We start from the raw sequence: 1,153,433 nt of genomic DNA, 5'->3' as shown, positions 1-1,153,433 counted from the left end.
GGCACATTAAGTGAATGAAAGTTGAACTCCAGGCATAAAATCATCAAATCCAGACAAAACACACTGGAAAAGTTCATTTCATCATACTGCCAGACAAGACAAGACAAACTCTTGGCTGGTGCCTTGAAAAGACAAATATTTGGATAGGAAAAGAAAAAGCAGTTCAAGTCACTGCTTCTAAAATGATATGTTATGGAAAATCATTGCATCACTTTTACTAGCAGTTCACAGCTACTCATTAATTTTGCAAAATTGCAGTAGCTGCTGCTTTCTGGGTCTGCTGGGGCAGCAAGGCATCTTGCCTGCTCACAGGGGAACAAAAAGCGACACCCAAGAGAACAGCCACATGAAAAATAGTGTTTACATGGAAGGTGACAAGATTTGATTCATTCTATACACATCTAGGACCTGTGTTTAAAAGAGACAACACTGGGACTGTTTTTTCCACCTGCACACCCACAACCACACAGGTCCCTTTCCACAGCAAGGAAGACACTGTAAAGCTGTATTAATGTCACGTTGTGTCAACAAATGTGTAGCACATCAGGACTCAGGACCCTTTTAGGTGGTCTAGCCCTCTAACCCTCATCTGATCCCATCACTAGGCAGAGAAATGAGAAAATGGTCAGGCAAAATACGCCACATACTCCGTTGGCTTTGTTAGACACTTTGTTAGAGGCATACTAAGTTAATCATCGTTAAAATCCAATTAAGAGCACGGTGAAAAACACTCTGGGTGTTTAGAAGGCCCCAGCCTTCCAGTTGATCAGGCAAGGGAAGAAGTGGATAAAACAAGATAAACACAGCCTCTCATTACTGTTGCCATTCAGAAGAGGAGGAATGCTGGATAATCTAGGGCTTTTCCACTTTGTTATATTTTGCTCTTTTTCTCAGATGAGTCTGGAATTTCAGCTGTTAAAAAAAGGAGGGAGATGAGGGAAGATGAGGTCTTCAAGTTATTTTATAAACCCAGCAAACATTTCACACGTTTCAATTTCTACCACTCTGTGTTCCTTTTCACACTGCTAAGCACTTAAAAGCCTCTTGCAGGGAAGAAGCTACCACAGAAAATAGTTTTGGATGCTCCTTGTTTATTGTATGCAGATTAAGCAGTTCTTATTAACTCAGTCTTCATTCTTCCTTCATAGGTAGCAGGGCTGTGATATTATTTGCAAGCAGCCAAGGTAATTACCATCCAGCAGGGTCCAATTGTTTTCAATTAAAAGCTTGACTGAAGTCTTTAGTTTTTAATACCATTGTGACCATCTGCTTTCACTGAAGTTCATCAGCAAAGGCACAGGCCTCATTCTAATGCTGCTTAATTATATGGAGGAACTTTTTTTTTTTTGGTCAGAGGTTCATTTTTTCCTGCTAAAGAAATGGGCAGCAACAGGGCTGCCTGGCTTCTTTAATAGCCTGCAGCAAGATGGAGTACCCAGGAAGATCATTACCTTCCTGGGAGATCCAGCTGTTATTGCACTGACAAAAAGATCCAGGGGACCAACAGGGGAAAGCAGTTAACCTCAGCTGCCCTCCTCCCCATTCACTCACTTGCCTCCTCCTTCAACCAGCAAATCTGAAAAGGCCACAAGGAAGGGGGTTTAATCTAAAACAGAGAGTAGATCCTCCCCTGCTGATTAGATTTTCAGGCTTGGTTCCGGGCCAGGAGCGCAAGCAGGCTCTCCCGCCTGGGCACACATCCCCTCCTCCTTGCACATGCAGTGAATCTGTTGCAGTCCTGTATCATCTCAGATCTGAGGATCTTCGAATCCCTTACGGGCATTCATTAAGCCCCGTGCAATCCCCAGGAGAGGTAAGTAAATATAATTTTCCAGATGGGGAAATTAGGGCGGCAAGAGGTTAAGTGACTAGCCCGAGGCTGAACAACAAATAAGTGGCAGAATCAGCATGAGGATCTGCCAAGTCCCAGGTTTAATGAAAGTCTCTCGAGTGCTCAGCTCCAGAAAAGGAATAGCAACACCCCAGTCCTCAAATCCTCAGGACGCTTAACTCATTTACTGCAGCTCTGCCTTATATGTGCCAGTGCTAATAAGCGTGACTCTTAACATTTCCAGCTGCACGGTGCACAGAAAGGAATTCTGTAGATTTAGTGCTGGAGCTGCTGTCTCAAGGCAGGGAAGCACGCTTGATGCTGTTCCATATCATCGGCCCAGCAAGGCACACATCTTCCTTACGGGTGCCTGCTGCCATTCCTGTTCCACACAGCTATTTCCAAGGATTGGCCCCCTGAGAGGCAGGTACTTTGCCAAGCACCAGTTAAAGAGGAAAAATAAGTGGTACAACACTGTCAAAGCTGGGGAGATGCACTGTCTTGCTCCAGTGGCTGTTCAAAACCCTGAAATAAGCCAGAGGGTTCCCCATCCTCGAGGCTGGCCACAAAAGTAAATTCATCACTCCACTAAATCACAGAACTGTTCAACCAAGACTTAAATCTCTGCTCCTCACTAAACTTTGGGGAGACAGGAAACTGGGGTTCACTCTTGCCCCAGGGATGCCTCTCTGCTTGGCACATGTCTCCACTCTCAGCATGCAGTGTAAAGCCCAAGTAGCGTTCCCTCCTGAGGGCCAGCCATCCTGCTCTGCCATGCTACATCAGCAGAAGCACTAAATCTATATCAAGATTTAGTGTTAGACTAACTTGGCTGTTAGACAGCCAAGACCAGGTCTTTTATGCTATACTGAGACCTCTGCAGCAAAGGCATTGAAGCAACTGGAATCTGATGCTAGGGAGATAATTACTTTAGAAAATGGTGTAAATTACTTCAGTATTTTGAAAGGCTTGAGGTGTTGCTGCTCAACTACCTTCAGCTATTTGCAAATGTAATGCAATTTGTTTCCATACAGATTTCTTTTAAAGCTGTGTGTAGTATGTGTCCTAAATACATAATTACACACCAGAGTATAATGGCTCATTCGGGTTTATTTTGTAACCAATATGCATTTCAAAAGCAAGTTCTGAAGGAATATGCAGCAACAAACATGCAGCAGGCATTCTGGTTTCCTACACTTGCACTCCTAAGATGCTCCCAAAGGCCTACTCCTGCCAGAGACACAGACATGAAAAAGTGAGGAGAAGTAAACTCTTTCTTTAAGAATTACCTTGAAGGAGACATAATGACCCTGTTAAGAAAATACTCCAGTTAAAACATTTTTGGTATAGATGCCTGTGAATTGGATGGCCTAGGAAATTAGTAATAAGATTTTGCATTTTTCTTTCTATGTTTGAAACTAATCTGTGCTTGTAGAAATTTGGCATAGCTACTCCAAAGATTTTTTTCAGTGACCTATGTAAAATCATTTGGCAGTGTCCAATTGGGCAGCTCTTACAGAGCTGTGTGTCCACTGCACAAATTACAGAGAAATTTCAATTCCTTTCCAATATACTCCTTATAACCCCCCCAGAAGATGGCTTCTGGTGAAAAGTCCTTCACTGCCATGAGCAATAATGCATCAATCGATACATGCAAGTGAAAGGTTTAAACAGTAGTCAGACTGATGGGAGTATCCCGGGGTTCATCTTTAGGAGACTTCAGACAACCACTCTCACTTAAGTCACTAGTTAGAATAAGCTGTCTTATTCACTAGCTAAAGCAAAAAATATTTGGACTTCTTTCCTCTTTTGTAATTCCCTGAGTTGCCCTAAGACAAGGAACTGCCTTTTGACAGGAGTGCATGACCAGCAATGCTTTTCCTCACATGTCCCCAGTAAGTTTCCAGCAGCATGAAGAGCTCTAGATCCATCCTGCTTAATTGGAAGCACTTAAAATTGAGATGCTGAAATCACATACCATCTGCATCAAGGACCAGGTGCTTCCAAAGGACAATTAAGATCTGAACCTCCCATCAGAAGCATCTTTTTACATCAACTACAGAAGCAGCTCCCAGTTCTGGCAGCTGAGTTAGTTGCTCCAAGAAAAAAAAATCTGCCTGTTTAAAACTACCTGTTAACTATATTTAAGCAGAGGAGCAACTGGGACTGAGAAGTTTCCTGCATTAAAGATGAAAAGGAGAGAAAGACCTTGCTTTCTACCTTATAGTCATTGTGCATGTAGGTCAGTGAGGCAAAACAAAACTTGGGATATCATGAGTCTGAAGCCCAGTGAGCAGACAAGGCCTGCACCTAAACATCCATGAAGTATAGCTATAGCCTTCTCAGTTTATTTCTGAAAGTGCAAAAAAGTCTGACATTGAAAGAGACAACAGTTTTTCAATGAAAAGTAATAATCTCTACCAAGTGAGATAATCCCATTTTTTCTACTAGTTTCAATCTGTTTTAAGTAAAAATCCAAATATCATTTTTTCCTTTATCCTTGCTATTTTCATTAAATCAATTAAAATACCTGAGAACTTAAAAATGAAACTATATGGAAGATTACTCACAGTACTGGGATTTTCCCAGGTGATCTGCAGAACCTCTCTGCTGGAGCTCCAGAGCATGGAAGGCTTCATTCATTTGCCTTTTTTCAAGTCACACATTCCCTGGGTCCAGATGGGATCTGAATTTTCAGCCGTACACATTTGAGGTCAAAGGGCTGCAATATTAGTGTTCAGATTTTACTACACTTCTTCAGACCTGAGGAAAAATGAGATTTCCAAATGCATCTGTATTATAACAACTCCACTATATCTCATAGTCTGTTCTTTTTAGATCTAAAAACATTGCAATTCAAGTCAGAGGCAGCTGAGCCTAATGAGATGAATCAGTGGAAAAAGACCCTTTGGCCTCAAGACATGAGAGGGGTGACACTCCAGTCAGTCAGCTGAGGGGAAGGCTGACTGCTCATCTAGGTCTGTATGGGTGATCTTTCTATATTTGTTTCTCGAATTCCTCTAACTCTTCCCCCAATTCATCTCCCTACAAACCTTTTTAGAAACAGTGTGGCAAAGTGCTTCAGATTCAGCTGCTGATGAGGAGAAAGAAAGCCAGTATCTTACGCTTCGTATATTTTTCCCTCTGAACAAAAGGAAAAGCTCCCTGTTTTTTTTTTTCTCCTGTACTTATCCCTTCTTAAAGCACCCAGACAGCTTAAAGACATAGATGTAGAGTCTGAGTATCCAGAATCTATGTGAAAAACAATATTATCAGAGGATCAATCTGAAAACCTGTATTTCAGTGAGCTTTGTGCCATTTCCTGAATAACAACTTCAGATCTCATGTACTGTCTTATAATTATGAAAAATATAACTTGGTATAGAATGCACTGTGTCAGCTTTGATTACGCCAGCAGAGAAAGACATGGGATACAGAGAGAGAATAAAGGAAGAATGATGGCTGTCTACTGGCTTATCAATTTACATCTCTCTGCAGTAAATCTAAGTCCTTTGTGCTGTCAGTCATGCACTCCTACGGCAGCGATTGCTGGAATATGAAAATCACAGCTTTGAGATCCATTTGTACATTCACGTATTTGCACAGCCGTCGTGGGTTTATTGCTCCAGTGGCTGCAGCATCCCCCATCAGCATGGCTCCTGCCATTTGGGGCTTGGTGTTTGCCCCCACTCTGCAGCTTGTGTGCAACAATCTGTACCAACACTGTGAATCACTCCCTTTTCAGTTCAAATTGTGAAGGAAAATGGAAAAAACCCTCAGGAAACTGTAAAGGTAACAAACGATCACGTGTTAGATGCCCATTTCAGGCCTATGAATTTCAATAATATGTTGTGATTGTGGCTAAAAATAACACACCTCCTCATCAAATATTTACTGTGACATCAATAACCACCTAGCCAACATCATGCTTTTTTGTTGAACATTAAGAGCAACTGCATATTTTCAGCTGAAATGACACACTGGAAATTAATAAAGACAAAAACAAGAAGACATGAACAAAAACCACCTCACTGCTGCCATCAGCCCTATAGCAACTGTCAGCAGCAAAGAGCAGCTCCTGGAAATTTCAGAGCATGGAGGTCAGAAAACAAAAAAACATGCTTGTTGAAGGCCCAACCCATGGCTGGTTATGCACACACACACACTCCAGTTTTCTGTGAGCTGAGCAGTAACTTAGGGCCTCACCCTCCCCAGCTCTCTCCCATCAGGACCCACAGCCAGGAGAAAGTCAGCAATGTTTTGTGCTGTTGAAAAATACACATGGTTATAGAAAAGTGTTTTTACAAACCTTTTATGTCCCCTGTGAGGGCAAACACTCCACCATGTAAATTTCCCACAGGGCCACAAGTAACTAGCAAAGAGGAGGAAAAGAATCAGAAACTATCCTTGCTCCAAGAACTGCTCTCAGCTATTTACCTGCCATGGAGTTAGCATTAAAATTTGTGGCAGAATACTAGTTCTCATCCAAATACTTGAACACTATTTATCTCTAATGGGATAAGAATTGTGATGCAAGAAAAACAAAAGCCACTGGAAAATATCGAGGGACAACAAATTGTTGCTGATTTCCTGAACTTACGTAAGTTGATCAGAATCCCTTAGAAAACTGTCCAGGCAATGTTTCTTAAAATTCTCTGCCTTAAAAAAGAGAAAACTGTCATATTCATGCGCTCGGCTTTTGAGCTGCATTCTGTAAGGCAAGAACAATTCTTCCAGATCAGCAAATCTGTACAATATGGCAGTGTTTGGTTCCCACACTGAATAAAACATGGTCTGTCCTATCTGATAATTTATTAGACTTGGGCATTATTTTCCCACTATAAACATTTCTAATAGCGTCGGACCATTTTCATCACGAAGAACCAGAACATGAAATCACTCCTTGTCTTTAAAGTAAACGCATACATTGTATTTTGGGGGTTTCCCTTCTTGAGACTGAAGCATCTTAGTGTTTGGCACTCCTTGGGGCAACTAACACAGAAGGTTGTTTCCTTCTTGACATCTCAAAATCCCAAAATTCCTGTGTCTGGGAAGAAGGGGTATTACAAACAAGTAAAAGACAACAGAGAGAGAGAAGTCTGATAACATTTTCACAGTTTACCCTTAATTTTAGCCAAAATAGATACTTGAGTCCTGCAGCTTGTTTTGAACTAGTAAGGGGAACAACATTTGTTATTGGAAATAAATAACTCTAAACAGTATTTGCTCTTTTTGCAGCTCCTTGGACATCTGCATTACCTCCACTCAAAGCCAGTCTCCCTTAAAGCAAGACAATCACCCCCTGCACCATCACAAAGAGCAATACTGGGATTAAACCTAGGGCCCACTGGAGTCAGTAGCCTGTTAATGACAATGGCCAACTGAGGATCTTCAGGAAGCAATAAAAGAGAAAAGAAAGGGCACAGTGAGCTACAGTTATTTGCCTTGCATTTCTCTTTCATGGTTGTGCATCATTTGAATGAGACTGAATTTTTATTTTAAGCTGCTGCCTGCTAAAAGTGCCCTGGTGAGTCAAAGGTAGAACCCAGAATGTAGTGCAGTGAATTTTGGTCTTGAGTTTTGACAATCTTGCCAAAACCCTGAAGATCTATCTGTGCCCATAACACAATCAATTCCATTAGAACACTCCTCTTTCTCCTACTCCATGTTCTTTCACCTCTGAGACATGTTTTTGCATAAGAAGCACTTGAATGACAGCCCTAGCAGCAGCCTATCACACCACAGTAATAAAGGATTAATTACCTCCATCATCAGCACTCTATTATTATTTGTAGCACCAAGTGCCTACTCTATTTTTGTGAACTACAAATGCCTGGGAACACCAAAAAGAAGACACTGCATTAATTCAACAAGTCTGCTAGCCTGCACCTGTGTTTAATTAGTTACTCTCAAATCAGACCTGCAGAGCCAGGAGCTGCAAGCGAGAGCACTGCTGACTGCTGGCCTGGCTGGGCTGCCAGGGTAATTAATTGCATTCTTACTGTGGCTCTCTGCTCTGTGCAAACAAAAGTTAATCATTTACTGGGAAAGTCTGAGCTGATGCTTCTCCACCATTTGAGCCAGCGCATAGAACATTTCAACAAGAGCATCCCCCCCTTCACATTTACTGCTTGCCTCCCAAAATGATGTGCTGACCACTTTTATGCTGCTGGAGACCTACGTGGAGGCAGGGAAAAGGAAGTGAAAATCTGAACTAGAGAAGTGCCGACCACAAAAAAGGCACCACACAGCATCTGTCCCAAACCAAAGGCTTCTTTGAGCAGAGGTTTGGCAAAACATGATGGCTAATAACCTGGCTGTGTTTTCTTTCTTCTTGCTTTCAACTTTAGCGTTCATGTAAGCTTCAAGCTATTTGTACACAACACTGGTTGTATCCTCCAAGCACACTTTCAGAAAGAGGTAAGCACGATTGTTGCTATTAAATGCATGACAAAGAGACTAGCAAAGGATCTTCTCCAAAAAAGAAACCAGCAGAAAAGCAAGGTGCACTGCACCTTTGCATGGCTGTCGTTTTCATCACAAGAACACTCCTCTTTGCCAGGATCTCAGGTGACCATGAGCACCAGAAGGCTGGCAAGAAGCCACGGCAGAAACAGAGGCTGAGGCATGGAAATGATACTTTCAAACCAAGCAGTAGCTGTGGATCATGCCTGGACAGAGAGAACGGGGTACAGGTCTGAACAGGAGCCTTGCACGTTCCTCATTGCAACAGAGCAGGTTGGTTGCTGCTCACAGCTCTGCCTTCTGCTCCTTCATCCAGAGACATCCAGCACCACTTCCAAGTGGCATAACGGGGCTGGAGCAAGGACAAGAGGGAGAGGGATGGCAGAGCTAGTCTGGGAACAAGGAGAGAATTCTTTTCTCTGCTTGCTGAAATAACCTTCAGGGATGACGTGAACTTTTTTCCATACAATTAGACTGCAAATGGACTGTTATGCAAAGGGGGGAGAAGGACTCAACCAACAACAACCTTTGAAATTTTCTAAACACGCTATTTAGAAATTATGGGCTTTCTTTTTAATTTTATATTTTTTAATTCTGCTTTTTGAGAGCAGCCTGGTACATCTCTTTTTTAAATTAATAGCATATACTTGATCAAAAATGCTAAAATGCTGGTTCCAGCAAATTACACAGATAATTAGGTCTAATTTCAATAATGCTCTGAAACACTACTAATAAATCTTTAGGCTCATACATTCCTTGAATATATACAAGCTACTTCACGAGCACCAAATTCCACCCTTGCATCTCCTTTTCTGTCAAGTTTGGCAACCCCAAGTTAAACTCTGTTGTCAGTTATATCCTGTAAGTCTGGAGCAATTGCTTGTCCTCAGTGGCATAACTCAAGATTACAGCTGTGTAAACGAGCACAGAATGTAGCTTGAGATGTTGTAAATCTGACCTTCAGCTTGCTTCCATGAAAGGAACTTGTTTTCACATTCACTAAGGTTCTTGAAAAACTACCCTGCATAAATATTATGATTTCAGTCATAGACATAGCAGATTTAAAATGGAGTTAAACCTGCCTAGTATCTAGGTCTACCAGGAGGGGGAAAGATGACAAGTATAATATTTATGAGCTACCACAAGCAATGCTTGCTTTTAAACACTGACACGTGCTTTGGCCTCCTACCATGGCACATCCCAACCTCCAGCTTATTCCAGCTTCATTCTAGGTCAGTGCTTGACCTCAGGATACTGCAGCATTTTTTCACCAGCAGTGCTTGCATGTTGGTCACCCAAAATCCATGGATGCCGATCACCAGCCTCCCAACCCACCTAGCTGTGTCTCTTGTTTTGGGGGGTCAGGGCGGGGAGTGACAGAATTTGTGCCTCACAGACCACACCTGGACAGTGGGAGACGGCTGTGGACCATTGCTCCTGCTGAGCTGTTAGCTCCCTGCTCCCCTGAAAAGCTGACCCAAGGCATTTGGGGCCATGTTTTACATGGGATGGATGGGTCCAGTCCTAGTGCCCCACAGGATTTTGCACTGGCTCAGTGACACTTCTGCCTGTGCTTTCAGAATAACCATAAGCAGACAGGAACCAGGGAAGTGAAACAGTGAAATCTCTCTTTTTGTCCTGGCACCTCATGACTAGCAGGCCCAGCAAATAAGAGAAACACACTCTTTCCCAGACTCCTTTAGCCACCATTTCTCTGAATGGTATATTACAGATGACTTCTCAGGTAGAGGATATGGTAATATACTTACCAAATAGAGTTAGAAGAATGAATGTCACAACAAGCAGGCCTGTAAACAAAACATCAAAAAAGACAAGGGAAAATAATAATTGAAGTGCCCTTTGTTCATGGAAGCACAAGTTATTAATTAATGATTTTTCTAAACAACTGGTTTTGGAGAAAACATCATTTGCCAAGGTGCAGTACAGTCCTTGCAGGGTTTCCATTTGCAGTTATGTAAGCATATCTCTGTTATTACCAATATACATGTATGAAGGATTAGCTAGTTTCAGGCTAGGGAAAAAAAAAGGAAAACACTGCATGGTAAGTACTCCTATACATGTTGATTTTGATCATCACATTATCTCTTTGCTCTGGTATGTCCACATAACATTAGGAAATCTCTTTCAGGCCACTAAGTATTACAAATTGCTTGCCTATACAGTTCAGAATTTTGGCTGTCTAAAGAATGAAATGATGGCTCTGTACTACAGCACACAGCTGGACAAAGATGCATATACCAGTGGCAGCAAAGATATTTATCTACAGATGAAAAGCTTGCAGAGGATGTCAGCAATTTATTTGCTTCTAGACTGCATTATCAATCTTTGGCATTACCCAAACTTAAAAGTCATTGCATTATGCAAAATACTTTCAAACAAGCAGCATCTCTTGTCTTCATTTCTAACTTTCTTAAAGCATAATTTGACGCATTACCATAAATGAATGGAAGAGCCACAAAATCTCATGAAAATGAGAAGAGAGAGTGGATCTGAGTCTGATGACCTGTAATTTGCCTGTTATTGGGGGGCTGCTTTTAAAAAACGGACCAAACTCACTTTGTGCTGATTGCTAATTTAACCACTTTAAATATTTTAATATATAATCTCCATTTTCCTTTCTATATTAAGGAGTTAATGCACTTTCCATTTTAATTCCCAAACTGAAAAAAGCAATGGAACAGTGTTTGAAGAAGCCATTTCAGAAACATGTCAGTTCAGGCACGTACCTGGAGACAGCAGAATATTCTTGACTAGCACCATCAACAGACTACTAGGAAAGCCAGCAGGTCAGCTAGGGACCCGTATAATTGATAAGAAATGAGGGAATTTCTCTTTACTCAACAGTGAGCATAGTTTCTGTGATAAAACCTTCCAAGTGCATGGTTTCTTCTGGAAACCATGGGATCTGAAATTTCTTTTGCAAAGAGGGATTTTTTTCTGTGGAATTGGAACAAAATTATCTGCAGGTATTTAGATTAAAAAAATCAATAATAAAATAACCTAAATTTAATTTCTTTTTTCTCCCTCTTCTGATTTCCATTATCTTATCACTTCTTCAGGCTTTGTCTTGAGCAAAACATCACTGTAAACTGATGTGTTCGGTGTAGAATAATAAATTTCATCCAAGACCTTTTGAGTTACAAGTCATTTAATACAGTAACCGTGGGCAAGCAAGCCCCCATTGTGCTCCCACTGATGTCAATGAGTATTTGCTGCCCATGAGATCAGAAATGAGTACCCAGCTCGGGCTGTGAAACATCACTCCTAATCTAAATTTGTCATACACTGCCACTGCCTGTACCTCATTTTCTGGGTGCCCATCTTCAGGCTCCCAGAGATTAATTTGCAGGGTAGACAGGTGCTATTAGGAGCAGGGAAGATTATCTCTGTTCCATGTACAGACTCTTGCTGTTCAGATGCAGTTGCTGTCCTACCCTCACAGCCCTTGTGAAGGGCTCTTCACTGCTTCCATCCTAAATGCAGGCAAGGAAATGCAGGCGCAAAGGGGAGAGCTTATCTGGTTATGGCCTTGTGTCTGCAGCAGAAGGGCAATACTCCAGGGAAGCAGAGAATGCAAAAAAAAGGAAACAAGAACTGGGAATTTATGCCCAGGACAGGAGAAAAAGGGAAAAATAAAAAAAAAAAAAAAAGAAAAAGGCACCAAAACGCAAACCAACAAACAAACCAGCCCTTCTATCATTTTGTATTAGTGCTGGCAGAAAGCTGGGTGCAGACACTGTCATTTGGTTCTGGCTTTGGTCAGGATTTGTGAAAAAACAAACAAAACACAAAACAAGCCCCAAGAAAACTCTTCTATCATTTTGGTAGATGCTAACCATGACCTCTTGTGTCTGGCTAACTTACCAGGTGGAAATATTAACATCATGGAGCGCCAAACAATTTCAACAAAAGCAAGGTCCTTGAGCTCCCTACAGGGACCTGCCCAGTTAGTTGCCCTCTTTTTTGATTTTTCTCTCTACAACTGAGATTTTAGGAAACAAAAAGAATAAGAACACTTCAGAGCACCCAGTCAGCTGTGAATAGACAAAGGATGAAGATGCGCCGCTGAGAATGCCACAGGGAGAAAATGACTGATCCTCTGCAGAGTCCAAGGAACCCAAAACCCCCTACTGAATAGTGAGAGTGAAAAATAAAGAGATAAAATAAGCCAAAGCCAACCACAAAGGATGTTTATGTAGTCAGGAAACAGCATCCATCCATAACCTAATGTTTCACTTCACAATTCTGATATTTTTCAATAGATTTTTGTCTCTGCTACATAATATGCCATTCCTTAAATGCATGCATATATAGTTAGTTCTAAAAGACTGGACAGTTTCCCTTGCTAGCTTTATTTTGTCAGATTTTCCCATGTTTATAAGATCTCTCTCTGCTGCTGTGAGATAGACCTGGGCAAATGAAAATCTATCCCTACCTGACTGCGCAGGGAAACACTGACCCTGAGTAACAGCCACACACAAACAGCGTGGACAGCCCAGATTTCTCTCCTTTAACCAGTTTTGCTCTTAGAATATGAGAAGCAGGTCAGCATTTTTACAAAAACACTCTCAAGACTAAGGTCTACACCGGAGTCACTTGTTAAACACAACAAGAGCCTCTGGCATATGGACGGGCAGTAAAATGAGGACTCTGCAATGTTGTCAACTTATTTCAAAAGTTCCATACCTTCTCTGTGATTTTTCATGTGCAGCTCCTTACAGCACTGACTTCACCATCTTCACAGCACAACCAACAAACTCCATCTCCCCTTACCCAGCTAACCCATTCTTTTGTAGCACTCATCTCCTTATTGGACAGCTGTATCCTGTTAAGGGCAGGCCTCTTCCTAATCTTTGGTGATTAGTACAGCTGCAACTCCTCAGGAGTGAGACTACCTTCTGCACTATATTTTCTTACATTCTATCCCTCCACACTGCAAACACTTAGGTTGGTGTTTAAGAGTATTGGGTAGAACCCTGTCCCCAGGGATATCCATAGCATTTGTAATGTCAAAATAATTGGGGAAAAGATTTTATTTGATGGGTTTAATTTATAATTTAGTGTAAAGAGCCAGACCTCAAACTGTTCTTTACTCATCTGAAATGAGTAATACTAAGCTTGAAGTAGCACTAGATAACCAAATTACACACGCAAATATAAACATTATGATGGACTGCAGCAATGTAAGGGAAAAATATTATTCACCTTCCAAGGGAAAATAAATAATTTTTAAATGAACCTTTAATTTAATCTATCCCTTTAGAATATTAGCTTAAGAGAAAAACTTATTACCCCTATGAAGATATACCCATAATGGAGACTTCTCCAGTATCCCTCACAAAAACATTCAAAGTAGATGTGAACATACACTCTAGTTTTTCCGTAAACATCAACATTTACTTCTGGTAAATATTGTCCCTTGCTTTATTTCTGCCACTTGGCATCACCTCAGACCAATAAATCTATGCAGGCATCCATAACTATTTACTACTCTCATTGGATTAGCAATGATTACAAGTGACTGCTCTATAGACAGACTGGATGGATTCCAAATTCTTCCCCCATGGCATATATGCCTTCCACCATTGCAGAACCCCCCCAAGAGATATTTTCCTGCTTGCAGGCAGTACGGGTGTTCCTGGTAAACCAGGGAAGTACAAGGTTTGTCCCAGCTCTCAGGTCAAAGTGACCACCAAGCACTTGTTAACAACGAGTTGTCCCATTTTTAGATGGTCCATCTTATATCCTACATTGCCTGTCTACATGGCTACCTGGACGACAGGGAATAATCACATATACTAATCTTACCAACCAGAGGCTAGGATAATTCAACACAGCTTCTTCAGAATGTCCCTAGGAGAGACAGAAGAATTGCCATGCCCATTTCCCAAATGGGAAGCAGTCAGAATGTACCAATACCAAGGAGTTCTTTTACTGTAAGTGTGATGAATGGCAACCACAGCCAAAGAAGCAGTGTCATATGAAGAAAACACTTTGCTAAAAGGGAAAGCACTAATTTCACCCTGGGACTGCACTAAGCAGACAGGGTCCTGCAAAGAAGACAGTTCAAGCAGAAGGAAGCAGAGGGTAATACAAAGGAATTCACTTCCCAAAGGAGACAATATTGGCAGTGTTGGGCTCGAGGCCAAAACAGATGTGTTGATTTTACATCTGCCCACAGGCTTATTTTGTTGTGGGATAAGAGAGCCTTAGAAACCTTGAGCTATTTTCCATTGCAGGAAGCCCCTGGTGATGATGAGAATGCACAAACTGCCCATTGTTTTCCTGGGAGTGAATTGTCCCTAGGTTGCACCAGGTGTGCATTAGCCTGCTGGCACAAGGACCCTTTGAACCAAGACAGAGGATCTGAGAGGAAGGAGCAGGCTACAAAGATGAAAGCAAGAACACTTTCATGTGAATGTGGAGAAGGACAAAAAAAAAGGAACAAAACCCACTTGACATGAACTGCAGTGACCCTAAGTGAAAGCCTACCCTTACCCCAGGAGGATAGAAAAGTACCTATGACAACACACAACAATCAGATTCATGAATGTCTCTTCAATTGGTCATAAGCAAGGAACGTTAAAGGGAATCCCAGGAAAATACTCCTTGTGCTACTGGTGAAAAACAAATATTTTTTCTGTTGCAAAGGAGTAACCTCAAAAGAAAAAAGAGAGTGGGAAGCCACAGTGGTAACTGAGCCCAAATAGCAATTGCATTGTAATGTCTGGGAATCCTGCCTCTGTGCAAGTAACAATGTGTTCAGTGATCCTGAAGCTGTCCTCTAAATATGCTCTAGCAGTGATACATTTGCACTGTTAAATTTGTGCTGAAGACAGTTAATTCATATAGATGGAAAAACTCAGATGGATGGATTGACCTTGGAACTTGGCCTGGAAGTTATTCTTAGTCTCCAAGAAAAGCACAGTTCATTTTGCATAGCAAAGCCTGAGAAGTGAGCACCAGAAACACAGGGATATGCTGGTGACTTGCTTGGGAGTTCTGTTCTCTTAAAGCCACATCAAGATTCAAATTCAGTAATTTCTCCCTTTGCTACAAACATTCTCCAAGACCCACAGGGGCATGAAATTGGATCCAGTACTTTTCCCAACAAGTTGCTGAATGGACTGAGAAGTCAGGAAAGTTTGGAGAACAAGCTCCTCTTAAAATCTTCACAGATTCAAGGCCTGGTCTTGTCATGCCTTCAAATTGGAAGTGGCTCTCCTGCCCTGAGACTTACAGTGAAGGACAAATACAGCAAGGAGAACTTGCCCTTGCAGCCAGCAAAACCTGTTCACTTCTCTCCACAGGATGAAGTGTTTCTGATGCAATCCTGTGTCCCCAAAAACAGTGGCCAGTTTGTCATCTGAAGGATGGGAAGCAGCCATCACCTAGACTGCTGTTACTGCAGTTATCCTGACACAGACATCGGATGTTGCCATAAGTATGAAAGATACCAATGAGCAATGATCCCTCTCACCTTTCAATCCCTGTGGTGGCTTATTCTGTTGAATAAAATGCTTCACTCTATGGACTCAAGCCTGAGCTGTGTCAGTAAGTATCTTCACTACAGTTGGGTCCATGTAGATGCTGCCTTGAAACCCTTCTTAAGCCCATTTAAAGACCTCAGGCCTGAACTTTGTGGGCACTACGTTATAATCGGTGTTTTAAGTGCTGTACTCTGCGCCCTGGGTGGGCAGCCCACCTGCTTTCCAGCAAGGATTCAGGGAAAATCCCTGGTATATCTGCACCTGGATTCCAGAGGGGCAGATGGGCTCCAGAGGGCTCTCAGGGTGGGGATGCACCAGTGGCTGTGATGTAAGAGCTCTCGCCCGGGCCAGCTAATCCATCCTTGCTCCCTGTGGCCCTGCAACTAAGAGCCACCCTTTCCAAAAGGGATGCTGACTGCTGGATCTCCTTCCCAGGCTTCTTCTGCATCTGCTGTGCCCCAGGCAGCTGACCCAACACCTGGGTGACCCACCCAAGGACACACACCTGCACCACAGTGGGTGGTCAGGACAAAAACCCCTACAGTGGGTAAGCAGCCAAGCTCGTATCCATCCCAAGCAAGAGTCCTGTCACCTGCTGACAAGTGACACACTGGAATATGCAGAAACCTTCTCTGCTGCCTTTCCCCCTCCCAATCCAGCATAAATAATAAATCAAAAGGCAGAAGAGGTGGAAGCCAGTGAGCTTTTCCTCTTTGCTCACTCACCTGTCCGCTGACCTTGTTCCCTTGCCAGAAAGGAAAGCACAGGTTCCAAAGGCCCAGGGAGTTGTCTCTCGTGTGGTCCAGCTCAGCTGGCAGCAGAAGGGCCTCATGCAGGTGGTGTGAAACCTAGTCTGGTGAGAGCTCATCTGGGAACTGCAGAGTTCGAGACATCATTTGAATTTGGCAGCTCCTCTCCAAGCTGCCCACCATTTCCTTGGAGCGGGAGAGAACTTGGAACAAGCCCCAGATGGAATCTGAGATCCACTCTCTCCTGTGTGAGGTTCCAAAAAAAAAAGGGACAGAGCCTGTAAGCTGTAGAAGGCCTCCTCATAAAGTCACCAAGAGAAGAAAAAAAGTAAAAATCAGTTCATTGAAATACAAGACAAAATATGTTTCTTACCATTCTCATGCACAGTGCTGTGCAATATACCTTCTGCAAGTACATTTTAACCATGCTTCTGTTGATGCTGCCCTGTGCCCCCTTTGGCTTGTATTTAACTTTCCACAACAGATCATACTCATCTTTGGACACAATAAAACAAATCAGTTTCTTCCTTTTTATTTGGGCATGTCATTAACATTAAACACAGACTGCAATGACAGTGGAATTGATGGCTGAATGGGATGTATTTTAATTTAAGTAATATTTCCATTAACCTAAAAGCTCTCCCTTAAAAGTCAGTACAATTTATTTATTGGAAAAAATCCAGAATAATTGTACTGAAAATTCTTCTCTGAATGATAATATGTCAGACTTTTAAAGCTCTCTTCTGGCAGCTTTTCTTTTCGCCTTTGAACATTACTGACATAAGAATACATTTCTCACAAGTCTGATGTGTATTGAAAAAAAAGAGAAAAGAAAGAGAAAGAGAGACTGCTGCAGAAATCACAGTAGGTGTAAAATGCCACAGCCCCAGATCTGTCCCCTTGGCTGGAGAAGTGCATCCCAGATTTGTTACTCGTTTTTGTTAGGTTATGGAAAATGCAGAGGATTAGAAAGGCAGAGGGAAGCAGATGCCATGCAGGCAGAGACAGCTACAAGCCAATCTCCATTTGAGAGCACAGAGGCACTGCACCCAGCAAAAGAATGTGTTTGGAGGCAGAGCTAAGCTGTGGCAGCTGGGGCTGGGACCCAGAGGTGCAGCTGCACTAGAGGGGGCGGAGGAGCAGGCGGCATTCCTGAGCTCAGAAAACACCAAAATCCACCGTGCAAAACAAATAAAAGCTGGACTGTCCTCCCACCCCCATGTTTGTGCTCACTGGCTTCAGAGCACAGGGGAACAGGATGGGGTCAGAGCTGCCTCAGAGCTGGAGCTCAGCCTGCAGAGAGAGGCTGCTGCAGGTTTGCCCCTTTTCCTGCTGCCCACAGAAGGCACAGACTGTTTCCTCTAAGGAGGTGCCATCAAGGGCACACAAACACACAGCTATGTGTGCTTTTCTGTGGGCCAACAAACAAACACATGTAGTCTTCTGTCCAGGCTTCTTTCAGGGAGGAGAGGAAAAATCAGAGACAGATGACAGCGTTGTCATGTCACTTTGTGCTCCACAGATCGATGTATGCAGTCCCTAGCAACTCCAATTAAGCAATATAAAGTGCCTAAATAGGACAGCATGGAGCTTCTCCCCAGGGAGCACAGCCCTCAATTTCGGATGCCACCGGTCAGTCCAGGCACATCTGTCCAGCCTTTGCTCTTCCCCGGCCTGGGGAAGAGATGGTTTGGCAAATATGGAGGAGTTGTGGGTGTGTGAGTATGACAACTTCTCTCCTAAACATAGCAAGCTTCTGACAGACATCAGCACAGAGCCCTGTGAGCCAGCACAGCTGAGAGAGACCCAGGGGCAGACACCCTGGTCTTCTCTCATCCCTGTGGTACCCACCTACCAGAGCCAGCCAAGGCTGTGTGAAAATCAGGCAACCCAGCACCCAGCACCACCCCAGGGCCAGACCAGTACAGCCAAACCCTCCACCCCGATGCAGCTCCTTGGAGGAGTTTAGATCTACTCTGAGCACCTTGAGAAGCCACCTTGCCTGCTCTGGCCAGCATGGGTGGATGTCCCCACACCATGGCAGTCCTCTCCAGGGCTGTGTAGGAGCTGGGTAGAGGGAAGGACTGCACTGAGACCCTGGAACCTGGACCTGGTGGGCATTGCTGTTCTCCTCTGTCCCTGCTACAGACCCAGGTTAAGCAGCAGCAGTGAGGTCTGGATCAGAATGCAGCAGCTCTCTCCCTTCCTCCCCTCCATCCACTGCCAAAACACCCTTGGCTGCACCTCACACCCCTGCACTGCAGCCAGCTGACTATTCATTTTGATTTAGGGTAATTGTCAACAAGAGATCAGAAATTAATTGCACAATGCAGCAACACCCCAGGAAAGCAGAAGTCACTTAGGATTTGGATATACTTTCTCCTGTCTCCACCCACGGGTTGTACCTCCAAGGCAGGCTGGTTTCTCAGGCAGTGGAGGTGGAGCTACTCCAGCAGCAGGTGTCCAGCAGCTGGAAGACTTTCCACCCAACTGCCTAGCTCAGTTGTGAGAACAACACTCCCGTCAACTCTGTATGGGGCAAAGCAAAACCCATTTCTCTTCCTTGCCAACAGGGGATTCCTTCTGGAAGATGACACTGACCCCACAGTTTCCCGGTGCTCGCATGCGGATGTGAGGGACAAGAGCTCCCTTCCAGCCACAGCCCTGCAAGGCCTGCCTTTCTCCACGGTTAGGGAGGGTCAGGAAGGGCAGCCAGCCCTTCGTGTGTGGCCTGAGCCTGGTTAGCATCTTTCACTCTTCATCACTCAGCCCTGCCTCCCATCTGCACTGGCTCTGGATGTCTCTCCCTCCCCTCTCCTCCCTGGCTGCTCCCTGCATAGACTGATTTTGTGATGCATCCAAGGGAAGACAGTGAAAAATACATTAATATTAACTCCTGCCTGGACAATGAAAAATGCTCCCAGTTCTTTGCCACCCATAGAGCCAAGCAAATCCACCTGCTTTCTGCTACATGCAGCATACTGATGCTGACCATCTCCTCACAGTCTTGTGCGAGGGAACACACTGCTGAGACACAGCCATGCTAAATACCTGATACAGAATGCATGGAAGGAAGTTGCTCTTATCACCAGCTATTCAGTCCATAAGGCCTCTTCAGACAGATGAGGATTTTGCTTTTATATGTCTCATTTTTCTCATTCATGTATCATCCTCTCTCTTTTTCCTTTGTCTCCCCCTCCACTCCCAGCACCTCCTCATGCCGACTCCGGGTTTCAGCCATGATACAGTGGATTAGGTACAAGGCTGACTGGCAGCTCTTACAGCTGGGGAGCTAATTCGCATTTCTGCAGCTGGCCCAGCCCATATCTCTGAAGCCCTCTGTGGCTCTTTTTTCTCCACCTGGGAAGCAGTTGTGTTTATCCACTTTGGAAAAAATGTTATTTCCACCTAATACACCGAAGAATAGCATGGGGTGTTGTTGAATAGGAAAGTTAATGTGAGAGAACATGTATATGGACTGCTTCACTTGGCCACTCACAGCTCAAGGAGAGCCATAGCAGGTCTGCATCCCCTGGGACTGATCTAAAAGAAGCAGCAGCAGGACAGCATCTGGAGGAGCCCATCCATCTCCCTGCCAGCAGGGCGCTAAGCAGCTACACTAACAGCAGCTGACAGTGGGAAAGCTAATGGGTGTGTGCATTAGCCTACATAAGCATGTTTAAGCTAGGAGGGCTCTGCAGAAATCAAAGAGGTTAAGTTTCCAAGCCTCCTGTTCCAGAGATTGTGGAGATTGTGGCTCAAGCTCTTGGGGTGGCCACAAAGGGACTTCACATCATCGCATGTTTTTTACCTCACTCATCAGTGCAAGCTCTAATGTGTATGTGCATACGTGTGGGTGTCTCTGTATATGCTGCTCAAACACATTTTTTAAATTTCTCCCCACTAACCCCAGAAATACAGATCTATTACATGCACAATAAAGGAGAGGGTTATTTCTTTAAACTCAGAAATTTTCAAGTTCAAACTCACCCTTAATCTGTCCACTGGTCCAGGACAGTCAGCAAGCAGCTCACCATGAAACCAGAGGTCCAACACCAGCCACCACAGATAGATCTGGGCCATAGCACTGAAAAGTTATGGTGACATTTTTTCCCTTGGCATAAGCAATAGACACTGCTACAACGGATGCAGAGCCTTGAAGCAAATATTTCCTGGTAAACAAGAAACCTGTGTAAACAGTGAGTATAGATATATAATTGATGATGGATGCACTTAGGACCAGAGCAAGATCTAAAGAACTTAGTTTTAGGCACAGTATCCAGAGGGCATACCTCTCCCCCCTGGTCTGACCTCTGACATGTCCTCCAGGCCAGGTTCATTCAGCTCAGCTGTATCTAGGAGCTTAAACTGCCCTAGAAAGCTTGAACCACGTGGGTTGGGAATAGGGAGAGGGAACGGGAGTGAAGCCAGACTGGGTGAGCGGAAAATCTCTCCTGTAAAAGCTTGCAAGACCTTTACAGATCATCATAATGGCTTTTTGTTGTTGTAGTTGCAGGGATCATTTTTTAAAACAAAGAGATAACGTTTGGTTCATTTCTTTCATTTTGGAAAAGGGCAGCTCCTAAGCCCTTATCGTTAAGAAATAAGAGCAGTGTTACATGTTCAAACAATTTATGTGAAGATCCTGCCATTTGTTATGGGAACAGCAAGTACAACTGCAAGTCCATTATCATCCCTCCCTGCCTCTGCATGCACAGCATGAGCAAGTGAGGAAGATTAGGGGTAAAAGCAATGGAGCCTGCAAAGTCAGTGACAAATATTCAGTACTTAAAACCCTCTTTGATGCTTCCCACTCTGAAGTGTGGCTTTGATTTGGTCAGCGGTCAGACATGGACCCACTGATTTTTCTCCAATTTACTCTCACTCTCAAAAAATAGCAACCTCTTTTTGTGATCTGATGGCTGAGAAGCAAGTGACCCAACACCACCACAGTACTCTCCTGATGGCCCTATGAGCAGCGCTGACAGGAGGTGGGCTGCAGAACTGATACAGATAAGTTAATAGTGTTGGAAGGAGTTTCTGGACACCTGCCAGTGATATCTGCCTTTTACTTAAAAAAAAAATAAAAATCACAAGGCAATTGGCATTACATTCTGGTCTTGTTTTGAAACCCACACTTCCTGTGACCTCCACTCCCCATATCTTCACCCTCCCACTCACAGCTAATCTCTCTCTGTCTCTCCCCACTCCTCTGTGTTTCTGCAGACAGCACATTTATGGTGCTGTGAGCCTGCAGAGCCGACAGACCATTTCTCATAATAAACCACTCCTGGCTGCACAGCCAGCCTGGGCCCTGCCACGTGAGCAGTCGGCAATTTGTGGGTTTCCTAAAGAAGCCTTGCACTCCAGAAAAAATCCCTACGTCTCCTGCAAGAAGAGCCCATGCCAGGGCAAGCACAGAGGGCTGGAAGAGGAGGACAGCAGGAACAGGGGGTGTGGTACAGCCCTCCATGAGGTCCTGCACAGTGAGTGTTCAGCAGCAAGCCCGTTGTGAGCAGAGAGAAGGAAAGCCACTTGCTGATGGGCAGCAAGGAAGGGCAAGGCACCTGCTGCAATTACTTAATGGCCTTTAAACAAAGAGAAGGTTTCTGGGGAAAGATTCTGACCAAAACAGCAATTTAAGGAGCCTCCTCAGAGCATGCTCTAGCTGTACCAGCACATCCCTCCGTTCAGTGCAGGGGCAGGCATCTCATCCCTCATGAGGTGCAGGGGCAAGCAGGGTGGTTGGAGGGCAGGAGCTTGTCTGCTATGGCCTGGTGCCTTCCCACACAGAGCTGTGATGTTCCCACCTCAGTGGCCTGTCAGAGCAGCAGCCAGTTTCAGAGGCAGCTTCCACAGGCAGGTGTCCTAAAGGAGGTGATGTGCTCCTGCACAGAAGCCAGCAGCAGCAGGAGAGCCGACCCTGCTGCCCCACTGCCCTGGCACCTTGCAGATGTGGTGGGGCTCCCAGCAAAGGGCTGGGTCCAGACAGTCTCCAGAGGGAGCACCACCTGTCTCCAGCATGCAGGGCTCTGGCTGAGAGATGTGGCAGCAATGTCCCCTTCAACCATCGCAGCTGAAGCTGATGGTGGAGCAAGTGACACCATGGCATCACTCCTGCCAGGGAGGCTTTAGTACAGCAAAACTGGCAAAGGTGGACAAGGAACCTTACCTGGGTAGACAATGAAATAAAGCAATGCAGCAATGAGACCCTGGACTGATGAGGTGCCAGGGGACTGATGGGGACTCTCAAGGTGTGGGTCGCACCCCATTATGGGCTCAACTGCTTTTGGAAAGAGCAGAGTGTGGAAGAAAACCACATTTCTCATTTTCATAGGAGCAGAAATCCTATGCGGGCAGCAGAGCAGCACCTTGCTGAGGGAGGAAAAGGAAATAGATGGAAGTTGCTCTGCTTGTTCAGCCTCATTGCAACTCTGTCTTCCTCAGCCCCTCCTGCAGCATTCCTGTGCCTACTGTATCTTCCTTCCTCTTCAGAGGGAAAGATTTACAAGCTCAGTTGATGTTACTCATTTCACTGGAAATTTAAGAGGGAACCACTTGTAAAAGTGTTAAAACAACAAAAGAAAAATGGCAGAGGGACAGGGCTGCTAGATATTGACAGTTACAGATGTCTTTATCTGCTTGAAACAGAACTGCACAGCGTGCTCCAGCCACCTGCACCAGCAACAAGGAAAGAAAGAAAAGGAAAAAAAAAAAGGCATAATTAAAGGTTGAACAAACCTCTTGGCTTGGAGAAATCCATGTCTCTCCACACCTGAGCTCAACTGCTTGCTGCAGGTCCCTACAGCCCTCCCTGTGCCAAAACAGACCTGTCCTGAGGGGCCAACGCAGCTACTATGCCAAGCCTAAGTACAGTGTGGTGAATTTTAAAGACATTGAGATGTGGTAGAAGCTAGCAAAGCTGTGGCAACTGAAACTTTTCTCTCTTCTAGCTCTTCTGTTGGAGTTTCAGATGCTTTGGACAGTGATCAATGAGAGGAAAACAAGAGCATTTTCCATCTGTACTTGCTAAACAGGAACACTGGCACAAGCAGCTGCTGAACCAGGGCATCCCACTGGCATCATCTTCCCACAAATCCATGGCTGGAGCAAGATGAGTCCTGCTACAGAGGCTTGGAAAATGCACCACTTTATAGAATAAGAAATTTTGTACTACTGTGAGAAGAACCAAAGTGGTGCTTTCAGGAAATACCACTTTCAGTATCAAAACTGTGGTGTCAAGGCACCAAGTGAAGGCTGCCAGAGGGCACAGCCAAAAGTGCTGAAGCAGTGAGATACTGGGGCATGGATGGCAGCTGCCTCCAGAGCAGCACTGGCACCCCCAACATGTGACAGGATTCAAGGCCAGACACCTGGAGGGCCTGAAAGCCCTGTCTCTGCAGATGAAAAAGAGACATCTCAAATTGAGGCTACCAAAGCCCTTTGGAACAAAAAAGCCAGTGCAGAAGAAGGAAAAGCATCACCTTATAGGAGTGAGCAACAAATGAAGACTCTGAACATAAAGTCAAAATAGACATGAGCCCTTGGGAACAGAGGCATCATGAGGTATGGGAGCTCAAAAGAGGGCAGACAATTTGACTTCCTTGCCTGAATGGGTCCAGCAGAACCAAAACTCAGCAATGTGGCTATTGGCTGCCCCACAGCTTAAAAAATGGCCTGATTTCAAGTAGTCCTGAGTATGCAGCAGGTTCTTGCTGAAAATTTAATCCATTTTTCAGACCTAGTAAGTGCCTAATATCCTCACCTTGGGCTGCTCTCTGAAATCACTTCCTCAGGAGTCCTCCCCAAGGTTCATGTGCACACATGTACCTGAGCACATCCTCATGTTCAGCCTCTCCTTGTGCTAGGGAAGGAAGATCCCTGCACTCAGCTGTCCCTGCTACATCACTCTCAACCCCTCCTGCTTCAACACCACAGGAAGCACAGGGACACCACTGCAGATAGTGGGAGGCCATGCTCAGAAAATGGCTCCTGAGCACCGCTAGACCTGCTGGTTTAACTCAACTCCTTCTGCTGCTGGTGCCTCACTCACACCAGGGCTACCAGAGGCTGGCTGAGAGCATGACTGTAAAATCAGACACACAACCCCCGCACGTTGCTGTGCAATCATTCCTCTCAAAAACACCAAGCCTGATCACCTGAGTGCTGGGACTGCTGCAGAAAACTTTAATCTGTAAAGGTTAGTGCTGGTGCCTAAAGCCATTGTGCAGGCAGTGCTTGCAACACTGAGATGTGCCTAAGCCCCTGCTCCATTGCTCAACACCACAGTGTACCTGATGGTGCCATTGCCCTGTGCTAAAATCTGGCCTTTTCACCAGAAAAACTCACTCACTCACTCACTCACTCACTCACTCTTTTTCCAGATGAAAGAGGTGTGGGTCTTTCTCAGGCATTACCAAAACAATCCTGTAAATACTACCTCAGCCTTTCCACTGGAGTGGTCTGTTCCTACAGAGTATACTTTTTCTTCCTAGATGCTAAAAAGAATGGGGAGTCCCCTCATGGCTCATTATCTTGTCTCTTCACCAACCCAGACCTCCTCTTCCTCTCTACCCCACAGTTCTGGGTATGGGATCTCTGACAACAGGGACTTACACCTAAGAAGTGGTTCAGCATCCTGATAGCAGTGAGCAGGAAAATCAAAAGCTATAGCACTATCCCTGTGGATGTGAGTCCAGCTCTCTGTATCTCCTAACACATTTTGCAGAATTTAATTCATACAGTTCAGCACATGTTGGCAGAAATTTGCAACAGACAGTTCACCACAAAGGTGCCTCTCTTAGAGAGTTCACCATAATTCCACAGTGTCTGTAACTTAGTGCTGTAATTGAATGAATCAGCAGAATTTTCTATCACTTATAGAGAACAAAAGACTTAAAATTTAACCTGAGTGACCTCTGAGGGCTCAAATCCACAGACTCCATAAAATTCATGGCAGAGAAGGACATCAACACATTTATTTGGTGCTTTCATTAACATTCGTTTCATCTAGTCCTATAATTTACGAGACGGGGAGGTCTGACTCATGCCTTTGGAACGTTTGGGGTTGGCAGGAAAAGATGCCCCATACGTGTTCGTACCTTGCTGTCTCTGAAGAGGTCAATGCCACTCATTAGGTGGGTGTCAGTGCTCTCAGGGATAAAGCACCCACACAGCTGGCCCTGAGGGGCACAGTGAAGCTGCAGTGTGTGTTATGTCTTATGGAGTAGTGGGATGCTATTTTATCAATGAGGAGGGGCGGGCCTGAATATGTACCTTGGTCTCCTTCTGTCTTTGTTATTTTCTGGAATCTTGTGATGCAAGGCTTACACAAAGAAAATGTTATAATAAAAACGTAACAATAAATATGCAGCATATTCATGTATTCTCTGTACAACAGAGGTAAGAATATGGATTTTTTTCTGCAAAATTCACCTTTATCTCTCTATTCTAGTCAATAGCTCCCTTTTACACCACTCAGGCGAATTGCCATGCTAAGCTAAAGAATTCACATAATGAACAGATTACAATTTGCTTTCGAGATTAAAATCCCTACTCACTGCTCGTCTGTTTCCAGACAGTCATGGAACCTGTAAATGGGCAAACCTGAAAAAGAAAAATACAAAAACCCTCATTCATTTATATGTTAAAACATCAGAACTGTCTATAAAATGAAAGCTTTCTCCTTGCTCTTCTTAGAAAAACAAGCAAACCGACCAACCAACCAAATGCACTTGAAATCATGAGCGTAAAAGAAGGATTTTTTTTCCTATTATCATAGCAAGCAGGATGCAATGCATGCTACCAAAAGGTTCTCAGCTAAGCAGCTCTAAAGGGGTTTCTGTCAGAAACACTGCAAAAACAAACACGGCATGGAGCTATACAAATCCAGGGTGGTTTGCTGTGGCTCAGTCCTATTATCCAAGTTAATGATGCTGCGGTGTCACAGCTGCACACCCCCGCAGGGTGGGTTTCCAGCAGTGCTGTCCTGTATCCATGGAGCTGATCAGCCTCCAGAGGAGCTGCTCCTGGCTGTGGGACCACTGTCCTTCCGTGCCTGGGAAGGGGGGAGTGGGGCAAAAACCAGGGAGTGCAGGGAAAAGGGGACTCTCAGTCACAGCTGTCGAGATGGAACAGAAAGGAAGGTTTAAGTGTGAGGAGCACTGAGTAGGGAAACTCCTGCCTCTTGCCCCTTCCCTGCATCCCCTCAGCCTCCCTCCACAGCTCTACACAGATGAGTTTCTCATGGCTGGAGGATGGGCAAAGCAAACGCTGACTGTGGCAGCTGGTTTTCTGCCAGAGATTTGCATTGCCTGTGTCTGTCATCAGCCCTGAGAGCTGCACTTTGTGTCTGATTGGAGTTTGGTGATTTTGTTTCAAGCAGATATCCCAGCAATTGAAGTTCCCTGCAAGGACCAGAGGTAGCTAAGAGAAAAAAAGTGCTAATTTGGTAATTATGACCCTTATTATCCAGAAATCAATAAAAGTTGTGCCTATTAACATGTATTTGATGTTTACATGAATCATACTTCCGAAGCCTGTTTCAGCCAGAGACACCTCAGTCATTATTATGCTGGTTTTACCAAGTACAATTTTTTGAAATCCTTTCTTTTCTTTTTTTGGATCCACATCACCCATGTTCCTGCTTCCTCCCTGGCAATCATGCCCAACAGCAGAGGAGACGAGGAGCTGCAGTCGGAGCTCAAGATGCTGCTACAGCAGACAAAACCTCAGGATTCACCCCACAGCCCTGGGCTTCCCACTGCTTTCAGTCTGTGTCAGTGCATTGCATCAGCTGCAAGCTCAACAAAATCAGGGCAGCCTGAGGCTGGTGTCACGCTGCAATGAACCAGAACACCGACACCCAGGTGAAAGATTTCAGAGAATCAAATACGTATTTCTTCTCCTCTAAGGGCTGCAGCTAAGAAAGATTCTTCTGCATTAGTTTTGGAGAGGCTCTCTCCTCTAATTCCCTGAAGAAAGTCAGAAAGCAGAAAGCGAGACCAACATTGCACTGCTATATTGGCTGATGGGTACAAAACCTTCTGACAAGTCGTTTGCTTGGCCCTGATTGGAAAATATCTTTAATTAAAACACCACATCAGAATCCTGAACCAATTTCATCCCAGCTCTGCTAAGTGCTTTGTACAAAACATTAACTCTAAAATCTCATTACACATTAGCAATCCCTGTGACAAACATAAATGATAATTTAGCTCTAATGCATTCTGGAGCAAGCCACTTTTAAGACAGGCACATGATATCAGCTTGCTAGGAGAAGGGGAAGAGTTGAATTTATCTGTCTCTTTATTTTTTAAACAAATGGCTCTATCTGGCTCAGCAATGGGCTGCACAAATCATTGTCATGTGCAGACCTGACAGTACATAGCAGCTGTTTAGCCCAAATCTGGCTCTTGAGCCTGGGCTGGGTTTTGAAATCCCACCAGCAGTGCTGGTTGTTAAGCATTCAGAGGAAGGGAGCTGGGAGGGGGAAGGTGGGGATGTCTGGCGATATTACAGGACAGCAGGGAGGGAGATGTATCCAGGGACTGCAGGTAAGGCAGCTTGCTCAAAAACACAGGGAGGAGGAAGTGGAGCCAGTGCCTGCAGTCACTCCAGCTGGCTCCCCAGGAAAGAAGCACAAGTGCAAAGGCAACCCTTGCAATGGAGATGTGATCCCTAGCACTAGTGGGAATGAATTTTGCACCACTAAACACTGCACAGTCCAGCCAGGACAACAGAGGACACTGCAGTGGATAAAATTTATATTAAAGTAGAAAAACTGTCTTAACAGCACTTCTAGGCCAGAAGGACGATAGTGGAACTAATGTTATTTGCATTTCTTGTCAAAAAGATATTAAATATCCCTTCTTTGATTAGCAGCAACATTTTCAATCTCTCTCTAGTCTTGAAAATGACCTTTCCAAACTCCTCAGGCTGCACCTTGATCAATTTCTCTGTGTGCAAGAAAGCACATGGGCTGTTAACTTTGTGAAATGGGGAATTTATGGTTATTTACTATGGGATTATGAAGCATGTACATAATAAATATTATACAGGGATTTTAAAAACAGGCAAACCCCAACATTTCCTCCAAATACCACTTACCAGATTTGGTCATTTCCTGAAAATCTAGAGCTGGAATCACTCTTTTTTTACTGGCTGAAGTTTTCAGTGAAGGGAAAGCTCATCTGATCTTTTCTGGCTACACTAGAAATCAGACAGATAATTTCTGATTAAATTTTGCTTGCAGGGGGAAGGGAGAAGATCACCTGCATCCACTCCTTTGTCAGAGATGAGAGATATCCATGGGGCCTCATGATTGTCTGATGTTTCCTCTGTTGCATCTGTAGAGAAAAAGTGCAAATCAAAATAAACTTGACTGATATTGCTCATATCTCTCCTGTAAAAAGACTTGAAAACCTGTGTTTGGGCTACAAAGGAAAAAAATCCAGCTAAAACTTACTGCAGGATGAGTGCAATCTTCAACCAGCTCTTCTTTCAAGCAACAGTTGTGCTTTACTTTGCCCTACAAAAGTAAAGAAATTATTTATACCAGTTTAATGGGTGCCCAGACATGTTAGTGCCATGTGCTTTTGAAATCTTATTCTTGTGTGGCAGAAGAAGGAAACTAACCACATTAGATTTAAAAACAAGGACTTAATTTTTACTTGCAACTGAAATGTCTTTCTGTGATTTTCCCTATTTCCAGTCCTGGAGGGGCTGCCTCCCCCTCTGTACTGGGGCTGCTCCTTCCCTTTCCCAGAGCTCTGCAAGAGGTGTCAAGTCCAGCTATCTCCATAGAGAGATCTGCTAAACACTTGGCATTTTACTTACACCTCTGTTCCAGAACAGCTGAAAGCCACCACACAGACAACCAAGCTCCACTTGAGAGTCAGGAAAAAATGAGAAGCCCCGGAGGAGAATTTTGTGAAAAGGCATTGATCTTGCAGGGAGGGAAGCTGACAGCAGTTAGGTGGTGGGTGGTTGTCTGGGTATTGCAAGGCCAATAGTTCCTTGATTTTTACTGCTTAAGAATCATCGCTGGGGGCTGCAGCTCTACCTGTGTGTTAGCCTGCTGTTAGACCAATGTCCCAAAATAATTCAGGTTCTTTAGAAGATTTTTCCTTGAGTCACAGAATATCCCGAGTTGGAAGTTTCTCACAAGGATCATCAAATAAATTTGATGGCCCTGCACTAGACAACTCCAAGAATTGCACAACATATCTAAGTGTTGTCCAAGTACTTCTTGAACTCTGCCAAGCTGGTGCTGTGACCACTTCCATGTGGAACCTGTTGCAATGCCAAATCACCCTTCTGGGTGAAGAACCTTTGTCAATATCCAACCTAAACCTCCCTAACACAACTTCAGGCCATTCCCTTGTGTCCTGTCACTGTCACCACAGAGCAGAGATCAGTGCCTGCCCCTCCTGTTCCCCTCATGAGGAAGCTGTAACTGCAGTGAGCTCTGCCCTCAGTCTCCCCCATGCTGAACAGACTGGAGGAGACTGTTCAAGCCTGGAGACTGTTCCCTCAGCTGCCTGTCAAGCCCTTCACCATCTTCCTGGCCCTTGTTTGGACACTCTATAAGAGCTTTATGTCCTTATATTGTATTAACCAAAACTGCCCCCAGCACTGGAGGTGAGGCTGCCCCAGCTCAGAGCAGAGCAGGACAATCCCCTCCCTTGCCTGGCTGGTGATGCTGTGCCTGATGCCCCCAGGACAGGGCTGGCCCCCCTGGCTGCCAGGGCACTGCCTGCTCAGGTTCAGCTTGCCAGTGACCAGGAATTCCGGGTCTCTTTCACAGCACTGCTCTCCAGACTCTCATTTCCCATTCCGTGCATACATCATTCAAGTTTGCCCCATCCCAGATGCAGAATCCATCACTTATCTTTAAACTTCATACAGGTGATAACCCAGCCCTCTAATTTGTCTTGGGCACTTTCTGGCTAGCCCACAGTTTTTCATTTTTTCGTTTACGGTAACACTTTCCTGAATTGTTCATCCTTTAGAGGATTTGTCTCCCAAACCACCCTGCTGTGCTGCCAGGTTTCCGCGTAATTTTCCTTCCTTTTGCCTCAGATACTGGACACTTCCATCGTAGACTAAAAAGTCATATTTAGTAGAACTTTCAGTAACAAGCAGCATGGTGTCAAGGCAGCTCTACTGCCGTAGCTGCACATGTAGCTGTACTCTTTCTCTTCTCTGGGTTGAAATCAGTACACTGGGTTTCAAACAGAGTTCAGTCAAAAATCATTGCGTGTTGTCCACAGAAGGGGTGGGGAGTAATTTGAGGTGATAGTTTCTTTTGTCCTCAGCATAGCCCTTGGCTAATCATTAAATCATGTCTGCAGGCTCTGCAAAAGTGCAGAGTGCATTTTGAAGGGGACCGGCATGATAAACACGGCAGGGTGGGAACAGGAGCTGTGCTTAAATTTGTGTTTGGCAGTGACAATCAGCATTATGAAGTGATGCTTCATTAGTCATGTGAAGAACAGAACAACGCTGTTGCTTTATTTGCAGCCTTCTGCCTCAGTTTTATGCTGAGGTCCATGTAACTCCAGTCATAACACTCTCTTTCTGTGGCATATCTTAACCAAAATTCATCAAGGCCTTTGACTCTTCATGACAGCTCTGCCTACATACCTGTGTCTCACACCTACCCAGCACCTAACCACCCTTGTTCAAAGGCAGAAACTCAGCCAAGGTAGCTTCAGAAAAAAAAAAATCCAACTTTTTCTACTCCTTAGTTCAGTTAATCTTTGTAGGAAGTAACTGCCTGTGTACTTTGTGCCAATCCCACGTTCAAAAACCACATTTGGTTCACATCAAGAGGAATTTTCTTCTCAACACTGCTCCAGCAAAAAGCATAAGCTTCACTTGTTGTGGAACACATGACATTACTCCAAAAATAGTCCACTACTTCTTCAGCTTAAGAGTAATGAAGTTACCTGTTGGAGACAAAACCCACAGCTACAGGCAGGGAGCATGCTGGAGCAAGGCAGAGGACAAATGGGATCCTGAAAAGCAACATGGTGCAAAGCAGCAGCAAAAGAGGGCAGGGGAAGTAAACTGGGATGGGAAGTCTCAGGAATGCCAGGAAACAGATGAGAGAGAAGCATGGACAGCCCTTTTGTGAGGGCCCTCAAATCCACATGGACCAGATACACCTGGATGTGAATTTGACCCGGGCAGGTCACAAATAAGCCCTCAATTGTGAGAGGTGAGGCAAATCTCACCTGGCAATGGCTCCACAGTGAGTAAGCAATGACTGCTGCACAGCAGCTCACCTGCAGCCTGCCTGTGGTGGCAGGAAGGCTCCTCAGTGCTCTCACTGCCTTCTCCCAACTCAGCTTCCCTGGACTTTTTCCCTGGGGGTGCCCATGCCATGTCCTGCCCCTTTAGGCTGCAGCTTCTCCACTTGGCTGGCACCTCGGGAAGGGAAGCATGAGGCAGGGACACATCACAGCCAGCTGGAGCAGGGGCAGCCCCAGGGGACCAGCCTGGACCTGCCACTGCCCAGCAGCCCCTTCCCTCCCACTGAGTGAGGACAAGAATGCATCAGTCTTCACAGAATAACCATTACCCAGGTGGAAAAACAGGTAAGTCACTTTAACCTTGGGAATTCTGCTCAGTGGTCTTCCCTCTCCCTCTTTGCTTGCCCAGATGCTGTTTTCTGGCAGCCCCATTTCAGGAAGGAGTGCATGATAGAGCACCATGAGTGCTGCTGGAAGCAGCTGGGAAGTGAGGTGTGGGAAGTGGGAGGCCTGTACCTACTCACAGAGATCTGTGCTCCTCTTCAGGAGCAGCTTGTGGGGATCATATTCCAGCTCTGCAGCTCTTGTCATTTCCATGGCATTCCCTGCATAGCCCTCTGTGGCTGGATGTGCTACATGAAAGAAATTCCCCACCCAGCCCACTGGCTGTGCCTGTTCCAAGGATAGGCTGCCCCAGCTCGGGTGGTTGTGCTGTCCTTTTCAGTGACCTGTGATTTGTGCCTGCCTATAAATCTGCCACCTGTGCCTGGTGCCATCAGAGCTCTTCCAGGAAATCCCTGTGCCGTGGCCTCGCTGCCTGATCCTGTAAAGGGAGGCTGGGACAAAACCAAAGCGAGTGTGCACTGCGCTGCAGGCAGGGCATCCCAAGGCTCAGAGGGCAGCCATCCCTGTGCACCATCCAGGCTGGCCCACGGGGAGCAGATGGGGTGCCCACTGGCCAGGAAAGTCCTGAAATGGGTTTTGCTCTGGTGTCATCCAGCAGGGCAGAGTAAGGGCACAGCCACGGCCACCCAGACAAATGCAAATTGACTGCATCAGCTGGGGGAAGACAAACACGAGGAAGAGGAACGGGGTGTGCAGCAGCTCCTGGCGGGATCAGAAGCAGCACTGCTTTCACACACGTTTTGCTAAGCATAAAGGCTCCTCTGATGTTCCATGACTATCAAAGGCTTTGAAATTCACAGGAATTTCAAGGAAGGCAGAAGTTCATCTGAAATGAGTGAAAGATTATATTTTCCCTCCTACCATATTTCCAGCTTCCCAAGAATTTTCCTTTGAAGACTCCACTGCTCCCAGAAATGTCTTTATGATGTTTTTAAAGTCATTTCCCATACAGGATCATCACTGCACAGCACAAGCAAATGACAGAGGCTCAGAAAGCAACGTACGGGGGTGAGAACTGAGGAGGTGGGTGAGCTTCAGCTTCTCAACAAAACCAAATCATCCATCATTGGTTGGAGGCAATGTTTGTTCCAGAACCAGATGTCCCTTAGTGGAGGGAGAGCAGGGGCTTCCTGAGTGCCTGTTTGACCCAGCAGTTCCTTGCTGCTTCCATGCTGCCCAAACCAGGAATACAGATTTGAGCCATGGGAGAAATTGCACTTTCCCAAACTTTTTCTCTCAAGTACAAGCTACTCCCATCTGGAAAAGAAAGCACCTGCCAACTGCCTGCAGCAAGGGAGAAGGTCTCACAGCAAGGCTTTTTAATTTCCAGCCCCCAGAAGGGGACTCCTCTCACTGGTCCTCTCTGATATCTGGCCACCAGGGAATAGATAAGCATGGGGCAGACTGCAGAAACTGAGATGAAACTGCTCCTTTCCCTCTGATAAGAGGGAGCTGATATTGAACCTATTAGTCAGATTACGGTGGATCTGAATTTGTTTCCCCTTGAGCAGTAGCTACAGAGACAGAGCAGCTGGATTAAGTTTCACTTTCCTATGTAAAATGACTTAACAGAGTAGATAAAACTCAATATTTGTTAAGGCTCATGTGTTTCCCTGAGACCTGATCTCAATAATGTCTTATGAATGCCTTACTGATTGTTTAATGAATTATTTTTCTTCCTCTCAGACTGTTAATAATAAATTATAAGTAGAAGGAATGTACAGACTGCTTGAAATATTTCTGTGAATATGAGCTCAGCTGTGGAACTCACTCTGTTTTTCCTTTCCCTACCTCTGAGCAAGTGGTTTTTGATGAAGATTTTGGGGCAGAGTAGCTGCCCCTGTTCTTGTGAGAGAGGAAGGCCCCAGGGATCTGAGGGGCAATGAGTGAGCTACAATGGGGAAGCTCAGCCCATCTGTGAAATACACGAGGTTTCAGTGCAAACCCGCTGTGTGTGTGCATTGCTGGACACTTCCAGATGGACTTGCACTTGGCAAAGCAGAGGCAGGAGGGACAGAGAAGCTTCAGAGGCAGAGGAGGAGGGATGGTCCCATTTCAAGGCTATGGAAAAGGACTCAGGATCTCACCATCTCCTCACCTGCCATGGGCTTCAAGAGGTGTTCAGTGTGAGTCACATTCACCTCACACAGGTTTTGCTCTCTGAAGGGTTCACATCCAACCAAGCCACCTACATGGAGAGCCCAGGCAGATAACAGAGAAGGAGAAAAGTTCTTGTTTGTATCAGACTTCTCTTATGATGTAGGCTGACTGCCCTTACTGCTGCCCACGTCCTGCAGCTGACAAGGAGCAGGAGCCTAGCTGAGAAGCCCAGATCAGAACTGAAGTCAGTCATCCCACTCTGGTGCCAACAGCCACCACCCACATAGGAATGTTATGTGGATGGGTCTCTACTAGAAGCTATTACAAGAGGGGTTTCCATATTAGTCATGACCTATAAATACATACTCTATAATATATATATGAATTGTAGAGTATAATCCATGGATTATAAAAGTCTGCCCCTTAGCATAGTTCACCCTGGAGGTTTCATGGATCATTTCACACATTTCAGTGTTAAATAACAGCCCCCTCTATATCCATAGGCACATAAATGGATCAAACTGAGCTACCCCAGTTACTCTCAGCAGCACTTTGCTCACAACAGAGCATTGAAAGGGGAGAGAGCACCAGGAGAGTAAATGAAGGACAGCATGAAAGGCACAGGCTGCTAAGGTGGCAGCTGCATTTATAAACTTCCATTATTAGCCTTCACCTTCATCCTTGCCTCTTCCAAATCAAAGTACTTTCAATTTAAATAGTGCCACGCACCCAGGGGAAGCTGCTGAAAACACCCAGTAGTGCAGTTTTTGCATGCAGCCAAGCCAGCCCATGACTTGCATTCAGACCAGAGGCAAACAGCTTTCATCATCCCAACATGCCAGTACCACATGTGGAGCTTAAAGCCAAGCAAGGACATCAAGGACTTTGCTCTCAAAGGAGCAGCCTTTTGAAGAGGAACAATGGGCACCATCCCACCCTGCAATGTGGGCACAGTGCAGAGCAGGGAGGACAGGAGAGGCTGTTCATGCTGTCCCAGGAACACAGAGGCAAGGATTAAGCCAGCAATAATGCCACGAGCTCCTCTGCCCAGTCACTGCACACTGGTCCAGCCAGCTACAGCTGGCCACATTGGTGTGCACAGGAGAGAGTGAGGGGCAGCTGAAACCTTCATGGCAACAGGTAAGAAAATGTTCTTTAAATCAAAACCAATTCTGCAGTTTTAGCAGGGATGCCACACACAGAAATCCCACTGAAGGCTTCCTAGTTACTTACACTGACTCTTTTGGCACACATACATCCTACAACAGCATTTATTCCACTGGTAACGTTTCAGTAAAACCAGTGTCCCAGGTTCGCCTCTGCCCAAAAGGCAGCCCCGAGGCACACCAAGGCTGCAGCTGAGCTTGGAGTCTCAAGTGAGGAGCATGAGATGGGCAGGTCAGCACTTTTGGTGTTGCTCATTAGAATGACTCACAGCTTGGGTACAGAGCCAGGTAGATGAGGATTACTCACTGCTCCTTTCAGCTGATCAGAGCTCACCTCCTTCCAAAACCTGAGTTAGCAATTGTCACCTTTGCAGACTACAGGCTAGCCAGACTTGCAGCAGGGCTCATTACCAACATTTAGGCTCATGTAAGTCACCCTGTGGTGGGACACCACCGTGCTGCAGATGGGCCAGGAGGGGTGCTCTGCTTCTCTGTGACTGCCACAGCACCCACCAGCTGCTGGCACATCAGCTTTCCACCATCCTGTGCAGGAACTGCTGCTCCCTGCACAGGGAACAGTCCCTGTGTGCGTGGCTCCCAGACTGCCAGGCTTAAAGCCACCAAATAACTTTGCTGCACAGCAGCCACTTGTGGGAGCCAAGCTGTGGGTCTGCCCTTCTCACAGGGCCCAGAAGTCACTGAGGTCATTTCAGGGAAAGAAAGCTCCAAGGAAAGTGTGACAGAAAGACATCCATGTCCTCAAAGACTCATAGGCACCTGCTGCTGCATGAAATCAAGGGTGAAGTGGGTTTTATTTGCACCTTTTAAAAGCCAGGGTGTGGATTGCTCCCAGGCTGGCACCCGATCCTCAGAAACAGCACACACTGAGGACTGAACAGCAGAGCCCCAGAAAGGTTGTCATCCCAGGTTTTGCAAAGTGGCCCATTACAAACACCTGAGGTATCCCAGCTCCTTTATCTCTGCTCTGGTAATGAATGTTTTGACCTTAGCTAGTCTTCTCCACCTCCTTATCTGTACAAACCCTTCATTTCAGAAGCGGTGTTTTTGGTGCTGCATTGCTGACTCCTGCAACTTGGGCACAATTGCTCCAGAAACCAGAAACTTGTCGGTCAACATTTACTATCCTTGTATTAAACTGTGTGGTCATTATTGCCCCTGTGTTACAGCATGCACCTGGCAGCCACTGTGAGCTCATTTGTACAAACACCCACTCATGTCTGTGCTTTCATCACACTGGTTCACTAAAATAGCTCCCATATGGGAAATGCATTTTCATGGTTAGTTTTCTCTTTCCCCAGCCATATTGCTTGTGCATCTCCTTCTCCTTTGGCTGTCAGACCTGCAGGCACCAAACCACCAACCTCTCCTATGTTTGGCAGGAAGCTAAGGACCATTTCCATATCTCCCCACATTGGTAATGTCCTTATTCTTAGTATTTGGGATGTTAGAAAACAGGTAGAGAAAGAAAAGGAGATTTCTGCCAAAAAACAAGACCTTGTTCTTAAAAAACAAAAAAAACCCAAAAAAAAAAAAAAAAAAAAAAAAAAATCATGTTTCAGGCATTAATCCAGCCTCCAATTATTAGGGAGATGGTGAAGATAACCCTATAAATAACAGGCACTACAGCTGCTCATTGAAAGATCATTCCTGTAACAAGCCACAATGAAACAGCATATATATAAGGATGCTTTCAGAAAAAAATCAGTAGGGGAGAAGACATCTGACCAAAAATTGTAATTAATCTGTGGAGGAGCAGGTGACAACTTAGGAGATCCAAGAATGCTGCTTTTATAGTAATGAAAATAGCTCTGAACACTGCAGGTCTGCATTCAGGCCACCAAAAGAGAAATCTTGTGAAGCAAGCAGGTGGGGCTGATTTTAATGCAAGGAGGAAGTGCCTCTGAAGTTATCAATTTTCTTTTCAAAAAGATTCTTGCAGCAGGCAAGGATCAAGTAATTACTTTGCCCCTGTTCACAAGATATCTCAGAATAGTAACAGACCACACACCCAGGAGATGATTAAAGGAAGCCAGGGGTCAGGAACACAGAAAAGCCTGTGATACAGAAGGGAAGATTTGCATGGCCATTAATATTTCATGACTTACAAGCCATGTGGTTCAGAACAAATATCTGCACAATAAAGCAGAACTCTCTGCCATCAGGTTGCATATTTCAAGACATACCTGAGTCATAAAGGTATTATTTACATGCCTTTACCCACAAAAAGAATGCAAAACTGTCTGAATCCTTACACCTACCATAGGGGAACATGGAAAGCCTTTCTGAAGGCTCAGCAGGATTTAAGTGGGGCCTCTGCCCTCTGCTAGACCTCTGCACAGAGTGAGTTTCAGCCTAAAAGCAAAGCATAGGCAGCATGTTTCATACTGCAGGCCTATTAGATCCACTACAAAGGAAAAGAGCTGCTGCACTGTCAGTATGTCTCTGCAGCCTCTACTCCAAGCCATGAAACAAAAGTGCTATTTATATGCAAGTGTATAGGTAGCAGTGCAGACAGGAGATATTGCATTCTCTGCCATTATTCCCATTTTAGACACATCAAAGCTGGTAATTGAATTTAAAAAAAATGCCAACAAAACAAAACACCAAACCATGAGCGAGTACTTTTCTCCCAGTGAAAAGAACAAGACGTTTCAGGGGTTAAGCAGAAGTATTTCGTCCCAGGATTTTGGCAATTACGCCTGGCAAGATTTCATTCTGGGAAAACAGAGTTTATTGTGGTGGCATAAGCAGGCCCTTTCCTCGCAATCAAAGCTAGGAATTTTCCCTGCCTGCACTTGCCTGTGTGTGGCTGGAATGAGCAAGTGGAGCGAGCTGCTGGGCTGACTCACCGGCACAACCAGACTCTCCTGTTGCTGCCAGCCACGGACACAACTATTTTCCTGCCTTTGCACCTGGGCTCTCCCTTTCCCAAGCTGCTCCAAGCAGTGGGGCTCCTGACTTGAAAGAAATGCTGAGAGCCAGAGTGACATTGCTAAATCGCCCAAAGGAATTGCTCAGAGCAGGGAGGCATGTTAGCATTGCTTGTCAAAGCTGCTGCTTCTCTGAGTCTCTTAGTGCTCTCTGTGTGTGTGAAGGAAAAGGTGAGAAGAAATGAGAAGTTGTGGAGAGGAAAAAAAAAAAATTAAAAAAAACACTGCTCCAGAATTGCATCCACTGTTTTACAGACAAGAATAAAAGTCCTTGCTTAGGGAATTTATAGCCAACATGAGTCTAATACCACAGGGCTTGACTGCCCTGATTGAGTGTTTTGCAAATTACTCACATGAGCAGCCCCACTGACTCCGTCTGAAGGATTCTTCCACGTGCACAGTCTGGCTCACAGTGATTAGTGGCAGCAAACTGCAAGGGGAAAGGCGTGACAAGAGAGAAATTGCTCTAAGGCAACATTATTTACTGCTTCCCTCCCACCTACCTAAAAGGAGTCAGGTGTTTTGACTATTTCATTCATTGGCTTCACCTTTGTTTGAAACCAGGTGCTTGCCAGATGGAAATTATTTCAAGGTTCCTTCACACAGGGAAGTCTGAGGACAAATCCACAGCAGGTGAAAGTCCTACTTCATAAATATTATTTATTATTATCATTGTGAGGCACACGGCAAATAGTAAAATGCAGTTGTTTACTTCACCAAGGTAAAATTTTGGAAGAGTCTTGACTGAGGAGGCAAATTCTCCACCTGAGGTAAATTCTCCACCTTCCACTGCACTGCTTTTGGCCCAGAGTGTTTGGTTGCTAGCTGTCTTGTGGTTGAGTGTGACCAGGGATAAACTGGTAAATGTTGGATTTTGCTGAGGTTAGTGATGTGGCTGATGGGTGATTTTATTTTATATCTACCTGCTAACCCTGGTTCTTTCTTGAGAAACCCAAAATTGTCACTCACAAATGGTATTTGTCTCTCTCCTTCCAAAGCAAATTGAAAGCTCACTGAAAAATTTCCATCCTGAATGTAACCATTCACAACTACAGGCCTGAAGCTGCAAAAACTGTTGTTCTTGCTTCAAAGTTAATTATTTTAAGGCATTTCACTTTCAAAAGTTGTATGTTATGCTGGGGGTTGAACAATGTGAACCTCACATGATTGCAGAGCAGCTCTCACTCCTGCCAAGCAGGTTTTCAATACAATCCCATTTTTCTTCTCAGTCCTCCCAGGTCTCAAGCGCTGTCAGTGCTGCCCAATTCCACATTTCACTGGTGATGAGACAAGGCAGCGCTGTTTCCTGCAACTGCATCTCCCTCCCTTTGTCTCTCCTTGGACTTGCCAACTGGGAAAAATGGGAATGCAGCTCCGTCCATCCCCAGTGAGCCTGTGGGACTCAGATTGTTATGAACATGATCATAGAATACCAGGTTGAAAGGGGTTGCAGAGACCATCTAGTCCAACCTTTCTTGGGAAAAACAAGGTCTAGCCATGGGCTAGTATGCTATCCAGCTGGACCTTAGCGTCCAAAACTGGAGAAGCCACCATTTCTCTGGGAGGTTATTCCAATGGCTGCTGTCCTCCTTGTAAAAAATGTGCTCTTGTGCCCAACCAGAATCTTCCCAGGAGTAACTTGTGCCCATTGTTTCTTGACATGACCATCCCTTGAGACAGCACTACTGGTAGATAGCCTCTGGGGTGATCTGGTCTGAGACCAGGCTCAGCTGGCCTACGAGATTCTGGAAACTACATCATGGGTTTGACTAAGTAAGAAATCAAAGGTATTTTGTTTTGCTCTCATGCTTTATTCTCAAGTACACTCAAGATGGTGAGACACTTGGACATTGTGATGATACTGGAGTGCACTCAGCATTGTACTGCTTGAGCACTCTACAAACTCATATCTGGCCATCCACAGCCTGCACTCTACTGGGGCTCTCCTTTTAACCTCATTTCTCTGACAGGAAACTGAGGGACAGAGATTCAGAACAAGAGCACCAAAGGTACTTGAGTAAGAGTAGCTTCCGTCATGGGTGGCTATATAGCTACCTGAGAGAGAGGGACCCAAGCTGCCCAGCTGGTTCCTGTGGCTGTGGTGGAAGGATGGGGATTTACTGACCAGTGCTCTCCCCTCTGCACTCAGGTAGCTATATTGTCTCTGGGTACCAGGAGTTTTCTTTCTGGATGATGTTGTTGCTTGAAATGGGGAAAAAAAAAATGAAGATAAGGCAGTGGTGTGTTCTTTTCTGGGAGACCATGAAAAAGATTCTTTTGAGGAAAGCCTCGGTGACCACTCTCCTTATCATGAACATCACTTAAGGTGATGGTGGTATTTTGGATTTGGCTGCACGGGTCTTGCCCAAAATTGCACAAATCATCAGAAATGAAGGAAGCATCTGAAACCCAGGAGTTCCAAACATTACATTTGTGCCCTCAGTATCAAAATAGTTCTCTTTCATCTGCTTGGACTCATGTGTAGGTGAAAAAGACTTTCTAAATAATGTCACATTTGATCATCTTGATCTAGACCTTAAGTCTTGCTTCTTGCCTTTCTATACCAAGAATGACCTGAGCAACCTCACCATCCTAATGAAGGGAGCATTTGTCTGTTAAATGAAAGACAGCAGAGAACGGGGCAGGGCAGAACCTTAGAACAGAAGAACAAGAAATTCAAATTAGGCTGAAGAAGGGAAAAATTTCCAACAGAGAAATTAACAAGCTTGCTTAAGATAACAGGGAGATATGGTAAACCAGTTCTTCAAGGACTGAGATAATTACAATTTTCTTCACTTAAAATTCCAGCCTACAGTTTTTGATGAACTTCTTGTCAACACAGTATGGGCTTGACAGTGCTGCTCTTGTTTAGGGTTGTCTCCTCTTCTTGGCTCATTTAAATCCAGAGTAATTTGCATTTCAGTACAGGGTTCAAAACTCTAACATTATTGTTATTCTTTATCTTCTTTCCGTCCACATTGCTATACATTTCCTATTTTCTCTCAGAAACAAAGCTGAAGATCTGCTTCATTCGTTGCCTTTCAGAGAAAGAATCAAAATTGTTTCATCACTAAGGTTATATGGAAAAAGTCACACAAGGGCATGCAAATATTGGCCTTGTGGCCCCCTTAGTTAGCAGTGCTGGACCCACTCTTCACGAAAGATCATGAAAATGATCCAGAGATTAACTAGAGTAGTATGCATGGGAAGGCCTCCAGACTGCACCCATGTTAAAACAGGACATGGAATTTGCCACAGCAATTGACATGCAGTAACATTTCTGAATCGGTAGCAACGTTTGAACTTTCAATGGTTGGCAGATAGACTAACAAACTGTGCTCCCTGCTTCACAAATTTACAATGTTTTATCCAGTATCTGCGGTCAAGATCCTAAAAAGGCTGTGGTCTATGAAAAGGCACATACATAGGAGCGATCTTCAGTTATCATTTCACTACCTCTGAACTGCACAAAGTAGTCTCAGTCTCATGAAAATCTTGTCAGGAAATCTTAATTGGAAAGGTGTAGACAACTAACAAGATAAATATTACACTTACATTTTATTGTAGGTTTCTAATACATATAACACAGTGAGACTCTAATAAAACAGTGATCCCAGTATCTTTATCATATATTAACACATTTCCCATAGTACTCCTGCTCACTTAACCTGCCTTTCTACTGAAGTAACTTCAATTAAAAACAAATCCCTTTAAACCACTATTCTAGGAGGTACAGACTGATATATCTGTCATGATATTAAGAACACCTGGATACAAAAGATAGGGTTTCATTTTCACATGAGTATGAAAGCAAACCAGAATCAACGCTGAACACTTGTTTGCTCAATGACTGACCTATGGAAGGAGGACCTGGGCACTTCCTACCTTCTGGAAGTTGATAAACCATCTGCTAAATAAAGGCCACCCTCAGTGAACTGAAAATCTGCAGAATTCATTCTGAAAAGGTCCCACAAACAAAAATAATTTTTCTGTTTAGCCTCTTGTCTGTATAAGGTGCTTAAAAATACATGAACTTTAGAGAAAACACGTTCATTTACTGGTAAGTTACTGAAATGATGCAGTCTTGAGGTGTGACATTATTTGATTTTTTTTTCCTTGAACCTCAGCTCTGAGTTTATGCAGTTTACTCTTCAAAGTAGTAACCTTATTTATTGCTGAAGATGAAAACACTGAAAATACTGTGACAGAAATTAAGGACAAATATATGCTATGCTACTGAGTGAAAAAAAAAAACCCACAAACCCACCTTCCTTGGGAGTTACTAATTATTTGTGATTGTTAATTTTTAGAGTTCAACTTAACAGGAACTGGCTGTCAGTTGTCTACTTTTGTCTGAGAATTTTCTTGTCTGACCCTGTCATCTTCACAGGGTCACCAAGAAAACAGTGGAGTAAGTCTCTTTTTACTTTTGCTGGTAGACCTGAATGCCAACATGAAAGAGCAATTTCTGACACTTTTCAGTCAATGTCTCTCATTATTTTGACACTGATAATGGTTAAGTTTGTACTGCCTCAAGGCAACTACAACAAGGAGCCATCTAGTAGTGTCAGGCCATCCCCGATAAACATACCAAAACACACAGACAGTGCTGGCAGAATGGTGATAAAGTCTGTTGAAAAAAAAAAAATCTAAAGTCCACGTGTAGCTTTAACTTGCAGACGTATAAATGCAATTCCTAACATGAGCGTGACCATAAACAATTATTACTGACTTGGTGCAATGAAGGAGGAGGTTGGCACAGTGCAGCCAGACAGCACAGAAGGTGAGGCTGTGCCCCCACTCCGGGCCAGGAGCTCAGGGCACAGGCAGCCAGCACTCAGAGCAACAGCAAAGATGACAAAGGCTGCTTCACCTGCTCGAGCAGCACGTGCCAAACAGCATCCCTTCATTCTGTGAACTTCTACGACTACTAGCTCCGATACAACTATATGCCACTACTTTGGTGAAACTCATCATAGAAGGGGCCTTCAAAGACAAATTATGCCAAATTTTTCATCCTTGATAAGTGCAGAAGTGCACCTGAACACTGGCATTTAGCATCCTCTCCCCTACTCTGCCAGACTTCTAAAGATGCCATGCTTAACCTCATCTACTTCACTTACTTCTGAAGCAAGCATTTTTTTAAGCAGTGTAAAATAGAAGGAATTTTTAGCAAAGAATACCTTGGTAAAGAAATTGTCCTTAACTAAAACTAAGCATCATCCCATAAATATTAAGGAAAATATAGAACACCATAATCTACAAAGTGTGTTTCTTGCTAGGTTCACACTGGGTGGGGTGGCAGTCATCTTCATTTTCTACAGTAATCAGAAACTATGCCCCAAAGAAGTGTGTTAAAGTTACGGTAAAGTAGTACTTCTCTTTCTTATTTGCTCTGAACATAACAATTGTAACAGCTATGCTACAAAAGTACAATATCCCCAAAATCATGTGGTTATCTTTGCGGAATTTATAGAACTGATGCATCCACAAACCCATATGCAAAAAGTGTATTGCATGTTTATGATATATAATGCATACTTCCTTCATTTACATTTATAAACAACAGCATATGCAACAAGAAACTGTTAACCAAAATATACCCTGAAATCAGATGACCATGAAAGTTTAAGCCTCTTCAACAATTAACATCTTTTATAACACTGCTAGAAGCATTGATGAAATTTAAGTGTGAAAAATGTACATTCTTTATTCTGCGGTTTAGATACAGAATAAAATTTAACTTTTCAGAAAATAAAACTATAGCTACAGCTTTGAGAGCTGTCAGTTTTCTTTTGAGGATAAAGTACATGCACTTTTTCCAGTTACTTTATTGCACATAATGTACAGTCATAAATGGTGGTTATTTACATGTGTTTTGGCAACGTCCATGTTTGCTTTTCCCCTCAGAATACATTATTTTGCACAAACAAAACCTTAAATGTTTCACACAAACTGCCATAATACAAGTCAAAGCATATATGTATATATGTCGCTTTATTGTTGCTGTATTTTCAATTAATTCTACTACGAGTTTCAGATCTCGGTTAATCTTTGCCTTGGGAGGCAGACTCCTCCCAGTTAGTCTGCTGCCAAAGCCGGACACCTCAAGTGCAGGCGCCAAGAAATCAGGACTGCAGCCTGCTGTGCCTAAGCCCCAGCCCCTACGCAGCACCTGCCATTAGTGCGCAGGCACAGAGAAGGAAGAGCGCTGTACTTGCGTTAACCAGTTTGATTCAACATTGATTACCATGTGTTCATGCTATGGGTCATGTGTTACTTGGACAGTACTCCATTAACAGTATTTTAGAAAAAAAATGTATCAAACGTATTAAAACAAAACAGAAACTCCGGGAACGGTTATGTACTTCCACCCCTAGGAATGTGTTACTCAGATTCCATTCTGTACAATGTGCCATTTCTGATAACTGGTATATTTTTATCCAGACACAAAGAACTCAGTTTCATACTCATAAGTATGTTTCCCCCAAGTTAATTTCTTAATGGATGGTAACACACTTCAATGTTTCCCTGCATTTTCAGGGCAGAAAAACTTTTAGTGGTCCCCCTCATGGAGTACAATCTGGCAATAAACCTTTTGCTACATGTAGATTTTGGAAACACTTTTAAAAGATATATTCAAATAAAAGATCAGTATCGTCAGTATACTGAACATATGCTCATTAAAAATATCTTAAAAGATGTTCTTGAAGGCACTTTATAATATTCACAAAAATACCCTTAAAGAAACTAAATTTGTTGTACTTTGGTACAACTCTTAAGATATGAACAGCATTGCTCAGATTTTACTTTGAAAGTCTAGATTATATTTTTGTTTATATTCTCACCTACAAAAAAAAAAATTTCCTCTAAGATAAATCCCACTTTATTGGATCAAAGACCAGTGATCTAATTGAATGTATGATCTTTCAAAGATTAAGACAATTTAATCTCTGAATGTTAAGAAAGAAAAAGAAGCTAACTTCAGTGATTTAGCAATATTGAAGTCATCCTCAAATCTGGTAATGAAAACAGTTCGTACCTCTCCTATAAGCAGGCAAAGTATAAAATAGTTAAATTTTCAGATAGACACTCAGGTAAATTGAGAAATACCTTTGGCAGGCAACAATAATGAATATATTATTTTGATTTTAGCGTTTTCCTATTTTTGTTTTCCTTCAGCTTTAAAGTACTACAAAATTTACAGCAACTTTGACTACTGTATATACTGAAGAATGAGATGAAATGCACTGTGGACAAAGTATAACAGTAGTTAACATCTATTGATAAAAACACAAAATAATAAAAATATTACAGAAAAGCAGTAGTTCTGGAAATAGAAGTATTCTTCAATATAAAATATTAAAATTTTGTTCCATCTGAATAGTTTCACTTATACTGGACAGAGTACTTCACCAAACTACATGTGTGCCTCTGATAAAATTCTTTAAGAATATAAATTATTTGCTCTGTAATGACACTTGTTCTATTATCCAGTCAAAAGGTCCAGATATTATCTGTTATAAATATCTAATATTCCTATTATCTGCCTGTGGCTGAGTTTTAGGATAGTAACATGATCTGTTAAATTAAAAAAGAAAATTCTGCACAAGTGAAACTATTCAAAATGAACTAGTATTTCATCTCTACCTAAAACTTTTGTAAAACAAAGAACTACATGCCATTAGAAAACTAACAAATGTCATCAAAGCTAACTATTTTTCTCCATAAAGATGCATAAAATTTTAATTACTAGCAATACTGTGAGAACTCTATAGTTTTATATTGCATGTATTTCAAGATAAATAGTTTGAAAAGTCATAAATTAAAGGAGGAATTTGAACAGATTCAGATTCCTCATCTGAAATTTTACTATCTACAGGAAAAAAATGGACTTTCAGGAAGAAAACTGCTGACATCTGAAGTTATCTGCATTGAGGATTTCCCTCAACATTAGTGATAATTACTGCCCACTCAAGGTTACAAATCTAGAACTACCTGGGAGATGTAAAGGAGCCTCAGACAGTGTAGTTCTAAGAAAGGGGAAGCATATCTGTAAAAATATTTGCATAGATGAACATTCAAAACAGCATTTTCACCATTTCAATTCCCTGCATTCATGTTGCTCTAGTCATCCACAGGGATAAAGATCACATAAAGTGAGCTCTGGAATTTGAAATGGATGTTGCTTGGTAATTTAGTGAAAGGTGTATTTTTGTTCCTTCTGCAGTCACTAGGAAAAGATCCAGTCTGACCTTTGGCTTACAGAAGTTGTACTCCCCTGAGCTAGGCAATACTGACAGACTTCAGCAGAAGTACCAAAAATAAAGTTACTTAAAACAGCATGGTATAAATAAGGCACTTTTGCCAAAGGAAACCCCCAGGTTTTGTGTTTCAATGTACAGCAATTCTCTCCAGAAATATTTTGTGCTTAGAAACATCACGTGATGCAACAGTGAATCAGGTGCCAAAACCAACATATCACAAATTACTGTGCGATTAACTGCAACCTCTGAATGGTTCAACAAAGAATCAAACTGGTTTCTGTACACCATCACAATTTACCAATACACTGGCATCTTTTGCTCTTTTGCTGTGAGCCAGCAATAATTATTTTAGAGAAAGAAAAAGAAAGTGTGGAATTAGTAATGCAGATGCTGAAAGGCAAGTGGCAAGACTCTACAAGAAGAATGCCTCAAAAATGCTACTTTGTTCCCATTTCTACTGGCACCTATTCCCCAAGGTAAAAGGCCAGAATGACCAAAGCCAACTTAATAGTAGTGTGCAGAATGTCAGCTGACAAACAACATAAAAACAAGTCACGTTGTGTTATCTGTGGTCACGTTCTTCAGGGTTAGTCCAGTAACTCGACTTTACATTCTTCCGTCTTTATTTGTTTATTTTAATTAAACATATAATGGTTAATAAACAGACATAATCCAGAGTTAGTAGGTTGGTATTATAACATTTATTAAAATAATGCTATGGGTTAATAGAAACAGCAAAGAACCAAAGAATTAAAATGCAAGCTATGTAAAAACCCAACTAAAACCCAAATATGTCTAATGTATTCATCCAGTAGCTAACTAAAAGCCCAAGAAAGACAACACTCCCAATATAATAAAGTACTGCAAAACAATTGGCAATTTTTCAGTTATCAAAATTGTGGGTTTTGCATTTTGTATCCTTTTTTCTCAATCAGGAAAAAAATTCTTTTGAATGTTATATAACATACATATAAAACAAGATAGAAAAATACATTATAAACTTGTAACAATGGCTGTAAATACATTATCTTACATGTTTCTCATAGGCAATAGGTTGGTTATGGTACATACATAGCATGAAACTACTAAGATAATAAAGAATAGACAAATACATGTCATCTGTACGGTTACATACAAGCGACACTCCCATCTACCCACTCTAAAAAAATTACATAATACTGTCAGAAAGAAGTCTTAAAACTACTTATTTTAATAAAGAAAAAGTCATTAAAGAATGATAATACTGAGAACCAAGGCATTCAGAGATTTCAAAAGTCATGCTTTTTTTTAAGCTGATCCAAAATTTTGTCAACTAAGTTTTCAGAAGTTTGTTCAGAGCAAACATTACTTTCACATGTCACACATCTATTCCATACACTTCCCCTCCCCCCCCAAAAAAAGACCTTTGATAAATGTCTAAAATGTCCAGGTTTTATCATAGTTGAGATGAAACTGGATCAAATACTGGTACTGTTTTAGCAAATCTCTCTTCAAATGTTCGAGTGTCGCAAGTTTATTCAACCAACCAAAATAAAATCAAAATGGCACAGCATATACTGTAAATAAAATCAACACAACTGTATGTGTAACAGGAAGACAAAGCTGGTGGCACAATAAACAAAAATCTAGCTGAATACGAAAGGATGAATGTCTATTGCATAGTAAATAAACTGATAATTATTTCCAGGTGAGACAAGATGTTAGATGAGGTCACCATGCAGGTGCTTAAAAATGTAAGCCCTCTTAGCTTACTATTGACCTTTCATTTGGAAGCTGTGAAGATTTGCAGGAGGAGAATAAGTTGACAAGAGGGGAGTAAAATTATCACCTGATATTTGCCAAGTTTAGTACTGAGCCCCACAATGTAACACTTAATGTTCTCAGAATTAAATACTGTGCGTTCAACAGCTTCAGCTCTTGCAATTGCCCAGCTATTTGAACCTCATGTGGAAACAAGGGTTAAAAATAAGGTATAGCTGGACATCAAATGGCTGAAGTCCCTCTCCTGCTTATCTGTTCGAGAAAAGCCAATGGGCCAGATCTAACAATAGTCAAAGACGAGCTGAAAAGTAAAGCAACTTCCATGCTGTTTGCCACTGCAGGAGCTGTTCCTGGAAACTGGGGATGCGCTCAGTCACTGACTGAAAACTCACTAAGCACTTTCAGTTTCATTATCTGCAGAACATCCATTTTCTGGGTGATGCCGAAGCCTACTACAGTTGATGTAATATTTATTTCAACCAGAATCAAGAAAATTCCTCTCTATCCCTGAACAAAAATGACATAACTTCCAGCTCTACAAACATTTGTCAGCTAATAATCTCCTTTAGCATGAGACAGTCTGTATCACAGAACCCTTTGGTTTACGTTGCACAAGTACGGCATTTGCTATGATTTAAAAAGCAGAGTGGCTGAAATAATAATGGGCTGGTTTGATGAAAACTTAGCAAATACTTGACTTAATGAGATTTTGGCAAAGTCACATCACACTAGTATGGCAAAAATCAGGTAATTAATATGGTCAACTCATCATTTGTCTTCCCTCACAGCTTCTTTCACATACTGGGCGACTGAGTGGCATGCAGTAACTTGTCTGAGGGAGAAGCTGATTATACAAGACATTTGACTAAATGACCATGAAGAAAATAAGGCACTTCCTTTTCTTTAGACTTATTCCAATACTTAAAAAATAAAAAAGAAAGACTAAAAGGCTCTTTTGGTCTTTTGTTTCTTGACAACCACCAGAAAAAATCATTTAATGAAATAAAGGGTTTCTTTGTTCTTTTTTTCTTTTTTTATAACACTTGAAAGTATAAAATGCTACATTTCCAAAAATATATTTTTTTTCTGCACCAGCACCCTTGTATAGTAAAAGTATCTACTTTTTTGTTCATTTTGTTTCAATGCACTACACTTTATCTACATTTCATTACATGTATACAGCAAATAGGCAAGCATGGCTTTTACATCCTTAATGAAATTTTTTCTATACAGGGAGGTTTAAAAAAAATATTTGAACAGTTTGCCCAGTAATGTGACACATAATGCATGTACCTTGTTCTCATGTAATCTTCCAAGGAGATTAAAATATGGTTAAAACAATTTAAACTTGTATTTCGCTTTAATAGTGTTGCTGTTTTGTTCTCTGCATTAATGTAGTTCTGAAAAGTCATCGTAATCTGCATTTCATGGCACACTTTTCTTTAAAATGTCCAATTTGGCAGGCAATAGAAAAAAGGCTGCAACATCTGCCCTTTGAGGGCACTGGTAGTGACTAAACAGCATATCAAATTTTGAATACTTTTTGGAATCCCTTCCCCAATGACATCCCTGACCAAAGGTTCATGCATGATGCATCATCACACAGTACATTCAGAGAGAGCTTTGACTTTTTTTTTTTCTTTTTTTTTTCTTTTTTTTTTTTTCTGAGAAGAAAAAAATATTCCTAGAAGTCTCTCACAGTAACTGCCTCTGTCATCGGGTAGTTAAGGGACATCTGTCTCCATCTTGTGCGAGGCCTCCTTACCGTTCGCTTGGGGCGGGACACTAGAGGATGATCAGTGCGGAGGGATGAGTTGGACCTTATTGCTTTACTACTATTCAGTGCAGGTTCTAGAACCACTTTCACCCAAACAGGAGAACAACAAAAAGCGGAGTTGGAGGACAACAATTTCTTTGTCTGTTTTGTTAGATGGTAAGACGAACGGACAAGTGCCCCAGCTCGCTGCACTGAAGACAGGCAAGCAAAGGCGTTTACCAGTTAACTGATCAGCAGGCAGGCATGGTCAGGTCATCATTGGGTGAAGAGTTCAGAGGTCAGAAGGTCATAGGTTAGTTGCCGGTGGCGGCTGGGTGGTTAGAAACAAAAATAATAAAAAAAATAAAAAAATAAAAATAAAAAAAAAACAAAAACAAAAAAAAAGAAAGAAAAGATAGAGAAGAGATTAGTTCCAGCTAGTGACGGCTTAATGACAACATGAAAACTAATCACAACTAATAAAAAAAACAAGCATGTTTAATTCTGACATACTGATCGACACCATCTACAGAATGCAATAAAATCATGACAGCCCTCCATCATGATTTGGACACGTGAAGGAGAAGCCCACTCCCACAAAACCGGTTAACAGGAGAAATAGAGATAAAATATGACTAACGACTAATGGTTAGTAGCAGTCGATGAAGGAAAATTGGAAAACAAAAAACGATGAACAGTTTCTGAATTGGTAGAAGATTTCTGGAACAACAGTCAGTGCACAGCATCAGTATCTGACTGCTATTAAGCATTAGTACCTCCCCAGGTGCAAGCATTAAAGCAACTATTAATGATGGATGTGATTATTAATAACTGGTTGTTAAAAGAATGGAGTCATCTAAGGAATTCTGGACTTAGAGAAACAATTTGGTTCAACAAACTATGGGCCAAACAAAGGGTTTTTGTTCAATAAATTTTTTATTGCCTTTCATTTATTCTATTTACAAACAACATGGAATTTCTTGGCCTCATGATACAAAGCAGTACTATAAACTGTAGTCTAGCAACGTAGGCATCATCGTGGAAACCAGGAAAACGCTCAGCCTGCTACTATAGCTAGCATTTTCCTGTTCGAAATACTATTTTACACATATAGGACACTTATAAAATGCACTTGCATGTAAACACTGTAGAAGTCCTGCCATTTTAAAGTCTATACTTAAAAAGCTCTAAGTACATGAAAAAATAGAGAAAATATCTAATTGATACTAATAAGGCATTTTAAAACTACAAACAGCTCTCTTTATTCATTTTCAAAGCTAATACTCTGCAAATACAATAAAATCTGACATTTCATATACATTCCTGCTTTATATTTTTATATTTTAAAAGAAGCCACCTGTAAATACTATTTTCTTTTGCAAAAAAAAGGAAAAAAGAAAAAAACAACAAAACGAACAAAAAAATAAAACCCAAAACCACAAACAAATTACAGTAAAACATAAAAAAGTTCTCAAGTGGAAAGTTATCATTCCCAATGTTCTTGAGCTATTCCTTCTTTAATCATTCTCTCGCATTCTCCTTCACCAAACTTGGTCCACTTAACAGTAGTATAATTTTTTTTATTTTTTTTTAAGACTCATTCAACAGCTTAATTAGAGCTAATAAATTCTGAGGTTGATAAAAGTTTCTGTACTGTTGCCATTTTGACTAAGGCAGAGGAGATGAAAGTGAGAAAGGTATTCAGTGCAAAGTCAGATTTGTGCCATTACATAAATGAAGTCCAGTTGGTGTAATATTCACAGATACCATCGATTAAACAATCTTTCTTGTGGGTTCATTTACTTTCACATAATAGAAGTGGCCTATCATTTAGGATACAGTTCATAACACTACAAAAAAATTACTACTGTAACATAAATGAGACCAAACGCTCCCTGATTTTTTTTCAGAATCATGCTAAGTGGGATTTGTTTAAATTATAACAGCTGTTTCAAAAAGAAGAAAAAATAAAAATAAATATTTTATGTGGCACAATCTTACCACTTTACAGGTATACTAGAAACAGACTCTTAAAGCATTTTGATACTCATTACAAATTTGATTAAAAGGTATTAAAATTTATATATAAATTATGTGAAAATTGGTTTGGATAAAACATTTGAGAAAATTCTCAGCATTAATATTTCTTGTGGAGTTTAAAATCAAAGCAAGCTACCTTTAAAAAAATACCAGGACACCTGTGATACATCCTCTGCCAAGTCTCTGGCCTTCTACAGTACACACAGGTTTGTCAACTGTGCAACACCATTTACAGTTTATTACAATTAAATCAGTCAGTCTCTCTGTTATATGAATCAAATTCAATTTTGTATTACTTATAAACTGGGGGTTTATTCTGAGTTAAAATGAGCTATATTTTCCAACCCTTCACCAATTCTACATGCTTAGTTGTAAAACATTTACACATTTGGGGATTCTTGCTTTAAATGCAGTGCTTATCTCTGGAAAAACAACCCAAACCCAACAAAAAAATCAAAATTATGCAAAGAATAAAAACGACATAAAAAGTGAATGCAGTAGTACTACAAAATCATCTGAGAGTCAATTTAGAATTAAAAAAAAAACAAAACAAAAAACACCAACTTTAGACCCAATGAATGCAAAGATAGATTTAGTGACACTTAACTACGTAAGAAAAAAATTCCACATTGAAAAAAAAAGTATTTCGGTTTGCTGACATTGCTTTTTGTGGCCATGGCTACAGAAATATCCTGGTGACAGAACAGCCAAATAGGTGAATATTGCAAATACTGACAGTATTTTAATTCTACAATATAAATTTAGTACATTAAAAAAAATTTAATGCTGAACAAAGTTGTCACCAAAACCTTTTGTGTGAGACTTTTAGATACATGCAGGGATAATCTAGGATTTAAAATTCAAAATACAATGGAGGTCAGTTGTAAAATTAATTGGGATTATTTAGATAAGACTTTAAGATAATGTTTTCCTGAAATATCAGCATGGTTCTCCTAAGAGAGAGGTATGCATGATTTATTCCACAGGAAAAAGACAAGTATTTGTTTATCTACTTAAGACAGTGGGTTTCCAAAATTGTTAGAAATGAATGCTGGTTTATCACAAAATGGCTGCATTTTAAAAGAGGGTGAATTTATGCCAATAACTAATTTAAATAACTTTAAAGTGACCCAGATGAAACATCTAGGCCCTTCCAAAAATATTTAACAACCATGTTGAGCAAATATTACAATGATAAACTACAAAATGGCATTTTCTCCATGAAAACACCCCTATCCCCACTTTATCAGTGTATTTACTAGTTGTCTCAGGTAAATATCTAATTGCTAAAAAGGTAGCCATATCTGTCATCTGAAACTATCATTGCAGATCATGAAGCATCATTAGCAAAAAACTGTTTTTTGCAACATCAGGTCAAATTTTCAAAGACAACCAAATCCTTATCACCAATTTTTCCTGAATGAGATAGAAAAATTAAAAAAAGGAAATATTAAAACCTATTTTCTTTTTTACTCTTTTTTATTTTTTGAAACATAGGCTGTGACATTTAACTGAATATATTCTGTTGCCCCATTGAAGAGTTCTCAAGAAATGAGAACAAGCCAATGGGCTGCAAGTAGTGGGCAGTGATAGAAAACAATCTTACAGAAAACTAAAATAGTGTCCTGTATCACTTTATGCTTTCTGTAAAGCCTAAGATTATATCAAAGGTAAAAATGTTGCATAAATATACCAAATATCCAGGAGGGCCCCATTTACTGCATTGACCAGAATCTGTATTCCCTCTTGTAGTTAATTTATGGAAGGTTGTGAGAAGTGTGGTCAATGTTAGGAGATGTCAGATCTGTCACTAGAATTTGGCTTTTGAATATTACAATATAATGGAAATCTGCCTAAGACTGATTTGGATGAGAGCAGAATAATAATACTTGGCACAAAATGCTTTGCATCCTCAAAGCCCTGTACAAAACAAGAACCCCCACAACACCCCTGTGAGGTAGGGAAGTATTATTATCCTTATTTGACCAATGGGAAACCATACACAGAGATTAAATGACTTGCTGAAAACCACAGTGAATCAGCAGGGATGGGATGGGATAAGAATTCATCCCCCACACTGCTTCCTAGTCAATGTCAATAAACCGAAAATATCAGTTTTCTCACTTAGCTTAAACACTTCATTCAGGGGTCCAAAGGCATGACACTTGAGTAACAGGAGAAAAATGAAGATTTACTTTCCATTCAAGGGTTAAAGAGAGATGCCCAAATATTGGATGTCATCTCATCAACAGGTCTTCAAAAGTTGTTTCTCCTTCAGGTTACACATTTTAGCAGCAAAAGGCAAATACCAAGAAATAGATTTTGGAAAAAAAACCCAAAACCAAACAAAAAACAGAACAACCAAAGCACCCTCCCTTCCCCTATCCATACTAATTCAAACTCAAACAACTTTTGAAGTTATCTTCACAGCCCTTACCTTTCTGAATTCAGTTAGGTATCTGAGAACATGCATCCTCCTCATAATATACAGTACAGTGGCTCAAAAGTTTATTGGAAAAATAAAAGGAATCTAAATCTTCAGATTTCTCCAAACACAGACAGGAGGCATTTATTCCTTTACTTCTTTCTCATTAAGCAACCATCCATTCATTTTGTTTTGCAACACCAATCTGATATTTCCACGCCAATTAAAAGAATGAACCGGGGACAAGGGGGGAAGAGGGGAACACAACCAAATTAATTATTGCAGCACTGATTTCATAGCGTTTCCTGATGCAGATGGATGTTTCATTTTTAAAACTCAATCAGTTATAGAATTTCTGTTAAATATATCAAATTATATATATTTAATTGAGCTGGGAAGGCCAAGTTTAGAAATTTTTTTTAAAAACCGCAAGCATTCTCGAAGCTTTAAAATATTAACTGTCCAGGTTTTTGACAAAAATCATGAGTGGGTCAAGACTGGGTATTTGGTTAACCAGCTGTGGTGTTGCAAATCTCATGTACACTCAAAGCACTTCTTACAAACAAGAACTGCAGAACTAAACTAACCTCGGTCTGCGGTCACAATCCTTTGGTAAGGATGGACACGCATATCGTGCCTTCGAACTTTAGTAGCCACCGCACCTAGTTAAATTGCAATTACCAAGACAAAGTTAGAAAACATTCACAGAAAACATTAACAGCAGGTTTATCAAAATGGATTTAAATGATCATTAACTACAAAAGTTCATTTTAAGAAAAGCAACAAGTTAAGGCACAGTAGTTTCAAATCTTAATCTTAAAAAGAAGTTTATCTGTGCAGATTAATATTGCATTTATTTTAAACATCCTGGCCTTAACCTGTTTAATCCATTCATTTACAATCCCAAAATTACAGTATTTCATGAAATCTATTAGACCCAAGCACATTTAAGCTTTACTAGTCACATATTCACTGAAGTGCCTTTCTTGCAGCAGGACTATTTTAAATAATGCCATCTTTAATACTGACAATTATTTGCTAACCTTAAGATCACTTCCAGTTCTACCACAAAAAAAAGTTTTAAAGCAATTCTTCAAGCCTACAGATTGTGATTTTAAACTTTAAGTCAATAAGTATGAACTGCAATGAATTAGGTGATTAGTAAAGCAAACACTATATAGAACACTTAGCAGTCAGTATACTACTATACACTCAAAAATTACAGCTACTCTGTAATAATAGGACCTAATCCAAATTAATAGCACTATTTTATTTTAAATCTATGTGCAAAAAAGTGCAAGTAAGTCACTGACTGCTAGGCCAAGCTTTTTTCAAGGCTGCTGAAAACTAAGCATTTGTTAAAATTCAGATCTGATGAAGGATCAGTTAAGACCGTTCTTGAATTCTTAGCCTTTCGTTGGGAAAGCCATACCTGAAGATAAAAGGAAGGGAATTGAAAGTTAGTCACCAACTAAAATTTGATCTCAACACTAACATCCCCAAAAATACTGACAGGGATGCACTTCTCCGCCATTTTTAACAGAATTATTTTAAAACATCTTAAAGGTCCACCACACAAATGGACAAAATACTATTAAATAGAACGAGCATATAACAAAATAAAACTCAACGAAATCCAGATTTATTGCAATTAACTCCATACAATTGCTCAGATAATAGAGGAGATGTATTAAGAGTTACAGATTCTAGGCAGCTAAAGGGGAGTGTGGGTTTTTTTCCCCTGCTCCCTTTTCCTTCTTTAAATAACATTTTCTGATGAGGTCTGTTTTGGGCAATACACCTCACGCAGTTGGGCCTGAGAGTATACAGTAGCTTCAGACGCCATTATAGAAATAATTTTAATTTTTCTCTCATATCTCTTTATAGAAAATCCTGCGAGAATCCAAGTTGTCTGCATTGTAATAAACTTTACTCTGGAATGCTGTATTTCTTTACTCGCTATTAACTGAATTCAGGAGAGGGGCTTGCACTAACCACTAACAGCTACTTTGATGAACTCTTTGTGACTTTACCCCACATGTACCACAACTGGACTCTACTGAGGGTAGAGGAGCTAAGAAAAATATTTACATGTTTGTGGGAAATTAATAAACAATAGTGCTATCATATGCTTGCAGAATCTTGGCAATGGGTTAACTGACAACAACCATAAGCTGACAGACATACTGCATACTTTTGTCCTACTAGAATTTTTGTTATTGATTCACTAATCCTGCAAGACAGAAGCCTGAGAAACATTTTCTTTTTTACTGTGGATAATGTGGAAACATGCACACATACAGATAACTCACCAAGTATTTGTCACATGAAACACTGATTTTTTGCAATACTTTCAACAAAATATTGACTTTGAACCTTATTGTCCAGTGTTCATTAGAGATGTTTAGAATTCGTGTAAATCAATAACTGCCACTGAACAAACTAAGATCAAAGTCCTATAAAATCAACATTATACAGGACCAAGGTCATATGCAATTCAGAACAAACTGAAGAGAAAGATTATTTAGATTCTGGAGAGGGTAGGGAAGGAAGAAACTATTGGAACTGCTTGTTCCATATTGGCCAGTTAACTGAATTGTCACAGCTGCTTTATCATTCTTGCCTTCACACACCAAGTCAGCGGTCTGAAATATTAGGAATGATGGACATTTCAAAGCAACGTATATAAAAGAAGCCATCAGTAAAGCTGCTAATTTTATTTTATTTTGGTGAGAACTTGGTTTGCTTTATATTCATTCACTGAAATAATTTTCTGCTCAGAATATAATTTAGCGCTTTCTGACACCGAGGAGAGATTTATCAGCTGCGTACTAAATAAACAAAAACTCCAACTGAACAAAGACTTCTCCACTCCCTCCAGTTTTGCTAACTCATATGATATAGCAAAATGAGAAGCCCTCTCTTCCAAAAACTGCTGGATGTTAATTTATGTTAAAGAGAATATAAACTGATTTGTTTTTCACGGGAGCCTAGATGACATATAATAGACCTCAGCTTGTATTTAGCTTCTTTCCCCCTTGCCTATGTAAGGGCAACTTGTATTTAGGTTTTGTCCCCCTTGCCATCTAATATCATACAAACATGAAGACATTTACTTTTGGTAAATTTATAAATATAAACTAAGCACACACATTCAGGAATGCCAAACACATTTAAAATGTTTAAGAGCTGCACCATTTGAGCAGCTCAGCTGGGCGGCTTTGATATACCTGAAATAAGTTTGTCGCTTCAGATTTTTTTCTTTGACCTCCATGAACCTCAACCTTGCAAACACAACAGAAGCACAAGCAACACATTCTGCAGCCATCCACGCACAAAGGTCTTACCTAATACACCACTAGGTTCAATAGGGTACTCAAGGATTGATGTAGCTGGTGCCAGCGTGTAGGGGTACTCGTATGGTGTGTAAATTAAACCGGCCTCGGGTCCGGGAGGAACTATTGCAGCGGTGGGATGAGGAGTTCCATTTGGCATGACAGCGGTTTGTATTTGTCTGATCAAAGGCATTATGGTAGGGCCAGCTGGCGTAGGAGTACGCAGGGCAGCTGGTGGGAGAACAGGCGCAGGCCCAGTAATAATCCTTGGAGCCTGGGCTGTTGCTGCAAGAGAAAAGGCAAGGGCTGCTACAGTAAGCAAAGAAATTCAGAGGAAAGTATGGAGATAGCAGTACAAAACGTGGAAAGAATGGGAAAAAAGGGAAAAAGTAGGAAAGAAGAAAAATAAAAGGAAATCATTAGTACATGCGCTGATCACACAGTGCCAAAGCACACCATTCAAATGCAAACAGCTTTCCATTTTCCAGTGTGATTAAGTATGAACATGCAAAATAAAAAAGCCATTGTAAAACAGTGAGGTAGATTTCTCAAACAGGTTACACAGCACGAAAGCTCCATTTAGACCACATTTCTTCATTTATGCTATCAAGACTGCATGAGACTGAGATGCATGCAGGAAATACAAGGAAAATACTATCACAATCAAATACAGAGTACAAAATTTAGTGCACAGACACTCAGTTATGCAGAGCTGCTGTATCAGTCCAGAGTTTTTACGTGTCTTAAAATTGTATTTAAACATATACACAATTCCCATTTCCAGGATCAATGAAGATGAAGGTGACCTAGAAACATGAATTGGTCCTATCCTACCATAACATGAATAAAATAGGCTCAAATTTTATTTCCATATAAAATTTCATCAAGTAACATACTTCCTTTGTATTAGAAGTTCACCATCGCCTTGCTTAAGTTAAAGAAAATAGGTGGGTTTTATGTATTGGTTTGGTTTTTTGTTTGTTTGTGGTGGTCTTGTTTGTTTTCTGAAGTGGTGGTAGCACGTTCAATTAAGTGTTATTTGAAGCCTGTAGGCACACTAGATGAAGAACTTAAGCACTACATATCTGCTGGTAAAAGTCAGTCTTAAAGGGTTAGAATTTATGCATTTCTATGCACTACTGTCAATCTACATAATTTAAATAACTTAGAGGTGGCCTGAAAAGAGAAATGTGGCAAAGTTTTTCAGATTTGACACTGGTGAATATCTAAAATTATTTTTATTTTTTAAACAAAAATGCTCAGATAATATAAAACTAGTACTCAAATATTTATACTTCCTTTCTTAAACAGAAATAAACCAGTACAGCTTCTACATCTTCAACTTTTCAGTAAAATGCAAACACAAAGACTGAAACTGTCTTATCAAATAATGAATATTAGTGTGGCAATCTCCAGTCAAAAAATAAATAAAAAATTCCATCTTCCCACTTACACTGATACAATAGACCAATGGGAACAGACGAGAAAAAGAAATTGCTCAAATTATTAAAAACATTTCTGTGCAAAAGTTTGCATAAATTTAAGCTACTCTGAAAGCTACTTTAATGATGAAGTAGCAATAATTTAGAGACTACCATATATTTAAAACTGATCTAACTTTAAATATCATAGTGTTCATTAGGGCTGAAAGACTTACCATTACCATTGTAGTTGTAAAAGCCCTTGCTTATGTCCCTTTTCAAATCAGAATAATTACACTGGTGTAAGCACTCTCAAATTGACCTAACTGCATTCCAACCTTTAAACATAATAACACTGAAATGGGGACTGTGTGGAGAAACAAATTTGCAAATATCAGTAGGTCCTTCATGAAAAGACTGATTTAACTGTGCTTACATTTGACATCTGTATCACAACTGCAGCAAAAATGTACTTTTGAACAGAGTCAGCAACTATATTTTCAGAAGGAGAAATTAGATTTTCAACTGAAGAAAATAATTTGTATCACACATAATAGGTGTATGCTTTCATTAGTAGGTGCGTGTAATTAATTTTCAAGTGTAAACCTGTGCACACATGCGTTGGCAAAAGCATTTTCACACAAATGTAATGGAAGTAATCATAAAAACGGCTCATTACATCACTGATCCGTGTGAACTCAGCTGTGAAATCAGTTGATGAATTGTTGGTAAAACATAACATTGGGGGTACACATGCAAACAGGATGAAAGGAAGGAATATAATACAGAAAAATGTACTCAGAGCATCCTGAACATCTGTAACATTTTAAAATTAAATCCCTAAATATAAAAATGCAATGGAGTCTACTGTCCTTTATATGCTTTAAGGAAAAATGACTGTAAAATAGAAAAATCCAGCTTAAGGGTTGAGGTGTTTTACACTATATATATTAGTAAATATTTCAACCCATACATACTGTTAAAAAAATAATGGGGACAAGAAACAAGATAAAAAACCCCGTGAACAGACATAACTTATCTCCCAAAAATCTTCTGCAACAGCTACCGACAGCTTTGTTGGGTTCTTACTGCCTTCCATTCTCCAACCTGAGTTGCCACCGTACATTTTCCAAAGGTAGCTTTAACATTCAAAGCCTGCAAACAGTTCTATGGCATTGACCCTCGAGCTCGTGACATGCTTACGTGATTTGATGTTGGCATCTCTGTAGGTGCCATTCAGAATTGCAAGCTCCATCAGCTGCATCTTTTTAAGGCTGTCTTCTCCTTCTGCCTGCGTATGAAAAAATGGGAAGGAAGTCAGGATTATGAACTCACTAGTGCACAAGATCTAAGCGACCTAGAATAAAATTGTTCAAGTTCTAACCAAGCAAAATACCTGTTTACCATTAGTCACAAAAGCAGCAAGCTTTGTCAACTTTTCCATGTAATTAAGTGGAAGTTGCCAGTTGACTATCTTTAAGACTTGTTAACAAATATCTTCAAAGAGTTTTGGAAAAGGTTCATAACATAAATTCTAAAAATTAAGGATTAAAGGTAAATTGCATTTGGTAGAAATAATTTAAGGAATATTTTTCTCAAATACATTTTCACGTACTCCTAAAGGTATCTTTAAAAAAATTGTACTATTGGGCCATAGATGAATAGCCATCATAAATTTTAAGCACTGCAGTTTATTGTAATTTGCTCCACTACAGTCAATACTGACTACTGGAGGATGAGGGGCAAACAAAAAAATAAACAACAATCTTTGAGTAGCTTTCCAGACAGGACATTGACAACTGCTCTGAGGCTGAATTCCTAATTCTGGCACACGTAGATGTATTCTGATGAGAATATTACTACTATTTACACAGCACACATTACTCTTGGTTTTGCTTCAATTAAAACTACTTCCCTGAAGTTACCTACTCCATTGATATCGTGCAGGTTGCATAAATATTAAGTAGCGTTCAGTAGAACAATGCTCACTTTTTCAGTTGGTAATAAAAACACTTCTAACATATATTACAATGCATAATAGTATAATTTCATTTTTAAGACCAGAGATTTTCTGATCTGTCTTTCCAAAAACACTACTATTTGTTTAGTCTACACTCTATTGAGCAGAAAATGTGATTATGATAGAGAAAACCCATGAGGGATGGTCAACGTCTACTTTAATGTCAGGTTACCACCTTGCCTCCTGTATGGAATGCCACTGCTGAAATTCTTAAGTCAGATGCATAGAAGGGCAGCTTTCCTGTGAACTGCAATGCATTCTTCCTTTGCTAAAATGGATTTCTTACATCTCTACTTCTCGAATCACACAATATTTTCCAGGTATTTGGAACAGTATTTTCCAAGTTAATGAGCTTGTTATACATACTTTACTCCCAAACTGTGGATTAGTAATTTACTAAAGTCCAAGACAAAAACAGTTTTCAAATTTTATCTAAGCAAATCTAGTACTTATTGTGAGGTACACTCAAGGGTCATGACCCCTTGCGAAGGGGACTTTTAGCAGCTGATTTTTATCAACAACTCAAAATCAACATGGTAAGATGAGTCAACACTGAATTCCTTTCAAATGTCAGAAATTGAAAGTCCCAACTGTAATACTGGGGACTTGCATAAACACCAAGATTATCACACAGTAAACATTCAGAATATACTGGAAATTAGACATTTTCTTTGTATGTTAAACATTGTATGACAGGACAAGCTGACACTAATACTAAAAAAGGAAATACACATTCAATTACCATCTTAACTAGAAATTAATTGTACATTTAAGTACCATACCATGAAGAACTGTCAGAACCCATAGTCCCATAACCTCTTTGGAATACAAAATGTGCCGATTCTAGCAATCTTAATATCACACAGAACAGATTTATAATTTACATGCAAAATAATATTATCTTCTTTTTAAAATAAACTATTTTTCCACTGCATCTTTGCTGCAATCATGACACAATAAAACCAATTCCAAATCCATTTCCCTATCCAGAGCTCGCAAATTCTCATCATTCTGGATATACCTTATCAAGGTTCTTCTAGCAATAAAGATTTTTTTAACACATTGATTAATCTTTTCCCTTCCCCCGTAAGCTGTACTTTCTTACTTGCTTTTTGTTACATTCATGTATTTATTTATTTGAAAGTGTGTAACAAGAAAACCTCCTCACAATGTTAGCTGCATCTCTCATATAGTTCCATTACTGTTACTAAAATTGCACACTTCCTCCGAATAAGACCTTCAGGAGATTGATCTATGCCATTAATGACTTTCAGTAAATGCTGAATATTACACTCCACTTGCTAGGATAATTTTAGTAACCCTAATCCCAGATTTTGCACCACAGAGAATATTTCCCAATATAACTATTTATAGGAAAATAATTTTAATACAGAAAATATTTTTATCCTTTTGATATGGTCAGAAGAAGGAGATATAAGTCCAAGTAATCATTCTGACTTTAACATTTTCCTATAGGTCACTACTGCTCTCTATGAGAAGAGATGTTGCAATAACTAGGCTTTAAGAAGTTTGTTTATGGAAGTTACAGTGGACTTAAACAAAGCAGATCAAGTCCTTAATTTTATTCTTGAGATTTACTTTTCTAGACTATGCTCAGCAGTTGATAAACTTTTCTTCTTTTAAACAAAACCCAAAATACAGCTTAAAATGTCCCTTTAACAACTGTATCGGTAAAAAAAATCAGAGATGGAAGAAGTGGACTTGCATTACCAGACACTAATACTGACTTCCGGTGCTTTAATTTTTGAAGCATTTATTAGATACAAAAAAACCCCAACTCCGACAAAAAAAACCATTCCACCACTTTGAAAAACACGTGTAACGCTGACCACAAGGTCACGGTTCCGGCTCCTCCCAGAAGATGGCACTGTTTGTTGCACAATGCCACCTCTGCAGGACACGGGTGTGCAGCACTGCTGGCACCACCCACCCTACCCTACCCTACCCTACCCTACCCTACCCTACCCTACCCTACCCTACCCTACCAGTGCTGCCCAAAATCCTGCCAGCCCCTCGCACCCTGCCCTTGGAACAGTCACCTGCCACCTCTCCTCATAGCGAAGCCACAGAAGCGCCCAGGACCCTTCGGGACACACTTGTGTGTCCCTCACTCTCTGGTACCAAGCCCTCCACTTGCACATCCTTCACCAATAGCCAGCCCCTCAAACTTCCAAGAGCTGCGTCAGAGCAAGGGGCACATGTTTTTCCCTGCCCTATCCTCTCGCTTCTTTGCTGACAGATGATCAAATGAGGCACACGAGATCTATCCTAGCTCCAGGCATTCCTGCAGGCACTCTCTGTTAAAGCAAAGAGAGGTTGCATCAGGGGTACAAAGGCAATCTCTAAAGGGACACTACATTACCTGTACAATAGCTGCAACAAAGCTCAGTCATTTGTACCAAAAGGAAGTTACTTTGAGCAAACATCAATAAGGTCACTTAAAACCAGATTTGCATTACTAAGTTGAAGCTCAAGTGATTGACTCAAACCTCTCATCCTCTTAAATCTCCAGTGCTTTCCTTGTATTTATCATCTACAATATAACATGCAGATTAAAAAAAAAAAAGCCTTAAATGGTATCTTGAAACATAATTCTTTAAATGTAAGCAACTACTTGCAAATGCTCACTGAATACAAATACGGAAGAGATGGGAGCAGTAAATCCTAACAAAGCCAACTGTGCACAGACACCACTGGGTGCTGTTCTGTGAACACAAAGCCTCTAACTCCCCACAGTAGCTCAACTCCACCTGGGCTAGCAATAAACAGACCTAAAGGAAACCAAGTGCCAGTGAGGACTATCATTTTAAGTAACTTGCTTTCTAATCTTTCTCAGTGTAGGATTAGAGTTGCAAAGCTCAAAACACAACAAGTGCCACCTAGGAAGTCTCTGGGAAACACTTCATAAAAACACCATTTCAAACTAAAGACAGTGCTGACCATACAAACGCCCAGTTAAAACTGCAATTGTCTTCCCTATTTTGGGCAATACTGACAGTTTCACAAAAAAAGAATGCAGTTTATTATACAACTGCTATTAGTAAGAGCTTGTTTCATGTCATGAAATGGGGAGCTTAGATAAAACACTCCAATGAATTCTTTTCATTATCTATTTCCAAGCTATACTTCAACCTCAGGTATCCCAAGACCTCCAGAAAATCCTTTATTTTTAGGAACTGAAATGTCTCTGATTCTCATGTGCATGCAGCACCCTGAGGAGTATCATACACTTCATCCTCTTATTTATACACAAAACATACATACACGCTAGATACATTTGTTATCCAGGTGGAAGACAGACAGGCATGCAGACTCCAAAGGTAAATGCCTTCATTGTGCAATGTCAATGAAGGACTTCAGCAGATGACAACAGTTTTCAGAGGTGAAAGGTGGACTGTTAGATTCTGTCAACTCTGAGAAGCCTGTAACAAATTATAGCAGAGAAGGAAACAAAGATAGTATTTAAAAGAAGGATCAAGTAGCAGACTTTAGGAAAGAGCAGAGATCCATAAATTAGACCTATAGAGACAGCCAGTGGCCACACTGCTGCCAGGCCCAAAAGGAGCACCACTGCAGCTCAGGTAATTCAGAAACCGAACAATCCACTCACTTGTGTCATGGCTGGGATACCTCATTCTGACAGAGCTTCTCGAGCCTCACAGTCTCACCCACAATTCTCAAAATGCTCTCTGATTTTCATTATTACCAGGGGTGGAAGGAAAGGCTTTCAACCCATCTCTACAAACATAGGTGCTTTCCCCTTATAATGCTCCATTTTCTTTTAAAGTAACTGCTTTGGAAAATGTAACGGATACACTTCTTTCTCCCTACATTCACAACAAAGAGATCTTCATATTTAAGTGATGTCAGTGACTTTCACTGACAGTCTAGCTTCCAGATGTCACACATTTTGGATCACACTTTTGCAATCCTGTCACATCCTGGTACTTCAGCTGAATTCTCATGAACTGAAGTGAATCCAGCCCTAGGAAAGGCAGCAGACAGTTTTATTATTTGGATAAAATGCAGCAAAGTCTGGCTTTGGGGACCAGTTCTTTATACGCTTTTCCAGAGCTGTCCTTTCAGGCTCAGAGCAGGAGCAGCAAGTGGGAAGAGAAAACGGTGGCGAAGCAAAACGACGGTCAGATCAGCCAGGAACACAAGGGCCAAAAACAAGTGTCCATCTTCCCCTACCAATGCAGCAGGCCTGTCCCACCAGGCTCATGGAAAGAAGGACCGGGGGGCCTGAGCAGCATGACAGCACCAAAGAGTACCTGCCTGCCTACAAGCACCTCAGCAACCCCTCCTGCAGAGCAGCCTCCCTGCCTGCTCCACACCGCTGCTGGTTACACAGCAGCTCCCACCGGCAGCTTTCCTGATACCCTTGGAGAGAACCCTTCCAGCTACCAAACATTTTATCCAAATCCCTGCACTGTTCACACATTTGCTTCAAGCTTCTAAGAACACAGTGGATTTTTCAGAATGCAGGTAAAGGCAATAAATAATTTTTCATGCACTTCAAGCAGAAGGACAGAGGACTTAGCAAGTTATCGAAGAACACTACACTAATGAACAAGAATAAATACTTAAAACTCTTCCTCAAATAGAAAAGTAATTTAAAATTGCCACATAAAATAAACATAACTTCTGTACCACCTGGAAATACACACATTAAATATGAAGACTTTAATTATTCTTTAGACTGCATAGTGTATCTGCATAGTATAAGCCACCTACTATTTACTAATTATATAGGAATTTTGGTAAAATGCACCATGGAAATATTTTAGTACCATTGATCTTATCCTACTTATCCAGGAGGCAGTGCTGCTCCTCAGGGGCCTGTCACCCTGCCTTCCCACAGGCTCCAGCTGCTCCACAGCCCAACAGCTGCAGCTTGGAGGCTTGCACTGTGACACAGGCTGGATTCTCAGGCTCTAGAATGCTTTTATCTCCCTGACAAAGAAAAATCTTCCACTGCAATTCACTTGTAGATCAGTAAGTATTCCTAACATACCCTGCTCCAGTCAGTCTTCACACATGAATGTCTCCATTCAGGGACAAAAACCTTCCATTCATAATTTATAAACAAAAAACCTTGCAAACATTATACTAAAAATTCCTAGACATACATGTGTTAAATAAAAAAAAACAGATCTCAGACATCAGAATATATTGTAAAATATACTACAAAGGCTAAAACATATTGGAATTTTTGTATATGCTTAAAATCCATGTTTGGAAGATATTTTTATTTTGTATCTAAGTTGTTGAAAGTGATGTATCTATAGCAACAATATCCTAGACAAGATTACTGGTAACTAGATGTAAAAGACAAAGAAAAGAGCTTTTTTCTAAGACTCTGAATGGGAGTACCTCAACTATTAATCAATTACCTAGAGGAAGAGATTAGATTTTACTTTTGTAAAGGCTTTTGGTTCTGGTAAATTACTCTATTACTCAGTATTAACGAAAACATCTCATCCTCCCTTTCCCTCAAAAAAATCTGGCAGAGACCTTCAAGTTTCCCATGCCCAGAATGTAAATATTGATAGTTAGAAGTTGCTAGTAAACATATGCAACAGACTTTCTCATCCTTCATTATACACTTCTGAGGGTGACGGAGCAGAAACCCTAAACCACAGCTTTGTTTGTTTTGAGGGGAATTGGTCAAAGAGTTCTGTTCTGTCACAGTTTGGCACCCATTCTTTTATTGGAGGAAGCTTTCCCAAATGCTTTAATGACAAAGACTTCCAGACCAGCCATATTTCTCAGAGTCCTGTACATCAACAGTCCTATGGCACTGAACAGGTGGTGAAACTATAGCTCAGTTATTTCTCTATTTCCTTTTCAACATTGACACACACTGCTGTGGCTACGAGGACAGGCAAAGATAAATTAGCATCATTATTTCTTCTGGGCAACACAGTCTGCTTATCTTCTTCAAAGCAAGCTCTCAGTTCAAATGATATGCAAAGAAGACTTGTGCTGTTTCACTTGACAAATTCATTGGTCATAATGTTAAAGATACACCAGGGGAAAGAGACAGCCTATCTTTTTACACTCCCCATCACCTTATCTGACATATCCCTGTTTAATCATGATACTTGGCTTACCAGTAATACTTTTCAGAGTCCTATGCCCTCCCTCCCCCACTTTCCATTTCTGCACAAAGAAAATACAGATAAGGTACAGAAAATTGGCAGATAGTGTGTTTTACAAGCCAGACTGAAATACAGCATCAGTGGAACTTACAAGTTTGCTTCACCATATATTCCCCTAGATACTGGCTGGTAGCATAATGGGGTGGGGGGAGTTTTGCTTGACCTTAACAGATCAACATTTCTTTAGGACAGATGTGATGGGCTCATGTTTAAATCACAGGGTTTTGAGCTTTGAAGGAAAAAAAAAAACAAACAGGTCACCTGGATAGGTTAAATCAAACCCTCAACAATACTTAATTTCAGAACTTGCTTTTTGCTTTGCATTTTTCCTTTTTTTTTTATATTTTCATTCCTATTTTCCTTGCACGTCTGTTTTACTGTTTTTAATAAAATCTTGATAAGAATCTCTATACAGCACACTGGAGAGCTTCAGCAATTCATAAAGCTCCATTACAGGAATGCATCTTTCATGACACACATATACACGCTAAACCCCAAAAAATTCGAAATGAAAAAAAAATTTTACAGTACATGCTAAAATGTTTTTAAAGGGTAGAATAATACTGAGATGTCTTCAGATTTATTTGCTAGCACAGACATCTGCTGATATTTGTATTAAGGTTCAAATGAAATACCTATCAATCTAAAGGCATCTATGCAATCTAAAGTATTAGACCTATTTTTAGCAATGTGCAAGCCCAGCTTAAAAATGTTCAGAGCTGAACACTTCACTGTTGGTATATCTAGTTCTGGAATGCTAGACATTCAAAATTCCTCCTCACTGGTTAGTTCAGTTCTGAAAACAGCAGTTAACTATAAGCACAGCGAATGAGATAGTAGCAGGCAAGCCTCTCACACAAATTTCCCACATATGGCTCTACCAGCAACATCCTGAGCTCCATCAGCATCCTAGGAATCTGAAGAGAGCAGAATGCAAACACGACCTATGTTATGCAGGTCTTTATTCCAGCTGTAGCCTTTGGAACAGACTGAATAGTGCCAGAACACTCAGACAGTGTTGACACATTCCACTTTTATCAGGACAAATTCATTAACCCATATTGAGTTTTCAGTAAATTGTAAAAACAATTTAACTAATATATGCTACAAAAAGACCTATGATCAAGGTGGTTGTTCTAACAGGTACAAATTAGAGGCAGTTGTTAGAAATCTATAAATGGAATGATTAATTAAAAAATATTTACAGTTAAGTGTGGCCTAACCTGTAACATTTATTTTCCCTCTATCATCCTAGGAGGTCTCTATTCAAACTTTGAGTTTATACACTCAAAATAGCTGTGAATTCCCCTGAACTGCAAAGACACCTAACTCAAATATTGATGTGGGTGGGTACATAGGGGGCAAGATGGGACTGGCGACCCCCATTTAAGGGTTTCAAAACTATTTTTTTGTTGCAAACTCCAGAGATCCCAATGCTACATAGTTTTCTTTTCAGCTATGCTAATGGTTTACTACACAAACAAAGCCTCTCATTTTCAAAATGGCACTGAGATATGACGGCATGTATTCATATAGAAAACATGTCCAGTATGTTTCAAATCTGTTCCCACCCAGAAATAATAATAAAAAAAAAGAAACAAAAATGACATTTCACATCAATTTAGTAACCAAGAAAGAATGTGAGGAGTCTCTCTCTTTAGAGCAATAGAAGAAAACTAACTGCTGGTGACAGGGAGCACAAAGACTGTTGCTGCAAATTAGCACATGTCGAAATTTCAAGGGTATCTTCTCTCATGTGTTTCATTAAACACACAGGATTCAGGGCTGCACACTACCACATGGGAATTCAAGCTGCAGTAGTAACTCCTAAGACATTTTTATCTTCAGCAGGAGATGTCCTGAAAATGTAATACTGACTAATTAAAATAAACTATTTTATTACAATATGGACTAAACTGATGAATGTTTAGGCTTTTCCAGTTGTGAAATCTTAGTATTCAGGGAGCAGTGGCCTTCCAAGAGCTTCTTCAACTGCTCTTATTTTCAACAGAAATCATGCCAGCTAAATGTGATATAAAAAATTGTTTCTGCATTTCACCTGCACTCCCCTTTTGTAAAATACTTGCATTAATGGTTATATTTTCAAAATGACTGTTTTCTGCACATGCCCAACCTCTCAGGTTGAGGCATGTAATGACTGTCTCATTCAGAAATTTACATAAAGCTACTATCTAGAGAAAAAGTATTGTTTTAAACCTAAGATGCCCCAAAATCTAAACAATTTAAGTTTAATCTAACAAACGAAACAGAATATTGGAAGTTTAAAGGGAGATACGCTCCGAGCATGTACTTGCAGTAATTTTCAACAGCTGCTAAAAAGTGAATGAGTACTAAAAGGTCACAATTATTTCCAACTGCTTACATGCCTACAAGCAGCCCATAGCTGTGCTGAATCTAACACCACATGTGTCTCACGTGCACTTTACTGGTACTCCAATACCAATGATTAAATACTGTTTAAAAATCGAAGTTAGCTCCCCATCAACACCGCACCACAGATGCCTCTCCAGTTCTTGAGCTCTGAGAGCTCATGAAGTCCAGAAGAAGGGAGTGATGGTATTCCAAGTGGCCAGCCTCCTCTTGTATGGCTGCTAAAACCCACTTTCACACAGCTTAAAAATACAGAGAAGAGAAAAAACTAATTGTGTGCGTTCTCTTTAGGGGACAAATATGTCAATCACAGGACCGAAGGCTCGGGCTGCTCGAGGCCGTGTGTTGCTAGGGAAAGGCTTTCCCTGCTATTTACTGAGCTCCTTTTCAGCTCCCAGAGCCCGGCCAACCCTTGTTTTCCACAGACAGCAGCGAGAACCGGCAGGGACCGGCACAAAGGGCCTTTGAGGAGCTCCTGTTCCCCAGCACCGCTCTCCTCCTCCTGCAGACACTGCCCTAGCCTGTGCCTACCGCGGGGCAGGGATGGGCAGCCACCTTCCCTGCCTAAGGAGCAAAGGCAGAGCCATTCTGGCTGCTGGAGAGCCTGAGCCGCACACAGCAGCCACAGGTGTGTGTGTGTGTGTGTGTGTGCTGTGAGGCGCCCACCACGTCAGAGCATCAGGCAGCAAGGCACAGGTTTGATCCCAAACTGACAAAAGGCAGCTTTTTGACTCCTGACAGACCTGAAAATTTATTCGTGCTGTCACTTAGGAGCTGAGCACGGAAGTTCCGCCTATCGGTTTGCATCATTTTGTTTCTACGTAACAAATTTAGCATTAAAAACATTTTTAAAAGCCTTTTAAGACAGTCTCAATTTGCAAAAATATTCTGACATCTGCAAATATTGTGTAAAAATATACATCCAACAGATTTTAATTTTTTAATCAATTCCTTTAGCCATAGTAACTTCAGTTACAAAAGATTAGTCGATTCTTAGTAAATTATGAAAATCATACAACATACTGCAGTTTCTTTTACCTACTCTAGAATAACAAAAGTGATGATAATTTGACTTTTTTTTTAAATGTAGTCACATAATTTTCCAGTGCAATCACCCAGAACAATTCAAACATACACAAGTCTTGTTTTAATTATTCATCATAGTTGGGGGAAAAAAAAAAATGGAACCTGAAGCTGAAGTGTCAAAGAAAATTAAACCAACTTCATTTTTGAAGATATTCACCTTTTGGGCTTTGGGAATTAATCACATACCTACGTTAAGATCAGTATTTCTCATCCAGATTTTGACAAATAAGAATCACCTATTTTTTGTAACATATTAATATGAAGTCTGTTTCTTATGATATTCTACTGTATATGAGATTTTACTCTGCTAGGTTTTAAGACCAGATTACAAATACTTATTATTGAAAATAGAGTACATCAGTAGTAAAAAAAAAATTAGCAAAAAGAAAATTTATTTTTGAAAGTATTCCTAGTGCTTGAAAAAAAAATATCCCTTACATTTTGATAAAAGATGCCAAATTGAAATAAAAATGCCATCCTGTTACCCACCAATTTGCAAATTATGTTTATAACATAGAGAACTTTCCTAAAACTTGTTAAATTAAAAAAACCCAACCAAACAAAAAACCCCAAAGAACAACTAAAAAATCACGCCAAACTGATTGCTTTGCCTCCTGCTTTAATAAAACCACGGTTTTTATAAAAAGTGTTTTCTGGAATGTGCAGTAAAACCGACACATTTCCCCCCACGCTGAAGACTATTCAGATGCCATGCACACATAACAAACTCTACCAATTGTGTATGTGGGCCATGTTTCAGAACTCTCTCACAAGCAAGTACAGGTTATGACAGCTCACATATAGAAATGAGACCGTGGTACAGCAAACATCATCCTCTGTTCAGAAGGTACTGGGATCATGAGGTACCTGACTAGAGACTTGCCAAAATAAAGGACTGGTTAACCTATCTGGAAAATCCCCAAATAAATTACTGACCAGAATTTTTTCATTTTTTTTTTTCCTAAAATCCTACATTACTAGAATAAACAATTAAAATTTTTTCTATATAATAATTGAGCCTCTATGAAAGGACAATTAAGTTCTTTAAATGTAATCTTCTGTCCTAGAATGAGAGAAGTATGTATCAGGCCTATCTTAAATAATTAATTTGACCATTCTTCCCAGCTGTTCTACACACTAATTTAAAAATCTGCCTCCTCAGCAGACACAGGAACTAAAGTAACTATTTAGTAGGACTCACAGTATAAATTTCACTGCAAGTTAAAGCCTATACTGGGACAGAAATATTCAAGACCTCTGTGCTACTCTTTGTTGCTGATCATTGCATGTTTTATAGTATTGCCCCTGAACAGCTTGCTACACACTCCGGATATTAGACCAAAACTTCATTAAATGGTTTTCATTTTTAAGCAGCTGGGTACCTGAACTGTGCTGAAACAAACTGCAGCCACTGAGCCATCCTAGATCAATGCTGTCACGTCATGCTCAGAAAACCATTCTTGACAGGATACTCCTGCAATATTTCTATGCAGCATCTCCCCTGTAGCTTCTAACTAACCTTAAATGCCAGATGCATATTGTAGGACCTTTGCAGAGAACAAGTAATGTTGGCATTAAAAGTATTAATCCACCCTAAAAACACTAAACTGTTCCTGGGGTAACTTCACTTCATCCTAGCCATTCCCCACCAGTTCCTTGCCCTTCACTCTCACTCCATTGCATTGATACAAGATTCCCACCTGCTTTCTGAATGATCCTTGAGTCCCATTAAACATGTAACACTGTCCCATTTTTAGATTTCTGACTCAGTTCTGCACATCATTCTGTTTGAATATTGTTCAGACACTCTGGTCCTCTGAACATTTATTATTCTAATCCAATTTTTAGGAGAAACAAATTTAGACTTAGATGCTAGAAATATGTAGAATTAAGTTGTCTTTCAGAGACTGCAGAATTATACTTTTGTATTGTAGTAGACAAGGTGCACAACCACAAGCAAAAGCAGCTTAAAATACATTTTTTACTGCAAGACAAATCACCTTAGTGCCTCTTAATCTCCTGAGCCTCAGAATCTCATGAATATTTCAAAATAATACCTAAATTCACACAGTCTCTAATTTTATGGACTATATTCTTATACATAGTGCTTTGCAGTAAAAACCGTCCTTAATGTGTGTAAAAGCTTATACATAGGGAAAAAAACATCTAAAACCAGAAAAAGTTACATGATGTGGCTGAAAAATTAAGAAGCAAACCTAAAAATTATGAAAATTTTTCAACACTCATAGTAACTGAAGATTATTCATTCACTCAGCATTAACGGGAAGAGACAAATGAAGTTCTTTTCCTTAAGCCAAGGGAAATAAGGACAAGAAAGGTACAAAAGGTGTGAAAAGCAAGGCATATAATTCTGAAGCAATTCAAATGAATGGACAAATTAATGGAATTTTGTTTCCAGAATGTGCAAAAGTAAGTTGCTCTGCATCCATGCATGACTGAGTTCAGAAAGCTAAGACTTTGAAAAACAGAGGACGGAATGGGAATCAATCAGACAGAAAACTTAGGGAAAATAATTTCAGAGGAAACAAGTTCAGACAAGTTTACCTAGCAAATAAAACAGTCGATTCCAGAACGTAAAAAATTAAAATGCCATCCTTAAGACTTTTTCCCAGGCTACAAATTAGTTCAGGATGATTAGGCTGAGGTTTTACATTGCTGTCAAAGGAGTCAAAAATTATTTTTCAAGATTCAAAAAGCCTCTCAACTGGCATTCCTGTGGTACTTTAAGTCAATTTAGATAGTGGTGGTCACAGTCCTACTCTGTCCTTACTGCTGGCTCTCCTGTACCCATCACTGGATCCAGGACTCAACCATGCCAACCTGCTCATCTGGTAACACTTCGTTTTTTCTCAACCCATATATTTTTCTGCCAGGTTACAAAACTGAAAGAGCTCACTGCAGACTCACCAGTAAGGGAGGAGAGACTGATGGGAGCTGACACCTCAGTGTGCCAACTGACTCAATTCCATATGGAATGGGGAGTCTCAGTCTTGCTAGTTCTGAAGCCCAGCCGTTTAATCTTCTTTTCTAACTGGAAACCCCCACCTGACAACTAAAAGATATTTTTTTCATATTAAAATATTCCATGAATATTTTTCTTATTCCTCATTCTCCTACACATTTTTTATAGTTTTTGCCCATTTTTTCACGTATAATCATTCTCCTTTCTTTCTTCTCTCTTGATGCCAACCTTCAGTGAGAAATACTATTACAGCTTCTCTTGGCCAACTGTGCTGATCAGTCTCCTCTAGGTTACCTTGAAACTATGAGAAGTATGTTCCTCCATTTGTAGATTTGTTAACTCAGAGAAATGGCTACAATCTCAACCATCTACCTACTACTCTAAGTACACACATTCCTATTTTGCAGAGATCTTTGAACCTTGGTATTTGCAATCCATCTTCTAAAAGCACTGAAAAAGCTCATTTCAAACCTCTAAAAATGTCATCATCCTAAATGGGCAATTCTAACACCTTACACCAGCATCTTTAAATCTGTAGCAGTTAAATAGTGCATCCCGTACTTACAAAGCTCCATGCTAAGAAACTGAAAATAATGCTTGGTTTGCTAGTGTGAGGACTCCACAAAAATCAATTTCCTCATTGATATTTTTTCATTTTTGTGTATTACAACCTTCTGTAGAACTACCCCAAGTGAGAGTTGCTGATTTTCTTTAGCCAAGAATTGTATGACTTAGATTATGCATTTTGTTTTCATGTCTCTGCATGCAATGTTAATTTTAGCATAACAGTATATAAACACTTCTGACCTGGAGTTCAGATACCTACAATACACATGGCAAAGAACCTGCTGTCAGAAGTTTACAACCTAGTAAGTGCAAAAATTGCAGAAGGAAACAAACTGCTGGAATCTGAAGATCAAAGGCAAAAGTAACAATGCCCCAGCAGAAGCAGAATTAAATGGAGACTGGATAAAAATACTTGCAAGAGAGGTTATTAGAAAAGAGGGAGTGCCCAGAGAAGAAACAGCTGCTATCCCTACTGGTCTAGCAGCATTCACATTTCTTTGATTCTCTGGATTCCTGGACCAGCAGGAGCCAAGAACCCTCAAAATATAACAAATTAAACACAGAGAACAAGTACTTTGCATAGCTTCCCACTTCTTCCCCATTACGGTATTCCCACCTTTCCTGTGTGCATATCCCTGACACTTCCTCTGTGTTCTCTGGTGCTGGGTGAGACATTCAACAAGGTGATATACCTCTCCAAAAGCCCCAGAAAATTTGTGAGTTCCTTTTCTAGCGCTTAGAAAATAAAGTCATCGCACAGAATAGTCTGGTAAGTGCTTTTTTATGATATCCATCCACAAATTAATTAGCCTGCAGCTTCATCATTCGGGATTGAAGCAGAAGGGGACTTCTGATTTCATTATGAAACAACAGGCTCATCACAAGTCATGAGAACATACTTTAAAATTGAAATTAGATTCAGATCTAAGCAGGCCCATCTTAGTTTTACCAGACTTTTTTTCTGTATGCTATACTTTTAGATGATAAAATGATAAGGTTTCTCCTACACTGCTCACAAGGTAAAGGACAGAGTATCTTTCAAATGAAATATCCATCTATTATCAGGTAACTTGCCTGATGTATATTTTCATGAACTCTGGAGAGAGATGTTTCTCGTGTGACAAATCAATAAGTTTTAGGTTGTGAAAATCCTTCATTAAAAAAAAAAAAAGAGTGAAATACTAGGCAGCCATTTCCACCTTCCTCTTTCACAGGTACTGCAAAACTAAATTCATACTGTGTAGCCCAGATTCAATTATCAGTAATCTTTAAATATCCCTATCTCAACATCTGACCTAGCCAAAAAATCCCACCAGTTTAAGCTTTTCCTGCACTCCCACTGCCACTTATTTTCACCTCAGTTTTGCAAGTCAAACAGAGAGAAGAGAAAGAACACACAAAATGTGATAAAATATAGGTTCCAATCAAGCACCATAATCTATGGAACTAAAATTCTAAAATCCAGAAAAAATCCCAGAGTGTAAAATCTGAAAACTGTAATACCAATATATACCTTTTTAATTTTTCAGATTTTTTTACTACCTGATTTCTGTAAATAGTACAAATTTGCAGAGGTGCTGTAAGGTACTGGAACTAAGGACCTAAGTGATGCACTCAGTTCAACCCAGTATTCCAGAGGGTCCTCTGTAACATTGCCTTTCTACACATTTTTTAATGCTGATAATGTCCTTTATTCATTTAGCACCCCTCTTATGTACCCTCAGAGTGCAGAAGTTTTCGTAGTTTTAGTTTCTCAAGCCACTTCACAAACACTGAGATAATATTTTTATTGTAAATATTTATAAATATTATATTATAAAATTTTACCTTCCAGTAACTCATCTAAGAAGTAAGAACATATGGGGGTGGGGATCAAGTCTGATGGAATCAATTCCCTGACAGTATTTCTCAGAGTAACTTTAAATGAACAGTTAAAATTTTGAGTATTAGTAAGAGTAAATGCTGCTCTTGTTCTCTTCTAATTTCTTGGGAGATATTTCTTAAGTTTCACAGAAACAGTACCCCGAGGCTACCAAACAGCTTCAGCTGGATCATTAGTAACAGTTCAGAAATTTGTTAGAACTTAGCAGCTGTTCAACCACTGAATCACCAGCACGAATTTACTACTTTCCTTTGCTAATTTACAGGATTCCTGCTAGTGATGTAAGATTATATCAAGGAGCTCTAACCGTATTTTTATGGCTTTAAACGAAAGTTAAAATTACTGCCATTACGGCAGTACTGCTCTCTTTTTAATTAGTTCCACCTCCACATCCTAATACTTATGATGGGTAAAAATTTGAGATATGTACTAGAAAGGATCACAAGGCGACACTTAAGCCTTAAGCTATATAACCAATATCAATTATTTTGGGGATAAATACTGCATACTGTTTCAAGTGTGACATGTCCTTGAATATACACTTTTAAAGCTAGCATCAAAGTATTCAGGCACGTCTCATCTTCCCTGTTTCTTTAAGTTACCCGATCTAGGCGGCTGGGAGAACACGAACACATGCTTCCCAAACACCGGCCATCAGTTCTTCCCAGCCTACTACAGCTGACTTCTGGAGCACAGCTGAAGGTTAAACAAGCATAAGTGATGTTCATCACTTGAGGCACTTGTGAAAGCACCAAGTCCATCTTCTCACATTTCAATAGCATCGGTGCTGACAAAGGAGTCAGCGGGTCAAAGCCCAGCTCCCTTTAGAGACAAGGCAGGCAGGCCTGAGCTGGGAAAACATTTACATGTGACCCGAGAAAAAAAAACAGTTTGAAGGGCCACAGGACCTTATTTGTTTTCCGAAGAAACCTCAATGCCCTCCCTCCCCTTTCAGAAGCAGATCTGACAAGTGTTGTAATAAATATTACATGCACAGAGGAAAGTTGAAATCAATAGCAGGTTAATGTTTATTGAAACAATACAGAGAACCATTTTTAATAGCATTACTTGAAAATAGATCTAATCTAGCAAAGGAAATTCAATTTATGTTTAGAGCAATCAGATGTTGCTTTTTACTTCGGGGATTTGTTGCAAACTATGTCTCTCAAAATGTGCTTACTGTATTGTATTTAGCAGAAACAGTTTAGCCTTAATAAGCTGATAGTCTGCAAGGGAGCATGGATCAACTTATTCTCATTAAGAACGTAAGCAGCTTTCTAACAGCCTTCTTTGCTGTTCAGCCCAAGCCAGAGAAAGCAGGGATCTCTCCTCTAAACCCCGTAATTTATGAGTTTTTTCAAACTCGCCAAATTGCTTTAAGTAAACGCCTCTTATATTTGAAAATTCCCATGGCAACTCATTTAGTTTGGCAGGAAGGCAGACCCAAATTCAATCCTTTTATCCTCCTGCTAAACCATTACAATGGTAATTCTGCTCTGACACTCTGAAGAGACTGCTAATTACTGCCCTGGGTCCCCAGACAGATTCGCCATTCAGATTAAAATGGTGAGCGCGGCAGAGAGCGGCAGCAACACCTTTGAGCACAGGAGGGGATGTGCTCTCACATTACGGCTCGGTACCAGAGAGGCTCCAAGACTGCGAAGACAAAGCATCTCCTATCCACTAAGTCATGCAGAGCAAACACCCAGGAAGGCAGAAAGCCAGCGGAATGACAGCGAAGGAGACAACCGAACCACGAACTTCAGCGTGTTGACTACTGAAGATACTTAGTCACCTCTCAAATGAAATTAATTAATCTTGTTATTGCTATTATGTACCGCATGTAGTAGCCTAAACTACAGCTCAAGGACCTATATAAAATGCTACTGAGTATTGTGTCATTATATTCCATGTGCAAGACTCCAATGCCTGCCTGCTATGACAATGTCCCAGTTTTTAAAAAGCTTCCCAGGCCCTTTTACAGCGTTATTTACTTTGAGAAGGGGACGTGCCGATTTTGTAGCAAAGCTTCCCCCCCCCCCCCCCCCCCCGTCATTTTTAATCGAGAAAAGTGAAGGAAACTTATGACTGCACCCTTGCTCTTTTGCCCTAGCTGCTCCCTCTTTCACTGAAATGAAAACAGCAGCTCAGTGCTGAAGAGAATAAACATTTGCTGTCTCTGGACTAACAGTGTATTGGAAAAGCCTAAACACTGGCTTAACTCATTCTACAGCAAATGAAGATGGTGGTGTGTCCTCCAAAAAATTAATTTTAGCCTGTTTTGGTCATACCAACATTTCTTTTGGAGCAAGAACACTCATAGAAAACATTACAACAACTTTTCTTCCTTTTTCCAAATGAAAACTTAACAAAACTAGTAAAAAACTGAATGTGCAAAAGTAAGACACATTCTTAGAAAGTCACTCAAAAGGGAAGGAAGTCAACTTTTAGAATGTCAGAGATCAAACAATGCACTTAATTTCAACATGTATCACCTGATTTCTCTTTCAATCTGAAGCAAACAGCTAACATCTCATACTTGTTTTTTCAAAGAATGACTTTAAATTGTGCAGTAGCTTGATTCATTAACATTTGAGAAGTTAAGCTTTCACTTAAAAAATTACTGAGATATTCTAAACCAACTGCATATTTGTTTTAAGAACAGATTTAGTTCTAAAATCCTATATGCAATGGCAAACTAGAAGCCCAAAGACAATTTCATCACAAAACATTTCTAATGAAATGCAGCCGTACTGTTAAAAACATCATTAAAAAGTAGGCTGACTCATCTAACAAAGCAGTTAGATCCATCTGGCCCAATTAGTGAAGCAGACTACAACTTCTACCAACACAAAAAACAACCCAAGCCAAAAACCAAACCTAAAAAACCGAAACAAAAAAAACCCACAACAGAACAGCAACAACCACCAACACCATCACAAAAAAAAAAAAAAAAAACAAACCTCAAACCAAAACACAACAAAAAAAGGCCAAATAAAACAATCCAAAAAACTCCCTCATATATTGCTTCATCTGACCTCTACATGCAATTCATTCAGTGGTTTATAAGGATGCTGGTTTGCACCAAACAACAGGTACAAACAATCTAACAATGTACTTTCATCTGAGATGTAAGGAGCATTTGAGATAAAAACATACTGATGCATTAATTATGTCTGCCCATATACTATACTTGCCAGGTCTATTAATTTTTTCATTAAGTGCCTATTGGTGTTCTAGGTAAGGTTTTCATATGCCTGTTGAACATTCAATGCATCTTATACTGCACATACAGTGTGAATGTATTTGTATATTACATGTGAGACACCACCTATGCCTATTAAATGCAGTACAGTCCCCAATGCTCCATATAAATTCTACAGAGAAATGAGTGCTACTCCTATCCTACCCCAAGAACAGTTCAACATCGAATTTCAACTACAGAAATATCGCTCATCTCCACTTAAATAAGAGTTATTGGCTGGTGTTATTACTAATACTTTAATAAGGATAAAATAATAATTTTCATTTTGGGGTTTCTGGTAATTTTTTTCAGGTTTAAGCCTGTACCATCCACTTGTATTTGGCAGTTTACAAATAGAAAGAAGCTCCTTTGTCTTACTGTGATAGTAAAAACACAGACTACCACTCAGGCTGCTTTATCTTGCTTTGCCATTTGAAAACATTTCATCAGCCCATCTGGACAGAATCTGAAATCTCTATATGGCTTCATAGTTTGGATTTAATAAGTTTGTTCCTTTGCTTTTTTGGCTACCCCACGAGCCACCAGAAAATAACAAAAAAATTTGCTTTTGCTTTGGTTTTGATTATGAAATTATTCAGTAAAAAGGTTCAAGGCCCCCTCATTATCAACTGTACCCCCACTTTTAAGCCTTCTGGAAGCTCCTATTTCAACTGTCTAAGACACAACATACTGTCAGTCTTACTGGGGAGAGGAAGGGGTGTCTCAAGAATAAGAAAACCCAACTGGTTTATCTGAAGATAACCAGCAACTAACACAGCAGAAGGTTTTGTGCAAGTCAATACATAAAACTGTTGAGTGTGAGGTCTGGATGTTAACTACAGAGTGACAGACTAGTTCATACAGGATTTTATGAATTCTTTTCCCAAAACATCTTCCAGAAAAGGCTGCAGGACTCAGCAAGGATTCAGAAATACCAGCTGCTATGCTTTGCTGCAAGCAGTGTATTTTAAACAAGGCAAAACAGAACAAATATTGTGGAAAGGTGGTGGGGAGTTTACAGAAGCAGTTTTGGAAGTAGCTTCCTATACTTCCAAAAAGCAAGTGTGGATAGATTAATGAAACAACTGTTCTGGAGTAAGGTGATCACTACTGAGATGAGACGCAATTTCATTTGCATCAGATCCTTCAGGACTTCAAGAGTCTCTCAAAGCAGAATGATACTCTGGGTTTAATACATTTTTCTCCCTTTTGCAGAACTTGCATCTACAAAAAAAAAAAAAAAAAGACAGGAGAACCATGCTCTGACTAGCACTCCTAAGATGCTGAACTTCAGGTATCAAGAGAAAAGAAGAGCTCTGCACTGCACTTAGTACTTCACATAGGAAGCAGAACTGAGACTTAAATCATCATCAGATCTATTTATACTTCTGAATCAATGAACACTGACACAAGTGAAGGCACTGACACAGGTACCAACCTCCCTTTTCCAAGAAACTATGTGGAGAAACTCTCAAACCCTGCAGGCTTTCTAGATGGTGCCTTTTTTGGTCTCTCTTAAATCTGGGTTATTCAGCAGTCAGGACAGACACTGTTCTCTGACATAAATGTAACACATCCACATGCTTTTGAGAAAAAGAAACTTTAAGCACCAGAAACACAAAAAGACTCTTGATAAAGTTAAGGGAGTATAGATATAAGCCTAGGGTCAAAGGAAGAAAAAGAATTGGTCTAATTAGTCAGACATCTAAAGGATGCCACAACAGTAAAGTGAGAAGGTAACTGTACAGAAAATCACTTACAAGATAACTTGGAAAAAAAAAATCCCCCAGAATCCACACTAAACCCTTATTTCTATGCTTTTAACTGTAATATTTACTTGTTTGGATGAGTAACTGTAATATTTACTTGTCTGGATATGTAACATATGCTATTAATACTAATCTTTTAGAGCAATATGGACATGTTTAATTTCTATAAATACAACTCTCAAACTAATTCTTTTTCTTTTTACTTTTTTTTTTAAATCATAAGTAACAGGATGACATTATGAAGAAAAAACTTATTTTTTCTACTCTTTACATAAGCTTGCCTAGAAATATAAGCTGTTTGGAGAAGCCAAAATGTCACAAGTTTACTGTTCTTATGCCAGTTAAGGTTCCCTGCTAATAAATTGTTTTAATTAAAAAGGATTCTACTTGGACATTACTGTGGAAAAAATTAAAGTAAAAAGCAAAGCTTGTTAAAAAAAAACACCAAACCTGAAGTGATCGATACGAAAACACTAAAAGAAGTAATTCTCTTCTTCCCTTCATGATTCTACTGCACACACTTCCATCAGAAAGAGTCTGCTGAATCTAGTAAGAGAAGCCATGCCTTAAATTTCAGGTGCTTTACATTAAGTGACATGGAATCATATATAGTCTCCTAAGCTCCCCTGAACCTTAACATTCAACTGAAAGCCTATGTGTGATTCACATTTGAAGAAAATGGACTAAATGGAAATAAATAAAACCAGCACTGAAGTATGTTGGGGATTATGTCTCAACTACATCATCACAGATGTTGCCTTAGCAAAGATTTCTGAAGTTTCCAAGCCAATTTGAGACTTAATTCCCAGATTTCAAACATAAACCACAGATGCAAACAATTCTGCATCTTTCAAGTTCTTAGAGGTAACCTGGAGTAAGATTTTTAGAAGAGTCTGTGCACTTCAAATGTACAAAGCACTACTAATCTTAATGGGATCTTGTTACTGAAGCCACATAGGATTTTTTAAAAAAATCCTACAGATAGTAGTGAAAAAAAGTATTATTTAAAAATTACTAACATCTGTATGTTGAAATGCTACAAATAGATTACTTTTTAACACTGTAAAATATATAGAATATAAAGCATGACATAATAAGAATAAATTGTGCTATTTGTCAGCTTTAGTGTCTTACATGCTTCACTTTATTTTCCAAGCACTGCAGAATGATTTACATGGAAACAAGGGACGACATTTTCTCATATGACACTGGCAGAGTTCCTTTAAGGCTGTCCAGTTGAGCAGAACTTCTATTTCATTTTGCACAACTGCTAATCTTCCCATTTAATTTGTAAGGAAGGCAAGACATATAATTTAATGTCTAGTTTACCTGCAGCACAAAGGCAACATAGCTGAAGATACCTATATAATGTTAAAAAGTTCCTTCACAAAAAATATTTTGGCAATACACAGAATTTAGGTTTATGCAACACACACAAGAAAATTATTTTGAACTGATTCTAAATTGAAATCAATGAAGCCACTTATTAGCACAATTTTTTAATGAACACCAAGAACCTTCAGAGTCTCCCCTGCAATCTCCAATCCTACAGGAAAATAAACACTTTGCTCATTTTTCTGTCTCCAAGAACCACCTCTAAAACTAGAGATAGCTACAAAAGAAAGTGCATTCCAGCAATGACCTCTCACATATTGACTGTTAAGCAAACATTTACCTCTCAGAGTATTTAAAAAAACCAGTAGGGTGCTCTCACCACATTTTACAGATGAAAAAGTTTATTTAAAGCACCCTTGCTATCATAGGAGAAAACAAGTGTTTCTATGACCTGATGTATTTTAAAAGCCTGATTTTTTTTTATTTTTATCTTTCTTGAATCTGATTGACCTTTGGATCATTAAAAGTAAGAGATTTCCCTAAAGCTGTCCTTGCTGCTGAGTAATAAAGTATCTCTTTGAAGAGTTCTCCACCATCCACTAGGAGAGAAGGTGAAATATCAAGTATGACTCAGGGAGCCCCCATCCACAGCCCAACCACCTTCTTTGGAAATTAACCAGTAACTTCAGAAATTACTACTGAAAGGCAACTATAAGCTTTGCTCTTGCAGGCATTGAGAAAAAACCAGTGTTCTTCTCAACACTGTATCAATAGTCCATCTGCTCCCAATGCCAGGATACCATTAACTGACAAATCAGATTAGCACAGGATCACCATATATACTACAGTGGGTTTAAACCAGGAGAAATCCAGACTCACCTCTTAGCCCCCATGGTCTTTCAGAACTTATCTTCCAAGGTAAAACAAGTTATTCTACTCCTGCAAACAACTTTTCTGCACAATATATGAAGATTTTATTATTCAAAACATCTGATGTCTGTTGGCAGTAATGATTTTGACTGTTAATTCTAACAAACTAAATAAGCAAGCCTTATTTTAAAACTTCCCTTTTAAGACCCTAGAAGCTACAGATCTGCTTATTAAAAACGGAAACCTCAGCATAGCAGACAAAAAAATAAGGCCACCTGCTACCTAACATAGCCAAAAGGCTGAACAAGGAACTGGAATTGCCCACTTCCATCATCACAGCACTCAAGTACCCATGTGAATATTTGACAAATCCCCACTCCACTTTCTAGTTCCATTTCACCTGATGTGTCATTTGCTTGCTTTACTACAACTGTATCAGTATAGTTACTAGAGCTGCCAAGACAGTCAGGGTAGTCTAAGTTAAAACTCCGTTTTCAAACTAGGACACAAGCCAGAGAATGAAGGAATCATAAAGATTCTAAGATGAGGGCACAACAATGCATGCAATTACATGACTGAAAATTACTCTTCATGAAAACTGCTTCAAATGATCATAAGACAGCCGGCTCCAAATAGTGGTTTTGGGGCTTTGATTTTTTCAGTCTCATGAAAAAGGACTTGTAATGTAATGTACCATTTTGGAGGCTGTAGCAAAGTACCTATCAAAGGCTAGAATTATTTATTTATACATAAAGCAGCTGAAATTCTTAGTATCTACAACTGTGTTTGGTCACATAGAAAACCTCACACCTTCCAATCCATTTATACAAAGCTGCAATATCAAAGGACTGGATATAGTACTAGAGACCTCTGACTTTGCTGGTGTTGAAATTTCCTTCTATCCAGTACTTCCAGATGACTTGGAATATAAAACACATTTCACTTTACAACAGAAGTTCAAACTGATGAACATAATTTACTATGTAAACAGATGTTGTAAAAACATTAAAAATTAGCTAATAATAGTAATGCTGAAAATATAGAAGGCAGTGCTGTTTTCATTAAGCTATCTCTATTAAAAAGTAAGCTTGAAAAAAAGGTAGGGCTTTTAAAATACTTATTTAAATATAGAAGATATAAGATAAAAAAATTATAAACCCTATAGCATTTCCAACAACACACAAGAAATATAATATACCACTTGATGGAATCTTAAATGCTTTTCCTTATTAACTATTTTCCAAGCAATTCAACTTTCCAGTAAGATCTCATCTAATCACTTTCCAGGATGGTTTACCCCTCTCCAATTTAATATAAAGTGTGTTACAACTGGCCAAAATCATATAAGCTATTTAACATAATCAGCTTCAATCTCTTATATCATGCCCACCTACGTTTATCCTGCTAACAGTATCTATAACATCCCTGTATTAAAGTCTTCGCCTATAAACAATTTATGAAAGAAAAAAGAAACCATATTACTCCTCCCACTGAAAGCTCAGGTATTTCTGTACTGTTTAAAAATAGAAACACTTAAGTTTTCTACTGAATAGTAGGCGAAAAACTCTTGGCACTCTTCCACAGGTTAGAATTTTCTGTCTGATGTCAAAATAGAACAATGTAGAGCAACTGTATGACTGTAAATCAGCAGTCAGCATTAAACCACAGATGTCCATATGGCAAACTTAACTTTTGCATAATTAGAGGTCTAGATTTCAGAACTAACACTAGCAACAAAGAATGCTTTAAATGGCTGGAAAAGGGAAATGTTTACTGGTACTTTACTATTGTTTCACACACAGAAATCTTTGCAATTGCTAAGTCGTTCCAGAAACCACTCCAAGGTGACTCATACATGACGTGATCTGATCGCCTTAATATGGTTTGGTCAGTGATAAGCGTTAAAATGGGTTAAAAGTGTGGGGTAACAAATTCCAACTCTTTATGCTACATCTCCTCAGGAATCACAATTCTGCAATTACCATTTCTTTCACTTAGGTAAAAAGTTGAGACTTCAAAAAGAAAATCAATCAACCAAAACCCAATTGTAACTAGAAATGAAGGATTTGTCATCATCTTCATTAACATGGCCAGACAAGGAGAATCGTAGCTTGATCACCTGCTTTTTGAGTAAGTGGAGAAATGCTTTAACAAGATCTTATATAAATATCTCAACTTATATGTTCTGTTCCAGGACCATACACAGAAAAAGAACAAAAAATATGGAAGAAGATACAAAAAGAAAAAACGACTAGAGGAAGCACTGGGAAAATAGCCAAGACTAAAGGGGCAAATTATAAAAATGGGATGAAAAATTTAAAAAATTACAGGTACCACAAAAATTACCAGAATAGATCAATACCAGTTTTTCTTCTACAACTATGTCTACCAAAAAACCTAATAGATTAGGCACATTTCTGAAAGACACACAAAACCCATGCAGAACCCAATCAGAGCTCCTAATCAATCCATGCATAATCCCACTTTGGAAGAGAATGTCCCTACTGAGTTTCAGGCAACAGAGTGTCTTTGTTACTATTTGAGAAGAGACTACTTTCTACGTTTCCCAAGGTCTTTTCCAAAAACTTGATCTACCATTTCTCAAGTTAGACATTTGTAACACCTTAAATAAACAAAGGCAGACTGGTGGAGAAGAAGAAAAAGGAAAAAGAGATGGCATTCAACAGCAACTGTACATAGGCACAGCTAACTAATTTCCTTGGGTTCTAGAAGCCATCAAAGATGTCCAGAAGAAGATTCAGAGCAAACACCTGGATTAAGATGTTTAGAAGTAACTGCTGGAGTAGCTTCTTTCTGCCATTAGTATAAGAAAAGCTAGATGGAGAACAATCCCTATGAACTGCGACCTAAGTTATAAGCTATAAAACTAGACATATTTACATAGTTATATTTGATCATGACTTTGTGTCCAAATTTGTAAAACAATCAACTGAAACATGTGAGGGCACAGATCATCATAACTTTGTAGTTACCATTTAATTATTTGTCAACTTTCTGAAAATGGAAAGCTGAAAACAAATTTATAATCATTACATAAACAGCATATTTTATATGTTTTTTCAAAATTATTCTCATCATGGAATAACAGAATGATTGACCTTGGAAGCGACCTCATGGGACAACCCAATCCTCATCCCAGAGTAGGTTCCAGGTGGGTTTTGAATACCTCCTGAGAAGGAGACCACACAACCTCTCTGGGCAGCCTGTTCCAGTGCTCTGTCACCCTGAACAATATTCTGATGAACAATTCTAATTTTCTCCTTTGCACTAAGATAATAATTTCAGAAGAGAGGACAAATGTAACAAAATTTAAACTAGATTTACCTCAATTCAGTTAAAAATCATCAAGACATGTTGTAGTAAATATGGTCTCAAAAAAACCATTTCCATTCAACAGATATTATTTTGGTGGTAACGAACCACTGGTGTACAGAGTTTACATCACAGTAGACAATGATGGACAGAGCTACTTTTCACTTGCAGCTGGCCCAAAATAATTTTGTTAATATCAATGCAAACACTGAAGTTGAACACTGCAATGACATATCAATTACAATATGTGAACATTTCCCGTGTGAATTGGTGTAAGAAGTTCTTGTTCTCATTTTTAAAACTCAGACTTGCATGACAGACTAGACATACTGGACAGTGGAAGACACAAAAAGGAACCTTAACAGTCCTCTATTGTTTTTCACTGCCATAATCAGAAATTCACTGTAGCAAGATATTTTACTCTCACACTATTTGCTGGTGAACACATTCACTTGCAGTTCTACAGAAATTTATTTAAGGGTGGTCTGCTGCACTACCATTTGTCCCTATCTGCCTGTTCTCATGCCATCAATTCTGTCAGTGCTAAACCAGGCCTGACTCTGTAGCAAGTCCTTCAGGGAGGTTCAGCTCTCCACCAAATGGACTCCCCACACCCTCAGAGGAAGGCCAGGGCTTTCTGATGCAAAACAGGGAGCAGGAACAGCAAATCATGCAGGAATGGCAGGACTGCAGCAGCCCTCAGCTCATAGAGCCATGGAAACATTAAGCCTGCTTCATGCTACTAAAAATAAGGCGCTATCACCTCTCCCCCACATCAAAAAGTTTACCATGTTATCCAGTAATCACTGCCAAGACATTTGGCTGCTGCGCTGCCCTTCGTGCACAGCTTCCTGTCTGATCATTCACCCTGAGAGACTTGTATGGGAACTGACAAAACAGGCATCACGTAGGAATTTCCTAAAACGCTCCTAAGGACAGCAGCATCCTTTTTCTGCTACTGTATCACTTATTAATTTCGTTACTTGAACTGAATAAGGAGCAAACAATGGATTGCACAGCATGACCAACGTTTCAACAGGGAAACCATGCAAGGCAGCATGATATTCTCATTTGTAAAAGCAAAAATGTAAAACCAACACGCCATGCAGGAATGAATTAGAAAGAGCTATTCAAGACAGTCAAACTTGCATGCAGAATTTATTGTGGTTTATTAGATGGCTAATAAAAAAAATGAAATCTTCTCCTAATATCTTTCCAATCTCAAACTTTTCCTAGTCCTAATTACAAAGCAACAAATTATGTTCAGCATTACATTATTATTAACTATGTTCTTTTTTTAACTAAGTCTAAAGCATGGTTAAACATTCTTAAATTATTTTTTTTCTCTATATTTCACAATGGAATTCACAGCACACGAAGTTCCCAGGGTAAAACTTAAGACAACCTTCACTTTACCCTAAGTAGCTGAAAATAAACCACAAGGAAAATTTACAACCACACCTATAAGGAAAATACTAGAAATTCACTTAATTAATAAACAAGTTCCACTTCATCACACTTGCTGAAAGCAGTCTTTCAGAAGGAAATGCTTTTAGCTTATTTAACTGAAAAACAAACCACTCTACCAATGCTGTTGCGCCTTCACAATATTCTCTCCTGTTATATAAAGAAAATGTGTTGTATACAGGTGTGACTAAAACCAGAAATACTATCAAGATAACATCTCTGGTAACAGGGACTAAACACAAGGACAGTTAGTGAATGAGTACATACCAAGCACCACTAGAAAAAACGTTCCAATTTGTAAAAATCATGCCATATACAGCACATTTACTTTCCCATACAACTAAATCTAAAGATATTCAAGACTGAAAAGTCTAAAATCACTATTACAGGCAAGATCCAAATATAGGAGCAAAATGAAACAAGCTTCTACTGAAACATTATCTCCTACCCATCACAACTGTAAAATTCTACATTGTAGTCACAAATGATATACAGAATTTGACAGGGAGCATCACTGAATAATTCTGTGTTGTAGTTGTCTTCCAAGAAGATAGAAGTAAAACTACAGCTGCCCCAACATAAGAAAAGCAATAGAAAAATATGAACAACACAGATTCCAGACCAACTTAGAATAGCTAAGTAGAAACCAGAAATACAATCTTTTCCTCAGAAAGGAAACATGTGGAATCAAAAGAAAATGGGGTATAAAGGATCTGTCTGTAATTTGAATTCTGTCATATGTGCCTCATCCCTTACAAAAGCAGCTAGTATAAAGGTGAATTAGCAATTACACTAGACCTGTCATCTGTAAAATGCAAGGAATATCTAAATAAACTCATTCAGCTAGAAACATTTATTCATCACTTCTTACAAAATGCAGAAGGCCTAACATTTCTGGCAGAGGAGTTCGGCCCTACAGCCCAGGAGCTCCAAGAACAACTTCAAACCCTTAATGATGCTCTGGTTTGGTATATTATACTCCTTTATTATGTATGCTCCCTTATCCAGGTTCTGAGTTTTTTCTTCTGTTCTGCAGTGAACAATCAATCCAGAGCATCTTTTGCCTTTCCTCTGCAAGAGAACCACCCATCTGCACTTAACTCACGCAAATAACAAACAACTCTCAAAGCTCCCACAATAAAGAGAGATCAGTGATCTGGAGGATTCACTTCAGAAGGAGGCATAAGGACAGTACAACTTGATGTGATCCCAAGAATCTGCAGACTGCTTTATTAATTCTGCTTTTTTTCAAGAAAAACATGAAAGAAGTAATACTGTATGATCTTGCAGGTGTAGACAAAGACCAGTATCTTACTGAGCTATGGGAAGAGGAAGAGAATTAATCTGAGGGAACTTGAAGTACAGCCAAAAATTTTTTAAAAATTGCTTCATACTAAAGAAATGTAAATTAAATACAAATGAGTAATAACGAAAAAAAAAAAGCTGGCCTTTCCTCAAGGAGGAAAAAAAATGGCTTGCTCAGCCAATCTTCCTCAAGTTGTGCTTTTCATTTCTAAAGATAAAGTACTTGACTATATCACTATCTTGGTAAAATGTAGGAGAAAGTGAAAAGGGAAAATATTAATTCACATCCACAAGGAAAAAAAATCACTAATGATCCAGATTCATAAATGTAAGAAAATACACTTTAGTACTGAAATAGTATCTGTTCACCCAAGTACATTCAAATAGAAATCCACTTTAAGAAATGTGCCTATTTCTGCACTGTTTTAGAAAATGTAATTAGGCTTTTTAACATCTTGAGTACAAAAAATAAATGATCATTCAAAAAAATTAGCAACTAATTTCCATCTCTGAACACTCAGAACATGAGCATTTTTCTGAAATTGATCTCAAACCCAATGCATTGTCACATTGTATGGCAAGATGAAAATGAGTCTTCTCTCCTACATAGTCCCAAATTTTAATCAAGCTGGACAGAATAGAAATACATAACTTTTTTTTTTTTCCAATTTAATCCTTTATCTGAAAAACACTAATAGTTTCAGGTATTCTATCACATGAAAGGGAATCTTACTTTTTCCATTCTTACATTTTAGAGTATCTTTGGAATCTTCTGTCTTTAGAATCTTCCAATATCCACAGTTTCCCTTCTATTGTTGTAATTCACTAGGATTTCCCTTTTTGACTTATGCTTACCCTGATTATTTGAAGGTTTCTGACTACCCTCACAGAAGTTTTCAATTCCTATTCTTTAACACTAAACTGAATTTTTCAGCTCTCAAACTGCCTGAAGCCACAGTTCCACTTTTCATGCTAATTGAACAGATGCAATAGGTAGTACAAACCCAAGTTCACCTATACACTAATTCATTAGTATGTACTACACACACCTGTTCCAGCAAGGCATAATTTTTAGAAATTAGAGCCAACAGACATTTAACTCTTGTGCAAGTAATATGTACCACCCAAATCTCTATGCATATGCATAATATATAAAGATGGTAATGAAGTGAACTGACAAAGAGTATTTCAAGTGATGTTCTATTTGGACAGTAGTTAGCCCTGTGTTGTTATTTTTCATTAAAGGGGAAAAACAATTATTTCTGTAATCTGGATTACAGTGCTTCCCCAATTAGGCTACTGCTGAGGCAGAGCGCTTTCATGACAAAGAGCTGGCTGTCACTTTCACAATGAAAGAACTACTAATGCATTACATTTTTTTGAGGCTCAGAACACACTCATCCCACAGTTGCACAAAACAAGTGTAACACAAACATACACAGAGTATACACACCAGTACTTCAGACATACTGGGGGTTAGTAACCTATCGTCCTGAAGCTGACCCTCCAGTCATATTAGTCAACAGGAAGGGGGAGGTAGAAGAATGAACCTGACAAACTTAATTCACACAGAAGTTTGGTTTCTAAACTGTTTGCTCTGTAGTAGCTAAAGAACGAACATAAGGGTTTCAAAGTTTTGCCCACATAAAAATCCTGGCTATAAACTCAATCTTAAACTCAAGGCCTCTTTAGTATGTGAGTAAATTCTGAAGATCTACTTTCTCTAGTTGTCTGTTGCTTTCAGAAACTGAAAACTGCAATGTCAAGAGATTTAAATCACTATTTTTGTACCTCCTGCTTAATATTCTACCATTTTTTGGTAATTCAGAAATTAAGTCTCTCTCCCTATCTTTAGTAATTTCTAAAAATGTCTTCTGAATAAATCTGCTTATAGAGACAGCATGTGTCACCACAAGTTTCCTCACAGCCAGCATCTATTAGCATTCACTAAGTACCCAAAATCAGTAGGCCACTTTAATACCACCTACCACTTTCTTTTGCAAGATAGTCTCAGTTTTCCTTGTAATATGGAAAATTTTTCCACCACAGAAAAGGATCTGATTTATTCTTATCATTTTACAGGGGCACAGAAGTGGTGGTAAAGATACAAGTTAATGGCGTGGGATGCACTATACAGCCACACTTGAGTCACCTTGCTTTGAGTGAGAATGCAGAGATGATCTAAGAGAAGGGCTCTCACAGGGTAATTCTGGTCTCTGAAAAAGTATTCAAGTCATCGAGATGAGGAGAACCCAGTTTGTACTATCAGGAAATGAGAAAGACAACCATTTTTCAGTTTCACTACTTTCATTTTTCCCTCAGTATACTGACAGCAAAGTTTTTTGATACTAAAGGGATTTGTTCTCTTTGCAAAATGTTTAATGTGATGATCTAAAAAAAACATGTCTTTGTTTCTTAAAGGATCAGAATCATCTAGAAGTGAAACATAAAAGCATGTCTTACTTCCCCAGCCTTGAAGTGAAGAATACTAATACTGAAGGAAAGAGAAAAGTAGAGAAAAGTAGTGTTTGTAACAGTTCAGCATTGCCTTTTAAAGGTGATAACTATTTCCTGTATCTCTATCTCAGACAAAAAAAAAAGTCTCTTTAAAAAAAATCTCTCTCTATTCTCTTCTAAGGAATAATTCAATCTGGAATGAGGCAGTTTAAAGACCACTAGAGTATTACAAAATCATATCTCAACTTCCTTTTAGGATGCTACTCTGCAAGCTTACTCTTACTCCTGTAGCAAATTAGTTGTATTTCTAAAGTACCTTCTGAAAATGGAAATCAAAGGCTTGCATACAAATACTTACTGCAGGTATCAGTAACTTTTTTACTTCTTCAACAGCCCTCTTCAGCTTTATTTCTGCTCTGTTTTGAGCATCCTCCACAGTGATAAGTACATGTAAATCTTCATTCAGGTGTTCCCAGTTGGGCTTGCCTCGATTCTGTTCTTCCTAAAAAAAATTAAAACATGGAAGCTATGAAGCACTTACATTCTGTATAAAACAATCACAAAAAGTAGACAAATTCAAATTTATAAATTCTGTAAATAGTATGAACTTTATTCTCAGCAATGTTTCTTCATACTTTGGAGACTTCCGTATCATATGAACTTAACTTTCAAAATATCATTTTTGGGGTTTTAGAACCTCCTACTCTATATTATACTTTTAAAAGACTGCAATAACATATGCTATTTCTTAAGAGTACCTCCTCCAGCTGAATAAAGGAACAAGAATAGGAATACAAACAAGTATTACTTTCAATATTATTTAGAGCCTTTCAAGAGTAAAACAGGTAAGACATACTAGTGGCTAAGCAACCTATCTTTTGAAGAAAAGTGAAACAGACACCAGACATAGAAACTCCATCTGAATCACTACAAAGAACAGGAAAGCAATTCTCCAGTGTTAAGAATCACTTTCAAATACTCATGAAGATAAGATTTAAAGAATCAAACACTCCAAAAGGAACAGAAGTTGCCATTTTCAAAGGAGAGTTCCATGCACTGGATGAGGGAAAGACAGGAGGAGATGACAAGGCTTTAATACTGAAGTTCTCTAAGGGCAAGTGACAAGATGGTCACCATTACACAGGTACTCATCACATCCATAGCATTAGTAATCCCAAAGATAAATATAAGAAATGTTTTCAGAAAGATATAGCATGCTAAAGAAGCATTTCAATTTTAAACAACAGAAACCAATAAATTTAACTAACACATTCAAGTATCCAGTCTTCCAAAATACAGGATAATGAAACACAACACACAAGAAATTTTCCAACTCCTTTTTTAAACAGTTAATAAAGCTAGCTAAATTTTCATGAAACTTCATTGAATTTTGACAATATTTAAAATATAATACAACAATTTTTAAAAAATGAGGCTTCAATAAAAAGCTTATTACAACTTTGAATCTATAAAAAGGCCTACATAAACAAACACTACTTATTTAAAATTTAAAAAGCTCAGTATAATAGAAGCGTCTCCTATTTGTAAGATAAACCCTTGTGGTTTAACCACAATTCATACTTAAACTTCATCCTTTTTTTATTTTTTTAATTGAAAATGTGTCTTTTTCCCCAAATTTCATGAAAAATTCCTCCAGGAAATCAAATACATTGAGGAAATGTTCCAAGATTTAATACCAACAAATATTTGCAGTGCCTCGTATTCATATATACCTGAGGGAGCACTGCTCCTCAGAGTGTTTCATTTTTAATTCAGCCAAGTCTGAAATGTTTTGTGGAATATGCAAGGATAAAAACAAGGGGTGGGGGAGAACTGAACCATGAGAGATGTATGAAAAGTGGATGTAAAGGAATCAGTACTTTGAAACTACTTTTCACTATGTATGTAACGTGCACATGTCCATTACTCCACACTATCAGATACAGTGGTGTGTTCTGTTGTTTTTAATGTTATTTTTGCCAATTTTTTTAACAAAGGTGGCTGTGAAATTAGGTCTGCCCATTTCAGAAGCTGGGAACAAAGAGAAAAATAAGTCTCACTTATGATATAATACAGAAAGTGATGCAAAGTGCAGCTGAGTTAAAACATCGTCTTTGTTGAAATACAATCTTTGAAAGAACTGTCCATGACAAGGCATTTGCAACTTATTTATTCAGTTGTGATCAAAACTCCACTGTTACTTATTAAACAATTCCATTTTTTTTAAATCCAAAGCAGGAATGAGCTGTTTTCTTTTAAGATGGTGACAAGCAACACCAAAATGAGGTAGTATATAAAATAATATGTAACAGGTATGAAGAATGAGAGAAGGTTCCTAAACCAGCAGAGGGCAGAGGAAGAAATGTGCAACTACCTATTCTGGCACTGAGCCAGTGCTGGAATGGGAAAGGTCCTGGTTACTAACACCAGATGCAAGAAACCTGCACAGGCCCAGTAACACGGGAGGCAAAACAAATAAAACAAGGTTTAAAAGGCCAAGAGGAACAAATGTTAAGGAAAGGTGTCCCCAGGTAAAGCAGCAAGTTCTGTTCCTGAAAGACAAGGAATGCCTCAATGCAGTTTTAGCTACCACGCCATTAAACACCATGCACCATGTTTGTAAATAGTGTTAGCAAACATAAAGGGGCTTCAGGGTGGTGTATCCTTTTCTCTCATAATGAAAATAATATGGTGCAAAGTCTCCAAAACTTGTGTCAGATTAATGTTACATCAAGCACTGGCACTGTACTCCAAATGAGTCTGTTGCAGCATGAGAATTTTTTCCTCTATTTAAAAAGAGAACAAAAAGCAGCATATAAGACAAACAAGCTGCATATAGGACAAACTGAAGATTTTTTATCCCCCTAATTAACTTTTTGGTGGAACATGTTGTGTAAGGTTTATAATCATAGCTATTATTAAGGTGAGACCTCACACCAGAAGTAAACATATAAACTACTTATCAGTAAGATAACTGATTAGTGTATGACTATGATAAGCTCTTCTATGGCCATAAAGTACAGTAATAAAAGTGCTGTTGTTGAGGGTGCTATTCATTACACCACATAGTAGGCCTGAAAAAAAGGCTAAGAGTAAAATTTTGCACACTGTTTAAAAAATAAAAGAAAAAACAGAGTTTGGAATGGGCTTCCAATTTATGTTTATGAACCTCAATACACTGGGGTTATGATTTCACCCAGTGCTCCCAATCTGTCTCATGAGATGGTTTTCTTAGTGGGTTAAAGGTTTCCTAAGATATATCTTTTGTTTGATTGGGAATTCTAATTGAATGTTATACCAGTATGTATATTTCATTATTTATGGGTTTGGTTTTATCCAATTTGGGAAATTTAGGTCTTTACTAGCTTATTAATTCCAACAGAAAGTCAGGTGCAAAACAAAGAGTTACAATCATGGGAGAGGTAACCTGCAAACCTCTTGCACTTAAGAGCTACCATTTCTTATGCTACCTCATTGTCCTTTTAAATATTTTTTAACAGGATGGTTTGGAAAAACATATTTTCTCCCAAGTAAAATCTTTATTTAACTAATCTTCTGTGCAACAAGTCTTGAACACATCTTTTCTCAACCATGCTTTGTTATAGTAAAGCCTGAACAGCAAAGTTGAATATATCTGGAACACAAGTAGAAAGGTATCCTTCTGAAGACTCATGAAATATGGTCCAAGATTTTAAAGGCTGATTAGGGTTTCTTCTGAATTTTTGGGGGAGAAAATGGTGAAAAGATGGGGATGAAAGAATTACTAGGACTTGCCTCATTGCATAACTTGGTACAAAGAAACTACAAGATGTGGCAGTCTTGAAGTGAATTGCAGATAAGACAAACCAGTTCACTTCAGAGATTCAGAAAATCTCTGGGGTGGAAAGGAACCCTGAATATCATCCAGTCCAAGCCCCCTGCTCAGGGCAGGGTCAGCTCAAGCATGTTGCTATGGGTCAGGTTCTAAATATCTCCAAGGACAGACACTCCATCCCCTCCCTGGGAGATATGTTCAGTGTTCAACCAGTGCTCAGTCACAACAACATAAAAAACCCTTTTTCTTAGGTTTAAACATAATTTCTTTTCTTTCAGTGTGCACATTGCCCCTTGTCCTTCAGTAGCAACTGTTCATCCATTCAGCCAAGTTGCCAGGTCTACCTATTGAAAAAGCAGTCAGGAGTAATAGAAATGGTCATGAGAATTATTTTGGGAAAGAAACATTTGCTACCACAGCAGGAAGGGCATGCACACTGAAGGAAGAAACAGCATCAGGAAAATCAGAAAACCTAAGACTTGGGGAAAAACAAATTTCAACAGCATATATTCAAAATTATATTGCATGCACGAGAAGCAACTGGCAGTGTGAAGTCTGCCTGCATCCCAGAGATTGTCTATGGAAGAATTATACAGGAAAAATGGAGACTGAAGATGTACTACAGATGAACTACAAAGTAAAGTGATTTACACCACAACCTTGGGGAACAACAATATTAGGAAAGCTTAATTATAACCAAACTATCTTGTCTGCTGAATTAAAGAACATTAGGGACAACATAAATGGCAGATGAAATTTCACTGTGTTCCTTGTTTGGCAGAAATCTCAGTATCCTTAAATATAGCCTAATTCTGCAGACAGATTTGCTTTCATTCTCTTGCCTGCGCATATACACTCATTAATCCTAAGAGTACCTATGCACAATAATGGACTGCTCAATATTTATCTCGCTATTAGGGCCAATGTATTAGGTAGTTAAAAAAAAATATTGCTACAAGTCCTAAAATTTAGCTGCAGAAAAAAAAAGTAGCATAGCTACAGGAATTTTCTAGGAGAGGGATTTAGGGAGATGCAGAAAAGCAGGTAAAGGATGCAACTGACTTGAATCTATGAAATCAAACTTAAATATTAGAAAGATTGTTGCTTCTAGGGAACTACTGCAGTCCAGCTCACTGTAAAATTGTATCCCATATTTTCCACACACCTCACCATACCACAGTAACTTCAAGTTGTGGTCTTGCATCTGTGCATCTTGGGCCTAAATGGCTATTCCTATTTACAGCTCCATATCCCATCCCAATGCTTTCTTCTAATTCCTCAGCTTCTGACTGAACAAGACTGAGACAGAAGCTTCCTAGCTTTCTGTAAGCTATGCAAAGTAGATGACTGAAACCTCCTCTAGACTCCTCAAAGTCAGGTCTCTGTTTAGCCAGTACGTTTCAAACAGCTTCAAATCCAAATGAAAGAAGTGTCAAGGTAGACTGAAATTGTAAAAATTATTCAAATGTTGGAGAAGGAAAATATCAACACAAAGAAAGTCACCAAAAATATTTCATCATCAACTTAAAACAACTCCTCAGATCTGATTTCTCACCCCAAAGACTTTCACAGTATGGCAAACTGACAAAAAAATAAATTGAAAAATTAAGAACTGGTCAAGTAGGATCCAGTCACTTCCAACTGTCAGAATACCATTAAAGAAAAATTAAATTAAAAGTAATGAAAAAATACTATGCTAGTATCTGTTTATATGCAGCCAGAGAAACATCCGTTAGACAATAAAGAAAGAATGAAAGAATGCATACAGTGTGGGAAGAGTGGAAGCAACTTTCCCACACGGCACCTTTTTCAGAAAGCTATGGGCTATTCTATAGTAATTAAAAAGGTGCAGCTTCCATTCTGTGCACTTTTTTCCACTCCATCTCATACAATTTCCTGTAATGTAAGCCACTGAAAAGATACAAAACCAGCTCAGTACCAACAGCGGGGAACTTTTAAAGAAGTCAAGCCACCAGTTCAAGCAAGTGTTGAAAATTACCCTTAGTATTCTCACTCATCTTGAAGTGATAGGCTATTAAATTCTGTTTTCATCAAACTATTAAGCAAGCTGGTCTCCCTACTGAATGACAAAAACCACAGAAAAGATAGAGTAAAAGGGAAGAATGTTTTCATATAATGTCAAATTGAACACTAGAATTAAAAGGCATCAGAATAGCTTTAGTCCTTCAAATGATACAAAGGTTTAATTCAAGTACACTAAGAACTTTAATTAAAAATATCTTAAGATAGAAAAACCAATATAATCACTCACAGCTACTTTTCAGAGTCAAATGGAGGAGGTAAGATGTGGAGAGAAGAAATTCGGCTATTTAGTAAAAATCTCACAATATATTTTGTCTAATAAATTGTGCTGTAGGTACATTAATTGACAGTAGCTCTAGGTGAATATTTCTTTTCCACAATGAAAACATTCACACATATATATCAAAACTTCAAAAATAATTCAAAGAACAGTTTAAAAGAAACTGTGTGGATTTAAAAAAATAGAACTAACATGTTGATTTTAAAGAATTCTGAAACAGAAGTTAAATTTAGCAAAAAAGTCACAAATAAGGTCATAAATAAAATCCTGATCTAATTTTAGTATTTTTACGTAAGACATGATATGTATTGCAGCCATGCAACAATATTTGAATTAATAAGTCGAAAAGAAACATTAATCAACCAGGCAATAGAGTCTACATCTTACTTTACAACCTTTTGTTGACACAGATGAGCGGGTAAAAGCAAGTCAGAGGAATCTTAGAGGAATGCACTTTGCCCTAAAGTCATATACTCCCAACCTTTGAAGAGTTGTCTGTCTTGTGTCGTTTAATGAAACTTCTGTTCTTGCAACTGCTCTGCCAACCTGAGCTACAGAATTTTATTTTTAAGTTTTTGGCTTCTCTGCTGCAGAGATAGTTCAAGACAAACATCCAGAAGACAGAAGATTTCTGTAACATTGTGCAAGGAATAAACCACTCAGTCTACAAATAATTCCACATCAGCTGATCCATATTCATGGGAAATCCAGACGTAATGAAGCAAAAATCCCCTGAATAATCTCTTACTGCTGTGTTACTGCATCCTTTCCTGGGCAGTGCAACAACTTCCTAAGGTTCACTGCCTCACTGCTCCCTCTGGGACTGGCCCAGCAGCACAGCAGCCTTTCACACCACATGCTGATGCAGCAGATGCCTCCCCACTTCCCCCTCATCTTCTGCTGGGCAAGGGAGTTTGCAACCATGAAGGGCTACAGTCAACCAAGGTCAGTGCTGGGAAAAGGAGAAGAAGGTGAAGCACCATATTTTAACAATCCCCTTAAAAGGCTGTCTCACCACGTCTCATGAAACTATCATAAGTGAAACCCAATTATGCATGTGCCAGGGACAGAACACAGGCATCTTTGTTATCTGGTGTGAAGCAACCTGCTCATCTGTGCATTAAATGATAGCATTACAGTAATAACTCTAAATGGGGCTTCCTCCTTCCATTTTTGTGACTGAATCTTAGGTCTCGACAGGATTGGCTGCTACAAAACAAAGAAAAAATCCTAAAAAACAACCCCTCCATCTCCAAAACTGTATTTGAGTGATACAGTCCTGATATTAACATTTTAACAGAAGTTCTTAATTTAGATGAGGCCTGCAAACAAAATAAGGGCTAAGGTAAGTACCAAAAATGGAGGTTTTTATCAGATGGAACTCCAAGCCAGCCTCGAAGAAAACCAGTTTAAAATGATGCACCAATTACAGTATCTGTTTGAACAACAGAAGTAATTTTATAACATGAAGCATCAGAACACACTGATTGTCCTAACCCCTGCTGATAAACTGCTTTAATTGTGCAGTTACAGTCAGGCAAATTAACACAGACTTTTGCTCCTACTGAGTTTCTAATGACAGCAGTTCACAAGCAGAAAGCTGGTAAAAAAGTACGGCTACAAAGGAATGCTGAGGGAACAGCACCTGGTCAGGGAGAACAGCAGCTTACTCCACATTTAGAATTCCTGACCAAAGTTTCCACCTATAGAAACAGAGGATCAATGGCTTAAATTAACAGTCACACACTTGTTGTTTTGGTTGTCAAACAAGTTAGTGCTATTTATCGAGTCTTTAATTATAAATTATTATTGTACAGCAAGATTATTGTATTATTGTACAGCAAGGCAATTTTGGATTGAAAAAGTAGGTGTCTTCCAGCATGCATTAAACTAGCCAGTAGCTGTCAAACATTGTCGAAGGACATTATCTAAAGCATCTTTTAAGAATTGTTCTAAAAATAAAAAAATAAAAAAAAAAAATTGGCGGCATGAAGCAACCTAATGTTTAAATGACTCAAGAGGATTCTGCTCTCTGTCCCAAAGCCTCACCACAGACACTGCGCTCAGGACGCTTCAGGCACCGCCCCAAGTTCAGATCTGCCCTGCACTCAAAATGGTTCCTAAATGCTCCCAACAGCGCCCTGGACGCTTCAGCTTCCCAGCACGAGTGACCGGGGCCGCCACAGCCCCGGGGGCTGCAGACAGGATAGGAAGCCCTGTCACCATCATTGTCACCATCGCTGTCACCATGGGTGTCACGGCCCGCCCCGCAGGGCCGCGCCGCACGGGGAGCGCTCCCCTGCACGGACCGGCCCGCAGGAACTCGGGCAAAGCCGGGAACTTTGTGCCAAATCGCTTCCAGCCCTGCATGTCCCCAGCAACCTCTGCTTGCGGGCTTCTCTCGAGTTGTGCCCTGGTGAAAAATAAGGTCTGTGGAACAAGCTGTATTTTCGAGTGCTATCAAAGCCCAGAGCCTGTTAAGACTACTGAGTATTTCACGGCTGTGGGATAAAAGTAAAAAAGTTTTGCACGCATCAGTATCCACAGGGAAATAAATGAGAATTTAGTACATGAAATGCACAGCGTAAACTCAATATCTGGACGTATTCATTAGAAATGAATGCAACTTTTACTATTGATACTTAAAATTACTATGAAGAAACTTCACCCAGGCAGAGGAGTGAGAGTGTTCATTTCTCTGACTTTGGACTACAGGTAAGAGTTTTAACACTTTATCAGTATTCCTGGCACAGTAAACTTTATATGGATACAGTTACACTGATATCTAAGTACGGTTTATTCCTCTACAGAAAAGGGAATAAGCACGATGAAAAATTTCACAATATTGTGTTTCTTTTTACACACTGTCCACTCACTAAACAAACATCAAATTCCCTTGAAAGAAAATTAAATACCCATAAATCCTGAATGCAACTCTTCAGAGTTAGCTTTAGCTGGCTTTGTGAAGGGAAGTACCTCTGTATTCTGAATTGCAAGGTACAAAAGACATTTTTCAGTGCAGGCTTCAATCAATAAAACGTAACCTGTGAAAGTGGACACATTGCTCAGAGCATTCTCTATAGGCAGTGTGTTTTAACTCATGACTCAAGTCCATTTATCATCAGTCACTAATGAAATTAACTTCAAAATAACCTGCAACTGTTCTAAAATCACTTCTGCATATTTCCCTCAGAGTTTATGAGCATTATTAATAAGTATAAAGCTGATTCCACTATTCACCTTTAGATGGAGAAAAGACAACAAAAGTGTTCTTTTATATGCCTTATTATCAAGCAGCAGCTATATACCACACATACATAGTAAATTACTCAATTTACTTCAAACACTTTACAATTTTTATTTTTAAAATAATTAAAAATAGACATTAGAATTATATATAAATATATATGTAATAGAAAAGTCTACAATGGATCAGTTTTTATGAACATGAAAAGGTATCTCTTAAAAGAGAACCAACATGTCACTAATATCATAGTGACTATATAAAACTATGGAATTTACTCTTTTAAGTACATTAAGATTCTTTTCTATATCTGAGTTTTTATTTCAGTAGTATTCCAGTATTATGTTTTAATTTACCATTTTACTTCCTTCTACCCAGGAAGAAGACTAGGACACTAAGGTACTAGCCTTGCTAACACATCTCTATTGCACCCAAAAATTTATCAAGGTAACTAAAACTCTGCTGAAGTTCAGGCTGACAGGCAAAATAGTCTTAATTAAACTGAAATCTGATGACCATATTCCATCTGGGTTTCTCATACTAGGAGATCTGGAAGTGCTGACATGCAAAAGGACCTAATCTAATACATGCTCCAAAACTAACTCAAGGCATGGCAAATGGCAACTTTAAGAAATTTGCTTGAAGAGAGAAGCTGCAACTCTAATAAAATGCAATCTAACTATCCAGTGGTTTGTACACATCCAGGAACTGAGCATCAAGATCCTAGTACTGCCTCAGGTAAAAGGTCACCAACATCACCCAGTGGTGTTCCAGGAGTGCCCTGGTACTGGGCCACAGAAACACAGAAGGAGACACTTCCCACTTTGCCCTCCTGCAAACCACTGCCAGGACAGTGAGGGGAAAAAAAAAAAAAAAAAAAAAGGGAGGCAACCCTAGCCCAGCCAAAAAGGACTTCATTAGGAGCTAGGTTCCTGTGTGTTTACAGTTGAGAATGATTAAGTAAAACATAAATAGCATAGTGAGGTGTACCCTTATTTTACCCTTATTTATAGCTTCAGCATGATCATCCTAGTTTTTCATTTTTCTATTAATATGAAACTTTTATTTTCATCTGTGCAGCAAACACAAATTGTAGACAGGATCACAGGCACCTCTGATTTAATTATTTGGGAGCTTAGGGAAACATCTGAGCAGTGATTTCACATTTTGGAATATTTATTGTATTTTTTACACTGAAGTGCTATCACTATTCCTCAACTATATTTACAGGGGAAAAAAACCTGCTTGCTCATTGGTTTCTCAGTCTTTTAGTGTACATAGTAAACCACTCCCAAGTATTTCTCTGAGAATCTTTTTTTTAATGGTTAAGAGAAAACCAAGCAAACAAACAAAAACCCCAACCCCAAACCACTGTTCTTGACTCCAATCTGGAATGCCATTTACAGCATGCTGTATTTGGAAAACTGCACTCTGTGTTGTATTAGACGCTAGAACTTGGCCAAGTAAAAAAAAAATTAAACAAATTATACTTTTGTGTTCAATGGAATGCATGATCAGCTCCTAGGCTAGTAGCGTAATTGTACGTGTTTTGGAACATTTTTCTTTCCTCTTCTGAAGCACTATCATGTAACTTTCAACAACAGTAACTGCTGCACATAACTGTGGCATCTCAGCCATTTTTATTTCTCCATTGCATGTTTTATTTCCTCTATCTTGTTTTGACTTGATTGCTGCTTCACACAGCAAACCTGGCCAATGCATTAGCATTCCCCTCACCAATAATGTGAATTCAGTGTTAAATTGATCTATTTTGCAGCTAAACTCATCCTCAACCCCCTGGGCTCCTGCTCTTTTATGACAGCTTCACAGATACGTGATGCTAAACAAACTAAAAGGGCCAAGATGTATCAAAATATACCCACATTTCTCTTCAGGTGCTATTCCTGCTCAATCTAAACATGAATTCCAGAAACTTTCACTCATTTACGTTTAAAACCTATGAAGTGGACAGAACTACAATAACTCATACATAAATTTGTGAAGTTTCAAATTTTTTTTTATAATCAGGAATAAGGGATGGGATTTTCTTTCCAAACTGAATTTACAGACCTCTTAAGGAAAAGAAGGGGAAAGAAATATCAAGAGGAGAAAAAATATAACAGCTAAGTGACCTTTTGGAAGTACCAGAATAAGCAGCTGCTGCTACCTTGCATTTTAATGCCAACACATCCACACCTCACTTCCTTCCTCTCCATTTGCCTATTGCTTCCCGAGTCCCATGGCTCAGCCCTTGCCTGCAAATCCGACCATTCTGCTGTCAGCATTTCCCCAAGAGAGGGAGAGGTTGCACACGTCTCTCATGAAGATAAAAAATACAACATATATCAATAGGGGTTCCTCTGCGTAAATCTTAGTGAAGGTCTTAAGGGAGTACACTGAAGAAAACTTTGTAAAATTGCAATATATTCCTGACAACTCTTTGCTTTTTTTGTTACAAAATAACTGCAAACTTTTTAAAGAGAGAATTTTTCTTCCCCATTTTCCCATGCTGCAAACATTTACAATAATACACCATTACTAACATTAACATCTTTTCTGAGACTTCTCAGCACTTAGTAAAGGAAGTGAAATTTCACTAACTCCAAAGCTTTGCACGAAATGTACAAAGATGTTACTACAGAACAGTTTTAACGTAAACTTACACTGAACACATTAAGATAACCTCAGTGTGCCAAGAAAATTAAGAAGCACCACCTCTTAGCCCACAATATAATGGACAAGTTTCAGATGCAGCATACAACTATGCACAGAAGCCAAATTTAAGAAAATAAAACAAAAATTCTTCCCTATTTCCTCCCCTCCCCCCAAAAATGAAGTAAAAAAGTAACAAGTTTATATTTTTAACTTCTTGTATGTACAAAAATGTGACCTCAGTTTAAGAACATGAAGTAACTACTGTTTCTATAAACTCAAATGAGACTTGCAGTGTAAAACAGAATTACTGTTATAATGATACGATGTTAGCTTTATTTTAGGACATTGTGATCTTTAGGTTTTTGCTGTTTGTCAAAGCAATTAAAAAAGAGAGTCATGACTCAAACCAAACATACCTAGGTAGTAGTTTAGTAACTTCAAGTAAAGTTCCTTTAAACAGCCATAAAGGAACTGTTTAACTGCTCAGAGAAATGAGGGGGGAAAAAAGGAAAAAATTAAAAGAGCTGAAAACAAACACTCAACATCACTGATTTTTTCAGAATGGTTCAGGGATAGGCTGGGGAAGGGAAGGGTAGAGTATATAACTTAAACCTGTGACACTCTGCCAACAGAACTTCACCTGTGGGCTACAAGCAGCCAAATGCAGGAAAGAGGCCTTGTGCAAGAAAGCAAAGCTGTTTTTATTGCTAGGACCAAGCTGACATGGTTCAATGCCAGAGTTTTAACTCAAAGTCTATATTTTGCAATTCTTGAGAATGGTTCTTTGTGATTTGGATGTGTAACTAAATAATAACAACCAAGTTTTGACAAGAGCAGGCAGAGTCAAACTGGAAAAAACAGGGTGAGAGGGAGGGATCAATGTTACAACAGCCCTCATACATAAACTGAAGTGCTTTGTGCAATCCTCACCTTAGCAAAAAAATAGTGCATCAAGTACTTATATGATAATGCCTAGTATTTTTCTTATTTCCCCTTTCTTGTTTCAATTCTTTGGATGAATCTTCATTGGAGATTTCCTCAAAGATGTACTCCTGCTTCCTCCAGGTGTGCCAAGATAGCAAGAACACTCAAGTGCCTAGGCAGCTAAATGCTACCCTGTACATTTGGATTAAAATTACATAAATGTGCCTCTTATGCCAACAAGAAAGTAGAATCCTAAACATAAACCAAACCTCTTCCATAAGTGGTCGCTTCAATAAATATTGACAACTTTGGTCACAATGTCCATGCATATAATTAGAACACTGCACTGTCACTTCAGAGAAAGAAACTGTCCCGAATCCCAAGACAGAACTATTCTGAGTTTTGTTGTATAGCAGGGCTTCCTCCACAGACTTCAGTTTAACACAGCTGCAGGGGTACCTGCTCACTCCCACAAGAGAAGTGGCTCCATTCCTTTCTCCTTCCCTCTTTGTACCAGCACAGCAGCTCTGCAGTTCACAGAGCACCAGGCACTGCTGTCAGAGGAGGTTCTGCCTGTTCAGCAGGCCGGACTGGCTCGGTGACACACTCCACAAGCAGCAGCAGCAGGCTGAGCACACCGCAGGGCACAGGCAGATCTCCCTCTGCAGGGAGCTGCCAGCTGTCAGTCACACCTCTGGCAGGACACACAGCAGCCCAGGCACTCCCAAAGGGTGCTGAGCCCCTCGCTCTCACTGCCCAGGGGACACGCGGGCATTTGCAAGCGCCACAAACACCACAGGTAATCTTACCGCAATACCTACACTCCTAGCAGAAGGTAAATATTCTGAAAACTCAGTTTCCACTCCGAGTTAGGCCTGCAGAGCAATCAGCTTCCTTCCACTACAAATGCTATCTCAGTTGCTTACCTGAGAAACTAGCACACTATGTCCCGTGCATTTAAGCAAGGGTGTGTCAAAGAAAAAAGCCCCGTCATTCACAGCACAGTGATTAACTCTAAAATAAAGTTCACCTAGACAGAGAGGTTTAGAATCTTCTTAAAAATGTGTCGTTTCACAGGGGATATTAATGCAAATTAAGTAAACTAACATACTAAAAAAAAAGAAATTCTCTTATGAAGAATACAGAAAAATCAAATTTTCCACTGAGTACAGAACTAACAATAAACACTGGCTAACAAACTAAAGCTGAGTCCTTGAAAGAATTCAGAACTCCTGACTCAAATAATCTCAGCACACAAGTTCTCCTTGTATTTAAGACTGAAACCTTGCACACAGTCTGTAATTATACATCTATTGCAGCAGTTGCCTCAAATCCTTGCTACAATTACATGAGAATTGACACAACCAAGCTACCACCTAGATAACTCAAAAGTGTGACCACTGTTCCAACCTTCTTTACAAGCAATTTAATGCAACTACTCTACTGATTAGGATGACTACAGAAGGAGGAGTATTCCAGCACATGCCACATGTTCCCCAGGCTGGATTAAAACATAGTAATAGTCAGGGCAAACACTCTATAGCTGAGTGCCATCTTGGCACTGACATTAAATGACTTTTGAGAATACTGCTGGTAGTATATTAGGGGAACCTTTCCTACAGCACAGGAATGATGGATGTTCAGGATCCCCCTTCACTGCTCAGATAGCATCAATCCAGTGGTGATAAAAAAACAACCAAACAAAAAAGCCCAACACAACCACTAAAAAAAAAACAAAACACCCCAATCCAAAGTAAACAAAAATTAAGTGAACCCTTCCAACAAACAAACACTACCAAAAAGAAGGAAAAAAAAAGCCAAAAAAAAGGCCAGTGCATAGCATTACAACTGTAACATTTCAGCTCTTCATACACTCTCTGATGGTTTTCACAGAGTTCCCTGGTCCTTCAATCAATCTGTCCTTAAGGTCTGGGTTTGGAAGTTTTCATTCAATGTCTACACTTAATGAGCTGAAAACCACAAATTTTTAGTTCATTTACAATACTGTACACTAGCATCAGCTCTAGAAATAGCATCTGTCCAACACATTTTAAAAAAAACCCCAAAACTTGTGAAATTAATGAAATAAATAACTTCTGTGAAGGAGTAATTATGACAATTATGTCCACTTTTTAAATTAGAAAACAATATTTAAGAAACCTCCTGCTCATAACATGAGCACAAAAGAAAGTGAAAGCTAGTCATAATTCTGATTCAAAGTCAAATACCACAATAGTTATATGTATGCTGCCTTCAGGAGAGAACGTCTAGATGTGCATCCTTCAAGATCCCATTCAAGTAGCAGTCCTACAACTGCTGTGTAGAAAACATCATCCTTCCAAAAAGATAACTGGTTTCACAAGAACATTTTGAATCCCACAAATTCTGGTAGAATGTACAGAAACATTCACCAAATGAATGTAATTTTCTAAAAAAACTCATTACATAATGAATTTGCTGACATCCTCACTCATTTTGAGTAAAACTGAGTGTGCCTACTAAGATCTGTAACTAACCAAATTATCACAGCTCCACTGCAAGTCGCCAAAATATGCAAAATTAAGGCTGTTTAAGAAAAATTTCAACTTCTGTTTTTTTCAACACATTCCCTCAACTAGCTGTTTCCCTGAGCTACCAAAGATAATAATTCAGAGATAAATATCATTAATACAGGACAGATTAAAAGAGGCAAACAGAATGTCATTACTGTATGAAACTACAGAAACAAAGTAAATCCTTGATGTGCTACCCAAGTCACTTTTCTAAAAAGAGCAACTTTTAATCAAATTCCAGTACACTATCAGAAACATGCAAAAAATTATTAAAAAACCAAACTGCTTCTGCTCTCCAAAAGACAAGTTACAAGATTCTTTCATTAAAATATCCATTATATACGTTTTCAGATTGCATGCTCATCTGCCCCCACAAAAATCAAATGAAAGTTTTAAAGTTTAACCTAATATACTTCTGAATTATAAAAGTTGAAGGAGATAAGACTGGGTAGAAAAGGTCATTATGTGGAAGCTTTTCTTACATTTTACAATGGTTTCATCCACCTTAGAAAATAAGACAGCTTTGTACATGAATTGAAGACAAAAATAATTACACACTTTGCTCACATCCTTGAGAGACAGGTAGAAGAAAGGTCAATTTCTTCACTATAGATGTTTCCTCTTCTTCAGAAAAGCACAAGCATTACAGTTTTTCTCAAAATGCATTTCCAAGAGACGACAAGGATTTACTGCCAACTGACGGGTCCTGACCTCCCACCTCCTTTTTCCCATCCTCTCCCTTCTCAAACTGGCACAGGTACTAATTTAGATCAATACAGCTTATTAACTAGCAATTTATTTTTTTTATGCCCACTGAACTATTCTGTCACATTGTCTGACCAAAATCTAGCTTCTCTGCTGTTCCAACTGTAACCTTCTAATATGAACTAGAACATTCCTTCCTGCATCCCAAAACAGAAATTTAGCAAAGCTTTCCCAAATGTTTAGTCCTGTATTTTTATGCAACGATGCAAACTCTCTGCCTTTTAGTCACAATAAGGAATAGGAAGGTCCAAAAAAAAAAAATAAAAAATTAGTGAAACAGATGGATAGCTCTTTCCTGTACCTCTAATAAAGGCTTCAAGATGATGTGATGCCATCAGGAGAAACTCAACATGAGCTTTCAGAAACATCCCTAGCACAGAAATAGTCACAGGTTTTCTACAGAGCATAAGAGGCTGCTCAAATATCCAAAGTGAGAACGCCAAAGAGCTGAACACCAGCAGCTGGAGGCAAGAAACAATCTACATTATTTTTATTTCTCTAAGAAGAAAATCACTTACGACCTACCCAACAAATTTCCATTAAGTAGGTCAGTTCAAAAGAAAAAACTTTAACAATTTTTATCACCTTTCTAATATTAGACCTTAATATTAGAACCTTTCTAATATTAGATCTACATAGTTTTACACCAGTTGGGTTTTGCAGCAGTGTGCAACTGATGTGAAACCTGTCTATAATCAATACAAGCTTAAATGTATTCTTCCTCACACAGAACCATACAAAGCAAATTTAGGAAAGGGGGAGAGGCTGAGTTCTTTTTCAACCAGAATCTCCTCAAATATACAGGTGATTTGCAAAAACTCACTGGAATGTTTACAAGAAGTAAAACATTTACTTGCCTCTACCTCCAAAATTGCTGCATCATGGCTGTCTCTGCTCTTAAAGGAGACCTGAAAAGCAAAAAAACATTGGGCTTGTGCCCTATTTTGCTTCTTTAAGATGTTTGAGAGGCATGAAGAGTTGGAATTAGGGCTTTGTTTTACCCTGTGATGGACATTAATTATTCCTGCTTGTTTACACTTGAGACTAAAATTTCAAGAAGCGATAATATAAGACAACCAAGTAAAGGAAAAACAGTGCAAGAATCAACAGAACCTAAGTCACAGAAGAAAGAACAAACTTTTTTTTTCTCCTCACACCTACTTCTTCAAGTTCTCCTCCATTTGGCTGATGAATAACACAAAATCCTTTTCCAGAGTTAAACATTCTTGCACTACCACTATTTGTGATTTGCACACAAATGAATGTTTTAACACTATGCATGCTAAAGGAAAAAAAAAAAAAAAAAACAAAAAAAAAACGGAAAAAACCCCAGAACTTTGACTGAGGTGTATTTTAAAAATTTTAAGATGAAAGACAATTGGGGAAAACTCAAGTCCTTTTCAGGGACTCTTTATGGTTCAAAATAAGAAAGTAAGTAAAAAAAAAAAAAAATGGTACAAGTTCTCTGCAAATGGAAAACTGAAAAATCCATGAACTGGCTAGCTATAAAAGGGAGACAAACATGTCTTTCTTTTCCTCTACTAATACAGCCTGTAAGACATTTCCTGTATATGCTGTAGTGATGCACTTATCAGAACAGAAAAGCTGCTGCAATGTATTTCCTAAAAATTAGCATATTTCACCTCATAGCACTAGTAAAAATAAAATTAAAATTTATGCTAGATGCAAAGGAGCGAAGAGTATGGTTTGTTTTAACTAATGCCCATTACTGCTAGGGCAAATAGAATAGCTCATTAGTATTAAGTGAGATGGGATGGCACCATGTATTTCCATTCAAAAAAATTGTTCAAAGCCCTTTCCTATTCGTTCCACCCACTTCAACTAGGTAATTACCATATATGAAAAAGGAAAGTCTAATTTTTTTTTTGTAAAAAGGGAAATTTAAAATGCTGTTTATGAAAAACATGTAGTCATCAAAAATAAAAGCACAATTCCTAAAAATAAGGACAATATAGCCAAAGTACATCCTTAGAATCTATTTAAGACAACAAATTCTCATAGATGATATATCAATGAAAAACTACACTCAACCAGTACAGGTTGTAGTCAATCTTTTAAGTCAAATCAGTGAACTGGCTGAAGGTCCTCATTATTACACACATGGAATGTGATCTTTCTGAAATCCTAAACCAACATTAGACAGGCCAAAGACCTGAGAATCTTTACCACAGGTCTGTTACTCAACTCAGCTCTCCATTATCAACTATTATAATGTTACTTCTCCAGCTGCAACAAACAAAAGGCACCAATTCAAACAATACTGGCACTTAACTAAATAGTCCAGCAGCATAATTGAAAAGGGGTTATTTTGGTTTGTGGGTTTTGGGACAGTTGGTTTGTGTTTGGGGTTTTTTTTTTGTATATTTTGCTTTTGTGATTTTTTGGTTGGTGGAAGGGGCATGTTTGGTAGGGGTTTCTTGTTTCCCCATATACAAATTATAGACAGAGAATGGAACTAAATAAAATAATGAAAAAAGCAATAAAGTTCATGTTTCTTTAAAATATTGGGGGAAAGTCTTGATTTAAAAATGAACTACCATTAAGAAAATGATGTTTCATTTAGAAATTACTTACAGAGTTCTAAAAAGAATCAGATTTCAAGATCACACAAAAATCTGTTTTGAAGCTATGAAGAAAAAAAAATCACAAAATGACTGATTTTTTTTCTCTTCTCTGTTGAACAAGAATTATTTTCATCAAAAAGTGCTTACTCCTCTGGGTGAAATAAATGGTGACATAGCAAGCTAGAAGTTAAAGTGACAATATTTTAATACAGACACTCATGTGTCTCATATCATGGAATGTGAAGGTGAAGTTTAACTTTGCAGGTTGAGTCTATTTAACAACCAGCTGTCACTGAAAATAGCAGCCCTGACTCTGCTGCTTCCACTGAGCTGCCCCTGCTGCTCAGACAATTGTGCAGGGGCCAATTTAGGGAACTCACAAACTCAATTGACTCCTGAGGATGCTCATGGAGCAGTGGGAACAGATGTCCTAAGGCCTTTAATGGGAACTGACCATCACATCAATCCAAACATAGTGCCACACCACTCACAGAAAACCTTCAAGAATTTGCAAGAGAGAGAATATTTTGTCCTCTGAGGACTACTAATATGATTAGAGCTCAGGCATTACTCTGCTTAAGAGTGTGTGAGCCTCTTCAATCCTGCATAATTTGATGCAAATTTAAGCAAAGACACTTTGAATTAAATTCTAATTTAAGGATACCTGTGGTTACTTCAATATCCACTCTATCGCCTTCTTAAGGAAAAGTGTATTTATATAGTGTAGAATCACTTTAAGATTACCAAACATATGAATGTTACAAACATATTACTTTTTTGTTTAAATTATGGTTTTAGTACTCTTTTTACTATGCAACATATAGTACATATACAACTATTTATCTTGATACCTCTTCTGCCTGTGCAATTACCTCATACAAAGTATTAAACCCTATTTAAATGTTACAGGGCAGAAGTGTCTGACTGACTTTGGGGAAAAAAATAAATCTAAGTAATCAAGTAAAAATCAAAGTACCTCAACTATCAGTTTCAATGCTATTCTCCACAGGAATTTGAAATAAATTAATCTTCTGCTGTAATTTAAAAACAATGCTTAAACTGTATACTCAAACTTCTTGCTGCAAAACAATATGGTCTCACAGGAAAAGACACCTTCACAAAAAAGTGCTTGCCTAAGTCAGAAAAATCATCAGTGAAAGCTGTTGATAGGATTTTTTCCCCCTGCTAGTGAAGAACATTTTAATTATTCAACAAGCTACTCTAATACTCAACAAAAGTAAAACTCAAGTTTCCAATGCTCAGCTAAGCATACACAGTATAACCTCCATATCCTCCTCCCTGCTCTGCCCCCAAGCCTTACCCTGCAGGCAGAGCTAATATGATTTATTCCACTTTTGTAGGATGTCACATCCTTGTGATGGGGACAAAAAGGTGGAAACCATCTGCACTAAAACTTTATTGACTTAGTACATAACATACAACTATTTAGCACACCAACAGTCAAGCTTCACGAGGCAAGGAAGGTGTGTATTGCAATTGCAGAGTATGCAAAATAAAAAGTAGACATAAGCTCATTATCTATAAAAAACTTAAAGGAGACCAACAGCATGAAATACACAGACAAATCAATGGATGAAGAAAGAACATCAGAAAAAGATTAGGTATCTCAAAGCAAGACGGGATCTTTTCATTTGGGCACGTAAATACATTTAATCTCTTTTAATAGCTTGTTCTAACATGATACAACATGCAGGATAACATACCTAATGGAGTTTTAAAACGTCCCATTTTAGGCAGGAGATGCTAGTTCATTACTCTGAAGATACCAATAAGTAACCCCTTAAATCTGACGATGCAACAGTTCACAAAAATGCCACAAATATTCAAAAACACAGGCATGCAACAGTTTTTCTAAAATACCTATATAAGAAAAGGCACTAAGATAATAAAGAATCGCACCAAAGGAGAAAGTTTGCACTGCTTATGTTCACCAAGAGTCCAAAGAGCAGCTAAATTACCTCTGAATAAGCACATAACACCTGAAACTCCAGGTACAGAAATCATAGTATAAAGCTCCACACTGAGCTTTTCACTTTGTATATTTTGAATGTTGCCTTTACACACGGGACTAAGCTTGGGGTTTTTGTGGTGGTATGTCACCAACCACACACAGTTCCAGGACATAATTCCATGCAGTCTGCAAGTTCTGTATGTCCTAATGTTCAACCCCATCCTAATAAAATGGCTCTTAACACTATTAAACACTGTAAATGCTAGCATGCAGAACAGAGTGAACAGACTAGAATTCAAACATCCATATTAATACAAAAAAACTTAGTTACAGAAAGCAAGAAAATTTATCATCTTAGAAAATGTACTTGGAAAAATCACAGATAAATAAACATTAGAAAAAAAAAAAAAACCTTTTGCAACTATTGTCACAATTTTGTGGAGACTTAACACCGTGTTCTCAGTTTCCTCCTGATCCCTCAGGCCTAATTTTGTTCATCTTATACTCGCTGCATTTCCTGTTGTCTGTGTTGCCTCACTTCCTTTTTAATAACTGCTTTGCAGAGTCTCAAATTGGTTGCACAGGTGAGCATACTTTACTTCTTTTTTTGAAACAAGCAAAAAAATCCCCCAAATCCCTGCCTGTTTACAGGAAGTTTAGTTTTTTAGTTTTTCTAATTTAAAGCAAATAACAAGACACACAACAAAAGACTGCTACTCTAATCACTAAAACTTGTTGCTGAATACTGCTCAGGATTAATGACGACTGGATATTACAGACATGTCACACACTATGACCAAAGTAACAGCATTTAATGTACCAAGAAAAAAAAAATTCTACGTGATTAACATTTTAGTTCTCCAAGATTAGATGTAAACAAATCATACTGGAGTACCAAAATTTTAGCTTGATCTTTACCAACAAGCTATTTTCATTTTAGCATATAGGAAAGTACGAAGTCTATGATGCACAAAACCAGATGGGGGGGGGGGAACCCCAAACACGTAAAATGCAACTTGATCACAGAATTGTTATCTACTTCAGCAGCATAGACACACACACAAACACAGTGTATATACATATGTATTGGTATAACAAAAGATTTTGTGATCTCTGTAAGATTTTGATAAATTAGACAGTACATTATACTATACCGAAATTTTATTCTATACATCTTACCAATTATGCCTCTTTTTATACTTAAGCTTATCTCCTAGTAATTTTTTCCGAGTTTTAGAGACTTTGACCAGAAGGAATAGTCAGGATGATTTAATCTGGCCTTCAATATATCATTGGCCATTACTTTTCAATAGAAAAAGCACTACTCTGACAGTAATCATTAAAAATTGGTTTAGAGCGTATCCAAGGTCATCATAACTTGACTCCGCTCATATACGGAATTAAAGTTTGTTTCTAGATGGATTCTTCACATTTTCTCTAAGAGAAATCTCTATTACTCAAAATCTGATTCAAAGAAAATTCTTAGCTTTGAGGCACAGATACACCAGGGGCTAACTTGTAAATTCTCCTTACTTTCTCTCACGTAAATTTTAAAATTTTACACCTTAACCTCATTCTCAACTGCCCAAATGGCTAAAAAAATGGACAGAAGGGATAAAGAACATCAATATCATTGCTGAGTACTTTAAAAAATCTTAGATAGCTGTGCTCAGAGTGACCTCACTAGAGAGAGTACTTCAAATACCAGATGCACCAAGTACATTGATATGCAGCCAAAACCTGCAAGTACAAATGTGAGACATACTCTATAGGTCCCAACCATAAATAAAATATCGTTCACATTTTCAGTTTTTTGTTGTTGATCCTACATAGGCAGGATCTGAGCCTGCAGGAAATTATGATTCATTGTGTACCTCTGCAATAAAACCCAAGTTTTACGACATGCTTTCAGCAGGACTGTTTTCATCAGAAAGAAAAAAGCATGTTTAGCAGGTGTATATATATTTCAAATGACAAGTACCATCAACTCAGATTATAGGGGGAGATAGAGGGTCTGAATTTTCCTCTGTGGTACATAAACCCTGTCAACAGAATGCTTAACAGTGTTCTTCTGGATGATTATTTGGAGAGCTGAAAGCTCTCAGCTTCTAGATTTTTCATGTCCCAAAGCTTAGCGGTAGAAAAGTTAAACTTTTTTTTCAGAGTTCCCAAGAAAGTGAACTTTTCCAATTTGACCAAGTGTATAACTTAACACAATTATTTTTGTCCAAAATTTTAATGAAATTTGGGAAAAACTGTCCATGGGGTGAGTACAGAAAATTACCGTATTTGTACACTGCAGCTGGCATTTCTCAAATGGGAAAAAAACCCAAAAATCTCAAGACTGGAAAAGGGAATTCCCATTCAGTCTTAGACTTAGTAACTTCATTCTGGAGCACAATCAGACACAGCAATTCCTGCCAAAAAGAACTGCCAGTCCTACGAGAATAGTAAAGAACATAAAGGGAAAGCATGCTAGTCAAAAATGATCCAAGAAAGGCAATTGTAAAGTTCCATTCTTTTCCACATCTTAACACAGCATATAATTTCAACACAGAAATTTTCCTCTCTTCAAGAAGATCTGCATGAAGAGATTATGTGAAAATATAGCAAAATAATATCTATTCAAAATTGGATATTACAACATTATTTAAAAATACTGTACATGGAAATGAATTTCTCTAAAAGCAAATACAAGAAAGAATTCCTCAAAATTGTAATGAACTACATAACGAAGAAAATACTCAAAAAATGCTAATGAATTTTTTTTCCAGTGAGCAAAGTCAATGAAATGTAATCAAAACAATTTAAGCAGAAAATGTGACAGCCTTGTTGCATTTTCTTTGCAGGGAACAAAAAGTACAGTATGTCCATTCAAGACTATTCATTCTGGAAGAACAAGAGTCTTTGACTTTATTTGAGGCTGGGAATTTATACTGAATGCATGACAGTCTGAGCAAACCTTAATGGAGTGGCTTTGGGATTACAAAAACTGTCTGTGGCTAGACAGTGTGGGCTGCAGTGCTCACCTGAAAAGTGAAATGACCATTCAATGTCTGAGCAGAGGAACCCCTCTAACCACTGCAGAACCTAATCCTAAATGGATGAGCTAACACAGTTACACCAACACTGCTGCAGAACTGCTGTGCCATGAAGGACGTCTGCTAATCCAAATGCAGGTCAAACTCACATTCCACAGGGTTTTCTTACAGTGCAGAAAACAGAAAACCGGAAAAAACTGTTACAGAATCAGACAGAGATAACTGCACTTCAAAATGACAGATCATAAAACACCTTATCAAGTTCTTATTTAATGCTTATCACTGTTTACTTGGCATGAAAGGGCAATTGTAAGTAGGAACTAATCTACATTTATTGACTTTATGAATTACCTACAGAAAATGTAACCAATAATCATGTAGCAAAGTTATTATTAAACACAATAATTTAATGAAATTTATCAGTTAGTATGCCCAGAATTAAAATTCTTTTAATTTACTTTAAAAGAAAAGCAGACTATTTTAAAAGCATGCCAGTTATGATCTAAGTAGGTTTTCTAGTGCTCTTTCTGTAAACCATGTTCAATTCACATAATTACAACAATTTTTTTCTAGGCCTGATTTTTCACAACACTTTGCCTGCATCCTGTGGCATTACAATGTTCCACTGCAAAATAAAATGTAGCTTTCTGCTCTTTAACAATGACATTCTGTTTAGGTTTTCAACGAAACAAGAAAATCTTTCAAGTCCACACCTTATAAATTCTTTTAAGAAACTGTTTTATCTGTAATGATTTTTTGTTTGTTTGTGTATGGTTATCTCTAAGACCAGTCATTACTGCAAACCATTCAGTGTGCGCAATATGCCTTCTGGGCAAACTTTATTAATTGTGCCTAATTACTGCAGGCAACCACTCTTACTCTGCATGTGACCTCTATTCACCTAATAGCTGAAGCTCTGAAGTTCTACTTGAATTACCAGGCACTGCCATATCCACTGAGCTCCTCAAAAGAATTCCGTGTACACGCTTTAAAGCTGCTACAGTAATTACTCCTTTTCACTTACTGTTTCACATTTTTGGCCAAATTAATCTAGCATCAAACATTCAGCTTTCACTCCACAATAAAGCTGTTCAAGCTTGCTGAACACAGACCTTCCAAATTTCAGAAGGAAAGCAACCAACCCATTCCTTAATTTCTTTGGATAAATGAAATAAAAAACATTTAAGTTACTATAACAATTTTATACCCTTTCTTACTGCCTACTGATATAATTTGTATATTTTCACTGTTAGATTATTCTTCAGCATTGGTATCTGAAATAAACTAAGACTACCAAATCTTCTATGCCAGCTTCTTTGCTTTACTCCTCCTTGTTATTTCTGTTCAGATATGCAAAAAATAGCTGCTGCTTAGAGAAGTCCATCTCAGACTGCATTAGGAAACATGCTTCATATACTTGGAATAGAAAAACTGAGTCAAAAACTTGAATTAAAAAAAAAATAAAATCTGCTGTGTAAGATATGTAAGGTGCCATGTCATGATACAATAGATTTTCAAAACCACTGAAATAATGACCAATGGGAACCGATGCTTCACACAGAGGAATGAGAAGGAACAACACAGAGCAAGCATCTTTCAAATTTGCAACCCTAATACTGCAGGTGATGTTTCTTTTTTTTTCCACTTCTACTACAGCCATTGTTATTAAACAGCAGGATGCAAGAGCCACAAAGATTTAAATAACAAATAAAATAACCAAACCTCACCATACAAAAAAGGGCAAAACTAATTTTTCTTTCCTGTCACTAGGTTCATGGAAAACCAAAGCCGTCTCCAAACAGATGAAAATATCCTGTTAATTTTTTTCACCTCACGTCTTCTCCACCAGATAAACGAGGGCATTATCACTGTTTAATACAAGTTTTAATTGAGCACTGTCAGTGGTGGGAAGAAAAGTGTGGAACCGCTACTTTCCATATCAAACAAAGCAGGTAATTAACAGCCACTCTGGCACAATCCCTTATCACCAAAATACACAACACTGTTAAGTTCTCTCAATGCGAATGCTTTGCTTCAACAAAGGAAAGCTGATGTTTCAGGGTCACATTCACTCCTTTAATACACAGGCATAAATTTACTGCTCAGTCAGACACCTATAATTAAACACAAGAAGAATATAATTCTAATATTCAGACAGGCTTGCGTATGAGTGGGATATCTTCCCCTTTAAAGATGATTGCCTTTCATTTTTTAGTTTCAAGCAGCTACAGTTCACTTAGTTTTGATTACATAGCAATTAGATATGCAAATACAAGAGATCCAAAAAAATGCTTTTTCAAATGTCAGATTGTAAGCAATCAAGCTTATTCTTTTCTCCTGTACACACAAGCTATTCATTAAATAGCTATTGTCTTAAAAACATTCCAACAGATTGCATTTATCAGTGTTTTAGAAGCAATAGGAGTGCACATTACTCAGAACACCGCTCATCAGGGAGCGAAATCGATCTTACAATTACTTGAATATATTCATGATAGTGGATAACGAAGTTGAAACTACGTATCATCTTCTTTGGGCATTTTCCCCACCACTGCTGTCATCAATATCGAAACTTACTGCATCATCAAACTAACCAAAACTCATTTGTTTATATATTTAATGACAAACATGTTAGTAGTAAATGTCACAGCTAAAATCACTGAATTGTAAATATCAGTATTTTTTCATCCCATATAGAAAATCGATTCTGAATTACTACCAAGTTTTTCACTGTATCTTACAAATATGCTCGCAGAAAGGAAGTCACTATTTGAAATGATGTGTATAGTTTTGGTATAGTTTTAGTACAGTTTTGGCAGGAACAGCCATTTTGACACCTGTCCTTTATCTTTTTCTCCCCTGAAGGCCCACAGATACTTTCTATTACAGACTTAGAATTTCCCATGCATCTAAACCAAATATAGGTCCTTGGTTCTTTGTGACATATTTCACTTGGATGAAGTCCACAGCTTGAGATCCACTGATCACTGGTTAAAATGGTGGGAAAGCATGTTTGGCAACAGCTCTGAAGAGACCAGGAAAAAGCAACTACTGCAAAACCATATGGATTGGTCTACAAAACAGTCTTACCCACAGCTATGGACAACCACTGACAGCATGAAAACTTGTTCTTGCAAAACTCTAAAACAGAAGAATAAAATGAGATGGGGGCAGGGGTTGGTAGATTGTTTCTCTAAAAGATCACCAATCACCTCCAAGCTAACAGGAGGGGGAAAAAAAGATCCCTAAAAGCAAGCCCCTGTGTTCAAGTGACTGAGCTGTGCAGAAATGTACACCAACAGGGGAAGCTGAAGCAGTTCTTTCCTCAGGGTGAGCTTTCAAGCCAGGTAACTGAAGTAAATAAATGCTTCCCTAGCTGATTCCATGATCACCAACCACCCTTCAAGATGTCTCTCACAGGAGCACAGATCCTTTTTCAAGGCCAGGAAAGCAGCAAAAATTACAAGAGATGCCTGATTCAGAGGTGTGTTCAAAAACCTGCAAAAATTTAGTTTAGCTCTGCAGCCCAGCTGTAGGCCCCAAAACATTCTGCAAAAGTAATTTCCAAGAAAAAGCTGGAAAGGCTTTTTACAAGAACTGACATTTATGAGCTAACAGCTAAATATGTATGTGACAAATTATTAGACATTTTGAGGGTCTTCACATTTCCTTTTTTTTTTCCCTCCCCTTAAATGCTCAATGTGATTTTCTCTTTCCCTTCCCTTGCAATACAGGGGCCTTATTTGGCCAGCCAGTAAGGTAAAACTCATTGCCTTCAGTAAGGTAAAACTCAGCTTGCTGTTGTTGCCCATGCAACGTTTATATTCCTTCTGTTGCTTCTTCCCTACAGGTCACTATAAACAACTGTCTGAGCAGCAAACATAACCTGTGTATTTGAACTCCTACCCATTAAAGCCTGACTAAAAAATGATACAGCTGACAGGGGAGCACGAATAATTCCCTCCCAGTTTCCTGCAAACACTCCCTCATCTCTCCCATGGTCCTCCAAGAAGACACTGGGAAAATGCTGTATCTCCTGCTGTGAAATATCAGGATCCAAAGAGCATGCTCAAAATGCCACATTCCTGCCAATTTCTGCTTCTGGCAAGATTGGTGATACAGCATTGGCCAATGAAATTTATGATGCTTAATACTCCAACTTGCAGAATCAGCCAGCTGCAAGTGAGTTTAACAGGAACACAAGTAATATGCCAAGTATGACAATTAAAATCATTACACCTTATTCTACCTGGTAGATTCTTTTACTGTAAGTCATGAACCATATATTTGACTGCAAGTAAAAGGTCTGAAGCCTGCAATAACCAAATCAGACTTCCTTAAAAGAGCAGAAACAGAAATCAATAGTAAATGTGTTTTCCTCTTCAAAATGTTTCTGCAGGAGTATATCTGATTTTTCTTAGAAATGGAGAACTGTGGGGTGTTTTTTTTAAGGAGGGTTAATTTTACTACCAAATGAACTATTCCAAAAAGATACATTTCAAGCTAAATTGAACTTATCATTTAAAAGGCTGGATACTGAAAAATTCCACTAGTCAGGCTGCAAAAACCAATTTTAGTATTTGCAGTGGCCTTGTGTCCTCACTGCATACTAATTTCCAGAGTAGCTTCAGTATTTCAAACCATGTAACTTCAAAATTTATCACTTATTTTGGTTTGTAATACAGCTTATCTTAAGTTTTCTGATTCATGCTGTTGTGAGTCAATGTGAGCTAACAGATTTAAGTTCTAGATCTTTTTGTCAGTCAAAAATTTAAGTGAACATTCGATTCCAGCACTGTCAATTTGAAACACAGGAGTATCTCACAGCCACCTCAAAGACTGCTGGGTCATTTATGGATCACTTACTAGATGGAAAATGACTACAACATACTTTATCACCACAGAAAATTCTCTATTTCTCTCTATAAAATTTAATATTAAATATAAAATTGGTCAACTGCTAGCTTTTAGTTCCTGAAACTATGTATCAGCAATAGTATATTTCACAAGTTCAGCAAGCCAATAAAAATATCTGCCAAGACCTCCAAAAGCCTAAAAATTAATTTCCCTTCAATACATATGGTTACAAATATGGCAACATTTGAAATCAGTAGCTCAGAATATTCAGCAGCTCTGAAATAATTCCTTCACGTAGATCAATTAAAACAGTCAGGTATTTCAGGTGCATTCAGTCAGCTAAATGTGGTTTTCAATTCTTTATCACTCTGACTGCCACACAAGTATTAATTGTTTCTGTGTGGCTCAGGACTGAACAGTCCAGACATACATTTATAAAAATCCTCCAGAGCCCACAAGCAGTGGCAGAGATGTTATTAATTATGAGTCCCACCTTTCAGAAAACTATTTCTTTCTTATTCAAGAGAAACGTGCAATTGCTGAAGTTCACAGCAACTTTACCATAGAATGAACCCAGCGCTGTCACTGCTTCACTATCACAGTGTAAAAATAATCCAACAAAGAAATCACTACAATACCAACCAATCAATATAGAAGAAAATAATTTCAAAAAAACCATCCAGAGAGTTAAATAACCCCATACCAGAACATCCAACTCCATGAAAAGCTGCCCTCACTGGAAACAATGGTATCAACCCTGTGCCACAGCACCTGATCACAGAACACTACAGGAAGATTAGGAACAAAGTCACACCTACATCAGATTTACTAGACAGAAAAAAATAGTATAATAATTTACATCAGAATTTACATCCAAACATTCAAGTTATATGCACTCACTGCCCACATGCCAGATAAAGGCACTCTAACAGGCTGTTCTTTGCTCGTGAAGTAAAATCCCTTCCATTTGTGCATTTAAAAATACCACTAGCACACTTCTAAAATTATATCTAAAAGAAAGGGCAGTTTGGCTCATAATTACATTGCCTATTTTTAGGCAATCAAAAAGGTTTCAGGAATTCTGAGATACTAATTAACTTTAACCTTTTATTTTTACTCAATCCTCATGTCATGCCTACAACTTACCTACAGGTACTTCTAGCCAAGTGTGAGAGCAACTTGGCTGTCTGCTCTCCACACCTCTTCAAAAGCTATTGCATTCAGAGTTCATGTTCCAGTAACTTCAAGGCAAGCACACTGGTGAATTTCCATTATCACCCTGACTCTCAGGAAATAATTTTCTTTGTATATTTTTGCTGTTGGATTTTTTTCTTCCCATTCAGTCTTATGCATGCTAAATAATTTTAACTGTTAGTTACTAGCATGAGAAGTGTGTCATTATTTCCTTTTGCCTTGTGTAGTCTTCCTTGCCTGCATTACTCAGATCTCCCCAGTTACAACTCTGTTTCTAAACACCAGTGTTTACATCGTTTGCCACCATAATGCAAGTATATAAAGAGTTGCTAGAAATCAAAACTCATTCCAGTGCACTATCATGTCACCTAATTGTATTTTCAGAGAATAAATGAAGCACCACAGAAATTAACCTTCTTGCTATTACAATAATTTATAAAGCACATGACCAGTGAGGAGGAATTACTCAAGGATCAAGATGGAAAAAAATATCCAGAGAAGATTTCTAGAGAGAACGAAGAGGAAACTTATGTCAAATCAAGGAAAATTAATATAATTTATGAAACAAGGGAGAAATTAATAAAAGAGGGATGGGAAAAAACCCAGAAAAGTTGACCTAGGTTCAAAGTAGCAGGAACATTATGAAGAGGAAGGAAGAGAAGAAGGGAGGAAAAGGAGAGAGACTCAGGCTCCCCAGGGAAGCATCAAACCTGAGAGAATTCAGCAAGAGTTTGGGACAATATTCCTGGGCACATGGTGTGATTCTTGGAGGGTCCTGTGCAGGGCCAGGAGTTGGACTCAATGATCCTGAAATGTCCCTTCCAACTCAGAATATTCTATGAAAGACTCAATAAGAAAACAAAACACACATTTCATATTTTGGCTGTGAAAATGTAACTGCTCCTCTGTAAATTATTTTGGGTTACTTTCCACAGTACTATACATATGTTCACTTCCCACAAACTTTAGTTCTTCACGCATCAAAACATCCTGGTGTTTCCCAGCAACTGTGTCAAATTCTTGACATTTTTATACTGACTAGACATCTCCTCCCTGTACTGATTCCATCCATTCTTATCAAATTTTGTACATAATTCTGTAACACCTTCTTAGGAAGCCAACTAATAATTTGATATTCCCATTTTTTTTTCCTAAGGCCAGTTTTCCTGTTACTTCAGCTGCCATTTAAACCATTCTATCAGGCCCATGAAAGCTACTGCCTGAATTCAGTCAGTGTTTTGCAGATCTTTCAACACCCAAAACCAGCCTAATGTTTTCTTCATTTCAAGCTATTAAGGTTAGGACAAGATTTTGTCTGTCATGTAGGAATGTAATGCTGAATTGATTTATGAATCAAATTATATTCAAGAATCACTAACATGAACAAATGCACCAAGAAGGCATAAATACTGTGTGTTGTGTTTGTTTCATGCCAAGACTGTGGCACTTAAATCAGAAAATTTACATAGAATATCAGATTCTACTAAGTTAAACAGTCTCCAAGCATTGCCTGGAGAGCTCTACTACTATAAGAGTAACAAGTTCTCTACAACAGAAAACCAGATTTGTGTACTTGGCCTTACCAAACATTTAAATAAGCTTTCATTCTTTCATGAATATGCTTAACACACACTTTAAACAGAACTGGCTTGAGTTGTAAGCAAATTTTTAAAGATATATTCAGTGTGCATGCACTTCAGTGAGTCCTGTATTTATCAAAACATTCCCCATTTACTGCCTAAAAAGATGTGAGAAAACGTAGAAATTATAAGACAGAAGCTGCTAATCTCTCTTATGAAAGGTTAACAAAAAATGTCCAATCATCTATCAATAAATGCCTTCCCCTACCTTAAAAGTGTAAAGTCGAACAATAAAATAATGTTTACTATAGCTGGATAAGTGAGGGTACTGCCACATCCTTATTAAGAGCTACACAGCTACCTGAATTTCATTCATATGCCTAATGTGTGGTACTGTAGGCCATACAGAGCAGAGGTGTAGCCTGTGGTTAACAATATCCATTTCAGTCCAAGTCTAGGCATGACAAAGGCTAATACTAAGCCAGAAAACCTAAGGAAAGTCACCATCTATAAAGAAATTTAAATGGCAAACTGATCACTCATTTTACGAATTACATTTGGGGATTGTTCCCAAACAGTTGGCAAGGAATCCAGTACCTTGATTACTTATCTCTATTTGGAAAACAATAAAATAGCATAAAGTCAAACACCTCTATCTTCTAAATATTCAATTAGTAATTTAAGTATTTGGTTTCAACAGCAGTGGTACTTATTTTGTGCTTTCTCTTTTACTCCAAGCTAAAGAGCCTTCCTATCAGTCTCAATCAAATTGCTAAATAAGACCCTGAGGAGCCATATCCACTATGGTAAACAACCACCTGCCTGTATTCTGCCTGCCAGAAACCACCTAAAATATGAGGAGAACCAATAAGTGCCAGGAAGTGACAGCTACTCAGGAATCACACAGGCAGGCTGCTTTCCCCCTGAAACAACAAGCTCCAACTCCATTCCCACACTGAAGGAGACTCAATCTTCATGCAGGCACAAGAAAATTCCCACAAGCCTCAAACTAAGTATGGCCTTTCCCACAGAGAATTGCAGGCACAGTTGCATAATACTGAACAAACACACTGAAATGCAATCCTGAAAACAAATTATTTCTGGTAAGCAAGATTATCACAGCATTAATTCTTTAAAAAGTTAGAAATGCTACCATGAAAAAAAAATCAGGTAACAGTAGATTTTCATTATTTAAACCTTGCTTCACTGCTTTGCTAGACAAAGTAAAATGCAGATAGATGTTTGCAGACAATTTGGTCAGCATCTCAAAACAATTCTGTGTGCACTCTCTCTCAAGCCTTTCAAAACTTCTGTTCAAATGCCAGATACAAACCGCTGTGAGCTGAAACCTGCTCAACCTTTCAGAACACAATTAACACTCACTGTGCTTCCCACCTCACAAAAGCTTGGGAGTAATTCTGCAGAAAGAGGACTTATGCCATGCTACAGGATGAGTCAATTCCTGTTCAACAGACACAGCATTTTAATTTATAAACCAGACTTGTTTATACACAGATGTTCAGGCAGTGATTCAGGATTCCCTTGATATACTTTTTTCCACTACACTTCGTGCTACTTTTCTCTAATTTCAAAATATATATAGATTCTCTCACTCCTTGCTCATAAGAATTTTTTCTCACAGGGAACAGACAGAAAAACAAATGTAATGAAAGCATAATACAAGCCGACTTCAACTAGCAGGACTTTGATTACACTTCTCCAGTTCACAGTTTCCACTGTACTTAATGGCATTAAAAAGAAGCATTTTGTTAAAGTCAGTTATTTCCATATTTAATTAGCTCAATAACCAATTTAACTGCTTTCAGAACAAAATGACATATAATGAATTTTTGATAGCAAAGTTAATCATAGCCAAAGGCTTCAGCTACTTTTCACATTACACAGGAAAACTCATGTCTTAGCAGAGTTAAAATCTGCTCAAACCTCAACTTTGTATTGAGCCCATGTAGAAATATATCCAATATACATTGGGTATAGTCAGTATGTAGCCAATAAAGGGTAGAAGTATGTATGAAATAAACCATTTAAAAGATGCATTGCATCAGATATGTATCAGTAATTTTTTCTGAAAGACTAATATTGCCTTGTAATAATTTTTAAGGTCCTCAGGCACCTAATTCTTTTCCTCTTCATAATAAAACCATTCTGCTCTTGAAAGTAAGAGCATTCCCCTGGCTGCTATGAAAATACTCTCAAAATAAATTACTTCAAATAAGAAGCGTTTGTCAAATCTTATATAAAACTTCAGGAAAATGTTCTCTTGTAAAATTTGCATTCCCATACATAACTATGCTAGTTGTGCCTGCATTCGTCACTACTGTCATTGTGAACTGAACATTTTTTACTTAAAGAAAAGATGTATGAGGGTAAGATTCCAAAGATAATACTCTAGAAACTATGAAGTACAAAACCCCCAAGAACAGGCTTAAAAGGAGTGTGCTGTCAGTGAGAAATAACATCTATTGCCTTCACTACTGTCTAGCAGAAACTCTATTTAAAAGAATTATAAATTCACTAATCTTTAGCATTTAATAATATAATTAAATCAGTAATCTGGTAAAAGGACTTTTTTTTTTGGTGATTTTTTTTGGTCTATGCTATTAGCTAATAGTGTAAACTCTTGAAAGGGTCACTGGCTCAAATATTACCAGGGATATAACTCGAGAGGCCTCTGTTTTGTCTGGGGAAAAAGACCATGCTTCAACCATTCTTTAATAAAAATAATAATATTAAAATCCAGCTTTACAATTCCCCATGTATTCAAAATAGCTAGCTACAAATGAAATGAAGGTTTTGAAACTGGAACAGAAAAGCCCATTTCCTCAGATACCCACTACTTAAAAAAAATAAATTAGCTTATAAAAAAAATATTTTCAGCACATCTTATGTTTTACAATGAACCTTTAAACCTTAAGGAAGGCAAAGCAGTATCAACCACTAAGTATATTCTTAAACATCAGTGCTAAAACAGCAGTTGTGACACAACAAATATGTAAGTTTACATTAACACTTGTTTGTTTAGAGTTGGTTTAAATATAAAAGGCCAGTTACTGTAGTAGCCAAAAATTAAGCATGAAAAAAGCCTCCCAAGCCTGATCAGTTTGAGAAATCAAACTTAATCAAGACATACATGCCTATGAAAAAATGTGTTCAGAGGAAATGTCACTGTAGAAGACCTTGAAGTTTGTGAAGTCGTGAAGTTCTCAGGGTAGTATCTTAAACACTTCATTCTGAATGCCTTCAGTAATTTTCTATTCCAAATTCATAACCTGAATGCCGTAGATTCAGCACGCATGCTGTACAAGCCATGTCTCAGTCTCAGCTCTGGAGCCTGCTCGTACAATGGCTTTTAATGGATAGTCATGGAAGTTGATGGCCATTCAAATGAATGTAACAGTCAAACACTTGCAGCTTTGATTTGCCACAGAAATTAACCAAGCAGAGCCCAGCATCTCAAACATGCTCAGCTGCTGCTCCACACTGTCTCAGTCAGTTTCCAGTAACTAGAGGTCAGTTTAATAAACAGCATCCTTAAGGATGGACACTGACAAGGGATTCTAATAGTTATAAATGTAAAAATAACCATCTGACCTACCTCCAGAAACTTCACCAGTATTGTCAAAAAGGGATATTTTTAAAATAAAAGGACAGTCACTCTAGTCATGTATTATGAATACGAAATTGCTCTCATTTTCACATGTCTCTTTCCCCAGTCATTTAAAGTACTTTTTCCCCTAATATTCCTAAAGGTACTGACAGAGTCAAAAACCCCACCTTTGCAACTAGGTACAAGATTTTTTCAAACTGACATTCCAAAGCACCATTTGCCAACACAGACACGTGTGATCATCAAACAGCACTGGCACACTTTTGTGTAGAGCCATGTGTTAGAGGCAGCAGGCCTCAGCCAAGGAATTGACTCCTGGAATTCAAGAACAATGATGGCTGGTCAGCCTTCCATTTTGAAACACAGAACAACTTCATTTCCTTGCACATGCTCAATATCTTCATTTCAACATGTGTGCCAGCACCAGAACTTTATATTTGTTCACACATAGTACTTTACACAGAATATAAAAGTTAAGCATCTTTTAATTAATGTGGCAATAATAGAGCTTGCTCAACAAGACAAAACAATGTATTATCTGATGTCACTAACATCAATTTATTAGCTAAACAGAATGTTTAAGCCTTTCCATTGAAAACAAAGTTTATTAGATGATATTTCAAAGCCTAAAAGGCAAAAATATTACAAATATGTAATACTATGCAGCATGTAAATTTAATAAAATATCCTGATCACAAGACAGATAAATTTTTCCCCTCTGATATTTTCCTCAAACTTCATGCAGGTACCAAGGACAGAGTTTTTCTAATTCCTTTTTAGCCTATACTATAAAAACAGCAAAATTGAGAATTTAAAGAAATGGCATTATCTATTTACTGTAAGAACTCTGCACAAGTCAAAGGTCAAGACTGGTACTAAGTGAGAGCATGTCTTTCATGAAACCTTATGTTTCTGCTTGCAAGGTAAGCAGGATTGTAGGAACAAGTAAGCTGGAACAAGTAGGTCAGAAACCATAAATCAGATCCAATCATATAATACAGACTGAAGTGCAACAGACAAAGCTGCTGCAGAAGATGAAGGCACAGAGTTCTTCAAATTTAGAACTGCATAGCTGCTGGTCGTTCTATCTGAAAGTAGCAATTGTAAGAAAAATATTCTGTGTATCATAATGAGATGGCTTCCTTGTAAAGTAAAAGTGAATTGTGCTCTCTCATCACACACTTTCTAGGGGAGATTCCTGTCTAAAAGTAGAAAGAAATGGAAAAAACCCAACAGAGTTGACCAAGGCTGCCACAAGCCAGCATGCTGATGCTGTTGGGCTTCATACCCCTCTCTAAAATGAGATACTGGCAGTGTGTTAAAGAGCACAGGGCTGACCCCCTGTGGGCACATCAATACCTATTTTACAGAATTTGTTTAAGACAAAGGAGATGCAAAAAAAATGTTTTGCTTATCCATCATTGGACAGTCGTCACTACACACATCCTTTAACTGGTGTGCAACTTACTAGTTTTCTTGTTCACCTAATAAAAGATACATTCATACTGAGCAAAAAATGCCTTGCTCTTAATAAAGTTACATATTCATTGGCTTTTGATAAATGCCTGCAACCCCTTTCCCCTTCCCAATAATCTCGTTCAAGTATCCCTAGGCTCTAATCACAGTATTCTCAGTAATTAAGGTTTTGATTTTAAATTTGTTGAAAGTTGCCTAGAGAGATATTCTGATTACCAGCTGAGCCTCAACTACAAACAATTTGAGGCTTTCCCCTGCTTTCTGGGGGGAATCTGTCAGCAAGTTTAAAGATGACAGTTCAAGTATTTTGGCCACATGACAAGGATTCCTAATTTATTACTTCTTTCATAGGATCACAGAGCAAAGCAAAATTCTCTGCAGAGCATATTTGGATGGTTTGTTTTCCAGAATGTCAGTCTTAGCATTTTCTCTTGGATTCTGCAACCACTAGCAAGGCAGCAAAAGGACGTGGACAGTTTATTCAAGTATTTAGTACCATGTAGCTGTCACTAAGATTGACACTGCTTTAGTAATTACTCCTTCCTACAACTAATAAACTTTCTTTTATAATTAGCCCTGTGAAATCAGTTTGCAGATATAAATTATACTCACAAAATACACCTAAAATATTAACCTGCATCTCTTATCTCTTCCAAATTTCAAAACTATTCAGTGAAAAAAAAATCTGAAATACTGACTTTTCCAAACAACAGTGACTCTAAAAAACAGGTTTAAAAAAAGCCTTAGTGTACCCTAACCTGCCATGAAAAAAATAGTATTAATTCTGTATTTATCCTTTGATGTTCATTAGCATTTTGCAGTACAACCTGCAAAGGGAGAAACCATTTGAGAAAATAAAAAAAGGTGGTTATCATTAAATGCACTGCAACACTAGGGAGTTCATCTGTAAGTATATTTCATCAGGAAAAGAGGCAACAGTCAACAGCAAGAAGTATACTCATGCTTCAGACTGACAGATGTCACCCATTCTTTCTTTTGTCTGCGATTGCCATGTCTTAAATCAGCTTCCAAATCATTATTTTTACAACAAACATCTTATTGGTGTGCATCATAATCAGGGATTATGAAATTCTTCCTACTTCTACTTGGTATAGCACCAGGAAGACTGATCTGAAAAATGTAAACTAACAACCAATACAAAAATCACCTCAGGAAAGGAAATGAGCTGAAAATACTAAGAATGGAGGGCCTGAAAATCAGTTTTCTGAAGAAAATTATTTGGCACTCAACACTGGTTTACAACTTATATCATACTGTTTTGTATACAAATACCAAATTATATTATAATATGATGTTATTCAAATATATTTCACACTAACTGCAGTATTATCTCATTAAATTATCAACGCTCAAGTACTCTATGTTTGAAAATTATGAGAGAACCCAGCTGTAATGGGCATTCAATTGCTGACTGGATCAATTTCTAGTTTTTAATTTGTATGAGGTTTTATCTGATCTGCCATACTTGTCCCTGTTGAAGGTAGTTTTCTTTTCTTACTAAACTTAAACAGGCGACTCAGGTGGTATCAGTTCTTCTAGTCTTTTTCTTAAATAAAAGACTCCAGTAACTCCCACGGCCTAATCTTCTGTGAATTGTCAAAAAGTACAACTAAAAAAAAAAAAAAAAAGGCATGAAGAATAGGGGAAATCAGTCAAAAAATACTTCCCCAGAAATTAAACCTGCCCAAGCTGTCTAGAGAGACGACTACCCACAGGACAGGACAGGATTTGAAGCACAGTGGTAGGAGGACCCTACACCTAGCAGCCACCTGGGCATGGTGCTAGGAAACCTGGACACGGTGCCTCTGCCTGAGGAGTGAACCTCCACCACTGTGATTCCCTAACTGGCAGTTCACACACTCCAAAAACCACAACAATGGGAGAGTAAGACAAAGGACGGCGACAATATTCCACCAGATTATGAAAACAAGAGACATTAAATGAAATTTGAAGGGAACACATTTATAAGCTCTGGGAAGAAAATATGTTTCACTGGGTAGATACTAACTTTCTATTGTAATTGTTACGTACTATATACGTATCAATAGAATGCTTTATGTGGCTGATCATGTAAGGAAAAGGAGGGGGGTTCTCCTAAAAAATAATAAAAAGAAACTGTATTTTTGGGAACAAAGAGGAAACATTCAAAACTACAGTGGAGATGGTGGTGTAACTTCAGCAGCAGTAGCCAGAGGTAGAGGGAAATAGCTAGAAAATAAACCTAGAAAAACAGAGTTACCACGAGAACAGTTTGACATTCAGGAAGGCTCTATCATGCAGTTTGCCCATTCATATGGGCAGAGCATGCATATTCCAGGACAAGGCAAGAACAGCCTAATTACTTTGCAACTCCACCTGAACACAAAACAAAACCAACACAGTGCTTTTTGCTTCACTCAGACAGAAGTGACAGCCAGAAATACACTTAACTTTCTTTTCCCAATCCACACTCCATGCACAAATCAATGCTTTGATAATTCAATACAATAAAGTTATTAATAAGACCTTTGAGGTGAACAGCTCTTTCCTAGAAAAACACATTTAATTTCAATTTTTACCTTTACCTTATGAAATGTGACACAATTCAAAGTTAATTATTGCTTTAGAATACTTTGTAATTGCTAGTTAAGACTCCCAATTACAGAATTATGGAGTGTGCACATTTTACTTCTTCAGGACAGCCATGTAATTTACTAAGCCTGTGTAAGACATTAGATAACAAAAAAGCATAATAGTAAGAACACAACAAGAATGAGAGACATGAGCTTATCCTCTACTAGAAAAAAAAATTATGCATCTGAAACTACACTGCCCTTCAAGAACTTACCTTCTTTTTGTCCCTCATTGAGCCCTTCCCTCGGACCATTATCTTGCATCCTGTTTCTGCCTCAAGCTGTTTAGCTGTTAGTCCTCTGGGCCCAAGGATTCTTCCAACAAAGTTAAACTGAAAGAAAAAAATAATTAATTTCTAAAAAATCAAGTAAATAAAATTAGTTTGAAATTTAACAAGATGTATTTATGTGTCTAAAAATATCAAGTGTTTAATGGCTTAGGACAGCACACTAAATGCCTGAGGCTGAAAAATGAGTTAGGTACTGTTTCGTTTTCATACATGAAGTACCCACGTGACTCCAGTTTTGGGGATACAAGTCTCAGGTGGAACTAGGTCTTTTAGATGTAACATCAGGTAGTCTACAGCAGCAGCAGCTCCTAATTTCCTCCTCATTACCTTGTACAAGCTCTTAAAGAAAGTGCGAGCTGGTCCCTCACCACTAACATGCCCAGCCAGGCTCATCCATAGGCCAACAAGGTGCACCATGGCAAGGAAACACACAGGGAGGGCTGGGCACTCAGTCTGGGAAGGACATCAAAAATAACCCTCCTTTATCTACCCATGCCTTGGCATTTCCTTCAGAAAAAACAAGTGAGGCCTCTTTTGTTTTTATTTTAGGCTTCATGGGAAACATTTCTTAAAAATATGGTGTTGTCATACATACACACACACACATATATATAAAATATTTGTATATATAAAAACTTAGGTGTCTATACAGACACAACAAAAGCACATCACTTTTTGTAAACTGTTTCATTTATATAGTTGTACATACAAATAAAGCAAGCATTTCATGTTTAATTGGCTGACTTCAGCAGACAGCCCCCTGCCTACACTCAACACAGTAATACCACCATTTAGCCATACATAACACTATTCCTAGTTATTTTCAAGAGCTTTTCCCTTTTCATTATTTTCAACCACACATTCTGAAATAATTTATTTATGACTAAGTGATGGTAGCATTGAGAACACAGAGCAGCATTCTGTGACAACTGCAGTGCCAAGATGAAGCACCAGCTCAAATGACAAATAAACTAAGAAGTTTCAGACTGAACATTAAATTCAAAGAAGAAATTAAAAGAACAGAAACTCTGATGTAACGTTCTGCTCTGGATATTTTAGATCCTGGTAAACAAAGTTATTCAATGGAATTGTGAAGAAGTTGTTGGCTTTCATTTCCTCAGCTAATTAAAACTGGGCTTGAGTACTAAAACTCAATGTATTTGAAATCCTTATGAAACTGCAAAGACCAGAAATGATTTAAGAGTAAGCAGAAATTATGAATGCAAGGAAATAAAAGTTCTTTAAGAAAATTAACAGTGTTTCACAGCAGCTAAACTATTCTGGGAATATATACTCCCAAAGTTATTTAGTATTGCAAGCTCAGAAAACAAAGACATATTATGAAGTCTGAATCAACCACAGGGAGGTGAGGGGGTGTGTAGTGAAGACGAAAGGAACTTGTGAACACACACAGAAACTGTGAATCATAAGAAATTAAAGAAACATTCACTAAGCTTTGATAAAGCAATGAACTAGCTATAATAAAGTTCAGCTGTGAAATATTATTAAAATCTTATATGTTACACATTTTGTTTTTAATATGAAAATTGTACCATTGTTTTACATGAACAGTATCTTGCTTTTCTCTGCATCCACACTTCTGCACACTAAAACTTTAGATATCTGTGCCATTCCACTCATAATGCTAAAATAATATTGCAAAGCTGATTTGAAATCAATACTTTAGCAACCACAAAAGCTGACTATTGCTATATTCTCCATCTCCCAAGAAAAACAGTAATCTTTAATGTTTCATTAATTTGGATTATGAGTAAAAGAAAAATCAAATAATAACATACTTTGGATAAAAAAGATTAAATTCAACTATACAGGATACAAAGAAAAAAAAAAAGGAGGAATCTGTAGTACCCTGAAGTTTGCACGTTTATTGAAGTATGCAACCTTTTCCTTCCAAACTGTACAAATGTGGTGGTTTGACCAGGAAGAAGTGGGAATTCTGGGATGCTGTGGTCAAACCAATGGGTGCTCGGATGGCCCAAACCATGACAACATATTAACACTTGGGAGTCTTTTTGTATGGCTGCTCCTTCCAAACAGCTGCCTGTTCCCACTGCCTCTCCTGGGCCCTAGAATTTGATCATATCTAAAAGCAGGATGCCTAGACAAGGTAGTACTTCCACTGAAATCTCAACAATGTTAAGTTACTCAGAACAATTAGATCTTATTACCTGCATTCTTATTAAAATATCCCAGGTTGTTTCTTTCCCTCCCTCAAAAATTCAGTTCCTATGTTTGTTTTAACATTCACTGTCCCCAAATACTCTTCTCCATTATCTCAACCTTGATTTTGTCCCCTAGTTTTATATTCATATGAAACTTCTATTCCCCTCCACAACTGCTCTACATTTGTGTAATGAATTTCATGTTGTTGACTTCAGGCACAGTAATTTCAAAACAGAATTAAAATTCAAAACTGACTTTAAAAGCATTTGGTTAATGACCTAATTTCTTTCTAAGCATACTTTCTATCCTACCAACCAAATTTTCTTCAGTATGTTAGAGATACAGATGAAGGAGCATGCTGCAGGACCCCACCTGAGGTGCAGTCTTAATCAGTCATCAGTAATCAATTATCATAGATTAAGCCAAGTATTGCTTTAACAAATGATCCCCTACCTTTTGTACTAATGTATCACTGTCAGTATTCAGTTTCTCAGACAACCATATTAAAAGTCCAAGTTCAGAACTCATAGAAAAACATAATTCAGACCCTTTTGTTGGAAGCTGTGACCAGCAAGATCACAACTCCGGAACAGAGAGTGAGCCCTCAAGTCAGACAGTTTTGTCAGAGTCCAGTTGTATCTGCAGCTACTGCTTCTCTTACCTGTTGGGCCAGCTAGACTATCAAACAGAATTACCAGAACAAGACATCTGACAAATTCGGAAGACCATTCTAAACATCTAACTCTATTTCTTGTGCTCTTCGTCTCATATTGTCACCCACACACACTCATCACTGCATTGTGTTTCTCTATAAATAACACACCTGTGCTCAGGAATACTGTTTGTTCTAACATTTGTACAGAGACAAAGCTAAGAATATTTCCCCTTGATTTCCTCGAGTGTTTCTCACTTTTCATTTGAGCACTATAGGATTCACCTCACCCCCAGAGAATTCAGAAATCAATTTGACCAATTTAAGGCTGCACTACTTGGAATGCATCTAACTTCACACATGTTGAAAAGTGAGATTATGTTAAAAATTAAGCAGAAGTGGCTTAAGCTAAGATTAACTGCTTCCACATCAACAACACAGAAAAAGCAATCAAATGGAGTCAGTCTCTCCTTCCACAATAATTAAAATCTCTCTACACTCAAAATATTTTTCTATGAAGTTTTTCACTAGTGGTTTTTTTACAATCGTTTTCCTGAGTTTTATTTTCATGTGCTCAAATCTTCCTCAACTCAAAATAAGAACTAAATAAACAACCTCCAGAAGATGGTGACACACAAACACAAGAACATCCTAAAAGCCAAGAATTAGAAGTGTTCAGTGGAGCTCAGGTGCTGAAGTTCCAACCAGTTACACCCTTGTTGCTCTCCCTCTGCCTGTTTCTCTGCATCATCACCCTCACACTCCCTTACTTTGCTAACTTTTCACATTTGAAGTTTTCAGCATGTACAAAACACTACTGGATGTTGTCTTTGTTTGAGATGATGTCCCAAACACACATGCTTAAAGAAAAGAGACAGCATATCTTGGGAAACTGCACATGAGGATCTTTGGTACTCCAAGTGTTTAAGCAGATACAAATGTACTGGGGAAAAAAAGATGCTCCAAATCCTAATGTTTCTACTTACTCTGGAATATTAATGATCATTCTGCAGCAACCACTGCTCCCAAGAGTCAACAAAATTTCCATGTGGTGACCTACCTAACAAGTCCACTGTATAAGAAACCCCCTGATAAAAACATCTTCTATTGCCTACACACAGAACAGCTATTTCCTAAGCAGACCAGGTACTTTTATAGTCCTCACCAGTCCCCATGCCCAGAACAAAAGTAGTAAAGAAAAGTAAGAATGAACCATGCCAAAGACTCAGAGCTGCTTAATAAGAGACCACAAAGAAGTGTGTCTGGTTTTTACAGTATAGGAAATGCAGTGTTTAAGGATCTTTCCATGCATGTTAAAATCTGTGGAACTTGAGGCAGACAAGTACTAAATTTCATACTACTATTATGCCTTTTGTATTTTGTGTTTTCCTTTGAAATATGAATATAAGATGTGGCAAGAACTAATTTAACTTACAAAAAAATTCTTTACTTCATTAAGGGAAATTAATTTGAAAAATCCAATTTGATTGAAATATCCAAATCCAGCAAGAAAGAACATAAACATATGCATTTGATCAAACAATTATTTAACTCAATTAAAAACTCATTTATTCTACAATCTTATTAGCAAATGTTCCAGTGACTTACTAAACATTGATTTTGCAGAGTCAGTTACTTATCACTGGAAAAAAGCCAAAAACAAGCTATTCTTCAAGTCTATTTTAACTTAAGGAAATTGAGAAAAGTTTTCAAAAGCTTTTATGTTCTTAGGTACAATTTGTGTATTTGAGTACTTTTCGTACCCGGACTAAACATTATTTTAAGCAAAGTCTCAAGAAAAGCTCAGTAGTTCATCTTTACAACAAAACCAAAAGATGCTCTCCCCTTCATGCTGACTTTAAGCATACTTTAAGATAAAATAAACTGCTAAATTCAGAGAAATATTATAAACACACCAAAAAGGAGCCCTTTCGTTACTAGTGATCCATGACAAAAGCTGAGCAATGTATCTATGTTTCTGGTAATCCAGCATTTGGTTTCACTTTCTGATTTCCAGCTTAGAAAAAACACATACATTCTATTATTTCCCTTAAAAAAACCCACTGTAATTACTACAGCTGAGTAATGGTAACCATAGCTGTCCACTCTTGACAATATAATTTAATTCTTAACTTCCTGCAGAAAGGAGCTTCAGCACAGTCACGTCATATACGGAAACAAGGTCTCCATTTTGAGACTACCTTTACATATAATTTCCTTTTTTTTTAAATCCTAACAGGACAAAACTTCAGGCTTCTCAATCCGTTCACGAGCAGCCTTGCCTACCCTTACCCATATTTTTCCTAGTTTTATTTTATATTCCAGTTAAATGTTAGACATAACTGCCAGCTGAAAGTGGATTTTCATCGAGAGAGAAAACTACACCTTATATTCAGGCTTCTCCATGGTCAAATCAGTTTTCAGATTGCATATACTGGTACATTAAGCAAACTAAAGAATCCCAAAAATTTGGTTTAAAGTGTCCTGGTGGTTAGTTTGCTTTTTGGAGACATGGAGAGCAGCATTTCCTGCTCATTTCACTGTCATATGATTTTCCACACCAAATAAAAAGCATCTGAAGACCAGGACTCTGTGTGGTTCAGTGGTTAGAATATGTCATGGTTGAGAAGCAACCGAAAACGGGATGTTATAATGGGGAACATCTGGTAATTTTATCTTAAGCAGCAATGCTGGCAGTCAGTTTAGCCACTTCAGAAGAAACTCTCTATGTCTTCAGATTGCAGTAGTCATACTCCAAGACCATTTAGGAGATAACTTAACCTGACAGAGTCACAGGCTACAATGCCAACCATGGAAATGGAGTAATGAAGAGACACAAAGGAACTGCAAGACAATGAAGGCATTCAAAACAAAGCATGATGAATGCATATGGCACTCACAATGGTGTTTATTTAATGTGAGTACTCTTTGTGAGCAAGATTAACATTACTCCAAGGATTAATAAATTTCTTAACAATACAATTAAATTCAAGTATGCATTTTCATGTGTGTTCTTTACGAAGAAAATCAGCTAATGCATTTAATTGTAACATTTATATGCAAACAAACTGGAAACACTACAGCAGAAGATAAAAACCATCATTATGCTGACAAAACAAATACAAGAATGGACACTGAATCCAATAAAGCTTTTACTGACCACTAAAATTAGCAAATTTAGGTTTCTTTTTTTTCATTGATGTCTTTTTAAAGAACTATTGTTTCATGAAACTGGCAATACAGTTATTTTTCTGCATTTCTTAGAAAATCTGGCATTGTTCTCAGCCTAGTCTTAGATAATCATAAAAATATAAATCAGATACATATGGCTGATTTGATTTTTTATAAGCCTCTAACTTGAAACAACTATAAAACCACTTGAGATTTTAGAAAACAAAATACAGCATTAAACTGTAAGATTGTATACTTTCAGTTAGGCAGTTTAGTGTTTAATAAAGAAAACAAAGCTTGTAGAATAAAATTATAAATAGGTATCTTTGAGAATTATTTTCTGAGAAAGTAATCTGAAACATTTTATAGGAAAAAAAGAAATGACAAATGGATAATTTACCCTATCTTACATAGCATAGGCTTTCTAGCAATAACATTTTCCAGTGTTTATTCCATTAGTACATTGTGACCATATAACCATTTCCACAATGACAACTTTGTCAAAAAATTGGCTTTTGGTTGTTGCGCTTTTGGTTTTTTGTTGTTTCAGGGTATTTTTTGGGGGGGTAAAGAAGGGGGGATTGGTTCGTTAGGCTATTTTTACAAGCACAGTTTTAGTGATGTGTATTTCTGTACAGGTACAAACATACATACTGTTTAGAGAACTAGCATTTACACCTGCACACATGCAATCTGCCAGTAAAAGAGCAGTTATGGACTAAATACGTAACCTTTCAGGTAACATTTATAGCTCCCACCTCCTACTTTCAGTCAAAATTCTTTAAATACTTGAAACTGTTGCCACTATCTCCCCTCATTCAAAAGATGATGATACCACTACATTTTTTTGGTAGGTTGGGATTAACAGAACAGAAAGTTTCCTTTTCCATGATGACAAAAAAAGGCATGAAATATATCTGAGGTTAAGTATTTTCAGTGATTCAACATCACACTTATCTCAACAGAAAACAGCTACACAGTTTTTGTTGCAGCAGTAAGAACTACTATCAAATAAAAACAAGTGCATCCCATACTCAGTGACCACATTATACATTAACCAAAACCAAAAAGGCTAAGGTCACATAAACAGCCACTTGTATACATTTCAGAAATCAAGAGGGAAAATTATAATGTTTCAAGAATAATGCTGAAACTGTGAAATCTTTCATTAACTGCATTAACATGTAGTTTGAGGATTTAATGTCCTCCAGCCGAATTCGGCAAGTTTGTAACATAGTTAAGAAAAACAAATTATCTGATGAGATTTTAAAGGAATAAGAGGCTGACATTGCAGATGGTATTATCATTGTCAACACAGTGAACACAGACAATAGTAACCACATTTAGAAGTAAATTTTTACATACAGACTAACTTTAGGTAGCTGTTAAGACTGCTAGTGACAACATGTGAAATTGTTTCCTCAAGTCTCTACCAAACCCACCTACTACTGGTAATAAAAGAGTTGCTGCAGAAAACAAAGCAAGAGATACATTCTCTCCTAAATATGGCATGTTTTCTAAGCAAAATAACCAAGTAAAGGTCAAAGTACACATGTAGTGAATATGACACATATAATCTGCTTATGTCAAATATATCCACTTACATTTGCTGTGCGTATCTGATATATACCATTCTAATACTATAATCAAAGCTAAATGAGAACTATTGAAGCATTTAAGTGATGAAGCAAAGTAGTAAATTAGAAATGCTGTATAACTATACATACAAATTACCATTAAATAATCTCTTCATCACTTAAACACAAAAATAAAACCATTAAGATACTGGAAAACAAAATACAGAGTATCAACTGACAGAAAACTAGATCTGTGACATTTTCAATAAGGTACTTTTGTGCTAGATAAAATCAAAACTTCCAGCACATCTGCTGAACTACCTCTGACTTGACTTCAAGTGTGAGCAATTTAATCCCCAACATTAAATAAAAGGATCACTACAGCTAAAATATTTAATGCAGTTCTAATTCCCTAAAATTTGAGTGGTCACAAAGAGGAGAACAACATCTTAGAAAGGAGATAGTGAAAATATTTTTCTCTTTTCCTTATTGTATTTAAATGGCTAAGAATAATTTTCAGTACATATTTAATGCACTCAGACTGGTTCCATATTTATTTAGTACACTGCATACATTTTTTAACAAAGATTATAGGGTTGGAGGCATTTTGGGCTTTTTTTTTTTTGTTTTTTTTTTTTTGTTCTAATTCAGTTACCATAATCACTGTTCAACATCAAAGCCAGATAGTAACTTGTCTTGTTATGGGAAAGAACTGATAATTATTGTGGGAGTGAGAACAGCCTGGTCTAGTTCAAAAACATCTGTAAAATGTATTAATGCAAAAACAAAGGATATGAACATAATTGTAATACATCACTAAAACATAGTATTTGTGCAGCAGGAGAACAAAGTTAACATTCAGTGTTTTGAAGTCTGATATACTATACAAAAAGTATCAGCATCTGGAGGAAAATGAAAACAACACATTAGTGCAAAGGTGTTGCCTATTACTCATTGCAGAGGTTCCAATGAAAAATCCAGCTAGTAACAGAGGAAATGAGTTCTCTACATACAAATACCTGTATCTATTACTCTTTCCCAGAACTACATTTAAGTATTACATAACACAGTTAGTGTAGGAGTTATTTTGGTAACATGTTAAATTCCTTTAAATTACATTATGTTTAACTGGGTTTTTAAGCAGAGCTTCTTAAAACAATTAGAACAGTACAGATTCTATGAGATGTCCAGAAAGGAGAAAGATCTCCAGAAACTTTATCAAACTTAGTAGGCACTATATGGAGCAGGAGAGAACAACTTCAATCTCTCTTGTAAGTACTGGGGTATTTCTGTTTCATGGCATGCATGACTCAGTCTGCCTCAATGCTGTTTAACCTCTAACTCACCTCATCTAGAAAGCTGTGCCATCAGCACAATTCAACCACTGAATTGTTCACATTGTGTTCAGAACTGAATAAAATCTCTTGAATGAACACACACATGCTGCACGCCCGCTCACAAAACTGAGCTCGGTGTTTAGCATTTGTTGGGCAGTCATAAACAGACCTTGCCCACACAGATCTTGCCCACACATGATCTTTAGTAAGAAATGCTGATAGAAATTTATCTATGTTTTCCAGGAAAACTTTATGAAGAAGACAGTAAACAACTAGTGATAAACAGTGGCACCTTGTGCTCTCTACAGGATTAAGAATTGCTGCCTTCTCTTCTTTGACATCAGCAATGCAGGTTTAATGGTTAAAAGAATAGATTATCATAAAAATTTTGGTCTACTTAAAAATTCCTCCTCTGTTATTTCTTACTGGTGATATTCTCTCTGTAACATTAAAAACAAATGGTACAAAAATTAGAAAATTAGAACTTTTAGGATTTAAAACATGACAGATCAGGATTTGTTTCCATTTAAGATTTTGACATTTCAAGTAGTTATTTTATTTATTAAAATCACAATTTTCATGAAATTTTCAAAGGGTGACCCTGGGCCCTATTCAACTATAAAGTTCTCTTTGTTAGTACATTTATTCCGGCACTGTAATGTTATTTAATAAATGAAATACTACTACCAGTTGTGTTCTGGAATGTGCCAAAAATAAACAGCACACCATATAATTTCAGACAAAAAACTGAAGTTATATTAAATGAGTGAATAATTTGAACAGAAATATTGCTTGCTGCAATAAAAGCTAAATTGTTTTTAAGAAGCACCACCATACCATTAAAGCCCCAGCACCACAGCAATATAACCATCTTAAAGTAAAAATATCAACTTAGTGCATTTTATAAAATCATAAAACAGTTAGGGTTTGAAGGGAACTTGAAGATCCTATAATTCCAAACCCCTGCCAAGGGCAGGAACACCTTCCCCCAGACCAGATTGTTCCGAGCTCCATCCAACATGGCCTTGAACACTCCCAAGGATGGAGCACCCACAGCTTCCCTGGGCAACCTGTTCCACTGCCTCACCACCCTAAGGGTGGGGAATTTCTTCCCAACATCTAATTTAATTCTAGCCTCTTTCAGTTTAAATCTATTCCCCCTTGACTCATCCTAAAAGACCCTCTTACACCCTCTTACAGCTCTCTTTGTAGGGTTCCTTCAGGTCCTGTAAGGGTGCCACAATTTACATACTGTAATTCTGCAATGTTAGCTTTGTTGGTAGAGCTGGTAGAGCTGCCCATTACAGATGATTACAGATTATTTGCATTTGCTCTTGACTGAGCAGAATATCAACCACTGATACAGCGATCATTCAAAAGCTCAGAATCTTTCTGATCACTGCAGCTGTAACCTACACAAACCAGATTATCCATGTGATGTCAATAAAATATCATTTTTTACCCGGCAGACCACACCCTAATGCTTAAATGCTCCTTCAAAAAAAAAAAAAAAAAACCAAAAAAAAAAAAAAAAAACCACCAAAAAAAAAGCATTAAAAATATAGCTGGGATTTAGAATGAATTACTAAATCCCTTAAATCCACATCATTCACCTCTAATAACCTCTGCTGAAGGCTTTGAGAGCATGTTTAACTGAAAAACAGCTTTACAAACCTCATGTAAATACATTAGACCAGATCTATAAAAAAATGAAATAAATAAAATAAAAATCAGGCCAGCTTTCCAGGTCATTTTAATAATGGTAATACAGCTTTCTTGATTAAAGAAAAAAGAAATATCAAAGCACAGATTAAAAGACAAACACAAACCAAAAGTAATACACTGAAGGATAAAATTTTTCTCCAAATCCTAAATTTGCAGTTTAAAGGAGGCCTGAGTAAATTAAAATTAAATACTTGGTGTTGTTTCTGTTAGGCATTGAAAACTTTTAATGAAATATAATGATAGCTAGATATTTATGTAAGTAAACTTCATTTTTACCACTGAAATTCTCATTAACGTGACAGAACCATCTGAGTAGCTACACCTAGTTAGCTGAATGCATTACAACTAATCAGAGAAGCCAAGATATAGTTTTCTTTTGTCAACTGTTTGAAATAGGTATCTGTCAGAACTCATCATCAAAATACAGTCAGAAGAATTGAGGACGTAGCAAATTCCTGTATATACTCAGTATCTCCAAAATGTTATCTAGGATTCCAACTTAATTTTCATCCATTGAAACAACACTGAACCACTAACACAGTCTTCCTGGAAAATGTATTTTCAGCTCCTCTGGGCAGAAGATTCCACTTCAATTTTAAACACAATGTATACATGTGTTATCACAGGTGCAAAAAGAAAAAAATAATTTCCGTGTTGGCACAATCATAGTACCTCTAATCTCAAAGGCACTGTTTTCCAAGATTAGCTGCTAAAGAGCTAACAATTTCTTCAGCAATTCTTTGACCTATCTAACAGCATAACAAAAAAAAAGCTATCCTAATCTTCTATACTTGGCAAATTACCACATCTAATCAATCTTTTTTTGAATTTCATTTTCTAAAAACTAACCGAAGATGTAAACATTTGTGCCAAGAAATTCACCATTTAGTTCAAAATTAAGTGAATACTAAGAAGCTTTACTGTCCAAGGATTGAGTAACAAATCTACTTTCATTTCCTGCAGAAAAATGACACCTTCACCGTACAGTTTTGGCATTAAGATAATGGAATCTTCAGAAGGAAGGTAGAAAGCAATCCAAATCTAAAGGGAGAGCTATGTTTTTTTGTGAAAATGATCAAGACCTTCCATTACATCATCAAAGAATCAAGAAATTTCAAACCACTGAAGATGTTGCACTCCATAAGTTCTTCTCAAAAGAAGCAGTGGAAGTCAGATAACAGGCTAGAAAGGCAGAGACAATTTAAGATAACTCCTAAATTACTGACCTCTAACATAAAGTTCTAAAAGCTGTTTGCTTCTGTTCTTTACTGTGCAGAATGAAATAATCACTTGGAGAAAAGCTAATACTATCAATAAACTGCATACAGAAGAAATAAAGGCAAGTTTATTAGATTAGCTAAATTCTACTGATATTTATTCTGATATTTCTTGTATAATGTAACACATAGGTAATACTGGCATTGGCCTAAACAAGTTACAGAATTTAAAATGAAGATCCACAAAGAGCTGCTGTGCTAATTACAAAAGGGAATCAGGACTTCAGAAATGGCATAATATACTAAGATTTTTAAACTACTATACAGCTTCACAGCCATAAATCTCTCTATACAGAGGTCCATAAAAAAGTCAATCTGCCTAACCACAATACATCAAACTCCCTGAGCAAAGGAGCTCAAATCTCTCTAATCTCTTTAATTCAAGGCCTGTAAACCTTATCTGGTGCATCATCCTGCTACGTACAATCCACCTGAACTGAAGAGAAGAAAAACCTACACGAACACATAAATTAATGCAAGACTATCTCAAAATGGTAGAAAATCACACTGCTGGTACTACTGTAACAAGCAGAAGCTGCTCCTGTAATAGGAAGAACACCAGCTCTTAAGAGAAACGAGGCCCAAGGATCACTGCTGCAGTCTTTTAAACGCTGACCCTAAGCTGCTCGCTCACACCTCGCTTCTACAAACACTGCAACAAACTTTATGGAAGGGGACAGACCAATTCCTGCTAAGAGCAGGGGATCTGGAATTTTCGCATCTCTTCCCATCCTGTCAGAGTGTGCCACAGCACAAGGAACACAGAAAGCAAAAAGAGAAGGCTTTCAGCTGTGTTACAGCTTCACATCTTGAGCCCGCAGCCTCTGTCAGGGCCCTGCTGAGGCCAGCGTCAGTGCACCCACAGACAGGCCCCGTGAGCACACAGAAGGACAGAAAGGCTTCCTCACTGACACTTCACTTGCTGAGCACCCACAGATGAGGTTTTGCTCTTCACTTCTGTCTGAGTCAGCTGCAAGACAGTGGTAACAATCAAGTCTGGGTTCAACAACTAAACAGGTTCTTGAGAAGAAAGTGTAAAAGCCTCAGACATGAAGAAGCAGCAGAGAGTATCAAGCAGGACTAAGCATTCCATTGAGGTGCTGTACCTATTTCAAGCTTACATTCAAACAGCCTTCACTCAAAGAACTAGATGGAGTAGTAAGCTACAAGTCAAATATTAAGCTTTTAAGCAATTAAGACACAGATTTTTCCAAAAATTAACTTTTATTTTGAAATTGTTTCTAACATAAAAGCATATTTAAATCACATGGCACTTTTCTATCTCTCTAGCAAAGATGGGAATTAGGATATATGCAGTTTATACCATTTGAGGACATTCATACTTTCATCTATTAGAAAAACATGCCTTTTTTTCTTCTAAATTAAGCATTAAATTCCGAGATACTTAATCGAGTATCAAACTGTTTCCAAGAGTTCCATTATGGAGCAAGAAAACATCAAAAGTAAGTCACTGTAAAAATCACCTAACAAGCTGCTTGGACCAAAAGTAAATAAGTAAATTTTTAAGCAATTTTATTTGGACAACAAATGAAGCATTCCTGCCTTTTTTACACTGAACAAGCCAAGTTTTAGAGTAGTTTTATAAAACTACTCATACCAAATGAAAAACTTAATGTTACTAATAAAAGCACTCTTCCAAGATTTGTCCTTCCAAACTCTTTAACCTTCTCTGTCATTAGGGCTGACTGATAAGCCACCAGCTGTTTTTTTTCTTCTCGGTGCTACAATGCATTCTCTTCCTTTTTAAGGCTAGCATACCCAAGCAACAAACAGCACGACTTTAGCCAGCTGCTAGAATGTCACAAACCTATATATTTAGCTCCCATCTCATTTACTGCCATCCCTCAGTGTCAACCATTTAATGTCCCTTTTGCTCCAGCCTCCTGACATTCCTCACTGAGCTGACAACACTGCGGGCTGCATCAGCAGACACAAGATACAAGAACACACAACAACACAGCACAGACCTTATCAGTTACCAGAGACAGAAGCCATGCCTCGTCAAACACACTCAAGCAAAAGGGGTTTTGCTTCCCTCCCACCACTTCTGGACTAATTTTTAGTGTTTATAAATTGTGTAGTTGTTTGCATAAATATTACCTTTAGATCGTTAGTGAAATAGCAATTTGTTCTTTTAGTACGCTTTTGCTTTGTCTCTGCTTTGTCAATACTTTCTGTACATTATAATATAAATTAAAGTAACATTTCCTTTCCATTTAATACTGGTGTTAACATTAAACCTTCTCCTCATGCCACAAGTTAAAAGAGAATTTTAATTGGGTAGTTTCAATTCCACTTCAAATAACTAAAATAATATCCCTCAAAATGATTTTTTTATGCTACATGTTCTGTTCATGTAAAAACACTAATCTAATTACTGTCGTATTTTGGAAATAATTGGATTTTAAATTGCTTAGAATTATCAACATAAGTGAGAAAGCTGTAAAGATAGACAAATTAACAATTTCATGGTTTTAAAATGGGAATCTCCGTTATCATTAGATTCCCATTTGCAATTATTTAAAGGCCCACAGAACAGTTTGGTAGTTCCCTCCTTTAAGTGGTCATAAAACCCTTTAAACAGTAATTGAAAGATTGTTAACAGAAACTCTCTCAGGAAATCAGATCCTGTGAACAATCTAACAGTGGGCATGCTTAAGCGAGATAGTGAATAATCTGTTTCATCCTATTCACTAAGATGAGGTTTTCAGAACAGTGACAAGACATCAGTTTCAATAACACCAGGAGATGAGTAAAAATTGTTCAATTCCATGCTCTACTTGGGAATCGTGACACATTTATCTAGAGAATTAACAAGTTGTGCTGTGTGTAAATCGGTCTCCGAGCCTAACCAAGGATCCAGCAGTGCCCTCTAAGCCTCAGTTTACATCATTAAACTCATATTCCAGTAACAAAGGATCCTCAGGATATACAGTCCAACAACTAATTTCCATAATAATACCTTTTAATTAGATGTGACTACATATTACTTTACCCAAGGCACTTAAAGCTGGCAATTTAGCTGTAGACTACTTCCATTTCTCAGTAATTAGAAGTGAGAAAGACACATTTAAGTTGGAGCACCATTGCAGATAGTGGTACTATAGTTAAAAATGCTAAGAAGAAATTGAACTCTTCTTTCTAAGAAGAAATGGAATTCTTGTACATACGGGACATTATTCTCTTTTTCAATTTACCAGATAAATGCAGCTGCTTTTTCTCCTCTCAAAACGAAAAACTGACTTTGCAGAAACTGGCTTTGAGGTTATACATACTCAGGTTTATGCAAAGAAGAGGTGCTCAGTAACCATTTAATTTTATTAGTTACTGGAGCTTTAGACAAAGTTCTTCATCCCTTTAAGGCAATAGATTTTACGCTGAATTATTCAGTCTTTTATAACTCTATGTTACAAAAATGTATATTTATTTGCCACCTTGGAAGATGGGAAGAGAGGAAAAGAAACTGTACATTTCCAAATCAGAAGACCTCAATGCAGTACTATATAAATAGCAATTACTATTTTTTTCTCCATAATAGCACTCTTTCATAAGCAAAGTTAAAAATAAAGCAGTAAAGCATCTCACCAAGCAACTAAATCCCATGATAAAGATGCATAGTATTGTTTTGTGGTTAAAGATAGGCCTTACCAATTAGAGCTGTGATGAAAGTTTCCATATTCAAGCAATGTACTTCGGGAAAAAATGCATTTTATCAAGCTTCTGGAGTGAGTGAGAAAGTAAGGTGTTTAACATTCCTAAACATAAACAAGCTTTTCATTCATCCGACTGATTTTAATTGCTTAATTTAGCTGACTAAATTGTAATTTATAATCAGAGCCAATATTAGATAATTTTTGCTTTGCTCCTTTAACTTTTACACACATTTGAGAAATGGTAACAACTGCAGTCTCATTCATAGACTAGGAGCTCTATAGTGAAACAAGCTGAATTTTACCCTTCATAGGGGAAAAGTGAATCAGAATTCTTACCTCATTTAGGACAAATCAAATTCTGAAACACCTATTTCTATCGTTAAATATATTGAAAATACTTCCAGTATTTCACAAGCAGAACTATAAAACCTCACTTTCTAAGTAAACATCATGCTTAGTCATAGCTTTATACACAGTTTATACTACTTCACATTCATTAGGGGATTATTTACCAAACTAGGTCTAGAATTTCATTCCATGAAAATACTGAAACACATCAGAGAAAGTAATTTTAAATTGCGCCATCCAAAACAAAAGCAATCCCCTTTCCAAAATTTAGAACAAAACCCAATACAATTATCTAACTGGTAGCATTTCTCATTCTACTACAGACCTTACATGATATACTTCAATTAAATGTAAAAAACAGTAAGATTAGAAACTGTCAATGGCTATTTGCTGTTGCACAAGTATTTCTTCTAAAAAAAAAAAAAAGATCAATTTCTCAGTGTTAAACATATTTGAAGTGAAAAATTAAACTAGTAATTCCATTCACCTTCTGGAAATGTTACAAAAAGTCTTCTCCATATATTTACAGCTGCCATAATCAGTAAACTTGCAAATTTAACACCTAAATCTGCAGAACAGGTCAGAAACACAGAAGGCAGCTCAATATTTCCTTTAGTGTTTTCAGGTCTAATCTGCCCTGTTTGCTCTAAATGACTGGTGCTAAAAGCTCTTAGCAAACCTTAAGTCTGTGTTCCAGCTGTAAGAAGACAATACATAAAAAGACAAATGAGTGGAAACTGAAAAGCACCTGAAATATTTTAAAAAGCTCCCAACCTTGTTGGGAGCATTTAAGGGCACAAGCCCCACAACATAAGCACTGTGGAGTTCTGTGATTCAGCCAGCATCCAGCACTAAGAGCAGCAGTATCACAGCCCAGTAATACAGTGATAGCAGCACCTTTGGATATCAAGTCATATCGAATCTATTATCCTAAATATTTACATTACAACACTACTAAAAGAGCAGCTTATCAACAATTGCTACATTCAGGCTTTATTCCTAACTAACTTCTGCCTTTTCCTCTGTGATTTTTAAGTAAGGAGATGGTGCTACCACTTCTTACAGTTTTGTGATGGCCAACATCACTGCAGACACTGCAACAGAAGGGGAGCTACCTCGTATTTATCACAGGAGAAACAGCAGAAGAAAGAGTTATATCATAAGGCTCTGAGATGTACTTCAGGTTTACATGTCAGCCTATCTGTCAGTAGTGACTTAGGATTTACAGATTTATATGTTCCAGCCCCATCTATATTACAAAGCCAGAGTTTCACATCTCTCTTGCTTTTAGCTTGTCCTTCAGCTGACTCCCAGAAAGAAGTAGTAGTCCTTCACAAAGACTCAAAGGCCATTGTTTACAACATAGCATTTGTGTTTTATTTTAAATCAAACATTCCAAACCAAGGCATTCTCAAGCAATGAAACAAAACAGAAATGGAAAAAGAAAGTAAATGAAAGGAAAGTTTATTCCCCAAGCTGGATTTGTGTACTATCTTCTCCTCAAGAAAACTTATATAGAAGACAACCAAGTGACCAACATTAATGAGACCAACACTAATGTTCCTCATGTATGAGGAACAAAACAACTCTGTTCTTTTGAAATATGGAACAAATTCAGATCAGAAATGAATGCTATAGATGCAGCTTTACACTGAAAACTTTTCCTTGACAAGTGATGTATGCTTTTAAACACATTAGTAACTTCAGAAATAGCATAATACCAAAACAGCACATCTGTTTAAAAAAAACTCAACCATGTTGCTCAAAAGGCAACTTAGTCATTTTTCTTTCAAATTAACAGGCACCTCCAAGGTTTGTGGGCAGACTTAATCTAGTAACAAACAAGAGACCTTTTCCCACTGAGGGCATGTAAATTGATTTTTACCTAACCAAATTATTTATGAGAGATACAAAGAAAAGCTAGCATTCTGACTGGAACTCCAAACTATTTTAAATAGCCATTCTAGATAGGTGCCATCTTATCCCAGCAAAACACAGAGCAAATACAAGTAGCTGAGACTTGCATTTCACTGACCTATCCAGATGAAGTTACCAAACTCCTGCTGTCCTCTGCCTGGAAAGCATCAAATTACTTTTGCAAGGGCAACTCCATAAAATTCTGACTATACAAACAGTAATACCTGAACTACAGAGCTGCTAAAAGGGAAGAAATATTTAACATATGTGTCAAAAGCTGACTGACCACTGCAGGGGGAGGGGGTAAAGACAGCATGCTATTATAATTGCCAGGTTAAGTTTCTGGGAGAAGTATTACAGCTTAGTGCTATAGTTATCCTTTTGTCAGCTAATCAGAAGGGGAAAAAACATAATCCTCAATAAAGGGTTTTTCTCCCTGTATTTCCTCCTTCCTTAAAAGACTGTGCCTCTCAAATCCCCTATCTTTCAGGAGTCTGTTTCCTCTCTCTAAAGCAGAAAGAAGCTCCTGACTTTGAGTAACAAAGTACAACGATTAAGGATTCCGATGTCTAAACAGTAATTTGTAAATTCACCTGTGTGTTTTAAACACAAGCACTACCTTGCTCTGTTAAGTATTGTTTCAGCACTTACTCGTATTTCCATGTTTACTGCAGCCTCCAATCCTAGTTGAAGTACACAGGACATTAATTCACAAAAAACTACCAACAAGTTCAGCAGGTGTACCCAAGAGTACCTCACCTTGCAACAGCAAGCAAAAATATCATGCTGAAGCACATCATCATCTCTGTATAACACCCTTCTTTCCTAAAATAAACATTTCAAAGAACATAATGAAAAACAAAAACAATGTAAAACAAAACAAAATCAGTATGTCACAAATACCTGCCTCACAGCTGACCTCTTATTACTTATATTTGAACCCAGCTCTCCTAGACTGAAGTCTTGCAAGAGCAGAGATTGCCCACTGAAAGCCTGACCGCAGAGAAAACGAGATGAGCTATAATGAAAGGCACTACAGAGCAAAACCAATCATGATGGATGTTGACTGCTAGACCTATGTCAGGAAGTTCCACTGGACACTTCCTTTGCAACCTCAAATTTTGTAATTCCCACAGGTAAACATTTTCAATAAAATTAATTAGAATCGTTTTAGTAATTTCATCCACAGAAAAGGAACAGGTATCTTCAAACTATTTAGACTGATTTTCTAGACTACCATTGTCCTTTAGTACTTAGCTTCCCCATATACACACAGTCCTCTTAATCCATGGTGAAGAAGAGAGGCACCCAAATGTCTAGCAGTGGCTGTTAATGTCCTTACAAGGACCTGTATACTGATTAAAAATGAAAAAACTTCCACTGCTTGCTGCAGGCAGTGTCATACACATGCTGCACATAAAACTAGGAGTTTAATGTTATGACACTAATTTGAAAACATTACTAATACAAGCATCAACATGAAAACATGGTGTCCTAACAAATATGTTCAGCTTTCCTAGCACTACCAAGTACAACTCATTTCTTCTCCCAGATTTCTAAATTTACTTTGAAATATATTAAGGGGAACATCACCAAAGCAAATACTACTTACTAAGCTCTTACTTTACCTGTCTTACTTCCACCCTACCTTCCATTTCTTTTTATTTACACACACAGAAAGACCACAGGATCTGCAAACAGCAAAAACAGCGAGAATAAAATGGGATGAAGAACATTAACAGATAAATGACAAGGCAATCACCTGACTTAATTCCACTAAATTCTTCAAGAGTTTAAGAGGGAAAAAATAATGGAGATATGGACCAAGTTAATTGGTACTGGTGAGCTGCTGCTCAGCCTGCAAGATTAGTGTAAGGGACTAAAGGACAGAATTTTTAATTCCAATGTATTTTAGATTGTCTTCCATCCTTTTGCCTCCATGTACAAATATGCTCTGGAGATTTGACCAGCTAATCTGTGAATAGAATTATGACAACATCTGTCATCCTGCACCAAAAAACCCCAAAACTAAAACACCCACCCGAAAAACAACAAACCCCAAATCCCCCAAACCAGCCATTGAGTGTTTAGCATGGTTCAAAAAAATTTAAAAAAAACTGTCAAAAGGTGATTCAGACAGTGAATAATGGAAAGATATCTAATAAAACATTAGATAAAAGGGGTAAAAAAAAAATCTTCAGATATTAAGGCAAGACACCATTTTAATAGCATCTAAACAAAGGGGCCCTTTCTCAATCCATATCCTTACCATGTGCAACCAGAGCACATAAAGCCTCTCATTAATACATAAAGTTCAAAATCAAAATTAAATTCTTTGTTCCCATTACTTCCATTAAAATGTTTTTCCAATGACCCTACTAAGACTGAAAATTAGTAATCAAACTACTTTAGTTATTTCATATACATTTGTACTTTCAGCAGTAGCTGACCATTTTCCAAATCTTCCTGCAGCCCTGCCATTATTCTGCATTCCAAGTTTATGTACAGAGACCAGTTATATTCTCTCTTTCCTTCAAATTGCAAGGGTAAACAAGGCCTAGTCTTTTAGCTTCCTTCCCTGTTTACCACTAGGGAGTGAAAAGCTTAAGTGAAATAATCAGAACAATAAATAAATAAGATGTTATCATTTTCCTAATCCATATTAGGCATGCTATTAAACTCTGATATTACAAATTGAAAAAGGATTTAAACACTTTGTCAGTAAGTTCCCCATAGTAAAATGAGTCCCAGTGTTGATGGTTGTGTTGTACTAATTAAACAGCTTTAACTAAAATGGTCAGAAGTACGCACAAGCTGTTTATCACTGCTGCCCTTTGAGCTGCACTATCCTCTAAGGACACGCTACTTTAGATGCGATAATTACTGACTTCTTACATTTTTACTGAAGAGGCACAGAAGAGTTCCAACAGAGAATTTCACATTAATCAGAAAGAACAGGGTACTTATTAATAATAAAGCCATGATTATAATAGGAAAAAAAAACATTTATTCAGTTCAACATTTGTAGGTACTAATTCCAAGAACTGTTTAAATTGATATCAGGCAGAAAGTTTAGTCTCATCTCTCTAGGGAAATTTGAGAAAATTAATCATTTATCTGAAGCATAAGAAATGCTAAATACTTTTAACTATTCACCCACAAACAATAGCTTATCCTCCATTCTTCTGCTTGTTAAGAACTCAACAATTTCTCTGACATCTTTTCTTCTTACTTTTTTAAATTCTGATGGAAGTTATTCTTCCATGAATTGGAAATGTCTTCAAACAGTAACACCAAAGACTTACACAAGAGTACAACTATTACTCTTTAGGGAACTCACTTTTAACTTAAGGGCAAAATATGGACAATTAATGGAATTTCACTTCTTGGGTGCCTTCTGCAAAAGTACTCTCTCAAGTTACAGGAGCATAAATACATGGTTCAGAAAAGCTAAGAATCTCAGTTTTAATACTAAAATTTCTATGAAATTTAAACACCTTTCAAGGGTACTAGAAGAAAACAATACAAATAGACCCAATTGCATAACAGTAGCTTTCTATGAAAAAAAATGTGCCACAAAGGGTATCATCCCAGCAGTTACACAATTTATCAGACTGTGACTACATAATGGAAAAAATCTCCTTATTAATACAACACACCAAAGAAAATTAATTCTTGCTTAGCAAGATTTTTGTGTATCTTCCACTTACTAGTACAGAAGCAGAAATTCAGACTGCACAGTCAGCATTTAAAAACTACAAGCTTTTTCAGTCAATTAATTTTTTGGCAAGTTGAATCTTGCACTAACTGTGGCCTTCAAATAAATATTAGATTAAAAATACTCAATATGCACTAGCACAAAAAAAAATTAGGAGCCTTCAGGGGATTTTATAGATTTATTTTAGCTTTAAAGTTTATAGATTCTTTATTTTGTGTGGATAACCAAAGCAGAGTAAAACAGTAATATCAAAGTGATGCAGGCTAAGAAAATTTACTGTTTCATCTTTTGTGTATGTCTATATATACACATATATAAAGCATGTTTGTTAAAACTTATGGTTTAACTACACCACTACTTTGATGCATCACAAGAAACTTAGGATTTTGTGCACAAAATGGCACTATAGTACTATGCAGCATTCACTACAGTCAACTAACCAATATCCTCAAAATTCTAAGTCAAAAATATTTACCATAACAAAAGCTTATTAGAATGTCCTAACATTTTGCCGGTTTTTTTTTAATTTCTCTTGGTAAAAATAGTAAATATACATCAGAAAACCAGTTTCTGATCACTTTTCTCTGAGCAACTTTAGGTTTATCCAACTTTATACCACTTTATATCTTTGTAATGCATACAAGACAGTCAGTTGGAAGAAAATTATGGCAATAGAAAGAATCAACTAGATTTATCTGAGAAACTCACTCTCATAGTCTATACAGCATGTCTTTCCTACATCTGGTAACAACTAAATTAACTGCTGAATATGAGTAAGAAGTTTCATATACTGCTGTAAAAATTCTCACAGGTAACAATTTCTCTTTTTACACACAAATTTATCTTCACTGGTGAAATTAATACTTATCCATGAATTTTACTTTTTTTTTTTTTTTTTAAGTAAGTTGGAATCACTGTACTCCAGACCTTCTAAATGCTGTGCTGGCCTAAATTCAAAACAGGTTACTTAATACCTAACTTGCAGAAAGATTCTGGAAATGGCCTACATACCTAATCACAGCTTTTTATTTGTATGCAGTGGTATATTCTAGTTATTAACCAATTATTAAGGCTGGGCAGATCCCATTCCAAGTAGCAATGAACAAATCCAGGAGCACACAGGGAACACCAGCCTTGGCTCCCCAGTGAAGCCTGAACTGCCAGGTCCCACCACAGCAGCAGAAACTTCCCATTTTCTAGCACACACTTCACATCCTCTCACAAGAGCCAACAGCCTTTTTATTCCAGGTCACATGCACACAAATCACAAGCTGCTCCAACTTCCGAATGCCTAAGGGTTTATTAAAATAAATTAGTGACCACTTCAAGGCCGTTCTCCTAAAAGCAAACAAAGAGCTAGCAGTAGCTAGTGAAATCATTTCTTTGTCAGAAACTAGAGACAAACTCTTTCCTGCTCATTTACACTATATTTGATAATTAACTGGCAGTGAAGAGCTAAGCTGCTAAACCCTGATTTCTAGAACAGCAGCTTAATAGTTAAGGGAAATCCAACACCTTTTTTCTTACTCTCAATCCTCCTACAGCAGGTATCAAGCTCTGTAAAAACTACAACAAATAACTTTGGCAACTCTTCACAAAGAATACACTGTCAAGTTATGAAACCAAGGTTTCAATAACTAGGAAATGTTTTAAAAAGCCACTAAGCAATATAATTCTAAGATATCTGGAGGTATTAAATCCAGAGCTACTTACATGGCTCTGTGGAACAACTGCATAGGACAATGGCTCTCAAAAAATCTGTAACTGGTTTTGGTGTAGGGACACGTACATACACAGATGTATATAGACACACATGTTTAATTTGGAAGAAAAATGCAATACAAGGGGAGAGAGATGTCCTTAGTGCCAGTCAAATTGCTTTAAGACTTTTCCCAGTACAGGTGTTTTAAACCCAAAGCAAAAGAAGTACATGAAAACTTGAAAACTGAGAAAAGACATTTGTCTAAGTATTCAGTTCTGAATAAGGACTTGCACCTAATTTTCTTAATGGAGCATGGCACAGCGAGGTTTATGTAGAGGCCTGTATGGTCTAAGCAGCACAGAAATAATAAAACTCCATTTGGAGAGCTTAATCTAATTAAGCATACAAAGAAAAGCCACAGAAATACACAAGTGTTACCTCCATTTTTGCTGTTCTGTACTTTCTTCCACTTTATATCACTTTAATGTGTAAATCCCTTATTTGGACCCTGCACTCCTCTACTGCAACAGAACCTGTAAATTCTGTCTGGAAAGAAGAACATGGTTTCTTATTTTGTCACTGATCAATGAAAACAGTTGGAGGTAGTTGGGGTAGACTGGTAGATTTTAAAAGCACTGTTCTTCCCAAGTAGTTTTTAGAAACACTTCAGATCAGATGAATTCAAAACAGTTCTAGTTAAATGAAACCATTCTCCTTCAGAAGGTGAGTGCACAATAGAACAGAACACCCCACAGAGTGCACAATATTGACAGGCAAGCAAAGAGTTTTGCTTAAGCAGGGTGGGGAAAGAGGAGAGGACAGGACAACCAACCCTGAGATAAAGACACTTCTATAAGCAACAGAACTGGTTACACAGGTATGGGACAAATAGTAATTGAGACTAAGTACAGTCTCCAAAAGGTCTTTAAAGGGCTCCAAAGCATTCTGCAGCTGACGTAGAGACACACCAAGAAGAAAAAAGCACCATCCCAAGAACTACTTTCCTCCTAAAATTCACTTCACAAGTGTCTCAGGATGGCAAACACTTTGAACAAGATAATTAGGATCTTACATCTAAGGTTTAACAATCCATACTAGTTTGGTATTTAACACAACCTTCTTCCACTCACACTCACTGCAAATCAAGCAAAGTGGAACACACACTGATTCCCTAGTATCCAAAGCAACTCAGCGTGATCCAAGGGTAGCATCACACAAAATTTACATTTAAAGACGACCACAAGGATCAAAAAATTATTTAGGGACTAAAAAGATATACTTACATCTGGATATTCTTTTACAGGCACATATAGTTTCTCTTGTAACTGTACAATAGGTCCCACAGCATCTGGTAATTCTGCACTTCTCTTCTCCGTACTACCATTTAATGTGTCGTTATACATGTCTTTCCGTACTCTGCTAATTTCTGTGGGGGGAAAAACGTATATTAGCCATTAAATACAGCAACAGATTATAATCTAACATAACAATCTTCTCTTTTTACTATTTCCCGAATCTCAGTGCCATTTTCTTCCTCTTCTCATGAACATCACAGTAGCTGAAAAATCTGCTCTGGTTTTGTCTATTTTCTTCTGCTTTGTTAGGGGGTTTTCAGCTGGGTTTTTTTTTTTTTTTTTTTTTTTTAAATTGCAGCACCCATCTTTATATGTCTTTCATGTCTGTAAATTTGCTGCCTACTCATCCTGTTTATGGAATTCAGCTATTGAAGTAAAAATTACATGCACCTCCTCAGAACACTTACAAGATTGCTCACATCATTTATAAGGTGCATAAAAACAGTTCTTTTATGGTTTTTTTTTTTATAATAAAGCAACTAGAAAGCCAAAAAAAAAAAAAAAAAACCATAAAAATCTGTGCCCAACATCAAAAAAAAAAAGAAAAATGCATCTATGTAGTATTTTTGCTAGTTATGGGATTAACTATAGCTTGGAAATTAAATGGAGCATCTTTTATCTATGGGAAATAGGACAACTTAATGGTGCAGCTCATGTACACATGGTGTTACAACAAACTGGTAGATATTGTTTGACTGACTACCCCCAAAGAGACAATAAAAATAACAAAGTCAAGTGTGTTATCAGAAACCTGGGTAAGCTCTCTGTGCACCCAGAAGCCCTACTACTTCATTTCAAAGTAATGAAAAACCCCTCAAGAGCACCAGGGAATGCTGAGAGTGAATTTTTAGGTACTGTTTCTACCATTTGCACCTGTGTTACTCACACCTTGAAGTATTTATTAGGAAGAAGCAGTTTAGTAGTTACAAACAAGGTATTAAAAATGAGTAATTTAATTAAAATCTACATTAGTGTCACTAAGCTATAACAGTCTGAAAATGAGCACAAAACTTCCTTTTGTTTAACCAAAAAAGACATTTCAAAGAAGTTACATTTTACTTCTCTATCTGTTGAACATGGTATTTAAATTGCTGCTATAAGAATCAGAAGTTTCACATTTCATAACTTATGGAGTCCCAAATAGGGTAAAAATCTTCTCAATGAGTTTATTTCAGTATCACTGAATAACTACTTAAAATTAATGTATTGATCAAGTTTCAAACCAAAAACTAACATTTCAACAGGTTTGTTCCCAAAGCATAAGACTGACAATAGCATGGGCTGTAAACAAAGCAATCAGTAAATCCAGTCCTTTACTTAGAATTGCAACAACTGCTTTCAAAACATCCAGAATAAAACATGACACTGAAAACAGAAATCTTATGTTTTCATCTAAACATAGGAAGCCACAGAAAGAAGTCACTTGAAACTCTAGCAGCAGACAAGAGATTAATATAACCTCTGTTTCATAATCAGTTTCTTCTCTGGCAAATGATTAATAGCTGAGATTTCACCACCTGAAAAGCTGTGGGGTGGGGGAGAGCATGCGAAAGGAGACATCTCTGAAATGCATATTCAAGAACAAGTTGTTTCTCTGCTGGAAACTGACACAGTCATGTGTACTGTATCATGATGGGGTAGTTAACACCTGTTTACCACGGGGAACAGAAATTTTGTCACCATATAATCATAATGGAAGGGAAAAAAATCCTCATCTCCTTCTACACAGACAATCTTGGCAATGAGTACAAATTCCTCAGAACTACAAGCAGTATTTATACCGGCTTCAGTATATAAAGAAATTCTTTAGCAGAGCTCTTTGAACAAATTCTACTATCTTTTGGCATACTTTGTTCCCTTTTCATTCTCTTCTGATTTCCCATTAATTTACACTACACTGAAACAAGCTAGGCACTCTGTAGAAGCACTGAAGCCTAAGTAGCAACATGGTCATTTCTATTTATATTTGGCAGCTACTGAGTAGCTGCACCAAAATTTTCCTTTTAAAATCTATCTTTCATGCAGAATATAATCATTAACATTGGGTATCACAGTCTTCACAGGAGAAAAACTTTTATTTTAACCTTTCCTTTGTGTACATTCAGAACACACACGGGTAGTATGAGAGCTGGCTTGAGGACTTCCCCTCAATTTCAGCTTGTGTGAAACCTAAACCATCTATCATGCCTCCAGCTTTATAGAGATTGAAGACATTCAGCAACTCTGTGGTGTAGAAAACTCCACTACAGGACCAGACACCTAAACTTTAGTTATCCTGGCATGTGTAAGTTGGTATTTTCTCTATCTACATCCAAGCCAGCAGTAACAATAACAAACATCAGGACAGGGACAGTCACCTACAGCAGTCAGCAACATCATCTGCTCCTCAAGTGCTACCATTTCTTCTGCTTCTTGGAATTTTACCTTCTCTCTTGTCTTAGATACTTCCTCCAAGACCTCAGAAGAAATATTCAACAGCAACAGATGAAATAACAGGCACATATTCCCAGTTTTCTTTAACTGCTGATCCAGTCTCCAAACTCCACTTCTGCACAACACATTATCTATGAAACTCTCCACTTCTCTTCAGTTTTACTGAACTGAAGGACTACTGCTTATATGATAAAATAGTTAGATCAAATCTCTAGGTCAACCACTATCTCTTAATCCTAACTATAGATGGAGTACAACCTGTTTTCTTTCCTAAGGTACTAGTGCAGCTGACCACAAGCATTCTCTCAAATTCACAATTCATTAAGTTATCTGTTTGATATGCCTCCTGGGGTTTTTTTTTTCATGACTAACAGTTTTCTCATACCTGCCTCTTGTTTAATCACACCTCTGGTGCCTCAACAAGACTCCACACAAAGTATTGAATTTTGATGACATAACCTCTCCTTTTACCGTCTCCATCACACCCAATTCAAGATTCCAGTCTCTTTGAGTATCTTTGCCACTCACTTTAGGCAGTTACGTGTATTGACAGAATTATCTGGTACTGTACTTTCAGCACTTCCCTCAAGTTTACCAGGAATTAGTAAGGTTTCAGAAAGCATCACCAGCAGCACATTAGAGGAGATAAAAGCTCTGCTTTCTCAAGCTGCAGCAAGTACCATTTTATTCTGTTCTGAAATACATTAAAATACCTAAAAATCTGAGGAGCAGTGCTAAAGTAGGAAGGTCAAATCCTCCAAGCATACCTTTTTATTTTTAGCATTGAATTCACATATTAAAAAAAAAAAAAGCCAAGGAAACAGTCTTTTATTTAGACTTATTTCACATTTCTGACACATTGCAAGTAGGTCTTCTCTTGCCCAAAAGCTTCTTTGGTATGTCTCTCATGATATCACACTTTTCAAGTTCATTTATAAAGTTTTAGCTCCTTCACATTTACAATTCTTTAGATTCTTCCCTCTCACAGAAAGCCAACTGATTAAAAAATAAGGAAAGCTTTACTTTCCAAGCGAAGATCTAAGTACAATTCTAGGTACTTTACCTCTGTCTTAATGCTGCAGTGGTAATTGCATTGTATAACACTCTAAAGATTTAACAGAGTGTTAGTAAGGAGAGATACTTATAACAGTAGATATGACTGAAAAAAAAACCCAAAGGCATACAGCAGCTTCCCCAAATCTCCAAAACCTGTGAGTTCTGCCAATGCATTAATAGATTTAAAGGATATACGTTCCCATCCCTACTGTAGGCAAAAGCAGAAACTCAAAGAACTTCAAAATCCACAATATTCACCTGTAACAATACCCTGATTGTTCAGCAGTAAATGACAAATTTGTCTTGCTCACAGCAGGGTGGTGGAGAAATAAATTTAAAAGAAGAGACAAACTGGTTTCAATATCTTTATCTTGTTCCACCTTAATTCAGCATGACCTAGTTAGCCATGGTAGCAATGATATGCATTCTGGTCCAGAGGACATTTTTATTTCTCTGTCCCTGAAACTATACAAGTAACATAATCTTTTGTTTCCTTTATCTACAGAGCACATTTTTCAATCTCTCTAATACCTTTCTAAGATATGTTTTGAAGCAGGATATACTGTTTATACTGCGTACTGTTTATACTGTCTACAGGTATGTACTGTTTTGATTTCTTCATTAAACTTAGAGTATTGTTCCCCTGGAATGCACAAAGAACAGTGTTCATGTGAGTGTTTGCCATCACATTAGACACCATTAAGAAGTTACTCATTTTCAGCTGTCAATTATTCCTTCAAAGGAAGTGAGACTCTGCACATGTGTTTAAGACTGATGGGGTTGCAACATAAAATGGGTTTACATAAACCATTCTGCAAGAATATTCAAAGCAAGAAATCACTGAAAAGATTCAAATCCTTCCTGTCCCACCACTTTGCAAACCCCTTTCATCACCAGTGGCCACAGCTTCACTATTTCTCACCGTGAAAGCTTCTTCTACATTAAAAAGTTTTATCTTTTGGAAGAGCAGCAGACTTACTGTTTTTAAATTGATGCATTCCTCACTGCAGTTTAAGCTAGAACTAAGAATGTGAAGAACTAAAATAAGACTAAGACCATGTTAAGTCATCAACACACACAGAATTTTATTTTTGAAACTAACAGAAGAGCACCTTAACTATCATTCATTGTTTTTACAATACACACCAAGTGGGGCTGGAACAATCCAATAGCCAAAGTCAGCAAGAGATGCAGAATTAATCAAAACACTAATCATCTTCTAACACCAGCAGGCATGCTTCCTTAACCAAGTGAAGCACGAGGCTTTCAAAGATTCTCAGGCACAAGCTAGTCTCCATATGAAAAAATAGTAAAGTTAGGAGCAAATGTTTAAAGTTAAAAGTTTTAGAGTTATGGTAAGAATAACAGCTATGTTCATATAGCTAAAAATCTACATGGTACTTGGATCTCACTGATGCATAAAACATCAGTTTCAGTTTTCTACTTTCTCAGAGAAATCAAGTTATGCCCAAAATATCAACGACATCAAAATTTCTACATGCAGCCTAATTTTATGTATTTTGACAGGCAAAAATAATTCTTATATTTTTTTATTACAGAATATGACACTAAACTGAAGCACAAATAATGCCTTCATATTTCCAAAATAGCTTTTTGCAAAAAGTGAAGAATTCTAATAACTATCTATCAGAGACCACTTTCAGTGAGTCCACTCAAATGCACGTGATTAGCAGGCATTGCACTGAGGGGGAAAGTGAGGAACTGAGTCAAGCACCTTCTCATTCTTTACTAATATGCAGTGTAGTTTTTTTTAATGCAACAAAATGCGTGCCATAAGTGAATGTTTTTTCAAAGTGTTTTTATTGCACACAACTGCTGCTAGGTCATCACTTAAGGCATTTTAGAGTAACTTCTAAGGAACAAAATATTTTTTCCATTTTCTTTGCTATCAGGTAAGTCCCTAAACTAGAAAAAAAAGGTTACAGACACTAAAATAACAGACATAAATTTACCACTTCATAGGATCCAAATGCACTGAATGCAGATCCACAACTTATACATGCAGGCAACCAATTCCATGTGCCATTAAAGCATTATCCATTAATCAGACAACTGCAACTAGATACCAGTTAGTTTTATCTAATACACAGTGTGTCAATCAGCATCCAATAATATTGCAAAAAATACGGGAAATATAACTAATAATGGAGAGGAAAAAGCAGAGAAAGTAGGAAACTGTTATATTCTGCTCTTACTTAAAATCTCTGAAGAACAGTGAATCATCTCTCTTGAAAGTGTTCTAAAGACTAACACAGTGCATGTAATCAAACTACAACAAGTAGCATGCTGAGTTCATCCCCTGCACAAAAAGAATCTTGCTGACACACCATGTACCAAATGTAAATACAACTTTTATTGTAAAAAAATTAAAATAAAAACCAAAGTGACATCACATTAATAATCCACTACATCAACAGACACCCAAGTCTCTCAGAAGAAATGCAAAAGTATGTTGAAGTACTTGACACCACCACTGAGATTATGGCATACAAGTCATTCAAGACTATAGTAAAAAAAAAGAAAAAAGAAGTGTTTGCATTTCAAATTTCAATGAAATTTAAATCTTTTAATGCTTTGGAAAAACTACAGGTACTTCTCTTTTGCTCCTCAGTCTAGCAGTACACTTGCGATGATTAAACTGTCAGTCCAATGATAAGTGGGCAGCACTTCCAGCAATTTGTCAGCAGTCTTGGTGTCAAAATTCAATCATTTCTTTTTGCAAGAAGAGCCTGCAAAACTCCTTTTGTGGGCAGTTGTAAGGTTTCTATCAAAGTGACTTCAAAACCAAATAGAGCATACTCATCTGTTCTCTTTGTGTAAATGTCAACAGAAAGCTTTAACGTGCTTTATTATTGGTGGAACATTGCAACTCACATGTTTTCTAATCTAGCAGCTTTAGTATGCTTACTTGGCAAAGAAATAGCTGGTTTTATTCACTGCAATTTTAACAGTCTTCACTGTTAACAACAGTGCTGTTTGCTACTACTGCTGATGCAGCAGAAATAGCAATGCTAGGAAAAAAACAAGTAATCTTTAATATTGTGCCACATGGACTTGTACCGCGCATGCATCATCAGTACATGATCTAAAATGCTGGCAAGCATTTACACTCCCCACCCCTGATATTAAAGCAGTGAAATGCCAGAGCATCAGGCAAACAAGATTCATAGCAGCCGTCCCTCTGAGGCCAACACAGAGTTCAAAAAAAAAATAAAAAATCTTAGGATCAAGCAAAGCTGATAAAACAGTCCACTGACAAATTTTCAATTTTGGTCTAAAGTATGACACTGAACATAATAAACTGGTATTTTTAAAACAGTCATGCATTTGTTTCCACTCATTAAAACTTGCATTTAAGTTATTTAATATGCTATGTCAGAACGGCCAGAGCAGGTCTGAAAAAGTCCATCAATCCAGCATTACAGTTGCCAGTGGCAATCTGCATTTGCTTAAAAGAATAATATAAAGAAGATTAAATATACCCTCCTCATTTTCTTGGTAAGCTCCAAAAGCTGTACATTTGAGATGAAGTTCTTGAATTTGTCTCATCATACTCCAGCACAATGCTCCAAAAAGCTAAATATCTTTAACATAAAAATCAGTTTGTAAGTTCCCAAGAGGATACTTTAAAGAACTTTTCAGCAGTCTACTTGGCATATTCAACTAACACAATACAGCAACTGTCATACACTATCCATCCACACCCAAATGAGCAGCACTGGAAAATGGAAAGTTCTTTGAGGTGAGTAATTAGCTGATGGAGAGAAAACAGTAAAGCCAAAGTCCCTCAGCAGAGCATGACTGCTGAAGCAGATTTGGAGGCTTATATTTGCATCAGGTTTAAATATAACCCTCTCAAAAATCTACCTCCCTTTAGCAGCAAGTTACTCCTAAATACTTACAGAATAACAGAATCAATTAGGTTGGAAAAGCTCTCTGAGATCCAGTCTAATCTGTGACCAAACACACCAACATATAGACTAGATCACAGCATTAAATGCCATGTCCAGTCTTTCCTTAAACTATGTCCTCTTGTCCTGCCTCTGGCTGCCTGGGAGAAGAGGCCAAGCCCACCTGACCACATCCTCCTTTCAGGATAAGTGATAAGGTCAGTGATAAGGTCTCCCTGAGCCTCCTTTTCTCCACGCTAAACACCCCCAGATCCCTCAGCTGATCCTCCTCTGGAGGACTTCTGCTCCAGACCCTTCACCAGCCCTGCTGCCCTCTGGACTCACTCCAGCTCCTCCCGTTCTTCCTTAGTTACAGGCAGCACAGCTAAAGGTACACGAAGCTTCTGGAGCTATTCTAAGTTCTTGTCTGTTTGTTTTTCTTTCCATACCCCGCAGCATCAACCAAATGTTTGTCAGGTAACCGTAATTATAAACAACTTGAATATCTTAGATGTGGGAGAATCTGCAGTAATACTACTCTGTGTGAACCACTAATCACCAGAAAGATTAAAGAAAGGAGCCATTGATGAGATTAAAACAACAGTCTTAACTTGGAGCACTTTAAAAACATCAGCTTGACGGTATCAGCTCGGACAGAACTTCCATGGTTTTAGTTCCTCAGGTGAGTATTTTCTACAAAAAACATGTTACCTCAGCTTACTGTCTTCTTTTTGAAATTGATCTTTGTGAGCAATGTAGATTGACTGGTCTGCAATGGACCTTCTCTACCCGCACACAATCCCACGCTCCCTTCACACCAGAATCACTGCTGTCCACTTTTCACATGTATCTTCTGATTTGAAATAGTGGATTTACATTCAACAACTATGAAGTTGTGCAACAGGAAGCTCTCCACTAAAGCCAGATCATTCTCTCAAAACGTATGCTGAGCACTTCAGAACAGAACAGCCTAATTAATACCAGAATCCAGCAAAGATACCAGCACCAAAATCCCACTCTATGCTATTCTGCCAGTAAGTGCAAGAAGTGCATAAAAGTAAAGGGCAAGACACTATTTTACAACTTTTAAAACAAATTTGTGGTATAGACCCTTCTAAATAATGAGTTTTGAAGTTTACTGTAAAATTAAAACTACAACTGAGTTACCCAAACTTTAGAATTGCTTATTCTTGGAACTCAGAAGTAAAAACAACTAATAGAACTCCACTTGAAAACTAAACAGCAGCACCATTTTCTTTCCTGTATTCCAGGGTGTACCTTAAGATTCACCAATTTCAAAGAGCACCCTAGAGTACATGCAGAGTTATTTTCTCAGCCTTTGGGAACCATCCACAATGATCCTCCACAGTCAGCAATTACAAGAAAACATTCCATTGGTTTATGTACTCTTTGTCTTTTGTATGAAAGGAGAGAGGGATTTTTTAACTTCCATGACCACCCAAAAATAATTATCTATTCACTAACACAGTGATGTTATGTGAGCCTTCTCTCTCTCTTTCACTAATTGTTTTAAGGCCAAAGTAAATTTCATACATTTTAACATACAAAGGCAATCTGAAGAAACACAAAACTTGGCTGCTTATGTAAAGTATTTCAGGAAATGCTGGGAAGTGAAGATGCACATCCTCCTGCGTTCTATCCATTTTTCCCAACTTTGTATGTATTTCTGCCTCACAAAACTAAATCTTCTACAGTTTATGCACACAGTGATCACTGGATACACCAGATGCCCCATATGCTTCATGGGATAAAGGGAAGAAAAAAATTAGTCATTATTAGCTGATTAGTTGTGAAGTACTGACATAAAGCATTTTTCAGCAAAAGAATATATAAAAACTATATTGGTACTGAGATGCTGATGAAAGCGCTTTATAATCATAAAATCTTATATTTAGGCATTACAGGTTTTGTATCTGTGACAACTAAACAAACTGATTGCTGGTTATCAACTAAAGAATTTACCTATTCCGTAACAAACACCAAAATGTGAGAAAGCAAGCATACCTAGAGATAATTGGCTTAGTTAATAAGTGAACTTTTCCAATTCTAACCTGCTAGCATGTCAAAACAAAGCTATTCCAGTGCCTGTAAGAAATGTCATTATGTATTTCTGAAGAGAACTTCATAAGAGGCTGACCTGACAGCTTTCATCACTTCAGCTGGAACCTAATCCATCTGAATAGGACTGACTAGTGCCTCTCATTCCCAATTTACTTTTTCTTAGCTGATCACGTACAACAGTAACACAATCCCACTTTTATACACACTGCTCCCCATCACACAGCATTGCTGTAAATGCTGCTCTACCTATCTCTGCCAGCATTTTATTCACAAGACTCAGAAAAGTAACCATTTTTAGTTGTCAAGTACCAGCACTGACAAGTCAGTCATCCACAACATTAAATACATTAATTATTGCACTGCTCTTATATAAATTACATTGCAAAGACACATTGTGCAACTCCAAATTAACTTCTAAATATTGGAAGAACTCTCAGAGTTAGTCGGTACCTAAACAAGATCTCTACTTAATCCTAATCTCTACTTAACAAAATACATAACCAACACCATAGCTTCAGAAATTTGACAACACAGCTGACCAAACTACAACCCTAAATTAAGCATTACCCACCTGTGTTAAAAGAGTCTATGTATATCCAACACACCTGAAAACTCTTGAGCTGGATATAGAATAACCAATCATGTATTCATGCAGGAAAACACTCCAGCATTTACATCTGCAGTAAATATTCCATCCAGATACATTAGTCCAATTTTTATTACTTATGCTATGTTTCAAACACATTGAAGAACTTTTTTAAAAAAAAACTTTTTAAAAAATGAAAGTCTTTAATACATATGACAAGTTTATCACAGACAGACAGCACTAGACTAATACTGTAATTATGAGTGCTCAAGAAACAGAGCAATGCTAAGTTGGGTTTCCCATGGACTACTCTGCATAAAATTTAACTAAATAAATTTGGTTAAAACATGGCAGGGAAGTTGGAACTAGATGATCTTTAAGGTCTCTCCAACCAAAACCATTCTATAACTATGAAATAGGTACTCAGAAAAGCTCTTCAAGGTATAAGCTAAAACTAAGTGACAACAGCTGTGCCAAAAGTAGAACTGATTAAAAGAAGGTTGTCAAAACATGATTTAAAAAATCTACTAAGAATAATACATATGCTAAGAAGAACAGGTTTTACAAGGTTTTACCTTACTGCAAATTGTAATTTATTACATAAACACAATCAGTGACAAAAACGTATACATGAGAAATGTAACCAGTGAAAAAATTTAGTAATGTCATAAATTACTTTAACCAAGGTGTTGAAAGGAATTTAAAAATGCTTGTATTTATGCTAGGTAATACATAAAGAAAACACTACTTAAATATTGTCACTGAGTTCCTCTGTTACAACTGTTAAACAACTTCAATATCACATTGGAGTGATTAAGATAACCAGTCAGCTTTGAAAAGCTGATCATTTTGCATCAATGTTGAGGGAGAAAAAAAACTGTGCTTGAGTTCACTGCAAATACATACACCTCAATAATCCTCTAAAAGATAAATATACCTATGTAAACATGGTTCTCCAGGGAAGTGAAAACTGGCACCAATCAAACTAAATCTCACATGACTGAGACCCAAATTCAAGGTTAAAAAAGTAGGCTGCTGGCAATTGTAATTCTTCCTAAAGCTGAGTACTTTTGTCAGACTTGAACATAAGTCAAAATGAAGTGACATATTAGTATACTATTGTTATCCATCCTTTTGTACCACACATTAGTTCAGCCATCTGACTCAACACATTACCACCCAGCAGGAAATCAGCAAGGCAACTAACTCTTTCTAAACATGCAGAGCCAGCAAAACCTTAGAGAACTGACTACAGCTACCATCATCACCCTCTGACAAAGTCAGAAATAAGAACACTGCTACTTACATTTCTTTTACTGCAGTGAAAGGTATTAACTCTTATTTGTTCTGTTCTATTTTTTATTTATTTTATTTTTTATTCCACATAGTGAATTGAATGTTCAACTTAATTGCAACTGAATATGTAAAAACCTACTTAGATCGTCTTAAAGTTTCATTTCTGTCAAGAAAAAAGCCTCCATTAAGAGTATTTTTATACTACAACAAAATCCCATTGACTGTCAGAGGTCTAAGCAGAGTCACACTCTTTGCTCCTTTACATGACAGGTACCTGCTTTTCAAAAACTACAGTGCTACCTGCTCTATTAGGTGGATTCTCATTCCAACCAACACACAACTAGTTCACTCCCTTCCATCATAACAGAGCTTTCACTCACAATAATGAGAATATAGTTGGCCTGCCCACTATGTAAACAGAAGTTAGTATTTGGTTAGTAGTACTACTCTAGAAGTAATAAGAATGAAATAGACTAGGTTGAGCCTTCTAATCATCCTCCTTTTTCATTTTACACACAGTATTTAATTTGCATGTAACATCAGTTCTCCATTAGGCAGATTTACCTTGACAGGTGAGGGAGCCAGAGTCAAAATGGCCCTCAGAGTATTTGGGTCAGTACAAGTCTGAGCTACCCTGGAGATGTCCTTGTAAAGGTACATGGGTAACTCAGGCCCTTTGACAGGAGAGTCCAAGTGGCATGGTTATGTGCACTCTCACAACAGCAATCCACTCAAACATATTAAAACAAAACCACAGCCTTTCCTCAAAAAACAACAACTTCAAGAATGTGAAGAGGCGACTATTCCTTGATAAACTACTACTAATATTTTTAGAGTTGCACAATGTAACTATCCTGGGAACTACGACAATATTACCATATACTCTTGGTTTCAAAACAGCAAAAATGCCATTATTACCTGAAATAATTTTTCAGATTTCTAATCCTCAATCACTATTACTAATCAGTAACAATTATTGTTATTACTGCATATTCAGGCCCTGCCTTGTGACACCACATCAATAAAATATCACCCTCAACAATAAGCCACATGCTTCTTTCCATGTAAATAAATATGCACTGTCTTGGTCTGTAACTTACTGCCTAAGTTAACATTTGCTTGCTCAACGCCAAGAGGCATTTTCTAAAATGTCTGAATTGCACTCTGCTGGGAAGCAGACCTTTATGAACAATCTTGTGAAACACTATAAAATAATGAAAGATGTGATCTTTCCCCTATGATATTCAAGATCTGACCAAACAAAAAAAACCTAGTAATGCTTCAGAGAACTGCTGCCTGAGACTCCCCATGTATCAGAAACATCATTCTTCCAAAACAAGCATGCCTGAAAGTTCTCATCTGTGTGCATCTTATGGATCACTTTTACTGCCACAAAACAACTGTACTCCTATCTGGTAGCTTGCTAAATTCAACCAGTCAGCTAGGCTGGCATTTTTCCATCCAAAGACCTCTGCCACATGAAATAAGGTATTAACTGACAGCAGCAGAATATACTGTCCTGCAGCATAGCAGGAATGAGACCATTTGCCTCTGGGTTTCACAGATATTTCCTGACAGCAAAGACATGGCAAGACTCCAAAACTTTGGGTTTACTCCAGGCTCTGGAAAACAGTTTCCTCTAGCAGACACATAGATTCTGTTTTCCTCATCTCAAACCTTCTCCTACTCCCCAACTGTCTTATGTCCACACTCAAGTCCCATCTTCCACCTATGGAAGATACAACTCTTCATTTCTTCACTTAGTTCTAGTTTTCACCCAACCTCACTCTCACTGCATTCTTCCAAAGAGTCCACAAACCACAAAGGACGGCTACACCTCCAGACTATTGTGCTCCAACACAGCATCTTCCTATCTAAGAAACAACAGCTTCATAAAAGTTGAGATTGCAGAAGAAAGCCATGTTTTTGCTTACAACACAGGAAACTCAGCCTGTTCTCCCAAGTCCATTCCCCAAATCACAGAAACTCACAACTGCAATTACATGGCTTTCTCAGGTTGGAGTAAAGCATCCCTGTCCTATAAGATACCTCAGTAAGGGAGATTGCATGGAGGTACAGCAGGATAACCTTTTTGTGCTCAAGCCTAAGTGCTCAAATCTAAATATGATCAATCTCATTTAAATCTAAGCAGAGTTCCAGACAAAACGAGAAAAGTACTCACTTTAGCAATCTCTCACAGAAAAATATTTAAGTGCATTTTGTTTTAAAATACTAGGACTTTTTTGCCATGTTCATTCTTGAGAAGTTTTTCACTGCTTTAACTGAATCTTAAACCACACGCTTGGCATGAAAAACTTCAGGTACTTCTGCAAAGTTAAAACAGCAGAAGAGGCCATTTAATGGAATGTATAGTGCAAACTTAATCAAAAGTTGTATCAGAGCTATTTAAAATATAAATGATAGTACAGCACATTCCAGAGATCATATCTGCAGCTTTACATTAGATGATTCATCCATTTCTTCAGAAACATACCCATACTCTGAATGACTGAAAAAGGATTTCAATTTATTCACTAGAAACACAAGGATTACTGGTACCATGTTAATAGTGTATTTCTTTTTAGTGTCATAGTGTTTGGTACCAGATACTACAGTGAAAAGATAAAAGTCACTATTTTAATTTTGTTTCATGGTTTATCTTACGCATCTTAAGAACCACCTCCCAGTAAAACTCAAAAACCACCAAGCATCCCACAGAAACATCCCTCCCTACCCTTCCCCCTCTCCTCCACCCCTGCTACCTGCCCCCATGCCCTCACTATGCTAACATGTATTTCAGCTTTAAATACAGGGCATCAAAATGGAACTGAGCTTACACTTACACTACTGCTTCCAGCATTAATTGCCAGAACTATATTCCACCCAAGCAGATGAGCCATCACTCATTAAATCCCAGCCATGCACGACTAGTAATGGTATATAGCTGAGGCTACATTACCAGAAGGGAAATAAAATTTTAACACATACTGTATTGAGCAGGAGTAGAAAAGTTTCAGTTTTTTCCCCCAATTAACATTCCAGACTTGTTTTTATAAGCTTTGAGTAAAAAAGCAGCTAAAATCTGAAACAGCCTTTAAGGCTTCCATTTTCTTTTACTTTTTGTCTCTTTAACTCTTCTTTTTCACCTGTTCTTACATACTGGCTGCAAGAGAAGCTTCTTTTTTTTTTAATCATCTTTGAAGGATAACAAAAAAAGCAAACAGTAAATAGACAATCCCCTCCTGCCACTAGACCTGCAGAACATCTGGTAAGGAGGCTTGACTGCTTTCAATTACATTGCACAGTGGAAAAACAACAAAAAAAACCCCAAAACACCAAAAACAAAACAAAGTGAAACTCAAACACACAGACACATAAAAAAATCCCACAGAAAAACAGAGGTTTTGGGGGTCCTCTGACACTTTCAGAATTCATTTCAATGTGATTTTCCTACAGAGCATGGAACCACACTATCACACCATAAAGTGTTCCTGGAAGTATCAAAAAAGCACTCTGGGTAAAGTCTATAAAGCTCCACACAATGTAGTGAAGAACTAGAAATACGACCAGTAACTCTAGTTGTAATTACTATTCAAAACAGCCTGGATGCATGGTGGATACATTTCAGCTTGACAGGGAAAGTTTACATGAGTAATATTCTATTAGTTTCCCTCATTACTGTGGCCAATATAAAATTAAAACATCTTAGCAGGTATATTTTCTTAGCTTTAAGAAGGAGCAGAAGCCTTGGAATCAACTCTCATAATTCCTCTAAAAACTTTGACAAAATACTTTAACACTGAACTGCAAATTGCAGCTGTACACTTCAAAAGGAGACTGAACACTGGGAGCTTTGCACTTTAGGTGTCTCCCATGATCCCCCAACTCCGCTTCAAGGAGCAAATTAAAAAAAAAATAAACAAACAACCACAATGTTTTTGGGAATAATCTGTCACCTGCAACACCTCTCCTGTAGGTCAGTACTGAAATTAAAGTGAAACATGAAGATATTGCTAACTGCATGATGAAGCACCTCATCACATCCTCACAACTTCTTATACTGGGAGGAGATCCTAAATGCAGGTTTTTAGCTGATATTAATATAGAAGAACATTCTGCAATGAAATTAAGACACCAGTGTATTTCAGGAACCCATTTCTCTTATTTACCACAACCTCACCAAATTATTTCAAAATTGTGAACCAGGCAGTTTGCACTGGAGAAACCTACTAAAATTTACGTTGTTTCTGCCAAAAGTCAGAGAATTGACTTTTGATCTCTCAGAGAAGTACCAGTAGTTAGTAAAACCAGGAAGTAAATTCAGTTTCCTACCTCCTTCTATTCCTTTTTCATTCTTGAAAAAAAAGTAATCAAAAGACAACAATTTTACAGAATTCTCATTTTACAGAATCACACCCTGACCTTAACAAACAAACAGCTCTAAGCAAACAATCTTTTCTTTAGTAAATAATCTGTTTCTAACACTATTCTGTCTGGTTAAGAACATGAAAGATAAAAAGTTGCATGGGAGAAAATGTTTTTTTGTTTTGTTTTTAAAAACATTGCAATGAAATACCAAGAACAACAAGAACAAAACTGGACTTCAAGGTGTTAATGAAGTTTTCTCAAAAGACATGACCAATCAGTTGAACTGATTTCAGCACAATCAAATGCACAGATCAATTCCTTAACTTGGGAATGATTAGATGCCCCACCTAAAATTCTTTGTGATTGACAAATGTTAAGGTATGTTATTTACTAGAGAGAAACTGAAAACAGCTTTACAAATTCAGTCAACAAAGCAGAACAGAAACTAAACTGTGAAGAGTAATGCTGCAGTAAGCAAAACGTATGAAAACTATGAAATGTTAGTAGAGATTGAGACTCTACAGGATGACTGGAATAAAAAATGCAGCAGATTAAATCCCATGCTACATAAAAGCAAACTGAGTGCGGAAAAAAATGTCCTCTCTTACACCTAATGGCGTAAAGAGAGCTAAGGTTCAACACTAACAACTCAAAATAAAGCGCATGTCATTCTGAGAGGGATAATAAAGACATTTAAAAAACAATTAGTATTAGGACCCCTACAGAAACAGAACTGAAAACAAGAAACACAGTACACTTAAAACAATGGTTATCACTACTAAGTGAGCACTACAGAACACACAAGTTTCAATAAATAAGAAGGCCAAAAGACATACTGTCTTCATTGCAGTTTATGATAATATCAAGACTTTTTGTACTGTTCACTGTAGAGAATATCTTGCTTCACCTCAAGAAAAAGCTCTCTGAAAGCTTAAAATGTAGGTATCAGTAAGGGGAAGTAGAAAAATGAGGTGGAAGTAGACAGCATAATATATCTGGTTACAAGCACAGACCTAAGAAAACCAGTTTAGTGAAAAGATAAAGAAGACAAGAGCAGATGAATGGCATAAAGAAAGCCACTGAAGCCAATTTCCCTTGTTAAAACTCAAGGTGAAAACCACAGTGGATCAAACGAAGGCTGCAAAAGGAAACCCATTTTGATATACTACAGACAATACTGGCAAACTGCAAACACAGCTACAGAGGGCAAACACCAGTGTAATCAGTTTCTGGAAATAGGCCAATAGGTGCATAAGTGCACCACACACACAGAAATAGTGAAAAAAGTTAGAATGGGTGTTTTCTCTGTGCTGATACATGAATAAAACAAAATAAAAGAGTAGGAAAAAATTAACTTGAAAATCAATCTACACCAGTTTGAAGATAACTGAGTATTAACCATACACTGCACCGAAAGTAAAAAGCTACTACTGGTAGTGTTGTTACACCTTACCATTAGTTGTAACACATGTTACAACTCATTTTTAGGAGGATATTGAATTATTTTGGTTTTCAGGTTTTATGTTGGTTTGATTTTAAATCTGAAACTGAGCAAAGGTGAATGGCAATACAGAAGCATAAGTCTGCACAGACATTTAACCAACAGGAAGAAAGAACAGTGGAAAAGAAAGGTTAATGATAACCAAATGGAAGATGCAAAGAACAGTAACAACGAGCTGTATGAAATTATTCCTGTTCCTTTTATAGAAGAGACAAAATGCATAGTTAAGAAGGCAACATATCACTCATCTCAGAAAAGAACTGCATATCTTGAGAAAGTTGTAAAAAATAGATTAAAAAATGACAATACAAGAAAGTTCACTACTCTGGAAGAAGGAGACTACGTTTCCCAAACTATGCACAGAAGTCTAGAAGAAATTGGATATTTGGACTATTAACCCAAAAGTCAGGTTTGCTATATCAATTCTCCTTCCTTTGGAGGGTAAGAAGAGTTATTAATCATAACAACATGCTGTTGCTGAAAAATGAAGCTTCTTAACACCTCTCACACCAGCTCTGTCTTACGAGGCCAATTCAACTCACTAATCAAGCAAAAGACTATTCTTAGCCATTTTCTGGTTTGCTTGATTAGCCTTCTTCCAGGTTACTGAGCTGAAACAGATCACTGAAGAATTCACTGAATACCAGAATTAGCAAAAAGAAACAGGGACACCTTCTCCAACAAGAATCTACTTTTTGCATCATCAAGCTGCTGAATTACTTCAAAACCACCCTCCATAACTTTTCTCCAAGGTGATTTCAGTAATTAACGCAAAAACAGGTCCTAAAGCTATTTTGCAGTAAACAACTAGGACATTATCTTTTTCTATATTAAGTAAACACATTCCAGTTTAATCTCTATTCTACACCTGTACTTAGTCTTTCCCAGTTCAAGAAGTGCCTCTGATTGCTTCCAGACAGAAGGCAATAAAAAGCAAAGGCATAGGGGTAAAAGTTATACCAGCTAACTCTGGATGCCTGCATCTGAACTCATTAATGTGTTCATTTGAATCTACTACACTCTTAGAACATTACAAGATTATAAATGCTACCGCACATTTCTCAAGCAAATTAGGCCACAGCTTTCCATGATCGGAAAACACAGAAATTTATATTGAAAATATATTCTATACGAACTTTATTCTGTTTTTTCTATAGAAAAACAAAAGTAATCCAATCTGGTAACAGTCAAGAATGTGCCAACCATTTATTTTATTTTGCTACAAATCTACACTTTCAGCAAAAGAATATGGATGAGATACTCATAAAATACAGATACCATGTGGAACAGACTTCCAACAACTGCCAAAATCAGGCTCAACTGTTTTCATCACACAGTGACTTAATAACCCTTATGTCTTTGTTAATAACAGAATTACCTCTCAGGAAGCTTTACCAAAAAAAAAAAAAAAAAAAAAAAAAGTAATACTTTAAAAAATAAAGAAACAATAAAATCTATCAGAAACTGGTAGCAGGTTTGGTTTTCTAAAGGGCATAACAAAATTAAATCACGAATAAGAAATGAGCAGCTCCTATTTCATACATTTGCTATAAAAACTATTCCTGTTGGCCAAGAAATTAGGCCTTATTTTATGTTAGGGATCATATAACCAAGAGAAACATTCCAACACAGACCTTACTTCTTATGTTACTTAAGACGAGAAACTGGATCAATTAAACATTTTAAGGAATAACCTTAAGAGATGCCACACGTGATGTCTAAAGCGTTCCTCTTCTCTTCATCTTGAAGTCTGTGTCAAAATCCAATGCTACTCATTCTTACTCCCACCAGAAGGATCACCTCTCAAAGCACTCAAAAGGACAGTCCCAAAGTGTTGTGGTGAGGACATTCAGTTCAGTGTCCAATTCAAGTACCTATTTCTGAATTAATTATCTGCAATTCTTTCTATGAGCAGATGATAACCATGCCATCTTTTACTAAGCTACTTAACATTTTGTCTTCTCTTTTTAATATAGTGCTCACCATACATGGGGATCATATTTGTACATTCAGCTCCTAGTTATCCTATAGGAAGAGCATCAGCATTTGGCACTACTAAATATAATGGGTTAAGATTTGCTGAAATGTATCAGTACCAACAGGTTTGAAAAATCCTGTGCTGCTATCAGAAATTATGTTAACATACTGCTATAGGCTTCCAGTGGGACTTCAAGACCAGTTCAATTATTTATGGAACTGCTTCAATGCAAATAATCTTCAAATACAAGGCTATGTAGCTTTTAAATCTCCTATCACATTAGGGTTAAATCTAGCATAAGGGGAAATCTGTGAGGCAGTTGCTAAGTTTCAATTAATTACACATATTAGGTCCTACTTTCTAACAGAAGCAAGCATCAAACAAAAAAAGGAACAGATTTTTCCAAAATACTTGCTGTGTAAAGTTTAAGAAGAAAGGTCAAATTTTCTTTTTGTTTAAAAAAAAATGCAACACTGTAACTAGTTCTTAAATAAAGGAAGACTAAAGCATCATCCATCTGAACTAAACAGCCCAAGCAAAATACCCTGCAATTCCTGTGTTCTCCTCAATGTCGAAATGGGTGGATAAATTTAAAGCCTGCTCTCTCAGGAGTTGCTTTATAGGCAATTTTCTCCCAGTATCAAGGTCTGCAATTTCCATTTGGCTGCCAGTTTGCGATTAAATTCATCACCTTTATTATAAAAATGTGCTGCACTCCACGGCCTGCTGCACAAGAATGGTAAGGAAGACATTTTTCACAGCTAACAGCAGCATCATTCCAAGGCAGCCATCACATCCATTCAGACATTAGCGCCTCCAATGTAATGCAAGGACCTATCGCTCACCTGGAAAAGCCTAACAGCAGGTATACCTCAGAGGAACTTCTTCACACGTGGTACCTTCAGTGCAACTTCTGCAGTAAAAGCCAACATTACACCTCCCTTGTTAAGTGCTTCTAAAAGTGAGCAGTTTAAAAACAAGTGTTGACATTAAACTTGCCTACCTGGATTAATCAAAACATTTCCAAGAATAAAATCTGTCCTCATACTGACTACGCCTTCACATACACCCCTTCCACTCCTTACTAAAATACACTTTTGAGCAAGCACTCTATATGAATTTTTGTGTACATACATTTTCTTTTTATTTTGTAAATGTCCCTTTCTTTCCCACGAACTTTTTTTCAGAATTTTCCACTGCTTTTTTCCCACATCCATATGATATATTTTTTCTTAAAAGTTTTTGGACAAGCCTGAAGAATACTCAGAATAAAAAATAATTAATGCCTGCTATGCTACATGTTTTAAGGTCGTCCTCTGATAACTAAAAGGAAAGGCACAATCTTCACTTTGCTTCCGTTTTACAAATGCTTCCTGAGCTAAGCAGGATGCAATACAAAATTTGTAACTTAAAAAAGAAAATATATGTACTACTTAGAAGAACAGAGCAGCAAAGTGGTAGCTACCAATAGGAGTAAGAACTAAGTAAAAGCCACATGCCAAATCTTTATGAAGCATGGGAGTTAAATCCATACTGGTTTGGGCTTCATTGAATAAAAGACTTTAAATTGCAGTAAAACAATGAAAGAATGTGCAATAAGCAATTAAAAATATTACCCTTTTGTATTCAACAAAAAAAGAAGCACAAAAATGTCATTTCAGCATGTGAAACAGCTGTATTGGTCATACTGAAAGATAATCAAATTGTATTGGACGTATCCAATCTATATGCACAGCATGACAATTTCACACGTTAGCTTATTTAAGTTTTACTCTTTATCTTAACTAATGGTATACTTGAAAAGGTGCATTTTTCATCATGTGTACCAGTTTTCAAAAATATTTTGTAATCAGGTAAGCAAACAGTATCTCATACAAAGCTGAAGGATCTCAAGAGTCAATCTGTCTTAAGTCATTTCATTTTATGTGGCCATGTTAAGTGAAGATAACATCCAAAAGAACATTCTTCCGGTCAACTCTTACATGCCTTTGGAAAATGCAAGAAAAATATGTTAAACCATAAATCTCTGATACCTAGCTGTCTGAAGTTTAAAATTCAAGTAAATTATGGGCACATACAAAAAAATTACTAAACCTGGCACAACTAAGATGTTTTGCACTGTACCAGATGGGTCCCATGAAATGATATGAAATGAAAGTGCCATCTAGACTTCAGGGACTAATAAAAATTAGATATTGCATGGCATTAGCATCACTGTAAATTAGACAAATCACCTGAGAAGCCATTTGGTGAATATGAACTCTAAAATTCAAAATTAAACAATCAAAGACTCTTTAGTCCTATTTGTCTACAAAATTAGCTTAAATTGCAACAAAAACTGGCAAACATTTGTTCACATTTCAGAATAATACCAGAAACTCTCTTCTGGCAATAAAAAACCGGTATCTTGTCACACTGTAACTAATTGGTTTCCACTGCAATGCAGCATAGAAAGCAGATTTCAACTCAACTTTTCTGAAAACAATAGCTTGGTATTTGCAAGCTGAAGTTCCGATTATTTCACAGCCCAGTGCGTTCAACAGTTGGCACAACAAGTTCCGGGACTGTTAAATGAAATTATCAACTAGATAAGATAATGCAGCATCAGTGTTTACCTCTTGCCACTACAGCAAAAATTGAAACTGGAGCTTTTCTAACTGAAACTACTATGAAAGGAGGATAACTGTTTTGTCATAATCTGTAGAATTAACTAAAACATGTTTTATTATAAAGGAAGGCGCCTCTGTAAGACACCAATAGATATCAGACAATAGGCAACAACCAGCACAAAAAAATCTACATGCAACATTCACCATGTTCTATAAGTAAATTTCAATGTTGCATTTTGAGAAATGCAAATATGAATTTTGCTTCCTGTTGAAAATAAAAATCTATTTACATTACGTATTAAAACCAGATAGTTTTATTAAAAAAAAAAAAAAAAAGCACTTAAAAGTGAAGACTCATAAAGCTGGAGTTTCTAATGTACATGTTCTTCCTTCACAAAGAGAACAGTTTAGTTCTTTGAAGTACAGCAGATTCTCCCCTCCACCCCCTCTGGCTTTACACTTCAGCAACCTGGTGTACAACTTTTAATTCCATTAGAAAAAATAAGTAATTCTAATAATATTAAATCTTGCCCATAGAGACAGCATTTATAACTTGCTAAGCACTTCCTTCTACTATACAGGAGAGGTATTAACAAATGCCACTGCCACAAAAGGGAGGGGGGAAGGAGAGGGCACAGGAGATAGAGTGTACTCATGTCTGTATACACACATGGCAGAAATAGACAGAGAATATTAAAACAAAACTAATATTTATTTTAACAGTCTGGTAGCCAAGATATCTGCTACTTGCATAATTACAGTGTTGAAGATAATGTAAGTTTTTTATGGAGTAGCTACAGAATCATCAATTTTCTCTTCAGCTGACAAACAAACTCACTGAAGAACAGCACTTCTAGGAACAAAGTCGAAAAAAGTCAAAAAACAAGTAGAAAAAAGTGCAACCCACCATAGAAACTAAATATCCAATATTTAAAACGAACACTAAGTTTAATTCACATTATTTTTTAGCAGAATTTTACAGGTTTCTAGCACAGCATAGATTTCATTTACACTATTTCCATCTATCTTTTAAATCTACCAGAAAAGATCTCACAAATTAAGAGTTTATATTCTTCAGGATTGATTTAAGAACAGACTTATGACATCTGCAGGATCTGTACCTTGACTACTATGTATTAAACATGTTATAAGTTCTTTTTTTCCCAAGCCAATTTATCATTAAGACTGAACATCAAGTTCTATCACTTCATAAAGCTGTCCACTGTGGGGAAAAAATTTGAGGGGGGTGGGGATAACAACCTGAAACATTTCATGAAATATTTACCTAAAGCTAAAGGTACTTGAGCATCTGGAACTGGCTTTAATATCCTTGTTCATGAACAACAACAGTGTGGCTATTTTAATGGAATTTAAATTGAAAGGTTCAGATGCCCTAAAGACAGTTTGCTGCAGAAATGATTCTATAATAACAGCATATCAATTTGAATTTAGTAGGTTACATCTCTTACGTGTACTTTCGGTAATTAACATCTTAACATTTTGGAGCTCCAAACTGGACTCTACAGATTAATATAATTAGATTCCCTACATCTCAGCTGGGGAAAACATCATCATACTGACTAGCTCAGTAAATATATAACATCAGGAAGTCCTAAAAAATTAATAAAAGCAGACAGGTGAAAGAAGCTTAAATTCCCATAATGGTGAACACATTTTTATTTTGTGATCTCAAAGTTTCATGTTTCAAATTTTTACTTCAGCCCATGGCCAAGGACAATTACTACAACACAAATGCCCTTAAATCAGTCGTCTTCAACTTTTTTCACTCACATTAAAACAAAAGTTTCCCAAAAAAGTGAAGGCTCAGTGTGGCCTATTTAAAATCTCCCAATAACAGATTTCTTTTTTCTTTGTTATCTGCAGCAACTCTTCACATGCAGCAAGTCTGGAAACAGTAGATTGAAAAACACGATTCTGGTAACTCATATTGCTTTTCACTTAGCTCCACTAACTTTGCTAACAAAAAAGATGCTGTCTACTTCAGAGAGAGAGTGCTCTCAAAGGTCTCATGTCAAAGACTATTTTGTTTTCATGCATTTTACAAAAACAACCCCTTTAGTTTAGGAAAAAAATCTCTTTGATGTTACTTTTTGTGCCAGTGACTGCACAGTTTTGCTGATGGTGCTGCAAAACAAAATATGATTGCTTTGTAATTCTTTGCTATGTCAGAAAAGGTATGGGCAAGGAATGGCTAGAATGGCTCAGTGTGACAAGCATGAGAAAAAATAGCATATATTGCGTTGGAAAAAGAGTATGTGCAAAGGAAATCTTGATTAGATTGTACAAAGATTAACTTCAATATAAATATCTCCATCTCTCTTAGGTGTAGTGTATAATCTCATAACATTTGAAGACTCAGTAAATCGTAGTGTTATTTTTTTTTAATTATTAACATTTTCTGAGCAAAAAGGCACCTCAGAGCTCAAGGAAATATATTATGATTTTTCTGATCCTTTCACATAATGATCTGTTTAACTTAGCAGTTTCAAAATCAGCATATTGTAAAATTTTTGCAGTTACTTATACAGTAATGTGTTTTTAAAACATACTCTGTCCCTTCTATTAACTTCTTCATTATACCATTTTTGTGGCATTAAGTTTCATTAATTAGCTCAACAGCCCGTAAATTATCCAGATTTCATTCCTAGCAATATTTATTCCTTCACTTTCCATGGAAGGAATAAAAAGCCCCAACTTTTCATGGCAGGAGAGGGTGTGGGAAACGATAAAAGTTTACAGCAGCTTAAGCTGTATTTCAACTATATTACATCCTATGAGAAACTACTCACCCATGACTAGACTAAGAAAAAAGCTCCTTACATGTTAGTGCTTTATTAGTATCCTGTATTTTATCAGAAATTTAAGACTAAGAGCATACAATGAAAGTTGGAAGAAGACATTGCAATATACTTCAGGTTATTTATGAATATATTTTAGTTATTAACAGCTGCTGAAAACTTTCAGCAGCCCAGATGCTCAATCCAGAAAAATGTACCAGAAATGTAGTTTAATCTGTGCAGCAATTTATGCTAAATATACCTCTTCACTACACTAGTTATGACTGCTATACAACATACTGAAATGTTTGATACAGATTTCAGTACTGAATTGTGCTCAGGGCTCAGAAAGCTGGTACATACAGGTTTAGTAACCTAAAGTCAGTCAGCAGGCAGGAAAAAATCCATGTGAAGAGCCTCAACAAAGTAAAAGACGTGATTATTACTTTGAACTGCTCTCCATGTATCAAGTGTTCAACAGTTTGATATAACAAAAAGCAGCCAAGAACAATTCCAGTACAAACCATACTAAATGGGATTAGAAAGACCTGTGCATGTGACAAAAACCACTTAGTTATGCTATTAGGCTGATAGAAGAAAATCCCCCCTCAAATTGCCAACTATTTTCTTTATCCTTTAGGGGGAAAAAATTAAAAATTAAAAGTGAAAGTAATCAGTAATTGAAGCAACAAAGCAACTGAAAGCTGGGAGATCTAAGAAAGGTTAACACAGAACTTAAAGGAAAATTAAGTTCAGAATAAACTAAATCCTGCCTCAAAGTTAATTCATCCAAATATTTGAGGCCAAAGAAGGTTGCTGAGACTGCAAAGATCAAGAGAAATCCACAAGTCGGTCTTCAAAATATAACTCACGTTTATCAATACTAAAGACTGATGCAAATCTTTTTCAATGAATGAATAACCAGTTGTCCACGTGTCATTTTAAGCTATCGAATTCAGTAACCCCTTAGGACTGGAGAAGGGACGTGTTCCTCGTCTGTTCAGCCGAGCACAGGCGTGCGGTCCCTCCTCACTCAATTACTGAGCGTACACCTAAATACCACCTGCCATCCCTCCCCACCCCAGCGCTGGCTGGGGCAGCCATCTACTGCAGCATGCATCTCTCTCCAATTCATCACCGTCAGCTTTCTTGCTGACACTCCTCAGGGCTGCCTGGCTGATGAATGGCTCTGTTATTCATCCTATGTTAATCCCAGGCTGACGCAAGAATACCTTGCTGAAGACACTTAACAGTATTAAAGCTCAGCACTACCAAGTGCCCCCAGTGTGCATTAAACCTCCCATTTGGAACCAACATGATTCCTCATGAATAGTTATTAATAACATACAGTTACTAAATCAACAGGCACTAAGTTTATGTACCCCATCACCCAGAGACAAAGCTTCCACACAGTCCTTTTCTTCCCTGAAAGCTACACCTCAATTATTGGAAGTCAGGAACACTTTGATCCATACAGAATTTAACCTCAATTAACCCTATAATTAAGATGATACAGAGAAGTTTTCCCCCTCCTCCCCCTCAAAATGTCAGTACACATCTTAAATGCCACAGGTCTCAAAAAAATTTTTGACGTTTGTAACTTGAATAAGCTTTACTCAAGAAAGCAAGTTTTGTACTTTTTCTCCCTTCTAAGAGGAATCTGATCTTTAGGTTAGGTTTTTTCTGGTAGTTTGGAGTTTTTTCATAAAGGATTATGCTTGTCAGAAAAATAAAACTTATCCACAGAATGAACACAAAATCACTGCAAGAAATTTCAAAATATAACTCTAATCTCTGTAAACACGTTATGAGAACAGCCAAACACAATTCCCTTCTAAACACAATTACAGTCACTGATTTTATACCTGAGATACTAAAGTATCATTCTTTCTCTGAAAGTGTTTTAATACACAGATAATCAATCTTCCTGACAGAATCTTCATTAGAATTCATTTCTGATCCCCTACCACATCATCTGTGTTCAGATTTTGCTCAAGTCTATTTGAGCACAAAGTTAACACAACTACATGAAAAGTGGGAACAAAAGAACGTGCATAACAAGTTTTGCTTCAGGTTGATTCAGAGGCAGTATCAGATTTCTATAAAAGCCCCAAGTGATTTAAAGCAGTAGTAATTCCCTCGTAAACTGACTGCATATGAGCCTCTCTGACTACACTTATCTTTATAGATGATAAGATACTTAAGCAATTAAAGAACTATCAACAACTTGTCTCTAGCAATGTCTAACACACACCACGTTCTCACTGCACAGCCAATCTTCACAGCAAAAACATCACACTTTAAACAAGACAGCTGGGCCTATTACAGCATTTTAACCTTCAACTTTAACACACAAACCAACTGTTACGGGAACACGCCTGACAACAGATTGTACGTGTAGTATTTAGGCAAAGTTATTTTGTAAGTTTGGGCGGGGGCTGACGACTGCAACAACTTTCTGAGAAATTGTCCATGTTGCTTTATGCTGGAGGGGTGCTCCTTCAAAATTAGACAAACTGAAACTAACTAAAAGCAGTATGATCAGCAACACTGCTCAAAAGCAAACAGCAGCAGGTCAGAGAATTTTTGTCTTGTGTTCTCCTCCCTGTTCCTGCAGAGAAACCAAAGATATTCATAGCAAAGAGAAGGGGATTTGGCCTGCTCTGCATCTAAAAATTGAAAATTGTGCACCAACTTTTAATATAATTATTTGCAGGTTATTAGATCAAGCTGCATTGAGAAGAATATTAACTGATTTGCTACTGCTTCAAAGTCTGATAAATGGAAGCATTATGCAACATGAGCTGAATGTTTTACTTTAGCTGCCATTTAAGCTTATGAACCAGAACATTAGGGTTGTATTAATACTTGTGCTAGCAGATCTGTCGCTTATTTTTTTAAATTTCAGGCACCTGCAATCTCCTACATATTAATGAAAAAAATATACTGTACCTAGGAAAGGACATTTTGATCAACTAAAGGCTACAGAGATTTCTAAATCAGTTCTTTAATCGGAATTAGGAAAAAACCCACAAAGGTTCATTATTTCAACAGCTAAAGGGCTTAAAGAATTCAGTAAAGTCTGACTTCCATCTAGTGTCAGCTAGTCTGCAAATAAGCACATCCTTAAAATTCTGAATGGACTAGATGCACAATCAGTTGACATCAATTAGGAGCTTCAGACTTTAAAGTAAATGTTTAAGCAAATGCATTTCTCTCCCCAAGGCGCTGCTCTACATCTTCAGCATCGAGCCACCTCAGCCACAGCGCCAGCACAGCTGCTCTGAGATCACACAGGGAGCGAGATCACAGCTCTGATCCATCTGAAAAGCGAGCCAGCACCACACAAAAACAAACTCAAAAAAACCCTGACCGGTACAGAATATCAGCTGACCTTTTAAGTCAGAAAGTGATCCACCAGATAAGAGTATAAAGTACTGCATTATCTCCCCTGCCTCTGCTCTGACATCAGCAGCCACTCTGGTGCATTGCTCCGTCGATTACCCAGAAGTAACTTCCCAGCAAAGTAACAAGATTTTAATTGTTTGTCATGCCGGGATGCTTTTACTTTTGAAATCAAGTCTTAAAGAAACAGCAACATTTGTAAGGTTATACATCACTGAAGTGCTCACTGTTCCAACTGCGAACACCCTCAGATTTCAGTGAGTTATCACACAAATTGTTTCATGGTTTGTCCCTTCTAAAAAAGGGTATCCTGAGGACTTTCCCACATGGGCACTTCCTAGAGCGCTGCAATTATAGTACACAGTATCAAAACCTGGCTGTAATATGGCCCTGTGCTGGAAACACAGAAAATCCCTCCAACTACAGAAAGGAGTAAAGTACAACTATTCAACTGCAGCAGCAAAACAGTTAAAATATTTTTAAAAGCAATTTAAAAAATTTACTTCCAGGGTGCTACTCAACTATGCACCACCAAAAACATTAAAACATCAATAGCTACCTACTGCCATCCATTTCCCTTCAAGAGAACGATTTTTTGCACTGAACTGAAAAGCAAAATTTACTATTTGACACCAAGTATAAAAAAAATAAATCAATTCTCAAATGAAAAGTAACTGAAAATGTATTTTCAATTTCTACTCACTATTTCAAACCACGAGAATAAAATAAATAAAAAACCCTTTTAGCATTACCACACTCATTCCAACCACTAACACTGCTAAAATAACTGCAAAGATCAAAAAAGCTGCAACTTCTAGTGCCGAACTTGGACAACAGAGGTTTAAAAGTAACACAACTCCACTCTAACTTGCATTGTTGTCTTGCTGTTCTCAGACATGCAGCTAGTCTGCAAAAGACACTTTCTAATGGAAGCAACAAAGTGGAAGGGCAGTTCTGCTAACGAAGCCAGATATTATTTCTCTTTGGTGTTGTCACAGCTGTTTTGTTCATTCATGCATAAATCGTCTCAAAAATTTAAGCTTTGCTATTAAAAAGCTAACTCCCCTTCTACTAAACCTTTCCAAGAAAAACAACCAAAAGAAACAAAAACCTGGACGTTACTTGAATTGCATTGTACAGGGTTATACAGGATATTTTCTAAAGTCAAAAGTAAAAATGTAATGTTGCCTACCTTTCAGCAACCCCACTCTTTTTTTTTAGCAAAGCAAAGGTATTATATACATTACACCTTTTACCTATTTCAGGATTCAAACAGTAATTTCAATGTCCCTCACAGACACAGATCCTCCTGCAAGCAAGACACACATGTAGCTTGTGTGGTACTTCTATTGACCTAACCAACTGCATAGTGCGATTAAAAACAGCAGCAGTTTTACTGTTCCTAGTAGTTTTCTTAGCACTGGGTTATTAAATTTCAATGAAATGTTAAAATCAACAGAAGATTTTCGGAGTCTGCATTCTGACTAAAATCAATACAGGAAAATTCACACGGCCGGAATGAGAAGTTGTGAGTTATGTTTCAATAAAGACAAGGGTCAGTGAATGAGGGCATTTCATTAGTTAACAGCTTTCCTGGCAAGGCATTTCCCCCATCTCCCCCCTCCCAACATTCCATATAAGCAGTCAAATACTAACCATCAGTTTCCATGGCAGACTCCTGCTATACTTCAATCAGCCTGAGCTGTCAGGATGGTCTGGTAATTAACATTAACACAGGTCTATCCTGTCAGCCACAGAAATACACCAGCATCTAATAATACATCTAACTAATAGGATACCTGCATCAGGGTGCATTCTCAAAAAGTGAGAACACTTTATAGTTACAGACAGCAATTGAAGACAATTCAAATGTACTTGCTCTTCTAACGAAGTCTACACAATTCAAATCATTGTAAGCACCCCATTCCTGACCTGGCATTGTACAGTGTACTCAGAGGAAAAAAGTTTTAATCTGAGAATGATTGAAACAGACAACCTGGTCAAAACCATCACTAACCCACAAAAGTGACCACCCATTTCATGTCTAGCCTTCTCTTCACAACCACAGCACTCACTGAACATCAGCAACTTCTTTGTATCTGTTGATGCATGTAAACTTCATTTTCATAATCAGGACATTCTAAGTGCTCTCTTAAAATCCATAGCATTTTTCTCAGTTGGTGTTGGTTGTTTTAGAGTTTTATCCCAATTTTACTATAATATTAACCAACACATCTCCAGTTCTTCCCCTTGTGCACCACAAAAGCACGGCATGCCGCTCCCTAATCTAATCCGCACTGGGTCAGTTGTTTCTAACCATAGCAAGGGATTTTTATATGACACCACTTATTTTAGAAATGACTGCATTCAGTTTCAGACGAGGAAAATGCAACTCAATTGCAATCTTAATGAACAAGTTTCACTAAACAAAAACATTAAATTCAAACAGGCCTCTCCCAGTTCAACAAGTCAGCCACTCCTGTACAGAACTAAGTCTAATGCGATGACTCTTATGTAAAAAAAAAATAAAAAATCTGAAGACAGATATTTTAACTATTAATTAATTATTGGTAAGCAACAGGGAACAGACCACTTTCAAAGTACGAGCTTAAAATAACTGTTTTCCTAACTTAAAACTTGTATCAGTTAAAAAATACCCTTTTATTTAGTTACTTGCCAGGTGACTGCAATCCTATAAATGTTGCAGATACAGCTCCAAAAATAACATAATTTAAAAAGAATTGAACTGTCACCATTTTAAATATTTTTTCACAAGCCAAAAAAACTGCCACACTGTTTCTTAAGTGCAATGGAGCTTTTGGTTTGGCATTGCAAGAGGCTGTGCCAAGGTATTAAAGCCACTCCCTCCCTCCCGCCAAAAAATAACCAAACACCCACACCTCAAAATAGCTCTTACAAGGTTTCTGAATACAAGTTCTAGAAGCATTACAACATTCATAAATCAGAAAAACACCTCAGACCATTAAGTTTTAAGAGATACTTAAAGAACCAAACTCAAAAGAGTACTAACAATAAACAGCACACAAACGATACTCCATGCTCTTGTGGCACGCTGCTTTGCCAATTTTAACATTAATACAACAAGTTTAAAAACCAGTCTGAGACTATCTGGGCAAACATCTTTTGTAAGGCCTTTATCCCAAAGAATATTTATCCCTGAATATTGCACTAAGAAGCACATTTTTAATAAATTAAGGGGGGTCCATTGCAAGATCTGATACAACTGAAAAAACCAACGTGCTAATGTGGCCAGTGGCCCTCCATCAAATCTGACATGTCAGCAAAACCCTAGCTAAGCACAGGCTACATTTATATAATCACAAACAGTAAGGTCATGTACAAAAGTAACTAGATAACTTTCCAGGGAGAACTCATTTACAACACCAGAACACAGTTCTTCAGCTCTGCTTCACACAGACGTTGTGCTTAACACAACCAGACCGACACAAAAACTGCACTTTGGGCACTAAGCTCCCCGAGTTCACAGGCACTTTTCTCAGTGAGAAAACTAAACAGAGAGAGCAACATTCACTGAAAATTTATACTCATATTGCCTACTTGGATGTTTTACACTAGCTTTGCTAAACTTGGCAGACAGAAAGAGGCAGCCTATTTGATACAAAATTAGATTTATCTCCAATAGCCAGATGCATGGCCAAATTTACATTTAAAGGTAGACATGCTTTTAAGTCACCTTCAACACAGTTTTGAAGGAAAGACGTAAGTTTTTCAGGGATAGGTTACTGAGGAAAAATGAATTCTTGATAAGGTGCTCTTCAATCTCTTTTTGACAACAGTTCAGACCACAGGTCTCATCTGTGTACATTCCAATCAGGTGCAAGAGTCTGTGCACTTACAGGTTCAAGAAAACAAAATGTAAATTTACAAATCAGACTCCTCAGATTCCAGTTAATAGTTCAGGCACATTTATTCATAGTCTGATGAAAGAATACAACTGAAGTATCTCATTAATTTCAATCTGTCAGCATGCTACTGAGCAGTTTGAAATGTCCAATTCAGTTTTTAAAAACAGTGCAAGAAAACAGCTACAGCTCTGTCCACTGTCCACAAAGGGGAGCATTAAAATATATAAGTTGTCAGAAAAAAAATCCAGGTTAACATCATAAAAGTTAGTATCTCAAAAGCTTAAGCAAAAAAAAAAAAAAAAAATCAAAAAAATCAGGTCACATTTGATGGTGCAAACAATTACAGGAAATACAGCCTATTCCACATTCAGGAAAAGCCCTCTCTTCCCACAGGTTTGCACCAGTCTGATAAAAACAATTCAGCTTCCTAGTTATTATGATGTGCTCTTTAAACATCCTTGTTAATCCACAGAAGACTTATTTACACATAACAAGTTAAAAGCACACATATGGAAAAATAACTGTAACCTAAACAGAACTGTAACTTTCACATTTTATGAAAGCAGTTCTTAAAAAAAGGTTTCCTCAATACACTTCTTACATTTAAGCTAATCCTCAAAAACAAAATGCTGCAAGACAGAGATCATCTATCAAATTAAGCACTAAGATTTTCTGAGATCAAAAAGTAGGATAGAGTTCAGAAAGGAAAACATGCTTTGGATAATACACACAGCATAGACATGGACCCCAAAAAAGCAGATGTACATTCTGTAACTGAACCAGATTAGATGTACTCCTCACCTAAACCCACAGGCATCTTTCTATCTATTGCTGCCTACAACTACAAGAAGTAACCACTGCAGAAGCCCATTTGAGTAATTTGAGTTCTGTTTTTAAATACTGGCATGTAACAATAAATAAGTAATAATAAAAAAAAAAAAACGAACCTAGCATTCCAGTAGGGAAGGCAATCCCACCTTTTATTTGTTTGAATTCTTAGGGTTGTGACTTTATTTCTTCATTTTGATCAGCACACAAAATAAAAGACAATGGCTGATCATAATATTATTCTTCTCAAGAATAAACAAAACCTTCAGGAAAATGGTTGTATTATAACAAAAAAAAAAAAAAAAAAAAAAAAAAAAGAAAACAGAAACCTACCTAAAGCACACAACAACAAACTAGAGGAAGCAAATCAAATGACAGGGTGGAGGGGGCAAAGAGGGAATGTGAACCCTGTAGCTTTATTTTTAGATTCTATATACCTATATATACACGCACTTGCCCCAAATACTTGGTATTCTCAAGGGTGCCAGGAAACAAGTGATGAAACCTTGAAATAATACACTTTTCAGTAAGCACACTGAATCCTGCAGACTTGCCCAGCAAACCTGTAGTTTGCTACTCCTGAACCCTTCTGCTGGAGGATGTCAGCGGAGCACACAGTTCAGGATATTTAACACAGCCCCCACTGGAAACCAGGATAGGTGTTTTACAGGGAAACAGTTGTTCCAACTCCTCAACTGTTCACTGCTCTGCCTATTCCACCGACGTAATACCGCCTGTAAGCACACAATACGTGGAGGTCCATGCAAACACAGATACCTGCACAAATCCACCATTATTTTGTCATTCTTTGGCGTCTTCTACCAGACTTGATCATTTTAGTGCCCAAGTCAAAAGCGGTGCTCGCGGATTCACGCCTCAGAAAAAAAAATAACTGGCGCCCCTTAGTGTTCAAATTCTGAAGTCTTGAAGCAATTTACTAGATTTGCATGAAACTTTTTTTTCAACATTCCAAAAAGTTTTCTGCCTCCACAATACTTCCACCCATTTGCCAACGTAAACAGGAAAAGCAGAAAAGTTTAAAGGGATAGCAGGCTTCTTCCAGAGACCATTTAGGAACACAGATTATATTTTATTTGCTTTTCTTTTGAAGAAGAGAGTGAAGAATAGTTCCAACACAGTCCTTAAACTTTTGTCAGCAAGAGTCACGAGAGCCCTCGTTTTGGAACTCCAATACTTTGCAAACAGACTTCCAGTGTTTTCAGTATTTCAAAATATATGACAAGACATAAGTATTTTGGCAATTCCTTTTTCACTGTCCTTTTTGCGTCGGAAAATGTTTTTCTTCCTTTTGTTCTCTGAAAATAAAAAAACAGCTTCAGGCCTCCTCTGGCCAAATACATAAAGTTGAAGAGATTCAAGAATTTAAAACTCCGTTATCAAACCTGTGGAAGGCTCATTTGTCCTATAAAGGAGTCTTCTCGGTCAAATTTCTTCTTGATGTTTATTGTAAATCTAACTATTCCAAAGAGTCTGCTCACTGTGGTGACCAAGAACGTAAGTTCTAAAATAGTTTTGCTCTTCACATCCACAGTTGCTCCAACATATATTCAAACTCCTCCAAGTATCTTGCAAATAAAAATAGACTCTCCCATTATAATGCTTCCCACAATCCGTGTTCTTCACCGTTTGTTTGGGTTTCTTTAAATTCCTCTATCACTTATTTCAGAAGGTAGCATTTTCTCGACATGCTATTTTTGTGTCGTACTACAGTTGCTATCTCATTTTTACAGTCTTGGCAGAGGGCGGGGAGCTGTTCTACCAAATATAACCAGTTCTTTCATCTTCCGAGGTCAACAACTTCCCAAACTTCTTTTAGCGAAGAGGAATACATCCGCAAACAAGAACCCTAACTCAAAATCTCGAAAATCAGTACTTCGTACTAAGAAACCCAACGAGTTGAAACTGTATAAATTATTTATGGTCATATCATATTCTACAAAGCTATCAAATACGATTAAACAAACAGGTCTAAGTCTCCAGAAAGCCTAGGTTTAAAGACATAAAAAAAGAAATGCCTTCGACAAGAAAAACAAACCTGTGAACCCGAATACAAGGCGAATTTAACATACCAAGAACAAGTGTTTCACCTAATTTTTGATACACAGTGGGTCTGTTACTGTAGTGGGAAAAAGTATGGGACACAGGAAGTTCCCAGCTCGTACTTTTCTTGTTAATTTCTAAACCGTGATTGTTTATTTGTGAAATCTTAACCCTAAACAAAGTCACTAGGGAAAAAATTGGGGGCATAGGGGGGGCCTCGCCCCGTGCCAGGAGAGGGTGCGAGGCTGGGGCAGACGTTTGGCAGGAGCAGACCAGGCAATTTCGTAACCCTTTTTGTTTCTCCCCCTTCACTAAAGTCACACGTAGGAGCCTTTCGAGTTCAGTTTCTTTAAAAGGTAAGGATAGCTGAGACAAGAATTCGCTCCCTTCCCTTGCGATACAGAAAAATCATAATTAGTTTGCGGCCAGTTCGGGGTGGGGTAGATCTGGAGCAGAAGAAAGAGCTCAGCCCCCCTCCGCCTTAGTCATTCAAGTCCAAGCAGCTTCCAGAAGAGCCAAATCTCGAAACCAAACACCCGCCGCCCCCCCGGCGGGGGCCCTGGGGCCGGGCGGCGGAGCGCTCCGAGGGCGCCGGCAGGACCCCAGTGTCCCCCGCCGCCGCGGGAGGGAGCGATGGAGGGAGGGGAGCGCCAGCCGCCAGCCAGCCTTTCCCCTCCTCCCTGCCTTCCCCCAGAGCGCATTCCTGAGCTCCTCTCCTCGCTCCCTCCCCTCCGTGCCGTAGTCACCCTTCCCCCGGTTTAAGGAGATAGTGCGGAAAAGGGTAAAAAGAAAAAGAAGGAAAAATAAAGGGGAAAACCCTCCGGGGGCATCGGGGACCCGCGCGGCCGGGGCTGCCTCTCCCCTCCCACTCGCTCCCCGAGTCCCCCGGCACCGCGCGGCGGCGGCGGCCAGGGCGGGGAGAGCCCGCACTTCCCCTTTGTTTTCGGCTCCCCAGCCGGGGCCGGGAGCGTGCGGGGAGCAGCGGGGAGAGCGGAACAGGCCCCGGGCCGCCCCCGCCGCCCGGCCGGGCCGGGGCGGGGGACCGAGCGGGATCCCCGGGCCGGGGGAGGCAGGGCAGGGCGGCGGGGCGGGGGAGGGGGCGGCCGGGCGAGCGCTTTTACCTTCGTCCAGCAGCCTCTCGAGGTGGTTGAAGATCCCGCAGAAGTTGGGGAGGCTGCTCATCAGCTTCTTGTCGTTCATCAGCTGCATCAGGTAATCGGGGCTCGGCTTCGGCTTCTCCTTGGTTTCCATTTCCCCAACCATATTCCAAGCCCGCGCAGAGACGGCGAGCGCCCGCAGCAGCTCTGCCGAGCAACGCGACCGCGGCACGGGGCGCCCGGCTGGATCCGGGCGGGCAGGGAGGCGGTGGGGGAGGGGAGGGGGCGGGGAGGGGAGCTTCCCCGAGGAAGGAGGAGAAGGAGGAGGATTCAAATCCGGAGACAAACGCAGACCCGCCGCTGAGTCCCAGGGACCGAGGGGAAAAAAAAAAAAAAAAGAAAAAAAAAAAAGAGGAAACTCGGTAGAAACCCCCGTGCGGGCTGCGCCCTCCTCTCCGGGCACAAGGACCCGCCGCCGCCTCTCGGTGCCGCCGCCGCCGCCGCTTCCCTGCTCCGTGCGCCCTCGGCCGGCGCAGTCCTCGGTGTGTCCCCCCCTCCTTCTCGTCCTCCTCCTCCCGCGCACACACACGCTGAGCCCGGTTCTCCTCTCGGCGCTGCCCCCTGTCTCCGCGGCGGGGGAGGGAGGGGACGCGCGGGGCGGGCGGGCGCTGCTGGCGCGGCTGCCGCTTCCGAGGAGCCGCCGCCGGTGTCTCCCCGCTGTTGCCGCCGCTGCTGCTGTTGTTGCCGCCGCGCTGCGCCTGGCGTGTGTCCTCCTCCTCCTCCTCTCCGCCTCCCGCCCGCCCGCCCTCCCGCCGCCGCTGCTGCTGCTGCTGCTGCTGCCGCCGCTGCCGCCTGTGGCTGCTGGAGTCTCAGCCCCGCCGCCGCCTCCTCACTTCTCCTCAGTTCTCCTCAGTTCGCTCCGGAGTTCGCTTCAGTTCAGGCTGCGCTGGCAGCAGCGGCGGCGGCGGCAGGAGGGGAGGGGGCAGGGCCCGCGGGGGTGGGACACGCCGGGGGCGGGACCAGGGGCGGGGCGGCCGCTGCCCGGCGGCGGCGGCAGCGCCGCTTGGCGGAGCCACAGCTGTCCCTCCCTCCCGCCTTCCCTCCCTTCCGCTCCGGGGCCCCGGGGCGGCGGCGGGGGGATAGCCGGCTTCCCGTGCGGCTCCCGCCCGGCCCGCCGCGCGGAAACACGCGCGCGCGCACGGAACTCTCCCAAAGTCGCGTCGCGGCACCTCCGGGGCGGGGACGCGTCACGTGCGCTCTTCCCCCCGGGGGCGGGGAGAGCCGCGCCGGGGCGCGCGCGCTCCCGCCGCTCCGCGCGGCCCCGGTGTCGCGTGGCGGCGGCAGCGGGGGGGGGGGGGGGTCAGGTGTGCGCGGGGGCTGCGACCGCGCTTGCGCGCACGGGCGGTGGGCGGCGCGGACGGCGCGAGCAGCGATTCCCGGTCGGTCCCGGGGCCCGGCGGGGAGCGCGGAGCCGCGGGGAAGCCGCCGGAGTGCCCCGGCTGCCAGCCGCCGACCGGCTCCGCGGGGGGGCGAGGAGGGACAAGCGGGGCTGCCCGGAGCCGCTCTCCGCGCCGGCGGGGGCACGGGAGCGTCGGGTGGCCGCGGGCGGAGCGCGGAGGGGGCCGGGGTCCGTCGGCGCTGGCGCTGCCCCGGGCGGGCACGGCCGGCCCGTCCCCCGCGCGCGCAGCTCCTGCCCCGGCCGGCAGCCCGGGCCGCCGAGCGAGCTCCTTCCCGCCCGAGCCTCCCCGGCAGGGCTGCGCGCCGCCCTCGTTGCTGGTAGGGCAGCGCCGCGTTTTGGCACCAGCCGTGGCTTGTTTGACGGGTTTGGATGGGAGACGGGACGGAGCAGCGGTGTCCGGCAGCCAGAACCAAACTAACGTGCTCCATCCACTGCAGCCGCAGAGGCAAAGCAGCGCGACGCGGTTGCTTGTACGTATTCCTCCTTCCCCACGCTGCTACTCGGTCAGCACTTTGGAGGCTGGCAGGAAGCTTTGAGGCAGTTCGCGGTAGCTTGGCAGAGCTTTTGTAACAAAGCTGGATAAAAATCGCTGCATTCTTCACGTAGCTCGCCGGAAACAGTCGTATTTCATAGGTCTAGGTGTAAAGTGTAGCTATTGCTTGAAATCTGTAAAAAATTCAAATGCATTTCAATACATACTCCACAGTATTTGAAGATACTTCCAGTGTTAGGTTAATGGCAACGAACAATGCTTCCTAAACTGAAAAGAAACAGACACACGTCATCTTGACAGGTGTACAGTGTCATTGGGTATTGTCAAGCAGTGTTAACTCTGCTTTTCCTGAAAGATGTGCATCGACAAAAATATAGAGAATGCGTAGTTCTCATAACAGTAACATTGCCTTGGATTATTGCATTATGTCCAGTGTTCATTGTCTATTCCCCTTTAAACAAGCAGACAGAACTCATTGTTTGGACATTGGAGTTTTTATGTCATTTCAGGGTTTTGTTTACATTAGTGGAAATTAACGGCTTATGTAAGGTAAGTCAGTCTTACTGCTTCCATCCTTAAAAAAATTGTATATTCAGTAAGAAAATACTGTCCTTGTTATCAAAGAATAGCAGTGTTGCAAAGCATTATTTTAAATATAGATTCTTAGTTCATCAATAGCTTGCCCACAGCACACTGCAGTATGCTTATGGATGACAAAACAATGTGGTTTCTATTTAGTAACATGATTGTGTTTGCTCTCTTCTAACCTTGTCTTAAGATTATGACAAGCTAAAATACAACTTTACGTTCTTAACAAAATTGCCATCGTTTCGTTTCTTGTAGACCAGTCTGGACAATGATGCATTTTTGTAGCCCTTTGCTTGCTAATTTTTAGCTGGTGAGTGAAGGCTCTTGTTAACCCTGAGAAACCATGCTGTCGAATCCTCCCATTTGATTAAGGGCATCTGCTGAACAGCAAGCTTTCCTCTTAAAATTAGGTGAACGTAGATGATGTTGGAATAATTGTTCTGGACTGATGATTCTCACACTAAAAATAGCATATGGAGACTTTTCAGCAGATTTGGTGCAGCTGTTCCTATACCACTTCATTATTGCTTCCTGCACATAAAGAGTTTGCAGTGCTCAAATGTAAGCAGACAATACAAGGTAAGAAATACCAGCACAATTTGTTGTGTACTAACACCAGTAATCTACTAATGGGAACAATATAGTTTGTCCTAAGGTATTTTGTTCTTATTTAATGAAAACTGAGATGGTGCACACCAACACTTGTGGAATCACTCATGCCAGTGCAATGCAAAATTCAAGCTCTAGTTTGCTCGGCTGTTAAGCTGAATTATTTTCTCAGTCAGAAACAGTACAGAAATGGATGCAAAGCTATGTGATGAAGCTGCCCATTTAATTAGGCATAAATGACAGGAAAAGTTCTCATCCTTGATTTTTTCCATAAATACTTCAAAACTCTGAATTTAAGTCTTTATAAAAAAGCCCTTGGGAAAGTGGAATGTTTTAATATGCAAAAAAGCTCATCATTGGTTTCAGATAGGCAAGTCAACCTAGTATCTTTCTTAGCAAGTATACAGCAAAAACCAAAAACATTACCTGAAAGCCCCTCTCAGCATATCTTATATTCTCCTCTTTCCCTTCACATTCCCACACTCCCGCATTGTATAAAAGGGTGTTTTAAGAATTCCTGGGAGAATAAAGTTGAATTAATTCAGGTTAAAGAGTTGTGAGAAGGCATAGCTCCCATCAAGACTGGCATGACTACAGCCTGATCTATTAAAACAGTAGAAATCCTTTTGCACTTTTAATCTTACAGCTTTCCCATGGGGAAGGAAGGCTGGGGGGAGGACATGGTACAGGCCTGGGTCAACAGGTTCTGTGGATATGGGGGAGAGGTTGTGTAGTGTTGATATCGGGGAAGGGGAGGGGGCAGGGAGGCGGAGGTTGCTTAGTCTGTTCAAGATAACCAGGTCTTGTGGTCTTGTAAGGTTCTTTTGGTAACTACCCAATGTCTCAACTTCTCTCTAGACGCAAGCAGAAATGCCTATTTTCAGCTGTGTTTTCATCTAGGTAGCCCTTCTTGTATCATGTAACCTGTACTACTCTCCAAGTTTCTCTTTTAAGGTGAAGTTTTATTGCATTAATCTAATCTCAAAGTTAGAAGAATTATGATAATGCCAGCAGCAGCCTCTGTGTATTACAGTAAAGGCCTGCAATGATCATAAAAAGCAAATTCAATTGCTGCTATAATTTTCATAGCTGATAACACCTTTGGAAATAGAGGCAAAGGCTAATGACTACTGGGAAGCATGCTCTTTCAAAAGGGTTGGCTATTACTTCCAGTGTCTCTCTTGGCCAAATCATAAGCATAGGCTGTTGGATGTCATCAGCCTTCTGTGATGCTGTCTGTAACAGGAAGGTATTAATGTGCTGTACTGCTCTTCTTTAGGGAAAGAAGCAATTCTTCACTCACCCATTACAGTCGCTTGAAAAAAATATATTGCATGTGTGATTCAGTATAGAATCATTCATGGTGTACAAAGAGTATAGTACTGTAATCAAATATGCCCAAAAACAGATGTACATCTGAAATATATTTATCTCTGCAAAGTGATAAATGCCTTAGCAGAGTAAGGTCTAGAGCCAAACTGAAAATCTCAAGGACCAATTACGTGAAAATTCTTTGTTTTGTTTGACAACAAAAACATATTTTCCTTGACATTTTAGCAAACTGACAGGTAACTTTTCAAGCAGAAACTATAGTAGTGTGTCATTCAAAGAAGTAAGCAGATGATGTAGTGTTCAAAAGGGACATGTCCAAGCATTCTGTGTAATCCTGGAAGAGAAAATGCCTGTAATTGTTCAGTAAGGTTGTTATGTGATTGCTGAAGAGCTGAAAGATGAAGGTTTTAAGCACACCTTAGTCTGGAAGGATTCACATTTGTATCTCTTATACTTTAAAAGCTACTTTGAGCTGTACAACAACTGTGAAGAAGGGTGTAGTGAGCCATAATATCAGCCCCTGGTAGAACTGGCTCTTCCTCAGTCTGGAATAAAGGAGCCAGAAGAGATACCTTTGTGATTCATCCACTTAAACAAGAGTAGGAAGAGCTACATTCTCGTTGTTCCTGTGGTTGTGTATTAATTATGCAGTCATTAATCAGGGGAGAAAAGACAACGCTAAGTAAAACAAAAGTTTTTTTCCTCTTTTGACATAAATCTTGTACCTGTCAGCTTTCTTGATAAGGTGTGTGTTTCATATACCTAAAGTCACTGTTACATGTCACTGTTATGTGGATAGGACGGAGGGGACTAAATTCTGCTTGATAAAATACTAAGCATTTTGTGTAACTCTCAGTAGTTAGGGAGAGCAGGAGGACCTCTGTATTCGGTTTCACCTTATCTACCTGCCAGAGAGTGAAGCACAGGAAAGATGTAAATCAATGTATAGTAGAGTGTATTACAGCTGTGTTCAAGATTATCATAGAATTACTGCCTATGCAATTGCACTTTTGAATAGATAAATTCCACGGGTTTCCAGTGGCTGTACATGCGGTTTCTTTAAGTGCTAGGCAGACATTTTTCTAGAAAAGAAAGCCTTCTGGCAAGAAGAAAGGTGTGTCTGTCTAGAGAGGGTGGTGCTTCTGCTGTGCTCTTGAGAAATGTCTGTGCATTAAAAACAAAGTTTAGATGGGTTTCATTTCTCACTGTCCTGTAAGAGATGAAAATGAGGTCTCAGGTATGTCAGTTTTATTACAGCATTGTTGAGAAAGGCTGAAAATGGTTAGAAGGAGGAAAGTAAAAGCAATCTGACAAGGCATAGAAAAGAAAAAAATGCTACCAGTTACAGAGAGAAAACTAAATTGAGGTACTGCATTGTAACTATAAAATTTATCCACTTTATTGTCTTCATAGCAGCACTTAAAAGGCGGGGCGGGTGGCAACACTATTTAAGGAACATATTTGAATCTTGTATTTTGAAGGTATGTTTTGCCTCTAAACTCATAACATTCCTACACCTTATCACTTATAAACACTTGCATTGTTTTAGTGCATTTTACAGGTGGATTATCAATAGTTGATGCTCCTCCTAGGTCAATAAAAGAAGCCAACTAATTTCTTGAAACACACCACACAGTGTTTTCCCAGTCTTTCTAGCCCTATGGCTTCAGTTAGTGTGCTAGGATATGACACTTTTCCATTTCTGTCACAAAATTATTACCTTAGCTGTGTAGCTCTGTGCTGACATAGGGGGGAATTTCAAGTGGCTTCTGGCCTGTCCCTTTTGGTAGCCAGCCCATGCCCCACATTGCAAAGTGGGAGTAGCAGTGAGTGTGTGTTACTGTAAATGCTGCCCAGATTTATGGGGCACTGAACTAACTGACCGTTGCTAAATATAATACCTGCCATGGAAGTCCAGCTAATGCACATTTGGGTTTAAAAAATCACAGTATTATATCTGGAAATTTGGAATATTGAGACCATTATTTCAGACATATTTGGGGTTTTTTTACTTTCTTTGTTTGGAACTACGTGCCTAAGTTTAAAACTGTCCAGGATAACATTCTGCATTTTAATTGATGCAGTCATCTTAATTACAGTAGGGCCCTCAGCAGCTTTTTAAAATTTGCTACCTACAGCTAAAAATACAGTGTTGGAAAGACATACTTGTCTGTAAGATACATGACCAGTATTTTTACTTTTCACCATAGTGAGAAGTGTTTCCACCTAAACAGTAGCATTAAAATAATAAAAATAAATAGTTAATATCTGGGAAATTTGCAGATTATGTTGGCCACCACAGTGGCAAAGAGCTGACAGCTAAAGAAGCAGGTAAGTTTTGTTTTTCAGGTGCACCGTGTTTTGGTTAAGTACCAGAGTGTATTGGTTACTGTGAAATATGAATGTTTTCAGTCTTAACTTTGTAAATAGATTTAAATAAGCCATTCTTCTCAATTACGACTAAAACAGAATTTAAAATGCAGCTGAAGCATTAATTTAACTTTTCTTTTTAACGTGTGAAATGTGAATGCATATGTATATTGCCTTAACACTGTGGGATTGCTAGTGATGTGTTGTATATGGTTCTTAATGTTCAGTACTTACAGAGCAGCACTTCTTACAAAAGGAGCATATATTTAACTGGACAGAAAACATCGGAACAAATTATAAGAAAACTTCAGCCTTTTTTAAAACTGTGTTAATGAGCAAGAAACATTTGTATTGCTTGGCTTTCTAAAAAAATGCAATTAATCAGCCTGAAAAGGCCAGAGTTTGTTTTTTCTATTTTACTAGAAGTCTTCTTTTTGTACCTGCTGAAAACACTTCATATTTTCCAAGTCTTTATTAAATGTAAATCCTTGTTTTAATGGTGAAGAGAAATATGTGGAGCTACAAAGCTGTGAGAAGAGAACGGGACTAAGTGGTACGAGTGTTAAAGGCTTCTGGAGATGAGACAGAGTTGCTCAACAGTGTTCATCCCTAGCAGAGGACAGAGCAGTCCTACAGTGGTTGTTGATTACCCACACAAAGACCATTGTGCTTCCATACTGTGGTGTTCTCAGAGGCTCTTTTTTCATCTGTCCATTGCTATTTGTGCCTTTTCTCCAAAAGGAGACTACAGTGTTCAATTTCTTGATATTTTCTAATGGTCTTTTTTCACTTTAGGAAGCCTAAACTCTGTTTTGATTGTGGATGAGTCATTGTCTCTCATTTGTTCCTCCTACCTACAGTCTTTCTGTTGAGTGTGGGAGATTTTTCCTGGAATATAGTAGCCACATATATTTGAATTATCATGTGCCCTGGAACCCATTTCACTGTTTCCTACTCTTCAGAAGCTATGAAACACTTTGTAGGCAAATACTTCAAGTTGCTTGGATGAAAGACATTATAAAAGTGCAGGGAATTATTGCTTAAGCACTCAGATAAATTCAGAATTTCCTTATAGAATCAGGAACCATCCCAGATCTCATGTTGTCTTTGTTGGAATTTGTAGGCTGGTGCATTGTAAGTCCCTGTTTGACTGTCACCAGAGCTCAAAGGCCAAATCATAACAATCAGTAAAACATGACTCTTGGGCTCAGAGCCAAAGGTGGACATTGCTGGGTTGTTTGCTTATCTAGGAGGTCTGGCTCGATTTGAGCTGCAGTCACTTTATACAAGATGGTATCATCCTATATAGCCAATGCTAAATCTAATTATTGTTTAGAGCAAATTCATTGCTTGATCCTAGTAAGTCACTGTTACAAGTTCATAAGAACAAGAAAGGATAGGATTCACTTGCCTTTTGGTATCCCACTTGAATCTCCAGAAGTTCACTTTAGTCTCATAGTTTTTGCATGGCATTTGCCTGCTCTGTGCAGATGTGTTCTGCTCCTTTTGGTTGTCTGCAGTTGTCATCGCAAACTGTTGAGCCATCAGCTGCATCTCACTGTAAACATACAGAAACATTTTCTGTTAACCACTTCTGCTCTTGGCATAGTTTGAACAACAACTTGGGTTCAGAACTCTGACAAGAGCAAAATTACTCTACTGAAGGTAATGCAGTCATTCCCTAGCTTTGACTTTCAGAAGTGTGTTAATATTTTACATTCACCTAGCCATTGTGTTGGCCAGACCACAGAGTAGAGGCACAGGGGAATAAGCTGAAAAGGTCTCTGTGGTGTAGAGGCAAATACATGCAAAAGTCACAAGTCACTGCAGCTAAATTTGCAGTGTCAGGAAAAACCATTTTACACTGCTGCCCATTCTCAAATTCTTTACTTTTTTTTTTTTACTATTCTTAGTATGAAATGTTTTGTGCTTGGTCTCAGATTATGACTGATCTATAGGGAAGGGAAATAAAATGCATTTCTTGTAGATTAAAACTACTTCTGTAAAGATCCATTCATGTGAGTCTAGATATTCCTGTTTATTTAGAACATGAGAAGTTTCCAATATTTAAAAAAATTTGTTTTAATTTGTAGAAGCTTTTAAGGACTATTCTCTAATAGGCACCTTTTATTATGGAAGCTACTGTAAAATTCATAAATAAGGGTGATCCCTGAAATGTTAACATTATCTCTTCTGGTATTGTATTTGTTTAAAAATGAGTATATGAAAGTTTATGGACAGTTCTTCACCTTTTAGGTATGTAAGAACTTGTCAAATTGTTAAAGAAAGGTGGTTGCACTTTGATTGCAAGGATTTTTTTTTTTGACAGGACAGGTATGACAACTGTCTCTGGTTTTAGCATGTGCATACCCTACACATCTCAAATCCTGATAGGACTAAAAACTGTTACCCTGTCAGTAGAGCAGAGAAATGCAAAAATCAGTTTCCCAGAGAGTATACTCTGCTGTTTATTTTCATAACAGTACTGTTTGTGTATGTATTAACAAATAAAAACTTGGTCTGACGGCACGCTTAGAAAACAGGTTGTGGCAGGAACTATACAGGGAAAAAAGGTAACATTAATTTTTGTGTAATATTCTGATTAAAGAAGGTCAACATGAAAACAGGCATTAACAGGCATCCAATTTATCCAGCCTTCCTTCTTCCCACTATAGAAAGATCTGTAAAGTTCCTGTTATTTGGGAGGCATATCAGTTCTTTGCTGGAGGTGGAAGGAAGGCACTGCTTGACCTAAAGCATTTCCCCATCTCTAGAATTTTTCTACTTGGTTTTAAGAAGTCATGACCTAGCCAATTAGATGGCCAATTTTCAGGCCAGAAGGTTGTCTTCCCTTTAGCAAGTCAATTAAAATATACATCCCTACCTTGGTTTTCCTTCCAGGTAGACTATTTATAGCTATCCATCTGATTTTCATTACTAGAGGCATAATTGATCTTTTGTCCCATTTTGAAGCTTGTATACACCTGTCTTACAGGTTCACAGCAAAATCAATTGTCCCTCTGGCTACAGATACATCCTGGTGCTTCATTAGGGATTTGTCTGTGTGGATGGAGTCCTGCATGTCAGAGTGGCACCAGGTGATGAGCTGGGCAGTCAGAGCAGCTTGCATGCTCCTGCTGTACCTGATGTCACATTGCTGGGGTCACTGGCACCGTTTTAAGGAGAAAACAAAAACCAACTGGTAACAAAAACCAAAGACCACGAAACCAACAAACCCCACTTCAGCTGAGTTCATTTAAAGAGGAGACTGAAATAGAGATTAATTTGAAAACAGTGTGCTTGGACTTTTCTGTTCTCACAAGTCCATAACAGAAGATTAGGAGTGTAGTAAGATAAATGATTCTGTGACTGAAATGACCACTTTGCATGTAGTATTTATGTAACTTTGCAGTAATTCAATTCATCTGACTGAAGCAAAGTTTGATTAGTTCAGTAAGTTACATCTATTTCATTATAAGCTTGTCCTCACAAAAAAAAAAATCTGTTTTGGCTGTTTGTGATCAAGAATTTTGTTTTTTATGAAATCATTAATTCTGTCTGATAACAGACTTTAGTGGTCTTTATGCCCTTTTTGCTGAAAAGAACACCTAAAATCAGCAGTTGTAGATCAGAAGTCCTTGTACTGAGGTGGTATGATGTAATCACTCAAAAAATTATCTCAGATTATAAAAAATAATGTATTATACATTCCCTCATTTTTAAAAATTAAAATATATAAAAACAATTCACAGAATCCCAAACTATTCTGTGACTGTTCAATTGAGAGTGTTCACTAAGTCCTGAATTTTATTATTGGTGGTCTGGTTTTTCATCTGTAATTTTTGACAGTGTTGTTTGTTACAAATAGTGGAGGTTTATATGTAAATATATTGCTCCAAGTTGTATGGGTTTCTAGCATGCTTTAAGCAACATCATGATGTCATTACCTCTCATTAATTGTCAAATTACCTAAAATTGCTTTTCATATAACCTACTTGTCATTTTATGTAAATGATCTAAGCTTGTATGTCAGTGTGTGGGCCACAAGCAGGTAGAGAAATTTCTCCAGCTTCCTAAATGTGAAGTATTTTTCTTCTCCTCTGGCAAAATGACCCGCTGGAAGCAAAGGAGGCTAAAGCTGGCACATCCTTTGCAGAGGCAGTCTGGGTCATGCGCAGAGCACAGCCAAGCACTGAGACTGAGATTGTATTGACAAGAACAAGATGAATGGCCCCCTGGAGACTATGGGGTTTGTGTGCTCCTTTCCACCACCTTTTCATCCTTTTGTACCCCCTTTCAGTTCATATGCAGATTAACTCAAAGCAAGTCCACACTAAATACTCTTTTTCACTTTAGTTTTGGAAGGTAGGTGGAGGATCTAAATATTTATGAGGCTTTTTTCCTCTGGTTTATGATGCACTCTTGTTGAATGTTGAGGAATTACGTTAATGAATGCATGCCTGCACACACAGACACAGAATCCCGGCAAAAGGAAAGAAAACCACACAAAGCATTGTCAGCTCTAATGTCAGTGCTTACTAAAACAGTTCCCATTAAAAAAAAAAAAGGAAAGAGATTTAAAATCCATTGCCAGGAGAAAAATAAATTGTATGGCTGAGCACAAAAGAAAGAAAGAACAAAGTTTCATCTTTGCTTTCCTCAGCTGTAAATGAAGCTCTTGTTTCAGCTCTGAATAAAATTGAAATAAAACATGTTAATGAGAGCTTGTCTGAAGTCTTAACTGGATTTGTGTTTTCAGTAATAAAAGACCAAGCTTCAGTTCTGTACAAGTTTCCTTTAACACCAGACGTAATAAACATGATATTTTTTAGTGTCATACAAGATGCAGTTAAATATGCTTTAATTAGACTACCAAGTCAATTAAATGACACTGGTTTTGCTACGATCTTGTTGAGTTCACTACACTTATTCAGGAGACTTAGTTGTTAGGAGATGGGATTTTTATGAAAATTGAACTTTTTTTTATTAAATAGAACATACTGAGATTACAGCCAGATATACTAGATTATTAATTTATTTTCAGAATGAAAATAGTTCAAAACTGTAACTTAAGGAACATTTTTTCTATAGATGGAAAAGTAAATGGCATTAAAATACTACCACTGAAATAGTGGGCATATTAATTATTTTACATTTACATTGTCAAAATGATTATTCTGCCTTCCTTCCACCCCTTTTTATTCTCCAGTACACACATAGCTGAGCCAGACAGGGCTGCAGCTCACACAAGTGGGACAGTAAATTCTTCTTCATTCAGGGAGCAGAACAAGGGATTTTAAAATATGCTTTTGTGCTATTATTAAAAAATGTACTTAAGCAATTGCAAAATAGTAGCTCTTAAAGTGGAATAGTATTTCTATGTCTAGACTCAGTTTTTCATATTAACAATCTGCATATCTGAAGTTCATAAAACATTGTCATAATAAATATGTTTATCTTTTTATGGTACTTCATGTTCTAGGTATTCAGTTTTCTATGTAATTAAATCCAGTAAAGCCATCTATATTTCATTTGTTCTAAACATCTTGGTTTTGATCTTAAAACACTGCTTTTGCTACTTTCAGTTACTTTGCCTGTGTTACACAAGGGTTAAGTGAAAGAAATTTGTTTAGCAGATCCCAAAACAGTAAAGCTGTACATGACCCAATAAAAAATTCGTATTTAACAACTGGAATTGCATCGTTTTTGTTTAAGCTGTTACCCTTTAGCATAAATCTTCCCCCTCTAGCCTTTCTTTTTCTATAAGTCTACATAACCAATTGTGACCACAGATACCATATTAGATATTGCTGAAGTACTTCAACTCCTTGAAAGTGAATTAAAAAAAAAAAAATTTAAAAATAATCTCAGTTTTGTCTGTCAGCTGGTGAGATTTCAAATTTGCCTGGACTTGCTCCATCCTGGGCAAATTGAAGCATTTATGTGTTACCTTAGCCAAACAGATTTGCCCACCTGTGTAATGATGTGCCTCTTTTCCTCTGGAGGTGGACTCGCAGGAAAGGGAAGCAGGACTTCCTTCTGTGTATATCCATGTACAGCACGCAGTGGACTAATAGGCAAGTGGAAAAAAAATGCATCAAGCTAATGTTGGAAGAAAAGAGCATCTGGGAGATGACATACTTGAATAAACTTGGAAGAAGGAGAAGGGGTAGAGGCAGGCATAGCAAAAAGTTATATGGAGGACTGTAAGAAAAAAGTTCAGAGAGTTCTTGGCTTGTGCAAGGAGTTTTGGGGGTTCCTTTTAAGCTGCATACATTCCCAAAGAGAGGAGAAGAAATACAACACACCAGCTAAGGCCCCTTTTTTGGGATGAGAAAGGTGGATGAACTATGGGCCTAAGTCAGGGAACAGGCACATCAGAGTCCTGTAAAAGGCTTTCATTTGTAATACCAAGTAAGTACCCACACATACGCAAAAAAAAAAAAAATCCCCAAAGCCAAAGAGGCTGTAGTGCCCAGGAGTGGCATGTTAATGATGAGGAAAGCAATTATCTCTACTTTTCCCAAAAGGAAGTGGCACAGGAAAATTTAAGAACAGACAAAGATCATAAGCCTGAGCTGGGCATCATGTGCCTGTCAGCTGCACCTCCAGCCAGCGTGCTGGTGCTGAGGACAAGCTGCCTTCTCCAGGCACAGAGGTTCATGTGGAAAGGAAAGGGGCCCGTGTGAGGAGCCAGGAAGCCCAGACCAAGGAGACCTGTGCCCTGTGCACTAGCTAGCTCACATTCCTTAAACAGAATATAGGGCATCAACCAGTTACCTATGCTGACTGCTTTGCTTCTTCCACTGTAACCAGTCTGCATCCACAGATTTCTAACCTATTAGAACAATCTCTGCTTCCAGAAGATGGAAACACACAAATTCACCCGTGAAAATACAACACCAATGCTTCCAGTGCATTCTTAAAGGCAAGACCACGGGCCTACCTAGTGATCTTCTGCCTATGGAGGTTTTGCTTCAGCCATGCCTCACTTTCTTGATCAGAGTCCTACAACAAATCCAAACTTTGGGTCCCAATGCAAAATCCTAATTCCTGGAAAAAAGAGGGGAAAAAAAAAAAAAAGAAAAAAGAGGGAAAAGAAAAAATAATGGAACCGATTATAAGGACCCAAATTATAGCACTATCAGGATTACCCAACAGGTTAAGATTTCCAACAATAGAAACTCCCTTTTATGTGTTTATCTCTGATTTTTTTTACTATTTTTCCTCTGAATTTGTTTAAATTCAGAAATCACAAGATATGTAAGGATTAAAAAAAAAATTAAAAACACACAACACACACCCCTGGAAATAGCAAGTAAGTTCTTTCAGTACTCAGTTTTTGTGGTGAGCACCAAATATGTGCAATATTCCTTTTTCTTGAAGCTGATTCTGAAGCATTGTCACATTATATCTGAAGGCAGTGGGGTGCAGCCATGTGTGTTTAAGAAAGTACTTTCATGAGTCCACCTAATCTTGAGGCTGAGATCTTTCCAAATGACATCCTGCATAAATTTCCCTTTTTGTTTTTCCTTCCCAAAAAGAAATTTCCTACAGCTGAATCACAGCATTCTAAATGGAGTCTGCCACCCGCCTAAGCTATGAGAAGTCTGTCTCCATGCTGGTGTGACAGAGTCATCTCACAGATGGGAGGTGTATCCCCACGGGTGGCACTGAACTGAAAGGAAACCTGAAAAACAATTTTTTTTTGTGTGAATTTGATGAACAAGATTACAGTATTTGTCTTTGGTGCCTAAACAACTGAATTATGTGTAGAACACAAAAATTCTCTCTCTGTACTCACAGATGCCTCAAATTCTGCTGAGAGATAGACCTAGAGGTTGGAGCAGACAGAGAGGTACGAGTGCTGAAGCCACAATTACCAAAGTGCTTAGAGGTCTAACATTTATCTTTAGAGAAGTTTCTCAAATGACATGTCTACCAAAAACCCCAACAAAACAGGTCTGCAAATTTTCTCAAGTTATGGGTGATGTGTGCCTTTATCTTCTCATATACAGAAGCAATGTTGAAATTCATAGTTCAGATTCATAAGCAGCGTTCTATTAGGACTCCCCAGCCAATCTAGTTTCCAGAAATATCTTTCAGACACTTAACCTCCATTAATTAATTGATGAGGGAACCTGAGCCCAGCTCTAGACACAAAGATTTACTACCTTGGGCACAGAAATCCTGTAGGGTTTAAGTGGCACATCAGAAAGGCTGTGAGATGCTGGTAGAATAAAACACAGCATCATTCCTTCCTCTTACACACATCAACTCCAGATTTCTTCACAAATCATCAAGAGGCTTGTGGTTGTTCTTCAGGCAAATGGGTTCCAATATCAGCAAGTGCTGACCTAGGAAGGAGGAAAGTGGATTTGGGAGAGTTTTATTCTTCAAGCACAGTATTGTTCTTATCCTGCTTTCTCCTGTTTGAATTTCTCCATGCAAAGGGGGAAGGGCAGAAGAGGAGGCAGAAGAGCTGTTTGACAGCTGCTTTCTTACCTGTTTTTTGCCAGCATAATCTTCACACTTTACAGATACAGAGGGATTATTTGAAAGGCAAAAGATGATACAGGCAAAGGTTGCAGACTTATTTGAAGAAGAACAGAGTAAATTGAGGAGCCTATACTGTTATTCCAAAAATAAATACTTAGTTTCAGAACATAATAATTTGCCTCCATTCCATTCCTGACATTTTTTAAGCAAGAACCATTGCTAATTTGTTTGTCAAGGATTTCTTTGTCAAAGTGTGAGAATTTTTCTTTTAAAAACTATTGAATATCAGGAATTAAATAAATGAAAGAAGTTTACAGAACCCTCAAGCATAATTTCTTCCTAAAGATCATTTAGTGTTCTTAAACTGAGTAGACTGAATTTGTTATCAAGTTTGCAAATATAAATGCTCATGAGTTGAGTATTAATGACATGATCTACTTTGGGAGCATTCTAAAAGTTTATTATTGAATCAGCTATCTTTAGCTTTTTTATTTGACCAAAAAAAAAAAAAAAACCCAAACATGTCAAAGCTGGAAACTAATCAATTAACATTTTGTGATATTTGTCTGAGGAAGATAAAAGGGCTTGTTTTGTTCTTTAAACACTGCCTTAGTCACTTTAGAATGATTTTTAAGAATAATGTCATCTGAATAAGGGTAATGGTCTAGAAAGGCACGGAAATTAGACAAAAGAAATTTGAATTTAATGTCAGCTTTTGATACAGTTTTTTTTCTGCCTCTTGTCTAAAAAGTTTAATAATCAGAAGCTGTGACCATAGTGCTGCTCACCCTGGGCTGGCCATGTTTACACTGTTGATATTTCACCCAACACAGTGTGGCAGCTTATCAAACAGTGCCTGGCAAGTCTTTGGGAAATGTTACTTAGCCTTGGGGGAAAACTGTCCCAAGGCTCTTCTTCTGAGCAGCACTGCCACTGGGATGCACTCCCAGGCACTGCTCAATTTCTGTGCACGTGGAATTCCCAGGAGTTAGATCAGAGCACGGGACGGTTCTACCAGTAAGTGCCCCTTTAGTGGGGAATAACTATATTTCCTTTCTTCCTCTCCTTATCTGCTACATCTATTTGGGCCATGGTACCAATGGCGAAGTAATCTCTCTCTATTATGTGTAAACCATCTATTACAGGCAGATCACAACTTTAATTGGAAGTTATTACATAGTACATTAATTAGACTAGCAACAAAAAGATTGCTGAAATTTAGAAAAGTCTGATAAAAGAAAATCTGGGACTCCCCACACAAATATATATCTATTTCTGTAAGTGTGAGTCTCAGTATACTAATACACAGAAGATGCATGTATCTATATTTTTAAATATACTATGTAAAAGAGTTCTGCATTACAACATCCCTCTGCCAGCAGAATTAAGATAATCTATTACACAACTTTATGACAGATATGTTATATATGATATATGATATATGATATATGATATATGATATATAATATATAATATATAATATATAATATATAATATATAATATATAATATATAATATATAATATATAATATATATTTGACAGATAGATAGCTTATTCTTGCATTATGAATGACTCCTCCAAAAACCTGGATATAGGCATATTACATGACATTTCACTCAAAACTGACAGTATTTCACAGAGAAAACAAGGAAAGCTATTCTCTGATAATATTTTAAATTATCTTTTAAAAGATAACTTATTTAACCTGAGCAGGTTACATACCATATCATTTAAATGATAGCACCAGAAGACCCTATTTAATAAAGGATGAAGTTAAGAATAGAGATGAGGGATAGCACAGGGAAAAGAGAACCTGTGCCTGAGACAGGTGTTTTAATGGCTACATCTTGGCAGTGAATTTCCCTCTAACACTGGTATCTGCACATAAAACAAGAAAGGTAGTTAAGGAAACAGCAGAAGATAACAGTACATGCACAAAGAGGGACCTTGCACAACCGTACAAGACAAAGAAAACCAACCTTGTAAATTGGGAACCAGGAATTCAGAAACCTAAAAAGATTTTTCTTTTCTTCTGTTAATCATAGTTCCAAGTAAAACAGGGTGAAATAGCCACAAAATATGCAAAGCAGCTGTCTAATCTCACATCAAAATGTAAACTCTACAAGTACTCCAGGATTCTTTTGGATTTACCAGCTCCATCAAGGATGTGCATTTAGTACCAGCTGCCAACACTTCCAGGAACAAATGTATGAAATAGATATTACAGTGTGTGGCAGAATTTCCTTACCTGATGGTAAATTATGTGCCTTTGCAAACTGATACACAATCTCCTCCCTTGGTCCAGGGAAAGGAGCAAAATGTAAGTGATTCAGCCAAACACTTATTAAGGCCCTTCAGACCTGATTAAAGTCAAATTGCAGGAAACATTTAATATAAAATATGCACAGCAACACAACCTTAATTAGATGTTCACGTCTCTCAAGATATCAATAAATGTTTCCTTTTTGATAAGTCTGATTTAATAGACTGTAATAATGAACGGGAATGTTTCAGAAACATCATTCAAGGGAGTGAGAGAAATAAACAAGCTCAAACATTTAAAAGTCAACACCAATTAGCAGACCATTCTTTTCAAAAGAAATCTGAATTTCATTTAGCTTTAGTCAAACAAACACACTAAAGGCTTTGGTTTTAGAATAATTGGTTTTGAGACTTGAGAAACAGCTTCTGGGTGTTGGTATCTTCATTCACAGAAGGCTGCATTAGCAGCAAAAAGTACTAGATGCTGTAAGTTTTAGCAGTGAATTAGAAAATAAATTTAAAGACAGATCTCCCCATCTTAAGAGGTTTTGTGTCTGTTCTTACCTTTGGCAAGACACAGAAACTGCGAGGTCAGAAATGGGATCTTGCCTCGTGCAGCTGCCTGGTGACTGCACCATGTTCAGCTTGACCATGTGAGCTCCCACCTGGGTTTGGCACCTTAGGGAACCTTGAAGCAAGAAATGCAGAGCACATACATTTAGCACTTTCAAACAAAGCAAATTCACAGAAGCACTTGCATGCCCTTTTGGCCATCTACACCACAGAAAAGGGGTGCAGTTGCTTAAAGCTCCAAGAACGATACTCCAATATCCCTTCTCATAAAGGTTTCTGCTCCAATTCAGACACAGAGTGTTTGATTTGTGTTGAATGGTGCTGGCTGGTTGTATTTCAGAGGTGATGACAGAAAGAAAAGCTGCCACAAAGACAGACGTGCAGGAAGAAATGAGGACCCACTGTGTCTCTAAGCAGAGGACAGGACTGGGGGGGAAGGTTTGTGTCTGCAGCCAGAAATAGGTGTGAAATAAAGTAGTGACCTTAAATCTCACATCTACCATGACTGCTCTGTGAAGAAGCCCAGGGCTGCAGAACGAGGAGATCTCTTTACTCTAAAATTACTTTCTTGCCAGCAAGGAAGAGGGGAATGAGCATTCCTACATGAGTGAAACCTGTGAGAACACTCACCTGCATCTGTACTGATATTGATTTTCTCAGAATGGTTTCCTGAGTATCAGTGGGCTCAGCTTTCCTGTGTGAAAATAAATGACCTCAGTTATTCTGCTGCCATGGGATGTGAAGCAAATAATTACCTTTGTTCAGGTTCTTGTAATTCAGAAGAATATTTGAGCATAAATGCAGTAGTGGATTTTTAATGCAGTGAGTTCATGAAACCAGGTAACATTAGTTTTTAAACTAGAGAGAATATTCCAGCCCACCTGAATTAATGAATAACTTGATTCAGTGATGCCAGGAATTCATCCCTAATTTTCCAGAACAATGATTGAAATTACAATATTCCCTTGAAAGAGGCTTTCTTTAAAAAAAAAAAAAAGTAAAAAAAGTAAGAGATATTTTTAATTCCAAAGATTGGAATTAAAAATTGTGTTTCATAAACAGTGCCTGATATGCACCATCAAAAGAAAAGATTTCATCTGTATTACTGTTTCTGTTACATCAGATATTTAAGCATGCTGAAATAAAAGACCCCAGAATAAGCGGCAGCAGAAATAATAGATCTTACAACACCAGAAAACTTCACAATATCATTAACTGCAAATAAACTGAGTCTCAAAGTCAGTATTTTGTATTTTTTCATGACATGTCTATCTTTTTTAAAATGACATAAAAACATAAAACACTTTTTAAAAAGTTAACAAACGTGCAGCTATGAACTGGGACATTCAAATATATTATCAGAGAACTGATTTTTTTATATATAATGGTATATTACTGATTATACCACATCAAAACCCCTCTGCATTTTAGCAATGGTTTTGCAGCATTAACTCAGTGGAAGTGCCCACCAGGCTGTCACAGTGTGCTCAATGAAAGAGGCTGCATACTACATGATGTCCTAGCAGGGCAGCCTCTTTTAAATAATTTGTATCTGGTGCTGGACTGTAATGGTGCATTATTCCCTCCAATCCACTAGAATGCTGAAGTGGCCAATGCATAATAGGGCCTTTGATGATGATGATGATGAAGCTAGTGGAAGAAAGATGCTCTAACTCAGGTACTTCTCACTCCTGATCTCTGTCCCTCATAAAAATTGGAGGGAAAAGGCTCTATTGATGGAAAGCTTGTTTTCTCAAAGGTAAATGGGAAAAAAAGGAACCTGCAGAGAAGACATTCTCCAGGATCAGAATGTACAAATCTTTCTTCTCCATCTTCCCTTGCCACCACCCCAAACAGGTGTCAAGTCTTCCAAAATTTAAAAACCACTGAGATGACTTTACCACTTCTCAGAGAAAATCTCAGTCTCAGCAGGTGGGAGCTATATCTATTTTTTATTTGCTGCCAGAAAAACCTAAGTACTCATAGGTATCTGTGATTCACTTAAGGAAATAGAGAATGAACTGCAACAGAAAGAAAAGAGCAAACTAATGCTGTGGGTGCCAGATCACCTGCAGAAGAAAGCCCTTCCCAAGGCAAGGAGGGAAACACTCAGCAGTGCCTGTGGGAATCAGGAGCTATGGAGAGAAGCAAGTGACTTAGCAGACAGCTTTGGTGCCTCTCAACATCATCAGCAGCAAAAATGTAACATGAAAGTAGAAAAATGCAAAGAACTGAAGCAAAGAACAAAATGAACCCGAGAGGAATTCAGAGGGTGGTGGTGAAGGGCACTTGTGGTGGATGGGACAGAGCAGCCACAGTGAGGAGGTGATAAACAGAGTGCCAGAGGCATGACGGCATGTGCTGTGGAAAATAAAGTTTGTAACTGCAGACATTTTAAGAATGCATTCATTCACTGAATACAGTGCAAAGCACACAAGCACACAATGTCTTGAGCGCCAGAGAACTGTTCCTCCCTCAAAAGTCTTTAAAAGTTACTTTATTTTTTTGTGTGGGACCACACTCAGATACACATCACTGAAACTTTCACCGTTTTGCTTCTGTTGGGCTGACTAGTAAAATTCTCTAACTTTCCAAATTATTTTTTTACCTGTACTTCCATTACTAGCAAATATGTAAATAATGTTCTTGAGACTGGATACTGCAAATAGATTCATATAGGTCACTAAGAGAAATGGTAGCCTTCTATCATCTGCTACTGCTTTGCTTATTATATTGCATAGTTTACTAGACCTAGTGTTCTCCCACCTTCAAAGGGCATATTTCCTCCTTTTCCCAACTCCTCTGTTCCTTCTTCTGTCCCTGTAAAACACTTCTCATCCTCAAGTTCCTTTTTCCCCCTTACCTTAATTTTCCACTGCCATGCTTACCTCCAAAATAGATATCCTTAGCTTTTCTTAAATTGAATTTAGTACTTCTTCACAGTTCACCTTCCTTCTACCTCTAAGTTCCAGATGATATCTTCAAAGCCTCTCAGGTGGCTACATCTTCTTTATTCCTTTCACCTGCTATTCCAACTTCAAACACATAATGCAGACAATTAAATCTACTCAGTTTGCTTTTCTTTCCATATGTCTCACAAGTCCTGACTTTCTAAGCTTTCTGCATCACTTCTTACCTGCCTAATTACCCAGGCTTGTCCTGCAGAGCTGCTCTCCCTGAGCCATTTGCTTGGCTTCCATGTGCCACATGGTGCCTTATCCTGCATTAATATCCACCCTTTTCTCGTGGCTGGTACAACCAAAGTGCATATTTTGACACAAACAATGTTATAGTATTTCCACTTTCTATTTTGTTGTGTTGTGCAGACACACAAAGGTTTCAATTAGCCTGTAAGCTTGTCGGGGCAAAGATCTTTCTTGCCTAAACTAGAAAGGACCTTTTAAGCACAAATGGAGAGATTTTGGCACCATCTTATTTCCAGAGGCCTTATTTTGTGGAAACTAGAGCTCAGTGCTTCCTCTCCTCCCCCATATTCTCTCTGCTGTCCCTCCGATCCATTTGAGTCTCCAGGCATAAACAAGATTTCACCAGAGTTGTTTTGCAGCTCTGTAAAATTGCATCAGACCCAAAGAAATGTAGAGGTTTCTGGGGTGGCTCTTTCTGCCTGTTACACTAATACAACCTGCTGGCTGCTGTGTTGTAGCACACCAATAATTCAAATCCATATCTTACCCCAGCTACCACTACTACAAAGTATAGTTAGTGGAAAAGTAAGGAGTACAAATTAGGAGAAATATATGTTATCCTTCCACAAATGCTTTTTTATTTTTCCTACAATTAAAATTACATTTTATTGTCTTGACTTATATGTTGGGTGTTTCTCAACTAAATCTTACAAAATGTTGCAAAATTCTCTGTGTATCCTAGACCAGAAGAACAATTAAACTGAGTTGTCAGTCATATTACGAAATGCACCTTCACTCTCAGTCTTTCATTCCACTATTCAGTAAAGTCTGTATCTTGCTCTACTGAATACTGAGAGAAGGAATTCAGTGCAGCATCTACAAAAGCAAGGATTAGCACTGTAGTTTGTATAAATATATTATGCAGCATTGCAAAATGAAGGCATAATTTAAATAACTTAGAACATTTCTTTCAAGGCATACATTACACTTAATTTTTTCTGCCAATATTTTTGCAAAAAAGTTGAATTGCTTATTATTGCAGCATCAAACGTGCATCAAATGGAATCCTAATCTCATATTCAGTTTCTCTGGTTTTCCAACAGCATTGCTCCAGTATCCCTCCCAATCACAAACATTACTCCACAAGAACAGATGGAGTTTATGCACAACTGGCTTTTTTTCCCCTATAACGAATTGAAACGAGCAGCCAGACAAGACAGAAATTTGCTGAAATTCTGAATTCTTTCTGCAAGTTTAAAGATTTTGTAAGTTATGCATTGATTATACAACATCCATGCTCACAAGCATCTGCTGGTTGCATATGGGAGTTTAGACAAACTCTTTCTTACACTGCTGTGGAAAATAAGACACAACTTGATCAAAAGAGAAGTGCTGCAGCAGCTGTTTGCAGGATGAGCTCTCTGCCCCCCTCTGAACTGGGGCAGGAGAAACCAGTAAGAGAGGTTGTACCATATCACACACACCAAGAACTCAGGGACAGATATGATAAAACCAAATTTTCCCATCTGGGTAGAAACAAGGGGAGTTTTGGCTGAGATTCAGCTCTAGCAACTTACAGGAAGATTATGAGCAGTTCATAATAAGCACGAGTTTTTCTCTCTTTAGTATGCTTATGCAGATAATCTATCCATTTGGAAAAACTGCAGACCAGGTATGTTCAAGGCTCCTGAAACTCATGGATTTACTCCTAATCATTGGAAGACATGCTTATACACCACAGATCTTCATTAGCAGAAGTTTAGCTTTCAGATTTCTGCCTCCAGCTTCAGCTGCTTGTTTCAGTCCATTCAGCTCTGTGAACACTGGAAAAGATGAATAAATCCTGGCTTATATTCTTTCCTTTTCCTGACTATCAAAAGTTCAAACCCAACCATTAAACATGCAACATTTACTTAATGGCATGCTTTGTTAAGGAGTACTGTTCAGCCCTTTTGAATATGCCAAAAACATAGGAAAACAACATAAAAAATTTTAGGAAAATTACTCTGACTCATTCAGTTTGTTTCCTTTTTTTGTACCATGATGAAACACTGAGCTGTAGGAATGGATGCCTCCAGGAGGCACTAGGGAATTCTTGTCACCATTAAATATATCACTGTGTTGGGCTATTTACCCCTCCAGGGTTGGAATTACCAGTCTTTTTAAGTTGCTCTCCCTAAAGGTGGAAGGGAGGAACATGCTGAAGAAATAATAACAAAGTCAAGAAAGTACCTATCACTGAAAAAAAAAAAAAAAATCCCACATCTCCAATGAGCAGAAAGAAAGACAGCCATTAATTTAAATCAGTAAAAGAGCTGGGTTCACTTGTCTTCACCCTTTCTGGTTTTCTGTCCTGAGTTGAGAGCACATTCCTACAGTTCAAAACTCGGCACATTTTTCCTTCTCATCTATGCTGCCTCCTTCAGATATCTTCTAATTTCTACTCCTGTCTGAGCCTAGTCCTGGCTTCAAACTTTTTAAATATCCCATTTTAATTTTTAGAAAGCTTTTCTTGTATGAATTTCAAGCCATTTAATCAATTAACGCAATGAAGTTGAACTCACATAGATTGGTTTTGAACTAGCACTTAAAGTTTACTATTTCTGTTTCAGACCTGAAATTCAAAAACATTTTTTTCAAAAATATCACTTGTTCTAGTAAAAGAGATTTATTTCCTCTCTCTTGAAAGGAGCTATTCTTTTGTGAACACTACCACCAGTGTGCTCTTGGACTCAGATTTTCTATGTTGTTGTCCTGCGCAATATATTGTATTTCTATAATTTACATTGTATATTATTCAAAACCAACACCTTGACTATTACAAGAACTTTATCAATAACGCTCCACAAATAACAGTACTGCAGGAGATCAGGTTTGTCAATACTATGCTAAAATTCGGCACAGCATTTTGCTTGGTTTCTTTAGAACAAGCCTGACCCAAAAAAGCACATTCAGAATTTGTATCTAGATTTTAGAAAACCCTAAATTTCAAGGCAAACTCCGAAGCCAGGGCGTACATTTGTATTTTCACACTCCCCCTAACACACTGTAGCTCCTACAATGCAGTACTACAGGATTAATGGCTTCATTTCTGGCCAATTTATTTTCTAATTCCATCTGGCTTCATTTTATACTTTCACAATCCAGTGACTTTATTGACACTGCAAGACAGGAGTAAGTCACATACACAGTGTTGTGTTTGGATGCTGCAATATATTACAGAATTCAGACAGAAATAGAAAATGGCAAAGCATGTGCAAAAGTCAGCTCAGAACTTTGCCAAGGCACTCTGGGTTTCTCCTAGGCTGGATAGTATTTTACTCAAACAGTTGCAGAACATGCATCAGTTTCTTTTGTTTCAAATAGTGAACCTGGTCTGCTTAAAATCTCATTCCCATTTCAATATAAACAAGGTACAGCCTCTCTACCTTCTATGTTTAATCCATTATAACATGTAAGGGGGATGGAGAGAGATTGGAGAAAATTTGCTCATCTTCTGTTTCTTGACTTCCAAGATCTTCCAAGGTCCTTTACAAATGAATGAGAAAAAAAAAAAAAAAGTCTTTGTATGTAGAATCTGCTGGGTGCTAATTTGACATGGCAATGAGATGAAAGTTGGATTCATGCTAGTTTCAACATCAGAGGATTGGAATGCAGCCTACTTAGCATAGAAGTCAAACAATTCACTGGCAATAGATTGCTTTCCACTTCTAGATCTGCTAAATAAATAGAAAACTAATTAACAGTGTAGTATGGCAGATGTAGCAGGCTAGAATTTCATTAGAGCACTGGCTGAGAACTGAAAGAATCACGAAGTCGTATGTCCTGGAGTGTAATGAATCTTTCTTACCATCTTTTCCATGGGACAGAAAAGATACTACTTTTGTGCCCCCTGCCTAAGAATTTCCTGATACATTTTCACATAAAAGAAGAATCAAAGTATAAGCCCTTGAAATAATGCAAATATTATTTTCATTTCCCATAAAATAGCTTTGGTTCCGTAACAGCAGCATCACATTTCTTTGCCCTGTGCATTTTGGTTCAGCTACTTAAAACTTATTAAATATGTTTTTCATAGGGCATTTTTCTGTTTCATTATCTATGCTTCTTTTTCCCTGATGAAAAGTGATAATGGATTGTATTTCCTGTAGTGCTAAGAACGAGGATCACACAAAGGAATATCTATACTCACATTCTGAAAGGGAAAAAAGGTTAAAGCATTTATTTTTAGACTTTTCCCCATAAACACACATTAAACTGGACTTCCTATATCCAGAATTGCATAACCAGATTTGGCAGTATTAATTAACAATAAAAGTAGTGTTTTGCCCCATAAGAATCAATAAGATAATTATGTTACTTAGGAAATGGTAGTCATATGATTTTGCTTTCAGTGCATAATGAATAACATTAAGTTCTGTGCAACAAAAAGGTTTTACAGACCTAACCAAGCCCTAGGACCTGTCTGAAATTCTTCCAGGAAAGCCTGATTGAAGTCCTGTAGCAACTACCTGCTTTTACTGACTCTTAGGGGCATGAATATATACTTGCAAACACATGCTCATTTCATCCAGTACATGAATTCTTAAGCAGCATACTCCCAGGACACAGTTTTGGGCTGGCATTTGGTCCAGGAAATACCAGGACCATTTCTGTATTTTAATATTTAGACTTTGGAAGAACACCTTTGCCATACTCCACATAGCTTCATTCCTAGGCAAAAAAATGCATTAAATGTCTTTCAAGTGTCCATTATAAAGCTAAGTGCTGCACATTAATATGCATGAGAGGTCATTATTGCCAAGAGATGATTCTTAAGAAGTTCAAGTGTCTCTTACTAAGATTTTCCTCCTTGCTCTGTGGCAGTGAAGTGAGTATTCAAAGGTGTAGCTGCATCTCTAGAATCTGATTTCAGTGTTTTGGCTTCTACCTCTTCTGTTTTCTTGAGGGGTATCCCAGTGATAAATCCTACACTCCCAGATGTACCCAACAGTGGGCTGGAAAATTACAGGGATGGAAGCACATCCTCGGGTTTACCTGCACCAGGGGCCTAGCTGGGAACACTCTCAGTCCCTGGGAACAGCAATCCCTCCAGCAGACAGGGGGATCAAATGCACTCCACAGCCCTTGCCTTCAGTCACAGCAGAAGGCAGCTCCAGAGTTAAGGAAATGTCTTGGATCCCCCTCCTTCCTGCAGCACCCCACAGTGCCTGGAGTGTCCCCCTGGCACCACTGCCCTGCCCACCACCACCTTCCCAAACAATGGGAGAGTGCAATGGGCAAGGCATGCAGAGAGCAGTCCTGGGTGTGATAACAGGCCAGAGGAATGCAAGCACACACTCCAGGGAACTTTGGATTTCAGTCTGTTCTTCGACAAGGTAAAATCCAGAAAAGACCATGCACTGAATGTATTTAGACACGATTATGGCCTGCTGGGGTTTTTTTCCAGCATTGCTAAACATTGACATTCCCAGCAATTACTGTGGGAGCTGCATAAAGCCAACATCTGACTCCAAATCCTGGGCCAGACTCCTATCAAACACTATTTTTAGCAGTTCTGTTGTAGGCGCAGGATACCTACAGTGGCAGCAGCTGCACTTGTCAGGTGCCACATTTACTGGGTATTTCCCCCTCCCTTTGTGCTTTTTTCCACAGTTCTTCCAGTGGGGATTTTGGCTCTCTCACATGCATATTAGCTTCGTATTATGTCATTCTTCCAACTGCACAAACCTTTCCAAAATGCTTGTCAAACCTGCAAGTGTTTCAGTGTTTTGTCATTTTTTGGTTTGGGGGTGCTCTTTCTGAAAATATGTGGGTGGAAGCACAAAACATGTATTCCCAGCCTTTACTCATGTGCAATAGGAAGGCCTGTGCTCTTCTTAGCACAGGGGAGCCTGGAGAAGGGGACTTCATGATCCCTGGTGTTGTTGCTCCTTTTCCATCAAGTCAATCACATCCTCAGTTACAGATGGCTGGCTTGTAGATAACCTAAAGAGCAAATATGTTGTTCACTCCTGATCATGAACCTAATTTACTCCCATGCCTCTCATAAATCTCAGTTTCTACCATATGACATGATCAAAATTAAAACCTGTAATTATTTTTGTTTCAGCCTTTTGTTTATGATTTCAATTGCTTTTAGTAACCTGGTGCATATCCCCTCAGTACATCTAATTCCAGAGCCATGGTTCAACTTTGGAGTATATTGGTTCTTGCTCTCTGGTTAATGCATCCATTTCTTGAGTTATTGCCTTTGCATTGATCTCTATTGACTCAGTTAAAAGACCTTATCCACGTTTCCATTTCTGTGAGGGAGGGAGATGAGCTTGCATTGTGGGACCTTTAATGGCAGGGTTATCTCTCCTGTCACAGCCTTCATCTGCAACGTATTTTACTGATTATTTTGCATGAGTAATCCTCAGCAGAGGCTGCCTAAGAGATGGAACAATGTATGTGTCTGACTCGTTGGTATTTTGCACTTAGCTAATGAACACACCCATACAACTGCAGCACTGCTGGCTTGGACCCACTCCTCAGGGCTAAGGAAGGCTGTCACCAAACCAGTAAATCTATCCAAGGCATGGAAGGAACAATAACCAAAAGCATGCACATTAATCCAACAAAATTAAAGCTGTACTAAAGATTTGATAACATCATCTGAGAATAGCAAGGGAAAGAGCAGAGGAACGGCTGGCAGAAAGTTCCCTGCTCTTTTACAGCCAGATGTTAAGTGGAGGCTGTGTGCTCAGACAAGAAGCTGTTTGGAAACAAGGGAAATGACATAGTGTCAGGAGGTTCACTTCCTCACACAAAAGCAGCCTGATTTCCAAAAAAACCCCAGCCCTTTGCTAATGAAAATGTTGCAAATGCAGCAAAAGAACAAATAGATGCTTTTTTTGCTAGCTCAGCAAAAAGAAAAAAAAAGAAGAAAAGAAGAAAAAAAAGATTGGTTTTTCCTCTCAGCTAGAATCACCAATGTTTGTGTTCTCGGACTGCAGTGTTTGCTTGACAGGCTATGGGCTACCTGTTACAGGGGAGGACAAACCTCAGCAAGGTGTCTCTGTTTCCAAAATGGTCTTTGGACAGCTTAGGAGCTCATGCCCAAGCACTTACTGCATTTTAGGGAAATGAAATTCTGACTCCCAAAAATAAAAAAGGAGAAATGAATCTGACCAGCTTTACATCAATTTAGCTCTCTGTCAGTCTGTGGCATGTTTCAAACACCAGCTCAGCTGCCTTTTAAAAAGAAAATTAGAGCTGGGACAAATGATGGCTCAGCAGCTGGGTTTGCCTGATAAATACCCATTAGATGCACCAGCCTCCAAGAACCTCGAAGTCAAACAATCTCTGGCATTTTAAGCTTCCTCTTTCCTCACCATCTTCCAGCTTCTCCCTGACAAACAATTAATTTTAAAACAATATGTTCCTAATCCGATCACCGTTCTGTATGGTCACCAAATCACAAGATGAAACAGATCCTCCAGGGAAAACTCATGTCCCTGCATTGTCAGTAATGAGTGGAATTATTTCATGCTTCACAATGCCCTTGAGGAGGAGTCATACTAATTAGCATAACTGGGCTTTTCTTATTACATGATTGAAATTAATGAGAAAAGAGGAAAAAAAGGAAGGGGAAAAAAAGGAAGATGGTATGGAGCAGTGTTTTATAATGCATTTAGATCTATAAGTTGAGGATGCATGACTGTCTTAACAAAGCCCAGTCCCTCAGAGACAAAAATTGTCTCAGTACTAAGAAATTTGGGCTGGTTTTGGCCATGTAAGTCCACCAGGACTAAACCATATTTCAAAATAAAGTTGGTGTAATACTTAAGTGTAGGACTGGTCTCATGTTTACATGACATGTTATTGCCTGCGTTCACTTGGGGCAAAGATCTACAAGACCAGTCCAGGTCTGATGAAAGCATAAGGCTGTTACTGCAGAGGTCTAGAGGTCTAGGCAGTCTGGAAGAGTTTAATGCTCAAGGAGGCTTTGCAGCCACAGAAAAGCAGCTCTTGCATTCCTTCATCTCTTGCTAGCTACACACAGAAATACAAAAAAGTTTGCTTTGAAGACAGGTGAAAGCCAACAGCAGTTAGGTGAGAGGTTAGGATCTCTTATTTGCTTTGGCACAGTTGGGAGTTATTAAGATTTTGCCAATTTTTTGGGGGACTAGATTTATGAAAACAGGCATGAGAATGCAGCTGACATCTCATGATCTCCCTTGTACCTTGGTCTCCGTATCATTTACAGTAACAAGCTACTCACAGCAGCTCACTGTAAGCATCCACCTGCAGTGTCCAACTGGGATTGCCTGACTGCCTCCATGGACACAGAAGCATTCTGTGATCAGCTGCTCGGGGGTGTCAGCCTTTCCTCTCTCATGCAGAGAATGTCATTACCTCCTTTTTAGTACCAAGGTGCTGAAGATGATTCTTCAGAAACTCCACTGTTAACTGCACTCCACTACCTCCCCTCTGAAACTTACCCACTGTCATTTCCTCACCAGCCAAATCTGTCTCAAAGTTCCTTTTTTAATTCTCAGGCCATCCAGTTTCACCAGACATCTACATTTCCTAAGCAGGAGAACTAAGCATTTCCTTTACCTAGGACATAAAATTCAATTTAATCAAAGAAAGAGATCAGTCAATCTGGCATAATCTACTGCAGTAAGCTGAGATCTAGTATTTTCTTTCAATTTCCCCTATCTCCCTGTATCTGAATATTCTTTCCTTCAAAAATTCTTCCAGAGGTCTACATGCCCTTAAGGCTGCCCATTTTCCCTTACTTACTCCTCTTCTGCAGATGATTGCTGGAACCCAAAACTTCAATATGAACACGTTCAAGCTTACCCACTTTCCACGTCACACTGAAATATGAACACCAGCAGGAGGGCACCTGGACCATGCAGGACAGTCTTGCTGGGACCAGCTCTTGTTCTCTCTGTGGACCAATTTCAACAAAAAAGTTAGAAAAGCTTTCCTTAGGACGAATCCAAAAGACCTAATTGAAGAAGGTGTCACAGAGGAGATCTGTGGGCTGAGGCACCTCCAGGGAGGGAGGGCAAGCTTTGAGCTCAGTGTCCCCATGTCCCAGCTGCATGCTCTGATCACCTCCATGACAGGAGCTGCAGCAAGCCAGCTGGAAGGTGTGCCTGCAGCCCAGCTCCAGCTGTGCTCCCGTTCCACAGCAAACACTGCACGGAAAGAGCTGCTGAACCGCCTCGTGTCGCTGGGGACCCGCAGCACTTCTTGGAGGGCAGTCACCAGCTTAGTATGAAACGAGCTCTGGGTCCCATTGCTGGGTAGCTCTGTCTCCTCAAGCACTGCAAATGCAAGCATTAAGGTTATGAACTCCATCAAAGTACATAAAAATTAGATGTTGCAACATTCATGCCTAGTTTCATTTCATTCTCTGAACCTTAAAAAGGAACATAAACAGAAACTTGGCTGCTGTCCTCAGATATTTTAGCTATGCTGACTTGCCCCAGCTCTCTCCTTAAGGCACCTTTACCTTGACTTTCTTTTTCCCAGTCTGACATTTTTCCAGGTTAAATTCCATCTACCAGTGCAAACATTCTCTGCTTCCAAAAGCCTTCTTCCTCTTTGCTCTCCCTTATGCCTCTTTCTTTGATGTCTTTGCTTCCTTGTGCTCTTTCTTCCAAGTCACAGATGCTAACACAGTTCAATATATAAGCATGTCATTCAATTATCCACCCCTACCCTAAATAATTGCTACATATTTATCACCTGGATTGGGTAATCAAGCCCAGCATCAAGAAACTCTGTCCTATATCTCCCATCTTACTCAGTGGTGGTCTATAGAGCACTGAAACCTTGTACTCTTAAAATCTAAGGATGATAAAATAAATATTTTATTCCTCTTAACCCCATTTTTCTTATTTTATGTAATGAAGTAAAGAATTGGTGTCCACTTTTATCTGTCTAGTAATGATAATCAGCTGTGCTCCCTGGAGCTGATAGACCCTTCCTCCTCTAATATTTCCCTTTCAAAGTCTGGGATGCAGCAATGTCTCCTCCTAACTCCTCTGGTACCTCTGCCATAGCCAGCTTAGGTATCTGGAATGATTTCATTCCTTTAACATTTATTTTTTTAGGATAAACCTGGGGTGTAAACAATCCACTTTTTAAAATAGCTCTTTATCTATGTGGGTGTAGTCAATTCCTTGATTGCCTGCTAGCCTTTAGAGTTAATGGATTTTTAATGGATTTTTAAAATATTTTTTCCTGTTCTTGGAAAATGTCCAGTAACTGTGACAGACTTCACATCTCTCCCTACTGAAGACTGAGGTACAAGTAGTAATTCACTTTCCAGGCAATATCACCTTTTCAGTCAAGATAGCCATCCTGTTGCTCAGGAAGATGATGGCTGGATCCTCAGCTTACCTGCAGTTTCTTACATACCAAATTTATAAAAACTTTTATCACGTTCACATCTTTTCCCTTCTTATTTTTCTGTCTCAGCTTTTTGGATCATTTTCTTGCTTTCTTTCACAATCAGCTTTTCTACCTGTTCCTGCAGCCCTGACCCTGCTGATTTATAAGTCTCATATTCTTCTCTCTTTATTGCACATTTTGTTTCCCCTAGTCAATCACAGTGGTCATCCCTGCCTCAAGTAGAACTATTTCTCAATGGCATACAGATTTCTTGATTTCCATGGACTATATCTTTGAGTATTTCCCCACTGCATCCTACCTCTTCATTGCCTTTTGCTGTTTTTTTTTAGAAAACATATGCCCCTCTCAGTGTTCTGAGAAGTGTGGAGAACTCTCAGTGTTTTCCGAGAGTTCAAAGCTTTTGCACATCTAATTTTGGGGAGTCACATGTTCCTGATTTCAGAACTCATTAAGTCTGGCCTGTGTTTTTGTACCCTCCTCTCTTGGCTCTTTTGCATGATACATGGCATATCTGGGGAGATGCCAAGTGCCTCAATGCCAGCCCACAGCTTTAGCTGTATATTCACAGTCCTTGCTATGCTTCCCATATAGCACAAATGCTTCCCAGAAGTGAATGAACTTGTTTTCACACCACTCTGTGAGTAACCAAAGTGCTATTATTTATATTTTATGGAGACCAAAACCAGGATACAGAAGTTAAGATTTGCATTTGTGAATGAACGTAAGTGCTTTACTCTAATACTTTAAATTCTAGTTGAAAATAAAAACATTTTCTTAATTCTGTAAATTAATACCTTTTTCTGTTCTCAGAAGCTGCTTTTCTCTGAGAAGCTTTCCATTTTTTAACACTTTCCAGCCCCTTTGTCCCACACACAAGTCCTGCCTCCACCAACACCAATTTGTTCATTCCACTTGCCCACATAATTCCCTCTCATTCTCCCTTTTGCTTTCACGCAGAGGCTTAACATGTATGTACTTAACACAGCTGAAGCCCAGGCCAGCCTTCAGCCAGCATCACTGCCAGCAAGGCAGCCTCTGGACAGGGTTATTCAGCTTGCTGTGTTTTCCCACCGAGAGCACAGAGAACATGGGCATGACCCATCTTCTTTGCAGTGGTTTAAAGTATTAATTCCTCAGTGATGGGAATTTGCCTCCTACACAGATGCAAAAAGTGAAGAGATGAACCTCTTGAAAGTTCAGTCTCCACAGGATGCGAGAGGCAGTCACTGTTGTAAGCCCCAAGTCCCCTGCTCCATTGCCAGCTGTTCCTGGAAGTCTGAAAGAGCTGCAGACCCTCATACTTCCCCTGCTGAAACCCCACAGGGTCACATCTGCTGAGCCAGATACAAAATGAGGGTGGGTTATAAAACCAATGTCCCCCACAACCCTGCACCATTTCCCAGCCTTTGCCCTCCTGCTTGCTCCCTGAAGACGCATGTTAGCTCTGCCAAAATGGCCCAAAGGAGAAGCCAACCCTGGCCATGCCTGCAGGTGAAAAGGGTCAGGGCTGCAGGCTCTGCTCACTGACCAAAACCCTGAAGTCAGGCACAGCCTGTTCCTGGTGGCTTTCTCACCCACAGCTCCACAAAGGAATTATCTAACCACACATGGGACAACACGTGGGACAGGTGCCCTGGACTGAATTTCAAAGTTTGCTGTTAAAGTTGTTCCACACCACAAGGATTTGTTTGCATGTTTGAACAGGACCATGAGAACTGGGGATCTGGTCATGCTCTCCTTTTAGATAGTGGAGGTCAGTCAGCACGGTCAGAGGAGTCAAGAAAAGATTTGCCTGACACGGACATGTCCATCTGAGTGGCTGATGTACTGACTCTGTTGACCCACCCAGATCTCCCAGTGTAGCAATTCACTCCTTGGGCCACAGGATTTCTTTTGCTGTCTCCCAGGTTACTGGCACTGTCAATGTGAGTCTCACCCACAGATGGACAGAAATGCAGTGGGGCTCAGGGGGAGGAACTCAGCAGGAGCCTGTGCACAGGACATGGGACAGGCAGCAATGCTCTGTCAACAGACAGACCGAGGCAGATAAAGGGAAATTAATGAGGAGAGCAGCATGAAGTGTCACAGCCCTGCCCTCCTGCATCACCAATTGATTACAAATGACCCTGTTTTATCAGGCACTCAGTAATGGCACAGCAGTCTCAGGTCTGGGCAGTTTATGGCACGAGCCAGTGTGCTGTTACAATAAGATGCTAATATTTTGAACAATCAGGTACTCGCCACCATAAAATAAAGCTGAGCACTTAAGATCCTGCTTAACAAGCCTGCTAATGCACTATTGAAATCAATGACACATTTGAAACAGTAAGAACTGCCCTGAAGCTTTTTAAAGCCTGCTGTCCTTATTTTTCATTTTGTGAGCAGAATTATTCCTTCCAGGAGAGCACCTTCTGTTTGAAAGGCTACGGGACCAAAAACACAAAGACAAGGACATGGACTGGTTGCTAACATGTGCCAGAAAAAAGCATCCAAGAAGTTACTTGATCTTGCCCTACCTCAGCCTCTGCAGCTTGCTGAGAGCCAGATATAAACACAGAAATGGCCTTCTCTGCTGCTCAAGTGCTTTGTGACTTGTGGATGGATGGAAATGCAATATTAAAGGTTACAGACAATTATTCTCAAATGGGCTCCAGGGATTTTTGTTTACACAATGCAGACTTGATAAAACAGTTTCAGATAAAACATATATCAAAAACATTTAAGCAAGAGCATCTGTCACAACCTAAAATATGGAATTCTGTGAGAGGCGAAGGAGAGAAAATGGGAACTGTATAATCATGGGCAGGAAGGGACGATGGGGAAATAATGACAAATCAAATATAGCAACTTTTTTCTCTTTCAAACGACACTTCTCATCAGCTAGCTTATGTCGAAGGAAAAAGGAAAAACTCTCCAGTGATTTTTACCTATTAGATTTTGCTCCAAATACTCGCTACGCTCTGGAGCTGTGGCTGCGAGGAGGCCCAGCCCTGCCACTCTCAGCTAATAGGTTTGATTGTTCCCTCTGAAATGATACTCCCAGACACTGACCTGGGAGTCAATGTGCCAGGCAGCTCTGCAGAGCAAAGGCAGCCCCCAGATAAGGCGGTGGGTGAGTGACCCTGGCAGCCTGCAGCCGAGCTCGGCCACCCAGCGCTGCCACCGCCGCCTCTCCCCTCACACCTTGCAGCGCTGCTGGGGAGATAAGCCATTGTGATCCACCAAGTGCTGCTGTTTAGTATACAGTATTTATATTTTATGAATGTTAACAAGCAAGGAGCCCTGAACAACTGAGCAGTTACAAGCTCAAAAGGCTTTGTGAGATATTTTCTCTGAGGGCTCATTAATGTGGTCTTTTAATGGAGCACTCGCATGTCTGAATCTTTAACTGTAGCTATAAATAGAGTTTATAAGCATTTGACAGTGTGTGGCAAAGCTGTGTTAGCAGTGCTTGCCCTGCTTTTTTGCAAGTTCCATTTGCAAAAGATATTTAAGAGGTGGAATTTAAACATTTCTGAAAACACGGAGCTGTATACATCCTAATAATGCTGCACACCCCATTCCCACTGGGTCTAATGCATGTTCACTGATTTAACAGAGCATCACAGCACCTCAGCAAAACATCTAATATTCACATGCTATTGAAAGGAAAATTAGAGCATAAAGAGGTCAAGCTACAACCCAAATGCCCTGCAGCAAATTATCAGGGGAGCATGGGCAGGGACCAATGAGGCCAATTACCTGCCCTAATGGTCAAACGCCGAGTGACAAGTTCTGCCATTATTGTCACTGGTGTCCAAGTAGAGTCACTCCAGGCTTGCAATGCACTGGCACTGACTAATGTGGCACACAGTGGGATTTACCCTTCCTTAGTGGGTTCCCTTGCCTGGAGATCACCCACACTGTGCTGACCACATGGCGTTTTCTCCTCCCTTGATCCATTTAGAGTGATGGCACTTCGAGCTCACCAGCCCACCCTATGCAATCTTACATATAGTTTTGTCAGCCCTGCTGAAGAACCAGCAGAATTACCCAGCTTAATGCACTGTACAGGAGTGTTGGTTTATGATGATACAATAAAAGCTGCTGGAGAATCACAGCTTTGAATAAATCACCACATAGTATTATCCATAAAATTGCCATTTCCATGCACTGCAGTGCTTGCAATAGCTGTCTTGTTTTGCCTGGCCACCAGGGACTGTGCACATGTAACACACCAGCACCGTGTACATGCTGCTGTCCCACACAAAACAGCAATAACAGCTCCTGCACGACAAATTCAAAGGGCTAGTTTCCAAAATGTCAGTGACTTGAAGCATCCAGCACACCCTAAGGTATCCACAAGGTGTAAACAGACTTTTTTTACCTGTTTGATTTTTTAAAAATATTTTTAAAATACGGCCTTCTGAAATATTTCCCTGTTGAAGTGGACCCTGGAAGCTTTGACAGCCTCAGCAGATAAACAGCGGCACATCCACCCTCATCTTTCTTTCCACCATACTCATCCTATCCAGTAGCTGCATTGGCTTACTTTGCCAGTAATATAATGGAGACTGAAGTCCAGGTGTGTCTAGGAAAGAAAGCATCACACAGATCATGAGGCCCCACTGGGAGAAACTTTCTTGCCTGGCTTCAGCACCCAGTCATATGATACACCTACTTGTTCAGAACTACATGTACTTATGGACCCCACAGACAGAGTTCCTTTAAGGTAATTGCAGGGTGTGTGTTATCCTCTCAGGCTGACATCTACTATGGGTCATTATTTGGATTTTTCACTAGCACTTCTGAATGCTTCCATTTTTGGTTCATCTCCCATGCGGCTGCAATTGATTTTTCTGCATGCATACATCCTGAATTTATTTTAAATGTGCTCAGTGCTGAGAAGGTAAGTGAGGATGCTGTTAGCTACCAGTCTGCATCTATGAATGATCAATTACTACATTCTCAGTAGTTTGGTTGAACATGTGAGAGAGTATATTGTGAGAGAAGATGTTAGTTTGTAATGAGACTATCACGGGCTGCATTGTTTGAGGGAGCCTGTTGTCAAAGGATTGCTTTTGTCTAGAGGGGAAAAAAAGAAAATCAACCAGAATAATTTATGGCTTTAAAATGTTGTTGATACTTTGTGAGCATATTTTGGATGCTTCAACACCGGTAAACTACTGTAAACCGAAACAATTAAATATTTAAGCAGTATTCTCTTCACTACACAGGAATAAGCATCTATTTGTCTTGTATCACAACTGCAAGCACTTAGTGTCTTTTCAGCACTGTGGTGTCCCACAGTACATATTCAGGATCAGAGTCTCCTGGAGAAGCTTGTGGGCAGCTCCCAAGTACTGTTTGAGCAGATCTAGCAGCCACATCCTCCTGCTACAGCAATGAAAGCACAGGAGTTTTCTCTCCTCCTCAGTCACCCATGTCCACCTACTACAGGGATATGTATTTTTCTTTGCTCTTTAGTTAATTTTCATCTTACTCCTTCTTTTACTCCTCCTTCCCTGCCTTGACCTTCTTCCTCTGCTGCCTTTTGTCTCCCATACATTACAGGTCTTCTAGAACATTTGCTCCTTTTCTCATTGGTTTTTTTCACCTTCCTCCTCACACTCCTTCAGCCCTTTGATGCTGAGCACTTCTTCCTGTGATGCTGAGCATCTTCCTAATGTTTGCCAGCAAACCTTAATTTCTGAGGATCTCAGCTCCATTTCTCCTGCTTGTAGAGGGCTCTGTCCCTGCCCAGAGGGATTTCTGAGCATGCCTTGCTGTGCTGAGCTAAAAATCACAGAGAGAAGAGTAGGAGACAGGCTGGGCCCAGGTGCTGGATCTAAGGAAGCACTTGCTGGGAGAACAGTTTATTTCTGCTGCCTCTCGGTGGCCTGGCAGGGACACCATTCATTGAGGCATAATGTGTTGGGACTTTTTTCCCCAGCTGCAGGTCAGCTCGGATCCATCCCTTGAAACAACAGCTGTATATTTCTCTTTTGGCACCATGAAGTTGCCCACAGGAGAAATTTCCACCTGGCACCCAGGTAGGCCATTAGATGGGGAGACAAAGCCCAACATACAGGGTCTATGTACCAGCCACCTTTTCAGCAGCACATACTGCTGCCTCTCTGGTGTCAAAAATGCTGCTGCAGGTATTGACTCAGCCAGCAGCAGTAGGTCATCATTGGGATCAGGAGAATATGATCAAAATTCAAACAAACACAGGAGTGAGTTAAAATAAGAATAAATTAGAAATAATGTTACCAGCTAGGAAGGCTGATTTTGCTCTCCAGTACACAGCTAGAAATCAGGGTGAGTGAGGCAGTGGAAAACACAAGAGAGGATGGGAAAAGGAAGAGGATTCTGCCTTTTGACCTTAAGGGGTAAGTTTCATTTTTCCAGAAGAGAAGTCAGAGACAAAAATCTCAGAAAACAGCCTTGGACTCAGTCTCTGGCTATGAGGGCAAATCTTATGGCACTGTGGGCTGAGCTCTAATTAGCTTGCCAGAGGATTTCCACATCCAAATGGGATATCTCTCCAGTATATCCACCCTGCCTCACACTCACTGCCAGCTCAGCTAGCAAAGCCTGCAAGCAGTCACATTTGGGTGCCTGTATGAGATTTTAAATTTGGGGGTTGACCTATTAATCTTGTTCAGGAGAGTCTACTCTTCCAGCTGGGACTGGAGGGAAAACTGTCTCTGTACCCAGGAAATTTTGGCAGAAGCATTTGGGCCAGCTGGGAAGGCACTGGCACAGCTTTGCTCTTGCAGACATAAGGGTTGCTGAGGTGGCTCCAACCATCTCCCTGCCTGTGCAAGCACATCTTTCCCCTCACCAAAGGGGATATCACAGATACCAAGGTTATGGTCAGTCTTACAGGAGAGTTATTTTCAGCTTGGTTCAACCTTAATTTACCTCTTGGCTTGTTTGGAGTTTTTCCCTTCCCATTTTTACTATTTGTATTGGGTTTTATAGGGGAAAATGAGCAAGGTATAAAAATACAATTTCATCTCTCCCTGTTAAATTCAAGTTTAAAGGCTATTACCTATTTCAGTACAAGCAGCTGTTGACACAAAGTTGGGTCCCATTTCCCCTCCAACTTAATTTCTATAACAAATTCTACACTTATCTGTGGGTTTACCTGTGGTGCTTACCAGAGCACCACACACCAAAACTCTCAGCCACTTCCTGTGGGCAAGGCAGCACAGCCCCCACTCCCCTCCTCCCCTCTCCCTCCCAGGGTGCAGTCCCTGCCCCACTCCCTTCCCACATGCCTTGGGCATCAGCCACTGCTGGATTTTGTCATTATGGTATTTTCCTCCCTCTCTCAAGCATGGCATCAAGTGGGCAGCACATCCTGCAGGCAAGCTGGGTTATTCCAAACCTGTGTTGGGAAGGTCCCAGAAGGCACCACAGGAGTCTGGGTACTGCATGCAGCAGGAAAGCCAGGCAGCTGCAAAGCCCAAAGTACAAACCCTCTCCCTGTGCATTTACAGTACTGGATTTATAGCACTTTTATTGGGCATTTACTGAAATAAGTGAAGAGGTGTAAAGTTCACAATAAAAAGAAATTCCTTTCATAGAGTTTTCATGATTCTTATTATTGTCTGATAGCAGCAGTTTTGTGTAAGTTCTTAAACAGATAAGAATCACAGATTTTAACCTTAGCCAGTGTTTAAAGAAAGGTGCACACTACTTTTTTTTATCAAATCACAACATCATGTAAGAGACAGAGCTCCCCAGCTTCCTGACATTTTCTGTAGAAAGTAATTTAAATAGAAAATTTCAGGTTAAAAGCTAATGAGTAAAACAGATTAAAATTGCATGAACCAAAGCGACACAGAGAATACAATTGAAAAGACCCCGGAGCTATAACACAGAAATATGGTTACACGCAAATATGGGCCTTCTAAAGCACTGCTTGGGGACAAGAAAAAATGTACTGGAGAAAACCCCGCTGCAACCCACTGTACAGCAACAACATTAAGTCTAAGGTAAGCACAAGAGTCAGCTCCTTGCTCTTCTTTTTCCTCTGAATAGTCTCTTTGACTGCAGTAAGGCCAACCTGAAGGCTCAAATGGGCAATATTTAGCAGCAGCTGTGGCTCTGTGCAGCTCCAGCCAGTTCTGTCCGTGCTGAACTGAAAGCAGAGCAGTCACAGGGCCCTGCTTCCGCATTTCCCTCTCCCTGACACCAGGGCCAGGCGAGGGCTGGCACCAGAATGGCACCAGCTCTTGTTAGAGCAAGTGACTGGGTTTCACCCTCTGCTCCAGCACACATTTTCTGTGTGACTGCAGTTTGCTCAGCTAAAAGCAGAAATAGCAGCACTTTGGAGTGCACGGCAGCACTTTGGGTTTCAGCTGGCTGACCCTGGGGAGCCACCACCCCCCCAGGAAGAGGCCTTGTGGTGGCCTGCCCTGCCCACCATAATGCTCCACCACATCCACTGAGGAATAAGAGACATTGGCCCTTTGCTGAGCATCAGAAGAGAGCAGTCACAGCTCTTTCCTGGTCTCCCTGTATTTGCAGCACACACATTATTCCTGTTCTTGCCTGGAGCAAAGCTAATGCAAGGAAGCAACCCAGGCATCTCCCTCGTAAAAAATATCACTCTGTTCAACCCCTTGCCCTGCTGCTGCTGCTGCTTCATCCTCCTCCTCCCAGCCACCAAGCCTGGCTGGTGCCAATTACCAGCTGCTTTTCCCGGCTGCAGCAAGCATCTGCTGTGGCAGGAGGGAAGCAGATGTGCAGAGACTTTAGCAGCTCAGGGCACACTGGGCACAGCAAGCATCTGCTTTTGCCAGGGCCAGGCTGCTGGGTACTGCTGGGATGGGCTCTGTAGGTGCCCAATACCACCAGGGCCATACACAGCTGGCCAAGGTGGCCACTGAGTGCACCCTATGGCACTGGGAAAGGGCCTTTCACTGACCTCCCTGGAGGCCACAGCTCTGAGGGCATCTCCCATCCTTCATTCACAAGCCCAGCTCCCAGCTGGAACCAGCACACAGCTCATTTCACCCTACTCTCAGCAAAGTCTGCAGGCATTTCTGCACCTCAGGGGCAGCATCTGCCCTTCAAGGTTTATTTTGGAATGTTTATGAGGGAAGAGTAGCTTCCCCAAGCCTTCAAGATGGCAGGTGCATGTGTTTGCATGGACCATGAAGTCAATGTCATGGTTTCACAGGAGGGAATGGAAAACAATTGCCACAAAATGTCTCAGGCAAAGCAAATGAAATTGCTTTGTATATTAAAAAGAAAAAAAACCAAACATTTAAATTTTCATGAGAAACTTGAAACTGAAATTGGAAATTAAAAACTACTGTTTGTACAACTGCCTTCTATTGATTAAATTATAGAAAACAGCCCTGAGTGAGGGCTGTGGAGAAACCAATCACACACTCAGAAGACCATTCATCTCCATTCCCCAAACATAATTATAGCAATATGGGAGACATGAAAATACAGTGCAATCCTACACAATAGTAATAAAGAGCTGAAAATATTCGTGGATTTGAAGCAAAGCTGTTGAGCAAAGCCAATGCAACCATCTTCTCGAGGAGCTAAAATATGCACAATGAGTAAAAGATTTTAAAAAACCCCACTGAAAACAAAGAAATATAATTTTTCTTTCTTTGAAAAGAAAAAAAATGCAGGCCATTATAATATGTATGAAAAAACGCTGTAGAATTTGAAACTGTCTATTTTTCCTCCTTCATGTGGTACCAAGGCTTTCTCATAATTAAAAGCTGCAATAACACAGACCACAAAAATCAATCCTGCACTATGGCAGTAGTAAAACTATTGATAGAAAACAGTCTTATCAAGTTAATTTAGGCTCTGTTATTTTCATTACTGGATTTAAGTAAGAGGATCCATCCCTTAAAGAAGGCCAGAACACTGTTACACAGATTTTTATATGTATGTATGTATGTGTATATATATCCACACACACACGTGTGTAGAATTTAAAAGCAAATGGTCAGAATTTACTAACTTAAATAAATCCTCATCACAGAAAAGAATTTTTTTCCTACTACTGATAAAGAAGAGAAACCTTATTAATGAGGCCTCCATGGTAGTTACACTGCTGCCACTACACTGTGAGAGATGTACACATTTTTTTCCCAAGGAGGGTTTAACTGCTTTGTAGATCCATAACAATATTTCACAGAGAAAGCTTTATTCAACTGGAGCTCTTAAACCTCCTTTGTGAAATGTTGTGGTATTTTGTCAGCTACGTGGCCTTTGCTATGCACGTGACGCTGGTAGGTTTCTGGGCATGCAAGTTCAAGAGCTTTATTTTCCAGATTTTTTTTTTCAATCAATTAAGCTCACTGGTAAGACTGCATGCACTTCAGAAAGGCAGGAAAAAAAAATAACCACTAACTCTTTGTTCTGCAGCAGCAGCTGGATTTGCTGCTGCTGTCTGTGCAGAGCAGCTTGGATGCTGGCTTTGGCTGCCTGCAGGTTCACAGCCCTGGAATGTTTCTGGTGGGCTTTTCCTCCTTCATTAGGAACATTCTTGTGATGCGGGGGATTCCTATCAAAACTATCATCACCCTCACAACAAGAGTCATTCCCCAGCCTTTGGGTACAGACAGCTGCCAAGCTACAGAAAACATAGCTGTGCCTCTACAGAATTCTTCACAGAGGGCTTTTTTTTCCCCCTTACTGTTGCATTTTAACGTGCTTATAACACCCAGCCCCTATGGGGGAGTGAACAAAAGGCCTTTTAAAGGCAATCTTTCAGAATACTCCAATTGTGCCCTTAATTGCATCTAAGTACATGTGGGCTCAGCTCTATGCGGACATAGTTTTAGCTGTAGGTTGATTTGAAGCAAGCCACACATTTTATACCAAAGCAATGCATAAAAGCACACAAAAGAGAAGAAAGCTTTAATTTAGTCACATTACTACTGTAAGTAATAATGCATAGCAAGCAATAATCAGATGCAAGAAGTTTAGAGCAGATGTTCCCTTTACTTTGATTCTTGAGGCAGTGCAGTAGCAATTTCTTCCTTTCTAAGAGACATAGATGATTCAGTGCTAGTAAAAAAAGTGTTAGGCATGAAGTTCTTCCACTGAATAGCTGAGGAATAATTCACGCTGTGAAATGTGGGGCTGAACAAGAGCTTCCAGGTATTTCCCCTCCCTGTACCAAGAGCATTTTGAAGGAGGCTTGGCGTTTATCTTTGGGCTTACGGTATAGTTTAAAGTACTATTTCTTCTAGAGTCTGCTCTTTCCCCACCCCTTACCTCTGTTAGAATTTAGTTGCTTTCCAAAGAGGTGGGGAATTGAAGACCACCCACCTCAGAGTCTCTTGCTCACCATGTGCTGGGGAAGAGGCTTGCTCCAGCCTGGGAAAACACCAACAACAGCCCATGCAGGAAAAGGGAAAAGAGGCTCAGCAGGTTGGGCCACTGGCTAGGAGGAGCAAGGCTCAGCTCCATGATGCCTAGCTATAGGGTGATACCCTAGCTTTGATGGTGACAACATCCAATCCAGCAAGGCAGGATGTTGTCACAAGTACACTGGGGTTGAGATGGCAGTGCCTGCAGGAGAAGATGGCTGTTGAATGTGTGCTGCCCTTGCAGCAGCATCAGCAGGCCCAAGCAGGCCTTGGAAGTCACACAGAAATGAAAGGAGAAGTCTCAGGCTGGCTCATATCACAGCACTGTGGCACCTGTGTGCCCCTCCCTGGGAGCAGAGCCTAGGAAGGCTCTGCCAAAGAAAACCCAGAAAACACTCAGTCACAAAAAGAATACAGGTTGTCACTGGGGAGCAAATGGTGGCCCAGAAAAGCAGGGGGTGGTGATGTGCAGCTGCAGAGGCCCCAAAAGTTCAACAAATGCAGCCCTTAAGTGCTCACAATGAGAGCAAATGGTGAGAAGCCAAGAGCTTCCCACCATTTGCTCCCATTCCTGTCACCCACCTGCAGCAGCATTAATGCTTCCCACCACAGAGCTGCTCCCTGGGCAGTAGCTGAGGCAAAACATCTCTGCAATAAGACCTCCTCCATTCCCTTCCTCCATAATGCTGCAATGTATTGGGAGACAGAGATGCAAGTTCCCCAAAACTCACATTTTCCAAATCATAAACTGTTAAGAAAAAGCCTTTGCCGGAATAGCTGCTCACTCCTGGTCTCTTCTCATCAGCTTCCCCCCTACTCACACACATCCCTCAGCAACTCTTCCAGCTTAGCACAGCACCACAGGGACCCAGGAGAAGTGGGAAGCAAAAACACATGAAAATGAAGTAATGAGGCTAATGCACAAGATGGAGATGGCCAGATGCTGGGATATCATTCCCTGCTTCTAGGGTGAGAATTAGGTAAGCCAAGCTGCTTTTCTGTAATTGCTCCTTAGGGAAGGGCTTAGGAATTACACCCAGAAAGCAGAAACTGAAATTTGATACAAAACTGGATGGACCACACATTCAAAGCCAGGCCCCCGGTTAATGCAATAATGTGCAACACGAGGTAGATGGTTTATGTCAGACATTATTTTTTCCTGCCTATACCCAGCAGGCTTCATCATCCAACACCGCTATACATGTTGTTGACAAACTGTGTTTGTGATGTGGAGACTTCCTTGAGATTTCTTTTAATCTTTTGTGTTTTGAGGAGCTTGTGCACTGGGTTTCTTTGATCACTAAACCCGTATCAGAGAGCAATGTGATTTCATGCAAGATCAGAACAACCCTGTGGCAGGCACAGAGCTGCAGTAGCTGCAACATTTATTGCAGAGGGGTATGCTACAAAAATCATCTATCCAATTAACTGCAGTCACATGAAGTATGGCAGGCTAAATTAATTTGTGCATCACATGGCTACAGAAGCGGCACATAACACAAGCAACATGTTCCCACTGCTGCAGAGCAAGCTGGTATAAAGCTGATCCCATTCTGCCCTCCAACAACCTTAACCTCTGATTTTATTTTTTTCCAAAGGCATTGTGCTGATGCAGATGAACAGAGGAAGTTTGGATTGCTGAGACCATTTAATAAACTAAGGGTGTGTCATACACGACACAACACTATGGTGCTCTCTTTAGGTCCTCCCTTTCTTTCTACTACCTCTATGCATTAATCCACCTTGATCAGGGCAGAGTAAGAAGGCAAGGATTTAATTTCTTTCAGTATTTGGAAAGCACTAGGATTAGTTCCCATTTCATCCCCTCACACCCCACGCCCCCAGCAGCCAGGGTCACCAGACCACAGAAAATGCAAAGGCCCCTGTGCATCGGTACCCACAGCAGCAGAGAAGGCATGGTCCCAAAAATGCCACTTCTGACAGCCTTGATTACATGGCTGTGCCCTCAGCTTTCCCTTCCATGAAGGCACCTATCACCCATTCTTCTGTAGCTTAAAGCTTTTGCTCTATGTGAGGGGCTCTGATGGCCAAGAAAAAAAAAAAAAAAAAACTCTGAGCAGCCTTTCCTTTCCCCCTTGAGGAAGGGGACTTGGGGCACTTTTCTGTTTGGAAAGTGCCACAGCAGGGTGGCCAAGATTAGGTGCTTCTGCTGCTGATGGGGAAGGCCAGAGAGGGGAGCAGCATCACCCACTCCTGGGCACAGTGACTCTGTCCTGCTGCACACACACCCAGAGCACAGGGGGTTGTGAGCTGGGGTTTGCGAGAGCTGCTCAACTCACTCCTAAATGGCATCAGTAAAAAATAAAGTATTTGTGGACTTGTGGCATCACAAATGGGGCATGAAGCACAAAGCTGACTCCCTGCTCGGCAAGAAACATACTTTTTCCTCTCTGAGGCTGCAGTTTGCTGTCTCTGCTCAAACTGGCTTCCACACACCTCACCAGAAGCCACCACAGGCTGTCCAAGGAGGGGAGAGCTCTCAGCAAGGAGCCCCACAGCCATAGCCAGGCTGGATTTGCTAGGCAAGAACAAGAGCAGCTAAGATATGCCCCACCACACACACTCCCCTTCCCTCCCCTCACATGCCGGAAGGATTATGGGGCCAGTGCAGGGAACTTCTTGTCCTGCCAGGGCATAAACCTGCCTCTCCCGGTCTCCAGGAGGCACAAAGAAGCTCTGAGAGGTTGCAAGCAGACAGGCTTTATATGGAGTTCCCACAAACATCACTGCTTTTATTTAAGGCAGAAAACACAGGATGTTACAGATGAGTGGAAAAATGTGATGTGCCCCACTGCCTGCAGAGCCCCTCAGACTGGAGAAAGCTCTTCTGGAAGTCAGAGGGTCTCCAGACAGGATTAGGAAAGCACATAGTGTCTGCTCTGACATTTTATTTTTGCCCTGCTTGGCTGCAGCTACACCTCCCTGCACCCCACGCGCAAACACCCTGTCAGCTAGGGTCCCATACTTCCCCTCCCACTTACAACTTCCCACAGCCCTTTTGTATCTGACTCCTGGGAGGCTCTTTTCAAACTTTTTTGGCAGCTCCGTCTCTTTGAAACACTGGAAAGCTACCAGTGAGAAGCCTGGCTCTGGCTGCCGGCCACCAGTGCTGGCAGCAGCTTGCTCCATCCTCTGCCAGGCCTGCCCCTCTGCAGGAGCCCAGGGGCAGCCCCAGCCACCCTGTCCCTGCTCACCTTCACAGGGGCACCTCAGAGTGCTCAGGGCATCAGCGGCTCTGCAGCCCCTGCCAGCATTCACAAAGTGCCAGAGATCCCCAAACACTGACACCTGTCACAGAGCTCCCTTACACAGCTTTGGGGAGGAATCATCAAAAAATATTTTATTTAATGCTTGTTTTCATGATCATGCATGACAAATGTAGCCCAAGGTACATTTTTTCCCCTAATGTTACCACATGCTTTTTTCTTCTTCAAGTTAAAGAGCTGCCAGCCAACCTAACACAATTATTAAGATAGACTGGAGAGATTTCAAATAGGTAGTTTCAGAAAACCAACACTTATAACTTAACTTCCCACACATTCATTCACTGGTGCTCCTTACCTTACCAGGACTGGAGAGCTAGAAAGCAGCTGAAGACCCCAGAGAAAAGCACAAAACACCCCTCCTCTGTTGAGCCAAATTAGGCTCAATGCTTTGACACTTAATTTATACCCCTTGAAACACCTGGCCCAGAGTACCTTCTAATTGATTACAATTAAAAATTGTTGATTGGCTTGCTCCTAGTGACCACATCAGTGACCACAATTACATGATCTGGTGAAACAAGAGGCAGTTACTATTTCTTAACCATTTTTTTTAGCATAGTAAGATAGCTAAGCAGTGTATTGAATGACATACTATTACTTGGATGCTTAAGCACCTGAGTCCTTGATCTTGTGCTTTATAAAGTGCTCTGAGCTGTGCAGTAATTGCCTATAAATATGCTGCTGATCATGCTTAAAGGGACACTGTCAAGGTTGGAAGGCCTACAGTTTGACTTAGTAAAATTACATCTTAAAATAGTTTTATTCTTAGTGTTTCTAAATTACCAACTTGTGGGGCTTATCATGCTTCTTTTTATCAGTCCAGCTCCTAGAAATAATAAGGTTATGGGAGAATGTTCACTTTTAAATCAATGGACCAGACATAGGAATTGTATTGATGGAGGCTAATGTTCTCATCCTGAACATGCAAATAAAAGCACTTTTCTATAAAACTTATTTTTCCTGATGTGAATATGCATGACCTCTATTGCCCTTATGGTTTGCTATAAGGTCACCCCTTGTTGAACCAATGTCCTGTGAAAGAAATCTTCAAGAAAGAGCGCAAGGCTGAGGGCATCAGGCCCGGGCAAGTCTGCAGCCTCACAAAGTGCCCATTTTCCATGGTGTCTCTTTGTCAGCCAGCAGTCTTGTCCTAGCTGAGCTGAAGGGGAGGGCATGCAAAATGAGGGGGCTGGGGAAAAGAATTACAAAGGCTGGTGAAGAGCCTGAAACTTCTCATCCCCAGCAGAGCTGTTGGGAATGCAGAGGAGCGATGGGATGGGGAAAACCCAGGGCTGAGAGCCCTTTCCCGCACCGTCCCTCCTGCGAGGGGCTCTGTGGCTGGAGCCCAGCATCAGGGGAACTGAAGCCAGCTATTGAGGAGCTTTTTGATCTCAGGCAAAGAGCAGAACTGGACTTTCTCTTAAGGAAAGAATACAAATAACTGAGGAGTGAAAGGTGGCCTGGGAATTCTCCTTTTATGAAGGGCTTGGTTTATTTCCGAGCTGAATAACTCAGCTCCCTCTGAGCTGCAGTTTTCCAGCACAGTCTGTACTCATGGGAAACCTGCAATGCCACAGTTACCAACTCCATAGATGTCAGTCAATGAAAAAGTATGGCTCAGTGGTGCCAGAGAAAATGCAAGGCAAATGGGGAGAAGCTCTAAGCAAAGGCTGAGTGGATACTGCCAGGGTGGCTGTAGAGAAAGGCACTTTTGGAAGAGGAGACATGGCCTGTGCCCCCCTGCATTATCCAGCTAGCCTCTGTGCTGCAAGGTTTGAAGACAAAGCTCTGGAGTCTCCAGAGGCATGGGCCTACAGCCAGGCTTCACCTCCCTTTCTCCCAGAAGGTGAAAGATTTGTCAATACCCTAGACATGAGGCAGAGTTTTGGATGTACTTACCCATCACAGGTGTATGTTGGACAACTCTAGGGACTTGAGGGTAGCCTTGGAAAAATCGTGTCACACAAAACTCTGGAACAACAACAACAACAAAAACAAACAGAAAAGAAATGCCCCCTTTGGGGCCTGGGAGAAAGGCACACCTCCAGCAGCCATGCCCAAATCAGGGGCTGGTGAGTGCTTGTGGCTGGTGGCATCACTTGAAGGTGCAGCTCCTCAAAGAGGTGGGAAGAGTAAAAATCTTCTTTTTTTTTCTTTTTTTTTATTCACAGGAAAGAGAAGAAAGTAAAAGAAAATCCTCCTGTTGAAGATGCCACAGAACAGAAAAAGGCACTTTCTAATGTCAATCTAATGACAGATATGGCTCAAAGTTCCAGCAGGTGGGAAGGTGCTCCCCACACTTCCAGCAAGCATCCAAGAGAGCAGGGCAGCGTAGGGGCTGTGTCTCTCACTTGGGCAAGCCTTGTAAGGTGTGAATATGGATATGGATATGGATATGGATATGGATATGGATATGGATAAGCACTTGAAAAAAGTCTCATGTGTTTAACACCAAAGAGTGCATTTCAGGCTCTTAACAGTTACCCTGAAACACTTGAAAGTGCAACTTGCATACATTTGAAGAACTCCAGAAAACATAATAAAAGCCAGATGAGCCCAAAGTCTTTCAAAGTACTTTAAAAAAATCTCATGTTTTTATGCAAAGCTAATATCTCTGATTTGTTTTGAGCTGACTCAATAATTTTAAATGGTTGTCTTTGAGAATTGTAAGACCGGTTTAATTTTTTTGTAGGTTTACTCCATAGAAATGCTTAAAAAGCAATAAAGCCAATCTCAATAGCTTTGCTTAAATCCATGACTATATCAGTTCTGTGTTATGGGTACACAGGGAGAAACTAACTGAGTAGGAATTTGTAAGGGATCCCTATAACAATAGTTACATTGTTTGCACACATACACACCATAATAATAACAAGAGAAAAGCAATAGCAACCTTGCAGTTACAAAAATACCAAGTGCCCTTTAAAAATGTATGTGTATATTCTGTGTTTACCCAGATTAACAGTGTCACTAGGGGCTGATACTTTCTGTATGCTGTATCTTCTGTCTGATTTATTAAAGTTTTTTTTTTTTTTTTTCTGGGCTTCTTTTCTTCAAAACTGTGCTTGCTTGTGCCGTATGTTCACCAAGAGGAACCTAAGTTCCACGAGTAAACAACTGGAAGCTGAGAACAGGAGTGTGTAAGAAACCTGGATTAATTTAACGACAGTGCCTTATAATGGAAAATATAAATTCTCCTGCTGCGATTGGTATATACATTCAACAGTTTTATTGTATGTCAGTGCGCATTATTCGGCACAGCTGCCAGAGAGGCATTGCTGAACTGGTGTTTCTCTTCCATGACAAACACCTATTAAGCAGTCAGCATAAACTCCTCTTGTTACAGCCTCTGACATCACCCTCAGGGCAAGCGGACACAGAACAGCGATTGCTGAATCGCGTATGAAAATTATAGTTTTATTGTCTACACAAGTGAAGGTTTAACTCAGATTCCTGTTCGAGTCAGCTCTGTTATAAAGGAGTGATTCTTTCAGGGAACAAACAAGCACAGTACACCATTGTAATCAAAGGAACAGACACTATTTATGTATTGGAAAGCCTTGTTCACAATAGTGCTAACATTCCAATGCCCCAGAAGCCACTATTTTAGCAGCTGTAGAGAAGATAAAGCATGACTAACAAGATGCCATACAGAGTCAGATAGTTTTTCAGAGCACAGATGGAATCATCCCATTTAATATAATTCAGTTTACATGCACGACCAATATGTGGGAATCATGTATTTAATGTTTATATAAGCATTTTCTCCACCGTAGCGTTCAAAGAGTTCCAGTGTCTCTTGGATGAGAACTCCAATATTTTCACGTTTTTGCTGGCCGTATTCTATCCCATCACCTAAATTAACTGGTTAATAAAAGAAAAAAAAATAAAAAGGGAAGAGTTAAATTGAATTTTGTCTTACACTTCAAAATAACGACATAGAAAATTGCAATTGCTGGTCAATTGCAATGAAACTAAATGAAAATGAAAATAATAAAACACATTCTCATATAAGATGAATATAGATTCTCTCTTTCACAGTTCACCTCTAAAACCATTACTTCTTTATATTTAACACTGCTTATTTAAGACAAAATTCTACTGCCAGATGCATATGCACTTTTCTAAAAAAATAATCTAGACTTGTTATGGTTTGAAATCTTAAATAGATATTAGTTTGGGATTGCTCCACATTAGTCATCATATTCACACACTTATGTTGTTCCTGATAGAGGCAACCTGGCTAAAAGAGATTTTTTTTGAGTATAACATGGAGTATAACATCATTCAATTTCAGCTTCCTGAAAAATGTGTAAAATTAAGTCAATGCAAAAGGACAAATTATTGCAGTCCCCAGACACAGGAACATTTACTGCTGCTTTGTCTAACATGGACTAGTAAGGGTGGTACACACTCATGCACACAGATCATAATTCTTTAAAAATCAGTATGAGCATCTGTGATAACAAAACAAGAGCAATAAGAAATAACTTCACCCACAAAGTTGCTGAGAAATTTAAAGAAGGAAAATATTTTTCATCCGGTTTTAAAATAATATTCTGAAAAGTATCTGAAAAAGCATCTGAATATATATTCCAATATATGTATGAAAACAATTTGGAAGGAGCAAAATGTACTCAGACCAGGTTTGGTGTAGTGGGGAGCTGTCACACTGCTCTAGGATCATCCACATGCAGCAGCCAGTGGCCTCACTCTGGGCAGTGGTGACAATGTGCCCGTGCCAACATCTCAAACAATCAGCAGCACTCTCACTCAGCCAGAGAAAGACCCATTTGTCAGGACAATGCAGCTCCTCCGGCAGAGCTGGCCTTTCACATTTGAAACAGGGCAAACACAAAGGCAAGGGTAGATTTTGCCCTCACTGTTGCTTCTAGATCCCCAGGCTGATGCTGTGTAGATGTACAACTGCACCAATCCTCACATCCTCTACTAAATCTAAGCCCAAAGATCTGGATTTAAAACTTGTGGCTTTGTTACCAGCAAAAACTGAGGAACCATGATCATGAAGAAACAGCTGGTGAACCTGGGCAAAAATCATCCTTTTGATGAATTTTTCTGTAAAATATCTGACTTTTTACACATATTTATGTCACTTTACTCTTTATGAAATGGTTTTACAAATACTGATGTGGCATATGAGGACTGTGATTCTGGAGTGGGAAGGAGGTAATTTATTTTTTATGATAATTACTTTAAAGCACACAAATATTTTCCAATACATTAACTGTTAATCTCACTGACATGAAAAGCCAGGGTTGTGACATCAAAATTTATTACAATGAATTTACTGTTATGTTACAAATAACAGAAAATGAGAGTGCACAGAGAACACCAAGAACTATTAGAAAAAGGATTGACTTATACAAAAAGGAAAGCACATCACAATTGGGTGCAATTTAGAATAAACATGCTCTTGCAGAAGGCAACTGAGATAACTGTGCCTCATCACCTGTCTTATATGTGCAGTGCAAGCCCTCCCCAGAACACCTGGAGGTATTTCTGATTTCACCAGTTTGAGCAAAGGAAACCCTGAACCTTGACCTAAGTCTTGGCAAATACATAAAGGAATTACTGACTTTCCAACCATATGTCTATTATCTGTAATTTTAAGCCTACACACATGCTCTGCTAATGAGCTTACACAGCTTTCATCGTTCTTTCAAAGAAGTAGTAAAAAAAATCAGCTGTCTGGAAGTAATGGTGATACATTTCTAAGGAAGTCTGGGGGAGGCCAATGAGAAGCCATGATAATGCTGGGAGCAGAGGTATTTTTCAGAATTGCATGTTATAATCTTTATTATAGAACATAGTCTGTACAAAAAATTATGTCTTAGATGCTTGATTAAAAGGTACCTAAGAGTGTGAGGCAATGATAAAGGAAATAGTCTGCAAGGGAAGACTGAATGTGTGATGTGCAGACCATCATTACAATTTTTTTTCCTGCAGATCATCTGTGTTTTATGAAGGTTTGTATCCTCAAGACTGTCATAATTCACACCAGTGTCATGACACAAGCTACAACCAACAAAACTGGAAAGGTTATGTCAGCATTGATGTCACCTGGTAAGTACTAAAATGGCTATCCTATGTAGTTATAGGAATTAGCAAAGCTTTCATGCAAATATTAAATGCATTAGCCCAAGAGGACAACATCCATTAAATGCGTGAGTCAGAATGATCTGTCCAATGAACCTAAGGGTAAATATCTACTTGTAATAATAATGATTAGTTGGAAAAAAATAGCCATTGAAGTATAAGGGTCTCAGCAAGCCCTTCTCTGGTTTGACTTTATTTCCAAGTTAGTTTGCCTGAAAAGCCAGCTTTGTCAGCCACAAAAATGTTGCATATGTAAAGTGTGAACATGGATCTGGTTCAAACTCTTCATGAAGTTGTCCTTTGTGAGGAAGAATAAATCAACATGAAAATGCTAGGAAGCACATTTGTCACATCTTTGACTCAAAGTGAAACGTCTGGCAAATTCCGTATGCACCAAGAACTCGTTTCAGAACAAATGTTATTTCTATGTTTAGAAGAAATGCATTGAAGAATTACTGACAGATCTAGAGGACTTCAATCAGGATCCCTGATCCCAGGCTTCCTGGATCAAAAAGTTAGTTCCCAATCTCCCAAATCATGCACCAAAGGTTTAATGGTGCTTAAAGTGAAGTGAAAGTCCCTGCACCTGTCGAGACCTGTGTTAGCTGATGCAATCAGCGGCACACCAAGGCCAGGAGCGGCACTCCCTGCCCTGCCAATGCCAGCTGCTGTAGCCAGGGAAACCCTGCTCAGGCCCTCAGGGACTCAACTCAGCCTTTGCCAGGGAACAGAGGAGGATTTGATTTTTGCTATAAAAGGTGGTTTGTATTTGAGTCTAGACATGCTTCTATTCATGATTTGGGATAATTCTGGTGTTATTTGTATTTCATGTAATTTCATTTTAAAATTTCATTAGGGTAATGCTACAAACATAAAATATTACTGCTTTAAAGAAGGGTGAGCAAGTTTCTCTCTATGCACTATAAGCCTGATACGGCAGTTTTGACATCCTGGAGTGGACAAGAAAGGTAAACCAACCCTTAGAGCTCATTTAGATCTATTCTTAACTCTGGACATTTGTTAGCACCTGAAAGTGCCCAAGAAATTCCTTTAGTTTATTAGATTTCACTTCAAGGCAAGCCAAATCTCAAAAAAGAGGAGTTTTTAATCTCCTAAATATGTTGCTTTTAAGTATTTCACAGTTACAAGAGCTTGCTCCTGGTGATGATTGTTCCAAAGGTTCTGCTTTACACAAATTAAGGGCAGGGTTTTCATACACCTGTTATTGCATGGATGTCATAGATCTTGGGATATTAGATTTTCCACAAATGTTAAATATCTGAGGAATGCTTAGTATTGGAACAACATTTAAAAGAAATTTCTGAAGTGACTGTGTAGACAGCCCCATGTTCCCTGTTTAGAGGACATTTTTAATCAAATTGTAAGTCAAATGTAATTCCTTTGTGCTTTACTGAAGAAAGTGTTTCTTTACTGATTCTAAGTGTATATAGTCACACTTGTGTATTTCAGCTTGTCTTGGAACAAATGATTCTTAGCAGAAGTTTTTGAAGTGCTACTAGTTAACAAAGAGCTCTGGTACAACAGTTTTTTGTCGGTTTTCTTTTTTTTTTTTTTTTTTTTTGGTACACAAAACAATAAAACTCCTTGGAAAGATAGGCATCATTCCTTCCTTTTGAGTCTTGAAAAACAAAGATACTGAAAGGTAAGTAAAGTGACTTCCAAGGAAGGTATGAGTCACAAACCATGATTCTCAACTTTTATTGTTGACAATGAAAGTACTATTTATGGTAAAATATAACTAGGGTAAAAATCCATTTTAAGTGGCTCAGTTCACCCTAATCAAACCAGCACGTATTTTCAGCAATTAGAATGACTACAGGAATGTAACATGCTGACCTGAATGTTACTTCAAAACAAAAAATCCCAGCTGCAATGTGATTGAGCCTGTCACATAACAAAATGCAATTAAGCAGTACAAACTAGCATTAAAAAATTTTGAGGAAAATTTCAGGGCTTTCTTTCCTTCTAGGAGTCATCACCAATACCAAGAAATAAATGGAAGCTGATTTCAGCTACAGTCTGACATGCACCCATGTCAGGGTTCACATCATGTAAGTTCACTACTCAGGCACAGTTCAGAGCTTAATTAAGCTTCCAAAGTCTTCTTGTTAGGATAAATTTAATTGTCATAGAATGTGTTGGCTTCCTGACTGGAGTGGGAAATGAAAGCCCTGATGAGTCAGTGTGGGGAGAGAGGAAGGCTCCTTTGCACCACTCCTATCACTGTGACTCAGAACTCTGCTTTGAAATTGTCAGCTCCAGGAAGGATGAGGTAGTTCAGTCTCCGTGTTCATTTAATTGAAAGTCTGTGAAAAGTCACAGGGTAAGAGTCTAAACCCCTCTTGTCTGCTAAGAAACAGTGGGGCATTTCCAGTTCATTTCACTCAGGGCAAGGAAGAGACACCAGGAGGTTATGACTTGTGGTTGCTACTAACCCAGACAGAGAACCCCATGTTCCCTTTGTGAAGGCTCAGAGCAATGTGAACATCAGTTTTAAATGTTCTTTAGGATAAGGCTAGATTATGTACACACAAAGTGCAAACTGGCCTCAGGTAGACTGGTCCCAAAGCTAGACCAGTTGGAAAGAAGAGCTCATAGAGTACTTTGTGTTGGAAGGAATCTCTGGAGTCATCTGGTCCAAATGCTCTGCTCTAAATCAGCCTCATTTCCAAAGTTAGATCATGTTGCTCAGGGTGAAACACCCCCAGTTGCTCAGCACAGAGTGATCCCAGAATGGGAAAGGGTGCAGAAATCCCCTTGGGCTGGTGGAGATTTTTCAGCCATTTCAAATGTGATGGAGGAGAGTGCTACTCCTTAAACATGAACATGTGTTTCATGAAGGACTACTTGCTGGAATTACAAATGTCATAGGGAGAATTATTATCTGTTTTGATACAAAAAAAATCTAAACTTTTGGTGTAGTAACAGATTACCACACATATAACACTGCCTTTGGAAGCTTAATCTTATTCTAGGGAAAGAGGCACAAATTTTGCTGAGAAATTAAAATTTCATTAACACTCTGATTTGAAATCATGAAACATAATTTTATAAACTGAAATGAACACATATATTTCAAAGCACTTTAAAACATTAAGGCTGAATGTATTAATATAACCTGAGAAGGCCAAATCTTTGAATAAGCCTAGACATATTTTTTGACACTATCAACACTTGAGTTCCTTGTCTCTTGCTTTACTTGGCTCTTCCTTCTATTTTTCATCACTAGGGCTGAGTGTTTATCACTTTCCAATGCTACAGTACTGCCGAGATTGCAGAAGAATATTTCAATCCAAGAAGGCATGTATGCTTGGAATTTAAAAAGAATACTAATATAGAGACATTTCAGCTCATCATGTCCTAGAAAGATTTTCTTAATTTTCATTGAAGGCAATTTGCTTTAGCATAAAATACAGATTCTTCCTATAGTTGTCTTCCATATGCAGCCAGCTTTTAGTTATTTTACAAATAAGCATTTACAGTGAAATGAAAGAGCTGTTACTATAAATGCTATTCAGAAAGTCAACAAGTCAGCAAGAAGAGGAAGTGTTCTGATTGGACAGGAAACATGGAAATGATGTTTTACTAATGATGTAAGCTTACTAGAGATAGCTGCAACTACTTGCAAATTGCTGGAATTAAAAAAAAAAAATAACCAACAACCCAACAAAAACCTAAACCAAACAAACCAAAAAACCCAGCTGAAAATGAGCCAACACAGCAGCTGTTATCGCAGTTTTTCCATTTCCAGGAAATGTTATCAATATCACATATAATCCTTTCTAAGCCCAGGTTTTAGGATTTTTTTTTTGCTCTTTGTTTTTTTTTTTTTTTTCCTAGAAGTAAAAGAATGAAAAAGAAGTCACAGGTTTTGTAACAAAATTTATTAGCAAACATATCAATGCAGTAAAAAACAAGTGAATATTTTTTTCCTTTGTAAGTACTTAAACTTCTCCTATTAATTTAGACTTTGAAGTTTGCCTATGTTAGTGCTACAGATCAATATCAAACAAAGCAGAGTTAAATAATCTTAGACAAACAGTATGCTCAACAGGGGAATGGAATTTGGAGGCTGACATCTCATTGGCCTTGGGACAACATTTACTATTGCAAAACAATATTCTAGTCACAAATCATGCTTAACATGCAACGAGAGTTGCACCAGTTATGTGAATCTGATGTTCTGCCAGTTGTTTTAGAGGTATATAAGCTAGTAAAAATGAAATAATATTTTTTTGGTTGGAAGTCATATTTGTGTGTGCAAAATTTGCATAGCTTTGCTGGACTGATGTGAAATATGTTTGTTCATCCCATTATTTTCTCATCCAATATAGCATCATTAATGCAAAAGGAATTAAAACCATGAAAAAACAAATCTTTGCATGTGTGTGGAATAACATAATTTATTTTTTAATGTAATTCAAAGTGACAAACCTGAAAGTTCTCAAGTGTTTCAAAGATCACTGAGTTCAATATGAAACACAATCCTAAACCAGCTAATTTGTGACATTGAGTTACACACATACTTAAACCCAAGATGCTTAGCAAACCATCCTCTTTCCACCAATTGGAAGTTTTTTATTAATGCAACCAAAATGCTTTTAAGGGGAAACCCTATGTTTTCCTTCACAAGCAAAAAGCTCAATAATCCATTACTTTGTGTTAATAACTGCTGCTATGTTTGTACATCTGCCATGAGCTAATGGAAGTGGTTGTGTCTAATTTTGCCATTCAAAATCATTACAATTTAAGAAGTCTATTCAGCCTATTTGCCCATCTAAAATTGCACAGAGAACTAAAACAACTTTAACAACTGCTTTCCTTACTTTGTGACAGAAGGGTGAGCCCTTTTTTGTCAGAGGAAGTTTCACCTCAACATGAGGAAGAACTTCTCTACGTTGAGGAGAGTGCTGGAACAGGCTGCCAAAGGAGGCCCTGGAGTCTCCCTGTCTGGAGACATTCCAAACCCACCTGGACACGTTCCTGGGTCACCTGCTCTGGGTGACCCTGCCTTGGCAGGAGGGGTTGGACCACGTCATCTCCTTTCCTACCTTAACTATTCTGCGATTCTGTGAACACGACCATATAAAAATAGGTCAATGCATTAAAAATTTCTCATCAAAATAATGGGAGCAAGCAGTTGGATATGCCTATAGGTTGCTGAACATGACTAAAGCTGCCAGTTTTCTAGTTTCACTCTTCCCTAAAAAAGCTAAATAAGCAAGATCCTGAAGTCAACAGAGGGTGTTTTAGCAGTGATTTGAGAAAGGACAAGGAGATGAAAGCTATGAATGACTGTGTGGATTTGCCAAGACTTCTTTCATTGCTGTAGGACAAGGACAGAATTTAAGCAGTTTAAAGGACAACTAGCACTGAAACTGGAATGTGCTATTTTATCCTCAAGCCAGACATAAAGGAACACCCTGCTCCACAGGTATCAGTACTATAAAGATCAGGATATCTCCTTCTGGTGTGTCTTTATATTTACATATATATATATATATAGATAGATAGATAGATAGATAGATACGTAAATGAATTGGGTACTCTGATTACTCTTTCTTTGTTTTTCCAGTTGAATTAATTCATATATAGATAAAAAAATAGCCTTCTCATGTTGTGAATTTGCTTTCTTTTTATGAAGGACATAAACATAAATACTTATCAAAAGCTAGTTAACAGCTATGTATTTTACACTGAGAAAAGCATAAATTTTAATTCATAACAGCTTTTCAAGTAAAGAGAAAAAAGCCAATTTTTATATAACTAAAATGTATTATAATGTGTAGTCTTACAGAAATGCAAAACAGATAAAAAGAGAAAAGAAATTGTGTCCCATAGGTGTGGTATTTCTGCAGATTCATGGCTTTTGAATTGGGTAAGTTGAAGCTTTTTGAAAAGAAACCGTACATAGACCACATTCAGACTGAATTTTTTGGGTTTTTTTGAGCTTTAGGGACCTGAATTAAGTGTGAAAAAAGAAAAGCGAATTAGAACTATTTCATCAGTGACTTTGAACTAGAAAACACTCAATCTCCTTCTTGTCTAAATCACACCAGTACCAGGTGATAGTGGATATTTACATGTCAGTAACCTGACTTAGACCACTTATTCAGATTTTGTAGACTGACACACTCTTGCAATGCACAGCAAAACCTATTGTTTTGCCACTTAAATAATGTTTATAAGATTACTTTCTTTACTATCTCATATAAAATCATTATTTACTGTGCCACTAAAGATATCACAGACTCTAGGCTGTGTTTATTAAAATGTACTCCTAATGTTTTCACAAAGGGATCACGGTGTTATTAAAACACAAGCATTTTAATAAGGCATAAATACATCTGTTTGTAACAATGAAGTAATTGCATACAATTAGTGCATATAAAACCAACAGGATGGGAAATGATGAGCAGTTTTTTGAGGTAAAATTAGTATTGACATATATTAAAATAGTTTAAAAGAAAACTATTTTTAATATATCCCATATGTTTATTTTATTACAGCTAATTACTTTTCTTCATTGTTTTAAGAAAATAGAGATATTTCAGTAAAAATTATTAATTAAAGGCTATTTTTTCCATTCCAGACAGCATTTTTTCTGATAAAAATAAAAATTAAACAAAGGTCCTAGAAATAGGAGTAAGAATGAAGAATATATTTTTCTGATTTCCAGTGTTCATGACACGATTCTATTATTGGCATGTATGAATATATAAAAACATGTATTTATACATGTAAATACATATTTACATTATATAAATTATATTTATATTTATTCATATATATATTTGTATATTTTAATATATATAATAAATATATATAGGATAAAAACGCTGCTCCTTCTTGCTTACACTTGAAAAATTGCAATCATCCAGAAGCATATAGTGCCTTAAGGTTGTTGAAAAAAAGACCTTTAAACATCTGTTCTGGAACTACACATGGGAGTAAAAGTGGCTTTTCTGTGTGCAAAGAGGATACATGACATGCTGAGCACTGTGAATTGGAACCTGGCTAACACTGATCATACAGGTGTCATAGCAGAGACAGCCTCCAACTGCTAACAATGCAGCACCTCGGGTTCACTTTGTAATGCTTCTCTTAATATCCTTCCACTTCATTACTAAAGCAGTGAACCTCAACACTCATGCTTAAAAAAAGAAAATACCTTTGCTTTTCAGGTGAATTTGTAGTTGCTTGTCCAAAACTGCTGCACATATCATGTATCTATAGGCAGTGAAGTAGTTACAGAAATCTCATGTCCTCTGAACTGGTCATTTGAGCATTTGCTATTCTGATTTGCTTCCATGCCAGCATTTTAAAGCATGAGAGATTTTTGTCATTTATCATTCTCCAGCCAATCCTGGAAAATATGACCATTTTTGTGCTCTAACATTGCTAAAGCATGCTACATCTTGTAACCACAATCTTAATTCCCTATTCATCACTCCTTCATCTTGCAGTCCTTCCAGCCCCGGTGCCTGACAAGCTTCCAGCTGCTTGGCCTGCGAAGGAAAACGGCTCCCACACACACACACACACATACATGGCACGTCAGGTCAGCGAGAAAGAGACAAGAGAAGAGGCAACTGATATGGCTGAATGCTCTTGGTCAGCTCAGGCTGGCCTAGAGCTTTCAAACAGCCAAGAAAATAGTTTTACAGCACAGCGAAGCACAATGTGCTTGAATATTTGAAGTTTGCATTTTCATGTATTATAATGAAGTGCAAAAGTAAAAAGCTGTCAAGAAAATTCTTCCATGGCAACTTAAATATGCTTTCGCACACTTGGGTGATCTGAGAGTACATGCGCACATTGTAATCAGCTTTACATTAATAACAATAAAATGTCCATTCCTATGAAGGAAAGTCATGAAGGGGTTTTTAGATAAATTTGGGACACCTTGCAAAGATAACCTGGAAGTCAGCATGACTAATATCTAAGTAGGAAATATTTCAAGAGTAATATTCTCTTGAAGTTTCCCTGAAATGCTTATTGCTTAGTGGATAGGGTCAGCATCTAGAAGAAGAAAGAAGTAACATCTCACAAAATTCTTTTATCGCTTTTCTCCAGCAGACCACAGATGGCTGTTTCATCTTCTATGTTATTTAATGCTAATGGCTGCAGTGAGTTTACAGGTCTCTGACCCAACTCTGCAGCTGCACTGCTGCTGAATTGGTACCCATGAAAGCAGTACCTTAAGATAAAGACAAAATTCTGCATCAGAAAAATATCACTGAGCATTTTTGGACAACAGTAGCTAGAGCAGAATGGTGATTTTTGAAGGAAATAACAATGTTATTTTAAGGGAAAAGAATAACATACATTAGTCTCAATAAAATAATGTGAGGAAAATTCATGAGTCACCAAGAAATGTCATCACTGGATGGTGGTATCTAGAAAGGTCCTCCTGAATTACTTGTCCTAACACAGCCAAAGTTTATTGGGTGCTTGACTGATAAGTAAAATTGACATTTCTTGTCCCAGGGAGAAGAATGTGGGCATGGGAGAAGTATAAGACAAACAAAGGCTGAAAGTGGAGGAAGGGAAGCCAGGGACATTCCTTTGGCTAGTTAATTTTCTGAAATATGCTTCATAAAGGTTCTAACTATATGAATATATGCATTATGGTTTAACATAATAATTCCACAATGTAACTAAAAATATCCCATTGGATTCCAATTGACATGTTATATCTGAGCCTGTTGACTCTCTGCTGTAATTCTGTAGCAAAACATGGTTAAAGGGTAGATAGGCTTATCTGCACATGTGATGCTAGAACCCAATATCTTTGCTTTACAGTTATGAGTAAGAATCTTACCTACTTACTAACTCCCAAGTCTACTTTGGAAATGATTAGAATGGAATGTCAACTGCATTAATGCAAGCACAGGGCTCTTACAGGAAGGTGGGTATCAGCTAAAGAATTGACTTCATAACATAGAGGAGGTGAACTGAACCTGTTACCAGTATGTGAGAAGAGAGGTACCAACAGCCTCCCAGTGCTTGAGACCTCTTCTTTGCTACTGTATTCTTTTCCTTTAATTGTATAGATTAAACAAACAAACAAATAAAACCCAAAAAAACCCCACCAAAAAACAAACAAACAAAAAGAAAACGCCACCCCAAAAGTGTAACCCATAAATCTTTTGCTGTTTTTTTAATATCCTCATTTTACAGAGGCATAAGCTTTCCTCTCTACCTAATATCAAAAAATGCAGAGAAGTCAGTAAGTTCAGACATGCTTGTTATCAGATCTAGTGCCTCAGCCATCTGCCTCAACAGTTCCTGAAACTGCTGATAGTTGTCTGGCAGAGATTATAACCACTGTCACTCAGTCCTGAGAAGACACTGAAGAAGTCAAGCTAATATTAATTTATTTACATATCTTTGCCCTTGTAATCTATCTCTGTCTAGCAGTCAGAATGGCTTAAACTGGGGTTAAGGTTCTAGTTCTGTAGGGGAAATGGCACGAGAAGATAAAAACTTGATTTTATAGGAGAGGAACAATAATAGCACTCACAATTTTCAGCTAACAGACTGACTTAACTTCACACATCCACAGAAGACAACTGTGAAAACAGGCAGAATTAGAGACACCGGGCAGGAGACAACACTGTGGTATAAATCTTTAACAGCCAGAACAGAAATGTAGACCATGTCAGGAATTGCAGCACCTAATACCTGTGGGCTCTGCAGGGGACTCAGTAGGGTTGCATTAAATTTACCTCTCAGCATGTAGTAGGAGTTGGATTCCCAAGAGCAGTGTTCAGGTGAGTGAAGGGCTGATCAGTGGGTCTCACAGAGGCAGCCAGTGGGGATCAGGGAGCAGAAGACCTTTTCTCTGAGACTTAAATATTTGCATTCGGCCTGGAGCTACAGCCCAGGAGTTTTCCTGATGGTAGATAGCTATTGCCATTCCTTCTGGGTGAGACTGAATGATTTCTTCAAAAGCAAGTTGTGTCACGAAACTCTAGTGATGCCTGTTTCCCACGTGTGTGTGCTGATTTTGCACTACACCTCTTTACAAGGACAACTTGTTTTCCACGAGTTCTACCAGCTAATAGAGGGTATGAGCTAAGGCATGTTTTTGACAACTTGTATCTCTTGCATACCCTACCCACAGCTCTCTCACCAGGACCTGAATTTGGATCCCTCCCTCCTACCCAGACGCTTATTTTTCCAGCAGCTTTGCCCCTTTTTCAGTTTGACTGAATTTGGACAATGAGTTTAAAAGCTATGTGAGTTGAGGGGGCGGCTGGGAAGATTTACAGAAAAGAATAACCTTATGACCCATTAAGCCTGGTGTTTTTAAAGCAGGCAAAAAAAAGAAAAAAAAAAAAAAAAAAAAAAGAAAAAAAGAAAAAAAAAAAAGAGCAAGGGCAGAAATGGCTGCCTTAGTTTTTATAGTTTGAAAACTTAGTGATGAAGCACCCTCCCAGGAAGCAGTAACAAGCCCAGCCTATGTGGTTTCAAATCTGCATCTTTCATGATCAGGGAGATTTCACCTAATTATCAAATTATTTAATCATGGAGAAAGGCTCTTGTGACCTCTACCTTATGATTTGGCAAGGAAGCAGCTGTGGAGACAGACCTATTGTTATACTATAAACTTGTGCCAATATTTCAGAAAAACACAAAGTTTAGCACCTGAATCCAATTTTCAGCAGCTACCTGAGTGGGTCAATCCTGAGTCTTTAGCAGTTCCCAAATGAAGGCTGCAGTGAATCAGAACATCTGTACATGAGGCTAGATATTTAAATGTCTAAATACATATTTTCATGAATACAGTCTACAGTGCCAATTTTTAAGTGTTTTGACTTGAACTAACTTCCTAACAGATGGTTATTCTGAATCTATCTTCATTTATTTAGGGCTGTTTATGTTTTTACGGATATAATAAATGATCTAAAGCTTATTCCTTGTCTATTTATTTATATTTTAATAACAGTTAAAGATATTGTTGTACTGCACAATTTATAGAAATGATATAAAGATGGTCTTTTTGTGTTGTACTTACATGAGATCCCTCTGAATGTTCAAGGAAAAACTACTATGACCATAAGACAAAGTGAGCAAGCATAAATGAGATGTAAGAATCATCTATATTATTGTAATTGTAAGTGAGATGTTGCCATAAACATCCCCCAAAATACATGAAATCAAAAAAAGAGGAGAAAATACAGGAAGATAGATAAAATATTTAAATATGTATATGAGAAGCTTTGGAAAGTGGAATTCAACAAAATTTATGGAAATTTTCCCAATAAGATAAAGCTCATGATATATAAAATGCTGGGTTTGGTATCATAAGCAGATATAGGTTTGACTCAGCAAACTGTCATGAAAATGTGTAAGTGATTGCAAAATCAGGACTAAAGAGTGTTTATTTATTTCAAAACATTTCCTAACTAAAGAAATAAGCATATACAAAGTATTAAGAAATGAAGGGTATAAAACTGCTGCCAGCGATAGTCATTTCTCACCATGTAAATCAATGAGTTTCAGAAAAGTAAATGAGAGAGTTAGCTTTTCTCTGCCCACTACAGTGATTAATTAGCTTATTTCCAATAAGAAAAGTACTAGCTATGTTGTTATCTCGTAGCTTTTTTCACATTATCAACAGCACCAGAAAACAACAGCTATCCCTTACACCTCTAAAAGCAAAAGGCACATGTGACCATGAAACACTCTGAGACTTCAGTAAAAAATGTCATGAGAAAGAAAATTCCTCCACTTTGAAGTTGTATTTGTTTATATGTAAGTTTTAATATCCAGGGAAAGCAAAGCTTCCTGTAATAATTTTCTTACATTACTATGACATGCATTTCTAATGCATGGTTTTAACTACAATTGTCTAAAGAAGGTTCAGAAGATATTAAGAATTGCCAACTTTTATTATACAACTTTACATGCACTGTAACACCTCTGCATTTGTATCAAGAAATCAGATCAGAAAGGAAAGACAAGAAATTTTCCCACTGAATGACAAAGTTGGTTTATTTCCATAAGCCAAATAAATTTTTCAGGAAACATAAACTCAAAAAATTATTGATGTAGAACAGTTTTTATCACATCAGCTGCAGGACTCCACTGGGGAAAACAGAAAGGAGAAGCCCTTAGGCCACATTTTGTGTGACCTAATTCTTTCAAGGGTGTGTTTCTGCAAATTTTTAGGAAGTGACAATGCAAATGAACAACAGTTCCCACTGTGATGTTTTCATGGAATTTCTGCATAACCTCCAAACAGCAGACTTTGCACCAATACTACAGTACACAGTTTTGTTGTAGTGTTTAATTACTTTTGGATGTAAATGAGCAGAAAAACAATTATCACACACCCAGCAGAAGAAATGGTTATGCTTCTATAAATTTCTGGTATTCTACTGCTGTGATTGTCAATTTAAAGTTTCAGTCTCTGTGCTGCTGCCAGTTAATGATTAGTCTACTAAATTTTGGTGAAATTGCACTCCAGTCAAGGGAAATGAAGTAAGAAGATGAGGGAAAAAAGAAACTAATATTTTGGAACTCTAATTAGAGTAGCAGGGCCAGTGCTGGACTTAGCTGTGATGAGGTTGACTTTCTATTAAACTCAATACGCTGAATTCACTGAGAGGAAGATCAAATGCCATGATTTCATTTTCATGGGTGATGTGTTAATAGGAGTGGGATTAACTTCTTCCTCCTGTAGTGATTTTTTTTTACATTAATGCAAATCAGAATGCAATCATTCTTCCCTTTGCCAGTATAGTTCTAAAATCTGTCACTTTACTTTCAGAAGGTGCCATGCAGCTTATTTTGAAGGAAATCACATTGCTTTAACAGAGGAAGAAAAAAAACATTCTATTGACTTCAGCATCATCAGCAATGTCTTCCAGAAATACATTTTAAGAACTTCCTATGTCAGACAACCATTTCTCACTTATATGGTTTTAACTCACGCTGCTTTGTTTCTAAATGAGTACTTGCAGCAAGTGAATGTGCTTTCATTTAGCAACTCAAGTTTTCCATTTAAACAACTAAAGATTGCATTTGAGTCATAGCTGATAAAAGCATGCTAATAAAATTCTTTAAAAATTAATATAATTGGATTTTATCTCAAAATAGTAATACCTCTGCAAAATACCCCCCAAATCCCAGAAAAATACAAGCCAAACCCTCTCCCCAAACCAATACCCTGATACTGAACTCTGTATTTCTTCCCTAGAACATGGATGTATTATATTATTTCACTTTTCCTTTAAAAGTGTTAATGGGCATTAACCACATCTATTACTAGCCATATATGCTGAAATACTTCAGGGTTCCTGACATATGATGTCACACTTGGTACAATAAGTATTGATAATAAAACCTGCTTGAATGCCAATAAATACATATTGTGGAGAAATATTATACATGAAGCTTCATCCTTCCACCTACAATTATTTAATACAGAAAGATCCAAGCCATATATAATTTAGATAAGGCAGAATAGCATTTTAAATGAAAAAGGTCAGATGCATGTACTACACATTTTTCATTTTAAATTGTGCACAAAGTCTACTTGTAGACCTTTGAAATTGATGGCAAATGTAAGTGTTTATTCAGCTGGAACTTTAAGTATTTCATATATAATGCATATGTTCCTGAATTAGTTTAAATTTGCTACTACAAACAAATACTGGGATGTTGTGCACACATCTCAAGTATTCTATACAGCAGATTAAAAATGTGAAATGGACATTAATTCCCTAATGCTTCATAATGTCTATTCAATAGTAAAAGAAATCAATAGAATTTTGTATCTGATTTTCTAAGAGAACCACAACACCCCACTTCTTACACAAAGAAAATCTAAGGAATGCATTATATTTAATTTTTTTTCCTTCTTTTTGAATGTTTTGTTCTGAGGATTTTCTCAAAAATTATTTTGAGAAACATCTTTAACAAAAATACTTCTATTGGCAGGGTTATTTTCTTTGGGGAATAACTTTGATAGTCCAAAATCTTCGATGTGCCAATAGTTCCACCATATTGTTTATTTATCTCAAAAATGTTCTTAGCTTTCACTTGTCCCAGTGTCTCACATGAATCAGCTCTTAAAATACAGAAGTTGTACAAATTCACATTCTATCAAGATACAAAATGTCAAGAAGAGACTATTGAATTAAATTTTGCTAAAGCTATCATCTTCCAACCTATCCCCTTATACTGATGGATTCTCCTGTTAGCTAGAGCACCAAAGCAGTTCACTTGGATAGCTTGGCATTCAATCATAGAATGACTGAACAGTTAAAATTTTTGAAAAATGCCCTTTCCCACCTAAGGTTGACTCCAAAGCTGTACCTGAGGCTGTTGTCTTATGATTAGGTCCTGTTTTTTTTCATTGAAAACTGCCTGAATGAATTACTGGCATTTATATTACTTCAACAGAAGTACCACAAACACTGAGTGTTGTTATCCTTTAAAATGGTCAGGCCAAAGATGTGGTCTCTATCCGTGAAAGTCCTGTAAGAAATGTTTTTCCCCATGCGCTGCAGAATATATTTATACGTGAGAAGACTCATCCTCAGTTGTTCTCTTTTGTATTAATCATGGATCTATCAATCTGGAAAACAAAACTCATGGGAGCAGAAGATAGGCTAATTCAATAAACAGAACAAAAGATTTCAGATTCCCTGTCAGAGGACATTAGATTGACCACAATTTTCTCAGCTTTCAGAACGAAGCTGAAAACTCACTTCAAATTAGTATCCTCATAGTCACTATAAAAAACAGCTACAAAGAAGAAAATAGGACACGGATCATGGTGGAAGGGGTGAGGCTAAAAGTAAATGAGATTGCTGAGCTGTTGTGAGTCTAATTAATTTTTGGAAAATACTCAAATCCTATGACAGGTAACATTAAGATAGGAGAGAAATTACCATGGAAAAGTATTTAATGTTGGGAAAATAGAAAATGTTGGTTAAATAGAAAATCAGATAGGAGGGTGATTTTTTTTTAATTAGTAATGAAATAATCACATTAAGTAAAAAATAATTTGTGGCTTTTACCATAATCACAATTGATTCCTTAGTTGTAATGGTATCTAGAAAAGAAAATGGTTTAAGTTAAGAAAATGTGCTATTTAAAATGCATGTGTATGGTACTCTGTAATAAGGTATGGATTATAACTGCGTACTTGACTGACATTCCATTAAAAAGCTTTAAATTGAGTAAAGATGGGTGTGTATTGAACTGTTGCATTTTAGTGCACTTCTGGTGAACAGTATCACCGAGGGAGTGGGGCTGTGTGTTGAAGGGCAGTGTCTGTAATCAACAGTCTGTAATCTGTCCCTACCAGGTGTTACCTCAAGACATGCACATGCTGTTTCCATCTTCTGAACCAAACAGAAAACATTAGGACAAAATGTTAGATTACTTTTCCATAAAATTTAAATACAACTACCCTTAGATAATTATTTTGGAGTGACAAACACTTATATGAGCTGAAGATCTGGCAAATTCCATTTACTTACAAAAGACAAAGTATTTCCCCAAAGACAAGTGAGTCCATAAGTTTCTGAAACAACCACAAAAAAATCATCTTATCATCTTAAAAGCACCTAGCAAAACATACTTGGAATGTTTGGAAATATAACATAGACCCTAAAGAATAATTTTAAATTGGCAATAAAGTCCAATATTTACTCCAAGTTTATTGACCCAGCAGGAAATAAGTGTTATTTAAATCTTAAAATTGATAGTGCACAGAATTGAGTTTGGTTTTGGGAAGAAGAAAGATGTGAGGGAAAGATGAGTTTTTTGGACCTCTAAGTCATGATGTCAATGAGTAGCATGTGACAGAGCCCACTATTTGATATTATGAGCTTTCAGTGATGGAGGTTATTCCTTGGAGCTGTTTTATTTACCATATTGCCATTAGACCTACTTCATCACAGCCCATGTAAACAAGGAAATGGCAAGACCATGGTCTTTAGGGATGTCTATAAATAACAAAAAAATTAATGCACTTTTGTCCACGGACGTGAAGTAAATGAATAAGGAAGAGGTATTTCCTACTGCTACTATGTAAGAAGAAACTTCATGAATATAGATGCTATATTAACTGAGGTACTAGAAGATCTGCAAGCAGAATCTAAGATAAGGCATCTACCATTTTAAGCAGAAATAACAGTAGTATCCATACATAATATTAAATACTTAACAAATTGACCTTAGTGGAGCTTACAAATTTGGATCTAAATATAAAATGCAGGTATATTTGAATCACCATTTATACTCCAGCTATACATAGTGACCATCCTTTTGCATAATTTTAACACCATTTGTTTGTTACACTTTATTTATTAAAAGAAACAAATAGTCTATGTTTTATTTTTCAGAGAAATATTTTCTTAGAAATAACAAACAAGAAAAAAGCTTTTAAAATTATTCTACTACACACAAAATGTTATAAGCTTCAGAGTGTATTTTAAATGCTCCAGAAGAATTGGATATTTGGGGTTTTTGTTAGTTTGGTAGCCACCAAATTGCTTCACTTTGAACAATTAAACTGGTCAAATACATGTTTCTCTGGGAATGATGAATGAAAAACATACTGTTCAGCATCTTTGTTAAGTGTCATTGAATTTGGCATGTATGCTAAGAATGAAATCTCATTTCTTCTTCTAAATTTTTAGGTCACACAGGTTGCATTAAGTGGAGAGTAACTCATACACAATGTTTGGATTTTGTACCATTACATTTCAGTAACTTCTAATTTCATCATTATAGCATATCCTCTAAGATTTGGAAAATGTTTTGCTTTTTTTTCTGATGAATATTTTATTTTTAACATATTATTTCCTAATTTCCATATTTCTGAATCCCATGATTGATTAGAATAGGGATTTGAACAAATAAAATAAACATATTTTGTTGGCTGAAAACAACTGATCAAATACAAAGAGATGAAAATCAAACCATAAACCCAGGTATGAAAGGCCTTGGGCATCAGTGAACCTCGGCTGCTTACGTGATTTCTAACATGGGCTCTCATAGGCTTCAGTAGAACCCTGAATCCACCAGGGCCTTTTTTCTGATGAATATCCTGACTATCACTGGCAGGCTTCATTTATAAATAAGAGCCCATAATGGCCTCTCTTTTCTCCTGCCTTTCAGGTGTGTAGCTGGTGTACTTGGATATTTATGTCAGTGGGCATTTATTTTATGGCTTGCTAGCTCTAGTAGTAAGTTCCTATTTATGTCTTAACCAGCATCTACATTAGTTTTTCAATGAGCCACACTAATACAGAAATATAATTTGAAATATGCTTTCAAACAACAAACTACTAATTAACATATAAGGTAAATGGGCATGGCTACAGTACATGCTGTCAGTCATTTAAAAAAAATTTTTGACTTTGCTATTTAGAAACTGATGTGTTGAGCTACAGATCTTCATGCACATATTGACTTTTGCAGTTCTTGGTGATATGAATACCAAGATTTTACATACATATAAAGCCTCTAGGATTATTTGCAATAGCATAAAAAATAAACAAGATGTAGAAAAAACCTTTCAAACAAGAAGCCTAATAAACACAGAATCTTCTCTAAACTCAGTCAGAGAAAAAAATAATCTTTAAGTATTTTTCTCTTTCCACATAAGCTCTGGAGGTTAATAAAACACATAAAATAGAGTCAGTAGTATGACTGCTCAACTAACCCTGAAGTTTTCCAAAAGATATAAGACAAAGATCATCTAAGCTTATTTCACAACTACAGTCACCCACATGATGAAATCATTGGCCTGTACTAAAAGCTAAATCAGCTTCTGCATGAAGAAAGAGTATATTTCAACAATATTACCAGGTAACTTTTAAACTTAAATTGGTATGAAGATAAAAATAAGAGGAGAAATGTAGATAGCATGCTGACTTTGACACACATTAACTGGATATTCACCACAACACATGAGAGTTGGAAGTCTAAGTGTATAATTGTTTTCTGGTGTCTCGTCCATTTGTCCACAATACAACAACACCATGGAATTTTCTCCTATTAGTTGTGATTTACTCAAATGTCTGGAACTGTACTGAAAGCTGTAAAATGAGAAAGATCCAACAGCCATGTAGAAAGGTAAAGGTGCACGATACTTCTACATTTATCTCCTTTCCATGGTAAACAGCATTTAACCTTTCCAAGAACTGAAATCACACATGAAACAAGAAATGCAAGTAACAAGGACAAATAGTCTTTCATTCCCTGCAAATAACAGCAAAATGAAAGAGTAGAAAGAGTATTGGAAGGAAATGCTGTGTGACCAGTCTTCTGGAAATTTTCAGGAAGCATGAAGATTATGTACATTTAAGAGGATAAAAAATCAGATTTCATTTAAACACAACTGATACACATTTCAGTAATTAATATTGATTATTATGATGTCAGTAGATAAATCTCTTTTGTTTCTTGCAGTAGCCTTCTGCCACTACTAACTTCACTCTCAGTTTATTTCTTTCAGGAAACAAAGGGGCTCATTTATGCAAATAAACTTGATATGGGCAGATACGAACAACCTTTCTGATGGCTGATGTTGCAGATTTCTAATGCATTAGCTTCTGACAACACTGACTCACTTTCCAGAACGAATCCTGTTCACTGGAAGAATTGTACAAGGTACATATACAGTTATAAAAAAATACTGTCTGAACCTTCCCACATAAAGGCTGAAGAAATGTAGAAGCAGGTAAGTAAGGTAAGACAATAATTACCAGGGAAAACAAAAATGTAGATCTTCTTGCTAGAATAGGCTTGAAAGTAGTTTATCTTTCCATTTTTCATGTCTTCATCTCTGCCACTTCATTCAGAAGAAAAGATAGGAATTGATAGGCTTAAATCATTGCAGAACAATCAGTCAGGCATCATCAAGGTTCCTCTCTGGACTCTCCCATCCATTCCCAAGCTGCTAATCTATCTGAAGGTTAATTGGAGCATTTTTATACTTTGCAAAATTACAGTTCCATTTCTCATTCTAAAATGACTCACTAAGTCTCAGTACTGGGTAAATATCCAGTCACACAAAACTTTGAACTTCTGAATGTTCACAGACCTCCCGGGCAAGTGCTGGTCATTCCTGTTTACAAAATTTCACAGTCTACAAAATGCAGCTAAGCACTAAGTTTGATAACAAACTTTTCATCAAACAACAGTTAAATCAAGTAAATCTGAAACAATGTGTCACTAAGATGCATCATTGTAATTTTCCAGTGCTAAGTCAATTGGAATTATAAGAGAGTGATTTTGTGCTAAATAAGAGATAACATTATCATTCTCACTTTAGTATTTTTATTCAAATTAAGGGCCAGGAGTCAAAACAGAAAGCAAACCTAAATTTTAGACCTTAGTCTCCAACTTCTGGAAAGCAGTTAATGTACTTAAATCCATCCTAGCTTAAGACCTATAGTTGATTATGTTATTAACTATAGCCCAATGCTTATGTTCTTTACATGATGTTTGTCTAAATTCATTACCACAAGAAACAGTTCCTCGAGTCACTGCTGGAAAATTCTCTATCCAAACCTCAGAACTACATTACCAGAGCAAAAACTAGGTGTACAGGATTTAAATATTCCTTTGCATTCAGGAGCATTTGTTAACTTTTGCACACTTCTTCTATGTTATATACAAATAAATATGTTCATCCTCAGTGGTCTGAAATGGTGAATGGTATGAAATGCAGTGAAATGGTGTGAATAATAGCCAAGTAAACAAAGATGCTGCAGCTTGTTTAGGTTCACCTTGCAAACAGGCCAGCCATGTGTTCATCAGGCAGGGCTACGCTGGGCTGGGTTATCACATGTGGGTAATGTGCCACATTCTTCTCGTGCCACGCTGTCGCATTCCTCGCTGCGCTGGACGGAATCTCACAGGCTCACAGCCGTGACAGAGAGTGCCACAGCAAAGTTACAAGATCCTTCCTATTAAAGCATCTTCTGGGAGAGACTGCTAAGGCTAATTCATTAGTCGAGAATTTTTGGGATGAACTATGACCCTGCTAAATATAAAAGGAAGTGCTAAATGCTGCACAGCCCATGTTCTTCTCTTTTTCATGGTAATACAAACCTTTTTGTATGACCTAGAAGATCCACGTTAACTTGATCAAAACCTTGGAATATACTGTAACTCCAAATTCTAGATTAATCCCTGATTTAAACAAAGAAAATTAAAATCTGAACAGCCTCTACAATTCCTGGCTGCAAACAGAAATGGGATTAAATCAGATTCCATCTACTGCTCATGCTCAGAGGTACACAGGGAAATTAGACAGGCATTTCTGCATTGGCAGTTTGACTCAAAATGGTTTCTTGAACTGAGACACAACAATAAAGATATAAAACAAAATAAGAAAACAGACACCTTAGTGCCTCTGTCTGGCTAGCAAGTATCTTGCTTCTTGTAAGATATTATTTAAATCAGATTTATAGTTTTTTTCTATTCTGAAGAGACTCAAGACTGACTCCACAACACTTTACAAAATAAGTGATTCCATTCTATTGTGTTAGATGGAACGTCATCCAGGAATAAATATTTAGGCAATTAGATATGTTATGTTAGTTTTGTACAAGACAATGCTCTAACCTAAGGCAACCAAAATAAAATCACAGAAATTATTTAAACAGAAGTGAATATAAATTGTGAAAGTGGTACATTTTTGATAATGAAGTTTAATCAGACAGTGATGTGTGAGTACAGTTTTACAGACCATTATATTTTAATATGTTTCTGAGAAGTAAAATTAAATTATGATTCAAAATTTACAACAAAGTTTTGAAAAAAGGTTCTGTTAAAATAAGAAGGTTCAGGAAGAGGTAGGAAGAATTTAGTTCTGTTCTTTCACAACTTATGTATTTTCACTTAAACTTTTGTAAAAGCTCAAAATCTCTAGCCACTTTTGGAATTCCAGGCATAGATATTCTATTCAGAGTTAGACTGTACATCTACATTTTAAATATTCATACCATCTTCAGCACATCACTATATGAAATGATTCATCACTTTCCTGATACTGAGCCAAGGAAACAGGTTGGTTTCTATTTATAGACGACTCTTTGTAAAGAAAGGAAATGCAAGGAAAACTAAAGATACTGAATAAACAGCACTTAAAATTGTGGTCTACACATTGTACTATGAAGTTCTCCATAAGAATTATTGCAAGGAGAAGCTCATTCTGTAAGAGTCCAGAAAAAATCTCTACTATCCTATTCTCTTACTTTATGATTTCTTAAAAAATCTTAAGATTTCTAAAAAATTAAAAGGCTACCAAAGTATTTTTTTTTCTTCTTCACTTTTTTTTTTTAATCATCCTATGGGAGGATTGACATTTTTTCCAGAACCATATAAGATTTTTTGATATTTACCTGATACAGTGGAATAATGCCAATTAAGAACAATGCCAGCTTCCATTAGAAACTTTGGCTGTCATTAAGAAAGAATCATATATTCAGACACAATGAAAAATATTTTGGCTGAAAAGTTACTTATGTCTTAAAAAGTTCACATTTAAAAAAGAACTAGAAGATTTTTTTAGAAAAAGTTATATATTTTGATGTTTTCAATTAAAATGGAATCATAAGTTCAAAAATATTGATTGTTCAAGACATAATTTTACATGTAAATATAAATATAGGAGTTTTCTGTTAGAGAATCAAGCCTTGACTACTTTTTTCCAACCAAAAAATGTCAAACTAGAAAAAGTTTAAAAATTTTCAATCACTACAAAATAGCTTTTGTCAGAATCACAGAATTATGTGGGCTGGAAGGGTCCATAAAGACTTTTGGGTTCCAACCTCCCTGCCATAGGCAGGAACACCTTCCACTGGGCCAAGCTGCTCAAAACCCCATCCAGCCTGGCCTTAAACACTTCCAGCTTTTCTGGGCAACCTGTTCCAGTGCCTCACCACCCTCACAGTAAAGAATTTATTTCTAATATCCAATCTAAACCCACTCTCTTGCAGTTTACAGCCATTCCCTCCTGTCCTATGTGCAAGGAAAATACAATTTAGGCAAAAAAGTTAATTTCTTCTGTTTAAATATAACTCTAGGTACATTTCTACAGCTCTGATTTGCAAAAAATCTGTGTATATACACAAAACTACTCACACAGTTGAGTGCAGTCAAGAGGCAGGGAACTACTCACAAGTGCAAACTTATGTTTATGTGTTTAACAAGCAAGGAGTTATTTTAGAACTTGGTCATGCAGTGATAAAGCAAAGCAGATATTAAAAAATCATCATTAAAATTTTAATGTAGAGCATGTGTTATAAAGCACGTAAAAGTGACAAATCCCAGTTAACCAAAAGTTTTCCTACTTTTGATAATGCAAAAACTGTATTATCTCTCCCTAATGAGCAGACCATTACAAAAAAAAATAGGGAAAACTGAATCTGAGTTCACATAGTATAAGCTAAAGGTGTCTCAACCATGAAAAAATACATTATTGTCATTTTTATTTCTATAGAAAGCATAATAATGGAAGAGGAAAAAAAATCTTTAGCTTTGTCTTCAAATATAAATTTAACATTTTGTTTTCTGTTTTGTCTTATTCTCATTACTGCATTGTCAGATATAGTAATGAATTTCTTTCTCCTGTCTGCCAAATTCCCCTAGAAAACATCTGTAGTATACCAGCATGTAAAGTAATCCTGAAACTTGATTGGAAAATGTATTTTTCAATGCTTCATTCTGGAGTTCTAGCTTTAGAAATACATATTAATTTACTTATTTTAAGCATGTGTTGAAGTTTCTTGTTTCATCATAGTTACCGAATACAATTGTACAGTAGAAATTCCTAAATAAAAAAACTCTAAAATCAGATTTAGTAATCTAACCAATACTGATGCTAGGAACTCTGAGATGTGTACAGGTTACAAATCACAAACAATGATATTTATTTTTTGAGCTAGGAAGAGCTGCATCCTCAGTTTTTGAGGAACAAGGTTGAAAACTCATATGAATTCTATAATGAAATCTTTCAGATTTACAAAATGTGCAGGGAGAGCTGATATGTCAATTCAGAATTAATTTTTGTACACAAGCTGCTTCATTTTTGATAAAACTGTATCATGCTGTATTGTTATACAAACATATTCAATGGATTATCAGGAGAGGAATCATAGCACAAAGGCCTGAGGTATCAAAATGTAGGGAAAATGGCAGTAAAGGAAAAAGAGACACAGGAGTTATATCAATGTACAGGGGTTATATTAATGATTCATGCAATCTCATGTGAGAATAACAGTAAAATTTCAGGAAATTGGAATATAAAATGAAAAAAAAAAATCCTCCTTGAATTTAGGATGTTTCAGGTCAAATACAGCCCTAGAACACGGGTAACTTCAGACATTTTTGTGTTTAGTGGCTGAAATTGCTCTTTCTGTTTTCTAGTTGCTAATAACTTTTTGCCTCCTTATAAACACTCCTAAATTGTCCTCCAGGGAAAAGTGTGTATACTGGGAGGAAAGCAAATCAATGCCAATGGATATAAGTTTCTTCTAAAATGTACAAGTATTTTCAACATTATTATTTTTCTAAATAATTTTCTGAAATCAAGAATCCACTTAAAATTACCAAAGCTGAAATTTGAACCAAATTAGTTTAATTCTTAGCATTTTTCATTATAATTTGATTTGTGCTTTGTTGAAGCCACTGGAAGGCAAACACAAAGGCAAACATTAGCCTAAGGTTAGTCTCTCAGTTTCTTCAATGTTTATAGTACAGGAAGAGGTCAGATTCCTCTTGAGGTGAATCAAAATGCCTAAGATTAGATTCTTGTCTGGAACTGGCTTCCAGAGAAACTTTATACTCACAAATGAGTACAGAGAAACTCTATAGAAATAACCCTCTTTAGCATAATTGCTAAGCTTTTGACACTCTGATTCTTCTTTCTCCTCCTTTCCCTCTTAAATTATCTCTTAGTCTGGATGCATTTTAATTTCACGTTAGGCAGGATTTTGTGTGTGTGCATGTGTGCGTGTGCACAATGTTAAAAATCCAATATTTTTAGTACTTTTGAATTTTATATTTTGGGACTCTAGAGTTGAAGGAATATGTGGGTTTTTTTTTACTCTCTGTCCTGGAAACATTTCTTCCTGTCATTTTCTCTATGCATCTCACATGTTTGGAGGTGAATTCAGCTCACAAACCCAGCAGAAATCCCAACCATGCTTTTTTGTTGCTAGATTAATTTTCAGACAAAATACTTAATTGAATCATGTCTCTTAGGGGTGAGCTAAAGGAAGCCAGAGGGCCCTTTGGCCGGGAGGGAAGGTGAGAAAGTGACTGCCTTTTTCAGTAGTGGGAAATACAATATTCACTCGGTGACTATGGTCAGACAATCTATTCCAGCTTCTGGAACAGACCCTGTAACTTTGTTTAAGAAATTACCACGTAAAGTTGCCAACCCGGGAGACTCATCATTGGTTCACCTACCCTCTCAGGTACTCCATATTTTCTTTAAACCCCCCTTATATAACTTCAGTAGGATAAGCAGGAGTAAAATGTAATGAGGAAGACCTTTTTTCAGAGAAACTTTTGATATGAAACGTGCTTGGTTTTTTATACATAGACCAAATTATAGTTATGTACTGAAAGGTAGTATTTAGATAGCACATTACAATAGTTTTGTGAGAGGCACTTACAGTCATCAACATAACGAGTTTTCTGTTTGGTTTTTAAAAGCAAAGTACCATTTTATAGCATGTATTGAATCACTGGTAGCCCTGGGTTCAAACTGCTCCTTCTCTCCCCCCTTCTCAATCATCTAGATACTGGCACCTAGATGGATCTCCACCTATGAAAACTAACAAATACAGACCCTGGTGCAGCACAATTCTACATCTGCTCACAGCTGTCCATGGTATTAGCAAATCTTAAAAAAATCTACTAGTAAAAAGAAAAAGTCTCTCTACAGTCCTAGTTGCTGCAGTATCACATTGTCCTGAGGATGTTTATACAGTCACACATGTAGGAGTGACTGTAGTCTTGCATCCTCCCTACCCCACAAAAAAATCTGCCTTAAAAAGAACCAGTAGGTGCTCTGGTAATGAAATGGATGCGTGAAAGCAAGACACTACATTCCTGAATATGCATGCTAGTCACACTTCCTTTTTAAAGATAATATATGAGCAATAATATGTTGCTTGTGAATAGGAATAGCAGCAAAAATATGTACTTCTAATTGCAGAGAGTAAAAATTACAGTAAAGCAATGATTTATGGAAGAATAAGCAGGTTTGCCTCTGAATCATTCTTGTCAAACAAATTCTATTACGGGCACTTTCATCACAGCCACCTGTTTTTCTTGTGGGGTCCATTTCCCCCAGACCTTCCCCACAAGTTGCTATTCAGGGAGCCTGTAGTTTGCTTAAGACAGGATTAACACCTAAATTTAATCTATAATAAAAAAACCCCAGTGATGTATGTTACTCTTTTGGCTAACTTCATATAAAAAAATTATTTACTAATTACATAAATAATGTATATTTTAAAATATCTCAATAAAAATGATAAAACATGACCAGCTGACCCTCCCTTTTATGTGTGGACAGAAGAAATAAAAGAAAATAAAATGTCATATTTTACATGTTGATGAAAACTGGAATGGATAGAAGTAAGACACAGCACAGAAGTATTTGTTAAGTGTAAAGACATTAAGCAGTGAGATTGCCAATTAATTAATAACTAATGAACTGTTATAATCTCCTTTCTTACTAAGCCAACAGTATACTCCCATGGTCCCTTTTTAATAATTGAATATGAGTTGGTTTAAAAGTCGATGCATTTAAGATGGCTTTGATAATGTCAATAAGTGGGTATCTCCTGCCTTGTTCTACTGCTGTCTAATTCACCACAATTGTGCTGTGCTTCATTAACTTCCATTCTATTATAAAAGAAAGTGAAATTTATCATGAGAACACATTAAATGGTGTGATGTTAGCTTCCTGTAATGGGCAAAGTAATGATTAAAATATGTGTCTGAAACCTTATGGTCAGTTGGAGAGATGCCACTAATGTTTGAAAAATAATGGTGTTGCACGACAGTTGTTATGATGGCAGGGGGTGATGTGTCAGTCATTTATTCCCTGTGGTAGAAATTTCATATGGAGAAGCAAAAAAAGCATCATATGACTGGCATTTGTAAGCCTAACTTGTGTTATATTAACCAACTGGCATTGCTTCTCTTTTGAGAGAGAAAAAAAACCGGCATTGACTCGGCCAAAGTGCATCTTATTAATTTTAAGAAGGAAGCAGCCTGGATTTTGTATCCTTTAAGGTAAACTCACTCCTGAATTTACCTGAAAAGAGGGTGGATATAAGATCAGAAAGAAGTTCTTCTAAGACAACTTCCCTTTCCATTTTAATTTGCATTTGAAAAAAACCCACAAAACTGTGATTGGACTTTTTTATGTATGCCACTTAACATGCACACTTTGAAGCTGATGCCACTCAAACTTTTATCATATTTCCAAGAGAGCAAAGGATAGCTATTAATAATATGTGTATGTTGGATTGCCCACAGACAATAATGATAATAAAAATATTAGTGTAGAAGTTCTTATTTGCAATTTCTACACACAATATCTACAATGTCTCATGAACTTGACATTGGAATGCTACACATGGAAGAACAGAAAATTGGTTGAGCCAGGATTTACTCAAAACAGGCAAAAGAATAAGTTTGTTTAGTGAGTCTCTATACTCACTAAACAAGTAACTATTTCAGGACACATGTTAGCATTAGTCTAGGAGTTCCTATTTATCTGCAGTACTGTCAAGAGGAGAATGCATCTTCTTCAAAAATATTAATTAATGAGTTAAATGTCTGAATTTTGAGCCAAAATAAATTTTAAAAACCCAAGCAGTATTTGACAGAAGGCTACAGTGAAATAAAACATAAATTATTTGAATAGTGAAAAATAAGCCAGTCGTTTTATGAAAGTGTCCATCTACAGATAATAATTAATGGAACTGGCTAGAGCTAGTTAATAAAAAAATTCCACAAACAATCCTTCCCAATAATTTCCCAGAAAGATTTTGCAGTCTTCTGTAGAAATCATGCATATACTGAGCCAAAGATTATATATCATATCTTATTTAAGAATGTTACAAAATGAATTAATATTAGATATTCATTGGCTTTGGAATGGATTTAGATTTCATTAGAAATTGAGCTTTTTGTGGGTTAATGGAGCAGGAAAAGCAGCAATCACAGCAGTAGGTCCTCATTCTCATAAACTATTATATAGTTGCAAAAATAAATAATGTGCATTGTTTCCAAACACATAAGGAAATAGATTTACTACATCGACTGAATATTCTACTACATATTAAAAGCAACCACAGGAAAGGAAATAATTAAGAGTAAAAACCTCTAAAGGTCACACAGTCAGTAAAGAAAAGGGTAGGTACATTGTAGAAAATAAAATTTTAAAAGGGAGAAAACAAAATCAATCTAATTGTCCCCAAGCTTCTTAGCATGGTGTTGTTTTCATCTTGCTGACTAACACAGTTGCAACATATAAACCCCATTATAATCTTCCCTCTTGACACCAATCCTTTCAGTTCTGGTCTCCTCAACAGAAATGGTTCCATTTTCAAGCCAAAACACAGCTGCTGTCATCTTCCTAGCCTGGAGCGCTGAAGTAAATAGTCACACCATTTTTGCACACCTTTCTGCCTTGCCATTTTTTGCTGTACCAGAGTTCTGGTTCCAAAACTATCATTCCTTCTTCTACCCACTGCCTTCACAGTGTATCAACCTACTCTAATTTCCATGCTACTCACCCTATCGACCAGCTTTGGACATGCTTTATTGCTCCTTACAAACAGCTTTGTATCAAAGGAAACTTACCAAAGCTTTTTTATTAGGGAGAGCAAACTGAGAGGCGACAGAGAAGTGCTCAAAATCCTCTGCAGTATGAGGTGAAAAAATTCTATCCCATCCCCAGTGCCAATTCTAGCTGTTCAGTTTCCCTAGAGCAGCTGCTAAACTTACTAACTTTAGCGAGCACTGATGTGTGTCAGCTCTCCTCAGAAATCTGTCAATATCTTGGCCAAATATTTTTGACTAAATAGATAATTCAATTTCAGTGCAGTAAGGTGTTTCAGCAAGGAGCAGCAGCTAAAATTTTTCAAAATTAAAGAGACAATGCATATAAATCCATCTTCATCCCTCCTAGTTTTGTTCATATGAGTCAGAAGGCTCCTAAGAGATGTTGCCATTATATCTATTTGAGAGACAGGAAAGGGAATTCCCTCACTTCCATTAAAGCTAGGGTAGAGCTTATGAGAACCTACAGCTGCAGTCACAGAGGAGATCACTGGTTTCTTCAGAAGGCTCTGTGTTCACTGAAAATTAAATAGCTCTAATTTATATAATTCCCTTCTGTCCTGCCAACATCTATATCCTTCTACAGATATATCTATCTCACCACCATTAATGAACAGACTGGAGAAATGCTGGAGAAAATGAATAGGGAGCAGCACAGAAGACCTCAAACCGTCAGAGAATCAAACACAAGTCTTCTCAATAAAAGAGGGATGCTCTTACTCTCCCTATGTGTAGTCACTACTCAAAAAGTTGTGTGAATGGGTGCATAACTACATGCAGGTCCTGGGAGAGTCCTACAATGCACAAACAATTGTTTTAATATGTGAAAGTCAAGAAAATAAAACCAAACAGCTCTTCTACTCTACTTTCCTTGGGACAGCAGGAAAGAGTATTAAGGGGAAAGTGGAACTGACAGGAAAGCAATTTCTTTCCTAACACAGGTAAACATTAATCTCCTTAGAAAATGGACACAAAGAGAAATATCCAGAAAAGTTATTTTTATCATTTGATAAGTCCAGGAGTGTTGAGAATGTGTCTGACTGAAATATTTCAGATTAGTTAACCAAAGCTTCTCACACAGCAATCATGTCTTCTTTTGAAAAACTACTTTCATTTTAGCTGTTCATTTTTGACCAAGTGATTGCATCAAAAAGGGGTTCAGGTTGGGTTCAGCTGAGGAGCAGCACAGAGGAAATCCTGTGTATCGCTTATAACACAGCGACTAGAAGCTATGGTAGGCTATTTTAAGCTCTTTAACTGTCAACTGTTTCTACTTACTCAGCTTTAAATCTTATTACTTATGGCTCAATTTATGCTGATGACCTCTACAATCAAAGAAACTGGAAGACAACAGGTGTTGGGTATGCAAGGATGTATACCATATCCAAGTTACTGAAAATACCTATATGAAAACAAGAGCTTTGTTGTTTCTTTGTTTGAAAACTGCAAATGAGACCTATTAATAATAATGTTTTCACCCAAGACTCTAAAAGCATTTAAAGAATTATTGTTACAAATTATTATAAATGCTAATAAATACCATAGGTTTACCCATTTAATACAAAGATCCTTTTCTTTTGAATGCTCATAGATCTTGCTTTTCTTATTTTCAGAACTGCCCTGACAGGAAATAATGTGTCACTACCCTTTTATGGACAACAAATCAGAATACAAGAAGCTTTAGAAGAGCAAAGTTAAAATCTGTTTATGATCCTGAACTGATCCCAATTACAAACACTTTGAAATCTCTTATATTAAACATGCTGACAGACATTTGAGGAAAAAGTGTTTGATCAGGACAATTGTTCAATCAGGTGTTAAAAGCTGTTTATCATATTTAAAACCAGAATATAGAGATGTTAAGCAATGTACTACGAAGGAAGCTTGGATGCTGACACAAAAGAACTAAAAAAAAACCCCCAAAACATTTCCTCTGCAGATAGTGGTTAAATTTTTCCCAGCAAGGGAAACATAAATTCAAGAATACTGGAAATATGTAAACCAAATAATTTCATTGCTCTAATCATTCCATTTTAGGGGTTGCTTTTTCTCCTGTTAGGTTATCTTTTTCTCTTTCCTATGGTTACCCAGTGCAGGCTGTCAATTAGTTCATAAATAACCTCATCTCAGAACTTCTGGTATTCAGTTAAGCTAATTACATGATTGCAGGCAGCCCAAACCACAAGTGGTTGTTCCCTTCTACAGTCTTGGCAAAGGCTTCGGGAGTTCCTGGCTACATTAAATAAAAATTTAACATACTGCTTACCAGAGATCAAGTGGCATTATAAACACTGCAGCAGGTTTGACAATATAGCAGATTATTACCACAGATTTTGTTTGCTTTTATTTCAGTTCACAGTAGCCCAATAACACTGTGAAACCCTGAATTCAGAGTGGAAGTCTCCAATAAACTAACTGTTTCAAGAACCAAAATAATAAATATTAAAGTACTGTATTTAATCAAATGTCTGGGAGGTAGTTTTAATGATCAAACTTAATTCTGTAACTGATACACAATGTGGAGTGAAGACCTTATTGCAAAATAAAAATGCTTCTTTTTTTTTTTTTCTGCTTACAACTTGCTCATGAATACTACTGAGCAGATGTATCTATTTTTATGCTGAGAATGAAAAAAATTATTTTCACACTTGAGAGCATGTTAAAGAAGATTTTGACTCCCTTAAACAGCAAGTAAGCTTGGCTTTGGTTATTGGATGTGAAAATATTTTTTAGCAAAGGCATTAAAAATGGCACTGCTTAAACACAGCATCTAAATTTGATGGTATCACATATGATACCATGTGTGTGGAACAAACACAAGTTTACACCAAATTTGTAAGTGATTCTATACTTAACTCACTGTCTTGAACATACCACACCTAACTTCTGAGCTTCAGGTGAAGTAGACTTCCTTCCTCACTGTTTCTCTTTTAACTACTAATATTTTTCTTTTCTTTGTCTTAAGAATCAGCTCAAGAGCTGGAGCTGAATACAGTAGATTGTTAAATGCTGGCCAAACTCAACAATTGATTTGTTTTAATGCATTTTTGTAAGATAAAAAAAAAAAAAAAGAGAAGGTTTCTCTATTCCAGCATGCACAGTAATTATGTGAGAGAGACAACTGGCTGATTACTAAACCATCAGCTATACGAAAACTTATTTCAGTTGCAATTTGCAACTCATCACTGAGTTTCCTTTAAATGATACTTTGAGTCTAAGCCATTAGAATATCAAAATAAACAAGTGACTGTAATATTTGGACAAATCCTCGTTTTTCGAGAAGTGAATGGAAAAAGAAATTGTAGCTGTCTGAAAAACTTCACATACTCTGAAGGGCATATTGGCACCAGAGTAAGACTTTTTAAAGTGTCACAGTTTAGATCTCTAATTTTAGAAATACTTAATTTAATAAGTCTTTTGAGACTCAAGACCATTTCATCAGCAATACTAATTTCCTGGGGTTATAATATTGAACTGCAGAAAAATCAGTATTGTCTTACCTGTTTAAAAGTAATGATAAAATGCAGCCTTAACTGACTCAAATTGAAAAAAAAAAATTCTTAAACAAGGAGAACTAATTAAAACCTAAAGGTCATAAACAAATTTCACAGTGACTGTACCTTTCTAGTTCCTTCACAGAATTTTTTGAATATATTGGAAAAACTTCCACTGAGGTTCTCACCAAGTTGCTAAGCACAATTCCAATCTGTAAACATTCTGCACACAGTAATTTGCATTAGTTCCACATAATGTACAGCAGCATTAATTAATAGAGTGGATGGTGTCTGTACATCTGTTAGCTATTAGTCTTTACTCTAATTCATTAGATCTTTATCATTTACCTGAGCAGCCCATCAAGATCAGGCAAAGGAGACCTTGGCTCATGTCATCTGTGGAACAGAACAGTCTGGAATATTAAATTCTCTTGTGTATGCCCAGCTACTTTATATGAAAAATGATCTCACAAATTTTGGTTAAGGACTTTGAAATTGTTCTTTTGTGTGAATGAAACATTCAAAAATTATCCAGATCTAATCTGTGCAACTGCTGTGAAACTATGGTAAATACCATTTGAGCCAATTCACGATGTGCTTAGGGTCTTTCTGATCTGACTAACTGAACTGCATTCCTGCAATTCCTCCAAGCTGCCTTCCACTTTTGGTCCAGCTCAGAGCTGATAAAAATTGTTATTAGAACTACACATTTACACAATCCAGCTGATTGTTGTTCTTATTTTTCACTGATAACTTTAAGTCATGGATTTAAATGATCTACTTCTTCTGGTTCAGCATTATCCTTTCTTTTGTACGCATTTCAGAGGTAACGAAATTTAGACAAAATATAAAGGCATGATGAAAAATGTTATTTCACAAGCTGTGCAACAAACAGGGCAACAAATTACACCCTATTTTGCATATATTAATTTCAAATCCCCTCTTCACCCTGAAGATTTGATGAGTAAGTCCTTTGGCAAATAATCTCACTGTCCATCTTGAAAATGAAAGTCTCATAGACAATTCAGTATTTACACCAATATTACTTTGGGATGAGGTCTACCTACCCTCTGACCCTTGTTGGAATCCCTCTGACCTGAAAATTTTTCCTAAAATGTGCAAATTCTCTTAGATTGGGGAAATTTCAGGATTGTCACTATAGATCCTTTTAAAACAGGTAGTGATTGTAAGAAGAGGCTTTCATCAAGGAAATATATTTGATTAATGGACCAGAAAATGAATGATTAGTCATTCTTACTAATTAAGCAGAGCTGAATCGATGCTTGCAGTAATATATCCAGTTAGAAGCCATACACCTTTGTTATATCTCTTGGCTACAAACATGTAAACAGATACAAGTGGCACAAGAAGAATTTCAGGGTGTTACACCACTATGCTGAAACTGCGAAGAAAGTACTTATACACCAAAAATTAACATGAAGACTGGAAAAAAGTAATTAAAATTACCTAAATTCTTGCCATCACTTAATGGGTTAAAGGAATAATTTTCACCCAGGCTAATAATATCACAGATAGCTACATGAACAAGCCTGACTCTTCCCAGAAAAGTAATGGTATCAATGACTTATCTTCATGGGCAGGCTTTACTCAGCCATGCAGTGCTAGACAGCTGATGGTACAGAGTAGCTGCTTGCAAATGAATAGTTCATTTCATTTCATGATGAGTAATTTCTTGCAGGCATAGAAAAAACTTTCTCAAGACTGTATGTTTACTGTAAGCTGGGCTATAGCTCAAGTCCTGTTGTATCACTGGTCCTTCTGAGAGGGAATTTGCAGTGTAAGATGGAAGTGTTATGAAAATCTGAGTGTCATTGCAATTCCACAGTATGATTAGATAAAAGAGCAAACAAACAAACAAACAAAACACCAAAACCCAAACTGCTTGATTAATTATATCCCAAATCAACTTTTTATGTTTGTAAGGTACATAAACAATACACTTGTCTATCCTATTAAGCTGGCAATCGTGGCTGTCCAGTTAGGTGGACATTGCAGCAACACTTGATATTTCACTGTGGAGCTGCACATCTGTAAGCCAGTGGAGTTCTCCATCACTTCTGGCAGAGCTGTTACATGAACACAGTCTTGTGTTTGAAGATGTCTCACAGAAAACAAAGTGGGAGGAAAAAGGGAAATAAGGAAGAAGAGGACATAGAAGGGTGACTATTACAAGACAATGATAGAGAAGACAGAAGATTTCTGAAAAGGAAAAACAGCAGCCAGAACTGGAAAGTAATGAACAGAACTTTAAAAGCTCACATGGCAGCTCATGCTTCAGTGATTTTCTCCATAGTGATGCATTCTGAACATTTGAAAGGCTGAAAGGCTAGCTGGCACTAAAGATGAGACACAGTCCACTTCAGAGAGATCTTGGCTGATTTTATACATTGGATACTGCACTGTACAGTTGAAAAGCTGTTTCTGCTACTGAGTTATTGTTAGCCCCTGGCATCTGCAGTAGCTTTCAAAGGAAGCTGCAGGTTGATGCTTATGCCCTGTGGCAAAATCTGACTTATTCCATCATAATTTAGGGGTCTTATCTTTGTTCTTGGACTTCCTGTGATTAATTTTCTTACTTTAGTTTTAATGTGGTATTGCAATTGTGATTCCAGCTACAATCAGGCTCAGCTATGTCTTTATTATGACTAGAAAATGTCTCTGTTGTGATTTCTTATCTTCAGGGCTTCTGGACTCATGACTTTCCTGGGGACAAATAAATTTAGTATTTCTGCATAGGTCCATATGGGAAGATGCCAAACCATGGTATAGCAGTAAAACAAAGTCCTAATACACTGACTCCAGGCACCAGCAAGTGTAAATATGCCAAGCCTTGCTGCCAGCTTTAAATAGGTGAGTGCCATTCAATCAGCTTCCCCCAAAGTAAATCCAGACCACTCAGTCTAAGCTAATAAACACACTGGACCACAGCAACAAACATCTTGCCAACGCTGAGAAGCAGTATGGCAGAAAGAACCAAGATTTGACACATAGACACATAAACTTATCATCCTTAGAAAAGTATATGCGAGGACTATGATCTCAATAATGTTAATAATGCAATTTAAATTTAATGTTAAATATGTTATTTATTCTTCTTTATTATTAGAGCTTCCCTTACGGTTCAGAATCTTTATTGTGTAAAGCCCTAGAGACACAGGTAAAAAAATCATTCCTGTGTCAAAGACCAAATAGATTGAGTGGTGGACAGAAAGCAAAAGCCAAAATGTTCATAATGGATGCATGTGTCATTTAAATGGAAAAGTAGAGACCCAAGAGACACTGCTGATTTCTACCAGTGTTACTTTAGATTGACTTTGTGTTAGTATTTATGTAGATCACAGCCAGTCTTTTCAAACTCTCACTGTCTACAATAAACTTGGGCTTTGATTCTGAATTTAATTCTGTATCATGTTTTGCTGATACAATCTGGTCACAACTGAGATGCTAAATTGTAAAACTAAGATGATTCTGACTTTTTAGGGTATCCTTAAACTTCACCGGTATCTACTGCATCATTTAGGTTTTGTTCCATTTGCTATTGTTTTAAATTGTTTTGCATTATTGGGAGTCAGCTGCAGAAGCAGACCCCTTCAATGCTGATAGATGCTGAGCTCCTACTGATGCCAGCAGGAGATACATGGGATCAGCACTCCTACAGTCTTCACCGGGTTGTCAAATATAGCCAAGGACTGTGGAAGGAGGAAACCTTTGCAAATCTCTGCAGTCTCAAATATTACAGCAGTGACAGCCTTTAGTACCTAACAGAGCTCACTTCTCTGAAGATCAAAATTTAAATTACGCTTTTATTATAAACTGTATGGAGCTCAAATCAATTGCTTGGTAGTATGAAAACAAGCTGCTACCAGCCCAAAATGTTAACAGAAATTATCTTCATATCATCAATAATCAATCTTTAGAGAATTTTTCTCCAAATCTAACATAAAATATGTGCAAATATTACTTTCTACAGTGGTTCTCTAAAAGACCTCAGTTTTTTTTTTCATCTTGCAGGTCTCTTGGAGCCAAAATGAAATTTAATTAAACACAAAAGACAAACATAATCTTGTGTTTCATTTATTAATTAAAAATTATGGTGTCATTTTGAAGAATAAATGCAGTAACTGATAATAACATAAAGTATTCTCTCTTGTTTGGTATGAAACTGAAATGTCTTGATTTTGCTCTTGCACAATGTTTTAATTTTATCATTTATTATATTTTTTCTTTTCTTGTTCTTGGTGAAAAAAAAAAAAAAAAAGTTATAATGACTAATAAAACCACCACCTCAAACCTGACATTGAAGGTATTACTCTCTGGAGCCAATTTTTGATGGGGATGGCTGTGACCAAATATTTGGAACATGGTATCATGTTCAGGGATGCTGCATAATAAGGCTTAAGGTTCTTGAGTTTTGACTAGACATCATATTGTAAGCCCTCCTAAAAATATGTTCTGCTTCTTTTACAGGCATAGGCTTCCAATATGCTCCATTCTTGATGGTTTTCTGGTAACATAAACAGTCCTCAGACAAGCATTTGAACTTTTCTTCAAAGTATACTCAGTGCTATATCCCCTGTTGAACAGTTTATTTCATAATAATAGGTTTCATAGAGAAGACATTGGCTTGTTAAAGGTGAAAATTTCCCCTTTTAGCATTTAAATTAAAAAACTTTATATATAAAAATTTTAATAGAAGTAAAAATAAAGAAGCGGCTATTCACTTGTTGAGATCTCAGTAATTTGTTCTCTACTAAGTTTTTCAAAATTTATCTCCTCTAGTTTTGGAAGCTCTAGGTGATTGTTCCTTCAAGAGAATTTTCTGAAAATTGAAATATCAGAACAGTAGACAGTATTTCCTTAATTTCAGTTTCATGTATATTTTTTCAAATTTCCTTCTTTCACTCATTGTTATAGCCCCATGGTATCCATCTCTCCTTGATGGGAATGAAATTCAAATATTTGCCAGCTGAAGTCCTGCCTTTTCAAAAGTATTCACATAATCCTTCATGTATCAGTTCCTACAACTTCCAAGATTTTTTTTTGCTTGCTTTATGTAGATTGCGTTCAAAAAAGTTTGTGTTTTATTGCGGTAATCTGAAGTCAAGAAATATTCAAAAAATAGTGACACCAGATGCATGCATGAATATGTCTTTCTTAGCTCTTTAAAGACTTTGTCTACACAACTTGGATCAGCTATTTTTGTCCTCTACAGTGCATTGAAAATTTATTTTCCACTATCACCCCTGCCTGCTTTGTCATTGCCGGGTTTTAGAGTATCCCCCACAGTCACTAACTGCAGAAAGGCAGCTGGATAGAAATGAGAACATGTAAAACAGCTACAACTTTCCTTCTGTTATCGAGCCTGAAGTGTGCTACCAGAGCTGAAAAATTAATAATACCACTCTGGGACTGTGTGTGAGTGGAGTACCAGGAGATGCATTACTTGAGTGCATTTCCAGAGCTGTTTCCATTGGCCAGTGTCTGAATAAGCTCTAAAAAATTATTGCTGCCTCTCCCAAGATGTGTGCAGGCACATAACAGCAGAAATGCCAACTGCTCTTCCTCTAAAATGTCACCTTTCTACTACTGCCATGGTGCAGTGATCACTGGCAGCACAGAAAAATAAAATTTGCGCTCTGCGCTGGTTGGGGTGACTCGGCCTGATATGCAAAACAAACTGTAATTGAAAATAAGTATCTCTCATCCTGAATTTCACTTTATCTGCCACCCAGCATTGAATAAGTAATGTTTCTCTTCAATCTTATATGTCTGCCTGCAAGAGACTATATTTATGACTAAGGATCACCAATGTAAAAAAAAAAACCAAACCAACATTATTGGCTTGGATCTATTGTACTTGTGTCAGAATTAGTCATCAAAAAACATGCAGGCAGAAATGGAGATACAGAATCATGTAGCCAGAGAACTGCTCTGTATTTGAGTATCTATGTGTTTGACAAGGCAACACAGAATATGGTATTTAACTACAAACAGAAATCAAATTGGATACTCTACTTGTGTTTCTTGCTCACAAGATAAACACTGAGGCATGGCCTTGCTTCCAGTAAAAAAAGTGTTAATTTTAGGTTGAGGCGTTTTTAAAAGAAGCAACATAAAATAATTAGTGGTACACAGTGAAAGGGTGTAGCTTCATCAACACAAGACAATGCCAAGAAACTATAAGAAGCACAAATCAAACACAGGAAGGGAAATTATAGCAGATAAAGGAAATGATAAAAATATTTTCAAAATAGCTCACAGATACTGAATTTAGGAAAACTGCAGTTACTGAATAATAGAACAAACCCATTTTAAACCCAGCAATTAGAGTTGGTTAACCACAACTTTCATAACATTGTAACAACTTCATTAATGGAGCAGTGACAAAGGCAGATTGGTTTTGACAATATACTGGACTTAAAACCTCAGTTTTGGTCCTCAAGTTATGGATCTATAATGAGTTTGCTGAACAGATTCTGGTGAAATATTTTGGTACAGCATAACTGGACAGTGAAAGGGACATCTCCTTTCTTCAAACATGCTCAGTAGAGATGGTACCCTTCCCTGGGACACTGAACACCACTTTCAGATCTTGAACTGTCACTGAATTGTTTGTGAACTCTGATCACCTGTTTGTGGGAGTTACTTTTGAGAAGGAGTAGTTCTGAATCTAGTATTTAATTTGTCTGGCTTTGATAGTAACACATCAATGAAGAGATCACAGAATAGTATGAGAGAAATGCACACTTCAGAGTAACATTTAAGCTCAGATCATCTCACTTTTCCTTTTAATGTGCTGGCTCAGAATAATAGAGAGAACTGAGCCCAAGTTTCTGTGCTATAATGAAGAGGAGTGGTTAGAAAATAGGTAATAATATCTGTTCCTTGTGCCTCCTGTTTGGCAAATATGCAGAGGAAAAGTCTATACCTTCCATTACTTCAGATTTTTTCATACTATTGTACATTGAAATTAAACATGTTGATCTGATTAAACCAGTATCTAATTCATTCTCAAATACAATTTCTTCAATTTTTGCCATTTCTCTATTGAAACAAATTTTTCTTTCTTCTTCTTCTTTAGTGATGACTACTGCAGCTGAGTCAGATCCAGCCTAAAATCATTTATTTGGCAATTAGTACAAAAAATTGTAATAAAAGTAACTGATCTCATCAAGATTTTAACACATCTTTGAAAGCAGCACTTTAAATGTACTGAATTGTTCTCCAAAACAATAACATTTCCTTTTTAAAAGTCAGAAACCAGGGATCCTAGTTAAGCAATTATTCAAGAAAAGAAAAGAAAAGAAAAGAAAAGAAAAGAAAAGAGAAAAGAATCCCAATCTAGAGAGCCCAGGTTTTATTCAATTGAACTGACCTTAAATCTTCAATTTAAGCTTGTACACAAATGTTTGGAAAATACTCTTTAAGATGTCATTTTCATTAGCCATTGTATTTATGACATATAGTAAAATCTTCCTAGAATGCTTGTCTCTTTAAACAACTTCATTCTAAATAATAGAATTTGACTTTTTTTTCCCTGTGGAAGCAGAGGGCTACTTTCCTCTTCATAGGAAGTCCCTAATCTAGCACAGAAAGTGCCTGCAAATGTACCTCTTGTGAGCACAGCTAAGTGGAACAGCTTCAGTCCTGCGTACAACAGAGATTCTTCGCCTGTGTTCACTGATACCAATCTCCTCTTGTATTGAGCTAAGGAGCTCAGAGACTTTATGTTGAAGGATCTGTATAGAAATATAACAGGAGGAAAAGAGCATCCAAATGAGGAACAAATCCTCATATTCCCACCAGTACATGAAACCTAATCCAAGAGACCTGTTAGTTATAGTCCCCTCCACTGGTTTGATCTGACTCCCTGCAGGACCCCATGAGCCAGCGCTGAGAATGTGGCTGGAATCAATCGCTGGTGTCTGGGACAGAGGGCAGGTGGTAGGAAAGGAGTTCTCTTCTTGGAAGCAGCCCATATTTATGCTAGACATTAACTACTGGGTAACAACAAGCTATTTATAGAATGGGTACAGCTAGCCCATAAAATCCTTTTGGAGATGACCTGATCACTCCTGTGTACAGCATAGATTCTTTGCCAGTGTTCACTTAAAACATGTGCCCCTACAGGATAAATGGAGGAAGAAGCAGAATAAAAGTTTGATGCTATAAGCCATTTGCAGGAAAAAAAGTTGTAGTACTTTATAGCGATACTAAATCTGCAAGTGACAATGACAAGGAATTCTAACTGTGGCTAATGCTTTTTCTGGTGCTCTGACAAAAGACACTGTAATACCAGGTTATCACCTAATATTTAAACTTCTGAAAATAATAGTAGAAAGTGTAATTGGAGAGTTCTTTGCTTTACTAAAGGAATAAAAGGGAAAATATTTGTGAAGATATCTCGATTTTTCATTTCTTTCTTTAAAATATCCTTTCCTGACAAGCACAACAGAAGGATGCCTGCATTGTTTTGGGCAACCCTCGGAATAAACAAGGTCTAGGCTGACCCCTTTGTGAAATATGAAAAAAAAAGAATCCTTAAGAAAATATGAAAAAGAATATGACTCTTTTCTCTCCTCTCCTCTCCTCTCCTCTCCTCTCCTCTCCTCTCCTCTCCTCTCCTCTCCTCTCCTCTCCTCTCCTCTCCTCTCCTCTCCTCTCCTCTCCTCTCCTCTCCTCTCCTCTCCTCTCCTCTCCTCTCCTCTCCTTCTCCTACCTCAGAAACAAGCTACTCTTTTTTACAGCAAGATTTCACCTGACAAACTCAAGTGATGAGGCACAAAGATATTGTAAAGATGATGCTTTCAATATGGCAGAACTAAGAGATCTTTTCTTTTTTCTTAAATTTCACAGACATTTAAACACTGACTCTGGAAGCACACAAACATTCAAGTTTGCATAGCAAGTTCTGTGAGTGTCCTTAGTGAAATATGGTTTCCTTTAAAGTTAGTTACATATGCAACCATGTAAGGGAGGTATTTTAGGGGAATTCATTAGCAATATCTACAGTGGCAAATAAGATCACTTGGTTATATCCACAGAGGGAAGTGGAACCCTACAGGAACACAGGGCAGAGACCCCCCATGTCAGCACCCAATCATTCAGCTATACTCATCTGCTTGTCCCTAGACTGACCTTCATGAGGACAACTCAGTGTGCTGCTACAGTGCAGACATTTCTCAAATATTAGCCAGCAGGCAATGGGAGCTTTCAGGCCAGTACCTGTGTTACTGGTAACGACTGCAGAGGCCATGACTAGCACACAATAATCTATAGGTGGCTGGGCTATTCCTTTATTCATACCTACACACATTTATGCACACCTTATAAAGAAAGAAACTGATAACAACATCTTGAGAATAGAATAGAATAGAATAGAATAGAATAGAATAGAATAGAATAGAATAGAATAGAAAGAATAGAAATTCCTACTGGAGTTAATTTGAGAATATTTGAATTCTGAGTCAGTGTTACTGAAGTGCTAAATTTGCCCTTTGAAATTCTTTAACAGCCCTTTGTTTAATTGAAAATTAAAAACAATAACAAAAATGTCACAGTGTATAAGTTATGTTGACTTTAACTCTGCCCTGTCTTGACAGTTTAAATTACTTGGGTTAAATTTAATTTACAATGAGACAAAAAAATCCCTTTGAAATCACTAGCTATTTTGAGCTTCTCCTTTAGACATGCATTTACCTTTATCTAAACACTTTTGTCGGAGGTGACTATACTCTTTCCTACTTATTTGCCACATAAACCCTATTTACATAAATTCAGTTTTATATTACTTGAGAAGTAAAAAATCTGAAAATAATACAAAGAAATATATGGTGAAAAAATATTCTAATGTGAAGATGATAAAGCCAATACACTGATATTTCTACAATCAAAAGCACACGGTAAGACTTTTCTGTGAGTTTAATAAAAGCTTGATTATGTGATTTTTGCAAACCTATTCTGGAACTTTTTCCACTCAGCACCAGATATGTTAAAATACATACTAAAGCTTTGCTTGTCTGTCCCAGAACGACAAATAAATTCAAATAAATATTCTTCTGTATTTTCTTGTAAATATTAATTGCATTTTAGTTAGTTCCAATAACACAACTTAGCACAACAATAATCAACTAAGGAAGAAGAATTTTACTTCAGCAGCATACAAAAACATGTGCTGTGCAAAAGTATTATCAGAAATACCTTGTCTGGTAGGAAAAAAAATAAGTAAAACAACAATAAGGTGATGGCAATGAAAAGGGGGGACTCTCTTGCTTTAAAGACATGCTGTGGATTGACTCCTGAAAGCCCAAGTTAATATTTACTAACTCCAAGCACATTCAATAGCTTCAGATTTCTTTTCTTTTAATGGGGCCAAGGCTCCTGTTGTTTGAAGACAGAGCAAAGCTGTGAATAATGCCTAAGAGCAAAACGAAACCAGAAGTAAATGACTTTTTTAATGTGAGACCTTCAACCTCAATTCCAGCTCCCCAGAGGCTGTCTTTGACTCCTTATCAAATCACGCTCTCACAGGTGTCAACTGGGGATAAAGATTCTTCCACAAAGAAACTGACAAAGAAACTACTGCAGAGAAAGGTGAGCTTACAATTCTCTCTTGACATTGGTGAAGGGAACTTGGGGCAGTGTCATTTAGAACAGGCAATTTAAATAAATGTGCTGTAGGAGGTTTAACAGTGACTACAGACAGCAAGGGCAAGCTACGTAGCTGTTAAACCAGTCAGTGAAGGCTGCTGCTCGGCTAAAATAGTGCTAAAAAGGAATTAATTTTGCCTGCTATGCAACATTTGCTGGACTGTTTGAAATGCATTTGTTAGTGTTACTGGACCCTTCTGAAGACTCCTCATGACCCACCTCGAAAAAAAATATTAGAAAAGAGCCATTTGACATGGATAAACTGCTCTTCCTCTCTGTACCATAAAGGAGTCTGGGGAACAAGGAAAAAAATCAGACTTTTTATTGTCTTAGTTACTGATGCAAGAGCTGCAAGTGTTAGGGTTGCCAGGATTTAAGAAGGAATGTCCCAGGGAAGGAATGAAATTAACCTCTTCCCTGATAGAGGCTAAATTTGTATTGACATTTGATTTCTTTTCTGGAGAAAGATTTCCACTCTTTTAATATGTATTTTGGTTGAATTGAAACTTGTTTGACATCCATTGTGATACTGCATAATGACCTAAAGTCTTTACTTTGCATGAGTTTACAACATATAGAGCTATTTTTCAAGTAAAAGGTTTATATTTAGTACAGCACTACTTTCCCCTATCCCTATACCCTCTCAAAAGTTAGAACTTTCATAGCTAAATTTGAAATGTTTAAACTTAATGTTCATTAATACAGCATGTATTTTATTAATTTATTATGTCTGTTCACATTTTCATATCTGTGCTGGTGATTGCATATTTTAGTATTCCTATGTTCACAAGGCCTTCTCATCTGTGACTTTTGAAAAGCATCCCCTCACTATTTTCCCTCTGACTGATAACATTAGGTGCTTTTGCCCTGTGACCATGAAATAGCCAAGAAGGCATTGGAGATGGGTTTATTTAATGACTACTATACAGAATACAGAAAAAAAAAATTAAAATGTTAGGTATATGATGTCCTATTAGGGCAGTGGTTAGATATTTCCTTGTTCACCTTCAGTTATGGAAGATAACTTAATGATCTTCATAACTTATCAAGATTTACAGTAGATCTCAGCATAATACAAATATGTCCATGCACATCATGTTTTCATCAAAGCAAAAAATTCATACAAATAAAATGCATACCATAAAACTGTAAGTGCAATTGTTAAACAAAATTTTTGTATTCTAAAAGGTGGGTATCAGTCTTACATAAATTATCTTTTCCATTGAAAGCTGTTTTTCTCCTACCAATTTAAATTTAATGTTACTATTTACAGTCACTGAACTTTACTTACTAGAATAGGAAACTCGTACCTAAATAAATGTTAATAATTATGTATTTATCAATTACTCTATCAAATACTTCACATTTCATTATTTACTACTTCCATTAAATCCAACTAAACTATTGTCATAAGGGAAGGATATCAGAAGTCTGCAATATTTGAGCCTTACCTAGTGACTGAACTTGCAAAGTGAGCATGTGTGAATTAAGACAGACTCTTGCTCTTATTACCTGTAAACCAAGCCTGCTTCTTCTTAATAAAAAAAAAAAAGTCTTATGTCCACATATAAGGGTTCTTAATACACACCAAAAAACCCCTAATGAAATAAATATACTGTATTAAATTGGAAAGGTAACACCTCTCCTTTTCATCTTCTTGCAGTAAAAAATACATATTGAAAGATGATAATTCAAGTGTTTTGACATTAAGTTGGTCAACAAAACAAAACATCAAACTATATTTTCTAATTTAAAAACCCCCCAAATTTGGAATACTTGATTTGTCCTTCATAAAACAAAGACCCACAGATCCACTTCTGTAAGAGGCCTTTTCTGTTTGTAACAAATTGTCTCTGTACAGATTTTTCTTAGTTCAGAAACTCCTACATAGCCCAAGATGACATTAAATATAGCATAGCATATGGAAAGGTATTATGCTGTTATTATGCATTTGTCATCATATTTATTGATTTGATATAATATTATATTTGAAATAGGATCAATACAAAAGATCCTTATTACCCTTGCTAGGTCCTTGATATTATTGTTTTGTAATTATTTTTCTTCCCTAAATCATCCAGTTGAAGTAAATTCCACAAAGACTTTCACTCATCTGGGTGTGTATAGAAGTCTAAGTCCACATTGAACTGTACAAGACAAAATGGATCCTAGAATAAAATATCTGTCTCACAGCTACAGAATAAATTAAAGTTACACCTGGTTCTTCAGGAAATAATAGATTTGACACAATGTTAATTCTTGAGATAGATTAGATTGCTAACACAAATACAAAAGATTTGTAAGAAATTACTATTGCCTTTTAAATCGGGCTCATATTTAAAGTCATGATGTCAGGAAAAATGCAGAAGGTAGAGGAAACATTGCTGTAAGAACAGTAATCAAAAAAATTTTACTCCCATATGTCATTATAAAGCTAGCAGCTGTGCTGATGAAATCACAATTCCTTTTGGTGACATCCATATGGAATGCAGAGCTTTGACATTACCCTTCTGTAAAGGCTGTGGTCTGATTTTTTTGCATTAGGCAGTTGTCAATTCTATTTGATATTTTATTCCAAAATAAAAATGCTGTGGAGCATACATCCACAAGAAATTCAGAGTTACATTTGGTGTGAAATATGTTGTGGTGGGCTTGTTCCTGATGTAAAGAAAGTTGTCTGAGTCACGAAAATCACAAGACATTCAAGTTGGAAAGGACAAGAGCAGGTTTCTCATCCTCCCTCCTGCTCAAAGCAGGATCAGCTATGAGATCAGATCAGGCTGCTCAGATATTTGTTCTGTTAGATCTTAAAAACCTCCTAGAATGGAGACTCTAGAGCACCTTTAGACAATCTGCTCCCCTGCTTGCCTGCCCCAAGGATGGCTTCCTACAGAAGTTTACATCAGAAATTAACTTTCCCATGTTTTCACAAACTCACTTGAATTTTCTACTAATTAACTATAAGGAATGTTCTTTTACTGCTGTTGTACTCTACTTGGGGCTTTGTTTTTTGAGTGCAAAGTCACAATAGCTTTAGTGTACATTGAGAAAAGAGCGCTGCATCCTTGATACTTCTAGATCTCATGATTTCTTAATCCTTTAAAGAACTCCACTTAGTGATTCTCTAAGTCTGGAAATGTCTCTTTTGCATCACAAGATGAGAAATTTTAAATTATGAAGGTACCCACTACACAGGGAATTTCCCTGAATCTAAACCACACAAGTTTTCAGAACTCAGTAGCCCAGCCATTGTCACAGGCAGACAGGAACAGCATATCCTTTTCCCACAATGTGAGTGAGGAAATGCCCATGCTGGCTGGCCATGAAGATAACACAGACATTATGATATAGTCAATTCTTATAATCAAGTTGCATAAATAAAATTATATGCAAGTCTTACTAGACAGGCACAGTAATTGTTTCTGACTTAATTAAGCTGTAGATCATTATATGATATATGCAGTACAAACAATAAGTTGAAAAGCCAGATATGTTGCTTCTTCCCTCTGAGTGCATATTAAATGTTGAAATACTAAGAAAATTCAAGAGAAAAAAACAAAGAACTGAGACAGTCAGAAAATACTAAGGAAAAGCTACAGATTAGTTTAATACAGGGTTTAAATATGGGATATATAAATAAAATGTATCAAAACAGAATCAAATAGAGAACAAATAATTGCGCACACAATATTTCACTGAAAATGTCTTATGTGTGCCTATCTTTATTAGCTACTTCTTGCTGACATTTTATGAAAACAAGGTGAATAAACACCCTTTAAATTTAAGGTGAAGAGCTTATTTGATATAATGAAATAGAATGGGGAACAAATAGGTAATAAACATAGCAAATAGACTGCCAACAGGCTGTACCTATTATGTGGTCTATCATATTTCCTTACCTCTTCCACCCAAGACTACTAGAATCTCCACTTTAAATTAAACTAAGCTAATGAAGGTACCTGCAAGAGTGTGCCAGCAGTCCCACATGATAATAGTCTGGACATTAGGAAAAAACTCCTAACAGACAGATTGATTAGGCATTGGAATGGGCTGACTGGGCAGGCTGGTGGAGCCACCAGCCCTGGAGGTGTTTAAAAGAAGACTGGATGTGACACTCAGTGCCATGGGCTAATTGACAAGGTGACATTCATAGGTTGGACTCCATAATCTCAAAGGTCTTTTCCAACTTAGGTTATTCTGTGATTCTGTGACATGAATGTACAAACAGTAGTGGAAACAGGGGTTTAAAATGTAGATCATATTTCACACTTTCTATTTTATGATACACATAATTCACCTTAACCACAGAGCTTGTCAAGGTCCAGATGCACCTATAGGCAAGGTTACCTCTGAGGATTCTCAGTGCTGGCAGGGACTGCACAGACCTCAGGACACTGCTGGCTGTGCCTGCTGGAAGTCCCTGCTACCAGCTATACTATATGGGACTGTGACAACTGGGAAAGATCACCAGCCTGTGCTGGGGGCACCTTTGGCTCCTGTCTTGTCCCAGTCCATGGATTTGTGCTGCTCTCACTTCTCCCTGCCAAAAGTGCAGGTCCAAAATGAGCACATACTACCGGGGGACTGGTGTCCTTCCAGGTCACAGGAGGGCAGGGTGGAGAAGACCCCCTGCTACCCAGAGTGAGGTTTTTACCTCCCATCCTAAGCAACTCTAATAATATGATTATCAAAAACAAATAATTCGATTTCACAGGCTGCTCAAATAAAAGGTTCTTCTTCTGAGTATCTTCTAAGAACTCATGTTTTTGTTAAATGGAACTTTTAATGCTGAAGCTTTTGGTCAGTAAAAGCAGTATTTAGTGGTACCAAAACCTAAAAGAGCCCACTGCAAAAAGCTAGAAGATATCCATTAACAAAACACCTGGATGTTTGTCATTCCTCAGCTCCACCCAGCTTGACTTAAACATCTACAAGGTTTGAATTCCCTGATAACAGAACAGTCAAACCTTGACTACATAGCTCTTTCATAAGATCTGCCACTGTTGCTCTTTCAGTGTCACACAGCAGTGGGAAGTTCAGTGCAGAGAGGTCACAAGATGTTTTGTCACACATCCCGGCTGGCTTTGGGGAGACGCCGTGGAGAGCCAGCCTATGCAACATTCCCTTCATCGCTGGCATTGTTGGAGCAGCACCCTGTGAGATCAGAGAATGCTTAAAGGACTATAAAAATGGCAAGAATTCAGACAGTAGGCAGGCTTTTGAGGCTGCTTCAGGATACAGATGATCATTTAAATGTTACTGAAAAGGCTTGCAAATTAAAGCATAAGTTGCTTTTTAATTGGAGATTCAAGGAATAGCAGATAAAATTAATTTTGTCTTTAATTTCAGAGTATCTACTGATAAAATGGCAAAACTGTTATTGTTAAAGCATAGTTACGTAAACAGAAATTTTCTGCTTTGATGCTCCATGTCTCTGCTTTGTTGGTAACACCTGCCTCTTTTTAGTCCTTAGCATATCTGTCAGTAACTACATGGCACACAAATGCCATGAAGGCATCTGAACTCTGCAAGCTCTCATGGCATTTTGCCTCAGGCTTTGTCTCCCTTTCTTGCAGGGTTAGCTTCCTGGAGCCAGTTTACTTGGCTTTAGTGGTCCCAGTACCTGAACCAGGTTGCTCAGAGAGAGCTCTCAGCTGCTTTGTGTAGCAAATATTCCTAACTGTCCGTCAGCTGCTGGAAAGCAAGGTGCTTGCCAAGTGTTTTAATGTACACTTAAAAATCAAATTCTTTCTAAATAAAAATATAATTTATTATTAATTTATTTTTACACATAATAAAGACAACTTGAGGTTTTTAATTTTATACCAGTTTATTTCCTCCTTTCCCATGTGGTGTGAATTATACCACTGAATAGATTAAATTCAGGGCACTGAATGAGTTCCCAGATGACTGCATTTTAGAAGCCATTCAACCGTGTTTCATACAGTAAAGAAAACAATACACATTGAGTGTTAAATCATGATATAAAAGCACCTATAAAACTGACTGCGGAGTTTTTTAAATGTCACTTAAATCCTGATTTATTTCCCTGAATGCATCACTTCTGAGAATCAGACTGAGATAGGTGTCTGGCTACAACTGTAGTTCTTTAACTATACACATTTGCATCTTCACTTGCTCAATGAAGTCCCAGGTTCAATGTTGGAAAATCACTCAGCAATCACAAAAAGTTTGGAATAGACTGTTGCTCCTGTTGGATAACAGGAACTAGCCTAAGGAGAGCTCTATGGCAATATTACAGTAAATAAATATTCTCTCATAACAGCTGAAAATAATGTTTCACTCAGGCTGAAATAAAGCTGAGAGTATATTTCTCAAATGTAAGCCTAAAGAATGTGTAATAATTGTCCCAAACGAGATGGCTGGAAATTCAAAGATGACTTACTCAGAGAAACCCCAAAGTTTTGAGCTAGCCATGGTCTATTTCTTTTCTCTAAACCCTCTTGGCCATTTCTGTATTTGGATGTGTATGTTTTGCAAACCAGTTAGTTTCATGTGGTCAAAGCCTACTTTAGTGTAATAAGGTACTTATGTCTTTAAAAGCTCTGCCCATGCCTGCATGCTTAACACTACTTAATTTTTCAAGACTTTTTTTCATCTGTTTATTCTGTGTATTGTAAAATGATTTGGCTTACAGTGAAGACCTCCTGTTCAGTATGAGCTATGGAGTTCCAGTAAGTTATTATTTAAGATGTGGAGATAATTACTGAGGGCACAAAAAACTGCAAGGCCAAGACAAATTAAAAAAAAAAAAAAAAAAAAACAAAGAAAAGGGAAAAAATTAAAGGATGAGTTTTAAAGAAAAATATGGGCATAAGTTTATATTTAATTCATTTATATTGGAAAGACATAGTCTGTTGTGCTTAAAAATTCATACCAAAATTAGATCTTGATTCCTTTATTTTCTTTGGGAAATCTACCCTGGTGATTGGAACTTTCTGCTGAGCCCTGCTCTTATCAGGGGATCTTGAACTGCATACATGGATTGCATTTCTTGGTACCAGTCATGAAGTCCTGCTGCTGCACAAGCACACAAGTGTTTGACATATGAACACAGCTTAACTTGTGATCCTGCCATCTGTAGTTCAAAGTTAATACCTTTTTATTTTGAAGCTCATAATGTATGATGGAATGGAGCATCATTTTTTTCTCTCTGTGATATCACATGTATGAGCTTCATACTAGAAATGATTGAAAGCTGTGCTGCTTTCCTCAGGTACAGACTGTCTTCAAACCTCTCCACTCTGAAGCTCAGAAACCAGACCTCACAGAAATTTATAACAAGCCCTCTCGCATTCTCTTCCTGTCTCCTTTTGAGTTCTGCTCTTTTTTTCTCCCCTTCATCCATGGTATTCTCTTGTATCCATGCATCTTTGTCTGCTACACAGCTGATTTGACCTTGCTTTTGCTCCCTTGTAAATGAATATTAACACGGCACTTGAAGCTCAGGACATTTTCTGGGTGACAATGTTTTTAGCCTTTCTAGTTATAAAAGAGTTAACAGGTCTATTAAAATAACAAAACAAGTTTTAGTGAGCTGAAAACCTATAGTTCCTAAATATGAGAAATTCCTGAAAAGAGACCATTTTAACCACACAATACCCTTACTTAATAGAGAGTAGGCTACAAAACTCTGTCTGTGGGCTGGGCCAATTGATTGAAGCTGAGAGATCAGACATACTCTTTAAAGATTTTCTTCTCCAGTGTATCTAAAAGGAGCTACTTGAAAGGATGAACTGAACTCTCACCTGTTTTGAACTATTTTGACTGAAATATCTCTCTTGGTTTACATAAAGCAAGTATATCACTTTATTCCTAGCTGCAGTGGCACAGCATTAGTTACTTGCTATTTGATGTAATTTTGTCAAAATTCTTAAATTGCAAAAGTCATCTGATCTTCTAAAGGGCAATGTTGAAAGATAGGTGAATTTAAAAAAAACCAAAACATCCCAAAATAAACTAAAAATAACCACATCTATGGTTCTTTCCACCTTCATTTAAATGAACACAAAACCATAAAGACCTACTGTGGTGGCTACTGGCAAATATCTGGATGATCAGTTGTCAAGAAGAGCTCTGCCACACATTCACTTTTCTGACAACTGCAAAGCAAAATTGCTTAGCCCACAATTTAAAAAAAAATTGACAAGAGCTTTTGTACTTCAGTACAAAAGAAAGCAACACATTCCAGTGCTGTACTGAATAGTAACCTGACCATAATCCTACTAATGGAGTCAGCGAACATTTGGATTGCTGACAGAGAACAATAGAAAGAATTTTTTTTTCCAAGGCATTAATAAAGTCAGAATGTAGTCTTCAACCCTACAATAAAATGCTTTCAGGATCATGTGTATTCTTAAACCTAAGCAGAGTTTTCACTGATAATCACTGTGTGTATTATTTCAATGTGCTTCTGCATTAAAACACTGACATACATTGATGCACAGAGCCACAGATGTGTACTGGCTGTTAAGCAAAATACCAAAAAAGGAAGACCTGAACACTGCACTATGTGTCACCTATCTGATCTTTGCCAAAGGAGTCAGAATGATTCCTTCTTAGATAAGCCTTCAACTGCCTTCAATTCCTAATGATGCATTCGTGTCTTGGATTTCTGTACACAGGCTTGAGCTAGAGAGTAGTGGGTAGTCTGGCAGAATCAGTAAATTGAGACTCCAGGAGCTAAGAGAGTTTGAGATGTTCTCTACAACAGCTAATCCTGACAACCATGAGCTTTATAAAGCCACAGATGTTTGCACCTGTCCAAAGCTTGACAAAGTGTTTCAAAAAAGCAGACATTGAGAACTTAGAGAAAAATTCTGCTTCCATGAATTTTGGGAGAACATTTTCATCTGTAAAAAAATGGTGGACAAAAAACATACAGCCTAAATACAGGGCATAAAAGGATATAGTCCAATGTTTATGAAACAGATCAGGCTAGTAGAAGCAATGTATAAGAAATTAGTTTAAATTTTGTTAATAAATCACAAACAAGCTGTAATAAATAAAAGTATGGTTTTTAGTATCTGGTAAACCAGAAGGAGAAACACAGCCTGTCCTGATAGTCCCACATTTTAAACTATGCATGCTATGATTATAGTAATAAACAACAGATACTGTGTCTGTACATAGGAAAACAAAGAATGGTTCTTTTTTAGGAACTATCTGTAGGAAGAACATACAATTTAGTCAACAAGCGAGCTGGAATAACCTCTTGTATTCTTTTCAATGACTATAGTTTAGTATTGAGCAGAAGGAATGTTTTTGTTCTTTCCTTGTGCTTTTTCTCTTCTGCCTATCCTCCTCTTCTTTCTGGCATAGCATGGATTTTTTTTCTGTTCTTGCACCTGGTCTGACAAACAGTACCCCCACTATTTGAACATGTTCTAATGCACAGCACTTTTCTTCAGACAGCTGCAAGTGCTGTGCTCTCTGACCAAGAAGGCAAGTCTCTGACCTCCCACTAATGAACATAGGCAATCACACAGCACATGACAATCCAAGTAACAATTTCTTCTAATGTCCATGATGAAAAACTGTACAGCAATCCTAGTCCAGCCATCTAGTCCTGAAATTCCCCTATCAACTTACGACTTCTTAATAAGTATGAGGTGGCTACTGAATTAATTTGCCAAAATGTATTATGTTTCCTTTCTTTCTTTCAGAAAACCTGAAACTGTTAGTGGAAGAAATAAATGAAGTTCAGCCAAAGTGTGTTAAATGCTAGATGGCTTCTAAAGATGAACAAATGTTAGTTTGGCAACTAGGAAGATATCCTTAGAATAAGTTTCATTGTAACAAATACTTTTCATGTTATACAGAGAATGTACACTGTCAAAGAAGAAAAACATGGGATAAACATTTTTGCATTTTGGGCCTGAATGTCTCTGTGTACTGTGACAATTTCTATTCATCTTACAGACAGGTTCAGAGAGGAAAACAATTGCTCAGAATAGAAAAGGTAGAAAAAAGTAAAATTTCCAAATTAATACATGATCCAAAGTGCATGTTGACCAAAGATTGATTTTAACTGAATATACCTGTTTTTTGCATTTAACATTTCCTACCACACAAAAATTCTCATTTTAGTGATTTTATTTCTTTGTGGAATTCTTTTCAAAGCTGTTTTTTCACAGCTACTCTGTTAGTTTTGATGATTCAGATTTACAAAGTATTGAAAGGCAATGTAAACTTTTAATAAGCAATCTGCAATGGAACTATGAAACTTCAGAAACTCATATGAAAATATAGGAGGTTTTGTTGAAAGCAAACATATCACAAGGTAAAGAAATGTTTCTTTGATAGTGTGTTTTACACTTCAATTGCTATGATGTAAATGCAAGTTTAAGACAATTTAAATCCAGTGTGAGGGAAACAAAACCTTGTAAATAAATTAAATGTAAATTATTTTGAAATGTAATTTCAGAGGAAATGAATATAATCTGAACAACAGTAAGTCACAAAACATACATTACACTATTTCCTTCTTTTCAGTTAATACAGGAAAGGTGATCATCTGCTGACAGAAAGTGAGAGCAACATTTCTTGCATTTTCAGATAGGAATTACAGCCCTTAAATGCTAAAGATCTTAAGAAGGTTGCAAATGATTTATGGGTTTTCTTGGATGCATTTTTAAAAAGAATATACTTTTATTAGTGTTCTTTTATTTTTAAAGTATATTTGTTGCAGATGATAAAACTTCTAAACAAAGGGCACATCTACTCAAAATACCAAGTTTGATCTGATATATTTTTAAATTGTCAGTTCCTTAGTATCCTTTGGAAATTAAACTATATAAGGAAACCAGAAGGATTTTTGGACCTCAAACTCCCAAAATTACTCCAGTTACTTTTGAAAGTAAAATGTTTTTAAGACTTTACTGTCACCCCATATTTGCACTATAAATTAATCCCAGATCTATCCCAAAAGGTATCTTTGTAGTATTTTTTAACATGTTGCGAATAAAGCTACTTTGGATCAGCATAAAGGGAATATTCCACAGATAAGGTAACTTACTGGAAGTAGCAATCAACGAACGGAGAAGGAGAGGAGCTTCATCAAACATCCAGGTTAACCCACATCTGATTGATTAAGTAAAGAGAGGAAATCTTTAATCTGAGAAGAGTGATGTAGGGTTTTAAATTTTGGAGTAATTTTTTTCAAGGCTTGAATTTCAGAAATTATAAGGCAAAAAAAAAAAAAAAGTTAAAATTGCTGCTGCTTTCTGGAACTAAATATTGTGCTTGATCCATTAGTCAAATACACTTTTGCACAAAAGGATGATTCTAATAATTAACAAAAACAGCTCATGGTGCCTAAGATTTTAGCTGTGATTTAGATAATCTTACAAATTACCTTTTTTTTTTTTTTTTTTCTGAGAAAAGTTCAAATTTTGAATCAAACAGTCCTTTAAAGAAATATGGGAGGATTAGAGCCCCTGTTTCAAAAGCAAAGCTTCAGGAATTCAGGTCTTGAGAACACACTGGCATTCTGATAGGATCAAGTCCTTAGAGCCTACATTTGTCCCTTCTCTGTCAGAATAGACTATTTTTATATTTAATTAAACTATTTATTCATTATGAAATATATAGTTTAAGCAACGTATCAAGTTATGGTTTGTATATCATATGCTTTCCAGCTGTAAAAGTGGACTGATGCACTGAGGGAAAGTAATGGAGAGATAGAAGTTGGGAAGAATGTTTGATGGCAAATGGGCTTGGTTGGTAAAGGCCTACGAATGCCCTTCTATTACTGAAGCATCATGTAGCACTTAAAGTATGTTGATTTAATACACAAAAATTGGAAAGAATAGAGGAAGCACTCTTCTAGATGGTTCCCTCAGTCTGATAGCACTGGAAGGCTTCAGAGTGGCATTGCCAAGTATCTTGATCAAGATTTTTAGGTGGCTCTCTAACTTATATTAACACTGCACATCTACCTGATAATTCTGCAGAGAGGAGCATTTTTTGCAAGGTTAACTACTATATTCTTCTGTCACCAAGCCACCTGGGATATTGATTTCTCAGAAAAAAATACAGTGGTCATTTTTTCAGATATTTAGTGTCTTGAACCACTGGCTCTGCTATGCTTCTTCCTTCTTTTGCCTTACCCCAGCAATTTTAAGAAGTCAGATACACACTGGTGTCACTGGGCTCTCTGGGAGTTGGACAGCCCTAGAAAACCAGATTTCATGCTATCTGTCTTCAGGAGATTAATGGAATTTCCTGATGTGCAGGTAACAACTTAACAGCACAAAAATAGTATTACTTCAGATTTTCAGATGTTCTACTGCTGGCAAATTTCGGTTCTAGAAATAAGTACTTGGCATTGCAAGATACAATCACTGACTTGCCAACCTAGCTGTGCTTAACATGTTAGAATGACAATGTGTGCTACTTTTTGTAAATTTACTACTTGCATGTAGCACTGGAAGGAATGCATATTTTGGGTGGTTTCTACAGTTTAGCCCAGAAAAATCTTTTCTATAGTGCCAGATGCTGATGACATACACACTAAAATGTGAATTAGACTCAAACTCAGTTTTGTTGGTGGTTTTATGCTACAGAAATAATATGCAGGACAAATAACATTTTCTTGTAAAAAACTATTAACATACAAAGTATGTGAAAAATGAAAGTAGAAGAAAGCAATATTAGGAAACTCTGATTTACAACCAAACAGAGCTGAAAAGAAATTCTGGTACAATACATGTAACTACAGTGTAATGAATAACCAGCTCATAAAATGTCTGAATTAATTAGCTTTTGTTCTTTAGTCTGTATTTGTCACTGAGTATTCCTCTTTTTTTTTTGTTCCTGACCTCTAATAGGCTGCCTGCTTTTCACATAAAACAAATGTCTACTTATGGATTTCTAATACATTAAGCAAAGTGAAGTAATTATCTATTGTGGTACATGCCCATCAAAATTAGTCTGACAGTACATTTGGTTTGGTCTAAATATACATCATAGCAGAAAAATAGGAAATCGATAGAATTGCTAATATGCATTTTGACTAAACTGAAGTAAACATGTAATTAAAACTATACCTTTTCATTTTTAAAAACCAAAAAAATTCCACCATTATAAACTATGTGGCTTCCATTTATGAGATACTGAAATATAGATCCTGGGAACAAGGAAAACCAAAATCGAGTGTAATTCAGCTTTTACATAAAAATTTTTAGCTAAACTCAGTTTTAAATGATGAATGAAAAAAGTTGCTGATCTATCATAAATATAATCATACTATTTAATTTACTAAACAATGTAATTCTAAATAATTAAAGTATTTTCAGACTCTTGGCATCATAGAATAGATATTTCTGCAGTAAACTGTAGAAACCACCCACAAGCAAAGGATGTACTATTTTAGAGTATTATGAAACAAAATGACTCTATATTGTACCTGTTGTACTTTAGAAGAAATTAAGGGTGGCAGGTATAATAACAACAAACTACTTTAGTGGTTGGAGTACACAACAAGAGATGGATTTTTGACACAGTCAATAGGCAGGTATATTTATATCAGAGACTCAATTTCTCATATTTAAGTAGGTCAATATTATCTTTTTCAAAACAGTTACAGATTACACAGTGAAATACCACAATATTGTCAGAGGATTATACTACAATCACCACAACATCACAGTAAAGTGTGATAAAACAGGTCTGATATCTATTACTGAAAAATACAATAAAGGCTGTGAATAGAAATTATTATCATTAGCATCTGCAGAATGAAAATTTGGCTAAGCTTTTAAGCTGGAAAATTTCTGCTATGAACTCCTAGAGGTGAGCACAGATGCTCTTCAGGTTCATAGGAAAATAAACATAGTTGAAAGCACAGGCTGCCCTCAATACCATAGGGGATATTGTTTGCTTATGATTCAGCGAAGGAATTTTATCCCTTAGCCAATGAAATTCTCCAGTTTCATTGCCTTCTTGTTGGTCATTCAGACCGTGGTTTGTAGCTCATGACAGAGACTTTGCCATTTTAATAATGTCTCTTGACATCTTGTTATCTCTGGCCTTATCTGTTCTTCCCAACTCACTCTTTATTCCCACCATCTTCATTCTATCTACTCTGACTTGATCATCTCATACTGTATCAGGCCATTTCACCACACTGGCTTCATAGCAAATCATATTCAGATTCATATTCACTAGTCAGATCATATTCATTAGTAGGAAAACAGCAGGATGAAGCAAGTATTGGACCTGGCCCAAGAGAATGGGAAGGAACATACAACTGCTGGTGGGAGAGAAAGAGGAAACAGGACATAGATTAGCTTGGGCTACTGTGGAACACCAACCACATACAAAAAAGCTAATCCTTCCAATGCTGATCTTCTAAGATTTCATATATTCTGCTGAATATAAAATTGAAAGTATTTCCAAGAACCATACAGTATTTAAAACTAATTCCCTAATAAACGGTAGATTTTTATACAAATATTCAAATGCAAAACCAAAATTCATGTCCTGTTTTAATGATGCCAGTGAACTTAAGAAAGATTACATAGGTACAGACTTAAAGTAATAATTTTTGTCTCCAAAAATAAATTATCAGAACATGTACAAATATGTGCTACACTTTACCTTTACCCAAACTAGGAGCACTCTAAATACCCACAAAACCACATTCACTGTTCACCTTCAAATAACTATTTAAAATCCTTTTCCATTATGATAAAAACACATGAAAACCTCATATACACAACTGCTAGGGGGCTTTTTTCCTGACTGCTGTTTTCATACCAATGAAAACATATTGGTTTCAAACTGGTTTGATGATCTCTTCTGCTTCCCCTGTCCAGGTGTTTTCTTCCCCTGTTAATGGCAGAGTTGCCCTCTAGATTGTGAGGTGTTTGGAGTAAGGACTGTCCCTCTGTAGCATGATTGTACTGCGGGGATCAAGGAGTCCAAGGATCTACAAAACTCTACAGAGGAGACCACTTGATTTCATGGGACCTAAGGCCTGAATATGGCACTTTTTGCTTTATCTATGCTTGAAACATTCTGCAGGAAGGAGTCAATCAGCATGAAGAAGGATCTCTAGCCACGGATGACATCAGATTATTTGTTACTATTAATCAACCCATCTTTGTTCTGATTGTGTTCATTCCAGCTTTTTTTTCTGTTTTTATCTCATATTATATCTCAGTTACAGACATAGCTTTATCCTATTTCCTGCTCTGTCTTCTTCTTCCACTCATTCTTCTATATGGATTTTTCATTTTTTAATGAAATATTCCCTAAAAATATTTAAGTTCTTTGTAAAGCCTTTGGCTTTATGGGCAATGTAGATCTCCACTGCAAAGAAGCAAATACTTATTTACGGGGCGCTAAAAAAGCGCAGTGACAGAAGCAGAAGGAATTTTACAGTCTTGGTGAGGCTAGCTCTTGAATATATGTATTGATCCTATGTCTTGCTAAAAAGAAGGGTGAAAAACTGAAAAAGGTATAGCAAAGAATCACAAGGTCGGAGGAAACACCACAGAGTTGTGAGTGTTCCTAAGTGCAACACTTCCAAAGTGTTTCAGCTATTTAGAAAGAAAAAAGTAACTTGTGCAAAAGTAACAGTACAAAAATATCTTCATGGGAATAAAATACTATCTACTAAAATTTTCTTTGATTTTATGAAGAGGGATATCACTAAAACAAAATGCTGAGCACCAAAGTCAAATTCAAATGCAAATTGAAAGCTCAATTGAGATTAGACATGCAATTTCAACAACAAGAACATCTGGCTGCTGGAAGAAATGCAAACCAAACAGGGCTTCAAACAAGGTGTGGTTGCTTTTGTGGAAGTCAAAATTCAGTCAACTTTTGAGATTCCCTTTTTTCCAATAAGAGGCACGTTTTATTCAAACACACATTATCAGACATCAACATCAGCATTGATGGTCTGCTTATCTCTTTGGCTTTGAAATCTATGTATCTCCTGATGTTCAGCCACTCCATGGCCTCAGTTCTACCAATCTTGCCTGTGTGCTCTCTTAATTTCAAAGTTATTGTGCAATGGTTGGCTGTTTATTATAGATTCTTTTGTAGTAATGAGTAAAAATATAATTAACTCTTCTGAAACCTCAATACCTCCATTCAATTCTGTGGCAAAGCAGAAAGATTACTTACCTCTTATTGCTTAGTTTCTATAGAACGTACTAAGCATTGATACTTTAGGAACTTTGTTGCTTGCTAAGGTTTTGGGGACTGGATCACTAGCAAAAATAGGCTCTTTTCATCACAATGAATATAATAACTACAAATTTTGTGATGAAATTCAAGAGAACTTCAAAATACAAGTCTAGGTTATTTCAGGACATTTGGTGCATCACTCCCACAGGAAAAAAAATGCAGATTGCGACTGCATTAATGAAACAAACAGAGCTAGAGCATGGGCAAGCACTGCTCCAGTACTTCCCATAGTGTTTAATCATTAGCAGGCTTCCAAGCACAAATGCTGAGCCACTAGAGAACAGGACATTTTATTTGCTAATAGAGACATAGCCAGAGAATCTAAAGCTATAAATACATGACAATTTCCTCCCCTAAGAACTGGGTTAAAATATCTCTTTAATAAATCTATCCAGTTCTATCTTAAAGGCCATTGTAGAACCCTGAATACCATACGTAAATTGTTCCAGGGCATAATAACTACACTAGCAATTGAAACTTTAAGCTGAGTTGGAAGCTAGCAACTTTTAGTCTTTGGCAACTGTATTAACCCTCTGTTGGCAAAATTAAGAGCTACCAAAAGCTTATATAATTTTTTTATCATGACTAGCTGTCTGTGTCAAATTAATAAGTTCTTCCTCAATTGCTTCTGTAGTGTATAAAGGACAAAACTGAAAACTGTAAATTTCATGTTCCAGGACATCTTTTTTCTAATTCTTTGAAATCTTTCCAATATTTCATGTTCTCCTTGAAGTGTGAATATCAGCTTTAAACACAGCACTATCACAATAATTTTAATGAGATGTGCACGGACATGTTCTATTTCTACTTGACAGTCCTTCTCTTATAAACATTGTATAAACATTGTATTATCCCCTTTGACTGTACACAGCACTGGGAATTCCTGTTGAGGCAGCGATCTTTAATGACCTTTGTTTCAAAGTTTACTACACTGTACCTATCTATATCAAAACAAATCGATTTCTCTACTATATGGGGACAAAGGGAACTTTCAATTTGTTTTAATTTTTTCATACCCAACTTTACCTGCAAAGGTTTTGTAACATTATTTGTGTGATCAACCACACCATACATGAACAGAAAGTCAGAATATAATTCCCTCTGAGAGATCCCTTCTCTTGGGGCCATTGGTATCTTCCCAGAAATGAGTGCATTTTGATATCTGCTTCTGAGGCTCTCCCTAACACACCCAGTATACTGATTAATTCCAGGTATTACACTTCAGTGCCATACATTGTCAAAACAAATCAATTGAAAGATCCATGTAAACCATGTCAACACACATCATTAAATGGCCTGTTATAACAGTCTTATATTAATTGGTAGAGTTCACCTGTTCTGTTTATTCTAGTTTTCATTTGTCAAACCATCTTTCCATGGAATAATAGAATAAAATAATTTGTATTATTTTGGATATGCTAGTTGTAAATCTGTAGTAACAGGTGCATTAAAAATGTGGTTAAGATTAATTCTGTTGATTTTTAATAGGTTAAAAAAATTATATATACATATTCTTCCCTAACTCAAATTAATTATTGAATACTTGTGAATGTTTTCTGTATTCAATGAAAATATTCAAAGTTAGAAGGATTTTTATAGGACTGATTAAAATACCACAGAACAAAACTGTGGCATAATATGCTACCTTGGGTTTCTTCAGCTTCAAGTACTTCAAACTTCATAAATATGTTATTTATAATATATGTGAATATTGATTAAAATATTCCAGAAAAACTATGACTAATTAGCACCATGAAGTTTTTCTATACACTTTATCCATATTTCTCCCTACTTACCTTAAAACTTGTGAGAAAACAAAAAATGTACAGAATTATGTTACATTTATGGCCAAGTACACACTCTTCCCTTACTCCCACCAGTGTCACATATTACAGCCCCCTTTGCTACTTGTCAGATGCATCACTTGCCCTCAGTCTGGTCCCTGATGTTCTAAAGTGCTGTATGATAGTAGATGTGTACATACAGAGAGACACATACACACACAGGCATCCTAAAACACACCCATGCACCTATATACTTGCCATCACAAGAAAGACTTTTCTATAAATTTGGATTGTTTACTTGAACTTATGCGTGCAAATTTGTTACAGGTTAATGATTTCTAAACCGGTGAATGAATCATAGTCATGATGCTCTGGGTTTTTAATGTTTGTATTTAGAACTTGGTATCAGCAACCTTAACACATATTAGCACGTCTTATGTAGTTGTAGCAATCACAGGAAAACTAGAATGCAAATTTGGTCGTTGGTTCTGTCTTTTGCTTAATATTTGTGGTTAAATTCAAAGGATGGAGACAAGGCTTTATTTTACAGAGGCCAAAGTTGAATTAGAATATAATAAAACTCTGACAAAGAAAAATTTTCATGATGAAATTTCTAGTAAAATCTCACTTCTTTAAATAATGTTCTAACATAGCACAGCAATGTCAGAGAGCTAAGCTCCCATAATATTGAAGAATTATCAAAATACATTGGATTAGGTATATTTTAATTTCAATCAAGATAATATCATCTATTTGATGCTGATTTAAGAATACACACTCAAAACATTTGATACCTAAATCAATAATGAAGAACATGTGATTCTCTGCACTTCTATTTTTAGTGATTTATTTGTAAACCATGTAGAAAGAAAATTAAGAGAATGTGCTGTCACATACCATGTTCTTTGAATGGAATGAAGTTTTTATTTGATATTACAGCATTCTTTTCAGTGCAAGGTTTTGGTGAAATTTCTTGAGTGGTCAGAAAGCCCTGAAAGTATATCAGCTAAAACGAAGCTTTAAACCTGTAATTCCACACGTAAAACTGGTTTATCAGCTCTCAGAATTGAATCAAAACAACAGTTTCTCTACTATGTTTTTTTCTTAGTATTTTTTGGCCTAGTTCTTGTGTTTGTAACTTTTGCCATTGAAAAAACTCTGCAGAAAGCAAGCTACTTAAAGAAGAGTCAAAATATATTTCCCAGCCTCTATAATACACCATCATTTTCGCATATATGTACTCTTCCTTCAATTGCATGTCATGTCAACATGTGTTAGGAAATGACTTATAGCAGAAGATCTTAAATACATTCTCTACTCACATTTCCTTCACATGAAGGAAATCACACGAAAAAATCCACACAACATCCAGACATTCCTGTTATTTTCTATTTTCCTATTTATTTTCTTTGTTATTTTCAATAACAAAGAAAATAAATACATAAATAAAATAATTGCAGAAGGCCAGTTCCTAACAATAGCAAATGTCATCTGATTGCATCATGAACAAGACTTGGCACAGAGAAGTGTGAAGACAAAACTGAGTGTCACTGAAGTCAATAGCAAAACCTCTGTTAATTTCAATACTCAAGAGTACGAATTGAGAGTTTAAAAGTAAATAGGTATGCATAATTAAAGCTGAAACTAGACAAGTTGATATTTCAAGGAAATGAAAGGAACTGCTCTCCAAAACTGAAAAAGAAAACAAGTTTCTTTAATTACTTTTCATATACTGTCAAGTACAGGTTCTCACAGCACTGCATTTATTCTTTCGCTATATGGTTTTTGAAAGCCTGTGAAATCGGTATCTGCAAAAACTCTGTGTGTTAAGGTAAGCCTGAAGAGGACATGTTCAGAATATTGCAAATGAGATGACTAATATACATGAAACCATCGGACTCAATATCCTGAGGCATGAGCATACTGTCACCACTGACTGGTGACTCAGAAGTGCAAATGCTTCCTTCAATCTAAAAAACATTAATGTGGGAGAAAGACAGATGTTACTAAGGAATACAGGACTTAGTCTACGAGGATGAAAATTATTTTCTGTTCCTGCATGTAATCAGCAGTAAAGGAAAAAAAAAAAAAAAAAAAGGCAAAATTGCTTCTGATTAAGTAAATTTCTGTGTTTGTTACTCCTCCTATTGTATACGATTTGTATTACTGCAAACCATCCTCTCCATGCTTTTATAGTGCTAAAAGCTGAACCAACCCATTTTCAATTAGCTGTTTGGATATGGACAGTATTTACCTAGAGACTGAAGCAATGAAGCTCTTTTACAACTAGAAGGTAGTTTAACTAAACATGCATTTTTTTGTACCTTGGCTACATTGCTTTAAATTGTCCAATCTGATATTTATATTCAGTTTTTCATCACTTAGATTTATTTTCTCCAAAATGAACAAAGCATGTTTGATCTCCAGGGGCCATCATTACAACTTGTAAATAAAGGAGCACAAGGTAATTGCGTAATGCTATTTCAGACCAAAATACACTTTGACCAATATGTCTCTTCCTTTGATATATGATGCACATTTCCAATTTTTACCACGTTTACAAAGCTTAGTGTCTATTTGTGTCTGTGTTCAAAGAAAACTGCTGACTGAGATCTACCAGGAGTTTATCTTGTTGCCACTGATTTTATCTTCCTCCTGCCTTTTTCACAATTAGTACTGCATATTTTGAGATTAAATCTGTCTGGAATATGCTTTATTCTATTGAACAATCGGCAAACAACAGTGAACAGCAGCATGGTACTGTCACCACTTGGTATGTAGTAGGCTGCTAATTTTCCTCATAGAAGGCTCAAAGGGATGCAGAAGAAACATGACATTTTCTTGAAATAAGCCAGTATAAAGATCTTAAAGGTAGATTTTAAGGTTATTGCTGAAGGGCAGATTGACCACATGCAAGGACTGTTTATACAAACTGCGTGCAAAACTGCATATACTAGAGTGTTTCTTGAGAAGAACAAATATTTCATGGTCATACTAATTAACAATCTTTATGAAATACAGTGAATGAGAAATATCTGAACCTTCAATCAGTGTAGAACAACAAATACGTTTTCATAAATTTCTGAAGTGAATCTGGAGTTTAAATATCTGAAAATATAATTTCCTTCAATTTTATCAGGCACTTCAATAAAAGAGGTCTGTCTCTGCAAACAGTGCCTTTCATAATTTCTTGCAATTTCTCTCAAGTCTAATTAAAAAAAAGTCACTTTGACAGCTCATTCCACCAGATGGAACTGTTCATAATTCATTTGTAAATGTTCTTATTCAGACATTAGCACATATATTATAGACAGCATGCACAGTATATATATGCTGAGAGTCCACACCAAGATAAAAATAACAGAGCTACTAACCACACTAAACTTTTTCTAACTTAAGAGGGAAGACAAAATTTTAGTGATAAATTCATTTAGAGTAGAATAATCAATGTGGCCTGTTTGGTGAACTTTTTTTTTTTTCTCCTCAGAAGACTGACTATTCCTTAGTGTCCAAGATTTTTGCTTACTAAATGTTTCAAAGTTGAATGTTCATTAAGAAGGTATTGCATGAAAAATAGGCATTGGTAATAGGAATTTTGGAACAGGAAACAATTGATTAATGCCATGTAAAGCAAAGAGTATTTCTTAACAATCAACATGCATGCATTCTTCCTGTGATACACAGCAGCTGTTTTTTTATTTTTCTATGGAAAATTGCATCTTTACTGTGAAATTATTCAGCATATTTTACACAAGCAAAGTGTTGAGATTAAAAGCCAAATGCTTAATGAAGATTAAGTGAAAAATAATATTTAACTTATTACAGCTAACTAATTAATAAAGGAAATTTATTGCACAATAAACAGGATAGGTGAGAAAAGAATCTCTACCATGAAAGGGGATAGTCCTACCAGCTCATGCTGGGACTCAGTGGGTAGAATTACAAAAATAAATTCTCTCAAGCAGACTCATCCTCTGTTCTCTGAGGATAGACCTTATGCTGAAGATGGACCTCCTGAGTGAGGGAGCTTCAAATCACTTCTTAGAAGGTCTTTTGCCAGAGGCATGAAAGATCTGCTTGGACAAAGTAGAGAATCAAGACATTTTGATGTGCAATTTTTTTCTTTTAAACTATTTCTTAAGTGGTAACAAATTCAGGAGAAAATGCAGACATCAAATTATTGCGATTTCATTGGTAATAATTGCACGTAACAAGTCTCAAATACACACTGGCTTGTTTGAGAAATGACTTGAAAGATGCAATTTACACAACATGTGCATTGAAACAATATAGTCTTTGATTCTACAGAACACTTATGGAGATTGGGTACACAATGGCAGTCAGTAATGTTCAACTAGAAGCTAAGACTTCTTATAGATACTAAATGTTTTATGTACATTCCTTGGGAAATTATGGCATTTTTCTGAATGTTTTCCTACATTTTATTAGTATTTAAAAATATTACAAAAAATAAATAGTATATATGCTATATAATATCTATAATAATGCATAAAATAAATAATGGCATATATTATAGCATAATATTGAAAATATTGTAGGAATTATTAAGCATCTCTTTTAAGATACACTAATATTTTACTTAAAGGTTGTTAATATTTAGTATTCAGAATTTATCTCATTAAAATCTATTCACTACAGAAACAACAGTTTTTAGTATCATTGTATTTGTATAAAGCTGTGAATGACAGCATGATGAACAAGCCCCATCTCTCAAAGATGGAACAAAGCTCAAGGAGTGAATGTAAGCGAACCAAATATCAATGGATCTCTGCTTTTGTAGATCACTCTATTTAGGTGCTTATTGCTATAAGATGACTGTGTCTAACTTGAAAAGCAACATTCCACGTTGACATGCTTGTAAATGTATCCCCAACCAGCACAGATGGCATAAAATGCTTAATGTTGTTTTCACACGACATGTCACGCTGTGGGAAGATATGGCTGGAATAAATACATTTTATTTTGTCTCCTGACATTTTTTCCATATTATTTAATTATTTGGAGAATGGTTTACGAGAGAACTTCAGTGTGAGGGGGGTTTACTATATGCTCACAAGTGACTTCAATACTTTGTCAAAAATGAAAATATATTTGTATGACCTATATATAAGATAACATTAGGTGGCACTTGGTTTAGCTTTTGTATTTTTCCCAAAGGAACAGGTAATTATGAGCTTACTTTCTCCTTCATCTAAATATTCTGAACAGTCTACATAATCAGCAATTATTCCGATATCAATGTATAAATTCAAAAACTTTTTCTTTCATTGCCAGAGAAAGTAAAGACTGATTCTACCCTATTTTCACTGTCTTTTGACAAGAAAAGAAAGAAACTAACAATAGTTACATGCAGAAGTGGAAATAAAAAAGGACAGATTCTGTCAGCTCTGTGCAGATGCAGGGGAATCAAGTACAATAACCTTTTACATGCAGTAGTTCAGAAATAGCACTGCACAGATACTTTTTTTTCCTATTGCAGAACAAAGAGCCTGAGTTCATGCATCACTGAATGTGAGACAGCAGCTTCCCATCAGGGACTGGCTCTTGGGGAACGCACAGGCAAAACAATGCAAACTGTAATTAGAATACTTTTCTCTCCCATTCTGGGAATAAACAATCTTTTCATTGTTCATGTTTACACAAATAACAAAATGCTCAGCTGCGTTTTAGCAACTAAAGATGATACAGTAGCAGCCTTGTTATAAATAATATATATGCCAATGTAATTTAGGATTTCTAATTAATGTAGAAATTCTTTAAGCACTTTCAGCCTCTTGGATTGCTCAAGCATGCATTTTCTGCATACTACAGGACTTAGATTCTGTAATGTCTTTTTTGCTTAAATACTTTCAGTTAAATGATATCAAGTATGACTGCTTTGAAAAATGGTCATACTTTTAACTTCCTTTTCAAAGCTTTCTAACTTTATATTAGCTAATATGCTGGGGAAGCAGTAAAAAAAATCTGCTTGCCTGACCTCATGTAATAGCTACAGAATTTCTCAATTTTATTTTGGTCCAATAAAGAAATAGCGGTAGCATTTCTATTCCTTAAATTATAATTACTTTATAGTCATGGAAGTATTTGCATTTTAAGCTAGCCCTCTCCAGTTATGTTTGTTCCTTACAAGCCCTACCTACCTTTAAATTCATTATTTACTTAAAGAGACAAAACCCATGGGGAAATTTAATATGTAATATCAATGCATAGCCTATTTATAAATGGATGCTACACTTCAGAAGTGAAAAACAAATCTATTAATATTTTATTACTACTCTCAATTATTCCTCTAACATACTGTACAAGGTACTTCACTAGATGGGGATGAGTTAGGAGATCTAGTATACTTCACCTGAATTTTATAATTCCCTTTAGGTCATTTTGTTTGGAATGCATGCTATCATAACAACAACTTGTATCAGTATGATGACTAACACTACTTAATATTAGATGACTAATAAAAAACTAATTGCAATTAAACACCATGGTCAGTTTGATGTGAAATAAATTAGTTCATTATTTGGACTTTGTGGGTAAGAAGAACGACCATTTCATTGAACAAGCAAATGAAAACAATAGTATGCTTTTAAAATCTATACCACATATGAAAAAAATAAAATAAATATTCATATACAGGCAAAGATGTAAACTATTTTGGTTACCTACAGCATATGTACTTCTTCATGAGAAAGCATCCAACCACACTATAGGTACTAGCTTATGTTCTTCAACATTATTATCTTTATTTTAGAATACACCTGACAAAATGGCTGATACCAAAAGGGCATAGGATGGAGTCTTTCTGGAACACAAGTCAGCCTTGAATGGATTTTTATTTCCTGTTACTGTATATTCTTCATCATATATTATAAAATTGTAATGGAGAAATACCTTTGAGAGAGCTTCCTGACAAATCTGACTCGTCTAGAATGACAATGTATTTTTGAATCCATTAATGCCTAGTTCAGCTGATTTAAATGACAGATATCCTTAGAACATGCAAAAAGAAAAAAAAAAATTGCACTTAAAATATTTATTCCCTTTCTGGTTTTGGAGCAAAAGAGAACTTGTAGATGTCATGAAGTTAAATTTGGTATACAGAATTTCAAAAAAGTACTTATATTTTCTGGCCAAAGGTTGTAGATTTTGGGGATGTTAAATCAGGTGCCTAATCCTGTGTTTCACTAACAGAAAATGGAACTTGATTGTCAAAGAATGGAAGCAACTCCTCAAGAAATGAGGCCCATGGTTTATTTTCTGAGGTCCTCTTCAGGCAACACAGGGATGGGAGGCAGACCAGCTATATATGGGAGAAAGAGCATTTTAGTATATAATAATGAATTTCATACAGTATCTCAGAGAAGCTACTGTGACCATGCACAAGGATGTTTATGTGCCTCCTCAAGCAGGCTGAATGTAAATTTGGCTTCAAGCCTAGTTATACGCAGTTTTGAACCTCAACCAGGGATGACTAGTATGAGCAACATAGCTTTGAGCCTATCATTTTTTAATTTAACAGCAAAAAAGAAAGATTTTTTTAATGTTCATAGTCACGTAAGATGATGTTGCAATTAAAAAAAATTATATGATGTTAGGTCTTGAAATCATCTTAAAGCTGCATTCTCCTTCAGGACAAAAAAATTAAAGATCACTTTCACTTTTTATTTCTTAAAAACCAGATCTGGATCTTCTTAAAAACATGTCATTGCAATAAAAATTGGGAAGATTATTATCTCCATCTTATACATTTTAAACTATACGAAGCAAATTGAACTAAGGACTAGACATTCAACTTCAGAAATTAGAAAGAGATGGTGGCAGCTTCTCCTGTACCTATAAAAGGGCAGAGAATCACCCAGCACACTGAAACACTCAGGGTTTCTTCTCAGATTGACAGGATTTATATCTGCTATTTCTACTTCACACTGAAACTGCTCTGATCATTATATTCTGCATTAGCCTGGGTTTTATGCATTAGTTAGTATTGTCCCACTCTGCTCTGGTTTGCATCAGTTATTTAAATGCTTGCTGACACAGATAAGATGCAGAATTTCCAACTCTAAACAAAAAACATAAAACATTGAAATTCAAGTTCTTGCACTAAGAAATATTTTTATGTTGTATAATATAATAATATTGTTGTACTTAGTGGAATAAGACCTGAAAAAAACCCCTGGAAAACATTGTCAAAAGATATTGCACTTCAGATCTGCTTTCTGTTTTCAAGGAGAAATTCAAATTCATACTTGCTAGGTTTTGGTAGGTACTTCAACAAATAGTGGGGAATCGGTTCCCCGCTAATGTTATAATTTATTCCCTTATTTATTAATTATTTTCTTTATTTCTCCAAAAACTAGTTAGCAAACTAAAGTTTGCAAATAGTTTACATGTAAAAAAAGCACTGACTTTCATAAAGTTCTCAGTACTTGAACTACTTTGTTCCACAATATTCACAATATCTAATATCATATAAATATTTGTTCATACCATCTTCTATGCTCTAGGCTTAATTCCATTTGCCCTGGAGTCAATAAAAGTCACTGATATCAGTAGATCTAAAATATTGATTTCTGCATGTATTAAAAATTACAGCAATAAGTACATAATCACCTGATTACATTATAGCACTTCAGGCAGAATTTAGCATCTGAATCAAACTCACGGGCTGGTTAGTGTTATTTATACACCTTACTTCTTGTTCATGCTAAGCACCTCAGGTGTTTGGTCAATTAGCATGAAACCTATACAAAACTCAAAAGATTTTTGTAGTGTCTTTAACTCCTGATGAGGAAAAGCTGCTGATTGTACTTCAGGTATTTGCTGAGATTTGTTGGAATTTAAAATTCTGCAGCTCAAAAGGCAGTCTCTCAGAGTTGTTATAGTCTCACTGTTCTAATTTGTAGTTTCTTCATGGAAGTGGGAACAAAAAATAATGACTATTTATATTTTATAATTTAAATACTTTAATAATCATTGGATGATTATTACTAATGCTGTTCTAGTTACAAAAATCATTATAATGCACTTGACTTCAATAGCTATGACTGACAACGACTATCTTTTTCTAACAAATGCCATTTATAACACTAGTGCACTTTGAACAGGTGGACTCAGTCTTGAAGTGCCAAAGAATTTCTAAGTCTTGGATATACAGTGTAGTCCTTAAAATACAAAAGCTGGACTGTAAAACATAGCAGTAAAAGGCAGCAGCCAGATAGACAATGGCTTCATGCACCTATTTTCCAGCACATGGGGAAAGGCTTTGGTACAGTACCGAATCAAGATTCATTCCTTATTCAAGTTTATTTTCAGTTTTCGATTTGAGTAAATGTAACTCCAGTCTCTAATGTTTTGTCCAAGTACAGAGCACACTGTGCAGTTTAATTGCCTTTTCTTGGAAGTGCATAGTCAATCATTTCATTATTGAACCTGTGGTTCTCTGCACTCTGGCAAAAAGGGTCTTCTTTCTTTTCAAATGATTATTGATTCAGATAATAGTCCAGATTACACTTTGATAACATGAATTATATCCTCTAATAGCACGTGTAGATCTTCAGTTAGGCGAACTGAATCATCAATTGTACGCATAGTCCTGTGATTCTGTTGTGATGACTAACTTGGCCACTTCAGTTAATTAAAAGGCTATACAAATTGTTCATTTATGGGCTGATCCAATTCTCATTAAAGCTAAAATCAATGGGAATCCTTCCCGGGTCTAACTGTTCTCCAGTTACTATGTTTGGAAGGATACTATGACCTAAGTTTCAAAAAAGATTAACACTGCAAGAGATGGGCAACAAAGCTATGAGAACAACGACAGAAGAAATTTAGTAACATTGAGTGCTAAAGAGTTATGCAGTCTAAATTAGCCATTTTCCCAGGTAGGTCCTGTCTGAAGTAGTCCTATTCCTTCTTGCTCTGGTGATCCCTCTGCTTGCCCTTCTAAAGGAAGCCCACGAAATCCACAAACTTTGCAGTTACAGCCAGCCACCACGGAAAAGAATTCTCTGGACTGCAGTGCCACCCAGAGCAGGCACCAAGTGCAGGGGAAAGAAAAGGGGCAATAAATTAGTCTACTGGTAACAATGGGGTGTTTTAAAAAATACATTGCATTCTTCACACAGATGTAGGCTCTCAAGTTCTTTGTGCAGTTAATTTTCTGGTTTCTGGAAACCAGGAGAGCTCATTTTAGATTAAAAGAACTTTGGCTAATTAGTGAAAAATAAGAAATGGTCCAGTTATCCCAAAGAAAAACTGAGCCAATTTTCTTTGATAATCCATAACTGCAAATGATTTAGAAAAATACCGTTTTGGTAAAAAATAGTGGTGATTTCACAATTTGAAGCTTTGCCTAGTTATTCCTTCCAGCTTAGAATGGAATTCAGTTAGCTGGATATGAGCAATACAAAATAATTTGACTTACTTTTTTTTTTAGTATGTACTTTCTGAGAACCTATTCCACAAGTTACAAAGCATCCTGAAATATTACAATACTGCATAGACTGGAAAACATAAAGTTTTAAAATTAATAGTTGATCACATTATGACAATAATACAATAAATAATATTATATAATAATATAATAAGATAATAAAATATATTATATTGAAGAGCAAATAAGAAACTACACATACATTACCTTAAAAATGGGCATTTTAACAAAAATTTACTATATCGTTTTTGTCCACAAGGCATTTTAAAAAAGATTTTATACTATTATTGCTTTAGAAATTCTTAGGTTGGTAATATAAAAAACCAAGGAAAACAGAGACATTGTTATTTAGATCTATATATTGCATATAAAATTTATATATTAGTTAAAGAATAGTGATTGTTCTGGCAACACACAATCTGCTTAGGTTGATCTCTGTTATTTTTGTTTGCATAAATAGAGTTACTGTTACATAGCTTTGATCACAGAGACATGCTTTGTACACTATACAATGGAAAAAGTTAATTCATGTACTTTTCTGAACCTTAAGACTAATGGACTTCTGCACCTGTTTGTGCAAATGAGAGTTTTAGTTCCCATTCCACTCATCCAGCAGTGACTACATCCCCAATAGTTTTACTTCTGACTATTTTCCTATGCTTTTCTATCAGATTATTTTGCTTTGGAGAAATTTTCAATATTAGAAGTAATATTAAACAAAGAAAATTATTTTGAATCAATCTTAATTTATGTGACAAAAAAGCCCCAACAACAACAACCCTCCAAAACCAGATCGAGCCTCTGGTTATAACAAGGATTAAAGCATCCAGTCAGTTTCCACCCAGCATGCACTTCGGTGTTCTCTCACTAATTTTGTGTTCATGGCAATAAAAAAATATAACTGCTTACTTTGTTCAACAGTTATATCTCAAGATATATTTAGGTTCAGAAAATAAATTCTCCTTAAAGCATCTACTGAGATTTTTATTTTACAGTTAGGCATCATAAAAATGATATATTCTTTATATATTCTTTACATTTATTTGCAAGAATTAGCTCTTCTAACATGAAATTCAGTCAAACTTCTTTTCTAAGAAGAAATGAAGCGAGAGATCTTATTTGAAAAACACAAATTGTTTAAGCATTACTTTAGTGCCAATATTACAGCTACAGAGTGAATGGTCAGACAACGAAAAAATCTACAAATATATGAGAATTCTTGATACAGATTCACACCAGATTTTCACATCACTGGATTAGTTCAGAAAGAATAGCATGAAAAAAAGCATTTTGGGGGCCTATCAGGTTATTTCCTTAATGAAACAGGCCTATATCAATAAAGACACCAAATTTGCAGCTTCATTTGGACTCCATAGGTATGTGATATTTCCAGCTTATGCTGAGAGAATTTCATTATAGGAGATCAATCAAAAACAGAGAAAACAACTGTAGTGGAAAAGCTACAATAAACCAAGTAGAAAAGAAATTTCAGGATAGCAAGGATTTATAAAATCTCTGGTCTAAGCACATGAAGGCTCTTTTACAAATTTAGACTTGCAAAGGAGCTGAAATTTCATACAGGTTTTGCTGAAAACTTTCTACAAAATAATTTCAATTTGTCAAAGCACCAGGAATCTGGTTTGCCCCCGACAACACAATTCCGAGCAATTTATGCACTAATGGCACGCCCCATTTTGGGTAAGCTGAGCCTGACAGATAAACTGCAGGCTCACAGATGTCCATTATATCCACTAAGTAACTAATCCTCACTGAAAGTAGTTCCCTCATCAAGTCCCCCAAAGGACCTGCAATCCTTACTTAACTAACTTCTGTTAGAATGAGACACATTAAATAGAAAGATTAAAATTCTGAGGTATTTCACAGGCTTGGGGCAAGGAACACATTCAAGTAGATCAACTTTTGAGCAGTTTGGGGGAAGGTCCCTCATTTGTCTTCTGTAGAACCATCTTGATCAGATTTGGCTGCAGCTATAAAACAAGTCCACCTCTACTGTACTTTTCCTGTTTATAACTTGCACATATAAACCTTTTTACACCCACAGAGAAGAAAGATCCTTTGCAACTAAGTACCACCATCAGCTTCTATCCATTCTGATCCTTTGTATATAAATTAGTGTACATATGTGTACACAGAAAGTGTTTATGAAATAAGTCTTTAAAATATTTTTTCTTCAAATTACCATTAACTGCACTTAAAAGCAATTTATTTTCACCCAACTGCATATAGAACAGTCCTAAATGGAGACTTAAACAGATAGTCTCAAATGGATAGTCCTAAATTGAGAGTCTTAAGCGGTCTATCAATTTAAAAATAGTCTCTTTCTTAACTGGAGATAAGATTTGAACCCTAAAACATTGCAAGTTGACCATCACCTCAGTTCTGCATAATTAAAAACTTCCATGAAAACATGGCTATAAATATCCTGTTGTCTGCCTCATTTAAATCTTTCCTTTGCATTCTAATCAGATAGAAACAGGATCCAATTCCCAATTTGAAAAATAAACACATTAAAGAAAATTAGTTTAGGCATCATTACAGTGTACATACACGAGTGTCTACATTTTTTTAAATGGACACTTGCTATACAGCATTTAAGTACCGACTGTAATTTCTCTGTGTGGCTAATTTGACCACACATATTGCAAACTGTTTTCATTTTCCTTTATTGTCCTCTAATGAGCTCATCAAGAGTATATAATTAGTGCAGTAAACTGCATAACACAGGCTCTGCCCTAAAGCAGCCAAGCAGAGTTCTCGACTAGCCCACTTTCCCACTGGAACTTAGTACTGTTAATGGCCCATGATCAGTGGGAAGTATATGGAGGGATATGCTCTGGTTTAAACAGCTTGTGATCTCTGGCTCCAAGCAACAGTTCTGGGGCTATCACCATCTGTACTGATACACAAATGAAAGTTGTTCTATCTCTTTTTAATGAAGCTACTGAGGTCAATTAATAATGGCTTCAGATGCCTGAAAGACATGTATGACTGAGCAACTGGATTCTAGAGCAATTTCTCTTTGTGTATAAAGGTTTTAATATTCTCTGCAGTAGGTAATCCTAGAATTCTCTGCTAAAATCTGAACCTAGAAGTAGATACTTTACAAAGATACAACTTACAAAAATAAGAAAACATTGCAGACACTTAAGAAGGGCTGAAATATAGATATAAATATGGTGCAACAGTCAGGTGGATTTCAGTCTAGGTAGCTTTGGAGGACTCAGTACTTGAGAGGTATCATTCTTCCTTCCAATATACAGCATATCATAACAAACCAGCACTTTGAAAAATGGGCACCTGGAAGACTAAAGAATCTGGTGGCTTATATTTACAGTATCTACTACCCAATTGTCAAAGATCCATATGATAAAGAGATTCTCATCTAATATCTATGTTATCATATAGAAATTCATTCTAATTTTTATGATCTGTATCCTGGAGGAGATGGCTATATTAACACAAGGAATTACCAAGATACTTGGTCTTGTCACAATGTTTTTGTCACTCTGTTTTTGACACCACCAGCCCCCAAAATATGTGGAGAACTGTCGGTAGCTCAGAAACAACGCTGCAGTACTATCTTTTCTACTTCACAACTGGCATCAACAAGCCCTCTTCAAAGGACATATGGCATAGACTCTGGATAAGCAAGTTCTTCAGTACTTTTACAAGCTAAAAGTAAGAAATTTCTTCCAGAAGAGTAGGGCAGCATCTGTGCATACCCATTAATATAAGTGTGTGTGTGCATCTATCTGTATATGTGTAAGTAAACATACACAGGCATATGCATACATGCAATTAATGTCCACAGAATCAGTCTTGGATATTTTCCTAGTGTCAACCAATCCCAATTATTAGACAGTGCTTAATCACTGGGGGCAGGAGTAACTAACAGGAAAGTAAGGCAAGGAGCAAGAAAAGATAATAAAGAATGCATTGAAAATTAAGGCAAAAATGTAAACTCAGTTACTGTGAAATCTGACATTGCCATTCCTCTCCAATCACTTCTTATTTATCAGAACCTGCATAGTAAAATAGCACACTCAGGAGCCTCTCTGGTAATTAGTTTATCGGGGCTCTAATCTTCTTCTGCAATTAATCATGTAAAATCTTATCACCAGTTTAATTTTAATCCCTGCTGTTCATCTCTAAAGAATAAAGTACAGATATGTATTGTGGTGGAAACAGTTTTCCACTCCAGTAAAAACCTAAAATCTAAAATAAAAGCTAAAAAAATCTGTGCACAAATGAAAATTCTTTATGGAAGGCTAAAGTACCATTGTAATTCATCTTCGAGTGTTGCTGCAGCAGATGAGGAGATTTCACACCACAATTAAAAGTGTTTTAAAAAGGAAAATTAACAGTAACATAAGAATAAAAAAATAGAATAATCTCTTTAGGGTTTGCTTACATGTATTTAGAATTTTCTGTAAATAAATAAATACATACATACCAGCATATAAATTATAAAGATTATTAAACATACTTTTTTGCTCAAATCAATAACTATTTATTTATTTTTATTTTCTACAAAAGCATTTGCAAATAAAATGGAAAATATATAAAGCAAAATCAACAAGTACTAAGGATATATAAATAAAAAAATAAGTTTATCGCACAACAGTAGGGAATTGTTTGTCACATTCTTTCCTGGATGACATTGCAAGCAGTACTAGATTTTAAACAATGACTCAAACAGTCATGAATTAAAAAGAAAAAAAATACCGTAGACCTAACATATTATTCTACACTGTAACAAAGCTGCTATTTAAACTGAACCAAAGAAGCCCTACAAATAGTTTTTTTCAATAAGTAAAATTCCATAAAGCTTACAAAATAGCAGTGTTTATAGAAACAGCATAATAAGTAAAAATTCTTTGATTTTTAATTATTATAAAATGTTCCTGGTTTTAATATATTCTCATATCTTAAGCAGGAAATCTGGAGTTTAGAATGTTTTCTTCATAGAAGAAAGGAGAAAAAATTTGAGATATCCCTTCAAGTCCTCAAGAGTGAAAGAACATAAATACAGATGAGAACAAAGTGGAAGTATAGAAAACATCCAAGTTAAAGTTTTACCCTTCCAGATCAATAAACTTCTAGTTGCACTTCTAGACATAGGTTAGATCTACATTAGATCTATAACAGAAAAAATGAAATTTTATTATTAATTGCAATTAATCTCCATTTTTTTCCCTTCAGAGCAGAGCAATTTATTAGAAAAGAAATTTTAAAAAAATATGAAAATATGTGGACATAAATCATGCTTTTACTTTTGGAATAGGAGACTCTATTATTGAAATTAATTTTTTATTCCCTGCACTGAAACACAAAGGTCATTCCCTGTCTAACTGAGCAGTTCCTTAAAAGTATTTTCCCCACAATAATGCTACCATTTATGTAATTTTTTGAACTAAAATAAATTCCATACTGAGTAAAGTCTTCAAATAAAATTAACACCTCTCTAAAGATATTTGACAATAACTAGATGTATCACTATAGATCTTCTCATAATTTATAACCTTAAATATTTGGAATTTGTACACTTCATATAAGTTCTGTGAAAGACTCTTGATTTTCACAATGTCATTTCATCACATATGTTCTCACCCAGATGCTAAGCTTTGCATCTCAGTCCCCAGTTTTGATGGATTTTTAAGAGCAGTCCCACTTCCTGTTTGAATTTCAGTCTACCCCAAACCACAGTGGGAAATCACAAATTTGTGGTTGAGCTAAATTTCAAAAGAAGCCTCTTCTTGAAAGAAAAGCAGTAAAGTTACCCAGTGGTAAATTCCACAAAAATTTCTGAGACCAGAAAGTTACCCAGGTACAGAGCTGAAATAGCTAAAGAGCATGCCTATAATTTTTCATGAATTCATAAAATTTCACTTTTCTTCATATTGAAAACAAATGCAGACCTACTGTGGAAGATAAGCAATTATAGTTTAATGCTATAGTGATGATATAGCAGCAGCTAAATGGGATTTCTATCTAGAAACATACAGTAGAAAAGGTACAGCTTGTTCCTGTCCCGGCCAGAGACAGTCGTTACACAAAAATCAAAGTAACAGGAATTAAAACATGTATGCTTATAATTACTTCCAATGTGAAGAAAATTTTATGTAAAAGGAAGCATAATATATAACTAATATATGCATATCTAACATAATTAGTGTTCAGATAAATGACTTGTGGCATGGTGATTGTCACTGCATCTGATAACGTGGGTTTCTGCACTTAAACATTTCTGATTTTGGTTAGCATCAGATTCTGTTCTCATTAAGATTTTGAACAGGCCTTGACTTTATGAAATCCTCTGTTTCCACCTGGAAATTGTTTCACTGGGATTAATAACTATAAAAAGTTGCCTTAATGTGAACGAGGATATGGGAAGTGGAGCCATTGCCTCTATATGGCTCCTCTACATAAACAGCATATTGTTTGTCATTCTAAAAAATATAACAAGGGGGACCCTTTCTCTTCCAATGTTGACATACAATTGCACTGGACAAAACATGGGAAATATTAAATATAGAAGAGTAAATGTGTGCAGAATCCTGCCCCGGAATAACATACTTGGTATATCTAATGGCATTCATCAAAGCAGAACAAATATATTTCTTCTGCAGTTATGAGAAGTACTTCTGTTAGATCAAAAGTAAAAAGTTCACAAATATAAAAAAGGGAAAGCAATGTTAATATTTTTTAAAGATTAAATATTACAAAAAAAGGCTTGATGTACTTTTATTGCATTATCCAGATTCTCAACTGAAATACAGTTGTCTTTACTCTTCAAAATACCCCATCAAGTGTTTTAACATGCACCTTTTATATATTTGCTGTCTGAATTTCTGTATCTAATTAATGCAAACCCATAAACAGAAAAAATCAATGAAGAATCTGCATATATTCCAGCCATTTAACAAATATTTTCTAATTGCCAAAGAGTATACAGACAATTTAAAGATAGGTTGATATTTGAGGACCATTGTTTGTTTAACTACTCAGATTGCCCAGGTGTCTAGATGTCTTTTACCAGGGGAAGAAAGTACTCAGGCCACAAAAGTTTTGTCCACACTATCTGCTGGAGGAATCACCCTGTGTATGCTTCATAGATAAAAAATTGTGTCTCCATTGTGTCACTCAGCACAGGCCAAATCCATGCCAGGCACAGTGCTAACAGTTAAGTAACACAGATGATCAGGGAACCAGTGCTTGAACTGACTATTTCTTATTTTTTTCAAATTAGCAGTAAGAATATAGCCCCATTGTCTCTGCTGCCGCCCAAATCCAGACACTGCAGAGAAAAAATCAAATGGTCACAACTTGTTTTCAGTACAGAAACTAAGCACAAAACAACCAAGCTGGGAGTACTGCGTAAAATCTCAGTGTAAGAATAATAGATGCTAATTTTTGTATTATATAGAAAGAAGATGTACTTCACACTTCTGAGGATCAAAAATTAAATTTCCTTTTCTGTGAAGAAGAGACTGAAGAACATGGCTTCATGAAGGCAATGCAGAAAACATTTGTGTCTAACTAGAGTAAGGAAAAGGGGGTCTATAGCAAGTTTCTCTCAATTACCAGCATTTCAAATGTGAAAATCAGATTCTCACAAAATACAGTTCCAGACTCTCTGAATTATTATTCCTGACTTATATTAATTATAATCATTATTCCAGACTCTCTGAATTATTATTTAGGTTCACCTTTATTTATCAAATCAGGACAGAATACAAAAAAATAGCAACCTGTATTTTGTATGTCTTAGATTAAGAATATTATAATGTAAATATAAAGTCTTTTTCATTTTGTTATTTTACAAAAAGAAAAGCCTTTGGGAGAAAAAAAAAAGCAAAAGGCTTGGAATACTCTTCTTGCATGATCATATATTCTACTACTATTTATACTTAAATGTACAATACACCTATACTATATATCCCATTCAAGTTATGTAACTTTGAAACCTAATTAAAAAGTAGTTTTTTTTTTTTCAAGGCCACACACACAATTCTTGTTTTGCAGTTGGCCTCCACAAACAAAGTCTCTGGTCCTACTTTAAGTTACATGGGATTTTTCTAGGATTACATACAAGAAATAATGACACTTCACTACCTACCAGTTTCAGTCACAGAAGCAAGAATACTTTCTGTAAGTTCAATATAAATATGTAGAGGAGATTGTCTCTTTAGTTTTCAAGAATACAGGAAATAATTTTTGCATCTCCTCAATAAAACCTTGAATTACTAAACTTGCAGGAACAATTTAACAGAATCTTCACTATGGATCTGCCTTCATTACAAAAAATAAAATTTGCATACACACACACACATACACACTTCTCATGTTTTCTGGTTCCATCCTTACACATGCATTATTTTAGATGGAAGGTTCATGATTTTCCCTTTCCCACAGAAATATGTATATGCCAACCGCTGCTGATCTTTTAAGTTTGCTGGATCTCTTCCTGGTAGGGGCTTATGACACAGTAGTTTCCCTATGACAGTGTTTATTTACATCAAAGAAAAAATATTCCAAGGCAACAAAATCATTCATGTCCGATTTCATCAAACTGTTTGCGTTACTAGCAGGTAGTTAAATAAGATATGTGTGAGTTCATTTAAGGGAAAGAAAATACAAACAGTCTTTCAGGAAGAGATTCTGGGGCCTAACAACCATGTCTCTGGTGCCACAGGAAAACTGCCTTTTCATAATTCCTGTGAAAACTATTTGTGGTGCTGCTCAAATAGCATACCACATAATGTTTTTATTACAGAGACTGCAATTGCAACTCAGATTATCCATATGCTTTACATTTATTTTTCTAAGTTGTAATCATGAGCATCTCTGAGGATTTTCCTGTTATGACCACTCCACTGTTTAGTTTTGATTTGCAATTGTCATTTTTGTGATAGATTAATCTACTGGGACAGTCTGCTTCTCTCTGAAATCTAACCCATGGCCAGACAGTGTACTCGCCAAAGCTAATTGTGCCCCTAAAAAGGCTAACCTCTCCAGGCTCTCCCTGCAATCAGTGGAGACAGGTTGCTCCAAAGATGAAAGTTTCACCTATCCAACTTTCTGAATACATTTTGTCTCTTTCCATTGCTAGTCAGGAATACAGTATATAATGTATAGTTTAAAGTATAGATCAGCATTTAACATCACACTCTTATATTTTCAGTAAAGCTTTTTTCTTGGTGTTCGGTTCTCCTCAAACCAAAACACGGCCACCTAAAGAGATCAGGTACCTTGGCATATGTCTTCGTTCCTTTCATTTCTATCCTGTACACTCAGTCCAGCCAGCAAGGCTGAAAAGTATATTCACTTTGCTTATCAAATCACAACAAACAGATGGACAACTTCTGAGACAATGGCAAGGAACAGATGGAAATTTCTAAGTATTAAACTGATAACAAGAAGGAAAATCATCTCAAGGAAAAAAATGTCCTCAGAAGTACCTTCATGTACATCACAGAAATATCCTTTAGCTACAGTAATTTCAGGAACTTCCTCTACGATGGAAAGGTTAGGTAATTCTCTTTCTCAGTTCCAAAGAGATCTATATAATTTTCTTGCATTATATTTTCCTCAGTGAGGCTAGATTTATTAAACATGTAATTTACTGGATAGATGTAATAAAAAACTTACTTTTCTCTCTAATGCTCCCTCCTATTTGCTTTGGCTGAGCAGTAGTTAATGCTTAAAGATAATGCTTTAAGTTAATTCTTAAAATTTATCTCACTTCTTTTGGTGGCATTTGCTTAAGGACTCTTTCTTCTTACACAAAGACACTGACAATAATAGTAAACCAGCAAAATGCAAAAAATTTTCTATTCTCAAAATTAGATTAAAAAATTAAAAGTAAAGTCTTCAAAAGTAGGGCTAACATAAAATACAATGAGATCAGCAAAGGAATAAAAAATGTGGGAAAAAGATAGGAGGAGAAAGGAGGGCTGACAGACACAAAGGTGAGGTTTGCAGGAGAACATTCTTTGAACAAAAAATTCCATTTCATGCATTCAGTTTCAATCCTTAATTAATTGCTAAAATTTTTATGCTTTTCCTTACACTCTGCTAGCTACAGAAATATCCAGAATTTTTAAGTCTAATTAGAATTTCTGCTTTCTTAAAGTACATAAAAGAATAAATTGATCAACATTGTTTTTACTACCTTATACTTTAACATACTCCTAAGAGAAACAGAAGGAATTTAAGGAATAATTTTTAGGAATATACTGAATATAAGGAACTATACCTAAATTTAGCTTCAAATCACAATTCCTAGCTCAGTTCAATAGCACATCATTGTTATGTAGTTAAACTATTGTTAAGCTTCAGAATCCTAGTCAGGGACCTTGATTATTAATTCATAATAAAAAGCCCCATACAAATACATCAGAAATGCATCTGCTTCTGTCTGTAAGAATTGAGCATTAAGTAAAAAACCAGAAACAACATATCAATACACAGGGATTGTCGGGAGTGAAAAAGAATGTACACAACTACTGTTGACTATAGAAAATCACTTCAGAATATCAATGTCTTAACCAATACCCAGCATTATGGAAGTAGAAAAGGCATTTTGCATTGAGACAAGAACTACAGTACCATTTGACAACCTCTGCTTTGTATATTGGCCAAAATCCTTTCCCATTTCATTCATCCCTAAATGGGTTTCTGGTCACTGGCCTGGAGAATCAAAGGCGGAAAGTAGGCACAAGTAACCCCATCACTGTCATGTCACTTGTCAACTGAGCTCAAGGGTAGCTCAACAACTACTAAATCTGAAAAATTATTAATATCCCTAATTATATATTGATTTGATTTCTTCTTATGTACTGTGACACATTCTTTTTCTTAGCAACTGTATCATAATACCCAGAACAAAGTGAGAAGAGAGAGAGTTGAACAATAGCTTTGGGATTTCTTACATTTGCTGAATTTTGGATTACCTTTTCAAAGCAAAAATAACAGGGAACCTAACATGGTGGAAGGTCAAGATAAAATCAGGTGTTCTAGGGATTATTTGCTTTTGGATTTTGTTTGGATTGGTTTGGTTGGTTGATAGGTTTGACTTTTTTTTTCCCCCCAAAAAATAAAACTCCTAGCTGAAACTTCTAAGTTTTGAATTACATTAGTGGGCAAATTTTCTGATCATAAATGTCTGATTTACTTCACCTAATTCTCAAATAAGAAAAGTCAAAAGGGTACCTCTCAGCTAGTATAGTCCTGTCAAAGACACAAAGATTTCCATGCACTAATTGCATAAGTATTAGGACAGCCAGATGATGTTATAACAAGAATACATATTTTTGCTGTAGTGTCTGAAAACAAAGATGATGGATGTGCAATATAAAAAAATAAATCAATAGTCCAATGCTATGGGCCTCACAAAATCAATTTTGTTGCCTAGAGTGTTCTTCAAAAACTATGAAAAAAGCAACATCTTGAAATGAGATGAAATGATATAACAGAATAATAACTGAAAGACCTCAAGCACTTTAATCACCTGAGTATTTTGGTGGTTTAATCACACTGCAATATTTATGTTCCCACCGGTATCATTCCATTATATGGGGCTTTAATCTGTTTTTCTTGAGGGAGAGAGAGAAATGCCACAAGAAAATTGTTACCCATACAAGGACTTCCCTCTCTCCCAAGCCTCTCTCCCCACTACCTGTTGGTTTTAGGGTTTATTTTATTAATCTAAGAACAGAAAGCCAGGTGCAGAACACATTTCTTCAATTTTGGCATCCTCACACTGACTTTCAGAGAAATATTTTTCTCAGAACAGAAAATTGAATTCCATCAGTTATAATTAGTTCTCAGAACTAATTGAACACACAAATAAAAACATCTGCAATAAACAAACATAATCAACTTAAAATTATTATGTGAATGCAGATTTCAGATGTATATTTAAAATTTAAAAATGCTACCTTAATAAACATGACAAGCTGAAATCGTATGTCTCCTCAAGCTTAAGACAAATTTGTTTGCAAACATATATAAAAAAAGAATTATGCAGAAAACAATTATTTTCTCAGAACAGTGTGTACTCTGAAAGTACTTCTGCGTGAAGTTGACAGCAAAAGTCCAACTAAAGAAATCACTTCTCAATCCCAACAACCAACTGCAAACCAATTGTGTGAAAATATAGAAATTAATTACCCCGCAGAAAGGACTAACTCCTAGCTGGAAGGGCAGTAGTCAAATTTTACAATTGTAAGGGATACAATTGCAAAACCAATTTACATTGTAAGGGGCAGATCCAAAGAAAGTCTTAATATCTAGAGAACAAATGTAGGTCTCAACTCTTTGCAAACTGAATCAAGCCCGAAAAGAGTGACAAAGAAGTCCATAGGGAGCTGCTTATAGCAAGTCAATTGAAAATGAGAAGTTCAGGCACATGTATGAACTCTACTCTTACAAAACCTAAAGGCCTTTATCCACAGCTACACAATGGCAGGTGAAGTTCTGATCCACCCAGGACACCTAGGGAACTGTGAACCTATGGATATGCAATTCCACCAAACTGGGAGGCATGCTAAACTAGCTGACTCTGTGGGTAGTGTTTTCTAGATGAATCTGTGCCAGCCTGCACCATCCCTTATGGTGTGGTTCACTTAGGTTCAGCAGAGTTCACAACTCCTACCCAAAGAAGAAATTACAGATGAAGCAGTTAAACAAGTCAAACAGCAGTTGAGAACTGTGGGTTCTAGCTCCAGCTTGCAAAACTGTACATGCATTTTATTTTTTTAAAAATAGCATGGAACTATAGAACTGTTTAGGTTGGAAAAGACCTCTAAGATCATGAAGTCAAACCATGAACTTAACCCCGACAAGTTCACCACTAAATTATATCCCAAAGTGCCACATCTACAAGTCTTTTAAACAGCTTCAGGGTAGGTGACCCCACCACTTCCAGTCTATTTCAATGTTTGATGACCCTGTCCATGAAGAAACTCTTCCCAATGCACAATCTAAACCTTACCCGACACAACCTGAGGACATTTCCTCTTGTTTTATTTCTTGTTACTTGGGAGAAGTGATCAGCCCCCACCCTGCTACAGCCTCCGTTCAGGCAGTTCTAGAGAGCAAATGAAATCCCCTTTGAGTCTTTTTTTCTCCAGGCTAAACACCCCCAGCTCCCTCAGCTGCAAAAGGACTTTTGCTCCAGACCTTCCCCAGTTTCACTGCCCTTCTCTGAACACACTCCAGCACCTCAAGGTCCCTCTTACAAGGAGGGGGGAAGCCCAAAACAGGACCACAGGATTGGAAGTGTGGCCTCACCAGCGCTGAGCATAGCGGGACAATCACCTCCCTCATCCTGCTGGCCACACTATTGCTGATACAGGACAGGATGCCATTGGACTTCTTAGCCAACCCACTGCCAAACAAGCCACAAATAAAGCTGCAAGCAAAATAAATAAAATAACTATGCATATTGTGTTTTGATGTTAGTAATACAGCTATGCATTAGATTTGCTCAAAGCATCCTTCCTCTATGGACTTCTCAGGGAACTCAAACACTTTCTTGTCCCATTTGGAGGCCAGATACACACCTTCTGATATTAAGACAGGTATAAGCATCCAGTATAAACAGACATACAGATGCTACTGTAATTCTGCACAAGTCTAGCCCTGAATGTCCAAATATTCCTCAAACATGGTATTCCAAGGTAATTATTTCCCAAAGGAACACAGATCTTACAAATGTATTGGAGCAAAGCATGATACAAATCCTTAACTCTATGAAAATTATGTTTCACTGACATACCATACTTCTGGTACTTTGTGAAAGCTCTAATTACCAAACGAAATGCTGATTGAGGCCTACAAGCCCTTTCAGGTTATATCCATTTTACAGATGTTTCTACTGAAGCACAGGAAGAATTTAATGTTTCCATATTTTACTTGTCCATGAATTTTCTGTGAATTCAGAAGTCCTAACTCATACATACCTTATTTTTCATTCAATAGAAAACTCATTTTTTCAAGTTATAATACCCAAAAACTTAAAAAAACTGAAAAGGGAAAAAGAAAATATTGGATGTCATGTATTGCCCTCTGACATGGGAAGATTTTAATTTTTCTTTTATCAAAAATTCAAGATGCTGAATTAATTAGACTATTAACACATTAAAAGTGCTAAGTGTGAATAGCTTCAATTTAATCAAAGCTGAATCAGTTCTATTTTGCAGACTTGTGCTGTATTTTCAGCTAAGAAATGAGACAGTAATTAGAAATTACCCAGCAATTATGATCTAAGTGCAATGATTCCCTCAATGTGTTAGAAAATGCCTTACAGAGTATTGATTACACATTAGAAGTTTACTATATAATCAGCTTAAAGTCACATGGTTTGTATTGAAGATACTAAAGCAACAAATGCCCTAATACAGGTGTATCTTGGTAACTCCCAATTTCTGTGCTTCAGAGTTCCAGTGATTTTTTTGTAGCTTTATATGCAATAGTGGTCATTGAAAAATAATGAGATTGATCAATGCAAAAAAAGGTGAGACAACAGATGATAATGGTTGAGGATCACTTTCCTGCTTCCTGAATTACAGCTCAAAACACTATTTTGTGAGACTTATACTTTCAAGATGAGAGTCTTGACAAAAAAAACTTGAGACATTTTTGAAAAATACCATTAAAAGACCATCAGTGGATGTCATCAATGAGAAATGTTTTGATGTTCTTAAAAATATTGAAAAATATTTGTTAAATAAATATCCTCAGAACTGTAATTCACAGAAAGCCTTTTGAAATAATATCATGAATCACAGTTGGGAATGACAAAAATATATTTAGCTTCTCAGCAGTATGGTAATAACATTTTTGGAGTGCAATCAATCTGTCTTCATCTGCTCAAAAAGGTGATTTACTGGCAGATGCCATTTTGGGAAAATCACAATATTTTTCATTAAATGTTGATGAATCAGAACATCCTGCATCCTCTTGTACTGAAGGTATATATTAAAAAAACCCAGAAAATATATTAAAACTAGTTTCTTCACTTAGATCCGTGTTGTCATGGTGGTCTTATTCCTTTGAAGCGTGTATCCTTAAAGCCACATGAGAATCTTTGTTCTCAAATTACAGAAATATAACTGATGGATTTCAAAGAAAGCTTATAAATAATGAAAATCTTGCAAAATATGCAAAGTAATAGGAAGAATAAGTGTCAAAATGAAGCATAAGAACAATACAAAAGCTGTAGAATACAGTTTATGTTACTAGTATATAAGCATGGTTTATTTTATCAATAATCTTACAGCATTGAATTTTTTTAATGCAAATTTCAGCCATGAAGCAACTAATTCTCTGGGAATCTCCATTTTTAGTTTAAGGAAAAAAAAAAAGAAAAGCTAAAGGTAGTAGCACTGGAACTCTGAGAAAAGTTGTCTGAGAATAGTCTGAAATATCAGAGTTTGTAGGAGAAATTAAGAGAGCCTCAAATACATTACTTTGCAAATACTGATGTTCAAGACATCTAGGTTTTTTTGTTTGTGGATTTTTCTTATTCTGAAAGATTAAGATTTCTGAACACAGAGTTGGCAAGATGCAAAGTATTTTAGAAGAAGACTGACTTTTGAAAGGACTTTTGTATTTTCCAGAGGAAGAAGCAAACAGTTGAAATCTTCTGGGCAAGAGATTTTTCTTTAGAGCATATTCAATCACATTAAAGGATAATTGCTGCTTCTCACTAATAACTATGAACGACTTGGAGGAGCATCACTGCCTCTGGAATACACAGGCAGTTCTGAAAACACTTGAACTCCAACACAGGGAGGACTTGTACCTCTAGGCATAGTCTTTTGCTTTTGCCATTTAACACTTAGGTCCTGCTTCTTCCTTTAGAGTCTGTGCAATATTACTGCATTTTGTAAAATTGAGTTCTCCAAAGTATGTGAAGTACCTTTCAGACAAGAGAATGTTTTTTCCCAAGTGAAGTTCAGGTGCTGCAAAGCATGCAGTATAATTCTGCTTTGTGGCTTCACACTTGGTTGAATGCTGCAATACAGCTGCATCAGGTATTCTCAGTCATACCTCTAAAATTTTATTTTCAAGGACTGGCTACATAGGTAGAGACTGTCCAAAGTTCACATGAGCTTTAAGTTATTGATAGTGTCAAGGCAATTTTATTGCAGCCAAGAGAAACTTCAGGCTGCCCTACTTCCACTGTTTACCTCACAGTGACTGTAACAAGTCACAGATGAAATTACCATGCTGGAGAGGTACCTCCCACAATGCAGTGGTAACCTATCCTTCTCTCTTTGAGGCCTGTATTTTGTTTCATCTAACTTTATTTTATATGCAGAACTGTTTTTGCTCCATGTAATATAAATTGATGAATTACATGAAAATAGCTGTTAAACTAAATATATGAAATTTTCATTTACCAGTCAGGTAAATCAAACAGGAGAATTTTGCTGTTCCTAAAAGTCTAATCCTTTTAATGAATTGGCTTCTGTTTCAGACATCATTCTGACATAAACGCACCCTTATAGCATATTCCAGGCTCTGAAGGCTCCTTTCTCTCCTTTTTTCTTTTATTTTTCTCTTCTGTCTGCTTTCATAAAATAACAAGCTTACATTATTTGTATTTGTTTTTAAATTGTATTTACTCCAGATAATTCACAGATTTATGAAAGACAGCTTAGAAAATAAGATACACAAAAGATAGGGTTTTGTGATGCAAAAGAATACTTCCATTTGAGTCTATACAGAATTTTCTTTCCCTCTTCACATGATTTAAATGAGTTTTATAAGAATACATTTACCTTACACATTTAACTACAGTGGCATTACAGAGTATATAATAACACTTAATAAGCACTATTATGACAGTTTTAGTTTCTTATCTTATATAGCAGCAAATTTATATAATAATACCTATGTTGGGAAGCTTGCTTGGAGACTGTTAGTCTCCAGAAAATAGACAAACAGCTCCTGTGTCACAGCACTATTCCTCAATCACTGGAATATACTCCTGTTCTCTTGCTCTCCTGCCAGCCTTATGGCTCTGGCTAAGAGTTTCAGCAGAAAGCTTCAACCTTCTTTCAGAGTGCACTCTGGCCAGATGGTGAGGGTGCTCTCCCTGTCTCCACCAATAAAGACATGAGTGACATCACCAGCAGAACTCTGCTCTTTCGTGAGTTAATGCTCTGCGACTGTGCACTCGGGAACTCGAGGGAAAAGAAACATCTATTCAAAGTCAGGGCCTAAGTTCCAGAGAGGGCACAAATTCAGACACAGCAAATATGCTTTGTGCACCAAAAAGTCCCTTGCTCACTAACAAGACTCTTCAGAAGTTAAAGGAACCCTCTTCTCTGTCTTTCACACAGACTGTCTCAGGAGGCTTGCATCTTCCCCCTGGCATTTATAACTTAGATTGCATTGGTTTATTTTAAACCTGTATCTTGTGACTCAGATGGGTGAACACATTTTATATGCTTTCAATGATTAAAAATCCTAATTTGTTTTTCATCAATGCTCTCATTTTTTTATAATTTACAAAAATTAGCAATAGAAATAACACACGTGTTTTAATAAGCAAGCAACATACTCTTTTTATGACATTTCTGAGCCTCTACCTAACGTATGGAAACTTTTTGTATCTAAAGAATTTTGGCTTGGGAGTTTCAGAGCTTCACATCACACACACTCAGAGTGGTATTCACAGATGCTGAATTTGGGAAAGAGTTCCTTTCATCAGCTAGATACTGATCTAGTGAGGTGGCAATGACTAAAACATGGCTTCCTCCAGTTAACTTAATTCTGGACAAACTTCCACGATGCCTGTCTTAATAGAGTGCAAATCAAACAAATGCAGGAAGATGCAGCACAGTTCTTACTTTCACGAGCTATACAGAAAAGCAGAAAGAAGACTGCTTCACTTACCGCATCTTTCACCTGTAAAAATAAACAGTGAAGAAAATAGTCCAGATAAGTCTCTGCAATTTCCTTATAACTGGGAGCAAAAACCTGAACCTCAGCTGTCTATTAGCTTATGTGAGATAGACAGAGGAGGAAAGAACCCTGTATTTTCTGCCAACCACCAGTGAAGCAGGAATGAAACAATCTTTTTGTGGAAGGAGGAGACAGAGGTATTCCCTATCATCTTCAAATGAGTACTGAAGAAGTTGAACAGTTTCACATGATTTGCCTTGCAAATAGCATGTATTTCATTCCTGGAAATACTAAAGTTTCAGAATTTTTATTTCTAAAAAAGTAATGACTTAATAAAATCAGCTAATTTGCAACTATTGCTTTTCATTTATTTTGGGGGCTTTAGTTCTTTAATATCAAATATCATGATTTAGTGTAGTTTTATACAGGCACAAATTCACAGAGCACAGATCTCCCACAAATATGTTGAAAATAAGTTTTATTTTGCTCACAATACAATCAGAACTGAAGATATATTTAGATTGTGTTTAATGCCTTGCCAAGGTATGTACCTGGCTACACACGAGCTTTCCCTATTATTCATCTGAAATCACTGTAGAAAAGCCCAGTCAAGAGAATTTATGGGCTACTTCAGGCAGAAATTTGGAAAAAAGCATGTGTGGTATATTCATTAATCAATGAGAGTCATTTTTACAGTCTTGTTTTGTGCCAGATACTGAAATTAGATCTGTTTAGGGGAAATCTTCCAATTCAAAAGGAGACCTACTGAAACTGCTTAAGTTCAGCCAACAGATTTTCACTCATAACCCTTCATCCCATGACTTCTGGAAAGCCACAACTGTCATCAGAAATAACTTGCATTTGTGAAATTCCATGTTACTGAATGTTTCTCACTAAGTAAAGTCAGAGACGTATATGTATTTAAAGAGATCTAAAATGTAAATTTAATTTGTGTCTTCAAGTCAGTCTCTGAACAGGCATTTTTCAATCTGATTTGAATCTTATACTTGCTAAAGAGTGAGTATAAGGTATTATATTCTATAGTAATGCAAACAGAAACTATAATAGGAAGGAGTCCTGCAGAGAACTATTAAAATGCCATGAATTTAATGAAAACCGTCCTTTGAAAGCTTGTGAGGAATTAGTTTCTTTTCATCTATGTGGCCACAAGTCAATAATAGGAATTTTTAAGTCAGTAACTTTGTAGATAATTGAAAATAAGTAAAGCTAGATTTACTAGCAAAAAATATTTTAAAAATTAATTTGGCAAAAGCAATATACATCATGTTGATTTCTGCTGATGACTGTGGTATAAATGTACTCACAGTATAAAGAACTCACAGTACCAGTGAAACTGATGGGATCTGCACTACAAAGAAAACACATACTTAACTGCAGACATAAATTAGTTCTAAATATCTATATAATGAAACCTACTAAGCGTGCAGCAATATCTTCAAACTTCACTGTTTTGCTCGATATCATCTAACTTGAAATTCTTCTATGACATGGAGTTTTCTCGACCCTCAAATTAATTAGTTTGATCTCTATTTTGTTTTTAATCTTCCCTAAACCTTCTGGTAGCAGCAAATTGCTTGTGGAGAGCACAGAATTGAATAAAACAGCTGGACTAAACTAACGTGTTGGAGGGAGGAAAAAAGCTTTGCAATTTATTAATGTATTCAAAAGACTGTTACAAAGTTTACAATTTAATTATTGGAAGATTATAGAACTGCTTCACTGCTTCTGTACTGTGTTAAATAAACTGTACGTGCAAGGAGTAATAAATGAAATTGTTATTTTCAGTGCATCCTTAGGGAATAGTAAGAGGGGGAGTTTACATTATTTAGAGCTCCAAATGGATTTGAGTTTATATACAGTAATAAATCTTAACTACATTGTTAATTAACCCTGCCTCAAGCCCCTTTTTGCCTTAGGAGTTGAAAGACACAGTGTCTGTTAGCATAACTCACCATTCATGTGCTTAAAGATGTTTAGGACTGGGAGAATTTGCCGATAATAGGGCACCAAGGCCTCCCCCACCATTTCAGCTGACACCACCAGGTGCTGGATGACTTTCAGTGTGGTGCAGAGGACCTGTCGGTTACGAAGGTTCAGTGCATCTGTGATGCAAAAAGAACAAGAGGCAGAAAGCAGAATTAATTTCTAAAATGTAAAGGGAGGGGAAGGAGTCCTCTAATGGACAAATTTAATTAAACTATACTCTGTTGGGAATTGTAAGTGGGTCTTTATTAGCCCAGCTTAGAAAGATCCCAAAGATGGATTGCAGTCCTGATGTTATAAAACACTGCCTTGTCTGATTGTTATTTGTTCCCACAATTTGTGCTGACTCTTCAGTAACCCAAAGAATGCAGCTCATTATTCCCTCATGCTGCCTGTATAATACTGGCGTGGTCCAAACAAATGAAAAATAAATGTTCAGTAAGTACCACTTGGGGCCAATGGAACTATACAACTGCAAGACAACCTGCAAAGGTTGACAACAGTTGCATTCTAGTGCAACAATTGGTGTTTTTATGTTTGTACTCATTTATTTAATGATAATTTTATTCATTCAACTGACAATTCCTACTATTCTGAGAATCAGTACAATGAAGCAAATGTTTATAGAAAAAAAAAACCCAACAAACAAACCTTGTAGGATTTTTCAAAAGAAAAACATTCTAGGGGGAAAAAAAAGGTTTTATCTAGCCAACTTAGATGTTTCTCTTAGCTTTCAGTGTCATGCTTCTAATCTTATGACACTAAGACATTTCATAAAAACCTCTTGTTTCTTCTCCTTTAATTTTACTAAAAGCAAGTGCTTTGCATTCTTTCTTGTATTTAAAAATGAGACACTTGAAATACGTTTTTTTTTTCCTTGCAAAATCCATGTATTTATAAAGGTGTTTCTGAAATTATGAAGCTGGATTAATTTGTCAGCAGTTGTCAGATTTGGTATGGTCTTATATATCGGTCTAATACTCCAGTATTCTGCCCAGTTACATAGACTTGTACATCATTGCATTGGGACAGAACTGAAAAAGATAAGCTCATATTCATTACTATGTTTTACAAACAGAGACATATTTAAAAATGTGATTTGAGACACCATAACAAAGTGTAAGCATTTAGGAAAAAAACTGTAGCAAAGAACAACATAATTTGAAGAGGAGTTATTAGTAACTTCTTCAAGAACTGCTTCTTCAAGTGGAAGTATTAGGATCAAAGATGTCTCTACTTATTGCAGAAGTGTTGGACTTAGATGATCTTTAAAGCCCCCTTTCAACCCAAACCATGATTCCATGATTCTACAATTCTATGATTCAGTATTTCCTGTGCTGAGTTTTATCAGAGCACAGGAATGCCATTTCATAGAGAATGAAGTAGTATTTTCACAAAAGAGCAATGCCAATTTTCCATCACTTTAAGCAAATGCATTGTACCCCAACCTGCTTCTGCTGTTTATCACATGCCTGCTGAGTGTTAAAAATCAGAGCTAGATCTCCAAACCAAGGGCAGGGCAGATTGGTCGTGTGAATGGACAGAGACAATTCTAAAAACCAACTAGTAAATAATCTCCTTTCATGCCTCTTGGCATTCTTGTGAACCACATACTGAACCTACTGCTAGACAACAGAAAGTCCACGGTATAAAGATACTATTCATCGACCTCATCCAAGTTAAAGGAGTACTGCTAAATGAATATACAGACTGAATTCCATATTGCTTATTTTCTACAACAGTCCCTGCTGTAGGCATCAGGCTGCTCTTAAAGTCACACTGTCTCTGAACATAATAATGTGTGAACAGGAAGCCCAACAATGCAGCATGCTCATATTAAGTTCCAGCAAAGAGGCTGGCTATTCCAAATTATGCTTTTGTGGATGGATGTTCTAAGGCTTCTTTAGCAAATAGAATCACTCAGATACAATTTTAAAGACTGGGGCAAGTCTCGGGTAGGAAAATACTCTGTTAGAGAGTAACAGGCATTATTCAGTTTCATGGAAGAGTGGCTGGAAGAGAAAGTTTTGGGGTTCTATCATATAGATTTATTCACTACTAACTTGTCATACACGTAAATGATAGCTAACTGAACTAATAGGGAAATTATCACTAACACTGGCAAATTTCAGTGCAACAGTTATGTCATATATACAAGCATGAATAAATATTTATATACAATTTAATGAATTAATACAAATTAGTAAAATTAATTATTAATACATGCAAAACTAATTAAGGGATATAAAAATTAATCATTGACAGAAATCACCGCTTCTTAATTTTAAACAAATTGTACCCACTCCCAGACACAGTACTTCTAGACTGTAGAAGCTGTCCCAGACTATAAGAAACCCTATTTCTAGGCATGCAGAGTATGTCGTAAGTGGAAATGGCTGTCCAAATACTCCTAGGAAGAACTTTTGGACGGATCCCATCTGATGCTACCGACTTATCTCTGTCCAAGCGGAGCAGCAGGACAGAGGTACCTGACCATTTCTCCTTGGATTATGGTGGCATCATCCTACTCCCCATCCCTATCAACAGCTCAGGGGTACACAGGGTATTCTGAGAATAACAGATTTTACTAAATAACTAAAGATGGGAGCAAAGGATGTATTAAGTACCTCAGCCTTTTCTTCATCCTTTGTCTTATACTTCCCCCTACAAACAGTAAAAGATAGATTCTCCTTAGCCCTCCTTTTGCTTCTGATATAGTTTTAGAAATATTTTTTATTATATTTTATGGCAGTAGTCAGAATAAATTTTACTTGGGTTTTGGAACTTCTAATTTTCTCCCTGCATAACATTATGACAACCTTCTAGTCTTCCTGATATTGCCGGCCCTTTCTTCCAATGGTCATAAACTCTCTTTTATCCCCTGAATTCCAGACTAGTGTATCTGTTCAGTCAAACCCATTTCAGTCAGGCTCATCTTTCAGCACATGGGGGCAATTTGCTCCTGAATCTTTAAGATTTTGTCCTTGAAGAACATCCAGCCTTCCTGGACCCCACTGCCCTTCAGGACTGCCTCCCAAGGGTTCTGTCAAATGTACTCCTGAACAGGCCAAAGTCTGCCCTCTGTAAGTCTAAGGCTGCAGTTCTGCTGACCTATCTCCTTACCTCTCTGATAATTGAAAAGTCTATCATTACATGAACACTGTGCCCAAAAGGTCTTCAGCCACCACATCACCCACATGACAGCCAACCAGCTCCTGGCTTGATTATATTAGGCACTTTATAAACATTCAATTAGAGGCAGTCCCTGCCCCAAAGATACACCACTTTCAAACACCTGTTTATATTTTTAAAATCTGGTAATTATTTTATGTGTACTACCATCACTACAATCCATTCTCCCACAAGAATAAAAGGAAGGAAATATTAATGCAGTATATGAAAAAAGTATATTCCAATACATTGGAAAATATCAGTGGCATCTAGAGGTTAACATAAATTGAAGAAAGTACTAGTATCCTTACACGGGAATAAAGCAGACCATTTAGGAATCTTGGTACACTACAGCTACATAGCCCAAATGAAGGAAAGATGCATAATATTCAAAGTATTCCATTTTAGAAAACATTCTAGGCTGTTGCCTCTTGGCCTAGAAGTCTGCTGAATCTGTTATTGTGAAGACATGGATCTTCACAATAACTGCAAAGTGCACAAATGGTTTGCTTCTCAGGTAAAGATACATTTCTGCTCCCTGAAGGATTATGAGAGGACTTTCCTCCCTCATCAGTACATATTTTTCTTTGGTCCTTTAGCTACTGTAGCATTCTCTTAAGCAGCAAAAAACCCCAACCCAATAAATTGACTCTGTTGCTTGGTAGTTTTGATGTTTTCTACTTTAATGGTATGAACTAAAGATTTTGCTTCTGATTTAGGATATACTTTTCCAAGAAATCCTCCAGCTTAAATAATAGCTCAATTGAAGTATATAATGAAGTATTTTTCATTCAAACATACATTATTTCGTACTGATATAGCTTTTCCAGACAAATATTTTCTGAAGTTCATAATAACTTTCTTAATTAAAGAAAATTTTACAATGATATCAGCTTAATATCTGCTTTAAAAGCTCAGTATCTGAGTTTGTTCTATTTCTACCATTCAAAGCCAAAGAGGGAGATAGCTATGAAGTTTGAAAGCATATTTAAAACACCATAGTGCTGTTTATTAAAGCTTATTCCCAATGAGACAATATAAGATACCAATTCATTGACTTCAGCGAAGACTTTAATGCTGTCTAGCCTCTGTTCTAGGTCAGCCTTCACAAGGCATCAATGTTAATTCACTGTATTTTTAATTTCAGAAAAATTTTATTGGTAATTCATGTAAACTGATGTAAATTTAGTGTTTCTTTTGTTAATTTCCATTAAGAGCAAAAACTTTCCTTAAGATATATGCCACTTGTTTTCTTATCCATTTACTAGATGTTTACATACAAAGCAATAGAAATAATTATTTTAAAACATTCAAATCTTTTTCTTGAGTAACTCCTTACCTCTCAAAGACCTAGAAATTATATAAGTTGATATCTTTTATTTTTATGTGGCAGTTTGGAAAATCCTATCTCAGTCCCAGACATTTTCTATAATAGAAGCCACAGTTCTCATCTGACAGATAAAATTGATAGATTCTATAAGTCAGGAAACATGACAGCATTTCTCCCAATGCACAGTGGATCTTTATCATGACACAATGTAGTTCCACTGAAGAGAAGAGAGCAAATCAGAACATTTTCTCCCAGATAGCACATTGATATCCTGAGCTTTACAGAATCAAATCAGTTTGCCTAAACTTCTGTCTCTTCTCAACTACTAACTCTAGATTTTGGTCGTGATATTAAAAGTTATGTTGATAATGTAATTCTTCTCTTCAACATCTTTTTCAAATACCATGTGAATCTATGCTTAGAAGAGCACCAACATTTTCCATTTAGGTCTTGCAACCAAACATTAAAACCAATTTATTTTGCATTCATATCTCTCACTCAATTGGTAAATGAGGCAACAGTTTAAGACAACTCTTTGCCTGAAGCAGAACAAGATACCATCCTGTGAGGTAAAAAGCACTCAGGGTGAAAATGCTTGACTGCTGTGATCTACTTAATCCTGTTAACTAAGGTCCTATTTTAAATTCACAGAGTTAGGTTTAAAGAAGTCCTAACATGAAATGTTCTCAAAATGCAGTTGAATAAAGTGATACATACTTTTAGAAAATTTTGTTCAAAATCTTCAAAGTGCATAATACTTAACTACCTGTACTTATATAATAGTATTATGCTAAACTTAGAGAACAGTAATGAAGACTGTTACAAAACACAGCATTTCAATCAAGAGTGAATAAAAACCAGAATAAGAACCTTGTGCTCTGTACCTTTTAGAAGTCCAGAAAGAGCCTGATCCAAATAATGCAGATGTACAAAAATTTCTTTCTGTACAACTAAAGAATGATGTGTTACAGTGAAGCAATGGGAAGGATAAATAGGGGGTAAGACATGAAAATTTTATGCCAATTTTGTCATCAAAGACCTTTTTTTGTAAAGCTAATCTAAGGCACAGAAAATGCTAAGATACATAGCAAAACACTGATGCTTTCAAAAAACATTATATAGAAAAATATGGAAGGAAAAGTCAGTCAGCTTTAGCTGTGCTTCTAATTGTAGCATTTTACTACATCAGCTCCTATAAAGCTTGAATTCTATTAATATTTGTGGACCCAGTTTAATAAAATAGCATTGGGACTTAGAAGAGAGTCCCAAAAACCTGCTTATTGACTATGCCAGTCTAGAGTTTCTATCCATTCCTAGGTGTACATTCCTTTTTCTGTGCTAAGATACTAAAACTGCATTGAGTATCCACTGTCCTGATGAAAACAGGTCTGCTATCACTGAAATGTGACATTTTCTAAAGGTTCCATTTAGAAAAAAGGTCTGCAGAATCAAAGTACAGGCATCTGTACTGCAAATCCTAATCTAGCATTCTAAATGTTCTCTAGCTCATGGAAGAAGAAGAATGTGCTAGAACAGTTTTCTTAGACTTTCAAAAGGAATTTAATAGGGTCCCTCACTGAACCTCCATGGCATCCATGGAAATAAATACTGACTTAGAGATAGAAACCGTGGGCAGAGGAAGAATATCACTAGTAAGGCCTTGCAGGAATCTGTGCTGAATTTCATCCTTTTCACTAGATCCAAATGTGATTTGGAAGAGTCTTCACTGATGATAACAAAGATTTCTGATGATATCAAGTTATTCCAGATACCAAAGACAAGGACTGACTCTGAAGAACTGTAGAGAAAAACTGGGCGATAAAATTGCAGATGAAATTCATTACTAATAGATGCTAAATATAATACATTTATGAATTCAGGAATAAATACCTCTAACTCCAACTTTAAAACTCAGAGATGTTAATTACAGATTTCACTTACCAAACATGGATGAGATTTATCTTTATTGAATAAGGAACACAGTTTCTCCTCATAGAAAAGAGCAAAGAGGATAATAAAGGAGCTACTTCCTAAAGCAGTTGAAAATACCTGAAATGACCAGTTTTGGGCAGAAGAATCAAACATAAACCTAATTGCAACTACTTGTACTGGCTGATGAAACCTGCAGGGGAAATGCTTTAGTATTTGAATATCAGAACAATTTAAAAAAATCAGAGATCTTTGATTTCTTTAAAAGCATTTTAAGTCTATAAAAGCCTGCTTGTTTGCTTTTATCTTTCAGTTTGTGACCTTAATAACCAGTACTGGTTCTCAAGAACAGTCAGCCAGGAGGAAAATTACAATAGATTAGTGTTTTAACTTACTTTCTGTAGGTGAGAGAAATCAACTTATATGATTTGCAGAAAGAAAATGACAACAGACCAGAAAACCATATTTATTCCATAAAAACACTGCAGAACTTTGTGAAAGGAAGCATTTAACAGTCATTAAGTACTCCTAAATACTGTGAATATATGAGAACTACGAATATGCTTAGAACAACTGCTAGCAACACATTCAACTTTACATATCTAAATGCAAAAGTGACACTGATTGGACATTAAATAGGAATTAACTACACTGTAATCCAAGACAACATTTCTCATGCAAATAGAATGAACAATAAGAAAATGGAAATCAAGTGCAAACAGAATGTGAACAATAAGAAAAGAGAAATCAGTTTCATTTGGAATTTTTATTAAACATTAAAAAGGACTCTGTAGGTGACACTGAGATAGGAGTGCTCTATTCAATTCTCTAAATCTGACTCACAAAAATATCTATTACCTTAATTAAATATTTTTAACAAAGTTTAAGGTATCCTTGATTTACTGTATCACAGAAGTTATGTTTAACAACATGGTAAAAGTCTCAAGAAGGAAAACTTCAGTGTTCCTTAGGATGGAGATTATTCTTTCTGGACTCAATCAAAAGAACTGGCCTGCTGACTGGAACTGTGTAGAAACAATACTTCCTTCTAAGTTACAAGTGCAAAGATGAGAGCTTTTCTAGCTTTAGGCCTAAGTTCAGATTGTCTACATATCTGTTTTAGGATTCACAGCAAAGAACAGAGAAGATTCTGGCAAGTGGGTGACCCAAGATACTTAAGTGTTTAATTTCACATTATTATCTTCATTAGCAGAACTATATGATGATCCTGTTGATCATTTCTAGCCATTCACTCCAATGTCTGTGCTATGATGTACTGTTCCTTCATATATGGGAGTGCATTTATAAATTAAGACTATTGAAATGATTTGATTTTAAAAGTAATGCTACTTTAAAAATAATTTTGGTTTATTTTACAGTTGGGTTCTTTAGCTATTTTTTTTATTGTTGTTTTTACACATCTAGATGAAAATATCACCAGGTTGCTCCATAAACAATTGCATTAGCAAAAGTCAGAGTGTGGGAGCTGGAACAATTGGTGATTTTATGCATGCAGGGGTTGAAGACTCCTACAACTACATTGCAAGCAAAGCAAATGTGAATGGCAGCATGCTTGCTGCCTCTGAAAGCAGAGGAGGTGCTTCCATGCACTGTGTTGCATGTCCCTGATGTTACTCATAGAAACAATAGACAAAGGTGCAGAAACTTCTGGCTCCCTCATTGTTTACGTCTGCATGTGTGTCTCATGCAGAGAACATCGGGGAACCCTGAAGTCGGGAATCTGAGAGTTGCAGGAACCTAACAAAAGCCAGAAAAAGGACTTAAGGCTTTTCCGATCCATTTGTTATGGGAAATGTAATATTAAAAGTACTAATTTTTCCCAAAAATGAACATCAGAAGGAATTTTACACTCCCATAACGACCACAGAGAAGAACATAGAAAGGCTAGACAGACTCCTCTGTTTCCTAAAAATAAAGGAACCCTCATGTAACCTACAGACATCTGTTTGCTAACCCAGGGTGCTGTGCCTGGGTTCTGTTCAGCTCTCTGCCACCAATCCAGTCTGCAATGTGGGGCAAAATTAGCCTCCTTCTTCTACTTTTTTACCTGTGTGTAATATGAAAATAGCAATATGGATCTTCCTGGTGAAGAAGGTATCTGGCTGTTTATTGTGCATCAGAACTTTCATGATACTGCTGCAAAGTACTTTGCTATTTGCCATATATCTCAATTTATATATCTTTGCTGAAGTCGAAATAACTCAGCCAATGGGTTTGCCTATATCTTCTGTGAAAGGGAGCAAAAAGTCCTATATCTTAAGTAATCCCATTTTCTGTGTTTGTGCTATATTTATTTTTAGTTGGATTCCTTCCAAGTTTGACATAAACAGGTAATTTGTTTCTTCTGCGTTTTATGTCATGCAATGACTGCATTTATAAACTATTTTATAATGTTTTTCCAGTGCATGATACAATATATTCTGAATTTATATTTTGAGAAATCAAAATATATTTTGAACATTTTTCTCTCTCAGAAATTAATGCCTCCAACCTGAGGGATGTTTTCTTCCTCTGAATTTCCAGTAAAAATATTCCTTCTAGTAAAAAAGGTCCTTCCAGTGTGACAAACAAAAAAAAAGGAATTATTTTTTAACTGAATGCATTCTTCTTCATTATTTTAATCATGTTTCAGGTATTTTAGAAGAGAATCCATGCCTGTTCAATTCAATTGCCTGTCGTTTTTTAAGTCACTGCTTGTTTAACAAGAAGAAGATTGAAAGGATTTGGGCTTAGAATAACCCACAGATGGATTAAATAATATTATTTTCATTTTTAATGATATAGTGTTCAAATGTGTGATCTTTAAGCAAGGATGGCTGGAAGACAAATTCCTCCTTAAATCATTAAAATATAATACAGAATTCTAATATTTAATTTAAATGCTTTTGAGAACATTCAGGTCTTTACTAACATATTCCTTTGATGACTATGCAGGAGAGAAAACTGCTTTTAAAAGCATTCTATCTGTAGAGTTGTTTTTCTGACCTTCTTTTAGCCTTTTCCCCTAGATCATACATATTAACTTTCCTAACAATCAACTGATTCACTCTTCACAGTAAAAAATATGGTAGTAGTCTAGAAGAAGACTGCTTAATCAGAAATAACTCACCCAGTGGGACACTTTAGAGACAGTAATCTGCATAAAACATAGCTGAGTTTATTGTGGATGCTGAGTCACAGAAATGTATAGCTACGACTACACTGCTGTATTACACAGTCATAGCAAGTTAAAAAACTCTTAAAAGTACACATTTTCAGACTCCTGGAGATGGTGGGTGGTGTCTTCTTTTACTATTAGTATGGCTTTAATTAGGAAGAAGCCTTTATCATTGATAACGCTTAGACTCTTCACATATTAAAACTGATAGAGAAGTATTTTTAAAATAAAAAATAAGCACTTTAGAATAAAGCAGAAACAACAACTAAATCTAGCTAGCAGATTCTTGAATGTGTTCCAGCACCATAAATTATGACTTAACACTACATATCAAACCCATAAAAATATCCTTAACTAGAAAACTCTTTCTAATTCTAAATGCTATGTAACATAAAGCTTCCAGGTAATTAAATCTAAGCTAGACTCTGTTTTCAGAAAGATTTTTAAATCCCAACTGAGGAAATGCTGTCACAAACCTGCAGTCTTTTCCAAAGAAATTTCACCTTTCAAAAAACATGATACTACTGCAAATATATTTGGGTGATGTTGGCAATACAGTTCTGAAGAAATGATATCATTCCTCTCCTTACGTGTTTCCCCTTCAGAGTGAAAAAATGGTAACATTGTTTTCATAACCTTTCTCAAGTGTCACAGAGTAAACATTCTGAATATTATATAATCCTTTTGACATTTTCAAAACTACGGTAAGATAGAGATAGCGACATCTATAATCAATCTTTTTAAATTGAGAAAAAATTGAATGAAAAAACCACAATTCTGACCCTTCCCACACTATTATTTCAGTATTATCAGGCTCCAAACTATATTCACCTCCTGTTTTACAAAACTGTATTTAATGCTGAACTGTCTCATGGATAGGAAAAAGAGCAGCAATGATACCATTAATGATTAATCACAAAAAAGAAGCCAAGTTTAACAAAAATGAGCATATATTCATATAAGTGTAGCATGCAGATTTAAGAATCACCATAACTAACTAGACAATGATGATGGTTCAGAATAATATCTCTTCAAGGTATTGACCTAAAGAAATGAAAGGACAAAACAATATATCTAAAAGACTAGGTGGTTCAAGAAAATAAATTTTAGTGATAATACACTTGAAGTTTAGTGGTATTAAATTTGTGTTAAAATAATTTATTGGTTTTTACAATTTTTCTTTCTGCAACAAAACTATGTTTGACTATATAAAACCTTCAAAAGTAATATTTTTAAAATGCCACCTGATGATTTCTCCTGACATTTCAGATGAACTGGTCTGTACAGTAGGAGATTTACATTGTAAATATAGAAAATCATCTAAGGAAATGTCACTTCACATTTCCGAAGACCAAGAGCAACCCTGTAATAAGAGAAACATTAACCAGAGAGTCTATTCTGAAATACTGCACATATCAGGTGATTGAAGGCATAAGCTTTCTGGCCTTATATCTTAAAATTTACTGACATTTGCAATAATTTCTCATGTGATGTTCAGGCTGTCATGTTTTACAGCTTAATTAGCAACTTTTCAAAAATTTACATAAGATAAATACAATTTATGGACTTTTCTCCTACATGTTCACTTACTTTTTATTGGGATAATGAGCTGAGGAACAACAGGAAGAATCCTGCTTCCACCATGCTCCAGCAGGTCATGGACTCCTTGACGAGCAAAAAACTCATATGGAAATTCCGTTTCACAAAGCCCATCAAAGAACAAAGGCAGAAAGTAATGATAGTCCAGCTCTTCAATCTGTACCTGAAAATACAAAATAAATAAACAGATAAATTCAATTTTTCAGTACTAATACAATGTGATCAGGCCAACAGATAATTCATGCCACTTACACAGGCATGTTTAGTAAATAATAATTCATTTCTTATCACTGCAGTATATATTGAATGACAGGTACGGTTTATGAAAAGATATTAAAATACAGAAATATTAGAACTAAAGAAGAAAATAAAAATTAGTATACTTCTACATATTTTCAAGTTTTGAAAAGTCAGTACCAGATTCTTATATTCTTGCTAACACGCTTTGCAAGTTACCCAGAGGAATCAAATCAGTCCTTTTAAGAACAATACTCTGCTTCTTTCAAAAAAATTTGATGTTATATCTTCACTTGGACAATCAAAACAACAAATAAGAGAAACAATCCTGTGAGCACAGCACATAAATCAATATTTGTACAACAATTCCCTAATTTGTTGAATTCTGACCTAGTTTATTTCCTGTTAATTTCAAGAGCAGAATTATAAAGAAATTCCAAAGAATTTCTCTACTGTGAAGAAAAGGTATAGAAATTCTGTACATATTTTTAATAGGAATTTCCTTCCAAACCTAAATTACAAAGTATGCTAATCTTAACAAGCTATGGAGGGATTTTGCACTCTAGTTTCCTTCTCTTTTCCTTCTTTTACCCATTAGGACTCTACCACAGACACTCAGGCTAGCCAGGGAGAAACAGAAGTTTGTTTATGGCCTGTCAAACTCTGAATACAGCTGAGAAGTAACTCAACAACAATGAATTTTCTCTGAGAAGAATATGATCATCCAAATCCCTTGGAGACCAATCCATCTCTTAAAGAATGCACTTCCATCTTTAAAACACTGCTAAGCTGCTCCCCAATTTCTTCAGTGAGATTTGGTAGTATGCAGGTAAGATTCTTCACATCTAACAAGCTTTGTTACATAGGTCAAACTAAAGCTCCAAATATCCTAGGCAAAATTTGTCAGGTTAAGCAAAACCAAAATCCCACCCATTTATTTCAGAACAGAAATTGCAGTCTCACTTGAACTGTGGAAATCTGAACTAAAGTAGCCAAGAACTAAACTTTACAATTCTTGGGTAAATCACACAGTCAGGAAGTGGCACACAGATATTCTCTGTTTGACACCATTGTTCATTTTTATCCTTGCTTGACTGAGTAGATCTGATTCCTGGTCTGGCACACCTTAGCTACTGACTTCAATCTTTCATGTTGAAGGAGATCAATCCATGTAAATCAAAATTAACTGGAACTGATACTTGAAAGTAAGTATTATGCATTTGCTGTGAGTGTCTCACTACTGGCAGACATAGTGCAATGGCATACTAACATAGCCTCACATGCACTGATTGTTAATCTCTTGCAGGAGATTAACAGGGCAATGGCATAATACCTATTCACTGATGTGAAAGAAATCAAGTTCCAGTAGTGGAGCACGCAGGAGAAGGACAAAGGAAACTCACATTTCCTGTGTCATCAACATCATATATTGTTTGCTTCACTACAATTTTTTTTCTCATTGGCTTTTTGCTTTACAAGAAAAAAATCAGATGCCTTTATAGTCAATATGAACCCAGGGAACCGCCCTCACATTGCTCCAGAGAAGGTTTGGATTAGATATTAGGAAAAATCTCATCACAGAAAGTGTTGTAAAGCACTGGAACAGACTTCCCAAGGAAGTGGTGGAGTTGCCAACCATGGAAGTGTTCAAAACCTGTGGTTATGGCACTTGAGGACATGGTTTAATGTTGAACATGGTGATGGTACTGGGTTAACAGTTGGACATCACAGTATTTTCCAACCTTAATGATTCTATTATTATATAATTCCATGGATATACCATGGTCAATTTTTGAAACATTTCAAAAATAACAAAATAATTAAGTAACACAAAGAAATTAAATATTGTGATTATTAATAAATAACAAGAATTAAAAGACATTGAAATTGCTTATTGATGGGGTTTGTATTTCTTGAGGACATTCAGCATGCTACTAGCAATACTCAGTAGATGATGAAAGAAGTCATCTCCAAAAGTCACAAGAAAGTTGTATCAGGTAATAATGGACCAGGAGGTCAAAAAATCATTGACAAAAAAGCAGGACCAAGAAGAAGCAATTTTTTCATGTTCTTTGTCAATAGGACAATAAAATTTTATTTAATATGGCTTTTTAATGTTCAATTCATAACCCACAATTTTTTGGTATTGAATGTTTTAGTTTCAGAAAATCAAAACCAAAACCTGTAACAGCAACTTGCATCTAGCAAAACCTTCAGATGTTAAAGAGAGAGATACAATTAGTAATGCTAGGTTGTTTTTTTTTTTGAGCGTGGGAGGTGTTTCACAAGGCAAAACACCTTACCACACTGCCTTACTGAGATGGGGTTTAGAATGTATTCCTTACATGGGTATTCAACAACTCTTTTAAAACTTAAAAGTATTTCCACAGTGAAAAATGTCCTTGATACCCATCCATGTTCAGTTACTGAATCAGAATTTGCATCTGTTTTGCTCCAAAGACACATATGACTCATTTATTTTCTCCCAGTCTTCATTAATACCTCCCCTAACTGTAAGTGCCAGTTATCTTCTCAAAGATTTGGCGCTTCTGATACTCTATGCAATTTTTTTCCTTTCTTTTTTTTTTTTTTTTTTTGTGCTTCATATATGCTTTTTCTCTTTCAGCTATGAAGAAAACTTCTCTACTCAGAAGCTTGTCAGTGTTTTTCAGTAATAACTGGTTAATAAAAGATATCCTTACCTATCAACTCTGAATTATGGTCGCACATTACATATACATAGGAATGATATATCAACGTTAAGGTAAATATGACTTCAGGATTTAAAAACAACTCAAATTTTTACACACAGAACAAAACATTTATTACAAGAAATCTTTTACAAAATAGACATATGACAAGCTAGTGATTATAAAGTATTTGTGTGTACTCCTTAATTAGTTCCAAATGCCTAAATGGTTGGCAACTAGCATGGCTCCGAAAATGATTTTGATTTCTAACTTATTTCTTGAAGAGTCAGCTGTCCAAGCACACAGGCAATTTTTACTTAGCTTTTTTTGCTCTATAATAACTCCCACAATATGGAAGCCAGAAATATTTTGTCTTACATTCTATGGTGTGAAACTCTTTCCTTCTGTGTTTACTATTTAGCTTTTGAAAGTGGCTATTATACAGCTGTTCAGAGAAAAATGTGATTTTTCTGGTTTTGCCTACAACATCCTTTTGTGTTTTACATCCACCCACAAAAAATGCTGATTAATGCTCAAATTCTTGGCAAACTTGTCTACATCTGACAGTGATGCTGCAGCTATGGATTTTAAGAAGAAATCTCACAATAACTCTTATGAACTTCTATACTAGTGGTTTGTAAATTTTGCAGACACAGCCTCTGAATTTCAGTAAAGAGGCACTAATAAAAATTAATGCATAATATATGATTAAATAACAAAATTAACCATAGAATGAGTAAAATCTTACGCTTCATGAAACTTTCAGGATCCTTATATGTTCTAAAAGCTCTCTAGGTGAAAAACAATACACAGATAATAAGTGCTGCTTTATTGTTACATAAAACTAACGTACAAGATGGGAGGAAACTAGTTGCAGAATCACAGTCAATTTGTCCAGGAGAGAATCTGTTCCTATGAAGCAGCCCATAGTAAGTGGCAAGTCTGCTGAGGCAAAGAAAAATCAGATAAAGATTCTAGACTGACAAAAGAAAAGTAAGATTTGTGGATAATCTGTCTGATAGATCAAGAAAACAAATTGTTTGAGATAATTTAAGGTATAGAAGAACTTTGAAAACAACTGTATCACTGGTCTTCCTTAAAGAATTTTCTATAAAATGATCTAGTAAAATATAAGAGAAACCCAAGTTTTGGAAAGTAGTGTTTAAGTCACATAATTTAATTTTCCATCTCTTTTCACACAACTGATTATATTGTACCATGTCTTTGATCTGATTATCCAAACACTGGATTTGATCTCCCAGAAACATATCTAACTATGTATGTACTCATTTAATGTCTTGGTCTAAGGTATTAAAATTAAGTAAAGAAACTTTAGAATTGGTGGGTTGATAAGGACAAACAGGAGTTTTTATAAGCTTGTAAAGATTTTGTAAGGATTCTTTGGTAAAATAATAGTTTCTCTTAAGTTTTACTTTAATGTCTGTTCTTTAGGGTAATTAAAAAAGAAAAACAGCAACATTTTTCAGCAGTCTCAGTTTTTAACTTCCTTTCCACTTTTTCATCCAAGATTTCTTTCAACCTTTCTTTTTTTTTTTCTTCCAATATCCTGTACAAATAGTCAAGGTGAAGCCTGTGCATTTCACAGTTTTTGGTTTCTTTCTTTTAATATATTTGATGCATAATGGCATATTAGTTTTAAATTTTCACTATGGAGCAAGCAATGCTTGCTAGTATTTCCCAGACTTGGCTAGATAGATTTTTCAATATGCTAGTTTTGCTTATGGTTCAAAACACAATTCCACTGTTCAACCTAGTCCCTAAAAATTTTCTAGCAAGAAAAAATTCTCTTTTTAGTCCGCTCTATTTCATCTTCTAATAGGGTCATACTACAGTGACTTTCAATGGAAAGAGGCTTAGTCTAAGTAATTACCTGTGTCCTATCAAAACAAAATATAAAAAATTAAATAAAATGGAAAAATACAGTTGTGCCTGTACTTTTCATTCTGCAATGAAATGCTAAAATACTTCTCTTAAAACAAGTGGAAGATCATCAGTGACAAAGAGACACAGATAATGGCAAGGGATCTAATAGAAACCATTTAACTCAGTCAAACTGCATTTAGAGCCTCTTTAACATATTCTGTAGATATTTAACTTCCCACAAGAAGTTAAATAACAAAAGAAAATATTTGCCTCCTATGGATAAATTGAGTGAAGCAATAAGAAATGTCATTGAAGTGTTACTACACCAGATATTTGAATTTAGCTTTGGAATAACTCCTCATGTAAAAGTAAAACCCCAAATCTAAACCCCTAAAAATACAGAAATGTTAATACATAATCTTGAACTTGCTGTGTTTTTTACTATGTTCATGTTAGTTACAAAAAGAACAGTTATATACTTTATACACCAAGCATGGTGCCATACGGCCTGGAATATCCCTTTAGTCAGCTGGGCTCACCTGTCTTGTCTGTGCCCCCACCCAACCTCCCACGCACCCCCAACTTCCTCACCAGTGTGGCAGAAAAGGCTTTGGCTCTGTGTAAGCCCTACCCAGCAATAACAAAAACATCTTGATGTTATCAACCCTCCATTCAGCACACATCCAAAGTACAGCTCCATAGCAGCCAGTGTGAAGTTAATTAACTCTACTCCAGCTGAAACCAGCATGATATGATAACCAAAATATTTTCTTTTCAGTTGCCATAGCTGAAGGTGACAATCTAATCTTACTGAGGTTATTGAGGTGAGGAAAATTAATAGTCAACATGAAGGTCATATGATTCCCTAATAACTGGAGGATCAATGGCTGGCTCAGAAATGGAGGCAAGTAGAAGGATATGAATTTGTATAAAATCTTCTCCAGCTAGAGAGAGTAAAAAAAAAGCAACCTGAAATCTCTTCCTATAAAAGTAACTTCAGAAATTATTTTTATTAAAGGAATGTGAATCTCTAAGTCTGTGAGCCATGCCATCCAGAAGATAAACTAGCACTTTTCTGTGAGGAGGGGATTTTAATCCTGCATTTTCATAAATCTTTTTAATTGCACTGCTGAGATTTAAATTTTTAAAACACCTCACTCATAATACAGAGCAGGAAAGTCTTGTGAAATATAGAGGAGGATCAGTGTATCAGCAAGAAATAACAGGACAACAATAAACCCTTGGATTACGGGATATAGGCCTTAATGACAGGCAATATTGAAGGGACAGATTAACAGCAAGGACTTCTGCTACAGTATAGGAGTTCTTCAGTGTGACAGGAAATAGAGTTGAGCCAACTAATTAATCATTATGAGCTACCAATATGTTGCAGCTATGAAAAGGCTAAATATTATTTAAAATGTAGTAGCTATTTCTAGTACAGATAGGAAAGCATAAGGCTACTACACAAGGTAGCCATGAGACCTCACTTATCATCAATTTGCCCTAATATAAAATATATAGAATTTATTCTCATTGATTCATCACTGGAAATTACAAGGGAAAACTGATATATAGGAACACACCAAACTGAAAAGGAAATTAAGTGCTGATTGGTTCTTATTTATTTGGATTCTGATCACATTAGATTTTCTGAGTCAACTGATTTCTAAAAATACATATAAAATATACTATTCCTTCCATACAGCAAATAGCTGTAAACTACACTTCAAGGACTCCTTTCTTTTAATTGATGGGAAGCATTATAAATAGAAGATTAAGCACTGTGAGAAAAGGGCTCTGTAAACATGACTCTGACAAATGTGGAACGTACCTGAGAATTGTTCGCACGAAGCAAACAAGATAACCTCAGTAGCAGACAAAAGTACTTCAGAATGTATGCTTATCTACTTACATCCTTGCTCTTCAAAGGCTCTCTGACATATTTTGAGAAACTGAATTGTTCTCCTTTTTCTTTATGTGATTTATCTTTATGTTTTCAGAGTTCCACAAGCACAGTAATGTAAAATTTTAGATTAAGAAAAAGAATAATAGTTTCTCTGCATTTTGTTCATCTCTCATGTTTGCAATTGCCTAATATGAGCACTACATGATATACAAAGATCAATTGCATATTTTAAAGCCACATGGCATTACATGTATTATATACACCTGCACGGAGAGTTGAAATGGAATCAGTGACTCTACTGGGGTCTGTGGCCTGGTGGTAGATTAAGTTCCACCCTCAGCTGCAACACCTAAGAACCTCCTCCAGATTCACTTAAGTACCAGCAAGAAGAAGAGGACAAGCTCTTGTCCTTTACTGTAGAACACACAGAGGACTATCACTGCAAAGAAGAAATGTTCGATTTTGCAGACACTTTATCAGACACCAGTGGACAACTCCTGTCTGATAGGGAAAGCAAAGACACTTAAAGACTGTCCCAGGCAAGGGGAGGAGGCTAGGTACAGCCCACTCTCCAAGGCTGAGTTTGAAGGCAGAAGGACCTCATGGAGCTGGCTGCAAGACTCTCCCACTACTTTCTGAGGAAGATATTTTGATCTTTTTAGTTAATTCATGCAGTATGAAGTTCATTTTAAAAATCTTCATCAGAAGAATGAACCACTTTCTTCATTCCCAGAAAACACATAAAATGCAATATGCTAGTAAAGAACTAATTTTAAATTGTTCTTTTTTGCTAAAAGAAGGTTTGTACCAGTTTAATAGGACAAAACCTAACACCCCATGTTATTTTTAAAGAATTGTGAAAGTAAATCAGGAGAGTGTCAATTGATCATATCCCATTAGTGAAACTAGCAGCCAAACAAATTTGGTTTATTTTTTGTTGTTCTTTTCCTTTCTATTTGCCAATTTTTTCATGCATAGCTGTTTGTCAAATTAACTTAAAATTATTTGGTTTTAATAAAAATAACACAAAGCACAAAAGTTAGAGATAAAGAAGAGCACTCTGACAAAGACATACATAAAGTGTGTGTTGGAGAAGTTAAATACAACTCTCTGAAGATTTATTTTGTTTTAATAGTTAAACTATAGCATAAAATAACACAAAACCACCTACAATGTAATGTGCAACTAAACTTACCCTCCATCCAGTTTTTGTCATGTTTGACATATAAATGTAATGAAAACCTGGCAGTTTTATGGTGTTGGAAATTATGGAAACATATAAAACATATCACTAAACATTACCATTTGTATTTTCACACACAATTAAAAAATAACAGAAATGACAAAGCCAAATTAGAATAGTGAATTTTCTATACCAGGAGCATTTTATGATACAGTTCCTATTAGCTTCTGACACAATATTTACCTCATGTATGAAAATGACACTTCTTCCCAAGAAAGAGCAGGGTCTGAACATTTCCACATAACCATCCAAAATCCAGAAAGATACTATAACATAATGGGAGAAATGCCATGAAAGCTGTATGTCTAAGCCAGGAACTCTTGCATCTTACTAACAAAGAAGTTATGCAGTCAAATCTTCCTGAAACAAGGTAGAGAAAGCAGGACCACAATATGTTCTTCTTCATTAACTTCAGGATGAGTACAGAGGAAAACCAAAACGTTCTCACTGCCTCCAAGTGTGCTTGAGAAAGAGCATGGACCAAGCGTAGTTTTGGAGCAGATGACTGTCTTGAGATGAGGCCAACCACCAGAAATCCTTTGCCCCATGGCTTTCAAGAGACCTGGGAGACAGCTCTGAAATTACTTCATATTTTTCAGTTATAACCTACTGGAATGAAATACCCAAGACAATGTACTAGCAACACTAAAAGGTCCCCAAAGGTAAACTGCAGACAGGTGAATCAAATCCTAAGTGAACAAATTCCAAATATTGACAGAACCCAGAAACAGAAGGGAATACTGCACCATCTGCTGGCTGACACCAAACACTGTGAAGGTGTTTTATTTCAAGAGTAAACAACGAAACAAAATAGGTAGGATATTAATGAAAATGTCAAGGTCAGATTTTGGAGCTAATGATCTGTGTTACCATAGAAAAGTTAAAATCCTCCCCCTATGAAATTCCATGTTATTTCAAGGAAGTAAAAATTCAAGAGAAGCACATAATTTTCAGAGCTCACAAGCAACAGCACGACTAACAGATGTTTGCATGAACTGTATCTATGCTTAAAACCAAAACAGGGTGTGAGTCATTCTCTGAGCCTGATGCTCAGTAGTATGGAAGATAATTTCCGTACAGCTAAATTCTTTGATTCTTTGTACAAAACAGGGTAGTTGACTTTAAATTATATACTGTAAATAGTCTTGGTAGTTGCTTATCCTGAATCACAGATGAGCATTATCTAGGCAAATAAGCACTAGACAGAATCATAGCAGGGGCTGTGCTATCTGCATACTTAAACAGTGCTGTGTCAATGCTCAAGGCCACACTGTGATATGAATGGCCTTATTAGTTTTCTAGGACACATGTGGATGCTGGCATGACCTACACAAACTGAGATGGAATGAAGAGGAGACACACTTTTGAAAAAATAATTCAATGGAAGTTGCCTTGCATAATGTCACAGCATACGCCACAGCACATGCACAGCCACATCATACAATTTCCGAAAGCTTTAGCCTATACAGAGTAACACCATACCAATTCAGAAGCCTTCAGGTGTCTGCCCACACACAAAAACATCATTCCACTTCAGAAAGCAGCAAGCAACTGCCCCTCCTGCTCTTTAGCCCAACCTTTTATACCCCACATGTTCATTTATTGCACCTGTGTGCCCTCTGTTCCCTTTGGTGATTGGTCAGAGCCCCTGGGCACTCTGTGTCTCGTTACCTTCAATGCTGCTCACCTGCTTTTCACAGCTGTAGCCCATTGGGGATGAGGCTCCATCGCAACCCCATTCCCAATTACCACAAACTGTGTGTCTACAGCATAACTTTTTAATATTGTATTAAATATATCCAAGTGTATATGAGGAAAATTTTAGGTGTGGAGGCATCAATCAAGACTATTAAGGAAGTTGAGTTGATTAGACAGTGTTACTTTCAGGAAGCTAAAAAAAAACCAGTTTGGGAGGAGATTAGAGTGGCTTATGGCATCTGACATGGGTGTCTATGGAATGAGACACCTGAACATAGCTGTTACATTGACAGTGTAATTGAACATGGCATTTAACAGTTGGAAAGAAGTCTTCAGATGACTTTCAGTCAATACATCCATATGATCTTTGCTAATTTTCAAAAAAATAATATGCTGTGAACAAATTCAACAGAAACTTAAATATTGTAATTACTCATTTGCTTCTTCATGGCATATTCATTTACCTGTGATAATGTATCAAGCTATAGAAATTTGGATTTCTAGGCACACTGCCATGCCAGCCCACAGAGAAGTTTTCTTGATACATTGGGTACAATGTTAGCATTATGATAACTGAGTACACTCATAGTGATCAAGTAATTCAAAAGATCTTTCTCAAATTCTCAATATTCATTAAAAAAATCTATGTAGGTATATAAATACAGCACTTCAAGTGGACCGAATTACTTTAGACATTGAATTTAAAACTCCTTCCAGATGTAGTTCTGATTTCCTTATTAAGTATTTATCTGCTCTCTCAATGAAACTTTTTTCCAAACTTTTCATTTAATCAAGACAGAGTAAGTCCCTGGAAGAATGGAGTAGTATTGGCAAAAAGAAAAACATTAAAATCAAATTACAATACTCAAAGGCTTTATTTTGTTGGGTTAGAAAAGTACCAGATAAAACTGTTCTTTAAGTTTAAAAAATTAAAAAGCTTCTCTAGTGTGGGTAAACCCAATGATCATTTGCCTAAGTTCAAGTGGAATTTCTCCGAGTAAAATATATTTTCTAACTTAACAACAGAAAAAGTTGGTAAAGGATTATTTTCTAATTAGAACCATGACTAGAAACCCTGCTTTAAATATCAGAGCATGGGTCTTTTTCTCTTTGGCATATTTTATATATTTCTTTTGTTTCAATGCTACATTTATCTTGAAAATTCATGTGTCCTTTAATGCTGAAAATGTGTACTCTTAGAGGTTTTAATTTGTTTACAGAGTGCATATTACTGAGAGTCTAGATAAATTTAAGAAGGAAAAATTAAAGTACTGTATTAATGCATTTTTGTATTTTAAAACTAGTCTTTAATTCTGGAAACAACAAAGAAACAATTTCATATTATTTTCCCAAGATCCCAGAATCCTTCCTACATTTTGTGGATCTTCTTTGCAAGCATATCTACAGTCTTCACAGAAATTTGCAAAATACTCCTTTTAAAATACAAATATTTAATATGTGAACATATTACACATATTGTGGCAGCGTTTGCCAATATAAAATCCTACCACTAATACACATGAATTGAAGACAATAATATTCTGAATATATATAAATAATAAAAATATTTGGAATTTGCATAACAAACTTAAAAAATGTTCCAATCAACTGCTTTCAAAAACAGAACCGTTAAGAAATCAGCTAAATTCTGTGGTTTTAGCTCAAAATTAGACTTCTTGCCATTAAAAAAAAGAGTATCATGTTTACCAAGATCATTTAGTACGGTACTCACTTGCCACAGCAACGCTATAAATTTTAACCATCCAAAATACTGACTAAAGAACTTGTATTCAGGCTAGATGAAACTCTTCTGAAAATTATGGGCAAGGACAAACTACCACAGAAGCTCAGATAAATAACAACTGTAGAATATGGCAACGATAGTTCTGGCTGATTTTTTATTTTCTTTGAAGGTAATAAAAAGAAGACAAATTTGTGGAAAGTAAACTGAATTTTTATAAAATAAGTATCAGTTAAATAAAGTAAAATAAATAACGGCAAAATGGTTGCTAGCACAATGCTTTAATATCTCTGCAAGGCTCATGAATTACATTATATAAAATACAGTATCACACAGCACAGTAAGTCAGAGCACATTTCACAGGATCATTGCCCAGCTTTTTGTCTTTTTTTATACAATTTATCAGTGAAAGATGAACTTTGCCTTTCTGTATGTTGCAGCCCGCATTTTAAATGAACAGATTTTTATAACAGCTTTTCAGTAGATGAAACAACATAATGTCATTGGATTTGCCTTAAAAAAACCACACTGATGTGGCGAACACATAATGTTGTATGTGTCTCGCAGTTACAATATTGATATGAGTCCTAGGTAAGTATCTTTATAAGTTTTATGTTTAAGAGAGTTTCTAAATTCAGAAGGAATACTGTTTTGTTTTGACATTGGCCAAAAGAATAAATGGCAACAAATTATGGACAAAAAACTTGAGAAATTATGCTTATATATGTGGGGCTTTTTCCCAATGCTCTGTTGGCCATAGCTATATCCATTCACAGTTAAATAGCATATATAAATAAGTAATGTCAGTAAGTTGAACATAAAAGTTAAATGGACTAAAACCATTGTCAAATATAAAGGAAAGATTAAAAATTTAAAAAAATAATTGGTTTCCAGGTCATATGAAAAGTAACTGCACAATAGGGGCAGAAGGGAAGTTAATGCAGGTAAAATAAGTCACTGTATTTGGTTTGCTTTGCATTGGTTTGTGTCTAAGTCCTATATTAGACTGCTTTGCCATGTCAGTACTCATAGTTGATTTATGGTTGATATGGTTTTAAGCCTAATTAATAGTCAGGTTCTCAGGTCTAAATTCCTATGTATTTTTTGTTGGTTAATATGGCTGCAGAGTTTGGGGTGACCCTATTACTGCAACCATTCCTGCACATTCTCTAAAGGTAAAAGTAATTTTGAAAAAAGAGACCAACAAGGAAGATCTGTTCACTACCCATTACTGGAAATCTAATTAATTTTTTTCAAATACAAATATCCAGAAGGCACTAAATCCTAACAACATAAATTCTGCATATCCAGGCAAAGGAAATGGATCGAGCCCTTTTTATTTAAGTAATCCTCAAAATAACATTAGTGGTTAAGGTAAAAGCCTCTGACTACCAAGGCAGGATCACTGAAACTAGCAGAAAATCTCAGTGCTACATTACAGATTCTAATGAACAGATAAGGTCTCAGAAGCAAACAGCCAAAGTTAGGAAAGAAAATTAAAATTTTTTTGAATACTGGGATATCCTAGATAAGATACAGGAATTGAATGTGAAATTTGAACTTAAAAGTTGAACTTCTGAAAAATAGATCAGAATGCAAGATAACTTGTTGATAGAGACTTGTTCTAAATGCTAGATCATCAAATGTAGGAGCTTAACCTACTAGTTTTATGAATCTCAAACTACATTCTGAATGAAATATACTTCCCAGTATAGTCAGACTGGGAAGAAATGTGCTAAAAATCTTACCTAGAGAAATAATTCAAAGGCATTACATAGTATAAATATATTACAACTACAAAAAGACTTAACTAATGCAATAGGGATCTCAGTCTTTAGAAACCTCAGTATTCAACCGTCATGCAATTAAGAAATTCCTTGTGCATTTTCTTCCATAGACCTATTTCTTTAGCAATCACTCTAACACAATGTGCTTGCTATGCACTATGGTGTAATCTTAGCAACCTTACTAGGAATTCTGCACTTCAGAAAAAAAAAAAAAAGAAAAAGAATAGAGAGGCTACCATGGACCAAGTTCCAAATCAGTAGCATTTAGGCTTTAATCACTCAGGTTATTTCACTGTCTTCTTAGCTACCAAAATATTGCTATGTAAAGCAAAAAAAAAAAAAAAAAAAAAAAAAAGACACAAATTTTGATCTACTTTTTCACTCATTATGCAAATATTTGCAATATGTATTTTATTAAAAAGTAATTAAATTTTTGCGTAGCTGTCCAATTCTTACATTGTTGTTGTGATACTTCAGTAATTTCATTTGCTGTCTGGAAGATGCTGTGAAATAAATGGGTGGGTCAGTGACTTTTCTACATGAAACTCTCTCTGGATTAAGCTAAGGCATTTTCCCAAATCAGTACATTAGCACTGTTCATATTGTTTCAGCATTGGGGCAGGATATTAACCTTGCTGTGTAATGAGCTAAAACCAAATGCTTGTCACTATGGTTTTTCCACAAATTTTCTTTTTTCAAAGTATGTTTTATTTGTCAGTGAAGGCTTACTTGTCACCCTACTTCAATAAGCTTCCAGGCAGCTTTTGGCTCAGTTACGATTGAGATGTACCATAAAGACTAATATAAATATATACTTTTATGAAATGTAAGATAAACTCAAAAATGAAGTAAAAAAAAAGAAGGTAAATTTGAATCTAATAAAGATTCACATTAATAGCTATCAAATGGGCTGTGGAATGTAAATTTGAAAACTGGGTGCACACACATTGCTGGAACACTATGGAAAATCTATTACAATATTCTTTTTTATTATTTCCCATAGCATCATTAAGTATTAGTTATGCCTAACAATACCTTAAGGAGACAAACATCTGCAGGAATCCAACAAGGTTTTAAGTGGGCTTAATCAATTTTTAAAAAGAGCAACAAATATTTTTCTTATTTGAATAATCCAAATTATATTTGATAGACCATTCAATGGCTGCTACTGTACTTACAGCTTTGTTCCTACACTACAAAATTCAGTAAGATCAATTAAACTTTATAACAACTTCCTCTAATCACACCAGACAAGCATTCAAGATGAATATTCTCATAGAATAAAGAACACTAAAAATAATTTAGCATATTGAGATTTAAGTGATCATAATCAACTTTCAGAAAACACTCTGTTAAGATTGATGGTTTTGTTTTTATCTGCTCTAGTATTATCATTACAACAAAAGATGTCTTCTTGACAATACCCAGAGACCAAAATAAGATCTTTAATATTTAGATACCAACTGTTTCCAGTGTAAAAACATTCTATTCCATTTTATTAACTAAAATTACCTCACATATAAAGTCTGGAATTTCAATGGACAATTAAGGATATGATGTTGGGCCAATTCTGTACAGGAACCAGAGAGCAAAGTTGTGATTCGTGTTGTTTTTATATAACTAGTTTAAGACCCCATATCATTTGAAAATTCAGTTGATGGTCCTAGTTCATCATCTCAAGTAGAGTGAGCTTGTCTTTGCAGTCAAAGTAAGTATTAATATCTGATTTCAGAGAATGGATTTACATTATAAAACCCAAAATCATGTCTGTGTTTCAGATTGCTGTAGAATGGTTATGGATGGAGTTTGGCACACACCATAACCCCCAAAGACTGGTCTTTGTGCACAGGTTCTGCAGGGAGGAAGAAGACAGCTGAAAAAATGGAAAAAGATAAAGTGATAATGGCTAGCAGGTTAAAAAAATAAATAAATATAAATCTGCCATTGTAAGTCAGAGCACCAAACTATCTCAAATCTCTTAATGGCTGATACTGATACTTCAGTAGAAGGCCAAAAAATTCCTATAAAAAACCTGTTTCTCTCTCACACAGATAAATGAAGCTTATAAGCTTATAAGGATGAGTGTATTATTCAAATAGTGAAAATTTTATTTAACCAACAACTAAAGTTCTGATTCTTGAGAAGAATCATTTTTTAGCCTCCGTGGTTTCCTGTAAGGATACTTTTCACTGCATGAGGATTTCTTATGCATTGTATTATTACCATTTGATCTTTTCTTAATTTCATACTTGCAAGCATTGTAGTTTTTCTCATCACTATAGTATGTATTTTGTCTGCCAGCGGGATGTGTTCTCAAATAAAACTCCAAGAAGGAAACTTCAGGCCTGTTGCAGTAATAACCAATCCTTCAATTTCTTATCACCAGCCAAATATAAGTTCTAAGGCCCCATCCAGTGACCAAGATGTGGTTTAAACTGCATCTGAACAGGAATAGCTCCCAGCTCCTCAGCACTAGGAGAATTCCTAGCTATGTCCAGATTCCATCAAGGGAGAAAGCATGAGAGCATGTAACCATTTCCTCTCTCAACCTCTGTTCTCTTTCTGAGGAAAAGGCACCTAAACAGGGACGCTGGAAAGCATTCCCTGTAAAACCAGGCCCCTCAGCGTTCCTGGATTTATTGTACTGAGCATCTATTTCCCAGTTCAGAAATAAAGTAAGATTGTATCATCATACTCATGACAGTTTGGCTCAGTGACCAGTGAAGTCTGTGGAAATCCCATTTGATTGGTCAGAAGCCAAATCCTCAGTTTATTCCAAAAGCTTGTTAGTTACACTAATTTTTAAGTAATGGGTTATTTTCATCTATTACCAAACTGATAAAATATCCTGGAGTACCAATTTCATGATACAAAGGAAACAATTTTATATGAGCACTACCTCCATCTTGGTTCAATACAGGATATTTTACTGAAAACAGAATAAGTATGTAATAACTTTCATTTTGAGAGCTCTCATACTCCTTTCTGAGACCAGAACAATTAAGAATTCACATTCCATCTTCCTCCGTGGAAAACCTGCCCAAATATACCTGGCTATGTCACAACTAGTATTTTGAAGTTATTTACCCAGGTTTATGATTCCACATACAAAATTTAAGGCCTATTATTAAACTGCTAATGGTTGATACCACATTAATAAACACACTTCCTCATTTGTATGAGAAAATTTTGAACAACTTATCCTTCAGAAGGTAACAGGTAAGAACATTGAAACTGAAGATATTATTATTATTATTAGTGCATTGTTCTGTGTTTTCCTTGCTTATATTTTCTTTAAATACCTTATCTCCTATAGATTCTTAGAATGACAATTCTAAGTCTTTAAAAATAGCTCTTTCCACGTCACAGTGCCTTCAGCTCCCAACATCATTATTAGCTGCCACGTTCAGGTTAAAAAGAAAAAGGTCAAGGATTATTAAAAAGTACATCTGGAGGCAAAACCAGTTGCCACTTCTTCACGTAACTTCAGCCAAATAGATCATAAATAACTTCTATAAAGAAAAACGCTTATAACTGACCTCTTCATAACCTTGTGAGTTCCTCAGACACAAGCACATGCTTATCTTACAAAATGTATTTACCATTTTTGGGGAAAAAAAAGTATTTCTTGTCATTATGCCAAGAATATTCCCTGTAAGCACACTAACACCTCAATTTTGAATTCAATATGCAAAAACATCGCTGTTTAGCCACAGCACAAAGTAAGGAAGATATGCACCATTAAAACACCAAAACAAAAGAAGCCCACAAAACAGAAATGGGAAATTAGCAAACTGTCTTTAGTGGTAGGGTAGACTTTATATTAAAGACAGCAAACAAAGCCATACTTCATCCTTAAATTTTCAAACAAAACTAAAAATAACTATATCATCTAACTACACTGGAGGGTAAGATATCAAAAAAAGCTTCTCATTAGTTGTCAGCTAAGAGTAACTTCAAAAGCAGTCCCTGAGCATCCAGTAATAGCTTTCTGACAACCTCCTTATCTCTTACAAGCTGTTGTGAGAGCTGAATCAAACCAGTATGTCAGGAAAACTTCTTTCTAACAGTGTGTATCAAAGGAATCACATGCATCTCATCTGTTAACAACTCCTTTTCAGATCATCAAGGAAGGTTAAGTTTCTATAATGAAAAATAGACAGAAATCTACTTCTGTCACCTGCACCTGTGGGGTTTCTCTAGTTTGTTTTGGTTAGTTGGGGTTCTTTATTATAATACCATGGAAATATATTAATGAGGATTTAAATATACAATTCAAAATTCAAACACTTCTAACTGAATTGTGATTTTTGTGTTTCCACATTTAAACATTATGTTTTGGAAGCAGAATTGAGACACTATCTTCTACTAAACTTTCATTTTTCATTTTTTTTCATGTGATATATAGTAATCTATTATCTGCATTCATGTCTGCTTTGTAAACATATTTATATTGACAGCTTCCTGAACACACTGTTCAGGAACACACTCAATAAATGCTCTGGCTGTGAATGTTTCAGAACACTTCAGAATTCAATGTAAAAATTATACACATGTTTTCAAATATTCGATTTTCAGAAAAGGTAGTATACGAAAGTTTAATTTTATGTCTTTTTGTAGATTTTAAATTTACCTGAACATAGAAAATAGGGTTTTTTTCTGTTGTTTCAGAGTTTTTTTCTCTTTGCTTATCTAGAGAAAAAGTCATAGGATGTTGGAAAAATCCCTCTGTAAGTGTAAGAATAATGTAACATTTCAGTAGTAATTATGGTACTTTGCAGATTATACAAAAGAAGGCTCTGACATTGCACAGCCTCTAAAAGCTCATGTGTGTGAGTATGTTTATATCTTCCTTTTTTTTTTCAAGTGTGAACAAAAGCAGAAGGCAAGGAAAAGAGTTTCACCAAGATTTCCTACCATAGTATAAAACACTCTCCAGATGGCTGAATAGAAAACCACTGACATGAGCAAAGTGGAAAAAACCCTAATTTGTTGTAGAAGAAAGTTCCATATCCTAGCCCTACAACCTCCTGAAAATTGTGGGTTTAATGCCTCAATAAAATTCTTCTGAAAATATTAGCATGCAAACAGTGAATGTGACAAGCCAAAAACCAGATTATGACATTAAGACATTCAAACATCTGAAACTTGAATGTCTGAAATTATTCTGAAAATCTGAACAGCTTTTTTGCACAATGTGATTTCCATACCAAATAAACAACTCTTTGCAGTCCAAATATTCTATACCCACAGTTACAACGACAAATCCTAAAAGGCTTTTAAAAATCAAGAAAAAAATCTGCATATATATATATATATATATATATATATACACACTCATATCCAGATGCTGTTTTCATCACTCGCTATTAAGTTCAGTAGTTTTTAACTAGAGTGAAATTAAAGATGAGGCAATAGGTTGCATCAAGCTCTAGAGAAACTCTTATTTGTACGGTATTTCTTACTGACAAACCGTATGATCTCTGTGGAACTGACAGTTTTTGTGAGCATCATGTTAGACAGAGTATGCTTTATGTTTGTGTGTGAATGAGGGAGGCCAGTTTTTGAAGGAGCTAATCAACTTCTAGAAAAGGGATAAAAGCTCTGGGGTATATGTACTATGCAGCAAGCTTCTTCTATAGAGAAAGCTTCAAATTAGGCTTTTAGTCAGAGTGAAGACTAAAAAAGCAGGTGTCAAGTTGAAACTCTTTCCCATCCTTAAATTCCCCTAGTATTTAGGAAAGTAGGACTTCACACTCTCTTGCAAATAATCAAATTTGCATTAAAACATGAACTTCATTAACACTTTCTCCTCCAAGCTAGAAAGACGTGTAAAACCTTTAAGTCCAGTTAATTGCTTTGATCAAACCCATAAAAAACAAGTAATGTATCTAACTGGAAGAGAATTATTTCTTCATGGCATGTAAATATACTCACAAAGGAACACAGTAAGGACACTCAAATCAAATAGCCCAAGGTTATTTTCACAGTCATGTAACACTGTACTGTCATGCAGTGTACTTATCAAAGAATTCATATAAATTCAAGCTGAATAGATAAAATAAATCTTGAAGTAAGAGGATACGAATGTTCCTTTATATTACACACCATCTCCATTTAAAGTCAGCTTTTCTCTATAGAGAAAATGTTTTTCCTGTCTAATTGACCCAGTGAAGCAGTGAAGCCTTCCACTTTTATTTGTTTTAAATTCACATTTCCCAGACTTGTAAAAGACCGCAAAACCCTCCTTACTAACCCTGAAAACAACAACACATGTTGACTTGGAACACTGTGATATCACAAAATAAATTATTGGAAAAGATGGACAGAAATAGGAAGTTTCATCCAGTTGTGGGATCTCAGCACCTCAGGACTGATGTGCAGAGTGACCGAGACCACCCTTGGGGGGCTCGGAGGTCCTGGAATGTTGCCAGAAGTGTCTGGTGGCTGGACTTTGATCCTACACGGGAGACGACACCTGTATAAGGATGGGAGGATTTCACTGGGGTAAATGGTGAAGGGATAAGTTAATTAGAGTGTGAAACACAGGGTTTAGGATTTCTGTACAGGGGGGTATAAAGAAGTAAGATGGAGGAATTGGGGCGTGTCCTGTCCTTCTTCTTCTTCTTCTTGGCCTCCATCTTCTGTGGTGATGTTGGCACTTTGGGATTGGTTATTACTAAAGGTGTACTGGTCAATAAGGGTAAAAGGTATTGGGGGAAATAGGTAAATATTGTATACGTAGTTTTGAGTATAAAGATAGGTGACCGCCCTGGGGGCTCTCAGTGTGCTCATGGCTGGCTTGCTGTGCAGACCTCTGTCGGGCCGAGAGAAAATCTTTTAGATAAAAAACTAATAAACACTGAAGACCGAGAAAAAACCTGAAGCCTCTTTTCGTCCTTTGGAGCGCGGGCTGCCCAAGGCCACCCCGGGCCTTTCCAGGTCATTAAAACAGCTGAGAAACCGACATCCAGCCAGTTTGAGAGGTCAGCTTCAGTCATTCTACAAAAATGCAGATTGTAATTGAAGTGAGCCAGGATACACTTGAAATCTAGAAAGGCAAAGAAAGAAAAGATCTTGACTAGAACAAGACTGATGGAAGTCTGACCCCTGGATATAACCAGGTATCATCAAAAATTGTCAGTGTACACAGGCACTGAACTGGTTCACTGACAGAGAACTAACTTGAGCATGCAGGTCACGAGGGCTGTAGAGCCTGGTATAGACGGGAAACAATTCCTTGTGAAAAAAAGAGCAACTGCTAAAAGAAGACAAAAACGTTTATTACTCTTTATGTAAAGTACTCTCTAAGAAGTTTGATGGAAAATGAAACACCATTATGGTTTATCTGAACATTTAGAAAAGTAATATATATTTTTTTAAACAAAATAAATTTACTGTGGAAATCTAACTACTGAATATATACTATGATTTATTACATGGACAAGAAAAGACACCACTAGAAATATATTTCTTCCCCACCAGACACATTGAAACATAATTTCCAAACTTTTCTCATATGGAGAAATGTCTACCACAGAAGTAAAGATAAACTAATTTCATCACTACTTTCTTTGACTCCCTCAGAAAACAAAGCATTAAATCCATATTTATCTTTGGTCCTTTACTAACACTTTGGGCCAAAAATAGACCAGTATTTAATGAAATAGTGTGTTTAAAAAACAAATATATTTGGCATTTGAGCAATAAAAGTCTTTGAATTTTGCTTTAATACTACTTGGATTTCTTCAAGCTTTCCCTATAAAAACTAAAAATCAAATTTACTTTCATTTCCCATTGCCTTATGAAACAGTGTCTACATTTTCCTAAAGAAATAGAAATTTTAATGGAGTTTGGGTTGCTTCTGAAAGTACAAATTATTCATTACAGAATCAAAGCTGCCTATGCAATGACCTCTTATTACAGAAGGTGTCATCTCTTCCTGATTGAACTTACTAATTGGCATTAATTGGTGGGACAACAGAAGAGACGGAATAAGAAATAGTAAGGGCTCTCACTCACTCTATTTACCTTGTTTAAAAAGTTGAGACTAATATACTAATTGTTATTGTTAAATTAAACAGATATATACAAAATAAATGGAAAAATGTTTTTGTTTTAGACTTTTTTATACGAGACTATATAAAAAACTTTACTTAAGTAAATCTGGATTACTTTCATTGCATTACACTTAAATCAGATGTTTTTCAATCAGAAAAACATGCAGTCTAATATGATCTATTTTATAGAAAGTCATGCTTTTCTTCCTTCACTGTTTTCTTCCATGATATTGTCAAATTGATTTACTTTAGCGTGACTGTCTATGTTCTATAAAAATCCCCCACTGAACTGAATATGTCACTTTTAAAGATGTTATTTGGGCTTCCTAGTGTGATTTTAACCTTACAATGTAGCTACTCATTGTGTTTAGGCCTGCAAAAACTCTGAATGGGATAGATCAAAGAAGAAATATGAGTAACAGAATAGAACTGCATATTCACTAATATTAGAAAATAGGGAGGCTGTTGTAGTTTTCACCCCTATAGAAGACTTCCCTTGGCCTCTGCCACTCCAGACTTCCTTTTATTTTCCATAGACTAAATTGCAAATCTCCTGTTTATAAGATGAATAAAATGGATATGGGGGTCTGAAAATGTACACAGCTTTAACACTTCAAAATTGTTCCTACAACTAGACCTATAATTATTTAATCAGTAGATATAATTATTTAATAGATAGCTTATAATTATTTAATCAGTAAACAAACATTAATGGCAATTTTATATATATACATATAACTATATAGTGAGAGGCAATAATCTGTATTTATCTATCTTGAGTGATAACATGTTCTTAAATCACTCTACATAAACAGTGGCCTTCTTGAAGCTGACATATGAAGAGGATATCAACTGGCTTGTTTGCACACTTCTGCAAGTATAACTCTGGAAGATCTAAGGAAGTGTTCCATAAATATAATTTTTCAAGGCTTAATTTGTTCAGGAAATATTCTTTGACCTCTAAGGAACATAATCACTGATGAATAACAATTAACTAACTTTTTCCTGCTTTATAACACTTGACACAGATTGTTGCAGGAAAGACAATACAGGCAGGAACATTGACTGTTCAATTCAAATATGAATTTTTATGGCCAGCAGAATGAGGGAGGGGATTCTGCTCCTCTACTCTGCACTGGTGAGACCCTATGTGGAGTGCTGCTTCCAGTTCTGGGGTCCCCAGCATAGGAAGGACATGGGCCTGTTGGAGCAGATTCTGAGGAAGGCCACAAAAATTATCAGAGGGATGGTAGACCTCTCCCATGACAACAGACTGAGAGAGCTGGAGTTGTTCATCCTGGCTCTGGGGTTCTCCCTATAAAAACTAAAAATCAAATTTACCTTAATTTCCCATTGCCTTACAAGAAGGCACTGGGGAGACCTCATTGTGGCCTTTCAGTACTTAAGAGGGACTTAGAAGAAAGATGGGATGAAATTTTTTTGAAGGGCTTGCAGACATAGGAGAAAGATTATTTGTTTTAAACTAAAGTAGAATCAGATTAGATGTAAGGAAGAATTTTTTTATGATGAGGGTGGTGAGACACTGGAACAGGTTGCCCAGAGAGATGGCGATGCTCAGCACCTGGAAAAATTTAAGGTGAGGTTGGCAGGGCTCTCAGCACCCTGATCTAGTTGAAGTTGTCCCTGGATTGGACTATGTGACTTGAAAAGGTCCCTTCCCATCCAAACTATTCTATGATTGTATTATTTAGCAAGGGAATTCACTCAGGTTGGAAAAGTGCTTTTCCTTTGTGATGAAGAACCAAGCTTTAGCCAAGGTACAAAAATCACAAAATATGATAAACTCTTTTCTTATTTGCAATGTACAAGCAAATTTTAGTGGATTGCCAATCCAGCTGAATATGTACTTTCTAAGTCTGGGAGAAAGCTGTCACAAAAGACAGACTTAAGAGATATCAAAGAAGGTTGTGGAACAGACAAAGCAAATCTGTACTAGACTCTCCTCCTTCCACTCTTTGTAACATTTTGCTGAAGACTTACAGGTGCAATAAATGCTTAGATCATAGAAAGTTATATTTTTTTAGAAAAGAAGTTTTACCTGTTTTCTTAAAGAAAGAAGATAAACCCATTTCTCTACAAATTTAATTATAAAAATACTAACACTATTTCAGAAAATTATCAGAACGAAAAGTCAACATCTAAAAAACCACTGGATTAATTGTCTGCACAATGTTAAACTCCCTCTTTATATATCTGCACCACTGGAATCAACACCTTTCAAACTTTAAGTCTTACATTCAATGCAAAGAAAGAAAGTGCAAATTACTGGAATTTGAGTTATTCAGGCAGCTGTAAATGTGGTAATTCCTGACTTTCAAGTTTAAAAATCAGAGAGTACATGTGTTACTGAAGAGAAAGACAACTGTTAAATTCAGTGTATAAGATTTGGATATATAATTAAGAAAGACTAGGCAACAAGGTTTAAGAAATGAAAATCAGCTGTTTTCTACTAAATTCTCATATTGAGAGTTTATCACATTTTTTCTTCCATAGTAAAATACAATTAAGTCTTCTAATTTAGTTGGATATCTGAGCAATAGTGCCTAGTAATTTCTTTCTAAATGTCTACCAATATTCAGGTCACCTGAAAACAAATTTGATTTGTTTCATTTTTAGGGGGGGCAAAAAGTTCCATGTCACTGTTGTTTATTGTTGTAGTTTGATCTCACAAATAAAGTATCTAAAAATATATTGACATTGCTGGTGCTTTCCACTACTTAACAGATAAGGTACAGTTTAATAATAAACACAAACACGAACTCCAAACATCTTAAAAGAAACTTTCAAATAAAAAGTAATCAGAATATGAGTTCTATCAGTTTATTAAGTAACTACTGATTAAAACAGTGACTGCAAGTCAAATATACTTTTTTAATAAAAAACGTACTTCAATCTAGATCTCTTTGTGTCTTATTCAAATTCAACATGCAAATATAAGAAAGAAAACAGCCATCCATGATTGTTTCATTGCAGAGCACAAAAGAATTCATCTGTTTATTTTGACTAAATATATTATTGGAGAGTTTTTCACTGACAAGGTTGACTTAGATAGTAAACAATGGTCTGCATTCATTGTTGCAGGAAAGACATCAAGGGGATCTAACTTAAAAATGCAATAAATCACTTTTTTATTGCTTAATGCAGCAGCTGAGAGTACTATGAGGTTACAGACCTGCAGTTTTACTATTTTGATGTTTCAGGCCTTTCTCAGAAATACAAACTCAAAATATCCTAACACATATGCAATTTTTTTTCCTAAAAGAACGAAGATTTGATTGTTCAAATCATGCTAAAAGAAGCATGTTTTGATTCATGATTCTATGGATAATAACAAAGACATAACAGTACCAGGTGCTGAAGAAAACCACTATGTTAGAAATACTTAAGAAAGTTATATCAAACTGAAAATTATGGTATGAATTGTGTAATGACACAGTTTCCAACACAAACTGGTTTCACCTGTGTGGCAAAGCACTACCTCAATTTGCATATAAACACACTTATAGATGCTGGAGCTCCAGCAGTCTAATCTGCTCAACTCACAGTGGACTTTCACATAATTTTCAGAATAAGGGACATCACACTGAATTCCCCAAAAATTCTAAAAAACAGACAGGACAAAATAGCAATAATGTTCACAGTAATATGTGTCCTGCTCATTACCAAAGTAACTGAATGAAAACATGACCTGAAATGCAATGAGTGTTACTAAATGCAAAACAAGCCATACAGGTGAAAAAAACCCTCCAGCAAATTGGGAAGATGACCTCAAGAAAAAGGCCAACTCATCAATCATTCACAAATAAATCAAAAAGACTATGCTCACTAGCGAGCTGTATTTAAGCAGTAAACAAAAGGTTAGAATTTGAACAACATGGAATAGAATGAAAAGCAGAGAAAAAATATAGTGCAAATCATCCAGAATATTGTAGGAAGTAATGATTACTTCCCTTCAAACAAAACCTCAGGGTTAAAAAGTTCAAATAGTGAAGCAGCAAGATAGGTTAAGGACTTACAAAAACAGGCTGAGGAACTAAAAAACTGTGACTGATCATTTAAAAAAAAGATGAATCAAGATTATAATATTGGAAGTATATGAAACAATGAATGGTATAGGAGAAAATTGATTGGGAGCTTCTATTCTTCCTGTTGCAAAAAACCAGCAAGGCAGGCAGTGAAATTAGGGAAAAAAATTAAAATAACAAATATTTAGTCATAAATGAATAATCAATGCATGGAACTCACCAAATAATGTTCCAAAAAAAGTAAAGAGATTCAAATAACTGAATAATCATTCTTTCATCTCTTATTGAAAACTTATTCAGTCATTAATTTAATAATACAGCAAAAGACAAAAGTCAGTCTTTTACAAAGCATGTTGGAGAGTTAGGAATGTGAGATACCTTATGCTTCACTGTTTTGGTCCATTTACAGCTACAAGAAAAAATTTTCAGATAATTCTGCATTTCTGCGGAGGAGTTTCCCTCTTCTTCCCACTGGTTCTGGCTGAACCAGAACTCAATAAAACTGGTCCAGGCTGGTTCTCCTTTTTTCTAGTATAACAGTTTCAGCATTTAGTAGTTGTGGTGCAGAAGCAGCGCTACAGTACAGATGAGGAACTGGACAAAGAAAAAATGCTTCAGGGAAACTAATACCAAGGCTTTGCTTTTCATGAATAAACTTAAACCCTCTCAAGAATCATACCAGCTTCAGGTTGTTGTCATTAGAACTGTCTGCCAAAGTTTTAATAAGATACAGCAGAATGAAAAAATTCCCATGCAGGACAAAGAGGGCAAAAAGAGCTAGGTGGGCCCTTCAAAGCATGTCAAGTTCTTCAAAGACAAGTAAGCATGGCACAAGGACAGCTAAATGCATGTTTTCCATGGAGGTTACAGAATCTTGATACAGGGAAATTTTAAAAGAACTCACTTGGGCATACCTCTGAGCTACCTGATCCAAGTTGTTCCTGCATGGGGGTTTGGACCAAATAAACTTTAGAGGTCACTTCCAACCATAAAGTATAATTTACATTTGTAATAGCCCAGTATGAGTATCTTATCTCAGCTTCTACTTCTGCACTCTCAGAGTAGAGGAACCCTCTTTAGTGCTTATCTTGCCATAGAGCACAGAGTTGCATCCTAATCTGCTGCCAATCTGCCAGTATACTCAATATCACTTTTTCCTTAGTCATATCATTATGGGTAATATAGCAAATTCTAACTCAAACTTTCAGCCATTTCTTCCAGAAGATTACAAAGAATTTAGGACATTTAAAATTTTTTTTCTAGACTTAAAGAAGTTTAAGAAAACATCTTGCATGTTTAAGAAAACATCTTGTTTTAGTAGTTTCTAATTGCTAAATCTCCTTGTAGTACTGACTAGCAGTCACCTACTGTATGGGTATTTTGGAACATTATGTTCTACATTAAAATGCCAGACAAAGATACTCTATTTACTTAAATATTTTCATAAGCATTGAAGACATGCTATTTAAATACAATATGTGTTTCATCATTATGATACAAGTTTTAATATTTAAGCTGAAGATCATATATTCCTCTTAGGTAAAAGTCATGTTTAATATAATACAAATAGAGAGAGATAAAATTACCGCTGAATTGTGGACAATGTAGAGGATGCAGTAGGAGGGATGAAAGCTCCTGTACGTTAGATAACCATGCTTATTCAAAGAAATAAAGCAGCATAGAAACAAAAACCAGTGTTTTCTTTGGCTTATTTGTTGATTTTGCTAGGGGAAGCTCTTCAGAAGCACTAGAGATTAAAAGTACTGAACTTGAAAATGTTTGTCTCTGCTTGTAACTTACATCCTTCCAAACTATTGGGATGAGTGGGAGATTGAAAAATAGATCTTGTGGAAATGTGGTGGAAAGAAGAAAATTAGTCAGAGGTATTATCAAAGTACACACTATAGCTGAGCCCTGCAGTTTGAAGGTTTCTGTTAAATATTAAAGGAAAAAATGCTTGAAGTAGATGGTAACTGTATGAAAATACACCAGAAGCTCTAAAGGTTTAAATACAAATAATTTATTATTAAAGGTAGCATCAAAGCTATGGACAACAATTTAATGTAAAGTAAATATAGCTATGAAATTTCTGCATCTGCTCCTGTAGGGTGCATCCTATCCTGTAAGCAAATACTGTTAACGACAGAACAGACCACAGCAGATACAATAATACTCAAATGGGTAAAATGTATCACAAAATTAATGGATACATACACAAATATGATTTACTTGGAAGGATTCAAAACACCTTAAAAGTCATATAGCAGGCATTTCCTGCATGGACAAGGATGGCTCTGTGTTGGTATTGGCACTTTCAGAAATCTTTGATAAAATGGTGCATTCCTACCTATGAAACCCTACTTAAATACCTCTGGAGAGAAGAGTTACAAAAGAGACGGGGGTGTGATTCTGAGGGTGATTCTGAATGGGAGTTGAACTCATTCCATGTGAGAAAGGTCTGTGTTAGTGCATTACTTGGGGGAAGTATGCTTCTTTTGAAACAAATCTCCCTACCATCCTCACTAATATCAAAAAGTGATTTTGGAGTGCTTGAATTGGATTCCATTTGGATAAAGCTCAATCAAAAAATGTGCTCCAAGAACTAACTTAGCCTATTCCAACTGCCAGTGGGTATTCAATGCACAAAATCAAAGCAGAGATACCCAGACATAAATCTCTCATAACCCATATGGTATGGATGCAAAGTTATCATGACTGACTGTTTTACAGACCTGCTTCTATTGCACCTTACTGTTTGCTAAGATGATGACAGCTTGATTTTGTCCCAGGGAAAGGTTCCTCTTACTCCATTGTCTACAGAAGATGCTTCCAAAGGATATTTAATAGAGTTAGGTGTCAGAAGTTGCAGACATAGAGCACCAAATCCATCAGAAGATTCTTATGGAGACTAAAGAGCAACAGGATAAAAAGGAAAATTCTTTAATACAGTAGTAACTTGCTGAAGTACAGTAATGAGGGATGAAACTGAATATTCAGTTCCTGCAATATGGAGAAGTTACTAGCATGACTCCAAAGGCTTATGTGCTAGCCTGTATTGTTAACTATATTTAAAAATAACAAGAAAAGGGCATGATAGATTAAGTTAATTATTGGTAAAGGCAGAGTAATACACATGAGAGAAAACAATAAAAATTCCTAATTATACAATCCTGGGAGTACTACTCAGGAAAGAGATGTCAAAGCCCCTGCTACCTGAAAATGTAGGAACAGAATTTGGCAACAGCAATAAAGGCAAGTAAAATGGTTGCAATTATTAGTAAACATTAAGTAATGGTCATAAAGCTCCATTATGTCAGACAACAAATTCACCATGCTTGGCTGCTGCAAGATTTTGTACTCACGTGACTCTAGAGAGGGTGTAAAAGAAGTTGAGACAATAAAAAAAAGGGTAGCATGGATCACCCAATGTACAGAACATTTTTTTTCCATAGTGAAAAAAACAAAGAAACAAAAACTACTCTGCTCAGATAAAGCGATGACTGAACAGCAGACATCAGAACCATGAACAGTAGAGGTGTGAATTGATAACAATAGTTTAGCTTTCTTTTTCATAACACAAGCAAAAAATAAACAAGCAGTAATAAATTTAAGATCAAAGTAAGATTTTTTTTCCAAAAAATGCATAAGGAAACAGCAGAGTTAATTGACAAATTGTATTGTGGAGATCAATTAATAAATACATTTAAGAAGATGAGGAAAGGTCCATCCAGTCTTCCTAAATGCAAAAAGTTTTATTCAACGTCCCAATTGGGAAGCTGTTAAGGTACTGAGAGATGGAAACTGGGAGGGTACACTGCAGAATACAGATGAAATATTTACCTTGTTGATTATACTTTCTCCAACTGTTGCATGCCAATTCCCTTTAGAAATGAGACAAGCAGACCTTTAACTGAGCATAATAGGGTCTTGTTCTTATGAATAATAAGGTATTTAAAGTTTTCTTGGGCTCTGATTTGAAAGGAGAATATGATCACTGGAATTTAAAAACTAATTTGGGTTGTAACCCTGAATCTATATTTTTAAGATTAACTGAATTCAAGTGTAATCTTTTTTGTTCTCATTCGAGACTGGGACTGTGCTTATTAAAAACGAATAGACAGCTTTTTATCAACTTCAGTAAAAAGTCTAAAATTCAGTTTGAAGTGACATGTATAACTGTCAGTCAAATATAAGAACTGAATGTCAAAAATTAAAAAGAGAAGGTCAATTCTTTCTCCATATAATTTAGTAGTAGAAATAAATCAGGTATTACTCCTGCAACTAGGCAAATTACATGTATTTACATGTCAAAGTAACTTTAAGATACAATATACCAAATAGTGATTGGAGAATCAGACTTCTAAGGAAACTTACTTACCTCTCTCCCTAATAGAAAACACAAGCATCTCTTCATTACCACACACTCTGAAACTAATCATAAAATGAAAGAAAAATACTAGTGAAGAAATTATGGAAAAAAAATGGAGAAATTAATTATGTTGGAGCACTGAATTTACCGCAAAATTCATTAGCAGCAATACTTAATAGATGGGGTTTTTAATTTTCAGAAGAAAACTTTTTTATTATAAATAACATAATCTTGAAGGTACAAGTATAACTGGAAACTGTTATAGCCATTAAGAATAACCCTAGTTTGAGATAAATAAAACTTATTTTGTAAGAACAGTAAGACTCTTCAAAAAACAATGCAATATTGCTTAAGAGAAATATTTAGGTATGCAACAAAAAATCTCAGGCTTGATATTGAACTATTGCTTGTTCATGTACTGCAATATGAAGCAAGTCTTGTTCTACACAGCTATATTTATCAGAGAAAGGCATTAGAAGCATCCCTACAATGCTCAGTCTCATTTCAAGAGGGAATTTTTTTGTCTTGCTAACTTTCTAAAGGCAGTATCATGAAGAGTAGGCAGTGAAGGGTTCCTCTGTTTCTGTACGCCAGTACTTTTCAAAATCTGTTCTCCTGTCAGATATTAAGTCTTTCACTATTTTATGTCTGATTCAAAGCATTCTGGCCTCCTCAGTTTCCACTAAAGAACACACATTTTAGAAAGAATTATATAGACATTATAAAATGAATTGTGCACACATGATTTCAAAGTGTCTCTATTTAAGCCTTCTTTCAGAATAGTATCATTCTCGATGCTATGATCATTATTATAATGCCAATTATCCTAATCTATTGGTTTAATGCCTGAATACACTATCAGACTTTGTAAAACTTTTTCCAAGCTGTATGCAAAGTGTTCTGTAGCTACTTCTAGAAAATTCCTATTTTAAAAGTGAAATGCAAAGGTATTTTCCTAGTAGACATCCGCTTTCTTCTTCTCACTCACCAGTCAATAAGACCTGCCTCCAGTTAAAAAGTTAATTCTCATGGCAAGATCTTCTCAGAAGTTTCAGTAAGAGATACTGAATAGGATGGAGAAAAAAACCCCAAGCACAATATGAAATTAACTATAAAAACAGGTTTGTAATTTAAAAGTACTGAATACATTGTGACTGTTGTGCAATTTTGAAAAATTTACATGAGCAAAATGAGGAATCATGATATGACCTTACTGTGCAACCACCATATTAATATTTTATTATTACATTTGGTTCAAAAATATTTCTAAAGAGCCTGCAAATCTGCAAATGTAGTTGGAGTAGAATGATTTTTGCTATACAATATAGACCACTGAGTAAAGCTGGAAATCATTAAAAGAATCTCCCTTCTCAAAAAATCTATAGAATAAGACCACTGACAATAATTCCAAGTATCTGTCTCGCTTTAGCTTGCTTCATGAAGGCAAAACCCACTCATAGCTACAGGTATCTTTCCATGTTACAAACAAAGGTCAAACTTCTGGAGAAGAATCTTCCTAATAACTTACTTTTAATTATAGAAATTCTGAGTGCTTCACATGAATAAATGAAAAAAATAAAGCAAGAAAATGAGAACATATATTTCTAGTCCAAAAGCTTTTTGTTTTGCACTCCTACTGTCAAGAAAAAGAAACTCTGAAGAACTGAATAAGTACAGCACAAGTAAGAAGTAAAGGTTTTTAGTTTTTTTTTAATTTTTGTACCCCTTTGAGAAAGTCATACTTATGGAAACATATACAAAATAATTGGTTATCTACCAAAATTTGTTATCTCCAGGAATTACAATTTTGACATATAATTGTTCCACAAGCATTTCAAGTGACTGCTGCCACACAGTTTTGAAAATTATTCCAGACTTTCACCACTGGCACAGTTTCTAGTCACAATTTTTAACCATGCATTTATTCAGAGTAGCTATATTTCCTCCTCAAGTTTTGTCTCAGCTAAATACACCACTCTCCTCAAGTCTCTCTCTCTATAACTGATACTTCATCCTTCTAGTCATCCTTGGGGTTCCCTATGCTTGTTTAAATTAATCTTTGTTGAACACAGGTGACTAGAACTACAGAATAATAAAATTACATCTTTTCAACGCCTTGCACAAAGCTACACTTATTGTCTCCACTAAATTCACTAATGCATAGCAAAATTGCATTATATTTCCATCATACCAGTATCCCATAACCATCTTCCACTCAACTGACATTGTCAGACATTTAAAAAAAAATTATGTAAGATAAGTTCAAACTCCCTCCAACATCACAGAAAAAGAAATCCTCAAGAATCAAGTTAATACCACCATGAGTAACTTTTACTATTACTCTCTATAACTTTTTGGTGTTAAATTTGATTTAATCAATTTCTTACATTCCAGCTGAGAAACTTCTCTAACTTTTCTTATCTAAGTTTTTTTTGCATTAGCAATACCTTCCAACTTTATAATACTTTTACTCTCACTAAGACTTGCAAATACCCCCCCAAAAAAAGGAAACAAAAACACAACAGATCTCAGCAAAACCAAAAAAGGTGGCATCCGCATTAGACTGAAATGAAGAGTAAAAAAATGTTACTGTAACAGTGAGAAAATTATTAAGTAAATGGTTGGCAACATCAAACATGTAATGACTTGTTCATTACCTGTAGAACATCTTTCACATGCTGCTTTACATAATACATGAACAATACTCACTAACCTACAGAGATATCAGGGTCCTTATTCCTCGTACCCTAGAGGTCAGAGAGACAGGCAGATTGCAAACTGATACTGCTCCCTGATGCATCAGTAATTCTGCCATTGAACACCACAGGATACTGTTCTAAACTCAGTATGTTTTTCATGATACCCTGACAATTAAGTGCCTCCTATTCCAAAAGGAAATATGCCAGCTGATTCTTGTGGGAATAAATTGTCAGAGATGCCATAAAACCAGCTGAGTTTCATTTATCTCAAAAGTTTCAACACACAGAATAAACTAACTAAGAGTGCCTGGCTAAAGCAATCTGTAGATTTTTTCTTTCCTGGAGTCTAGGTCATATCTGAAGTAAATTCATATAGCAGAATATGTCTCTCTTTTGTGTTGTAGTAATAGACTGTTAAAACAAATAAATTCAATTTTCTTTATGCTTACTTCAAGTAATATCTTATGCAAGCTTTTTTGCTAAATTAATTTATTGATAAGATAAAGAACTATTGAGTTTGCTCTACTACAGCTCAGTTGAAAAACATTACACTAAGAAAATAAAGGTCTTATAGGTGATATATGTCACCAGAAATTAATGGCAATTAAAGCTCTATATTCCACCATACCACTATGTACTTTATAAATGTTTCTTACATTAAATAATTAGAACCCCTATGTACTTTATAAATGTTTCTTACATTAAATAATTAGAACCCCTATGTAATTTATAAATGTTTCTTACATTAAATAATTAGAACCACTATGAACTTTATAAATGTTTCTTACATTAAATAATTACAAATTATTTAATGTAAGAAACATTTATAGAGTACATAGTGGTATGGTGGATTATAGAGCTTTAATAGACTAGTAATGCAAATACACTAGTCTTCATTTTATTATCATCTCTCCAATTGTAATACCCTTTATGACTACTGATATCTCCAAAAAAAGTAATGATCTTCTATAAACTAAGTCACATGCATTTAAAATATTTTTCATATATGTTTTTATTATAAGTTTCACAATCTAGTAAGGCTATAAAATATTTTAATCCATTGGAATAAAGCTATGTCTATCTAACAGCAGAAAAACCCTTATTCCTACCTGCCTTAATTATTGGGTGCACAAATTCTTTCTTCCTATCTTGGTGAAGATATCCTGTTAGCGAAGGACAGAGATTTCTTTCAGAGAGACAAGTTTTAAATACTCCTTTTACTCCTACTCCTGTATTTTCCTCAAAATAAGAAGTAATGATTTGAAGATGCACAGAAGCAGGGACAAAAGTAACTAGTCTCACCAGTGGGTAAATTCACAGATGAGGTTACTGTATAAGCATCACATGCAGAGCTTTTCACAAGGTTTTCAAGTTAAAATCAAGTCCATATTTAAGCAAGTTCCTCACTTAATATCAAATGAGAAACTGCAGCTAGACAAAGTGATTACTTTCACTTTTTGTTAGATAAAGACAGTGCATGAGACTGAGCTATCAATTGGGTTATCTAATTAAGTTTAAAATATCCAGGTGTTTTGCATATGACCTAGATGGCTTTGATGGACTACTGGAAAATCAAAGGAAAAGATTAAACAAAGGCTTTCCACACAAAAGCACAAGTGTTTAAGACACATTAGGTGCAATCAAAGGAGATGAAATCCTTTTGAGACACTCCCTGAACAATTCTGTTAATAGAGGGAACTGAAGCAAAAGGACTGAATACAATCAAGGCCTGCAAGAACATAATTTCAAAAGATGACTAAAACAATCTGGCTGTGTGACACATTCAATGAGGTCTCACTTCCTCTCTCTCTCCATCTCCATGTTTGAATTTGCATGATCTTTCTGTTCTGCTTGCTCTGGACTTCTCTCATCCCTCGCTGAGCAATTCAGCTCACCAAAACAACAAAACATCATCCACCAGTACAGTGAGGGGAGCAACACACACCTCAGGTCTAGCTGGATTACCCAAGGGAAACTGCAGCAGCCAGCAGGGACAAATTATCATTCTGGCAGCAGCAAGCTATTTTCTTGGCTCAATCACTTAATGAAGTACTATGCATCATGCTTTCTCCAGACAAGTCCACAAATCTGGGCATGGTTCAAAGTAGTTTTTCCATGAACCTTAATGAGAGGCTTGTGCACAGCTGGATCCTACATAATCCTTAACATGACAGAATCCCTACCAGACTAGTTAAAGGGCACACCAAAAAGTTCCTATCAATTGCCACAAAGGCCTCCAAACAGCCAAATCACACAAATATAATCATGTGTTTTAAGCCAACTGATAATGGAAGATGTATAGCAACTTGGGCAATACATCATTTCATGGCATAAAGGTGACTGAAGAATCAAAGTTTTACTATTAGTGACAAACTATAAGACCCTGTCAAATAAACGCCAATACAACCCTTAGTCTAACCCTGAGATCTCACAAAATACAGGGCTTAAAACTGTCCAGCCAAAACCTGATATGTCCACTAAATAAATGATCTTCTGCATCAAGTTCAACAAAATTTTTGGCAACACTGACATATTTTGTATACTGAAATATCCTTCTAATAAGAAAAGGGCCTTCGGACAAAGTGCTGACTTGTTTAAATGAACAGAAGAAGACATGCATACAAACATCAGTGGTCCAAAACAATTGCTGTTTACTTCATGGTTTGTGTTTTCACACATGGCAGCTCAATAAAAGGGATTTATTCTATTTATTCTGAATCTGTAATACCTTTATACATAAAATGTGTCTATGTCAAGGCAAGGTTTCACTGAGTTACATGGACAAGTGATCCCTTCACACCAACTGAATCAACAAGAAAAAAACAGTTCCTCAAATGTTCCCTAGAATACTGAAGCCAGGCTATTATATTCAGTATAGCACTTATTTATGGATAAATTATTCTAAGGATTTTATACTATGAAAATATTGGCTCACGTAATAAAATGTCCCAAATAAAAACTGGAATGAATGCTTATACACAAAAAAAACCTGACTTGTCCTCAAAGTTTCATTGTCAAAAGATTAGCTTGCATTTAACTTTATGTATATGCTGATAATATTTATTTATTAAAAAAATAAGGTAATAAAAAATGTATGAATTTTTAGTTACTTATTTACGTTAGCCCAAGTACAACTTTATAAAGGCAGATGTAAAATCTGCAATCTTTGGAGGCAATGTGAAAATTCTCACTTACTTCCATAAAATTAAGTTTGGGAACGAGGTCAATAATAATAAAATAGCTTAAAGAAACTTCATTGCTTTTCTCAACATTCATAATAGCATTGCTAGCAAGGCAAACAACAGTATGTTTATTTTTCTAACATTCCATCTACTTGCCTGAAAAACAGGGTGCAACACGATCATCACAAAAGGAAAGTCAGAATATTTTGAAACAGTTGCATTTTATCCAGTGAAAATATGAGGGAATGGGGATGCATTCTTACTCTTTAGACTAAGTCTATTAAAAGACTGCAACAGAGAACTGAGCATGCAGCTCATCTGGAAAATTCAAAACTTAAAGTGATTAATTAGACCTTATTTTGTCTCGAGCAGATTTACGGAGGTTTTTTCAACTTAGCCCCCATTGTCTGTAATTACCAAAATAACACCTCCATTGGCTGGTCTGCTCTGCTTCATGCATGAACAGCAATCTGATTGAGCACTCCTGTTAGGATTCCATTCCTCATTGTAATTAGCCATAATCATAGCCTTCCTGGGTGCATGAGAATGTGCAAACGACCGATTCACAACCCCAACCTATTTGAATATGAATCTTCTCTGTGAGTAGCAATAAAATAGTGGAAACAAAGCAGCTTCTCTAGGGAATTTTGTAAAGCATCCCTGTCTCTGATTCTCCCCCCTTAAAAATGTTCCCTTTTTAGTATTTGAATTCTGTTTGCTAAAACAAGGCTTGCTTAATGAAGACAATGACTTATTATTTCTTTAAGTGGCACAGCAGGGCCCAAGTATTACAGGCCCAGCTCTTTCAGCCCTTGCCAAGGACCAGGGAACAAAGGGGCAGGCAGTAACGCCAGGCAAATAGACCTCTCCTCACGCTGCACTTCGGGAGCACTTTCCCCATTGCGGGACCCAGGCCTCGCCCATTCTGGAGCTCAAAGACGGGCTCTTTTTCCCGGCGTTCCCGTAAATGGCTGGCCCAGCCCCGGGGCGGGGGCGGCCCGTTCGCAGCCGCATTGCCAGTGAGCCCCCTGACGGTGGCACCGGGGCTCCCCGGCCGGGCCCGAGCCCGCGGCGGCAGCCGGGGCTGCCAAGGCACACACGCACTTACGTGGGAAAACAGCGATTTTGACGACCGCAGCTCTGGCACGATGATCTAGTTAACTTTTTAACACATTTAGCAATATTTCGGTAAGAAGTCTCAGAGGCACACTAAGTGTCGAATAACAAGACTTATTACTTAAGTTGCCACATGCCTCTGGCCAGGAATGAAATTCTGACTTGTACTATCCCTAAACCAGCCCTTCTTGTAAAATTATTATAAATTGGTTTTTTGAGCTTTTGGTTTGGTTTTTATTTTTGTTTGTTTGTTTTTTTTTTGTTTTGCTTATTGAGGAAATTAAAAAAATAACATGCAAATAGAGCATGGGATAGCATACAAGACTGCAGTTTTGTTAATATTTAATTTTGAAATTATAATCCTTTTATGCAATATGCTACAATAGTTTTTCTTGCTGCAATTTCTTGTTTCCAAAGCCTTCAATTTAATACGGAAGCTATGATGCAATGTGTTTTATTAATGCAAACATTTTGTTCAACTAGCACTATTAGTAAAAAATATAAATCATAATAATAAACTATAGATTAAAAAATAAGGAGGAAAGTCCCTTCAAATGATCATAGAACTAATTTCACAATATTAAACTTAATTTAAATGGAAGATAAAGACAAAATATTTATTATATACAGGTCTCTACCGATATAGGAGAAGTGGCAAGTCCAAGTGTTTCACACTTACTGTTTTGAGTCAGCAATCCTTAATTCTAGCAATTAACAGCTTTTCTCCTCAATCATTCTAACACTTTCATGAAAAAAATAGCTCAGGATTCACTGTAACTAATAAATGGGATAATTACTAGATCACAAATAATTTTGTAGCTTGATCTTCACTGATTTAGAAACCTTGCTAAATGTGGGGGTGGGAGGGTTGACACTTCTAATATTTCTGGGGAAAAAACAACAGAGCTCCAACAGTGTGGAGCTCTGCTTCCTGGGTGGCTGGTAAAGTCTACTTCAGATCCTACTGAAGAAATTGCAGCATGGAAGAGATGCAAATTAAATCCTGCCAAATGTTGCTCTGCCATGCCAGCTCAGAAAATAGTTCCATAGCAACCGTTTTCCTGTCAACCCTTACAGTCCTTGCTTAAGAAGCTTTCCCAGATGCTGAAAAAACAGTATTGTTGCAATCAGAATAGCAAATACTTTTAAAATAACAATATTCAGCAGGCTGCAACTTAAATGCATCTAGTAACATGGAAGTTTTTGTCCTTTCAGGCTGCCCCATTACTTTAGAACAAATGGCAATCAGGGAAACAAACAGGACAAATGTAAAGTTTTGTAATGGTAACTGGAAGATTCCTGTTTCATCCTTTTTTCATCCTGGGGTATGTTTTAATGTGATGCCACAAACACTCTGTATGGGTATTTGTATTCTGACATCATCACTGGAAACCTAAGGACATTGCAGGATTATCTTTTGCCTTCAGCAAAGAACCATGCTGAATAAACCCCTTATGTTAATATGCAAAACATTTAACAATTGAGACAGACAGGTCAGAGAAGTGCTGCTACTTTCTTTGGGTTCTCTTTTGATGATCAGTGGAAGGAAACAAGTTTCTGATACTTCTACAGCATGGCTCTTCAGTAGCTTTTTTGTAAAGGAAATAGAGGAAAGAGATCCTTCTCAGTTCAATGAGACTTATGTCACTCATTATTATTTAATTTAGATTTTAGGACTTTATCCTCCATATTTGACTGATGCTTTGTCAAATCACTACAGAAAAAACTCTTTAAATTCTTTATATCAGTGCATGTAAGAACATATTCCACTAAAAATGTGTTAAGTGGAAGAAAATATTTTAGCTCATTGCATAATACATAAATTGTTAAATTATAGCAATATGGCATAAGATATAAAGTACTGATTGTTGATGTGAGGGGGAGAACGACCATCCTATAATGCATCGAACTCCAACTTTATTGATCGATCCGTCACCTTAAATAATAGTGTTAACGAACTTCATGCATATTCCAAAATACAGCTTTATGATAGGCTAACAGAGAAAACTCTAACCACTCCTTTTGTTTTACAATACCGTTGATTGTTTACATCAAACAAAATCAGTGTTCTCACTGTGATACGAACGGTTCCCAAAACTTCCATAACTGTTCCCAGGGTGCCATCTTTTCCCAGAGAGGATGTTACCTTTGTTATGGGAAGACTGCCTGAGAACTTTATTGTTTATGCAAGGATGCCTGAGAGAGACTAAGTGTTTTATAGAAGTCAGGCTGGAAACTGCTTTGAAACTGCTTCACAGCTACCTGTTACTTTTCTCTCAGCTGCATGGCTTCGTGGCCTTTTTCTTTAAGCCATGCCTGAACTAAACTCCCGACAACTGATGAATGATAATTTTATTATAATCTGTTCCATATAGATTTTTCCACCAAATAATATTCCACCAAAATATTTTAACCATTTTCTGCATCAAAAGCCATCAAAATATGAAGAGTGAATAATTGCACCTCTCTCATGTAATCTACGTAAAAAGTGTATAGGGTGGGATTTGCATATTCCATTCAAACAGGGACCAGTAAAAAATCTTGGCACTGTTTGTGAACACTTTGGAAAAGAGCATCTTAAACTTTTGCCTCTTTCTATAAAGTGATATGATTATTCCTGCATATGTCCTATGCTTCACTTTGCTCAGAAAGATGAGATACTTGTTAGAGGTTGGATGACTCTTCTTACCAAGTTCTGAAATTCTGCTGCAATGGATGTCAGCTTGTTAAGGAAGTTTCTGCTGGCTCAATATATTTTTTCTTTATGTGTCTTTGGTTTCACTTTTACTTTAGTGCTTTTTTTCCCACCAATGTGTGTCAACTGAACATTTGTGCAATTTAATGTTTCAGTTGCTATTAAAAGCTTTTCTATAAAGTTTATTAACAAAGACTGAAGTAAAATGAAATTTAGATAAGTTCACTTCATTATTCCATATTATTTCTTATATAAGTCCAGCCAACTGAAAGCATGCAGCCCTGTCTGAAAAACAGAATAGAGATGATATTCTGAGCTAGCTATAAAACATGTATTTTTAGATAATTATTTGTATTTTAATACATTAATATATATAAATGCATTTTTATATAAATATATACATTTACATAATTATTTATATGCATGCTTAATTATTTGTCTCTTCTCAGCTGCAAGTATTCCAGACAAACTGTTCCCTCAAACCATGGATTTCATGGGATTATATTTATGACCCATACTTTTGAGTAGCCCTCTGGTTTCATAAGCACAATACTGAACTGTATAATTTGTACTCCGTATTCCATAAAAATAAGATTTTGTACCAATATTATTTTTGTCATATACTAATATCAGACTTTTACTAGCTCATTTTCCTTAGGGTCTCCACACAGCAATGCACTCTACTGACCTGTGTATACAAGGAATAGTGATTATTATAATAATCTTAGACTGGTGTCACACAGAGTTCTAGTTAGAGCAGAATACTTGATTTTAAGTTGGCCACCTCCAGCATGATTCAAAACAGAAATAATGTACATAACATATTTCCATTTCTTAGTAAAATGCAAGCACTTGCACTTAGCTATGCAAAGAACTAGTCATAAACATATGGACTGGTTCTATTGAAATAAAAAAGCTAAACATTCCTACTGTTATCAGAGTAAGATTAGACTTCAAAATAGTAAAAGGCATGAATAATAGCTGCATACTGAAAGGTATTTTATTCAATACATGTTGATGCATAAGGTTTCATAGCTCTATGAAAAGTTAAAGATATAACAAATAGTCCTTTAATAGAGATGGAAATATTCAATTTTGGGGTTTGATTTTTTTTTTAATATTAAGAGGTAGGAGGTTTTATTTCTTTTCTTTTCCTTAAATAAGATAACTCTGTATTAATCTCTGCAGAAATATTATTTTTCCTTCAAAACTTATCCATAAACTTCAGGATGGTAGAATGAAGTTACAGATAGTTAAATATGGCATTACAAGAGAAACTTGTTTCACTTTCATTCTAGAGAACTTTCAATTTGTTTCTGCACTGCACAGAATGGGATGGAAAATATGTATTTATCTTTAGGATTGCAAAAATACAGGCAGGGAGATAAATACTGTAATCAAAAACTGCAGGACAGTTCTGAAGTTGCCTCACTGAGTACTTGTTACATTTACTACACAATCTAAAATGTGATCTTTTTGTTTTCTGCAAGGATGTTATAAAGTTTTAGCTGTAGAATCAACCTTCCTCCTCTCAACAGGGATCATTTACACATTCTGTAGAAAGGTCCTATCAGACAAGATATATAGTGCAAATTTATTAGCAGTTTGGTGTCTACAAAAGCTTTGATTCTTTAATTAAAGAGGCTGAAAGACATGTTCTTGCTAAGAAAAAGAACTTCAGGAAAAGAAAGAATAATTGAAAGATGCTTTGGAGGGATCTGGATGCCCTCTTTCTGCCTCTTTAAAAATCTACAGCCATGGAGGATTTTACTTTAAAATTTTTGTATGTCTACTCCTTGCTTTCCAGGAACCATACTTCAGAGAACTGGATTTGATTTGTAGAATTGACAAGGAGAAGAATAAAGAGGGTTTGGTTTGATTTCTGTCTGGAAACAACATTTTCTCTATTTTTAACTGAAATATTTGTTTTATTTTACTAAAAAGTGTTCTTTGATTCTAGGCAATTTTAAAGCATTTAATTTAAAGATTGGAAGAACAGTTTCTAAAGTCTTTCAATTAGACCCCTCATAAAAATTGTCTGAGTCAGCAGGAACTGAACAGAAAAAACAAAAAAATTAAGTAATCTGAACAGTCAGGCCTTAGAATAAAATTTCCAGCTTCTAAATAATCACTAAATTATTAAAATAATTACCAGGATTAGGTTACAGTTAGAAATCTAATACAAATTCTCCCTCTGTGACCTTTCTCTTTATCTGCAAGACAGGTTTAATAGCATAAACTGTGTAAAATAAACTGATGAACATTTATGAGGTGATCTGATATAACATGAGGCCACTATAAAAAAGCACAGATTATAAAGATATAAACCAAAATACTCTTCATTAAATGACCCTAGAGAACACTGATTAGATATTTTATCTTGGGATTTAAGATATCTTCCCCTCCTCCTTCCCTCTGCTTCCTCATCTACTGCCAGGGCTCCCACTCCTTTCAGTTGTTCCAGTAGGTCTTGTGGCTGCTGTCAGGTTATTGTGATGACCTAAATACAAATAAAACTTAGAGGAAAAAGCCCACCAAACCAAACCCACCACAAATGCATTTTTATTGGTTTTAGTATCTACCATTATAGTGATCTGATTAATAAAATGAAACCAAAGTGCAACTGAGGGAACACTGAACTGTGGCACAGGACATGAACAAACAGATGGAACTTCTTTAATTTGGTTCTGATGTAACAGCAAGTGTTCATGTAGTTCTATTTCAATATGTCCATCCTGCATATTAGATCAAATCAGATCCTAAGGAAAAAGATATAATTCTGTAGTAATGAATCAAAGTGTAGTTTTTGTTGATTGGGATGTATGCCATTTCCTATTCTTTTAAAAAAGCAAATGAAAATTTAAGATTTATGTGTCATCATACTAGCATGAAGAACATTGATTGGCAGAGACAGAACAGATAATCCAAAACTATTAAAATTTCAGCATTAATAAGGATATGCTGTTGGTCACCATTCTTGGGAATGGAAGAACAGAACAGTATCCAAACACTGAAATTTTCCCACAAATCCAGTGGTATCATCAGAACATACAGACTCAAAAATCCTGAGTACCTCCATTACTTTATCTAGTTTTTCTAGCCCAGTAACTCCATTAGAGCAATCTATTTTTAAAAACACTAGTTATTCTTGCAAATAACACTAAAAAAAGTTAAAAGAGCCAAAATGTCACCAGCTTTAATAATTGTGTTCAGGTATCCTTCTTAAAGGGCACTTGGATTTATATTCCTTACCCTGGTCTTACCTTAGAAGAGAAAGAAACTGCAGTAAAAGGAGTGCAGGCAGATCCAAGGGCCTGGAAGAGTTTCTGAATCCCTAATGTTGGATGTTATCAGTTTGTCCAATATTACATCTTTATGGCTTTCTTGACATTTCTATAGTTGGGTAATTTCTAAAATGCTTGAAACTCCTCTTCACATTGACCATTTTAAATTACCAAAGTAAACCAAATGTTAATACGACAAAAGAACACAGATACTCAGAGACAGTAAAACAGCAAACACAAACAAATGAAGAAATTGGGGCTTCAAAGAATCAATATTTTCTTTAACTACAAAATTACATATTACCTTTCTGATATTATTGGTGCATGAACATGTATGCACTCCCATACCAGACCTTGGAACAGATTTTTTTGTTTCAAGACTTAAGTCACTATTGACTTTCCTAGAGCATGTGGATTTTATATTTCAATTTTACATCCCCCCCAAAATATGAAAGGCCCAACATTAAGAAAGGTGAGTAAATCTAGAGCTTAAATTGATGAGTAAATCTAGATTATGAGTAAATCTAGAGCTTAAATTTCAAGGAACCTTTAGAAATGTGAAGAAACACGGTGGCATTCAACAAGAAGTGCAAAGCCCTGCAGCTGGGATAGAACACCCCCCTGTACCAACAGAAGTTGGGAAGTGACTGGCTGAGTAACAGCTCTGCTCCCCTGAGGGTGATGGTGATTGCCACGTTGTAGTACAGCCAATAGCACTCCTGTCACAAGGAAAGCAAAATTGCATCCTGGGCTGTGTTAAAAAGAATGTGGCCAGCAAGTAAAGGAAAAATACTGTCTTTTAGTAAGAAATGGTGAGGCTATATGTAGAATACCATGTCCTGTTTACTCATCACATCTTAAGAAATACGTTGAGAAGCTGGAAAGATGTTCCAGTTGATGGTTACCAAAATAGTTGTCAGATTAATTAATTAATATTCCATATATTGCCCCTAGGTTTTGGCATTCAATAGCTTGGCACGAGGTATTAGATACTTTTTTCCTCATTAATTTTTTAAGTTAAAGAATAAACAGGTAAGCCTGTCCTCTTCAGTCACTTTTAGAACCTGATTCTACATGACAAGTACTGTTAAAAGTCTTCTAGTCATTTGAATCACATGAAATCTAGAGGCCCAAAGCACTTTGTACATTGTCAATAGACGAATCATACTAATTTTAAACATTTCTGGCTTTCCTGCATGAAAAAGGGATATTCCTCAGTAAGCTAAATCAATATCAAAGCCTTCAAGAAGAATTAAATTGACCCAAGTTTAGAGAGGTTTTAGTGTGTTGACTTCAGGATCTAAAGCTGGAGCTGCTTTTACATTTATCATTTAGTTATTGTAAACCAAACACAAACATAAATCTCAGACATCTTATGAATATAGCTGTAAATTTACCCACTATGGCCAGAGAGCAATAACAAGTACATATTAAAAATATACATGTATGTATAAATACTTTACATGGTAAAGATGTGGTTTGAAGTTAAAGGAATGTTAAAACTATAATAGAACGAATGAAGTCTGTTAACACATTAGAAGTTGTACCATTATATTTGTGTCTCACTTTCTTTACCAGTAGAACACCTATGTTTCAGAAGTCTTATTAATTAAGCAGCAGTTTGTTATGACATTTTAAAAAGAAAGGTAATGCAGAAATACAAAATAATAGGCCCATCTATCTAATTTCATAGTATCACAGAATAATTTATTTTGGAAGAGACCTCTGGAGATCTTCTCATTCAATTCCCTGCCCCAAACATGGATGACTATTTTTCTACTATCCAGCTGAAATTTTCTTTATTGCAAATTGTGACTGCTGCATTTTTGCTTTCTGTTGTACACCACTGAAAAGTGTCTGGCTCTGTCTCCTCCACAACACCCTATTAGGCACTGGAAGACTGCAGTTAGATCTCAATTAGCTTTCTCCTTACTAGACTAACCCAACTAATAAAATAAACAGGAGGTTCTGGAATAAACTCACAAACTAAATGAGGTGGGAGTTTAAAAGGACTGCAGAGTGGTTAATGGTACAGAAACCATTCATGCAGCGATTAATAGTAACAACTGGCCCAAAGACCTGATGACCAGGAAAAGGAATAACCTTCCAGAAATTATAGAACAATACCTATTACATCCCTAGTTGGTAACAACACTGAAAAAAAACCTCATGCCAAACCAAAAAGCTAAGATTAGCATTGGACAGGATATAGATATAACACTTTTTGCTTTGGGGGAATAAATAGTTTGAAATTCTTTAAATTCTTGATATGTCAATAAAGGTGTGGCAGCTGGGGAAATATGTGATATTAGAAGCTGCACCTTAACTGGAAGGTGTTTCTTTAGGAGGTCTGGAAAATGACTTTTTCATGGTTCTTCAAAAAAATAACCATTGCATTTATTGAAAAATAGGTTAAAAATTTCTATTAAAAAAAACCCTCACACACATTTAAAGTTAGAATTAAATAGGAGTAAATGCAAGTACAGTTAGAACAAAATATTTGGGCCAATAAATCTGTGTCTTAGATAGATTAACTTAAATGGGAATTTGCAAACAAAGAACTTAACTATTTAACAACTTCAAGTATTTTAAAATATTCTGAAACAAATACTCCCTAAATGTGACTCAGGTACTATTTATTGCTGAGTAACTGTAAATAATTCCACACAGGTGCACAGTATTTCTTGGTAGGTCCTAGGGAGGCCATGGAAGTTTCTACTGGTTTAGTGAAATGTCATATGTATGCTATGATAAGAAAGACCTGAATCAAATGATTTTCATATAACATCAGATCAGATGCAACTACTTTAAAAAACCCATTTGAAAATAAAAGACAGTAATTTTTATCTAGATAATATCTTAGAGACTTATCCTGTTATACCACCAGTTTGATAACCTGCAGGTGAGAATGTAGGTAGAAGCAAAGACATTTCTTAGCTGATGTGAAAATATTGTTTTAAACATAAAAACTTAGAAGAAACATTCTACTGTGTTTGTGCACATTATCTGTTACTCTGTGCAAGCATGGACTAGTTTTGACTTCCTTACAGAAATAACAGCAGTATAAAAGGCTTCCACTCTATAATGAAATATACATAGGTACAGAATTAATTATTAAAAGAGAGAAAACATGCCTCACTCTTAGAGAGAACTCACTTTTACATTCTAAGGCTTATCAGCAAACTTCTTCGATAAAACAAAAGATTAAGAGAAACAGCACAAATCTACCAGTTCCAATGTATATTTGCTACCTTGAAATTTTCATCAAATAACCCAATGCTAACCACTAACTAGAATTTTGAATTACAGCTAGTGCAAACCTAAAAATTAAGTCACTCCTTGAAAGAGATTTTTGAAAGATTATTCTAACCTGATAGTCAACATATTAGATGATATCACCACATTAGGTTATGTTTAAAAAACCTAGATTAATAATCTAGGATTCTCGGTGCATAAATAAGCTTGGTGCATAAATAATCTAGGATTCTTGGTGCATAATATACTTGAGGAAAAGGCATGGGGATGAAGGTTCTTTATGATTATTATTACTAGTTTTATCTAACCAGTGCATCAGAAAGTGACCAGGCAGTGGACTAGATTACCATGGCATGCCAATTTTCAACTGAAATATCCTATTCTATTCTAGTGAGCATTTGAAATCAACTAGATGCAATGCCAGTCAGATGGCTTAAATCACCTCTGAGGTGGTCAATCCATGTAAGTTTGACTTGCCATACCCTTGAAAACAAACTATTGTTCTAATTAGCTGCAACTCTGTACACAAGAATGCATTTAAGATAACCTTGTTTTCTGCTGTCATGAATGTCTGGAGACAAGAAATCACTGATGGACTGAGTCAGGAGGTATGTGAACAGGAAGTTATATTAAATTTGTCTTTCCATACTTGTTACACATAGCTTAGGGACTTCTATTGAAGATGAACTGAATTTTATCACCTTCTTTTATTAACTCACAGAAATAATATATCAAATTAATCACAGTTGATAAATACATTGCAAATAATATGCTATGCATTCCCAATCTAATTTGTGAAGGAATTTTTTTAATAAGTTCAAGTTAAAAGATTTATAAAAACCCAAGTAGAAATTTCAAAAAGATGAAGGTTTTTCCTTATCAGATAAACTTTATGTATTTTTTTTTCCATTCTGGGAAAGATTTGTAGTATCATTACTCTGGCTATATGCTTCTTAAAGTTCATCAAAAAAGAATAGGGCAAATTGAGTGATGTTACTGAAGAGTTTTAGATGGCTTATTTTCCCAACCTCTTCAGAAAAGCATCAAATCATATAAGGGATTAAAAACAGTAAAGCAGAAAGCAGACATAAAATACAGATATAATCCTAGAAAACAAAAAAGCAGCTTTCCTCATCTCCAGCTTAAGCTAGAAATTTCCAGCTAAATTAGAAAACTGGCAAATATTTTTTGAGCTTAAAATGAAACAACCCCTGAGAGCTGTATGACAGCAATAGTTTTAAACAGGAAAGTTTGTTTTTACTCTGAAAGGAGTAAAGTAGTCTTAATAATGATGGAATACAAATTTCCAAACAACTAAATACTATGCCCTTTTGTATCAATTTATGAGTTTTTGTGGTTTCACCCAAAGTGCTGCACAGGAACAGGTTAGATTTTCGAACACATATAAAAAGGACTGCAATTTTCACCTGATTAATATATAGTTTGGCTTTTGCTGGTTTAGGGGGATTTTTTTAGCAAGCATTTGAACTGATTTGTGAACATATTAAGCAAAAAAATCATATTAAGGTAAGTTAATGCATTTTGTCTTTCACTCTGTAGAAGCACAAGGTAAGCAACGACTCAAAGGAAACTTCACCTGAGTTCAAGTGCAAATTGACATTCTGGCCCAAGCTTTGTTAAAAGGAGTGTTTCTGCCTCAGATATGGGCTTTATCCAGGGCCCCTGTCTACCTCTCTAGGAATAATAAGAGCAGGAATGTTCCAATGCTGTTATTAAATGGCAAAGCAAAGTAGGGGTTTCCCATCTGAACTGGCCTTTTTAAGAGCCTGAAAGGACAAGATAAGAAGCACAGAATAGGAACATCACTTATGGTACCGGCTTATAGAGGTATTTATGATTCTGAAGTGTACCACCATGGACTTCTGATCCTAGCAAAAATTTGTTTGGATATGAAGAGAACAGACCAATATTGACCGTGTTGCTTTTTGAGAGCAGAACTGTACTCCAGTGCACATGGTCTTAATTATGAGACAAGATCCACTACATTACAAGAGGACTAATATTTCTAAGGAGATCTGCATTCAGACTGTAGTTTCAATTACACTGGAAGCAACACCCTTTTTTAGTCACACTACAGCCTGAGAAGATATTAATCTGAATATTTGAATCTCTTTAAAGACTGTCATTTGTAATTTTCATTTGTCTATCTTTTGGTAATAATTCTTTAAATAAGGCACAGATTTACCTGCATTTATGAATGTAATATTAATTTGAAAATGAGATGCGGTGAGATTTAAATTAATTATTTTTAAGTCTAATGTGCCAGTTAGGTTATTGAGGGTTTTAATGCTGATTTTCTAAATATAGAATTCTACCAGGTCCTACAGTTATTTCCCTACAGTATAGGGAAACTATGTAACTTTAAAACCTAATTAAGACACATTTTCTTCATGGTATTGAAGGAAGCCACAGTACAGCATACTAACAACTCACAGATTCTGTCACTTAGTAAAAGTGCAGTTCTTACAATTCCACACAATTGTCTGTTTCCTGAGTGTTAATGTGCAAAGCCAAAAGCCAAGAGGAACTATCTCATTTAAATATTTATGATATCTTATTTTTGCTCTGATAAACTACCACATGCTACTACTACTGTCAAAAATTCACAGTGCTATTTGAAATGCAAATATGGACTCAGTCTTCTTTGTTTTTCATAAAACACATAATTCAATCACCTTTATAGAGATTTTATCAGACACAAATGAGCTGAAGTTTTAAGATCTTTAATGTCTTAAAGATGTAGTAATATTAATTTGAAACTAGCACTTCTTAAGGAAGTTACATCTTTATGATTGAAAACAAATGGAAATATCTTTTCCTCATTGTATAGGTAGGTACACCTCACACCAATTCTACATAGAGCAAGCAAAAATTTGCCTTCAGTGGGTTTAATCACAAGACATTAAGTGCATGCTTAAATATTTGCAGGAACCGATCTCCTTCATGCCAAATTTATATTTCATCAAAACAAGTTGTCAACAACTTTCAAAGGATGAGGGAATTTAGGGAAACAAAACAAGAAGTCTAAGATTTAGGTCTTGCTGTTTTAGGAAGTTTGCATCAATCTTAATCTAAATGATTTCTGACCAAGGACACACTTACTTCATAAAAAATTATGTAAAAGGCATTCTTTACTTAAACCAGATCCTGCTGAGTTACCCTGGTGAATAACTTCCCATGATAACAAACACTTCATAGTTAAGCAAGAGGAAATACAGATGGAAAAAACCAGATGAAAGAAAGAAAAAAGGCAATAAAAAAGTTATTATTAGCAAAGAGATTCTATTATTTTGCAGAATAACAATGTGAGAAATGAGAGCAGTGCTTAGGAAAGATCAGAACTCATAGTTCTGATAGCAGCATAGTAGATGTGAACATGAATTTGATGTGAAACATTCATCAAGGCTAGTGATGAGAAAATGATACTGAAATGATGATGAATTAATTCATGCTCTGAAAGTAGTATAGGAAATTAAATGGAACTGAGGGAGATAAATTTGCCTCACACACATGGCTAATATATAGTGGACAACAAAAATGAAACTGAAAAATTAACAAAATATATAGTGTTTGTCACAAAACTGAGAAGAGACATCCACAAAAAATACATTTCCAAAGCAGACACATCCACTGAATATGGTTTTAGAAAAGATGCTTCCAGTGATAGTGAACTTTTCTCTGTAAATGTATAGACATACAGCATGAAGTTTTCCTTAACACCTCACATTCTCCTTATAAAATCTTATGATGTTATAAACTGCATTATAAGTGTTTAACAAATCTCTTCAGTCTTATAGCAAAATAAGGTACTTACAATTTGTATGTAATTGTCATGGTTTCTTAGCTCAACATTTTCATCATCTTTAATCAGTCAATAGCATACACAATATATGAATAACCAGTACCTATGTTGGGTAGTGACTCATACAAAAGAAATAATTGATAACGATGATCTAGGATATCTCCACAGCTCTGCTTTTCTTTACTGAATTTTATGTTCAGAAAGTATGCTTGTCTGCGTGAGCTAGGTCAGGATATCCATGGCTACACAAAATCAGATGATTGTAGAAAGCTACAGAGGCATTTTTTTCCTAACACATGCTACAGACACCTTAAGAAGCAAAAACTTAATAATTGTAGAGGATGACTCTTCCTGCTGTTCACATGAACTTTTTATACGTCACCATTGTGTTTTTCAAGGCAAATTCTGCTCCATATTTTCATACTGAAAGACTGTATAATTTCTAGATTTCTTTCTTAAATAAATCATTTAATTCCATGCCATGTTTTACCTGAAATGTTATTTAAAAAATCAGAATTGGTAAGAAACAGTAGTTGAAGAAATTATTCAATATGAGACTCAGAGCAGAATGGTCACAGTAAATGACTACTAGAAATGAAAACATCAAACACACATTGATTTTTATGTTGTCAATTCCATTTGTTTTGTCACTTGCCAGAGAACTCTGCAATATTTAGGTAAAAGTAGAAAGGCTGATAACTAATGGCCAGAGAACATGTCATCCATTAATTGGATATGGCTCAGAAATCACCTTCAGGGTAGATAGAGAAAATTCATCAGTGCTATGTTTGTGGCACTGAACAAAACTTTCTGACAAAACAACAAGATGCACTTTTAAAGACAGATGTTTCTGCTTGTACCTTAAAGATTAAAGTGGAACAAGTCATGGCGCTTCGAGATGGCAACCTTTGTGCCTAGGAAAAGCTTACTCTGTCTGAATATAACGAGTATAACAAGAAGTCTTCATTGTATTACTACTTACTTTCTAAATGCTTCCATCTTTAAGAAGAAAGGCATCTGCTTACCTGAAGGAGGAGGAGCAATTTGTTTTTGTCCTAGATGTCAATTTACCAATTTCCAAAGCTTCCACCACCACTTGTATCCTTTGGAGTCCATAGTAACGTGAATTGTCTTTATCCAAGTACCTAGCAAATCATTGCCACATAGCAGCAGTCAACCTTTCTTTTCAATCTATGCACTTTTCAGGAGTTATAAATCAGTTGACTTTCAAGCTCGATGAGATGGCATATGCCCTGGTTTGAAGAACAGATGGAGGCTTGGGGGAAAATTGTTTCTGCAGGCTTACTACAAGCAGCACTACTCCATAAAAGTGAACCATTCACACTAATTTCTCACATACATTATACAGGCAGGGAGCACCAGCCCATTCAGCAGAAAATCTTTCATCTAGCTTTCAGAGGTCATTTAGCAAATTTAAATTAAAGTTATTTCTGATACATGGCTGAGTTTTCATTCCATACGCTTTTAAGAGACGGCAAATAAAGGAATGGCTTAAATTATATATTCAGGAGGAAAGGAATAGTAAATTAACTGGCACAACATTACTGATTTCTAGAATGCTGGGATGAGTTGCAACTATTAATTAGCTACAGAGGAGTCACTGAATGAAATATGTCTGCTGTGTACTATAGGAATCAGGTAAACTGTCACTATTCTTTGCAAGGCTTTTTTAGACTCCATCACAACAGTAGTCCCCAGATTCAGCATTGATGTTGTTAAGAGAAAGGAGATCTCACACATTCATAGGAAAACCTTTACTTCTTAAGAAAACATTATTCAGCCAGTAAGTAAATGGGCATGCCATATTTTTAAAAAATATGGTACATTTTCTGAGCACAGAGAAAAGAGACATTAAATTAATAAATTATAAATATGAAAGAAATGGAAAGGACTAGAGGACTGCAAAAATCTAACTCCAGAAAGAATTACATTTTACAATCACATTACTTGTGAGCCACAAGTGGCAAAAAGGAGGGATTGCATTGAGTAACCTCTAATACATATGTGACATTAACTTGGTGTTTCACTAAAAATACTACTTTAAATGTACAAAAAAACATCAACCAATGAGAATGGTGGTAAGTACTGGAATAGTCACAATGATTTTTATGGGATTTCATAAAAACATAGCATTTTGCAACAGAGTTTTGCGGTAACATTTTGATAAGATTCTTTTTAACATCTCACATTTCCTCTAAGACCTGCACTACTATTACAATATTTTTTCAACAGAAAATTAAATCTAGGATAGTGCTTTTCAACAGTAAGGTCTGAATATGATACATTTATTTGGAATTAGCATTTTTAGTGGTGGGATCAAATCAACACAGACATTTCAAACTTGACAAACCTACTGTTGCAATATTTCTGTGACTATATGTACCATGGAATGGAAACTGGAAGTACCCAGAATTACCCAACATCCTAAAAAATGTTGCCTTAATTGAAGGACATCATCTTGGTACCGTATTTTAGTCTGTAAATTATTAAACTGAAGATGATTAAACTTAGCCATGTCACATAAAATGCTAGAGTCAATATAAATAGTGACTTTTGAAAAAATCCAATCACAAACGTATTACATATAAATATAAAATTAACACATTGTTAAATATAAATGTTATTAGATCAAAACTAACACTGCCTTAGATTTAAGACAGAGATTAAGACAGTTGATCAAAAATAGATTCCTGTGAGCATTATAAACTAAAAACTTAATAGATCACAGGAAAATGTGTAATATCATAGGGAGAAAAAGGGAGACGATGATGAATAATATTTACATCTGACAATAATGATCCCATTCTATTGCAGTCAATGGAAATTTTGTTTTATTTGCTAGAAAATATTTTGCATTCTCTCTTTTTATGACCTAGGGTCATAGAGTGGGTGTATGCATAGCACTATATAACATTTCTCAAGAAATTTAAAGGAGTTTTCATTAAATGAAAACCAGATCATAGTCATTAAGATGTGCCTATTTCTTAGTATTCTGCACTTAAAAAACAAAACAAGAATAGTCTTGTGATGGAAATTTTTAGCACTCTCTAAGAAAAAGTTGCATGCACATCAGCTGAGACAACACTTTTGGTAGTGATTAGCTGGGTACTAATACCACACTAATACCATAAAGAATGATGAATGACATTTATCCAAACATGAATGTTTATGCAAAGTATTGGCTTGTGCTTGCTTTAGTAAGCCATAGTATACAGGCTATTAGTAACTACCAAATTAAGATGATGCAACTGAGCATTTTTAGTTTAAAGCTGAATAATTCTTTCTTGCTACCATGCCACACAGTTTGCTGTATTACTGTCTTCACAGAAAACTGAGGCTTTTACTTTCTTTTTAAAAAAAATACCAGTATCCAAACTATTAATTTGCACTATATCAGTTATAGTGGGTTTTTTTCCTCACAGGCAGCATTTAAAATTTGCTTCTTCAAGAGTTTACTTCTTTACCTCAATTCATACTTCTAGCTTCTCTAAATTATGTATTATTTTTAGCTTAATAAATTCTTGCTTTCGGTTGCCTTTTCTTGAATCCACACTGCAATTTTCAGTTATACCAACACACTCGTATTGGAGACAGGCTTATCAATGATCACTGGAATGATGCTAAAAAAAGGAGCCCTCTGGGAAAGATAAACAGAGGTCAATTGCAGCAGAAAACTGAACTATTGCTTAAAACATGAAGAGATTAAATAAAATATAATCTAACACCATTCTGTGCTGTACCAACTGTGTCTGTGAATGATACATGACCTTTCCTTTCTACATAACCTTGCAAAAAGCTGTCATTCTGCAGGACAACACTTGTGGAGCATTTACCAGTTTTTTTTTACAGTGTCCTCTCAACATCTTTTACTAAGATATTAAATACAGTTTAACAAAAAGTGGATGCAGAAAAAATCTGTCTCTATCTGAAAAAAAATTTTAAAGAAGTATTAATTTACACAGCACTTTGTTCTCTTTGCTTTCATGTGTCTGAGGCTGCAATTCCACAAACAGCTAAAGTAATCTAGCAGCTCATGACTGCTGAAAACAACAGTTTTGAAATCGCTCAACTCTCTCACATTTTTCACTGTACTTTGCTACTGTTTCTCTCTTCTTCACCAACACTCAGCATTAGCACTCATGGATTGTCATATAATCAGAGTTCCCAGGATTACGAACGTGTAGCTTATCAAGAAAAAACACACCCACCTTCTTTTCCTGAGTTAGTGAGATAAAATTACCCAAAGAGGGCTCTGATAAATGTCAGTGCCAGTGTCAAGCATGCTTCAGAAATAGAAAGTAGAAGAGGTGAAGCAAAGTTGAACCTCCCCCTTAGATAGGAACAAGCTTAAAACCCCTCAACTTCTTGAATTACATCTTGAATTACACAAATTGCAAGATGACAGTATAATAATGGGGTCATTCTTTAGGGTAAATGAGCTCCATCCAATTACTTTTAATTTATTTGGAGATTTGAACTTTGGAAAATGTTACCTAATTTTACTTGATACTAGCTAGTAAATAACATACAGTGTGTATTCATCTAGTTTAATGACAAAACAATGCTACAAAAATGAAAAATGCAAAGACATTAACTGAAAGCTCTGCAAATGAAAACGTCTACTCTCTGACTATATTGGTTGATATAAAGAAAGTATTTTCTCTCTTGTAAAACTTATTCCTCAAGCAAGCAAAAAAGACTGCACTTGCAAGAAATAAAACAAAATTTAAAATCAAGTCATTTTATAGAGAAAACCCCAAAACCAAGTCCAACGTCCAAACCAACTAAGCAAAACAAAACCAAAACCACCACCACAACTCACAAACAAAAACTTTTTATCTTAGTGCTGGATATAGGTAGCAGCTCAATCATAGAAGTTCAGAATTCTATGTAAACTAGTATACAACATACTAATAAAAACTGTACTATGGGAAGTTCAAATCATTTGTACTCCCTACTACTAAAAACAACTTTCAGTAGTAGGTGAAAGGAGAAAGTGTACGTGCATTCGTAATACATGATGTTGAAGGCAGATCACTTTCTTTCAGCCCTGCATTTAGTTTACATCACAAAGAAATAAATTTGCTACCATAGCTTATACTACATGCTGAAAAAAAAAGTTAACTGTGTAGGAAAGAGCAGATGAAGAGAAACTAAAATGGCAGAAGTAATATCCTTAGTGAATACAGAGACTCTGGGAAAAAAACCCCAAAAATAGAAATTATATTCATGTTGACATTTTGCTTAAAAAGTTTGAGTTTTTGAATTTGGCTTTAATTTCTCTGAAATTGCTACAATACTTTTGAAGAATAGAAGTTTTTTTTACTCCTGCATAATAACTTGCATAATTAACTCCACTCCCTAAAAAATAATTTTTCAAACATTCTGATGACTTTCCATTTAATACAAAGAGACTGCATTTCAAACACATACTTTATAATTCAGAAATAGTTCCTTGGTTTTATCAACTTTCTTAGTCAAAGGTTTAATTGCATTCTGACCTTTTTTAATTTAGTATCGTATATTTAAAAATGGACGTCCTTTTCAGACCTGAACTATGAGCTTTTATTATTCATAGCTTGGTATGAGATAGTGCAAAAGAATGTATTAATACATTTTTGAAATAAAATTGCAATATACATAAGTCAGAAAAGAACTATGGGATCCCACAAAAGTAGTCAAAAGACTTATAAATATTTTAGTATATTCTTTCGATATAAAAATCACTTTCTAATATTATCTAATTGTAAATTAACAACAATTTACATTCTCAAGTTTTATATTTAATATGCATTAGAAATACTTTTTCAAACCATGCCATTATTATTCATTCTCTCTTAGTGGAAAAAAATCAAATGCTTCCTATTTGGAAAAATCCTTGAACATTTGTTCAATAACTCAAAGGAGTTGTTTATTTCCAGATCTTAAAAACGACTTTGCAAAAGAAATATAAACATTAAATATTTGCAGAAATTTTAAGGCATTGGTATACACAGTTCTCTTTTTGATTACCAAGGAAGGATAAAAACAAATGCTTCAAAATAGATATTAAAACATTACATTGAGCATACACTACTTACCAACGAATTTACTGACTGCTAGTACATCCCCTGAAAGGGGATGCAAAATCTGGAATTATTTTGAAATTATTTTATTAATTTAATTGCAATCAAAGCCAGACATTTGTGTAGCGAGTTATGTCTTGTTTGCACAGACATAACTAACAAATTATAATCATTATCTATAATCACTTTATCACAATGACAAAATGACAACTTCTCTCCAGATTTGAAAACAAACATTAGGAACCCCAAAACAACCAATGTCATATTCTTTCAGAAATAAATGTGATTATATCCTGTAGAACCACATAATCTTGCATTATCAGAGGGTTTTTTTTTTTTTCCCCCTCTGGAAAAAAAATTGGCATTCTTTAAAACCAGCTTCAATTTCCTGTTCTCGTCTATAATAAAACCAGCTTCAATGTCCTGTTCTTGTAAGTGTATATTATCTTTTTACATTTTTCTTCCATTAGGTTGAAACAGGTTTATTTAAACTTACAACAATAGTAAAACTTACCAGCCAGAATGACAGCATTACAGAAATATTCAAAGAGATGCCTGTCTACAAGTAGAGACTTAGTCTCAAAATTCACCAAGAGCACACATATTTCTAAAATTATCTAGTGAGGTCTGATTTGCTTTGTTCCCTTTTTTTAAGAAAAGACACCAAGGTAAACACCATGATTTATCTGCACAGTTTAATTTTGTTTATGCTTAGGATTAATTTGGTGCAAGAATGCCTCTTTCTAAATTTAGCATATTTTGGAAATGATTAAGCTATACAACAACAGAGAAGCACTATTATTTCAGAATTAAATATTCAACACATACAGTTACTCAGAAACAGTTCTATACATTTCCTGAAGTTAAATTTATATTTCATCTAGGTCTACAACCACAGTTACACATAGCCAGCCCTTACCGGTAATTAATCATGGGCTTAAAATTATAGATATGCAGAACTGCCACAATATCAACAGTCATTTGTGTAAATTTTTTGGTACATATTAACCAAATACAATTAATGTATATTAAAGCATTTCAGATTCTCCTGTTCTGTCTAAAAATGACTGTATTCTGTCCAAAGAATTACAGCATAATGAAGTGTTTGAAGTGCTAAAAAAATAAAAGTCTGACATTACAGTTTTGATTCAGTAATTATAAAAACATGCAAAGAAGCACATAAAATACAACTGTGTATTTTGCAGGAAAGAACAAAATCCTGTAGTATTTTCCTTTCCTAGTAAAAAAATCAGGTTGAGACCCTCCTGCATTTTCTCTCATGCACCATTTGATAGACAAACTAACAAGAGTGAAACCAACTACGATATACATTATAACTAAACAGAGCAAAAAAACCCTCTCAACATAAAACATTGATATTGGACAATTACAGCAGGATTAAAATATCATTGTTACCATTCATTTTTTCTTTTTATCCTTCCACTTGATCATGATTCGTGCAAATAAGTATACTTCAGCCAAGCTTTTATAGAACATTTGCCTTAACACATTTTGTAAGTAAAATATCTTTTCAATTGTTATGAATTTAGCAGTATTGAGTAAGATATATCACTAAAACTTCTTAAATTAGAGCTTCAACTAATGAACTGATGAAAATTAGCCATTAGATGTCTTTTGAGTAGTGCAACTCTGTCCTTATTATAACAAGTGAAAAATATAGAGCTTACTTTATCTGTACCTTTAAGTATCAGCTAATGATGAACAACATTCTCATCCTTTTGCAGCTCTGGGCAGCTTCTAAGACTTCAGAAGGTATCTAATACAATGTTTCAACTGGAAAATGCCAGTTTGCCTGTTTCATGTACTTAAACTGCACAGTAATCAATGACAGTTGCATGTCAAACTAAACAATAGTCTCAGATAACTCTATACCTCGGTGTTGTTGAGAGCCTGCCTGCCACAGAACTCACTCAGGATTGATTTGTGACTAAATTGAGTGGCACGGAATAAGGGAAATAAGGTTGAATCTGAACCTGCACTAATACAGGAATGGAATAGTCCAGTACTATGCTCCTTACTTGCATTCATGCTGAAGTTCTAATATTTTTTCTCAAAAGAAAGGATTAGCAGAATAGCAAAAATAAGTCTTGCATGACATTTCAGTCCTACATTGCACAAGCTAAAAGCCAGTGTTTTACTGAAGTAGGTGGGCATTAGGTCTAGAAGACTGCAAATTGTGTTAAGAAAAAATACATGCTGAATCTTTGACTAGAGACTCTGCTGTTGTGACTGTTCAAGGCAGTATGATATCAAACAATTTAAACTGCCAGATATAGAAATGAAACACTTTAGCATGCATCTGTGGTTGGAAGGCTTGCAGGTAAGTTAGCAAGCTGAAGTGACCCATAAGGATCATCAAATACAACTCCTTTCTCCTCACAGGACTACGTAAATCTAAATCATATGACTAAGAACTTTGTCCAGAAACTAACAAGCACTTCCCTGGGGAATCTGTTCCAGTGATCAACCACCCTCTCAATGAAAAACCTTTTCCTAATGTCCCATCTGAACTTCTTATGCAGCCCCATTTGATTTCCTGACGTCCTAAGTCAACTAAGCAGTCACTAGCATCATCTAGTGGAATGCCAGTCCAGCAGTATTTCTGTACCTCTCAGTTTGATTTTGAGAAATTAGAAATTAAAAAGCCTCAAGATAAAAATTAAATTCTGCAGATTTTTTTGCAGTTATTTGAAAATCACCTCTGGGTCTTACCTGGTGATGAAAAATCAGAGTGCAGGCTTAAGTTGTAAGCCTGTGAGTTCTAGTCTAACAAGGGAATTTCTAGTGTTGCCTGAAGACCAATTGCACTGGAATCTCACCTCAATTGTGGGTAAAGTATTTTGGGACTGAGATTCCCTTTGCTGCAAAAACTATTAATTATTCTTTGTGCTGATTCAAAACCTCTGTAGGCAACAAAAAAGTAGCACAAACCTTTCTTCTGTATTTCAATAAGCAAAAGAGCTACCTTAAAAATTTAATTACTATCAAATATCGTACTGCTTACCACACTACAGAGCCAATCCTGTTTGCTTCATTACAAGCAGAATCAATTATAAGATTGCAAAATTCTTCCTTTTAGTGATGACTTAACATAGCTTTACATTTAATTAGGTATCATGTTTTTGACATGAAAAATTATAAACATCTTACAAATCTGACACATTTTGTTCATGCATAGCATGTTCATTTTCTGTAACTAACATGGCTTCCAGCAAAATCTTTTTCTAGTCCAATAAATGAGACAAAAAATAAAGTAATTCACGATAACCAACATAATTAAATAGTAGAAAGAGGTTAAAGATCAGCATTCATTTTTAAAATTAAATTTAAAAGTCTGCATTAGTTACTTAGAAGATTGGCAAGTTTTACAAATAACGTCACCAAGTATTTTAGAGAGAAACACAGCTGCATTAGAATAGAGTCATTAGGCAATACATTTATTTTGAAGCCAATTAACCTTTTGTCAGAGAAATGTCGGAGCTGTAATGGTTTCAGCAGTGGAGGTCAGCCTGTAACAGAGGCACGTATGACAGCGATTTCGCTGTCTGACATATGCTGGAGACTCAGAGTACGGCTGTGGAATGAGAATCTGCCTTCGTTTGTATTCTGCTCTGCATTTTCAGGGAGCAGACAATCTTGACCTATCCATTTAGGTAATTAAAGCTTCTATTTGGAAGTGTCCTGCAGGAAGGTGAAATCTGGGGAGATAAATGGCTGCTGCTCACTGTATCCAGCCACTTCCATCATTTGATGGACTGCTTGAAACAGGCTGCATTGCCAAGTCCTCATAAAAATAGAGATGAATTGGGCAGGAGACAATTCTCTAAGGCAAAGCAACTCTGTCATCTTCCTTTTTGCAACGTATAATTTAATTGTTAGCCAAGGCAGACAGCTGACTCAGGGGCCTTTCTCTAATGACTTTCCCACCATCTTCCACTTGCTAAGAAATTATTTCAGTGTATTTACTTGCAAGCTAACTTTGTTGGACAATGAGAGATGTCACTTCAATAAGCTCAGCTGGTTGTCATAGCTGTGCCAGAACTTACCTTCCAGGCGATTTTGTTTCCTCCACACTCATGCTGAACAGCAATTGGAAAGTCTCCTCTCTCATAAAACTTGCGAAAAGCTGTGTGTTTTGCTGGTCTTTCTTTTACTGATCCTGCAGGTGGGGGCCCTCTTACCTTAAAAAGAAAACAAAACAAAAAAACCCTCCACGGTTTAGTGGTAACATATTTCTAGGAGAAGTCTAAAGCCTAGCTTAAAATATATATAAAAGAAGAATAATAGTGATCTCCCAAATTATAGTTTGCTTTCTTCTTTACATGCTAAACTTCACTTCTTTGAAATACACTTTGGTAATGATCGACAGGTTTTGTTAACTCCTTTTTTTTTTTTTTTGCCACTTTCAGATTATCCCATAAAACCTGGCTATATTTTAAAGTAGATCTTTCTCTTATCACATTTTTCAGCAAAACCAAAACATCAAGAAGGTAGTGACATTAATAGTAGAAGTTGTAGGGAAATTAGGTATTTCTCCTTTTTCTGTTTCTTTCTAGAAGTAATTTGACTTGATTTCCAACTAATATTACTGTTTACACCTTCCACTGTCTTTTGCTAGTCATTAGGTAATGAGATTAGGAAATCTCTTTTAGCATATCCCTTCCCTAAATGCTATGGATTTGGTTTTCAGATGACTTCCAGTCCTTCAGTATTGATGGCTGAAGCACTGGAAAGAATGAAGGTCTTTTGCTCAGACCTCTCTTGTCTGCCTGTGAGGAAATTTGTTTTAGCTCCACTTAGTTCCTTATCTGAGCTATTGCTGGTTTAGCATAAGGCATAGTCTGAACAACAGTCCAATTCCAAAATGCTCATGCTGGAACCTTTTTCTCAAACACAGTAGTAACAGCAACTAACAATTGGCACTGTGATAATAGAATTTCAAGTACTTAAAAGAAATCTATTGTTTAAGCTAATTAACAAAGCTAATCTTAAATGCTAAGAGAGTTTAAGAGAGCTAAACTAATCTCAAATGCCCTTGACAACTGATTCTTCACTGCTGTACATCTGGGATAAGAACTTCCTACAATTCTCTGCATGTTTCTTTTGTTAAAAATGCTAGAATGTGTCATTTTCAAAAAAAAAAAAAAAAAGGGGAAGAGGTTCAATGATCATAAACCCAGTATTTGGTATTCTATTTTTCTTCAGTGACCCTTACATTAGTTTCTAGCAGACATCCAGCTTTCCAGGGAACAGAATGTAAATTTGTAACATCCTCTTTTTCATTTGGGCTATTCTGTAATTTAACTCTGCTAACTACAGATCTAAATTTGACTTGGCACTTTTTTTCCCCAAAGTGTTTTCACATAATTTTGCACTGCCCTAGGTAGAGGAGTCCACTATTGATATGCCTGCACTGTACTTTTCTAAAAATTGCTTCAACTAGGGCTACTAAACTGTGACCTATTGTTGCATATTGCTGCCCCAATAGACCATGACCAGTGAAAACAAATTTGATATGCACAGCTGTAACATTGTTTAATAACCACATCTGCAGCAGTTGAGAGTAATACTCAAAGAAAAACATTTCTAACCAATGTAAAGAAACCTCCACTTGCTGTTCTGCAGAGGAACAGTTTGTTCTATGCCACCAATCTAAGTATTTTCACTTGGTTTTTTGTGGGGTTTTTTTTGCTTGTGTGTTTTGGTTTTTTTGTTGTTGTTGTTGTTTTTTTTGTTTTTTTGTTGTTGTTTGGATTTTTTTTTCCCCTTTTCTCATTTGAGGCAAGTCTCAAAGTCTTTGAGGCCACTGGAAAAGCACTTCTGGTTTTTTGTATATTATTCACAAACAGGTCTTTCATACATCCTTTAAAACATTATTTTCTGTACAGTATCAGAGGTCACTGTTAGATTTTATCTTAAATTATTGATAAAGAATATGTTGTCTTGATTGCATGAGATACAATCTGAATTCTTTCTAGCAGACTACCATAATTAGAGGTACCTAATGCAATCTTAAATTACATCTTTTCTGATACCAGACATTCTCTTCTTCCCAACTCATGTCAGTAAATTTGATATGAGCCTTTTCCTACTGCACTTTACAAATTTTCTAGAAAATATGTTTACGTTTATTAAACTTCTACCTATTCTTTATCCAGGAACAAAGATACTAGGACTAAAGGTATGTTGGTATCAAACCCCTTTGTTGTGTATTGTCCTTACATGAAGGTTTAGAAGCTCCATCTTAACCTGCTCTGATCTGCCATCTCAAAAAAAGGCAGTGGTAGAATTAGAAAAGGTCCAGAAGAGGATGATGACTGAAGGTAAGTACCAGAATAAAGTGAGAAAATTATTACTATGGAAGAATAAAATAAAGAACTATATAATCATGACATTATGGAGAAGGTGATAAGGACAGATTTTCCACTATCTCCTCCAGTAAAAGGATGGGACATAAAAATAACATCTAGTCAGTAAGAAGTTTGGAACAAACAGAAGTATTTATGTATTCATGCAGAAAATAGTGGATTTATGGAACTCCTGGCCAAAAGTCAGCGTTGAAAATACTAAAAGTTTCTGTACATTCAAGCTGTGATTGGAAAAGTTGATGAAAAAGGAATCCTTTCAAGTTGACTAAATCCTTATTATCAGGAATCATAAATACAGTGAGTATTATTTTTCATGTCATAGTGTCTGTTTGGTAGATCTCTCAGCCTTACATTTAGTCTCATGGTGACATCACATTGGCATCTTATAGTTATCCATTGATTAACTGCCACAGCAAGTATTTTTTTCAGATGAGCTCCATGTTATTAATATAGTCTCTTGCCAATAGTTTTAAGTACATTATGCTGTATTTTTTAATATAATATTTAATTACATTTCTATTACATCAGTTCTCAAAGGCTTCCACTTGTATCTGTCACATCATGATTTTCATCTCTTTTAATAACAACTCCAAACATTATGTCAACTGTAAATTTCATTATGCAATCCTGTTTTTTTCAATGAAAAAAATTAAAAAATTAATCATTCCTAAAACCAAATATTAATAAGTTCCATTAATAAATTTCATCTATTATCATATCTCTCATTTCAATATTACATGCCATTATTGTCTGCACTTGAATATGGACTTTTTTACCCTCCAAACTCCTCTTGCACTGTATAACTACCAAAGTACAGCTGGAGATGTAGCAGTGTACCAAATACTTGAAAATAGTGTCAACAGAGAGAGCTGTTGTTTTTCCCCTTTGTCTTAAAGATGCTTTTCTTGTCAGATTGGTCTGCAATAGATACAGAAACCTCTAAATACCTGGAAGAGCAACTGACTTCAAAGCAATGAAATGATCAAGACAGAATGAGCCTAACATCTATCTAGAACAAAGAACTATCAGCAATCAGGAAGACAGTGGAACTCTCCCTGCATTGAAGATACAGTCATGTTGCATGACTGAAGAGTACTATTGTGCTCTCCTTTATTTAATGAAGACAACTTGTTTCATTTGTATCTGACAAAACCTAGCTTATGAGACCTTTGCTAGAGTGGCTGCACTGAGCCACTACTGCTCACCTTTTGCAAAGAGTTTCTTTTCCTTCCAGCCTTCATTACTAGGGAGACCACCATGGAGCACTATTCTCTAATGCAAACACTGCTTTGGGTCATTCTAGCTGTGCACACTATGCCTGAGGAAAAGTTTATATACATGATTTCCTCTTCCACTTTTTTGCAATTCCTGATCTAAGCCTGGATCACATGATCCCTATTGGCCTCTCTCAGCTGAGGCTTCTCAATGATTTTATGTAGCTAAGTGAAATACACAAAAACTAATCAGACAACGCTTTTCTTTGGTATAATGAGTTCTGCCTTCTTACATTTTATATTGTCATAATTACTGATAAAAAGGTCATTCTGAAAGTATTCCATTTATTAGAAAAATAGTAACAAATACTATCTTCTTCAAGTTAATAAAAATGTTTCATTGCAATATAGTGAGAAAGATTAAGATTAGAGTTCCAGTTAATTAAAGGCTAATATTCATGATGGCAAAGTATATGAAGCAATAAACAGATCCTGAGGTTCGTTAAATGCCAAAGAGAAGTTGAAGGGTTTGATAATTGCAAAACTAATTTATTGTAATTCTATGCCATTGAACTATGTGACAAGATAAAAGATGCAAGTCATTAAGCAAAAAAGAGAGAAAGACTATATTTCCTTCATTGATTCATGGACATTGAAAGCCATTCTACCAGGTTGCAGTCTTAAACTTTTCAGCTATGGCACAGTAGTACGATGACTAAGAAAATTATTTTAAACCAGGTTTAAATAATGATTAATATTTGAAGATTGAATTTTGTTCATTTTCTGAGTGTCAAACTGCATGCACACTCAAGGACCTAAACACGTCTGTTTAGGACAACTGGCCATTTTTGTGAAAACTAAGACTAGTTTCACGAGCAGTTTAAGCGAAACAAAAACTAGACTGAGATCCTACTGTTCTTACATAACAATTCATGTCTTGTATATAAAAAAAAGGACAAGTGATGCAATCAAGTTTAGTAAGATTTTTCTTATTAACCCAGACTAATGCATTTAGAAGAAAGAAATTATTACCACTTCTTGTCTGCCAAGATTCTTACAGGAAAATTGGAATTTAACCCTAGCCTTCTATATTTTCTCCTCACGAAAATATTTCATTAAATTTCTTTTTGAAGATACAGGAATCAAAAATTATATGACCACTCAACTGTCTTACCTAAAAAGATTTCCTTGAAAATATATGCCATTTTATCACCTTGAAGAATGAAATTTTCAAAATAAAACCATAAATTCCCATTCTTTGTATTCAAACGACAAAAAATTATGTGTACAAAATTGCACTGTAATCACAGAATAGAATTTGCTAATGTCTTCTGTCTCAGGGAGATGTAAAGGTGACGGCATTAAGGAAATGTTTGTGTAACCACTGACAAACTCTTTGTCTCATCCTCCCCTTGTACTGGTGTTAAACTTTGCTAATGCAGCATAGTTCAACTGTCAATCCACTTACTTTGCCATGGAAAAGATCAGCATTCATTTCCTTGTGTAGTGGTGACAGAAGCTGTGGCCAAATCCTAACGTCAATGTCAAGCAAAATGCAATATCTATGAAAAAAGTCCAACTATGCAATGAAGAATACTCAAGCTATCAGGAGTATTCAAAAATAAAGACCAAATAACATACCTAGCACTATTCAGGGCCATGTTGACACCCAAAACTTTACTAGAACTGTCAACCGCAGGGTCTTCATTGTCATAGTGTGATAAAGCTCTTATCTTGGCTGGACAGGCGCTGACACAACACTGCCTACGTACAACTTATGCCCAATGAACAGGCTGAGGTGCAAAAGCTATGAACCACAGTTTGTGCTTTTGGTGTCAGCCCACACAAAAGCACCGTACATGTTTCTACATTTGTAACACAGACAATCCCATCATCAAAGCAATCTCATCAATAACCCATCAAGATTTTGGCAGTTACCTAGCAACACAACAGAACAATAGGATGATAATAGTTTTTGGTGACATCCACAGAGTTTTGAATAAACAGAATAGCAGTACTAAAGATTTGGAAACACTAATCTTAGCAAGCGTTAACAATCAGAACCTCATCTAGGCAATCCCAAGAGTGTCTGCTCTGACTGGTAATAAGCAGCAAAGCCTGTCCTGCTCTTCTTAATTTACTGATCCTAATTTGATTAAACTGACTTAGGTGGTTAATACATTCTGCAATCATGTTTTGATTTTGTTATGCAGTCATACCAAAAATTGAATGAGAAACTTCAAATGACAGAAGAGGCGCAGTAAGATGTCCCAGTAGGTACTGCTGAGTTCCACATTAATTCTTTTTATTTAATATCAATATCACAAGCATTCAATATCAAAAGAACATGATCATTCAACATGTATCAGATAAAAGCTTTTTCTATCCAAAAAGAAACAGTGAGATAGTTCTTCAAATGTGCCACTCTTGATATGCTTTAAATGGTGCCACATCTAATGCTTAGAAGCTGCTTCTGGGGCTATTCCACAAATCTGGACAACAGATCAAAGCCCATCTCATAACTTCAAAAGTCAAATTGAAAAAAATCAATTCTACGACCCCCAAATGAAAGTACTGATAGGTCAGCAAACATTACAAAAGCTTCCAAAGCACTACCACTTGAAAGAAAAATTAGGCACGTGATTTTGTACAAAGATACTATATCTTGTTATTGCCTTGAGACACTACAGACTGTAAGACATAAGCTGCATGCAGAATTACTCTATTTTACCACCTCAAGAAATGTTATTTTTGATTGGGGAAGAGATAAGCTGTTTCAATAAGACAGATGTGCTTATGTTATAAACTGCTCTACAGCACTTTGTACTTGGAAGTTCCTTCATCTCTTATTCTCTACTGGAATATAATGTAATTATTTAATATAATTTAAATTTCTCTCCTGATGTTTGCCAAGCAATTTCCTCTGATGCAAAGGGAGAAGAGTGACAACTGCTAATATATTTCTCTCCTAATATATTTATTTCCTTCCAGTCCAGATGAATATAATTCTGCTCTGTTAGTTTCACAAAGTTTTCCAGAGCATCAATTGCACTAAATCTGGCAGCCTTCTAAATTTTTCCTGATAGCAATTTTAATGTAGGGCAGGTTCTTTTACTTTCAGTGCTACTGTTGCTCATAAGGTATTTATTCACCTGCAAAGATATCTATCCTTTTTGCAGGGACAACTGATCAATTGATTTCTTTGATGTTAAGTTCAAATCATTCCCTCACAGGAAGAATGCTAGTAGGAAACAAATAGTTTTTAATTCATACCGTATGCAGTTGAAAACATTTTAACAATCTCCGCTTATCTGCTTGGCATATAGGTAAAAAAAAAAATCTCCCAAGAAGAGTTAAATTTTCCTTGGTGAAAGAGTCAATTTTGTCTCATAAGTCAAATTTGTAGGATGCAAGTGAAAAGGAGCTCTCACAGAATATTTCTTCACAGATACTGATAGTAGCTGGGTTGTGACTTTGAAGGGAAAAATGTATCTTTCAAAAGTCACAATGCTCTTACTTTCATAATTTTGGTTTTTTAAATGCTTTTCATATTGGCAAAAGCAGGATTAATCACTTTTTATAGTAACTGCTATTCCCCAAATATTTTGTGTCAATCTCCCTAAGTACCTAGACTATTTGCAACCCCTTTACCTGATATATAATTATTCATGCCTAAAAGTAATGATAAAGTTTTATTCTATTGATGTTAATAATTCCAGAAGAGCTGGAAGTTATACTGTTATTGAAGTATACTAAATCTGCATGGAAATATATTAATCTGGACCAGAATATATGAAACATTAAAAAAACCCAAACATTTTACTCTGTAGGATCCTATTACCATTTCTATTTATTGACTATAGCTGTTCCTCATACTGAAGCTCTTATGCAGCATCTTTAATCCATACAGCATTGTTATTGTAGGCTGAATCAATCTGCTGCATATCCAGGGCAGTGAGGATTCTGTGGTCTCTTTGAGGTCTGGAAGATACAGGGGACCATTTTGTTAAGTTAAAAAACCCCTTACATAAAGTTATCATCTTCATACTTTTTAGCTTGGCAGTCATACGCTGACATTTGTTAATCATCAGTGACAAGTTTTAAATAAACTGTCCAGTGTCATGTCCTAAGCTTTTATTTCAGAATTGTTCAATTTATGTATGCTATGACTTCAGAAATGGCTTAAACTCAATTTAATTGCTTTTTTCCTTAAGACCTTTTCTGAAGCCCTGCCCCCTCTTTTTCTTTCCTGAAACTGCTTCAGAAGTATCACAAAGTAATGTACTGTGAATTTTACCATGATTCTTTAATAGACTGTTTGGGAAGAAGTTGATAATAACTCTTTGGAAATCATAATGTCTCAGGTGTATAGTGAAGTACAGCTAGATTAACTCTTGTTAAATGTCAAAGCCTGCCCCATTTTTAAAAATCTTACTATTGTTTTTTGTGCTCCATTTTTTCTGTCATGCTGCCAAAAAATGCCTTAAAATATTACAAATCTCACTCTTTTCAGTAAGCTGATTAGACTGGAGAGTACTGACAGGGGTTTTGGGGCTTTTTTCTTTTTTTTCCATTTTGCAAAGGATTCTGAGACACAGATTCCTTTTAGCATTGTGATCATTCAGAGCCATGGGCTGTCCAACTGCTTCAGCCATAATTTCCTCAGTTTCTTTCCACATAAGATAATTAGATCTTAAAATGTCACTTCAGCAGCTTTCCTGCTAGCCTTCTTGTCCTATATATTTATGTGATTAGAGATTCAGCTAGGCATCATTTTCTTTCATTATTGCATACATCTTTTACTCCAATTAGTCTTGAAATAATACAGAAGATAGACCTAAGTTTTTCTATGGTTCACAGGAATAGTCTCAGGAATATTTTTTTGCACAGGAAGGCATATTTTATATAGCTAGTCAAAATATGTTTTTAAAAAGTTTGAGAGCTCATTCCATTCTTTACACTCAAAGTATCCCCACAGCAGATGCAAAGCTTTTTTCTTCCTCTGCCAGAAAATATGACCATCTACCTATTTTCTTTTCCTCATCATGATTATTTCCTTTCCTCTGCTTATGCTCCTCATAATCTCCAAAGCTGACTGCTAGGGTGCTAGCAGGAGCAGAATCCCATCCTTGCCCAGTTTTGAGCTTAGCAGGAAGCATGAAGATTTTCTTGGGTGAAACTCAAAGTTCAGAAACAGGGCACCGTCAGCATATATTATTAGCAAAGTAGACTTCACCTTAACTACCTAGACAGTGATCATATAAAACTGAATGAAAATTTCAATTTCTTGGTGATTTGAAGATTCTAAAAAATTAACAAGGATCATTTTTACTTAGAAGAAACTGAAAAGTATCCATAATGTGCAGAATAAAATTTATTCTTTTAGATGTTATGCCATTTTTCAGTCAAATTATGTCTAATTCATCCAATTTTCTTGTGTTGTAACCTACACATTTATACTCAATTCAGTTTAAACTGACACCACTAATTTGCAGTGTAAAGACTCCTTACAGAAGTGGTGTGGTAGAAAAAAAGAGAAGGCCTTATCCATGGGACTTAAATATATTGGGATGCTATTTCCTAGCACATTCTGATGCAGTTTTACTCAGTATATATGGTATTCTGAGCAGGGATTGGAATGAAGCTTGGAATGAAGCTATCTAGTTTCAATGGGAGTGCACTAGTCAATTTATTTAAATCTTATTTCTCATATGTGGCTCTAGAACCCTTAAAAACATTGTTTTAGTTGAAACCATATACCAAATGCACATATTCCAGTGCTATAACTGAAAAAACCTAATATTTTCATAGTAAAGATGAGTGTCTTGACCTCCACAGTATGAAATAGGACACCAGTTATTGAGAAATGTATTTCTGAAATTTATCAAAGAAATAAAAAAAAATTTAAAAGCCAAAATAAATTAAGGTGGAACTATGATGAAACTGCGCTACATAGCATCTAGGAAAGGGCATCAATAATAAAACTATTAATAAAACTCCCAAATGAAAATTTGTATCAATATTGTACAGGTACATCGAAGTGAAATATTACTGTCTTCATACATTAATCAAAAGTAATTGTTCTAAAAACCCCACAACTCACAACTATGCCCATTAAGAGCTGAAAAGTATACAATATAACCTAAAGTGATAAATTGGTTACTTACTAATGTTGATAATTAGCAATAGGAAACTTTCACTGGACATTTTTTATTTATTGACTACTAGCTCCTTAAGGAGGACTAGAGTGCATCAGAAAATCTAGTTCTGTGAGCAACAACTGCTACAAATACACAGAACAATGCAACCCAGAAAAAAAATCTTTTTTGATTTTCACTGAACTTCTTGGAAAATAGGCAGAGTCTCAAGGAATCATATTCTTTGTATGCTTAATATAATTTCCATTATAATTACACTATAATTACACAATCATTATCACCACTTTGTAAGGACAATATAAAAAGGACTATATATTGATAGATGTAAACACCCCCAACCAGACAAGAACAAGTATACAAAATATGCAAACCATATAATTTATAGTAGATTTGGACATAATGTGGCAATAAGAAACAGTCAGCTGTGTTAGCTAACATATAAATGTGATGCCAAACATACCCAAGAGGAACCCTCTGGTTATGGGGAAAAGGTCATCAACAAAATGTCACATTCCTCCTATCAAAAAAGCTGGGATGATGATCTGTTTCTTCCAAAGAGCAATAGCACCACTGATTTCAGAACCCAGACATGCCTTAGAAGGGTGAGCACATCATCAGCTTAAGGCATGGATACTACAAAGCTTGTGTGTATAAATTTCAGTAGTTTCACCATTGGGCATAAGCAAGAATAATTCCATAATTTGACTGTAATGTATAAATATCTTCTTATCTAGACCGATTTTTTTTATCAGACTGCTATGACTTTAATTAAATGAATCACAAATTCCTGGTTTCACACACAGTATCTTTCTATAGCTCAAAGAAATCCATGTGCTGGTGCATATGCCCCGGAGGCTTTGCTATAACATCTCAGTGCAGCAAGTGATGGAGAATGCAGGTGACCTAGGTTGTAATTCAGATTAAACAGCATTTATGCAATCCTTGTTTATAAAGCTTTTTTTCATTAAAGATTTTTAAGTACTTTATTATTCAAATTTACATTTCGCCAGAAAGTTCAGACTCTCTTTCCCTGAGACATATTTGGACTATCAATTGCTTCAATTATTTGTTTGGGGCTTCATTTCCTAACACAGGTACTTATGTCTACTCTAATTCTGTATACCCTTGTAGCCTCTCAGAACAGCATCTCTTAGATAATTAATTTTAAACTCTCAGTTTGAAATTCAAGACAGAAATCATTCTTTAAAGACCATGACAATTTAAGTAAAACCATTTCTATTGTTCGAATCATAAAGGAAAATATTTTTAAAGAAATCAACCAGTAGTTAGGAAAAACAAAATTCCAGAAGTTTCAATTTTCAGTATCACAGAATGTAATTCCATTGGAACATAGCAGACTCTTGAGGTGAGATAGAAAAGACAGAAGAAACACTGTTAACATAAACTAGTTGTAAGATAGAGTTAAGGGAAAAGGAAGTAGCTTTTTAAGTGCCAGAACAGAAATATGAATAATTTTACTCCACATAAGTTGCAAGACAATCAATCAAAAAAACCGTAAGAGCTTCTCAGAAAGCAGCTCTTCCCATGAACATAGACAAACAAGAACTATGGCTCTGAGACATATAAGTTTTTAAAATTATTTTCCTTCAATCTCACCATACCATTTTTCCATATACAACTGAAAAATAAAGGAAAAAAACAGAAAAAAAAAAAGAAAAAGTCTTCATGATTATGAAATAGGCTTTTCCAATATAGAGAAATGAAGGACTGTTTGAAGAAGCATTGAAAACAGTGTTCCAATAGATGTGACGTTCCCCCTCAGTTTAGAGTATTTATGACTTTTTCAACACAATCAGCAATTTTCCTGGTGATCAGTTGAACAAATCATCTTTTAATGTCCATCTTGCTGCTAGATATAAATATGGACACCAGGATAAAGACTGCAAGGCATCTGGGTATTCTGAACACTGCATAGCTTGCTGTCTCAAGGCTACATATGCCATTTTTTCTGTCAGAGGAGCCAGTTTCCAGGAAGCTAAGATGGATACTGAAATATAACTGGAAATTTGAACATGATTCTCTACATGGCAAAATTTATTTAAATTTTCATAGTTTTCTCCATCTGTCTAGGTAGAAAAAAATTGCTCTTTCCATTAAAGAGTTAAAAGCACAGCTGAAACACCAGCAGAGTGACAACTGGAAACTAGTATTAAGACATTAGACTTCATCCATCTTCTCCTCTTCTGAACTCACTCAGCTTACAAGATGAGCACAAGAGTGAGTTCTTTGCAGAACTGAGGACCAAGACTGTTGTAATTGAACATTATGCATTAATAATCATTGTAAAGCCACTTAGGATTTGTAGTAAAAAAATTTGTTCCTAACATTAAATTTTTTTATTAGCTCTATTTTTCTTGACAAATGCAATCAACATATATAGAATCCAGCAGCAAGATAGGGTGAATAGCATTTTATTAGTCTAATTTATACAACCAACAAAATCAAACCAGAAGCTCTCCTTCAGGTCTGTAACAGAAACTGCAACTTCAAAGTTAAACAGAAATTGAGGAAAAAACTTGACAATTTTATTTGATACATATCAATTACACCATCTCAGAAAGAAAAGATGGCTGGGGAATTGTGAAGTAAAAATGTGAAAGACAGGTGAGCAATAACCATTATTTACTTACCAGCTTTATTAACCTTTTAAGAGGAAATTAATTTTGAGCAATACAGTATTTGACAGTTCAGCTATCACCTGAGACCAACTAATAACACTGATGGAAGTCAGAATAAAGTACTGCAGCTAATCCTAGAATACAAGCACAAAATCATTGAGGTAGGAGAAGATCCCAAAGATCATTGAGTCCTATCCTTAATGCTGCACTTCCAACACCACCACTAAACCATGTCCCTAACTGCCCACATCTTCCTGTCTTTTCACTATTACATTCCAGGTATGCTGATTCAACCACTTCCCTGGGCAGCCTGTTCCAGGACTTGACAACCTTTTTGGTGAAGAAAGGTTTCCTCATATTCAATACAAACCTCCCCTAGTGCAATTTGTTTCCCCTTGTTCTAAACCTTTTAACTTGGGAGAAGAGACTGACCTGACTACACCCTCATTTCAGGTAGAGAGTGATAAGGTCTCGGCTAAGCCTCCTTTTCTCATTTAACCAGCTGATAGTTTTTAATTTTACTGGCTACAAATATTTAGCTCAGTTTTTCTATCCTTTTTTTCATATTGAATTCTCTACAAATTTACATGGAAACTGTTTCTAATAAGAAAGAGTACTGACATTTACATTTCTGGGAACAATTTCTTTCTGTGAAAAAGAGCTGTAAGGTACCCATCCATCTAACAAGAACTCTCTTGGTGAATTTATGAATTACTGGAAACAATGAAAATCTCCAGCTGGTCATATATTACCATTTTGCATATTATGTGCCCCAGTACTTGCAAACTCACATTTTATTTTCCATTTCAAAATAACCGCAATTGTAACTTACTCTTCAAAGTCTTGAATGTAGTGATTCTGCTCTCAATTATACTTTCTTTTCCAAAAGAAAAAATGGTCTCCCAATAGATGGTTAACTAAGATGGATTGAAAAGACTACTTAGAAGGTTTACCTAATTGAACCTGTGCTTTATTATAAACCAAATGCCCACTTTAAAAATACACTACCAAACTGCTGCAAATATTTACACAACAAATCAGTACAATAACAAAAAGTGAAAGTGAGGGAATTCAGATAGTCTCATAAAAAGTTTTGAAACAACAGAAGGTAAACAGATTTAAACACATTGAGCAAATTTCCTGCTATGAATTATTTCCTTTATTCCTGAAAAAAACAAGTCTCTAAAATTTCAGGTTTATGTAATCAGTCACCTTTTACTTTATATTTATCAATCAAAATACTTTCAACTAGCAATAAAAGAAGGAATAAAATAACTATAGGGTTATTGGTAAAATCACAGCTTCAAAAAACCTAAACAAAAGATGCTTAGGATTATACAGTGTTGCCATAAAAAGAAGCTGCAAAGATGCACAGGCGGAGCATGCAATCAGAAAAAACCTAATTTGCAAAATTAAGCCAGATTGTAACCAGCTTAGTAAAAACATTGATATCAGATGCTGGAGTTTGCAATAAAGGGTCTTTGAAAGGATTAAAGAGGCTATAACAGATTAGCAAACTAATCACAGCTGATATTGGCACAAATCAGATATCAAATGCCATATATTAAAATCTTTAGATATGTCTTCTTTAGAAACATGAAGCCCTAACAGCTCAAAAGAAAAAAAAAAAAAAAAACCAAAAAAAACCTCAGAAAAATGCGTTAATAAAAACCTAATAAAAACCAGCATTTTGAAAACCTAGTAAGGTGCCATTAGAAAATGGCATTAGAAAATCCACTTCGAGGACAGTTCAAGGCTGAATAAACGGAGGGTTCCAAGCATCTAAAACGATAAAGTTTATTTTCTATCTGTATTCATAATTTTATTCTCTCCTATTAAAATAGCTAGTTTAGCATGTTTTTTGTCAGGCCTTTCTTACTGAGATGCAGAAAAAACCCATAAACCCTCTTCCTGCATCCCCCAGATGGGTTGCAGAACAAGTGTCATCCCACAGATCATTAGCAGGCAACCAGTTATCAAAATCAAGAGCACCTACATAAAAAACGGCAAACATTCAGTTGTCATTTTTCTTTAGACACTTGATGAACATGATCTACTACTGAAAGAATATGGAAGAAATTTCAAAGAAGTTTACGTGTATTTTAAAAAAAATTAAATAAATGAAATAGGTAAAAAAGGTGCAATTAGCCTAACAAATTGTAAAAAGCCAATGCAAAAAAATATGGTTCTGTGGACAGCTTTTTAGTGAATTTGCCAGTTTCAACACATAAGAAGAAAAAGAGAGAATGCACTCATGAAACTATGGGTTCTGTGAAGATAAAAACCATGTTGAGTAACTGCACAGCAAATTCAGGAAAGCAAAATTAGAGCAATGACAGATGTAGATGACAGGTAAAACTTATTTTCCAAACTACTGAAAATATTGACATCTAAAATCTTAACAGTAACTACAGCCCGGTGACATAACTTTTGGTCAAATAAAGACCAAAAGTTATTTCAGTTTGCTTAAAAGTTATGCAAAGAGAAATTACCCCTCAATAACACTAATGATACTTTTGCATTCTTTTTTCTCATGTATTTTCTTTTTCATCTTCAGAAGGGTCATTATCTATCATGTCAGCCTATGAACTGGATTGAACATAATGAAACTGCAGAAAAACTGAATCAAGAGTAAAATATTCTCACATAGGGACAAAGACTAAACAAAAATAAAATATTAGCAATTATCACTATGGATGGATATTTCCATACCATTTCTGTAGCTTTCTCAGAATATTCTGCCCAGATATTCCACCAAGCTCTGCAGTCTTCTGTTTCAGTGAAATAATTATCTTCAAATATTTATATCATGTGCATAAGATGCATTTAAGATTTTAAAGGTACAGATACAAAAACCTTGAGCTTCTTATTTTGAAAGGGTCTTGTACAATGTCATCAGCTGATCCTATACTTGTACTATGGCTTCCAGTAATAATGTGCTATGAATTTACAACTACACCATTAAGATTAGTACAGTAATGCACATTTTTCAAAGATTCTAAAGCCATAGAGATAAGGCAGTATCAGAAAACAAGGAAGTTACCCTTTCTCTGGCTTGCTTTCTTTTCACTTAGAGGAAGAAACTGATCCAGAAGGCAAGTATTACTAAAATTTTATGGTGTTTAATACCTTAGCATTTCTGCATGCTAAGGAATAAACTCAAGAACATGACTGTACATAATTTTGATGCTGAGAAATAAATTATTGTGAAAATCAAATATGTTGTCACAAATATTTGCTCCAATGCAAATGAAGTATAAAGTTGTGACTAATTTTACAGAATGACAGATTATGCTGAGTTGGAAGGGACCCATAAGTATCAAGTCCAACTCTCAGCCAGAACAATTCCCAAGAATCACACCATGTGTCTGAGAGCATTGTCCAAATACTTCTTGAACTCTGTCAGGCTTGGTGCTGTGACCACTTCCTTGAAGAAAATTCCAGTGCTCAAATTTGAAGAAAATCTTCCCCTAACATTGCAAAAGTAATGATTGTTTTAAAATCAGAAATGTTGCAGTAATTATTATTGATGCCATATGACTGAAACTGCCTGAAATGTGGTGTTCTGATAAACACTCAAGACTGAAGAATTGTGGTATGATTGATCCATGCCTTGTCTTCTCCACCTACATCTTCATTGATTCATTAGTTCCATGGGGCTTGCTGTAGCCAAAGCAGGAAGGAAACATGGAATAATGAAATAGTATTGCAAAATAAACCTGTTTAGTAAAACAGCTTAAAGCCATTTTAATTAATGAAGAATAAATTACATTTTCACAGGAAAAATACAAGAATTGGAAATGTTGACAGTGATTTTTTGGAAACAGCTCAGAAAAAGAATGGTACTATTATGCTAGAAAGGAAGAATATCTAACCTGGGGTTATTCCCAAAAATCTTCCTGAATGGGAGATAACAGTAAAAACTAACACAATAACTAGATTAACATTCTTCTGAAAAAGCTATTTCTAAAGAAAATATGAGAGCCTTAAATAATCTCATAGCAATATAAGAGAAAATATTGAGAATGTTAACCTTCTGAGAAATAGATTATTTCCTAACAGAAAAAAGTGAAAACAAAATTTGATTATCCACAACACAGTAAATATGGGGAAGAGATACAAAATAAATTAAATGCTTAGCAGTGTAATAGTTTTCCTGCTTTTAGTTAATGACATTGAAAATACTACATGACGTCCAACACACTGGTCTATGTACCGTAGTGCATTAAGAATGGAAAAATAAAGTATTTAACTACATAATCAAAACAACAGAGAATAAACAGTCCAGAGATACTCTGTGCAGTATAAATTATATTGTAAACTATATCACAAAGGAGCTGTGATGAATGTAGAACTATGATGAATGTAGAACTTTGTGAGAAAGAAAATGCATGCACACACAGCCCGAACATTTTTGCCCCATACATCCAGGTAGAACACCAAGTAAAAACTGAATGTATCATAAAGAAGGAAAAAATAATCAAGAATCTCTAGAGGATAAAGAATTCATTCTAAATATAATGGGTTTAATAAAGAACTAATCCTAACAGGCCTTTTTTTTTTTTAATTCTTAGATGTGATTATAGAAAAGTCTACACTTTGGAGCCCTAGCTCCATTGCCTGAAGTAGGAAATCATGAGTCCCAGTGTATTTTTGAGGGGTTACTATCAAGTGCAAACTTCAATAGTGGCTTTGCTATCACAACATTCCTGAGCAACAAGTTGACCTAACATCTCATCACTGCTTAAAGTTTCCTTCTCCTCCACTCCCCAGTGCCTGACATACCTTCCCAACATCTGACTTTTACTGGGTGATGTGCCTATGAGTATTCCCTGAACTGATACATCTGAATAATTTCATAGAAAACTAACCTAGGGGAAAAATGTTAATAGTTTTTTTGCTGGCTTAGAAAGCCAAATCACCTTACTCCAGTGTCAGATGAACAGGAGAAATGGCACAAGTAGGGAGGCTGCAAAATGAACACCAGTGGAGAAAAAAAAAATTATAAACAGTAAAGACTTCTAGGCAGCAGCAAAGTTCACCTGCTCATGGAACCATACCTGCAGAAAGGAGGATTTACTGCTGCTTTTGGAAGGTGGTGGAAATGTTTCCTGCAGGGCACACACACATTAATGACAGGGATGTCTCCCTCCACTCTGGAACAAGACAACTACAAAGGAACTCAATCTATGTAACACTTTGGAGAACTCGATAAATCACCTGAATGCCCCATTAAATCCTATGCAAAACTGCTAATTGCCTGAACTCTATCTACTCCAGTAAATATTAAAAGCTGGCTCAGTAGTTTTGAAAGAAATTTCATTGAAGCAAGGGGACTTAAATCCAATGGGCTCTGGACCAAGTCTGCAGGGTACATCATTAACACCCATCTAGAGTTGGAAATTTTCCAAAATATTTAATTGTTCACTAATTAGTCTAGAACAATTTTTTCTTTTAAGTTCTTTCACCTTAAGTCCATATGGAAAAACACCTAGGAGGGGGGCATTCACATAAAGATAATTATTCTTGAATACTTATACTTTCAAAAAGTCCAAATGCAAACAAAACCAGGTAAATATGCCCTTTAAATATGTTTTGCAGTAAAATGGATTTACATGTAATGCAAGAAGTTATCTTCATCACCTTTTCCCAACTGCTGATATCACATATAAACAAAATACTTGACATGCAGTCATGCAGTCTCTACAGGCCTTGTTTAGTCCATTCTATACAAGACCAGAGCTCATTGCTGCTCCTTGCTGTTACCACTTTCATGATAGATAATTTTTTTCCATCCCTGCTTTACAACACATAGACCCTACTCGGCATACTTGGCCTGCATTTCCTGCTTGCAGACTGCATAACCTTACATTGAGCTGTAAGAAAATACATTTTCTGGAACGTTTGCAATAGTTCAAACAAGCCAAGTAAAGAAGCCTTAGTAAATCACAAAACTAAATCACAAAACTTGATCTCCAGGAAACAGCCTTACTTACTGAAAATTACAAAATTTGCTTTATAGGAAGATTTTGTTTAGGAAATTTCAAAGTATTATTTTTTGGTATTTAAATTCTTTGAATCTAAAACCTGTAAGAATTTTTTACTCACTCAAAGTGTTTTTCCTCTCAAAAAAAAAAATTAGAAAAAACCCAGATTTTTCAAAATTTCCATGAAATTAAAAATGTTCCAAATTAAACTTTTCTGAATAGAAATCTTTTACATTATTTCTGAAATTGCTCTACTATATTTAACTTACACAAAAATTACATTACAAAAAACACACTAAACAAGCAAAAAACAACCAACAAAAAAACCTACCTCAAAAAATGTCTGTTTTCCTGAAATTCTTAGTAAAATTCAAATTAAAGGCTATCTGTGGCTGATAACCTTCTTTTACCATCACAATAATTCCTCTCAAAAATGACTAACTACATGGGGCTGCCTCCTATTAACTAAATTCAGGTGCAAGTACAAGGCTCCTTTTACTTTCTTAGAGCAGCTCTTCTTAGACAGCAATTAACCTGAAGATATGTACATTGTACATAAGCCTACATAACAAATTTTATAGTGGCCCTATTAAAACTGCTGTTTAAAGATGCAGTTATATGTATCATGAGTTTAAGAAGAATCTTACCAGAGACTACATGCCTAAAATGTGATTTGGATTACATAGCTAAGAGGTGTTTCTCTCAGTTCTTTTAAACATACTTAATTTTGTTTATACATCAACTAGACCAGATAACATCTCGCTGTCATCAAGGAACAAGAAAATACTAAGTGAAAATACAAACCATAACAGCAAACACATATTACATGAACATACTGATGTTGAGCCAATAGGCTGAAATCACAATTATTTTGTGTCTTCATAAACTATTTCATATGAAGACCTTCTGAGACTTACCAATGAAATACCAATGAAATGTATTTCAACTTTAAAAACTGGATTGCTGTCTCATCTCTTCTATGGAGTCTCAAAGCAGAAACAATGTAAGTTCACTGATCAGAGCACAGAGTAATGGTTTTTAAAATGCTTACCAGTAGAAGGCAAACTAAACCAAACTGCAGACAAGATTTTAGAGCCCTTCTGGAATTTACAAGCCTAATGGTTTAAAGAAATGCAAACACATTACAAACAGACTGGACAAAAGCTTGAAATAGCAAAAGCACATGAAAAATACGAAACTAACAGTATATTTATTCCTAAGGAACTCCTAAGTTTTAAAAAGGTATTCAGACAAGCTTATGCCCAGTATTTCTGCAGAATTAAGAGTTATACCATAAGCAACTCTACCTAGCAATAAAAGAAAAAAATATGATCAAATAAAGGCAAAGTTAAAACAGCTATTTTAAAATTTCACAAGTAAGACAACATGGAAACTGTCCTAAAGAGCAAAAGCTGCTTTCATACTACAAATCCATAATATTACTTCTCCATTAGCCTTGGTGGCTATGACAGTAAAATAATCAGTATTTTGTTTAGGTTATCTAACATAACATTGAAGTCCATTACGGTAATCAAGTAAAAACATTATTAATTTTTTCCTTTATTTTGACCATTCAATAATGCCTTAAACTTTCATTTTTCAAGAACTGCAACTTTCTCAAGTAGAAGACACTACAGTAGATCCTCTTTACACAGGAAATTTAGAATTTTTATTCCAAATTACAAATGGAGATGAAGGTTAAACCTAATGCTAGGGAAAATATGTCTTGTTGGGGTTTTTGTTGTGTGTTTTTTTTTGTTTGCTTGTTTGGGTTTTTTTTTTTTTTTTTAATTAGGATCAAAAAGACAGTACTTTTTCCCAAAAATGGACACATCACTTTGTGTAAAACTGTCCACATTCCAAAAACCTCTTCAATCCCATAAAGAGTAACGTAATAGAGCATCTGACTAATTCAAACAACATAATATAAGTTGAATTACAATGATTAAAGTTCAACTGATGCTAACTCAACTTTCTGGAAGAAATAAAGACACAAATGAATATTAAAATTCACTGTAATTTTAATCAGTAATATTCAAAAAAGGTTGTGACTTTCTGATATGAAATAGCCCTTGACTTTCATAATTCTTAAGCACTGTCTTTTATCATTTTGCTGATGTATGTTATATTTTAAAATCAGAAGGATAATGGATGTGCTTCTTAAGTTGTAAATTGGGTTTTATATCAGAGACCTGTCAGCACCACGACAGGTTGACCTGACAGTGGTCTTGCATTTGCAGCTCTCCTTCGTGCCTGCTTTTCAAGGTGATAGGTCAGTCTTTGAAATGTACAGATTTCTTGATCTCTCAGGAAACATCCTGGAGTCCTAGAAAGTACTATTTCTATGATCTTTGAAACAGATTGAAAGCAGAGGTAACCTCTGCTGTTGCATATATTGTTATTAATCAAGGGCATTTAAGTTTTGGGAAAATAATATAAATTAAAACACAATTCATTTTTCTACAGCCTCTAGGGCACACAGCAAAATTCAGGACCAATGGTTGATTTCTTAGTGTTACTGATAACTGCAAAACAAGAACAAATTCCTCATTAATTTCTTGGCTATGCTGATTACTCCAAGGGTAATAATGTTTTTTAAATAAAATGATAATGTTTCATAAATCTACTCATGCTGGATAAAGACTGTTTTGTAGGTATTATTAAACTTGATTGATCATAATCTCTTGAAGGCTACTGGTATCAGTTTGTTGATGCTGCTGCTATACAATACAATTTGGATGAAAGGCAAAAAAGTGCTCAGCAAACAGAGAGCTCATTATTACAGAATCTGCTTTCTACTCTGTTTTGCAGACTTTCTTGCTTGACTTACATAGCTGCAATAATATTTAAAATCTACCTTATACAAAGCATGCTGTTTGTTTTGTTTTTTAAAAAAATAATTACAATTCTTTTAGCATCACATTGCATCTTTCTACTGCCAAAAGTTTATTAAACTACCTTCAAGTATGTACTTGAAATTCATAAAAATAAATGACATGGGAAATGCAGTAGTCACTGCTAACTCTCCTGACATGACTCATTCAACCAAGCTCTAAAATGGTATATATTCTCAATGACATTTGTTTGCAATCAACAGAAAACACTACCATAATTTATTTTAATAACTGATAAGTGTTCACAAGTAATTGTGCTGTGAGAATTATTTATTAGTATATTTTCAAATTAAAAAACAAAAACATACACTGTACTTAAATTAGATTTTGACATTTTGTCTTGCAGTATTAAGTATCTAACAAAGTGAGAATGATAGAATACATTTTGAGGCTGAAAATACCATAGTAAACCTGCTGTAAAAATTTGGCCTGTTTTTTCAACTAGCAGCTATAAGTTTGAATTTTACTGAGGGGCAAATGAATGTTAACATGGCATTGAGATGAGATAAAAAAACCTTACTTTATTACTTGAGTATATTTCAAAGTAAGTAAATTTGTTTGTACCCATTTCAGGATGTCACCACTCTTCTAACAAAAATGCATTTTAGCATGTTCAAAGCTGCATGGCCACAACAACCTTATTCCTGCTGCAATTTCCTTTTCCTCCCTTGCCTTCCATCTAGATTTGCTAAACTGTTTTCATTCACTATGTAATCAAAAAATCATATTCATTCCCTCAAAAGAGCTATTATATTTCTGGCAATTTATCATGCTAAAATAGCTCCTCACATGTGTAAAAGATGAAATCTTTTCACTTTGTCACTTTCCCATTTGACATGAACGCAATATAAAAGGCTAAGGATATATATGTACATATGGAGGCTCTTGTGAGAAGTAAACCTGAATCTCTTCTGGAGAACCCAACCTAGACTTTACACTTCTAAGCCAAAAGCCTCTCAACACTAGCTTACTGAACAGAGGATGTCAGCTTAGCAATGGCACAGGACCAAGTCCCAGTGATTGAAGACCCTCCTCTTGCGACTGGATTGGGAAGAATAAATCCCAGTAACATATGGTTACAATGACATTCTTTTCATTTGGTCAAAGAATACTATTAACTGATTATTTTCTGAAGAAGACCCTTCAATCTTTCAACTTCAACCTTCCTGCACTTGTAAGCCAAAGATGACAAATGTAAGTTGATGTGTTACTGTATGACACCATATGTTTCCCATTTCCTATTGCAGGAGGCACCTAGTCAGAACAGAAGTTTCATCCTTTTATGGCAGCTATCCTCAAGATGCTATACAGGGAGGGTAGTGACTAAGCTGTGGACTTCATATTCCTCCTTGGGGAACAAGAGCCTAAAATTCAGGGCTGCATTCCACACCCATTATTGGGATTTGCAAAGCCTCTTGATGATTAAATGCCTAATCAAACAGCTGGTACCAGGCTCAAGAGGCAATGCAAAACCACAGGGATTTGAAAGAGAAATGCTACACAATCATCATCACAGGGTAAACCTGACTCAACGCCAGGGATTCATTGTTGGAAAAGTGCCAATCAGTTACATTTCTCTTGTGACTGGATTGGGAAGAATAAATCCCAGTAATATATGATTACAATTGACATTTTACATGTGAGAGTAAGTCATGTCATGCAACACCAAATTAACAGGAAATGTTTTAGTGAATTGTATATTTTATGGCAATTTACCAAATACAATAATCTATAGAAATCAGCATTAATGTTTCATAGGTTTGCATGAATCTCTACCAGGGTTACCCCAATTAAACTAATCTCAGAACTTTAAGAAGAACAGCAACTGCATTAAGGAAAAAATGCTCCATTTTCTTCTTTGTTCTTTTCAAGATATACTAAACTTCATAATTATGTCCTGATTTACAATTTTTTCATTGACACCACATGCATCTCAATATAGGGTATATAATTAGCCTTCAAGAAGCTTTCAAGAACAGATTTGTCTGGATGACTATCTGAAGAATTGCCATAAAACAGCAAGTTGAAATTGCATCTACAGAGTAACTGAAGTTTATTCTTTCTCATGGAGAGCAAAGTCAATACCTACTAAGATATCAGAAGTAGCAAAATTCAGAATCAATGAAATAATCCTTATTTTTTCTGACTCAACACCTAAGAATGTTACATCAAAAGAAAAGCCATTCAACAGTCAATTGTTTATCACCCTCAAGATACTGAGTATTCATAAAAGTGAAAAATATTAATTTAACGATGCTTGCAAGATTTATTTTTAATCTTTGAGACAGTGAACTATGAGATGAACATTTCATTTTTTAAAACAATAATTGTTCTTAATAAAGCAATAATATAACCAAACCATACCAAACCATTGATTCAAAACCAGAGATGATCACAGGGTAAACTCAAGCCTCAAGTTGTGTAGTTGCTATTGTGCATGTTGTTAACTTTTGTAACGTTTATAAATTAAGGCACTACCATGTACTCAAACACAGATGTGCACGTTTGCCTTCTTGGAAAATCAGATATATACATATATACTTAACTTGCAGTCTTACAATCAAAATATCTCAGAATTAAGAATGACAAATACAAGTACATATTTAGCTGAATTATATTCCTTTTTGACAGTAATTTATGTGGTTAACATCTTAATTTAAAGAAATGAGGATGAAAATTGAAAGGATATTGCTCAAAAAAAAAAATCCAGCTTATCTACAGATACATATGAACAAGTTTATTGCTTTTTCACATGATAGCTGGTTCTGAAACCTCCTAATTCTCTTCAGCTCTGAACAGCGACAAGCAATCCAACGTTGGGATTCTTGTGAGGATATGTGGAGACCCTGGGGGGAATCTGCCCTAAATTCACACAAACAGATATATTTTAAAAGCTAGGCAGAGCAACTAACTAATCTTAAAACAACAGCTCAAGACATCAACAATTTATATCATTAAAACATTCCAATGTGTCTGATGAGGTGAAAAATAGAAGTTGAAGTTAGAATTCTCAAAATAAGTTGATTGAAGATTGTAATTATATACATTTGGAGGATAAAGATATAACTAATGGAAGTTTAGTCAAGGCTCAGTTTTTTCAAAATGTAGCATAGCTTCTCTAACAAGAAACATCATTGCTTAGGTTTTATTGCAATAGCCTCTTTTTAGAAGTAGTACTTTTAGAGAAAATTTATTTAATCATTTAGTGAGCAATTCAGTCAGAAGTTTGCATAAGAATTCATCATAACCACATTTACGACCCTATGAATTCTCAGCATATAGACTGCATATGAGATTTTCAAAAATCAACATTTTTAAACCCTACATAATTTAATTTTGTAAGTGAGGATTTCAACAAATGTTTTTTCTCACTCAAGTTGTAATATAAATATACTTAAAATAATTTTCAGTTTACAGAGAAGCAACAAAAGAAATAACCTGTTGATTGTAACAGTTATTACTTATTGCTTCCTGATAGTGATAAAAAGAGTACAGTAAAGAGCAAAGTATAAATGCATCCTATGTGCATTACTTATTGGTACAGCTTCAAAAAACAAATGCATTTAAAACAATTAAATATACTTCAGCCTTAACAAATTAGTCAGAAATCTTACAACTCTGTATTTAAACCACAGATAGAGCTTCAGCACCCTAGTTTTCCTGATTAGTTAGCCCTTTGATATGCTAAGAGTCCTTTAAGGGCAAGTTTAAACACTTCTACAGTGGCAATATAGCAAAAAAAATTGTTCTAATAAGATGGAGAATTCCCAGCTGGAGTTTCATACTGTTTTGTATTCTCCTCCATAGTACCCAACACCACAATAATCACAGCTCCTTTAACATTTCTTATGACCTTGGCCTTTCTCAGTTTCTTTGGCTTTCTCTCTCTCCCTTTAGAAACTAGGTTTAAAAACTCAAAATATTTTTGCAGAAAGAAGGATGTAGTAGTAATTTGCAAGCATTTAAGAGAGCATAAGCAAGGAAGCATGTCATATTCTTTAAATATGTGCTAAAGGAGTCCCTTTTGCAGACAGAGCAAGATGGAAGTCAAACATACAGCAAATTGAAGCAGAAGAAATATTAAAAACGGTCAGAAGGGCTTGAGTCATAAGAAAGGACAAGTAACTCACAGAAGCTTTTCTCTTCTCCGTTTGCCTCTTTAGACCTACTAAACAGAAACAGAACATGATCCGTGACCAGGATTACCCAGATGAATTTATAGCAAAAATATAAGGATCTCAAAGAGAATTAGAAAAGCTGAAAAAATTATTTACACTGTGAAGAAGTCTGCAATCTTTGATGCAATGAACATGCAAATTTGGCATCTATTATCATGTGATAATTTTAAGTCTAATTTGCGCACAGAAAAGGATGCAAATATAAGGGTAGTCATCACCATAATGAGTTTGAGTTACATTGGCTTTACATAAAAGGAATTCTATTATATTATCTAAATTTTCTTTTGTTCATAGCACTTAGCATATTAGAATTTTACAACTAGATATTCTTGTCTTCATTGCATGCATGAACACAAAAATAGTAAAGATGGATATACATTATATTAAACATTATTGGTTCTGAACAGTATTTTCTGATCAAATACATTTTAGCAATCCTGAACAGCATTTTCCCCAAATGACTGAAATAAAATGCACCTAACATAATATATATTTCAAAAATATTATTTTCCCAGATATTTTCTGTTTAGATTTCATCACATTTGTTTACATAGTGATAGAGCAAAAGATTTTAATGTTGCAAAATGAAGCAGTAACCTAAACCCAGCAGATTTAATAGGTGTGCATGCAATCTCATTTCCATCTCTTCCAAGTTTATCCTTTAGACTAAATAATAAAAGTTACTCTAACGTTATTAAAAATTATAGCACACTATGAACACACAAAGAAGCAGTAATTAAGATACCATAGGCAATGTAGAAACTGAAATTTCCTAATTTTGGTATGCTTTACAACTAACACAGTATTTGTTCCTATGTGTTGTTTTAAAGGAAGAAGCAAACAAATAGCTCCACCTTCGGCAAACAGAACAACTTCCTCCAGTCTCTTTTTCTCCTCTACCTCTCATTATCTAGGTTGGAATATTAAGATAACTTTGTGTCTATGTGGTGCTTGTATCAGAGGCAGAGAATGAAGAAGAAAAGAAGGGAAACTGCATGCCAGAAATAAATGTTTGGACATTGGGCAGCATTTATCAGGAGTAAGAACCAAGCTTTATATCTTCTGCAGACATTCTACTGTTTTGTCATGGGTAGGATAAAGGCAAGTTCTGAAAACAGGACAGCTTGGGGGTTTTTTGGATCCTGCCCTACCCTTCCCAATATAGGGAGATGAAAGAGCTCTCAAGCATTCACTTTGGCTGAAGGGTCTGTCTGACTCCAAATTTTGAAACAGTATTATTCTGGTAGTTGGCCACAGTTATTCTGGAAATAAGAAAGGTAATTCCAAAATTCAAGTTTATGTATCAGCCAAAGCTGAAGAGCATTTCATGTCACAAAACACACACTATAGCCTATGGGGTTTACACCAAATTAAAGAACTGCTGCAAACACTGTAAACGTGACAACTTATCAAAAAAAAAAGAAGGTAAAAACCTATTAAAATGGTAACAGCTATGCCTTCTAAGTACTAGGGCTGCTAGCAACACCCCTACCAGCTACCAAGCTATGCTATGGAGGCTGGAAGGAAAGGGAATGCAAGAAATACTGCCATTATGAACTTTCAAATATTGCTAGGTGGGAAAAGCAATCTTTGGAATAACATTTTTTATACTAAGTCTGTGCTAAAAGGTTAAGCTCTTTAAAAATACTTACAAGTGATCTCTGCAGATCCATATAAAATAATGAGTTATGTCTGCATGGTAAAAAATAATGATAAATTTGCTTTAATATGGCATATACATTCTCTTATGTTTATGAAATTGGTTTTTTTTTAATTATGACATACCCAAATGGTATAAAAACAGAATTTGAGAAATGTATTACAGTAACTTAGCTGTGAATCACCTATCTCTTTGTGAAAACACAACACATTTATGACTGTATAAATGTCTGTATCAAGTAACTGTGTAACTACTATACAATTCAGTAATATGTATACATAGATATTATTAAACATAACTAGACATGTTAAAAAACTGATAGACCTATGCTATGAACGCCCTCCACTGTGAGCAGAAGGATTATCACAGCACATATTCACACACTCTCTACCAGCTTTCCTTGAGATGACACTGAGATGGAGCTGTCAGTAATTCTGCAGTTTCTGGCACTTAGAAATTAACAATAAAAGCATTCTGAGAAATATAAACAGCTTTGCATAACATAATAACTAAATTAAAGAATTTAGTTTCATTAAATAATGAACTTAATTCATTATTTCATTAATGAATTAACAAAGTACAAGAAAATATCAGGTTCTATGTACTTTCTCACTTTCTTTTTTAATAAAATACTTGTTAGGAAATGCCTAACAAAAGTAAACTTCAGTAGTCAACACCCATCACTTTAATTCTGGAAAAGCACAGTCAATCAAGCAAATGTAACTGTAAGAGCATTATAGTAAATATATTACTTATTCATAGGCTGCACTGAGTATAATTAAATTATATGTTCTGATAAAAATGAGACATTTTTAGTTGACATGCTGATTTAAAAAAAAATAATTTTTATGATTTGCAGAAAATAACTCATTCCTTCACAACATTTGGAGAAAACAGAGAGAGAAGCTGACATCCTAACATTTTGTCATAGAATACTAAGCTTTTTCACCCTTATTTACATTTTACCTTAACCACAACAGTGAGAGAAAGTTGTTTATATATATTTACTGTTTGCTGAGTTAGGCTGGTGGCTCTATTTAGTTTTGAGCTACCACACAAGCCATCATCACAACTGACAGCATGGAATTACTATTAGCAGACAAGCTAAGAACTGAGCAAGCCAGCAAAACTAATTTTCTGTGTTATGTCAAGTCAGACTCTTTCCAGTTGCCTAGATAAATACGTTAGTAAAATATAATAAATTTCAAGAACAAGTAAAAGATTTAACTTCAGTCAAACTACAATGCTTGAAAGCCTTTTATTTTTCTTACATGTTTTATCAGGTTTTTAAAGATAAGCCTGATAAATTCACCTATAGAACAGTGCCATGGATCCCTAGCTATATATCTGGTCAAATGCAATGGTATTTTATCATAGAAACTGCAAACTATAGTTTTTAATCATTAACGTTTTACTGCCTGAGAGATAAGTTTCAAATTCCATTAGAAATGTGAACATAACATTTTTTAATAAAAACTAGTGTTTTGGAGAAACAATAAAACTGAAAATGATCCACCATTGGCCTTTCCCTTCACTGAATAATTTATGACAACCACACAAATCCAAAAAGTCCGTAAGATGTGATACACTAAACACATGCAGTGAAGTTACATGATGAGTTCTTTTTTTTCTAAATATTAGTTCAAATTAAATTTAAAAATTAAACATTTTCCTCTAAACTCTGACTAATTCAACCACATACACATCTATGTCATGCAATGTGATCTGATCACCAGAGATAAAGCTCTCAGTATGAATCACACATTGTGAAAAATGTGTTTCATAGAACTAATTGACTCTCCAAGAATTTAGTAACAGAACAAACTATCATCACGATGCCAGTCATTACGAGCTAATAACTCTAAGAATTAGTAACACACCTTCTGCCATGTAGCCCCAAGGATGCTTTGTTTAATTCACATTCACTGTAATTTGTTGCTCAATTATACCTCTGATCACTTGTGACTGCAGTCCTTTTGGTCAAAAACAAGCAAAATTTCTACTCGCACTGCAGACTGTCTGCTGACTGCACTATGGAATACAGAGATATTCATTTTTACAGCTGTACACCATCACCACCCCACCATAACCACTGAAAGAGCGCTAATATGATTACACTGTGCCTAAGTGCCATGCAGAAGACTGGATACTTTAGATTACCCTTTAGACCCCATCATAATAGATGATTAGAATGAGACTATAACAAAAAGTCAGACTGTTACGAGAGAAGAAAGTAAAGAAAGAGTAAATAAGTCTCCATTAAGGCTAGTTACAAAATAAATACAGGTTGCCAATCTTTTCAGCATGTTTTCTCTACTTATGTTCCTGCCCAATTTTATAAAATACTAAGGAAATCATTCTTAAAAAGAAGACAAAAAACACAAAAGACAGACTTCCAAAGGAAAGTAAACAAAAACCAAGACACACAATACTACATGAAGCTTCAAAGGTTACATATAAAACTATAAGCTTGCTTTCATTAAGAAAACTTAAATTTCTAGTGCTATTTTCCTTCCATGGAGTTTAATAAAGTAGGTCTGGTTAATTTAGTATTTAAAAACTGCATTTCCCAATTATGTTGGTTAATTTATACATCTAGCTAGCTTTGCTCTAACCTACCAATACAAGTGTGTATTCAGCCCACATTTATTCTAATCGCCACCAAATATAACACTATAGCTATGTAGAACCTAGCCATATGTACTTCTCCACATAGAAAACCTAGTCACTAACAAACTTCTGCCAACTTAGACCTAGAATTGTAAGTGAAAAATAAGTATTCAAATGGTACAAAATTCAGAAAGCACTTAAAGTACTGCATTGTAATATTTAGTAGTGCCATGAAGATGCTAAAATTTTACTTGCATTACATAACCAGAAATCTACATAATCTAGAAATGAATAGTAAAATCATGTGGCCCTGTCAAGATGAACTACATTGCTGCTCCTTCTTGCATCATGAAAATGTAATTATATATGTCTTCAACTCAAATTTTATATAGTAAATATAGAAAGGTCTGCAGGCTATCAGAGAGAATGATGGATATAAGATCCACTGTTCACAGAGCTATAATAGTGATTAAAAAAAAATGAGATTTGTAGTCTATATTCATCACATAAGGGATAAGTTAAGCAATTAATCCCTTCAAGAAACAGTGGTGAATTAAATTTTAAAATTATGGAGTGTAAAAGAATTATGTCACTTGTTTGTCACTCTCAAGGAGCAGTGAATTGAGGCAGAAATGAGTTCACCCTTTGACCCATGATCTTCATGAGGTGGAGATATTCACAAATGTGATATGCAGCATCTAATGTCACTCAGCAGGCTACATCAAATTTTGAGGAAGTTATTCAGAAACATCTTTACAGGCTGGCAAAATGAGTTGACAGGAATTTCACAAAGTTCAGCAGTAGTGAAAGCAAAGTTCTGTACTTGAACAGTTCAGACCAGGCACTGACCAGCTAGAACGCAGCTTTGTGGGAAAGATCTTAGGGGATTCTCTGTGAAAAGCAAGTGGAATATTTGTGTACCCTTGTGGCAAAGATGAGGTAATATGTCCTGGGGTACATTAGGGTGCTGAGGGAATTCAACATTCTCCTTTATTTGGTGTATGTGAGATTGTATTCAAGAATAAGGTCACAATTCAGACTACCCAGTACAAGAAAGACATCGATACATTGAAACAAGGCTGGTGAAGGCCACCAGTATGAAGAGAGGACTGGAGTACATGACACATGAGGCGAGTGAGAGAAACTTTTCAGCCTTAAGAAGAGGAATCTGAACAGCCATCTCATTGCTGCCTTCAGTTACAAGCATGAGAGCACAGTAGATATGAGCCAAACTCTTTGCACTGTTGCATAACAAAACAAAAAGAGGCAAATGGGGACAAATTGCAATAAAGGAAATTCTGAACTGATCGTAGAAAACCTTTTTTTAAGACTGAAAGGTCATTGGAAGATTACACAAAGATGATGTAGAATCTCCATCCTTAAAGACAACCAAAACCCAGCTGGACAAAGTCCCGATCATCCCAATATAATCTCAAAGTAATCGGAACGTAAACCACAGTTTTTAAGGTACATGACAAACAAAGTGTAAGTGCCCAGGCTTCAAAAATCCTCTCAGTCTTAATGTTCTGCCCAGCTTTTTATTTTTGGGAAAGATGATCAAATAAATAATTAAAAAGGCACAACTACACAACATACTCTCCTACAGAACTTGACTTCTATGCCAAGAACCTAAATCAGGGCAGTCAGGCTTTCAAACTTGGTAACAGCTTTCAGAGTGCATTAGTCTTGCTTGCGAACAATTTCCTCTCTGGCACAGCTCAGAGGAAGATATCCACGCTTACTTCATTAAACCTATCAGCAGTGTTTGACACTGAAGATCACCATGTGCTGCTGACTTGCCTGGCAGACTGGCAGAAATGAGTCAGTCACCCTGAACTGCATAGGTCAACTCCTATCAGTCAGATTTCAAGACAATTCTGATGGGTGGTTTCTTTCCAGCCTTGAAAACTTTTATTTGTGTGATGCTACAAGGATTGTTCTACCTCTTGTTTCATTTAACACAAAACTTTATGAGAAGTCTTGAGACAGCAGATTTCTTCAGTGGGAACAGAAGCTATCAGATTCCTTATTTTATTTCATTCCTGCAACACAGAGAGACTTGAGAAAAAAAAAAAAAAGGATGCATTTAAAAATAAAAAAAAAAAAAAAAACACAGCCTGGAATGAATGAAAGAAAGGTGAGGTATGGTGTGGAAAAGACAAAAGATGCTGAGGACCAAAAACTGCTGTGAGGTTTGATGAGGCAGTGCTACAAAGGAACACTTTATCAGGAAGACAGGTACAGTCTCAATGCAAGACTGAGAAGTGGCCAAAATTGAGTCACTCAGGCCCTCCTGCTTCTTCAGGCAGCATCACTGCACAAGCATTGCCATCAGCCATCCACACACCTGAACAGCCACCATCTTGGTCTTCCTGTTTTCCAGTTGTACATTGATGTTATTATCTACATGTTCATCTTCAATCTTATGCAAACAACTGCAGCTAACACTGACAGAAATTCCTTCTCAAGATTTTTATATTACACTTCAGAAATTTGGAGTTTAAAGGAGAAGCATATCTATTATAGGACAACTAAACAGAAGTTCTTCTTAGCAGGAGTATTTAAATAACGCAAAAAAGCCCCAAAACATCACTTGTGAAGTGAAAATGGAAATTTTTCATCTTTTTTAAATTCCATTAAGATTTAAGCATACCAATTCTGAAAAACTCAAAACTTCTTTCGCAAGTCTTAAGCAAAAGCATGATTTTTTTCAGGTTAGAATGTTAAATTTTGATAGCTGAATTCTGGTTGCACCATGTATACAGTAAATCATACTCTTTTGAGAAAAAAACCAGTATACCTAGAAGGCTTATAGCAAAAAGCCCCACAAACTACTGATACTTATTCCACTTTCTATACTCTTAACAGAGAACATTCCCAGATATCAGTTTCTTTTCAATTTTTGGTAGTTATAGAAGGCATAACTAGTCATTAAAGATCAACATTTTAATGTAGGCTGCAAATCTACTTAGAACAGTAAAAAAAAAAAAATATACTCTGAGCAGATAAATTAAGTTTCCAATACTTATCCCAGTCTATTAACTGAACACACAATCATTAGATTTTTTTTTACAAAAATGCAAAATAGATCTTTATCAATATCTTAACAATTTATTATCCCATGATAGCATCTTACCTCTGTAATTCATGCCATTTTATTTCTAAAAAAAAATTAACAAATGATAACTCTCCATAAAATGCCTATCCTTGAAAGAATTAATTTTATTACCCTTCCCAAACTACAGATGGTGAATAAAAGAAATGAAGTGCTATTTTCATGCTATTAATTATCCTTCACTTACATAAGGAGCACACCCACATGAATCTCATATGTTTACTCATAAAAACCATAAATTACAAAACCTATATTATATTACTGAGCATTGCTAATATTATTTTGGTCTTTTTCTCACATGGGAACACAGATATTTGCCTTATACAAAGCAATTGTTCCCTCTATCTGCCTTTTATCCAGCACTTAATTCTATTTTAAGAACTTATTGCCTCAAGGCCATTTTTCATTCATACTACACAATTTTTTTATATAACCAAATCTTTTATGTACATTACCATGCTTAGACTTACTGGTAACTTGGCAGCTGGAATCTTTGCAAACTAGAGGAGTTACTATGATTACCCTTCCTGTGTTTTAACTATCAGAAAACATTTAGTAAAATTTGAGATTTGTTTCTTAAATGCTATACCTTTTCACTAAATTCATGTTTCTATAACATTAAAATCAGGAGGTTCAACAATGGGACCCAATAAACAACAATATACTTCCTGGTTAATTGCAAAACTTAAGTGACAGATTCCTGAACCCTTAGTCATATGTAATTACTCCTATAGTAAAAAAATGGGAACCAACGAGGAAGTGAGAGGTTTCTCCTCTGCCATTATTTGAAAAGATCTTCTGCTTACTAGTGAAGTTCAAAAAGGATCTGCTTCACACATTCTGATTCTACAAGAAGTTCTGTCGCGTGCCGCTGAGCCCCCTGCCATCCGCTTTGCTGGTACCAGTCACTTCACTGGAAAAGCACCAGAGTCACCAACGTTCTTGTAGTTCCAACACTGAAGTCTAGGCTCTGAGAGAGACTGTTCATTTTCACAATGAAATTGTGTAACTCAGTTATTAAGTTTTCATCTTCAAGAAATAGCTTCTGACTGAAAGCAACTCAATCTTTTCTTGATTGCCTGATTCATTTGTGATTTTGCCATTTTATTTATTTTCTTTGTAATTCCATCCTTTTTCATGGTGAATGAGTATGCACACCATATCTCAAACACCTTCATGAGGAAACAAGGCTTACACATTCATGGTGTCTGTGCATTTGCCTGCCTTCACTCCTAAAGATGTGCATCTGTTGGTCATTTTAAACCGCATTTGAGGAAATGGCAGTTTCACCCATGAACAGCTGACCTCACGTTTTTTGGAAATAATGGAGAAGAGACAAGGGTGATCCAAACAAGAGGCTTGTTTGTCATGTTACTAGACACCAAATACTGTATTAAAAAGCAAAAGAAGTTTAATTTTTATGCTAATTAACCAGGAAAAAAAAACCCAAAACAAAACCCTGCAGATAACAGACTTTGCTAGTTTGAATAATTGGTACCTAGTGCTGTAGCTTATTTTCACTTTGTGGGTGTTTTTCATATAGTAGCATAATCTTTTGTGGTTAGGCTACAAATTTTAAGTGGCTCTAGAGAGTCCTTCTGAAAACACAAGAACCATGTCAATATTTATGAAGATCTCCCTTAAAAACACACCTTATTTACTTTCTTTGGAAAAACAGGATCCAAAATGATGATTTTGATCAGTTTACAACTTGCAAGAAAACAAGACACAATTACAGCTCCTTAATGGATACCTTGTGAACTACTCTGTCTTACAGTGTGTCTATGGGACCCTGAAGTAAAGTTAATATACATATAAAGCAGTCAGTCAGGCAGGGATCAAGAAAACAGGGAAATTGACTGGAAAAACAAAGTATCAAGAAACCTAGAGTATAAAGAAATCTAAGCATAAAGAAACCTATAAATATAGGCTAAAGGAAACAGTATACCACAGAGGATTACAGAATCCCTTCATATAATGAGCATTACATATTACATTAAGTGGAATGCTCACCTGGTAATAACCAATATTTACATTATAGCATTTTCTAGATGCTTAATGGAAAGCTTTCAGCCCATTGAGTTACCCACAGCACAAACCCACGATTGGTTTGAACACCAGCCCCCAATGTCAGGGTAAATTCAAAGAGCCTAAATTAGGCTTTAAGGTCAGGCTCCTCCATTGTTGGTGAAGAGAATGAGACACTTCCACATGTTTAGGTGCTGACAGACATGCTGAACACCTACACAACCCTGAATATAGGGATGTATGTGAATTTCCATTCCTCTTTGGAGGTCAGACACTTGAATCAAGACTATAAAAGTGATGCATCAGACTACTGAAAATGCAGACTGTGAAATTATTTTCTGAAGACTGACACCTGCTTTCAGCAAGGTCCCCTTAAATGATAATGTATTCTTGTGCATATTTACCTAGGAGTTAGAAAGAGGTGATGATTTTGTTAATTTCTGTGTTAAGAGCACAGTGAAGGCTTCAAAAGAACTACTGACACAAGAGAGTCTACCTCCAGCCCACTGGGAAGAGTGTTAGTTAGGAGTCAGCTGATCTGCATTCAGTCTAAGTATGAACTCTAAACAGTGACTTGAAGCAGAAAAAGGGTCATATGAGTATCTCAGCTAAAGGAGCTCTCAGAGGAACTATTTCAGCAATCAGAACAAACATTTTGCTCAGAAATGCTTAGCCTTGTCATTGACTAAACATTTGTGCCAAACACCCTTAGGCAAGATTTTTTTAATCGATCTTTGAAGAGATTAACTAAAAACTGAAGAATATTTAATTCTATAAAGGAACAAGAACTCAAAGTGTTCCACTTGCCAGAAGCAAAAGAACAAATATGACACAATGAGAATAATCACCTAGATACTACCAAACAGTGACCTGATAAAGAACAATTAAACAAATAACAAATGGAGGGAAGAAATTTAGAGTTAACTGATTTGTTAATGGCAATTTTGTAATTAGCTCTACAAATATATTTTAACATTTCCACCCAATATACACTTTGTTATTACTGTCTAATGTAATATTGTACAATAGAGGCAGAATTGTTCCATTATTAGTAAAGGGTCATTTGTTTTCTCACTTAAGCTGATAAATATTTCAATTCTATCTGGTGTCAGGGAAAAGGAAAAACGACAACCCAAGCAAAACCAAATATGGTAAAACCCAGTAATTTCTTCAATAAAATTTACACCCAAAAGTCTAAACACTTTATACTATTGACAGGCACAGCATTGTCAATGGTTGGCACTCAGTTAACATTTCTATTATAAAGGTTCTTTTGTCAGCATCAGACAGAAGAGTTTGTGAAATTACCTGCAATCTTAAATGCACAACTCATTGATTTCTTATTGATACACTGGAACTTACTTTACTTATTAAAGTGACAGATGTTACACAATTTTAGTGCACTGTCTATGAATTCTTCATACTAGATGAACAACTGGATGACTAAAAGCCTTCAGAAGCTATCAAATACAATCTTAAAATTTGACTGTTGTCCTGAATCATAATATTGTAATACATCTTGAATATGTCCAAAGGCATACTAGAGGCTCATAAAATAATCACGACTTAAACAGATTTTAAGTAGAAGGCAGAAACATGCTAAAATGTTACTTTTGTGGAATTTTAGGGATAGTATGTTTCTCTAAGTATTTTTTTTGACTCTACAATATTCGCACAGTGAAATTTGACTGAAGTGTGATAAATTCATATAGGTATGAACTGCAAATTTCTAATAGCCTTGCATTGGATAAGTTAAGCATTGGCATAATTTAGAGCTAAAGCAGACTCTGACACCACTATTACCTTTAGTTGCTTTACTTTCTAAAAAAACTCAACATATCTCCTAGCTCTACCAGAGGTTACACATCATATACAGAGATCACTTTCTGAGTTTGATAGATTGCATTACACAGGAGATGAAATCAAGTTCTAGTAATTGTTCCTCTGATCTTTAATATAAAACCTTATGAATTAAATGAAGGACACACAAATTAGAGGGGCATGAGATAGTTAGTAAAACACTGCATGAAAATATAAAAAAATCAGGTAATACACATATACTTCCCATGAAAAATATTTCCCAGTCATGCATTACAATTTAGAATTATAATAAGCTCATTCCTATGAGATTTTTTTTTTTTGGTCCAGTAGAAATTATCACATGAGGCATTCTAATAATGTCTTGGTATAAGCTTTATGTTCTCCAGAAGTTTTCTTTCTATGTGGAACTGCCCTCCTCCCAAACACCCAGCTGAACATTACTGCAAGAGAAATCCTGTGATATAAAAAAGACACCATCTGGAGGAGAAGTAAATAAAGCCAGAGAAAAGGTGAGCACAAATAGCAGATGAGTGCAGGAAGAGTGAGATCAATAGAACAACTTTGAGAAGTAAGAACATAAGTTTTCAACTCCTGTGGTGAAAAAAAAAAGTTTATCAAATTCTGGCTACAATGTCAATAAAAGTACACATGCACCTTTTCCTGAGAAGATAGCCAATACAAAACAATAACGTGACATTAAAACATCATCTATAGGACAGTAAAATAAGCCAGAGAATAATTATATAATTTTTGGTCTTGAAACAGAAAACTTCAATCATTAGGTATGTCCCCTAATTCTATGCACCAAGACTTATCAGGAAAGAAGACTAAATCCAAAGCTTTCCAATTTTTTAGAAGACCTCTTAAATACTTAAAAAGGGGTCTGTGATGGCCATATTCAGTGGAGCATCCAGGAGTAGGAGAACACACAGGGGCACACACCAGCCTCAAATGCATGATTTTGCACAATCACAGTCTTGCACAGATCCTTGCACCCTAACTCTTTAGCCACGACGTTCCCTGCCCACAAGCCCTTGCAGTTCTCCTTCCAGGGGGCTCTCCTTTCTTCCTTAAGTGAAAAAAGCAAAGTAAAAATTCAGGAGCTAACATTTCATTCCATAAATCACGGGCTTAATAACACAGCTATGTAAGATTTGTCATTACGACAAATCTTACATAGAAATAACAGAAGAGAATTCCTATCTAACAATTACTGAAAGAATGAAAACTCTGCTAAACTTAGAAGACCCAATACCTACAGATATTTTCAAGAATACCTAGTAAGTCCAAACAACTTATGCAGCAGTTGTTTGATGAGATGAGTTGATGAGAGTAAATGGGATGCAAAGCAAGACAAAAATTATTAAAAAATGCTCACGTGATGATAGTAAACCAATGGATATCCTACATACGTAAGATGGGCAAGAAAACACTGTACCCTCTGGATTTCGGTCAGTTTTTGTGTAGAATATTGTGTATTGCCTACTAACCACACAAAGCATTCTCATTAATATGCTTCTGACCAATACAGTAGTGTTGCTATCTTATCACAGGGGTTCCATACTATTTTTTTATTACAAAGGTTCCATACCTTCTTGGTGTTTCTTGTGGGCAGCTCTTCAGAGCACTCACTCTTTCCTCTTCACAAAACAGCCAACTGACTCCATTTCCCTTGTCAACCAACCAACCCACTCTTTTATAGCACTCTTCTTCTCATTGGTTACAGCTGTGGCCTGGTAAAGTCAGGCCTGCTCCCAGTCTTTGATAATTGGCCCAGCTGCAATTCCTTAGGGATAAGATTACGTTCTACACTATCTTTATTTTCTTATATTCAATCTCCCTACACAGTAGGCCTCAAACAACTTTCAAGATGTGTTCTGCCTTCAGGTGGTGGTTACAAAAAAAGTTAGTAATATGCCATGCTTGCTCCAAGAGTTTTCATTGTTCAGATATTTCTATGAGGTATTTCATGTTTTAACTTTGTCATGTTGTGCAAAATTTTTGTACTTACTGTAGTGTACATCTGCTTAAAAAGTCTTTCATTACACAAAAAATCACAACAACCAACAACCAAACCCTACCAAACAAAGCTAGTCTGGATCCTAGTCAAGTTAGTGACATACTTACATTATGAAACTGAAAATAAATCAATATTTACTCTTGCTATCAAGGCCTTGGCATCATCCCTTACAGAAAGATGGGTGAACAGTAATTTTTCTAAAAAGAAAACTCTTACATTAAAAGAGACCGTCAGAAATGTATGAAAAGCTAAATTATATATTTATCATCCTATTATAATTAAGGCAGGTTTTATTATCACATCAGAATCTTGTTTTTTTCAGGCAAGAGGCCCAACAGAAATTTCACAGAAAGTCTGACTCGAATTAAATTGCTCTCAGGAGCAATTCTCTTATTTGCAGGCATCCCCTCAACTCACACTCATAAAAGTCCAAAAATTTCAACTATAAGAAACATTATATTTGTAATGTATCTACAGAATCAGAGTGCAACTATTAAACGCAAGATTCCATAATTTAGCCTTCAGCACATTGTGACCCCATGAAGGAATTTATAATTTTATCTTATCTGACATGTATTTTATCAGAAGAAAAGAAGTCATCAGAGCTCAGTAAATTTTCCAGCAAAAATTATTTAACTATGCTACAAAAATGAAAATCTATGCCAAACTGCTTATATGGATGTCAAGCATATAGAAGAATCTGCTAGGAGGAACCAGTCAGTCTTTCACAGTAGTTTGTCTATGACACTATCTAGAAATTTAATCAATGTACCAGTAGTATAGTTAGCTACAATTTTGTTTGACTTCATAATAATTTTAATTTCAAAATAGTTAGGAAAACTTCGTGAAAAAAGTAAAACCTTTCTGACCCCTAAAAGTCTTATCAGGTAATTGCAGTTAAACATGTACTATGCATATATATTACCTGAAGTATCAGTTACAAAAAGAAGGAAAAATTTCATTTCCATGGTACAGACTCCAGCACACTCTGCCTGTAAAGTTTGGGAACACAGCCACAGGAAAAGTCATACTCTGTTAGTGATCACCCAGGTCCCTGCTTTAGGGAGTCACATTCAGATCGTTTTCTGTTTCCCCACTCCTTTTCCTAATGCACATGCCACTGAGCTACATCTCCTGCCTCCTTCACCCACTTAAAGCTTCTAGTGTTATTTAAGTTTTAGCAGTGACAAGAGGAGAATGTGAGACAAGGGACAGCATCCAGAAGCTGACAGCTACATACATGGCCAGCTGCTCCAATTCCTTGAAGCATTCATTGCATGCTTGGCAGCAGCCTTCCCTGCACACTTGCAGCAGACTCTATAAAAAGGATTAGCTGTAGCTGAAATAATCTAATAAGCATGTGTTGCTGCTACCCAAACACTGATGCAGGCTTGCTCAAGTGTATCTGGGAAGCCAGCCTGAAGTTTATGATGTAGTTCACTGTTATAACTGGAACAATAGAGTGTTATAGGTTTTTCTGAGGAACAGAAGGGAGATGTGTTTATTACCCCTTCCACATAGTGAGAAAAGCAGCAGATTTATTAAAACAAAAACCTTCAAATGCCTTTTCTCTTGTCCAAATAGAAGGTAAATTAGTCATCACTAATTTGTCTGACCTTAGCAGCAGCAAAGCCATGGAGTTACCACAATCAACCATAATATGTAAGATGTAGAATCGCGGGAAAATTCAGGTGGAAAATTACTCCAAGAAGTCTCCAATTCAATCTCTTTCTCCAAGCATGGTTATCTCAGAATAGGTTGCTTAGGGCTTTTTTCCATTTGAGTCTTGAAAATCTCCAAGAAGACTGCACAGCTCTGGGAAATCTGACACACTGCTTGACAATCCTCATTGTGAAAAACCTTTTCACCATCAGGAACACCTAACTTCAACACGTCTTGTCCTCCCATCACTGGAGAGAACAGACTGGCATTTTCTTCCTGACAGCTTTCTTACAGCTACTGGGTCACTAGGTGTGTTAAGACCCAATACCATGACATATTCTGGTAGCATTCTCTTTTCCAGGCTGAAATACTTTTCCCTTCAGCCTCTCCTCCTGCAACATGAACTCCAGAACCCTGCCTTGATGGTTCTTCACTCAAATCACTTCAAGTAGCATTCTAGAGCATTCCCAGTCACCTAACAGGGAGAAGACTACGACAAAGGCTGAAGCCTACACAGAATACAGGATTTTTTCTTGAATGAAATTGAAGACAACAAGTTAAAAGAAAGAATATGCACATGCATGTCCATTTCTTTGGAAACTCTTCTGGAGACACAGTGCTGAGAAGGGTATATGGTAGATGCAGTCTAACTCATCTCTTTCACATTTTCAATTGGCTGGCTCTAGAGGCATACTCAGCTGCACGCAGGAAATGCTGACTTTAGATAATTCCCTACACAGCAAGTTGACAGCTTAAAATCATGTTTGGAGACTATTCTTATTAACTATAGTTTAATAATTTGTTCAAAATTGCTACATTTGCAGTAAAAAAGTTTTGAAACTGAAAAATGCTGTCTTCATTCAGAGAAACAACAGATGAAGATAGCCATACACTCAGAGCACTGGAGGATTTTAACTTGTATGAAATCTGTAAAGAGTTTGCAAACTTTAAAATAGTTTAATTCCTATGCAAGAATTGTCAGAATTTGACGTCTCCATAATAATTTCCAGTTAGAATATTTTATTCATTAATTCATAAAAAAGTACTTAGTAGAGGAGTTTTGAAAAAGCACTGCCAAAATGTTTTAAAACCAATTTACTTTTACCTTCTCTAAATGTGAAACTTAAAACCTCCCAAGGTCGTTTTCCACATAAAATATCATGAATCACATGAAGTGATTTAAGACAAGAATTGTCGATCAAACCACAAAACAGAGTCTAACTGATAACTTACGTATTAACTATTATAAGTCACATGACTGAATTAGAAGAGAAGATTTACTAGAGATTCAAATGTGTAACAAATTTTCATAAACGAAGCAGCATGATTTCTTAATGATTTCGGTAAGAAACTGATCTTTTCATCCTCACTGCAACTATGAACAATACCAACCTTTGACCACATTCACAAAAATAAAGTGCTGACTTTAAGGTACTTTAAAATAAGAGCAGTATAATTAAGTCATCTAGGTTATAGCTGAAAACATAATATGAAATAGAAACCTTCTGAGGAAATTATGGAGTTAAGCATGCGTATTTTTTCTGTATTTTCTGCTTTTACATTATACTATCAAAGAGGTCATTACAGTAAATATGAGCATGGAATTGTAAAGGAATCTAACCTTATGAGGGGAAATAAAAACCTGCTTGTGCTGGAGCTTTTCATGTTTGAACCTAATGAAACTGAAGTGCCTCATCAATCCAGAGGGATGACTGTGTACTGGCACAAACGAGAAGGTACAAACAGGCAGCAGACACAGGCAGGGCTGTAGCAGTGACAACTTTTGTGAGCTTATACTGTTATAAGCTCACACATAAGTGTATGTCAAGTCTATTAAAATGCTATTAAAGATAAAAAAAAATTGTTGCTTTTAATCTAGGTTTAACCAGGGCCCCTGTCCAGTTCACTGCAAAGCCATATGAAAGTTCATATTACACAAAGAATAAATGTTCAGGGATGAAAACAGCACCTTTCAATTGTGCTGCAAATTTATGCTGCTGTAAATGCTTGTGGAATTACCCTGCTAGAACTTGGTGTCATACTGGTTTTAAATGAATTAAAACTGCAGTGTTGCCAAGAGGGTACATTCCCCAACACACAGCTTGTGCTGACACTCTCCTGCTTCCCTTCTCATTGCATAAATTAACTCTTTAAGGGCTGTTACAGCTGATCCAATTTACTCTATAAATATAGAAAAAACAATATCTGTGCAAAAGGAGAGATAGAAGCATGCAGTCAGGACAGGGAGAAGGGCAAAACAGATGAGCCTTGTTAAAGCAGAAGCCTTGCTTGCCTCAATCCCACAGACAGCAGTTCAACACTGTGAGCTTTTTCAGCAGGATCAGTTCTCTGAGCATTCAGCATTGTACAAATGAGGACACAACAACAGGCAGCAGCACTAAACAGCCTGAGAGAGGAAGAAGATAGGATTGCCTTCCAGAGTACTGACAGTTTAAATTGTCTCACAGTGTTCACTGAAGTGTACTTGTAGATTGTACACAATTGCTATTGTTAAACTGGAGAAGTTCCTCCAAGACAGATGTACTACTTCTCAATATATATTTACCAAAACACTCCTTTAACTTGACATCTATATGCCCCAAAACACAGTGCTTTTTCCAAATTAGCTGTTATAATCAAAAGATACAACTTCTTTCTCCTATTCTTTCCTATAGCCTCAAAATCAAATCAGAAACTTCAATTGCTACAAGGTAAATAACAAAAGTAGTCTTGGTTATGCAGTGTGGATGAATATAATGACAAATCACAAACCTCAGAACATAAACAAATCACATCATGGCTAAAATGAAACTTTTGCTATGAGTTACTATCAAATGGTAAAGGGTAAGAAAGCCCTTCACAACACACATTATTGAAAATGGCTTGAGAGAAGTGTTTAAAGTACAAAGATTGAGAACTCATCCCCATACATACAAACTGCAGACTCCTAAACGCAGAACAGAAGAGTGAAAATCCAGAGCTGCAATACAAATAATGATTTTTCTGCTTAAGAGCAATTATGCTTTTTTTAGGAGATGAAAGCTGTGCCCTATACATAGCTAAGACTCTCTAAGGCTGAATATCTGGTTTGGTTTTAGAAATCCGGCAACAATTTTTAGCATCCCTTCCTTTCTAAGGCCATGTAGTAAACGCTCTCATTCTATTCCTGTGGCCTGTTCGTGAAGGCAAATTTTGACTGATGTCATGGAACACATGAATGTAATAGTAATCTTGTAAAATTGGGAGATAGGAATTATCTTTCTACTGTTTCCTTTAAGTACTAAAATGAATTCTGTCCTTGAAAAAGTGCTTTTACCACTGGCGCATTACAGAAAAGTGGGACACTTTATTCTGTTCTCTTTCTTTGCAGAAAATAGGAAAATATCATCTAGAGAGGATCAGAAGTGAACTGAGATATCTTCCTGCTGTCCACATTCACATTCAGACACTTCTCTACTGGCTAGTCTATACATTAATTTTTAATTGTGTTCCTAATTCTACATGCAGTACCTCTGAAGTAAGAGCACACAACATGCTTGATTCCACTGGAGGACAAAACAATTAAAATGTAAATGTAGCTTGTTATTATAGAAGACCTTAATTGAACCTTGCTTTTAAAGTAAATGGCTATATAAATTTACAGTTTTGGAATAACTTAAACCCTTTATTCCGTTCAGGAACATTTTTATTCAGGTGAATATTTAAGCATTGCATTTCACTAAGTGAGTTTTGGATTTAGTGAGATCTGAGAAAAGTTTTAAATACTGTATCTGCTTAATTTCTGCACTTACTACTGACTACAAAAGTTGACTTTATTCAGAAACATTCATGAAAAACAGCTTAGTAAAACACTCTTTGCCCAAGCAACATAAAGAATTCTGGAACACTTACTACAATATTTACAGTCATATATGCATAATGGTAATCTGTTAAGACTCTACACTAAGAGTTTAAGACTAACTACATGCTTGCACCAAAGGCTATTAACCAATACCTCATTGTTTGACCTGGAGATGCCAAACACGTTTAACCCTGTGCCTTATCATGCTGTTAACAAAAAGAATTACCATGTTGTAACCAGATATTCCTGCTGTGCTTTCAACCCTCCAGTCAGCTCCCAAGCCTTCCATGAGAACTTCATCAAAGATGTCAACCTCTGACAAGTGAGTACTTAATAAATCTAAAGCTCCAATTAAAAGGTAGTTGGAAAAGTAAAAAGGAAGTTCCACTTCTGCACAGACAGCGAGGCAGTGAGAGATTCCTTTTTTTGCACACCAACTGGAAAATATTCTGGTGGCTGCCTGACTGCAGATGGAGCTTTTTCAAAACATAGCCCTGGCACTATGAATCTCCCAAGACCACTAAGAGTTTCAGAGCTTCCAACCCAGTTATGAGTAGAACGTGTGCAGCAGGTCAGAACACTGTAAACCTGAGCTCTGAAAGGCTGAGAGGGCAAGCAAGGGGGCAGAAAAGCAGGGCAGAAATGAAATAGGTAGCTCAGAGAGGTCAGGCAATCCCTGATGTTGGGAGGTTTCACAGTTTAGCTACGAAAAACCATCATTGACCTGATCTGGGTGCTGGTGACAGGGCCACTTCAAGTGGGAAGTTGGGTTAGATGATTTCCAGATGCCCATGCCAAAAAAAATAATTTCTGTTATTCTGTGAGTAGCTGCAAAGGCAGCAGATTTACCTGTATGCAGTTGCTTAATGGGAGTATCACATGATTTAATGGTCTGTTCATGTTCAGGAAGTTAGAAATGCAGCCATAAAAGTTAATATTCTATAAATGTTTAAAAGCAAACCTGAATTCTGATTAAACTCATAGTTAGTTATTTTCACAAGTCACAGCTCCTTTTTTAAAATTAAATATGTATTTCTCAAACTCTACTGAAATGGCTGATTTTTCTAGACAAAATTGTCTTTTACATATCTAGGTGTAAACAACCAAATATCCATTACTTGAATTTTTTTCAGAGAACAGGAAACATATTTTAAAAATTAATCCTAAAGGTTGCTGAAGTATTACAGTTCATTCCATGCATTGCTAGAATAAAAACAAACAAATCAAACAATCTTCTTTAAAACAAAGGGATTATTTGGTTGTGTTCACCTTGTTGTTTTCCAAGTAAGGTGAAATATCTTGTAGTTTTACTAATTAGGAGAAAATTTTTAAAGTATGTAACTTTCACTTTATTCAAAATTTCTTTAAAGACATGCTTGTTTGGGTTTTTAAGAGGATGATCCTGCAGATAAGAGAGACTGCATGAGAAAGACCACTTCAGCAAATTAGAGGGAAATAATGTATTTCATAACAGCTGTCAGAATACTCTATAGATTTAAAAAAACCCTTGAGGACTCAAGCCTTTGCTAACACCTTGAACTATGTCCAAATGAACAACACAATCCAGGAGTTTAGGCAGAGACCTATGGTAATATTACCTCATCCACTCACATGTTGAACATCTGTACTCTGTACTAGTTGAAGCTTTTTAACTCCTCAATTCTGATAAAGGTACACAAATAAAACAGTATAAAGAGATTTGAAAGGCCTTTATACTACTATTTTAACTCCCAAGCCTCCAAGTTCATTAGAAATTGTAACTGTTACTTGTTGGATCAATTTCTCTGTCTTTGAACTGCAAGTTGGAGAACTAATGTTTGTTTGTTTAGTATTCTCCTAGATAGTGTGGAAGCTTTTCATTATTTTTCAAGCTTGCTTAAAAAAATCTACTAATCTATTTTCCAGATCTCCTATGTGACCATCCTATGTGACATTCACATCAATTTCATACACTATGCCACTGTACTAAAACTTTTGAGAAATACTGCACTACCACTTGACAGCATTTTGTTAAGTGGGAGGCAGTAAGCCTCACACACAATTCCACAGGCTGTCAGTTTAACAGGCTGTGCACTGCCAATACAAAACCATACCAAAAAAAACCCCAAAAAACCAAAAAAACTTGAGGCACCAAATTAAAGTGCTTAGCAAAAGCATCACAACTCTCACAGGCACAGAGAGTTACCTTGAAGTAATACTTCTGCAAAGCCTGAGGGTAATTTCAGGAACCAGCAAACTCCAGATAAGGTATTAGCAACTTGCACACCTTCCTGACATGTTTTATCCACAGCTCTAACTTGCTACGCCTCTTGGACAAGTTGAGTTAATTACTATCACCTCTATGCTAGCAGCAAACATACCACGCTGTTTTTCATCATGGCTTTAATACTGAAACCCTCGCAGGGCTGTTGCTTGTCGTGCTGCTTGTCCTTCTTCTCCCGCTTCTGGGGCCGCCTGTCACCGGCGGGTTTTGAGGGGCCCGGACGTCCCTCCTCCATTACCATTTCCCCACCGGCGCCCACGACGGACCAGATGCAAATAACGGACTGGAAAAAACAAGCGAACATCAGCGCCCCGTGCCCGGCGAGTTAGGGCAAGCAGCAGGTGCAGCCTCGCTCCCTCCACTCCACATCCAGCGACCCCCTCACACAGCCGTCCTCCGTCTTCCCTGCCCCTCACAGGCCCCCTCTGCCTGCCCCTCGCCCCTGCACCAAGTCCCGTTCTGCATCACCACCCCAGCTCGTCCCCCGCCTCCGCCGTGTCCAGCCCCTCATCACCACCTGATGTCCTTGTCCCCCGGGGAGTCCTCGCCCCTGCCCGCCCGCCCGCCCGCCCGCCGTTGCCTCCCCTGCGGCTCCGGCCCTGCGGGTCCCTCTCGGGCTCCGTTGGGCACCTGCCGCCACGCGCGGTCCCCCGGCCACGCCGCCGTCGCCAGGCAACGCGTCAACAACCCGCCGGGGAAGCGGGACGGGAATCACAGATAACCCCGTCGGCACCGCCCGGTCCCGCACAGCTGGACCTACCCCCGGTGCACCGTACACCGGGGCGGCGGACAGCAATTAACGAGAAAGTCATTAGCGGTGAGTGGGGGAAATGTGAGGCGATGACGTGCGAAGAGCCGGTGCGGGTGTGAGCTGTCAAGGGACTACGCTACCCAGAGAGCCCAGCGTGCGCCTCCACCTCCCTCGCTGAGGCGCATGCGCGTTCAGGGCCGGCCCACCCTGCCCACATTCGCGCGACCCCCCCGGGCGGCTGCAGGGGAAGTGCTGGAGCGGCGGGCGCGGCCGGCACGTGCGCGCACGCGTCGCCGCTCTCCTTCCGCTTGGCCGCGGCCGCCGCCGCCGCCATGATCGGTGAGTGAGCGCGGCAGGGAGAGGGGCGAGCCCGGATAAGGGTCCGCCCTTTCCTCCTCGCCCCTTCCCTTCCGGCCTCCGCTCTGCTACTCCTGTCGCTGTTGTCGCCTCTACTGCCTTGTCTGGAGCTGTGGGGGTGACGGGGCTGGCTCGGCTCCCTTCGCGTCCCCTCAGTCCCTGCACGTCGCTCCCGGTGCCTCGGCAGAGCGGGGGCGAGCTGGGGCTGCCCTCGGTCTGTGCCCGCTGGTTAAGCCGCGGCGGGGCCGGGCAGGGCCCGCGGGTGCCAAAGTTCTCAGAGGGGTCACTGCCCTCCTGTTTTACCCCCGCAGGAGAGGGGTAAAAAGTCTGGCCAGGCCTTGTGACTGAGGTTATTTTTAAATCGCTTTTTTTTCTTAATCAGTATATCGGTTGTAAATGCTTCTCGGCAAGGTTTGTGTGATATGCGAACTTTTTTTGGCCTTGCCAGCGTATATACGTGTTATTAGTCAGGCGTGGTACTGCTGGCGACCTGGAAAAGAAGAAACTTTTGACACGTCATTTGGTCCTTGAGCTGCTTTCGGTGCCCATCCAGTGCTGGTGCGAAGCGTGACTCGGTTGTTTCAGCACTGGGTTTTCTTCTCTTCCTTAAATGATTAATCCATACCTGGAGAGTTCAAAACTACGGGATCTGTTTTGTAACCTTCCTGTTACACATTTAATCTTGCTTTGTCTTTCTCAGTTTTGAGAATTATTTAAAGTAAAACCTATAAAATGTAGTGGATGCACGATTATTTTAGCAATTCTTTGCTGTCCTCAGGCCTCCTGTTTCATCATAAGTATTGGTGTCATAGTTGCTGCCTACTCAAGTTGAAAACTGCTTTTTGTTGTGAAAATATTTATTGATTTTAAATTGAACATCTCAAAAGTTTCCAGGAATGCTCTGGGTCTTTCAGGCATTCATTTTTTTCCTAGCAGTATATGATTGCATGTGTATAGCTAATGTTCTTTCACCTTTGCTAAAGCTACAAAGAAGATTATAAACAGTTGTCCAGTATTTTCACTCTGTATGCATATTAATTCAAATGATCTCTTCCTAGTTGTGGGATTTTTCTTAGAGGACTTTGTCATTTGAGCTACTCTTTTCTTATGTAGTAGAGAACATTTTAAATTGAAGGCTTGGCTTAAGGAAAGCGCAGAGGGTCAGTATTCCAGTGTTTTTATTTTGCAATGTCATTTGCTGATCTGAGGTACTGCTGTACTATATAAAATACATGTGTTTGCAGAACTGCAGCGTGTGTTTGTTTTTGAATGCTTCAGAAAAGTAATTCGAGTGTACCTAAGGGACTGCCCATGTGGTTACAGAGCTGATGCCTCTAGCTTCACACTGAAATCTAAATATTTACTTACTGCTCATGAATATAAATGTTATATGACTGAGGAATGATAATTTTATTTTCACTGTGGCAGACGGAAACGTTTGTGAATATTGATTATGAAATGTACAGACCAATTAGTTGCAAATTTAAAAACTCAGCTTTACATGAGTTGGAACCTGCCCTGATTTAACCCCAGCTGGCAACTGAGTAGCACACAGCCGCTGGCTCACCCCCTCCTCCTCTGCCCAGCAGCAGGTGGGGAGGAGAATTGCGGGCAAAATAAGAACAGTTTAATAATTGAAACAAAGTAATAAAAATACTGATAATGCTAATGATGATGATAATAGTAATGAAGAGGAGAGAGAGGAATAAAACCCAAGAGAAATAAGGGATGCAGAATAAAATTGCTCACTGGCCAATGCCCAGCCCATCCTCCAGACCAACTCTCACCAGTTTATTTACTGGGCATGATCTGTGGTGTGGAATGTCCCTGTGGCCAGTTTGAGTCACTGTCTCCTGGCCACACTCTCCCAGCTTCCTATGCATGTCCTCACTGACAGAGTGTGGAAAACCGAAAAGTCCTTGATTTGGGCTCAGCGCTATTTAGCAACAACTGAAACATCAGTGTGTTACCAACATTATTCTAATACTAAATTCGAGATGCAGTATTGTACTCACTTCTAAGTCAAATTAACTCTATCCCAGCCAAAATCATGACACCCTCCCCCACCCCCAAAAACAAAAGAATTATCTTCAAAGTATGTGACGTGGAGACCTAGTCCAATAGCCTGCTTTGAGACTTTCTGAAAACTCTCCTCTAAACATTTGCGAGCTGGGAATGCCCTAACAAAAAATTGGGGGCAGTAGGGCAAGGGTGAGATAATCATCTGCCCATTTTTTTAACCTGAGTATTCAAAAGAATTTTTCTATGAAACACACGCTATATTTTCCAAAATGTTTCACATTTTTATATCTCTAGAAGTGTCTTATGTCCTCATAGGTAAATGCCATAATATACTTGTACGCATGATAATCCTTTTAATTGATTTTTTATTTTCTATCTTTCTTTCTCTTCATTTCTCACAGACCAGGTCATATAGACTTGTGCACATTCAGGTTCCTTAAATAGTAATTTGAATCTGGACTGAGCTAGTTAAGTGACATAGCTTGTCATAGCTCTACTTACCAAGGGCCCTCATAGATTTGAAAACTTGTTTGAAGTGGGTTTTTAGAATTTATTCTTTATTTTATTTATTTGCTTATTATTGGATCAGCTGAAAACTGGTGTTGGTGGAATGGAAGTGACAACCTGCAGTTGGATTGGCTGATCTATTTCTTAGTCAGCAGCCCTGGCAATAATGTCACATTCTTTAACATCTGTTCTGGGGGGAAAAAAAAGCAAAACTGATTTTGAAGGAAGATCCCGGGACAGCATTGTGGAATTTTTCAGAAAATATCTCTCAAAAAGCAAAAATCCCAGGAGAAGGCCCTAAGCTGTTTTAAAAATGTAAAAGATAGGCACTATATAGTTAACAGTGGCAGTTCAGCATTTCTGTGGTGAATGAGAGATGAAGGTGGTGCTAGCGACAGGTTGCAAAGGGCTTTGACAGTGAAATATGATTCATCCAGCAGTAATCAAGTTAAGGGAGAATGGGAGCCTGGGTGAAAGTTTGAGCTATCTGGATGACCGATCGCTCCTCTGTGTTGCACCCTTTTTCAGCATGTTGGTAATCTACTTTCTACATAAATATTTCTCATTGGTATGAAAATAACCTTGAGGAAGCAAAATAGGAATAAACCCTTTCAGAATTTCCCTGAATATATTTATATACTTGGCACTATTATAATAAAGGTACTAATGTAGCAACCAAAGGAAAAATAGTTTAGAAGTTTTCTACTTAGATATTTTGATCCCATGCTGCAATTTTGGGTATTTTTTCTTCTGTTGGCATTTTGGTATTCTAATGCTATGGATAGTTGGACTATAATAACTATAGTATATATATATATATATATAACTGGAGTTATAGCTCAAGTTGTAGTTCATGAGCATGTGGAACAATCTGGCTGATAGTTAGTTTGATTAAACAAAACCTAAACCTTGAAAGATCAAAGGCTACTTGCATTTCAAATACATGACCTCTTTTGCTCAGTTTGTTTCAAGCCTTTTTCCCTTCTCCTAGGGTCACTGTATTGGACTGCATGAACAGAATTGCATCATGACACAGTTTGTGTTTTACTGGATTATATTTTAATGATTATTTTCCTACAAAATGTTTTCTTATTGTTAGTAAGTTAGTAAACAACTTGCTGACATAGTAATAACATAGTTATATATATATATATAACATAGTTATAAAGTTAGTATCATTTGAAGTAGGAAATCTTCAAAAGACAGCTGAATTTTGCTAGATATACATAAGTATTCTGGATTTTGTTGTTTCCGTGAAGGGAGATGAGAAGAATTTTTGCTTGGGTTTCTTTTTGGAAGACAATTAATAAGGGGGAGGAAAAGTGGGGTGTGTCTTTTTGCTTGTTTGGTATTTTTGGTTAAATTTTTTTTTTTAATGATGGCAAAATAACAGTATTATAATATCAAGACACTGGAGACTAACTAAGCAGGGGCTAAGGGTATTCTGATGGAATGGTTTGAATTTTTCAGATAGGGCTCTACAGAAAATTGATCTGGCAGTTTCTTTAAATTATTGCCCATGCTTACTTGCATGTAATGTGTAAATGAAGTATCCAATGCACAGTGCTTTTGTCCAGCCTATCTGTGCGATGAGAATGAAGTTAAGAGTTTCAAATTACACTCATTTTGAGAAACAACTAGGAAAAGGCCTTTTCTAACAAAATATGGAAATTGAGAAAAAAAAATTTGGAAAGTGTAACAGCAAATGCTGTTGTAAAAAAGAGTCGTTGCCAATGTAAAGAATGTCTTTTGTAAATGTGTTTAAAGCTAAGGACATTATTTTATTCTGTTGCTGTAACACTGCCTCAAGAGTAATTTTCTTATTTGGAAACACATGTATCCCCATTTACTGAAGTAAGTTAGTTGTGCTACCACACCCTGTATCATGGAACTCTCAGATATATAAATGGTCAGGCCACAGGAGCAAACAATACCCAGAATGGTGCAGGTTTTCCAAGTTGCTTTATGTAGGAGAAGCCCAAGGAAGAATAAAATCATTACTGGGAAGTTTGTTACTTTGCCAGACAGGTTTATGTAAAATAAATAAATTAAGTATTTTCCATCCATTTTTGTTGTTGCTATGTACTGTATATAAGTATTGTTGGACTGAAAATCAACTTCTAACACAAAATGCAACCAGTGATATATGAAGTTTACCATTAAAGGAAGAAAAAATAAGTAAGAAAGGGGCAGCAATATAGCCAGAATTCACAGAAAGCCACTACAATCTGTCTCCACTGTGGAGATAGTTTGTTGGCAAGCTTTACTTATATAATTGTCAGTTGTTTCACAACCCAATTTCTTCTTTCTGAACTACACTGTGGGTGGGGCATCTTGCAAATGTTTGTGCTTTATAAGGACTTCTAATCATTAAGTAACTAATTTTTAATATGTTCTTTAAAATCTATAATATTCTTACAAGTTTTCAGTTTCCAAATGTAGTTCAGGCCCCTCACAGTTCTTCTGTATTTTGATCAGTGCTAAAGGAGTGGAACAATGGGTGACCTTACAAAATAAGTAAAAAAATCCATTAGGTTTATCTGATGTAGAAAAATGCATCAGTTTTCTTTTGTCTGTTTTATTCTTGAGGTTGGACAAGGTAGAGAAAGAATTATTGTGCACTTTTTGAAGCAGACTGAAACCTGCCTGATTGTACTAAACTGGCTTTTAAGCAGTAGCTCTTTTGTTGCATCTCTTTTCTTAATCATCGTGTTCATGTCTACATTAGTATTGTTAAAGCTTGACCCAGGAGAAATTGTAGCATCGAAGTTGTTTTTTAAGGCATATGAAAATAACTGAAATATTTGCCATGATATTACAAATTCTCTTAAGATGACAAGAGACAAAGAATCATTTAAGTTCTCCAGCTATCATTCAAATATTAAATTTGATGATAGCGATCTTAAGGGTAGAAATAAATGAAGATTTATTCATGAAACTGCCTTTTATTTCATGCCCTTGAGCAATAATGTACAGTGGTTGCTGGTATTTGTGCTGGTAAATATGCGTATTTTCTTGAACAAGGCAGTTTTATTAATGATTTCTCATTAATTCAGACAAAAGATTGCATAAATAACTTGTCACAATTATGATGCATTAAATACTCATAGTAGCTTTATGTGGTGTCTTTTTTACAGTGGCTACATGCCTATAATGGATAAGCCATAAAATCATCAGCAATTTCTTCTCCATATATCACAATGCCTTCCAAAACAGTGGCCCCATAAGTTATGTGCTTCAGAGAAATTAACTCTGCTAACTCTTTTCTTGTTTTTTTTTATTTCTAAGTAGTTTGGGGTTTTTTAATGTCAGAAGCTTGCTCTTGGACTTCAAAACTGTTTGAAGCTGTTTGCAGAATATAACACCTCTATTCATGCTAGCAATTTCAATGATGGAAATTTTAAAACTCTGATTCTAAAACTATTCAAAAGCTTTCATGACCTTTGATCATCTCTGAATTTATAATATTATATATCAGTATTTTCTTCTCCATTTACCTTTGAAAGAGGGAAAACAAGGACAATGATATACACAGATCTAAAAAGTATGATGGGTCATTGCCCATTAAACACGTCCAAAATAAATTGTCTGGATCCTGCAGTTTTTACCGCACCTCTTGACTGTATTCCTGTTCTTATTGTTGAGGAAGACTTGATTTTCTATCCTTGGCTGGTTTGAGCTAAGTTGAAATTATGAAAAGGAAGGTGGTTACCAAATGAACATTTTCAACAAGTGCCTTGCTATTAATGTCTTCCCTTTTTAACCCTGATTTTGGAAATCTGACCTATGGGATTGTGTGTTTATTTTAGGAATATGTCAAAAGTTCTTTCTTTATACATTATTTGTCCCTATAGTATAGATCTGCTGGTGAGAAAAAAAAGAAAAATATTGTGTGTGCTTTGTTTTATTCCATGGATTTTATTCTTCTTTTAACATTCCCTTATGATTTGGAGACACAGTTTGTTTTTACCTCAAAGCTCTAAGCCTAGACCTTTTGGGCAAGAAAAGAAAAAAGAAAGGCATTAAGAAGTTGATTTATTGTTTAAGAATTTTTGAAGCTGATAAGGATGAATGAAGATCCTCATTGAGAAAAGAGCTTGTCATTACATGGCAGTTTAAAGGACAGCAAGGTTAAAGTGTATTAATGTGTAGAAAATAAAAGTAGAACTTTTTAGAGAGCAGTTGCTATCAAAAGCTGTTGGTTGTGCTGTTTTTTGTGAAAGTGGTATGAACAATGTATTTGTTGCCACAAGAGTTGGACATCCTCCTTTGCTTTAGTTTATCTGCTGAGAGTGGGGTTTTGTGTATTGTGTAAAAGTAGGCATGTGCACTAAGCTTGCTGTTGATGACATAGAAGGGCACTGAAGCAAATTCATTTGCAATTGTAAATTGTTTGTGATATGTGAAAACCAAACAAACAAGAAGCAAAGTTGTCTTTCCAGTAACAAAAATGTTCCTGCTTTGTTCACCATTGTTGTGATATCAGTGTGAGTAATGGTTTGTTAAAAGTATAACTTTTCTATATTGTGATGTAGTTTCCATGCTTCCTTTTATTTGTTTGGTGGGTTTTTTGTTGTTGTTTTTGTTGTTTGTTTTGGTTTTTTTCAGTGTTGTCTTGTCTGTGCTACTGTTTTCTATATCTTTTGTTTAGTATTTCTAAATGTCTTGCTCAGTGGTGAATTTCTACTCTTAGTTCACTGATTCCTTTTTTTAAAAAATTAAATTTAACCAATAAAACTGTCTTGTGTCAGATCTAATACTTCAGATTTAATAACTTTCAGTGTATAGAGCTAAGGATATTTAGCTAAATTCACAAGAATAAGAATCACAAAAAACTGAGATGAATGGGCTTTTTTAGGCCCATTGTGTAAGCTATTTCTCTAAGACATCCTTTCCATCTGAAGAGACATTTAGACCCTCAAAGTTCCAGGAATAGTGTTCAGCTGCTTTTTTTCATAATAATTTTACATGTGTATTTTCATTTTTTTTCTATGTGCCAATCAAGTAGTGTTTTGGTAGTGTGCTTTGATGTCATGGAAAAATTATTTTCCATTTTCTTCATTGGTATGAAACTAAAGGACCGTTCATGATGGAAGTAAAAGTGGTTCATATTGGACATCATATTGCATCTCTGGCATATGGTTCTCCTTTCAATTTTAATTTTTTTTGATGAGCTGAAATATTTTTGGTGCATTTATGTTTACATTTTTTCCCTTTTCTGATACAGTGTCCTCTGTGGAATACTCTCAGTGGAAACATATGTTCAGAACTTCAAAGTAATTACACTATTACTAAAAGCTTCATAATTAGATTACTGAAACTAAATGTTGAAAAAATTTGATTTTCTTTTATCCAGTCATATCAATTTCATTCCAATCTGCTTTCTGGCTGATTGAAGCAAGATGGTAGGACAAAGTCAAAGCCTGAGTAGAATTTCTTCAGTCTGGCATAGACCAGTTCCTGAAGAAGAAAAGGGAGCTTAGAGCAGTGCTTTGTCTGAGAGGAAAATTAAAAAAAAACCAAAACATATACTACCATTTTAGTGGTAGGTACCATTACTTGGCAAACTGGATTGGGATTGTGGGATCTCAGCAGCTCAGGACGGAGGTGCAGAGTGGCCAAGACCACCCTTGGGGGGCTCGGGAGTCCTGGAATGTTGCCAGAAGTGTCTGGTGGCTGGACTTTGATCCTGCACGGGAGACGACACCTGTATGAGGATGGGAGGATTTCACTGGGGTAAATGGTGAAGGGATAAGTTAATTAGAGTGTGAAACACAGGGTTTAGGATTTCTGTACAGGGGGGTATAAAGAAGTAAGATGGAGGAATTGGGGCGTGTCCTGTTCTTCTTCTTCTTGGCCTCCATCTTCTGTGGTGATGTTGGCACTTTGGGATTGGTTATTGCTGGAGGTGCACCGGTTAATAAGGGTAGAAGGTATTGGGGAAAAATGATAAATATTGTACACGTAACTTCGGGTATAAAGATAAGTGACCGCCCAGGGGCTTGCAGAGTGTGCCCATGGCTGGCTTGCTGTGCAGACCTCTGTTGGGCTGAAAGAAAATCTTTTAGATAAACAATTAATAAACACCGAGACCGAGACAAGATCAGAAGTCTCTTCTCGTCCTTTGAAGCGTCGGCTGTCCAAGGCCATCCCTGGGCCTTTCCAGGCCACCTAAACAGCCGGTAGGGAAATGGACAAGTGGCGTCCCTGAGCTATCTCCGGTCATAAATCAGCCGGGAGAAACAGAAACCGGCAGGGATAATTCAACCATGAGCTTCTCTCTCTATATGACTGACCCTATTTCTCAGCAGTAATGGGTCCCATTTGTGTCTAAGCTACTTTGTTTACAAAATATTGTCCTAATTGCCTGTTATCTTTCTTTAAGAGTGAATTTGTTGCTGTGATGAAATGGGTGTAGCTTGTATTGAAAAAAGCTGTTTACTGCCACAAAAAGTTCAGGGCTACAGTCAAAGATATTGATGCAACAACAACACAAACCACAAAAAAAACCACAACCCAACAACAAAAAACCTAGTTCTTTCATTTTGCTCTAGCACAGATTGGGTACAGTACTTTAAAAATAATTAGTTAGATGTACAAGAAGTCTGTAACTGTAGAACTATACCTCATCTACCTTTTTTTTTGGTTTTCTTTTTTTTTTTTTGTAGCTCATCTGGAAAATATGGTGTCTTTTAAGAACAGGAGATGTTATCTTAATGATCCTGAACAAAAACACTGAGTCTGTTAGGTCTCACAAGGCCCTGCTGTATTGGTCTATTGACTTGCTTCATATTTTTTCTTCAAGCTGTATGAAGCTAAAGGCTAACCTTTAAGTTGATTCTTTTTTACTCGCTTTACATAATTTTAGAACATTTTATTCACACTACCTCTGCTACTGTTTTAGATTTGGCTTAAGCCTGGTGTGTGCTTTATGAAAGCAGTTGGTGTTCTGAGGCACATAAATTCAAAACTTGGTTAATGATTAATGTTTTGAATTTTCAAATTTTTGTGGTTTGTTTTCATAGTCTACTTTTCATTCTACCTATCCTTATTATACACAATAAAATAGCAGATGAAGCTGAAAAGTACAGCTTTCTTTTACAGTACTTCTAACAATTTCCATTAAAATTATCTTGTTGGAAGCAAATATCCCATCTGGTTTACTTTTTACACAGCAAAACTCCATAGTGAGCTGTGTGCTGGAGCCTGGCTGAATTCCATACTCTGAGACTCTTGGCCCTAAAGCAAGATGAGCACAATCTGTTTCCCTTATTTCTAATAAAGGAAAAGGAGAGTTTTTTCATTTGCTTCTTTGTTGCATTATGTTGACATTTTATGCCTCCCTTTCTTAGAATAGCTGCTTTCCTGCTGTTATCCCTTTTTTTTTTTCTCAGTACAGGTAAAATGAAAACACATTGCAGCCTTATAAAAGTGGAGTGCTGCTCTGAAATAACATTAAAACTCAAAATTTTCAAGTATGGCATGGTGCTTTGGCCACATCCATCTCATAAAACACCTGAAGCTCAGGAGAAGTGCTTCTGGAGCTTTTTCTGTTGTCTTGTTCCTCAAATAAATACAAGACTTAAATAACATACACTAAAATCAATCAGTCACACAGTTGATCCCAGCACTGCTCCTAAAGTTTTCCTGTGCTCTCCAAATTCAGCTTCCTCAGCCCATAACTTTATGTGCCCTGAGAATTATTGAGTCACATATACTAAACACCAGCTGATTTTACTATGGGTGTTTGCAACTCTGCTTAGGAATTATGAAGTTGCACCTCTGAATTCGGCTCAGGATTAAATTTGCTGGTTTTTGTTATAGATATGGCAACAAAAATAATTCCACATTTAAAAATAAGCTTCAGATACTTTAAAATTGTACTTCAAACTATACAGTTATTGTAATATTGCATCAAATAAGTTAACATTTGCTGTATTAACATGCTGTCTCTTTTGCAGAGATTTTGAATTCTTGGGTAATATCCTGATGGAAAGTCATGTAACTTGTATGAAAGTGAGCATGCTGTTTTGGGATACTGGCTTCTTAAAATTGTGTCATGAATACATCTGTGATGGCTTTTTTTCTATTCTCAGTTGTGTAGAGTTTTACATTAAAAATGCTAAGTAACACTCAAATACTACAAATAATTCTTGTTTGTTGTATAAACTGTATTTGGTGACAGACTTAAAATGTTTCTCATGTTGTACTTCATTTCTGAAAGCCTGGCATTTCCCTACTTTCTTCTGTCAGTGACAACAGTTGCAACATATATTGTCCATTCCTGATTTTTCAATAATAAGAACTCAGTAGTTCTTTTTCATGTAAATAAAATAGAAAAAAATATGCTTTCTCAATGGGTAATAGTAGAACTATTGCTGTAATTCTGGTAAGAACCTAAGCTGTCCTTGTGTAACACTGTGTGCAATGAGTATTTAGTGTCAATTCCTGATTCATTTCACATGTGTTATTTTAGAACTGTTCATATAATCAGTTTCCTGAACTAGGAAAGCAGAGAGTGGGTTATAAACCAATTTAGGATAAAATTGCAACACATAAAAAAATGCGATAGTTGATTTCATGTGAATAAAGCTTTTGAAATTTAGTTCAGTTCTATACATGAATTAAAAGAGGCAGCCCTTTGAGGATAAGGGACTGTGCACAGGGAGATTTTTAATTTACTTTGCCAATTGTGCAAAGGGGGCATTAGGATAAAAAAGTCAAAATGTGTGGTTTCTTGTTCATTTAATCTACATGAGACTGTTGCGCATATCTACTTGCTGTGTGTTGTGGCTAAAGAATCAGACTGTTAACAGTGATGTTGCAGTCAAGTAATAAAATACTGATTTCTTAGAAGGAAAGTTTGGATCACTTCTATTGGTTTCCATCTGGATTTAAAAAACAACTATGTTAGGGGAAACAAGTGACTTTTGACAAGGCTTCTCAACTGTTTCCTCCATAAGACAGTAGTGAAATTCTGTTTATCTGCAGTGTTTATGTCAGAAAACGCAACCTTCCTGGGCTACTATGTTACTGGAGTAGAGAGGGAGTGAAAGAGAGAGAGAGAGAGAGACACCAGGGAATAGTTACTGTGTAGATGATACAGAATCAGTGCCCAAAAGCCTGACCTTCTTTTATTTTCCCCAACATTATCAGGACTAATTCATCTAAAGTTTGTCTTTAACCGTTATGGAGATAATGTATCTATGGAATGATGATACAGCCACAAAGACAGCCTCCTTCCTTCTATTTTGAAAGTACAGCAGTGAACCACTTAGGCCAATGCACCTCTGAGGCTTTGCCTTTTCAGGCTTTTTTTCTGTGTTGGAAACTGCAAATTACAACAAGCCACTCATTAATACCTTAGTCTCAATACCAAAATGTGTGTGTGGGGGGGGGGCAGGGACAAGGCAGTTAAATCACTATATTCTCTTGTTGCTTTAAAAACTTAAAGATGGATTTTGAATTTTTATACAACTAGCATTTTTGTGCATAGGGCATTATTTTACTCAGAGAGCAGACTAAGCTTTTGAAGTGGACTTCCTTTCTTTCTACACCAGAATTAATTAAGTTTGTAAGGATAAAGCTGTTTTTCCATGGTGGTTTACTGATGCATCAAAGCTAATTTTGTTCCACTGAGTAAATTACAAAATAAGTGTGTAGTCCCTATCCTAATGTGTTTATATTGATGGCCACTTTTTCCTGAATCTATCTAGTTAGCCATGTGCATTGAAATCCAAATGTTACTAATACATGACATAATTCTGTAAGAAACATCTATTATGTGACCATGAATAATGAAGTCTTGTGGTCTTTATGTATCATAATTGGTGTAAGTAACTGCTTTAGTAGTAGGTATTTTTTACTATAGTGAAAAGTCTTCCAATTCCAAATCATAATATTTTTGCATCATAGATATGTTTAATGGGATATACTTAGTTTAATCCTTAATTGAAGTAAAATATTCTTGTTAAAATGGTCTATTTTAGAGTAATGAAAGCATAAATAGCTCTTATGCCATATAGCTAAATGAATGGAAATGTGACACTTCAAATCTGCAGATAAACCAAATTTAATTAGATAGACAAAATTTTCTTGGTTTTACGTATCTATTAAATAACATTGACTTTTAGGAAGTAATGTCGAATTCCAGATTTAGCCTGAAAATTGTAAGGGTTTAAATTCTTTAGGGCTTTTAGAGTCTCTGGGTTCATGGTAGGTGGCTTCTCATTTTGATGGTAGAACTGTTTATCTGACTTTCCCTTTTATGTTGTTTCAATAGGAATGATGCCCTAGGAGTGATGCCCCTGCAGTGAACTAAGGAATTCGCCATGAATTATTAATAAAAAGCTGAGTTGAATGTGATTTTATAGCCCCTTAAGGAGCTAGAGTAATGTACTCTATAAAACCATTCAGTTCACCTGGTCTTGACACCAAAGCATCAAAAACATATTCCTACCTGTTCACACTAAAGGGGGGAAAAGGTGACTTGGGAATATATTGTTTTATGCATCACTGTTTAGCCCTCAATAATTTTTAAAAACCACTAATGTCTTAACTCCAATTGAAAACAGTAAGCGCATGAAGAATTGTAGAATTGGCGAAATGCACAAAATTTGTTGCCATTGTAAAGACCTTATAATGAATTTTTATCTCTAGAATATTGCTTTTGAAATGACTGTTTAATAAAATGAGCTTTTTCATACCTTTATTAGTATTTGGCAATATTTCCGTATTTTTCAATTTCTTTTTAATTATTTGTCACTGAACTGTTTAACTTAAAAGCATAATGATCTTTAATATCCAACTTTAATTTGACTGGTCACTAAAAAGTATAATTAAAGAGTTTGTGTGTTCAGCACTATCTCCCTCTTAGTGCCTGCTGCCTCACCTGCAGTAGAGTTGGTACTGGGCAGTAACCATCTTAGCAGTGCAAGTTTGTACAAAATCTGTTTTGTTTTCTCATAAGATGCTGAATGTTTCACGTTGTGTGCATTAGTTAATGTCATTTATAATGGCTCTTGACTGTAAGCCATTGTTCTTACATAAAGAACTATGTGAGTATGTAAGTTCTTTATGTAAGTATGTAAGAACAACGTTGTGAATCAAATTTGGATTTTACTGCAGAAAAAATACTTCTTAAGCTACTTAAATTTTGATAATGTGTAGTTTATACATATATTAGAAACAGGTATATTTCTTACAGAGTGAGCAGTCATTTTATAATATATTTAGCTTTGCTGGGATTTCTATTCTGTCTGTTTTTACAGTATATTACAGCTTCTAGGTTTCAAAAGCTACATTCAATTTTTTTACATTACTCCTACATTTACAAATGTGCTGAAACTTCTAATACATAAATCAACAATACTTCAAACAGAAAAAACTCTCATTTAAGAAAAATGTTGCCCTGTGTTAGTGTTAAGGGAAACCTTAGTGTTTCCCTTTTGGGCACCTTTTAGGACTTTCTTTTCATTGTACTAAAAATTTTCTTTCAATAAAGATACGTGAACAATAAACTAGTTCAGGTACGTGAACTAGTTCTATAAAACTCCACTTTTGTACTCTTAACATGTACATTTGCTTTTTTCACAAATTGCTGTTTGGTTTAGTCTGAGTTTTTTCTGAGGTTGTGTGTATTTCCCAGTTACAGCAGAAAACTGTGTTACTTAAGCTTCAACTGTTTAGATTCTTTTGAAGTTCAGAGTCTAATATTTCAGTTAGAACATCAAAAATTGGTTTGTAGGTAATATGTTACACTGAAATGCAGTAGTTGTAAAGCTGGCACATATTCATCTCTGTTGCCCAGATTCGGAGTAGGCAGGGAGCTTCTGGCCAAAGACAAGCTCAGAGATGGGCTGGAATAGCTCAAGACCCCCACCTCTGTTAAGGGACTAATCCTACAAGTGTTTGTCTGCAGTGATGGCAGGAGAGATGGAATTGTCCAGCTGGAGAATCCTTTGGATTGTGAATTTTGTTTCCTTCTTATTTTAAGACTAGGTGTTTATTTTGTCATGGCTCTTTACATTATATGATTTCCTTTGGCTTCAGGATGGCAGATTTCTTTTGTGTCATATGTTTCATAGTCAATAAATTTGAGAAGCACTGCAAAATTAGGTATGTTTGTTTCTTTATGCCAAAACACTGAAGAATAACTTATGACTATAAAATTGTATTCTTTCAAATCCAGCTAACATGATGTACCTGCATGCTTTTCTTGAGTAGTTGTATTGATTTCAGTGAGGGGAAATGCTGCAATTATACAAATATAAACAGCTTTTAGATTTTCAAATATGTGAAAAATGCTGAAACATCTTAGTTGCTGTAACATTTGGTGTAAGAGTGTATTAAAGCAAAGAGCACATTAAAATTGGGCATTGTTTTTATAGGTTAATGTTGTTTTAATTGAATAAATTTGTAAGGTAGCAGTGTTTACAGGCAAATATTAATTTCACTTTCTTTTTAAGAAAAAAGCATTGTTCATATCAAATCATAGGTTTCTGCTAAAAAAAGTGTTTCTAAAACATATGTTGTTGCAAGGTAAGAATATAATTACGTGTGCTTTGGACAGTCATGTTCACAATCAGAAAAATGAATTAGATTGTACCTTTGTCTTGTGGCTGAAACAAATCTGCTATAGCTTCAGAGTAATGTCTGAGAGAAATCAAGACAGTGAGGTCAAAGAAATTCGTGTACTTCAACAAATAAAATCAGTCTGGTTACCCTTCATAATATATTGGTTAAATGTACCCTGCTTATTTGAAACATAATCTATTAATTTGGAATTGATTGGAGCATCTTCACATACTGATGAGGGTAAATCTAGAAAACTAAATTGAATGTGCAGTGCCAAATATGTAAGTGAATATAAGCTGCAGAACATGTTACAACCAAAGATGCTTTTTCTTAAGCATGGTGCATGTAGGTAAACATCTTTAGTTAAATTTCCATATTTAAGTTGTAGGAATAGTAAGAGTGTAAGTGTAAATGAGTTCATTACTAACCTCTTTGATGAAGTCTGGACCACTTAAACAGTTACCTGCTTTAGAATGGGTAAGTATGTACGATGGCAAATAAGGGAAGAAAAAGCTATTTTTAGAAACATGGACATATTAATTTTTTGTTTATTCTACTACAATTCCAGGATAGACTTAGTATAAATTTTAGGTTTTTTCTGCAGAGCTTCTGTCTCATTCAGTTTCCATTCAATGTGGCACTGTAATTTCTCCTTGTTTTCTCAGACTGTGCCTACCTTGTTGCGTCGTGTTGAAATCTGATTTGAAATTGGTGTATATGATCTTGTCTTTGATGATAAACACCATGGTACTGGAAGGTCTCCTAATCATTCCATCCCTCCTTGAAACTGGCTTTATTTGCTTTTAATATTTTGTTATTGGAATATTTCTTTCTGTATACTTAAAGCCCAGTAAAGAGAACAGGAATTGAATCAAGGTCATTCAATAGGAAACAGCAGGCAATCTAAATAATGAACTGTCCTACACAGCTTGATTACAATATGCAGTCTGCTTATACTCAGCCATAAGCCACAAAACCACATCTGTCCTGTAAGCATCATTTTAGTGTCATGCAAAGAAAGGCATAAATAGCTGGATTTAATACAATTTTTTTTTAAACTTGAAAAATAAAAAAAAATTACCCCGACTCTGAGAATGCTGGCTGTGAACTCTTGTTTTGTTACTGGAATGGTTATGGAGCTGTGTGTCAAACTTGATGAGAAAAGTAGTTTTAAACTATCAGAAGTGTATAATGAAGTCTGAAGTGGTGGTCAGAAGAATATACACCAACAGTGTCAAAACTACAAGCAGAAAATTTTGGTTTCTCTGTATGCATTGCACCTTGCTGAGGGGACCTCAGTTGGAGAGTCTTGAGTTTGGAGTATTAACCTTCAAACTAATGTTTCCCCAAACTTAGAAGTTATGCTGGTTAACATACTCCAGGATTATAAAAAGCTAGGGCTTTTAGAATGTGTTGCATTTTTAAAAATCTCATTGAGTGCTCAAATTTGTGATAAAATGCTGCTTTTTCTCGATAATTTATTTATTTTTAAATTTTATTTATTTTCAGGCTTCCCAATTATGTGATTTGCTCTCATTTAGAAGCAAATTCATATACCAAGATTCTAAGAAAAGGGATGGGAAAGCCTGGAAGTAAGCATGCTGTCCTAACCAGTCAATTTCACTTTTTAATGAAAGTGCCAACACAAAAATTTTTGTGTTTAGATTGCAAATATTTATTTGGTGTAAACTGATAAGCAGTCAAAACTAGTTATCTAAGAGATGTGATCTACTTAACAATTTCTATTTATATCCTAAAGAAAAATGGCCACATTAGCAGTAACCTTATGGGTAGTATTGGCAAAGTAGTGATTAAAATGATTCACTTTCTTAATTCTTTTTTTGGGTAGCTCTTAGTAGCTGAAGCAAATTGTAGAGATTTCTTTAGAAGGGGAGATCTTAACTGATTGCAAACTTAGTAAATATTCTTGTTAACTCTAGTTCCTTATGAACAGAAGGATGTAAATGTTAGGCCAGGGCTCACCTGCATTGTGATGACAGAAATTCCTGCTTGAATACAAGTGAAACGAGAACACTTTATGTCAGCAAAGATCCTGAGTTAACCTTTTTCCCAAGCATTTCAGAGAGAGAATGATAGTCAATTATTAGAAATACACACACATTCACACACGTGTGTGAGTGTATCTATCTATATATCACAAAACATGCAGAGTTGGATGAGATGATCAAGTCCAACTCCCAGCCCTCCACAGCACCATCCCTAAAGAGTCACACCATTTGCCCAAGAGCATTATCCAAACACTTCTTGAACTGTCAGGCTGGTGCTGTGACCACTTCCCAGGGGAGCCTGATCCAGTGCCCACTCACCCTCTGGGTGAAGAATGTTTTCCTAATATCCAATGTAAACCTCCCCTGACCCAACTTCAGGCCATTCACCCAGGTCCTGTCACCGGTCACCACAGAGCAGAGATCAGGGCCTGCCCCTCCTCTTCCCCTCATGAGGAAGCTGTAGCTGCAATGAGGTCTCCCCTCAGTCTTCTCTTCTCCAGTCTGAACAGACCAAGTGACCTTGGCTGCTCCTCAAGGCTCTTCATCATCCTTGTTGCTGTGCTCTGGACACTCTCTTAGAGTTCAATGTCGTTTTTACATTGTGGCACCCAAAACTGCCCCCAGCACTCAAGGCGAGGCTGCCCCAGTGCAGAGCAGAGCAGCACAATCCCCTCCCTTGCCCTGCTGGTGATGCAGTGCCCGATGCCCCCAGGACAGGGCTGGCCCTCTTGGGTGCCAGGGCACTGCTGGCTCAGGTTCGACTTACCATCAACCAGGACCCCCAGGTCCCTTTCTGTGGCATTGTTCTTCAGCATCTCATTTCCCAGCCTGTCTGTACATCCAGGGTTGTCCCATTCCAGGTGCAGAATCCAACACTTTCCCTTGTTCATACAAGGGAATTGTTGGTGATTGCCCAGACCCCTGATTTGTTGAGGTCTCTTGGCATGCCTGTCTTCAAGGGACTTAACAGTTTCTCTCATTTTTGTATCCTCTGTGAACTCACTCTGTATCCCTTCCAGTCCTGTGTCCAAGTCATTTATGAAGATGTTGAAGAGCACAGGGCCGAGAATGGAGCCCTGTGGAACCCCCCTAGTGACAGGTCCCCAGTCTGATGTCACCCCATTCACTGTAACCCTTTGTGCCTGGCCCGTGAGCCAGCTGCTCACCCATCCCATGATGTGTTTATACAGCTGTGTGCTGGACATTTTGTCCAGAAAGATCCTGTGAGAGACAGTATCCAAAGCTTTACTGAGATAAGGAAGATTACATTGACTGGGTTCCCTTGATCAGCTGAGTGTGATGATAAAAGGAAATCAGGTTTGATAAGCAGGACCTTGCTCTCATGAAGCTGTGCTGGCTGTGACCAATGACTGCATTGTCCTCCAGATGTTTTTCAATACCTTCAGTTTCTATAACTTCACCAGGCACTGAAGTGAGACTGACAGACCTGTAGTTAACAGTTTATAACACATGATGGATAGTGTATTGCTTTCACCATGATATTAGCAAAATTTTTAAACATCTCTCTAGTTTTTAATTCAACATTGGTTTGTACATATTAACTTAAACTTTTTTTTTCATAGAATCAACAGAATATCTAATTTCATTTAGCAGTATCAGTAGTTGGTGTATTAGGGTGACTGAGCATTCATGTTAGTTGATTTGGTCTGCAAGTCAATTTGCAGTTTCACAATATAGGCAACTTCTTCAAATGGTTAGGCAAAACAAAAAAACAGCTAAATCATCTCTTCCAGCACCTTTCTCATGCCAGTACTCTCACTTGTATCATTCAGTGCTAAGCTGATTCAAGTGTTCATATTTTCCCTTTTGTTCTAGTTGTGCTGAGTTTTAGCTCCTTGAACTGGGCCAGTGCCTCACTTCTCACATAGTGAAGGATTTCTCCCTAAGACCTGATCTAACTCTTCCCTTTTCAGGTTAAAGCTATCCCCCCTTGTCCTGTCACTACACTCCCTTGTAAAAGTGACCCTCCATCTCCCTTGTAGGCCCCCCTTAGGTAATGGAAGGTGCTGTAAAGTCTCCCTGGAGCCTTCTGTTTTCCAGTCTGAGCATTCCCAACTCTCTCAGCCTGTCCTCCTGGGAGAGGTGCTTCCCAGCCTCTTAATCATCTTCATGGCTCTCTTTTGGACCTGCTCTGGCAGGTTACATTCTTCCAATGTTGGAAAATCCAGAAACTAGATGCAGTACTCCAGGAGGGATCTTGTCAGAGTGGAGTAGATGGGGAGAATCACCTCTGAGGCAAGCTAGGAGTTGTTCTTTTAAACACAATAGAATCCTGTATCACTTGTCAGAGTTTTTCTGGGAGATCCTTCAAAGCCACAGAATTTCTGAAATTATTTAAGCCTGTTTCAGAAATTTCTATTTTGTGTTCCCAGTACTAGGTGTAGTTAACACTGGATTTACAGATGCCTGCAGAGAATTGCAAATGAAAAATGAGTAAATAGTAAATTAAATTAAATGCTCTTTTTGGGAGATACAAATGGAACAGTGGAGAAGCATTCCTGATTTTTGCTATGGCTTAATTGACTCATATGCTGTTTAGCTCTTGTAAAATTAAAGATAAAAATATCTTTTTAACCTGTAAGGTTTTTCTTTTAAGGGGCTAGTAAGAGTCTGCATAGGATTGAATGAGTATCCAGCCATGCAGCAGTCTGACTTCAGATACTGATGTGGTTATTAAATATTAAAGTTCTACAGTTTTTAATGAAATGATTGAATATTAATCAGTCTTTGCTCTGATTGAGGCAGTCTTTGCTCTACCCTGAATTTGGTTCATACAGTAGTAGACTTTCCATTCATTGTGGCTGTGGCTTATAGTAGAAGGAATTAATTAAATCTTTGTAGCCTTTTTCCCTTTTTATTCTGTTTATAACTCAATATAAAATTCAGTTTATTTTGTTGCTTTTCTTTGACATTAGTGGCTAGTAGGTTTTCTTCATTTTGCATCTGATTTCTAAAATAATTAATACATTAATCTTCTAATGTTTTACCAGAGTTTCTTGTAACATTGTTCAGAATGCCTTTGATTAGACAAGTGTTTATGTCTTGTATAAATAAACAGTCTTAGTATCTTCTCATTTCTTCTCATATGGTCATGTAAAATCCACGCAGATTTTTACTTCTCCTAAGATATTAACCTAAAATATTTTGGAATTTTCCACTTCCTTTACTAATTTTCCCCTATAGAAAGAAATTATAACTCTGCACATGCTTTGTAATGAGAGTTGTTAAGAGACCCTTTAAATACACCTATTTGCATTGTGCTTTTAAGTTTTGGCATTTTATCATTTTATAGTGGGAAATTACTTCATGGAGTTACTGTCCATGTTGAAAACTGGAATAGAAGGTCAATATTTTTCTCTTAAGCTCCACTTCTTTCTTTGCATTCAGCCCATGCTCTGTCTTTGTGCTCATTGATATAAACAGCCACAAAAGAAAAGGTGGACTGCTTTAAATCAGGATGTGATGCCTGTATGAGCTAGTGATGCATCCTGAACTTATTATATACAAACCCACAACAATCCGTATGTCTAAGAAGCAACAGAATAGGTAGTGATGGAGAGAATTTCTGTGTCCTATAGGCTTTACACAAATGCAGCAACAAAGACAATTTAATATGCAAAAAATACATATTTAAATAATGTTCATTGGAAAGACACGAGTCCATTGTACATACATACACAAGGTCACTAGAAGTTAAGTGAGCACATCTTCATATCATGTGTTTGAAATTTTGTAAGTCCCTGTGATGATGATATACCTCATGCTGTGAGAAGTTAAAAGAAACTGTTTGTCTTATAATGAGATGGGAATTGATTCCTTATTATTGGTTACAAATTATGATGATTTTGAAAACTGTCAATATTCTGGATCACTTTGAATATTCTGACATATGTTCAGTAGCATTGTAAGGAATGTGAATTTCAAAACCTCCAATTATTAAGAAATTAATTTAGGAATGATGCAAATGTTTCAACTTTTTCCTCTAGGCTTTCCCTTTTATTGCATGAGAAAATGTCATTCTAATATTTCTTTTTCAGTTTGCAGTTTCTTTTATTTTATTTTTCTTTTCTTTTTCCCTTTTTATAAAATTAATGTAGTTGAAACCGAAGTAAGACAGGTGCCAAACCTTTTTCTTAATTCCAGTTCAGCAGCCTGGGTGGTCAGAGTACAGGAACTTGACCCCTTTTTGTTGCTGTCTTGTGTGTTTCTCCCTTGTGAAAGCCAATACAATCTGCAAAGCCAGCATAGATAAAGAGCCCTGGAGGGTTGTGGTAGAGTAGCAAGACTGTTTTGTGACCATGTTCTGAAGGGAGACCACAGGTGACAGTATTATTTACTTTTGTTGCTCGGGGTCCAAAGAGAGAATAAATTGCTATTGATTTTTGAGACATTACAGTGAGGTGTCTGAATGCCTGCAGAATCGCTGGGTGGTAGGACAGTCAGAGTCTGCATGGAGACAGCTTTGGAAATCTTTTCCCCCTATTGTGTTGGTTTGTTTTTTTCTTAATTTTCAGAACCAGCTGCTAGAAAATTTTGTTGTTTATTACAAATATATTTTATCTCTCCAAAGAATAGAATTCAACAGCCATTTTATAACAATTTGAAATAGATGAATGGAGTTTGGAATATGGCCATCTGTGTACATTACTGTAAAGAAGAGAATGCTGAGCGTTGCATTAAATTAACCACTTCATTAAAGATATCTCTTTCAGAGGTATAACAATTTATAAGAAGAAAATCAGCTGTATGGAAGTGGAAATCATACACAGCTAGCAGTTTTCCCCACCCTCTCATCACAAAGCTCGTTGTTGCCGACTATTCACGTTTTACAGAATTGGTCTACAGAGGTACTTTGCCAGGTGGGAGAAAAAGGAACCCGCTACTTTCAAGTTTGTTGCTTGAAGATTTTCTAGCAATGCTACATCGTAGTGACACCTGCTGGGAGAGATCCGAAGGAAACAGCTGAAACCATGGCTGCTGCCTGTCAGCTCTTTTCCTTGAGTCCGGAGCTGTTCCCGGCGTGGCAGTCCGGGATGACGCGCGGTTTGTAGCTCCCCTGGAGGGCATCTGCTGTCACTCCTCTCCGAGGAGCCTGACTCCCCTGCCACATCCACTGAGCCTCACAAACCCACTCGCATGTCCTTGGACGTTTGGATCTCCCAGCTGGGCCTTAAATGCACAGCACCAAAGAGCCCAGGTGCATATGTAAAGTAGTGATGGAGAGTATTCAGAATGGTGAATCCCAGGAATTAACCTGCTCCACTAAGTGGGATGTAAAACAAGATTTCACTCTACATTAATTGATCAACCTTTGTGTGTTTGCTGTTCTGCAATGCCCAGCACCAAAGAGCCCAGGTGGTTACATAAAGTATTGATGGAGGGTATTCAGAATGGTGAATCCCAGGAATTAACCTGCTCCACTAAAGGGGACATAAAACAAGATTTCACTCTACATTAATTGATCAACCTTTGTGTGTTTGCTGTTCTGCAGTGATGATTTATGCCTGCATTCATACCTATTTGGCTGTTTACCGTGGGAAGAGGAATTTCTTGTGTGAAGAAGCTTTTCAGGACCAGCTTCCAAGTATAAATAAAGAGAAGCTTATTGATTCTAAGCCACAGCTCCCTCCCACACAAAAGCCAAATGGAGTGAAATTTCTTAGACATCTACCAATTGTAACTTTCAGTTTTCAAATCATGTGTAGAACTGTGAAACTAGCAAACATTTTTTGACAAAAGCAGTGGAAAGAGCAGTGGGATCGTGTACTTGTTTCTCAGCTTCTGTAGCCTCATTTTTGCTTGCATCTGGTATAGTTCTCTGATTTATAGCTCTTGGTGTATTTGTCTTGAGATTTGCCTCAAAACAAGCTGGATACTTGAGCCTGAGAAATAGCTATCTGATTTCTGTCCAGGATACTGCCTGTCAGAGACTTCCTGAAGATTTATGTAAAGCGGTCCCCTGAACAAAAGTGCAAGGCTTTTGCCTGTTCTTAAAGCTACAGAATCCTCTTTTATTTCTTTTCAAATTCTATGCAATTGTTTCTCTATTTAATTAGGAAAGTTCTCAGAAGTGAGACCAAAACTCAAAGAGTTTGAAAGAGTTCCCTATTATCTCCCCTAGGGACTCTCTCCTTTCCTTACTCTGAGGGCTCTGTCCTGGTACAGGATGATGGGTCTGGGTGAAGTTGTATTTCTGTTGCTAACAGCAGTGCTCAAAATTTTCTCCTATTTCTAGGTATACATATTATCCATCCATAAAAATTGTGTGAAGTTCAAGATCTAGTTAATTGCCACAGACAAAGAAAATACACTTTCTGGCTTCTGAGCAGTAGAGCTCTGTAAAAGATGAAAGACCCTGAAATTACCTCCCTTTATCTTTCCCAAGGAAGGGCTGCGTGTATATCCGAGACTGACAGACGTTAAGCCAGCAGCCTCTCCATAACAGTGAAGCCATGTAACAATGAGGCTGTGCCAGCAAAGATCAATAACTGCCCCTTAGTTGAAGGATAACAGTCTGTTCCTACCTGAACCAGTAGTTTGCCCATGACAAATAATCCTTGAAGATAATCAGATCACACCACTTGATTTAATTCACTTTCTACAGCAGGAGTATTTGTTCAATGGGCCACAAACCCCTCTGGTTTAGCATGATTTCATATATATTTGCTCATTCGTCTTACTCCACACTATTAAATTTTGTTTCTATTTCTTATATCCAAAAGGTCTTGCTGTATAGCTGTACAAATAAGTTTTCCTTTAAAACATTCTCTACTTTAGCTCCCTACAGCAAGGCCTAGTCTAGTATGCACCAGCTTCTAGAGAAATAGAACTTAAAGGAAGTCCTGATAGTGTCATTTAATACCGTCTGATGAGAGACTGGTGATGGTCTGCTCCATTTCTGCTGCTCCTGGCATACTCTTCCATCCAAGAAATCTTTTACAGCTAACTTTCTGTGGAAGCTTTTGGGCTGTCTTGTCCTGAGTTTTCTTGAGAGCTAAGAGAAAGTTCAAAAGTGAATTAGTGGGAGCCAGGCCAGCCTGAATTCCTAACACTGATGTTCTCTTGCTGTCCTTAGATTCTTCATTCTTGGATAATGAACTTCTCAACTTGTGTAATGGTTCTTGACCTTTACATTTGTACTTATTTATCTAAGAAATGTTTTACTTTGTAATATTTAACCTTTGAAACACCACAATGAATTTTATTTGTCTTTCATTAAGTACAGTATTATCTTTGTTTGGCTGTGCAGGTTATTGTCCCTTACAACACAGCACCTGGTATGAAATTAGTTAATGCTGTTAGTCTGCAGAGAAACTATTTTTATGACAAAAATAAAATTGCTTTGAAAAAAATGTACTTTAATTGAAAACCCATTTAAGGGGTAAAATTATATTATTGATTATGATCAAAATGTCACAGACGCTGATGAATTCATCAGTTTCTGGTTTAGACGTGTTTTAAATCTTTTAGTGGAGGCAGGTGAATGTGAATGAGGTGAATATTTTCAAATTATAGTAGCACATTACTTGTTATGTATAAGTTTTTTGTTCTTTTCAGTGTACTTGTGAATGGAAACAGCTTTTTAAGAGCTGCACTAGGAAAATAATACACAATTAAATGATTATTATAAATCAAGCTGAAATCAAACTGGTTTATGCCAATAAAAAGTATGTTTAAAAATCATGACAAATAGTTTCAAAGATTGCTGAAAAATTATTTAATAGTTACTCTGCTAGAGGAAAAACTGTGCAGTAAACAAGTGTAAGCAATTAAGTTTTCAAGTATAGTGAGAAATTAGACCAATAATCTTTTAGTAGAATAAGCTGCAACATCTTTCGTTCAAGTTTTCAGATCAAGATTCATAAAGCACTATTTATTACCTGCATTAATTTGAAGAATATCTATGATGAATCTGCATTATAGACTAATAGCATTGGTTTTTGTGGCAATGATAAACTCTTAGGAATGGTAAATACTCAGCAGTAACTGTATTTTCCAAGATGTATAGCCCCTTACTATGCATAGGAAATTCTACATGGAGTAGGTAGATAATAAATTAGCTAAATTTTTGAAGGTATATTACCTCTTCTTAAGTTCCTGCAATAATTAATCAGACCTGCTTGGTCAGGGCCTGAACACAGCTGATTCACTTAGTTAGCATCAGTGTCAATTCAAAACACATGTGTGACAGGAACCTTTCACACAGGCTGTGTGGGTGGTGAGAGAGCACAAACTGAGAGCCACAGATACCATTTGCAGCTACAGTTCTCTGCTTGCATAAATGTATCCCAAGCTAGGGCAGGGAAGCTGGTCATCCTACAGCTGGAGCTGGGATGTTTTATAGTTGTAATGGATTAATGAGATGCTAGATATGGCTTCTTTTAAATACCAAGGCTGGTGTAAATTGAGGCTCTGATCCCTCTGTGCACATAGAAACTCAATCACTGTGGTGAGAGGGGGGGAACCCTCTTCCTGGTCCTCTTTACAGCTTAGAGTTTTTCCTGGAAAGAAATTGTGGCTTCAGGGTGACCATGGCCTGGGAATCAGCAGTCAGGTGAATGGTCTGATGATTACACCATTGTATAAAAGGAATACTCTTATGTTTACTCTAACTGAAGTAAAATAGGTATCAGTGTGCTGCTAGCACAGTTTTGCACAGTCCTTTTTAAGCTGAGCTGTGAAGGCTGTACCTTCTTGAAAAAAGGGTGATGCCCCTTATGGCATGGTTTGTGATGGAAGGTACTTGCTTGCGATATTGCTGCTTCTTACACCTGTGGTGGTCTGCACTCTGTTTTAAAGGGTTTACAAGTGTGCTACATAAACTGTACTGAGACTCTGATGGTGGTTTTGAAAAAAAGTTGACAATTTTTTTTTTTTAATTAGTTCAGTTCCTCGTGTCCTACCCAAAGGACAACCTTCTGCTGCAGTGTGGGGAAAGCAGCAATTCCATAAATATATATGGTATATAAACCAGAATGTTTGTAGCATGAATCTACATACAGTTTTTTATAATGAGGTCCTTGTCTGCCTCCCTGAAAATACTAAGCATGCTGTTTTGCTTTCTAGAAAACAGCTATTTGGTTTACTTGAGTAAATACTAGCTGAAGGATATTATAAATACTAGTATATATCTTTGGTTTATTGTTTAACAAAGTGCTTGACTGTCCAGAGGATTTGGTGTGCATTCTTCAGGGCCAGGATATAGGAAGAAAAAGGGAAATAGAAACAAATAATTTTGTTTCCTATTTTTTTTTTTTTTGGCAAATGAAACCTCCTCCCCCCCCCCCCCCCCACTAATTACCATGGCCTTTGTAAAGGTATTTAATTGCTGTCCAATTCTTAGAACAATAAATTATAAAAATAAGATTGCAGGAAAAAGAGAATTCATGTTCTTTGTGGAACTCCTGAACATGCAGATTCAGTCACAGTCTCCTAATTCCTGCAGCAATTTCATCTGCATGTGGCTGTCCGTGTCAATCTGCTAATTGTGCTAGAGATAGTCACGAATATCGCAGAGCTGATAAGAACAGACTTCAAGTATTTGACTGCTGAAGCTTAAATTAGAACTGAAGTTGAATCTGGAGTCTAAAATGCAGAAGTAAATAATAGTAATAATAATAATTTCCTGTATAAAATGGAAAAAAAACCCATAGATTATGGAAAGTAGGATGCCACTACCAGATAAGCAGCTTCAAAGATGCCTGTGTTTGCAGGTTTAGCTGTCAGCAGTATCACAGGTACTCCAGGCTTCACTTTCCCAATAAAACAAGCTATCTTTTATTTAACACCAGCTAGTGTTTTCAGAAACTTGTATTTACATCTTTTACATCTTCCTCTTGCCGTAATGCCTCAAGAGGGATGCAAAACTTAGTAATGTTTTGGATTGTCTTCTTGTTTAGTTTTTTTTTTTGGGGGGGGGGGGGGGTGGAGGGTTTGGTTTGGTTTCTTCCTTGGGTTTGGGATGTTTTTGGGGAGAATCAAAATGCTCAAAAAGTACTTTTAAGTATTTATGATCCTGGGTAAAAGAAGAAATATTATACGTGATTTTGAGGTCTTGATAAATATTTTAAATCTATGTTGTAATCTTCTTTATTTTTTTCAAACTTGTTTTGAAAGTAACCAGACTCTTTGGATTTGGGATGTAATCTATTGAAAGGATAAAGAATTATGTCGATTATAATCACAGGCAGCACAAAGGTGACATGGGAGCTTCATCCAGCTTTGTTCAGGGATTGGCAAAACAAAGTTCTGAGGTTATAAAGTAGCAAAGGTGGGGTTTAGTAGAGCTTAAAATCAGGTGTTTCACTAACACAAAAGTAACAACTCTTAGTCATTATTGACTTGCATTGTGTTTGTAGCAGTGACCCAGAGGTGAAAGGCTCCACATCTCATTTCCAAACCTCTCAGCTATGTAGCCCTCCATAATTTAATTTGATGCAAAGCAATTATCAGGCGATTGATTTTTATTGATTGTGCTGTAGGACAGAAACATTTCTGTTGCAGCAGACAAGAACTTTTGGGATTGCCATGCACCCGTATTCACAGTAAGCAGAGGTACATTTAAAGCTATGTAACCAAAGCTGTTAATGACCTTAGATGACAGCAGATAGAATGTTTCTTCCTTTGCCTTTTGTGCCAGTGCATGCCCTCTGATCTATCTTAAAGTCTTTGAACTTTTTGTGTCCTTTATTTTGCTTTCTTGTGGTTTGCATGGATGCTTGCTTACTTTCTCCCCAAGCCCTCTAATTCTTGAATATTTTCTAGTATGTCTTTCTCCCTTCCTCCTTGCAATATTTTCCATTGCCAAGTCTTCCTCTTACATATGTTTTCTTTCCTTACTAGTTTCTGCCATGTTTGATAACCCTGTAATGCTGTTCTCTGGAAGCAGGAGAAAGGATCTCCTTTCTCGAATCTTTTGTCTTGTAGTTCTCAGGTTCTCTTGCTACTTGTGTGGGGATTTAATTGTTTGCTCCAGCAGTACTTGTTGTCTCAGCCAGTGCTCATTTCGCCTTCTCTGTACACATGAATTGCACCTGTAGAGCTTTCTTCAGAAAGCTACAGCACTAAGTGTACGTTAGTGCTCTAATTTAACCCATGTGTGTGGATGCTTATAATGTGTGGATGCTTCATGTAACAGGCACTGAATTGTGACATGCAGATTGTTTCAGATATCAAGTCCTTCAATTTGTAGCACAGTTGCCAATTTTTTCTAAGTTATTAAGGACAAGAATGTATACCACGTACTTTAATGCGGGAATATGATTTCTGACAGTCTCAGTATAATGTACAGAAAGTAATGTTGCATAGATTTAAGAGTATAAATAAAGTGGAGGAAAAAAAGGGATTTTAGGAGCTCTGAACTATCCTGAACAGTTAGAATTATATTTGCAATTTATTAGTTTATTGTAAATAACCTAATTTATTAGGTTATTGTAAATACCAATGTATTTTTTTTGAAGTGTATTCACTGTGCACTGATGGATTATTTTAACTCCCAATTTTAATATAAATTCCTCCACGATTATATTATTCTCTTGCAAGTAGTTTAATTGCATATGGAAAAAAAGTAACTGAAAATGAATCCTAACTTGTTAAAACTGAAAGAAAATGTTTTAAATGTTTTTAAATGAGGACTTTCAATAGAAGTTTTTTTCTGGGTAATTGTCTTGGTCTATAGATCTCGGACAACACTGTCAGCAAAATTGGTTTCACTGTTGCTCTCTGATAAAGATTGACCTGGAAATTCAGGTCATGAGTTTCAGTATGTGCAGTAGAAGACAACTTTATGGGCTACTTGTGGAAGTTGATAAAGCTTTTGAAAGAGCTTTGGGAAATCTTTCTACTGAAGCATTTTTTCTTGATGCAGTGACTTAGGAGACAGAACATTCTGCTGCTGATCTTTGTAGATTGTTTAATTCCCTGCAGTTCAAGGCAGATTGTTAAATGTGGCTGAAATGTGTGCTAAGAAGATAGAGCTTACTAAGTTTCATTATGCCACCACAGTTTTTGGCAAACTGATATTTGCACATTGTTGTAGTTGTCCTTTTAAATGTGATATTAATACTTTTAAAGCCACTTCCATCTGTGGGTTTTTTTTTCTTTTTTAATGATTCCAGCATGTCGCTATATACTGCAAGCATACTGTCTGTTGCTCATTTTGCCTTTATATTTACAAATGGAAATAACTCATTATGAAAATGTAGAAAATGATGGCACTGATGGAAAGCCATGCTATGCTTCTATATAGAATTATTACAGTATAATCTATAATATCTGTATTAAACTAGTCATTTTCTTTGATAAATTAATCATGCTTACTTACTAAATTAATGACAACTACTTGAAATCCTTTAAGAGTGATTTAGAGACATGTCCTCTGATTTGCAAAATTTGAGAAAGGGTTTTGTATCCATAGTCTGGAGGTTTGGTATGAGAGGAGAAAATTAGATACAGGACACTGGAAAATGTGGCTGCTGTTATACTCCCAAAATGTTAAGTTTGATAGAGTTTTCAGAAGTCAGTGAACACTTTGAGGGCATTTTTCCTGATGCCCCATTCTAGTCCCCATTTTCAGCTCTTAATCCACTACAGTTATGTTATTAGTCCACTCCCTTGCCCCTTTCAAATAAAGTTTTCTTATTTCAGGACAGACTGCAGCTGCACATCATTTTGGACAGACTTATGAACAAGACAGATATTCAGGGTTAAATTATTCCTCAGTCATTCTCTGTGGTTTAGGGTTTTTCTGAGCCAAAGTGTGAAGTTGCACTTATTTACTAGGCATTGGTAGCAATTTTTACTTGTACTTATCTATTATCTTTTGAACCCATCTATAGAGATAAAGAAAGCTTTGACTGGGGGAACCTGTTCTGTTTAAGAAGTGGCAGCAGGGCAGTTAAGGAAAGAATGATGTCAAAGAGAAAAAAAAGGCAGGCAATGAAATTCAGGAGAAATTTGTAGAAGCACGGAGGCTTCAAATGTCACAACGTGTTGACCAATGTAACATGAAAATGAATGTTGGGTATAAACAGTTAAGAAGAGGCATGTAGCATCCCACAGTTCGTGCTTCTGAACTCCATAATGAAACCTTGGGAAATTAAACAACATTATATGTATCAATCAAGGTTAGTGTATAATTGTTATAATGTTCAGGTTTTCATTAGCTTGATTTGTGATCAGCAGCAATTTCAGCAAGTTAAAATCCCTTTTGTGCAATTTGGGCATGGATGTCCTTAACTATTTTTCTGCAAAGCAGGAGAGTGCAATATTGAAAAGGAGTGAATGACTGGTTTACTACCTAACAATGAAGGTAATATAGGTAGTTTTAGAGTACCTATACAATTGGGAAGAGAAAGGTAACAGCTATTTTGTGAATTAAATAGGGGAAATAATGGAGGCAGATGAAACTTAGTAAAATATTAAAATCTGTTAAAATAATCCTCCTTAGCTTATTGAATAAAGGTAGAAATTAAGTAATGTCTTATGAATGTCTGATAGCAATTATCATTGGGACCATTTATTTGATCAGTTTGTGAAAACAACAGTGTGTCACGTCAATTGTTTTCGGTTGTTTTTCCAGTTTAAAGTAAACTCAACTCGCAAAACTTAAGAAGATTTCTTACACCTTTAGCTATTTCAGAAAGATATATTTAATATGAAAATTAATCTGTTCTTAAACCCCAGTCAGAGTAAGCCATATAAAATGAGCAATGTCATCAGTTCCCTTTGAGTCCCTTTGAATGCATGGCTTTGGAGAGTGCCCAGCAGCTCAGGGCATAGTCCAGCACATTACAGAACTGAAATCCTTGTCAATTTTCCTGATGCTTAAGTCATATTAGACTTGAAAAAAAAAAAAAAAGAAAAAAATTCATGGCATTCAGTGGAGGTGGATAGTTTTGTCTGCTCACTGACTATTGCAGAGCATAAGTCAGTGTTTACCACCCAAAATGTTCTTACTACTGAGTTCTTGTAAGTAGAGCAATTACAGCAACTCAGGTAAAGCAGCACAGAGAATCTAAAGACTCTCCTTTGTTAACAAAGCCTGCTGTTTTATTAGACAATTCAAAATAGGCACCAAAGGAGGAGAGCTCATGTGCTATGATACAGATCTCATATTTGCTTTGTATAGTATTTTCCCAGTTACTAGTATGCTTTCATTCAGAGACTTTGGTCTAGTGAATCCTAGGACACTTTTGTTAGGTTAAGGGTCTTGAAATTCTGTACTAGGACTCCTAAGCAGTGAAAACTTAATTTGAAATCGTTTGAGGACAGAATGACAGATCAATGGCAAGATCAGTTAAGTGTGGAGGGGAGAAATAAATTTATAACAGATAAATCACTACTTATTAATGGACTAATTAAATAGCCTAGGGTAATCCTTTGAATGATTCCTAGAATACAGTGTATTAATTGACAGCACTATGATGTTCTTAGAGTTATTTCTACTTTTTCTCCACATATTTGAAATAGAATATTGTTCCATACATAAGGAGAGTTCAATTTTATTGCTGGTTTATTGGTCAGTGAAGTGCAAGATGTAGTGATTACAAGCATTGAACAATAGATACAGAAATGAAATACCAACATTGTTCTTATTTGGTAGGTTTTCAATTTTGAGTCATGATATCACATTGAATCAGTCATCATTGCACACATAGTTAAAAACCTTTTCTCTTAGAGTATTAATAGATAGTGCATGTTCACTACTAAATCTGTGGCCTTTTTGCAGTATTATGGCAGTCAGACTTAATTACAGCCTCAGATGTCTGGGGCTAAGTTTCACAGTTTGCACACACAGGCATGCTTAAGCGTCTGGAAAAGTAACAAAGAATTACTGTAAGTTTGGATATAACAAGTGGGATCATGAAAAGAAATAATAAGTCATTTAAGATAGCGAAGACTTCAAATGAAAAAAGCAATCCAACTTAAAACATTAGGGAAGAGATTTTATATAAGCTGAATATATTTCATTGATAAACAGAGAATTCAGTTACAGAAGGTAGTGTTTTTAACAAGGAATGATCAGTACTTTGCTATTAATAATTTCTAGAGGAGTTTTATTCAAGGCAATGTTGATGTCCATCTTCATCTTTTGGGGAGGTGAAATATACCCAAAAGATAAATTGATTTAGGCTTCAATGTAGGTTGTGTGTCCAACTACATATCACTTCAAAGGAATTAATTGATTGTACAAGATTGATTTAAAATGTTTCTAATTCATTTTGTCACACTTTCATTAGTGTATGTGATGGCAATAATTCAGATAAATATTTGAAAGAAGTGGCTGCCTGTTAATAATTCAGTTTTCTTTTAATGCTGATACCAGATATGCATTTTGAAGGAGTGTGCACATCAACAACTTAATGTGGCTCATATTTGTATAGTGTATCTTAGGAGTATATGACTAAAATTAATAGAACAATAGTGAGTAAAACAGTATGAGTTAGATTCTCTCTGTCAAAGTATAGTTAACTTCAAATATCATCAGAGTATTTTGCTATATATTTCTTAGGAATTAAAAGAATTAATGGAATTATTTATGGAATTAAAATGTATTTTAAGCACATACTTATCTTATTTATATATTTGCCCTATAATAATATATTGTCATTAGGAATCTTACATAAATAGACTTATTCAGAAACTGTAATTTTCCAGTAATTTCAGTTTTGGCACTAAGCACTAGACAGACAATGGAAATATTACTGTGGTTAGCATTTACTTTTATTCAATTAATGAATAGTTATGAGAGAGCTTTCTTTCCTTAAGTGCAGTTATCTTCTTATGTTTTTAGTGGCTTGCCATTCATTGTTTCTAAATGAAGAATAACACAAGCTGTGGAATAAATGCCATTTGGGATTACAGTTGGTGATGACCCCCAGTCTGGCTCATCATTTGTAATATTTCTGTCTTGTTGTTCTAAAGATTTTCCAAGTAATTGAATCTTTCCTTTTAGTGACTGAACTCCAAAGGGGTTTTTCAATTCCCCTGTTGTCTTTTATAACCATAAAATTAAATTTTTTATCCCAGGGCTTCTGTGTTAGTAAAAATTCTGTAGAGAAAAATTAAATATGAAAGTCTTCTAACTGGGAAGAAAGGAGATTTAAATTCTCTTTACTAATCTATTCTGATAAAAAACAGCTTTTATAAAATTATAGGCAAGGAAATACATTTGTGGGTTTGCCATTAGAAAAACAAATGAATCCACAACAAGATAAAAGCATTACAGTTCAAACTACTGGGAGAATCATCAAGAGTACTCTGTGTACTTGCATTTCTTAAAGTGACATCTCCTTTAGATATCCTGACAGTTTTATAGAGCTTTCCAATTTATCTGCTCTTCAAGGCTAGTAGGATTTTTAGTATTTTTTTAACCTCAAAGGCAACTCAGTTCTGAACTGAAATGTGTTTTCTGAATCGTATTCTTCAAATTTTGAAACCAGTGTCTAATTCTCTCTGTCAGAAGTGGGAAAGGAGACAACATTGCATGACTTTCTTGGTGAGTTCTCCCAACTCAAATACCCTGTGCAGCTGCAGCACTGCAATAATACCTGCTCACCACAAGTCATGCTATGGGTTCATTGGACAGAAACAAGGTGGAGATAAGAGTTCTTCACTGTAAATCTTGTCTATTAGTGTTAGAAAATGAGGAAGGAGTATTTGCAAGAGAGGAGAAACAGCTTTGCTGTCTTAAACTAAAATGTGTTCTTGGTGGGCATAAGACAGAATTGAACAGGCTACTAAAACCTTGATAGCTGATTTATATAAAGAAGCCCTTATTTGATAGAAATCAGTTTACTGACAGAATTGTGACAGAACAAATGACACAAAACCAGTAAGAGCTTTCTTCAGCTAGATTATATAAATAATCCTGAAAAAAAGTCTCAATGATGAGATTATAGATGAGTTCATTCATTTTTGTAGTACATTTTCCATTTTAGAACAACTATGATAATAAGGTTATACTTTGAACAGCTGAGGTATACTAATTAATGCACTTTCTGTTCAACTTCACAAATTTTCCTTCATACATTTTGAATTTTAGATTATTTTTTCTTGGGCTTCTGAAATTGTATTTCAAAAACATAATACATCAACATTATGCCTCAAATATATGATGAACTCCTGACTCTCCCCAAGTTAATGTAGAAGACACACTAACTTCTTGTTTCACATAATTATTTTTACATTAAAAACAGACATTGAATGTCAGTTCAGGATATGGTAACTGGGATGCTAGGGTTGATTCAGACTATTGACTACTGTGTAATTGTCACATCCTGTTTATATATATGTATGTATGTATCTATGCTGCCCTTCTGACCTTTCAGTTCAAGGGTGAGATTTTAATAATCCTTTGGACAAAGCAAGCCATGCCAGGTATTGAATTGGGCATTAACTTACCTGACAACAGGATACTCAACACTTCAAGTTAATTGATTCTTTTAAAATTCAGTTTTGTAACGAAATGTGGCAGGTGCAAGAGTATGCACAGACAAATTATGTGTATACATCTGGAGGGAGTAATCAGAAAGAATAATGTTATTGAGCATCTTTCATAGTTGTGTTCAGTTTATAGGATCATTTTCAAAGTTGGAGTCTGATGATTCAGAGTTCTTCCAGATTGTCCCATGAAGACTAGGAGCCTGAAAGTTGCAAAGCTGCCATTTGAGTTTCTTTGGGATATCCTCCCTAAAAAGGACAAGATTAAGGGTTTTTGTAAACTTTAATACTGTAAAAACCAACTTTGTGCTTTTTCACCCCTTATTCTTCTGTCATCTTCCTGATGGCTTTGGCATTGGCTGATTGTCACCACTGCCATCCTTCTGTAGGAGCCAATGCATAGGAAGGACACAGCTGGCTGATGGTCCATGGATATGCTTCATAATTGCACCATGCACAGGTGTCTTCAATCTGGGACAAGATATTATAATGTGCAAGAGAGGTACCACAGCCACCTTCTAGATATGTGGGTGAATCCAGTCAGGAGTCAGTGTGAGGCTTGGTTCTGTAGAGCCCACAGTCTATGAAGAGGACAGAACAGGCTGTATTCGGTCTCAGGAAGAAAGAGCTGACAAGAGGTGTTGTTGCTGTCTAGCACTGTCTAATTGGATGATGCACAGTGAAAAGATGCTCTTTTCACAGGTGCACTGTGATAGGACAGGAGGTAACAGGCACAAGTTCTAAAAAAGAAAGTAATATATTAGGGAAAAAATAATCATGAGTACTAAAACATTGGAGTGGGCTGTGTGGGGAGGCTGTGGCATCTCCTTCCTTGGTACTAGTATCTTGACTGGACACAGCCCTCAGCACCCTGATATAATTGTGTCTGTTTAAGGCAGCTGTGTGGACTAGATGACCTACATAGGAAGGCCTCTTCCAGCCTTAATAGCTCTGTGGTTCAGCCCAGTCTTCCCATCAGTCATGCGGGTACTAAGTGTCTGTCACGCTGTCAGACTCCTTTTTCTCCTCATCTGTCTCTGGTATCAGCCTCCCCTGCATTTCAGAAAGACAGCTTAGAGAATAGTGCAGGAAGTGGCAGGACTGATCCATTAGTTCATACCTAACATTCAAATGGAAAGGAAGTGGGAATTTAATGGAAGCAAGACTGTGTGGTGGTTCAATCTTATTGATGGACAAATCTGTTTTAGAGGACTGGGGATCCAGTGCGCTATTTTAGCTGTTGATAACACCTGTGTCCATATCTTGGAAAGAATAATTTATTCTGGGCCATGGCTTTGTCAGCCAGATGCCTGGCTGCAATAACTGTTTTCTGAAGAAGCAGGTGCAGTGAGGCTGCTATAGAAAAAAGCAAAATGAAGGCCTTATATGTGGCCCCACCTTGTATATTCAAAGGACAGCTGTCTTTGTCAAGGTGTCCACTCAGGCAGCATTCTTTAGGATGGAAGCTAGTTGGTAACATGGATACAATTCCCTGGTTCCTCAGGCTCAGCTGAAGAAGCTGAATGGGGTGTGGGAGCTGGATCTGCCAGTGTGCAGCCATGCCCACCCAAGTGCTGGGCCCAGGGGCTGAGCCGGGCGTGTGGCTGGCCTGTGTGTACAGCACGTGTAGGCTCCGTAAGAGGCTGCACGAGCTGAGCTGGGAGAGTGGAGCCTGTGTCAAAGCCAATACATTCTGAAGGCAAACATAACACGCTCTGGGACCCTTCTGTTTTAATGTTTGCCTTTGTGAAAACTAAAAATCACCTGATAATCTGACAAATGCTGTTGGTAACCAGACTTATGGCAATGTCTACAGGTGAAAGTGGCATCAGTATAAGTAAATATTTTTAGAAATTCTTTCATTCAGAGAAACTACCTGCTGCTGGTTTCTAAATTGATTAACCTGGGAAAGTATGTCTTTTGTGAATGGAAAGGCAGGAATAAGGGAGTATAAGACAAAAAAAAAAAAGTCTTGCACTACAGAATCATTCACATTCTCAAAAGCCATTGGGACTTAGTGCTTATAAATGTAGTTTTCAAACACTTATCTATAACAGTGAACATTTGGCTGTGAGTGCTTTGCCACATGAGTTTCTTTGAAGTCAGAAGGCTACTGATGCTCTTGAGCACCATACTCTTTAGAAAATATTTGCAAGATTGGGGGTTTATAAACAGTCTTCATAAATGCAGGTTTCCTAATTGAAGTATCAAAGTATTGTCCCAGAAGGGTGATGACTTTGAACAGTAGCCATGGAGTGTTTGTGCAGTGTGAGGAACAGTCAGAACACAATCTGATTATAACCTCCTGGCAGCAGCTGTTCAAACATTGTTTCTCTGCTTCCATCTCTGCAGAGAATTTGTCTCACAAATATAAACAGTTAAATTGGTAGATCATCTTATGTGCTAAAAATAATGACTGCTGGTAAGTAATAAAAAGATTTGTTATTTCTTTTTCTAACTGATTACTCTAATCTTTTCAGGGAGGCAATTGGCAAACAAATGTTTTCTTGTTTGGGTACTCCATCCAAATTTTCCATTGGTCCTTTACAAAATGAAACAACTTCTGTGTCATTGAGACTGGCATGTTAGCAATGTTTTCTACTGCAAATCTTACTAACAAAGTTGGCTTAGAGGCTACAGAGTCAGTTACTGTTCTGTGAGATACTTTGCACGTACTTGGTGAAATGTTGCCTTGAACAAAAAAAAAATAGTCTGCCATTTCAATGTAGATGTGAGAGATGTGTACATGAGAACCAATCAACTACAATAATGCAAAATCATTCAAGCAAAACAAAGCAAACTACAGAGTAACAAGGTTCAGAAAGACCACCCTGAAAACACCCTTGTCTTTAAATAACTCTTGAAACAAACAAAATGAATATTCATGAAACTGTGAAACATTTATGGCATGAAATGAGGGCAAACATCAATGTTTTATCATCTTTTCTGGAAGCAATGGCTAGAAAATAATCTGGTGACAGATAATTAAACAATTAAAGAATTAAGAAATGAAGAAGTGTATACAGGGGGGAAATGCCTCTTGACATTACGTTGTTACATGGCTATTGCTATTAAGATGATTAGAAAACAATGCTGCAAAAAGGATTCTATATTTATGTTGCTTCCATACTACAGTCTAAGAAAATATTTCTAGTTTTTTTTTGTCTACTGCTAAGGGTTTTCAGCTGCTTACTTGGAAAATAATTCAGAAGTCTACTGGATCTCTGTCAGAAAGTATTTTATGAATAGTAGCCTACAGTTACACACTTTAAAACAATGAAATTATTCTGATGAAACACATTTCTTTTCCCAATCTCACTTCTTTCTTCTTTGTTTTCTAGAGCTAATATATTTAAGTATTTGTACAAGTCTTTCATATGGCCGTGTTTTCACTTTGTACCCAAATTTGGCATCTGAAGATGTAGTGAAGAACATGATTTCATTTCTGACTTCTTTGTTTTCTAAAAATGCTTTGTCAAGGTTTTTCCCATATAATTTTCACTGTTTGTGTTTGTTTTCTTTAAACTACAGAATAAGAAAAGTGATTAAACTATAACTTGTAATTCAAAAGTAGGCTGCAGATAATGCATTTGAATACCAGTTTTCAGTGTTGCAGTATCCCTGTTGTCATTCTGGCCTGGAAACTGTTTAAGGAGGATGAAGGAAATCCTTCTGTATTACTAGTACTAAGGGAAATGGAAATATTTGGAATGCAAAGTAGTGAAAATTTCTTAAATTATTCTTGTGCCACATGTAAAACATAAAATAGTGAAATTGTGAGTAAAAAGCTGTACTTAACATTTACAGAGGCAGAATCTTAATGTTAGCAAGCCCTTTGCTTATGGCCACACTGAAATATGAAGTACTTGATGTTACAGTTAGCAAGAGCTAGGAGCAGGCATTGAAATCTATTGTCACAGTGTTATTTTCCAGTACAGTAAACTGGTTTGCAGATTGTTGCTAAATTATCACATTTACTGCTTTGGCACAGATTTTGATATTTCCCCCCCCCCCCCACACTTGCAGTTCTCAATTTTTTAAATTTTTGCATGTTTGTTTGTTTCTAATGATTGTCTGCGTTTGAGGCAATAAAGACTAAGGACAGTAAGAACATCCCATAATTATTTCATTTGTTGCACATGTCCTCCCCACATTCCTCAGTTACTGCTCAATACAGAGCAACAAATTATTGTATTACAAAGAAAAAACAGGAAAGGGGGTAGGGGTCAGAGCTTATTCTCAGAGACACTTCAGTAGATTAGGAAATTTGGAACACTGACCAAACTTGTGCCTTCCTAGTGAGGTGAACAGGAGCTGTATTGAAGTGCCCTCAAGTACCAGAAGCCTTAAAACATTCACAGTGAATATGAGTTTCAGTTCCTTGGCAGTACAGCTGCAAGGAACTCTTGAAAAGTTGTTTTGACACTTCAGACAAATAATGCATCACCCTAAAGTTTTGTCCAATGTTTCTGCAGGACACTTTTATTGCAAATCATGAAGGTTTTTATGTGGGTAAATGTTTCAGACCTCTGTGCGTTTCTTTTTCTCTGAGTTACTGGTATAGCTTCTTAATTCACAAAAACTACATAATAACAGGAGAATTTTTATGTGTATGTTTAGAGCATGTCCTAAGTAGACATGTCTTACTAAACAATATGTACAAATAATGCCATCCAGACTAGATGTTTTGAAGAACTTGGCCAGGGCTAGAAGTGCTGTATTTCAGAGTATATTTAGTATCCAGTATATTAAAAATAGAGCCAAAATTAATATCTAGCAGTTAGGTCACCAGAGGTTCTGAATTAATTAGTAATTGATTTGGTTTTCAGTACAGAGGTACACTACATTTTTAACTTCTATCTAAACATGAAAAATAACATTAATTCTGTTAAAAATTCAGCAAATGAATACAGAAAGCACGTACAGTCTAAAACTTAAAAACTAGCATCCCCATAATGATGTACTTAACAGATTTTATATCAGTCACATAGTGTAGTAGAATATCTATCTCTGTTTTTCACTAGAAACACTTTTCCTTTAAATGGGGATGTGTTAAGTGGTGTTACAGCTGCAAACATTATGTCAGTCTGCAGGTATAAATTAAGAAAGCTGAGATGCCACTTCCAACAAGTGATTGTATTTTAGCAATTAAAAGAGTGGGTTTTTTTCATTGTCTAAAAAAAATTAAGGAAACAAGTGATGGAAATCATATTTCAGGTATTTACCTTTCGATACTGTCTGATTAGTGGTTAATTAAGCTTTACTTTGAAAATATTCAGAAACTAGACTTACTGTCATCAGAAGTCTAGCTGACAGAGCTTCTGTCTGGAATATATCATGCTTTCTAAGATATGGACTCAAGTGTTATCAACAGCTAAAATACTGTGCTCTATCCCCAGGCCTCTGAAATAACCTATTTAGAAACATAATGCCAAGGTAACGTGTCCCAAGATTTGAATAAATACAAATTGCATTTTTTTTATGCCAGTTCTCAAGCTAGTTTGTGCAGTATATGAAAATAAAATCAGTTTTTACTATTTCTTTTTCTTGGACTTTGAGTTTCCCTATTTTTTTAATGGTTTCTATTTTTCATTTCCTCCCATGAACTCTGATTATAAGGCTCCAGGGTCATGGTATGACACAATGAGGATGTGTTTTCTAGCATTTTACAATAAAGACTAATGTATTACTTTGCATAAAATTGTGTCCTAAGACTCTTTAGAGTGTGACACATTGCAAGCCATAACAGTCTGTGCTATAAATCATGGAAAAGTCTTGTTCAAATTCATTGGATGGTGAACAAATTAAATCACTCATTGTGCATGGCCAATAACATTTTCATACATTAAGCAGTTGCAGTATTTATTTCTCTAGCACTAGAGCCTGCCATGAGTGTGTTGCTTTCAGCAATGAAAGGTGACAGCAAATCTGCTTCTCCGAAATAATTAGTACATTTGTCAGGGTATATTAAGCAATTCCAAATTATTTCTTCTTGTGGAAGACATTTTTTTTTTGTGCAAGTGAAAATCAGGAACTCATAAATCACAAAGACAGCAGAATGCACTGAATGCCAACCAAATAGGATCTAAACATCTCTGCTGTAAAGTAATGAAGAGTATTTTAAGTAAAATAACAATAATAATAAAAATGATAGAAAGTGGTAGTGTCAGAATGCATTTGAGATATAGCATGAAAATGATATTGCTGCTGGACAACAGTGTCTGTAAACTCACAATTTTACTTTGGTAGCCATATGTATGCTTTCAATAAATGCATTGGTAATTGGTAATTGTATTGATGGGTTTATCCCTAGAGGATCAGCGTAGCTACACTCGATTTCAGTCCTATAAAATTTAATTTTCCTCCTCATGGAATAAGAAAATGAGAAGAAAGGACAGGAGGAAGGGAAAAAACAACAAAACAGCTAGTTAACAAAAGCTTGATCACATTGTAAATTTGTAGGTTACTCAGTGAAACAAATATTAGCTCATGTTTTAGGTTAAGGCATTTGGAGATAATTGAGTCCAACACCTGCAGTCAGGTTGCTCAGAGTTTTGAAATGCTCAGAGGATAGACACTACACAACCCCTCTTGCCAACCTTATTCTGGTGTTTCAGCACCCTTGTGGTGTAGTTTTCTCCTCCCTTTATCTAATTAGAACCTTCTGTCTTTCAATTTGCTGCCTTTTGTTCCATCTCTGGGTGCCAATGTGAAGAGTCTGGCTGCATTGTCTCTGTGGTCTCCCATCAAGAAGCTGAAAACAGCAGGAAGATCTCTCCTGAGCCTCTAAAGATCAAGAGAGTTAGTGGTCTCAACTTCATCTTTAAAAAGTGACTTCTACTGGGCTTAGTCCTGTACATAAAGCCTTTTCCATGGCTGAAAACCCTAAAACTGGTCTCAGGACTTCAGATACTCTCTCACACTTGCTTAAGAGAGGGGAATAATCTCTTTTCCACGTTCTGGTTTGAGTGTTGCAAATGCAGTCCAGTAGGTCACTGGGTTTATTGCCTGTGAGAGCACGCTGCTGACTCATATTCAATTTACTGAGTATCAGGAACCACAGGTCCTTCCTGGCCAGCTTGCTCACAGACTGTGCTGTAATTGGGTTTTTATTCCATGCCAGATACAGCGCTAATTTTCCTTTTTTGGATTTTGTGAGGTTCTTGTCAGACCAGTTCTCCACCTGCTTCTGCAGGCAGACTCTGCAGCACATTGGCTGCTCTCTGCAGCAGGATCGGAGCTTTTCCAAAGACAAAGCTCTGTGCTTGTGAGCAACTCCCTTACACAGATTACAGTGCCCCATCCTCAGCTTTCTGGCTTCTCTTTCCTGGACAGCTTGTTTCTGTCTGCTTCAGTACTCCAGGCAAACAAGCTGTGCCTCCATATCCCTCTATTTCAATGAGATCCTAGCTCTACAACTGTGCACAGGTTTCTCATTCTTGCTGGTTTTATCCCATGCTATATATATCCATTGTAGAGGTGTTTGAGATGAACTCACTGTCACCTGGCTTTCAAAAGAGAAAGTGTGGGAGCCTCTCTCATCCTATTCTATTACACCCTGGTTTATTTCTCACAGCCATTGCATTATTGCTTTAGGTGATAATAAACTTTCTCCAGTTTACCTAGTTTAAATCTCTTCTCGTAAGGTCAATAAGTGTGTTTGTTCTCTTTATACCTTAAGGCATATCTTCAAATACTGTAAAATGACATAGCAGTACTGGTAGGAAGGGACTTCTGCTGTTTTAAAGCACTTAATAAAATTATGGTTTCAATTCTATGGCTGGTAATCAGCACACTGTTAATTTAAGGTGTAATTTACCAATTATATTAATCTGGTTTTATTCCAAGGTCTTGGGATTAGTGATGCTTTAAATTTGAGTTTGGGTAGTGTGGATTGAATTAGGAATACAATAGCTACTTAGTGCTGCTAATACAATCTACCTGCTGTGTGTTTTCACTGTGCCTGCTCTCTTCTCAGCTAGGTTAACTCAAGAAGGGATAACTCTCATGGAAATTATTGCAGGTAGTTGTAGTGAAACTACATATATAGTCTTTTTATTCTGCTCATACAGTGTTTTTTTTAGCTTCAAGGTGGTTTGTAGGTATTAATTTTCTTCCACTTTTCAAGCATCTTGTATTGTGCATGTTAATCTTAATAAAATATAGCTATATTCTGTATGAACATGTCTCTGAACAAAAAAAAAAGTATTTTTTCTTTATTGTCGTCTTTTAATTTCTATTTTTAATAGGAAAAAAAAATCTTTCTAAGTTGTTTGCTAACGCTTTGAGAGGAAATTTATTTGAAAACCTAAGTCAGAATTGTGGTTACATTTTTACTTTTCATTAATTGTCCCATACTTCATAATGAGGCCAGCTCAAAACTCTTAATCTAAATAAAGTGATTTTATTTCCCCCAGCACATTGCTAATTAACCTGATTTTGGTCATGTTGTGGGAAAGAAGTAAAGCAGATAGGAAAAAGATAGTGCTTTCTCATTAATTGGCTCATGCCACAGAAGGGCTTGTTGCAGTGGATTTGACTGTTTGAGACTGGCACTGCTGACCCCTCAAAGACACTGAAGGAACAGGCAAAAAAGTGAGTCAAAGAAAGAAGGCAGTAACCACCCTCGGGCTAGGGTGCTACCAATAGAAATGTCTCATTTGGGTTCTTTGTACTGCTCAACCACAGATCTGAGGTTTTTGGATTTCTTCGAATTTTTTTCTCTCACCAGAAATAGGTTCTTATTTCAAAGAAGTTTGCTGACACCTTAACAACTGATGCCAAAAGTGATGGGGAAAAGCTACCTGGTACTTTGGTGCTCCATATTTTGGTGGTGGGAGACACGTAAATAAGAAATGAGACAGGCATCAGAAGGCGTTCCAAATTTATAAACACATTTTATCAACTGCTGTGAAAAAACAATAGGAACAAAATCTCTCTATCACCAACATTAAGGATTGCTAAGGAAAAAGAAATCTATTTAGAAACAGGAAACAGAACACTGACTTAAAGGATGTAATACTGGAGAATAAAAGTGAGAGAACAGCTGGTTGGGAATCTTCTGAGCAGATGCCTTTTTATCCAAAATAATTTGCTAGTTGAATATGAATAGTAATTTTGTCATAGACTTTTCCTTAACTTTGTTGGAATTTGTTGTCAAAATATAAAGGTAAAAAATAGCCCTGTCCCAGAAAAAAACATGAGCACAATGTTCCCTTTGTTACTTCTTGCAGACTTGCAAACTTACTGTTAGAATTTCCTATATGAAATACATGTATTAACTCTCACATTAGTATTTATCTTTCTTTCCTCCTTCCCTCTTTGTATTGTCTGAAAATTTCAAGCAGAGTATTTGTGAAATCTGAGAGATGCAAAATCTGTCTTCTGGTGATCTATGTAATGTTCCAGATATTGTGGACATATAGGAAATAAATAAGAATAGTAAAGATGAGGGAAGACTTCTACCTTGATAGTTGTAAAGTATAAGAATTTGATGTGAAAGATGAAGTGATGCCAGAGTAGATATCAAGGTTTGTGAAGATGATATTTTGAGAATTTGTGACTGATAAGATTTTAATTACAGTGAATTACAATCACAGGAGGACTGAGGTTGGAAAGTACCTCTGGGAGGTCATGTTGTCCTGGCTCAAGCAGGGCCACCTAGAATGGCCTTCCTCGGACCATGTTCAGAAAACTTTTGAATACCTCCAAGGACAGAGATGGCACAACCTCTCTGGGCAACCTGTGCCAGTGCTTGGTTACTACTGCCACCCTCTGGGTATTGCCCTTCAGCTGGTTTTCAGTCCACATCTTCTGTCTGCTCATCTAACCCATACCTCATTACCTTCTCTATGAGGAACTTGGAGGTAGTGTAGAAATTCTTGAAGTTTTACTTGACTGAATTATCTTCACTCTAAAGATATGACAGAGAAGAATCCATGAAGTCCATTACTCATTGTGATGAGTAGGTAGAATTATAATCAGTAGTTTACTTACGGCAATTTGAATTCCTTATTTAACCCTGGTATTTATAAGTTCCTTACTACAAATAAAAATGAACAAATATTTTCAGATATAGGATTTCATATCAGACAACCAATAGCTTGAAACATCTAAACAAAAGAAATGGTGTAAAAAGATCGTGCTGGCTTTTAAACTTATTTGAAACTTTTCAATTAGTACAATTTATGGAAACGAGGACAAGTTAGTTTAAATTGCTACTTGTGTTTTTCTGTACACCAAGAAGTTGTGTAATAAATATTCTTTAGTTATACTGTTAAGTGTGAAGTGTATAACAGTAGAGAATCATTTTGATACATTCACAAATCTCCAGGAAAAGACTAATGCATTTATGTCCATATGAATGCAAAGTTTGTTACAGAGTATGGAGATGCTCCTTTTTGGGAATCATTTAAAGCAAATTTTCAGTCGTTATCTTCTGGTTAGCAGGTTTGGCAAGCCAAGTCTTGAAGCTCAACTGATGAGCATTTGTTGAACAGTGCATTAAAGATGGCTTGTTTGGGTTTTTTGTTCCTAAACTATGTTGAGTTTTGCAAGACTGCTACTGGAAGAATATACTAACTATTGATCTTGGAAATTTGATTTTTTTTCTTAAATAGTATAAATATGTCAAGGAGAAAGATAAATTGTATGCGGACTATAAATAAGCCAGGCAAACTTATTTATTCTTAGCTGTTGAAATTTTAGATGTGAATTTGTCTAATTGGCTGTTAATTAAAGGGTGGAACTTCAAGGCTTTTCTGGGCTGCAAGGTGCTTAAAAAAGAATTCAACATATTCTTTTAGTTTTATCTAGTTGGCAAGAATGCCTTAATCATGTCCTACAAATGATCATAGTTTCCATAATCTATAGTTATGGTCAAGTTCTTATATTGCAAAAACAATAATTAAGATTTAAACTCTAGTACATGGGTGGGGAGTTATTGTTGGAATCAGATGCCCCAAATTAGACATGGCTTCGACAGAATTAATCATGAAAAAAATAATAATTTACTTTCTGTATTAAAAAATCATTACTGCATCATTTTAATGCATGTCAGAGTAAATGCCCAGGGCTACACTGTTGTTACATAGCCAAAGAAGATTCTGATGCAAATACAACTGTTTTCAGTCCTTTCAGCTTCCAGTTTTAAAGCAGCACAATGTGAATGGCTGCAGCTTTTGTTCAGTCAGCTTTTTGTTTGGGAAGTGTCTTCTCTACAGAACTGAGTTGTAGAAGGTGTCCTTTGCAATTCAATCCATCTCAGTGTCATGAATCTTAAATGCATTTTCTCTGGTAAGGTTGAAAAGATGTGAAAAAGAGTAACAATACTCAGGAGAAAACATACTTCAGTTAATAATAACTTGCAGCAGTAAAATTGGTACAGCAATTTGTAGGTAATTAGCCAACAGGACAGAAAAGACATATGGCCAAGTATTTTGCATTACTTACTTTTCTGCAAAAAATTATTACAGAATAGACCTTTTACTTATCACTTATTATTATTATTCCTATTACTAGTTTTTTATGCAGGATATTTGATTCTAAAATAGCACATAATTTTTAAATCAATATAAGTACATAAATATGCTTTTTTTATTTCTGTTGTATTAATCTGAAGGGGGAAAAGCTGGTGTTATTTAATTGTTGTTTCTGATTGCTCCTGAGGTAGGAAACCTGTAGAAGTATAATTTTACATTTGTTTCTTGTATATTGGCACGGACCAGAGACATAGATCTGCATATTCAATGATAATTTCAAGACTTTAATTATAAAGTTATTCACAGTTTTACAATTGTATTTTAGAGTTTTAGGCAATTGCAATATTACAATTTGTGGCTCAAGAGGAATGCAGAAGTGTAATTTCAAAAAAATATATATGCTTTGAATTGAGATAATGAAAGAACAGGAATAGATCCCTGCCAGATAATGTGTTGCCATAATGGCAGTAAGAAAGAAGTGTTTCTCAAACATTCACTTGTTATGTACATTTCATACAGCCTTCTATTTATGTGGTCTCTGGGGGCATTTGAGTGTTTCTCAGCTCTGCTGTTGCAAAATCAGAGGCTTGTTATATGAGAAACTGTAGCTTAGCTGAGGCGGAATGGGAGCTGTAGACGAACTATGCATGTATAACTGCAGGAACAGGTCTCTCTCAAATCATCAGCTGTTGACACATGTAAAAAGCCCCACCTCCCTGCTTTACATGAGATGTCAAGACATGATACAGCCAGTTCCAGAAACACTTCTAGGCTAATCTCCTTCACGGAGTGGTTGTGAGGCCCAAAGAGCCACAGTGGGCTGGTGAGCTGCGTTGCACAGTGAACACGTTGGGTGCTAACATCATGTTAACAGGACTGTACTCTTTCATGCCTTGGAGCTGGTTTTCTCTTCCCTTGTGTTGTGTTGCATGGTGTAGTAGAGACCTTACAGAGTCCAGGAGCACTTGACCTGTGAGCTGGTAACGTTCTCTGTGGCAGCAAGTAGATGTGTAGCACAGCTTTTGCTTACCTTGCTCTCCTAGGGCAGCAGCGCTTGTTGGGCAGGATTTATGGTAATCACACGGAAGGATAATTCACTAGAGGAGTTGAAGACGTGAGACAGTGCACATCTTTGTTGAGGTGGGCATCACTAGGTCTAGGTACTGTTGCAATAACATTTATTATCTATTATTAGATTTAGCTGGATTCAAATGCTGTACGAGCATTGTCCTGAAGCTCTTTGCAGAGATAAGAGGAAAGATGAATTAATGTATTGAATAGCATGGGGAACAAAAAGCATGGACGCTAATGAAAGAGAGGTTAAAAAGTGAGACTGTCAGCAAAAGATGTAATAAAATATGAAGTATGGATTGGAGGATAAGGAACAGCTAAATAACAAACAGAAGAAATCAAAGAGAAAATAGGAATTGAAATTAAACCTTCACAGAAAATAATTTTTCTGATAAAACAACTTCCTTATTTTATGCTAGTCATGTAATAGAGAATTTTCGCATTACCAGTTTTCAGAATATACTTTTTGGAATGTAATTCTGTTTCTTAGTCCTTATTTTAAGGGATCAGCTCCAATTTATTTTCAACACATGAGCTTCCACCCTGTTTCCTCTTTGATTTAGCTAGGCCCAAACTGCTTGGCCTCTAGATCTTCACTGTCAGCAGCTGCCCAGTTGGGATCTCCATCTGCTTAAACTTCCAAGAGCTACATTTTCCTTGTGTAAATATAAGTATTTCAAGCGTATGAGACCATTTTGTGCTGATAGAGTTCACCTACCAGTGTCTTTAAAAAGCTACTTTAATGCTTGATGGCAGCTACCCTTTTGTTTTGTTAATCTTATACCTGGAGAAACCCTGATGTAACTGACTGAAAAGGAACTTAAAACATTTTTCATGATGGAAATACTTGTTGAAAAAAGCTTTTGTAGTTGGCCAAGGAAGGACAGGCTCTAAGTGATTTTTTTTTTTTTTTTTTTTTTTTTGCAGTTTCAGTTACGCAGCATTTCCAGATGGTCATTAGATTCTGGTGGAAGTCTGAAGGATTTGCAACTTGCTGTGAATGAAAAATCTAATAAAATAGAAACCTTTAGATGTGAAATGAAGTGTTTCATGTTTTAAATTTAATTTTCTAAACAGCTCTGTTTAAAGCAGTTCTGTTTAAAAGCAGCATGCTCTAATTTAGAGACCACATGGTCATTTATTTTAAGAAATGTTTTCTTTTTATGGCCTTTCTGAACACTGCAATTGTATCAAAATAGATCTTTTCCATATTTCTGGAGAGGAGATAACTAATTTATCAGGTCTCAGGAAATAAAATCTTTGAAACAATGATTTAATTTTTTTATGGACAATAAGGTTATTGTATAGGAAAAAGCCCAAACTTTCATAAAGTAGCGTTCCTTAGACATCAGAGCAAGTTTGAACTTCATTGATGAGAATTACTGTTTAGTTACAAACAAGTACAATGAGCCCTCTGTTTTCTGTGCAAGAAAATGTCCCCAAAACCTGTGGAGTGGCACACTGAACTTAAATTGCGCTGTCATAATACTACCTACAATTCAATAGAATTTCTAAGAAAATAATATAGGGACACTTGATACAGTCTTGAATCCTATGTTTCATTGAACATTTTCAGTTAAGCCTCTTGAAAGAAAAACAGGAATTGTATTTTGTGTGTGTAATTATTCAACTTCTATGACTTTTGTACTGGTAGTAGAATAGCAACCATACTGATAGGGAGAATTTTGATTTAAAATATTTACTTCCTTCACTATCAGCTGCAAACTTCTGCTGTTACATTAAATAATAGAATTGTTTAGGTTGGAAAAGACCCTCTAAGATTATTGAGTCCAGCTGTTAATTTAGCACTGCAGAGTCTTACACTACCTACACTACCATCCACCATGTCCCAAATGTCATAGCTACACATTTTTTGAACATGTACAGGTATGGTGATTCTATCATTTGCCTGGGTCACCAGTTCCAATTCTTGACTGCCCTTTTGCTGGAGAAGGTTTTCCTAATATCTATTCTAAACCTCCCTTGATGTGACTTGAGGTAATTTCTTCTCTTTCTGTCCCTTATTACTTTGAAGAAAAGGCCAACACCCACCTGGCTACAACCTCCTGTCAGGTACTTTGGAGAGTGGTAAGATCTCCCCTGAGCCTTCTTTTCTCCAGGCTAAACACCCCCAGCTCCCTCAGCCACCCCTCACCAGACTTGTGCTCCAGACCCTTCACCTGCTCTGTTGCTCTCGTCTGGACACGCTCCAGCACCTCGGTGTCTTTCTTGTGGTGAGGAGCTCAGAACTGGATGCAGGATTTGAAGTGCAGCCTCACCAGTGCTGAGGGGGACAATCCATGCCTGGGTCCTGCTGGCCACACTACTGCTGATCCAGGCCAGGATGCCATTTTCCTTCTTGGCCATGTGGCTACACTCATCTCACGTTCAGGCTCGGGCCTATCAGTACAGCCACATCCTTTTCTGCCTGGCCTCTGCCCAGCCAGTCTCTCCCCACCTTGTAGTACTGCCAGGCTTGTGGTGACAAAAGTGCAGGTCCCAGCACCTGGTACTGTTAAACCTCATGTAGTTGGATTTGTCCCATCAATCCAGTCTGTCCTGGTTCCTCTGTAGAGTCCTCCTACCCTCCAGCAGATGCACACTCCCTCCCAGCTTCGTCCCATCTGCAAATTTTCTAAAGGTAGGTTTGACCCCCTCAGCCAAATCATCAGCAAAGAGATTAAACATGGCTGGGCCCAACACAGATCTCTGGGGCCTGTCTGGCCATCAAGTAGATGCAGCCCCATTCACCACCTCTCCCTGGGCCTGGTGGTCTAGCTAGTAGGCAGAGGCAGTATCTACCTGCAGATATCCTAGGTATATTTAGGTATTTACATACAAATATCTCTGTATGTTTATAGCACTTCTTATCATGTTATTGTTTTGCCTATGAGGTCTGTGATTAGCTTTACATAATGCATATGAAGATCAGGGGTAATTCTGACTGGAAATAGTAGTCATAAAGCAGTCTAAATACTTGAATAATGTAACATGATGCTGCCACCTATTTTATTCTAATTACGTTTTCCCCCCAAATTGTTAGTTAGATTTAGTTCAGAACCAGAAAGCATAGTAGCAAGTGCTTTACAGGTTTTGGACACATTTGTGAACAGTGTTCTAACCTCAGAGAAAAAAATCCTCAAAGACTTAAAGAAAAAGGTGAAAACACTACAATATTTAAGAGTTGTATACTATATAATAGACATAATCAAAGGAGGTGTCATGCCTTACGCAGTGCTGTCCCCAGATTAGTACTACCACTATAAAGAAAACCACTCCCCTCCCTGCCTCCAGTGGGAGACAAAAAGCAGAGATCCAGGTTTGAGATAAGAACCATTTACTGGAAATAGCAATGAGATAAGAAACCAAACAGTAACAGTGACAATATTAATAACAAAAGTGTGCAAAGAGAGGTTGACTTGAGTGCAAAAGTATTCACTGACCAATGCAGTGGAACCCCAAGAGAATGAACAGCAGCCAGTGATTTCTCTACCCAAGCACACATTTTTTCCACCCAAGCCATACCCTTCATCCTGGAAGCAAGAGTCCCTTCCTTGCAGCCCCCACAATGATGTGAGGTGGGTGGTATAGAATAACAAGCTAGCCACATGCACACATGGCTCCAGGCTCGGCCCCCTCATGGCTACTGTGGAAAAATTAATGCTGTCCTTGCTGAAACCAGGACAGGAGATAAACCTCATACTTTTATTAGAAGTGACAAATTGATTTTAAGGAAATACTGCAGATTCCTCATAAAAAGAAAATCCATAAGGATATAGGAGAAGACAGTTGTAGAAAAAATGTAACTAAACTTTATTTAGAGCAAGTTATGACACAATTGCAGAAACTACTTCTGGATCTCTGGAGGCAATATCTGTTCCCACTCATTAATCAGAGACCACAAGAAAGGGTAATAATTATAGTGTTTGCTTTTCTTCCATATTTCAAATACTTTGATATCACAGTGCAGTATATACATATGAGAAAACTATTAACAATGTCTTTGGGGTGTTTACACCTACAAATAAGAGAACATGAATAGTTACAGTACACACAGCAGATGTGTTTGCAATGCTGCACTGATCAGGAAAGAAATAACAGATGAATATGGCAAATGATGTTGAAATTGAGGCATGCCTTTCTATAAAGTGCAGGTCTTCAGTCTCAAAAGTACATAAATTAAAATATAGTTTTATTGTTGTGTCTATGACTAATGTATTTAAGACAATACAATTATCTGACTGTGATGTTACTTCAGTATGACAATTGAGTTTGCATAGTATTTTATCTTATGAAAATATACTATTTCTAATTAGATATCTTTCTTCTAAAATATATTGTGGAATCCTTTATATGGGAAGCAGCATGAGGTCCTTGCCTAAAATTAATGATTAGGATTTCATTTCACTCTTTAGGGTAGATGAGGCTTACTTCTTAAAAATTTTGAGTACAGAAGGCCACCATAACAGTTTAACAATTCAGGTCATATAGATTTGATTACAAATTTTATTGAATATCTTTTGGACAGTAGTTATTATGGATGATGCTACAGCGGAAATATTTTCCACAAATAGGTATCATATAGGAATCAGTCAAACATAACAGCATCACAGCACGATGTTGACCAGTATGCCATGTCTGAAATTCTTAACTTATTACTTACAGTCTTCATCATAAGATTTGTGGAACGCTGGATACAAGTAGCCTAGTAATTTAATAACTTATTGAAAAAAAAAATCTGTAAAATAAAAGTTCCCTAAGTTACATGTAAATAATGTTTTTTCTTTTCTTCCCAGTCTCTTCCTGGTTTTGATGTTTGCAATTCTTAGTAAGAAAGGCTAAAACAAATCTTCTATATAGCATTGTCAAATACAAAGAGCATTGATCTGAATATGACAGCCAATGTATTGGAGCTGCCAAAACAGTGCATCAATGCTCTTTATATTTTATAAGTATTGAAATATCTCTGAAGTGATGTACTTCATTATTTTGAAAGCATGGTTTTTATAATACCCATTTCTCCTTCAAATCTAATCAATTGTTTGAATTGCTTTGAAAACAGTAAAGGTAGAGGAGTATTCTCAGAATACAAAAAACACTGAAAATGGAAAAATGCATTCTGGCTTGCCTTTGTCTGGGTTTTGAAAAGCTGCTTTTGAAAACTTGTATCACTCTTAAGCAAAAAAGGCATGTAGAGGTTCTGAAATTAAATTATTTATTGAATTGTGGCTAGAGACATGTCCTCTAATCAGAGGAGCAGGTAATTGAAATAAGTGTTACAGTGGAAACGCCGTTGCTCCATTGGTGTTCCTACTTTATAACAATATTCTTCTTAATACTAAAACTTGTTGTAGTATAGACAGACTATAGTGTACTGAAGTTTTTGCTTTCAATCCATTACTTCTAGTTTGGGTTGGATTAGGAGAAGCCCGAGTTGCAATCCACTAGTTTATCTCTGATGTAAAGTTTTCATTCTCTTCAGTGACACTAAAAGCAAGGCATCCATAGTTTAACAGACGCAGATATTTAATAAATAGCTTCCATTATTAAAACAAAATAAAGGTGAAAAAACCTAGCTGTCATCCTATAGGCAAGTCTCCAGATTTAAAGAAATACATATCTTTTATAGCCAACAATACAAATAATAAAAAAACCTAATAGAAACTTATTTTGCTTGTTGATAATATTTACTTTTCATTTAGTAGACCACAGCCAAAAAGATATTTTGAATAGCATGCAGTTCAGGGAGCAGTATATTACTACTGGGCACTGTGTTCTGCCCCATAACAAGGTGAAATATGTCTGAATGGCTTGAAGCACAAAGACAGCAAGAAAAGCACAGCATAAATTTGCTCAGTTTATAAATATGCTAGCATCCAGTGCTTATTTTCATAGATTATTTTTTCAGGTTGCTATTTGGAATTCAAAATTTACCAGTTTTTCCTAACATGTTTTTCTCAAAGGCTTAATGCTAGGCAGATATAATTACCAGTAAAATGCTGTTTGCAGTTTCAAAGGTTGCTTGATATTAAAGAATCATAAAAGCAAACATGAAATATTTCAATCAGAAAGTCTGTTCTTTTGGAAGTATGCTTTTTAATATTCTTAGTGACTGTGTTGAAAACAGATTGTTATGTAAATTATAGATGTCTAAAGGTTAAGTAATGCTCATCATAAGTCATTGTGGTCACTTGATTTTTCAGATCAATCATTTCATTATGGAAATTCCCATTCTCCTTTTGACAGAAGGCTACTTGCAGTAAAGGAAAAACTGCTCTCTTACATGATGAATGTTAGCATTAATTTTTTTTACTAGTTATTTGAAGTTATATTCTTTTACATTCTGAGTACTTAGCTCATGTCAGTGTTTCTGTGGGTTTATGGGAACAGGAATTCTTCAGTGAAAAAGTTTGTGAGTAAGTACAACATTATGCCTTCAAAGGGAGTTTAAGGAAAGGTACTTTGGTGGTGTTTTTTTTTTCTTTAAAAATAAAAATGTGAATTTTTGTCCCACCCAAGATGAAATCTAAGAATTCTTAAGTTTATGAGGATGCTAGCAGGTTTGATGTACAAAACAGCCTGAATCTCAACTCTGTGCTGCTTACCATTTTCTTAAAAGAAGAAAAGTTTGCTACTATTATTGCTGCTTTAAATTCTATAGAAGACTGACATCCCTTTTCCTAGAGATAGCATCCGGTATTTCTGTTTGTAAAAGTACTTCTGCTCATATTTCCAAAATATTTTTTTTCCATAGGTGAGACAACAGACTACCAACCTGTTTAATTTGTGTATAGACTAGTGTGCCTAATTGTTACTTTGAATCAAGTGGTCTCATTCTATGAGTAAGACCAAGCTGTGATTTTGCTATAAATCAAGTAAAAATGTCAAGAGATGTGCTTTAATGAAAGTGAACTTCAGTGGGCTCCTCTTGCTTGTGTTGTCTCTGAGAATAGAGACTGGTAAATGACCACACATACAGATATTTTCGTGCAGTGCAGTGCAATGATGACTTAACTAAACATACTGAGTGCTAACAAATGAACAGGAACAATAAACAGACAGAAAATGAAATAAATTGATTCAAATGAACTACATATGCTAATACAGTCCAAATGCAGGCACATCTTGGATCTCTTCAGCTTTCCTCCTTCCTTTGGAGCCAAAGCTCTCATGCAAAAAGCCATAGTTGATTTAACTTGATTTAAGATCATGATGCCAGTGAAAATGATGACCAGGTGCTTTGTAACACCTCTGTTTCCTTTCCTTGTCATCTGTCTCTGATAGTATCCATGTTACTTTAATATGAATCAGATATGATCATAGATGCCACTAAAATCTTGTCTGGGAAAAATATGAAAAAATGTTGCCCACAAAACCTATAGGAAAATTGGATCCTAGACTTCACTTTTGGTGAAGTCACTTTTCCTTTAAAGTAAGTGCTCTGAAATGTGAGTTTATCAATGCTACTACATTGCATTATTTCTTTTCATCCACCCGTGCACTACAAATATGTTCTTTTATGTAAAAGTACTGCAGTCAGACTGCCTAGTTTAACAGTATTTGTGTCCTGAATCAGTTAAAAGAAATTCAGCAACTCTTGTTTGCTCTTGAGACTTATTACATTTATAATGTAGTTAAATATTAAATCACTCATAGTTTTCAGCAATTTATCTAAAATTTTCACTGCCCTGGAACTTTTTTTCACAAATATAATCTTTGTGTTTAGTTAAATAGAAAAAGTAAATAAGCAAAGATGCCAGATCATGTGAATAATTTTTATGGCTCCTGCATGCTTTGAATTAGCAGTGGTGTTTAGGATTTGACTGTCAAGTAGATTAACAGAAGTGAGCTGGACAGACGATAGAATGTGTTTTATGATCAATTTGAATTATTAGGGGTGAAAATGTCTATAGATCTGTCAAATCCTTGTTCTGATGAATGCACTCCAGTTAATAAATTACTGTAGCCTTCTAAAAGAAAAAAAAACAGCCTTTATTTCATTTTCATTCATTATATTTCTGTTAAACGTGCCTTAACATTCATTAAGTGTACAAGCTTGCACTGGAATCTTGTTTGTGGTCAAAAAGTTGTAGAGTTTAAGTTTTCCAAGGTCTGTTGCTGTGATGGTTGTGTTCCTAGCAAGAGCATTTTAATGCCAGCAAAAGTCATTAGAGCCATTCAGATATCAGCAATGTTTTCTGGAAAAAAATAAACAAATTTCTACATAAACAAGGAAGGGAAGAGATTGGAGTTCTTTGTTTTGTTGGGGGTTTTTTGTTTTGGGTTTTTTTTTTTTTTTTACTTAAGCATTAGTTTTAAAGTATGCTTGGTTATGATTATATTGGGTATAGAGAGCTGAGAAAATTGATAACCCTTTATCAATGAAAGCAATACCTTTTACCAGAAACAGATTGCTCTCAGCTTCTGTAAATCAGGCAGTTTGTTTGCTTTAGAACTGTGCCATCTGGCAACAGCAAGTAGGTCTTAGAGATTTTAACTAGTTCCCAAATCTATGTGTATTTTCTTAAGTCATGGGAAAAATAAAAAAGAAATTATAGGGTTTTTTTCTGTTTCATTGGTTGAAATTCAGATAAATACCTTTTTCAGTGTCAGGGCATCACTGAGGCACAGATGAAAACATCACTTTCAGGTGACTCCTCAAATTTCAATTAGGCAAACCAGCAGTGTGCAAATTCATTCTGTCTATAAGGACATGTCTCTAACACTGAGGGAACTTTTCAAAAGCATAAATACTATCTTGCACCTGCTAACTTTCAATTGCTCTTTTTCTTCCTGACTTGAATTGTCACACAACTGGTTTAATAGCTGGCTCAAACAGTAGCCAGGTAGTAGCAGTAAGGAAGAGATATTAAATCAGGATAGTGCAGTCATTGCATTTTAATACAGACTGCACATTTCTTTGAAATTGTACTGAGTGCTTGCCCTGAGCTATACTCAATACTGAATATAACAATTTGACAAAGTCACTATAGCTAACCTATGTTCTTAGTACTTGGTGATTGAGCTTTCTGACTAGAGTTCATGGTTTTGTTATAACATGGAGTGCTCTGGGACTTTTCAGACTGATGATATTTTATTATCTGCCAGAATTTTCTAGCTGAGATCAGTGGGGATCCTCCCCACTGATAGTCTCAGGGTGTATACAGTCCAGCTGCAAGCAGTTTTCCTGAAGAACTACTACTTTTTGTATTTCTATTCACATCAAAAAAATTGCTAACATCAGCTGTGTTGGTATGTATACTGTTAAGCTTAGCTGACAAAAAATAAATACATACATTTTCTAGGTTCTCCCCTATTGGGGTATATTACATTCTAGACCAAAAAAAAATCTTCGCCATTTCCTAATGTCAGTCTGCATTATCCCACTGTTGGGATAAAGTTGGGAAAGTTCTACCATGTTGATTCATATAAATTTGAAGAGTTGTTGAAAAAATTATTATTCTGTTTATTCAGGTAAACATTGGCTGTTCAACATTCTGTAGTACTTAATGTATTAGAATATAGTAGTCACAAAACAAAAAAGAAGATATGTATCTTAGTGCTAGAAAAGTTATTAGTTTTTCTTTGAGGGGAGAGGATGGTAAAGAGAAATAAAAATATCCATCAAGATTTTTTGAGATTTATAGACAATACAGCCTTGTATTCATGATGCCAAAGATTTGTCAGCACTTTTGTAATGAAACTGGGGATATACATCTGCAGTGAAATTTCCCTCCAGAATGACTTGTTTTTGTTTAGATTCCCAACTCTAGGGAAACATTTATTTAACCTAATAAAAGAGAAAATTTAATTTCTTCTGTATTATTTAAAACATATTTCATGTTTGAATACCATCTTTTAATTATCATATAGACAGTTTGTGAGCACATGATTTTTAAAATGCAAATGCTACAGGGGTAAACGAGAGAGCAGTGAGTTCTTCATATGTAATACTAGGGGCAGGATTGGAAAGTTTTGTCTGGGCCACTAGATCCTGGTTACTTAGTCACTCTTTTTCCTTCCCTTTTATTTTGGGTCATATGGATACCCAGAATATCTGCAGAATAGTTTCGGAGGTCATTCCTGAAAGCGTGTCATGAATTGTGCACTTGTACACTAAAACATTGGGTTATATTCTGTATATGGCTATAAACTAAAGTGACAGCTTAATAGCTTGCCTGTTGAACTTCATTTTGAAATACTGACTTTATATTTATGTCCCTTTCATTTGTGGTTTAGTGCTTCTAAGTTTCCATTTAATGTTGCAATTGTGTAAAACATACAATATATTGTCTACTTAGCATTTGAATCTAAGGGTACTTGGTAGAGCTCAAGGTCCCTATGCTTTACTCTTCCATTGGTAACAATAGGTAAAATTTCCCTGTATGGATAAGTAAACCCATTTTCTGGGGAAGTGGGGCTTGTTCCAAATCCCTTTCAGTTCATTTGTGAATGATGAACCTCCTCATCCTCCTCACCTCTCCTTATAGATTTAAAACATTGTGGCCATGAAGGCTTCTGGTAAGTTTTGGGCATAACTTGGCATGGTAGTGGATGGGTCAAGCAGGAGTGATGCACGGCTGGATCCACCCATTCTTTACTAAACAGTAAAAAAACACCTATGGAAAAATTTGGTAATGGGTAACACCCTTGGATGCTGTGACCATGAAATGGAGTTCAGAGTCCTGGGAGGAGTGAGAAAAGAGAACAGTAGAGTGAAGATCTTTATTCAGGAAACTGTAGTTTGGGTCCCAAGGGAAGCAGCTCTGAAGGGTAAATGAAGTAAGCAAAGTGTCCTGTCAGTGTAAGGACATCATTCTTCAGGCAAAAAAGTGGTCCCTCCTTTCTCTGCAGAGAGCTCTATCGAAAGATATTGAGAAAATAGGTCATACAGTATCTCTGGAGTATTATTTAAGGTCAGTCTACATCTGAAAGCAAGCAGAATGACTGATGAGGCATATGTGCCTATAGAGTTACATATATACACCTATATGTACACACACAGTTTTCAATATACAGAATTATGTTAGTTACTTTGCAAATAGTCAGAGAGTACTTTCGATTGGTTTCCTTCTGCCACAAACTTATTTTTATCCTTTCTTTATTATGTATTGCTGAGTGTTGTGTCTAAATTTAAAAAGAGCTGCATTTTAGTTTCAAGCTTACAGAATAATTAATTAATTAATGCAATTCTATCAAATTTTAGGAGGCAGGGAGACAGGTTGTTGTGGAAGTATCATTAGTCATCTGCTCAACTCAGGTAGGTACCTGAGTGATTTTGGATATGTGGTCTTTCAGGTTAATACTTTCAAAATCTGTGTCATTGTAAGCATAGATTTTGAAATGTTTTTGAGACCTCTAGTATATCTGTTACCCAGTGTAAAATTGTACTGAGTTTAAATTTGAGCATAACCTTATTTATAGTGCTTCCTGTAATGCTGTACATTGGGAAACACAGATTAATAACATAAATATGTAGCATTGCACCACAGAAATACTATCAGAACAACATCTGTAATTAAGTCTAAAATTAGTTCCTGCTTTAGGAAGTATCACTGAGTGCTTTTACATGAAGAATATTTATATCATAGATTATTTACAACTACATAATTGAAGTTTGAAGAGTTTATAGGTAGCAACAGATAAAGTATTAAATTAGTACATTAGATATTGGTGGGGTTTCTTGGAGCCCATTCTAATATTTTGCAACAACTGAATATTTTTTTGTTTTAATCACCTCATTAAGGCATAATGATCTTCTTGCACTGTCATAGCAGATAGCCTGTTAATGGGCTGGAATAAAACATAAACCTTTCAGGGCCATATATTAGGGTTGATTAAGCACTGCATTGCTTCAGTTTTACTCTAGTGTAACCCCACTGAAAACAACTGAAAGATACAACTAAATAGGTATAGTAATGCACTGGGGAAATTCATCTTTTTACTTTGTTTTGGTCATTGAGAAGACAAGCAGCATGTGCACTAAGGAAAGTGGTTTAGTGCAGTGAATTATACTTGGATAATTTTTGGTGTGATCAGCACTATGCTGAGAGAGTTGATTTGAGAAAGGAACAAGTTTAATATAACTTCTTCCAGCATTAGTTGTAAGTTTGACTTTTACCATTGGGTTGCCTATCATAGGCTGAATGAAGGCTTAGTCTTCCTAGGTGTATTTGTGGATAACCATTTTAAAACAGATAGTGCAAAATGGTCACTGTCAAAAGGCAAGCCTTTTTTCATCATGGTGAAGATAGATTTGTACTTTCATTGGTTAAACAACGATATATTTACAGGTTACTTCTTTTTCTGATTTATAAAGGACACTGTCTATATGTGTTCTTAAAAAGATGTACAACATTTTAGGAATACAGCAGGTTAAGAGGGAGGGCAGCATTTAATGCAGGAGTTGTGTTTCCAGAGAACTGGAACAGAATCAGCATCCTTAAGCACAGGCAGAAGTGGAGTTTTTGCAGTGAAGAGTTTTCAACAGGAAAGTGAGAGAAGCAGGGTGAGCATCAGCTGCTCTTAATAGCACTGTGTTGTCAACATCTTTAGCTCTCTGTGTACCTATCTAATCACTGTCATAAAAATTGCAAACAATACCACCCATGAGCAGCCATGGTATTAGATCCTGCTCTGGGACAAAGGACAAACTCATATGTCAAATCTAAGTATGTGATCCATCAAATGTAGACTAGTATCTTGTATTCTGACAGTTGAATTGTTTACATGCATACACATCTGAAATTGAGCCTACTCAAATGCTCTCTGTCCAGGGATGCTGAAGGGTCATTTTCTATATACCTCTATGTCATACCTAAACCTGTTTTGTAGCTCATAAACAAGATATTCCATTCTAGAGCAGCAGAAATCCTTAGACCATGCCTAATCCATGTAGTAACATATCAGATTCCAGTGTGTCAGTCTCAGTAATTGTTCTGTCCACCACTGATATTGTAACATGGATGTTACAGCATTTAATCAATAACCATGGTTGAAAACATGCTTCAGCCTGTAGTATTAGAAACTCGAACCTTTTAGCAGATTGGCCACATCTTGGCCACTGAAGTAGAGATGAGCTTTTCACGGCAGAGACTCATCTTGCCTCCCTTCTCTTGAAGAAGAAAGGACACAGCACAACCAGAAATAGCAGATTTCTGGGGCTGGATGCAATGTGATCAGCTTTGCCTTTGTGAGACACCCAGCTTTAGTATTCTTCTTAAAGTGATAACCCTGACTTCTGTTTCCTGTTCTAAGTGTATTTTAACATTTGATAAATGTTAAAACCAAAGCTGTACAATAATGCTGGCCTCCATTTGCCTGCATTCTCAGGTGCATGACCTCATTCACTGTGATACCTAATGACAATGCCTTTTTCACTATCTCTGTAGACTTTCATCTCTTCACTCACAAGGGTACACCTGAGGTAAACAGACTAAGAATGGTGAGAGTTTTTTACTTGGTGGTTAAGGAACCAAGCATAAAGTGATTAAGGAACTGTGGGATATGGGAAACATAAATGAAAATTTATTCAGGTGAATGGATATTTAATCACAGTATCCTAGAACTTTCATCAGTATTCCAAGGTATTAATTGTGTAAGTTTTTCATATTCATCTGCAAAGCCGACTAAGCTGGTTGTCTATATCTAGAAGGATATTTTTTCAGTTGTTTAAATAAAAAGAAGGCAACAAGCCAAACATCTTTCAATCAGTTATCTGCAGGTCTGTTGTAGAAACCTAAACACTGAAGTATACCCTCTTCTCCTTCTGCTAAACCTGCCTTTGTAATGCAGTGCAGCACTGTGTAAAGCTATTCCACTTGCTCCAGTGCAGCACTGAGCACAGGAATTCTAGCTCATATTCTGAAAATTGCATGTCTTCAGTAGCTCATCTCAGTGCTTAGGCCAATTAACCATGCACTTTGCAGAACTACTCAGTTCTGGTGGATTGCTATGCTGACACAGTTTTGTTTGGTTTCTAGGCTGGAAACCTTTTATTCACTAGTAGCTCTTGCATCTGCAGGGGATTACACAACCACAGTATCTTGCAGTGTCTAAGCAATATTATTTCTGCTTTGCAGCCTGGGTGTGAATCCTGTTTTCAGACCCTATAAACTTTCCTCAGAGGTCATTTGCATGTTCACCTAGGTTATAAATTCCATGTTGGGATCAAGTGTCTTAAAGTTTGTTATGGTGATACTCTGTTACCACATCTCTTGGGATCAGGGCTTTCAGTATAAAAGGTGAAACATTGCTCAGAGATCACAAAGCAGGACTGTGGTCAAGCGTAAAACCCAAATACCACAAGTTAAGTCCAGGGTGTTGAGCAGCATGTTGCATCATAACTTGGAAATATGTCTCCCTGTAGACAGAGATATAGCAAATACCTGAGAATACCAAGGACCATTTTTCGCTTAACATTTAATTAGAGGAGTCAGTTTCAGCCTTGAGCTGTTCCCTGAAAGCTGAAGTGAAGGATTCAACCCTAAGTCAAATTAAGCTGTAAAGTTACTGAGATATTGTGGGTCTCTGATAATTTCTTAACTGATGCATTTTCCTTGCTAATGGAATTTTATTAAATGTGGTATGTAGCTGTAAGATCACATTTATCTGGGTAATTTTTCTTTATATCTGCATTAGAAATAAGTAGACAGACCAATGAGTCAAGAATTACAGTGGGAAGTAATTGCTTAATGGGATAAAAAGTAACCAATAGTAGCATTTTATTCCAAAAGTAAAAGTCTCACACTCCAGTCACAGGTGTGTAAGTCAGTAGAATAATTTTCTGAGATTTTGTTGCTAAGAATCTACTGTATAATAATAGTAATAATAATGCCATTTTGTCCAACATATTCCCACTAGCAAGCGTGGTTTAGTGATAGCTCTGTACAGATATGCTCAAGACATGGTCAAGGTACTTAAAATGCAGTTTCCGAAGCAAACTTATTTGTACAAAGCACTCATTTTGTATTTTTAACATAAATAAGCGTATTTTTAGGGGTTTGGTGAAATGTTGAGCTGCTTTTGAGAGTATTGTCTTAGAAATGAAATGCTACAATTCTCAATATGAATTTCCAATCATTTTCTGTATATGTGTGATAAGACTTATTTTAGTTGGGTTTACTTCCTATTAGGAGACATGGTGTATAATTTTTCACTTCTACTAGAAACAAAAGCCCTTTAAATATGATTTTCTTTTCATTGATATAAATTAATTTCTGTGAACTCTGAAAACCTTTCTTTTTTTCATTTCTCTATGACAAAGTCAAAATAATTCATGAATAACAGAAGGCGTTGTTAGGAATTATGGGTTGCACTGATCATACTTAAAATAAGTACCTTGTGCATTCAACACTGATCATAAAAAATTACAAAATTCCATCATTCTGAGTGCTTTGCTGTTCTAAATATGAGTAAATGCACCAGGCTGCATTTGCTGCATAGAGTTCGGGAAGAATAAAACTTTTGAAAAGTATGCCTTCCTTTTTCTTTCTTTTTTGGGATCAATGGTACATACAAAAAGCTGATATGAAGGTGGAAAGGCCGAAGCTGAAGGGCTTATTTTTATAGATTTACTTTTCTGCACATTTTGTTTAGAATCTTAGAGCGATTTAAATGAAAAATATGAAGAAAAATAATTATATTATAAATAAAAGTGAACATCCCGAAAAATTTACTGGGTTGGCTAATAGTAAGAGGTTTCATATTCTCTTGGTGTACCCCTGAAGTGATTTAATTACTAAATAGTTCAAATTTCTTTATTATGTAGTGTTTGCTGCCTTTATAAGGTCAATATGAATCTTGATAATAGATTGTAAAAAGTACGTGCACTTGCTATATTTGCATCCTTACGGATCATTATTTTTTTTTCTAGACATGTCAGTAATTGATTTGGGTAAATTTGGGTTTTTATGTAAAAGAGGTGCATTGGTTTCTATAAAATTAGGAAGAGAGCACAGCAGTGATATAAGCCACAAGGTTCACCTCTAGCATCAGAGGAGAGCAGCAGTGGTCATCTTGCTTCATTAGGGGCACATCTTTAAAGTTACATCTTCTCATTAGTGTTGAAGTTCAAGCAAGAAGGTAGGGGAGTCATTCTACCAGTTTGCCTTTCCAAGAATGGTGCATGGATATCTTTTGTTATCAAACCACATCTGTAATCACCCTGCAATTGGTGAAAATCCTAAAGACTAATTAGGAGATAAACTCAATGTTTAAATCCACCACAGAAATGTTCAATATTATATCCTGAATGATCAAAATTAGCTATTGTTTGCTTTCATTATTTCAACAAACTTTGAGTAAGGTCTTTGCTCTCAGAAGGTCTCCTATATGTATGCCTGGGGTCTTTGGCAATGGATATTAAATTTACTGTCTGAATTTGAAAAATATTAATTTATTACCCATTTTAAACTTAGCCAATTTTTTTAAATATTAAACTTTCATTAATTAAATGTTTTCAGCTTGCATATCTAGTGGAATCCGAAACACCCTCATTCTGTCATTGAGGCACTTGGCAGGGCCATTGAAACTCTACATTCTTAGTCACAAACTGCAGGTTTTCTTTTACAAAAGGAAGCAAGTGAGAAGAAACCAGTGTTTCTTGATCTAAATGCTTATTATCATCCTTATATTCACCATATATTAATGTTATTTGGCATTACTTTAATTCCTGTAGTCTTTGTGTGTCTTTGCATATTGTAAATCGCACTATGATTTTTATTTATTTGAAGCTTATGTACTACATTAGTTTAAGCTTTGCCACAGGCTTTGGCCCATCCTTTCAGAGTATTATATGACAAAATAAGTAATGTCATAATGAATTAACAGTGTCACCACAATCTCAAACAAATAAAGGCCTAATATAGTTCCTGAAATAAATGGAAATACTCTCATTAACTTTCGCCATTCATCAGATTGTCCCTAATTGTTCATCACAAAGATTGTTAATCAGAGCAGCAGGATAAGATTTAACAGTTTTGACCTTTCATATCTGCATGGCTGCTGTATTATGCCTAGATAGTTTGGTGAATCTCTTAGTTTTAATTTTCTGTAGTTTGTGTAGCATGAAATGTAGCATTTTTCTTGTTTCTTTTTCAGAGGCAATAAACAAGTATGTAAGTGTGGCTTTGTAAAAAGACATTTAATGTCTATTTCTTGTATCATTATATGATGCTAATAAAAGTCTACAGTGTATTTTATGTGAAATAGAGAGGACAGTCATTAAATTCAGATGTCATAGTAAGGCTATATTCCTAGTTAGCATCAGCAACTGTTCAGTAGTGGTGCAAAACTTAATCCTGCTGTTGTTTCCTTTATCTGTTTCTTTCTGAACCAGACTTGATAATGCTACTAACCTCAAAGTCTATTTGACATTAATATTCCACATGCACAAGGAATAGAAGTAGTGTGTATTAATGAAGACCATAGTATTGTGATTTTCCAGCAGCAGAATAAGAACGGATTTGAAAGAGAGGAAATATTTCCTGACTCCTAGTGCTTTAGCTTCAGGCTGATAAATAGCATGGTTTGGAATCAATTTCAGCATTGATCTGAAAGATAATCCTCTTCACAACAACCGTGTCCAGAGGTTTTTACTGTTAGGTGTGAAAATGAATGGCAGCTCCTAAATAAATTTAAAAAAAGAAATAGAAAATGGAATGAGGCCTACAGGGAGAGGGGTAGGTAGTTATTTTTCTGTCACACATGAGCTAATACACTGCAGACATTTATTTAGGAAAAAAAAGCGATCTGTACATGGAAAGAGTATTTATTTTCTTAATTGCCGAAACGATGCTCTGAAATTGAAGAATCAATCATGTTTATTGTTATATGTGGGAAATTAAAAATATACAGTATACGGTAATTTAACTTGCAGTGCAAGGAATCCATAGTACACTTCTAATCGATATTCTGTACTTCATGCTAGCTTGGTCATGTAGGGCACCAGGAGGGGAAGAAAAAGCTGTGAATGTAGACTCAGCTGTTCAACTTGGAAGGCTTTTATTCAACAAATATGGATTACAAGGGGTACCTGAGAGAATACATGTTAGTGTTTTGAGTTGGAATGTATTTAACACAGTGTCTAAGAATTACTGTGGATCAGAATTGAAGAGTTTTAGCTTTCTAGTTAAAATATGCTAGAAGAAAGAAAAAAAAAAAATTTCTTTCCTATCAAAACATAAAAGCTCATCCTATCCCATAAGCTCCTGCTAAATGGACTGAAAGCACTCCATTCTACCTAAGCCATCACTATCTTCATTACTTTGTCACATCTTCATACTTGGTTGAAGCACAAGGGCATTTTTGAGCGAGACGCAAGTGAATTACACTTCTAACAAGCTGAGCAACTGTTTCCCAGTGGTACAGAGTGTGTCTGTACTGCAGCCTTCAGATGCTGCCTGAACTTCATCTCACATCATGAATAAGTTAGCTGACATGAGAATTCAGGGACTCTTAGTTCTAATTTGACTTCCTTATCCAATGTTTCCCAAGTTTTTGAAATACTATGTCTTTGCATACAAACAAATTAATTTCTTTCAGACTCAGCAAATACAACAGAAATATATCTGATCAGGAAAGTTCTTTACAATCTGTACATCTTTGCTATATATTATGACATCTTCTTGCTAACATCATTTAAAGCATCTTAAAAATGGAAAGTGGTGATGTTTAAAATGCCATGCAGACACCTGAGTTTGTCCATCACTCAAAATTCATTGGATCTTGTGTCCGGTCCTACATCAGTGTTCTGCCAGCATGAGTAGCCAGTATTGTACTGGTTGTACTGACCTTCACACTTCAGGCTCTCCTTCTTTCCTGCAAATAGCTTCCAGACTGGCTTGAAGTTGTTGCTATGATATTTTATTATATCAGGTTTTCAGGGGCTTTTCAGGTATTCCACTTTCTAAGATAATTTTTTTCCATGTGATTCAGCTTTTTTCAGTCCTGGAAAACATCTCACCTGTAAGCAAAAACCCCGTCTCCATGAAATGAGTGGAAATTTTGCCACAGACAGAATAATGGCTCTGATTTCACTATCTTTCCTACCTTTAATGAGGATTCACCAAGGCAGAGAGACAGGACAGAAGTAGGTGAGTTTTTCTGATGTAGATTTCAGTGATTTATTTCAATTTCAGAGAAACCACAAAGCTTGTAGTAGTTGAAGAAGCTAGAAACTGATGTAGTTCCTGAGATATGTTTCAATAAAGCTAAGTATGGTGGATACAAACTAGGTAATTGCATGCATTGTTTGTAGCATAAAAGGTATTTCTACTCAATATTTTCATTAATTGCAGGACACTTTGCAAAATTAGAACAGAAAGTAAAGTTCGTAAGAACACTCCTGAGAGTGAACTCTGGTTTTTTGGAAGTGATACTGGAATATATTAAACATTTGAATTGTGCAGAACTTGGAGAATAAATAATCCAAGATAAACACTGAAGGATTTTCAAGTAGCAAGGAAACAATTACAAACTTGGAATTTTGCCAGAACACTAATCCTGGGAATTTTATTCTCACAGGTTGCTATGCATTTTTTCATAGCTGCTAGGACCTAAGTTTGATAACCTCCAATGGCAGTGTTTTCTCTTTCCACTTTGGGAATATTATATTTTTTAAATATCAAAATAATTTTCTCCTACTTAATCTTAAAACCTAAAGGAGGTTTATTTGATATAGAATGTACATCTGCAAATGTAGGGTCATTACATTTGTTTGTAAACAAGAACTGTTTTTCATTTACATACATGTGAAATTTGATAATAAGTTGCTGTTTGACAGTGGTCTCTGAAGTAGCAGGTTGTTGTTTTCTGTGAGCATATATGAGTACATTTACTCTTTATTAATTCATACTTTTGATTCCTGTTGGAAAGTCCTGAGTTTTGTTCATGATTGAAGTACTACATAAGTGCCAGTTTTTACTAGTCCCACACCAGCCTCTGTGCAAACATGACAAAAACAAAATGCACATTGCCACAAATAAAATTATCTCACCTCAGTAGTTAGTTTCAAGGTGAGGTATACTGAAAACAAGTTTATTGTTACAAATATTAATTGATGGGCAGCTATTGTGCTTTTGATTTTCAGTTCACTTAACTCTAATAGTGAAAAGGCACACGAAGGGGAAGCAAAGATAATTGTAGTTTAAATCATCAAGATGTAGTGCTGGCAAAAAACCCATTTTATTGGGTACTTCTGTCTGGGCTTGGATGATGATACTGCCTTCAACATACTGATGCAAGTCTGAATTAATACTACTGCTTCTCTTGATTTAATTAGTCATGTGAACCTTCCATTTCATTAATAGATTTTATTGACTGAATCAATACAAATTATAATAGTGCTTCAAATGAATATCAGCTCTTGCAGGCCTTTGCTAACCCTTGAACTTTAGGACTTGTATGTAGGAAATGCTTGTACTTTTTCAGATTTTTAGAAATTTCTATTTCCTTCTGTGAAGGAAATTATTTTATTATTCCATAAGTTCTTTCTACAAAGGGAACTGTTTCTGAGTGTAATATCCTCACCCTGCTATTTTTGAAAAAAAAAAATTTTTTTTTTTTTGGGGTGTCATCTAATGAAGTTTGTCTCCATTTAAATCATGTTTAGAAGAGAGGTTAAAAGAGAGGTGGTGTGGTGGAATGAATACATAACTAAGGAAATAAGAATAAAAACTATTGAAATATTGAAAATAAGATTCAAAAGTGCCTTGCAAGGTCATTAGCTTGGAAGTACAATGAAAAATACTAGTGTATTTTCATGGACATTAATGTTGCATTGTTGATCCTTTTGAATCTTTGCCAGTTGCTTGATCAAGATCTTGGTGAGTGACAGTGAGCAATGGAGATGAAATTAAAGTCAAATTTAGACATAAATATTTAATGAAGACAGAATTACATAGGGCTGAGTAGTGATTTAAAGCAGAGCAATGTATGAGTGGTGACAAGTTTCTCGCCTAATTGGAAATTACTGGACACCTTTGTGCCTGATTCACAGTACCTCTGGAAGATTTTAAGGGGAGTTAAAGTTAAATAAACTGGCTGTTTAAGACAACAGTGTCTTTGTGACCTCTCCCCTTCCATGTAACACTTGTGTCATCAGCTGTTTTCTGAATATCTCATACCAGCCCAGTGGGTCTTTCAGCTCTTCTGGGAGGAAGATTTGTGTTCCCTCTATGTCTAACGAGCCACCCAAGTGGCAGAGATATCTCCTGAAAAAAACCATATAGATGGGCATGAGGTCAGACTGGATGACTTCCAGGGGTGTCTTGCAGTCTCATTTATTATATGGTTAAATGAATTGAGCTTTTGTGACAGCTGACTTGGGTTCTTTCCACAGCCCAAACTATCACCTCCGTTGGTCAGCGCATGGTGCTCACAATGCCAAGGTTGTGCATTTGATCCCCGTGGGGGCCATTCACTTCAGAGTTGGACTTGACAATCCTTGTGGATCCTTTCCAACTCAGATCAGTATTCTGTGATCTTATATGGCAGTAGGGTGGCTATTACAGTCTTCTGTAACTTATGACTCACCTGGATACAAAAGATGATTGCAAATGATAAAATGTTGAGACGGAGAAGAAAGGGAAATATAGCCTAGAACAAAGTCTTAAAAAGACTATTTTCTTTGCTATTTTTAATACTTTTCTTAAGTCAGCAGAGTCACCAGTTAGCTGATGGCTTGTTGAATAAGCTGTTACTTATAGTCTGACACCTGTGGTCGGGAGGAGATAGAACAAACTTGTTGGACAAGTTCAGGAATAGCTGTCCATTTCCTTTTGCATATTTATAGATCAGTTTGCAGCTGCTGCTGTATTGGAAAAAAACAAGTCCTGCTGCTGCCACTACAGGGACCTGTTGAGGAATTGCAACACCAGGATTCAGCCCACCTGACTGTGAAATTAAACCAATTTACAGGCTACCAGGACAGCAGCTTAACATTTGGCAACATTAAAAGAAATTAATGTGATAAGCACAAAATACTTTTAATGTGTGTTCACTGTATTGAGTAGATATTTATAAGCTTGTAGACTGTTTTGGATTTACATATGTTTAGTGAAAATTCAGTCTTCACAGGTTTATTAACTAACAACACGCACTTGATGCTACTTGGAAATATCATTGATTTTTTGTATATTGGCAGCTGGCCTCCTGAAAAGGATTCACAGCTCATGAATATACCACAATTGATTTTGCAGTTCATATAGCTTACTATTTTATTACAAGAGAGCCAGCAATATTGGATATTTTTGTAAAAAAACAAAAAAAAAAAATCCATGTAACTGATAAAACTATTCAGATCTTAGGACTGCATCATTTAGACTAATAAACTTAAAATGACCTAATAATATATTGTTTGACTCTTGTTCCATAGTACCAAATCTAGTGCAAAGGAGTGCACCTGATGCTGCTCTGATTCTTTCTGTTATATATCATACTTTATATTAACTGAAAATAATTTTTAGAAGAGCAGTTTATTCTAAGTAGGACACAGTAGGTGAAAAGAATAATTTTCCTCTAACATATTAGAATTAAAATATTCATTTTACAATGAAGTTTAATAAATCCTTAACAGTCCTACCATTACTGTTCCAGAAAAAAAAAATCATATAATTGATATATATAAGTACCACTGCATAGCTATTTGCAGTGAGAGAAGTCCAATTTTTTCCCTAGAAGATCTTATAAGCTATCATGTTGCAAAATGTTGTGAGCTTCTTCCTTTCACCCAATACTTGTCTCTTCTTACCTTCTTCTGAACAAACGGCACAGCAACAGAGAACTCGGTAGCATTCCAGTTTGTTATACACTGCAGGGTCCCTTTAAAACTGTACATCTCCATTGGATCTCTCCATTAAAATCAGAAGCTCACAAAACCATAAATGCCTTTCTCTGGCCACACAAGCCTATTCTGAGCATAAAAGGAAGTGAAAAGGCAGTGTGTATTAGTATTACAGTCGGTATGTCTGGTCTGATTCTGAGATCAAAGACACAAAGTTTTACTTTTGATATTGCATGTGTTTTGTAATTTCATGACGCTGAAGATAAAATGTTCTGATCTCCCCAAGAGGAAAGAAATCATTCCCCTGGATCTTGTCAAGTGGAAAATATAAACTTAAGGAAATGTATCTACAGGTTAGTAAAGGAAATATTGCATCAGTTTCACTTTTCAAAAATCTAATACTTTAGGGTTGGGTCTAGTAATGTACATCTAAGTAACCTTTTGTTTTGTTTTATTATTTCTTAATTTTTATAGTGAAAGCCGTATAATTAACTTATTTTATATCCACTTTCCTCATTTTATTTGTAGTACAATACCTGGTTCTTTCGGAAAAAAACCCCACCAAACAAACAAAGCACAAGCAAAACACAACCAAAACAACAAAAAAGCCAAAACAGAAAAAGCAACCAAGCAGCAACAACAACAACAACAAAAAAACCTATGCCAAAACCAACTCATCATTTTTTTTTTCTAGTGTGTTCTACTGTTCTGCATACATAACTGAAAGGTCCTTGTAATGGTTACTTGGGAAAGGGAACATTTGAAAACTGAAATTATCTAGATGAAAAGAAGCCATTAAAGCAAGTAGAAAGGAGAATATTGGTTTTTGTAAAACATTAAGGACTTTTTCTTCTGACACACTCTTGGCTGAAAGTATTCATATAAGACAAGCATTTGTGTAATTGTAAGATTAAGATCCAAGCATAAAAAAAAATTAGAAAGCTGATTAGAATTTTTTCAGGAAGGAAAAGTGTCAGCCACTATGAAATTTCTCATTAGTTGGGGAATGTTGGAAACCCATCTGCTTTTGCAATATCTGAGCTTATGTTAGTGAATTTGAGGAAATGGTATAGTTGTTCTATTATATTTATTATATTGTGTTCTTCTGCCCTGTGGGCATTCAATTTTGTCAGCAGTTTCTTGGCTTTTACATGTACTTCGCCATCCTAGATAATGAGCTGAGGCACTGGAGTGGTCTAGCATCATGTATCATGTCACAGGTATTCAAGGAGCAGCTTCTCTCCACTGCAATTGCAGCTGTTTTCCTCATGATTGACCCATACTGGAGCTGAATTAACAACTTAAATAAAATTTTACATGAATTCACAACACGCTCCACTTCCCCCTCCTCATTCTCTGTCCCACTTGCATTTGGCATGTTATGTGTCAGACTTTGCACAGTTCACTAAATTTGAAAGACTTTGGGTCATATGTTCATTAATTGTGGTTTTCTCTCTGGAACTCATATTGTAATTAGAAATCTACTTAATGTGATGGTAACTATTAAAGCCAAGCCATCTGATCACGTCAGCCTTGTTATAAAATTGTACAATCCTAAACTATGCATGCAGAACACTCAAAATTCCTGTTAAAGTAATTTAATTAAAGTTTAATTTGTGCTTCTAACAGGTTCTAGTGCCTGAAAGCTAAAAGCACAGTTTACATTTAAAATATTTAAAAGTGTTTCATTTTATTACTTGAAAGAAACTGAGATTACATTATATGGAACCCAATAATGTTTTTATATAATTTAGGAAATTCAAAAATGAAGTAGACAAAGTAATTTTTAGATGCTTACATTTGCAGCAGTATTGAAAAACAGACTGTTCTCCTTTGTGTTTGAGCATGGTGTGGAGAAAAGCATTTCTTAATGATTGAGAAGTCAGGTGTTTTGGGACCTTTTCTTGGCTGGGATACTGACTTCTGTTTTGTAGTTTATCTAATTCCTCTGTGCTTCAGCATCAGTAAAACAGACGAACCTACATTTACTTAGTGCAAAATGCTTTGGCATAATTTGTGTTCTCAGCAGAGAACTGTGTTGGAAAGTCTCCTGAAGATATATTCAATATTTTTGGAAGTCTAACCCTTTCAATTATATACCTAGGTGACATATGCTTTTGAACATCAAACTTGACTTTTGAATTCAAAAAGCTTTTAAAAACTCTACTTAAATTTCTATTTAATTTGTGCTTCATACACAGAAGTAATATGAGGTGTTAAATATATAAATAAGTCTTGGCAGGAAAAACTGCACGTTTTGAGGAACAGCATTTGAAGCATGTAACTGTATCTTAATGAATACATGTTAATCTCTTTCATCCCACTGTAGAAAGTTTTCATATAAAACCTCTTCCTTACAAGCACTAGAAAATACGTCGAGATTTTTTGTGAATAGGACTTCTCACAGCACTGGAAAGTTATGTTTTAAGGCCAAATATATGTAAGTACCAGACTGCTATTCCTTCATGTAAAAAAACTCAGTGCACATGGAATGAAAAACTGTTAAAAAAAAATAGACTTCCCATAGCAGTAGATGATAATGGGAACATAAGGGATTAGGTATCCTGTTGCATTGAAATTGTAATTTCTACACTATTACACCCACTTCACAACACCTTTGGTGATTTGTTTTATTTTATTCTATTTGATTTCCCTGATCCTTGTTGGTTGATAACGTGTTTATATGGGGAATTTTTTTAGTATTTCCTTTTAGAATTCTTAAACCTGAGGGATTTTGATTGATTGGCATTAACCTGATTTAATTTCACATTAAAAAATTGTACCTTTTCAACTTAACAGCTGTTTATTTTAGTTCTGAGGTGTCATAGAGCACTTCCAGTGGCCTATGTTTCCATTTCAGTTTATGCTTTCAGAGTTAACCTGCAATTTTTCTCACAGTCCGTATTTGTTTTTTAAGTAGAAGACTCAGGATCAAAACTGAGAGCTTTTTTTGGCAAAGGTAAATGTTTTCTTTTTAATACAATAGGTATTATATCTTTTAATATAATAGATATTTTCTTTTTAAAACACCTAAAGCCAAAAAAAAATTAGTTTATTTTTATCTTGATTTGGACAAAATAAGTGTAGATAGAAATTAAGAGTGGAAAGACGGTTAGCAAGACCAGCAAATGCTTTGAAAATTGATTTTGTAAGTATGGTTTTTAAACTTTCCATACAGTATTTTCCTAGTAAACAGAATGGACATTGCTCTTCATCCTTTCACTGGGCACCACTAAAAATAGCCTGGCACTAGCAATTCTCTGGGTATCCACCTTTTGAGATATTTGTATTGATGAGATTCTCAGTCTTCTATTCTGTAGACCAAGCAGGCCCAGCTCCTGCAGTCTCTCCTCATAAGAGGAGAACATTTTGCATGAGATGTCCCAAACCTCTGAAAAATTGAATAGAATAACTTTCTTTCTTTTATTGATTGTCTCACAGAGGGTTTAAAATAACTAGATTGAAGAAAACTTATATGTGATATAATAAGCCACATTTCTTGGAATTTTTGATACTCGGAAATCTTGTAGCACCTTCTTAAGTGAAGTACCATTTGTTGTTGCCAGTATTTAAAATATGTCCTTTTAATATTTTTAGCAGTTTGAGTAGCAGTGAACTCCCTTATAAGAGATACTGTGTATCGTGACAGACATTTTAATAAGAATATACTGGTTTTTGCCATATGGACTTCCTCAGTGCTCAGTAATTTGAACAGACTTTCTTGAAGTTGGATAGGATAATGTCTACTTGATATGATATGCTATGTAGTACTGTTCTTTTATGCTATTTAAAAGCTGCCTTTAATCTTTAAAGAGAAAGATGTTACATTTCAGAATGAATTATCATGGGGTTTCCATTCTGATTAAAAGAGTGCAATTCTTACACCTCAGAAAGAATTCCATAATTACAAAACTAGGGGCAAAGATAATAAAGAGCACAAGGAGTCAGATGAAGATGTAAAACAGAAAATGTACTGCATATTAATTGCATTATATTGATTATAGTATCCACAGGTTTCAGAAAATTGAGTAAAACTGAAGAAAACACCAAAGAAAGCATACAAAATTTATCCAAGCTCTTTCAAAAAAGATGCATGTGGGACCAAAGGAGCTAAGCTAAAATAGTCTAGGAGAGAGTTGAGCACATAAAAATCTCAAAAGTTAATTGTGCTTTTTCTGGAGTCAAGCAGTAGCCTGAAGCTAAGAAATGAAAGTTTAGGTGAGTTATTAAGAGTAGATGCTTAATAGCTGAGGAGTAGAATAGGTTACTGAAAAGCTATGGTTCTACTATGGTTCTACTCCATAACTGTAGGCACTTAAGAACAAGTTAGGAGGAGATAGTATTTGACATGTATTGCTGATCCATGACCTGATCCAGTGCTTATTGCAGTCATCATCTTCTCAGAAGCTGGATTAAGTGTGCAGAGCATCAGAGCACTTAAAGTACTTCTTTTCACTATGATTAAATAAGGCAGATATGGGATCATTAAGATTTTGTTTATTTAATCTTCTGTAATTCAGATATAAAATATAACTCCAGGCAAATATGGCTAAACAGGTCAATAAAGGCCTGAGCCTCATGCAAGTCAAATGCATCCCAATTAAATACTAGCATAAATGCTTACCTAAATTGGATCTTAGTTTTGTTCACTTGAAAATTTCATCTCTCTATCTGTTATCAGCTCATTCTGTTAGATGTTAGATGTTTAGAAACATTTGGCATTCAACACATCTTTAGGTATTTGTATTTATCAGGGATTCCTTTTTCTAATTTTAAAAAGTGTTCCTTTTAATGATAGTCAGAAACTATAACTTGCATGACAAGACATTTGTAGATGGATATATAAAGTCATGGTGAAATTTGAATCACACCAAAATCACCCTATTTCATTAATTGCTGATGTACCATTATCAACTCATTTCATTTTGTTCTCAGCCTCATGTAATGAAATCACTCACCTCCCAACACCCTGCAGAGCAATAAGTGTTGTCATTTGGAGATATGATGGCCTAGGATCAAAAAGAAAAGCCAGCATAGAAATGATATGAGGGTCATGTGCTCAGCATCGTCCACTAATACCCTCATGTTTCTATTAAGACTTCAGTTCTGCAAGTTGCTCGTCTGCTGTGGCTGTTTCCTTTACACACCATGCAAAGAATGACTTGGGTCAAATTAATTCATATTGTAAAGAATGGCACTCAAATGTACCATTCATGTAAAACGTTTTTGGATCAGAATTGCCAATGGAAAAGCTGCTAGACTAATACATCCCCCCTCCCCTGCGAAATGTGACAGAGTAGGCAGTGCTTTGATGAGTGGAGCTACATAAAAATTGTCTGGGGCCTGAGCCAAGGGATGTTAGTTACCATATGTCAACTGATGGTGCAACATAGACCTTAACCCACTTTGAAAGACACTGCAGTTAACCTGCCCAACTTACACTGAAATACATTTGCATTCTCTGTCATAACTATGTGATAATTTAAGCAGCTTTTAATCTAGTCTTATCAGTTTGATAGTTGTGTATGCCTTCTGGAAGAGGTCTTCTTGGAATGGATGGAATGAGCACAGGGAAAGGAGTTGTGGCAATCTTAATTGATAGCTGAAGTTCGGATGCAACCACAGCTCACACCATGGAACTTGCTCTCAGATTGCTTAGTTGAGATCTTCTCTTTCCTAGTTCTTTTATGTAGTTTGGATTTTGGGGAGTTTGTTGGGTGTAGGTTTTTTCTGTGATATAACAAATCTGTGGCAACTGTCTTGAGATTCAGAAGAAAGATATTGCTTCATTCTACCATGTTTATGGTATCTCTTGTCATATTTTGCCCTGGTAGTTTCCACAGATTGCTTGCACAAGTAGGCTTCTACCCAGGGAAATGCCTATATCCACCTTCTGTTTGATTTTTGTCCTCAGAAAGTAATGATTTAATATCTTCTGATCTATACACCTCCAAGGTTTCCCTAAACTTTATGAATTCTATGTTTTGATATTTCTACTCCTCTTTTGGAATTAGTTTGAAAACTAATGAACTCAAAAGTTGCAAGAGGGAAGAAAGGGCTGAAATTGTTTTAGTCAGTTTAGCTCAGAAACCAAACTAATCACACATTTTTACATATACTTCAATTCATTGATATTCTCAGTGCCTTATTTGTCTTCACAATTTGGGTTTTCTAGTTAATATCACCAAAGGAAAGGTACTCATGGTACTATTGGCAAATACTGGTTTTGTAATTTTTTAACATGTATTCAGTCTGCAAGAAAAAAAAAAAAAGGCGAATATAAGTGAATATATTAAATCTGTAGCTCCAGACCAGCTCTGTTCTTGAACATTGCACAAAATACCTAAATCAGCAAATCATAGAGCTGTAGTAGAACATCTTTGTGGTCATCTCCTCAGATAAAATTCTACATTTAGTATGTAAAAACTTTGTGTGAACTGCTGAAGTTCAGAAGAAGTTAAAGAAGTTAAATAGGTTTGTCTGTATACAATAATTAGCAGCTCTGTTCTGCTGGACTTTTGGAGGCTTCTTTCATACAACTGACGTAGGCTTCTTTTATTCATTGTTGCTTTTCAACCACTCATGGATGCAACTGGAAAACAGAATTCCGTGTGCAGTAAAGAAACTCTGTTAGCAAGTTACGGGAAAAGGCAGATCTAGAAGAGCATTACCCAATTCACACAAAGGGGAACCATCTGGTCACAGAAAGCTCCAGAATGTAGAGATGATCAGTGTGAAAAATAGAGGAAGGTGAAAGTCATTCTCCTTGAGTTCTATGAACAGAGCTACTCCCTACTCAGTCAGGCAGTGAAGTAGCAAACTGTATGTTTTGGGGTTCTTTTGGTTTCCTTTCCTATTTTAAGAAGATTGTATACATAATGAATATGTGTTTTGGGTTAAAAAATGAAATTGTTTTCACAATGTTCATAGATCTTGACACGTGCAGTGAGGGATAATGCTGAAGAATGGCTTCCCTGTAGAGAGTGAGGCAATAAATAGAGTTATTTTGAATGACAAGGCATTACTGAACCTGCATATCAGTCTTTGAAATAATTGTTGAAGCGGGCAAGGAAGTTTGTGCTTTGTGAAGTCCAGACTCCCCTCTTAGTTGTTTATAACTGCAAATTATATAGAGGGTATAAGGTAAAACAAAACACACACACAAAAAGCAGTACAAAACAAAACATGCTAAACTTCTATTATACACTAAGAAAAATAAATATGTTCAGAGTTCCATGATCACTGAGCTATGTTAATTTATGGCATAGTTGATGGGTTTGAGTGGAAAGAGATTGGAGGACAAAGCTATTGCTTTGTTAAGACTGATGAATTAGTTCAATTACTGCAGATGGAATTTAAAAAAAGGATGCCCTTTTACTGCATCTAGGTTGGTAAATGGGAGAGTGAAGTAATTGAACCAAGATTCGTTTCAAATACTGAAAGAAGTCATTTGAAAAAGGCACCAAGTAAGGTATTGAGGTCTCATACAGTCTTTCATACTTCTCCCTTCAGACTTTCAAAGAATGCAGAAAATCAAGTTCTGCTTTCCTAGTACCCAAGGATTCCATGCTGCTGAAACATGATCTTAGTTGATATGAATTCACACAAATAAATTGATTTTAGTAGTTCTCTTCCTTATCTGCTAAATTTGAACTGCTCTCAATGGTTCTCTTTATGATAGTACCCAAACACACCTTTATGAAGACAAGAGGAGCTGATACCATTAACAGTTTACTTTTGTCCATTCAAGAAGCTGTTTTTGTTTCTTAGAAATATTTTGTATTCAAAGGAAGTATCATATTTTTTTCTGAATTATAGCAAGAAGACTAATTTTGGCACTAAAGAAAGAGAGTTGGATATATTAGCTAGAATAATGCACATAGCATGCACTCATTATACCTATGATAAGTTTTTCTAAATGAATCCCCAGAGATTTGTCTTTGTAGAAATACTACTTGAGAATAACTTGAATCCATTCAACGTGTTTTACCTGGCAATCGCTCACATCTTTTAAAAAGTAAGTTGTTTTGTGTAGTAGTAGGTAATCTTTGGAATGACGTACTTTCTGTAATGTAGGTTGTGTACTTAAGATTTTCTGGAAGTCTTCCAAATAACTTGCTTAGCACCATGACTGACAGGTCTATGAATCTATGTATATTGAGGACAGCTTGACCAGATGTCACTTCATTCAAATGCTGGCAGTCATGCAAGTATTCATTTTTCAGTACTAGTAAGTTCATGTTTCCCTTACAACAACTGGACCTTTAGTGAAATCCTTTTTGGATCACTGCACAGCTTGAAAAGTAGACCATCCTTTTGGTAAACAGCTGGTAAAATAGAAGGTACATTTTGCCTAAAGAAGGGTCACTAGAATGTAAACGTCCAAATTACAAGGTAGTACACAAGGAAGAGCAGCTGTTCCTGGAGCTGGAATAAATCATAGCTCAGAGTGAAGGGATGTAATTATAAACAATGTTGATTTATTTGTTCATCTGCTAAGGATTTAGCCTGGTGACATGTTTCTGTACATCTTCCAGGTGACATAGTTAAACATCCACTGGTAAAACTTTATATTACTGTTGTGGTTTAATCCCAGCTGGCACCTATCCTCTCACAGTTGCTCATTCACTCCCCTTCCATGGTGGGATGGGGGAAAGAATCAGAAGAGTATAAGTGAGAGAAGTTGTGTGTTGAGCTAAAAAATGTGATAGATAATAGACAAAGCAAAGACTCTGTACGCAAGCAAAGCAAAACAAGGAATTAATTCCCTGCTTCCCATGGGCAGGCAGGTGTTTAGCCACCTCCTGGATGGAAGGGCCCCATCTATCTCACATAACAGTGACTTGGGAAGAGAAACATCATCACTCCAAACATCCCCTCCTCAGTATTTTAGTTATTACTACTTGACAATGACATTAATTGTTTCAATTAGACAGAAATATGCCTACTGTCCATAGCAGTACATTTAATTTCAGCTATTGATATGGTTTGCCTTGCAGCACTTGAAGGAAACCGACTGACTGTAGTGAGTTAGTGAGCAACTTAGTGCTGTAAAAGAATCCAAAATAGTATTACACAGATGTCTAGGTTATTTGAATTACTGTATTAAGTACAGTTTGAGTTCTTACATTAAAAGCCAATGCTGTTCCTCAAATAATTTGTGTTTGTTAACATGGAAGACTGAACTGTTCACCATAATGTACAAGACTTCATAAAACTGTCATATAAATTGTAGTGCCACATAAAGTAAATTTCAGGGAAGTATGGATGCAACATTAGCAATGAGTTATTTGACTGATATTTGAAATATAATGTGACCTTATAATTAAATAGCTTATCTAGCCTATAAATTTGACACATAAGTAGATCCAGTAAAAAAATGCATGCGACCTTAATTACAGAATTTCCTGTGTGAATGCTTAACTATGTATCCTTAATGTTTCAGGCATGCCTCATTTGTAGGTTCAGGAAGGGCTCTGCTGGCCTACTTATCCACTGGGATGTACATGCCAGCAGTATGCCTGACTGTACTTTCCAAGTGGCTTTGGTAGAGGCAGAACCAAGCGAGTCAGACAAGTAACATAGAAAATACAGTTTTTCAGTCTGTGAACAAAGTGCAGGCAGATCCCATGGTTGGGTTTAGAGCCAGTTAGGTTTTTCCCTGTGACAAAAAACATCAATGGGAGAGTATTCCTCGCTCACAGGAACAGGAGCTGTGGGCTTTGTCCAGTGCTTCAGACTGTTGTCTATTCCCACTTGCCTTAGAAGCAGATGGCCACCCTCAGCTTCTGCACATGTGTATTCTGCTATTGCCCTAAAGTGTGAGACATCTTTCTTAAGCATTAGAGCTTCAGAAGTTGCTCTGCCTGACTCAACTTAATTACTGGATTAGCCTAAGTTGCATTCTGTGAGAAATGTATCTTGAATTTTCTTCACAAAGGGAAATGAAATGGAATGACTTGGTGATAAGTGATAATGGTAAGGCAGTCAGGAAGGAAGAGTCATCACTCTGGGTCCTGAGATACATTAGAAAGAGTAAATAGTAATGTGGAGAAGCATTTAAAATGCACACAGTGTTATACCAGCAATTAGCCATTAGCATTCATCAGGTTTGATCTGTTGAGCAGAGGTCAAAGAATGTTGCTTACTAGTTTCTGGTTTATGACCAAAACTTTTGTCTGGGCTGTAGAATCTCTTCAACAAAGATGTCTGGTTACCCTTAAAGAGCTTCAAATCATGAAGTATCCCTTCTGTACCGGAGTAAATTATTTCTGTAGTTAATTGTCCTCTGTAGAAAAATACTTACATATATATATATATATATATATATATATATATATATTATTATATGCTAGCCTCAATTCATTGGCAGTTACATCAATTTTAGCCTCATTGTAATCTGTGGTGTTTTGGTTTTTTTAACCATAATTTTGTTGTCTAATTATAATGGATTTTACTTCTAATTTTTAGTCATTCACACAGCTCATTCTCCTCATCTTTTTTCAGTATGCTTTTGAAAGGAATGACACCAGAAAAAATAATCATTCCAGCACCGATCTCTCTTGTTTCATGTACTACATTTATGAAGTGGAAATAGAGGGTGTTGTATTCACCTGCTTACACGTTGAACATGGAAATACAATTTCTGCACATTGACAGGCTGGACTGAAACTGAACAGTTACTCAGAGCTGCAGTTAACTGAATGGTATTTTGCCTCCAGTTTCTTATGTTATACTAAATGGACCCCAAACAATGAGTACTTTGGGGTATGATGATTCCTGAGTTAAAGCCATCAGTTAAACAGTTTTATAGATTGCATAAAATTGTAGTTTTCTCTTGTGTACTTTGTATTCATAAGATAGAATTATGGACTATAAATACATTTTCATATTAGTATGTTAAAAAATGGCAAATGGAGCACAAACTGACAGTGCTTAGCATTAGATTCTCCTGTGCTTATTTTCGAATTCTTCTAGCAATAATTCTCATTTTAAATCTCTCTTCTGTTAAAGATGAAGAATTCTTCCTAACGATTCAAAAAGCATTAGGCTCTCATACTATTATTTTTTTTGCCTTTTTATGGTTTCTGAGTCTCAGTAAAACACAAAAATAGTTTTAAGCCATAATATATTGTGCTTCTTTTTAATAGTCCTCATGCAGCAGGCTTCAAATAATAGGTCTGGTTTTCCTCTTGCTTTGGTGCAAATATCTTGAACTTCACAGTTTCACATTTCTGCACATCTCTAAATTTTAATGCATTCCAAAGTTTTGTAATATAGAGATCTAGTATTTTTATGTATAAACAACATCATGTAATTGTCCCTTGATGAAATCCTGAAAGTTTCTTCATTATTTCATATTACTGTATTTTATCTATTTCTAGATACTCATTTTTAATTTTGCCCCATAATATTTATGATGCTGAGGGCTGCAGGTTTTTAGATGTGTGTCATTCAAAACAATGTCATTTTGCTGTGAAATAATGATCAGACACGAATTTGCACCACTTGTGGAGCGTTAACCTTAGCAACTTTTATAAGAATCAATTTCTTTCAGGCTTCATCTGAAGACTGATCAGACCATACCATACAAAGCTGGTGAATTTGTCCTGTAGAATACTGAATTCTTGGTCTTTTCTTGGAAACTCACATTTTCATGCAGGTTCCCCACATCAGCTGTAAGAATCTGAAATAAAGATGTGCAACTGAGAAAATGAATTCCACTATTAATAATAATAATAGTAAGAAAAGCCAAAACTAGTTTATCCGCCTTTTTCTAATTTCCTCTTATGATAAGGGTGCTACCATCATAGATCAGTTTTAGGTGGCTTTAATCTGAACAGCTCTACTACCATCCTTTTTCCTGCAGTACTTGTAAAGGTAAATTATCCATAAAATAATGAATAGTAGAGGAGAAAGCTCTACTACCATCCTTTTTCCTGCAGTACTTGTAAAGGTAAATTATCCATAAAATAATGAATAGTAGAGGAGAAAGTTGGGTATGAAAAGTAATCTAGCCGTTTTCTTTCCCTTTGAAATCAATTACAGATCGAAGGGATAAGTGACACTATTTTAACAGGATTACATCTGAAATGTTATTGGTTATCTTCTTCTGTTTTCCAATGGTATTTCTAGGGTTTTTTTGTAAAAAAACATTTGGAAATTTACATCTCAGAAGCATCAAGGTGCAGGTTGTATCAGTGTGGTTTTTATTTACACCTGATTTGGCCAGCTCTATGCTGACATTCCTTTTTATACTTTATGTAGAAAGAAACCATATAAACAAAAACTGCACTGTAGACCAAAGATTCACTTTTAAGTAATTGGATGTTGCTTTAAAGTGTCCCTGGGTTTCTTTTTTAGTGATGCTTCTGCTTAGAATTGAGCCAATCTGTCTTCATATTTCCTCTTCTCTACCATTATAATTGATCTGGCAGTTTGCCACACTTAGACCCAGACAGTAATCACTTGGCATAGAGGATATTCTGCCTCCCTAATTTGACTGACAGAATAAATCCTGTTTTTAAACTGCTGTCATGTGGTTTTTATCAGTAAATAACACACATTTTACTATGGCATGGGTACATTGAGATAGACAGCTATGTCTTTTTAATGTGCCTACCCAGCAGCAGAGGAGGAGCCATGAAAAGCAATCATATTTTCATCAGTTCTGCTGAAAAGAGTGCAAACCTTGAAAGCGATTCTTAGGAAAAAAACCCTAAAGCTGGAAAGCATCTGTTAAGTTTGCATTTAGAGGAAGCTCTGTGTATGTGTGTTATACCATCTAACAAACTGAGGGAAATGGGCTTTACAGCCCATGTATTATTAGTAGTAGTAAAGTAAACCTTGTGCTCTGTTCAAGTTGCACTCACCCATTTGTAATTTGCCTGGGAAAGGACAAAATATTTGGATGGCTCGTGTACTGTTTTCAATTTTGTTCAAAGAAACAATTATTTTGGTAATGAATAATCTGCTGTCAATAAACAACAAAGTTTCCACTGACAACAGCATTATGCTAAGTGGAGTCACTTAATGCACAAAGATCTAGAAGCTCAAAGTGGACCTTGTCAGCATAGTTTGGGAATTAGTACTGCAAAAAATCAAACAAAGACAAAACAGTTGTTACAGGATTGCATCTGAAATCATCTTATCAGTATTCATTTTGTTTAAAACAAACATAAATAAGTAATTTCAGTAGCAGAAATTATGTTCCAGAAAACAGTGCATCACTAAAATGCATTCATTTTTTCTTTACTGGATATGAAAGACTTGGGTTTGCTCAGAGTAAGATAGGAAATAAATCCTATCATTCAAGGAATTTTTTAAGAAGCCTTCTGAACTTATAGGAGTCAGAGCTACTGACTTTGCTGGATTTTCATCATAGTGCTTTAAAGCTAGTTTTCCATCAGAGCTATAGTTTTTGACTTAAAAACCACATTTAAATTTAGCTTTAAATTTACATCATATTTATCAAAGAAGACTGAGCCCAACAATTTTTTAAGAGAAGTTTATGTTGGAGACTGATCACTCTCTAACAGTTGTCCCTTCAGTACTCACTGGCCTGCTGATACAGGGGTTCTGTTGGATGCATCCACTGTGGGGCATGACCCATCTCAGAGGCATCCATGGCAGATTGCCATGGGAATTTTTAATACCTGAGCAGATATGATGTTCCTTCATGGAAGAAAGAATTGCTATAAAAAGCTGGACTATGTGAAAGAGTAGATGGATTGAAGTCAGCCACATTCACAGTGTCAGTATTGCCAAGGAATTGGGATGGTGCATTGGATTTTTCTTCTTTTATACTGAAACTGAATGAACTTGAAAATATTACTTAGTACTGATTTTGAAAAATACTACCTTTTTTGAGTTTTGTGTCATTACACAGGATAGATACAATGATATGTTGGGTCATGCAGATGTCAGAGCTGGACAGCCATATCATAAAGGCAGGCATTGCTTCCATAGCAGCAGTGAGCGCAGCTGGAAGTTCATATGTCCTCTGTGGTTGTTTTATATAATAAAAAAGAAATAAAATGAAAGAACTAGCAATAAAAAATTACTCTTAATGTGTTTATATCTTATGTAAAGGTGACAAGGTGCTCTACTTAGAGTATTTGTGCTAAGCATCTCCACAGGTTTTTTGTAGTATTGTCTATAATTGGCAGCCATGGATAAAAACTTGATCTTTCCCAAAATGAAAGCTATTCACTCATTACTCTCTCAATCTGCAATCATAAAGCTGATATTTTCAGATTTATTCAGAAATTTCTGTAGAGCTTTGAATGAAAGTATTAGTGTCTAGTTCTCACGTTTGTTTTTTTTTTTTTCTTTTAAGGAAAAACAGTGAGTAAGAGAAATGGATTTGTTAATCAGTTCAAGGTTTGCCATCATTTATCAAATCCTTAATATGTAGTCTGAAAAACTGTATTACTTGAAGAAAATAGCATTTCAAAAGTTGCAAGGTGCTTTTCAGGCATTCAGCTCAGATGAGAGCTGAGAGCATCCTGATGTGAGGTTTTTCTTGAGTGCCTTTATTACAGCGTCCTGAGGTGGTCGCTGGGGTGAGAGAAAGACAAGAATCTTGTTTCTTGATCAGAAGGCTGGATTTATTGATATATTATATATAATACATTATCACTATACTAAATAGAATAAAGAGAGAAGTTGCAGAGGCTTGCTAAGCTAAGAATAGAATCTATAACAAAATTCGGTGTCCAGGGACTCTGTCCCCAGCTTGCTCCTGTGATTGGCTCTTAATTATAAACATGGGAACATGAACCAATCATGGGTGCATCCTATTGCATTTCACAGCAGCTGATAATAATTGTTTACATTCTTCTTCTGGGGCCCTTTGCTTCCCAGAAGATACACAACCCCAAAGAAAGGATTTCTGTGAAAAAATGTCTGCGACATGCCTTCTGTGTAAATGATTGTATTTACTCTACTACAGGGAAAAAAATTATGTTGCAGACTATTGTATGTCCTTCTTTGCCTGGAAGAAGCACATAATTTGTAGTAAAAATTAAAAAAATATCTCAGAAGCTTTTTAGCAAGACCTATTCCTCTTTTACCACATCAAATATGTTTCCCATTGTGAATTATTATAGCAGGTAATATTTTCTTAGAATTTGTGTCTGATGTCATAACCTGTAAAGGAAAACAAACGTCAAAAAGCATCTATGCATCTATAAAAAAACCCCAAAACAACAAGCAACAAAACCAGCAAAGAACGCCCCACCAAGAAAATACCACAAAAAAAGAAAAAAAAAAAAACCCAAAAACCAAAAACAAACAAACAAGAAAGATAGAAATGAACCGAAACCTAGAAATATAGGAAAGACATGTACCTGTTTAAGGTTCTTTGCACAAAAATTCAAAATCCTTTAATCAAAATCAGCTTTCAATATAAAACCTGAAAAAAGGAAATATACTTTGTTTAGCAGGTTAAATCAAGTGGTTTAGTTTCTTATACTGAGGAAAAATTGACAATGTAATTGAAAATTACAGTTAAAACTAATTGACAGTGGACACAAAAATGTCCTTTGATATTAATCACAGTATTATTTAGGATATGAAACCTAAAGCACATTGACTTAACTGTATTAAAATGCTGGTCTTATATGCAGCATCACTGAATGAGCAGCATATTCTCAATACCAGAGATTCTTCCAAAATATCCCTCGTAATGTTGGGTAGAAACATGTCAAAATATTTGATGCATTCTTTTGGCAGGAAAATGTTACATAGCTTGGAAGTTTGGGAATTACTGTTGATCATACAGTCTTCTTTCTTGTTTGAAGTGAGGCTAAGAAGAATCTCTCTAGAGTACATTTCCATCTCCCTCAAACCAAAAGAGGTTTGTCCTTTATCAGGAAGCTAATGTAATACTGCAAAACAAGTATATTATTTACATTCTAATTCTTAAAAGAGCTAATATGCTATAAAACTTAAAGTAAAATTAAATACATATTCTTTTCATATAAAAAGAAAATGTATTTAATTTTACTTTAAGTTTTTTTCCTAAAATCTGTTAGGTATGTTAAAAAAAGAAATCACGATTCTTCTTACTAAGCCCTTACTAAGAAAGCAAAATTTGTGCTTTTATAGAAACTGTACAGTTCTGAAAATATACAGAAATATGCATTCAGCAACTTTTTATTTTAAATAACCTCCCCCTTGATTTTTCCTATGATCCAGTAGGTTTTGAAGTTCTAGCTGTCAGAACTCTATATAAACAAGTGGCTATATCCCTTGTCCTGATTGTCTGAACGGCTCCACAGATGGATTAACTATATGGGGGAAAAAAAATTTAATGGGTGTCTACAAGTGCCTCAAATGCATGACTTCTCACATGACAAAAACCACTTCTAAGAAAAGGGTGCGATATGTGATCTACAGTAAAGATTTTAGGCATTTTCCCTGTTTTCACTCAAGCTTGCCTCTACATTCAAGCAGCTGAGCTGGTAGTTTCTTAGTTTAATATAGCTTGTCTGTGAAGCCTTTTTAAACAACCAGAGAAGCAGATGGGGAGACTTCTGTCATGAAAGTTGGGTCCATAATCCTGGTGCTTTGTGCCATCTGGGCAGAGTGAGGGGAGGTGGGAGTGACCAGTTGTGCTGATGTGTACCCTGTGCCATTAACTAAAGCTTTCCATTTTCAAGGGCTGGAGAGCTTATCACACACATGCCCCCCTCTCTCCCCGCCCCAGCAGTGCTACTGAAATAAAAATAGAGGGAAAAAAGGGTTGAGGTGGAGTTGAAAGGGCAAGTGAGGAGGGAGTAGGTGAGGTGCCCCATGGAGCCACAGCTACAGTGGAGCTCAGGCAAGTCCAGCACACCTCTAAGGGCATGTGAACAGTGGTGGAGCTCCTGCAGCTCTCACACAGGGCTCAGCATGGTCCTTTGGTGTTGTTACCTGCTGCTAGAAACACTCTTACATGGCCAAGGGCACTGCAATTGGAGCGAAGACTTTTTAAGACAGAAAGATAGATGATATTCCTAGGATGCACATTTCCTTCTTTTCTGACAGATTTGGAGCTACCTGTATTTATTTTAGAATAGTACATCTTCACTGTGCTACTGCAGTGCTGTAGTGTTAATCCACTGTAATACTGATAGGGAATGTATCTCCAGGATTTAGAACATGGCCAATATGTCACTTTACAAAATATCAAGAATGTTTCTGGATCTGTTTACTGTGAAATACTGATTTGATCCATCAGCTATTTCACTAAACAGATATCTCTTGGGATATTGCACCTGTTTGAGATGTTAAGAATTCAGTAACTTTGTATGGAAAAATTCAGAATATGTCTGAAAGTTGAGAATTTATGGTTGGTTTGAGACAAAATAAAATTCCAAAGGCAGAGCAATTGCACCTTCAAAATTCTGAGTAGAATATGCCTTCCTTTATTTTTAGATAGGATCAAGTTTTGCAAATTTATGTTTAGATTTGATTTTTTAAAAAATATTTTTATATTTAATTAATTGACTGTGTGTTTTACTCTATTAGAGGACATAACGTTTTGGTAACTTATCACAATTATCAAATAAAAGAACTACATATCCCAAATTCAGCAGGATGTGTCAAGTGAGCAAGTTTTACACAAGCTACTGCAGCCTATGGAGCTGGTTGTGGAATTCATCATTTAAAGCCAGAACTGCCAAAACCAGAGGGCTGACAATAGCAAATGTTAGAGAGCCAGGTTGTAAATGGCTGTGAAAGGCAAAAAGTGCCAGCTAGGGCCTAGTTTTATGTATCCTTGCATGCCCAGTAGCTCACTATTGGCAGGTATATTTAAACCAGGAGAATATTTGCCAGCTTCAGCAGTGTACAGTATCAATAATCCTGACACCTTTTTTTGACTGTAAGGCTCATTTCTTTGTGTCTCAAAGAACAGATGAACTCCATTCAGTTCTCCTGCAATATTTAAAATAGCAGTTAAATATAGATAAGTGTATACAATCATTCACTAGGTCTTCATCTAAGCCAAGGGAACAGTGGTGTGGCTGAGGGTGCAGCTCATGCCTTGTGACAATGCTCAGTGTCTGATAGAGTGCCACGGCTGGCAGTTTTGATAGCAGACTAGATATAGGATGAATGAAAACTTCAGATGTGTTTTCTTTGATCTTGTCCCTTTTCTTTCATCTTATGATAGCATTTCTCACCCTGATGTAAATAATCTTGATGTAGAACTCAGTTCTTCCATTTGTAACATCTGCATTTGTTTTAAGTATCTTATGTATACCCTTCGTTTTAGCAGGTGAATGAGGAAAATAATGTATTATTAATGTACTTCGGAGAGTTAAAATTGTTTTTAGTAATTCTGGTGTTACAAATAATTGTAAAACTCAAGTCTTTCAAAACAAATGATAAGTGCTTTCATTTCACTATATCACACTTCTTTGTAGCCAACAGCCACACCTTCATTGTGCTTGGAAGGCTGGACCAGAGATTTTAGTTTATCAGTAATGGATGATGTAATATTCTCTTAATTGCTACATCATGATTTTCTGTAGGTGTATCTCTAGGGGGAGTTTTCTCCCCTTCTGTCACCTCTTTTGTTTTAATTACTGACCAGTTTCTCTGAGTTCTAGGAAGGGGAGTATGTTATTTTCCCCTTTGGTTCTCATTTGAATGTATTTATGTGCAGAGAGCACTATATGTATCTCTATTGCACATGAATATGAATCTTTTTATGAATATTCGAATAAAAAACTCATCAGCTGGATGCACTATCAGCAGGTTTCGATTACCAGGACTCTTTTTTTTCCCCCAAAGGAAATTCAGACAGGATGATTGCTCATCACATAAGTATTATCAGCTCCAAAGTAAGAATCAAGAGATCATGAATCATAAAAAACAGGCTGAAAGAGACTTCAACATGTCATCTAATTTCCTTTCCCCTGCTCTGTCTCTCTTCAGTTAACTCTACAAATGTGTTTCTTCACTGATGTTTCTTTGATCTCTCAATTGAGATTTTACAATCACCTAAGATTATCTGTTCCAGCAGAGCTCCTCTGCCCTTGCCATTTCCATTTCTTTTCCCTAATGTCTAACCTGAGTCTTGTTGCAATTAAGCTCCTTTACACCTTGTTTTATACCCCATGGATATGGACAACTCCTTAGTCCTATCTCTTTGCAACAGCCTTTCACAAACTGCCAAACTCTGCTGGGCTTTCCAGGAGTGAGGCTCAAGAGCCGTGCTCTCTCAGCACTTTTCAGCTGTGAAGCGTGTCTTCTCTGAGAGGCAAGGAAAAGGATTTCTCAGAGACAGGGTTTCACAGTCTTGTTTGCTGGTACAGACACCTAATCCTTTTCCTGCTGAAAAAAAGGAACAATCTGCTAGCATTTGACTTTTCCAGTTTTCCTGGTCAAGAGCTCGCTGCCTCAGTTAGTTTACCTACAGTTGCCCCCCACAAAATTATAGCTAATATTGTTGGTTGAAAAATTAAGATGTTGACTGAGTTGCTGGGTTGTCCAGATTCAGTTCTGTTTTTTTCTTCTCATCTTTGAGATGGTCTGTGTCCCTGAGGGCCATTTGTCTCGGTGCAGAGAAGGCTTGGGACCTTCAATATGAGTGTTCAGCAAGCTTCGTTTATTGATCAGAACATCAAACTTTTATGCACAACAAGTAATAAGTTCATGCATATTCTGTAAGCCTGCAGTCTATTGGTTATATATAGATATCAGCTTCTTCATTCCAAAGAAATTACATTTGCTTTTTCTCATGTCACTAGTCTCTTAGCTACAGCACTTTGTTATCGTAACACAGCTATGCTCAACGACAGTGTCTTTGCAGGTGCAGGACTTAGATTAGCTGGGTTTTTGTCACGTAGCTATTTCTCCACAGGTCTGCTTCTTGGGAGCTCTAGAAAGTCCTTTTTGTAACTGTTTTTCTTCCCAAACATTTTTGGATCTCATGAACTGGTATATGTTCTCTGCCTGTGTCCCATGAAAATCCAGATCTAATTAATATTCTCTGTGTACATCTTGTCAGGGAGGAGCAGGAGCTGTGGCCTCACTGGCAAGGGAAGGGTGACAGCAACCAGGGCTGAACCAGCAGAGCACAACCAGAGAAATCCACAGCGATCAGGAGAGTTCAGGGTCAAGCCAGGAATATCCATCACTGGATCAGAGGTGGAGTGCAGAAGCACAGCTTAGGCAGGGACTGGGGCTGTGAGGCTCAGCTTAAAAGCACCTTCACAAGTGTGGAGCCTCTACTGAGGCTCCTTAGCCTAGCTGTTCAGAGGAGTCTCTGCTCCTGAAGCAATTTCTGGAATTTTTGTGAGGTTCTCCAAGGCAGAGCCTTCTGAAACCCTGCTCTCTTACCAGATGTCTGGCCATGAGAATGGAGAGCCCCACTGCAGGATGTGTGAGCACAACCTGGCTCCTGACACATCTGTCATACTCTCACAGTTTGGTGTTCAGCACAGAATGCAGCACTTTGCATTCAAATAGGTGGGGAAGCCTAAAGAGGTCATAATGGCTATGGTTTATAGTATTTGATTTTATAGTTTGTGTCTTTTTTCAGAGAGAATTGACTTCCAGACTGAATGACATATCTAGAATTTCTTCCATCTCTAAATGGATGAAGTTTTAAAATCTACTAGTTTCTGCAGTTTTAAAATCTACTAATTTCTGCCAAGACTCTATAAGGGAGGAAGGAGGGATAAGATCTTGCAGTCATGGATACTGTATGAACACCTAGTTTCTATGCCTAGTATGTAATAGAAGTCATCATGTCTAACTTGCATCATGGAACTTCAAGGATTGTCATTCACAGAGTGGCATTTCCCTCTCTGAGTCTTTAAGAATAATATTAGCAAGGATGGAAATTGGTTTTTAGAATCCTAATTTCTTCCTACTTCCAAAATGGAACAACTTAACACGTAAGACTGCTGGAAAATTTTGTACATCTGTACAAATCTGAGACCAAAATTTTGCCATATTTGTGCCTGTAGAAACTGCTTTTATAGAAAGTGTAGGATGGGGTCAGAAAAGATTGAAGGGAACTCTGTTCTTTGACTATCCACACCTTACTGAGCTCTGGCAGCTGTTGTGTCTTAGAGCATAAATATTCATGCAGCTACAAGAGAGACTATGAGCTTTGGTAGTGGTCCTGCATGATGCAAAACAGTTTAATGCTGCTAATATTAATGTGTTTCTCAAAGCCTGAAACATGGGGGGTTTTATGGGTTGATGTGTGAACTCTCAAAGCAGTACTTTAGGAAATGAATCTGTCCTGAGGATGGTTATGTGAGCCTCATGAGGGAGCACTTAGCAATATGGTAGTGCATTACAGACATTTACTCATTTTTAGCCTCTTGAAATGGGTTAGAATTTTGATTTAAGTACTTTTCCCCCAACTTCTTAGAAAATGTTGAAAGATTAAAGAAAAGAAATTGCGCAGGAAACACTTTATAGCCCTTATAATTTTTTGGGTGGAGGACAAAGAGTTTTTTATAGCCCTTTTAGCTTTGTGCAGGGGGTGGAGTGAGGCATTGTGGATTTTTATATCATACGTGCTATTTTTTCCTTTATTTTTTAAACTCAAATTATTATAAGAAGTATTTAAAATTGCATTTTTTTCTTCCCCTTTCCAAATTTAAGAGATCAAATCCCAGGCATAGAATTTGTCCCATTAGGTACATTATTCTCAATACAGTTTGTAGGAATTCTAATTATATTAGTGGCACACAGATATGATAAAAAACATAGATAATTACAGATTGAATATTCTGGTTATTTATTTTCAATTCTATATAGTTCACACACAATTAATTCACACTTGACACACACTGCCTGTAATCAATACCTGTCCTAAAAAACATATATTCAGAAGAACAGTAATATAAGGAAAAATAGTTCTTGAGATCAGGAAGGTGCATTCAAACTTACATAAAATTCTTTGCAATGTTTCCTCTATGAGTAGCAACTTTGAAGGCTGATTTAAGTAAAGTGATCAGCATGGCCCAGATTAAATTTTCCTGAACACCACCTGTGTAGCTAAGCAAAGCTAGCAGTGACCCTGGCTGTTCCCTAGGCAGTATTTTCTGCAGAAAGCACTGTTGCTGGGCACAGAAAATGATTTATTTCTAACTTCAGGCATACAGGCTAGAGAGGATTGTTTTTTCACCTTCAGAAAACTTCCCACAATACCTCTCCCCATTTCTCTGTGATCTACCACCGTGTAGATAGTGATGCATTACACCGTCTGGCCCTGATGCTCACGTCCATTTCAGAAGTGAGTTATGATTTAGTAAGAAAGGCAGGCACTCAGCTTTCTTAGAACAGATTATGTTTGCTTTCATAGGAATTTAGAGCAAAATGGAACAGCCTCATGGCAAGGAACAGCTGTATATATTTTTTCCAAAATGGATAGGGATCGAAGAGATTTATTGATTTATTAACAAGATGTAATTAACTGGCAATCAGTGAACTACACTTACAGAATCAAAGTCAGCAACACAACAGATAAACGACAACATGAGACACCTAGAGACTGTAAACACATTCTTAGAATTTGCTGAACACCATTTTTTACTCATTCCCAGGAGGTTCTTGTCTCACACAGCTGAATGCATCCTGCCCATGGGGACACGCGGGGTGGGTTACAAGCACCGCGTTCCTGTGTGGGCAATTCCCATATTTACACCTTCCCCAAAGGCCTCCCCCCCTGCCTGCACTGCTCCACACCATCCACTGACCAGCATGCTGCTGGGGGACCAGCCTGTTGTACCTGTGCTGTCCCCTCCCTCGCTGTAGGGCAGGTGGGGTTGCAGTGCCGGTGGGGCAGCTTCTGGCAATATCAAACCCTCTGTGGCAGCTGCTGGGCTCCACCCAGGCAGAGATTTTTGCCCTTTTAAAAGTACTTCCTTTCAAACTCCCTTTTATTCTCTTGTAAGCCTTGCCACTATTTAATCCAGCTGGTGGTCACATTAAGCAGACCATGATTCTTAATTTCTTCATTATCATGTTTGGGGCAAACATCCTATCAGCAGAGGCAGTTTTGGAAAATCTGTTCACACACCCTATGTACACACATATTCTCACATCCTTTGCTGTTATCAGGTCATGTTAACATGAGCAGACTGCTCAGATTCCCCCATGCCTTTTCCAAAAAATATTGGTGCAAAATTGCCTGTTATTTTACGTAAATAAATCTGGGGGGAAAAAAATCATGCAGTGGCCAAATAATGACTATATAAATATAGGACTGGAAAATATGGATTTAAAGACATATAATACGATTCCCAGATTTTAAGATGGGCCTCCTGGCTACAGAATATAACACTTCCTACAATAGGTTTGTTAATTAATACCTACTTGTGGCTTTTAAGTACATTTATAACTAAATACTTCTTTGGTCTGGTAGATGCTTTGTGTAATGAGCTTTTAGATTTTGGTCTTTTTGAATGCTGAAGGTGAAGTTTCTCCCTCCCAGGATGTCATTGTAGCCATGAGAATATACTCAATAGTTAGTTCATTGTGAGAGAATGTCCTGTGATTAATGAGTACCTAGAAAAATCATGAGGCTGCAGCATTGTGAGCATTCAAAGAAACAGATTTTTCTAAGTATATTTTTCTTTGCTCTTACCTTAATCCAGCCTAGTTACTGGCTACATCTTTCAGGAATCCAAGCAGTATAATTTGCTGATGAGTAATGAATGGATGAAGTGCTCCATTTCTCTAAATGTTCCTATTTCAGGCTTCAGGTCTCACTGTGCTGTCTTGTCAAGGCTTAGTGACCACATGTATCACCACACTGCTGAAAGATTCCATGTTTCCTATTAATGAACACTTTGGACAAAACCTAAAAAATGGGAAAAGCCAGGCCTACCTAATGATCAGGCTCTCTCCTGTGACTCCTGTATGTTAGTCCAATAATTTAAAATGTTAGGGCATAGTTAATTCAGTCTATCACTTGAAATAAAGGATAGGAACCTATGGAGTTCTTGCATTAGAGCATTTCAGTGTGTTGTGTGGAAGTATAAGTTAACATTGAAATTTCTCCTTAGGCATTCTTCTTAGTAACAACTTAATTGAGATCACAAAGGACATTTAGAGCTTTTACTGGTCTCTAACTAACCCGTCATGGTAATGAACATAATTATTGAGGCTGTTTTTTTAACCTGCAGCAAACTATGGCTATTGAGCTTTGTTTCAGATTATTATTCTGCATTAGCAGCATGTACAGTGCTACACTGGCTGGGGTGAGGAAAGAAAATTTCATATCCTGGGACCTTTCATATGTTTATTATTGTTTTTGTATTATTTCTTAAATTTGCAGTTAAGATATTATGCTTGGATACTGTACTCTTTGTTTTGCTTAGAAAGAAATGTTGTTTTTTTCCATATGAGAGCCTTTCACAGGCAGATTCTTGGATTATCAGTTTTCCTTTTTTATGTTTTGTTGACTTTAGAACTCTGTGGCAGAGACTATTTCCTTTTCAATTTATGCGGTGTGTCATGTCATGGGAATCCAGTTCTAACTGAAGGCATCAAGGGAAAGTACCATTCTTGTAGGGTTATGTAATTTATGACCTACTATTTTCCCATCTGAAAATGGTAAGGTTTGAGATAAACAAAATTAATACAAATTGTTTGCTTAATAAGGACAAGAGAAATACATTTCCAAGGGTATCATACCTTTATGACCATGGATGTGAAAAATGAATAATAGATGTAAGGTACGCTCTTTTTATTGCCTGCTTAATACCTCCAACATAAAACTGTAATTGAGCATAAAAACATAAATTCTCCTAGCACAAAACATTTCTTATTAAGATAAACCTGTCAGTATGATGATACAAGCAATAACCTTGGATTACAAGAATGTGGGCTAGAAATCTTTATAAGTAATCTCACAAAAGTCTTCCCTTATTGACTTATACTTTAAGAATCAATTACTTCAGATTTTTGTTGGATTGAGAAAATGCTTGAAAAAGCCAGAATAAAATGTATATAAAGTACTGATATCTTTATTTCTGCTTTCTCAAAACTTTAATCATGCAGTTTTAGCGCAGGAATTACTCCTGTGATTTGCTTGCTCTTTTTGTTGTTGGGGTTTTTTTGGGTTTTTTTGTTTTGTTTTTTACATAGCACTCATGCATCCAAGTGCAGCTGAAAAGAAGCCAAAGAAGAGAAAGCCTCTGCCCCATAGCAGATTTACATCTGAAATTCTCCATTTGTAAATACAATGGTCTTTACTGTGTCTGCAATAGGCCTTGCAATTTACTATTAGGACACTAACACACACACACACATTTAAAAGTAAATATCTGGTGTCCTCTTCATATATATTCACCTCTCATTTTTCTGTATGAAAGCAGAGCCGGTTCAGTGTTTTTATTTCTATCCTGCATTAGAGAGAGATAAAGGGAATAATATGCAGAGTAAGAGTCTATTTTTTGAAGAAAGGTTGTCTCTCTCTCTCTCCCCTGATGCTTCGAGTCCTACATAATGTCAGTCCAACAAGTCCTATATAACACACCAAGAGTAGAGATCCTCTGTTTTTTGGCCCCTATTTTTCTGTTACAATAAATGTGATTACGTTTTTACTACCTGCTCACTGAAAAAGAAAACAGAAATGCTTTTCACAAAATAGCAAAAGCTCTACCAATTACAGAGTAAAATCATAAAAAGAACATTTTCAACTTCCAAATTATTACTGAAACATTTCAATTAATCTGTGATTTCATGAAATCTGAATCTTCAAGTACCTAAATTTATAGCTGAGTTTGAATTGAAAGTGTCCCTTAGTATAATGGAAGTCATTACTCAGAAAATACGTAATGAAATTAAAATCAAAGAAGGATAGCAGCACTTTTAATTGGAAAGATTTAGTTTTGTTAAAGACAATACGTTTTGACATGTAATCTTTTTTGTGGAATTTAGCTGGTTGAAAATATTTTAGCCTAAATGTATATCTCATTAATGTAAGCTAATAAGAAAAAAAATATAGCCTTATCGTTTCAACATGATGAAAGATATTTCTACATTGTCTTTTGACCTGTAGACAGTAAGATATAAAAAAGTACATGTCCTTTTCTTTTGCTAAAAGCATATTTTCTAAAATTATTTCAGTGTGGTTAAATCCTCTATCTTTGAATATTTTGGGCAATAAAGAATCTTCATAAATACTGTCTCTCAAATTCACTTAATCCCTGTGGGGGGATAGAATATAAGAAAACAAAGATAGTACAGAAGGTAATCTCACCCCTGAAGAGTTGCAGCTGTACTAATCACCAAAGATTAGGAACAGGCCTGCCCTTAACAGGCCACAGCTGTGTCCAATAAGGATGGGAGTTATAAAACAGTGGATGAGAAAGGAGATGGAGTTTGTTGGCTGTGCTTTGAAGAAGAAGGAGTCAGTGCTGTGAGGAGATGTCCATGAGAAATCACCAAGAAGGTATGGAACTTTTGCAATAAGATGCCAGCAAATCCCTGTTCTAAATTAACCATGTTCCAGTCCAAGAAAGCTCAGCTCCAAACCAGTAGAGTCTTTAGGTTCTCTGTATGCCAAATTTTCATTAACACTAGGTGTTTTTGTTGGTCTTTAGGTAAGCATATAAATGCTTATTTTGAAGAAAGCTATCATTTTGTGTGTCTTGCATGTATAAAAAATGCAAAATAGCAGCAGCTGATTTCATTAACAGGGATTCAACTGCAAGTAGCAGGACTGAATAAAGCTAAATAGTCATTTCTTTCTTAGTGTCATATGGAAATAATTTGGTAGGTCAGTGGATACAGTAATCTACATATGTAGTATTGGTTTTCCAAACATTACTTTCCCAATTTTGTACTCTAAACACATGGCACATTTAATTTGAAAAATAATGCTTGAACCTTGCTTCAGAAATTATATTGTAAAGCAACTCATAGAAAATATGTATCTTCCTGTAAGAAGGATTTCCCTCTTCTGTAAAACAGTATAAATTTTATATGTGAAAATAGAAAACTATAAATAAATTTTCAATGAACTTAAACATAGAATAAATATCAGGACTTTTTTGCCCCTTTTGCTTGTTTAACCTGACATTGTCTGTAAACAAATAAACAGGGTACTGTGGGAAAATCCTGCAAGCCACTTAAAAAAATCATTGTATGATTCCATTTCAAATCAAGGCAAAATCTCTGGAATCTAGGAAATTTTCTTCCACTTCTAATCCATGGTATTTTTTATTCTGTGATTTGATCAGTTTTTTGTCAAGTTGCACTTAGGCAGTTAACTCTGCTTTTTAATCTGACTTTTCTGACTTGCAGTCATGTAGCTATGGCTATCATGTTCCAGTGTGTTCCATGTTGCAGATTTTTGGCTCATCTCAATACATGGGATTCAGATGTATGGAATTCATTAGTGTGAGGATATCAATAGTTTAATTCCCCATCCAACAATTCAGTACAAGTAGCAATTTAAATCTAGGAAGGAAAGAATTCTGTTACCTTGCAGGTAAAGACTTTTAATAGGTTGTGAATAAATAATTAGACTGCATGTTCTTCTGGATAACAACAGTTCTTTACATTTGTGGGTTTTTTTTAATGTCAAATACAAGTCCTAATTCATGCAACAAAATTAATGGAGTTCAACTAAAATCTTCTTAAACCTTGTATCTATTAAAGCCAATAGTAATTTTCTTTTGGGTAGTAGTGATGACAAGAATAAATCCTCACTTAAAAGCAGACACTGTTGTTTAAGAAATTTCTATTTTGAGAAAACAATTAACATTTATAATAGAAGCTATGTTTAATGACAGAGAAACAGCCAAAGTGAAGAGAAACAAAAATCTGACTGGGCAGGTGGTCAGAAAGATGGTAGTACCAAAGTTTTACAGCATCATTTATTTCATTTTTTTTTAAAATAGAAATAAACTTTGCCGAACCAGTTAAAAGAAAAATCTGACCTATATTTTTCCACTGGTATATCACTAAATGTTTACATTATAAGCTGAAAATAGTTTGCTAAGTAGTCAGAATTTAAGAGCAACTTAGATTAAACATTTTCATGCTCATTTGTGCAATGCCTCTGGTATTTTAGCAGTATGAAAAGATTTTTTGGCTTCAAACCATTGGATCAGGGTGATTTTTGACATCCTTAATCTCTCTTTAAGAGCATTAGGGTTTTTTTATTTAAAAATCTGAGTGGTAAAAGGTAGAAGGAAGTAATTTTCTAGAAATAGCGCTTTTAAAAAAGTTATGTCAGCAAACACTGCAGATAAAAGAAATGACTGGATTCTAAGCTAGTGGTTCCAAAGATAGTACAGACATACAGAGTTTGCAAGGTCTAAGGATGTGGTTTTGAAGACAGTGTATAGCCTTGAGCTGACTAGTCTGCATGCTCACGTATGTGCAAGGAGTTTAGCCTCAAGCTAAGAATCTTCATTTCAAGGAAAGCTAATTCCAGGAGAAATAGTCTTTAGGGGTCTGCAGCATGTTAACTCACACCCAAAACCACAATCCACTCATTAGTAGTGTTGGCTACTCCTGGGGCTAGAGTACTGCTGCAGGGGTGGGAATGGTTCCTCAGTTGTGTGACTTTCTAGGCCAATGACTCGCGTGTTAGTGAGTTAATTATTGATACACATTTCATTGAACAGCAAGAGTTAAAGGTGCTTTTGTTCCATCATAAAGCTATACACTAGAGTATTGTTTAGTGATGATAAGAGAGAAAACCACAGTGTGTTAAACCTTTAAACATTGACATTGGTGGGGGGAGAATGTATACATCTAACACAGCTATAGTAGATCAGTTCTACAAGGTGATTTGGGTGGTACATTTACATTGGTAAGTCTGACCAGCATTGGTTTAAATAAAAATTAATGCAAAGTTTCTGCTATCTTTACAAGATGGTCATTTGGAATGACTGTCAAATAATCTAAGGGTCATCAAAGATGCTGTTTAATTGAAGATGAGTTTCAGCATGATGTGGTGACTGATAGAATAAATGTAATTCCTGTAAACAAGCATAGGGCTATCAGTTGTATTTGCACCTATATGTGACATTTACAGAAGTATCACTGGACACGATGGCCTCTTCTGATGGTCATATGTTCAGATGTATATTGATAATTAGTAAAGAACTATAAGAAAGTCAGGAAACCTGTCCTTTGGAAAGTCTCATTGCCTTTCTGTGGTTAATTACTGCATGAATTCTGGTTGTGCCTATATAATAAGCCACCAGTTTATAGCATAATGATCTACTATCCCTTAAATACTGTAAATTTCCCCCTTCTCTTGTTTCAAAATTCTGTATCATCCATCTCTTTAATTATATGCTGTACTGATGATACCTTCCAACATTGCAAAGTACAACTTAATTAAGTGTCCATAAAGTCAAAGAATAAAAAGAATTACTAATCCCAAAGCCAATACTTATGGAACTGTAATAACAAAATTATTCTGGAAATACACATTGGTTTTTTTCCTTTGTAATTTTAAGATATTACCATAGTGAAAGGGTATTACACTTTCACTGCCATATGTTAGCTTTACTGAACTCTAGACCAATTAAATCTTCATTTTCTAGCGTTAAAATAAAAGAAAAAAACCCCTTATTTAGCTTGGCACACAGCTTTACAACTTTGTAAACTTAAATTGCCTTTTATTTCATTTTTCCTTTACCTTTATGAGTTTAATTATACTTTCCTTCAAAATTTCTTCTATTTTCTTTCAGCTATTAAGGTAAGATTAATGACTCTGTAATTGCCAAGATCACTTCTATCAGTTTCCTAAATATGCACATGGCACTTGCTATGCTCCTGTTACATACTATTTTCCTGGGTTTGTTGGATTTATTAGCAACACTTGTTCTTGGAATTATGCTGTCACATTCTTGTTTTCTGGAGACTGGAGGTGATCCAGTCATACTGGGATATAAAACTCTTTGGATGCTGCTTCATGTTGACGTGTTGTTTTCTGTACTGCCATCCCCATTAGGCTTATGTATTTCCTTGTATGGTTTTGGTTATTATTTTTATCAACGTATCACATAATATAATTGAGAGACCAAGGTAAGCGTATTCATTGTAAAGAATGTTGGCAAATACTCACCAGCCATATAGGACTCATTTTCATCATCCTAATTCAAGAAACACTAATGGAAAATGAAACAAGAAAGAAAAGTTTTTGGGACGTTTCTGGGTTGCTAAGTAAGACTGAGGTAGATCCAGTTCAACTGTCTGGCAACTTTGGGAAGATTGAAATACTGAAATTGTGCTGAATGAGTGTTTTAAGGTGACTTAAGGAATAAGATAAATTGGATTAATTTAGGCATCTGTTGGAGCACTTGCCTGTTTGTACTCCATTTGGATCACCAAACATGCAATCTTTACAGACACTGCAGTGTTGGGAGCTAAGAGGGCAGCAAAGAGATAGGATTAGGTCACAGGTGTGTATTTTTAGAGTAAAAGGCACTATTTCCTACTTACCTGGCCTCCAGATGTTATCACCTGCTGAAGTGAACGCTCTCCCTTGTGTTCTGTGCCCTATTTGCCAGCCCCATGTCCAAGCCTTCCCATGGGTGCACCTCAGATGACACAGGACACATGGCCTGAAGAAAAGGACGGAAATTTCAGTCACATTGCTGTAGGTTGGGCCATATGCCATCATATTAGGAGATGTCTTCCTCTAGTCTGCAGTGCACAGACTGTATGGCTTATGCATCTCTGTTCTTTAAAAGTCTTCAAATGTAACGTCTGTGCTTGAAGGTAACTGGGAGCTCTGACGGCAATAGTTAGGTTTCTTCTTAAGCTGCCCTAGATATTGTTGATGGTTGAACAAATTCTACCATAGACCCAAGATAATAAGTTGTCTGAAGAGCACAGTGAAGGGAAGTTCACAACGTACTTCCTTATGTCTGGATAAGGAATGTGTGAAAGGGAAGACCAGACTAATATTTTCAGCATGCTTTTTTTCTTGGTGGCTATATTATTTGCATATTAGACATAGTAATTAATTATTGATATTTTTATTTTCCAAATAATTATTTAATCCCATAATTGATTCATTGCATATGTACTTATTGACTAAATGGTTCTCTCCATTGCTGATTATCTATGTTATTGATTCGTAATTCTTTCTTTTCATATTTACCTAATACAGTAGATGATTCATCATAAAATTACTTCCCAGCTTGATACATTGCACTGTTGAGCAATTCTAAGGCAGTTGCTTTCTAGCTAAGTGACTATTTGTCAGTGTGACCAACCATAACTCATCTGTCATTCTTTACAGTCCACTTTATATTTCTTCTTTTCTCCTTCACAAAATTGTTCTTGTCTTTCTTGTTTCTATTTACGCTATACATCCTTTTTTTCAGTATCTGTGAATTAGTTCTCTCTCTTTCCCATTTAGTCAGTTATCTCCTTGAGCACCTGTCTGATTTTCTGCTTTCCCACTCCAGCTACATACAGTTCAGTCCAACATTTACTCTTTCCGTCTTCCTGATCTAAATACAAGGCTAGAATCTCAAAATGGTCTTCACAATTTCTTAGAACCTCTAAGTAATTTTCCTTGCCTTCCGTTTGGTTTGGTTTTTGTTGATCATATTTACCCAAGTTAGCTTTAAGACACTCACATCCCTCTATTTCTCCCACCATTTCTCATTTCTGTTTTTGGTCATACAAGAGTCCCTGAGGGCCTCTTTCTTCCATTTGTGTTTTTGATGATCATATGCATGCCTAATTTGAAATTCCCACTTTCTACTTGTCAATAAGTCTGCCATCTTCCCGTGCTCTGCTTTTGTATGTTCTCAGATTGCTCTGGTTTTAGGCAACTTCTGAACTTTTCCTTTTTTTTTTTTCCACTTTCAGTGTGACTAAAATTTAAGCTACTTCAAGTCATAGGCTACAAAGGCAGTATTATGAAAATCAGAGTTGGTTATTCTGCATCACACCAAGCTCAATCTATACCAGAACTTTATCTCCAATGGTAGCTTGTAGTAGATAATAAGGAAAAGATGATAGCAAGAAAAGAGCCAAATGATCATTTTTCCAATTTCCTTTCCCTAAATACAGCAATCCCCTATTTACTTCCATAAGATACAAGGTAGGCCTGGATCTTTGAATTTTTCTCTTACAGTGTGAAAAGTTAGAGTCAGTTTAATTTCTCCCTCCCTTTTATTATCAATAGATAATAAAACTCTGATTATTCTTATCACAATTTTCAGTGACTTTTCTTGTTTTATATTATGAAATGGAGGGGTAAAAGTTCAGCTGCTCAAATTATGAAAGAATGCTATAATGATACAGTAGCAAATTGAAGTTTTTTTGCTTTTGTTCTAGTCTTTATACCTTTCTTTTTAAAAAAAAAATCTTATTTTTAATTTGTGATAATCACCTATCTTCTGAATAGAGCTAGACATAGCTCTCCCAGGATTTTCCTGGAAACCTGTGAGAAAGCTCAGAGAAAGAATTAACGCAATTATTATCTCAATCTCTGCACCTAGTAGGCAATCTCTGTTTGTCAAAGATATTTACAAGAAGGAGTTGTCTCTTCTTGACCAATCGGTGCGAGAATATTCCTAAAGGCCAGTCACATCTTAGGTCCACCATTGTTTCTATAAGAACTGTGTATTTCTAATAATAAAGTGCCTTTTCATGCCTTCTAATGATGGAGTCTCTTCATCACCTTAGTCTGTCCCCAATACCCTGTCGGTGATAATTAGTGGCCCTAGCAGTGATATTAATTTGCCTTTTAAACTGCAATTAATTTGATGATTCCAGTGGACTACATATAATCTTTATCCTCAGGCACAGAGGGCATTTAGAGCCCACTGTTCACATTTATTCCTATGTTTGTCAGTCTGTTACAGGCTTTGGTGTCATAGCATCAAAAAAATCTGTCAATATTGTCATTTTGGTATATTGCTTAGTTTTATGTCAGAAAGATTTTGTTATATATTATTGTCTCTCTATCTTTCAATTGTTTCCCTGCTCATTTATGACTGTCGTGATCAACAGAGGGTCCAGCATGAACTACTGCTGAATTCTACAAGTAATCTCCTGTCTTACAAAAACCTATTGCTCATTTGTGTCCTTTCCCTCTTGTTTTTAAATCAATCAATAATCCATGCAGGAGCATTGCTCTTTATTATAGATTTAGTTTCTTTAAGTATCTTTTAAGGGACGTAGTGCAAAGTTTTTTTAATCCAGATGCATGTTTTTGTCTAGATTCCATTTTTTTCTCATGGTCCTCCTTTCCATCAGTGAAGGAATTATCATTATCTTTGTAATAATTCCCTTCCACCAAAGCTCTATAGATGCTTATTCATTGTACCAGGAGACCTTTAATTTCCTTGTGTTCTTCCCTTCCCTCATATTCTGCCACTGGTACAAACTTGGGGACACATTTGGCTTGAGCATGACTTAAATTGTGTCATGCATCTAATAGTTGGTAGGCTTACAGTTACATATATAAGTTTTTTCAGAAGTCTTGGAGAAGAGCTGCTGGTTGTGGTTATGTCTTAGTATTTTCTCACTTATATTTTCCCTTTAATAAGGTTCCTGTATTTCTTTTTTTGCCAAGATAGATCTACTTAAGCTCCTGAACACAGGCTACAAATTACCCTAAAATCTGAGCTTTTCTCTGTAATAGCTGAGTCATTCCTGAGAGATTCTGTTATGCTTTTATCATTCAATAACTGTACAGACTTTATAGCAGTTTTCTTCCCTAAAATGTGTTTGAAAAAAAATTTATAGATTTTTTTTTTCTCTCTGGCATGTTATTTCTCAAAATCCTGTTAGGCTGCATTTGTAGCCCAAATACATATAACTTAAGAGGGTACATCCTTTAATGTTTCCATCATATGAACAACCCTTCATCTTTTAATTTAAATAGTCTTTTATTTTGCCATGTAACTTTCTTGACTCCCTAATGTATGATTAAAGTTTTCATGAGAGTTGGCTTACATTTACTCTGAACTTGAGTCTTTGAACACTTAGCTCACTGATATGAGTGCTTCACCCTTTTAGATCCACTTTTTAATTTCTTTTAATTTTCCCTTCCTGTATTTCTTTGGACTTAATATGTTTATTATTTAACAATAAAGAGGTTTCTTTGTTTAATTTTAGAGTGTTAAGATCACAGTTTGTGTTTCAACCAGGAGGAATCCTTTACACTCAGGAATAGAGAAGGTCACTAAAGGTATCTGAGAATTTAGTGAATTCTTAAGAATTCACTTCAATAAGAAGAATTTAATAATTCTTCTTACATCTCAATTACTTTTTAAATAAATTCAATCACTGTTGCTATGTTAATTCAAAAGACAGATACAGTATCTGTATCTATATTGCCAATGTATATTTCTCCTTTTTAGCCAGTAACTTTCAACCTGTAGAAATTCTGTGGTGCATGTTCATTCAATTAATTTTATTCTTCTCAAGATTTTCTTGAGCATTCATTAACAATTGTTCACAGACTCTTCTTGCAGTCTATTTTAATCTAAGTTATTCCCATGTTCATAAATCTCCTGCTGACCACCTTTGAGTTGTGCCAGACATGCCTGTTCAGTTAATATTGTCAATTAGAGCAGAGCATTCCATTTTATTTACACATCAATTGGGTGTCTAAGTAGAAATACACTGATTTTTTATCTTGGTCTTCTCAGATGTTTTGATTGGTATTTCAACTGAACTTTAGCTGGAGCGATTGTATTTCAGGCCTGAATATTATTAGCCTTTCTGCCTTCTCTTTTCTTGAAGATGCTTTATTGCTCTATGCCCTGGAAGATTTGCTATTCCAAACTTGGCTCTTCAGTACCATTTTTTGTTCCCCTTTGTTTATTTTACTTACCTCTCTTGTGACATACTTGCCAACAACTCAGCTTCCTGTTTGGTTCACCTGAAGTTCATCTTTTCCATATGAGCTTCCAGAAGTTCTCCAGTTCATCTCAGAAAATGCCACCATCTCTTTGAGAACAACTTTTCCCTCTGTCCTATTTCTGCTCTTGTGTTTCTTTCATCTCTAGCAGTCAAGTCACAGGTGTTATATACCCACGTATACATTGAGTAGCCTTTTTCTATTGTTTGAGATTCCAGCTTCCCAGGGGGGCACGAGCTGCAGGATGATGTGAAGCAATCGCCGAAGGGCAAGGTCCCATTGGTTGGTTTGCTCCCATTTTCAGCTAATTGCCCTTCTCCTTCAAGGTGTTCTCTTGTTTCATCAAGAGGGAGTCTGTGGGGGAGCTGCAGTGTGATTTTGGGAGCTTTCTGGCAGACTGAAGTAGAGCTCATTCTTTCTCCAAGACAGTTGCTTTCTCTAATAGTTTTCATTTTATGAGAGAACTTCCTATATGATTGCAAGGGCATATTATAATATTTTTTGGCAAGAAAATTATGGGGAAAAAATACACTACATTCACCAGAAACATAGTATTTCTAGCAAAGAAAAAAGATGGGCAACAACAAAGGTACTGAAATACTCAAATAACCTTGCCCGTATAAGAAAGTGCAGGCTCATAACCACTAGAAGCACAAAGAATATTTGGACTCTTGCTTTAGATTTCGCCATTTAACATCTCTTTAACTTAGTGTTTATCTATTAATTTGAAACCTTTATGTCAAAGTCAGACCTTTATAAACCTGAAATAAGGTCTTCTTATAAGCATTTGTTATGGAACTTCAGAGGAAGAAGGAATATTTTGGAGGGAAGGGCAGAGGAATGCAGAGGAGGAATTTATTTTAATTATGGATAGAGGCAGATTACTTCTTTCCAGGTAAAACCTTGCTAATTTGTTTTCAGTAAACATCAGCACTGGTTTAGTAATGATTGATTTATATTTATTTAACACACTTCAGCTAAATGATTCCCAAAAGATTTAATAAATTTATCAAGACATAGAGCTAATTGTAGCTAGTTTCAGAAAAAAAAGTATTAGCCATCACTGAATTTTAGTTTTCCATAAGGTGAGCATGTCACAAAATTCAATTGGATAAGCTAGCTCATTTTGTAATGTTGTCACAGCTTTTTTTTTTTTTTTATAAAAGTTATGTTCCACTTGAGTGAAGATGTGAACTGGGGCACAGAAGTTTTGTTTTCACACTGAGTTCAAGTAGACTTCCTAAAGGATCATTTATAATCATATAATTTGTTCAATGTTTCTGTTCTTTCTCTGCTACATGAAGTTGGCATTTATGCTGTAAAGAAATCATTGTCGTTTTGTGGGAGTAAAGACTGCTGATAGCTAAGGGCTATACATAAATAGCAGACTATGCTGGAATGAAAGAAGAAAGGATATTACTATAAAAAGTATAACTCTGCACATTTAATTTGTTGTTGGAATACTGACTAGGACATCCATCTAATAGTAAAATGCTTACATTAACATTGGAGGCCTTTTCCTGGGAAAGGCTGTAGAAAGATCTGCAAGTGTCATCAACTTCTTTTATTTAAACTTACTAGAGGATTATCTTTCTACTGAACTACATGCTTTGTAAATGTCTTATATCTTTTATTGAATGTTAAGAAAGTAGCATCGGATTCATTTAGTTGTTTTTTAGGCTGTGGACAATATCTCACTAAGTAGCTTGGGGATAGAGACTGGTAACAAACATATGCAGCAGACTCATGTCCACAGGGGTTATCATATGTAAATGGATTCATTTAGGGACGTGCCATTAACCCAAACATTGTGGTTTATACATTAGGGCATTAGCTGAGTAAGACCTTCTTGCAGAGTTCACAAGTAATTGCTGTAGAGTGTCACATAATGTGGAGATGCTTTGTATGAATAATCTCTAATGTTTTCTTCAAGCATTGCTTCCCAGTATGGAGGATGTACAACATATACCTGTGGCCAGATTTAATGGATAAATAGGCATGAATCAGGTGTGGGAATAGCATGGAGTGTTTCAGGAAATGCTTACTAAGGGTAGGATTGATCTAAGATCAGTTTTTCAAATTTAAAAAATGAGTCATTTTTGACAGAGCCATTTATCCTACCAGTTTATCCCCACTGACTATAGCCTGTGTGACTGCTGTGTCTGTGATAGTTTATATATAGTCTCAAATATTCTCCTGGAGAAGCAATTAGGGTTTTGCATGGCTAAAACTAATCAACTACTTAGGACCTCATCAGCTGTCACTTTTGCCAATAACCTTTCTAGTGCTAATACAATTTACTGAAATGTGTACTATCCCTTTTAGGTGGTCCGAGGCCATCAAAACAAATTCATCATTGTCAACTTCCATGTCATTTTGAAGTCTGTAGTTTCTATTGCAGATCTGAGGAAGAGCCTTCAAGCCTGTCTCCTTTTTATCTCTTTATAACAGCCTTTAGGCATCTCTTCTCCTTAAAACTATGTCACAATCACATATTTGGACTAAGTACGGCATCACTGCTCTTACGGGGCCAACCAGTTCATCTGGGTTCCTTCTACAGTTAGGGGGATGGATGCTTTGCTGATCTGAAAGAGAATCCTGAGAAAACTAATTTTGATTAGATGTTTCACTTTTAAATAGGTAAAGTGATAAAAATCCAGTAACAAAATACAATATGTTTTAGTAGTAAAATTAGTTTCTACACTATTTAAGGAGAGCAATTTTCCAGACAATATGAGCATGTGTGTTGATTTTTAGAGCACTCAAAAAATATCTGTTAAGTTAGAAGCTCATCTCAGTTTAACTGTGGTGTCACTCCACTAATTCAAACTCATAAAATATGCAGTGTTTACCTGCAACAGTAACTGCATATAAAAATTTACATCAGCTGCATCCTGTATGTACATACTATCCACCTGAAAATGCATATTATATCTCTGGTCAGATGTTAATTATACATTTTCCTTTTTTTCTTGTATACATTATTCATACAAAAAAACTTTAAAGCTTGGCTTTTGGGTAAATTTATGTTGTCACATGGATCATGATTTTTCAAACCTGTGTTATTTGCTGCATAGACCTGCTAGACTGCTCCACTGAATAAATAGAAGTCTTGGCAAAGTCAACAATTTTGCAAATATATGTTATTTACATAATCCTTTTCACAGAAGTATGAACAGTATTTCCAAGATCTGTTTGTGAATAGTGTTAATTAGAAAGGCAATTTATCTTCTAATGGACCCTAAAAGTGATTATGGTCGCCTCAGTTGCGCTTTCTCTGTTTACAGATTGGGGCTTAAGAGATTTTTGGGAGTATCGCTTTTGTCATTCTAGGTGTAGTGCTTAAAGTCCATGCATTTTGAGTACTTAGAGTCCTTGCATGTTGTTTCTTAGAATGATAAATCATGTTTCCCACACTGTAAAAATCTGTATTACATTACCTTCAATATCAAAGAAATTTTGATTTACATATGTTGTGAAAATGAAAGCAGTGCTCCCCATTCTCCTTCTTTTTCTTCAAGTTTTTTTCTGTGAAAATGTGAATGTTAAATCTCAAGCTTCTGGAAAAGAGTTATATCTCCCAAAATGCAGATTTATGTACTTCAGCTGCTGATTAATGAAGCCATGATATCTGTGACTAAAGTCAGATTCTTTGATATGATAATTTAGATGAAACAGTATTTATGTAAGCTTTTGGGGGTGTTCTTTGTCATGCAGTCCTTGTTCTGCCTCACACCATATTGATTAAAGTGGCTGCTGAAAACTGGAAAATTCAGCTGTTGTATTTATTTAATGTAGTGAGTATGCAATTTATTTGCTTAGGATTGGATAGGCTTTAGTGTCTTAAAAAAGAAAAAAAAAATCAGGTGTGATTAGTTTGTGCCCAGTATTTGGATCTGCTTTGAGAAAGGGTAACTTGCTTCAAAGGTTCTGGTTTGGCCTTGCTTTCCCCAAGGCAGTTGTGTGTGCTCCCAAAGAGGAGTCAGTAGATAGTGAGGAGTGAGGCCTGAACAAGTTGTCTTCATATTTATGCAGATTGCCTAAGGAAAAACTCCCAGTGATTGCTGTCACCCTGTTGTTATCTGAGAGAATGATCGTTCTGACAGAGACAATTGCTGCCCCAACATCTCTGTTAACATGAAGATTGATTCTACCTTTAGGCATTATTTTGAGGTCTCAGTGGAGCTCCTGAAGCTTTTTTGCTTCTCTTGTACACACTTGCTTCTCTTCTTTGAGGCACAGCATTAATAAATATATTTCAAAATGCCAGAATTGAAATTGTAGACAAAGGTTTTCGCTGGGTACTGTATTCAGATTGATCTTACTCAGAGGCCAGTGTGGGGATATATTTTCAGAGAAAGGCCACATATTATAAATATTCAAGATCCCCTTCAAGAAGGATCTGGTGTTGAAATGTTGTTGCCATCGCTGTATTATCAGAATATATTATCTATTTCTATATATAATATAAATATAGTATGTATTATGCATATATAATATGTTATTTGTATATATATAATATAATATAATATGTATTTTTAATTAGGCAAAACTGTAGAATGGGATTTTTTAGTTTGTAGTGATTGGATATTTTTGTGATCAAGCTTCAATTCCCCTTCCCAAGGATATACATTAGTCCTAAAATAATCAGAAGGCTAGGAAGGATTTGGTATGACAGCTGAAGAAAACATCTGTAATCTCTTTTGACAACATAAGTTATTTAGTACTTTTAAAGTTAATTCAATATTTCTGAACGTAATCATATTCAGAAATTCCTAGCACAAAACAAATCCATTATTGAAGAACTGTGCTTATTATTTATTGTATTTAGCCTCCCCACAGTACGGGTTTTAGGGTTTTGGAAAAGAAGCTGGATATTAGTGCCAGAGGCCAGCAGATAATGAGATGACTTATTCCTCAGCTAGAAGGGGCTATTACAAAAATTAATTTTTAAGATGTCAAATGCGTTATATATGCAGATAAAATTAACAGAAATATAGCGTGTCATTTCCCCTATGTTATTTCTGTATTGCTAGGATTTATTTCTGCAAGCAATAGAAAAAAACACAGTTACTCCCTGAGTTGTGACAATATGATTGAGAGCTGGTTGGGCATCCACTTCCTTGAGTAGGCCTGTGTTGTCACTAAATGTATGCCCCTGTAATCTACAAACCAAATGTAAGACAGTAAAATTTATTCAAGCAAGAAATACAAATTTACCTCTCTCTGATCAGGATTCCCACCAATTCATCACTTTAATGTATGCTTTGCCTCAGCATAAAAGCCTGCTTAAAGGGCTTTAACTTATTCTGATATGACATGTTGAACAAAGTAACACTATTTAGGGAACAAGCCCTGTTGCAGTTATCACCACTGTTAACTTGATGAATTCTAACACTGAAAATAATTTACTGAAAATGACCTGTTGAAGTATCACCTATTCAGTGAGGAGGTAGGGGGGAGTAAATTGCCCTCATAACACAGCTGCAGAACCAAATGAAGGTCATGGGGTCACATTTCAATTCTGAGCTTGTTTTTGCTTGTGTTATCTCTAGCTCATGAACTTCTGACTTTGTTATTTAGTATGTTTGGTGTATTCATTCGGAAAGGTTCCGTTAGTTCGCAATGCTGGGAAAACACAGTAAGGCACCCTTTGTGTCTTATTTGCTGTATTAAAAATTGTCGTTGAGACACAGTTTGTTATTGTCTGTTTCTCCCTGCTGGATCGTAGTCTTCTAGATCTTCAAAGTTGGTTCAGTATGAGTAAATTAATTTTATGTATGAGTGAAATTATTTCATGTCAAGAGTAGGAGAGTATTCCCATTGGAGCCCAGTTGTATGATATTGCATAGGATTCTGAGATGGCAGAGCAGTACAACAATACGTGTAATTTGCAATGCCAGGAGAAATTAGACTTTGCAATTTCTATACATAGTTGAATACAATGTGAATATGATTCCTTTTGCCAGTCTGCGTAATATTCTCATTATTGTGGTACTGGGTGTGCCCAGAATGGAATACAGGTAGTGTAAAGTCAGCCCAAGCCCATTGGTATCCAAAGCTCTTTTTGTTCACATTTGTGTTATTTAACATTCTGTGTTTGGTGGAAGTGTGAATATACCCCCATGCCAGTCCGACACGTGCAGGAAGACATTTGGTCTCTTTGGATTAACTTGGTATGAACTTTGGTTGGTTTATTTAATAATAAAGACCAGTTGCTGATCCACGAAGCTGATATATTTATCTACATCAAAGTTCCCCTGTGGGCCTGTTTGTCTGGAGCCAAGCTCAGCTGTTTTTGCAGCAGCTGTCACCAGTGACTCCCTACATCCTGCCACAAACCTTGGGAGCACACTGCCTTGGCCATCTCCTCTGTCTTCCTCCATTGTAGGGCTTCAGTGGTTGATCACAGTTCCACAAAACATTTCACAATGATAATTTAATATCTGCCCACAACTTTAGGCAAGTCTTACTAGGATCTTTTCTTTCTACAAGTTAAATCAAGCTATATCCTTAGTGCAGCTAGAGTTCTTGGCACACATAAACACAACACAGGTCTCTCATATAGTGAACTACAGTGATACTTCACTAGATTAAAACCTCTCCAGGCAAGCTGGTCTGAATTCTTAGCATTACAGCAACCTAAGTCTAAGACAGAACAGATAAAAAAAAGAGATGGTGATTTTTGAGATAAATATAAGGAAATAAAAATATTAATGTCATAAAAATTGAGTTCCTGGAAAGCTACTCTAATGTCCTGCTGTTGGACTACAACACACCCAGTGCAGCCTCCATGTCTGTCTCTAGCATGTAGAATGAATCTTGTGGCTCTTGATCCCCTGGTATTCTTAGAGGATGGTTCATGGGGTCAGGATGATACTGCCTCAGCTTTACTGCTTTTAGCTCCAGTTTTAAAATAAAATGTTTTCTCACATAATTTTCCTGTCATATACTGCTTCTTAAACTGTGCGGTAAAATAGAGATTTGAGTATGTCAAAATGATCCAAATATTTTTCCTTTTATGTTACTTAGTGACATAGGAACATTTAGTACTGGTGATTTAGTGAACAGCATTTGGGGCTAGACTAATCTGGTCCCTCTCCATATCACCCAAAAGTTGGGAAAATTTGTCTTTTGGGTTTTAGCGTTGAGTGTTCTATCTTGCCCTACAGAGCTGCTGGTGTTGCTCCCAACAGCGAGGAGCGGTTCAATCCCTAAAGGTTAGCTCTAGATTTGATACAGTCAGACTGAGTGCTGCCAAAAATAAGTGCCCAGGTCTCCTGCAGTTTCCATCAGTGAAGCCAGAAAGCCAGTCCACATATATGGTGTGATAGGCTTTGTAGCTGCATAATGGATGGGAAGTTTTCTAAATCCAGAAAACAAGGTTTTTTCAGCTTTTTGTAATGATTATTTTTGCTTTCAGCCTTTCTCATAATAATCACACCCTTGAAACCTTCCCATTTCTTAAGAGTATATGTATGCATGCACAATGTGCATGTTATATGTGTATATCTGTAGAAAGGCAGTGTTTGCATATGGGTAAATTACTCCTAAAGGAATAATTAATTTTTGATTCTATGACTCTAATTTGGAAAATTCCTTTTCTTCACCATCTGGTCTGTTTCTTTTATGCTTCCAATTTTTTCTCTCTTAACTTCATTTTTATGTTTCTTTTGCATTGTTCTGTTTTCCTTGGGAAAGGCAGAAACTTCTAGGATTCTAGTTCTTGCCTCTTATTGGGCCAGTAAGGGAATGAAAAGCACATTAAAAAGTTGGCTTCAGAAAAGCTGGCTGCTAGGGAAGGTTAACACTCCCTTTTAAATCTGATTTAATACAATTCTTGGTTTCTCTGCTTATTGTAAATAATATCCTTATAGAGGTTGTTTATCATGGAAGGGAAACAGTTTCACTTACACAGTGTTAGAGTTAATTGCTGTTGCTGTTTCAGCCACATTAATCACACCAAAAAGTCTTACTTGGGATGCATTGGTAGTAACAGTGTCTTTGGTAAATTTAACAAAACCTCCCCATAAAAATGACCTATGTTAATTCTCTGGATGTGTACTAGGTCTTCTGGGTTTTTTCAAGCAAGAAAATAAGGATTTCATCTGTGTGATGATAAATATTTGCCATTTTGCAATTACCAGCAGATGATATCATAAATACATAATAGTTCAAAGTCTTTTGAATATATTTTTGTTACTAATATATCTTTCTTCTTCCATAATGAGCATAAATTTTTCTTATCTGAGAATTATTAGCTGTTTTGTTGTGATCCAGCTGTATAATTTATGTTCAATTCATTGGAGGGAAGAGAACCTAAAGAAAAGCACTGGGAATTTTTTTTGTAGCAGTTAAAAATTTATAAGAATATTTCCAAATTTTACTCCTCTTGTCTACAATGAGGATTACAAAACCATTGTCACACATTTATATCCAATACCTGTTCTACACAGTTTAAATCAGCAATTTTTGTTCATAATTCATATTCTTCTTATACTAATTCAATTTTCTTTGCTAAGTTCCTCCAAATACCTTTCTAAATATCTGACCAAATTAGCTATTTCTGTAGTTTTTTGACCCTTCAGCTTTCCATGGTATTTAATTTCAGTCACTATTTGCAGCTCCCACATGCCATTAAAAAGGTGTGGTTTCAGTTGGATGATTGGCTTAAAATATTTAATGGCTTTATTTAAATAAAACTTGTTCTGATTTGGACTTGCCTAAACTGACACAATTGGGTACATTAAGTGTTCAAAGTGTCTTACTGAATGGACATGTTGGCACTATACATCCATTACAATCACAGTAATTTTATCCCTAATAATTGTAAAAATTTTTCAAAGTCATATTGAGCTCAGTGGGGTTATTTGCATATGGAATTATTAGTTCTCTTAAATTCATATACTGATAAGGTCTCTGTATAGAGCATATGCTGTTAAAAAAATTACCTATTTACAGGTGCTGATGCCCATACCACTCTAAATAAGGTGTGAGGGAAAGCTGTGATCAGAATTTGGCAGACTTCCACTGTATCTGAAAACAGCATACAGTTTGTAATGCCAGTATACTGTAAAGCAACATTATGTGTTAAATCCTTTTGGTTCATTTCTAAAAGGCTCATCTGAAGTATACTATAGTCAGACTTAGCATTTCTGATCTACTGGTGTCTGCTTCCACCATCTGCTTTTGCAGAACTATTTTTACCTTAACAAGTATCAGTGGCTGCCACTGAGTGGCCCTTTGATGTGCAATCACAGACAAGAATAAAATGGTATAATAGACTATAATTTCCTGTCTGATCATGAGCTCTGCTTTTTGTGCTGGGTGATTTCCTTCAAACTAATTGACAAATGCACTGGCACAGGGAGAGATGGGCTGCAGCTGCCTGTGGTTTGTCAGAAAGACAGAAGGAAAGGAAATCTTGAGAAGTACTGAGGTGTTCGTGACATTGAGATGCATCTTCTTCTGGGAATATTCGTAGTTAGAATGCAGAACTTTTATTTTTTTCATCAAAAAAGGCTATCCATTCTTTCAGGCTTTAAAATATGTTTTGAAAAAGAGAAAATCACATGGAAAACTAACTTGTTCTTCTAGCATCATTCCTTCCGCCAAGGGGCAATGGAAACACAGCACACAGCCCAAAATAATAACCTAATACTGGTCTGCCACATTTTCTTTAGCAAGCTGAAATAATTGATCAGCACAGTCAGCCTTCAAAACCAAAGCTAAGAAGAACTCTTCTCTTTCAATAGGTATTGTAACTCACATGCCTCACAGAAATGATGGTGCATTTTTGTTTTCCACCCACTGTTATAAGGTGTGCCAACCAGCATTTTTGCAAGAGAATTTGTGGATCTGTGCAATGGAGATCTGTTTTGACAGCAGTGACCCATTCACAGTGGTTGGATGATAGGTGCAGTCTGTACTAGTGGCCTCTCACAACACTTCAGCTTTTCCAATGAAAAATACCCTATATATAGGGAATTAAACTACATTACAATCATAGATTTCTTTTTCTTTTTGTTCAGAAAATTTTAACTTCATGCTTTGCTTAGGATTCTTTGAATTTTCATTCTGAGCTCCTAGGAATTTTTTTTTGGGGGGAAATGTGTTAATTTTGATTTACTTAAATGAATATTTTAACTTAAAAACTGTTTTAAAACAAGGAAGAAGGAACAGATTGATCCTGTCGTCATCAATTCAGCTGTTATTTCACATTTTAATTTTTGTGTATCTTGCTTTTGACACAGCAAATCTTTTGAATAATTTTCTTTATTTGGCATTCTCAAAATTATAGATGCCCAGAAAATCTTTGGCTTCAGTACATGTGACAGGGGAAACTGTTCTTCCAGAAGAGTTATGACCTAACTAGATAAACAGTTTTCATATTCTGATATTTAAGACCTTTTGAGCTAGCATGACAATAAGCTAAAACTTGAGATTAGGAAACCTCCATTATAAAATTTATGGAATTACTTTAAATAGGTATCTTAGTCTTTAATTTAAAAAACCTTATCATTTCTTAGCTTTTTTGTGAGTTATACTTCAAAATTATAAACTTGCAAGCCTTGAAATGTCTAAATTCACATCTATGTACCTAGAGGTAACCAAGAAAGAAATCATTATCATCTTCCTCAAAGGTGCTGATGTGTTGGACAGCAAAGGTAAATCCAGAAAAGCAGATCAGCAGAGAATTGGTAAAATGGCAAGAAACTTATTCAGTACATTTATGGCACAGCATAGCTCTGCATGCCTTCAGTATTTGCAGTGCTTTTCTATAATTTATACATGATTTCAGTCTGCTTAGAGATGGTTTAAAAAACCTAAACAACAAAACAGAAGCAAAATTGCTTCTATGTGAAAAGTCTCACAATTTTCATCCCATCATATTCAATTGGTATACTGTGTGCATCACAATTTTTCAGTCTCTTGAGAGACCTCCTACTGTACTTTAACCCTTCATTATTTGGGGGTTTTAACTTTTCATTTTTGTAATAGCATTTGAGTCATGTGCCCAGTAAGCATTTTTGTGAATTGGAGCCCATATTCTTACTTAGCAAGCTCATGTCTACTTCTGCTCAGTGAATGGGATTTGGCTCTGTACTGAAATAATAGCATTTGAATTTAGGGGTTTAAACATAAATATATCTATAAATTATTACATAAATATTATTAGATATATATCTTATAATACATTTAGTATATTTAAGGGGTGGGTGTAAATGACTATGTTGTGTAAATTTTAAGCAGACCCAATGCATTTCTGCGTGTGTGTTCAGACAATATAGTGAGTTTTCAGGGTTCTTGTGTGACGCTGAGATGTTTGAAATGGTTTTACTTTTTTCCTGCTAACTAGCAGTTTTATAGTAGGAATGTCAGACTATTTTTGGCAGTCAGTTTGGGCCATATGTTTTTTTCCTCTCAAAAGTGACTCCTGGGTATTTTGTTGTGTCAAGGACTTAGAGGTGCTTATTATTTGGCTGTGAGATAGATAGGAAAAATTGATGTTAAGAAAAACCCAAAACAACAAAACCAAACAAGGGTGGGAAGAGCTTTGAAAAGCTCAAGAGAGAGAAAATTGTTTTCTATATATGGTAAATCTTCAAGCTTAGACACAAGAACTTCTATTTTTACAAGTTCGGCAGAAAAGCTGGGTACGCATTCCTATGACACAATTGTAATTTTCTTTGGCTGCCAATCATTTTGCAGTTTTGATTTAAGGGGTTAACCTGCCAGCTAAGATAGTTTTACAAAAGCTAGTGTAATTACTTATGTAAAGACGAGTTAAAGATCATTACATCCTTAACAGATGTAATTTTGCCTGAAGAATTTAACTGGAACCCATCAGGGTAGACTCCAAGTTGCTGCAGAAATGGTGTGGCTGAGGTAGAGACTGTAACCCCAGGGGCCCTGGGCAGAGTGTGGAGCCTCTGGGGAAGCCAGGCAGGAACAGTCAGGGCTGGTGGTGTCCCCAGTGGCCTCCCTGGTAGTGTCTCTTGAGGCTGCTCTGCCACTGACCTGGCTTTACTTGTGAGAAAGAGGTCTTGGGAGAGAAAAACAGTGGCCATGGTTTGAGAGGAGTAGGGTGAAGTTAGCATTTAAAGGTGAAAGGCAGGGATTGGGCTGTCCCAGAACACCAAAGCTGATTTTCCTGCAAGTCAAGAACTTTTTATCAGTAAACTGGTAAAATGGAGGTACTTTAGAAAAAAAGAGGTGGCAGAATGTAGCCTTAAAATTAAGTTTTCATTAAAGAAAATCAATTTTATTTGCCTATCGTGCTTTTTAAAACAAATTAGGACGTGATTGTAGTGATTCTGGGATCCCCTCCAATGGGATGAGTAAAAGCAAAGAAATGTGGACATTGAAAAGCTGACATTGGATCTGCAAACACCAAGGCAAGAAGCCCTGTTAGTTTTCTGTTCTCCAGAGCAGCCAGCCTCTTCCTCTCCCTTCAAGCAATGCATTTGGCTGTACAGCATCCAGCCATGTACTGGTTGTACAGCCCACTGTCCTGCACTTAACAGGGCTGTAACAATGGTTATTCCCTGGAGCTTTGACTTGGTGTCACTTTCCTAGTTCTTGCAAAAGTTAAAGTGAAACAAAAAGTTTCCATGTTAACATGTGGGTATGTAGATATGTTTTCTCTGAGAATTTATTTTTATGTGTGGGGCAGGTATTTTTCTACATAGCTATTCTGATGACATAGATGCCATTTTAATCCACATTATGATGTGGATTTTATCAATTTTTATTCTTGTTTTGTTCTATACTGAGCATCTACCATACTTCATGAGGTGAGAAATCTCCTTCCTTAGTCAAGTGTGACAGCCGCCAAATTTATCATACATTTGTTTGCCTGGAACTTCAGCTGTCCAACAAATTTTCTGGTATTTAGATGCATGTAGGTGCTTCAAAAAAATTATATTAAATTTCATGTGGAACTGCAAATAAGTGTAACTGTTAAAATGATGGAATCTCCCTATTGAAGTCTTCACCTTGATCGTTCCTTTTACGGCTTAAAGCTGTTGCAGTATGTCCTACTTCAGATTTTCTGACCCTCTTACGAATTTCATTGAACTCATGCTGTCTTTGCAAAAATATTGACCCATTCTTTCACAGGACAGGAGTAATTTAAAAGCTGCAAGAGTATACATTTTATTTTTAAGTTTAGTACTTCCTATTAATACAGAAAGCTGTAGCATATGGCTTGAAATATGTGGAATTGAAAGACTCTTATCCATATCCAAGCACATTAAAGAACTCTATGCATCTATTTAAAATGAAACATGAATTTAGGTTGATTCTGTATCAAGGAAGTTCATGGCAGCTTGGTGCTGACATAAGCAGCCAGTAAATCAGGGCGAAAATAGCTAGCAAAATAGCATTTTTAAAGAGACTTATAAAGGAAATGCCAACATAATTGTAGAGTTGAGTTAGCTAGCTGTGAATTCCTCCAGTTTAAAGAGAATACTAAAACTGAGTGAATTAATCACAGGAAATAATTTACTGGACAAATTTAGCATGTCTTGGATTAAAAGGCATACTTTCTAGAACAAAATTAGGTTGCGGTGAGAATTGCTGAGTTTAAACATTGCTTCACTGCAATAGAAGAAAGCAACTGCATGTGCATGCATAGCTCTGGAGGAAAAAAAGAGACTAGTGCTGAGCTCTTGTCTTTTTTATTTGCGTGTGTTCTTGGTTTGGGTTACTTGCTAGCGTGAGGAGTCAGGAGGAAACTGTTAACCTGCCTGCTTGTTACTCAGTATTACATTTTATTGGAGTATGTGTATGGAAATACAAATCCAGGACATCTGCAGAAGACTGCTCTTCTTCAGAGGAGACGTTGGGTTAAACCCCTGTAAAAAAAACGAAAAAATCTAGCTGTAAATGTGTTATTGTCTCCAGCAGCAACTGTAAGCAGATGCTTCTGAAGAAAGACCACAGGGCAGGCATAGATGATATTTCTCTATTTCTCCCTGATGTCCTTCCAAGTATTTTTAGCTCCAAATGACAGGAGCTTTAAAATGTATTTTCCTAAAAATGGGGGGGGAGGGGTGGTGGGAAATTGTGTGCTGGCATCTGTTATTTTTTACTTTCCTTGTAGTTATAAGTTCCTCTTTGCCTCAGCATATGACTGAAAGGTGTTGCTTTTCTGAGCTCAAAACGTACATATGAGCTATTTATTACATACTTGTGGATATTATTCTTTTGTTTCCAGTATAGAGATTCCTGAGCTGCCTGAAACTGCCCATTTCTTTTCTCCCCTTGAGCCAAATTCATACCTTGTGCATCTACCACTTCTCTGGCAGAGTTTTCCAGAAGGGCTGCTGCTACTACTGTGGGCAAACATAGTGCTTTTGCCTCTTTTGAACATAGTTCATATAAATTGGTTATGATGTGCCCTAAATCTTGTGATGGAAGTGAATCTCCTGTCCCTATTCACCCTTTCTGTGCTGCTTATGACTTTGTAGAAAACTGTCATCTGGTACGTATTTAGAATTTATGAATAATAATGTCTTACTTTCCCAAAACAGTAGTTTGAATAAAACCCACTTGTTATTTTTATTTTAAAAGTAAATAAAACCATCAGTAATATCAATCTTATCATATGAGTTTAAGATCAAGGAACATTTTTTTATGATATTCATTTGGTGTTAGCCAGCAGTAAAGATGTTTTCCTCCTTTCACCAAGGGTGAAGTTTTATAGATGTTGTTTATTTTACATTACTACATTGCTCTGTGTGACTACATCATAAAATCATTCGTTAGGTGAAGGTAATTTACAAATGATCAGAAGCAACCAAATTACTCCAGCTTAATGAGTTGCCACTTATTGCCTGTGTAGGCTCTTTTTCTGCTGCGGCTGTGAAGTTGGCTTACATTAATGTGCATTAATTTTATTTCACAAATGCAATGATGGAGGAGACCTAATCCTTCCAGTTATCATGGCTCAGCAGTGAGTGGGAACACATTAAGTCGGGGTAACTTCATTGCATATACTTGTCATTGTGGACCTGATGCAAAACACACACCAAGGCATTTTTCCAGGAAAATGTCATAGCAGTGCATCAATAGCTGCAATGGCAACCCACTCATCTTGAGGTAGTGTTCAAGCTGTTGATTTTTAGTCATACAGATGGAAATGTATGAAATCCTTTCTTTCTGAGACACTATCTCTCTCCTTGTGTAGACAGCAGAGGTTCTGTAGTTGGATTTCCTTCTAGGGGAATTTCTTTCTGAGGGACTTTTTGGCAGAATGTTCAGTGCAAGGGCATCAAGACTTGGGCTCCTGCTATCTCAACTTGGCTCCAAATTGTTGGTATTTGGTAACTTTTTGATGAAAAGACATTTTTGAGAATTTTCTTGGACAGTGCTAAAGATATTTTTGCTAATTGTTAAAGGGTGCATGAAGTGCTATGGGACTGGTTATTCCAATGACTGAGAGATTTTATCACATACTTATGTCAAGGAAAAAGCTGGGCAAGCCAGCTGGCCAGAGCTCTGTGTCAGTGACAGCCTCCAAAGTGGGACCTGATGTAGTGGAAGTAGAAACTAACGTGGAGGTGACTGAACCACCCTGCTCTCCAATGGTCTTGGGAACTAAAGGTGTTAGGAAGGTCTCCCTTTCCAGTGCAGAGCCTAAATGCACAGATATGTGAAGAAAAGGACCACATCACTTCCAGGCTGCTTAAGTTGCTGTGGAAAGTCCAAGTTCCAAGAATTTTGCGTAAAGTTGTTTAACCATTTGATTGGACTTTTTTTAGCATGTACAAACTGATTGTGTAATACAAGCCTGACACAACTCTGGTTTATTCCTTTTCAGTCCTGACCTCAGTATTCAGTGTATCTTCAACCCATATTGTTCTATTTTTTGCTTCTCTTTAGTCTTTTGCTTTACTTCTTTCCCTTTTTTCAGTTCCCCTAGCACCAGGAAATAACAATAAAAAGTTGTGGAATAAGATTTAGTGCCATCCCATTATCTTGTGCTCTGCTGCTAATTTCTGAGAATGCATAAATCCTACAGTTTCATTTCTACAATTTAGGTTGTACAAATTCCAGGCAGCAGCTGATATTGACTGGGGTTTATAAAGTGTCCATGAATGTATCTAATACTAATTGAGTCGAAAGATTAAAAGACTAGAACAATATCTTGTATGATTGAAGATGCAGAAGCCCCAGGGATGCGAAAAATGTTATGTTATATATGCTTTTATTTTATTCACTGAAATAAAATAGATACTTGGAACAGCTGTCTTCATCCCGTGCCTCGAGAGGTGATACACAGTTGTGTGGTAATAGAGGGAATTCCAGAACATTCCTGCCCTACTTTATCTGGAGGCAAGGATTTTGTTGTCTCAGTTCCTCCCTTCTCTTGTTTTGCTTAACCTTTCTGAGAATTTTTCTGGTTTAAATCTGTACTAAGCTGGTTAGCTATACTGGATAAATTATTAATCACAGTTTATAAGAAATTTTATACTGAAAAGGAAGGGATAATACTTTCAAGTGTGAAGTAGTCTAGATGTAGGTTTTTGAGCCAAGAAGAGTTGTGTTCTCAAGTCATGTGCTGAGGCAAAGAGGATCTGATCACCACAAACAGATATTGTCACAAGATTTTTTTTTCCCCCTCTAGTCTTAGGAAAATAACATGTCAAAGGTCTTCTCGCCTGATCTCAGTAGAGAAAGGGCTTTTAACAATAAAAAAAAGTTTCCCGTGCTTTACACTGTCTTTAGGTTAAACTTTTGTGACATTCTTTTTTTTTTTTTGTCCATGGGAAGAATAGGAATTAGAACTTATTAAGATCTTAAATTTTAAATATGTGCATTCTTTTGCCACAAATGATGCATTTATATTTTAGCATTTCTTTTGTACTGCAAAGCAGGATTGTGTGATTCACTACTCAAGGAAGAAAAAGATTTGGTTATTTTCTGTCAAAACTAAAAAGGAAATTTGTGTTGTGGATGCAGCAATGTAAAGCTGTCTACAACTTCCTTTCATTCTTGCCACAGTTCCTTCAGTTGCTTTGCTTCTCTGTATCAAGACTGTTTCTTCACAGGTTGTTTGCAGGCAAGGCCTAAGCTTCTCCAATATTTTACATTTGTCTTCTCTGTTAACAACTGGAAAACCTGTTGGATTAATAACAATGGGGATTACAGTTTGGGAATAATTGATATGAATTGCCAAGGAAGACAGGCTGCTGAATCCCAGGACTCTGGGATGTGCCCTGTTGACATTGCAGCAGGGCTCCCTGCCCCCAAGGTTTCTTCCAACCTTCACTTGAAATTCTGCAACTCCCCTACACACCTACCACATGTACTTGTGTCTGAGTAACTGTTTATTTCTTTTGGATTTCTGCCAGCAGTTTAGGCCTCAGGTAAATTCTCTTATCTTCTGTTAAGTCAATATTTATTTAAATTCCAGTGGACAAACTTTATATTCTAAGTCTTTTCAACACCTGTATTGTTTAGAAGAGGTCTGTAGTGTCTGCACAACTTCACCTGTGATCTCTTGAATAATGTGTGTTGTTGAGAATATCAACTTGGTACTGGTTATTTGTTTATTGAGGTAAAATGTCAAAAAGAAAATAAGTTTATTTTTCCTCAAAAGACAGCTTGAAATATTATATTAATGAAATTCTAGATTTATTCCACCGACTGAAGGTTTGTATTCATTCTTTTTATGCTCTGTGCAAGTGAGCAAAGATCTCTCATGTTCTTTTGCATTAAAAAGAGTTGTTGGATAGCAGACTATATAATAGAATGGAAGTGCTTAAGGGCAAAATATTTGTGGGTTAGATTTTTCCAACAAGCAAATTTGGCATTTTAGTCTTTCTTTCCAGGTTAGCTCTTCAGATTTCTGTGCTGTGAAGTGCAAAATGATGCACTCACACTCATTTCCCATGTTTGCTTGTGGTAGGAATTGTGAGACTAAATTTCCGATACCACTTCAGAAGGAGGAGTTACCTGTTGTAACTAAATAAAAATAAGTTTATTTGAGAGAAGGATTTGCAATTCATGATGTCAAACTTGACCTACACTTCCAATAAGTGTGTTTAGTTTATACTGCCTTTAAATGCATAAATACCACTGTGCAATTATTTTAAATGGTGCTGTTTTTATAATTCTTTCATCAAGCACTTTCCTTTTACCAACACATTTGAATTCATTTGAATTGTAGTCACTGTATCTGCTGACTCTTTTTTTATTTTTTTCAGTTCCAAAACCAATAGCTTTGGCTTTTGGAAAACTCAAGAGAAAGAGGTTAATGTATTTGTTAGGAAGAGCTCTTTAGAAATATACATATGCATTTTATGTGTGTATGTGAGCATATCTATATAAAGATCTTAAAATGTTTAGACATATATATAGTCACAGTGTTGCATATTAAGAAAGTGTAATCCCCATTGATTTAACTATATATTTCACTATTGGCATGGATAATTTTATTTGCAGTTGAGCAGTGTGTGTTCCTGGAAAGATGAGAAATGTTCAATTGCCATTGGTTGTAACTCCTTTTTGTCATATACACATCCTCCTTTGGTCTCTAAGCCTTAATAAAAATAAAATTCAAATTCCACTGATTCTTCTGAACAGTCTGAATATACAACATGCACAGTTATCTCCAGAACACTCTTTAATAGAAATCAAACCCCATAACGAGATGTACTGCAGGAAGCTGCATAACACACTGAAGGGCACTGGCCTAACACTGTTTTTTGAAATCTTACCCTGAATTTTAGTACATTAAGGAGGTACTTTCAAGTGCAAAAATTAAAATGTTGCATATAGCTTTATTGGAATATGGCCTTATCCCTTAAAGCCAGATTTGCATTGAAGATGTGACATAGCAAATACTTACAGTGTTGGTGGCTGAGAAAAACAATGGTAGCAATCTCAGCCATATTCAAATGTTCTTAAAGGATCTGACACCTTTGGAGCTGTCTGGTAGACTGTACATTGGAAAAATAAAATAAAAAATTAATACTCTTATTTTTAGTTTTACAAAAAGTTATTTCTTTAAACTCTATAAGTACTTTTGAGCTTATGCTTCTGTCAGTCAACAAAAATGCGAAGGAGTAACATCTTCAGCTAGAGCATGGTCGTGGGAATAGGAAATAAATCTTTAAAAAGACTGGTTGTTGCAATCAATACCCAGGTAGTTTAGGTGGCAGGTATAATTGACATAAATGATTTTTTGTTTTATATTGAGTTTTGGTAATTCCTTTGCTTCCTGCCTATGAAGGTATTGGTCGAAGCAGTCTGCTGGGAGCGTGTCTACCGTACATACAACCTCTGTGACTGATATGGATGTAATGGGGTTTTTTTCTTGTTTCATAGATCTTGCAGTCACTCCCCTGACCAAGGGCTCAACAAGCACATTCAGGCTTCTTATGAAAAACAGCTCTGCCAGCTGAATGGCAGGAAGCTTATGAGCTTGTTTGCCAGGCTTCTCGGGGTGTATAAACCAGTTGCTGCAGCTCTAAAAATGATATGACTGGTGCAGTAGTGATTTTCTGCACTGAAGGTGGATGCTGACAGGAGTTATGTACTGCAGATATTTTAGTGAACTCTGAAAAGACTGTGCTGTAATACAACACTCCCAGATAGAGAATTCTGTGGTTCTGATTTCTTCTAGTGTGTGATTTCCTCTCCATCATAATCTTCTGTAGAATTGTATTTGTGGGAAACCAGTCTGTATGACTGCACTTTACCTTGTAACAAAGAATTGTTTTTCCTTGTTTAATTTAATATATTTTGGCTCCAGAGCATACCTCAGTTTCCTGCATTTATTTATGTGTTGGGGAAGTGCACGAGGGGCACAGAAAATGCGTGTGCCCTGTGCCTGTGAAGGTTAGGACTGAACTTAAAATCTGTTTTGCCAGGCAGCAACTACTTGGACAGCTGCCTAGCTGGGTTTCTTTTGATTCTAAATGCTCTGTCATTTCTAATGCTGCCAAGGGGAAGCACATGTGTTTTATGTATTGGTCACTAACTGTTCCATGAGGGGGTTAAAAATACCACACTGGAGTATTAATAGTTTTTCTCTGAAAATAGTAAATGCTTCCTGTAATTGTAGAATAAGCCTCTTGCTGTCATTCTAGTATAAACATGTCATGAGAAATCCTCTCTTAAAAACATCTTTTGCTCTTGTTCAGTGTTTGTCAGGTTCAACTCCAGCCATGGCTTCCCCGTGGAGGTTGGTCCAGATTCCAGCATCCTCCAGCTGAAGGAGGCAGTTGCCCAGCGACAGGGAGTTCCAGCTGACCAGCTGCGGGTGATTTTTGCAGGGAGGGAGCTCAGCAATGACTTGACACTGCAGGTAAGAATCCCTTGGTAGCTTCTCGCCTGGACTGCTGCCAGCTACACTGCCTCTGCCTCTAATGCTGCCAACCTGATGTTCATGCCTGAGATCTAATAAAATAAATAGTGCCTGGGGATTCCTTGAACTTTACTCCACACTGCTTCATTAATTCTGACCTTCTTAATTATGCATTAAAACAGCAAGCAGGAAGGGTAGGGAAAGAGAGAGAATAAGAGAGAGCTGTGCCTGGTGAATAAATGTTTACTGACTACAGAAGCAAGCCATGCACAATTTCTGTATCTGTTCAATTTCTATCTTACTTATTCCATTTGAATCTTAATGAAGAAGGATGTGAATAAATTGCTCTAAATCAGGCTGCACAGTCATCACATTTTATAGGATTTGTAACCCAATTGTGACCCCTGGAGGATAGCTACATGGCTGCTGCTGCGCTGTGTGCTGCTGTGCCTGCACAGGTGTGTGATGCTGGAGGGGTGGTTCCAGATCAGGAAGCCCACAAAAGTGTTCTCCAAACCACTGAACTCATAAATGTGTGAAGCTAAAAGAGGAGCAGGGAGCACGGAAGAGCAGCTATAAGTAGGTATCTGAATTTCAGCTCCTGAAGGTTAGCGACCCGTTCTCTTCAGAAATGCTTCTTTCTGTTCATCTGTAGTGAGCACTATGAAGCACTGAAAGATAGGTTCAAGTTGCTCTTTGCTACTGCTACCAGTTCAGTTGCAGTTGCTTTATAAATAATTTTGTTTACCCTGTGTGTGCATTTGGCAGTTCATACTCCAATAGCCAGGGTTTAGCATAAGATCACATATTTAAGGCAATTGGGAAACCTAACTGCCCTTTCAGCATAGTGCAAATACTGATTTAATCAAATTCCCATCCTTCTACAGTGGTATCAAAGAGCTGCAGATACAACCTGCAGTAATGCAGATGATTGCATAAATGTTCCCTCACGTGCAGAAATATCCAGATTAATTTGTGTTCATGTTTCAGACATATTGTTGTACTCAAAATGGCTGCTAAGTCTGAGTACAGAAAGTCACTATGGTATTGATGACCTATCACTGTTTCTCCTTGGGTATGGTATTTGTTGCTTTGCAAAGGGCTTTAGGGAATTCCAGCACACAAAGGAAGGTGTAGAAATGTGAATTGCTGCCAGTCTCCAGTGCATCAGCTGTGAATAGTGTTGATGCATACCTGCAGTGTGCTCCACCTACATGTGAAAACATGTATATAAAAGTGTAAGAATGAAAAAAGTCATGTGAATTGTAGAAGCTGTCAGTTGCCAGTTGCTAGATTGGAGTGTCTGTGTTGCTCTGTCAGAAGCTTCTGAACCACTTTGCTTTTCCTGGCAAGCTGCAGGTGTTGGTATTACTGCCATTTTGTGACAGCATGAAACACAGATTTTCAGCCCAGTTTGACACTTGCAACCAAGTTTGTTGTTGGCTACAGCATATAGTCTGTTGCCAGGGTAAATTAAAAATGGTGTTCTGGATATATAGACCTCCTGATCATGTAATTTTCTTGCTTTGTCATAATTACCATGTCCAGTCAAGACTTCCTATTATTTAGTAAACTGGATCTAGATTCATTGCTTAGACTCTTGGTTTCTAAATCAGATAGGAAATTCAAAAGCTGTTTCAGATGGTACAATTTATACTTCTGTGTCTAGGTGTCCTAAATATTGCACTGAATGATATCATCAGTATGTATCAACTTCACTTTTATTCTAGATATTTGAATGCATTCTACTTTGCTGCTGTGTTTCTTTTTTTTTTTTTTTTTTCTTTTAATTGTGTATATTTATTTATCTTGGAAACTTGTCAACACAAGAAGAAGAATTGAATATTTAAAGTGTTTGGATTCCTGTGGTAAGCTGTCTGGGTTTTTTGCAGAAGCTAATAACAACTTGCATGCTAGTGAAATACTAACTGCTGGCATTTATGGTGCATCTGTAGTTTCAGAATTAACATCAAATATGAGCAAAATAACTAACTCTAGTTTTCTAGATCTGTGGATTTGGATGCAAAATAAGAAAAAATCTGCTCAGCTGATGCTTTACATTATTTCCATTTACAATAGCTTAGAATTTTTGGTAAAATAATTTTGTCCTTCTGTTTTTTGTAAATTACTTTTGAACTTATTTGCCCAAGGTATTGTGGAAGAATCTAGAGGTCAGGAAAAAGAACTGATGGTATCGCAGAAAATGAGATTATAGAGGACATGCAAAAAGCTGCAGTAATTGCAGGAGTATGGGGTAGGGATATAGGAAATACTTCAGGACAGCAAACTTTACTGGTTTCACAGCTCACAGAACAACTAGATTTGGCTTGACAGCTACCTTAAAATCTCAGGCAGCTGATACAAAACATAACTGAGAATGTGAAAGCTATGTTTGTTTTCCTGTTTGGAGAGAAGAAAAATCATTCCTGGTAGCTGAGACTTGTAAAAAATAAATGAAGCTGAAATATACAAATGTTAAAGAGAAATTATTATTAGAAATAAGGTGCCAAGTCGAGATCTTAAATAAGTAATTTAATATCAACAACAGCAGTAAAAATTTGTAGGAGGGATAAAAGTGAAATATGTGTGGAGGCATTTAATTTGGTACCACAGATATGTGATTTTTCCTTGAAAAAAGAAAAGAAGATGAGACACTGATTCCTCTGTACACAGGGGAGATCAGTATCTGAGCTAGTGACGAAGGGACAAGTAGTGAAATTAGAGCCATGGTAAGCAAAGATTGGTAATGACTGGATGAAGAATGAGATCTGTAAATTTGAATCTCATAAGAAGGAATTAGAGCAATAAGCTGATTCCTAAAAGCCTAGCAAACAGTGTCACTTAAGTGTGCTAAACATTCCAAAGAATGATGAAGAGCTCCCTGCTGATGACAGTTCACTTTGGAATGAGAAGTAATTAATTAATATAGACCCAAAAATATTCTTTCAGAAGATTATCATGGGTATGGGAGAATAGTGGAAAGATCTTCCTGTAGCAATCCTAGGATGGAAAGAAGAACAGAACCATGACAGGGTCACCAATGGAATAAACATGAGGTAGCTGCATATCAGGGACCTTGAAGTGTCCTAACAGGAGGTGACTGCTTATAGTGTTGTCATTGCCCTAGAGAATGGCAAAATTAGTTAACAAAGCTTCTGGCAGTAAAGTCTGTAGTATGTATTGATAAACACTTCTGCTCAGTATAAGCAATTTTAAAGTTACTACTGATAATAGCAGTAGTATTGTACTAGTACAGACTTCCCCTTTCTTGGAGAGCTCAGAGTGCCCTTGTGTGATGGAGTTCTTTGCTAATAGCTTGCAGGAGAGATTCCCTTCCTTGCAGACCTGATAGTGTAAATGAATAAAGCAGACAAATGATGTGATGGGAATCAGTAGCTTAGCTTGTCCTCAGTCAGGAGGAAAACAGGGATAGAATTAAGTCTTGTTTCCCAATTCTGTACCATTTTTTTTTTGACAGTGTTTCCTCTATAAAGTAAAGCTAGAAAATACTGGTTTTTGGAACAGAAAAAGACTAAGCCTGTGTTAAGTACAGGACTTGTTAGTTTTGTGCTAACAACTGTGCTCCCCTGAGACAGCTTCTGAGTCAGTGTTAGCTTGACTGCAGCATAGGCTTGAGACTTGGAGCATAATTTGGGTTTGACTGCATCCATCCATATAGGTGCTTGCCTAAAATAATTTATACAATAATTCAAAAAACAACAAAGCACGACTAGAAGTTGTTGTTAAATTCTGTGAGCTCATAAACATAACTGAAAATGAGTAAAAAGGAATGGCACAACTGCAGTAGTAACATAAATGCACAACATCTTTGCAGAGGAGGGAAAAGAGAAGTGATGGGGAGAAATGGTGCTGTCTTTTAGCAGGAACAGGTACTCGAGCAATGCAATATTGCATTTCATTGAAGAGGACCTTGTGTACAAAAATCTATGGCAACCTTCTTGCTCTCTAAGCACAGCCCAGTACAACAGAGCTTCCAGCAGTTTTTATATTGCCTTGTAACATTTTAATGAGGGTTCAAAGAAGAAACCATGTGACACAGTGCAAAATGTGTCTCTAACCAGAAAAAAAAGCCCAAGTGTAATTACAAAGTACTGAATGCTAAGATTAGATCGGGTCTTTTGACATAGTTACGGTTTTGTGCTACAGTTTCACATATAGGATACCAAATCCCTCACAGAAACAACTGCGATACTCAGCAGTTTTGTGGGTTACAGAATACTGTTGAGCCAACATTTGCATACCTAAATGCTGTTTGTAGAGAATTGCCCATAGACTGACTAAATCAATCATCATATGTGAAATTCAAAGAGGAAAAAGAATTTTATGTTTGTGCATGTTTAAATCAGTATTTTTGGTCAATATTTGATTGAGCTATGTGTTTTCTTTTTTCTTGTAAATTTGGAAGAAGTGTGTGTTGTAATTCTTCAAAACAGGAAAAGCAAACTGAGTTATAGTAAGGTTTATGATGGTAACAAGGAAATCTAGCGATGCTATGTTTGTGCTGCAAGGTAATGTGGATTTGGCAAAAAGAGAGAGTGGCAGTACTGTTCATTCAAGGTTCTTTTGATGGCTGCAGAATCTCTGTGACAACAGAGATGTGTTGAATAAATGTTTCCAAGACTTGTGTTGGGCCTGATGGTATTACACACTCACAATGCATGTGGAAAGTACCACAGAGCCATATTAATTGTAATATTAAATCGGCTAGCTCAGGCCTCCAGATTTTCCATATTGTTACTTTCCAAAGTATTTTCTGTATTTCAACATTCCTAAGAATGTTGAAAAGCTCCCTGCTGATTACAGGTCACTTTTGAATGAGAAGCAGTAATATAGACCCAAAAATAGGACTTCTTTCAGAAGGTTGTTGTGTGTATGGAATAGTAGAAAGATCTTCCTGTAAAATTAAAAAAAGGATATATTGCTCATTATTTTTTCTGCCAGATCAAGACCAAATTGCATTTATAGATGAGACCTTCAATCCCAGAAATGTATTTCCATTCTTTTAAATGCACTTCTATTCTTTTTATGCTAAGTTTTTCCTGAATTTAGAAGACTATGAAAAATATTTAACTATATCTAAATGAGGGGTAAATTCTCTTAAAGTAGTTTGAAAAATTCAAAAAGTGAATGAGGCGTTTGTGTTGGGGGCTACAGATTCTAATATGGCCTTGAAGTTTTCTGGGTCCTTCTGGATTCTTCTGACATTTCTTAATGTGTTTTTGTTGGCCTGCTGATGATTCATTAATGGGACAGGATTTTCTTTGCAAACTTTCTTCAGTGTGCACTCAGTACAAATGTGGTCTTAATTTCTAAATGTATCTAGGTTTTGGTACCTAGATGAATTCAGTGTTGTCTGCTGAGTCTGGTTCAAGGGTGCCTGGAATAGAGGGGATGATGCCAGTGTTCTTATAGGAGTCTTACAGACTCATAATATTTCTGTATGACCTACGCTGCTCTTTTAGAATCATTTCCAAATTTCTAAGTATGAGTTTATTTTGTTTTTTCCTTTGCTGACAGTTTAAGTTTGACTCTATTGAACTAATTTTTATTCCATGGATGTTTCTTATTACTTTATGTGCAAACATGCTCAGACAACAGATTAATTTTACTTAAAATTAATTTCTCTTAGGCTGTTGAAATTCACTGTATTAAGTGAATTTTGTGAAATATATTTTGAAAGAGCAGTTGCTTTGTGTGGGTCTGATAGAGAAACTGAAATACTGCTTGCAAGAAATACATTATGCTGATAAGAAACTCCTCTGGCAAAACACTCTAGTTCTTTTCAGGACATATATAACATTTCAGAACGAAATTATCTTGAAAATTGCCCCAACCTTTTGTTTTCCACCTACATACTTGCATTAGGCAGACATTTGTTGAGTCTTTCCCCTTGTCATGAGTATAACTCAATTCATATGTTTACAATGCTGTCCATTTTATCATTTGGATCCATATTTATGTTGCAGGAGAGAAAATATGTAAGCAAAAACTTTAAAAAGCAATGGTTGTTAAAGTGTTGGCAGTGAGTAATAACTTTTATGAGTCTCTAAATCATGACAGTAAAAGAAAGGTCAGCCCACATCTTTCATTCATCACCTTTCTAAATTGCTTTGGTGAAAAAATGTTTAGCATTCAGAACATCATTACCAAAAACTGTAGTTCAATAAGCAGAAGGTGAAGGATGGTAGGGATATTTTCTGCCTTCTTCCTTCCTTTCCCTCAAAGGGAAGACATGGTATTAATTGTTCTACTAGCCTACGTTTATCAGGAAATATTGATAGAGACTATGTACTTTATAATTCAGAACTGAAATAGAACAATAATTTGCAAATATTTGTGTTGTCTCAAAAAAGAAGCAAAAATTAGGATTTGATTAACACTTTACATAGTGAAATTACTGGATAATCAAATGGGAAATTGTGGCAGAGTATCTGTGAATTCTTTTTTAACATTGAAAATGTTGTCTCAGGAAAATAAAATTGTGAAGGAAGAATGGAAGGTATTGGAAATTTTGTTTAAATAGCAGGTAGCGTGCCAAATATACCTCCTCAATATTGGGGGTGTAGTTCCTTGCATTATTTCTTTGCTTTTGTTTTCATTTTACTTATCTAAATCTTTACAGCTTTAATTCTCTGAAATGTCATCTGCAATACATTTGTATTTGTAATTATCAAGGTCACTCAGCTATTTAATAAACCATTCTGGGTTTCCCTATTTTCCTGTTATTTTTCAAGCTTTTTCACTAATTGTAGTTGAAAATGTTGGAGGGAAACTTGAATGATTCATATGTGGTTATAGTTTTTATCACAGATGAACCTCAGCACTCTGGGGGATGCAGAATTATTCCTGTGAGGCATGGCTTTTATGGGTGATGGGATAAAAAATAAAAAAAAACAGAGTTGCATTATGACAGAAAAGGCCCAATGAAAGTAAATAAAATTGATCATCCTAAGGAAAATAACACCAGTACAGGCTCAAAGAGAAAGAAGACAATTTTAGGAGTTATTGAAGCAAAAGTACGTATGTAATTCCTTATGTATCCTTGAAGCAACACTCAATGCATTCACAATTCCTAGAAGCTTTCTTTCTTATGCACTCTAAAAGCCTGTTGAAGAAATGAAAGTAAAGTGTTTAAAAAAAAATCTGTAATAATGAATACAGTAGAGCAATGCAATTTTGCCTCCTCATTTAGACTAAATGGAGAAGCAAAAGTACCTGTTCCTCAAATGAATAATTTTCCTCATATACAGACCTCAGGTTGTTATTTCATTTTTTTCAGGTAAAACATTGGCTCCTTTGTTTTAGTCAAAATTATACCACTGATCTTCCATGAGCCAGTATTCTTCCTCTCATTTTCTCTCCTTCTTATTTATTCTCTCACCCTTTTTCTCTCTCCCTTTTTCTCTTACAAAATCCTTACTGTCCTGGGGAAGCTTCTCAGCTAGTGTAAATGATATACCTTCCATTCACAGAGGTTATGGGTGTGATTCTCATTCCTGTGGAGTCCAGTTTTCAGTGCTGTTCCTGATAGAATTGATCAGTGTTTTCTTTACTTGTATTGCTTTTCTTATTATTAGTTTCCCACAATTCAAGCCACTTTTCTTGCTTCCATTTCTGCTTTCCCCAATCAGTTCCAGGACTTGGAAACCCTGTTCCCACCCAACATTTGTTTCCCATTACTCCAGCTTAGGGAAATTTTTCCTGTCTTACTCAGCCTAAGAGATAATGGGAGGGAATGACAAACCAAAGTTGCCTTCTGGATCTACTCTGTCTGCCAGTGAGTGGAAATTTCCTTTTACCCATGGTTTCTGTCTTTTATTGGGTGATATGCTTCTGTACCTGGTGATCTCCTTGCTTCCTGATCTCCTTGTACGATACCAAGATATCTGTGTGCTAATGTATAAAAGGTCATCACCTTATTTTAGGTAATTTTGAAAAGGTGTGTAAATGTTAGAAGATTTTGAGTGATGAGGTTGCACTTCTCATGAAGAGATGTAAAAAAAACCCCAATCTTCTAGTTTTATATAGAATTAATACCAAAAAAAGAGATACCAATAATGAAACATCTTTAAACTGCAAAAAACATTTCTAATACAGTTTTTCCCTATTAACTGTTTGACATAAAACAGTAGGATGGAAGCATATAAAAGTTTTATTGTAATATATTTGGTATGCGTGATATACCAGAGCTCTGACTTCATGATTTGTTTCTTATGCAGCTCATCCCAAATTATCCTATAAAGTATTTTTACTGTGCTACCTTGCCATCTTTAACATAGTAATCTATTCATTTGTGTCTTTTAAGATACGGAGCAAGTTGTGTGTACAAAACAAATAAATGTATGCAAGTATGTTTAAAGAAAGAAAATAGTAGCTGCTCACCTCTTTAACCAATATCATATAACCTTTATTCCTGCCTTATTTTCATTGCCCTAGGTGGTAGTTTTGGGTCTTTGTTTACTATTTATCTTGCAGCAGTGTGTTTAGTACTACAGTTTAAGCACATTTAATTTAAAGTGTCAGAGCTTTAGGAAAGGAAGAAACAATCCAATTTTAAAGCATCTTAATGTTTCTGCTACCAGAATCTTATAGCAAAAATGTCTCAGACACCATAAATGGCAATAAATAAGTTAAAATGACCAATTGAATATATATCATTCAAAACAGTATTCTTTATGAAAGTGTCTCCTCTTCTTCCCCTGCTAAATAGTGAAAACTGCAGTGCCTTTTTTCTGAATGTACTATGTTTAGCTTTATAATACTAGTTTAATTTTTGTCTGTTTCACTAAGTAGTAGTGGAAACTTCTGTTAGTTTTCTAAAAATAATTTTATCAATATTTTGTGCTATGAAAAATAAAGGAAGTGAGCAAGTGGTGCAACAACACAGCACAGTAACGGTAACAAAGGGAAGAAACGATACATGAAAAAATATATACCATGCTGAGTATCAGAAGTCTAGAAGAATAGTGGGAATTTCAGATAAAAATGTTTCAGGTAGACCTAAACAGTTTGACAAAGAAGGTTATGCTTGTTTATATGGTATTTACTAAATGTGGTTGTGATTAGATGAGCAGCCAAAGAAAAAAATATTATTTGGCAGGGCTCATGAAGTACCTGAGTACTTTGTTCTACCAGGCAGGAACGCAAGAGATAAGATTAAGGGTGAGATATACTACAGATGACTGCAGAAGCATGGAAACTCAAGGAATTGAATTGCAAAAATATATGAATTGACAGCAACCACCAGCAAGCCCATTATCTAAAGCAAAGCAAACAAAACCAAACAGTAAATTTTCAATGTGTTAATATCATTTGCAGTGTGAGGCCATTTGTGGAGGATACAAAGAAGTGCATTTAAGGTATAACACGTAAAATAGTAGAGATGAAAATGTTATCACTTCTAAAAGAGGTGTGATTACATTACATGGTAGACCCACTTAGTGGGTCATCAGAATCATGTGATTCTTTAAGCCTATCATCAGATAAGATTAAACACTTTTGCTTTGCAAAATCATAACTTTTTAAAAAATTAAAAAGACTAGAAATTTATTCAGTACATTTTTAAAGAGATGAAAATAAAAATCCACGTTGAAGAGCAGTAATCCATGCAGGTCTATTGTCTGGGAAACCAATTTAGGAAATACTCCAGCTCATTTACCTGACTTGAGCTATGCAGTGAACGCATTGCCTACAACAATAAGGTGAAAAAAAATATTAAACTTGCTTAGCGTACTTAATATTTATCACCATTTTTATTGAAGGCGGATACTAGGAATTTTTATCCTATAATCCATCAAGGCAACTGAGGAGTTACGTAGGGCTGAAGTGCCTGCAATTCTAAGTATGTTATAGGAAACAAGCTCTGGGGAGGATGAACCAATAGCCATTGATTTTTTTTTTTTTTAATATTTTCAACCACAAATGTTGGCCATATAAGCACTGTTCAGCCAAGTAAGCATTTAGCCTAATTATGAATTAGAGCTATGAATTCTGATTTCAGAAGAGCAGAGAAACTGGCTGCAGCAGCACATAGCAGCATTAGTACCTACACTGTATGCTTGCAATGATTTGTGCACTTGCTTTTCAGAGGTCCATTCTGTAAATGCCGTCCTTTATCACTGCAGAGGTAATAAAAACAGCATCCCCAGAAGTGCTCATTTCCGATGGAATTCAATGCTGATCTCATCTATTTAAGTGAATGTAAATGAAAGCTCTCTCTCCTGTTTCTCTGAAAGATTGATGCATTTCTGACTCATGAGCAATGCTCAGTGTCAGTCTCCAGAAACAAATGGAGGAAGATTGACACAGAATGGCTTCATGCCTCAAGAAGCCAAAGGATTTTAATCTCCTTGTATCTCTGGGTGTATATGTGTCAGTCATAAAGCAATCTTTGAATTACTTATCTCCTGACATAATTCAAATCTCTCAAAAATGCTAATTTCCTATTAAAAAGAAGGATTGGCTTTGCAAGGCCCCAGTGGGCTATAGTAAATATTGACAAAATTTCTATCAATAAATAAATGAAACATTAAACCAGAGAGTTTGTTTTGTTCACATTTATGGAAACTTCCATATGTTCTGTTCTTTCACTGCATTAGAGACGTGCTGCTTCCATTGTAATGTAATTTAGTGTGATGTGTATTTATACTTTAAACTAAAAATTGAATTTTTCTAGCAGCAAAGAACTGTAACAGCCCTGGAGGATTTACACCAGCTCACTAGTTAGGCCACAACCTGCTGTTTTAAAATTATGCTGTACTGGAGGCAATTAGTCAACACCAGGGTTTTTAGTGCTGCTTACATAAGAGAAGTTGCATTAGAGTCCAAAAAAAAGAGTATTTGAGAAGGAAATCACCATCCTAAAGTGAAAGAAAGACAAGGTTTGCTTTGGAGGCTTGTTTTGTGATTGCCCACTTTGAAATCTTTTTGTGGTAGGTTTGTTTGGTCCCTTTTGAAATTGTCAGGATGCCAATGCCTTTTAAAAAGATACATACTAGGGACATGAGAGGTCCTGTTGCTGAAGAACTGTATGTCATCTCTTGCCTTCATTACATTACAGGAAGGAGCTGAAATAGCTTTTCAATTCCCTTAGAACTCAGTAATCCTCATAGTTCTGTAACTTTTTGTTGGTTTTGCTTCCATTTTATTGAGGAAAATTTTTTAAAGACAAGATGACTTATTTGCATATGTTAGCTGGAAGCTTTCTGCAAGAGTCAGAAAAAACTTGTGGCATTCACTCGTTTCTGATAGAAATGTTTTCATGCTAATTATTTTTGTCCATTTTTCATTGTATTAGTAATTTATATTCATGTGATTTGATCATATTGGAGTGCATTAATTAATGCAAATTAATTTGCAGCCCCTCCTTCTGGAATGTGGACTGCTGATTTTGAGATGAAAGAGGTGCTACAACCTGCTGCTATGAGTCCAGGTGTGTTACAGTGCCACCTGCCAATATTGCTGCTTTCAAATTTACTCTTATGCAGACAATGTGAGAGGTCCTTTTCAGTTCTTCTTGTGTAGTCAAGGTACACTGACTCTGTAAGAAGTACTCTTTCTGCACACCCTGCTTTATTCACTTCTTATTCGAACTTCTTGTTTGGGTTTTTTTTGTTGTTTTCATTTGCGTTTGCTCTAGTCAAGATTTTCTCCAATGCAGAGTTCAGGTTGATGATCTGATGTCACACAGACCTTTCATCAGACTTCCTATCCCAGGGCTGAAAATGTATGAGTCAAACTTGCAATCCTTTTCATCAAACTTCCATTTAAACTTCTGGGCTTTGATGTTTTTGTTACTTCTGTGCTTTACATCTTCTTCAATTTCTGCACTTTTATGTAAGAAAGGTCAAAAGCTGCATGTAAAGGAATGTTCACATTTTGAACAGAGTGCAGAAGCTCGAGCTGTGCTATGTTCTTCCCTCCTGCCTAGAGCAGTCTTCCTTTCAGTTCACTGGGAAGATGTGCATTTTGTTATGCAATATGTGGCTGGTTAATGCATAAAGCTTGCTCCCAGTTAATTTTCTGTTGCTGTTGGTTTGGAAACAACAGAACTGGAAAGCAAAGGCATATGTTAATGATGAACACGTACATTAGGATGCCCATAAGGTTACTCTGCATTACCAGTGGAGTTGGACTAGGTCCCCAAAGGTTCTTTCCAACCTTAACAATTCTGTGATTGCTTGATATTGGTTTAAAATATTCTGGTTCTAAAGACTTTTTATATATTACAGGTTCTGATAATAGAAAGCCTAGTCGTTTCAATTTCTTTTCATGCTTCAGAAACTAATGGTGTTCAAAATCCAGATGAACAGAAACAACCTGAAGCCATTAGGTAAGGATTTGCATTGCTTTAGATTGGAAGCAATCATTTCCCCATCCTTTCATTTTATGCTGGTTTTCAATTGCTAACAGTTTTCAGGACAAGACATGGAATCAAGCTGTAGAATATAATATCCTGGCTTTTTCTAGGGTTTGCCACATAACTGAACACCAAATGAACACAATCTCTGTATTTTCCAGGCAAAAGTAATGTGGAATTAATCTGGGAACAGCTATATTTGCTCAACTATTTCTTTAAAATATGATTTTAACAGAAAAGAGCAATTGTTCAAAATAAGTGTATTCAGACAGGGAATTATTTAGGAATATCTGGAATTCAAAGTGCTTAACACCTGAGACATGAGGCAGTTCGTGCTCCTGTCGTACCAAAACAGCAGCAGAAAGTCATCATGTTACAGTGGCTCTTCCTTTCCATGCTGTGGAAAGCCTTGGAACCTCTAAGAGATACATCTTCTGGAGATAATTTTTGCTAGATGTGCAGGAGGAAGAAACCTCAAAGCATACCCAGATTTACCTCTTCTTTTTTTTTTGATAGGCTGGTTGTCTTGCAATGTGAGCTAATGGCTGACAGTAGTATATTTTCCCTCTTAACTACAACCATAAAATTTAAAATAAATTTTAATTTAATGCATTTTAAATAACTTTAAATAGAATTGAACTGACAAAAATGTGTGCTAATTTAGCTTGAGACGACTTTTTTGTCTCAAATAAGACTCAATTAATTGACAGTTTCTGGATGTAAAAAGTGTCTTTTTAGCCAATTTCAGGGTATTACAGGCTAATACTGTTTTAGCATATTTTGCTACAAATTTCTAATGCACAAGAACTGAGATTTGGTAAATGCTGAGAAAAGACTAGTTCAGAAAATAGTGAAATTTATGAACTGTAAATGCGATTGGTATGCCTCTGTAATAAACAAACAAATTTATAATTTGTTGCTGCATGTTTGTTGCCAATTCTTTCCTAAACTAACGAACATCAGCTGAATTTCTGGCATCAGTAACTTGTTTCATAATCCAACCACCCTCCATGCAAAGACACTATTCAGTACTCATGCTACTTTGTCTTCATTTTCTGCATGTGATGTGTTACTGCTCACTTAGTTACTAGTTCATTGAACTTAATGATTTCAAACAAATATTGTCTCACCTCCATCTTGGCAGATACCTAATTTGCACAATTTCTGTTACTTCTGCCTGTGTTGGAAATGTTGGGTGACTTTTTCCTCAATTTGTAGACAAGAGGAAATATAAAGAACATGCAGACCTTAGGAAGCTTTTGAAGGCCCTATTAAATCATCAGGATAACTCCAACAGCTATAGTAATATTGTGTTCTGTTGCAAAATACATACAAGCGGTTTTATCTGGATGTTATCTGAAAAGATAAAGGTGTGTCATTCCTTGTGAAAACTTTGCTATTTCTCTTCAGGTTAGATAACAGGGACCTTCATGTCAAAATATTGAAGTGTCTTTTTGAAAACAGCTGAAAAGTCCTGTTTATCCTTTATGAAAATATTCAGGGGTTTTTTTTTATAAATATCTCACAGTCACTGAACACATCTGGCATTTTCTCCATTGGGTATTTCTCTGCAGAAAGAAAAAATGTCATATTTTTTAAGTTCTGCTACTATACTTGGGCTGTTAAGTATTTCAGAAAAAGAAACATGTACTTAGATATTAATTTATATTTGGATATGAATGGAAGTCAATGGAATTTAATAGGTTTTGCACATACTGCTGCCACATGCTACACAGATAGTCCTCTTCCATTACAAAGAAGTGTTGTTTTGTTTGCTTGTCTCACTTTTGAGGTGGTTGAAGCATAACTATAACATCTTAATTTAAAATAATAATGTGGGAACTTGACTTGCTATTAGTATATTTGGTAGATTTTTTTTTCTGAGTAGAGAGACTCAGGCAGTATTATCAAAATATGAATCTTAGAGCAAGCTACCAAAGCTCAGGATCTGAGGGAAGGACCAAACTAAGACTTGAATTTAAAGTGATGTGGAGGATGGAAGAAAATTGGAATCCATGCTCCTTTCTGTGATCCTATTCAGTCCCTTTGTTAAATCCAGGGGAAAAAGGGTGGAAAAAAATAAAGAAATCCAATGCCGCACCATTTTTTGAGGGTCATGGTAGCTATCTGCTTGCTTCGTCCATGTCTGGGGCATATAGTGATCACTCTTAAAATTTGCCCTCTGCTAATTAAAAATAAAGAAATATTTTATGTTGAAATTCATTAATGGAAAGCATTTTCTTTGTCCAATATTAAAGTCTAACTTCCTAAGTAACTTCTCCTCAGAGCTTGTTCTCTTTTCAATCAATAGAAAAAAGACAGCAATCAAAAAAAATATTCTCAGGCATCAATCCCCAGGCCCCGCAAGATAAAACATGAGCTAAAATTTTAGTAAACTAACATGTCCTCTTGTTCTTTTAAGTAGGCTAAGTAAGTAAAAGAGTTAAATATATATTAAAATGATTTATTTTAAAATACTGGCGGCTCTTTGACCCACTTCTAGTGTGTTTGCTCTTCAGCCTTTCCACACTGAGCTCTGGTCTCTGGAGCTCATGTCGCCTCTTTTCTGTGGACCTCATTCTCCAGGCTTGCTTTGGCAGATGGTTTCATTCTCTGCTGTCTCTTTTCCAACCTCAACCTGGTCAATCAACACTTGCTGTTCTTATCTCCTCACTGTTCTGGTCCCTGCAGTTTGTAGATGTCTGACCAATATTTTATCAGTTTTACCATGTCACAATGAATGTGTTTATACTCTTTAATTATGAAATTGCTTACTTTTTTGATTCAGAGTATACTATCCCTCATTAAGCAATCATTATTAAGTACACATATTTTTTTAAGTGCTAAATGTCTTTCTGTACCAGTCTTGGCTATTGTTTGTATGGCATTATGTGGTTATTTAGTCTGTGATTTCTAATAGCAGGCTTTAACTCTGATTAGTATCAATTATTTCTTCATTATTAGCAAATGTCAGGAAATAGAAACATTCCTTAGTGTTTCCAAATAAAACACATTCTAATGCATGCAAAAACACTATTATCCAAAGCATTTACAATTTCCAAATATATTTTAAGCAAAATATCTTTTGATGATATATCTGGTTATTTTCATTATGAGTTTCCATACCATGCAAGATTCTGCTGTTACACATGGAAGACATGCATTATCACTCGGGCTGGCACACACTTGGTGTCTTGCTGATTCCAAGGACTAGCACTCCTTGTTTACAGTGTGACTCCAATTTGCAGTGGATGTCACTTGGCATCTTCATGTGGTGAGAGCATAGAGCAACATTCTGCTTTTTCCAGAGCACTTAGGGCTCTCTCAATGCACAAACAGCTTCAGACTGTCTACGGCCACCAGCTGAGTATCCATGTTAGGTGAGGGGGTAAAGGCAACTGTATCCTGTACCTGAGGTACCACAGTTAGGAGGTCCAGGAATGCTGCCAATGGATAAACTTCAGCTTCAGAAACAGCAGAGGAAGAAACAGCCTCTGGAAAATTGCCAGCATGCTTTGCAGACTATTCCGATTTGAATTATCCCATGTTTTGGATTAGTGCTGAACACAGGGTTATAGAGATGTTTTTGTTGTGCTGAGCAGGGCTTAAACAGAGCCAAAGCCTTCTCTGCTTTTCTGCCACACTGGTGATGAAGTTGAGGGTGCCTGGGAGGTTGGGAGAAGACACAGCCAGGATGGGTGACCCGAACCCGCCAAAGGGATATTCCTCACCACAGGGCATCATGCTCAGCAAAACAAGGGGGGAGGAGAAGGTGAAGGACATTTGGAGCGATTGCTATTTCCAAGCAGCCATTCCAGTGAAGCAGGCTCTCATGAGAAAATTCTTGGAAAGATGCAGGGATCAGGATAGCTGATAGATTCTGTGTAAGCCCTGCTCAGCAATAAAAAAAAAACATCTCTGTATTAACCCTGTGTTTTGCACAAATCCAAAACACAGGACAACTCAAATGGAGTAGTCTGGAAAATAGGCTGGCAACTTTCCAGCTGTATCTACATACCATGTATACATGATGAATTTATTATTTTTTAAGACTAAGCTCCATTAAGGATTTGGTTGGAGGCTCCTCTTCTGTGCATTTCTTCACTCCCCTGGTAGTAAAGGACGCAGTTCTGCTGTAGTACATTAATCTAGTCCTTACATCCTTCATGTACCTGCTGTTTGAATCTATTGTCATGGTCTCTAGCAGGATAGGAGGAGAAAGCCTTTGCTCCTAGGTGATCTTTCAAATACTTCCAGCCCTGCTGCCTTTCCTCTTTTGTTTTTCAGCACAGGGTCTCTATAACAGTCTTCTTTAGAGCCTCAGAGTGTTACTTAAATTTCATTTAAGTTTGGAAATTAACTGCTGGTTTATTTGTTTTCCTAAGATGTTATTTAAGGTACAAGAAAAGCTCTCTTTTCATTCATTGACAGAAGAATCCTTTCTGAAAGACTTCTGTTCTCATCTCTAATTCAAGAATACTTTACCCATGTGTGATAGTTTCCTGTCTAGGTGTTCAAAAAATAGTTGTAAAGCTACAAAAATTGTTCTGTTTGTGGCTACCATACCTCTTTGTGTGGCCTTCTAGCAGAAGGGGGATTATTTTATTCAGAGAAGCATTTTCCCTAGAGCTGCAGAGCTAGTACTGGGATCTTTACACTCAGGGGAGTCTAAAGCAGAGAAAGGTTGCAGCATACCCTGCCCTTTTTATTTCAATGAAAACTGGGCACAGAGGGCAGACTCAGCAAGGTTAAAAGAAAGTTTTAACCTGCAAGGTTAAAGGAAAGTATGTACAGAGTAAATAAAAATGCAATAAAAAAAAAAATACACACACACACACTATAAGTGATAAACCAACCTTCCTTTATTCTTTTTCTCAGTTCAGAAAACAGTGTGACCCTAAACCACTTCACCTTAAAGGCAGCCCAATTCTTTTCATGCTTCTTAAATGTTCACATTTAACAAAGTAGGGTTTTGTTGTCTATGGTGGATTGTTTAAGAGAGGAGAGCTTGAAATTATGGAGTCTGTTATTCTCATGGAGTGGTTTTTCACTCCAATGAGAAGCATCAAAGTATTTCATATTCTAAATTGTATTTTACTATTAATATTTGAGTAATTTCAGCATCCAAAGTAAATAAATTGTAATTTCCAGGGAAAGAATGAACAGGTCAAAAGGACTCTCTACTGTTGGAAAAAAAAAAGGTATCAATGGATTTTGAGCAGCTTCCAAGGGAACCCATCTCTTTGAGAAACAAAAAAAATCTCAATACAATCCAACTGTTTATTCTTTGCAGGTCATCTCTTTAGCAGAAGCAAAGGAAGTAGGATTTTTTTTTTTCATGATAAGTGTCTGTTCATACAGCTACAAAACATGAAATCTTAGAGTTCAGGAGAAAAAGAAAAGATTTGCTCATGGGGTATTCTCATTTTCATCAATAAGATATTTTGATATATGGGCTGCCTTGATGAAAGCTGCTCACTTGAGAACTTGTTTTCAGTTATGAAAATAAAATTAGATTGTTTCTGATTTTACAGTGCTATATACGCATACATTTTGTAAAAACTTTTTTACTCTCCCAGAACTGAATTTTGCACATCAAATTCTTGACTCCACTGTGGAGAGATTAACTTTGAGACGTTCTTATACTGGTAAATGTAAAATTTTTATCAGATTGTTGCATGAAAAAATAATCAATTGGAGTAAATTTTTAGTGATACTATGTTGTGGACAATGTAATGGAGTTAGCAGAACAGAAACAATTAAGTATAGATCTGACAACAATGAAGCTTTAGGTAGCAAGACATTCCTGTAGCAGATGTATTCACCTGACACTTGTTAACTGCTTGGGTGCTGCAAGTGGGTCTGCAAGAACATGGAGCTGTATTTTAAGGTTCCATGTGAGGCTGATCTCACCAGAGCCAAGAACATGTTCAGACCTCTGCAAGAATAATTTCAAGACTTTACAGATCTTTTCAGTCAGCTGAAATTATATGTTAAATTAAATTGCTAAGGCATTTTTTGGTTTGGTTTGGATTTCTTAGGTGCAGATTGCTTTTGAACTGTTGTTTTAACTTTGGTCTCCAAGTTTATGTGATACAGCTTCTTTCCCTTACCTTTCCTTGGACCTGTTGTGCTTCTTACTTTAGCCTTTTTCAGTAAACGTATATTTGATGCTGCATTACATTTTCTGTATAAATGCTTGTTGCATTGTCCTAAAGCCCTTGTTCATACGTGGAACTTTGAAAGAAAACATTTTCTCTGTTTGATCACTGTCTGAAGTGGTTTCAGACTGGCCTGTTCCGGGAAAGGTAGAGGAAGGACTTTTTAAGCACAAAAAAGAACCTTGCATCTAAATCATGGGAATACAGCAATGATGAAATCTTTATCTCTCAGAAGCAGTATTTTTTTGGACTCCCTTATACCATGCCTTCTGCAAGATTGAGGAAGATTATGCAGTGTGGGTTCCTTACGTTCATCTAGAGGTTGTTTTTTTAAATATTATTCATCTCTTTCAGACTGTTGGAAGAGTCAGCTGCAGTTTGTAAGGTCCTATAAATCAGACTAAGACTGCTATTGAAAAACTGAAATTTTTCAATAGCAGTCTTTGTCTGATTTATAGGACCTTGGTGTTAGGAGAGAGGTTTAGAAGAAGTTTTTCAAAATACGTGATTTTTTTAATTTTTATTTATTTAGAACACATTTTGTCCTTTGTATTTTTTTATTTACTGTTGGCATTTATTATTCCATTGAATTACTTTGGGCCTGAAAGGCAGGAAAGTATTTTGTCCTCTATCTAGGGGTAGAGAAATAGAAAAGCCTCAGAAATCACTGTTCCTGATAATTGGCTTCACCTGCTGTTCCCTGTGTGAAGACAACAAAGGCAGGTCCATTCCAGAACTGTAAAGCTTGTGGAAAGCAATACAATTTACAAGAATCACACCACCTGATCTCTCCAAAAGATGTTTCTGTAACAACATGTGCGGTGCAGTTGCAAGAAGTTCCTTGCTGTTGCCTCACTAGATCTCTTTTCAGCCTCTGTCTGCACTAGCTGTGGCTTTTGCTTTCTGTACTTCACCTAGGTGTTACATGTCCAAGTGCTGATAACCCCATGATCCTTGTCAGGCTGTGTGCAGGATGTTTCAGGAATGTCCAGCCAGAGCCCTCCTCCTGCTACAGACAAGGCAATGATGCTTCTGGCTCAATCATGTAGGCTTGGGAACAAACACACTAAATCAAATGGTGAATGCTCTGCACATTTGTTTTGAGCTTTTAATTTGTAGCAATCTTCAGCTGAAACATCTGCTATAATGAACTTGACATTTGCACTAATGACAGCATCAGTTTACTTCATGTCCTGCATTAAATTTGCTTCCCATAGAGTTATCCTTTTTCAAAGAGGAGTGTGAATTTGTTACTTGTGTTTTCAGAAACAGCGGAAGAACCAGCCTGGTAACTGTGTGGCTGATAAATGGTGTTGGGGCTGGACACTGGGAAATGGAAGGGGAAGCAACAGGGCAGGCTGAGCAGAAATATTCCAGATTTGGTGCTGACAGGATAAATGTGTGAATCCAGGGAGCAGCAGTGTGTGGAAGCAATTAATGAAGACTGAATCCAGTCTCCAGTGCTTCAGATTGATATTTTTTTTTTTTTAATGAGGCTTAGAAGATGGGACAATTAATTTTAAAAAATAAGTAGAATGACTGTGACATAGGATGTTTCATATAATTTGGTTCTATTTCTAGTAAAAAAGCCAGCTATTTGTTTAGAAATTCCTGCTGTCTTTGTAGAGACCGTTGGAAAACTTCCTTCAGAGCAGCCAGCCAGAAAGAAAAGAAACAGTTTAGTAATATGGGAAACAGAACTGATATAATCACATAATTATATCTTTAGCTACTTGATTCATACTTATTCTTAAGCATTTTTTGTTTGTAGCAGAACCTGTGAGATCAAAAGTATCCACTGCAAGAGAAAAAAGAAAAAAAAAAATCTCGGTTACTGAGTTCTGTTCTCTATCTGAACGGAAATGTTTGGATTCAGCACTCTGTATTACAACAGAACAGTGAAGATTTGTTTTCCAAGTGAGAACCTTTTTATTTACATTTTCATGATTTTATAATATGATAGTGCAGTTAATAACAACATGATGCATCATAGCAAAGTAATGAGACAAAAGGAACTACCCCTCTGATGTGACATCAGGTATATGGCTTTCAATTCAGTGGAGATTTGTAAATTGTGGAAAACATTGGACTCACTTCTGTGCATAAACAAGCAAATACTGGGTTAAAAACTCATTTATTCTGAAATAACAAATTTAGCCTGGATTGTTTTAGCTATAGCTGATTTTTGCTAATAAAAGCATGAAAATATGAACTAAATATAGCCTCAATTTTCCAGATGACTGACTATGCCATAGGGCTGGAGCTTGTGACATTAGTGTGTCTCTTGGGTCAGTTTCTAGTTCTTTTTCAGTTACATCTTTTATGTACGTATATTTTTGTAAAACTAATGACAGTAAAACCCCAGTTCATCTTAGAAAGACATCCACTCACTTTTTACAAAAGGATAGATATTTTCCCCTTTCAGATTTTTCTAAACTTGAAGAATAATCAGCACATTTTATTGTGTACCAACTTTCTGTTTTGGTCTTCATTATCGTATACAGCAGCTTCTGCAAATTATCTTGGAAGGGTTAAGGTCACAAATAATAATGTTGAAGGTTTGTGAAATGTTTTCAAATATCTAAATTACAGTGATGACTTTGTGAAGCACGTTCAACCATGTAGATATTAACAACTCCTGCTATTTTTTATTATCACATTGATGCTGGTCGTACATAAATCATCCCCTTATTGCTGTATTATTCCTTCAAATCTGTGTTTTTATATAATTCAAATTTTATTCAGATGTGTGTCAAAAGAATGTAACTTTGTTGCAAAGTCAAGCACCTGCAAGTGCAAAACGCCATTTTTATGGCTGTTGGTGCAATATTAATTCAGCTCCTTTCTGCATTAAGCTGGGGGACTGAGTGATGTCCTGGGGAAAAAACAGTATCCAAGGAGTAATTAAAATTATACCACAATGTGTAGACATGTGTAGCAAAGAGAGAATTAAATTTACACTGTCAACTCGATAAGTCTGGCATTTCTCAGCTTTCAAGAGCTTGACTTCAGAACCCCAGTGTGCTTGTGAGGTTTGCTATTGTGGGAAATTCCTAATTTCCTTTTGGAAAGCTGTGATAGACTGGACTACTGAAAATCTCTTGCCTGACAGTGTCACTCAGAGACATTTTGGAGACTTGAGTTCTTAAACTAAGCAGTTGCTCCCCCCTGAGCTACCAGACTCTCCATGTATTAGTTTGCTGCTAATGCCGAAGGGGGAGAGAGTCTATTGATACAGATTTCTTATTGACTAATCAGACTCTAGCCTAGTTTCCAGAGGTATGGATTTCTGTGTGTTGGAGGGCTGGAGTAAGTGCTGAGTTATCACCAGCTGAAAATGGGATCATCTAACTGGCAGGCTTAATTAGGTTGTATCTCCACTTACATAATACGTGGCAGGAATATTTTTAATGCAGAATCCAATAAATGCAAAACACAGAGAAGTCAAATTCTGTTCTGTAGTATAAAGGAGCTTAAATACAGTTTTAGGCACAAAATGAAGAAACACATTGCACTCAGCTGAGGGGAAAAAAGAAATATGTAAAGAGTGCATAGTGACACTGGGATTTGGATGAGTAGGTCAGTTTTTTGCCAAAATTCATTTGAGTTTCATGTTCCTTCTAAAATTTGGCACCTAATCTGAAAAACTCATTCCCTACTTGTGTGCTATAATTTTTTCTTCATAAGCTTCATAATACCAAGAGTAGTCACTTGCTGGTTTATAAGTTAAGGAAACTAACAAAGGACAACATTTCTGTCTGCATAATGAGCAACTCAGTAGCATTTCTGTTTCTTGGTCATTTGGTATTACTGTAGTTACTTTTTTCTGAAGTCAAAAATAATACATTAAGTTGGAGGCACCAGGAATTGTGTCACTGAGGAAAAGTATGAGTTCTGTATCAGAATTAACAGTCCATACATTTACATTCACATGAAAAATTGAGACATTTATTTCTCTCTTAGAGGAAAACAGAGAGCTATTTGCTTCATAAACACCAGGGAAGCATACTGGAGTTGTTGCATGATCCAGATATTTCAGGAGGCTGATTAGCAATAGGTAAAAATATTGAATAAACATCTCTGTTGTAATTTTCCCTTACAAATCCTCATGCTGCCTTCACTTGGCCCCAAGTTTTCTTTTGAATTGTCTTTTTAAATTCTCTTCTCATTTTGTAGGTTTTTTTTATCCCATAACTAACCCATAAAATAATGGATTAATAGACATGCACTGAGGCTTGCTCTGCTTTTAGGAAGTTGCATGGACAGCTGTGTAGCTCAAGAAGTGAATAAAAGCACAAGTGATCCAGTAGTGTGATAAAATCTTGATGCATACATGGGTCTAGGGGTAGAAGAGAAAATCTTTCTTTTATTGATATTTCATTCAGAGAATTGTTTCAATGCTATATCATTAGGAGTACTTTCACCAGCATATACACTCCTGGGTATTTACTATAATGCTGTAAAGAATTATTTATCGATGTTGACAAAGACAAAATTGTCTCTTCCATTTACTTGAGGTCTGAACAACAGACTTCTTTTAAAAGAAATTTGAGACATTCAGAAGTAAATATGAGAAAACTCCCCTCTTTTTACAGTACAAATTCTACAAAGCAGTTTCCATATGCATGCAAACCTATCATTAAACACTCTTGCCTCCAACTGGGATTCACTGCTTCCAATGTGGGCTTCTCCACTAAAAAGTTAGTTTTGTTTGAAATGTGCTACAATATTTTCATGTTTCCTTTTTCTTTTGGTAATTCAAACTGAGGTGGATTTTGCTGCTAATATTAAGTGTAAGAGGATTAAAAGCAGGGCCTGAATCTGAATCTTCCTTTATACTTGACTGAGCTGTGGAAAGGATCATGAACTGCTATGTTAAAACTTCAGGTATTGATTGTGAACTCTCCCAGCACAGCTCAGAGGCAGCAGGCTGGGACCTGCACCCAAGCACAGGCTCTGATTCAGGGGCTGTGTGAGAACCTGGGCTTCCAGGATGGACTGTGGATGGATCTCACACCTGAAATGTCATTCATGGCTGAAGAAACCTTTCCCTACAAACAAATCATCAAAACTAGTATGGTTCTACAGTTAATGTAACAAATTAACGTCTTTTGATGAAATACATAGCTGGAAAATGCCTGGTCAGCCCTGTATAGACTCTGTTTTCTTGTTTATGATGTTATAATTTTGCAACTTACATTGTCCTACATGTATTCTTTAACCAGCCTAAGCATTTAATGAATCTGGATGATATTATTTACTTTAGGCATATATATATATATATATATATATATATATATATATATATATGACAATAGATCTTGCCTTTCACTCCATCTTTCAAAAAACAGTAATTAGTTTACAGCAGCATCAGAAGCCATTGTGAATTTAGATCCTGAAATGTAAAACTGAGATTAAAAATACATGTACTATAACTGTGGTTTTCTGGTTTTTTCTTCCAGTGATTTTCATTATAAATTAATTAGTTTTTTCTGTTTCAGAACACATTTGCAATTTAATTTTTTTCAGCTATCAAGCATTAAACACTTGATTAGCTTAAAACTAAGAGGATTCAAAAAAAATTTTTCATGCATGGTTTTCAGCTTCAAGTAAGATATAATAGAATAAAATAGATGTTAATTAAGTACCTCTGGTGCTGTCTTAGGTTATACAGGAAGAAAATTAGAAGGGCCAAAACCCAAGTAGTAGTTAATCTGGCTTCTGCATGAAAGAAAATGAAAATGTTTCTGTGTCAGCAACAAAAGGAGGCTGAAGGAGAATCTCCATGACAAAGGATGAGGAAAAGGCTGAGGTACTTCAGGCCTTTGCCTCAGTCTTGGACAGTAAGATCATCTGTTCTCAGGGTGCTAAGCCCCCTGAGCTGAGAGAGGGCAAAGGTGCCACAGAATGCAGCCCCTGTGATAGGAGGGGCAATGGTCAGTGGCTGGCTGTAACCCTTAACACCCACAAGTTTATGGAGCCAGATGGGATCCAACCAAGCGTCTGGGAGACCTGACAGAAGTGTTTCTTGAGCCACTTTTGGTCATTTACCAGTGGTCCTGGCTAGCAGAGGAAGTCAGAATGCACTGAAAGTTAAAAAATGTGACATGAAGGAATGAAAAGATGTGCCTTTCAAAATTTTATACCCCTGGAATTTTGGGACATAGAGATGTAAAATTTAAACAGAAAAAATTCTATTAAAAATACAGTAATTGCAGCTCAGGCAAAGACTAACAAGTTCAAATTCTCATAGTAGTACACGGAAGTATACTTTGAAGAAGTATACTTCTTCAAAGCAACAGAATCCTAAAGGCTCCTGAGCCTCACTTCAGTAACCTGAGTTGAAAGTGAGGCATATAAAAAGACACATTGAGCTCCAGAGTAGGTGATGAAGCTCTGCTGAAGCTATACCAGCATTGGGGGAAACTTTTGATAATTCTCCTGGAGTAAATCACTGTTATAGACCTATTCCCTAAAAGGTGCATGCATAGATGGTGCAGGGCTGGGATGTTTTGCTGTCAGCTATTATCTGGGCAGTGGACAGTCTTTCTATCAGTGTTTGATAGACTTTAATTAGCTTTCTGAATTTACTTAGTTTGAACAAATTTTAAAGGAATGCTTGTTTCACTGTCTCTCAATATGGGATTGGTAGAGCAGGGGCTCATCAGGCAATGTGCTTCCTGGGAAGGGCAGATAAGTAAGGCATGAGGGGGCTCCAAGAAATGCTGTTTGTTTGGCTGAATCCAGAGACTTTTTTTACCTTGCTGTTTGTGCTGTTACAGAAGCATCTGTTTGTTCAGCTGGTCTGTGGGAGGGAGATATTCCATGGGCACAAAGGAATATGCCTTTGGCTGTGGTACTCAAGGGAGCCTGGGCATTGTGATCATCTCTGAGGGACCGACGGGTCTGGGCACTGTCAGCTCCTTTGCCATTTGGTTTCTCTAGTGCTGCTTCCCTCAGATACTGAGCAGGGAGATACCTGAGACATGACTATACCTGGCCACTACAAAGGAAAATAAAAGCTTTTTGTACTCACTTCCCTTCTTTTCATTGGGACTGCAAAATATCCCATAGCATCCTGGTTTTATAAGTAACACATATGAGTCTGGTTTTCCATTGATATTGTGGTTTAGGATTTTATTTTTAACTTCCCATTCATGCGGCACATTGATCGAGCATACACAGCCCACAACAAGTCCTTGCTGAGTTTTGTTGGAGAATGTATTTAACTGAATTATATCCTGGAGAAAAACAAAAGGGCAAAGCTGCAAATTAGCCACTTTGCTGGCTTTCCCCTTACCCCTTGAGGATGAGTTCCTGATGCACAATGGTACCTTTACAGTCAAATCACAGGAGCAAGGTGCCTCTGGCATTTGTCAATGACAAACATGCTGCCATGGAAATTTGGCTGTGTCAGCAGCATGAAACATTGGCCAGAAGCCTACTAGTGTGACCCTTTGACTGGTTAAGAGAGGTACTTGCATTGAAAGGATTTACTGATCAATCAGTTTAATTGGTTTGCACAGAGGAGGCAGAAGTGAGCAGTTTCTTTCTTGCTGGCTTGCTTATTTACCACTGTACTGCTGTAATTCACTGTAGGCTCCTGAAAAACCTAAGCTGTTGGATTGCATAGGATTTATTTTCTTTGTGAGTATGCCAATATTTTTACAAGAAAAAAACTCAATTATACTGCCTTGACTTTAAATACCAAATAACCATATCGTACACCAACTCCCAAAAATACTTTTAACTGTAAACTTTGAAGTGTTTTAGCCTTTCATTTGGATCTTTTGTTATTTACCTTGAAGAAAAGTCTATTCACGTAGACATCTCTGAAAAGGAAGTGTTTCTGGATTTCTTTAATTTTCCAATTCAAGGAAATTTTTCAAGATAAATTTATATTAGTTCTATAGATTTTCTTTCTTTCCTTTTTTAGTCCTAGATTTGCCTGGGCAATTTTTTTTAAAGTCTTTTTGCATTTTTTCTTATACAAGATATCCAAAATTTCAAAACAAAAATTGGGTTTCATAACCAAACACAAGTGCACTGTGAAACTGAGGGTGATATCTTAACGTCAGTGTGGATATGCAGAACACAGGCATACTGTAACATGTTCCTGAACAAATTTTTCCAAGCTGTGTTAGATAAGAAGGACATTTAGAAAGCAATTATTTAGCATGACATTTCAATTTTTTTAAAAATGCAGATAGATATGAGCACCTATTGATTGACATCTGCATGTAACCCTGCTTATCGGATTAAACTAAATCTCTCTTTGAAGTGTTGTTAGACTGAACTGAGATGCTTTCATGAAATTTCACATTAGATTGTAATGGATTTTTGAGTTGGTCGTCTGATCAATGAAGTATATAAACTTAAACTCTTTAAAATGTAAATAGAAAAGGTAAAAGTATACTTTTTCTCTGAAACTGATTTTGTGATTAAGTCATTCTGTGCATGTTCTGATATTTACTTCTTTATTTTAGATCCTTACAGGGAGCAAATGCTAACAAAATTAGAATTTAATCAGTGTACTGGGCTAGGTTTATAGATTTTGGCTAGTCTTTGTATCTTTACTCGATGTGTTAACATCTTGTTTTTCACTTTTCATAGTGTTTTCTAGCACTGTTTGTATTGATTAGTAGATGAATAACTGTTGGCACCACGCTTTCTTTGCACTATCTTTTCAGTATATTTTAGAATCCTGGTTGTTTTTTCCTGTTTTTGTATAATTTTTTGTCTGCATAATGTTTGCCAATCACATATAGTTGCAGAGATGGATTTCAGTTGATAAGGCATTAAGTCATAATAACCAAATGTGTTTTGTGTATTGGTTGATTTAATGGCTGAAATAATAATTTCAACTAGCATAGTTGGCTTTTAGTGTTGTGCATTTACTTTGCTCATCTTTCATTCGTTTCGTTTTTAGCTCCAGTTTTTTACCACCTAGCTGGTAATTCAGTCAAAATTAGACTACAGCTACTGAACTGAAAATATACCCAAAAAATATCTCCAAACTTTCTGAATTTATTGATCCCTTTATGAAATGTTTAATTGACCTGGCATTTCAAATTAGAGAAGTCAGATTCTTGTCCTGGCAAACTATTTGGAAATGCAGTCATCAGCTAACAGCTTTATTTTGGTAGTTTTTCTAAAGCCCCATTGTAAAGAAAATAGGCATATGTTTGCACGTTCTTTGGGGTACTGTGCAAGCAGCATCTGGGGCAAGCAGCCCATGTGTCTGGCTAGCCCAGGTGATGATGGCATTGTCAGCTCTGCATGGGCACACTGAAGGAGCTTCTCTGAGCAAACAGGCTGTACAAAATCATATGCATCCTACATTTCTGTTGTGACTGTTACCTCAGGTAGGTGCAATTAAATTGTGTTTGAGGCACGACTACATCTTTTACCCATATCTTGATGCAAATTTGAAATTCTCAGAGGCACTGACATGGGTAGGGGCTGAATACTATAAAATATCTGGAGAAATAGAACCAAAACTAATCTTTTTAACAAAAGAAAGTCAGTCTCTTTGAATGAGTCTTTAAGAAGGGTGTAAGTGTGGAAAGCAAGGTTCTAGGAATACACTAGAAAGCTTAGTGGGCGTTAAAACAATGTCTGTAATTGAAAAGAAGGTAATAAGCTGGTTTGTGTAGTGACAGTAGCAAAGCAAAATAAAAGATGCCTTTTGCCCTTTGTATTACTCAAAGAAATGGTAGTTGAAACACTTTAAGTGCTAGAAAGAAAATGGTAATGAAAATGAGAAGCAAGGAACAAATCACAGTACATTCAAGTATCAACAGTTTACAGGATAAAGATAGGAAGAGAGAAAGATAAGGAATGAAAGAATTCTCCTGACAATTGCTCCAGGTGAATTGAAAACACTTTTTCAGCGAGAAAATATAATACAAGAGGACTAGTAGTAAACAAGTTTAGGAAGGGAACTCTCTGGTTTCTACCTGAGAGCCACATCTTCCAGGGAGTGGGGAGAGAGATGGTTTTGAATGTTTCTTTGGCAAACAATTCTGTCTTGCTGCCTTTTCACCAGAAACAGCTTCTTTGTGTTTTTATTCCATCTGTGTCCTTAATTTAGCAAAGGGAATAATTTCTTCTTTCTATATAGTTATCTTGTTATAGATAATTCAAAAATATTATGGTACTCCTCAACTTGCTCTGCCTACAAGATAAAGGTCAAACCAATTCATGCTATTTTCCATCTCAGTGCATCTCAACTTGCACCCAGTTGTGAGACCACAGGTCTGGAGGGATGGAGGCCAGAGTCCCTGGTACTCTCTGAAGCAAATCCTCCTGAGCTTCACCTGTGCTGGGAATCCAGATCCTAGCCCCAGTCACTCTGTGCCTGCCACCCACAGCTGTATCTGACCCCTACACTCTGCTTGAACAACCTTATTGGTTATTTGAAAACACCATAAATCTTCATCAGTTTACAAATTTCAGGATTGTTAATCTCAGGAGATTTTAGCCTGAGATTTCATAGGATGAGATTTATACCTCCAATAGGAACAGCTTGGCCTTTATTATGTGAGGTTTGTTTAATTCACTCCAGAAGTAGGTCCATCCCTCTTGGCCTGTTGTTTATGCCACGTAGGTAACATGAGATTATTGTCTTTGTGTGTGGTGTTGTTTATCCCAGGTAGGTAACAGCTGCTGTGTCAGTGATCCATGTCAGGGGGTGGTGAGGCAGCTGTCCCATGCCGTGCTGTGCCGTGCCAAGCTCCGTGTGCAGGGAGCCCGAGTGTGACGCGCTGGGCAAGGCGCAGCGTGCGGCAGGTTGGCACACACCTGGGACTTTGAGTCAGGGTCAGGAGATGCATGGCCAGGCATCTCCTGATGGCTGCAGCCCCTTGGGCATGGGTGCAAGGCAGCTCTCCTTCCAAGGGGGCTGGCCCCACCACTTACAGCCCCATCCCAGCTGCCTGGTCCTGCCACGCTGCCCCGCAGCGGGGCCAGCCCTGTGCACAGAGCTGCTCATTCTGGCCTTCCAGAGTCCTTCTTACTGTCTGGTGATTTTTCATCTGCAAGGAGCTGTGATTGCAGTCTCAAAGGAAAAGCTTTCTTAGCAGAAGGGGATATAAAATTTTCACAGTACCGGCAATAATGATTGAAGAGGGCATGATGTTTTTGCACAGCTTCCCCATGTGTGCAACCTGGGCTGTCTCCACATCTTCAGGCTCTCACTGTCATAGATGAGCTGCAAAATTCTCTGATCCTTGCTGCAAATTGGCCCTGAAGTGCCACAACATCCCAGGAGCTTTGTTTATATCTCATCGGTCAAAAATAAATAGGCCTGATACATCTAGTTATTTTGAACAGTGATGAAATGCAGTAAATAAATGTCACCCTTGATGCTAGTAGGAGTAATACAAGAATATTTTACAGGCATCTGCTGTATATTCTAAAATGCTACCTAAATTTAAGATTGCTGAAAATGCATAGTATCACATAGGGATTTTTATGCTAAATGGGTTAGTGAAACAATTCCTAGAAGGCAAATGGGAACATTACAGTGTTGTTAAGAGTGCCATCATGGCTTGACTAACGACATTCAGAACATTCTTAGTTCAGAATTGTTTGTGTGAGGTTTGATTTCAGTCCATGTTCTGCAACGTGCTGGTGTGTTTTCTGTAGTCTTCCAATGCTGTTGTCTACATTAAGAAATAATTGACTGGGATAGGAAGGGATCAGTAGATCAAGAATTTTGCATTGAAACATCAACATCTTTAGTATGCGTAGTTCAGGGATTCTTTTCAAAACTAACTTTAGTACCCTGAGCCAGAATGCTAATGTAAATACAGCTTATGTAGTCTGCATATCTAAATGCTTGAAAACTAAAATGGATCATCTTCTTTTACATAATAAGACCTGTGTTTAATGGTTGCACTGCATTAGTGGTAGAAACTGTGAGATTGCTTTCAAATAACATATTATCCAAACCCAAGAGTAATTTTATTTTTCAGCTGTAACTGATTCACGTTTTAATGCTGTGGCTTTGTTGTTGTTGTTGTTCTATAGTCAGCATCCCAGGGGAATTGAAAACAACTGGCTGGGCTACTTGGTTTAATTAAAAGTCTTCAGAAAAAAAAATCATTACCTGGTGACACATTATTCATGCTTCCTCCCAATTCCCCCCCATAAGTTATTTTCATTTTAGAGCATCATAGATAGCTGGTCTGTATATGGACTCTGTGGCTATCTAAAGTGAATTTGATATTCCAGGCTGTGGTGATGAAACAGAAAAAAGCAATATATCAGCAGTAAGAGGAGAAATTGGGCTTTTGAATCACAGAAACAGAAGCTGACATTAGGAAGCAGATAGTATATATTTAATGTCCTTAAATAGAAAGGGGTTTTTTTCCTTAATTCTTTAGAACAGCTCAAAATTTTCCATACCTGTTGAGGACTCAGGAAGTATAATAATACATAAATGGCTGATAGGTAGATGTTTTCTGTGTAAAAAATGTTTTAGTTCTATGAAAAGACAGAAAAACTGTCTGGCAGATCTACTCTCCACTCTCCACCTGTGCTCGATAAATAGAGGATAACAACAGTTACTGCTTTTAAACATGTCTTTTGAATCTCTGTCAAAAACCTGTCATTTTCTCTAAACTTCTTTTTGTTGCCAGACTGAACAGGATGTTTGGAGGATGGGGGGGAACAAAGGAAATATTTGAAAGAATCAGCCTGTTTGTATTGTTAAAATGAGCAAATCCATGAGGGGAAAAATATTAGGAAGCTGGAAGATGCATTCTGCCCTGTCCTAGCTGATGGACTGAGAGTGTTGTTTTGCATACTGTAAATTGGCAGTCAGCTATCATCATTCCTTTGAAAGTAAATCAGAGCTTCAGCTTATGTTGGGAGACATTTAAGCCTTTTTCTTCACTTTCTTTTTTCCCCACAAACATCAGTCACACAGCCATCTTCTATTACAGATTTGCAAATACTTCAGAGAGGGGCTGATTTCCTTCCATGTTAGGGTAATCCTATAAAGGTCACCGTCTAACCAGTGTGAGCTTCCAAGATAAGGTACTAAGAGTGGCTATTTTTTTATTCTGTGATTGGATATTTGAGAGCTTTCTTTGAAGTTTGCAATTCCTTTGCCAGCTGGTCCCCAGCTTGCCAGAGCTGACCTAATAGCACATAGCTGGTAACTTGGAACTTGTGTTAATTACAGGAGTACTGGGATGAGCTTCCTGAGCTAGTTGTCGCTTGGTCAGACATTAGTCTAAAATCTGAGAGGAAAGTTGATTGCTTTGAATATTTCAGATGTGGCTGTTTATCTGACAAGTGAATGGCTGCTCTTTATGTGTTCTAAGAGGCCAGTGAGTTACCAGGCTTTGCTGGGATTTACGTTCTCCTACAGCACTTAAGATTGTAAGCCAATAAAGGTGTGGATTTGGCTTTGTTACACGATTTTCTGAAATGAATAGGGATAAAGAGCATGAATTATGTTGGTTTCTCATTTCTTAAGTGAAAAGCAAGCTCATACATCAGTTTCCTGTTGGTAGCTTTTACAGGAATTGCTCCAGTGGCTGTTGGCTGCTGGAAAGCAGTTTGTTCTCCTTAGCTGGTGTCTGCAGACAGCCTCAGTCTGTGCCCTGGCAGGGCTTACTTTATTCCTTTGCGTTGATCTGTAATTTATTTGAACACCTGGCATTTTTCTTGCTTTGTGTTTAATTTCTCTACCCTGGAGATTTAGAAGGAAAGGATTCTCTGATTTAAGTGTATTTCTCTGTGTCTCACTTCCTATTTTAATTTACAGGCAATTGACAGTGTATCTATTGATCTTTGAGGCTTCTTTTCTCTTAACTTTTTGGCACACCGGCCAAGTGTTCTGCATGTGGTCCCCACCTATCTATTCATTAACTATTACTTAGCAGTGGAAGAAAGAAAAACTTTGCTTATCAAATTGATTTTGACATCAATTCCCTGGTCAAAGAAGCTGTCTGGAATCTCTTGAAAGAGCTGTGGACAGTAAACCACCTGCCAAATTAACAGAAAAAATTGCTGTAGACAACTCCACAATTCTGCATGAGTTTTGAAGGTGAACAAGGCGGTCTTTGTTTACAAACTTCTGTTGCATCCTATAATCACAAAACACACATTAAAATCAATATTGTTTTCAGATGATGTATGCAAAAATCCTGTCCTCTCTTCAAAGTGCCTGGCACTGTAAATATTCATGCTAATTGGAGCTTCAGGTGCATGATAAGACTCTTCATTGCCTCTACTACTGACTGCTGCAATATTGTAAGAAGTTAATTTGGTTGCAAATGAAAATCTCCATCCAGCATGTTTAGTTGATTTGAGCAAACCTTTTTTTCTGCCTCCTTCTTTTTTTTTTCTTTCTTGCTCAGGGCTCCAGAAAAAAGCAAAATAGAATAGAAATGGAAATGCATTGAGCTCCCATTAATGTTTAAGTGTCTTTCCAAGTGAATCCCAATTACACAAAGGCCCCATTTGTCTTGAATCATGGTATCTTCAATAGTGTTTGAGTTTCCCATCAATAAACTGTATAAATAGTTTTTATAGGTACTGAATTAAAATTTATTCAGAGGTGACATCACAATCTGCTCGTAAAAATACTGCAAAAGGGAACAAAATTTTAATTTATTTTAACAGTGCAGGTAAAATAATTCAGATACTATAAAATATTTTGAACATATTTAAAAGAGATTGAATGTAATAATTGAATGGCATTGGCTAGTACTGATATTATCATTGAACACAGTCCCATAGGATTACATATTCATTTTCAAGACATAAAATGGCAGCTATGTATTTTAAGAAATAATAAGTGATGTATAAAACTAAATTTTAAGACAAAATTTAATTTTTAATAGTCTTTGAAAAATTTCTTGGCGTATTTTGATTCTTTTTCCAAGTCTTTAGTGTTTTCATAGAATACTGTAATATGAGCTTTGGATGTGATTTCTTAAATTGATTCAATAATACCTTTTCTATCTAAAAATTATACTTGAACCCTATTTTTATATTAGTTTTAGTTTAAATTTCTTCTTATGTGCTTATGTTCTGTTTGCCTTGAAAGTGTGACTTTGATATTTAGCCATAATTGCTAACATAGACATGAACAGTAGAAGAAAATAGTAAATTTTCATATAGTAGTCTTAATCTGTATACATTTGGTCAAATTTGGTAGAATTCTTTTGACTGATTCATCTACAAATAGTCAATGCATGTCATCAATTCATCACAGATGACTAAAAAGGTGGAATTAAAGAAAGAATGTTTTTTCATGTCTTTAAACAACTTATGTATGCTTCTAAAACCTTAGAGATAGTGAGTACAAAGCTGATGTGAAAATTGGCTAGTGAAACTTCACATAGTGAAAGTGCAGCCATTTCCAAGCTGACTGATGTTTGCAAGGCATGGTTTCACCACTCTTTGAAAGGCATTTCCACACAGCTAATACAATGGATGGTCTTGCTTTGCAGCCAGCTTCAAAAGTACTGAGTGGGATGCCAAAGTTTCTTATGAAAATATTTCAGTTGGGATGAAAGGCTCTTTTCATATGTTGGAGTTTTTTTCCCCTTCTAATTTTCACTCAAGCTTAAAGATTTCACAGTATTTCACTCTATAAGTCAGCATTTATCAACTTTTTCATGAAGACCAACTTCCATTCATGACGAAAAGTGTTTTAAAATATCAGTGGAATCACTTAGGAGTGGAAAGCTGAAGGATGAAAGTGCTGTTAATGATTAAAATCAGAATATCTGTCCTACCAGGCTTATTTTATGCTTTGAGAGTTAGCTTTGATGATACTCATAAGCAAAGGTTGAAAAAAATAAAGTTGGAAAAGCCAAAAAAAATTGAATTTTTCATGGTTTGATTTTTTTTCCTGCAGTGTGTTTTACTGTAGTGCCTCCTGAGATTCCTTATAATTTTCATGGCATCGCTCCTTTCTCACTGATCTAAATGGATGTTGACGTTTGAAGTTTGTTGATTTACAAAATGTCAGATAATTACAGAGAGAAAATGAATTATATCCTCCTTTCTCCAAATGAAAGTTAGTATCATGTACTGGCCTGGGATAATGAAAAAGATAGTTATAACTGCCATGTTAAAACCCACTATTTTATAATGATCTTATGCATCTTTCTGTGGTCTTATAGAGGAACCTACACTTTTATATAATGCTTTTCCCTTTGCATTTGATAAATAAGTTCAGGTGATGATAATTTTTTTTGGGGGGGGGGGGAAATTTTCTCTTAACACTGAAAAATGTCTAATTTTTTAAAAGGCTATGGTAGTCATTCTAAGAGAAACTGTCAAAAATGGGGGGAAATTAATGCAAAATACAAAAGCAAAGAATGCTTTTGTCTTCCTCTTTTAGTTCACAACATGCTGAAAACTTTATTACTATGAGTGACTTCCCTTCCAATCTTTTTATATTAATAATTTTGTTCAGGCCACTTGAGCCCTTTGCTAAATGTGAGTCTGTTGATTCAATAGCTAATTCAATAATTCTTGTTCCTTTTATTTTCCATTGTGGTTTTCTTGGCAGACCACTCTGTATTTGACATTCTGTAGGTTTGTTTTCAGCCTCCTTCCATAACAGCATTGATTTCATTCTTTATTTTGAAAAGATAAATGCATCTCTCTGTCCACACAGTCTGTGACAGCAAAGCTGCAGATCTGCCATACTGATCACCCATCATGGCAGGGTGCAGTCAGCTTTAAGGATTCATTTCAAAATTTCCTACTGTTCCAAAGATAACTCTCCAAACTGCGGGGAAGAATGTAAGCAGGAGCTGTGATTTAATATTGCTGAACTTCTGATCATTCAGGCAGCTTGAAATATTATTTCTGAGGTGGTGGGATGGGAAATTCCTCATTTGTATGTAGTCATAGGAAGTTTGAATCCAAACTGTTAGCTTTGAAATGTCATCATCATTCATATTGAAATGGGAGAAGTAGCACATGCATAAGAATAGACATGTTCTCTAGGAAACCTGGAAACTTGTGCTTCTGTTTGCCTTTTGGGGACTTTTCTCTGGGCCTTGTGTTCTCACAAGAGTCTTATCTATTCCAGGCTCTTTGCTCTTTTTTTTTTTTTTTCTTCAAGGGGCCTAGTAAAAAGTAGCCCAAATTTCAGCTGAGAGCTCCAATCATGCTCAGCTATGAAGAATAATAATTTAAATTAAACTAAGTAGGTTAGGCAAAATTATGGTTAGACTTTTCAGAAGGGTACAGTAGCAAAGCTGGCTCCTATTCAGAGCTCCCTTTCCAGGCTTCATATTCGAAAGAAAAAAACCCATTTTCTCTTTAAAGCCTTAGTCTCCCAAGTGTCTAAGCTATTTCTCACAACTTGTTAGGTAGCCAGAGCTACAACTGCACCCATCCTGGCTGCCAAAATCTCCAGCTTCAAACCTGACAACTTCTATAGTTATTCATAGATTTGGTTTTTTCAATCTGTGACCTTTTGAAAATTTGTAGCAACACGAAATTCAATTACTTACCTATCTAAATGAATAACAGAAGGGATTCTTAAGTGCTTGAATTTTTCATTTCACATAAATTTCATAAGACTTTTTTCCTTAATACTTTTTTTCTTAGTACCAGCATATTTGAAAATGGGATGGCTGGAAGAATCTTTCATTCTTTGTGCAACGGTGTTAGTGTTTTGTCATTTTACACACACAAATGGAGTGAATATCACCCATATCCTGAGATGATGATGAGTGGCAGGTATCATAATGTCAGCTGTTACATGCTGACAGCAAACAGCAATGTTAGTTAAAGATACTTTCAAAGGTTAAAAGTTTTGTTTTATCTTGGTTTTGGTTTATTTTGTTTTCTATTTCATTAACTGTGCATCAGAAAAGATATAATCATTATTGATTACGTCTTTCTTTTGCTGCCTTCAGAGCATTATTTTCAAAGAAACCCTACCCTTTTTCAGAGAGTGAACCCTTAAGTTAAAGAGAAAGCTTGAATCTGTTCTTACATGGATTCATTTCTCCAGCCTCTCCTGCTGGGTAGCATATGGTGACATAGCAATGTGGTGACTTTCCACCAGCTAGATTTATATGCTGTACTGCAGGATCAAGCAAAACCAGAATGTTGTCATTCATCTCATTCTGGGAAATTAGATGAGACAATGTCCAGGTACTTCACTACTGAAGGATTTTGTGGAGCATGAGGTGGCATTACCAGATGGTCAGGTGATAGAATTAGGGACTGAGCCCTTCTGGAAAGCTTTGCTAATGCTCACAGTATGATTCTGCTCTTTTAGTAGTTTTATTTTAGGGGCTCCTTCTTCATAACTTGAGAAAATACCTCAGTGATAAAAATGTTGACTTGACAGTTCTTTTCCATTTGTATATAAGACTAGACTGTGAAAGCAACACTTTTCCCCCTCTTTTTTAAAATTTCAATACAATAGGTATTTTTAAATTGATAGCCAAACTGCATTTTCTGTAAGTCTGCACAAAATTAAAGGAACATAAAAGAAAATGAAGCATAAACTGTAAGACAAAGTTTTAAATATACCTGTAGGTTTTCAGCAAACACAGAGAGCTAAGGAAAGTTATTAGTTTTGTCATTGAATTAAGGGAGAATGGAGGCTAATCTGATATACAGTTGTTTATAAATAATACTTAAGACCTTGGTTTGAGGTTCCAGTTGATAAATATCTTTGACAGATACTGTGATGGTGATTTCTTCAGCATTTAAAACACATATGTGCAGACGATTGTTGGGTTTTTCTATATTTGTATTCTTTTCTGTTCAGCCTATTACTTACTAATCCCTTGTATTTTTCATCACTTTGGAAAAAATTAGTTGAGCTTTGTGAGATGAACACTCATGCATGATATGAACAGAAAATATTTCAATGTTTTACCACTTTGTAGAAAATCTAAATAATGAAAATCTGGGGTAGTAGAAAATATGCACTATAATACAAACTAAATATTAAATAGAAGAGAAACTGTAAAATTATTCAGAATTATAGTAGTAAAGGTTGTTTTATAGTATTTTAGTCTTCATACAGAAAATGTGATCTAGGAATGTTGGTATTTGGCTTTATGCCAAAAGCAGAGTCTAACCAGAAAGTAACCAAAAGTGTTTTCATACTAATAAAAAATTATTTTTGTTCTAGTTAAACTTACAATTTCTTCTGTATTTCTGAGATTTGTTGCTTATGTTTCTCTTTCCTTCATCTTATGGAACTCTGTACACCCAGTTTTGTCCTTTGTTCATTTGATAGTGCTTGTGTATTTACTGTTAGAATAGATGATAACCTTGAGAACACAGCTCCCAAATATACTAGAGTCATTGAAGATCCATCCTGTAGCCACATAAAGTACAAAAACAGGACTCTTTCTATAATTAAGCATGAAAATCCTATTGAGTTTTAAAACTTCCTCGAATAGGAAGTTTCTCATCTTCATTTGTAAAGAGTAAATTCAGTGTTGAATAGAGGATTAAGACTACTTTCAGAGTGTGTAACCACATAACTCTTAATCCCTGATGTTTTCTTAGTTCTATAATAGGCAGTTTATAATCAGAGCATTTTGATGTCAGCTCAGTGTCTTCTCAATTAGATTTACTGTCATTTGATAAAATGTAACTTTTTAAATAAGAAAAAAAAAGGAATAGAATCTAATACAAGCAGCAGTTTTTTAGGGTAATGACATCAAAGACAAGGGTACCCTACTTCCATGAAATCAAGGATGAAGGTCCAACACAAAAATCTGATTTGCTGTAGTAGGATTCCAAAGTATTTATTCTAAGACAAAGGAAAAGGAGTGAAACATAAAATTATTCTTGATGGCTTTCACTATCACACCTATTCCTAGCATCTCTGATAATTATAATATATGGTTTCATTTTTACTTCATGAATTCTGAAGAAGGTGTTATATTGATCACAATAATTGGCTTTCCATTTTTTCTCAGATAGTGTTGAAAAATAGGAGGAAAGGAGAGACATCCTGAGAAATAAAACCAATATAATTGGTGCAAATAAATCTTTTTTTTTTTTTGCTGTATTCTTAACAATCTACCTTGCTTACATAGTGGTTGGCCTCACAGTGCTGAAATATGTGTCTCGTGGTTGATGCCACAGCATCCAGTTTTTATAATTTATTTCAGTTTTCTTACTTTTGTTCTGCATTCAGTAACTTGTGAAGCAGTTGCATTTTGGTTCCAAAGCCGTTTTTGAGCCACTTTATGCTCGGCAGTAGGAATCATAGAAGTAAGAGGAAGCTGTCTTGCATTGAGATTGTAGGGATTATTAAATGGCTCAGTTGGAGAAACACAATTTCACATGATTTAGAAACCCTTTCTATGGTAGCATTTGCACTTAACTGTTCTTCTCCTTTTCATGCTAATTCTGTGATATTTACAGTGCTCCCAATCTAATGAAGTCAGAGTTCTCATCCAACTTTCACTGACCTATTTCTCACTCTTTTCGTGCACAAAAGCATCCTCTATGCTCCCAAAGCTCTCATGCTGTGTATTGGGCATGATTTTGCTAACACACCTGTGGAACCTGGTGCACCAGGTCAAGTATTTTGGTTGCATAGTTCTTTTTTTTCCCTGCTGCTTTTCCAGCCTGGCATTTTTCCATACATGCAGAAAGATTAAGTTATCTCCAACTAATACAGTAAGGGTTTTAAAAAACAAGTAATATGAAAATAGGCTTTTATTTCCATTCTTTCCTCCACCACAGAATGCTAGGATTCATGTACACAATGGAGGGAAAATTTTCAAAAGTATTCAACCCTTCCTGTTGTTTTCATTGACTTTCAAAGTAAAAATTGGTGAGAATAATATTCAACTAAATGCTGACTTTCTAAGAATTCAGCAATGTAAGCTAAATATATTTATTTAGTAAGAGGAAAAGGAGATGCTAAATTGCAGAGTTTAAGTACGTAACAACTTCGAGTTTTATTAGCTATTGTATTTAATTAAGAAAGAATAAACTCAGGACTGCGTAATGCCAGCCTTTGGTTAAGTGTCCTCTTCCAAATTAGCATAACTCCTCATAAAAGGCAGATTGAAAATAGCTTCTCTTTCTTATTGAACCCATGCATGCTTGGAGAAGAAATCTCCTAGCTTTTATATGAAGAAAAATCTGCATTAGTAGTGCACCTAATAATTAACTTTGATATTACAATGAGAAGTCAGGCTGCTAAATTACATAGTTCCTGGAAAAACATATTTCTGTCTTTCCCAGGTAACATATTTCGCAATATTATAACACTACTCTGGGATAAAAAAAAAAGTTATTAAAGAAAATTATGCAACATAAGGAATGTCTACAAGCACAGGAAAAATATCCTGGCACACTTTCAGCCCTGGTTTCATTCAGTGGGCATGCCTAGACCATAGAATAGTACCTGTGGCTGGATGACAATTTTCTTAAATGCATTTTCTAACACTGTGGGAACAAATAGCCTGAAGACATTACTAAAACTATGAGCTCAAAAGTCAGTGCTTTAAAAATAGATCAGATGTGAAGTATGGGCAGAAGAAATGTCACAAGATCCTTAAGAGTTTCCTGTTGAGTCTGCACCAGCTTATAGTTGCACACAAAATTCATGACCCAAACCCTCAAGAGAGATCATTTAATTATTGTTTTATTTTAGTAATTTGTTACTCACGAGTCTTAACAAGATAAGAGTGACTTCTGTTTAGGTTAACAGCTGTGAGCTTTCACCTAAAATGTTTCCAATAACTTCTGAACAGTTACTGAGTACTATATTAAACACTCAATATTACTGTAGCTGACTGACTATATGAGAAAGAGTAAGGAAAATTAACAGACAAGAAATGAAGATCTATTTGTGGGAAACATGTCCCTAAATGCAAACTCTACACTCAGTATGTCTAAAAATTTTCCCAGTTTTCCCAGATGTATATTTTCTTTCCATGGCAAACACATGTTAAAGCTAACACATGTTAGCTTTCCCAGTAACAGTTCTCAATTCTCACTATCTTGTTATAAAAACTGGAGAGATACAACCAATACCTTATAGAGAGGGAAGCCAATAAAATTAGAGACAGTCCAGAAATTTCCAAAGGGCAGGTGTGGTAGAAGTTAGAATAAAGGTACTGAGTATGGCAAGGAAGTTTCCTAAGAGCAAAAAGTGTTTTATTTCTGAAAATGGCAAAGTCAAATTCTTGGATTGATTGAAGAGGGTACTGGCATAGAAGTGGTAAAAATGAATAGTAGAACTGCTGCAGATCTCATTGTAATAAATTTTGACATATGATTTGAAATTCAGGTTTCCAGTTGACTGAGTTTACAGTATTGAATTTCCCTTCAGTTTCTGACTGAAATAATTTCATACTACTTCCATTATTTATTGCTAGAAGGGTCATAAATTTTAACAGATCTGTTATATAAATGATGCAGCTGAGGTGAGCAGAGTCAAAGTACCTTTAAAAATGAAAAGATGTGTCTCTGTTTTGATACAGTGACACTGTTTTGTATGGGGAAAGCTCTGCTTCTACAATTTTGCCACTGGTAATAATATACACAGTATAAATTAGGAAGCCTGGAAAATATGTAGAACAGCAGTTCCACCCATCTATAGCAAAACACTGAATTCACTCAAATGATAGTCTCAGCTCCCACAGATATCTTCTTCTTCAGTTTTAGGGTCCAAAACAACCACTACTTACTTGACTACTCTTGCCATGTTAGATCTGACCTAAAATAGTAAGGTAAGGTTCTAAGAAAATGAGTGACATAATTTTGGGAAAAGTGAAATCCAGGCCAAACTAGCTTTCAAAGAAGGAGAAGAAACTGGGTAGAGAATGGGTTGGTTTTTTTTTGTTTTTTTTCCAGTTCCTGGAGTCATGGGACACTCAGTTTCACATCTGAAACAATCTTTCTGTGACCTAATAATTCTCAGGAAATATAAGGTCACAGTCATCCATGCTTTTATCCTTCCCAGAAAGAATGAAAGACTAAAAAACCTCAGAGCAGTCACATTCCTTTCAAGGCACAGGAGACGTTCTTGATATTTTTATAGTATTTTTGTTAAATAGGAGGTATCTCCTCAATATCGTCAGATTTTGTTTGTCAGCGTAGTTTTTACTGCATTTATTTGGGAATTTTTCTCTAAGTTTGAACTCCTTTATCAAATTTTCTCTCCTTGATGCAGCTTTGTATGTCCTTTTTGGATAGAATAATTTCTGGCTTGGAAAGCTGATCTCTCTGTAAATTAAGGCCGTATAAAGACCGTGGTACATTTTTCCACATTGCAGCCATCTAAAAACTGGGTGTCTAGCCTGATACAATTGCCTAAGTTCTCTTTCTATTCAATAGGGAATGATAGATGCTTCCCAAAGAAGACTTGTCCAGCTTAGGAAGCTGTCTTGATGATTTTTGCTTGTTAGGTCTTTTCTATTGAGATTCGGTATTGTACAGTTCTTCTGTGTTGGATATAGGATTTCTTGGTCTTTTCCATTGGCTTTAAATCATAAGATTTCCATTTGCAATTTGTGCTATATATCTCTTTGATTCCTCCTGTGCTCACACTTCCAAATTAAATGTCATGATTCATGGAAGCTTCTGCTGTGGGAGAAACCTTGCTACAACTTTACTCTTAAATGAAGTTCAGGGAGATGTTGAAGGTAGAATTAGCTGATGTCTTTACATAATATACTACAAATCTTTTTTTCTAAGCAAACTCCTTGTCCTTGGTTAATGTTTTAATAGTAAGCTCTTGAAGGTAAATGATAGCTCTATAAAAGCTTGTTCCCTGTCTGCTCTCTTGGGTGGGTTGTTCTTTTTTTTAAATTATCAACTAGGATCAGCTTCAAATCTGACTTCAGCCATCCTGTGGATAATGTTCTACCTAGGATGTTCCATGGCAACCTCAGTTTCATCAGTTCTCGTGTCTTTATAGTTATAGTTTCTGTGCCAGATCTGTGTGACTAAAATCCTCATATAAAAAGTCACACTTGTCTTGATATGTGGAAACTGGGTCCCAAGCTACTGCTTCTATAAAAAGGGTGAAATTTATGCCAAGAAATACTTTACTAAAGACTCCTCAGTCTGACTTTGCTACTGCAGCTGAGTCCTTCAGAGTCTTGTGTAAGCCCATTCATCACAGCAGGCGTACAAGGGCCATGCAGTATGTTAGAAAAGCAGTGTCAGTTCTGGTACTCCTATTTGCAGTGTAACAAATTCAGGACATCAGCACTGGTCACCTGGCTTGTGTGATTATGAGAGAATGGAACTGGGCAGTGGCAAGGGCTCAAGCACTGCTAAGCAGCCATCCATGCATTTTTATTACCAGCATACTCTCTGTTGTAGCTTTGATGCTCTCCAACCTAGTAATTTCCCAGACAGTTCTCAGGAGTAGCTTGAGTCAACAGCATATGCTGGGATCTGTTCCCAACAGGCACTTTAGATGCTGCTGTTCCATTTTGAGTCATTCTGGCAAGTGAATAAAAACTGCTGTGTTGCCAGCCTGAAAAGCAGAGATTTGTCTTTAGCACATTTTATTTACTTTTTTCCTTCTCTAGAGCAGTGTCAAACTCAAAAGTATCAGAGATTTTTTTGGAGCTACACAGTCTGACTGCAGGGTTTTTTGAGTCTGGTAGCTGTGTGGTATGTGGGGCATTACCTTTGTCCATTTAGTTTTTTGAGCCTCTCAGTCTCTGGTGGCTTGGTATCCCTTACAGGTTGTTCTTAAGGCCAAGTAGTGTTCTTTACCTTAACTGTGTTCACTGACCAGAGATGCCTCACTGAGAGTATTCCCATATGAACATTTCTATGCAATAGGAATTTATTTGAAATTTAGATCCATTTAGGTCATTTGGAGGTCTCAAGAGTGAGCATACCATGTTAGAATCCCTATTCTTACAAAATCCCTTTGGATCCAACTGGACTTAACCACTTGCAGGAGATGCACCTTCTGCATCTCCTTAGAGAGTTCATCGATTTCTCCTCTCTGAGATCAAGTTCCTATTCAAGAAAGATATTACAAGATATGATGTTTTTTAAAATCTTACTTTCAAACTATGACTGAAAACAAGCTCAAGAAAATGTAAAATATCAGGACATACAAATAAAAAGCATGGAGATATTTAGAAGAGAGCAGAAAGCAACACACACATTAAGAAGTGCTAAAAATGTCATGATTGGAAGAAAATGTTCTCCATCTGATAAAATGATGCTATAAAAAGAAAAAAAAATATAACATTGGTGGATTATGGGCATATCTGCAGGTACTGTGTGATTGTAAAGAATCTAAGGATGGATATGCCTGATAGTGGTAATGCTGAGAATAAGGTTTTTCATCCTCTGCAATGTTTCCTAATGAAGAACACTGCTGAGAAGTGTAAGTGTAGTTGAACAATGGATTTAGCAGCAGATGTGAGAGGGACCAGGCAGCACACACTGTGGCAGTCAGGCAGCCTGAAATTAGTCTAAAGTCTCTGAAGATGTGGAGATTTTGAAAAGAAATTAGTGTCTCTCTATGGATACAAAGCAAAAAATGTCAGCCTTACTGTGAATTTTATAAAAAATGGCTTGCTAGAGAGCTCACAAAACAATATTGCTGAAGTTAGGCAGTATTAGTTTTGTTTCAAAGACTTTGCTTCAGAGTAAAATCTGTAACAGGAACTTCCTATAACTCCCATTTCTAAATCTTGCAAGGCAAAAAGGTAGTCATTTTTCCCATTAAAGTACAAGTTGCTGATCAAGCCTTTGGGGGAATTCAAAATTAAAAGAATTGGTAATGAAAACAAACAGAAACAAAAATATCAAAGCCAAGTCAACATGTTGCTGAAGTTCAACAGAAGCAAATTACAGAATACAATGATGAATTTCTTCCATTAAAGTGTCAAGCTTGTTCAGTTTCTGATACAGTAAAGCAAGGTGGGAATGCAAAACTGGCGTAGAAAATTCACCAAAAATGTACTTCAGGATTTAATAACACATCTTGTACCTGCAAAGCCTTTTTCATCTCCTGTCTTCTGTCCTCAATGTCATGCAAAAACCCCTTTGTTGCTAGTATTACGTTAACATCCATTTATGAATTTTAAATGCACCGTGGTTGTTCAAGTAGCCAGTCGTCAAGTGCAGAACAATGAAATGATAGAAGAGAAACACCCAAACTGCTGTAATTGCTATGCTTCATTAGGGTTCATGAAATGAGAACGTTCATGAGGACTTGACTGTGAAGTCCTTATCCATAAAGGTGTTTTTCAGAAGCACTGCCAGGATGAACTGATCTAGTCAGAGCAGCTCTTTTAAGACATAATGAACTATGTAGTATCTTTCTTGCAGCTGTGGCAGCTTCCATGGAACTAAGCAGGATGTAGGCACAGGCACAGGCTGGCATAAATTTGTATTCCTTATCAGCCCTGTCATGTGCACTACTCTGCAGTCAGCAAAACAAACAAACAGTTCAGTAGAAGAAAAACATAGAAGGATGATTGGTTTTATATCAGAGTATTGGCTGCAAATCAAACAAAGTAGAAGATGTGCTTAAGCACACAATACCACTGTAGCTGAGAGGCACTTTTATTATAAGCACCACTTTACAGGCACACATGACTTCCTAAAAATTCTTTCAGCTAAAAATTAGCATGCCTATTTTTAGCAAAGAGGTGGTTTTTTATATTTCCAAATGCATGAGAACTGATTTTGTTATATGAGTTCTAGTACCTTATCAGATGAGACCTTTTTAACTTTTTTAAAATACAAATTTTGGGATAAATGGCTATTCTGAGAATTCTTTTTTCCTAAGAATTACTTCGCATGTGTCATAAATATGGTTTTTTGAAATATTTTCATTCACATGCACTAGCACTGTATAGTAAGAGTAAGGGCATAATGAGAAGGGATGTTGGTGTATTGTCTGTAAGACTCCACAATAGGAATATGGAACAGGAAAACAGACCATCTGGATAGAGAGGATAACTGGAAACATTTGTTTGCAATGCAATTTGTCTGAGATGCATTGGAAAAAGTAAAAACCACATAGATTTTTATTGGTTCCCGGGCAGAAAATAAAAACTAAATCATGTAGGAAAGTAGGACATCATGCTTGAAAAATTTAAAACAAATAGATTTACTCCCTCCACAAAGTAATAAATATGTTTAAAGTATGTAATATGAACAAGATATTTTTAAGCTTTGAACTGTGCTTCTGCATTTTCGCTGTTTTCCTTCCAAATTGTATTTGAAATTTTTCAATTAACATGGAGAGTCTAATTGCTGTTTCTGAAGGCACAGCCTAAGGCTGGAGCTTTAAACCAAGATTTTGTTTTCTATATATTAGTGTTCAGAATGCTGGGCGTACAAAAGTCACCACTTTCAAAGTCTACATTCAATGTCACGTGCAACCCCTTTGCTACCCACTAGTTTGTATATGTTAATTTATGAGCAAGTGATTCACCAAAACCACAAGGTACAAAGGACTGTGAAATTTTTTTTATTCTTTTCTGCCTGTGCTGTATTTAAGGACTTCCAAAGCTTTGAAAACTAAGGGAAGGACTTTTACAACTTTTCTTACAGGAATACAAACAAGTCTTGTGAGCAGGCAAACATCAAATTTACTGAGTAAAAACATTTTTTTTTTAATTTGTATTTGTTTTATCCTGAAAGACATTTTAAATATTCCACTCATTAGTCTTACCTAGTCTTTAAAGCTTGCATATTTTGTTTTCCACTGATATTTTTAAATGATGCAAAAGTTAGTGCTCTTCAATCATGTTCCTATATTCAATAACACGAGAATCTCATTCATTAGGTGACTGTGAAAGGCTTTGTACTTTAGACTGTGAAATGGTGGTGATTAAATGACATGGATATAGAAGAAAGTTTATATTTGTATCTCTACTTTCTACCTTCTTTTTAGAGAAAATAATTGAAATTTAGAGCCTAATTATATAGAAATGAAAAAAACTGAAGCTTTTTGCACTCCAAATAGGAATGCACTGAAATATCAATAACTCATTTTATATAGCTGAAGTATTAACCAGTATTTATAAAGCATTAAAGTAAAACACTTCAAGCAGTTTGTGCTCTATTTTGCAGTTTAAAGGAAGCATTCTCATTTTTGATTAATATGATTCAGCTATACAACTTGAAATGTATTTTTAATAAAAAATGCAATGCTGTTTCTGTAAAAAGAAAAACAGTCGAAACCAAAGAACAATAAATAAAAATAAATATATTCTTTTTAATAAGATCTGATGGGAAGAGGTAGGTCTAAACAAAGTGAATAAAGCCCATTAATCTGGTTCTGTGCAATTTACTTGGTTGCAGACCCCATTTCTTATGCATTTTTCACTTTATGTTTTACTCAAAAATAGTACTGGTTTGATTTTTAGGGCTTTTTGTTTGTTTGTTTGTTTTCTTTGAGCACTGTTCCATCTGTGTTGGAAAAGGACATTTCTTTACATTGCCATCTATACTGAAAGACTTTGGCCTTCTTTTTTTTTAATGCATTTTGTAACATTCTGTTACCTAAATGGGCACTGACACATTCTTGATAGTGAAGTGGCTATTACAGTAGAGTAGATTGTTTATCGGGTGAAGTGCAAACCAAGAAGGATGCATTTCAAAAAGAAATGTTTTACCTCATACAATTCATAGGTTTTATAAAGAAGTTACTCTGTAAAGCTTTGTGAAAAAAACTGAATCTGGACCCAGACCTGAAAATCATAATAGTCATGACTGACTCTAACATCTGTGACTTTCATTTAATAGAAGTCATAGATGGTTTAGGACCTGGTGATACCTTTGTCTTTCCAGCTTCACGTTGAATTTAAGCTCATAAACTGGAAGTAAACATCCTGCTGTCAAGCACTTATATCCTGTATTCAACAACATGTTATGAAATCAGATATTTACCTTTAATTTTTACATGATGCATATAAAATATTTATACAGAATGCTACATTTGCCAAGTATGCCCTAAGGAGTCTAAGAATAATGAAGTGTAAATTGCTTTTATCTTGAAAGACTAATAATAGCAAAACACAGATATAGTAGAGATTTTAATGGTAACTACAAACTGTGGTGATTAAAACTGACATGACCTGAATGTATCTATACAAATGTGTTTCAATTCCAAATATTTGGTAGTACTGCTGTGCCAAGGAATTTTTACAAATGCACTGGAGAATGATCCAACTTTGGCAACTCTTGAATACTAAGGATTATTTCTGAGAAAACTGTGGCAAATGAGATTCTGAATCAAATCTCCACCTGCACATATGCTATTGTGTGATACTATAACAGCTTTGGTTTAAGTATGGAAATGTGGTTTATTGGTATTTGACACTAAGACATGGTCATATCTTGGAAATGGGAACTATTTGTATGCGATTAATAAATTCATCACTATTTAGAATCAGATTAGGATAGAATGGGATCCATAATAAGGATGGCACTGTCATAGCTTCATTTCATCTAAGGCACTTAAATTACAATGTGCCTTTATTTATAAGGCAGCTTTGTCAAGGCAAATATTCTTAGTTTAGAAGGGATTGTGCAGAAATTAAAATAAAACATTCTTTGTTTCTAAATGAAATTGCTGCTTGTTCTAACAACAGAATTGAGTATCTTGTGCATTCTGGTAAAAAGCAAAATGTATGAGAATATGTTAAAACAAAATAATTAAATCTGGTGAAGTAATTTTCACTTGGAAACACTCATTTTATGCAGTAGAAATGTTTCTCAAAACTGTCAGTTCTGTCAAAAATGTCAGTGGAAGTCAGGCAATCAGTAGTAATAGCCAAAAAAAGAGGAATGCCATTTTGCAAAACATTTGGGCGTTTGGAAATCAATTTCAGATCTGATGACATTCAAGTGTCTTCATGAGAAAAACAGCACAGTATTTGAGAGACAGAATTACATCTCTGTAATATTTGATATGGTGCCAGAATCAGTCTTCCAAATTTTTCAGGAGAGCCCTAATAGCAGCTAAAGGCTCACTCAGAGAGTCAGGCTCAGTCCTCTTCTATTCCTTTTAAAGTTTTTTGAGGAACAAACTTTTGTTTGCACACAGTTCTCTAATGCTGTATAAACTTGACTACCATCTTAAAAAAAAAGTAGATTAGTAGTCATGCTATGAGGATCACAAAAATTATTATTATGTTTTCCCTGATGCATTGCCTCTTGAATAAACCATTGTCCCGTCCAAGACTGAAATTTCTTTTGTCCTTTATCAACTGCAAGAGTGCACTTAAGCTTCAGGCTCCAGCTTCCCATCATTATACAAATCCTCATTTTCATAATTTGGAAAAAAAACAAGGAAAGTTTTGTCTTTCAGCCATTTTATAATCCAATTCAAAATTTTACTTATTATATTTATAGATATTTTAATAATATGGTTCTGTCACAAGAAAGAGTTTTCTCATATATGACTCAAAGAAAAAGTTGTAATTTCAAAATAAAAATATTTTAAATTTTTATATGAATCTTTTTTCTTTTTCTTCCTTGCCTCCTCTTTCCTGAAAATTTGGAGCCATAAATGTGACAACCATATCAAAATTTCATAGTCCAGTGGATTAAGTATTTTTAATAGAATTTTTTTACCAGAAGCTTTCCTATTCACTGATTATTACTTTCCACAATGCAGCTCTCAGAACTGTGGCACACTGGCTGTGTTCCAATTTATAAAATTGGAATGGCCACAGTTCAGTAATTTTTCTATGTAGGAAATAAAGTTGTTCAATGTAGATGTGATAAATATTGCTTAGTAATGGATTATGCTGTATAAACCAAACAATAATTGTTTTATGCTAGTTATTAAAATGTTCCTTAAGCCTGTGCCCAGAATCAAAGTTGAAATTATTAATATTTTAAAGTTAGCTGAAATTTACCGTACTTAATTTAAAGAAATCTTTGCTTACTGATAGCATGCTAGAAGTTTGGTGAAAGTATTCCAGAAATATTAACATATTATAATATGAACTTGCTTTAATCTTATAACATGGAATTAAATTCTCACATTTTATCAATACTAGAAAAGTTTATTCATTGCCAATTTTATAGAAACTTTGGGGTTTTTTTCTTCAGTTTTAAATCAGTGTTTTCTTCTTCTAAGGAATGATTGCAGATTTTTTAAACAGCTTTTGTTTCAAGGTATTTACACAATATACAATATCTGTTTCTGTGTTTCTTCATTACATATTATGTTATTTTCCCAGAAGAAATGTACTTCCTCTCTCATCCCTTAGTATTTGGAGTTTTTCAGGGAAGTTTCACCATTTTATATATCTCTTGTATTTGGATTTTTTTATCTATAGCTTTAGTTTATTTCATAGTTGTTCATAGTAGTTTTCTCATGTTTTATAGCACTGTGGTCTTCTTGTGTGAATAATAGCATAACTTGATTAGAATAGCACGGAGCAGTTGAAATTTGGGTTCCTTCTGGCATCATTCATAGACATTCATGAGCATTCCTAGAAACAGCCTGAGAGGCAGCACAAGGAGCAAGGGCAGGTGGCAAGCTCTGTGTGGTACATGTAGTGTAGTTCTTTATCCCTCTGCGTCTTCTCTCCCTGGGCATTTCCAGGGCAGACACTCAGCAGGCCATGGAGGACACCCACGCAGTGGAGCAGGGCCAAAGCAGCACTGCTGGGTCTTGATGCTTGCATTAAGGACTGCCCCAGCATATTTGTGAGATAGAAACACTGCAGACAGCCTCTCTGCTGAATTGCATTTGGAAAAATTCTCATTGCTTTTGACATGAATTACTGTGGTTTTGAAAATTATCTACCAATGCTTTTTGTGGCAGTAAGACTGAAATGAAAAAAAGGCTCCACGTGTCCTTCTGGAGGTGACTGTAAGGTGAGGATGATGCTGATGTTGTGGAGATCGTAGTATGCTATGTCTGTGTAAAGGACTAATGATTTAAATCCCATAGGAATGACACAATACCAGACGAACCTTTCTTCTGTGCAGGTTTTGGACCATTCAGCACAAGATGTTTTTTACAGGTTATGAAAATATTAGTTCTACTCAGAAGGCTCATTTTAAAAACTAGTCACTTTTAAGAACAATTCACTAATATTTCAGGGATCATGTAATGGTTCTCTGTTAGAATATAAACTTCACACTAAATATAGTCATACAGAACATGTTTTTATTTTTACATTTACCATGAGAGTGGCAGAAGCTGTGATAAGGCTCCCATTCTCAGTTACAAGTACTAATTACTTGATCCCAGACTCAACTGGCACAGTAATCATCATCAAGCCCAGTAAGTAATGATAATAGATGAAAACCTGCTGATCTTCCAGCTGCCACTGACTATGAGAGAGATATTATGGAGGCAGAGTAGCAATTTATTTGTTTAAGACTGCATTGGAGTATGAATATTATCGTAGCAGCTTTTCCCAGCTTTGGTTATGAAAAAAAACCAAAATCATCTTACCCATATTTAATTTATTTATAAAAGAATTCCATGCCTTGAAATACATTATATAATTTATTTCTCTAGAAAATCCATAGCAAAACTATATCTAAGTTTGCATATAGTATACCATCAAAAATTAACCCTTAGAAAAATTTGTATAATGTTTTGTGATTTTTTTTTAAAGCTTTAGTTTTCTCAGTAGATATTTGAAAACCTAAAAACTCTAGTTTTTATGCTGTCATCTCTGTTTGATAAAGAAAATAAAAGTTATTCATTTAGCCACATAAATTGTGGAATGATGTTAAGACTCAATTTGTGCTGGCAGGAGTCAGTGACATTGTGGAATTTCAATGGCTTTCATAAACCCTGAGCAGAAATTGGGATTTTCAGCAACTGACATGGGCAGAGACACAGAACCCTGCTCCAGACAGTTTCAGTAACATTTCTGGTCTCCACTTGGGAATTTTGAAAATACATATTTAATAGTATGTCATCTCTTGAATTACATAAAGAAAAAGTATTGAAACTTAATGGAATCTTTTGCTTTGGAGTATTGACCTTGCGCCAACCTAAAATTGAGTAGAGAGAGAAACATAGATTTTGATCTGGAAGAAAGTTATTATTTTTGAAAATGATGCTGTTTTCTCACCCATAGTTGTATGATAGCAGAGGCACAAACTAGTTATTGAAACTGAAGCAGAAATTGGGGTGTTAGAAAGAGATGTGAACTTTTGAAAAAAGTACATGTGAATCCATCTCCATAGAGCTGAGCTTTGGCTGCACTGGGAAGACCTGAGCAATGAGGTTTTTAGTAGTTTATTTTTTCCTGGGTTCTTATACAAAGACTGCTCTATCTCGCCCAATTCTTGATACATCAGGTAGACTTTTTTATTCTCATTCTCTGCAGTGGAATTCCTCAGTACCCTTTGAAATTATTAGGTTTTATCCTGAGAGGTTTTTTAAAAATGATTTTAAAATTTTAATGAGCTGGAGTATCTTTTAAAAACAGCTAGCCCCTTTCTTTAAGCTTCATTTTCAGTTTTATTTCAGTCTTTATTATCAGTTATAATGGCAGTCTTTCGCAGCACCAAAGCTGAAAATTAGTGCCATGATCCAGACAGACTGTTGTCTTACCAGTAGATAATTCACACAATCCTTATCCACCTTTGGAAATTCCTAAGCTGAAAATAAATGGAGATTTGAAGAGTGAAAGGGAAGTGTCATATATGCTTGCCCTATTGTGTTTCTCCCATCTGCTGTTTGGAGTCACTATTGAAAATAGCATTGCTAGGATAGATGCCTCTTTGGCCAGCTGAGTTTATTATATTTAAGTAGTACTAGGACAATGTGTGCCAGTATACAAAATTTGGAGACTGAGTCTTAATGTTTGCATTAAGGACTACCCCAGTTTCTATTTTTTTTTTTGTAAGATAGAAACACAGCAGGCAGCCTAATTGCTGATTTGCATTTGGAAAAAATTCTCATTGCTTTTGATATGAATTGCTGTGGTTTGCAAATTATCTACCAATGCTTTTTTTCGCATTAAGACTGAAATGAAAAAACACATTGGTTCATAACTATAATGAAATAATGAATATTTGTGCATTTTAGTGGACAAGAGGAGGGAGCAAGAGCAATAATGACTATTCTGCACCTGTAGCCATCCTCCTCAGGGCCTACCAGGATGCTTCATGTCTTTTGGTCTTAGACTTCTGTTGTTTTTCTTCTAACAGGGACTCTGTGCCTAGAAGATCTGCTGTGTTATTAAAGGTTGTTAAGTATTTAGTCTTACTGTACCTTCTTGAAGGATTGTTTTAACCTGGCCATCTCAAGCACTTTATCACCACTAAACCATCCTTTTGCAGGGTTGACCAGAGAAAGTACTCCATTGAATGTATGGTTAATAAGGGCAGTTTATAATAACAAATTATTGGTTTGAATATGATGCTTCATTATCTTAATCCATTAGGTAGAATAAATAACTGATTAAAGAATATGCTACTCAAGTGTGTCAGTGTTTCCTGGGGGCTGGGGGGGGACCAGGGCCTGTCCCCGCCCTGTCCAGGCATGGTGCCAGGCATTGGGCCCCTCCCTGGGAAAAGTCCAGGCAGCTCTGTGGGGAGCTGGAGACCAGCCCTGCTGCAGAATCACTGGAGCAGGAGCTGGTGTGGGGTCCTGGGCCATGGGAGGACACAGTGGGGTGGGGAAAGGGCAGTCAGGGCTGGTGGTGCCACCAGGGCACTGACTCCCATACACATATTTATAGATTTAATCCATGAAACATCAGGAAGGCCTCTGAAATGTCTCTTTATTAATATCATAAGGTGCAATCCTAGAGATTCAAATCCCTATTGCTCCCTTTGCACTAGTCTAGTTTACTACTACTAAAGCAGAAGCAAGTTTCAGTATCTCCTGTTTAACCCCATTCCAATATAATTTTAGAGAATAGTCTTTGAAGGAGATGATTATTTGACTAGGATTTTGTGGAAATACTCATATAATGAGCCAGAAAGCTGAACTACCTGCCAAATTCTCTACACATTTACTGAAAATGTTGGCTTGACATTATTTGAATCATTGACTGGAGGTAAGAGTGGGAGATGCTGTTAATGAGGCATGCCTCAATCATTTTCATATAATAGCCTCCATACTCATTCTACTGTTCTCATGCAAAACATGAAGAGAATTAGCATTTTTTCATGATCCTCTGTCAGTTCAGTGCTTAACAGTTGGCATCCAGTTATGTGCCAGATGGGTGGTTTTAACTTTTAGAACAGGAATGGCTATTTGGATAAACTGTCCTACATTATGTAAACACACCACTGAAACATCAGAGGACTTGAGCTGTTCAAGAATTGAAATGCATACATGGGTCAAGAAAAAGAATGCGTTGAAACACACCCACAAATCTTCAAACCTCAACTGAGTGTTTGGGATTTGGTGTTTGGGATCTTTCAGCCAACTATCCCTACTGCAATGAGAAATTGGTCTAATTGTAAAGTTGTTTATAAAAGGAGACATGATAAATTGCTTTTTAAAGAAAATTCAGAAAGAACACTGGCTTTATGTATATGTCTGCTTTTTTCCCCCCGAATATTTGTATCTTACGATGGCTTGAGGCCATATTGAAACAAATGTCAGAATATCTTTTGACTTTGATGAGATAGTGATTTCACCTACATTGAGCTTGTGGAATATAATGAATAGTCCAAGAGACAGGGCATAGGATATGATATTGAAAAAACCTGATTCAAGAGCACAGAAATTTGCCTTGAAGAAATTTATGTAGAGCTCCTTTGTTTTTATGTATTATTGTAATTCAAGTTGCTCTGAGTTGGTTTTCACACTTTTGGAAATGTATAATTATTGCAAATGTAAAACCTAATAGAATTATAATTATAAATTCCTCCTTCCACACAGTTGCAAGAATTTGTCTGTGATCAATTTCTTTTTCTTTCTGTGATCACTCAAGTAATGAAAATCAAGAAAAGAGACATGCAATATTATTTATTGTGTAATTATAGAAGCATTTTTAAAACATAATGAGGTTGTGGAAATTGTTTTTTGAAGAGTTGTGTAGGAAAAGAAGGAAAATTATCTCATGATGGAACAAAAAGAATGAATGAAAATGTCTTTATGACAGGATAGGTACAGTCCTGAAATTAGACATATAAGCATTAGATGTGCAGCTGCAAGTGATGAATTTATAAATATTCCTTAGACATAACTAAAGAAAATATCAATCATTGTGCCTGTGTAACATATTTGTAATTCATTTAAATGATTTCATGGTTCAATGTTTTTGCTGGTCTGCTGCAGACAATAGGAAAAAATTCATTTTATTTTTACATGTGCTACAGATTCTGAGCATTTTTCATTTTCTTTTGGCCACAGACAGAGATGGGATACTGGTCAAGAAAGCTTCAGTTGCTCTCTAAAATGTCTCAGGAAAAGTGCTTGTTTGGTGTGTCTTGTTAGGTATTTGTGATAAGCTGACCCACCAAAGCTGCTCTATCACTTCCATCCTCAGCTGGGCAGGGAATAGAAAATAGAATAAAAGGCTCATGTGTTGTCATAAAGGCAGGGAAACATCACTCACCAATAACCATCACAGGCAGAACAGACTCAACTTGGGGAAAAAAATATGATTAATTAAAGTAGAGTTGGATCATGAGAAATCCTGAAACCACCTTCCCTCTATCCCTCCCTTCTTCCTGTATTTAACTTTTCCCCTGATTCCTATTACTTTCTTCCTGCAGTGGTGTAAGGGGACAGGGAAGTTGCAACCTTGTCTCTGCTGCTGCTTTCTCCTCAGGAGTAGGGCTCACAACCATGGAAACACAGAATGGTTTGGTTTGGAAGGGACCTTCAAAGATCATTTATGCCCAATGCCATGGGCAGGGACATCTTTCATTAGATCAGGTTTCTCAGAGCTCCATCCAGCCTGGCTTTGTGTACTTCCACTGGTGACAGCTTCTCTGGACAAGGTATTGACTTGTCTCACCACTGTCACTGTATTCCTCACAGTCCTTCCAGGCTCCATCTGGACCTGGATCTCCAGCCTGAGATCCATCCCATGGGAGGCAGTCCTCCACACATCATGAATCCTTCCATGAGCTGCAGTTCTTCAGAACTGCTCCAGGGAAGGTCTCTTCCATGGGGTGTAGTGTTTTAGAAACAGCATGGCTCCCCTATGGAATCACAAATCCTGCTAGCAAGCCTGCTTCTGCATGGGCTTTTGTTTTCACCAATCTATAAGTCCTGCCAAGAGCCTGTTCTAGCATAGGTTTTTCACAGTGTCACACCCTCCTTTGGGCATCCACCTGCTCCTCCATGGGCTGCAGGTAAATCTCTGCACCACCATGGACCTTCTTGGACATGGAGGACACAGCTCCTTCACCATGATCTGCACCATGGGCTGCAGAGGAATCTGCTCTGGCACCTACAGCACCTTCTCCGGTTCCTTCTTTACTGATCTGAGTGTCTGCAGGGATGTTCCTCTCACATATTGTCTCCCCTTTCTTAAATATTATCTCAAATACTGTCACTGATGGTTTTGGCCTTGGCTGGCATCAGGTCCATCCTGGAGCCAGGTGGCATTGGGTCTGTCAGACATGGGGGAAGGTGTCACAAGCTTCTGGCAGCTTCACACAGAAACCACATCTATAGCTCCCCTGCTACTAAACCTTGACACACCAGCCCAGTACAGCCCTTAAAGAGGTGACTGAGATGGATTTTCCTTCACGTTAACTTAGAATAAACTGAAGAGATTTTCTGGTGTTTGTTAGTAGCATGGTTTAGTTCTTTTTTATAATTACCAAACTTGCAATGCCTGATCAATTCCCTTCCACTGCAAACATAGAACAAATATTTTTTCCATTCTTTCCTGGCACTCAATTATTTTTTAGTATATAAACTTTGGTACTTATGTTTTAAATTTGTTTGTGAAATAATACATTGAAGTAGAATTCTCACTTGTCAACTGTGAAGGGCAAAGAATGCTTTTTCTTGTGTACCCTTCTGGATAAATACATATTATATAGTCATCTGCTGTAGTGAGGACTTACATTTAATAATCAGGTAGCACCAGATACCAAATAAGCAAATATTGCCAAATAACTCAGTGGGAAGTTTTAATTTTCCTGCAATTAATTCAGCCAGCCTAATGTAAGTGACACTGAGTATGTTGAAGTACTTCACCAATGTTGTTGATATATTTTTCAGAAGAGTGTTAACCATGCCTGAAGGACTCTGGTAAAATATATTAAAATTACACAGCATAATCACTTCTGTGAAATTCTTGACAAAATAAAACTTCCCAGAGAGTAGCTGCCAACCTTGTACTCTCCCCTGGCATATTTTGAAAAAGGCTTCAACCTGATGAATAATATTCACAGTACAAGTTATGCTTCCTTGCAACTTGTGAGCTTGTCATCTTTGATTCTCATAAAATGTGTTGGTTCTCCACTGGAAATATTCTCACCATCTTTTTCTGTCTACTGATAACTTAGCAGCAAATCTGCAGTTTAAATTCCCTTAGGATTATGAAAACCATAAGTCTAAATCTATCAGGGAAACTCTTGTGATTCTTTTTGTCATCTTTAGTTTTTATATCTATCATTTTTTAAAAAATATTTTCAGCTAAATGGAATGTAAGTGTATTGTGGTGATGTGAAATATTTGTCTTTTCTCATAAACTCTAAAGCATAAAGAGTGGCAGTGCAAACTTTTTTGTTCCTTTGTTATTTGAAGATCAAGCAATTGGGATTTTATTGTGACCTGACTGATTCTTTTACTTCTTTGTGAAGAAAAAAAAAAAAAAATATGTATATATATATATATTTATCCACGTTCAGTGAAGAAATGTTTAAAATATTTATAAGTCAAACACGTGCCTACTCATTGAATCTGTCTGTTGAATACAGATCTGTCATAGGAAAAAATAAATATGTCAAAATGAAATAATAACCTTCACAACACATAGGAAATAAATGTGATAAAACAGGCCAGCCATGGCTATAATTTTTTTAAAAAGATTTTGCAGAATAGTCAGATTTTGCAGAATACTTCATTTCAAAAAGTCTTTTACTCATTCTTTAATGAAACCTACCTGCATAGCACTTTTTCCATGTTTATTGATCTAATATGTAACGCTAAATGGTTTCCCAATTATCATAAAAAATAGGCTCCAAATATCATTCAAAACTTTGATGACATTCTTTGAATAGTTATCAGAGCCAAGGAGTGAGTTGTCTTTCATGGCAATGGAAAAAATGGAACAAAATGCAAATGAAACCTACCCTCTCTTGGGTTTTTTTTAAAACAAGCTATTTGTAAAAGTAAGCTCAATAAAAAGGACTAGTTAATTATGAATTGTAAACTCACCGTGGAATATGCAGTTTTTAAATATTAACAAAGTCAAAGACCTTTTTTATATTTTTCCTTCTTATGGCAAGTCAGTTTTATTGCAGTTATATTTACTGCACAGAATCACAGTGAATATACCCTAGTGAATCCTGGCACTACTTCACTGAAGGTTTAAAGTCAACTCTCATGCTGGAATCTGTAAAAATGGGAATTACTCTTAATACTCAGAGTCGACCAGGAAATCGTAAGTATTGCTTTGCAAATGTATTACAGCAACCTGATGAGGTCTTCATGGGTGAGAGAAGGACGAGAATCTTGTTTGATGATCAGAAGGCTGGATTTATTGATATATGATATATAATACATTATAACTATCCTAAAAAGAATAAGGAGAGAAGTTGCAGAGGCTGCTAACCTAAGAATAGCATAGAAAAGAATGAATAACAAAGTTCTGTGTCCAGCAGAAAGCAAGGACAAACTCTTTCTGTGAGTGGTCAGCAAATCCAAACACTCACAGAAGCCCAATCACTGCTGCACCTGTTGCATTCCACACCAGCCGATAACAATTGTTTACATTCTTCTTCTGGGGCCTCAGCTTCCCAGAAGATGAACAAATACCAAAGAAAGGATTTCTATGAAAAAATGTCTGCGACACAAATGTTACTGTGTTTATTCCTGAAATATGTGTTGGCACCCAGCTGGGTTGAAAAGGTGGTTCTAGGATTTACCTAGATCTATTTCTGCAGTGAAGTATCTGAAGGGGGACGCCTTTTGAACTCACTCAATAGCCCTTACTCAACAACTTCTCCTCACTACAGGTTTTCCTGAGCTTATAACATTTTAAATTAGGAAAACTCAAAAGTGATTACATAGAAAATAATAGAAATAAAAGCAATTTATTAGTATCTTTGCTCTTTCTACACTGTGTCATTCTGAATGGGTTCAATTAGTGTCAGCCAGCTCTGAGTGATAAAACACTGGGCTTTTCTCCCTTACCTCTAAAGCTTACCTTTTCAGCTTCCTTCTCTTAAGTGTCTCTTCCACTACTGTGGTTTTTTTTTTCTTTTCTCTCAATCTTTCCTATCCCTGACACACTCTATAGTCTAGTTGCTTGGATTTTTTCTGCTGGAGCATATCAAGTTCCCCTTCAAGCTGGAGCATTCTTCTTACTCATCTATCTGATGGAGCTCATCTGTCCCAAAGTGGCCTAAGGAAAGCAGATAGCTGAGTGGTTTAGGGACTGACATCTTGAGTTGTGGCACAAACACAGTCTGTAGGAGCTGTCTAAGAAGTCCTACTCTCATTAACCTCCTGCTCAGCTGTAGCTGTGCAATTGCTTCTGAAACCATTCTGAAAAGTGAATTGGTAAGATGAGGAGAGTTCTCTACAAGAGTGATTTAGTTTGGACCATTGCAGTCTTATGACTGAAATACAAGGTGACTGGACTGTTTGGAGGCAGGACCTGGAAGACACTGGTCTGATGAAAGAAGGAATTACAGACCTTTGAGAGTTCAGTCTCCAACAGAGAGGTACCTGTAGCTGTGATTTTGAGACCAGTCAAGCACCAGTTCTACCCATGGGGGGCAGCTGCTTGCCCTTGACTACCGACCACCTTATAATAAATGCCTACAGTCCTTATGTCTAGGGAAATTCAAGCTACTTTTTTTGCAATGCTGTGCTTAATTCAGTGAAATTCTCTGTCTGTTGAACTTGTTCTCTCCCTCAACGAGGTCAGAATTGTTTCTTTATTGGGTGTTTTAGTCCCTTGAGGTGTTAGTTCTGTGGTGTGAAATCCCACAAGCGATGATAATTTCCAGAACTACTGTGCCTGTATTACCTCATTTTCCAGTCACATCTTGACTCTTAACATCTTCTGAGCCCACAACACACATAGTTTGCAGAAAAATTAGTATTCAGGTACATTCCAAAATTAAATAAACTATAAATTATTCCTGTCTATCTTTAATCAGTTCCTCAGCATTTTTGATCCAGTTTCAAACCAGTTATGACCAACATTTATTTTTCAGTGTACATTGTGCTGATTCACAACATATATTGTAAAATAGAATTTGTGGATAAAAGTAAACTTTTGGCAAAGGTACTGAAAAAATCATACTGTTTTCTTTGGACTTAATTTATGGAATAACTTTTGGTTTTCCTCCTTCAACTTCAAAGAAAATAGTATTTCTTAGAAAACAGCCTAGTTCAACCTTCAATTCTGAGCAAGACTTTTAGACTTAGTGGCTGAAGGTAGCATCTTCCAATTTTAGGGTAGCCTGCCAAAGTACAAAGAAGGTGCTGGTCTACCCTGTGTTATCCCTGTTAGTTTAATGAGGGTCTTGGACAAAGTAGAAATAAGTGAGCACATCTATTGTTTAAACAAAAACTCTCCATTTTCTGTGAATTAGGGTATTATTCTTCTATCCTTACAAATGTGCTTTTGTACACAGGAGTCTCTGCTCACCTGACAGACTGCTGGGCTTCAGCAGAGCTCCGCAATCAGTTTTTGAATCTAATGCCATACAGAAAATGGCTGATATCTCAAATGAAGGCATTTTTTTAGCAGAGGAACATGGTTATTTTTTAAGTTCCTTACTGCCATTTTTACATTTCATAAAGGCTTAGGTTGTTTTAAATCAAAGAAAAGTTATGTGCTTTGGAGAGCTATTTTTAATCTCTTGAAATTTGAGTAGTAGGGACCTCAGGCAAGAACAATTCTCACTGTTAAGTAGGAGATTAAAGCTGAGGTAAAAGATTTGCATAATGTAAAATGTGTACGTCATTGTAAGTATCATTAATATTTTTTATTCCTTAGGCACTTAATAAAAGGACAACTTTAGGATTTGCCTTTGGGTAGTATCCCTTAAGATAACAGCATATCAAAATATTATTTGTTTAATTGTATTTGATTTCTATTTCCCAGTTTACTGGTGTTTCCTCAAAGGAATTAAGAAACTATCTAAATTCTGCTAATGCTTCCAAAAAAGACTTCTCATAAGTATTTCTTCTAATCTTCAGTATCACCAGGCAGATAATATATGTCTTGATTTTTCTTTTGCACAGGCTGTAAGATTTTAAGGAAGTCTCTGAAGCAGCAGATTATTGCTAGCACTTCACTGTGACCCTCAGTATGGCCTTTGATGAAAGGAAGCTTTCACTCTTTTTATCTCAGTGAGCTCCAGGTGGTGGTTTGTCTCACAGACCAAATTCACAAGTTTTTATTAGACTTTTGTTTTATAAATGAGCATAAAGGAATTTCAGAGTACTTTTCTTAAATGAATGGGTTCATGGCCACAACATTAAAAAAACTTGTAAATATGCCCACTCATTTACCCAGGCAAGTGGGGCTGTGAAGGAATTTGGTTGTTATTCTGTAGGGGTTAAGTGTGAAGTGGGAGGACAACAAAGGAGATGAGAGTTGAGTGTAATACCATTTTGTCTCTATCAATTGGTATGATGAAAGTTATGCATGTCAATTTTTTGCATAGACTGGAATTTTCCTTGGAAGCATGGTTGAAATCATAATGGATGATCACTGTGGAATTAAACACTGCCATTTCTGAAGCATTTCTGCTTTCCATAGATGTGCTGTGAAATATGCTAACATTGAATAGTCTATGAAATTTGGTACCTTAGAGTCATAAACCATGTTTCATGCTGATGCTAAGTAAACACACTATTATGGACAACAAAATAAATAATTCAAGGTTCACTTTAGTATGTCCTGAGAATGAAAGCCAAAACATCTTCACTGTTCTTGCAGGTCTTGTTGAAATGTTGAGCTGAACTTCTGACATTGGAGGGAAAGTTTTGCTTTTTTTGCAATGCATGCTATAATCCTTATTTATGTTGTTGTTCAGCCTTCAATGTTAACTTTTAATTCAAGCAGACAGAAAAGAAGCAACCAGAAAGGTATGATGATTAAGGGTTTTTTTTACATCTTTGAGAACCTCTTTCCACACCCTGCCTGAGTTCTAGACAGAGTAATTGTGCTCTGTTGACTTTAGTTTTCTGTATTTCTTGCTGAATTAAGTTTTATCCTTTTTTTTTCCCCCTGACATGCTGAGTCTATCACAGCAGTTGTCAGATCACAGCTCAGGTTTAACAGTGTTTTGATGGTGAAAAGAAGTGATTTGTACCTATAGTGTTTGTATATTCTGAATTTAGATACCCCAGCAAGGGTCCCAGTGAGACCACACAGAGTTGGATGTCTCTTATCATGGCATGACTCAAAATTGTTTCCTTTGAGACCCAAGGAACAGGACAGATTCTAAGCCCTTCTCAGACTGCTCTTTGGCTTTTCTGTCAGATGTCTCCTGAATTCAAAAGGATGAATAATTCTATGTTTACCGTATCTGAAGAGTTACATATATAGATCTCTGTAAATATATGTGGTTTTTGAGTAAGCACTATTCAGGATCCCATTGTGGTAAGGGCACTGTAGCCTAAGAGAAAAATATACATATTTCCTACCATAGCATTGTTGAAAGGAAGAAGGAAGTGTGAAACAGAAATTAAAAATCAGGAGGTAAACCCCTAGCTTTCTTTCTACTGTTTTGGTCTGGGTTTCTTGTTTTGCCTTTTTTTTTTTTTTCCTTTGACATTTTACCTCTCATCTGTTTTCCATGCTTTGTTCTGGAGTAATTGAGTTGTCTCTGCTTTAAACTAACAGTGCTGGTAAAGAAGAGGATCCTACCATGTTAAAGAGGTAGAACACCTTTGATATCCTCATTAAATTGTGTCCACAGATATTAGGGAACCATTGCAGTTTAGTCAGGAAGGTACCTGCTTTAACTTTTTTGTGTGGGACAACTAGTACAGCTCTGACTGCGTGGATGGAGCTTAGTATGGGGACTGCCTTGCTTATAAGCCCATCAGTAAGAGCTTTCAGTGTAAGTAAAAGCACATGCTGTACAGTGAGAGCCTTCTGCTCTTTTACGGAGACTTGGAGACTTCCAGCTAGAGAAAACTCTTGGGATCATTTTGTCTCACAGTGTTAAATCACCATGTGTTAGTATAATTATATAACACATATGGGGAGCAAATTGAGGGTAGGTGTTGTCTCCTGTTGCTGAATCATGCTGAGTGCAAATATCAGGGGATTATTGCAGAAGTGTTGAAGTGTTTTGAATGTACATCTATTTATATGTTGCTCTAACACAAAACATACAGAGAAAAGAGTTAAAAGTATTTGGGTAGAGAGGTAGGTGATGCTGAATGAGTTAGAAAGTAGAAAATAAAGATATGTGTCCTGTCTAATCAGTCCACTGTTGATAGGGACAAAAATATTATTGTGTTTTTTCATACAGAAGGAGTATTAAGTTATAAGAAAATTAAATTCTCTTGTTCATTTGTTTTGAGGATATTTGTAATACTTTGAGTTACTCTTACAATTTGTAGCCAGCCCTTAAGTTTATACCCCCAATCTAAAATAATTGCCTATCATCTGATACTGAAAAATTGTCTGATTTGATTTCTGTATTAGCCTTTTTTAATTTTCTGACTGAAATAAAGCTAAGAAAAAAGTCTCAGATGTATCTCAAATAAGAGACTTTCTATTTCTATTCTGCTTCTTCTGTCAGTAGTGGTCAACAGATGCTGGTTTAAAGAGCAGTGATTAATGGTTGCTGGTTTAAAGAGCCCAGACAAGCAATTATTTAGTTGCTCTCATCAGATTGTGCTCTGATCTTTACACAATTGTAAATTTAGTTAAAGGATATGTATGTATTAAGCACCTGCCTGTAGTTTAATGGAAGAAGCTACAAGAGTCTGTTTTCTTTGGTGAGATTGGTAAAACATTCCTCTGCAGTGCAGTGGCCACGTATCCACAGCTGACCTGAGCAGAAGCCAAGCCAGACAGATCAAGGAATTGCCTATTTACAGACCCAAGAGAGGTAGCTTGGCAGGTTGCATGAGTGTGAGAAAGAGAGAGCTGGATAACACTGTGTAGGAAACAGTTCAATGCTTGGCTGAGCCAGTCTAGCTCGTTGTGACTACCTGGGACCCAGCCAATTCCCTTCACCCTGGTTTCCCTGCTTAAAGCCACTAGCTCCCACTGCTCACCTCTCAGGCAAGTGGAACTCTTTTCTGGTGTTGTGTAACTCCCTAATCCAGCAAAAATTACTGCTTTTATTCTCTGGTTCCTTTTTCTGCTAGTTTCTTCTTTGCAACTCCCTAATCCAGCAAAAATTACTGCTTTTATTCTCTGGTTCCTTTTTCTGCTAGTTTCTTCTTTGCATATCCTCACCATGGAGTCTAGACAGGACCACTGCTGTGTCAGGGAGGGTGGGCTCAGAGGAACCAACAGGCATCTATTGATGAGGATTCCCCCTAGTATTATGTTGGTCTGATCATTCAGGAAATTATGGCTATGATTAATGAGATTTTGATTGTCAAATTACAAGAGTTTGGTCATATTGAGGGATCAACAGAATGATAATTGCTGCAAATCAGGAAGTCAGAGCTGTGCAGCACTAACTGAAAACATCAAACTCTGACACTGGATGTTAATTCCTTTACAAAGTGTCTCTTAAGACATGAAACCAGTTATTGTAAGAACCATTCTCTGTCTTTCTGTTGTTAAGCTCTATGCCTTGAATGAATTCACAATGTAATCTGCATATGATATTTCTACCTTATGCAACCAAATTAGATATTGTTTTTATTCTGAAATGTTCAACACATTGATTTTCTTGTCTTAAGTTAGGAATTTTTTCCCACCAGTTGAAGCTTTTTTTCTCTCTTCCCTGCATCCTTCCTATATTTCAAGGTCATAGGAATAATTAAGATTAAAGCTGTACACATCGCTACAATTGTGTATTTATTCATATACTATTGATAAGAAAGTGTTGAGCCAATGATTCTGGACTAGAACACAGATGTGGAAATAGAAATTATCTCCCTATATCCTCTTCATGATTATATTATTTTCACAGCAGATTTGACAGAGAAACTGGATACTTTGGCCAATAATTTTCAATACTCTATTTCAGGATTTCCTTGCCTGATATTTTTGCCAGCACAATTTGGAATCAGAATTTATGAACGGGAAGTACATTTTGATCTAGTGTCATCACATTGTATTCAGTTATATTTAGTCTGATTATAAATGAAAGAAATAATTCATTAAAATAAAAAAGAGTATATGTCACTTAAACAGCCATATAGCTGAGAAAAACCTATTAATTGGTCCAGGCATTGAAAATTCCTCTGTTGCTGCTAAAAATTCACTTGATTTTTCTTGAGCAGTTGATTAAGTGCCTCTATTTCTACATAGAAATGCACAAAGAAGTTATTTCAACTAGTACCAGTACTAACTTACATTGTGTTGCAGGGACATTTGGTAGATAGAGGTATGATTATCCTGTTTGTCTTCATCAACAAATATTCCAATTAAATTACATTCCTCTTTGTGGATCCTGTACTGGAACATGTAGAACAGAAGGTAAACAGGATTGAAGCACAAGGAAAACTAAAGAACACTAACTAAGAAGGAAGTGTTTTGCTTCCTCAAGAAAAAAAAGAGACAAATTCAGATGGAGAGGACAACTTGACTTGTGCTACACTTGCACAAAATTTTAGGTATGCATATCTGCAAAATTCAGGGTGCCTAAAATAAAGATCCACACTGAAAAAACTCTATAAAGGTCAGGAAGATGTGTAAATTTTATGTGATGTTATATATGATAACTATGGGAATGAAGAAAGAAGGCAAAAATCAGATCTTCATCAGTGAAAAGAAGATATGGGAAGCAGGTGAGCCATTCTTCTATGAATTAAAGAAGAATGGGAATGCCATTTCCAAAGAGGAGAAGAAAGTTTATGTTTAGATAAGTGTGGGGCTGGGTAGATCTGTGCCCTTTATACAGGAGTTGGTGCTGGGCCCGGGGTCAGTTGGTGCCAATGTGCCAGGGCAGGGACCTGGGTGCAGCCACCCTGCACACGGCTCAGCCTGGACATCTGCTGGCACTTGGCTTCTGCCCTCTGCCTCTGTGGCATCATTTAAATCTTTTGGCAGCTTGTTACATCAGAGGCCCTCAAATAATAAAGGCTATGTCGTGACTTTACAAAGAAGTGATTTTTAGCACAGCACCTATGGACTTTCTGGATTTCCATTTAGTCACACTTCTGTTGAGTTTGTGAGGGTCCCAAGGATAAGGTGAGAGATGAGAATCTGACTCCATGTTCTTAGAAGGCTGATATGATATGATATATCAATGCTATACTAAAACTATACTAAAGAAAGAGAAGGATACAGACAGAAGGCTTGACAAAAATCAATAACAGAAACTCATGACTGACTCCTCAGAGTCTGACACAGCTGATGGTGATTGGTCATTTAGTAAAACAATTCACATGTTTGGATAAACAATCTCCAGACCACATTCCAGAGCAGCAAACACAGGAGAAGCTGAGGCTTCTCATATTCCCAGGAGAAGAAATCCTAGTGAAGGGATTTTTCAGAAAATATGACATTGATGCACTTCTTTCTACTTCGCCCCCTCATTTCCTATTTACACTACATGCTTATAAGTCTTTTATTCCTTATCTCTTACTTCATTCTTCTTATTAAACTGCTCATTGATCTTTGTGAGTTTTCCTGGTTTTTAGCATCTGTATCAATTATTTGAAACATCTGTTTATGATTTCTTGAATATTCATTACTATTTCTTAATATTCCATCTTCTTTTGCTTTATGCACTAGCATTCATATCTCTTTAAACCTTACTCATTTGAAAAAAATGCATTGTTTTCTCAACAAATCTTTTCTTTGGATTCAAGTACTGCAAAAATGGGCACCAAAACTGACTATTGAACTGAATAATTTCTTCAATGCTATCACTTTCCTTCCTAGTAAAAAAGTGATCCAGAACTACTTTTCGCTCCTTAGGTTTTATATTCTCTGTGTAATACTTTTAAGTCAGTAAACATAATTGTGTGAATAGGAAGACAGAAAAGCTATTTAAAAAAAATCTGAAGCATACAGAAATATATGTTTATTCAGTTGCACCTTTCTTTGCTGGGACAAAAATCTATTGTCCTTGTGTGTAAAGTTCAGAGAAATGCTCACACAAATAGCTAAAGACGTCAACAGATCTTCATGATAATATCTACAAAATAAGTCGGCCCATGGAAATGCCTGTAGCAACCTTCCCACATTTTTTACCAGCTTAGATTAAAATGAAAAGCCCTTTCTGAAGTGTTTTTCAGGCATGTTCTGTCCTTCTCACTCTCTTTATATATCATGTCAGCCATGTACTACTTTGTTATTGCTGAAAATTGCTACTGCAACTTTAGGATTAATTTCTTTTGTTTTTTAACTTTAGTTGAAAGAAGTCACATCTTGAGCTAAGAACTCTCTTTTTATTAGGTTGCTCTATAAAGACTACTATATTTTAAAATATGGAAGTAGCATAGTTTTGCTGAGTATGCCCTTCAAATAGAGAAACAATAACTTGTTTCAGGGAGAACACAAAAGAACAAATGTTACTAAGTGCAACTTTATAAACCAAGTTATTAAAAAACCAAATATGATCCCTTATGTTCAAGTGTCTTGTTTCCAATCTGAACTAATACTTGCCTTAGATGAGTCACAGGGAAAAACCCTGTGTAGAGGAGGGCTGGAAGAGCAGGAATTAGTGCCTGCAAACATCTGGAAGCAGACCCAAATTTTGTGTTCCTAGATTGAATTATAACACCTAGAAAATGACCAGGAGGTATTAAGCAATGTGTGTTGGTAGAGGGGTGGACATAGGGTGGCTAAATCTGGTCTGTTGCTTACAGAACACAGTGTTCCGCTCCACGAGGTACTTAGACTTTGTTCTGAGATGACTGCAGACTCTGCAGAGGTGTGCATGAAAGGAACAATGGCCAGGCCATCTGATGTTACCCTAAAAGCCAATGTCATTCCTGGTGCTGCATGTCTGTGGTGGCGCAGCTGCCCGTGGGCAGTGCTGCACGATGTGTGTGCAGAGAGGATCCCCAACACGTCAGCTCATCCCTGGGCTGCTCCTGTGTCCTCAACACAAGGATGCATTCACATTCTCTGGATATGGTAGCATTTGGGCTAGAGGGAGGACTTGTGCCCAGCTATGACATTCACAATGTCTCTTATGGCTCCCAAGGGCAGACATAATAAAGCTGTAATTCTCTCACAGAATATTCTGAAATTCTGCCATGTTCTCCCCTGTATTTTCTTCTCCATCCCGGAGAGTGTTTGCCTCAATTCCCCAAGATCTCATATTAACTTTCTAAGCGGTGTCCACTAGTTCTGGGACTTACCAGACTTGATTTTGTATTTTCTGAACTATATTATCATATATTGGGCTTCAGCACAAGAGATAGATTGCTATTTAAAAAAAAGAAAGTCCATACCAGGAGGCCTTGCACCCTTAAATCTTCAAAATTAGTTTTGTTTATTTACTATTTATTAACTGATTATAGATTACCTTATAAGATGTCCTAAGTTTGGGGAAAGTCATAAAAAAGGTATGAGTTTCACATTGTGGAGCGTGGTATTCCAATTAGAAACTAACAGACACTTGATGTAAAATATTAAGACACCCAGCCGTTATAACACACAGTGCTGTCATTTGGCTATTTAGACTTTGTTCTGAGATGACTTTAGATAGTTCAGGACCAGATTTTAATTTTGTAACATTCTGCATGTTCCCATGATGGATTGAGCCAACTGCTTCTTGTCTCTTTTGTTTACTCTGGATATATGGACATATGACCATCTTAGCTGCTAATGAGGTCTGTGGAAATGACAATTTGTCCGTTCATCTGTGTCCAATTCCATACCAGTGTGGTAACAGCTGAGACCCTGTAAAAGGAACATCCTTCTAAATATGAACATCTAGCAAATAGAATAGCATGAATAATATATCTCAGATGATTATGACACAGCAAATTCCAGCTTTTTCTTATGTCACGTAAAATATTTCAAATTTTCAATTTTTTCAGACCTCTGAGTACAACAGATGAACTTGAAATTGCTACTGTCTTAATTATTTCTAAACACAAACAGGAATCACTTTTAAACACAAATAGGAATGTGTTATTTACAGACATTCCCCTATATGAGCTGGCTTTTGCTGTCCTTCATAAAAGTTTTAAAAACACCCTAGCCTGTGTGTTCTCTATAAGGGACAGCAAAGTAACGCAAAAAGAAAAGAAGTCATAATTTCTGCCAAGATACATTTGTCTTGGAATAAAGAAAAAGGACAGAATAATATACTATAACCTGGTATGGATTAGAGGAAAAATAGATTTTTACATCTTCTTACAGGTCTTCCACATGGTTTATGCTATAACTTTTAATGACACAGCCAGACTCCTGTTTTTGTCAGAATAGTCAGGATTTTATAAAGGTAGGCTCTTAATTTTCCAACCTGTTTCACAAAAATTTTACTTCCAAGAATTTTTATTGCACAGTGTTTATGTTTTAAGAAAATATACAGAAAATTGAGACAACCAAATAAATAACACATCTGAAACATAAGTTAACTTGTTTACCAAAACACAACTTTTTAAAGATGCATTCTTTAATCTTTTTAAAGGGCAGTTCGGGAGTACGTACACTTGTTTGCTCAATCCCCTTGCATTTATGGAAACAAAAGATATTTCTTTCATTTTTTTGACAAAGAGCTTCCATCACAGTCTTGCAGGTGGTTTTGTTATTGAATTAAGTCATCCTATTGGGGAAAAATTAATTATGTAATTTATTAAGTCAATAATTAAAGCCCTTATTGGGCCTTAGAACTGAAAAAAAAATTGGAAATCAGTAACAGATTTGAAATCACTTATACATCCCAATATATCCCACAGACCTTGCCACATGAAATAACAGGGTATCCAATGCTGCACTGTGTTACAATCATCCCTTGTCAAACTCAGGGAGGAAGTGAAGTACTTGGGAAGCACTTTGCCATCTAGTTTCATTTATGTTTTCTAACAGAGATTGTAGCTTCCAGGTTCCATTGTGGTTCAGAGAAAGGAAAGTGCTCTTGTGGCCTTTGACTTTTATCTTTTCTTTGATCATGACTATTTCTCACATTTCTCTTTCCATCTGACTTTGGCATCATTCTCCCTTTTTGTCTCATTTGGTGTCCAGTCCCTGTCTACTTGTGGAATTTCTCCCTGTGGCCATTTGCCCAGGCTTTTTCTTAAAGTCCTATTGTCCTTGTCTGACAACTTGTTTATTGAACTTCATGTATCATTAAGCTCTGAGCCCATTTCTCACATTCATAGTCCAATATCCTGTTCCTGTTACTGACCTTTTGTACTGCCACCACCAAGTTCATTATCATCAAAAGTATTTCTAATGAAGCAAAAACATTGCTTTTTGCTTTAGTCTCATTCTTACAAGGATCTGAGTTCTTTAAGCTGAGATTTTTCCCTGAACATTGACCCTTACGCAAAATTTTGCTTGAAAAAAAAGAAAAAAGCATTGCAGATACTTAAAATGCACCATTCTATTATGAAAAATGTAAACCTGCAAACCAGAGTAAAGTAATGACTGATGTCGAGGAACTGCCATAATTAAACCCTCAGCCTAGAGGATATTTTCATTAAATGCTTTTGTATGTTTTGTACCTCATCCCTGTGAAAAAAACCCAAACAAACAAAACTCTTCAAAACAAATGTAAATTAATGTCTGATAGGAATTTGTTTTATTAAGTTTTCACAGCAGGTAATAGGAATCTTCATTTATAGTTTCTCCCCAGGTTCAGTAATTCCTATTGAAAATTATCTTAATGCCACATATATATGAAGAACATTTGTGTGTATATTCTAAGGCCTTTATATGTATTTGTAAGCTGGTATCTCAAGATTGTTTGAAATAATTGAGCTGAAACAAAGCATGACAAAAATTTTCTGAAGTGTTCTTCACCACAGTACAATTACTGTCCTCTGCATATCCATACATTAACATTCCGAAATTACAGGAATTTAGCAAATTTTCTTCCTTAGAAAAAGATGTCATCATGCCTTTCAATATTGCAAAGCATATTTACCTTGACAATTCTCATATACAAACCTCAAGATAATAACAGTAGGCTCCACCATTCTGTCTGTTTTGCATAAAATCAGGCACTGTCTTTCTAGTAGTAGTTTAAAACACCAAAATCTTCTTAGGAACAAGGCTTTGCAATTTTGTATCTCGCAGTAATTTAAGGATCATTATAAATATGCAGCTTCTAAATTCTTAATGTGATTTGAAGTGAAATATAATATGAAATTAGTTTTGTTTTACTTACTGTCAGCAGAAAAATAGAATAGTGTTTTAGTGACTAATCTTCTCTTCATGATGACACAAAGTTATTGGTTTCTTAAAAGATTAGCATATTTACTTTCATGGCTCACATCTTCAAGACCTTTATCATTAGTTGCAAAATCTGCTATTGAGGCCATGTTAGAGGAGAAAAATCAAAAAGAAAGACATTTTGAGAGATTTGCCTTAGGAGGAGTAAATGGAAAACTTTAGCTTGAGCCTTAACCTGGTAGCTACTGTTAACTTCCAAATGAGGAAGCATCATATGCACTTTCTCTCCAGCCTCCAGTCAGCAAAATTTTGCCTCAGAAACATGATGAAAATGTTAAATGTTTGCATTTGTCATACTTAAGTGTTCTCTAAAAAGAGAATTTTCTCATCCTTTGTTTACTAACACCTCATGTAGGAAGGAAAGTTCTTTACCAAATCTGCCAATTTGTTCTGTAGGCATCATGTCAGATATAATGATAGTTAAAAAAACAAAGCAAACAAAACACTCAGGATAAATATAAAGAGCAGAATGAGAAGGAGTCCTTACACAGTGCTGGCTTTAAGAGATAAATTATCTGCTTCCCTGTCTGATGGTGATTTTCTAATCCTCACATACATCCTTCTCAACCTACCTGCACCTTAAGACAAGGCAGCTGCATAGAAATAAAATATAAAATTTTGTATGAAAAATTAAGGCTTCTATCTTATCTTATACCTGGCATTTTTATCAGATGCTTCCTTAGTATTTAAAGGTGAATAATCATTCTTTCATCATCTTCTGTGTGCCATTCATGACTATATAGCTCCCCTCCACCCTGGAATCTTTTACCCCCCAAGTCAGCGCTGACACATCAGCAGCTTATCTCCAGCATTCTCCCAACACACTACAACTCTGCCACTTTTGCACTGAGTAGGATCAAGTCAAAATATGTTACTAAAACCCAGTAGTTTGAGTCCCTAATGGTTGAGTCCTCCTGCCTGTTTTCACCTGTGCTCACATATATTGCCCATGTGAGAAGGCATCACAGCAAGGTGGGGATCTCTGATGCCCTGGCACTTGATTCTCCTGGGATTCACCTGAAAACTTTCCTGCCATGAAACTTCTCTCCCTAGCAGCCCAGGAGCTGAGCACCTGGTCGAGCAGCTTATGTGTAGTCTGCCCCAAGAGCTATAAATTCCATTTATGGATTTATCTAAATGAATCTCTTTGTCTCTTTAGTTCTCCTCTGTCTGGGATATTCAAGACAAGATTCTTCCTGTGAGTGGCAGGTACAACCTGATGCATACTTAGGAAGCAAACACAGGCATAGCACTTTGTGTGGGGAGCACAAGGCTCCCGTTATTTGCACATAAATTTAATTTAATTTTTAACTTTTTTCCCTTTTCTCTTAAGGTGGTTTTATTTATGTTTATTGTGTTTTTTTCCCTTGAGGAGTCAAAAATGGGAATTTTGCAGCCTCTGTCTCTCCTAAGGAAATCATTATATATTCAACCTCTTGTTGCTGCAGCAGCTCACTCTGTTCTGGAGTTCTGTCACTGTGTGTTGGCCCTAATGTGCTGCGAGCCTTTTGGAATGACATTTATCTGTACAAAATGAGGATCTTGTTCAAATATATTGAAACCTTGGTTGCTGTCCAGCTTTAGCAGCAGAAAATGTTGTATTTCCTCAGAATGTTTTCTTCCCCCGCAGTCCTAGGTGGTGTTTAAAATGAGCCTTCAGACTGAATAGTTGTCATTGCATTTTGGGCTCAAGGAGACCAAGCAAGTCTTGTGGGGCAAATATGGACTTGGAATGTTACTTGGTTTAATTTATTGTCAATTAACAAAAAGTTCAGAACACAGTTGGATATTGAGTCAAAAAAAGAAAACATAAATAAAAACTTTGTCTTCCCCTTCCTCATCTGAAGTCCCCTTGTTTTCACCGCTGGTTGTGGTCTGGCCCTCGTTTGTGATGTAATGGGCAGCACAGATGATGCACTTTATTGGAGTCAAGTACATAATGGTTTCTGATTGACACTCCTTTCTGGTTTTCCTTTGCTCTTTATGTCCCTGCCTGACAAGGTTCACCTGTGGGTTTCAGTCCCTCAGAGGTGTTCCTCCACAGTGAGGGGTGCCCATGGGCTTCAGTCCTTCAGGACTCTCCTCACCCTGGCAGAGTTTGCCCTTATTAGCTGAAGTTTGCTACAAAAAACCCCTTTTGGCATGGGGACAAGAAATCCTTTGGCTGTGCCACCTCCACAGCACTTGGAGCAGCAGCACATCTCCATCTGTCCCCTCAGTCATCTGCCTCCAGCCATGGTCTCCGTGTGCACCTTGCTCACCCTGGTGCCTGCAGGTGTTTCATGAGTGGGCTGGAGCTGGGTGCTGCCAGCTCATCTGCCTGGCTGCAGGGCTGGCACTCGGTGTGTTTTGTCACCCAGACCAAAGGTGTCTGGGCTCAGCTGTGGCTGGCATGTGGCAGGTTGTGTTCTCTCCCTGCACAGCTCCCCACTGCAGACCATTCCTCTGTTTAGAAATATTTGGAAATTCAAGAATGCCCTGTAAGAAGGAATATTTGCACATTCATGTGCAAATGTTGTGCATGTGCAAAAAGATGTGCACGGTTGCTTTCCTGCTTTGTTGCTATCAGGCACAAATATTTCTACTATTTGGAGCTCTGCAGGGCCATGCTATATCCTTCACAGTTACTTGTTATTTCCTGATTGATGGAGATGCAGCCACAGTCATGTGTAAAATGATATTCATGTACCTTCTGCCAAGAAAGGAAAAAAAAAAACAAAACCAGCAAAGGAGAGAGAGAAAACTTTGTCTGATAAGACTGAAATCAGAACAAGATTGCTTTTGATAAAAGATTGATGAAGAGGCATTCACTGCTTGCAGGAGAAAACATTTGTGAAAACAATTGATATTGGAGGCTTTTGATAAGACACGCAAAAAAAAATTTCATTTTAATATTTATCACTTGTTCTGAAATAGATAGGCAGCTTCAGCATGATGAGGTCATGAAATAAGAGATTGGTTCAGGCAAATTCATTACTTCTTTTTCTGTTTTTGATATTAGTTTGCCTCTTTGCAGCTTTATATAAAGTATTTTTTCTGTCATCTTCTATAGAATACTTAGGTGCCCATCTGGTATGGAAGTAGGTATAAAAATATTTTTCTGAGCAAAGAGGGCCTAAGTTAACACACTAAGACTCAGTATTTGTAAACCATATTAGAGATAAGCTCAGTAAGATCAATCCTGTTCTATGGATTTGGGTTAAATTACATTGACTGCTGCCAGGGCAGTCTGCCCTATTTAGTTTTTTGTTTGGTGATTTTTTTTTTTTTGTTGTTGCTGTTTGTTTGTTTGTTTTCTAAATCCATTAAATAGACCTTGAGAGTTTAAATCAATAAAAGAAATTATTTTTGCAGATATTCTGCAATATTCTTGTAGAGTTCTTGTTTCTTGTGGGACTTGATTTTATCTCTCATTTAAATACAAAATAGGAAAATAGATATAAAATGCAAGAGCAGGGAAAGAAAAGGGTTCCGTGAAGCAGAGGAGCATCATCCATTAAAACTGCACCACACTGTATTACAGCTCAGTCTAGACACTAGCTGCGAAGATGCTGCCACACTTCTTAGCAGGTTTTTTTTTCTTATTTCTCCTGGAACATTGCAGGGCTGCTACAATAATCAAATGCTTGAGGTCAGATCAGAAAAGCATCTGTAGAAAAGGGTTGTGAGTCATATACAATTGCTAGTAGCAGAGAAAACTTTTCTAGAAGAGGATACTTGAAATACTTGAAAATACTTGAACTGCTGATGTGAGAGAGAAAATCAGTGAATAACATGATAAGCATATCTAAAATAATGGCTATAAAGAGACTAGATATTAGAAATTTTCATTCATCTGTTTTACGTGTGCTGGAGTGCTGTAGTTTCAGCACAAATGTCAATACAGCTACAGTGGTGGCAGCCCCATTGGGATTAAGGCAGTGGATTTCCTCAGTTTTTTCCATTTGTGTTCTAAAACCATGTATCTATTTACAAATAATAAAAATATCTAGAAAGGCTAGGAAATGAACGGGTGCTTACACTAAATTTAGGTAAAAGATTTGGCTGTAAATTCGCTTAAAGTAACTGATGTGGGTGAGATGAAGACCCTTTTGAGTCATTCACTGTACCTATTGCTCTTCCTTGTTATCAAATTACTCTTCTAGACCACACCAGTTCTTTAACTAAGCTTTGTATTGTAATCCTCCTGTTCCTTGCTGCCCCAAAATTCTTCCTACAAAAATATAATATTTTAGTCATCTTTAAAACTACAAAGATCACCATTAAGCAGTAAGATGAAAACTAAAAAATGTCTTTTCTTACAATTAAAAGGACTGTAGAGTGAAAATTGTTGCACTTCATTTAGGAAGGCATTTGAAGATTCTGTTTTGCAGCTCAGAGGGAAAAGACATCTCACAGGATGTTAGGAATTTATGAAAGTAATTAATGATGTTTTACTGAATACTAGATTAAATATTAGCTCAGAAAAGTAAGTGAATGTCCTGAGTAAAAGAAAGGGCTGCCTCTGGGCTTCAAACATTTGCATATGTTCATTTAGAAAAACATTCAAGTGTAACTTAAATATGTATAACTATGTTTTCGTCTTTATCACTCACTGATTTGTGCAGCTTGCGGAGCACAGATTAAATTAGCTTTTTCTTTTAATAATGACAAGGCAGATTTTAGTTGTGAATTGCATCACTTTTGGGTGTATCAGTGCTGCCTGCACAAGTGCTGCATTGGTGTTTGTCCTAAGCCAAGCTGAGTCTGCTCTCTGTGCCTTTTTGTTCTGCACATGTCCTGGGTGCCAGAGGTGGGTAGAGGATTGCCCATCCCACGAGGTCTCTGTGGCACCACAGCTCCAGAAATACTGATGAATTATGATTTATACAATTACTGAATGGCAGGTGTTTAAGGATTAAGTATGTGATTTGGAAAATATACGTTTTGTTAATTTCTTCTTAGTTTGTTTCTTTTTGTGCCCTGCCTAAGTGGGAAGTTGTCATTTGTCATTGCTGTCAGAAAATGACAGCACAGACTTACAAGTGTAGCACTCACATGTTTGAGAGCACTAAACTCCTACAGTGGAACCTGTATGATTTTTCAGGACTATTGGGCTTTTTACATGAAGCTTTATGGTGCAAAATTCCACAATTTTCATGAGTGCCTTGTGGCTGTATCTTAAAAGATAATAAATTGCAGCAACAAGTGCCCTGAGGCAGCTTGCTCTCTGGGTGTTGGTCTGCAGCTTGCTGGAACTTGAATACATAGCTTGGGTGCTGCATCTCCAGAAGCAGCTAAAATAGTGCTAAATCTGAAGAGATGAAGCTCTAACCTGGCAGAGGAATCTCTCATCCTGCTTGTTTTGTGTGAAGGCCCCATCCCTCCATACCTAGAAAACAATATTGAGCTGGCAGTGCCTTGTGACAACCAACATCTAAAGTCTGAACATGGATCCTAATTATTTGCAGATAACATTGCAAACTTTCACCCAGTTTGTTTCTCCCTCCCCTTCTCAGTTAATGGACAAGTGAAAGAAGCAAAAGAAAAAGTAAAAGTAAAGAAATTCTTGCTGGTTGAAATTTACCTAAAGGCATGAAAGCCCTGGGTGCTCTGAAGAACTGTGACTAGAACCCAAGTAAAATCAATTTGGGTCCCCTATTTAAATTAAAAAATATTTCTAAACATTTTAGAGATAGAAAAAGAAATAATGTATTTAAATTTGCACATTTTAGCTTCTCTCCTTTGTGTTTAACTTACAGAAATATACCAGCTTTGAATAAGGAAAATTCCTTCATTTGGTGGAAAAACAGGGAAGCTTGAGGTTCTGTGGCTCTCCATATCCACTCAAACCAGCCTGTCACTGTTTCCCCTGCATCTTTTGTCCTTTCAATTCCAGTGGCAGCTTATTTGAAGACAGGATAATTTTATTCTATACTTATAGGGGGTTTCAGCTTTCTATCCTATTAATTGCAGCCAGCCAAGCTTAGCATCATTCAAGTGGACACTGATAAAAGCATGCAAAGATAAGCTCCAGATCTCTCTTAACTGTGTACTTGTAAAGACACACATTGCTGTCATTGAGTTTCAGAGCTTTTCTCACTCAAGGCAATGAGGATGAAAACAAACAAAATTTAAAAAAAAAGAAAAAAAAGAAATGTGACTGTGTTTTATATTTGGCATGAATGTTTTTAGTCCCTTTTTAAGAGGGACCTAAGCTGAGACTGGACAAGATCAAAGAGTTTTAGTAAGATGAATTTGTAACATCCGTACTACAAATTGAATGTTGATCCTTGCAGGAATAAGAGGAGTGTCACCTTTTACTTCTCAGTGAGAAGTTAAAAAGTGCAAATTCCAGGACCCTTAAAGTTGGTCCCTGGATGAATTCAGAAAATGTTCTCAGACCATGAAACCATAATTAATGCTAAGAAGTGCTCTGAGGGTAAGGGGTGCATCTTGCCCATTGGAGCATGCATCCAGTCTGATAAAAAGTGTGCTACAAGGGACGGTGCTTGCTGTGTCTCATGACAAACCCTGTCACACAGAGCTAGAAGCTGTGCTGGTACTCTCTCTGCTTTCTCTTATTGTAGTGTGACAGTCATTGGCTTTGTCTTGGATTTTTTCCTGCCGTTTATTGTAACGCTGAATAACCTGTTTTCTGGCTTTAAAATGTGCCTGTACTGTACAGCTTGTGCATCTTTCAGACAGAGATGATTTACAAGTCCAGGCTTACAAAGCTTAATTCCCATTGCTAAGAAAAGTTCACCAGAGTTTATATCCTTTCTTGGCACAGCTGTTAACAAGACATTTGTTTTTCTAAATGATAGATTTTTAAAATTGATTTTTAGTGAAGCAAGCCAAACAAACCAGGTCTGATTCTCTGGGGAAAACCCTCTGATACACTAGCAGGTTTTACCTGATACAGCAGCAGAAAATTAACAATTGTAAACCTGTTGTGTGGGGGCCTGAATATATGTATTGTTATGGAGACAGTCCCTGTAAGATCTGTGTGGGTCCTAGTTACTCCAAACGCACTACAGCTGCCAAGTCCTTAGTTAGGCAGCAGCTGTAGCTCTGTAGTGAAGGTAACTGGAATAAATAGGGTGGGTTGAGAGCCCAGGAGGAGCCCCTGAGAAGACACACAAAGGACTGTGTGGCAGAGAAGAACAGCTTGCTACACTATGGGACCCTAGAAATATGAAATACAACAAGAATACAACACTGTTGAATCTCCACACTGTAGGAAAAAATGGTCAACTGATCTTTTAAACAGAAGTGGTTTAGTTTTAAAGAGAGGACAGCATACAATTGCTGATCTTCATTTAGTCATTTTATGGTGCTTTATGTATTTCCTTTACTCTCTGTAAATGTAGGCAAGTGTAACTTCCAGCAAATCACTGCTGGAAAGTATGTAACTAGGCAGCAGTTGTGGCTGTTTTAATAAAGCTATTACCTTTAATCAGCAGTAATCCCCCCTGTGAAATAATCTGAAATGTGTCTGCTGATGCCTTTGATGAGAGCTCAGAATCAGAAAATGAACATGTGTCTGGACTAGTGTCTTAGTTTGGAATAGGAGTCAACTTTTGGAATAGATCTCCTTATCATCCCCATTTACCATGTTTTGATTGCATTTTGGAGCATCCTCAGAGCAAATAAAGTAGATGCCTTTTGATTGAAACTAAACAGGGAGATGAATTTCAGAACTTCACTTATTAAAGTTGCAAAAGAGAGCCAAGACTAAAGGTAGACTAAACTCAAAGCGTCCCCAAGCATCCCCACATTTTATAATGTGTATGTCAGGTTCTTGACACAAACCATTTTGCTGTGGAGAGCTACTTTTGGTCTGCATTAGTTGGTAGTGCAAATTAGGTTGCTTGCTTGTTTACTCAAGCCTGACAGGCTTGGAGAAATCTCCATCTCAGTAAAACTTGAAATTTTTGAAACCCTGGCACTTCTCAGTTTTACAGCATTTTTTCCTTCCCCATGAATGCTCAAAGACATTCCTCCTGCATGTGTTTTCATATCTTGACCTGAATTGAAATGACACAATTTCTCATCCAAATGGAAAAGTCTTAATATTCCAGATTTTGGACTCTACATGTGACATGCCTATGAAAAGCATATGACATGTTGTAAACTGAACATATGCAGGAGAATGCTGTGATACAAAAATCTTCAAAGTAATTTTCAGGAACCTGTTAGTGTTAATAAGCTATGTTTTTCTAACTAAATCTGAATACTGAACCTCTCTATCAGGACTTTATGCTATATCATTGAATATTTCTGTATTAGAATTGAATTGCCTCAGGGGAAAATTGAATTTTTTTTTTCCAGGGATGGGTAAAAATGCACTCTTAAAGGAGTTTTTTTAATTTTAATCTTTGTAATGGGTCATAATTCTCTGCTTGTGGTGTTCAAAGATGTCTTTCCTCTGTGACTCAACAAGGTGTTCTCACCTCCCTTTCAAAATGCTATGTTTAATATATATATTGGTTATTTAGCAGAATCAGTCTGAATTCATTTATTGTCATGTCTTCCATTTATGCCACATGTTTTCTGGAAAAAATCACACAGGTTACTTTTCATTTGAATATCAAAATTATTTCTATTATACCTTCATAGCATTGACCTTGTTTATATTAATGTGTAATTATGTCTTTGGCTGGGATAGTGTTAATTTTCTTCCCAGTAGCTGCTACAGTGCTGTGTTTTGGATTTAGGATGAGAATAATGTTGTTAACACGCTGACATTTTAGTTCTTGCTAATGAGTGTTTACACAGTGTAAAGGGCTTTTCAGCTCCTCACTCCTCCCCAGCAGTGAGCAGGCTGTGGGGCAGAAGCAGCTGTGAGGAGACACAGCCACCAGAGCTGATCCCAACTGACCAAAGGGATATTTCACACTACCCACTCTTGTACCCACCAGTGTATAAACAAGGGGGAACGCTGGCCAAGGGCTGCTGTCAGGAACTGAGCTGCATCCATTGGTGGGTGGTGAGCAATTGTGTTGTGTATCACTTTATTTATTATTATTGGGGTTTTCCCCTTTCTTTTCTGTCCTCTCTTTATCTCAACTCACAAGTTTGACTTTTTTTCCCAATCCCACCCCACCATTCTGTTGAGGAGTAGGGTGTGTGCAGGGAATTGAGGGAGTGGCTGTGGGATGTTTAGCTGCCTGCCAGGTCAAACCACAACGTGAGCACTCCCCCTTTTAAAATTAGGCATGCTTTCATAAAGGGTGGGAATCAATGAGATGACAAACTATGCCCATATGTACTGGGCACAGGGATTAATTTGTTGTAAGAGTGTTTTCTGATATTGCATGGATGCCCCATTAGGGATTGGGACTCTGTACTGTGTCTTTTGTAACATACCTGACTATATGTCTGGCAAGCTAGCCCTAAAGTTCAGTTGGATGTGTAGATGTGCTGCACAATATTGCACTGCATAGATTTTCCAGCATTATCCTGCTGGGATATTTTGGTAGGCATAGCCCAAAAATCAAATCTAAGACCATTTTCACCTGTCATAGAAAATGCTAATTTAAAAGCAAGTCTTCAAGTAAAATCAGGAAAAGCTCTGGAAAATATTTGATGTCTTGTCTGTGTGTATACTAGGAAGTTAAGAAGTTACCAAGTAGGGTCACATAGGGTGCTCACAAGGTTTCATTTACAGCTGTTCTCATAGCAGCTGCTCACACTGATATATAGATGCATGAACTGGGACAAGTAGAAGACCAAAGTGTTCCTTGGTTTGGATATATACCAGGTGTTGGCCATAAAGCATGAAAAAGGCATCTGTGAATGACTAGTTGAAGTAATTGAAATAAATATTTATAGCTATTGAACTTTTGATGCTCTAGACAATAAATTCACAGGGAAAATTTGCTTTCTACTGTGGAGTATTTAGAACACATAGGAATTCTTTCAGAGATCTTTGGAGAAGGGAATTTTCCAAATTCATTTCTGCAGCTTTCTATCTACCCCTGAAGTGCCCCATCTGCATGAGAGGCTACTGAAGTCTTTAAAATATTTTCAGAGTTCTGGTAGTAAGTGACTCTCCAGTTTTTCAAATAGAATTGATGTCTCAGTAATATCTTGACACTTATTAGGTGTCAGTATGAGGCCACTTTTATGCCTGTTCCTCACATACTCCCCTATACTTAATGCATGCCTTCAGTGAAGACACAGAAGTGTAAGCAGATTGGCAGGGCCTGCCTTGCTGAGATAAACCTTCTCAAAGAAAAATTTAAGGGGAAAAAGGAAATACAAATTAGATCTTATGTTAGTCAAATAACGCAAAGCCCTCAGTCCTGAGGCCATGCTGCACTCTGCACACTGTGAAAAGGGCTTCCTTATGAGACCTTTTCGGGGCACAGTACCTTTTATTACTGTTTAACCCAGGCCAAAATGTGCCTAAATGTAATTCATTCAAGCATTTTACAGAATACATTTGTTACTTGTTCTGTTTCAGTGTGGCTTGAGAAGAAATTAGAGCAATGGAAAATGCAATCCGTACCTTATAAATAATAAGCTTTCTGTCTTTATGTTTACAGCTGGAGATAACATGTTTGGTGAGTATAAATTCTTTCAGGTAGTTCAGTGTGGAAGATGGAATAATAATGAGGTGCACTCAACTGTGTTTAGGAGGAAAGCAAATGGTCTTGAGAAGTTAATTGTATTCATTTTTAATATAGCATTATAAACTTCTCATTGTCTTATTGCTTTCTAAACAGGCATTATAATAAATGGCAGATTTATAGGTTTTTTCTTTGTGCACAATATATGAAATTACAAGAAGGGAAAAGTTTTTCATTTACTGAGAAAAGTTTTATGTGAATTTAGTGTTCATTTGACTATTTTTCTTCCATTTTATATTGCACGATATGTTCTTAATGTCACTGTGGAGATACTAATAGCTTTGTAAACATAATATCAAAAAGTTTGGCTGCCTTATGTGTCTTTTGTAGACCATTATGCAGAGTTTTGAAGGGAATAACAATAATCTAAGCAGGTATTTTAATGTTGCAAACTATCTCATGTGCTGCCAATAAAACATTTTTATTTGTTAGAAGGGTTCATATATCTTTTAGGAATTCATGCTAAAAGATCTACATTCAAGAAAAGTTATCATATTAATGATGTCATTTTATTAGTAATGCCATTTAGAAATATGTATATAGCATTGCTAAGGTCTTAGATTGTGTACAAAAAGTAATAACCCTGCAACATTCCTAGCTGAGCATTAACTCTGCATTCCCTCCACTGAGCTAGAAATTAGCATTAAATTTTTCTGTTATAATGTGAAAAAGATGGAAATGAAGCATGAAGTGATTTGTAAGTGAAGGAAGAGGGGGAATTCTGACTTAGTTGAATACATTTCCATTTCCAGCAAATTATTAACTCATTAAGGGAATAGACAGTATAAAATCCTAAGTCTTTTACTTCTCTTTAAAGAGTATCATTCAGAGCAGAACCTTTGTAATATAGGAACTATTGTCTTTGACTGTAAATCAGGAGATTTTATTTTTGTAAATGCTAGTCAGGGCTTCTTGCTACACAGAGGGACCACCAGCTGAAGGAACTGCAGTAAATCCCACAGTATGTACTTTTTTCCTCTTGTTCAACATCAACTGTTCTCTTTTCTAAAAAATAATAAAATCTAAATTTGAATGTGTCTGAGTTAACTCTTCTGCTAAGTGAAGGGTTTTCTGCCTTTTCATTTCATTTATTTGACTGTGTGGTGCTTTCAGTAATATATCTATTTTTCCTTCTACTTCTAGGTGTTGCTTAGCACCCGCAATATTTGGAATGCTGAACTAGAACAATAGTGTATAACTCTGGTAATGTTGAAAAGGTGAACTGAAATCAAATATAGATGTATTCCAAAGCATCATAAAAGAGCAAGTAGTTTCTGATTGCTGGAATTTAACTGCTAAGTGGTCCATGTAATTTAGGCCTGGTGGCGCACTGGCTTTTTTCCCTTGCCCCATGTGGAGCAATATTCAGTTCACTGCCACTGAGCAGTCAGTATTCACACAAATGCATGGTGATATCAGATCAGAGTGCTGATTTGCTTCATTATTTTAACAGTGCTTAATTTTCCCTTCAGGTTTCCCCTTGCCATGACCTGCATAAGATTCTGTGAGCCCAGAAGCTGATTTTTCTTTCTATATTAGCTGATCAAATAAAAGATGTTAAGTCTTCTTGCAAATCTTGCTTCCAATTTCTTAAACTGACATGGCTTAACAGAATATTATTGCTATATCTGTGGTTTTTATTTTAGGTAGTCTCCACTCTCAAATTCATTATATACCTGCTAATATACCATTTACTAATATACCAGCTTTAGCTTCCTGTGTAATAAAGTGTATTATCATGATGTCGCTTTCTTCTTCTTGCTTTTTTGCATTCATTGTCATCAGGGGATGAAAGAGTGTTCCTCTTCCAATTGATTTCCTTTTTGTTTCTGCAGTCTTTGAGACCTGAACTCTGTCCTTGTGAAAGGGTTACAGCAACAGTTGAGTAAGGCTTGCTGAGCTTTTTTTTCTCTCTCTTCTGGGAACTTCATATGCTTATTTGTCTGTTTTGAAGGTCATCTTTAATGTCTCTGTATATTATCCTTGAAAAAAATATTTTCCCAATAAAATCAGTGCGTCATCTACACTTTTACATGGGATCCCATTGGTTTTAAATGATGTGTTGTGCTGTTTTTAAGGAGGAAAAAACCCAACAAAACTGGAAAGCCAACTTTTTGGGTTTTGTTGATCATTCATAGAAAATACCTTTTCTTGATCATTGGCTTTATGTGAATCTCTTAGGGAATGTCATCAGGCAGTCTATTTAGATCTGCTTGATCTAAATAGGCAGCAATTAGACAATTCCACTGTTACTGTATCCACAATAGGCCCCAGGGATTCATGGGTAAATGTGTGAATCTCTAGACAGCATAAAAGTTGGAATTTCCAACTGAATCACAGGTAGTGGAGTGTGAAGGATTTTTCTTTGTGATTGATATGCAATAAAAAAAATACCTTGACACCTTAAAACTCCCAACTGATGGTTAGCAGGAAATGGAAATTTATCAAATTCATTTTCAAGGCAAAATACCAAAGCTTTTTTACATGCACATTCAAAACTTCAGATTCAAACTACTTTCTGCTCTAATGTTTCTTCAAATACAAAGCTGCAAAATGAAGCATATTGCACTTCAGAAAATATGACTTCTCTATTGGGTTTATACTTGTTAGATTGAGAAAATTCCTTTCAGTATTGGTATTACTACCCAAATATGTTGTAAAGAAGATATCAAACAGAAATCTGTCAGAACCACAGAATGGCTTGGGTTGGAAAGGACAATAAAGATTATGTGGTTCCCACTCCCTCACTGTGGACAGGGATGCCACCCACTAGATCAGGTGGGCCCAGCCAGCCTGGCCTTGGGCACTTCCAGGTATGGGACATCCACAGCTTCTCTGGGCAACCTGTACCTATGCCCCACCACCCTTTCAGTGAAGAATTTCTTCCTGACATCTAATATTTTTGTTTAAAAATGTTCCCCATTGGCCTGCCCAGGTAAAATGTCCCTGTGGTTTTTGTTTGTGAGGGTTTTTTTTTTTTCCCTAAGTCTACTTCAAGTACTGAAAGGCTGCAGTGTGAGGTCTCCTCAGAGCCTAACAAGAGGATTTCAGAGTAACCTAAACACAATCATCTTTTCCCTTTTCATAATTTATTTCAGTCTTCCCAGCTGACCTTCTAGTTAGCCCACTGGTCTCAGCAACAAAGGATATTGTGTTGTTCATTTAGGATTTGCTGATTCAGCCTTGTGAAATTCAACTTGAGAATTCAGAAAAAAGATAAAGGTAAAAGGCTTGAATGAAAAAAAGTTTTAATTTTCTCTGCTATGAATTAATTTTCCCAAGTTGGCCAAAACCCATTTTAAAGAACCAGTCTTTATTGCTGAGTTTCATAATTTTTTGATCATCTCACTTCCCTTTGCTCTAGTGAAAGAAGATACTTCACAATCTGCTTTTTATACACTTGCAGTTTTTCCCATTGGAATATGGCACACAGGCATTAATTTGAATCAACAGATAAGACAAGACAATATCTCTAGAATCATTAATAATAGATATACTTAAAAGCATGTTTCCTGAGGCATAAAACAAATACATGAAGGAAACAAAAGTGACATTGACGTAAATAATTGTATCTTACAACAGTAACCTAAGGCACAACCTAAACTCTCACAGAAACAGCTAGAATTCTACCTCTTTTCTCAAAGAAGAAGCTGCAGACTTAGCCCATCTATTGTCCATGAAAGATAATCTGCTATAAAGCATTAATCACCCATATTCTGGGAAATACTTGGTTATATTCCCATCAAGATCTCTCCACAATTAATGTGTGATGACAACTCTTTTTTTTTTTCTTGTACTGTTTTATCTCTTTTCTTAAAAAGGTTGAGGATTACTTTCCTCCTTTAAACATAAGCCAAATTCAGTTCAAATGTTCTCAGAAAAACATTACAAAAATGATGCTTTAGGATTCTATGTTTGCTATTGTTCAGTGGCTTCCATATGAAATCTACACAGGCTAAATATCAAAGGATGTTGTGTCTTTCTCCTATCTGCTCTTTGAAAGTTATCCTGATATCCACTAATTAAGCTTTCCTGAGACCATTATCTGCATTGTCATCATCAGTAGTGATGTTCAATCTGTCAAAGCTTGGTTTTGTTTTAGATAAAGAGATGGAAGAAAGCTCAGATACAATATGTTCATCTGTCCTCTTAAAATTTTATTAAGCGAAATACCAAAACCCACTATTGCTATGGTCATAAACAGAATCACAGAATATTCTGAGTTAGAGGAGGCCCATAAGGATCATTGAGTCCAGCTCTAAGTGAATGGCCCGTGCAGGGATCAAATCCACAACCTTGGTGTTATTAGCACTGTGCTCTAACCAGCTGAGGCAATCTGTAGAACTGCCTAGAGTGCAAATTTTGCAGCTTTTTCTGAATATGTAGTTCTTGATATTGCTGAAGAGTGAATAGATGGAGTTCTATTTTCTCAGCCTTTCCGTTGTTTCTGAGCTAAGCACAAAGCCTTCAGCTTGCAAAAAGAACCTGGAAAGGACCTATACTTTTAAAAGATCAATTGATATACCCAGGCAAATGAACATGTACAGTAGCCAAGATCAAAGAAGAATGGTTGAAAACATTTGTGGTAGAATTGTTGGGGAATTTTGTTTTCTTTAAGTAGCTCTTTCCATCTCTTTTATTTTCTCACATGCACCATGCCCTCAGTGTGATTGTAGCACAGCATCAGGCAGTGAGCTGAACCAGGAACTGATGCAAGATTTAAAAAATAAAAAACAACCTACTGAAAAGGACAGCAAATACTGAGAAAAAAAAATGAAAGGCAGAAGATTGGCTGCTTAAGCAAGCAAAACTGCCAGAAGAGGGGATCATTAAAACAGAGTATGACTGATTGACAGTTCATTAGCGGTTTCCAAGGTTGTGAGTTTTCACATAAATACCTATTTCTCTTTTTAAACTCTCACTGTAACTGAGCAAATCACTTTTGAGCTCCTCATTTACCTCGTTATTAATTTCATTATTAATTTCTTTTAGATTATTAAATTCTTTAATGCTGCGCAGTATTCTTCATGGGAGAAGTTTTAGAGTGACAGACAGGTTTTGAATATTGTGGTAATGAATGAAATGATTGAGCTATTTAAATGGATCTTGTTAAAATGCTATGGACAACAAGGTGTAAAAAACATAGGAGAGACTTTTAATGTCAACATGATCTTTTAAGGTTGAAATCTAATAATTGCTTTGATTGAATATTAAGAATGCAGTGTCCTTGCTCTAACAAATATCTGTTGGCTGATTACTGCTTCACTACGGAGAGAGTGTGTTATTGAAAATTCAATTAAAACAAAACAAAATCCAGATTTTTGTCCTTTAAATTACATTGCATAAAAAGAAAGTGCAGAGGGAGAAGTACTGAGAAATAATGTAAGAGAATGAAGGAAAACTACTCAACATAAAGGAGATCAGAAAAGAAGTGGTAGAAGAAAACATGGGAGAATGAGGGTATAAAGAGCACTAAAATATCTGTAAGGGAGTCTTTTGCAATTAAAATGGGTATAGTATTTGCATATAAAAATGACCATTTTTAAATATTGTGTAGATACAAAGATCAGAAGATACAAATGTAGATACAAATGCATCAGAACTCTTTCTGTTTCTCCCAAACGGATTCAACAATCTGTCTTGACATTTCACTGCAGAGATGGCCAAACTAATGATGCTACAGAGAATTAGAAAATTAATTTTTTGATAGACTACTCACTTTCTTTGTAGGCTGCTGCTTATTTTCATTCATGACACTGAAGAATTAGGTGTGGTTCTCCAGAAGGTATCATTGAATAAAGAACAATTTTTCTTGCAAGGTGTGTTGTGGAAAGATCAATACAAGTCTTTCTTGAAAGACCTTTGTTAATGATAGGTCTTCCAAAATCTTTATAAATTCCATTTCTGGCATAATATTTTGCTTTTCTGTTCTGTATTGTGAAAATGCTGAACAAGGTGAAAATGATGAAAGACATCCTGATTTATCATGTATAAACCTTTCACAAGATCCTTATTTACCCTGCTATCTTCTGAGACACACATTCTGGAAAGACTGTCTAAGAATCACCTCTGGTGAGGACAGAAAAGGAGGAGAAGCTTCTGAATATGTGAGACCATAAAATGGTCTCATTTTGGGCTAAAATGGCTAGCAGTTCTTCTGTTTTGTCATGAATGGCCACAACAGTTGTGAGGTCTTCCACAGGCTTTCTCTCAAGTCTATCTAAAGTCAACAGTTAAATGTCTTTTTCGGAAAGAATGGAAAACTCATACTGAGTCTACATCTAAAACCAGATTTAAACTAAAAATTACATTACAGAGATGAAATAGTATCACTCTTTACTGTCCCTGATTATATAAATATTTTAGAGTAGCTTGTTCATGAGCTCTCTGTGATCATCAAGTTTGACCCTAAATCGCTACATGAAGAGTGTGTTTCAGCATTATCTGCGCAAGTGCCTCTTAAGTGTTGAATATTCTTAGTGCTTGATTTAGTAATGCTCTCTCTGGAGATTTTTTACTTTGTGCCAATAAACCTGACTTATTTAGAGCTGTTGGCTCTGGTCCACTATTTCTTTGTTAAATGTTTAGCACTTGTAAATGTTGTGACCCTTTTGGCAATGCAAGTAATCCTAATTTCAGCAATTTACACTTGTCAGTTTGCTTTAAACTCCATTACTGCACACTGAAATTCTCCACAAAATGGTTTGGAGATCATTTAACAAATAACAAATTGGAGATAGAGAGATTTTGTCCATTATGTCACAATTAATTATTTATCACAATTTTGGTTTTGTGTTACAGAACTGTGACCTGGCCCAGCAGAGCATTGTTCATATTGTTCAGAGTCCTCAGAACAGCAGTCAGAACAATGAGAAGACAGAAGATAGCTGTGTTGGAGGTGTTCTAAAAGCCTTGAAAAGAGAACCCGAGAGTTTAACTCGCATAGATCTCAGTACCAGCATCCTCCCATCAGTGTCTGCAGGGTTGGCAGTTATTCTGGATCCCAGAAAAAGCAGTGCTTCACCTCCCGCTGAAAAATCAGGTAATTCAGGGCCTTAGTACATTTCAATATACATTTTTAATGTGTCTTTTTCTTCCTTACAGTGAACAGTTCTAGTTCCATCCCACGGGGTAAAAGCCCCTAAAATATATGGTTTATTTTATTTATTAAACAAAAAATGCAACAATATTAAGATGATAAGCATCGGATGTGTCTTCTAGGAAAATAATTTTGCTTCATGGATAAAATTAGTGATTTCTTGTGTTATTCCTGTATCTAACTTGTATTATGCTCATATTTTTGTAAATTATTATAAAATGGCAAACCCCCCAGAGGTCTATTAGGAGGTAAAATATAGTCTCTGTAAAATTTCCATTATAGAAGTTTCCTTAACTAGAATGTTGGGCAGCTTACGCCTTACAAATGGCCTTAATTCCCAATCTGTTGGGATGCTTTCATACCCATACATTTAGAAAAAAATATTTACAATCTATTTAAGATTTACTAAAGCTTTGCTGGCACAACACACGATGGTGATGATTCATACTATGGACATTTGTAGTTCTTCATCCATCAAATGGTTACTGAGAATATCTTCATTGTGAAAAATAATCTGAGGTACAGGTTACTGCAAAATGATCTTACTGACCCTCTTGCCCCAGTGAAGATACATCATTCTGTGCAATACCAGATACTGGTGTGATTTATCATAATAGTCCATCAGAGATGTCTTTTTATAAAGAACAGTACACAAATAGCCTTTTTGCACAGTACAGAATAGCAAACATATCTATCCAGAGTACAGAAGATAAATTGTGACTATGACAGAGATACCGCTGTGACTAACCTGGCCACAGAAATCATCTTGCTTAACCAAATGGCTACTAAAACTCTTAAAATAAAAGTAGCTCATGCAGAAAATATACAATCCATGGCAGGGTCACTGAAGTATTCCACAACTGACTTGGTCAACCTCTCACTGACAACTAATGATGAATGAGTGTGGTTTAGGAGCAAATTAGTACCCAGCTTAATGATCCACATCTCCCAGTCTGAATGAGTAATGAGATAAGAGGGTTGCATGCTGATTTAAATGTGGTAAACTAGGGACAGGTCTTCAGCCTGGGCTTACTCTCAGATGAAAGGCAAAAGTGTGAGCTTTTAAACATTACTACATATTTACTTTTTCATTACTGTACATATGTAAAGGGATTTAATAGCTGTGCTTGACTTTACAGACTAGTCTGTATATGTGCAAGGACTCTTAAAATGTGTCATGTGACATTTTTATCCACAGATTACAAACTCTGTGAAGCTAAGCATTAACTGATAGGTGTCTTCTATTGCAGCAAATATTTTCATGGCAGAATCCATGAGGACAAAATGCATTGATAAAATATGTGGGCTAGTTTTATCTGTGATTAAATTAAAAAGACTTTTTATCATAAAAGATAAAAAAAGAAGACCCACTCTAATGACTGATAATTCTTTGTGGAAGGATGTCAGTAATAAGTTCTTTTTAAAGGCCTGTTAACTTCTTTCCTTGTTTTGATCCTCACTATTAAAATTTGTCCTTTTGTCTGTTCAGCTCCATCCCTTTGTTCAATATGGGGAACTATATTTTTCCTTACGCATTTAGGGTGAGTTAATTTGTAATCACTTAAAAAAAAAAAAAAAAAAAAAAAAAAAGAAAGATTATTCCAAAGATCAGTTTTGCAGTAAAGTAAACTTTACTGTGTAGCAAGGATTTCCTTTGGCATAAATGAAATGACTAATAGTAGTGGGAATGAGTGGCTTAAGAAAGTAGGTACCATCATTGATAGCTGAAATTACAATTTCCAAGTTGTTGTCCTAGGAGATGAATGGTTGTGGACATCAGTCTACAGCAGCAACCTCGACAGGTGAATGAAGTATACTCTTTATTGTTCCATGCATACATGACAAATTTAAACATAAAATTTAGAGGCAAATGTTTAATGTTTAATTAATTGATGAAATTAATATTGTTTAGTCAGACGTGCTACACAGCCATTTCATAATTGCAACAGTAAACACTGAGACTGTAAGTCTTTCTGAAGCCTAAGTTATTTCTATTTGTTCTGCTGATGCCATGTTGCTGCTCTGATTTTATTTGCCCTCCTTTGAATTCTGAGGAAAAAAGTTTGTGGTAATTTTCACATCACAAGAGCTTCTCTCAGAAGCTTTAGCAGCATTTGACTGCTAAAACATTATTTTTGAAGTATTTACGTGAATCCTTAGAGACCAAAATTTCACCAGACAAACCAGGAGGGAGGCAACTCATGTTATGCTGTACTGCTATTATATAAGTAATTTACTTAGGTAGTATGAACTGCTGCACTTCATGAGACAAAAACCCTTATGGCCTGGCAGAGTGTCCCCACCCAGGGTATCCTTTGCTCCTTGCAGAAGCATGGAACAGGACATCCTCCTCCCAGCTCACCCCCACTCTTGTGTGAGTAATGAAACCAGCTCCTAACTGGTCTGGAGATGCATCTTACTGCACTGTGTTTTTGGACTACAGTGTGTTTCTCTATGAGAAATTCAGAAGTTTGAAAGTCATTAACAAGTTGAAAAAAATATGAAAATGAATCCAAATAATCTCTTCATCAAAGAATTCCAGGTTTCCTGTCTTTGCAGACAAAACTAATAGAAATGCCTTTTCTTCTCAGTTTTTGTTGTCGTAGTTCTTGGAGGTTTTTGTTTGTTTGGTTGGTTGTTTTGTTCTTGTTTCCTTGTTCTGAAGCCATTGCATGATTTCTAGTGGACTAGAACTAGAAAATGGACATGTAAAAATCTCAGTGCAGGACTTTCATTCTACTTCACCCCCTTCTAATTTGCATCTGTCCAAAATCTGGGACAAAGAGGTTTAATAAACACAATATAAATAAATGTAAATATTGTTCCATAATGGTTGCATGTCAATAAGTCAATGTATAAGAGTAAGAGATAATGGTTGGACTCAATGACTTTAGAGGTCTTTTCTAATTTAACAATTCTATGATTCTCTGATTTCTACTTGAAAAACAATGAATCTGTAAAACATAAGGGTTTGTATGACTCATCTGCTGAATATGAGAATGCATCATGATTTCAGATTCAAGAAAGCCAATAGACTATTTGGAAGTATAAACAGAAAACAGAGTGGAGTGGAGAAAATTTTTTTTCTCTGCTTTTGACGCTTGCATAATTAAAACCAATATAACTCACTGTTTTGATGTCTAAACTGTGAGAAGGTTCAGTAAAGAGTCATGAGAATCCTACAAAAGTGCACATCATGAATGGTTTATATATGTTTTGGCATCTGTGGATTGGAAGTTTGGTAATCTGGGAATATTAGATTTTACCAGCTGTTTTAGGATTTTAGCTCTCATTGTCTAGAAAGTGCAAGACACCAAATACAAATACCACACATGGATTTTAACTTGCCAGGAAATCGACCACCAATGCAAGCTATCCTAGCTTACAAGAATTCTCCACATTTGTCCATTTAAAAAAATGTAGAACAATGTATGACTGATGTCAAGTAAATTTTTAATATGAAAAAATAGAGTTAATTCAACAGAATATGTTTTCTGTAAGATGACATTGTTACTTACATAATTTCCAGGTTACTCAGCTGGTTTATTATTTTGTCTGAATCAAGTAGATGTGGTCATAATTATTTAGGGTGTTTTATTTTTAAATTTAAAATAAATGTTCATCTCATCAGTTCCAAATAAAAATCCTGGTGTTCTTTTGGTAGACTTTTACAAATGCCTGCATGTAAGGCACCTCTGATTTCTTATCTTTGCATCTTCTTCTGTTCACAGAAGAGTTAATAAAGTACTGGTATATACTGACTTAGGTGTGCCAAGCTGTAAATTCTAGCAAAAAAAGAGGGATTGATTATTTTCCATCTAGTTAGGACATGCTTTACCAAAACTTCATATATGTTTAAACTTCTTGTTTTTCCCAATAATACAAGTATCAATTAAGGCAGATGAAATGGTCATTACCAAAACCTCAGTATTGTTAGTGGTGCATCAAGGGATGAACTGGTGCCCATTCCATGTAAGTGTCTGATTCCATGAAAGAGACAGTAAAAAACACTTTGAAGGGAAGGCCACAATTTAGAGCTAGTCACATCTGTTCATACTTCTGAGGCAAGACCTGGTACCCATATCAATTTAACCATTTCAATTGCTGACATTTAAATATAGTTTTTGAATAGTATTCTGATGACAATGTGTTAAAAATTCGTGTGCCCTGTAATTGATATTACACTTTATTATAATTCTTCTACTCAAAAAGCCTAAAAGGATAAGAATTTTTGTGTCAAATCTGTTGAAGTAAATGAGTAGTCTAAACTCCTGAAGTACTGTAAAATTACTTCACAGTTTTATAGACCTTATAATCTCAGATTAGATCCAGGTTGGGCAGGGTTATGGTGTACATCTACCTCCCCATCAGCATGGGATGCCAGGCTGAGTACCACTGCCCAGTACCGAGCTGAGAACAACTGCAGCTATTTCTTATCCCTTTTTGAGAATTTCAGCAAAATGTGAGCACTCATCCTTTCAGAATGGCTTCCAGTGTGGAAAGAACATTTTTATTGTCACTCAGAAACATGAAGCTCTGACCTAATATTTGCTTTTCTGTGTTAAAAATACGAATATCTAAGAATTTAGTATTCCCTTAAAAGAGGTAATAAAGGATTCCTAAAATTCCCCGTGTCATTTAACTTCATTTTTTTTCAAAGGAAACTAATGAGCATAAAGATAAAGGAAACTAATGAGCATAAAGATTTTTTTCCTTTGGCACAGGTGCAAATAATTTGTGGCTTAATTATAACATTAATTAATTAATTAAATATACCTTAGGTCCATGGTATTGTGAATCAGTAGCTTGAACAAGGAAAATCAGTATTCTATGCAATTTACATTTAGTAATTAGGCCTTTTTTCCTAGAGTTACCAACATTTTGTTTGAAAAACAAATTACCAGAGTGCTTTTACTGACCTTTCTTAAATTTCTTGAAATATTAATACAGCATTTCTTGGTGGTTACATGATTCTTATGATAGTCCTCTTCCACAGACATCCATTTGAATAAGATTCATATTGTTGGACAAGAAAAAGTAGTAAATTACTTAATATGCAACCAATGTATTTTTTCAGTAGACATATTCAAGTAACTAGTTAGGTTACTATTTATTTTGGGATTTGGTGCCCTGACAGTTTACTTTTGTATTAGGATTAAGCTACTTTTAATTTAAATGAAAATGCATCAGGCAGCTCATTGTGATTTACCCTATATTTGATTCAGATTTTTATAATATATTATTTTACAAACTTTTAATATTAAATGCAATACTAATTTGAGGATCAATCTCAGAAAAGGGAAGGTATTAACTTACCTTTTTAAGAAATGCAGAACAGATACCAGCTCAGTATACACTAGTCCTGATTTTAACAAGTAGTTTCTGGGAAGCAAGGCTGCATTTGTCTTCATTGCATACTGTAAATTTACTGTAGGCACAGTTCTGTTTTAAAGTTCAAAACAAATTTTTACAAAATTTCTGCATTGAATTCCTGCACAGGTCTCTCTGTGCTAGTGGTTAGGTCTGGCCCATGGTTAATTGCTATCACTGTGCCTTCATTATATGCATTAAACTGTTAGACTTTCAGTGTTAGGCTTTTTATTTTAAATTTGCTGTCAATGTACAGTGCCATAACCTGATGCCATGTTCATTGCAGTGATGTGTTGTAGTCACAAGTATTGAGTTCATTTGGCCTGAGAGCTCTTTTAAAAGAGAAGCTGGAACTAAAGCACTTGTCTTCTTTCCTCTCCATTTTTCCTTTCTTATTTGATAAGTTTTATACTTCTTGTCCTAGTCCTGAATGTCCTTTGTTCTCCTCACTGCTTCCATTGTTTTTGTTTTGCTAGCTACCTTTCATGTGTGTTCCATACCTACGAGATGTTCTACCCATTTGCAGTCCCTCATGCATGTTTTGGTTTGTTTTGTTTTGTTTTACAAGATTTTGTGATGTGGATGCCTCCTAAGACAAAGATGTGTGTAACTACACACCTCTTTTTTGATTAGGTAGTCTCACTGCTCACATACTTGATGCAAAATGTTTGCACATTGTCCTGACTAGATTGTCACAGTGTTAGAACGTGTTTTTCAGAAGTAGCATCTTTTAAGTACGTGCATCTCAGGTATAAAAATCCTTTTGCATTAATAGAAGAGTATGGCAATATCATTTTCATAGTGTAAAGAGACATTGGATTGAATTTTAACTCAATTGCAGTAAATATTTCCTACATATTGAATGAGAGTTTTTCAAAAATTTTAAGTTCCCAAGCTGTTTGATAAATGTATGACAGAAGTTGTTGACCTGTGATCCATGTTTGAATCTGCAAGATCCAGAAGGGTTTTTATTGATGATCCAATGAGATGGTGGTTAGAGTGCTCTAGCTCCACTTGTTTTTGACTGCTAAAATATATTGCAGTCCTGGAGTCATGGAATTGTTTAGGTTGGAAGAGACCTTAAGGTCATTGAGTCCAAAGGTTAACACATCACTACCAAGTCCACCACTGAACTATGTTCCTAAGTGCCACATCTGAACTTTAAATACCTCCAGGAATGGTGACTCAATTCCTTCCCTGGGCAGCTTGTTAGTGTCAGTATATATTAAATTATCCCTCTTGATGCTGTGCTTTCTTGGATTATGCTGAGGAACCTACTCATTTTCCCCTAGGAAAATGCTTCCTGTTAAAAGTAGGATAATGTTACTGAAACAGTACTCTCTTTGATGCACAGCAAAAAAGAAGTTTTTTGGATACAAACCACAAAACCACAGAATTACTATTATGTGGGGTCAAATATATTGCCTATCTAAATCTAGTTGTCTTCTTTTAATACTTTCCTATTTTGAATACAATAATTCAAAAGAAAATATGTTCTTATTACAGAAAGTTTCATTTAGAGAAGGAGTATTCCCATTTTCAAATAATCACCCATGTACCCCTGTCTGATTATCCTTCATATTTGTTATCTGGGCAAGTTGACAAGATTGGTAATGGTATTTTCTATTCTGACCTTCATTGGAATAAAACAGTCTCCAGTGTCAATTCAAGGCTTGATTAGAGAAGAGAGTTTTCAACCCAGAAATTAACTATTTCTAATGATTTCAACATTTCTTTTAAGAGGGTTAAGCTTAAGAAAACTATTCTACTTCCAGCAGGGTTATGAAAATTTGTCATTACAAAGTCCTTGGCAGTTTGCTCTTATGTATATTTTATCTTCTTTTAGGGTTATTAACCCTTGACAATTCACTGCAGCAATACTTCCAAATTCTATATATAAAAATTGATATCCCCTCTTCACCTTCTAGCAACAGCAGAAAGTGATTTTATAAGACATTAGCATAATGGAACCTTTTCAATAAAATGATAAATTGAGCCCATTTCAGAAAACAGAACGCACACTTGATAATTTATTGCAGCCAGTGCCATGCTGGAGACCTCATTCATATCATATGCTTTTAAGGCTGATGAGAATGGTGCCATTTTCCCATCACACCTTGCATGTCTGTGAAATTAATTTGAGAGGAAAATTGTAAAAAATGCTCTTTTCTAGTAGAGGCTAAAGCTCTTCCGGGAATGCTTATCTTTACATGACATAATTGTCTCTCATGAACGTGTCTAATTACTTTATTGTTTTTAAAGGCCCTTCCATGTTAATTGAACAGTGGCATTTGCTGACTCCCCTGTGTCAAGGAGTGAGGTGGAACAGAGTTCTGTTCATAGAATGTATTTTGATTGGTTAAGAGACACAACATGGATGGACTTTTTTTTGCAGGTGCATCACTTGCATCTTTATACCCTCAGCTGGAGGTGACATTTGAAGGTGAAAATTGTTCTGTAATGATTAAACACAGCTGCATTTTTTCCAGAAAAAAACTATGTATGTTTTCCAGAATAATTGTTGACATTACTTTATTACTGATGATACTAAGAAAAATAGGAAAGTAACACTTAGGAATAATCCCTTATGTATAAAAACATTGATAATAGAGTTTTAGGGTGATTCTTTTTGACAGGAAGAGTCCAATTATAAGGCAAAGTAAAAATCATAAATCATAGAATGGTTTGTTCCAATCCCTCTGCCATTGTCACCTTTCACTAGACCAAGTTGCTCAAAGCCTCATCGAGCCTGCCAAGGTTGAGGCATCCACAACTTTTCTGGGCAACTTGTTCCAGTGCCTTACCATGCACCACATGGTTTCTGTTACAAGCTCTTAGCTCTCGAAATGACAGGAATCAGTCTGTGCTCAAATCATGTGCTCAGCATTCATTAATGTCATTGGAGCACTGTGCACACAACAAGGACATTGGGAGAACAGACCTCTTAAAAAGGCTTGATCTACAGAAAGTGATTACATGGAAGAGATTAAGAAATTCTGTTAATAGTAGAAGGTAAAAATAGCTTTGCAAAACATACCCTCCTTTCTCCTTATAAATACAAATGATTTCAGGGGGACTAAATTTGAACTTCGATGAAAGAAAACGATCATTGTATTTGGCAGGGGAAGACACATTGTCTGGTTTTGGTTTGGTGGTTTTTGGTTTTTTTGGGGTTTTTTTTGTGTGTGTGAGGTGTCCTTGAAAGCCACCATGTTTGCTAAGCACCATGAGCTGCTTTCCAAGCTTCCATGATGCCCTGCTGGTGCAACAGTCAGTTCTGTGGGTCTTGACATTTATTTGTCAAAAGACAGGAATAGAGAAAAAGAAACATATGGATATGGAGATGGGGTCTTTGGGTGCAGGGTGAGGGAACAGTAGGACATTGTGCTCCAAGTTGAGCCTGTTCATCATACACTGTTTTCATTGATGTTCAGCTTCCTGCTACACTGCAAAACTTGTCAGGGATTTTATTATAAGCCCCTGGTTTTATTATAAGCTTCTGGCTTTCAGTGCTGGCTGACATTATCTTATGGCCTTTTTGCTATGAAGGTGGTTTAACCAAAATTGTGAAAAAGATCAGAAGTTCACTTGAGCAACTAAAGTAGCAGGAAACACAGCTCATCCTTTTGTTCACCACAGTTTGCTCTTTAGTTTTGTTACAGAATAAATATTCAGCATATATTACTGGAAAGAAACTCAATACTGGCAACAGTTGGTTTATCATTTAAAGGTATATCACTTGGTAACTGAAATTTTTTCTGCAGCAACTCTTCCCTAATAATTAACCTCCACTAATTATTTTGGGGGTAGCTGAATCAAACATCAGTAATGTTTTAAATGAAGTCTATGGTGGAGATATGACCCGGTAAAGATCATGATTAACATTATCAGGGACCTTTCCCCAGCAAATTTTAGTTCTCTTCAAAAGAATGTTGTGTTTATTCTAATAAAAAATTAAATAAATAGCAAAATCTTCACTATCTTCAGCTGTGAAAGATCAAAATTTCTGATTTTGTGCAGATTAGTGATCATGGATATTGTATTTTAATTCTTTGATATCCAAAATGTGATGAATAGCTATATATCCTGGTTTCTACAGCCCACAGCATTGTTCACAGTAATTTTTCCCTTATTAAAAGCATAATGCGGGAATGTAACAAGGGCTGTGGCTAAGCTAATATTTGACTCATCTTGAGCCATGTCTTCTTTATAACTCTAACCATTGTGAAGTATTTAGGATAGAAAAGTAAAAAAATCTGTTTCAAACAGAAATGTTATCAGTCCTCAACATTTTCGTTCTAATCTGTAATAGAAATTTTTCAGGTATACTAAATCTAGCAGTGTAAATGTGAACAAACACATTTTGTGTCTGCTATCCAGGCACAAAGATCTTTTTTTGACCAGTAATATGTAGATAAATAAAACATCTTCATGAAACATTGCCATATCTAAAAACATCTAGCATTCTCTTTTCTGCAGAGTCTCTTTCATATTTCATTTTGCTATCCCTATTCTCCTGTAGCCCCCTCTGGAGTCTCCTTCTCTGGCTAAATGGCTTATAAATATACTATAAATAGGGCAGAACTGTAAGGTTGATTACCTCTGGCACAGATATGTAGTAGAACAGGAATCTGCATTAGGTACTGGAGATGTAGATATAATACCTTTATTGTTTTCGAGATTATCATAATTCTTCAAGAGAATCAACCAGAGATCAAATGCTTACTGATGAAGGAGGTAGGGAGCATTGGGATGAAATCTTTTCTCTTTAGAATCTGCAGGAATGTTTTCTACTTTATAGTGTGAGTTGGGAATTCAACGCTAGAAAGAAGAACCCCTCCAACACATAACTGTCAAACTGTGAAAAGCATTGTATAGAAAGAAAAACAAACCAGCTTTCTTAGGTTTATGTGAGATGGCAGGAGGGGAACAGGCTTTTATAGAGATTAAGAGGTATGAAGTACATCTCAAGTTGAATGTACAAAACAGTCTTTAAGCATTTCTGTTTAACTTCAACAAAACCATTCTACAAAATCAATTTGTTTAATTGATTGGCGTGGCACCCCAGGGAATAACTGAGAGTTCAGCTGGCAGCCTCTGGTTTGGAGTCACACTAATTGGGAGTAGGGTAACAAGCAGCTGCTAAAGCTCTGTGCTGTTCATAGACAGGGTGGTGAGGAGTGGAGGCTGTACAGGTCATGTGGTAGGAAAGCTAACGTGGGGCAGAGGGTGGTTTCCTAAACTGACAGGTTGAAGAATGATAGCAGGACTTGGTTAAAATTAATCCAGCAAAGAATTGCTATGCGAGCTAGTCTCTAAAGTGCAATGAACATTTCATACTGATGTCACATTTGAAGACACTGCACATACAGTATAAAACATATAATATATATATATATGTATATATATTATATATGTGTATATATATATGTATGTATATTATATATACATATAATAATATGTATAAACATATAATAGATAACACATGTATAATAACTGATGAAACAGCATGTTGGTGAATGAACCCTATGTATATTGATAATATCTCTTACTGAGAAGGCTCACAGGGCCAACAAATTACTGCATTCTCACTTTATCATAGCTTTGCATTAAAGGAGAAAGGGGTAATTAAGAGTTAAAGTGGCACATATCTACTTAGAAACTTCAATATTAGCTTAATTCATTCTGATAGGGAAGCCATTTGATTCCTTCTGGATAATAATTTTCCTGTTGTTTATGAAGATGATCAAGCCAACAGGTTTATCTGGCTGCAGCTACCCCAAAAGGTCTCTCCAAAGTGAAGTGGGAAAAGGTCATGAGCTGAAGCTTAAAGCTTTCCTCCGTAGAATTATGCATCTTGGCATAGCGGGGGGGATCACTAGACCATCGGTACCACCACCTTTCTGTGAGAAATTTTTAGATGTGTTGAGGCATCTGTAAGAGTTGCAAGGAGAAGATTAGTTGGTATCACTGTTTCAAAGTCTGAGGCTATTATTTCAATGCTTCTTATCAAATAACAGAGGTAGATGCTCAGCAGACTGTACGTGTAAACATGTCAGTGAGGATTACTATGATTCCATTTTCTGCACATTTAACTTTAATGTGATGAATCTTGCTGCCGTTCAGCTAATCTGTGGAGGGGGAATTCTGTTAGTTAATGCAGAGCTAGAGGTGCTTTGAGGTTTAAACTCTGAGCTTAAAGTGCACTCTGTCCTTCCTTTGTCTGTCTTTCTCTCTCTTCCTGAAAAACTTCATTCCATGTTTTTCTTCCTCTACAGAAGGAAGTTAGCTCATAGCATGTGTCACATCCAAATTGCTTTAAAAAGCTGGTGTTTACTGCTCATTGCTTAAGTACCTAGGCTGATTTTAATAGCCTGGAGAAACTGTATCCCTTCTTCCCAAACCCTTTTGGTCAATGGTTTAAAGAGATAAAGAAACCTCTTGACTTAGGTTTGTATTTTCAAAACTGTCTTCTAAATGCAAAAGAGTGTTGCTGCATATCCAACATTACAGTTTAGAGTCTGTGCAAACAGAGTATGTGAAATTCTAAGCTGACCTTTTTCTTAAAATCATTCCTATTCTTTACAGAATAGTTCTGGAATTGCATTATATAAAAGTGATGAAAACGTGCAATTATGTTGAGATGAGAGAGCATGGTAAAGTGCCATTTTCACTCAATCTTTTCCATTTCTCTGGACAAGCCTTTAAGAGAATGATTGCCAATATATATCTTTTCTAATGTAAAAGCAGCTAAGGAACTTCCTCATAATATTACTTTTATTGAAATAAGTTACTTATATCATTAAATAGCACATTTCAGAAGCTAAATAGTTCAGTTTTAAAAGTGCTGGTAATATTTTCTGTCTTCATTGAAAAACATTGTATCAACTAAGTTATAGATACATCTTTCCTGAGCCATTTTCCTTCTCTCCTTTGTTTCTAAATAAATTGTCATTAAAATTTTAGTTCTGTGGAACCTTCAGAGTGTGGAGCCTGACATGCAGGACATTGAAGATGAAAAAAAGTATCACAGGTCATTTGAAATGGCAGTTTCTGTGGTACACTGTTAATTGTGCGATGTTTTGTGACACACTGAAATGTCAAGAATAAAACCACTAACAAGTTATTTAGTATGTTAATGGACAGCCCTGTGAGAGATGTATCTGTGGAATTTATGAATGCAAAGCAAGATAGAATTGAACATGCTACTGAAAATGGAGCTCATAATGGATTTTTTGTACAGCATTGTTTTCCGGGATGTTTTATTTATTTTTTTTTTGTTGGTTTTTTTTTTTTTTTTGGGTTTCCTTCTCAATTCCTCTCAATAATTCCTAGCACTCAATTTATTTTTTGATTGCTACTGAGCATTGAGCTGACATTTTCATACAACTAGCTATTATACCCCCAAGTTCCTGTTTTTGTGTGATAATAACTAGACAAAACTATCACTTTTTGGCTAAAATTTTTTTTCCTATATATATCACCTCACATTTATCTACAAGGAATTTAATTTTTCATTTTACTGTCACTCAGCATCCTGCTGAGTGTTTTTTCTGGTTGGCCAGAAAAAATGTGGGTTATCTGGTTGACCTTAATTTTTGCTACCCTGAAAAAAATTGTATCACTAGCAAACTTTGTCACTTCACTGTTCATTTCTGTTTTTCTGATGGTGAATACTCAAGTCCAGGAACAATTTTTTGGGGGACTGAACTGTGAAAACTGATCATTCATTCCTGAAATTTACTTCCAGTATTTTAACTATGTACTTGAACAAAAGAGAATTTTGCATTTCATCCAGTAACAATATAATTTATATTTTAAAATTGCTGAGAAAGGGTTTTTTTATCACAGAATCATAGAATTATGTGGGTTGGAAAGATCCGTAGAAATCATCTAGTTCCAATCCCCTTCCATGAGCAGTGATACCTTCCAGCAAAGTTGGTCAAAGCCCCATCCAAGAAGGCCTTGACCACACCCAAGGATAAAGTTTTAGTACCTTGAATAAATCAATTGCCTTCCATATAAGCCTTGCTACCTCATTATGTGATCCTTGGGTGCTCTGAAAAACAAACTTTTCCTGAATGTCATGTATTGGGGTGGCAGACTGTAACACAGCTAACAGCAAGAATGTTGCTGCTGGTTTCCAGCCTTTCGTAGTTGTAAATAATTGAGTTGTAATTGTAGTTGAGTAGAGCTGGGGTTTTTGGGACACAGGAAGAAATTAGGGAGCAAATACAGAGAAGCAAGTCAGTAGGAATAGCCATTATTTTGACTTCTTCAGCCTCCCTCACTGCATGGGCGTTTAGCTAGTTGTGTCAAAGGCCAGTTGTGAAATGTGCAGTTTTGTAAATTGGGTCAGACTTTTATTAAAAGGGCTGTGTGAGAAAGAGCTGCTGGAAGCCTTGTCAGAGGTTTTCACCTCACTCATCCTCAGTGAGCCCACTGGCTCAGGAGTTACATTTAGGCTCAGGTCCTTTCCTTTTTGCATCATTGGGCTGTGTTTCTAAGTATGCTGTGTCTGGATGTATATCTTGTATATTCTTGTTTTTCTGGCCTGATGTGGAACCAGCCTTGTTCTTATGCACTTTCTTGGTGACCACTGGTTTGATTTTTAAACATTTCTTAGTTTATTTGCTGAGTCTGTGATCAACTGGGTCTGCTGCTCATACTGAAGCCGGCACTGCATGATCTGTGCAACCCAGGCAGACTTCTGGAGCATATTCACTTCCCTTCATGTGCTTGGGCTTGAACTGGGAAGTTGCTGCCTTCAGCTGCAAATAAACCAGGCCTAGCCAGCTCTCATCACCACAGGTCACACTCGGTCCCCTCAAGGATGTGAAAAGCAGCTCAAGTGGAGATTTGTGGGAATATTATGATTGCTGCATAGCGTTTTCCTCATGCACAAGAAGTACATTTTATGGGAGACCTTTTGACACTCTTAAGTCTTGAACACTTTGTTGTAGCACTGTTTTTCTCCCATGTATTGTTTGCCCAGCTTTCAGCAGTTTCATGAAATTTCTGGTGTGTTGTTTTGTTTTGGTTTTTTTAATTCCAAGTTTTGCTGTCTGGTAGAATCATCACAATTGTTTTTTGGTGGTTTTTATTTTTTCCTCTTTTTGAATCCTTCACTCTTTATTGTTAATATGAGCAATAATGTTGAATTTTGCTCCTTTGTCTGAAAATCAGAGAGCAAGCTGAAGGAGAGGAAGATATATTTTGAGAGGTAAGAGAAAAGTGACCTTATATAGAGGTCAAGAAAGGGAATGAGACAGGGAAAAGGTAATTACAGAAGTAAGATGGGTAAAAAGATAATGAGGGATTTGGGTGAAATATAAAAGAAAGTGGAGGTAAATGGTACTGGGGCTCAGAAAAGTGAAGCAGATGATTCTTTCATGATAATGATTGGAAGAGAAAGCCTAATATACTAATGTCCTAAATTTCAGTAATTCCAGATAGATCAAATGCTGTGCTTTTTGCATTTTTTGAATTCATAAATTTCTCCTGGTTGGTTTTCTCACACAAAATTTTTCACCAAAAAGGCATTAAAAAATAAGTGTGCCCTATTGTCTTTGTCAAGTAACTTCTGATACTGCACCTCTTAGACATTATACCCTCTTCAGCCAAATTTCAACTCTTCTTAAATTTTTAGTCCTTGTAACAGTGACAAGTCCATTTATTTTTTTCTGAGTAGCTGTGTATTCCATATACTTTAATTACCTGAGATGCATAGACATTCTGCAAGTCCTATTTGAGTATCAAGAAAGAGTTGTGGTTGGTTTATTGGGGTTTTTTTTCTGATTTATTCTATTTCATATTGTTATCATTCTTCAGCTCTTAGTCATGAGTTGTTTTGCATGGCATCACCATGTGGGGTTCATCTTCCATAATTTTAGAAGTTTGCAAGGTAGATACTTCTACCACACCTTGTTGTTCTAAATCCCCACAAAAGAGAGAAACAGACCCTTTTAGACACAATTTATCTGACATGTTTGTATGTTTTTATATCTACTTTAGGATTAAGTGAATCAAACCATAAAAGTGTCAATTTTTCTCATTATAATATATCATAAACAGGTTAGATGAATCCAGCTGTTAAATAAATACCATTTTCATGTTAAAAATTAGAAAGTCATCATAAAAAATAGGTAGAAAAGTTACCTATTAATCTTCCTAATAATCTAGAACAGGTAGAAAAGTTTATAAATGCGTGCATCCACATACACGGGTCTGGAGAGGAAAGCTACGTGTTCTGTGATGTCTTTGCAGACCACGAAAAGTAGTTAAAGGACAAAAGTTATAGACAAAACATAACATTTATTTTTGCAAAATGAATGAGATCTTGTAAGTAACTTCTCTTTCTTTGGGTCCAGAAACAAAACCTACATTTTTTTTAACTTAGCTTTATGTGGAAATTTTCACTAGTTTGAGCCTTCTGGGTTTGTATTTCAGACATTTTTCCTCCTACTGTGTTGAATCAAACAAAGTCCTTAAAGTGAACACAGTTGGAGGAATACTTATTTTCTTTCTTTTCTAACTGTGTATTTTTCATTATGTAGGTGCAAATTGCTAAAATAGTCTGAGGTCTCTGACAGTCAGTCTATATTTTACAAATTGCAACTAGGCTAAATGTAAATATAATGGAGTCCGAAACAATGCTAACTTTATGTAGTTTTCAATCTGTTGAAAGATTTCCTGTAGCTGTGTCCTGTTTTAAATGGGTGATTATAGGAAAGACTCAGTAATCAGTATAATCTGTATGAAAATGCAGTTCAAATGAGAACAGCAGGTTTTCAGCTGCTAATATCCCTATTTAGATTTTATTCTCTTAAACAGTCATAGAGATGATAATGGGTGTTTTGACTGATTAGAGATTTCAGGATCAAGTCTATAGTCATTATGACTAATGTTTTCTCATTAACTAGTCATGCATATCGAAATAATTGGTCTGTGCTATCACTAACCTGTACAAAGCTCCCAGTGCATGGTCATCATTAACAACACAGAAATGAGGAGGTAATTTAGGTCCTAAGGAGTTTAAAAGACTAAATGGGGAGATAGTATAAAAACATTGGGATACACATCAGAGAAAGCTACTTTTTCTTTTTATGTAACATACTAAAGGGGAAAACAGTTTTAAGACCTTTTTTTTTGGTGATGTGACATTTGTGTGGAAATTATCTTTGAAGAGGTAGAAAAGAGAGTGTGTCTCATTGGGGTGAAAGGACAGGTCCTGACACAGATCATAACTGAGAGGCCTCTTGTATTCATATCATCCTAACTTTTTTTTTTTTTTGCCTGTAAAGGCAATTTAATTTCATTAACTCTATAGAGAAAAACATCAAGCATTTTCCTAAAACTAGCATGTAATAAGTGGCTTTATATGATATTTGGGAGTGAAAACTGCAAAATAGAGTTTGTTTTCTCAATTCTCATTAAAGGGGTACACCCAAAACTTGTGTGCCTGAGACATTTACTTATGTGGTTGGTTCTGCAGCAATTTTAGTGATTATTGGCACTGTGTCATAATTACATTCTTTATTAATATTGATGTGCCAAAGCTAGTGCATAAGACAGTTTTTCTTGTTCCTATGTCTTTCAGTTTCTCTTTGAAAAGGGGTCCAAGGAGATGCAGTCTCAGGCAAGGGCCATGGGAATATAGTCAGTAAAGAGCTTAATGCTGGCCCTCAATGTTGTACTGTAAGCAGACTTACAGCATTTGCATTTTTAATTAAGTCTTTGTTTTGCCTGCTGATGCTGCTCAGGACCTGCACCTAATGATGTAACTGCACTTTGTGAGAATGTGATCAGCACATCTGCATAAAATGGTCAATGTGTTTCTGAAAATCTCCACTTAACACATTCTTTCTAAAATCAGTACATTCCTCTTATCACATTGTGCCTTTCCAGTTTCCTTGCTATTGCAGATATTTCTAAAGTTATTCTGTCTCTGAATAGATCTGTGCTGCTTAACTGCTCCAACCCATTATATTATAAATTTGTTTCTTGTGTTTCAAATGTGTTTGGGGGGACTTTTTATATTCATGAAAACTGAAAACAAAATTGAAAGTGCTAAGAAAAATGAATATTGAGCTAATGTGGTCTATTTTTGCACACAGCAAATATCAAGCTAATGCATAAGATTTATCCTCTATAGTAAATCAGCAATATGTCTCATTTTAGGCCTCTCCTATGACTACTGTTTTTTACTGCAGTATTCAGTCATGCTGATTTATGCCATACTATCCCATGAATATTTTGCAGACTATTATCAATAAAATAATTTTATCTTTCAGTCCAGATGGAATGAGCTTAGAACACAAAGCAGACAGAGAGCATGCTTCCTGCCTCAAGTGTTTTAATCCTTGAAATAAATTTTAATCCTTGGGAAAAATGAGACAGGGACACAAGACAGCAGGGAATGGAGGACTGGATCAGGAAAGGCATCAGCCAATTAACAAATTGTTTTATGCTGTAAGGGCTCATGTACTTAATAAGATGGTTCTGCTTAACTGGAAGGATTTCATTAGAGTCACACCAGGAATCAGTTTGGAGTGTAGGAATGAACGGGACAGTGAGCACTGGCATCACAGAATTACTCAAGATGAGTGTGAACAGAAGCAGCAGTTTCAGTAGTCCCATTAGACAGCTCACATAGGAAACTGGAACAACAGGAGAGGACTGGTGATAACAGAATAGATAACAGGCTCTGGTCTCACTTCCTGCTGTTGAGACCAAGTCAGGAATAAGTGGCTGAAATCAGCTTGATAATTGTGGACCTCTACTAGCAATAACATTCCTGCTTTCTTTAGTCATGGAGCATTCCCTTTGAATTGTGCTAAAGGCACTGGCCTTTTACTCTTATTGATTGATCTGCTGATCCTGCATAGAGGAACTGCCAAAAGTAAAATTAAGTCACTTGCAAATGTACTCCTTCTCATATGCAATACCACAGTTTAGTTTTTTTGATGTGAAATGATGTGGATTTTAGCTCAAATCAAGTCTAATCCAGACATGCTCTCAGTTCCAGTAATGAGAGCCTCCAGCAAAGTACAAATTAATGGATGTCCAGTTGTCCAAAACTTTGTCATATTAAGTTTCACAACATTGAATCATATATTAAATAGCTCAGCATAAACCTTTTTCCTTTAACTATTTTCATTCCAGAACTGTGTTTTAGACTGATTTTAGAAGTGTGCTCTCAGCCTTTTGAGTTATTCATATGAAAAGTGTGTACGTGTGTGAATATATGGGTGTGTGTCATTTTCCACAAAAACTGAATTCCATTTAAATTCTGTAGTACTTTATGTCCTGCCATGGTGGTTAATACTTTCCAAGGAAGCATAGTGAAAACACTTGATAGATCAGTTGACCAAAATTAGTTTTGGATACATCACTGATATACTCTTATGAAGCTAATGTTTCTGAAAAATTGAAGTGTTAAAATATCTTTTTCAACGGTGTGCATCTTCTTTGTAGACATCTGCATACTTTTTCTTAGAAAAAAAAGGATTTTTTGTATGACAGAGTTCTCTGAGGTTGAGTCTTAGATACTGAAATCATATTTGAGTTACATTTATATCATATTCAAGCACATTTAAATCAGGACAGCCATGAATAGGTATAAAATGTAGTTGATTGACATTTTGCATTGGCAGAACACAGGTTCTGACCCTTTACTGTATAAAGGACATGTAAAAATAAAGGAAGTCAGGCATGTTTAAAAATATTATTCCAGGTCATATTTAATGTGGTGATGTGCTAGGGTTCACATGTACGTAAAGTATATATTTCTGATGAATGCAGGGAGAAATAAGAGAACAGGGAGAACGACAGTAAAAAAATTTTCATCTCAAAGGGTTTGCTACTGATTCTGAAGTTCCCTACTGTTAGTGGGTGAAATCTCCTCTTAAAATTGAGAAATTTTTGTTTGAAACTTTATTCTGGTCTCATTTCAATTTCTGATGATAACCTTGAGTCTCTGACCTTGGAGATGTCCAGTCTAGATTAAAACCATGCCAGAGATATTCCAACATTTTGTAAGGAATATCCATAACTGTTCTAAAAAGTGTTTCATTCAAACAGTGATCAGCATTGCCTGTGAAATCAAATTCATTAGCATTGCCCTGCGCTTTGACAATTCTCTGCATATCACATTCTGTTCCATAGTTTCACAGAACAGAATGCGTTTAATTTCATTTTCCTTGAAAATTTACTTGGCCTAATATCTTGGCAGCAGTTTGCAAACTTTGCTAGGTTATAAGGCTGCCAGAAAGAATAAAGAACTGGCTTCCAGTCTTCCATGAGTAGAAGTAAATTTGCTAAATTGTTTTCTTGTTGTGATATCAGTAAAACTCATCTTTTAAACTTCATCTAAAGAAATTTTCATGCAATTTGACCTCATAAAAATTGCAGCTAGACGATTTTAGAGTAGAAGTGAGATGCAAATTATGGAGGGTTGGGGTAATTAATCTCATACATCACTTGCCAAAGATTTCACTTTGTTGCGGTTCGACCGGAAATGGGACATCTGGGATATGTTGTTTTTGCTGTGGTCACCAATGGGTGTTTGGATTTTAAGATGGGCACCTGGTTTGACCAGTGGGGCATTGGATCCGCCTCTTGAGACCACAAACCCAAGGAGTTAAAAGCAGGGTTCTTTTCCTTCAGAGCTCTCTTTGGATTTCCGGCAGGAAGGAGTTGGGTCTCTCCCCCGGCCCAGTTGCTGGCTGGGCGGGGGGAGGGGAAAAGCCATGCGGCCCGGCCCAGGAGAGGTAGGCCTGGCCCCCCCAAGGGTGGAAGGAAGAAGTAAAGAAATGCCGGGAAGCAATGGGCAGCCTGTTCCCCCCCCGCCACCCCTTGGAGACAGACAGAGAGAGAGAGTGCAGCCTGTGTTTGTGTGCCGTTACCTTGAAATTCAGTAAACATGTGCTGGCAGCAGGCAGCCCGGCTGAGGAGATGGGGGGGGGTGTGCAGCCAGGAGTCCAGCCACCTGGAGGAGTTTTTAACCCTTCTGGGACAATGAAAACTTCACAGAACATTAACCCTTCCTAGACGAGTGATGAAGGTCTGGACCAGAGAGGGAGAGAGTGAGAGATGTTGGAAAAATGGAGAAGAGGGAGTGGCATTTTATGCTGGACTCTTTTGTGTAGCCATGGACAGAGCCATGTTTCCGTGAGATACAGAGACTGAGTCCAGGGGGAGAAATGTCCCAGTGCCAGAGAAGATTCAGTGTGGGTACCCCTCAGCCCCAGGGGGTATATAAAATATGGGGGGGACAGATGTCCCAAAGGTGAGATACTGTGCTTTTCTGGAACTGGACAAAGCATCCTTAAAAAGACAACCCTGGAAGCAGCCCTGATTCTTGTTCGGTGGTGAGAGCACCGGAACAAGGATGGAAAAGGCCACCACGACACATGGAAGGACTCCCTCTCCTCTTGAGGAACTGAAAGTTTGAGCAATCTAAAGGGTGGTGCTGGACCCAGAATTGGTGATTTTGGAAGACGTATTGTATTGGGAATTTAGGGGGGAGGAGGAGGAGAGTGTTTTTGTGAGGTTTTCATTTTCCTTGTGTTTTCTTTTTCCTTTTGTGTGTAGTTTAGTAATTATTTGTGTAGTTTAGTTAATAAACTTTTCATTATGTTTAAGCTGGAGCCTGCTTTGCTTATTCCTGGTCACATCTCGCAGCAGACATCAGGGAGAAGGTGTACTCATGGGGGCTCTGGCTTTGCCAGGCCCAAACCATGGCACACTTGGTGCTGATCAGTGATAAGCTCTGGATGCATTTTCAAGGAGTTGTAGTGTAGTTCACCTGTACTTATTGATTGACAAGCAGGAGTTACTGGAAGGTGTTAGGAACTAGACCAGGCAAGAAAAGATGATCACAAAGCTCTCTTCAGAAATGAAATTTATGTTATCACTTATAAACAGAAAGCTTTCATGACAGTTTGCTCCTGATTTTCAGTCTACATCAAAAGTGGTTTTTTCCTGTTTGTTTGTTTTTCCTCTTGACAGGTGCAGCAAGTTACAACAGTTTTTATGTTTTTTGCAAAAATTTCTGCCAAGCTGTGAAGCCTGGAAAACTGAGAGTCCGCTGCAGTGTATGTAAACAAGGAACCCTGACGTTGGCAAGGGTAAGATTTTTTGGATTTGTTTCAAGGTTTTGGGGTATATGGAGATGACATATTTAGTCTTTTCTATTTGCATACATATGGCTATGTATATATGTAGTCTTATTTTTTTTTTCCTTGCTGTTTATAGCTGAGAAGAGTAGTTCAAAGGATGTTGAAAATTTCACTCACTTGTTTCTATTATTTGGTGCATATACAAAGACATGGTGCAGACTAGAGCTCCAGTCCTTGAAAGACACACTTAACTCTTTATTTAAAGGACTGATGATTAACCTGATTGTATGTACAATCTATGCAACTGCATATGTGCTAAAAGGATGGGATGACAGATGTTTATTCAAACCTTGGAGCTGTTGTTAAGGCCTCAGAAACACCTGAATTCAGATCTATGTTGTGATCGTTATGGGCTGAAGCCAGAAGTTTTTGAATAGATGTGTAGTTGAGAATATTAATCCTTCCAACTCTGTTGCAGCATGTAAAGTCAAGGAAAAATTATTGTTCTTGGACAGAAAACTAGTAAGAGATCTCTCAAGTTTGGTTTACACCCTAAAATGAGAGTGTTGGGGAGTGAGTTGAATATGCAGTTGTGTAAAGGTCTGAAGGGTTTTTTTCTTCTATCTGAGTGCTGCTAAATTTCACTGGTTGTGTTACTGTTTAATGAGAGCTCTTCCTCTCTCCTAAATCAGATTAGTCAACCAGGTTTGTTGTGGGAGAGGCTTAGGTCTTGAAGAGGACTGATCCATACCATGTAGCTTGGTTATAAGGAACTTTCATATTCAGCCCATGTCCAAGTGTTTAAATTTGTCTTTTGCTGTGGTTTAAAGTTTCAGCTTTATGTTCTCAATGTAGCACGGTGCTTCAATGCCTTTACATGTAATAGCACTGTAAAAAAATAGCAATTAAAACCCCAGGTTTTATATTCTCCTTGAAAAGAATAAACCATACCATACTTATACACATCTAATTCAAAAAGCCACTACTACAATGCCCTTCAAGCTTTGTGTGCTATTCCTGAATTAACCAACTATCTCTGATTTATTTTAGAGGCTTCAAAGTGCTGCATTTTGTGGTGTTCCAGATGAGCACATCTAAGGAGATTCTTTTTCTCTCAAAATTTGTATTCAGATATTGGTGATTAGCCTAGGCTTGAATCCTATATAAATCAAGACACAAGAGAAGACACTATTAATATACATTTCCAATGGATGAAAACACAGACAATATTGTATTCAGCTGGTATACATGAAGTCAGTGCTGCTGAAAGGCATTGCTGCTGTCACTAGATGAGTCTGAATCTTACAGATTCCATTGACATCACACAATATGAGTCCTTTGCTAGACTCAGAGGCTTCCTTCAGCATGTCCACTTTTGGAAATGATGACTTTCACATCTGTGCTGTTTGATTTGGGATCATTGCATTCCTTGTATTAAATAAACCTAAATACATTTCCAAACTTTTCAGCTTTTACAGAATCTATACTGTTCTTGGTTTGGGGGACTTAAAAAAAAACCAAAAAACATCAACCCTGCATCGTCTCCCAGGAATTCCTCATAACTCCATGGTGGAAATGCTATTACAAGAAGTTTCAGTAGTGTACACCTATAGATAACTTCTGATTGCCTGGAATGTACATGGGTCTACATTCTTTTGGCAAATATGGGTTCAATGACACAATAAATATATACAGGCTGATAAATTCAATTGAATGAGCAGATTATAGCTGCTTCTTCTTTCTGTTAGCATATTTTACAGCACATATGAAAAGAAAGTGGCTGGAAACTTGTAGCGGAAGCTGTTTCAGTTTTCAAGGTTGATTCAAAAAATCCCAGCTTTTTGAGGATTTGATAAGATACTTCAGCATAAAAGTACAAAAGAGGAAAGGCAGATATCTTCTGGAAAGTTAAAATAATTTTATTCTGTTTTAGTTTTAAAATAATGCTTGGCTGTGAAAATAATTTGCACTTGAGATTCTTGTTACTTTCTCCACAAAGCAGAGAGAATCTGTTATCATTCTTTTCCTCTTGAATTGAAGCAGAGCACAGCAACAGCACAGTAGTTAGGAACAGTGAGAATGCTGTTCCTGCAGTTTGGGCTGGCACTCCTGTGGGCTTCCAAAGTGCAGTGTTTGCAGTATGGGCACTCCTAATGTCATGAATGTGCTATGCAAGTCAGTTTGTTTTACAAACACACAGCATCTATCTCAGTCCTGTGGTTATAAAGAGTAGGTGCAGATTTTGCATGTGGTGTCTGCCGCACCTTCTTTTCTGCTCCACTTTCCAAGGAGACAGAAAACAATTCCAGTTGGAGTGGCTTCAAATATGTACTAAGACTTATTTCTTACTGTATAGAGACCACTCTGTGTTAAGGCCAGGCAAAAGTGTGTCTCTCAGAGCAAGTGAGCTGTATTAGCCCTGCTTTCTTCGATGCATTGCAGTCTACAATGGGCAAAGTCTGCTGAAAAGGTTAAAAAAAGTTCAGGTTAGAATATTACCCCAAACCCTCTGTCTTTCCAATCCCACAGGGCTGTACCAGTGATTACCAATAGATATTCTCTCTACTGGTGCTATAGTTAAGAGTTGACTAATTTCTCTATAAATTGAGAGAAATAAAGTTGACATAAACAAACTATTAAAAACACTTGTCTGTACCACTATACTACAGATCTGTCAGCAAAGCCACTTCTTTTTTTAGTTCTCTTTTTTCCCCCCAGTCTTGGAAAACTGTGCCTGACCTTTACATGGCAACACAGCAAGTTTCTTTTGTGCTCAGAAGCACAGAAGCTCTTTTGTGCCATAAGCACCAAAGCACTCTGTAAGCCAACATTTGTTACACTAAATCTTTTATTGAGATGAAAGTGAATACCTGTGTAAAACCTGTACAAAGCCTCATGCAGCCTTCACTTACTCTACATGCTAATCCTTTGACTACCTAAGATACAAATGACCAGCCTGATTAAATTGAGCTTTCTTTTTTCATGGTGTGTGGGCTGACATTTAAAATATTACTTTTTCCATTAAGTAGTCTTATTCTAAAACCATATTTAGCAGTCATGGCTATTTGCATAGCATTATTTTAATATGTGATGCTCAGATTAGATTTATGATGCAATATTTCTATGAAATTAAACAGATTACTGGTGTTTTTTTTTACCACAGACACCATCTAAATATTACATTTGTCATTTTACCTGTTGGCACTTACCTGGCACTTTACAAAAATTTCATGACCTAATGCTTTATGGGAGATGTATGCCAGTTAATTTAATGATAAGAAAATGTCACTGTAAAAATATTGCATCTCCCTAGTTTTTCTAATTAATCAAGCACAAAAGATATCTGTAAAGATTGGTGTGGGGGAGTCTTGTGTAGGCCACCTACAGGCCTACCAGGAAGCTTTTTCATATAGCTTGAAAACTTTAGTAGCCTTTCAGAAAATTAGTGCATTCCTCTTTCCAGAAAAGAAAAACAAGCAAATAACAACAAAAACAACAACAACAAAACCAAAACAACCCCACAATAACAAACCAAAAAAACTCAACAACGAACCAATCAACAAAGGAACAGAAAACTCAAAATAAAGAAACAAACAAAAACTCCCACAAAAAGGTCTGATTGGAGCAGTCACATTTGCAGTCCTTCTTCCGGAGCTGTAACAATGTTAACATAGACAGTGTTAGTTCTATAGTGGAAAGAAAAATGTGTATCTGTGAATGGAAGGCTAGATTCTGAGAACTGATATGCACCAAGCTATACACAAACCCACACTTTTCCAATCTGTCTGACTCTGTGTGACTCCTGGTAAAAAAAGACAGGAACCTTTGATTTGGTATCTGTCATAATTCAGAATTCAACCAGAGTAAGAGTCTGGATTGAGGTGTGACAAATAGACTTTGGGGTTCCCCTATTCAGGCACAGGTGCTCTGGTGAACCCATTTCTGGTGTGGGGACTCATCACTACTTGGTCATTCTTCTTCTTGTGTCCTTGCTAGTTAATTCTGAGTTTTCAGTATATCATCCAGCACAAGCACCAAAGGAGTTTATCATTGCCCTCTATACTTTGCAAGCGTTCGCATCATTATGTCAGATCTTTTCAGGCATGAGGAGTTATAATCAGATCTAGGTCTTACAGCTGAGATGAGATTTAGTTTCTATCACTTAAGGCACACCTGGTGTGTATTGTCCCATTGCTGTTCCTGCCCTCTGTGCTCCAGAAGAGCCTTTTGACGTCACAGGTTTTGTTAACTGTGTCTGCCACAGAACTGCTCTTCTGTTATTTATCAAATTAAGGATCTTGCTTACATCTATTTCTTTTCATCTTAAACCTAACAAAGAAATGGACATTTACTGAATTTTGTTTCTCTGGAACCATGAAAGGCTTGTGATTTGGGTGGTTTGTCAGCATTGGCTGTGTGGTACATCACAGTTTGGCACAAGAGTCTTCTGAGAGTCTTTCAGGGACTTTATTAAGACTGATAAATACCAGGTCATATATGGTGTTAGTGGTCTTCCTACCAGATGATAGTACAGTGTTTGGAATTTGATACTTTCATATTTCCTAGGAAGAGAAATATCTGTAACACAGTAATTTGCTTTGAGTTCTTAGTTCCTATCTCCATTTAAGCTATTTTAATAAGGTATTTTCTTTTTGATTAATATAAACTTATTTTACAATAATATAGAATAAAAAAGCAGTTTACCTTTTATATCTGTGGGGTTTTTTTGTTTTTTTTTGTTTTTTTTTTTTTTTTTTTTAATATATCATTGTAAAGCTCCATTTCACAGTGCATAACCTTTCACCACTGCTCATTTGAAGTCACATTTTTTTCCTGGAATTAATTACTTGCATCTTCCCTCAGTAACAGAGAAAGGAAAGAGCACTGTTCACTGCATCTGATCAAGGCTGACTGAAAGAAAAAGGGACAAGTAGCACCTCTGAAATTATGTAGTCCTTACTGCTGCTGAGTCAGCTTCTCCCCTCTGATGGTTACACTACTGGGGTAATATGGCAAAGAGATTACAAAAATCAATTTGTTCTTTAAAGGTAAACTGCGAAATAAACAGCCACAGAAGTGTATGTGAAAAAGTGTGATCTCATTTACAGGCTGGGAAGATATTAAAAATGTGATTGAATTCTTGAGACTGGGTAACAGGTATTTGTCTCTCCAAAATTACATGTGTTCTGGGAGGATACAAATGCTTTCAATATATATTCTAGTTTACACATGACAAACACTATGTGTTAAAAATGCTTCTATTGAATACTGTGCATAAAAAAGTTACCACTGTAATGTGTGACTCCTTGGTCAAACTAACAAACCTGAAACAACCATTTATTGTCGGGTTCCTGCTAATGAATGTGTAAGTACAAAAATAGCTTAATTTCCCTGCATTTGGCTGACAGAAGTAGCATTTACAGGAAATTATACGTATTCAGTACGTGTGCTTCTTTCTGCATAAATAATGGAAAATGCCTCAATTCTGACATCTAAATTGCCACCACTGGGCACTGATGTTAATGCTGCCTTGAGAAGACTAGGCCAGAGAAAATAAGCTCTTGGAACAATTTTTCCCAGGGTTTCCACAGAATCAGGAAATCTTTCTTCATTAGTTATATTAAGTCAGCACTCTAAATTGTAAGCCTAATGTTTTTTCCTAATGAACCAGTGTTTTTTGAGAGGGAGGGAAGATCTTAAACATCAATGAGTTATTCTGTTGTTTATGCCAACCCTAGCCATGCCAGGATTCTAGAGAGAAATCAGGGATATTTTGATCTTCTCCCTATCTTATGCACAGGGCAATGTACTCTTGGGCAATGATTTCTCCTATGGAAGTGGTCTGATGGTAACAGGGATGCTGAATGTGAGCTGCTGGGGCTGCCATTCACATAAGGAGTTTGTGTCATCCACCTCTCCTTATTGTTCTCACACTGCTTGCAGTGACTTGGTGCACAACATCAGCATTAAATAAATTTACTGCTGAGCTGACTCAAAATTTGGAATTACTGATGGAACATCCCTAAGGATGGTCACAGGGCATCTGCAGGTCTGATTCTGCCATTGCTCATCAAGTGTCTTCGTTGCTTTTAATAACATGGATATCAGGAAAACAAAAAACAAAAACCAAAAAAAATTACAAACAGGATAATTCTAAATTTTAAAAGTCTCTTTTCTTTGATGATATGTTAAATTTTCCCAAATCCAGATACACCCTGGGGAGGCTGCTCCAGCAGATATTCTTGGGCCCTGTTTAAGATACCATGGCACTTACAGAAATAAGAAAGCTCAACTCTGGGTGGCTGAAAATTATTATTTTACAACAATTTTTATTCTTTCTTTTCCACTTCTCTCTTTGGCTTTTGTCTCTTTTCATTCTGAATCTCTTAAAAGACAGCCTCACTCTTGCACCTGTCTCACACAGTCGCAATGCCATTAGGGATGGCTTCCAAATTGCTCAGCTCCATCTGAAGAGAACAGTTGGGAGGATTCAGAAGACTTGACATGGTTTTATTCAGGCTTTTATCTACCTCTTTTATTTATTTTTAAATATCCCTTAAGAAAAATTTCATTACATTGGGCATAAATTGTAATATACAGTAAATGAAAACACATACTTGATTTATGAAAAAAACCTCATCCATTTCAAAAGACAGGAATGGCAATTCGTTCATGCAAAATAAACTTGGCTGAGGAAACGGTTTTTGCCTCTATATTGAAAAAATGATGCAAGTTCTTTTATTTTAATAGGATAAGAAAGTATATTTTAACTCAATTCCATTAGAAGCTCTGAGATATCTATGCATGATTTACAATATTTATTGCAGTATGTGTTTTCAGTGAGGTTACACATTATAAAGTGTCTTGAAAGCTAGAAAAAAATACCATTAGAAAGAAAGAAAATGACTTCAGTATTATGTACTGCTTCAAGTCATGCTGTGAAATAAAACTGCCTTTTAATGTGAAGCCTAGAGAGAGTTTCTCCAGCCTGGGTGACAACAGTCATAAATGAAAGGGAAAACAGTTACCAAATTTACTTTCAGATAAGATTTTACATGAGTTTCTGAATCAAATGTCTAATAAACCCTTTTGCCAGAGAGGATAGATTTATGCCTAGTAATGCAGATGGTGTTCAGCACATGTTGTCCTTGCAGTTGCTGTGATATCAGGAAGCACAGACCCACAGAAGGGTTGAGGTTGGAAGGGAGCTCTGAAAGTCATCTGGTCCAACCCTCTCTGCTTGAGCAGGGCCACTTGGAACCACTTGCCCAGGACCATGTCCTTCTGAATATCTCCAAAGATAGAGACTCCACAGGTGCTCTGTTCAACCTGTGCCAGCGCTCAGTGACCCTCACAGTCCCACAGCTGCTCCTTATGCTCAGGCTGCACCTCCTGTGTCTCAGTTTGTGCCCATTGCCTCTGCTCTGTCACTGGACACCTCTGAAGAGAGACTGGCTCAGTCTTCTTTGTATTCTCCCTTCAGATATTTATACAAGAGGGAGATCATCACTAATGTCTGTTTCAGTACTTCATGGGAGGCCTGGGACTAGTAAGAAATACCATGCTCAGAGTATCACTTGTTTCGTCAAAAATATTAGTTGCTTTTGAATTTTTTTTCATGCAATATAGCACATTCTCCGAATGTATAAATATAGATCAGATGTGGACTTTAAATTCTTTCACTCTTACCAGTCTTGTGCTATTTTTATCAATGTTATGTCTTTCTGTTTACATGTAAACCTTTTGAGGAGAAAAAAAAAGAGTAGCAACAAATGTGATAAGTAAGCCTTATTCAGCTTTTGTTTGGGGGGCGGTTTGGGGCCCCCTCTCCTTGGGAGCAGAAATGTAATGAGAGAGGCAATGCTCTTTCCCTCTGCTTGCATATTGCACCCACAAACATGTATTGTTCTCCAGGGAAGTGAAAAGTTTCATATTAATTTTTGGCAGCACTGCTGTCATTGTCTTTACATGCAAAGATGGTCTTCTCTCCATACAGCAACTCCTCTTCTCACAAAGAAGGGCCCTCTTTCTAAAGTTTCTTAGCCTTTTACGTTGAAAGGAGATACAATGAATATTCATCAGCATTCTAGATATTAGAGCCATAGCTGCATATGTTGGTAAATCCTTCTTGATCCCTCCTGGATCCCCTTTTCTACTCAATAAGACCAAAATGTGCTGTGAACATGTTGCTGGAATGTATTACAATACAAGCAAATCATGGGATGTGATAATGGGCCTTTTTTTTTCTTTTTCTTTTTTTTTTTTAATATGGCAGCTGCCACTGAGATTCAGATGTCCCTGTGCATAACTCTCCTAATTTGCTTTCTTTATTAAAGAACAGTCAGACTTCTGTCTACCCAGCATTATTCCTCGGATGGCTGTGGGTACAAAGAGATCATGCTCACACTACATTACTTCAACATTTTTGATTATGATGAATATTAAACAAATCTAAAGGGTCGGTAATTTTCATCCTAGTTTTTAAGGTGATGAAATATCTAAAGCACCATCTGGCTCAGGAGGAAAAAATAAGTATATTTACTTAAGGTATTGTAGTAGCGGAAGTAGCAAATGTCAAACTATTTTCTTGCAAGTGTACCTTCATCTCCATTAAGAAGCTGGTGTATTTTCTCAATAATAATAACAATAATGATCATTATAATAATAGCAATGATGATGATTATTATTATTTAAATTATTGATAATTTTTAGTGGTTAATTTAAAGCATAGTAAAGGGACTGTTTACCTCTAAAAGAACTATAAACAGGTATTTTTTCTAAGTCAATGTGGAAGAAATCATTCCAAATCTTTGCATTTGGAATGTCTCAGCTTGTGCTGTTTTTCCTAGTTTTGGACTGAATTATTCAACAAGAAGGGTTTGGGATAGTTAAACACTATGTAAGTAAAACTGAGACATTTTTAACTAAAAAAATCAGCTGATTTTAAGTTACATTGATTTGACTTGTTTAGATAGGTTTGTGATCTAAAGGTGTTAAGGTCAAAGTCATTAAACCTTTCCTCAGAGCTTCATTACTATAAAACATCTATCAACAGGATGGAGCCACAACCAGGGTAGTTATATTGATTTGACTGTCTTAGCAGAGGTATGTGGTGTTCTAATGAGGGTTTTCCTCTTCTTCTTGGGTGTGATGACCAGTTAGGAATGCAAAAATTAATTTTTAGTATTTATTTAAGTTTTTCTGCTACAAGCAACTGGATAGAACAAACATTATTGGTCCCCTGTAGTAATTGCATATATTTAAAACTTGCTACATGATGCAGAAAAAAGAGTTTAGTGGTATATCTTGAATGTAGAAGGGCTTATTTTTGCTTTGGGGTAGTTTTCAAATATCATAAATGCCTCTGTGTTAAGAATTTGATTATCTTAAGAGTCCAGTTCCTTTTTTTTAAAAATAAATATACAAACATACATATAACATTGAACCCTGAACATTTTCTAGGCTTTCTTTGCACACTGTCATAAAAGATGAGTGAAGAGAGAATCAGTAGCACATTTACGTAGGTTTGACCTGCATGTGCACATCACCTTTTTATGTTCTGATGGTGGTGGAAGCACTTCACATTCATTTCAGATATTTATGTACATCCCCAAGTTCTAGATTTTATTGGCTTAAAAAAAAAAAAAAAGAATTCAGGTTTTAATAATTAAAATCAGTATGTTCTACATGTTCTTATTTCCATAGGTACAGTCAAAAAAGTTCCGTTGGCAGAAGTTACCTTTTTCTGAGTATGGCACTGCATTTTAGCTGATGTCTCAGGTTCCTGTTAAGAGCACCAAGAGATGTTTTTGCTGGTATTCTTCTGCTTAGCTCTGCAAATATCTTGCCAGATGAAAACACTGCTGCCTCATCCTGACTTAGGAGTGTTGCAGAGGAATGTCTGTGACTTTGAAAAAATGACCAGAGATGGTATTATTTGTCTGTTAACAATATAGATGGTAGGGTCTATTGTCAAAACATAAAAAACATATTTCCCCAAAGTGTGTTTGCTCTTGCTCACGTTGCAGATTGCCTCTCTTCTCCTGCTCTCCTTCCTGTGTGTCTAAGAGGATGTACTGTCTATTCTGCACTGTCCTCATCTGAGCAACATGTACTGGATGTTCATACTATGTGTGCATATTTTGACTTGCTTGATTTGAAAAGTTCAGTTGCAGATGAAGAAAATGAATTACCTTGAAGTTAGATTTTCCATTCCAGTCAGGTCTAATTGCTTTTTGTGTTTTGAACTGACAAACTTGGGCAAATAGGCAGGAATGTGTTTAACCCAAGGTTTTCCTGGTGTTTTAGGGGGTGCTTAAGAGTGGGAGAATAATTTTCTTTTAATATACAATCTCTTCTGAATCTGTAGTTATATGCGCTTTAGTTCAGGTCCAAAACTTCCAAGCTTCTTCTATATGTGGTTAGAAATAATTTTATACAATTTTTTCAAAGAACAAATCACTGAAATGAAAGGCTTTCTGATTATTTGCATGAGTCTTGAGCCTCATGGACCTTTCTGTTGAGGTCAAATCACCAATCTGAGTCTCTGCCTGAAGGAAGTGTGACTACTTTTGGTGAGAAGAAAAATGGATTTAAAATAGTGCAGTCTGGTGCCATCAAAATAAACAGCTTCCATATGCATCTCCTGTCTTATAGGATAAAAATTAATTCAGTCATTTGTAAGGTGATAAATTAAGGGTTGTTTTCATTCTGGAGTAATAGAAAAGGACACTCTGTGGTTTTTGTACAGTACTAAAAATTCTTTAAATATTCTTAAAAGGTAAAACAAAAGTCACAATACCAATTTATGGAACCAAGGGTCCTTTCACTATGCAACAGTTATGTTTTCTTTCACTTTTTTTTTGCTTGCATTTTAGGTAGTGTGTTTGTTTTGTGGTGTTATTCACTGTGGGGTTTTTTGGCATAAGACCATGTCATAATATACCATCAGTTCTTGATAGTGATGTACAGATTTATTTACTGAGGATGGACTTTAAAAATAAACTAATCTTGCCTCACTCTTTGGCTTGGAACAGTGTCCAAGACTTTTTCTTTTCCTCTTAATTTCTCTAAAGGTCTTGATGCCATGACAATATTCTGTATTTATGATTAATATATATTTATAATTATTCAGGTAATGTCATCACGTGTTAGACCTGATTTCCTCCTATCCGTGTGGCCAGCCCAACTGAGGGGAATGCAGGATGGGGCAGTTCAGATTCCAGGCTGAACTGGGATCAGAAACAAGAGCCAGCAGGTTCCCTCTTTGGTTCTCTGCCCCCTTCTGTGTCAGTGATGGGTTTTTTTTTGCTTGTTTAAGAAGCTGTTTCCTGAAATTCAGGCCCAGTGATGAGGGCTAAGATTGCTGACTTTAGTATTTTGGCAAAACAATAATTTAAAGAGGAAAATGGAATTCATAGGCTTTATCTACTTCAACTAAAATGAAGCTGCTAGATTAAGGTTCTTGTGACTCTACAAATTTTGTCATTTTATTTAAAATGTTAGTACTCTGCTGGAAAAGTTTTCTTCAGTTTGACTCTTATGTTTCTCTTCTGCTTTTACTTCTTTCTAGCATATTTCAATTTATATATTCTGTTGAATATAAAAAGAATTGGTACTTTGTAGCTTTCTTATTTGAGCTTTAACTTTGTGTGGTGAGTAAAGTCTTCCTGTGTACTTCAGGGAGGTGACATGGGTAGATCCAATACATTTTGCCCTGTATCCTCTGATAAAATAATTAGGAGGCCTGATGTTTTTTGTCTGTGTTAGATGACAAGGGGAGAAGGAAGGTAGGAGACTGAAAATAGTTTACTTTTTGCCAGTACAGATACTCATTTTGTGCTGGCTGCATATGTTGGGCATGCATGGACAGTAGCATGTCACAAGAAAATTAAGCAAAATTTGGTATGGCTCCTGTTATATTCTGATAAAATCATGATTATTACTTCCTCATGCAAAATTTGTTGAATGCCAGCTCGTCCATAACTATAATAAAACCAACTAATGCATAAATGAATTCTGGCAACTTTCAATAAAATTTTAAAACTTGATATGACAGGCAGGAATGCTAAGAGGCAACCAAGTGTGTAAACACTAAATGAAGGATTATCCTTATTTGTGAAAAATCCATTCCAGCGAGAAATTGAATCAGGGGCTTCTCTCAAAAAAGGGCTACTGTGGCTAGTGAGCCAAATCAGTGCCTGATTTTACTCCCTTTTCAGTAATAGGGTTATGTGAGGCCCATTAACAATACACAAGTGAGAATAAATGTAGCTTAATACTTTCCCTCCTCTTTAAAGATTCCTCTCTCAATAGTCTGATTAAAACTGAATATGATCAAGCATATTAGGAGTGATGCACTTTATTTATTAGAGCATATTCCATGAGCAGCCACTCCTCTCATCAGGAATTTTTTGTCTTGCAGTGAGGATTTTCTGTGTATGGAGCATGTATAAAATAACTAAATGCATAAAATGGTGGATTCTGTAATTTTTTTATTCTTTTAACTGAAGAAAGAAGATTTCACCTGAAAACAGCTGGTCCAGAATCTGATCTATGCCAGTATTTTAAGTGACATTGAGGTTAATGATAAAGAAAAGATCAAAAACCTTCATGCCATTAGTACTGACTTTTAATGAGTCTCAACAATGTGTAGCTAGTAGTTTCAAAAAGTAGACCTGTAAGGAGTTAGGCTGCAACAATCTTGGCACTAGTTTACAGTAAATAGATGCATCCCACTTAGAAAACAATTTGCATTAGACATACCTGTCTGTATGTGCTTTAATTATACATAAATGTTCTCCAATTATACATAAATCCAAAAGCTGCTGGTAAAACCCAAGGCAGTAGATTAACTTCTGGGAAAGGCTCTTTCTAATGAGCAAACTCTAAGCTTCTTGTATTGTTAGGAATTTAAGAATTTAAACTGTCTCAGTGTAGAAATCCTGTGTCTTAGGCAAAAATTGGACAAGTTTTGTAGCAACTGGTACAGGATGCACCAAAAAAATTTAAAAAAAGAAAAGAAAAAGAGAGAGATAGAGAAGGAGAAAAACATATGGATCTGCTCATTTTCAAATGCAGATTGTTGAGGCTGTAAGTCTACCACTTAGTCACTGTGTTCTCCATTTGACCATATGGTTGCAAAATCTAGTGGGATGATGTGAAAACCCTAGTTAGCCTCCTGAAAACAAAATATAGTAGAATAAAGTGGGAAAAGGAAAGGACTGATTTTATTAATTCTTGCTGTTATGCAATTTTTAATATGATTTATTGCCAATAGCTCTGATATGTTGTGGAATCTTTATCTGTTTCTTGGTATTTGACTCAGTTAATATCTTTGTTCTTGAAATATATGAGGTGAAATCTCTAAGTATGTCTCTATATTTAAGATGAAATGAAAAGGCTTTTTCTACTTACTTCATACAGAGCTAAAACTCAGCAGAATGTAACAAACCTATTAACAAGGAATCTCATACTTATAAAAAAATTGGGAGACCAATTTTTTTTTAATAAAAAATAGGTGAAATAAGAAGTTATTTTGTGATTCATCACAACCTTATATCACCTCACCTATGCAGCTAAAATTTTGATGAATTTACTGGCAGGAGGTCTCCATTTGAAATGAAGAAGGACATGACTGTCTATAGCTACTCCTTGGCTGTCCTCCTGCTCTCACTTGCAAACTCAAGAGAGGAGGGATAAGGCAGACACAGATGAGGACTTTTGAGGAAGGACAGGGGAGCATAGTTTTGTGTGTGTGTAAAATACCTTTCAAATGGGAAGCACGAGGGAAGAGACTTCTCCGTTTGTCACCACCAGATGCAGCACATCTACATCAGAATATAATTTCATTTTGGGAATAAGTGGAGAGAGTCATTGGTCTCTTTTGGAGAAATAGCAACTGATAGGTAAATTGAATTTTAAGCAGCACTTTCTTGGCTTCAAATATGTTATTTTACAATTTTAGTCTAGTTTCAGTATAGTGTAAAACTGAGTAAACAACAAGATCCATGCACTGTAAATTTGCAGGAAGCGTCGCTGGCTGAGGCTCTCCTCAGGCACCAGTCTCTGTGTGTGGATGCCTGAATGACCCTGATATGCAGAGACTCACAACTTTTAACAGGGGTGCTGTATAAGAAACAAGAATACAGTTCTATCTTTATTTTAACATTATATTATGCCTACTCATGGTTTGAAAATCACAGTGCTATTGTAGACAGGGTCTTTTTATGTATTCATCAATATACTGTATTTCTTCATGATTAATTAATTCATCAATATACTGTATTTCTTCATGATTAATTAATTTATCCTGAAAAATATTAGAATAATACATTTGGTTTAGTGTTTAGTAACCAAGCAGAGTTATATACGGACTTTGAAAGTTCATAAAAAAGCAGGTGCTTTATTCTCTCACTTACAGCTGTTTTACATTGAAGCGAAACTTTTACACCTACAATATGTGACTTGAGTGAAGTTAAGCTTAATCCTCACCCATAAAAGTGAAAGGAAAATTAAGTCTCTGTGAAAAATTAATCTTCAAAAGTTTTACGCTCCCTTTCATCACCTTTGGAAATTTTATGGCTGAAGTAAACTTTTCCTGCCTTTGTGTTGTGGTAGAAACTCTCCATCATGATTTCCTATCTTTGTAATAGGGTTTAGAAAATAATAGTATTTGCTGCAGCAGTTACTCAGCACCATATCAAAGACACAAGCTACAGACTACTACTTTTGGGACTGCTGTAAGATAAAATCTTATGTGGACTAGCTAAAGAAAAAATCCCATTTGTTAAATTGACCTGTTTGATACACAAGTGTTTTCAGTGCAGATGCCAGTAGGAAGAATGGAATTGAAAATTCCTCTTGTGAGAAAAGTAATTAACTTGTCATTAACTATGCTAAGAGATTTACAAAGATGGTAATTTAGTTTCCCAGATTTAGATTCCTGTCACCACCTGTCTGCACTTGAATTTGGGAATTTCAATTTTCTAGCTTGTTGTTTGTCAGTGAGACGGGCGTCATGAATTTTAGAACAGAGCAGAACTTCATCCCATTTTGGTGGCTACCAGTGGAGTTTGCTAAACCCTGTGACACACCAACCTTGGAGCTGAAGGGTCGGCTGTTCAACACTTCCTTAAGATGCTGTAAATCCCAGTGTAAAGTACATCTGTCAGTGGTATTGTAATTGTTTTCATTCTTCTCCCCTGGGCCCAGGCCTAAGCATGTCACTATCAGAACATGTGCTTTTCTTCAACAGATAAAATACCATAATGCCAAAGTTTCTCCTGTTCTTTCTGCATTATCACTTCTATTCTTCAACACACCAGGAACTTTTGTTTCTCCTGTTCATGATTTATAGACTTAAGGGGAAAAAATGTGTATGTATCCAAGAAGATTCTTCTTCTCTCTTGGTGAGATAAGAGGGCAATTCTTTATAGGCATTTTACATAGTCTTTTATTTGCACATTATTTTTCTTTCTAAAGTAAAATGTTTTACACTCTGGGTGTGGATATAAAAGTACTCATAGGGAGGGAAAGACATAAATTGAAATATTGAAATGCATTGTGGGATGAGGGAGAGAAATGTTAACCACACTCCATACACTTCTTCAATGCAGACTGTAGTAGATTGACTGTAGACCTGCAAATAAATTGAAGTGGGCTTTAAACTTGCTAAGTTGGACCTCACAGACAGAAGATCAGGAACTCAGTACTGGCCAGCTGACACCACTTCTCTGGTATGTTTGTAGGCCCTGATGAACTCCAATTTGCCCTGTCTGGACTTCTACCAGTACCTAACATAGCCCTTTAGCTCTTACTGCTACAGTTCTATTGCAGAAATTAAGCCTATTTTTTATGAGAAGCAGAGTAGGAATTTCAGCATCTCATTACACAGGATGAGCAGACAGTTCTTTCCTGTTTAAAGTCTCAATTAGAAGTTGATCAATTAATTAAACTCACTTTATTGAATTCAGTTACATTGTCTCAGAGAGATGGAGACCAAGGAGACTTACAGACTTACAGGAAGTAGAGTTACAGGTTATGACTCAGTCCTTCATCTTAGACTCTTCACCTACCTCTTCAGCAGAAAAGCATGGATTGAGTCCTTGCTTCCTCAGTATTAAAACATGTTTTGCTCCCTAATTTGCTCACTAAAAAATTTTACTGACATTTGTTTATTTGATGTCTTTATATAGTGACCAGGTGTAAAAGCAAAGGGACAACAGAGAATACAAAATTGCAGGAAGTCAAGGGATAGCTGTTGATAGGCCTAAATAAAAGTGAAATGCCTTCACTTCTCCTTTACTCCTCCCATTCCCTTCTTTCCCCATTGTTGACTTCTGAGGTCTCATTTCTTTGTTACCAATTTTTGCTCTCTCAGCTGTCTACATTTTATTTACAGGCAAAGTAAACGATCTTCATTTATTTGCACTGATTTTACTTTTGCTCAGAGTATAACTTGGCTAACCTTATATGTTCACACAGGCATATACAATTTATGCCCATGTTGCAATGCTCGTCCTAAACAGTGACAGATATGTGGTAACTATTAAAGAAGTTAAAGTTTTGGAGAAAATATGAAAATATTGTTATTTCATAACAAACTGGTAGTCAAGACAGAAGCTTGTTTTCAGAACCCAGGCTTTTGTTAATAAGCAGCTCTTTCAAAGCCAGATTTCTAAAAATAAGGCTCTCTAGTCTAGTCAGAAAATTTCAACTGTAACACATTATACAAAACCATGCACAGGAGAGTAGCAAGAGAGATTTGGGTTATGTTTTTTTTGTTAAAATTCTATCTCCTACTTTCATTTATCTCAGGTTTTAATGTGTAGCTGTAATCAGGAAAGAAAGGAGAAAAACTTCAGTGCATTGAGTACTGAAGGAAAAAACAGAAGCAAATGCTTCTCGAGTGAGCTTACTGCTTTTTAATTAGTGCCTATGGGAAGATACTTTGCTGTATCAGTGCCATTTATACTAGTACTGTCTTGCAACAGTGATGTGCAAAATGTTTCCCACTTCTCCCACCATCTTGTATAGCCCCAGAGCAGATATACATAAATAAGTAATGGAAAAGGTAGGAATCAGTCATGCCTGTTTTGCTGATGCCTGATCAAGGGGGAAAAAAGGAGGGAAGGTACAGAGGAAGATGAAGACTATGCACTTCATAAATTCACTGTAACAGCTGTTCTATGAAATGCTGGGATTTGCTATTCCTCACAGCACAGGATGAAGGCAAAACTTGCAAGACTATATTTCTCTGAGTAATGAGGTAGGCAGCCATGCGGTTAAATCATTTGCTTTCTCTGGGACACTGCTGGGTTCTTTGCTTTTGCATTTAACTGCTCTCAGGTACCAGAGTGTCATTCTCACCTTCGTTGTTATTATAATTTTCCCCCTTGTACTCCCCAGTAAATGAGAAGTTTTACAGTGGAGCAGCTGCTGGTAAAGACATTGACCTAAAATAAAGAAGTCAATATGTTACAGTTGGTTGAAGTCACTTCAAACTTCTTGGTACAAGAAAACAGAAGCAGTTGCAGGTTGACAGCTGTTTGCTCAGGAGCTATTTTGGAAAGTCTCACAGGTTTGTGCATGGCTACTGCTAACTCAGTTTCTGCTAATTCAGTTCACCCAACTGAATTTCCAAAGATAATCTTAACTCTTGTATGAAAAACAGATTAAAGAATTGAGAAAGTAGGATATTCTCTCTGAATTTGTCTTATACAAATAAAAGTATAGATACATAAATTGATAAATGCTTTAAGGTTTTGTATAGAATTAAACATTGAGGGTTTCCTAATGGAGAAAGAAGTTACTAGTAAAAAAAGAGTTTGGTCTTCTATGTTGGTGAGTTTGGACAAATGTGATCAGTATAACACTGATTTTACTTCAAAATAAGTCAGCTGATTGCTTACAAAAGTATTTTTCAGTTTCTTGTTGGTGAAATAGGACAACTTGCAAAGTGTGGAAAAAACCCTGCCTCGTATCTTAGACATGTAAAGTAGCTGTAGCATGTCAAGTGAAGTGTGTAGTCTTGATTTATGTCTTTTAGTTTAAACTGCAGTCACATTTTTTGATGCTATTGTTTCTAACTTGTTATATTGTAACATATGATAGATTCTAGCAATGTCTTTTTATTCCTAACCACGGCAATTAAATTCAGTTCTTGAAAACCAGGAATCCAAAATAACTTGTGCTCCTTTGTCACTGTCATGACACAGCATTGATCTCATTTCTTTAATGAAGGTTTTCAAGTGAAGGCACTACATGGACCCAAAAGCACAGGGGAGAAAATGCTGACCACCACCATGGTTTTTCTGGTTTTCCTCACAAGTATGTTTGCTCCATGTCTTCAGTGTAGAGTGCAGAATGCACAAAATGGCATGGTCCTCTCAGAGTGTTTGTAATTAAATTTTATTTAGCCACAAAGCCATACTCTGATATTTTGTCTAAATATATGCTAGGAGAGGTCTGTTCATATATTAAAAATCTATGTGGACTGAAGCTGGTATATTTTTATATGTCCTTTCTAATGGAAGTCTTCTCTACAGTATAGGTTTTGACCAACCATCACTGTATTCAACCTTTTGAGTTAGTTTAATCTCCTCAAATGAAGATTGTCACTTTTTTAAATGCACAACTCTTAAGGATTTTCCAAGGTACACATTTTAGCCACTGCATTATTATAACAGAGTGAAACTAGAGGAATGTAAGGAAGTTTTAAAATCTCCAAATCAAGGCTAAGGTGCATTAATCAAGTACTTCAGGGAAATAGTCTTAGATTTTGAAGTATTATGCCATACATTTCAAAACAATTATTTTTAATCCCCCTTTCTTTTGATTATGAATAAAATATTTGTTAAAAGTGGAAAAGAAAAAAGAAGTATTTATGACTGAAAAGATTTCTTTAATTAAAGAGAAATATTTAGGTTTTACATCTGCAGGCAGAGGGTTAATAAAATCTCAGCATTTGAGCTGAGACACAAAGGCTCAGGAAAAGAGCTTGTTTTTTATACCACCTCTGAAAATGCTATTTTGTAAATTAAACTCTCACGGATCAATAACTATGGCATCATTAATAGTTAGGGCCTGGTATTGAAAGAGGTAAAGTGATAATGTTCATATTAGTTCTGTGTTGCCAGAACTATTAATTACTTATATCCTTCCGCTGCTTTTGTGTGACCCTGTAAGTTCTGTAAATGCTGCTTTCATCTTTTATGAAAACTGCTTGAGAGAAATATATGAGTTCTCAACAATATATTTTGATGAATGTCATCAAGTCCTAAAAGTTTTTAAACAATGACAGAATTTGTCACACAGAACACAAAGGTTACTTTGTTATTAATAACTGTGTTTATTAATATAGATCTGCTTAACTTGGGGGAAGGATCTTCAGAAAATGTAGGCAATGTTGTGGAGTAGATAGCATCTATTATAGAAGGGGAATGTTATATTTTCCAGTAGTATATTTTTGCTTCTTTCTGATCACTTAGGAAAGTGCCTGACAACATGTAGCTTCCTGTAAAACTGTGGTGTTTGAATTCTAACTGTTGCACTTTGAATGTATTTTGTTCTTTCATCTTTTGCTGTATCTGAGGTATTATCCTGATGCATCCCTATGCAATGTCCTGGTGAGCTGTAGAATCCATAGATATCAAACGTTCAGATTTCCAGCTCAGGACAGCTACCAGAGACTCTCATCCCTAAATTTACAATCCTGACATTCTTGTTGTGAAATGAAATTCATCGTGTAATATTGAAACCACGCTCTGACTCATATTCAAATTGTTGAGTGTTCCTGTTTCCAGTGATGTGTTTCAAATAAACAAACAAGCAGCCTGTCCCAAATAATAACTCCAGTGCAAATGGCGGCGTTGGAACAGTCTCTCTCAGGGATCCAGGTTCATCCTTCTGTAAAGATATTTTGCAGGAGCTCAGAGGAAAGCAAATTTAGCCCCAAACAAATTGCAGTTGCCTAGGGCCATGTCTGGTTGGGCTGTATCTCCAAGGATTGCCCACAATCTGTTCATTGCCACAAGGGGACGTTTCTTGTTCATTGTCCATCAGGACTATCTTTTTTGCAAAGGGCTTTTTAGCTGGTCAGCCCCCCGGGTGCAGTGGAAGGATGTTGAGAACTTTGAACATTAATACCTGGTAGAAGATGCATGAAACTGTAGAACTTACCTAAGAATTGTCACAAAGATATATACAGCGTCTTCAAGGTATCTCATCTCAGATATAGCAGAATGTATGTAATATGAGCAAAAAATATTGCTAATATTGCCTGAAAACTGCAGAAATACACCTGATCTAGACTAGATGCCTATTATCATTTTAAAGTTTTTTTAAAAGACTTTAGCTGAAAACATTTTATTTTTAAGTAGATATTCAGGGTCACCAGAGAGACTGGGCAAAGTTGTTAATGCTAAACTGAATAATTTCTCTTTTATACCACTGATACTCGGAATCATTTGCAATATAGTGCTGCAGCAAGTGGGATTCTCCAGTTCCTCCCAGGTAATGTACACCATAAAACCCTAAATCAGCCATTAGAATTCTTTTTCCTGTGACACCTGCTAGGTGTCACATATACTGGGGTAATTCACTGCTTAATATCTGGCATTGCTTTTCAAAGATATGAGAGAAAAAAAATATCTCTCTGCAATCATCAACTTTCAAGAACATGTACAGTTTTCTGAGGTCTAATACATAGCTGCTCCAGCATGCAGCATGGCAAATAAATATATTCCTTCTCAGCTTAAGTTGCCTAGAACATTCTTCCAGTTCAGAAACAGAGGCAACAAAAAGCTCTATGTCAAAAGTTTCATTGTGGAGGCATTTCCAAGTGGAGAAGCCACTCCTACAGCACCATTCTAGGACTGCTGAACAGATTCTTATTTTATTATTTAGAATTAAGTACACATGAATTAAGTAAATTATTGCCATCTTTTCATCTTGTCAGTATACAAGAGCTTTTCTTATGGTTGTTCTAGGCAGAATATAACTTAGTTTAAACTTCCTTGTGGAAAACTTGTCATTAGAAGATGTGGTTGGAGGCATCTTCTCTTAGCAGCTTCAGAAAGGTTGCATAAACTCATCTCTGATGGCAAACCTCCCATTTTCCGCCAATTCCCCACAAGCATCTACCATATCTTCACTACCAAGTTTATAACCAGAGGGCTGAATGCCACTAGTAACATAAACAAGAAAACAACTGAAGAAAGTGTGGCTGAGTGATACAAAAGTCTTTTCTATTTGTCCCATGCACTTTGGGTACATGTACTTTGGGATCTAAAGAGGACTGTGAAATGAACCTTACTCTCCCCATAGGTTGGTCAGTGTAAAATCAGAATATGAATGCATACACCCTCAAAAATATGCTTAGAAAAACATTTGTGGAAGTCTTACAAATGTGAATTTAGACATGCTGTCAGCATGACTCTTCTTGAGCAATATGTGATTGCATGCTCACAGAGATCCTTTGATGTTTTCTTTTGTGTATGCACATTCCCATTCACTTGTGCATGTTGTCTGCTCATTTTCTACACAATTTGCTTTGGAAATATTTAAGTGTGTGTCTGTGTTAATAGTTAGAAAGATGCATTTTTTTGTTAGTAAGATTAGTAAGATCTGCAGCTCACTGTGGGTGATAGCAATATGTAGAAGTGATGTTGTTTAGTAGTACTCTCATTCAAAGAGGGTTGTGTGGTGACAGCCTGTTGGACTATATGTGTTTTTTGGAAGTGTCACACTGTTTTACTGAGCTGCTTAGATTTCACAATGTGCTGTGTTCATTTTCTGGGTTGCTGTCTGGCTTAAAACTGCTAGAATTTTTCATACCCTATTTGTGTAGTCAACTGAATCATGATTTCAGGATTTTATCAGTCTTCAACTGCAGAAGATACCAACTTTGCTGTTTTCCTTCCACCTCACTTCCCTCAGCCTGGAGCTGTTTCTGTATCTGCTACAGGGGGTGAATTTTAAGGCAGTTACTTAGGCTATAGAAAAACAGGGGAATGTACAGTAAAAAAGTGATAGTCATTAGAAAAATGTTGTAGGGACTTGTGGCAGTTTTAAATATTGAATTTGATTAATGAGAACAAGTAAGCAACATTTACCATAGAAAGGTTTTGGCAAATTCTTGCTTCACATAAAGATAAAAGGAGGCTTTTTAAAACCGGAAAGCACTCTAATAACTTTCATCAGTAAATATACCTTAGCATGAGCTTCTTTGCTTTCATGTCAGTCCATGCATTTCCTCATTGCCTGTGCCAATTCTGCATCGCCTAGATTGTGTTTGGATCTTTGCCTTTTCCTTCCCCTGCTCCTAGCGTGCAATAGGTACAGGTTGTTTTTGCTTTCATTACCCACAGAAAAAAGCCCAGTTTAACATTTGTGCACCCTGGAGAGGGGAAATGACAGGTGCAAAGCACTCAGCTCTGAAAATGCAAGTACCTTTGAAAATATAGAGTTGGCACTCTGCTTTTTCTCATTGACTTTTCTCCTACCATAGAGCCATGTTTGAATTCTCTAATAGACAATCACTAATTAGTGTTTACCTAATAAACTGTTGTGATTCCACCTTTCATAACAACACTGAGGTCTGATGTGTGTGACCATACCCTGCAGACCTTCACTTCACTTATTAAGAATGTTTGAAATAGGCAAACTCAAGGTATAGTTTTTCTTGTCACAAGCCAGCTGGGACACAGATGAATATTTCTAGTGCTAGCAACAGATCTGCATCTACTGCACCTACACATAGTCCTCTACAAAGCCTAGCTGGCTGACCACCTTTTTCTCTGTCAAGAAGCAAGTGGTCTGTTGTACTCCCTTAAATTTCCTAGACATTGAAAACAAGCTATTTTTATGACTTTTCTAACTTTTAGTGATATCTTTTCTATTCCTTTCTTGCTGTATTAGATTATTTTTGTAGTGGATTTTAAGGGAACATTATCATCATGCAGATATTGCACTGTCCTTCCAGTAGATGCTGAGAAGTTTCTTATTAATCTTATTTTGCTTAGTCACCCCACATCAATTTTAACAATGTCCTATGAGTTACAAAATTCTGGTTGTTTATTCTGAAGGATTCTGTGATTCTGTGTGCTTCTACTTAACAAGATTCTGGAAGCAAATGAAACTTATGTTCTTGGGCTCCGCTTTGATCAGCTAAATAGGTACTGATAAGCATAAAACTAGTAACAGGCAGATCAAAATTCATTAAGGGATAATCTTTATATTAGTTTGAACACAGTAGCTTTGATGGAAGATTTTAGGATTTATGAAACGAGAGACATTCTTCCAACTTTGCTCTTGACAACTTTTGTCCACTTGGCCTTTCCTTGTGTGCCTATGCCATGTGTTTCATGAGGGTCCATGCTCCCCAAGGTTCAGATTGGCTCTGAAATCCAAGTTTCAAGTGAGCTAAGGATTCCTTTGTAAGGATACAAAGGGTCCTTTGTAAGGACCCTTTATGGAAAACAGGAACTGGTTTAAGCTGTCTGAGTAGGCAGGTGCTGTAGTGGAGATAGCTAATTAAACAGAGTTGTAGAGGAAACTATCACATGGGAACAATTCAGAATTAAATACAATACAAATTTCTTAAAGCAATCCTTCTAGCAATTTCCCTTCTATTTGTTTTTCTCATTCTATTTTAAATGAGTCTAGAAACAAAATGAAACATTTTCTCCTGAGCACAGAAGGAAGCAAAAGATTGGTCGCCATTTCTATGTCTATTTCTCAGTGTTTACAGTGTTCAGTACCGCAGAAATGGCCCTGTTAAAGATGAATAGATAGGTCTGAGTCAGTTTGTCTTCCAATCAAACTTCCAGCAGAGATTTTATGATTGATTTCTGACAATACATTCAGCTACTGGCAAAGCAAAACAAAGTTTTTTAGAATTTCAATCTGAAGCAGAGGGTGGACTATAAGGAGGAGGACACCTGCTTGACGTATTTTCAACAGTACCAGAGAATACATTGATGTTTGTTGGTAAATAAAAATGGTGAGATTGTTCCTTTGGGGTTTTTATTCACACAGAAGATTCTAAATGAAACTTCATAAAGTGAAGAATTAGTTTCTTGGCAATATTTCCTACCTTCTAAAAAATTCTTAAAAAAGATATATATGTAACATCACTGGCATTGAGAATGTTATTTTTTTTCCTATTTTAATAAAAAGGATTTATTGAAATTCTGGTTAATATTAGTTTTTGCAACCAACCAGCCAAGCCTAATTGTTTTAGGTAAAGATTATAAATAAGGAACAAAAATGGTAAATTAAATTTGGGATACAATCTTGATAGATATCCAGGATTTCACAGTTTCCTTTTGAAATGATGGAATAAATTCACCAAAATTATGTTTTTCCTGGGAGTGCTTGAGCTGACCAAAAGCCCAAAGTAAGCAGGAGCCTGTGGATCTGGAGTGCGGGTCAGCCTGCTGGCTGTATTTTCAGTGTCTCGCTCCTCAGCAGTGAGGAACTGTCTCTCTGTGCAGGAGAAGCACCAAACCCTGCAGAAGCAATATGTTCTAGTGGCACTGTGCTTTCCAAGCAACCACAGAAAGGGCAGCTGTGAGAGAAAGGAACAAGCACAAGGACAGACCAGTGCTGTTAGGAAATCCTTCAGTGAGGGATAGCATGGATTTAATGATATGGGTTTCCTTTGTGATGCTAAGCTTTAATGATGGTTTAACTTTTTTCTTCCTTTTGTATTTATAGTAGCAGGAAGTAAAAGATTTCTTTTAGCATAACTGCTGTAATTTTATTTTTGGAAAGCCTCAGAGCAGAACTGCCTAAACAAATAGAAATTTTTTAAAAATTATCTTGGATTTCTTTTGCTATTACAGCAGCAATATTTGTTTATTACAAAATAACCTATTGTAATGCATTTAATAAGACTCCTTCACCTAGTCATTTGGCTTTCCTGCACTACTTATTTATGTCAACATTCTGAACCATTATTTAATAAGGTTAAAATATAATTTTAACAACAGAAATGCTTTAGGACCAAGTCACATAATTCTCATCTATTTTCTCATGAGGCCTTCAGTTCCTTCATGGCTACTTCTACATCATTTTAATGTGTTCTGGTTTTATGTTAGCCATGCATCAAACTAAAACTTATTTCCTTTACCTAACATGCATTTTGTGTGATTAAAGTAGTCCGTTGTTTTACTGCAGTTCCATGCTGCACATACCTGATAGAGCCCAAATGTTGGACAGGCTGTAAAAGTGGAAATATGGCCAGTGTAGTATGGTAAGACCAAAGCAGGAAACTGCTTTTCTTCCTGAAAAAATGGGTTTGTAGTTTGTCATACTTATTTCTGCTTGAACTGCTCCCACTTGACAGAAGAGAGAGATTTTGGAAGAATCAAACAGAAAAGACAGGTTTTCTCATTTGAATCCACTCCAAGACCCAAACATAAATCACCCTGCTACTTATTTTCAATAAACAAATTAAAAAGAAATAAAAGGTATGTTCAAAGGAAAGAGGAAAATAGATTCTCACAGACTGTTTTCTTTATAATGACATTTAATGGTGGTATTATCAACAGCAGCATATTGAAATGTACTTTTGAGAATTAAGTTCCTGTAGATTTACAGTGATAAGATTAAGGGGTTTTTTACCATTTACCTGATATTTTTTAATACCCTGTATTACAGAGGATGCAGACTCTTCTTTCAGTGCTTGCATCTTGGTGCTTTCCAGAGGCAGCCTGAAAGGATCAACCTGTCCCTGTAACCAAGGAGAACCTCCCAGAATTTGCATTATAATCTAAAGTAAACTGCAACAGGGATTTTTTAATGAGGCAACTGAGAGGATGGAGGTGGTAGTTAGGCTGTGTGACACTGTCAGAATGTTACTAAGCTTTAGAGTGGAATAATTTTAATTGGCAACATCCTCATTAATCATGGCTAATGTTAATGATAGCTCCCTGTAGTGACTCATGAAGAGGTGATGGCCTTAATGAAAGCTGCCTTAGAGGCTAACAGATGGTGGTTAAATTTCAGTAGTTTAAGTATACAACTGTTCAGTTCTTCTAAATAAGTTTTTTCCTACCAAATTATAATATGGGAATAATATGGGAAACTTTGTATTTGGTGCTATTCTTTACTGGGAGATTTTTTTTTAAATTATTGAGTAAATAATAGACAAGAGTGAAAGGAAGACAGTTCAGCATGCATTATAAATTCAGATCCATGCACACAGGTTAAGCTTTATGTTTTCTGATCTATGTTTAATACTATAGATGTCATTGTGAATTTACTGAACAACACAAGAGTGTTTACTGTTACATAAAAGAAATGTTGGCAAGATGTGGGAAAAAAGCATAATAGTTTGCTGCTTTATCTCTCTGATAATGCTTGATATAGCTCAATGTTCAGTGTTTACCAGTGTTGGCAATCTCCTGGTTATGTTTATGAGTGCCTTTGGGTTCTGATGCTCTTTTTGTGAGCTGAAGGAATAAGAGAAAAAGAAAAATCAGCTCTCATCAAAGGTGTTGGGTTAGAACCTCAGAGAACTTCAAATTTTGGCTTTTCTGGTGTTTTATTCATAAGTATGGATATTTAAGGACTCTGTAAATAAGGTCCTGAATAAGTAAGATACTTGTATTTCAGTTAGAAAGATGAAATTAGTCAAGCGCTTCAAAGTAACACTCCAGTAAATACTTCAGTGAACTGGAAACCAATATCTATTGTCTAAAAGAAAAAAAAAAAAAGATAAATAATGCATCTTTATTTCACTAGGGTATTTTAGGATTAATACATTAGTAGTTGTTAAATGCACATATTTTATAATAGCAAGAATAAAACTTTTAAATAGTTTTTCAGGGATTTTTTTCCATATTTTGCATTTCTCTTGCCTAACAGTTTATTCTTATTTGCTCCCTTTTTATTTGCTTAATCATTTATTCTTTCTTTAGCAAGGTAAAGCCTTAAAATGTGTAGGAATTTGTTACCCTGGTTGTGGTGTGTGTATATGTGAATATTCTGGAAAGAGGATTAAACAAAGGTGTCACAATGCAAGATATAGATAGGAAATGCATTTGATCATTCTTTCCAGGGATGGAGTATCTTTGATGCACATAGAGGAAATGTATATTGGCCCTTTTCCTTTCCTTTATGTGCTCATCTCTACATCACTAACTGCTGTGACATCATACCACATAATCTCTTTCAGATTTATCTTTGCCTCTGTAAAAGAGGGTCTCAGAATATATTCCCTAGAATTATTGTTTTACCTTTAGATATGTTTCAAGTTCCATGACATTTTAATTTTTTATGACCAAACTTCCTTGTGAATTTCCCACTGGATTTATATATTAGCTATTCCATCCAGTTTAGTATGCACAAGAATTCTAATTTTGGGACATTTAATGTAGACCTTTAAAGAGAAATTCTCAACCTGACTATGGCAATAGTTTATAATATGTTGAAATAAGGCCAGCCTGAAGTCACATGTCCTTAGCATACTGGCACCTTCTTTACATACCTTTCAGTACCCACGTCACTTGTGCTTGTGTAACCAGTCTTACAGTTGGTTTCCAAACATGCCAGTTAGAAGGCCAAGCATATCTGGATTTACATTGTGTCAGAACTTTATTGTTTAATGTGATGGGATCTGTTGGTTTAGAAAGGATGTACGGAGTTATCAAGCCTCTGAACATTACCATCTTTTCTTGAGAATTGGTACATCAAAAGCATATTATTTATGCAATAAGGGAAAACATTAAAAGTACTGAAAGCTACTGCTGTATTTGATACCCCTTGATTTGGAAGAGTTATAGTATTTAGAATTTCTTTGTGGGTAGTTTTTCTTGGCACAAGGACAAGATAGATCATAGAATCTGCAGCTAATTCTCAGGAAAATCTTCAGGTTTTCAAATTATGTTAGAAAACTTCATTGCTGCTTTATCTGTTTTCAAATTATTCCTTCTTGAGCTACCTCTTGTTTTTCCTGCTATGGCTTTTGGGAGAGTCAAATTATTTGTATCTTATGGAATTAATTTACATTCCTTATTTTGAGGGATTTTAGTACAAGAAAGAATTAGACATCCCAAAGAGCTGTGGGGCTGAGGATAAGGGATCGCTTTTGTTTATTTTCCTCCATTAAGTTTTTTCTTTGATTGTCAGGTCCTGTGACCACATTGGTATCTGAAGTAAAAATTCTGACCTTTCTCTCTATGTAATCAGGTATGGGAAAATGGAATGGGGGAGAGGATGTCAAATATCAGAGGTCATTGGGATGGATAGAGTTGCCACTTCCCTAGAAACACAGTACATTAAAAATCTTCTGTGGAAGATTTGCAAGCTGAACTGGTGAGACAGAAAACTAGATTCATGATTTAAAAAGAGGAAAACAAAGAGTATCCATCATCCAGACAGATAGCAGCCTTAATTGTATTCCCTTTTAATTTGGGCTGTTCAATAATGCATTGTGTTAGTCATCTAAGTTGCACCTCTCTGTGTTGCAGTGTGTTGCAGATAGGAAAGTAAGTTTATTACAACTAATCAAGCAATTACAACAAGTTCCAAGGCAGGCGGCTGATGGAGCATTGAAATAATAGGTTGTAACTTTCAAGTGAAAATTCCAGACACACAAAAAGAAGCCTAATGCAAAGAAAAGCCATGGGCTAAAATTAGGCCATCTGAGTGTAATTTCAGCTGAGGGTAATTTCACGGAGTCACATATAACACTTCTGAAACTGTGTCCACTGTGACATCCAAAGATGATCCTTTGTGCCTTATAAAAGTTGGTAAGATAAATATGTTGTGTTATATATAAAAATTGAAAAAAAAAAAAAAGGCTCTCCTCAGGGCCTCCTTCTCAATCAAACAACATTGATTTTTTTTTTACCTGAATTAACTAAATATTTATGCTATTTTATACCTACACCACAGTAGGTACATATTGCAGTATGACTGCATTGTCCTACTGTACTCGTAGGTTAGTGGGAATCAAGATCTTATTCATTTACCAAATGCCAGAGACTGAAATTGTTGATTGTTATGTTTATATTTTTCCCTTCATTTAATAATTGCAATAATTATAATAATTTCACCTATTATTTCTCAAGTTCTGAGAGATCACAGTCCTTTCATGGTGGGATCTGCCTTCAAATCTTTTTCTAAATTATATGGGAAGGTCGATGCTGTTTCATTAAAACTTCAATGTTGAATCACTGAATAAATTACAAATTTTAGTCATCTCCCTTGCTATACTCACTTAACAATTACATTCCTTCTTTCTTAGACTCCAGACAGGGTTTCTGGACCTATTTATGATTCTGAGGCAACATTCTTCAAGGTAGTGTCATTGTTTAGGTTTCATGTTTTAACCTATCAATCTATAAGCAGACAGTGATACTGCCATGGAGTCATCTGGTTTGGAGCAGGTCTTAAAATGGGTCACGATTGTCATAAAGTAAATCATCCTCTCTGGTCTGCTGGAAATTTGGAGCAGTTCCTCAGTTGTGTCCATCACAGGGGTGGCCACTACAATTTTTTCCTTTTTTTTTTTTTCTCATTGTTATCAAGGTTTCATGATAGTTTTGAAGTTAAGCCATATTCATTGTTCCATTCATAATTCTGTTCTATATTTTATCCTCAAAAAATTGCATCTTTTCTTGAGCAAAGAATGAACTTCATGCAAATCTATAAGTAGGTCCATTTAAAAACTAAATCAATTTAGGTGAGAAGGTTAAGAAATTTGTTTTACTTCTGATTCTTCTGTCCTAGTAGTATTCAGAGTAAAGAATTCAATGCTTTTTAGTTGTTAAATGCATGTACTGTATTTTTAATAGTAACTGTACTACTAGTGTAGGAAAAAAAGAATCATACTTCATAAAGGGAAGTTTCTTTTGTTGCATGTTTGTTCCTGTAATACTGCCTGGTAAAGTCAGACCTAACCAAAATTACTGTCTATAGTTTTGTAGCTTTATCTCATTTTTCTTGTTTGTGGATTTCTTTCCAGATCTTTTTCCTAAGCAGTTTTGATGATATTTTGTTTATGGTTTTAGGGTTTTGTTTTTCTTGCATTCACAAATATATTCTATTTTTTTTTTCTTGTTAAATGTTTGTTAAGTCCTTCTTCTGCCTTGGTTTTGTGCTCTGCTTGTACCTTTTGCTGTGTTGTTTTAATTGCTCCTTAGGAGTTAGATAAAAGCTGCTTCCCTGAATATGGAATTGTTTTAATCCTTTGAGATGGTTACCACTACTATTTTTTAACAGTATGCACTTTGGTACAAACTTTGGTGAGACTTAGAGTTTATGGCTATACTATTATATCCATTTATTTATTCTAGATGGTTTTAGGCATTAACCAAATATTCCTTCTGACAAATAGTCTGAGATACTTTAAGGGGATCATAAAATGCAAATTATTATAAGACGTGAATTAAAAAGCTGCTCAAAATGTATGTTATTATTTTAAAACTGAAGCAAGTTCTTCTCTAGATAACATACTAAAGTCATATGGAGAGATTCATGGGCTACAGTTCAGTATTATTACATATATCAAAGGACAAAATTCTCAGCAATATTATTGTGCAAAGGAAGCAGATCAGTTCACATTTATATAGCTTGTATGTTTGAAGTGTACTTTCTGCAGCACAGGAGTCCCAAAAATCTCTTTTTTCCCCCGTATGATGTAGTTATATCACGTGTTGATGGCATGTAAAAGGAATCCTGACATAAATACTCTCTAGTTCCTCACATAAAATTCACCATTAAAGACTAAGTCAGCATTTGTTTCAGTTATGTGGCAATTGAAAAGATTACAATTATTATTTAAAACAAGGTAAACATATGAACACATGGGTATATGTAGTACAAGTGGAATTTGGCAGAAAGCATTGGTTTGGTTTCATCAGTTTGATTCAGACTGCTTGGACAAACAGTGGAAATCCTAGCTTAATATGCAATTTTTGTTTTCTTAGCAATTTGATTTTTTTTTTTTATCAGTGACATTTACTAGTCCATTTTCTCTCTTTAAATGCTGTGGAAAATAAAACATCAACAATAAAGGAAAGAACAGCAAAAGCTAATTTTGTCAAATCATCCTGAATACAAAAACAATCAAAAGCAATGAGCCCTCTTAGGCAGAGTGTCCATGAAATTAAAGGGAAATTTGAATCATATGTTGCTTATTATGTGTGACTACAGTTTGATGTCTGCCTGATGGTTAAAATCAATAATCCACTTTTCAGCTCTGGCTTATGCATCCCATCCTTCTCCCCTCCTGGCTCATCCATCTTGCTTATAGCAAATGTGAATACTTTTTAGTTATAGAAAATATCCTAGTACTATTCCTTCAGCTCTTCTTCTGGTCCTAGAAAGGAAGTAATTTCTGTACCTATATGAGGATAAAAGATTTCAAAATTATGTACAAATTTGTAAGGTAAGTGTCTTTGGAGGCATTGGCATAATTCTTTGTATTTCCAAAAATAATTGCTCTATGAAAGAAGATAAAGTGTCTGTCCAAATGCATTTTAGCAAATTATTTTACTCTTTGATGTGAGATCCTTTAAATATTATTTATACACAAATCTTACCTGTGACATAATTAAACTATATTAATAGCCTTGGCAAGCAACCATGTTTTGTTGTTATTAGAAACATAATCTGTCACCTGAATTTATGCATTTATTTTTTCTTGCTTGTGCACGTTATTTGCTTTCCTATTTACTCAGTAATTAAAAAGCCAACCAGAAGAGGTTGGTTCTTTATTAATCTGCTGCCATTCTGCATGTGTTTTCCCTGGACTCAGTCTCATGTTGAGCCATAAGGTATTCTAAATTCCCCCATAAACACAATTAATGAGAAACTTTGGAAGTACAGCAATGGCCTAATTTGCTTGGGAGAAAGCAGTTTGATAAGCACCCTTGTACCACATTAATTAGAGCTAGGTTAGGTGTTCTACAAAAACATGGTTATATCAGTAGAGTAACAAGGACTTGCTTTGGCCAGATGTCATCATAGTAAGATGTAAGATGTACTTCAGTCACTGGTTTTATATTTTCAAAAGCTTTTAATTATTTGCCTTGCATCTTGGAACCAAATTAACACAGTCTGTGTCTTTTATATATTTTTCCCCCCAAATTTCTGAATATCTTCCTGATGGTCTTATGCTGACAAATAGAAAAAAACCCAAACCTTGTTTAGGGTTTCTTTTTCCTGTTAGGGAAACAGATTTTTACTTCAAAGATTGGCAGAGCACAAGTAGAATGATGAAGAGTTATATCACTTTGATTAATTTTTTTCTGTGATTGTAGCTCTTTGAAGCTACAAAAAGGGAAAGCAAGGTGAAAAAGATGTACCCTGTGTTTCAGAGGGGTCCCTGTGTCACAGGTGTGAGTGCAGCACTGTCCCTGTCAGTGTCCCGGTGTAACCTCAGCTGGCAACCTCACAGCTGCTCACTGACCTCCCCCGACCCTGGTGGGAAGGGGAGGAGAAGCAAAAGTAAAACTTTTATGGTAAGGTAAGAACAGTTGAATAATTGAAACAATGTAAAATATGGAAATTTTAGTAAATAATGATAACAAAAAGAAAAAAAAAAAAAGAAATGCACAATACTATTGCTCACCACCTGCTGACTGATGCCAGACCCCACCTGGGTAACTTGCCTAGTTCATATTCTGGGCAGTATTTTCTGTGGTGTGGGATATCCCTCTGGCCAGTTTTGGTCACCTGTCATGGCTATGCTACCTCCCAGCTTTTTTGTGTATCTCCTCCCTGGTAGAGCATGAGACACAGAAAAGTTCTTGATTTAGGATTAACATGACATCTTAAGTTGTTCTTAAGACACATCAGCGCCTTATCAACATTATTCTTATATTGAATCCAAAACACTGCACTGCACCAGCTGCTGAGGAGAAATTAGCTCTATCCCAGCTGAACCCAGGACAGTGGGGAAAGCTTCCCCAGAGGCTGGAATTACTTCTTCTAGCTCATCAATAACTCAGTTCTCTCTCAAAGCAAACCTTTCCACAATCTTACAGCGTGGTAACAAATGCTGAAAAAGTTATGAGGAACAGCTTGACAGAATCCTTCTAAGATAAATGTGTATATTAAAGATTACACACTTCAGTTCTAACTTGGATGGGTATTTTAATTTCCAGCATGCTTTGGTTATTTTCTTAATATCCATCTGTTTCTGTGTTCAGTAATTTATACTTTATTTACTAGCAGAGATTTAGCTCTTAGGCTCAAAAATAGGCTGTTTGAACTGTTTTCTGGGCTGCCTGTGCCTTCCCCAGCACCTGCAAGGCAGTGTTTGGCCAGATCCCAAGCGCGTGTAAGGCTGTATTTGGGGCTTTACCTCGGTGGTGGCTCCAGAAGCTCAGTTGGAAAGAAGCACAGGGCTCTGCTTTCTGCATCTGTTAGAGCCAGCACTCATGAGCTGCCACAAAATCAGAAACACTTTTTGAGACTGTGTTTAAGTAGCAGTTCCAGGGAGCTTCAGGAGGCATGCAAATGTTTCAGAGTAAAGTTGGGGGGCTCCTTAGTAAATTAGAGGAAGTCAGCTGAGTGAATTACGGAAGAAGCCGCTTCATTTTAATATCATTGTTGTTGAAAATGTATCTGGATCCTTACAGATGCCTACAGACCCTTTCAGCCTGGAAATCATAACACAACTGAAAAGGTGCAAGGATTAGTGGTTCCAAGATTTCATCCTATCCTCTGGAACACCTTCTTTTCCATTCTTCTTGAATTACATTAAATATTAAAGTGCTTAAATGAAAGAAAATTAGGTGGAGAGAAAAAGGGGAATTATTTAGTAATTTTCATAAGACTGTTTATCATGACAGAGATAGAAACCAATGTTTTGCTTAACATGATTAAATAGAGTATTGTATGACAGTATTTAAATATCTTAAAGGTTTTTGGTTGTAAGATTTGCAAATTATTGTCTTTGATTATGGATGTTTTATAAAATCACCAGTGACATAAGCACAGATTCAAAGATATTGTTTAATAGACTTTGGTCAAGCACAAACCAAACTTTTTTATGTGCTTTAACATTCTTTTAGTAGTAGGCTTTTGAAACCATGTCTTTTTTCCATTTATTTTCATTAAAATGAAGGATTCTTTTTTTTTTTTTTTAATTTTTTTATCTCTAGGTGAAGTCTTTTGTCTTTTCAAATTGCAAAGAAATGTTTGTTCTTACATTGTAATTTAAATATTTGCCAATTCACCACTGAGGAACCTCAATTGTGCTTTGCATTGAGAGTTTGTTGTGACTCATGGAGGAATTGCTCCATAGAATATTGTACATTTGTAGACCATTACAACCAAGAAAAGTGCCACTGCTGCTTATAGAAAATTTTCATAGTATTTTGAATTGCACAGTGTTTTACTATATAATAATTTATTTTAAATACATTATTTTATTCCTTGATTAACCTATTTTCAAAAGCAGAAAAGCACCTAGCCTCTCATACACGTGAACTGTATGTGTTAACATTGTTAACATTCTTCGGTTCTTCTATATATTTATGGAAAATATGGCTGAATGAAATAGAGTGATTACAACGTTTTTGTGTGTATATTGTATGGTATGTGGTAAATTGCCAAGGTTATTTTTAATATATTAATTCTTTCCTTCATAGTTCATGTGAACTTCATATTTCAAAATTGCTGCATTTCTTGGAATGCTTACAATATAGCCTCTGTGTCTAAAAACCCCAAAAACTTCTTGTAGCAATAAATTTCTACTGCCATAATTCATCTGTGTGTGCTGGAATAAATTGTTTTATTTTTGTGCAGCTGTTTCAGGGGATTCTTTTGGAAATGCTTGAGGTTGTTTGGCACCTTTCATGAATGCAATAGTTGTCACTTTTCTTCCATTGGCAAAACTGTGCTGCTTAAAGAATACTAACTTTAAGTTAGGGAAGCTAGCATAAAACTCTTTAAAAATAAATCTAGAAAAAGTGAACAGCTTCTACATTCTTAGCTCTCTCCCTGCCCCCATCCTGTGCTTTATTTTTCAGTTGTCATGATTGTTTTTCTTCACAGTGTGGCACAAAGCGCCTCTGAAGCCAAGCACAATTTATATTGCCAAGACATATCCTATAAAGTGAAGCTGAACATAGCAGATGTTGAAAGAGTTGTATGTTTGCAAATGATTAGCTGTCATAATATGTTTTTCTGATTCTTTATTTTTTTTCTGAAACTCTGGACTAGAAAAGAAAACAAGGTGGCCTGGTCTTTCAGAACTTGATTTGATGCCAAGGAAGAGGAAGAGTTTAGCTACCCTCCCTTAGACTAGAAGAAATAGCTGACATCATAACTTAATTCTAAGTAACATGTTGACAACAACCACAATGAAAAATATTTCAAAACTTTGAGTAAAGACCTTCTTTGGTTCCTTAGAGTAAATGAAAGTGACTCTGAAGGTTTGGATAGACAAAATCAAGATGGCAATCTGAAATTGTTATTATAGAGCCTTCTGTTGCATCAGCTGAAACAGTAACTTATTAGAAAATGCCCTTTTTAAAAAATTTTGCTGAAACCTGTTTCTGAAAGTTTCACAGAAAAAAAAAGATGGAAGAATTTTTGTCACAGCAACTGTGTTCCATTTCAAAGTCTAAACAAGTGGGAGATGACATTAGTCTGAATTTTATTTTAGTTTGAGACATTTAAAGGTTCATTGAAAATATTTTTCAGAAAAAGGATTTAATTTAAATTGTTCAGTGATCTGTTTTGCAATTCAGTTGGGTGTTTGCTTTTGAAATACCATGAGCAATGAATACTCAGGAACCTGTACTTCACAGTGTCTGATATTCTCTTGGTGGTGGAAAGTCTGTTCAGAGAAATGTTACAATCTGGGAAGTAAAACCAAAACTCCTCACTTCAATCATCCTCAGAAAGAGATGATTTTTCTAAGAAAATAAGAAGACTTGAGGATGCTGGCTTTCTGTAAAATCTATGCAGCCTCCAGAGTCTTCTTGACAGTAAGGCACTTCTCCTGTCAGTAACTTTTTCTGTGCTCTCCTGGCGGTCAATATCTCCTTGATACAGGTGGATGCAATTTGCATTTGACTTTGCCAACTGTTATGGGGGAGAGAAACTGCAAAATCAATTTTATTAATGTTAGCTGCCTCATATTAAGTACAACTAGGTATATTGCTCTATTGTCTATGAAATGGCTTCAATGAAAAATTTGATGAGCAATTTAACATGACAAAAGAAGAAATGCAGAAATACCAATACTGTGTCTCCCCTCTTTTGGTAGTTTTCCCAGGAGGGAGTTAACTATAAGCAACGTATTAAGCAACTGTATGTTAAATAACTAGGGAAAAAAGTTAAAAAATAATTCTGGGAAAGACTTTATTTTGTGGGATTCCGTGGGGTGACAAATTTTATCTCCAGGAAGAGTGATGCACTCAGTCATCCCAGATGGTGCTAGGTCCAGCTGGCCTGGTGTAGTCTGTGCCATGTGGATGCAAAACTGGTGTCAGTTCAAAGCTGGCTGCTTTCTAGAGCTTGCTTACATTCACATATACTGTGGTTCTTCTTAGGGGAAGATGAATTGTGGAGAGCCTGGTTCAAGCATGGCTTAAAGAAAGAGGCCATGAAGGTATACAGCTGATGGGAAAGTAAAAGGTAGCTGTAAAGCAGCAGTTTCCAGGCTTGATTTTGTAAATAACCAGGTTCTCAGACACCTTTTCTATAAACAGCAGGATTCTCAGACAGTCTTCTCATAACAGTCCTTGGCTGCTCTGGGAACAGATATGAAGGTTTTGAGAACCTTTCATATCACAGTGAGAACACTAATTTTGGTTTCAATAAACAACCATGGGTATTGTAAACAAAAGGAGGGGTTAGAGTTTTCTCTGTAACCTATCGTGAGCTCGGATTTTTCAATATGCATGAAGTTAATTAACACTGTTATATAAAGTGGCTGATTTGATCAATAAATCAGAGTCGATGCTGATCAACAACAAGATGGGTCGTTCTCCCTTCGCTTTCAACAATGAATGATGTGAATACAGAGTGTCTCTTAAAACATAGATATCAAAGTTAATCAAAGTATAACCGACTTGAAAGAAAGTACTTTCCAGCAGAGAGAACAGTGCCATAAATTGTATCTGTACAACAAAGAATAGATATGGGTAGAGGAGCAACTGAGGTTAAGAAAAAACAAGCCAGGGAACAGAGTGTACATGCACACACACAAAAAAAGAATATATAAGTAATTTCAGTGTTACATCTTGCAGATAAAACCCATTATTTTTGTTGCATTATTTTTGTTGTGTGCTTAGAGCACGATGCACAAAGATAGATTTGAAGAAGTTAGTAGTAGTATAGCTGTTGCAGAACTGACACCTTTCTGGTCTTTTTGACCAAAATACCTGCTTGAAAACCCAAATGTCCTTGCCTGGCTGTGAAGCTCACTGCACAGGGTTTTTATCACCCCATTTCCTTTTAATTCCAAGCTTATTAGTTAAAATAATCTGCATAATTCCTACTTTGTACCACCATCAATGTGAAAGAATAGATATTTTAGAAATAGATCTGTATCATATAGCTTATTAATTACTTTGAGAATCTCCTCTTGTATTTGCTATACTTAACAGCTTTAAAAATTATATAATAAAATTAATTGCTCCTATATGGAGTGCTATGTGGAGTGGGAGGTAGGAGACATGTAATGGAGCTTTGCAAAGTCAAACATTTGAGCTGTGAGAACGATGTGCTGCCCCGAGGATTCAGTGCTGCCAAAAGGAATACTGGATACTAGGGGAAATAAAAAGCCCTTTTTAAACCTGGGTTTGATCCTTATATCTATCACAAGGCAATCCCAAGCCTGCTGAAACCCTGTGTTGCTCAGTTGCTGTCCTTAGAGCTTCTGACAAAGTCCATGCGTGTGAGTGACCCCCATTTAGCTCCAGTTGGTTGTGAGTCTGGGAGGAAGGATGGATGGACAGGCCAGGCAGCACTTATGTGTCAGGACTCACTGTCCTAAATGTTTCCATTTAGCTCAGGATGTTTAGTAGGCCTCCTGCAAAGAGCTCTCAATCTTCCTGTGAGTGTAGCTAGCTTCAGGAACTAGAGCTTTTGTCTCTTAGATATCTGGGTTTTTCTATGGTTTGGGTCTCTGCAGATAATTATTTGCCAGCAGAACTTCCAGGTCCAGAATCTTGTTTGGTATTTTTGTTGTGCTTTGCTTTGTTCGTATTTGGCATTTTTTCCCCCTTTCTTCTTTTTTTTTTATTTTCTGGTAAATGTCTCAGGTCAGGTAATGGCTTTTCTTAATGTCCTTCTTTATACTTTGAAAGTCTGAAAGATGAAAGACTTTTAGGAAGAAGTTATTTTTGCTTTTTCACTATTTAGTTGATATTCTTGTGAAAAACAACATTTTCAAAAGATAGGGTTGGCCAAGCAGCTCCACACTGGATTTCCTTCTCTTTAATTGTGCTATCTTCTCAGCATAAAATGTAGAAATGTAATGTTGGCTCATTTTGAGTTTTAGAGAATATGGGTATGTTTTTCAGATCAAACCTGAAACTTCAGGTTTCCACTGCAGAAAGACAGTTTTATGTGTTTGTTTGTGTCATTGCAGGTACTTTTTAAAGACATTTCATGTCAGCCTTAAATCTAATAGTCCCTGCCCCAGCTTGTATGATTCCCTCACCAATTTACTGCAGCCTTTCTGCCAGTTGTAATTGTTCAAAATGTCTGGTTGTGTTATTCCTGAAGTATCTTTAGGAAAGAGATTAATTTTGTGACCCAAACGAGCTTATTTGAAACAAGCTGTGGTTTAATTTAATAGTAGGAACAATGTATATCCAGACAAGGCTATTTTAATGCAAACAAGTACCCATACTTGTCAGTCTCAATTCAAACACTCCATTTCTGTTAAATGCGCTTCAGTCAGCTTCCAGACAGCTTTTGATTTTCTCCCTCTTTCTCTCCTTTTGGGACCTTTTTTCCATGCCATTCTCAGGATCTCTGGTTTCTTCATGGCTTTTCCCCCCCATAATTTTCTACCTGCCTTCTCTCTGTCTTGCACAATTGCAGTATTGATCTCAACATGGCCTGAGCAAATAGCACCTGCACAATTTACTGAAGGTGAGAGAATAGGGCTTTAGAAAGCATTAATCTGCTTTGCTGACTGCCAGCAATTATCTCTTGTTGGAATGATCACCTTTCAGTTGCATAGCAAACATCATCATAATGATCAAAGAAATGAATGTATCTTATAACATTATTAAACTATTATAGGCAAGTTCCAGATATTTCACAATTGTCTTGCTGAATATATTAAGGTAGAACAAAGGGGCAGAGTTTCATTAAACCATTTAAAGCATAGTTATTACTTATGGCAATGGGGTATGATAATGAAAATGAAAAGGCAAAAAGAAAGGCAAAGATCTCTAAGGTCTGATCATCCTGAAGGATGTTCTTAGAGTGAACTAGTTTCTGTAACTAATAAAAGAAATTGAATTCATTTAATGGTGTGTCCACAAACACAGGACTTCTAAATCAAAATTAACAGCATCATAATTACAAACAGCAAATTTCAGCAGAATTCTGAAGAAAGCCTGGGATCTGTGGTGAGACATCTCATCTGCTCTACCTCCATACTTCATATCTCGCTCAGCAATATTAAATTGTTTGCAGGTAAAACTTAAATTTCAACTGGGACAGAAAAAAAGAAATCCTAACTTCTTAGTTAATTAGCATGAAACAGCATTTAAGGAAGATAAAGTAATTTATTTCCATATTTTTCAGACAGTTAAGGTAGCAGCAATGGGTGATCCTAGCAATCCCTTGATTTTTGGATTTGGGTGAAAACTACAAATGACTTTTTCTTCTTGACACAGTATTTTGAAGTAATACGCCCAAGTATAACTCTTAGATCTAAACTTTGTATCATAAAACTGAGTCCATAGAGATGAGCATGCTGTAACATTATTGGTGTGATTTTGTGACAATATAAGACTGCAATAATAGGATGTGTAATTTTATATTGGGAAAACCTAAGTGAAATTTTAGGTGCAACTGTGTAATTCTAAAAATCACCTGTCCATAGGATATAATTTGGGATAACTGTAACATCTTTTAGCATATTTATTCTTAGGTACTTCCTCTTAGTCTTAACTGCCAGTAAATACTTTATCTCAGATGTACAAATTTACCTGCATTTCTGTTAACTCTCACTGCAAAATAACTACATAGTACAGAAGCAAGTGGCTGATTGATAAGGTTACAGTTTTGAAAAATAAAATGGCAAATCAATGACAGAAGAACCACCTTGCAGGGCTTTGTTCACATTGACTTTGTTCACATTGTCATGACATTGCTACATATTGCCATATGTAGCAAATTGTAACCTCAGCATCTTGTATAGTCACAGCACTTCATACCTTAAATAACAAAGCAAGGACAATCCTCTGAAACATCAATTTCAATCCCCCAAAGAGAAAGCTACTGATATAAAAGGTCAGTAAAACATGCCCTTTGCTCCACAAGGATGTGTGGGAGAGGGAAAGGTGGGAAAATAAGAAACTGATGCTCGATGTTATAGTGAAATATCTGTCTTAAGTACTGGAGGCACCACTCAAGGACAGTTCGTATGCTTAAAAAGCACCATCTGTATAAATCTGCCAGAGTCAACAAGGGGCTGACTTAGCTGTGCCACAGATAAGTGGGAGAAATAATAAACCTCTGTTTTACTCCATCTCACTGTCATTTCCTACTTATCTCATTCACTCTCCTTTTTTCAACACCAAAAATTCCATCAAGAGAGGCAGATAATTTTTCGTATTGTCACTTGTGTTGATTTTTTCCCTATTTTTTTTTAAGTAACAAAAGAATCCTCTATGAAATGTCTCTTAAGTATCCTTAAGTACTCTCTATGATATTTCTGTCATAACAATGGGTATGTGGCACTTCTAGGAGAAGTGATTCTTGCATAAACATGCCTTGAGCAACTAGTCAAAACTGTACAGTTATTCAATTTCAGCTCCAGCCCTGAGAAGTCTTTGTACTGCATTTCTACAGGGACCAAAATCCTGACAGGTGCTCCTTAAAGGCTGAAGATCAAATGCAGATTCTCTTCTCTCCCTGCCCCAGCCTCTGCCCCCTCCCACACCAGCAGTGAGGGAGGATTTGTGCACCCCAGGTGCTTGCCAAAGATCTGAGAACTGTGCCTGCAGTCCTGGCACTTCAGCCTAGGAGAAAGGAGAAAAGGGCTTCATCTATATCCTCACTGCTCTAACAGCTTGGAAAAAAAAGGGGAAATATTTAGGATCTGATCCAAAGTCTGTTCAAGTCAGTGGGAATGTTTGTGACAATCACTAGGGAGCAGCATGGGAAGGGTGCTTGATCCACAGCTGATGTCACACACCTCAAGGCACAGGCTGTGTGCTGTTTGGATATTCAGTGTGCAGGCTGCACTTCTGGGGGAACAGTGCAGGGATTATCTGGGGGGAGAAACTTCTATTCAGAGCACTGCAGGTTATGTGCCCCTGTCAGTAATATGATAACATGATTTTAATCATGCTCACATCCACGGAGCTTTTTACAGAAATGTGTTGGAATTATGCATCATTGCACTTTACTAAATTGTTTATTAATGAATATGGGAAGGTGCATATAGTTCATACATTTCAGACTCCCTTGAAAGAGTTTAACACAAAAAGTAGATACAAAATTGAAGAACAAGTCTCATTTAAAACACCATTTTTTGGTAAAAAACAGAGTATGAATTGCATTGTTAAATGAACAGGAATCTTTTATTGAGACATTTCTATTTCCTATTTGTTCAAAAATATCACAGCTTAAGAACATGTTTTATTTCTGTAGATCATGTCTAAACTGAGACATTTCCCCCACTCCCCACTGATGAAAAGCAGTATCAGGAATAAGTTATGTAAAGTTACAGAGTAAGATCTTGCTCATAAGTAAAAAACTATATGTGCTTATACACTGAATTTTTTTTAATTTAAAAAAATTAAATTATTATAGCTCTTTTGCGATTTTAAACTAACACACTCTCTGAACTCACTTGTTCTTACAAACATTTAAAAATACTGTATTTTGGAAATGCCAGCATAAAGAGAATATTTCTTTAAGATGAACTTACCAGCACCTAGAAAAATCATTAAGATTTGCAAGGTTAAAGAACACTTTTTACCACCGAAAGACACCATCACAAATATCTTTTGCATGTATATACTGAAATTTGAAGTGAAATACTGGATTTTCTTTCTTTTCCTGTTCATAATTTATCTTTCTCTCTTTCTTGACAAGAAGGGAATGCAGAAATTAAACATGATTTTTGGATATACACATTATTTTCTTGTATTTTTTTACTTGTTGCAGTGATCTTGGCATCTTAATTTCAGATATCTCAAATAGTTTCCAAGATATGTTGGGGTTTTTTGATCATTGCTCAGTACTTAATTCGAATTGTGGTCATGCTGTGAAACAGAAATTGTTATCCTGTATGTTTTGCAGATACACTGGGGACAGAGGAGCAGTTGCACAGAGAAACTTGTGCAACTGCACTCATTGTTTTTGGGGGCTTTTCAAAGTGTTCATCATAAAATTTAGGCATGGAGGATGCTCCAAACACTTGTGACTCCACATCACTTTGACTTCTAAAGTCACTCACATGAGTGACTTTATAAAGGCTTTAGATAATAATTATGTACATGTAAATTGTGCAGTGTTGCCTTGGTATGCACACTAATGCAAAGCTGGATCAACTCATCTATTTCAGAGGTGCTGAGCAAGTACAATTCTTTTTAGGTTTATTAGAATTTCTGGTCCTCAGTGCTCCTGATCATTACTGGCTTTTAATATATTATCTGAAAGGTGCTTCCTGTAGCAAATTGCATGGAACACACTTTACCTTAGAAGTATAATGGGCTGAGACATTCCTGATGAAATTTCACATGTTAAAAGTGAATATGAGTTGAGAAAAAGTTGATGTAAAATGTTTCCAAGTAACATACATTTCCAGAATTTTTCCATGTAATAAATGGTTTTATTATATTCGTTGTACCACATGCAAAGGAATTTTTTGGATGCCATAGAACTTCATTATGTAAGTTAGGAAATTTTTATAGGGTCATTCTCTCTGTATGTAATTTACTCTATAATTCTTTAGCTATTTGTTATAATAGCTTCCTAAAAGGTTATGTGATATTTAATTTGTGTCTTCTGACTGCCCTTAAGCCTTTTCTTTCAGAATTCCTTGGCTAGACCTTCATTGATGAAGGCAGGTTCTAGGGCAAGCAGCAAGAGCTAGCCCTTGTAACAAACTCTTTCTTCACTTGAAGGAACAGCAAAAAAATATCACCAAGGATCATCTACACCCTATTCTACGGACTCCAACACATCTTCTGATAAAATGCAGGAAGGAAATTGAAAACCAGCCAAGTTCTTTGCAGCGTAATTAGCCAGCTGCCACACTCATGCTTCTCTGCTACCACCACCAAGCAGCCCCTGCACCCCATGCTCACCTGCCAGTAAACCCTCACATATCCTCTTTTGAGGAGAAACCTTGTATTTCTGCAGGAGACAAGCATGTGGTTATTTTATGGATTTACTTTGCTTCATCCAGCAAGTGAGTCCTAATCATGTCAGAGCTCATTACACAGAAAAGTTTCTGGCATGGAGTTTCTCTCTTCTGTCCTGAAAAGGGATTGATGGGAACTAGTGGAACTGTGAAAAGTAAATGGTCTTGTTTTAGGGAGAAAAAAGGAAAACAGTAAATGAAATTTGGGACTGCAAGGGAGAGTAGGAAACTGAGAAGAAAACAGAGGCAAGGGAAGTTGGTACAGGGCCATCCAAGATAGAAGGTAATGAAAAGAAATAAGGGTTGGTGTGGGAAACTAACAGGCTACTGAACAAAGGCTGTTGGGCAAGGAAGTGGAGGAGAAGGGTAGGCAGTGAGGCAGAGAAGCAGAGAGCAAACTGTGGGAAAAGAAGAACACTGTAAAAAATTACTATGAGGAGGGAGTGAAATAATAGTAAAAAATGAATAAAATTAAGAACTCAGAGATGAATTTGAAAACACCATAATAAATCTGACTTTAATTTTAGTATTTAACATACAAGTAATACACCTCATGGGAGGACATGAAGGAGGCTGAGACACTGTCTTCCCAATGGTGTTCAGTGATATCAGAAGAGGCATGGGCATACTGTGAAACAGGCTGTCCAAAGAGGTTGTGGAGTCTCCACCCTTGGAGATACTCAAAACCCACCTGGAAACAGGCCTGGAAACAGGTTGCAGCTGATCCTACTTGGAGCAGGGGGTTGTTTTACATGATCTCTAAAGGTTGCTTCCTACAACATCATGTCTGTAATTGTGTGGGCATTTTCAAGGGGTTATGAGGATAGAATTATATTTTTCCTTCCAAGTGTTGGGTTTTATTTTGCAATGATTTCAGGCTTTCTTCTAATAATTTGTAAGGGCCTGGAAGGATACTTCACTAGCTAGACATGTAATTTGGTTTGAATTGTTGGGATTGAGGTTTTCCTCCTATTCAGAAGTAATGGGAAAAGCCACAGTTAGATAAAAAATGTATGCAGTTGCTTTCTGTTACAATAAAACCCACAAATGTGCTTGAAGTTAAACAAATTTCCAGCTCCTGTGAAACAATACAGTTGTGGCTTTTTCTTTTTTATTTTTTTTTAACTGCACATCTTCAGTTTGCTTTTAGCACACCAAAGAAAAGTTGTGGTCATGGTGTGATAGTGTGTAGATATTTTATAGGCAGCTTTGAACTTGACAACTTTTTATTGAGACACACAGTTGCATAAAATTGTAATTCATTTGATCCCTCTGCCACTCTATGCTTTGATTTCAGGAAGATGGAAGTACATAGGAAATAATCCTTGTGATTTATAAGGGAAATATACAAATGTATGGGCACATAGAACCATTTTTGGAAACACGTTTCATCTGTGTAGGTAGCAAATAACACTGATTGTGGTGATAAATTTCTTCCACGAATTTCAAGCTGTCTCCATTAAATTATGTTTCTTATCCAAGATATCAGCAGTATTAATTGTCAAGATGCTTGTTTTAGAGAGTTACTGAATTTAAATACCTCTTTGTTTTATTAATGACATTCCTTTCTACAATATCTGAGAACCTACACAAATTTTTCCATTAAAATACTTTTTAGGTGGAAGTTTCTATGTTATAGAATACTTCAACTTTATTTTAATTACTCTCATGGCCAAGCAGAAAGTTATTGCGATGCAATTACAGATAAAACAAACCTAAAAATAGAATCCATTTTTTACTATCCTCTACTGTGACTCTCAGTTGTTATACATAGAAAACATAAATATTAAAAAATTAATGGAAGCTTTCTGAGACAAATTGTTATAAACAATAGCAAAAGAGTTTAATGAGGGAGAAAACCATAAACAACAAAGTAGACTGTGCAAATTTGAATAAATTTGTTGGGTCAGAGTTTGATCTTCTGACAAGATACTCCAGCTCATTGTAGATCAGATACTGTTCACTGTTGTCACTGCTTTATAATGCATGATAACCCATTGTTTTTCTGCAAATTCTCTTAACTTTGTTAAATGTCTCAGAAATTCATCTCACATTTAATCGATGTGGACTTCTCATTACCTTGAGGGAGCTAGCATACCTCTTAGGTTCAGAGAAATTCCTGAAAGCACAATGCTGGGGGTGTTATGATCCAAAACAAAGTTTGCTGTGCCTGTTTCTTACTTCAGTGATAGTTTGAAATGTATCACTGTATGTATCTAAGTTCAGGGAGCTGAATGAGACTCATGAAGCATCGTTGGCTCAAGCCCAGGTGCAGCAAAGCTCAGTATTTCAGTGGGAAGTGTTTCCATGTTTGAAAGTTAACCCTGGGCTTGAGTTGCTGGGATAGGGCTTTTAAGGATACGCTGGTTACATAAAGAATGACTTACATTAACATTAATATGTTAGTAGCTGACAGAGCAAGTTATTGTCAACGATTTTGTGTATATTATTTTTAAAACTATGGAGCTAGAGATCAATTTTAGATATTATAAATGCCCCTGGAAAACTGAAACAGAAACTTTTATTAAGTAACAAGGAGGCTGGAAGTGCAAAAAACTGAGATATGGTATTATGATCACAAACCTTATTCTCAAGGCTATATTAACTTCATAATTTAGATCTGTTTGCTTTTTTATTTGTCTGATTAGTTTTTCATTAGGAAAACTAGATAGGTGGATTTTTAGAAGATTAATTTTGGAATAAATTACAAAAAGGCTCATTGAATAATTGACATTTCAATTTCATGAAACAGAAGTTTATGAAATACTGTTTGCTTATTTCCAGAAACCAAGATTCTGGATTGTGCATTACTTTTTATTGAGCTTAGAGTTAGTCAGAGGTTGGATTAGAATCAGACTGGGGAAATAAAACCACATACAGAAGTTTCAGGCTTTTCCTTAATGTATACCCATTTTAAATATTATTCAATTTTCACCGTACAGCTGCCCAGGCCAATGGCACTATATGTAAATTTAAAGCGTTCAGTTGAATACCTTGCTGAATCAGGGCCATTTTCAGGGCCCACATTACTGTGAAATGGCTTTATTTCACATTACTCACAGGATAGTTCTAATAGCAATAGTTCTTCACAGATGGACTATTTTTCTTCCACTCAAGTAACTTATAAGATAGAGGAAACATGAGCTGATAAAGTTCCTCCAATTTCTTGGTGCTAAGTCATATTACTTGGACTCTTTAGGAATTTCAATATGAGAGAGGGGGGCAGATTACAACAAAGTTTCTAGTTAGGTAAACAAAAAATCCAAGATGGGATAGACTTTTGCAGATTATCCACTCACCCACTGATTTACCATCTGCAAAATAAGATCCTTTTTTTAAAGATAAGTAAGTATTATGTAAACTCTTAGTGTTCAGTACCCAAAGTATATTTTCTATAGTCAGGTGATCACAATTATTGAATAACTACTTATAATTAGTTGATTTGTAGTATAAAGCTGAAAATAAGCTTTATAAAATTTGGTTTTAGATTTAAAAATTTCCCAAGTACCAGAGAGGACATTAGCTATAAAGTTGGAGGTAGAAATTGGAAGTTTTCACAGTTCTTACAATCCTGTCCATTGCTCTATAGCAGAACCGGAAAGATCTGGAAATATTCCACTTGGGATTCTCACTTTAGTCATCTCACATTCTCATCTAGTATGGTAATGTGTGACATAAATGTTTTCAGACACAGTTTGTTACTGTCATGCTTCCCTCCAGCATGCAAACAAAGCCAAAATTATCTCTTGAAACCCTTGAAATACTTTATTGTGAAATTTATAATTATAGCCTCTAGTTAACTCTCTTGTAGGAGATTCTTTGTGGAAATTACTTAATTGTGCTTTTTTAAAAAATAAATAATTTGAATTTATGTTTCTCTTGAAGTAAATATAACTATTTAAGTTACAGAATAAAGCTATCCCAAAACCCAATGGGAACATAAAGCTATCCCATTTCATTCCCTTATATTGCCTTATTTTCTTTAAAAGCTTGTTTTCATGGTAGTTAGGCAGTAGTGATCTTTAATAATTTTGTCCCTTCTGTTAATTGCAGTATTTGAAAACAAAAAAAAAAATTAACTTTTTATTTTTCTTCTTTTTATTTTTTTGAGCTTTCACTGTTTTTCTAATCCAAGTCACACTCAAATATAGAAACATAGTGCTGTGTTCTTGCCTGCTGCTCAACCAACAGAGGATGACTGGGTGCAGCATCTGCTCTCTCTTTTCTGAAGAGAAGCATGGCTTGCTCATTCAGATCTGCAGACCAAACACCCAGACACTCAATGCCAAAACCCAGATCCAGCAGCTCTTCATAGGCTCCAGTCCCCATCTGACCCCGAACAGTAAAATGCCTGAGTACTGAAGCAAGAAGTAGTTGATATGTTGAGAACAGGGTTTCAAACATGAATTTTTGTGGCTATCATCACTGAAGAGTTTTGGCTATATGCATATGAGAAGCAGAGAGTTATTTGGGGAAAAGAGAATTTCATTTGTGTGATAAACTGAATTTTTGGCATTTATTTCCCACAGTGCTAACTTAAGCATTCCCTCTCTGTTACTTAGTCCATGCCCTTTTCTGGCTTAGTATCAAACATTGTTAAAGGCTGTTCATTTTCAAAAGAGCCTTTGAAGTGGCTATCTTCTAAGGAGCAGACGAGGATATTTTTCTGTAACCTTTAAGAAGTAAATAGAGGGCTGTGATGATCACAGAGGGAAAAACATGGATGCAGATTGACAGAAAGTAATGCTTAACTTATAAGAATTTTTATTTGTTTATGATAATCCTACCTTGACAAAACAAATACTAGGGATAATAGCAAAGTTTTTAGGTATTGTAAAAAAAAAGCCTTCCTGTAAAATTTGTGATTAAGAGCTTTGAAATGGCAGAGGGAAAGGCTGTTTTGAATGTAACTTTGCTATCAGATTTACTGCATGCAGATAAAAATGGTACAAATAAAAACATCTCTCCTCCTGTTTACTTTAATAGAAATATGTCTAAGAAGTAACTGTAGATCATAATGTTGACTTTACTGCAAAGGAGACATTACATTCTAATGAAAAGGCTGTCATGAATCACTCATAATTTGCTCAATAAGAATTTACACATGGCTGCACTTTATTGTATTGAACAGAATGTAATCAGGCTTGATGACCTTTAAGTCCTCTTTTAGGTTAGGTATCTAAAAATGTGATCTGCACTCAGCAAGGTCTCAGAATTGCTTTTTTTACAAGGCTTTGAAATACAGAGCTCTGCAGAGACACAATTCATATCCAGTTGGTGGACTGGCAGTACATTTTAACATTTATTCTGAGCTTTGTGCATAACTCTGATTTTCATTTTGTTCATGTCAAATCATAATGTCTTGTACTAGTGATTAAGGACTGAAGACTGGAGCCAAAAATTACAGAGATAAAAAAAACACAAAATGTTTCTCTAAAGAAAATATTTTAATATTAAAAATAATAAAAAACTATATCAATGGTAGATGAGCTGTTCAGTACGATACTTAAGCAATAGTCCAGATTCATTTCTAGAAGAATGTACTTTAGGATAAGGTATGTTCTGCTGTTAAAAATGGCAAGCTGTTTTGAAAGTGCAAAGTGACACTCCTATCTTTGTTGTCAAAGATCCTGGTACTTTTTATTACAGACTAAAAAAGAGTAAAATTAAACTCGTGTCCTTCTTTTGTGTAGAGCATAATCTTAAGCCTTTGGTATTGTTAGAATCACTGCCAGCTTTGCTAAAAGCAAAAGATAAAAAGTACAAATCTCCAAATTTAATTTTTCTCATGAGAAGTTTTTTCCCTGGGATACCTAAAGTGTCCTTTTATGAAGGCCCTTTATTTCTTTGTTACCTATTTGAGATAAAGTCTAATGAGGCTGGACTCAGCTTTCCTCTTCTCCTCTGAAAGCCTAAATCCTTCTCTGCCTTGCCACAGCAATACATTCTGACTTGGCTGAGCAGCTGGGCTGCTGTGACAGCGGGTTGCTGAGCTAGTGTGACCTCTTCCAGGAATTAAATACATACACCTGCTCCAATAAAGAGGGATTCTCATGTCATTACAGAGGTGTAATTAAGGATCAAGAAAAACAGGATGTATATTCGTTTTGTACATAATACTTATAAGACCAAAAATTCTCCGTGGCCCCCTACCCTCAGCTGTGAGGAGCCATGTAAGTCTAGGTAAAAGAGGAAAACTCAGCTTTGCTCAAGACCATTACTGTTGTCCAAGATGTGCTAGAATCTGTTCGTTGCTTATTTCGGTGCTCATTAATGTGCATTTATAATGCACATTATCAATGAATTTAAGTGTGTTAGTAATCTAGAGATTGATTGATGATCATGCTATCCTGGTGCTTGATGTATTCATCAATTTGGATTATAGTATTCTGGCATGTAATCACATGCAAGAAAGCCCTAACATTATATCCCTTTTTAATTTTGTTCAAGCTATTGTCATTAATTAGAAGGCAAGAGTTTTATAATCTTAAATTTTAAAAAAAGCATCATCATATGAAAATGTTAGCCAGGTAGCAAAGTAAGAATGGAAACTATCCACAGGGAACCAAATTTCAGGGTTCTCTTTAAAATACATCTAACTGAAATGTTATAAAATAAATGTTCTTTCAGCCTTAACTAGATGCTCAATAATATAGTTGTAATGATTTGATCAGTCTGATTTCAGATCAATATTTCCAGCATTTTCATGAAGCAAAAAACTAGGAAGCAAACTTCTCTTTTAGCTGTCAATTTCACTTATCCTTGAGGCAGAAAAAGATCCTAATTACTGGTTATTTTTCAAATTGAACATTAGCAGACATGTAAGCATCTAATTCTGACCCACACAAACATACTTTTTATTCAGTTTTGGAAACATTTTGATTGGAGATTTCTTGCCTGCCTCTGCTTACTTCTGTCTTCAGATGCATATTGCTCACCTAATCTCTGTAGTTAGCATTGTGGCCAAGGGGATTTGGGCAAGTCTAGACATATCAGACATTTTCCTCTATGTTGGTAATGTCACTCTTCATTCCAATTATTATGCCTTATTTAATAAGCCTCTATTACAATTCAAACAATTATTTCTTTATTTGCTGTTTGAACATGTGCTAAAGACATATCACTACTTTAATCCCCTTTCATTATGAATCAGATTTTCCCTGACTTCATATCTCCTGAAGAGGTGCAAATAATTAATATCAGCAGTTGTTTTAATGAAAAAGAGAACTCTTCAATAATTATTATATCAAAACCAGCAAAGCAAAACTAGTTCTCTTCCATCTGACTATCAGTAAGAAATAGATTTCCCTCACCTAAACTTAAACATTTATCACACAGGTACTCATTTTGGAGTTCACTCTATGTTGGGTTAAAAGGAATAGACAATTTCAGGACACAAATCATCTGACTTGTGCTAGACATTTACTTGAGAATAAGGTGATCCAACTCTGAAACTATGTATTTTTCTCCATTATAAAGAGAACATAGGCAATCTTGCTCACACATAAATGTCTATGTTTAGTTAAATAAATGCCACTGAAGGTGTCTATGGACCAGGCTTTCAAAGATAGAATAGGAGTCAGAATGTCACTGGAGCTGTGATTTACTGGTGCATCACAAATTCCATAGTGAGTCTTTGCCATCATAGTTGCATAATCCCTCCAAAACTAAGTGGGGCAATGTCTAAAATTTTTGAGCCTGAACCTCTTGTCTCAATATAGACAGTCAGTGTTAATGTAGAAAAAATATTGCCTCATTCATTGGTGTCACTTAAAAAGGGTAAACAGGAAGTAGAAATATGCTTAACATGCTTAGTAGCCTTAGTATTGTGCATAAATACCAATAAAAACTGCTAGTTTGCATAAATATTATTGAAGTCAAAGACAGTCTCAGCTGGGTGAATCCTTTATGTCATTTACCTTGTTCAGAATTACAAATCTTGCTTCAGGTGAAACAAAATATGTAGAATGCTGATGGATGTTAAGGGTTTTCTTAGGATCTGTGTACTGTGAGTTACAATATAGAGATTATTAAAAATGGGAGCTAGTTTTGTACCTTTATTATGGTAATTTATTATGTAAAGAAGATTATCAAGGCTTTCTGTCTTTTAGCATATGGTCACAGTCTTACAATTGGTAAACTGACTGAGCTGTGCGGGCTAGGATTTCTCCTCATTTTCACATTAAAACCTAATATGAGTTGGTTTTATTTGGTTTTAACCAAATCACCCGCCTTGCTGATACCAAGTAATTTCCCTTTTGCTGAGTAAACCTTCAGATCTAACTCCCTTGGGTTTGCATAGGCACAATGTCCTTTCCTACTTAAAGGTACTCAAATGAGCCATTAACAGTTTTGTCTTCCTTGGCTGCTTTAACTGTTAAACAGAAAGTGTTTCCTTTGTGGTTTTTTTTTTTAATTCTGAGTAATTTTCATGTAACTATTTCTGCCAATAGTTACATTGCTCTCTCAGGGGAGAGAGCACCCTGAGAACGGCTGAGGATATAGTGTTGTCTGGACTTACTACCAGAAAAGAGTTTTTGTGTGCATCTTCCCATCAATAATGCTGGCATCCCCAGTATCTGATTAAAAATAAAGATGTGACTAACCAATGTGTCTATTGCCCTTGTTCCCTGTTCTCCACCAGCAAGGATGTCACCTAAGTGTAGCCATGAGCATTTACAGAGTCCAGACATTCTGACCCCAGCTCTTGATTGCCTCTTGTTCCCTGCATTAGCCTGAAGATGACTTCTTCTGCCTGGTCTGCAGGTGGATCCAGGTGCTGTCTCAGCACTCAGGGCCGAGCCTTTGTCCTGTAGCTTTAGCACTCAGCAAGGGCTCCTTGCCCAAGAGCCCTGCCCAGTGCCCCCAGCTGGCTGCCACCCTCTGATCTGGGACTCAGCAGCATCTGCCATACACCTGTTAGTGATAATGCTGCTCACCTGCTCTGGGGTGCTCCTGGGCTTGTGTTCTGCCTCAGTCTTGAAGGGAAACTGCTGAAAGAAATATTGAGAGAGAGCTTTCTTAGTCTTGTGCAATGATGATGTTTGATGGTAGACATTTACTGTGTCCAAAGGCTTTTTAGGGTCTCTTTCTTATCCTGGAAAGAAAACAGCAATGCTGCTGGTAGGTGATTTTTTTTTTTCCTCTGTTTTACCTATTTCTCTGCAGTGTTCTGGATAGGTAGAACTTCATAAGCCTGGAATTGTAAAATCCAGACACTTGAATGTTTCTGTTGTTTTTTGTTTTTGTTTTTTTTTTTCCTGCTGGAATCTTTAGAAATGTCCTAATAGAACATATTTCTTTCTAATTCTGGAAGTTGCTTCGGGAAGCAGTTCTGTTTATTATCCCTTCCTTATTTCCTTCTTCTTGTGCACCTCCAAAGTCCTCTTGGGAAAAAAAAAACAAAAAACAAAAACAAATAAAAGGAGAGCATGAAATAAAAAATAAACAAAACTGATACCTTTGTTCTACAACAGCTATCTCTGAGTACCACCCAGGTTTGTGCTGCAGGTTTTTATTCAGGTTTTGCTTTGCACAGGAATGTCTCTAATAAAGAGACAGTATTTTAAGAAGATAATTACCTTTTTATTTTATTTATCCTAAAGGAATATTTGGGAATTGTGTCTTCAGTTCATTAAAATAAATGTGTCCTCATAAGTAGAAACTAAATATGTCACGTCTTGAAATGCTCCCTTTCAGCTTACATCGGCTTTTTTTTGGGTAAAACTACTTAACACAAGATGTGCTGCAGGATTACCTGACTTGAGGGAGTTTAAATCCAACTTACATCAAAGATGTATCTCTTCTTCTTGATGTTTCTCTATTTATTTATATTTCCATGTCTGTGTGTGTGTTTAAACAAAAATAGCAACACTCAGGTATAGAGTACAAATATTCAGTAGCTGATTAGTGCAGTATTTAAAGAGAAAGTTCAGCCAGTAAATATCTGTGATGTTCTCAGCAGGAACCAGAGGACTGGAATCGCTGATAGGAGTCAAGAGAAAAAGTGCAGTTAATAATTTGTAGATATTTACACCTTTGCTGGTTTCTTTCACGGTACAAAGGCATTAGTGAAAGTGACAGAAGCGAGTTATGAGCCATTTACTTGGGCTATCTGCAGGGATTTAATCTCACTTGGGTCATGGAGTTGAATTCTCTGGGAATTGGTGTTACTGTGATAGGCTGTATCTGAAGGCCTGGAGTGCAGAGATAAGACTTTAAGTCCAGCTGGAATTAGAAGCAATAGAATTAACTGGATTGTAGTGCTGCAAACCTTTTGGTTCAGATCCTGAAATGCCTCTGGATGGTAGTTCAAATCTCTTCCAGATGGCGGTTTGGCTCTGGGACCTGTACGCAAGGCAAACGCTCGCAATGTCAAGGACTTTTTTTTAGTGCAATCAGCCTGATGTAGCTCAGCATCCTTGTTGTTGTTGCTGTTCAGGCCTACAGTTTCCTTAATACGGTGGGGAGGATGGTTTACTGTTTCAAAAGGCTAATTTTCTACTTCACTGACACTCACATGCATGTTTGTGGGTATTTTTTTAAAGGAAAGCTAGGAAAGTGTTGGAAAGGTCACTGCTTTTATGACAAATGAGACAAGGCTGAATATAGCTGACATGTGCATATCAATACGAGATAATAGAGATTGCTATAATGGAAAACATAAAACATCTATAAATGAGTTATTAAGGCCTGGGGATTTTGTTGTATTTTTTTCTTTTTGTTGTTGCTGCTGTTGTTTCCCCTCCCACCTTGAGAAGGCGTTCCAAGGAAATGCTTTAAAATGGTGGATGCATGTACTCTTACCAACATGTGCGTATTTTTTGTAATGCAGTGTATTTTCTGTGATCATGCAGCATAATTAGACAGAAGTGACAATGCGTGAGTTGATAAATTCTGTTCTTACATTAAAGATGAGAAGTTAATTGCAAACCATGATTGTAAAAGAGGAGATTGTTGTTTTTTCTGAGCTTAAAAGGAAGCGGTTTCCCCTAGTGTAATAGGAAATACAATCTCTAAGTCTGCTGAAGAGAACTAAAATTAAAAATTAAAGTACCAAACAATACTGATTGAGGAATTTTTTTTAAGATCTGACTAGAGAACAAATCCTTCTTCTAATTTCATTGGAAAATATAATTTTATAACAAGAGCCAGTAGGACTACTTCAAAGTTTCATTGCTGTAATAACTTTCATTTTAAAATCAATGCTCTTATTAATAATTTTTTTAGTTTAATGCTAAATTATAAGTTATGCTAAATTTAAAAGTAAAGATTTCTCAATAACTCCAATATGAGGAAGATTAGTATATTATGGATTTAGAAAATGGTGGGCCAAGAGAGAGAGTCTCATTCCTACAGCACCCAGTAGGCAAGTGAGAACTCTGAATAGAAATCTCTTTATTCAAATCCCAACTATTCCTGTTAGATATTGGACTACAAACACTTTCTCCAATACAATTATTTGATTACTACAAACTTGCAGTCTTCTCTTTCCTGTTTGTAATAGAATTTTCTTCTCAGCTCTTGCAACCCTTTACCTCAAAGGAGTTATACCTGATGGGATTTGTCCAGTGCAGTGCATAGATATTTGCACAGTGTAATTAAATGCCTGTGAATAGACAGCATGCATGTGTCCAGCTATAGTCCATGTGGTGGGAGCACCAATGCTCTAGAAAATAAAGTTTACTTAGAAAAAATGGTTTTGCCTAAGGAAGCTTGAAAGAATTTAGCATGAAAGAGCTCAGAAACTGGAGAGCATGAGTGTGTGTTTTTATTTTTGCTTAAAATTTTAAGATGTGAATTGTTTTGGATTTGTTTGTTTGGGGGTTTTTTCAGATCTAAGTGTATTGTCTAAATACACATTAATGTCAAAACATTTTTATTTATTTTTATCACTGAAAATTGTAGAAATTTTATGAGGGAAAACTTGTGCTCTTCCATTGATAATTTGGAAATTGTTCAAATGTAATTGATGGAAGAATATTGGTATGAATTAAAAGGAGGGTAGCATAACACTGACGTGTAAAATATCACTCTTATTAATGTATATTAGATTTTTTATGTTTATTATATACTATTTTCCTGATTTTTTATATTACTCTTACTGGCATGCCTCATCCAGGAAGGTATGAAAAGAGACATTAGATCCTTTTTTAATTTGCTGCTCCCCTTATTCCTCCCTCCCAAAAGACTCAAACTTTGAGTGGCATCCTTTTTGGTAGCTTTTGTTATAAATTCTAGGTATAGACAAGTAAAAAACCCCCTAACTTAAGTGATGAAGGTAAAAAAGTTGATGATGAATTACTTTATTTCCCTCTTATCCAAAACAGATTCAATGCATTTGACCCTTTTGGTTTTCATCAGAGTTGTTCACTCTGTAGTATCTGGTATCAATTTTTGCAACAAGGAGATAATCCCCTAGGATTTCTTGTGTACAGACTGCACTCTACAAGGGTGATGGGTTTACATATGCTTTATCTTTGTATAAATCTAAGGCACTGCTTTATCTTTGTATAATCTAAGGCACTGCCTTAGATTATAATTTTCTTGTTTACAGAGTTGCTATTCTGGGCTATTAGTAGCTCTGGAGATGTAATATCTGTTCAGACCAGACCAAAACTTGAAATAAAGATGAACAGCTTGTGCCTCATATAGAGACTGAGTCTCAGAGTAATATGTGAGACCTGGAATAGTGGAACAGAGCTATAAAGAGCTGTTGTGCTAGTGTGTGTGTATTTGAGGAAGTTCTGCCTGGTTTACTAATATGTATTGTACTCCACATCTATGTTCTGATTAAAGTGCCAGTTCTAGATCCTTTTCATTATCATAACGGAATTTGTTATAGCTAAGCCTGATGATGACAAATAAATAAAAAGTACTGATTAGACCACTGCCATAGGCACTGAACTGTGAATTAATCATAATTTTAATTCTAGTTAATCAATTTTATCTGTTGTCACGGTTCACACTGAGCCATAAGCAAGGAAAACAGCCACAGTGATGGTTAAAATGTTATTACAAAATGCCAAACATTTAAATAATGTATTTGTTTTCTTTGCATGTGACAAAAGAGATACTGAATGAGATTGCAATAAAAAGGAGCTCTGTCTTCAGAATAAAATGTATTTAAGTCTGTGGAAATGCAAATAAGTCTGAAATGACTGTCATTCCAGTGTAGAAGTACCCTGATTTTATGTCTGAGGGCCTACTCTTTTCTGAAATGATTAGCATACTTGGTTTTAACAGGTGGTCTTAGCCTGAAATGGATTCAGTAATTTGAATGCAAGTCATAACCTTTGTAAATTAAGTACAGATATCCTGTCTACAAAACTAAAATCTTGTACTCAGGCTGTTCAGAATTCAGTGGAAATCTGAACTTCACTGTGAAATTAAATGATGTTTTATGTAGATTCTAGCTGATCTGTCCTGAATTATGCATTTCAAAATATCCTGATAGCAGTCACCTTTTAAAGTAACTTATTTCTATAGTTTGTAATGCTTCTGAAGTGGATTCTGATGTAGCATCTGTTCTGACATTCTCTGTGTGCCAGAGAGGTAATAATTTTGTAGCAGAGTGTGTCTGACTCTTTTGTGTGGAAGGAAATCAAAAGCTAAACCTCGAAAAGCCCAGCTGAGCCTAGAACAGGGTGGATGTGGGGTGGAGTTATCCCAGTGATGTCCTACTGTGTTGCCCTTTAAGCCTTGTGTGTGTCTCTTCAGAACACTGGAGCACAGGAGAAGTCAATGCTTATGCCTCAAATTCCTCTTAGTTAAGAAAATCAGCTCCTAGAATTATATAAATTATTCAGAGCAGGTATAAAGAAATAAGGCATTTCTTCAGCTTAATATCCTTCAAAGGCTTATTGGGCAAGGCATCTGCAGAGATCACCTTGTATGCACAAACTAGACTAAGTTCTTACAAAATTCAGGTGTTGAGACACCCTTTACTGTTATGCAGAGCCCTCAAGAGCTTCTGTTAGAAAATGGGAGAGTTCATTTCAAATGTCCTTTAGCCTGAGTTCATTGACCTTTTCGCTGATTTTTGTGAAAACCATAAAGATGGGCTTAATTTATTTTCTGGTTGTGCCAATATGTAGAAAATAAGTCAGGAATAATTCAAGCTAATTCAAGGTTCATGCACGGCGAGAGAGATAAAATGGAAAAATGACTGAGGTGTTTTTAAAACATTGCTTTAGGAGAAGAAAAAATTGGGAAATTTAATACTGGATTATAGGAATGTATCTCTGTGTTAATAAAACAGGTTATGCCACAAAAATGGTGTAAGTGCTGGAGCACCTCTTCTTGAAAGACAGGCTGAGAGTTGAGGTTTTTCAGCCTGAAGATGAGAGAGCTCCAGGGCGACAGGGTTGTGGCCTTTCAGTCTTAAAGAGGGCTTAGAAGTAGGATGAGGACAGACTTTCTAGTAGGACCTGTTGTGACTGGGAAAGGGTAATGGTGTTACCTGGAGGAGATGGCATATTTAAATTGGAAATAAGAAAGATGTTTCCCACAATGTGAGGGTGAGACACTGGAACAGGCTGCCAGAGAGGTGGTGGATGCCCCATCCCTGGAAACATTCAAGGTCAGATCGGATGGGGCTCTGAGCAACCTGATCTAGTTGATGTTGTCGCTGTTTATTGCAGGGAGGTTGGAGTAGATGGGCTTAAAAGGGCCCTTGCAACCTAAACAATGCCATGATTCAGTGAGGGGTTTGGATCAACTCCTTCCACTATGTGCAGTACCTCGATGGCAAAGGCAGGATCCTGAACTGCCTGGTACCATCTTAATTCTTTACATCTAGTTACGTTCTCGTGTAAAATACTTAAAGAATCATCTTTTATGTGTGGTAGCAGGATCATGTTTTAGGGGAAAAAAAACAAACTCTAAAACCACCATGCATGCAACATAATCAACATAATCTTAAGTACTTCTCAAATGAATCTGAACAATGCACTTGATACAGGATTGTCAATTTCTTAATAATTAAAATAAAGATATTTTTGTTTGTGAATACGTTGATGTGTATGTAAAGTTTACAGTAATTGTAGAATTTGGAAAAAAAAAATCAAAGACAATATTTTTGTTTAGTTCTCCTTTTTAGAAAAATAAGAGCATTTGATATCCTATAGCCTTTCCTTTTGGAAGATTGAAATATTCTAGCTGAAATGGATGTGGTTTTGTCTTTCAGGGTTTCTGATTATGTGTAAAATCAAAAATGGATGATATAGCAATCTATTTTCCTCAGATACTGTAGTGTGTAATCTTGATTTTACAGTTTTATATAACTGCAGTAAGTGAAAAAACTATTTGAACACCTTATGAAGCAAGTTTCTTCCTAGAGGCCCTTTAGCTTTAGTGATTAGTTGAGAAATTTATTCTTGGTAAAAATGTAGAATGGATTCTGGGGTGAGGGTGGGGAGCTGTTTTGTTTCTTTGGCATTTTGGGCTTTTTTTGGTTTTGTGGTTGATCAGTTGGGTGTTTTTAAGATATATGTAGTATCCTTGGGGGTGGATGTGTGTCTTGCCACAGGAATGGGAGAGAGATCCTTTGGACAAAGTAAAAAGAGCAGAAATAAGGAAGCAGTAGATGACAGCTCAGACAAGGAAAGGGAATGGCGGGAACATATAGCTAAAGGCAGTATCCATTCCATGTGGATTTGCCATGCCCAGGTAGCTGAATGGATGGTTGTCTCTGGACATGTTGTCTAATGGTGCCTTGCAGATGTGAATCGATGGGCTGAGGGCTTCTCTGAATATTGCCTACAGTGGAAATGCTCTAGCTTTGTCTCTCTGCCAAAAGAATTTTAGCTTTTTCATCCTAGTTAAAAAATATATTTAAAATGTAATGATCTGACATGCAATTATTACATCTGCATTAAATTATTACTGTGGAATATTCATGAGTCTTAGATTTTTATTTTGCGTCTTTGGTTTATTGCCTTTGTTTAACTTCAACTCATGTTAGTTTAATTACACGGTGTCTAGTTGGCATTATTAGCAATATGTTAACTGCAGATCTTGACTTATATATTGGCTTAGATTAGATTTTTTACTTTTGTGTACTACTTCATTTAGTCCATATATTTCCCATGCATATGTAGCTTGTGAAGTATCCCAATTGCAGGACTGGCATAATCTTTTCTGCCTAAAATGTATGGAGTTGCTTAAATGTTTCAGTAGCTCCAAGCTGTTAGATTAAATGGTTTCCTATTTGACATGTGATTATAGTTGTTGTCCAGAATCAGCTGCATGGTTTCATACTGAATTTAAAATATTTTTACTGAATGTTAATGCTACCACCCATTTCTGGAGAGCTGCAAGACCTGAGGGTTTCCTGCCTGATCCTGAAAGTGTTCCACCTCTGAGAGGCTGACACTCCTCTGCAGCTCCTCTGGAGCTCTCTGAATTGTAGGTAATCGATAATCTATCCTTATGCTAATCCCTTCTTTTACAAAATTGTGTTAAGTCTGTCGGCAACCCAAGGGCTCTGGTCAGGCCCCAGCATCCTCCTGTCACCCTGCATGGAGCACCCACTGGTGCTGGGCTGCTCTTCTCTGCCCAGACTGTCCGGCAGAACAAAATCCATCTGCTGCAGGCAGGTGCCACTTCAGGAAAAGCTGAGGCACACAGTAAATTTAATCCAAGTTCTGTCAGCTTTTACAGCTTGTAACTCTGACTTAGAAGGGGAAAGCATGAGAACAGGAGTGTTTTAGGTAGACAAAAAACCCAGCCTTTGCACTTTCTGATCCCAGCCAAAAGTCCTCAAAATGCACTATTTTTTTGTGTGTTGACAGTTGTGGCTCAAATAACTGTAAGAACTTCCCTGCTGGAGAAAAAACAGGGATGAGTCTTAGAAATTTTGATTTCCCCTGTCCATTAGCTCTGCCTGCTCCCCTGTGGAAGAATCCCAGAAAAGTCACCACAGCAGAAACAACAACTGAAGGCAGAGGGCTTTAGCCTCTTCCTGGTTACACTGACCTCAGTGAGATCTGCTGGTGTTAACACTCGGATTGTAACTGTGGAATTTTGTTTATTTTTTTAATGTTACTTCAATGGACACGGCAAGTACATGGCATGTTTAGAGAATACAGGTGTTTTCTCTGGTTCTCTTTTCTTTCAGCCTTGAAAAAGTATTTAATGCCATCTAGATAGAAAGCATTTATAGATTATAAATCATTAGTCTGACAGATTATTTGAATGAAGTTTGGTTGTTTGGTTTAGGAGGTTTTACATCCACTCTTTCTTACGACTCTATTTCTCTCATTCACAACTAAAGTTTAGAGCAGCAGCAGGACTGTATTGTTCAATTTTTCAGCTGCTGTTGTATTTGTGCTATCTTTATTCTCTTTTTTTTCCCTTTTTGCTGGGAAGGACTAATCAAAGGCACACTTTGAATAATTTTATTTTGCTTATATAAGAAAGTGTTTGTGCTGGCAACACAATGCATGCTATAAAATATTGTCAATGAAGAGATGAATCTGTAGCCCTTTATCTCGGGTGTCTTTTATGAACCTTCATTATTTCTTTGAGGTCCAGCAGGATGACTCTTGTAAATCATTGTACTATGGATACTATGAAAGAAAAGACCAGAACTTATTAAAAGCATCTCATTCATGTGTTTTCTTTTCTTCTTTTTTTGTTAAGTTTTAACAGAAAGAAGAAACCTGTGTTAGGAAAGAAACCTGTTTTAAGAAAGAAAAAGCAATGATCAATAAAACAACATGATTATTTTTACTATACTTACCTGCATTTTTAGTTACAGATGTGATCCTCTCATGTTTCATTTGAAATAACTACCATGAAGGAGATGTTCATAATTACATGCCTGTGAGCAGTTCAGCTAATTGTCTGCTACTTAATTTTGGAAGAGTTATAACTATTGACATTGAACTGTCAATTTAATAATTAAGCTGGTCACTCTTAAAGGAAAATTTCATCTCTAAGATCCTACTATAAATCAAACCAGTAGGTTCAGTCCCCACAAAGACTTAAAGCGTTTGATTGACTTCTCTTCAGTAGTGTTTCTCATATAAAAAAATGTGCTCCATGTGCTTTATTGATTTGGTCTAATAACCAAAGTCAATAATAATAATAACATTCCTTCTGATGGATTCTTTAATATGCTTTTTAGGCTGAGCAGTTAACTCCAGTCCTCCCAGTCCTATATCACAAACCTCTTTAAAACCAATCCCAAGACTCATTTAATAGTATTTTTCTATACTTTGCTCCCTGCTGTATGAGAGATTCCTTGTCAAAGTCAGTCCACAGTAAATTGGTTAGCTGTACCTGCAATAACATGTCCCCATGTGTTAGTCAGTTTGTATCAGTCTTGTCAGAAATATTAAAAAAATACATAACTTTGGAGCAAAAATTTATCTCTCCCTGCTGGTAATGGTCTTTGTAGATCTGCATAAATTGTAGGTAAACTTTAATTACCTCTGCCTTTGTGTTAAGCAGATGATTTTGGTCCTCAAAGTTGCCAATCTGACAGTTTTTCCATTCAATAGATTATCTACCATAACAAATTTTCAAGTGTTTTAAGCAGAACATCTGTAAAAGTCCATCAAGAGTTTCCTGGCTAGTTCAATAGTAACCTCGTTTATAAACTATTTTTATCTTCTCTTTCTCATGACGGATGCTGGTAGACTGGGCTTGGGGAATTTGTAGAAATGCATTTTGTGCTAGATTGGATGCTGTGGTTCATAGTTTTACTTAGGGAAAAATAATATCTGTATAATATTTAAGCATTTAGTAGAAATCATAGAGTAAGTTTGGTTGGAAGGGACCTTAAAGATCACTTGACCCTCTGCCATGGGCTAGGACACCTTGCACTAAACCAGTGCCCCTCAGTACCCCTTCCAACCTGGCCCTGAACATTTCCAGAGAAGGGGCATCCACAATCTCTATAGACAACCTGTTCCAGTGCCTCACTACCCTTCTAGTAGGGAATTATTTTCTCATGCTGAATCTAAACCTACCGTCTTTTAGCTTGAAGCCACTCCCCCTTGTCCTGTCACTACATGCTCTTGTAAAAAGTCCCCATCCTGTAAGTTCCCTTAAGGTGGTGAAAGGCTGTATTTAAATCACCCACAAGTCTTCTCTTCTCCAGGCTGGAAAAAACTCTAATTCTTTAAATCTTTTCTCATAGCAGAAATGCATGCTTACCATTAGGATATATCTTGGTTCCTGCTGTGTCTGGAAGGCAGAGTTGCCCGCTTGTACTGGCGTTGGAAGCAGTGAATTGTGTTAGCTTGGTGTGTGTACTGCTGTTAGAGGGGCAAAAAGGAAATAAATTTTATTTAGTAAGCCTTGTATTTTGGGAGGTTTTTTCTGTCTTACTGTCTCAAGATCTTGAAATCATGCTGAGGTTCCCTATACAATGTCTAGCTCTTCAGATACTCTCACAGAGACAAGTCAGTAGCCATAATTTTGCAGAGGAGCCTGAATGTTTGCATGATTTGCATCAGATTTAACACTTTTCCTGTGTTTCGAATGCTGATTTTTAAAGTCTCTGAAGGCCTGAAATTATTTCTTACATGGCTTTAAAAATGCTTCTGCATTAATAGTTTTTTCTTGGTTGAGTCATTTGCTCAACATTTTAATGATTTATGTTTCTTATGTAGATAGTAGAAGGTACAAATATGTATTTTAATTATATTCTGCTGCATATTGTTCACTAGAGGGGAATGTAGAGTGGGGAAAATACAAAGTACTGAATACATGGATAGTTTCCAGCCTTTTAAGTGATTCAGAGTGTTTGATGAATAACTGGTTTCTATTGCTGACCTCTGCTTCTGACCTTTCCCTGACTTCACAGGTCAACAGTTCCATCAGCAACCACGTTTTGAATAATCCAAGATCTCTAGATGGTATTTCTGGTTTGGGGGATTTTTTTAAAGTTTTTTTTAATTTTTTTGAGATGTTTCTGATGAAAATTTAGTTTTTGTTCTATAATACAAAACTGGATCTTGGCTACAGGATAGAGAGGATTAGAATGTACTGTACTGCCCTCTGTACTGGGCATCAGTGCAATATACTACTGGAATGTACACAGACTTCCAGTATTTCCCTCATACATTGAAAAGACATCTCAGTCCTCCCTGTTCTTCATATGCTGCAAAGGAGTTTCACTTCAAGCTTAATATATCATTCACCAACTTTTTTTCCTGTCTTCGCCCTCAAAAAGGAAAGGAACAGTTGCCATATGCTAAAGGCAGAGAAATTTCCATACCTGCTTATTTGGGAAATACTCAAGTACATTTGATATGACTTTTTCTATTTAGTGGTGTTCTTTCTATTTCTTTCTTTATTCTGTCATTTTCCCACTTATAGACCGGAAAAGCCTTCTCTGATGTGTTTATTTTAATGCAGAGCTTTCTCTGGGAGCCATTTGGCTGGGTACAAGAGGGGCAGTTGCTTTAATCTCGCAATCAGGCGGCTTTGTTCCTCTCACAGTATGTTCCTGATTAATGCGAACTAATAATTACAAACACTAGAGCGTGCAGTGTTATAACACCACAAGTGATTGGCTGGCCTGCAGGTTGACAAGCTTTTCTTAGACTCAAGAAAGAGGGGTACAGAAATTGCATTTCAAAGTGTTTATCTTGCCAGAATTCCTAATTGTGTTTTGACGCAATTATAGCAATGACATTTAGTAGTACTGTCGCTACAGAAACATTAACATTTTGAATGCACTGTGTTTTTCAAGGACAAATGTCTTTTATTCTATTTTTGTTTTGCAGGTGGAAAACTAAAATTTTCAAGCACACTAAATCTTTTGAAACTGTGTTAGATTAGCATTAATAATAAAATATGGCCATGAAGAATGCCAAGAACAGATGCGGAAAAGGAGATTTTTTCTTCTTACTAATTTGGAAAATGAGGTGTAGAATAGGGGCTCTCTGGTTGATTGGAGTTTATTGTTTTATTACTTTTTTTCTCTCCACTCATCAATGCTAAACTGGCTGAAACCCATTATATTCTGTCAGTCTATAATTCCAGCTGAATCAATGCTGTCTTGTGCCTTAAGAACTTGATCTAAGTTTTGCTAAAACAGAAAGAAAAGAAACCGCTGTTGACTTAAAGCTGGGTCTGGATAATGTTACCAAAAGAGTCAAATGCACCTGACTTTTTTACAGGTTTTATGTCCATCATAAGAGTTAAAGAAGTGATGAATATTGTGGGATTTTTTATGAAGGGAAAAATAGGAAGTTCTTAGCTACAGTGTGTGAACAGTTGATAGTTGCTGATAACGTGGAATTGTGCTCCTAGTGCCCTGTGTATATGCTCTAACATGTTTTTAGTAAATGATGACATTTTTATTTCAAATAGTCAAAGTGCTTTGCCTGCAAAGTAGTCTTGTGTGCTTGAAAAACGTCATGAGGAAATGATTGCAGAGAAAGAGAGCACTACAAGTTCATATCAAGCCATGTAGTACATTGGCTTTCCCTTGGAAATAAGAACTTAAAGGTGACTGCAAACTTCCTATTATTATTGCGACTGTTAATTAATAAAATATATTCTCATAGTAAGCATATTTGGACTTGATATAGTGCTACTTGTAGTGGTTATTTCTAATGGTAGTCAACATTGCATAAATTCATCCCTTTTTAGTTTCTTTTAAAAATGCATTTTTCTAGAACCTCAACCTTATAAATGCTCCTGTGGATGTTTTGGGGTTTTTTCCTAGCCTGAGAATGAATATACCTTCTTACCTTTTTGTGACTATATACCCAGACCTGCAAACTAATGAATATTTTGGAAGTTTTCACCTGAAATAGCTTCAGTGAAGTAAAGCATCAATTCCTCTAAGAAGTTTAGTTTGAAATATTTTCTTCTTGTAAAATCAAGATAATTAGTACCAGAGCTGATAGCATACCTGTGGAACTGCTTCTACACACTCATTTAAATTAACTTGGTGTGTATCTTTGTGTGACTATTTTTTGTGTATATGCTGGTGCAGCATCATTAACTTTGAGAGTCTTCTATTAATCACACAAGGATGAAGAAACAGGAAAAAAACATTGTCCTGTGTTACCAGTACCAAATTTAAAAAAAAGAAAGACTTTTCTTGGGGTTTGAGTAAGTATGTTTCTGGGGTTTTTTTAATTCAAATGAGTGTTCTCCCCTATCCCCATCCCTTCTTAGATCCCAAGTTTTATACAGCACACTTGCTTCTTATTTCTCATCCTTTTTTTTTAGTATCCTCTTCCCAAATGGAAATCATGTAAGGATTAGCTAAAACTAAAAAAAAAAGGCAACTATTGAATTCCTCAAATTTGGAAAAATAAGTATTTTAATTAATGTGTGTTAGTAAATATGACTATGAAAGAAGAAGTATAGCTGTTAATCAAACATTAACTTGTTAGTGTTCGTTGTCTTTATCAAGTCAATGAGTTAGATGTCATCCTCATGAATTAAAATTCTAAGCCTCAAAAGGAAGGAAAAATATGACTCCCTATAACAACTGTGTGACCAGATAATGATAGCAAGCAAAATTTTGAAAGTGTAGGAAAAACTGTCATAATGGGGTATTTATATTACTTTAATGTATATTATGTATCATGTCAAATCACAATCCCAAGAATAAACTTCTGGATGCTATCAGGTTATTATAGAAAAGTTGATCAAAGAACTGCCAAGAGAAGGGGGACCTGGTTTATAATGTTACTAATGGAGATCAGGTCTTTAACACTGATAACTAAACTTGATAACTAAACTACTAGAAAGCAAAAAAAAAAAAAAAAAAAAAAAAAAAAAAAAAAAAAAAAAAAAAAAAAAAATTCCAGCACTTTAAATATAAAAATACAATTTGGTGGACAAAACTGCTGAAGTATCTTACCTGCAAACAGCAGGAAAAAGTGTTGCTGAGTCCATTTAAACTGCAACAGGAGCAGAAGGTCTATTAGGTGATTGCTCCAGATTTGGAGATTGAGGCATATAGCTGGTCCATCCTTGAAAGCAAGCAGATGGGTTCAGTATGGGAGAACCTAGAAAGGACCTGCTGGAAGCCTCTCTGTGGACCTTGGGATGCACATTACAACTGCTTTGAAATGGCAGTTGAAATCTAACATATGTCATTATTAAGGGGTGTGCACTGGGGAAAAACCCCAGATTTTGACATATATTATATGTAGCAGTGTAGTCCAGGAGCTCTGATAGATAGCTCCACCAAAATACTGCCTTGGTAGTAACCATCAGCAAAGTAAATTACATTTTAATAAGTATTTAGGAGGACTTGAACAAGTTTGTAGATATCATCTTCCTATTCACTGATCATATAAGTCATTTGTATTGTATGATGTTCCTTATATTCCAAAATGATCGAGTTGGAAGAGCTACTAAAAGATAAAAAGTAAAAGATAAGGAACAGCACCTATATGAGGGATGGGAAGGTAGATTACTTTCTTGTCTGAAAAGTAAACTGCTGTGGAAGGAATGCTAGAGATCTGTTCAATATTATGTGGCTTGGGGAAAAATAAATAAATGGGGGGCATCAAATAAAATTTTTAACTACTGAGTTGAAAGCAATTAAAAGTTAGTTCTTTGTGCAGCATCTCAAGGTGGCCTTACTGTTCTTCCTGTAAATTTTCTGGAATGCTAAAACTTCATGAGAGGTGAAAATTCACTGGAATAATTAATTGGTGGTAAACTTTATTTTTCAGATGTTTTAAATCATTAATTTAATGTCGTGCCCCCTCTCTCTTTTCCCTCCCCCCAGCTCTAATATCAAGTGTTATTACTTTATACTAACTCCACTCCAACTGTGTTCACCCAAGGACCCAAAACTATGATTTGCCATCCCTGTGAATGACTGCAATTCAATTTACATGTGCCAGCACTTCAGCTAGATGACGTAGAGAGTGGAGCTCAGTGAAGACCAAGTTGTTTTACTCAGCTTTCTAGATAGGCTGGATCAACATTTTATAACTAAGTTCACACTACTAAGAGAATTCTAAAATCATTTCAGCTGTGCCCACACAATGCTGAAGTGCCTGATAAAGAACTAGAAGGAATTGGATGTAGATGTGATGCTGGATTACTTTGTAATTCATGGTGTTTGAAGTAGGCACTAATTTCACTAATGTGACCAATGTTTTGACTGCCATAATTTCTCCTCTGGTTAAAGATTTTCTGCTATTTTCTGGGCACTGATTCTATCCCAAACACTGAGTAATCCAAGTATCAAGTGTTTTCATTTTTTTATACTTCAGTTGTTTGTTTCTACTATGTATGTGGATACCTGTAAACTTCAAATCTATTGCTCAGATTAATTTTGCTGTCTGTAAATTAAATATTAATTGGTGTGAAATAATTATAAAAAGAGAAAGCATACAAGTGTCAATCTTTTGTGATGCAAAATGTTTTTATAAATGTTCCTATATATGGTATGTGTGTATATCTATATCTATATCTATATATATATATATATATATATATATAAATTTTCTTCTTTGATAGATCATCCTGTTAATGACATTATTTTGCCATTGTGAAATATTGATGATTTGCAATCCTTTTTTTTTTTTCTGCTTGGTAATATACTCATAAATGAACTGTACATATTCAAAACGTCACTGTAAAGTTTGATAAGGATTTTCTGTCTGTTTTTTTCTGGGTTTTATATTGTTTTGTTGTGAGGGGTTGGGGATTTTTAAGTTTCTTTAATAACGACTGATAAATATTGAAGTTAATGTTTATCTAATTACAATTCTCTATTACTATTTTCATTATGTTGTATTACAGTTAAGTAAAGGCTTTATCTACAGACAAGAAATCTAGTTACAGTTTTTCTAATTGTCTATTCTGCTTCCAGCTGTTATCTTTCTTCCTTTTTCCACTTAGTCAACTGCAGGCCCATGTGTAAACAGTGTTGAACCAGAGAATGAGTCTTTGTAGCTTTTTAATTATGGTTAACTCAGTTCCTGTCTTTAACTGAGAAAATGTAACCTACTAATGATGCCTGTCCACAGCACTGACCTTAGGGTGGAGGGACCATATGTCCTGTTTGTGACTGGGCTTTACTGTATATAACCTGAATGATCTCAGTATAATCATAACAAAACTGTCTAGCTAAAACACAAAAGAAACAAGAGTAGGAAAAGCAGCAACAAACCCAAGTTTTATATGTTTATTTATGAACCAAATTATAATCCTCGTATGCTTTGGTTTTATGTTGTAGGGCCCATCTTGCTGGGATGATGTGCTAATTCCCAACAGAATAGGAGGTGTTTGCCAGTTCCAAGGGTGCAATGGAAATGTAGCGGTAAGATTTTGTCATGTTTCTCCAAGTACTGTGATGCTCATAAGAATAATTCTTTGTAACAATTTTAACCATGTTAGAATTTCAGTAATGACTGTGAAGAGACAGATATGGTCTGTCAGCATTAGATAATAAGTTTATTATCTAATGCTGAACATCTCTATTGAAGTGAGATGTTCAGCATTAGATAATAAACTTCTGATGTCTTGCAAAAGGGAGGAATTTTGTTCGGGTGCTATTTGGAATGAAGGAGGAAATAATTTAATTTCATCTTTTGCACTGAAGTATAACTCTTAGATTTTCAAGTATACAAAGGTTAAATGTGGGATGTAATAATTATATGTTTCTGTCAACACTTATTTTATAATTGTTATGTATGTCTTTACCTTGAAAGCTTCAAATTTCCATGTCATAGTGCACATCAGAACTTGCATATTGGGCTTTGTCTGCAGGAGTAGGTTCTTCATGATGACCACTTTGCGGTTTTTCTCTCATATCTTGTTGCTGTTTCTTCTTTTGTTTCTTAAAGTGACATCAGTGAAAAGACTAAGTAAAAAGGAGCATAGGTTTATCAAATTATTAATATAGATTTTTCAAAACATTTTGTATGTATACATGTACCTTCATATGTATTAGATATTTCTAGCATCTAATACTAAAGTCTTAGAGGTAATTCCTTCTCAGGAAAAAGCTTAGTTTGAGTCTTCCTTCAGGACACAGGTCTTAAAGGTAAACTTGAATTTCCCACATATGAAAAGATTCTATTCATCAATTATTTGTAAATTGGAGCTACACAAACAGCTTTTTCCAGAGGTGCTCACCTGCTCTGGTGTAACCTTCTCTTTGTCTTCCTTAACAAGACAGTTGTGAAGCGATGCGTCCATACAGTTCCATAGGTGTCTCCTGCTTGGCCATAGATGGTGCCAGAAAATATTTTTATCTAACTTTAGATACCAAATGGTTGTTTTAATAGCATGGAATTTATGGCTGAGTCCATGTGCAGCCAACAGAAACTGAGGTCTGGCAGCCTTTGATGTTCTGCTTCTTGGTGTGCACCTTGCTGTAGCAGTGTTTGATTGAGCCACCCAGGAATCACAGAGTGTCCTGGGCTGGAAGGGACGCACAAAGACCATGATCTTGAAAGTGGCAGGTGTTAGACATTCAAATGCTCTTCTCTTGGCAGTACAATTCCCAGTTTTGTCACCTGTTGGCAGAATATACCTGACTGACTTGCAGCTGCCAACTTACAGCTTTTGTTATCCAGCGTATTTGTGAAAAAGGTTGTGAAATAATGACACTTTTGGCAACCCTCCCTCCTGAACTACAACCTGTTCTCTCATTAAATCAGTTCCTATTTTATAAAAGCAGAAAATTAAACAAAATGCCATCTTGGTGGAGAGAGAAGAAAAAAACCCACCAATCATAATGCTAAAATCAAATGCTGTGGCAAACAACCAATACCCAGTCAACTCAGCCCCATGACTCCAGTTGCTGTCAATTCTTCTGGCAAGTTGCATACTTAGCAGAGCCAAGGATCAGTGTTATCTTTCAGTAAGGCATCACTGAACAAATTTCAGAAGACACCCTTTATTAGACAGACATGTTGCTAATGCAGTTTGAGACAACCTGGACTACAGGTGTGAGTCTGTTACTGGAGAAATGTGCTGTTCTTTTATTTCCAAACTGACACATTTTCCCTTTATCACCTACAAACCGCTCTAACAGTGTTAGAACTGAAGCAAACTGAGGTGCAAGAACACTCCTAATTTTTAGGATTTTTTGACCAGAATTTCCAGCAATATCAATCTAGTCAAGAACAACTAAGCACTTGAGTGCATTTAACTTCTTCTGTTACCTAACTATCCAGTAGGTAGGTAACCCTGAATCAGATATTTGAATTGATGGCTTGTTGAGATCCTCTGGTTGCTGAAAGATATCTTTCTTGTGTTTTGGGATGGTTTGTTTTTCTTTGGCCTCAATCACTGTGAAAACACATCTTTATTTTCTGGGAAATCTTCCATTTCAAAGGCTTAAATCACTAAGATTTTTGGTTTGTGTCTTGCTCCAAGTGCGAAATAATAGAGATCTCGAAGTGTTTCCAAGGATTTGGTGTTCTTTTATGCTCTGATAAAACAGACTGTTTGGAACAGAATAAAAATAACCTTAACTAAATCATGGGTTAAAACCTCTAATCTTTTCTTGCCTGTTACAATCTTTGGAAGATGGGGTCACATTTTATCATTAACTACTTATTTTTGCATTTGTGGAGTTATGTCTCTTAAATAGCTCCACAGTGTATGTGCTTCTTTACCATGATATGCAATGAAGAAGCTTTAAGGCTGTTGGTTGTAAGTTATCGACAAACTGCAAATACTGCTGTTTAAGGGGAAAAAAATTTACTTCATTATTTCTCTCCCAAGACATGTTTCAGTTAAAAATTGATTTTTTGTCAATTTTCAATTTTTGTAAGCACCAATTTGCAACATAAAAAACCACAAGGTAGTGCGTTTTACCCCAAAATACTAGTTTGAATGTATTTTGGTATGAAATTAGTCTCTTGACAGAATGACAGACTTTAATTCTTTTGGTTGCAAAAATGTAAATAAAGTAATTGACTATATGAGAAAATAATGAGAATCAAATTTCATTTCAGTGAAATAAAATTTCTAATGATTTGTAGAAGATATCATGATTATCTTAATGTTAAGTGCACTGTGATTCAATATGTGCTCCAATGTGCTCCCAAGCAGAGGTCACTGTGGGGTTTTTCACATTAATTACAGTCTATCAGAATCAGTCTGAACTTCTACAGCTTCAAAAAGATGAAGTTCCTGTGAACACTTATGTTGCTGCAATTGTAGAAAAGCCACTTTTATAACAAACTTTAACTATAGTAATTCGAAAATGGAAGAGTCAACTTTAGCTGTTTTAAATGTGGATTGCAATCAATCTTTCAAACAGTTTCAAAAATTAGCACCATTCATTAAATGAAAGAGAACCTTTTACTTTTGGTGTCTGTCTCAAAACACTTTCAGTCAGAAACATGGTATGTAGCTGTGCAGGTGTGCTTGGAAATGCTCTTCTTATATGAGTGTTTTTGTTACTGCCTAGAACAGAATGATTTAGGTTGGAAAAATCCTTTAAGATAATCAAGTCCAACTGTTAACCTAGTACTGCCAAGACCACCACTAAAACAGGTCCCAAGTGTATTTGATATAATTTTTGAGGATTCATTGTCATCTTCACAAGTGACCAGAATGCATGTAAGACTAAGCTATTTATTTAGCCTTTCCTTATTCAAATGAAATATTACTGGAGGAGTGTTCTTGTTAGACTTTTACAGTTCTTTGTCTCTCAGAATATTTTCTGTTTATCATCCATTGAAGTAAATTTTCGATTAAGGACTTTTTCTACTCCTGTATGTAAAAATGCTATTATATTTGCTTCCTCATGTAGGCTCGTGCTTTTTAAAAGTCATAAAGAACCACAGAAATAATGTGTCTTTTTATGGTGAGACAGAGATTAATGCCACCCTAAACCACTAAAGTGGTGGTTTCATAGGAATCAGCTCCACATTAGTTCCTCAGTCCAGTGAATATGCATCAGTTTCTGAAAGACATTTCCATGTCCCCAGGGCACAATGTAAGGCAAACCTTTTTGAACTTTAGAAACCTGTGGAAAAAGTATTGATGTGTTCTTGGGATTCTCATTTGATGTGCAAAAAAGAGTTGCTGTAGACTTGAAAATCTCAGAAATAATGAAAGGGTTAAAGAGGATTATATGTCAGATATGGCTTAAACTATTGGGAATAGGAAAAATGAAAATCTCTGTTATAGAAATAGAAATGTACTTCTCTTCCCATTTGATATATATCACCACTGTTACCTTGAATTCTTTGTTTCTGAAGATGGCATCAGCTGTCATCATAACTGAATAGCATTTTTATCTCTGCTCCAGTTATTGAAACATGCTAGGATTCAACAAACCATTTCTAAAACAAGCACCAGGATTTCTGTGAACTTCTGGATTTTCTTAAATATCAGCACACCCTTCTTTTAAAACTCTATAGTCATCTCAAACTCTATAGTAAGCCCAAGGCAAAGATTTATATTGCAAGTTTGGTCACTTTTTTTTTATGTTTAGTATTGGCCATTATATGTAATTTTAAATGGTTCAATTTGACTATACAATAGTCTCACTGTTGTAGGGTATGTTTGAGAGCAAAAAGATTGCATAGAAAGCATGTTTGGTTTAATTATGCAGATTTTCTTATTATATTATAATAATTATATATTATAATTATATTTTCTTACTGTATTATAATTATGTAGACTTTCTTATTCTTATTTTCTGATTTTTGAATCTTGCAATTTAATATTTACTATAATTAAATTTTTAAACATTTCTCCTATTTTTCCTTCCTTGCTTGTTTATTGTCATTACGTTTGGCACTGAGAACAGCAATATTATGTGTTCCTTTCGTAGTCTGTTCCACAGGGAGCCTGAGCTCATCTGAAATAGTTTGGACTAATAAATCAAGGGAATAATGTTCAGCTTGTATGCTTTAAATACACAGCTTACCAAATGATTTTTTCTTTCAAGTGTCTAAAGCTATTCTTTTAAACATCACTGTTCAGATGAAATATGTTTCATTCTTCATCTCATTTAGCTTTGATTAGCTCAGACCTCTGTTTTAGTTGAGAACAGAAATAAATCCTTTAGCAGTTAAAGTATCACAAGCAAAGTAGTAAATTTAATGATGTTATCAAAATATGAATACAGTAAAGGACTTTCATATGATAGGAAAGATCTGATACATTTATTCATTTTCTTTGTGTACAATGTTTATTGTTAAAGGTACTATGTCTGTCCATCCCTGGAGCCATTATAATATTTTCAATGTCATAATATTACTATGAATAATTTTAAAATTCTGTAATGTTTCTTAATATCAAGAAGCCTCTTGACTTTGCATTTTCAATTGATTTCAGTGCCATCCATGTTAGTTTGCCTTATGCAGAAGAGAGTGGTCCAGATAATATATGCTATTAAAAAAAATCACAATGAGTATGATGGAGTAGGAGTGCTAATTAAAATACCAGATAGTCTTACTTCAGAAATATTAAATTGATGCAAAGATTCTTACCACAGAATGATTTCAGTTCGAAAAGACTTGCAAGTCTTCAGTCTAACCTTTGACCAATCACTGCCTTGTCAACTAGGCCATAGCACTAAGTGCCACAACAATCTGCGCCAACGCTTAACAGCCCCTTCTGTGAAGGAATTCTTCCCCATGTCGACTTGAGCTGCCTCTGGCAGAGCTTGAGGCCATGTTCCCTTGTCCTGTCACCAGCTGCCTGGGAGAAGAGGCTGGCCCCCACCTGGCTTCAACATCCTTACAGGGAATTGTAGAGAGAATGCAGTTACCCCGAGCCCTTTCTTCAGGCTGAACAATCTCAGTTCCCTCAGCCATTGGGACACCTTCTTTATCCAGTCTTCATAGAATTCTAGTATGGCATTGGTTGGAAGGCACTGTTCATGTTGTTCCAACCCCCTCACTGTGGGCAGGGACACTTTCCACCAGACCAGGTTGCTCAAAGCCTCATCCAAGCTGGCCTTGAACACTTCCAGGGATGGAGTATCCACAGATTCTTGGGGCTACCTGTGCCAGTTCCTCACCACCCTCACAGTGAAGAATTTGTTCCTGATTTCTAACCTAAACCTATGCTCTCTCAGTTTATATATGTTTATATGTCACAATATTCCGTTGCGCAAAGTCCCTTTTCAGCCTTCTTGTAGGCCTCCTTCAGGAACTGGAAGGCTGCTCTAATGTCGTCCCAGAGTCTTCTCCAGGTTGAACAACCCCCAGTTTCTTAGTTTATCTTCATGGGAAAGGTGCTCCAGGTACTGATCATTGCACTGGATCTGCTCCAACAATCCATGACCTTCTTGTTCTGGGGTCCTGTGCCGTGCTCCGACTGGAGTATCATGAAGGCAGAATAGAGGGGGAGTGTCGCAGACATCTTTTCATGAAAATCCTTTCATTAGGATTTTTCCTGCTGAGAAGCTTCAGCAACAAAATGTAAACAATAGTTATCTGCTGCTGTGGAATGCAACAAGTGCATCTGTGATTGGCCCATCTTGGATGTTTACAATTAATGGCCAACCACAGCCCAGTTAGCTTGGACTCTCTGTCCGAGACATAAATCTTTATTATTCATTCCTTTCTATTCCTAGCTTAGCTAGCCTTCTGAGATGAAACCTTTCCTTCTATTCTTTTTACTATAGTTATAATGTAATATATATATCATAAAATAATGAATCAAGCCTTCTGAAATATAGAGTCAAATCCTTGTCTCTTTCTTCATCCACAGACCCCTGTGACAGTGGTCACAGGGGAGAATCTTCTTTTTTGGCCTATTGGCCATGCTGCTTTGGATGCAGCCCAGGATACAGGTGGCTTTCTGGATTGTGAGCACACACTGCCAGGTTATATTCTCATCTGCCAAGTCTTTACCAGGGCTGTTCTCAATCCATTCTTCTCCCAGCCTGTGCTTGTATTTGGGATTTCAAAGTGTAGGATCTTGCACCTGGCCTTGTTGAACTTAATGGGGTGTGCATGGGCCCCCTTTCTCAAGCCTCATGTGTCCCCTCTGGATGGCATCCCTTTCCTCCAGCCTGTCAACAGGGTCACACAATTTGGTGTCACCAGCAAGCTTGCTAAAGGTGTGCTCAATCCCATTGTCCATGTTGCCAGTAAAGATGTTAAATAATGCCAGTCCCAGTGCCAACCTGTGAGGAAAGCCACTCATTGCTGGTCTCCACTTTGGAATTGAGACATCAAACACAATTCTTTGAGTGCAAGCATCCAGCCAATTCCTTATCCACTGCGTGGTCCATCCATCAAATCCATGCCTCTAGTGAAGAGACACAGATGTTGTGTGTGACAGCATCAAATGTTCTGCATAGGTACTCATAGCTGACATCAGTTACTCCTCCCTCACCCACCACCACTGTGGCCTCTTCATAGAAGGCCACCAAATTTGTCAGGCACAATTTTCCCTTGGTGAAGGCGAGTTGACTGTCATCATCACCTTATTTTCCATGTGCCTTAGTATAGTTTCCAGGAAGATCCACTCCCAATCCTGCTGGGGGCAGAGGTGAGACTGACTAGCCTGCAGTTCATTTTTTTCTTTTTTAAAATTGGGGTTGTATTTACCCTTGTCCAGTCAGTGAAAATCTTTACCGGACTCCCATGACTTCTCAAATAAGATGAATAATGGCTTAGAATCTTCATTCACCTCAGGTCCCATGGACTTGTGCAACTTCAGGTTCTTTAGATGGTCTCAAATCTGATATTCCTCAGTGGGTAGTTCTACACTCTGCGAATCCTTACTTTTGCCTTTTGTGATTTGGGTAGGGTGCTTCACTGGAGCATTACCAGTGAAGACAAAAATAGTCCTTGACTCCTCATAGTTTTCCATATATGAGAGATACTCTCTTAAGAGGATATTTATTCAAATACCATACAAGACAAATTTGAGACACTTTCATATTTACCAGATTCTCTGCCCATTGCTTTTACTATTTAAGAACTGTTTTATTATTTTATGCTCAGTTCTATGGCAAGTGAAAGGATTGAAGCAAAAATGCAAGTAGCAAGCAGACCAGACCCATTGTTGTAGTTTTTCTATTTTGTGATACAAGGAGGGCAAGCAAATAATTTCAGATTTTTTTTATTTATTCATTTTTAAAGCTGTTTATCTTCACAAACCTATCCGTTCACCAAATGAAATAAAACCATGGCACAGTAGTAGTGATGCCACTGGTGCAAACCACAAGAGTGATACGCTCTGCTTACGTGTGTTGATATTCAGCTGTTTAATGAGACTAATTTAACTACTATGTCATCCTGAGGTTTCCAGTTTGGCTGATCATCTACCAAAAATCTCAGTCTTTTCAAGTTGCTGCCTCACTGGACAGAATGTCCCTTATTTCTAAGGGTGTGACTTGATTTCTGGCTGTTCTAAAATGCCAAATCATGTTTTTGATCTCAGATGAGCTGTTTATGTGGCTTTGTCAGTGACTTTTAGGTTTCATTGCTCCCATTCCCTCAGATTTTGGGCCATATGTAATATTTATGAATAATTACTTTATGCCTTCATCCAGATCATTAAGAAATGTTTTGAATAGCATAGGACTAGGAGATAATCACTGCAAGTCACCTTGAAAACCAGACATTGGATGTTTCACTGTGGGAAATTACATTTTGAAACATATCAGTTAAATGTCTCTAACATTGGTCCCATAGTGTTCTAGTTTCTAATCAAAATGTCAGTGCTGTATCAAATGCTACATATAAATCTGGGTAAATTCCCATATCACTATTATGACATTCTGCTAAGTTTGTAATCTCATATAAGTGTCAGGTTAGTTTGAAAGAGTCAGGTTACCATAATCCACATTTATTGGCATTAATTACTGATTCATCTTTTATTAATCAAGCACCGTATTAGCTATGTATTGTATGTAAGGCTGGTGTCAGGTTTCCATGCTGATAATTGCCTAGATTACCTCATCTAAAGTTGCCCTAAATGGTGACATGATGTGGTTGTGTTCCTGTAAAGCTCTGTAGTTTAAACCCTCTCTGAATGTGGGTGGGTATTTTAGCCATCAGTGCATTTTCTGAGTAAAAAAGAGATTAATAGTGCTGAGAACAATACCTTGGGAGTTTGGAATAACCTGTGAAAGTGCTGTGCTTGTATTTTGCTGATTTTGGTTAGGCCTTTCAATTGATATACTTAATAGCAAAGAGAGATTAAAAATATTTACTTCAAATGCTTGATTGTGAAGAAAGACACACAGCAGGTGATTTACCATGGTATTTAAACATGGTAATACTGAGGTACTTGAACATTATAAACAAAACATTGTTTTTAATATGTTTTGTGGTTCTTTCCATTCTTGCTTCAAATTATGTAAACTCTACATTTCTTCTCAGATTCTTCTTTAGGAAAACATAACTAGATTTTTTTTACAGTTGTTCTCAAAGTAACCTCATTCTGGAGTAGATCAATTTTTCCTTTATAAAGAAATTCTATTATTCTACTTCTCAGTTCAGAAAAATCAATGATAGGTGAAAAACTGAATTATAAAATAGAATTAATTCTATACAGGGACAGAAAGCTAAATAATTTATCTTGAAATATAAGTTAAAGCTTTTATAATTAAGATCTGTCCTCTTTTTTAAAAAAAAAAAAGTGAATACTTATTCACTCCTCATCAGTGTAAACAGAATATTTCTACAGTATGTTGACTGTTTTTTTTGTGTGCCACAGTTTGTGTCTGTATTAAAACCCATTATTAGCTTGAAAATTGCTAATATGTTTTCTGTGCTGAAATTTTCATACACATTCTGGCAAACCCAAAGGAATTCAGTTATTTTTGCTCTGTGCTGAATGGTCTCAGGAAATTTAGCTCATCTTTCCTGTATTGATACCACCATTTTTATTTGCATGTGTGGAAATGCCAGAATTTTGTAAAAGATGGAACAAAAAATGTTGAAAATTATGGTTTTTTTCAAACAAATCCTTTGCTCTTTTGGATGTCATTCTTCAGTTGTTAACACTGTCAAATAGAGAAAAACACCACCACCATCACTATCCTTGTTGCTTGTTTTGTTTTTGTATCTGTAGTTCCATTCCAGGAAACCTTAGCTTGAAAACATGAGCATTAAGCATGCTTTCAGTGTTTTATTCTGTCATATATGAGCAATTTATGTGATTGTGCTCAGCTGTTAGGTTCTCATTGCCCTTCACAACTGCCTTTTAAAAATAAGCAGTTGTTTTGAACAGAACTTGGCATTTTCATCAATGATAGAGCTCTTGAAAAATTCTTCAGATAGTGTAGAGGCTTCATCATTTGATGAGAGGCAGTTCCAGGCGAGGTGAAAATTTGTCCTTAGTAGGAATCCGAAACCATTGGAAAGACTGATAACTGCGTACTAACAAACCAACAGCTTTCCTTCAATTTGTTTGATGCCCCTGGCTTCACTGAAAGAGAAGTTAAGTTTTATAAATTATCATTTCTTTATCCTCCGTGAGACAGTGAGCAGAACACAGCTTGTGTTCATCTGACCAAATCCTGGATCATTCTTGAAATAATCCCTTTGACTGTGCTGAAAGGTAGATTTTGTATTTGCAAACCAAACGGAACATAAATTCACCTTTAATGTTTTAAAGATATTTTACTTCTAGAAATGCCTGAAAAACATGCTGACGATGCACTGCAGCAAGGAACTTACTATTCTGTACTGATGCTGTGTTGGCTGTTGTAAAAACATAATATGGTATGATTATAGTATCCTATTTCAGCCTATGCAGTGTTCTTTTCCTGTTATTGTAATGTTCAAATCAACCTCAGGGAGATTCCTCTTTGCCCATTACATAATTAAACTTCAGCTCACACTAGCATGATATAGTGTGGAAGTTGCTATGTGTTCAAAAAAAACAAAACCTAATGGAAGAAAAATCCATTGAGAACTATTAAATGTGAAAACACTCCTTCTGGTTTATGAAGTCTCTGAACAACAAATTGGTGGAGATTAGGAACAGGATTTGGCAAGTACTATTTTCAATTTTTTATTGTTTTTACCACATATTCTAGACATCTACTGTTAACTTCCTACTAATGACAAGATCTTAGGCTGAATGTACTGCTCTATGATTTCATGTGGCGAAATTTGTGTAACCAGAAGTTCTCTTATGGAAGATGGTTATCATCAGATTGAGCTATATATATATTTCTTATAATCCATATGATTTCTTTTCAATTTACATTCGTCCATCCATCCCAAGTTTAGCTACACCTAGCATGAACACAATAGGCGAGTGGAATCCCAATTCAGTGTGTTGTATTCTGCTGCCATGGGAAGGAGGTGTGAGAGACTGTCACTGGCATGTCTTGTTGCCATTATATGGTCTTGAGCCTAGTGGTGAGAGCAGTGTTACAGTTATTCTATTTTTGTTAAATGTTGACCATGTTGTTTCCATGTATTATTTGGAGGCCATTATACCATTCGTGTATTTTTTCTATTCACGTTTTAGGAAACATGTGGGGTATTTGGGGCCCTGAACAAATTGGGAAGCAGTAATTGAAAACTATGGACAAAACAGAATTATATGAAAACCAAAGAAAGGAAGTCAACAAGACTCAGTAGAGTTAGATCCAAACTCTATCATATTTGCTCTGTCACTTGTTTCACAAATCAGACCCCCATTTTCTTTCAAATGAAGCTTGTTTGATACATATTTTTGCATGTACTCTGTCAATGTGTCTAACGTGTTCAGGGACATTTTGTAATTTAGTGGATTTCAGTAACACTTTGAATGAATCTTTAGTTGCTCACTGCACATGACATTTAAACAGCATGTTACTGTCTGCAGCTGTTGCAAATTCATTGCTGATGATTGAAGCCTTGGGTTTCCATTCAAGCATGCAACATGCTCCTGCAATCATATATCAGCAATCTAATCAGATGAGGGTGATTTTGTTAGGGTACAGTATGGTTACAGAGGAATCTCCTCAAATGTCAGGCAGCATTTACAATGCAAGAACACAATTTCTTCATTCACACGTGGCAGGTACTGTTACTGATTGTTTAATAACTGTGTCAATTTGCCAGCTGACACACTATGCGAGACATTCTGTTAGATCTAAAAGCTGCCGTAAAATTTACCTTGGCATTAAATCTGTTTCCCACCTATAGTTTTCATGCTTAATGTTCTGGTCTGGGATTCTAAAATGTGAAGGCATTAGATTTTGATTAACAATTGCCTACTATATTTTTGGTCTAGCTGTTCCTAAGAAATTGTGCCTGTAACTAATTTAGGACCAGTTTGTAAATTTGAATTTGTGTTGTCTGCTTCTGTGCATGCACCTTGTGAAATTAGCTGATCTTTTACAAATCAGAACTGAGTTTAGAATAGGCATGCACTGTTTATAGGATGTGGTGGTGTGAGATAATGCATTCAATGGCATTACTTGTGAGCTTCTCTCACCAGGGGCTGCAAGGTAATTCATATTGGAACTGCTGCAACACATTATGGGCTCTGTCTCTCATGGTTCATGCTAATGTGATGGGTAATTATCAAATAGCTGCTGTCAGAAATGCCTGAATTCTCACAGTATAGCCACCTGGGGCAAGGCCTAAGGGGTTGTATTCAGTTCACAATATGTATTTCTAGCTCAGAGTAGTCAAGTATAAGGCAAATTTATGTTATTTTAAGTATAGAAGGCTTACATTGTAATAGCAAATGTTTTCTGGATTCTATCTTCTGCCTTAATGGCCTAACTCAGAAAGATACTTAGAATATATACCCAGCTTTAAATATACAAATACTCTGCTGAGGTTAACAATGCTCTATGTTTTAAGCAGCTGCCCCATTTGAGACATCAATCTGAATGTGTAAATAATTGACTGGATAAATACATAAAAATCCTCCAATGAAGGTCTTGCAATTATCATTAGAAATACTCAGTATTTTGGCCTCTTTTCTGGAAAGATGCTCAGAAGTGAAATATTTCTGGGGGGGGTAGAATATAAGAAAATAAAAATAGTGCAGAAGGTAGTCTCACACCTGAGGAGTTGCAGCTGTACTAATCACCAAAGATTAGGAACAGGCCTGCCCTTAACAGGCCACAGCTGTGTCCAATAAGAATAAGAGTACTACAAAAGAGTGGGTTAGCTGGTTGAGAGGGGAGATGGAGTTTGTTGGCTCTGCATTGAAGAAGAGGGTGTGTGTGCTCTGAGGAACTGTCCATGAGAAATCACCAAGAAGGTATGGAACTTTTACAATAAGATGACAACATATTTCCCTTGCTATACTACAATGAATGGCTAGAAACATGTGGTTAAAAAAACCCAAAAACTTTTTAAGAACGTGTTATCCACAATTTTTGACAGTAAGGATTGTAACAGTTAGCTTCAAATAGTTGTGAAATACTGTGTTTCATGGTACTTACATCTCCTGTTTGGTTGTACTGTAGATTGTGGCAGCTCTTTGGGACTTTGGTAAATGTTTGGGGCATTCCAAAATGAAATGTATGAGTTTTTCCACTATGGCACTTAAATGTATGTGGGCAGATTAAATGTGTTTATTAATTGTTCTTAGAAGCTACAGATGGTTAAACTGCTGCCAGGAAATGAAGGAAAGAATGTTCTAGTGAAAAATATTTCCCTTCCATTTGATGCATAAACCTGCTTCACTCTCCTGCTATCCCACCATTGCAACATCAGAAATGGCACAGAATTCTTCAAGTTCCATCAGAGGATTCTATAGTCATCTGCAGCACAGAAGAAATGGATGTTTCTAGGACTAATTACTAAGTAACTTTTCACCAAACATCGCTGTTACAGTGCTATTAGGAGGAGCTGTAATTCTGTATATCTCATTCTTTACAAACAAAAATATTAGCCCCACATTAATTTGAGTTTTTAAATGGGGAAAAGTAATGAAATTTGCTGTGGAGATAGCTATTAAAGGCGCTATGACTTTTATGTGCGTTAGAGGTGGTACCCACTAACAAATTGATTTCTGGAAGCTTATTCTTAAATACTGGTAGGCAGTAGTGCATTGCTTGCAGGATCACTGACTTGTCAATAAGGATTTGTTGTGATAACTTAATTCTTGTAATTTACAGGTTTTGCTGGAGCATTTGTGTTCTGTGAGAATCTTTTAACTTTTTTTTTTAGCTCAAAGAAACCTGACCTAATAAATTTGTGCAGTTTATTTCAACTTCGATTTAAAGTATTTTGTTTTCTAAGTAACTGTAAAAGTCATAAGTACTCCTGGAAAACATATAGTAATATATATACTGCAAAGTATGTGAACAAGAGAAGAGCTATGATGGAAAACATTTCATCCATATTATCTTCTCCCCTCACCCCACAAATAAAACCCTAACCAACCATCCCAAAAAATCATCCACAAGTTAAAGTGATAAAACTTGCAAGGTTGAAAACTCTGAAAATCAAATAAACCACATACATTAACATAATATTACAGCTGTATTTAAAGTAACACTATTTCCTCTATTTTTTTTATTTAGAGATTATAAAAATGTAATATACATCAGATACTGAGTTAATTTTGAATATTTTAGCTAGTATCTTAAAATGTACTTTGAATGACTTATAGAATGGTTTGGGTTGGAAGGGGTCTTAAAGATGGTCTAGTTCCAACTTCCTGCCATGAGCAGAGCTACCTTGAAGGCCTGTTTTTAAACTTGGTTTTGATAAAGCTCCTGTGACTGGGAAAAGATCAGAATGAACAGTGTGGGTTACCTAGGAGATGGCATAGTGTAGCAACAACATTTATTGTTCAGTGTTAGATTTTTGCTTATTTTTCATGCATCTAGAGAAGGTTAGATTGTTTTTCATAGCATTAGGATTGACTTGCTGCCTGCCCAGTTTTGGACCATGATGTTTTAGGGTGCCTGTGGGGAATCACAGTTACAGCCTGGTTCAGGTTTATAGATGGATGAGAATTACACAGCTAAACTCTTTCAGTTTCATGAAAACATTGGTATGTTACATCTGTGGTATCCAATTGTCCATGGATTTCTTTTCTCTCTAATTATGTTCAAGAGCAAGGGAAACACCCATTGGAAAAATTGCACTCAGTGTTGCTGGTCTCCCAGCTCACAACAAGATTAAGCCACAGCCCACATCTTGTTCTTGATAACAGTCCATGCAGATATCTGAGCAAATTTAGTTTGGAGGGAGTGTCTGCTTCTTTGGAATTAATTTCTACTGAGGGTGGTCTTTTGATACAAGTTTGCTGTTTGTTTCATATGGTCCATGGAGAAAAAGGTGCTTTAACTGTTAAGTTACTGCAAAATCACTGTTACCACCATGACTACTGGCTTGTGACTGAGAGCAGTGCTTTTTGTCCGAAATACAGAATCGCCAATGGGAGCAGCACACAGGGCATCTTCTTTAGGGCTTAGCTTCTTTTGCAGGTGATAATCTTGAGTGCATTGCGCCTGGGCTGCACTGTCCTGTGTTCCAGTCTCTGAGTTCTGCACTAATTAAGCATTTGGTGTGTCAGGCTGGATAAAATATTGAGCACATGAGCTAGGTATTTTTGGCTGTAGGAATGCATGTGCACACCCATCCTGCTTGGAGCTGAGTAAAGAGCTCTGTGTGCTCAGGAAAGAGCTAAATACAGGTTTTCTACTTTCTGTATGAATGTGTATGTTTTCCAAGGTGTTGCTGAGGCAGATCCTATTATGGATTGGAACAAAAGTGACTGGCAGACTACTAATCATTGTATGGGCTGGACCATCTTTTCTATGGTAGAGCCTGTTTAAGTGGTGAGGTTTATTTCCTCAGACTGGATCATAGCATGATAGTGGTTAAATGAGTAGTTAAAACTGTAAACAGGTGAAGCAAACAAGGCAAAACCACACCTGATATCTAGATATAACTTCCCTCTGAAATTTAAAGGACACAGTTTTTTTATAATTGCAGGCCTGAACATTAGAATGAAGTGTGTGTTTTACAGACAATTGTAATTCTCATTTTGACTACTAATTGCCCCAAAGGGATTATTTTCTGTGATGTACTTGTCCAAGGTCTTCCTACCTCTCTACTACATATTCATGAATATGTAGGCTGCATGATGGAAAGTTTGTTTCCAAGTTGTGAGCTTGCTGGTATTAAATGAGATAATGTCTGTACAGAAAGAACAGCAGTAAGGAAACTGAGGGCAGGGGTAAGCAGAGGGCAGTGTTTGGTGGGTGCTGGCTGATTAATTGCTTATGCCATCTAAAGGAGTATTTTGGACTCTGAAAAAAGATGTGTCATAAATGTTATAATAGACTTGTTATGTTTGCATGAGCACAACATTGTGAAACCAAATCCGTGCTGTTGCTCAGCTACCTCTGCAAGCTGTACCTTGGAAGTAGAGTGAAACAGTTCAGTATTTCTGTGTCTGGCTCTGCCACCACACACCTGTAAGTCAGGGTCAGCTTGAAACCCATGTATTCACAGCCCTGGGGACTCAACATGGTGTGTTTGAAATTCTGTGACTAAGACAATGCATGTAGACAATTGTTTTTGTTTAATGTCTGGTAATGTGTCTTTTTTTATTTTTCTAATATACCATTACTAGACAATGGTGTCCTTTTTTATTTTTCTAGTATACCATTATAAGACAATGATTTTGGTATAGCTCAAATTATCCCTTTTGCTTACATAAAATTGAAGTAAAAATGTTTACTAATAAACACATTTAGGAGTTGTGGGAATTCTTTTATTTTGTTTTTCTTAAAAGATTTTTGAGGTAATTTTCAACTTTGACCGTTGTAGTTTATAAGACAGATCTTACAATAAAAATAGTTTTTGAAATGTCAAATGCAGAACTTAATGTTTATTATTTGGGGAAATAATTCAATAGCTGTTTATTCTATTTTAAAGATTCTGCTATTGTGTAAACTGGTTTTTAGTGACATTTTCAAACTAAATCACTGTTCTTTTGGAGTGAGGTCATGAATTTCTATTAAGTTCTTTTGACTAAGTATGTATTTACATGCTATTTCTGTGGGTAGAAATCTATTTAAAAGAGTTGTGGAGCAGAAACTGTTTTGCAATGGAGAAGGGTAAAATGCTCCTGCCATCAGTTGCCTGGCTGGTCAGAAGATTAGAGGAAATAGGACTGGGAATTAGCAGCAGTTAGGAAGATAATGTGTTTCCAGAAGTAGAGAGATATGCAAAACCATGCCCCATTTAGTGCTCCTCGGAGGTCTACAAGGTCAAATATTGCTGGGAAAATTCCTCATGCCTAAAGGCCATAGCTTATCTATAATCAGTATGTTTTCTCAGTCCCTAAAACAGGGATGGAGGCCCCAGACCTGCCTGGGTGTGCCTGCTCCTTAGCTCTGCCTGGGCCAGGTGCTGGTTGGCACCATCTAAAACGTGTCAGGGACCTTGCTAACCCTGAGACTGTATGCATGACTCTGTTCAATCACTCTAAAATGCCCTTGGATAGTCTTTAACAGCAAGCTCTTTGCTAGGGTAGAGATAGCTTTATTATCTTCTGGATTTTTAAATTTAGAAAAAAATATAGGGTTTTTTTTGTGCTTGTTTTATACAGTGAGGACAATGTAAATAGATAATGGTTTTTTAGAAAAAGCAAATTAAGTCACATTAGTAAAAACGGTCTATCAGGACTTCATCAGCATTATACTAAAGTTATGCAAACAGCCATCTACACTAGATAATATATCTATGCATTAAATTGTCTTAAAGGAAGAATATTCACATCTTTCTGGCCTTAGTAGTGCAAAATACCTTTTCAAATATGACACTATGCTGTCATCTACTGAGAAATGGCTTCCTCTCTACTGGTATGTACATGATATATGGCTTTTGTGTTAAATGATTGTTTAACTTTATTTACTGCATTTTTTCAGATTGCTTATGCTAGAAATTATAGGTAACAGTATGCAAACATAGATTTATTTTTTTTCCAACAAGATTATACAGGAGCTAATTAATTTCCCACTGTGACTTATGTTTTCTAGCTCATCTTGCATATATATTGCATCTAGCTTATCTGTATATATTGCATATAAGAAATATATTTGAAAAAAGGGTGATGACAGCATAAAACTAAATGCCAGAAAACTGTCAGTTTGCTGCAGAGATTTTAGAGATTTTGCAGTACAAGATTAGCCAAAGAGAAGAGGGAATTTTGGTGGGATTCTTTTTGTGAGCTTTTTGTTTGTTTGTCCCTTCTACCCACTACATTTCCAGCAGCTCTCTGTAACTTTCAAGACGTCCTAGTAGCCTGTAAGATCCTCTGGGGAAAGCTTTTCAAGAGTTTAGACTATAGTGCCATTTTATTAGTTAGGGATTTATTCATCTCCAGAGCAACAGTGTGTACATTTGGATTTTGTAATGTGTGAGTCATGTTAAACACTGGGCATGTATTTGTATTTCTTAAGTTTGTGAGGTGTTTATGCTAGATATTACAATTCAAATTTTGCTATTTTAAATACTGACTAAAATCCTTAACTTGCCAGTAAAACCTCTTTTTCTCTTTCCACAGAAGTGGAAGAAATTGTTGTTCTTTGTGTAGGATTATATACAAGTTTTACTCAGCTGAAATGAATAGAATTAGCTAAACATGCATAGTCCTTTTCCCTTTTGGAAGATGGCAATATGAGTCAACTATTAGCATAAGTGTATTCATGTGGTTATATTTGGCATAATTGCTCCTTTTTCTGTGTATCATATATTTTGGCTATTGTACAGAGTATTTTGGTTACTTTTTGTTTTAAGTCTCAGTTTGTGTGCTACTACACAAATATTCCATCTGTCTTCTCAGTCCACACAGAAGAAAATATTTAAACTAGGAAACCAGGGGAAAGGAAAAAATTCTAAATTTACTGAAATTAATTGTAACCCCATCGACTCTGTCAGTTGAACAAACCTGAAAAAATAACTATTGGAAAAGCTTTGCAGAATTTTTCTCAAATATTATTATTTAATGTCTTATTCTATGTGGGTTAGACATTACCTCTGTTGGTAGGAAACAAGACCTGCTTCTTAGCATTTCTGTAGAAAGGAGAATATTAACCCAAAAAATACAGTAGAACTCAGTTAAGACTTAAGGGCAGCATAACTGTAGTTGTGCTAATAATGTAATGTCATGATGAAAAACATGCATCAGAAGAAAAGTCACAAAATTCTAGGTGGCAAATAGAACTAAAAATTCCCCAGTGTCTGTTCAAAGAATATGCAGGAGGTGCCAAGCATTTTTTAATATTCTGAGAAGGCAACTATACCATGTACAGAGGGAGAGAATAATATTTCTGCCATTTCCTCCCTCTCCTCCCCTTACTGTTTCCATTGTAACTGGGCAGTCTGGGCTGGTTCATTCTCATTCATGTCCTGATCTATGGCAGGCTTTGGGAAGATGGCAGAACAAACTGTCCAATTTTCAAAGCTGAAGATGCAGAGATGAAGTAAAGAGCCACTCCTGTAGTATTACAGCCTAATTCTGTCTGCCCAGTGCCATCACTTAAATACTGATGCTCCCCCTGAGGCAGCCATAGTGCTAAATGAAAGGTGTCTTAGTCTTTCAGCTGTGTTAGAGACTTGTAGATCATCTATATGTTTAATGGATGGATGTCAGGCTCTAGGACAGAGGTGATATTAGTTAAAGGCTGGAAACTAAACCCAAAAATAACAGTCATTTTTTAAATGCCAATTGGGTTCAAAATACCTGTTTTTGAAGCTTTGAACCTATCCGGTTCCTTTGATATCAAGGCATGGATAAAATTTAAATTTTCCCATGGTGACATGATCAGATGGATGTGATATAACAAATTGTTTGGGAATCTACTGTATATGTTGCAGAAGAACCATCAGTATTAACAGACTAGTCTATGGAATTACTCCTGCCATATAGAATATCCAAGAAAAAGTAATAGTCAATTCAAGAAATTATGTGGATTATTGAGGCATTATGATTTATTAACTCTGTGGGCTTCTGAAGCTTCTTTGTGAGACTTTACAGTCAAATGTCACCTGTGCAATATTTATAGCTCAAGTATAGGAGTCCTGTTTCTTGTACTTTTTAGATTTTTTTTCTGTAGTTATTTTGAAGCTTTGATCACTGTCTTTACCCTAAGTGCTTGCTAACATGGTTGGAAGATAAACAAATCACTCAAACCTGTAATTGAAAGCAACTTTTTGTGCCATAAGAAGCGCAGCCTGAGGATTCGCTATCATGTAGTATTCTTAGTTTCTTCCTCCTTGAGCCCTTGTCATGGGTTTTGTTCACATAAAAATTCAAATCTGATTGCCAGAGGAAATTAAGCTCAAAGTAAAGGGTTTATTATCTACAGGAAACACTTGATAACAAAATTAGACAGTTGGATTCTACTTTAAAAGAGGCTGATGGGAAAGTCCTAGGAATCAGCACTAGTGTTCAGGCTATGATGGTTATAACATATAATTGTATATACAACATATGTTGTAAGAAGCTACTCTGAAACTGAGACTTTTTCTGTGGCTCAAGTAATTCAGAGGAATTTTTCCAAAAGAATCTGTTTCATACATGCTGGTGAACGCATTCAACCCTATTTGGGTTGGGCTCTGGAGTCTGGGCTAAGTAATTTCATCATCCTGACACCTGCAGTCTTGGTTCATCCCAAAAGTTAGTGCTGATCAGAGATTGCATTGGATAAATGTGTGGATGAAAAACGTTAGGAGAGGAGAAGGGGAGATTTTGCATTCTTTCAGAGAAAGGAATGTGTAAAGCTTTCATATTATTTTATATGAAAGCATGGCTGTTCTGATTGAAAAGTTATTTATTTAAACTATCTTACTGTATTTTTACATGCCTCAGACGCCGCAGTACCTGTGACCTATTAGTTAGGTATTTTTGGGGATTGGCGGTCTATAGGATCTTTGATTTGACTACAATGTAACATTCCAGACAAAGATCAACTATAAGGACACACAATGCCCTACAGCCTTCACTTCTTTGTCTCTACCTTGAGAAAATGGGTGATAGAAGAACTGGGTTGTTCTGCATTTGTGTCATGGAAATACTGCTACTTGAAGGAAAGACAGCAGAATTAGGGACAGAATTGTTTGAGCTGAGTCTCCACTTGCAGAGAAACAAAGCATGTTTGTTGTGAGGTTGCCTTTAGATGAGCAAAGCAAATAAGAATTGTTGCTGATAAAAACGTGAAAAGTCATTTTCCCACAGAGTATTTTCCTGCGTGGTTGAAGTAGTATTGTGTGGGCAGCAGCAGCTAAGGGATTCCCAAGGCACTTGTGTTCTATTTTTCCACTGTGTTGTTTCTAGTAGACAAGAAAAGAAAATAAAATGATAGGTGCTACATTTCCTATTGTTTTTCTTACACAGAAAATACCTAGAAACTATAGTTTCATGTTCTATTCAGAGAGACCAGATGTCATTAAAAACTTGTACAGTTAATAACTTATCATGCCAGTTACTTTAATCTTAAATATATCTTTCTCCTCTCTTTAGATTTTAAAACAAATCAATAACTTGACAGAGTTTTAGTATGGAAAATAGAAAGGCAAGCTTTTTTTCAATCATCAATAATCTTGGTTCTATCACATCAAATGTCTGAATAAAACTGAATGGTTCTATAACTGTCTGATGGAAAAAAAAAATTGAACAATACTCCTGCTGTTCCAATGAATTGTGGAAAATGAAAGATGGAAATATTTTTCCTTTGCAAGGGTAATAAGTACATCAACAGATTTGGTTTCAGCTTGATTTTTGCTCTTTTTTATTTTTTTTAAGAATGCGGATAAAAATGGGATTTGGGTAGGATGACAATAGTTTGTTACTATTTTCTATTCCTAAAAACATCTCGTGAAAATTATTTATGATGAGTTTTAGATGCATTTTTATATTTCTAAACCTTGGTTTTAAGTGACTTGGTCCAAACTGAAATGATAGATCTTGTAAAGATTCATGAGGAGTATGCATACTTCCTGTTCCATAATCCTGCTGCACTCAAATACTTTCCATATCAAAGGCTTTCTGCTCAAAAAATATTATGCAGCATATTGGTTTTGATATATTCAACTGAATAAAAGGCATGGTGAATGTTAAGTTCAGAAACAAAGAAGTGGAACTGTGTATTTTTAATCTTTTTCTTATATGAGCTCAATTAAAGTCATCCAAGAATTAAAAGGAGATATTGTAAAAGATACTGACACTTCCTTCTCTAAAATATGTGTCTTTTAGTCACTTGGACACATTTAGATTGCAAGTGTTATAATTGAAAAGAAAAGCAAGTCTTTAAAAATGCAGGAGGGTAGCACTTCTGCCCCTGAATGCTACTCATCTCAAAAATATAATAATCATTTTAGAAGTCCACTCCTTCCATTCTCCATCCTTCACACAGGTCCAAGTTGATGTTTTCACCAAGACCAAGCCCAAGCAAAGAGTTAACAAAAGATACTCATCCTAAAGAGCTTTTATTATGAATAACAGATCTTGTTAGCCAGAGGCATTTTGAGAAGGGCAAAGGGATTCAGTCAGAAAGCAGATATTGGAAAAAATGCTCATAATTCTTCTATATTTTTATGCTGCTTTTGTTTCTTGCCAAATTAAGTACATAGTACTTACAGACATTTAAATTTAATATATTATCACTTTACTGCCTTTCTTTGCATCAGAAGTTCCTTCAACTTATCTTTGAGGTCATTTAGTTACTGGCAGGTTTTTAGCAAGGTTTACTATATACCACGTGATCTCTCTTGGAATATCAGTTTTTCTCCTTACATCCCATAAAGGCATTTCTTTTGAAGTCCACACTTTTGTCTATGAATTGCCATCTCTGGTATGTTTAACAACAGGGATTCTGCAACTTTGAAAGTGGAAGGGTTGGGAAAATTTCTGTAGAAATGTAGTTGAAGTATGCTGTTATTGGTGGCATGCTTCTTTTTTCATGCTGATTTCTCTGATTCCAATTTGAATTTTTGAGTCTGAGATGAGTTACTGAGTTTTTCACAGGGTCTTCTCTTTCTAACAGGAAAACTTAAAGTAAGTTTGTGGGGACTTTTTTGTGGTGAGGAAATGCTGTCTGAGTGTAGTGATTATGCTTTTTAGAGATTTGTATTAATTTTTGTATGTAAATGATTAAAGTGATCAACTTATTTTAATAATTGCATTGAACTATTCCTAAAATCTATACTAAGGAACTTCAAATCCACTGTCACTTAATAACCTTGAATACTTTTCTGCTAAATCTTAATAGAACATTAGCAACTAATCACTTAATACTATGCGTAAATCTTTTCTCTTTAAAATGAGTTAAGTGTTTATTTGTCCTTAACCACTGAGGTGTGAGAGCTGTATTTATCCCTTGTTTGCCTAGGAGGGGATCCACTTATCTGTGCCCAGGGGAAGCTGCATTTTTCAGTTCAGGGAAGTCAGCTGTCCTTGGGAATAATGTTTACATCAATGATATCATGATCAAGCATCATGTTTTAAGAATCACAGGATATCCAAGAGAAAAGGTTTGATTTGAATTGGAATCTCAAGTAGGAGAAAAATATTCTTGAGAGTATCTTGAAAGGAAATAGCACTGATGACAGAAGCAGAGCCTAAGGTTCGCCTCTCATTTACAAGTATTATAACAGTTCCAGATGAATTCCAACCATAGAGGAGATAGAAGAATTTGCTTGTTTAAAATGCAGGTAGCTATAGGAATGCTTTTGTTTTATTTATGTAGTTTTTTACCATAAACCAAACTCTATTGCAAATATTTGATATTTGGGTAATAACTTTCTCCCTTTGATGTTAACAACTGTTTAGGTCTCAATGTTTGCTTAGCAAAGCTAAGCCATGCTGAGTATCAGTCACCAATTAAATGGTCCTAGGTGATGCTTACCAGGCTCAGTACCTGATTTGAGGTTCTTGGTAGTATTTGGTGAGGTGCATGGGGGAACTGCCATTATTTTGTGCAACATATCTTCCAGTGAGCAGAGACAGTCAAAATACTGTTTGCTCACAGGAGAAAGTGGAGCAGGCTCGTGTATGTAATGCATTCACCAGTCTATCACAAAGTCATTTAGGACTAAGTCTTGAAGAATTGCTCTTTGGCTCTACAACCTTCCTCATAGTAGTTAGCCAGTGTAGTTCTGATGGTTTTTACTTATGTAACATTAAAAGCAGTGCCTGTTCCATATGTGAACAGTGATGTTTTAGATCTGTTTATTGTCACAGAGGTATTTCCATGGCTTGGAAAACTACTGCCTGTAGTTGTTCTGAGATGTGGGAACCTGAAAATATCTCTGGGCAGAGTTAAGCTCAGTCTTTTCCAGAACATCCCAGAAGAAATATTTGATTCCACAGCTATTCTGAAGTGAGTCTCCTTCAATCTGTCCCTAGATCTACTGAATATCTACTCAATTTTTCAGTTTCAAAAACAAATTAATCATTATCATAGGGGTATGCCACAATAGCATTGAACTTTTTTCTCTTTCATCGGGATAATTATGATGATATAGTTGAAATGAGATTAAAGTTTACTGATAATTTTAAAAAAATGAAAACTACACCTTCAATAAAACATACCCAAAAATGGCTTTGCTTATCAATCCTAAATAAACCTGTGTGGACAATTGAGGGGAACAGTACCATAAGGCTCTCATGTTCTTTTGTATCTTGTTAAGAACTGGGAATAAGAAACCTCCCTGAGTTTCCTTATTTTATCCAAATTAACCAGCACAGAATGAGAAGCAAGGGAAGGAAGGTGTGTTTTTATGTGTGTATGTTGTACACCAGCCAAGGTGCAGCCTATCTCGGTGGTACTTAGCCAAGACTAGTGGGTTTTTCTGACAGTGGAGTAAACTGGACTTGAGAATATATATCAAAAGGGTAAAGTCTCTTCTAGGCCTTTTGCAGACTGCCTTCCCCTGATAGTTTGTGTATGATTTTGATCTTACTTATGTTGGTTACTTGACCATAGAGAAGACAGTTCAGTTATCATCAGCAGTTAGGGGTATGTAAACCCCTGGTTTGTTTGAAATGACAGAGTTTACAGAGAAATACTTTTAGCAGAATATCAAAGAAGATTTGGGGGTGTTTTGAAAAATGTAAGCATTTTATTCTTGAGTTTTATAAAAAGGAGTTAACATTGACCATGTATCTTTGAACCTTTTCTTCCCTTGTGCGCTTTTTATGATGTTGTGTGACACAAAAGCGATAATGGGAGTGAAGAATATGACAAAGTATGTAAGAGTGATGCCCGCTCCCTTCTCTGAATAACAATCTATCAGAAACACTGTCAAAAGGAAGACATTTATAGTGTTAAATAGGATGTTCACAATTTCATGGGACCTATGCCTTTAGGCAAGAAAATGATCTAAAGGTATTCACTGCAGTAGAAGGTGACCATAAAACTGCTCACTTTTAGAACTAAGAAAAGCACTAAATTTTGTCTCTGCTTTTGCAGTAATTCCTTGACATCCTTACTCATTGCTGAACAGCAATGCTTACAGAATTTTTTTTTGTACCTAAAAACACATGTTCATAAAGGAGGAATGATGTGATTTCTTCTATTTTAAAATATTAAAATATTAGAAGTAGTCAGATACTGGTGTAGACTGCATGAACTTTTGCTTATTCCTTCTGTGTTATTCTGTAAGGTTTGGGGATTTTTTTATTATAAAATCAACATTATAAAAATACTGTCTCATATAGCATAAGTTTAGAGACATTTTGATATCAACCTTAAGAAATAACTACTGCTTGTATGAATTTTAGAGTTTGAGGCTAATTTAGAATGTTAGTCTTAAATTGGCTGGCTCCTAGGTCTCTATGCCTGTTCAGAGATTAACATTGGAACAGAAATGATTTGGATTATAAAATCTGGCAAATTTCCCTCCTTAGGCTTCCAAACACTGGGTGAAAGACTAAATAAACTGATAGCTACATTTACATGCCTGGTGAAATGCAAAGCTGAAGAGTGAAAAGTGGCTACACTCCTCAGTCTTATAGTTTGCTTTTGGTAATTTCATTGCTGGAAGCAATTAAAAAGCAACTTGTGCTGATGGCTTATCTGTAGTGATAACTTCATAGGTATATGCCCTGGCATAAAAAAAAGTGTGTTAAGTCTCTGGAAAATCTGGCAGATTGAATAAATAAATACTTGTGGATTGTGTATTCATGCAATGTGCAAAACCAGGCAACATAAACTTTCATATGCAGCTGGAAACTTAATTGGTTTCATGACTTTTAAAAGCTTTTTAACAGATGGAATGTGTATTACTGCAGAGAGAAAGAAATATTAAAAAAATCTGGAAATTAAGTCCACACTACTGCAGAACTGTCAGGCACTCAGGGCATACTGCACATTTGGTTCCAAACTTTCCCTGTACTTCTGAACTCCCAGCACAGCACTGAGGCCTCAGATCTCCAGAGACAGACTATTGCATTGGTTGTGTAGAACTGTGCTTTGTGTGGGTTGATCGTGTTTGATTTTCTAAGGGTATACTGCTAGTCTCAACATATGTTGTGAATAACTCTTTTATTCTTTAATCTTCAGGACGACTTCTGAAAAAATACTTGACACATAATCTTGTGGGATTTTTTCCCTATATTTTTAATGAGCCCTCTGTTCTGTTTGTATTTAACATTTAAATTTACTGTTTCTTTAATTGCAGTTTAGTCAAGCAGGGAGTCTTTCAATGGATAGCTTTGGGAGCTGGCAAGATTTTCTTTTGTTGTATTAAACAGTGTTTTCACGTTCCATAATGTTCTCAATTCAGCAACACTGAAGCACATCATAAATTTAATTAGAAGGGTTTTCTTAAAGCAGTGTTTGGGCTGATAAATAGTAATATTGAGAAGTAATTTTCCTAATGATATAGCAGAAGTATTTTGGGACTGTAGCACAAGACTCTTGACTATTTTTCCCTTTCCATTTGTCTTTCCCTGGAATAAGAACTGCATAACTTTAGTTATCTTCTTCATTAAGTAACTTTCATGACAAGAACCATCATGAGGTATTATCAAAAGCAATTAGAATCTCCAAACAGATCCTCATTAGGGACAAAAAGACATCTAAATCTATTTCAATTGGTTCAGAGTTTAATACCTTTATTGCTCTTTTTGTTTGTGATCTAAATAAGTTTTGATTATCTTGGGTAAGTAGTTTTATCAAAAACTTTTTTTGTATGTTTCCTTGCCTATAGTTTACCTGTTCTGGAATTGTGATTTGTCAATATTCTTGTAGTTGTATGCAGAAGATGTACTGAAGCAAAGAAATATATATCTTCTGCACTGAAATAAATCCTTCTTAACATTTAATTCAAACAAAATAAATTCAAATTAAAGGGCAAAGAAACTTAAGCTCCAAAACCTATTAGCAAATAATGCAAAGATCAATGGATACATTTTTAAAGGTTGAAAATAAATTGAAGTTACAGATTGGTTAAGGTTATCATCTATTTGGGATGAATGTGTTCTTCCATTGACTCATTTCAAGCTGAAATGCTTCAAGTTAAGCTGATTTTTAAAAGTTGTGTGTATATCTGTGTCTTGAACAAAAGCAAAAACTTGGGTAGTCTGAAGTCTTGTCTAAGAATGACTTTAAGCATATTTTCTTGCCTGGGACTACTTCCTTCCTTATGAAACAGGACACAAATAGTTTAGCTCTGTAGAAATGTGTACTGGTGACTTATTTCAAAAGACTTGTGAGCAATTTCTTTAAAGAATAGGCTTGCCTTTACACTGTGCTCTTGCCACATGGTTCTCTTAAACTGCTGCTAAGACATGCATCAGACATTGTGCCCTTCACTTGCTGTGGGGAATGAATATGTTGGTGAATCTGTTGCATATGTCAGCACTTCTGTGACAAACAGGAGTGACTAAACTGGGAGGAAGGTACATTAATACTTCTCATATCTCAGTTACCAGAGTCCACCTTAGAGTGGCATGGTAATGCATAGTACTGTATTTGTCTTATGTAGAAATACACAATATAGCTAAGTTATCATCACCACTGAGGGAAAAAAAAAAAAAAAAAACAGATCAGTAAATAACAGCTATTTTGCAGACAAAGAACTCCATACTGCAAAGCTGTAGGCATTGAGAAAGTAGGAGTCTGTCTGGACTGCTTTTAGTACAGTATTGCAGAAAATTGTGAAAAGTTGTAGAGAGGGAAAGGGGATTTTGTATTTTAAAAAACTAATTTTTTTTCATTCTCATTCACCCACATGTTCTCTTTTACTCATGTATTAGTGGGTGCTGCAATTTGTGTCCCCATTGTCTAGGTGGGAGTTGGGAGTGACACTAGCAAACACCTACCACATCCTTTTCATGGCTTTAGGATTGTTCCTGATGCTGAGGTCTGGATGTGATTTTTTCACTCTAAAAAGTGGACAGTAGTTATATTTTTTTTTCCTTCATCCTTTCCCAGCAGGGCCAGACTTCACTATTTTAGAGCCAAAACTATGTGTTGTAGAGTTCAGAAAATGGTAATATCTGTAAGAAAAGATAGTGGCAATATTAATGCATATTGAAATTGGTTGGTGTTTTGCCTTTGATTAGAGAAAGTCTCGATCAAATGGGTTTTTTTTATAAATCCAGAAGATCACAGAATGTGTCACACTGATATCTTCTTTGCTAGGAAAAGTGCTAAACAGAATCCACACCTAGACTGGTATTTTTGGAAGGGATGCCTTGTAAACCTTTCCTAATGACTGTCCTCCTTTGCTGTTGGCAGTGGTGATTTGTCTGTTCTCTCAAATGTCAGTAAGCCAAAGATAAAGGAAGGACCTGAGCAGCAGGTATGTAATCTTCTCTTTATCTCTCCTTCAATATTTCAGGAGTTTTACTTTAAATGTGGAGCACACCCAACGGCTGACAGTGAAACATCTGTGGCTTTGAACCTCGTTACAACAAACAGCCGCTGTATCACGTGTATAACATGCACAGATATTAGGTAAGTACAACAAAAATTGTCAGAGATGTACAGTCTCAGTGCTTCAGAGTACTTATCACTTCCAAAGAACCTCTTTTTCTTTGCACATTTTCCTTTTTAAAGGCTGGGATTTTTTTTCCCTGGTAGCATGGTGAAAAATGGGTCATATCTTCAGGTGTGTTATTTGTTTAGCTGGTAAAATTGCAGTTCATAGTTTTGCACCTTTGTCATGTTGCAGATGGAAATCTGCTTTAGTTCTAACTAAAACCTTGAGAGCTCAAGATACACAATCTTGAGTGTAGGTATTTTCTGCTAATATGTATTCAAGAACCTGGGAAAGAGCTGCATTTTTGAGGGGTCAGGCTGCTCCTGAAGAAATTAACTTCTTGGTGTTTGTTCTATAAATCAAAGTGAAATGCATCTGTTCTCATGTTTGTGTTGATGGCGGTTTGAAATACTGTAATCCATCTTTGCATGTAGTATTTGAGCACATACATTCAAGAATATCCATTACTTGAGAATGCATGGATTAAAAACCAATTGCCCGAAAAAGACAGCTATCATTGTAGTGAAGAATTACCTGAAACACATTTATCTACTGATTAGGAGGTAGTTTATATGAAAATGTAAAGAGAATTGTGAAATGGTAGTTGTTGGTCAGAAGGGAGAAATGGGAAAGGACACTTGAACTCTGTACTGATTCATATGGTGTGTGTCTTCTGGAAAGAGCTGGTTTTGGAAGCATCCTTTGTTTAACCAGTTCTGTAAATACACCACAAAGACCAAATATCAGTCTCTGTGAAATTGGTACGTCAGCATTTTGCAGCAAGGGTGCTGACTCGGGTACTCAAAAGTGGCTGGTTCTCCCGTCCCTTCTATAAATTCCCTGGGCAAGAGAATGGTTTGGCTTACTGAAGTGCAGGCCCCTAGAGCATGCCTGCACTGCTAAACACAAGAGGGCCAAAGGCTGATGCCCAACCCCAAGGCAGATGGAAATGCCTGACAGATGTCCTGCACAGAGCTGTGTCACCTGGTGCTTCATCATAGCCAGCTTGGGCTGGTTGTGGAGCTGCAACCCAACCATTGTAATCTGCAGTGAAAGTACACTTTTTATCCTAGCAGTAAGATGGAATGGAAAAAGGTTATTCATGTCACCATATTTCCTGTGTGGGACCCAGGAAGTTACAGAGGAGCTCACTGAAGAGCAGCAAAGGGGTAAAACTTGCTCAATATCTGAGCTTTTTGGAATAAACAGTACCTATCTCTGGGACCTGGATCCACAGGGCTCTCAAGAACTCTTAAGTATTTCTAGACTTCAGGAATGTTTTCTGTTCTGAGAATTTAGTGTGGTTTTTTTTTAAGTTCTCTTGAAACAAAAAAAAAACCACAACAAGCATAAAAAAATTCCAACCCAAAAAAAAAAAAAAAAAAAACCAAACTAAAACAAAGAAAAAAAAAGAAACTAAGTAAACATAGGAAAAACACTTGTCTAAAATCCCCTTTCTGGGTAACATTAAGAGAAGCAAAATGTAAGAAATTTGTTCTCTCTCATCATGTCAAAACATTGATACACATTTCTATGATAACTCTAAATTTTTGAGAATGAAATTCTGATTATCTTTCATAATTTTGATTTCTTTTTTTTAGAGCTGTAAAAGCCACCCATGCACTTTTGTGTAATACTAGACGTTTGTAGGTGATACCAAAACCCAGGATACTATTTTACCATTTTATTTTTTGTATGGAAAATCCTGCAGGTTGTTAAAATAGAATTTCACATGTGTCTTTGGGCGGATGACATAATTTTCCAATTAAAGATGTGCAAGAAATTGCTTTAGTTTCTGATTTTGTCTTTTACTAGTTTTAAGGAGGGTCAAATGTAAGTTTTGACTGTCGGAAAGAGCAAGATCATACAATGAAAGCATTTATCAGTTATGAAAAGGTCATGGTAAAATCTTGGGCTACTTAAAAAATCTCCACTCATGTTTTTTTGGGGTTTCTTTACATTTTTTTTTTCTCCAACCTAACATTCTTGTAATATTTGTATGTAATTCCAAGAAATTGCATAAATAGTCATAATCTTTTTACTTTAGTTAAATATTTAGAGTGATTGTACAGGAAATTACTTGCTAATACGCTTATGAAGTTGAAAAGTAGCATTTAGGGCACTCTGCAGTTTAGAGTATTTTGTGAAACCTACCTTCATCCTTCTGTAGCATTCATGTGAAAAAGAGGATTAACTGTATTTGGTACATTAGCTAGTACCCTGTATTAGCTTCACTTTAGTAAAATATGAAATTTATGTCTGTTCTTCAAAGTAGATTTTTCTTCCTTTTTTTTCTGGAAAAAACCCCAAACCAGCAACAGGACACCAAACAGGAAAAGATGACAACGAGATACTATTGGCAATTTTCTTAAGTATTTTTATTTTCAACATAAACCTTATCTCTAGGTGTTTTTTGTCAATTTATCATTGACAGTTAGTCTACCACAGGCGGAGTAATTAAGTTGCAAGATTTTTGGCGCGGCATTTGTATGGTTTTAGCAAGGTTAGCAAAGCTTATACAAATCTTATATAAAGCAGTAGTATACTCTGCTATATAGAAAAAATACAAAGTGGAAGCAATGATAATCTATTGCCAGTTTTTATCCTTAAGTTTACATTAGATGCACTTAGTTTGCCTTAGGTTTATATTTTATATAAATATTTTCATGCAAGTCTGACCACTGGAGTGAAATAGTTGGAAGCCAAATGCCCTTGCAGGGCTATGCTAAATCCATAGGCAGTATTCCATGTAGTGTAATGCCTTCCCATGTATTCTGCTTATCTGCAGCAGAGTTAGTGTGAATTGGCAGCCTTTATACATTTTTTTCTATAGCATTCAAGGTGATGGGTTGCTATTCTATGTCTTTGAAGAAGCTTTAATAGATTGAGCAAATGGCTGGAAGTTGAAACAAATACTAAAACTGTGCAATCCTCAAGGGAAGATCTGCTTTTGTCAACTGTTTCCAGTAGAAATAACATCAAAAGGGGTTAGGAGTACCCCAGGGTACCCATAAATCAGGCTCAGGAATAACAGCAGTTTTAAGCAGTGTAAAAATAAAATGTGTAGAACAGAAATGCCTCACATCATCTTTCACGAACTCGGTAGGGTACAATTCCTAAAGGCACTATTATTTTTAGCTTTCAGCAGATACAGATAAGTGTAAAAGATATAGGACATACTGTCACTTAATAGGTAGAAAGAATTCTCCAGAAGGAGCAATATTTGGTGTTGTGTTATCAGATTTTTTTTTTCCCCTCATCTATTAAAACCTTCCTTCGTAGTCTTGAACAAAGAAATGTTTTGCTTTGTTTAAACATTGAAATCTTTTTATATGTTTTTCTGCTCTTTGGACTTTCTATTACTGGAATTGGGAGTGAGAACTTCTGCTGGTGGTGATAGTAGTGCATGTGCTATTTACTCTTCAAGGGTAGCTGTGGTGTAATGTCTTTATAGTAGTTCTTTTCAGGCAAATCAGTTTGGACTGTGATCACATTAAATTCCATGGGTAGGAGAGTAATAGAGAAGGTCAGTACTGGGAGGGAAAAAAAGTGAATGTACTATAGGAAGTCCTGTTGGAAATTCAGTGGGCAGCTCTCTTCTCCTGCAGACAATAAAGAATGAATGGCTGCATGTTGTTGGGAGTAACAGTGCATTAATCTGGTTTGCATAGGGTTACTCGGGACTTCCTCTAGCTTCTCACTAGCTCTTAGCCAGCCATCTTTTTCAGTTTTGTTTGGTTTTGTTCCCCCGAAGTCAAAGTACAAGTTAGACATGTTTTCCTTCTAGCAGCAGTTTGTGACATTTTCCTGTCACTCCTGCTTGCTTATTTCCTCTGTTGTAGAGTCAGAATTGAGACAAATGAGAGGGTTTTTTTGTTTGGTATGGTTTTTGTTTTTTGGTTTTTTTTTGGGGGGGGGGGGTTGAGTGGTTTTTTTTTTGTCTGTTTGCGGGGGGTTTTTGAGTTTATTTTGGTTGGGATTTTTTTGGGGTTTTTTTTGTTGTTTTTTAAATGGGATCGTGTTGTCAGAAATTGGTAAGGGATAAAATTGTTTGCTTCTCAAAAATCAGTGAATACATATGTAAATGATTTTCTGTTGTGGCTTTTACCTGTGGGTTTTGTATGTCAAAAGAAGACCATCTCCCCAAGTTTATTATGGGGAATTAGGGTTTTTCTAATTTCCTATTTTAGATTTTCATCTTTATGATGTTATTGTTGATAAGGTGTGCCGTGTTCCTTATTGACCTATATTTTGTACTGTTTTGTGCATTAATGTTGTACATTGCTTTGAAGTAAAATATTTGTTGAATTGCTGTTTAAATATTGTTTAGAGAAACCTGAAATATTTTGCCTTGTCTTTTTCTTCTTGTAAAAGATATATGGTATTAATGCAGGTTAAAGGGAAAAAAAAAGTATCAAAGGAGGAATATAGCAGTGACTATGACAAGAAGTGGATGAGGCATCAGGTCAGCTATGGCATTCAAAACCCTTACATTACAAATAATTCCAGAATCTTTATCTGATTATTTGAATCCAGTGCTACAGCTGAAGAGACAATTTGCCAAATTCAACTTTTGACAGAGGTCCACTAATTAGCTCAATTGGTTAGAGTGTAGTGCTAATGCCAGGTTTGTGGGTTTGATCCCTGTACAGGCCATTCAAATAAAAATTGGACTTAATTATTCTTGTAAGTCTCTTTCAACTAAGAATATTCTGAGATTTGTTTGAGAACTGTTAACATTTTCTTAGTGAAGAAGCTGTAGTGCAAGTTTGATTCAGGTCAATTTTGCTGTTATTTGGAGAGATTTTTATGAGGGACCTTCTGTTGTTTTCTGACATGAAAATGCAGGCTATGCCCATTAAAAGACATTACTCATAGGATGTTTTCAGAAGAGTAAATAGTACCTTATTCTAGACTTATAACTACTATTTCTCTTTGCTTCTGGGAAATAGGATTCTAAATTTACCCTTTTAGGCCATTATAATCCAAGCAAGTTATTAAATCTATATTTAGCTATTATTTTTTGAAGTACTTTTTGCCTCCCTGTAACCCTTCTTGATAATGTGGTCTCTGCTCCAAATCTTTGTTAAATTATATTGTCTTTATATACCTTGAGTAGTTCAAAGAGAAGTGGAAAAAGATTGTGCTAAGAATTAAATCTACTTTGTCTAAGCACTATGACCATCAGGGACAATGTCTACTGCTTTATTCCCTAATGTTCCTTAAATTAATGAGATTTCTTAAGAATCACTTATTTAAAGCAGGAAATTAGATATAAAACTAAGAACTGTTACTAATTGATTTAGAGCTTTTTTTTTCCTTTTCCCCAATGAGGTAACTTATAGAGTAATCTTGTTACAGCTGTAATATTTGAGTTTTGATACAAGCAAAACCATGCAGAGACAACCTTTTGTTGAGAATTTGGGTGATTTTTTGAAATGTGAACCAAGTCTGATAATGCCAGTAAGTGACCTTCATTTCCTCTGAGATGCACAGTGTGGATTTGAGACTCAAGCACTTGTACCATGAGCTACTGGAAGATATGCCTTGTGCATGAAATTCAGTTGCCTTAATCTTTCTCTTGAGATGTAATCACTAGAATACAGCAGCCCCCTATGGCAAAGACAGGACAGCAGTGCAGTTCTTACTGCTCTGCCTCTGAATCTGTTAAGTTCTGCACTGCAGCTGCATCTTCAGCTTCAACACATCTGGGAACAGAAGAGTGCATTTGCACAACTCTTGCACTTTCACATTGCACATATACTCTGCCAGCAGGGGACAAGTGAGGAGGATTTTATGCAACCTCACTCCTGTCCTATGCTGGACATAAAGCACAAATTTCTCTTCATCTGGGAGAATAAAGCCTGCCTACCTTTCCTTCTTTATGAGGCTGAGTTTTTTTTCCTATGTCATTCCTTTGCTTGGCACATCTTAGTGTACAGTTGACGGAAAGGACAAATGGAAAGGAATGTTTTGACTGCTTGCTGGTTTTTTTATTTTTTATTTTCCCCCATGTTTGTGAACATCAATATAATAGTGTGTGGTATTATTTTAGTGCTTGAAACAGCCATGAGTGAGGATATTTGACAGTTGGCTGAACATGAGCCAGCAATGTGCCCAGGTGGCCAAGAAGGCCAAGGGCATCCTGGCCAGTATCAGGAACGGTGTGGCCAGCAGGAGCAGGGAGGTCATTCTTCCCCTGTACTCAGCACTGGTGAGGCCTCACCTGGAGTATTGTGTCCAGTTCTGGGCCCCTCACTTTAGGAGGGACGTTGAGATGCTTGAGCGTGTCCAGAGGAGGGCAACGAGGCTGGTGAGGGGCTTGGAACACAAGCAGTATGAAGAACGACTGAGGGAGCTGGGGTTGTTCAGCCTGGAGAAAAGGAGACTCAGGGGTGACCTTATCACTCTCTTCAGCTTCCTGAAGGGTGGCTGTGGTGAGCTGGGGGTCGGTCTCTTTCTCGGGCAACAACAGACAGAACAAGAGGACACAGTCTCAAGCTGCGCCAAGGGAGATACAGGCTAGAATTAAGGAGGAAGTATTTTTCAGAAAGAGTGGTCAAATACTGGAATCATCTACCAAGGGAGGTGGTAGAGTCACCATCCCTCGAAGAGTTTAAAAAGAGACGGGATGTGGCACTTGGTGCCATGATCTAGTTGAGGTGTTAGAACATGGGTTGGACTTGATGATCTTAAAGGTCTCTTCCAACCTAGAATTTTTGTGATTCTGTGATTTATGTCACAAATGAAGCTCATTTCTGAATTGAATATATTTCAATAATGTGCATCTCCTGATACACCTGGGATAAAATAAACATCATGAATTTCATTTTGTGTTTGACATTTAACCTGAAGCCTACAGATTCCAGAATATTGTCAGCAGGGTCTATATTATATGTTCTATGTTCTCTCTAATTTGTGGTGATTCCTACAGCGAGGTATTTTGTAGATTTCTTCACTTAGGTATTTCATTTGTGTTGTGAGACACAAAGACTTAAAAGTTTAAATTATTTGGGAAGAGTCAGTGGCTTTAGTGTGTCAGGTATCCAAGTGTAACCACATCCAATATTTCATGAGCTTCACTTCTAAAATATTCTGAAGAAACCTGAGCATGAATACTTGCATATAATCAATGAAAAATGATAGCTAATGAATGTTATTCTGTTCAAGTATTGTAAATTTAAATGTGAAAGTTAGAATTTATTTGCAATGTCCAAGAAAAGCTGAGTAGCAAATGTTTTTAAAACCTTGTGCAGAGATTCTTTTGCATGCCCACAGTGTGCCTTTTCTCCCATAGATGTTTGCAGGTTCAGATGTCTGGGACTTTCTTTTCCTTCTTTTTAAAATGAATTCCTTAACATGAAAGACAAAACACTTTCATCTCTGGTTAGTTTTGCTTCAGGCAAGGTTAGTAATAGCTGAATATTTTCACCATCTGATAGTGGTGTAGTGACCTATGAGAATTGTTATTGGAGGTCACAATCCGCTTGCCTTTGGAGAGATGTCTGTATTGCAAAGGCATCATCACAAGTAATACTAATTAGCAAGCCTCATCCTTTCAGCAGAGACCTGAGGTCTGAAGGAACAAGGTGAACAGATTGCAGAGATGTTCCTTTCAGGCCTCAACTGAGGCATTGAGGGAATGGTTTTGGTAGGAACTCAGCTGTTGCTCTCTGCTGAGCGGCCGATGGTTTGGCATCATCCACTGCAGTAAGGGGAAGCAATGGAACGTGTTTGTGAAGGATGTGGTCGGCTTTTACAACAAAATAAGGAAACAAGAGTGAAAATATCCAGCAAAGAATGAAGCTGCCCAGCAGCAAAAACCTAAATATGCACCCAACAGAATAATTTCATTTGCAGAAACTTAGGAAAAATTGAAAATAGCAGTATTGGGCAAATGTGCCAGGACATAATTTCTGAAATCAAATACGTGAAGGACTATTCATAAGACAAAGAGCCTGTCATAACATATAGAGAACTTTATGAAATGTTACTTGATACTTCATAGAATCACTTAATGATCCTATATGGAACACTGTCTGCTGTCCTGGGTAGTGTCTTGGAGAGCTATTCAGTTCCTCAGTCAAATAGCTCTCTAGGAGTTGTTATCAGATTTCAAAAATGCATCATTCAGATAAACATTTTGATGGAATTTGATGGCAAGTGTTTATACACTGTTTTCAATTGATGTCTAGGGCAAGGTACTACTCTCAAATTCTATAACTATATTTTTGATGTGTAACATATTTGAGGGCTTATGGGTACAAAATTTTGGGAAAACAAGGGAGGAATTGAGGGATATGTTGGAGAAATATGTTCATTTGTGTACATATAATAAATACAGACACCTACTGCTATATTTTGCTCTAAACCATGGTGTAGGATGAATTGTCATAGCAGTGTACTGACTGACAACAGTATAAGGAAAATATTTCACACACTTTATACTGGCAGTCTGCACTGAGCATACAAAGCTCTTGGTACATTGCAGTCTTGATGGACCTGTAATGGAATTTAATAATTAGAATTACATTTTTGCTTTTTACTTATCAATTCATGATCATCGATAGCTCTCTTCTCTCTTGTTAATTCTTTGAGTGTTGTTGAAGTTTGCTTCTGGAAACAAAACTCTTTCTGAAGGTAGTCTTAGAAAGAGTCTGTTCCTTAATTTGTTCTGTAAGAGAAACCAGGTAGGATCCAAATATTTTAGATCTTCAGGGAAATTCCTTCTTCTTCCTGATCAATGTCTTTGTATAAAACATCATTTAGTAAATTTTTAATTATATGTTTACTTTAAAATATAGCAATTTTTGGAATAGTAAATTATTGCAATAATTGTTATATACTGATAAATGATAGCAAAAATTTTAGTGTAAATTGTGCTGTGATGCACTAACTTCTTTATCAACTAAGTTACCAGCACAATTGAAGTTTCCTTATAAAGGGAAAATCCAGGGCATGTTTCAGGCAGGGGCATAGAAAGTAAATTCAGTCCCTTAGTGGAAAATTGACAAAAGTCAAGTAAATTGTTAATACCTAACTGTTAGGAACTTGATGCAAAATGATGCTGATTTGCAATGTGGTTTGAAAATGACAAGAAATACATCATAATCAAAGTCAATAACAATCTGTTAAGTTCTGTCAATATCTGTGACATAGTAAGGGAGCTGTGTGCAGACATTTGAAAATAGTTGAAAATGTACACAATTAATAATCGTGGACAATTATTAATAATTTTCCCAGTACAAGTTTGTAAATGGTAGTGATGCTGCACTGGCATGTCAATGTAGGACTACTACTAGAAAAATGACACCAAGAAAACCACATTTTTATATTGTTACAATCTCCATTGCTAAGACTTGTACTTTCACTTGACAGGTTTGTTTTAGTTTATGTTCAAGTAATTCCATATCATTTTACATTGAAATGCAGTAAGCAGGATGAAAACAAGTACATTCATCTATCAAAACTGTTTGAATTATTTCTTTATGTTTTGCCAATTACACCGACATAACTTTCTCTTGCTGAGGGAATAAGTCTTACAGCTGATCTCTAAAGATCAACTGTGGCTGTGGTTGGACCTGCTCCTGAAGGAGTTCAATGGTAGTGAAAAGTGAGTGAAATAGTAGAGAAAATGTGTTGCTGGATAGCAAGATAAGGGAAAAATGATACCTACTATACTGGAGACTACTCTCCTGAAGGAGCTAGCATAAGTGTGGCTGTTCTGTGCAGAGATTTCAGAGGTTTTCTACCACGGCAAGCTTTTACAAAACTCTCCTCTGACTCATTTTCAGTTTGCTTTCCTTCAAGGGTATGTGCTTCTGCATGTTTACTAAGTAAAATGGGATTTTGATTATTATTTCACACATATTTATATATAATACGTACGTGCATGTATACATATATACATTCTTATGTATATGTACTTGTTTCTTTGTCCTTCTTCTCTACAAGCAATCTTCAGTTATTTGAAGTGCATTACATTGATGAATGTTTTCCCCCTACGCTCTTCTTATTTCACTTTACAAAGGAGACAAATCTGCTCATATTTCTGGTGAAAGTAGGAACCAGACAGTGCTCCTTTGGCATGCAAATTCCATCTGCATTTTACAAATTACTCATTCTTTTTCTTTTGTTTGAAGCAACAAATAGAACATTCATACCACTTCCCGTAAGGTATGTTGTGTGTAACCACTAAAGGCAGTGTCAGCCAAACAGCTGCCAAGAAAACCAGGGCCAGCCTACTGATGTGCACAGCGCAGGAAAGATGACTGCACTCAGATGTCACCTCTGTGAAATCTGTCCAACCTCTTTGGAAACAGGCTGACAATGCTGATGTCAATCTTGAACTGCACTCGTGAGCAAGACTGTGCCTTTGCTCCCTATGGATTCTCTAACCTTGCTGGAGTTTATTGGATTTCCTGACAAAAAAAGTTATATTTATTCACTTTTGCTATATGTGCCTCAAAAGGTGTCAGAGCATGTCCTGATCAGAAAGCAGGTGGTGAGAGTGATGCTGCAATATGGTTCAGTCTGGTTATATAAAATAGAAAACAGTTTCACAAAGTCATTTATCCAGTTCAATGCATTTGTAATTTAATTTTGTTTTTAAAGTAAAATGCCAAAACAAAAGATAGAGAGCATTTTAAAGACCCTCATCATTGAAATTTTGAGAAATAGCTCTTTTTCTCTCTTGTCCCTCAAATAGATCTATAATTTTAGACAAAGTAGTCATTGTTTTGTGAGGACATAATTATGCATGTTTCTGCTAAATTCATTTTAATTAAAAAGACATTTCTTTCACCTTGACCCTTTCGACTTTGGTTATGCAAACGGTTTTGTGGGTTTGAGTATTTTTTTGTTATATAAGTGTTTGCAGGTTAAGACTTATGTGCTGCATTACTGCAGATCATTTTCACATAAATAGAACTGTGACTTTTCCAGAAATAAGTGTCTTCTACAGATGCACAGCCTGTCCCTCTTGCATTCAGCTGTGACCTTGAAAACTGATTAACAAAATAGTACTCTAAGGGATGCAAGGCTTCACATAAAGCAAGTGAAGCATGTACAGGCCCTTGAGGGGTGCTTAGAGTATCTCATAGACTCTAATGGTAATTCCTTTCTCTTTTAAAGCTATTAGGTGATTCTGGCTTGAGGCAATCCATAGCAATTTTCTCTTTAGTTAATTTTTGTGCTAAATATTTTATGAATTATCTTATCACAACCTCTGTTTCATGTTTTAAAGACAAAGTGTGTCTTTGTCTTTATGTCTGGTATCTATATGTATTTATCTGGTATCTCTATGTATGTCTGGTGTCTGTATGTCTAAGTGTCTTCTTCAGCCACTCAGATATTTTGGGTTGCTTTGTTGATTTTACATGGCGTAAACTTTGGCACAGTAAGAGGATGAAAAGTTAAGCAGAGTTATGATTGTCTAAACCTGAAAACAGAGTGATGCTTGTGAAAAGCATTTAAGACCTCATTTCCTTCAACAGTAAGAAGGACTATTTGAAAATATGCCATTTTCTACATTCCAAAAAGTAGTATATTGGTAGTTATTTAGTAACATTGGCAAGATTTTAAAACCTGATTTCAAAACATAATTTATTCATTAATTAGAGACTTGTAGATTATTGTACTTTTGACTTTCTCATTCTCTATGTTTGTATTTGAATTATGTTTTGGTTAATGAAACACGACCTTCTGGAAGTCAGAATTGAGAAATAAAATACAATTTAAAGCATCCTACACATCCCTCTCAATCTTGCTGCCAAATTTTGTGTCTTTAAAATCAAATTTATAATACATGAACAGGGGATATAAGGTATTGTTTATTAAGTCATTAAACTAGTAGAAGGCATTAAAGGAATTTTTGCAAGCGATAAAGTAAAAAACAGAAGGCAAGACTGAATAGTAGCTCATCTTAAACATCTGTAATGTGCCAAGGTACAGAAGTATAAAATATAGCATTCCCTGCACTTCTGCTTTTTGCATTCCTTGTTAAAAAAGTCTGGTAGCAAAACTGGAGACAGTTTTGTTGGGTTTTTGATCTCTCAAAGTTAAGGAATTCCAGTTTCTGAAGCTAGAAAGAATCGGGACAATATACAGATATTTGTTGGCCACTTGGCAACTTCTGCTCTGGTTATAGTGCCCTTCCCTATCTGGGACAAAGAAATTGAATCTACTGAGAATTTTTGGTATTCTTTTTTGTTTTTCTTTCTCTAATTTCTTCATTTAATAAGCAAGGATTATTAAATGAAGAAATTAAATTATTTTAATCTTTGCTATTATATGTTTATAATAGCAAGGATTAAAATATTTCTAGAGAGGTGTCCTACTGTGCTGTTAGGGTCTCTATGGTGGTTTCAGTTCTGCAGAACATTTAGAACCAAACTGTTACCTCACATCAGTAAGTAGTTAAACCTGTGCTTGCTGCATCTGAATAATCCCATCAAAACCAACAGGATCTAAATGCAGGTCTGTGTGCTTTGCTTGGTCAGAGCCCTGACTCATCCAATGTAATCATCCTGCACTTTCTGAGTGATATCCTCCAAGATGTAGTCATGGAATGTCTTTAATGAGTCTCTCAGTATGAGGTAGGATTTATAATGCTTTTCATCACAGAAAGCAGAGTGAATATTCAGGGGAGTTTGTTTTTCTTCTTTTGAAAATAAGACAGTTCTAGAAATATCTGCTGTCATGAGAATGAATTTCACTGGAAAGAGCTCTTGTCTCAATCCTTTGCTGTCTTTTCTGATTATCTGAGCTAATCTGTATGCATATGAAAAATGTGTTTTGTTTGATTTATCTTCCACTTTTCTGGGTGTCCTGGTGCCTTGTAATGACCCCCTGTTTTCAGAGAGGTATTTTTGGTTTGATAGTACTGTCTCAGAGTTTCCTGTTTTCTAGAAAAATACATTATCCATATTTGCAGTTCAGATGGTGTTTATCTAAGGGTTAAATCATTAACACTAGTACTAAAGCATGTTAGAAATGCTTCTGATGAAAACTATTATTTTTCTAACATGTTGAACAATATTCTTGGCCTTTCAAAATATGTTACAGACTTCAGCATTCCTTTGGATTTTAGTTGCTGATCAGGAAATAGGATACTATTACTCTGTGTTCATGTTCCTTTCCTTTGAATATTTTTGTTCTTTTCCAAATGTATGAATATGTTATTTCTTCTTTTTCTACAAGATTCATAAGATTGTATTAAGCTCCTAAGGAAGTCAGGAGAATATCCTTTGAATTCTTTTCTTCCCTTTTCTCTTTCCTTCTCCCTGCTGTGTTTAATAGATTCTGCAAAGAATATTTTTTTTTAGTTGAAGGAAAAAAGGAAAGGAGGAAAAAGAGAATGAAGGCTTTACATTAGATCTGCCAAGAATGTTCAAGAGGTCATTTATGATACCAGCAAGCATCTTTACATTTTTATTTTAAAACAAAATTGTTTCCTAATTGTTTTATGCAAGCAGTACACAGTCATGTAATTGAATTTTATTGGAAGAATTTTTTTTAAAGCAGTATGAAGCAGATTGGGCAGCATTGCACTGACCTTGGTTATAAGTGCAAATGTTAAGTAATAGTTTTTGACACTTGGGCAGAGTATTCCTTTAAAAAGGTTATCTTTAAATAAAATTTTCCCCTTAGCATTCATTAATGTCTGTCTTATTGTTTACCATATGCCAGAGTGAAAGACATCGTACAGGTAAAAACATTTATATTCTGATTTTTTTTTTTTTGTTTTTTAACCTTCAGTAGCATTTTTAACATTGCATTGCAGTTTTATTTATTTTAGCATGGCTTTTCCTACTGTGCATATAATCATATGCCAATGAAAGATTGATTCTGCAATGTGAGTACTCAAGTTCTAGAACAGGATGTTATTTAAACATATGCTTGACTTTGAACATGTGAGTCGTGGCTAAATATTCCAACAGAAGAATGCTTATTTTCATTAGCTTTTTTTTTTTTTTCAGTTATCCCTTACAAGTTTTTTCTTCTCTAATAGCTTGTCTTGTCAAGTTTACATCACAATATCTGAATTTTTAGAGCAAAGGTGCACAGATACCATAAGAGGAGGTATTTGCAAAATCTCAATAGGGGTAACTGACTGTCTTCAGGTGGATGAGTTTCAAGACCTATACAAAACTGATTTGGAAATACAAAACTGATTTGGAAACTAAAAATCGGAGCATTCTTTCCTTGTTTGGTTATTGGAAGTTCTCTTGTGGATGTTTCTTTTTTAAAAAATAACTCTTAGTTTCCATACACTATCATGTTTGTCTGATATTTAAACTTTCTTTGCTACTTTAATGCCACTATACTTTTCTTAAATTTAATTAGAATGGAGTTACAGTGCCAGTTAGTACAATAAGCATGAAGTCAATGGTTTGTAGGAAAAAAATGATTATTTAACTAACAGCAGAAACCAGAGATGTAGCAACTTGATCTACACTCAGTTGCCTGTAGGTGAAATATTCTGTATGTGTTGACACACAGTCCACTTTGTGCCTTGGATTTCTGAAAGGCTGCTTGTGTAACTGGCATTGCAGTAGCTGCAAGAGGAAAGGAAAATAAATGAATGAAGGCTTTCCAAACTCAGATCTATACTAACATTTTTTGAGTTGCCTGTCAGAGAAAAAAATCCTGGGGACATGACCACAAAAATTTTTTTAAAAATTTGCCCAGTGCTGCAGAGCACAGATGTGCGAAACCACTACACCTGTATGAGGTTCCTTGAGGTACTTTGGTATTGCTTGTGAAAATTGAGCAGTCATTCAGCGATAATGTGTTGAATAGTGTGAGGTGGAATGAGTATCTTTTGCATGTTAAAGGTTATCATATACTGTGGCTTGACTGATGCTCTAAACATTCCAAACCTTTTATTGCAGAAAGATGTGCTATCAGGTTGGGTCTGATTATGCCAGCTGCTTCCCTCATGTGCTCAAAGAAATATTGGAAGGCTTGCTTGCCTTCTTCAAGCTTTGACTTACAGCACAGAAAAGTGAGGAAACCTACTTTTTCCTAACTGTGGGACCTTCATAAATTATGATTTTTCCCACACAGAACAGCCTCTTGTTTTTCAACATTTTGCAGATGTGAGAAGTTTGTCTGTATGGTTTCAGTCATTATGTGCTTTTTTTTTTTCATTTATGCAACTTTGCTGTTTTGCTCAGCTAGTGGGGTTAGTATAAAATTGGCATGACTTCACTGAGTCAGCTAACATAGGTGACTGGCTGCTTGCAAATTGTTGGAAGAGGCAAGAAGCCAGCAAGGCTTGTTTCACAAACAAAATATGGTATAGAAAAATTTTAGGTTTTAAAATAAGATTTGTCACTGCTTATTCTTGGCAAATTCTTTCATGGTGACAATTAATATCTGGTCAAAAGTTGTTAACTTACTTGCAATTTGCTCCATGCATACTTTGATTGTTTTTTTTATCCCTTGCTTAAAAAGATTTAAAGGATTTCTCACCAGTGTGAGACTAGGGATTAATTATCACATTCTGGTGAGGATGTTAACTGCTGCCATGGGTGGGATTTTGATTTTGGGTTTGAGGCCCAGTGTGGAGAGTTCTATAGGGTTTAATGGTTGGTTTGTTTTGGTTTTTTTCTGTAAAAAGGCATCTTTTCTGAGTCCTTCCTGGCAAAATCATAATACAGAAAATATTTGTCTGAAAAACTGGCTGCTTGGACAAAATTGCTTACAATTTCAGAAAAGGAGATAAAAAACCAAAAACAAAACAGTCAACATCATCATCCTTATTCATTCCAAGACAAAGAATTTTAAAAATAGTGGGAAGTACTATTCAACTATGTTTTTATACACAATTGACAGATCATGGATTCAACCTTGAGTGATCTAAAGAAAAATAAATTTTGGACTTCCATAAGTTTTAATTCAAGTGACATTGTTTTCCTTAGCCTCTTCACTGCTATCAGATTCTTGATGCTTTGTTGCTCATGTGTGCTTATGCTTGAGTATGTTCTCCCTGTCTCTGCCAAGTACCTACCTCTCCAACTCATTCTACCATGCAAGTCCTGACTTAATTTCTTCTTACATTTGTAAGGTTTTCCTTTTCACAAACCACCCTAGAGTTCTATTGTATTTGATTGGCAACTTCCAGTTTTGTTTGTTTGATTTAAAAAAACCAAGGCAATTAGGAAGTTTTATGGAGTGAAATATTTTATGTGCTGATTTTATGAGTATAGCTTTATTGTCATAATCTTAAATGGCAATGACATGAATTTTCTCTGCTGGGTGAGTTGTTAATAACTTCTGAACTCCTGCCTTCAGAATGATTTTTTTTTTAAATTTTATTTTATTCTGCTTTTCTAAATCTCTTTTAATGATGCCTTCTAGGTAAAGAGATAATTTTATGGGAACTTCTGAAAACAGAGCTTTGTGGCTGAAGCTTTGCTTTGTGACCTACATGTATATTTTGACAATCAAGGTTGTTGAAATACTTTTGCCCTTCAAGAGGGTAAAATAAATAATTTACAAAGCAGATTTTAACCAAATACCAAAACAGAGATACATTTACCTTGGAATGTAAAGTCTTATTAAATTAAATGCCTAATAATTGAATCAAATATAAAGCTGCAATTCTCATGGCTGTGGGATGCTGCAGCAGTGAAGGTAATGGTTGGCAAGGTACCCCATGAAAGCAGATTGATCTCCTGCATTCATTTGTGTGCTTCTTTACATTTTGTCTGGACAGACCATTCTAGTGACCAGAATCACATCCAGCTTGGGGCTAACTACAGAATTGCTCTGCTTGCTTTGTGCTTCTTTGTATCCCAAAACTTAGCTTTTCATAATGTCACATATACCAGGTTCAGCTACATGTGCTCAGAAAAAGGAGAAAGAAAAAACAAACCCAAAGAAACAAAACCAAAAAAAACCAAACAACCAACAAAACTGTTAATCTTATTAAGATTACCTTTCCAGTGTAAGATTATTCTGTAAGAAATCCCCTGAAATTTTGTCTAGGTTAAAAGACCCGTTAGGACAGGACCTGTAGAATATCCTACTGAAGCTGGTATTCTACATCTTTCTAAGTTTTACCTTGAAGAATTCTTTTTGTTTTTTTACCCTAAAGTTTCTGATACTCTATTTTACATAACTGTTTCTTGGTAAACAATATGTAATTTAGTTATTTCTCACTATCAGTTGGCTGTAGAAGGATATATTTTGCAGTTTGTGTTTCTTGGTCCCAAAACAATAGGCATGCTTTCTTTTAAAACTACAGCTTGGGGTTTTTTTTTTATTCTTCTTCTTTTTATATCTCTCATTTAATCTGCTTCTCTAGGCTAGATTGACGTCTTTTTATCTATTGTCATATTAGACTTTTTTTGTCTATTTATTTTCTTCTCTTGATTCTCTGCATTTTGTGTGAGCTTACATTGTCTGATTTGAACTAAAAGTAAAATGCTTTGAACAGAGAATTTCATCCCATTTGAGATTTATTTACTGTCTGGAGGTCTATTTACCCTGAGCACATGAAAATTATTTCCATGTGAATCTTCATGTAGAATTTGAATTTGGAGCTAAGCTTGACCAACTGCTAGGTAACAACTTTTGACAAAAAATTATTCATATTTCATTTTTTAGAGCTGCAAAAATAATTTACTCTTCTCCAGTAAATATCTTCTTGGAGATTGTGCAGATTTGGCTTTTCACTTCTGATACTTCATTATGTTTTTGTTTTTTTTTTATTTTCCATCTTTGACAGATTTCTTCTGCCCTGTCTTCATTTCAAATTCATTGCAGTGACTGACCATCCATTTGAAAAATTAACTTAAAATTACCATATGTCCTCTCTGAACTGAACTGAGTTCTGTTCTTCATTGCTTCCAAATTTCTACAAGAATCTGTTTCTCTAAATAGCTAGCACTTTTAGGTGTTGGATAGGAATTCCAAATGCACAGTTCTATGACAATTTTGTATTTGAAGTATGACTAAATGAAATAGCGTAGTTCTTTTTCAGCTTTTAACTTAGTGTTACAAAATTAAAATACAAGGGACTTCACAACCACTGTAATTTTGTGGGTGATTGAGCGGAATATGTGCTCTTTTAGTTTGGTAGGAAGTAGGAAATGGACATAGAGACAAAACTACCATGTATATCTTCTTTTCTATTTTCATTTTTTCTTACTGTACATCCCACAGCAGAACTCCATTCTAAGTTTGGGCTCAAACAATAGTAGTAGTCTTCCACAATGTTTCTACTGCCCCCTGTGTTTTAGAAGTTAAGTGCCTTACTTTCTCCAGTAATTGATTTCTAGCTAAACTATTGTTAGGCTTAAAATCTCATTTTCTTTCTCATCTTAGATTATTGTTAGGGATGTATTATTGTTCTTTTCCATAATACTTTTCAGATATGTGTTCTTCCAGAAACTTAGCAATCACACTTCAGTTCATAATCAGTCCATAATCAGTCTCTGATGTGTTGTGTGTGGTGAGAATGTCACTGACTAGAGAACTTTGCAGTTGCTGGCAGTGTCTGAAGTGAGATAATTTTTGTATCACTCTGTGCAATGTCCAGGTTGTTGGACATGTGTATATGGGCATCCCAAAAAGGCAGCACTAAGAGTCTCAGCATAAGGAAAAATGTTTCTGCTTCTCACTAAGAACTCTGACTACTCAGATGTGAAGTGACTCCCCGTGCACTTTGCACTATTTTTCAGTTCCATCCAGGATATAGGAAGGTTCCTCAGATGCAAAGTCCATATGAGCTGATCCTGGGCATCTTTTTTTGAAAACTAAAGAATTCCCAATTTGCAATAATGTTTCCAGACTGTCTCCTTGACTTCCTTAGAGTCCTTTTACTTGGAATGTATCCATACTGCAAATACTGTATTACAGAAATTTCAGTTTATGGTGACAGTCATGTGTTTCCTGTTGTTCTGGTCTCATACTTTTGATCAGTCAGCCAATTAATGTGGAAATGTGTTTGTGAAAAAATACACCAGAAGCAACTCAGATATTTTTCATGTAAACGAGGTAGTGACTGAGATATAGGATGTGGGTCACTGTAAAAGACAATGTTCTCATAGCTGAGATTAAATTCAGAGATTTTTGGACACTGTTGCATGTTTCAGCAGCAGCCTGCACAAGGATAGTGAGTATTCATTTGCTGAAGCAAAAGCAGGTTTAAACAACCATTGCTTTGATGATGCCACAGGCAATGATGTATCAACTAGACCATCTAACGTTTCTATAGGTAGGAACATTTTTTAAATCAACTGGTGTAGCATTTTATTTTGGGGAAGTGTTGAAAACATCCCTCACTGAAGAATTAATTTCTGCTTCAGTTTTTTTTCTGAACAGCTCACAAATCAGTACAAGGCCCATTTCACACTTGATGTGAAGATTCATAGTTCTCCATTTTATGGCAGGGATTTTCATGGACAGACAAGGAAAGTCAGCCTACCTCATCCTTTCCAAAAGATGAATTGCTAGTTCAGAGAAGAAACATTCTAAAATGTGCCTAAATGTAATTTTCTTTATATTAGTAAAATATTAAGGAAAGGTATGGATATGCAGAATTAGGGTCTCTTCCACTGTGAAAGATGTGGTTTGGTGGGACACCTTGCATTCAGGAGGCAAAGCACTGGTAGGGAGACAGTGCCAATGAGGTTGCTCTTTCTTTGCTTTGCTTTTCCAATTGGAAGAGCAAAATGGGGAGACAAGCAGCCCTATCAATGTGCCAAAACCATAAGCATCAGTAGATTGATTAAACTGGCTCTCCCTGAGTCCATGCTTGCATTTTTTTTCTTAAGTCTGTAAGATTAGAAACATGCATTTTCAAGAAAACCCATACAGGTGAGTCTGGTAACGGTGCTTCACAAGGGCAAGGTTGATGCTGGAGTCCTTTTCTTGTGAGGTGCATTTGCTGACCCATATGGCAAGACACAATTTTGGAAGAGGGGAGTACCTTGTACATTTGGTTGCACCTCTCATGCCCTCTTCTTAAACAATCATTTACTGTTTATTATGATGGTAAACAATAATGCTTTAAAAAACATTAGTAGCTCAGAATAATCAGCTGCTTTGCAGGCAGACACTTCCTGAGTTCCCTGGGGTTTCTATCAGCAAACTGTAGTAATGATGCTGATTTGCACAGAGCCATTGTTTCAGCTGTAAATACCTGAATTGATTACCCGGGAGCCCTGGTCTCAGTGTAGCATTGTTTTCCTTTGTTCTTCATTGTGTTAGGTATCCTGCATAGCAGGGGGCCTGCAACCACGGCAGAGTCACCTTGGGACTCCAAGTATGGTAATCTAAATGAATTCTTTGTTACTGCAAGTTACAAACAGAACAACAGCAGCCTGCTGCCACTTTTATAAATATGTATGGTTTACCTGCCAATGAAATTATGGTGAGGGATAGATCAAAGTGAATTAGTACTTGTCAAGCAAATTTGATTAGTCATTTTGGACTTTAATTTTATTCCTTTTTCTCTCATTTGTGACACAGTAACAAAATTAATGGTTTTGCTCTCCTTATAGGCAAAGCTGTTGATCACACTAAAAGTTGATTTCAGAAAATGCAGCATTGACAAGTGATTGTTCTGTGCAGACCATTTCGATGCCACATCTGGTGCGTGTGCAGTGCCCAGATATATGGTGGTGCCCATACCATAGTGGTGGTGTGCACTTGTCCATGGTGAGGTGTGAGCTCTGTCTTGTGCACATCTGCACAGTGCTGGCTGTGCAACAGAGAACCTCTGCCCTCTTCTAGTTCTTGCAGTAGGACTGCTCTCCTTGCCCGCTTCTCTCTTTTTCCTTGTACAATGGAAATTTCTGGTTCAGCTTCACTTTAAAGTTGGCTGAAACATTCCAAGAAGCCATCAAAATTTCTTTCTTTCTTTCCATTTCTGGTTTCAGCCTGTAATTATCACTGAGCAAATGAGACCTCTTTATAGAAGGTGGTGTCTCTTCACCGTAAAATAGTCTCAGACAATAAATTATCTACCAGAAAAAGCAATTATTTTCTACTGTCTTCACATGCCTACAAAATACCTGTAAACAGGCACTTGAAAAGAAATATTCCTATGAAGATCAGAGATGAGAATAAAGAAAACCTACCTACATTTGTTAGGGAGAGCCAGGTCTCACAAACAACTTTTTTTATTGTGCTGACCCAGATGTGCAGATGGAGCTTAAAGATACATGTTAGCTGAGGGGGACTCCTTCCAGAAAAAGCAATGCAAGACAGACATGAGAAATCAGAGGAACTGGGACAAAATAACAGGAGTTTTCTATTGTTTTTTTCCTTTTCTTGGTATACTCTGAGGCTAGAATTAATTTATCTTACAGTGAAAGAATGAAAAAAGGAAACATTTTCATTACTCTTTGTTGCTGGTATCGTTTTGCCAAAGCATCTGAATAGTCCTATACATGCTTCCTAAAAACCAACAATCCCTTGAAATTAATTTTAATAAAACATGAATGATTCTGTGATCGGTACATTACTCAACCCTGCAGCAATAAATTAAGGACACACACCCCAAGGGGAAATCCTGCTCTAAACAATCATGTTCCCACAGAGTAGAAGTCTGAGGTACTGGAACATTGAAATTGTGAGAAATTAGATCCTGATTTCACAAGCATATGTTAGCAACAATACTGCAAGTAGTCTCCAGTGGCTTTTACTGGCTAACGGCTTATCTCTGCTTTAGGAAGAGTCACAGTCATGCCCTCTGTAGGTACTTTTCCAGATGCAGTCTCTGACCGAATTATTGGCTTTTTTCAATGAAAATATTCATACCATTGCATGGCAGGGCTTTCCATGGACAACTGAGGCCAGTCAGTTTGTCTCGTTGTCATTTAAAAGATGAATTGCAACCATCCTGAAGTCACAGGTCCCAAGTTTGTATTGTAGATGTGGAAGGCTTTTGTGCTTGCTTTTGCTTTTGCAAAGTAAACAATGGCAAGAGTTAGTAGGTAGGAGTACCCTGTGTTGTGTAACACTGTGTTTGGTTTTTTCAAAACTACTTTGTGGTAGCTGACACAAACCAAACTATCATGCCAGATGAGCATTCTGTGCATCCATTTTATAGGCTAAAAAATTGTGTAACAGGAGCCAGAACCAACACATACAAAGCTATGGGCTTGCAAGGGGTTGCTGAAGTAAGCAGCTTGTGTTTGATAACTGCTGAGCCCTTGGGGATCTTGTTTACTCTCCAGGGACTTAGACATCTTCACAACCTTTATCAGTGAGATTATTTGCTGAGTTAACAAAATGCCAATCTTCAGGCATTTCTACTAGTCTGGAGAATTTCTCCAGCTAACACAGGGAATTGCAGAGTAGGGACAAAAGTCTTCTCCACACTGCTGCTTCTGCTGGCAGCTGGGCTCAGGAACTCCTCCTGCCGCGGTGCAGTGCGGGGCTCCCGCAGCGGTGTGCTGGCAGGCTGCTGCAGGGCAGCTCCTGCACGCAGCAGATGGCAAAGTGATCCAACCCAAGCTCTGGGCGAACTTCTGAATGCTCAATTTTGTCATCCTGCTTTAGTTTAGTACTTAGCTCCTCAGGAGAAATATCATCTGTGCCTCTGCCTTTGATTTTATCTACAGCAGCAGTGTAACTCCCTGACTGAGGCATCTGGTTATTTCAAAAAACAAATAAAGTGTTATTAACATAGAAGTTGTGCTGTTGTTTTCTTATATGACTCTTGTGGCCAAGCAAGGACTAACATGAATTTTAAAACAAAAAATAATAAAAATCTAAGTGTGTTTAGTCCATCTGGAAGTTCTGTCTATAGCTAAATATCAAACAGCAGGAGCAGAGAATGGAAAAAATGTAACCCAAAATAACTCATTAAATGAAACTAAGTTTACTTCAGATATATTACCTGTAGCTGAATTACCTTTGTCAGGCTTTGGACAGGGTGATCACAAGACTTATTCATCACTGCCATTTATTTCAGTACTATCAACAATTTTCAAAAGGTTTTGATAATTGTTACAGGCTGAAATACATATTTAGAGTCCAACTGGTTGTGTAGAAACAGGTTTTTTAGGATTTCAATTCAAGAAAAATATGTGGGATGAATTACAGTGTTTGGATATCTTCCAGCTGCTGTATCTTAGACAGTAATGTTTGGCCCAGATTCTTCTTATAATTTTGCCAAGCTCCAGTGATAAGCAAGGATTACTTTGGCCTGTGGAGACTATATGAACTAAAATTCAGTTTTGCATGAGAAAACAAAAAATGTGACTATACCAGTTGAAAAATTACTTTGGTGTTGGAAAGGGGATTTTAGTATACTTTAAAAATATATGGTTATTGAATTGCATTGGGAAGAAAAACACCTTTTTAAAAGAGAAGAGAAATTATTTCTGTTGTTTATACTCTTTCAAAGAACCACATATCATGTTGAAATGGAGGTCAGGGAATTTGCTGTCCTACCAGGAAGGAAAACAGCATTCTGAGAAGTCTCAAGTGGCCGTAGCATATCGGCTGCTCATCAGTGAGTGTGCCACGTTAGGCTCGGCTGCCTACCCCATTATCCTGCTTGTTCCTGTGTCTGCTGCTTCAGTGGAGTTGGCTTCTCTGGTGGCCCACAGCTGAAGAGTTCTAAATGGCAGCACAAGGTCAGGGAAGTTCTGCTGGACATGACTTTTTACTAATTAGTATCTAAAAATATTCTGACCTGTCAGGATTGCAGGTGGACAGATGCTATTCCAGTAACCATGGTGGATGAGACTGAGACAAGTTTTCAGGATAGGTTAGCAGATGGCAAAGGAAACAATTGGCTTTTTAAGCTTAATGAACCCAGAAGCCTCTTTGCTCAGAAATGTGTGAGTTTGTGGGGTTTTTTTGAGATAGCTGGTAGCAGAGTGATGTTGGTTTTTGTCACAAGCTGGGGAGTGGAAGCTGCATGGGAGGCTTTAGGCTGATGGGATCTCTGCTTGATGCAGAGGTTGGGTGCAAAGTACTGCCAAGCTGCCCCAGCTGCACTTGGCACAAAACATCCTCTGCAGGTATAGGCCAGTGAATACCATGGCAGAATGACAAACGAGGAAATCCTTATGGCTGGGTTTATGAGGGCATTCTGAATTAGTTGCATGTTGAGGTTTGTGTGCCATAATTGTTTCTTTCATTAACCAGGAGCATCATTTTAATGCGTGCTTCCAGTTTTGTACCTTTTTAGGATTGCCTTTTTCTCGGTTATTATTTTGTATATGGGAGACACTGGTAAAGAAATAGAAGCCATCCTACCCATATAGAAATTTTCCAATAATAGTATAGTCAGTAAACATTGAGATGTCTGCATTTTCCTGACCTTGCAGGTGGCAGAAGGCTGCTGTGATACCAGATGTTAGGCTAAAATAAGAAATAGAAAGAGACGCTATTGGGACACAAATTGCATGGTTTTCACCCTTAGAATTTAATTCAAAAATGTACTATATATCTTGTCTCTGAGACTCCAGATTGTTTATTAGAATATTAAGTTTTATATGTAAGATTTTCAGGCTTAAAACTGTTCTATTGTACATGTACTTATGATAATGTTTGTGCTCTAAATCTGAAGGATTGAGAACTTTGTCTTAGAGTGTAAACTAACAATGCTGGAACTTAAACAGCATTACCTGATTCTTCATTAACAAGTGATGTTCTGGTCACTTTTTGCCAATTAAGTAGATGCTGAAGTAGATTAAGTAGATCCCTTCAGTTCCCATTGTGCCTCTTGGATCCTCATAAGTTGCTTCAAACAGTAAGAATGAGAAAGCTGCAAATAAGGTTTGATGGTTTTAATTTTTATGAGAAAAAGACCCATACTCTGAATTTCAAAAATGTAAATTATATTTGCTAAGTATTCCTTTTTCATATTGATTGCTAAAAAATTGAAATTATAAAAAAAGTAAAAACATTTGTGTTTATTTATAACTTGTGTTTTTCTCCAGCAAATCCCAAACATGCTTACACAAAATCAAATTTTGTGCCTTCTTTGCTGCAGTGTAACCATACTCCCTTGCAGTGGAATTAATATAGTTAGTTCAGTACAACAGTACAAATTTTTTTTGCTTTGTAAACCCTTTCCTTCAGATATATTGCTGAAGAGCCAGGAGAACTGCATTAAAAGTATGCTGCTAAGTAAAACCAGATACATGATCAGTGCTAATATCATATCCACTGTTCCTAAAATTTTTATGTGTGTAGAGAAATATGTATAATTCTCCATCTTTGCCAGACCAAAAGAACAGCAAAGACACGTTAAAGAATGAAGCCTGAATATTTCCTGTGCCCCAAGATCTGAGAAGTTTGAGATTTTTAATGCATATCAACTTATGTACTTACAACATTTTTCTGAGTTATATTGACTAACTGCAAACTTAGTTGGTTTTGTTTCTATACTTTGAGGCCAATTTGTCTAAATTTCTACATAGTATTTGCTTTCCTCTATATTATTATTAATTTCTTGCTGTGCTAATGGCCAAGTTATTCTGTAAAAAATTGGTTTTTCTCTTCTGTGACTGCATATACAAACAGAGTATGTGTGTTTTTGCGAACAAGTGCATGTGCATTTTCACATTTGTGCAGGTGTGTGGATGTCTAGTATATGCAAGTAGAGTTATAAATACTTGCATTTACACATGCATATTTATACATGTGCTTATGAATGAAATTCTTTAATAAGGAGCTAAAATATAAACTGGTTAGATTTGTTTATCTTTGATTTTGTTTTGTTTTTTAAATACATACCAAGGATGATTCACATTCTTTTACTGGCATATTTATTTCAAATCTGAACTAATTGACAGATTGCTTTAGTTTTTAATGCTATTAGCAGTGACTTTGCCTTTCAAAATAGGAAGGTTAAGGCTATGTAAAAGAATGCAACAAATATGATACGTGAGCGAAGGTAACAGCGGCCCAGAGTAGATGAGGTGTCCATGGAGCACTAAAAGATTAAAGGGGGGTAAAAGGCTAAGGAAGACCAGCTGGCTCTGGAACATATTGCTGTTCAGAGTGCATTACTACTAAATTGAAAAACGGGTTCAAGCTGCAGCTTTCCAGGATGCTGCAGAGTGGAATGCATACCAAATGTGGTTACTTCAGCCTGGGTAAAGAGGAAGGGAACATGAACTGCTGAATGTTAGTGGCACTGTGAGCAGCTGTTTGCTCTTTCTCTTGGGCATAGGTTAAGGATAGGGACAAAGCACAAAAATCAAGAGAGAGGAAATGGATAAATCCAGACAGACTTTGGAGGAACTGTAATCCTGTATCAATTGCAAAGTAGGAATGATGTATCTCCTTTTCTTTCTTCTAAATTATTTATTTTATGTGCATGCTATCAGAATAAACCTACACAACATGAGCAGGGATTTTTTGACATTTACTGAGAAAGGGTTGTTCTCTTAGCTTGGAAGTACAGATCTGTTACTTTAACCCCTCTCTTTATCACAAATGTCTGAGTAACCTAAAGCCCATCTGTGGCCTACTGCCACAGGGTTATAAACAATGTCAACAAGAGTTAAGGAAAAGATGATGCCAAGCATCCAGTCTAGATCTGGATACACTTGCATTCATGTTCTCTCTCTGACACAGACTTCCTTTGTGACCTTCAGAAACTTTCACTGTCTCATCTGACCAGAATAGCAATGACAGTCTGTTGTGGGTGCCCTACAGATTGTGAGAAGACATTTCTGATTAAAGTTAGGGCTACACAAAAGTGTGTTATATGTTCTGTAACATTTCTGTAATAGCATATCAGTAGACAGAGTAGTTAAAAAAACCCCAGAACAACTGTCAGTTTGAAATGGCATGGAAAGGTCGTCTTAATAATTTTGAAATGTTGGCCAATGTAGCCACACACCCAGCAGAAGCAAGAGATCATTCTCAAAATGGGATTTTTCTTTTCTTTTTTTTTCCCCATATTCATTGAATGGAACTAAAAAAGTTAATTTGAAATCAAATTAGGTAATTTTTTCACCATGCCACAATAGCAGATATTTATATGAGCAAAGTGAATTCTTCACAGCAAAAAGGCTGTGTATTCCCAGGTGGACACTTAGCACTTCTGTTCTCCAGGGGAATGTACTAACAGTGCAAGATATCAGTGAGTGTGGTTTGTAAAACTGTATTTTAAAACAATTCTTTCTGCTTTTTATTTTTGTGTTTTGTCATAAATTGGCTTTCAGCTCTTCATGTAATTAGATCAAACTTTGCTGGGAACAGCCATCTTTATCTACTTTCTGGCACAACAATTTTGAAGTAATTTTCCCAAAAAGCATCTTTAGTGCAAGCAGCAATATGCAAAGAGCAGATTAAATTTCATTATTTATCCCTCATATCAAGCAAGACTCAGGAGATCTATAAAAATAAAACTTTAGAAAATACTTTAAAAATAATTAATACTGCAGAAAAAAGAATAGTTTGTCTTCTGCTCTTTGAAAAAATGAGATTGCATGTTAATGTAATTTTAATGTATTCATTGACTTCCAACGTAATTGTCAGAGACTAAAAAAAAATCTTGAAAGTTAAAGTTTGCGAACACTTTAAAATTAAACATAAAATCACAGTAGTAAATATTAAACTATCCTTTAACAGATCTCTAAATAGATTACTGGTACTATCTACTTAGCCTACAGACTTATCATATAACGTTCTTAGTGTCTCCCTGTAAACTCTTTAAAAATGCAGAGAAATTATAACAGTCACCAATGAAATTTTAACCATTTACTGAAGTAGCAACTTACTAGGGTAAATAAAGTGGCATTAATATGAAAGGCTGATATTGCAACCTAAATGAAAACATAAAGGTCTATATTATAGATTTTTTTTTTCTTCAAGGATATTAGTGTATTATTATTACTTAAGCACTACAAAAAATGGGTTTTATATTGGTCTGTGTTGCAATGTGTACATACCTTTGGTAATTGTAGTTCTTATGACTAAATATGTGTCACAACCATGACAGTGTGGCAGAACTGGCAGTGTGATATCCTGGATCTGAAATCACACTGAACCAATGCACTGCTAGAGGAAGATAAGGTTAGGGTAGAAAAAAGAAAAGCCAGTTGAGACCTCTCAGACTTTTCCTTTACCAGAGGTCTTTAGCATTTCTTTCAGTCTGTGTGGGAAGATCTCTTTCCTGGCATCATGATGTCTGATCTCGTCTTTGCCTCTTCTAAGATTGTTTTTATGCTGGTTTTCTCAGTCTGTTCACACTGAATGATGGGAGATAGGTGGGAGTAAAGAGCAAGTGGCAATACATCCTGGTCCCTTTGCGCCTGGCTCTTTTAACACAAGTGAACTGTCTTTCAATAAATAAAGAAAAGGGGGAAAGTGACTTATATTATTCTTTTCAGCAGCTGAAGCAGCTCTTAGTATTCCCTTGGGGCTTTCAGAAACACAGTTGTGATGTTGCCAACAAAGGAAAGATAGCATAGCAAAGTGGATGCACTGCTCTTGTTCATCTGTGTGTGGACTGATGCAGCATTGGAGTGGCAGCTGCTGCCTTTTCTCAGCAATGAGTTCTGTGTCTGAGTGTAGGGTAGCCATGACAATCCCTTATCATCCCTTTTAAAACCAGCATAAATTTTAAAAAAATATGGAGCTTTATTAATTATTAACACTAAATTGTAAGCACCATAGCTAAGGAGTGGACTTAAGGCAGAAAGTTGTGGCAGCCCAGAATGAGGAGAAAGGTTTAAGTTGTGGAACAAAAAAGATACCAATACTTAGCTTTTATATAGTATGAGCTTCAGATAAACACTAAGATGGTTACAATAAGAGGGAGAACAAATAATGAGACATCATCAGCTTAGGGATGCTAGCTCTCCCAAGTCTGTAAAGAGTGAATAACTCCCTTTGTGTGGCTTAGTGTAAAACATACCTCTGTAATTACTCCAACTGCAGCTCTGCTTGGGCATGAGAAAATCACTTGATGTTTTGCTGTGACCCCTATCATACAACCAGGACATACTAAGAGTAACAGAAAGTCATCCCTGTAGATATCTCTCTGTGGTGGGTTAGACTTGGCTAAAAGCCACACTCCCACCCAGCTACTTGCTTACTCCCTCTCTGCTGAAAAGGAAGAACCAGAGCAACAAAGCTCATGGGTCAAGATAAAGACAGAAACATCCTTTACCAGTTACTGTAATGGGAAAAATTGGCTTCAATTTGGAGAAGGTTAACCTAGTTTGTTGCCAATTAAAATTAATATTTAATTAACAAAGGCAAGAATCTGTCACAATTCCTCTTCATAATGCTTGCTGCTCTTCAGATAAACAGTATTTACCTGTTGCTGCAGACAAACATTTTTCTCATTGTCACATGTTATCTTACTCCTGAGATCTGGCAGAAAAGAGAAGGGCACACTTTCAGAAACAGTGATTGGATTCATGTAAAGGATTAAAAACAAATGCAGATAGTATTTAAAAGGCAGGATGAATGAGTTGAAGCTATTTAAAACAATAATGGGGAGAAGTGTTTTGGTATGGCAGGTGACAATTTAAGAAGCAAATTATTTTAACACTTGCCAAGTCTGCCTTTTCTTCTGGGTGGCTGTTGCATTCCCAGGATTATGCCAGTATTAGCACTGGCTACTCTGGCTCCATTCATTTCCCAAGTAAAAACTACTGTGGCCATTCTCAGTGACTGCTTTCACGAGCAGAGGTAGTTCTGAGACGTGTTGCATCCCTTCATGTTGGTACCTGAGGACTGACCTTGGCAATTATTGTCATCTTCCAGATCTTTCTCACCTGTCATCCCTGTTGGAAGCAGACTTAACACAAATACTGCTTCAACAGCTGCAGATTGCTGAATGGCTCAGTAACAATCAGCAGCTTCACTGGGTGGCTCTTTCTCTGTCTTTCAGTGCTTGGCTACAGCTGTTCTAAAACTGCCACAGGACTACAGCTGTTCTACAATGAAGTCATTGCCCTCTAGAATTTGAGAACTCAATTATAATGTAATACATGTGTATATATGTATAGCATGCCAAAAAATTAAGGAGATAGATCAAATATTTGTGATAGTATGTAAATTATTGTAATTGTTCCCCATCTTAAAAAAAAATATCCTGAGATGCTTCATAATTTATGAGGTACTATATAGATTGTCTTCTTGTTTTCATCAAAAGACTATGAGAGTAGAAAAGTCAAGCACTCCAAAACTGGAAAATAAGAAATCTTAAAGGAGGTTGACCACAGTATTTTTCCCTCAAAATCCTTTCAAAAATAATTTCAATTTTCAAAAAGTTTAAAGTGACTATTTTTCTTTTCATTAAAAATGAAGGATCCAAAATATTTTATTAATGAATGCTGATGCAAAGTCTTGTGGCAGCAGGAAGTCTATTTTTCTAATATCCCTGCTGTTCTCTATTGTTTTAGCACTGTCATTCATGCAATTTCATATCACCAGGAAAAGGGGCTGTGGTCCATCATGGAAGAATCAGTGTGATTGTGAGTGCTCTTCTGGAAGATAAGAATTGAGTGTGTTGTGGTAGCAAAACAGTGTTTACAGTGAAAATCATGCCAATATATTTGGCATGTTTGATCTGGATGAAAGTATTAGACTTCACTCTTGCTTAGTTGACATGTGGACTTTGGGTTCTATTTGAAGTAGGGTTTTTTGGCTACTTTTGTTATTTAACTTCTTAAATAGATGGCATTAGTGAAGTTCTGTTGGGTTAATTTGGTAAGACCTGGTACCAGCCTTAATATTGACATCTCCTGGTTTTTAAAAAAGCTAAAAGCAAAGGTGTGTTAGTAGTTTTAGTGGCTCTTATCTTAGAAAATTACTGGGGAAAAAAAAGGAAATGCAAAAATGCTGTCTCCAGGAAAGAATAAATAAACCTCTATATTGCATGAACTCTTGCAATGGCATTTGGCGCTCATCTAGAAATAGAAAAGTCAGTGTAGGAGAAAAAACCGAACAGCTGTTTAGCTGCACAACATAATGATAGTGCTTTATGCTTTCTTTTTTTACATGCATTTTAAGAGCCATGGAGTTACTAATGCAAGCTGGGCACTTAATGCTTGCCTCAGTGAACTCACAGTGAATTTCAAACTGCCAAAAATGGAAATTGAGAATGTTGAGCTAAAAAAACCCCAATTTTTAAGATAACACTTCACCTTAAACTTGCATATGAACACAATATCACAATGCATTGCAAGAAATTCTAGAGAGCTTTATCTAGTTTGTATGTATTTAGTTTCAAATGCTTTAAAATATATTCAGATTTTTCTGAATCTAAATGTAGTTCACTCGTAACAAGTCATCTGGGACAAGTATGCAGGCTATTCCACCTCAATTAGAGCAGCTATGCATAGCTACCCTCTTAGTGTGATTATTCTGCACAGATTAAGTCAGTAGTTTTCTCAACAAAGATTGCAAAATACTTCGCCCAAGAGCATCACTCATTCTTTTTAATGGTTTCATACCCCCATACAGGTTTTACCTGTTCAGTGTCTCACATCACTAAATCTTTCATCTGATCGACTTCTTCAATATTAGACATCTCAGATAAAGCTTTTCCATTTTGATTACTGCCTATAATAGGCCGTATTTCACTATTTTAACTGCATTTACCTAAAATCTGCCTTGTCATAAAAGGTCTGTGTTTAAAATCCTAGTCATCCCTGAATGACTTGTATCTCATAAATTGGTCTTAGCACCTACCAGCACCAATTTTATTGTTAGAAAATACATGAACTAGATGTCAGCACAGATGAAGGAAGGACGACTTATATCCTGATGCCCTTTGTGCTAAACTGTTTAACACAAAAATGAAAAGCATTTCAGTGCTGTCAGAAATTTGATTCAAAATCTTTAGACCAATAAACATTTTGAATTGTGAATCCTCTCCTGAAAAATAGTTTCCTTTAAAATTTCTAGAGTGACACTCTCAAAAATGGAAATTAATTTCATTCTCATGTAACAGTAACAACCATGTTACATGTTAAAGTGTATTTCACGTGTCAACAAAAATGAAACATATAATAAAAGCATTCTTTCAAATATGTATTTTTAGTCCAGCTTTTTCACTGAAGTACTATCTCAGTGCAGGAAGTGAAACACCTGGTGGGTTGCATTTCCTATTGTGTCTTTAGGGCTCCTGTCAGTGTCTGAAATGTGTATGTGTTTCTAAAATTCCGTTAAAAATATTCAGTTTGAATATGGACTGATGCAGTTGTCTAACCCAAACAGACCTGAGCCCTTCAGTATGCTTGCAGATCTACGGTATTTTTCTGTTCCATTTGGCCTGCTTACATTTTGTTTCCCTTGCTTGATTGGATGAGGTGATTTTTCTAGGGAGGTAGGTACTCCAGAACAGTTGATGGATAACTAACACCTAGAAATAGTTGCACTCTCATAGCACTTCTGGTGATTCTGTTGTAGCAACAGTGATTTTTGTCTCTGTAGTCAGCAAATGTGATTGGGATTGAAATGAAATAAATATTACCACATCTAAAACTGAAATTGTGAGCATGCTCTCTGGGAGAAGCCTCTGTACTTCTTAATGTAAGAGAAAAGACCTTGCAACTGCCTTGTAACTTCTTTTTGAATCCTAATCTCTGTGACTCAATAGGTGTCTACAGGACAGCTTCCGTACACGCAATGCGAATATTCCCTCTGTGGTAGAGTGGTGTATAATCATACCGTGGGTTTTCATGTATGAGTCTAGATAGAGGCTGTAGGTCAGTGTGAGCATGCAGGAAAATAAATCCAGCAACATTTTCCTTTCTAAACTCTCTAAAGATTCTATATTACAGAGGATATAGTCCATTCAGAATTTGTAAAATAGTGCCACCAGGATTTCCTCTTAGGTGAAAGTTCAAAATGGAATTGAATCACCTGAGAATATGCATGCTGTTCTTAGAATTTGCTGTGTTCCCTTAATATGCAGCTTTTTGAATGGCACATTACAGAAAACTTTTGCCTTTGCTGCCTTCACTAAGGCAATGATTTCTCTCTCTATGATCATACAGCATGTTGTAAGGGGCTTCCCTGTGAATGATGAATCAGAATTAATATTTATGTTGGTGGTAGGGCTGCTCACTCTCTTTACCATTCCGTTCAAAGGTATTCTTCCACTGATTTAATAAGGAAAAGATCAAGTCTTCATGATAAAGCAGGGAGTAAAATAACAGAATAAAAATAATAGGGAATAAAAATGTAACATTGAATTGTGTGCTGAGATAGCGTGTTTTGGCAAATGAAAGGGAATTTTACAATGATCAATTTCCTTTCTGGAAAGAATATATAAAAGCAAAGTTTCCTTGAGATAAATTTGAGGAATTCAATCTTTAGGCCTTATTTTCATCATAAATGCATTCTTATGTAGATGAACACAGCATCTGACCATCAAGTAATTAAGTCTAGCCATTGGGATGAGAAGAAACTGTTGTCCAACTTCTTTCAAGTGAAATGTCGGAATATTGAGAAAATAATAAAATAAAGACAGAACCTTAGTGGGTTGTCTTTTGCTTTGGATCTGTGAGTTCAGTAGCTACACACTTTGTCTCCTTTAGAGACATAAATTCCTGTAGAATTTATTTTCTACTAACATGCTGAAGAAATACAATTATTTAAGTTTTCCCTAAAAGTTTCTGCTTTGTAGGCTATTCTGTAAAAGAAAAATGACACATCAGTTCTCCATAAAATTTATCTTGCCACAGAAAGCTGATCATCATTAGGAAGGCTTTCAGTAATGTCTCAAATGAAAGAAGCAAACCATGATGCTGAAATCTAATGTATTTTGGAATTCTACTGGGAAAAAAAAGCAACAAATGAAATTAAATATATATTTATGCAAGAGTTGGCTCTAAGCTTTGATGACTTAGCAAATTATTACTTCTAACATTTTTGATTGAAAGATCTTTGGCTTTAAATGAATGCAGTTAATATTATTTAAAATTTTGGATGTTGGTCTACATTTACGTGGAAGACTAAAATAACATTTTCAGGGTACTAATTACTTCTACATATATTTTTTAAAATCTATCATGACTATCTTATAGGAACAGAGTTCTTGATTCCTGCTGTCCTTTGCATAAAGCTTCACTGTAGTTGCTTTGTGCAACTTACTTTACAAACAATGCATTCAGGTAATACAGAACTGTAAGGTTTTGTCCATTTCAGAGTCACAGGATAGTCTGGGTTGGAAGGGACCTCTGGAGATCATCCAGTCCAACTCCACTGCCAAGGCAGGCTCACCTAGAGCAGGTGGCACCGTGCAGGAGAGTCTGGCACCATCCTCTCGGCACCCGCCTTTGAGATCCTTGTATGTATTGATGAGGTCTAGGATCTCTCAGTCTTCTCTAAACTTAACAGGCTCAGCTCCTGCAGTCTTTCCTAAGGACAGAGCTGCTCCAGACTCCCCATCATATTTGTGGACTTCCAGTGGACCCTCTCTGGTAGCTCCTTCTCTTGCTTGTACTGAGGAGCCCAGAACTGTACACAATATATTACAGATGTGGCCTCACCAAGGCCAACTAGAAGAGCTCTCTCCAACTATCAGCTCCCTCAACCTGCTACTGGATGCTCCCCAAGATCCCTTTACCCAGCTGGCCACAAGGGCACTGGTGGCTCATGGTCAGCTTGCCTTCCACCAATACCCACAGGCCCTGTTCAGCAGAGCTGCTCCCTAGGAGCTCAGTCCCCAGCCTGTGCTGGCATTTGGTGTTGTTCCTCCCCAGGTGCAGGACACTGCACTTGGCCTTGTTGAACCCCATTAGGTTTTCCTCTGTCCAACTCTCCAGCCTACCAAGGTCCCACTGAATGGCAACACAGCCTTCAGGTGGATCAGCCATTACCCACAGTTTTGTGTCAACAGCAAACTTTCTTAGGGTGCTTCCTATCCCTTCATCCTTCAGGTTGCTGACAAATTTAAGTTCAATAAGACTGGACCTAGTACGGGTCCCTGGGGAACCCCACTGACTTCAGGCCTCCAAATGAATTCTGCTCCACTCATCACAACCCTCTGAGCTCTGCCATTCAGCCAGTTCTTGATCCACCTCACTGTCCATTCATCCAAACCACATTTCCTGTGATTACCTACAAGGCTACTATGGGAGAAAGTGTCAAAAGCCTTTCTGAAGTCAAGGTAGATGACATCCATATAAATGTTCCCATTTTTCTTTTCAGTCTTTTTCACAGCAATCTCAAAAGCATAGCTTAGCAACTTCTGGAAATGACATTGTGGAAAGCAAGTTTCTTTGAAACAGGTTGGGCATTTTTTTTTTAATAACACAGTTTTGAGCTTTACTTTCTTACAAGTTTGTAGGAAAAATCTGTAGTTCTGGTATGTGGCCAAACGTGCCTGTGTCAGCCTTCAGCTTCACTTTGTTTTTCCTCTAGAGTTGCTTTTTAGTTTTTCCCTATATGATCTCTGTAGGAATCATACGTACTGGTGGTGCTTTCTCATGTTTCACACTGGATTTTATGAAGCTCTTTTTTCTTATGAACACCATCCTGCATAAAGGACACAGCAGAGCCAATGTGTTCTGTTGGTTTGTGGCCAGCAGTGAGCATTCAACTCACAGTCTCTGAAAAGACACATCAGGAACGGGGATTTGTTTGTTGTGTCACTGTGGCACCTGTTCTGCTGGGGCACTTTCCTACCTTGAAATTCATTATAGAACACAGAAGCAGATATTAGCATTATGCAGCTGTTCTTATTGCTCACCCAAAAATTCAGTCATAAAGTGCTTAAGAACCAGACCAAGGGAAAGAGAAGGCAGATCTGCAAATGCTCAAAAGATTATTGGCCCTTATGTGCTGTTAGTGGAAGAACTGACAACAGTTATTCATGACTGAAGCAGTTCATTTGGGAGAAGATAGTTTTTGATTTTGGTTTGTGATTATGGAATGGCTTTTAGGAAGACAGAGGTTCCATCCCAAAAGTGGTATCAATGAAAAGAATGCAAAAGTAGTGGAATGGTAGAAGAGGCAGGTGGAGAATTGCATGGCTGACTTCAGAGCACATATGTACACATATGTGGAAATTAGTGATTTCTTGCTATGCATATTTGTAAACTTTTGAACTTGGGAATAGATGGAATCTGGACTACTGCAGCTTGACTATTTCTTGACTATTGGTACCTGTTGGAGCATAGGTATGATTTTTTTTTTTTTGTTCTGTATAGGGGGCATAAGGAGATGAGTAGTTGGGATGGGTTTACACACCTGAATTCACCTGTTCAGCAGTTATCATATACTTGAGCTCTGTACTGATGTGCTACATCAGTTAACGTTAAACCATAGCAGTTCCTGTACAATTAAATCATATTCATTGATTCTAGTAGGACTGTTATGGTACCTATGAACTCTGTCCAAACATGTAAAATAGCAGATATTTTATGATAATTTCTTAGCTAGCAAGTAATGCCAGTTATTTTTAGAGCAGAACATTTTTGCTTGATTGCATTTTAGATTTAAAAATAAAATTGTAGTTTTAACTGTGGGAATGTAATAATGTATTATAATCTTTTATTCAGCGGACAATGTGGACAGGCATGTCCTGAACTCCAGGGGGAGGAAAACATGTCTGAGATCATATATGCTAATTCAACTGAATCCTGTACACCTTCTTTTTGTCTAGTTTTTGAGAAGTTTGATTACCTGATATTAATTCAAGCTACAAGATGATAGGGGCAAAAAAGCATCATAAGAATGTAGGTTTCATTGTACATGCCAATACCTGCATTTCATGTAATGTTGTTTTCCAGAAATGAGTAGTGAAGGATGCTTGAAAGAAAGCTGCAAAACCCCATGAAACACTACGTTCTGTAATATTGGACCACAGGGAGAAATTTCTTTCTGACCTATAATTTTCATCCTCCTGAATGCAACTGCAGTTACTGCTCTTACTCATCTAAAGTGTCATTGCAGTACCTCCTAGGGACAAGTACAGCTCTGAGAAAACATTCACCTAGGGCTTCAACAGTTAATGACTGTTGTCTGAAAGAGGAGGGGAAATGGGCACTTATCTCCTTGCCTAGAGCAGTAAGTAACCCTACCTCTAGGATGGGTGCTGTGAGTGCCACTGTAGAGGAGGATTAGTGCCAGTACTTTATTTTTCTGTGTGCAACAGCTGTGAGTAATCTCCTCCTAAAATCTGACTGAGAGCTAACAAAAATAAAACTAAAACATCTGTGCCAGCTGTGCACAGCTGTGTCTGCCTCTGTGGATATATCTGCAGCACATTCACTACCATAGCTGCCCATTTTCTTGTGCCCTATCAATTTTTAGGAGTCAACAAAATAATTAAAATTTGAGGAATCATTTAATTAAATAATTTTATTTCATCTTTCCTGATTCCAGTGATTGGTCTTCCTTTCCCAGTTTTCCATGTTTTGTTTTTTTTTAGCCAAATACTTTCAGGTAACCTTGTCAGTAAATAAGTGAAAGTGTTGATAAGAGCAAAGAAGCTGTCCTATCACTCCTGCACTCCTCCTTCCATTCGTCACAGCATTACTCAGAAATTACTTCTACTGAACCATGTTCAGTCAAGCAGCTGAGAGTACTTGATAAGAACTTTGAATATTCTCACTTTCTGTTCCTTTGGACCTGGTTATATGTTTCCTGTTGATATCCATGCACCCAGTGATCTTTCAATCAGATGTAAATCTGGCACAGGACACCTGGTCTGAAGTCCCGATTACTTGCACTGCTTTCAAACCCCAGCTTTGAATTGTTTACCTTTGCTACTTTATCACCACTTCTGTAGTATTGAAATTCCCTCTACAGTAGTATAAGCCAGAGGTATGACCATCATAACAAACTTTGAGCAGGGGTCCTATTGTAAAAAATTCCCCCATTTTTTCCTGCTCAATCACATATGATATGCACATCTATTTTGTGTCTTTTCCTGATAGTATGCAGTAATGCCTTATTAATATCCAACTTAGTTCTCCACATTAATCCTCCCACCAGTCATATTAATGCATGAATATCTGTATCATTTGTGCTACCCTTTTTTGCTACACTTGTGACAGATTCTGCATCTTAGGGAAAGGAAAACAAAAAAATAACACTTGAAGAAGCCTCAGGAGTATGGAAAGATGTTGTCAGTGTTTCCCTTAGCCCTTGATACAAGCGAAAACAGCAGATTTTATTTGCTAATAATTCTCTCTGTTAGATACAAAGTTCAGCAGGAACTTTGTCACTTAGTCTAGGACCATTCATGAAAGACCTACTGCATGTCTGCTGTGGACGTTCTCCTTGATTCCCTATCAGTTGTTTCTAATTCATTTAATTTAGAACTGATCTTCAAGATTTCCTAGAAGATCAGCATTGCACTGGAATAATATTTATAGTATATTTTAATGAAATTAATTCCAGGAAATAAGAGAAAAAATTTTCTTTGATAACTCAAAGGTAAAAAAAAAAAAAAAAAAAAAAAAAAAAAAAAAAAAAAAAAAAAAAAAAAAAAACACACCAAAAAAATGCCATCATTAGGCTGGCCATGAATAAGTTCTAATGAAGAACTGAGGCACTTCCAGTCATGAGAGGAGAGCTTCTAAGTAAGAATGGTGCTGAGGAACCTCCCCACCCCACCGTTAACAAATTGTAAATATCAGATTTATTACTAGTGGATAATATAATATAATGTGTTTTATACAATAAAAGATGGATTTTGATTGCCTTCTAAAGTCCATTGTCTAGAAAGCCTAGATGAATCAACTAGGTGCTGTACACAGAGAGATTGTGAGACTTATTTGTTGACTCTGTGTGGATAAAGATCCTTTTTATGGTTTGCTTTGTGGTCTTCTTAGCAACACAACAGTATTGGTAAATCCATTAACTTGTGGCTCCAGGAGCAGTCACACAGAACTGGTGTGCCCTGCTGGGGATGGACTGTGTTAATAAACAGTCTTTGTGCTGAGACAGAATTTGTCCATTTCCACTCTTCGAGAAAGCCCAAAGAATACCTTCAATTTCTTTTTGCATTTGTGCTAATATACACCTGGGTTGCAAGTTAATATGAAGAAAAAGTGAAAAGGAATCGTATTTAGGTTAGTGAAATAAAGAGTAATTTTATAGCAAGGATCACTTGAAATATGCAATATGTGAATTGTGCTGACTCCTGATTTTTGCTGCCCACTATAATTACCCTGGAGAAAAAGTTGTTAAAGGAGTCATATAGAGAAGTCATGCATGCAAGAATGCACTTCAGTCATGCACTTCTCTGTTCACTCATAACACAGATTGCATCTTTCTATTAGCTCAAATAAGTAACTCCTTTTAGCAAAGTTGAAAGTATTTGCATTGCTAGAAAGTGGAGCTTTCAGTCAGTCATTTAATCATGTCAATATTTTTATTAAACTTTACAAGTAAAGAGAGAATGAAATATTTTTGATTACATAATTAATTTTATACACATCTTCTTTGATAATGCCCTCAAAACATCATAGTTTAATATCATTAAAAAATATTTTCTCTTCCCCACTTATATTTTAGTATCAAATGTTACAGACACAGATTTCTCTGTTGGAAAAAACTTTTCAAAAGTTGCCAAAGCCTGAGCAAACACAGACTCAAAATATGCTGATTTCAAACTTAATCCAAACAAAATTTAAATCTGAGAGAATTAGGTAAACTTCTGCTATTGTCACTTCTTCCTATTAATATTTCTCGTGTATTTAGTTTGGTTCTATTTATCCTTGCAAAAGCTTCATGGTCAAATTTAGTAGGAGTTACAGGTTTTGTGTGTTTATTGTTTCAGACCAGCTCTGGTTCCTACCATATATTCAGTCCTTTTTGAAATGCAGCTGCAAGGTACCATGTGTTAGTAAAATTTATTTAATGTTCTTAGATTGGAGAAAATTGTTGAGATAACTTTTGAAAAAAATAATTTCAGTGCTTCTTTAGTTGTTAAAGTTTTCACTTCCAGTTAGTGTTCTAAACAGTTAATGGTATACAAAATATTCTGCCCATATAATGAAGACCTCTGGATGACAAAAGAACAAAAGATAGATGATAGGACAGAATCTTCTAGCTCAATCAAAACATCTTCTAGTTCAATTTCTACATAAGTAGTTACTATTTGCCTCCAGATTGCATCACTATACATGTTCCAAGTTCATGTGAAAAAGAGGCATATTTCATAAAGTGATTGAAATAATATTAAAAATTACTAAGTAGCTACAAGGGGGATCTCTTCATAGGCAGTTTTGTATCATTTTGTGTCTTTTTTTTAAAAGGCGACTTTTTGGGAGTCAAAATTTCAGGTTTCTGGAGCATAATTTCAAGGTCAAGTAATATACAAAAATTTTTACACCCTGCTGCTCTACAATTTATTTTTTTGTTTATAATATTTCAGTTTTGCTGAATTAACTGTTTGTCCTAAATACTAGATGCATTAGTTTGTTTCATGTCTCCCAGCAACTGGTACATTTACTTCCACTATTACAGGGAGAAGTAGAATAGAGAGAACTAGTTCAACGCTCAAATTACTTGAGAATGCCAAAGAAGTTGTTTAACTTGAGGCAAGCATAGGGGACTTTTAGCATATTATCATTAGAAAGGGAAAAATAGAGTAAAACCTGTGTGAGTCTGCAGGGAGATGAGAACTCAAAAGCTTAAGACTTCATTTGATTAAGAAAAGTCAGAATGAAGTCTGTCATGGAAATGTAGAAGTAGATAGACCTCAGGAGGCCACTTAATCAAACCTGTCATCCATGGCAGGATCAAATATGCTGAAATTAATCCAGACTGATACTTGTCTGGCTTGTTCCTAAAAACCTCTGAGGATGGAGATGCTGTCTCTTCCAAGCAGTCGGTTCCATGGAATGTATGCTCTTTACTACAAGAAAGGATGTCTAGTGTCTTCTGCTCTGGTGGGCAAGCTGATGTTTTTAAGTTTTCCCGTCTGTGGACATTAAGAGCAGATGGTCACTGTGTTCTTCTGTCTGTTTGCCTATTGGAAACCCTCCATGCTGTCCCCTTTATCTCTTTGCTAATTTGCACAAAGTTAATCCCTTCAGTCTCTCTATATAACTCATGTTTACTAAAAGACTTAATGCTCTGTTGTTTTCTTTTGAAAAAGCTCATTTAGCCATATTTTCCTTAAATTGGGGTGCTCAAAACTAGGCAGAGTATTCTTCAGCAGTGGATAGAGCACAATAATTACCCTTATGTATGCATTATACATGTCATGTTGAAATATGTCTGAACTTGTTCTCTTGTCCTACATAATTGGTACTTATTTAAGGAGATGCTCAATTTTATTTTTTTTTTTTTTATTTATGCCTTAGTGCAGCCTAATAACTTATTCTGCTCTTTTTCTTTCATTTGTTTCTTTCAAGTTGCTCTTTTTCCTTTGTCTGGTTCATTTGGAGGCTATCCCTTCAAGTCTGATCCTTTGTTATGTTTCCAAGAGTAGTGCTAGAGGTGAAAGGTGTGTTCTCTGGTGAGTCCTGCAGGATGTTGTAAACTTTGGATAGATGAAGACTCAAGGCCTGATAGTGATAATTACTCTGAGAAGCATTAAATGATATGTGCATATCATCATAGAAATTTTGTGTGAAGATGTTTCCCCATGTTACTTGTGCAACTGTTGTTGAGGACACTGTCAAGAAAAGACCTAATTTCTAAGGTACCCAGCCTAAATTTTAATTGAACGGGCAATATTATCTGGTAGTCAGTTTGTACTTTAGTCAATTTTTGAAGTGCATGACATACTAGACAGGTAACGTGGCCTAGCAGGATGTGACTTCAGGGCTAAATAAGAAACAAAACACAAAAAAAATGGCCATTAATTTATTTTTAAGGAATGAAGATAAACCACAGGAGTAATGGTTGAAAGAATGAATGTTGAGCATCCATCCTAAATGAGACTAAGGAAACACTGTTCTGAGTTGTTTAGATAGCTTGCTGGCTTCCTCTGGTTCTGGCTGTGTCCTAGTATTCTGTGTTTACTGTTGTATCCTTGGAGATTCACATTATTGACAAGCTGGTAGAGGATGGTGAGCTTCTTTCTTTGCCTGACTGCAAGAAAAACTTTTTGTGTATAAAGGAAACATGAGGTTTTTATAATGACAGCCTGTAAATGGCATTCACCAAAAGATTAATCACCCATCAGTGGTAATTAGAATAAAATGTTGTGAAAAACCAAACCACCTGAAGCAAGAGTAAAGATCACCAGAGTAATGTCATGGTCACCATACAGTTTCTGCATCTATGCCCATATAAACCTATGGGGCTATACATATGAATCAGCTGAGTTTTCTGTCTTCTCGTTCAGAAAATCACAGCTAGAGCATGAGGGAAATTTTGTTAAGTAATATGCTGAGCAATTAGTTTGAGAATCCTTCTCCAACCACTGCAGCAGTACATATATGTTCAAACTGGTAGTATTTTTCTTAAAAGTAGGTCTTAATCTTACTGCCACTGTACCTGATCTTATGCCTTCTGAAAAAATGCCTTTCTTCTTGACATGGGGATAGGAAAGAGGAATGCCAGCTAATACAGTCTGTCATTAGCACTTACCTTCTGTCCTAGAAGACTCTGAGAGATTTATCATAGGTATTTTTATACTATTATGCTTTAAAAAGATAATGCAAGTTTTGCTTAACTGTATTTGATACAGTATTTTCAACTGTATTTGATATTTTTTATCATTCCTCTGTAATTGAATTTGAGTGTGTAAGCTGCTTGTCCAAATAGAGGACAGTAAGGATAAAGGAAATCTGTCCCACTAAAACATCTGTAAGTCTCTTTATTAGTATGGAATGCAAAATGCTATAGTATCATATGAAAAATTTTCTACTGTTCATTTTGGGTTTATGCAACTGATCTGTATTTCCTGAACTTGTGGCAGTAAAGTATAACACACACCCACTTAACCAGCTATGAAAATGTGCAATTACACACAGGGAAGGCTAATCATGCTTATTTTTCCTGGGGTTACCAGCCTCACTCTGGTTTTAAAGCATAGAATGCATTAAGGAAGAAAAAAAAACAGTCTGTTGCCCAATTAGCTAGCACATTATTATTTATAGACTTATCCAATGCCATTTACAATATACAAAACAGTTGAACAATAAAAAAGTGCCACTGTGATTCTATAACACCATAAAATAAAGCCTTCTAGCCTGTTAAAGGCTAAATCAGTGTCAATCTCATGCATCATCAGTTTCTTCCTAAATATTTTTTGCTCCTATATTGCAGCTCTGATGATAGATAATTTATATTCTACTTTCATTTTCTGTCTTTAAGTGTTTTCAAATTCTAGATATGATCATCATGTTCCACAAATCATTGATGAAATTCAGGATCTGTTCTTAAATATAGACTCTGTATGCTTTCAAAGAAGAACTAAATTGCACTAATTACCTTGCAGTCCCTGCTTTATAAGATTTAGGGTGGTATTTGTAAATGGCTTATGCAAAATTAATCATACCTTGCAAACTGCATCAGGAGAATTGTTCAGCAATGCAGCTTAATCCACTGGATGAAGTATTGGTTACAAGACAAGAGAACAAGACTGGTGCAAAATGCTTCTTGCTATTGCCTCTCTGCATGTTATCATGTAAACAATGTCACGTCCCTAAGTTAATCTATTTTTTTTTTAGTCATATTTAACATTATATAGGTTTTGGAGGAATAATGTTTTTCTTTGCTACCTAGAAAAACTGAACTTTGGTGTTAGTGAAAATTATTACACACAACTGTAATGCAAACAGTAAGTCATATTTTCCATAAAGTGCTCATTAATGGAAGTCATTTATCATTTAGGATTTACCTGACATTGCATCCTAAAGGCACCTAAAGCAGGTGTGGTGTTATAACTAAAGGAATATGTAAACCCGTGGCTAGGATACCTCACTGGAAAGGAATGGGAATTCAATGCAAGTAGATGGAAGCAATAGGGTGATTTCATTCTTCTGGTCATGCCGCCACTAAAAGCTCTGCTACAAGACCCTAACAGTGTGGTTGTCTAGACAGAGTACTCCCAAATTGCAAATTTGAGTAAAAAGTAGGCAAAGTCTCAGAAAAAGGGCCGTGTGTAAACTTGACATTAACTCTTTCAGCTTCTGTCACTCTGCTGGTACCACATCCATTTCCTTGAGATCTAGTTTTACCAGCTAGTCTTCAGCAATATGTTTCAGTCTTGACCAGACGCTCTGTAAATATTTGGCATTTTCCATGTTAGATGGAAGAAGAGACTAGGTAGCTGTTTTTCGGTGGTGTGCAGGTCACAAATAGCTCTGCATCCTCACTTTGTTTTTCAGTGCCCAGGTATTCATTGATACTTGTGAATAGTGAGCAAATGTAAAAATATTAGAAACCACTAACAGTTCTCTTTGGTGGTACTAAGTACAGAAGAACCAGCCCTGTTTGTTCCCTGTAGGCAGTTTAAGATTGAAAATGTAGGGGTGGTAAAGGGACTGACATGAGCATGCTCAGAAAATACTAGAAACTCGTGTTGTGCAAGGAAAGCATTGAATTCAGCCCTCAGAGTCCTTGAAAAAGGACTATTTGAGTGCTACCAAGAGCAGAACATTTAATATCATCGACTAATTTTTGAAAAAAATAGATTACTTTTCACAGTTGAAAACAGTGAAAATAGTCAATCTATTGTTTAATAGTCCAGGCATCTGTCTTCCTCTGTAATGTCTTATTTTTGTTTAAAAATCTGCAGAAGTGATAAAATACTCATCCTAATATGCAGTATCAATAAAATGCTTGCAGTTTATTTCCTTAAAATGCTGGGTGTGACTGTGAGAGAAAAGCTGAGACCAGCACCTTTTAAGATTAGACACTTTCTAGGTTATACTTTCCTGATATAACAACTTGCCTGGCAAAGCATCACAGTGTCAGTAACTTTTTTTGTTAAAAGCTCTTCTCTTGTGCATGAAATAATTTGTGAATACTGGGGTTTGCTCTATTAGGTTTAGGCTGAAATACCTAAATTATGAAGTATTGTCTATGGTCTGTTTCTACCATAAATCTAAAACTTCATATTTTGCTGAGAAAATTGGGTAGTAAAATATGGAAAAAAGTCACAGAGTTACCTAATCTGCTTATGTAGATAGACATTCTAAATGAGTGCACATTTGGACACAATTATTTGAATAGTAACCTAAATTCTTGCCCATGCTCATATGAAATATGTACAAATAGGTCTTCAAGACAAAGGCATGAATATATATTTGAATATTTTGAAATTGTTCCTAAAGACAATTGTACAGGCTGCAAAATAAAACACCCATGTATTAGTGAATAAGTAAATTAGTGAATTCCTAGAAGATTTCCCCCCTTCCATTGGTTAGGTTACTCATTGCACTATTTGTTCAAAATAGTGTATCTTTGTCTGATGTTCATTGAATAGCAGAGATAACCAGGGAAGTAAAGATTCAGTGGTTTGAGCATTGAAAAATTATTTTTGGTATTTTTAGCATGTGCTTCTGTAGTTTTCATTAGAAGAGACTTCCATATTCTTTGTATGATATTTCTGCCATGAAAATTGAGTATCCTTTTGGGATAAATGGGTCAAGAGAAAGGCACATCACAAAAGTAAATGGAATAATTGCAAGCAAACAATTTTCATCCTGTGTTCTCAGGACTCTTATTTTTATTGATATTCCACTCACTCTGGGAATCTTTCCTGATAATGTAATCTTGAAAGCAGTTTGGTTCTTCTCTGACCTTTGTATTCAGAAACATTTGTTGAAGTGGTTTTGCATGTATTTTTTTCCCCCTAAGGAATTGCAGGAAATTCTGATCAGGGACAATTTCACTTAAGTGTAAAATGGCTCTGTACAGCATCACAGGTTTAAAGCAGGCATACAGATACTTCTTTCACCTTTTGTAAATAACTCCCTGTTTCATCATTCTGGCATTTTTGCATCTATCTCCATAGATTAAGGAATAGCAACTCGTATGCACCGTCAATGAAAGGGTATTTAAATTTAATTTCTCTCCAGCATGGGGCTTGACTGGACTGCCTTGCTATCTTTTTTGTTTGGACCAGTGTACCTGTGTTCCAGCCCCTCTAGCCCAGTTTGCATTATACCGCCAGAAAAATCTGAGGCTGATTTTAGTGACTCTTTGTTGACTCTGAGGTCTGAAAAAATAACCGCTGTACTTGTTGGAAACAAGGAATAACAAACAATTGCTTTTGTTCTTTACTTGTGGGCTGCAGGGTCCAGGGATATTTTTGTACTGCTCTGATTTTGGAGGCTGCTTCTCCCTGTGCCACTTTGCTATGGTTTGTCTGCACGCTGGGTCTGCAGCATCTTCCCAATGCTCTGCCTGAGACAAGAGCTGGGATGTCCAGATAGTGCATCAACTCACTGACTTTTTCCCTTTTAACCTTAGTTTTCTGGCAGTAGCTTGGTCTGAGCTATATACTAGTAATGCCACCTTAGGGTATAAATCAGTTTACCCTTTCCACATCACTTCATCCAAAATGCCAAACAGTAGAAAAGGAGGTCTCAAAACTTGTTGCATAGCACTGACATCTAAATAGAAAAGGTACTTTTTCATGGCAAGATGACTCGGGGTTTTCCCCTCTTATAAAAAATTTATTATATATAATATCTTTGTGGCAGCTGCAATGGCTTCTCACATTTATTAGAGTAAAGAAGCTATTCTAGCAGAGGAAAAAGAGTGTGAGTTAGTATGTTGCTTACTTATCCTTAACAAGTGTTTCCCAATACCAGGCTTTGAGAACAAGCTGTTATATGTAAAAGTTTAAAAACCTTACTAACAAGGATAATCAAGCTTTTTAATGACAAAGTCTTTGCAGAGTCACAGTGCAAAATTGTGATTATGATTAATTTCCTTAGGGGATGCATGACTGACAGCAACTGAAGCTGGCTATCACACAGTCATAAATTGAGATATGGCTAAGTTGTGCTGTTTGCTAACCAGGGGCAAGAAATACAGACTGCCATGTTGAACTGCACAGGGCATACTATGTCTTTTAGCATAGCAGGATTAAATCTTCACTGCTTTTGCCCCCAACTCTTTCTGATCTTTTTCTGTGCTCTCTAGTGCATTTGACATTCCAGAGGAAGGCACAAACCAGCAGCAAGCGCTTTCAAGGTTTTCTGCAAGGGAAGTTGTACAAGTTATCCTGAATCCCAGTGGACATTATGTTCTGCCACTTTCATTTGTTGTCTCAGTAGCATTAACTGTGTGTCCAAGCCTAACTAGACTTTTCACTTTCTTCTTTCATGTAAGGGCGACCTATAGCTAATGGTCCTTTTTAGCCTTACCTTGTCAAGCTACCATCAGAGGAGATATGGCCAGGATGCAGAAGTTCCCAGCTGCCTGTGGTGCTCGGTCTTTTGGCATTTTTACGAAAAGTTTTACAGCTTCTTGAATCTATGGCTGTAAGAGCAGGACTGAAGCATTCTGCGTGCCATGGAAGCAAGTCCTCTCTCCACAGTTTTACTTCTTGCATTTGGTATGGTTTGAGCTTGGAAATCAAATGTAGGATGTTCTAAACATGTCTATCATTACCCATAATCCAGGCTTCCAGGATTTTTAAAATACTTCCTAAATCTTCATATGCACTCTACAGAGTGAAATTTCTTTTATAAGAGTTTTTAGAGGCAAGCCCATCATGTTGCATTCCACACTAATAAGGAGACGTATGGATGTTTCAGTGGGACAGTTCTCCTTTATCCATACTGTCCTCTATTTGGACAAGCAGCTTACATGTTCAAATTGAACTACAGAGGAAGGATGACAAAAATCATATCAAATACAGTTAAGAAAAATTTGCAATGTATTTTTAACTCCAACAAGGAGTCACCTAAAACATTTTTCTTTACAGGACAAAAGGATGCAAGGTATAGAAAAGAGGAGTTTAATGTCATAGTCACAAAACAGTACCCCATCTTCTACCTGTGTTCTCCTTTAAACACTATTCACTATAAGCTAGGGAAAATGTTATAGTGAATTTTTGAAGGTAGATTTTTTTGTTTGTCTTAAAAGCATTTATTTGTTTGATTTTTCTTAAAAGCATATACCAGAATTCATTACCTATCAATGGGTTGGTGATCATAAATTACTTGAAAATTTTGAAAATCTTATCCTCAGTCATCACCATGGCTGTGTTGCCATTTCAGCTAGTCCTTCAGTTTTTGCAGCATTAGGAAACAGCCTGCTTGACAAAGAGGTGTCAGCCCACAGCAGGAGAGCAAGCCTGTTGTGGCATAGGAGCTGTCAGGAGAAAAGAAAAAGAACTTCAGTCCTTTTTTTCCTTAACACAGGTGACAGCTGAGGGAAATAGAGCTAGTTTTAAATGCTGGAAACAGTTTTTATTTTGGAAAACAAATTGTTTATTTTCTTTTTGGTTTTTCCTAGTGTATTAGGATATACTGTGCCAAAAATTTTAGAGTCATTCCATGGAAGAGAATTCTCTTAAACCTCTTGATTTTTCTGATTTTTCTTTATGTATATAAGATTTATTCAATATTTTTTTTTTCTTTCTGGAAGAGTTTTGCCTCCGGTTAGTTTGCAAAAATAAATTTATTATAAAGACCAGTGTACACACTATATACAGTAATGTTATGGGGTTTTCCTTCTCTTTGAGATGTTAAACTCACAGAAAAAGGTTTTGTAGTGAAGTTATGTATTGTCAAAAAGGGTTCTATATCAATTTTCTGTTCAGACAACAAAATGAAGACTGAGGTGCTTGGGAAATTTCTTGCAGAAGTGAAACATTCAAGCTGACTTGCGTGGCTAATCAAGACAAATAAACAAGCCTAAGCTTAGTTAACTAAAAGGCAAGACTAAGCAATTACCCACACTGGATAATACTTTTTCCATGCAGCCACCCACACATTCTACTCATCCTGAGTACAATAATGATCTTGTTCTATCTCCTTTTGAAAGGAGTAAAGAGAAGCCTTTTAGAAGTATGGCTTTGTGGACCCACCTCATCAGAAAAATATGCTGCTCAGAAAACCTTTATGTCAAGGTCCTTGAATCATAAAACCATCATCCGAATTGTGATGGACAGGAACAATTATTTGTTATGTAGTAGGCAGGCACCTTGTAGGAAAACTGTCAGGCTTACTTTCAGTTCTTTGCAATACTTGAAGCAGTTACTCAATAGACAGAAAGTGAATGGCCACAGTGATTAAGTGACTGTTCAGTAAATTATATAGCTGCCTTTTAGACTGGATGGTCCCTCTCTTAATCCTTTTCCAGGCTAACTTGCTGGAGATGATACAGGGATTGCTACCTGGGACATGACACAGGGATTTCAGATCACTTTAGGAGTACATGGTAGCAGAAAAATTTCTAAGTTGATAACCACTGGATTTCTGGTTGATTCAGGTACTATTCAAAAAGATATTGCAAAGTGGTGGGTAAACAAACCAGCAGTGGCATATTTATCACAGTCTGGGATCCAGTGATCCAGGGTTTGACTTGTGTTCAGTAAGTTGAAACTAAATATTAGGGGGAGGCCTTGTTATCCAGTGCTTTAAAAGGAGAAATGCAGTCATGTTTACTGAATCAGAAAATGAAGATATCAGAAGGCTTAGAAGTCAGTGCTGTAGCTTAGAATTAGGCATCTTTCCATCTCTAAAATCATACAGTGGAAGGACTTACAAAGTACTTACCTGTTGAAAATATTTTTATTTAGACTGTAACGTTGATTAATAGAACTTTTCAAAGCAGAATATATCTTCAATTTTGACAGCTTAGGAGGAGTATAAGTCTCTAACCCAATGTAATGCATATAATCAGTTTTTGAAACACTGGAATATGCATCGTGGGTGTTAGACCGTCCATCTCCACATCTACCTTTATAAATCTTTCTGTGGCAGTTGTACAGAAACATCATAAGAGTGTGATCTAGGTACATTTCCTTGAGAAATCTAGTGAGAAAAACAAGTATAGCCTTCATGACATTACTGTTCCTCTTTTCATGTTTAGAATTCTCAATTCTAAATATACTGACTCCTTTTAGTGTCAGCCCAGAATGTAGGCTTATTTCACATTAGAATAGTCCAATCTGCATGGCATTAATAAGACAAATCTGAGTTGGCATTATTCAGGTCCTAGATCTCATGGAAATATTCTTTTATATAGTTCAAAATACATGGATCACTATCATTGGTTTGTGAATTTGAACAATTTGGAAGAAGTTAGCCATGATTTTGAAAACCTGTTTTTCTTCTTCCTTATGCATGGTTAAAGGCAAAGTACTGAAAATACTGAGTGTCACATAGGGATCAACTTGTTGTAAATGAAAAAAGGGTCAGGCCTCAGGAATTTAACTGGGATCCTTCCCTTAAATGTGTTCATTGTAAAATTCTACAGTTCTGTAAACTGTAGGCAGCCTGCTTGGAAAATTGTTTCCTGTAACTCTTAGCCTTTCAAGGACTACGTCATGATGCTACGTGCAAGGAACACTGCAGTCTCTGGATAAATAGAAATCTGTCCTAGGATGGTGATTTACAGTCTTGACAGATCTCAGTGGGATATATATTAACCTGACTATCCATTAAGTGCCTTCCTGCCTTGAAAAGGCCTGTTTGTAAGAGCTTGCTTAACTCTCACTGGTTTAGAATGATGGAAATTAGCACAACTACTAGCAGATGTTAATCATGTAGCTTAATGCACTGCTGGAGGGCATTTGCATTTTGGTGGTGAGCATGGTGTAAATACCTGTACAGAACAGATTAGACCATGTTGTCCTGTGTGTTTTCAACAGATGCCACTCTCCACTCCAGAGAATCTGCCTGCAATCCAGCCATAACTACTTTTATTCTGGCTCAGTGTCAGTGCTTTAAGTCTACTCTAACTCAGTAAAAACTTTTGCCTGACTTTCTTGTTCTGGGCTACTTCCTTTTTCTCTTCCTCAGCACCTTTATCTTCTAAGCTCTCATGAGAGCCCTCACTCAGCTCCGCTGTCACTCCCCTCTTTTTTTAGTGGCTGTTCTTGGAAATTCTCTTGTGTAAGTCCTCTATTTTAGCATGCTTTAAGATTTTGCCCTTGACCACTTTTGTTGCCTTGTTTTCTACTTTTACATCTTTAATTATTTCTTTGATAATTGTTTATATACCTGCTTCTTCATTCTGTCTCCCATGACAGAATTCCACGGTGTCCTCCCTAGCTCACCTAGAAATTTTATTTTTCTCTTATGTAACATGGATTGAAAGTAATGTAGATTTTTGCTTTCCAAATTGTCCACCTGGTATCCCCTCGCTAATTTTACCAACTGAGTTTCTACTCCAGCACGCTGTGCCTGAATCAGTCAGTCTTGCCCAAAGCCTTGCCCAATCAGGAGACTTGCCCAAAACTGGAGTTAAAATAAAAAATATTCAAAAATTTCACTCAGGAAACTGTAGTAGGGAAATTCAGTACTCTGAAAAAGGAAGCATTGCACATAGTTAGCTTTATTTTTTCAATTAATTTTAAAAAAATAAACAGTCCTATTGAGCACTGTCTGCTTGGGTCCCAGGTCTTGGGAGCTGAAGCTGCCTCCTCCAAATTTCTACTACTCAGGGCTAAAACTCAAGCTCTGCTTTTCTCACAAGACAAAGCTTGAGTTTTGCTTTTTTTTTTTTCTGTATTCTGTTACACACAAAAATTGAAAATTTGATAGTTTTCTAAATTCTGAATATTTTGCTCTATTTAAGGGACTATCCCACAGTAATTAAGATCTAGTCCTTTCTCTTATTCTTCCTCATTAGAGAAAACATCTGTCAGCACCTTTTTATTTTATTGTCTAAATCACTCATACTAGTAGCTGCGATCTCCTTCTCTCCAAATTTCTTATTCTTTCCTTAACAGCAAATCTTTCTAAAGTACTGCTCATAAGTAGTCCTCCTCTCCTAGCATTCTGTTGGGCACTGTGTTTAGGGTGTCAAAGTTAAACCTAAACTATATACAGTTGTCAAGGAAGCTTGATCAACTATTTTACATATTGTATTGGTATTAGAGGAAATGGTTTTCATTTAAGTTCTCTATATATCAATGGAATTATGAGAATCGATTGCAGATGCTGCAGGATTCCTTAGCAATACATTTACAAACTCAAAGCATGATGGAGACTAAATTGTAAGAATGTCTGCCTATTTTCCCTGTAATTCTGATTATACTTATTATTCTGGATTTTCCTTTTGTCACTTGAAGCGTCATTCATCATTGTGATCAAGTTCTTCAGCCTGATGATTTACAACCAATGAAAAGCAGACATAGTGAGTTCCCATGAACTGCAAACTAATTAACTCTAGACATGGAATTTTCATAATTCAGACTCATTTAGTTTCCTTCATGCCTGTTACATGTAACAGTATTGATAGAGGGGGGGAAAGTGCACATGTTCACACTCTCTCTCTATTTATGTCCCTTTTGTATTCCTTTTTCCTTCCCCTGGTTTGCACATCTAGTATTTATGTTGTGAAAGAACTGAAGTATAAATATAGTATATCTCTGGGTTCTTTTCTTTTTTTTTTTTTTTTTTCTTTTAAGTGTCAGGTTATTCCTTAAGTGAAGAATTGGACTTGGCTTTTTCCCGGGTATAGTGTGTCCATGTTCCAAATGCTTTTAGCTGGCATGACCTGGAGTGTTGAACAGCCAGATGGATAATTCCTCATTCGCTTGGAGTGAGGACCTGGACAATTTATAACCAGGTTGGTAATTAAACCACTCAAGGTCTGGTAGTTGCCCAGTGACCTCCTTCACTTCTCCAGGTGCATGGAGAGGGGAGTTCAGTGTGCTGAAGCACAAAGGACTGGGTGATGTGTCGCCTCTGGAGACGCGGGGTGGCAGACAGCTCTGCAGCCCTGTAAAGACAGGGAAGGACACACTAAACTTATGTAGGGCTGTGTGTAGCTGCTTATACCTGAGCTAGGCAGTTTTGGTGAGGCTGGCTGTGCTGCAAAATCTGTGTTAAAACTAAACAAGGTTACTCTTGAAATTTCTTCTGACAGCTATTTAATGCCTACCAAGTGCTGAGGCTATAAAAATGTATTTTGCAGCAGCATTCAGATAATAAATACTGTGAACGGTTTAAAGTCACTGGCTTGTCTTTACAACTTTATGCTGTAACAACAGTAAAGCTAACCTTATGCCAGTTCTTGTTTCATTTAAACAGACTCAAGTATTATCTCCATGTTCTTGATATGACATATACAGCATCTTTTAGTAAACTACTGTGACAAAATCATTATACAGAACACAAATGTAGTGAAGAGGAGTACTTAAGGGATAGCACTGTTCCTCAACAGATACTATTCTATATGCATTACTTGATTTCTTATTTAATTATATGTTGCACCTATGGATTGGAAATATTGATTAAGGAAAAAAAAAAAGTACCAGCTTGTTTGGTTAAAAATTTCAGTGGAACTGTTGAACTGTGTTCAAAGTCCTTTACTTTTTGAAAGCTGAGAAATTGAAAAAAAAGCAACAGTAATAAGTACAATTTAATTTTTTGCTTGGTGACTGGTCTTAATCTAAGGTCATTCGTTTTCCAGCATGTATCTAGGAGGGTTGAAGCTAGCTGAGGTCCTTCTGAGAGTAAATTCTGTATTGCCTTCTACATAGATAAAGCCTCAGTGCTTATGCAGTATTGCTTCCAAATTCTGTCCAGTAAAGCATATAAGGTACTTAACTTGAACATTAGGGCAGTGCTTGACCCCAGTGTATTTTTAGCACTGTAGTGGATATCTTTATCATGTATGCAAGTACAGTGCTCTCTGAATTTTTATTGTGTGCATAGAAGAATACTTGTCTAAGGCCTGTCTGTCATGATGGAGGGCAGTTTATTGCATGTACTTAAGGGACTTTCTATACTGATGCCTCAGGATTTAGCTTATATATTTTTCAGATCCTGTACTACTTTAGTGAATAACTCTGAAACTCCATAGCCTGGCAGCTCCTGTTCTCCCATTTTATTCAGACAAAACAATTCCTCTCTAGGCCTGAAACTCAAGGACACTTTATTGTCTCAGGCCCTGAGAGATGTAAACAACAGTGAACTGGGGGGGCAAACTTGGAGTAAATTATTTCATTACCTGAAGCTGTGAATGGAGGATTAACCCCTGATATACAAATGGACCAAACTTAAACTGTGCAAAAACTCATGACCATTGTCCCTCTTGGGTGTAGCTCCTCAGAGGTTTCTGGCTGCCCAAGGTGCACATACTGAAGTCCTTCAATAAATACCCACTTTTATTCTCTTAATTTTGTCTAGCCTCTGTTCTTGGTAGCCCCTCTAAGGCATCAATACCCTACAGTGTTTTTTAAATTAAGACGCACTTAAGGACTCAAAGCATTCTGACTGCTTTAGTTCTATAGCAGATATGCAGTGGAGGTCAGAGAAATTCCCCTCAGTGCACTGGACTCTGCTCTGTTCTCTCTCATCTGGAGAAATAAAAAAAACCAAAAAGGCATCTTGTAACTACCTGAGGAATGTCAGTAATCTAGTTATCATTCCTTTTCTTTTAATCTTTGCTTTGAATTTTCTCTAATTTCATCTGGAAATGCACAAGTGTTAGAAAATTATCTGTATTACCACCCAGAATATTAATATTCCAGAGGAAGTAATTTGAAAGCTTTTACTCCAAAAACAAACAAAAATTATCCCCTCTAAAAAGAAGCAGAAAAATTTAAAAATGCAGGTTCATTTGCTTTTGAAAATGAGTATTCTTGGTTACCTGAATTGCAGCCAGAAATACCTGTAATACTGTAATTTAATGCCTTGTATAAAGAGTCAAATTCAGAGGAACCAGTGAAGCAGAATTGAGGCATAAAAGAGGAAAGATGACAAATGTTGGCAAAAGCATTTGGTGTATTTTTTTGTATGGCTTTAGTAGAAATATAATATTGAAAAATAATCTGCATTAGAAAATTTCAAAGTCTGAACTGGTTAGAATCAATCCTTCCTTTTCCCTTCCCTCTTCCTGTCAGATTTCTGCTGCAGCTGACAGTGCTACCAGGCTGTTTGTTACCTTTATGGATATCACAGCCCTGAAAGATTCTATCTCCAAGCAGAAAGTCATATTCAGTAAAATGGCCTCTGAGAAAGGATGCTTATATAAATAAAAAGAAATTTTTGTCATAAAGAGTAGGTACAACTATGGTTTCAACAAAACAAGTTATGATGACGTTATTTTAGGTTTTAAGGATCACCCCTGCACTACAGCAAATTCCATTGGCAAATATTTTTATACTCCCTATCCTCCTAGAAGTTTTCAGTCTCTAGTTTCTGAAATAGTGCAGTGATATAATGAACTATAATTTATCTTATGCAGTTCAACACAGCAATTTATTTTTAGGGAGTGAAAAGCTGAGGGTTTTATTCTTTATATTTCCACTGGTTCTAAGTAAGCAGCATAAGTTATGCATCTAATATCCTTTACTTCACTATTGACTTTATTACTCAAAATCCTTTATATTGGGTTCATTACTAAGGGAGTTTTAAAAAGTACTCACAAATGGGATTTTTCTTTCTGTAATTACCCTCCCTTTGAGGCAGAAAAATATATTTATTCAGCTCTTTATCAGTAAAACATGGATAAATGATGTTACAGGCTTATTTGCAAGAAGGGATTTAAATGGAAAAACTGTTCTCATAATAAGTGTTGCAGTCTGTATGTCTTGCTATATTTCTAAACAAGAATTTATTATTCTGGAGCAGAATATCTACATAATACAGTGACTACAAACCTGGTAACTATATAAGGATTTTTATTGTGAGGCAATTGTTCCTCAATATCTCTTCTACTTAGTTGACTTATAGAAAAGATCTTTGTGTGTATGTTCAGGATTTCTCTGACTGAAGAACCTCAATATACTTCTTCCAAACCTGAAGCTTCTAATTTGCAAGGACATCAAACCATTCATGAAAATATATGTTACAAATTTTTGAGTTCTTGTAATGCTTTGACAAAAAGACCGTTTTATATAACTATTAACTATGTAACATATTTCAATTTACTTAGTTTATTGAGAAGTGTAGGGGTTCTTTTCTATCAGGGAAATTGCTATAAAAGTGCAAGTTATTATGCCTTTGCATGCATAATTATTGTGATTGTCAGCTACATTCTGATTGCTTATTTTTTCTTAGTGGTGTGATTATCAAAGGCAGCAGTGCTGGGGTCTTTGGGTTCCCACATGGCATGAAGAACTAGAAATTTAAAAACATCTTTTCTTTGACAGGTAATCTGAGCATTTTTGATGGGCAGTCATTAGAGAATAAAGCTGGGATTTGGCAGTTTCATTTTACAGACTCACTTTTCTACAGCATCATGCTAACAAAAATCCTCATGCCACAATGATTTGAATATGTTGAAAATGAGGGACATGGAGCCCAAAGAGACATGTAGAGCAATTGTGAGCTTGAAAGGTTTTCACCTGCGCTCTGACAGGCTCTTTTATCCTGAGCAACTTCCCCTATTCAAAATCAAGGTTTTCAATGTGGAACACAAACAAAAAAGACCTCTAATCATACTAAATTGTGAGGTTTTACTGTGCCTCACAAGGGGAAAGATTAACCATTAATAAACTGTTTTCATTAGTAACCTAAGCTACCATCTTATTTCCTTTTTTGTTTTTTACTCTTACACGATTAATCTTCTTGTCTGTTTGTAAATGCTACTTTCCTCAGCAAAACGCTCTTATTCAAAGCTTCAGTTTCCCTCGAGTTTGTGATACTCTGTTCTCCTATTGCTGGTCCCAGCAACCATTCAATGGAAGCTTCTGTAGGATCCACCATCACTGTATGGTAATGATAGAGATCTCTCCAAAGATAATGGTGGCTGCCTAATTGATTTTTCTTTTGCCTGTCTTTCCAAGAAATAAGTCCATTTTTCACAGTTTGAATTTTCCTGAGAATGTAAGAAGGACATTCCATTCCCTGGGCCTGTGACTGTGGCAATCATAGTAATTGTAGGCTCTGGTTATTTTTCTCTGTTTGAGATAAATGTCTTGATTTAGATTGTTTGTGAAAGACACTCATCCTGCTCCCACTGTGACGCTGTGAACCACAGGTATCAGACACTCCTCCTAATTCTGGCCCCCTATGTGCTGTCTCTGTTGTTCATCTGGTAAAAAAGGAGCCTATTACTCCAGAGAAGTACTTTTATTTCCCAATGCCTTTTAACCTCTTTTGTTTATTTAGATTCTTATCTATCTCATGTTAGGAATTGTCTTTCATTCTCTATTTTATACTGTGCCTAGCATGATCAGGCATCATTCTTCCCTGTGTCTTTGGGTATGTCTATAATTCAGATATTGAATAGTAGTCACCTTTATCTAAGAACATCTAGTAAAACACTGGCATTTTCATGAGCTGATAATTCGTAGAAGCTCCATGAGTCTCTTCCTTCTGTTGTAAACATTTTATGTTATTGCAAGGGATTCACACTAAAAAATCCTGAAAAACTCTGGAACTCAGAAGCCATCTTTGCTAGCGATTCCTAAGTGGTCTTAATGTTGAGGATTACTGAATCCATTCTAATTAATACTTCTGAATTAAATCTCAAACTTCCACTGAAGATGGCCTACAGACAGCATATTGTTGTGCCTAAGCAGAATCCATGATATGGCTTCATGTACCATTTTAGGATTGTGCTGATATTTTGGTGATACAGTCTGATATAGAAAATACCCTTTATGAGGATAACCTTTCCTCTGCTTTCTTCTCTTGTTGTTAACTGTTCAAGAAATTATGTTGTGGACTTTCAGAGGGACAAAAAAGAAATTTAGGACAAATAACAAAAGAAAGAAAAAGCAGAAGAATAATTGGGACAAGATTTGAATCATAATTTTGAGATAATTTTTTTTTTTTTTTTGGTTCTTCAGCTTTGGGAAAAGCTTTGTGTATCTCTGGCAATTTTTTGAAGGATATTAATTTAACTCACTAATTTACTGATAGTGAGATTAACAGTGGAATGGCAGAAGGCTCTGGAAGTTTTGTCAAATGTTTTAGCAGCATGTAAAGGGAGATACATAAGATAAAGAGAGAAGAGGAACAAGGTGCTCATAATATAAAGGAGGTCAGAGAAATGCCAAAGGATATTAGGATCCAAATTCCATTAAAATCCTGTCTGGCAGAGGTGGGCCATTTCTCATTCACTTCTCCTCCAGAGCAAGTGTGTGAGACATTGCTCTGATGCTGGCAAACTGAACTTCTGTTACACTTCTTTTCTGTTTCTTTAACATTTCTTTAATTTACTTCCGTAGTCTAGATGCTGCTCAAGGAAATTTCTCTGTGCAGGGTGGATGGGAACTCTTGAACTGACAATAGAGAACTTGGCAGCCTTTGAATATTCGAGCTTTTTTAATGCCTTTTCTTTCCCTTGTGGCTTATCTGGCAGGCAGTTTTTCAGAGTTAGTCCAAGAAATGCTAAAACCTCTACCACAAAGTTTACTTAATCAAGCTGGGCATAAATAATACTCAGTACTCTCATTTTCCGTGTTGAATTTACTTCTTAATTAATTATGCTCAAAGTGTGTGTAATGTAAACTTACATTTTGAGAACAAATACCTTTTTCTGTTTTATGACTTGCTGTTGAATTTCTTAGCTTTTCAGGTTACATTTTCCTTAATTTGGATTTTTTGTTTTTCTCTGCCTGTAAAAATTATGGAATGTGAAGAAAAATGACAAGATCTTGCTATCCACAGAACCCTGTCAAAACAGGATGCACATTTTATCCAGTATAAATTACCAAGGAAAGCCCCTATCTGTGCATTTTTCATGACAGTCTTTCTACATTTTTTTGGTAGTTACTTTCTTTTAGCAGAAATGTAGACAAGCTACTCAAAAGTTTACTAAGTTTGCAAGTGATACTAAATTGGCAGGGGCTGTTGACTCCCTTGGAAGGAGAGAGGCCCTGCACAGAGACCTGGACAATGACAGGGCTGGTCAGTTGCCAATTGTACAAAGTTTAACAAAGACAATGCCAGATTTTGCACCCAGGATGGACATAAGTATGTGCATTCTGAAATGGTGATGTAATAATGATCCCAGGCAAAAAACCCCAAACCAGCAACACCACCACCATTAATTTAAAAAATCACCAAAAAAAAGAAAAATAAAATAACACATTATTTTCTGTTTTCAGAACAAGTATCTAGTGTCCTTGGGGAGTTAGGAGAGCTCTGCAAATGCTTTAATTGACAAATGTGTTCTACAGTACTTATAAGGGGAATTTTTTGCAAACCCAGTAGTAGTCAAGATCTGTATTTTTAATGCAAACAGTTTAGAACATACCATGAACTAGAGAAATAACGAAAAATACCTTTATTATTTTGTAAATATCTCCAGGATTCATGTTAAATGTTTGGTTAGTTTGTTTGCCTTGGCCTTTTTGGTTAGGTTTTTTATGTGTAGATCTGTTCAAGAGACCTGCGGAGTCATCAGTGGGGAAACCTAAACACAGGAATCCAAGAAAAAGAATGAAGGTACTCAGTGCTGAAGCTTCTGATTCCAGAGCTAAAACCGTGGAGTCATTCTCTGATTTTGGATCAGTAAGAGCTCTATGGTGTGACCTTGATTTGAAATTGAAAATAAAAAGGGACATTATTTCTGACATTTGGGAGAATATAATATATTATATTTTCACAAAATTGCCATTTTAGAATAGATTCAGTACTTACTGTGGCATGGGTGTTGCTAAGAGTCTTTCTACTTGATGGAAATATCAGACTTTCCATCCCTGAAATACATTTCCTGAGGGTTGCATATCAGCAATGGGACTCTTTGCTGTACTGAAGATGATGTATTTCATTTGAGAAGATAACTGACAAGATATCAAGCTTATTTTGGCATGCAATTTAACATTCAACCCCAACAGTTGCAACTGCAGAAGTGGTTTTCAGATTCCAATGGTGGAAAAAGGAAAAAAATGAAATTGTACCGTAAACTCCCTTTCAGCTGTAATTGTTGCTTTTACTAAAGTTAATTTGCACAGAGAGAGAAGAGCATAGGGACCAGTTTGATTTTCATCTGAGCAGAAGTACAAAAATTTTAATTTAAATATATAGAGCTGGGTAAATAATGCCAGGAAGATATCTTTTCTAAATGCTCAAACTTAGACCAGATTAACTGGGCTGAGACCTCTTCTTCGTTAAGTGAGTGGTAGTTATGTCTCTAGTAACTTCTTTTAAGCACATTGCTGTTAAGAAAAATGGGCTCCTGAACCTGTCATACCAATAAGCATTCAGGCACTGTATTTTTTGGGTTTAGCTTCTGCATGTAGCCTGCTCCCTGGATAATCAAGCAGACATGCTTCAGCTGCTGGTTTCCAGTTGTTGCAATAATGTGCTAACATGCTGGTCCCCTGAAACAGGCTGCTTATTAACTGTGATGCCCAAAATGCCATCTGGAGTGTTATTCAGACATCTATAATTATTCTGTCTACTTCTATTTGATTGTCTGCTTTGTTTCACTATGCATGCTCTTTATTTCTTTTCATTTTTTTCTTTCCTTTTTTTTCTTTATCATGGAATCACTTAATTTTTTTGTACAGAAGTACCAAAAACTCTCATCTCTTCTATAAATTTATTTTACATAAAGCTGAACATACGAACTCTCTAGAAGAAATTCTAGGAAACAAACTGCAGAATCTCTCAAGTAAGAGTAGAAAAAAATACCATAATAATCACTTTGGCAGAGACTAGTAATCATAGAGGAACAAATTCTTTGCTTCATGCCTTTTTCCATTAATTCTAGCACACAGTGCATATAAAATATCTCCAATTTATATGACAGTGAGTTGCACTCTAAGTGTAAGTGGAAATGACTTTAAGAGGGGCAGGCCAGCATAGAACAGGTTCCTGAAGCAATGAAGTGGAAAGGGACATGTGAGTATGCCAGCTAAATTATTTGATCTGTTTATATCCTCGCTGTTCATTCTGCTATGTGAAATCACTCTTAATATCTTGCAAAAAACATGGGGGGGAAAATGGAATTATTTTATTTGGATAACAAATGTATTCTCTAGGGATTTGCTTTGACTTTTCAATGCAGTGCTAGTTAGTTGCAACCAGCTGAGAAATGTGTCAAACTGAAAATAAAAATTAATATGAAGAAGCTAACTCGCTTGGCAATAAATGTGATAGATACTATGTGCCATATGAGTTAAACGGAAAAATTAACACATGCATCCCCTTGGTGTTTTCAGCACCAAGGTGTATTATATCTTCTTGAAATATGTCAGTTCTTATGACAGATTTGTCCCTACATCACTTGATGGCTGCTGCTTATCCAGGAAGCATCCAGAGTTTTCTCAGAGCAGCCCTTAGCTCTTCCTTTCTCTGTCTAGTCTTATGTGATTGGAAAAATTCTCTTATTCCGGTGTAGAAAAGGGGAGAGAGAGAGTTAAAGTCTTCAATGTGATCCCCGGCGTGTGCCCGCCCTGGCCAGAGAAGTATGTAAGAAGGATGAGGGGGTTCATACATAGGCCATAGATTAATAAATAGTCAGTACTTAATTTTATTTTCTGGTGCTGGGAGAATGGAATTTGTAATCCCAGCGCGGCGATTTGCGGACAGTATCCCCATCTAGGGGCGGATCTGAGAATCTGTCTCGGCTGTAGAGCCTGCCGGTGGGGGAAGGGAGGCTTTGGGAAATACCCACATCCCGGCCGGGACGCTGCTCGGGAATACAAACCAGTGCTCGCACAGCACGGTGCCTTTAGCTGCGGGATGTGGTGGAAGGAGCTGCTTAGAGTAAGACTCGGAAAAACCACGAGGGTTTCGCAGGTTGCTGAAGTTGCCGAGCTGCGGTGCCACGGCCCGGCCCGACGTGTGGGTGGGCCCGGCCCGGCTCGGCCTGGCAGCACCGGGGGGGACGGGCAGCGCCCGGGCTGGGCTGCCTGCAGGGCAGGGACACAGGGAACGGGGCAGGGACGCGGGGAGCAGGGCAGGCATACAGGTAGCAGGGCAGGGACACGGGGAACAGGGCAGGATGCTCGGACAAGGGCGCCTCTGTCTCTGCAGCATGTCAATGGGTGCCGCTGCTTTTGAAGCGTCCTGCACAGCATTCATTTTAAATTTGAGTGGCTGCGCTTTAGCTGGGCTCGTGTAGAGGTCCGTGGTGAGATGGAGCACAGGGGCTGAGGTCTCTCCCAGAACAGATAACCTCGTGTGCTTTGAGAAAATGATATTACAGATGAGGGCCGAGGTCACTGGCAGGACAGCATGGGAAAGCTTGCACGGGGGCCATATAAATTGTGCCTGATACTGAGAGAGAAGGATTTTGCTCTTTAGCCCTTAATTTTCGTGATCCACTTTATTTACATAATTATCCTTGTTGCTGCTGGTTTTTCTTGCCTTTTCATGTAAAATGCTCTGTGTGAAAATTCATCTTTGAAGATAAAAATATATAAATAGCAAGGCAGTTACAAAATATTCTGTGATGTTATTGAAGTGACCTTGTTGCTTTCTTTTTCACTGCATCCTCTTTCTTTTCCTGAAATAAAATTATTTGAACAGGATAACCTCTTGTAACTTTATTGAAAAATGTGACCTGCTCAGTCAGTTGCTCTTGCAGAGCTCTCTTAGCTTGGGGACAGAGAAAAGGAAAAATGACTGCATGTAAGGCTCTAGATTTAAGGTCAGCCATTCTGGCTGATGAATTTAACAGAATTATGTACAGCATTTTCCTCCCTATCCTCCTTCTGATGGAGTGATCCTGAGTAGAAGGAATAACCAGATTAGGGTTTTGACGTGACTATTTGCATAAATGAGCCAGTATGTGCAACTGGAACGAACAGCTTAGCGCTGGCAAAGCTCCAGAGACCCTAAATCAAATACCAGAGAGAGAGAGAAATACAGAGAGGCAAGGGAAAATACTGTACTCAAACACAAGATATTGGGACAAATACTGCACAGCTGAGTCACTGTGGGATGTTTATGATAAAATAATCCTATTCAGCTCTCCCACCCTAATAATTGTGCGCAAGTTGTGATGAAACAAATTCTTGACTCAACTATTTTTTTCCTCAGTTCTTTTGAAATAATAAGCATATTTTCCACATTAACACACACAAAAAATACTGTGCTGGGTAGCAAAGCTAAAGTCCAAGCAAGGCTTCTTACACATGATGTGCATTAGTAATAAAACCTGTGAGCTCTGTTGCTGCTTTTATGCAGGCATGTTCTGTGTGGCAGCCCGTTTATGCATTTTCCACTGTGCTGGGGCTTACATCACTGTCGTATTAGTCTAAGCAGAATAGAGCAGATTGTTTATTTTGGTTGAGCTCCGCTTCAGGCTGTAACATCAGATGCAGCTCCTAGAGTGACAAATTCCAATTGCAGTGTCACAGATTAAACAAGGGTACAGAGGAGCCCTGCAAGCAGTTTTGTTTCTTATGGGAGTGAAAGGATACTGTGCTTGCTAAAGTTAGTGTGTGTGATCCCACCATGACCAGAATAAAATCATTTGCTCTCATAACTCTCTCCTGTTTAAAAATTATATTGCCCAGAATCCCTTTTGTTGTACACTCTTCAGTTTGGGGTTGCAACAGTCAACTGAAGTTAGTCACCTTTTATGTATGAACAGTGCAACTCTGCATTACTTTTATGAAACATAGTAATTTTTAGCTTTGTTTCTTCTACTGTATGGTAATATTTCATTCACAAAATGACAGACTCAAAAATCAGTTGTGGAACTTTTGGAGGTCCTCTGTTCCAGGCCCCTGCTGAAGCAGGATCACCTAGAGCAAATTGCTCACACTGTTTCCAGATGGCTTTGGAATATCTCCAAAGATGGAGACTCCACAACCTGTGGGAAATCTGTATCAACTCTTGGTCAAATTCACAGTATAAATGTTTCTCCTTATGTAGAAGATCCTGCATTTCAGTTTATGCCTTTTGTCTCTGGTTCTGTCACCACCACCACAGAAAAGAGATTGTCTGTCCTCTTTACACCTTCCCTCCAGAAGCCTTTATTTTGTTGAGATCCCACTGAGGCTTTTCTTCCCCAGGCTGAACAGCCCCAGCTCTCTCAGCCTCTCCTTATGTGGGAGGTGCTCCTGTCCATTAATCTTTTTAATGGCTCTGTGCTGGAATCTCTCCTGTAGCTCCCTGTCCCTCTTGTACTGGGGAGCACAGAACGGGACCCCGCACACCCGGTGTGCTTTATCAGTGCTGAGCAGAGCAGTAGGATCAACACCCCTCCCAACTCAGCCCATGGTACCATTAGCTGTTTCTGGGGCAAGAGCTTATCGCTGACTCACATTCAACTCAGTGTCCTTGAAGAAGCCAAAGTCTGCTCTCCTAAAGCCCAGGGTTGTTGCATTTTGTTCTGCCTCCTCCTTTCAGCATCCAGAATTCCACTGTCTCATAGGCCCTGCAGACAAGGCTGCCTTCAGCCCTCACATATCCAACAAGCCCCTCATTTTTAAAAGCATGAAAACTAACAGAGCACCTTTTCTTGTGGCTCCTCTGTCACCTGGATCGGCAAGTTACACATTTATACACTTCACTTAGCAACTACATGTTGCACTAGCACGGTTTCTAGGGCGATTAAGTATCGCCTCTACTGGGGAGCATTAATGTTACCAGCAGAAAACATTTGAAGGTACTTGCTTCCTAGAAACGTGCATTAGTTTTATCTCAGCTAGACTTTTTTGCAATATCCATGGCAGATAAGAATAGTGACATTTTAGAATATAAGATGCTTATACAAATTACTTCAGTGAATAATAAAAAAAAACCCAAATAAATCAAATAAAATGGCTAGGAGTTCCTCAAACTTTTCAAGTGGCCTCTTTGCCCATTTTGAAGACAAGTATTTTTGTAATAGGCTTCCTTTCATCTCATCTTTAAAATGTGCACTGTTGTTACCTGTAAGACCTGACTGAAGATTTTGACGTCTTTAAGATTGTTCCATTAACATGTGACAATTTCCCAATTGTTCCATTTGTGACCCATTATCTGAGAAGCACCATGAGAGAGTGCTGTGAGTACTTTGTTTACCAGAAAATTTTGATCTCCACTGGTTTTACAGCTGACTACAGTTTCACTGTCCTCAGTGTGTAGTCAGTTCTGATTAATGCAGAACTAAGCAAGATTAAATTTAGGCCCATCCTCTGAGTGCAGATAAGAATCTTGACAAGGTTGCTGAAGCTCTTCACCTTTCAAGGTACATAAGAAACGTCTCCCATGGAATTTACAGCATATGCAGGATGTTGAAGGTCATGTGGGCATGTGTGGCTTTTAAAGAGATGCAGTTCCATTCCACCCCCATTCCTACTCCCTGCCAACATAACCAACCCTACCATCCAACTATTAGGTAAAGGAAAAGGTCTTATTTCATCATATGGCTACTCTAAAATGAATACTAAAAGGTCAAAGTTTTCTTAGTAGTTACTTGAATGTTAAAATTAATATGAATAACACTAAGAAATCCTTTGGCAATGTACAACGTGCTGTTTTTATCATAAATTAAGCTATACCTGTTACCCCTGTGTTCCTAGAAGTTGGAATTTGTACAATAAACTGGCCTTGATTTGAAAATGATAGGTGAAGATAGAATTAGAGAGATGTTGAAGGAGGAACCTGGAGAAAAGAGAGAAAACATCCAAAGTATTAGAGAATTAATGTTGAAGGAAAGTGAGTTGCTGTAGGGAGTGCTCCATTTATTCAAATGATTAAAGAACTAGCTGCTGAAACTGTTGTATCTGTCAATGGGAAATGCAGGAAAATATCTTTAAAAAGAAAATAGCTACAAAGACCTGAAATAAACAAGTAGCTAGTCATATGTTTAGATCTCTGGAATGTCTCTGTATGGTATAATAGGTAGATGTACAGACACAAGGAGAAGCAAAGGTTGAAACTCTGGAGGGAAGCAAATAAATTTCTTCGTGCTTTTTACTATATGTATTTAATTGTGAAGTTCATGATTCTGTATTTTCAATTCTCTTCTCTTACAAGTAGTTGATGTTAGCAATCACAATGCCTCAACAGAGATCAGGGATATTTTTTTTCCATTGTCAGCTGACATGTCAAGGTGGTTTTTTTAGCTGTTATGTTCACAGAGTGCAGGACACAGATATTTCTCCACTTCTGTCACTTCATGTTTAACTTTAAAAGGAATATGTGAAGGAGAATTGGAAGATATGTAAGCAGCTGACATGTCATATGCTCTTGGAAATGTGTCCTGAATACTAACAGTGTCGCTTCTAATCCGATAAGCTTCACCCCTTGTAACAAGGCTGTCTGTAGCGAGGCCAGTCCTCAAATAAGAATGTCCTTTGCCCAAGTGCACTGGAACCCTGTGCAGGCACTATTTATAAAGGCTGTGCCACTCCAGTGTGCAGCAGAGCACGTGTGGCCTGGTGATTCAGAGCTGGGGGCTGCGCGTTCCTGGTGCCACGAGACGAGGAAATGTCATTGTCCTCACACTTTGCCAAAGCAGGCTGGGGTTCAAGGGCTGCTCTCTTCTACAGCTCATGTTCAGAAACAGAAGGAAAACCTAATGAATCACGCATGGCTGAACAGATCATTGTCAGGGTAGCTAATGTTCCACAGAGTGGAGAACATAATTTGTACCTTATATAATGGGGAATATGTGAGTCAGTTTTGATAAAAATTGGCCTGAACCTTCTTTGAGGGATCAACCATGCTCACAGGGTTTGGCAGTTTCTGTAAGAACTTCTTCTTGAATCCATACAATTGGATTGCTGACTGTTTCTAGTAGTTGTCAGTTCAAGGGTTATATTTCTTTTGGTTGCTTCTTTTTTCTTTTTCCTTCTCAGACTGCACGTTACTTCCAGTTTGAGAAGTTCCCACAAAGGAGGAGTGAGGCAGAGTCTGCTGCAGTACCTGTGTAGCCAAAATGTAACTGCTAGGAAGCCTGGTGCAAATAGTAGTACTGTGAAAACCCTAAAAAATGCCTTGTTGCTCTTACCGATTTAACTTGATGCATTTTTTTTCTGAAATCATTCCGAGCTCAAAATCGGGTCAGGCAAAGTACAGCAGTGAGATTCAGTGGCCTTAACCAGTGCTCCAAACTCCTGAATAAGTGATAAGAAAAACAGGTTGATTATAGTATTTGGGATGGAGGGAGAAAGATACCGTTTTGACAGACAAAGAAGTTTCGGTAAAACTTTTCTCAGTTAGTTTTATTTCAGAAATGAACTTTCTGTCACCCTCCATTTAAAAATGCAAAGATGTCCAATGAATACTAAAGCAGAATGTTTTCAGCTAAAATTAAGCAGATGTACAGGTGCAAACCTGTTTTCTGTATGCAGCTGCTGTGCAATTAAATTTTTAGATGTGATTAAAACACCTGGTCTGCCCTTGTCAATAAAAGATGTTATTTTTCACTTTGAATTATATCCTTGTAGTTATTCAAAGAAGTGTAAGGCCAAATTGTGGTCAGATAAAGTAAATAACAATTTAGCAATTGGTTATAATTCAAACAGAATCAGAGGAAAGAAGTGACAAGTGAACTTTTCTGTTAGTCATTTTGGAAACTTAAATGCCAGTGTTCTGTGTAGTTTTTCATTGCAGTGATGTAATTATTCTTCTGCAGAAATGCAATGCATTTCTGTTTTAACTGCAGAGAAGCAGCAACAAATTCCTACCAGATTCAGTCATTGTTTTTGTGCTATCAAAGTCTAAGTTGTGTACACCAGTTTAGAAATTAATGTGATGGTTGGGCCCAAGACAGCACCCTTTCTCTTGAAGAAAGCATGAATCCTGTGTATGAATTACTTTCTAAGACATGAAATGGTGCTGAGAGGAGGATGTATGATTTTGGACAAGTTTGTTCTCTGCCTATCTTTACTTGTTAACATAATTTGCACAGCTGCACTTTCAATATGCCCTCCCATTCTCATCAGTGAATTTCAACGTTCTCTTCATTATTACCAGAAAAGGTTCTGTCTTTGTGAGACTAGAGTTTGATAGTGTATGATATATGTGGTAGAAAATACATGAATTAAAGTTATTTTTAAATTAAATATCAAGCATCTGTTGACATTTCATTTCTCAGTATTGTTACATGTAAACTTGATAATAGTGTAATTGAATAATGTTTTAGATGGGTCATGTACATGAATTGTAACTTTGGATATGGAATTTAATATCCCAAGTATTGCAGTTTATTCTGTGAATGGACCCATATACCATGTGGCATTTTGATTATTTTGAAACACAATAAAGAAGCAAGTCTCCCCTAGTTTAAGAACAGCTTTTTTCCTAAGCATCTTTTAGGGTTTCAAGGCAGAAAGTCTGCAATTTTTTGTGGTTCAGTTTTTTCTTGTGTTATCTGACACAGTCTACAGACTACAGTTTACCAAATGTACTTTTGCTTGATTGCTAACATAAAAAAAAACTCTGCTCATTTTTTACCACACACAGTCCTCATCTCAGAGGTTATTTTTGCATGGCATCTAAAGTAAAAACCAAAATCTAATCAAGTCATGTCTCTATATTCTGATCAGTTTGAGGTTTTTTTTGGAAACAAAGTAGGTGAATGTCCTCTTTTAAACAGCACTGATATATTTAGGGACTTATGAATATAAAAACTTCAAGTAAATATTAAAGGCAAAAACTATACCTTGTAGTACAGCTTTCATATCTAATATTTCAACTGATTAGAGAAATTGCAATAGTCTGAATGCTTCTGTTAAAAGTAGATGATAGGGATTGCTGAATGATCTAATTTCCAATGATCATTGGTAAATACCAAGGAAAGGTTGTCATTTTTTCAAGTGTTGTCCTATAATTTGAAACAGAGAAAATACGAGAGTTCCATAAACTTTTGTTTTGGGGAATATTTGTTATTTTGGGCTGCATTTTGAATTAAATAATGCTCTGTTTGTTTGTTTTGTCCGTATGTTTTGCATAATAAAGTATTTCTGCTCACTGAGCAAGAAACGGAGCAGAAAGTGTTTTGTCACAGACTCCAAATGTATTCCGTTGACACATTTTAGTGGTGTACAGATTCTTAGGGCTGAGCCAGCTCTTAGAACCCATGTGGAAATACACAGTCTTTGCCACAGTAATGGAAGAAATCTACATTTGTATTGAAAGATTTCTGTATATTGTTTATGGTTTGATCATCCTATGAATAAATATAGGTAGATTATGAAGTTAAGTAGTGATATCCGTATTGATTGAAGGGCATCTCCAGGTTATTTTTTCACATGTCAAATCAGGTTTATTTATTATTATGTCAAATTGTGGGTTTCCTTGTTTTCCATTCTATTTCCCTGTTTTTATTCCTCCTTTATTTTCCTGATAGCTAGAACTATAATTCAGACCCCAGCCCCTATGCAGTTAAGTGTGGTGTGTTCAGGGAGTTGTCAAAAGGAAGTTGAAGTCAGAAGATAACTTAGCTTAGTGAATGCCTTTTATTATTTTTAATTTTATCTTCTTTTTTTTTTCTGTTTTTTTTTTTTTTTCCCTTAGAAATTACTGGGATATATATCAAATTTCTTCCTATAACCTCCCAAGGTTGTCTCCCAAGGCCAGGTTGCTTCTTCCAGCAGAGAGGGTGTGTAACAGAAGAGTCAGTATGAAATGTGGGAATGATCCACGTGTTCTGGGAAAGCTGTAGACAGACATGAGGAGTCAAAACTATTCATTAGTGCTGATAGTTGTGGCTATTATGTCCTCTATGAGAAAGTTGCAGAGTTTGCTTGCTACATCCTTTTCTTTAAGGAAATGGTCAGGGAAGGCAAGGAGAGGGTAAGATCAAAAATCCATATGCCTTTTCCCTCATTCTGTGTCAGCCCACATAACCAGCTATGTGTGAGGTGGGAAGTAAGCTGCTTTAGCAAAACAAGGGAAAGCTGGACAACAGTGAAGTTTTAGTGAGATCCCTGAGATAGGTGCCCTTCAGGCACTATCATTTTTCCAGTAAGAGTCTTCATATAAGTTCTGTGACATTTATATGAAGAGTATATAATTTCATTACCTGAAAACCTGTTCTGCTTAAGAGCAGAGGGAATGGCCACAACAGGTTTTTTTCCTGCAGTGTGTCTTCTGTCATAAGTCAGTTCTTGTTAGCATCACAAACAGCTTCAACATGATTTTCAGAGATGATATTATAAAGCAGTATTGTGAATTCCCTTTCTTCCATTCCTGCAATATTCAGTAAGTGTAGGAGAGGGATAAATCCCATGGGTCTATTTGTTTTTGACTTTCACTATTGTTTGGGTATCAAGATCTGGTATTCCTATGGGAATGCCAAGTTCTATTTAGACTGATGTCAGTCTTCCTTAGAGTTACACAGATTATTAGGTCAGGTAGGCAAAGATCCTTTGTACAGGATTTGTACTCCTGTACAAAGAGCAGTACATTACCTGAGACCTCATACTTAATACATTCCTTGAATGATGACCAGCCAGGCAGCCTTCAATCAGGCAGTATAAACTAATGAAAATGGATGTGGAGATTAAATAGAAAGCAGGCACCTGAGATTATTTGAGCTTCCAGAATCTTCTTTTGAATTGAGTTCAGTAACTATATATCTTGAGAATTTTCTGCATATTTTTATTGTCCCAGTTAAAAATTCAGACATTATTCTTCCCAAACTTTATAATAATTTGAGTTTACAACTTAGTTTGGATGGGGAGGGTGTGATGGGGGTGGGGTGTGTCAGTTTTTTTCTAGTTGGAAAGTTGATTCCATTTACTCTTTTAAGTGTTGGAAGTTGGCATGTAGGCAAAAAGGAGGAGGGAAATTAAATTTAGGCATAGATTTGAGTGCACGTTGGGCATTTAAATTCTACAGTTGTGACACAGGGCAGTAATAAAATCAGAAACAGAAATTCACAATATGAATATGACATAATGAAGCCACTTTCGCTACTAGTACAATTTTCTGCTGGATGTTGCAAACTATTTTCTTCAGATTACTAAAGATAATTGACTGCTTTGAACACTTAAAATCTGCCAAGTCAGAATGCCTTCTGTGAGACTTGCTAGCCCAAGGCTTGTTCTTTCCTTTGAGTGGAGGTGCTGATGTAGAAGGTGTTCTCAGATAACTGCATCTAGACATTTATGCATTTCTGATAAATGCATCTAGACATTTGCCTTAAGGAGGAAAGGGTAAAATATTATCTGTATATTTTAAAGACAGTGAGGAGCTAAAAAGATGGGATTTCTATAAAGAAATGTCTTGTTATAACAATAGCTTTAGGGCCATTTTTTTTGAAATATAATAATCATGTCTTTGGCTCAGACTGAAGACTCATTTAATGGCAAGCACCCTCAAGTTATTGTTTGGATCAACATAAAAATTTAATATCCTTATTTGAAGAGAAAGATGAGAAAAAACATGAAACATCATTTTAAGGTGCTGAAAGATAATTCTCTAAGAGCAAATGCACTTAATGTATCCCTCCTACCTTCTGTTCCTTCTTCCATCTTTCCCTGTGCTTCTCTACCTTCCTTTGTTTTCCAGTCTTTTTTTTTCTTCCATATGTTAAGAAATACAGTCCTAAATTTCATGCACCAGGGTGTATTTTCAAAGCTAACTGGAAGAGAATAACTGAAATTTACACAGTGGAGACGTGCTTTATCCAAAAGTTCTATTCCCTCCTGGAGTCCCAGGGAATGAAAAGTATAATATGATAGCATCCCTTAAGATAATATCCAATATTCTTTTCCTCCTGTACCTTTTCCAGGGATTTAAACATCCCCAAGAAGGCAAAAAGAGCTCACGATTGTGTCTTCTCTTTTGTGTTAGAAACATTCTTCTGTATAATGTGTTTACAGAAACATTGATTTTTACAGGCCATCTCAAAAGGCTTGGTTCTGGGAACAGAAAATAAGGAAAAAAATATTTGGTAAGATGTAATAAGAAAAGAGTCCCAAACTAAAGCTCTGTTGTCATAAATCTGTATTACAGGACTCTTAGTTTTTAAACCTGAGTGTCCACATGCGCATTGCTGTTGCCTGTTGAAGACAGCACACAGTAACCCCTGGACTTTGCCCAAGAAATGTTAGCGACTTTGCTATTTGGCAAGCCTAAAAGCCATGTCAGGTCCCATTCTAACAATTTAACAGCATAGGCAGTTGCATTCCAGTGGCATAAGAACATTTTCTGACAATATTAAATTTACTAGCATAAATGTCAAGAGTAAAACTAAAATAAGATTACTATATAAGGTATCAAGTCTTGAAAGAAATCAACAGGACCTCATTAGGCCCAGTGAGACCAATCAGGAGCATAAAATGCCATTAGGGTATGAAGGCATTTTGACTATTTACATTTGTTCATCCTTAATTACTGAAGGATTATTTGGTGCTGAAAATGGTGCAGGTGAAAATAGTTCTTCCTCTTGCTGTGCTATCCCATCATTTTCCCAGCTTCATTGGTTACCTTGATGGGTTTCTTTCCCTGAAAAACAAATGATACTGATTTCTTACTGTGTGTCTCTAGTCAGAAGGTTATGAGTCTGTGAAAGGAAGGCTGCTTGTGCTGTCAGGAGTGTGTGGCTGCTGTGGACTGTCAGAGATGAGCAGTTTTGCTTGTGCTGCTAGTGGCTGGGTGCTGCCTCAGGAGAGGAAAGTGTGCTGTGACCTGGCTTAAATCTAGGGAGGGGTGAAAGAAGCATTTGCCACCCTTTGGTGGCAAAAGCCGAGAGTAAAAGTGACACAGGTTTGGGAAGTCATTGCCAAAGTGTCAGTATGGAGGAATCAGTTCACAGCAATCTGGAGCTCAGCAAGCCACAAAGGGTAACCAGCAAGCAAACCAGGGTTTGGGTTAGGGTAGTTTGTGGGCTGCTGCCTTTGTTCACTTTTGTTGTGTTTTCCTTCTGTTACCAAGGTATTTTCCTTTTCTCTCCAGTGGAACATTAGTGAGGTTTTACAAGCTCAGGTGGAGGAAAAGGAGCAGGTTCTGCCCGTCTCCTTTCAAGGCACATCTGATTTGTTGGTTATTTGCTGCACAGAGGAGCACTGTGAACTGAATCTGAAAGCTTATAGGATGTTTCTCCTCCAGCCTGATCACCTTCTACTCCTTGATACCATAAGATTCAGCCACTAGTGGCAAGGGTGGTTATTGTGCCTGAGCACAGAGCTCACACAAGGCATGTCTGAGCAAGCAGGCAGAGAAAACATGTAGTACCAGGTACTAATTTGAATGTACCAGTGCATGCAACGAAGACTCCCCTTGCCCATGTCCTCAGGCAGCAGATGCTGCTGCCTGCCAGAGAGAGCAGAGATTTTACAGGCAATAATGTGTGTCATTTCCATACCCTGAGAAAACCCTTAACAGCACAGTTAACAGGAACAGTGCTGAAAGGAGTACTTGCCATCATGAGCACTAATTTTAAGCATGCCTGTTTTCTCCTCCTATATTCTGGTTTAGCACAGTCAGGCTGTGTCTGGGTTCTAGCCTCTTGGCGCTGCTTTCCAGTAGAAATAAGAAACATGAAAGCACATTTTACAGGAAAACATGTAACAGAGGAGAAAATAGGTCAGATTTCACTTGCCAGTGCTTCTTTAACAGCTGTGGGTCAGAATACATTTTTATACAGAAGCACAGCCAGAAAATTTAAGCTTGCACAGTGATGTCTCATGGTGTTCATAACCTTCATTTCATGACCTTTGATGCATTGTGTGGCAAGTGATCAAAAACAAAAAAACAGGGTTGTGTTGTTGTTATTGTTTTGAGGGATTCAATATTTTAGTTTTCTGGTAATACTATATTTATCTGTACTGGGTTTTTAAATTAGAACACCCTATGTAAAGATATATTTTCATCCCTTAGGAAAGGAAATGTAGGGGTGTAATTTTTTTGTTCATAAAAGTCCATGAAGGATGGATTCATGACTGCAAAGTTATATCTGATATTACTCTCTTAGTACTTTTCTTAGTACTTTTTCTTTTCTCAGGTAAGCTCTTTATACTCATTTCAAATGCCTACCCTTGTCTAAATATTTGGGACCTGGATTGTTTATTCGCAAGTTGCCTGTAATCGATAGGTCACTGTTTTTATTAATCCATAATAGCCTATTTCTCATTAGAAAGCAGGATTTACTGCTCTACTTTCCTCCAAACTATATAAATTCTAAACCTATATTCTAAATGACTGTGGCAATTTTTCTTTACTTTCTACATTTAGATTTTATAGAAATATTGGCATCATTCTAATATATTTTAATAACATATTCAATCAGAAAGTTCCCAGAAGTATCTTCATGGTAAGAAAACCATGCACTTAAAGTGTGCTAAACAGCAAGTCTTTCAATAGTTTTGCATAAGAGTGTGGAATGTGTGTGATAGACAGGAAGGCCAGAAGTGTCACCAGCTTTGTAGGAATTAGAAGACTATATTCTCCTACATGCTGTTCTATGAGGAAGCCACATGATGGATGAATAATTTGGCTTATTTAGGCATTGTAATTTTGTTTTGCTACAGGGATGGAGCCAAAATGGATTGACTGCTGCTCAAGGATGTTATTTCTGTTTTTCTTTTGAATTTTATGAAGCAGGAGAGTGCCTGTAGTGTCCATGTCACCAAAGTTTATATTTTTCTTTTCCCTTACACATTTTTTCAGTGATTCACCTTTTCTTGAATGGTGCTGACCTGAAACCTAAAATAGATCTGCTTTGGAATGACATGGAGATCCATTCAGAAATGAAATTATTTCACAGTGCTTATATAGTAAGCTTTTTGAAGTACAGGAAGATTGACAAAGTGGAAAAATGTGCTATAAATACATAAAATGTGTTTAATGATAAATATAGTACTCATAGGTGAGGTTAAAGACTCTGATATAGCTGTGTGCATTCATATTTACTGCAGGGAAAGGAACTCCACATGGCTATTTTAGCTTTGCTGACTGTAATCCCATCAAGGCAGCCTTATAGATATTTGCTAAGGTTTTTTGTTGTTATTTGGTTAAGATTTTGAGATTGAGGTGAGAGAAATCCAACTGTCACCTAGAAACGACCTCAAGGCGGTTTCACAGATTTGTCCAACATGATTTTCACATATTTCTACAGGCTTAGATGTATTCCTTGCCCAAAAGTGCTTCAGACTGTGGCTACTGACATTTTCTAAAAAAATAATGGTCTCATATATGTGGTGTGCTGTTTAACCTTTATTCAGTCCAGCTTTTTTCAAAACATTAAGAGTAAGGACCAAGCAAGAGAGAAATTGCCCCATATATTTTCCAGTAGGCATTGCAAGATATGTCAACTGATCCACTGTTATTTCTACAAATAATTCCTTATTCTAAGCAGCCCCTCACAGCCATTGGACTCAATCTCTATACAATAATAGCCATAATGAGATTTTTAGGATGTACTAGAACATTCAATTTCTCAGGATGCTTCTTATCTAAACAAGGTCAAGTCTTTGTATCTTTAGCCAGTATCCTGTGGTAGTCTGTCTGAGAATTATCTGCACCTTGCTGCTCTGGAGGGAAGGAGGAAAGGGTTTGTGGACCAGAAATCACTTCCACCCCTGCTGTTGTTGGGCCACAGTTATCCAACAGTACTAACACGAAGCAGAAAGATTTAAGGTCCCCTTTCTTTTTCATTTAAGTCAATGCACACTGATAAAATTCTAATGAAAAGGAATCCAAGCACAGGAGTGAGTTACTTATTATGGAAATTTCCAGTGATGCATTGTAATGTTGGATTTTCAATTTTTAAAAGTGGTTACATTCCTAATTGGTGAACAAAAAGGACCAATTTATCCCTTGCTGTGAGAAACATTTTTCTTATATATTATTCTCATGAAGCCTCTAATTCAGCCAAACACATTATGTAAATGGAACCTATGAAACACTTTCTAAAATATATGTCAGATTTACATTACTAGCCTGTTGTGTTAGATTGAGGAAGGGACCTTGTTACACTGTAGCAATTTTTTTTTATTTTCATAATACTCCTTTCTAAAATAAATTGCATTTTCTACAAGCAAGGCTTCTATCAATAACTCTTGGTGTATCCTAAATGAGTATTCACTAACTTCACCTGGGCATTGTGATCGTAATCTCTACATCTTCATCTTTACTGATCTCAGGGACAAGATTTTTATGCCCCTTTTAAACTAGAATTGCGTTCTTTTGATACAAAATCTGCAAAGGTTGGACTGCAGCAATTGCTCCATTGCCAAATGAATTTGGATCAATCTGTCTTGCATAAAAATTGAGTTTCTTAAAGCCCTATGACACAGATAGCCTGGGCTGAAAAATTGGCGGGCAGTGTGAGAGCTAAGCTTGTTCTTTCTGACACAGTCAGAACCCAGATTTATATCTCTCTTGTACACATTGCTTGGAATCTGATGGTGTTAAAAGATAGCATTTTTTAAGATAAAATAAAGATGCAGTTTATTTATTAAAGATAAATTTAAGATAAATAAAGATAAAGTTTAAATATGTACATGTGTGGCTATGCCCTTTCTGTAGACTTTAGTTTTAATTTTAGACAGTTGTGATACATTAAGAAGCAAAATCAATTATCACAAAATAATTTATGGCAGAAACTGAGCATAATAGCTCATTTGCATAATGAAGTGTTAGTATTGATTTCATACAAGTTTAGGTGGAAATATTATATTAATATCACTATTTTCATTTCTGGCCTGGCTTTAAGATACTCCACTTTTGACAGCCTTCTCTTATGCATCTCACCACACACATGTATTTTGTCTTTGAAGTGAAGGTCAGAGAGGTGTGAATTTAGAAACAGGGAGCTTCCCATGAAACTAGAAAAGACACTTAGACACTGAAGTAATAAAAAAGAGCAATTAACCCTTAAAGTGAGATATCCATTAAAACTATGGGCAAATTTTATTAAATCCGCAATTTATGAAGAAATGTAAGGTTTTTTTCTAAAGTGTTTCTAGTTTTTCTGAAGGTTACTGGTGACCACAGGGACTTTTGCACTGTAGGACAAGGCAACTGCTTCTCTATTTCTCCATAATGACTTAGGGACTGTCCAGAGCTAAGCTCATTTTGCCTTACAGCTGTTTTTTTAAAATTATTATTTGGTACATTCAGAACAGCAAGTGGGCAACTAATAAGGATTAGTAATGTGGGGAGGTTTTATTTAATTCAGTTTTAAGCTGCTTTATTCAAGAAAATCCTTAAAACACAGAGATTATATTTTTGGAGGTACTAACACACTGCCATGAATTCTATAGTATGTACAATACTAAAACATATTTTCATGGAAGATTAAATGCTTGTATACAGTATGTGAAATTACTGATTACATTTTGAAGCTGTGTTCCTACACTGAAGTCTTTGTGTTTTACTGTTTCAGGGGATTTTCAAAGCATCATATCAGGTTTTAGAGAAAATGTAGCAGTATTTCTAACCCTCATGATTTTATCACAAGTCCTTCTGTATTTCATTTTGTATTTCAATACTTGTCTCCTGGAGTACCATAAATGTGTGAGAATTCCTACTTTTATTTTTAAAAATAATTATACTTCTTACTAGTAACTAAAACATTGAAATTTGGGGTGAATTTCTTCCTGTGTTCACTCACAAGCAAATTAAAGGAGTAAAGTAATTCAAGATTTGGATGGGAATCTCACTGTTGTGTTCAATTTAGCACATCTCTCTTTATTATTTGCCATGTTGAGACTTGAGGTTGGTAATAGCTCTGAAAGATAAGAAACAATGTATAGCACACTTTACTTTGGAACAGACAGGTGTGTTATATCCATCAGGAGTTAGCAGAAGTTACCCTATGTTAGAGCAACACCATTAGGTTTGATCAGTATGTTCCTGCAGTGAAGGCACATTTCACGTGTGTGTAATATTTTCTGTGTTACTCAATTTTTCATTCACCTTCAGTGTGCTGGTCCTGGACGGGCTTTTGGAAACCACTCGCTCTCTGGCTTTCCTTGCTGTGACTGTCACTGGATATTCTCTGAGTGCAAACCAGCTCAGGAGTAAAACTCTTTGTCCTCACTTATTTCAAGCGTTTCCTCTCTGCACCTCCACAAGCAGCATTCTGTCAGGCTTGGGTAGCTTTATTCAGTCTCTGCATGTGTGATGGGTGCCTGCACTCCTGGAATGGTCCATGGAGGCTGAGCCCATACAGGCAATGGAGACATTGATGACTCAGCTCACCTTACTGCAGGTACCTGAGGCTGATCAGCTCCAGCCTCCACTTAGTGTATTGACTGTAGCAGGAATTTCTCACCACATGGAATTTCTCACCATATTTATGCCCAGCACTTAAGTTTAGGTGTTTCACTCCCAAATTGAATCACACACCTCTCACCACAAGCTGAATTACTTTACTCATCAGTACTAAGAGAATGCATTGGTTGCAGAGTTCAAATGGCTGCCTTGAGAGGCTGAAGGCACACGGTGGTTTTCACAAAATCTTTAGCTTTCCTAGATGGTCACATACCTATTTTATCTTACCTCTCACCATTGATGTTTTACCATATATGATGTTTCTTCACCTCATACAAAGGATATCTGTTCTAAAGGACTTTTCTTGGTTTAGATTTCAGTTTTCAGTAAAGTTTCAGCTTTCAGTAAAACTTTACTTCCATTTCCTTATATCTGATTCCTTTTAGAAACGATCTTTTGAAAAGTGCTGCAATATGCCAGGGTAAAATCTGTTTTTACGCATGTAATAATCCTGTTTGCTGTGAATTGAAAATTACTATTAAATTAGAAGTTTGAAATGAAGCTTTCTTTGGAGTTCAGTCCAGTCCTTGTTCATCACTCTCACTGCTCTGTCTTTGACAGGAGTCCTGTGCTTGTGTTCCAATGTGTGCATCGCCATGTCATTTGCCTGGACTGCTTCCATCTGTACTGTGTGACCATGCTGAATGACCGCCAGTTCACCCATGACCCAGAGATTGGCTATTCCCTCCCCTGTGTAGGTATGTTTCTGGTGATGTTTTTATAATTTGTTTTTAATGTAATTTTGATTTCAGGATAATATTTTTTTTAACACCTATTAGTTTTGTGTAAATCAGTGGAATTATACTGTGTTTATAGGAGTTGTTTAATTTGTTGGAGAAAATATTTGAATATTGAAGTGGATTTTGCTAAGCATGTGAACTGGAGAATTAACTGGATTTTAAAGGGCATTTCTTTTAAAATCAAATGTTTACTTTCTTCACATTAGTGTTTTATAATAATGAAGTGCAAGCAGATGATAGCATGACACTACAGTTTAAAAAAAAAAAAAAAAAACAAAACACCTTGACCTCCACATTTTCAATTTCAAATTAAGTAAATTATTAACTTTCTTGGTCTGTCTTCAAGCACTAATGAAAAAGGACTGCAACAGGAATTTTAAATACTCTTCCTTTTGGTGAAGTTATTATTGCTAATTATCACCTCTTTGAATGAAATGTAGTTACGTGTTTTACTTGAGTAGGAAACAAGGCTTGACTTAACTGAACAAAGAGTTAAATATAATATAGAAGATTTGTTTTGAGAATTGATTCAATTACACTGGCATGTGGACTACAAAATTGTCAAAAATGTTGCTATGAAGAAGTATAGAAGTATATTCTATACAGAGAATTCTTTTTTCTTGGTGTTAAATTAAAATGGGAGCATATATGTTTGTCTCAAGTGCTGTATCATGGTATGAAAATAATTTTACACCATATTAGAAGCTGCATAGAAGATAGGTTTGCCTGGTTACCTGAATGGCTGATAAATAAGTTTAAAACCCCACTAGATGGGAGAAAAATTGACAAAAGTTCTTAGTGGAGTGGCATCTATTGAATCTGAAACATGCCTTGACAATATTGAAAGTACATTAGTAAGAAATATATAAATTATTTATTTTTAATTGCTTCAAGAACAAGCAAGCAATGGTTCTTTACATTTCACTAGAACTGCCATTTATGTGCTGTGTTGCCAGGTCTTATTTTACTTCCCCCTAAACAGCTACTGCATTTACACACTGATGTCATCCTACACAAAATAATTTTTAATGTTTTGTAGGAAAACTTGTCATGAGAAACTGAATAGGAACTTTATACCTAGTGTTCTTTCCTTGACCTTTACATTAGCATAGTGCTGTGTGGTCAATCTGTACTCTTAGCCTCCTTCCTTGCTTCTCCAGAAGTGAATCCATTTGCTGCTCCCACACAAATTAATAAGCTGCTTGAGTAGAATCCTTCCTTTTTTCCCCTGTTTTATTGATTTCTTCCATTTTCTTCTGTTAGCTCCATAGGTTAATCAGTTATGCCAGTGGTGCAGCAGGCAGCTCATCTTTCTCCTTGCTTGTGGGCCTCCTTGCTGCTGTGGCTGGTGTCAGAGAGCTTCCTAAAGTGCAGGCTGATATGTCAAACTAATGACCCTTCTGCCTCTTCTCTCTGTAAACCCATTGCTAGTCATGCTGCACTAAACTTGTATTAGGATTTTTCCATATATTTTCAACTCCAGTTGCTCAGTCCAGAAGTTCTTTTTCTCTGAGAAGAGACTAAAAAGTTTTCAGAAGTTTTTACCACTGACTGGCAGTTGTCAGGCAGTCTTTTTCTCTTTTCTGTTTGCTGAAGTTGAACATTATGGGAATTGAACAGTGGAAGCAGGGTAGGGATGAGGAGAATACAAAAAGGTGATGCTGGGATGCTCAGGGTTGGAATTTCAGCCTTGGAGTGGAGAGGAAGGCATGGGTTTGGCTTAAGAAAGGCATGCTGTAGAGGATGCACAAAGGATGGTGTACTTCTGCTATTCAAGTGAGATAGAGTTCAGCTGAGGAAATGGGAAAGAAGCCATTGCTGCCAGTCTAGCCTCAGCTGTGTTGTACTCTAAGTGTTATAATAGTTATATATGGCAAGACTAAAATATTGCTAATCTCAAAGTTTCAGAACTCCCCAAACTGGAAAGTTGTTTTTAAAATACTAAACCTTAAAGCAGTTCTAATAGCAGTAGCAATAGTAATGTAATTGCAATACTTTTTCTCTCTCATTGATTGCTACCTCTGTCAGTTGTCTCTGTTATGTTAGCAGTTTTGCATTTAAAAATATGCACTTGTAACTATTCTCTTTTGGGGTACTTTGCAGAATGAAGAATCTAAACAGAGCTGTTGTAACTTCACGGTTCATTTCTGCAGCTATCTGAACCTAACTTTCTGATATACAGGTCATTTGGTTGTCTCTAGTATTAAGTTATACTTGAGTTAGGAACTAATGAGTATTTTTTATTATTTGAGAAAGTCATGAGACTGTTTCATCGCACCTGTGAGAAGGAGGCATGCCTGCATTGCCAACCTCTTCCTGCTGTTCAGACCCAAGGGGTTTTAGCCTCCTTCACAGCTATGGATGCAGCAGCTCTCATCAATGAATTCACTTAAGAAACTTTCAGAGCAGTGTCACATGATTTTCTCTTCCACTTATCATGGTATTTCTACTGAATAGCATAAGATGTCATTTTTGCAGTCTGCAGTTCACAATTTTCATTTTGCAACTACACTTTGCAGTTTGTGTTTACAGATGGGTATGATAAGGCACTATTTGACACAGCTTTTTCTAATTACCTCAATGAACCCTCAAATTAATTCTCCTTGACAGAAATGAACACCATAGGACATGCCAAGACCTTTCTTATTCTGGCAATGTGGGTTTAATACATGTTATATCTAATGGAGAATGACTCAAAGTAAAAAAATAAACATTAGGTCTGAGCTTTATTGAAAAGATAGAGGTTTGTTTGAGCCCTCTTCTAAAAGGAATACAAAACAAAGTCATATTCACTCTGATGAGATTTATGTTATGGTAGCTGACCAGGCTGCACAGACAGCTCAAAAAAGTCTGCATTTAAACATGTATTTTAAACACCACAGACTAATGCTGAAATAGTGTTTGTGATGTCTTGATGTTTGAGGTTTGGATTTTTAAATGTTATTTGATCATTTTCATGTAAGAATAGATTTACTTAAAAACTGGCACATTTCCTCAAGGCATACGTGCACACATTGCCCTCAAATTCTACAGGAGGGTTTGATTTTGTAATTAAGCATAGTTAAATAGTTGGCGCTTCCAATTAGTTCTGTTCATTCTAGTGTTTTTCAAAAATAGAGATAACATAATGAACATAGCCTGCAGTTTCCATTAACATTTGACTCACTGTTCCCGATTTTTATCAAGGGAATGTACCAACATAGCAAGTTTTTTTATATCTTTTATTGGATCAACCTAGAGGTGAAAGCACCATACACACAACAGAATAAAAATAAACAGCAGCTGCTACAGCAAAGGGTCACTGTGACAGACGAGATCAGTGTTATCATCACAAGTGTATGATAACTTGAGCTGGAAAGGATCTAGGGATTTCAGATAAACAGGGCTCCTCAAGTAGGTTTAATTTCTTGCTTCCTGGCACACATGTGCCAGAGGATGCAATTTTTTTCATTGCATTCAGGTATTTTGTGTTGTTATATCCTTGCTTTGCTTTGATTTCTGTTATGCGGCCTAATTAAGCAGGAGATAAGAAGGTTTCAAAAGAAAGCTATCATCTGAGCAGATGAGCTATGATATATCACCTCAATAGTGCCATAGCTTCACTTTGTTCCAAAACAAAATGTGTCATTGCTGTGATTTTTGGAAGAAGAACATTAATTCCTTAGTGTTCAGCTGCTAATGGAGTGCCAGGCAGCAGAGCTCCAGCTGAGAGGAGCCAGCCTGGAGGAGCAGAGCTCTGAACACAGTAGCAGTGCATTGATAGGATTAGCTGTTCACAGGAGTGTGGCAGCAGCCCACCACCCAAACCCACTGCAGCAGCTCAGAGCAAGCACTTCCAGAAGTGCAGAGGAGCTGGCTGAATTCCATTGGTCATTAAAATAAAAAAAAGTAAATGTTACAGATTATACTCTCTGCCCTTGTTAAATAGCAACAAAAATCTATCCCATCTCTCTGTGTGGTGTCTTGTATTAATGAGGCTTCATGCATAGAAATTTCCATGAGTGGTGACCTCCAAGTATCTTTGAAATAATTAATAAGGTGCTTAGAGGGATGGATTTGCATATGCATGAAAGATCATTTATGGTTATTTAGTTACTGTGCAGGGCAAAGAATCTTCGAGCATTACCTCAAAGAAGGAATTGTATACAAATATACAATATATTACCTCTTTTAAACACATTCTTTTCCTATGAACACAGTTGCACTTTTGAAATAGCATTAGAGCATTATGAATCTTGATCCCCAATGTAAAATAGACTTCCACAGTTCTTTGGTAGTAGAAAAGTTGGTGAGACCTAGAAAAGGCAAGGTTTTGTGCTGCTATAGGCACTTTGCAAAAGCATCTTTGCATCACTTTATTTCTTATGAGTAATCATATGCATGATGTATTTTAGAAGAATCCAGCTAAAAGATGCGGTTCTCCTGATGACTATAAAACACTATTTTATCTGGAAGTAATCTGATTTTACCACAGATATATAAATAAATATGGAGAATTACCCCAATTTGTGTATGGAATTGCTAATAAAAAGGACTAAAGCTTTAAAGTATAATAAATTGCCTCAAGAACCATGTTCCACTGAAGGAAAGCTTCTAGGGTTAGATTAAATTTTTTATCCACATTACATGCTATTTGTATAATAACACTATGTCAATGCAGTCATGAATCTCTGAATCATCTTTCAAAATCCTAGTACCCTTATAGAAAAGGGGAGAATGAACAGCTTAAGCAAAGTTTGCAAGTAGAAGGGAGGAGGAAAGCTGTGATTTGACCACCCCAAATAGTGCGTTTGAGTCATTTCTGTTATGGACAAAAGCTCCAAGCAATTTCAGAAGGTGCAGCTATGCAAGGGGGTTTAAATGAAAGTCAGTGTTCTGGAACAGAACCTTCTCAGGAATGTAATGTAGAAGCATACAGAGTTTGGTGGGGCCTAAAGGGAGCCAGTTACAAGAACAGGTACAAGGAATAAGAGTTTCCTGTTGTGAAGCCTCAGTATGTCAGCAGTTTCTGAAGTCTGTGTTCTCCAATAACACTGTTTAAACATATTTGAGATACCTTAGGAAATCACAAAATTTGGGAAATGGGAGTGATTATTAGAGGAATAAAATAAAAGGGATTAAAACACACACATTTGCGGATTTAGGAATTAATGCAAAGTACTCTTCAAGTTTAATATTTAGGAGCTGGTAAATTCTTGGCAGCAGTCAACTTTTTGTAATTTCTTGTTGGTATGAAATATCTGAGCATACAGAATCAGACTTTGACAGAGAAGGGAACAAAAAACCTATGGATAAACCAAATTTTTATTCTCAAGGATTAATTGAATTTGCAGAAGTTTCCTGAAGTAGCTTCCTGAAAATGTTTTTTATGGTCTTCTGCATTCTCCTCTCACTGTGGTCATAAAATAAACATGAACTAATGGTGTATCAAGTGCTTTTTTGTGTTCCTTTACTAGCACAAGCTCATGAGACTAGCCCAAAGGACATAGTTAGAAGTCACAGCGGCTCTTTCATTTCCATTTTCACTGTTGACTGAAGTTCAAGCAGTGACATCTGAGGTTTTTTCCCTCAAGTCTTTGTGCTGTTTCTGTGGCTACAGATTGCCAACTTCTTATCTAAACAGCCTTCAAATCTACAAAACAAGCAGAGCTTGATCCCATGGTATATTTGAAGCAGGCATTGGATTCTTTTCTGGAACAACTACAGTGAAGTCATACAATGGGATACTTACAGAAATCCGAGTGGCCATAATTAAATCCTGCATGAGATTTCTTACCCATAGATGTTTTTCTCCTTTATCTCTCACTAGTCCTTCTATTGCAATGCATTTCATTTGTAAATTGCATAGAGATGACAGTGCACATGGGCTTAATCTGGTTAGCAATAATGAAGGACAAGAGGTAATGAAAAAATCTTGCATGGAAATTAATTGGCTTTAAAAGGAACTAGAAATGAACTTCCAAAGCACACTTCTTGTCCTGTGAAATGAGCTGGCCTGTGTCAACATAAAAGAAACATACTGGAGCAGTGGCAGGAGTGTGTGCAGAGGGATCTATCTGTCTTTCACCATTTCTATGTCCAGCTGAAACAGAGGTGAATTTTTGTCTCAGCTGGAGTCAGTGAAAGCTGTGACTTTGTCTTTGGAAATGAAAGATATTTGTTCTGACTGAAAGCACTTCAGCCCCTACTTGTTTACCTTACAATGATTAGTTGATAAGTCACTTTTAAGTTGCCATCTGATTGAGAAAAATCATCACATACATGAACAGTAAAATCAAGTCATACAGTTTTATTAGTCATCAATTTTACACCGAACTTCTTGGATGTTTTCTAATTCATCTGATGTAGGTGCTGTTCTGGCAAGTACAATGATTTTGACTGTACCTCCTTAATGCCTATTTTCTCCAGGAAAATATATTTTTTAAGAAAGAAGGGTAAGGTTCTGGAAAAGGAAGTTTTGTTTTCATTCATGGCTGCAGATGCATTTTCAAGCAGGACTACACTGAGTTGTCCATGGATGGTGTTCCAAGTCCTGAATGGCCTTGCTCAGTACTCCCATTCTAGTCCATAGGCAGTTAATGTTCATGAGGAAGTCTGGGTGAGAAATGGGAACAATTGAGATGAATAGAAGGAAGGAATAATAATATACGGAACAGTGGAAAGAAGAGTCATGAAGGGAAGGAACTGAGAGACCAAAGAGGCTGGGAATAAAGGAGAAGTGTTGGTGACTATTCAAGGCATGAAACAAGAAAGATCTAAAGGGTGAGGGTAGGTAAAATGTGTAAATAATGCCTCCAGTTTCTCTCATAAATCTGAGAATTTATCTTTCCATGACAGTAGTTTAGGACAGTAGTCCTAAAATGTCCAAGAGACTGAAGAAGATGTTGGTTTTTACAGCCAGAATTTGTTGAGGTCTTTATCTTACACTCATGCAGCATGAGGGAAGCTGACCTTTCATGTTTGGATAATTAGAGATTTCCTAATGGATCAGTTTTTATGCAAGCAGAGAGTTTCTTTCAGTATAATGCTATCCCTGAGGTGGGCTGTGCAAGCAGCAGCCTTTATAAGAAATCATTGCTGTCTGCTAACCTATATACTCCATAAATAACCTGCTGGGACCAACTGTGGCACATGCAGCATGTGTTTAGTCTCCAAAGCTTAGTGATTAATATTCCCTGAGTCACTTTCTGAGCCTTGGTCTCCCACATGGCAGCATGTAGAGCTGCTGCCATATCACAGAACCAGCTAAGGACGTTCCCCTTCAACAAGGAGTTGGCTTTAATTAAATTTCTGTGTCTGGGAAGTGAAAATCTAATTTTCTTTTTGACATTTTCTATATTACTACTTAGACAAAATTATGAAAATAATTAATCCCTGTGAAGCAGACATCAGCATTATAAGAGATACAAAAATATTGCATATAAATAATACTACTAATCACCAATCTGTTATAATTTATTGATGCAAGGTCTTATTAAAACTCTTAAATCAGATTTGTTCTTCATACAGCAGATGTGTGAAATGATTGCACAATGTAGATGCAAGTGAGGGCTATAGAAAGTAACATTGTTCAAACTGCTTCTCAATAAACTCTATATCCCCAGAAATATATTTCAAGTCAACAAATAAATAGGGGAAAGGAGAAAAGGTGTGTAATTGAGGAAAGAGGTTTTGGTTGTATATCTGAGTCAAATACAGTACAATATAATGGTGAATGGAATTGTTGGTGAATGAAAGGTCTGCATGCAATAACAATATTCTCATTCTGGCCCATGGGGAATCCTTTTTCACATTAAAAAAGCCATCATGTCACCTAGTGTCATTTGGTAACCTTGTTTCCTTCCCTTCTTATGAGCATGGAAATTATTAACTATAGTTATCCGTTGCTTATAGAAACTTGACATCATATGATAACAGAGTAGTCTTATTTGGAAATAATTCTAGATTCTTTAAGATAGAAAATATTTTGCTTAATCCAATGGGAAGTTTTAATATGCTCTTACAAATGAATTATTAGGATGCTTGCAGTTAGCTTTTTTGCTTTGATGCCTGATAAATTTGGGCTAGTTAAAAATTTTTATGTTTAATTTTCCCATTTTAAAACTAATGTAGTCTCATTATTTCAGTGAAACTAATAGGACAATAAGATTTGCCAGAACAATTTAATGTCCCTGTATTTTCTGCATTTTTAAAAACATAAACATATCTGTAATAAAACTAACACTGGAGTTTGCAGAGAATGGTGATTCAGTTGAGCACAGCTGGACAGAATCAGGGACACGTTCTAAGAAAGGACAGACCATTCAGTCTGATTCATAGCCAAGGCAAGAATAAAAGGACATGAGATAACATTTGAGAATGACAATGAAATACATACTTATACATTGTTTAAATAAGGGTGAATGAAATTCTTACAAGACTTTCCCATTTCTGAAACACCTGTGGAAGTGGAACTTGATGGACCCTTGCTAGTCGTGTCCTTCACTAGCAATTTAAGTTTGAATATTCACACTTTTCCTGTTAATAACTTTGCGTACCTTGTTCACTGCAAATGCTCATGGATAAATTTCAACAGTAAATAATAAGATGTAATACAATCACATTCATAAGATTACATAATGTGTGGAATGCTCATCCTTAAGTGCCTTGAGCAGGCCTAGACTGAAGATGCATCCTATAATTTACTTGTTTGTCACAGAGATCAGAATGTTAGGAGACAGTCATATTTGGAACTGAGACCATCTGTCAGCGTCCTGGTGGGTGACTGCAAGCACACTACCTGCCTGTCAGTCAGTACCTGTTTGCTTCTCTTCTCTGTTACCCTTTGCCCTAGATGTCTCTTTTTAAACCTCATAAAAAATGAGGTACTGCTATAAAAGCAATGGCCTGGCAAAGTGTGCAGCTCTTGCCACTTGGTGCACACCTCAGCTACTCCACCTTCAGCTTTGTGGCTAACTCTGCAGGAGATACCGGTGCTTCGGGAATGCTTTTACTGTTAGGCTTTTATAGAAATAACCAAAATATCCATTTTTTTTACTGTATTAATACCAAACTGGAAATCTGAAGAAGTCCTCACCTCCATTTAAGATATTTGGTTGTGACTGTGAATTCATATATAACTGTATAAAACATATGTGTATAGCTATGTGTAAAACATAAATAGCTTAGCTGAAGGTGTTAAAACCAGACAAATGACACAACTGGGAATTGCAAAGGTCTGCCCCTTAAAATTCTCCTGCTTAGTTATTCTGATTTTTTCCTCTGTTTGTTCCCTTTCTTTAGTTTTGCCTAAGAATATGCCTCTCTTGATTCTACATTATTTCTTTTCATGATTTATTTATTTCTTGGTTTCTGGGAAGTAGAATATATTTACTATTCTGTCCTTCACTGCCATTCCCATTGTTGTCTGGCCATCTCTGTTGCCTTATTTGCTGATCCCTAAATATTGCTAGCATGCTCTCGGATTCTTTTCCACATTTTTCTCTTGCTCTTCATTCTCATTTTGTCTTTCTTTTCTCTCCATCACCTTGTCATGCCTTCCATCTCCTGCCTTCTTTTGTTCTGATTGAGATTCCAGTCACTCTTGATCTCTTCTGTAAGGACCACAAAGCAGTGAGGCCTCTGGGCAGATGAAAGCATAAGGAAAACTGACTCTGGAGGTGGAGTAATGAAAAGGGGTCACTTCTGAGGGTCAGTTTTTTGTCTGTGATCACTAGAAAAAGAGAGTTTGGTATTGTCCCTCAGCTGCATAGGAGAACCAGCTAGGTCTTATTCCCTGACCTTTTTCTTTCCCACCTAGCTAGCAGGAATATTCACATTCATGTGTTGAATGCCTGGCACTGTGGCTTGTGTGTCCCCTGGAGAGAGGCAATGGGAGTCGTTGGACGTGAAGGCTGGTGGGCTCTGATAACCTGGCCCAAGACAGCTGCTTGGGAAAGAGAACCTTGTGTCAAATGGAGGGTGAGGCTCAAAGGCTTGGTTATTAAAACCACGCTCCCTTCGTTATCCTTACCAGGTAGAAAACAGCTAGTAAGAACTTGGGGCTTTTTTTCCCTCTTTTTTTGTCTGTAGCCTTGCAAGCACATAAGCACACATAGGCACAGCCTTCAGCCGAATTTCTGTCCAGCTAAAACATGAACTAAACTACTAAAATGTGCTTTTGTTTGTCTTCTACTGTGTGTGGAAAATGAAAGAGTACAATGCCAGGTATGAAGGAAGCTCAGCTTGTCAGTTAAATGGGCTTCCTGGCAAAGCCAGATTTTGCTTTTCATGATCCATGTCCTTGAGTAACATCCGCTGTTGATATCACTGCTGGAGGAAGGCTGGAAATTAAGGAGGTGTTTTGGGTAATAACTGCTAGCAGGGAGACAGTATTTACCAGGAGTCTGCATTGAGACTCTCAGGTAAATAATAAGCATTTTAGAAAAACAACCTAATTATGTATTTAATCGCTTGGAGCCCTTCCATTCACTTGGGAAAATAATGTGCATTTTGTAAATCTGCCTAATTATTTATTTGAGAAGGAAGTAATTCTAGCCTCTGGGGTATGGAGTGTGAATTTTTTGATTTTTTGTGCAGGTCTGATATGCTTGAAAATGTATTTTTAAAAAAATCGACACCCCACCATCTCAAAATACCAAACCAAGACAATGTAAAAATGTTATTAATGCAGTGGGGTGGGGTTATTTTAAATTTCGTATCCAGTGTTCGGGTATTTCTACAAAGGCTTCAAACTTTATTCGGCTTTAAAACAGCCATCTTCTTAGTATTCTCAATAGAAAGATGAGCAGTAAAGTGCAAGCAGCCATATTTTTATGTGGCATACTGTCTGAATAGGGAGTTTTGAGGCCACTAATGAATCAAGCTAAATCTAGTCAGCAGTTATTAAAAGCTAGGGCACATTTCAAGTCTGAAATTCCATAGCATCCTTGCAGTGGACGTGATGGTTTTCTCTTATGATGGTATGAATAATGAATTGCATACTTTGGCCATAACTAGTTACTAGCAAGAGAACTGAATGTCTAATATATGTCAGAATTAAAATAAGTAATTTTGTTCAGTGTGCATGCCAGTCCACAGGGAGTTATTATTCTACTAGAATACATTCTTCCCACTCTCAATTTGTGTCTTTTACTCTAGGTTTTTCCTTAATCAAGAATTTATAGACTAGTTTCCATAGACTATCATTAACAATGTCCTGAATTTACATCGGGTGACTCTGCATTTACTGTGCATTTTTAGGTGCTATGGAAGTCCACTTGAGAAATTAGTTTTTATTTTTCTAAAATTTTAGAAGTCATTTTTGGCAGAGAATACATCAAGGCAGAAGTATTTACAAATTATATATTTACCTTACTTGATAAGTAGAATTTTCATAGAAAAAAATATAGCCAAGAGGAATTATTCGAAAAATCAATTTCTTGACATTACATTTTCTTACAAAGGAAATACTGTGTCCTGCTAAATATGCAACATCCTGTCAGCATTTAGAATATTTTCTTTATCAAGAAAAATGGCAAATATTTTTCAATTAAAAAACAAAGTGTATTGCTTTGCTCATGGCCTCCGTGTCTGCTCCTGACTTCATCAGGATTTATGGGGTTGTTACATTAAATCCTTTTCCCATCACAGAATCATCAAAATCCCAGGACAGAACAGTCACATTTTGCCTATAATTGAACACTTCCTCTAAAGGGCCAAAGCTCTTCTCCTTAGTTTGATATCTTCCACAATAAAGAGCAAGAAATTCTATAAGAGAGTTTTTAACCCATTCTGTACCCATTGTATTTCATTCCAGGGTAACTTCCAACTAACACATCTTTTACTAATTTCTCTTATTGCAGGTAACCTGCAGCTCACTCCTTTGTTTCTCTCCTTTCATAAAATTCTGTTGTTTCTGTTTATTATATTAGGTCCATCACCAATGAAAGGAATATTGCTCTGCTGCACAGGAACATGCATAATTAGTCCATGCTTAACCTGGTTGGTTCATATTGAACTGCTTATGTTTATGCATGAACCTGAATACTTTTCTGGATAAAGAAATTTTCATATATCAACCTCATTGCTGGATAGCATCAGTGTCATCAAGATGGACTGATTCAGTGAACTGGTTTATTATTTCTAAGTCAACCAATTTTCCTTGTATTTTTATAGCATATATGGAAATACATCCTCACCTAAAAAACACTTTATTTCAAAACATTGTATTCAAAAGTAATTTCAACCCCTCATGCATTGTAGGACTATCCAAATGTTCAGAAAGCATAATAGTGAATTTTATGTACTGGATGGAGCTCATGAAAGTGTTTTCCCTCTTTCATTACACTGCTTTTATACTATGTCCCAGTTAAGCAGCACTCTATAAAAGATTTGACATTTAAAACTCTTTCAAGAAAACAACCTCCAGTTCATGTATTATTCTAATTTTGTTTACAAAATAGTAGGCATTTACAGCATTTGTAGAACTAAAAAATGTATAACACAGTGGATTGATGTTTCACTCTTTGATTACAGACTGAAGCAGTGCAACATTGGGATTTAGTGCAGATAGCAAGGTCCAATCTTAGAGCTGGTTTAACCTGTGCTTTTGTTTTAAACTTACTGGAGCCTGGACATAAACTAAAAGTTGGTGAGGGAAAAGTATTCCTTTAGAATGGGATACCTCTGTGCTGGGTTTGTTCTCTAGGTGCCAAAAGAGTTGTGTAAGTGATGTCATTCAACAGACAGACTATGGCAATGAAATTCAGGATAGCCTTTGCTCCTGTTGCACTGGGAGAGCTTCCTAACTTTAGCATGATCCTCATGTGGCTGCTATGGGTGTGTAGCTCTCACAAAGCAGCCAAAATCAGTTGATAATCAGTTTGTACAGATTGAGAAGAAAGTAGGATAATTGGAGTGATTTACGTGGAAAAGAAAGAGGTTTATATTTCAGTTTTGGTATTCCAGAAATCAGGACTGGTGTGTGACCAAGATTTTTCTCAAAGATTATTACTGCTTTGCATGGTAATTAAAAGTACTGTGTAATTCATATTATCTCATAGGTTAAATATTTTAAAGTAACATTAAGTTGCAGTTGAGAGAGCTTGTTTGTACTAGAAATCTGTATAGTCCTTTTAGAACAGTGTTCTAAAGTATAACTTATTATCCTACGATTACCTGAGTTGCATATTTTTAAAATGGCAGGGTTATGATGAATGGCTTCCAGTAAAACTTATGTGAGCTTGGGGTAGATTTTGGTGTTTGAAAATAAAAACTAAAATACTCATGGTTTAAAATCCTTCTTCCCCAGGGTTAAAAAGGTAGTAATTTGAATCTTGAAATTAAAAAGTATCCTGAATGGGGAAAACTGGTTTTAATTAAAACATGGAAATTCTGTACAATCAATTCTTCCCAGTAACACAATTCCCCCAAGTTCAAAATGTTGGGGGTTGTGTGTAGGAAGCTTCCTGGCAATTTCAATAGAGATCAGAAAACAAAGGATACTTCTTAGATAAATTTCTTACCTTAGCTACTACTGGAAAATGTGGATTTATGCCAACAATAAAGACAAAATGAGATTAAATTCTAGTTCTCAGAATTCAAAAGTACAGAAGAGTCTTCTTATGAATGACAATTCAGTATTTTGGAGAGGTTTTAAATATAAAATGTTCTCTAGACCATATGCTGTGATATATCCAAGGAACCTGAAAATATAGTCCTCTGTCTTTTCTAGTTTCTCACAGTTCTGGTATGATGACGTTGTTTTTAATTCACCCTCTGCTCTATTTTGAGAGGCACTTTTCCATCTGAAATTAAGGCATAGTACTAACAATATGACACATACAGTATGGTATTGTTTGCAGCCAGAAAATGGTTGCTAATCCACCAGAAAAATTTGGAAGAGATATCACTGAAATCTTGGCTTGCTTCAGCCTCCCACTTACAAACTGCTGAACTGGCAGCGTGTAGACATAGACTTACGCCCAGAAATTTGGCAAATCTAAGCAAAATGTAATGCAATGATTTGTACCTGCAAAGGGTAGTCCTGACTCAACTTGCTTCAAGTACTTATAAAAGTAACTAAAATTACTCTAGATATACATCGATAATTTCTGATCCTTATTTATCAAGTTTGATATATGTGCAAATATCTGTATTTTGCTTTCACTTAATGCCATCTTAACTTCATTGTGATAAAAATTTTATATTGGGAGGATAGTGCCATTTAAATGCACAAGTACATCTTTATTTAGCTTTGCATTAACTTTTTTTATATTTTTCATTAAGGGACATATATTATTTAGCTTTATCAGTAAATTTGACTATATTGACTAAATATTTTTCTGGCCTTTTTTCAATATAAATCAGAGAACTTTTCTGAATTTTTCAATCTGCTAGTGAATGGCTTTACATGGTAGTTCAAATCTAGCCACCCAACTGATATTGAATATCTATATGAAATAAAATTATCACTGCTGAAAGTAAAGTATTATTACAATCAAACTGATTGCTTTTTAAGGGTGAATTATTACCATCATTATTCATGTTTAAACACATATTATTGAAAGACAATTCTGTTAAGCACATGTTTTATATTCTTAAATTCTGCCACATGAGGCTTTCCCCTTATTTTAGAAGTCCACTATTTCTTCTAAGCAGCTAGAGAAAAGTAACTTTGGGTTTAGGCTTAGAATGGTTTTTTCCTTGCCCATGGAGAAATGAGATTTTCCAGGTTATTTGAGACAATCATCACTCAGAAACTGCCCTTCTCTAACAGCCTTAACTCATTTTTTCAGAGCCGGAGTTGCAAAATGTATTGCCAAAACACTTGCTTCTGTTTCCATGTGTACAAAATAAAACTCTGGCTTTTGTTAGTGTTATGTATAAGAGGTATTGGTGGCCTATATGTGAGAGGGCAAATTAAACTCAGCTTGTGCTATATGCTTCCTGTGGGGCTTCTCCCAAATACCACTGCGTGCAGTTTCCCTTGTGTGCCTGCTCCGCCAGCCTGGCTCCTGGAAAAGTCACTTAGTGGATTTGTGTGTCACATTGTGTAAAATATTATGCATTCATGTGCTCATTTACAAGTTGTGTTCATCTGTAGCCACTTTAATCAACTCCCCTGCTCTTGTCCCAGAGGGACTGAAGTGGAGTGAATTTACACCCCAGACCTCTAAACAATATCAAGTTGTGCCATTTTTTTAGTACAACTTAAAAGAGAATTTTTTTTTTTTAGTTTTTCTCGTTTTGTCTTCTCAGAATGTGCACAAGCACTGTTAAAAGTTAGGTTTGTTGAAGGGCAGGTCTGGGCACAGTTCAGCACTGGTGCCTATTAGAGATATCTTGCAAATCTAAGGAATGAAAATGGAAACTCTGTGCTCTAAGGGAAGAATCCTTGATTTCCATTGCCACATGCTTTTAGCTCACAGCAGACTTTAAGCATATGACACTTTTTATATGTTGGAAATCTTCTTTGCATAATTTGAAAGGTTTTAAAAAAATATTATACTACTCCTCTCCCTCAGGGCCCTCTACAGTTGGAATCTTAGTACTAAAGGACCCTATTTCTACAGGCAGATGGATATGACAAATAATGCTAATAAAATTTGTAAAACTCTTTTTAACATTTTTATAGGAATATATTTGTAAAATATATATAGAGTACAGGATGAATGATGCCATTTTATATTACTTTATATTACTCAAGATGGCTTGCATATCTCCCTCATGGTTTTGCCACTGTTTATTTATCCATTACAAACTCATGTTATGCATTTTATATAAACAGATATTTGTATATGTGAGGGACTAGTATGCATGTATATTCAAGCAGAATACATATGTGTACATATTCACATGCACATAATTATAGATAGAAAAGTATAGCTTTTGGGTTAGAAGTCAAAAATCTCAGAAATTGTCATATTGTTTTTACTATTTCATTTCATGAAGTAATATTTTCCTTTAAAGTGTTTCTTCACAACTTCCAGTGAAGTAATTTGGATATGATTCTTTGTGTTATGTTAGAAGAGCGGAACCACTGTCTATTAAGAAACTATAAACATTTTACATCATAATGTTAAGCATGCCTACTTTGAAGGGGTCAGTTGTGGTAAGAGTTTCTGCCTCTATTTTTCAAAAGGTTTTTATGTCTTATTCTTACATTCTTTCCCGTCCTGAAATATTCTGTTCTTTTTTTTTTTCCCGTTGTTTTGTTTTAACTCACTACACATTTTATTTTTAAAAAAACAAAAAACAACTAACAAACAAATGTAAAAATACTCAACCCCAAAACCTTGGGGTTTCACCATACTGTGGTACAATGTAATTACATTACAATGTAATGTAAAACTCATGTAGGTATAGGAAGAGAAATGAAGGTGAGAATAAATATTAAGATAAATAAGCAAATATAAAGAAATGATGGAAGTGGACTCCAACCGGTAGAAACAGCTGCAGAAGGCAAAAAGAGACTGTTGGCTGCAGGAAGAAGGCATGGAATTGGCAGTGTCACCTTCTTCCATACTCTTCAGAGGGTCGCAACCATTTGATTCAGTGTGATTCAGTCTGGGAAAAGTTTCTGTGTAGCTGATGCTTTCGTTCTCTCCACTTTTTGGTCTTCATGGTTAAGACTGGAGAGATGTTCAAGCCAATGTATGCTCTCTGGAGAAATGAAAGGAGCTTTCAGACAGCTGTTGTTTTGCTATGATTGCCTCTTGCCTTTGGCTGTTTTCTCAAGCCACCTCTTTAGTTTTACCCCACAGCTGCCAATTTTGCACACCCTATTGATTCACCTTTTCTTCTGCACTATTTGGCCATTTGCTTTTCTTCTTTTCATCTTATCTCTTCTTAATGACACTTCTTCCGTGCCCTTAAACTATATTTAGGGAATAAATTATACTTGACAGAAGTGCTCATGGCTTCTTCACATGTGTGCCTGCTTTACTTAGAAGCTATGCATTTAATATAAAGCAAGGATTTCTTTTTCTAGCTCAAGGGAAAGCTTATTGGTTCTTACTATTGTAAGCTTGAATCTCCACAAGAAATTAAAAAGGCAGTAAAAGGAAATTCTAAGGGGAGGAAAAAGAGATGCAATTTATAAGACTGTAGAAAACATTTTAAAATACAGAGATTTGGTGAGAACAATATTAAATATGCAAAGGGAGCATAGGGTTGCAAGACTTTAAGATGACTGGATGAGTCACTAAACATCTGTGAAAAACAGAAGCAAAACTGCAATGCCATTAGATATTGTGGGAATTACATTGAGATAAGTATAAGCACAAGAAAAAGTTGGTAGAAAATTATTCTGTCATCTAATTTTGCTGGCTAGTGAGAATCTATATGCCTATTAAGCTCTGAGTGGTTAGCATCTTGGAAACCCTGCTGAAGGACACGAAGACATCGCAGTTATTAGGAGTGAAATGGGACACGATAGCTCTATTAGAACCCCCATTTCTAATAGTCCTTTCCTGCTCTCTGAAGCGGTCAGCATGGCATCTGTCTATTTCTTCTCTGTAAATGGGTGAATATTCTCTGCAAATAGTGCAATCAGCTGCATTACTGATAATGCTTATAAAATCCTTGGTGGCTGGGAAAGGACTTTCGTTACCTTGGATGTCTGCCCTAGGGGAAAATAGCATACATATGTAACAGATCCTGATGTATATGGTGCTACAGTGCCCAGAATGGACCTAAGGCTTACAACACGTATTATGACTCTTTAACATAGGTTCAGGGGCAAAAAAATCTGTTAGAAATTTGGATGTCTGGTTTAGTTGTGAAGTAGGACACCTCTAAATAAGGGTCTAGCTGGGAGAAAAAACATTAGTGATAGATAGAAGCATCGATGAGATATGAAGTCCTGAAAGAGTTGTCCATTGTGAAAGACATACTGATTTCAAAAAATGCTGGCAAAAATGATTCTGGCATATTTTGGTTATGTATACCCATTTGTTTCAGGTCAACAGCATAGACCATCAGTGAAATATTAGTTAAATGTACTTCTGCTTTCTTCTGAAAATACTTTCAAACTTGCATTTAAACATTAGATGTAATATCAGACCTAAAGACTTAAGAGCATAAATTGAAAACTTATTTAATTCTGTTACTTTATTGCTTGCTCACATCTGATCACTCTACAGGATTTTGGTGCACTTTAACAAATTTTACCTTACTTGGCTTTTTTAATATACTTTATAGTCAGAGTTACTTAGTGGAAAACTCAAAGGCATGTGTGCTGCTATACCCAGCACTGAGTAGATCATCTTACAAGTCATGCCATCATGCCAATTTACACACATCCTGGAGTCCCTTGGTCTCACTGCTTGGCATCCTTCCTGTGCACATTCAGATCTTGTCAATTCAGCTTGCTCTGTTGCAGTATTTCCTCTCAAGTTTACTGGAATATTTAAATGGCAGGTGTTCTTTCAATTCTTCCATTTTAACATCTAATTGTTCCCCTCATTTTGTCACTGCCACTCCTTTGTGTTTTTACTGTTAACTTTAAGTCAGCTGAGACCTCCTGATGTCCTCAGTGCAGGGACACTCTTTCCTCTCTTTAATTCCCTCCCATGTAACTCTTTATCTGTGCTCTGTGCCTCATTTTATTCTTACTGGGTCATTTCCTTTCTATTCCTGATTGAACTCCACCAATTTTCTTTTTTCTCTTCTTTTCCAGACTCTCACTGTTTTATTGCTTTGGCGGTATGAAGTGCCTAATTTGCTTTCCATCCACTTTCTTTAACTCCATTGGCCAGCTTTACATTTTACTCTGTTCTTTGGTCTTGTTATGCTTCTTCTCTGCTTTTATTGTCTACCACCTTCACTCTTATTAGAATCTCTGAATAAGGAAACAGTTGGCAGCTTTGTCAGTGTTGAAGTCCTTTGAATGAGTCAGAACCTATGGAGTGAATGAAATGCAGCCCAGTTTAATATGGTCAAGCTGTCCTTTCTATAAGTGCATGGGTCCCAATAATGTTTCCTGATGTCACCATTTTCAGTGGCCTTGTGGGACGTTTAAGTTCCCTACACTGTTTCTTGGCACAGATACTGTCATCTTTACATTTCAGGATTTGGGTTGGGTTTTCTTTGGTAGGATGGGGTGCAATAAGGGAGTCTCACCTTCTCTTTGTTTTTTCTCTATTCTTTTAATTCCCATTCCTAAATTTATTTATTCTCTTTCTAATGCCTTTTAAAAATAATTATCACCTCTGAGGCAAGAACAGGGAAGTCCTGCTTATCAAACTTGATTTCCTTTTCTGACAAGGTACCCCACCTAGCTGATTAAGGGAAGCCAGTTGATGTAATCTTTTTGGATTTCAGTAAAGCTTTTGATATTGTCTCTCGCAGGATCTTTCTGGACAAAATGTCCAGCACATTGTGTCCAGCCAGTTGCTCACCTATCCCATGATGTGTTTATCCTGGATAAACACATCATGGGATGGGTGAGCAGCTGGCTCACAGGCCAGGCACAAAGGGTTACAGTGAATGGGGTGACATCAGATTGGGGACCTGTCACTAGGGGGGTTCCACAGGGCTCCATTCTCAGCTCTGTGCTCTTCACCATCTTCATAAATGACTTGGACACAGGACTGGAAGGGATACAGAGGAGTTCACAGAGGATACAGAACTGGGAGGAGCTGTTGAGTACCTTGAGGGCAGAGAGAACCTCAACAAACCAGAGAGCTGGGCAATCACCAATGGTGTGAAGTTCAACAAGGGAAAGTGTTGGATTCTGTACCTGGGATGGGACAGCCCTGGACGTATGGACTGGCTGGGGAATGAGATACTGGAGATCAGTGCCACAGAAAGAGACCTGGGGGTCCTGGTTGATGGCAATTTGAGCGTTTGACTGAGGGCAGACCTCACTGCAGTTACAGCTTCCTCATGAGAGGATGGGGAGGGACAGGCACTGATCTCTGCTCTGTGGTGACAGTGACAGCATCCAAGGGAATGGCCTGAAGTTGTGTCAGGGGAGGTGTAGGTTTAGGAAAAGGTTCTTCACCCAGAGGGTGGTTGGGCCCTGGAGCAGCTCCCCAGGAAAGTGGTCCCAGCACCAGCCTGACATAGTTCAAGTGTTTGCACAATGCTCTTGGACAAATGGTGTGACTCTTGGGGATGGTTTTGTGCGGGGTGAGGAGTTTGACTTGATCCTTGTGGGTCCCTTCCAACTCAGCATAGTCTGTTTTTCTGTGAACTTTTGAGAAGGGATCTGTTTTGACTGCATTAGGCAGGCTTGGCATTGCAGTGATTTCTCTCAACTGCTGGAAATCACAGAGTGGTTTCCCAGGGATTTGTGTGATACCTGGTCAATTGGTTGTGTATCTGGCAAACACACGAGCACTCACAAAAAAAAAAAGAATAATTTTACCATCAGTTGTCTTGGTGGATTCTCTGCTGTCTAATTCATCATGAATTCTTATATTCATCTTTCTCTTTGATACTTACCAGGCACCTTTCTTCTGTCCATCTGCTTATTTTTTCAGGATTTGTGATTATTTTAATTTGCACTTCAGTGCATTATCAGTCAATGTGTTAAAAAAGTGTGTGAGTGTGTGGTATGGGAAGGTGAAGGAAGAGACTGTCAGATCATTTTTAAAAGGTCCATCTCCTGAGGCATAATGTCAAATGTCCGAAATGTCTTAGCTGCAGCTCTGATATTTTTTTCCATACTGCCATTCTGCTGATGCAGGAAAAGGCAATTGCATTACTTTCTTGATGACTTAAAGTAGTAGTAATTACACATAAGATGTTACTAGATTCTCCACATCTTGCATTAGGACAGTTATGGTTGACTTATTGATGACTTCATTAATTCATTTCAGCGGACAAGAGCTTAAAAATTACTTTTTTAAGATTTTCACATATAGGCTTGACACTCTGAAAGATGTCTTAATGTCTAATTTACAGTTCTTTGAAATCACCAGCTTTTCCAAACTTATTAGTTTCAATGGTTATTAGGAAATAAAAGTCAATTAGCACTTCCAGTATATACCATGAAAAGATATTTCCCCAAGGTGTAAATGTGTTACTTAGTAAGACTGCTAGCCAGTTACATCTTGTCAGTGCCCAGAATGTGATAGCTTTGGATGCATCTAAATAATGAGCAAATCAGTTTACACTTCACATACTGCAATAAGTCAATAATCAAAACTTCCCAGCATCCATTGGAAAGCTATGAAAAAAAAAAAGATACACTGATACACTGTGCTGTCTCTCCCATTAAGAGGTGGATACTATAAAAGATTGTGAAACTTTTGCATGCATATATTGAGTGGATGAAAGGAGTGACTTTCAGTGAATATGTTAGTATTTTCTAACCTTCATAAAGTGAGATATTTAGTCCCTGGAGAGGAGAAAACCCATACTTTAACCCTGCCCAGATTGCTAACTGGGCCAGGGAAGGTTGATTGTTAGCATTAAACTTCTACCCATCTCATCCTTCTGTTGTATTAGAGGACACATGTGCTTTCAGCCTGGTTCCTGCTTTCATGCAGTTTCATCAGTCCTTCTGGCTTCTTATTTCTTTGGTCCTTTGGCCATTCTTTTATATCAAATGAAAAGATCAGCTTTGCAGAAAAGTCCTCTGGTAAAAAATGTCAACCCAGCCTTTTCTTCTCTATTTGCTTTTAACTCCTTAATGTTTGGAAAGACCTTGGCTTTTCTGAATGGAAACAATCATTGAGGGTGAATTTCTCTCTCTCTTCTCTTTTCGTGTTTGTTTTGTTTTTTTTTTTTTTTTTGTTTTTTTTTTTTTTGTTTTGTTTTTTTTTTTTTTTTTTGTTTGTTTGGTTTTTTTTTTTTTTTTGTTTTTTGGGTTTTTTTTGTTAAAATCTGTTGAGCAGAATAATGTATTCTCAATCTGTGGAAAAATAAACACACATGGATTTTCAGATCTCAGCAGCTCCCATTAGAAATCCCATTAGAAAGACCTGCAGACAGTAGCAAGCTCTTGATTAACATTGAGTTAAAAATGGCAGAATAAACTTGCTTTAATTGGGCCAGGGTCTTAAGAGCCAGGGTTTAACTTCCACAGATATGAGTCACCATCATGAACAAATGCAAGTAGCAATTGTTATTTTGTTGTCACAAATTGAAAGAGGCCATGTACTCAGAATCAGAGTAACAAGAAATATTGCAGAGATTTAAAAACGTAGCTGAAAAATACTAGGGAAAGTTTTATCTAGAGTGTTCTTATATGTTTTTGCTTTTATATGAATTTGTGTGTGTGATAGAAGAAGCTTGTGGTGTTTGTGCATCTCTGTGGTTATTTGTTTAAGTGAAATAATAGCTATAGAATATATTGTCTTTAAATACTTCTACCTAGATAGGAATGTGGGAGGGTTTAAATTAAAAAATTAAGTATTAGCTGTTCTTCAGAATTATATAAACTTTCTATTAGTTGGCCTGACTTACAAAGCTGAGATACATATTTTACTGACAGGAGAGAATAAAGAAGATTAAATGGCAATATTATCATTCTTATAATGAAGGGGATCTAACCTTGGTGTATGCTTAGCCAAGAAAGGTGAATTTCACCTTTATACAAACAGTCTTGTGGAAGACTGTTCCTATAGCATCGTGGGAGACTGGTATTTTTGATTGAATGTAAGCTATCATGAGCAAATGAGTTAAAATAACTGTCATGTAAAATGTTAAGAAGATAATTAGAGATGGATTCTCCACTACTTTCCACTTTTTCCAGTAATTTCCATCTGTACAGTTGTATATCCACTTCCCAAGGCTGTAAAATGGAAACAGGCTGAAGTTTTGTGTCAAGTTTTCTCACTCCCCTTCTCCCTCAGTAGCAGGGTATGTGAATGGCTGCAGACCTACAAAGTCATGTTTACAGTGCCTGAGCCCTATAGAACAGAAACACTTGGGAACACATTTTTCTCTCCTGCTTATCAGTCTTAATTTGCCATACTGCTACTTAATTAAATTTAATGTATTCCAAATTTACCCTTTATCTTAATATAATTTAATAACATTCTCCTCTGTATTTTTTTAATAGCCTTCTACCTTTGTTTTATCCATACATTCATATGTAGTTAAAAACTAGTAATACTGAATTGCTTCTACTGAATGGGGTGTCACAGCAGAATAGTTCAAGTGCCTTGCTGCAGTTCCAAGCTTGAACCTTGTCCTGAGCTTTTGCTTTAACACCACTCTGTCACTGGGGACCATGTCCTTTGAGCTAGGAAATCAAAGGCTTCTGCACACATCCACCACATCTTTTTATTGTATGATATCAGCCACAGAACGTGGCCTATTTTTTTTTCCAGTGACAGAGAAATGATCAAATGGCCTCTTGTTTGTACGAAACATTTTGTGTAAAAAAACTAAAAGTATTTTTAGTTTTAGATCTGTGTTTTTTAAAATTCCATAAAAATCTTAACACTTGAGTGAATTTTATTCATATAAAGATCATGGTGTACTAGACCTAATCTACCCTCACCATCTGCTGAATCCCTGTTAAGATATTTCTCCCATCTTTTAACTACATTTGTCATTGGAGATTTCCACCAAATTCCTTTAAATTCTGGTATTCTGCAAAGTAAATAGCCATGAAAGCACTGTGCTTCTTAGCACAAATCCTCAATCCCCTGCTAACACCTCATATTACAACTGTCTAATTACCACGTTCTGCGGTAACCTTGTGGGACTTCCATAGGTAATTAGAACTCCAGAGCATTTCTGCAATAATCCAGTAAGGACCTCTTAAGTAGAAAGAATTATGTGGTACTAATATTTTTGCACCCACGCGTTCTTCACAGTTAATTGTTTCAATTAATATTTGGCAGCAATGAAGAAATTCATAGAGGTTCATAAACAGACAATTCTCAGGAAACTTTTAAGGCAAATGAGTTGTAGCTGTGGTCACTTAAAGATGCAGGGCATTTTAGAAAAATTTTAATTCCTGGCGCGTCAATGTGTTGCAACAGCGGATTTTCATATTACTACTAAAAGAGATGCATTAACTTTCCTCATTCCTTTAAAATTGCAGTGTTTCGGTAAATTGTCTTTTCTTTCCTTGGAATTTTTGCCAATTGGTTGTAGATGAAAAATACTGTGTGAGCTAAAAAGTGTGGTGAGTACACTTTGATACTCTTCTACAGACACGTCTTTGATGACAGAATAGTAGAGAGGGCTATTGGGATGTTTCCTTGATTCTGGATGTCTTTATTTCATTTCACTCTCACCTTCCCTTTGTTTTTCCTGTTAGTTAAAGATACCACATCTTATGCAGCTATGGAGGCCCTGTGTACACTGCACATGCTGCTCACACTGGCATTGTAGGCTCTAAATACTATTTGCTGTCCTTACTAATTATTCTGATTCTTCACCCCTTTTCAGTTGGTGTTAGGCCAATGGTATTTCTATAGATTTATGACAGTGTCATCTGTACAAGAAAATTACATCATCATTCATGAACTACCCTGTGGTTTAGAAAACAGCTTTGATCCCAAAGGCACACGTCACACCTCCCTGCTTCCTGCCCCCTCAGCCTTTGGGCAATCCTTCTGCACCCTCACTTTGATGCTTCCTAGGGGATCTTCCACCCCTTTGGAGTGGCCTCAGACACACCCAGTTATTCTGACACCAGGACAGAAGCACCCCCCCAAGAGAGACCGATGAGAGAGAGTGGGCATGTGAGGGGCATTTCTTCCCATTGTGCCCAAAATTGGTTTCCTTTCCATGCTGCCCTTTCCACATTGTCAAGTGTATCTCTATGTTGGACAGAAAGACCTAATGCTCTCTAAATCTGTGTGTCTTATCATAGGTACCAACCTGTTTCATTACTTAGCTCCCAGTAGGGTAACGACTGCAATTTATTACTTTACTGTCAGTAAGATAATGACTACGTTTTATGGCTGTTTGCCATACTCTTTTAGTCTTAAAGTCTCAGGGTTTTGTTATTGGCTGTTTTCTGCTTTCTGTGTAATTGTAATTTTTGTTTAACTGTAATATCCTGAGAAATAAGGAGAGGTCTGGAAGAAGTCATTGGACAGCTTGATTAGAAGGTCGCTTATTTTTCTTGCATTAAAAGGGCAGAAGAACAAATGCCATTCCAATTTATCATCATATGTAACCTTTGATTAAACAATTTTTTGCTATATCAGTGTGAGTCGCTTTAGGCTTCAGAGTAGATTATTGAAATTAAGAACTTTAGCACAAAATAAAAAGTCATTTGTTTTGATGATTATTAAATTTAAAAGTCCAATCTGGAAGTCACCTTAATTAAATGTAAAATTGAGTCCCCTGAACCTCTGTTCATTTTCAAATCAGAGCATGATGCTTTCCTAAAATATCATAAATTGCCCCTATTCTTCCAGTTAATTCTGTTGTTTTGCAGCCAAGATTATAAATTAGATTTGATTAAAATAAAACTAGCTGTTTCTTTGAATGTGACCTATGAACCCTAGTAAATACAGTCTTTCCTTAACTGTCTTCTATTACCAAGTTGAGAATTTAGTTTCATTTACATGGCAGAGTTTCCAACTAGAATGCATTATAACAAGCATAAAATGGTAAGAATAATAGATCTATATTTATGTGATTTCTCATTGTTTGCACAGCTTTGAGAAGGTACTGTATTTTCACATTGGTATGTCAGAGAAAAGAAGGTACATAAGTGAGTGGGTGTGTGCACATGGAGAACCACACATAGTTTTGCCATGAAAATAGACAATCACCATGTAAAAATTCTCAGTACATTCTCAGAGAGGTAGTACAAAATGCTGTCAGAGAGAAAATACATCACCAAAAGAATTCCTCTATGGTGCTGAATGCTTGAATAATGTCCATACAAATCACTGTTCTTAGTGAATGGGCTGTGGCTTCTGTTTCTTCCTGAACAAAAGAAAATTTACTGTCTGCCACACAGTGTGGGTAAAACTCAGATTTAGTGATGCCAGCAGCAGAGGAAGCAGAATTTACATGCTTTCACAGGATAGGATTTTGACAAGCTTTTGTGTATTTGTACAGCCCAAAGCAAGGACACAGTCATTGTTGCTGTATTGCTGAATAAGTTGTTCTGGATCAGATGGGATTTTTTCCCCTTTGCTTCTTTGTTAATTTTTAATTTTTTAATTTGTATTCTTTGGAGATAAACCATGCCCATTAAATGCTAACTACTTTGTTTTTCTCCAAGCAAATCTGGAGGATAAATCCAATTCTAGGTGTGTAAGACAGATATTCTCTGAACCTCCAAAACTCTTAGCTGAAGATACATGCTTTTTCATATGTGTATAGCTTGTTCTCCTATGACATAGAATTAAAATTTCCACAACTGATAACAAAGCAGTGCTTCTTGGCATAACAATAGTGAGTGTATGCATTATGCCCACAGAAGGGATTTGCCTTCCGTGTGAATTCTAAGTTCTCTGGGACCGAACTTTGAAATTTTCTCATAGTTCTGTTTAAGAGCAAACAGAGATTACATACCTGTCATTTCTTGAAGCTGGGGGTGGGATGGGAGGGTGCTGGTGAATAGACACACACTGTTGATCCCTTTCATGGATCTGTTCTAGTTATGGTGGTCCTGGGCAGCCCATGCATATAACCCATGCCAGCTCAGTCACAAGCCTGAACAGTAGTTCTTCATAGGCTGCAAAATGGGGAGACAAATGCCCATTTCTTCCCAGGGAAGGCAAACCTCCCTGGATGTATTGACACTGCTATGAAGAAAGTCTGTAGAGTCTCCGCTTTGGAGGCAATCCAATGTTTTTGCAAGGGCTAAATGAACTACTCTCTAGACCCAGCTTTGTACAATTTGCTGAGCTCAATGAACTCTTTTCTTTTCTCCTTTCCTCCTCATACTTCTTTGTTACTTTTAACAATGTGTAGTAGAAAAATTGGCAGTTACTCAATGAAATCACTGTTCAGCTTACACCAAAAGGAAGATTTTTTTTTTGTGAATTTGCACTTCTAAGAAGATGTCACAGTTTTCAAACGAAGTGGTGAGACTCTGAGTTAATGCTTTTTGAATAGCTTGAATAAAGGGTTGCCCCTGAGTCTGTAAAACTGAAGCAGCGAGGCACAGTACCTCCTGGAGTTCCCTTTGGCCAGTTTGTCTTTGCTCTGCCCTTAACTTGGGTCTTTGTCTGCTGGACACAATCTTGAGCAAAGTAGTCCTCAGTACAGCTTAGAAATATCAATGGAATGCAGGCTCTGACTGATTTATTCTTCCTCTTTTTTTTTTTTTTTTTTTTGTCTACATTAAAACAGAGTTTTTTTTAATTCCCTTCTCCATATCCCCACTCCACATTATTCTTATCAGCAGAATCAGACTCCCTAATAGGTCTTCTGATAAGAGTCCTGCTTTCTGATACTCACAAATCTCAGCACAAGGGTGAAGTATTGTGCCTGTGGATGCATATGTTATATCACATATTAAATCAAGAAGAGGATTCAGGTTGCAGTAAAGAGTGAGCACAACCTTTGAGAAGCAAGGCATGGAATTTCATTTAAAACTCTGAGTCATGTTTAGATATTGAAGAGTGTGCACTGCAGTAAGCTTAAACCACCACTTACTTGCTAAAAACAGACCCTTATCTATGAAAACAAGCCAGACCATGTTTTCAATAAAATTAGCACATAAAACAGGCATGTGAGATCCCAAGGGAAAATGAGATCTATGGAATAAAACTGTTTTTTTTAAGTAGTTACAAATAGTGTTTTACTGGTGGATTTCAGTGGATTTTGTTGGCTTGTGAGGTTTCATTGTTTCTGGTTTTGTTTTGGTTCAGAGTTTTTTTTCACTGATTTGCAGAATTTTCCACCTGACCACTAGAATCTGTTGCAGCTATTAGGTCACCCATTGGGTTCACTGCAATCAGAGGACTAAGGTCACTCCTTAAAGATAAAATATGTCCTCACAGCCTGGAGGTATCAGCTGTGACCAGGGGTCAGCTTATAGGTTAGTGGTGGATATTTAACTTAGACAAACATGGATGGAAATTTCCAGTTCTGTACAAACATAACCCCTAAATAAACCAGAGGCCATCAGGAGGTGGCCAGTGTCAGCAGACCAGAATAAGTTTGTTTTCTTTTTTCTAGGACTGCACATCTGTATTCATTTATACACACACACATATTTTCATACTTTTTTCCAACTATGTATGTTGTGTCTATATGAATTTGTATGTAGCTAATATGAATAAATTCCAAAAATAGCTACTTTCTACCATGGGTCATGTGTTCACTGATAAGTAGAGTGCTCCAGATGAGCTCTTGATACTTTTGCAGTCTATGGGGTCACCCTTTTGACCTTACATCCCTCACCTATGTGTTTGGGCCTATTAGTTACAGAAAAGCTTCCCTTTCATTTCTGTGCAAAACAAGACTGCACCATCCATGGATTTCAAAAAGCAACTTGTTCTGTTTGTACAATAGTAGTGTGATCCAATCAATAATTCTAGAGAAATGTAACTCGGGGTTCAGGGATGAAAGGACTTAATTTAGTTTTATGGTGATTAAGTTTATATGAGGTTACTACTACTGTAACTTAAAGGAAACAAGTGCAAGTTACCTCTAGTTAGACCAGATAGTTCCAGTGATATTTCTTTTTTTATCAACAATGACTTGGCTAATGTATCTTCTTCTATTTCAGAAAGGGAATAATAATCTAATTGCAATGGTATATGATGCCAGTATAAGCCAGAGAAAGAAGGCTGATTTGTTTACATGTTCCAGTTTGCATCACTTTTGTGACGTGTTCTTTAACAGTAGAGAGAAAGCCTATTGAATTGATCCTTAAGTTAAACCAAAAAATAATAATTTTCTACCAGAAATAATATTTCTCCTTGGATTAATTTTTTTCCTCCAGTTGTAACCTGGAGCTTTATTTTGTTTTCCACATGTCACATTATACAGACTTGTCAACAGAGATTTTGTAAAGGGAAACTAATGCCAAATAGTTCTATCGAAAGTTATGGTTTAAAAGTACTGTGAATGTCTATTTTTTTAGAATCCAATCCTTCTTATAAATATATTAAAGATAGCCCAAGTACCACACGATTTCTTAGCATCACCCGCAGCAGCCATACAACATCTGAAGTATAAGTATCTCCTTACTTAACTGAGTTTAGGATAACTGTTTTTGCACTCATAATCAAAAAGAATGAGTGTAGGGTTTTATATGGATGTAAATGTTTAAAGAAAGGATAGGCAGTCCACCAGAACTGTGAATAATAAGGTAAGAAAATGAAAAAGTTCCTCATCATTAAAATTTTTTGGAAAAAAAAGCGGCAATAATTGGGAAATTGAACACTCAATTGGGAGAGGGGTTCAGGAAAAATATATAACTAAACTGGAATGGTTTGGAAATTGGATTTCAAAACTCTCTTTTGTCTCTTAGTTGAGGTATGGTCATGTTTACTTAACAAACACTTGCTTCTCCACTTGTGTTTAAGGCTACGAAATAGAAAGGTGTTTGAATGGAAAAATGAGTAAGTAATATAGATGTGTGGGTCCGCATTCTGTTTGACCTGTATGAAAAGCAAGTAATTTTTTATTTGCTGCACAGTTCTTTTTCCTGGAAATCACCCTTTATTCTCTAGACCTAAAATTCTGGCTGTTTTATGGGGTAAATTCCTCCGTATTGATGTATTTTTGAGGGTTTCTTTGAAAGCAAAACTTTGCTTTTTGAGTGGAAATGCAGTTTTAGGTTCAGAAAATACAGACTAGCGTGGGTTTTGTCATCTTGTGATAAGTCTGGCTTTAATAGGGGATTAGATGGACATATGTGGTATCATCCACAGTTCTAAATCTGTGCCATCATAACTCATAAATTCTGTCATTCAGGTATTCCTTGCAGTATGCAGTAATGAAAAATGTCAAAGAAGTAATAGTGGAGGAGCTTCTTCTAAAAATTCTGTAGCAGGCTATCTATAATGGATCATTTCCAAGAGGATTTGATATTAATATGACTTTCCCTTTTACTCTTACACTGATGAGATGTCTCATTATTCTCAGCCCTTTCTAATACATGGGCCATACTACAAGATTTAATTTATTTATTGTCTAGGTGATTTCCATTTCCTTTTATTTACCCTTTAGGCAAAGTAGCTGACTACACAGCAGCCCCTGCTGTTTGGAAAGGACATGAATGGATGTCTGAAACTTAGTTTATTTGGCATAAGAAATGGAGCCAGTCAGAGCCACTTCGACATGGCTTAATAAAAGAGAAGTAAATCTGTGTGGAAAAAAAATATATCTCCTAGACCATATATGTAACAAATCTTGTTGCATCTTGTTTAATTTCAGGAGATTGGTCACTGTCCCAGAAAGGTCTGGTAAGGGAGATACAATTCACTGCTTTTCTATTCAAATTACTTTTTAAATGTCTAGATGACATTTCGACACTTCTACACACAAAACTTCTTGAAATTACTGCTGTATTTAAAGGCCTCAAACAATCCTTCATAATTCATTTATTTTTTATGATTTTTCATCTTTGAATTATCCAGCATCTAACTAGGGATAAATTGTTCTTTAAAATGACAGACTGGAAGTTTCTAACATGGATATAAGGATACATTTTTGCCACACTGAAGAGTCTAAAGATCAAATTTTCTGCATTTATTGTAAAATTGTTAGTATTTTTTGCTTGTTGATAGATCTATTGAAGTTATTAGTACTCTCAGTGAGTATAGACTTCTGCACAGAGCTAGTCAGTTTTCTCCCTTTTCTTTTTAAAGTCGCTAATACTTTTGAGCTGTTCCAGATATTGCAATGTACTCATTTTAGAAAATGATTGAGTATTTAATAGAGCCCATTTAATTCACTTGAAAAGATTCATTAGCTTTAACTTTTTCTATTCCATGAATGCGATATAATCATGCTGCAAATACATCAAACCCTTTCTGCTCATTTTTTACACTGCCACCATATATGTCAGTTGAAATAGAGAGGAATCAGCCCAAATCCTGTTTCCATTCTTTAAAACCCTTTATAAGCCAGCTTGGTCTATGTTTATTATGGAACTTTTTTCATGTTTTATGGAAATTTTTCAAAGAGTCCATAAGCTTCAGCCTCATCAATTATGAAAAATCATATTTTTTGTTGACGAAAACCCCCATGATTATTTATTGACTAGGTTCATTATCTCTTTTAATGATTCATTACGGTAGTAGCATTCTTTCCCCTGGTGGTATGTTTCTGTCCTGATGATGCTAGTTATTCTGTAGCTAATTAACAAAAAGTTGTTCATCTGGTAAAAAAGAAGCAGACATGTTATTAATATTCTCCTTAGTAAACTGTCCTAAATAATTAATGCAAATAGACTTCCAGGGTTGCGAATCTTGATGAGAAGTTACTCTCAAAGATTAATTATTTGATTTAGATATTTTCCCTGCTAATCCACTGGTTTTTGTGTTGATTCATGAAAATTTTGCCCTAGTCTGTTGAGGTGGAGGGGAACAAAACAAAATTTAAGTTTTTTAACAAATGAATGCCAATACAATAGAAAGCTAGAGTGAATTAAAACTCTTCTGCAAAACTCTAAGGCATTGTGTTTGCATGTTTAATAGAAAATGAATGTACAGTGATGGGAACTCTCACAGCAAGAACAGTGTCCTTACATTACTGCAATGTTTGAGTTCCAACTTTGTTTGCTTAAAGGAAACTCAGTGCAAACACAAAATAGAGAACTGAGAAAGATTTACAAAGGAGATCACGTTTTCTCCTTTTTAAGCAATCTCTTGGGAGGGAAGGAGGAAAAAAGAGTGCATTTTTGTGGGATGATGCATTCCATCTTTTCATCCATATAGTTTGTGGAATTGTTCCAGCTTCCCTGGTGTTGCACAAAGGCACACAATAATACACTTGTGCAGCTCTGGGGTCTGAGAAGAAAATGAACCCTGCTGATGCCAGCACCCTATCAAGCAACATATCCTGCAAGCTCAACATTGCACATTCACTTCATTTCCTTCCTGGGCATTCAGGCGCGAGTGAACTCAAAACAAATGCCATCAGTTGATTCCAAAGTGTTCTAAAAGGCTTAATATAAATTCCTTGCTTCTGATGCTGGGATTCACTTGAAATCTGGGAATTTATATGTGTATTCTCCTGCCATTTTTTTTCCTCCTTTCACTGAGGGGGGCACTGTATGCCTATATTCACCTCTCATCTCTTTTTTTGTTGTTTTTGTGGAAAGGCTTATTGGAGAAGGATTATTTTATGCACTCAGAAAGCAAGCACACATCACTCAGTGTCTTGTAATATCAGATGCAGTCCTAGTAGAGTAGCTGATTTTACAAGACACCTGCTGTAATATCTGAGGGCAGGATCAAGCCCTGCTTTGATGACTGAGGGCAGAACCTCACTGCTTATTCATGGTGCTGTATCTAAGTGTGAACAGGAGCTAGAAGTTTAGTCTCTTATGCCACAGGGTAATCCTAAATGCTAATCCCATCCGGTCAAACTGCTTCACTCAATTTTTAATGGATTGATGACAGTTGTTTGGAAAAGTTCACACGTAAAACTTCTTCTCAGAACTTGCACACACATCTTTGCTCAGAAATGCAAACACACTGAGTATCTTCAAACTTACACAGTATGGCACCACATATCAACTCTTTCCTGAGTCAGCAAAACATGCCTGTGTCACAGCTGACAGTGTTGATGAAATCCATTTATTTAAAATTGTTTCGGTAGGAAGGCCAAAGATATTGGTAGTATTGAAGGGGAGGTTCACTTTGGAGAGGCTTTGCTTCTTAATGTATGAGCTTGCTACCATTAACCATGTTAAGAGCAACCTTACATGTCATAAGTAAGTATAAAATCTTTCCTTTAGTGTTCCCTTCTGGTGTTTTTTTACAGGATCAATCAGTTGGAAGCAGTGTTTGAATCATTGTGTATTTATGTTTTCTTCTTTTCTTGTACAAATTAGGAATTATCATAAAACATGTATTTAATATCTTTACCTATTCCTAAGGTAACTTAGCTCAAGTAACTTTTTATCCCAAGGGAAGATGGCAGCCTATGGAGACCTTAGGGTGGACTGGAAAAGTAGTACTTTAGACTTGATTTTAATACATCCTCTGTCTTATGGAAGCAGCATCTTTTTTCTTCTTCTCCTCTATCCTCCCCACTTTCTTTTAGAAATGTCATCCCTTTTCCTTTGCACTCAGCTTCTTCAAAAAGCAAAAGACAATTGATTTCCCTGGTTGGTGCTATTATCTGAGATGCAGGAAATTCTATTTTTTGTCTAGGACACAGCTAAGCAAAAGTAACTGTAGTCTGTCTTTTGTAAGTTAAATTAGGAAGTGATGAATAGCTTCAATAAGAAAAAAATCATCTCTTCTGTTAAAGAGAATGTGAAGATTTGCCTTTCCTCACTCTAAGTCACACAATGTGACCTATGAAAAGTTTCAGACCTGGAAGAAAGTTAGCTGCGCCTTCTGTTGTAAGATTTTCCTAAGTGTTGCAGAAAGCAGGCTTCGTTGATTGATTTTCTGACAAAAAATGTGCAGAACTTTTTTCAATTACCAGAATGCCTAATGTGTTGAACTTTGTAAACTGTAGCCCTGTAATCTACATTACTGTAACTATGCAAGTGTGTGAAATAACCAGAGCTCATATACTGAAAGTCCTTTCATGATATTTGCATGGATGGTAACAGTAGTTTTACCTGCTAGGAAAAAACTTAGGACTTCAGGACTGGCATTTAAGTCTGCAGGAAATATACTTCTTATAGTGGTTCCTTATTTGACTATAATTGAGTTCTGCATCCTTTTTGGATCAATTATATTTTCATTTTGGAATCTTCTATTTTCCCCAGCCATGACACAAACACTTCACAGGTGCAGCAGGTTAGGAGTGGGGTTAGGAGAAGCAGCTCCTGGATCCCCATGAGCGCTCCCTCTCCTGTTCTCCAGCAGTGGATGCAGCTCTCGTTGGCAAGGGCAATGGTCCAGTGGTTGCCTCAGCAAGGCTTGAGTGGCAAAGATATAGGGCTTTTTTCTTTGCTCCCCTCTCTCCCTCCCTTTCCCTTCTTTGAAATGAGAAAATAGGCCACCAATTTAGTGGGAACTGAGTCTGGCCAGGCAGCGCTGTGAGCTTTGTGTGCTCGATGGCTGCCCGCCATTTCCCAGACCATCGGCAGCCCTCTCTCACTGTTTTCCCTGGCTGCATAAAGAGAACATTGTGTCTCTTGGAAGCTCTGGCTCATACCCTGCCCTCTATGTGAGAAAAGGAAATGCTCCTTCTGTTCATGACTTAGCAACGGTTGGCAAAAATGATGTCATATCCATGGTAGCAGAAAGACAAAAGGAGAGAGAGGGACTGCTTTTTTAGACAGATTTTACATACCACACTGTTCCATGAAGGGCTGAACAAAGAACAGGCATTGAAATGCTCCATTTAGGAAAGAATACCAGTCTATTTTTTCAAACTGGAAAGAAATGTGGTTTATTTATGACTGTGTTTGAAAGTCCCATTTAGCAAGATTATAGTATGGTATGTATGGGATTATTTCTCTCTAGGTTTGGTCACTTCACTGTTTGCTTCAGCCCCTCTGTGAGAAGTACATGTGCTAGTGTGCTCTCCTTCATTCTCTTTCTTTATTGCTACTAAGTCTGGGTTCATATTAAGTGAAATAATATTGAAAATTGTGCATTAAATGTTACAGACAATCACACAACTGTAGTATTCTGCTTTTGCGGTCCCTCACTCTATATTTTTATAATATGGTGTTACTAACACATTGATATAGACCTCAGTAAACTGAGCATCAAACTGTGGGCTTTTCTTGGTCTGTAGTGTTTTTTATCTTTGTTCAGATATGCTACACAATATCTGTGCCTCTATATAATGAATAGTTTTTGGAAGCTCCTGTTCAGGAAGTGTATGTGCATCTATGTGTCTGTTCAAGGCTAAAGAGGAAAAAAAGGAGGAACCTGGAAATTTCAGATGTCTTATTATAAAGCCAATGCCCTTCAACTGAGATTTGAGCAAATTCTAAAGATCAAATTCAGGCCTCTCCCTAGCTTTGTGGTCGATGATGCTATATGATCTCTAGTTATTAAAACTCTGACAGATTTATGATGAAAGCCAGCACATTTCATCTCCCACTCCATCTTTGTTCAGTAGGCCTTTCCCTGGAGAGCAAGGGGTAACCCCCTTGGTTTTACAGCAAAATTTGGAAACATATATATATAGGGACCTGTCCTTTTATGAAGTCCTCTGATGCTGAGCATCCTTTGCTGACTTGGAGCTCGAAGTTCTGTCCAGCACAGATTGAATCCAGAGTACAACAGAGTACAAACCAGTGCTCTGCATGCATAAATCCCAAATTGGAACTGAAAATATTTTTTTAAATATATGTGCCAGGTTTTCTTGCTTTTCTTGCTTTTTGTTGTGCGTGTTGTTCTTTTTTTTTTTTTTTTTTTTTGTTCTTATAGATGATGCACATTGATTCCACTGGGGATACCTAACCCATGTTCCCAGATGTGAGATAACCAGCTTATGGAAAGGTGTCACAGACTGTGATTGTTACTGTCATGGTCACTGCTTTCTCAAGTAGTTCCTAAATTTCTCTAATAATGAAAAATACCACAAGAGATTTTAGTTGTCTTCCAATGTGTGCCTTTGGGAATCAAATGAATATAGCTTTAAAATGAAACGAAAGCTTAAAGTGAGCTTCTGAGCTTCTCTGAACAGTGTAGTATTAATCTGCTTTAGCTGCTTGTCCAGTCTAATTTTCCATTGTACAGTAAGGCATGGCTTTGTTTTGCAGGTGATTCAAATATTTCTATGAGCATCTTACCTTGAGATAGAGAAAATTTCTGTTGGATCCAGAAATAGTTGTTGCCAGCCAGTTTGGATAGAGCCTCCACAAGCTCCTATAGCATTTTGTTTATTCTTGCTGCAGAACAGAATGAACCTCTTTGGAATAGACATTGCCAGCCCTTCTTGAATCAGGTTTCAAATGACTTTTAGTGCTGCTGTAAATTGATTTGGAACAGAATTTCATTTCTGTTTTCTGCCAAAATTTTGATGCCATTAATCTCTACTGACTTGAAGCACTATCATAAACATGAGCCCTGGCATGTGTAAGGAGGAAATCTCCCAGGTACACGAGGCACTAGGAACAGGCTCCAGAGACCCTCAAACAGCAGCTACAGATTTTTGTGTTTGCTGTGCTTAAAATGTGGTCTACTAAACTTGATATCCATTCCAGCCCTTTGGGGTTGGAGTGGATTAAGACTGTAGCCACAACAGCAATTTTTAGTAGTATGATTGCTTCTGAGGTATCAGAGAGGAATTGCACAGGTGGCATATGGCTCCAAAATTAGCATTTGAACTTTGTAGAGAGCTGAATATGATCATTTCTTGTAGCCATGTTAAGAATTTTTTGCTTTCCTTAAGGGAAATGCTTTCTGAGTTTTTGATATTTTTTTATTTTGGTTAAAATTGTTTCTGTCTTCATTAAAATTCTTTTGTGAATGTTCTGATGAATTTATGGTAGGAGCACAAGTACATCAAGGATAAATAAACAAAGGTTCTCAAAGTGTGTTCAGCTTGTTAATTGGCTATGTCAATAGCAGATGGACATTTCTCCCTGTCCACATGTCCTTATGTGCCTACAGCTCCTTCCTCGTGCTGCAAATTTAGTATCAGCCAAAACAACAGAAGAGAAAATGTCCTGCTATTGCAACATTAATCTTTTCTGAAGGATTCTCTGATGACAAAAGATTAGGTAATTTTTCTCAACTGCCAGATAGCACATGCTTATCTAAGGAAGGGGCACAAGCTTTTTCCTGTGCCTTTTCAACACCTGTGGAAGTGTTTGGGATCCATAAACATTATGTGGGAATTATTGCAAAAATTTGGATTTTCTAGTTTGAATGAGAAGGCTGAAAAGAAATATGTATTATTTACTCTTGAAAGGGAGGGAATAACTATTTCTAAAATTACAGAAAGGAGGAGTCCATTGCACAAACTTCTAACTAATTTGATTTAGGAAAAATTTATGTTCTCCTGAAAATAAAGTCATGATTTTAAAAGTACTGAGCAAAGTACACCAAAGTGAACATGGTGCACCTGAATACTGTCTTTCCAGATCCCAATTTTCTTAAAGATTGAGAGTTCACCTTATCAGAGAAGCTGTAATAAAAACCAGTCCTCTCAAAGAGTGAGTAGAAGAGCACCTCTCATCTTTTAGCTTGTGCTCAGATTTCTGAAAGTTATCTCCTCATGAGAACCATATTTATGTCATCAGACTTTTCTGTATCGGCCTTTTAATCTGAACATCTGCCTTCTCTTCTGAAAGGCTCCTGGCATTTCTGTGAATCCTACCTTCTGTGCACCCAGGTGGAAATTGTCAGTTTTTCTTAAAGAGACCGGGTCATGGAAGAATCCTGACCACAGTGCCCTGCATTTGCAACCAAGGGGTCTGAACTGACTGTCACAAGCAGGCCCTGTTCTGTGATTTCACTGCACTGAGCTTTAGTGACAAAACTTGCAGCTGTGGCTCAGTGTATTTACTCACTGATTTATCCATCCTCAGGAGCATGCCTGTCCTAGATGCCATGTAATAATGAAGAATGCAGCACTAGAGGAAGCAAGCCATTCCATAAACAAAGTCAAGATATTTCTTATGTAAAACCTTACCTTTTGACAGATCTTACATTATAGAATGCTTCTGAGGCCGCAGGGCAGGATATTTGAGCCAGCCAGTACATTAGAATGCAACTGTGATGTGCTTCCAGACAGTGTCCTAGGTATTTTTTAAAGCCATGTAGCACAAGGTAGTGCCTTTTAGACTTTACCACAAGTGTGCAGATGCAGTCAAACAATATCAGTCTGGTGTCAGCATACTGTTGTTCTGAGACATCAGATCTTACTGTCAGACTTCGAGTCCCAGCCTCCTACATCTGCACTGATGAACTCTACTTCATGTGAACTTCTGCATCATCCCAAACAGATCTTCCTGTTTATTCTTACCTCCTCTCTTGTCCCTGTGTATCCACTGCCTTTTTATGTTCCCACACTAAATCTGATGCCTTAATAACGTTTACATCTTTACTATTTGCTTGTGATATAAGCCGTTTATTTTCCTTCATTTTAGCATGATCCTTGCTTTACCTTTGCATTTCCTTTCTTTGTTTCTACGTTGATATATTACAATGGGAATGTTTCCTAGATTTGTCCAGGACCCTGGGGTTACTCTGTAGCACCTCACAATGTTGCCAGGAGTGAGGAGAAAGGGACTCTCTGGCTTCCAAGAAGAAGCGCATGGTTCCTGGTCCTAAAAATGCGGGGCATTTTCAGACATTGTTCATTGGCTCAAGGTCCATGTTGACCATTTTTGTATGTGGATCACTGTCTCTCTTGTATACTTTTGGTATTAATATTGTTGCTCATGAGAGTATTAAATTTGGGGAATACCATTCCAAAACCAGGACAAGAATATAAGTCCTTTAGGAAAAGAAGTCTCTTCAAAAGCCATGAAAATGGTGTGAAAAATATACTACTTCAGAAACAGTTTTTAGTAGTCTGGTGCGCTAGAATCTGTCAGGTAAGAGTAATACTTACTGTCCTCTTGGCTGTGGTGCTGTGGTGGGTTTTACACTCCAGATTTGCTCTGGAGAAGTTCTCCACAGTTAATAATTACCATGTTACAAGCATGAAATTGCATTCCACCATGAATGTCAGCAATTTTTACTTGGTACTCATTTTTTTTCCTATACTTCTCTGATATAAATATTCTGAAAAATGCTGCTTATTGTTAATTGACCATCTTATTTGGCATGCATGTTGTCACCTTCATCAGGGACACCAAGAAAGGTAATGCTCAGGGAGCATAACCATATATTCACCTTCAAGAGTGAATCTCAAAACTTTAAATTCAGGAGAAAAGAAGCCAACTTACATTGAGACTTAATCACCATTCACTTCTCAATTTTTTTTTATGGACATCATTCTTAAGCACATCATTTTTAAGAACAGCATTCTACCTTTGTCTGTATCTGTCATTTCAGTCATTGGTATGGGGTTTAATTTGGTTTCATTGTAGCATATTTTCAAATGCTTTTCAGTAATTTTTATATGTGTTTGTTTGATGGAACAAAGGTTCTACTTATTGCCAAGCATATCAAATACCTTCATATGTGACTCGGAGTTTAGTTGAACCTGCTGTTGAGCAATTTCTTTCTCAGTGGTTTGCTTTCTGTGTCCAGGACCTTTAAGTTATTTTTCAGAAAGTTCACAAAATTAACAGCATTCCCTCATTTGAAGAACAGACTAATTCCTGATGCTTAATGCTTGCAATTTCAGTATTGGATGAAGTATTTGTTTGAAAGAATGTATTACCAATGCATTTTGGCTTGCTGCTATCACTTTCCCCAAATCAGGCCAATATTTCAAAACTGAGCTTGCCAGTATCTTTGGCACTCTGTTGCCCTGGCACCTGATGTCTGTGCTGCTAAGTACTGATACCGTGGCTGTACTTCTGCTATCCATCAAATATCTGGACCAGTAGTATCAAAACAACAAAGTAATGCTTTGTGGCAGTTCTTTTGAGAAAAGGAAGACTAGTATTTCATGAAATTATCTCATTACATATATTGTTAAAACAGTTCTGGTTCCTGCTGTTGAGATCAGGTATAGAATCTAGGTATAGCACAAAGCCTGACATCATTCATGAGAAATCATGTAGGCTTAAATTAAAGCCCATAAAGTGTCTGAATTTTGTTTGTGTTTGTGATTGATGGACTTTGACATTCAAGTGAGCACATGTAGAACTGCTTATGGGACCAATACTAGTTTCTGCCTAGACTCAGTTATTAGATGGCTTTGTGAAAAAGTAAAAATTGCTCTGGGAGACAGAGGTTGCTATTTTTAAGAAGTAAATGCTTCAGTCTTGGCATTCAGAGACTCAGCTCTGTGGGAAGCCAAATCCTGTAAATTTAATATCTGGAATAACAGAAAAGCTCAAGGAGTGTTGCCAGGTGCATTCAGCTGGCATGTCTCTGAAGTCCTCGGGTGAGATTGATATCATATGAGCACACGTTCTATTGTATTGTATCCAGAAATTAAAAGTTATTTGTCGTGTTTAACCCCAGACGGCAAATAAGTACCACAGAGCTGCTCATTCACTGTCTCCCAGCAGTGGGGCTGGGGAGAGAATTAGCAGGATAAAAGGGAGTAAACTCATGGGTTCAGATAAGAACAGTCTCGTAATTTAAATAAAATACAAAAATAGTTATGATAATAATAGATTTTAATGAAAGACAAATAACAAAGAGAAATAAAACCTAAGAGCAATGAGTCATGCAAATGAAAATTATTGTTCACCACAAAATGACCAAATGCCCAGGCAGTCTCTAACAAGCAGATCCCTCCACCAAGCTTCCCCTCAGCTGCATATGCTGAGCATGACCCCACACAGTCTGGCATATCCCTTTAATGAGTAGGGACCAGCCCTCCTGACCATGTCCCCTCACATCTACTTGTGCACCCCCAGCCCACTCACTCATGGGGCGACAAACAGAAAAGGCCCTTGGTGTTGTGTAAGCACAGCTCAACAATAACATCCCTGTGTTATCGGCACTCATTCCAACAAAATCCAAATCACAGCCCTTTACCAGCTACTGTGAGGAACATTAGCTCTACCCCAGCCAAAACCAGCACACAATTGAAACAATGCTTACATTCCTGCTGAAATTCTCAGCTAGCACTGTGCAGCTGCCATTCTGGTTTTGTATCTATTACTGTTCTCTTCAAGGTATTCTGGAATATGTGAATTGGCAAATTTGTGCTGTTGTAATGTGTGGTTTGAGGGGGGTCCTATGGAGCCATCTAGTTGATGCTACTTAGTTTCAGTAAAATTGCTTGGATGATTAAAATTATTATTTTTTAGATAAAAGTGAAAACTGCCCTGTTCTTGAACAGGAGGAGACATTACACATTGAGATCCTCTGTAGCTTTCCATTATTGCTCACTTGGCTACGGTATCGTTTGTGTCAGCTATTGATTCCATGTAGAAGAGGTTTTTTTGGTTCTCTTCACTATTCTTTCATGCTCATAGTTGTTCTGCTTCACTTTATGAAGTATTAGTGCAGCTTGTATACATGTTATGTGAGTATATTCTATGTACTTCTGTATTTGTATTCCTCATTTCATTAGGAGAGACTTGGCAGCACCATGGATTATACTGTGCTGTGATATGTTATGCTGCTATCAGTCCTTACACATGTTGGCTTGTGTTCATTGTGTTTGGGACAGGGTGAGTAGGACAGGGATTTACTGCAAGAAGTGTGAGCACTTCCATGTACTTCACAGCCATCTGTAGACATTCAGACCTGAGGTAAATCCATGCATACAGTAAAGATATTTGGTTTCTTTTTTGTCCCATAAAGGTTGGATCCTTGTAAATTTCCTCCAGGGATTCTTAGCATATTCTGTTATCTCTCTACCATAATGTATGCAGAATTGCATTTTTGAACATGTTTCCTGTAATTCCATTTGTTGGAGAAGGGCAAAAAGAGGGAAAAATTTTATAAAATGAAAATGTTTGCCTGTGAAGAATTATTCTTTTATGTGGAGAAAAATTCAAGTGATTTGTTCTGCATTCATTACTTTTTATGAAAGCAGTCCCATCTATAGGGTATGACATAAATACAAATGTACTACATGTTGATATAGCTTTTTCTAAAATCAATCAGTGGACACCATCATGTTTGCTGAAGAAGAATAAGTTTAAGATAGAAATATGTAATTTCAAAATGGAAGGGTTATATAGATCAGTACAGCATTTCTATCTTTTTTATTTGTTTGATCCTTGTATCACTCTTTGTTAGTAAACAAGAACATGTTGGAAAAGCAGTTGGAAGCACAATGTCCTTCTTAATTTCTTCATTTATATGCTCATGAGGCTGTCAATATCTAGGTGACTTCACGCATTGTATAATTATTATCTTCATATGATACATAAGCTCAATTGTTCAGGTCAGATAAGTAAAAAATCAGACTCCAGTTACATTGCTGTAATGATTTTACAAGACGTAATTTTAAAGTATTTTTTTCCTAATTCTGTCTCTCCTCATAACCATTAAAAAGAATTCTGCCAAAAATGTCAGTTTCGGTGCATTTCATACCTGCCTTGTGGCTGATCACAAATTCCTGCTTTCTTTCATCAATATTTCATAGATTTGAAGTTGTAGTAGGAGGAATACCTAACTTTTTGCCTCAAAGTTCACAGGAAAAGAGATCTCTGTTCCTTTATCTTAGGCAAATACTTGAATAGCAAGTACCAGGAAGGTCTAAAATCTTAATAAACATGACCTAACAGAGAGAGATAAGTAAGCCACAGGTTTAGGGTTGCTTCTACCCATTAATTGATAATAGAAATAGTATTTTTTTCCAGATGTATTTACTGTTTTGTGTTCTTGTACAGCTTCCATTACTGCTCTTAAATTGCACTCATAAAAAAAGGGCAATTCATACATTACTGATGGGAGATTGAAGCAACAAGTCTTGATCTAGCCCAAAGACACATAGGAAGCTAACAGCTGAGTAGATCCCCTGAGGAATATTTTTGTAATTCCCAAGTCTGGAATCACCATTTTATGGTCTCTGTATTATTCATTTCCCATTGGAAATAATTACCACAGAGAACTTATGGGTTTCCAAGGCTGCTATCAGGTAGAATACAAGCATGTCATAGTATGCATTCTGTGAGGCCTGTGTAAGACTTTCTTTAAAACCCATTTCATGTGTTGCATTTATGTATATATTATGGATTGCCCTTTGTTGTTTCCATGTATTGCATATGAAGGACATACACAGAAAATGAATAATGAATACATATATGGCCTCAAAGAGAGATAAAGCATAACCAAACTTATTAAAGGTATCTCAGCTGGGAAATTACAGTATTTCAACAGTAGCAGCCCAAACAAGCACTTTTCCAAGGGAAATTACTTTATCTCTGACAGTTAATTTGAAAATATTTGCTTTCTGTTGGTAGCAATAGATAAAATGTTCTTGTATTGAGTACACAACAATTCTACTACACAAGTTACTGGTAAATATTTCTCTGATATGTCAAGTAACAAAGAGTGTGAAAATATACATGTTCAAGTGGTTTTGTCTGCTGATTTTTTTTTTTCTTATACAAGTAAAGGTTCAAGTTAAATTATACAATTAATTATGCTTCATTTTCTAATTTACAGTTCATTAGATTCGATTTTAGGAAATGTTTAAGGGACAGCAAAATTATTTAATATGTGTAACACCACATTCATTGTTCTCTGTTTGTCAGTCTCCTAAAGCAAGTGCAAGTGAGAAATTGCTACATGGATAATTATTTATGTGCCTGTGGTGTGATGTAAAGAACCTCTTTGTTCCAGACAACAAGGTCTTGCACATCAGCATAATACAGAGCATGGAAAGAATGGAAAGAGAGCAAATTCATGACTCTGCAGTACAAATATAAAGATTTCAGAACTGGAAATTAATGCCATAGCTAAGAGCGGTCAAGACAGAAGCCATGGGTTTGCATATATGAAATTCAAAGTATACTTTGAAAACAAGAGGATTTCTTTCCCTCTTCAGAAAGGAATATCCAAGGCACGTCAGAGGTCTTTCTTGCCTTTGCAACTAATGTTACAGGAACATTATTTTGAACAGTGAATTTGTTATGTCAGTGAAATCATTATTGGTCAAATCATGACATTCAGAAACATCATTTTGATGTATCTGTCACAAACAATATTTGAAAATCACAATTCTTCTGTAGAGCACTGGTTAGCTACCTGTGTGTTCCTATGCCTGAGTGAAATTACAAATTTAGGGAAGTGTATACCTGTGTTTCAAACTGCAGAAAAAACAATTTCATTAACTCCTAGGGGAATGCTTACTCTCATGTCCCACTTTAGAACAGGACTAGAGGTGCTGGCTTTGTCGCAGTGTGCTATTATTTACAAGAAATTGTAACAGCAGCAAACTATTCAAAACCAATCCCCACTATGTGCCTGATGACTCAGCTGACTTACTGAACTCTTAGTGCCTTTGGCTCAGCAGTTGGCAATAAATCTGCTGCTGGTGGCTGGCCATTCCATCAAACTTTTTTACTGTCTGGCTTAATAATTCAGTGGAAGTTAACAGTAAGGGATAAAACATGGTAAAATTTGAAGAATTTCAGGTTTACACTTCATTCTGTGAATTGCAGTGCATCACCTGAGCTATGATCAGTGCCCTGTGTGTGCTCTTTGCCCAGAGCAGTGAAGACACTTTGTTTAACCTTTTGGAGGTGTGCAGCACCATTTTGCAAAGGCTGGATGGGCCACCAGTTATCACAGCACTGCTCTCACTGATCAGCTGAGTATCAGCTGACAATTTCACACCTACATGTACTAGCTTTGTGATATGTATGAATCCTACTGCAGTAACAGACAATTAGAGTGTCAAATGCTAAAGCAATTAAAAATAAATGTAAGAAGTTGTGCAAATTTGTGGGTGAACTTTTATTTCATTATTGTCTGTGCAGGTGCTCACATCATACCACATGTTCTGGTTTCTGGCTCAGGAAATCTGATGTAACCAACATATTGTGAGGTTGAAAGGAGAGTGGGAGTGAAGCCAAAAGAATTTTCTTCCTTTAACCTAGAAAAATGAAGATCTAAGAGGGAATATAATTCCTGCCTACAAATGTTGCAGATATGATAAATCTTAGAGCATGAGAAAATCTAAAGAACTATGTTGACATAAAACCAAGTGGGTATAAACTTTCCAAAGATCAGTTTAGGATTCAAAATATACCTCTTCAAACTTTTGAAAGTAGCTTTTCTAGAACAAGTTTTGTGGATGTAAACAGCCTTAACACTTTTATGATAAAGTGTTATAAATTTCAGATAAGGATTTTAAGAAGTAGCTGCCTATAGATGTAAATATCCATATTTGGTGACTTAGGAAGTACATTTATGTGATGTGGTTTAACTTTAGTGTGGGGTTTTTTGTTGTTATTTATTTATTTATTTAAATTAATTCTTTTTTTTCTAGTTTCTGGGTTTTCTTCCCAGTAGTCAAAGCAAACAGAGTGAAGAGAGAAAAAATGCATGCAAAGCAATCCTGAGATTTATTAATTATGTTTTAGAAGGGGCACAGCACTAGATTTTCCTGTATGCTTGTGGTTTACTGGAGGTTATTTTTTAAAACTTTTTCCTTTGTTGATAAATGGGGTTACACTTTAAATAAACCAAGATATCAATACTATATCAAAATAAAAGTAAACAAAATATATTATGTAATTCAATTATTAAAGGCCAGTACCAAATTATTACAATATTCATTCATTTTTATATCCTGTATTTGATGAAGTTAATGCTATTTTTTCTGTTAAAAATGCGAGATGGGATAAATAAAAAATATTCAAAGTGTTCAAAAGACAGGAAAAATTTTAGTCCAAGACCTGAACTCTGTGTGTCCAGATAATGAGCCCTTTTGAACTACTTGAATTACATATCAGTCTTTAAGAACTGCTATGCTCCAAAAGACCAATTTTTTGGACTGGTATGTATATTGTTTTGGTGAATTTGACCATTTTAATTTGCTGTACAAAGAAATTTGTTTTCCAACATAAATCTTCAAATGGGAATTGAATTTTTTCAAATCACTGCTTGAATGCAACTATGTTGTTTTATATTGAGGAGAATCAAGCTTATACATATTAAGCTCATAGTATAAGACTGTTAGATCAAAATTCTCCTTCCATTTACACTTATGCAACCACACTGAATTAGTAACTTAGCAGATTAATATTTAAAGTGTTGCTTAAGGACTGCACTGCATAAATCCCATTAATGTTAATTCCTAGGCACTGTGCTGAAAATGTACCTTTAAGTGTCTGTCAGACCAGCGATTCTTATAAAAACTTATAAGCCAATTTAATTTGGAAGTAGCAGTCTAACCCAGTGCAGATGTAAAGTTATTAAATATTAATTCTTTAAGAAATTAGTCTCAGGGTTTTCTTCTAGAAAATAATTGTTGCCAATATCTCTTGCATTGATCTAGGAATCTTCTCTGTTATATCAGGGGTTTGTTAGCTTTTTACTGCCTAATCTTATGTTTTCTGTTGATTTAACTTGTCTGTCATTCTCATCTTAGAACTTTTTTTTACTTAAGTACTTTTGAATATGTAGAAAAAAATGAACCAAAAATATTGTTTGTGAGCTATTTAGTCATCTTAAGCTATATTAATAATACATCCTTGATTGCTAATCTATTAAGAAGTATTTCTTTTTTGTTTTCTAGTTAAACATACTTTTGAGAAATGGACGCTGTGCCAAAATGTATCCTCTTTTTGCAATCTTTGATAAGATATAATTAATACTTACACTTCAGAATGTGTTAACAAAACAGATATGTACCAGTAACAGGTCTCAAAGCTTAGGGAAGGAAACCTGTTAACTACCACAGTCATAATATATTTGCTGAAAAAAGTAAAAAAGCAGATGCTACTGGTTCATAGATATAATTTCCACACAGGAAACCTCAAGTAACGATAATTAAAAAAAAAGAGAGGCCTAGGCTGAGGAGTGTAATTGCATTGAAGCTTAGAAAATGTAGATAGAGGGGTCTTAAAAAGAGGGCCATAACTGTAAGGTTTGTTTGGACAGGGCGAATATAGTGCTGTGGTTTACCCCAAATGTGCTCCATCAGTGCCAAATCTGATTCAGCGGTACAATATGCAATTTTATAAACTGTATGAAGACTGATCACACATAACACGCAGTATGAAACGCTTTAGCAGTGGTTTCTCAAAGGCGCATCGGGGGCTGCCGCTGGCCCAGCCCGCAGAGCGCTGGGGACAGGCAGGTGCCACCACGGGAGCAGAGCCTGGGAACTGCAGCCACCCCCAGCCTGTACTGGGATAGCCCCCAAAATCTCCTGCTGCTTCTGCTGCCGCAGCACTTCCCGAGGGCCTCCCGCTCAGGGGAGAGCTCCCTTTTGGGCTGGAAGCACGTTTTGAGGGGATGGATACTGGCTTCAAAAACAGGCTGTCCTTCTTCCTTAAACTATTACAATTTCCACACCCAAGGAGCATCTGGGGGAGGGGGTGGTGTTTCTCCATCTTCTGACACGCCTGGCAGAAGTGGAGTGACAAGGCTGTAACTAAACAGGCTTCCTGGCACATTCAGGTCTTTTGTCAAGACTCCCTGGACAAGCATTTTGAATCTGTTTTTCTGGAGTTTCCCAATAAGATGAAATAGACTCTGCTAGACAAGTGTTAAAATACATTTCTGCTCTTGTTCTGGTTCATTTTCGAATGCAGAGTTCGCCTTCAAGTTTTCTAACATCTTCCACTTATTAAAACAACAAAAACATTTTTATTATATTTTGATCTTTTTCTTTTGGAATGGTGTCAGGTGGTACAGGTGGAGCCCCTATTGCCACAACTTTACTTAAAAGGAACTAGCTGAGAAACCTTGCAGACTCTTAATGTTCACACATAAGAATATTTGGGGAACAATGTTAAAGGGAGAAGGAAGCTAATTAATGTTTCAGAAAGGAGAAACCAGAAAACTCAGGTAACTGAGAAGGTCTGTCATTTTGCTTTCAGACTCAAGGAACGGAGATCTAGAGAAAACAACTCAATATTTTAACTCAATGTTAAAAACAACAAAATTATTTGTGGAAAATCTATTTTAAGGGTTGTATTTATCATTTTCATGGCAATAATGATTTTGTTAGAAAATTAATGATTTTGAAAAAAAAAAGTTTGCAACATAGTTTAGCAAGGCAAGAGATCTTAATGTTCTAGAAGAACACAAAGTACATGGCATCGTTTTTTGGTTATGTGAAAGTCTCAAATGTCAAATGAGGAATTAAACTGCTTGATTATAACAGAAATGTTGTCTTTAAGAGAAAATATTCTCTGTTGTATTTAAGTTTTATGAAACAAGCAACTGAATAAAAATTATAGGTTGACTAATTAAATAAAAAGAGAAAATACCAGTGATGCAGAACAACCTTGCTAAGTTGATAAATTAAGAAAAAAAAAAAAAGCAGGCATTAGGGAAATAATCTGGAAACGAAACATTCATTATATTTATCAAAACATGAAATACATTCCTCAAAAGTGATTAGTCTGGTAAAGATTCAATGGGTCATACTGAATTATCAGTCTGACACTGATCTTGGTGCAATTCTATGGTACACAGAGCTAAAGTGATCTTATATAGTCAGGTGGATATCATATAAAGGAAAAAAAAGGACCTTTACTCCCATTTTTGGCAGTGTGCTGAGTTATGCAGCTCTGCAGAATTTCTGTTATTCTTTGAAGTTGAACACTGTAGAGGGTTCAGTAAAGAGTCTTATAAATTTCATCAGAAGGGATAATGGATGTCAAGATATAAAGGAAAATAGTTTCATGGGGTACAAAGAAGTAAGTGACCAAGTCTTCTTAGTATAACTATGAAAGTCTCAATGCATGACTTAATGAGTATAGCTAAATGTTTGGGAGACGGAATTTTGATAGTAGTGGGTTTTGCTGTATAGGCAGTGGTGCTGAAGACAAAAACCAAAAAAATACAGCATTTTTAAGAGTGCAGGAAGTTAAATGTTATTTCACCTTATCAAGGTTTGCATCATCACAAGCATCTTTTCAAAAAAGCTGAATGTTTTCTTAGGGGACAAAATTGTGTTTGACTTGAAGCAGAGTTATTTTTTTGGAAGGTATAGCAAGCCACATGTACACAGACATTCTTTCTATTTTCCAATATGTCAGTCAGTTAAACATAACCATTTCTGATTACTTCATGGGCTTTCTAAAGAAAGCATTTTTATAGCCCCATTTTAAAAGTTTGTGTACAGTTTTCTAAAATGGTTTTTTTTTCTGTTTTTCCTCTTTTTGAAGTAGATAGTATTTTCTAGTCTCAATTTCCATTTAGGCATGGAGAGGTGAAATCACTTGCCTGATAAAATACAGCTCTCTTTAGTCCCAGGACAGTTTCCTACAGCACTCTGCTTCCAAATTATCACGAGCCATATTATTTCTGTAGGAAGTCATATTCTTCAGAGGAATCAGGCAGTTATGCTTTTTTGGCCAACACCTTTGATTGAAGAGGAATAATTTGAATAGACATTGTATACTTATTTGAGATGTAAGTTGATGAAATATATGCTATTTCATGCATTGAGTGGCAGAAAATCACAGACAAGATTAACAAGTGAAAATCTTGTTCTCCTGTCCTTTTCTTCACTATTGAAATAAATTAAAAAAAACATAAGAAGGTAAAACACATGGACCATTTCAAGGATTCAGTGTAATTGATGTATTTCTAAAGTGGTCAAGCATTTATTCCTGCATACTGTTGAATGGTGTAGTAATTTAGCTCATGGGAGTAAATCATCTGTGTAAAAGGAAAAGCGCATGATAACTCTATCTTATTTTAGCAGCACTGTCAGACATAGTCACACTTACTCCTCATTTGTTGAGTTCTGTGCCTGTCCTTTACTGGCCTTTTTAATTTCTTCATGTCATTGCCAAAAAGCTGGCTTTATGTAGTACTGCTCATGTAATCCACTGGCTTTCCATGGAATACTGTTAGAAGACACTGGCAATCTTTAACTGTGCTTTTATACTTTCTCAAAGTAAACTGCACAATTTGCAGAAACAGTATTTACCTGCCAAGGGCTCTTTATTGATCCCACTCAGTGATTGCTACCTTTGGCACTAGTAATAATCATGCTATAAAACAGCACTCCTAAAGCACTTCCTTGATCTTTAAGACCCCCAAAGTACTCCTTGCACAAAAGCAAAACCACTGCCTATTAATCATTTTGCACTTTATATTTCTCACCTGATAGGCATAAGTTTGTCAATTTTTTTCTGAACATCTCTGGTTTCAAATAAATAGAAATTTAGTCTATCTAGAGATTAATTTCTAAATTCTCTGGTTATTACTTATTTTAAAGTGGGCTTTTATTGTGCCCAACTTTGATTATGTTAAATAATGTTTTAAAAGATACTTAGACATTTCCTATGGTAAATTTTGCTATTTTCTCAAAGCTTGGGCCATGCTTGTGTTGTCACAGAACTTCCTATTTGCTTGTATTTTTCCACACCATTTCTCTTTTTCACAATTACTATTGGCACACAACAGTATTTTTTCTCAACTTAATATATTTCAAATAAGGCCTGTGGTTTTGTTTTGGTTTTTTTTTTTCCTTCTGAGCCAAATTCTTAATTTCTCCTTTTTTTTTTTTCTTGTGAGGAATATTGGAAAAGGCATACTGTTCTTCTTTGCTCCCAAGAGTTCCAGGAATGACACTTAGCTGCTAAAGAAGACAAAAACATTTATATAATAGATTGTTGACAAGGCTTTTTCCAGCCTGCATACACTTACACTTTACAGAATATTATTTCATGATATATTTTTAAATATGCTTCTTTTTTACTTCTATTAATCTCTGTGAGTCTCAAAGAAACCACCTATGCATTCCTATTGGCCAGGTTCTAGGACATTTAGCTGCTTAGATTCCTATTTCAGGCAAGGAATTGTAATCATGATGCTAAATATGGAACCATGTTTGTAACGAAGCTGTTTTAGAGGATTTTGTTGCGGTTTATGTCATTATTGTTATCATTGTTGATATCAATATTGTCTGAACAGTAAAAATAAAAGGGAGATAGGGCAAAGTTTACAAGCATGTAGACTCTACAGTGGAAAACTGTATTTCACTTTTAAAATGACAAACATTCCCTTAATCGCTGTCCCTAGCTGATATTTAATTAAAGCATATAAGCAATTTGAATTAAATGCCTAAGCAATTTGAAGGTCATGTCAAATTGAGGTTTTCTGTAGATAATGGACAAGTGAAATATGTTTTAAAGTGATTTTTACTGGTGTGAATGATTAGGGAAGAAAAGAACAATGCATACTGAATCATTTATTCCTATATATATGTGTGTGTGTGTGTATTTATATATGTTTGGACTCTTTCTGAGTTTTGGAGGGGTGTAAGTGTACCAAAAAATATAGCCCAGATAGTGCCCCATATCACAAAAGGTGATTTTCTGTAATAGAAGTCCTTGGCACATAGGTAGCTTCCTGTCTACAATTTCTATGTGAATTCCAAGGAAACTGTTAAAGCAAGTTAAATGTCTGTAGGGTGTCCAGCATAAAATCTCTGCTTTCCAGTGTTACTTATAGCCTCCTATAAGGTCCTTAGTATCTCTATGGCTTACTTTTCACAGAAGCAATTCTTTTACTGAAACCACAAACCCTACTCAAGTTAGTCTTTATCAAAGAAACCAGACCTGGCCTCTATGGGGAGAGTTTTGTACAGAGTAGAACAACACTCCCTCCCCACTCTTATTAGTTCTTAGTCTTTTACATTCCTCACAGGAAATCCAGATCATGCTTGAATAGGCTAAATATCATGTGAAACATTATCAGTGGAATTGCTACTAATTATGAAATACTGTAGTCTATTAATTCTGTATTCTCTGGTTTCTGGGAGATCCTAATTTGTTTTCTTATTTCCTTGTCATGATGGGATTTTCAAAGCTATCTGTGTGTGTAATTTGTATGGCCACCATACCTTACTGTTGGAATTTTGTTGTCTGGCACGTTAAGGCACCTCATAAACTTATTCAGAAGAGAATTTCACATTTCTCCTGAGAAGATGAAAGGTGCTTTCTCTAGAAAAAGCTACTTAAGTCTGACCAGGAGGGCGGACTTAGAAATTCTATTATTCCAATGCATATTTAATTCTGAAATATCTAGCTGGTAATGAAGAAAGATAGACTTGGGAAAGAAATTAAAATGAAGCTTGCAGCTAGCTGCTTAAAATTATCAGAGCAAGTGAAAACTCAGTGGCTGGTTTCCCAGATGCTATTGCTCATCAAGACTCCAGGCCAGTGAAGAGGGAGCATTATAGAATTTGGTTAATAAAGTTATATATGAAGTATTAGAAAACCCTGTATTACAAAAACTGTAATAAGGCTTTGCAGAACTGTTTCTTAGCAGTTCATTTGAAGTTGGATCCATATGTGGTACCTTCCAAAAGTAATTCAGCTCCACTAAAAGCAGAATCACTAAGCTATGTGTTCAAGTGCATGCGCACAAAAGGGTAGATCTGGGTTTAACTTTAATATCAATTTACATGCATTCAGAATTACCTAACTCCCAAGTACTGTTGTTAGGTTTACTTGTGCTCTAAAAATTGTAGCATGTGCACACATTCAATCCAACTAGAGTCTGACAGTTTCCAGTTGTAGCTGCAGTTTCTTTGAAGTCATGAATTCACCAAAGTTCAGTATAAGAAGTTTATAAGCCTTAGGACACCCCTTATTTTAATTGATATCTGATATAAAAAGGAAAATCAGATGAAGCTCTGTTTCCATTGAGGTTTCCTTGGAAACATTTCCTCAGTGCTTCAGCATGGTAAGTTCTCCCATGTTTACAGGGAAATAAGGATTTCTGAGTTTTCCTCTAGAATCTCTGGTTTTCATTGCAGAAGTGAATTTGCTTGAGTGGACTAGAAGAGAAGTAGAAACTTAGTCCTAATTAGGCAGGTTGGAAAGAAGATTATTGCTCAATCCTGGATATTCACTATTGCCCAGAGGGCTAGTGATGATCTCAGTGGGCTTTGGATCATTTTTGTTTTGGTCAAGCGATGAAGAGGAACATTGATTTCAGAGATGCTGGAGAAAATTCTAAAACAGGGCTAAAATTTCTTAAGTTTTTGGGTTCTTAGCAGATGGAGATGTATTGGGTTGCTGTGGGAGGATGGAATGCCGGAGAATAGAGATAGTGCTGAGGGCAATCTCACCCCTGAGGAGCTGCAGCTGTACTAATTACCAAGGATTAGGAACAGGCCTGCCCTTAACAGGCCACAGCTGTGTCCAGAAAGGATGGGCATTATAAAAGAGTGGGTTAGCTGCTTGAGGGGAGAGTGGAGGTTGTGCTGCAAGGAGGAAGGGTCATCTGGTAGCGTGAGGGTGAGCATGTACTGTGAGGGACAGTGAGGGTTAGGCAAAGGATGGGAAGGAGTCAGCGTTGCGAGGAGATGCCCATGAGAACTCACAGAGGAGGTATGGAGGTTTTATAGTAAGATAACAACAGGGTACTGCAAAGGCTTTTGCGTGTGCTCCTTCCTTGATATAGGCCTCAGAAAAACAAATCGCAGTTTACACTTCTGCATTCAGCAGGAACAAGGATTTTAATGTGTGCATTTTATGCTGCTTCTGGCTCTTTATCTGTCCAAGGAGCTGGCAGTGGCAGCTAACATCATTATTAGTTCATCACTGCGTAATGAGGTCATGCTTGCAAATCACAAAACTGCCAGTTCCCTTGCAGGTCATGTGTCATGCCAGGTGCAGAATTTGTGATAAAGTTGCCTCATCCCAAAGACTGTTCTATGATTGGTTCACAGAGCCACTAAGGAGTTTGTGATCCTGAAACAGCTACCACAAATTTGGAGTTTGTGTGGCACCCTATATGTTATGTTTGCACTCTGAATAATGAATGAAACAATGGTACTGCTTTGTAGTCTTTATTGTGGTTTTAAGTATGACTAAATATACTGTGTCTGCAACTAAACCAAGCATTTTCTTTAGCAACACTGAAAATTCAATAGTTAGTGCACGTTATAAAAACGGATGTTGGTTGGATGCCTTTTTTGTTATTATTGCTGCTGTTATAAACTTGCTCAAACCATTTTCCTCTCACCCCTTCCATGAGAGTCTTTTAATAGACATTTCTGGTCCTCATGTTTCTTCCTATAGATTCACAGTCATGAGAGTTATACAAATTATTGGAAGAAAAATTAGATTAATACTCTTACAGAATTCTTTTTTTATTCTGTGTTAGTGAAGAATAATCATGAAAATATCTGCAGTGAGACTACTGAAATAATGAGACTGGGAAAGAGATGTTTATACTCAATAGTACCCACCAATTCCCCAGAACATTAGGCTGATCTTGCAAAGATTTTATTTCTAGGATACATAAGTAAAAAATCTTACTATTGAGTGATGATATTCTCTGCAAAACTCTTTGTTTGATCGGTGACTAACACAGATGTAGACCTGTAGCAAGGTTTTATCAAATCATTTTGACTACAAATAATGAACAGAAGGTATTTCACTCACCCTTGAACTGTGCTTCGATAATGAGTTAGGAACTAAAATCTAATCAAGATAGTAGAATCTGAATAAGTTGATTGTAGAACACTATAAAATTCACATGGAGTCTCTTCTGTATTACGGAGTTGCAGTTTGCAAGTTTTTTTAATGTCCTTAACTGCATCTTGCAATGGCAAATTCACTTTAATAGACACCTGGCAAAATTAGATTATTTGAATGCATAAACTGAATTTTTGCACTTTTATGGGAAGAAGGAACTATTACAATTAGCCACTGATTTCACATGCATATTTCTTTTCACAATGTATTTTTGAATCAGCAGATTAGATCCTTTTGTATGAGGTAAATTGAGCATGCAAATATTATTTCTTTTGAAATTCAATAGCAAATAGCTCATTTACTTGCATAATGTTAATTGGTTATGTTAACCACATTCATGAATGCACATTTTATCTTTGCTACTTGTTCCTCTAATTCTTGATAGTACTGTACAACAGTAGAGTAGGTAGTACTAAACAAAGGATCTTATTCTTTCTATTGTGCCTCATAATAAAACAGTAAATAACATTGGGTCAGGCTTTAAAAATGACTTTATAGTGCTGCAGCTCCATGTCAGGCATATAGTAGAGAGAAAATTATTTTCAAAAGCACTCAGCACCCAGCAACTCCCACTGTGAACAGTGAGAGCTGATGAGTAGTAAGCATTTTTCACACTAGCTTCTTGTTCATATCAATTGAGTTTAAACTATATTTTCCAAAAAAAATCTATGTCATCTTCTGTCCAAAACCACTTCTTCCAAGAGATGCATTATTCCAAGTGTTACAGCTGTGAACCTGATTCTTTTCTATTTGAAGAAGTAACTAACGAGTGTAACAGATGGGGCAGGAGGAGGCGAAATAACTGTCATATACCTAGCGCAGAAAATGGAAGAAAGCTATTGGTGAAATAATCAGTTGTTTTCCTGTCCTGTTCTGCTCTTGCATATGTATGCTGGATCTGCTCTTTAGACGAAATTGTGCAAGTTCTACAGTAATTTTTATTGCCTTTTTTTTTTTTTTTTTTGGCACATGTACATAATTTAGCTCAGTGCATGTACATGCACTTTTCAAAACCCTGAAACAATTCCACTGGTTGGGAAAATTAGATATTTGTCATGTAAATCTTGCATTAGAAAACACAGTCAGAAAACCTGGAGGATAAAGATTTGTATCCATTAAGAGAAAAGAAAAGTAATGACTGTGAATCCCAGTAATTTCCTACATTAGTGAGCCAATGTGTTTCAACTCTGAACAAGAACTGTCTGCTGCAATAAAAGAAATTAGTCTATTTACAGTCACTGGCTGGTTTCTTCAGTGAGCTGGCAGATATCAGGGTTGGAGAAATTTTCTTGGCTAATGAAAGATGAAGAATGCCTTCAGGAAATAGTGATTCCAGCTTTCATGATCCAGTGATGTGAAATTTTGTTATCTGTATTTGAAATTCTGGCTTAAAATGACCCTTCTGTTTTATTTTGAAAAATGAAAAGAGTACTTAGTCACATTCAAATTTGGCAAAAACTGAACTGGAAAGCTGGCCTTTGATGATCTTGCTTTCAACTAAGGCACCAAAACTCTGATTTTCTCCTGCTCCTTCTGTTGATTTCTGAGCCTGGTCCATAGAAATATGAGGAGCTTTTCTTGCAGCTTTTTTGTCCTTTACCTTTGCTAAGATGACAGGAACATGCAGTTTCTGTACTTGCTGATTTTAGCTTCTCATCATATTCATTAAGAAAGCACTGAAAAAGAGCTAAAGAAAAGGAGTAAATACCCTGATTTACCGGAAGTCACAGCAATTCCACTGTATGTGAAATAAGAAATAATGTATAAAGCAAGAGTCTAAGGTAAATGAAGCATAATTCTGTCTTCACATTGTGTAGCTACCTTTCAAAAGCTGAGAACTTTTTTCAAAACCATGATTGAGGTAATTTTTGTTTTACCCTCTTGCACTCTACTTTAAATTAATTGCTCAGTTTTATTGATGTTATTCAGTACCAACTATTTTTTATTAGAAGAATAGTGTTGAATTTGAGTTAAATCAAGCTCCCAAGAAAGTATACTTTTCTTTCATGAAGGATACTCCTTTCATGAAAGGACAATATACTCCTGTCAAAAATATCATTTCTTTTCGAGAATCTGAAATATGGGTAATTTGTAAAGTATAATTGCTCACAACTTAGCCATTAACGAATTCAAAAGGAGGCAAACAATGGGTATTTTATTTTCAATTAATTCATATTTTAATGTTTTACCTGAAGATGGTCACTTATGTGCTATATCATGAGTTAAAAACCAGAGGAACAAAATGAGCAGGGTTCAGAAAGCTAAATCATATGTGGCAGAAGTAGCTTTGAGTGTTTGGAGTAAGAACAGCAATGGCAAAAGAATTGTAACACAGCTACTGAGTCTTTAGCTAAGATTTGTGAATTCTGTTATTTTTGTTCCCATACATAAGAAAATATTCCATTTTAATAATAAATGACAAAGGGAAGGACAGTAATCAGATGTTGAATAGTCTGTAATTTGGAAAATTATATCTTTAGTCTACTTTAAATATCCAATTGCCAATCATCTTGCTTTTGCTACATTTGTAGAAATAAGACTTAATTTGCTAATTAAACAGAAAAGTAACAAAAAATGTTAAGACTATTATTTACATGTGATATATTTGATAAAGTTTTATATTTATGCAACAGAAAAGAAAGTGTGTAATTTTCCAGCTTTGTATCCAAATGTACCTGCAGCTTTATCAAAACTTAGCATTCAAAACAATCTGGATTATAACACTACCTTTGAATTTTTCTTAGGATGGCAAGAACCTGAAAAACATTTGCATTTTTTCACATGGGGATAAAGAAAAAATCGCACAGCTCAGTTTGAATACAGTATTGCACTTTCTCTAAGTTATATAGAAATTATTCCAACTGCCCCTCATCTTCTGACTGAGAAGTACAGAAGGTTCTCTTTCAATTATTATTAGTATTAGTAGTATTAGAAGTAATAATAATAATAATATTGTTTAAGAACTTTACAATTAACTCTAACATATTAATTGTGTATCTCGCTGGGTATGACCTTAACTACAGTGTACACTTTTAGTTGAGAGCTGCTGTAATAATTTAGATTGAAAAATTCAGTAAAGTGATAAGATGAGAAGCCCTTTGTATCCTCTAGTGATTTTTTCCTATAGAAAGGATAATTTTGTGTTTCATGAAGCAAATATTCTGACATGGTTCTGATCCTAAGTACTCTATTTTATAGGAAGCTCAAGGTAACAGGTCTCGCTGCTGCTTTTCTCCCTCTCTGTTGAGGATGTCCTTCATAGAAATGCAAGGACTTTTAAAGTGATTTCCAGCATTTCAATCCTCCTCTATCAGCTGCTTAGTGTCTCAAGCTAATCTAACTATGATATATGGTAAATATTTTCCCTTGCAGGAAAAGTGCTTAAAGTTATTTCTATGCATTGATTGAGCACATTAGGCTAATATTTATCCATTTGAAACCTGGAGGTTTAGCAGTACATCACTTAATAGCTATGCACTGATTATAAGAAGTAATTATACATAAGAATATCAAGGAATATTAAGTCCCTTGTGGGGGAACCATCATAGATATTTTAATGGTGATTAAATCTAGGGAAGCTGGAGTAGTTTGAAACACTGCTTATTAATTTCAGAAGGTGCACGGCTCTCTGAGCACTACATATAAATAGGAGCACTAACATTTATGGATTTAATGACATTTTTGAGCCTCAGGAATGTGGCCTTCAGGTTTCTTGCTGCAGCAGGGTGCATTTGTTTGTTCCAGAGGCTTCTCTCTGTGCAAAGTTCAAGTTGTTTCAAATCTCTATCAGTATGGAGTCAGTTCTTAGCAATAATGTTTATCCCTTTTGTTTGTCCTTGAAGGGGTTCCTCAGCCAGTGTGATCTCTGAGTTCTAAAGACCTCTTCTTAATGGTCTTTACTTTCTTCCTTCTAAACAATTACCACTACCTTTTGTCTTCAATGTTGCTGCATATTGTTTTCTCTTGCTCTTCAAGCCAAGGACCTATTACAGGATTAATTGGAGAGATGTACCATTCCAATTTCATCTCACAAAAAAACCCCAAAACCAACACAAACAAAAATAATTAAAAAAAAAAAAAAAAAAAAAAAAAAAAAAAAAAAAAACAAACCAACCAAAAACACTAAGGAAAGGAGAAATGTGGACTTCCCTGGGATCTTTGGGAATAGGGTTTTTTCTGATGGGCATTTATTTAGATGAGCATTTTTTCAAATGGGCATGCATTTATGACACAGTCTCTATTTTTTTAAGATCAGAGGGTCAAAATCTGATGTTCTCTATGGAATGGAAATTTGGGTTTTATGTTATGAGTTTGCGTCAATCATGGATGACAGGCAGTGCCTTCAAGTTTGGTGTCAAGTATTAAAAAGTGGTTTTTTAATTTTCAAATTAGCTTTAGCTTCTGCCATGACATTGTTTGGAAAGAACATAACAAAACCATACAGTATTTTTTTGCTGAAATATTAAGTTTTTGCAGTAGCATGAAATTAGTGTGATTTCACTGGCACCATTAAAAAGACTATAAATGCTATTCAGAAAACAAAGGCCTAGACTGATCCCATTGACTTTTGAATCTGCTTACACACTAGCCTCAAGATCTGACCTATTTTCTTTGCATGTGCTATTTGGCCAAGTGACTCTTTGTCTAATTCCATAGAGTTGCTTCAGAGGTTGGTACATGTACAATAAATGTATGCCCTTTTAATTCCCTTATGAAATGGAAGACATGTTATTTATTATGTACAGTGATGTCAGACAATAATTTTTGCAATTTTATCTTGTTAGCCTTAGATGTAGATGGAAGGCTAACTTGCAATTACCATCTTTGGCTAGTGTATGATATAGTGATTTATAGTCCCACAATTGATTTTAATACTTTTCAGAGTCTAGACACTCTTCATATTATTGTTTAAAATGCAGGTCTGCTTTCCAGAATAATTCTGAAAATGCTGTAGTATGATTTTGTGGCCATAACTATAAAATACAGTGTATGCATATAAAATTTGGGTCTCATTATTATCAGAGCTTTTTTTATTTAACTGAGTCTTTTATGCTGAAAAATGAGTTGTTGTCAGCTGTCTTACACCTGTGCCTCTCCTAAACTTGATAATGCACATGCCACCATCTTTTGCCACCGTCACTGTCTTAAAGGCAGGGCTGCTAAGCCCTGAGTGTGAGGGGTGATTTGCTGTCGCTGGCACAGCTCACATGAGACAGAGATCAGTCTCGCCTTTCTCTGGCCCCTTAGCCCAGCTGGACAGGCTGCAGTGTTGGAAAGGGCTCCCATTCCTGCAAAAAAGGGGTTCTGTGGTGACAATGGGCTTGAAGACCAACTAAGTTTCATAGAAAGTAGTCCACTGCAACTCTGGTGTGAGGGAACTGGGAAGGAAACATAGGGAAGATAATGCTGTGGAAAGTCTAGAAAGTTCTGTAATTTATAGGTAACCATAATTTAAAATGTAAATCAAAATTGATTACTTAGATACATTACCTCAGTGTTTTTCAATAATGCTACAAATTATTATCTAAAATAATTAAGCTGTACCTTCCAGATTTTTTACCAAAGATTTTATAAAAACCTTCCTTTGGTTTTGTCTGACCTTCTCTCTTGAATATCTTCGCATTCTCATTTCCCTATTGTAAAACAAGGAATGTAACAAAAGCTACATCTGCTTGGATAAAATAATCTTGCTCGGTATATGAGACTTCTCACCTGTTGCTTCTTCTTGATTTACTAATAAAATTTGTGAAGGCAAGGGAAATGAATGTGCAGATGTCCTGTTTTATCTCTTGGATTAAAAATGCAACAGAAGATGCATATAAGAGAATCTGGAAGCATATCATGTGATACACTTGCAGTGAAATTTATTGTTTTTCCCTGAAGTAATTGTTAGGTTTAGAAATAATCTATAAAGCCTGAAAACTCCATGACTATGTCATAGAACGCAGGGCCATTAGAGTGGTGTGGACATAGAGTCCACCTGCAGTGAATGCCAGGCTCTCCAAGAGCCACCATCAGTGGTTCAGGGAAGAATCATGAAGTACATAACTATTTGCACTTCATAACAGATCAAGTGTGGAGCCTTCATTAACTCCAAACTCCTCTGGACAAGTTGTCTCACCTGGCATGGTCCACTCTATCTTCCCCTAATAAATCCCAAGTTGCATGTAGTGTGAGAAAAAAGGGTAGTGGTAGTCCTAAGTACTGATTCTCAGAGATTCATATACTGTTGAAGACTTTCAGCCATGAGCTGTCTTAATTACAGGTACATTAGGGATTTGCAAAACAAGGTATTAATGTCCTAAAATCAAAACTGCTTAAATAACTTTTATAACTCAATAAAATAGAAATTAATAAATAATAATAAAAATAAAATCTGTGGTTAGAATCATTAAATGAGCAATTTTATGTAAAAAAATTATTTCAGATAATGATTTATATGTTTATGGTATATATGCATATTTAGAATCAAAACTGGTCAATGTTTAAATTAAAAATATCACATAAAATCCTATAATACTGAGAACTCCTGAGCACAATAATGCAATGCATTGCTGAATATGAAAATACAACTAATCATTTTTGTTGATTGAATATCTGTTTCTCTTGCAGAAATACTGGAAATAGGCTCCTCCATATTTGTGTTTTAGAGAAGAGTGGAGGATCTGCTATTTTTCTCTAGAAATATAATCTGTGGGTTGATGTTTGGCTGAAGTAATTTGCTAATGAAAAGCTTTGTGAAAGATTTTGATTAGAATTACTTGGGAAGTTTAGATAGAGGTCCACTTTTCTTCAGCTCTTTCATATGTTAATTCCACTCAACTATCAACTGAAAATACCTTCCTTTTTCTACCTGCAGTCATGACAGCTTCAAATGTGCCTTTCTCAGTGATAGCTAATGTATCATCATTCCTCAGCAACATAACTTCTGCCTACTTCTGCCTGGTAAAAGTGACTCTGTAGTGCCAAGTCTCCTAAAACATCATGCATTACAACAGACTGCGCTTAGTGTCTCTGATTTACGATAGAATATCTGCATCTTTTGCAAATGTGTGGATCTGCAGCTTTTGGCAGTGGAGCTTTGATGCAGATATGGAATTTCATAATAATTTCCTTATTTTGCACTAAAGGTGTAGTTTAGATTAATTCTGGTATCTTCAGAAGCATGCAATTTATTTCAGTCTGCAGGTAAGATGGAGTTTGCTTTGTTCATTACCTTGACTAATAGTCATGCTTAATTACTTATTTTGCCTTTTTTCCCCCACATCTTCATGTTTACCATTGTTTAACAAATGTTATTTTGAAGTATTACTTCAAAGTTTCCCAATATTTGGGGAAAGTACTGACCAAAGTCAGAGGAAAATAATTTCTCATCTTTATTTTACTCTGGCATAAGTTCATTGCTTTTTCTGCCTTGATCTTGGACAAAATAGTAACCTTATTATTCTGAAGGTCTTTCAACCCTTATTGTTCACTTCAGTCTGCAAATCCTGAGCCAAAGTTATAGGAAAAGTTAGTACTTATGCTGGTCAGTCTGAAGATTTGTAAAACACTTTTCAGCAGGAACAAAATGCAAATGTATGTGAAACCAGTTTTAATTACACTTGTCATGTTACAGAAAGAAAGCTGTCACTTTGAGCAGAGGCCTGAAAACGCTGTCGTCTGACACTGACAGGTAGTGCTCCTGCTGGAAGAGACGGTAAACAAACTTCCAGCCTGTATAATACTGGTTTGGCAGTCAAGACTAAAAGTTTAATCTTTAATATTTAAACAATATGATAAATATTTAAAGAGTAGAATATTTTATTTTACTGGGATTCATCAACCAATATTAAATCAGAATAGACACTTCTTAAAGTAGCTTGTGTCTTGCAATTGTGTAGCTGGTGTCACAATTATGTTACTTTTGAAGCACATGAATGCCATCAGAGGGTGACTCAGAAATCCCTGCAAAAATTACCTTTATTTTGAAATACCTCTCTCAATTTATTCATTCTATGAGTAATGATTTTGATTTTGCAACTTTCATTTTCTAGAAATTAGGTTCTGTTTTTCTTTTAATGAGTGAAGCCGGTACTTGCAGATGTTATAGAACATACAGAAACACATAAACATTTGTCATGCTGAAGTTTAATCACCCCTCTGCAGTATTATGGGTTCATTAGTCATAACTCTACAGCCAGTGATTCAGTGAAAACTAAGCAGGGAGCTGAGTCCACAGATCTATATGAAAATACATGGCTATTTATACTATTTTAGCTTTTCTCTCAGGCTGAACTGAAGCTGTGCTATCTCCTATGAACTCTTTACACTGCATGCTGTCCTGATAATGACCTGACATTACTCTACAGCTGCAGCAAATGGGATAACTAACAAAAATGCCCTGCTTTATGAAAGGCTGTTTCTGTATCCATCACAATTTTTGAGAAAATACCATCTCCCTTTCCACCCCATCCCCAGATGTGCTGTCTCCCCTTCCCTGTTGTGGCAAGAAAAGCCACTTTTCTTGAAAAGTAGGCACTAGAACCAGAGCAAGCTACTGTTTCCAAGCAGAAAATACTTGGTAGAGAAAAGAGGAGTTCATCTTGGTATGACTTTAAGACTACCTTTCAGGCAGTGAGGCCTAGGCTTTTGTTTCCTCATTACTAATGGCAGTGGAAACACCTTTGTTCCATTGCTTTTTTCTCTCACGTGCCCTGTGACTCCTTTGAGACATCTAAAGGGGCAGTACTTGAATGCATTCTCACTGAAATATTCTTATTTCTTTGAGTCTCTTCCACTCATTCTAGTTGTTCTTCCTACACTTGGAAAGTAGTAGGTTTTTCTTCTCCTGCAGTATAAAGGCAATTTTTCTTTGGATTTTGCAAGTCCCATTACGACAAAAATAAGAGTATTCATTAGGTACTACATCTGGAGCAATTCCAAGAAAAATTGTCCTCTGAATGAATGGTGACAAATACAAGATAAAAAGCTTAAAATTGCCTTTGTACAAAAGTTTACCTTGATGAATGGTTTTGAAGACAGAACAACCCAGCCATTCACTTTTCTCAGAGTTTGTGTTACTGTAAATTTAGGGAACAGTGCACGATTCTAATTTCCAGAGCACTTTGATGTCTAGTGAAGATCTTTAAGTTGTATGGTTGCTTCTATCTCACTTGTGAACCATCTGAACCATGAAGACTCTGTATATGCCGTGTATGGTCTCCTGCTCAGGACTAGGATATGTTTTTCGCTATTAGTGTAAAAGATTGGTGTTTTGAGGGGCTATGAAGTCTGTTTCATTCCATATAGTTGCAGTTTAGATCACTAAGAAAAGCGGTTAAGTGGCCAAAAAAAAACAGCTTTACATAATTTTTTCCAGATTTTCATTTAATTCAGTCAGTAGCTTAGAGAAATTAAATGCCAAGGGGGGAAAAACATAGGAAAATTTTAGTGTCTGATCTTCTGGTAGGTTTCCTATGATGATGGTTTCTGGAACACTGTGGCTGTAAATTATTGTAAACTATGAAATATTATTGCTGTACTACAAAATATTAAAGGGAATCCCTGAAATTGCAAAGAAAATAAATCAGATTATTTGCATACAAGTAGTAGCTTTGGATTCATATTATAGTAGTCTTCCAAATCTATTGAATGTCCAAAGGCAGTTGATTGATCTCTGCTTTTTTGTTGCTGTTTTTCCCTGTAACATAATTCCTGGGTCATTGTAACTTGGAAGTCAGCTTGGTCAGCTATTTCTTTCTCTGCAGAATCACACATTGACTTGAGTGTATTGCATTAAGTTTTGCATGTCTATGAAACTGGTTCATAAACTGGAGCAAAATTAGTTTACAAAAAACTTTCTATGAGGAGAAGGAGCTATTTCCCAATGCAGGGTAAAGCAGCATGAAACTTTTTTGTTGTGCTTTCAGCATAGGAAATTTGCTGAATAACTGAGATTTGTCTTCCATTTTCCTGTAAGTGTATTTCTAATACCTGTTTGACCTGTGGTTGACTTCAAATACTGACCCTAAGGATATCTTTGCTTGAGTTGGTTCTTGAAAATGAGCTGCAGATATTTCAGCTTTAGGCTTGATCCTGTTTGCAGGGTACTGCTGGAATGTTAAGGTTCATCCAAGCAGCCTGCAGAGCCTTAAATTAAACAGTCAAAAGCTTCAAATGGTAAAACCACTAGAAAGAATGTCTATAGTTGATGTCATCCACTACTGCAATGTAAATTTCCATCCTATTTTTTCTACCTATAAGTTGTGTCACTGAGTCAATAGGTACTATCTTGACTCTTTGTTTCATTGCTAACTAGCACACAAATATATATGCATGATAGACAATTGATGAAAAGGAATGAAACAAGGTATACAGATTTCTTTAGGTAGCGCACAAAGGAATAAGTAAAATAATCCAAACATATTCCAAATCTTTGAATGAAAAATAGGAGGAATCATAGGTGAGTAAAACAATGTGTGACACATAAATCCATGTCTGGGGACAGACTCAAGCTGTTCATATTCAGAATCTATATTTGTCAATTTACTTGTTAAATCATTACAGTGTTATGATGTTTTCATTAAGTGCTATGTGACAGAGTAGGAATATAAGTTTTGTAATGTACATGGCCAGAATGTGCCGTAATGGCTGCATCAGCATGTGGTGACAGTAGGTTGAGATGTTGTTAAAAACGGTGGTATGCCTATTTATATAATTAGGTAAGTGTGGTATTTTTCAATAAGAAAATACAACAAATTTCAAAAATAAATCACCAGTGTTTAGTGATCTGAATTACAAAGAAAAGCATTAATTGTGAATTGCTAAAGTCTGTGTTGTTCATATTTGAAGCCTAACATTCCTATCTTTTGACCCAGCTGAAAATTTACTGTCTGTCTACAAAATTGCAAAGCCTAAGTATTAGAAATCAGATATTTAGGTTAGTTTTAGCTCTTTATGTTTTCAGATGATACATTGATTTAATTTGTAGTTGAGGAAGCCAAAGACAGCCAATAAATCATGGCAAAGAACTCAAATGTTTCTCTGCTTCAATATTTGAATTAGTGAATATTAATTTTTAAATTGATTTCCATATGCTAATTTCTGAATTGTGCATTGATTCTCTAGGTTTACTGTGAACTGTGAGTTGTTTAGGGGCTCCTGGCTTTTAGTCCACTTTACTCCCATGCATCTTATTTCAGCATGAATTATAGTTGTAGCACATGTTTCTCTGGACTTCTAGTGAATGAGTTGGGGTTTTTTACTGACTATCAGAAATCTCTTACTGAGATTTCAGCTCCTTCAGCTCCTAGTCAGCTCCTTCTCTCTAATGGCTTTTCATTATTTGTGGTAGTCCTACATTTAATTACTATTTATGGAATTCTTTGATAAATAAGCAAGCACAAATTAATTTTGGCTTTGATCATATCCTCAAACAGAGCAGTAGATACACATAGATAATTATACCATTTCCTAATCAATAGAGGAAAGAGAAATTGTTCCTGCAGGTTTAGTGCACAGCTTTTCATATGGAAAAGTTACTGTGTTGTACATACATTGTTTACAGCACAGCACCACACTATGTGTACCAATCCTTTTGTCTTTGTAGCAGATAACGAGTCAGATACGGCTCTTTACTGTCATCTCAGCAGTGAGGTCATCACTTTTTCCATCCCCTTTTTAGCTGTGTAAATTGTGCAGTGATTTTGCAGTACATTTACCCTGACTCGCTGCACATAAACCTGCATGGCACAGGAATTGAACTGTTCTGAACTCCACTAAAATCAGTAGAAATATTCTGACTGACTTCCATGGAATATAGAAGATTAATCATAATATTCATTGCACTTTATAAGGGAAAAAAAGGGGGGGGGAGAAAAAAAGCACTTAGTAAGTTGAATGCTACATTTTTACTATTTAATGTTCTGTATTTACTTCCAGTTTTATTTTTGAGTTTCTAGGGGCATCAAGATTTTTCCACTACTTATTTTGATATTTCTTTGTTTTCCAAAGCTGCTAAGATTTCCCATCTATAGATAACATATGGTGATAAAAAAAAGGTTTTGTAGTTGTTTTTTTGGGGTTTTTTTTCAGCAGGAAAGGAAGTATTGTCTTTTAAATATGCCTTGTAATACTTGTCCCTTCTAGTTCTGCACGTCATAGTATTCCAGTTTGTTGTAAACCTAAATATGTATGTTAGGTTATGACATCTTTTTGTTTCTCCAAGATGCAGTTAACTCAGAGGGACAAAATACCTCAGCTTTTCATTCGAGTCTGATGACATCCAAGATTTTGAAATTGTGATCGCCTTTGTAACATGGGTGCATTCTGAAGCATGTTCACAGTACTAGTCACAGTATTACCTTACCTTTGATCAGAGGGGCATCTCTTTCTTTGGCAGGTATTGGAACAGCTAGTTACTGACTGCTGCAGCCATGCAATTTACCCAGCACTTCCAGTTTCATGGTCAGTTGGTAGGGATCCACCCCTGTTGTAACACACATTGACATTTTCTATTACTTGAAAATGGAAAGGGAAAGATTTGTTGTTTCCTGGCCTTCTCTAAGATATCACAAGTTTTAACAATTAGAATTAAACAGAAAGTAGAGGGCTGTGTTCCACTTCCCTTGGACAGCAGTGCTGTTGGTTCCCTGGAAGGTGGAGTCAACACATGCGAAATGGTTGGCATTATCTTCCCAGCACATCAGTGTTAGAGTATTTGTATGTCCCTGTGATCCCATTCCTTCATCCCCCAAAGAGATAACCTGTGCCCTATAAAACAAAAGGGAAGAGAATGAAAAGGAGACAAAATGTGGGAGAGGAAATTTAGGAAGGAATGTGATACCTACAAGCATAGACAGCTTGGGTGAAAAGTGTAAAACCAGTTAAAATAATTCATCCTATGAATAATTCTTTTCATCTTGGAAGCCAAATGTTTTACCATAAAATTCAGAAATGACATCCTACTTGTACCTATAACTATTCCTTGGCGATACAGTTAATATGACTATGACATTTTCTTGCATAGGCCCGCCTACGCAGAATTTTGTTCTTCATCCAGTCTGAATTTAAGTCTGTCTTTAACAGCATAAAAACCAAACCAAAGATACTATGTAAATCTTTCAATTTGCATTCATCATGTATAAAATCAGCTTGACTTCTCTGTTTGTTTGTTTGAGAGTAACAGTTAAAAACGGAACTGTGTTTATGCAGATTTAATTTGAGGACATAATGAATGCTGATTGTTATATTGAGATATAAGTAAATCTCTATAATAATACACAGGTTTACTCCTAGAATCTCAAATATTTTATGAATAATGATGAATTAATTAATGAGAAGATTTGGTCTGTATAGCTTTTCAGGAGCAGTTGAATAATGCTTTTTCTTATCCTCATTTTGGCTGATTTCACTACAGTCATTCCCTCTTGTGTGACAATATCTTCTCTGGTCTCTTTCAGCAACTAGCAATATCATCACTATCAAGAAAGCATGGTTTATATTCCAGGGCTCTGACTAGTAATGTTGTCAGAGATAATGCCCAGCAGCTGAAATTTAATTTGTTCTCTTGAACCTGTGTTCTTTTTCTGCATCTGCTACATGAGACAAAAGGGAAAGAGCAGAGGAGGTCTGAGATCAAATTCACGCTGTGTGCTTACTTCCTACAGAGAGATTTTGAACAGCTTGGTATCATATGACTGTATGCTCATTATCAGGAGACAAATGAACCATGTTTAAAACAGGACTTTTATGAAGAAAATATAACCAGGAATACATGGGAACTCACTAGAAATGGCAAACAAAATCTGGAGAGGCAGAATGTAGAAGCCAGTGAAGCAATTTAGCTCTGAGGTGTCTCTGTAACAGGCTTCCATCATACCATATCTATGCCAAATCGGCATTGGAACACCAGTGAATGTCTCAATATATCAGAATTTTTAATACCCTTCATGCTATTATGATATTAAAAATCTATATTTCCAGGATTTTTTGAAGTTCCACTTTTTTCTTTCCTCCCCTTCCCTATAGTGGGGGAAATCATCATCCCAGGGAATGGGTGGTAAGAGGAAAAGGTTTGAGAAAAATATTGGTGTGTCACAGAAAAGGAAATATTCATGGAAATCAGGCAAAGAAAGTAACAAAAATAGAGTTATTTCAGCAAGTAATTAAACTGCCAGCTACACACTTGATACTTGTTAATTGGTAGTGCTGACATATGCTATTCCTTTGCGTGCATCCACCCACTCGTTGTGTCCTTAAATCCTTTGCTCGTTTGTGCTCAGTTGTGGTCTTGTTTTCAAATACAGCTTCATTTTGATATGCCATTTTATGAACCATCTAAAAAGCTCATAGATATCATTGAATCCTCACTGGAATAATGTGGAAAATGCACACTGTAGATAAATGTTTGGAATTTATTATTAGTGATACACATGTAATTCATTCGGATAATTATACCCTGAAATAAGCTATTTTATTTCTTAACTCTTGCCTTGGATTTTTCTTACACCTGCATATTGCCGAAGGGATGGCAAGAACAGAGTAGACGACCAGCAGCAGAGCAGTTATCTTGAGCATTCAGGAAGATGTGGAATTGTGTAGCCAGGCTCCTACTTAGGTTGGAAGGACCCTGTGTCTGCATTCACTGACTGGACAAGGAGCACTGGAAAACTGCCTTTGCCTAAACTTATCCTTGTGAACATTTTTCTTACTCGTACTTCACAGTAAATCCCAGGTCAGCTAATCCACTAAGGTTATTTAATGCTACCTGGTCCCTGTGGCATCCATTCAGTAAACTTTAAAAGCTGCTTAGCTAGTTTGAAAACAAAGATCTAGGTGTTTATTCAGAGCTCTTGAGTTTACTAAATTGCATCGGAAATCTCCCTACAAGAGGCTTTTGAGAGAAAGCCATTAATTCTCCATCTTGTTGGAGCAAAGCACCATGAAAATAGCCTTTCTTACAGGAAAAATGTTTCAGAATATTTTCAGATCTCACCAAGGCCTCAGGTCCAAAATAGAAAATATATGGATCAGAAAATTTATTAAAAACCTTTTCTAAAAGCAGACAATACAAGAGAAGGTACTTATAAATTCCACCCACCCCACCTCTCTTCCTGTTAGAGTTTTTTCTGCAGCCAGATTTTTTTTTTATGACCTAATATTTCTAAAACCTAGGAGTAATTCAGGGAAAAGGTGTGTATTTTGGGGATTTTTTGGAGGTTTTTTACATGTTGTCCCACAAATCAGACCATTTTGAGAAATTAATATGTGTGGGTTTCAATGTATAATAATAATTTAATAATATATAATGTGCTTATTATTTAAATGATTTTATTATTTATAAGATATGTAGAGTAATAATAATTTTTAGAAGTAACTTTCTTCCTCCATCTTTAGTTGGTTTTTTTTTTTCATACTCTTCAATTGTGAAAATATTCTTCCACAAAAATATAGTGGATACCTGCGAAGGAAAGTCCTGGCTTTATGAAGCCAGGTGCCTTTTTTTTCCAGTATAACTAAGGACTGCAAGCTCTCCAGCGTATGCCCCTGAGCACCAAAATTAGGCCTATGCTTTGAACTGGACTCTGGAGAAATCAGTCTTTCACCATCAGCCACAGAGAAAAACTCAAAAGACTAATCTTCCATGTGTAAAGTTATTAACATATTAAATCAAAACATGCTTGATGACAACCTCCTTCACATTCAATTAAATAGTAAGACAAGCAAATTGTAAGCTGGTGGTTGCGAGGACAGCTCAGGGTAGTGGTTGATAGACTCAGTTGGAGAACTCACTGCGTTTCCATCTGCCCAGCTGCCAGGGATACTTTCAGTTACAGGAGTGATTAAAGGGTCCCTCTTACCAGTGTCTTGTACCTTATCAAAAAGTCAGCAAGCAACTAATTTTATGGCATAGTGACAAACAGATATTTTTTGATTGCAGTAACAACTTGACTTGGAACTGAACCCCATTTCTACTTGCCATCTCTTTATATCTCCACTTAGTGTAGAGGAGGTTGTCCTTTACGACTGGATTGATTTCTGTTAGGCTACCTGCCAGAGAGTAATGCTTGAAATTTGGCATCTTCATTCTTCAGCTGTTCCATAAAGTACCGTGCTTATAATTTAGTAACTCTAAATTTCCTGTTAGCATTTTTATAAATGGTAGCATAAATGTTCTGGTGGTATTTTGGAGGATGTTCCCAGGGTTTTTAGACATATGTTGCCAAGCGGACTGTCAGTGGTCGGTGTAGACTTTCTTCTGATCAGCATCTGAGACACGAGAAATTATATATACTTTATTGTCTGTTGAGCAATTATGAATGCTTTCAAATGGGAAACAGTCTCTTTTCTAGTCCATATTTCTCTTAACAACTGCAATTGCTTTGGAAAGGGATTGTCTCACAATATCAAGCTTAATTTTGCGTTGTGTAACTCAATGTCAAATCTCTCTATATCTATACCTTTGTAAATTTTTCCAAATATACATGGAAAATAGGAGTAATTATCCTCCTTTTGTGATGTCATAAGTAATTCTTCTATTCACCAAATCTGTAAAAAGTGATGCAGAAAAATTATTTGCAATTAGAAGGCTTGACATGCTATTTCCCTTTGTTTTTCAAGGTAGAGATTTTTTTTTCATTTGCTACTTTTTGGATCTTTCAGCAGAAACATATTCCTCTGATTGTCAAAAACTATCATTCAACTCCCAATCTAAGTTTATTCACAGCCAGCTTATAAAATATTTATTTATTTAATTTTTTCCTTTTCCTGCCAGGCATTTACCTCTATCATGTCTTATCACATCCTACACAAATTGCCAAACTTTCTATCTACTTGCCTGGACTCTGTGTTGATAATCATAGAATTGTAGAGTATTTTAGGTTGTAAAAGACCTCTAAGATCATTGAGTCCAACTCTTAACCCAACATTGCCAAGGCCACCACTAAACCATGTCCCTAAATGCCACATCTACAGTACTTCTAAGTACCTCCAGGCGTGGTGACTGAACCACTTCCCTGGGCAGCCTGTTCTGATGCCTGACAACCCTTTTGGTGAAGAAGGTTTTTCTAATATCCCATCTAGACATCCACTGGCACAACATGAGGTCATTTTCTCTTGTCACTGCTTGTTTCCTGGCAGAAGAGACCAACCCCTCCCTCACTACAACCTGCTCTCAGGCCATTGTAGAGAGTGATACAGAAGCACTTGGGTCGTTTCTCCTTGATCCCACTCAAATTACTACTCTTACTCAGTGGAGTCCTAGTGTACATCTTGTTATAGATATTTCGTTCCAATTCACATTAGGACAACTTTCAGGACAGGGTTTTTCTTAGGAATGTAACGCTTGTAGTTCTGTTAAACCATTTCAATGCAACAATGAAAGAAGCAGTCATGAGAGATAGAGAAAATAACAGAATGGGATACATGGCAACTGTGATGCAATAGGAAGGGAGAAAGAGCAGCAGAGCACACAGCTTGAGATGATATAACCAAGTGACGAGTAGGTGAGGAAGATTCATGCTGGCTGCTCTGCACCATTGCCTGTAAACGTCACTCACTAGCACAGTGCAGTAAATTAGATGACACCCTTTTCTGGTCTTTTTGCCAACTAGAATTATTCAGTTATAAATTTTATAACACTAAATATTATCCTACTTGCAAGTATTATAACTTCTTATTGTCTTATACGACATATTTGTTGTTCCAGTGTGAAGGTTGATATTGAAATAACTTTTCTGTTTCCTTGGTGACTGCAGCTGCTGTCTGATCATAGCACCAGATGCAGACTTGCAAGCAGGATGAGCAACTTACGAGTAATATTTGTTAACAGCAGTGGCCTGCTGCTAAAGAGGAGGCCAAGATTCTGATGAATCTCGATTATAGGGAGAAACTTTTTTAATTAACTGTGCAAAACTTGTTAAGGACACGCATTAGCAATTTGCATTCAAAAGGTATCAAGTAGGACAACCTGTTTGATAAGAATATCAATAATGAGAGTTTCTTTTCTTGGTTTTCAAGGAAAGAATTACAAATCAAATCTTATTAGTGCTCATCTTGTTTGCATCTGTTTTATTAGCAAGTGCATAAAGAAATAGTCATTGTGATAACAGAGTAATACATTATAGTTTCATAACCCAATTAAGCTGCACTGATTACATGGAAATGAATCCATAAAGGATTCAGATTATATCATCTCAACGTTGTTTACATTTGATTTTTAATCTCTCTCATTCATTGTGTACTATTAACACCTTTGACATGCTAAGATGCCTTGGTTTTGTTTGTTTCTAGTTGTATTGGCAAAGCAATGGATTTTTTTGTGTGTGTCACTTGCTCTTACTGCTATTTGCTTGCTACTGGAAGAGTGCAAATGAGTCATGTAAACAAAAGTAATATAAAATTACCTTTATGTTTACTGTAATTAGCCAGTGTCACAAAGAAAATAAAAAACTTCCATGCAGTGCTAGGTCAGAAATGTTGATTGTTGTTTAGAAGAATGTAACCCTGCAGTTTCCAAAACTAGAAGGCATTCTGGAAAGTCATGAGTTTGTATCAAAGTTATGAAACTACAGTTAAATGTGATTTAAATTCAATGCTAGGAAAGAGCTCATTATTTAAGGAAATGTGTAGCAACCTAAACCAAGAATGTATGAGTAGTATAAATTGTGTTATTTGGCTTAGTGATGCCACCTTTGCTGCACTAGTGATCCACTTTAATAGTATCTAGAGTTTCAGGGGAAAATGTTATCTTTTTATAGTGTGATATGAAAATTTTAATGTCTAATATATTCTGCGAGAGACTGTAGTATGTTTTACTACTTTGATCTTTTCAGTGTTCAGTATTTTGATTGGCTGGACATTTTGCTTCTTCCCCACAGGTTTTTGAGACTGTAAACAGGGGAAAAATTAGAGTAGCCAGTCAGTCAAATTATAGAATATTGAAAAGGTCAAAGCCATACAGGACTGCACTTAACTTATAGAATATATGAAGCATTAAAAATATAATAGCTTGTGCCATGGGTTGCAACAAGAGAGAATAATGCAGTAGGTTGAATCTGTACCTATGGTGGTAATTATAATAAAAATGGAAAATGGTGCAACCACAGCCTACTGTCCTTCTGACAGCCTTTTGAATTTTAATATAAAGGCTTTTTGAAAAGTGTTTTGCATGTAGAGCTAGAAATGTATTTATTTGTAAGTTTATTCAAACTGAGGTGTCATACAAGTTCAAACTGTAACTTCATTTATAATTAGTGACTGATTGTAAAAACAAAGGTACAGAAAAAAAGCACAATTGTTGTCTCTCATTTTTAATGCTTTGCATAACATAATGAATACAGAGATGTGATCATCATTATAGAAATGAAAAGTAGTCAAAATGTCTGATCTGGTAACTTGGTATAGTAACTTTAAGAAGTGATGTTACAGGCGAAGATAAAATTTGTCCAAAACCCACACATATTAGCTTTTTCAATTCAGATATTATTTTCCAAAGTATTGGCAGGGGAAATAATAAGGGGTAGAAAGTCTTTATTTAAAAATTAAATTTTAAATTCTAATTCCATTGTTCTCATCTTAGCAGAAAGAATGAAACTGTTTTCTTATTTGAAAACTAACTAGTTTTTAAAATCCACCTACACTACTTTTTTCCTTCTAGTTCCTTTGTAAGTGTGAATTGTATGACTCCCTAATGTCTCTATGTGGGCCTGAGCTGCAATGGAAACATCAGGATACATAGTTAAACTCTGCCAAGCATGTTTTAGTAATTTAAAACTACTTTTTAAACTTTTAGAAATTTGCAAATTCAATTGCCATTGTACCCAGCAACGAAGATACTAATTGGCTTCCCACTTATTAGTGGGGAGTGCTTTGTGGGAAAAGTAAGGAGGGATGCAAAGTGTAAGAGATGAGGAAAAATAGAAGAGTTAAAGGGATTTCCAGCTATATCGGGTAGCCTTTTCTACTAGTTCATCTCCCTTCTAATGACATTTACTGTTTGCAAAATAGCCAAAGTTGATGTTTCACAATATTTATAGTGATTTCTTTTATTATAGTGCAAATGCTTCTGGGCTAAGAGTAATGCTATATCTGAATATATTTTTATGCTGTAGTATTTCTTGGTGAAGTATTTAATGATTGAAAAGAAGCAATTGCCATGTCCTGGTTCACATCTTGTTAATTAGGGTACAGACAGATTTTCCACAGTATTTGCATCTCTACTATTTGTGTCAAATGGTAATGTTTATGTTGGGTGGCTAAATCTGTGAGTTATGCAAATGTTAGTAACAAAATTTTCTGTTTGTTAAGAGTTTATGTACCCAGTAGGACTATGGGCAGGAGAAGAACATCTATGAGGCCCTATATTTGTGATATCCTGATTTTTTGTTGGAAATATATAGTAGCACTATCTTCAGCTAGGAACTAGGAATATATAGGAATGTGTGCCAAGTGTCTGCCCAGCTAAACTGATGACTGATATCTCTTAAATACACAAATAAATAGGAACATTAGTGTTTTTAGCAATGAACATAACTTCCCATTCCCTCTTAAAATAAATATTGGTACTGTGAGAATAAAACTTTGGTACAACAGCAGAATTTTCTCCCCATACGGGGGTTTGGAAAACCTAATGCCTCCTAGTGACTGCTCAAACATGCCCTCATGTGTTTCCAGTTTGGTAATCCTCTTCTAGCATTGCCTTTCTAAAGGAATTTTAATAAGAGCAATTCATTCTTGTCCATTTGCTGCCTTCTTTCCCTCTTGGAGAATTCACATGGCAATTGTTGCAGCTGCATTGTTGATGCACCTCTAGCAGACTGGTATGCTTTGTCAGACGTCCAAGGGGTAAAACTGTAAAAGGATGATGAGTATGAAAACTCCAAAGAATTCACAGCCCTACATTCAGAGTTGGAATCTATAGTCTGGAAGAGCATCTAGAGGTATCTGTCCACCTACCTTCCCAAAGGCAAATCAGTTGAGCCATGCCATGCCTCAAAGGTTTGTTCTCAAAAAAATTCCAGTGAAAATTCAAGCTTCACCTTTTCTCCACTGCTCACCTGTCCTTTACAGAATTCCTGGAACAGAGGAACTGTATCTCTTTGACTATGATTCATTTGCATTGTCCTCTACTGGCTATGCTCATGGAGAACAGTATTCTTCACCTCCCTGAAGTTCCTTTATCCATATTTGTAAGCTCTTATCTTCCTTTTCTTCAATATTGGTTTTTAAACTAAAATTAAAAAAAAAAAAAAAAAAAAAAAAACCACACCAAAAAAACCAAAAACTGATGAACAAATAAACATTTTTTTGCTTCCCCAGTCTGCTGTCCTGGACTGAATTATGCAGAACCTAACATAATCCATCTGAGTCAATCTTATTCTGGCTAAGTAGACTGGACGAATTCCTTTGCATTCTCTGTGCATGACATTTCTCTTTGCATTAACTTATTCCATAATACTTTTTGGCTACAGTGTGATATCAGATATTGTAGAATTGGTCTTCACAAATACAGAACATCTATTCCATGACTAAAATTATGAGGCACTGTGGATATTCAAATACTCTGAATATTGGTTTTTTAAATTTTCAAATGAAATTTAAAAATTCAGGCCAGAGAAAATCTCAGGCAACTCTGCTGACTTCTAATGCAGATGGAGGATTAGGCAGCATGAAAGCAAATTAAATCCAACATGCCAGATATGAGGTTGCACATACTGGAAGTAGGCTGAAGATTGTAACACTTGCCGTGTTGGCCAGGACACCTCTCTTCTCATCTGAAAAAAGAGTTTGGCTGTCTGCCACTGTCTTCTAATCCTTGGCCTTCCCCAACCCTGATAGAGAGGGGTGAAGTATGGAGTACTTTGTGGGTAGCAGTTTGACAAACAGCAGGGCTCTGAACAGTGTGTTTGTTTAATTTTAATGGGCAACAAATACAGACATTTAAAAATGTAGATATAACTGTGTTAGGGGGAAAAATGTAGATAAACTTGCTTGCTATTTGATCATTCTTCTAGCTTTATTATTTTCTTCCTCTTTGTTTCTTTTAGATCATCAATTGTGTGTGGGTTTTTTAACTCCAATTTTAAATTTAGAAATATTCTCAGCAGTCTTTTAGAAATCACAGACAAGAACATAATTTAACACCTTTCCTTCATAATAATATAGAGGTATGAAAAATGCCAGTTTGCTGTACTTAAGTACTATTCTCAACCGAAAGAACAAATTTTACAGTAGATGGATGACTGAATATGTTGGGTGGATGAGTTAGCTACACTGAATCTAGAAAAATACGTAATACCAGCAAAAGACCTCCACTTGTTTTAATTCTCTGTAATTCTTCTTACAGCAGAAGGCAACAGATTTTTAGTAGTGGAAAAATATACAGATTTAATGTCCTGTGTGTGTCAGAGGGGAAAAGGCAGCAAAAAGTAGTGTAGGATGTGTGTATAAACTAACCAAGAGAGGGAGTATTCATGGTATTCAGAAAACACAAGTTATTTCCAAACTGGTAAACTAAGATGATGTACCAAATTATATTTATGTAATTATTTGAAACAGAAAACTAATATAATTCTTAACAAAATAGATCTGTCTGGGAGGCAATTTCTATCTGGGGGGCAATAATATCCTCTAATCAACCCACAATAAAGGTTCTGTTCCAAGACGTTTCTGAACAGACATAGAGAAGTTTTCAATGCTAAAATGAAATGTGCTGTTTACCAACATGCCTCATTGTTGATGTTTGTGGCAGAAAATGTCATTGGAACTCCATAGTGTTGGCTTTGGGCTGATGGGTTCAGTGGATTTTGTCAAAGTTGGGCATATACTCACAGCAGATTTATGCTACGCTCATCATGTGTCACTTGGTTTGTTATGTAAATGTAATGAGGTATTTTTTCCTGTAAAATTAATCAGAATTATTTATGCAATCTGTTTTCTGCATGTTATTGTAGAGAGCATAATAGCTGGTTTCATTTTTTATGATGCCAAAAGCATAACAGATAAATCATTAGATACAACACAGACTATCAAAATTTCCAGTAGAAGAAACCAAGTAATGTTGGCATTAAAATCCAGGGTGTTGCTTTGTCTGTTAGGGACTGTGTCCTGCATGACACATTGAAAATACTCTAAACTGGAGTTCTCTGTTGCTAATTTTATGTGTACTGATTGGGTATTACATATTGTAACATTTTCCATGTTGGCCAGGATGGACACCTCTGTTCAGATCTGAAAAAAGGATCTGACTGTCACCCACTGTCTTTTAATCCATGGCTTTCCCCAACACTGCCAGAGAGAAGCATGGAGCACTTTGAGGATAGCAGTTTGACTAGGCATGGTCTCATTTTTCATGGTCTGAGACTTGGTTTATGTTTTATGGCTTGTAATGAGATTGGTTTGTTCCCAGCAGAGTGTATTTAGAGAGTCTCCGTGGAGGTAAAGATGACTCTGTCTCACTATTTTCCCCTTCAGCCAACAAACCATTGTCAAAGATATCATATTAGCATGCAGGTCCTGTAATTCTATTTTATTTTTACAGATTTATCAGGATTTTTTAAAAATATATATATATATAGAGCGAGAGGGGTAAGTTTGTATTTTTTGTTTATTTGTTTACTATTACTATACTCATAATGGTAAACCAGTGACTGCAACCAGTCAGCATCAACATTCACCATGGAGGAATAAGGTGAAGAGCAGAGAGAACATGATAGCTTTAAACTAACCCTAACCTAACCCTTCCTTGAAAACTCCTGTAGTTTTATTGTCAGTGTATAGGCTTGACACTGTCCCTAGGAATTATCCCTTCCATTTCTCTTCCTCTGCCTTCCACAAAATGGCCTAGGTTCCATTTTACCAGATCACATATCATTTGAGCAACAGACACAGCAACATTTTATAAATTGACAGCTATGACAGCAAATCAAACTGATGTCAAATGTTACACAAAAAATCTCATTTTTCCATGCATAATTTAAGGCTCCTAAAACAAAAATGTCTTGCAGTTTTAATACTGGAATACTGGTGCATATATACAGTTTATTTTTGTATCTCAAAATCTTCATTGCACCAATTGTCACAGCATTAACAACCTTGATATTGAAGTGATTTAGGAGCTATTTTAATGTGCCTGTGCATAATACAGTAAAGTTCGCTGTATTTTGATGCAGTAAATTTCTTTTTTAGTTAAAAATCAGGTGTGATTACAGCTTTCTCAAATTGGTTTGCTATTTCAGAATAAGAGAGAAGAGTGTTGTTATTGACTGGAATTTTGGCCAGCATTTTGCAGTTCTTAGGCATGAATCAGAGAAATACTGGGGATCCTACCAGTGTGTTGAATCCAGTGGTTATTTAGGAGCCTAAATAGGAGGCAGGCATCTTAAGCTGCACTGATCTATGTGATACCTCTGCTTATATATCAATGGCTCTACCCTGATTATTCCCATTTAAGAATTCCAGACCTACTCAGGTAAAAAAGAAATTTAGGTTTTGTGGCCATGAATTGGACAATGTCACAGTATCAACTGTTGAAGCAGCTCAGTTTTGTGTCCTTTCCTTGCTCTGGACAAGGATGTGCTCTAGCCCTGCTGCAAATTTCATCCTGGAAAGCCACATCCATCATTTTTTTGCCTGAGAGAAATGTTAGCATATTTATTACATGTTGTTTTCTCAGGAAGATGAACAGAAATTGAGATGTAACTATGAGCATTGAAGCAAGTTTTTAAAATATTTCTTGAAAATATTCTCATTATTTTATTCTGCCAATTGAACATGTAGATCTATAAGTCAGATCAGTTGAGAGACAAGTGTTATCTTACAGAAACAACAAGATTTAGAAAAGGATTTGAACCTGAAAAATTAAACTAAGGACTAATCCTAGTGTTTTGATCTATATAAATGATTGGGAGTGGTAATAGAAAATCCCTTCTATATTGTGCTGATGTCAGCTACAATGTATGTGCAAGCTAAGTTGCAAAAACTGCTTGCCTGCCAACTATAATAGCTAATAGCATGGATTTTCTCATGCTAAGACATTCTGCTTGTTCTGTATGGATGATTGTATTCAATAGACCTGATTTTCTAAACTAGAAGAGAATCAATGACTGAAAAATTTTATTTGACTGGTTTGCTTACCAGATAGATCCATATTAATATAAGACATCCTGAGAATGACAACAAAGAGTTACAAAAATCTCAGCTTCAGTTTTGTCCATGATGTGTCCTGATTATCCTGAGTTGCAATATTTGATACTTTCATTCATCATTTCATTATTATTACTCTTGACAAATTTATACATTTTGGAAGTCTTGCAATTGAAACCTAATTTGTTATCTCACTGTATGACAAAGAAGCTTTTGGAACAAGACATGATAAGGATGTTATTTTCTCTCACTCAGATCAGTTCAATCTTTGAAGTCCTTGAAAGTGAACTGCATGGTATTTCACATTATTGTAGAGTGCTTTGTAAATCCAAAAATTTATGGCAAAGAAAACTAGTGCTTTTCTTCACATTTTACCTGTAAGGGAAACTGATGTGTAGAGAAATCGAGAAATTTGTTCATGACTAGGGTCAGCAGCAGCAATAAGAGCCATAATGCCAATAGAGAGCTTGTTTGTTAGTCCTTACCTGTTTTTGTGAAGAGCAGTGCTGGCCTGGCCTTGGGCTGTTGAGGTTTCCTTATGGCTGCAACTAGAACACAGAAGTTTTCTGTGAGCTTTGTTGCCCATTTTGCTAAATACACTATTTAATCCTGCTGCTATATTTGTTATATCCTGGCTTTTTTTTTTCTTTTTTTTTTTTTTTGTAAAGGTCTCATTCATTTGAACACATGGAACATAATACGTCTCCTCTGTTTCTGAGTAGGTTCTTTTCTCAAGCTGTTATTGTAGCAAAAACAATTTCAGTGGAATTCCTTCAACTATATAGAAAATTCCTTTCATTTTCATTTTTTTAATTCAATACTTACTAGGCGTACAGGGTTTGGCTGGGAATTTTCTCACCACACCCATGGCACTAAGCTATTTTATGATTTACGATCCAATAACTTGATTTTTCTTTCTTTTCCTTCAGCAAGTGGCTGGGCTGAAAATGCAAATTTCAGTTTTGCAAGGGTGTGATCGCTGACTGTCAATGTTCCCTACAGAATAGGTTGTTCTACTAACTCACTCTGTGGTTATGTGATCTACAAATGCTCAGTACTGCGAGAACACAGCTGCCATCAGCCATAGTAACCACTTCTTTGCATTCAGAAAGTGGTCGTGCGATGTGCACAGCAGTAGCTGATGTTGCTGGTCTTCATATCTAAGTCACAAAGGATGAGCATTAGACTGCAGGCTTCACTGGAATAGGAAAAAAACTTCCACCAGGATATGACACCTACCAAAAGAGAAGCACAAGCTCAATCCTATGCTATTCCTTTCCTTTCAATGTAAATAGATTTTATTGAGTGAAGTGGATACAGGGACTATCCCAGCTAATAAAAGTCATTCAAGGATATTGAGCTGAACTTAATGTGTCCTCCGAAAGACTTGCAAGAAAATGTTCCTTGTTAAAGTATAACAGATATTTAGAGTATTTTAATATTTGCCTATATCTAGTGTAGACCTGCAACTGAAAAACCTTGTGTGGACATCAGTAAGAATCTGATAATATTTGATGTAAAGTAGAAGTGGTTTTTATTTGTGTACTGGATTGCTCTTGGAAGCACATTCACTGAGTGAATGACCTGGAGTGAACTGGCATTGAAAGGAAGCTGGGTGGACTGGAATAGGAAGAAAGCTCACAGAACTTAAGCAATAATAAATAAGGCTGTAGTTGTTGGGTATGGTTTTCAGACATATTTTTAAATGTTAGAAGTTGTCTCCTTTAGGGCCTGCTGTGATGTATTCAAAGAGAGGTCCATAGAAAATTGTTCTCTCTTGGATTCTACCCTCTGCTTTGGTTCCTGGCTTGTTATGGTTCAGACATGATACACTTCATTTGTATTAAGAAGAATGTTCCACATGCCACTGATTTTCAATTTACTTCATTCTACTCCATTTCAAATTTTTTGCTATTTTATTGAGGAGGGTGGGGTGATAGTGGGGTGAGAAGATATTAAATTGACAGGAGAAAAATATTCTCTCCTATAAACACTAAGGTAGTTGGAGGTGCATAAATATAGGACACCCAAAAAAGAGATTTGACTTTGTGAATATCCAGGTCAAATATTTTTTCTCTATTAGAAAAGCTGATTAATAGGTGCTAGGATGCTATCTCATATAACTTAGGAGAAACCTCTCTGATTTTTTTTTTTCTTTGTTCATTATCACAGAATTTTGTTTCCTTTTCCACTTTAAAAAGCATAACATTCTCTTTTTTTTTTCTTTTTTTTTCCTGCGGTCTGCCTTTTAGCTACTTAATCTTTTTATTATCACCATGGTACAGTCTGTCTGGTGTATATTGTAACATTGACTGTCAGAGGTAATTGAGGGCTATAAGGCACAGACTGCCCACCTATTAATCAGCTTTCTGAGTTCTGACCATTTGACAGAAGGTGTTAAAGAAGTTTGAGTTTCATTCTCAGATTTGACCTATCTGGCAGAACTGTTAGCCTTGGAAGTGATCATTGCTATGCATTTAACACTGACAGGGTTAGTCAATCAAAATTTACTCCACTAATAAATTCTATAAACTTAATAATATTAGAGGTCCAGAACAACACAAAAACCCCTGCCTTAGTTCATTCTCTATGTTAATACTAATGACAAAGAGAATCTGTGATTTTAAAAATGCATAACTGTTATAATTTAAAATCTGACCTTTATCTAAAGTGTTCTGCCTGCACACCTACAATTTCCTCTAAAGAGCAGATTTTGAGTTGTAATTGTTATCAAGAATGTCTCCCAATTTCCTTTTCAAATGTTTTAAAGAATGCCTTTTTATAACACTATAAACCAAATACTTTGGATTAATACAAGTTTTAGCTGAAGCAAAAATTTTAAAATCAAAACCAGAAAACATGTGGTGTACCTTCAATTGAGATATAAAGGTGTAATATGCAGTAACTGGCCAAATTTCCAGTTAATGTCTATCATTCATTCTGATTTCTTTTTTATTTCATTTCCCTTCAAAGCAGGGAGGAAGATTTTTAAGTGGTGTGATTTTTACCATCTGATATGTCTAAGCTCTTGCATCCATTGTTTTTGTGGTGGACAAACTGAATCAAGGTGAAGGGATGAGAAAATACTTTTTCTGCATCCTAATATTTCAAATCAGACAGTTGACCAAACAGAACTTCAAGTTTGGCCAGGAGGAGTTCTGAGACATCTTTTACTCGTAAGGTATTTCTCATGGTCTAAACTTCTTATCTCATCTTGGGATGCTGGAGGATATAGCTCTTTAAACTCTTTTGTTCCAATAGCTGCTAAGACTTTTCATCTTTAACAAGATATTCAAGATGAAGCAAAACAAAAATCTTATATGGTTAGCTGAAATCTGGGATATTACAGCTGTCTTTACATTTAACTCTTAGTTTGCATCTTATTAAACTTTTTGCAAGTGAATTTAGTGTAAGCTTAACTAATGTCATTAGAGACAGGGGACTTACTTGTCCATAGTTAGACACATTACTGTAACCAATGTACTGGTATTGGGAATTAAGGTTCTTTCAAAAAAAAAAAAATCAAATGCTCTTGAAAAAATGTGCACTTTGATTCTATCTCTGCTGTCTGTATAGAGACTTTAATTCATAAGCATTATTCATTTTTCATTTGCCATGACTTTGAGAAGGAACAGGCACATCAAGACAATTTTGCACTTGCTTGCTCCAAATATTCCACAACTGCATCCAAATCAGTCTAAAACAACAAAATTTTTAGATAGTATTGCTCCTGATTAACCTGAATCGCTCTGATCTCACACCAGCTGAATGAACTAACAGAAAGCTTTTTTCCAGAGCATTAAAATACAACCTGCCTTTCAAGACTGATTTATATTAAGCTGCAGGTTGGTATTTTAGTAAGGTCTAGACTTCTTCAACTGACCTTTTGGATGCTGCTTTTGTTTTGACCATTTTAAGGATGCCAAGAGACCAAAGGGGAAGTTCTAGGACTCTTATCTAATACTACATTTCTAGAGAACAACAGTTGAAAAATATTATCAACATGAAAGGTAATAGAACTAGATATCTAGCACTGAATTTTCATTTTCTCATGAAACCATCAAAAATTGTATTCCTAGAAAAATATCATCTTATGGAAATGATAACCAAACCCCCAAAATCCACAGAGAGGTGGATCTATATTAACAGACTGAAAACCTTATAATGGTGTGGACTAGCTCTTCTCCAGCTCAGAATGGCTTTGAGTGACCTCCTGTAAAGCCATTATTTTATGTTAATAAATTACCAGAAGGACCATTTAGCAGTAATTTATTAAGTTGAGATTAAATAAGGATGAACTTAAATTACCATTATGAATTAAAGCACTGCTCAAGGCCATAGAGTCTTGACAAACAGGGGAAAGAATGATGGATGCTGGCAGACAGAATCTATTTTTAACTGGTTATTTCTCTGGTTTTGAGTTGTGAGCATTTTGTTCGTAAGCATATTTTAGGAGAATAAGATGATGGGTTTTTTCCCTTGTAATACTTTCTCCTTTTTTTCCCCATTCTTTTCTTCAGTGTCACTTTCTTATTTCGGTAGTCAAAATATTGCCCACTGTATTTGTAAATTGATTGCACAGAAACAAAGAGCTTGAAAAGATTTTTAAAATGAAAATTTTATCTAAATAATGCCTTCTGGATTTTTTTGTAACCTGGTGAATCAAAATATGACATGGGAGGAGATTATGTAGTATAATAGGTTCATTTGTGTTACATGACTGTTTCATGGAAAGTGTCATCTTTCTTCTGTGCACCTTGATGTCAAAATTCCAATGTCATGCATTAGTGACTAGGCAGAAGTTGCATGTGCTTTCTGAAGAGGAATCAACTATCAGAGTGCAATGAAAACACCGTTTTTGCCATGGGGGAACTCATCATACATCACGTTTTGCTGAGGGGTTTCCTTTACATTTCGTAGTTGAGTTATGCCATGGATACCTGCAGAGGACTTCAGACAGAATAAGACTCTCATAGTTTTTTGACTTACATCCAGCAAAAGTGTCATGTTTCAGAAACTTCATGGAAAGTCAAGACCCACAAAATCTCTCTAGCAGAGGGCTCACTTGGGGTACTTGAAAGCGGGAGTGGGTTATTCTTGTTGATGTTTATTTCCTTATAGCGCTAATGAATTTTTTCTTTGTGCAGTCATCAAATTTTTGCCCCTGGGCTGATTTCCTTGTTAGCAAGAGCCAAACATTCTGGTCAGATTTCTTCACTGAGCTAGGTTTAGTAGATTTTAGAGCTCAGTTCTTTGTATTAATTTAGTCTTAGTGCACTTCCTTTATCAACTTTCATCTGTAACGTATGAATGTATCAGATTTCTCAATATGGCTGATAGAGATGTCTCATTAATATATATTCCTTTTTACATGCAGAAAAACAATCAATATGATTAGCATTACTCTTGCTTTCATTTCAGTGGTTTTTGACATGGTGAATCCTTAAGAAGTTGCAATAGGTTATGGCAAGTGGGTAATTTAATTTTCTGAGCAGTCAGAAATGGAAAGGAGGAGGAAGCAGCTGTAGCTTCAATGCCAAAGGAAATGGCATTGAACATGGCATTGGCACAGGTCCTCGAAGTCAATACAGCTTGTAGCACTGTTTAGCTAGTTTATTCAACTCCTCTTCAACATTACTGGCTATCATGCTAGTCAATTTGTCTTTCTGGCAGTGTTTATTCCCTTGTTGTTGCTCTGTCATTGTGCTTTGGGGTTTGGTTGGATTTTCTTCTGTGAATTAGATTGCAAGACCCATAGTACATAGACTATATTTTTATTCAGTGTTTGTTTAGCATCAATCACTTGATTTGTATCTAGATGTTATGCTGATGCTAGTAGTAATAATATCAATAGCAATGATACCATAAATAATTGTTATCCAGTGGTCATGGACAATCTGCACAAGAGCCATATATTGCATGGTAGCTTTGAATTTTGCTTCAGGACATAATGTTGCAATACAAACTATGCTGAAAGAGTCCATTTCAGGGATTTTAAATTAAATATAAAGGATTATGCCTTGTAACTAATGTAGACATCTGAATCAAAGTCTGAAATTTAAATTACACATTTCCAGATAGATATTTAAATGTCAGACTAGTGTTTATTTGTGTAGGCCTTTATTATCTCTTCATCTCTACTGTTTTCCCTGAAGAAAATACCTGATGTGCAGATTTGGAAGCTCTTATTTAAATCTTTCTGAGGTGTTGGTTGTTGGTGAGAACATTATAGAACCATCACACACAGTTTGGCACGTTTGGAAGTCCAAATGAGGATGAAAGAATTGGGAGAACATGAAATCTGACTGGCCATTTTGCTTTAGAAGAGATGGCCCTCTAAGAGAGATGTGTAGTGGATTGCTCTGGTCAAATAACTTTGTCTTGCTTCCACTTGAACTATTCCTAGCTGCTGCATATGTAGAGGACTCAGGCTTCTGTGTTGTCATTTCTTTAACCAACATGAGAACCACACTGCTAATGAAAGCATAACTAAACAATGATTGGGGAATAGCAAAGCCTTATTGAATTTATTTTATTTCAGTGAACTATAGAGCATATTAAAATTCTTAGATGCATGAAAATATTAGAATCTTTATCGCTCAATTAAATTATGCTTTTTCATGCTAACTCTGCTTTAAAAATAAAGAGTACCAAAAGGCTACAAACACAGGACTGAAAATGGACTCAAAATACATAAAATTTGCAAGATATGTTTTTGCTTTAAAATATGCTTATCACTCAAGTAAGTAAACAAAACCAGTTTTTTTGCTGTGGATAAGATATTAAAAGCATTAAGCAAGTCACTCATCTAGTAGATTAATATCTATTCCTGGAAATGATAAAAGAGATGCCTGCATCAGCATTTCAAACATTTTAAAACCTTCAATTTTTATACTGATTTAAGGAAAAATCTATTTACTTCTGGCACTTATTTTTTCATTCTACTCCCTTACTACTCCCACACCCATTATAAAATGAAGTGATTAATTTTCAAGGGAGAGGTAGATTTAATTTCCTGGATTGTCTTTTTGGCTCTCATTGTCATCTGTATTCACTTTTTTTTTTTTTGCCAAGTATTCATTGATTTTTGTTCGCTGCTAACAGATGACAGGTATAACTGTTCAAAACTAATTGATAAAATAGTGCTTGCAATAACACGTAGAAAACAGCAGCAGCTATTAGTTAACTCACCTTAGGTACCCTGCAATATTCACATGGATATTAAAAAAAAAAAAAAAAAACAAATAAATTTTAAAAAACCTTAATTTATAGGCCTTAGCACTTATAAAGGATTTTCAAGTTTTAACAAGTAAATTCCTTTTTTTTATAAAAACACTCCAACAACGTAACAAAATAATTACTAATGACCTCTCCAAGCCACTTTGAAATGTGTGGATAGCTTTTAATTTCAAAGGCATGATCTTATTCATTTATTGACTTGTTAAGATAAAGTTTGAATCATGTTGCAGCTTTTGTATGAATCCTTATGTTCTACATCATATATGAAAGGACTACATGGTTAGTTAGCTTATGATTAAGATATTTTTCATTTGAATGCTTCATTCAGAATATACAGGAAGGCTTGTTTGCTTTTGTTGGTTTTTGGTTTTTTTCAATAAGCATTTTTCTTTTTGCACCAGGAATACTATGATGTTCAGCCTTTGTTCTGCGTGTCTCATGATATTTTATGTTATGCTTTGTGGTCTGTCTGCCAATCAGTACAATCCTGGGACTTGGGTGTTAAATTTAACAGTTCTTATAATTTATTTTCTTTTAACCCATCATCTCTTTTTACTTTGGGGGGTGTGTGGCAAGGGCACTTGTGTACTGTGAGGAAAATATCAACAAATGCTGTGCTTTTCAGATGATGCATCTAAAAGTGCTTCAGACAGATTTAAGTTCACTCTCTGGCTTTAGAAACACATCAAGCAAAGTTTTTCTAAGGCAGAGAAAGAAAATACAGTAGAGTTTCTCTGACTGTTTATCTGTGTGCATACCCACACTGCATCTGTAAGTGTTACTAGAGCCATGTGCTAAGCCTCTTTTCTTTCTGTGTCCCTCTGTAGTTTTTAAAAGAGTGAGGAATACTGCTTCCTCTCTATTTCTCCAATGTTCTGCTGAGTGGAAATAATCCTGTTCTTGCCTAAAGCAGAGTGCCCTCAGTAATTTTATAATTGTTGAAATCCACTTTTTTCTTCCTTGAGGATGTATTTTTGTTCCTCATAGACCAGTACAACCATTAAAATGGTCTGGTAGTACTACAGGTGAAGCTCTAATTCTGCCTTTTTAACGTGTATCATGACCCCATTTTATTCAGATTGTCCTCTGAGTTTTATCTGGATGAAAAGTCACACTGTGCTCCTGTGCTCCATGGCACCTCCTCTCAGTGTAGCAGCACTACAAAGGGAGTTCTGGACTATCTGCTCACTAGCCTCAAAGCCCTCAGATTCTTTTTTTCCAGGAAAGTCTACTTTAATTACCAGTAGGAGCTGCAGTTTTTCATGTAGTGGGATATGATACTATTAGTCATTCCTGTAGCTTTTAAATAGATTCGCTTCCTCTTTGACTATTCCCCTTGAATAAGCTTCTGCATAACCCATGGTCTTGAACTTCCACCATTATTCAGTTTATTTTTTTTTTTTTCTCAGCTGTTACTGGAGGGCTTGAGTTCCAGCATGCATAATTTGACACAATGCAGTCTCAGGGAAAGATGGGCAGGAGAAAAATGTCTAGGTGAGAAGGAGGAGGGTTCTGCATTCCAGGATAAGATGCTAAATTTCTTGTAGCCCTTCCTCTCTGGCAGCAGCTGCATCCACTGGGAAGAGCAAGGAAACTCAGACTTCACATATTTGTTCCTTGGTGTTGGGGGGGACATAAGGCATGGACAGGTTTCTGTGGCTGTGCTTCAATTTTAAGCTGCATATAGTGAGCTGACTGTTATTCCATAAAGTCCTTGCCCTTATGTCTTTTGAGAGGTTTCTACTGCAGGAATTTAGAAAAGTACTCTGATTTTATTTTTTTTAACAGCTGTAATTACAACTGTTTTCCAAAATCCATAAATAGCAGTAGTTCTTAGAAGGCATTCCTAGTAACGAATGCAAGGGGTTCCAGAAGGTATGATGCTTGATCCCAGTTTTTAGTAGGAGAGCAAAGACTTTCTCAGTACTTCCACTACTTGAAATCACACAGAAAGAGGAAATTTAACTAACAATATTCCATTTGAGTCAGATGACAATATTCTGGTGCATCATTTTTCTGGCAATTAATGCACCAACAGTCTGCAAAAATTCACTAAATGTTTCAATTGTTGCTGCTCACTAGGATGGATTCAGGAGTAATGAGACACACCTGAAGTCACATCAGAGTGGCACAGAGCATTGTTCCCTTCTTTTATAAAATCCCTGTGTATGTCAAACTAGTAACCTCTGGTTAGCTGACTGACATTTTTTTAACCAAATTAGGTTATATGTCATGTGAAACAGATGAAAAGTTCAGTCATTTTTCTGGTATTGCCACTGTCTGAACCTTCTTACCTTCTCCAGTGGACACACTGGGAAGTGTCAGTCCCGCTTGCACCTTTAAAATAAAAAAATTCGTGAGAGTTCATTTTTCAGGGGGAAGGGTGCCACAGCAAATATTTCCATTTGCAGAAAAGAGCAGAGGTTGGAGAGCATACTCCAGTACTGAAAATTTAGCTCATTTTATTATAAAATTTACATGCTGACGATGACCTCAATGAGTTATTCTATTGCTCCAGAAGCGGGGCGGAGATTGCACCTTTTGACCAGCAAGAGGCTATTGAGTTATTACATTGGATTATGTCTTAATACTGGAAGGAGAATTGGATTGTTAATAAATTAGTCTTCCTTTAGGTCTTAGCAAATAGTATCTTCACAAAGACTTTGTCTCTGACCAAAGAAAGCTGTCATCATCCTATCTGATGCAGAATAGTTTTTTATTTCATGAAATGATGAAATCTGCCAAGCTCATTCTAAATGTCTCAAGTTTGCCGAGCTGAAGTGTGAACTACCTGTTGGTTCATTGTCACTGCTTGATACTTACAGTGGCAAAGCTGGACTTGATTGTAGCCTCTCTTTAGTAGCTCATCAGTAGAAAGAGCTTTTTTCCTGTGTTTGCATTCCATGTTGAATCTCTTAACTCTTGCTAGCATTAAAGACTTGCCTCACTTGGATGGGGCATATTTTGTACTGGTGAAGCTCATGTATACCAAACTTTCAGTATGGTTTTGTAAGTTCCATATCTTTTTGTCAGGCATCTCTTAATGAAAAAAGCTGGGTCCATCAGTCCATAACTTGCTTGATACAAACCACAGTAATTACTATAATTAGTATTCACTGTTCCCCATGCTACTTAAAGATACTTTAGTATCTCACATCTGCAGAAAAATAAAATTTTGTTTTCTTACTTTATGTAGGCTGATAACAATTTTATTTGATACCTAAGAACCCATTTGAGTGGACCAAGAGCTCAAAGATTTTATGCTGCAAGGAAGATCAATGTGCCTGAAGATATTGTAATCAAGACTTTATACTACATTTTGCAGAACAGAAAATCTGTAGGGCAAAAGGGAATATTACTATCATTTTCCTGCCTCAAATGATGCTACTATTAGATTCCTTTAACAATACTTTTGTTATGCATTTTGTCTCTGGACTTGGTGCACAGACCATCAGATTCAACTCCTTGTCCATCACCAGTCAAGGATGAAAACTGCAAAAGTGAATTTCAGTTATTTACTGATGCTAGATCACGAGTAAAATGTTTAAAAGATGGGTTAAATCATTTTAACAAGGTTTTTAATCTGGATCTACTATAAAACTACTCTCTCTTTGATTCAAGAATCAATACACAACAAAATCCTGCTCCAAAATCCAACTTACTCTTGGGTGTCCAGGATGGATTCTTGATTTTGTTGTTCAAAGAGGTGATGTACACATTTCCTTCACTTCCCTTCCTTCCTGAATTAGTGCATATGGTAATACTATATAGCCAAACTATAGATAACCCCAACTATAAGCAAATGAAGCAACATTTTCAAGACAATTTGTGGCCTCTGTTCCATTCACAAAATCCCTAGAAATTATTTTCTAGAAATTCTTGATTGCTCACTGGATCTAAAGAATTTTTATCTTTTGTTGGTTTCCTCAAGTTTCATTGAGGTGCTGTTTGTCTTCTGCATCCTGAAATTAATCTTTTACCCATTTTATTAATTTTTCTACTGTTAGTTGTTGAAGTCTGTTATTAGATTTATTTTACCTGTCAGCAGTTGTGTTATTCAATGAGGTCTTGATCTTGTACTGATTTCTATAATTCGAAATCCAGTTAATCTAATTATGGCATGTTCCTTTTAGGGTGGAAGACTCTTGTTTCACAAATACACTGATTGTCAGAAAATCTCCCTAAGCATGGGCATATAGCTGCCAAATGTCTGCTGAGACAGTATTGTTAATGTGCTTGTTAGACATGTCTTATCTTTTTCTATCTACTAGAGGGTCCCTCATCTTCCATGTAAGTTTCTTTGGCAAAGGTATCTGTGGTCAAATATTATTGATTGTGAGCTGTCAATTTTCTTGTGTCAGTTGGCTTACCTATTTTGCAGATAAATGATTGTCTAAGAGAGACTTGCAGATAAATTATTGTCTAAAGAGGTAACACAAAATGCAACTTGAATTCTGACAAAATTATCTACAGAAATTGCTATTATTTCTTCCATTTATCCTTGGAGATGAAGACTTTCATGAAATCTCTGAGGTTATATCTTTCTCTTACACTTCTGCTGTGATACAGTACATGCTTCCATGACCCCTCTCCTCATGTCTGTCTGTATCCTAGAGAGTACTAACAAGGAGCATTGCCAGGGGAGCCCATTAGGAGTGTTGGGTGAGCAGGGAGATCTCTTGCAGACATACGCTTTGGCTAATTGTACTAACTATTCAGCATACAGCCTTTTCCCTCTAGTCCAATAATTGTGTTTACATTCACAGACTGCCCACAGGTTCTTGCTCTTTGCTGCTGGACTGAACCTTGCCATTCCCATCTCAATCAGTAGAAAAACACTGCAAAGTCTGAGTTTTGCCACACAATTAAAAAGCTCTTACAGCAGCAATGATGTAAGTGCTACATTACACTGAACATGGATTATGATTTTTGTCATCTGGCATTGCATCATAATTGGGCTTAATTCTCAGATTCTGCATGACAGCATAGCATTTTCACACTGGGCAACAGCATGACGCAAAATGTTCTCCAGATAGAAGGATCTTGCATGAAATGGTACCGGGTAATCAACCTCTATGCCCTGTGCCTGAACTACGTAGAAAGCTGCTCAGCATTCAGATGTTTTAGCCTAAATTTCACTCTGAACTGAGGGTCAGTTCTTCATGGTTGGAAGGGTTTTGTCAAAAACAGAACCTGGTATAGTTTATAAGAACTTCATGACTATATGCCTCTCTTAGTAGATGAAATTTTTTTTTATAGATGTGTTCTACTAAAATAAATTTTCCTTGAGGTACTAAAGTATTATTGATATTTAAACAGACTATCATAATTTTACATAAGAGGGTATATTATTCTCTGTATAAAAATATACATTAAAACAAAAGCATACAGCTATGTACTTACACCAGAAATTATTGCCTTAGACACAGATAATAGGCCTTATGAAATCCTAAGTCTCCACATACACAAATATAATATTCCAATAGGAGGGTTTTACTAAAATATTAATTATTAATCATTAAGTACAATTGTCACCTTATACTGAACACTTGTCTCCTCCTTTTGAACTCAGGAATGAGAAAATTGTGATAGTTGTTTAATCACAAGAAAGCTGGCCTATTGCTAAAAGTTCAGGGGGTTTTAAAATATTTGAAATTAAGATCCTTAGAAGTGTGGTGCACATTCAATATTAATCCACGTAGATATTGGAATCTGTATTTTTTTATTCAACAACTGAAAAGTGATATCATTAGACAGGCCAACACTTGCTGTCTCCTTTGGAGCTGATATTGCCAAATTGGCACTAATAATCACTTCTAGTTTTTTCAGCATTGCTGAGTATAAAATGACTTTCTGCATCAACTGCATGTGTCTCTATGGCCATTCCAATATATTCCTTCATAATCATATGCAATTAGAATGTCCCATAAAGACTTTCAGATTTTTATACCAAATTTTGTAGGTTGTTTTTTGTTGAATGTTCTTGAGAAGCAGAAAAGAAAATGCTTATAGAATCCAAGTTGTTCAAAGTACAATGGCTTATCTTACTTTCTTTGTTAACCTTCTGTTGCCAAAAACATAAAAAGCTGAATTAGTAGTGCACTGATTTTATAAACAGAAAGGTTGTCTAGAGAACTATCCTTAAGTCATATTTTCTAGGGGTTTGTTTTTTCACTTTTTAATCAATATTTTCAGAATCTGTTGCATTTTGTAATCACTTGTGTTTTTTTAACCTACTTTTATTTCTTTCCCCATTCTCTGATGTATGGCTTATTCAGATATCTATGGCAGTATGAACTTAGCTTTCAGAAACTAAATAGGTTGCACCATTTTCACTTGTATTAGCAAACTCCTATGATAATTTCTTCACGATAACAAAGAATTGGTGCAGTCTGAGGTATGCAGCATCTATTCCTGCCACTTATTTTTTACTTGTCATAAATTCCACCTATACAGAATGTGTAATAACTTGCCCTGAGGATATTTAAACTAATCTTCATGAGACAAATGTGTTCTCAGCACTTACTGATGGCATGTAAAGTTCATCTCAGCCCTTGGAGTGAGCACATATTTGTGCTACATTTTTTTCTGTCTTAAAAATTGCAACTCAATTTTCTAATGTGCTTTAGGTTTTAAACACTGATACAATTCTTTTTTTGATGCCAGGATTATGCTGAATTTTGCCTTGATGGAAGTATTTTAGCAAAATATGGTGTTAACAATGGCCAATGGCAATAGTGCCTGCAATATTAGTTGATTACTTAAAGTGAAGGATAGATTAATTTTTTTATTTCTCTGATCAGGATTTTGGAAAAACCTTAGTTTCTGGTTATGTCTTCATTAAATTCCTTAGAGCTGTAGAAAATTCAACACTGTTTCATATTTGTAAAATGAGCACAACAATCTTTCTAGTACCGTACTTCGTTCTGTAGTAATCTTGAAAACATAAATCAAAATACGTAAAAATTCATAAACTATTTTCTTTTCAGGATATACTACTGGGATAGTAAAAAAATGTGCTTGTGGGATTCCATGTAGATTTCTGGGATTTTTTGCCTTCATTGCAGCGTTGGCCTCCTGGTGACTGAGGCCCTGGACAATCAGTGTTCAAATAGTGGATGTGTGGCAGGATAAGCTGCGGACTGCAGTGGAGATATCTGCATTTTTCTCCCCTGACTCACTGAATATCCAATAGCACTTACAAGTTCAGATTTGACGCCACACCTGACCAGGCTGTGAGCTTTCTAATTAATAGCCAAATTCTCAACCAGTGAGGTCAGCTAGGAGATTCTGAGCAAATGAACAAGCTGAAGTTCTCTCTGAAGGAGAGGAGACACTTTTTTCCTCTTTATTTTTTTTTTTTACGTTTTCTTATTCACATATACTCCTTTTCAAATGCCTCAACAGTTCAAGGAAATCTTCTATTTTTTCTACTCCTTTTTCTTTATTTTTATAAGTGTGGCAACTGTGCTGTATTGATGATAGAGATTGCAGCAATCTTAAGTACAAAGGGAAGCTTTCTCTTGCCTCTCCCATTCAGTGTTACAGGACAGGCCTAATATAGAGAGGATTTTAGTTTGCACTACTGTATTGTTTGCTGTGTTTTATGTGGAGCGCTGCTGGAGGCAGGTAGTGCATTGGTGAGGCAATTCCTCAGTTTCCAAGGGGCCGATTTTTCATGCTGCAGTTAAAAACTCATTGTGCCTTATATTATACACAGTTGTTAACAGAGAAACAAGTGAACAGCAGGGACCCAGCACAAGATGAATAATAAAACAGAAAGCAAAGTAAAGATTGCAAACTCAAAGGAAATTGCCTAGAAGACAAATCTGTAAAATCAATATAGCTATATCAATTGACACTAGCTCAAAGTAGTTCAGTGCCTACATTAGTCAAACTAAACAAAATCCACATTTATTTACATTGAACATTCTTTAAACTGAGCCCAAAGCAAAGTTTATGCTTTGAGAATGGTGCACAGCTAGCTCTAACCTCTTAAAAGAGGGATTTGTGTAGCTGGGAGAGGAAAGGTGCCTGGTCACAGGTAGCACAACTGTGGATGCTGCTTTTTGTAGCGCTCTTCCTTGATAATTTCTTCTGGCTCTTTAGAGGGCTGCCTTGGGATCAAGATCCCAAGTGAGAGCTGCCACCCCTGCTATTCAAAATCCACATCCACCCCTAGTGGGGCACTAAATCATCCTGTGCTGCCTCTTCTGAGAGGTGATTGCTGATTCTCACCTTGTTAATGAAATGTAATACAAAAGGGCAGTAGTCAATTCCTGATCACTGGTCTTCCAAAATGCACATTTTCAACTTTTTCCTGATTTTAACTCTATAACAAACAAGGTTGAGTTTTTTCCAAAAAGGTTTTTTCAAAGCAAATTTATTAAGCTTTAGCTCAGAGGTGGTATATTGGAAATAACCCAAATTAACTACATTTGTTGGCTAATGTAGCTGTACTTTTCCTTAGGCAATTTTGATTAAGAGAACATAAAAATTAGTGATACTTCCAGTTTGAGGAATTGCATCTTCTTTAGGTAACACTTAACAGTTATTATTTTCAATCCATTTATTTTTGACATTCTTTCAGCCTGCCCCTTCCTATACATAATGCATGGGAAGAATATTTAAAGTATGCTTGTGTTTTGACACTAATGAACAGTGCTCAATAGTATATGTATTTTGTAGCAGCTAAAGCCACAGGAAGGAATAATGGTTTTGGGAAGAGGTGCATGTACAGGATATAAATGTCTGAGTCACAAGGGCTCTATTGCTACTAGAAATCATGTCTTGGAAATTCTATAACAAATTTAAAATTCAACATTACAACTTAATCACACTATTCTACAATTCTTTATTTATTGCACTATATGTAATGGTTAGTACCTTGAAAGTGTTTTGAGATCTGCAGTTTTTTTAAAAGGTGCTGTTTTTTACTATACCTCTGAATCTCTACATCTGCTGCCAGAGGAAGGATTGTCTTTCACTTGAGACCTCAGTCAAGAAAAGCAGTCATTGACAGCTGGACCTGTCATTTCAAATTTCCTTACCCTCAAAGGTGAAAACTAGATGTTTTAGAGATCTTCAAGGTATAAAGCATTAGGAAACAGCTCTCAAAAATAATTTATCCACTTTTAGAGGGTGGATTATTTGAGCAAGCATGTTGGACTTCTCTATGTTTTATTTTAGATGAGTAGAAAATGTAAACATCTGTGTGTCTTCTTCATCAACTGAGGGCAGAAAAACTTAAGGTTTTTGAAGGTAGAGCAGTATGATTCAAGCATTAAGATTTCTTTTTCCATGATCAGAATTCATTAATTACTAATGAACTGGATTACTAGGTCATTTCTTTGTCTTTGGAAAGGATTTCTTCACTTTTTTTGTTATGCAAAGATCATTCACAAGATACTCTTTTTTTTTTTCACACTTTTGTCCCTTTTTTACTGTAAGAGGAATAAAACAATGGCACAGTCTTCCTGCATGTTCTTGCCCTTGACAGTTTAATCAGAGAAAATGTATTTCAGCCATTTGACATTTATTTATGGTAATGAAATTGATTCAGATTATGTAACTTCCCAAAGCTCTTGGAGGTAATGTGCTTTCGACTTTTATATGTAGTAAATTTAAGTGGACAAGTGGGGGAAGTAATATTAGCAAGACAGAAAGAATGTCATGGACTTACCTTGCAGAAGTATAACTACAAAATAGAAATGATCAAGCAGCAAAACATGACACAAATTTGCAAGTTTGTAAAACTCATTCATACTATAATTCAGTAAGTCTCCTTTATTCTAGAATCCCTTTTCCAATCCTGTTCTTATGAGAGGTCTCATACTCCACCAGTTACTATTTCTTTTGGGTAAGATGCTTGTATGAGATGACACAGCATATTCAGTAAAGGCTGTTAATTCTGCATGCAATCTAATCTAAAATAATGGAGAAAGATCATAAATAAACACTAATGTTTAAAGAGTTCAGTGAACTGATTAATATCCCTATGCTTTGCAACTTTGTTTAATATTACTTGTGTATGTTGAACATTACTGGAACTTTTCTGATAAAAATCTGCACAGTCAAAAATACTGAGGTGCATCCCAGGTTTTCAGAATTTGCTCCAGCTGTCAGGTACCACTGTGAGTTGTAGCATTCCTATTAACAGCCTGACAGGCCAGCATCAAGATTGGTGTCTGACATTCAAATGCATAAATACTTGCACAGTTCTGCTCTGTTCTGAACTTTGTCCTTCTGACCTGCTATGTTCAGCTCTTCTGCTTTATATTCTTTCTTGCTAGGTAACTAGGGACACTTTGGGCAAAACCTGTTCATAAAGCACCTGCCAAAAGCAGTGATGGCTCTGACTTTTATGAAATTCCTTCAACAGTCCTTCAGCAAAGTAACCTCTCTTGTTCAACTTTTTTATCTGGGCTCAACTGTTCATGCAGTGCTTAGCCATGGCTTTCCAGCACACTCAGTGAGGGCATTAGCATTCAGTTGTATGGTGCATTGTGGCCAGTAACATTTTTTAATGCAAACTCCACTTCATTCCAATACTGTCATTAGTCATGTTTATTTCTGTCCTGTGCAATAGCCAGTGAAAACTGGGACCTGCCATGCTGGCCCCTGCAGAGGAGAGCAGCAAACAGGGCCTCCACATTCTGACCTGAGCAGATCCGAATTGGGGCAAAAAAGGATGTCAGAGGACACATAAGCAGCACAAACAGTGCAGTCAAATCCAGAAGGCTGGATTTGAATCTGGGTGGATTAAAAGGAAAAGACACAGCTAAGTGAGCAGTCTGAAAGAAAACTAGATGATGACAAAAGAGGACTCTAACACTGTAAGACCAACAGTTACAAAAGCCTTTGCGGGGACAAGGGAAGAAGCAGCATATACCTGCCAGTACACAGGAAATAATTCAAACCTGACTATTCTGATAGGGGAATAAACTTGAGGATCAGAAATATACCATCATAAATATCTTATCTCCAACATAACACAAACCATATTGAATCTCCTTCCATAATCCCATCCTCAGAAGAAAGAGAAATAGCAATGCAAATAGAAGCAAAAACTAGAGGAGGGCAGTGAATACATAATTTTGAATTTTCATTCATCTTTTTTTCTGCTCTTATTTCTAAATTTTTATTTTAGTTACATCAAAACCAATTTTAAAATAAATTCATTAACTCTACTCCCTCCTAGCCCCTGTAGAGAGAGCCCTTTACTCATGATACCTCTACATATTACTAACCTGGAAGAACTGGAACTTTCCGAAGAGATTTTGTTTCTGCATTTCACATTTGGGAGATATTTACAGGCAGACTGGAATTTTGATTGCTGATCCATATTGAATCTGATGACATTTTAAAATTTCTTGTCACTGTTTGTCTAATCAATATTACACACCACATCTGAAGCTTTGTGGTTTGAGAATTTGCATAACTAAGCAGTCTTTGAGTATAACTGATATATATATATATATGTTTTTATTTTCAATCGAGGACAAATGTGTAATGTAGATATTCTCTTCAGTTGGATTGAACTAAGATTGCCGTGCTGGTTTTTTTCCACTGGGTGAATCTTATAGCAGCACATCTCAGTGCTATATGAGCCATTATGAATGTCTGGGAACAGAATATCTCAGTCATTTATCATTATGCAATTATTTGACTTCCTCATTGACAGGGGAAGGTGCAGGAAGGACAGAAATGCTTTTATTTTGCCAATTATTTATTTGAAGTATATTTCAATTGACGTCATAGGATCTTCCTTTATCGCTTCATGAACACACATCAGCCATAAGATCCTAAATGTGCTTTGCACCATGGAAACCTCCTTGCTGAGAATTCTTTGCCCCAGTACAGATGTGCTTGTTACTTTAATGTGTGGCATTCTAATCAGCTCTTTTCAGTCTCTGTTAAAAGTCCATAATGCTAATTTGTTTGATTAATTTTGAAAGAGCCCAGCCAGATCATCCCATTAAGTTAATTCTACTGATTTTTAACAGATGTTTAAAATAGAAAATGCTACTAAGGGGAATAGTGCAAAAATTGCAATAGTCTTTTAGAAGCTGAATTTTAGTTACAATAGGCTAAACAATTTTAAAGCTTCATTCTATAGCTACTCTAATAAAGGGCTATGAACTGTGGATTTAGCTAAAATGATAATAGTTTGTTTTTAGCTAATATCTAGAGGGTCTCATTTGTTGTGTGAGCTATTCAAGTCTCTCAGCACTTTCAAAGGAAAGTCTAAGGCACCTAGATCACTTGCTGCAAATGTCACTCTGATAATGGCTGAGGACCTCTCTTTAAAAGGCTCTAAGTGAAAACATTTCAAGGGCTGCCACGTGGATAATTGTTGATACATCCTGGATGCAAAATGTGGGAATGGTATCAAAAACAGCAGATCAATTCAGCTGCAGTAGCATCACAATACTTTCTGATTGTGATGTGGGGTTTAAATCCACTCAGATTTTGTATCCATACAGGATTAGAGTATTGTTCTATACAAGAGAGATAAGGATTTGAAAGAGTTGGAAGATGGTAAAAGTAATGAAAGGGAAAGTAATTTACACCACACTGCTTAGGGTGATCAAATACAGAGCTGCTAGAAAGAACATTTTGGTAAAATGCATGTGCACAAGCTACTTTTCATGATGTAAGGAGTAAAAAAGAGTGAAAGGAATATTGTCCAGTTATTTTCTATTCTTTTAATCCTCCTTCATTTTTCTGTTTGAAACATTAAAATAGTGCAGTTTTAAGTTTTTGTTCCTGTTAAGCTGAAAAGTTACAGTGCAGCAATTGAATAGTGAAGAGTTGAGATGGAAGGAGTTTTCCTCCTAGTCTATGTGGTCATTTATAATACAGAAAGTCAGTTCACTTGTTAACAAACTGGCATTTCATGGCAGACACAGGAAAACAGTCTGTGTATTTAGTGACTCTTCTGATCGTACAAACAAATGCTTTCTGTAGTTTTGTACCTCCTGTTTTAAATGATAACGTTGCTTACATCAGTTGGACTTTTAAATGTTCATCTTATTATTTTGCTAAATGCAATTGATACAAATAATTGGCTGCTGTGGCAAGATTATGCCATAAGCACATTATTGTAAATACAAGTATTTAATAATAGGCAGGAGCACATGAGCCCTTTAAAAGCATATTCTGTTTTTGTGGGACTGTTCACAAAGATATTACAGTTACTAAAAGAGAAAAAAATATGCAATATATCTTGCATCAAAATACTTGTTTGTAAAATTAATTTCATTTAAAATATTTTATTTTTACTGCTTTGTTGAGCCCTTAGACCCCTTCATAAAGGATTAGAAACTCAGGCCTGTTAATGGATAATGTTGCTGGTCTATAGGCCTCTAATTTTAAAACTGTTGGCTTTAGCCTCATGCAAGAGGATTGCCTTACTCCTTTAAAACAATAATCTGTTTGGGCAGCTTAAATTCTAGCATTTGGCCACAGAGGAGGAAGAAAATCAGGATGTCCTTGGAGAAAATTGTAGAGGTCTTTCCTTGTTGGATATACTTCTGTGGGCCCCAGAAAAAAAATGAAGTCCAGAATAGCTTTTGGACTAACCAGCTAACAAATTGATCCAACAGTTAGAAGCATAAATATTCTACATGACAAAACCTTACAGAGTTTGGCCACGTAGTGTGCATCTGAAAGTTAATGAGCTGATTGCATTTCCTTTTATACTGTCTTTTCCAACTCATATTGCCCAGGCACAATCAAGTTTTACTTCTTCCTCTGCTTTCATGACTTTAGGCCTCATCTATATTAATGACAGGATTGTGTAAAGATAGAGACATTGTTAAAGTGAATCTGCAGTGTTTGTGGGGTATTTTTTCCAATGGTCTTCTCACTGTCAGCTTGAAAGTTATGGCATTGTAAAGGTGCATCTGTTACTCTGAATTGCTAATACAGCTCCCATGCTTCTATGTGCACACAGACTGCTTTCTTTTAATATTAATCAAAGGTTTGTGCTAACAGTCTGATGAGAACTTTCTCTGTTTCTGAAGGAAAATATGTTGGTTACCAGATTGGCTGTTGCTTACAATTGCCAGAATCTCACCTGAGAGTAGGTCTGGGTTTGGCTGGGATAAACTGCTCAAAGTTGAAGTCACCACTGCTACCTTGAGCTCTGCCAAAAGTCTAACATGTACTCAAAACTCTGTAGAACAGTAATGAAGAGCTTATAACAAATAGAGGAAAGAAAATAAATTAGAGTTAAATGAGGCAAACTTAAACTGAAAAGTCAGGAAAGATGGTGTGTGCCTTCTTCTCTGTGTCATCCTAGTTCTGACTCTGTATCTCCTGATTTCTCAATGATGGAAGGAGATTAGCTGGAGCAGACTGGTGTAAAGTTTTTGTCCTGATACAATAAACAGTGTGTGTACCTCTTGAAGGACAAAATTTAATTTCAGTCCTGAATCCTAGGTAGTATTTCAGGGCCGGTGCACAGATGGGATTTATCAACAGTCTGATGGCAACATGGCTATCGTTTGTGGGCCCTTGTGAGGGGTGAAGGAAGGTTATGTGGCCAAATTAATTCTAAGGGCAAAGTCAAGTGATAGTTGTTAAAATTACTTTCTCCAGTGATAGTTGTTAAAATTACTTTCTCCTTTCCCCTTGTTAGGAGACACATTTTCTTTTCCACCACATAGAGAAAGGAAACATTAGTCACATTCACCACATATTGAAACACTTATTTATTGAAAATAAAGATAACCCTTCCTAATGCAGAAAAATAGATAATTTTTCCATTTGCAGTAACCCAAATGCTGTAGATCCCAGAAGTTCCTTGGCTCTTCCTTTTTTCCTAGTACTAATATCTTGTTTACAAAAGAATGTCAGGTTACTGCTTTGATTTCTTGTGGGTGCTCCTCAGCACCTAGTTGTATTAGAGTATTGCAGCCTGTTTACTCATCAATTCTCTTCCTTTTTAAGAAATTCAGTCCATTTAAGCAACAATGAGCTTTTGCTCTCATAAGAGGTTCAGCAGAGTGATATAATGATAGATAACATCATATACAGTACATAATTTTACATAAAACATATAAAACTACCTAATATATCAAATAATATTGTGTTAATATGATTAAGAAAAAAAAGTCAAGCATATGAAGTCCAAATTATCTATAAATGTGTAACTGCATGAAATATTATGTGTAATTCTTGTCCTTTCCTTAGGCTTGTTGCTATTTTGTAAATTACTTCTCTGTAACAATATATGAACAAATGAATTTAACTTCACCTTTTGTGTAACAGCACAACAGTTTCATTAATACATGAGTAAGAGGTGCAATTTTGCAGTAACAGAGGTACAACATACATGGGAAGACAAAAAATAAAAGGGTTTTTTTTAACCCTGGAGTGGGAAAAGATTGAGACAGACAAGCAGAAACATCTATTGAGCTCTTCTCTAGTCTTTTTCTTGATTTTTAGCTCTGCTACTTTTACTTGTTTTTACTTCTGCCCTTATGATACTGTCTGCTTCCAGATTTGTTAACCATTTGTCTGATTCCCTAATGATCTATGATCTATTTGGGTCTTGTGAAAGGCTAGTGAGTGAGAGCTTTTTTTTAAATAACAGCAGAATAATGTTGGGATGGGATCCTTTCTCTCTGTTCTTTTTCTGACAGTCTGCTGACAGGCTGGGACTTGGTTTCTTTTAAATGAATATTTTTCTTTGTCATTGCTCTGAACAAACATCTGAAAGGATGTATTGCAGATATTTGTCTATTTGTCTTCTGAATATGAATTCAGAAGACACACTAATCTGAATTCATGGACACACTAATTTTATTTTTAAAAGCTGCAGATTTTACCAGGTGCACTTCCCTCTGACATTCTCATTTTTAATTGTCTGGCTCCTTCACCTTTGCCAGAGCCCAGTTTTTCCCCATTTCCTCCAAGAGCTCTCTTGAATTGAACAATGGAGGAGCTAATTAGGTTAATTCATTATTACTTGCAAGACCTTTTTGTTTACTCGCTAAAGGGGCAATTGTAACTCAAAGGCCCTCTGGCCAAGTATCAAACAGAATAAAGAGGAAAAGGCTTTAATGGAGTAAAGGAAAGGAGTGTTGTACCAGCTGTATGCTGGCAGGAACTCAGAGAAAGACTCCACTCTCACCTCTTCTCTCTCTGGGTTTTCAAGCTGTTTTATGACAGAAAATGGCCAGCCAGTTGCTATCCCTCACCTGTTGTAAACTTACAAAGCATGCAGAATGGTGGTAAGTGTACATATCAGCTGTGGACAAGGATTAGGACATTAGGTGTCCACTGTTCTGACTCAAAATGAGACCCAGTGTCGCAGCATAGAAGGTGCCAGAAGACATGAAGCGGTCTCTTAATCATACCTTGATGTTTCCAGCTGAAAACACCCAGTGGAGATAAATATGGTTTGAAACAAAGCTCCAGCAGCTGTGAATCACTCAATTCATCTCGGTGTTCCCCTCTCTTTGAGCTCTTTTGACCCTACAGTACTGCCAAGTGTGCCTATTATTTAGTGTGAAATCTTTTACCTTACCTGTATTTATTTATTGCTAGCCTCCTGAATAGTACCAAAGCAAAATCTGTGTTATCCTTGAGCTGAGGATCTCTCTGACTCAGATAAGCCAAATCTTAAAGATAACTTGACCCTTTACACCCTGAGTGGCAGAAAATATTATGGTATGAGTTAGGGATTTTCAGAGTAATTCCAAATTGAAGAGCATCTTTTATACAATTAGCAAATCCCCTTAACTGGAGAAGAGTTACTAATTCTTTGCAGTACCTTTCAGGTTCAATTCTACAAAACTATGCATGATATCTAAGTTCACTTCATTTGACTCTCCTTCTAGTGACAGAAAGCATGAGGGAAATGTTCTGTGTTCTCCCAAACTGTACAGTGGGAACTATCAAGTTACTGGGGTCTTTCTCTCTCTCTTTTCTTTTTATTTTCCTCTTTTATTCTTTTTTTGACATACTGAGTCAAAGTAAAGTTCTTGTCTCTCATGATGTGCTCCTATGCAACTGGGCAGATTTTTCCCTCAAGGAACAGTAAGAGAAAGACTATGACAAAATCATATCAGGATGTGAGAGCAAGCCTATAGTAGTGCCTCCTCTACAGCTTCCCATCTGTGTCTGGAAGATGGTTCTCCAGCCATCTGCATCTTAGGACACCCTGACTAGGGAATCTGCTTTCACTTCACTTTGCATCTGCCATTGTTACGAAAATGAAAATAGAATGGCATTGAATTTGGAAGCTGAGGTTTTGTGCTTTGCTTTAGTTGTTGTTTTTTTTGTGGCCTTCTGACCTTTTCTGAAGAAAGGTACTCCAGAAATGTTAGCTGGTCTAGAAGCTAGTTATTGAAAATCTGAGTGTGAGCATAGATATAGGGGTCTTCTTTAAGTGTTGGATCTGTGAACCAAAAATACAATATCATCATGTAGTAATAGATGAAAATTGTAAACATTTTGATACTTCCCATGGCAGATTTTTGTGAGGCAATTGCTTGGGTCATCAAACTAAGACTTTTTTTAGTGCAGTGTCAAATTTAAATATGTTATTTTAAAAGTCAGTGTTTTGCCCCTTGCTTTTTGCCTGTGTCTTGCTGTGGTAAAGGACAAATATCTCTTGATAAAGAGCAGAGTTGTAAATGATAAGATAGTGTCTGAAGATGACAGCCTTCACTCATTGTAATTATGTGTAAAGGAGTACTGTTATTGTTTAAGTGCTGCTGTCATGTTCAGTTCCTGCTCTCGGAGAAATTTGTGCTCCTTTCAGAGCAACAGACTGACTCAAGGAGTCAGTTTTGTACTGTGAAAATTGGTATGAACTGTGACATTCTGTGGTTCTCTCCAGTTTTTTTCTTGGGTCATTAAAAGTTGAAAAGCTTGTTATTGGGGTCCTCCTCAAGTGTGCTTTCAGTGGTCTGCTCAGTAGATGGATGACAGGCTGCCAGTTTCCTGAACCCTCTTGGACATTATGAATCTGCTCCTTTTACTGAATGGCATGGGAAACATTCTGGGCTCGTAATGATGAAATATCATGAATATTCATGGACTATGGTTGTATGGTTTAGCTACCTTTACCCTAATGTAAGAGCAGAGGGAGTAGGCAATTACCTGCCTGGCAGCTGCCAATCTGTATGTTCCTTGTCAGCTTTTCTTGTGGAAACTTGTCCCATACCCTAAAATTACGTCTGCATGAGGCACATTACTGCAATTTCCAAAAGGAGTACATGCTCAGTGGCCAAAGTGAAATAAGAGTGTTTATAGATTTGCTGCACCTTTATGGTGTGGCTTAGTGGGATTTATCCTCTTTGTCTAGATAAGTCTGCACAGGCATTTTTAACATTCTGACAATTAAGAGGAGAGAATTAAATTTATCTGTTGTTTAATGGAGAAGAGTCCCTGTGCTAGAGCCTGCTTCTAGTTATAACTGGTTTTGATTTTTATGCTGCAGGTTTCAGTCCCTAGAGCAATAAAATGTTACTCTTTATTTCTCTTAGGAAATAAAGTATCCCACCCACAGCCAAGAAGCTGTGTAAGTGGCACATAAATTTGTGTGGTGCCTGGTTTTCCTAATGGGCTTGATTCCACTGGCTACACACATCATGTCATTAGAATGCTTTCTGTACCCCACTATCTTGAATCTTTTCCAGATAATGCAAGGAACACAAAGCTGTATGTCTTATCACTAATGATAGGTACCCAGAGATGTCCCTGAGTCCATTTCCAGGTCACCTGTCATGCTTTTTTCACATGAGGTCTAGTGAAAACAGTATAGTATTTTGCTTTCCTGATTCAGGAAAAAAATCTGGCATGCAGCATACTGATTTATCAATAAGGTTATCTCATTCTGCTTTAAAGTAATACTGATTACTGCTACTATTATGAGTCCTCTCTGCCTCTTCTAGAATCCCTCCTTTACTTTTTTCACCATAGTGTCCTCAGCATTGTTCCTTGGGATCTGTTAGCTAGCAGTGTCACTCAAAGGACCTCATTTCAGAAAAATTTAAATGTATGATTGAGGTCAGATTCATGATTCAGCTGTATCTGGAAGATTATTAAAAAAAACAAAAATGGTACAGAAAATCATGCATAACAACACAGAAATGCTTTTTTAAAATAATGCATCACTGGTTATTATTAACAAGATAATTCAGAACTGGATACAGACCCACAATTATGGCAGGGATGTCAATTTTTCTGGACTGGTTTATTTGTCATGTTCGATGCTTGTTAACAAATGTCTTAAAAATGTTTTAAGTAAATAAATGTAGGGAACCAAGGAAAGCAAATGGAATTTCTGCATTACCCTACTTATATATATTGCTAACTGCTTTCAAATTAAAAGCATTAGCCAATGTATTGGCAAAACAATATTGTTTTAGTTACTCCTAAGATCACTTTAAATCTTCTGTCTTTTGTAGCCATTTAAGACTCCTTTTCATAAATTGCCTTTAGCCCTTTTTATTAGCTTTGGCTATAGCTGTTGGCTCTGTTAATGAATTTTATTTGTTTCTGCTTGTGTCCCAAAACCAAATTACTGTAACTAATGTACCACTGTAACTTTTCATAACTGTCTGTTCCTGAAAGGAAAAAGCAAGTTCATCAAGTCAAAATAGTAACACTTTTATGTCCTATTAAATAACAACCCAAAGAAAATTGTGCTAGTGTCTACAGGACTCAGCATTAAACCTATGAAATTTAATGTACTGTAGCAGATTGAGATTTGACACAATTTCCTTCTGTGGAAATTGTCTTCCCTGTCATAATACCCATACTAAGCAGCAGAACTGGGATAAACCACAACAGGAATGAGCCCCATTTGGAGCATATGTTACTGTTCCAGCAAGTCAAGTTTAGTAGCAGGTTTTTAAAATAGTCTAGGCTGTGCCCAGAAAACTTTAGGGCTGTCTATGTGGTTATGGAAATTTTGCAATTCCTTCATGTTTAACAAGCTGTCTCATGTATTTTTCATTCATGAAGCTCTTTGGCTTTCCACATAAATAGACTTACTGAAGTATTAGGGAAATAATGAATGGTTGTTCCATCAGCTTTGAGTGAATATGCAGGTGTTACAGTAATTGATGAAGAAAGAAAATGGCTTTCCAGCTCATGCAGCAGTGAAAAATGTGATTGTATACAAGAGTATTGCAGAAATTAGAGTAAACACAGCAAATGTTTGATTAAAATTCTATTTTCTCCAACCAAATCAACCAAATCAATATGTTCCATGCCAAATTTTTTTTCCCAGTGAGTTTATTTCTCTAGCTCTGATTATGCTGGGCAATAGCACTGAGAAGAATTATCTCAAAGTCATCTACAATTAGCTTATAATCTAAATCGCTGAAAGAGGTTATAATGTTTTAGGCTTACAGTATATAACATTGCTTCCCATAAATTTTGAAGAAATGCTTTTAGAAATGCCTTATTACATGTCACTGCAGTACAGACTGCAACACAGGAGAGAGCCAGAGGTCTGTGACATGCAAACAAGGCAGAAATTGCTGCAGATTTGAGGAGGGTAAAAAGTAAACACAGTCCATGAATAGTGAAGGATGATATTGCTTATGCATGAAGGCTACTGTGAATACTTGGAGCAAACTTACCCAACTACTTATGTATTAGACACAATTGTTTGGTATTTTATGTCTTGCATTTTGTCTTCCTTTACCTTTCATCTACTTTCAGGCCTTCCAAATCATGACAAGTATGTTTGGAGGCAGTGGCTCCTTACTGGTCATGCTTTCTTCATGGAAACACATTAAAGAGAGCAAATACTAAACTTAACTGAAAACAGGGAAGAGGAAAAAAGTATACTTTAAGTTTGAATTGAATTCATTAAAGGAAAAAAAATCACTTCTCAATAGTTTAAAGTTGTGCCTTTGCTCTGTGTCTATGAGAATAATTTGTGTCAATAGTTTTGCAGCATATTTTGTTACTTAAACTCTAAATTTTAACTTATGCAAAATATCATTATTTTTCAATTATTCATTCTATAAGCAAATATTCAGAGATGCTTGTGTATGTGCATGTATTTTATTGGTATGATATATTTTACAGATGATCTATTAGTAGTAATGCCAAATTATCTCATCTAGATTGCCTGGCAGAGTCAGGGGTCAGGACCATCACTGGTGTAAAGATGATTTTTGTCCAGTTTGGATGTTAGTAGAATAGACTGCTTACCATAAGATTATCCTGAGATTGGTAAAATGTAGTTCAAACTTGCTAATTTTGTGAGACTCAACTCGTGTTAGGCACACTAAATTAATGCAGAGAGCTACTAACAAACTCAACAGGAAATGAGGAATTAATGTTCTCTATTTATAAAGCCAAAGAAGCATTTCTATAAAGTCAGATCATGTTACTAATTTTTTAGCCCTTTTATACAGTTTTCTTGACCTGGCACAAAAAGGTGCCAGGTCAAGAAAACTGTATGAAAGGGCTAAAAAATAGTAATTTTTAACTATTACTGATAGTATTTCTTAACTATTAAAATTACTTTTTTTTTAAGCTATTTTTAATCACGTCCTTTTACATGCAGTAGTGTCCAGATGAGAGATGTTTCAAAATTCATTGTCTGCTTTATTACATCAGTTAAAAGGAGCATGTTTACATATTCTTTCTTCATGTTTAGCTTCATTTAGTACACAGTGACCTATTTAATTCAATATTCTAATATTCTATTGAAATCCTCTGTGGATACATTGACTCTACTTATATCTTATCAAAATCTTTGGTATAGCAACATCCTACCCTACAAATACCTTGTAAGAATATCATCACTACAATTCCACAGCAGTTCTAAGATTTTTCAGTCTGAAGGATTAGCACATAACATAGCAGTGTGTTTTGTCATCTTTTAGCCAATTAAAAAATAATTTCTATTGTTTGAACTACAAACCATGCATACTTCTGTCATACCAACCAACTAGATTTCCAAACAGCAGAGTATGGCAAGTCTTATTTTTCTCTGTCTCATACTAATGCAAACAAAACCTCTTTATATAATCGACTGCATAATTTCATCAGTGTTAGGAGAAAAATCTGTGTGTAAAACCCAATCTGAAGGCTAAAATATTGACAATGAGAAGGATGACTGTTCTACTTTATTCCTCATGAAAAGCTAAAATTATTTCATTGCGCCAGTAGTTTCAAACACCCCAGTTTTTAGTGTAAGGGGTATCTGCCTTTCAGAGGCTGTAGGCCTTGAGGTAATTTTGTTCTTGGATGGTGTTTCTTATTCTGTGAACAGGCAAGATTGACCCAGCTGGACAGCAGCCCTCAGGTGGTCCACAGAGACTTTACTACCTACTTGCAATTAACCCATTAATGCTACAGTTTTAATTTGGAAGATAGATTCATCTATGATCCAGGAAGTTTGGAAAGGACTGATTTTTAAATCATTAAAACATACAAGATGGAGATTGAACATTTGTGTTACGTTTTATATTAATTTTATAGCACTATGTTCTTCCATGTGGCGAAGTAGGTTTTCATCTCTAAGAATAAAGACAGGCTGTCAGGTTTATCCTGATACATTTATTTCTTTAGTTAACTATTTCAACAAATTATTTTATATTTTATTTGCTTTGTTTTGATTTCAGAAACCATCAGAGCATGGTAAAACCATGTTATGGTTAATCATTATAAACATGATTTTTATTTAGGCTCCCTTTCTGCTCCTCTGGTCTGTTCAATGTCTGTTCAAATTGTTTAAAATATGAGTATCCAAGTAAATTTTAGGAATAGAAGATGGACAAAGGAGGGAAGTGTTCACTGTTGGTTAACTTGGCAATTTTGAGTCCATGTCTCCCATGTAATGACAGGTCATGTAATACTTTTGTCTGTGCCAGGTGAATGATGCTCCTCAGAGGCATCTTTCAAGGACTTCTGGCATCTTTTAGCCCAGATAGCTGGTCACAATCATAATAGATTTTATTTTTAGGTATATATTTTTAGATATTTTTTATTTATTTTTAGATTTTGAAGATTTTAAATTTAGGACACATAATTAAGTAATTTAGTGAGGTATTCTAAGTGTCATAGACCATTGTATTTTGCACATTTGCATGTGTATCGCTCCTGAAATCCCACAATCTGGCAAAGCATGACTATAACTATTTGGCAAAATTAAAACTTTCAGAGAGACACTAGATTTGTATTGGGAAGTCCCAAAGGAGCTGCTAGTTTTCTTTCTAGTCAGTTCTAGGAGGTTTATTAGCCATCTTCTTACAAAAGATATGGTGCTTTGTTGCTTCATCCTTATTTGGATTTGACTGGCCTCAGCTTCCAGCAATAGTTCTCATTGAGTGTTTCTCCACTAGATTATTGTATCATGTACTATCCAGAGGATTTTTGTCTTGGTTTATTTTTTCTGATGACAATGCTTATCCTTTGAAATCAAGTCAGTTCTCAATCTTCTTTTTCAATAAGAGTAACAGATTAAGCTCTTCAATTCATCACTGTAAGATTTTCTTCAGGCCTCAATCTTTCTTGTAGGTATTTTCTCCTCCCTATCCAGTTTCTTAACATGCATTTAAGACTAGGGACACTACACAGATGTGGATTTTCAGTGTCAGTTTTGGAGCTGTTACATACAAAGCTGCATTTTTTCCAGGATCACTGAGTTAATTTCTGCAAATTTAAATACCCATAATAGTGCAAATTTTTTTTTGCAGCTAAGAGTTAAAAAAAACTATTTACCTTTTCTATAACAGATGGCTTTGGACCCAGATGTTCTTCATTGCTTGGAAAAAAACCAACCTTCTGAAATCTTTTTCATTAGGTGACCCACAGAGTTTATTATGGTTTGCTGAGGACCCTCACTGAAACAGGAACCTCACAGAGGACCCGTACAGCTGTAGTTTTTATTACCTGTTTTTTTTCCTACCCATTTTCAGACCAAAGGTGTAACAGAATGATAAACTCATGCCTGGAAAGAAAAGGATCTTCAGAGATTTAATGATAGTGCCAAGAGAATGTCAGGGTAGATCTGCATAATTTCGTATTGGAGAAGAAGGGATGCTTATAGCTCTAGATCCAAGCCAGCCATCATGCTCTGTGTTCTACTGACCAGTAAACCCACCAGTATTAGGCCACTATTAATATTTAGAAACCACTGAAACCGTCTTCTCAAAATGTAATTTTTTTCTATTGGATGGCAAGAGAAACAAATTTTCACGTTTTCTTACTCAAGTTATTTCACTAAGTATACTGCCTCTAATGCTTCAAGGTGACCTTAAAATTCCCAAGTCTCTATTTTTTTCACTTCATGGTATCTTTTTGGGTCAAAAGTTGTATCTAACATGTATTTCCATAAAATGCTTCTTAGAAGTGTCATTTCTCTACCAGAAATCTTATAGTTAAGCCACTGGGATGATGTATCTAGAGCTAACCCGATTAAATGTTTATAGGATTAGGCCAGAGATCAGATATGCCATAACATAGCACAAGGTAAATTACATTGTTTCAGTTTACAAGGATTTACAGCACTTTATGAGTTTTCTGTATTTTGCAGTTACCCTACTCTCTCTTTGAGTGAGGAAACTTAACAACTAAAAACTATAAAATAATAAATATGATATAAAGTGACACCAAAAATGTTGGGAAGTTGCAAAGCGCAGCAGTCCTTGCTGTGGAGATGATTTTCCAAACCATATGAAGAAGAAGGGAGTGAGATGACTACAGAAGTTAACAGGGAAGTAGAGGAAAGGATAAAAATCCTAGTTCTAATGAATTTCATGCTCTGTGAGAATTTTGGGAAAGATTCTTTCCAGCATGAGGTTGTGAGGTTTGGGACAAGGAGTAAGGAACTTAACTATCTAAAGCATACTAATGGAATGGAGTCCCAGCTTGCATTTGCTAGTTCTTCCATTAGTTTTAGGGATCAAGAGATACACGTTAAATAGAATATATTGCAAGATGATTTAGTCCCTTTCTGCTTGTCAATATAATTTGACTGATATCTTATTACAATTTATTAAATTTTCTGTAAAGTAGTGTAGAAAGATAGAAGTCTAAATATGTATATTTGATGGAAGAAAATATTACAGACCAGAAAATATATTAAATTTTTATTAATTTGCAGTAAAAACAATGGGGAAAATAGGGAATTAAAAACTTCTTATTTGGTCTTCGTGTTCTTGTTTTGTTCAAGACCCATTTAATCTGAAATATATCCACATTTGAACCAGTAAATTACAGTATATTTCATGTAACTATTTATGGTTAAGTTTTTAAACTTTAAACTATCTTTTACATGTAGTGAGATTTGAGAGGAGAGGCCTGTTTACTTGTATCAAGTTATCACTTGGTAGATTGACAGAGTTTTAATTTCAGGTATTAGCATTAGTTTAATAAACAAGGTTGGAGGATAAAAAAAATTGGGAGAAGACTTTATAAATCTGCCAACATAATCCAGACAAAAGCTAGCTATGTCAATTCAGAAGCATTTGGACACCTCTTTAAAATTCAGAAAACACTCTGAAAAAATTCTTTGCAGGGAAAAAAACCAGGTGATTTCTTGGAAGAGGGCCACAGCACTTTGTATTTGGGGTTCTTCCTGGAATTATCACAGCCTTTCCTGAAGATTTTTTTTCTATTATTATTGAAAAATTGATTCCTCAGTATTGCAGCTCAAACAGCAGGAATGGAATTTCTGTTATTTCATTTTTCTGTGTTCCTGAAACTTGAATTGTACCAGCTATTGCCTTGCACATATATAACAGTTATGCACCAGAGAACCCAAAATAACAGCCAGACGATCAGAGTGCATTTTGTATGTGTTCATTAAGAACTGTTAATATTCAGTAGGGATTATTAAGATAGCAGTTCTTATCCACAATGTCTTGTCAAGAATCAATGCTTGATAGAGGAGGCTCTAAAATCCCTTGTTACTGCAGAAGGAGCAGGTCCGTTTGGCACTGGAATAAACCCTCTCCCCAGGCAGGTCATAAAAAATCATGGTATCATACAGAGGGGTGCCAGATCAAAGCAGAAGTCTCTTCAGTTCCACATCTCACTTGATTGTGAGTGGCACTTTCCTTTTTGTCTTTTATCCCAGCACTTTCCTGCAGAGATTTTTACTCAGCTCTGGCTTCTTGCTGACACAGCCAGTCTGGCTCACTCATTGTTTCAGCACTTTCCATCATCAGTCACAGCTGTGCAGGGTGAGTGTACATGCTGCTAGGCAGAATGCAACACTACAGACATCCAAATGAATGCACAGGGTGCAGAGCAATGAATATTCAGCACTTCTGCCTCCCATATTGAAACAGGGACGTCTCCTTGTCCACAGTCCCATTTCCGCATTACCTTCATCAGGAAAATAAACACCACTTGTTCCAGGAGGAAAAGGGAAGAAAAAAAAGAGAGAACAAGTGAGCATATTGAATCAAAGTCTTTTTTTACCCTTTCCTCTGATATCTATTTTATAATCTAGGTTGAGGGCAATATCTAGCTCTTCCTTGCACTAGAATCATTCCTCCAAACTAAATTTTTAAATATCTTTAATTACACTTAGTGAAGGTAAGACATGAGTGCTGTTTTAATATTCTAGATGGTCTTGCGGATTAAAATTAGATTTATACATTTGCATAATAAAAGTAATGTTGTGAAAGAAAGTAGTTTTGAGTATGTGAGAGGTAATTGCATTGTATGACTTGCCTTGGGCAACCCTTATTGGATTGAACTCGGCACCAGCCATTATACTGCTTGAGCATTTTGTATTTTTATGTAGCAGTGCAATAGAATTTAAATTTTATGCACAATTAGTTCTGTATTGATCTATAGTTTGTAGGTAGGGTTAAGTTATAAAACTGAGTGTAAGCCTCTAATGCAGCTTTTCCTTTGGTGGAAAGGAAGGAAGCATAAATAAAAAATCAAGTTGGTGGAGGGAGGGAAATTTGTGCTGGGCAGTGCCTCTCGAGTACAGTATTTCATGCTCAAGAAGCTCAACATGAGTATTGACAAATCATCTAACTCCTTTAATGATACCACTTAAATTTGAGTTTCTCCCCTACCATTTGCCTTTACACACTACAATATTTGAGGAAGGAGGTGAAGCTGAGGTATTTATGAGTGCAGTGTATAAAATGGAAGGCTCTCTTTGCTGCTGTGATGTCTCAGAATATTTTGAAATATTACTTCACAGCTGACATGGCAATAAAATGACCCAATCAAGTGTGACACAATATTTTACACAGTATTCAGATTTAGGGGTAAATAGTCAGTTTCTTTCTTCATTCTAATGAGTTTTAAGTAAAACAAATACCTTCTAAGAAGATAGATATCCTTACAGCAGCCCCAAAGAATTTATAACACACTCAGTCTCTCAAATAAATCTATCATCCTATGCAGGAGTGGGGCAGAGTCAGAATGCTAATTTATCTCTTAAGTCTCATGATTCAATTTTTTCAAGTTATCCTCATCACTCCAATGAGCCTTCTCTTTGCCAAGTGCCCTCCTGATATGAGACTTGCCACATCACTGGAGGTTTCTAATGATGAGCCAAAAAATTACGTGCAGACAGAAGTTGCCTGAACACTCCTAGTCTTCACTTTTTATGGTTTTAAAATACTACCATTTAAATTAGTGTTGCTATTGTTCTGGTCATATGGTCTTCATGCTACACACATCTGCTTCTGATTCCCCTTATTTCTTGAGACAGTAAGTCTTTTCACTGCTTCTTGCTGATCACACTTTCCTCAAACATTCTTTCATTGTTTTTTTTTTTTATTTTATTTTCAAATACACTAAATCTGGAGTGAACAGTACTCTGAGATGAGAATTTAAATGGACATGGAAGTTCCTTTTGAAATGCATGATTGAAAAGAATGGGTTTGGGACAAGAAGTTGATCTCCCAGCAGGGAAGAGTCATATTTTCATTCTAGGTGTGGTTTATCGCATTCCTTAAATTAAATCTGACCTCTGTTACTCTGCCTTCCTTTATCTATGATGACTTTTACAGCAGCTCTTCACCTAAGTCCTTTATTTTACTTCTCCTGTGACACCAAAGTTTAAGGGAATGCTTAGATGGGAGTGATGTGTTCAGTAGTAAAAACATCCCAAGTCATTTGTATGCACCCTCTCCCTTCACATCAGCCCCTCTTACCCCTGCACCTTTTTTACTCCCTCTTAGTTGCATTGGTACAGTTCTTTCTGAGTTCAGGAATGAAAGAAATCACTATTTTACTTAAGCAAAGCAAGAAAGCATATGTGATGAATGTTTCCATGGTCAGGTTTACAAGTGGTTGGATTGGCATGGCTGAGAGAATAATGGACTGGAGAAACCCATTCCTTTAGCCTGGCTACTGCCATTGCTTCATGCAGTCAGTCCCTGGAGAAGTCTAGACTACATTGTACACACCAGTTGTATTGGTCCCCATCAGGACCAACTGTTGAATTAATTTCTCTTCTGGGGCACATTTGTACAAGGAGACTTAATCAGCATTATCATTGGAAATATTTGATAGCACTTCACTGAAAAGTCAGTTGGAGAGCACTTGGCTTGCCTGCTTCTGTGAATTTTCTGGATAGAGGAATGCTTAAAGCTTGAGGTGCTGTCTTGGGAGAGTTCATCAATTTATGGAATAATCCCTGTTTATTCAGACACAGAAGAAGCAGATGTGTTTTGACACATTTTGTTTTCATGGTGCCTAGTGTCTTTTGGGGAGCATTCATCCCAAATTATTCCTTTCTAAGAATATTCCTTTACTCAAGGCTGTAATTCCAGGAATTTTCCTGTTCCCAAAGCTGTATTCCATAGACTTACCTTGCTACCCCTCTCTCACATTGCACTTACATGCACCATTTTTTGACAGCAGAGCCAGTTTTAGGTATGCCTGAAGTATTTCCCTCTGGATCCCAGGTCCCAGCTCCTAGCCACCTCCAGAAGTGGAGCAACACAGCATTTTTGGGGCTGCATGGAAATGTAAATCAGAGGAATTAGCTGGGTTGACTCCAACAGAGTTGTGATGACAGATTTGCAATGTTCTTTTTAATATGGACAGTTGTCTTATGTAATTCATGATGTCTGCTCACAGCAAGGAAAAGATGTTGTGTGGGATGGTGTTTTTCACTTTTCCCAGTTGTCTGTTCCACACCCAACCCTTCAGAGAACAGTAAACAGGAAAGGTCCTCCACTAACACCTGCTGCTGGAATTGCCTTTGCTTTGCACAGTCCTCTCTGCTTTGTTTGGGTGGGAAACCAGTACTGTGTCAGTAGCTCCTTCAGAAATGAACAAATTTTTTCTTGCACACCTCTAAAAAAGTGGATGTTTTCACAATCTATTAACTTTATTGTGAGGATAGCATTAAGGGGACAAAGGGAGAGAAAATTTTTCTCTTATCTTTTTAGACCATTAAGGATATGATGAAACTCAATTGTCCTTCAAATTTTGGATGATCTTTAAAAACCTGTCTTTTAGAAAAATGGCCAGAAGGAAAAGAATTTCATTTCATTTTATTGTGTATTTTGACAAGATAATGATGAACTTAATGGCACCCAATTTTAATTAGGTCCTTCAAACCCTAATTGCATTATAAATTCATTATTAATTATTATCTCCATTAAACTGAAATTTTCCAGTGCCAATTTGAGGAATACAGGTTTTGAAGTGCTATTAATGTTTAAAATTATAAAAGAAAGCATGGATTATTTGAAATGGCCATTGGAATACTCACCATTTTGGGTTGATAGAATCGTTGGGAATGAAAACAATGCAGGTGTAGTGTGCTATGGCAAGAAAGCAGCTGTACACTGCATTCACTTTCAGAACAGGTAATTATATTTGGGAAATATTAGCATAACTGCTTTAAACTGCTAATCTGATCTTTTTGTGAAGTTTCTGTGCTAGATTACTGCATTATCTAGCATTATACAAAAAGGAAATTTAATTTATATAATATCATGACTTCATAACCTGTCTACAGGATACAGTAGGGGAAAAGGGAGAGGAACTACTGGGGAAAGAGGCAACATCTGCAAAGATTTATTTCATGGTCTGATCTGTGGGGGTTAAATCAGAGAATTATTGTTTTTCTATGGGTAGCTGAAAGAGAATTCAAGGTCATGATACGTAATGAGAACTTTCCCTCTAAAAATAGTTTAAAGATCAGTCAAGTACCATTTTGAAATAATCATCAGAATTTGGAAAATACACTGACATTTGGAACTATTTTGGTAGCATTCCAACATTTGATTAGGGAGCTTTGGAATGACAAATGAATGTTCTATAGAAACATCAGCTGAATATGTGGATAGTTTTACTGAAGTAAAGGGGTTTTTCTCATGTGGGTATTGTGATTAACATTGAAATAAAAAAGTAAGGTAATGCAGATTTTTGCTCATTGGTAAGCATAGCTTACTCTAAGGATTCTAAGGATAATATTTCTACTTTGAATGTACTCTGTTTTCGAAATTTCTAGTTTTAAAATTTTAGTGTTATAATAATGGTAATGTATTTAACATTCAATGCTAATTATACAGTTATGCACCCAGTGACATTTCTAAGCTGTCATAACACTATAGTTATAATAGAACCAGGTAAAGTATGAATTTAGGAAACTTATTCCTCAGACAGAGTCAAATCTGTTGCTTTTCTGCTGCAGGCTAAGGTAAATCATTGGAGATCTATATAATTTTATCTTCTTTTTAAAATTTTCCCCTTTCCATGATTGTGAATTGCCTAAAAACTATTAAAAGCCTTTGTTTTTTGAATTTTTGGAAAACTGCTTTTACCAACTTGATTCTTTGTAGGCCTTATAAGCAGTGTTGTAGAAGTATTTTTTATTTCAAGTTGCAAGAGTTTTGATGGCTTACATGATATATATTTTTATCCAACTGTATAACAATAATTTTTAATGGAACTTTGAAATTGCTTACACTAACAATTTAATTGTTTTTTTCATTGTGTATCTAAACTTCTATATCTAAAATATTTATTTTAAAAGGTCTGTTTTTGCAAGAGTAAGTGCACTCTCCTGAATTATGGAGATGATCTCTTTTCTTCCAAAATCAAGCATTGCAACTGGAAAAATTCAGCAGTAAATATATGTTTAAACTAAAGCATGAAAAATACAGCTAAGGCATCTAGAAGCAACCTTTATGCAGCCACTCAGTTTCATAGTGCAGTGGCCATTTCATTTAAAAATTTCAAATAATCCTGGAAAATTTAAAGCTTGGCAGTGTCATAAATAATGTTATTGCCCAATTCCCTTCCCCATCACAAAAAAAAAAAATCCCAAAACAAAGCAACAGGCTTGAGTAAGAGAGCATGTTTTTATAGGCAGTATAGGTCATGTAAAGGTTGTGTCATTGTGAAAGCACACATGTAGAACAGAAGTTACATTATTTTTAAATATACGATTTTAAACAGATTCATATGCTTCCCCTTGACTTCCTGCTTTTCAGAAAAGGTATATGAGTTCACCTGTTGGGAAAATGAGTATTTCTAATAGGATGCTGCTTATTCTGTTTGGAAAGTGGCCAGATCTGCTGTTTTACTTACAAGTACATCAGCACAAGCATTCACATGACTACTGAGCATTAAACATTTCTGCAGTACCCTTGGCTAGCAGTACATCACTGCTTTCTAGCTATGTGTGCTGTGTGCATTCCCTTCACTGTAACTCCTTGTGTTATCATTTACCTTTTTGAATGTTTTCTTCTTTTTAGAAAGGGAATGAGAGCTGAGCCCCTTGAGTGTGTCTAATGATAATCTTCCGTGCCCTCAGGGCAGAGTTAAGGAGCTGTGTGTTGGAGCTGCCACAGTCCTCCACAAGTACTGAAATACTCAGTGAAGCATACAAATTTACCCTGCTTTTACACTGGTAATTATGTGTGGTTTGTACATTTAAACATTCTGGAACAAAATAGAAAGCTCAAAAATAAAAAGTATAAGTTTAACTTTTGTCTCTTTTAGGAAATTAGCAGTCATTTAAACTGCTTCCAAGAGTTGATACTGCTACATGTCTGCTGTCCAGGGGAAATGAAGCCCTTATTAAATCTAAACTTACAAACTTTTTCTCTTTATTAAAACCTTTCACTATAGGCAACTTAATGTTAACAATTTGTAAGGGAAGATAATAAGTCCTAACTAAATTTAAGTAATGATTTCCAAAGTAGAGCCATAAATCTGCTGTAGTTGAAGTTCATAAGGTCTCAAAGGAAAGGGAACTTATGGCTACTGAAATGAATAATTAACAAACTACTAGTAATTCATACTGTTATTAAGACTGGTAATTTCTTTGATAGAAGCCTTTGAGTTTAGTCATTAAAACAATTGAATGGTAAGCTAATAGAGCAGTTCATACACAAGAAGATTTAGCATATCAAATGATTCTCTTTCCTCCAGCTCTCACAATTAATGTAAATCTTTAGTGTTTTATTCCTCAGGACATAACATAAATCAAAACCTAGATTTCTGAAATTTTCACTCCAGAAAGTAAGGTTGTACATAATTTCACCAATAGGACTTGGCAGATAGAAAATTATGTTTCCATTCTTTGCTTGGACTGAAGTTTTCTTTGAAAAGAATTTACCTTTTGCTATAAGCACTACATCTGTATTGTCTTTTAAAAATACCCAATTCTGCTTCTGTTTCAGGACAATGAGAGCTTAAACTTTGCTTTCACTGACTTAAATAGTGACTTAGTACTAACTCCAGGGGAGTAATTGATCAGTTTCGAGTCGAGGTCCGTTCTTGGGTTATAAAACTAGAGATCCAAAAGGTAACATTTAGGAACTTTTGGTTCCTAACTAGGAACTTTTCATGTGTGGTGTTGAGCAGAAGTAGGAAGTTTTTTTCTACAGATTTGGCCTTGGTATCTAGAGCAGTGAATTAAAAGTGAAAAGGCAGGGAGCCAGGCACATGAAGGCTGCCTATCGCTATGCTGGAGAGTTTCAATCCTCCAATCCAGGCATCTGCATGCAGAAAGCTTTTGGGAAATGGTTCTTGATATGTTATTTCTCTGAAACTATTCCATTGCAGTACAGTGTTTGGGTCCTTTATTTATGACCCTTTCTGATCATTTATAGAAATTACCATTGTGTTTTTTTAAGGGTGGAAAAGTAGCCAGTGTGTCACCTATCTTTCTATGGGAGGACTTCAACCTGTTTCACAGAAACAAATTTCTGTTTCTTGATCTCCTAGAATTTGTCCTAAATTTCCAGGGGTTTTGTCTGACTTTCATTGACCTAGCAAAACTGTCTGTACTGGTAGTCCTGATAATACTGATGTAGCACCAACAGATTGTTAGACCCACTGAAGCTCCCTTTGGTAGGTTTATCCTCAGGCAGATTAGCCCTTTGCTGAGGCATAACTTCTGACAAAAGCAAGGAAATGTTTGTGTCCAGATTTGCACTTTACTTTAGTTAAGCTGAGGTTCTGACTAGTTTGACAGTGTTTAGCAAACATTGCAAAGACCATTCTGGCAATTTTAATCCCAAATTGCTCACAATGCTGTCTCTTTTCTACAGAGACTGACTGAAATGGTTTAGGTTACCTGATGTCTTTGAAGGGCTGAATGAGTCCCACTGCTTTTCAGGTGTGCAGCTGGATCAGCTGTGTGCAGACCTGCTCTGCACCCCAAAGAATTGTCATAAACAGCAGGAGGTAATCCTCATAGGATTGCAACTCCTGTTTTCTCCACTTCTGATCTTTTGAGATCTCATAGTTTGTTGGATCTTATTTTGTGCATTTGGCATCATGTTATTTATTCCATCCTAACAGCTATGTCATTATGACTTAGGACAAGGACAATTTAAGTTTCATGGTGATTCTAGCAAGCATTTGCTTTTAAAACCATAAAGTCACTTCTAAGTCCCAGCCAGAATTTGTCCTTAAATTTTTTTCCATTTAATCCCTCTATTAGACCTGAACTCTCCTATAGACTTTCTCCAATCTGGCACAGGCTGAAAAACTTATCACATCTGATCAGCAGAAATTTGTTTCCAAGCCTAAAACATCCTCTATTTTCCTAAAAATTCTGAAGGAGTGAAATTGAATTTCTACTACACTGAGCCAGTGTGTAGGTGAAAAGACAATTATAGCTTCATTGCCTCTTAAAATGTTTCAGATCTTTCACATTTGTCTATATCCTGAACTTTCCACATAAGAGTTTGAAGGGGCTTGGAGACCATATTCAGCCATGTGTTAAAATATTGAAAATAGTTTCGATTTGGGGAGAAGGTTTCAGTCCCTTTTCTTTTTGCCTATCTAGATATTGATGCACATAAAATTATTCTAGTATTCTTCATAGGAATGGTCTTAACTGAGATGATAAAACACTATTGAAATAAATTCTGCTTTGCTTCACACATTAAGAAGTCCGAATTACTTAAATCTGAAGATTACTTAAGAAGTAATCTTTTAGGTGTTATTGACACGGGAACAAAAGAAAGGCAAACTTTCAAAATTATTTTAACTACCTAGCTCAAAACTTTGCAAAAACACAGCATCCCTCTAGAAATTTCAAGCTTTCTCTGAGGATTGTGACAGGATTATGCCATATTCAGTCAATAGTTTGCCTCATCACTTGCAAGGCCTTCATGCCCAGCTCAGCAAGGCCTTGATGTTACAAAGTCCTTTGAATTTTACCTAAAGGGAACTAAAGCCCTTTCACACTCCAGTCTTGCTTTTTGTTTCATTTGACATTACTCAATAGGTTTTGCTATGTCTAAATTAGAACAGTGTCTAATAGCTGTCTGATTGCATTCATCATTGCTGCAGCTTGACAGGTCTGCAGCATGAAGGTCACATCAAATCCCAGTTCACATAAGGCAAAGTCCTGATTTATTTCTGTCCACAGCTCTTGTGAGGCAGCCACAGCCCCCTGGACTTCTTTACACATAAATGCTGTGGATTATTTATTAGAATCATACTTCTGAATGTAAGGGCTAGGATTTACTTAGTTGAAGTCTTGGGGTACTCACTTTGCTGTATATTGATAGGGGGTTTTTTTATTTCTTATTTGGGGATGAATATTCAAATTTTTTTTTTGCTGTGTTTTCATTCCACACATTTATTTTAAATCCATTATGAGTTTATCATTACTGATTGAGTTTAGGTCAGTGATATGCCCTTTCAAAAATATTTCCTTTTAAATATTTATTAGTGTATTACCTTGTGGTGATACAAATGTGATTTCATTAAAAAAATCATATATGATACACATGAAAGGGAATTTAGAAATACAAAGAAATATTTGCACATCCTTTTCTGCAGAGACTGGAGAAGTGCTTTCCTCAGTGATAGGTAAACCTGTATGTTTTGTATAGATAAGAGATTCAGAAATACTATGCGGCTCACATTTGTATTTGGTGATCTCCATTTACCTTTTTCTACCACAGCAGTCTCTTTATCTTTTTAAATGTTGACATGCTGTCATGGAGCACATCCAGGGCCCTCATCAGAGTGTGAAATTGAGGTGACATCATGTAGTCAGCCAAGATTTCCCTTGCTGGCTGATGGCACAGAGCTCTGGAGCTGCCATCAGAGACTGCAGGGAGTGACGAGCAGAAAAGGGGTGTCTGTTAAAGGCACGTTGAGCAGTCTCTTTATGCCAAAATGAATTTAAAACACTGCACTTGGCAGAAATGAAAATACTCCATAGGCTGCTGAGAGTCACACCATAAGATAAATCAGCCTCTGTTTGGCTGTAGAGGTTAGGGGGGGAAGGGACAAGGCCTGTACCTCTTAATACCTCTCTTCATTCCCAGTCCTCCTGAGTGGAATTGTACATTGTGCGATGCACAAATGTTAATATATGTCACTGTTAGAAAAATTGCATGTGAAATATGGAAAAATGAAAAACAGTGAACACAGACCCTGCAGCTATCACTGTCAGTTGGATTCCACAGAGGATCTTGAGTGATAGGTCAGCCAAAATTCTTCTTAGAGGCAAGGATCTTGACAACATCGAGTGTACTGTCAGTCCAGCTATTTAAGTTTGCTATTATTTCTCAAAAATCAAGGACCTGAAGATGTTTTTCACTGGTTTTACTTAGGCAAACCTGTTCTCTCTGAGCTCTCCAAGGACACTGCAGCAAGTTGTGAGTTAGCTTCATCTACTTCTTTAACCATCCTGAGATGATGTTGGGGAAGCTGTGCTCATGGAACACCACTCCATAGTTGAGAGGACTAATGTTCCTGTCAAAACCACCTGTACTTACCTCTGGATCATATCTATCTTTATCTGATCTTTGACACTTATCCAAAAGGATCAATGGGAATAGCTCCAGAAGTGCCATCTCTTCATGTGTGCTTACAGACCCTCCAACCCTTTTGATATTCTCAAGATTACACATATTGGACAGCTCCTGTCCTTGCAAGCAAACATGGGCAAGGACTGAGCCCATTTGTATGTGCTCTAGCAATTTTTCAGTGGTCTCATGCTTCTGAGAAGCAGCACATGAGCTGTGTGTCTAGCATATGTGGCAAGGGGCTGCTGCTTTTGTCACCTTCATGCTTGCCACCAATTCTTGGTTAAATTTTTATCTGTTACTGGTTTTTTTCACATATCTGTTCCTACTAAGGAGTATAGCGCTCTACCAGCAAAGTCACCATGTTTTTTCCCTGCAGAGGGGCCATTTACACCTGGGAGATGTGCACTTATCTCTCCTGTCTTTGGATGCCTCCCCACATACCGTAGGAACGCGGGGTCTCTCTGATTACAGCTGTGTCTCAGCACAGCCCCCTTTTTCTGCATCATTCCTTGTGTCAGTGGGGTGCTGGTAGCTGCAGCTGCCTCAGTGCAACCCATCTGCTTTCTGGCCTTGTTTCTCAGGAGAATATTGGCCACAGTCCCACAAATGCAGTCCAGTGCCTGGTTCAAGGTGTCATGATCAGTGCGCTAATAGGTCTGGCCTGAGAGTCTGCAGGTTAAAGAAAACCTGACATGAAAAATAGCTATGCTGCAAGTGTGTGTCTTCAGTGTTCTCTGTTTTTCTATAAGCTTCAATCCCTGTCTCCTCATCCTGTGCAGCTACCATCAAATTTCCTGCTGAAACTATCCCCATTTGGTCTTCTCTTTCACTAGCTACAAATTATTATTTTGGCTGCTGGGGTTATGATCTGCCCTCCTGTCCAGCAAAGCCCTATTTTCTTCAAAATTGAGAGAGTTAATTTCTGAGCACTGAACTCAGATTTATCTTAATGATCACTGGAGAATATTATAGACCAAATAAACTGCAGATTGTATGCTAACAATGAAGCAATTTATTAACAAAATTATGTCTAAAATAGAGCTCCAGGTCCTAAAGTTTGCTTTAAAACTAGTTGTATTGCTAAAGCAGAATAATTATGTGAGAGCTGGTACTTAAATGGCATCCTCTGGCTTTTTGTGCAACCTTCAGGGCTAGTAATGGGTGGACTCCAATAACTCCTTTTCCAGCAAGCAGGTAAATAAGCCAGCTTAATTAAAGAAAAGGGAAAAGAAACAGGCTGTACCTAGCAAATGGAAATTAGTAATTTAAACTCTTTTAAACTGTTTACTTAAATTGCTAATTTAAACTGTTCTTGAGGATAGCCCTTCAGTCTCTTGAGTAGTATGTACATTAATATATTCCATAAAAGACTTTGGGAGGCAGATCTTGTATTTTTTTCATCTTATATAATCCATACATTAATGTTGAGTGAGCCATATTTAAATACTGGAAGACTTCAAGAGAAAAGTCAGAAAATACGGAACTGATGTTTTGTTGTGCAGCTGTGACTATCCTTTCTCCACAAAGTCACAAGTGAGGATTCAGAGTCAGATGTTTTAACTTTCAATTGTCATTGCCTTCAGTTGAGGTTCCCAAGGTAATCACGTGGCAGCACTGACTTATCATTGTCAGACACAGCTTTGAGTCAGCTAAAGATTGTTGGTATAGCTATTCCATAAGTTCAAGACATGGGCTTTATGGTTTTCTCTAAAGAGTAGTTGGAGAATTATCTTTGGCAGTGTAGTATTTTTTTATGTAAGATCAGCAAGTGAGGCCAAACTCACAGCTAAGAATGCTGAGAGACAAAGTTAAAATCCCAGTTTTGCATTGGTCATTAGATCCACAGCACAAAAGAATGGGCAGCCTTCCTGTTCTGCTTTGGGCCCCTCCCTTGGGGAATCTGCTGTGCATTCTGTATCACACTTTCTGTCACACATGGCATCCTCTTGTAGATGCACAAATGATTGTATCATCTGTCTGATGTGACATGTTCACCCACTGTTTAGCACAGTGGGGTCATTAACAGAAGGGAGGCTTTCAGACCAGCTATAATATAAATAAAAATTAATGTATCACCTTTGCACACCTAGATGCAGCATAACCAGGATTTGTAATTGAAAAAGAGCTTGTCCTCAGAAGACAACAGATGAAAAAAAACCCACAAACCAAACCTGCAGAGGGATCTGCAGATGAAAGACTAAGCTACAAATAGAGATTTCATTTTCCAATTATTATAGGTCAAATGTTGCCTAGGTTTTAAGTCCTTGTGTCTCCTAGCACAGAGAAGAAAACTGAGGGCACCACATAAATTTTTTGTCTCATCCTCAGGAATTTTCTGCATGAGTTGAATACAGGCTCTATTAAAGAGCGAATGCTCCAGCATGGTGCAGGCACAGGTTGGCTTGCAAGGAACTTTGTCTCTTTATGAAGCTCCAGGATTTCACAGCTGGGGTATAGAGAGATCATTCTTCATAGTTTGGAAATTCAAATCTATAAGGCACATATGCAAAATGCTTTCTGTCTCCATTTCTCTTTGCATTGATGGAAACATAAGAAGCTGACAGATTCTATACAGCATAAAGAATACAGTTCCTTTGTGAATGTTGTGTGGTTAAAGGTTGCTTACCCTAACTCTTCTCTTACATAGCTTAATAACATGTTTCAGGGACAGTGGAGAAATTCTAATGAGCAGTTATTGTCTAGTGTTGAATTTCCAATCCTGTGCCATTTCATCTGTCAGAAAATGAAATGATCCTTGCAATTTTCTTGTTATTGCCTGATCTGTATAAGGAAAATTACAAGGCTACTTAATACAGGGTAAATATAGTGCTCTTAGAGAAATCTTTGTTCTTTAGATGATGAAAAGAGAGAGGCTGATGATAATTTTCTTTGTTCTTTCTATTTGTTTGCTCTGTTGTCCCTTGGTTTCAACTTTCAGATAAAAGCATTTAGTTGTTCATTTTCACGTGTGAGTTTTGGATTATCAGACTTATGTCCATCTTGTTTCCTGCCCTCATACCTCACACCACAGCTTAACTCTCAAGTTCTTAGCTCCTTAGAGACCAGGTAAGGCGTTCTGCAGCCTTGACTGGAGGCTGCTTGCTGGCAGCACATGTTGCAGCACAGTGATTCTGGGGCACTGGGGAGGCCAGCTGTGCCATGCCATGACAACGGGGTGTGCCAAGCACCAGGGAAGTCCCAGTGCTGGGGCAGGCTGAGGTGAAGCCATGAAAGTGATTTAGGCTGATGGAGTACATGGCCACATCCTGAGGTAGCTGCAAGGATGCTGCTGCACTGCCCTGGTGCAAGGATGGAGTAACAAAGCAATTCAGTTTGCAGAGCTGACCTACAGCACAACACTGCTGCAATGGTGTTTTTAACAGGCTTTCCAGTAAGCCATCTTAGGAAGCAGAGGTGGCATCGTTTGTAGTGTCCAAGGGCAAAAGTAGACAGAGTGGCACTGGTCTCTCATCTCCTTCCTCATTTGTTTGGCCTCTTGTTTGGGTGGCTCTCACTGAAAATATCATCTGAGCACTAAGTGAAAATCAAAAGGGCAGATCAGATTTCAAAAGGGCAATTCAGATCTTAAGAACTTTAGGAATGACAAAATGTTATTTCTCCATGGAAAATCAAGAGTGCAGCCTGCTCTGCACATTCCAAGGGCAGTTTTGGTTATTGTCCCTGAAAAGAGTGCTAGCTATCATTTAAACATAGAGCAGCAAGGATGGCTGGAGGTAAGGAATAGTTTGTGTGTGATGAAATGCTTGTTTTTTTCTGTTCTGACAAGAGTCTTCTGGATAAAGACATGATGAAGTTTTCTAAAATCATAAGGGGAGCGGAAAAAAGTAATAGGAATTTACCCATTTTTATTATGTGAGAACTGGAGATAGCCATACTATAAGTTAGCACATATAAGGCAAAAGGAGGAAGCTCACATGCTGCAAATTAAAATTATGGAACTTAACACTTAAGGATATTATAGAGACCAAAAGTGTCCAGGGTTCTCAAAGTGACTAGATAGATTAATGGAGAATTCCCAAGATGGAGGAAGAGAATCTGATTGCATCCTCTATCATAGAATGTCCCTAAATGGCAGTGTGCAGATAAGGATGAAATACAGATATATTTAACCTTTTTCTTGCCATGCATTTCTCATGGCATCTGTTACTGACCTGTGCCAGAGACAGGGTACTGAGAGATGGATTCTGTGTTTGGTTCAGTACATTTGTTTATCTATAGTACTTACAGCAGCTCCAGCTTCTCCCAAACCAAAGATACCTTTTCTTTCCCTGAAGGGGGATGAGAAGGAAGAGGAAGGAGGATAAAGCAGGGCTGAATGATTTCTATCTTTTGTGCATTGTGGAGCTTAGCAGTGCAACTCTGTCATGAGTGTGTGTGTTATGTCCAGCCAGCATTGAGGGGGTCCAATTCAACACAGTCCTTTCTTGCTCTTGCTGACCTTTCCAAGATTATTTTCCCATCCTCTGCTAGCAGACAGTAATGCTAAGCACAACAATTCTATAATATTGTCAAGCCTATTATTTTGTAGCCCATACAGTTGGATTACCAAGACCTAACTTGGAAGGTAGCTTTTCAACTATTTGGATGGAGGATTGGATAGCTGAGGGGAAAAATGCAGGCAATTACTTCTAACACTGGGTTTCTTCTTTATCTAATCTGCAATTTTCTGAAATACTGTTATGTCTTTTATCAAGAAATAGTGGGTAGCTGGCTTGGAAAATCTGAGATAAGGAGTCTCTGAGGCAGGAGTAATTGGTTGTGCTAGATTGGGACAAATTAGTAGGCTGCACAGCAAAATTGTTTACTGTACTGTGTATATGCCACTTATTTCAGCCACTTCTGTTGTGTTTTGCTTTGTCTCTATTTATTTATTTATCTCTTTAGTATTGAGATAGTCAATGACATTAGCTTACTTTCCTACATGAGACTGTCCTGAAGAACAAAAACACAAAGCATTAGCCTGAAACATAAAAATGTCGCATGTCCTCTTAGATTATGCACAGTCTGTCTTTGAATGTTAACATTAACCTTCAGTTCAGTAGGATCTGTGGATACAAGACTGAAAAAAATGCAAACTGACACTGTGGTATATTTTTTTTATTGCAAATATTTACATTTGTCTTCTCATGATATTTTCCAGGTATAGAAAGAAGTTAGGAAGCTATTACTGGAGTTTCTGGAGTTTTAGTTAATTAAGCACCTGTCATCTGAATCAGTTTTATATCACAACTGCTCTCATTCAGTGATCATTCTACAAAAAATATCATTTTAGCTTGCAGATATTTGCCACCTTGATTTGTTATCATCCCAGTGAAGGTGGCTATAGTACTAATGATCTGAAGTGTGTTGTGATCCCAAAACCCACTTACCGTCAAAATACAGAAGTAACAAAAAATTAAAATAAAACTAGATAATGCTCCACAACCTTCAAAGGAGAACTATAAATACATAGCTAGAAAGGGAAAAAGAGAGAGAAAAAACATGGGCAAAGAATTTGTGGCAGCAAAGTTTACTTCTCATTCAAGGCTAGAGAATGTTTGATGGCAGTCATGTGTTTGACTCTCTTATGATGAGTGCAAGAGGTGTGAGCAGAATTAAAATGCTAAAATGGGTGAAAAAAACATGAATGTAGCACTCATTGCCATTACATTCATGCAATGCCTGCAATGGGCTGTTGAATGGATGTAGCATCGAAGTCTCACAAGTTAGGCATGACATACTTCTTGGTAAAACCAGTAAAACAGGGCAAAACTCAAAATGGAAAGTCACAGGTATCTGTGGAAGCAGAGATAGGAAATTGATCAGTGACAGCAACATATAGCCAAACATCAAAAATCCTACATTTCTCTTTTTTCCCCTCCTCCCGTTCCCCTGAATACATATCCGTCAAACTGCAATAGGATTTCTGCTGGCCAGTTTGTGTCTTGGAAATTGACAAGAGAGGGGAGAATCACTTTTCCCAGAATCCTTGCTAAATTACATGAAAACAGGATTTGTGCTGCATGTAAACTGTGTAAATCCATTCAGCTTTTAAGTGGAAACCAATTTTGTAGTGTGTAAGTATCATTGATTTGTTAATCTGACAATGTTTTTAAACAAGCTCATGTGGATTAGCCAGTTCTGATTGTATGTCCCTTACAAGTCATTTGAGTGCTGGATATCTTGGTGAGTAAAGCACTAAAAATTAACCTTTGAGGCCCCTGCCTATAAATAAATTATTGATCCTTAAGAAAGAATCAGATCATCTCATTAAATATAGTTTTCTGTAGTGTGAGTCTAAATCCTGCCATACAGAATCATTTATCATAATTGTCAATCTTCTTCCTGAAGCAGACCAGACCTAAGCTACGATAGAAAGCAAATCCTGCAGGAATTGGTGTAGAAAAGCAGTATGAAGAATTTCCAACTGATTTGATGCTTAAGGGATGTTTTGTTTCCCCTCCAAGTATTTCTAAGGGCTTTTAGCTTTTATGTGTGCTTTTATAGCTGTATATCCAATAGTTCTCAGTCAGGAAGAAAGTGTCTCTGGAATGTCATGCATGATGGTATTCTGGAGCCAGACAGAAGTACAAGGAATGAATTTCTGGTCCATGACATAACAGGCACAAGTGGAAAATACATAGCAAGCGCTGTAATATTGAGAGGCAGAAGGGATACAAAGTTCAATACTTAACATATAAATGACTGCTTAGAAGTACTTAACAGAAAAAAATAGTTAACGTGGTGTCAAAAGGTAAATGTACAAGCAATGAGACCTAGTGTTGTTATTTTTTACAACTGCAGCTCAGTGATCTCCTGAAACAAGGCAAAGTCAAGGGAGCATTTCAATGGCATGAGGAAAAAGAAAAAATAAGCTTAACCTTATCATTAGTTTCAATAATTTGACTTTCCATTTTGCAAAATAAAAAGAAGAAACAAAGGACACTCATGTCTCAGCTCTGTTTCTCTGTTTCTCCTCTGGGCACAGAGGAGTTCTACGTGTGGGAGGCAGAGGGCGTTCCTGGGGGACACCGGTCCTTACTTGGCTTATCAACCTGATTAAATGTTAGCATTAGGTTCAGAGACATTGCAGTCTTGATTTCTAGTGTCTGCATCAGCATTCATGGAGACAAACTCTGTCAGTTTAGGATCCCACTAGTATAAATTTTCCTTTTTTTTTTTTTTTTTTTTTTTTGGTGATTGGAAATGATTGCTGCAACAATACCTATTACCAAAGGGAGGGGGGAAAAGAGCACACATGCACACCCCCACAGCCCTCTGCACTTGGACTGTGTACCCTATGGGGTTTCATATATGCAGTACGTAAGGTTGGAGATTTGGCCCTACACCTATATGTCTGTTCTGTGTTCAGGCTCACAGCTTCAAAACACTGCACTGTTAAAAGAATACAGAAAATAAAGTGTAGATGAGGGAAATCATGGGCATGTTTTATGGTCTACATTCAAATAACAGAAGAAATAACATTGTATAGAGTGGCTGATTTAATGAAGATATATTGGACTTATGATAATGGAATTATTTTTAGTTTAAAAAAAGTTTAAAGACCAATTAATTATAAGGCATAGCATATCTCTGTGTAAGTGGTACAGGTCAAGGATGGTTTCTGTTGCTCTGGATTAACTGAGAAGTTATTCGTGGTCATGTAAGTAAAAACCAGAGGGAGAATCCTGTAGTGTGGTGTGGCAGCTGTTCAGTACCAAATTGCTGCTGTAATCTCATGAAATTGCTTGCACTAATTCACTTCAGCGCAGCGATGGCTCTGATGGCATAATGCTGAGCTGTGGGGGTTCTCTGCTGCCCTGCCCAGAGGAAAGCATATCCATCTCCCACTGTGCTCCTGGTCCACTGCAGCCACTGAGCTTGAGGTAAATTGTGGCAGCCTTGGAATTTTATCACTACAGCACAAGCACAGGCTCCTCTGACTCAATGAAACGGCCTGTGGCCTGTCCACCTGGCAAGGGCTGGTCTTTACACACAAGGGAAAAAAAATAAATCAATTCTTACATCAACATGATGACTAATCAGAGCAGAATTGCAGAATTTTTTTTTCAATATTTTGCCAATATTTTTAGAAACCTATGGGCTTTTAAAAATAGATATTCTGCCACCAGGTAGAAATCATTCAGTATTTCTTCACTGGTACTAGTGTACTAGTTTGATCCCTTGTGATTAAAGTGTTTATCCCTGCTGATTAAGAAAACCCACACTGGGCTGGACATCAGTTGTAAAGTAAAAATTATCAGGAATTTTTTTTTTGTTTCCTCTTTTTTTTTTTTAATGTGGCAGAAAGAGTAATTCTTATATTTCATAGGCAAATATGAAGTTGTGCACCAATAAAACTGATAGACCATTTCAGTGACAGATCCAAAGAAAAGCATTCTTTAGGAGAAAACACTGTATTGCTAATAAAGTGATCCCAACAGCCAAGTTTGTGCTGCTTAATTTGTTTCCTTGGAGTGATATTATAATTCTGACATACTGAAAAATTGCCTCACAGAGACTCATATTGCATTTGTTGCCGAGTGCCTCTTTGATATAACATTTGTTATTGTAGTGCTTGGGGTCTCTTCAGAGGAGTAATATTCTAAATGAACCTGGCTATATCATCCCTTTAATGTAGAGTAGAATTTTGCATTAAATTTTCAGCTTATTTCAAATGTGTTTTGCCAGCTATTCATCATGAGTGATCCGTTCAAGTATAGGGCCAGTATATCAATATAAAATCAGAAAAATCTTAAACGCTTTCTCTTTGGGGAATCTCTCAGGTCGTTTCAATTCTTTTCTGTTAGATGAACAGACAGGATGATCTCTTGTCTTTATGCTTGCCTGTCAGGTTTTTTACAGTAGAAACACGAATCACTGTTTGCAATGCGGGATTAGCCTGTCTCACACAATGTTATTAGAATTAGACCTGCCTAGTGACTTAATTACTTTTTCTTCTGTATTTAACTTTAGGTTTGACCCCACACCAGCTTTTGCACTCCCAGGAACACTCTGCTTTTTATGTTAGAGCAAATATTGAGGAACATATGTATTATTTCTCTGGATTTGCACAGACAAAAAATGAAAGCAGTATGTAGTCCCCCCTCAGTGGTCTTCTGTATTCTGAGCTGGCAGTAAAATGTAAAAAGATTGCACTCTGATGTCCTATTAGACCTCAAGACTGGAAGGACAGTTTGTATTGAACACAGGCATTTTTCATAATTATGTTGCCTGCAGAGATGCCACCTGCCCTAATTTGATCTGATTACGGTGAAATGCAAAACTGTCCTCATTTCATAAGTGGAACTTTTCCATGTTCCCTCACAGAAAACAGCAAGATATGCACACATGTATCACTGCTGCAAAGGAGAAAGAAAAATATTACAATTAGGTATCAATGAAGATTTGAACTCCTTTACCAGAGTGCAGGTCACTTTTAAACAATTGCTTCATTCTTCAGAGTTCTGAAAATTATTTTCTGTCTTAAAATCTCCATGAAAAAGAGAAAATGATAGCCATTCATCCAGATATGTCTGTACTATTCTGACAGACATTATCTATTCTGTGGCTTTTTAAAATTCTCTTGGTTGGATGGGCTTATTGTCCGTGAACATTTATTTTTAGAGTAGCCTGGGCTTGCCTTGTAGTCTGAGTCATTTATGTAGCAATTTAAATATTTGTCTAAGCCCTCAGAGAAAGGCTCATGTTGGAGATTTATAAATGCTTCATAGATTAAAGAAATAGCATTTTTATGTACTGTTTATACAGAATGATGTCATATCCCATGGAAAAAAAAAGAAATGCAAAATTTGGAAGAAAAGCATTGCTGCTTCTGGGTCACTGGATATTGTTTACCATTTTCCTTTCTCCAACAGTAATTTTGTGCATGCTTATGCATGTGTGATAAGAGAGTGAGACCTGCATGTGTGCATCTTGGTTTTTCTGCTGATTTTTTTAGCTTGGCATATTGATTTTCCTGTACTGTGGACAGAAAATAACCTTTATGAATTGTATTTTAATAGCCTTAAACAGTAGTTTTGGAATTTAAAAAATGGAAAGCTGTGTTTGTTCTCTGGCACCTGGCCAAATATTTCTTGATGTTGCAGTGGCTTATTCTATATTACACAGTCAGTGTAATAACCTCATGTGGTAAATACAAATGAGATGGGAATTTATTGCAATAGGAAACTGGGGTTTTGTCTATACTCCCAAAATTATAGGAAAACATTTTCCTGAATTCAACTTTTTAAAGGAAAATGGATAAATATTTACTTTCAAAATATGATTCTTAGGGTTTGCTCTTTACAATATTATTTACCATGACAAATATATTTCTGTTATTGAGCCATCAGCTTGAAAACATCTGTGTGAATTTAAGCTTAATTTCAGCTTAGAAACCTTTTAGCAGTTCTGTATTACACTTGCTTAGTTCTCTAATCAGAAATTGGAATCTTTTAAGGATTTGCCCTTCAGTAACTAGCAAATGAAATTCTTCTACAGTTGTTTTTGCCTTGTGTTGACTTTTATTCAGGGGTAGTTGGATTTTCCCTGAGAAGACAATCTCCTCTCTCATAAAGTCTCCACCACATGCTGAAAGCTCCTGACCTCTCACTTCCCTTCTCAAAGGTACTGATCATCATCAAAGGCCAGTGCCAGCATGAAGGTGGGAATTTGAGAGAACAGAGTTTTCTTTAGAGATTTCAACTACTTTTTGAATAAAAGATGAGAAAACCTTTCATGAATTGAGCTGATAGAGCTAAAAACATAGCAAACTGAGAGTGAAGAGCTCCTTTCAGGCCAGATCCCTGCAATGAGATTTTTACTTTGACGGTTTTTATGGTAGAAGGTGTGAGTCTTCCAAAAAGAAGTTTAAAATAGTGCTAAAATAGTATCTCAACTAAAATAATAATAAAATCACCTGGTTATGGTAGGAGCCCTACACTTGTCCTCTTTGATGTAAAGAAACTGTAGAAATTACTTCTGTTAATTAGGAAGCATTAGGAAAATGGGTTTTCTGCAAAATTTAATTTGGCAATAATCAAATCTTCCCACTTGAGTGGGAAGAAGGGAGTTTCCTTTTTTATTTTTTGTTTCTGGATCTTCTGTATGTGAGCAGTAAAGGTCATAGCTAAATTTCTCATTACAGACAGCATGGAATTTGTTGTGTTACATGAGTTTGGTATTCACTGACTTTACTGAGAATTGTGTGGGTGAATTTACACCTATAATTTAAACTGGAATATTGGGCAAGCAGATGGTACAGACTATTCATCAAATATGTTTGCACTGTTGCATGGTTGCCCTGAAATCTCAGTCTCTTGGGCAATACTGAATGTTATTTCTTAGAAAATTTCCCCCCTCTGAAAGACTCTTTCCACAGCTTGTCCCATAGCAGTGCAGAATATACCAAAAAACCCCCAAAAATAACAAGCAGAGGCTTGCTGGCATTGCAGAACTCAATGCAATTCAGGGTTTGAATGCTGATGCAACTAAACATTACTTGTTCAAGTGTGGTTTAAATGTTGTTTTAAATGTGCAAGAAGGAAGCAAGGAAGTAGGTTCTAAACTGAAATGGCAGGTCAATACTCCTGCTGATATTTTTTTGTAGCAAAGATAAAAAGAAAAACCTTAGCAGAAAATGGCTAATATGGTTCATTACTTCTAGTCATTTGGCTTTAAAGCATCATTAAAATAGAGTGAGTAACAGCGCAGTGAAAGCCAGAGTTGTGTGCAATGGGAGAAAACCAGACGAGCAGAATTTGCTACAATCCCTTCATGTGATCCTTTCCCAACTCTGATGCAGTCCATTTGCACAATTCTTTCACAAGCACTTCATGAGAGTGAAAAATATGCTCTGTGTCTTTGGAGGGTTTTGAATTTAAGAGCATACAAAGATGTAACCTATTCAGCTGGGTAACTAGCATCTAACATCTCTAGTGACTGGTTAGAACAGGACAGGTGTTGTGTCCTGACAATTCAGCTTTCATGAAACTTTCTTGATGAATATCTTCAGCAGCTTTTGTGACAGCAGAATAATGTATATGTGTTTTTACTGGCTTCAGCTGTGAGAAGTCAATCAAAAAAAAAAAGGCACATTAACATGATGCTGTTAAATGACGTTATTAATGAAGAGAAAATGACATTTCAATTCTGATTTTTCCTAGGAGAATTGGTTTCTTCTTGCATATTGACCTTAGCAAAAGTATCAGTTAAATATGTCTTTTACTGGCACATAGTCTTTTTAACAAAATATTACATTTTCTGTATGCAGTCAATTTGTTCGTTGGTACAGATACCTGTAAGCACCGTCCACTTAATTGCTGCTGTTATAGTTTGCTTGAGCTGAAGAGCTGCTCCACCATTTGTAGTTTTAGAGAGATTTTTAAAGACTTAGAGGAAAGATCTTCACCATGTGAAGATTTTCACCATGACTTACCAGGGTCAGAAACCTCTGGGTGCAGAAACCACATGCAAGCGTTGCTTGTCATCTTCTCTGGTTCAGCATTGCCCAAGTGCAGAGCTGAGCTTTTGTGCCGACTTGGAAAGGACAGAATTCAATATTTCTTGCTTTTGAAATAAGCTTTTTAATTTTTTTCCCCAAACCAATCTATAATATTGAGGCACTCTAATGTGTCATGTTTTGGGCATGTATTTGTGTATCTACTCGTTCTAGATTATTATGCAGCAAAATAACATCTGCACACTGATGATTATTAAAATGGCATGAGTATAAGTACAATCCCATGTAATTTTTTAGCTTACATTATTTGGTTTTTCTGGATAGGTAGTTTTTTTCACCAACTTTAAGGTGGCCAATACAAGAAATTTGGGTACTAAAGGTTTGTCCCCCAATTTTCAGACATACGGCTGACGGATTTCATGAGAAGGTTTTGAGTCTGACATGTGATTTTATGATTAATGGTGGTTAGTAGTAATTGGTGTTCCAGATGAAGCTGTGTGCCCCTGTGAATCCTCTGCATTTTCACACTTGCAGATGTAAGGCATGGGACTTGAGATGACAAGTTATTCACAGGACTGTTTTATGACCTTTCTTTTTTTAAAAATTTAATTTTTTTATACAAAGGAAGGGATATGTAAATGTAAGTGTACATGTACAAATTAATGAAGTTCTAAGTTTGTCTGCATTAGGAAATTGTGTGGGCAGCAAGGAAAAAATCTCAATAATTTACTATTTACCAAAGTATTGCTCATGAGTGTTCTAAGAAAAATAGTGAAAATGGCTATAGTAAGTATATCACTTCTGTAGGATCTGTGAGAAAATAGATCAAGAAAAAGAAAAAGTTCAACACCTTTTCACAATACAAAGCAGTATTCCAAATATAGCCTTATATGCTTATATTCTATAAATTACCTACTTGATATTCTTCATATCTTTTTCTCTTTTCAGTAAAATATTTATGCATTCCAGACACTCTGTTTTGTCTTTGTTCACGTTCACATAACATCAAAAGGAAGGAAAGGTCACCTGTAACATCCAAACATTTAATTAACACAAGCACAGTGAGGTCACTCCATACTTTGAAATCACGGCCAGTTCCCATAGGAAGGCTGCACTGTCACCAGCACAGGGTTGCTTATCCCTGGAGGAGATGCAGGCAGCAGAAAGGTGTGGGGTTCACAGCAATATTCTGGTTAGTTGGGCAATTTGGGGGAGATTGGGAAAGTGATATAATGAATTAATGGGCACCCTTTATGGGACTCCAAACCTGTTGAGTTCTGTGTGAAAGTCTAGTCTGAGCCCAGCTTTCCTACTGCCCTGTTTGCACTCCCATTGCTGTTATCCTCAGTGCAGGGCTGTGCTCTTCCTGCCCTCGCTGCTCACCCAGCAGTGATGCCTGTGCAGGGCTGGGTAACTTGTGCTCACACAGGAGTCCCAGTCACTGTCCCCCTGTAGCTGGGGCTGGCTGTGCTCTGGATGCACACTGCTGTAACAAGCACCTCTGAGCTGCAGGATTGCCCAGACACCTTTCCTTCCTGTGCATGCACCCCAGGCCAGCTTCCACTTCCCTGTATTTATAGAACTCTTGCTGTATTGCAAGTCCTGCCATTACAGTGCTGCACTGCCAGATTTTTATGATTGCTTTTGAATACAGAACATTTTTTATACCTGTACTAAAGTCAGGAAAAAAAAGAAGCCAACATATCCATTGATTTTCTAAGCATGAAGTGGTTATTCTCAAGTATCTAAAACGTTTTCCAGAGGCAAACTTGGTTTAGCAATTAGCACTGTGAAAAGATATCCTTTGAAGGACACTGATAGATATTTTTGCATGGTTATGTTCAGAGCCCGCCAAAGGGATGTACTTTTCAGAATTAACAAGTGTTGATGTAGTGAGAGAAATGGAAGTTGCACTGTGCTCACAATGTAAATGCTTAGCTTGCACGGAACTAAATGTGAGGGGGAAATTTACAATTTACATGTTCCAGTGTTAAGCATGTGTAGAAATTATTGGAATTGCAGCTGTTGAGTGAAATTCAAATATTCTAACTTAAAAAGTCTAAAAGTTACTTGTAAAGTCCTGCCAAGTTGTCTTAAACTCCTCACTTAATGGAAATAAGGGGATTGATTTTTTTTTTTTTTGTGCCTGTCTTGGGTGGTGGGAATTACCCTGTGGAAGCATGTATTCCTTCTATCAACTGTAAAGGAAGCATGCAAGGAGTATATTAGACTCATATAGCCAACATTTTGATGCTTAAATGCATTGAAATGAATCTCACACAACTATACCATTTGGGGAAAGATGAAATTCAAAATGCAAAGCATGAAATAATGCTGCAAACCTATGGCAGAAGATGTAGCACACAACCCTGCAGTGGAGATACATTTGCTTGTAACTGTGGTCAGTGAGGACATTTTGTGATTTTCTTTGGCCCTCTGAGCGGTTCAGCCAGGGCACCTCCATCCAGGTGCTGGCAGAGAGGAGCGATGGGGCAGCCCTGCTGTGGGCACTGGGCACCTCCCTGGGATGGAGGGGCCTGGGCAGCCCTGGGCTGCGGGATTGCCCCTGGTGGGCAGGGCAGTGCTGTGGGGACATCAGCAGCCCAGCCACAGGTTGGAGAGGCAGGGCTGACATGGGGGCCGGGCTGGGACAGGCAGGGCATCGACACCAACTTTACTTCTCAGGTGGCTCTATTTGTAGCAGTCGTACTTTGCTTCCATTTTGCTATTTTATGTAATGTTAAAGGCTTGGTTTAATTTTTTCTTTGCCTTCTCTCTGAAGAACATAAGTCATACAGAGCGATAATTTAAAGAAAAAAATAAAAAGCAGAAGCTAATTCTGTCTGAGAAAAAATATGTGAAGACTTGGGTAATTAAATTGGTAGTAGTTAGAATCATAGTTTAATTACAAGTGTTGTTGAAAGCGTGTGTTCAGACCAATTGAAATCAGGGCATTTATGATGTTAGGAGACATCAATCCATCCTTCCTAAATCTTGCTTTTTTATTCCTCTTCTGGAGATACATGTACTTATATGAACAGATTAAAAATATGTTTATGAAAAGAATACCACAATGTAAATTGCAAGTTTACAGTTACACATTTCTGTATCTTTAAATGCACCTTTCATTCCCAAGTACAGCATTTGGAGTTAATTTATAAAGCAATATGAGAATCAAGTAACAACAATATTATTCAAACAAGTAAACTGGTGTATGATGGAATGTGTTGAAGCAAATAAAATGCTTGAATTTAATTTAAGTAATAAAACTTTAAATAACGACAAAGAAATTACTTGTGAGTTTATAAAGCTGCTGGTCCTTTGAACTGGGCATCATCCCTTCATTATTTTCTTGCTTGGACTTAGGCTCATTCCTAAAACATCAAATTAGCTTTATGTATCTGATTGCTCTAAGGTCAATGGAACTATGACAGTGTTAAAAGTGGTATAAAAATATTAAATATTAAATAAGTTTTATATTTCTTATATCTTGCTCTACCTTCCTAGTTAGCAAAACCCTGTAACAGTCACTGCAGCTGAGAACATAAGAAGCACATAGGTTAGAATGTGAGCTAAAAGAGGCAACGGATAAGCCATTTAGGTGCCATTTTATCAGTCTGCAGCAATCCTCAATCCTGAGTTTTGGCTTCTCATTGAAGCCAGTTGTCCATGCTTTTGCACTGTTTCCTTTCATTTCCTAGGTGTAATTTTTATTGATTTTTTTTTTTTTTTTAATATTCCTGTTGTTTCTTTATGTCTGTGGAAATTTCATGAAGGCTTGTACTTTTCAAGTAATAATTGGGAAGAGGGAAGTGAAAATTTTTGGTAATTGTTGAGACCATTGATGGCTTCTGTAGGACAGAGGGCATAAAAACTGTTCCTCAACACATTCTATAGAAAATAGCAGAAATCTGTAAAGCACAGTTTATTTACACCATTTGACATGTGCTAGTTTCACATAAAAGACTTAGAAAATGCACTTTTCTGTAAATGTTTGGTATGTACAGTTTGTCAGTGAACCCATCAGGTGCTGTGCTTAACTACTAATAGTTATCAAGGTTCCATGTGTGTTTTCATGTACACTAATATGTTTGTGCATATATGGAGGAATTTGTGGGTGAGATAAAAAATAGTTCTTAATTGTTTTGAGTAGGGACGGGTTTTTTAAGTCTCTTTATGTTTTATTTATGGGATGGTTATTTGTCATGAACTTTGTCTTTAGCCACAGTGCAGGAATTTAACACAATCCAAGACTTTTTCAAAACTCACCAATATTTGGTAAAAATAGGTTACAGTGTTAGAACATGTTTTACAAAGTTCTACTTACAGAAAAGAAATTAAAAATAGAAATAAGAAACATCAGAAATATGCCCAGAAATATTTAAAAATAAAAAAAGAAAAGGAAGATTTCTTCTTTTTTCCCTGAAATATTGCTTCTGAAATGTGACAATCTGAGATGACTTCTTACAGACAGCAGACTGTTTGGATGTGTCAGTATAATTCAATATGTATGCATTTGACATTTCTGAACTCATTGCTGGAAAGAATCATGCCAACAGTGACATAGGTTTTAAGCTCTCTCTCTTTGCTAGTAACGTCAGGATCTGTTGTATAATCAGCTAAGCAAGATCCAGTGAAAATCTGAACTATGAAAAGATTTAAAACTAGGTTGGGCAAGTCTGAAAAACAGACTATGCAAAATATTGCATTTGGAAGAGGATGCAGCAGTGGATGGTTAATAACATTTAAATATGCATGTTTTACATAGAATCATAGAATAGTTTGAGATGGAAAGGACATTTAAATGTTATCTAGTCCAGCCCCCTACAATAAGCAGCAACACCTTCAACTAAGGTTTCTCAGAGCCCTGGCCAGCTTTACCTTGAATGGGACAACCCATTCCAGAGTTTCACCACACTCACCACAAAACCACTTATTTCTTATATCTTATCTAAATCAATCCTACTGCAGTTTAAAACCATTATCCCTTGTCCTTTCACCTTAGACCCTCTTCTAAATAGTTTGTCCTCATCTTTCTTTCAAGGAGAATGGAGAGAAAAAGTTCTTGCTAGGGAAGAAAAAGGAAACCTTCCAATTTTAAGGAGTTTAGTGAATAATAAATTGAAAAGGATAGGAGGGAAGAAAGATAAATACTTGATTGAAGTAGAAGCTGTAAGGATTCCAAAAGGCAGAATGCAGTTCAGTTGGTGTTGTAAAGCTAACATCTGTCATAGATGAACAGGCAGCATTACATGAAATCATAATTATCCTCTACACTTAGAAATTCCTATGGCAGTATGCAATCGATGCAGATATTTTCAGGGAAAATCATGTGCAAGAAAATATATTGCTAATTATGTAAGGACTTGAGGCTAAGAGAGAGGAGCCATATACAATAAGTTTTGATTTGAAGCACAGAGAAGACAACAGTTCTGGACTACAACTCAGGGCTCAGGTCAAGAGTTATTGAGACAGAGTTGGATGGAGATGTAAATCCCAGTGAGAATACAAGAAAGTGCTGCATAGCAGTGATTCTGTGGTAGAAGTAGCAAGAACAATTAAGTGCATTGAGAAAGGGAAAGAATAAACAGCATGGAGAAAATGAGAAAAGAAGTATAAAGTGATACACCGGTTGTGGTTCTAGAAGTTGAAAATAAAATCTGATTAAGAAATAATCACTTGGAGCTAAAACACGTTGAAATATGTGAATACCCTTGTGCATGAGGAAGAGGTGGGTGTAAAGAAGCTTGTAAGAATATCATAGGTTTCATTAAATGGGAATAAATGCTAATATTTAGTAAGAGACAATTCATTAATAGGCGATTCTTACTATATGCTTAAACCAGGGCAAACTTCGAACCTTGTCTTACTTTTGTAAGAGTTTGCTGATGAAGTTGTGTAGATGGTGCATTTTTCACCTACTCCTTCTCGGTATGAAGATAAAATATTTACCAGTAAAAGGTTGACTTGAGTAACATTTAAATCAATTCCCTAAGTGGAAAAATTATGTGAATACAAGACTTTTATGAGTGTAATTGCTCATTTTTTTAACATGACAATGTCTATTGTTCTTGTTATTGTTAGAACATGTCTATTGTTCATTTTTTGTCTTTTTAGTTATGTTGCTTTCAAATGTAGTCTTTTCCTTCTTCATCCCTTAGCTATGCCAACAGAAGGTGTGAGTGTAGGCCATGTCTCATTGGCCTTGAGAAAAACCATGGTGCTGGTGGAGACTTCCTGACAGTTATGTCCAAATTCATTTGTATTCTTTTAATGGCAGTCATTAAGAGTGAAAGGTAACTATTTGTAGCAGCATCAGTAGAAAAGCAGGTTGATAAAGACCATGGTTCCTCCCATTTTCTGAGAGGAGCTATGTTCTTAATTCCTTTTAAGGAATTTTTTCTGTTCACAAAGAGATGCTCCAATTTATGGTAAAAAGAGTAAAGCTCAGATAGCTCTCACAGTCTGCTCTTTCATCCCTTGTCAGGAATTATTCTGGTAGTGTACAAAAGTCATTTACAAAAGTGGTATACAGAAGCCTTGGATTTTATTGCCAGGAGGGGAAACACAGTCTGAGCAGGTGACTAAAGTGCATGGCAGCTAGCAAGACACATTCTTTCTTACTGGCTGGTACAGATGTGAAAGTTTGTAGTGATTGAAAATTAGCCTCATTGCAAAATTCTTGTAATCACTCCTCTGCCTGTGTTCTGGGTTTGTGTGTTAACACTAGGGGGTAACAGCAATATTTATGTGAAATGGGTTATAATTGTGACAGCCAAAATTAAGTGATCTGTGAGGCCTATTAAATCCTTCAGGGAATCAGGGAAAGCATGTATTATTCTTAGAGATAAGTCCAAACCTGTTGTGTGAATCAGAATTCAGCTTTGGGCAGCTCCAATGTTTTGATGTGAGATCCTCTTTTAACAGGCTTTTTGGCTTATACAAAGGGTTGGCAGTATCTGGCAGACAGTACTGCCCTTTTCATCTTGCTTTTGTTTGTAGTCCTTTGGGGAAAGGGCTAAAATATTTGGAATATAACCTTTCTAAGTGTTCTTGGTAGCATGCTCAGAAATGTGGAGGGATTATTTGATAGATGGTTTTCAGTATTCTGGTGCCTGCAGAGCCATGACTAATCTTTCTAATCTTCTTTATCTAAGGTAATCTGTATATTCTATCATCTCTGCCTCTATGTGTCTTATGCTGAAACTGCACTGACAGGAAGCTCTAAAATGCCTATTTTTGTTTCTTTCCAACAGCTGGCTGCCCAGATTCCTTGATTAAAGAACTTCATCACTTCAGGATTCTGGGAGAAGGACAGGTGAGTTAGCTTCTCAAAGGCAGCATCTTAATGTCATGAAAGATAGACGCTAATGAGACAGTTTCATCTCTCTCTGGGGAGACAGAGTGTATCTCATGACCCCCAAAGACCTGAAATGTGGGGGGAAAACCACACAGGAGTTATATGTGAGAGTTGGATTTTTTTCATTCTATCCATCAGCCTTGACAGGGTATTAATTGGTACATCTGCTACCTGCCACAGTTTTTCAGCTTTTGACTACAGCAGTAAACAGACTCTCTAAAGCAGCAGACAGACAAACAATCTGACTACAGGACTGGTACTTACAGCTACTCGTGATATTATCCATCCCTTTGTGTGTCATTTTTTCTCTTTTGAAAGAGTGTTTCTAAAATTTTAGCTGTGCTTTGCGCTCAGAAAACTATTTCTGTAGAGGGAGCTTAGGAAAGCATAAATGAACTATTCTTTGCAACACTCACAAGAAGGTCAGATATTATTTTGTCAACAATGAAATTAACATACAGAGATATTGAGAAATGGCCTTAAATTTTGAGAGACAAGTTGAATTTTCATACACTCAATTCTTCTGAAATTCAAGTTGGCTTCCTCTGAAGAATCCCTTCTAAGGTAGTGGTTACAAAGCCTGAGTGCATGACACAGAGCTGCAGGTGCTAGGGACCCAGGGGCTGAAAGCCCAGCATTAGTGTGTTGTACATGACACTATCCACATCTCTTAATGAACCTGGCACCAAGGAACTTGCACAGGGTGTATGAGCGCTGTGACAAAGGTAGGAGCAACTCCTGAGGTGTTAATTCAAAGTCATGTTTCATCATTTTTAAATTAGATTGTATTGACAAGAACACACTGTTGCTTCTCCTTTCCCTGTCACTCTCCCTTTTCTTATTACAATTGTGGCTGCTGTTACAATTTCTGGACTTCCAATTTTCCTCCACCAGCCCCTCACTTCAGCTGTTATAGAGAGTCACAAGTCATGTTTCTCAGGAGCTCAGCTTTTCCTTAGCAAGAGATACTGGAAGCAGGAATCTGGTGAGATTGAGGATTTAGGAAGAGGAAATAAAAGAATTTACAACCAGGATTGATGGGCTCAAGAGACTGATTAGAGCTACCTGACAAAAGGAGGGCAGAGTGAGATGAGGCTTGGATAGAATGAAGAGATGGGGTTGTTTCATTGAAGGGGTTGGGAGTAGAAACCAGAACGATAAGGGTCTGACAAGGGGCCTGAAAAGGCTCCAGAATGATAAGGGTCTGACAAAGACCAAGGGCTGGAAGGGAATGACCAAATACAGAAGCTTGCTGAAGAGACTGGCAAATAAAGGAAGATCTGCACTTAAGCTGTGTGAAAAGGTGAAGCTAAGCAGTCTAGAAAGAGTTGGACAAAAGGAGAAATTTGAAGGAAAAGTAAGGAACAGCTAAACCAAAAGGCTGCAAGTGTGAGAGAGAGGACTGAATCAGACAGATCTGACAGCTCCCCTGGAGCTGAATTATTCCATTAGCCCATACGTTTATAAGGATTGTTGCAAATATATTCTGTCATACAAAAGCATTGTTATCATGAGTCTACTGAAGACCACAGAAGCTTTTGTTTGAAGTTAGCACACACTTCGATAGTCAGGAAATAAATTGGTGCAAAACCAAGAGAAAAAAAAATTTAAATATATCTAAGTGAAGACAGGAAGGAATTACAGGCAAAGTTCTTATTCATGTGACTATCTATTTATTTCTTATATTTATTTAGTTAGATATTTGCTTTTTAAAATTATCTAAGATGTTTATTTTTCTGTTATGCCTACTAGATAGAAAATATTAATAGTAAGTTTTAAGACTGTTTTATTCAGACTCTTTGCAATTTCAGTACTGTAAACAGTTATATATTTTCTTCCATTCCAATCAATAGCCAAAGAAAAATAGGGACATGTTCCTGCTTCATATCCAGTCTTGATTTATTTTTAAAGTGCTTATGTATTTAAGGCCAGATTACAAAGGCAGAATGGACTATTGTGATAATCTGTTCTGATCTACTTTAGAATACACATTACATGACTTTTTTGGATTAATTCTTGTTTAAACTGCAGTATATTGCCTAGAAAAGCATCTATTCTTTGTTTACAAATCACTTGCAGACTTTAGATCCTATTATACTTCTCAGTAGTGGAAGACAAAATATTCCCAGCCTCTTTCCATTCCATCACTCCACCAGCACCAGAATGTTTCCTATGTTGCATATCTCCAGTTCCTCAGAGTTCAAGCAAAAAAAAACCTGGTGTCCCTCTTTTCTTCACTGAGCATTTGCTTCCTATAAGTAAAAATATAAATAAACTGACCATATAAATGCTCCTATAAACGTAAATACCAATTTAACATTTGTTGATGTCATTAGGAAAGAAAGTTTTTGAGTGGCTTTCAGGATCAAACATCTTGAAAACATGTGTCTGCCTGACTATCTGAAATATCTTTATATAAATGTAAGCATTAATGAAAAACTAATGCTGAGAAATAGAATTGTGAAGAGTTGATGATTAATATTTTCTTAAAGGAATTGTATAATAATAAGGCTCTTGTTCAAATACTCAAACTTGGTAGTCTGCTGGACATGTAAAATTTCCATGTCTTCTATTAGGAACATACATTATGGGAAATCTATTCTAGGTGGAAAGTCTATCTTTTAAGGTTTGGCCACTGGCAATAAGATAGTTTTTAAAGAGGGAATCAGCTTTGGACTTTATGGAAAGATGCAGTCGTAGTCTGCATGCTGAAATAGAAGAGTACAAGCTTCCCTGGTACATGATATGCATTGTGGATACCTAACCTACCATGTAAAACCAGCTTCCAGAGTAATTGGCTGAAAATGCAACACAAATGTAGCTACAGATTGCTGTCCCACTTGGTACTTGACTCTTTGAGATGGTGCCAGAGAGTCTGATCCAGGAAGTGTCTCCAGAATCAGCTTTGTCTGGTTTCTTTTGAACCCCCTTGTCCCAGACTCTCCCGGTCCACTAAGGTCTGTACAAGACAAAAAGGTCTCCTGCACACAAGTCCCAGGTGAAGCCTGAAGCTTCTGATTGCCCAAAGCTCTGCTGAGCTTTCTCTTGCAATTTGCTCTCACTTTTCATAATCTATCTATTTCCCCTAGCTTAAGGGATGCAGCCCAATCTCCTGACTAACTCCTCCCTTTCTTCAGTATTTGAGATATAGCCAGGATCAGGTTGAAAGATTTTGTAAGTGGGGAGCTGTTGAAAAATAGCACAATGTAAGAAAGTCTCCTGCAGTAGCCATTTGCCCTGTCAGGCTGGCTGTCTCTGCAAGTAATTGTTTCTACAAGTGGTGATAGTACAAGCTGCTTACAAATATATGCTAAAAATGCACCAAATATGGGCTCTCTTCAAATACAGTGGAAGGCAGGTAATTCCACAAGCCAATGCCAGAAACAGCAGAGAAATCACTCCAAGCATAAACACCACAATATCCCAGCATAGCAAGATGACTTGCAGTGAACTGTTATGGAGTCTCCCTAATGACTCTATGAGAAACTTCCCTCTTGTCCCCAAAGTGATAAAAAAACCTTGTTTAATTGTTTAAATGGAATATTGTGATTCATGAATAAAATAGCAGCTACATCTGAAGGCTGGAAGGGAAAACAAATAACAGGCGAGCAAGCAATCTGCTGCTATACCTGAGTGCCCCCAACAGGTCACAGCACAGACGAAGCAGATGACTTCTAGGGGCAGGAAGGGAAGCTGCTCAGTAATGTATAGCTGTGCTTCTCTGTTACATCATCTGCTCTGACAGCTTTGCAGGATGTATTGGCCAGTTCCTTGATATTTTGACAGGGGAACGATCAATTTTAACAGATCTTTCCTATCAGCTGCTACTGAAACTCATATCACTGCTCACTTATTTTTTTAGAATTGTTTTGAGTGTTTATATCCCTGGAATCTGAGCAAGCCTGAACGGGGACCATTTTGGGGGGAGGGGTTGGTTTATTTGGTTGGGGTTTTTTGTAGGATTTTGGTTTGGTTTTTGGGGGGCTGGGGTTTTTTTCCCCACATTTCCTTGTCAATTAGGGAAAAATTATGCAAAGGAATACCCTAGAATACCCTCTTTTGAAAATCTGCAGATGCATGTTCCCGTGCTCCTCAAAGATGATGTGGGCTTGTGCTAGTTTTCACAGTGAGCTGTAACTTTAGGAGATACATAAATCAAGTTTGAAATGAACACAGCATGGTTAGAGATCTTTTAACATTAGTTGAGGTCTGGAAGGATTTTATGTACAATGTGTGGGTGTGACAAGGTTGATTTTTTTTTAATTGCAATACTTGCCAGAGGAATTTTATTTTTTTCAAATGCATGCTACTGAATATTCATGTAAAGTCAGTCTTAAAGTAATTGATATATATTTGCCCATGCAGGCAAAAGTAATGCCATATGACAGTTCTGATTAATCAGCTGACTTTAGTACAGGAAAGCATCAAATATGATCAACAAAGTGCTTCTGAAGTATTTCTGGGTTAAGATTTTTTGATAACTACACTTGCAAGTAATATAAGCTACATCTCAGTAATTCCAATCAGTTAAAGAACAAAATAAATTTTTACTGGATGATTTCTCCCATTCATAATTACTAAGCCAAAGATGGTTTGTTAGCATTCCAAAACCTTTATCTTTACAAGTGTAGTTCTTACACCTCTGCTGCTTCCCACCCAGTGCCATGACTTCAGCTGCTATTCCAAGTAAGTGATACCTACACACATCTCTCAGTTTCTGCCATTTTTCCATCTAATATCTCTTTTCTCTCCATCTCATTTGGCTCACCTTTTGGATTTGTCACCACCACAGTCTCATCACTTGCTCTCTGAGACTGAGCTACTGCATTTAACTCTTGATCCTCTTTACACCACCTTTTTTTTAATAACTGGAACTTCACAGCAAACATTATAATCTTGCAACTTCATATGTCTAGTGATATGCTTCTCTTTCCTTCCTATGTTATACCTGCCTGGAATGTCTCCTAACCAACTTCTTCCTAACTCAGAGGTAATTGGGGTTCATGAAAATTCCTCAGTTTTGTCTCTTCTGGATCATAATAACTTAAGACTTTAAGTTCTTGTCATAAGGTGAATATCTCTACATTCTTACACTTTTTGAACTTACTGTACAGTAGGCAAGTAAAAGTCATTTATTTTTGGTTCAACAGCTGACATAAAGAATGAAGAGGAGGAAAATAGAAGGTACTTAGTCAAAACAAATTTAAAGGATTTTTTTCTGTCAAAAAAAAAAAAAAAGGTGTCATTTTATACAGAACTCAAATTTCTCTTCCAGACAGCTTTTATTTCATTCAGAGAGAAGATTTGAACCCCAGTGTTCAGGATCTCAGGTACATGTGGAAGTTAGGACTTCGTCCATCCCTTGGATAGCTTTGATCTGCTTTCAGGGAATATGCCTGTGCTCACTCTTGTGACCTGAGAACTGGGAGCCAGTCTCTACTGCTCTACTGAAATGCAGTTCCACAGTTTGCAACAGCAGCAGCTGAACAGATTTCCTTGCATCAGTTACAGCCTTGATGGCTGTTCCTTTAGCAGGAAGAGGAGTTTGCATTTGAGCTCCACAAGGGTAGAAGAAACTGAATGTTTATCCCTGGCATCCAGTCTATTCACACTGATCCCCCAAATACCTGCTGGAAGATCACAAACTTCCAGCAGTTTGTAAATACAGTGCTTACCCCTGCACTGTGCTCATTCCCCCTTCTTCATTGAATCATATTGTGCTTGCTTTCATATCATTCCACTAACTGCAGTCTTTCTTTTTTTCTCCCCATCTCTACTCCAGTTTAATTTTGTATGTAAATTGTGGTGCACTGATCCAGTTAGAGGTTTCTTACCTAAATATTTTCTTCAAACAACTGTTTGTACCCAGTTTTCCACGACTCTAGAGGTGGTTGTATTTCTTGTCTCCTTGGATGCTCCTGTGGTAACAAGGAGTTGATCCTCTGAACTTGCTCTTTCAATTTGATCAGGGGCCAGCAGAGAAGCCCAAAAACTCAGGAAAAATAAATTAGGGGTGCTCCATGGAGAGCCATGTCAGTCCATCACTTTTTAATCTGTGTTTTAGGTGACACATTTGTAAGTATTTTTACTAGTCCAATGAGTACCACTGGTTTCATACTGTAAGTTGCCTAATTACGAGACTAATTCTTGGAGTTTTTGTGCATGCGTAATATATATAAATAAAGTGCTTAGTCTACACTATGGACTAATAGCCTCCACAATCTAATTTTGAAACACACAGATGGTTATTTGATTTATAGGACCAGTAAAAACAATCTGACTCCAGAAAGTAGATTTGCTTTCCTCTGAGACTCTTACATGCAGTTAAAGAAACAAGTAATTGAATTACATTTCAGAGATTTGGGCTTTACATCTACTGTTATACTTTTGTCCAAAGTTGTCTGCAAGGCTGCTACTGAGGAGATGCTTTTAGATGAGGGGGGGAGAAGGAAAATAAAGAAAACAATATCCAAAGTGTAAAAGCAAAATTAAAACAGCTCTGGGCATTCATGATGTAGCAGGGGGATTGGAATAAATGACCCTTAAGATTCCTTCCAACCCAACCATTCTATGATTCTATGATATTAAATCATAATTTGTAAATTAATTGACACAGCCAGGAATCACTGTGTTCATGAAGTGTGTTTTGCAGGAGTTTTGTGCATTCAGGTGCATTTCTGTTTTGTTTTGGTATCTGAATCTCAATGTAAGTGAAAAGACTGCAATCTATAATTAACCTGTTATTCCTGAGTCAACCCAAAGATTTCATTTATATTACCCTTGATTTACAACATCAAATGATTGAATTTCCACTGCTTGAAAACCTAGTATCATTCTAAGACTCAAGGGAAACCATCCCAACCTGGAAAGCGGAGAGCAAGGAATAAATGGTTACAGTTATCCAGCCTCCATGTCTGTGTCATTCTGTGATTTATAATCTAAGGGCCCTGACAAGTGTTTACTAACAAAGGTTACACAAAAGAACTTCATTCTATGGTCAGAATACCATAAGTAGAGCTATAAGTAGAGCTTTTTCCGCTCCAAATTTTATTCCTTGAAAAGCTGACTGGGACAATTCACAATTTGAGGGGAAGGTTCACAAAGGGATGTCGTTTTCAGAGGACAAACAGAATGCTTTCCAACTACATTATTCATATACCTTTAGCTGTCTTAGCACCAATTTTCTAGAGTAAATTCTATTTATGAAGCTTTGGGGTTTTTTCCAAATAGGCATTGAAATATACAGTTCTGGAGGAATCCAGCAACTATTTACTAACCTGTATTTCTGAGGACCTTATTGCAGTAGCACATAAATGCCTGACATGCTTTGTCTGGAAGCTGCTTTCTAGCAGCAGTAGATGGCTGGTGATTTCTGTGTAATTTTATGCCTCTCATTACCATAGCATTTGACTTCCTCATGACTATTAATGAATTTTGCCTCTTAACAGTACATTGAAATCAGCAAGTATCATTCTTCCTCTTTACAAACGGGCAACTGATGAGAAGCTTAGATTAAATTACTTACATGAAAGCCACAGGATGGCTGTGCTGCTGCCAGGAATGAAATCAGGTGCCACGAATGCCAGTTCCATCAAATTTCCCATATATTATACTTTGTGAGAGGTTTTTCCTAAAAATAATTGGAGATACTTTCTTCCTTGTAGCATGCAGAGCAACTTTACACATGATGAGTGCATCTCTAAATAGGAGGTACACTGATAAAAATTGAGTAATATATTCTATGAAATACTTTGAATGGACAGGAAAGCTAGATTAATCTTTCAATGACAGCTCTTTACATGTTAGATATCTAGCCTGAGTTAGTTTTCTCAGCTTCCACCATAGCACTTCCATAGGGTGATTGATCTTACCTATCTTAGACATCATACCTAAGTCAGGATAAATGCCCTCCTTGAGATCTTATTTCTCAAGGAGGTGCTCATTCACTTGTTTAGGCTAGATGTTTAATTTTAGATTAGATGCTCATTCACTTGGAGCCTTGTTTAGGCTAGATGTTTAATTTTAGATGAGCTAAAATTCTGCGAGGTGGTTTACAGTCTAAGCTATTTAGATACCTAATCCTTGGTTTTAAAAATAGCTTTGGGCAGGTGAGTTAGGATCAGAATTATTGGAACTAAATCAGCTATTGTAAGAGTCACCTAATTTCAGGTGCCATTATCTAGGAAGTTGTCTGATCTCTCATTTTTAAAAAAACAGGGCACTTGAGGTCTCAGTTCTTATGCAGATGTACAAATCTAAGGAGTAAAGATGAATTTCATCCCATTTCTCCTGTTAATTAGAAAAGAAGTCTTCACAACCCGTGCAACTATAGGCATCATGACTGTGGAAATTCAAACTAAATAAATTCTGCATTAGGTCTCCAGTTAAGAGGTGAAGTAAACCAGTGGATGTTGTGTGCTGTAATATCCTTAAGTATCTCATCCAGATATATAATCAAAACACATCATGGGCTCCAAAGACATTTAAGGGCTCCTGAAAACTGACTTGATTAATGGATTGCTTTGGTAGGTTACATGAGTCTAGTATGATATGTGGTGTATAGGAAAAAATGTCTTTAATAGGTATGGTCTGTCACTATATGCAAATAGTTAATTAATAATTCATTATAATAGTTCTGGTCCTGTACAAGTTTTTTATAAACACACCCTTTATGTAAAGTGAATAATTTTGTTTCACATCACTGAATAAAGAATATAAATGCACGTATGTTGTGTAGATTTTGCTATGGCAACAAACATGTATATGTTTTGCTACTTTGTGTTTCAGTTGGTTGCTGGGCTTTAATTGAGCAGGACACAAGGAAAAAGAAATTGGAAAATGACATTAATGTATCTGGACTTTGAAGGTAGAAACAGGCTGGTAACTAGATATCAAGATATGCAAATGAACTTTGCAGGATCTTTTCTGGATCATTTTTTTGGCTGTTATAGAATGAAAATCCCTGGGGAGGGTGCCATACTGATTTGGAATGAGTCCTGTGCTGAACCAGTATAAAATGTTTCATTTGTTGGACAGAAAACAATGTTACTGTCTACCTTGCCAGTAGTTAAGCTGGACATTTACATTCTGTATCTTTTCCTAACAAGATAAAGGTTTTTTAAAAGAAAAAAAATGAGAAATGAGAGGAATTTCTTCATGCCCTTTTAGGCTAAGTTAATGGCTGGAAAGTATATTCTTTTTTTTCCATCTGAGAATTTTTAATGTAAATGCTGGCAGAACCTCAGCTACAGAGTCACTGGTGTTTGCCTTCTTAATGAGAAGCTGTTAACAATCCCACATGCAGCACAAAGTTCCCTCTTAATAGGGTAAGACAATCGCCATCCTCACCTTCAGGTCCAGTCTGTGCCCTGAAGGAAAATTAGGCTGCTAGAAAGTTTTGGAGCTATGGTTACTTATATTTCTATAAAGGCCAGCCAAATGACTTAGAGCACTCAACACATATATAGTGGAAGGATCACAAACTTTTCTGAAAATTGAGAGCATCCAACATTAAATATTTATGGCATTAGTCTGGGTTCAAGCGTAATAATAACACAGGAAAACATCCGTTGACTTCTTGAGCCCCCGCATTCAAGGAGACTGCAGACATGTCTTGCACATTTCTCAAAATACTATTATTTTCCAAATACAAGATTCTTAAGTCTTCTTAAGAATTTCTGGCTGTCGTTCAACACACCGAAAGATATTTTGAAGTCTTATTGTCCTTTTAGATTTTGCTTTTCTTTTCAGAGGTTATTTGGAGTTTTTGTTAATTAACAAATTTGGATAATTAAAGTTTGGGTTGATTTTTTTCTGTGATGCAAACATTTGTGTCTGCATGTTGTAGTCTTTTAAGAACTCTAGTATTATTTTAAGAAGCAGTTTAACAAGACATGTTGTGACAGCATTCACGGAGGAATCTTCTGAAATGTACCCAAAAGATGTAGAGCCTTCTTTGTAACTTAAAATTCTTTTTTGTATGCTGTGTGTATGAGGTGTTGGTCCTAAAGCTTCCATTTTCCTCAAAAGATTTCTTTGGAGAGGGGTGTGGATTGGAGAAAGAATTTTTTGTTTGCTATCCTCCCAAAAAAGGGAACAGGATTTTCATGAGCCATCATGGGATAAAATCTTATGAAGCACTAAATATTGTTGTGAGTGCTGTAACATAAAGTTCTGTTTTGTTTTTTTAGCACACCATAAAGTCTACTCACAGAGAAAATTCATACCTACTCCCTTCCTCTTTGGCCTTTTGGATTTGCCTGTTTTCTTTGGGGTTGTTAGGACCAAATGCTTTCATTTATTTCCCTCCACAGTAGAGCAGATTTATAGGTGAATTTGAAGCCTGGTTCACAGTGGTTATACAGCCACCGGTGTGGAACTGCACCAACACAGAACCCTAGAGTGGATGTGATTTACATGTGCACAGCATGATTTGTACTAGCTCAGCTATCTCTGGCTGAAAGCAGGTTAAATTAGACATGGGAAAGTTATTGCAGTGACATCAGTCATTTTAGAGCAGGCATTTTTGTCAATGAGAATACACTGAGCATGTTACTTAATACTGCTGTGTGTCAGTGTCCCCCATCATTAAAATTAAGGCATTTCCATGGCCTTTTAGGCTATCGGGATGGAATTAAATGAAAATTGAAAAAACTAAAGAAAATTTCATGGGTGACACAGGAAAAAATACACCTAGTATTGAAATGAATGTATATAAGAGAGTTATTGTGCTGATCAGTTTAATGATCAGCTTGCTTTTAAAATGCAGTTGTCTAGGAAAATTTTTACAACCCTTAAGGTCTAAAACATTACACTACTTCTAGCTATAGATCCCTAAAGGGTTTTGTTTTGTGTGTGTGCTCTCTTCAATCTGTATACAGCATTTATAATTTCTCCATTGGACTATTTTTATTATGCTTACAATAATTTTTTATAGTAATGTAAGTGCATTTGATGTTACTTACAGAAACTGCCTCCTGTTTTCTTGATTTGAATATCCCACACAGTCTTCTGGTGGTGCAAATGGCTGTGAGCCAGGAAACGATGCACATGATGCGAATTGGAGCAGAGTGACACCCCATTTAATAACACTGCAAAGTTTTAGACTTTTGACAAATAACCTGAACTTAGCATGTGAGACATTAGGACAATTGGCTGGATTACGTGGGATAGAGACAAACTCAAAGATTTGGGTGTTTTCTTTGCGTGCTGCCAGCATTTACAACCAGTGTGTTGTGTTGTGTTGTGTTGCAGTACAACCGGTACCAGCGCTACGGGGCCGAGGAGTGCGTGCTGCAGATGGGGGGAGTGCTGTGTCCCACCCCCGGCTGTGGGGCAGGGCTGCTTCCCGAGCCAGGCCTGAGGAGAATCCTGTGTGAGCCAGGCAATGGAATAGGCTGTGGGGTAAGAACGTCTATTTTCCTCCTAGTGGTGTGGGAAATAATTGATGCTGCACAACGAATGCTAAGACAAAGCGTGAAAATATGGTTGGCTTTTTTATCTTTCATTGGCTCTGAATTGCCCTTCCCACTAGGGTGGGATAATGCAGCTCGCCAAACAATTTAAATATAGCACAATGGCTTAGGAATGATGACTTCATCGTGGAGAATGTGTCCATTCCATAATTCTTTGCTTTATTTGGTTTAAGAAGTTGTTGAATAGCTACAGTAAGAAATTGAACTGTACAAATGAAAATCCAAATGCACTCTGACTTTCTTCTCCTAGAACTCAGCAGAAATGAACAGGATCTTAAGCAAACCATTCATTATCATATTAATCTTTTTTACAGAAAAAGGAGAGATAGAATAGCCTGTTTGTGACATCGTAGCAATATTTCTTGTGCACATTAAAATACAGGATGTGAAGAAATATAGAAATATATTTGTTTACTTATGTTTGTTTTAAGCAAGGGGAATGAACAATTAGTGGTGGATTTGTGGAAAGCAAAATCAGATGAAACTTGAAAATACTTTTGCTAAGAAATCACATCATATGGGCCATCGACATTTTTGCAGTAGAAAAAGCACGTACTTGACAAGGATCAAGCTTTGGGGGAAATAGATGTACATAGAGATAAATCTATCTATAAAAGAATCTATTAAATGTTCAGTCCAAGTGACTAACTGGTGTTTGCACTATGTGAGTCTTTCCATGGTTGACATTACAGCAGAATTCCACAAACACTATGAGAGAAGATAAAATATCTATATTTGTAAAATACTAGGGTACTCTTTCTGCTGTTTTTCTTGTGGAAAATGCACTTTTTATTGCAGTTTTGATACTGACCAAACTGATACTGTGGAAGAATAATAGTTTGGTGAACTAGGAAGTCGCAGTAACTTGTCTTCTTTGAGTAGGTTAGCATCTGTCGACCTTGGTAAGACTTCCTATCTGTCCATGCAGTGGTGCATGTGAAACAGAGTGCTGCCCAAATTCCCTGAGCAGACATGGGGCTATAAAATAAAGCAGAATCTGGGAAAGTAATAAGAAACATCACTGCATAAACAAAAAGGTATGCCTCTGGATTAACTATTAGGGATTGATTAAAAAGGATAAAATCACATATAATTTTTATTCAGGTCTCTGCCTGGAAGTGGTGAAAATCACGCTGTATTTTGCAGCTTCATTCATCATCATTCTGAATCTGCAAATGCTGTGTAAATAAAGTGTACATAGCGTAAAGGATTGATATATTGCCCTGGTTTAGCAAACTGCTCTGTTTCCTTCTAAGGACTTTGTGCTGTGCTTGGTAGTGATCAGATCTGCAGCCTTGAGTGTAAGCTCACCCTTTGTTTTGAATTATGTGATGTCTTGAACATTACAGAGTACAATTCACTTAGGCTGAAATGAGAAGCAGGAGGCTGGTCTAGAAGCCAAATTTTGGTAACATTAAGGTCCTTCTTCAGAATCCATAATGGAACAGAATGAAAATATATGCCTTTGGATCTTTCTTTTCACCCTAAAAAATGGTAACCTCAAGGAGCATCTGTCACAGACTTCCTGTGGTGAGAGTCCTAGCACTGAAGTCAAATGCTGGTAATAAAGTTGGCTGAAGGTAAAGATCCACCTGCAAGGACACCAAGACAGAAGAGCTATTTATTTTTACTCTATTTTGTGCAGTCATGTTCAGTGTTTTCTATTCTTAAACTGTGATGTGGTTTCTCCCAGTCAAAACCTGACCTTTTTCAGTATGAAGGCCTTCCATTAATTTTTATGGAATCCAGGAAGATCCATTTTAGAGCTCAGTATTGCCTCATGAGTATGCATGTGATTTACAAGCTCAAAGAAGGCCCCAAGACGAGAATGTCCCTATTACCCATCCAAAAAAGGACTGCAAAAGATGTCTTGCACTATTTAACCTATACAGCTTAGATTAGAAATACATTCCTTGCTGAAGCTAGTGAGCAAAGAAATAAAGAAAGCAGTGTGAATCTGGAGATTCTTTTTGCATTGTCTACATCAGTCTTTAGGTTGTACTTCAGTTATGTAGAATCTCTTTTGGGGTGTTTGAACCTCTGTCTTTGGTTAAATTTCATATTGATAACAACAGCAGTTGTATTCAGCATCACTGGTCTGTTATTCACACAAAAGCCCTTGCAGAGAAATAGTTGCCTATTGAACAGAACAAATTGGTAGTTCAGATCTGTACTGGCATGTTAGGGTAGCTAACAACTGTCAAGTAGCTGAGGATTTTAATTTGCTGATGAAATTACCCTGGGGAGAGAGGAAAGGCAGGTGGTCAAGAGAAAGTCAAGACAGTGAGTGAGAAGGGATTTCAGCAGCCATTTTAGAAAAGTAAAGGAACCAAAAAGAGAATAAGGTAGCCACCAGGGAATGAAGCAAAATAAATATTCCAATATTCAGAGAGATAACCATGTGAGGCAGTCCCAAACATATAAGGACTATGACCAGAACTGAAGGAATAATGAGATATAAACAGGTGACTGAGCCAGGCTAGCATGCAGACATTTTTGATTCCTCAGTTTCTTACTTGTTACATGGAATGAGAAACTAGAAGCTCTTTTGCAGAGGAACTGCAAAAAGATATCAAAAGTAAATGTGAATCTCCAGGAGAGTGCATATAATTTGCCAAAAGGGCCTTTGGTAAAGTTAAAATATGGATTTTGCTTTGTCTTAGGAAATTTGGAAACAGAAACATGCAGGGCCTAGAAACAGTCTGGCAAATGCCTACACAGAACTGTACCAAAAAGATGAGGAAAGAGATTTAAATATAAGCATCCCCATATGTACCCTCTGCAGTCAGGCACTGCTATCTATTCAGACTTTCAGAGAAAAAAAAATAAACAAGACAAAAGGTTTATTTTGACTGAATAGAAACATGCAGATATCCTTTTAATGATTATGGATAGTCCTCACCTAAAGCCATATTGTGGTACCACTGACTGACTCTACTGATGTCTAATCTTTCATATTTTTTATTATTCACCATAAACTTATTAATTGATTTACTAAGATATTAACATTATACACTATTCTACCTCCATTACTATGCATCAGACTTATGTTACTAACTTCTATTGCTCAGCTATAAAATCCTGACGTATTTAATACTAGAAAACAGCAACAAAACATAGTGGATAGTAGATATTGTACCAGCTGGCCTAGGTAGAGGAAAAGCTGTGGTAAACAAGACATACAAAAGGTTTATGAATAAAACATTTTTGTCTTGTTTTACGGTATACTGGCATACTATTTACTACAAGTTAAAGAAGCTAGGAGTTAAAAACAAGTTAGAATGGATCTTTGGAAGGGACAGTACGACTTGTTTCTTAAGAAGTGTGCCTTGCTTTCTACACATACAGCTCAGTTGCTTTGTAAAGCATTCTTTGTCAATATCTTTCAGTGGGAAAACTGACTGATGCATAGCTGTATCCCAGATTTTGCTCCACAATGCTCTTGTGCAGCATCAATAGTAAATGTTTTGCAGCATGCAATATCAGTTGACCTATCCCTTGGAATGGAGTGAGAAGGGAGATACAGGATAGTGGAGACAGAGCCTCTGCTGGTCTTTTTCCCTTGAGATTATTCATTCCTAGCATAGCATATATAAGCATGAAGAAGAATGTATTTCCACAGATTGGCTGTTGTTTGATAATCCCTGGCTGGGAGACTGGACTCTTGAAGGTCCATTGAGGTCCTGACACCACTCTAAACTATACTAAGGTGACAATTTTAAAGATCTTAGAAATAAGCTGTGTTAATTGATATTTTATTGTTCTTCTTTGAGATCCCTTAATGTGAAACTCCAATCTGCAAGGGGGTACTCAAATGAAGTGTATTAAATGTGCAAAGATAAAGTAAATTTTATAGTTTTGCAAAGGGAGCACAAAATTTGGGGTTATTTAATCTCTTTTACTGTTCCATAAACATAGTGCATTGAAGAACATCAAGAGATGTGTTCCCATATAGGACAGGTGAAATTTTAAGGCTGCAGACTATAAGAGGCCCCTGAAAAAAATCAATAAATATAAATACCATGTCTTCCTTATAAATAGAATTCCTAGGCTGTTGTATTACATAAAACAAAATCCCTAAGGCAATTTCACTCTACCCAGCAATTTTTTCTCATTGATTTCTTCTTGCATTCTTCTTCCATGGCTAAGGAAGCACATGTCAAAAGCAATTGCACCATATTTGTCGGATTAATAATTGTCTGCCTTTTCAGTAAGCTTAATAGAATAGAGGACACTAAAATAGTTACATGAGAAGTGCAATACATATTCCTGTTGTTTGCAAAGTTGGGGGGTTTTTGTGATTCATCATCGTGCACTCATGCATGTCCTAGCAGACGCGTTTCATCTTCAGTAATGTCTTTGTAAAACCCAGTGATTCACACGTAGGCAAACCCCAAACAATTGGGGAAAGTCTTGTTTTGAGGAGACAAATCTGAATTATAAAAATTCCAAGCAATGAGTGAGTTCTTATCGACTTCTGATAATTCAAATAATGATTTTGTTAGTTGTGTATGTCCTTCTAAACTTCTGGAGTAGAGTTAATTTAGGTTTTTATATGCCAGTTGAAGTGCTATGTGAATGCACCTATACTTCCTCTGGAATTTGAACCAGCTTGCAAATACTGTTTCATATATGTGAAAGTGCACAAGAGTTTTTGAAGTAAAAAACAGTTTCCACATCTGGAAGTTAAAAAATATTTTATTGCGAAGTTCAGTTTTAATGCAATGCATTGTCATGATCAACATGGATTTTCTCAAATTCCTCTACCTCTTGAGTCTGGTTTTATCATGTTATTCCATTTATATCTGATCAAAATGTTTAAAAGTCTGACTAACCTCAAAGACTTTATTTTCAAACAAAGATGTAGGTATAAATGTGTGGTTCAGGACTTGTACTTTGTTTCTCTGTTGGTAGGACCAGGAGAATGTTCAATGTATATAAAGAGAAAATAGGCAACTTTTAAAATATTTTGAGATATAAAGATAGTCAAGATGAGTAGTGGTAATTCAAGACAACCTTTGAAGGTACTTGCATTGAAAAAATCTTTTCAATTTTATAATCAGATGAATAAAAGGTCATGGGTGAAAAAGGGCTGTTTGTACAATGATCTGGATTTTTCCCTTAGTTTTAAGATGGAAATGGAAATTGAAGCAGAAAATAGAGGCTCCACAGTTTTAAAAAACAGAGGAATAATGCAGAAAACAAAAGACCTTGAGACCCCTATGTCATTTGCAAAACAGTAAAATGGAAATAGGAGATTGCTGCTATCTAGTAGCCGTCACAAAACTGAAGGGTTACTCCTTGTTATTACATTTCAGGTGTCTGTCCTTGTTCCGTATGTCATTAAATTTTTGCTTTTAAGAGAATTCACCAGAAAGGTCTGACCATGGAAAAGGCAATAGCTGAAGATATTGCTGCAATTAAGAAACCAACTCACAGCAGGAGTGTTTCATAATATTGCATAGGGAGTGTTTTCAATGGGAATGAAAATGAGACAGACATTTTCCATTATTGCTAAATGTTGAGTTGCTAGCACTGTGCCACAAGCTCTAAGCAGTAATCATGTATTGCTTTCTTCTATTGAGTGGGCACTCTAGCCTTTAGAAAGTGGAATTCCATCTTGTTGACACATTATGCTTCAGTAGCTGAGCATGTTGTTCAATTGCTAAAATATGACAAGCTGACCAGAATTCTTTTTGGATTTGTGGGGGGGTTTTTTTGGTACTGTTTTACATTGGTTAAAAATAACTGTAAAAGCATGGCACTTTTTAAGATGTAGAATGTTAATGTTTTAATGAAGTGTTTACCCCAGAATTGCACTGTGCAATTAACCAGCTATGTATTGCTGCCAAGGTGCATTATTTCCATTGCCCATGTCTTACAGCACAGGGCAACTCATTGATCTGATATGAAACTCAGCTATTAGCACTGAGTGGATAAAGCAATCTAGAGAATGTTTCCATTTTTAATAATATGGATCACATTAATTCACAGGACTAGCAAAAGAAAATAAATACTTTTTGTATAGAAAACAAATCAATTGCTTGCACTTGGTTTAATAGTAAAAGAATAACTGCTTTTTCCTTTACATCTCAAATCATGAAATACTAGCTAGAAAAATACAGTTAGAAAATATGCAAGTGTCTTCCATTCTATGTGAGCTAAAACTGAAATTTTGTTAGTTTCATCTGCTAGATGTCCAGAATATTATGGGATGACTCATATCATATGATAAAATTCTGTATCCCTTGATTTATATAGGTTATAGCTTTTACCTGACTTCTGCATCATGCAGACATCTGGAAGATGGCTTTGTACTTACACATTGCAAATTGAAAGTGCAGTGTCTTCAGTTGTTTTTGCTTGACTTATTGTTTTGTGGCCTACCTGGTAAAATTTAAAATAATTTACAATCTGTCATATGTGTTCTATGACAGGATCAAGGAAGCAGAGAAAAGAGGTAGCTACCCAAAAGAAGCTGGAAGATTATGTTCTTTGTAATATAGAGATATCACAGTAAGAATAACGCTGTATTTGCATCAGGGAAATTGTATTAGAGAAAACTAGGATAAAATCAAATTCTTACTTGTAAAGATAAGTCAAAACTGGACACACAGACCCAGGAACTAGAGAGGATAAAACTGATGTCTGTGAATGTAAACCAGCTCAGACGGGGATTTGTAACAATTGTTTTGCAGAGGATAAATGCTCCCAATTCAGCCAATTTGTCTGAAGTAGGAATGAGCTAAAGTTGCAATCATTTGAGACCCATTTTAAATTGAGGGGTGAGATAAAATAGCAGGTGGGTTTAAAAATCACATCAGCAGTTGATTTTAGGACTTATCAGCTAACTCTTAGTCCTTGTAAACTGTTAGATCAAACAATCCCCTGAAATGGTGCAAGGGATTTTCATATTAGGGATACCAAAGTGGGATTTGGGATACAAATTAGAGATACTCAACTATGTCACTTGTTCAGTACTTAGATTCCAGAGCCAAAGATGCCCGGGCTTCCATTTTCTTCACCTGTGGAAAGAGAAGAGCATTTTACAGTAGATCCAATGCAAAAATGTGCGTAATTTAATATCCATAGCTTGCTCTAAACTGATTTTAGCTCATAGATGTGAAAAAATACCTCCAAAGAAAAGTACCTTCTCTGGAGAGATTCCTGCTTTTAGGAACCCGTTGAGTGAATCATGTTGTCATGCTCAGGTCAGGATAAATTGATCACTGAATTTGAAGGAAAGTCAAAATTTACTCTCAGGGCTTATTGTCAGAGACTTGATATTCTGTGCCAGAGTTGTTGGACAAGCTAAATATCAGCTGCAAGAATTTCGGAGGCATTTCTCACCTAGAAATTCTTTGTTATTTGAAGAGCCACAGGCTTTGATGACATCTTTGTCTATTTTGGACTATGCCTGTGGCACAGCACAGTTTAGTCTCTTGACGACTGAAGTGCTCTTGTCTAATTAAAGTAATTGGGCTCCATGTAGCAGGATCTGGGTGAGGTTTAATGGCTTATGATGCTCAGGAGATTATATTAGATGAACTCATAATTCTATCTAGTCTTAAGTATAATGGAAGTTTATGACTGGAGAGAACTTGCAACTACTTTTTTCTTACTACTTCTCTCCTCTTCAGTGAAGTGCCTAGAACTATGTGTGACAGTCAGGGGACAATGTATTATCATGAGGCCCATCAGAAAAGACATGGAGTGCAAAAATCAGAAAGAAGGAAAAATAAACTGTTAATGGGATTTGCCGATTAATTCTGCATGTACAAAATCAGAGCTCTGTATTCTGTCTTCATACTTCACTGACATACAGGATAAGATTATTCTCCCTCATTTGATGGAAAGAAACACTTTGCACATGATAGAAAATTGTAGTCATTTTAAATCAACCTGTATTTTCTTCAGCTAGCAGATGACAAAGTTCTGGTTATAGTAGCCTGTCACAAACCACAAGAGATGCCTGAGCTTTCTTGCTTATATATCCTGACTGCAGTTTCATAATCAGCAAGACAAGTGCAAATGAATTTGTAAATTATCAAAACTAGGTGTTAGTGGAAGATCTGGTATGAATAAACAGATCTATCACTGAATCACTGGAGAGAGAACAATAATGCAATCAGGACAGGATATGCTGCTTGAGAATGGCAGCCACCAAGAGCAGGATTCTAATTGTGCAAGAGGCTTATTTGAGCAATTTTCTAAAAGATTTCTGTATTTGAACAGGAAAGAGAAATATGGGCTGAATGCAGGAAATCACTTATAAATGAAAAGGAAAATAAATATGAATCAAATAAGCCTATTTATTGCCTTTTATATGAAGTTTTATATGAAGACCTCCTGAGGTACTTAGGATTGTATTATTACATTATTGTAAAAAAGCAGGAGGTGCTTAATCAATGCAAAATGATGGAGTAAAAAGCTAGGACCAGAACAATAAGACTTAGATTAAAATGAATCTATTGATTGGCATTTTTAGCTTAGCCAGGATAAAAATTCAAAGTTCTGAATGCTAAAGAAGAATTTTCCTCATTATGTGGCTGGTATAATTCTAGCATGTAGCCCGACTCAGAAGTAAATCACAAAATTCATATCATAAGCAGTTCACGCAGATGCTGAAAAACCATGTCTTTCTACTGCTTTTGTGGCACTTGTAGTCTTCATGTTGTTGGATGTCAGAGTAAAAAGTGTAATAGAGATTTGGGAGTTAAGTCTATTTGGTGTAAGCACAAATGTGAAAAATGGTATTTTGTGTCAGTTTGGACCTTACAAATAATGACACTTTTTTTTACTAAAAGGACTACTCCCGATTAAAAATGTTTACAAGTTTTTGTATTTCTTTGTTAGCTGATCAAAGAAATGCCCAAAGAGTGTCTTTCTCAACTTTACTTTGACTCTGCAAATGTATAAAATCTCTGTTGGTCAGCCACACTGTTGGTTCATTTTTGTATGACTACAGCACCATTTTTCATATGGAGGGCATAAAATGGCAGCTTACCAGGACTATGAAAGTCTTTGTGATAAAAAAAGGAACAGCAGAAAATGAAGAGTACAAGCGTACCATAGGGATGGCATTGTGCACTGACATTTTCCTGAAGAATATTTCTTTTGCGATGACAAACAAGATACTGTGCAAAGCTTCCCAGTGCTCCTCTTGGGTTTACAGTTATACAGGGTTCCTCACTGGATCTTTCAGGAAAAGCTTTTTCAAACACATTACAGTTACAATAGTTTGTTGGTGGAATGAAGCAAAGCTACTCCTTGTCATTTCAACAGTACAAGAGAAATATTCATTTTTTCATTGCATTACTTTGTTGCAATTACATTGTTGCATTACTTCTACGTACTATAGAGGATCCAGAATGACTGGATACTATAATGCAACTCTCTGGGCTATGCTCCATAAAGAGTGGGATGAAACTGGTATTAAAAATATTTAAAGTATAGCTAAATGTAGTTCTCATACAAAAAATTAATACCTTTTTAAAATAAAATTAAGTAGAACAGAGTTATTCTGAGATCAATTCCCTCACCACTAGCATTTCAGTAAGCTATTTAATAATGATGTCACATGCAAAACTTAATTATTTCAAAACCATTTCAAAGAGATGGCAAAGCCACTATTCCACAATCAAAGCTGATTTTGAAGTGCCGAAACAAAGCTGATTTTCAATTATCAGAGTAAAAAAAAAAAACATCTGAAAACTGTCCTGATTGCTGCAAAACTTCTGTCTTTTTAAGTTGGATAACTCAAAACAAATAGATAGTGCTTGTGAAGTTTCAAACAAAAATCCCCTTCTAACAAAGCATAAAAAAAACACTCAGCCTGAAAGAGAATATCTGGGAAAAGTTAAAAGCTTCTGAAAGTGAATTTAGAATAGAAGTTGATTCTCAACTTTAACAATTGTATTAAGGTCACTAAGCTATAAAATAGGAAGTAAAGAAAATGTTGCGAAGTCAAGGGCAAAGTATGAAAATAAAATAAAATGAAAATATAATGACCAAATTAAATAAAAGATATCCCTTACACAGTAATAACATTCGGAATGAAAAGCAAGGACATAGATTTGAAGAACAGTGACCAACTGTAATTCAGTGAGAAATAATAGAAAACCAGAATGCAGTATGTGCCCATAAAATCTCATGAGAGAGAGAAGTAAAAATTCCAATAAGGATAATAAAATATGTCTTTGAATGGAGGCCTTGACTAAGGGCAGAAAATCATGGGTGGGTAACCAAGACTCAGTTAACTCCATTTTATCCTAATATTTCACAAAAATAAAATCATTCATGCCACTTTTTTTTTTTTTTTTCCAAAAGCTCTGACATTATATTGGCTGACAATCACTACCATGATAGCAAATCTATTCTACTGACACTTATAAGGAATAAGTGAAGGGATAAAGAGAAAGGCTTAAAGGTACTGGTGGCTCACTTATTGAGACTAAATTTAGTGAGCAGTAAAATAAGCTGGTAAAACTGGGCCTTGTTTCCCTTAAGAAATATCAAATAGCAGTAATAAGTTTTGTATATAGGTCTGTCATTTTTATGCCAATGAAAATGCTCACGTATGTGAAATCAAATAATGACATTGATAAGTCTCTTATGCACACCTGAAATTGTTGTACTCAAAAATATTGAATTTCAGACCACTAGTCTAAAGCCAGTGTTATTTAATATAGTCAATATAGTCTGCAAACAAAAAACAGCTATGAGGCATGTTCTACAACATTCCCATATATAAAGAAAGCTTTGTTTTCTACTTACTTTTCTCTTCAAATTAAAGTTAATGTAATTTTAATTTTTTTTTTTATTTAGGAAACTTCTTGTAGGTCTCTTAAACATGCTTTTTGAAATTCTTTAGTTTTTATGTAAGGATACTTTTGTTAAAATCTAATTGAGCAACATAATTCTGAAAAAAAACAAAATAGGTGAATAGTTGGATATACCTGTTGTTGGCATACACTTTCAGTGAGATTTGACCTAAATCAGAAAGCTGAAAACTTAAAAACCACCAGGAGAATAAAACTGAAATGTACAAGTTCCCTCTGGAGATGGAGGAGGAGTAAATAGGAAAGTGAGGGCAGCCTTTAGGTGAGGTGTGAGAAGACAAGGTGGGAACTCACTGATTACTCAAAACTCTCACCGACGTAGCACCAATATATTCACTCCTTTTACTTGACTTGAAGAGGGAGAAGTTCCTCCTCCATTTTGTGGGAACAGCCTGGAAGGAAACAGGAACATTAACTTGCCTTCTCTGCTGGGAGCTGTGACTTTATGTGAGGTGGTACCACACATTAAGTTGGTTGTTTGACCCCTAGGAAGCAGATTGAGATGAAGAACACCAGATAGTAAGAGGGATGGGTTCTTCAGAGATCCCAAGCAGGGTATGAAAATGCATACTCTATAAGGAAAACTCAGAATTTATTACATCCTTGGCTGGATGGCTCTGGCATAAAGGAATAAAAGCTGAGATGAGAGTATGTGTGCCTTGGCTGCGTGTATTCAGAATTATGGGAAAGTACCTGCCACACCTTTGTAGGAATGAATAGGGAATTGGGATGGTTACAGTAACCTGAGCTAGTGGGTGACATCCCTGCCGATGGCAGGGGGATTGCATCTAGGTGATGTTCAGTGTCTCCCCCAAGGCTCCGCATTCTCTGATATCATGAGGTGTGTGTGGAAGTTGCAGTGCACAGGTGTGAAAGGAGCAGGGGTGGCTGCAGGTGTGTACAGAGTGAGGGGGCTGTTAGTGGGTGAAAACTACACAAAGATGATGTCTGAGTGTCAATTGTATAAAGAGTGGCCTAGTTACATGACCATGATATTTTACATGAGTTCCTGGTCATTCCAGATTTTTTTTTTTTGTGAATGTATACTGATTGGATACCAAATTTTGTGTTTGCCAGTATCTACAGGTATCATATTTTAAAATCCTTTTATGCTCACAGGAAGCTTTTTCTGAGCCTGCAGTATTTACCTAAATTTATTTGGGAAAATGTTTTGGATTTGGAGATGGGAAAAAATGTGGATGCCAAACAGTAGCATTGCTCTGAGCTAGAAGCCCACCCGCTATGAGAGGAGTGACAGCGACTGGTAATTGGTGAGTTAGATAAATCAAAGAGGAAATAAACTGTACAATAAATGTACAATGCAATAATAGCTTTTATATGCTGCTGTGGTTCTCACCGGTGGTGTTTTCATAAAATGCATCACAAGCTTTCAGTGTTCAGGGAAACACATTAGTGTTTTCGAATTGTTTTTATTATAAGCCATGCAAATAGTGTTTGTACCAGTGGGGTGTGACATTAATTATTAGCAAAAGATCTCTTGCATGATTTCAGTCCACGCAGAATGAACAGTTCAGTCTTTATTTTCAGAGTGTGACATATAACTATTCAAAAGTGCATTAAAAACCATTTAACCCATGCAGAGTATTCCTGCTGAAGAGGTGACACATGGCAGAAATAAATTGCCCTAATAACATTTGCAAAAGTTTTGTGGTTGCAAAAATGTTATCAGTGGAATTCAAACATACTCCCCTTCATTATGCTTCAGAAAAAAACTGTATTTAAATTCTTTCATATGAATGACCAGTGGTCAACTCCTGAAATACAAAAAGGTTGAATCTTTTAGAGATAGATTTTTCTAGAATAAGTCCCCCAGACAAAAGCAAACAAAAAAATCAGTCAAACAAAACATACTTCTGGAAGCTAGGCAAGAGGAAAACAGTGACTCCTGAAAGGCAGGAATAAGCATTCTTGTCTAACTAATAAGAAATTAATTCTTACTAATAAGAAATTGAATTCTAAGCAGAAAAGGGAGCTGATAAGTCAGTAATGAAATCATAAAGTCACAATGGTAAATTATCTTAATGTAAAGGAAGAATAGGAAGGGTAAGGTGAGGCCAACTTGCTTGAACAATTAATGTTTTTATGACCTGAAAAGCAAGACAAAATGAATGCAAAATGTAAGCAGGTTGTATCATGTTGTACAGCTAGAAAACAGAAGAAACACAGGGGCAGTCAGAAAGTGCAAGTATGAAATAAAATATTTTTTATAGAAAGTCTACCAAATAGTGTTCAGAAGGTTTTCCATAAAGAAGTAAGAGAAACAGTAACATGAAAGATAAGGAAGCTTTTGGTTGGCTTCTCGTTGAGAGGAATCTGTATCATTAAAATGCTTCAAGAAGGCAAAAGTGTTTATCTTTAAATCTAAATTTAAAAGGTCATGCCTGCTTAGATGGTTAGCAGAGCTAAAACCAGTAAAACAGAATTTAAAATACCAACTATAGTGGAGAAAGGACAGCATACAGACACATTTTTGAATGCACTTCACTTGATGAAATTTTTTCTTGGAGGAATGCCTGAAGAAAATCCAGAATATTAATCATCACCCGTAAGAATAGGGTAAGAAAGATTTTGCAGAAGGCAAAAGCATGAAATCTATGTCTAAAAAGAGAAAAAAACACCATCATCTGAGATTTACAGACAAGTGGCTTTAACTTTAATTCCTGGGGATAAAATGTAGCAAGTAATTTAACTATTAGTAATAAGAAAGAGGACAGGAGAATAAAGTTTCAGGAAGCGTGGACCTAGCAAGAGTTTATCATATCAATCTAATTTACTTTGCCAGAGTAACGGGACTTGTGGGTAGGAGAGAGGTTGGTGATGTTTTCTGCATTGAATTCATCGAAACTTCTCACATTTTTTCATTTAAAATTCAGAAAGGTGAACTTGGAATACAAGACTAGATGATCATTTCATTAGGTGTGCGTATAATTACTTGGAAAGCTGTGTATAGATGATTTATCAGCATTTCACAATTAAAGCAGAGAATTGCTTCAAATCTGTCCTGAGGTTGATAGATTTTAATATTTTCTCAGATGCCTTGAAGAGTGATTATAAAGTAAGGTTATTAATTTTGCATAGTATATGTAGCAGGGGGACAGAAAACAGTTTGGAATTCAATAGCAGTTCAGTAAGAATAAATGTAAAGTTTCTTATGTAGACAAGTACAAACAACTGTATGTTAAGAGGAAAAAATGCATAGAGAGACAGAAACAGGGCAAAAGTTGTTCTGGGAGCACAAGCTGATCTTAAATCAGCAGTGTGGCAGTATAGAAAGGAAAAATTCTGGACTGACATATATAAATCACAGTAATTGTTTCTCCTAATCCAAAATAACACAGCAAGGGATCAAGAACAGCCCTGATTTCTTTTCTGATGTTATTGTTCTGTTGAGGAAGGAAGATGTCCATTTTAACATGCTTCTTATCCCAAAAAGGGCCTTTTTTTCTGGCCTTTTCAAATTCCACTTGGTTTGGAAGTTAAATTGCTGAGATGTGCCATCAACAATTTCTCCATGGCTGCCTGACTTCTTTGCTCTAGAAGTACTGAGTCCCAAACAAAGCCAGCTGAAACAGATAAAATCTAATAAGTCCAATATTGCCTCTATGCTGTCAGCAACTAACACACATAAACCTAGGGAGAGCTCATACCCACAGAGTCTGTCTAAATACTGCTTTACAGAAAGCCTGTCCTAGCTCAGAGTCACATTAGTTCTTTCACCTCTCTTGTGAGTTCCCACTGCCAGCATTTGATTAGATAATCCTTTTTCCTTCAAATAGCTAGCTGCTGATGAAATGGCACTGCTGATGCTTTATGATAACACAGAATAAACTAGCCGCCGTGTATAAAATCACTGTAGACATTTTATGAGGAAAGAAACATTGAACTTAACCTTTAAAAAAGAAATCTATCTAGTTCATACAGTCCGGTTTCAGAGCTCTGAAATGTTTGATCCATATCCCAGTTCTTTGAAAAGTCTGGAAATGACACAGGAAAGGCTGCACTGTAACTGGTCCCGTTCAGGAACTGATTGGGTTGAAAACGTTCATGGAAATTGTGGGATTTGAGACATAGCATTGTGTAAATGGCAGGAAATTGTCCATCTGCCTGTTCTTTTTTCTCATAACAAAGGTCATTCACATTTTGTGCCACATAAATCTTGCAATTATTTTATTGTATTTCCCCTTGACTGCATATTAAAGTATGGAGGCAAGTCATCGTCGCTGAACTCCAGAAACCTTTTTATGCATAATAGTTCTTCAGTGCTATTTTCTCCTCTGTCCTTTGGACCAACTTGTTACTTGTAGGTGTCTTTCTCAGATTTAAAGACGCATAGCTGTGTTCTGGTCTGTGTGTAGGTGCGTGTGGGTTTTCCATGCCTTGAATCTATCATTTGTCTTGTGGTTTCACCCTTCCTTCCTTCCTTACCCAATTCTATAAAAAGCTCATTTGAGGTAAAGCCTCCAGAGCTGTTATCAAGCAAGTGTTTCAGTTTGTCTTTTCCAGGTATCTTCAGCTAATTCTCTTTTAAAACAGAAAAATAATGTCAATTTTTTAGCAAAATTTCATCTTTATCTTAAATCTTTTGAGAATAGTTAGATTCATTTAAATCCCTCTGTATTTTATTTGTAGTTTATTGGGTCTTCAGGATTTAGCTATTCATGTAGCATTTCTATTTCTTGTGTGTATGTGTTCTTTTATCTTTCTTTGGATATGGTTTATTTTCTCACCTCGTACAATCCTCTGAAATGCAGCATTTGCCTCAAGTCTTATTACTGTTTTTAAATAACTCTGTTCCTGCTGCATTCATTTCTAGAAGACTTTTTTTTCCACAGTTTCCCCATTTTATCTCTTTGTTAAGATTTAGCTGTGAATTTATATGGAGAACAATACCTGCATACACACAATTCAGCAGAAGTTGCATATTGGAATAATTGCAAGCACCTGAGAGGTATTATCCATTTAAAGGAACTCCTGTAGTATAACTGTGTTCTCTATGGCATTTTACCAGTGATATTTTTATTTTATGAATAGCATAATCCTTTTCGTAGACTCTCCTTTTATTTTGGAATTCAATGAACAGTTGCAACGACATTTTTTCTTTGGTTTTTTTATGTATTGCTGCTTTTCAGACTTCTGTAGCTAAACCTTTCTATTTGAATATGTGGAAAAGATGAGTAGGGAAAAATATTAGGCTTTTCATATCTGAGTTTCCTTCTCATGTGGAGCTTATTCAAAATAGTCTCTTAAACCAGGTAAAACAAAATTGACAATCAAGTTCAGTCACACCATTTATTTAATCTGTTTTTATATTAAAAGTATAGGATTTTATGCCATAGCCAAAGGGAAGTTATCATAAATGGAAGTTGAAGAAATATTTGAATGACAGCATTCAGAATAGAAAATGTAATTTTTCAAAGTTTCTTCAAGAATTTAAGAATGTGTTTTTCAACATATGTATATATGATACCTGTAAACAGATGATAGAAATTGCACAGAAATATTAAGAGCATAAAACCCCCTTTATCTTACTGATACCAGAACAATTAATCTCATTATGAGCTAGAAGTGCATTTAGGAATTCAGCAAAATTCTTAGGTTTTGTATTGACTCATACATTTGACTGTGCCTAAAAAAGCGTATTAAAGCATGTATTTTTCTCAAAAATCTGAAAATATTTTCATTTGGTATTGAAAGGATGGTTGTGTGGCTTGCAAGCAATATGCCTATAATAGAAACTTAGCTTCTGAAAATAAATATTATTAATTAACTAATATTATCAATATTTAGTGGCATTATGTCACATTATGTTTATTTCTATGTAGTAGTTGTGATTGGTATTTTAAACCTGAATCATCAGGCAGATGGCAAAAGCTAATGGGAACTTTTGCTGGGAGTTATCTTTTCCCCTAAGATCACTTTTAGCATTGGCTACTTTCATTCTTCTGGCTGTCTGCTTTGTTTGATATTCATGGAAGTTCCAATTTCTTTGTAATGGTAGCACCTCCTGGCAGGTAGTTTTTCACTCAGCTGAGCAGCATCTTTTCTAGGGAGTGATTAATTTTTCATATATGGCCTTCTTTAGATCGGATATCTCTGGACAAGTTTTGGAAAACTTCCTCCCTTTGTACTCTTTTAAACCTGAAAATATCGTATGGTGAAGAAAGGTGAAAATGGGCATTAAAAAGCCAGCAATTCGAGTTTCTAGCTTGCATTTTGATTTATAGCTAATATGTTTTTCAAAGTAGCAAAGCCTACCCTTTCTGACCATGACAGGCAGAGTCAGATGAAGCAAGTTATCCAGTTCAATTTTACCAGCATGTACCACAGTTCAGCTGCAGCTGTCATGTCTTTAAAACTGGTACTGAACTGCTTAGCATTTGATTGTGGATCAAGAAATTGAAATCAGTGACCTGCTAAGTGTGCAGTCAATGAGATTAAAGGGCAGGACTGGAATAACTTCACAAGTTAACATTCTTGTTTTATGCATACCAGCAAGCTCTGTAAACAGCTACAGAGAGATAATAATGGCACAAGATCATTCCACTGGAATACTATTCATTAAATTTAAAATTCCTGATTGACATTATTAGAAAAATTCTGTAAGTGTTTCTTAAAAATTGTCTGAATTATTTCATTTTTCAATGTGGGCCTGTCAGCAAAGGAAAGTGCAAGATTTTTTACTGATGTCTTGACTTGCTCCATCACACATTTGGAGTAAGTGAGTACCACTTTGATTTGTTTTCTCAGAGAGTTGTTTCATTCCATGTGCTTTGAAACAAGGGTGAAAAAAACCTGGCAGTATCAGCTGTGTGGTGTTGTCTGTCATATATAGTGTCATTTTAAATGTGAAGATTAGTCAAGATTCAGGAAAATGGTTGTTGCTGCTTATCCTAGAATGTTTTAACAAGCAACTGCTTGGTTTTGTTATACAAAAAGCCAATTTGAAGAAGAACTGAGCAGAGCTCAGAGAATATAAAGCAAATGTCTAGACATTTCCCTACCATGAAGGAAGTTGTTAGGTTTTATGACATAATTTCACAGGTGGTTAACTGTGTAGCTTCTAATATTTGGATGGAGGGTTTTTTTTAATTATTATTGCTCTCATATTCTTCATAATGCTTTGGGGCTTGGGGAGAGAGGGGTTTCTTCCAAACAGTCACTGCTTCCACAAACCTTTATTCTCACTCTACCCAACATCAGTTTAAAGTTATAGAGCCCTGAATGACACCATCTAACACATGTTACACACGAGAGACCAGAAACAGCTTCCTGCAGCTGAGCTACCAGGAGAGCCAGGGAATCCCATTTTTAGCATTGCAGTCAATAATTATCTACATCCTCTTTCTTCTCAAGAGACTGCACAGGTCTCTTGCATCATATCGTGGCTCTGCAATGGACTTGCAATGTACAAGGCCACCAGAACATCCAGCCTTCTATTTTCTTGTTTTAAATAAGAAAATTGTAAGAACTATAGAGAATTGTAGTCAAAAGGGTCCTCTGTCCAATTCCACTCCTGACAAAAGTGTTTGACCCTCCCCTGCAGCTGCTGGTTTTGTCAGAGTAGGGGTTATCAAGACATCCTAGAGTTGCTTCTGGAACTGGCGAGTTGCAAACCAAATAATGATGCTGTTTCTGTTTGTCCCACCTGCATAGGGAGCACAGAGGCACCAGTCAGAGGAGGTACCCTGGAGCAGGTCCCCTGAAGGCAGAGGACAAAACTTACCCTCAGCACTGCTGTTGAACCCCATGCTCACTGAGAAAATTTGAAGTGGTCTGTCTAGTGTGGGTCAAGTCTCTCTCAGGGAGCCGATCTCCCTGTCATGTCCTCCTGATCCTGGTTAGATGTCTGGACACATGATGTAACTCCACACCTGCACTAAGGAGCATGCAGTGCTGTGCACAGGGGAACATTTTCAGAACATTGGACCTCATGCTGATGGAAATGTTTTGAATATCAGAGTACTTGTGAGAGATAGTTGATCAGGGAATACTTTTTCTAAAGCATCCTTGATCAAGGTATCTAGATAATGGGTCATAACTTTCCTTTGTCATAGAGGAAACACTTAGATTTTCCATTTAAGACACACATTTGTTCACTCCCTTTCTCTTATAGTCATCCTTAAGTCCCTTCCAACCACCTAAGTTTTTTACTTCCTTCTGAAACTGCCTTTTAAGGCAGTCTGACTGTAATGCCATTTAATCCTGAAACATCTTCCTCAGACTTTGAGGAGGTTTTCTTCCTAAAGAAATTCTGCCTGAATCCTAGTCAGATTCAGAAAAAGTCTTGTTTTCCCCTTCATCACATGATTCCACTATTCATCCCTCTCTTCCCAAATACATTGAAACAATCATTGCTTCACAAAACTAATTAAGACTTGCGGGAAAGCATGTGCTGGTAACCCAGGGAATTCCCAATCCTTGTTTCCATATAGTTGTAGAGACCTTACCCCAATATAGCACACACTTTTTTCAAAGTATGACAAGTCCGCTTTATTCTCTCCTAAAAATTTGCTGCAGATTGCAATAAAGACTGGATTCTGCAAAATAAAAGCATGATTTACAGATTTTAAAAGCATCCACGATCAGAAAGTACATACTAAAAGTACATTTCTGTGCTCTCCCTGTTTATTAACACTGTTATCCTGTTATGCTAGACAGCTGTCTGAACTGGCTACATTTTTGTTTTGAAATTTGCCTCCACCTGAAAATGAAATGCCTGCCTATTGTTATTCCTGTCTCCTCAAGGTTTTCTCTCTCTTCTTTCCCTGCAAATTTTGCTGCAGTTCTCTAGAGAAATGAAAGGCCTTTGAATTGAAACTGATGCTCCTAGACAGTGCAATGCTGTTGTCATCTATGCATTTACATTTTCCATTCTCCTTGGCTTGGCTATTTACTAGAAATACCAGCTTTCTATAGCCTTAAGACAGAAAGAATGTCTTACACTGTGTACTTCTAGAAGCTGTTCCAATGCCCTGTAGGGCATCCTAACTGTTGTCCTAAATTGAGATGACAGTGTTGCTCATATTAAATTGCCTTCTTGCTTGGCTTGGCATGCTGGGATCCATATCTATTAAGGCAGGAGTGTCCAAATGTCCTGCTAGGAAAGCAATTTGTTCCTCAGTAGGGTGTCAGGAAAGCAGCTGGTCTAAGAAACTATCAGAGGTGATCTTAGGGGCAAGATGTGTTTTTCTTGATTTAATGGAAATTTTTACTGATCCATCTCCTTGCCTGTCCCCACAACTTGTCAACAGGGCAGCACATATCCGTCTTCAGCCATCTCCTTTCCCTCCCTACAAGCCTGTCATAACTCTCTTGTGGAGAGACAGGCTTTCACACAGCCTGAGCCTCATAATAGACACTTAGACAACAGAAGACATGTTATTAGTGGATTTTTTTTTTAATGCCCTACAGAGACACAATTTCAGAAAATTCTTGCTAAGTACCAGTTTTTAAACCTCCACTTGGAGAGAGAGACTCTCACAAACTGAGGTTTATTTTTGTCCCTCTTTGCTTTTTGCACACATACCATAAAATGCATTTAACCCCTTGAATAGCTTTTATCAGTTTGCCTTTTTTTCATTTATATTCTAAATTAGATTTTAAGTCAACTAATGAAAGAGAAATGTGACTTTTCTGGAGTCTCATTCAATGGCTTATTAATGTTAATGTATGTTAGCTTTTGTTTGAGAGAATTATTATGGTGCTGACTACATTTATGAAGCTAGACTATGGTTATGGCAGAAATAATTTTCTGGTGATCTTAAAAGAAGCAGAGTAGGGTATGACAGCCTATATCCATCCTCCCTTAGAGACCATTATTGTTATGTCATAGCAAAAATCAGAAGTTCTGTCAACAAATTTTGGAATAAGGAGCGTGTAAATGGTCAGTAAGAGATAAAATCATTTTCTTTCTAAGATGCAACAAAATAGTTTGAACTCTCAATGTAATGAGATTCACTAAAGAAAACAGCCTTAACCTTTACTTACTGAATTGTGCCTCAGTGCTTCCAGATGTCTCTTAGGACTGCAAAAGCTAGATCATTTTTCAGAAGGAAGCTGCTGAGAAATAGTTTATAAACATTAAATGGGTTGTCAGGTTGTCAGGATAACCCACTAGGATATACCCAGGATATGACAACTATTTTTTTTTTTACTTTAAACGGCCACTTACAAAATATGTATTATGAAATACACCAGTGAGGCTTCTAAATACTTCTCTACTACCTGTTTTCATTCTCAGTGTCTTTCTGAAGGTTTTGAAATTGGAAGCTCAAAAAATAATTAAGTTTTAACTTCCAGAGTTGACATGGTCATTGAAAATGTAAATGCTCATATTGACCCGAACACCTTTTTTCCTGATATGAGTGGAAAAGTTTTGCTTGATTTTACTAAGATTATAGCTGATATCATTATGTGAAACTCTCATAGACCTTCAGCCTGTAGCTCAGCAAAATAGATAATGTTGTGCAAGATAGGAAGGACCTTTATTTTGGCAAGGAAGAATGAAAAGTTAATTTTATAATTTAATCAGTTTGAGAAACTCTTTTAAAAGCACCATGTCATCTCCCTAAAGTCCCCTAGCATTAACTCATCATTATTTAATCCATAAAATACAATTTTTTTATGTGAAAGGCTGTGGTAGTTAATTTTTGAAGCACAGAAACATGGATTTAAATGTGAATTTTTTTTTTGTTTTAACTTTTTTTCAGATAATTTAGAGAATTTTTGGTTCATTTTAACAGACATTTTTTCACAGCAGTGTCTTTTTTCTTAATTTGCCGTGTATTTTCCATAGTAAGGGTTATTATAAAAATAGAAGAAGCCAAAAATTATCTAATATATCATTTAATCTATAGGTGGATGTATTTTTAAGCACTTTATTTTGGATGTTGATATGAACATTACAAGACTGGGGTTTTGCCAGCATTTACCTGTTGTTCCTTGAGGGAATCCTGTCATCTCCATGGTCTGGATCTAGGATTAATATTTTGACAGGGCTTGATCTCAGGTTTAGCTGACTCACAGCTATCTCAAAATTATTTTTTACAGGTTGTTTTTGGAGTTGTTTTCCAAATACTGGCAGATGGTTTTTTTCTTCTCTCTGCCTATAGATGCTGTGATGTAATACTGTTGAGTATATAATTCATCCTACAATTTGCAATCTTCATCTGTATTCCTTGGCTTAGCATCTTCTTTGTGTCATTATTTGTATAATGCTCAGAACACTACGGCTCCTAAACCTAAAAATTGTGCTTAATGAAGTAAGAATTATAGGCATGTGTGAATATGTAACTGAATATATGTAAGTTTATATTTCCCTTTTACATGTAAGATTTTACAGTAGATGCACTTATAAAAGAGCAAACTTTACAGAAAGAGAAGAAAACAAATAATAACTGATGTTTTTAAATGTGACAAAAATATCAGGGAGTTTTGGGCCTTCACCTACTAGGCCATAAATGATTTTACTCATAAGCTAATAAGAAAAGGAAAACACACCAGAAATAGTTTAATGTAAATATTATGAGGGAGGTTTTTTTCCATGAACTGGGGTGAAGGATATATGTGCATATTATAGTCACAAGGAAGAAAAAACAAGAACTCTATGTGTCCAGCGGGTTCCCAGTTTATAGTTCCACCCTGAATTACGTTTACTCCCTAAATGATGTTCCTGCACCACAACATGTTGCATATTTTTCATCATTTTTGAATTTTATTATAAATATTATTCAAGTTCTAGATATAGATTTATACCATCCAGACCATTATTTATATCTTACATCTTATTGGAATATATGACAAATTTTTCCATATTGGAAAAACACTGAATCCATATGAACCTGAAAAATGCATACCATTATTTGAAATACACTTTCTGTGTCTTTTGTCCTGTGCTAATTACATTGTTTCATGCATTTTTCATTAATGTATTGGCATTGAAACTCTATTAAGAAGGAACAGAATGACATTGATTTAAAGGTGTCAAGGTGACAGTAACCTAAAAGAGAAGTTCTTGGAGATAACAACTTGAGGGGGTGGGATGCAGATGGGCAAGTCTGTAGATATTTCCAATATGCGTGCTCTTATTTACTTGCTATTGTGTTTAGATCAAACTTTACATTCCACATATACATAAAAATCATCACAATTCAAAGAACTCAGAAATGCATATGATTACTTTGACTTTGAGTACTCCATAGCTTTTCATGGAAATCACTCCTGACTTGATTTAATGTTTGCCTTTACAAATTAATGGAATAGAAGAGAAGCTGAAACAGTCCAGGCTGTCTTCTTAACTCCCCTGCTGATCTCTTTATACTAATCCATCCGTTCACAGCAGTAAAACTGGATTAATCAGATTAGCACTAGGGAAAGTCAATTTAAGATAAAATAGCCTCACTGAAAGTTTACTATGTCTGAGATTGGCCCAGAAGTGACTGGGTCATGGTTTGGTAGAACATAAAATCACCTTTTCTCTTTGTCCACAGCTATATCAACCCTGCTCAGAAGCTGGATAAGAATTAAGGAAGTTCTCTGCTAATTTGCTTCTCCAGTGGAGCTTCTTGCTCTTGTCTTTGGAAATGCTTAAGGCAGTATAGAGCTGAGCAGAGACTTGTTATTCATTATACACAGAAAAAAACTTTAAGTCAACTTCAAGGTGTTTTGCTTTTGAAGCGATGAAATAGAGAATAATGAAAGTAGGAAATCTTAGTTTAGTTTCTTAGTTTTTAATCTGAGGACAGCTGAATTTCCAAACTAAAGTGATGTGAGAGTGTACATGAGAAGAAGTAGCATGGAGATATTTGTTAAACAAATCTAAGTTTAGAGTCTGAAAGAAAAAAAAAAAAAAGTGGAAAATTTAGGAATTTTTCAGGTTTTTGATAAGTCCTCTTGCATACCTTGTATGCAAATGGTACCCTTTCACAGAATTTCCATATTTCTGGAAATCTCATTTTCAATAGACCTACTGACAGTGATAATCCTGCTGATTCATACATATTATGCAAGTAACTTTTTTTTTTCCAATTTGTTAAGGTTTTTAAATTTAGCCATTTGATTTTTCAGAGTTGAAATGGTGCTCTTTTTAAATGGGCTCATTAGGAACATATTGTATGGCATTAATAATATCCTCAGTATTCTCAGATGAATCCTCTTGCTTTCTTACATCTTTCTTATTGTTCTTTTATTTCCAGTCTCCTATATAGAAACAAGGAGTATGGGCTATGTTTAAACAGTAGACCAGAGATAAGCAGATGTGCAGAGCAAGATATCTCAGTGTCTGAGATGTGACATTTCCTTATGTAAGTCTTTATCATGGAAAGACAATAATAGTTCCTACAATAAATGTAGTAATGCATGTACATTTTCTCTTCATTCATTCTTGTCCCTTCTAGATTCCTATTGAAATGACACCAGACTGCCCTCCCAATAGTGTTGACTTTTGAGCAGTGAATCTCATCACTGACCACACTTTGGACACTGCATGTGTCCAAATCACTAAAATGTACCTCTTTGTTAAAACTTACTTCAGAATCTGTAACTTAAAGCTTTTGTACAGATTTATTAAATTTAGAGGCTGGAACAAACTCATATTAATAGAAGATTTAATATTAGAGAATTTTTATAGTAGCACTCATGGTGTGTGTGAAAAAGAGAGCGAATTTTAAAAATTCTCTCCTGTACTGCAGCTGAAAGCTCACAGTGAGACAAAGTCCATCTCATGATAAAAATTACTGCCACTATAGAAACTGTCTCCACAAAACTGAGATATTGTTTTCTCAGTCTAACATTTCTCCTGCAGAAATGGCAGAGGTTTTTTGGCAATTGTTTTTTCAGAAAGCAAGCCATCTGCTCCTTGAACCACACAGTAACTTTGCAACTCACTGCTTGTGCTGTTGTTTCTCATCTTGACCTATGATCAAAGGTATTTGTGCTTCAGTGATATTGCAGCTAAGCAATAAAGTCAGAGGACTTTAAGGAAACACAATACAGAAAATAATTGCATATATTTATTTTCAGAGCATGGTATATGGCAACTGATGATACTTGTAGACATCAAAGGTTTCAGGGTCTCCTAGAAATTAGTGTTCCCCCCAAAACCATTCCCTGTTAACACAACTTATTCTTTGTTCTCTCTATCAGCAATTCTCACAGCACTTCTGTGACAGTTTTAAAAGAATAGTTATCCAAAATGTTCATTATTTTGTCATTAGAGTTGGATCACTGAAACTGAAAAGATTGAGGTTACTGAGATTGCTTTTGATTTTATTGAGATTTTCTATTTGAGGCAGATTATGTTCCTTTTTTGTGATAATATTTCTTAGCATGACTTAAAAAGCAATGGACAATTTTCAGTCTCTCAGTTCTGGCTGGTAAATTTAGTTCTATTTGCATAAAGAACAAAACTATAAATTGACAGCTTTACTTTAAATACTACTGAATTTGAAAAACAATAGAGTCAACTCTATCCTTTGTAGGCCTTTGCTTCCCTGCTTTCTCTTTTCAGTCAAGAAGCTCAGTTTGCTCAGAGAATCACAGAGGACAGGGATGGATCATCTTTCCAAAGTGAGTTCTGAGTCTGAATTTCTTACTTTCATTCTTTGATCAGTAAAGGAAACACATCAATGACTGATCTTCTGGTTTGGCCATCTAATGAGAAAGACTTCAATTCACCAAAGGAAAACAACATCATATCATGTAAAAAGGTTTTCTTGGCCCAAACTACTCTGTTTCACTTCTGAAGAGTATTTCTGTTATAAAAAAAGCAACAGAAATTTTTTTACTTAACTTTGCTAAGTCAAATCAACAAAGAAGGAAAAGGAACTTGAGCTCCCCATCTCCAGAAGGTAGGAAACTTTTATATAGGAAACTTTTCCAATGTTGTTTATCTGATGATCTTTGAAGTACTTTCAAGGAAAGTTATCCTAACATACAGTGGTGTTCAGAAATTTCTTCTGAGAAATGAGGGTTCAGGGCTCCTGGGACAGAAGAGAAAACTGCTGTCTTCTTGTCATCTGCTGCCATGCTTGTTTGATTTTTGTGAATATAGCCAGAAAAGGAGAATCTGCGCAACTTATCTTCCTAAGCCATGCCAAATTAACAAATAGTGTTGATTGGGTTGAATCAACTGTAAGTGAATGTAACTCACACCTATTAAATTTACTTTCCTTATTGGGCATGTGGGAAAGGATTTTGCTTTCTCTGATGTCATCAGGTAACACTGAATGGCAAAACTATTTATTCTATAGTTCCAGAAGGTTCCATCCCCACCCCTCTAAAAAAAAACCCAAACAAAAACCAAAAAACACACAAATAAAAAGCCTTTCAGGCAGTTCTGTCTATCCAGTAAATATCCCAAAGGTGTCTACAAAACTTGAAACAGGCCATGCTAAATTTGTTGAAACAGACAGATGGCTTGAACAAAAAGATAGCATATTCTCTTCCTCAGCTGTAATGTTCTCAGCAAGGGTCTCTGTTGAAAGGATAAGCATGAGAAGAGATAATAGGATCTTAAGATAACTAGCAGCATATCAACAAAGCCAGTCTGGCACAGTTATAAACAAGAATTATCCTGATATTATTTGAAGGCCCTCCACATGCTGGGAGCTGCAGCCTCCGCCTTTTATTTGGAAAAGATATTCATCACAGGATGGGATAAAATCTATCAGGAAATAAAACCTGTTGTGTTCATGTTAGTCAACTGACGGGATTATTCTAAATATTTTTTGAGAACTTTGGCACAAGTGTTAAACACCCACTTTTGTGAAGCATATGGTGTGGTATAATGGGTTTATCTAACCAATTTTTAAATTCATTGGGTCAAAGAAACATTAATGTCAGCCTTTTTTTCCTTCTGAATTCACTAAAAGCTATCAAAAATTAAGCAAAGAATATTATGAGGATAATAATAGAGTAAAAAACCACTTAAAATCACACACCCTTGGAAAAGACAAATTGTCACTGAGACATTAAGAATGAAGAAATCTAGCAATTGTGTCTTGAGGGCTGTGGAGGAAGCCTTATGTACACAATGATTTAGTTTCCAGGATCCCAAAAAGTCATGCAACAGGCTTCCATGTCACTCATTTACTAAGCAGGAATTTTTAGAAGTTGCTGTGATTTAATAAGGAGGAGCCTAGCTCAAGCTGTGGACAGTTGTTTGTGGACCATCGGTGTTCCTGAACAGCTGGAACAGAGTCCAGTGCTTGCTCCTGGAAACTGAGGATATATAGGATACTTTGGGGGCTGCTAGTGGTCAGACCTCAAGGGATTGAGACCCCCATGTTTTTACATCTAATAATTTTAGAATTTATATGGGGATAAAGTGACATAAACAGGTTGGGCAGAGTGTTTTCAAGGGTGTAATCATATTCCCAAGAGTTAAGCTTTGGTGACATTTACAGTGATGGTATCTGGAGTCATCCTTTTACTTAGGAGTGTCAAATGTGTGGCAAGTTTTGTGTTGGTTCTGTGGCTGCTACATCATTAACCTGCTCATGAATAAGGTTCCTTGACTTCACTACCATGAATTTTTTTATATTTTCAGTAATATACAATACCAAGAACTGTATTGACTCCAGTAAAGCTGTTAGAGAATGTGATTTAGTATGTGAAGGTGGTCAAAATGCTCTCTTCACTAGAATTGCTAAGATTTTTCTAATTTTAAATTATCTGTGATGCTATTGTACTGACATATCTGACCAAGATTAGAAACCTTCCTAACCTGAAAAATGTCAGCTCTTCAAAGATAAAACAAAAAAAATCACTGCTCATTTTTTAATCAGTAGTTATTCCTATTTATGTCATTAGGAATTTACTTTTGTTATAAAATCAATACATACTTGAAGGTTTTGGTACATTTTTCTTCCTTGGTACTTCCAAATGGTGAACATAATTGAATATTGCCATTTCTACGTTTCATGAGCAGAGACAATTAACGTGATTGCTCTGCATAATCACTGTTCAGCAATCTAAAGACAGAAACAGAAACAAAGTCATTATGTTGCTCTTTTCTAAATCTCATGCGGGGCAACAAATTGAACCCTGTGCATTTGAACAAGAATCACTATTATTAGAGAATACATTTAGTAATATCCTGAGGTGCTAATAGTGTTGAAATAAAGATCTCTCAATTTGTTGAGTTGGTGAGTTAATATATCAGAATATTACTCTTTAAATTAGTAGTCAAGGGAATAAAACCTATCAGGAAAGCTAAATAGTTTTGAGCTTTTTACTGAAGTCTGTCTTACACCACAAGGAGAAAAGTTATACTAAACTAATGCTAAAAATTGTTAAATCTTCCAAATTGCTGCCTAATGCACTGTGGGAACTCAGCACAACATTCCTGATGTGCAGAGTCACCTAGACAACCCTTGGAGGGCTCGGAGGTCCTGGAACAATGCCAGAAGTGTTTGGTGGTTAGACTTTGATCCTGCACAGGACGTAACAGCTGTATGAGGATGGGAGGATCACACGGGGATAAATGGTGAAGAGATAGATTAATTATAGTGTGAAACACGGGTTTTAGAATCTCGGTACAGGGGGGTTCTGAGAGGACAAGATGGAGGAATTAGGGCATGTCCTGTCCTTCTTCTTCTTGTCATCCATCTTTTGTGGTGGTGGTGGCACTTTGAGATTGGTTCTTACTGAATGTGCACTTGTCAATAAGGGTGAAAGGTATTGGGGAGAAAAGGTAAATATCTTATACGTAGTTTTTGGTATAAAGATAAGTGACCGCCCCGAGGGCAGTCAGTGTGCTCATGGCTGGCTTGCTGTGCGGACCTCTGTCGGGCTGGGGGAAAATATTGTAGATAAGAATTAACAAACAACGCTGAAGACCGAAAAACCTGAAGACTCCTTTCATCCTTTGGAGCGCAGGCTGCCCCAAGGCCATCCCGAGCCTTTCCAGGCCATTGGAACAGCCGAGAAATGGGACAATGCACCTGGTAATTGTTACTTGTTATTTGGAGAGTGTGGTCTGGTTGGCACAGTTTGTGCCATAGAGTGCTGACTGTTCATGTTCTTGGTCCTCCCATTTTCTGCCTACCCTGGGCACATTTTAAAACAATAACTACATCAAAACCAGAAACAGGGATGAGCTGGGAGCACAGCTACCAGAACTATACAGTCCCTGAATTATATAGTACCTGCATCAACTTTTCCCAAGGTTACACTTCAGCAGGGTCTCATATTTGAAGTTGTTGTTGCATTTGTTCACATCAACTTCTACCCAGCCTTACTTACCATAAAGAGCTGAACACATGCTCTTTCACATGGAATGGTGATAATTCTCTTCCTAATTCAGATAAAACAGTATGTTAAAGCAAACACTGAGCCTAATTTGTTGTTCAATGAATCAACTTAATCTAACAAGAGATCTCCTATCACAAGTAGCATCAGACTGGCTGCTTTCATTAAAAAAGGTTATAAAGCACTTATCAGTCAAAAAAAACCCTTAAACCAGTCAGATAAAAAGCACAAAGGATGGAGTGATAATTTTTTGTTAGATTGTTCATGATCTAATCTGGCCAACATTTACATAGGTACAAATACATGTCTCACTGGTGGAGTTTCAGTTTCATTGCACAATTGGATCTCAGTTGAGTTTAGACAGAGTGGTTTAGGGGATGACTGAACATCACTGGGCCTCTGGCACTGTGCAGGTATTGGAGAAGCATCATCATAGTTCCAATGTGAAATTCTATACTTCTTGCATTGGAATTGTCTCCTTTTTACAGCCTGTCTCTATCACTAATACCATGGAAAAGTTAGAATCCTTGCCTCAAAACTAAAACTTTGAAAGTGGCATGAAAAAGGAAGTGTTGACCAGAAGAGGGGTAGAGAGAGGAAGGTAGTTAGAGGGTTACAGCAACCTGTTATTCCAATTATCTAAGTTACTTGCCTTTTTGCTTAGTTATTTCCTTTTCTTTTCTTTCAAGACTTACACTGTGCAGGACAGGTTTCCTAGGGAATTTACTCAGATAAATGTTTAAACTGTCATACCAGATACAGAAATATTTTAGGAGATCAGGTTTCTAATAGCTGAGAATCAGATCCTCAACTTTTTGCTGCTTTGCAGTATTTGGGCAGTGTAAAACAACTGGGAAATGCCCTGAGAAGGATCTTTGATGTGCTTCTGCATTTTGGCTGATTCTTGCTTATGTAATGGTCCCTGCTAGATTATTAGGGTTCATTTTGAGCTGGGTCAACCCTGTAGCTCCTGAAGATACTAAGAAAATTAGAGTGGTTTGCAAATGTTTTCTTCATTCCAACATAAGAAATTGGATTCAAAGACCAATAAATGATTCACAAAAGCTGCATAATGAATTGTTGAAGGGCGGTAGCAGGGAAGAACTCAAAAGAGGAAGAAAGTAGATGAATGTATCTATCCATAAAGATAGATTCTATCCATTCCCAAGATAATAACTGATGCTATCCATAGAAAGTATTATCTACAACAGTCTTTCTTTCAACATCTAATTTAGAGATCATAATTGAATCTGCAGTATACATTGTAAAATATACAGACTTGACAAGTTGGCTGAGCTAACAATGCTATTGCATCCTTAACTGGGAATTTTAGAGAGTTTGCTATTTTAACTACTTTGCTGCATTTTCTGCTGCTTAATAATCCATGCTTCAGAAACACTATGTATAGAACTTTGCAAGTTGGAAAGGCACAGCTATTAGTTTATCAGATAAATAAATTAAAGCTTACAGAATAACAAGAGTCTCTGAAGATAAAAGAATATTCAGAAATTATGTAATAATCAAGGATCAGGAAAAAAATACCCCATACTGGTTCATGTCTCTGGAGAAGCAAAAATGAGGAGTCATAAATTTTAGCCTTTAATGTAACATCATTCAGGAAAAAAATCAGCCACAGGAATAGCTGTCAAAGTCAGAATACTTTAAACCATGATAAAAGAATAGTAAATTGCTAATGCTACTGTATTCCAGGGGAGTTCCCTGCGGTCTCTAAGGTAAGAAGATAATGAAACTCCAGCTGCTAATGGTTAGGAGTAGGTATTCAACCTCAGTGCAATCTGAGTCAATCAGAGTCTTGCAGAGTTTCCTTAGGCTGTTTTTCCATTGTTAGATGTCCTGTCTCTGTGTACTAATAAAGCATTCCTCTTTCAAGTTGGCAGCCTGGTACAGGTATACAGAGAATGTAAGGCTGTTTGAAAGAAGCCCTTTGTAAATCTCATAACAAGGAAGCAGGGGCATGTCAAACAGAGAGTCACCACCCACAGTGCCACTAGTATTCTGTGTTATAGGTCATGGAAAAACTTACTCCCTTATAATTTGGAGAGTCACGTATTTCCATGTCAGACACACACTGAACTGATTTTTACTTCATCTTTTAGAACTACATCTCTACTTCAACTGGAACACACTGCATCATGACACACTAATTGCAAAATCAAGTTAATTATATCACTGAGTCGCTGTCAATTTGCTTGGATTTCTCTGAATATTTGGTTTGTGCAATTTGGCTCTTACCCTCTATGAGATGGGGGAAAGCACTCCAGTTGTCAGCACTAGCACACAGTAGTACAGCTCCCATAGAGCAGAGGGGAATAAACAGGCATACATTCTGTGGCTTCAGAAAGTTTCATAGCCCAGTTCTACTTTCTGTAGTGGAAATATTCTCTGCTTCTAAAAGACTTAATGAAAAGAAATTTTAGTGATGAGAACTTGGACTTTAATTATTTATATGTGAGGAACTCTTTTATACAGCTTTCTGGGCTCTGTTTTTTGTGTTTTATGAACTTAACCAGATTCCCATTTTATGTGGTCAGGAAAAGAACAGGTCTATAAAGAGTGCCCTTTATAAAAGTAAAATTGGTTTCTGGCTTGCAGGGGGTCATACAAGCAATTAACTTCAATCAACAAGAAGTGTCAGGAGTCCAGGGGAAATTATGCAAGTATGTTTCTCAAGATTTAGTGATAATTGTCTACTCATCATGCATAAATTCTTTAAGGAGCTTCTGAAGATAATTGACAAAAAATCTTTCCTGTTGAAAAAAAGGTTTGTTATTCTGGATGTGACTTACTACAGTCTTCAGCAGTTAATTTACTTTTAATTAGGAAGCTACTATTATACTGCTGAATAGCTTAAAAGAGTATTTTCTGCTTTGATCATGGTATTTTGGTAATGAGTGATCAGGTACTGCTATTGACAAGATGAGTTTTGAATCGTTAGACTACAAGTAAATCATGCCCCCAAGCTTTTCAAAGACATATTTGTTTTAATTCAAAACTAATCAGGTGGCTCCTGGTGCTAAAACATCTAGGTAAACTTTACTATTATTAGATTCCTAGTTAGTAACACATTTAGCAGCCCTGAATAAAATCACAGAAACTATTCAAAACCCTTTGGAAATTCAAAAGTAATGCCCAAGTAGAAAACTTTCCACTGGTTACCCTCACACTAGTAATTCTACTCATCAATTCATTCTACTATCTGTTAAAGAAATGCATTTGCAAAGCAGTCAAAACTCTTTGGCAATCAGCTTTATTCAGGCCTGTTGGCCTGTCCTGTTGTCACTACAGGCACTTAGATTTAATTAATTAAATGACCTGTTTTTTTGTCTGCACCGATTTTCAGACTCGTGTGTAAAAAGTATGCCTAAGGCCCAGCACTTTTAAAAGGTGAATTAACAATAAAGCCCCTTACACTGCAGATAAACTCTGAACAGTTTGCAAAAATGGCACTGTGGGAGTCCATGCTTGGTACTGCATTAAGCTAACTGAAGCAAGGAGCTGCTTTTGTATTTCCTGCCTGTACGGTGCCTCAGAATGCAGCCCTGACCTCCCAGTGTTACTGCTCATCCACTGCCCTACCACTGATACTCATCCATGAAGCAAACACCCTGAACTGAAGAGTCTGTGTGTGTTGCTAACTCCTCCTGGACTCAAAATACCGCCATGAATGTCCTACCACAGGCCATGCCTTGTGATGAAGTTTCTCTTGGAAAGACCAGGCAGCCCCATCATGCAAACCTTTCCCTCAAATGTCATTTATCAGTAGGAAGTCATTGAATAATTTCATTTATGCGCCAGAAGATTTAGAACCAGGACCACCACAACTATTATATAGTATATAAATATTATTACCAGTAGCTATGATGCCCCCTAAAACTCTGACAGCAGGAAGCAACAGTTGTTCCTTTTTTCCACTGAAGGCTGTTGGCATGACTGAGCATCCTCAGAGTGGTTCAGTTCTCAGGCAGAGAATTAAAGGATTTACTCATCCAATATACAAGCAGAAAACAGAGTAATACACAAAACATCCAAAAAAAAGGAAGTTTATATGAAAAACCACTGCTGACAACTAGCATGGAATGCCATGGAGATACATCAATAAGCTGACAGGAGAAAAATTATTTTGGATGTTTTAGAATGTATTAAAACGTTAAAACTTTCAGTCAGTTACCCTAAATCTTAACAAATAAGAAAAGGGAGCTTGTTCCCACATATATTAACATCCAAACTTGACTTATATTTTGGAGCCTTAACTGAACATGTTTTTGCTACTCCTCACATTTTAATTTGCTTTAACGGACTTTTCAATCCCACATTTTTAAAAAGTAAAGATTAGTTATATGTTCCTTCTATTAGTATAAAGAGTTGCATTAAAGTATCTCTGTGTTAAATGAATGTTGATTTTCTGGCATTATCACTTGAAAAAAAAAAGGTTTTGTCAAACCACTTTCTTCTCTCTAAGTTTCTCTGACGTATTTGTAGCTCAGAAAATGAATCTCTATTTGGTAGCATAATTACAGTAATTCTGTGAGTTGCTTACAGCTCGTGTTTGTCTGTGGGTGAAGGTGTACTTATCCATACTTTTTTCCAAGAAAATGGACAGAGATGTGGGATAAGCACAAGTACAGGCTAAAAATAAGTTCTGTCAACCCCCAACAGCTAGGGACAAAGCCACGAAGAAGCATCCATATATATTAATTTGCTGAAAACTTTGCTTCCCAGAAATGCTGTAGAAAAAGATTCTTCAGATGTGCTTAGGCTGAATTTCAGTGTAATGTGAAGATTAATGCTGCTATCACTGGGAGCATATGGATGGGAAGTTAGGTGAACAGTAGAAAATGGAATGTCATCAAATGCATCTCTTTATACAAAAACGCAGAATCTGACCTTTGGTCTTTGATCCCTTAAAAAAAGGCTGCTCCTTTTAGTTGATAAAGAATAAGAAATCAAAGTGCTCTTCTGTTAAACTGAAGTTTAAAAAATATATGATTCTTATGCATAATAATGCTTTAAAGACAAGAAAAGCATGTTAGAGCAATAAGAGTGGTTTTTAAGTGGCTTCTCAATATACTGAGAGATAATAAACCATATATAAATGGAAAAAAGAAAATAAGCACCTAAGACTTAATTCTAATTATCATAAAAGAAAAAACTAGTTAAGTTGTTAAATGAGCGTTCTTTTTATAAGGCCGTTTTCTCTTTGGAAAAATAGTGGAAGTTGAGAAAAGTACCTAATATTTTTCATGACCCTGTCACTAAAAATTAAAGGTTGTTATGGGGACAAATTCAGGGCATACCTATTTGAAATAAACCCTTTAAAGGAACTGTCCTTTGACCCTAATATAAATATACTGTTGTATATTTATGCTATTTATATTAGTCTTCTACATACTGTAAAGAAAAACTCAGACTTCTTTATGAAATGTTCTGCTGACAGTGATCTTTTCATGGATTCTCTGCTTTCAGGGAAAGGAAAAAAAGAAGGGAAGAATAAAAGTCATGAAGTAAACTGAATTGGTGATTTCTAACACATCATGATACATTGCAGAGTGGCAAGGTTTTAATTAGTAAAGGTTATGCTTTGCTTTTCATGATGGTTTAGATGTTGATGAACAAAAGTGGATACTTGCATCTTTGATGCCAGCTGGTTAATTTTCTGCTTCTCTTGAAGCACTCCTGTAATAAATAATGGCCAGTAAGAAGCAGAATTTCAATCAAATGAAAATTATGTAGTAGTGGGTTTTGTAATTGTGTTTTGCAATAGAGAAATGCTGTCACATCCCTGGAACTTGTATTCCTTTTTCAATATAAGTTACAAATGAATCTGGTTTAAAGGCAATGAATTATTGTCTCTTTAAATTTGTTTCTTCCTAATAAGCTAGTTGCAGCCATTGTAATCAGTGTCAGTGGAGGGCTCTGGAAAGCAAGAGTCATGCACAAAATAGTAGGCTGTGCCATGTCAGCCTGCTAGTGCCTCCACCTGAAGACTGTCTCTAGAATGAGCAAATTAGCTGAGTCACAAATCTCTTGTTTTCTTTTGTCTTGGTCTCCCTGCTGTGTGCTTGGTACTCATAACATGAACCCTTGTCCTCTGGAAACTAATTCAGGGTAGCAGTCAATTCCATGCAACCTACTGAGCAAAAATCAGATTTTAGAGTTTTGGCTAGGGCTGTGTTAATGATCTAATGATGATAGGACCATGAACCATCCAGATCCAACACCTCAAGACCATCAATTTCTGTGAATAGAATTCTGTGACTAGAAGTTCTGTGAATTACAGATTTCTGTAATTCAAAATATGTTTTATGACAAAATATAGGACAAAAGAAGTGGGTTTAGGTTTGTTTTTCCTATAAATTTATGTTTGTAGCCTGTAAGGTGTCATTTTCCCATATTTATGCAGCATATAGAAAATGCCTTTGCTTTTTTGCTGGGTTTTTAATAGCCCCTTCTAAATGAAAGTGGTTTTCTTATTCCATTTTTACTTATAGTTATTAATTTTTGGTGGTTAATCCATCAATGATATTGAATTTAGCAGCCTGGCATTATATATTATACCATGTTATCTGTTAGCTTAAGAGAAGGTTCTTCTGAAACATTATTTCAACTTTCTTGCTTGGGAAAATAGTAATGTGTACAAATGCAAGTAATGAGAGTTTGCAGCCTAAGAAATTCTTGCAGAGCCTTGTTGTATTTTGGTGGGAGAGAAGTTTGAATGTATTTTGCCATCAGTAGCTGATAAGAAGTTTGCAAATTTTCCTTTTCAGAAGTAACATGACTGCCCCTGATATTACTACTTTAATATATGTGATATCTTCATTTCAGGTCTATAAGGGGAGGTTTTTCAGTGTACTGGGTATTCAAATGTTCGTGGTGCAGAGGACACTCAGAACCTTAACAATCTTAAGGGGGAATTTCCTAAAATTGCGGTTTGGTGAATTCTTAGGTGACTCTGTGTTGTGTTTTCACTTAGTTCAACTCCAGTTTAGTAGGGGGTTTGTAAAATGGTCTATAGGGATTGCATTGAAATCCATTTTAATAACGACATCCCTGCTCCACTGATGTCAATGGCAAAATTCTCATTAGGTTGAGTGGGGTTGAGATTTTATCTCTCATTTCATGCAGGACTGGAAGGTGAAAGAGCAGATGAGACTCCAAGACAAAGATGTGAATCCAGACTTCCAGCTCACATTTAAAGTTCTCCAGGTGGCAGCATTATGACTCTCAACCTGAAGTAGTTTCTATTTGCAGCTGTATATACACAAAACTGAACTTTATTCTGCAGACTGCAACACATAGCAGTTTGAGCTCTGAATCTCCTCAGAACCTACAGAGGATCATTTCCTACTGGACTACTCAATAGTTCACAGTCTGCCAGCACAGATTCTGTGTTAGCAAACAGAGGTGCAATAGTGGATCTGCAAAATGAAATACCGTACTACTAACATTGTAGGAGTTCTGCTTCAGGTTAGGTCTAATCCATCCTATAGATGTTATGTCCACAGGCAGCATATTGTGGCATTAAGTGATCTCTTGGAGTACATCATTCAGTTCAGTGTAGCAAGAAAATCAAAATGTGAAACAATGTGTGGTAGGTGAAGGTGGCTAGGAGTTCTGCTTTGAAAGTGCATTTTTGCTCCAAATTACAGTGCTCATGTTGATGCATCCTTGGTTTTTTTCCTCCATTTGATGTGTTTATATTCTTTTGTAGATTCAGCTTTTTCTGTGGATTCATTGGTACAAAAGCTTCAAGATTTCAGTGTCAGGAATTCATTTGCATGTCTGTTTATTCATTGTCAAACTGTGGCATATACTAAAGCTGAGCTTTCTTCTGTGCAAACAACTCTTGCTCATGGAGTCATTGATCTATAAATACACTGCAAACATATAGGGCAATGGCTTTGAATGACTTAGTGGTTTTTATATAACTTATTTGAAATATTTACATCAAATTGTCATATGCAAAGGGAATCCAGCAAGGATTCATCAAGTCTGGTAATTTGCACACTGTAAAACAGGTTATTACAATGATGGGAGAGCTTGAAAGACTGAAAGCTTCCAACCCATGAATGCAAAGTATTTAGCTTTTTCCCTGAAAAGTTGTCTGTTCTAGTCAAAGCAGTAATTTTTAGCAGTCATAAACAGTGAAGAATTACACAAGGATGAAATTATCTTGAAAAATTTCTTGGCTCTATCAAGTAAACAAACTTCTTTCAGCATTATGAATTCAAGACATCCCATTTTGTTTACATTATTTAACAGTCATGCATATTTTTTCAAGGTTCATCTCATTGTTTTTGTATCTAAATTGCCATAAGAACCTACTGCAGCTCTCCAGAGGATTAATGAAGTATGACATTTTCTCCCTTGCCTGTACCTCAGCCTACAGAAAAAATGTTTTTGACCATTATTTACCACATTGTGGTGCAAGGATGACAACAGGCATTAGTCTCTTCTACAGTGTCTTTGAAGTACACACAAACCCTTGGAAAAATCTAGTTTTGTTAGTTGAACCAGAAAGAGTTCATTCAGGGATTTCTATGTATTTTCTTGGAAGAATTTGTTAGGTCAAGAATCAGTTCGGTTTAATTTTACAGTTTCTTTGTTAAACAAGGTATAGTTCAAAATTTTGCTTTCAAAAAAGTATTGAAAGCCGTAATACTGAGGAAACAAAAAAAATGTCTCTGCACATATTTGTATTTTATCTATTTTGTCAATATTGCCTTTATTTTCAAGTTATTGTTAATTATAGGAACATGCACAAGGCTAGACATTAAAGTCCTGCTAGAGGTATCATGATCAGCTGGAGAAATGGTGACAAGTATGACCATGGCCCAACTTCCCTTTCCCACGGACAACAGAGCACAGTCCTGGTCCTGGGGTTGGATTGTTGGAAAGGAAGGCAAAAGTCGAGCAAGAGGATTGGTCAGATGCAACGTTTAGGAATTTGAAGGACCTAGGTTGGGCAGTAGGAAGGTACTTTTTAGCATCTGTTCCACTCCATTATCTAAGTAGACTGGAAAATATTTTTTTTAACAGGGCATAAAGTGTGTTTTGACATGTCTTCATCCCTCCAACAAAACAATTTTTGTAAGAGTTCTTGTTCCTTGCCCTAGATCTCTGGGAGAGACCACCATTACTCCACCATCATTTTTTCTAGAAGAGGGGGAGTTGCTTTTTTAAAATGGTTCTGGAGCAGCTCGGTGCAATTTCTGGGCCACAATCTGTGGGTATATACTGGTTCTGGCAATGCAGCAAATATTGCTTATGTAGTGCTTATTTTTAAAAAGCTAAATTAAAAAGACAAACAAGACTTCATTATATCAGCAGAAGGTAGAGCCAAAAGAAATACTACATTTTCTGCTCAATTTGCTAAAGTACAAGTTTCCAATAATACTGCAGTACTCAAGGGAAGATATTACAAACAATATTCAGCTGAAGTGTACAGTAGGTTATTGCAGTAGTTTAGGAAATATGAACTCTGCTTGATTTCAAGGATTTCTCCATTTTCTTTCTATCTCGCTTAATGTAGACTTCTCAGCATTATCATCATAAAAATGGTCTGTGGGGACTAGGAATGAAGCCTGACAGATTTAAAATGAAAGGAGAACCTTGATAGGATTTTGTGACTACAGAGGAATTTAATAAATAGCAGAATGATGGTTCACTGATGTAGGTGAAAGTTATTGAATTATAAGATTAACTAGAAGAGTTCCCAAAGAAAGGATCCAGCTTCTCTGGGTAGACTGATTTCCTACTGTTATTTCTGCTCCTACTTCATGGCTTCAATTGCATCCAAACATGAAGCTTTTTTTCCCGAGTTTAAAAAGTCTGAATTAAGGAGTATAAGATTTTTTAAACATCTGTGTTTCAAAATATCTTCCATTCTGTCATCTTGAATCTTGATAGGAAGGTCTGAAAAAGTTTTTGAATGTAAAGTTATAAAGTTTTTGAATAGTCAAGATATAAAGTTTCAATGGTCATCAGTTTGCTTTGCTAAAGAATTCAATTCAATATTGTAGTGCAACGCTGTACTCCTTCTATGCTAGCAGGCTGCTGTATTTACCCTACAGCTTCTTCTGGCTCTGGGAGGGAGAGAAAGCAGAGAGTACATAAATCTTCTGCTCCCATGGGGTTGCTAGACATGCAGAAATGTATCTTCCTTGTCAGAGGCAATGAGTTGTGTTCACCACACCACTCTGGAAGAGGACTCTGAAAAGAGCTGATCCAAATACCCATTGCTTGACAGTAACTACTGAGCTAATGGGGCTCTTCTCACATGGGTGATGCTTTGCATCCCCAGGTTATACATGATGGCCATAATGTCTAAGTAGAAACCCCTCTCAGGGATGTGTCAATGAGACAATGCTAGGGAGGGATATAGGCTGCAGTGCCAGCAGGTCAAAAGCCAACCGAATGTGCCCACCAGGGCATAGTGCCAGGGTAGGTTTTGCTGAACATGGTGTAGGAGATGATCTGTGAGACTCATCACCTTACTTCAGCATCTCAAACTTGAAGTAACACAAGAATCTGCTTTAGGTTACGAGCTACTAAATACATTTCCCACTGGTCCAAGCCCAGGAATGTTTTAGTAAGAATATGATTCTTAATGGAAAAATATGAAAATATGCATGTGCCCTAAAACATTAAGAACTGGAAAATTGTATTAAAATAGAACGACAGGTAGTGTGGTGGTTTTACAGCCCAAAAGAGTATTTCTGTTCAACCCACATTTTGAATACATTACATATTTGAATTACAGCATTTGTTGTAGGCATTATGAGCAAATGCTTTGGTAAGAAATCCCTTTTCTTTTCTTGGCCCTGTCAATAGGACACCTGTCCCATGGCAGGAGGCAGCAGGCACTCTCATTAGTGGCTATTTGTTACTGTGAGGGAAAGTATTACTCCAGCTGATATAGATGGAAGGCCTGGAATTGCAAGATTAAGAAACTTGTTCAAAGCCTCAGGAGTTCCACACTCCCGTTTCCGAGTCTAAGCATTTAAATTAAAAAACTCTCCCCTGGAAAAAGATGAAGTTCTTTTGTCATGCAGAGATGAAGAGTATCGTATTCCTCTTATGTACTCCACTGTGAATCACAAACAATTCCATTACAGTGAGAGGAATTGCCTGGGTAACTCTGAGACAATAAAACCAAAACAGCAGGGAATTTTTAAAAGCATCAAAGAGTTTTAGAAGCACGTATTCTTCTGAACCCAAATGATTCTTGTGTTCCTTAATTACTTTGGTGCTGCAGAAGTTGCTATCCCATGACACATTGTCTCTTTCTAGGTGGTCAGTTTGTCTTTCTGATGATTATTGTTTGGTTATAGGCAAAACACAGTTAAGGAAGAAGAAAAGCATATTCTTTATTGTGTATCAAGGTTCCTTTCTGTAGAACATTATAGAAATTTACAGTATTTAGATGTTAAGCTGAAGATGTTTGAAGTATCCTTATCTTGGGAAATAATTCTACTGTGGCTATTTCAAAGATGGCAGTTTTTTCATACATAAAATGTGAGTCCGGATGTCTATTTGTGTAAACAGATTAAAATGTTTTTCTATTCATCACTTCTAAAAATTTTCCTTTGTGATGCTTATTTTAGAAGGAATGAGCAACTACCATGCTGCTTACATTACATATTTACCTGCTTACTATTCCTCCAGAGGGACAGTTTTCTGACCTTGTTTCTCCTGGTGTGTGTGTGTGTATATATATATGTAAATTCCCCCAGTGTATATATAAATTTCTGTTAACCTAAACAGCAAAACAAAAATTCCTACAGGAACAATGCCTTGTACCCAGTTCCCTGTGGAGATACCCCAGGAAAACAAATAGATACAAAATATTAGCTACATTGGGCCTTGAATTCCTGGAAGGTATGAAAAGGCAGTGTTGTTGAACAGTGAATAAAAACGTAGCAAAGTGGAACAGAATTGCTTGAAACTGTGTTATTATGCACTGAAAAAAATTATATTTAATTGTAGTAATATTTAAATTCCATCAATAGGCAGAAAATAAACTTCTAAAGAATTTTTAGTGGATAATGGGACATCTGATAATCAGTCCTTTAACTGCCTTTGAGTGGCTAAATGTAAACAATGTCATTTAATTCAACAAGTGTGTCTTAAAATCCTCCCAAAAAAACCAGAATTGCTATTTTTCTGTACTTGGTTAAAAGTCATACTTTATAGTTTTGAAAATAGAAAGAATACATCTTTCTGAAAATTAACTACATTGGAATATTGAGTGCTTCTGGCTTTTCCTCAGGAAAAGCATCATCTAAGTTAATTAAAGAACCTCCTTGCTTCCTTGAGAGTCCTACTGTTTAATTAGGGTAATGTATGTCAGTTTGTATTGAATTGAAGTTCACCTCAGCTCACCCAGCAGTTTTTCAGTTAATAACATGTCAGCTGACATCTGGTTTTTGTCTTTTTGTCTGTCCTGCATGTGCCAGGTGGTGATGCACAACCATGGGGCAGGAGTTCATTCCGCTGTTCTCGTGGGATGGCGCTGTTGTCGCGGAATGGCTCCATTCTCATGGAATGGCTCCATTCTCTTGAAATGGCGCCATTCTGGTGGGATGGCGCCATTCTGGTGGGATGGCACTATTCTTGTGGGATTGCACCGTTTGCTTGGGATGGTGCCGTTCTCTTGAGATGGCACCATTCTCATGGAATGGCGCAATTCTTGTGGAAAGGCGCCGTTCTCATGGAATGGCACCATTCTGGTGGGATGGCGCCATTCTCATGGAATGACACCATTCTGGTGGGATGGCGCCGTTCTCATGGAATGGCACCATTCTGGTGGGATGGCACAGTTCTCATGGAATGGCACCATTCTGGTGGGATGGCGCCGTTCTCATGGAATGACACAATTCTGGTGGGATGGCACCGTTCTCATGGAATGGCGCTATTCTCGTATTCTCGTGGGCTGGCACCATTCTGTTGGGATGGCACTGTTCTCATGGGATGGCGCCGTTCCCATGGAATGGCGCATCCCACCGGCAGCCAGCACCCACATGGTGAGGTTGCGGTGGCTGTGGTTTGTCTGGCATGGCAGTGGCACCATTCACGGGACCACAGTGCTTTCATATGCAAGAATGGTTTTGTCTCTTTCTGCACTGATTTTAAACACATCCCTCTCCAGTGAAAAGTAGAAGGGATTTGTCTTCAGCAATTTCACTTTTACTAATAGTCACAGGGATTTAAAATCATAGATCTTCTCTGTTCTCTTATTCTTCATTGACTTTCCTAGGAAACAGAAAAAATCTGTTGTCTGGAGAGGTTGGGTTTGTACCATATTCATCAATACAGGGTTGCTCTCTTCTTGAATAAGTCCCTCAGATATTCATCTGATTGATCATTAGTTAGGGACTTTTATTCCACATCCAAGCAGAGCTACTCAAAGACTCCATTAGTTGACTGAGTTTGTAAATCATCCAAGGCTGGATACATCTGTAACTTTGATGGAGAGGTAAAGATTTCCTAGCAGTGCAGTTCTTTTTTATATTGTAAGATTTTCTTCCTGCAAATCTGCACCTAAATACAGCCACAACACATACAACCTTGGTTACAAAGTGATAGTAACCACTGCAGTTGGCTTTGTTGTGCCTTCACTGGAAGCTAGGGTTTGGTATTTGATTGCCTTCCAGTAAGAGATTTAATAAGCTAATTATTTTGTAGAGCAGAAAATTCCCAGAACTGTGCCTTCATAAGCAATTTGGCGGGTATTTCTTCCCATCAGCACTCTGTGCAGTCAAACATTTTCTGAATTGTTGGCAATTTTTCATCTCTTCTGGGCAGTTTATCTAATGAAACATAATTTGAGTAGCTGTCCAGATTTTATGGGTGAGTATGGATATAAACACAGGTAGGCAGCATGTTAGGTGTGGCTACTTAAATGGCATACTGATACCATACTCCATAGTGTTTTTTAAAAGATGTTTAATTTAATTGGACTTGCCACAATGAGGTCAGGCATACCAAAAGAGAATTTGTGATTGTACTGGGGAGTCCCTAGAGACCTTTCAGTTTTGAACACAACTGCTTAGTTTTCTAATATCTAAATAAAGGGGGTTTTAATTTCCTAGGTCGAGGAGGAACCTCCTTGCTTAAAACCATTTAAATGGTCATTTATTGCTGCAAGGATTTGGCTGGAGGGGGAGGATCTCTGTTAGCACCAACAGGTGCAATCACATATTGGATGGAAAGTAAAGCCAATTTTTCAGCATTGTCAGAGAGAACAGGATTTTTTATGAAGGAGCCAGCACTTCCAATATTAGGTATGCTGCCTGTCTAAACCTACAGTCACTTGGCACTGAACCTCTGGTGATGCTGTCCAAGTAATTTAGATTGCACATGTGTTCAGATGGCACAGCTCCACCCAGAGTCAGAGTCAGCCAAGAGATCATCCATCTAGGAGCATCAAGTGGTGCTGTAGCTAATAGAGCTTCAAGCCAAAAAGGAGTTTCCAAACAGCTGTCTGTTCCTGTATCATATACAGAGAGCTGAAATGCTATGTGATTGATAATCTATTTTTTGCTTAAATTGCTTTTCATAGTATAGTCCTTGTGTAGATGTAGGCACCTTGACCCTGCAGTGCAGACCTGGTGCTGTGGCGAGTCAAGAGAAAGAATCAGTTTCTGACACTTTTCCTTTTTCAGATAGCTGAGAAAGCAAAATCATCCCTGTCTTTCTGTTCTAGAACAAATTATGAGTAACTCTGCTGAAAACATCCCCATTGTTATCTGTCAAAGCAATTAGTGAGAATATGAAATATGTGATGTTGTTTTAGGGGTTTGAATAGCAAAGCAAAGTCCAAGCTATTTTAGGCATCTCTGGTATAGAATCAAGATCAACATTTCAGTAGTAAAATTTATGTTCGTGACATTCACACATCCTTGAGAAAGAAAAGCTTTTAATACACACAAGAGAGTTGGCTTTGCTGTGCAACCCAGAGTTCCAGCTCTTTGTCCTGAATTTAAGGACTTGTGCCAGATTCTGAGAAGGTGAAAGTTAGCAGAGCTGCATGGACTTTGATGAAACTTCCAGCATAGACCAGGCAGCACCCTGATGCTTTAACACGCAGTGGGAGAGGAAAGAAATTAAACTAGCTGTAAAAAATAGGAGTGGTGAGCAGATACACAGATATACAAGAAGATAGAACTGTGTCTGCCAGAGATATTTCACTTTTTCTTTGAAGAAGACTGCTAGCATCAGGGAAGTTTGATCTATGATTGCTTTGAAAAAAAATCTGAGATTAAAAGATGGGATCCAAAGCCAAAAGACAAATTGCCAGGATAAGTCAGAGCCAAAGAAAAATGTGTCATAGGAAGTCTCTTACTCTTATGAAGCAGCTGATATTGGCCATAACTGGACACCTCCTTGCACAGTTCCTAGGCGAGCCATTTCACAAAATATCTGCACAGCAGTATGGGTTCCTTTGCAGTTTTCTCATTCTGGTAGAATAATGGACATACCCATGCCTCATATAACTGTGAAACAAAGTAGACAATAACTTGAACACAACTGATAAGGATTAAGTGAAGATTAATCATTAAATCTACAGGGATCTCTATCTAAATCCAGCCTAAATCAATGGATCTGGAACTAACTGGAAGCTCTAAACACTGAAGTTAGGTACACTTTAGGCTGCTGAGTTATGACACTAAATGAAGTTTGATCTCATTAGAATATATGCATAATTTCCTGTTTTATCATTGGTTATGGTGTAGTAAGAAAATCATGTATGCGAGTGTTCAAATTCGTATTTGCAGGTGTTTTATGTAGAGCCAGCTAATCCTTCCCTGCTCTCCAGTGTTCTGGGCAGCACTTAGTAATAATAATGTAGGTCCCCAGGCTCATGCAGATGACAAACTATTTGAATAAACAAATTTAATCCATAATCAAAAGATAAGAATTAGACTGTTTTCCTTTCAGATTTTGGGATGCTTCATACAAACAATTTTCATAATTTTCTGTGTCCTCATCTAATTTTTTCATATCAGAAAGATTTTAAAAGGTACTGTTTACACTATCATGGTAATACCAAAATATGTTTTCTTTATTTATTTCATTTAGGTAAATATTTGGTCAATTTAAAACTCTGCACAAAGGCTCAGGATGAATAATGGTGGAAAGGAGCAGCAGGGGGAATGTTCTTATTTTAAAGAGTTACAAACTTCAGAGTAGAAATAATATTGTTTAAAAGTAATAATATCTCAGAATATAATAATGTGTGTTGGCCTTTGCATTCTCATCTCAGAAGAGTCAATTTTAAGTAAATCTCTTTTCCCACTCACTGCACTTTGATTCACGTCATCGTGTGGTCTCAGGGTACATCCACTGGCCTTTTGTCCTGAAGAAATTAAACTGAAGGATGAGGTCCAGGAGCTTATATCATGCATTCCTGCTGCTAATGAGCACTCAGTCCACAAGACAGACTGAAGCTGGTCTGAAATAAAGCTCCTGAAACATTAATAGTGTGGACATTGTGTCTCCCATACCAACTGCTGAATTTTTCAAATCTGTTAGATTGCACCACTGAAGAAGTCTGATCTGAATGAACAGAACAAAAGTAAAAAGTGATAAGAAAAAGCTTGAGATTTTGATCTTATCCTGTTGAATTAAATGGTCATTTTAAATATTTATTTTATAAACATAAAGTTTACCTTTATCTACAGAAAATAGGGCTACCCTTTTTTTTTTTTACTGAAAACATCCTTACAGCAGTCCTTAGCATATAGTCCAGATTTTAGGACATGTCACCTGCTTGCAACAAGATGAAAAGAGGATTTTCCACCTCCTTCTCCATTTTTAACAGCTATTCAAAATCTACTATTGCATAAAAACTTTGGTATAGGGGTCACATAAGTCTGCTAATGTGAAACCAAAGAAACATTTTGGCTTAGAGGGTTTTCTTTGCAGCAGAAGACACTTTAATGACTGGTCAAATGTGCTACCCATCCACTCCTTGCCTTAGGCTTTCAGACTAATTCAGAAAGCCATTAACCATTCCCTAATAGGAAAGCCTATGCCATACTATCCATGCAGTGCATGCAAAATCAGATAAGAAATTCTACTCTACCATTGGAAATGCAAAATTAATAAATAATCACTTAGTCCTAAAAGAACACTGTATCCTGTGAATGTGAAGCTGCAGCATCTATAAAGCAAAACTGTTTCGCTTCATTTGGTTCAGATAGATAGATAGATAGATAGATAGATAGAATTCATTGTGGGAGATGTTCAGTCTTGCTGAAGATTTGATCCATTCAGCAAGAATGCGCTCTTCACAGTAACTTACACATTGCCAAGTCACAGATACTGTCCTTCCTTTTACTTTTCTGTGAATTAAAAAATGTATATATTTGCATCTTGCTCATGAGTTCAAACCAGTCTTTCCATTCTGAAGGTGCCTGTGAACCTGGTGAGATTTAGTGCTGCCTTTTACCATTGCTTGCTATGCAACTTGGGGTTTCCTGTGCACTGAATGAGAAAGTGATAGCACACAGTCTTTCTATTTAATTTCATAAAGCTTCACTCACTCTGGCCTCAGCATGTTGCATGAAAAATGTCAACTGTATAATCACAGAGGGGTATGCATGAGCAAAAAGAAGGAAAAGGATGTTAAAAATTATCCACCCCTTAGTACTTTAATTTACCCTCCCAGATCTTGTTCAGTAGAGCATTCTCAAACAATTTTTCAAAAGTCTTAGCAAAAATGAATGAAGAATTTATTCAAGGATAAATACTTTTTGTTTGAAACTGGTTGCTTATTTCATATAGGACTGAAATATATTCTTCCCCACTTGACAGATGAAAATTTAGCAAGTGTTTCAGTTATTAATTATCTACAGTAACTATCTGTTGAATTAATGTTAATTTTTATTATGTATCCAAGATCCAAGAATGCTTTACCAGATGCAGTTTCAATTCCCAGTTGATGTAAATTGGCTTTGCTTCATTGAAAACAGAACATCTATATCAGTTTATAACAGCTGAAGGTCTGGCTCCAGAAATGCAGGACAGCACTGAGATTTCAGACCTGCTGAGCAACATGCCACTCCCCATATTAAAACACTCTAAGTATTTAATATTTAAAGCAAAAACCAAGCAAACAAATAATCAAAAACAAATTAAAGCCTGAACAAAACAAGCAAACAAAAAAAAAAAAAAACCAACACAGAAAGGGCCTTAGTTTCTGCAGTAAAATCTCGCAGCCTTGTGCCTCTGAGCCCTCAAGGTATCGTAAAGGGATGAGGGAGTGTGTTGTAGTAAAGATGGTACCTCCTGCTGCAGTGTCCCAAACATCTGTTGTTCCTATCAGCTTCCTTTCCCTCACTCAGAAGTGGCACATTGCCACTACAAGGAAAACATGATACATGAATTTGATTAACTTAAAGCCAGTAATAGTTTGTGCATCTAAACATCCAGCTCCAGTATGGATGTTGATCTCATACTCTTTTATGCCTTTTTTTTTTTTTGCGAACTTGTTATTATAGCTGAAAGAGAATACTTAAGTAAGTAGTCTAAGATCTTAATTTTATAATTTAATCTATGAGTTGTCAGTTAAAGTGTAATCTGGATCTCTTAATGGAGAGAGATTCTTATTCTACCTGTCCTGTAATTGCCGCCTTAGATCTAAAGGGAAAAGCTGAACTAGAAATAATTTTCTGAAGGTTATGGGCCAGAAACAAAGAAAGTAAAAACTGCCATAGACCTTTCTCTGCCACTAAAACAAATTTTTGAATTGAAATAAGTCTGTTTTTTCCCCTGTTCCTTTTCTAATGCTTGTTCAATCTTCATGGTTCAAAAGTGACTTGTAGGGAGTGCCTCAAAAAACTTCAAAGCATGTGGCCCACTACTGAAATGACAGCACAGCCTTGTCACAATGTTTTGTAGAGGCAATTTTGTTTTGCTAGTGAAAAACTGTGACATAAATTTAAAAGGGGCAATGTCCCCAGTGACACTGTGAGGCCGTGACAGTCCTGTTCCATGTGTGTCCTGTCACTAAGTCTAGTCAGTGTGATGTAAGTCAAATAGAGGAGAATAAAATGAATCATTTCTTCTGATATAGACTTTCTGAAGTGCTAGGGCAACTGACATATGTTTAAGAAGATCCTGTGGGTGTGAATAGGCAGGCTGCTGTTTTGTGGTGCTTAAGTTATATCACCCTGGGAACATGACAGGATCACAAAGACTGTAGGAAGTACAGCTAGATAATGTCATGCTGACTGGTAGGTTAGTGTGGAAAGGTTGTTTTACATTTCTTTTTACTCTACTAATTAAAATTTCAGTCTTCCTTTTTTTACAAAGATGATAAAAATGGAAGACCATTTCTAAATTCTGAAGACTATATCAGAAGTTGCCAACAGTAAGCCAGACTCCCAGGACTTTTGTGAAAGGCTAGTACTGGTTTGTATCTGAGCATCTGAGTGCTTGGCACACCGTAGAGCTAAGTGCACCTCTTTCTAGTAGGATGGTACTGCACGTACAAAATTTTTTTTGAAAGCTTAGTAATAAGAAAAAAATGTTTCTCATTTTTCTATAAAGCATTTCAAGCATTCAAGGAAATACTAAAGGTAGTAATTTTCCATATGATAGTTCTCCCTGTGTCAGATAATGATTTTTCAGCTTTTGAATTCCTGACTCAAAATTGCTCTATATGTTTTTGTTATTATCATTTTTTCCAAAAAGCTTTACAAAGGGAAGACAACACGAGCACACTGCTTTTATTGTGTGGGCGTGTGGCTGCCTCTCTATAATAGACTCCCTAATGTTCTTGGTTATAATGTGTAGCATTGCACACACAGCACTATGGATCTCCAAACTCCATTTTCAGGTTCAATAATAGCCTTTCATTCAGCCAAAGGATTTATACCTAATTATAGATCTGTGTGCTTTTTGTTCTGTTGTCTGCTTGAAAGTATCTTGGGCATCTCAGCCTGGTCATTCAGGGCAAAGAACCAATGTGTGTCAAGATGGTTTTGAAAGTTTTTGATTTTTCAAAGAATACAGCTATAGATTTTAAACAATGTCTCCTATAGGGTTACTAAGGATAGTGATAGGCAATTGCTATGACAATACAATTGGAATATTCTTTTTTTGGAAGTTGCTGATAACTACTTTCTATCTTCTGTAGTATTTTGCAAGAATGGATGGGAAAAAGAACAGAAAACTTTTAGGTGTTTTTTTGACCCCATAACCTGTCTGTCTCTCTTAAAACTGAATTTGTTGAATGTAGTCTATATCTTAATATAAAATTTTATTTCTGTGCATTTTTTAATAAATCCATTTTTTTGGAGTGGTTGCAGTTTTAAACTGTTTTGAAAGGAGCTTTAAACATTAAGTAGAATTAAGGAAACCTAAGTGTAATACTGAGTTTAAAACTCTTAACTTCATTAATCTAATTCTGTTCTCCCTTAGACATTAAATATGGTGTTGCTACCAGCTCATACCTATTCAGGCATGCAGGGGGGTTTTTTCGCTGTGCAATTTATTTGGAATTGCCAAGGAAAAAATCCCACTATGAAACATATTTTTAAAAAAAAAAGTAACAACGATAAAAAAACAGGACACAAGACAACAGATAGAGAAAGAGAAGTGAAGGTATTTGGGAAATTATATGACAGGACTGCTAACAGGAATCTCAGTAGATGAGTGTCCTAATTGTTCTCAAGTATTTTTGTAGGTAGACATTAAAGCAAGCAGATGCTTCACTGTGGAGGATGTGAAACTGGAGGAAGAAATTCTTTGCAGCTATTTATGGGGAGCTTTTCTGAGCTGGAAGTGCACTGAGGTAGAAAGCAACAATAAAGTTAGATCTTTGAGGCTGACATTATCACAGTGGGCTGATAAGGATGGGAATGATATTTTTTGTTGGTGAATGACAGATGGTATGTAAAGAAACAATAGTCTGTGAAAAGTCTTGAAAATATGCTGGGTAACTTTTGTTTAAATATGTAAAGAAAATAAAAAGGTGAAAGAGGGAGAGGGACATAACTAAAGTTACTGGTTAGGTAGATGATCTCTGTAATAGCAATCATAGTGCAAGCAAGAAAAGGGGATATTTTATTAACCAGAACACAAGCCAGCACAGCTCTCATCAAATGTTTCCAGATGCATGTATAAATAGGAAAAACACTTCAAAGCATCATGAAGAAATGAAAGAGGTAAAAATAAACAGTGACTACCAAGTCATACATGTAAATATAGTTCTCTTTCCCATGAAAGTCAAAAGATACAGTAGGGAGAAAAACAAAGAGTTCCAATTTAAACATATTCATCCTTAAAACCTAGCTACAAATCTATGAGAAGACTGAAGATACACAAAAAATTTAGTGTGGATGGAAAAGGGAAGTGTGTAGTGGAGAAGGAGGCTAACTGTCAAGTTAAATATGCATCTACAGATTGAATACCCCAAAATATATTATACAAAGAGAAGGAAATAAGGAACAGAATCCTTAGAACTGTTACAACCAAAAGCAGTAAAAAGGGATCAAGAAGTCACTTAAGCTGAAGGAGTAACTTGTGCTTTTCTAGAGAGCATGGAGAGGACAGAGTTATGGAAACTAAGAAATGACAGCAGATTAGAGAAGAGTGAGCAAAATCTAAAGCCCAAACATGTCAAAGGGAATGAAAATGGAAAGAGGGAGGTGAATGAGTATGGCAGCAGTCAGGAAGAAGACTAGGGTAAAGATTTAATGAAGGCTCAGAAGAGGACAACATCTGATTATGCCTAGGATTAACAAGGGAAGAGAAAGGAGTTGTATGGTGATGAAAGTGAGGAGAAAGCACAGTGCATTTATTGTAATGAGAGAAGGTTGAATGAATAGCTTTTCTATGGGAGAAAATCTTAAATAAGCATTGCAGTATTATTGCTGATAGCAATCCAGCAAATGTGCAAGAAATAGAATAGAAGCACTAGTAATTGACAGTATATTCTTGCCCCATGTAGAAAGCAGGATTAAGATGTGATTTTCTGCATGATGACATAAAGAGATAAAACACATTAATCTTCTTTGCTACTTATGGTAATATAACTATGTCATGCTTTGTGTACTGCCATGCTAATGCTGATGCCAAGCACTTAATGCATACGTCAATATATTTAGATCTAGTTTCACTTATGTCTATCACATACTTTATTTTACATTATTGATGGCTATCTAAGAGACTCCAACTGCCTGACCCCGCTTAGTTAGGAATCACCAAAATAAGGCAGTTTGACATAGAAAAGTGATAGTAATAAGTAGCTGTAAATCAAGTACCAGTAACACAGTAATACAGAAGAAAAGTGAAAAGGAGTATTTGCAAATATTTGCAAATAGCAAATTATCATTAAGAGGCTGATCGTGGCTGAAATCTCACTAAAAAAATGTTTAGGAGACCATTATTTTGGAATTCACACATTCAAAAAGCAAGAAGAGAAAACCCCAAAAGAAATTCATGGCTCATAGCAAGGGTGATGACTTTTATAATCTCTTTACAATCAGGTTCTGACTGATGTTAAGAATTATTTCTTTCATGTGAACCTGAGAGCATTTTTACTTTCTTGGAGTTTTTTTCCTGTGTTTTAATTGTGTGGGATAAGAGCCTCAGGAAGCATGGGCACAGGATTGACAAGAATGAGTCTTCAATTTCAGTTCTTCTGTCCCTGAAAAGAATTGATTCAAGCCAATAGGTTGGCTTCTGTGCAAGACAGTTAGCTTAGCAGGGGTGACGTTGCCTATAAGTGATGTGTATTAACCTGTCAAAGTGGATCAGGAGTCTATGCCACAGAAAAGTGAAAGGCTATAAAAGCACAGACAGTTCTATGCCTCTGATCATTTTCTTCAGTGGAAATAGAGAGAAAGTGTTTTAGAACCCCATTGAGGCAGAGGAAGTCCTTGCAATTTCATCACGAGTGAATCATTCAGCTTTAAAGGAAGGGGATGCAAGAGCAAATACCACTGCTAAAAGAATTTCTTCTTCTCAAATATCTGTAGGCTTTTTTTGCATGTCAAATATTTAATAAAAAGTAACTGAGTTACTACCTTCCACAAATTCTCTGCACATTTTTACAGAGCTGAACAGTAAACCAGGAGCCTCAGTCCCTCAGTGAAGTGATTTCACATTGCAGAGGGAATCACCTCAGGAACAGAACCCTAACCAAAGCAGCAACCAAGGCCATGGCCCTGCCTGTACAGCAGCTCAGCAGTTCTCCGTGAAGGAACCTGAATCAGGCCTTTGATTAATACACAGAGATAAACCCACCATTAACCTTAGTCATGCTGAACTATTACTAATAATAAAGAAATATAGTTCAGAATTTCTGTGAATTACACCATTGTTTTCTCACGCTAAAACGTTCCATGTAGCTCACTTCTGAATAGGAGGTCAAGCATGAAAATTTAGGGAATATTTAAGAGGTACAAAGACCTTTTGCTGGACTCTTAATAATTAGCAGATGTTGTCACTTCTTTTTTTTTTTTTTTTTTGGGGGGGGGTGTTTCATAATGCATGCTTTTTTTGTGTTGCTGGGCAAATTGTTTAGCCACTGGAATTGTGCTGCCTCCTGTGAGGATAAAACTGAACCAGCCAGACTAGGAAAGGAATTAGATTTAGCATGAGGGACCAAAGAAAAAGCTGTCAATGTGTATCTAGACAGAGGAAGTTCAGCACTCCTCACTGAGGCTAACCACCACCATCTCTCAGGTTTCATGGCACACACATTGCCATTGTTTGATGTGGCAGACCTTTGTGTTTCTCAAGTACACACTGCTGCATGACCTTGCTGTTTCAAGAACATTTTTCTCTGGGGCTTCTGGGAATCTGATTTCTTTTTCACTGCTGACCTCTAATGATAGATGAGTCTGAGCTTATGTGACAAATAGTCTCAAGCCTCACGTAGGCTTGTAAACGGTACTTGCTGGGGTTTTCATTACTTTCTTTCAGATCACCGAAAGGATTTTAATATAAATGGATAGGCTTTTATGGTACCATTTGTTTGATACTTATTACCATACGTGATTTCTTTTTCATACCACAGTTAGAGCTGCCTGGGGGTACAATGAATATAGCTATACATTTTTTGTCCATTTTGATAGTGACACCAGAAAAATAAGAAAACTGCATACCCTCTGTATTCCATCAGAATGCATGGATACCATTACATTATCTAAGCCATTGATAGTTTCAGATTATTAGTGTAGTTAACTGAATCATTAATTAGTTAAGAATCAAGAGTTCATATTAGTTCTTTTCTTCTGTTCTTCTTTAATACTTTTAAATCTTGAAATTTTTCGCCACAAGAAGAAAATTGTTAAGAGTAAATAGGGTTTAGTTTTCAAGACAAAGGCACTGATTTAAGGTTTATGGCATCTGCTACTACTACAGTTAACAAATAAAACTGACAAGTAGCTAAGGGACATATTTTCACTTGACTGTCTAAAACAGTTACCAAAAAACAAATGGTGGCACAATAAAATGATAGTGTATTATTCACTGTTGTAATAAGTAGATATTTTTCAATAGCTTCTTGGTGGTGTTTGTCACTTTGGCTTACAGATGCATTTTTCCCATTGGAAGGCTTCTTCCCGACCTGTGTGGTAAAACAGTAACACTGGGAACTGTGGAATAGCAAAAAAAAAAAAATTCTCTAAGAGAAATGGAAAAATAAGATATTTAGTATCCCCAAGAGTTATTTAATTTCAAAAACATCTTCTTCTGGGAAATATGAATTCACATAGCCCTGAAATTTAAATGTGGAAACAGGTATTCACTGTCAGGCGCCCACATTTAAATATTTAGCCTTGGGTAACCTATACCTCATTTTCTGTGTCAAATCAGAGCTTAAAATGCTTTTAAGGGCCATGAAGTTTGTTAAGAGAGTTATTTTCTTATTACCTTTACACATTACATTCTGTAAATACATGTATGAGGTATCAGCAAAATTGTTTTCAAATGCCTTGATCTTACCTATTTTAAATGCTATCTATTTATGCCATGAATTATGAAAGGACTACCTGATATTAAAACCTCAAATCCAAAACTGGAAATCAGTTCTGGATCTGTAAAAAAGAGGTATCAAGAAATTAATACCAGAAGTCTTAGATAACTTCTGAATGTTTACAGAGCATTCATTGCTTTGGTGTCATTAATGCAAAATGCACAGTCTGATTATAAACCTTGCTGCCCAAGTATCAGCAAGATGAGTCCAGGGTACAGTCAGGCCTGGAAAGAAAAAAATGTCATTCTTCCTATCAGCAGTATTCTTATTGCCTTAAATATATGACAAAAGTTTATTAAAAACACACCTGATTGTATTAATAAATACAAAACAGGGTTTCAAATTTCAATTGCAGTATGAGTAGAGAAAGCTGGATGACTAAAAGTGAGGAAATGTGGTGTGATGAGATTCAGATTGCAATGCTACACATATATTACAATCAACTAGCACCACGCATTTGAAATGAGCAGCAAGTAGGAATAAGAATAAGGAATAAGAAGTAGCCAGTGATTTATGTTAGGAAAGATATATGTGTTTTCATGCTTTGCCATATTAGCAGGATATTCTGATGAAAATATTGATGTATCAGCAGTTTTTTCTTATGTGTCCAATACAGTGAATTTCACAGGTTTTGTCCCTAAGCTGTCACCTCCACTTTCTTCTGTTAGATGAGCAATCTAGGAGAAAAAGCTGTTGCTGCTGTTATTCATTCAGGTAGGAATGCCAGAGGTTGTCATCACTGCCCATGATTGTGGAGCCTTCAGCTGTGAGCTCAGGATTATGCAGATCCTCAGCAGTGGCCAGTGTTGCCACAGTGTGAAATAGGGCACATTTCCTATTTGAACCCCACACTCTCAAATATTTTCCTTCCAATCCTGGGGCACATTCTCCCCAGGTTAAATATTCATAGCTCTATGTATGTGATTTATTTTCACCTGATTGTCTAGTTTGTGTTCACCTGAAGTCTAAACTCCTAAGGTGTCCCAGACATTTGGGCTTTTTCCTGTAGTAGCAAATTTATTTTCAGACTGGAACATATAAATCTGTCTCATTCAATCTGTCTCACAAGCTGGTCAAGAGAAACGAAAGAGGAAAGTGTACATATTCCTGCCTGCTTACTAAATCTTTGAAATAATACTTCAGAATTCAAAATTTTAAAGGCATTTCTAAATTGTATTTTTGAATGAGTCTAAAGCATTGCAGTTATGAAAAATTTATCAAACATTACATTTTCCTAGACATTCCCACTGTACTGTCCTTTAAAAGCAAGGAATAAAAAACCCCTGTCATTCACCACCAATGCCATTCATACAGTGGAAAGTTAACCTTGAGCTCTGTTTTTTTCCATGTCTTCACGCTTACTGATCTCCCAGAACTTCATTCTCTACCCAGCCCTCTTTGCTCCTCATTTTTTTACACTTTCTCAAGGGGTGCCCTTCCAAGTCATAGTATTTTTAAATATGTGTGGATAGTTTGAAGTGTGGCTTAGATGTATGATTGCACTGGGTAAGCAATTTTAGAGTTTTCTCTGTAAAAAAGCTGCCTGCACTGAGCACAGTAGAGGTTTCCAAAGAAAACTTGGTTATAAAATAGAATCTCAAGAAAGGAGCTTGCAGAGTAAAAAAAAAAAAAAAAAAAAAAAAAAACCAAAAAAAAAAAAAACCAAAAAAAAAAAAAAAAAAAAAAAACAAAAAAACAAAAAAACAAGAGCAAAAAGGACAGTTAGAAATGACACAGACCTAAAAAATATAAAACTGCAGTCTGCACTGTCCAGTAATTATAGCACATAAAATAAATGCTGCTTTTTTGCTTGTTATCCACAAAACTCTCACAATGAAGTAACGTTTCTTTTCCTTTTCTATATCTTTATCAGGATTGCACCATTTTATGTCTGTAATAGGCTGTTGTACAATACTAAGTGTTTTATTTCTGTGTGTAATACCTAGACAAGCTGTATCCCATCTGTTTAGATATAGCAGAGGGAAAGTTTAATTTCTTGGCTATAATGCAGTGGGGAAAATAAGTTATTCCAGATAGAACACTATTGTTCCTATCAAAATGGTGGAATTGTATCAGGAGGAAGCATTAGCTGGAAATGAGTCCCTGCTATCCCTGCCAAGTACTTCTTTTGCTAAGATATATAGAGATGTCATAATTATTTTAAGATGTTATTGTGATAAAGAAACAAAGAAAACAGTTTTCTACTTAGGTACTTTAAACAACTCAGAAAACACTCAGGGTGTTTTAGGTTGATATTGCAGTGCCCCAAAGAGGTTGCATTAAAGAACATAAACTAAATTAAATAGATATTTTTCTAAAATATGATGCTTTTAAATAAGTTATGTTTATATATATATATACATATAAAGTAAGTCTATTTAATTGGGTCAATTTAAGCTTGAAAGGCCTTTTGAAGCATATTATGATGTGGTAGAAATTCATGATTTCTCAGTTAATCTGTCAACGATGACAGTCACTGACCTCACAAGCCCATCTCATGACTATAGGAATGCAGACTTTCCCACTTAGGAAACTCTAAAAAGGGAGCTGCAGAAGATGCTTTGTAGCTTAGGAAATTCTTACTCCTCTTTACAGGTCTCAGCTCAGCATATGTATGAATTTATAGATCTGGTTTTGAGACTATAAGTCACACAGATTTTAAAAGAACAAGGTGGTATCTTTAGGGCAAGCTGCAACTCCTGCTACTAGCACTTGCAATGTTCACATACCCATTCAATTTTTAGTAAGAAAACATAGACAGTGACTTCATGAGTTGGTCTTTTAACATACAAGAGTTCTACTGGAGCCATTTCCATCAGCCTATTAGGAGAAAAGTTCTTTGGTGGATGAGAACACATATTATACCTTTGAGAAAGAAGACTACAAAAATGCTAATATCCTTTTGTTACCCACTGTACCTCAGAAAAAGAGTAGAGTCAGGAAGGTTGCTTCTGGTGGGAAGAAATGAGGAGCTCAGTTCATTACCCAGCTGGGGACTTAACAATGACTTCTGAGTTTTTCTGCATACAATTGGTGAAGATCAAGGAAGAAAATAATTTTAGCACTGATGGACTAGTCTGGGTTTTTTTAAGGGTCTCACTAGCATGAAAAAGGGCCTGATAAAACACCCAAAGAAAATCATTCTTGTATTTATTTTTCTTACAGGAAGGTGTTGCTTTAAGTCCATCAGAAAACCAATCTGAATAGCTAAATAATTATCTCTGGGAAAAGGTACTAAACATTAAAAAGTGATCTGCATGTTTAAAAGAATGTTTGGAGCAATATGACTACGATGAAGGAGTATATTTTTTTTAGCATTGTGCCTTGGATGAATCATTGGATAATTTTTTTTTAACCTTTTGTAATAGTCCAACTTTATTGTTGCTTTCACACAGTTTGGAGTGAAACATTGGTTTCATATTTCCACAATGCAATAATTAGATATATGTCAATGCAGATACAACAAATATTTCTGAATGTAAATATTCTGACATTTTTCAAGGCAAAATATGTAACTGTTGCAATAATCTGAGACCCCAGATGTCCACAGACATGTGACCATGTGGATCAGAGATAGATCACTTTTTTACATTTTTGTTATCAGATTGCAGGTCAATATTAGCAGGAGTAGCCTTTTGCATGTCATAATATGCAGTGTCAGGCATGAAGAGCACTACTCCATCCCTAATCTTTGGGGACATGGAAAACACTTGTATGGAAAACCTGATGCCTCCTTTAGCTCTGCAAGATTGGCTGTCTTAAACCAGGTTTTGATGAAGCAAGAACCTTAAATTTTATATGAGATCTCTTTTAAATTATGTAGTGGAAATGCCAGACCCATGGCTCCTTTTCTGTTTCTTACCTTTTAAGGACTCTATTTGTGGTAGCAGGCTTTGATGACTGAATATAGCATGAGCAGTAATTTCATGGTGTTTTTTCATCTCAGAAAAAGATGCATCTTCAGAGATTTTTATTATTATTATTATTATTATTGTTATTGTTATTGTTGTTTTTTCTAATAATACTAATTATTATAGTGCATGCTGAGCTTGTGGCTAGAAAAATAACTATTGGAAATTAGAAGACAGCCCTTCAGACCTATGGAAAAATACCTGTAAACCATTTAATGGAGTTACAGTTCAACACACTCAAAAAACTACAGCAAATTAAACCTTCAAGCCTACAGTAAGAAGCATATACTTTCAGAATCAATGCTGAACAACAGAAACAGGAGTGATATAGAGCCCCATCTGTTCAATATTAAAGTCAGACAGAGTCACACAGGGTATGTCTACTCCACTCAAACTCTCCAGCTATATTTTCTGCCTGCTTTTCTTAGATATGCTGCGGAAAGTGTCAGGCTTTTATGTTTTTGGCATTCTTGACTTGTCAGATGCTGAGAACTTAGTGCACTGTTTGGGAAGAAAACAATAGATTGCTTTGAGAAAGTCTTAGTTGCTTATAATATATTTGATTTAAAAGGAGAGAGAGGGAGAAGTCCATTCTCTGTCATGCTGGGACCAAAGTTCAGGACACTTAGGAAGTGCTGCCTGATTCAACCATGCAGGACTGGAATGATTGCAAGGCATTACTCATGGTTTTAGCCCATGTCAAGACATTGAATTTGAAACAGAGGATTTGGGAGCTTCCAGCAGTAACACTTTAGAATGATGGATAAGTTTTGCTACTTGTTGGGACCTGTCAAGCCTCTATGAAACTGGAAATCAAAAATCCCAAACTCAACTGAGAGTTAGTTTGTTTGTCACCTTCACTTAGAAGTGCTGTACAGAGAAAACATCTCAAAAATTCTTCAAGAACTTTTGAGACTTCAGTTAATCAATAGCTTAGGTAGGTAAATTTTATATAAACATTGCAGCTATTTTTGTAGCCTTATAAAATTCAAAGATTACTGTATGTCTGCCAAATGGAAATCACTGGAGTCCAATGTATACAAACCTGCAAAATGACACTCAGTGGTGATAAACTTTTACATGTTTGGGCAGGACATCTTTTGTTATCTTTTCCTGGATAGCAGAATGGTGTCATCAGCAAATCTGTCAGCCTGCAAATTGACATTTCTGTGGAAGAATTGGCAGATGTGGATCCATTTTGCTAGAAAAAAAATAAACAAACAGCTTGCAGATGTAGATTCATTTTGCAAGAAAAAGTAAATAAATAGTTCAGGTTAGTGTTTATGCTAGAATTCTTTACTGCTCATCCCATTTTAACTACAGCTAAGAAACAATAATCAAATAGCTTGACCATGTGGGAGCATGTACAGAATAGAGCACAAAAATAAGAAAACATTTGAATGGATAAGATTGTTCTTATCTAATTTCTAGTGTGTTAAGCAGTTCATGGAGCCCATTTCAACTTTTTCTCCTTCTCTCCATTGTCATTAGGAGCAACTCTAAAGAAAGGTCCTCTCCGTAAGGCATACAAATAAATCACTTTAAACCACAAAGAGGTCTTTATTAAATCCTGTTACAGCTTGGACAAACAATATTGAGCCAGTGTTTAATTCATTCTTACCTACCCACACACAATTCTGGACTAGGCTAAGAGGAAAAGGATAACTTTACCTTACAACTAATGAAGGCCAAAACAGAGAGAGGGACATCAAACTTGTGCTCTGTTATTTTGCAAAAGAAATATTTTGAAGTGGCTCTGGAAACTGAGAAAACTGCAAAACCAATATATCTATACCTTTTATTAGGAAAGAAAACAAAAACTAAACTGAAGAGAAAACTGGGGAAAAAAGCAGTTTTGAGAATAACTGAAATACATCCTTGGCTTCATCTCATGTTTAGGACATTTCAATTACTTCAGCAATACCTAAAAAATATATGTCAATTTTGTAGTATAGTCTCTCCTCCCAAAGTTATTTCCAACACCCTACATCTCTGCAGCAATACTGATCACCTTTCAGGGACATTTTGAAGTAAAAATTTGCACATTCTTTGTGTTTACATATGTAAGCAGAAGCTTTCTTATAGTATCAGTTTTAGGATTGTCATCTTGATATATAGGACAGTACAAGGCTAAGATAATACATCTGACGAGTCTTTAAATTTCTTAAGAAAATTCTAGCATGGCAGAGTTTCAGTGAAATCTGAAAACTGAATTTAACAAAATGACATTGCATTTTTGGGGACATCTTTTCTTGGTTGAGGGCATCAAACTGAACCAAACTTTGAAAGGTGTCTGTAGATTAAGGATTCTCCTACTGCCAAGGACATCATGCTGTTGATTCTTTTCATGCTGTGCCACTGCTTCTGATGCATCACAGACTTTCTAGCTGTCACATCATCTCTCAGAGAATTAATAAGATACTAAATTTAAATAGCATCATAGGCAAAATCCAATTGTTCAAGTACCTGCAAGTTCAAGTATTAATCTGTCCTATGCTTTTAAAATTTTGTTTTCTTCCTAGAGAACAAATGGATAGTTCACAAAAGCCTAGTTCCATTACTGTGGGGACGGGAGCTGTGTAAGATTGTTTTTCCCAAGGTGCACAAGTCAGAACCTTTAAGGGCTTTTGTTGTTTTCTCTCAAAAAGTGACAAAAGCATGTGGTTTTGGTGTAATTTGAGATAAGATCTCATCCAAACAGAGCTCAAAGTTGAGAATTTTTAAACTCAGATTCCACATGTGAAAGTAGATAGCTTATGAAACTTATTTTGGGGACCTTTCATGTGGTTTGAATTGATTCAAAACTGAAACAACAAAGTCTTCTTTTGATCTTCCTTATTTTGTTTTCACCTGTTTGCTGTCAGTCAAATTGTCATTGATCTCAGTCATGTTTTACAGTTCCAAGCAGATCAGTTTGTTTTCACCTTTAAATCTTGTTAAAACTAAAGGAAGATTCCTTTTTATCTCACTTGCATGTAACTGTGAATAATTATAATCCTTGAAATTCAGGTGATAAGTGTATATGTTTTTCATCCTTCAGAAAGCTTTAATTTCCTTTAAACACAGTGTGCAGGAAGATTATTGTCTGTCCTAGGTGCCATTCTAATCGATTAAAAGAGAAATAACCTGCCCTGCTCGAGTCTCTGTGCTTTGTGAGTGGGCCTTGCATAACAATGGGAGCAGGAAATCTGAGTTGCTGGGTCACATTCTGTCTCTAAAGCAGCAGTGCTGGAGAGCTGCACAAATTCCTCACTGTACAAATTAACTTGGATTGTAGGAAGCACCAGCCACTTGCTTGCTTCAGTCTGGATTAAGAAATGGGATAGGTTAATGAAGTTCAGCAACACAATGCCATTCTCAGCACCTTCCTTCATGCATGGGACTGAGGTAGAACCATGGCAAGCATGTTTTCTTTTCATATTTAACAGTTAATTTCATAGTGTGCTGTCCCATAGCAGACCAACATTTATGACACTTTGTTGTTTGTAATATGCTGTCATGAAGTATCTCTCACCGTACGTGATACCTCGAGCAGCAAAATGTAAACAAAATTGTTCTGAAGCTGCATTGATTCTGAGGTAGATGGCTTTTGGTCATGGATGAGCATGGCTATAAACCCTGCACATCAAAATGCCTTATAAAATCAAGAAAACTTCTCTCATTTCTTGGTAGATGAGTCCTGTTAGGTATGCATAAGCACTTGTGAGATCTAATTCTCAATGGCTGATTTTTTTTTGAGCATTGATTGTTTTTACAGTGTCTGGGGCTCTGAAATTAGAGTTGGGAAATGCCATCCACTTCACCCTTCTGCTAGTGCTGACTGCTCCTTTCTGATGCCTGTACTTCATCCAGACTGAGTTCAAAAAGCTTCAGAAGCTACACTTACATTATTGTGTAGTTCTTTGTAGTCTGTTCAAGGAGAGTTTTGAAAAATGGCACTTAGTCACCAAGGACCTGCAAGGATTTGGTGAGCAGTTGCAGTCCTGTCTCATTGATTTCTGTGTGGTCACAGACAGCTGGAAAGAGGATCAATGAGGAAAAAATTCTACTGAAGACCATCAGCCATCTGCAGAAATAGGGAAATGCTTTAATATCCAGCCCTATTGTCAACCATGGAATTAATAGAAGCCTTTTACCAGAATTCATATTTTCTTGCCATGTAAGAAATAGTGTATCAAGTAGGGAATATGCAGCTGCACTTTTTCTCTTCCTTAGAGGATAGGGTTTAGCACAGAGGAGTAATGGCAGCCACATTTCCCTATGCTAAGCATTAGCTTTAAACTCATTTCTGGAGGTTCCAACTTATGTGTGTGCTCTGTCTAATCTCAGGAAGCCCAAACTCAATGTTGCAGTAGTCTCAGTTCACAATCCAGATCCAGGTCTGTCTCAAACCCTGACAATGTCCAGTGAAGATACAGATAAATCCTTTATAAATTATATATAGAGAGATAGATATAGATTAAACTGTATCTCACCAGCTATAATAAGCAACTTTAACTTCTCAGCATTCTTAATAAATTCCACGTATTTTCCTTAACTGGGAAAAATGTATTAACCTAATTTCTCAGCCTGTTGTCCAGACAATAGTTGGTCATAAATTCTTCATGGAAGTAACAAAAAGGCTGAATGAGGGAGATACAGAAGAAAACCATTTTATTGAATTGTTAGAGATTTTAGTAAGGAAACTAGTTTATGAATATTTTCAAAATGTCAGCAGGCAGTCATAAAGTGATTATAAAATTGAAATGCATAGGCCAAACCCATCAGGCTTGTTCCTGCCTTCTGAAGCACTTTATTCTGGAGGTTTTGCAAGCATGGCTGATTACATAAATATTGAATGGTACAGAATGTATCATGTGTTCACTGGAGCACAATGAAGAAGGAATATTTTCACAAAATATGATTGCTAAATTTGGAGTACAGGTGTTACATGTTTTTAAATATAAATATAAATATTACATAAACTGTTGCTGAAATGTAGAATCAACTATTAAAAATGGATTAATAGATAGTAATGATCCATTATTCAAGAAACATAATTCTTTATTGACCATAGTAGGGTAAAGGCAGCTTTGGCTTACAGTTTATCTAAAGCAGACATTAAACAGAGCTAGAGCAGTATGGAACAAATAGGATGAAGAAAAAATAGGTTATTGTTAATATCAATTAGAATTTTTTAAGAATAGAAAATCAATAAAAGAAATTAGAGATTGAGCTAAACAAATATGCATGGTTTCTAGAGATATGAAAAATTTAAAAGAGAAGAATAACCGAGATGAGTACAGCCAATGTTAGAGAAAGCTCAGCTTAGCAGTCTCATCATTAGATCTAGTCAGCAAAATTATCAGTAGTGCACCATAAATATTTTAGACCTGTATTTGGACAAAAGTATCATATGGCATTTTATATTGCACACATACTTTCCAGCCTTTTACTAACTTGTAAGGACTGCATAAATTTGTGCTGGGCATTAGTATTTCTAAACAAATAGTTCCTATAATACATGGTCAGAAGTCCTAGATAAGGAGATCTAAAGTCTGTTGGTGCTCTTTCTAGTTAATCTTGGACTGGTAAAATGAAATAACAGCAGTGATGAAGGGCCAGCTGTTGTTGCAGTATATAGTGTCTTTTCCCTATTAAAAATGTCAAGAAGGATGTCCCAAGTGCTAGTTAGGCTGACACCTATTCCTGACAAAAATAAGAAAGTGCCAATGAAATTAAATTAATAAAGACTCAAAGGACAAAAAAGTAATCAATTTCAAACAGCATGACTTTCTAAAGAGAAACTCTTGTCAACAAACTTGATTTAAATCTCAAACGTCATGGCAGATTTGGTTGATGAATGTAATTGGATAGAAATGCTACATTATGATTTACTGCAAGGGGTCTGACTTTGTGACTTGTGACATTCTAATGTACTGAACAGATGTCAGAAATCTGTTGCCAATGAGAAATTATCCTGGATGGGAGTGATTTCATTGCACTTTCATAGACATTGGTACAAAGCCACGTTTTAATCAGTGATCTGGAGATAAATGGAAATGACCCATCAGGGAACTGGTGGATGTCAAAGACTGATAGGAACTGTAGACACAGATGCACTCACTCTCAGCCACTGAGATCACAAACCAAATGTACTTTAATACACCTGCACAGCTGTACAATTACCTCCCAAATATATTACATTTAAGTAAGAGGTGACCTTGACATGGATCTCTGGGTTGTAAAGGACATTCAACCACCCATGCACTCCCAGAATGATGCAGCAGAAACAGGTGAATCTTGGATGTGAGAATACCTAAGGGAACAGCTGAAAATTTGAGGATGATCTGATAGATAGAATTTATTTTAGATCTGGGAAAAATGCCTTAAAAATTGAGGCTGCTCAATTCATTTTAAGTAAGCAGAAGATACTGAGGGATGACTGATCCTCTTCCTCGGGACTATACTAATGGATTTTCTAATCCATCAGAGGATTTTAAAACTAATAATGTAAGAGTTTAACAAGAACCAGTGTATGAAAACTGAAGCCAAACAAAACTGAATTGCACTAAGACTGGAAGACCTTGTGCACACTATAGCTTTTCAAAAGCCCAGTTATTAAATTTGCACAATTAGTGAATCAAATGTTTTTACAAATAATGACACAAATATTGCATTTACATAACCAGTAGTATTAAACACAATATACTGAGCTTAGCAAAGCAGTGCATGTACAGTCTCATTGCTCTCCCTTCTATCTCATCTTCTCTGAATGAATGCTGAGATATATAAGAGCATTTAAATATTGAAAATATTCCACATTAGCATTAGTTAATTATTGTTGAATTTGAAAGACTTTTTGGGTAGTGGTGATGTTTCTTTTTGGATCTGTAATGGTATACAATGCTTTTTCTCTAGAGTAGTAACTCAATTTAAAAATAAATATGGTGTAATCTTAAGTATGGTTGGGCTTGCTCATTTCCCATTGGAAACATATCATTCCATCAAGTTTTATTTGTGTTAATGTTCACAAAAATAAATTGCATGTCATACCTCACAGTAATATTTGCAGAACACATGAAACTTGTTAGCAATAAAGAGTCACAAATAACAATTCCCATTCCCTTGTAAATAGAATTGACCTCTAATAGAAAAGTCAGAATTGGGAAATTCATGGTTATTTTCATTCTAGAGAACATACTTGCTGTGATGCAACAAAGACATATTTTGACTTTCTCTCTCTCTTCTCCTCCATTGTCTGTAAGAACAAAACAATCCTACTAGTAAGGCATGTAACAGTATTCAGTTTTTATGACTGAACACTGCTGTAATTTTTAATGTCTTAATTACAAATGAAAACAAATTAATGTGGTACTTGGAAAAGGCAGTAAACAGGAAATTGCCATTGTGGGCAGGAAAGGGATCTATAAAAAGAAAACCCAGATAAGTCAAATTATACAAAGAACACCCAACTACACTTTGCTTGTCAAAACGATTGCAGTTTTCATCTATAAAAAGATGCTTCTGGGTGGTGACTCAAAACCCCTACATTTGCTATTTCAGATGTAATTTCCCTCATTCCATGCTCCTCTGGTGTCAAGAGTATAAAAAGAGACACACAGATTGCACGCTCCCTCGGCAGACATCCTGTGAGCCAACACAACCTTTTCAGAACTAAATTCTTTATTTTTGTCATACTTGGAGTTGGGTTTTCCTGTATGTGTAGGTACAAATGTGCCACAAAAGTGAAGGACTTTGAATTAGGCCATTCTTAAATTAAGTTTTTCCATTCAAAGATACCTGGACTTTGTCTTTAGTTGGGTGTGGAGGCAGGACTATACTGTCTCTGGCTGTACTGTTAAGTGGCTAGGGACAAACGTCGTCTGCTTCATTTTTCTTTGTTTTCCTCTTGCCCTTGGCAGGGGAAACATTGTTTTGTTTGTTTGTTGGGGTGGAAGGGAGAGAGAAAGGCCTGGTAGTTCAGCTGGAGACTTTTCCCTCTGGGTCTAGAGCTTCCCCAAGGGAAACTGAAATCCTGGTATTTCAAATCTGTGACCTAGACATATGCTCAGCAACATGCCTGTTCCCCAGCGTGCCCAGGGCTGCATTCACCTTCTGGGGAGATTCTTTATTCAGCTCTGCCTCTCTTTAAGCCTTTCTAGCAGCTGGTGCCCTTGTAAATTCAAGGGCTGCCCTAGGCCAAGAAAAGACAGAGGCTAAAGGAAAAGCTCTTGTCATCTGCTTTCACCCTTATTAAATGTCTTGTGAGGCAGTTTGACCAAATCTTGTGGGAAGACAGCAGCTCTGTGCTGCCCAACAGCCCTGTCTAGACAGGGTCACCTTGGGACGTCCCTGCCAGGCTTAGGAAGGGCTTCAGAATTAGTCCAGCATGTGGACAAATGCATTGCTCAGAACAGACACATAAACTGATAAGCAGAAATAGAAATGAGTGTCATGAAAGAGAATCTTTTCATTCAGATAAGCTGCTATTATTTATTCTTCAATCTGCGTTTTGCATAATCTGACATTCAATAGAATAGAATTTTCCTATGAAAGCTGACCCACATTTAGAGCATTGGAAGATGAGGATGTTCTTTGCATGGCTTGTGGCTGGCACGTCACATTTTGCATCTAAATTGTGAGCAGTCTGAAGTATCCATTGTAAAAGATGTATGAATTTTACAAAGCAAAGCAGGAAGTTTCTATGTGCATTCTTCTTTGCTTCATTTGAACCAAGGGGCAGCATTTGTTTTGTATCTGGCTACAACAGTGGAAAGACATGGGCATTTTGAGAGGAACCACATTTGTACTGAACTTCTTAAAAGCCTTTGATCAAACTATAGTTGAAAAACACTCATGACAAATGTAGCTGGTACTTGGCACTGAATAGAGGCAATAGAGTGTTGAATCCATGGGGTGCTTCTAGTCACAAATAAACTGGATAAACTAAGCAAGACAACTATTTTCTTTGTATGCAGAAGAAAATTCATTTTAGAGATTATTTCTACATATTACTTTATCTGTGATTATCAACACTTACAGCTAAGCTCTCTTGACACTCTACAGCCTCAGAAGAGTAAGTAATCATAACCAAGACCTGGAAAGGACATGAGCTTTTCCAAAGATAAATAAGTTCCTTTTCAAAATCTGTTACAAAAATATTATGGATGAAGAGCTTGGAAGTCAAAAGTTAAGAAAATGTCATATTAGCATACACAGCCTTGACTCAGCTGCACAGGCATCATTAATACATGCATTTACCTTCTTAGTCATGGTCACTGGCAGTGTATCATGAGTGAGCAGGATAAAAGCCTTCAGTATGCTGATATTGTTTCTGATAAAGCCTGGTCCATCCCTATGGTTTTATTAACAATGAGAACGGTGCCTTAGTGACACAGAACCTGTGGTTTTCACAGGTTTTTGGAGGAATGACAGGCTGTGTGTCATTAACCAGTGAAGCTGTCAGATAATTTTAGAAAGAAAGTGAATACTCAATATTTCTTCTTTTTAGAATTAGTTTAATTTTCTGTGAATGGAAAGAGTGTCTGAATTTAGAACTGAAATCTATTCATTTACAGCCCATGTATAATGTAGCCTTTGACAAGTAAAGAGTTTTACCACAGTTCTCTGTTGATATTCTGATCTACAGAGACCATCCTCTGTTGATTGAGAGAAGAATTTGCCTTTCATACATAACCAGCCCTGAGCTTCATCTGAAAAAAAAAGAGGATGCTATATATGTAAATAAAATCCTTATTCAAACAAGTCCCTGTTCTCTTGTATTACAGTATAAAAGTAGTTTAAGAAAATAGTCCTAAAAACCCAATTTCTTTTGCCTGTTTTTTGATCTGTTTTCCTACCACAGTTCAAAAAGTTCAGGAAGGACAGTAAATAATGCACTATATCCCAGAGCCTTGTATTCCTGACAATGTTAATGTGCCAAGTTCATAGGTACTTTGTGTTTCTAACAATATTCAGTATAAAGATGGGTCTTTGAAGTGAAATTCCACAGTTTATTGTATTATTAAGTATCATAGAATCAGTGGGCAGAAGTTTAAAACCAAATCCAAACTTTGCTCAATTTCTCTTGCTGTTACTAAGAGTCTTATAGAAGCCTGTGCTTCACTGGGTGGAAAGAAATTCTCAATGTCTGATTTTCTGGTTACAGTCATTGTAACTCAAAATTTCTATGTTTTATATATTTCAAATAAATATGTACACAGGACACTGGTATTTTGCACTTTGGGAAGAAAGGGAAATAGACTGTGGAAAATGTAAATGAGCAGCCCTTCAAATGAAAATATGGACTCTGGTTTTCTACTCCATCATTGTGTGATAGCAATCATAGGATATGCTCCTGATGATTGAATAGAAGAAAAAATCACATTCATAAGTTGCCAGAAATTTGTGTGCTTACAGAAGGCTTTTGCTGGTTAGGAAATACAGAATTCAAATTAAGATTAACTGTGGAATAGAGGTTGCATGTGGCAGAAGTATATGGGTTCAGAATTGCTTGATGACATTGAAGAATTTACAGGTTTTCTGATCTTGGGTATTGGGATACTTCTATCCAAAAGGGACAGTCTTTCTTAGTACAAGGAATCACTTCTGAATTTTTTTAAGATTCTGTTAAATTTAACAGGACTACTGAGATGAGTAGCAGGTGGGGGAGTCTGAAATTAGGGGGCGTGGATGGTGTGCTCCTAGGGAATATCGTAGAGCTTTGAAACTCAGAACTAACTGCATTTGGGAAAACAAAACAAACAACCAAAAACAAAACAAAACAAAAAACAACCAAAACAACAAACCACACCCCAGCTGTCTTAACAGGAGGAAATTTGCTTAAAGGTGTACAACATTTCCTTTGCATGCAGCCTTTGCATATCCCATTCTTTCTCTTACAGCTCTTTTGTTTAACATGTTCTTTCTTGGTCAAGGACTTTTTCTAAGGTTTTACGGAATGCATACCTTGTAATACAAATTTTGAAAAACTGCTTGTATACCTCACAGATAAGAGATGAGGTTGAAAATATGTCCAAGGCCCTGAATTAGAGCTGCTGTCATGTTTGCATTGGAGCCCCACTTTTGGAATACAGCAAAGCTGCCGATTTCTGCTGCACAGAGAGCAGCTCCTGCTCTCAGTGAGCAGCCATGGCCAAGCTCCTAGCTCTTAGATGGCCCCTTTTGAAGCTCATTCATGAGAAACCCTGGGGTTTTTGGTAGCTTAAGGGCAATTTCCAGATGCTGATGTCTGTGCTGATGTGCAGCAGTTGTGTTCAGTTGCTCTGTGGTTATTTCACAGCAGTTTCCTTGGTTACAGTTGGCTCCATTTTGGTGCTAGTGACAAGTTCCTTATAAAAGCTGGCAAGTGATCTCCCCCTCCGTCCGTGTCACCTCCAGCAGGTGTCACCACCACCTCAGGCAGCCCCAGAATGACCGAGCTGTGCCAAGCAGAGGGAGGTTCTGCTCTCTGCTCTCAGCAGGGCACAGATGCTCACATGGGCTTCCCAAAATCCGCAGTGCTCAACTCCATCTCTCGGGCATTAGGGAGTGCTTCAGTGCATGGGTCCTTCACTGGAATTTACAAATTCTTATAGGCAGAGTGGTAGGAATTCCTGGGAAAGGGAGACTGAACTTCTACCCAGTGCCATAGGTAGAAGTTAAAGGGGTCTATCCTCTGACACACCACATGAGGAATATCAGTTTCCACATTTCAGAAGTTTCTGAATTACTTCCTAGAGTCGTTCAAAAGTGCAAGGGATAAGATTCAGGAGTTGTCACTTGCCAGAGATAGCAAGAACCAGAATCAGAAGTCAATGTTCCTTCAGTTTCCACTTCTCAGACAGCGATGATATGAGTGTTTCAGACTACTGTTAGCTACCCTGGAGATTATGATGAAAGTACTGGTTCAACAGCTGATGTTAGAGCACTATAATTTCAACAGAATTAATAATAGTAATAATAATAAGCAATAACAACAATAATCCCATGGATATGTTACTTGCAGAAGGAAACACTGAGCTTCAAAAATGGATGTAGAAGTAAGAATGGATTCCACACATAAAAGAATCCCTGCTAGTAAACCAAATTTAGTTGCAAATCTGTGTATGCTATCTGTTTCAGCATCTTGTAAAAAACTCCTCTATTGTCTTTGGAAAGATATGCTGGCTTTTTCTGATGTTTCTAGTAAAAGGCGACCAAAGCATTGCATTTGTTTTCTTGTCATCATCTAAAAAGTAATCAAGTTGTAAATTATTCAGTAGCAACTTGCATTTTTACTTGGCTATCTTAGTAGTCAAAAAATTCAGCTGGTGTATATTTACCTATATTTATAGTTAATAATGTATACAAGTGTTAGCTAGCTTGGGAAATAAGCTTTTTATAATTCTATCCACTGTGACAGTGCTTCTACAAAACCCTTAAAAAGATGAGGGCATACATACATAACTAGCCTGGTTTCCTCCATTTCAGAAGTAGCTACATAGAAAATACTAATATAAAGTATAACTTAATTTTAAAATAAAATTCTCAGATTAAATTTACTCAGATCATAAATGTAAAATCAATCTGTGAAGTATCTTAAAATCAATATACATTTTCCCTTGTGCTTTTGTTCTTTTAAAATACTCATTGATCAGTGAACAATCTGTTTGCTTTAACTTCCACATTAGTCCTTACAGCACTAAAGGAAAAGTTCAGTGTTGGTATAAAAGATCTTGAATTAAATTTTGGTTTGAAACTTACTGGATAGGAGAGTAGATGTGGATTGCCTCATCTAATTACCCCAGCTGTTTCTAAAAGTAAATGGCAAAATGTAAAAGCAATGTCAGTTTTAAAAAGTAAAGAGGGGTATTTTTTTTAATAGGTTATGAAATGTTGACCTTTTAACCTAGTCAGTTCACATTAAAAAACTCTCAGGATTGCAAAAAGCAATGTAAAAAGAAATTACAAAAATAACTGATCTGAAGAAGTTCAAGGGTAAAAAATGTTGCAAGTTATGTAGCATTCTCTCTTGGCTTTTGTTCATGGTATAACTAAGAGAGAATTTAATCTCCCTCTTTCAAATATCCATTAAAATGTTTTTTGCTTCTACTTTTCAGCAGAAAAGCAAGATGGGCTCAACTTCTGCTACTCCAATTTATAAAGATACATAGGAATGTTATTGATCTGAAGGAACTGGAGGGCCCCAGTAATGAAAAAAAGAGGTTACCTGCTGTCAAGAATTGCTGTTTCTTTAAGCTTACACTGAAGGCTGTATAATTTATAACAGACTGGGGAGAAGAATTGGTTTTGAAGCCCTGTATTTTAAATTTGATTTTAAATTCTCATTCCATATATATTGCTTAATGTAGTGCCAGATCTATTTTGATGGAGTCAGCATCTCACATACAAGAAATGAGTTTCTGAGCTGCTCCTCCAGCAGGGGCATACAGAAAATGCAGTTTAGTGCAAATGAAGCTGTAGAGAAGTGAGGCATGCTTTATGATTTTGAGTTACTTCTGGCATTGACACAACCCTCAGCACATTGGGGTGGATCAGCTCACTGTAGCTCCTGCAGTCACCTGGTATAGCTGTCACAGGAGCTCCTTTTTGGCTCTGCTGCCCAACAAGTTCCTGCTGCCAGGGCTTGTTGGCAGCAGCTGTGGGTGGCAGCAATGCCAGCCCCATTGCCCTGGTACCAGTACCACAATAGTTCCCAACTCTAAATCTGTGTGGCAGTGACTGGCAGCCAGTGTTGCTGTGCCTGTGCCACCCTGGGCAGTTCATCCTCACTGAGTCCCAGCTGGCCCCGCAGCACCCCTGTTCCAGCCAAGCCCTGGCACACACCTGGGCTCTGCACCTGGGCTGAGGCACAATGGCCACGCTGTGCCAGCCCTGGTGGCACCAGGAGTGCTGCACACAGGTCCCTAGGACAGAGTGGGATAAGAAGAAGCAAGTGCGATACTTTCACATTTCTCAGGCTCCAGTGAACTAAGGCTACTTCCCAGATGTGTCTGGGATGTTAATAATTACAGATGTGTCAGTAATTATTTCCTTTGGATTTATCTGCTGTGCATTTGACCAGGTTCTCTTGGAAAGGTGTAGATTTTCAGCTTGTGTTGCATCCTTTGGCACTAAGGTCCATGAACATGTTGTGCATGGCACGAGGAACCGCTCCCTTCTAGGCAGCTGCTTTGCATTTCACTCCTACTATTTCTGTTTGATACCTCCTAAATCTGGTACTGAATCAGAGTACATAGCCACAAAAACATACAGTGAATTTAACTCACTGCTTTATCATCCAATCCTGTAAGGTTCTTCTGCTGGTCTTTACAATCAGCTTTCATCTCTGCCTCTAAACAATGCACTGTCATTTGCAAACTTTCACCTTGCTGCAGGCTCCTGGCAGGGTGTGACAAACAGCAGCTCCTGGCAAGCATGGCCAGGGAGCTCCACTCACACCACACTTGCACTGCAAACACTGGCTGTCTGCTGGGGTTTTTTACTCTCTGTTGTGTCTGCCTGCAAAATAACACCTATTTGTTTCTGTGCAGGCTTCTCTGTGGTGCTCTTAAACACCTATATCAGATTGCTGTGCCTGTGCTCCACAAGGGTCTGTATTTCATTCTAGGACATTAAATACTGCAGTATTTAACTTCTGTGCACCCACATCCTTTATTGGATCTAGCTTGAAGTATGCACTAACACTGTTCCTTTGTACAGAAAAAGCAGACTGGAAAAGCATGCTACACTTCTGAAAGACTGATAAATGTTGGGCTGAGGATGTCTGCACAGTCAGGAGGCTGAAGCCTTTCTTTTGCCTGGACTTCCCCTCATACTTCTCTCTCATCAGTAACTCTTTGGATCTCTGGAGACATGTATCACTGAATGGGGAAGCTTACAGGGGAGACAGAACTAGACAGGCTTTGGATCCTGGCTGAGACCTGCTGCAGGGCATCTCACCCTCAGGTTTTTGCAGGGGGATCTCAGCTGTGTCTGTTTTACTTTAAGCCACAGGATTCCCTTCACAAACCCCTTTCCAAATATAAATCAAAAGGCATTGCATAATCCTAGAGGTTAAGTCAGTTTAAGAAATAGCTTCATGTTGTTCAGATGATATGAAAACCTCTCCCCCATGATTAGACTTAATTTCAATATAATTCATTTATTTACTTAAAGATGATTCACATAAAGAGACTGAAAGACAAACACAGTGAAGATTAATCATTATAAAATAGTAATTACAGGAAAGAGTCCTAATTGACTTATCTTTTGAACCCTACAGGTATTTACCCTAACTGGACAGTAATGAATTCTTATTGTGTATTACAGCAGGACCTCCAACTATCCAGAAGCTATAAAGCTGAACTGGCCCACTTTTTCTTAAAAAGAAAAGCATCCTTTAAAAAAAAATCAGGAAAGAATTTTCCACTCTTGGAGAGATTTTATTTAAACCATACCAAACCAAATACTAAATATACTCTCTTTTTATATTTATGTGTACAGACACCTACACTCAGAACTATATATGCATATTTATGTCTCATATACTGAACTAGAATGATGCAATAATTTTAAACATACAAAAGGCAGTAGCCAAGACATTAAATAAATATATCTGGGATAAGATAAATCTTTCAGCATGTCCTTACAAGTGTGCCATTACTTCCATTTTGCTTTCCAGCCCATCAGGATTTAGTGGCCTTTTAGGCTGCAACAACTTTGCAGAGAGCCCTCCTGATATTTAGGAACTCATCAGCTGTCTGTGAGGACTTGGCTGTGGGTTTGCTCCCTTCTCCATAGAAGTCCCCAGTGCCTCCTGGGAGATTCCCACCCTCTATTCATGTCCTAGCTGCCAGGTCTCCCTCCCTGTCCCACTCCCTGCTCCCAGGGTTTGCCCTGCATCCCTGTGCACTGGGGGAGCCAGCAAGTTCCTGCTCCCCTGGGAGTGCAGCACAGGACCCAGAGGGCAGCAACCATGACAAGGGAAAATGTAACTTTCCTCTTCTCCATTCTGAGCTTTCTTGAGGAAAGCATGACCCTGCTGTGACTGCAGAGCCAACTACAGACAGTGTGATGTTTGTACCCTCTGTTGTGCACGTAATGTGGAAATCATTCTATAGTTGTGTCCTAAGATATTTGTTTACTGTGCACTTCATGTGTGTGGTAAATGGGTTATGTTAGGTGTGTCAATCTGTTTGTCCTTGCATCATGTATACTTGCCAATGCCCTCTGCTGCAGTGAGTGTAGTAGTGAATCAGCTCAAAGCCTCATTAATCAAGAAACCATAAAACAAATACCTTTAAAATGTTATTGTTTTGTCATCTCTGGGGGAAGATCAACATAAGTTATGAGCTCTCATAGTATTAAATAGACATAGATGATTCATGAATTACCACTAGCTGATAATGGCATGAGAATGAGCCTATATTTAGCTTTCTTCTGGCTTTTTCTTGATAGGCCCACGAGCTCACATTTGTTTATGACATCAAAATTTTCTCTCTTGAAAATAGCAGTAGTGTTGCAAGAACTGTGTTTGGGTCTTATCATGAGTGAATTGGTAGGAAGGTTGAAAGGAAACAACTTCTACTCAGCTACCTTGTTAATCAGCAGTTACAGAAAAAAAATCCTTCCCAGGACAGAATGGGGATTATTTGATATGAGAGAGATTTGGGAGTTGTTTATAGAAAAGTCCCTAAAGCCTTTGGACTAAAACACAGCTGCAGTGCTGAAAGCAAATCAGATGCTGGATTGTATTACTGGGGTAAACAAAGTGAAGCAAAGCCTAGGAGGGGATGGTCCTGTTACATAAGACACCACTTACATTGCATCAAAAATGCTGTAAGTCCTATTGTATCCTGCTCCTCCGGGCGTAATTGCTCTTGAAACAAAGGAACAAAGCAGAACAACCAAAATGATGACAAGTTTCAAACAGTTAAACACTAAAATGTTGGAAAATATGAAGTTTTCTTTCAGGGAAAAAAAAAAGAAAAGAACACCTTTAGAGTAATCTGTTGAAAGTGTTTGGGTTTAGCATACAAAAAGCTAACCTGGGAATAGGTGCATTTCTTTTTTCACAGTCAGAGAGAGCCAAAAATGAAGCTCAGTAATGTGAAAATCAGATGATGGAAACATAATGAAGGGTAATGATCACATAAAATAGGTTACCAAAAACCTATTGAGGGCCTTTAAAAGGTATCTCTCTTCCTTTCAGAATACACAGCAGAAAAAGGCATAGAGACTTACAGAAGCACGAAGGAAAATGATATGTAGAGCACAAAGAGGAGCAGATTTAACAATGGGACATGTCACTCTGTTCTCTGCTCTGTGAGGGCATACCCTGTTTTCATCGCTGTGTATCTGTTCCATATTCCTATTCCCTTTTTATCAGCAGACTTTGTCAGTCTGAGATGAGCTCACTTTTTTTATCCTGTTTTTGTATGGAAATTAGGCTCATGGAACAGCACTGTTTCTGTGTCTTAGCTGATATTTCACACCTCCTCAGGAACCTGGCAACCTATGGGGCCAATTTTAACTGTATGTTATCAGATATATTTCCACAAATTTCATTAATAGGTAGTGGGATAGAAGAGGAAAAGAGAATTTTGAAGTGTCCTGAGATGCATTATAATCTCAAGCCTGATTAAACATTAGAAAATCGATATCATCTCTCAAACTCATTATACAAATGTCTACAAAATTTTCTTCTTAATTACTAATGCTCATAGAAAAGCTTCCTTAATTTCTTTTATTCCAAGGAACTCTTAAAATGGGAAAGTTTTTGGGTTTGGATCAAACTGAATATGCCAGTATATATCCAACAGCCCTGCTCAATATTCTACCTGTACCAACTGGTCCAGCAAAAGATATTAATTTTCTCCAAAAATCTTGCTCTTGAACAGGATACTACATCTCAGCATATGTCATATTTATTTATGTCATATTTATGAGATAAGTAATAGCATGTGAAATTACTGGAGAAAATATCAGATGTGGATTTATACTGTATCTTTAAAGCTAAAATGACATCTTAGGAAATTCTTACAATGTACAGTCTTGATGTTATGCTGCTGGAATTTTGAGGTATTTGTTCATTCATCCACTTTTGTATCAAAGCTGTATTTTAGTCCTGCATACGGGTTTTATATGACAATTACAGGGAACAAAAAAACACAAGAGAAACTCATTCTTGAATGTGAAGCAATTCACAAGGGTGGAAGCCACTGCTTCAAGAGGACACTAAGACAAGTCTTCTGCTGAGATATTTTTAAAAGTTGATTTGCAATCAATATTTGGAATGTTATGCCAGACAAGACCAATATGTACTGACAGGACAGAGAGGACAAGTAGTGGTTGTTCTTTGTGATGCTCTGGACAAGTTTCTCTTCTAGCTTATCTATAAGTGAATGTCTAACAAAATTAGAAAGCTTTTCCTGTTTCCCAAGAGTAAAATTCAGAAAATTTGCTAATGTCATTATTGAAAGATTTCTGCAAGAGGGAACTGGGATTTTCTGGTTTAGTATCTCTTAGTATTTAATCCCATATAGCTGAACTGGCTTTTTTCTTTCCTTAAGTGCAAAAGACAAAACACTGTAAATACAGAACATAACCTGATTCTTGCTAAAATATCATGTATAGTTGCAAGATTTCCAAGAAAATTGATACTTTACTTTCTGTTGTTTGATAAATGGATATTGACAATTATTGGTTTGTAAGAATCCTTTAGAAAAAGATTCCATATTTTCTAGAAAACCTGAATTTTGTTTAATTGGAAACACTGAATTATTCTAGTTGCAGATATATGCAGATAGATATAAATATATTTATTAAATTGCAGGCTGCAAAATTTGTGTCTATATGGGGCTGTGGTACGATCCAGTAGAGTAACTGCAGCATTTCAAATGCCAATCAGAATTGTAAATAGAAGTGTGTCTTGAGAAATATTAAGGTGCATGAAAAAAAGAAAAAAATCTTTCCAAACTATCTCTTCCACTATTTCATTCTTGTTTTAATGAAGGACCTTTCAGGGAAATTGCTATGCTTGAATAGCATGTAGAATGTACGTGACATTTTATTTCGTTCACCTGTGTCCCTGTCTATTGTTCTCCTCAGCAGTCCAGAAATGAAACATTTCATGACCTATTTGCTCTTTACTGGCCATTTAATTATTACACACGGCATTTCTTTTGTTTGGTTGTTAAATTAAAAAAAATAATAATAATAATTTTCTGTGAGTTTGGGGCTATTTCATAATTTCGTAGGATATCCTAAGGTATGTATGCTGCTGCAAGATAACACTGGCAGGTCACTAAAAGCATTTGCCTCTGCCTCAGCACCCACAAGGCAGGTGTTATCTCAGAGCAGCACACGTCCTGTTAAGCCTTACAGTTTGTGTGGCTGATGGACAGGGATACTGTCCTTACAGGGTCTCCACAGAAGTCCTGCTGCCTGTGTTTGTGGCTCTCCCACTGTGTACAGTTCGGTGCTGAGATGTGCATCCATCCTGCCTCGGCTTGCACAGTGGGAAGGCACTCACACCAAAGGCAAGAAAGGGATAAGCACAGCACTAGTTTTCCTTGAAACCCCCTGCGAGTGTGGGCACATTTTGAGTGCAGAGGTGCAAGTGGGCTAGGATGGCCCAACAGGAACACCAAGAGCACTGCCAATGTGTCCAAGTATTTTCTTGTTTAAGAGAGAAATTCAGTAGAGAAGGCATGAATAAAACAAGATTTGCGAAGACTTGCTGTCGGTTGGCTCGGTTTTCAGGTGTAAAAAATGATGTATTGGGAAGGCTTCATATAGGTAATCATGTGTTTTAGTTGCTTGGCTTTATATATTTCTAATACAAGCTCTTAGAAAATCTGAATGAAATAAATGTGCTGTGCATTAGGAGTAAAGTCCTAATGAAAAAATTTGCTTAAACATCCGCTTATACTTGAGATCAATTTGAGTGAGACTGTTCAAAATGCTTTAAATTAGGCCTATTCTTAATGGGAACCTAATGTCTAGCCTGCTACTCTCAGGCATTAGACATCGCTCTCATTAAGAATTATGCATCTTAATTCCTTGTGTAATGCCATGTGTATGCATCCCTAGCAGCCATTATGCAATTATACATCTTAATTCCTTGTGTAATGCCATGTGCATATATCTTTAGCACTCATTATGCAAGACAAAACGTCTTATTGGATCCCACAGCAGCAGTGGCATCTGTCAAAAATCAGCAAAATTCATTTTCTTTAGAGGAAGGCTTTAAGAAAAATAGCAAATGTGTGCATTACTCCTTGACTTAAAATTCCTATTTTTTAATCTATACTCATATTAATAGTTTTGGTGGTATATGCATACTATAAATATAGAAAAACATGGATTTGCATCTTGTAAAGTTGTTTGCCTTGGAAGCTAGTATGTGTCTCATCAAGAACAGGTGCTGTCATGTAATTCTGCTGGGGTGTGTATGTGCTGAGCAGACAGGTAGATGGTTCAAGCATCCAGGATGGACAGGCTAGAGCAAATAGTTGTTAATTCGGACTTTTGAATCTTATCTTAACAAGATGATGAGCATTTAGCATACTCCTGAAAGTGGACACTGGCTCCTCAAGAGCTAGAGTTCACAAGCAGAGGCTGTATAAAATGAGCAGAACCTAAGTGGGGAGTTAATTTCCAACTTGTTCCTCAAACATGAGACTGAACAAAATGTTGATACAAACCCTGAATTTTGTAGCTTTGGACCATTTTTAATTTAAAAGCATAGCACTCTCTGTTAATGGAAAATAGAGATAACTTGAAGTGTAAGTCAAATTGCATCCTTTTTCTGTTAATACCTCCCAGGTTTTCATGAACTACAATTTTCTCATAAAGCAACTGAGAGAAATGATGCACACTTGATTCTCCAGTGGGAAAATAACAGATATCACAACTTACAAGAGCAAATTAAAGTCCATCTCTATTTGACAAATTTGATTTTGCCACTTCAGTACAAGCAGGCATGCTTTGCCTCTTTTTGATTTGCTGCTTATAGAAAAATTCCAACCTCCTACATATCCAAAAATGAGATTGAAATCAGAAAGAGATTGTGGCACACATTTGAAGTAAATGTATTACACAAAGGTAAGACATCAGAGGACTCCAAGCAAAGTTTTCTTATTGATCCTTATTTATCAGCAAGCTACAGTAATAGCCTCCAAATACAGCAGTAAGACGACTGAGAGCTGTGGTGGTTTGGAGTCATTATTGTTGAGTGCTTTTAAGACAGTTTGCCAAAGTAACTTTTTTTTGTTTTCTGTGTGAGCTGGTAGGTTTTCTTTGAAGCCAAAGAACAAAAATACAGTGGAGTCATACACTAATTATGGCTATTTTCTCCTGTCTTTGCATTAAACTCCCAATAGCAACGTAATTTGAATTTTGAAGGGAAAAGGTAAAAATATTACAACATTTTCCCCCCAGATTATAATTATTTCAAGGATAATGATACATTTCTGTTTATGAGAGACCCAGGGGTATGTTACTTTTTCCTTTGATTTGTGCAAAAATAACCCCCCCAAAAAGACCCAAAATACCATGATTAGCAACAGAATAGAACCACATGTACGCTTAAGTAATGGGGATTAGACACACGTTAATAATTTCCTCAGGATCAGTTATATCTGAATAATATATTTTTTAAATATTCTTCCTTTTTTTCCCCCTTGATTAATTATCTGCTTTCTATGCGGGTCCTGAATACAGAATTTGGCTCATGCTACCCTAATTACCATTGGCTCATTTGCATAGAATGCCTGAAGGATGTACCTGGGGAGGTAGAAAGGGTGAGTTCCTCCAAATACATTCCTTTTTCTTCCTATCACATGAATCCACCAGAGCCATGTGCCTTCGTGGCTGGAAGGCTTCCAGGTGTGGTTACTTCCAAGTCTTTTGAGAGCAGGGAAGGAGATGAGAGGAAAGGATGATCCACCTTGTCTTTGACAGTAGTATTGTTCTTTGTTGTTGGTATAGTGGTATTGTTAGCATTGTTATAGTTGTATTATTGCTTTTACAGAGTTCTAACAGCAGTTACGAGGTTCTTTCTATCTTCAGAAGCAATGTGAGAAGAGTAATGCTTCCAGGTATTAACAAAAGGAAAATTAATGTACTGGGAGAGAGGGAGGGGAAAAAAAAAAAAAAAGAGAGAGCAATTTCAATAGCTTTAAGACAAAAGGTTTTTAAAGGCTCGAGGGAAAAAAATTTAAAATATAAATAATAGCTTGAATTTTGTTTCAGGAATGAAATAAAGAGAGCCAAGATGTAAATGTAGCTAGAGAAATGGAAGGGAAAAGTGACTTTAGATGGAATGAACAAGAAGAATAGTGAGAGGGGGAGAGCCCAGGAGGACATGCATTACTGCAGCAGAATATCTCAAATGAGAAATATTTAGGTATGTGCTGTGACTAGTGAATCTTGGTGCCATACAGCCATATGAATTCATATCCTAGGTGTCAGAAACAGGTAGCTATAAATTAATGTAGCTCCACTGGAGAAAATGGAGTCATGACCATTTGCATAAGCCCAAGAACTGGCCATGATAGCAAGAAATTTTACATAGAATCAGATCATCAGACCACAATCTGATTATCACATAAGATGAATTCTTGAAGTCCCTTTCTTATTAAAAACAAGCAATAAGCCCTGTCACATTGGTTTCTTAGAACCACTACATGAATGAGGAATTCTTCAGCCATGCATGCTTATCTTAAAGGCCTAGATAATTTGCATTGCAGTCATTAATTCCAGAAAGTGAAAAAAATACCAGTTCAGAGTTCTGAGAACAAGACCTATTGGTAGGCACAGGGATGTCCTAGAGGTACTTGGAGGGCCTGGTTCATGCTTCCTACGTTTCAGGCAATTTGTTCCATTCCAGCTGGTATTCGAATGCATTATGTTAGATTTGTCTTCTTGCAGTGGATCTTTTGAAGCGAGACTGTTTCATGCATATTTTTTTAGTCAATCATAAACTGGTTTTATACAGAGCTCTGGTGTACTCCCGTGTTATTGAGAAGTTTCAGAAGGTTGGAGTCATCCTTCTGTACTCACGCACATGCAGATACACGTTTCCTTGGGATTTAAGGATTGCATCTGCTTTTCTGACTGTGTTGAGGAAAGGGTGAAGAGCTGCACTTTGGTTTAGTGTTATTTGTTGTGCCATCCAGGGTGTAATTGCATATCATATGTTTAGTAGCAGTGAAATATGCTACTTGTGGGTCCTAGGCCTGCACTGGCTTTTTCCACGTACTTTCTCACCAAATTCCATGCCCAATTCACCAGCAGGCCCACACTTTCCTTGGTCTTCCTTTTGTTGCTGATGTACTTGCAGAAATCCTTGATGCCTTTTGTGTCCCTTATTTGAGTCCAGGTGGGTTTTGGCTTTTCTAAGCCCACATTTGAAGAGTGTCTTTATAGTTCTTCTGGATGCTTGATCCAACCTCTTGCATGCTTCATTTTTATGTCTGAATTTTGTCAGGAGCTTCTTATTCATCAAGTGGCTCTCTTACTATTTTTAGTTGACTTCCTGATGGTCAGGATGGACAACTGTTGAGCAGGAGGAGGTGATGCTGGAACATCAGCCACTGTCCATGCCCTTGTTTTCCCCAGGGCTGGCTGCCATGGCACTCTTTGGCCCTAAACAGGCCAAAGTAGGTTCTCCTGAGTCCAGATTTATGGTCCTGCGTTTTGCCTTGTTCCCTCCTCTCAATATTCCAAACTCCATCAGTTCAGAGTTGCTGCAGCCTAGGCTGCCTCCAGTCTTCACATATGCGCCTTGTTCTTCCTTGATGGAAGTTCAGCAGACCATGGCCCCTTGTTGGCTCCTCCATCCTTTGTGTCAAGGAGTTATCCTCAATGCACTCCAGAAAGCTTCTAGACGGCTTGTGCCTTGCTGTGCTGCCTCCCAGACAGCTAGAGAAATGTGGTGGTTTTGGGTGATTTGTAGATGTCAGACATCTAAAGAAAAGTAATAAAATTGCTGAGTGGTAAAATTATCTTGATAAACATGAAATATTTTTGGAGCATATTTTTTGTAGTCAGGGATCTTGCTGCCTGTCACTATAGGCTGATACAGGACACTATTTGTGGGTTTTATATGCGTGTATATGCATTCAGAATCTGAATGGAGTTTCTTTTGCGGTGAAGTGTTTATTGTGTGGTTCTTCAAAACAGTGCTGAGACAAGTGCCAAACTGTATTTCCTGTAAACCAAACAATGTTCAGAGCTCACGTTTCAGGGATCATTTTTTCATAGCCTGTGTAATTACTTTTCAGTAGTGTCTAGGATCAACAAACCAGAAAAGAATTAGTTTGAAAGGTCAGACAAGAAGTCACATTATTGACTTGCTATATACATTGTGAATACAATTAGCCCAGATTCGGTAAGTTCGAAAAAACATTCTTATTTCAAAAGAAAAGAACTTGAAACCACACAGCTACGCTTTGCATTAAAAAGAAGGTACAGAAATTGAGGTATCCTTAATGGAAGCTCTGCATTGTGACAGGGAATTCCTGTCATAAACCAATCCAGCTATCATTGTTTTTTGATTAAGTCTTTTTTTTCAGGAAGCATCTGCTTTTGTTCCAGGAAAGATGGAGCATGATATTTTCATCATTATTCCAATGCTTTCTCCAGCAGTGCTTATAGAACATTTCACAAAGATGATCCTCCATTCAGAAGAACCAAATATGATAGTTTTAAAAAATATATGCAATTTCTTTCTCACTTCTAAACAATATTTATTTTAGTTTATTCCCCTTTCAGAGTAATTGAAATTGTAGATCCTTGGTCTAAATCCATCCTTCAGAGCTTGGAGTTGGTGGAGTTCCAAGGTCTGTCTACATCTAATTTTAGGCTGAGGCTAAACACCAAGTCTTCATCTGTCTTTGAAATTTATCCAAAGTTTCCCAGTGTTTTTCAGTGTCAATATTCAGACTTAGAGACACCTCCAGTTAGAATCCTTTCATGTGAGGTTTTTTTTGTTTGTTTTGGTTTTTTTGGTTGATTGTTTGGTTTTTGTTGTTGTTGTTGGTTTTGGTTTGGTTTGGGTTTTTTGGTTTCTTTTTTTTTTTTTTTTTTTGTTGGTTGGTTGGTTTGCTTTTGTGGGTTTTTTTAGTATTTCCAATAAAGTACTATCCACACTCAGAATTTGAAAGAAGCAGCTATTGAACTGAGTGGCACTGGTCTTTGGCGAGCACATGGATTGGGTCTGATGATTGTAGATTACGCCCTAATTTTAAAAGATTCATTTCTTCATAAGACAAACATAAATTAGAAGTAGAATAAGGACTTGAGGTCATTCTTTCCCTGCCCCCTTCAAAAAAAACCAAACAAACAAAGAGAATTTCTCTCAGAGAAATCCTCATGCTCCTACTGTGGTCACTAAGAGGGAAGGCATGCTCACTGGATCCTTGTGCAGAAGCTAGGCATTTCCTGAGAACACAGAGACACACAAATCTGTTCCTTATTTTATGCTCACCCTAGTACATAAACTACATGTGTGTTTACAGTTCTAAAAAGCAAGTGCTACAAATAGGAGATAGCATGAACCCAATAAAACACTTAAAACAGCACCACAGTTATCCCAGATACATTATTTATGCTATTTTATTTGCTCAATGGTCATATTCAGAAGGGTGGTTTTTTACAGGGCTTCAGCTGTTACCAGATTCAAGAGAAGATGCAATGCCCTTGAAACAAGGAGCACCCCTTGCTCCTTTTCTGTGTTTCAGTGCATCTGAATACCATTTCTTCTTTATGAGACTGTCTTGCCAGGACTGGTTTTGTGTGTATCAGCTGTTAGTAACCCTGGACTGGATCATAGCTGTTGACTATGATTTTTTAAGAATCTTTTTCAACTGCAAAAGCTTAGCCAAGCCAGCTTGTGCCGATTCCTGTGTCACTGCTGCCATCTTCGGGAAGTTTTCAATATTGCGGGGTGGGCTTTTCTTAATGTAGATGAATTCCGGCAACCAGGAGATGAACAAAATGTACATCTTGTACATTGTTACAAGAACACAGTCTGAATGGCACAGAACAAAAGGTTGTATGTGGGATGCCTTCATTCTGTTAGGGATATTTTAAAAAACATTCAAGGAAAGGTGTGTCCTGATTTCTGTTGCAATTTGGTGTGAATTAAGCACTGGGTAATTGCCTAGCTCTCATCCACTTCCCAGCCTGCATGTTCAGTAGTTCATTCCAAGAACCACATTAATGAACCCATCAGATTTCCAGGTCTGTTTGCACATATAAATGTGCAGCTAGATGCTCAAATGCCCAGGGCATGCATGCAGACCAGCAGTATTATCATATGGAAATAGGTTTGTTGTACTTTTTAAGGGCATATTAATAGAAGCTGCTGTAAAGCTGCTAAAGCAGAAGCTAAAGCCACAGGCAGTAAAATTCATTCCTCATGACATTGCTTATGAACTGATATATGCATTCAGCAACAAAACATCTTTTTCAAACCTGGAAGAAGTGATATTTTAATGTAGCATTCAACCACTTTGTTGAAAAAAAAATCGAGTTTCTGCATCACAGTTGTAGTGTTGCATGTTCTGCAGGATAAAATAGTCACTCAGTTATACTTGTTATCAAATGCATTGTCTCACCCTCTCTGAAGGCATCTCAAGAAAACTGTCATTTTCCCTCTTTACATCCCAGTTCCTAAAAATAATGCTATCTTCCATGTAAAATTTCTCTACTGCTTTGTATCCATTTGAGTGATGACAACATACACTCTAGCTTTATTTTCTTTACAATGTGACTCATGCTCTGACTTTATCTGATCTGGGGTAAATACTGTATTTTTCCACTAAGTGACAGAGGATTTCTACCACCATAAGTGGGAGAGGCACAGAGTTTGTGTTTTAATATGTGCCTATATATATTACATAGCTAAGGTTTTGTTCCTATTTTACTTTTATTTTTCCTTTTTATCAGTTTTAAGTGGAATGGTGCATTCTTTTATGACATAAAATAGGGAATTATAGGCACTAGATTACAAAAAGTCTTTTAAAAATCCCTGTTCTACATTTTACATCTCCAACTACTTTAAAAGTGTTCCTCTTATTCATAAATCACTAATCTCCTTATCCCTTGCATCTACTTTCTAAGACATTCCATTAAATTATAAGGTGGCAATGATACTGGGTTTTTTCAATGTTTCCTCATATAAATACTTTGTAATTCATTATGGAAATCATTTGTAGAAATCTTACATTAACCTGCATCCGCTTTGCATTTTATTAGTCATCCAGGCATGAAATTGCTAAACATTATACACTAGATAGATGTGATTAGGTGTCTCTACTACTTACTAAAGTTACTTAAATGGGAACAGATTTAAGTCAATACACAATTGTTTTTTCTCTCCAGTGGGGCCAGAAAGAACCTAATACCTAATTAAATTCCTTTGTCATGTCTGTACTGCAGAAGGAAATAAGGGATGTCTGCAGTTCTGCATCCCAAGCAGTGCTGAAACCTCCACCCAGCATAACACAGCCCCATGTAGAGAGAAGGTCTCAAATATGCTACAGCTGCATTAGCTACAGATTACTGGAATGGCTGTGAGACTTCCAGCAGGGCAACCCCAAAGCTTCTCAGCAGTGCAACCTGCAAGGAAAACTCAGTTTTTCCACCTGAAGAAAGAAAGAGTCTAGGCTGCTGCTGCACAGAAATGAGAAGGCAGAGAGGAGAAGCGGGTATAAAGGAATTAAGAGCAGAGGAGGATGAGTAGCTGTGACAGCTGGTCCTGAAGGAGGGGTTAGGCTCCATTGCAGCAGCTGTTTCTGGGGCTAGGAAGAGCTCCTCAGAGTAGTAATGTTTAACATCCAAGGTCTTGTCAGAGTCCCTGTAGCCTGCCAAGCTAGAAGCCTTGCTCTCTCTGCTTGCTGTCCACAGCTCTGGCACAGGTAAGTAACAGGGACACGAATGCCTTGCAGGGTTTAGCAGCCTGCTGCTCTAGGCAGCTGCTTGCTTGGTTTGAGCTTGTTTGGCTTCCTTTTCCAGCAGTAGTTTGGTTGGCACCTAACTGGGCATCCCTTCCTAGTGCTTCAGGGCACAATATTGTTCTGTTAAAGCTGTGCACCTCTGCCAGGGCCATCTATGTCTGTTCCAACAACCAAAGCCATGGTCTGCTTTGAAATTGTGCAGTGTTTGAACTCACATCTCCTTGGGTGGTCAGCTATCAGGTAGTTTGTTCAGTGATAACAAGATGTGACTCTCTTATGTGCACATAATAGCACAACTAACAGGTTTTCACACTTTCAGTATACCACATATTCTTGCTACTAACTCTGCTTTATAGACTTTGCCTTCTTATTTTCTGAGATGGGCTAATAAGTCTCACATCCTAGCCAACATGCTAAGAACAAGATTGTGTAATACCCTTGTGTGTAGATATGGGTAGAGAAATCTGGAAAGAGCATTCTCTCTTCTCCCACAGAGGCCTGAAGTCACTTCTGAGAGAAGTACCTGGATCTGACCCTGGTTTTGTCTTCTCTTCTATCCTTTGCAGTGCTTAGACTACAAGGCAACAAAGGAAGGGGGCTGAGAAGTAGAAATAAGATTGCCAATCTGCATAAATCAGCAAATCAGGCTTGAGGAGGTCTGGGACAGGTTTTCTGAGCTTATGCTGTCAGTTTAACCAGCCCTCCTTTTAGGTTAATGGTGCCTGATGTAAGGCAAGCTCCAGGACAGAATGTTTGGCTGCAGGCACAAACTCACTAGTGCTCACTGAAGAGACTTCAGATGTAAATGCCATCGGCTAGATCTTAGGAAATGAGCCCACGGGTTGTTTTGCAGGAGTCAGAAAGGAGACTTTTACTTCCAGATTCAAAAGGAAAACATTGAAATCTTGATGCAGTCCTATGCTTAAAGCTTTTTATGTTTATAGAAAATTGCCTCTTATAGTATTGATGGCAAATTGCCCTTAGATTGCAAAAGCTGCTCAGAGAATGCAGCTGTATTTTTGAAACCATGTTTTGACAGATTGTCATGCTTCTCACAAAAGTTTGATTTTAGCTGAAATATGCATAGTAAATGTGTGTACTTTATTATAAGGAAAAAGACCAAAATTGCTCTGCAAGTACTACTATGCTTTGCAATTGCCTCATATCTGCTAAAACTGGTGTCATTAGAAATGAATGCTTTTTGTACTGTGGCATTTATCTTCATTGTAGTATTTGCAGGTTTTTCTGTAACTGGCAATTGGCAAAGCCACAAATTCTGAGTAAACATAGCTTCTCCAGATGGTAAATACTCTGCTTTTAAAGTTTCCTGCTGTAAGGACAAGAAATATCAAAAGACAGGGTGTGTGGATGATGGTCTCACACTTGGTTCTGGATATAACAAAGTGCCAGAGGCAAAGTCAGTCCAATACCTGAGATGTCTGGTTTACAGCAGCAGCATGACATGGACTGTGACCTTCACAGAGGGCAGGGGGTGGTTTTAGTTGGCTTTGGGTGGAAATAAATAACAAAGTTCATAGTTTCAGAGTGAAAAATACTCAGTGTGTGTTTATGGAGGTCTGAACTGTCACCAAGATCCAAGTCTGGTCTTACTTGAAAGTCATGCAGCATGGTAAAATCATATCCTGTGGAATCTGGGGTTTGTGGGCTTTTCTAGAAGAAAAAAAAATCTGTACTTCTCAGTCACTGTAACATCATTTGTACTTTGGAAAGTGCATTTGGAAACCATATTTTTCTAAATGGAGACCCTACAGAGAGACAGCTTGGGTCATTCTGTTTGGCACTTCCTGATTGCTTTAATTTCCCATAAGGCATGCTCATATTTTCAATATAAATGTTTGCTCCAGTCAGCAGCCTATAGTTTGACTGCAAAAGCTCATTTAGGACTGTAACTTGGTGCCCTATAATATTTTACATTTTCAAGGAAGTTTTTTAACCAGATGTTGATGTTGTCCAGTGAAGATAATTAATTTTTACCGATCCAGTGTTTTGTTTGTACTACTATTTAATAAAACACTCTTCAGGTTAAAAAGACTAGTCAAAGAAAATCCTGTTATTCTGATAAAGAGCAAACAGCTATACATTTTTTCTATACCATATAATTATTTGATGCTTGGAGCTCAGGGTATTCTGTGTGATTGGTGACTACATAGTTACACTCCTCCATTATATTTTAATTTATAAAAGAGGGGGGTGGGGAAAGCATGGAAATACGTCCCTGATTACCTGTGTTAGGCCAAGTTTTGACCTTATGAAATCAGAATGTGGTTCTTTAGAGGAATGATCTGAGATGGCCATTGGGGAAGTCCAATGTCTAAGAACTGGAAATCTTCTTCTTTATGTGCTTCTATGTGATCTCGGACAAGTACATTTAGTGTGGATCCTCGGTGGCATTTAGGTACACATATCAATTGAATTAATATCCTCTGATTTTAGGGATCTGTAGCCCAGGTTTTCTACAAATCAGGCATCAGTCACTAAAACAGTAATAGCAGTCCTCTGTGGCTTCACTGGCATGCAATGAAGGAGGTTTTCTTACAGTTCCAAGATGTTCTGATGCTGCAGTGATCAAAGCTGTGCAAGTATTTTAGAATGCTTATTTTTCTTTGATGTGTAATACATAACCAAACTGGTTAGAAGACTTAAAAATGTCTGTTTAGTTCCATATGTGTCTTAGATTATGCATGACTTCTCTGGGATTCTCTTTAGACTATACTTAGCCTTCTCACATTACAAGAGCACTTAAAGTGCAGTTTCTGGCAGCTCAATAAATAATAGAATTAATACTTGTCAGCTGTGGTTTATTTCAGACCTAGCATGAATTATAATGTATCACTCTTTTGGTTTGGTTTCAAGCTTGATTTTAGAAGAAAGAGTGAAGTAGATGTGTTGAAGGTTGATTTCTTGATGTACTTGTTTTCCTGAGAAAGAAGGTAAAAGTTGTAAGCACTTTTGTTGTATTTTAAATGAAAAGGAGAAAAAAATGAAAGGACATCTGTGTTGCTTTTCTTTGTTCATATAGTTATGGTTTTTAAGAATCTTTGCATTGCTTGCATACTAGTTTTGCTCCAGTACTGATGAAGATGTAGATCCTGCCTGCATTCAGTAGCTTTTAATTTTAACAATTCTTATCAGTAGTGGAGGGTCCAGACAGCCACCACTGAGTGAGGGATGATGAAAAGAGAAAAGGTTGAAGAAGTGATCTTTTTAAGATTTTACAAGTCAATATATTCTCACTGACAACAGGTCATAACAGGAGAAACTGATTCATTCTATGATGAAATTACAGTAATTGCACAAAATCAATTTCTTCAAGTGTTTTTGTATGACTTCAAACTAGAGAATATTCTGATAAGGAATCCTTCACCATATTATATCAATAAAATCTTTCAGTGGGCTGGGTTCCAACTGATGTGGTTGGGATCTGAGCAGGAGCATTGTCTCATCACTGCCAGGTGATGCAGTATGGATGCCTCATCGTGCTTTGGTCATGAGGATTTAAGAATTGGCAGATCACAGAAAGCAATGTTTTCTGTGAAGAATCTGTGCAAAGCAGGGTGTTGCTAGCAGCATTTGACACGGACTGTCATCAAACCTGTCATGATTCAATACTCAACAGTGATTCAGAAGTATATAAAAAAAACTTTGCTGATGCAGCACAGCAATGATACAGATTAGTCAAATACAACTAGCAACAAAAACAAGACAATCCTCAGAAAAGTGCAATGAATATGATTTGGGGCTGGAGGAAAGAGGGAGGATGAATGGTTTACCCAGTGAGAAGTCAGGTATCTTAATTACAGTACCTAAGCACCTTCAGTGCTTAGGAAGAAAGTATGGGATACTGAAAGACTCTCTATTTTAGCAGAGAAATGCAAACCAGGAAGCAGTGGCTGGAAGCTGAAACTAAGAAGAGTCAAAGTAGACATTAGATAAAAAATTTAAAAGTGATTTTGAAGACCCAATGAAACTAGAGTTGTGAGTGCATCTTTCCTCACCTGATGTCTTTAATCTGGATGTGAATGTTGGCTTTGGAAGGCACAACTCAGCCAAAACATGGTCTGTCTTCAGTACAAAGCCAAGAGTGATAACTGTAGGAGGGAAGAAAGACAGTTCAGATTTCAACGTGGATTGCAGAAGGTTGGTAAGAAATCTGGGTATGTGCTTGAGTTTTGCAAGAAGTCCCTAGCAGTGCACCTGCAGTGCTTCAGATTAAACCTCATCTATGAGTGCCTCACTGCAAACTTCCTGCATTCTTCTGTGTAGACAGATGGAAGGAGGTAAGGGTGAAAAAGAAAAGGAATATCTGAGTTGAGGAGTAACTTTAAAATAAAAGAAGGGAGCTCAAACTGGAAGCTTTGTGCAGAGAATGGGAGTATTTTATTGAAGTTGGAAGCAAGATTATTTTAATGGTATTACTTATAAGCACTATAGGGAGATATTATCAGAGACCAAAGAAAAGGCATTTGCAGTAGGCAAGGGAGAGAATGAGAGCTGTGGTGCTTAATCCAAGGCAAAGCAAATCTTTGAAATGTTGTGAAAAGGGAAATGGTAAAATCTCTACTTCTAAAAAACCAAGCAGCATAGCATGGAAGTGACAAACTCATTTTCCTTTCATTCAAAAAAAGAGAAAAAAGAGCTGCATTCCGCTCCCAATTCCAAACTTAAAACACTATAAATAGCCTAGTCAGGAGTAACTGAGACTGAAGCTTCATTTTCATCCTAGTTTTTATTCAGCATCACTGCGGACGTCATCTGTGGCATTTGAATTCTATAGAATGACTGGAGTTTGGTCTGATTTTACCTTTTGTTTGAATAATCATAATGATAGGAGGATTTTAAAAACAGGATCTGAATCCCTGTTGAGGTTTTTAATACCCCCTATTCTGAGGTCACTGGATTTAGGATTTCTGCTTGGGTCTATCTCATACATTTTTACAGATATTCAAAAGCCTGTTATAGCCCACACACAGGTTATATTAATTTCCAGTGCCTAAATCCCTTAAGTGCTTTGGGGATTTCCCTGCTAATCCTCTTTTTAATGCAGGGGTAGGTTTGAACCTTTGGGATTTATTCTTTGTGTTGGTTGTTTTCCAACCAAAGAATCTTTCAAGGGTAACAATGGCAAGTGCTAAATGTGTAGAAACGTAGAAAGTTTATCTTCTGTTTATATTAACACAGCAATCTGCCAGTCTTTTTTTGGCACAAGAAGGAAAAGAAAGTGTAACTATTATTAGTAATTACAGTATTTATAGTAATTTTAAACACCTACTAATATTAAATTTATGCAAAAGTATTAAATACTGACTGAACATCAAATCCTTTCCAAGGGCAAAGTAACTGTATTAATATTAATGAAGCCATAAAATACAAGTTAACTGACAGGATTTTTGCAGTTGCTTACTGCAACTGTATTTTGTTACTGAAAATTTATCATATTTTTCATGTCTGAAAGTAAAAAATGAAAAAAACTATCACCAACTGCTCTTTGTTGTAAGTGAGATGCCTTTTCTTTATGATGCATGCTTTGCCATAAAAAGGGAGTGCTTAATGCATTTCTGTTGGGAGATGCCTATTTATTCTGACAAACTGATCAGCCTCCAGGGTGTTTCTTTGCCACAGAACTGATTCTACATCTCATCCATTATCTAATAGGATGTGAAAAGAGTATCCTGTCTCACAAAAATAATCAGGCTTTGTTTCATTACAAGGATGTGGCAGGCCCACTCACAGACTTACTTGCAGGATATACAATTGTTAGCGAAAGGCCCAGTTATACACTCATGAATGTTTCCAATTGGCCTGTGGGGAAAACATTGGTAACATTGGTACTGAGGATCATTTATTTCAAAGGCAAGGATAAAATATGGCCTCTATAATGAGAAAATGCATTTCACATCTTAAATAGTACTGCAGGAGCTTATGAATTTTATTATTGTAATAAACACCAATGCCATATAAACTAGCCAGCCAGAATGTCTCTGCAAAATATATGCCCTGGTTATTTTTCTTCTCTTTCTTCATTATTTCTCCCTTTACAATGTTTATGAAAGGTTTAAAATTGTGCTTGCATGGGAAAAGAGAGATTGGAGTAAGGAAAGCAAGCTGAGGCATTGTGTGATAAGGCAGTGATAAAGCAAGTGTTTACAAAACACTGTCAGACAAATGTTGTCAGTCAGATGTGCTCATAAGGAAATAAAGTCACAAAGGAAAAGGAGAGTAGGATACACAGTAGGAAATTCAATTAAACCCAGGCATAACCTTAAATGTTAAGGAATAACAACTCTTTAGGACCTTAGGTTTCCAGATGGAAACTGTCTACATCTTTGAGCAGAGCTAACACACCTGAAACTTTTGACCACTAATGCCCTGCAAATCGTTGTTGTATTTAAATGATGCTCTATTACAACAATGCAGCCTCCCATACAACACACCCCACAAAAAAGTGCGTCCATTGCAAAGCTGCTTGCTAACAACCACGAGTGAATTAACAAATCAGTGTTGGTTGAAGTAAAACAAAATGGTTTAGGTCATTGACAAAATAGAGGAAGAAGTGACACAAAAGCAAACAAGTGATTAGGTTTGATATCTCTAGAAGTTAGAACACTCACTCCACTCCACAGCTCCAAATTTCCCTGCCTTTCTAAATAACAGGATCAATCCTTTTGGACTTGCACTATGCTTCTTTTCATAAAGGGCAGTTACTTTAGCATGACAATAAAATATGATTGTCAGTGCTTCTTGGAAAAGTGAAAATACAGCTTGAAATAGTTCAAAATGAAAATACAAAAGCTGGAATTACTGGCAGACAAACGTTCTAGTGTCATGTCCTCCTGATATCCTTTATTCATTATATGTGAATGCAGCTCTATATCTAAAAATCAAGGCTGTTTTATAAGTCTTGCTTATAATGCCAGTCAGAGTGGCTTACCACTGAGAGATCTTTCAGAGCCTGGAGTTGCATCAAGACAGCAAAGCTTTAAAACAGCATAAGAGACACCCATTCTACATTATTGACTTTTCCCTTTACCTGCAAGGACACAGAATTTAATGCAGCATTGATGGGTCAAAGATTTGACACATGTCAAGTCAGATATCTTCATTTTAGAGTTTAGAAAAGCCATCAAACCTGATACATATGAACCACTTTAGGTGGCAGAGGCAGTCAGACAGCTAGGGAGAATTGTTTCACTTATCTGCAAAAGACATTCCTTTCAATGAAGCCTTATGTAAAAAAAAATGTTATTTAAGGAGAATAAAACCAGAACAACTGCTAAAAATGCAATAAAGGTCTAGAAGTAGATCCCTAAACCCTGCATTAAATATCCTATCATTGTGTTCTTTCTATGATTTTTTAAACCATCCTATAAAGGTCTATGGCAAGGATGTAAGTTCCTAGAAAATGGAATTTCATATGGCCTTTTATGAAGTGGTCATCCCCTAGGAAAGTCAGCAATAATTTTCTATATATAGAGAAGGCATTTGATTCAGAACTATGAATAGACTATTTCCATTAGCAAACACTATACAGCAGAACAGCTTTTTTCAGCTATCACCCTTCTTCTATAAATAGATTTCACAGGAGGAAAAGCACACCCATAAACTATCTAGTATGACTTTATGTCCCTAAATGGACCATGTTGCAAAATTTCGTATTTTAATAATGGCATTTGCGTTACTCCACTGATAAAATGTATAATAATAACAGCAAAATTGTTGTGTTAATGATCAGAGTGTATAATAAGATGCACAATTAGGAGGATTATGGGAATTTAATAGGAAGAGAAGGGCAAGGGATCATCTATTGTATGACTCTTCATGATTGTAACCTGCCATGTCCCTAATGTGTTTTTATGACTGGCATGCTTTGGTTTGTTTCCCAGTCCGTGTTCTGCCGTGAATGTAAAGAAGAATTTCATGAAGGGGAATGCAACTCTCTCCTCAGCCCACCAGGAGCCATGGCCCAGAAGGTACGGATCTCACAACTCCTGATCGTTATCCCTGGCCCAGCCAGAGTGATATTTGTCAAATAGATCCTAATTATAATCCTAAGCAAAAGCAATTATGTTCATGCTGAATTACTCCAGCCGTCGCAGTTGCCGAATTGGCTTTGCGGTGGATTTCAGTCTCTTTGATTGATAGAGCAGCCGAGTTCTGTCAGGAAAACACAGGGCTCTGCCATCAGTTGATAAAGAAAAGGCCTTCCCAGTGGGCTTCTATGGTTGTCTCTATTCAATGTGAACACTTTTGAAAGGCTTTGTATAGTCTTTCTGCCTTTCAGTTTATTTTCAATGCACCAGTCAGGAAATCATGTGGGTTTGGGCTGAATAACAGGGCTTTTTTACAGCCTACGCAGCCTATTGGTAATTTATGTTTTAGCTTACAGAAATAAAAAAAATAGATTGTCTAGGCTGCAAGTTGTTAGATGATAATTATTCTAGGTTGCTCTATAATATTGTAGCTATTGTAGCTATAGACCTGGAGAGGAAATAGTTTCTCTCTCGTGGCATTTGTCTTTGTTTGAGATTCAAGTTTTTCTTGAAATAAATAAAATGTGTAAACCACAGTCTTTACAAGAAAAAAAAAAAAAGAGGGAGAGAGAGTGAAAGACCAGAAAACATATCCCCTAAATATCTCACAGCTTGATGCCCAAGCTGCACTCCTAGGAAGCAGAAAACTGGTATTCAGATATCTGGCAGATTTGATGCTAAGAAGAAACTCAAACCCTGAGCCTCCACACAGTCCAACGTGGCAGATAAAGGTTTGTGGGCAGGTGCTGATGAGGGCTTGCATCCAGCCAGCTCTCAGGGAGGCGTGCCAAGCTCTGTGACTGCCTGCAGGCAGGCTCTGTCTGAGGCTGGCTTCTGGGGACCCCCCAAACACAGACTGACAGAGAGCTGAAATTCTTTTCTGAGTCTTTGCCATGTGCTACCTGGAGATGGTTCATAAGTTATACTTTGCAAACCTTGCACTAGGTCATGACCTGTGTAGAGATTCTTCTCTTTAACCTTTCTTAATAAAGCTCTTCTAATTTATAAAAAGAATTAGCATTAGTTGAGACAAAATGAAACAGCCTGTATCCTCCTAGTCAGTCAGGGTATCTACCTCTGTTCACCTAAAACATGTGTATTATATGAGACCCAAAATCCATCTACTTTTCCAGCCTCTAGTGATTTGTGATGTATATGTGGTATTTTATGTTTCGTAGCTATCAGCAGGGTTTTTTTTTCTCCATGGGTTTGTGCAACCCATTTTTGAAGCCATATGTATATATAATAAGGAGATTTGCAGCTTAGCTGCCCTCCACGAAGAACGGTGTCGTTTTATTTGCAATAGCCTTAGAGCAGTCTTCTGGTTCCCATTCACATTTATATAAAAAACCAAAGCAACTTCAACAAAGACATTGAGAGATGCTTAAAGCATTCAACAGCCTAGTAAAGCAGGAGACCAAGGCTCAATGTCTTACCTGAATTAAACTGAACTATAACTTGAATACATCTCAACAGGAACAGAGAGCTCTATATATTCTATATAAGTATATAGTTACTTATGCTTGGAGTTTTGCCTTGAGTACTGAAAGTGTCATGGCATGTAAAAAGTGAATTCAACAATGTTGGCTCCGTGAAAGCTAGAGTTCATGTCATTTTCATCTTCTAAGGCAGAAATAAATGTATACCAGGAAGAATCAGAATACCATAGAAAGAAGTAATTTATTTTAAATATTTGAATATTGCCGTTGCTTTTCCTTATAACAATGGGAGCACTTCACCCGTCTGATTCAATCTCCCAGCACATGAATTTCACCCAATCAGACCTGTTAACTTAGCAATGTGAACTGCTGTTGCAGTTCTAGTGTCACGTGAATGTTCTTGCTGTTCCTGAAAAATGTCCTGCACTCGCAAGGAACTGTTTCCAGAACAGCTAAATGATGGTACCAGAATAACTCTTGCACCTATACAAATCAGGTCCCGTGCACAGACAAGACCACAGACTAAGCAGGATTCATTGAGACTCCAGTCTAAGCTGAAGTTAATTCATTTGGGTCCGTCTCCTCTTCCCCGAGGCAGCCTAGAGCGGCACTAATGAAACATCTCCACGAGGCGGTGCTGTGCCACTGAAGGAATGTTTTCCCTCATTTTCCTCGGCCAGGCGAGCAAGCCCAGCGGCAGCAGAAGCAGGGCGAGGGCAGGGCTGCTGAGATGCTGCTTTCACTGCCCAGCATCCCTGCAGAGCCGCCCTGCACACAGGCTCCCGAACCGGGCACACTGACCATTCCGGGGCATGTATGGAGAGCAGGACCCGTGGGACAGTTTCAATCTCTCTCCCTGAAATCAGTGTAAACATTTATCCACATGTGCTTTCAGACTGTCTGTTCACTTGGCATCACCTGCCAGGTGCATAGGTCTGTGTGTCAGACCTAACTTGCTGTGGTTGTAGTGCTTGCTGAGGCAGTGAGAAGGTTTGTTTTATTTTTTGTCCATGGTCTGTTTTCAAAGTAGGAATAATACACTTCCAGGGTTGTCTCCAGTTCATGCAATTTGACTCCTGTCTGGATCCTTTCCATAGCATTTATTTTATCAAGACATCTTATTGCCACAACTTCTACCAATCTCATTTAAGGATCAAACAAACACACAGCCACTAAACTGTTCCTCTTCAGAAGAGACGCAGGATACACAATTGGTTTCAGGGAATTACTTCCAATAAGAAAAATGCAGGGTTTGCTTTAGCCTCTAGTAGCTGTGGTAGTGGAAGGGCCTTCTCTTGCCTTCACATTTCTGTAAATGCCTGCAGGTCTCTGACGTTCAACAAAATGAAACACTGTGGACAGGTTCAGGCCTCAGTCAGCATGACAGAGGTGAACATGGTGGAGCACAAGGAGTGTGACAGAGGTGAAAGAAAAACCAAGGAGAGTTCTGGCAGAGGAATTGGGTGACCAGTAGTGGATGGCAGCAGGAAGAGCTGTGGTGGCACTCCATGCAGCTCTCCTAAGGTGTGTCAGGGCACTGCAAGGGCTGTCTGCTTCCTGGGGACTTTCCATGTGTCAGGGCAGGGCCTGAGGACAGGGATGACCCAAAATGGTGGAAGGTGGGTCCACAGGTGGCTTATGACTGGGCTGGGCAGGGATATGAGGAGCTGGAGACAGGCCGTGCTGCAGTGTCACCAGGCAGTGACATGGGTTCCTGGGCCATAAACAGGATGCAGGGATTAGCAGGGGATTGGGACAGCAAGGTCTGATGGTGCCCTTAGAGCCTGACACCAGTTTGGGAAGAGTTGGAGAAAGAGAGCCCCCAAAAGAAGAGATAGAGCCTGATACAGAGGAATTTGAGTGTCCATGAAAGACAAGAGCTGACTGGAGGGATTGTAACCCATCAGATGGAGTGGAAGCTCCAGAAAGAGGAAAAGAAAGAGAGAGGTGAAATGACGTGGCACAGCTATGAAAGTCCAGGAAACATAAATGGTGGTGGTGAAATGGGCCTGTGCTTGGGCAGATGTCAAAAGGAGGGAGGAGGAAGCCTGAGGTACAGAGAGGGGAGTGTAGCTGGTGGGTCTGTGACGGAGGGCAGAGAAGGATGGAAGGGGCAATGGGGTGAGTTGGCAGGAGGAAGGAAGAGAGCAGCCATGATTGCAGGACATAGGAGGGATAAAGCAGGTGCCACATATGCATCTCTGAAAGCCTATTCCAAATGAAGGAGTTGGAAGCTTTAGGGAAGCTAAATGGCATTACTTGCTGCTTGGGGTAAAAGGCAAACTCAGCAGCAAGCATGCAGAGAGCAGCCCAGCTTTAACTACTGGCATATCCTGACCTTTCAGATCTGTGTACAGATATTGCATGGCCCATTGGGAAGGATGAAATGTTCTATTTCTGCTGAAATGCCTACTTTTAGTCCAGATAGGCCATTGGAAGCTTATCTTAAACATTTACCTACTGGTGCAGGACTGATTATTTCCCTTCTTAGTGTGTAAATTACATTATTTCAGGGAAAATAAAATTTATTTGTGGCAATATCAGTTGGGAAGCTTTGTTTTAAAACCATTGCTGCGTTCTGGAGCTGTTTAAACTTTGGGATGACAGAAGAAATCATATTTGATTAATTAAAAGGCACAGTGTGCATGATGGAATCAATGACACGGTAAAGGTGACTCCAGCCAGATTTAGGTTTAGAAATAACCACATAGTCCCTGCAATGTACACCACAAAACCAAGCTTCCTGGCCTCTTTTAACCTCACACATAGACAGTCTGTGCTGGTGGGGAATCTAGCCATAAACCAGCTTCCTCTGTAAGTCTCCACCTTAAAATTAGCCCAGCTTTCCTAGCACAAACCTTTCTAGATGGTTTTCCAGTTACAAGGATAAGCAATGCACCTTCTTGCTCACTAGCAACTGGACAATAAAATGTGGCCACATATTAGATTTGAACTTTTTCAGAGTAGCTCCCAGGATGGTTTCAGTGCTGGGCATGTTGATGAGGAAGCTAGTTTATGGCAAGATAAACTGTAATAGCAATGACACTGATGTAAAGTGGTGCCTACGTAAATAAGTGAGCAGAATATGGGGCACTGAGTCATAAGTGTTTGGGGGTAAAAGGATGAAATGTGTTATTAAAAAGTATGTTTTGGAATTGGTTCTGTGGACAAACTTTCTCTAAAAAGCTGCTGATTATCTTGTCCTACCAAACTCCTTTAAAATCCTGTCAGAACATTCCTAGTCTTAGTCCAAGCCTTAATTCCAGCTAATCAGAGAAGGAGTCTGTTCTAGCAAGTCTGGCCCTGCAATCCATGCAATCCAGTAAAATCCTTCTGTAAGTATTCATCTTTAGCTGCTGATGCAGCTAAAAATTCTTACCCATTTTTCTCACACAGGTTAGAGCCTAAGTGGTGTAAATTTCTGCCATTTTGTTACATGGAAAATCTCATTACCTGCTAAAGGTGTTTATTTCAGACCATGTTCACTGTATATGCAAACTAAAAAATGTATTGCTGATTTTATCAAAGTCTTAGTTTGTCAGTGAAGTAATTTTAGCCCATTTACAATAACACTAGGACTTACAGTTCAAATTATAGTTAAAATAAAGGATATTCAAACTTTCTAGTAACACTCATTTCCCCAGTGTTATTTTTAAACTTCCACTCCTTGCCTGGGTTCTAGGCTCAATAGCTGCAGTCTGGAATGGGCTGGTGTAGTGAATCTTTTACCAGAAGGAGCATGATGCTGATATTGAAGGATTTTTTTCCTTCTTATTCTATAATCTGCTTGGAGTCAGTCTTATTTGTTTGTTGGCAGACTCCTTCTCTGACCCACAAGCCAATGTTGGTGTGTTTTATCCAAGTTGGTTATGCCTTTGATCTCTCTGTTGTCCTCAAGACTTTTTACCCATTCTTCAAGGCTGTATTTGGGTAAGTGACCACTTGAATGTGGTTTATAATGATGGGGCCTCCCATATCATCCTGTGCCTCTGCTTTCAAGGCTTCTTCTATCATCCCATGCTGTTACTCCTTTGCACAGCATTTTATTGTAGAGTCAGAGACAGTTTGTTCTGACTGATAGTACCTATGATGGTCATTCCTGCCTGTAAATTACAAAAATACATTAACTGTTGAACCATGCAATAATACAAAAATTGTACAAAAGCAAAAGCAGAACAGGGGAATAGTCACCAGGTGATTCAATAATATCTGTCACAGGCTAAATCAAATCTGTAGGCATGCCAAGACAAGTTCAGATAAAGCCTGTTGGGTCCTGAGGCTCATGATGCTGGCACAAAGGCTATGGTCTCTTACAATAAACAGCAATACCATTTTTACTGAGGCATAAACATACGTGTTTTATACCTTCATCTACAGTCTTTTCCAGTGTAAATTTATAGCTAGTGCTGTAAAACTTGACTTTAACTCCATTCTTAACCTGTGGGACACTGCCTGTCCTGGCTGTGGCCCTAAGCTGGAGGCCTTTGTCACCGAATCCCAAAGCCCTTCCCAGACCCAGCACCTTCAGTTCAAACCTCAGCTGTTCCTTGTTTGGATCTCAGCCTTCACAGTCCTCAGGTAGCTAACATAGGATCTAGGCAATAGCTTTGCTGTTCTGTAACTGGCAGTACAAAATTTATCCAGCACCTCTGTCTGCCCAGGAGCCCATCAGACCTAACCAAAAGCAGAGCAGTCAGCTGAGTCAGGGCAGACCTGGCACACTTCCAGGGCTCTGGCTGCCCTCTAACCAGAGTTTCTGGGCTCAAACCTGACTCAGGCATGATGTCTCAGGTGAAAAATTGGCTCCAAGCAGACCCATAGCATCACTTCCCAGATGTGTTTTTTTGCTGCACAGGTGCAAAAATAAAGGCACATTCATGTGCTCGTGCACACACATCCAGGAAAGCCTGACACAGCACCTGGCATGCTGCTGAAGGCTGTTGGAATGTAGCTCTGGAAAAGCTCCCAGCTCATCTTTTCCTCCCATCCCATTGCCTCCTGTGTGCAGGTCTCAGAGTTGACAGCAGGGGGTATGAAATGCTCAGGTATTGCCTGCCGGGCTTCCTTCTCCATCGTGGAACAACACATGCTAACCTCCCATGCTGTAGACTTCCAGCAAGCATGTAGGGTTGTGAAGCTAGGTCTCTATGCAGCTAATGATAATGATAAATAGTAAATGATAACCACACAAAAATTAATTATTTCCCTGCATTTTAGTGAAAGGAAAAGCTACTGAAAAGATTCATCGTACATAGTACCTTTCAATGAGTCCTGAGTCACAGTTTGAAATGCAAAATATCTATTATTAGGCCATTGGTTGTTTTGGGGATTTTTTTCCATCAAATAAATTTTAAAAGTTAAATAAAACATGACTGTACAAGGAATGGCACACCTAGCTTGATCTCTAAAATATCTTAAACAACTGAAAAACAAACTGAGGGTTTTAGTATTTGGTATACTCACAATGTCAAGCTCAGGACATTTCAACCCATAGGTGCCTAATTAAAGGAGCAAGAAAAATAACTATAACCAGAAATGTCCTGTAAAATTAATCTCTGTGTTATAAATAAAGATGCACCAGAGGAAATCTGAGAATAGGTCTTAACTTTCTGTCTAATGAGAAATAGATGATATATAGAGAGAATTTTAGCTTTCCTATTTTGGGCAGCAATAAAGTAAAAAAGATGTGACAGACTGCTTTTGTTTATGAGGTTAAGCTGACAGTCATTTTCAGCAGTGTTGCCACTTACGAGAGAAGGCACGTTCTTTATTCTGCTCATGGAAAACAGTTATATAAGAATGACCTGTATTAGATTAGATTTTCTGCTTTAGATCAGTGCAAATTCAATATTCACCATCTACCTGAATTTAATTCATTATATGAATGGCTGCAGCACACAGAGTGAGAACATTGATGTGCAGTGTCACCAAAGCAGAGCACTCTTTCTTCTTGTATCCAATATAATACCCTGTGTATATCAATTTGATTTTAACTAGTTGCTTTCATCACAAAGCAGCTCTTTCATTTCATGACAGAATTCCCTAGGCACACTAGACAAATTGGCTCACACAAAGCTGCTTCATGTGGATTTAACGGGATCATTGTAGTACTGGCACCTCTATTTTTCCTGTGTAGGAAACATAATCTCATTGAATGAATATCTTTTCTATTCCTTATCTGTAGCCACATTTTAGTGTTTTGAATTAGCCAAAATCTGTCTCTAAAATAGAGCAATAGTCCCATAGCTATTCACACCTTGATTTGTGAGATTTTTACTCTAAATAATCCATTTTCTTCCAAAACCCTCTAGCCTATCTAGTGCCCTGGACACCTGCTATTTTTACCCCCTGCAGTAAAAGGCACCAATAAGCATAACAGTATGGTAATTCATGTGATCATGTTCATAAAACAGCCTTGTTGAAGCCAAGAAGACACAATAAATTCAAGTTGGACTGTCACCATCCATTGTAGATCAGTCTTCAACAGCTGAGGCTGCTTTTGCTTAGAGCTCTAGCTCTAGTGGGCTGTGTTAACCTAAATATTATGGTGGGATGAACATTGCTCATGCACAATGAATTAATCTTTGTCTTCCTTTCAAATGCTTTCAAGTATGCATAGCTTTTCTCACATTCTTGTTAGAAAATGAGTAATAATTCCTGTTTTGAGACATCTAAACCCTTTTAAAATTCTGTATTTCACACGAAGTGAGATAATTTTACATATTTCTATTACCCTAAATAAAAAGCTTATTTTTGCAAGTAAAATTCTCTTAAAACCAAACATTTTTGGCCAAAAGCAAATGTATTTTGGATTTAAAGAAAGCTTCACTAGGATACATTTTTTTTAAAGTTATGCATGACCAGCTTTTTTGTTGATCAGGGAGAGATGAAGCACCAAGGGCAAACAAACAGGAATACAGAAATTACACCCACTTAAAGCAAAGCACAAAGAAGGTTAACAGTTGCATATTCTATTCTGAATTAAGGGTCTTCAATTTTGAGATGTTGTCTATACCAGGCAAAATAAGCATGATCATTAAACTGTGCTAACATAAGGCAGTATATAATTCAGTGGATGTCAAAATTTAACATTATGTATCTAAGACTTCCAGTATTTTGAACAAGAAGCTTTGCCATGAATGTTTTTAATCTAGATGGTTCTGCTTAGTTGCTGTCTGCAAACACCTTCTTCATTTGCTTCAGTGTGGTTCTACTGACAGGTCGATGTGTACTCTGTCACCTGAACAAGATGCTGCTCTAAGAAGGACACTTTATTTCTATTTCAAGATACTTTCTGTCCCTGTAGATCTCTTTCCAGTACTGCATGATATTGATTAACTACAAAGAAACCATTCCATGTACGTGATTTTGTATTGTTGTGTGGTCCTTGGCAGTCTCTGTGGTCTCTTTATCCCTGTTAGTTTTTCCAAAAGATTCAGCATAGGAACAGAAGTAAATCTATGTCCTTCAGGATGACCCAGAGATAATAAGACAACCTTTTGCTCCTGTCACCCAAAGGAAATACTGAAGGGGGGATATTGAATAGTGCTTTCAACAGCTCTTTCTGTAGCTTGCTGTTATTTATGGGTATTCATTCCTGGTCATAATATGCAGCACAGTTGAGAATAAAAAAAATTATTCATAAAGTGGCATGGATGAAATCTAGTAGCTTTTCCATAGTGCTGGGACGAATGTTCCATACTAACCGGGGAACTAGAGCATATTGTGTTGAGTGAGCATCAGAAGTGATCCAAGTCCCCTGTCCTCAGCAAACTGACATGTGATGCACACCTGGAGCATCTCTGAGCTTCTTATCCAAGACCAGGCAGAACAAGCAGAGTTAGAGACTCCTCTGCTTGACAGACCTAGACCATTTTCAGTGAGGTTAGGTTTGCTAGTTTAGGATGCAAGAACATTATTTAAATAGACACAGGTAATGAAGAATTGCCATACACCTTTTCTTTATTGTTGGGAGAAAAAATGCAGATAAATATATGTGTGCTTGCCATTACTGGGTGTGGGGCACCAAATAAAGCACATGAGCACTGAAGGCTTATGGATCTGGATGGTATGATTTCTTCACTGAATCAGGGACTCCATCACTGTGCCATTTCTCTGCATTTGGTTCATGCAGCAGGAAGTTTTTAACATAGCATTCAGCAAGACTGGGCATAGGAGGGGTGTTTCAGCTCTAATGGGCTGAAATATCATGCTGCTGCATCTAGTTCATGCTAGAATTTTTGCAATGGAAAATACTAAAAATAATAATTCACTGCTGTTTTCAGCAATTTGTTCTTGGTGAGCTGCATGTGTGTGGCTAGAAGTTGCTTCTTTTAGTTATTCCTAGGGTTTCCCAATTTTGTTTGCAGAACTAAGACCAAAAATGTTTATACAAATAAAGTTAGCAATTTGGTATGTGAAATTTTACCTCAGTGTCCTTTGCTATTAGATCACAACAAAGACATGAAGATGGAGAAAAAAGTGTTTTGCAAGTACTAAAAACACTTGCAAATTGGACTATTTGAGAAAACAGCCAGTATGAAGCTCATCTGGACTGATTACAAAAAATTTATAATACTTCTGGTCTTCTCATTTGATGCGTCTGAAAAGAATAGCAATGTTTTGTCACTGCTGCAGTGATTTTCAACTGTATGCATGTTAAGCAATGAGCTCCCATTAAAATGAGATATCATCTTATTTCTGTCATGGGGGAGACTGAGCTCCAGGTCAAGTGTTCTCCCCTCTCCCACTCTGCCTCTCTGAGCTGGTTCAGATTGCTTGCAAAAGTCATCCTTCCTTCAGGATGTAGGTGTTGAAAAATCAATACTAGATTATGTTCTTTGCTATTAGCCTGAGCAGCTTTTTCTATTTCCCAGAAGTTTCTAATGTGCTGATGTATAGAGGTCATCTTTCTGCCGAATTGCTGAATAATCCAGCAGGGTGCAGGGCCGAGTTCCCTCTCTACCAGCAGAGAGACAAGAGTAAAAGTCACTTCTTGGATACAGATTAGAAGACTTCATTCACTTCTGTCACCTCTACATCAAAAAGCAAATTGGAGAATCTTAAGGAGCAACAAAAGACATTCACAGACTGAGGAGACTGATGTAGGTTGTAAAATAAATAATGGCAAACATGTTATTGATGTTTCCTGATTAAAAGAAGGCAGTGTGGGGGGTTTTTTTGTTGTTTTGTGTTTCGGTTTGCTTTTCATTAGATGCATATTGCAATGGTCACTAGATGAGCTGGAAATAAATTTCTGCAGATGTTGGTCTTTGTTATTCCATTTTAACTGAGGTCATTTCAGCCAGGCATGAAATCGAGGCACTACTCACTCTCTACTCTGTTTTATCGATACTAAATGACCAGAATTGAAGTGGCATTATGGCTTTGGTGCATTGCTTAAAGTTGGGCCTTTTTCTGTCTTAGTAGAAATAAATATATTAAAAATTATCCATAAAAATAAATATAAAAGTCTATCCACATAAAAGCCTATAAGTATTTAGAAGGTATACACTAAGTTACAGGAATTGTTATAAATTAAATCGTTTTGTTTAAGTTCGTCATTTTCCCATATGCTTGAATAAAACCATATTATGAATGGAGAGAGCAGAGCTTCAAGGTTGGAACCTACATGCATTGTTTATAGGTACTGTTCACATGGTTGCCAACCTTGTGTGATGGAAATGACCCAAGGCACTGCCATCTCTTTTGTCCTTGTACTATCATTTTTGGTAGGAAGCAGCCAAATAGGCCACTTGTGTAGATTATGTAATTTTGTCACAGTCATAAATAGGACAAACACAGGAGTCCCTTTTATAGTCCTCATGATGGCTTTTTCCTTCTGTGTCATTCTGAGCATTTCATTACTCAGGTTGGGTTTTTTCGCCTTTTTACAAAATTTTTGTTTATTCTTTGTGCATGCTATATTTGTGTAGGGTTACATTGGAATGAAACTCAGACCTCCAATGCAACAGAGTACACTTTATTATGAAAAACAATTTCCTTCCAGGCACCCCACCATCCTGCATTACCAAGTGTTGCACTTCCTTGGTGTTTTTGTTTTTCTTTCAAGAAGGGCTTTAACCCCTGATGCAGAATCACATCTGTGGTGTCTAACATGTGATGTTGTCAGCCAGTTTCACCTGACTCCTCCTTTGCCTTCCCTTTTGCTTTACCTGTCTTGGTGCATTTGCAGCACGGCTCGATGCCCCAGTGAGTGCTCTCTCTCTCTCTCTCTTTGCAGGGGTTTGTAGTTGATCAACATGCAGCCATGCAAGCTCGATGGGAAGAAGCATCTAGAGAAACAATCAAGAAGACAACCAAGCCATGCCCCAACTGCAATATTCCAGTAGAAAAAAATGGTAAGTTTATTAGATATCTTCTACTTACCTCTCTTAAAATTCATTTTACAGTATAAACGTATGAATGTGCAGGTGTACATATGCATAATATTATTCCAAAAGGGGGAGAGCACAAAAAGCTTGAATAATTCCTTATGTCACCTTAACTAAATTATCTTGAAAATGCTAACTAAATCACTCAGTTCTGAAAACCACTAATTAAGCCTCACAAAATGTCCAGCAATTTTTTAGGTGAGGGAAATGGGGCATTGGATGTAGCATTCATATGACTGGATATCCAGCTCGTTATCCAGACTTTCCATTGTCACTGGGAAAAATAGACATTTGTAGGGTAAAACTCATCTCCCGATGAAGCAGAAGATATGTAGGCCAGAAAATCACACCTTGGGGTGTGAACAATTAGTCCTGCTGTGGATGTCTACACAGTATGAGGCTGAATTTGGGTGAGATTAATCCCAACCCAGCCACATGCCCACAGTAGAAAAGCAAGTTAGAGGAAGCAACATGAGTCCTGACAAACAGTTTGCATTAATCAGTGCTTACTATGTAGGAAGAAAAGTAATCTGCTGGCATTGGGATGTTTAAAATTAAGAACAGGAATGGTAAATAGGCTATAATTTATAGGTTAATATTGTTCCAAGACTTAAATGTATTTATGTTAATTAATAAAAATATATTAACATGATTGCCTAAATATTATACAAATACTTAGAGGGTGCTTCCCAGTCTTGTGGCATTCACATGGGACACTGAAAATGCCAAATAAGGAACTATGAACTGCAAGGGGAGAACATTTTGAGCAGTGACACTACAAAAATATTGCTGGGGAAGAAATAGGACAAAATCCTGAAATCTGGGGTTTGATGAAAGAAAAGGGAGCTGGCAGATGGAAAGTGGGAGACACCTTCAAGCACAAGAAGCAGAAGGAAAGAAAGCTTGAATTGAAGAGTGGGAATGTGAGACAAGATTTGGCATAGTGTGGAGAGCAAGGTGGGCAGCAGAAGAGAAATAACAGAGGCCTAGGTCAAAAAATTATTTACAGATTTGTAGAACAGACTGAAAACCAGAAGCTTTAATCTGATTAGAAATAGACATAATGGTGAGTATTTATATTTATAATGGTGAGTATTTATATTCAGGAGTTTGTGCATTGCCAAACAAAACCCCCTTCTGGTTAGGCTTGAAGGAATGGTAAGACCTTTGCTTTCTCTTAGACTCTGAGCAGCCTACTTTAGTTGCCCTGCTTTGAGCAGAGTTTTGGATTGGATGTTCCCTTAAGGGACCTTCCCACCTCAGTGATTCTGTCATTTGCAAACAAAATCACGAAGCCTAAAAAGTGCAGTGTTTGCCTTCTTCTTTGGTCATGGGTACGGCACATGCCAGCTTCTAGGCTGCCATTTGTAAACTTAAAGAAACACTTCAGAGCTGCCAAAGTACAGCTGCTGTCAAGAGACTGACAACTGTATCCTGATGTCTGCCAGCAGTCCTCATTTGGGAGGAGTACACTGACTCCGCATGGGAGAATAATTCTGCTTTCCTTCCCCGTATTCTGTGGACAGTGTCTTTTACAATGCCAATAACTTTTTTTGTAATAGCCCACATAAACTTCAGGCATTGTAGAATATTTCTGAATGCCAGTTACTTTCCTGTAACAGCTGAAGTGAAAGAGAGAAACACTTTCCCACAGCGAAGGCCCCAGTCTGAGTGAGTTTAGATACACATCCATGTCTCTCAGAGAGCTGCTGTACTCACAGAGCTGAAGGTCCCATTGCTTGAGGCACTCTCCACTCTTGACTGCTGATCTCAGCTGCCATGCAGCACAGAATAACAAGATTTATGCAGCTCAGCAGGGAGGGCACACGTTTTACAGAAGGCACCCGATGGGTTTGGGTCCTGCACTAGGACTGAGATGAGTTTTATCCAGTGATGGCTTAATACAAACTGCAAAAGAGGGCTGGATCTAAACTTTAAATAAAACTGGAACATGGAGGCTAGCCATTTGTATGTTTACATTTAAATAAGATAAAAATATTTCTGGCACATTGCCTTTCTTACACAAAGATATAAACTGACAAATAGACCTTGCTATCACAAGTGGTTTTCTCTCTTTGTCAGGTGAAGCAGACAGGCCTGTTTTAACAAACCAATTCTTGTTTGTTTATGCCTTCTGAGAAACATTCTGGAGTGGCATTTTTAAAAACATGGTGTAAGGGCAGCAGCTCATACAGTAGGGAACACACACTCCCTGTACCTCCCATGACCGTTTGGAGTCAAACCAAGATGACATTTCAGCATTTCTTCATGCTTTTCTCTCAGTTTGAATTACACAAAAGATCTCTTTGTGTGGTAAGCAACATACTTTCAGTTGGAAGTGTAGTTCTGTAATGACCTTTGACAATGTTAATGTTTATATATTACAAAATAAACTTTTGATCAAGGTTATGAGCAGAGAAATTAAAGCTGCTCTCGTGGTATGGAGAAGTAAGAAATCCAACATGCAAAAAAACATTTATATGATCAAAAGGCTCCTTCAGATACTAAAAAGGTCAAATCAACTTAAATTACTAATGTCATTTTTGTGTGATCAGTAGTCAGCCACCAAAGTCTATCTCCTGATTTACCAACTTTGCAAATCTTTGAATCCAAATTCAAAAAAGGATTTAATTTTGTTTATCTTCTGGCTCACAGCTAGACTAGTGTAGAGTAACCTTGAGGAGGTACCTCCAGGACTGTTTTGAAAGGCCACAGACTATAATCTCTTTCCCCTATCCCTAGCATAGTCTTTTTCAATTTCCTCCTACCCCGGCAGTCCCTCGAGTGAGAAATGCACATTAAAGCCCAATAAAGAGGAGGAGCAGGTTTTAGATAGCCTAGAGAGATATCCTTTGTGTTTGTACTTTTCTTTTATTAAATAATTTACTTAGTTGGTAAATTAGTGTCTAAGAAAGTTGATTTTAATGCTCTTAATTGTTGATTAACATCTCTAACTGTTTTCCAAGTACCAAAGCCATTCTGTTGCTATTTTGCAGGTGGCTGCATGCACATGAAATGTCCTCGCCCTCAGTGCAGGTTTGAGTGGTGCTGGAACTGTGGCCTGGAGTGGAACAGAACCTGCATGGGAGATCATTGGTTTGAGTAGCAGGGCTGAGGCCAGTCTCTGCTGCTGCTAAAGCTTGTTTTTATCAGGCTCAAATTCTGAACCACTTGCTTAAACAAAAATCCCAGTGGTTTTAGGGACACAGAGTTCAGAAGCTGGCCTAGTTTGTTGGCTTTTTGCTTTATTGCATTTGCAATCATACCAAAATCACATTGAAGTTATGCCAAGGCTTTTAAATCTACTAAGTTAAAAGAACAATTGTTTTAATGGACAGACTTGCTCATCGTAGTACAAAGAGGGGAAAATTACAACTTTTTGAACTTGTGTAGTCTATCAACATGGACACTTGGCAGGGTTACCATGAGGAACCTTACTTGACATTTATAGTCAAGAATCCATAATTCTTGCAAAAGGGAGCAGCCTGCATGTGTATGTGTCTGAGTGTGTGAGCATCAAGGGGGGTGGAAGATGTTTCCTGCATCATCTGTTTTTTTTCTTTCACCACTTCTTCACTCATTCAGCATAATTTTTGATTTCAAGGCAGTATTTCTTAACAGCATTTTTGGCAGAGGGAAGGCTGTGGCTCCTAAGTGTTTTCTCAGGGCTTCTTCCTAACAGGCTTTCTGCAGGGGTTTTGCTTTCAAATGAAATTTTCATGGAAACACCCAGCTTTATGCCACACTTGTGCTTGTGTATTTGTGATATACAACACAAAGCCAGCCTGCCTACTCATTATAGACTTTGTTACCATGGGAGGATTAGCTAAGGATGCAGTTTCAGCCCTGTCCATGGCTGTTGGTGCAGTGGTGACTGGATCCAATTATGTGTTGTGCAAGCTACACTCACAGGGCTTCATTTTTCTTGTACTTATGGAATGCTTTGGACGTGGCAAAGTGAAGCAGGAGGAGAGTTCTCAGGGCTTTTCTCTACCATGATTCTTCTAAATTGAAATAGAATATGGGTATTATTCTGAAAATACATTTATTGTTCCAATGGTGTGGGGCAGAGAGACAGCTTCATTTTTCAATGTTAACACAGTATGTAAAGTTTAATAGCATTTCCAAGTCTGAACAATTTTACTGTTTGTGATCTTTACATTGATGTTTTACTCTGAAATGAAATGGGTAATGTCCACATCCAACACACCATGTAAGGATTTGCACAGTTTAGTTCTGGAAAAAAAACCGCACAATAAATAAAGAGGTCAAAATTTTAAACTTTATTTCTTTTGTTTTTTTTTTTTAATACAAAGTGAGTTCAAAAATACTGGGTGGGTCATGCATTGCCTTGACTGATTCAAACTCCCAGCTGAGAGGCAAGCCCTTTGATCAAGACATAATGTTAGCACAAAATAAGTTCCATAACCATGGTCTTCTTTTATCAAGTTTGAACTAATATTTTGTATGGCATGACTGTAGAGTCCTGAAAATATGGGTGGGTCTCATATCAGTGCAGAGCATGAAGCTTGAGGCATGAAAAAAATCCCAGGCTCACTAGAAAAAAATGTCCAATTGCTAAAGCCAATGGAATATTCATCTGTCTAAACTGGGAGTGACATTAAAAGTGTGAGGAAACAGAAGAATGAAGGCATGAAGTACCAAATGAGAGTGTGAACTGGTAGAAGTAAGAAAATGAGAAAGAACAGAAGTGGCAATGAGAGAACAATGGACATTTCCTAAAGGTAATTTTCCTGTTTGGCACTGCTGAACTAAAACTTACTCAGGAGCAGCTACAATGAAGTGTAGGAATGCACTTGACTGCTGCAATGTAGCTCATTTAAGTATTTTATCTTAACAGGGGTATTTTACTGTGAGTTCTGATTATCTCATTATTGGATTTTTCCTATATCTGGGTCTGTTTTATAATTTATATGGCTAGTTTCCAACAGGCTAGGGGAAAAATAACAATGCTTAATTTTACTTTTATCATGTATTACATGGGAGTTCATCACTGATTTATCATCATATTCGAAAACATTCAGAATCAAAGTCTGAATCTTTTTTTTTTTTGTGACTTTCTCATATAGGAAGAAGAAGTTATTCACTGAAAGGCAGTTTCACTGAGTTAGAGCCTGACTTAACATATTAATGTTTAAATTGTTACATAGAAATGTGATTTATGCCCATGGATCAGGGCCCATTGAAGTCAATGGACTACAGAGCAGCTCCTGTATTTCCTTCTGGCCTGGGAAGGGCATGGCAGGCATGAGTCATAAGGCCAGAATAGAAACACCTCCTTCTTGGAAGAACTGGTGAGAGAACAGGGTTATGAGCATTCATCTGAGACGTAAGCAAGGGCAGGAAAGGAGAATAAAGAAAGGAGTTCCAGCATTGACTCAAGGTTGTATCACACAGTCCAGATTTTGCACTCTGCCAAAAACAAATGTGTATTCTGAGGAATTTCACAGAACATGTCCTGATCTTCTCTGTGTTAATATTATATGTCTCCATGCATACATGCACAAACTTTGAGATGGCAAAGGGTGTTAATCCAATTTCTCTTTAAGATTCTCATAGTTTTCACAATTTAAAGGGCATGAAAATTCAGGATTAATGCTCTGCTGACACTGTAAGAATGCTGGAATTCCTATAAAGATGTGTGAATTGAACTTAAAATGTCCTACACTGGTAAACTTTTTTTTTGCATGGAAAGTGCCGTTTAGAAAAATGTATTTAAATGTTTTGAAAAAATCCAATTTATTTTGCAATTTGACACAAACAGAACAGAACAAGTTTTCAGTGTCTATTCACACTGCTCCTCTTATTTCAGCCCTGAAATATCAGAGTGAAATTCACCTCACTCCAACTTTAGCTCTCTGGTTGGTTCAGTGGCTTCTGAAGCTCGTTGTGCATGTGCATGGTGGAGCCTGCCAAGTTTTTAGTACAATTGCTCATGGCTAGAGGTGTGATGGCAACATCCCTGCCAGAGACAAGGCAGGGCTCCTGACAGGATGCACAGGACCTGTTCTCTGTGCTCCTGCACACTCTTGGCTCAGCTGCTGCATGAGGAGGGGAATCTTCCTTTTTAAAAAACTCAGAGCACTGGCATTATTTGCTGGCATTCATGAAGCCAGCCTTGGCAAACACTTCCTCAGGGCTGGCATGCACATCTCTGGAAGTGATGCTGGGCAGCCGTGGAGGGTTAATGAAGACAAACAGGACTCAAGCATGAAAGAAGGTAACCAGCCTGAGGGCTTAATGAATGATGAAAAGTTTTAAAGAGCTTGTGGGTTTATGTTGTCTCTGAGCAATACACTCTGGAAACAGTGACATTTAACTGTATGTTCTAGGAAGGTGATTTATTGTGGAGCTATAAAGCAAAAAAGAGAAGGCTGTACCTTTTCACATCAAGGTTTGGCTTTGTTAATTGAATTCTCTTTACCTTGAACCTTCATCTTTCAGATTAAAACAATTACAGACTTGTTCTTGGTACTGCAATCTGGGATCCTTTAGTGGATGTTAAATGGATTAAGAACAGGATGTATGCTTAAATATTCAATAATAATTTTCATTATAATAATTCAGCTCTATATCTACAATGAAAATCTCTAATATTTAATTCCAGCTAGAAATGAAATACAAATACCAAGTATATTAGGAAAAAAATACATAACAGTTTGGGTTCCTCAGGAAAAAGCATATCTCAAAGTTTAAAGTAAATAATACTTCAAGAGCTGTGACTCTGACTAAAATATCATTTCTATGTCTGTCTTATCTTGTCACAAAACACAAGCCAAATTATTTCATTTTAAAGGGTACACTAAAGAAAAAACTCAGTAAATGGCACTCCAGAAGAAACATTATGCCATTGATGGGAAGTGACAGTCAAGCTCTGAAAGAACAGCAAGCAGTGCGAAATGCTGTGTGCACATGAATAGCAAGGTATCACCTCTATGGCAAACCAGTGTGGTATTTTTGCCTGCAGATGTTGTTGATCATGTAAGCTGGAGTGAAATTTGTATTTCTGGAGGGAAACATGAGAGGCCAGATTCCAAGAGATTCTGCTGGCCTGGAAGACTGGGAAAATTCAGCCCTTTCTGCCGAAGGGCTTTCTCACACTTTGAGTAACAACCACTGTTGTGTTCCTCCTGTTCCTCACGTGCTGCTCAAACCCTTACACAAGTAAATCATCATCTGTGGGAAGCTCAGGGAGCAACACTTGCAGCAAGACGGGAAGGATAAAGCATAAAATCGTCTTTGAAGATTGGTTAGCCCCATGCTGACCTACTTGGTCTGACACAGTGTTGGATGAGTCTGGTGTCGTGCTTTAACCAGCCAGCAAACTGAGAGCCACGCAGCCACTCGTGCACTGTGCCTCCCCATCCCACTCTGGCATGGGGAGGAGAACCTGAAAAAGGTAAAACCTGGGGGTTGAAATAAGAACAGTTTAGTAAGTGAAATAAAGTAAAATATCACCATCATCTTTATCATCATCATCATCATCATCATGGAATCATAGTAAGGAAAATGGAGATGACCAAAAGAGAAAAAGGAATAAAACCCAAGATGAACGAGTGCAGTATAATTGGTCACTACCCACTGACTGATGCCCAGCCCTGCCCTGAGCAGGGATCAGCCCCTCTCAGCTGACTCCCCTAGGTTATATACTGAGCATATTATATTCTGTGCTCTGGGATATCCCTTTGGCCAGGCCAGGTCAGCTGTCCTGGCCATGCTCCCTCCCAGCTTCTTGTGCACCTCCTCACTAGCAGAGCATGGGAAACTGAGAAGTCCCTGACTTAAGCATTATTTAGCAACAACTGAAACATCAGTGTGTTGTCAACATTATTCTTGTACTAAATCCAAACACAAGTGCTGTACCAGCTGCTAGGAAAAAAATTATCCCATTATACCAGCTGAAAACAGGACATATGGTGATGGCTGATGGAGAGAAACCCTACACAGAGATAGAGAGCTCCAATAGCTCTAAACAGGTAGGTTTTGTTTCCAGGCTACAAAATTCTCATTCTTCCTTCAGTTCCTCCTAAAGCAACTGAAAAGCCTGAAAAAGACAACACTGGATGAAAGTTTCCAGAAGGAAACTCCATGTCCAGTGGTTCCTTATCGTCCTTCAATAGCTTCACCAAGACGTATCTGACAGCACAGAATTAACAATGATTCAACAAGAAGAGGCAAATATACTGCTTTGCATTTTATCTGATTTATTTACAGATTTTAAAGAAGTATTTCTATCTCTAATTAGCAAATTTAGAAAAGCACCTCTCCCTTCTTTTCAAACATGTTTGTCTACTGATTGCTATTATGTTTATTTGTATCTGTGTTTTATGTGTTTGCCCATGTGGTCCCCCTTGTGTGTCACCTACTGATTTCCAGCTGTGTGTGTCTCATCTTCAGACTGTTTAATGCTCTAGAAGTTGGCTTGATTGTCTTGGAACTACTGGAGTACGTGCTGTCAATAGTGTCTTCTCATACTCTGGGTAAGTATGTGCTGCCAGAAAAAAATGTCAGTGGCTTTAAGGTAGCAGAAAGGTAGGAAATTTGAGAGAAGCTCATTTAATCATATGGAGAATCATATTTAATGTAGTGCTTTGTGTATCTGCAGGAATATCTTTTTTTAGAAATCAGGCCATATGCTATTTCATTTTTCTTCATTATTATTAATAGTGCTTTTTTCTTTGCTTTTAATTTGTTTTTCTTGTCTCTGTCCCCATTTTTCTGAATAATGGAGTAATGGTTCTATGCCAGTAGATAAAATATGCAGCAAGACATCACCTGTTACATTACTTTCTGGCTTTTATCCCTAGAAAGCTTGAGGAGTTCACATAATCTATGTAGGCAGGGAAGTGCCATTATCTGTATTTTACAGTTGGAGAATTCAGTCCAGAGAGGACAGTCAGACTACATGGAGGCAAAACAACAGCTGAAATGCACATAATCCCTTTCTTCACAACTGGGAAAATCTGGCTGCACCAAAGTAGAGGCCACCTGTGTGCTGGGATGGGGCTGACACAGGCTTAGGGATGCAGGAAGCAAGTTTGAAATTCAAGGTCCAGAGAACACCAGTGTGATATTAGGGAGACAAAGAAATAATTTTTTAAAAGATGAGATTTTCAGTGGCCTAAAGAACGATGATCTAACCTGACATCCTTTGCAACCCTGGGAATTTTACTGCTGGCTTCACTGGGGGAAGACTAATTTAGACTTTGAAAACACTATTTACTTTGGCATTTTAGCAGTGCATAGGAGATCTCTGGGAGAACTTGACGTCCCAGTTTCATTTTGTCTGTTTGTTAGTTAAATATTTAATCTAAAAGACATACTCATGCCCACCTCATATTCTCTCCATCTCATTCTGGTCCGAACTAAAATCCATCAAGCAGTGATGTCACACTGCTTTTAAAGATCTTTAGTTAAGTACATCTGAAGCTGTACATGCATTCTTACTTGGTACCTGATTGTATTGTCTGCCTCATAAGCAGTAATCCTGACAGCCTGCCAACTCCAGCTGCTGGTTAGCAGGCCAAAAGCTGGTTGAATGATGGCCTTAAGTAATGCTCAAAAGATAATGCTAATATGGAAAGGAGCAGTCAGTACAATGAAATAGTATTCAGACATTTCTGTTGGGGCCAATACAATGTTTTTCTTGGGATGGATGCTAAATGCTCCTGAATAGGTTCAGCCAACTGAGTTTGTTTATGCTTGGAAGCTAAACCTGGAAAGCTCTGCACTGTGCTTTTCCAAAGTAAAGAGATCACAATATGATCAAAGGGTTTGAATTTTTTTTTTTTTTTTAATGAAAAGCTGAACTCCATGTGTTCCACAGCTGATGGAGTTAAAAATCAGAAAAAACGAACTACCACACTAAGCTACACTGACATTTTTCAAGTACTCAGTGAAACAACAAATGCCAGGTTTGCTTTTTTTTTAAAATCTGTTTCTCAAAGGCCAGAATGAGTGTGATATTTGTGCTAAACTCCGTCACTTAATGAAGCTGAAATCAGTTTTGATTCAAGCTTCTAAGTTGAAGTGGCGATGTAACTGAATTTAACATTTTTACCAAAATATTATTCAGTATTTGCTTAGTAAATACTAAGGTGCTAATTAACTGAGTGGCAGTCACTCAGGTCCTTACTTTATTTCAAAAGTACAATGATAAAGGCTATTTCTGTTGCCTCATTCTGTTGTATTTTACAGAAAGCAAACACGGGCTTCAAACCAGTGTGAGCAATAAGCTCCTGCATGGTAGAATATCTTCTCCTGAAGTAGTGATCTCTTCTCAGTGACATTTACTGTGCACAAATTAAAAACCATCAGTGGATTTCATTTTTAGCCCTCTTTATTGTGTGAGCTCTGGGGCAGAACTGAATAAATAAAAATATAAAGTGAAGTCTACACAACAGAAAACCTAATTTTTTAGCTGTTCCAGTGCAGCTGTGCCACAGGCCTACTTGACACTAGGTAGACAAGTGCATTATAGAAAATCAGCTGTAGATCAGCAAATGTACATATTAAGTTATGCCATTATATTGGAGTATTTTTAAGGCTTTTACCAGTCTAGAAAACTCGTAAGGACTCATGAAGGACTCCTTCCAAAAGACCTCTGCAGTGAGTGATGGCTGGGGCAGTCCAACTGCTTACACATCAACTGTGTCATCATCCAGGTGAGCTGGGGCACAGATTGCTGCCATGATTGATATTTGTAAGGGCCCAGCTCCCACTTGGGCCCCCAAAAAAGGCCAGGTAGTCAAAGGTCACAATCACATGTTCTTTTAAAAAAATACCTTCTTCGAGTGTCTAAGTAAAGGTAGTGCACGTACAAAGAGAACAGTTGAAACTTTTTCTCTAATTCTGAATGCTGTGCAGGATGGAAAAATCTGGCCCTGAGAAACTTTACATCAATACATTTGCTTTTTCAAATAACAAAGAAGTCCATGATCCAGAGCCCTTTGTAATGACTGCACCCAGCATCACTTTCCTGTTATGTTTCTAGCAAACAGTATAAATGTCAGAGTATTTCACTAGTTGTGCTTATTTAGACATTTGTATTAGATTGTAAAAGGCCTTAGCAGAACTTTAGCAAGTCTCAGATAAATGATGAATACTTATTATTATGTAGCACTGCTTGGCTCAAAGAAATAAGGGGTTTTACTGCCTTCACTACATTATGGAAGAGATAAATTTTTTTACAAGCAGTTAAGCCTTCACAGGTAAGATGATCCTATGAGGTCCCTTCATATATGTTCCTACAGCATTGTGTTCACCAACTCCCAAATGAAAAGTCCGTCTTTGAGAAGTATTCAATGAATTATTTAATTGCTTACAAGAAAAAGAGAGATCCTGAAACATTTCCAATTAATGCAGTTGTTGTCTCAGGTCCAGCAGCTTCCTTTGCTAGTCACTGCCAGAGAGATTTTACCAGGAGTTTTTCCTGATATTTAACATCTAATTTCTTTCCCTTTCAAGCTATTATGATCTCAGGAGTATAAAGATCTTATTGATTTGTTGTGTCCACCTATAATCATGGGCAAGTACCTACTATTATGCAAGTCTTTCCATGAATTTCAGAGTGCCATGGCAAGCATTTTTAAGTCCCATTTGCTTTCATGGCAAACCAAGTCTGCAATGTGATCCCAGCTGCCAGTACTGAGCAACCTTTTCATGTCAAGGTATTAATAGTCACCTTATAACTATGTATATGAGTATCATTGGTAAGTTTAATGTTTTAATTTTCCTGTTAACGTTTCCTATTCCCTTTGTTCCCTGATTGGGCGGAGTAGACAGCAATCATATTTCCACCTCACTCATTTTATTAGGCTTAATAGGCCAAGCCTAAAATCTTGAATAAATATTTTTGTAAACATCCTAGAATCAAGTATGAGTGATGGACTTTGGCATAAGATGCAGGTGTGGTTGCACCACCACCTTCTGTGGCATTCATACCTCCGTGTCTCTAGCGGAATCACTCCTGACATGTGCCAGATCCTAACACTGAGTTGTTCACTGAGACATCGTGCTGGCAGTTCATAATCATCCTACAATAGTCTGCCTCACCCAAAGCCTTCTTCACCTTGTTTCCAAGTGATGTGCTTCTGGTTTATGAGGTGTCTACACTTTCTTTATGACTTTCTTTTCCTCAGTTTCTGCATTTATACAGCTCCAGATGGCTGCTGCTGTGCATCTCAGGATATGGGCAAGTTACTGCAAAGTGAGCAAGTACAGAACTATCCTTTGATAATCACCCGATGTGTGTTTGTATTCTAAATGTTTTTTTCATGTGCTTTACTACTTTAAAGTACTGTAAGTCTGCTATGTTCAATGTGTCTGGGCTTGAATACCTCCAGTGTGGCAAGCTATTTAATTGTTTGCCAAATGTGTTTCAGCTTTTTATCCTGAAGGTTCATCTCTGCTGCTATTGGTAGATAAATGTAGTGGGTTGATGCAGTCCAGCAACAAAGTACTCACGCAAATGCTCCATCATTCCCACATCCAGCAGGATGGAGGAGAAAGCAGGCAGAGCAAAAGCAAGAAAACCTCATGGGTTACCTTATCCTCAAGATAAGGACAGTTTAATAACAAAGGTATGAAAAAAATAATATTAGTGGTACAAAAGCAATCACTCACCACCTCCCACAAGCAGATGGATGCCCAGGCAGTCTCTGTGCAATGGCTGCTTTAGAAAGACAGCATTCTGGGTTTTAATGATGGGCATGATGTCATATGGCTTTGGAATATTGCCTTGGTCAATTCAGCTCAGCTGCCCCAGCTGTGTCTCCTCCAGGCTCTTGCTCAGCCCCAGCCTGGTCAATGAGGCACCCAAATGGGAAAAACAGAACCTTGATGCTGTGAGAGCACTGCTCAGCACCAGATAAAATACTTGCATGTTAGCAACAGTTTTAGCCACAAATCCAAAACCCTGCACCACACCAAGTGCTAGGAGGAGAATCAGATCTGTAGCAGCCAGAGCCAGTGCAAGGAGCTTGCTGTACCAGCCAGTGCAGGATGCTGCTACCCCTGGGCTCACGGCACCACGCATCCCTCCTGCCTCGGGTCCCTAATGCCCTGAGCCAAACATGGCTTGAACTAAGGATTAAGGGCTGCTTTTCTCAGTGCAAGCATTAACAGGTTTTCTCTACTTGACTGGCAGGCTACTTTTATAAATTACTTAGCAAAAATTGGCTAACTTTGAAAAGCCTCTGTGGGAGGACTGACAGACAGTTGCACAGACAGACAGATGGAGACAGCAAGGAAGCCAGGCCAAACCCCAGATAGCTACATGAAATTTTCACTGATCTACTGGGGCGTCTGGCATAGAATCAGAGAGATGAAGCTGAGGAGGCTAAACAATCTCGTTTTATCATTAAACGATGGCATCACAAAGCATTAAGCATTCCCAGTCCAGTCCGAATTTCTGCTTCAAATTAAGGTCAGAAGTTCTCCATTAATTTCAGGGGGAAATTGTTGCAAAAATTTGGATAGATGATTCTGGTAAATGGATTAAGACACACCCACTCCACCCCCTCTTCTGGTGCTGTACAGGAAGCATGAAGAAGTTTGTTGGATTCAACCCAAAAGCTGGGCCTTTTCTGTGGCATTATTGAGTGATGTTTCAACTGACTCATGGGGAGAGTAAGGCTGGCATTAATTAAAACACATCAGTGATGAAAATTATATAAATTATCTGATTCATTTTCACCAAGTGTCTGCCTGCCTCTCTCTTGACTGCAGATGAAGTTTGGAGCAACCACAGTCCTTAACTCTGGCATCTCCATTAAATATCTCCAGCGGGGGGGATGACACCAGCAGCAGCCTGCCTGCTTTTGGCTACTATTTAAAGATCATCAGGACAAAGGCAGTGCACCTCCCAGCTCACCAGGGAGGACATCTGAGTCACAGGTGACTACAGTCAAACTGTTTTCTGTAGTGCCAGTGGCCCAGTGAAACTGGGATTATAGAACCAACTTTATCACTTTGTGCAGCTTCAAAGAATGTAACACCCAGGGGAAAGATGAGAGCAGGAAAGACATAAAGGTGGCTTTCAGTGATCTTGTTCTTCAGTCTGCCAGATTCCAGGCTGGGCCCATTTATCAGCAAGGAGGGAATAGGACAAGTTTCCAGAGAGGATTATAATGGCTTTTTATCAGTAAGTGCCAGTGTTTGAAATACTGCCACATAATCACATCCTTGTATTGTCCTATTTAGTTTTACATCTCATAGGGGATTTTTAAAAGTGTGTTTTGCTTCATTTTTATTGAAATCATTGTAGTATGGTGATTGGCAGAATATAAACTATATTGCTAGATAATAACTTTTTTTATAAATTTAAATGAGAAACATTTTGAAAGAACTTTTGCCAGTCTTTATTGCAATACCTAAGAAACCTTAAGTTAAAATAGTATTTTGCCTTTTCTGTCATTTATGCGCTTTAGAGCATTTTCCCCAGACTTCTGTCTTATACCACTGAAGAAGGCCAAAATAATTTGCATTCTATAGACATTGAGGAGAATATTAAGGACGTATAGCAGGAGGTATATGATTCTTGGAATATATACTACTCTATAGCATGGGTAACGTTCTCATTTCTTTATGTAGAAAGGAATTTTAAAAAAACTCCAAAGCTCTTTTACAGATTTTTTTTTTCCCAGAAGGAAAACAAAACCACTTCACTGGTCAGGAAATTATTCAAAAACATATATAACATTTTAACAAATGGCAGTACCACCAGGTTAGTGGGTTCAGTGCACCTGAAGTCACTGCTCTGCAGACAGCAATGGCTTGTCAGAAACCATTTCTCCAAAACAGGGTTTACTGTTTCTGGAGACTCTAAGACTTCCATACTCTGACAGCAAATATAATAATATTAAAATCTTCTTATGTAGCTATAGATTCTGTCCAGTTTGATCATGTCCTACTTTAGTGAGAAAGGAAAAAGTAAACTTTTTATTAACAACTTTTTCCCTTTGTTAAGACATTGCAAATCTTGAATTGCAAACTTCCTAAGCAGTAGTACCAAAAACCCTCTGAACTACCACAAATACAAGAGCAACATTTCAGTCAGGTTTCATTCTTTGAATCAAAAATGTTGATGTCTTTGCATCAACAATGAATGTTGTTATAGACACGTCAACCAACACAGAAAATCAAGAACACTGGAATCTGCATTCTACCCACATCTGATGACTTGCCTGGTCTTGAGCAAAATGCATGAATGTGTAGTTGCAGAAACCTCTGGCAGAATTATTCTGTGACAAAATAGCTCCTGCTGTAGTAAATTTCACCAAGAATTGCTTGAAGAGTGAGCAGCGGTAGGAAATTTCAGCTTGGAAGCTGAAAATTGTCTAGGATTATACACATTTGGAAGAGCTTTGCTATAAAGGAAAGTATTAGGCATGCTTTTTCCTTTTGCCATTACAACCTCTTAGATCCCGACTCTGTAATTTTCATTAATTATGCTGGTAGCTATTATAGCTAAGGGACAATGTTTTGACCCTGTACACACAAATGGCTGGGTTATCAAGTTGCCTGTATAGTACAGAGGAAGCTGTTAAGTAGAATGATAAAACAATTTTGTCATCTCTTTCCCCTGCTGCTGTTCAGGCTGCCTCTGCATACTCCAGTCTCTGCCAGCCAGGAGGGCCAAGCATTTCGACATAAAGGAACTGCACATGAGCACTTATGTGACTGGACACTGTAAAAAAGGTAATGGAAAAACTGCACTTGCAGAAAAATATCTGGACTTAGTGACACACTCCTCTGTCACTCGCAATCCTGATTCTTCATTTTTGCACTTGATTTTAAGTTCATTCTCTGGTGAGAATCTAACTCATCCCAGATGATGACAGTCACGTTCCCACCTTTTGGTGCAAGTAGGGGGCATTTAGAAGAAGCACAAAACAGCAGCTGTAAATCAGACCTGAATTCTCTTTCCTTTTTCTGAAGAGCAGCACCAGTAATCATGAAGGAAGTTACTCACCACTTGGGGTAACAATGGCAGGCTCAAACTCATGCCCCTGGCTTAAATTCACAATTTGTGAAAATAGACTTGAACACTATAAAAGTATTATTAAAAATGCCCATGAGGGTTTAAACAGCACACCATAAATATTAGCTAGTGTTGCTGCCACAAACATTGAGCAGGGATGATAAAGCAGTTTTAAACAACTCCTAATTAAATTAGGCTTGTTTGGTCTTTGCTCTGAATTTGTGACAGAGACTGTGGAAAAAGGATTGGGCAGCCATGTGAACTGAAACCTATGTAACATGTGAAAACCCACAGAGAAGGCTGTAAATTTGCAAAGGTCACTTGAATTCTGGCGTTTCCATCTTTGAGTGGCTGACTTTGCAGCATCCATTTAGCTGTTTATGTGTGTGTGTGTGTAGCACACATATAAATCAAAATTGAAACACTGCATTAAAACACTTATTAGTTCTACAGAGCTTGAAATCTCATGCTGTAGCCATATTTTACTTCTCAGAATCATTTCAAGATCTGTTGCACATCTGTGCCTTCTCCTTTTTCCTTGGGAGAGCTAGCTGTGGGAAGCCAGTCGCTGTACCTTCTGTACCTCTCTGCATAGATCCAATGTCAGCAAGGACCTTGGCAAATGCCCTCTGAAGAATGTTGCTGAAGTGGCTGAAGACGCTCCTTGTGCCTGTCTGAGTGCCCTGCCCTTCTTCTGTTACTTGTCTTTTTCCAATGAACAGTGAGCAGTGAGCACTTCACCTTCAGGGGCGATTTTCTTGAAAATTTGGCCTATTCCTTGGGTCAGTTAAGACACAGTCACATGTTGCTCCTTTGTCCTCCACAGGATCAATAACCCAAGAGGGTAGGAAAGACAGACAGGAGACCAATAACATCTGAAAGTGCCCCTGGGAAATTTCCCAGAGTCAATCTGCTCAAAAGCCCCTCAGCTGTGTTGGCAAAGCACAGATCAAGGGTCGCAGTCTCCTCTAGTGTAAGCCAGCACCAAGTGTCACAGAAATTCATGGTGCTACACCAGGCTGACATAATTTAAACAGCTATACCTATTTATAGTTCACGGACTGATAAATATTTAGCCATCAGAGGGCAAAACTCCTACATTCTACATTGACTAAATACATATCAGGCCAGTCCATAGCTTTTTCCCTCCAAAGCTGCAGGTCCATCCCATTCCCACCTGCCCCAAATCACCCCAAAGAGAGCAGCCACAACCTTCCCCAAAGTCATTTGCAGTCACCCCGGGAGTGAGAAGAGCACAACATTAAGGAATTCTGCTCTTGTCTAATTAGGATGATGCAATCAACTGTTCCACAAACACTTAGGGATCTTCTAAATAACTCTATTTTTATCAGCTTGAGTGCCACACAATGTACTGCAAGGTAATCATCGGGGCTAATATCTGAATTCAGGAAAGTTTTACCTTACTGTGTTTTCCCTCCTAAGAATTTGCTCTGTGGTAACCAATTCCCTCTGCCATGTCTGTGCTGGCTTCCATTTGCATCCAATATAAGGTAATTTTCTTTAAATTACTTTAAAGTACTTTAAAGTATGATGATTCTGCTTCCAAAAATGCACTCTTAATAACCAGCTTCTAGGAATAATTTTAGGGTACAGGAAACTAAAGTGAAACAAACTTGAATTGCTTTTAAGTAAAAAAATTTGGCGAAGGCTTTCAAGAACTACTTTCTTGTGGGAAGATGCATCTTGTCTATTTTTTTGCCTCCATTTCCTGATTCAGAAATTGCTTTTAGGTTCCCAAAGATATTCAGAATAAAATAGTTCATTCACAGAATGAAACAACTTCTGCTGCCGAAATCTGTCACTTCTTGCCCCCATTTCACTGTGAAGTCTTATTAGCAATATTTTAGCAGTTCTTACAAAGCCTTACTGTACTTCATATTGTGCAGTGTTTAGGACAAGACTGTTCATACTCTTAAGGTGTCATGTGCCAGGTAGGTGGTATTTCCTCCCTCCCACCTCACTTCTGTGAGCTCTGTTGTAGTAACAGACACAGTCAGAGGGCAAGTTACTCTCAGAGATATCATATTCTCACAAGGTCCTGTTCCATTCACAGAAGAGCTGAAACTCAGTGACAAAATCCACAAAATGTTATGAAAGCAGCTGGACCCCTTCATCTGTGATAGCAGGGATTCAGGACAGGAGCCCAGGAATCTCTTTTGGCAGCTGGATGAAGCCTACTCCATGCAGAAGTTCTCACCATGAGGTTGTGCAGACATCACTTGTTTTATCACATGATGGAAACTCCCACACATGTAGGGAATTGCTGTTTGAAAGTCCACTTGTCTTGGTGAGTGAAGGTAACACCAACTGTAAGATCCTTACACTGCACTAAATTGAGAACTGACAAAACCCCTTGCCTTTGTAGAAGCTTTAATAATTTCAAGTGGATTTGGGGAAAAACCCTGAGGCACAAATCAATGCAGGAGGGAAGGTCCACTTAGGATTGAAATCATTTGACAAGTGCCAGTGCATGGGATTTGGTTTCAGGGTTAAATTCTTTGCCTACATAAGGTATTTGAAATGAAAGAGGAAAAAGTGTTTCATACCTGCCAAGTAGTAAGTTCTCCCTCGGGCACCAGACTTTTAAAATAGTTGTCAGGATGATATCACACTGCCTGATGTAGGTCTTGGAAAAGTGCTAGTATGAGGTGGAGATTTTTCAGCCATGGGTTTTGGAATTCTGTGTTGGGAAAACCCACATTTTATTTTATTTTATTTTATTTTATTTTATTTTATTTTATTTTATTTTATTTTATTTTATTTTATTTTATTTTATTTTATTTTATTTTATTTTATTTTATTGTTTGTGATTCTCCTTGTGAAGAAAAAGAACAGGAAAATCAGACATCAGGATAGAAGAGACATCTCCAGTGTACAAAAAACTCAGACTATGAGGTCACTGATGTCTCAAATGCTACTAGTCCCTGGGGTGGCAAGAGAAAGCAATGTTTAGGATGCCAGATGCAGCCATTTGTCTCCAAGGAGCAGCTGGTGATGAGATGCTCTTATTAATGAAATGGGATTGTTCAGTGCTGTCGATTTACTGCAGTTAGTGTAGCCAATTCTGATTCATGCTACCATTATGGATACCAAGCCTAGGAGTCAGCAGGCTTTGTTGGTTTTATTGTTAATAGTTGAGGTACCTGTGATTCAAAAGATTTTTAAAAAGCAGTAGATACAGAGTGCTTATGCAGACTGATTTATGGTTGAATTGCCAAGTGACTGACTGACTGACAGATCCCAGTGCTCATTTTCCTGGACCAGTGATTCTAAGTCATCTGGCAGTTGATGAGTAGGAAATTACATTGACTATGTTATTCATGTTGGGAAAAAACTATAAATCAGTGTGGTTTGTAGGATTAGTAACATACTGCTAGCACAGAAGTGAGCATGCAAATTAGTGTCAAATCACTCTGAGAATGGTTGTGCTAAACCTGCACCAAACAGCTGGGGCTGAGCTCAGGAGCTGATGAGAACACAGGCTCACCAGGATGAGCACAACAAGCTGGTTTTTTATTAACATTGATGGCTTGAGGTTGGGGCACCTGAATTCCTGTGACAAATGACAGTAAGATGACACTGAGGACTCTCCATAGAGCAAGAAGTGCCCCCTGACAGCAACTCAGGTCCTTTGTCCCTGATGTTTTTAATACAGCACACATAAATGATCTGACCTGTACTGCACCCAGCTTTGGTACTTCTGCACTTCCTACTGCATTTTCTGTAAAACTTCATTGTACCATCTAATACAAACACATGCCTAGTTAAACAATTCTGATGCTGAGCTGTAAAGTAAATCTTTCTCAGAAAGCAGTCCATTCTATTCGTGTACTGTGTCCAACAATTTTCCGTGAAGGATTTGTGAAGCAGGCAGCCCTCTGATAAGGCCACACTTGGCAACTGTTCTAAGGTACCAACTTATTATCTTACTACCAGGTTTAGATGGCCACCTCATGGAGGTTCACTCCTCCAGGGCCAAGTGGGAGTACTGCCCAATTGCTGGCTGAGCTATTTGGGCATTTAGCCATAAGGTCACTCAGCACAGCTTCCTGTAGGAGAGGTATTTGGAGCAAGGCCTTTGCCTCAGTTTTGATGAATGTATTAAATTGGTGACAAGGGACCCAGCAGTTTAAAGCAATGTGATGCTCAAGGAACCTGAGGACTGGTTTCAGAACAGCCTGCCAATGGTTTGTAAGAGCTTGCTATCTACTATCTATTGCAGTGGTTTTTTCCCAAAAAAAGTGGATTGCAATTTCAAATTCACAATGCAGTTCCACATTGACTACAAAGGGGTTGCCTGAATAAACAGACTCTGATTTGCCACCACCTTTTGCTGGATTCAGACTGCTGACTACCTCCACAGCCTGTTGTCATTCATACCCCTGGCTATCCCCTAGCTTCAGCTTGCTTTTCACAGAATCAAAGAACAGAAGATAAAAAGATACCATGGGGAAGCTTGGGCCATGAAGCAAAGATGGACCCTGGGCTGCATCCAAAGCAACATGGCCAGCAGGTCAAAGGAAGTGAGTCTCCTCCTCTACTCCACTATCATGAGACCTCACATGGAGTGCAACATCCAGCTCTGGAACCCCCAGCATAGAAATGATGTGAACTTGCTGGAGCCAGTCCAGAGGAGGGCTAAAAAATGATCAGGAGTCTATAGCACCTCTCCTATGGAGTCAGGCCAAGAAAGTTGTGGTTGTTCACCCTGGAAAAGAGAAGGCTCCAGGGGCACCTCATTGTGGTCTTTCAGTGTCACAGACATCTTTTGTGAAAAATCCTTTCTTGGGATTTTTCTCCCTTCTGAGAAGCTGTGGCCTCAGCAACAAATGTAAACAATGGTTATCTGCTGCTGTGGAATGCAACAGGTGGATCCGTGATTGGTCTCCTGTGGATGTTTGGATTTACTGACCACTCACGGCAGAGCTGCTCTTGCTCTCTGCCAGGACACAGACCTTTGTTATTCATTCTTTTCTATTCTTAGCTTAGCTAGCCTTCTGAGAATTTTCTCTTCTATTTCTTTTTAGTATAGTCATAATGTAATATATATCATAAAATAATAAATCAAGCCTTTTGAACATGAGGTCAACATTCTCGCCTCTCTCTCACCCTGAAGACCCTTGTGACCACTGTCACATTTCAGTATCTGAAAAGGGCATACAAAACAGCTGAGGAGGAACTTTTTACAAGGCATGCAGTGATAAGGCAAAAGGGAATGGCCTTAAGCTGGAAGAGGGTAGATTTAGATTAGATATCAGGAAGAAGTTCTTTATTCAGAGGGTGGTGAGGCACTGGCAGAGGATGCCCAGAGAATCTGTGGATGCCTCATCCCTGGAGGTGTTCAAGGCCAGACTGGACAGGGCTTTGAGCAACCCTTTCTAGTGGAAGGTGTCCCTGCCCATGGCAGGGGGGTTGGAAATAAATGATCTTTAAGGTCCCTTCCAACTCAAACCAAAATGATGGAAGGGCTGATTTCTAGCATCCACAGAGAACTAGGGCCCTTACACTGAAACACTCCTGGAGGCTGCTGTGATGTGTGCTGGAAGCCACCCACGCTTAGGACTGAGGCGGTCAAGAACACAGACATCACATGGGAGCAGCTGGAGGCAAAAGTAAGCTCTTATAGAAATGGCCTGATCTTGTGTGTCTGGTAATAGTTATAGAGAACCTCTGAAGTGATGTGGCAATATCACCTAGTTTGCTTCTATCAAAATGTATCCCTGGACTACATGCCTTTCTTAGATCCCTGCCAAATCCATTTAAATTTCACCCCATGAACAGGCTGCAGGATAGCACCACATGATACAGAATTGGAACCAAGCATGTATAAAACACTGTGATCAGTATTCACAGGTAAATTATTAGTAGAAGCCAGAGATTTTCAACTATTTTATGTAAAAACATTTCTATTCTAAGGTTTCCATACTCACCTAAGAGTTTTAGATTCAGGAACTATTTTCCTTTTCTCTGGAAATTAGGAATTTTCTTAATACAGTATCCTTATTCAATAGCCAGTTCTGAAGCTGTGTTTGCATCTGAAATCAAGGAAATGCCACTGGGAGCAAGATCAGGCCAAATTATAGAAAATGAAGAGCTAAGACCTTTTGGGACGCTGGAAATACACAGGTTCCCTAAACCATCACTTCAGTGGGGAAGAAAGGTCAACAGGAAGAAATTAGAGGAAATACAGTGTCCTGTACTCTTTTCACAGAACAGATTTGCTCCATTTAGTGGAATAAAGCAGTCTGTAGTGTACTGTATTTTTTCACTTGTATTTTTCACATCACAAATATTTGACAGCCCAAGACAAAACCAACACAAGATCTTACCTGGCTCTTTTACTCATTTTCTCTAAGTCCTGAGCTGCTAATGCTGTTTGTATTTTGTATTATCAAATATCATGCAATCTCTTTCTGCAATTTACTACCAAAAATGATGTTTTGAATTTTTTCATTCCTTAATGTTTTTTCCTTCCTAAACAAGACATTTACAAAAACTGTAAATATCCAGCTTTTACCCAATTAGCTTTTAGCTAATGCCTTTTTTATTTAAAAATCTATTTCATCAATCAGTTGCTCATTATGAGAAAGAAAGCAACAGTACAGAATGTCACTTAGCTCAATTTTTGAGGAGCCAAATTTGCTGACACAGAGGATTAGTCTATAAGGTGTACTATAAATTTAACCCTTGAGTGACCAATAACCATACTTCACACAATGTCTCTAAAGTGTAGGAGCTTTATGAATCATTAGTGGGCCCTACTAAAGTATAAAGATTAAAAAATTACCCAAATCTGTTCTTCAAATACATAAGACTACAAAGAAATTGAAAAAATTTTATCTACTCTCCATATGAAGACCCTATATAAAGACTGTTGCTTAGTGATTATTCCTAGCACTCAAACCACGGTTTATCCCATAATTTTCTTGGGAAGTAGACCCTTCTTTGGAAATAGCTCTTTTTATCCCTTCAGATAAAGCTGTCTTTACAAAAGCAGCATGTAGAAGAACATGGGGCGGAGACAGCTACATCTGATGAGACAAAAGTTGAGTCCTGTCTTTATTTCCAGTATGGACAGCATGGTGTGGGGTTGGTGAGAGGATATGCACCAGGTAATGTGTTATTCAGTGAGCGATGTATGAGGATGGGTCTTTTTCCTGGCTCTTCTTCAAGGTTTTTTAAAATGACCTTTCCAATTCTGTGTGATTGAACAGATAATCTAACACTACCTTCAATGTAAATTTGACAATGGACCTAGAGTTGTTACCTGGCAGAATGAAGATGAATGCTCTAAGTGTGGCTTACAGCTGCTGTCTTTTACGGGTGGGGTGAGGATACAGGCTTTCACAGGGTGAGGACACTGCTACAGAATTAAATACAAGCTAGATCAAGAAGAGCCCACTTATTGCAGGGATTGCCATTTTATGTAAATTTGTACAAAGCTCGAAATGGCAGGCTCACATAGCTCATCTCTACACACTACTGTGGCATAAAGCAGCCTTGTTCTCATCATACTGAAGTAGTTATTTCCTCTTCTAGGTGAGGAAATGTACATATGCAAGCAACAAGAATAATAGTGTGATTTGTTTCTGACTGTAAATGTCTCTGTAACTACATATGCAAACTAGGTATTGCCCTTGAAGACCTGGAGAGCAGCCAATGTGCCGTGCTTCCTTGATGTAAACAGTTATGCATAAACAGCATTTCTTTTTACAGCATCTGTACTACTCCAGCTTCCAAGTGTTCAGACCAACTGCAGCTCCTTATCTGAGCTCCTTATCTGCAGCTCCTTATCTGAGCTTTTCTGCAGTTTCCTGAGTACCCTCTAAACAACCCTTACCTTTGCAGCTGCAAAGAGATCTTCCCTCTAAGATCTGAGAGGAATTCCACCCACGCACACTCATGACCATGCCCGTAACAGATGCTGCATCTCTGCATTTCCAAGGTGCCATTGAAGCCCTCGCCGTTTTGTCACACTCTGAACCACGCTTAATCAGAGCTGCAAGGTTTCCTCCTGTCATGGGGTGGGTGTATGTGTGTGAATGTGTGTGCACATATGCCTGTGTGTGTCTAGAACATCTGCTCTGTCACCTGTACATGTAGGTATGTATAAAGCCAGTCACCAGAGTCATGAAGTTTCAGCCCAAAGTGGCCATGCAGAAGTCTTCACTTTAATCAAGTTTTAGGAAAACAAGAAAAACAAACCTGTGGCATTTGTAGTAGATACATATGTAAAGAGAAACAAAGGATCCTCTCCTCCTCATAGGTAGACTCAAGTTGAATACTTAAAACAGCTACAGAAATAATATTTACACGTGCGTAAGGAGTATTTATTTTGTGGGTGTCAGTAGATATGAAAACATTTGCTTAATTTTGAAAAGAGTAATTTGGAAAATATTTTGTATGGTAGGATCCTTGGTATTTACTAAAAGAATTGTATTCTTTAAAAATTATAAAGAATTTACATAACTGATTAGTAATCGTAGACTTGTTGCAGAAAATAAAGCATGCTGAAAGAATAAATATGTTCAAAGAAACGGATTTTGGCATCTCAGTCAGTATTCTTTCTGTAGGACTAGACTTTGCAAAGGGTCAAATTGGACAATCTGGAGCTTAAATTCCTGTAACTCGCCTCACACAGCTCTTTTGCTAATGCTTATTCAATTAAAGAATGAGTCTATTCTAAAATTAACTGTGGCCACAGGGTCTAGTTTTAACAGGACGTTTCCATTTGTGAGTACTGTGCGGCTTCTTTCAAGGGAAGTGGGAGTTCCTGTATGAAACCAGTGGATCCACTGTACAGCTGAGGTAGAGAAGAAGACAGCAGGTGTCACAGTTGGGGTTAGTCCACACAAGAAAAGCTTGCCCAGAAAAATTAATTACACAGGGAGTGGGCGTGATTTTCAATATCACTCTGCCACTGGCCTATTTAAACTGGTCCACCTGCAGCTGCATTATGACTTCTATCATTACTACAATGCATTGCATCAGTTTTGGTTTCCATACTTAAATAAACTGTCAGCTTAGATTAACCTATGTATAGATATTTTCATGTGGTTTCCTAATGGGAAAGGATTATGCAGTCATACTATACACATCAATCCTTACTATAATTCCTGGCTGACCTTGTTAGCTGATTTTAATCAATCCCCAAAAAGCAGCAGAGATCTCAGACACAATTACTTTCCCACAGTTTTCATAAAAACGGATAAGCCAAGTACAGGAAAGACTTCCTGTTATTGCCGGCATGAGGGACAGCCTGCAGTTAAACCTTTATTATACTCAGAAGAGGACCATTATGAATGCTTTTAAATGAAGGAGACGAGCCTTTTATAACCCACACCTTATTAAATATTGGAGATTCTAACCATAAGACATGCAGCAAGAGCAAACTGGACCTCTTGAGTCCAGCTGCTCATGGCAGTGTATCCCAGTATATCCCTATGTTAGTATCCACCCTATCAGCTTGGCAGCATCCAAAGCAGGGCTGCTGCCTCTTTCCTCTACGCTGGCATAAGTGGCCCTGCAGAACCTTCCAGGAGCTTTTACCTGCAATAAAATTTCTGAAGTCAAATTCACAAGTCATTTAAAAGTGCATGTGGTGAGCAGGGTTGGGGTGCAGCTGTGAGAACCAGCAAGCAGGTAATTTTGCTTCAGCCATGACAGATAGCTGGCTTCCTCACCGATTGGAGTGCACACTTTGCCCAGGGAGACTGGGGAGGACAAGGGTGGTTTGGGGTTTGTTTTTGTGGTTCTGGTTTGTTATTGTTGTTGTTATCATGTTTTTGTTATGTTTATTTTTTTGCAGGAAAACTCACTGAAAATCACCCATTTCATACAGTGATGGATAGCTGGGACGCATCATTGCCTGGTGGAAGTTCCTGGTTCAACTCTTGAATCTTGCCCAATGCAAATAAAGTATTGTCATACCCACCAGCAACAAGGAAAAAACTGCACTGAGGGTGCAAGCCAAGCACTCAGTACAAAGAATGCCAAAATTGAGACATACTCCATTCAGTGCTCTGGAGGGCAGAGCTTACAGAAAGAGAATCTGATTCCTTTTGGTCCTCCTTGTTCCACCACCTATAAAATACTCAGTGAGAATATAACAAGGCCTGCTCTTAGCACAGAAGTTTTTCTATGGGCTTTTTATTCTCAGTCATTACCATGGTATCTAATAGCTTCATAAGACTTACCTTTCAATCCCCAACTTAAATAAGAGGGGTTTATTATTCATATATTTCTCATTAGTCTTTTGAAAAACAGATGTATCAAAACTAGAATTTGCCCCTCCAGTGGAAAGTTTTTTCACATGTAAAATGTCCATAAAGCCTATTACATTCAGCTGCAGCTTAACATTAATGAAAGCAAGAAGACAGATTTTTATTATGGCTTCACAGAAAATCAGAGCATACAAATAACCAGCTGCAGAGAGTTTGGTTTCAAGGAAAACTAAGTAAAACATGTTGAGAAACTATCACACTCAACATCAGAGTGATGATTTTTGGACTCTTGGCTCTCAGAATATTACCTAGATGCTGAGTAAGATACCTTGGAGTAATATCCCAAGAATCTGTGTGTGTAGTACACAAAGCTACTTCAGGTAGGTGGTCAGGGATGCTTTGGACATGGCTGTGCTACAAACCCAGCCATTCTCCATAATTAAGTGCCTCTTTCATGGAGTTTAATTTTTTTTCCCTCTGCCTGAAATTAGCCCTTTTTCAAAATGCAGCCACAGGGTCAGACTTTTAAAATACGGCTGGAGAAACTCCCTTTACCAATCTCTCACCACATAGCAGCCCAGCATCTAGTGAGCTAGATTCAACTCCTGCATGACCAAATTGGAATAAGGTGACTACATCTTGACCTCCTGAAGAGTAAACTCAACACACCCCACAGCAGGAACCTGTCAGGGCACTGATGGCACATCAGTGTAAGATCAAGTTACATCTTGATAGACCTCACCAGCCTCACCTGGGAGCCACACACATATGGCCCATGGGCGAGAGCTCTATTTAAACCCAGGTCTGGGGCTCTAGTCTCTGTCAGAGCTTTCTAGTAGATACATGTGTGTTTGGTTTGGTCTCCTGCCTTGTTTCCCAACCCCATTGTAGTTCTTTTTCTAGCTGTGGCCTTATTGTCTGCTGCTCTTTGTACAATCTTTAGAACTGTTTCGTTGCTGCATCTTGTCCAGGACTGTCAGTGCTGCCACTGCCCTGCTCAGGTACTGTGGCAAAGTGTTCTGGCCAGGGAGTACACTGCCTGCGGCATGGCCACCCTCAGCTCCAGGCTTTTCCTCCCTTGAGCAGCAGCCTTGCTATTGCTGCTCCCTAAGAGCAATAGTACTAATGATAATTACAACAATAACGATAAATGTAATGAAAAGGAAAGAGAGGAATAAAGCCCTGGAAAAACAAGTGCTCAGCAGATACTGACTGATGCCTAGCCAGTAGTTGCTGACTGGAGTTAAACAACGACAAGTGTTTCATTTGCCTTCATATTACATTGAAGATAAACAGGAATTCGATGTGGTTGGTTTGAACCGGGACTGTAACAGGGCTTTGCTTTGTCCAGCTCATCACCTGCCAGCCCCCAGCCTCGGGAGCCCTCCAGCCCCGCTATAACCAGACACTCAGCAGCTGACAGTGCTGTCCCAGCGATGTGTCATCCCAGTCACCATCACCTTCTAATGCTTTGGGTGTTTATAATAGAGTCAGTTCCTGCTGTTCTCGAGTCATAGAAGCTGCCTTTCACCTCACAATCAGAGCCTGGCAGCAAATGTTTGCTGGACTGAATATTGTGTGTCAGAGTACTCGGTGCTTGGATGGCTGCCACGGCATTTATCTTTTTCCACAGCATCCAGGCCGTGGAGCTCCTTTTTGTTGCCGGGTTTCTACTTGAAGGGTCAGACAGTCACAGGTGCGCATCACCCCGCGTTTACACCAGGAAGGGATGACGAGCACTCAGCTCCGAGCAGCGCCGGCGACGCTGAGGGGACCGGCGCTACGCCGCGCCCCTTCCCCCGGCCGCCGCTTGCCCGGCTCCCCCTCCCTCCTCGGAGTCCGCGGCCCTTCCTCAGCCGCGCCG

The 1,153,433-nt window shown here is 36.9% G+C and overlaps 3 protein-coding genes and 4 long non-coding RNA genes across 16 annotated transcripts; 2 read left to right on the top strand and 5 right to left on the bottom strand.

The window, feature by feature from the left end:
- Positions 1-25,969: 25,969 nt before the first annotated feature.
- Positions 25,970-38,882, bottom strand: LOC132071857 (uncharacterized). Its single transcript, XR_009418220.1, has 4 exons — positions 38,789-38,882; positions 29,023-29,085; positions 28,829-28,903; positions 25,970-26,162 (listed from the first exon to the last, which is right to left on the bottom strand). It is a non-coding gene; the product is annotated as an uncharacterized LOC132071857 (long non-coding RNA).
- An 8,498-nt stretch (positions 38,883-47,380) lies between these two features.
- On the bottom strand, positions 47,381-193,276 carry QKI (QKI, KH domain containing RNA binding). 9 transcript variants are annotated; one of them, XR_009418173.1, is made up of 8 exons: positions 192,425-193,273; positions 156,433-156,575; positions 131,793-131,909; positions 92,693-92,836; positions 60,644-60,731; positions 58,032-58,328; positions 54,697-55,346; positions 47,381-50,550 (listed from the first exon to the last, which is right to left on the bottom strand). XR_009418173.1 is itself a non-coding variant. In XM_059469368.1 (8 exons), the coding sequence occupies exons 1-8, from the start codon at positions 192,564-192,566 to the stop codon at positions 50,534-50,536; spliced, it is 1,020 nt and encodes a 339-aa protein (XP_059325351.1). In that variant the 5' UTR covers positions 192,567-193,275; the 3' UTR covers positions 47,381-50,533. The 9 variants fall into 9 exon arrangements, 7 of the variants coding, with proteins under 7 accessions (XP_059325351.1, XP_059325352.1, XP_059325350.1 ...); XR_009418174.1 differs by having other exon boundaries at positions 55,272-56,116; positions 192,425-193,271; XM_059469368.1 differs by having other exon boundaries at positions 55,272-55,346; positions 58,032-58,325; positions 192,425-193,275.
- Positions 193,277-242,440: 49,164 nt separating this feature from the next.
- Positions 242,441-453,108, bottom strand: PACRG (parkin coregulated). Of its 2 annotated transcripts, XM_059469672.1 has the most exons (5): positions 452,928-453,108; positions 406,419-406,553; positions 346,539-346,710; positions 335,310-335,459; positions 242,441-242,641 (listed from the first exon to the last, which is right to left on the bottom strand). In XM_059469672.1, the coding sequence occupies exons 1-5, from the start codon at positions 453,069-453,071 to the stop codon at positions 242,487-242,489; spliced, it is 756 nt and encodes a 251-aa protein (XP_059325655.1). In that variant the 5' UTR covers positions 453,072-453,108; the 3' UTR covers positions 242,441-242,486. The 2 variants fall into 2 exon arrangements, 1 of the variants encoding a protein (XP_059325655.1); XR_009418218.1 differs by lacking the exons at positions 335,310-335,459; positions 346,539-346,710; positions 406,419-406,553; positions 452,928-453,108 and adding an exon at positions 263,656-263,945.
- Positions 429,852-444,709, bottom strand: LOC132071855 (uncharacterized). The gene is made up of 4 exons (XR_009418219.1): positions 444,636-444,709; positions 433,463-433,502; positions 431,763-431,800; positions 429,852-430,494 (listed from the first exon to the last, which is right to left on the bottom strand). It is a non-coding gene; the product is annotated as an uncharacterized LOC132071855 (long non-coding RNA).
- Positions 453,109-453,764: 656 nt separating the features above from the next.
- PRKN (parkin RBR E3 ubiquitin protein ligase) lies at positions 453,765-1,129,608 on the top strand. The gene is given in 13 exon segments (XM_059469512.1): positions 453,765-453,861; positions 453,864-453,920; positions 578,828-578,991; positions 667,526-667,766; positions 689,205-689,323; positions 758,032-758,115; positions 786,509-786,624; positions 865,237-865,373; positions 1,007,898-1,007,959; positions 1,019,255-1,019,404; positions 1,113,343-1,113,429; positions 1,125,172-1,125,289; positions 1,128,319-1,129,608. Coding segments are annotated over 13 exon segments (1,542 nt in total). The 3' UTR covers positions 1,128,429-1,129,608.
- LOC132071705 (uncharacterized) lies at positions 477,641-479,103 on the bottom strand. The gene is made up of 2 exons (XR_009418179.1): positions 478,954-479,103; positions 477,641-478,067 (listed from the first exon to the last, which is right to left on the bottom strand). It is a non-coding gene; the product is annotated as an uncharacterized LOC132071705 (long non-coding RNA).
- LOC132071755 (uncharacterized) lies at positions 770,870-771,863 on the top strand. The gene is made up of 2 exons (XR_009418188.1): positions 770,870-770,951; positions 771,285-771,863. It is a non-coding gene; the product is annotated as an uncharacterized LOC132071755 (long non-coding RNA).
- Positions 1,129,609-1,153,433: the final 23,825 nt, after the last annotated feature.

This window comes from Ammospiza nelsoni, chromosome 3, assembly GCF_027579445.1.
Source record: "Ammospiza nelsoni isolate bAmmNel1 chromosome 3, bAmmNel1.pri, whole genome shotgun sequence".
Taxonomy (NCBI): domain Eukaryota; kingdom Metazoa; phylum Chordata; class Aves; order Passeriformes; family Passerellidae; genus Ammospiza; species Ammospiza nelsoni.
This window is presented reverse-complemented; position numbering and strand designations above follow the sequence as displayed.

Coding starts and splice junctions, on each gene's coding strand:
- PACRG (XM_059469672.1), bottom strand. CDS start 453,071: ATGGTAATGGAGGAGGGACGTCCGGGCCCCTCAAAACCCGCCGGTGAC. Junction 335,460..346,538: donor GCTCATTATCCCAATAAAAA/GTAAGTGAACAT, acceptor TTTGCATCACAG/ATGCACTGAACCTTCGTAAC. Junction 242,642..335,309: donor CATCTTTAAGCACATGAATG/GTGAGTTATGCT, acceptor TTTATTAACCAG/TTAATTTAGGTGATGGGATA.
- QKI (XM_059469367.1), bottom strand. CDS start 192,566: ATGGTTGGGGAAATGGAAACCAAGGAGAAGCCGAAGCCGAGCCCCGAT. Junction 131,910..156,432: donor CTGTAAAAGAATATCCAGAT/GTAAGTATATCT, acceptor TTTTTCTTTCAG/TTTAACTTTGTTGGAAGAAT. Junction 60,732..92,692: donor AAAAGTTACTGATACCTGCA/GTAAGTATTTGT, acceptor TTTCATACGCAG/GCAGAAGGAGAAGACAGCCT.